This window comes from Chiloscyllium punctatum, chromosome 25, assembly GCF_047496795.1.
Source record: "Chiloscyllium punctatum isolate Juve2018m chromosome 25, sChiPun1.3, whole genome shotgun sequence".
Lineage (NCBI taxonomy): Eukaryota > Metazoa > Chordata > Chondrichthyes > Orectolobiformes > Hemiscylliidae > Chiloscyllium > Chiloscyllium punctatum.
In genome coordinates this window covers 19,065,955-20,146,301 of record NC_092763.1, presented here as the reverse complement: position 1 = coordinate 20,146,301, position 1,080,347 = coordinate 19,065,955, and the positions used below count along the sequence as shown (strand labels likewise).

The window sequence follows — 1,080,347 nt, the reverse complement described above, 5'->3', positions numbered from 1 at the left end:
CACCAGACCCATATTCCCCTCCCCTCACTTGTCAGCTTTCCGCACAGACTGTTCCCTCGAGTAGATACCCTCGTCCACTTTGCCCCCACTCTCAACAGCTTCCCACACCCGCACGGCACCTTGCCATGCAAACACAGAAGATGTTTTCCCTCATTTACTTCCTTCTCACTATCCAAAATTCCAGAGAAACCTCCCAGGTTAAACAATGATTTCCCTGGACCTCACTCAATCTAGGCCACTGTGTCCACTGCTCACCATGTGTTCTTCTCTACACTGAGGAGACAAAATATAATCTGGGCACCTGTTTTATGAACATCTATGTAATGTTTGCAAAAATGACCCTGAACTTTTTCAGTTGCCTACCACTTTGATACACCACCCTGTTTCCTGGCAAACATCTCTGTCTCAGGCTTGCTACAGGGGTCCAGCAAAGGTCAGCGCAAGCTGGAAGGACACCACCTCATTTTCTGTTTGGGGACTCTCCAGCCAAGAATGTTACCTCTTGTGGGGAGAGCCCTTGTGAATCCAGAATGAGGGGACACTGTTTTAAATTTAGGGGTTGCCCTTTTCAAGACTTAGATGTGTTTTATAATTTAATTTTATATGACTTTGCAACTCTTCCTCAGCTTGTGGTGGAGGTGAGTTCATTGAACTCTTCTAAGAAGGGGATAGGTAGATTATTTGTAGGCAGGGGAATCAGAGGTTATTGGGTAAATGCTAATGTAGAATTCAGAACGCAAACCAAAATAGACTATTCCTGCTCCCAATTTATACGTTTATACCTGTTAGATGTGCCTCTTCTAAAATGCACACTTTTGTTTGAGCTAAACCAAAAAACAAAGAACTACAGATGCTGCAAATCAGAAAGAAAAACAGAAGTTGCAGGAGAAACTCAGCAGGTCTGGCAGCATCTGGAGAGAGAAAGCGAAGTTAATATTTCAGGTTCAGTGGCCCTTCTTTAGAACTGATTGTAACCAGGAAAAGGTGATACAGTATATATTTTTATGCTGAAGATAGAGGAGTTGGGCGGAAGAAAGTGGCAGAGAAGGAGTAAGCAATAGATAGAGATACAACCCAGAGAGAGAAACTCAGTTGGGCAGAAAGAGCAGTGGATAATGCTAGGGTTGGGAGAAAATGGGTTGGCTGTGGTGAAAATGGGTCTGGGGTGTTGGGGTTGGGGTTGGGGTAAGGACATGGGAAAAGGTGCTAAAGTGCTGAAATGATTGAACTCGATATTGAGTCCTGAAGGCTGTCAAGAGCACTCAGGAACTTATAAAGATCAGTCATGTTAACTCTCATTCTTCTAAACTCCATGGAGACAAGCCCCACTTGCCCATCCTCTTTCCGGAAGCCTATCAATATTCCTTCCACTTCCCCCACAACCCTTGCTCCAACCCTACCCAGGCACAGAAAATACCAGGGAAGAGAAAAATAGGCAAGCCCCTATTTTCACTTTCTCTGAACCTTTTGGAGCGCTTCAGAGTTTTATCCAGAAATCACTGGCTTTAACCTCTTTCAAATTTCTTGGTGCACGTCTGTAACACCTTGTAACATGGTCTCACTGAACCCTCAAATTGTAAACGGAATACCTTTACCTTAATTGGAGATGTCAGTTGGCTCTTATAATTTCTCAATCCCTATTCCCACAAGAAGGGTCGGGATGAGGAACAGCAGTTTGCTCTTCTAATTCAATCATCCCAAAGTACTTCAGTCTCCCACAACGGTGAAACAAAAGATTTTCCAAACTGTTCCTCCACTGTGATCACAGTATGTAGACAAATAGGAGTAGGATTTGGCAATTTAAACCTGTTTTGCTGTGCAATATGATCAGGGCTTATATGATTGTGGGCTGAATTCCACTTTCTAGCACGTCCATGCAAACCTTGACTCCCTCCCACATTTATCAAAGATCTGATCGTCTCAGTTTTAAATAGATTTGAACGACCCACCTCACACTGTTCACTGGGAAAACTACAATACTGTCATCTACCTAGCAACGTGGAAAATTGCTCAGGCATAAACCGTCCACAGAAAGCAAAACAAATCCAGCCCAGACAATTTCCATCCTATCAGTCAACTTTCAAACATCAGCCAAATGATGGTAGATGTTGTCAACAGTGTATTCAAATGGCATTGGCTCAGGAATATCCTGCTCCTCAATGATTAGTTTGAGTTCCACCAGAGCCAATCAATCCCCTTTAGAAACATAGATAATAGGAGCTGGAGTAGGCCATTCAGCCCTTCAAGCCTGCCTTGCCATTCAATCGGGTCATGGCTGGCCATTCAATCGGGTCATGGCTGACCATTCACCTCAGTACCTTGTCCTCGCTTTCTCCCAATACCCTCTCATCCCTTTAGCTTTAGGAATTTCTTGAAAATGTTCGATACTTTTGCCTCCTCACTTTCAAAGGCAGAGCATTTCACAGGCTAACCACAGGTGAAGAAATGTCTCCTCATCTCAGTCGAAAATGGCCTATCCTGGACATTAAAATCATGGCCCCTAGTTCTGGACTTCCCCCAGTCATCAGGAACATACTTACAGTGTTTACCTTTTTAGTCCTGTTAGAATTGTACAGGAGTCTATCAGATTCCCCATCATTCTGCTAAACTCCAGTGAATATTCCTAATTGATCCAGTCTCTAGTCGTACATCAGCCTTGCCACCTCAGGAATCATTCTGCTAAAATGTTGTTGCATTCCCTCCCTAATCAGCACATTCTTCCCCAGAGAGCTGTGCACAATACTCCAGGCGTGCTCTCACCAACACCCTGTTTTAATTGCAGCAAGATATCCCTGCTCCTGTACTCAAATCCTCTCGCAGTGAAGGTGACCTGATGGAGGAAAAGTGCTCCAAAAACTTGTAGCTTCAAATAAAACCCATTGGACTATGACCTGGTGTTGTGTAACTTCTGACGTTGTCCACCCCAGTCCAACACTGGAACCTCCACATCAATGCAGACCAATATACCATTTGTCTTCTTCACCAATTGCTGCACCTGCATGCTTAAAGTTCAGCATTTACTTACTTACAAGGACACCCAGGTCTCTCCCTTTCCAGTAGATAATACTCCACCATCCTGTTTTTGATATCAAACTAGATAATCTCGCATTTATCCACATTATATTTCATCTTCTATTCATCAGACCACTCATTCAACTAAGCCAAAGCAGAGTGAATCATCTCTGCATCCTCCTCAGAGTTCACCTTTCCATTCAGCTTTGTGTTGTCTGCAAACTCAGGGATGCTGCATCTAGTGCCCTCATATATGAAATAACTCCACAGAGGCCAGTATCCTGTCACCAAGTCACCCTTTATTTACACGTGGAGAGTACTTAACACTGATCCAGCTCCCTCAGAGCCAGCTCCCAGAGTGGATAGAACCTCTGAGACATAAGCTCCTGTTTTTATCTCATATTCCACCACGAGGAAGAAAGGAAACATCCAAGTGGCCAGTGACAAGCAGTGCCCTTCTCAGAGGGCAATGCTGTGTGATCAAACAGTGAAGAGGAGGGCAGGAATTAAATCAAAATAGAGTTGGATGGGGAAAAATACACTCCACTCCCTGCAATGCCTACCTTTTCCTGAAAACCTTGAGGGTGTTGGTAGACACCGCATGCTCCTTCTCCAGGGACACACAGGCTCTGACATAACCACGGAAGAGGGCCAGGCAGTCAGCCCTAATGACTCCCTGCAGACCTGTTTATGGCCAGTTTGACCAGGCCCAGGAGGAGACCCACAAGGAGGTCAAAAACTTCTGTTTATTTTTAAAAATTTTTTTATTATTACCCCTACACTACCGCCTAACTGCAGTAGTGCTTATTTTTCCCCCACACACATGTGTGTGTGCAGGTGTGAGACACAGTGAAAGACACAAGGTGCATGAACCTTTATTCAATTTCCACCACCAGGAAGATAGGAAAAAACACCCGAGTGGCCAGTGACAAGCACTGTCCTTCACATCAAAGGGCAATGCTGTGTGATCAAACAGTGAAGGGAAGGGCAGGGATTAATCCAAAATAGAGTTGAAGGGGGAAATAATGCACGCCACTCCCTGCGGTGCCCACCTCTTCCTGAATAACTCCAGGGTGTTGGTGGACACCGCATGCTTCTTTTCCAGAGACACCCGGACTCTTACATAACCAGGAAGAGGGGCAGGCAGTCGGCCCTAATGACCCCCTCCATGGCCCACTGCCTGGACCTGTTTATGGCCAGTTTGGCCAGGCCCAGTAGCAGATCCACAAGGAGATCAAAAACTCCTATTTATATCTGTCAGCCAGGGCTCCCTGATTGGACCAGGTTAACAGCCCCAATCAGGGAACTCATATTCACCTCACTGATCTCATTATAATCACTACATCTCTCCCTCTCTGAGTCTGAGGGCATAGGCTGGTTCTTTTAGTTGTAGATCCTCCTGGGTCAGGTTCCTCCAATACTGCTTCAGATATGGGCAGTGTGTTAATGCACAGTAGCTCTTCTCTTCTGCCTGGAGTGTCTTGGAAAAAAGTAGTTCTCTTCTGCTTGTGCCAAAAGCATCGAGGTGGTGACATCTCAGATTCTGAGATCTCTTCAACATCTGAGAGAAAGGGAGAGCCCCCAGATTCTGCAACAGTTGGAAAGGCTTTCGAGGAGCTGTGGGTACATTTTGCTCCTGCACTTCTTTTCTCTTTACTGACTTTTTTTTTAAGTAGTGGGGTTACACTAGATATCCTCCAATCTGTAGGAACTGTCATGTGGTCTTCATGGAATTTGGAAAGATGACCACCAAAGTACTGGGGAGGTGATGGCCTCGGGGTACCATTACTGGACTGGTAGTCGAGAGCTCAGTAAAAAGTCTGGGGACCAGAGTTCAAGTCCTGCCATGGATTCAGTAAAATTCAGTAAAAATCTGGAATTAAAAGTCTAATAATGATTCTATTGTTAGGACAGCATGGTGGCTCAGTGGTTAGCACTGCTGCCTCACAGCGGGTTCAATTCCAGCCTTGGGTGTCTGTCTGTGTGGTGTTTGCACATTCTCCCCATGTCTGCATGAGTTTCCTCCCACAGTCCAAAGAGGTACAGGCTAGGTGCACATACTAAATTGCCCATAGTGCTCAGGGATGTGTAGGTTATAGGTACATTAGTCGGGGTTAAATGTAGAGATAATAGGGGTAGAGGAATGGGTCTGGGTGGGTTACTCTTTGGAGGGTCAGTGTGGACTTGTTGGGCCCAAAGGCCTGTTTCCACCCTGTAGCGATGCTATGATCAACGCTGGGGTGTAGATAATCGGTCTCTGGGGATTTATCAGTCTTTAATCCCATCTATTTCCCTAGCACCATTTCCCTACTAATATTGATTTCCCTTACATTCTCCTTCCCACTAGACCTGTGTTTCATAATACTTTTTGGATGTTATTTGTGCCCTTTTTTGAGAAAAAATAACTAAATTATGTATTTAATTGTTCTGCCATCTCTTTGTTCCCCATTATAGCTTCCCCTGTTTCTAAATGACAGAGACCTACATTTGTCTCCTGAAACACCTATAAAAGCTTTTATAATCAGTTTGCATATCCCTGTGAGTTTTCTCTTGTTGCCTATTTTCCCCCTCTTAATAAATTGTTTTGTCCTTCGTTACTGAAATCTAAATTGTTCCCAAGCCTCAGATCTACTGAGATTTTTGGTCAATTTGAATGCCCTTCCTTCAATCTAATTCGATCCTTAATGCCCCTTGTTAGCCATAATTTACTTCTGTGTCAGCCAGGAGGGAATATTATAGACAGTAACTGCAGGAGTAGGCCATTCTGCCCTTTGAGCCAGCACCACCATTCATTATGATCATGGCTGATCATCCTCAATCAGTATCCTGTTCCTGCCTTATCTCCATAACCCTTGATTCCACTATCCTGAAGAGCTCTATCCAACTCTTTCATGAAAGTATCCAGAGACTTGGCCTCCACAGCCTTCTGGGGCAGAGCATTCCATACACCCACCACCCTCTGGGTGAAGAAGTTTCTCCTCAACTCCATTCTAAGTGGCCTACCCCTTATTTTTAAACAGTGTGCTCTGGTTCAGGACTCACCCATCAGCGGAAACATGCTTCCTGCCTCCAGAGTGTCCAATCCTTTAATTCCATCCACATTTTAAATCTTTTCCATTGCTTATGCACTACCGTCCCTTGGTGTAACATTTCCGATTTATCATGGCCAGCTTGCATCTCACACCATCATAGTTTACTTAGACTCAGGGCCCTAATCACAGGATCAACGATGTCACTTTCCATTGAATGAAGATTTCTGTCATACTAAGGTCACTGTTCCCTATTGGCTCACTAATGTTCTTCAGGAATGGAAACTGCGATCCTTACCTTGTCTGGACTACAATGTGACTCCAATATGGTTGACTCTCAACTACCCTCTGAAATGGTCTAGAAAGCCACTCAGTTGTATTTATCAGTGCAAAGTCTCTCCCCTCCTCTTTGCTTCGTACAGCCAGATTGTCTGTTGTTTGTTTCTCATGACAGAATACCCAGACTAGGATGGCCTGTCCTCCAGGTGGTTCCTCAATGTATTTATCCAGAAAAAAAAATTCCATTTAACACTCCAGGAGTTCCTCCCACTATTGAAATCCTGGGGTTGCTATTGACCAGAAGCTGAACTGGACCTGCCATTTAAGTACTGTGACTACAAACACAGGTCTAAGGCTCAGAATCCTGTAGTGAGTAATTCACTTCTTGTGTCCTCATTGCCAGTCCCCCATCTCAAGGCACAAGTATGATGGAATATTTCCCACTTGCCGAGTTGGCAGCAGCTCAATAAACAACCAAGACGCTCAACACCATCCAAGACAAAACAACCAACTTGATTGGTTCCTCATCACTGCAATCAAAATCCACCCCTTCCCCACCATCACATAGCGGCTGCAGTGTGTATCTTCCAGAGCATGCACGACAGCAACTCACCCAGGATTATTCAACAGCACCTTCCAAACACGTGCCTTCTTCCGCCGAGAGGGACAGGACAGCAGGTTCACAGGAACACCATCACCTACAAGTTCCCCTTCAAGTCACATACCATCCTGACTTTGGAACTATATTTCTGTTCCTTATTTATCTCTGGATCAAAATCCTGGAACTTCCTTCCACAAAGCACAGTTGGCATCGCTGCATTCTGAGTAGTTCAAAAAGAGCTCAGCTCTACCTTCTCCAGGACAGTTCGGGTTGGGCAACTAATGCTGACTTTGCAAATGATTTCCACATCCCATGAATGAATGAATGAATAAATAATTGAAAATAAAGCAACTTCCAAACTTTAATGGCTCTCTAAGAGAAGGATTGCTCCTAAATCCTGTTTTTAATTTGGAGACGCTTAACCTTAAACTACGCTCCTCAGTTCAAGACTTCCTCGTGAGGGGAAGCTTAGTATCTGACCTGTCAGACTTCTCAGAATCTATGTCTGTTGCTAGAATCCAATTAGTATGGGCCCAACCAATCCAGAAATCATTCTAACTCAGTAATGTGTAATGTGACAGGATTAATTTAATCTGTTCCAAAGAAAATCCTACCAGACTCGAAATGTTAACTCTGTTTTTCTCTCCACGGATGCTACCAGACTTGTTGAATTTCTCAGCAATTTCTTGGCTTATGGTTTCAGATTTCCAGCATCCACATCTCTTTGTTCCCCATTATAGTTTCCCCTGTTTCTAAATGCAAGATAATCTACATTTGTCTCCATTATTTTTTCTCCTGACTCACTTATAAAAGCATTTATAATCAGTTTCCATGTCCCTGTGAGTTTTCTCTTGTTGCCTATATCCCCCCCCCCCTTAATCAATTGCTTTGTTCTTCGTTACTGAAATCTAAATTGCTCCCAAGCCTCAGATCTACTGAGTTTTTTGGTTAAATTGAATCCACAGCATTTTGCTTCGAATTAAAAACCCACTAGTAATGATCGAACGTGACTTATGTTTGAGAGAGAGAAATGTGGGTTAATAACTTGTGTTTCAAACTTAAATTAAATCAATTACAAGGGTAAGAAGACAGTCATTGAATGTGAAAGATAATAAAGTAGAAGGCAAGATGGTAAAGAAGGAGCAGACATTTAAGAAGATATTTCATAACTCTCCACAAAGGTTATTGCATTGAGGTAGCTATTCTATAAATAATCTGATCTTAATTTGACTTGTCTAATCAATGTGAAGATTTACGTCACTCAAGATTATTGCAGTACCTTTTATTTACAAGTTTTTGTTCTTTAGTGCTACTTTTCATTCACCAAACATCTTTACGATGGAAAAATACCTAAAGTCACCTGACATGGAGAGATTGAAAGAAAGCCTTGCATTTCTACCATGCCTTTCTTTCCCACAGTATATACTTGAACACTTCACAGTCAATGAAGAATATTTAATTGGAGTCGCTATCATAAATAGGAAGACCAGCTGCTAACATTCAAACAGCAAATTCACACAAACAGGCAATGTCAAGATAATTTGTCTTTGTGATATTGATTAAGACATACATATTGGCCTGGGCGTCAGGGAGGACACCCCTGCTCATGATCTGCAACCACTAAAGAGCACAGCTACTATTTGGGATAGAAATGCCCCCAGATGATTCACTACTCTCCTTTAGGGAAGGAAGTCTGTTAACCTTACTGAGTCTTTGTATGAAATGCAGGAGGTTTGGAATAGAAATGCAGTACAGGTCAGGAATCCTTCATCCAAAAACCTCAGGTCAAGTTGTTTTTGGAATAATGCATATTTTCAATTTTCAGATTCTCTTACCTGTAGGTCTATTCAGGTCCACTTTCAAAAAAATGTTTAGTTCTTTTCAGTTTCAGACATGCAGATATGGGATAACCTGTACTGTACCAATGTGCTTCCTAGCTTACTCTTGTCATGTAAATGGATCATAAGGCAGTCATTGCAGGCATCCATCTTACAACAAGTTCAATAAAGATACAGTATAAATCAGACTGTTGTCCTACGAGCTTGTAACTGATAGTGCCTCCGTTTACAATACTTCTGAAATACAGTGCCTTGACCAGTGCATTATTCTCTCAGCATAGATTGTGAATTTAGTTTTTATGTCTAAGCTGTAAAGGATCAGATTTCAATCTGCAAGACTCAGTTGCCAAAACTCTATCATAGCACCTTCACTATGCTCATCAATCTTGAGGGAAAAACTTGCATGTCAGTCCTCTACCTGACTTCCATTAGATTGAATCTCCAGCCTTAACATCCTGAATCTATTTTTCAGAGTTAGTTTTCTGCACTGTTTGCTCCATGAAAGGTTGAAATGTCCATATACTTCCATTCATAATATTCCTACAGTGTGGAAAAAGGCCATCTGGTCCATTGAGTCCATACTCATCCTCCAAAGAGCATCCCACCCAGACCCGCACCCCTACCCTATCCCTGTAATCCTGCATTTCTCATTGTTAATCTGGCTAACCTACACATCTCTGGGTATTGTGAGAAATCTAGCATGGCCAACCTACCTGACCTTAACATCTTTGAACTATGGAACAAAACCAGAGTACCCATAGGAAACCTATGCAGACACTGGGAGAAATTGCAAACTCCACACAGATAGTTGCCCAAGAGTGGAATCGAACCCGGGTCTTTGGCACGATTAGGCAAAATAACTCAGTTATCTAACACATTATACTCTGGTTGTTCTCTAGACTTTATCCAAAATTGGAACAGATATAATTTACCATAATATTGAAAATGAATAATGAAGATGGTGACATCTTGAAAAATGTCCAGATTACAGAGGAGGAAGTGCTGGATGTCTTGAAACAGTTAAAGGTGGATAAATCCCCAGGACCTGATCAGGTGTACCCGAGAACTCTGTGGGAAGCTAGAGAAGTGATTGCTGGGCCTCTTGCTGAGACATTTGTATCATCGATAGTCACAGGTGAGGTGCCAGAAGACTGGAGGTTGGCAAATGTGGTACCACTGTTTAAGAAGGGCGGTAAAGACAAGCCAGGGAACTATAGACCGGTGAGCCTGACCTTGGTGATGGGCAAGTTGCTGGAATACAGGGAGAACTAGCCAATTGGATACAGAACTGGCTCAAAGGTAGAAGACAGATGGGGGTGGTGGAGGTTTGTTTTTCAGACTGGAAGCCTGTGACCAGTGGAGTGCCACAAGGATCGGTGCTGGGACCTCTACTTTTTGTCATTTACATAAATGATTTGGATGCGAGCATAAGAGGTATAGTTAGTAAGTTTGCAGATGACACCAAAATTGGAGGTGTAGTGGACAGAGAAGAGGGTTACCTCAGATTACAACAGGATCTGGATCAGATGGGCCAATGGATTGAGAAGTGGCAGATGGAGTTTAATTCAAATAAATGCGAGGTGCTGCATTTTAGGAAAACAAATCTTAGCAGGACTTATACACTTAATGTAAGGTCCTAGGGAGTGTTGCTGAACAAAGAGACCTTGAAGTGCAGGTTCATAGCTCCTTGAAAGTGGAGTCACAGGTAGATAGGATAGTGAAGAAGGCGTTTGGTATGCTTTCCTTTATTGGTCAGAGTATTGAGTACAGGAGTTAGGATGTCATGTTGCAGCTGTACAAGTCATTGGTTAGGCCACTGTTGAAATATTGCGTGCAATTCTATCGGAAAGATATTGTGAAACTTGAAAGGGTTCAGAAAAGATTTACAAGGATGTTGCCAGGGTTGGAGGATTTGAGCTATAGTAAGAGGCTGAACAGGCTGGGGCTGTTTTCCCTGGAGTATTGGAGGCTGAGGGATGACCTTATAGAGGCTTACAAAATTATGAGGGGCATGGATAGAATAAACAGACAAAGTCTTTTCCCTGGGGTCGGGGAGTCCAGAACTAGAGGGCATAGGTTTATGGTGAGAGGGGAAAGATATAAAAGAGACCTAGATTGGGTTGGAATATCTGGTCGGCATGGACAGGTTGGATCGAAGGGTCTGTTTCCGTGCTGAACATCTCTATGACTCTAAGTATAACTTCCTCTAATCTTCAATGCATCTTGATCATATAGTTAAGCACTGTTTGGTTTGCTAGTTGAACCTCTTAATTGAATAGTCCAGAATATGGTCTTGAAACTAAAGAGCTCCACCTTTAACTAGTCCCACACTAATACTTAACTCAATATTGTTATGTCTTTTTTTGATTTAAAAAAAAAATTCATCAGACTCCTTCTGATGTACCAGAGGTCTTGCCTTCATGCCCAGATATGTAGTTTAGCTCATCTAGAGAAACTATCTGATCCTACAAATTCTTTTGGAAAGTTACAGACTCCTGTACCTAAGGACGACAAACCCTGACTGTGTAAAGAGTAAGTATGTCAGTTAGCTCACTGAGCTGGAAGATTTATTTTCAAAGGTTTTGTCACTTACTAGGTAACATCATCAGTGAGAATCTCTGGGGAAGCGCTGATGGAATGTCCCACCTCTCGATTTACACCAAGGTTACTTAAGTTGGGTGATATCATTTCCGATTATTTTCAAGAGAAGGAGGATAGGGTCTCAATCGGTGTGTTTATTGTTGTTCTCTATAGAATGACATGCCTCTAAGAATTCTCGTGTGTGTCTTTGTTTCGACTGTCTAGGATGTGTGTGATGTCCCAGTCAAAGTGGGGACCTTCTTCGTCTGTATGTATGGAAACTAGTGATAGTGGGTCATGTCTTTTGGTGGCTAGTTGGTGTTCATGTATCCTGGTGGCTAGTTTGTCCAATGTAATGTTTCTTACAGTTCTTGCATGGCATCTCGTAAATGACGTTAGTTTTGCTGGTAATATCTAATGGATCCTTTAGGTTCATTAGTCGCTGTTTAAGTGTATTTGTGGGTTTGTGGGCTGAGTAGTCTGGAAGTTATTTCTGATATGTCTTTGATATAAGGTAATGTGGCGATAGTTTTTGGTTGCATTGTGTCTGCTTGTTTGGGTTTGTTTCTGAGGAATCGGTGGATAGTGTTTATTGTGTTTTTGTTAGCAAACCTAACATCATTTACAAGATACCATGCAAGAACTGTAAGAAACACTACATCAGGCAAACTAGCAGGAAACTTGCCACTAGGATACATGAACACCAGCTGGCCACCAAAAGACACGACCCACCGTCACTAGTTTCCATACATACAGACAAAGAAGGACCCCACTCTGACAGGGACAGCACACACACCCTAGGACAGGTGCAACAAAGACACACACGAGAATTCTTAGAGGCATGGCATTCTAACCAGAACTCCATCAACAAACACATCGATTTAGACCCCATTCACCTTCCCTTGAAATAAAGAACCAGAAATGACATCACCCACCTTAAGAAACCAAGACTTATAAATAGAGAGGGGGGACATACCACTAGCGCTTCACCGAAGACTCTCATTGATAATGTTACCTAGTCATGGTGGCGAAACAGCTGAAAACAAACTTTCAAGCTCAGGGAGCTAACTTTTATACTTACCATCAACCTGAGCTACAAATCTTGTGAAAAGAATGCTTGGGTCCGAGTAAATTTAAGTAACCAAAACCCCAAAGCACTTTAGATTTAGGTGATTTGACCCTTATGCCAGTCTCGAGCAAATGAACATTTGTACAAAGAGAAGCACAAATATAATGTTTATCAATCTAGCTGGCTTATCATCCTTTGTATGCAGTGGCAGATCTACCAAAAGCAAAGCAATTTAAATGACAGACAAAAATGCTGCATTTTGTTATATGTACTCAGTCAGATTTTCTTTCCTTGTTCAATTTATATTCAATTTCCTTTCCCATTAACATAGCTCAAAAGTAGAAGACAGAGGGTGGTGGTGGAGGTTGTTTTTCAGACTGGAGGCCTGTGACCAGTGGAGTGCCACAAGGATCGGTGCTGGGTCCTCTACTTTTTGTCATTTACATAAATGATTTGGATGTGAGCATAAGAGATACAGTTAGTAAGTTTGCAGATGACACCAAAATTGGAGGTGTAGTGGACAGCGAAGAGGGTTACCTCAGATTACAAGAGGATCTGGACCAGATGGGCCAATGGGCTGAGAAGTGGCAGATGGAGTTTAATTCAGATAAATGCGAAGTGCTGCATTTTGGGAAAGCAAATCTTAGCAGGACTTATACACTTAATGGAAAGGTCCTAGGGAGTGTTGCTGAACAAAGAGACCTTGGAGTGCAGGTTCATAGCTCCTTGAAAGTGGAGTTACAGGTAGATAGGATAGTGAAGAAGGCGTTTGGTATGCTTTCCTTTATTGGTCAGAGTATTGATTGCAGGAGTTGGGAGGTCATGTTGTGGCTGTACAGGACACTGGTTAGACCACTGTTGGAATATTGCTTGCAATTCTGGTCTCCTTCCTATTGGAAAGAAGTTGTGGAACTTGAACGGGTTCAGAAAAGATTTACAAGGATGTTGCTAGGGTTGGAGAATCTGAGCTACAGAGAGAGGCTGAATAGGTTGGGGCTCTTTTCCCTGGAGTGTCGGAGGTTGGGCGGTGACCTTATAGAGGTTTTCAAAATTATGAGGGGCATGGATAGGATAAATATACAAAGTCTTTTCCCTGGGATCGGGGAATCCAGAACTAGAGGGCATAGGTTTAGGGTGAGAGGGGAAAGATATAAAAGAGACCTAAGGGCCAAATTTTTCACGCAGAGGGTAGTACGTGTATGGAATGAGCTGCCAGAGGATGTGGTGGAGGCTGGTACAATTGCAACATTTAAGAGGCATTTGGATGGGTATATAAATAGGAAGGGTTTGGAGGGATATGGGCCGGGTGCTGGCCTGTGGGACTAGATTGGGTTGTGATTTCTGGTCGGCATGGATGGGTTGGACCGAAGGGTCTGTTTCCATGCTGTATATCTCCATGACTCTATAGTAGTGATAATTCATTGCCGGTACAATTGTACAGCTAATCCTAGAATCTCTACAGTGTGGAAGAAGCCATTCGGCCCATACCAAACCTCCAAAGAGCATCCCACTCAGACTCTGCACCACATCTCTGTAACCCTGCATTTCCCATGGCTAATCTACCTAGACTGCACAGCTCTGGACACTACGGGCAATTTAGCACAGCCAATCCAGCTAACCTGCACATCTTTGACTGTGGGAGGAAACCCACACAGACAGTTGCCCAATGGAATCGAACCCACATCCTTGGCACTGTGAGGTAACAGTACTCACCACTGTGCCACCCAGTCAGTGAAGTCAGTTTTGTCCATGTCAATGAAATGAGGCTGCGTGAAAATTGCTTTGATACTATTATATTCCAATGGCTTTCTCATTACTGAACATAATTACTCTAATGATTAGACGTATTCGGACTTCTTTTACTCTCTATTATGCCAATGGCAACACAGTGAAAATACAAAAAAGTTTGGAGATCCATTACATTGGACCTCTGACTCATCCCAGGAGCTCCTAGAGCTTAGCCTGCTGGTGTTGCCTCCACCTATTGTCGGAGCATGTCCTACGTTCTCACTTTCCTAATATAGTGAAGGAGTGCTGTCGTCAATGCTGGAAGTTTCAACACAAGAATCAGGTGTTTGTTCCAAGATTTGCATGGCAGGAAAAATGAATCAGAGGCAGTTGTGACTGACGTTGTGATCTGAGGAATGCTGTTGGAATTCCCAGTCGGTGCTCAGAGGCAATCAAGCTTTACCATTCCAAACCCATAAATTGCAATTTAACTTTCTCAGAACTCCTCCAAATGTATCATGCCTTTTTTTAAAAAAAAAGAGCATTTAATAAGGTCTCTCAGTTGCATAATATGGTTAAAAAGTGCAGTGTGATGAAGAAATTATGTTAAAAACAAACTAATATACAGCAGTCATCCTCTTAGAGTAACGCTTTCTCTCCCTGAAGGCAAGAAGAGCAAGTTTTGTAGTAGGTTCTCTGGTCATGACTGAATTAACAGTAAAACCAATGATGACAGTCCCACTCAACTGGACACCAAAGGAGAGGCATTGGAGAGGATGATGCGACCAACAGCAAAAAACTGCAGAAATGTTGATTACCAACATTTTAGTGTTGTGGTACATGGACACCTAGATGAAGGTTCAATCATAGGTATGCATTTTGGTAAGGAAACCGGGGCAAGACTTTTACAATTAATGATAGGGTCCTGGGAGGCATTGCTGAGCAGAGATCTTGTGGTGCAGGTTCATCGTTCTTTGCTTCGCAGGTAGTTAGGGTGGTGAACAAGGTGTCTGGTACACTTGCCTTCATTGGTCAGTGCACTGAGCGTAGGAGTTGGGATGTCATGTTGTATCTGTACAGGACATTGATGAAGCCACTTTTGGAATAGTGCATACAATTCTGGTCACCCTGCTACAGAAAAGCTGTTGTTAAAAAAGAAAAGGTACAGAAAAGATTTACAAGGCTGTTGCCAGGGTTGGAAGGTTTGAACTATTGAAGAGGCTGAATATGCTGGGTGTTTTTCCCAGAGAGTTGGAGGCTGAGGGATGACTTTATAGATGTTTATAAATCATGAGGGACATGGTTTGGGCCAAGATCTTTTTCCCCAGGGTAGAAGAGTCCAAAACTATTGTATTTTTGAAAACCAAATTTTCGTCCACAGTGGGTCATTCCTTTAAATCCGAACTGCTGCAACTTGCATTGAAATAACTCGATCAGACATAGTCTGCTGTGTAGGATATGGTGAGGGTGGGCCTGGGATGAGGACACCTGTACGAACAGCTTGGCTGTGCTTTTGAATTTTAGTAATTTATTCTAGTCTTATTGCATCTCATTATTTCAATCTTCTGACTTCAATTTTTTGGTATTTGCGCACCGAGAGTGCTGGGGTAATTATAACAGCATCTGGTTGGCTCAAGTATCATAGTGATATTGTGGGTCACATGATCACATTGGACCAGTAGAAGTAATGAAAAAAAGGTTGCTGGAAATGTTCGACAATTGTTTCTGAAGAAGGGTATTGGGTTTGCAGCACGATGCCTCAATGATTAGCACTGCTGCCTCACAGCGCCAGAGACCTGAAGTTAATTCCAGCCTTGGGCCACTGTCTGCGTGGAGTTTGCACATTCTCCCCGTGTCTGCGTGGGTTTCTTCCAGTTGCTGCAGTTTCCTTCCACAATCCAAGGATGTGCAGGTTAGGTGAATAGGCCATGCTAAATTATCTGTAGTATCCAGGGATGTGCAGGATAGGTGGGTTAGCCATGGGTAATGCAGGGTTGCTGGGATAGGGCGGGGAGTGTGTCTGGGTGGGTTACTGTTTGGGTGTCGGTGTGAACTCGATGAGCTCTGTAGCCTGCTTCCACACTGTAGGGATTCTATGATATGATAGACGGCATAGGTTTAAGGTGAGAGGGGAAAGATTTAAAAGGGACCTGGGGGGCAACCTTTTCATGCAGAGGGTGGTGCATGTATGGAACAAGCTGCCAGAGGAAGTGGTGGAGGCTGGTACAATTACAGCATTTAAAAGGCATCTGGATGGGTATATGAATACGAAGGGTTCAGAGGGTTATGGGCCAAGTGTTGGCAAATGGGACTAGATCAGATCAGGATGTCCTGTCGCCATGGACAATTTGCACCATAGGGTCTGTTTCCATGCTATATATAGGATTCTATGGCTGAAGAAAAGATGGGCATGAGAGTCAACAGCACATTCAAAGACTTAAGAGCTAAATGCAAGTCATGAATTAGTTCGCTGAGCTGGTGTGTTTTTCTGCAAATGTTTCTTTTCCTCGCTATGTGATATCATAGTATGTCTATGATAAGGCATTGGTGGTCTGTCCCACTTAGTATTTATGTGTCTCTGTTGGTTGCTACTTCTGGTTTTGTATCTGAATGGTTTGTATTCCTGACGAAGAGCTTATACTCAAGCTGTCGACTCTCCTGTTCCTTGGATGCTGCCTGTTTGGCTGTGCTTTTCCAGCACCACACGTTTTGACTTTGGTTTGTATACGGGGTCCAGTTCAATGTGTCTACTGATTGAGTTCCATCTGGAATGCCAGGCTTCAAGGAAGTCTTAGCATGTCTCTGTTTTGCCTGTCCTTGGATTTGTGTGTTTCATTGTCTGAGTGGTTGGAAATCGTGTCTGGCAGTGGTGAACTAACATTCATGCACTTGTATGGTCGGTTTTGTTCCTGTGTAGTGTTTTTCACAGTCTTTGTAGGGTATCCTGTAGATAATGTTCGTCGTGTTGGATGAGGGCAAGGTTGTGAATAAGGCAGCCTTTTTTAAAGGCCAAAGGGACCAAGGCTGGGCTTTTTGAAGAAGAGATCAGATTTTGAAGACAAAGAGAATTTGCATGTTGTTTTTGTTAAAGTTTTTATGTTTAATTCTTTTCTACTCTGTGGAAGGTTCAACTTTTCTTTTAATTGTTAGGTACTCTGTACGTAGGTTCAAATCATCTGATTTACTTACCTGGACTGTTTGGTTGCCATGATATTATTTTCTACCAAGGATGAGTGATAAATGAGTGACTAAAGGATGATTAATGTTTCAAGCAGGGCCCCTCCTCTGTTTCATAAGTATTTAATTATTTACAGTGGTTTCTAGATTTCAAATTGAAGATGTGACACAGAACAGAACAAAAATATATTTCATTTAGCATTTTAGAAAGCAGAAAATGTCACACTAACCTAGTTGGCTTAAATATATTCAGAGAAAGAACAAGGAAATATTTATCAAGATAAACATCTGAAGAGAGACTGATTGATACATGATGGGTGCAGTTAGTTTTCAGGGAATGTAAGTAGTTGTAAATCATGCCTCATTGTTGTTCTTGATCCTGCAAAATGATCTAAAATAATCATTTAAATGTAATAGACAATAGGCAATAGACAATAGGTGCAGGAGTAGGCCATTCTGCCCTTCGAGCCTGCACCGCCATTCAATATGATCATGGCTGATCATCCTTAATCAGTATCCTGTTCCTACCTTATCTCCATAATCCTTGATTCCACTATCCTTGAGAGCTCTATCCAACTCTTTCTTAAACGAATCCAGAGGCTGGGCTTCCACTGCCCTCTGGGGCAGAGCATTCCACACAGCCACCATTCTCTGGGTGAAGAAGTTTCTCCTCATCTCTGTTCTAAATAGTCTACCCCGTATTTTTTAGCTGTGTCCTCTGGTTCGGCACTCACCCATCAGCGGAAACATGTTTCCTGCCTCCAGAGTGTCCAATCCTTTAATAATCTTATATGTCTCAATCAGATCCCCTCTCAGTCTTCTAAACTCAAGGGTATACAAGCCCAGTCACTCCAGTCTTTCAGCGTAAGGTGGTCCCGCCACTCCAGGAATTGACCTCGTGCACTCCCTCAATAGCCAGAATGTCTTTCCACAAATTTGGAGACCAGAACTGCACACAATATTCCAGGTGTGGTCTCACCAGAGCCCTGTACAGCTGCAGAAGAACCTCTTTGCTTCTATACTCAATCCCTCTTGTTATGAAGGCCAGCATGCTATTAGCCTTCTTCACTAACTGCTGTACCTGCATGCTTACCTTCATTGACTCATGTACAAGAACACCCAGATCTCTTTGTACTGCCCCTTTACCTAAATTGATTCCATTTAGGTAGTAATCTGTCTTCCTGTTCTTGCCACCAAGGTGGATAACCATACATTTATCCACATTAAACTGCATCTGCCATGCATCTGACCACTCACCTAACCTGTCCAGGTCACCCTGTAATCTCCTAACATCCTCTTCACATTTCACCCTGCCACCCAGCTTAGATCATCAGAAAATTTGCTAATGTTATTACTAATACCATCTTCTATATCATTAACATATATTGTAAAAAGCTGCGGTCCCAGCACTGATCCCTGCGGTATCCCACTGGTCACTGCCTGCCATTCCGAAATGGAGCCGTTTATCACTACTCTTTGTTTCCTAACAGCCAACCAACTTTCAATCCAAGTTAGTATCTTGCCCCCAATACCATGCACCCTAATTTTGCTCACTAACCTCCTATGTGGGACTTTATCAAAAGCTTTCTGAAAGTCCAGGTACACTACATCTACTGGATCTCCCTCATCCATCTTCAGAGTTACATCCTCAAAAAATTCCAGAAGATTAGTCAAGCATGATTTCCCCTTCATAAATCCATGCTGTCTCTGACCTATCCTGTTACTACTATCCAGATGTGTCGTAATTTCATCCTTTATAATAGAGTCCAGCATCTTTTCCAACACTGAGGTCAGACTAACTGGTCTATAATTTCCTGCTTTCTCTCTCCCACCTTTCTTAAAAAGTGGTACAACATTAACCACCCTCCAATCCGCAGGAACCGATCCCGAATCTATCGAACTCTGGAAAATAATCACCAACGCATATACGATTTCCCGAGCCACCTCCTTCAGTACCCTGGGATGTAGACCATCAGGCCCCGGGGACTTATCAACCTTCAGACCTAACAGTCTCTCCAACACCAATTCCTGGCAAATGTAAATTCCCTTAAGTTCAGGTCCTTCAGCCACTGTTACCTCAGGGAGATTGCTTGTGTCTTCCCCAGTGAACACAGATCTGAAGTACCAATTCAATTCTTCTGCCATTTCTTTGTTCCCTGTAATATATTCCCCTGTTTCTGTCTTCAAGGGCCCAATTTTAGTCTGAACCATATTTTTGCCTTTCACATACCTAAAAAAGCTTTTACTATCCTCCTTTATATTTTTGGCTAGTTTACCTTTGTACCTCACTTTTTCTCTGCATATTTCCTTCTTAGTAATCCTCTGTTGTTCTTTAGAAGTTTCCCAGTCCTCCGTTTTCCCACTTATCTTTGCTATGTTATACTTTTTCTCTTTTAACTTTATATGTTCCTTAACTTCCCTCATCAGCTACAGCCACTCATGCCTCCTCCTGGGATCTTTCTTCCTTTTTGGAATGAACTGAGCCTGCATCTTCTACATTATACACAGAAATATCCACCATTGTTCCTCCACTGTCATCCCTGCTAAGGTATTGCACCATTGAACTTTGGCCAGCTCCTCCCTCATAGCTCCATAATTCCCTTTATTCAACAGAAATATTGTCACTTCCGATTGTACCCTCTCCATCTCAAATTGCAGATTGAAACTTATTGTATTATGGTCACTACGTCCCAATGGCTCTATCACTTCGAGGTCCCTGATCAATTCTGGTTCATTGCACAATACCAGATCCAGAATTGCCTTCTCCCTGGTAGGCTCCAGCACCAGCTGCTCTAAGAATCCATCTCGGAGGCACTCCACAAGGTCTCTTTCTTGATGTCCAATACCATCCTGATTTTCCCAGTCTACCTGCATGTTGAAATCCCCCATAACAACTGTAGTAACATCTTTGCGACAGGCCAATTTCAGCTCCTGATTCAACTTACATCCGACATCTAGACTACTGTTTGGGGGTCTGTAGATAACTCCCAAGAGGGTCTTTTTACCCTTAGAATTTCTCAGCTCTATCCACACTGACTCTACATGATGTGGAAGTGCCGGTTTTGGACTGAGGTGGACAAAGTTAAAAATCACACTAAACCAGGTTAAGGTCCAACAGGTTTATTAGGAAGTACAAGCTTTCAGAGCGCTGCTCCTTCATCAGGTAGCTAGTGGAGCAGGATCATAGAACACAGAATTTATTGCAAAGTGTCATGCATTTTCCTGACCAGTCACATGTCACTATTTCTTCATTACGATCGTTGGATCAAAATTCTGCACCTCTCCATCGAACAAAACTGTGGGTGCACCTACACCACATAAACTGGTTCAAGATAGAACTCCCTTCTCCAGCACAATAAGAGATGTGCAGTCAGTCAGACTGGCCTTGTCAGCGATGCCTACAGTGAGCGAACAAATTTTACAAAACAGTGTGTACAGGAACAACTTGAACTTATACGGAAATGTTAATGCAACAAAACATCATAAGGCATTTCATGATGGGATTGTAAAACAACATATGAAACAAACTACATAAGAAGATGTTAGAGTAGATGACAAAATACTTATTGACAAAGGGAAGTTTTAAGGAGAGTCTTAAAGATGGAAAGTAAGTTAAAGAGGCTTAGTGGTGGAGTTCAGAGCTTAGAGCCAAGGCACAGTATCATTGTAATCAATGACAAGTCAAATTAAGAAACAAAAACAGAAATAGCTAGAAATACTCAGCAAGTCTGGTAGCATCTGAGGAGAGAAATCAGAATTAACTTTTTGGGTCAAGCGACCTTCTTCAGAACAATTCACTTCAGATGAGGACTGCTCAAAAGTGCAGATTTAGGGAAGCACAGCTATCCCACAGAGTTGTGAGACAGAAGGGGATTACAAAAATTGGGACGGATGAGGCAAAAGTGGAATTTGAAAACAAGGATGAGAATTTTGAAATCAAAGCATTGGAAGCCGAAACCAATGTAAGTCATTGAGCACAGAGATTATAGGGAAACTGAACTTAGTGTTGGTAAAGGCATGAGCAGCATAGGTTTAGATAACTTTGTTCATGGAGACTAAGCTGTGGGAAGGCAGTAAGAAGTGCATTAGATAGTCAATTCTCGATCAAACAAAGGAATGAATGGGCGTCTCAGCAACAGGCAGAGGCTGGTGATGTTAAAGAGATGAAATTGATGGTTTTCCTGACAATGAAACTATGTGCTTAGAAGATCATCTTGATATAAGGCATGACACAGAGATTCAAACGATTCAGTTAAGCCTCAGCCAGTTCCAAAGGAGAGTAATGGAGTCAGAGGGGAGAGAATGGAGTTTCTGTTGGGAATGAAGATAATGGTTTGAGTCTTCCCAATATTTATTTGGAGAAAATTGCTCCTCATTAAGTACTGGAAGTCAGATAAGCAGCCTGACTATTTAGAGGCAGTGGAGAGTGTCAGTGTTAGAGATGCTTTAAGGATCAAATAGAACATATTTTCAAATCAACCCATTCCTAGATGTGATGACATACCTCTGGAGTGGTTGTGACTTGAACCCAGGCCTCGGTGTTGAGCAGAACAGCTCCAGAGTTATTTGACACCTCATTGGAGTTTGTATTTGGTAGGGGCTCTTTTGGTACAATGTTACATCCAGCCAGGAAGCCCAGGATCAAGTTCCACCTATGCCAGAGGTATTTAATAGCATCACTGAAGCGGTTAATGGAAAATATTTTATTCAAAAAAAGCTGCATTCTCCACCATGCTCCTGATCTGTAGGCACCCAGTGCAGAGAAGAGTTGAAAGGTCAGAGGACCACCTCGTGGGCCTGCTCTTGGTCTGGCTGATGCCATCATCAACAGGCCCAGCCATTTGACTATCAAAGAGCATGTAATTGCAGACTGCATTCCTCTCTTCCATGTTTCATTTGTGCCTGGGGATCTTTAGGGAGGGACCACACAGAGTTCACCTGTACCCTTAAAGTTTTCAAACAAACCTTTGGGTGTGTTACTCTTTGCAGGATCAGTGTGGACTTGTTGGACCTAACGGCCTGTTTCCACACAGTAGGTGTTCTATGATTCTATGAAACATGGGAACCACAAAAGTTCAGTGTATTGTCTCCCCAACTAACACCATTTTGATTTAGTCCCTCCCAGTTTTTTGATTTTTTTTGCTCTTGTCACACGGTCCCTGGCGGGCAACATTTGTTAGAGACAAAAAAAAAACTGCCGATGCTGGAATCCAAAGTAGGCAAGCAAGAGGCTGGAAGAACACAGCAAGCCAGGCAACATCAGGAGGTGGAGAATTCAACATTTCAGGTCAAGATCCTTCACCAGTGTTTATTATTTGGTTAATTGAGTGCTTTGTTAATTTGACTGAGGATCTATTTTAAAAGAAAGATCCAAGTTCTTCCCCAATGATGGACAGGGAAAGGGTCCAGAGGGAAGGGTGGAAACTGATGGTAGTGCAAAACTAACGACTTATAATAAAACCCTCTGAAAGTCTAATGCTGCCAAATTCAATGTCAGTCCAATAGGCATAGAGACAGGAAGAGGTGGTATTGATGCAGAAGTGGCCGTCATCTGTGCACATGTGGAGACTGAGACTGACATTATGTTTTCAGATAATGTGGCTAAGTGTCAAATATAGATGCAGAATAAGTGGAGGTCAAGGAGGATTGATCATTGCAGGGGGTGAGGGAGGACAGGGGAGGTGTGAGAGTTGTGCAGAAATAGAAGAATAAGGAATTGGTGAGAGCTATAGAAGAAAGAAAGAAGTTTATGAGCTTCGCATGAACAGTTTTCTAAAATGTGTTCATGGGCTGTGAACATTGCTGACAAGACCAGCATTTGTGGCCCATCCTTAATAGCCCATGAATTTAAGGATATCCAGGCCAGCTCAGGGGGTACTTAAAAGTCAGCCACATTGCTGGGGATCTGAACTCATATCCAAGCAGACTGGGTAGACTAAGTACAGCAGATTTCATTCCCTCAGGAGCGTTAATGAATTGGATGGATTTTTAAAGTAAAAGAAAACAAAAGTATTGGAGAAATTCAGCAGGTCTGGCAGCCTCTGGTGAGAGAAAAAACAGAGTTAACATTTCACATCCAGTGGGACTGAAGATAAGCCATACTGGATTTGAAATGTTAATGCTGTTGCGCTCTGCAGTTTAGCTCCATCATAGTCGATGTGACTCATTGTCTTATTTATCATTACAGCCCTGGAGAGTTTTGCATTCCATGACTCAAAGGTTGCATGAGTTTAGCATGCTCAGTTCCCCTCCAAGCCACTCACCCTCCGGACTCAGAGGTATATCAACATTCTTTCAGTGTCACCGGGTCAAACTTCTGGAACTCCCTCCCTCTCAGCATTGTGGGTCGACCAACACCAAATATTTTGCAGAGCAATAGACAATGGATCATAGAACACCTACAGTGTGGAAACAGGCCCTTTGGCCTAACAATCCCATACCGACCCTCTACAGAGTATCCAGAGCAATTCCCCTACTCTATTACTCCACATTTCCCCTGACTAATGTACCTAACCTACATATCCCTGAACACCATAGCTTAACCAATTCACCTAACCTGCACCTTTTTGTTTTGTGGGAGGAAACTAGAGCAAACTCACACAAGCACACAGGGAGAATTGCAAACTCCACAGAGACAGTCACCCGAGGCTGGAATCGAACCCGGGCTCCCAGGGTTGTGAGGCAGCAGTGCTAACCACTGGGCCACCGTGCCCGGAGGAGAATGTGAGGTATATGAATACGTGGAGCTATGAAGGTGCATGGAGAAGAGGCAGTAATATGCAGGTGTCCTGGAGGGGAGATGGGATATGAGGGGAGTTGGGAGGACACTGCGGACTTCAGGGAGTCAGCAGCATTTGGGGGAGATGAAGATTCGTGGAGGAGTAATAGGAGGTGAGTGAGGTGGTGAGGGGAGTTTGAAGGGGTAGATAGCTGAATAGCCTTTCATACCAACAGGCTAAAGTGGCAGAGAGCTGAGGCAGGCTTTCTCAACGGCTGAACTCACCGCTCAGCTATGAACTCACCCTGCCTTTAGAGGCACCAGGACCATCTCCATCCTGCTCCCACCTTACCCCAAGAGAACAATATTGAGCGTGTCTCAAAGGAGGCAGAAGGAAACAGGTTTCCCGCCACAACTTTTCTGTCTGCAGCACGAAACTTGCCAGGTCGTTCCTCTCCGCCCACCATAACAAATTCCTAAACTGTTGGCAGTGCCTACACAAAACAAAATTCAAGTTCCATCTATGCCCCTTCTCCCAGCACAGAGATAACCTGCAATCGAAGCTGGAATACAAACATCCCTGCATACAATCCAGTGACTAAAATTCAGGAAGACAGAAAACATAAAACTAAATTCAGTTCCATTAGTGCTTCACTAACTCTTGATTCGATTCCCTACAGCATGGAAACAGGCCCGTTGGCTCAATAAGTCCACACCGACCCTCTGAAGAGTAACCCACCCAGACCCATTTCCCTCTGACCAATACACCTTACACTATGGATAATTTAGCATGGCCAATTCATCGGACCTACACATCCTTGGACTGTGGGAGGAAACTGGAGCACCCGGAGGAAACCCATATACACATGGGGAGAACGTATCCACTCCACACAGACAGTCGCCCAAGGCTGGAATCGAACCTGGGATCCTGGTGCTTTGAGGCAGCGGTGCTAACCATTGAGCCACCGTGCCAATGCTTGAGCTAATGGTCTCATTTGCTACATTTGTAATATTCCTTTATCCTTCCCATGATTATTATGGGATGGGAAATATTAATGCGGAGCGCTGTGATAAAAATCCACCTGCATTGAACCTCTCAACTTTTACTTTTGCAAAAATAGAACTAGCTTTCTCAAACTTTTCATTTCTCTTTCAACGTACATGTACAACATCTATAACAACAACTTGCATTCATATAGTGCTATTATTGCATTAGAAAGCATGAAGGCACTTTACTGGATGATTGCTTTGCTAGATAAAGCAATGTGCTATCCTAAAGTCAGGTGTTTTTCTCACCTATACCTGTCAAGAGGACCAATACCATTACTGATAAAGTGTGGCGTTGGAAAAAGCACAGCAGGTCAGGCAGCATCTGAAGAGCAAGAGTGTCAATTTTTCAGCTATAGTCCTTCATCAGGAGTGGGGAGTCAGAAGAGGGCTGAGAGATAAATAGGGGGAGGGGGGTGAGGCTGGGGGAAAGGTAGGTGTGATGACGATAGGTGGATACAGGTAGGAGGTGATTGTGATTGGTCAGTGGGAAGGGCAGAGCAGATAAGTGGGAAGGAAGATGGACAGATAGGTAATGTCATGAAGGTGGAGCTGAGTCAGAGGGTTGGATCTGGGATAGGCTGTGGGGGAGGGGAGATTTGGAAACTGGTGAATTCAATGTTGAGGCTGTGTGGTTGTAGGCTCCCAAGGCAGAAGATGAGGTGTTCCTCCTCTAGTTTGGGGGTGGCCTTGTTTAGACAGTGGAGGAGGCCCAGAATGGACAAGTCGTCTGGGGAGTGGGAGGGGGAGTTGAAATGGATGGCTACAGGAAGGTGGGGTTGGAAGGTGCATACTGGCCAGAGATGTTCCCTGAACCTTTTCACAAGTTTGCAGTGGGTCTCTTCAATGTAGAGGAGACCACATTGAGAACAATGGATGCGAGTCAAGGATATGCAAGTAAATCTCTGCCTTTGGGGCCTTGGATGGAGGTGAGCGGGGAGATGTGGGTGCAGGTTTTGCACCCCTTATGCCGACTGGTGAAGGTGCCAGGTGTGGAGAGGGGTTTGGTGGGGAGTGTGGACTTAATGAGGGAGTCATGGAGGAAACGGTCCCTGCAAAACACAGCTAGGGGTGGGGAGGGAAATATATTTTTGGTGGTGGGTGTCTGACTGTAGGTGGTGAAAAAGACAGAGGATGATACGCTGAATTTGGAGATGAGTGGGTGGAATGTGAGAACCAAGGGGTATCTATTCTTATTGCAGTTGGCAGGGTGAGGTTCAAGGGCAAAGGTGTGGGAAGTGGAGGAGATGTGATTGAGGGCATCGTTGCTCAAGGGGAGGGGCAATTACGGCCCTGGAAGTAGGAGGATGTCCTGGAGTGGAATTGCTTCTCCTGGGAGCAGGAATGGCAATGGAATTGGGAGGAAAGGATCGTGTTTTTACAGGAGGTGGGGTGGGAGGGGGTGTTGTCTAGGTAGCTGCCAGAGTCGGTGGGTTTGAAGTAGATGTCTGTGTTAACCCAGTCACTGGAGACAGAGATGGAGAAGTCGAGAAAGGGGAGGGAGGTGTCAGAGATGGTGCAGTGAATTTGAGGTCAGGGTGGAAGGCGTTAGTGTGAACTGTTCAAGCTTCTCATGGGAGCACCACACCCCATCCCAGATCCAACCAGCCAACTCAGCCCCGCCCTCTTGACCTGACCTACCTGTCCATCTTCCTTCCCACCTATCCACTCCCACCGACCTATCACAATCACCTCCTACCTTCGCCTACCTATCGCCTTGCCAGCTACCTTTCCCCTAGCCCCATCCCCTCTTTTATCTCTCAGCCCCTTCCCCCTCCCCAGTCCTGATGAAGGGTTAAGCCCGAAACATCGACTCTCTTGCTCCTCAGATGCTGCCTGACCTGCTGCACTTTTTCCAGGGCCACATTTTATCGACTCTGACTTCTCCAGTATCTGGAGTCATCACTATTTTCTAGCTGCTGCGTTACCATTATTGTGCAACACACTATCATTTGTGGAAGCTGTGGTAGCCAAATACAGTCTTATAAATGCAAGTGAGGGAGTTTTAATGTGTACATGATCGGGAAAGAAATGGAATGATATGAAAGCAAATAAGGAGGAAATACTTGGATTGGAAAAGGCTCATATTGAGTATGTATGTAAAGATAATGTATATTGATCTAGTGGGCTGTCTTGTAGATTCTGTTGTAAATGTCAGATATGGTTGTGTTGGCCCACAGTCAAATACTCTCCACAAATTCATTCATGAAAATGAGGGCCCAGGATGTGAATTAAAAGGCCTGCTACCACTGCATGAATTGTACCCGGACACTCTCAGGGTGAGTTCAGAAAACAGGCCAAAACTTAGGTATTCCCAACCTTTTCAAAAAAATATAAGTGCATGATGCATGCAACACCAGCGCATCAACTGGGGTTAATACCGAAGGAGAGGAGGAAAATGTTCACCTAATTGTACACTCAGGCAGAGTCTGTGACTGATGACTGAAGACAGGGCTATCAATTTACAGAGAAATAAAAGAGTCATGACATCATCTTACTGAAGGTTACGTTGTTATTGGATAGTGTCCAGGGAAGCTGTTTGCTATAGTTAGGTCATGTGTGCATTGTGCATGGGGCAGTGTTTGTATGCCCTCAGCAGCGGAGGGCAGGTGGATAGCAATTTGTTTGCAGACATAAACTGAAAGAGGTGAATGCAAGAGTTCACTGGATGGAGACAATAGACATTTATTGCGCTTGTGTTGTCCTCAAAGGTTTGACAACAGCCACCTGTTGGAGGTGTGTCCTACAGGAATTAATTAGATCTGGCTGGATCTATGGGATTATGTAAAAGCCAGTGTATGGGGACTCCCTAAATTCCCAACCCTTAAATCATAGGTAGGTTTTATTTCTAACTTAGTAGTCCACGCTGAAATGATCTATTCACCTTTTTCATGATATTGAGGGCATAAAAGGTTTTATGACATTTCCTGATTTACAAATCTGCCCATCAGCCAGTTACCATTGATCTGTCATAGCTAAATTATACAACAAATCGACTTTGATATTGTTTCAAGTAGGGCCCTACAGAAACAAAGAAGTCGTACTTCATGCTGTCTTGTCAAAACTATGAGATAATTTTGAAATGCCGCAGATGATGTGTGCACAGTAAGATCCCAGCTGATTTGTTTTGCTGTTGATGGTGTCAAGAGGGAGTAAAGCTGGTCAGAACATCTGATGAAGTCCATTTTATTCCTAAGGGGCAATGACGTGATGTTTAATTTCATGAGCTGGACCTCTGAGCAAGGAAAGCAGGAAATGCGTTTTCACAGTGATGAGAATGAAAATTTCTGTCCCAAAACGTGTTGGTTGTTAGGTCACTGAGTCGAATAGATACTTGTTGATAAAGATATTGTTACAACTAAATCCAGATGGGTGAAGAAAATCTCTTTTCACACCTGTGACAGGACTGCGCCTTTAAGTGGGATGTGTTCTGTGCTGTTCTCTTGCAGATGGGTATTGCCTCCGTGGTGTCAGGCTGACTGCTTTACAAGCAGTGGGTAAACAGCTTTGAGCTCCTTGAGCATTTGTTTTTAATAAGACTCCTGGACTGGAGGAGATAACATGGGAGAAAAATCTGTTTTGCTGAAATTGCCTTTGCCAAGGGTGCATTTATGTGATGCTGCTATTTTATTCTTAACGCCCACGGTACTGCCTAACTGCAGTAGGGCTTACATTTCCACCCGCACCCATGTTGTGTGTGTGCAGGTGTGAAACACAGTGAAGGACACAAAGTGTACAAATCTTTACTCAATTTCCACCACCAGGAAGAAAGGAAACACTTGAGTGGCCAGTGATAAGCAGTGCCCTTCTCAGAGGGCAATGTTGTGTGATCAAACAGTGAAGGATAGGGCAGGGATTAAATCAAAATAGAGTTGGAGGGGGAAATAATACACTTCACTTGCTGTGGTGCCCACTTCCGTGAGGCTGCTATATTGGAACAGTTAATGATGGGTAGTTAAGTAATATATTATTAAGTATGTTGATAAAGTTAAAGTTATGCCAATTCTTCATATTTTGTTTGTATTTTAACTGTATTGTAAGAATAAAGTGTGTTTTTAAATCACATGTGAAACCCAATGCTTTACAATTCCCGTCAAATAAGATAAAAGTTGGGGGTCGAGGCTATCTCCTTGATATATTTTGAGAAAGTTTTGCCTGGTTGAATTTTGAATCAATAAAAGATGTTTTATCTGTTCAATATGTACTTCACATGGTGTAAAATAATATGGAATCAAGTCTGAAAGATTTCACAAATTAAGCAAAATTAGAAAGGAAGTTTTATTGTAAACTCTGTGAAGCAAAGTATAGAATTTATTATAAAGGTAACAAAATCTGCCCCAAATTCACACTTGCACATTGGGCATCAGCAAACAGCAAGTTACAATGTGGGTGGAGGAGGAATCAGGAAGAAGTTAGAAGTCATAGGTGGGAAATTTCTATGTTACAATGTTGAGCTTGACATTTAGAGAGAGTTGTGAATTATAATGTTCTCCTTTTAAACTGCAATTGGTCCCCTGCTCAGAGTGCATGCTGTGGCACTTGGAGTTCCTTTTATTTGTAAATTACCCATCTCTACAATGTAATCCATCTTGCAACAGCGATAGGATCCACACTTGAGAATTGGACATTAGAAAGAGGTGATATTGTACTCTGTGACTGTTATCTAAGGGTTTCAGAATCCCATTGCAAGTTAATGATGATGCCACAGAGCTGCACATTACTGAGCATAAATAGCACGGTGTAGGAGGAGTTAGAACAAACATACTACAACAGAATACACAAGACTAGAACTTCAGAGAGTCTTAGGGGTACATGGAACTAAAGGGGCATGAATAAGGTAGATTAGTCCGAGACTCATGTAGCACCAGTCTACCAAACAGTCCATGCCGACTCAAACTAAACTAGTTCCACTTGGACCATATCCTCCAAATATTTCTTATTCATGTACTTATTCAAATGTCTTTCAAACGTTATAACTGTACCCGCATCCACCACTTCCTCTGGAAATTCATTCCACACACGAACCACTTTCTATGTAAAAAATTGTCACTTATGTGGAAGTGGTGGAGGCCAGTACAATTGCAACATTTAAAAGGCATTTGGATGGGTATATGAATAGGAAGGGTTTGGAGGGATATGGGCCGGGTGCTGGCAGGTGGGACTAGATTGGGTTGGGATATCTGGTCGGCGTGGACAGGTTGGACTGAAGGGTCTGCTTCCATGCTGTACATCTCTCTGATTGTATGACTCTATATGCCCCCTAGTCTTGAAATCCTCCGCCATAGGGAAAAGACACCTTGTCATTCACCTTATCCATACTCCTTATGAGTTTGTAAACCTCCATTAGGCCACCCCTCTACCTCCTGCGCCCCAGTGAAAAAGTTCCAGTTCCAGCCTCTCCAACCTCTCCCCATTTCTCAAACCCTTCATTCCAGGCAACATCCTGGTAAATCTCTTCTGAACTCTGTCCAGTGCAATAATATCCTTCTTGTAACAGGGCAACCAGACTGGCCATAGTACTCCAGAAGAGGCTTCACTAACATCCTGTACAACCTCAAAATAGCATCCTAACTCTCAAAGGTCTGAGTAATGAAGAGAAACATGCTTAACAGCTTTTTAAATCATCCTGTCTATATGTTATGCAAACTTCAACGAATTATGTACCTGAATCCCTAGTCCTTATCTAATGCATGAAAAGGCATGATTTATATGTGATTAACATGTAAAGCAGCATTTGATATTCATGTATAATAAATAGTGTTACTTTGAAGACTAAGCCTGAGGCAGATTCTGATTGTGTCTTGTCTTTGACCAGCCTGTGTCAAACACAAACTGAAACTGTGGCCTCAAAACACATAATAAAATACGTGACAATGATGGAAATGACAGTGAAGACTACGAGAGAATGTGCAAAATTTGAGCTACTCTTGGGAAATAAGACAGGGCAGGTGACTGAGGTGTCAGTGTCAGTTGGGGAGCACTTTGGGGGTCAGCGACCATAATTCTATTAGATTTAAAATAGTGATGGAAAAGCATAGACCAGATCTAAAAGTTGACGTTCTAAATTGGAGAAAGGCCAATTTTGACGGTATTAAATGAGAACTTTCAAAAGCTGATTGGGCATAAATGTTCGCAGGTAAAGGGACGGCTGGAAAATGGGAAGCCTTCAGGAATGTGATAACAAGAATCCAGAGAAAGTATATTCCTGTCAGGGTGAAAGGAAAGGCTGGTAGTTATAGAGAATGCTGGGTGACTAAAGAAATTGAGGGTTTGGTTTAGAAAAAGAAGGAAGCATATGTCAGGTATAGACAGGATAGATTGAGTGAATCCTTAGAAGAGTATAAAGGGAGTAGGAGTATACTTAAGAGGAAAATCAGGAGGGCAAAAAGGGGACATGAAATAGCTTTGGCAAACAAAATTGAGGAGAATCCAAAGGGTTTTCACAAATACATTAAGATCAAAATGGTAACTAGGAAGAGAATAGGGCCCCTCAAAGATCAGCAAGGCGGTCTTTGTGTAGATCCACAGAAAATGGGAGAAGATACTAAACGAGTATTTTGCATCAGTATTTACTGTGGAAAAGGACATGGAAGATATAGACTGTAGGGAAATAGATGGAGACATCTTGAAAAATGTCCAGATTACAGAGGAGGAAGTGCTGGATGTCTTGAAATGCATGAAGGTGGATAAATCCCCAGGACCTGATCAGATATACCCTAGAACTCTGTGGGAAGCTAGAGAAGTGATTGCTGGGCCTCTTGCTGAGATATTTGTATCATTGATAGTCACAGGTGAGGTGCCTGAAAACTGAAGATTGGCTAACGTGGTGCCACTGTTTAAGAAGGGTGATAAGGACAAGCCAGGGAACTATAGACCGGCGAGTCTGAGGTCGGTGGTGGACAAGTTGTTGGAGGGAATCCTGAGGGACAGGATGTACATGTATTTGGAAAGGCAAGGACTGCTTCGGGATAGTCAACATGGCTTTGTCCGTGGGAAATCATGCCTCACAAACTTGATTGAGTTTTTTTGAAGAAGTAACAAAGAGGATTGATGAGGGCAGAGTGGTAGATGTGATCTATATGGACTTCAGTAAGGCATTCAACAAGGTTCCCCATGGGAGACTCGTGAGCAAGGTTAGGTCTCACGGAATACAGGGAGAACCATCCATTTTTTGGATACAGAACTGGCTCAAAGGTAGAAGACAGAGGGTGGTGGTGGAGGGTTGTTTTTCAGACTGGAAGCCTGTGACCAGTGGAACGCCACAAGGATTGGTGCTGGGTCCATTACTTTTGGTCATTTACATAAATGATTTGGATGCGAGCATAAGAGGTACAGTTAGTAAGTTTGCAGCTGACACCAAAATTGGAGGTGTAGTGGACAGCGAAGAGGGTTACCTCAGATTACAACAGGATCTGGATCAGATGGGCCAATGGGCTGAGAAGTGGCAGATGGAGTTTAATTCAGATAAATGAGAGGTGCTTCATTTTTGGGAAACAAATCTTAACAGGATTTATACACTTAATGGTAATGTCCTAGGGAATGTTGCTGAACAAAGAGACCTTGGAGTGCAGGTTCATAGCTCCTTGAAAGTAGAGTCATGGGTAGATAGGATAGTGAAGAAGGCATTTGGTATGCTTTTCTTTATTGGTCAGAGTACTGAGTACAAGAGTTGGGAAGTCATGTTGTAACTGTACAGGACATTGGTTAGGCCACTGTTGGAATATTGCATGCAATTCTAGTCTCCTTCCTATCAGAAAGGTGTTGTGAAACTTGAAAGTGTTCAGAAAAGATTTACAAGGATGTTGCCAGGGTTGGAGGATTTGAGCTACAGGGAGAGGCTGAACAGGCTGGGGCTGTTTTCCCTGGAGGCTGAGGGGTGACCTTATAGAGGTTTACAAAATTATGACAGGTATGGACAGGGTAAATAGACAAAATCTTTTCCCTGGGCTGGGGAGTCCAGACCTAGAGAGCATAGATTAGATTACTTACAGTGTGGAAACAGGCCCTTCAGCCCAACAAGTCCACACCGACCCGCCGAAGCGCAACCCACCCCTTCCCCTACATTTACCCCCTTACCCAATACTGCGGGCAATTTAGCATGGCCAATTCACCTGACCTGCACATCTTTGGACTGTGGGAGGAAACCGGAGCACCCGGAGGAAACCCACACAGACACGGGGAGAATGTGCAAACTCCACACAGTCAGTCGTCTGAGTCAGGAATTGAACCCAGGTCTCTGGCGCTGTGAGGCAGCAGTGCTAACCACTGTGCCACCGTTTAGGTTTAGGGTGAGAGTGGCAAGATATAAAAGAGACCTAAGGGACAACATTTTCACGCAGAGGGTGGTATGTGCTTGGAATGAGGTGCCAGAGGAAGTGGTGGAGGCTGGTACAATTGCAACATTTAAAAGGTATTTGGATGGGTATATGAATAGGAAGGGTTTGGAGGGATATGGGCCGGGTGCTGGCAGGTGGGTCTAGATTGTGTTGGGAATCTGATCGGCATGGATGGGTTGGACTGAAGGGTCTGTTTCCGTGCTGTACTTCTCTATGGCTCTGTGAGGTATGGACGTAGCATCATCTGGAGAAGAGAAGAATTCAAAAATATTTTTATCAAGAAATTGTCAACTAAGTTTTAAAACCAGCTTGGAGTCAGAAAAAGCTGAATAGCTGCTGTGATGGAAGCATTTCTGAATTGAAAGTTCCTCCAGAGAAACTACCAAAATACTGACTCTCACAAAGATGTTTACGAACAACAATAGGAGAAACAAACTTCCAAGGAAGCAGAAAGGGCACTAGCGGCTATCGATCCTAAAATGTTTCCAGTGTTGATGGATTTAATTAAGGCTACTCTGACCCCAAGCATCCTCTAATTCTGAGATACTGTTGGTTTTACTCAGCAGTTCAAGAACCAGCGAGTGTCTTATAAAGGATGTGTGACTTGGCCTCCAATGCTGAGTCTCCTCTGAGCCAGATTCTATGATGGAGATATTAAAGATGTGTCAGACTTGGAAATCAGTCCACAAATCTTGCTGGGAGGTTTCTGGGCAACCTTTATCAGATTATTATCAGTTGGATCCGTTCCGGCAGTAATCAGAAGATCTGGGACATTGTTTCTTAGTTAAGTTGATGAAGGGACTGGGGGCATACTGGCAAAATTTGCCAATGATACGAAGTTAGGCGGACAGATAGGTATTACTGAGGAGGTGGGGAGGCTGCAGAGAGATTTAGACAGTTTAGGAGAGTGGTCCAGGAAATGGCTGATGAAATTCAATGTGAGCAAATTGCGAGGTTTTGCACTTTGGAAAGAAGAATACAGGTATGGACTATTTTCTAAACAGTGAGAAAATTCCTAAAGCCAAATTACAAAGTGATCTGGGAGTGCTAATCCAGGATTCTCTAAAGTTTGACTTCCAGGGTGAGTCCGTGGTTAAGAAAGCAAATGTAATGTTGTCATTTATCTCAAGAGGGTTGGAATGTAAAAGCAGCGATGTGCTACTGAAACTTTATAAAGCTCTGGTTAGGCCACATTTAGAATACTGTGCCCAATTCTGGGCCCCACACCTCAAGAAGGACATACTGGCGTGTCCAGCGGAGATTCATATGGATGATCCCAGGAATGGTAGGCCTAACATAAGATGAACAGCTGAAGACCCTGGGATTGTATTCATTAGAGTTTAGAAGGTTGAGGGAGATCTAATAGAAACTTACAAGATAATGCATAGTTTACAAAGAGTAGACACTGGGAAATTGTTTCTGTCAGCTGGGGATACTAGGACCCGTGGGCACGGCCTTAGAATTAGAGGGGGTCAATTTAAAATGGAAATGAGGAGACATTTCTTTAGCCAGAGAGTGGTGGGCCTGTGGAATTCATTGCCACGGAGTGCAGTGGAGCCCGGGACATTAAATGTCGTCAAGGCAGAGATTGATAAATTCTTAATCTCGCAAGGAATTAAGGGATATGGGGAGAGTGTCGGTTGGTGGCATTGAAATGCCCATCAGTCATTATTAAATGGCAGAGTGGACTCAATGGGCCAAATGGCCTTACTTCCACTCCTATGTCTTATGGTCGTATGGTCTTTGAACTGTATAGAAGTCAACGATCTCGATCAGGATTTTTACTGAGGCACTGCAAAAGTCAAGAATACTAAATGTTTTAGGGACTCAGTAGCACTTGCCACTGCTTTGATTGGCATTTAGAATGACTTGCCACTGTTTGTCTTCACCCATTAGACATAATGTTAGTGTCTTCAAGGACACACCCTTCCAGAGAAAAGCCTTTTTGTAACGGTGGTAAAGTCATTAGTGCGCCTCTCTGCAGAATCAGGGCAGGTTGTTGTTGACTTGGCCGGCTTGTATCCACGTAAGTCTTCGCCTGCAGATATAATACACTCCATACCAAGATGAGAGCTGCATTTCATACTGTGAGGGGTTACCTCAATCTCTCCAGGAACAGTAACCTTCATTCCAAGAAAATTGGAAGACATTTTGCCAAGAGTTACCTCAAGCATTCCAAACAACTAAAGCTACCTGCCCAAAACATAGGATGACCTTCCATGACGACCTCCTCAGCTTTTCTGGCATAGTTTGCTTGATTTCATCTCAACCTTTTGTGCTTGTAGACAATGTACTTATCTGTTTAGAACTTCCTGGATAGGAGAAGCCTCCAGTGGCTGAACCAGAAAAAAACATCACTATCAGGTCTGGTTTTGACATTTTTAAGAAGAAAATTCACGGTACCTTACTCTTCAGTCATTGATACGGTACCTCAAGATCATCCTGATATTATTCTAGACTACGGTTAGCAAAATATCTCACTTCCACCTGCTAAGATGTCAGTTAGTGACAGACAATGTAAATGCTGCTATTGAAGTTGCTATGGGAGTACCAATACCATCAACCATACAAGGTAGTCAAAATGATCTTCTAACAATGCTCATTCAGGCAGCTACCTCAGGATGACTGAAGCATGAGAATTAGCTCATTTCTATTAGAGTCAAAAAGATTCTTTGACCTCATCTAGCTTTCTAAGGATACTGAAAGACCAAATTCAAAGACCATGTATATCTCATGTCATCTTTTCATCCAAGATGCTCCACAGCAACCAATGTAATCCCAACATTCCGAATAGCAAATCTTGACAGGACTGGGACCAATTTCTGTGATGATGTTCATCCCTATTTAGCAGTCCTTATATGTTTTTTTGAAGAATTGAATCAATTTTCTGCCTTTTTCCAGCTGATTCAGCCATCTTTGCATTCTTGACAAGGAAATATGGCACAAAAATAACAGTGTGTTATCAAACTGCGCAGGAAGAGGAAAGTAATACCTATCAGCTCTTCTTCTATTATGCAATTTCCCCAGTCATTTGTGTTTTACTGCCAAATGATCTCTTCAACAGAAGAAGAATAGGAGACATATTGCTGAGGCTGTATAAAGCTCAGGCTGCATTTGGAATATTGTGAGTAGTTTTGGGCTGCATATCTAAGTAACAATGTGCTGTCATTGGAGGGAGTCCAGACAATGTTTACAAGAATGATTCCAGGGATTAAGGGCTTAATGTATGAAGAATGGTTGAGGACTCTGGGTCTATACTCAATGGAGTTCAGAAGGATAAGGGGAGTCTGAATGAAACTTACAAAATACTGAGCAGCCTGGATAGAGTGGACATGGAGAAGGTGTTTCCCATAGTAGGAGAGACTAGGACCCGAGGGCACAGTCTCAGAATGAAGGGACAACCTTTTAGATTTGAGATCAGGAAGAATTTCTTCAGCCAGAGGGTGGTGAATCTGTGGAACTCATTGCTGCAGAAGGCTGTGAAAACCAAGTCATTGAGTATACTTAAGACAGAGGTAGATAGGGTCTTGATTGGTAAGGGGATCAAGGGTTATGGAGAGGAGAATGGGGTTGAGAAATGTGTCAGCCATGATCAAAGAGCAGAGGCGAAAGGCCTAATTCGGGGGAATGAATGCAGGGCCTATTGCATGGAAGGCAATGTCCGAGAGGTGCCATCATTGGACTATTAATCCAGGGACCCAGGTAATGTTCTGGTCTTTTCGGAACACTGATAGGGGAGGGGAGGGAAATTTATCCCTGGTGGTGGGGTCCATTTGGCGGAAATGACGGCGGATGATACGCTGTATATGGAGGTTGGTGGGGTGGTAATGCAATCCGAAAAGACCACTCCCTCCGTGACTCCCTCGTCAGGTCCACATCCCCCACCAAACCAACCTCCATTCCTGGCACCTTCCCCTGTAACCGCAAGAAATGCAAAACTTGCGCCCATACCTCCCCCCTTACTTCCCTCCAAGGCCCCAAGGGATCCTTCCATATCCACCACAAATTCACCTGCACCTCTACACACATCATTTATTGCATCCACTGCACCCGATGTGGCCTCCTCTATATTGGGGAGACAGGCCACCTACTTGCGGAACGTTTCAGAGAACACCTCTGGGACACCCGGACCAACCAACCCAACCACCCCGTGGCTCAACACTTCAACTCCCCCTCCCACTCCACCAAGGACATGCAGGTCCTTGGACTCCTCCATCACCAGACCATAGCAACACGACGGTTGGAGGAAGAATGCCTCATCTTCCGCCTAGGAACCCTCCAACCACAAGGGATGAACTCAGATTTCTCTAGTTTCCTCATTTCCCCTCCCCCAACCTTGTCTCAGTCAAATCCCTCGAACTCAGCACCGCCTTCCTAAACTGCAATCTTCTTCCTGACCTCTCTGCCCCCACCCCCACTCCGGCCTATCACCCTCACCTTGACCTCCTTCCACCTATCGCATTTCCAACGCCCCTCCCCCAAGTCCCTCCTCCCTACCTTTTATCTTAGCCTGCTGGACACACTTTCCTCATTCCTGACGAAGGGCTCATGCCCGAAACGTCGATTCTCCTGCTCCTTGGATGCTGCCTGACCTGCTGCGCTTTTCCAGCAACACATTTTCAGCTCTGATCTCCAGCATCTGCAGTCCTCACTTTCTCCTAGCCAGTAATGTCCTTATCCTATGAAAGGGAAAAAAAAATCAGCTCCTATATCTTATGGTCATTTGTTGACTGTTCATAATTATTTACTTGTGGTTAGGATCTATTTATAATAAACCATCATTTTTCTTAAGCACAGATACCTGGTTCATGTTTTCTGTTAGCCTGAGTCTCTCTGACAGGTAAATCATAGAATCCCTACAGTATGGAAACAGGCCCTTCGGCCCATCATGTCCACACTAACCCTCGGAAGAGTAATGCACTCTGACCAATTCCCCTATCCTATATTTTCCCCTGACTAATGCAACTAACCTACATATCCCTGAACACTATGGGAAATTTAGCATGGCCAATTCACCTAACCTGCATATCTTTGGATTGTGCGAGGAAACCAGAGCACCCGGAGGAAACCATGCAGGGGACACGAGGAGAATGTGCAAACTCCACACAGTCGCCCAAGGCTGGAATCAAACCCAATTCCCTGGCACTGTGAGGCAGCCGTGCTAACCACTGAGCCACTCTGCTGCCCCGTGTGGATAAACTTGTAACTTCTCTGTTGGCTGTAGGAGTAACGGGCTCGATTTCCAGTGCATTACCCCAATGGGGATGACACTAAGAGCTGGCAGGGTAAAGATCTTTGATCTGGCAGAGGTGGAGAAAAGGTTCCCACATGATGGAGACCAGAATGAAAAGATCTAAGAACAAGATAAATCTAATCAGGAATCTGAGGGGGTGGGGGGAAGAAGATAGATTTTCACCAGAGAATGGTTAGAATTTGAAACTTGGTATTGCAGGGAGGTCGTTAACTGAGACAACTGGCATTGATGTATTTATGAAGAATTTAAGTAAGCACATGATGGAGACAGGAAAAGATGAATCTCGTAGTGGTGTTAAATTAAAAGGAATGAAAAGACGTCTGTTCTGATTGTAAACACGAGGGCGGATCTGTTAGGGGTAAATGACTTATATTGTTGTTGTACTTTGTAGTACTTTGGAATCCCTTCAAGTTGTATCTTTGCAGAGCTCTCTGTATCTCTTAAATCTGTTACTAAATAGGGGGATACCAGATTTTGGTTTAAATTTAGATTTAGGTTTTATTGTCACGCGTACTCGAGTACGGGATACAAGAGTACAGTGAAAATGCGCAATGTCACCACACACAGCACCATCTTAGGTACAAAATCTTAGTTACAGAAATAGAAAAATTAAGAAACAAACCAATAAGTTCAGCACTACAGTCTTCTTAGTATAAAAGTAGAAAAAATAAAGAAATATAAGTTTAAAAAGTCAAATATTCCAGTCCTTCCTTAAGCCATGAGCCTGCAGATGCTCCAGGTTGGGTGTTTCCCAAGAGACCTCGCTCCAAGAGGCTGCGTTAGCCGTCTCTCTGCAGAGTCTTGCTCCGGTAATCCCCCTGGCCATTGAATGAAGCTCCATCACCGCGTTAGCCGTCTCTCTGCAGAGTCCCGCTCCGGTACTCCCTCTGGACATCAAATGAAGCTCCATCACCGCGTCAGCTGTCTCGCTGCAGAGTCCTACTCCGGTATTCCCCCTGGATATTGAATGAAGTTCCGATGCTGCGTTAGCCGTCTTGCTGCAGAGTCCTACTCCGGTATTCCCCCTGGACATCAAATGAAGCTCCAATGCCGCAGACCACCAGATTTCCGCCAGTCACCCTGCGGCCCACCGTCCAATTCCCCCCAGCCACTGCTGCCTCCACAAGCAAGCTCCCTCCAGAAGGTAAGTAGAGAAAGAAATTATCTAAATAGCTAAATGAAAGAAAGAAAGAAAAAACAAGAAGAAAGAAAAGCTGTCGGAGCAGACGAGTGCCCCCAAGGAGCACTACACAGCCACCATCTTGTGACCACACTGCCTTACTTAAAGCAGACTGCAACAAATACTTGGCAAACCTTGAGACTCTCTCAACCTCAGTGAAGGCTCCTGCACTTGGTTTGAAGCAGTTTATCACTTTATCCAGCAAGTGGAGAGGCCAGGTGCAATTTTTAAACATTAAGGACTGCAAAGGGTACTGAACAGGTACTGGGAAACACATTCGGAAATCCCTGAAGTCATCAGTTGTCTGCATTTCCCATTGCAAAGCTTTGCACAGTCATAGAGTCAAGCAGCATGGGAACAGATCGTTCGGCCCAAAGTCCAAGCTAAACATCATCCCAAATGAAACTAGCCCCATCTGCCTGTTCCTGGCCCATATCCCTCCAGACATTTCCTACTCAAGCATCTATCCAAATGTCTTTTAAACTTTGGAATTGTACCCACATCCACCACTTCCTCAGGAAGTTCATTTTTCACATGAATCACCCTCTGTGTAAAGAGATGCTCCTCGTGTCTTTTTTAAAATCTCCTCTCTCACCTTAAAAATGAGCGTCCTAGTTCTTGAAATTCCCCAACCTAGAGAAAAAGCAATTACCATTAACTCTAACTATACCCCTCAAATAACAAGCTAGCTTTCCCATAATGGTAGCCTGCGCAGTCTGTCAGAAGGTAGAAAGGAGGAGGAGGTTTTCCCTGACAATACATTAATGTCTGCAAGAATGAGGAGAAGGCTGAAGGCACCCTCTTACATGCTCAACCTTGAAAAGCAGAGATTTACAGAGACACTTTTCACATTCCTGGACAAAGTGCTAACTTCCAGACTGTGAACTCTTGACATTACTGAGCCTCGTTGCTTCAGTCAGTGACATAGAAGCTCCCTCGATGCTCTGAAAATTTATATACCAACAGGAATCTGGAACTGGGCAGTGCATACTTTTATAAGGAGCTTTCAAATGATTTACTCAACACAGTGGCACAGAAGCATGAGTAATTCGCTCTTCATAGAATGAACTGCAACGTCCATTGAGTTCATAAAATTAATATTAACCTGTAAGTTTGGAGTTTCAATCCAATCTAAAATGGCATGGGGAGTAAATCTTTTCCGAATGTTGATTTATGTACAGCATAAATCTGGACAGCGTCAATATTATGAAAGGATTGAAGTTTTGTGAAAAGCAAGCAATGGGAATTGCAAAACTACCACATGGATGTCTTGTTCAGGTAGAGTGGACAGAACAAGCCTGGGGTGAGGTTTGTAATGTAACTAAATAATATTAACTAAACAGAATTTTGGAGTGCTGATAGATTTAGGTGTTCTGTTGAATTAGTCACAAAAAGTTAGTATGAAGTTAAGCATGTAATCAAGAAGGATAACGGGATAATATCCTTTATTACAAGAGGAATTAAACATAAAAATGCTTTACTTATACAGTTAAAAATCACACAACACCAGGTTATAATCCAATAGGTTTATATGGAAATACAAGCTTTCGGAGCACTGCTCCTTCATCAGGTAGCTAGTGGGGCAGGATCACAGGACATAGAATTTATATTAAAAGATCAAAGTGCCATACAACTGATACGGTGTATTGATCAAATCTCGTTTGCTGTTAAGTCTTTAATGACTTAGAATGAGGATACAGGTTTTGATTGATCAACTGTAAATCCCAGAACTTCTTTCAAGTCACAGTCCTGTGATAACTTTATATAAAAAAAAGTGACATCTCAGCTTAGACAATGCATTAAAAGTATTAGGTTAGAGTCTGTCTGTTTCCCAACCTTGAGTCAGACTGGCTCTATTTCCAAAGTTTCCCTTTAATGCATTGTCTGAGCTGAGATGTCACTTTTTTAATAGAACCTTAAGTTATCTGGAGAATGTGACTTCAAAGAACTTCTGGGATTTACATAGTAATGAACCAAAACCTGCAACCTTCAAAAAGATGAAAGATTTAACAGCAATCTTGGTTTGTTCAATACATTGCATCAGTTGTTTGACACTTTGATCTTTTGCAATAAATTCTGTATCCTGTGATCCTGCCCCACTAGCTGCCTGGTGAAGGAGCAGCACTCCAAAAGCTAATGCTTCCAAATAAACCTGTTGCACTATAACCTGGTGTTGTGTGATTTTTAACTTTGTCCACCCCAGTCCAATACTGGCACCTCCACATCAATTACACAGGGCATTGTTGAGATTATATCTCAAATTCTATTGCAGTTCTGGCCTTATTATTTAAGGAAAGATGTAAAGGCATCAGAGGCAGTTCAGAGGAGATTAACTGGATTGATAGCAGGAATAAGTGGGTTGTTTTATAAGCTGGACAGGCTGATCTTGTTTCCATGGAGCTTAGAAGAGTTAGGAGGTGAGTTGATTGAAGTGTATAAGGTCCTGAATGACGTTGTCAACGCGGATGTGGAAAGGATATTTTCTCTTGTGGGTCAGTCCAGAAGTAGTAGACACTGCTTTAAAACTAGTGTAAAACTTTTAGGATAGAAGTGAGGAGAATTCTTTCTCTCAGAGGGTTGTGTGACTTTGGTCCTCTGCCTCAGAAGATATTGAATGGCGGAGTCATTGGATATTTTTAAGACAGAGGGGTTTAGATTCTTGTCAGGCAGGGAAAGCAAGGGTACTAAACTATACAGGCAGTGTATCATTAAAATGGTTACATGCCATCACAACACGTGATCCTCCTGTATGACAGATCCTCGATTTCACTCCTTCCCTCTCAATGCAATGGAGTCAGTGTGTAGTGTTCAGTCAGTCAGTTACGTATATGCGATGTAACAGCAACAGTCAGGAAGCACAGAACCTAGGCTAACTATAAATCTGAGATAGTGTAAATGGTTAGTGTTGGAATTAAATGGTGATAACAGCAGTGGCTGTTGTGAAGAGTAATTTTCTCAAACTGTCTTTCCACTTCATCCACCTGATTTTAGAGCTGATGTTTATATCTACAACCAAGGCTGGAAGATGCTGAAACACAGCACCACAACGGATGAACAGTTGTGAGTAGCATCTCTTTTAATAAATAAGACTATGATCCAGTTTTGGAAAACAGAAGCTTTACAAGTGGTGCAGAGCAGTTCCAACCTTGTAAAATAGTCTTCGGACAATGTATAGCAAAGAAACATCTAAACAAAATATTCTCTATATGATTAAGGCCTTCCCTGTGTTGAGATGGCAGTCGATTCCACCATCATATTTTTTTGGAAATAATGTAAAACTGAAATAATGATTGCGTGTCAATGTTTCTCCTCTCTATATGTGCTATTTACAGGCACAAGCCTGCTACTTATTAAACAAGACAAAATGTTGAGAAGATAAAGAAAAACATATCACAGCAATACAGATCGTATTACTGGCATTTTTGACTATTCAGTAAAGATGAAAGGCAAACATTTGAGCATGGATTGACATTTTGTCAGAATTTCAATCATTTATAAAATGAATTAATCTTTATTTCCTGGACTAACAAATCACTCAGAAAGACAAGCAGTCAACCTCCTTGTTATCTTCAGAAATGGAGGCTTAAGCAGAGTAAAAATCCTCTTACAGTTCCGATGATAACCACAAGGAGCCTGACAGAATTTTCCAGATTTTAGAAGACCAACTTCGCTTACGAGGTAACTTGAAGAGATGTAGGTTTGAGTTCATTTCATACCAACAACAACCAAGTGAAAGACTTAACCATTTTGTGGTCAGGTAACAGTGCACAGGTACAGAATGTACTTAACTTAGCTGAAAGGCTTCTGGAACTGTTTATCACCTTTACATCCATAAATCCTTCAGAAATGTACTGCTTGACAAATTTAAAGAATACACTGTTGACATTCTGCCACAAGGTGGGACACACATTTAAAACAATTGTTAAACAGGCCAGCAACATCATTAAGTATGTGACTCCGCAACAACTATTGCAGTTATCAACAGTGTGTTGCATGAGATGTTGCTTGTGTTTTCTGTCATTAGCAATATCCAGCATTTTGTGACATATACAACATATTATGTATATATTATATATATATATGCTGGGCTACAATGTGCAAGAAATTCTATTGGCCTGAGAAACCCACAGTGTAATGCCATTGATACCACTGCTATAGGAAAGATGTTGTGAAACTTGAATGGTTTCAGAAAAGATTCACAAAGCTTTTGTGAGGGTTGGAGGGTTGAGCTGTAGGGCGGGACTGATTAGGTTGAGGTTGTTTTCGCTGGCGCTTCGGAGGCTTAAGGGCGACCTTATAGAAGTTTATAAAATCATGAAGGGCGTGGATAGGATAAATAGCCACGGTATTTTTCCTAGGGTAGGGGAGTCCAAAACATAGGCTTAAGGTGAGAATGGAAAGACTTAAAAGGGGACCTAAGGGGCAACTTTTTTACACAGAGGGTGGTGCGTGTATGCAGTGAGCTGTCAGAGGAAGCGATGGAGGTTGATAGCATAGCATTTAAAAAGGATCTGGACGAATACACAAATAGGAAGAGTTTGGAAGGATATAGGCCAAATGCTGACAAATGGGACTGGATTAGGTTGGGATACCTGGCTGGCATGGATGAGTTGAATTGAAGGGTCTGTTTCCATGTTGTACATCTCTGACTCTATGACTTTGTGTGTCAACCAAGGAGCAATGTCAAAGACATTTCCCAAACTTCCACTTCCACCAGAGGGTGGCCCCCAAGGTTAGTGCAGGCAGTGGGACATCGAAGTGCACGGCAGGCTGCCTCTGCCACAGCTGCAGATGTTGGGGCTGAGGTGAAGAAATAGTGGCCAAAAATATGAAAACACCTTCTAATTGAACACAGGTGGCAAGAATGGCCAAATTTGACATTGCACATTTTGTGTGTAAATGTACAGTCTTGATCACTTTCTTCATGTGTGCTGAATGACAACATTGTTGACTTCTGAGCAATTGTACTGAGGCTTTTTAAGGGCTTGATGCTTCATTGAAAATCAATGCTGGCTGACGTGGGTAATGAGGATGCTATTTATTGTGAACCCTCAGAAGTAGCCGCATACCTGTGCTTCTTGACATAAAAACATAGAGTCATAAAAGATAGGAGCAGGAGTAGGCCATATAACCCCTTGAGCCTGCTCTGCCATTCAATATGATCGTGGGTGATCATTGTGCTCAATACCCTAATCCTGCAGTTCCCCCCTCACCCCTGAGCCCCTTAGCCACAAGAGCTCTATCTATCTTGTTCTTGAAAATTCATAATGTTTGGCCTCAACCACTCATGAATTTAACAGACTCACCACTCTCTGGGTGAAGAAATTTCTCCTCATCTCAGTCCTAAAATGATTACCACTTATCCTTAACCTATGGCTCCAATTCTGGACTCTCACATCGTCTGGGACATCTTTCCTGACCTGTCGTATTAGAATTTTGCAGGTTTCTATGAGATTCCCCCCTTCATGTTTGCAAAGTCTAGTGAATACAATCCTAACTGACTCAATCTCTCCTCACACTTCTGTCCTTTCATCCCAGGAATCAATTTGGAAAACCTTTCATTACTCCTTCTGTCTTACCCCAGGTAAGGTGAACAAATTGCACACAGCCTCACCAATGTCGTGTATAATTGCAGCAACTCATCCTTGTTCCTGTACTCAGACTCTATGAACTGTTGCTAGATTGGGGAATTGGAATCTTGCTAACAAGCCAGCACATGTTGCATGTAAATTGTTGTTTCAGCAGCACTTGCTGAAGCAGCCTGCATTTTGCAGGTGGCTGCGCAGAGATTTTAGCTGAGAGTAGTCAGAATTGGAGCGTGTGAGACTGAGTCATGAACACACTCCTTCCGAGTCAGTGTGTGGCTTTGATGGCACTTTGCAAATGGCTTCCTCATGCCAAAGGTTTGCAGCCTTTTCCTTGCTGCGTGCCAGAGGTCATGGGTCTGTAGGATGGTCAGGAAGTGGTGGTACTTTTGCTGTGGCAGATCTGGTGGTACTTTTGCTGTGGCATTTCTTGAGGCAGAATTCTGGAGATCATGCAGTTCTGAACAAGGGTCGCTGGACCCGAAACACTAACTCTGATTTCTCTCCACAGTTGCTGCCAGACCTGCTGACTTTTTCCAGCAACTTCTGCTTTGATTTTTGTTTCTGATATCCAGCATCTGCAGTTCATTTGGTTTTTTTTTGTTTATTAATTACCTATACTGATGGTGGTAAGACTTCAGAGCAGAATGCTCCAACCTACCAGCAGAGTTCGAGGACATGGAAGGAGGTCACAGTTGCATCTCAGCTTACCTCAGAGGCTCAGCTCCCTGAACATTGAAGCCTAAAGTATCATCTGTACTTTATCCAAATCATCTTTGACCTTCCCTGCATCATCCTTGACCCTTGCCTTTCCTTTAGTGATCCATAAGACGTTACTGTGGATCTGGTAAGGACACCAGGTCTTATTTCCTCAGAAAGACATTAGTGGACCATACTGATTTAGCAACAATCAATGACAGTCTCCTGGTCATAATGTAATGAATTTACATTCCATGTTAATGATTTAAAACAAAGTTCTAGCCTCTTGCTGTTGGCGACCAGGCCTTTAACCCCCTGCCAACCTAATCCCAACCTGCGTAATACCCTCAGCAAGGTGACATTTTGCTCACACATATTTAATTGCCCCTCACCCACCTCAATTCCGGCTTGTGACTGCATCATTGACTCTGCCTTGGAGTTTCTTTTGGTTTATGCAAATTATCAGCAAGTTTTCCTTTACATTTCAAGCAGAAATATTTAAAGGAACTTTCAAAACTGCAAACCTTGTTATCATGCTTGAGGATGGAATACAAGGAGCAAAATGACATGCTAAAGTTTGAACGATAGGAAAAGCAATGGGTTTCTGAAGACAGAATTGTTCACAGAGTTTCAAAGTGACACTCAAAAACAGAGCACCGATAGGACCCTGTGACATGATTGACCTATACGAAGCCATCAGTAATCAATTCTGATGATGATCAGATGCTGTCAACACACCATTTTAGCCTGAACTCCGCCCACCCCCCATGTGTAAACACCGGTGCTTGAAAGACAGTCTGACCTACAGTACAATCAAACATCAAAACACAGTCTTTCTTTAGAATGTTGTAAATTGAGTTACTAGGTGCACAACGTGAAAAAGTTATCCTTCATCAGGGATCTCAATTTGATGCATTTGTTTTGAACAACCAAAGGAAAAAAATAATGGCTCTTGTTGTTGGTCTAACCTCCAGCACTCAATATCAACTGGACATTCTAATAGCAGAAAGAAAACAGGGAGAAAGAAAACAACAGGAACGTTAAACCTTCAAAATCTCGCATCCTGTGTTATTGTTCGTTTAACAGAATGAGGTAATCATGGCTACAGCCTAATCACAGGAAGGACTGGACTGCTGCCCAGATATTTTATCATATCCTGTAATATAAATGCATTGAACAATGTTTCTATGGGAAAGTGCAATGTCATGTGTTCGGCTGTATGTAATGTGGTGGCAAGCTATAAATAGACATCACTAATGCCTGGGGAGGTGCCTTTGGTTTTCTTTTTGCATTGATAGATGGGGGCAATGGGCAGAAAGGGAATAACTTCAGACAAGACTTTGTGTTAAGTGTTACTCAAACAAACTATGTGAAGGCTTGTGCTAGAAAGAAGTCAATTCTTGCAGAAAGCGACCTTGTCCTTATCAAAGAACTGGGCAGTGAAGCAATTTGGCACGGGGTAAGAATGGAACATCCACCTGGAGCAGCTTGGGGAGGGGATATTAGGAGGGAGGGGGAAGGGGAGGGCTGGTGCTGACAAAGTATGAGGGACCTGTGTGCGGAGGCCCACCTTGATGCTGACTGGAGATCAGAGGCTTACCTAGCCACTGAGGGTTCCTTATGCTGAGAGCAGGACAGCCCTCCCCATTGCACCCTTCACTCCCTCCATTACCAAAACATGGCTGGCTATGGAGGCTTCCTTACAGTGTTAATGGGAGAGGGGTTTCCTTCCCATTACTGGGCCCTGCCTCCTCAGTATCACAGGAACCAATGTCTTTTTCCAAAGGCAACCACCCTCCTTTTTCCTCCTTGTGGCCTCACCTATGGCTAGCCTTCTCGAAAGCAGAGTCAGAAGTGGGTGGGGAGCTGGACGATTGCCACAATGTTCCCACTGGCCACCCTCATGTGCCCCCTGAATCAGAATTTGCCCTTGGTCGATGGCAATGGGAAGATCCTAGGGCAAGAATCAGCAAGAAGAATCTTAGCACCAATTCCTGAAAAAAGTTACAACATTGCTTCAAACAGTGCACCTTAAAGGGGAAGAGAAATACTTTTTATGAACTACATTTCCATTTTAATGTTTTCCCATATCAATATTTTGTTCAGGGATGTTATTGTGCACCCATTGGAGCAGGTGGGACTTAAACCTGGCTCTCCCAGCTCAGAGGTAGGGACATTACCACTACACCACAAGAGTCCATTTTATAGTTATGGTCAGACACTGGACACATTGGTATAATGTACACATATCCCAATCAGCTTTGACAGTTCTGTAAGTCAAATTGAGCTAAAAGGAGTTCCAACTGATTTGTATTAAAGCCTTAAGTAACGGCTTGGAGCTACATTTTGGAGAAGGAAATGTCAACAAGTGTCATTCGGGATAACTACTATCTCATCGTCTTTATCTATTGGGTCTTTTAATGTTCTGATCCCCCTCAAAAACAATCCTTTTGTTCATTGTTTCTGCATTGGAATGCAAGTAACATCACACAAGAGCAAGACATTGACTATCTCCAACGAGAGACAACCTAACCACCACCTCACTACCATTTCCAAATTCTTCAGTGTTGAACATCCTGCATTGAGCAGGAACTCAAATGGATGGGCAATATGGCCGCTAGAGCAGATCAGAGGCTGGGAACGCTGATCCAACATTGTAAGATCACCCTCAACCAATAGGGATTCAAGAAAGCAGCCTATCAATGTTAAGACATGACACATAATAATGGGCAATAAATGCGGCCTTGTCACATTTCCAGAACAATTCATTTTTACGGCACTTTGATTCCCAATTCTCTTTCTCCCTTAAAGGAATGGTTAAACTAAAGCAATTAGAAGCCGAACACAATAATGCTGAGGATCAAAATAAACACACGCAAATCTCAACAAGACCCCAGGGTTTATGTCTGGAACCTGATATGAACCTACAAGTTCTTGTTTCCTCAGTTAAAAGCATTTACAATGCTGTACATTGAACACAGGTTGAAGCCAAGTTACACAACATAAAATAAGAACGTTCATGTTTTCTGAAAGGTTTTAAAGTCTCCATTCACCTTTAATTCCAGGATTTGGAGCTGATGACGATAGAATGACAACTTATGTTCTGAGAGAGAACCACGTGTCATTTCGAAGTGAATTTGGATATTATGCTGTGCTTTTACCCTTCTTGGTTAGGAAAGATCACAGGGAAGGGAGGTGTGCCTGACGTTGCCATGGTGAATTGCTGAAGTACATCCTGTTGACTGTGCTTACAATAGCCACAACAAGCCCACTATGAGATCCACAGACTATTGAGCCCAGTGTCAGGAGCATCGTGCAAGGAAAGTGTCCCTGGCTGCAGAGAATATTCATGACTGGAATTTTGTAGGAGGCAGGAAAGCTGGGGTGTATCATCACAATAACCCAACATGGCAACCACTGTCCTGCTCGTGTATCCCATTGTCAGCACGATTGTTGCAGTTCAGCTGTTGATTACTGGTGACCTCCGATGCTGATGGCTGTTGAAGGTGAAAGGGGTGATGGCTGAGCGTGGTCTTGTTTTGAGGTAGTTGTGACCTGCCGCTCATGTCGACGCAGACCTTGCCAGCTCAAGCTTCCACATTGTTCAGGGGTCCTGGCTGTAAAATGACTTCATTGAATCATGTTCTAAGATACCCAGAAGAAAAATGTGAATGCAGTCACCACTTTAGCTGCAGTCACCACTTTTACATGATGAGAAATCTCTTACTCAAATTTAATATACCACGTTCCTGATTATAAAGCTTTAAGTTGAGCATTTTAGAAAATGCAATCGTGGTCAGAAGGCTCGATTACCCCTTCCGGGAGCTGAGGATACAATGTACACAAACAGTACTTGCAAGAGGTACTTGCTTTTGGAAGAGTCACTAAATTAAGGCCCTGTCTACTCTATGGATTACCAAGCTTCACAGCACTATTTTGAAGACGATTAGACCTTCATGACTTGAAAATGTTATCTCAGTATTGCACTAATATTATTGCAATACAGTTCAAAAAGACTCCACTGATTATAAAACATTCCATAACATCTTGAGGTTGTGAAAAGTATGTTACAAATGCAAACAGTTGGCTAACGTGGTGCCACTGTTTAAGAAGGAAAAGCCAGGGAATGATAGACCAGTGAGCCTGACCTCGGTGTTGGGCAAGTTGTTGGAGGGAATCCTGAGGGACAGGATATACATGTATTTGGAAAGGCAAGGACTGATTAGGGATAGTCAACATGGCTTTGTGCGTGGGAAATCATGTCTCACAAACTTGATTGAGTTTTTTTTAGATTAGATTAGATTAGATTACTGACAGTGTGGAAACAGGCCCTTCGGCCCAACAAGTCCACACAGCCCCGCCAAAGCGCAACCCACCCATTCCCCTAACCCAACACTATGGGCAATTTAGCATGGCCAATTCACCTGACCTGCACATCTTTGGACTGTGGGAGGAAACCGGAGCACCCGGAGGAAACCCACGCAGACACGGGGAGAACATGCAAACTCCACACAGTCAGTCGCCTGAGGCGGGAATTGAACCCAGGTCTCTGGTGCTGTGAGGCAGTAGTGCTAACCACTGTGCCACCGTGCTGCCCTATATGAAGAAGTAACAAAGAGGATTGATGAGGGCAGAGCAGTAGATGTGATCTATATGGACTTCAGTAAGGCGTTCGACAAGGTTCCCCATGGGAGACTGATTAGCAAGGTTAGATTTCACGGAATACAGGGAGAACTAGCCATTTGGATGCAGAACTGGCTCAAAGGTAGAAGACAGAGGGTGGTGGTGGAGGGTTGTTTTTCAGACTGGAGGCCTGTGAACAGTGGAGTGCCACAAGGATCGGTGCTGGGTCCTCTACTTTTTGTCATTTACATAAATGATTTGGATGCAAGCATAAGAGGTACAGTTAGTAAGTTTGCAGATGACACCAAAATTGGAGGTGTAGTGGACAGCGAAGAGGGTTACCTCAGATTACAACAGGATCTTGACGAGATGGGCCAATGGGCTGAGAAGTGGCAGATGGAGTTTAATTCAGATAAATGCGGGTTGCTGCATTTTGGGAAAGCAAATCTTAGCAGGACTTATACACTTAACGGTAAGGTCCTAGGGAGTGTTTGTTGAACAAAGAGACCTCGGAGTGCAGGTTCATAGATCCTTGAAAGTGGAGTCGCAGGTAGGTAGGATAGTGAAGAAGGCATTTGGTATGCTTTCTTTCATTGGTCAGAGTATTGAATACAGGAATTGGGAGGTCATGTTGCCGCTGTATAGGACATTGGTTAGGCCAATGTTGGAATATTGTGTGCAATTCTGGTCTCCTTCCTTTCGGAAAGATGTTGTGAAATTGAAAGGGTTCAGAAAAGATTTACAAGGATGTTGCCAGGGTTGGAGGATTTGAGCTACAGGGAGAGGCTGAACAGGCTGGGGCTATTTTCCCTGGAGCGTCGGAGGCTGAGGGGTGACCTTATAGAGGTTTACAAAATTATGAGGGGCATGGATAGGGTAAATAGACAAAGACTTTTCCCTGGGGTTGGGGAGTCCAGAACTAGAGGGCATAGATTTATGATGAGAGGGGAAAGATATAAAAGAGACCTAAGGGACAATGTTTTCACACAGAGGGTGGTACGTGTATGGAATGTGCTGCCAGAGGAAGTCGTGGAGGCTGGTACAATTGCAACATTTAAAAGGCATTTGGATGGGTATATGAGTAGGAAGGGTTTGGAGGGATATGGGCCGGGTGCTGGCAGGTGGGACTAGATTAGTTGGCAATGATCGGGTTGGACCGAAGGGTCTGTTTCCATGCTGTACATCTCTATGACTCTATACCTTTCTTCAGTGTCTGAGGTTGATGTGCCTTATTGACACTGACACTCACACTGCTTGTTTTGGTACTGACATGCTTGCAAAAACACTGGGACAAAATTGCAAAGCAAAGCCCCTTTACCTTTACAAAACACTCACCTCTTTCAACACCTGGCTCAACACAGTGTGACAAGTTATGCTTAAACCAACCAGCCACCTCTTGCAGAATGGGAAACATGACTCACTTGTTACTACTGCAGGCACAGAAAACAGATGGAATTATGGAATCTAATCCCCAAAACCTTTGCTGAAAATCTTGGTCTTCCACATGACAGGCACAAGTTGCAGTTTAACGCTCCTTTCTGTTGTTATTCAAGAGCTATGCTCACATTGCCAGCTGGACTCCCAGTTCATGCAGACAGCAACAGCCTGAAGCTTAGATTTGCTGCAGGGAGGTTTGTCACTGACCTTAGTAAATCTGTCAGCTTTCGCAGTTTTATATTGCATTGAAAATAAATAAGGATAAAAGTGAACTGTAAGTCGCAACCTGTATAGACAAATTAGCCAAATTTCTCAGCTATATCTGAGTTTGGTGCAATGGACAACAATAACTTATCTCATAAGAGCGTTATCAGATAAACTAAATAGCTGCAAAATTGAATGAAACCCAACACTGCACTGGAATTAGTTTGACATGTTTTCCCCTGAATAAATCCATCCTGACTCTTTTGAATTAAACCACATTTTTCCACGTTATTAGTAATTCTATCCCAAATAATTGTTTCAAGAAATTTCCCTGCTACTGATGTAAAACTGATTTGTAACCACTGGGCTTATCTTGGTAACCTTTTCATGAACGATCCTCCAATGCCACCCCGAATCCAGGGCATATACAAAGATGACTGCCAGAGCCTCTGAATATTCCACTCACTTTCTTTAATATCCTTCAACACCCCATCCAGTCCCAATGCCCTGTCAAATTTAAGCACCAACAACTTATCTTCATCTCATCAATTTTTAACACCTCCAGTTAATAAGTTTCGTCCTCTCTCTCCATGGTTTGTGCAACATCTGCCTCGTAGGTGAAGATGGATGCAAAGGCTTCAATTAACATGCCAACTATGGCTCTTTTCCTCATGTAAAAATCCCCATTCTGGTTCCCGATGTACTCCACCACTCCTCTCTCACCCTCTTATTCTTGATGTGCTCACAAGAGATTTTGGGATTTTCTTTGATGTCAATTCTTTTTTGTAACCCACTTTGCTATCCTCATTCTTACCTCCCCTGAACCTTATACATTCAGTTTGTTCTCAGCTGTATTTAACTTAATTTCAATCTTCTTTGTCATCCAGGAGACTCTGGATTGGTTTAACTAACCTTTCCTTTTTGAGACAATACACCTTCACCATCCCTGGACAATCTTCTCTTTAAAGGCATCCCATTAGTCAGCTATTGCTTACCTGCCTCCCTTTGGTTCCTGTCTATTCACCTCAGTTTTCTTCTTTCAACATTGAAGTTGGTTGCCCACCAGTTGACTATTCTTACTGTGCATCGACTAATGGCGTTTTCTACCATCATCCTATGATACAATGATCACTGTCCCCGAAATGCTTCCCAATGGACACTTTATATACTGAGATTACCTCACTCCCAAGCACCAGATCTAACAGTGTCTCCTTTGGTTGGACTAGCCACAGACTGCTGTAGGAAAGTCTCCTGAACTCAGTCTAGGAATGTGTGGCGACTGGAACCAGGTTGACCTCATTGACCACGAGGTCGTTGACTGGGGAGTTTTTAACCTGGGCCAAACAGGAAAGCCTTGGCTGACCAATATGACTGGGAGAATTTTCAGAGAAAGGTGGGCACCGCAGGGAGTGGAGTGTATCATTTCCCCTTCCAACTCTATTTTGATTTAGTCCCTGCCCTCCCCTCACTCTTTTGATCACACGACACTGCCTGTTGATGAGAAGGGCACTGCTTATCACTGGCCACTCGGGTGTTTTCTTTCTTCCTGGTGGTGGAATATAAATAAAGATTTGTTTAAGTGTTCCCTTTCACTGTGGCTCACAGCTGCACACACACAACATGGATGCTGGGGAAAAATAAGCACCACCGCAGTTAGGCGGTAGTGTGGGGGGTAAAGAATAAAAGGAGAAATATAAAACCAGGAGATTTAGAGAAAAAAAAGAAAAAAAGTAGCTGGGAGATTTTCACGTAAGCATTGCTTGTCCCAAGCTTGGCTCTTGTTACTGGTTCACTGGCCACATGACTGTTTTTCCTGGTGGTGGATATATTGAATAAAATTATATTTAAAAGAATGTAACCATGAGATGAGAATCTCCTCAGTTCAGGGGACTGACCCCCGAGCTGGCTGGCTACAGCCAGTGTACTGTGCACAAGTGAGTGAAGGATGACATGGTGGTGGGATACCGACCTCTGTGGTGACGAGAGAAAACAGGACGTGCCTGAAGAATATTCACTCACAACTGTCATCTTAGAGTTGGGTAAACATTTCTGGCGTCATGCCTTTATTTGGGAAGCTTGACTCATTTGACCCTGCTGTCAAAGACTGGGCCCAGTATGTGGAAAAAATGCGATATATTGGGGCAGAAGAAACGCAACACGTTTTCCTTCTTACTACAATTGGGCCCGCAGAATTTTTGGTTATAAGGGACTTAATTTTCCCAGGGACACCAGACACTAAAACCTTCCAAGAGTTGACAGCTGGTTAAGGAATATTACAACTCCAAACCTCCTCTAATTCGGTTTTATTTGGCTGTTAGAGAACTCGGGCCAGGGTGGGGGGAGGCGGTGGAATCTATAACGGGATTTTAGGAGACGTTGAGATGATTGGCAGAGTTGTGTGATTTTGGATTAACCCTGAGTCAGATGCTGAGAGACCATGGGCATGTGGGATTAATGACGTCTGTGTGGAGTTTGCACATTATCTCCGTGTCTGCATGAGTTTCCTTAGGGTGCTCCAGTTTCCTCCCACAATCCAAAGATGTGCAGGTCAGATGCATTAGCCAAACTAAGTAGCCTGTAGTGTCCAGGGATGTGTAGTTTAGATGGATTTGTCATTGGAATGTAGGGGGTGGGCCTGGGCAGGCTGCTCTTCTGAGGGTTGGTGTGGATTCAATGATCTGAATGGCCTGCTTCCACACTAAATGGATTCTATGGACTGTGACCTCTATCTGCTTTCCCTCTTCCATAAGAATGAGCTGTCACTGTTCTGTAACATCCCTTGATCTTAGCTCCAGGAAAGCAATACACTACCCTGCTGATAGCTACAGAAATACCTGCCTGTACTGACAAATAAAGAAACCCCTCACAGAACTGTCCTTCGACTCTTCTTCCTCCATCCTGTACAGCTGGGTCACCTGAGGCATCATGGCCTCAGCTTTAGCTGCTCTCCTCCAATGACTCATTGGCCTCACCTATATCCAGAACAGAAAGCTGGTTGGGAAGAGAGGCCTCTGGGGATTCTGCATGACCTGTCTATTTTTGCGCAGCAGTTATCCATACCCTGTATGCTTACTGGCTCTGAACTGCAGTGTGGCCCACTTTCTGAATGCCATCCAATGAAGTATCTGCCTTGTGGATGTACCTCAGTAACCACAGCAACTGCTGTGTTGAGTTCTGAAACCTGAAACTTTAGCATAGGCAGCTAGAAACACTTCCTGCACGTGGGCTCATCCAGGGCATGAGCAGTATCCTTGACTCCTCACATGTCACAGGGATGAATACTCCATTTGGCTGAACTGTGCTGCAATACCTTAACTTATACTTTTAATTTACTTAGACTAATTTTAGCTTGCTCTTGTACTATTAACTAATCACTGGAGATGAGTAGAAAGAATTACTCAATTCATACTTGCCCTGTGCTAATTTAGCAGTTTACTTTTCTCAAAGTTTCTCAAAGCATAGTCCCTTACAGCAGCTGCTCAACAACCAATCATAGAATCCCAACAATGTGGAAACAAGCCATTCGAACCAACAAGTCCACACTGACCCTCTGAAGAGTAACCCACCCAGACCCCATTAATCTACATTTACCCCTGACTAATGCATCTAACCTATACATTCCTGAACACTCTGGGCAATCTAACATAGCCAATTCACCCTAACCTGCACATTTTTGGACTATGGGAGGAAGCTGGAGCAAGCCCACACAGACAAGGGGAGAATGTGCAAGCTCCACACAGACAGTCGAACGAGGCTGGAATCGAACCTGGATCCCTAGCACTGTGAGGCAGTAGTGCTGACCACCGTACCACTCCACCTATGACTCCCTGTGAAGTCTCTTATAGATTCTTTCCTGTTCTCCCCATACTGTTTTATCTGGTTTGAGTTATATAGGTAGGCTGGGACTTTTTTCACTGGCATGTAGGAGGTTGAGGGGTGACCTTGTAGAGGTTTGTAAAATCATGAGGGGCACAGATAAGGTGAATGGCAGATGTCTTTTCCCTAGGGTGGGGGAATTTCAAGATCAGGAGGCATATTTTTAAGGTGAGAGGAGAAAGATTTAAAAAAGACATGAGGGACAACGTTTTTTACACAGAGTGATTCATGCATATCAAATGAACTTCCAGAAGACGTGATGGATGTAGGGATAGTTACAATGTAGGGAAGACATTTAGATACGTGCATGAATAAGAAATGTTCAGAGGGATATGGGCCAAGCACAGGCAGATGGGACCAATTTAGTTAGGGATTATGGTCGGCATGGACTGGTTGGACCGAAGGGTCTATTTCCATACTGTATGACTCTATAACATGATTGGAGAATCTCTTTATTCAGCCTAATTCACGGTGATAATATTTATTTAAGAAACTCTTGTATGAACAGATGGTGTGTGTTTTTTTTATATCATTAACAATATCGAATCATATACTCTTTCAGAAATTATCCTTGGATCAAAAACATTGACCAGGAATTTCCAAAGCACCATTAATGTTACATACATTTCTTGTTTAAAGATTTGGCTGCTGTTGTAAAGTTACTGCATTCGTTGTTGGTACATTACTGGTATTGTTCAATAGAATTGTTAATCCATTGATATTTGAGAACCACATAGCTTCTCACTAGAACCCTGCACTCCAAAACAGCAATGAAGCACAGAATGGGAGTAAATGACATTTGACTATTATCACACAAAAACTATTGTCACCATTCATTGTGACATTTTGAAACCTGGCACAGGTCAACATGATGTTTGATGAGTGCCTTTTAACATTGAGTTTTCCATCTCTCCTGCTGCACGTGATTGAATGTGTGCTCCCCTCTCTCCTCACGTTCTGAGGTTGAGCTGTGTGACTTGAGTATGTTTGGCAGGGGCTGTCATACAAGTTATAGCTAATGACCATCTCAATAAGGAGAGATTCAAACCATCTCCCCTTAGCATTCCAGTTGCATTACCATCTCTGAAACCCTGGTAAAAACAATGACTGCAGATGCTGGAAACCAGATTCTGGATTAGTGGTGCTGGAAGAGCACAGCAGTTCAGGCAGCATCCAAGGAGCTTCGAAATCGACATTTGGGCTTTTACCTGAAACGTCGATTTCGAAGCTCCTTGGATGCTGCCTGAACTGCTGTGCTCTTCCAGCACCACTAGTCCAGAATCACTGAAACCCTGACCATAGACTTCCACAGAACCTCAACTGGACTGTGGGTGGCACGGTGGCACAGTGGTTAGCACTGCTGCCTCACAGCGCCAGAGACCCGGCTTCAATTCCCTCCTCAGGTGTGGAGTTTGCACATTCTCCCTGCGTCTGCGTGGGTTTGCTCCGGTTTCCTCCCACAGTCACAAAGATGTGCAGGTCAGGTGAATTGGCCGTGCTAAATTGCCTGTAGTGTTAGGTAAGGGGTAAACGTAGGGGTATGGGTGGGTTGCGCTTAGGCGGGTCAGTGTGGACTTGTTGAGTCGAAGGGCCTGTTTCCACACTGTAAGTAATCTAATGGACTAGCCTATAAATACATTGACTACGTGACCACAGTAAAAGTTCTAATGTGAGAATTAGAATTAGCTTTACTGTCACATGTACTCATCTGACGACAGTGAAAAATGTATGTCATTACTTACGGCATCATTTTAGATCCAAAGGGCTAGTTTTCAGTTACAGTTCTTAGAAAAATAGAGAAGCAAAAAGTGTGACATTGCAGATTTTTGGAAAAAATTATAAAATGAAGAAAAAAATTCATCTCTTGACTCCCCCCCACTCCCCCAGAGCCATTCATTGTGCGATGGAAGAGTCCCCATTTGCCTGGATGAGTGCCACTCCAACGATACTCAGAAAGCTTGACACCATCCAGGACAAAGCTGCCCACTTGATTGGCACGTTCACTGTCACCAACATTAATTGACTCCACCTCAGAGTTGCCATCAATTATAATATAACAGCTGTGAGTAGGTTTTCCCGAGCTTGGGGAAAGTTACAGTTAAAGGAAAACAAGTTTTCCAGCCAGGACAACCAGGAATGCTTCCCTGAGCCAACAACAAACTTGCCATGATGTTCCCCAATCCTACAACTGGTTGACCCACACACACCCCATTGGGACCCTCTTACCCCTCACCTTCACAATATTTTCTCCTCTACTCCAGAGATCTCTGTCAGTATGATAAAATATTGAATTGGAAGATTTCTTAGAAACATTGAAACTTGAAAAAGGAGTAGGCCATGTGTCTCTTTGAGCCTGCTCCACCGTTCAATATGGTCAATGCTGACCCTCGACCTCAATGTCGTATTCTCACTTTCTCCCTGTACCACCTGATGCCTTTAAAATTTAAACAGAATTATTGTGAACATATTCAGTGATGGCCTCCACAGCATTCTGTGGACAGAATTCCATAGGTTCACTTCCCTTTGCGTGAAGAGATTTCTCATTTCAGGCCTAAATGGCCTACTCCATATCTTGAGACTATTTCTCTTGGATCTGGACTTCCTCATCAGGGATAACATCCTTCCTGCATCTAGTCTGTCCAACCCATTAGCATTTGATATATTTCAATCTGATTCCCTCCCAACCTTCTAAGTTCGAGTGAATGCAATGTTTCAAAGTCGAACCAATCTCTACTCATAGGACAGTCATACCATCTCTGGTACCTGATGTCAGCTGCATTCGCTCTGTGGAAAATATATCCTCCCTTAGGAAGGAGACCAAAACTGCACACAGTACTCTAGTGTTGTCCCACCAAGGCTCTGTATAATTGTAGAAAGTCATGCCTATGTCTGAACTCAAATCCTCTTGCAATGAAGGTCAATATACCATTCACCTTCATAATTACTTGTTGTAGTTGTCTATTTACTTTCATTAACTGGTGTACAAGGACACCCAAATGCCTTTGTACATCTGCATTTTCTTATAAATATCATTTAAATAATATTCTGTCTTTCCGTTTTCCACACCCTAGTGTATAAATTCCCATATAGCCATATTGCAATGCATCTGCCACTTGAAGCCTCCTCACATCCAAATCCCAACTCAATTCTACACGCTGTTAGAAGAAAATAATAAATTATTGCCATTTTGAACAATTTAAAATCCTTTAAAAATGAAATAGCATTGTTATAGTGCAATATTTAAAGCTTTAAATCCATAAATCAGGCAACATTGCATAATTTAAAAACAACTTTAAAGGAAGAATAATAAATAATCAGATGAAGGAAACAAAGCAGGTGAAATATTACTGCCAGATGCAATCATAGAGAACAGGAAGGGTTTAGAGGGATATGCATCAAGTGCTGACAAATGGGACTAGATTAATTGAGGATATCTAGTCAGCATGGACAAGTTGGACTGAAGGATCTGTTTCCCTGCTGTACATCTCTATGACCCTATGACTCTAAGTGGGCCAAAGAGAAAACTGGACTAGACATCTTGTGGAAAATAGCCCTTAAGATACAGAATTGCTTCAATCTTAAATACTAAACATAAGCTGAACAAACAAACGCACTGTTGTATTATTTAATAAAACCTACAACTGATGACTTTATAAATTACAAAAAAAACTTAAAGGCACAAACACATCTGAAGAATTTCTTCATCTTTTTGCAATTACTTTAATCCAAGAACAAACAAAATTCTTGGGAAAACAAAACTTAACAGAAGATTTCACCATTCAGGAGAATTTGTAGATATATTGATTTGATTAATGATTTTTATAGATGACTGGAAGGCTGTGAACACACAGCTATGAAATCAGAATTCATAAGAAACAGAATAGTTTTTGGAATGAGTGATGAGTCTTTCTCAGATCTATGATAGTCCAAAGAAAATATGGCTCTGTAGAGAGTTATTCAAATAACGTTAGAAGCAGAAAACAAAAAGGCGCACAAAGAAATCCTGATGGAGAAGGACAAACTTATCACAGAAGAGCAACAGCACCCATTCACTTCAAAAAGTATAAACACTCTGAAAGCACACATGACAAGCTAATATAAAGAACAGGCCAAACAGCAAATACTAATTGTCAGTGTCACAATTAAGCATTGCCCAACTATGACAAAGAAAATACTATATCTGTGAAATTATAGTTAACACCCAGAAGATGTGTAGAAATAGGATGAAGCTTCAGAGTAATTAAAAGCACATAGATTTTAAAGGCTAGAACCACTAGTATTAAAAAGATAATCAAGGCATTCCAAGGGGAAATTGGTGATTCAGCCAAATTGTGTTTGATATAACCTGTATATGCCAGTGAGCGTCTCATAAATGTTTAAGCTTGTGGTGAGTGTCACTATCAGATCAAATGCCATGGTTAAAGAATCTTTTGTTGTATATTATGATCCTGCTCCACAACCACCTGATGAAGGAGCAGTGCGGTCCGAAAGCTAGTGCTTCCAAATAAACCTATTGGACTATAACCTGGTGTTGTGTGATTTTTAACATGGTTAAAGAAACAAAAGTTACAGCCTTCAGAGATGAAATTATTAGTCCCAGGTGGAATACTCTCAACGGGTAACAAAGCAAAGACAAAAATCATTGTGAAGTTAAACATTTATACATAATTTACAATCAATACTTTGCCCCTTGAGTCTACATGCACATCTTGTCTTTAACATCCTTGAGGTAATAAAATGAGTTCAGCCCATACCAAAGGATAACTAATCCAGCAACAAACTGTTGCTGATCAATCAGTCAATGGGCTTCTTGGATGGCGGGTCCAAACAGAAGAAGGAATAGATTTCTGCAATCTGTTATTGCAGCGTAAAAGAAATGTTTTATATGGCTGATACGAACCAATGACAGTAAATCAAAACAGGTTTGAATAAATTCAACAATAACAAAGGAATGACTCAGAATATATACTCATTCACTGATATTGCATGGAAGGATGGACAGATCAAAGTTTTAATGAGTTAGTTGTGAATACAGACTTTGAGCATCAACAGCATTTCAAAGTGTACGACTGAAGACTAGTTATTCTTAGCTTCCCTTCAGGAAGAGATACACAGGGAACACTTCAGCATTGCAAGCTGTACAGCTCGGGCTCAGTCAGCAGTGTGTCAGCTAGAATTATCAAGAGAGATTGAAGATCTCACATCTCATTGTGAAATTTGCAATTACTCAGGCTGGTCAGGAATGCAAAACAGTTTTATCACTGCTGAGGGAAATCAGGATGACAAGAAAATGCAGACAAAGGGAAAAAGAATGAGCACTGCAACCTCTTGAGCTCACTTTAGCTGAAGCGGTTTAGTGTGCTGCACCAACTGAAATAGCAGATTGATATCTGATGATGCACCAACACAAATTCAGGAGCAACATGTTAATGCTTTGTCTTCGAAGGGATCAGTATCAGTGTCAATATCAGAGATGATGATAAGCTAGCAGCAGTCCTCCAGTAGTAAGGCTGAGAATAGGAGAAAGTCTGGTTCACCTGGAAGGAATACACAGAGAGTGAATGAAGAGTTCCAATCTCCTCAGTAAGCTGAAGTAAAGTGCTTACATACTTCAACACACATTAAACAGCAGATTAAGGATGAAGGTTTGTTTGCAACAAATCAAAATGAACTGCAAAGAACTCCATGGCTGAGCCTGTTCAGAACATGGTTACAAGGAACTGACCTGTCTCAGAAACCCAAAGTTTATCAAAAGAGAAAGTACTGGTTTCTACAGAGTGTGATAGATATTTTTGAGGTGAATGCTTCCCCAGATGATGCTATGAGACAGTTACTTGAGACAACAGTCAAGATTTCCACAACAATTCAGGAGATTGAAATAATATGCATTAATTAACGGGGTTAGAAGGAATAGCATCCTCTCTGGAGGGCAACCGAGGGATAACTAAGCCTCCAGCAGAAAAAAAACATTTGCAGACCAATCAAAACTAGAATCCAGAACTCCAGTCCTGAGCCAAAGACTCACTAATCTTCCAAATCTGGAAAGACACAATTTGCGAAGCCAAAGATTTGGGTATGGGTGAATGGGATGGTAGGGGCGTGTGGAGGTGGAGGTGTGGTAACGATAAATGTAAGGACGATTATATACCTGAATGAAAAAGATAATGTGCGGAGTTACGTGATGAGAGATGTTGTAGAAGGTAATGCTTTTAAAGGGTTAATTGGAAGTTGTATTTAGTCATGCTCCATCTGATTGTTCTATATATTCATGAGTGGGGAGAAGAGGAATCTAGGCAAAAGTGAGGACTGCAGATGCAAGAGATTAGAGTCAAGAGTGTGGTGCTGGAAAAGCACAGCTGGTCAGGCAGCATCCGAGGAGCAGGAAAATTGACATTTCAGGCAAAAGCCCTTCATCAGGATGAATGAACATCAGAAGAATCTAGCTGGAGATCCCAAGGAGACCTATCATGTAATAAATTAGATCTTGTTAAGACAAGTGCCTCTTCTTGTTAAGATCCTCTACCACTGCTAACTAAGGATGTTTAACACTTTGATTTTTGTTGTGATACAATGCCCCAATAGGGGCTGACTAGCTTTATCATTGGTTAGTTTAAGGGGAGACAGGGAAATTAGGTTCAGCAGCAGTGTACCCCAACCATTAGCTGGTTGTAATTGGTTCCACAGCACATACCACAATCCCTACCCTGCAATCCCTATGTCAGCCATGGCTGAGTTGATTGGCATTCTTGTCTCTCTTAAGGCTCTGTGTTGAAGTCACGAATCAACACTTGAACACAGAAACTGTGGTTAGCACTCCAGTGTAGTACAGAGCAAGTACTGCTTTTTTGGATTTGCTGTCCTCAGTTGGCCTTTTGGAGGGGTATGGAAGATCCTATGAAAGAACAACAAAGTTAAGTTCGGGTCAATATTTATCCCTTAATCAATGTCCTAAGAGCTGATTCTCTGGCCATCATCGCATTGCAGTTTGTGCTAGCATGTTGCATGCACCCTGTGATCATTGTCCTTGATCTTTCCCCGTTGTAATTTCCCTCTACCATCTCTCCCCCAGCTCCCGTAACCGCTACCTCTATGATTCCCTCCAGATGAACTCCCTCCATGTGTCCCTTGCCTCCCAACAACCACATGCCCTGTGACCTGAGCCACACCCAGCTGAGCTCTCCAGGATTTCCCAACTGGATAGTCTTCAACAGGACTGGCTACCTACTTGGAGACAAATTCAAAAGAAATAATCCCATCGATCTCCTGCTGTTAATGCAAGTGGTCCTGTGTCTTCCTGAGTTTTCCATCTGCTTATACCACTAGGCTTTTAAATGGTTAATATGAGTCTTGTTGTTGAGGCTTGTTTAAAGTTTAGGTTAAGGTTTAAGGTTAACCAATTATGTATAAACTGTAGCCATGGCCCCCATTGATGAATTATTCCAAGGTGACTATAATTCGGGGAGGTTCCAACAATAGTTACAATGACACAGCTCAGACACCATTCTTTTGAAATCTCCAATCTTTTGTTATGCAGATCTCCTTTCTGTATTGGGTCAATGAGCACAAAAGAGAAGATGTTATGTCTCCCCAGCAAGGTCTGGTAACAAAGGGAAGGTCATTGAAACAAATAAAAACCAAAATCACTGAAGAGGCTCAGCAGGTCTGGCAGCATCTGTGGAGAGAGAAACAGAGTTAGCATTTTGAGTTCAGTGACTGCTTTTCAGAACTAATGGCCATTGAAACCCAGTTAAACTTGTGGAAGCAGTAACAGCCCATCTGTCTCCTGATCTGAGCAATGGATCTTTGGTCAGAGAGATAGAAGCTAGTTCAGTTGAACCAGACTCTCTAATGGGCCTATCACATGAACTTTGGGCCGATGGAAAACAAATACAATTTTTCTCTGGATCCTGGTCAGTCTGCTTTTAACATCAGAACAGAATAGTATGAAGCAGCAGTCCAGGCTGATAGCTGAGCTGCCTCAAGTCCTCAAAACCTAGTTCTAGAAAGATCCTTGTATCTGCCTGAAAAACAAACCAATTCTCAGTCTCAAAAACATCATGTCGTGGTGGCATCACCAAACTTCAAATAAATTTTGCAGCTCCTGTCTTTCAGCCATTTGGCATCACCTGAACTTTACCTTCTGAGTGAAAAAAACCCTCTAACTGGATTCTGATTTATATGAATTAATAATTACACATTTGGTTTTAATTTATTCTCAGTTATGAAAATATTTTCTCCCTGTTTCTTTTGTAATAGTGTGTGTGTGTTTGCACATGTGAGTAAAACTAGAGGGCATATTTTTAAAGCGAGAGGAGAAATATTTTAAAGGGACCTGAGGGACAACTTTTTCAGACAAAGTGTGGTTCGTGTGTGAAATGAACTGTCAGAGGAAGCCGTAGATGCACAGTTACAACGTGTAAAAGACATTTGGACCAGTACATGAATAGGGAAGGTTTCGAGATATATGGGTCTAATGCAGGCAAGTGTGACAAGTTTGGTGCAGGAAATCTGGTTGCCGTGGACGAGTTGGACTGTAAGGTCTGTTTCCGTGCAGTATGGCTGTATGAATCTTGAGTATGAGAGGGAGACGCTGCAAAGCCCACTCTGGATTTGACAAAATAAAACTCCCTTCTTTAAACCTGAGAGGTTGCTGCATGTCAGTTTAAAGTTACATCACCATAAAAATGCTTTGAAAACCACCACAGTTTATTCAAAAGTACACACAGCCTTGTTTATATAAAGAGGTGAGGAGAACGAAAGGTGGTCTGTCCGTCTCTTCCCTGTCTATAGAAATAACTAAGAACTTGTTTTAATGGCAACAGAATCTGAGACTTTAAAATGAAAGCATTAAATACATTTTAAAGATTTGTTTATTGTTTACAACGATGATTCAAAGGCCTCAAGCTTTGATTTTCATTACATCACAGAAAATAGGGAGGAGCCATGCTGAAAGGTGATGTACATTCCAAGTTTCCATCCTTGCCATGGATTTTCTTTCTCATGCTGCTGTCCACTTTACACCTTTTCACTTTCACCTGGATGAGAGCGACAGAAAATGATCCCTGTAAAGGTGGTGAGAGTCTGGAAATTGTGGCCCCAATGAATGCAGCAGCCACGTCAAAACAGAAGCCAGGGAAACATTAGACAACACTAGGTGGCACAATCAATGAAACTGCAGGTCTGTCTGAATAAGGAACCTGCATTTTATAACAAAGTGCAGGGGATAGAGTGCAGCCTGAGGTGGTAACAAGAACAGGCAGCCACAGGATAATTTCAGCACAGTCTGGAGTTGAGGTCCTGGCATGGTCTGGAGGCAAGGCCTAGTACAGGCAAGTGGCAAGGCCCAGTGTAGACTGCTTGAAAGATTGTAATGCTGAACTTCCTTTTATTTCTTCATTTTTCTAATTTATTCCTCAGATTTTGTAACTAGGTGTCTTGTACCTAAGAGGGCGTGAAGGACTGAAATGCTGGCCGTTTTATTTCTTTATTTTTCTAATTTATTCCTGAGGTTGCTTGTACCTGAGGTGGTGTTGTAACCTTTTCACTGCACTCATGTGAGTACATGTGACAATGAACCTAATTCAATTCAATAAAGTGTCCATAAATGGGCAACTTTCCCTCCCTGACAAACACACTGACAGTGAGAACAGACATCTGGTGGGCCGATATCCAATGTAAATAATAGTGAATGATAGATTTGGACTTCTGATGATGGAAATCTAAACCAAACAAATTGACTGAAAATAGTTCTAATGAACTTAGTTCCTTTTCACACTCTTGAAGTTGCATTGACAATACTGAAGCATTGCTATAAATGTGCAACTTGAGGCTATAGTTTGACATTAACTTTAAAGGAATCACTAGTCTAAATATTGCTGATTTGAACTAATTTTACTCTGTAATAAACACTACTTATCACTGAAGGTCAGGTTGTTGGAATGCAAACACAGATGTGGTGGAAACAGCGCAGGCAGTAATTCCACGACACAATCAAATTAAATTATTGGTGACAGCATTCACTGCATATAAGCCACACAGATAACGCACAGATGGATCCAGTTAAATAGACTGGGAAGTAATGCTAGTGGCAGGCAGACAAAAATAGCATTTGGAACAAAGGAATGGATGAAAAGATTGCATTCCACAGAGTGTGAGCTGCCATTGTCTGAAAGGATTGTGTTCCAGACAAAATATCAGCCCCTCACCCAAAGCAATTAAAGGTTTAAACAGACATAACAACCACAAATAATGTACTCTAACGCAACCTCAGGTAAAACATGTTGTGTAGCATTGATGGGAATGAGATGGTTCTATCGAGTGGACCTATGACACTTTATGGAAAACAGAGGACCTCCTCCTGCACATCCTGGTCGATACTTGTCACCCAATCAACACTGATTTGGTTATTACTTCATTATTGTTTGTAGAATATTACCGTGTGCAAATTAGCTGCGACAGTACAACAACAACTACATAGAGATGTATAGCACGGAAACAGACCCTTTGGTCTAACCTGTCCATGCTGTCCAGATATCCCAACCCATTCCAGTCCCACCTGCCAACACCCGGCCCATATCCCTCCAAACCCTTCCTATTCACATACCCATCCAGATGCCTTTTAAATGTTGCAATCGTACTAGCCTCTTGTCATTGGCTATAGAACGCCAAGAGGAAAAAGTAATTTTTGTACTTCATGGGTTCTTGGAACAAGGGTATAACAGGAATGAAGCGATGCTTTAAGTCAATAAAGTCTGTAGAGTTTGCACACTCTCCCTGTGTCTGTGTGAGTTTCCTCTGGGAAATCCAAAGATGTGAAGGTTAGGAGAATTGGCTGTGCTAAATTGCCCAGAGTGTTTAGCAATGTGTAGGTTAGTGCATTAGCCAGGGGTAAATATAGGATGGTGGGAGAATGAATCTGAGTGGGTTACTCTTCAGAGGGTCAGTGTGGACTTGTTGGGCCGAAGAGCCTGTTTCCACAATGTAGAGGTTCTATATAAAAAAAACTTTGGTCTGTGACAGAGCATTGACCTTTTAAAGAGTACTGCACAGATTCACTGGAATAATACCAGGACTTTTCTCATTTAAAGGAACATTGTTGGTAAGATTATAGACTGATCTGAGCAAGAGCCCTTCAGAACCATTAGTTTAAAACCTTACCTGATGAACAGGATGTTTCTGGAATGAGGGTTTGAGTTATGAGGACAGGTTGGATAGGCTGGGGCCTTTTTCACTGAACCATAGGAGATTGAGGGGTGACCTTATAGAGGTTTATAAAATTATGAGCGTCATAAATAAGGTGAGTAGCAAAGGCATTTTCCCTAGGGTAGGGAGAGTTCAAAACGAGGGGACATAGGTTTAAGGTGAGATGAGAAAGATTTCAAAGGGACCTGGGGAGTAACTTTTTCATACAGAGCATGGATCATACATGGAATGAACTGCCAGTGGAAGTGGTAGATGCAAGTACAGTTACAATATTTAAAAGATAATTGTACAAGTACATGAATAGGAAAGATTTAGAGGGTTTTGGGCCAAGCAGAGGCAAGTGAGACTGGTTTAGTTTGGGAAAGTTGATTGGTGTAGGTGAGTCAGACTGAAGGATCTGTTTCCATGCTGTATGACTCTATGATTTAAATGGTTGAATTATGAGGGCAGGTTTCATAGATCTGGGTTAGTGGTGCTGGAAGAGCACAGCAGTTCAGGCAGCATCCAACGAGCAGCGAAATCGATGTTTCGGGCAAAAGCCCTTCATCCTGATGAAGGGCTTTTGCCCGAAACGTCGATTTCGCTGCTCGTTGGATGCTGCCTGAACTGCTGTGCTCTTCCAGCACCACTAATCCAGTATTTGGTTTTCAGCATCTGCAGTCATTGTTTTTACCTTCATAGATCTAGGCTCTGTTCTCAAAGTCAAAACTGTGGATCACTGCTAACCAGATGCCATAATCCCCACTTTCCAGTATCAAATGCCTTCCTCTCCTGGACTCTCCTGAGGCTCTCCACTGACATTGGAGTTAGAGAATCTTGTTTTCCCATCACCTCTGTTCCCCACACCCCAGTGACCAATCACCAACTCCCTGGCTGCTTTACTCAGCTCACTGATCGTATTTCATGGGACCACAGAGACAGGTTGCTATGGCTGTGATGCAGGGTTCTGTAAGCACCATGTCCACATCAGTAATATGCCTTTAATTGCACATAATCGAATTCCTGGACCAATGCGTTCAAAATTCGTCAGGAGGAAATATAAAAGATGAGCTGTCATTACATAAAAACTGATGGGGCACAGGGACCAGATGAGATGCATCCAAGAATATTGAAGGAAGCGAGAGTGGAAATTACAGAGATACTGTCAATTATTAGATTAGATTACTTACAGTGTGGAAACAGGCCCTTCGGCCCAACAAGTCCACACCGCCCCGCCGAAGCGCAACCCACCCATATCCCTACATCTACCCCTTACCTAACACTACGGGCAATTTAGCATGGCCAATCCACCTGACCTGCACATCTTTGGACTGTGGGAGGAAACCGGAGGAAACCCACACAGACACGGGGAGAACGTGCAAACACCACACAGTCAGTCGCCTGAGGCGGGAATTGAACCCGGGTCTCTGGCGCTGTGAGGCAGCGGTGCTAACATTATCTTTGAACCTTCTCTAGATTTGCAGGTGGTGATGGAGGATTGGAGAATAGCCTACATTATGCCCTTCCTCAACTAACATTATGAATATCGGCCTGCCAATGAGGATCAGTCAGTTTAAGTTCAGTGGTGGAGAAATTCCAGAAGCAATTATTCAGGATCAAATTAATAGTCACATGAAAAAGTGCAGGTGAATTGGGAAGGGCCAGCATGGATTTGTTGAGAGAATTGTGTCACACTAACTTGCTGCAGTTGTTTGAAGAGTTAACAGAGAGGATTGATGAGGGGAAGGCTGGTGATGTGGTGTATACGAACTTCCAAAAGGTGTTTGATAACAGTGCCATGCACAACAGGTGTGTGAGGGAAGTGATAAAAGGGACAGAATAAAAGGGACAGTAACAACAGATAAAAAAAATTGGTTAATGGATAGGCAAATACTAGGTATTTTTCAGACTGAAAGATTTGTCATGGAGTTCCCCAGGGGTGACTATTGGAACACTTGTTTATATTTTTGTGTATGGAGGATGTCGATGCTGGCATGCAGGGGACAATTTCAACATTTATGGGTGACACAAAACTTGGGAAAATAGTAAACTGTGAGGAATATAGTGTAGAACTCCGAAAAGGTGTTGATCCATTGGTGCAGTGAGTGGATAGGTGACAGGGGAGGTTTAATGTGGAGGAGTGTGAGGTGATACAAAGAATGTGGACAGTCAGAATAAAATTCAATGTCTATTTCAAATGGTGCGTGGGAGTAGAAAGACCTAGGTGTATATGTATTTAATTATTAGCGATGGAAATGAAAGCACACAGCATTCTAGGTTTCATTACTAGGGGTACAAGGATTCATGGTCTGGTTCTACCTCAGCTGAATTATTGTGTTCAGTTCTAGATGCAACACTTTTGAAGAATGTCAAAAATTTATTTTATTTAATTTATTGTTGTCACATTTACCTAATTACAGTGAAAAGTTTTGTTGTGTGTGCAGTACAGGCAGATCATAACATACAAGGACATACAAACCATTGTGTGAATAGAACGAGGCATACAAAGTTATGGTTGCACAAGAGGTGTACAAAAGCAAGGTCAACATTAGATTTGAAGTTTGGAAGGACCATTCAGCAGACTAATAACAGCAGGGAAGAAGCTGTTCTTGAACCTGTTGGCGCATGTGTTTAAGATTTTGTAGCTTCTGCCTGACAGGAGAGGCTGGAATAGATAACCAGGGTAGGGGTGGGTGGGGGTTGGAGGGTGGGGGTGTGTGGGGGAGAATTGGTTTTCGCTGAAGTTGGCGGCTTTTCCACTGCAGTGAGAAATGTAGATGGAGTCAATGGATGGAAGGCTGGCTTACGTGATGGTCTGGGCTCTGTTCACTTTCCATAGTTTCTTACAATCCTGGGCAGAGCAGTTGCTCTATCAAGCCGTGGTGTACCCAGAGAGGTTTACGAAAATGCTAACAGGGATAAGACACTTCAGTTCTGAGCATATATGGGAGAAATTGGCACTCTTTTCTGTTGAGAAGAGAAGGCTAACAAGAGATCTCATAGAGGTTTCCAAAACTTTGAAGGGTATAGACAAAGTGGGTAGGGCAAGCAGTTCCTACTGGTAAATAGATCAAGGAAGAGAGGGCACAGTTTTAAAGTGTTTTGCAAACAAAGCAAACATAAGGTAGAACATCTTTTTCACACACTGAGTGGTAGGTTATGAAACTCACTACCTAGAAGTGGTGGAGGCAGGTTCAAGTAAGGCATCCAAGAGAGTATTGGATGATTAAATAGAAATTATTTGCAGGGTTGTGGGGTAAAGGATCTAAAATGCTCAGGGAGCCAGTACAGATATGATGCATTGTGACCTACTCCTGCACCATAATAATTCCATGATTCTATGATCTCCACTAGATATTGGCAACTCTCAACATAGGGGAAAACAGTACATTCAATGTCAATCACCAAACATCCCTTGTTCACTAAGAAGAGTTTAGGCTTGATTGTGTGAAACCTGCGTCGAACTTCTCTTCACCTGAGTTACTGCGCTCCACCTTACTTTAAAAACACAGAGAGTGAGAGCTGTTTTTGCATTTAAATCATACATAAACCAAAACCTATGTCCAAGATTACCAGGTGCCACATATCTGGACATGAGTGAATACACTTTAAGGTTTTCCTTCAGAAGCAAGTCTGAAAATGCTTTGATTGTGTTTACTGTGCTACCAAAAGCAACAAATCAAAGAAAACTGTACCGTGAACGTTTCTTAATTCATAAAATTAAGTCCAATCTGCAAAGGAACATCAGTCTCACGTGGCAGCAAGATGAATGAATATTAAAAGAAGCTAAATTTCTTTCTTTTATGGACGACGGGTCAATTATTCTGGAGAAATATTGCCATTACTTGGAATTTCTGTGATGGTGGTTATCCTGTTGTTACACTGTGTTAACTGAGTTGAGATTTTGAATTCAGTCTGTCTGCTCTCAGTTACACTGTAACCTTCAGTCCAGTTGAAAGATAGCATGGCACACAGATTTGCCTTTATCATTGTTCTCTGTGCTTCTTGCATATTGAGTGAAATAGTTGCTGTGGAGTTGCCATTTAATGCAGTTCATCTCAACAATAACACAATGAAGTGGTTTGGACTCAAGCTCTCATCTGTGTCTTTGCATTAGGTAATATGCAGTGCTTGGCTGAGTACATCACCACTTATCCTCTGCAGTTTCTGAGTGCAATTTAATAGCTTTTTATTATGCGCTCAGTCACATTGGATTTCTGTCCACTGCATATTTTGCAGTTGCTTATCTAAATCGATAACATCCAAATAATTTCTGTAAGACTGAAGAATATGCGTGGCCTTCACTCTATTTTGAGTAACTTTGCCAAGCAAAGGCAGCATAGCTGTAGAACTGTTTGCTCACTTAGCATCTAGCTTTGTTTTTAAATGTTATGTAAAGCTGCTCAACAGAAGTGACAAAAAAGTAGATCATTCAGCCCCTTGAATCTATTCATAATGTTATGTAACCAATAAATGCTAATACTAGAAAAGACAGTTGCCAGAGACAAACTTGGATTGATTGGTTTAATTTTTGCAGTTGGTTACATTCATGGTTAGTCACTGAATATATTAACATGAGGCTGCCACTGTTCTTTAACAAATGAACACAACTTCAATACATAAAAGATAAAGCTAGTTTAGAAATATCTTTTGATAAACACGAAACAAAGTGTCAATCTGCTTTCCAGCAATATCCTTAAAAGATACTCAATCCCAATAAAATGTTACTCTTGTTTTCACTCTTTAATTTCTTACTTAACTCTTTCCGGCCTTCGTGGCTAAGAGACGCTTTCCAGTTCGAAACCTTTTTTTCAGTTCTGACAGCTTTAAACTTCTACACAAAATCTCACAGCTTGAAGAATTTATAAATTAAAATACATCTGAACCACAAAACCTGCTTCTCCTGAATTGAACTAAAGCACTCAAACCTTGGTCTGTTTTCTCTGTCATAAAACGTTGTAACCACCTCTTCAATTAACTCCACAGGTATCCTACTTGGCAGTTCTTAAATCACATGTTTTCCTGGAAATTTATATTTAGGTCACTTTTCTAATTTGGAAAAGTGAAAGTGAAAGTCCCAACATGTCTGCCTTTGCTTCATATTCCTTGATACCCACCGAAGAAAAAAAAAATCAATCTCAATCCAAAAGGATTTTAACTGTCCCTACTTACCCCATGGAATCCTTCTAACAATTTTAACATGTGATGGATGGAGCAGATTCTATGGTTGATGGCCAACTGGAAACTGAAATGTGGTTATTATCGGACCACCTCAGTCAATCCCAACACACTTACTCCCCATATCATTCCCCCAAGCATTTCACTACTGTGCTGCAGAGATCTAGTGAGTCTAATAAATCAAGGAAATAGAAACATCTCCCCACCAATCAGGACATCAACAATGAAATCCCAAATGATTCTGCAGAAATAAACTTCAACATCGACAAAGCTTTCAAAGTGCAGATCCAGGGGAAGGCCACCACTTGCAAGTTCCCCTCCAAGCCACACACCATGCTCATTTGGAGATATGTCGCTGTTCCTTTACTATCACTGGGCCATATCCTGGAACTTCTTAACAGCACTGCCGATGGCCCTACACTCCAAGGACTTGCGTGGTTTTAGAGCCAGAATAGCAGTTTGCTACCACCTTCTTCAGGGAAATTAGGGATGGACAATAAATATTGGCCCAGCCAATGACACCCATATCCTATGAATAAAGAAAAAGATCTTTACCAAGTCACTATCTCACAATGTGAAATCCTTCTCATAAAGAAGTCTTGAGAGTTGCAGTTGAAAACGTTGTCATTACCTCTATGTCTGCATCGGAATTGTCAAGTAGCTCACAGATAAGGAATTACTTTGTACAGGTACAGATGATGTTTTATTCAATTTTAATCCACTGATGAATTTTGACAAATTGAGATAATATGGTGTGACAGACAATGGTGAGTCTTAGCTGGTTTAGAGAAAGAATTCCCCAATCCTAATACTGTATCAAATGAGATTAAGGAGGAGGAGGTCACCAGTACAGAGGAGTTACATTGAATAGGAGGGCAAATTCCAGGCACCTTGAAGTTTCAGAAGTGGTTTTATGGAGAGATTTCTGAGTGGTCAAGCATGCTCCAAGGTTCCAGTTTGGAACTGGCTGTATGCAATTTGGCAGTGAGGACAGGTTTAATCCTCCAATGATCCCTAGTGCAACTCACTGTCAAGATTCACACATAGTACTGATCACCTGTGACCAAGTGATGGAAGAGAATCATACACAGCGGATAGTTGTGAACTGAAATGTACTGTCTCAGAGCAGAGTCTGGAACAATGGAGGCATTTGAAAGGTACTTAGACAATTATTTGAAAGATTGCAATGTGCAGGGCTCCAGAGTAAAGGCAGGAGAATAACACATAGTTAGATGTACATTGAGATAGCCAGTGCAGATATGATGGCCCGACTGGGCTTCTCTGCTCAGTAACAATTCTGTGAAATCCAAAAGCTGCTCCTCCTCCACTTCTTCAAGACTTTTACAAGATGGCAGTAAGTGGTTGAAAGTGGCTCAAACCTCTCCAGTTTCTAAGGAGGGCATTGCCCAACTTGTAGCTACTGCAGAAGGAGATTCTTATCCACCAGAAGTGGCCATCAGGAATTCAGATACAGTGTTACAGAACTCAAAATCAGATGCAACACTCATCTAAAATTCCATTAAGAACTGCCAAAAAGCAGCACTTTCAGTTCCAAGATCCAACGATTGCGAAAGTGTAACACTGTGCCCGGGTTTTCAGAAAACAAGGTTAACCATTTGCTGGGACTAGTATTGAAGAGAATATGATTACAAACAAGTCTTTACAAAGTAACCTTAAATCCTATCCCCCTGCAAATTCATGATGTGACCTGACTAAGGGCAGTTCCTAGTCTCATTCCCACTACCACGTTCCCCAGGGCAATTAGGTATGAGTAATAAATGCTGATCCAGCCATCGAGATAACCACATCTCATTAAGAATAAAGAAAGTCTTCTCTCGAAGGTGGAAGCCAAACTGTTAATTGATTCCACTGGAAGTTAGACTACCACCAGAATTCAACAATACAGAAATGAGCTGTGTTCCCTCAGATCTATCATGAAAAGAATACACATTTTATTTTATGTTCAGTCACAGGATGAGGGCATCATTGGCTAGGTGTGTATTTAATACCCACAGTCAATTAAGAGTCAACCACATTGCTGTGGGTCTGGAGTCACATGTAGACCAGGTAAAGATGGCAGTTTCCTTCCCTCAAAGACTTTAATGAACCAGATGGGTTTTTCCCCAATACTCAACAATGGATTCATGGTCATCATTAGATTTCTAATTCCAGGTTATTATTGAATTCAAATTCCACCATCTGTCACACCAGGTTTTAAGCTTGCGTCCTCAGGACATTATCTGGATTGCTGAATCACAGTCCAGTCACAATACCAATGAGGCCATCGCCTTCCATTAAGTTTCTCCATTCACCAACATGTTGGGATGAAGCTTTCTTGCTGTGGTGCTCAGGAATTGAGTTTAGATCCAGGCAAAAGGGTCGTATTTCAATCTTACTCATAATCTCTGCAGGTTTCCAGGTGGGCTGCCTATAAAGGGCAGCATAATGGGGGAGGTCCCAGCAGATCAGGAGGAGGAATACACAGCAAATGCTGCAGCTTCTGTGAAAGAGAAATATTAACATTTCTGGTTGAGACTTTCAGAACCATTCTGCCTTGTATACATTACCAGATTGATCCCAACAATAGGGAATCTATTCAAGGTAAGATGGTCTGAACGAATGTCTCAGATCCTCTCAGCACATAACTGACTTCCCACTTGCAAGATTCTTCTCACTCACAGAAATGTTGAAAGTCATTGTTTTAGATTGTATCCAATATTTCTCCAGACTTAGTGTTAAATTCTCTCAGATCAACATCTTAATGAAGGATTATTGGAGAATATGCAGGAATTTAGAGTTGAGGTTAGAAATCTGATCAGCCATGATCTTATCAAATACAGGAACTGGCTTGTAAGGCTGGGTGACCTACTCATGTTCCTTGTTTACATATATGTTGGGTGAAAAACAACTAAACTTCAATGTCCCACCGTAGTCCCACTCGCATTTGAGAAAGAGGTTGGTAGCAGTTTGACCTGAGGATCACCAAGAGACAGGTGAAGGCTGAGGTTGAGCCAATTAGTCCTTCATGGGAATTGAAACTGCACTGTTAATGTTACTCCTCATTGCAAAGCAGCAGTTTTCCAATAACCATATTGAACCCTATACATCTCTACCCTGAAAGAGGATTGGACACTGTACTGTTAGCATTGCTACAAAGAGCTCATACAACACAGTGAGCAGTGATATAGATTCCTCAAATGACAGCTTCCACTGCCTACTTACTCCTTATTATATCTTTTCTTATCATTGAAGTGATTTCACCCATAACCATTAAGGACATTTTCGTTTATCGAATGAACTGTCAGAGGAAGTGATGGATACAGGTACAGTTGCAAAGTTTAAAAGACACTTGGGTAAGTACATGAATAGGAAAGGTTCAGAGGTACATGGGTGAAATGCGGGCAGGTGGGACTACTTTAGTTTTGGAACATGGTCGGCGTGGATTAGTTGGATCGAAGGGTCTGTTCCCATGCTGTTTGACTCCATGACTCTATGACACTGCAGTCCATCACCAATTTTTCCTATTTTCTTTTGACCTAATAATCTATTCTGATTAGCTTGCAGTCCTGAGTATCTTGCAGCTATCTTCCAGTAATGATGAATACATCATACAATCCATGTTGAATTTATATCAGCAATTAGTTCAATTTGTTCTTTATAACCCATTTGTTCATATAACAAATGCTTATTTGGCTCAGAGTCAAAGTTTCTTCTGAAATAGTTTCCTCACATTACTCTTATTTCATTCTAATGGTTTAAATGACTTTAGTATTCGGCATAGGTTCAGACAGTTATGCTGCTCTCTTCCCTTCTTGCTGTTTATGAATCATTGTTTAAGCTACCCATTCTGTCTGACCCCACCTCCCATTTATTAGTTTGTAGTCCTTATGAACTCCCAGCCCATTCTGACTGTTACAGTGCATGTCCCCTTCCAGTTCAGGTGGAGCCTGTCTCAAAGATTCATTTCCTTCCTGTCCCTGTATAAGTGGCATTGCTCCTTGAAATCTCTCTTTCCATTGTCTTTCCTTCAGCCACATGTTCACCTCTCTCATGGGTTTATCCCCATGCCAGAACTCAGGTAGTAATCTGGAGATTATAATCTGCTGCAGTCATCGATATCACCCTGACCCTCAATCTCTGTGCTGCCCTATGACCATCATTCCCACAGTGTCCATGGTGGTGGCTTCTGTGAGAATAAGGTTATTATGTGACTTTGATGTTAAATGTGGCAGCACCTCAGTGTCTCAAATGTCAACATTCACCCCTGACGTTTCTCCACAACCTACACTCTCCCTATTTCCTTATAAATCTCAGTGCCAACATTACTCACCCATAACACGTCACATTGTTCCTCTTGTGACATCCTTCCCTCAGTAGTCTTAACAAGATGATCTGGTGAAAGTGTGATCCATTTATCAAGAAAAGTTATCTTGCGACATACTCTTTCAACACGATCTTCAGCTGGATCTCAGTTTTAGCCGCTGATGTGAGTACAAAGGGAATCCAAGTCAAACAGAAATAGCTGCTGTTCTGGTGACAATTATTTTCCATCATGGGAGAAGCAAGCAGGAGCTGGGTGCAGGACGACATGGAAAAGCTATCAAAAGCAAGCAAAAATCAAACTCACACTCGATCAACACACAAAAGCAATTTTGTGCCAAGAATATGATGTGATTCATTTTGTCTGGAAGAACAAGGAGAAGCAGTACAATGTACAGTCACTGAGTCATAGAGATGTACAGCACAGAAACAGACCCTTCAGTCCAACTCGTCCATGCCGACCAGATATCCCAACCTAGTCTAGTTAATTTGCCAGCAACTGGTCCATATCCTTCCCATACTCATCCATACTCATCGTCCACCACTTCCTCTGGCAGCTTATCCATACATGCAACACCCTCTGCATGAAAAAGCTGCCCCTTAGGTCCCTTTTAAATCTTTCCCCTCTGACCTTAAACCTATGCCCTCGAGTTCTGGACTCTCCCATGCCAGGAAAATGGCCTTGTCTATTTATCCTATCCATGCTCCTCATGATTTTATAAACCTCCATAATGTCACCCCAGGCCTCCAACCCTCCAGAGAAAATAACCACAGTCTATTCAGCCTCTCCCTATAACTCAAACACTCCAACCCTGGCAACATCCTTGCAAATCTTATTTGAACTCTTTCAAGTTTCACAACATCCTTCCTATAGCAGGAAGACCAGAATTGCATGCAATATTCCAAAAGTGGCCGAGCCAATGGGATCTTTGAATAATCACTGTGAAGGAACACTGGGGTCATTGTGGCTGACTGTGTGTTAGCTCTCTTGCTTTAAAGTCCGGATTCAAGTTCAAGTCTCCCACATGAGAATTCTGGAAAATAATTTAGACTAATATTAGGCTAATTTAGGCTAATATTCCAAAGCAGTACTGAGGGACTGCTGCATACTTGGAGTTGGTGACTGTTGGATGAGGCTTGAAGGTGAGGTTATGTCTGCCATCTTGGGTAGATGTCAAAGATTCGGTGGTTGTTTCAGTGAAGGGAAACATAGTTTTCCCAGCGTCCTTAGGAGCATTTATCTCAAAAGTAACACTTTAAAAATTCATTCAGAGCACATGGATGTCATTGAATAGTTTCTCTTGGGAAGCTGGTGGAGAGCTGCACCTTTTGAACCAGCCCATATGATGTAAGTAGATCTCAATGCCATTAGGAAGGGTGTTCCAGAATTTTGACCCAGTGACACACAAAAAGAACAGCAATATATTTCCAAGTCAGGATGGTGAGTGGCTTGGAATGGAAATTACAGACGATGGTTTTCCCAAGTATCTGCTGTCCTTACCTCTTATACGGCAGTGGTGGTGAGTTTGGAAGCTGCTGTCTGAGGATCTTTGGTGAATTTATGCAGTGCATCTTGTAGGTGGTACACACCGCTGCATCTGAGCATTCATGGTGGAGACAGTAGATGGTTATGGATATGGCGCCAATCAAACATTATCCTGGATAGTGTCAAGCTTCATTGGACCCGCAATTGTAAAATAGTTCATCACACTCTTTACTTGTGCCTTGTAGATATTGAACAGGCTTTGGGGAGTCAGGAGATGAGTTACTCGCTGCAGTATTCCCAGCCTCAGACCTGCTCTTGTAGCCATTGTGTTTAAATGGCTAGTCCAGTTCAGCTTCTGGTTAATGATATCCACCAGGATGTTAATCATGGAGGATTCAGTGATGGTAGTGCCATTAAATATTAAGGGGTGGAGGTTACATTTTTTTCTGCTGGAGCTAATCAGTTGTCAACAGCTAAGATTTTTTTTCCAACAACAGACGAATTGGTTCTCAGGTAACTGCACGGCTTGAAACTGTGAACAAATTAGAGACAGAGAGAGAGTTGTTTAGTGTTTTCCTTGGCTTCAGTTGTTGCAAACTATGATTTTTTTAATTGATAAGGTAGAGACGTTTTATAAGTGGACCAGCCACCTTGTGTCTCTTACCAACCCATGGAAGCATCTGGAGAAAGACGACTGAAACAGTAAGCTGTCCAGCAAAAGGGTCATAAGGATCATCTTAACAACAGGAGCTGGGAGCAAAGACTCCTGAACTGATTTTCCGTAATTTTTTTACTCTGTTTACAGTCTGTCTGTATATGAAAGGGAAAGTTTATAACGAAATTAGAGTTTTAAATAGTAGTGTTATATGCTAACAATTTATAACTGTTTACCAGGTACAGTTTAATACTTAGGAATTCTAGTTCATTGCAACAACCAGGTTTTGCTTTTTATCATTCTGGAGCTGAAAGTCAGGTAAATTGGCGAATTTTGTGTTTTTCTAAAAATCATTAACTTTGTGATGGTTCTGACAATAGTGGGACTCAATCTTCGATGTGTGTAACCCAAATGAATCATAGGACATACGTGGGCCATTTTCCACATTGTCAGGTAAATACCAGTGTTGTAACTATCTAATCTAATAAATGTAGGGGAATGGGTCTGGGTTGGTTGCTCTTCAGTGTGGACTTGTTGGGCTGAAGGGCCTGTTTCCAACACTGTAAGTAACCTAATCTAACTGTACTGGAACAACTTGTCTAGGGTTACAGCAAGTTGTGGAACACAAGTCTTCAATACTACTGCTAGATTGTTGAAATGACAAGGAACGAATTAAAAATTTTTTCTTCTTTCTTCTGTACTTTTTTCTTTTTTTTAACTCCCAACACTACCGTCCAACTGTGGTAGTGCTTATATTTTCCCCAGCACCCATGTTGTGTGTGTGCTGGTGTGAGACAACAGGTATACAAACCATTATTCATTTCCCACCACCAGGAAGAAAGGAAACAGCAAGATGACCAGTGACAAGCAATGCCCTTCTCATCAAAGGGCAATGCAGGAATGAATTGAATTGGCAACGGGGCCTTGGTCAGATGGGCCAATGAGATGAGGAGTGGTAGATGGTGTTTAATTTAGATAACTGTGAGGTGCTGCATTTTGGTAAGGCAAATCAGGGCAGGACTTATACAGTTAATGGTACAGCCATATGGAGCATTGCTGAACAAAGAGATCTGTGGATGGAAGTGTTTTAGTTCCTGAAAGTGGAGTCGCAGGTATACAGGGTGGTGAAGAAGGTGTTTGGATGCTTGCATTCATTGGTCATAACATTGATTAAAGGTGTTGTGATATCATGTTGTAGCTTTACAGGACACTGACCAGGCTATTTTTGGAATATTGTGTACAATTCTAGTTGCCCTCTGATAGGAAGGATGTTAAACCTAAGAGGGCGCAGCAAAGATTTACAAGGATGTTGGGACAGGGTTGGGCAGGAGAGGTTGAACTGCAATGATTGTAGCGAGGTCAACCAGCTCATGGAGTATGTGTTCCCTGATGAACCTGTTCAAGGGGACCAGCTTCAAGGAGTTTCCACATGTAAATAAAGAGTGACTTGTTGATGGGATACTGGCCTCTGCTGAGTTATTACAATAGCTACGAGAGTAAAGCATATTCCTGAAAAAAAATTACTCGCAACACTAAGCATTTCTGACATCGTTCCATTATTTGGGAACCTTGACTCATTCGCTCCTGCTGTTGAAGACTGGGCCCAGTATATGGAAAGAATGCATTTTTTTCTTCCCAGGCAAATGACATTGGAGCAGATGAAAAGCAACGAGTAATTCTCCTGACAGCTGGTGGACCTGCAGTTTTTTTCGACTTTTACAAGTCTAACTCTCCCTGAGGGCATCAGGTAATAAAACCTTTCAAGAGTTGACAGATTTAGTGAAGGAATATTACAACCCCCAAGCCTCCTATAATTCATTTTTACTTGGCAGTTCAAGAACTCCAGGAATCCGTGTCAGGATTTTTGACTAGGTTAAGATGACTAGCAGAGGCATATAACTTTGGTTTAGCCATTAATGAGATGCTGAGTGACCATCTGGTATGTGGAATTAATGATGTAACCAGGCAGAAGCACCTGTTGGCTGAAGCCCAATAGGACTTCAAACAGGCACTACAACTGACTTTATCATTGGAAAATGCGGCAAGTGGAGCATATGAATTGCAAGGCATTCCAACGGAACTGGGCATCCTTGCCAGTCCAATTGAGCACCACTTGAGTGAAGGTAATCACGCAGCCTCCCTTATGACATATCCTAAAACAGAGGACAAGGTAGTATTGCCCATAGCTTCAGACCAGATTCAGTGGTAGGCTCTAACACTAAGTGTGCACAATTTCAAGCTGGAACACCATCTCGTAGTCAAATTGCAAATTCAGATGCATTGAGTAGCCTCCCATTGGCAGATACACCACCAGTGGTACCACCATTGGAAGAGTCTGTAATGGTCTTAAATTTTCTGGACACACTTCCAGTCGCAGCTGACAATATCAGACTTTGGAAGCAGAAAGATCCGGTCCTGGCAAAACGGAAGCAGCTGGTGATGATAGGGGGAAACCATAAGGCTGTCACAACCAGGATTGAAACCTTTTTGGACCCGGAGAGACCAGACCATGGTATTTTATTATGGAGAGCAAGAGTGATTGTCCTGGGCAAAGGTCGTCGTCAGATACTGGCTGAATTCCACCAGGGTCATCCAGGGCTTTTCAAAATGAAGATGTTGGTGAGATGTTATGGCTGTTAGCCAGGATTGGATGAAGGCATAGCCATGTTGGTGGGACAGTGCCCAAAGTTTCAACAAGAACAAAAATTACAGCCAGCAGTTCCCCACACTGGTGGAAATGGCTGCGTAAACCCTAGGCTCAGCCACACGTCAACGATGTAGGCCCGTTCATGGACTCAGTGTTCTTAGTCATTGTGGACACTCACTCAAAGTGGTTGGACATGCGTAGAGTTCATTTGTCAAACGCAGGAATGATGATATAAAACGGCAAGCATTTTTTTGCAAAACACAAAAGTGTTGGAAGTGTTGGTTACGGACAATGGGCCATCATTTATCAGCAGGGAATTTGAGTATTTCCTAAAATCAAGTGGCATTTGACATATAAGGACAGCTGCATACCATCCGTCACCCAATGGCCTGGCAGAAAGAACAGTCAAAACTTTCAAGGCAGGCTTGACAAAATATCCCACAGATTCACTCGATACCAAACTGTCCTGGTTCCTATTTGATTATGTGACCACCCCTCACGCAACTACAGGGATAGCTCCAGTAGAGTTGCTGTTGGGGAGCAGACTCTGCACCAGGGTTAAACCTGATCTTCCTGGACCTGGGTGGGAATAGGGGAGGGGGGAAACAACATCAGGAACACCAATGACGGAAACAAGATCCCACTAGGTGAGAGAGACATTTACTTCAGGGAATGAAGTTTGGTGTAGGAATGTCCCTGCATGGGATAGGGAGTGTGGTCAGCACAAGGTCAGGACCAGTGATGCATAAAGTTCAGGTAGGAGCATCGGTCCTGAACAAGTACGTGGGCCATATGAAAGCCGACAATTCATAAATGGTGTGGGACCAAATATGCCTTCCTCCTAGCAACAGTCAAAAAGGCAGTCAGAACCCATGGATTCTCACTCTCCATCAGGCATTGCAGAGACCTCTGAATCTGAGGTGGACACAGCGGATCTCGCTGCATCAATGCTTTTGCTGCCAAAAGAAGAGAGTAAATTTGTTTTGAGATTCTCTGGGTGCAACAGGTGAGTTTCAGGTGTGTTACCTGCTGCCTGTCTCCGACACAGAGACACAGGAACCTAAAACAGTCCAGGAGGTGCTGCAAGAGAAAGGACTGACCTATGTCTTGGGACTTGGTGGTGGTGGGGGTGGGTGGGGTGGGGGGGGGGGGGGGCGAGGCTCTGAGGGAGCTGGATCAGTGTCAAGGACTCACCATATGTATATAAAGACTGACTTGGTGATGGCACCAGCCTCTGTGTAGCTACTACATAAGCATTGGGAAAGGCTGTAGAAGCTGGGGCTGTTCTCTCAGTCAGAAACTGAGAGATGACTGGTGAAGGTTCATAAAATCATGAGGGACATGGATAGAGTGAATACTCAAGGTCTTTTCCCTAGGGTAGGGAAGTCCAAAACTGCGGGACATGGTAGTAAGGTGAGAGAAAGATTTAAAAGTGACGCAGAGGGTGGTACGTGTATGGAAGGAGCTGCCAGAGGAAGTGGCGGAGGCTGATACAATTGCAATATTTAAAAGGCATCTGGATGTTTATATGAATAGGAAGGGTTGAGAGGGATATGGGCCAAATCCTGGCAAATGGGACTAGAATAGATTGGGATGTCCGCTCTGCATGGATGACCGAAGGGTCTGTTTCTATGCTCTATGAGTCTATGACTGGCATTTACGATGCTGGAATCCACTAGATGAAGCTGAGATGGATAAGCATTCAGCACATGCAAATCTGAAACTGGGTTACTTGTTCACAGGGCACCTTATCACCTGTGCGAATGTCTGCTTCTTTCCAACATTACAAAAGTCAGAAGTACCTTTGTCGTCTGAACAAAATGCTGTTGAATGCCCTGAGGTCATGAAGGCTGTATAGAGATGCAAATCTACCTCATTGGACAAACCAGTGGAACTTAAAATGCCGACTCCCACGTCCCTGGGAGAAAGATTGATGCAGTTGGTTTTACTAATAGCAATGTGGGCTTCACCTCCTCCAGAATGTCAAAAGAAACAAGTCAGGCCACATTCCTGACATCATTTTGCACTTCCAATGTGTGAGCACAGTAGAGGTAAGTGAGGGTGGTGTTAATGAGAGGCCGATATTTGGTACAGAACAGATTTCAACTCAGGAGCTGGAGTTTGTGTTGTATGGGGAGGAACAGTGAGATTTTCACAAAAAACAACTTGTCTCAGAGCACATGGGTCAAACTCAGAATCAACCAGTTTACTGCTCGATCTGTTTACCAATGTTGTCTATAACCAGGGCTTTCTGCTGATCTGAAGCTACTCTGGTTGTAAATCAACTTTGAAACGTTTTAGTTTCTTTTCCACAGTTACAAATATTTGTCAAATGAACAGCTGTTCATGTTTCAATTTAAAAACAGTCATCAATACAGCTGAGAAGGAGATAAAAATAATGTAGAGTGAGAGTAGAATGTTTTCATCTTTCCCCACACTGTTATAAACTTTCCAAATAGAGCCATAGAGATGTACAGCATGGGAACGGACCCTTCAGTCCAACTCATTCATGCTGACCTGACATCCTAGATAAATCTAGCTCCATTTGCCAACAATTGGCCCATATCCAGCATCTGCAGTCCTCACTTTTGCCATATCCCTCTAAACCTTTCCTATTCATATACCCACCCAGTTGCCTTTCAAGTGTTGTAAATGTACTTGCATCTGCCTCTGGCAGCTCACTCCATACACGCACCAACCGCTGCATGAAACGTTGCCCCTTAGGTCTCTTTTAAATCTTTCCCCTCCCGCCTTAAACCTATGCCCTCTAGTTCTGGACTCTCCCAACCCCAGGGAAAAGACCTTGTCTATTTATCCTATCCATGCCCCTCATGATTTGATAAACCTCTTGAAGATCACCTCTCAGCCTCCGACGCTCCAGAGAAAATAACCCCAGGCTATTTAGTTTCTCTCTATAGCTCAACTCCTCCAACCCTTGCACCAACCTTGTAAATCCTTTCTGAGCCCTTTAAAGAGGTAATTTCTTACCTTGCTGCAACTTTACATTCTGTCAAAATATTTGGATTACTCCAATCTTGGGCTCTTGTACATTCCCAATGTCAATCACTCTGTGAATCAAACCAACATTTTCAGTTGCCAAGATCCTAAGTTTTGGAATTTACTTGGTCGCTCAGTCCCACCTTCTCAAGGGCAACTGGGGGCGGGCAATAAATGTTGCTCCAGTCAGCAATGCCCACTTCCAAGTGAATAAATGAAAATAATGATTTGTAAAATTTGCAACGTCAGATTACTTCAGACAGTTCAATAACTGAGGGTCAGGTATCAGCCCAAATCAGTGGAATCATTTTAGCTTGTGAACAGCTTGAGGGAGACAGGAGGTGAACTAAGTGCTGGAGATTTCCCATCCTTTGACCTGTTGCCACTACACTTAAATGTTTTACATCCAGTTCAGACTTCTGTTCAATCGTAAACCTTGCCTCCTCCCAATGTCAAGAGTTAGATTAGATTCCGCCTCGCTGGGCTCACTCATTGCATTGCACTTGTCTAATGTGAATGATGCTTTCCACTACATATAAACATAGCCTGCTCCTTCATCTAAGCCATTGCAAATGGTATGGAGCATTGTGCAATTATCAATAACTATGTCTACTGGCCTGATTTTGGAGGAATGATCAGTGATGAAAGAACTGAAAATGGCTGAACCTAGGAGATTATTCTGAAGAATTATTGCAGTGATATCCTGGAGCAATAATCTTTCTTCCGTATCAGTGAAGAGGTTGTCCCTGATTTCCAATTGATTTTAATTCTCCCAGGGCTCCTTCATGACACATTTAATCAAATACTGCCTCGATGTCAAGGGCCTCACTCTCACCTCACCTCACCTCTGGAATTCAGCCCAGTTATCTATGTTTTAAGGCTTGGATTTGATATCAGTGAACAGGTCGTCACTGAGTAAGTGCCAGTCCATGGCACTATTGCCAATGCCTTTCATTACTCTGATAGTGACTGACAGGAGCCTGATGGAATGGGAATCGGATGGATTGGATTGGTCATACCCTTTTTTGTGGACAAGTTCAAACCTAGGAAAGGTTGATTTGGTGAGGATGAGGGCAAAAAGATGTCCCCCTCTTGATGGTACCTTCAACATCCATCACTGGTCCCTAAAAACATGGGCCAGTAATGGCAGTACTGAGCTACTCTTGACAATGGACACTGAAGTCCCGCACCCAAACTACATACTGTGCTCTTTGTATTCTCATGCTTCTGCAAAATAATTTACATTTGAACCAAAAATAGCAACTCAGAGGGAAGACTAATTTGACTGTCTAAGCAGGTGTTGCACGATTGGCAAGTACAGGAAAATATAAACCAAATCTGCTTTGTTTTTGAAGGGGATGTCGGGCTACGTTATCCATTTTTCTGGCATTTCTGCAAAAGATATGTGAGATAGCCAAAGTGGGCTCTTAACTTAAAATGAAATAAAGAAATTGAGGTATTGGAAACATGAAACAAAAACAGAAATTACTGATGACACTCAGCAGGTCTGGCAACATCTATGGAGATAAAGCAGAGTTAATATTTTGTGTGTGGTGACTCTTTATCAGAACGTGTCTTAAATCATAGATTCCCTACAGTGCAGAAAGTGGCCAATCAGCCCTTCAAGTCTGCACTAACCCCGTGAAGAGCATCACACCCAGGTCCAACCCCCCCTCTATCCTCAGAACCCAACGCTTTCCTTGGCTAATCCACCTAGTCAACACTATGAGCAATTTAGCAAGGCCAACCCATTTAACCTGCACTGTATCAGGAAAACCACACAGTGAACTTGCAAACTCAACACATTCAGTCACCCGAGGCTAGAGTCGAAGCTGGGTCATAGAGTCATAGAGATGAACAGCATGTTAATTTTTACTTTAAATAGTTCTTGGCTTCTCGAATTTTCACAGGTTGCTGCACGGGATAAATCTTTCTTGTGTTGCTGGTTTAAATTAAGCAGGAGGGTTTGCCCTGCTTCGTAACAGGAGAAAGATTTAAAAAGGAACTGAGGGGCAACTCAGACAGTGGTTCATTTGTGGATTGAACTTCCAGAGGAAGTAGTGGACGCAAGTAGTTACCATGTTTGAAAAATGTTTGGATAACTTCATAAATAGAAAATGTTTGGAGGGATATGGGCCAAATGCAGGCAGGTGGGACCAGTTTAGTTTTGAATTGTGGTTGGCTGGAGGGAGGGTCTGTTTCTGTGCTGTATGACCCTGTGACTCTAATATGTGCTATCAGTGATGATGATGATGTATGATTGATAACTCACCTCAAGGCCAAATATGAAAACAAGACGGTGAAGGTGTGGTTCAGTCACGGAAAGGGACGAAGGAAAGGGATGGTTTTGGTCACTATAGAATGCAGTTTGTAAATTCTAAAAAGAACATTTCTACTGATCCAGCACTGGATATCGGATAAGCATTCTGCCAATTTGAAGGCAATGTGGATGAGGTAGGACTTAACTGCCCAATGATTTGTGACATTTTAGATGCTGTTCTGAGGGGCTGCAGGTTAATGAGAAATGGGAACAAATGTCAGTGCAGCAGCAATCCTTGCCTCGAAACCAAAGATTTGTGGGTTCAAATCCTGTTCCAATGCTAAAACTCTGGAGAGACACATAAGTGCAGGATTGAGGGATTGCTGTAACCTCAGAGGCCCCATCATTTTCACCAAAAGACGTGCATTTATATGGCACCTTTCACTCCTGGATTTTACAACAGGCTTTTCAATTAAGAAATTGAAGAGAGGGTTGTAATTTGGGAATACAGCAGTAATTTGCATCCAATATGATCCCTCAAACTAAAGAGACCAACTGATTTATTTTTGTGATGCTGTTGGAGGAATAAATATTAACCAGGACACCAGGGATGTAAGTTAATTAAAACACATTAAAGTCTCCTGCTCGTTTTTTTTTTGGAAATTACTATAGGTCCACCTGAGGAGGCAGAAGGTGGTTTGATTTAATACCTCCTCCTAAAGATGGCATATCCAACAGTGCAGCACTGCCTCAGCTTTGCACTGGGCTCTCAGCCTGTGTAAATACTGACTGTAAATGTTAATGTGATCGATTCACTGGAATGAGACATCAACCCACAGTCTTCTGATTCAGGGAAATGGGATGCTAAAATGTGGTGCTGACGTGAGGACAAAGTCATACCAACATTTGAAGATCATTCCTTGCCTGTGAACTAACACTGCATGTGGTCTTTTCCTTACTTGCTGTTTGAGTGTTTTGTGCAAGTTAACTTGTGGTTCTTTGTGGTGTCTTCGGGCCATGAAACGACCTAGATCGCTCTCAGAAGATGCACGTATCGACACTGAACGGGCGAAATCGTTTACAGAACAAACAGCAAGCATCCGAAACCACATCATTGGAGCATGGCTGTATCATCGGTATGACCAGAAGTCAGATTTGGAATTATAATGCCCAGCAACGGTGATGTCATTCCAGACTGTTTACTGTCATTTAAGTTAATATTTATAAAACAAAACATACCCAGAGGTGCTGCCCTTCAGAAGTCATGGTAAGTCGAGGCTCCACTTATTCTTAGAGCTGGACGTAAAAGGGTGCTGCGGCACTACTCAGGGAAAACGAGAGCAATTCTGCTGTGTCCAAGCCAGAGTCAAAGGCTGCATTTAATGAAGACAGGTAGGAGTCCACCCTACATCCCACACCCCCAGAAGGGAGTCCAACTAGAAGTCCACTCACTCTCTGAAAGCTAACCTATGCTCTGGGTGGGCTGAACTAGGTAATAGTGGAACCTCCAGACCATAATGGGAGAGGTCATGCCCTTGGGACCTTTGGGTTGGCAGTGCCAGAGGAAGTGCTGAGGGTGGCAAAAGGCACAGCATGTGGTCTGGGTGGGGGAATGAATTGACCCTCACTACAGGTGGCTCAGTGGCACCACTAGAATTTAAAATTAGGTTCATTGACATATGTACTCAACACATGGTGCCATCTTAGGTAGAAAGTACCCAGGTACAAACCTTAATAAAAATTAGGAAAATAGAAATAAATCTGAAAAGATCGACATGACAGTCCTTTTGTAAGGGATTCCACATGGTCTGACCAGACATCGCCAGCACCATCTTCATTTCCAGTCCATTGGCCACTGCCCCCACTCTGTTCCAGGCCACTGGCCATTGTTCCTGTTCCATTGTTCCAGGCTATTGGCCATTGATTTCGATCGGTCCTGGGCCGCTACACTCCAGGCCCATCAGCCACTGCCCCACTTCGCTCTGGGCCCATTGTCCACCCCTCACTCCAGGCCCACTGACTATTCCCACTCCAGACCCACTGTCCATCCCCACTCCAGCCCCGCTATCCATCCCCACTTCTGGCCCACTGACTATTCCCACTCCGAGCCCAGTGCCCACTTCCACTCCGGGCCCACTGTCCCGCCCCCACTCCAGGCCCACTGTCTGTCACCACTCTGGGCCTACTGTCCCACCCCCACTCAGGACCCAATGTCCACCCCCACTCTGGGCCCACTGTTCGCCCCCACTCAGGGCCCACTGTCTGCCACCACTCTGGGCCTACTGTCCACCCCACTCAGGACCCAATGTCCACCCCCCCCCACTGCAGGCCCACTGTCTGCCACCACTCCAGGCCCACTGTCCACACCCCACTCAGGGCGCACTGCCCACCCCCACTCTGGGCCCACTGTTCGCCCCCCACTCAGGACCCACTATCCACCCCCACTCCGGGCCCACTGTCCACCCCCACTCAGAGCGCACTGCCCACCCCCACCTCCGGGCCCACTGTTCGCCCCCATTCAGGGCCCACTGTCGGCCACCACCTCCGGGCCCACTGTCCACCCTCACTCAGGACCCACTATCCACCCCCACTCCGGGCCCATTGTCCACCCCCACTCAGAGCGCACTGCCCACCCCCACTCCGGGCCCACTGTTCGCCCCCACTCAGGGCCCACTGTCTGCCACCACTCTGGGCCCACTGTCCACCCTCACTCAGGACCCACTATCCACCCCCACTCCAGGCCCACTGTCCACCCCCACTCAGGGCCCACTGTCCACCCCCACTCTGGGCGCTCTGTCCACCTCCACTCAGGACCCATTGTCCACCCCCACTCCAGGCCCCACTGTCTGTCTCCACTCTGGGCCCACTGTCCACCCCCTATTTAGGCCCACTGCCCACCCTCACTCCAGGCCCACTGTCCACCCCCACTCCAGGCCCACTGTCCATCCCCCACTCAGGGCCCATTGTCCACCCCCACTCTGGGTCCACTGTCCGCCACCACTCCAGGCCCACTGTCCACCCCCACTCAGGGCTCACTGTCCACCTCCACTCAGGCCCACTGCCCACCCCCACTCCGGGCCCACTGCCCACCCTCACTCCAGACCACGGCTAGCCCGCACTCCGGGCCCTCTGTCTACTCTATTCAGGCCCACTGCCCACCCCAACTCCAGGCCCCCTGCCTAACCCTCACTCCACGCCCACTGTCCCGCCCCCATTCCAGGCCCACTGTCCACCCCTACTCCATGCCCACTGACCGCCCCCACTCCTGGCCAACTGCCCACCCTCACTCCGGGCCCACTGACCGCCCCCCACTCCAGGCCCACTGCCTACTCCCACTCCAGGCCCACTGCCCACACTCACTCCAGGCCCACTGTATGCCCCCATTCTGGGCCCACTGTCCTCCAGGCCAACTGACCGCCCCCACTCCTGGCCAACTGCCCACCCTCACTCTGGGCCCACTGACCGCCCCCCACATGGGGCCCACTGCCCACTCTCACTCCAGGCCCACTGCCCACCACCACTCTGGGCCCCACTGTCCACCCCCCACTCAGGGCCCACTGTCCACCCCCATTCAGGCCCACTGCCCACCCCCACTCCGGGCCCAATGCCCACCCTCACTCCAGACCACGGACAGCCCCCACTCCGGGCCCTCTGTCCACTCTATTCATGCCCACTGCCCACCCCCACTCAGGACGCAATGTCCACCCCCCACTGCAGGCCCACTGTCTGCCACCACTCCGGGCCCACTGTCCCACCCCCACTCAGGGTGCACTGCCCACCCCTACTCAGGGCCCACTGTCCACCCCCATTCAGGCCCACTGCCCACCCCCCACTCAGGACGAAATGTCCACCCCCCTACTCCAGGCCAACTGACCGCCCCCACTCCTGGCCAACTGCCCACCCTCACTCCGGCCCACTGACCGCCCTCACACGGGGCCCACTGCCCACTCTCAGTCCAGGCCCACTGCCCACCACCACTCTGGGCCCACTGTCCACCCCCACTCAGGGCCCACTGTCCACCCCCAATTCAGGCCCACTGCCCACCCCCCACTCCGGGCCCATTGCCCCACTCTCACTCCAGACCACGGACAGCCCCCACTCCGGGCCCTCTGTCCACTCTATTCAGGCCCAACTGCCCACCCCCACTCCAGGCCCCCTGCCTACCCCCACTCCAGGCCCACTGTCCACCCTCACTCCACGCCCACTGTTCGCCCCCATTCCAGGCCCACTGTCCACCCCTACTCCATGCCCACTAACCGCCCCCACTCCTGGCCAACCGCCCACCCTCACTCCGGGCCCACTGACCGCTCCCCACTCCAGGCCCACTACCCACTCTTACTCCAGGCTCACTGCCTACTCCCACTCCGGGCCCACTGCCCACACTCACTCCAGGCCCACTGTCTGCCCCCATTCTGGGTCCACTGTCCACCCCTACTCCAGGCCAACTGACCGCCCCCACTCCTGGCCAACTGCCCACCCTCACTCCGGGCCCACTGCCCGCCCCCACATGGGGCCCACTGCCCACTCTCACTCCAGGCCCACTGCCCACCACCACTCTGGGCCCACTATCCACCCCCCACTCAGGGCCCACTGTCCACCCCCATTCAGGCCCACTGCCCACCCCCACTCTGGGCCCACTTCCCACCCTCACTCCAGACCACGGACAGCCCCCACTCCGGGCCCTCTGTCCACTCTATTCAGGCCCACTGCCCACCTCCACTCCAGGCCCACTGCCTACCCCCACTCCAGGCCCACTGTCCACCCTCACTCCAGGCCCACTGTCCGCCCCCCATTCCGGGCCCACTGTCCACCCCTACTCCCGGCCCACTGACCACCCCCACTCCAGGCCAACTGCCCACCCTCACTCCGGGCCCACTGACCGCCCCCCACTCCAGGCCCACTACCCACTCTCACTGCAGGCCCACTGCCTACCCCCACTCCGGGCCCACTGCCCACCCTCACTCCAGGCCCACTGTCTGTCCTCATTCCGGGCCCACTGTCCACCCCTACTCCAGGCCCACTGACTGCACCCACTCCGGGCCAACTGCCCACCCTCACTCCGGGCCACTGACCGCCCCCACACCGGGCCCACTGTCCACTCTCACTCCAGGCCCACTGACCGCCCCCACTCTGGGCCCACTGTCCACCCACACTCTGGGCCCACCGTCCACCCACACTCTGGGCCCACCGCCCACCCCCACTCCAGGCCCACTGTTCGCCCCCACTCCAGGCCCACTGTCTTTCCCCCACTCCTGGCCCACTGCCCACCCCCACTCCAGGCCCACTGGCCTCCCCCACTCTGCTCTGGGTCCACTGGCCACCCCCACTCTGCTCTGGGCCCACTGGCCGCCCCACTCTTCGCCAGGCCCACTGACCGCTCCCACTCTGCTCTGGGTCCCACCAGCCCCCCCCCCCCTCTGCTCTGGGCCCACTGGCCGCCCCCACTCTGCTCTGGGTCCACTGGCTGCCCCCACTCTACTCCGGGCCCACTGGCTGCCCCCACTCTGCTCTGGGCCCACTGGCTGCCCCCACTCTACTCCGGGCCCACTGGCTGCCCCCACTCTACTCTGGGCCCACTGGCCACCCCCATTCTGCTCCAGGCACACTGGCTGCCCCCACTGCTCTGAGTCCACTGCCTGCCCCCACTCTGCTCTGGGTCCACTGGCCGTCCCACACTGCTCCGGGACCTCTGGCAGCCCTCACTCTGCTCTGGGTCCACTGGCCGCCCCCACTCTACTCCGGGCCCCTGGCTGACCCTACTCTGCTCCAGGCCCACTGGCCGCCCCTACTCTGTTCTGGGCCCACTGGCCGCCCCCACTCTGCTCCGTGCCCACTGCCCGCCCCCACTCTGCTCTGGGCTCACTGGACGCCCCCACTCTGCCCACTCTGCTCTGGGCCCACTGCCCACCCCCATTCTGCTTTGGGCCCACTGCCCACCCCCATTCTGCTTTGGGCCCACTGCCCACCCCAATCTGCTCCAGGCCCACTAACCGCCCCCACTCTGCTCTGCGTCCACTGGCCGCCCCTACTCTGCTCTGGGCCCACTGCCCACCCCACTCCACTCTGGGCCCACTGGCCACCCCACTCTGCTCCGGGTCCACTGGCCGCCCCATTCTGCTGCAGGCCCACTGCCCGCCCCACTCTGCTCTGGGTCCACTGGCTGCCCCACACTGCTCCGGGCCCTCTGGCAGACCCCACTCTGCTCTGGGCCCACTGTCCACCCCCACTCAGGACCCACTGTCACCCCCCCCACTCCAGGCCCACTGTCTGCCACCACTCCGGGCCCACTGTCCACCCCCAAAACAGGGCGCACTGCCCACCCCCACTCCGGACCCACTGTTCGCCCCCACTCAGGGCCCACTGTCTGCCACCACTCTGGGCCCACTGTCCACCCTCACTCAGGACCCACTATCCACCCCCACTCCGGGCCCACTGTCCGCCACCACTCCGGCCCACTGCCCACCCCCACTCTGGGCCCACTGTCCACCCCCACTCAGAGACCACTGTCCACCCCTACTCCAGGCCAGCTGACCACCCTCACTCCGGGCCCACTGACCGCCCCCACACCGGGCCCACTGCTCACTCTCACTCCGGTACCACTGACCGCCCCTCACTCCCCCACTCTGGGCCCAATGCCCACCCTCACTCTGGGCCCACTGCCCACCCCACACCAGGCCCGCTGTCCACCACCACTCCAGGCCCACTGTCCACCCCATTCAGGCCCACTCTGCTCTGGACCCACTGCCCACCCTTACTCCAGGCCCCCTGACCGCCCATACTCCAGTCCCACTGTCCCCACTCCGGGCCCACTGCCCACCCTCACTCCTGTCCGCCCCCACTCTGGTCTGGGTCCACTGGCCGCCCCCACTCCTGGCCGCCCCCACTCTGGTCTGGGTCCACTGGCCGCCCCCACTCTGCTCCAGGCCCACTGGCCGCCCCCACTCTGCCCGGGCCCAATGGCCGCCTCCTCTCCGCTCTGGGGCCACTGGCCACCCTCACTCTGGGTCCACTGCCTGCCCCTGCTCTGCTCTGTGCCCACTGCCGCCCCCACTCTGCTCCGGGCCAATTGGCTGCCCCCACTCTGCTCTGGGTCCACTGGCCGGCCCCATTCTGCTCCGTGCCCACTGCCTGCCCCACAATGCTCTGGGCTCAATGGACGGCCCCACTCTGCTCTGGGCCCACTGGTCGCCACCACTGCTCTTGGCACACTGGCCGCCCCCACTCTGCTCCGGGTCCACTGGCTGCCCCCACTCTCCTCTGGGCCCACTGGCTGTCCCTACTCTACTACGGGCCCCTGGCCGCCCCCACTCTGCTCTGGGCCCACTGGCCGCCCCCACTCTGTTCTGGGCACACTGGCCGACCCACTCTGCTTTGGGCCTACTGCCCACCCCCCATTCTGCTTTGTGCCCACTGCCCACCCCAATCTGCTCTGGGCCCACTAACCGGCCCCACTCTGCTCTGGGTCCACTGGCCGCCCCAACTCTGCTCCAGGTCCACTGCCCGCCCAGACTCTGCTTTGGGTCCACTTCCCACCCCCACTCTGCTCTAGGCCCACTGGTCACCCACACTCTGCTCCGGGCCCACTGCCTGCTCCCACTCTGCTCTGGACCCACTGCCTACCCCACTCTGCTCTGGGCCTACGGGCCACCCCACTCCACTCTGGGTCCACTGGCCACCCCACTCTGCTCTGGGTCCACTGGCTGCCCCCACGCTGCTCTGGGCCCCTGGCTGACCCCATCCTGCACCAGGCCCACTGCCTGCCCCCCTCTGTTCTGGGCTCAATGGACGCCCCCACTCTGCTCTGGGCCCACTGGCTGCCCCCACTCTGCTCCATGCCCACTGTCCGCCCCAACTCTGCTCTGGGCCCACTGACCGCCCCCCACTCTGCTTTGGGCCCACTAACCACCCCACTCTGCTCCGGGCCCACTAACCATCCCACTCTGGGTCCAATGCCTGCTCCCGCTCTGCGCTGGGCCCCCTGGCCGCCCCACTCTGCTCCGGGCCCACTAACCGCCCCACTCTGCTCTGTTCACACTGGCTGACCCCACTTTGCTCCGGGCCCACTGGCTGCCCCCACTCTGCTCTGGGTCCACTGGCTGCCACCACTCTGCTCTGGGCCCACTGGCCGCCTCCACTCCACTCTGGGCCCACTGGCCACCCTCACTCTGAGTCCACTGCCTGCCCCCATTCTGCTCTGGGCCCACTGGCCACCCTCACTCTGCTCTGTGTCCACTGGCCACCCTCACTCTGGGTCCACTGCCTGCCCCTGCTCTGCTGTGGGCCCACTGGCCGCCCCCACTCCGCTCTGGGCCCATTGGCTGCCCCCACTCTGCTCTGGGTCCACTGGCCGGCCCCACTCTGCTTCGGGCCCACTGCCCATCCCACTGCGCTCTGGTCCCACTGGCCGCCCCCACTTTGCTCCGGGCCCACTGGGCGCCCCCACTCTGCTCTGGGTCCACTGGCTGCCACCACTCTGCTCCGGGCCCACTGGCCACTTCTACTCCACTCTGGGCCCTCTGGCCTCCCTCACTCTGGGTCCACTGCCTGTCCCTGCTCTGCTCTGGGCCCACTGGCCGCCCTCACTCTGCTCTGGGCCCACTGGACAACCTCACTCTGGGTCCACTGCCTGCCCCCGCTCTGCTCTGGGCCCACTGGCCGCCTCCACTCCACTCTGGGCCCACTGGCTGCCCCATCTCTGCTCCATGCCCACTGCCCACCCCCATTCTGCTCTGGGCTCAATGGACGGCCTCACTCTGCTCTGGGCCCACTGGCCGCCACCACTGCTCTTGGCCCACTGGACGACACCCCTCTACTCTGGGCCCCTGGCTGACCCCATCTGCTCTGGGCCCACAGTCTGCCCTACTCTACTATGGGCCCCTGGCCGCCCTCACTCTGCTCCGGGCCCTCTGGCAGACCCCACTCTGCTCTGGGTCCACTGGCCGCCCCCACTCTGTTCTGGGACCACTGGCCGCCCCACTCTGCTTTGGGCCCACTAACCGCCCCACTCTGCTCTGGGTCCACTGGCCACCCCCACTCTGCTCTGGGCCCACTGACTGCCCCCACTCTGCTCTGAGTCCACTGGCCGCCCCCACTCTGTTCTGGGCCCACTGGCTACACTCACTCTGGGCCCACTGGCTCCCACCACTCTGCTCTGCGCCCACTGCCCACCCCACTCTGCTCTGGGCCCACTGACTGCCCCCACTCTGCTCTGAGTCCACTGGCCGCCCCCACTCTGTTCTGGGCCCACTGGCTACACTCACTCTGGGCCCACTGGCTCCCACCACTCTGCTCTGCGCCCACTGCCCACCCCACTCCACTCTGGACCCACTGGCTGCCCCACTCTGCTCCGGGTCCACTGGCCACCCCCACTCTACTCCAGGCCCACTGGCCACCCCCACTCTACTCCAGGCCCACTGGCCGCCCCACTCTGCTCCGGGTCCACTGGCCACCCCCATTCTGCTCCAGGCCCACTGGCTGCCCTCACTCTGCTCCAGGCCCTCTGGCAGACCCCACTCTGCTCTGGGTCCACTGGCCGCCCCCACTCTACTCCGGGCCCCTGGCTAACCCCACCCTGCACTGGGCCCACTGGCCGCCCCCACTCTGCTCCGTGCCCACTGCCTGCCCCCCACCGTTCTGGGCTCAATGGACGCCCCCACTCTGCTCCGTGCCCACTGCCTGCCCCAACTCTGCTCTGAGCCCACTGGCCGCCCCTACTCTACTACAGGCCCATGGCAGTCCCCACTCTGCTCTGGGCCCACTGCCCACCCCACTCTGCTCTGGGCCCTCTAACCGCTCCACTCTGCTCTGTTCACACTGGCCGCCCCCACTCTGCTCTGGGTCCACTGCCTGCACCCGCTCTGCTCTGGGCCCACTGGCCGCCCCCACTCCGCTCTGGGCCCACTGGCCGCCTCCACTCTGCTCTGGGCCCACGGGCCACCCTCACTCTGGGTCCACTGCCAGCCCCCGCTCTGCTCTGGGCCCACTGGCCGCCCTCACTCCGCTCTGGGCCCACTGGCCACCCTCACTCTGGGCTCACTGGCTGCCACCACTCTGCTCCAGACCCACTGGCCGCCTCCACTCTGCTCTGGGCTCACTGGCCACCCTCACTCTGGGTCCACTGCCTGCCCCCGCTCTGCTCTGGGCCCACTGGCTGCCCTCACTCCGCTCTGGGCCCACTGGCCGCCTCCACTCTGCTCTGGGCCCACGGGCCACCCTCACTCTGGGTCCACTGCCAGCCCCCGCTCTGCTCTGGGCCCACTGGCCGCCCTCACTCCGCTCTGGGCCCACTGGCCACCTTCACTCTGGGCTCACTGGCTGCCACCACTCTGCTCCAGACCCACTGGCCGCCTCCACTCTGCTCTGGGCCCACTGGCCACCCTCACTCTGGGTCCACTGCCTGCCCCCGCTCTGCTCTGGGCCCACTGGCTGCCCTCACTCCGCTCTGGGCCCACTGGCCACCCTCACTCTGGGTCCACTGTCTGCCCCTGCTCTGCTCTGTGCCCAATGGCCGCCCCCACTCTGCTCTGGGCCCATTGGCTGCCCCCACTCTGCTCTGGGTCCACTGGCCGGCCACATTCTGCTCCGGGCCCACTGCCCACCCCACTCCGCTCTGGATCCACTGGCCGCCCCCACTCTGCTCCGTGCCCACTGCCTGCCCCCACTCTGCTCTGGGCTCAATGGATGCCCCCACTCTGCTCTGGGCCCATTGGTCGCCACCACTGCTCTTGGCCCACTGGTCGCCCCCACTCTGCTCCGGGTCCACTGACCACCCCCACTCTACTCCGGGCCCCTTGCTGACCCCACTCTGCACTGGGCCCACTGGCCACCCCCACTTGCTCCGTGCCCACTGCCCGCCCCCACCCTGCTCTGGGCTCAATGGATGACCCTACTCTGCTCAAGGCCCACTGGCCGCCCCAACTCTGCTCCGTGCACACTGCCTGCCCCAACTCTGCTCTGGGCCCACTGACCGCCCCTACTCTACTCTGGGCCCCTGGCAGCCCCCGCTCTGCTTTGGGCCCACTGCCCACCCACAATCTGCTCTGGACCCACTGCCCACCCCCACTCTGCTTGGGCCCACTGGTCACCCACACTCTTCTCCGGGCCCACAGCCCACCCCACTCTGCTCCGGGCCCACCGGCCACCCCCACTCTGCTCTGGGCCCACTGGCTGCCCCCACTCTGCTCTGGGTCCACTGCCCACCCACAATCTGCTCTGGACCCACTGCCCACCCCCACTCTGCTTGGGCCCACTGGTCACCCACACTCTTCTCCGGGCCCACAGCCCACCCCACTCTGCTCCGGGCCCACTGCCTGCCCCCACTCTGCTCTGGGCCTAATGCCCACCCCACTCTGCTCTGGGTTCACTGCCTGCCCCCACTCTGCTGTGGGCCCACTGGCCGCCCCCACACTACTCCGGGCCCTCTGGTCGCCCCACTCTGCTCTGAGCCCACTGGCCACCCTCACTCTGCTCCGGCCCCACTGGCCGCCCCCACACTGCTCTGGGCCCTCTAGCCGCCCCCACTCTGCTCCAGTCCCACTGCCTGCCCCCACTCTGCTCCATACTCACTGCCCACCCCCACTCTGCTCTGGGTCCACTGGCCGCCCCCACTCTGTTCTGGGCTCACTGGCTGTCCCCACTCTGCTCCAGGTCCACTGCCCACCCACACTCTGCTTTGGGCCCACTTCCTGCCCCCACTCTGCTCTGGGCCTACTGCCCACCCCACTCTGCTCCGGACCCACTGGCTGCCCCCGCTTTGCTCTGGGCCCACTGGCCAAACTCACTCTGGGCCCACTGGCTGCCCCCGCTCTGCTCTGGGCCCACTGGCCAAACTCACTCTGGGCCCACTGGCTGCTCCCACTCTGCTCCAGGTCCACTGGCCGCCCCCATTCCACTCCGGGCCCACTGGCTGCCCCCACTCTGGTCCGGGCCCAATGGCCACCCCCACTCTGTTCTGGGCCCACTGGCCGCCCCCACTCTGTTCTGGGCCCACTGGCCGCCCCCACTCTGTTCTGCACCAACTAGGCACACACTCTGCTCTGGGCCCACTAGGCGCTCTCACTCTGCTCTGGGCCCACTGCCCACTCCCACTCTGCTCTGGGTCCACTGCCCGCCCACACTCTGCTTTGTGCCCCAGTCTGCTCTGTGCACACTGCCCACCCCACTCTGCTCTGGGCCCACTAGGCGCTCTCACTCTGTTCTGGGCCCACTGGCCACCCCCACTCTGTTCTGGGCCCACTAGGCGCTCTCACTCTGTTCTGGGCCCACTGGCCACCCCCACTCTGCTCCAGGCCCACTGCCCACCCCACTCTGCTATGGGCCCACTGGCTGCTCCCACTCTGTTCTGGGCCCACTGGCCACCCCCACTCTGTTCTGGGCCCACTGGCCACCCCCACTCTGCTCCGGGCCCACTGCCTGCTCCCACTGCTCCGGGCCCACTGCCTACCCCCACTCTGCTCTGGGCCCACTCCCTACCCCACTCTGCTCTGGGCCTACTCCCCACCCCCACTCTGCTCTGGGCCCACTCCCCATCCCCACTCTGCTCTGGGCCCACTGCCCGCCCCCACTCTGCGCTGGGCCCACTGGCTGCCCCCACTCTGCTCCAGGCCCACTAGCCGCCCCCACTCTGCTCTGGGCCCACTCCCCATCCCCACTCTGCTCTGGGCCCACTCCCCATCCCCACTCTGCGCTGGGCCCACTGGCTGCCCCCACTCTGCTCCAGGCCCACTAGCCGCCCCCACTCTGCTCCGGGTCCACTGCCCGCCCCCACTCTGCTCCAGGCCCACTAGCCGCCCCCACTCCGTTCTGGGCCCAATGCCTGCCCCCACTCTACTCTGGGCCCACTGGCCGCCCCCACTCTGCTCTGGGCCCACTGCCCGCCTGCACTCCGTTCTGGGCCCACTGCCCGCCCCCACTCAGCTCCAGCAGAAGAGGAACAAGACAGAGAGAAAAAAGGTCAGGAAGAGACAACAAAGAGCAAAATAAGAAAAGGAATGGATGGAAGAAACTCTAGTAGACCAGTCCAGACTCCCCCAAAGTATTGTAAGGAAATAGCTTCGACCCTAATGTTTACATTTATTTCGAGGAAAGTGTAAGGTGCTGTGTTCCAGATATGATTCGATTGGTCCATCACTCGGCTTTAATCTGAACACACTTTATTCTAACAACACAGTTAAAAAGAATTGGCATAATTTTACTCAACTGAAATACTTAACAAGATAATATAATACTCAACTATTAATCATCAACTGTTCCAATATGGGTATCATCCTATAAACACACTCTTTGATGAACAATGCAAGTCATCAAAATAGCTACAATTCTCACACTGTCTCTCTCTCTCTCTCTCTCTTGTCCAGGATGGAACAATCTGCCCCTTTGGATTTTTAAGAGGAAACCTTGCTGTATAAGTCCTCATTTTAGCAGCTGGGAACTCAAGCCATTAGCTTTGCGGCAGCAGCAGAAACCTTTTCATTAATTGAAAGCCTTCCTAGGTGTGTGTGAGCCTTGACCCCACTCACTCATGATTCTTTTGTCTCACTTTTTATAAAATTGCTCAGGGAGTAGTCAAAAGCTGTTTACCGACTGCCTATCTGAAGGACACATTGAAGCACCACTTGGGAATACCCTTTGCAAGAGAAACAGCACAGAACCCCTCATAAAGGCACAGTCTCCTCACAAGCCAACATAACATGAACGCTAATCTCTTTCAGAACCTGATGTGGACTGGGGCGGATAAAGTCAGAAGTCACGTAACACCAGGTTATAGTCCAACAGGTTTATTGACAATCACAAGCTTTCAGGCAAAGTCTTCACCTGATGAAGGAGCAGCGCTCCAAAAGGTCATGATTGTAAATACACCTTTCAGAACTGTTATCCGACACAGCCAGTCTGTTATGGCTGGTGGCTAGTTGGCTCATTTGGAACATGTGCCTAGAACGCAGCACCCTCTCAACTACTTGTGATTCCTCACCCCACTGCAATATGCCGCTGAGATGGGTCAGCAGTTTCAAAGCTGAAGCAACCATGGTCCTGCTTTCTTTTCCTCCCTTGTCAAGCTGCTTCTGCTGAGGATTACTGAGCTGACTTTTACTGTCAAACATAGCTCTGAGAAATAAGTGCTTGCACTGATCTTGCACTGATGGCAGGAAGGACACACACACACACACACACAGTGTAACCAGGCAGAAGTGGGTACTGCAGATGCTGGAAATCAAAGTCTAGATTAGAGTGGTGCTGGAAAAGCACAGCAGGTCAGGCAGCATCCAAGGAGCAGGAAAATCGATATTTCGGGCAAAAGCTCTAACCATCCTTTTGAACACATCAACATTCGGCCCTCGGCATGATGTTGGCTGACAAGAAGGCTGGGGTTATCTGATGTTTTACAGAAAAAGAGCGTTTTGGCAAAATGACTGATTGAAGAAGGAATTGCACACAGTGTACTGGTTGTGAGCTAAACAAGAGTCTTCAAGACCTATCCTTCAGCTTTCTCATTTGACTAATGTGCAAATGCTGGTGAATACATTACTGTAAAAATTTAGTTGCAATTGCAGGTGGCAAAAGAAAGCTAAATTCCTTCTCCAAATAACTGCACAACCTAAATTTTGCAGGGCAAAGTGGAACCATTCATAAGTAGTACCAGTGGGGTGTTTTGTAATAAACAGCATACTCATCCTGTTTGCTTGTACCAAACACAGCTGAAGTCACACATCAGCTGAAGTGAGGCAAGATGCTAACAAAGGCGATTATTTGAAATAATAACAGAAAGTGCTGGGGAAACTTAGCAGGTCAGGCAGCACCTGTAATGAGGAAAACAGAGTTAACGTTTCTAATCTGATATGACTCTACTTCAGAATTGCAAAGAGGGAGATTCTATGTTCTTGACAGAGGGAGAGGAGGACCATGTGGAACAGAAGCAACACAATGTTGCTAAAGGAGAGATAGATTTGGAGAAGGGGTGGAAGTGAGAAGTGTGAGAAGGAGAAAATGTACTGAGAGCAAAGCCAACACTACACAAAAAGGGGTGGGGATACATTTACAATGGATGAGAAAGGTCACATTGTTAAACGTTGCTGAACTCAATGTCAAACCTTGAAGTCTGTAATGTGTTCAAGGGGAAAATAAGGTCTTGTTCCTTCAATGTGTGTTGAGCTCTGTTGAGACATAGCTGCAGATCCAGGATGGAAATATTAGCATGTGGACAGGGTGGTTTATTGAAATTACAAGCAACTGGAAGGACAGGGTCTTCCTGTGGACAAAGAGGTGATGTTCTTCAAAGTGGTCACCCAGTTTGCATTTTGTCTCAATAACATTCGTGATCTGCAAATGCAATTATTTGGTTCAACCCCCTTTTCAAATACAAGGTATGCAGTCGACTAGTGCTGAGGCAAAGACCCCTTGCTGAGTTATTTGTATCATCAATAGCCACAGGTGTGATGCCAGAAGACTGAAATGTGGCTAATGTGGTGCCTCTATTTAAGAAGGTGGTAAGGAAATGCTAGGAAACTATAGACCAGTGAGCTGGTGGTGGGCATGTTGTTGGAGGGGATTCTGAGCGATAGAATTTACATGTATTAGGAAAGGTAAGGACTGATTATGAATAGTCAACATGGTTTTGTATGTGGGGAATCATGTCTCACAAACTTGATTGAGTTTTTTGAAGAAGTGACAAAGAGGATTGATGAGGGAAGAGTGGTGAATGTTGTCTATATGGACTTCAGTAAGGCGTTCAACAAGATTCTACATGGTAGACTGATTAATAAGATTAGTTCACATGGAATACAGGGCGAACTAGCCGTTTGGATACAAAATTAGCTCGAAAGTAGGAGACAGAGAGTGTTGGTGGAGGATTGCTTTTCAGATTGGAGGCCTGTGACCAGCGGTGTGCCATAAGGATCGGTGCTGGGTCCACAGTTTTTTGTCATGAGAATATAGGAGATATGGTTAGTAAGTTTGCAGATGACAGCAAAATTGATGGTGCAGTTGACAGCGAAGAAGGTTACCTCAGAGTATAATGGGACCTTGATCAGATGGACTGATGGGCCGAGGAATGGCAGGTGGAGTTTAATTTAGATAAATGTGAGATGCTGCATTTTGGTAGGGCAAAACAGGGTAAGACTTATACACTTAATGGTAAGGTCCTGGGGTGTGTTGTCAAACGAAGAGACCTTGGAATGCAAGTTCATGGTTATTTGAAAGTGGAGTCACAGGGTAGCGAAGAGGTCATTTGGTACACTTGCCGTTATTGGTCAGTGCATTGAGTATAGGAGTTGGGAGGTCATGTTTGTGGCTGTACATGGCATTGTTTAGACCACTTGTGGAATACTGAATTCAATTCTGATCTCCCTGCTACAGGAAAGATGTTGTGAAATTTGAAAGGGTTCAGAAAAGATTTACAAGGATGTTGCCAGGTTTGAAATGTTTGAGCTCTAAAGAGAGGCTGAATAAGCTGGGGCTGTTTTCTCTGGAGCATTGGAGGCTGAGGGGTGACACTATAGAAGTTTATAAAATCAGGAGGGACACGGAAAGGGTGAATAGTCAAGGTCTTTTTCCAGGGGTAAGGGAACTCCAAAACTAGATGAGAGGATAAAGATTTGAAATGGAACTAAGGGGCAACTTTTTCACGCAGAGGGTGGTGCATGTATTTAATGAACTTCTGGAGGAAGTGGTGAAGGCTGTTACAACATTTAAAAGGCATCTGTTATGGGTGTGTGAATTGGAAGGGTTTAGAGGGATATGAGCCATGTGTGGGCAAATGGGACTAGGTTAATTTAGGATATCTGGGCAAGTTGGATTGAACGGTCTGTTTCTGTGGTGTACATCATATGAGTGTTGGTGTCTCTATGTCTCGTCCTACTTAATTCTGTAAATACCCAATAACATGGCACATGAATGCACTTATTTAAAAAGCTTGAGGTCTGTTTGATTTAATACATCACTGTTGGTCAAATTCAGGTTCGATTGTCCCAATAGAAACATAAGGAGAAAGGGTGGATTATTTGACTCCTAAAGTCTGCTGAATCAATGAGCTGGATAATGGCTGATCTTAATCCATTTTCCTGCACCATCCTCATTTCCTCTGATGTCTTTAATATCTCTATCTTGAATATACTCAGTGACTGCCCGTGGAGTGGAGAATTCCAAAGATTTATCACCCTGGAAGTGAAGAAATTGCTCTCATCTCAGTTTATGTTACTCCTTATTTGAAGACTTTGATCCCTTTTCAGACCTCTGCAGGCAGGGGTAAAAAAAATGTTCCAGCATAATGGCCTGGAACCTGACATTGATTCCCATCAGTGTTGGGTAGAGAGAGATTGCTATCCCTAAAAAGACCACATGTCGTTTCTCCTACAAGACAGATTCTCACATGAAACAATTATATATATATTTTTTGTCCCTTAACAGCAGTAATGCTTATTTATTTCCCAGACCTATGTCATGAGCATGCAGGCGTCGGACACAGTGAAGAACAACAAGTGTCTAAATCTTTATTTATATTCCACCACCAGGAAGATAGGAAACACCAGAGTGGCCAGTGACAAACACTGCCTTTCTCATCAAAGGACAACGCTGTGTGATCAAAAGAGTGAAGGGGAGGGCAGGGATTAAATCAAATTAGAGTCAGAGGGAAAAATAAAACACTCCACACCCCTCTCTGAAAATTGCGAGGCTGTTGGTAGACACTGCATGCTGCTTCTCCAGGCACACCCGGACCATGATACAATTATATTGGAGTCAACTAATCATAAACAATTGGGGCGGCTCGGTGGTTAGCACTACTGCCACAGACCCAGGTTCGATTCCAGCCTCGGGCGACTGTCATTCTCCCCGTGTCTGCATGGGTTTCCTCCCACAATCCAAGATGTACAGGTTAGGTGAATGCTAAATTGCCCATAGTGCTTGGGGTGTGTAGTCAGGGGTAAATGTAGAGCTATAGAGTCTGGGTAGGTTATTCTTCGGAGGGTCAGTGTGGACTTGTTGGGCTAAAGGGCCTGTTTTCACACTGTGGGGATCTATATATTAAAAAAAAATCCCTACCAAGTAGTGTCCATCAGCATCCCCAGTGGTGGAATAAGTGTGGTATTTGCCTTGATTGCCATCGTTGGTACACCACCTCTGCCGGTGTGTAGTTTGGGGAAAGAGTTGCTTGTCACCAACCTTCCATTTCCTACATTGTGTCAAGGATCTGTCAAATGGACTGGAGGATAGACCAAAGGTGAGTCTCAGCTGAAGAGACACTTGTTTGAATTAACAAGATAGTTTATTCTCTAATCAGACACAATTATTAAAGCCCCCTCAGGAGCTGTACAGAATACATCTACTCCCTGAGCAGGCTTGTGCAGAACTTCCTGTCTCCACCCATAGACAGGGTGTGAGATTATCAAAGTGAGTGCAGCTAATGCACCTTCATGGTTGACCTTTACACAAATTTAGTGAAACCATAAAGAACTGAAGGTTCAAAGTGACCCATTGCTCCCAAGCCTGCTACCCATCAGAAATATTTTTGTCTCCTCCCGTGCTCTTGAGGGGTACAAAATTTAAACTCAGTTTTTAAAAGAATTTGGAACTAAAATCTAGGTATTAGCAAAAAGTGCCAATAAAGTAATCACAATGTTCCTTTGGGGCGAGTGGTTAGCACTGCTGCCTCACAGCGCTAGAGACCCGGGTTCAATTCCCGCCTCAGGCGACTGACTGTGTGGAGTTTGCACGTTCTCCCCGTGTCTGTGTGGGTTTCCTCCGGGTGCTCCGGTTTCCTCCCACAGTCACAAAGATGTGCAGGTCAGGTGAATTGGCCATTGCTAAATTGCCCGTAGTGTTAGGTAAGGGGTAGATGTAGGGGTATGGGTGGGTTGCGCTTCGGCAGGGCGGTGTGGACTTGTTGGGCCGAAGGGCCTGTTTCCACACTGTAAGTAATCTAAAGGAGGAATAAAAATAAAATACCGTCGATGTTGGAAATCTGAAATGAAAACGCTAGGGAAATGCTCCGGAAACTTAGCAGGTCTGGCAGCATCTGTGCAGAGAGAATCGTAGTTAATGTTTTGAGTCCAGTATGACTCTTCTTTCAGAACCTTCTTGAGAGAGAGAGAAAGCGGTCAATCCTGTCCGACGTTAGATGCGACTCCAGCCCACGTGGAAAATCTCGGTGAATAGTGTCTTCCTCCTGAAATTTCAACAAGTCAAATAGAGAAATCATCATTGATCCACTCAGTAACAGCACTCTACAAGTGGACTGGCTGAATTTTCAATACTTTCGCCGCATTGTAACATGCTTGGTGGGGTGATTGTGAGAGGGGTGGGGGGAATGGGTGGTTGATGGTGTTTGGGGGCGAGGGTTGAATGACAAATTCTATCGTCCAGTTCCTAGTTGCTGGCACTATGGACCGGAAGTGTGGCAAATAACACTCTCTTGTCAATCGTGCGGCATTGGAAGACGCCTGAACCAACACATCCCAGTCCAACATTCACAGGTGATGACGATATCCGATTTGGATTAATTCTGGGAAAAGCTAAGGTGAAAAATCATCCCCAAGTTTTTATATTAAAATAGAGATCCCCAAATGGCAAAGAGCTATTCTCATCTGCTGTTCTAATCTAACATTGAAGGAAATAATGGTGTCAGTGTGCTTTTGAAGTTGCCCTCTGTTCCAAAAGGGACACTTACTCTGGACAGACCAGTCAGCTACAAGCCGTGAATCTGCATCAGTGAACATTCCTTTATAGAGCAACAATACATTGCAATTCCAACTTCTCTTATCGGTGCTTGCAAGATGCTCGCAAAACTCATCAATCTTAAGTAGAAGGGAATGTGTGCTAAGTATCAATCTAGCACAGGCCGGCTTCATTCTGAGAACCTACAATCCCGGTTCTGCAGAGAAATGAGTCATTCATTCCTTCAGGTTAAATTCAAAACAGCAATTCCAATGCTTCCTACAATGACCTGACCTGGCATGGAGACACTGGAAACCAGAGAGAAGCTGTCAGCTCCTTTAAAGGAAAAACAGATTGAGAATACATCTGCAAACTGGTCGATCCAGGAGATCTGTTTGAGGTAATGGTCTTTCTTTTTAAAGGTACATGAACACGTAGAAATATCAGCAGGGCATAATTGCACGCATGGTCGAACAGGCTGTAGCGTGATATTGAATGCTGGAACACAGGCACTCGATGCTGTGATGCAGAATGGTGTATATGTCACTGAGGAGAAATCATCATATCCAAATGCACACTATCAGCACGTTTAACTAAATCAAATAAACATGTCATACTCCCTGAGCAACAGACAGCGAGGGCAATTGATATGTGGGTGGCATCTACAGGGACTAGCTCTAACAGGTGATCTGATCAAACAGGGGCTAGAAATACTTGCAACCATTTGGCTTTGTTCCAAAAAGCTTGATCATTTTGCATAAGTTCCACGGCAGACGACAACAGGGCAGTAAAGTCAGAGAGAATGCCAAGAGACTGAAGTTGGATGATTCAGCAGTGAGGAAATTGGAGTCGAAATGTCATGGAATCGGAAAACGAATAATCAATGGTTTAGCTGTGTTCATTCTGAAGCGCCAAGAGACAAGGTTAAAAAGAGTTTGGGGGGAGTAGAGAGTGAGGGTTTTATTCAGGACACAGCACTGAGAGGAGGCAGGAAGTTGAAAAAGCGTGGGGCGTGGCTGAGTCTGAAGAACGATGTGGAGATGCCGGTGTTGGACTGGGGTGAACAAAGTTAAAAGTCACACAACGCCAGGTTATAGTCCAACAGGTTTATTTGGATGCACAAACTAGCTACCTGACAAAGTAGCAGTGTTCCGAACGTTTGTACTTCCAAATAAACCTGTTGGACTATAAACCTGGTGTCTTGCGATTTTTAACGAGTCTGAAGAAATCCAAGCATGACGACACTGGGAAACAGCACGGTTATTGGTTGGTGAGAAGTTGCTGTCTCCAACTAGCTAAGCTTGAGCTCCAAAGTTTTTTGAACTTGAGCTGGAGTCTCCGTTGTGGATCGCGAGGCAGAATGCTACAGGAGTATCAGATAGAAGCATATGGGCAGCAAGGGAATGGAGAATGTAAAAAAGTCTGAGTAAACCCTTTGAACCTATCACGCCTGCCAATCAGTATTCCATTCTGAAAACAAGTTGAACATGGTGGTTCTATAGAGAGTGCAGCCAGACAGAAGTCCATGGCACCAATAGCTACACAGGGGAGGAGGAAGGAGAATGGAAAGGCAATAGTCATAGGGAATTCCTTAATCAGAGGATCACATTGGCATTTCTCTTACAATCTGCAAAGCTGGACTTTTTATTCCTCTTTTTTCTAATTTTCTTACCCGAAGAACTTGTGCTGAAGAATGTGCAGAAGGAATTCCTGAAGAAGGGCTCATGCCCGAAACGTCGATTCTCCTGCTCCTTGGATGCTGCCTGACCTGCTGCGCTTTTCCAGCAACACATTTTTCAGCTGAAGAATGTGTACCTAGACAACTTGTACCTATGATGGTGTCTATGTGGCAATGTTTCACTGTACTCTCATGTGACAATAAAGTTAATTCAAATTATCTACATTAATGTCCTAGGCATGAATTAAGAGATTTGATCAGCAAGATTGTAGATCACATGATCCCTACAGTACAGAAACAGGCCATTAGGCCCAACAAGTCCACACCAACTCCTCCGAAGAGTAACGCACCTACCCAGACCCATTTCCCCTCCCACATTTAACCCTGAATAATGCACCTACACATCCCTGAGCACTATGGGCAATTTACCTAATCTGCACATCTTTGGACTGTGAGAGGAAACTCACATAGACACAGGGAGAATGTGCAAACTCCACACAGATGGGCGCCCAAGCCTGGAATTGAACCTGGGTCCCTCGTGCTGTGAGGCAGCAGTGCTAACCACTGTTTTGAGCCCTACAGGATGATAAAAATTGGCTGAAAGGTGGAAAATGGAGTTTAATCCTGAAAAGTGTGAGGTGATGCACTTTGGAAAAAGTAACAAGTCAAAGGAGTGAATGATGAATGGTAAGATCCTGAAAAGTATAGAGGGTTAGAGGGACTTTTGTACACAGGTCCACGAAGACAATACAAGTGCATAAGGTGGTTAAGAAAGCGTTATGAGATGCTTGCCTTTATTGGTCAAGGCATTGAATACAGGAGCAGGGAGGTTACGATGGAGCTGTATATCACTACTTAGACCACAGCTGGAGTACCATGTGCAGTTCTGGTCATCACTCTGTAGGAAGGATGTGATTACACCAGAGACACTGCAGGGCAGATTTATCAGGATGGTGCCTGGGGTGGAGTGTTTCAGCTATGAAGAGAGACTAGATAGGCTGGGGTTGTCTGGTCAAAGGAAAACAAGGTCGAGGGGCACATAACTGAAGTGTATAAAATTATGAGGGGCGTAGATAATGTAGATTTTCCCTTAGTGGATGGGTCAATAACCAAGGACATCAGCTAAGGAGGGTTAGTGGGGATTTAAGGAAGGTTTTCTTCACCCAGAGTGTGATGTGCATCTAGAATCCGCTGACTGAAAGGGAGTGCCTTAAAACATTTAAGAATTATTTGGATGAATGTTTGAAATACCACAACATACAAAGTTATAGGCCAAGTGGTGGGAAATGGGACAAAAGTAATAGTGCGCTTGATGACCATCATGTATATGCTGGGCTCCATGCTACAAAACTCCATGTCTTAATGCCAATTTAGTGCATTATTGAAGAAGTTGATGACTCATCTTCCCTCACAAGTAGATGTAAAGGATCCCTTTACTGGCACTTTGTTTGAGGAAGATGATAGCTTTTCTCTCAATTATCCTGGCTAATATGTATCTTCAACTTACATCACTAAAACAAGCAATCTAGTCATTATCATGTTGCTGTTTGTGTGATCTTATTCTATGCTAATGAGTTGTTACATTTCCCACATTACAACAGCGGCTGCACTTCCAAAATACATAATTGGCTGTGAACCACTTCGAGGTGTCCTGAATTTACAAAACATGTTTCCTCATGTGATCTCAATATTGTTACTCTCACAGCAGAAACATGTGTTCTGTGAGCTTTCCATGCATTTGCTGTTATGATTAAAAGCAGAATGTGAGAGTGCTTTTTGATTGTTGAAAGCAACACTCTTTTTATTACAGAGCAGTGGTAGATGGTAAGTAATTAAACAAATGAAGTGCAATTCTCTGTCTGAGAGAGCATGCGTATGGCATTTCAAAATGCACATGTACTGGGAATAGTTTCATCGAACATAGCCAGTCTTGATTAGATTCCCTACAGTGTGGAAACAGGCCTTTCGGCCCAAGTCCACACCGACCCTCCAAAGAGTAACCCGCCCAGACCCATTTCTCTCTGACTAATGCCCGTAACACTATGGACAATTTAACATGACCAATTCACCTGAAATGCACACCTTTGGACTGTGGGAGGAAACCAGAGCATCCGGTTTGCACTGGGAGAATATGCAAACTCCACACAGAAACTCCAAAGGAAACACAGTTGTGACCTTTTCACACTATCTAAATAACAAAGTTCCTTATCCTAGAATCATTTTTAAAAATTGGTTCTGCAATTCTTTCCAGCGCCTTGACACCCTTCCTATAGCATGGCACCCAGAACTGAATGCAGTATTGTAGTTGAAATTGAACCTATGTGTGATACAAGTGCAACATAACCTGCTTAGCTGCCTATTTTATGCCCTTATCAATAAGGCTTTGGATGCATGTTTTATTAACCATTCTCTTACCCCATCCTGACACCTTCAATATTTTATGCACATTTACATCCAAGTCCCTCTGCTCCTGCATCCCTTTTTCGAATTAAACCCATTATTTTATATTGCCCTTCTTCATTTATCCTTCCAAAATGAATCACTCCACACTTCTCTTCATTGACTTTCACCTGCAACTTTTCTGTCCATTCCACAAAACTGCCTGTGTCTTTTTGTCGCTCTACACCATATGTCTCACTTCAAAATGCTGTCAAGTTTCATATCCACGATGTGGAGGAGCCAGTGTTGGTCTGGGGTGGCAAAAGTTAACAATCACACAACATCGGTTTATAGTCCAACAGGTTTATTTGAAAGCACTAGCTTTCGGAGTGCTGCTCCTTTATCAGATAGCTGTGGAGCAGGACCATAAGACACAGAATTTATAGCAATGACCACAGTGTCATGCAACTGAAACGATGTATTGAATAAACCGAGATTGCTGTTAAGTCTTTCATCTTTTAGAACGAGTTGCAGGTTCGGGTTCATTAATATGAAAATCCCAGAACTTCTTTTAAGTCACATTCTCGAGATAACTAAAGATTATAAAATGTATCTGCAAATATAATTCTGCAAATGCAAATTCACACCATAGACTTATATGTATGTGTGCATGCATGAGACAGAGAGTGTGAGTGCGTGCATATGAATGTGAGCGCACATGAAATTGTGTATGTTTGCATGTGTGCATGCTTGGTAAAGTGTATGTGTGAGTGCGATGGAGTATAAGCCTGTGAGAGGGTGTATGCGTGAGTGTGAGTGTGGTGTGTGTATATGTGTGTGTATGAGAGAGAACATGTGTATGAGAGAGGCTCTGCGTGAGTGTGTGAGTATATAAGAGTGTGTGTGTGTATGTGTGCTTATGTGTATGTGTGTGTGAGAGAGAGTGTACAGTCTGTAGTGTGACATGAACCCAAGGTCCCAGTAAAGGCCACCCTCATGGGTACCAAACTTGGCTATCAGCCTCTGCTTGGTCACTTTGCATTGTGGCCTGTCCCGAAGTCCGCCTTGGAGGACGGTCACCCGAAGGTTCTGAGGCCAAAGGTTCCTAACCGCTGAAGTGTTCCCCGACTGGAAGGGAACACTCCTGGCTGGCGATTGTTGTATGGTGTCCATTCATCCATTGTCGCAGTCTTTGCTCGGTCTCCCCAATGCTACATGCCTCAGGGCATCCTTGCCTGCAGCGTATGAGGTATCGTTGGACGAATCACTTGAATACTTGCCGCGTACGTGGTGGGTAGTGTTCCCATGTATCACATTTTGTATCACCAGCAAGGTTTGAAATTGTGCCCTGTATGTCAAGGTCTAGAACATTAATAAGTAAAGACTGACTCCTGAGGAAGTCCATCACAAATCAGCCTGAAAAATAACCATCAGCAGCACCTTGTTTCCTGTCACTCAGCTGACCTCCTTAACCAATGCTGCCACCCCTCTCCCTTTCCTATCTTTCCAGTGCACCTCGTATCCAGGAATATTTAGCACCCAGTCCAACTTTTCTTTGAGCCAGTTCTTTGTTATAGCAATATCTGTGCCTATTACTCACCAATTGCAAGATGTAGTCATGTCGTTGCTATATCTAACAGGATCCTCGAAACACTAGGGGATGATCGGACCGTTACACTTCAGATAATTGCATCCCATTTATGAGTTTTTCTGCATTTGTTGATCAATGTATTATAACAGATTCCTGGGACCTTTTGCAAATTCTGAATGACGACGTAATCTATTAGTGCTATTGTTGCAGAAAATGAGATTTGTGATGGACTTCCTCAGGAGTCAGTCTTTACTTATTAATGTTCTAGACCTTGACATACAGGGCACAATTTCAAACCTTGCTGGTGATACAAAACGTGATACATGGGAAGACTACCCACCATGTACGCGACAGGTATTCATGTGATTCGTCCAACGATATCTCATTTGAAGTGCATTTTCTGCAACAATAGCACTGATAGATTACGTCGTCATTCAGAATTTGCAAAAGGTCCCAGGAATCTGTTAGTACAGAATAACAGAATTGTTACGACACAAGAGGAGGCCATTTGGCCCATCATGCTTGTACCCAATCTATTACCTAGTGCCAATAGACAGCATGGTGGCTCAGTAATTAGCACTGCTGCCTCACAGCACCAGGGACCCAGGTTCAATTCCAGCCTCAGATGACTGTGTGGAGTTTGCATGTTCTCCCTGTGTCTGTATGAGTTCCCTCCAGGTGCTCTAGTTTCCTACCAGAGTCCAAAGGTGTGCAGGTTAGGTGGGTTGGCCATGCTAAAATTGCCCATAGTGTTCAGGAATATGTAGGTTAGTGGAATGGGGCTGGGTGGGTTTCTCATCAGAGGGTCAGTATGGACTTGTTGGTTCAAAGTTTGGGAGAAGATTTGTAGCTCGGGTGCTCATTGTTGTGGTTCTGTTCGCCAAGCTGGGAATTTGTGTTGCAGACGTTTCGTCCCCTGTCTAGGTTTTCATCCTCAGTGTTTGGGAGCCTCCTGTGAAGTGCTTCTGTGATGTTTCCTCCGGCATTTATAGTGATTTGTATCAGCCGCTTCTGGTTGTCAGTTCCAGCTGTCCGCTGCAGTGGTCGGTATATTGGGTCCAGGTCGATGTGCTTATTGATTGAATCTGTGGATGAGTGCCATGCCTCTAGGAATTCCCTGGCTGTTCTCTGTTTGGCTTGTCCTATAATAGTGGTGTTGTCCCAGTCAAACTCATGTTGCTTGTCATCTGAGTGTGTGGCTACTAAGGATAGCTGGTCGTGTCGTTTCGTGGCTGGTTGGTATTCATGGATGCGGATCGTTAGCTGTCTTCCTGTTTGTCCTATATAGTGTTTTGTGCAGTCCTTGCATGGGATTTTGTACACTACATTGGTTTTGCTCATGTTAGGTATCGGGTCCTTTGTCCTGGTGAGTTGTTGTCTGAGAGTGGCTGTTGGTTTGTGTGCTGTTATGAGTCCTAGTGGTCGCAGTAGTCTGGCTGTCAGTTCAGAAATGTTTTTGATGTATGGTAGTGTGGCTAGTCCTTTGGGTTGTGGCATGTCCTCATTTTGTTGTCTTTCCCTTAGGCATCAGTTGATGAAATTGCGAGGGTATCTGTTTTTGGCGAATACATTGTATAGGTGTTCTTCTTCCTCTTTTTGCAGTTCTGGTGTACTGCAGTGTGTTGTGGCCCTGTTGAATAGTGTCTTGATGCAATTTCTTTTGTGTGTGTTGGGGTGGTTGCTTTCGTAGTTCAGGACTTGGTCTGTGTGTGTGACTTTCCTGTAAACCTTTGTGGTGAATTCTCCGTTCGGTGTTCCCTGTACCATCACGTCTAGGAATGGGAATTGGTTGTCCTTTTCTTCCTCTCTAGTGAATCGGATTCCTGTGAGTGTGGTGTTGATGAACACCAACTAGCCCTGAAACAACATGACCAGCTATCCTTAGTAACCACACACTCAGATGACAAGCAACATGAGTTCAACTGGGACAACACTACTATTATAGGACAAGCCAAACAGAGAACAGCCAGGGAATTCCTAGCGACATGGCACTCATCCACAGATTCAATCAATAAGCACATCGACCTGGACCCAAAATACCGACCACTGCAACTGACAGCTGGAACTGACAACCGGAAGCGGCAGATTCAAACCACTACAAGTGCCGGAGGAAACATCACAGAAGCGCTTCACAGGAGGCTCCCAAGCACTGAGGATGTCACCTAGACAGGGGACGAAATGTCTGCAACACAAATTCCCAGCTCGGCGAATACAACCACAACAATGGACTTGTTGGGCCAAATGGCCTGTTTCCACATTGTAGGAGTTCTATTCTAATATCTTGCCTTTTCTTCACATCCCTGTACACCATTTTCCATCCAAATAGCCATCCAGTGCTCCCTTGAATACCTCAATTCACTGCCTCCCCACATTTCCAGGCAGTGCACTACACACTTTTTTTTCTCTCACGTCAGCCTTGCATTGTTTGCATATAGTTAAAAATCACACAACACCAGGTTATAGTCCAACAAGTTTATTTGAAAGTACAAACTTTCGGAGCACTGCTCCTTCGTCAGGTAGCTATCACTCTAATGTGTGCGGTCTTTTTTTTTCTTTTACAGGTAGGAAGAGCTTCTCCCAATCTATTCTGTCCAGCCTCCTCATGATTTTGAAAACCTGAGTCAAATCTCCTTTCAGCCTTTTTTGTTTCCAGAACAGTCCCAACTTCTTCAATCTCTCCTCATCACTGTGGTTCCTCATCCCTGGAACCATTCTTGTGAAATGCTTTTGTGCTCCCTCCAATGTATTCACAACTTTTCTATAATTTGGCTTCCACAACTGCACACAGTACTTCAGTTGAGGTCCAACAAGTGTTTTGTACAAGTTCAGCATCACCTCCTTGCTCTTGTCATCTGTGCCCCTGTTCATGTGTCCCCTGCAGACCAAGATCCAAAACATTAATATGTATCAGGGAAAACAGGGGCTCAATACTGAGCCCTGGGAATTCCACTACAAACCTTCCTCCAGCCTGAAAAACTTCCCTGGATCATGATTCTGTCACACTGAATGTTACTTCTGTCCCTTGCATACCATGACCTATAACATTCCTCACAAGTCAGTTGAGTGTCAATGTATCAAATTTCTTCTAAAAATCCATGTATACCAGATCAACAACATTGTCCTTAGTGAGACTTTCTATTACCTCTTCAAAAAAACTCCAGTTAACAAAAGGAGACAGTGAGGACTGCAGATGCTGGAGATCAGAGTTGAGCATGTGGTGCTGGGAAAGCACAGCAGGTCAAGCAGCATCCAAGGAGCAGGAGAATCGATGTTTCGGGCATAAGCGCTTCATCAGGATTGTGGGCAGGAGCTGAGAGATAAATGGGATGGGGTGAGCTTGGGGGGGGGTGGGGAAGGTGGCTGAAAAAGCGATGGGTGGTGAAGGTGAGGGAGAAGGTGATAGGTTGGAGGGGGGATTGGTGGACAGGTCCGGAGGGCAGTGCCGAGTTGGAGGCTTGGGACTGGGATAATGTGGGGGTAGGGGAAATGAGGAAGTTGTTGCAATCCACATTTATCCTGTGTGGTTGCAGGGTCCTGAGGCGTTCTTCCTTCAGGCATTGGGTGGTAACCGTTTGGGGGTGGAGGAGGCCCAAGACCTGCATGTCCTTGACGGAGTGGGAGGGGGAGTTGAAGTGTTCAGCCACAGGGCAGTGGGGTTGGTGGGTGCAGATGTCCTAGAGATGTTCTCTGAAACAATCCACAAGAAGGCGTCTTGTCTCCCCGATGTAGAGGAGACCACACCGGGTGCAGTAAATGACATTGGTAGAGGTACAGGTAAATTTCTGACAGATGTGGAAGGATTCCTCGGGGCCTTGGATGGAGGTGAGGGGAGTGGCGTGGGTGCAGGTTTTGCACTTCCTGCGATGGCTGGGCTTATGCCCGAAATGTTGGTTCTTCTGCTTCTCGGATGCTGCCTGACCTGCTGTGCTTTCCCAGCAACACACTCTCGACTCTGCACTCCAGCATCTGCAGTCCTCACTTTCTTTCAGTTAATAAAAAAATGATTTCCCCTTTTAGAAATCCATGCTGACTCTTCGTAATCAATGCATTTACATTGGGTTTAGACAAGATTCGGTTGCTTTGGAAAGTTTGGAAACCTTCCATTTTTCAATCCAATATAGATTTCACCATCAGTCCACAATATATAGGAGCAGAATTTAACCATTCACATATCAAGTTTGTTCAGCTATTCGATCACGGCTAACAGGTTTCTCAACACCATTTTTCTGCTTTCTCCCTGTAACCCTCAAACTCCTTACTATTCAAGTAAGTATTTAAGTATCTATCTCTGTCTTAAATACATGTAAGACTTGTCCTTCATTGCCCTTTGCAACAATGAGTTCCATAGAGTCACTACCCTCTGGCTGAAGAAATCCCTCCTCATCTCAGTTCGAAAGGGTCGTCCCTTCACTCTGAGGCTGTGCCCTCGGGTCCTAGTCTCTCCTCCTAGTGGACCCATCTTCTCCTCATCCACTCGATCCAGGCCTCTCAATATTCTGTAAGTTTCATCATTGCAATACTGGAAGAGACACGAAGATCCTTCAACTCAAAGGCTCTGGAGATCATTAAACATGAGGCGACCAGTGAAATGTTCCTTGTTGGATGGAGCTGTCAAGCTGAATATCCAGCAGACCCAGGAAGATAAGCAAATATAACTCACAAACCTTGTGAAATGAATAGATAAACTTACATTAGTGATGCCAATGTGTGAATAACTTCGGCAAAAAAAAAAGTCTGGCAGAAACCAACATTGTCAGTGGATAACTAATTGTATAATGGAAACGATTAAATTTATGGTGGAGTAAAGGAAGTAATATTGTCATAACAAAATCTGGGCAATTGACGATGATTCTTATAGTACACTTCAGCACTTTGCTAAATCAATACCTTTTCCCGAACAACTTTCTAAGAGCTGGTGCCATTATTTTCTTCCAATAAAGCAATAACTTCCATTTATATAGCATCAAGCATTACCAAGCAAAATCCAATGCCAAGCCACCAGAGATGTGAGAATTGGTCGGTTTTAAAGAGCATCATAAAGGGGAAGAATGAGGTTATGAGGTAACTTAAAAGCTCAGGGCCCTGGCATCTGAAAGCTCCATTGGTGCAACAGTTAAAATCAGGGAAGTGTAAGAGGCCCTGATGGTGGGGTCTAGATTTCCTGTACATTTGGAGGAGGTTATAGAGATGGGAGCAATAAGGGATTTGTAAACCAGGATTAACTTTTTAATATATAACACAAGGTAATCAAGTGCCTTGTTATCAGATACTGACCACTTCTACAAAGAAAACAACACTTGGGAACTCTTGAGAAACAGGCGCTCAACAAAAGACTATGCTTAAGCCAAGTTAATGTAGGCTTCCTGTTGCAGACAACTTCCAGCTGAATAGTTTTACTGGCGCCACTGAATGTATTGATAGAAAGCCAAGGGAGATGTGACAGAGCTGATTGTCCTCGGTCTGCTGCTCAACAAGTACATGATTCAGGGCTGCTGGGCAGAGGAAACCGCCTGGCCCCCACCCTTTCATTGTGCCTGGTGCAGGACTTCTGGGTGCACACCCTCTCTCCATTGAGTAAGCTGGAAATCTTGTCCTGAAGCAGGTAAATGCTCATTAAGGCTAATGCACATGTCATTCCTAACTATACGTTAGACTGACAGAAAGGGGTTCTGGATTTTTGGTGCTGGAAGAGCACAGCAGTTCAGGCAGCATCCAAGTAGCTTCGAAATCGACATTTCGGGCAAAAGCCCTTCATCAGGAAGGGGTATCAGACCACCTTGCACATCGCTAGAACTTGGGTGGGGGGGGGGTCCAGCAGACAGAAAGCCTGAAAAGGTATTCTCTCGAGGGTCAGGATTTTCAATCAGATCATAAAACCCCCAGAGAGGCAAAGGGGGGGGGGGGGGGGGGGGTGTTAGGGAGGACGTTGCAATGAGGCAGCAATGAAGGGAGACCAGTCTGAGCTGGAATCCACCTTGCTGCTATTTTTGGCAGTGAGAATGAGTTCATCACATCATACGTGGAGTGCCATTCTTTGAGATGTTTCTGTTGTAGCTTGAAGGAAAGGCCGTGCGGCTGAGTTACAGCAAAAGGTTCAGTCCTGATACAGTGAGGCTGCTGTCTTCTCCCAGCCCATGCTGGGATCCATTTATAAATAGAACGGAAGTGTAAAAGCCTGATGGCTAACTTCTTCATTGTGAAGGCAGTCTTACAGAAGTCTGAGGAAATCTTGAATCAGATGGGAGGAATGTTTGGAAAATATCTCTGCCAGATGGACTGATGGCTTTCCAGGCTGTTAAATTTTCATTTGGACACCAGTGCCACACATCTGGTTAGAATTGTAATTCAAGTAAATAAGCTCCTCACAGCATTGAACTTTATGGAAGTGGAAAGACTTCCAGAAGTTTTAATGCTTCAGGGACAACATAGTGTGTTGGATTGTGAATGTAGGTTGGGATTACGCGTGTTTTGACTGACAGGTTAGCTAAACGAGAATGGTTAAGGGTTCCTGTAAGGACAACTCAGATCACCATTTGAGCAGGTTTCCTAATGTTTCAGTACACCAGTAAGTTAGAAGGCCATGGGAAGCTGCCTCAATGGCCACAACAAAATGTTTATTTTCTCCCCTGAAAGCAACAAATGCTAGAGATCACAGCAGGTCAGTCAGCATCCATGGAGAGAAAGCAAGCTAACGTTTCAAGTCCACATGACTCTTCATCAGAGATCTGACCCGCTGTGACCTCCAGCACTGGTTGTTTTCAGTATAGATTCCAGCATCTGCAGTAACCACAGTGACCGCCCTCGGATGTTCTTGCATATCATGGTGGTTTTGTGGATGCAAGGTTGTTGTTGTATTGATAGTCACTCAGACACCCATGTCGCCCATACCCTTGGCTGGTGGTCAATAAACAGAAAATGATGCAACGGATGTTTTGAAAATCATTGGTCATTGATAAACCAATAGTTCAGCACCCATCATCAAGTTGCAAGCTTAGTGTTGCTGTTCCAGCAACTGCAGCAAGATTCTGATTCCTGGTCTTGCCAGGCTCTTCAACTGACTATAAATCATATACATGGTGGCCACTTCTGGTTTGACTGTTAAGTCATTTCTATAAACATTGCACTAGGGGCCTTTGCAATTGCATGTTTATCTCAAACTCGTTTGCATATTGAAAAACAATTCACTGTTTGTACTTTAGCATAGCATAGCACCCAAAATTAGAATAGTTGAAGATAACTCCTGTCTCATGTTTTTTGAAGTGGAAAAAGAATCAAAGTTTTATTTAGAAGCTGCTAAGTTCAATACTTCTAAAAATTTCAGGAGTGGGAAAAGTGACATAGTTTTCTACAAAGAAACAAGTCAAATTAAGTTGCATTTCTAAATCACATGTGTAAAATAATCAACAGTACACTGCCACAGCAAACTGAAGTGAACGTTATTCCAATTTCTCTTGAACTACCCGCAATTTTCCAAAGATTCCAACTCATTTGATGACAGAGACTTGCTCTTCAGAAATTGCATGCTCACTACCCTAATATGGTGTTTAAGTAAAATTATGTCTTGACTTTTTTTTTAAAAGTGCCCAAGGTTTGTGCCAACAGCTGTCTCGCAGTTGCTTCACAAACATGTTCAGAATACAGGGGTACCCATTATGACTCAGCGCTGTAGACTTGGAGACTGACTGATGTCAATTGGAATGTGGGAAGAGATTTCAGACTGTCTCAGTTTAGTTCGCAATATATAAGGCAGCAAATGGATCAAATGTGACTGTCCAGTGCAGCTGACAAACTCCAGCAGCCACAAGGGATTAGAGACTTCTCAAGGTTAGAGCTTTATGAATGAAGGCATTCAAAGTAAATAGGGTCTGAAGTATAACTTTATAGTGGGAGAATTGACCTCAGTAGCTGTGCACTGACTGAATACAGTTGTCTGAAATGTAGAAAGGATTTTGCAAAGGGAATTGAAATCACGATGAAGGAAAATAGTTCTCTGCACATATTGTGTAATCATTTGCTTGCTAACATTTACCTAGAGTTCAGGGTTATACCATAAATTTGAGATAAATTAGGTAAAGTGGTGTCAGGAGTACCTGTTAAGTGAACAAAGTTACTTTAATAGGAGCTGACTCTCCATCTTGATCTACTTGCCCACTAAGAACACAGAATGGTTGCAGTATAGAAAGAGGCCATCCAACTTGTCTAATCCATGCTAGTTCTCTGCAAGAGTAGCTCAGCTAGATGCACTCTCCTCCCTTTCCCTATCATTCTGTTTTTTCTCCCTTGTAAGCCACATTTGAGTGTTCCTCTACCTCACACTCAGATGGTGCATTTCAGATCCTGATCACCTATATGTTTTTCCTCACATTTCATTGGTTCTTTTGCCAATTACCTTCAGTCAGTGTTCTCTGGCTCTCAACTCTTCCACCAATGAAACTGCTTCTCCTTATCTGCTCTGTCCACCTCTGTCTCTGTCCAGCTCTGTCTCTAAGCCCAACTGATCTGAACAAATCTCTTCTCAACCTTCTCTCCTTCAAGAACTGCAACTTTCGAAGTCATCCACATAAATAAAGACCTTCATTGCAGGAACCATTCTTTTCATCATTACAAATGTATGCTGGCTGGATCTTTTACCTTGTCAAAAGAAACAATCTTGTTAGTTAGTGAATTTGCCTTGAAAAGTAAAAAATTGTGGCTATCTTAATAAATCCAGACTTGTACATGTGACTGTTAATTTTGCCCTGAATTATCACATCTAAATATTTTCTATCACTGAGTTTAAACTGGCTGGATTTATTGTGTTTTTTTATTAAACAAGGATGCACTATTTGTGAATCTCTAATTCTCTAGCACCATCTCTGAAATGAGGGAAAATTAGAATACTGTGATCCTGCTCCACAACCACCTGATGAAGGAGCGTCGCTCCGAAAGCTAGTGCTTCCAAATAAACCTGTTGGACTATAACCTGGTGTTGTGTGATTTTTAACGTCGTCTACCCCAGTCTAACTCTAACACCTCTACATCATAGAATGTTGTGAACAAAACTCCACAACTTCTAGCCTGTGCAACCTCAGATGCCTCTGATTCAATCTTGGTTAACCCATGAATATAAAAATAGCATCTGTTTGTAAACTGGACTGGATGCACGCTTCTTTCACTTAAACACCTCTTCAATTCACACTCAGCTGGAATGTATAAATAATTGGAGGTAAGATTTGATAAGGAAAACACGAGCTGCAACAGATATGTTGAGGTGAACATTTACAATACGTCAGCGAAATGATGAGAGAGAGAGACTTTTGTTCTTCTCCACTTCATTGTCTCAACCATCTTGAAAATGTCTAATTATCCCACTGCATTCCTATCCTCGTCACTTTACCGATAGTTCTCACCATTTTCCATTCAGCAAATCTGATGTCTTCAAAACCTGTCAGCCTCTTTCGAACCTGATCTCCAATTTACTGAAAAGAGACAGACATGCCATTGAACTGTTGTTGTCCTTCATTCATCAGGACAAATGCAAGGACGACAAATTTTACAAAGACCACAACAATTTAAGCTTAAAGAGAAAAAGGGCTGATTGTTCAGTATCTCAACTTTGATTGGCCTGCATGGAGGAAGCAACATGTAGTCTCCTGGGTAATCCAAAGAAGGGATGAAGTATGAAAATATTCCTGACATTTGCAGGGATATGCTTCTAGCAAGCACAAATGAGTCACATTACGAGCTTGACCGATTACCTTAAACTGGATTTTAGTATAGCTACTGGTGCACTCAGATTTCTTTAGCAAGTGCTGCCCAATAGCAGACTCACATGTCACGAGAGACACTTTGTTTAGAACTTTGCAAGTCCACACTGATTGAGTATAGTCTGTATCTGCCTGTTACAGTCAATTTGTTCCCAAGCTGACAAATACCTTCTGGCTTGATTTTTGATTTTGATTTCATTTTGATTTGGTTTATTACTGTCATGTGTACCAAAGTGAAGTGAAAAGCATTTTCTTGTGTGCTTTAAAGGCAGATCATACAATACAAGTGCATAAGGGTAACCGAACAGAGTGCTGGATACAATGTGACAGCTGCTGAGAAGATGCAGAGAGAGGTCAACATTAACATTTAACAGTCGAGAGCGTGATGCTGGAAAAGCACAGCACGTCAGGCAGCATCCGAGGAGCAGGAGAACATTTAACAGGTCCTTCAAAAGTCTGATGACAGCGGGGAAGAAGCTGTTCTTGAATCTGTTCGTACGTGCATTTTATAGCTTCTACCCCACTGCGGAGGGTTGAATGCCTCAACCTGGGTCTAAGTTTTTGGGATGCAATTCATCCAATCCTGGTTTATAACATAGGGACAGGAATTGCCCAATTGTAGTAGTAGTAGTAGTAATAATAATATAATAATAATAATAATAATAATATACCCAGAATGAAATCAATCTAATACTACAACAATGTAACACTTGGATGAAGGTTCAACAGTAGTATGTTTGCAGTAGACAGGACAGCTCTGGATTTGGACATCTGTTCATTCTCACTTCACTGCTGCCAGAAAGTTGTACCCCTGCCTATTAATGTTCATAGGAGGGTTGTAGCAGAATGCTGACTAACTAACTGACATGGTATCCTCTAATTTGTTCTCCTGTCAAAGCAAGCAAAGGGAATTCCTGTTCTGGAATATTATAGGCTGATCAAGAAAATGTCAACATTATAACTGTCGGCACATAGCCCATTAATCGATTGTTACAAAAGAGAAAGAGGAGACTAAGAAAGCATAAACAGGAGCCCTTAAATGCTTGCAGGTCCAAATAGCACAAATGGGATTTTTTGAACCTAACTCTGTATCGAGAAGATCTGAGAACCTCCAGATGAACATCTCCCATAGGGTGAGGAGGTAATTGAGTATTTTACTGGCGTCAGCATCAGGATATTGCATGCATGTGTGAAGGGCTTCATAGGAGGCTAATTTTAACTAGCTGCACATGGGTGAGCGACTATGTAAAACCCATTCAGAATATCGGATAAATAAAAACCTAAAAGAACTGCGGATGCTGTAAATCAGAAACAGAAACAGAAGTTGCTGGCAAAGCTCAGCAGGAGCATCTGTGAAGAGAAATTCGAGGTAACATTCTGGGTCCGTTAACTCTGATTTCTCTTCACAGATGCTGCCAGACCTGCTTTTCCAGAATACTGGATGGCCCTGTTACATGTGTGGAAATCCAGTATTGTAGATGTCCACCATTTTCTAGTCAGTCAAACGTGACCCACTCTCCACCTACTAATTGCTCATAACCAATTAAAAAATGTGAGTGGTTATTCCCATTGTAGACCAGGCAATTATTTGGTTTGGTAGCTGTCTGTTGATAAATTATATAAGAAAGATCATCTATAACAACTGCCAACTTGCCCAAGTTCGACCCTTCCAGTTAGTCTTCCTTAATCCCAGCAGCTGCTTGGTTGAGTGTTGTTTGGATGCATGTGTGTGTGATTTAAATAAGATATTCCTAGCAACTCCCTGGAGGTTATTACAAATGTTCCATTGTACCACAGACTGAGACATTCGACTACATTATGTCTGATTGTGAATTCGTTCTCATGAATGTCGTAGCTTGTCCAAATGCATCAAAACTCCATAGGTCCCTTCTGAGGAACCTACCCTCTCCTGATTAGAAAAATTAAATCTGTAAATCAAAATAAAGTACCTTCGTGCTGTATTCAATTGAAAGCTATAACTCTTTGAAGTAAAATTACACAGATTTCACAAGTCATAAATTAAAGAGTATTGCTGTCGTGGATTCTATAATTCACATTTAAACAACCTACACATTTGCAATTCTACAGACTACATGTCTACGACATACAAGTGAGTTCTCCAAACTACAAATCTTGACATGAATCTTACTGTTGGGCATCGAAATAGGAACAGTAACTGCACAAACAATCACAAACACAACTGTTTGTGAGAGTTATTGGTGGTAGCCAGCTCGATTGTAGGCAATGATGCAGTAGTAATGTCACTGGACATTAATTCCAGAGTCTTTTATTCCTGATGAAGGGCTTTTGCCCGAAACGTCGATTTCGCTGCTCGTTGGATGCTGCCTGAACTGCTGTGCTCTTCCAGCACCACTAATCCAGTAATTCCAGAGTGCCAGGCCATTATACAGGGGAAATGTGTTTGAATCCTACTATGGAAGCTGGGGGAGTTTTGAATGCAATGAAAATCTGCATTCAAAGCTGTTCTAAAGTGTACTGATTGCTATAAATAACTCTTGGGTTTACTGAAGCCATTTAGAGAAGAAAATCTGCCATTCTTACCTGGTCTGGCCTACATCTGACTGCAGACCACAGCAATGTTATTGAAACCTAACCGCCTTTTGAAATGGCTCAGCAGGGCATTCAATTCGGGGGCATTTTGGGATAGGCACCCAATGCAGCGATACCAAATCCCATGGGCAAATAAAAAGAATTTTACAATTGCGAGAGGGTTGTGAAGGGTTAATCTCTGGTGAGCCAACCTTTTGCTTGTGTGTTTAGGTTATCTCAAGTGCTGGCAGAATCCTCCCCATTGCTTCAAACTAATCATAGCTGGACAGAGCCTCGAGTATCGAAGATTAAGGGTGATCTAATTAAGCAATCTTAGATGATGAAATAATTTGATAGGGTAGATAAAGAGAAACTATTTCCTCTAGTGGGAAGTTGAGAACAAAGGATATATATTTTACATTAGAGTTCAGTTATTCACGGGTGACGTCAGGGCAAATTTTGTCACGCAAAAGCTATTGTGGATTGGAACACTTCCCCAATAAAGCTGTGAAGGATGCATCAACTGAAAATAAGATTGAAAGCTTGTTGTTGGAGTGGGACCACATAAAAGTGTGAAGAGATTTGGAACCAAGGCAGGAAAATGGGGTTTAGCTGCAGATCGGCCATGATGGAAGCAGTCTAGATGGGCTGAATGGCATGCTCCTGGACCTATATTTCTAAAACAGAATTATTCCAGCGATGCAATGTCCAGAATTAATTTTCTTGCCTGTCTTAGCTTAAAGATTACTCACTCTGGGACTGTGTTTTCTTGAGAGTGACTTATCTATAGATAATTCAATTTCCAAACGTGTGTCAAGTTCAATGAAAGTTCTTTGCTGAATTGTTCTCAATAACATTTGTGCTCCTCCACAGATTTCTTTTTATCTATCTCACAGTGATTAGTAGCAGTTCATAATTCTTACAAGTTCAGGTTTCAGTTTACATTCTCTCTCAGGCAAACGAGCTCTGGTCAACATCATGAGTCATATAAACACATTGGCGCAGAATTTCAACCCAAATTGCAACTAGGAAGCTGGACTCCAAAAATGCACCCATTCCCTGGCCCAGGTTATGTCCAAATCTCCGATAAATCTCATTAGAGTAAAAATGCACACAGATTAGTACAAACAAATCAGAGCAAAAGTGAGGACTGCAGATGCTGGAGATTAGAGTCAAGATTAGAGTGGTGCTGGAAAAGCACAGCAGGTCAAGCAGCATCCGAGGAGCAGGAAAATCAATGTTTCGGGCAAAAGCACTTAATCAGGAATAAACAAAACAGGGCCTAATGAAACTAACTTAGATCAGAGATACGTAAATTCATGTTTCACATCTTTTAAGCTTCATCCAGAAACATTAGCAGGTAAATTGAGACCTGCTAATGTTTTACTCATCACATTGGATTAGTCATGGATAGCATTTTCTACCTGGCATCATCTGAAGCTGTCACAAGTGCAATTTGCCTCCATTGAAACCCAAAACCTCTGCTCAGACTGGCCAATGTGAGAGCAGCACTCACAGAATGAATGCCCTTTTAGGGTGCCGTATAAACACTTACGAACAGAAAATTGACCTAATGATCGTCGGACAATGATATCTGATCCATTAATTGGCATTAATTGTTCTCTTTAAACTGCCATGGCCATTTAGTTACAGCCCTCAATGCAAGAACGTGCTTTAAAGGAGCTGAAAGAAAGTTCGCCGAGAGATTGGAACTGTGCGACCGAGATCTTGGTCCAAGAGCCAGGTTCAGGAGCTTTAAAAGCAGGATAGGGAGGTGAGTAAGTGGAGAGTTTGGAATGGGGTCTAGAAAGCTTGAAGAAATGGTTATCATTTGTGGAAAGGGACCTAAGTCAAGACACAATGCCCTGCTGACAACAGTAGTAGACTCGCCAACTTTAAGGGCATTTAAATGGCCATTGGACAAACATATGAATGATAACAGAATAGTGTAGTTTAGATGGGCTTCAGATTGGTTTCACAGGTCGATGCAACATCGAGGGCTGAAAGGCCTGTACTGTGCTGTAATGTTCTGGTCTAACAAAATGATCAACTGGTTCTGGAGAGATGACAGAGATGAAACATGGATGACAGGGAGGATTGGCCCTTAAACTCAAAAACAATCATTTCCACTTTGTACTTTTGAAAAATTGAGAACCAATGAGGGTTGGCTCAGTGGTTAGCACTGCTGCCTCACAGCACCGGGGACCTGGGTTTGATTCCAGCCTCAGGCGACTGTCTGTGTGGACTTTGCACATTCTCCCTGTGTCTGTGTGGGTTTCCTCTGGGTGTTCTGGTTTTCTCCCACAATCCAAAGATGTGCAGGTGAATTGGCCATGATAAATTGCCCATTGTGTTCAGAGATGTGTAGGTTAGATGTATTAATCAGGAGTAAGTGCAGAGGAATGGGTCTGGGTGAGTTAATCTTCGGAGGGTTGGTGTAGACTTGTTGGGCCAAATGGCCTGTTTCCACACTGTAGGGGTTCGATGAAATCTATGAATGAAGGCCAGATGGGATGTGGAGCATGAGTGAGCAGGAATTAGTGCAGGACAGAGAAAAGCTGGACGTGAAGTTATCAATTAAAGCATTGGGAAAACTGAGCCAACAAGTGAGGGAGGTTGTTGCAGAGGTTCAGTAGTTTAACTCTCCCATGGTTATGGGGGGAGCAATATTGGATAAAGTATTGGAGATGAAAATCTTTATAACGGAATGAATACCGAATTGGAAACATCACATGGTGAACTGATGCCATTGTCAATGGTGATCATTTTCAGTATATAATTCACTTTAAAACATTCTCTTAAGGGCAGAGTTTCTCTCCAATGAATTTCTACTTCCTACAGCAAATCATTAGGTGGATTGTGGTGTGAGGAACTTCTGTGAAATGCATTCAGAGTTTGGGATTGTTTTATGATATGGATCTGACTATGCCGGGCAAGAAAATCAGTTCTTATTTGCACCTTATTACTTGTTATTTGGGATCCAGCTGTGACCTAGCTCACTCACAAGGTTCAGGGTTCAAGTCTCACCTCAGGAACAGTACGAAAGGAAGGCTGCACAATTTGGTGCTCCAGTTTTTCAGATGAGCGATTAAACCAAATTCCCATCTAATTACTCAAGTGGATATCAAACTTTCCATCGCTACTTTGAAAAACTGCAGTGGAGTTATCCCAATATCCCAGCATAGAGACTAAATAACATCGGAAATTGGAATAGTAGGCCATCCAGTCCATCGAGCCTGCTCCACCATTCAATAGGATCATGACCAATCATAACCAACTCAGTATCCTTTCGTCTTTTTCTCCCCATATCCTGTGACCCCTTTGGCCCTGAGAACTATGTCTGGCTCTTTCTTGAAAACATTCATTGTTTTGGCCCTAAAGTTCTGTGGTGGAGAAACACTGTGTGACAAAAGTGGATGTGATTTTTTTTTTGACAACTCATGCCCTGATCCAGAGGGAGCTCAACCCAGAAAACAGTGTTACCAGCTTGAGATTCATTGAATTCAGTGTTCACCAGATCAACAAAGGCAGTTTAAATAGTATTTACTGCTATTTTAAATACTGCTTCTCTGAAGTTCAGTGTATGGCATCAGGAGAAAGTGAGGACTGCAGATCAGAGTCGAGAGTGTGATGCTGGAAAAGCACAGCAGGAGAAATGACATTTCGGACATAAGCCCTTCCTTAGGAATATGCCCGAAACATCGATTCTCCTGCTTCTCAGATGCTGCCCGACCTGTGTGCTTTTCCAGCACCACACTGTATGGCATCAGTGCCAAGAAATAGAAAGGATCGTCTATCTAATCTAGATTCATAGAATTCCCGACAGTGCAGAAAGCGGCCGTTCAGTCCATCGGGACTGCACCAACCCTCTGAAGAGCATCCCACCCTTACCAAGCCTCTCACCCTGTCCCCGTAACCCTGAATTTACCATGGTTTACCCACCTAGTCTGCACATCCTCTGGACACTCTCGGGCAATTTAGCATGGCCAATCCACCTAACCTGCACACCTTTGGACTGTGGGAGGAAACTGGAGCACTCAGTGGAAATCCACACAGACACAGGGAGAATGTGCAAACTCCACACAGTCACCCGAGGCTGAAATCAAACCTGGGTCCTTGGTGTTGTGAGGCAGCAGTGCTAACCACTCAGCCACCGTACTGCCTTACTTGCTTCGAACATTTTTAAACCGCAATGATTCTGATGGTCACTGGTAACTAAGTAGTCATGGTGAGTAGGTTTTGCTGAAGAGCAGGTTTCATTGACTGCTGTTGTGTATCCATTGTAAATATAATCTTCTCTAACCTCCAGTTTCTCTCTCAGTTGATCTAATTCCGTAGCTACTGCAACTTGTGCTGGGCTCTATCTGGTGCTGGGATTGTTTTATGATATGGATCTGATAGTGTCAGGTGAGAAAATCAGTTCTTACTTGTACCTTATTACTTGTTATTTGGGATCCAGCTGTGGCTTAGCTCACTCATAAGGTTCAGGGTTCAAGACTCACCGCAGGAACAGTACGAAAGGAAGGCTGCACAATTGGTGCTCCAGTTTTTCAGATGAGCGATTAAACCAAATTCCCATCTAACTGCTCAGGTAGATATCAAACTTTCCATCACTACTTTGAAAAACTGCAGTGGAGTTATCCCAATATCCCAACAAAGAGACTAAATAACATAGAAAATCGGAACAGCCCATTGAGCCTGTATCTTCATGATAGGATCATGGCTGAACATTTCCAACTTAGTACCCCATCCTTGAATCCTGCACTTTATTTTTGGCCAATATCTGTACTGCAGCAAACAAATGATCTGGTTAGTATCACACTGCTCCTCTGGGAGCACAAATTAGTAACATTTTTCCTACAAATTCCAACACCGCAAGAAATATTCCAGTGCTGGAACACTTTCGGAAATCCAATGTTTGTGAAAAACACTGCATAGACCCAAATTTTCTTTTACTGTCAGACGATTTTTCTCACCTTTCCTGTTTAATTTGCAGATTTCACTCTTGGCCTACCTGTGTTTTTAGTTAATCATCCAATTAGTGATCAGATGGTATACGTCATAAATTAACACAGTCAATATTTCCATGAATTGAGCGTTCTTACAGTTGCTGCTCGGGACGTGAGTCAGGCATGGAGGATTCCAGAACGCCAAAAGCAGTGTTTTACGGTGACACTGAAGGTCACTTCACAGACCCTGCAATGAACAGCTGAACAGACAGCTTTCTCTGACTGATGTTGAGTAACAGGAATGGGAGCAGCTGGCACACAGCTACCGGGGAAATAAAAAGTTCCACGTTCAAAACAAACAGACACGAGGTCGATACAAAAACGAGTGCAAACAACATGAAGAGATTTGCTTACCCAATCAAGACTTCCCTTCCCTTCACAAGAGCTTCCAGATCAAAATCAGTGGTCACCAACCACAGTGTTGACTACCACAGTGTTCTCATGTCTACAAAACCATCACCACCTAATGTTATAGTAAGTTAATCAATGCGACGTCCCTTTAATGGTTGGCAATGGCATAATGGTATTCTCTTTGTGCTATTAATCCAGAGACCCAGGTAATATTCTGGGGACCCTGGTTCAAATCCCACCACGGCAGAAAGTGAAATTTGAATTCAACAAATATCTGGAATTAAGAGTCTAATGTTGACCGTGAATCCATTGTTGATTGTCAGATAGACCCATTTGGTTCACTATTGTCCTTCAGGGAAGGAAACTGCCATCCTTACATGGTCTGGCCTACATGCGGCTCCAGACCCACAGTCATGTGGTTGGCTGAAATACCTTCTGGGCAAGTAGGGAGGAGCAATTAATACGATGCCCTCATCCCGTGAATGAATAATACAAAAAAAAATCCGTAACGCACCTGGTCCATTCAAAACGGTTGAGAATTTGTCCTGTGAAATTGGTGATATAACACTGTCATTGAATGGTTTACCCACCCCAACCCCATTGTGAAACATCAAGGCATGACTTTAATAAATGGATGGATACTAAAGAGTCATTAATTTAGATTAATCTTTGGATCAGGAACTTTGACATCTGCTTTGAGGTATAATACAGACACACCCGTTAAGAGAAGGGAAGTATTGGTTTGACTTGCTGTTGGCAATTGTTAAAATACTTATTTTTCAGCCTGGTAAGGATCAAATTCATGAAATTCCGCACTGCAGCAAAGATGTTATCGACAATATATCATTGTTCAATGAGATCTTGGAGTTCCCCATGAGAGATCTTTCATACAAAAAGAGTACAGATTTTAAGCAGGACTTAACTATACCACTCCCTGTAAATGACGTCCCTCAGTATTCAATGACTGGAAATTAACTTGAGTGGTAAGTGCCTCTCCTCAAAGTCTCGACACATATTCCTCCCCAATTGCCGTGAGGAAATTTTTTAATGTGGGTTTAGATGGGCTTTAGATTTCCAAATAAAGGACCGACAGAAGATTCATCACAACCTCATGGCAAAACTCTCGTAGAAATGGCAAAATAGTGTCGCAGCTTGGTATTGCGTTGAACAAGCCAGGTCTACCTCAAAAAATTAACTCCAACCAGCCCTAAACCCTGTATTATTACATCATCCTGGAGAGACGCCTTGACCTTAAGAGGACAGATTAACAGGTGAACAGACACTAAACCACCTTTAAGCAACACCAGGGGAAATCTGCTACTGAATCAAAACCCTTAAGAGCAGAAAGTGGGAATAATTCAGAACGTTAAATGGCATCACTTACTGGTCAGAATACATGGTCTCTCACAAATATTCAACATGTATCTTCATGATCTAGCAGCAAATTAAATTACTTTGTGGAATATTTTGCTAGTAAGCATAAGATTGAAGAAGTCACATGATGCATCATATGACTGTAATTGTAAACAATGTTGCCTGATTCTGGATATATGTGGGCAGTTTTCAATGACAGCTCTGTCTCTGTACTTCTTTCTATTATAGAGTCACAGAGATGTACAAACCCTTTGATCCAACTCACCTATGCTGACCAGATATCCAAAATTAATCTAATAATATTAGTCAGCATATGGCCAATATCCCTCTAAACCCTTCCTATTCATATACCCATCCAGATGCCTTTTAAATGCTGTAATTGTACTAGCCTCCACCACTTCCTCTGGCAGCTCATTCCATACACACACCACCGTCCGCATGAAAAAGTTGCCCCTTAGGTCTCTTTTAAACCTTTTCCCTCTCACCTTAAACCAATGCCCTCTAGTTTCGGACTCCCCTATCTTGGAAAGAAGACCTTGATTATTGACTCTATCCATGCCCCTCATGATCTTATAAGCTTCTATAAGGTCACCCCTCAGCCTCTGATGCTTCAGGGAAACAGCCCAAGCCTATTCAACCTCTCCCTGTAGCTCAAACACTCCAACCATCAACCTTATAAATCTTTTCTGGACCCTTTCAAGTTTCACAATATCTTTCCTATAACAGGGAGACCAGAACTGAATACAGTACTCCAAAAGTGGCCTAACCAATGCCCTATATAGCTGCAACATGACCTCCCAACTTCTATACTCTGTTGTTGCACTGACCAATAAGGGCAGGTGCATCAAATGCCTTCTTCACTACACTGGATTAGTGGTGCTGGAAGAGCACAGCAGTTCAGGCAGCATCCAAGGAGCCATATGCTGGATGCTGCCTGAACTGCTGTGCTCTTCCAGCACCACTAATCCAGTATTTGGTTTTCAGCATCTGCAGTCATTGTTTTTACCTTCTTCACTACACTGTCTACCTGTGCTTTGCTCTATGCTTATTTACACAAGAGGAAGTGGTATCAATCGCTTATCTTTATCAGCAGATGTTACTTTAACAAGTTGGATGATTGACACTTTTATACGGTTGCATCAAAAGGGGATTTTTCAAGAAAGTAGAAAATGATGAGTAAATGACAAGCCTTTAAAAAAAACCTTTTCTATGTATGCAATAGTTACGATAGGACTGAAAGTTTCTGTTCAGAGTGCTTATTGAGCGAATGGATATCCAAATGAAATAGGTTGGCATGGAAAGTAAGAGATACCATGGGGGATGGATGGAGAGCATAAATTGGCATGAAGGTTCTGAGGGACTGGGTGGATGAGCAGGGTGAGGTGGTATAGCTGGGATCTGTGAAGGGTGAGGGCTGGAGGATGTTTTGGTTTGGTTTTACTGTTATTATTATAAGTAGAATTAAGTCCCAGATCACCAAGGAAGGTCTTTAATCAACCCAACTGCTCTAAAGGCTCCAGTTCAGTCAAATCAATAAATACGGAAGTTGTGGCTTAATTTGGAAGAATGGTCAATTCCAATGACATCAGCTATCCATTGGAATCAAATTCAGTTCAATTAAGATCTGGCACTTCAATTATCATGGGGCGGTGCAATTACTCAGTGGTTAGCACTGCTGCCTCATAGCACAAGGGACCCGGGTTCAATTCCAGCCTTGGACGACAGTCTGTGTGGTATGTGCATGTTCTCCCTGTGTCTGTGTGGGGTTTCTCTGGGTGCTCCAGTTTCGTCCCACAGTCCAAAGATGTATGGGTTAGGTGTGTTAATCAGGGGTAAATATAGGATAGTAGGGTGGGGGATTGGGTCTGGGTAGGTTACTCTTCAGAGGGCCTGTGTGGACTTGGTAGGCCGAAGGGCCTGTTTCCACACTATAGGGATTCTGTGGCGATCTCTGATAGTTAATAGGCATTGTAAAACTGTGAGCATCATTTTCTATTTTCACAGGTAGTTCTCAATGTACAAGGAATGTAAAAGTTGTCACTTTCAAACAAAGCAGAAATAAAACAATTAGCAATGTCCCAGTGTGGTGGCATTGGGGGAAGAAGAATATTGATGTCTATATTTCCTGGAAGAAGATTAATGAGCACATTGGAAGCGATATACTGAGGTATGATGTAAACTAGGTGCTTAGTTACTCAGGTGAAGATTTAGTCATTATATTTCAGAGAGGGGTTGCACCATAGGAATTGACAGGGAGAAGTCTTCACTGAAGAGTGAGAAGGGTAGAGTAGTACCCATGATATAGCACCAGAACAAGGGGTGGGAAGGTACTAAACAAACAGCCCTCTACCAATTCAATAACCTTTGATAATTACCATCCATAATTTGACATTCATTATCTTAACGGTATTTATTTGCCTCTTATTTTGCTGTCTTTAATGCTTCACAGCTTGTGTTAAAGAAAAAATGCAAATGCAATCTTCTATGTCTAGTCATGAATCAGTTTGAGAAAAGCATTCCTGTAATATTATAACTTCTGCTGGTGAAAGCAACATGTGGTAAGATAAGAAGCAATAAAGATATAAACTTTCAAAGAGATCTGGACTAATCTTGTTATTTGGTCCATGAACAGCCCCAGGACCATTAATGTAAGTTAAACTGTAAAAGAAAAAAGATAAAATAACATGCATTAGAACATCAAATGTGGATGCGTGTTTGGTCAGTCGGCACAGTGGCTCAGTGGTTAGCACTGCTACCTCAGAGCGCCAGGGACCCAGCTTCAATCCCAGCATTGGGTAACTGTCTGTACATTCTCCCCGTGTCTGCATGGGTTTCCTCCCACAGTCCAAAGATGTGCAGGTCAGGTGAATTGGCCATGCTAAATTGCCCGTAGTGTTAGGTGCATTAGTTAGAGGGAAATGAGTCTGGGTGGGTTACCTGTTGGACTAAAGGGCCTGTTTCCACACTGTAGGGAATCTAATCGAATCAATTGTAATTGTGTTGGGATTGCTACAAATCACATTCTTCAATAGGCAATGCCGCTGAGGAAAGGATTGACTTCCAGAAAGTGACTTTTAAAAACTAAAGCTAACCAAAAGGAAATTATAACAAAGTTTAGTGGATTAGAGTTCTTGGGAGTCAATGTTTTGAGTGATGGGAGTAATTTTCAACCACATGGCAATGGCTTCCATCGAGAAGACAGAAGCAGAACATTATTGCAGGGTTTTCTGTGTGTATTGTGCAAAATGACATTCCACAAACAGCAGAATGATGAAAAATCCATCAATGTGTTTGCAGAAGTGTTGGTTGAGGGGACCAATGTTGGTCAGAACACTGGAAGAATTCTAGATTTTCTTCCACTATTGCTAGGGATTTCCTTTAAGAATAAGCAGGCAAGAGCTCAGTTTAAATGTCAGTGTCATTTTATTTTTTCACTAGTAAAAGTAACAAAGATGTTAAGGCGAGGCCAGCATCTGTTACCCATCCCTCATTGCTGTTGAGCTGAGAGGATGTTAGGCCATTTCAGAGTGTTCTACATTGCTGTGGGTTTGAGTCCAGATGCTGATCAGGGGATCGGGGTGGGTGGGGGGGGGGGGGGGGGGGGTGGGTAGTGGATGGTAGATCCTTCCCTAAAGGACAATGATAGGTTTTAATAATAGCCGTTGATAGTTCCATTTCAGAGACAAACTTATGATTCTGCAATTTTCTTCTATTGTTGATTGAATTCAAATTTCATTCAGCTGCCAACGATAGGATTCAAAGCCATTGCTGTTGCAGTCTGTCTCACAGCTGGTATACCATTCAGAGATACGCTTGTAATATCATCACTGTTTCATAGCAAATGCCTCAGGTATAACAGTCTCAGATCCCATTGTAACTGGGGGTTACTTGCAGCATGACATGCTGATGGAAGTGTGGTACAGTTTGCAACAAAATAGCTTAATTTTAGCCCAGGCGCTGAAGTGCCTGTGACTGTGACACGTATATGAGGAGTTGGTCAATGCCTGTTGAAATTTTCAGTATCACACAATTAACATCTAGTTCTTACGTTACGTGAGCTTTCGTAAGCATTGCCACATCGATTGTTTCTTCCTCATGTTAGATGTCTAGGAATGGTCCTCCCAAGTCCACATTAGCTTTCTATTGTTCTCTCCTCCCTCCATCCCTTCAATAAGAGGAGTACAATTAATGAAGAGGACAAGCAGAAGCAGATGCAATCAGGTCAATTAGTTCCTTCAGAACCAAACAGAATAATCGATTGACAAAGGAATGTAAGGTTTTTGAAAGCAGGCGTGAGTTGGAATGATTATGGGTTCCCTAGGGATAATCTCTTGTATGATTTGAACGTAGAAAGTCAGAAATGCAAAGGAAGCTGGGGTGGCACGGTGGCTCAGTGGGTAGCACTGCTGCCTCACAGCACCAGGGTCCCAGGTTCAATTCCACCCTTGGGTGACTGCCTGTGTGGAATTTACACATTCTCCTCATGCCTGCGTGGGTTTGCTCCGGTTTCCTCCCTCAGTCACAAAGATGTGCGAGTCAGGTGAATCGGCCATGTTTGGTCAGTGGGCACAGTGGCTCAGTGGTTAGCACTGCCTCCTCAGGGACCTAGCTTCAATCCCAGCATTGGGTAACTGTCTGTTTGTACATTCTCCCCATGTCTGCATTGGTTTCCTCCCACAGTCCAAAGATGTGCGAGTCAGGTGAATCGGCCATTAGTGTTAGGTGCATTAGTTAGAGGGAAATGGATCTGGGTGGGTTACTCTTTGGAGGGTTGGTGTGGACTTGTTGGGCTGAAGGGCCTGTTTCCACACTGTAGGGAATCTAATGTAATCTAAAAAACCATTGAGACTGTGAAAGGATAATAGAGAAAATAGAAATGTTTGATTTTTCTGGATCAACGCTTGGACTCAGAAAGTTCCTTAAGGAGCTAAAAAGAATATGTTCGAGTTTTTGATGGAATAGGCTGATGGTGCAATGGGTAGGATCCATGAGGCTGACAGATCTTTCTTCATTCTCAGATCTCCTGGGTTAATTTTGCAGTTAAGCCTTTTCTTTTGTCATGCTCACCAATTTTCTGAAAGGGAGGAACAGACCAAAACAGGAAAACCACAGCTGACATCATTGCTATTTTTACTGATGTTACTTTGTTGTGGGATGCATTTATTCCAGTTGGGTGTCGGCACTCAAATGGGGTCCGGGCTATGTGTCATTTCTATGGAATACTCTGCTACTGGAAGCACACTTAGTGCATCAGATCTTTACTTATAGATTTGAAAGAAACGTGTAGACAAGGTCAGGGTCTGTTTGGAGAACGCACTAATCACATTGCAAAAATGCGCAAAGTCTGAAACCACGTAAAAGAGCAGGAAAAACAAAATGCTGTTCAATTTTGATCGCTAAATGCCACCTGAATGCGACAAAATTTCCTATTGTTTCAATGCATTATTAGGTATCTGTTCGTAAGATTTAAGAGATGTGACACCATGATCTATAACTTGTCTCGGTCTGAAAAACTGCAACTGCAGGGATCACAGGCTGAACACTGCCCTCTTCTGGCTAATAGGTCAAGCAGCAACTGATCCCTTCCTCCAAGATATTTTTGCAGACTTTACCCAGGCAAAACCTGGGCCTGAATTGTATAGCTCAGGAAGAGGTCCTTTAATTCATCATACATATGCCAGTTCATGGAAACAGTTATCCCATCAGTCCTACCTTCCTAACCTTTCCTCATCAGAATATAAAATTTCCCCCTCTGAAGATTCAGACTTTCAGGTCAGACACTTGATGAATTACTGTGCAAACAGATTTCCGTTCTTCTGACACTGCGAGTGTCATCTGTCCAACTAACACATAATCAAACAGGAATGTTCCTTTTTAAAAGTGCACAGATAATACACATTGAAACCACATACAAAGAGAGACATGTCAATTAAACCAGTGTACTATGCACAGTTGACCATAATTCCAGTGATTCCTTGGATGTCACAGAAAGCCATATGGATACCAACAGGCACCACTTGCTCCCTCTCCAGGATTTCTCAGTTGTGGATATAACCCCTGGGGGAGAGGCAGCAGATAACCAGACTGACATTCACACCATCTGCATCTCAACCTGGACATGTAGGGCCGCCCCTACACTCCCAGGAAATCGTGAAATCTGCATTCTTGTGAGTGAATGTTAACAGGTTTTTACTTGAACATAGCTGTAAGAGAGGACAACTTAAATGGAGTCCCTCAGCACCAAGCTCCAGTTTCTTATGATCTGACACCACAATGACATAAAGCAAAAGCCTGATATAATCTCAGTAATCAGGCCCCTGCTGACACCTCAATGTACAGACTTGTGCATACGAATGATTAATTTTGATCTCTGTATGTAAAGAAATGGAATGTATACATATGTATGGCATGACCAATTGTATAGATATCAAAATAATTTTATGAATAAAGTATATTTTTGAAGTAAAAAAAATGTCGATATTGAGGACTATAGAGTGAAATCACTATGTAACTGGACCTCAGATTTCCACTGACTTGACTTTGATTTTATTGTCATGTGGACTCAAGGTGAAGGAGAACAGTGAAAAGTGTACAATGTTGCCACACAAGGCGCCATCTTACGTACAAGTCCCGAAGTACAGAAACTTAAGAGCAAGATAGAAAGAAAGAACAAAGTTAGAAGTCAAACATTGCACTAATTACAGAGGAACTTCGATTATTCAAAGGACGCGGGCAGGAAACAATAGGAAACGTTGTTGCATTCAGGTAGCATTTACCAATCCAAGTAAACAGTAGTTTGTTCGGTTAATTGAATTCTGGATAATCGAATGCCTGATAAGGGGGATACAACGCGGCAAGTACATCACACAGAGGGTGGTGGGCATTTGGAACGCGTTGCCAGCAGAGGTGGTAGAGACAGGCACGGTAGATTCATTTAAGATGCGTCTGGACGGATGCCTGAGTAGTTGGGGAGCAGAGAGGTACAGATGCTTAGGAATTGACCGAGAGGTTTAGACAGTACATTTGGAACGGCTCAGGCTTGGAGGGCTGTACGGCCTGTTCCTCGGCTGCAAATTTTCTTTGTTATTTCTTCTATAACATAGTTTAGCTGAGCGTCTGGACCATGCGACCTAGCCGGATAATCCAATATTCGGATAATTAAACGCCAGATAATCGAGTTTCCTCTGTATTGTACAGTGCAAAACATAAGGAATAAGGCTAAAAGTTACACATTACAGACCTTCTTAGTGTTAAACAGAAATTAAAGAAATAAAGCTGAAAGTTCAAACATTACAGTCTTTCTTAAGTGCTTAGCCATGGTGGGACTGCACTTAGAGGAATCACCTCGAGACCAGATGTCGATACTGAGGCCACGCAGCCGAGGTATCACCATGTGCCACTGAAAGACCACTACACCAAACCAGGAGGCTGCCATGCCAGGCCGGTAGTCTGCAACGCAAAGCAAGTTTTATCTTTGAGATGGTGGAACAATCATAGAGAAAGTAGAAATGTTTGATTTTTCTGGATCAACGCTTGGACTCGGAATGTTCCTTAATGAGCTGAAATGAATATGGTTGAGTTTTTGATGGAATAGGCTGATGGTGCAATGGGAAGGCTCCGTAGCTAGGAGGAAAAAAAGAAGAGAGGAAATAAAAAGAGAAAAGAGAGAGAAAGAAAAAGAGAAGGAAACAAACAGAGTACCTTACTCCATGGCCTTCTTGGAAGTGTGTATACATTTATCTGTGTGTATAGTTACTTGCATGTTGGCTGTAGTCTCAAACAGACTTTTATAATTGGCTGGTGTAGATGCTGAAAATCTGTGATGCATGTGCGGGGCATGACTTATCCAGTTAATTATGAAATATCATTTTAAAATGTTTGGATTTTGATTTGAATTTTGAAAGTACCCAATGCCAGGCAGGTACCTGGGAGATTCGGATGTTCTCAGTGTTCCATGTTGCAGCAGCACTCTTTAGGAGAGATCAAAAATGAGAGACACGCTGGCCAGTGTTTGATTTATTTCCTGCCATTGGTTTTGTTGATAGGTGGCTGCCTTGTGCTGTTGGGCTTTTTCTGTCAGGAAGTGTATGGGGTCTTCCCAAATATTTAATAGCTCCTGTACTTAAGGGACTAATCCAAATTGTAGTTATGTAAAAATGAAGGACAGCCACTATCAACAACACCTCAGGATGTCCACATATACCGATGCCAGCTGCTGAACAAGGCCTGGGTGACAATCTCATCCCAGGAGCACTAAAAGTAACTGCTGCCCTTTATTCCTTTGTCAGTGGATTATTTCTGAGAACTACAAGCGATCTCTGTGGACTCTTGGAGTGCAGTGGAAGCATCGCTACCTCGAGACCAAATAGGTCAGGGTTCAAATCCCACCTGCCCCAGCATAAGTCACAGCATGACTGATCTATCTGATTGAAAATACAAGAGGGCACCACTGTTGTCAAATCGTGCATACTCCCAGGGGGCACACACGCTCTCTTCAGGACTGATCACCGATTCATCTCATTCTCCATTGGCATGGGGCGCTCAGGCAGCAAAGGCATTAGGGATTGTCAGTGTCTGCTCATTTCCCGCTGGTTCACAAAGCAATTGGGGCACCTTATCACTAACCAGTGGTTTTTGTGAACAGTAAAAGGACAGCACTTCCTCAATGTTCCTCAATGCACCCAGATTGGACAGGTTCTGTGCTTGATACCCAGAGAGCTGTCTTCAAATGTCCAGCCTGGACTGCTCAAAGGGATCAGCTGCTTTCAAACTGCCTCGGCCCAGACAAGATTAGTCACTGGGACAGGGGGTATACTGCCTCCATTACTGGCTGACGACACTCTTGAACTGACACTGAGGACAAACACAATATTGGCCATACTTCCGCACTGGACATTGTAGAACTAACAATCAGCCTCACGATCAGTCAGGTGTTGCCATTTAGTTTACTCAAGAGACAGGGTGTCCCATCGCATCATGGGGTCTGTTGTCAAAGGGGAAGATGAGGAGATACAGCGGAGTGTACCATTTACAAGGCACACTTCAGCAACTCACCAACCTCCTGTTAACAGCACCTTCCAAACCCATAACACCGAGCAGGACAAGGGTAGCAAATGCATGGGAACATCACTATCTCCAAGTCTGCCCCAAGTCACACTCCATCCTGATTTAGGACTTACAATCACCATTCCTTCACTGCCATTGTGCCAAGTTCCTGTTTGACCTTTAAGATTGGATCTGAATCGCGGAATGTGATCAGATGTTAAAATTCTGGTTAAAAATCATCTAGAAAGTTTTAGATTCCAAACCGAGGCGTGGGTGGGGAGGCAAAAACAATTTCCTCTCTAGCAGGCTTCAAGTGTTGTCATAATGAGGAGCTGGAATGCCAGCTAATTGCAGCACCGCTATAGATCCAGAGGAGGACAGTGTAGGGCCACACAAGTTCAGCACATCTTTCTGCAAGTGCACACTCTGGGCAGACAGAAGCCCCGGGGAGAGGAAGCACTGAGCAAATAAGGTCTCTGTAATGTCTCTCAAACCTTGCCAAAGGGTCGATCTCAGTGAAGCAAGTATCATTGCTTTAATGACAGGTTTCTTTGTCTGTTACATAAAATGCTCAGCTGCATCTCCAGAAATAGAGACAGAATGGAAGCAGAGAAGCAACAATGGGATATAGAGATCAATAGAGACAGACCAAGGATAAAAAAACACAGAGAAATTAAAGACAAACAGAGTGCAATATATGAAGGTAGAGAGTCAGACAAAAAGACATGAAGCGAGAGAGACTGAGAGAGCTAGAGAGATATGATGTTGAAAATAATCAGAGGGATGAGGAAAGATGTTTAGGCAGAAACAAAAAGTCAGAAGGAGATAGATGGAGAGTTAGAGAGAGGTTATGTTACCAGCACTGCCTGTGCTCATGGGGATTGTGCAAGAGAGAAGCTGCAAACCATCAAACTCGTTCTTGAAATGAAAGATTCAAAGATGCTGCCACTGTCAGGGCACAGAGAGCAGACAGTTACCACTGGCAAGGGATATTATGCATTGAGCTGGAGGAAACATCTATTTGGGACAAGCTTAAATTGCATCTCTTGGACATGTCCAAAAGCACTACACAGCCACTTCTGAAATATACTTGCAGCTGTAATGTGTGGAAACAGTAGTCACAGTGCACAGCAAGCTGTCACAGACTACTATGAGATCAATGAGTAAGTAATCTGACAATGATGATACAGACTCCAGAAAAATACTACTTCTCCCTTCAATGTGTGAGACCTTTTACATGAGTCAGTAGTGAAAGGGGAGCTGAGAGAGTTCAGAAGTACAGCACTGATATTGGGTACACTTTACATTTATAATATACGTGATGTGAAATGTTAGTTATCAGCATTCATTACAGCTCTGTGCCAGGTTAGATTATGGGGAGGATTTGAATTTGCAGTTTGAGAAGGGGGAAGGGTGTTAATATTGATACAAGGCTGATGTCGTCCTGAATGGAAAGAATGAAAACCGTGGATTCTTCCCCATTTAACACAGTGCCTCAAAACGGCAGTCTGAAATCATAGCGTTGACTGAGTAAGCAGTGCCGTTGTTTACATGTGCAGACCAAAGGTGATAAACCTCGCAATGACATTAATTTTCATATTTCCTTTTCCACTAATTATCTCTGCATCAGCTCTGCTTTAGCTGACTGAAAATACAGCAACAGATGAACCTTACAATTCAAATCACTGCTGTTCCTTAAAAGAGGAACTCCCAAAACAAGATCACATTTAGAGTTTCAGAAAGTAATTACACCCACTCAAGAGGGCAAAGAATTTAATATTAATTTAATGTTACATCCCAAAGGCAGACCTTCCCTCAGTCCTGCACTGATGTGTCAGCTTATAATTACTGGTCACCTTGAAGATTACGCCAAAAAAGTGTCTGAGGATTGACACAACGTTTCAAGTCAGAAGCGGAAGAGTTATTATTGAGTTACAACCAATGGCCCATGGAATGTGTGAAGAATAAAAGGTAATTGGAGGAAATAGAGGTAGGTGGGGGTGGGGTGGGGGTGGTGGTGGGGTGCGTGGGTGGGGGTGATCGGGGGTGGGGGGGAGGGGGAGCAGGGAAGGATGTGAATGGGAAGCCAATATACTATTATTGTTGCCTCATGTTTGGTGTCTCATTACAAATGAAGGATTTGAAATTTATAACCACTTTCATAATTCGCCACAGGTAGAGGATTCCCCACTGAAAATGTTATGCTTTGAATGGGCTCAACCTTTCCAACTGCAGTGCTTATATTACAGGTAATATTTAATCATGTTTATAACGGCTGTTGGTATTTGCTGCTCCTAAGCTGCTTAGAGCGTTGAAGCTTTCCAGAGACTGACAGAAGGAAGATAATGGTTTCTGGGGAGATGGCCTTTCACATCTTCAGTCTGATACACTCCCACCTGAGATAGTTCAGTACCCATGGGGAGACAATAGGTGCGGTGCGTGTATGTGTGTATGTGTATATGTGTGTATATGTATATGTGTGTGTGTATATGTGGGGGAGTGTGTATGTATATGTGTGTATGTATGTTTGTGTGTATATGTGGGGGAGTGTGTATGTATATGTATGTATGTATATATGTGTGTGTGTATATGTGGGGGAGTGTGTATGTATATATGTGTGTCTATGTATATATGTGTATGTATATATGAGCCTGTGTGTATGTATATAGTTGTGTCTGTGTATATGTGTGTATATATGTGGGCGAGTGTATGTGTATGCATAGATGTGTATATATATGTATGTATGTGTTTGTGTATATGTATATGTGTGTGTATATGTCTCTGTGTCTATGTGTGTATAAGTGTGTGTATATATGTCTGCATGTGTATATGTGTGTGTCCTGTTATATGTATGTCTATGTGTATATGTGTTAGAGTTAGTGTATATGTGTGTCTGCATGTATACATATGGCTGTGTGTGTACATTTACGTGTGTGTATGTGTGTGGAGGTGGGTGCAGTGGATAGCGAGATTAATTTTGGATTGTTCCATGTGAAAGTCAAACCAGACACACGGAAGTGGTTTGCACTGCAAAGCGGATGACTGTGACTCTATTACATGTTGTATTACCTAGTCCCCCAGTAGGCAAAGTGGATCACTGTGAGTCTCCAGGCCCTCTTCAGTTCTGGAAACTTCCCAGGCCCTTATAGTTGGTGCTTGCATTTGCAAGCTGACAGATCTGAGTGTCCTCACGATCACTGAGTGTTGCTTCGGCCAGAAAGGCTGGAACAAGAGGTTAGTGCGGAATCCCAGTTCAATCCTACAGGATTCATGCTGTAAATAGCGCTGTGCTTTGACAGTTCAACAACTTGATGACACATAGTGTCCAGGAACGTTACAACGCTACCATTGCCACCCCATCATATACTGTATAAGGCACCTTTGAGGCAGCTCTTTGAAATGGGAGTGAGACATTGTGGAGTTTCTGCCTTAGCTGAATTGGGAGGAAACAGTCTTTCTGTCTGGGTCCAACACTCTGAGGGAAGGGTGTATGACTGAAGAATGGTGATACATGTGTTATGGTGTTGTCAACTCATTTCCACTAGTCCTGTTAGCCGCGAGGAGATGGTAATGCTAATGCCACTGGTCTGGTAAAGCCAGAGGTCCTGGGGACATAGCTTCATATCCCATCTTGGCAGCCAGTGCAATTTAAATTCAGACAATAGTATCTGCAGCCACAAAACAAACAGAAATTGCTGGAAAAGCTCAGCAGGTCTGGCAGCATCTGTGGAGAGGAGAGCTGATGGTAACTGACAAGAAGTTGAGTTTTATGCAGAAGATAGAGTGTGGGAAGGGGGTAAAGAGTGAATGATAGATAGAGAGACAGAACTGGGTCCACTGCTTTTTGTCATAGAGTCATAGAGATCCCAACCCAATCTAGTCCCACCCGCCAGCACCTGACCCACATCCCTCCAAACCCTCCCTAATCATACACCCATCCAGATGCCTTTTAAATGTTGCAATTGTACCAGACTCCACCACTTCCTCTGGCAGCTCATTCCATACATGTACCACCCTCTGCATGAAAAAATTGCCCCTTAGGGATCTCTTTTATATCTTTCCCCTCTCACCCTAAACCTATGCCCTCTAGTTCTGGACTCCCCCACCCCAGGGAAAATACCTTGTCTATTTATCTTATCCATGCCCCTCATGATTTTATAAACCTCTATAATGTCACCCCTCAGCCTCCGATGCTCCAGGGAAAACAGCCCCAGCCTGTTCAGCGTCTTACTATACCTCAAATCCTCCAACCCTGGCAACATCCTTGCAAATCTTTTCGGAACCCTTTCAAGTTTCACAACATCTTTCCGATAGGATGGAGACCAGAATTGCACGCAATATTCCAACAGTGGCATAACCAATGTCCTGTACAGCCGCAACATGACCTCCCAACTCCTGTACTCAATACTCTGACCAATAAAGGAAAGCATACCAAATACCTTCTTCACTATCCTATCTACCTGCGACTCCACTTTCAAGGAGCTATGAACCTGCACACCAAGGAATCTTTGTTCAGCAACACTCCCTAGGAACTTACCATTAAGTGTATAAATCCTGCTAAGATTTGCTTTCCCAAAATGCAGCACCTCGCATTTATCTGAATTAAGCTCCCTCTGCCACTTCTCAGCTCACTGGCCCATTTGATCAAGATCCCATTTATATAAATGATTTGGATGTGAACATAGGAGGCACGGTTAGTAAGTTTGTAGATGACACCAAAATCAGAGGTGTAGTGGGCAGCGAAGAACATTACTTCAGAGTACAACAGGACCTTATCAAAGAGGCTGATTGGCCAGGGAGAGGCAGAGGGAGTTTAATTTAGATAAATGTGAGGTGCTGCATTTTGGAAAGGCAAATCATATATATATGGTAAGGTCGTGGGGAGTGTTGTTGAACAAAGAGACCTTGGAGTGCAGGTTCATAGCTCCTTGAAAGTGGAGTCGCAGGTAGATAGGATAGTGAAGAAGACATTTGGAATGCTTTCCTTTATTGGTCAGAGTATTGAGTACAGGAGTTGGGAAGTCATGTTGGGAGGCTGTACAGGACATTGGTTAGGCCACTACTGCATTCAATTCTGGTCAGCTATTGGAATGATGTTGTGAAACTTGAAAGGGTTCAGAAACAATTTACAAGGATGTTGCCAGGGTTGGACGGTTTGTGTTATAGGGAGAGGTGGAAAAAGCTGGCGCTGTTTTCCCTCAGGCGTTGGAGACTGAGGGGATGAACCTATAGAGATTTATAAAATCGTGAGGATCATGCTGAGGGTGAATAGTCAAGGTCTTTTCCCCAGCCTAGGGGTGTCCAAAACTAGAGGGCACAAGTTTAAGGTGAGAGACTAATGATTTAAAAGGGACCAAAGGGACGCAGAGGGTGGTGCGTGTATGGAATGAACTGCCAGAGGAAATGGTGGAGGCTGGTAGAATTACTACATTTAAAAGGCATCTGAATGGGTATACGAGTAATAAGGGTTCAGAGGGATATGGGCCAAGTGCTGGTAAATGGGAGTAGATTAATTTAGGATATCTGTTTGGCATGGACTACCTGGACCAAAAGGTTTGTTTCTGTGCTGTACATCTCCAAGACTCGATAACAGTTGGACAAAGGAATGCATAACGATCAGGCTTGGAGAATGCTGGGGACAATGAGTGGCTAACAATGGGTTATTTGTAATAACAGATCATGTGATAACAAGGCCTGTAGTGTGGGGTTGGGGTAAAATCATGGGAGAAAGTGTCTGAATTCCTAAATATGTAGAGTCCAGAAGGCTGTGGTGGACCCTTGTCCTCACCTACCATCCCACCAGTCTCCACATCCAATACATCATCCTTAAACACTTCCACCAACTCCAACCAGACCCCACCACCAAGAACATCTTCCGTCCTCACCCCTCTCTGCTTTCCACAAGGACTGTTCCCTTCGACTGTTCTTTGTTTGCGTTACTCTCCACACTGACCACCACCCCCCCCCCCCCCCCCCCCCCCCCTCACCCCCGAACCCCCAGGTACCTTTCCCTGCAACTGGAAAGGAAGCAAAACCTGCTGGTACACCAGCACTCTCACCTCCATCCAGGGGCCCCAAACAGTCCTTCCAGGTGAGACAGAGCTTCACCTGCCTCTCTTCCAATCTAGGAGAAAGTGAGGACTGCAGATGCTGGAGATCAGAGTTAAGAGTGTGGTGCTGGAAAAGCACAGCAGGTCAGGCAACATCCGAGGAGCAGGAGAGTCGATGTTTTGGGCAAAAGCCCTTCATCAGGAATGAGGCTGTGAGCTGAGGGGGTGGGGTTGGGGGGAAGGTAGCTGAGTGTGTGGATGGAAGTAGGGGGTAATGGCGATAGGTCAGAGGGGAGGGTGGAACAGATAAGTGGGAAAGAAGTGGACACGTAGGATAGTTCAAGAGCGTGGTGCTGAGTTGGAAGGTTGGATCTGGGATAATGAGGGGAAATGAGGAAACTGATGAAATCCACATTGATGCCCTGGGATTGAAGGGTCCCGAGGTAGAAGATGAGGTGTTCTTCCTCCAGGCATCGGATGGTGAGGGAGCGGTGGTGGAGGAGGCCCAGGACCTGCATGACCTTGACGGAGTGGGAGGGGGAATTGAAGTATTTGGCCACGGGGCGGTGGGGTTGATTGGTGCAGGTGTCTTGGAGATGTTCTCTGAAACGCTCTGTGAGTACGTGTCCAGTCTCCCCATTGTAGAAGAGACCGCATCGGGAGCAACGGATACAATAAATGACATGTGGAAGTGCAGGTGAAACTTTGATGGATGTGAAAGGTTCCTTTGGGGCCTTGGACGGAGGTGAAGGGGACGTGTGGGCGCAGGTTTTGCAATTCCTGCGGTGGCAGGGGATTGTGCTGGGAGGGGTGGAGGGATGGTGTTGGTGGGCTGCGTGGACCTCACGAGGGAGTCACAGAGGGAACGGTCTTTTACGGTAAGCGGATGGGGTGGGGAAGGAAGTATATCTCATGGTGGGGTCCATGTAGATGGTGGAAATGGCAGGGTATGATGCGATGTATACGGAGGTTGGTGAGGTGGAAGGTGAGGAGCGGGGAGTTCTGTCCTTGTTGCAGTTGGAGAGGTGGAGTTTGAGGGTGGAGGTGCAGGCAATGGATGAAATGTGCTGGAGGGCATCATCACCATGTGGGAGGGGGGAAATAGCGATCCTTAAAGAAGGAGGCTATCTGATGTGTTCTATGGTGGAAATCTGGGAGCAGATGCAGCGGAGGTGGTGGATTTGGGAATAAGGGATAGCATTTTTGCAGGAAATAGGGTGGGAGGAGGTGTAGCCCAGGTAGCTGTGGGAGTTGGTGGGTTTGTAGAAGATGTCAGTGTTGAGTCGGTCACCGTTGATGGAGATGTAGAGGTCCAGGAAGGGGACCTCCCTCGTCAGGTCCACGCCCTCCCACCAACTCACCCTCCCCTCCCAGCACCTTCCCCTGCCACCACAGGAATTGCAAAACCTGCGCCCACACTTCTCCCCTCACCTCCGTCCAAGGCCTCAAAGGAGCCTTCCACATCCATCAAAGTTTCATTTACTGTATCCATTGCTCCCAATGCGGACTCCTCTACGTTGGGGAGACAGGACATCTTCTCGCAGAGCGCTTCAGAGAACATCTCTGGGACACCAGCACCAATCAACCCCACCACCCTGTGGCAGAACACTTCAACTCCCCGTCCCACTCTGCTGAGGACATGCAGGTCTTGGGCCTTCTTCATCACCACTCTATAACCACCTGATGCCTCAAGGAAGAATGCCTCATCTTCCACCTCAGGACCCTCCAACCCCAGGGCATCAATGTGAACTTCACCAGTTTCCTCATTTCTCCTCCCCCAACCTTACCCCAGTTCCAACCTTCCAGCTCAGCACTGTCCTCATGATCTGTCCTACCTGTCCATCTTCCTTCCTACCTATCTGCTCCACCCTCCCCTCCCACCTATTGCCATTCCCCCACCTCCATCTACCTATTGCACTCTCAGCTACCTTGCCCCCAGCCCCACTCCCCTCCCATTTATCTCCCTCAGCTCCCAGTTTCATTCCTGATGAAGGGCGTTTTGCCCAAAATATCGACTTTCCTGCTCCTCAGATGCTGCCTGACCTACTGTACTTTTCCAGCACCACACTCTCGAATCTATTCCAACCTAGGTTACTGCATCAGGTGCTCCTGACATTGTCTTCTCTACATCGGGGAGACCGAATGTAAACTTAGGGAACGGTTCACTGGGCATTATAGCCGAGCTGCAGGGGCCAACTGGACCTCCCAGTCACCGCCCATTTCAATTCTCCTTCCTTTCTGACATGACCATCCTTGGCCTTCTCCATTACCACAACGAACCAAACCGCACATTGCAGGAATACCACCTCATCTTCTGCCTTGGCACCCTACAGCCCGGAGGACTTAATATCGAATTCTCCAATTTCAAATAACCTCCCATCCCATCCCCCGACTCCTTTCCCAGCCCCTCCCCTTCCCATCCATTGCCCTCTGCCACCAACTGGATTCATTCCTCCCATTAACCAATCAGGTTGTACTCTCCACCTGTCTTCACCTGTCCCCACTTCACCACTCAGCCCCCCTCCCCCTTTATCTGCAGTTCCCCTCACATCCACCCCCAGTTCTGAAGAAGGGTTACCCCCGAAATGTCAACTTCTCCACCTCCTGATGCTGCCTGGCTTGTTCTCTCAGCCTCCTGCCTGTCTACTCTAGTGTTCCCAAGCTGAAAATGTGAGGCTGTTCATCCAGCTTACACTAAGCTCCACTGGAGCACTGCAGTGTGGTCTCAGTAATGGTGACTACAATAACTACTGCCAATTGCTGCAAAATCCCAGCTGGATCATTGGCTTTTGGGGAAGGAACTCTATCATCCTTACCTGGGCTGGCCCACATGTGACCCCAGACCCACAGTAATCTAGTTGACTCTTAACTGCCCTCTGAAATGGCCGTTCAAGGTGCGGTAAATGCTGACCTCACCAGGAACACCCACACCCCCAAGAAAGAACAAAGCAAACAGCAGGGATGATTAGGCCAACACGATCATTCCCATTAACCAGACTGAGAGACATCATAGAGGTTTCACTTCTTACTCTGCACCTTTTGAGTGAAAATCATTCATTGGTGCAACAAATAAACTCCCATTAAATATTTATAGATTTTTAAGGTGAGAGGAGAAAGATTTTGAAAGAGACCGGACGGGCAACTTTTTCCATTCAGAGGGTGGTTCAGGTGTGGAATGCACTGGCAGAGGAAGTGGTGGATGCAGGTACTGTTACAACATTTAAAAGATATTAGGATAAGTACATAAGTCCAAGTTCAGGGAGGTGGGAATAGTTTCTTTTGGGATTGTAGTCTGCATGGACTGAATAGTCTGTTTCCGTGCTGTATGATTCTATAAATAAAAACCCAGATTAGTATGTTTACTGACCTTTCCAAACCATAGAGGCGGGGGGGGGGGGGGGGGGGGGTAGTCAGCAGAAGCAGCTGAACAGGGACTGAGATACACTCACCATCAGAATGAGTGGTAGGTTGTAGGAGTGAAAGGGCAATTTCTGACTGCACCTGATCTTTCCCGCCGAATGATGACTCAAACTCACATCCCCGACCTGGTTTGTGAGGCCCCAGGTCGTTTTGGTTTTAATTGGGTTGGAGATGGTAAATGTCGATGATGTTTTCCAAACGCAGGGAAAGGTAAGCAGGGACAGTGTACTCAGTGACTGACACCAGTTTCCCCAAGTTCATAGCAGCTCACCTGAAACAAAAAGGCCAAGAAACAATGAGAGGTCAAACCATGAACTGCATTACTACAAGTCAGCTCACATCGTGAGGGAATATAACATGCTGTTTCACACCTTCAGTGCCATCCACTTTCTTCACTTCTTGCCCCTTTTTATTCCCTTACCCCCCCTTCCTCTCCTCCCATTCACCCCCACCCCTTCTCTTTCCCTCTCCCATTCCCCCCATCCACCCTACCTTCCCCCACCCCTTTCCCTCACCCTCCCTTCTCCCCCCTTCACCCAACCCCTCCAACCTTCTCTCCCCTCCTCCCTCCCTGTCCACCACCCCTTTCCTCCCATTCCCCCTCCTCCCCCTCACATCCCCTCTCCCTCACCTTTCTCATCTCCCCTTCCACCCCTCCCCTTCTCCCCCTCCCCCTTTCCCCTTCTCCACCTTCCCCCCTCCCCTTTCCGTTCTCTCCTTCCCCTCTCACCCATTCCTCTTTCCCCATTCCCTTCTCCCCTTCCCCCTCTCCCCCTTTCTCCCTTTGCCCGACTCCCACTTGCCCCTCTCCCCTTCTCCCTCTCCCCTCTCCCCTTCTCCCTCTCCCCTTCCCCTCCTCCCCCTTTCCCGCTTCCCCTTCCCCCCATCTCCCCTCTCCCCACTTTCCTCCCTCCCCTTCTCCCTCTGCCCCTTCCCCTCTCCCCCTTCCCCCCTCTCCCCTTCCCCTCTTCACCTTGCCCTTTCCCCCCTTCCCTCCCTCCCCCACTGCCCTCCCCTCTTCACCCACTCAGCCCCCCATCCAGTAAAGTGAAGTAGCATCACCCCAGAGTCTTCACTGTACTTTCGGTTTCAGTGACACTGCCCTCCTCCCACCCTGTCCTGAACAGAGCCACCCCCTCCTGAATATTCCCGCCTCTCCAGAAAGTTCGAGCATATCCATCACCTTCCACCCATCCTTTTCTCTAACCTCCCTGGAGAAAGTGAGGACTGCAGATGCTGGAGATCAGAGCTGAAAATGTGTTGCTGGAAAAGCGCAGCAGGTCAGGCAGCATCCAAGGAGCAGGAGAATCGACGTTTCGGGCATGAACTCTTCTTCAATCAAGAACACACGTCAGCCAACGGGCACCTCATTCACACTGTGTCTCCTCAGAGATGTGCTGAGGTTGGGAGCGTTGAGGTTGGTCAGGGAAGTTAGCGAACAGGATGGGTGGAAGGTGATGGATATGCTGGAACATTCTGGAGAGCTGGGGATATTCAGGAGGAGGTGGCTCTGTTCAGGACAGGGTGGGAGGAGGGCAGTGTCACTGAAACCTAAAATACAGTGAAGACTCTGGAGTGATGCTACTTTGATCGAATCTGGAAGGTGTGGGTGAACAAGTTCCCATATCAAGTAAATACAGGCAGGGAAAGCATCAAAAGGGAGAGACATATTTTCCAATCTCTTCCGTTGGGAAGAAGGTACAAAAGCTTAAACACGTGTACCAACAGATTAAAGAACAGTTCCTTCCCCGCTGTCATTAGACTTCTGAATGGACCTGTCAAATTTTAATGTTGATATCGCTCCTTGTGCGCTGTCTCTGCAGCCATTAACTTCACGCAAAACATAACGTTTCACTGTATCTAGGTACATGTGACAATAATAACTCAAATCAAAGAGTGTGGGGTGGGGGAGGGGGTAGAAGTAGTCAAGTGAGAAAAGGGATGAATGTGTAAGGCAAAAGTGAAGATGATGCTGAGGCAAGTAATGAAACAAAACATTGATCCAGAAGAGTGGTTAAAGTGGGACAGGGTATTGAACATCAGGCAAAAGCAGAAGGCTGTCAGCCTGGAAATCTGGCAGGGAAAATGGGAGATCGTCTTCTTCATCTCCCCTTGAGTCCCATCTCATCCTTTCTCCTCTCCCCTTAGCCCGCATCCCCTTCCCTCCTCCTTTGCCTTCTGGTCCCCGAGGTTAGGACCTATCCATAGACTCTGTATGATCCGAAGCACCAGCCACACATCTTGCATTCCAAACACTCCTGGTGCTACCATCCTCTATGAGTTGGACTGTCTGCCCAAAAACAGGCTGCAGTTGATCAGATCTGAAATTGTTCAGCTTGGGTTTGAGACCTCAAGGCTATAAGGCAGGAAGATGAGCTGTTGTTCATTAGGTTGTGTTGAACTTTGTAGAGCGTGTTTTCTTTTTTTTTAAATTTCAAATTTCCCAACATTAATAGGATTTTTGATTCTGCTTCAACTATCGTCAACAGTGGCATGGTAGCTCAGTGGTTAGCACTGCTGCCTCACAGCACCAGGGTCCCAGGTTCGATTCCAGCCTCAGGTGACTGTGTGGAGTTTGCACATTCTCCCTGTGTCTGTGTGGGTTTCCTCTGGGTGCTCTGGTTTCCTTCCAGGTGTGCAGATCAGGTGATTTGGCCATGCTAAATTGTCCATGGAATGAGGTGCATTAGTCAGAGGGAAATGGGTCTGAGTGGGTTGCTCTTCAAAGGGTCGGTGTGGAGTTGTTGAGCCGAAGGGCCTGTTTCGACACTGTAGGGGATTTAATCTAATCTAACTATCTGAATGGAGGTTTTCAGTGAAGCCAGTCACCCAATTTGCATTTTGTCTTTCTAGTTTAGAGAAGGCCACATGAGCAACTGAGGCAGGAGACTGAATTGAACAAGGTACATGTAAATCACCTGGAAGGGAGTTGGGAATCTGCACAGTTTGAGGTGGGGGTTGAAAAGTATGGCACTGGAAAAGCACAGCAGGTCAGGCAGCATCCGGAGAGCAGGAGAGTCGACGTTTTGAGCGTAATTCCTTCATTAGGCCTTATGCCTGAAAAATCTGATTTACTTTACCCCACTAGTTTAAATTTAGTTGTAAAAATTTCTTTACAAGCTGTAATAGACACAATTTTATTTTCTTTTTTTGAAAGGAACTTGCTTCTTTTGCAAGCATGGCAAATGCAGTCAAAATGACAGAAAAAGGTAAACATTATTCTTGTACATCAGAAAACATTGAAGGAAAGGTTTTTAGCCAGTGACCATGTGGGCACTTTGACACTGAAGTGCTATTTGGAAATCTACCTGAATACACCAAGGCCCCAGCTGCCGAACCACCTTTATAGATGGGGGAAATCCAAAATGTCTCTGGCTTTGCCTTCTGGAACCTTCCACCGTCAAACCATCTATGGGCTCCTGTCACAACAGGTGTGTGTATGTTTGCGTGTGAGAGAGAGAGAGAGAGAGAGAGAAGGGGAGTGGTAATGTGCTGTGAGAATGACAGGATCGTTCAGACAGCATGTGAAAAGTGCACACAATTTTCACTTCAATTGGCCACCCACCTTCCACTGGTATATAGTCATCATCTCCAGAACACACCTTCCCTGAAACTTCCTAGATAAAGGCTGGATCTGTAGTGACTGGGACAAGATCAATCAGGTGGACCTCATAGAATATGAGTTTCTTGATTGGGGCTGTTAATCTGGTCCAGTCAGGGAGCCCTGGTTGACAGGGTAACTTAGTGACGGGATATCAGCCTCTGTGGAGTTAATTCAGGAACTCTATCTGGAGCAGAGAACATGCCAGCAGATTGGCATGCCAACTGGTAGCAAAAGTATCTTGGCACATTTGTCTCCAAACCTACCTTCCAAATGTGCCCTGCCCTCTGCCAGTCCCTGTGGAGACTTTTATACTCCCCTCATACTCTAGACCATCACTTGCTCCTAATGAAAGTAATAGCAAGTGTGTTATTGCTGTTTAAGATAAGGGACATTTCTCCCCCTTCAGGAGGTAAATTATTCACTTTGCTATTCTTTGTTACAGACTTTCTAGAAGATGGCTTTGGTGATGGATCATCATTGCAGAAGTAGCAAATGTTGATCAAATACCAAATGGTAAGATTCTTTTGTTTATACCATGACCAAGCTGCTTAAAAGTATAATTTATTTTGCAATATTTCTGTTCAATTTCACTGGCCCTTTCTTTCTTTGCTTTGTTCCTGACCTGCTGACTATAGAGAGTCATTGAATCATGTACAGGATGGAAACAGACAGACCCTTTGGTCCAACCCATCCATGCTGACCAGATATCCCAACCCAATCTAGTCCCACCTGCCAGCACCCGGCCCATATCCCTCCAAACCCTTCCTATTCATATACCCATCCAAATGCCTCTTAAATGTTGCAATTTTACCAGCCTCCACCACATCCTCTAGCAGCTCATTCCATACACGTACCACCCTCTGCGTGAAAAAGTAGCCCTTAGGTCTCTTTTATATCTTTCCCCTCTCACTCTAAACCTATGCCCTCTAGTTCTGGACTCCCCGACCCCAGGGAAAAGACTTTGTCTATTTATCCTATCCGTGCCCCTCATAATTTTGTAAACCTCTATAAGGTCACCCCTCAGCCTCTGACACTCCAAGGGAAACAGCCATATCTTGCTAATGGGTACAGTTCCTGTTTCTGCTGGTGGACATTGTGTTTTGCTGAAGAGGTTATTGACCACATGATGGATGATTAATTTTGGAAGGCATTTTTAACTGTGAGCTTGGAAACAGATCTCAACCACTCCATACCTGACCATCAAGGCATTCTAATGTGTTGGAGTTAAAAATCACACAACACCAGGTTATAGTCCAACAGGTTTAATTGGAAGCACACTAGCTTTCGGAGCGGCGCTCCTTCATCAGGTGATATCTGATGCTCTGAAAGCTAATGTGCTTCCAATTAAACCTGTTGGACTTTATCTTCTGTTGTGTGATTTTGAACTTTGTACACCCCAGTCCAACACCAGCAACTCCAAATAATGTGTTGGAGCTGGGGACCAATTGTACCTCAAACTGGGAAATCCAAGGAACACTGATTCCATGATATGTATCATTGATGCCACCCAGGCTAAAAAATTCCAGATGTAATGTGCCATTTCAGCCTCAGCTTTGTGATGGCACAGTCATCTCTGAGTTAGAAAGTTTGGGGTTCAAGACCCATTCCACTCATTTGAGTACACTTTTCTTTAGGTTAACCCTTCAGTACAGTATAGACCATGCTACATAGTGAAAGCTGGTTGAAACACTAAACAGAGACCCTAACTGCCTGATCTGGTGAACGTAAAAAACTCACATCACCAGTTGAGGAACAAAGAGTAGTTGCAATATTATGGTGAAGATTAATTTGTCAACTAGCACCAGCAAAATAGTGGTTAATTATTACTTTGCAATTTTGGAGTTTGATTAACGTAAGTTGGTCATATTTGTCTGAGAGCGTTTTAAAAATAATTGTTTGTATCACATGTTGGCATCAGATGCAAGGTCAGTCTAAGTCACTTGTTAAACCTTTACAGGAACATTGTATACAGTTCCTACACCACACATTGAGAAGAGTGCAAAAAAGATTTACAAGAATGATTCCAGAGATGATGTTTCACTCACAAGGAAAGATTGGAGAAGTTGAGACTCAGAGTCATATAGATATGCAGCACTGACCAAGTTTCCCAAACTAAACTAGTCCTATTTACCTGCGTTTGGCCCATATCCCTCTAAACCTTTCCTATTCATGTACCCATCCAGATGTCTTTTAAATGCTACAACTGTACCAGCTTCCATGACTTCCTCTGGCAGTTCATTCCATACACCCACCACCCTCTGCTTGAAAAAGTTGCCCCTTAGCTCCCTTTTAAAACTTTCCCCTCTCACCTTAAACCTATGCCCTCTAGTTTTGGACTTCCTTACTTGGGGGGAAAATACCCTAACCAGGCCCCTCCTGATTTTATAAACCTCTATAAGGTCACCCCTCAGTCTCCGACCCTCCAAGGAACATAGCCCCAGCTATTCAGCCTCTCCTTATAGTTCAAACCCTCCAACCCTGGCAACATCCTTTTTAAATCTTTTCTGAACCCTTTCAAGTTTAACAACATCTTTTTGAGTTGCTGGTTCTATTTGAAATCAATCCCATTTAGCCTGGCAGTGGTGCCAAATAATGTGACATGGGTCAAACTCAGTGTGAAGACAGGATTTTTTTTCTCTACAAAATCTATGGAGTAGTCACTGTTAGCCAATGTAGTCATAGACATCTGTATCTACAACAGTATTATTAGTAAGGGTTTCCTCACCTCCTACTACAGGCTGAGTAGCAGGTAGTCAGTCTCTCAGGACAACACTTCAAAATTACTAAATTGGCTGTGAAGAATTTTGAGACTGTGATGATTTGGAAGTGGCTACATACATTCACTTGCTTGTAAGTGAAGAAGCACCTGATAGTTTTTAACAATTCCTTCTCAGGATTTGGACACAGCTGAACAACATTCATTGCCCGAGCGAAGCTGTCCTGAGTTGAACTTCGAACATAAGAACATAAGGGGGTGCAGAGGAGGTTCACTGGGTTGATTCTGGAGTTAAGGAGGTTGGCTTATGAGGAGAGACTGAGTCGACTGGGATTACATTCATTGGAATTTAGAAGAATCGGGGGGGAATCTCATAGAAACATATAAAATGATGAAGAGAATAGATAAGACAGACATAGAGAGGATGTTTCCACTGGCGGATGAAACTAGGACAAGAGGGAACAGATTTAGCACTGAATTGAGAAGGAACTTCTTCACCCAGAGGGTTGTTAATCTATGGAATTCCCTGCCCAGTGAAGTGGTTGACACTACTTCAGTGAATGTTTTTAAAGCAAAGATAGATGTTTTTGAACAATAGAGGAATTAAGGGTTATGGTGAGCAGGCAGACTAGTGGAGCTGAGGCCACGAGAAGATCAGCCATGATCTTACTGAATGGCAGAGCAGGTTCGAAGGGACAGACAGCCTATTCCTGCTCCTACTTCTTATGTAAGCCTAACTGTCCTGAGTTGAACTTGACTTGACGGTTTTGCCTTTGTGGCCGTATGGTCAAATGGAATGGCCAGTGAGGCCATTTTAAAGAGTAGTTAGGTATAAAGTACCTTGGCGTGGGACAGGAGGCAGACCAGACTTGGTAAGAACAATACCGCACAATATAGAACATCAGTGAACTTCCTGAGTAGTTGATGACAATGAAAACATGGATAAAGAAATATGAGCAGGGAGCTCAATAATGAAGGTCTTTCGCCCGATTCTCCTGCTCCTTGGATTCTGCCTGACCTGCTGTGCTTTTCCAGCATCACACTCTCGAGCTCAATTAATCTAGCCTTGCCATATATTCCATGGGATCATATGTTACATTAAATCTTGTGGCAGCCCATGTTAACAGGGAACTTAAATGAATTCCAAAATGAAACCACCACTGGCTAGATTCTCCAAACAACAATGTGGGAAGTGGCGCCTAATCGGCGCTTACATGGCTCTCAATTGGACATCGAGAATTGTCTACACGGTTGCTGGTAATATGCCACAGCAGCTGAAAAGCAATGGCTCTTGCTTCCTAACCCCAATGCAAAGGGTTGGTAATGTTCAGCCTTGTGTCTGTTTTGTAGAACTCTTGCTTCTGAGCCAGAAGATTGCGTGTTGAACCTCATCCCAGAGGCTTGAGCACAATCCAGGCTGACACGCAATGGAGGAATGAGAGAGTGCTGTGCTGCTTGAAGTTTTATTAGTTTGCAAATGAAATCTAAAAATAAGCTCCTATTTACCTTCTCAGGTAGATGATTTGAAGAGCAGAGAAATAAATAGTCAGGAATAGACTGTTAAAGTATTTTCCATTGGTTATAAAGTGCTTTGGAATCTCCTCAAGTTGTGGAAAATTCTACATAAATGCATGCATTTCTTATATTTTAAAGTTAAAATTATGGAAAAAAGATTATTTAAAAGGCAGATTTTTTTCTAATGATAACTTGGATGTTTACAAGTCACTGACAAATCTCTCCAAACAATTCATCAGTGAATTTATATTGGTTGAATGTTTCCTTTCCTCAAGCATGTTTTCCTTATAAAATGTCATCTTCACTGTCTCTGCTGACTGCGTGATGTGCAATAAATGTTCATTTATTCTCAGGACACAGAGTTGTGGGCGTTGCCATGTGATCCATGGACTGGAAAGATGACTTATCTTGAAGACTTTTACATAATGGAGCTATGCAGAGGTAAGCAGAGTTGCTGATTGTTATTTTTCTCACAATATGTTTACATGATCCACCTTAATAGATAATAATCACAATAGATAACAATCACAATAAACAGGGACATGTCAAGTATCTCAACTGCATCTCTAAAGACGCTAACCAAAGGCGAGATTCAAACATGTTGAAAAAATGTACTCTCTGATATAAAGCCCATATGATCTAACCACATCTGTCTAACTGAGCCTAGCCCCTAATCAGCTTCACTAGCATTCTGGCCTGTCACAGTGAATGGTGAGTCTTTGAACAGTCTTCACTTACAGAGAGATGCTTTAAGGCAACCTGTAACAAACATGGGTTGAACTTGTGGTACATTAATCACTGTCATTGTGCTTGTCAGTTTATGGATTTGTGTAGAGGAGCCTTTGGGTATTCCTGCACCTCTATATCAGGATTTCATCTGTTCCAGTGTTCCTGTGGATCTCAACGGTGAAAGCGACCAAGTATTGTGGTATGCTTCACAGCATCTACTGTGCCATACCAATTATCTGCTGATCATTTTATTAATCATCCAGGGTACAGTTAGGTGACCACCTAAAATGTCTTTCTATAATCTATAAATGATCTTTTAGATACCAAAGGACCTTTCATCCATTCCAGATGAATCTACCTCTTTAGTAACTTCTAGCTTTTGGGCAGCTTATGTTCTGCCTTGCCCTCAGCTTGCCTCTTACTACTTTATATCTATCTTTTCTCCCCACTCCCCCAATTAAAATTGTAGTTAGCTCAAAGGTGTTCCTTGCATTCACATTTTGTTCTGTTTGATATTCAGAACACTGTCAGTTTTCTCCTTGAAAGGGTCCAGTTGCCAGCTTTTTTCCTCAGCTTTCCTCATTGTACAGTCCTTTGACATTACTTTCAGAATATTATTTCTGTGTGGGAACTGAGTGGTTTTGAACAAATACTTTGTGGCTTTGCGTGCAGCTTTGGGTATCGGGTCTGAAATCCTGAAGAGGATTAGTCAGGTAAATGAAAATTCAAAATTTCTGCGTAGTGACCAAACATGCTACTGCTTTAAAACTTTTCCTCACGTTTCTGTGATTTAAATTTGATTTCTGTTTCTCCTTGCTTAGATAGCAATCCAGAACTGGTGTTACAGCATGCATTTTCTTGTTGTGAGGTGGAACACAGCCTCTATAGAATACTACACCAGGCGAGGTACTCTGGATTTGTCACAACAGGAAGAGTGCATCTATTTAAATTCAGTAAAGAAAACATGATCAAACTGGAATCTGAGGAATGAAAGCAGCACCAGGAGACAACTCAGGCAGGGTGACGATGCAGGTTTTTTTTACCTTATTTGAGGGAACAAACTTCTTTTTTGGGACAGGTGTTCTGCGCACAGCAGGATAGTTGAACATCTTTTTTTAATGTTAGAAAATGACAGATCCCCTCGTGTACTGCACAATTCAATGACTGCATTTTCTAAGTGGAATGCGCTGTGATGGGTTCTCCAAACTGAAAAGGTACCATTGCTACTGAAGTTGAAGCAGATACTTGATTCAACATGAGTACATTAGTTACTAATATGTTAACACTTTCATAACGTACAGCCCTTAATTCAGCTTTGTATAGAGAATAGTGTCCTATTTTTAGGAAAGAAAATCAAAGCCACTATTTCTGACCTACTCTGACGCTAATTTCTGTGTACTTGTATTAATAAGCAAAACAGTTTAGCAAACTGAGTACAGTTTCTTGCACCTCGTATTATGGAATGCTATTGTGCAGCTCATTTTGCCTGAGTCAGCACCTACAGCAAGTGTCAAGTTCATTAATTCTGCTGGACTATCCAAGCAGTGAAGCTGAGACATCCATGGCAAAGGACTTCATAGCCAATTCCTATGCCATATAATTTAAAAAAAAACACAATGTGAAATGACGCTATTCACTTCTATGTTCATGCGTAAACTGAGCAACTTTTCAATTTTAAACTGTTGTGCTTTTGACAGCAAGTCCAAGGCTTCAGTCTAATAGATCAATATAATAGATTTGACTAAATTGTGGGAGTTGGTAATACAAATTGCTTTGCATTGCAAAGCAAGCACTTGCACGAAACCATATTCAAATATCCCTTCTCTCGTTTCTGATTCAGATATAAGAACCATTGATACTCCCATTTGAGTAAATGTAATACGAAAACCTAGTCAAATTGTTTCAAGTCAAAGTTTAAAGCCAGTAACATCTCAATAGTCAAATTACTTCTCATATAATATGGTCTTGTTAATCGTTCCTGTTTGTAGTGGAACGAACTGTGGCTGCTGAAAACATTACAAACTGGCTGTTGCTGTAGTTTTTTGACATGGATCAGGTACAATATGTCAAGGTATTGTGTGTTGTCAAACAAAAATCTGTCATCCTCCAATTGTTAAAGAGGAAATATTGTTTAATAAAAGCAACCATTTCCTGCTCTTGACCTTGGTGACAGGCCAGATTGAGAGTGAAATATTCACAAGCAGCTGCCAATTCACAGAAACCTCCATTAGCAATTTGCTTTTAAGACATGTCTATTTAAATAGGTTCCACACTGCACAAAGATGAGACTTAAAGTTCCAGGTGAGTAGCTTTGGCACAAACATTCAGACTCTAGTAACAGACTTCAAATTTAAATCATAAGAAATGATGAGATATGTTAAGCAAAAAAAATTCCAATGCACATACTGTATACAAAATGATAAAGTCTTAATGGCTAAAAGATGATTTGTTCTCTGCAGTATTTGAAAGGCCGACTTTTGCTTTCTTGGTTCTCTCAATTTTGAAGCCCCTCAATTCTGTGTATGATCATGCTCCATTGGAGATGCTGGTTCATTTACTCAAAGGGGTGCAGATTATGTTCGGTTGCTCCAAATCACCAAATACATCTGTTGCAGTTGCAAGATACTGATGAAAGCTTCTCGCTCAAATTGTCCAATACTTCTAAGTGAAATAGATGCAATCTACATGCGATTTGCATCTCTGTTATTCCCATTTCTTGTTTCATGCACTTACATTGAACTAGTCTGTAAGATAACAGAAGCTAGGAAATCTGTCATATCTCTATAATATAGAAGTTATGCCAGAAAGGTCTGCCTCATCCACAATGATGGGTGATGGAGGGGTCAACAATGGTATTTCTACGTATTTCGCTTTCTCAGGCAAAGCTGCTGAGCTTCTTAATGTTTTAGATATTGAAGGTTTGCTTTGCCTGACCGCATATTACATTTATTTATTTAATTAACATCTGGTGAGATAAAAGCTTCAGAACAAGAGGCAAGATCTGCAGCATACAGAGAACCATTCCTTTTAGGATTGAATCTCTTCTTTGACTTTGTGCTTGAGTTTTGAATATTAATTTCCTACCACATCACACAATATATCTGTCCAGAGTCCACATCAAAATCCATCTTTCTACTAGATGCAAGAGAAGTCTTGACATGCACTTATCACATGAAGTGTGAATAAGAATTATGAGGATATCTGGTTGCACACTACACTAGAATTTAAGTGGATGGTTTGGAGTCCAGTAATATTTTAAATAATACCTTCCAAAACATTCAAATCCCAAGAGGAGTAAGCAGAACCAAGTCTAACTCAGAACAGCCATTAGAAGCACTGTGTTTCTGGAGTGTAGTGGTTATCATGTTTGCCTCACATGCAGGAGTCCCTGATTTAAAACTAGGCAGAAACAGGGCTGTTGTCTCATTATCCAGGCAAGGTGCATTGTCCCTGCTTTTCAATAAAGGTGAACAGAGTTTGTTTGGGGCAGAATGGTGGATCAACGGTTAGCACCAGGTCCTGGGTTCGATTCCACCCTTGGGCGACTGTCTGTGTAGAGTTTGCATATTCTCCCCATGTCTACATGTCTTTCCTCTGGGTGCTCTGGTTTTCGCCTATCGTGGAGAAAATGAGGCCTGCAGATGCTGGAGATCAGTGTGGAGACTGTGGTGCTGGAAAAGCACAGCAGGTCAGACAGCATCCAAGGAGCAGGGGAATCGATGTTTTGGGCATGTTCCTGATGAAGGGCTTATGACCAAAACTTTGATTCTCCTGCTCCTCGGATGCTGCCTGACCTGCTGTGCTTTTCCAGCACCACTTTCTCTTTTCTCCCATAGTCCAAAGGTGTGCAGGTTAGATGGCTTGGCTATGCTAAATTGCCCATCGTGTCCAGTGATGTATGTGTAGGTTAGGCAGATTAGCCAAAGAAAATGTAGGGCTAAGGTGATAGGTCTGGGTGGACTTGACAGGCCAAATGGCCTGTTTCCACACTGTAGGGAGTCTAAGCACAGTGGGACAAATGGTCTCCTTCAGTGCAGTAACAGTAATGTGCTTCATAAAATGTCTTGCATTTTTCTGTGCTTCACCAAAAAACTTGACCAGTAACTAGAAAGGAAATGGTGTATGATCTGGGAACTGGAGAAATGTATAGCTCTGTGCAACAAGGTGATTTCAATTAAATGCATGTTTTGTGCTCATCAAGATGCAAAATCTGTATGTACAATCCAATCATTACATTCGTGAGCGGCAATACACAGTGTCTGGGTCAAACTTCCTAAAGACAATTGCCCTCCTTCCTATCATTTCATCTTCAATTCAGTGATAGAAAAAGATTAGAACTCAGCATCATGCCTACAAATGTAGCTCTTTGCCCTTTGATTAATGTTTGGGATGGCTGGAAGTGGTGTAAGACATGCTAGCAGGAGGAGGTCATTCAGTCCATTGCATGTGCTCTGCCCATCAGTGAGACCACAGCTGATTTGATAATCTTTAATTCCACTTTCCTGCTTCCTCCCATTGACCCTTGATTCCCTTACCAATTAAACATCTGCATCTCGTCATTGACTATACTAAGTGACCAAACCTCTCGCTCTCTGTTGTGAAGAGTTCCATAGATTCAGTACCCTCAGAACAAATTCCTTCTCTTCCCAGACTCTCTCGAAAGGAGAAACAATCTTTCCACGTTTCACCAGTCAAGTCCAAGAACAATCTCCTATGTTCCAATACAATAGCCTCTCATTCTTCTATATTCCAATGAGTACAGGCCCAACCTACTCAATCTCTCTTCACAAGACATTCTCCCCAATTCTGGTATCAGCATAGTGAATCTTCTCTGGACTGTCATTAATGTCATCAATCTTTGATAAAACACTCAAAAAGTATTCACAGTAATCCAGCTGTGGTCTGACTAGTACCTTGTACAGTCATGGCAAAACCTCCCCTTTATACTTCATTCCTTTAGAAATAAAGATCAATATTATACTTGCCTTTCCAATTATCAACTGAATCTGAATGCTAGCTTCTTATAATTCATGGATGAGGACTCCCAGATCCCTGTAGTGTAGCTTTTTGTAGTTTTTCTCCATTTAAGTGATATTCAGCTTCTTTGTTCTTCCCTGCCAAAGTGCATAACCAGACATTTCCCCACAACAATCCACCTGCTAAGTTTTTGCCCACCCGCTTAACTGCTCTGTATCCCTCTGCAGATTCTCTTTATGACTTGATGTACCATTTGTTTTTATGTCATCTGCAAACTAGTATATTTGCTTCTCACACCCAGGACATTTACATATATTGTAAGTAATTGTGGACCCAGCCTTCATCCTGTGGCACATCACGACTTACAGGTTGGTATCCTGAACATGCCTACCCCCACCTGTAAACCAACTCTGTCTTCTATCAGTTAGTCAATCCTTTATTCATACTAATGTGGCTCCTCCAACGCCCTAGACTCTTATTAAGTACCCTAATGTGTGATATCTTCAACAACTGAACATCCAGATATATTACATCCCCTTTATCTTTTTTGTTACCCTTCTCAAAGAAATCTAGTAAATTTGTTAGGCATGATTTCCTCTCGATGAAGCTATGAGTCTGCTTGATTGTATTATGAATTTCTAAATGCTTGCTATTACATCCTTTATAATAAATGCTAACATTTTCCCAACAATAGACTTAAGCTAACCGGCCTGTGGTTACCTGTGTTTTTGTCTCCCTCTTTGTAAATAGATGTGTTAAATTGGAAGTGTTCCAATCCTCTGGGACTTTTCCAGAACGTATGGATTCCTGAAAAGGTTAAAACCAGTACCTTTGTATGGATTGCACCTTGCTGTGTTAGAGAGGCTAGAGTGTTTTGCTGATCCCATGAGCAATGCCATCACGAATTCTCAACACCCTGGCACCGTGATGGTATGGTCAAAGGGGAGGAACCAGACAAAATGCAACCAAAAACAAGTCTCTAATGAAGATCCAGGCAGAAGTTATTTGGTACATCAATTGCTGTGATGGTGGAAGGCTGCAGCTAGAGGGAGATCCCAGTCACTGACCTTTTGTTGTCACCTGATCTGGATCTGCCTTCTGTCAAGAACCATGTATCTGCTGATGTGCAACAGCATACCCATGCCAAAAGATGTCCTAGATGGACAATCATACTTGTTAGCAAGTGATTGCCGACAAAAAAATGACTGCCATTGCATCCACGGTCTCTGCAGCTACTTCCTTTAATACTCAACAATGGATCTCCATCAGGACCAGGGAACGTAATGGTGTTTTAGCCCTGTTAGTTTCCCTCGGGTTTTTTCTCTGGAGATGGTTAGTGCACCTATTTCTTCTTCTTCTCCTCCCCCTTGAATTTTGGATAGCTATTAGGATTTTCTACTTTAAAGATTAATGCAAAGTATTCAACTCTTCTGCCATTGCCTGGATCATGAAGTAATCATTCTCACTAGAAACTGATCTCCTCACACATGCTGAGGAATAAAGACAGAGATCACCTTCCTGCAGTTACTCAATATTTATTTTCTAGATATAGCAAACACCATTATACAATGCAGTATAAACACGAACAGCAATCTCATTTCTTTATTAAATGTCTCAATTGAATATGTAAAATTTTAGCAGGAGGCAGGTTTATAATCAACACATTTTGAGAGATATAAATAAATACACGCGGCATAATGAAAAATTCACACTTTAGCATAAACGATGGACATTAACATTTCTGGATATACAAAGTTGTTCCACTTCCAACAAAGACTCTTGGAAATACCAGAAAACATACTGTAGATGTCTGCAGTCATCTGGGTCCTTAATTTCGAGTGCTGTACAAGTCCGTATCTTCAGGACTTGATTGACCATGGTCCATCAAACTGGTGTCAAGCACAGTCATTCGCTTTTCTGTTGTAGGAGCAAAAAAAAAGATGGCTGTCATTTTATACTGGATTTTTGAAACACATTTCCCATAACAATTGCAAAACATTGATACATGACTGTTACACTAGAGTTGTCACAGCAGTAATTTTCTATCATGTTGAATAAAAAAGCCAATTATTTCCAAAGTTATGAAAAATATCTATTAATAGACGATACTTTTTATTAATAGTATTTGTAAAACAAAAGTACAGAAACAGAAAAATAGTCTGATATCTAACTTATCTGTAAATAAACAATTAGTCTTTTACTGCCCCAGGGTGGTATAATTTTATCTGTGGTTTTACACCGAACTGCATTTTAGAAGCAGGACCATACATTGCCTGTTACATGATATAATATTTCTCTTTGAATGAAACAGTATATCAAAAGACCTATTACAAGCCAGACACAAAGGATGATTGTGGAATAGTGGAGAAAGGAAAACATGGGAGAGAGAAATGGTCAAGAGAAATTATCAACCTCAAAATAGAGATAGTAAGAGAGGTCAGTTACTCATTTATTATTGAAATTTAATACATATATAATAGAAATTATTTGCACTTAATATAATGCAAGCCACATCTTTGTAATTTGTGCTAGTTTATATATGGAAGATGTTTGCTTATGAAATCCAGCTCAAAGGAACACTTTTAATGGAGTACTGACTAAACAAGGAATTTGGCAAGTGATGGAATATGGAGTGTTGATCTCTTTGTAAAGTCTCATCAAGTTTAGTACTTAACTGTAACTTTTAGTGGCATTTTATTTCAGAATATAGTAGCAAGCAAGCTATCAATTTGTGATGGTCGGTAGCCCAGATAGTAAATCAGATAGCTAATGAGAACTGGTTACTTGGTCAGTAAGGGCTGGCTCAGGTCTTTGGAATTTCTGCTGGCACACAAAATCCAATTCAACGCAGTATCATTTTTACAGAGTACTTGGGAGTGGATTCGGTACAGCAAAAAGCATTCAGTACAGAGAGTGAAGGTGCTGTTCAGTGTTGAACAGGTTGTTATTCAATTCACAGGTTTCACTGTCTTCTGCTCACTCCCTGATGTTCAAAAGCATTAATTACGTAAGCCAGTAGAATCCATTAATGAGATTTAAAGTTTTTATTCCTCCTGTCAACGAGGAGGAACAGCAATTCATACGAGGAACAGCAAAGTTTAAGTCCAATATTAAATCTATAGCTTAACTAATAAAACTGCTCAGTGATCACAAATAATTGTAGGAGAACATTATCATATTATGGCAGCAACACTTGGATTGCTTGACCAAATTTAAAACAAAAAAATTAGGGTACAGAAAGATTTAAGGGTGACAAATACATAAATAAATCGGAGAAAAGCTTACTTTGATGGTTCGAGAATTGAACTTTGGAAAGTACAAAGCCAAAAATATTGCCAAATAATAATGCAGAACAACAATGAGGGACAGTTAAAACAGTTTACAGAGCACCTGGAAAATACATTCCACTATCAGAAAGGCACAAGCTAAACACTGTTGGGAAATCATGGATCAATAAAGATCCAAGGGAACAATTGAGGGTCAGGAAGGAGTCATACATTAAGTACATGGACAGCTGTGGAAGGCAGGGTAAGAGAGAATGCGAAGAAATTAGGAAAGATGCTTGAAGAAACACTTAGAAAGGCATAGAGGTACAAGGAAGTTAAATCACCAAGCAACACAAAACAGTAAAATTTATATAGACACATTAAAATACTGGGAAGGTAGTGATGGGAATAGGACTATTGAGGGATAAATAGAATGAATTAAAAATAAATTAATGACTTGTCGGCATTGCTGGCTCTACTAGCATTTATTGATCATTACTATTACATTGATAAAGTGGTGGTGAGTTGCCTTTTTGCATCACTGCAGTCTACTTGGTAGGTGGACCCACAATACTATTAGGAAGGAATTCCAAGGTTTCGACCCAGAGACAAAGGAATGTCCATGTCAGAAAAAGAGTGGCTTGGAGGGGAATCTGCCAGGTGGTCGTGTTTCCTTGTTGCCATTGTTCTTCCAAATGACAGGGATCGTGGGTTTGGAAGGTTCTGTGCAAGAAGTGGATTTCTGAAGTGTATTATATATTAGAATGCTGCTGCTAGCTTCAGTGGTGGTCGGAGTGGATGTTTGCCAATGTGGTATCAATAAAATGAGCTGTTTTGTCTATGATGGTGTCAAGCTTCTTGAATGTTGTTTGAGTTGCACTCAGTCCATGACCCTTCTGACCTGTGCCTCGTAAATGGTGGATAGGTTTTGCAGAGTCAGGAAACATATTGCTTGCTGCAGGATTCCCAGTCTTTCACTGGCTCTGTAGGGATAGTATTTATAAGGCTAGTCCAGTGCTGTTTCTGGTCAATGTTTTAAGGGCAAGGGTTTTAAATATCACCACGGCAGCTGGTACAATTTAAATTCAATTAATTAATTAAATCTGGACCTGAAAGCTAGTCTCACTAATGGTGATCATAAAGCTACTAATAGTTGTAAATTGATCTAAAGACCCACTTAGCTCACTAATGTCCTTTAGAAAAGGAAACTGCTATCCTTACCTGGTCTGGACTATATGTCACTCCAGACCCACTATAATGTGGTTCACTCTGAGGGTAACGAGGGATAGGCAATAAATGCTGGCCTCGTCAGTAATGCCCTAATTCCAAAAGGTATTGATAGTAGGGAGACCATCTGCAGCACTGCATTTCGAGTGGCAAGCATGTGGGACTCTCCTCCATAGGAAGTGGTTGAAATAGCATGGATGCACTTAAGGAAAACACAACAAGTGCTAAAAGGAAATATAATGTTATGATGGTAGATTTAGATAATAAAGATGGGATCAGGCTCCAATGGAGCATGAATATTGGTATGGACAGGTTGAGCTGACTGGTCTTTTATTCGGTCGATATTCCACAATGTCTTACTTAAAATAGTAAAACCTTAGTACCCACTGCACAAAAGTTTCAAATTAAGATTCATCTTAATAATAACGGAAATTCTATTTTGTACCTCCTGTTGGCACAAAGGTAACTTTTGGCTGTAGTGGTTTTTGAGGCAATTCTTCTTCAAATGGAGAGTCGGTGCTTTCTGTTTTACCAAGTGTCTCTTGCTTTAGTGGGTCCTCCTTCACTTTAGTGGTCTAAAATGAGCAATTAACACACCAACAATAAAACCGTCGAGCTTACTTTCTAAAACAGCAGTGCTCATTTCAAACAAGTAAAACAACAAAATGCAATTGACACTTCAGAAATCATTTGACAATTTGGTCAACTCATACACAACATAAAATTAACTTTGTGGCTCATCTCCCAAGATTGGAAGTGCCTTGTTCAGTTTCTTTTCGAATCTCTGTTATATCCTCCTGATTAACCATACTTAAGAATATTTTGACAGGCACAATCTCAGTACCCTTATCAATCGAACAATCCTGCCCCATAGAAAGTATACCACTAGGTCTTCCCATTACATCGAAAACATAACAATATCTGTCCTGGCTCACCCCCACTGACAGTAAAACCTTCATCCTTGCTTTTCCATCAAGATGATGATTTTCCATGGACTTCTTAACATCCACTGTATCAGCCAGAAATCTCGCATCTGCATCCCCCACACTGATTTCTGCCAACTTGCAATGCTTTCCATTGACCAGTTTAGTTGTACTAGTTCATTAACAAATATTAGTGGGCGGCACGGTGGCACAGTGGTTAGCACTGCTGCCTCACAGCGCCAGAGACCCGGGTTCAGTTCCCGCCTCAGGCGACTGACTGTGTGAAGTTTGCATGTTCTCCCTGTGTCTGCGTGGGTTTCCTCCGGGTGCTCCAGTTTCCTCCCACAGTCCAAAGATGTGCAGGTCAGGTGAATTGGCCATGCTAAATTGCCCGCAGTGTTAGGTAAGGGGTAAATGTAGGGGTATGGGTGGGTTACGCTTCGGCGGGTCGGTGTGGACTTGTTGGGCTGAAGGGCCTGTTTCCACACTGTAATGTAATCTAATCAAATTTTAAAGGGTAGCCTTATAAATATTACACAAAAACAAAACTGTAAGTGTATCTATTTTACTTTATGAGCTAATTCCACAACCACATATACCCTAAGGACATAGTGCTCATTGATTGCACAAACCAGGGCCAATGCTACAATATTATCACCCAGATTGGTCTGCCAATGCTCTGGAATCAATCCTTGAACATAAGAAGCCAAAACAACAATATATTAGAATTTTAGCTTAGTATAACAATGCAGATTTTCAGTTTTGATTGTTATTCAGGTTGTTACAACTTCCACACAGGTTTACATTAATAGAATGTTAATTATTAGCTGGAAAGCCTTTCTGTCAGTTTATGTTTCATCAGAAAGATTCAGCAATGGATTATTTATCGCTAAAAAAACCATCTCTGGAATGTTTGGGGGTCTTCAATTGGACCACTGAAGAGCTCAGATTACACCATTGCCTAAGAATACAAGTTTCAGAAAGGAATGAGGAGACAGGATAAATGCAAAGAAAAATAATGCAGTGCAAACACCAGAAATCAAAAATGTAAGAAAGTATGTGTGTAATCACATGGCAGGTCCCTCAGCACCTGTAAGGCTAAAAGCTGGGTAATATTACATTTTCAAGTTGACTGTATGATTCCAGCATTTTCAAGCTTTGTTTCAGGTTTCTGGCAGTACTTCAATTTGATCTCGTTTACACGTACAGGTCAATTTCAAATGAATGAACCGGAGGTATTCATTTTTCCTGGCTTGTCTACATTTAGAGTTGAATCACAGTTAATTAGTGGGAGAATATAGCATTTTCTGTTTAAATTTATAATCATTTCTGATTATACTTTTAATGACAAATGTACAGCCTTGATTTAAGTTGTTTCACAATGGCAGCCACTTGCAACTACAAAGACCCAAAGCTCTGCAATTCCCTCCCTAAGCTTATCTGTGCCTCTCTTTTCCATTAAGGTGCTTGTGAAAGCAACCTCTGACCAAGCTCTCAGTCATCTTTTCTGACACCTTATTGGTGTCACAACACTCTTGAGAAGATTCTTAAAAACTGCTAATATATTGAAGGAGATAAAGCAATTCAAGTTGTATATAAATGTCAATTATTGATTACATCTGTAAAAAAGATGGATGACTGCATTCTCAACCTCACTTGAGCACCCTGACTGAAAGAATTTTAAATTTCAATTGAATAATCCCAAAATTTAGCATCAATTAATGTAAATTTGTCAAACTTGCTCAGCAAATTAAACAATAGATCACAAAAATGGAAAGTTATTTAAGCCTGGAGGTAGGTGAAGGGGAATGCACAGTGATACAATTGGAAAGCTTTGGACAAAATCTCAGTTTTGCACTGATAACAACTGTGTAATTGTCATTATTGGCAAAGAAGAAAAATCCATGTTTTAATTCTCAGTGACATTCTCTAGCATCTTGGGAAGCTTGCAAATAAGAATAGGTCAGACTAACACAGACTTCTAAAATACCAAATCAACATCTCACATACATTTCTCCTTCTTTGTGTAATCAATGTCCTTTGTGTAATCAATGGAACCAGCTGAAGAAAATCTGGTTACAAAACTATACAAGGTTGATTGACAACTCTTTTAATCTAATCCTTAATTTTCTTCAGCTGATGTCTTGCAGTGGGAAAAATCAGCGAGAAAGCAGATGGCACCAAATGAAATATGGATGTTGGACAGTAAGATAAGAGAATGAAAACGAAGACCATGTTCATGCACCTGCTGGTTCCAAAGCCCATCAGCTGGTTTGGAATAGATCCTGCTCAGTGCTGTCATAACTGACTTTACCAAGAATAGTGGTGGAGAGATTCTTGTCTTGATAGAACTCAGTGACTACTTTACAAGAATGAGGGGAGATGAGAGAGAACAATGAATGAGGAACAGAGAACTATCAGGTATAAAGAGGTCAGGGTCAGGAATGAATCCTATGCCCCTTTAATTTGCAACGAGGCAACGGAGTCAATGTTGAGTTGAGGATCATTTTATGCTTTGCACTTACATATTAAAAGGCCTGTTTTCTCACACATCAGGCTAAATTTGTAACTAAGACAAAGATACCAAAAACAATTTTAATATGAATGTGAAGTGGTGCACCACAAAGCACATTCAAAACATGGAAATGCAAAATAAATTAGTAAATTTGTCAATAGTTACAAGGTCCACTTGTCATTTCAGAATTATCTGAACAATTTATACATTTTATTCTGTTTTAATGTTAAGATTTCTGGATCAATGGCTATTTTACACAGAAATCTAAATTACCTCCAGGTCTTCCTTTCTCTTTTCAACACTTCTTTTCCAGAGAGATCGAACAGCCTCATAACTCCCCTGGCTGACAGCATACATCTTCTGACTAGAAAACTAAAAACATAAAATGAGCAATTCTGCTGCTTGAAGCTATATCCTAGTACATGCATTATTCCATCCTTACCATGGTTCGCAAATCAGCACACCCTTTGTCCAAGCTTTCTAGTAAATTAGAATCAAAATCCAGAATATCATTTGGGCTTTTAAAATGCTCAGTTACATGCCAACTAAAAATGTTGATCGCACAAAATGTCAACGAAACTCCTACTTGTCTAGGAAAGAGCAAATAAAACATTCCCACTACAAACAGCAATTGTAGAATGCTCCTCAAATTCTGGCCTCTTCCTCATTGTACTTTTAATCACTGCTGCATCAATAACCTTAATCTCTCTACTCTTTGAAGACATTTTGGCAAAGCTCTCCTGTTCATGCAGTTAGGCATCATTCTGATTTTTCCTTCTATAACTGTCAATAGATGCTTTTTATTGATAACTATGTAAATTGTTGTTTAACCATTAATAAATATTTCCTATGTCAACTGAGCAAAAGCTGTTTCTTGTTTAAAGATTTTTGCTCCAACTGAAAGATAATTTCAATCCTACCTAACTGATTTCACTCCAAATTATTCCAGTATTACTTGCCAGTAATTTGGATTTTTTCTAATGAGACACAGCTCCAGATTAATTCATTGCTTATCATATAGTACGATGAAAATTATTCCTTTTCCAGAGGAAAAAGTTGAGAGTTCATTGAGTAATCCTTATCCCCAGTATTGTTATATAAAAAAATTGAAGATACATGCGGCTCGGCAAGATTTCCAATTACTTTGTAAAGCTTGTTTACCAATCCTCATCACTGTTTTAAATACTGAATAACCCTACAGCCATTAATTTAACAGAAAAATAACACTTAAAATTACACTTAAATAGTGAGAAACTTTATCTTATCATTATTATTACCTTTGCCACTGAAATGGCTTGTTGAGGGTAACATATAGCCATTCCCACAGTTGCAAGTCCCGCAGGATATACCATCTTCTTAGCACGTGAACCTAAGAACATTTAAATCAATTAGGGCAAAAAAAAACAGCTCAGGAAGATTACTTCAAGATTCTTGAAGCCAAACTTCAGCTGAGCCAAGCTGCAAACGGGATCAGCTTAATAAAAAAGATATAAGCATGATTAGGATGAACACAAAAGATGATGTATTTTTGAGGTGGTTGGAGTTCCAACTGAAAAATAATTTCAATCCTACCCAACTGATTTCATTCCAAATTATTCCAGTATTACTTGCCAGTAATTTGAATTTTTTTCTAGTGAGACACAGCTCCATTTGAACAGATTAATTCATTGTGAAGGAGCAAAAATGGCCTTTAGTACAGCGATATGTACTTCGTGTCAGATGTGGGAGTTTAAAGAGAGTTTAAGGGTTACTGTGGATTATATCTGCCAAAAATGCTGTTGGAGGCGAATCTTATCAGATCGAATGGATCGGTTGGAGAGACAGATAGAAGCGATGAGGAATTTGCAACAGCAACAGTATGTGATTGATGGCAGTTATAGGAAGGGAGGAGAGTCTCAGATACAGTCACATAGATGGGTTAACTCCAGGAAGGGTAAGAGAGGTAGGCACCTGGGGCAGGAATCTTTTGTGGATATACCCATTTCAAACAGGTATTCTGTTTTGGAAAATGTAGGGGGTGATGGATTCTCAGGGGAACGTAGCACGAACAGCCAAGTTTCTGGTACTAAAACTAGCTCTAATGCAACGAGGGTACGTCAGCTTCCAAGAGATCAACTGTGTTAGGGGATTCTCTAGTCCGAGGTACAGATAGACATTTCTGTGGCCAGCAGCAAAAAAGCAGAATGGTGTGTTGCTTCCCTGGTGCCAGGATCAAGGATGTCTCAGAGAGGGTGCAGAATGTTCTCATGGGGGAGAGGGGCCAGCAAGAGGTCATTATCCACATTGGAACCAGTGACATAGGAAGGGAAAAGGTTGAGATTCTGAAGGGAGATTACAGAGAGTTAGGCAGAAATTTAAAAAGGAGGTCCTCAAGGGTAGTAATATCTGGATTACTCCCAGTGCTACGAGCTAGTGAGGACAGAAATAGGAGCAGATGAATGCATGGCTGAGGAGCTGGTGTATGGGAGAAGGACTCACATTTTTGGATCATTGGAATCTCTTCTGGGATAGAAGTGACCTGCACAAGAAGGACGGATTGCACCTAAATTGGAAGGGGACTAATATACTTGCAGGGAAATTTGCTAGAACTTTTCAGGAGGATATAAACTAGTAAGGTGGGGGGATGGGACAAGGGAGATAGTGAGGAAAGAGATCGATCTGAGACTGGAACAGTTGAGAACAGAAGCGAGTCAAACAATCAGGGACAAGGTAGGACTAATAAATTAAACTGCATTTATTTCAATGCAAGGGGCCGAACCGGGAAGGCAGATGAACTCAGGGCATGGTGAGGAACATGGGACTGGGATATCATAGCAATTACAGAAACATGGCTCAGGGATGGGCAGGACTGGCAGCTTAATGTTCCAGGATACAACAGTTACAGGAAGGATAGAAAGGGAGGCAAGAGAGGAGGGGTGGTGGCATTTTTGATAAGGGATAGCATTACAGCTGTGCTGAGGGAGGATATTCCCAGAAATACATCCAGGGAAGTTATTTGAGTGGAACTGAGAAATAAGAAAGGGATGATCACCTTATTGGGACTGTATTATAGACCCCCTAATAGTCAGAGAAACAAACTTGTAAAGAGATCTCAGCTATCTGTAAGAATAATAGGGTGGTTATGGTAGGGGATTTTAACTTTCCAAACATAGACTGGGACTGCCATAGTGTTAAAGATTTAGATGGAGAGGAATTTGTTAAATGCATACAAGACAATTTGCTGTTTCAGTATGTGGATGTACCTACTAGAGAAGGTGCAAGCTTGACCTACTCTTGGGAAATAAGGCAGGGCAGGTGACTGAAGTGTCAGTAGGGGAGCACTTTGGGGCCAGCGACCATAATTCTATTAGTTTTAAAATAGTGATGGAAAAGGATAGACCAGATCCAAAAGTTGAAGTTCAAAATTGGAGAAAGGCCAATTTTGACAGTATTAGGCAAGAACTTTTGAAAGCTGATTGGAGGCAGATGTTCACAGGTAAAGGGACGGCTGGAAAATGGGAAGCCTTCAGAAATGAGATAAGGAGAATCCAGAGAAAGTATATTCCTGTCAGGGTGAAAGGGAAGGCTGGTAGGTCTAGGGAATGCTGGATGACTAAAGAAATTGAGGGTTTGGTTAAGAAAAAGAAGGAAGCATAAGTAAGTAAGACAGGATAGATCGAGTGAATCCTTAGAAGAGCATAAAGGAAGTAGGCATATACTTAAGAGGGAAATCAGGAGGGCAAAAAGGGGACATGAGGTAGCTTTGGCAAATAGAATTAAAGAGAATCCAAAGGGTTTTCACAAATACATTAAGGACAAAAGGGTAACTAGGGAGAGAATAGGGCCCCTCAAAGATCAGCAACGCGGCCTTTGTGTGGAGCTGCAGAAAATTGGGGAGATACCAAATGAGTATTTTGCATCAGTATTTACTGTGAAAAAGGATATGGAAGATATAGACTGTAGGGAAATAGATGGTGACATCTTGCAGAATACAGAGGAGGAAGTGCTGGATGTCTTGAAATGGTTAAAAGTGGATAAATCCCCAGGACCTGATCAGGTGTACCTGAGAACTCTGTGGGAAGCTAGAGAAGTGATTGCTGGGCCTCTTCCTGAGATATTTGTATCATCGATAGTCACAGGTGAGGTGCCGGAAGACTGGAGGTTGGCAAACTTGGTGCCACTGTTTAAGAAGGGCGGTAAAGACAAGCCAGGGAACTATAGACCAGTGAGCCTGACCTCGGTGGTGGGCAAGTTGTTGGAGGGAATCCTGAGGGACAGGATGTACATTTATTTGGAAAGGCAAGGACTGATTCAGGATCGATAACATGGCTTTGTATGTGGGAAATCATGTCTCACAAACTTGATTTGAGTTTTTTGAAGAAGTAACAAAGAGGATTGATGAGGGCAGAGCAGTAGATGTGATCTATATGGACTTCAGTAGGGCGTTCGACAAGGTTCCCCATGGGAGACTGATTAGCAAGCTTAGATCTCATGGAATACAGGGAGGACTAGCCTTTTGGATACAGAACTGGCTCAAAGGTAGAAGACAGTGGGTAGTGGTGGAGGGTTGTTTTTCAGACTGGAGGCCTGTGACCAGTGGGAGTGCCACAAGGATCGGTGCTGGGTCCTCTACTTTTTATCATTTACATAAATGATTTGAATGTGAGCATAAGACGTACAGTTAGTAAGTTTGCAGATGACACCAAAATTGGAGGTGTAGTGTACAGCGAAGAGGGTTACCTCAGATTACAACAGGATCTTGACCAGATGGGCCAATGGGCTGAGAAGTGGCAGATGGAGTTTAATTCAGATAAATGCGAGATGCTGCATTTTGGGAAAGCAAATCTTAGCAGGATTTATACACTTAATGGTAAGGTCCTAGGGAATGTTGCTGAACAAAGAGACCTTGGAATACAGGTTCATAACTCCTTGAAAGTGGAGTTGCAGGTAGATAGGATAGTGAAGGCGGCGTTTGGGATGCTTTCCTTTATTGGTCAGAGTATCGAGTACAGGAGTTAGGAGGTCATGTTGCGGCTGTACAGGACATTGGTAAGGCCACTGTTGGAATATTGCGTGCAATTCTGGTCTCCTTCCTATTGGAAAGATGTTATGAAACTTGAAAGGGTTCAGAAAAGATTTAAAAGGATGTTGCCAGGGTTGGAGGATTTGAGCTATAGGGAACAGGCTGGGGCTGTTTTCCCTGGAGCGTCGGAGGCTGAGGGGTGACCTTATAGAGGTTTACAAAATTATGAGGGGCATGTATAGGGTAAATAGACAAATTCTTTTCCCTGGGGTCAGGGATTCCAGAACTAGAAGGCATAGGTTTAGGGTGAGAGGGGAAAGATATAAAAGAGACCTAAGGGGCTACTTTTTCATGCAGAGGGTGGTATGTGTATGGAATGAGCTGCCAGAGGAAGTGGTGGCGGCTGGTACGATTGCAACATTTAAAAGGCATTTGGATGGGTATATGAATAGGAAGGGTTTGGAGGGATATGGGCCAGGTGCTGGCAGGTGGGACTAGATTGGGTTGGGTTATCTGGTTGGCATGGACGGGTTGGGCCGAAGGGTCTGTTTCCATGCTGGACATCTCCATGACTCTATATAGTACAATGAAAATTATTCCTTTTCCAAAGAAAAAAGTTGAGAGTTCATTGAGTAATCCTTATCCTCAGTATTGTTATATAGTTGGAAGCATGTCAACTTCAAAGACAAACTGTTTCCCCTACTCAAGCCTCGCCTTCCCTGACCTGTATCATTGAAACTTTGACAGAAGCGTTCCAAGTCACTCATAAATATCCTCATTCTGTTCACTCCACTTTCCCAACAGTTTCATCAAGTCATTCCAAGCCATTTTTCAGTCAGTTGTTCAGTTAAAAACACTCCCAGGCCTTTTGTATTTAACTTCTTCCAGTATTTTCACTTTGATTTTGGCTCTATATTCTTCATTCTTACTTGATTACATGCCTTATTTTCTTAGTATAAACTTTAAAGGTCTTTTTCAGCAATATCATACTACAACAGGTAGACTAGCTGCTCTCAGACTTCCAATCCAGGCCTTTATGTTAAATTGGTGCATTATAATTGCTTGATAATTCCTTCCCTTGAAGCCAACGCTGAAAGCAAAACATGCAAATGGAATACTTTTCAGCATTCAAACAGTCCTTTCTTGATGCTGCCTCTGATTCCATTCTTGTGGTCAAATTGAATTAAAAAAAACTAGTATCATATTTTAACAGAAATGAATACCCCCAACGCAAGTGAGCAGTTGACATGAATTAAATTCATGAATCCTTCTAGTCAAATGGAATGGGGTTTAATCAGAAATGGATTATGAGTAAGATAAGGAAATGGAGTGCTTTGTGAAGTTCTGGGCACAGCATTATGGGAAGAATGTGATCACATTGAGGGGCACAGAGGAGGTTTACCAGGATGTTGCCTGGGAAGGAGCAGTTTAGCTATGAAACTTGAAATCTTGGAAGATGACTATCTATGCATCCACTGTTTCAAGGGCCACTTCCTTAGATACTCTACAATATCGATTATCAGGCCCTGGAGCTTTATTAGCCTTCAATCCCATCAATTACTCCAACACTTTACTAATACTGATTTACTTCAGTTCCTCCCTTCCCCCTCATTTCTGGAACGTTATTCGTGTCCTGTTTTATAATGATAGAAGAAAAGTATGAATTTTATCAACTATTTCTTTGCTCCCCATTATAATTTCCCCCATTTCTGACTTTATGGGATCTACATTATTTTTCTCCAATCTTTTTATCTTTACATTTAAAGACCTCTACAATCAGTTTTTATGTGCCCCTCAGGCTTACTTTCATACCCTATTCTCCCCTTATCAATCCATCCTTTGGACATCCTTTTGCTGACTTCTAAACCGTTCCAAATCCTCAGGTCTATTGTTTTCTCTTGCCAATTTATTTGCCCCTCTTTTATATTTAAAACTACGTCAAACCTCCCTTGTAATTCATGGTTTGGCCACTGTTTTCATTGTACTCTTGCTCCAAACAGGAATAAAAAAATTTTGCAGTTCACCCAATCACTCTTTGGATGTGTACCGCTGCCTATGCTCTGTCATTCCTTTCAGGAACATTTCCCAATCTATCACACCCAATTCACACCTCATACCATCATAGATTCCCTTATTAAGGCTCAGGATCCTAGTTTCAGAAAAAAAACCACCTCATGGTTTGTATGAACAATGAATTGACAGAGCAAGTAGTAGATACAGGTTCATATGTAGAATGAACTGCCAGAGGAAGTGGTAGATGCAGGTATAGTCACAACATTTAAAAGACCATTTGGACAGGTACATGAATAGGAAAGATTTAGAGGGATATGGACCAAGTGCAGGCAAGTGGGACTAATTTAGTTTGGGAAACTTGGTTGGCATGGACAAGTTGGACCAAAGGGTCTGTTTCTGTGCTGTATGACCCTAAGACAAGGTTGTGATTTGGAGGTACTGGTGTTGGACTGGGGTGTACGAAGTTAAAAAACACACAACACCAGGTTATAGTCCAACAAGTTTATTTGGAAGCACTAGCTTTCGGAGTGATGTTCCTTCATCAGGTGGTTGAAGGAGCAGCACTCCAAAAGATAGTGCTTCCAAATAAATCTGTTGGACTACATCCTGGTGTTGTGTGTTTTTTAACTTAAGACAAGGTTATGAAGTCAAGCCTCGCTTCAGAAATTTCAGTTAAATATCTAAGTTGACCCTTTTGCACAGTACGGAGTAGATGCTGCATTTTCAGACTTCCAGATGCAACGTGCAATCTAGCCCTACCTTTCCCTTGGGAAAGAGATCCTGTGGTGGATATTTTGAATTAGCCTGTACAGATGTGTTTTAGTGGTAAATTATCAATATATATTGAAGGGAACAATTCTAAATAGAAAGATCCAGAGATAGAATTCTAAAATCATTGTAAGGGACAAAACTAGCCTGAGAAACTGGTTATGAAAAGGCATCCTGGATCCTGGCTTTATAAAAAGAGGTGAATGCTATCAAGCAAGGAATACTCAGCGGGTTTGGCAACTGTGGGAGTGGCATTTGTTACTCTCAGGAAGTTGTCAAAGTTATAAGTGAAAAGTTATATGTGTTATAATAAATTAATATTGTACTTTGTGTTTTTTTTAACGGAAGCATCGGCTGAAAGGATTGCCTTTGTGCCATCTTGGCTCTACATTATGATGAACCATTACAACACGCTACTTCAGCCTCAAGAGTGATATTGTCCAATTTGGGGAACGGCATTTTAGAAAGGGTGTGAAAGCCTTAGACAGGCTGCAGGAAAGATCGATGAGAATGGTTCAAGGGATATAGGACTTTAGTTATGTGGACAGATTAGAGAAACTGAGGTTGTTCCACTTACAAAAGATAAAGTGGAGAGGAAACTTGAGAGGTTTTCAAAATCAAGAGGGTCTAAATAGTACAAATTGAGAAAAGTTGTGCCCATTTGCAGAAGGGTCAGAGACCAGAAGACAACACAAATTTAAGATGATTGTTAATTAAACCAAAGGCGACAGCAGGAAGGACGTTTTTGTAAAAAGCAACGTGCAGTTAGGATCTCAAGTACACCACCTCCCACACTGGTTCAGGTAGATTTAATTGTGGTTTACAAAAGGAATAGGATTAGAACCTGTACAGATAAAGAAGATTGTAGTGGTACAGGGAAAGGATAGGAGAGTGGGTCAGGCTATACTAGTAGACAGCCGGTATGGATTTGATGGGCTTACGCCCTTCTTTAGTGTTGTAACCATTCTATGAAACTAATTGGACAGCCACAACTATTTCAAACATGTTAGTTGAATTTATGGGAATCAATATAATTCCAAAGAGTTTATCCTGTGGTTTGAAGCTGTTTCATGATCATGACCTACCTCTTGATGCCAGAATTAATCCTGCCAATCCCGATACTGCTATCACACCCATTCTTGGGAAGAATCCTTCAGGTGGATCCTTGAGAAAGATATAGGTATCTTAGAAGAAGAAAAAGATGAATATTTTCCTTGTTATATCTGTCTCAATCATGGAAGTTATTGAGAGAACTCTGGGCTAATGCTCCAGTTTACAATTTTACTGTGCACATGAAATCTCTGCTTGGTTTTAAAATGTCAAATTTGGAATGTATTTAAATTGTACAATGTGTGACAAGGTTCTGAAATATTAATCCTGCCAAACTGTACTCCACTCTCACACTAGAATGTGGAGTAAATAATTGCCATATGACAAAAATTATCATTTATTTGTAAACAAAAGCATACATTTTGTAAGGGGAATCTAGAGCAAAATATGGGTACTTCAGTAAATAGTTAATGATTGCATAGCAAAAATTCAAGTTGCATGACTTATTACGTAACTTATAAGCAAAGAGTTTATCACTTCAGAAAAGCATTTTTTTTCAAATTTATTTATAACACCTTTCAATATTTGTATGCTTTAATGCTGCAATTATTGGTAGCGCAGGCACCCAACTCCCTAAATAATATCCTTGACAGTTTCTCCCTTCATCCAGTTGCCTTTGGTCAATTCCCAATTTGCTCTTCTCTTACAGAAATCAGTTTCAGTTTCATAATGATAATTTCTAGTTATCTTCGCAAAGGCTACAATCTCTTCACTATTGATCCTCATCACAATTTGATTTCTTGTTTCCCAAATTTCCAAACAAATCTAGGTAAGGGTGGTGGAGTAAATGACCTTTATTGATGCTCACAGTGCAATGACCTTCAATAATTTTGTCTGTGCAACATATCTGTTCACAAGGTTCTGCCAGATCTGCTGTGGCTTAATACATACTAAAGGATACATGGCTGAAAAAATTACTCAAGTTTTGATTACACAGACCACTCTGGGTTCTCATCTTCTCAGAATTTTACCTTCTCATCCTTCCAATCATTAGTTTATTTACATCTATTAATTTCTACGGCATCAGAAAATGTTGACTCTCAGTTTATATATGACCTTAAAATCCAGACTAAATCAATGGTCGTCAATATGCTTCAGGTGAATATTACTGATGAGCTTCTAGCCTATTTTATGCACTGCTGGAATTTTCCTCAATGATCTCTATGTTATTAACTGCATATCTCTGACATGATTTTGCCCACATACCTCTAAACGCAATAGCAACATGGTTTTCCACGGCTACCTAGTTCCTCTGAAGTTTCTACTTAAAATGTTTCACCCTGCGTTTTAAATTGTATCATTCATGGGTCCTGATGCAGCACTCACTCTGACCACGCACAATTCAAACTTTTGCTGACAATTCCACTTTAAATCATTTTTTTCCAACAGCACAAATTCAATATGCATAACTATTTCTTTTGTCACAATGAATCATGAATTCTTCATATAAATCTCTTCATTATAAACAACGAGGAGATCATCAACGTAAACATTCAGTAGGCTATGAGAGTCAAGCTCTGTCAATTTATCAAGAGTTTTGTTTTTACATAGCTCTCAAATGTCTCAACAATAATTGCTCCTTACCTTTGATAGCTCAACTTAGTCCACCTTCTTATACAAAATCATGACCCCTCTGATCTCAAGATGGAGCTGATAAAGCTCCAGTATTATGAACGCCTTTTAGAATCTGATTTAAGATCAAAAAAAGGCTGGAAGAACATAGCAGCTCAAGTAGTCCCCATGGAGAGAAACAAAGTTAAGGTTCGAGGTTGATGCCCTTTAACTCTACTTCTTGACACAGAGGTAAAAACAATGATTGCAGATGCTGGAAACCAGATTCTGGATTAGTGGTGCTGGAAGAGCACAGCAGTTCAGGCAGCATCCAAGTAGCTTCGAAATCGATGTTTCGGGCAAAAGCCCTTCATCAGGAATAAAGGCATTGAGCCTGAAGCATGGAGAGATAAGCTAGAGGAGGGTGGGGAGGGGTGGGGGGGGAGAAAGTAGCATAGAGTACAATGGGTGAGTGGGGGAGGGGATGAAGGTGATAGGTCAAGGAGGAGAGAGTGGAGTGGATAGGTGGAAAAGAAGATAGACAGGTAGGACAAGTCCGGACAGGTTATGGGGACAGTTACTGAGCTGGAAGTTTAGAACTAGGGTGAGGTGGGGGAAGGGGAAATGAGGAAACTGTTGAAGTCCACATTGATGCCCTGGGGTTGAAGTGTTCCAAGGCGGAAGATGAGGCGTTCTTCCTCCAGGCGTCTGGTGGTGAGGGAGCGGCGGTGAAGGAGGCCCAGGACCTCCATGTCCTCGGCAGAGTGGGAGGGGGAGTTGAAATGTTGGACCACGGGGCAGTGTGGTTGATTGGTGCGGGTTGTTGGCGCCAGAGGAAAATGGTTTGGAAAGAATGACTCCCTAATGAAGTTTCTGGGCATAAAGAGGTTTAAGACCTTTGCCTCTATGGTCTCACGTGAGACACTTTTCATGACTCTGCAGCTCTTGCAAATATTTAACGATTATTAATTTATTTTAAAAAAACATATCGTTTTGACTGTTGCATCTCCTACAGCTTTTGTTCGCATGAGGATTGCCCCTGGACAGGGTCGTTCTTGTCGGATACAGATTAGATCTGAGAAGCAGGCTGGAGATGAAGTTCCTCGATCTGGTGTTTGCGTACGCCTTGAGCCAGGAATTGGATATCTTGTCTTCCTGGAAGTATTTAATGCCATCTCCCTGGCACAACATCTTACTCCACTTCTCGAATTCCTATTCTCGCCATGCTCCGTACTCATTGGGAGGTTTTAGTAAGCGCTGTCGTTGCTTTTCTGACAACTGTCCACCCTCGAGCATCATTGCCAGGTCTTCTGTGCTAGGTCCAACGGGTACCTTTTTCTCAACCAGGAAACCTTTAATTTCTCGAAGTACATTTAGTGATCGATAATCTTCGATGGTTTCCTTATTGCTCTCTTCCCTGAATTGGAAGGAAGCTTTTATGATCGGAGATGTTCCCTAAAGCACTCTGCTAGGAGGCGCCCAGTCTCCCCAATGTAGAGGAGATCGCATCGGGAGCAACGGATACAATAAATGATATTAGTGGATGTGCAAGTAAAACTTTGATGGATGCGGAAGGCTCCTTTAGGGCCTTGGATAGAGGTGAGGGAGGAGGTGTGGGCGCAGGTTTTACAGTTCCTGCGGTGGCAGGGGAAAGTGCCAGGATTGGAGGGTGGGTTGTTTGGGGCCGTGGACCTGACCAGGTAGTCGCGGAGGGAACGGTCTTTGCGGAAGGTGGAAACGGGTGGGGAGGGAAATATATCCCTGGTAGTGGGGTCTGTTTGGAGGTGGCGGAAATGTCGGCGGATGATTTGGTTTATGTGAAGGTTGGTAGGGTGGAAGGTGAGCACCAGGGGCGTTCTGTCCTTGTTACGGTTGGAGGGGTGGGGTCTGAGGGCAGAGGTGCGGGATGTAGACGAGATGCGTTGGACGGCATCTTTAACCACGTGGGAAGGGAAATTGTGACGTCCCCAACAGTACCCTTCCACCAACACTCTCATTCGTTTGGCCGAACTGGTCCTCACCCGTAACAATTTCTCCTTTGAATCCTCCCACTTCCTCCAGACCAAAGGGGTATCCATGGGCACACATATGGGCCCCAGCTATGCCTGTCTCTTTGTTGGCTACGTAGAGCAGTTGATCTTCCGTAATTACACCGGAACAACTCCCCACCTCTTCCTCCGCTACATTGATGATTGCATTGGCGCCACCTCGTGCGCCCACGAGGAGGTTGAGCAATTCATCAACTTCACCAACACATTTCACCCTCACCTTAAATTTACCTGGACCATCTCTGACACCTCCCTCCCCTTCCTGGACCTCTCCATCTCCATTAATGACGACCAACTTGACACTGACATTTTTTACAAACCCACCGACTCCCACAGCTACCTGGATTACACCTCTTCCCACCCTACCTCTTGCAAAAATGCCATCCCGTATTCCCAATTCCTCCGCCTCCGCCGGATCTGCTCCCAGGAGGACCAGTTCCACCACAGAACATACCAGATGGCCTCCTTCTTTAGAGACCGCAATTTCCCTTCCCACGTGGTTAAAAATGCCCTCCCAATGCATCTCGTCTACATCCCGCACCTCCGCCCTCAGACCCCACCCCTCCAACCGTAACAAGGACAGAACGCCCCTAGTGCTCACCTTCCACACTACCAACCTTCGCATAAACCAAATCATCTGCCGACATTTCCACCACCTCCAAACAGACCCCACTACCAGGGATATATTTCCCTCCCCACCCCTTTCCGCCTTCCGCAAAGACCATTCCCTCCACGACTACCTGGTCAGGTCCACGCTCCCAAAACAACCCACCCTCCCATCCTGGCACTTTCCCCTGCCACCGCAGGAACTGTAAAACCTGCGCCCACACCTCCTCCCTCACCTCTATCTGAGGCCCTAAAGGAGCCTTCCACATCCATCAAAGTTTTACTTGCACATCCACTAATATCATTTATTGTATCCGTTGCTCCCGATGCGGTCTCCTCTACACTGGGGAGACTGGGCGCCTCCTAGCAGAGCGCTTTAGGGAACATCTCCGGGACACCCGCACCAATCAACCACACCGCCCCGTGGCCCAACATTTCAACTCCCCCTCCCACTCTGCCGAGGACATGGAAGTCCTGGGCCTCCTTCACCTCCGCTCCCTCACCACCAGATGCCTGGAGGAAGAAAGCCTCATCTTCCGTCTCGGAACACTTCAACCCCAGGGCATCAATGTGGACTTCAACAGTTTCCTCATTTCCCCTTCCCCCACCTCACCCTAGTTCTAAACTTCCAGCTCAGTAACTGTCCCCATAACTTGTCCGGACTTGTCCTTCCTGCTTATTTTCTTTTCCACCTATCCACTCCACCCTCTCCTCCTTGACCTATCACCTTCATCCCCTCCCCCACTCACCCACTGTACTCTATGCTACTTTCTCCCCACCCCCACCCTCCTCTAGCTTATCTCTCCATGCTTCAGGCTCACTGCCTTTATTCCTGATGAAGGGCTTTTGCCCGAAACGTCGGTTTCGAAGTTTCTTGACACAGATACCACCTAACTTCTGTGAGATAAATGCTTTCCTCATGTCACCAATGGTTTCTTTTAAACCAACTATTTCAAATCTGTGCCCTCTGGTTCTTGTTCCTTTCACCAATGGGAACATTTTTTCCTCGTCCAGTCTGTTGAAACTCTTCGTGATTTTTGATACCTTAATGGAATCTCAATTTCTTCTTCTCAAAGAACAGTCCCAACTTCTGAAATCTATACAATTAAGTTCCTCTCCCGAAACCATTTTCAACTGGAATTAGGTGTAATACACCAGTTGACATTAAATTAATGTTTACTTTACAAGTTTAATATAACCCTTCCAGCTTTTGTACTCTATGCTGATAAAACCCAAGATACCATATGCATAATTAACCTTGTTTTCAACCAGTCTACCAGTTTCCATTATCTACGCATATATACACCCAAGTTCCTCTGCTCCAGTACCACCCTGTGTATTTTATTCTTCATTTTAAGTTGTCTGTGTTCTTTCTTCCAAAATGAATCACTTCACACTCTTCTATATTTATATTTATCTCATACCTGTCTGCCCATTCCACACACTTGTCTACATCTTGCTAAAGCTCCACACTATTTGTCTCAAGGTTCAGAATACCTCCAGGTTTTACATCATCCACCAATTTTGCAAGTGCGCCTTATACACCAATGTCTAAACCACTAATTGTATATCAAGAATAGTAGGAGTCTCAACACTGACCTCTGAGGAACTTTCCCATAAATTTTCATCAAATCTGAAAAGCAACTGTTCACTGCTATGGTGTGTTTCTCATCACTCAGCCAAGTTAATATCCGCATTGCTACAACCCTTTTCATGTCATGAGCTCGAGCACTGCTCACCAGTCCATGTGGGGGGCATTTTATCAAATGTTCTTTGAAAGTCCATGTAGACCACATTACTCACATCAACAACCTCATCAAAAAAGTGAAAAGTAGTTTCACATTATTTGCTTTTAAAACATCATGCTAGCTTTTATTTTGCTACATATTGTTGTTACAGCCATTATTTCTCTTTACAGTCCATCTGTACTATTATTGGACAGAAGATTTGTCATTCTATATTTTATTTTGACCTCTGTTTATTCTCACTGCATTAAAAGGCTCAGTGAATATCCTCCTCCTCAACTTAATTGTGTCTTAAATATTAAACAGTGAAATCCTTTCCCTCCCTCAATCTCCCGTCACCCTGCAATCTTTGGGCTTTTGAAACATCAACTTGTCACATGAGCACTGCACCTTGATTTAATCACGCTTCCGCCTTTTCAACATTACTGTCTAATAATAAGGACTTTGCGTCTTCACTCAAATTTAAAGAAAAGTATTTTCCAGCTTTCAAGATTTTAAAAAGAAGTACTGTAGCTAATATTTTTCCCAATACTGTTCTGGGTCAGTCCGTCACATATATGGTCGAAGATTTTAGCTCCAAACCAGTGCTATTCTTTTCATAAATTAAATTGTTTTCAAACTTTTCCTTTCCAGCATTTAATTGTACTATGCAACAACTGATGTGATACAAATTAGCATTAATCAAATAATATAATGCTCAGACAACATGCGAACAAAATCCAATGATCAACATTTATTAAGGGAAGGCATCTCACTTCCACTGTTGATGGGTGAACAAATAGTGTACAAGCTGCAGCTAAGTCACACCAACCAGTAAGACTTAGAGATGACAAATGCTAAGCCAGCCAGCCAGCCTCAGTCAGGACAAAAGGGGAGCCTGCTCCAACTGGCATTACTGTCTCCAAATCTAGAAGAAAAACAATAAAACAAAACACTTACCTTTCCCAAATGCGATTGTATTCGTCGCACCACTTTTCATAGCAATATATACACCCTACAGGGAAAAAAAATGATACCATGTCAAATATAATTTTATCAGTACCAACAAAAATATTGTAGAGGAAATAAAAATGGAAAATGCTTGGCAAATGAGTGGATCCTTAATGGAATACGGGAGGCTGCATGGTGGCTCAGTGGTTAGCATCCTGTCTCACAACGCCAGGGACCCGGGTTCGATTCCAGTCTTGGGCGACTGTCTGTGTGGAGTTTGTGTGGGTTTCCGCCAAGTTCTATGATTACATCCCACAATCCAAAGATTTGCAAGTTAGGTGAATTGGTCGTACTAAATTGCCCATAGTGTTTAGGGATGTGTAGGTGAGGTGCTTTAGTCAGGGGTAAATACAGAATACTAGGGTAGGGGAATGGGTCTGTATGGGTTATTAATCAGAGGATCGGTATGGAAGGGCCTGTTTCCACACTGTAGGGATTCTATGAAAATGTGACTTAAACACATTAAGAGTTAAAACACAATGTTGAAGTTTCAGAGGAGGAAGAAAAAAGATTGAACTGTTCAGAGGAAGAATAATATTCTGGGAAGCCAAGAGTGTCAGGAGTATAATAGTTAAAATGTACAACTAGTGCATAGGAACTGGTCTTGAAAAAGAAAACCAATTTTCACGATGCAAGAAAGGCACTTTAAATGAGAACGGTTTCTATTTTTGGCTTGACTGAAAACTGTGGTAATGGGAATTTGGTTAGGGATAGGAGGAAAAGCTGGAGTAAATAAATAGGTTAATTATTGATCGGAAAGTTGCAATTTACACATCTGATGAAACTCACAAAAGAAAAATGGTACTGGACTTGATCACCTGTATCTCAGAATTCTGAAGAAATTGAAAGGATCTGACACAAAGTATCTTTGCTTATGGAAGTTGGGCTGGAAGCTAGAGCAGTTGCTCACACCACATGTTTTTGTACAGCAAAACAAAGAAAAGCAGGTGACCACTGAACTAATACTGGCATTGCACAACAGGTAAGTTTGGCAATAAGCCAGACGACGTAAAGATGGCAGATTTCCTTCCTGAAACGTCATTGGTAAACCAGATTGGCGCTTTTATGAAAATTGACAATGGTTACATGATTGCCATTAGTCTAGCTGTCTCCTCCAGATATTATTCAATTCAAATTTTACCATCAGCCATGGTGGGATCTGAACCAATATTCCCAGAATTTGACATAGACTTATGGCTTGTTAGTCCAGTTACAATCATCACTACGCCCCTGCCTCCCTCCAAGATCGAAATAAAATTAACACCCATATAGAAAAGTATGGATTAATAAGAACAACTAACATAAACTAGAAGAAGGCAATTGTATCTAATTATCCATAACAGAAACAGATGAACAGATAAAGGAAATGTGAGTAGACGGCTTTTCCAAAGGATTAGAGTGGTGCCATATAAACATTGAATAAATGGAGATGTACAATATTAAATGAAAGTGACAACAGAGATAGAAAATTCAAACACAGAAGAAAAAGTAATATTTGGTAAATTTTCTTTGAACTGAAATTATCTAAGTCGTGTTTCAGCATCAGGACCATTGTCCTTTGCCAAAAAATATATAAATACCTACAAAAAAAAAACCTAGCTTTGGGCTTAGTGCATGTAATAATTAAAGTGACAAATGAAAATTAAAATAGGAACAAACTAATTGAGATGAAGAGGATCTTTGTGACTTTCGGATTTCAGAAAAAAATTAGTATACTGAGTTAGACAAGTGAAATTTAAGACAAGTTGAAACTATCCACAAGTAAGTCTAAAAACAGTAATTCTAAATAATAATAAAACCATTTTAAGAAAAGAAGCAAACACAGAGACTTAACTGAGTATGGTCAATAAAATTAAGTCACTGCAAAATGGAAAACAGAACCACAGAATCTGGCTGGCATTTCAGTAGCACTGAGGGAGTGCAGTACTTTCAGAAGCAATATTATACCAAGGCCCCTTCTGCCATTTTAGGTAGATGTAACAGATTCCTTGCCACTATTTGAAAAAAAAACATTCTATTCATGACCTGACTAACATTTATCCTTGTAGAGAATTGAGAGTTAACATTTTGGGTCCAGTTTCTTCAGAACTAGACACAAAATATTAACTCTGCTTTCTCTTCAGAGATGCTGCCAGACCTGAATTTTTCCAGCAATTTGTTTTTGTTTAAGATTTCCAGCAAACACAGTTTTATTATAACATTTATTCTTCATATATTTAAAAACAAATGATTTGGAACTTAACACAGCTTCCTGAAGCATACCAATTGACTCTGTTATGTCATGAAATTGTAGTGCTACACTTCAAATGTACTTAATTGGCTTCAAAATGCACCCAAAGATGATGAATTGTGCTACATTTATGAATTTTATCCTTTTTTGCCAGGTAGATTGTGTACAGAATCACAAGATTTTGCGACTCTAAGATTTATTTTATCTCTTGTTCAGCAGGAGAACTCTTGCTAGCCCAGATCCACAATTCTCATCACATGTCTCATCCTTAAGATATTCCATAATTCAATGAAGCATACTGCTCAGACAAAATACTTAACCTAATTACACAGGTCACCCAAATCAAATAAAGGCAAGTTATTCTGTACTAAAAGAGCAATACTAAAAATAAGTTAATAAAAAGATTGAATACAGAATTGAGACTGACACTTCAGTGCGGGAAAAAAAGGGAATGTTCCATCTTTAGTCAGCAAATATGAAAACAGATGCCAAAATTCTATCAGATCGATAAAATAACTGTACATTAGAACAATAGGGAATTTTCCTGCCATCTTAGCCAATATTCCACCGTCATATCAAAAATGTAGTCACAAATTTAATTTGCCTTTTGCAGGTATTTAGATTCTAAAGCACTGCATGTGTCTGCCCTTCTCCTTTTCATATGCAAGACATATTTTAGCAAGGTAAACACATCCGTATTGTTTTCCCAGTATTTATGTGGTTTGAAAGTGACATGTGAGGGAAATGAAAAGGAAACTCTAATTGTGTTTCAATGGAAAACAGTTTCTCTAAAAATCAATAAACTGCCTTTTTTATTTCAAAAATATACTTTCCTGGATTTTTTTTCAACAAGTTCATACAAAAAGATTCTAAAACAGCTCTGTACAGTCCTTGCAGAAAAAATTTTTAAAAATTGGAATTTGACATCATAACACATAAATATATCATTTGAGAGACTCCAAGGATGAAAATCCTTCAAGTAGAATCTGCTATTCTTCACTCACATTCCAAGGATCTAACTACTCATTTGTTTATGAATTCTTAGCACAGAAACATAATTATATCAATCTCTGTTTGGGCAAATCCATTTCCCACAATGCTTTGCAAATCAATCTCTTTAGTTAAAAAAAGACACAAAGCAAGCACAGACTGAATGTACGTAATTAAAGGAGATTGAGCATGACTCACTGCATTGTAAGGTTCACAGTAAGTTACTATGTCCTCAAAATGTTACATCTATGGCCTAAATGTTAAAAGATTAGAAGAGTTATTATTCTCAAAGAAACTGGGTTCAAATCTTGTAGCAACTCATTTATTGCATTCTACAGATGTTATAAATAGTTACAAGCTTTTGATTTTAAATTATTTCTAAACAGACATCATTTTAGGATTTATACCATAGTTTCTGTATTTTGATTGAAAGACTACACACAACTAGGAGAAAGTGAGGACTGTAGATGCTGGAGATCAGAGCCAAAAATGTGTTGCTGGAAAAGCAAAGCAGGTCAGGCTGCATCCAAGGAGCAGGAGAATCAACGTTTCGGGCATGAGCCCTTCTTCAGGAAGAAGGGCTCATGCCCGAAACATCGATTCTCCTGTTCCTTGGATGCTGCCTGACCTGCTGTGCTTTTCCAGCAACACATTTTCGGCAGACTACACACGACCACTAACATGCCAACAGGACAGTTCAGAGAACTACTTACTTCTTTTTATTTTCATATCACACCATGTTGATTCAGACATTGTTATAAATTTTTTGTAGAAATGGAATTATTAAAACTTTTTAAAAATTATTAAAACCATCAAGGTGAACTTCAGATAGTGGTGTTCCCATGCGTCTACTGCCCTTGTCTTTCCAGCTAGTTGGGGTCATGGATTTGGAAGATGCTGCTGAAAAAATCTTCTTCATTTATTGGACTGCGATGGTCCATACTGCTGCCACTGTGATCAGTAATGGACAGTGAACGTTGAGGGTGGTGACTGGATTGCCAACTGGGCGTGTTGCTTTGACCTTGATGGTATTGAACTACTTAACTGTTTTTGGAGCTGTACTCATTTCTACAAAGTGAGGAGTATTCCATCACACTCCTTTCCTTGTATATTGTTGGTTGTAGACTAGCTTTTGTAAGGAATATTCCAGGCAGGATTCACAGAAATAATCTACATAATGCTAAAATCATAGTAGCGTGCAGCATTCATTACAACTTGCCCTTTGCTCATTCTTTCATGTACCATGCCATGTTCTAACCATTCTCTCATTTAAAATTCTTACTTGAATTTCTGGCTGCTGCCTTTACTAAACTATGGATGCTCGAAATAAGTCTGTGAAAATTTAAACTTTTTCTCATTAACTATAAGCCAGGAACAATTGTTAAGAATACCAAGAGATGAGCAGTTAGTGCACCCATACAACAATCTGTCACTTCCAAGCTGGTGGAATTCTAAATTTCTTAATCACACAGCTAATATAGACAAATTCAAAACAAACGTGTTAAGACAACACCAAGAATACTTCATAAGTTCTGACTATAAAGTGGGATTTGCTAAATTAACATCTGTCCTGCATACATACAAGTGAGATCAAGCCATCTGTTAGCAAAAGGTTTTGTTTCAATTCAGCAGCCAATTCAACACAAGTGTCAGGATAAGTAAGGACTCTGTAGCACTCCCACATCAGTTTCAAGCAACACATAACAGAACGAGTGGGCAGGCTGCAGTAACAGAAACAAGGCAAATATACAGGCCAAGTGTTGGTGGAAAAGAAACAATTACAAACCAGCAGCAGTTTGCAAATATTTTTCCATCGGCAAGGTCCATCATACCAGTTTAGTTTTATGAAGATAATTTCTGTGAATCCTGCCTGCAACATTTCTTACAAAAGCATGTCTACAACTGAAAATATACAAGGAAAGGAGTGTGATGGAATACTCCTGACTTTGTATAGATGCGTATAGCTCCAAAAACAGTCAAATAGTTCAATGCCATCAAGGTCAAAGCAACACGCTCACTTGGCAATCCAGTCACCACCCTCAAAGTTCACTCTGTGCACTACTGATCACAATGGCAGCAGTGTGGACCATCGCAGTCCAATAAACGACCAAGGTTTTTCCAACAGCATCTTCCAAACCCATGACCACAACCAGCTGGAAAGACAAGGGCAGCAGACGCATGGAATACCACTACCTGAAGTTTCCCTCCAAGTCACACACCATCCTGACTGGGAACTACTGCTGTCGCTAGTTCAAAGTCCTGAAACTTCCTTCCCATCTGCAATGTGGGTGCACCTTCACCACATGAACTGCACTGATTCAAGGAGGGAGCTCAGCATCACCTTCTCCAGGGCAATTAAGGAAATAAGTGCTGGCTGAGCTAGTAAAACCCACACTTTCATGAACAATTTAAAAAAAAATCTGTGATTTCATTTTTCTGTACAGCGCCATCCACTTGGCTTCCTAGCCATATAATATGATTCCTTTCTCATCCTGGTTTCCTGAATTTAGGCCATCTCTCTCCATTATACTAGTACCATTATTAATGAACAGAACTACCCCTCCACCTTTCCGAGGTTCCTGGTATTTCTAAATTTGCTGCCAGAGTCAATATGCAGTTTCTAATCAAAGTCATCCTTCAGCCATTGTTATGTATGGTTAACAGATCATACATGTTTAATTTTATTTGTTCTTTCAACATATCTGTTCTGTTTCAAAAGCTGCATTGAGATAAAGGCTTCAGATTTATAATTTTGTTATTTCTACAATTTCTAGCCTTACCTGTTGATACATTGTCCAACTTGTATTCTCCATTCCTTCCTGTCACTGTTTGCTATTTCCCACATTAATACGTTATTCTCTTTTTTCTGCTGCCTGATTTACCCTATCTGCCTAAATTTGATTATTTGCTCCCTTTATTATTCAGCTGCTGTGGTCATAGGCCTTGGATTTCTATCCTTCAATGTCTCAGAATCTCTACTTTTCACTCTACTTAAGCTGCTCCTTCAAGCCTAATTCGTTGACCAAGCTTTGGTCACCAGTTCTGATATCTCTTTCTGTGGCTTGGCATGAAATGCTAATTAATGTTGCCCACAATGCACCTTGGGACAATTCATAAATGGAAGAGCTGTACAAATGCAAATTTGTTTTGTTGATTTGAACAGTTTCCTAAAACTGACAATGATATTTTAATGTGTATAGGCACACTAGATCATAGAGTGCATCACAGGCTCACGGCCCATGTTTCTGTTGTCAACATTCTCCATTTTCTGAACTGGGCTTAATGAAAATCTGGAGTATAAACTCATGTGACAGGTAAAGCAACAAGGTGTTTCAAAGTTCTGAAGTTCAGTGATCTGCTTTTGGGTGCACAGAAATGTCTTCTTGTGGCACAGTGGTAGTGTCCTCACCCTGAGACCGGAAGGCTCAGGTTCAGATTGCACCTACTCCAAAGGTGTTTACAAACATCTCTTAACAGATTGATTAGAAAAAAAAAATGATGAAATGATGAAATTATCCTGTGTACTGTCAAAGTTTGCGTATGTTTTCTACTTCAACATGTTACTGATCCATCTGTGGCAATTTTAATTAATCTGCTCCTCTCTGGCTCCAAATTTTATCCTTTATGTTCCTCATTAATAGATGCCAGCAGCTACTAGGTGGCTGGCTCATTGGAAAGAAGTCCAATAATGGGCCATTTTTAATAAAATGGAAAAAAAGCTTGCTGAGCCACCTGACATACAGTAAACCATTTCAAGATGAAAATGTACAGTGAACAGGTTACCAAAATATTACAGTTTCTGTCATTCCTTTAGGCCATGGCGACTGATATAGATCACACCAGGAGTCAGTAGGTGCTGATAATGATATACAAGGCAGCCAGAAATGGGAAGTAGTAAAACAAAATTCGAGGAGTGGTTAGAAATTTTAAATACAAAACGTGGGATAGAGAATGAATCAAGGAGAAATGACTGCAAGGGAAGGCCACAAAAAGAAAATAAATAAAATGGAGGAAATTTTCTTGATTAACTTTCACTGGTATAAATGTATGGTCATTAGACTGTTAATTGTTGTTAACTTTAGAGTGTCAGATACAAAACATTGAATGATGCAGGTGCTGGACACGGTTGAAGCAATTTGTGAAGAGATAGTGAAACATACCTTTACAAGACACGGAGATTTAATTTATCTTGTGGCAGTGACAGATAGGCCTCTGAAGATTATTAAACAATTGCTACCATTTTCTACACCAACAGTTCCAGCATGTAAACAAGGAGCAGAAATACCTTTAAACCCATATAAATAAGAAAAACAATACAGGAACAAACAGTGAAAGACGAGCAGAAATGCTTCAATTTCATTAAGTAACCAATATTCCATAACATTAATGACAGGCCTTTGCTCAGTAGTAACAATTGTCTTAAAAAAACATGAACAGCACATTAAATGATTTATAAGGATAAATCTCATCAATTCAAATTAATGTAGTACTAAGAAAACTGAAGTATACAAAATCACATGATATGGATTAAGCAACTTTGAATTAGTAGACTGTCTTGGAAAATGGAACTATCACCAGCAGAAGTGCATGCAGCTTTAAACGTGTGAGGTACACGTATCGGAAAATCTCATGACACAAGCAACAATAAGACTTGATGGTTTACTGACACAAATTATAGTAATGAATGAATTCAGTAGGCTTTAAGAACAAGTAAACATGAGGACCAACATGTGTGATAAATATACAGGCAGCAACCCAATCTATTGATCTTCACATGCCCCTAAACTGCGTTATGAGTTCATTTACAGAGCCCATTTGAAGTGCCTCCTTTAGTAATTTACTGAAACATTACTTTTAGATAGAAACGTGAATCTCTGAAGTGCTCTAAAGTTCTTACCTTTTATACTTTTCCATTATAGCATTTGAATTGTGAACCTTTTGTCACACGGCCCATTGACGTCCAATTTTATATCTAGGCATACTATATTCAGATTGGAGGGAACAGCCACTTATCTTGTGACTGGAAGAGTGGGCACAGGATTTACTTTTGATTTCCATGATCTGTCCAAGCAGGAAATTCAAAACTGTGATACTCAGAATCGTCATCACCTCTTTTAACCCTTAAAATTAAAAAATAATTTTCTAATTAGGAGACCCGATTAGCAATTTATATTTAGTCTGAGTTCTTCCATGTAATGCTAACTAATTGAGTATCTCCAGTGTGGCATTAGTCCACATTCAAAGTTTTTAGCACCCTTCAGGCCCTAAAGTGGTTTGTGATTCATATTTCAGACTTCTTTCAAGAATGACTACTAAATGTGAATATCCAACAATTTATGTCATGGTAAGCTTTGAATAATAGACCATGTGTATGAACAGCACATCTACTTTCTTGACACTATTCTCCTTTAATATCACAAGTCTCAGTCAAGCCTTCGATATTAGTAGGAAGGAACGTTTTGCATTTTCTTCAAAGATTAAAATTAATGAATATTTAACTAAGCTAACAGCATTTTACATGGAGTACAAAGTTAATTATCTGACTCTTTCATAAGACAAAAGATTACAAATCCCAGAACAATTGAGCCTTTTGTCAAACAGCAATTGTGTGTCTCTGGTTATGTAAAACTATTCTTGGAAAATTTCAAATCTCCTGAATTTCAGCTAAATGGTTCATTTCCAGTTTTTTAAACAATAATTCATAATCTCAGAAAATAATTACCACATATCCAGTATTCAATTTTCCAACAACTTTTAATTACGAAGAGAACTGTTAATCAAATACAAACTGAGTCAGTGATTGTTCATGCTTTTGCTTATTCTCTCTTGCCATTCATCAATAAATGTTCATACTCCATGAAATAGGCTTAAAAGGCAGGAATCAGAAATCCAATCCATTTTTACAAACTAACTGTTTGTGATTGTAAGTAAATGCATTGGGACCAACCAAATATCAGGTCAGGTACTTCCAAGTGCCACCAATGCTGTCCTTATTAAAGATCTAAAGTTGTATTCATTCATAAGTGCCCAGATGCTTCTATTTTGGACAACAGAAAAAATATTTTATGGTTATATTGTATCCTTATGAAGTTCTGTAACTGCATCAATAAATTGTGGCCAAGGTATATTCAGCAGGGTCAGCTGTTACCACACCCAAAACAGTTGATTGTTCCGTTTTAGTGGCAGTTTAATCTATTCATTAGGGACACAAAGGGTGATTTCCATCCGTCGCCAATTCCCACAAAGTTATTTGTTTGTCTCAGCACAACACTGATGCTGCTACAGTGAGGAGGTCTGCAGAGGCTCAGGTACAGTCAATAACAAACTGTCCATATCATAGATTTGAAAATTTATTTTAGTGACAGTTTTTTTCCAACAAAGTAACCACTGATGTCAGATGGAAATAAAATAGAAGACAAAACAGAGGGTCGATGTTGACTTTTGAAATTTCTAAGGAAATGCATCACTATTTTAAATCTTGCTGCAATAAACACTTGCGCAAACATTTTGGTTCAAATAATTCTGTAATACATAGCATAAACAAACACCGAAAGATCAATATACAGTACCTTGCATTGAGCTGCAAATGGTTCAACTGCTTGCCTCACAACAATAATCCGACGTAGGAGCCAACCAGGCTGCTCTGTTATGTACGTGGAGTTTGTGGCAGGCTCCGTATAAACTGAAAGCTTTAAACCAACAAGTGACATTACATTAAATAACTGGGATACTTCACATAAACTTAATGCTTGATTGTCAATATTTTCTTTTTTAGACTGTACATCAAAAATCCTATTTAAAAATAGGAATATTTATTATGTTCATAAAGATACAAAAGAAGCTATTGTGTAATCTCCCCTCACGTGTCCTTTTGACTGAAATGTTAATCAGTATGGCCAAGAACACTCGGATCTCAAAGGTAATTTAGCTATTGGCAGCTGGAGTACCTAGAATTCTTCATGTAAATGTACTTGATCATACTGGTACATTACCCTGAAATTAGTGTTGAATTACAATATTTGTGTACAAATACACTTTTGAGATCTGTGTTGTGATGGTATATATGCAATGGGAAAGGGAAAATACAAAAATGCATTCAAATCTGTACTCACTGCTCTCTTGTATTAAAGAAGGTAATAACTCGAAAATTATTCAAAATATAAATTGTCCATATTCTCTCAGTACTGTTGCTGCACAGTTTTAACAATGCTCAATGATGAAAAACTTCCAGAAATGTATCTTGTTACTCCTAATGAATCATTCAGTAGATTTCAGAAAACAAATGGTTCAACCAAACCAGAACTGGCAAAAGGTCAACCCCCCCCAAAATTATGACTACTTAATGTAACACCTCACTGACATCAATGACTGGTGGTTTCTGGAACTGTGACTAAGCTTGCATTCTTTGGCTATCAAATGGACAATACCCAGGTGATGATATTATGGCGTTATGGTGTATTTTGTCCTTTTTTTTAGTGAGAAAAGGTTAAAACAGAGATACTGAGCAGTCTGCTCAAAGTAAATAGAGTAAACAGCTTGTGAGGTCTTTTTAAAGTTGCAACAGTAGAATTGGCCTGAATGGATGGGGTCAAGCTCCCACAGAACCAGGATTACGAGTTTTAGCTTTCAGCAGTTATTGGGGCTTTGACGCTGGATGTGGAAGCTCTTATTCTTCTCCCTGTTACAGCTAAAAGTTGGGGTTTTCTTCCTGCTGCTAGAACTGCATAGGAAACAATCTATTTTACTGAATCTGCTTTTGCCAAGGGTGTGTTTAAGGATGTTACTGCATTGAAACAGTTAGTTAGTAGTTGGTAATATTTACTATTTTGTTAAGCATTTTGATAGAGTTACAATTAAGCAGATTTTTGTCTCCTTTAATTTTGTCTGTATTTTAACTACAGTGTAAAAATAAAGGTGCGCTTTGCTTAAAGTCGAGTAGCTATACCAATCGAATTGGATCGGGAACACAACGGCTTACACTTACCTGTAAAATAAGATGCTAGGGTCTAGATTATCTTCATAACATATTTTGAAAGGGTATGGTCTGTTCCATAACACACAGGGGGCTCTTCTCAGGATCAAAATCTCTAATTCCAGGTTGGATTTAGGATTATTGGAGTCAAAGGCAGTGAGTGGTGAATGTTGGTGTTCTCTTTTCCGGTGTTGAATTCGGTTGGTTTAAACAGAGTTTGCCCTGTCTACTAATAGCTCGTGCAGTTACTAAAAGTTTTAGGGGGTGGGAGAAGTTACTGCAGGGGTTTACAGAAAGTAAGCAAAGCAAAGCTTGGTGGCTTGGTGGTTAGCACTGCTGTCTCACAGCACCAGGGACCCAGGTTCGATTTCAGTCTCAGGTGACTATCTGTGTTGAGTTGGCACATCCTCCCTGTGTCTGCATGGGTTTTTCCAGGTGCTCCGGTTTCCTCACACAGTCCAAAGATATGCAGATTAGGTGAATTGGCCATGCTAAATTGCCCATAGTGTTTAGGGATGTATGAGTTAGGTGCATTAGTCAGGTGTAAATGTAGAGTAATAGGGTAGGGGAATGGGTCTGGGTGGACTTGTTGGGCCAAATGGCCTGCTTCCACTCTGTAGGGGTTTTATGAAAGCTTTTGGAATTGACAGACAAGTTGGAATTGGGGCTGTCTTTGTCCACGCTAAAAGGGGAGATAGTTACAGCGATAGCTTGACATTTACAATTGCTGGAAATGCCATCGGAATCAATGAAAATGGCTAAAATCAATTGCAAATGAAGCAGCTTGAACATGGAAAGGAAATAAAACAGTTTGAATTTCCTTTGAGAGCAGAAGAAGAGCAGGAAGAGAGCATTGCTACAGCAGAGGAAAATGAAAAGGAAAGGATGATCCTAGCAGAAGAAAGGCCTCACAGCGCCTGAGACCCGGGTTCAATTCCCGCCTCAGGCGACTGACTGTGTGGAGTTTGCACGTTCTCCCCATGTCTGCGTGGGTTTCCTCCGGGTGCTCCGGTTTCCTCCCACAGTCCAAAGATGTGCAGGCCAGGTGAATTGGCCATACTAAATTGCCCATAGTGTTAGGTAAGGGGTAAATGTAGATGTAGGGGTATGGGTGGGTTACGCTTCGGCGGGGCGGTGTGGACTTGTTGGGCCGAAGGGCCTGTTTCCACACTGTAAGTAATCTAATCTAATCTAATCTAATCTAAAAGGGAGAAAAAAGGAGAGTTTTTGAAACTCAGTGGTTGGATCTGAAAACTTAAAACAATTTAAAATGGCAGAGGTAGAGGAGAAAGGTAGTAAGAGTGATGAGGACAGTCATGAAGAACAATCCCTTCATAGCCAAAGGCCTGGTAAGGATCTAGTTAAATATGTCCAAGCATTGCCAAATTTTGACGAGAAATATGTAGAAGTCTTTTTTCATTTCATTTGAGAACATGGCTAAAAAAGGACATGGCCAATGACCATGTGGATGGTGTTGCTCCAATCAAAGTAGGTAGATAAGAGTTGATGAGGTATTTGCATTACTACCAGAGGTGGTGTCTAGGGATTATGATGACATGAAAACAAAACACCTTAAGTGCATACGAGCTAACACCAGGAGCCGATAGAAAAAGTTTTAGGTACCTAAGGAGGGAAACTAGTCAAATGTACATAGAATTTGAAAGAATCAAACAAAGTAATTATGATAGAGAAGTAAGGGCTTTGAAAATAGATCAAACATATGATGCTCTTAGAGAGCTGGTTATTTTGGAGCAGTTCAAAAATTCATTTCCTTAAGTAGTGAGCACTCATGTGGAAGGGCGGAGTTAAGACTGCAAGATTAGCAGATGATATATGAGGTGGTTCATAAATTAAAATTTGACTTCTGACACCAGTTTCAATCTGTGAAGAATAAAAATTGGGGAAAAGACAAATCCTCAGGTGGTAAAGGAAAAGGAGACCATGACAGTAGTGCAGATAGTTTAGCACAGGGTAAAGCGATAACCCATGAGGGGAAAAAAAAGAGCAGTAAAAAAGCACAGGAGTTTTCACCGTAATGAAGCAGGCCACATGAAATCAGTGATGCTTGTCCAGAAGAAGCATTGAGAGGACGGATGAGGGAAATCAGGATAAACCAGTGAGTGTTGTTGAAATGGTAAAGCACAGTCAAAGTTAAAACTCTGCAAAAGAGTTTACAACCTGATCGGGGGTTGGTTGAGAAGAATTTATTTATGTGTAGATAAGGTTGACTCATGTATGCCAGCACGAGCAGGTAAAGAAATTAAGATTTTGAGAGATATGGGAGCAAATCAATCTTTGATGATGAGAGATGAGGAAATACGTAATTCAAGTTGAGTATTGCCAGAAAATATGTGGAATTCATGGTGAGAGGAGCAATGTTCCATCATATAAAGTGAGGTTGCAGAGTCCGCTGTAAAGTGGTGGTAGGTATAATAGAGGAATTCTTGGTTCAGGAAATACAGTTTATCTTCGATAATGATATAATTGGATCATAGGTGAGAGTGATGTCTACAAAGGTTGAAAAACCAGTGGAATATCCTGAAATTTTCCCTGACTGTGTGGCAACATGCTCACAAAGGCCACAGGTTGAAGCAGGAGGAGAAATCAAGGAATAAAAATAAGGAAGTTGAAGTTGCATGATCAGAAACTATGTTTAATTGCATTATAGAATCCCTACAGTGTGGAAGCAAGCCATACAGCCCATCCAGTCCACAGCAACCCCTGAAAAGCATCCCACCCACACCCACCCTCCTACCTATTTCCCTGTAACCCTGCATTTACCATGGTTAATCTATCTAACCTGCATGTCTCTGGACATTATGGGCAATTTAGCTTGGCCAAACTACCCACCCTGCATGTCTTTGGATTCTGGGAGGAAACCAGAGAACCCAGAGGAAATCCACACAGACACAGGGAGAGAATGTGGAAACTCCACAAAGTCAGTTGCCTGAGGTTGGAATCAAACCCAGCCCCCTAGCGCTTTGAGGCAGCAATAGTAATCACTGAGCCACAGTGCCAAATGGTTGAGAAAAAACATGAATCGGAAGAGAAATGCTGCTTTTAGCTATAACAGAGAGAGGAATAAGAGCTTCCACATCCAGCTTCAAAACCCTAGCAACTGCAGAAAACTAAAACTAAAACTCTTGGTTCTTGGGAGCATGACTCAACCCTTCAGGCAGCTTCTATTATCCTAACTTAACTCCAAATGCCTCAAACTGTTTATTGGCTTTGTACAGACAGCTCAATACCTCTGTCTCAACCTTTCTTCATTAAAATACAACAGGACAAAATACTCCTCTTAAAACCATTGAATTATCACACCAATTATTGCAGTTAATAGAGGCCCATAAAGTCAGAAAGGATGGCACAGTATGACAGCTCATACACAGTGATGCTGCAGAATAAGAAATATGTATGACAAGAGTATGCTATTGTCTACACACGCCATGGACATTTAGTAAGAGGGTGATTTTTAAATTCCTTTAATGCTCCAAAAGGAAAATTACTGTAAGTCTGGTTAAGTAAAAAAAGATCCCATGTTAGACTTTTGTCTTTTTGGCGAGAATGGAGGTGTACAAGTGAAATTTCAGACTCAAAATAGTCTTAGATTAGATAAAACAGTTTGCTAGAAGAAACCAACTGACCCTAGTTTTAAGGAATGCAGAGAAAATGACAGACAACAAAAAGAAGTCTGCATTTATATAGCACCTGGTCACATCTCACTGAAATGGTGTTTTGTAGAAGGATGTGCTACTCTGATGTTGAGACACTTTGTAAGGAAGTTCAACAGTTGTGTTACAGATACAAATATCCCGCAAATTTAGAATGAGACGAATATGCTGTGCTACCGTAATGAAACTAAGGGCTGAAGATGCTGGAGATCTTAAACAAAAACATAAATTCTGATGAAGAGTCACCAGACTTGAAATGTCAACTCTGCTTTCTTCCCACAGATACTAGCAGATCTGCTAGGTTTATCCAACAATTTCTGGTTTTGTTGCTGTGATACTGTTTTAGGTGGTGCTCATTGATGGAGGAAGGCTGGCCAAGATACTGGGGGAAAATCTACTTTCACTGTCTGAATTCTAGTATATACATGCAGAAAGTCATCTCCATTAAGCTCTTTCTGAGAAATAGTCTCAAATGTTGTGAAGATGACCGTCTTAAGAGGACAGTCTCCTGGCAAAGATGGAGTAATGTATTAGTTTGACAGGTCTCCTTTTAAAGTCTTACTTTAAAGGGCTTACTTTATCAAAAAGGTGACAAAATGATAGAACCTGTGGAACTAGTCAGCTCTAGCAAACATCAGTCATGTCCAACATAAACAAAGAGCTATGCTCAGAGTAACTCATACATGACAGGCCTTAGGGCTGTGGTCATGGGGTAATAAACAATCACACCCAGCGTGTCTGGTGACTTCAAAAAGTTATATATTTTTTTAAATTCTTCTACATCATATAAATATTTAATCCAAACAGGTTTTGAAAACTTCAAAAGAAATTCAATGAAACTTGACAAAAAGAACTCACCTGTTCAGGCTTGATTGAATCCTTATTCTGGTGACTTTTACTTGAAGCATATACTTTGAAAGGTACCATCCCCAGAGCAGCTGGAAGTGCTGACAATCTAACAATCTGCGAGAATCAAAATCAAATTACTTGGCATTCCTACTGAATGGAGTCATTTTTCGGTCACTAATATCAGGGCTAAAACTCACCAGTTCAGTAGTTACATCAGTTTGTGCACTCAATCCATACCTCTCTTTAAAAGAAATGCCTGAATAATTCATTGCGCTGTTCCTTTCTCCAATGTAAAACTGATCATAAAAATAAACAGAACATGCAAAACGCCCTCCTTTCCTATTTGTAACTGATTTAAACAATTGTAATTTTGCTTACTAAGGATCAAGAACCAAATAATTGCTGTGAAACAAGAACTGAAATTATTTGCAAAGGGCAATTATGTTGAAGCCAAATAAATTGGACATCATCAAAACTTTGCACTCCTCCATTACAACCAGTGACTATGCTTAAAAATAGCTGTAAATCACTTTTGACATGTCAGATGCTATATAAATGCACATTTACTATTTCTTTTAACCAAGCCGAGAAGCACTTCCTGACTGAAGAGAAATGTCTGCTTCCAAGTTTGGTTCCTCCTTCTGAAATCAGCAAAGCACTGGGAAATCTTGCAAAAGCATTTAAACATAGAAAGGAAATTTAATTTAATGCCTCATCTTGGCAAGTCTCACAGAAACTTTAATCACTTAAATCAAGTGACAGGGAGCTGGCTTACTTTCCCATAACCTATTGACTGTAGTTTTCATGTCAACGCTAAAATATATTCCAATAATGAAACACTGCGACAATTCTATTTTCTCTTATTCCCTAATATGCTCAAGGCTAGTGAAACTACACTTCCAAACACAAGCATGATTGGTACTGACCCCAGACTTAACACTTTGTTAGTTTAAAAAAAAGGCTTGATTTTGAGCAATAAATTATTTCACAAACTATGCTCTCTCAGAAGACAGCATCCATTGAAAGTACACGTGTTTATGGCAGGGGGAGGAGAGAACAGTTCTCTGCCCAGAGTTTACTCAATTTTTGTGAAACATTTGAGTCAAGTTACAGCTCTGATATCAAACAACAATCAGATGATTTTTTTGATAAATATTTGGCATCATAAATCATTTTTATGTATCAGTGTTGTCTTTCAAAACCACATTTGCAAAATTAGACATTATCAATGAAGTGCTGCAACAGTACACAGATCCAGTTTAAGGGGCATTCAGCCTGCATTTAAAATACAAGCACTGCGTCTGTAACTTCCTGCAACGCAAGTCTGCAGTCAGAACCTGGGTTCTTTTAGTCTTATTCTACTGTGTTCCACAAGCACAGTTAACTTTCACCTGATTGTGTACTTGGGTTGCTTTTACAGGACAATACCTGTCAAATTGTCCCTCGGAGGTAAATCAGATGGCAAGTGATACTGAGCAAAACAAAAACTCAGAAGGAACGTCTGCTTGCTGAAGTAGACGGCTTTTACACAGGCACTGCCACTGCATTGGCAGTGAATGTGCTCCATCTGCAGTTGAAACAAATGCAGCACAAGTTTAATTCTAAGGCTGCGACAAGATACGCTTGGAAAAGTTAAAAATAAATTGTTACAGATTTGCAGTTCCAACAGAATAGAGTTTGTAGCTCTAGAGGTCAGGTATACAACAGATTTTGTCTCTTAACATACCTTTGTGAAGAGCCGTGGGACCACTCGAATATACGAATTTATTGCTGTCTGCTTTGGTGATAGAAGCACGAATGGACAAAATATGGTTCTCCAGGTTCAGATAAAACAGTACTAACATTCCAAGCTCAGACATGGCTGTGATTAGTGAAAGTGTAAACTAGGGGAATCCAGAACTCAGCTAATGTCCTGAGGACCCCGGGTTCAAATCCTGCCAAGGCAGATGATGGAATGTGAATTCAATAAAAGTATTTAGAATTAAGAATCTACTGATGGCCATGAAACTATTCCTGGTTGTTGGGGAAAAATCCTCCTGGTTTTGGTACTTCAGGGAAGGAAATCTGCCACGCTCACAGTGTGGCCTACATGTGACTCCAGACCTACACCAATGTGGTTGACTGTCAATTGTTCTCTGAAATGACTTGGCCACGCAATTGTATCGATCGCTACAAAGTCTCAAAGAAATGGAACTGGATGAACCACCTGGCATCGATCTAGGCACTGGAAATGATAGCAGCAAAAACAGTCCTGTTGAGCCTGTAAATTCCTCCATACCAACATCCGGGGGGTTAGTGCCAAAATTAGGACAGCTGTCTCACAGGCAGGTCAAGCAACAGCCCATGTCAACAAGTGTGGAGCTGGAAAAGCACAGCAGGTCAGGCAGCATCCGAGGAGGAGAGTCAACGTTTCAGGGCATAGGCCCTTCATCAGGAATGGCTGAACAAAGAGTTACTTGAAAGAGAGAGTAAAAGCAGGGCCTGATCCTGTTTCTTAGTATATTCTGTTGCTTCTGTTCAGGTCTGCACTGTCTCCTGGACCTTCTCTCCTGCACTGTTCATATTCTTGCAGCCTCTGCTCTGACTAGATTTTTTTCCTTTTTGTTGCACAGTATAACAAATTAGAAACTGAGATTGGATTCATCCGAAAGATTTTTATTTATTCACTCATGGGACGTGGGTGTTGCTGGCTGGCCAGCGTTTATTGTCTGTTCCTATTTGCCCTTGAGAAGGTAGTGGTGAGCTGCTTTCTGAAACCATTGAAGTCCATGTGCTGTAGATAGACCACATTGCCCTGAGGGAACATCCAGGATTCCAGGATTGCGACCCACTGACACTGAAGGAATGGCGATATAATTCCATAGCAGGATGACAAGACGTTTGGAGGGGAACTGCAGGTATCCATTTCCTTCAACAGTTCTTAATATCACCTGCAATGAATTGGCTGAAGACTTGCATCTGTTATGCTGAGGAACACTGGAGGACGCCAAGATGGATCATCAACTTGGCACTTCTGGCTGCAGATTACTGCTAATACTTCTGCCTTATCTTTTGTTCTTATATTTGTTGCCCTTGGCCTTCTAGAAGGAAGTGGTTACGTGTTTGGAAGGTGCTGTCTCAGGATCTTTGACGAATGTCTGCCATGCATCTAGTAGACAGTACACTCTGCTGCTCCTGAGCAGCTGTGGTAGAGGGAATGGATGCTTGTGGATGTGGTGCCAATCAATCATGCTGCTTTGTCCCAGTTGGTGTCATGCTTGTCGAGTGTTGTTGGAGCTATACTCATCCAGACAACTGAGGACTATTCCATCACACCCTTGACTTATGCCTTGTAGATGGTGGGCAAGCTCTGGGGAGTCATGATGCGAGTTATTCAATATTCCTAGCTTCTGACCTGGTCTTGTAGCCACTCTATTTATATAGCGAGTCCAATTGAGTTTCTGGTCAATTATAGCACCCCAAATGTTGATAGAGGGGATTTAGTGATATCAAGGGATGGTGGTTACATTGTCTCTTATTGGAGGTGGTCATTGCCCAGTACTTGCGTGGTGTCATTATTATTTGTCATTGGTCAGCCCAAGCCTGGATACTGTCCAAGTCTTATTGCATTTTTACATGGACTGATTCAGTATCTGAGAAATAGTGAATAGTGCTGAACATTATATAATCATAAGCGAACACCCCCACTTCTGACCTTATAATGGAGAAAAAGTCATTGATGGTTGGGCCAAGGACACTAGCCTGAGGAACTCCTGGAGCGGAGATGACTGACCTCCAACATCCATGACCATCTTCCGATGTGCCAGGCATGATCCCAACTCTGGAGAGATTCCCCTCTCCCCCACCCATTTCCTGTCGACCGCAGTTTTACTCGGGCTCCTTGATGCCACACTCGATTGACTGAATGTCAAGGCTGTCACTTTCACTTCCCCTCTGGAATTCAGCTCTTTTGTCCATGTATGAATCAAGGCTGTAACGAGCTCAGGAGCTCACCACCACCTTCTCAAGGCAACTAGGGACGGGCAATAAACGCTGGCCAGCCAGCAATACCCCCACGTCCCATGAGTGAACAAATAAAAATCTTCTGGACAAATTCAATTTCAGTTTCTAATTTGTTATACTGTACAACAAGGAGAAAAAAAAATCTAGTCAGAGCAGAGGCTGTAAGAATATAAACAACGCGGGAAAGAAGGCCTAGGACAAAGTGCAGACCTGAACAGAAAAAGTACTAGGGAAACTTATGAGGCCAAAGCCAATAAATACCTGGACATGATGGGTTACATTCTCTGCTTTAAAAGGAAGTAGCTGGAGGTAGTGTATGCGCTGCTAGTCACCTTCCGAGATTACTTAGATACTGGAAAAGGCCCACAGGATTGGAAGACTGCGAATGAAATACCTTCAATTAGAAAGCTTTGGAGGTAAAAATAAATGTGCGATCAAAGGTCAATTGGCTTAATATGTGTAATTAAGAACAAAGGTTATAAAAGATGTGCTAGTAGAACATTTACAAAAAAAGAATAAAATCAGACTGAGTCAATAAGGCTTCATGAAGAAGAAATCATGCTTGACAAATTTATTAAAGTTCTTTGAGGAGTAACAAGCAGGATTGATATAGGAAACCAATAAATAGAATATATTTGTATTTTCACAGGTTTTCAATAACGACTTAATGAACCTACTGTGTGTGTGTGTGTGTGTGTGTGTCTGTAAGAGAGACTGTGTGTGTGAGTAGTACATTAACATGGATAAAGGATTATAACATAGAACATTACAGTGCAGTACAGGCCCCTCGGCCATCAATGTTGCAGCTAAGCTAACTAATACAAGCAAGGCTGAAAAAAGGGGTATTTTCAGGATGGTAACCTAAAATGAGTGGAGTGCCACAAGGATCTGTGCTGGAGCCGCAATTAATTTCAATATATATTAATGACTTGGACAATGAAAGTTAATGTATTATAGTTAAGAAGGTGGATGACACAAAAATAGTTGGAAGGCAAATGGGGATGATACGAAGACTCCACAGAGAAACACAAGCTAAGTAGGTGGGCAAAACCTTGTCAGATGGAATATAATGTGAAAACTGAGAATTATGGACTTTGGCAGGAAAAATAGAAGAGCTGAATATTATTTTAAAATGGAGGAAGCTGCAGCACAGAGGGGTTTGGAGGTCCTCCTGCATACATCACAGAAAGCTAGCATCTAATTTCAGTAGGTAAGAGGGAAGGCAAACAGACAGTAGGCCTTTATTTCAAAAAGAATGGAGTACATAAATAGGGAAATCTTGCTAAACCGATACAAGTAAACAGTCAGACCACACCCAGAATATTGTGAAAATTTTGCTCCTCTTACCTTGGGAAAGAGGCGTTAACACTGGATGCAGCCCACAGAATATTCACTCTGTTCTGAGTATGGAGAGAATGGCTAATGAAGGGTGGTTTAGGATTGGGTCTGTACTTCAGTTGAATTTTGAAGAATGAAATCATAGAAGATCTTTTAAGGGCTTGCAGAGGGATTGTGGGACAGTCCAGTTATAGAGAACATAATCTCAGAGTAAAGAGTTGCCCATCTAGTATAGAGATAAGGGGAATTTTTCTCTCTCAGAGGGTAATGAATCTATCACTTTTTTTTACCACAGGGGACTGCTGAGGCTGGGTTGCTAGATCGCTAAGTATATTCAAGGCTGATATTAATCGGTAAGGAAACCAAATGTTATGGGGGATTAGGCACGAAAGTGAAGTTGAGGATTATCAGATCAGCCACAGTGTCACTGAATGGCACAGCAGACTCCATGCTCGTGCAACTTATGGGCTAATGTCAGTTAATTGGTCAAGTAGGCAGAAAAATGACAAATGAAATTCCACCTGGAGAAGCGGGAAGTAATGGACTTGGAATTTCCCCTTCCCCCATCTCATCCTAGTTTCAAACTTCCAGCTTAGCACTGTCCCCTTGACTTGTCCGACTTGCCTAGCTCCTTTTCCACCTATCCACTCCACCCTCCCCTCCTTGACCTATCACCTTCATCCCCTCCCCCATTCACCCATTGTACTCTATGCTACTCTCTCCCCACCCCCACCCTCCTCTAGCTTATCTCTCCACGCTTCAGGCTCACTGCCTTTATTCCTGATGAAGGGCTTTTGCCTGAAACATCAATTTTGCTGCTCATTGGATGCTGCCTGAACTGCTGTGCTCTTCCAGCACCACTAATCCAGAATTTGGTTTCCAGCATCTGCAGTTATTGTTTTTACCTCCAGTATTGAACCAAAGTAAAAGTAAAGTGACAGGATTAGAAGGGAATAGAGCAAGTATTTTCTCACCTGGGGATGGTAGAGGTGTGGGATGCTTGCTCAAAGGTTACCAGAGGCTCTTCTTTGGCCAGCATGATCAATGGGCAATATGGCTTACTTTTGTGTCTTAAACTTTCCCTGTGTCAATGTAAAATTTTACTAAACACCCAGCAAGTGCAAAGATCTAACTTCTCCAATGCAATTTTCAGTGTCATGCTGTCGGCAGAATTTTTGTTTTAAACTGAAATTGGCCTTCAAAGCTAAAGAAAAAGCCCCAGGCCGCTAAAAAGAATCCTATATCTCAAAAAGCATTGATGCCCATGATTAGTACTCCACCTAGAGGGTAAAAGGTTCCTTCTACCCTACCATTAGTTAAGAAAATAAATAAATACTGTTTATAGAGGAGAGCACAGGATTCTCCATAGACAACAGTGTGATAGTTAGCTATAAATTTACAGGACCGCAATTATGAACCTTCAAATGACCATTAAATGCTGTCCAATACACTCTGGACAACACACACAAGGAGATTTGAAGACATGAAAAATTCAATTAAATTTTAGCAATGCTCTACCTGTTCCTCACTCAATTTCACTGGGTGAAGTAATTTGCTAATCACATGAAAGTATTACTGGGCTTTATTTGTAATTATATTGCACATGGTTTTATTGTGTGATTTTGAATGTAAGAGTAAAGTTTTCCACTGTTTATGACTCACCAGAGAGAATTAACCTGTTGTATTAGGATTAAGGAAGGAGTGTAGCTGGCTTTATCTTTTTTGAAAGAAGATTCATTTCATCCAACAAAATGTATTGATTATCAAAAAGATTTCTCAGTACTGTTAAGATTTTATTAATAGCTGAAATGCCTTTTTTGTATCACCATGGTTTCTTCTGTTGGTAACAAATAAATGAGGAATGACAGTTACTTCAGTCCTGTGGGAACATACAGTGTTATGTGGCCACTTCAGGACACTCCTTGTGTCTTCAGCAGCTGCTAGTGCCACTATGGTGCATTCATGAGGCTCAGACCTCTCAGGATAGCGTATTTGTACACTTGATCATTCTGCAGCTGAGAGCATACAAAAAGTGGGAGGAAGTAAAAAAAAATTGGCAGACAGTATGGATGTTGCTGTCCAAACCATATTCTGCTCTGAATACTGAGAATGGTGGTTCATTTGGGAGGTGAAAGCCAAGTCCATAATACCACGGGTAGCTCAGCTGTACAATGGGGGTACAAATAAGACTTGAATAGCCATACTGATTTTGATAGCCAGAGGAGTTGATCGACATTTTTGGGCCATAGACCTTCACTGAACAGCTGGAAAGCACACTGAGGTGAGGTGGTGGGTGGGTGGGTGGGTGGGTGTGGAGGGGGTAGCAAAGATTTTCCTCCATTTCAGCATGCTCTTAGTACACTTTCTCCCAGGTAAACCGGTTAAAGAAGGCATCTCTCAAGCCAGTCACTGTTCAAAACAGCCTTAGCAAGTATCTACAGCAAATAAGCAGTTATCAACAGTTACCTCCAATGTCCACAGTAAACTTTCAATTACCTCTTTTAAAGAAAACACTGCATTCATTCCAACAAAACTAGATATAAATTAATCCTACTCAAACCTTCAAAACTCAAGTCCTTCAAGTAAGATTAAACGTATGTCTTTGTAACATCAGTAATAAAGGGCGATTGCCTACAGCACATCCAACAGAATTTTTCTCGAGCATCTCGATGCTGGCAGATTGCCCATTTAACCCAGAGATGTATTTAGAATCACAGAATGGTTCCAACCTAACAGGCAGCATTGAAGACAGTTTACAAGAGCAACTGATGTAATCACACTCCATCACTACTTCTCTATTATGCCTAGTCACTACATATTAATCCTCTTTTACTTTCTAGTCAGGTTTGCTCTTCGTTTTAAGACCCTTATTCCATTTATACACCGATTGTTGTTGCTGTAACACGTGGAAGCTGCTAGACACAAATGTGGTCCACAGCAAACATGTCTGTAATATGTGCTTGCAGCTCGAAGTCCAAGCTGAGGAGCTGCAAATGTTGTACTGTACCAAGAAAGAGAAAAGTTACCTGAAGACTGTTCCAGAGGCCAGTTACACCACTCAGACTAGGCAATTCAAAATTGGTCAGTGATCAGGGACAGGAGGGTGTGACTGCAGGTGAAGAAGGTATGAGGATTCCAGCAGTTGCAGGTAGTGCTTGACCCCTACAATCGACAAGCAGTTATGAGAGTTTGCAGGCAGTGGGGACTGCAAGGTGGATAAGCAAACCGACCACACACCTTAGTAAATGGAACCATTCAAGTGCGGGTAGGAAATAGGAATTTCATTGTGTTCGGACAGTATAATTAGGGGGATGCATACTGAACTTTACAGGGGTGAGGGACTCCCAAAGATTGCCTTGTCTGCCGGGTGCCAGAGTTAAGGACATTTCTTTGGGGCTAGAGATAAACCTGGAGAGGGAGGGGAAGGATCCAGTTATCATCCACATTGGTGCCAACAACATATAGGATTTGAAAGGAGGTTCTACTGAAAGATTTTGAATAGTTAGGAGTTAATCTCAAAAGTAGAATTTCCAAGCTAACCATCTCTGAATTATTATCAAAGCCTCAGGCAAACTGGTACATAGTAAATAAAGTCAAGGAGTTAAATGTATGGCTTAAAGATTAATATGCATGAAACAGATTTCAGGTTGTGGAATACTGGCACCAGTATTAGGACAGACTTCATTTGAACTATGTTGGACTCGTGAATTGAATACCTAGAGCTGTAGACAGGGCTTTAAAGAAATTAGAGGGGAGGGAGAGTTTGAGAGGAAATGTAGGCATAAATAATGGAAGCTAATTGTATAATCACTTGTATAAAGGTGATAGAGGAAAGAACAGAGCATACAAACATAGATAAACTGAGTAAGTATAATCAAAGAAGGGAAGAAATGGTCAATAGGCAAAATCAGTGGCTTTTTACTTGAATGTGTGTATTCAGAACAAAATAAATTAATTGATAGCATAAATACAGGTTAATTGATTTGATCTTACAGTCATTACAGTGACACGGTTACAAGGATATTAAAACTGGGAAGTTTTGAAGCAGAAGTCCCTCTTGTCACAGAGTCCAGTTCATGGCAAGAGCTAGTGCTTGGGAATATTTTTTTTAAAATGAGTGGATGCTGTTGTGCTGCAGCTAAAATATATTTCAGGACGATCGGAAACTCTAAAGCTCTTACCACTTACTGAGTGTATTAAAAGGATTTGCAGGTTGATGATCAACCTGTTTGACCATGTAATAACTTCCATGGCCATTGAGTTGTGAAGCAGACTCTGACTGCGGGGTTTCTGCCTCAGAAGCTACCTGCTGCACCACAAGACCTCCTTGGAAAAAGTGGAATCTACTCAGCGAAAGAGGCCACACAACCCATATTTAATTCAGAGTTCTCAGGTAAGAATGCCTACTCTGAGAGGTTTACAGTCACCAGGTTTCAGACTTGAGCTCCAAACCCAACTCAGACTTTTAAAGACTTATCTGTACAAGGATGTTGCGGAGGTTAGAGGGTTTGTGGTATAGAGAGAGAGTGAATAGGCACGGGCTTTTGTCCCTGGAGTGTCGCAGATTGAAGTGTGACCTTGTAGAGGGTTATAAAATCATGAGTGGCTTGGGCAGGGTGAACGGCCAAGGTCTTTTTCTCAGGTTAGGGAAGTCCATAACTAAACAGCATAGACTTAAGGTGAGAGGGGAAAGATTTAAAAAGGGACCTAAGGGGCAATTATTTCACAGAGGGTGGTGCATATAAGAAATGACCTGCCAGAGAGAGTGGTGGTGGTGGCTGGTATAATTATAAAATTTTAAAAGGCATCTTGATGGGTACGTGAATAGAAAGGGTTGAGGGGGATATGGACCATAAGCTGGCAAATTTAGGATATTTGGTAGGCATGGATGAGTTGGACCAAAGGATCTGCTTCCATGCCGTTCAACTCTATGACTCTATGTTAAGAATAGTGCATTAATGAGTGATGAGTCTCAGTTTAGTAAGCATTAGACACTGCACTGCTTCCAATTGGGCACTGTTACACAAGCATGATTGAAGACAGCCAAAATGGAAAATGACAAAATTATCACCATTTTCTTCTGAAGTTGGGGCACATTAGTGATGTCAATTTTATTATGTAACTGCACTATATCTGACATGGGAGTATTTGATATTGACTGTCTGAAATCCCCAAGTGTTGACAGACTGTATCTCAACAGTATTTATGCTATAAAATTTAAAATGCATTTTCAGTAAGTGTTAAACAGTATTTCACTGCAGATCAGGCCACTAATATTTTGCCCATACTTATTTCAGCAGTCTAAATTCTAGGCACTGGGATTCCCACTCTAAATGCCTCTTCTCTCCTTTCGAACACAATGTAAAACATAATTATTGGCCAAGCTTTTGGGCACACATGCCCTAATAACCAAACTTTGTTTGACAACACTCCTGCGAAGGATATTTACATAATCAATTGAATTCTAAACATACACATGTAAACACAGCTACATATATAAAGCTATCTATAGTTATTAACACAACTGATCACACCACCTTCCTGCCAGTTCTGCTTCATTGGTCAGCTGGGGTGACATTCCCAGTTCAATTCTCATCCATCTGACATTAGTGCCTTCTCTTTCTATCTGTCATTATTACCATTGATGTTCCCCAAAAGAATATATCCATTACTCTCCATTCCTCATCAGAGCGTAAACCCTTGGCAATATCATCAGAAAGTAAAGTGTTCATCTCCATATCCAGCTCCCTCTCTAACAAAGGCAAAACACTGTCAAAGATGGAAATCTGAAACAAACACAAGGAAAGTTGGCAAGAGAAACAGAGTAAATGCTTCAAGCTTGTTGTGACATTTGTTCAGTTCTGATGAAGAGTCAACAGCGGATTTGAAACATTAACTTTGCTTCTCGCTCTGCAGATGCAGTGGGCCTGAATTTCTCCAGTCTTCTGTGTTTGTTCCAGCTCCAGGCAGCATCCCTCACAACTCTCCCTAAAAATGTAAAGGGTACTTGCCAACTCCCACCTGTTTGATCAAGCTTTGCTCACCTAAGCTATTGCTTTATGAGGCTGAGTGTTACAGTGTTTTGATCTTTCATGCTCCAGTGAAGCACGCCAGGATGGTTCATTCAATTAAAGGCGCTATATAAGTGTACCTTGTTAATCTATAAACTCTGACAGAGGAGCCGTCTTTCTGATATGTACTATCACTGAAACTGTCAGTCCATACAAGTACCAGGGCTCCTGTTACCGTGGGGCCACACAATACGGTCAATTGAATAACAACCACCAATGCCCGGCCTCTCGCCCCCGAACAAAGTACATCTGCCTGGCGACACTCACCTGAGACGCCATTATGGCAGCGCCGGCTCCGGGACATGCGTATTGCCCTCAGCGCCGGCTCCGGGTCATGCGCGATGCCAGACATGCCGGTAACAGAACATGCGCATTGCCCGGAGTGCCGGCGCCGTTACGTGAGCACGCCCGACGTCCGAACATGCGTAATGCCCGTGGTGCCGGCTTCAGAGCATGCGTACTATCTTCAATGCCGGCACCAGCGTTGGAGCATGCGCTTTGCCCAGGGTATGCTATCCATCACTTGGTAAAACGTTCAGTACTGGCTCAAGCTCAATCTTTTGGGTAGTCAGTGAGTGCTGTCTTCTTGGTGAAGTTACTATCACCAGAGTCATCTTCATGGGGAACTTATCATCATCATCATCCAGGGACCCCTTTTATGTTCTCCCTGAGGATGACTGTGTTGTTGATAAGTTCCCCATGAAGATGACTCCAGTGATAAGTGTGAAACAGATTAAAGTCATAGAGTTGTACAGCATGGAAACAGACCCTTCAGTCCAACTCGTCTTGGAGACCAGATATCCTAACTTAATCCAGTCTCATTTGCCAGCACTTGGCCCATATCCCTCTAAGCCCTTCCTATTCATATACCCAACCAGATGCCTTTAAATGCTGTAATTGTACCAGCCTCCACCACTTTGTCTGGCAGCTCAGTCCATACATGCACCACCCTCTGTGTGAAAAAGTTGCCCCTTAGGTCCCTTCTATATCTTTTCCCACTCACCCTAAATTGATGCCTCCTAGTTTTGGACTCGCCCAACCGAGGGAAAAGACTTTGCTGATTTATCCTATCCATGCCCCTCATGATTTTATAAACCTCTATAAGGTCACCCTTCAGCCTCCAACACTCCAGGGAAAACAGCCCAAGCCTATTCAACCTCTCCCAAAGCTGAAAACCTCCAACCCTGGCAACATCCTTGTAGAAGAACCAAGCAGCCAAAGAGTCCTCACTCCTCCCACAGGATGGGGACTGCATGTGTCAAAACAGGTACTCTCTCAGACAAGTCTCAGCAAATGGAAGCACCTGCTAAGTACATTCTGCAAATATAATCATATTTCAAGTTTTGCAACCCTTCCAATAGGAAGGAGACCAGAATTGTATGCAATATTCCAAAAGTGGCCAAACCAATGTCTTGTACAGCCGCAACATGACCTCCCAACTCCTATACTTGATGCTCTGACCTATAAAGGAAAGCATACCAAACATATTCTTCACTATCCTACTAACCTGCAAATCTACTTTCCAACTATGGAACCTGCTCTCCAAGATCTTTTTGTTTGCCATCACATGGCCCTAAACCCTTCTTATTCATATACCCATCCAGATGCCTTTTAAATGTTGTAATTGTACCAGACTCCACCACTTCCTCTGGCAGTTCATTCCATACACACACCACCCTCTGTGTGAAAAGGCTGCCCCTTAGATCCCTTTTAAATGTTTCCCCTCTCACCCTAAACCTTTCCCCTCTAGTTCTGGACTTATCCTACCCCAGGGAAAAGACTTTGCCTATTTATCCTATCCATGCCCCTTATGATTTTATAAACCTCTATAAGGTCACCCCTCAGCCTCCAACACTCCAAGGAAAACAGTCCCAGCCTATTCAGCCTCTTCATCTCGGTGAGGCTTTTATTACAATAAAAGGTATATACAGCCTGTTCTAATATAACACATTCTTGTGCAATTCCGTGTTATAAGAAAATCGTGCAATTGCAGCACCATTTAAACTAATGGGCCTGGATTCACGTTATAACCAATACATGCTTTAAAACGTAGTGCTATTAGAAACAGTTCCCGAATTTGTCAATCGTGTTAAAGCGAATTTGTATTCACAAAATACGTGTTATAGCAGAATGACCTGTATAAGCTTGATTCAGTTATTGTAGAAGAACCAAGCAGCCAAAGAGTCCTCACTCCTCCCACAGGATGGGGACTGCATGTGTCAAACAGGTACTCTCTCAAACAAGTCTCAGCAAATGGAAGCACCAGCTAAGTACATTCTGCAAATATAATCATATTCATAGAAAAACTACCTTCAAATATTGACACATCTCATGAACACACCCCTGTCAAATACTGACAGGCACACCAGAGGCATTCCCCATTCTTGCCATCTCAAATAATGATGCAGTTCCCCAAGGGACAATACCCCAACACTCACCAAACTGACACACATTCCAAAATCTGTAGAAAATAGAAATAATTTACAAACAACTTGGCCTTTCAAAACTTTGAAGATATCCAAAACAGTTCACAGTCAATTAACTACTTTTGACAATATAAGTCTTGAAATTTCAATCACCACAGCAGAATTGGTACAGAAGTTACCCTGGCATTGGGTGGGGGCAGATGTGAAAGAAAATGCATGGCAGAAACCCAGAACTTTATTCAGGAGCTAGAAGGAATGCACTAACTCTTTTTGACACCTCATAACGTAAATATAAAACTTAACTTTTGGGGCAAGGGTATACTATACACTGGTAGTGTCCCTACCTTCGAGCCACAAAATTTGTGTTAAAACCAACCTGCTCCACAGATGTACCGCAACATGTCTGATCAGGTTCAGGATAAATATTTAAAGCTTAAATTGTGGGTAGAAACCGCCAGCAGTTTCATCCTCTTGAGGACTATTGGTTTGTCTGTCATGTGAGCATTGCAAAACATGAATGAGGAAAGCACAGTATGGCTGTTCTCATTCACAAACTAATTTGCCAAAGACTAATTAGGTGCATTAGTCAGGGGTAAATATAGGGTAGGGAAAATGGGTTACTCTTCGGAGGGTTGGTGTGGACTTGTTGGGCTGAAGGGCCTGTTTCCATACTGTAGGGAGTCTAATCTAAAAAAAATGTAATTCCTGGATCAAACACCTGATTAATAAAGCCTAACTAATTCATGTATATACCCCTGGCCAATATGGCAGGCAGTGCACTGATACAAAAGGGTATGGAGGAGTCTATCAACCACTATCTTAGATCCTTAGGTGCTCATTTAAAGAAAAATTGGAGCATATAGTATCTTGTTCAAATATCAGCATTTACATCATTGGCAACAGCAGCAGAGAATTGGTATGAAATCCTCTTGGGTGTTAATGTGCTGATCCTGTTACAGGTAGAGAGAAGAAGGAACATTGATTGTTGTTAGAAAAAATTACACTACGAAACAAACTCCTTTCAGGAATTAAAGCAACAGGGCAGTTTTTAGAAAGTCATTCTACTCACTCTGCAGTCCGGTCATTCAGGAGACAGAGAGTCTGCAGATGCTGGCGATCAGAGTTGAGAGTATGTTACTGGAAAAGCACAACAGGTCAAGCAGCATCTGAGAAGCAGGAAAATCGATGTTTCGGGCGGAGCCTGATGAAGGGTGCTGTGCTTTTCCAGCAACACACTCTCAGTCCAGTCATTCACTTTATTGGGGCTTGTGAAGTTCAGGACATCAGCACAAAAAGTGGCATGCTGGCTTGGTGGTTAGCACTGCTGCCTCACAAGTGCCCAGGACTTGAGTTTGATTCCATCCTCAGATAACTGTCTGTGTGGAGTTTGTATATTCTCTCCGTGTCTGCGTGGAATTCCTCCGGATGCTCTGGTTTCCTCCCAAAGTCCAAGGATGTGCAGGTTGAGTGGCTTGGCCATGCTAAATTGCTCATAGCTTCCAGGGATGTGCAGCTAGGTCGGTTAGCCATGGGAAATGTGGGATTATGGAGAGAGGGTGGGATGATCCTTGGAGGATCAGTGCAGACTTTGATGGGCTGAAAGGCCACCATCTGCACTGCAGGGATTGTTTAAAAACTAAAGATCTTATTGGCATCACATTACTTCCATTAATCTGAGTGGAGTTATAAACCATACAGCATTATTTTGATTCGTGTCACAGAGTCATAGAGATGTACAGCATGGAAATAGACCCTTTGGTTCAACCTGTCCACGCCGACCAGATATCCCAACCCAATCTAGTCCCATTTGCCAGCACCCGGCCCATATCCCTCCAAACCCTTCCTATTCATATACCCATCCAAATGCCTCTTAAATGTTGCAATTGTACCAGCCTCCACCACTTCCTCTGGCAGCTCATTCCATACACATGCCACCCTCAGTTGCCCATTAGGTCTCTTTTATATCTTTCCCCTCTCACCCTAAACCTATGCCCTCTAGTTCTGGACTCTCCGACCCCAGGGAAAAGACTTTGTCTATTTATCCTATCCATGCCCCTCATGAATTTGTAAACCTCTATAAGCTCACCCTCAGCCTCCGACGTTCCAGGGAAAACAGCCCCAGCCCGTTCAGCCTCTCCTTATAGCTCAAATCCTCCAACCATGGCAACATCCTTGTAAATCTCCTCTGAATCCTTGTGTTTGTGATATTTGCCCACCTACCCTCTTATGAAACCATTGTTGAAGAGAATGAGCAGTTAATCTAAGTTTTTGAGCTGCTTGCCAGCTAGCGATTTGTATTTGCACCTTTTGAGTTGTGGAAGAGTAATTTGTACTGTTTATGTCACAGTCACTTACGCATAACAGCATCTCATCTAGTAGCAACCTCAAACAATCTCAGCTTTTCCACAGCCAAGACCTATTTGTTTTTCAAAAGATTGACACACTCCCACTAACTACAGTGATGAATTAACAATTGCTGCAGCTGACACAAAACATGTCTTACGTCCTGTGAAACAACCTTCTGGGATTTATTACATAAACTTTGATTGTTAAGTGTACATTTCCCAAACATTCAGACCCTTTGGATAGTGAGCTACTGCAGCTTTGACCAAGTAAGAAACTAAGCTGCAATTAAAAGGCATTGATAGTATGTAAAGCATTGCATAAACAAATTTGTCTTCCTGCGGATGTGGATATTATAGTTTTTGATCAGGCTGAAACTGGAAGCCCTGGTTACTTAGGTTTTCAAAGATTAGGTGAGCATTCTCTTTTTTGTGAAGAGCTAGCAGTATACTTGCAGATCAAAGATTTGTATAATTACCATGAAGAAGAAATCTTCATTCTGTTCAGCATCTGCTGTGGTTTGCTATTTTCTTGATCATTATCAATGAGAAGAATAGTAAATAATTCCATGTTGCTAATTTTTAGTTAACCAGTATTCCAATAAAGATGACAACACATACTCAGGCAACAACAGATCTATTAATCTTACACCCCTAACTGCAAACTAATGGAATTCATTGTCACAGAAAAACTTAAGGTTACACATGCCCCCATTTGTCAGAGCATTGAATATAGGAGTTTGGAGGTCATGTTGTAGCTGTACAGGATTGGCAAGGCCACTTTTGGAATACTGTGTACAGTTCTGGTTGCTCTGCTATAGGAAGGATATTATTAAATTGGAAAGAGTGCAGAAAAGATTTGCAAGGATATTACCAGGACTGGAGAGTTTGAATTGTAACAAGAGGCTGGATAGGCTGGGACATCTCTTCCAGGAGCATCCTAGGCTAAGGGATGACCTTATGGAGGTTTATAGAATCAAGAGGTAAGGTGAATAGGTGATCTTTTCCTTAGAATAGAGAAACTGAAAACTAGAGGGCACAGTTTTAAGGTGAGAGGAAAATATTTGAAAGAGACCTGAGGGCGATGAACATATGGAATGAACTGCCAGAGGAAACACTAGATGCAGGTACATTTACAAATTTTAAGAGTCATTTGAATAGGTACATGAATAGGAAAGGTTTAGAGGGATTGCCTTCTTGATTTCTCTCTTAAGAATGCCCCTACATTCTTTATATTGATTAGGAAATTCAATTGAACCACGTTGTCGATACCTAAAATAAGATAGTCTTTTATTGTTGAATAGATCCTCAATAGGAGAAAGTGAGGACTGCAGATGCTGAAGATAATGAAACGCTTATACCCAAAACATTGATTCTCCTGCTCCTCAGATGCTGCCTGACCTGCACCACAGTCTCGATTAGAACCTCGATATTCTTATTCAAACATTGTTTCTTAATCTTACCAGCCTCATTCTTCGCTCTAACAGGAACAATGTATCCCTGAACTCTCGTCATCACATTCTGGAATACCTCCCACTTGTCAGACATTCTTTTGCCTGCAAACCACCTACTCTAACCAAGTTTTGAAAATTTTCATCTCATACCATTAAAATTTGCCTTACTTCAATTAAAATCTTGAACTTTTTTGGAAGACTTATCCTTTTCCATAACCATTTTGAAACTAATAGAATTATGATTGCTAAACTCAAAGTGTTCCTCCACTTTTACTTCAGTCACCTGCCCTGCCTTATTTCCCAAAAGGTCTAGTTTTGCTCCTTCTCTAGTAGGAGCATTCACATATTGATAAAGAAGATATTCTTGAATACATTTGACAAATTCTTCACCATCAAAATCTTTAACACTATGGTAGCCCCAGTCAGTGTTTGGAAAATTAAAATCCCCCATTATTATAAACCTTATTGTGCTTACGTATATTTCAGATTTTCCTACATACTTGGTTCTCAATTTTCCTTTACTATTCAGGGGCTTATAGTACAATTCCATCAAAGTGATCTTTCCTTTCTTATTTGTTATTTCTACTCATATTTTCACTGGATGACTTTTCAGAAGTACCTTCCCTAGTTTCAGCAGTAATGTATTCCTTAATCAAAAACATCACTTCCCCTTCTTTCTTACCTCCTTTTCTAAACTTCCTACAGCATCTAAATTCCAGAACATTGAACTGCCAGCCTCGTCCATCTCACAGCCAAGTTTCTGTAATAGCTATGATGTCCCAATCCCATGTTTTTAAATGTGCCGTGTTCAGCAGCCTTGCATTGTAAGACCCCTTGCATTGAAATAAATGCAATTTAGTTCTTCAGAGTTATTACATACCCTGACTCTCTCTTGTCTTTCTTTTCAGATTGACATGCTCTTACATTCAGAACCTTTCCCATCAATTTACCCTGCTACTTAGAATTCCCCACACCCCAGTAGAAATTTTCTCTTAATAGAATGAACAAATCTCCCTGGTAAGATCTGTTTCCAGTTTAGGTTAGACCCATCCTTTTTGAACAGGTCTTTTCTATCCCAAAAGACATTCCTATTGTCCATAAACATGGATCCCTGAACAGTACACCAGCTCTTCAGCCATCGATTTACCTCTTTTAATCTTTTGTTCCTTCCTTAATTTGAGGTTGATATTGGGAGTATAACAGAAGTTACTACTTTTAAGGCTTTATTTTTTAACGTCTTAAATTCACTCTGTACTGCTTTAATCTTTTCCCTAAAAATGTCATTCCTACCCATGTGTTCAATAATTACTGGCTTCTCAATCTCGCCTTTAACAATGTGCTTGAAGTGTTTAGAGATGTCCATAACCCTAACACCAGGAAAGCAATAAACCATCCTAAATTTACACTCACTGCCACAGAATTTCCTGCCTATGCCATGAATAGAAGAGTCACCGATAACAATAACTCTGTTAAATCTTCTCAAATGGTGACCAACGTAAGTGTAATTCCAAGTGTCCAATAACTAATTGCCAGTTTCCTTGGAGAGACTATTCCCTTCCACAGTTCCAAAAAACTGAGTATCTATTCGATAGATGGATAGCCACTGGAGACTTTTGAACTACCTTCTCACCTTTCCTGACAGTCATCCATCTATTTGACTGATCCTGTAGTGTAATAACTTCTCTAAATCTACGAGCCATCTCACTCTGTATTTCGTACATGCCCTTAAATATACTAAGCCTAAAAAAAAGATGTTTCAATAACCCCTTAGATACAAGGGGCCTCACAACGCCAGAGACCCGGGTTCATTTCCCACCTCAGGTGACTCTCTGTGTGGAATTTGCACATTCTCCCTGTGTCTGCGTGGGTTTCCTTCGGGTGCTCCGGTTTCCTCCCACAGTCCAAAAGTGTGCAGGTTAGGTGAATTGGCCATGCTAAATTGCCCATAGTGTTAGGTGAAGGGGTGAATGTAGGGGAATGGGTCTGGGTGGGTTGCGCTTCGGCAGGTCAGTGTGGACTTGTTGGGCCACACTGTAATCTAATCTAAAAAAAACTACCTTTTATTACCTACAGAAAATAGTATTAAAAAGGAAAGAATGAACTATATATATCTCAAACATATAAAACTTAAATAAAATCAAAAATTTAGCTGATTAACTGAATTTTAAAAAAAGACTCCTCTTCAATAAATTCCTCAAAGGAAAATGGTCTTCCCCAGAGCTGACCACGTGTCGGACTCTCTGAAACAGAAAACACAACTCCTTATTTAAAAAAAAGTTTGGTGTTACAAAACAAAACAATGTAAGAAAAAAGCCTCTAAAACACATATAGACTTTTTAAATGCCTAAATTTAGAAAATAAAACATGCTCAGCTGTTCACTGTAGGCCCTGTAAAGCTCATTTTAAAAAGTCTGTTTAAAGAAAATCACAATTTTGTTTTTGTTTGTTTTCTTGAATGTTAGTGAAACAAAATAAATAAAAATCTTATATTAGTCAACTATAATGACTGTAAAAACTCTTAAAAAAAACTATCATAAATATTTAACTAAGCCTGCAATCCCAGGAGCAGCTGCAAGATCCACACTGCTTCGTGACCATTGTATCTTTTTAAGGCAGAGTAGATAGACTCTTGGCCAACACTGGGGTCAAAGGATTTTGGGTACAAAAGTGGAGTTCAGGCTACCATCAGATTAGGTATGATTTTATTAAATGGTGGAGAAGGCTTGAGGGGGGCCAAATGGCCTCCTCCAGCTAATTTATATCTTTATATGCACAGAGGGATATAAGGAAGGTATACTTTTCCATTGTTCATTACCTTACAGCCAGACATTAGCCAATTCATCAGAAGTTACGTTTGCTTAGGCTTTCACGTGTGAGTTGGGGCTAGAGGTCACCAATTGGGTTGGTAAGAGATTGGCTGGTGTCATTCAGGCAACATGTAACCTTTCAGTCTCCTGGCTGAATTAAAGCAGAGAGACGGAGGGGGAAATGCCAGTTTTTCTGTGGGTCAAATTAAAGAAATTGAAGGACAAAGCTACGTGGAAGATTCATCTTTGTGGATGTTATCTGAACAGCTGAATATGTAAGCCTGTGGTCTTAAGGCCTTACATCTTACAGTTTAAAACGAGATGCTAAGAGATGGGTGAAAGAGCCTGGTTATCCTATACTTCAGGTGAAACACAAACTGGACGATGAAGATTCAGCTCCTTTGGGTGTCTATAAAGTCCCAACACAATTGAATGAAAAAAAAGTTTGTAAGTTTTGAAATGACCTGTATGGTATTATTTGCCTGTTTATCAATGTCTGTGTACTATTCAGAGCCTTGTGATTTGCAAACATAGTTCAATAAAGTTAGTTTGAGAATGTTATAATCTTACACCACTGCCAATGTAATTATTTATTCTATTTAAGTCTGAATGCTCATTACACAATGAGAAATGAAATGCAATGCAGCTAGATGCAAACGTTTACACTTTGGACCGTACTTAAAGTATGGTGAAAATTTAACTAGAGAAATGCTGAAAGAAATCTAGAAGTCACAATAAACTTAATTCCATGTGCAGATACTGTACAATATCAACCAACAAAACTTTTGTTGCCAAATCAGTGGAGTATGTGTCTGACAAGGTTATGTCGAAATTGTAGAACACAACTTGAATACTGCATTCATTTTTATTCATTGGGGCACCAACAAATACAGAAGTATTGAACTTGATGTGGTGAAGGCTAATCTCTAGTATCAGAGGACTGTGCTATATGGAAAGGTTAGAAAAACTTATCAACACTAAACCTCTGCTATAATATTTTCAGTTACCAACTCTGCCCTTTCGCTGTTTCCAAAGGCATGTTAATTGCAGTTAAGTGGCCTTTTAAACTCTATCAAGCTATATTGTACCATGTTTGATACCAATCCCAATGTTAATATCAGATGTTGCAGGAAATTGCCTTTGTTCAAGCAATGCGATATATCAATAGATGATGACATGTTGATGATGACTATGCAAATTCCCAAATTGCACAGCAATGATACCACTGCTTGGAGTGCACCATGGAGACAGTTACAGCTCCAAATTACATTAACAACAAGAACCTTCCCAAACTCCTAGTCTGGACAAACACCACATAAAATTCAAGAACCAAAAGATTCAAGTTTCAAATTGAGGAGGGTAATAGAAAGCGGGAAATTCAAGCTAACCTTTCAATGCAGAAGCATGAAAATTACAGACAGATCAACCAGGAATTTGCACTCCTCAGTCTCGCAGGTCTCCCTTCCAGGTCACTTCGGGCTCGGGACAATTTTCAAGTCTCAAAATGGAGTCACTATGAGGAAAAGCTTGGGAAGCACCTTGAGCTTGGGAAATCTAGCTATCAAATGGGGGCAGCAGCTTTTAAGGCTTAACGATTTCCAATGTTTTTGTCTGTAGGTTAAGAGGAGAAGTGCTGGTTCCCATGTCCGCTCAAACGTCTGCTGAATACAGCCTCTCCTTACTGACAGCCAATGAAATAGAGTCATAGAGTCATAGAGACGTACAGCACGGAAATAGGCTGTTTGGTCCAACTTGTCCAAGCCAACCAGATATCCTAACCTAATCTAGTCCCACTTGCCAGCACCTGGCCTTTATCCCTCTAAACCCTTCCTATTCATATACCCGTCCTTTTAAATGTTGCAATTGTACCAGCCTCCACCACTTCCTCTGGCAGCTCATTCCATACACGCACCACCCTCTACATGAAAAAGTTGCCCCTTAGGTCTCTTTTATATCTTTCCCATCTCACTCTAAACCTATGCCCTCTCTGGACTCCTCCCACCCAGGTGAAAGACTTTGTCTATTTATCCTATCCATGCCCCTCATGATTTTATAAACCTCTGTAAGGTCAACCCTCAGCCTCCAATGCTTCAGGGAAAACAGCCCCAGGCTATTCAACCTCTCCCTACAGCTCAAATCCTCCAACCCTGGCAACATCCTTGTAAATCTTTTCTGAACCCTTTCAAGTTTCTCAACATCCATGGCCATTTATTCCCAGGGTGTAGTTTGAGGACAATTAAATTGTTTTGCTGTGGTGGGATGCGCACATGTGATTGTATCATCCCATAGTATGACCAGCAATGGCCTCTGTAAAATGACCACAAATTAGTATAATTAGGAAATCACTTTGAAGATTACTGAAAGATGACAATATCATATCCTGGGAAAGAGAAACAAAGTAATTAATATGTCATTATGCAAATTCATCTGTGACAAGAGATCTAGACCTGATCTAACCCACAAAAAAAGCATATATTTTTAAAACAGTTAACAGCAACCCAGAATCCTGTAGCATGACCCCATACTTCAACACTACATCCCAAAGTTATATAATGAACAGAGACAGTGGAAGTAAAACTAATAGATGTCAGCAGTATTTGTAGCTGATTCGGCTGTACACTCAATCATCTTTCCACTGACTTTTCTGGCCAGAGTCTTGTTGAGGATCTCGCTTGCTGCCTTTTCTGTGTTTTCTATTCTTAGGAAGGCTCACAGGCCACAAGCCAAACAAGCACTGCCAAGGCCACCCATAGGCCTTCCTGTGAAATTAAGACCCTGGGGTAGAAATCCTGTTCCAATGGAGCAGCTTTTTGGCAGCTCTTATGCTCAGCGATGCCTCTGGGGAGGTCATGGTTATTACAGGAAGAATACGATCATGTTGAATGGTGGAGCCAGATCAATGGCCTTAATAGCATATTTCTGCTCCTCTCTTCTATATTAACAACACTCAGTGTCCCAGGATCACAGGAGAGCTGGATGAACGTCCAGCAATGCAAGGTGTATTGGGGTGGTTTATGGGATAGCAGTTGTGGGGAGAAGGATGTCCGGGGAGGTTTGAAAGTAAGAGTAAGAAGGAGGTGGCACCCTATAGACACCCTCCAGCTTTGTGCCCAGTTCCTCAACCGGATACTGAATGCCTTAATTCAAGGGGACCCCACCTGAGGTGGCTGCTGGGTTAATCCTAACACTGGCAAAATGTGACCCGTAAATGGTCATTAATTGGCCACTTAAATTGGAGTCACACCATATGCCTTCACATACAGAATTTAACTCTGGCAGGTATTGGGTGAGATTTAGTTACATCCCATTCCCACCTCTAATCTCAACAGAAGTTAATGCAGAGTTTAACCACTTTTTGGAAACTTGATTGCTACTCACACTATCACTTTTAAATAACTTTTGAAATAATGTCCTAATGCAGCTTCATTTGTGGGTGTTGATTTTAAACAAATTAGACCTACTACCAGAAACCAAATGCACTGCTTATTGATACTGATCCTTACCAACAGGTGGTGATAGACCCAACCTCACAACTAGAGAACCGAGTCACAGCCTTACTCACAAAACTTAAGAAATCTGGTGAATTAAACAAGATAGACTTCCAAAAAATGAAAGCAGATGGACCTAACACACCACACTTCTATGGAATACCCAAAATTAACAAACCAATAGCCCCCCTCAGATCCATAGTTTCACTACCTGGAACACCTGTGCACAGATTAGCCAAGGAACTCCACAAAAGACTAAAACATTTAGTAGTGGACTCACACACCACTCCTTTCGTTCCACCCAGAATTTCTGAACACCATCAAAGACACCAAGATAGAAGAGGATGAAATAATGGTCTCCTTTGAGCCCTGTTCACATCCATCAACATCAGCCTGGCCAAAGAAACACCGACCACACTATTAAAAGAACCGAAGACACAAACACCAGACACCACCAACTTCATCAGCAGAGACATCATCATCAAGCTACTGGACCTACGCCTGACCACCCACTTCACTTTCAATAACAAGACCCACAAGCAAATCAACGGAACAGCCATGGGATCTCCGATATCAGGGTTTCTCGCAGCTCTGCCAACCATCCAACCCAAACTTGGGTCGGCTACATGGGTAACACATTTGTTATCACTAAACAAAACAAATCAGAGAAAACCTTCAAGACCATCAATAATACCCTTACTGGCATAAAATTCACAAAAGAGGATGAAAACCACAACAAACCACTGTTCCTAGATGTTACAGTAGAGCGAACAGTCAATAAGGAACTTCAAGCCAGTATCTATGGGAAAACAACACATACAGATCAAATACTGATCTACAGAAGCAATCAGCCCAACCACCACAAACAAAGCTGCATTAGGACATTATTTTAAAGAGCCACCACACACTGCAGCACCGAGGAACTACACAGAGCATAAGAAAATCATCTATACAGTGTTTTCAAGAATGGGTAACCAATAAACACACTCCGCCAATTTCTCAGCAACAAACCCAAATAAACAGACAAAATGTTCCCAGAAACTCTAGCCACTTTACCCTACATCAAAGACATCTCTGAAATAACTGCCAGACCACTTAGATCTCTTGGCATCATGTTAACCCACAAACCCACCAATACATTTAAACAGCAGCTAATGAACTTGAAAGACCCTATACAGACAACAAGGAAAATGAATGTCATTTACAAAATACCTTGCAAGGACTGGAACAAACACTACATTAGACAAACAGGCAGAAAACTAGCCACCAGGATACATGAACATCAGCTAGCCACAAAAAGATATAAGCATGGCATTCCAACCAGAACTCTATCAACAAACACATCGACTTGGATCACATCTACCATCCTCTGAGAAAAAGAATCGGAAATGACATCACCAAACATCCAAGGTAACCTAAACACATAAATAGAAAGTGGGTCACTAACACCAGTGCTTCACCAGAAGCTCACGGATGATATTACCTCGTACGGTGATGAAATATCTGAAACTGAACCTTCCAGCTCAGCGAGTATCCACAATAAATCCAATTATTTGATTTTGGTCGGAGATGGATGTCAAATCTTGTAAATGTTTTGCCTGGATTTCAGCTGCCTTCTTCAGTAAACTCCCAGCTCTAAAAAAACTGTAGTTATTCATCTCGTGCAGACTGAAAAACAAAGCTGACACTTTCTTCACTGCGAGAGCTTTTTAAGAAGCTACTGAACGTCATCTGAACATCTTTTAAAACTTCCCAAAAATCTCTATAACATCATTCATGTCCCGATTCATTCTGGACATTGGCTGTGCAGTAATTGCTTTCCCAATTGACATTCCATTTTCACATGATTCATTCAGTTTTCCCTCTGGCACTAATGTGAGTCAATTTTCCAAATCAACACTAAATTGATTTAAAATGTTTTGCAATTGCTCAGAGTTGCCACAGTGTAATTCATTGTCTCCTGGTTTCCAGATATTTGATATAATTACACTCCAGGCTTGCCAAGGAGGAGGGTTCTTTTTGTTTAATACGATAGTCATGCTGCCAGGTCAGAAGACTTTCTTGGTCAGTGTCAAGTTGCACAAAACCTGATTGCCCAGCGCAGACATGAATGTTTCCCATTGAAACACTTATGCATGCAACAGTTTCCTGGCTAATTAGTTCCTAACATTTTGCATGATGGAAATGTGCTGGTGTTGGTCTGGGGTGGACAAAGTTAAAAATCACACAACACCAGGTTATAGTCCAACAGGTTTATTTGGAAGCACTAACTTTGAGAGTGCTGCTCCTTCATCAGGTAGCTGTAAAGCAGCACCATAAGACATAGAACTTATAGCAAAAGATTACAGTATCATGCAACTGGAATGATATATTGAACAAACTTAGGTTGCTGTTAAGTCTTTCATCGCTTAGAATGGGGTTGCAGGTTTTAGTTCATTAATATGTAATCCCATAACCTTCTTTTAAATCACCTTCTCAAGATAACTTCAGGATTTATTAAAAGAAAATGACATCTCAGCTCAGACAATGCATTAAAAGGTGTGAGGTTAGCTTCAGTCTGTATCCCAGTCTTGAGTCAGACTGTTTCTATTTCCAAAGTAGGAATTTATAAAACATTACCTGCACTGACTGCCCACAGATTGTACGCTGTTTAAGCAAAATAGACTGCATCTGCAAATATAATTCTGCAGATGCGTATTCACCCCATAGACTTATATATGTCTGTGCATGCATGAGTGTGAGAGAATATGAGTATCTGCATGTGAGTGTGAGAGTACGTGTTTGCGTGTGTGCATGCTTGATAAAGTATGTGTATCTGAGTGTGATGAAGTATAAGTCTGTGAGAGGGTGTGCGCATAGGTGTGAGTGTGGGGGCTGTATGTGTATGAGAGAGAGAGTGTGTGCATGAGAGAGAGTGTGTGTGTGAGAGAGAGACTGTAAAGTGTAGAGATTCTAACCTTGCACCTTTTAATGCATTGTCTGAGCTCAGATGTCATCCTTTTTCTCGAGAACGTGACTTAAAAGAAGTTCTGGGATTTACATATTAATAAACTGAAATCTGCAACCCATTCTAAAAAGATAAAAGACTTAAACAGCAACTTAGGTTTGTCAATATATCATTTCAGTTGCATGACACTGTAATCTTTTGCTATAAATTCTGTGTCTTATGGTCTTGCTCCACAGCTACTTAACTTTTAGCAGCCAGTACAGCCATATATAAGATTCCCAGATTGTTTATGGGGTTTATTGAGAATAACTTACATTTATGTCAATTAATTTTACAATGACTGAAAGAACTTTAATGGACTTGCACTGTAGTAAAATGTACAAGAAACTCTGTTTATAATAAGCTGGCTCATTTGGGAGTTTTATTACCCATCACCCAAGGCAAACAAAAATGAATACCATCACTTTCAAATGAAGATTAAATTAGTCAAAGGAGATACTGTATCACAGCGAGTTTAATTTAATGAAGTCAAAAGTTTTACAACTCAGGCTTACAACTTGTTCAAAAAAGACTACCTTTTAATCATGAGGATTAATTGCTTCCAATGATGCACAGAACACATGTAATAGTTAACCATAACATTGCAAAAAAAAAGTTAATTTTTTCTTTTAATTGTTGCAGTGCAACTTACAACTCATTCACATATGTGCAATGTACCATGAGGTATACACACAGTGGAGAAACATACAATGGAATCCTACATATGCCAAAAACCTCCAAGTCATAGAAAGTAAAAACAGGGTGAGTTAAATGCTGTCGGTAACTGATACATGTTGTCCATTGATTTCAAATCAAAAACGTACTAAATTTACATTCTCAAATTTGCATGGCTCAAAAGACTCAAGGAAGTCTTTAAACACTGATAAGGAAGTCAGTTGACATCAAGTGACCCAAATGAGTATTATCACAGTTTCAGTACACTCCTTCCCCTCAGCCTACAGTTAATGGTGCAGGTAAAGTGCAAGCAATAAAGACAATAAATGACAACAGAATAATGTATTCAGATAAATCTTACTACTGTGTTTTTTTTAAAGGTACAGTGTGGTCTAACAAGTCTTCTGTCTACTTGCATATACTTAGAATAGTTACCCTGGGTGCCAGAAGCTAGTTCTGTCAGCTTACTACACAGTTAATAACAATACAAAACTTGAACATAACATTGCAGTGAATCACTTTGATGGTGTCAATAGTTCATCCACCAGCCTCTGGGCGTCAGGTACATCAGTTTGGAGTCAATGTATTTCTTTTAACAAGCAGTCGTATAAAAAATCGTGAGCAGGGAATCATATATAAATATTAATACTTGTATATTTTTAATCATTTTCATATACAGCTTTTAGCTATAATTTTAATAAAAGCTGGTTGTTTTCAAAGGGACATCAAAAATTACTCTTGTTCATTCAGTGTTACACTAGCAAAACTTTACATACTTTACATACATTCAGCAATTTGTATGTTCAATGCTTACGTAAAAATGAATGTTCACCTAAAACTGTGAGTAGATTAAGAAATTCCCCTCTGGTTCACCAGAGATTGTAATCAACTGCTTGTCACCAGCATTATTCATCTTGATGGGGTGAATTAAGTCGTCAATAAAAAATTGTTGGAACATATAAGTGCTGTTAACTAAAAGCTTAGCTTAGCTTTTTTTTCAATACAACACATATGGTATGTGTGTAATTATAATATCTATAAATACTTCTACCTGTCCTTTCAATGCATGTTTGAAAGCACATTATGTTGGTCAATGGAAATAAAAACAAAAGTTTGGAAGAATACAGATGTGATCTCATGCAAATATTAGGCATCCTGTGACACTATTCGGTTATCCAATTTATGTACAAGAATACTGCTGAATATATTATGTACAAATATACAATGTAGATGCTAAAGATATGATAGCATGGGGACGCTGCTGTCTGCCAGGCAGTGTGCTGCAGGTACAAATTGGTTTACACATGAGTTTCGATGAATGAGTGTGTGTGTGTCAACAGTGGTGCTGGTAATACCAGTTCAGATGCACCATTCTGTGGCTTCATAACTGCACTGTACCCACAAATGTCCAAGAAAAACTCATGATTCAGCCGCTTCCACTCTCTAAATCTTTTGGATGTTAAGTAGGGATCTTCGAGAATTTGGTTGATAGTCATCAGGTCTCCTTCTTTCGCCTGAGGAAGTAAATAGATTGAAGTGAGAAGTGCAAAAAAACTCAACATTCTGATCATTTCAGAAGACTCAGATCATTGAACAACATGCTCTGACAATGCCATGCTTCCAGGTGTTTTGTTATTACTACATGGATAGAAACATAGGAACAGGAGTAGTCAATTCAAATTGATCATGGCTTGTTTGAATCTCAACTCAATTTAACTGCCTCGGGTCTGTCACCCTTAAGACCCCTTACTTAAATAAAATGTCATAGTCACAACATTTCCAGCAACTTGGAGAAAGTGAGGACTGCAGATGCTGGAGAGTCAGAGTCGAAAAGTGTGGCACTGGAAAAGCAGTGCTGGTCAGGCAGCATCCGAGGAGCAGGAGAGTTGATGTTTCGGGTATAAGCCCTTCACCATGAACAACATTATGATGGCATTATGAAGGGCTGATGCCTGAGAGCTCCTGCTCCTCCGATACTGCCTGATCTGGTGTGCTTTTCCAGTGCCGCACTTTTTGACTCACAACATTTTCAACTAATCTGAGCATAAATTCTATTACTGAAGGTTCTCATTTGAGGCAATCAGGAGGGTACCTCTTACATTCTCTCCCTCCTCCACCACAGTGCCATGCTTGTGTCTTGTTTACTTTGCACTTAGTAAAAAGGACCAATTCTCTTTCCTTCACATCTTGATTTACAGCCTTTAAATTTTTTTCCCCTTATTAACAACCTTTTTTCTAATTTTTCACTGGGCCTTGATACCATCGGCTCTCTTGCTCATTCTTTGTCTCCCGCTAAAGTCTAATGAAAACCTGTTTTCCAACACCTTTCAGTTCTAAAGAGTCATACCAGATTCAAAGTGTGAATTTTGTTTCTCTCTCCATGGATGTTGTCAGAGCTGTTGAGTTTTCCCAGCATGCTCTGTGTTTGTTTCTTGACATGCCCTGCACACCTTTGACAGCTTTACAGTTGCAAATGTTTTACGCACTACTAGGCACAATCTTCTCTACTGTTAATAGACCTATCATCTCCCCTGTTCCCCGTTCCTCATGGTGCTTGGCCCTCAATGCCCCTCACCCAAAACTACCCCTCTCAGAAAAGGTACCTGTTCTGGTGTTGCAGCACTGTAAACATAGGGCTACTTTAGCTCAAGAAAGGAATACCCTGACTCTCTGATTGAATTTGTAAAGTTCAGGCACACATTCTCGGTTCCAGGCTATAGGGGATGCCAAAACCCCACTTCAGCGGAGGCAGCCAGTGAATTGAGTGGTTAATTATCTCTGGAAACCAGGCGTATGAGAACCGTGCCTGACTCACTTCGTCCACCATGTAAATAGGAAATACCTTTTTCAGGGGCAGGACATATGATTTCAAGTCACTTCCACCATAGGGTTTCCATCATGTTAAAAATACAAGCCTTGAGGTTTGGAGGGACTTGTTGTGTCTAACATTGTTATAGCTGACATTTCCAACAGTTTAAAGGTACTTTGCTGACTGTAATACTCTTCGGGACATCTTGAAGTCACAAAATGAAAGCATTTCTATGTTGTTTCTCTGAGTCACCATTCAGTGAGACTCTACCTGGCAGCTTTACTGGGAAAGTTGGAGGTAGGTTCTCTGAAAAACTTAGTCTTTCTGGATCATTTCACGATAGGAATTGTAAAAAACAGTGCGCATCAAATGAAGAGTTTTTAGCCAGTGCTTTTAGCCAGAGATATGGTGTGGAAATGTTGTTTTCCAGGTGAACTATTTCAATGATTCTGACCTTCACAACAATGTTTTACCAACAGTGTCTGCCTATCCACTCCAAGAAAATGGAGAGAAACAGTCATACAGTATACAAATATTGGTCCTCCCCTGTCACATATGGAGCACAGCTCCCCTCCCATTATAACTCTTTGCAATTGCATCCTGACACCAACTGACATCAAGGAAAGGAGTTATCCCTGTGTGGCAAACAGCATAGGTTTTGTGCATTTTGCTTAATGCAGCTTTGGGATAGCTAGAGTTAAAATGGAAGCCATAATTCCTGACCAAATCTTACAATGGAGGAATTACTACTTGTTTGCTTTGACAATTAGTCAAGATTTGGAGATGCCGGTGTTGGACTGGGGTGTACAAAGTTAAAAATCACACAACACCAGGTTATATCCAATTAAAACTGTTGGACTATAACCCGGTGTTGTGTGATTTTTAACTCAATTAGTCAAGTTTTCAACACTTTATCTGTCTTTCACTTCAGATCAATTTGGTCAAAATAGGAACAAATTCTGAGCAAAAAAACAATCCTGCAGTGTAGTGGATTCCATTCTGTCTCCGATCTTCACTGGTTGACAGTTCTGTGCTGAAGGGTTTTTGACCTGAAACACATATTGAGCATTTTCCCCAAAATCTTCAGTTCTCTCTGAACTGCATTAGTTGGTGGGTCACATCAACCACATATATCTTTGTAAATAGATTTATAAAATATTATTTCATGCAAAAGTGCCGACAGTTATCAGGTTGTGTGACAAATATGTTCTGGAAATCGTATTTTGAACCTTTGTGCATTGTTCCAATTGAATTGGTTGAAATCTTGTTCTCTAAGTGTCTTATTGATATTGTACATTACTGAGAAATAAACCTGAACTTTCCCTCATCCCACGAAAGAATTTTTGAAAAAAACCGAACAGTTATAGCTGTATTCTGGCATGGGTTGAACCAGTGACCTTTAGTGAGTGCTAACGGAGTACATTAATCTAAAGGATATCTGATCCTGAACCTGCCCCACGCAGTACAGTCTCATTTATTTTCAGCATGTATCAACAGGAACAGACACTCAGTTTGATAGTTTTTTCCCTCTGCCTTTTTTATGTGTGCCATTATGTTGTTATCTGAGATTAAACGAAGAGAATATAAAGCTTTAGGTTCCGATTATTTGAAGTGGATGCACTTATTGATTAACATGTTAGGCCATTAACAAAGATTGCTTCCATTCAGAATTGATAAATGACTATTTTGGTTTAATTAAATCATGACAGGTATTTTCTCTGCTGCCTCCATTAGGATCCATGGAATTTGTTACTTTAGCAAGCTTACTGTTTGAAGACTATGACCCAATTCTTGGTGACGGTGGTTGAATTCTGATTGGCTCAAACTCTACATGATTGATAACTTACAGCTAGGAGGAGGAGAAAGTGAGGAAGAAGGGGTAGGAAGGGAGGGAAAGAAAGGGGATAAGATTAATCTGTATTAGTAGAAAGCATTGAAAACTCAAGTCCCCTCTTTGGCCAGATTCACTGCGCAATGTTAAGGACAAAATTGAGTCTCTGGTATCTGCCATCATTGCTCCATGTAGAAAGAGATTAACAAGTTATGAGAAAGGTTATTGCTGTTTAGAGTGTAGCTGGATCGTAGTTACGTGTTGATCTGTTAGCTCTGCAGGACGTTTTGCTTTTGTAAACATTGTCAGTAATAATGTGAAATTTTAGAGAGCCAGTGTGACAGAGTCACAGAATTATACAGCATGGAAACAGACCCTTCATCCCAACTCGTTCATGCTGACCAAGTTTCTGAAGCTAAAGTGGTCCCATTTACCTGCATTTGGCCCATTTCCCTCTAAACCCTTCCTATCCATGTACCTGTCCAAATGTCTTCTAAATGATGTGACTGTAGTTGAATCTACAACCACCATAGAATTGGCGCCTTTAACCACTGCTGGAACCCTGGAATAATCAGGGTCACATGGGCTGCTGTTTTATTTTCCACACTAGCTACTGATGGTCTGTTCATTGCAAATTATAAATGCAAAAGTATCTCAAAGAACCATGTTGATGTGATGAAGAGAACTGCATTTTCATCATTAATTCCTTGCTTGACATAAGGGAAGTGAGTACAAACAACAACTAAGGGTGGAAGTTATTCATTTTGGCTTGGAACATGCTTGAAGACATGGTAGTCCTGTTATAGGCAGTTATTATTGAAAGGCACTTTCCAAACTATTTATTTTAGTTTTGTTCTCCAAATAATCCTAAACCATAAAACGAAGTCACTTGACAGATTCACTCTGAACCTGTTGTTTCACCAATCTTGAAAAAAATCTCAGCGCTTCTGCTCCCAATCATTCCCCAAAATAGGACGTCTAGAGCTTCACAAAGCAGGCTGGAAATGAAGTTCATTGAAAAACTCAAAAACAGGCTTAAACCATATGTTTGTCATGTCTCACAGGAACACTTCAAAGCAGTGCACATAGTTAATTAGGTTGAAGTGAATTGTTGGAATGGAATGAATTGAAATAAATTATTGGAATGAGAAAGAAGGCTTGCATCTCTAATGCTCACTTCACAACCTCAGGACATCTGAAAATGATTTAAAGGTATTTTGGAAGTATCAAAATGTCAGAAATGCAGCAGTCAATATTCACACAGGAAGGTCTTAAAAACAGCAATAATAATCTGATAAAACCTGTCTTTTCAGTGATACTGGTTGTAGGGTGCATATTGACTACGACCCTGTGGAGAACTCTTTTTTCTTCTTAAAAATAATGCCAGAAGATACTTTGAGTTCACCTGAAGGCGGATAAGACCTAGGTTCATCCAAAGGATTGAACCTTTAACAGAGTGGTGATCCCTCAGAACAAACACCAATGCACAGCAAAACCCTACATATAGCAATGAAATGAATAGCCAGTTCATCCAATGATGCTGAGGGATGTATGTTGGCCAGGATGACAGGATATCACCCTATTCTGCTTTGACTGGTGATATGGGTTCTTTTCTACGCAAGGAACTGAAGAACAACAACTTGTGCATAATGGGACTGAGTCATACACAACAGATGGTACTAAGAGTTTGTCAGCTACCGGGAATGTCAGTGTAACTCACACAGGGATAACAGCAGTAATTGCCAATTTAGAAATTAGGAAAATCTTTTGATTGAAAACCTGCCTTTAGCTTCTGCAGTAAATCCTGAAACAAATTGCTTTCGAAATCCAATTACTGTTGCTACGTAAGGAAATGCCAGAGCCAGTTTATTTGAGGCAGAGGCTCCCTTATGAGACTAAGTGAGCTCTTTGAATGGTACCATGGGTTTGATTATGTCCACTTGACATGACAACTAAGGCCTTGGTTTAATCTTTCTTCAGGGGGAGGAAAAAAAGCTCTCCTTCAGTTCTACAGTTCAGTGCCAGCCTAAATTATATGTTGAAGACTCTGGACCGAGACTTGAAATCTCTCATTCAGAATTTACACCGTTCTCAACTGAGCCAAACTGACCCTTTCATACAATACCTCAGATTATATTCATACTGAATTCCTTTTGAATTCCCTATTTATTCCCCACCTGTCAGTGCTTTTTCAGAAGTATAAAAGCATGCTAACTGTGAACAGATTTTTTAGTAAAGAGAGCCTCAGTATTCAAATAACTATAAAGCTCATTGATTCTCCTTCTGAGATAATCTGATAATTTAGTGGAGAAATCGTTATGCTTAAATAACATCATCTCTGGCATCCTGGAATGTCTTCATCTTCTTCTGTTTTCATTTCTGTTTAACAGTTCTGGTGCAGATAGACACTGGGTGACTCTGTTGGACAAAGCAGTTGCCTCATTCAATCCATTTAATGTATCACATCAGAACTGAGACGCAGTATTGAGAGAAGAGATGAGATAACCTGTAAATCTCATGGCTAAAATGTCTCCCACTGCTCAGTTCCAAGATGCCTATAATCAGCTGCATTTTGGGTGAGGGGTTTGCTGCAAAGTTGCAGTTTTCAGTCGAAGGTATACTGACAGCGTTGCCGCACAATCCCATCCTTGCAGCGACCTTCACTGCTGGCACAGGATGCAAAACTATTATTTACTTGTTCCTTCTGCAGTGCTGATCTTCTCAGGTGCCTCAGTTTGGTAAGTGTGGTGTCCGTTGAGAAATGGAGGAGCTGACCACTGCTGGGGTCAGCATTGCAATTGACTGAACCGTTGAGTGAGGGTCCCCGTTACAAGCAAGATGACTGAAGTTACCGTCATTTACTTTTGCGGCATTTCATGCTCTGGGTGTTGGGGAGGAATTGAAAACAAGAACTGTGGCAATTTTGAGTCTTCATAATATGTTGTAAAAATGAAGGAATTCTCAGCTTCCTCATGGTTAGCGAAACCTGCCACATGATGATTCACATGATACAGTCGAGCCACACTATCGATTTCTGATGCCAATCCATAAGATCATAAGAAATAAGAGCATGACTGGGCCATTGGGCCCCTCAAACCTCCTAGACCATTCAAGGAGATCGTAACTGATCTGACATTCCTCACTTGCGTGCCACAGACAAGTGATGAGAAACCAGGCATCCAGCCACAGGAAATGGACAAACTGGCAAATAGATGGGAAGTTCTTGGTGAGTCCTCTCTGGTTCGCCACTTCTGGGCAGAGACCTACAACTTTTGCACATCAATTACACTTCAGTAGTTGAAGAGGCCAATATAATTGGTGATATGTTATTCTTCTAGTCTTGATATGGAACTTTTTTTGGGGAAGCAGGTAAAGGAGGAAGTTGGATGTGGCTACGTGAAGGATAACAAACTAATGGATTCAAAATATTTAATTACCTCTGTCAGTATCAGTAAAACTGCGGCTACTATGGTCACTAGACATTCCAACATCGGCATTTCAGTGGAAGTGCTATCCCAATATTTTAAACAGATTAATGCTTCCATTAAAATGGCCTGGTTTTGCTCAGGTGAGTTAAGCAATCATCGGAACAGGACCAAGCCATTTAGCCTTGGAGCTGTCATTCAGTAACACTCTGATTGATGTGCACCCCATCTGCATTGTCCTGCCTTTGCTTCCATATCCCTGGACACAGTAACTGAGGTAAGCCTGTCAAAATTAGTACAAAAATCTCTAATTGACACATGATCCACATCCGTTCATGGGCAGCATTACTGGGGGAATCAGGCTGGGAGGTTAAAAAAACCCATATTTCCAGATAATCCTTTGTGTTGACATTGCTTCCTGACTTCATTCTTGAGTTGCTTAGCTCTCAACATGCCTTTCCTCTTGATGACTCCACCAGATGAATCAATGTGTCTGTGCTGCTGACTTCTTAACACATTATGCATCTCAATCCTCAACCTTCTATGGTCTGGGGACCACAAGCCATGTATCTGAAACCCCTCCTCATAATGCACCCTTATAAGCCCTGGATACCATTCTGTGAACCTGTGTTGCATCCTCTGAAGGCTCCCCATGTTGAGAGGATGTTTGTGCACTTTACTCTCTCAACTCAATTAAAACTAAGTGTTAGAGCTGGTCAGAAAGGTCAAATGTGTATTCCACAAATGGGCATCTTGTTCCTCAAGTTTCAGATTTAGAAGAAGTTAGTGATGCTGCTTCTCACCTTTAGTGTACTCTTCAGCATCCTAATATGGTGCAATTTTTCATTGACAACTGGATCATTACATCTCTTTATAAAAGACCTTCTGAATTCTTGTTTGGTGGAAGGGCGTTGCTCTCCGATTGCAGACAGACTGGCCTGCTCCAGGGACCTGTACAGCTCCTGCAACCCGTCGGTAGATCTTCTGTCTTCTGCTGTACTTTCTGGAAGGGAATATTGCAGGCGTTTGAATCTTGTCACAGCCACTGACCAAACTGGACTTTAAACACACACTTCTACATCCAGCCTGTATTTTGTATGAACACTTGTGACTGACATAGGAGTAGATTTTGTTATAGGGGTTTCTACAAAGTAAGGCTTTTTGGAAGTGGCAAGGAACCTAATTATTTTATAAGTTAGCCTAAAATGATTCTGCAGCAAGTGCGCTGGTATAAAACAAAATGCAGAGCTTCTTGAGACAGTTTGTATCCATGAAAGATACGCCCTTAAGAGAAAAGAATTGAATCCAATCAATCTTCACTCATTTATATACACATTTCAGTGCCTGTAGGAATAGGGTTTTGCTTTGTATTTTTAATGTGATTTTAATCCAATAATACTTCTTTTAATATTCCTTTCATCACTACCCTGTTATCTGCTGAATTTGTTTGTCTCTTCTTGTTCTTATATAGATACTTTAACTTGGGTACCTAATCGAAATGGAAATTTTATGAATTTTTTGATGTTACATTACACAACAATTCAGCCTTGGGCTGTGGATATGTTTTTTTTTGAGTGGGATACCATTTTTATTTTAGGCTGGATTTCATATAACTAGAACAACACAAAAATGGGAACCTAACACTTGCAGAGCAGTCCATGAAAAACTACAAAATATTATGTGAAAATGTATCATAAAATTATAAATAGATGGAATTAAAAATTAATACTTGACATATATTATTGGGCCAATAACATAAAAGGTTTGTAAATGCTTGCTAAATCAATGCTTTACTGAAAAATATCTTTTGGAGATTAGACTCAATATTGAAAGGTTTATAAAAAGCAGAATAAATTTATATTTGCCAACAGATGTCATGTTTACAGAGAGGCATGGCTAACAACCATCTATTAAAACAAAAGTCACTCTTTTGGACTGCTAAGTGCTCCATACATAATGAAATCTGTGCATGCAACTGCACTTAAATAAATAATCAGGTTTTCTCTGGGCAAAGACTGCATGGGAGATTTGTTAACTGGAATCAGATCAGTTCTTACTTATTATCACAGCTACATGTCAATCAGTCTCAAATTAAGCAATTAAATGCTAAAATGCAATTCTTCCAACGGAAACTGTGGTGCACTTACAATCTTTAAATGAAAAAGGCATCCAATCTACAAATCTATTATGGGGTATTCTAGTTGAATCTTAGATGAATCTATTCCCTGCATTTTAAACTACATGTTTTGACTTACAAACCATTTGGCACATTTTACATTATCTACAATAGTAGTAGTTGCAGAGACATGTACAACATTGCAATTCAAATATATGTGTTACAAGAAAACAAATCAGATATGGTGAATCAGCCGTACCTTTTAAGATTACTATATAAATAAAACAGGAAACAAAACCCATTTAACATTTAATTTAACCATGAATCGCTCAGTGCTCCCTCTTACCTCACAAATTCTCCATTCTTGTGCTGTTTCCACTGTTTTCAGACATAAACAATGTAATCTTACAAGATTACATTATTTACGTCATGTGACTGTGGCCTTGCTGATTGGCCTGAAACAGGGAACAGGGGATTTTTAAAGTAGGAGGGGCAACACTCACTCTTTTACTGACCAACAGTTGCAGGTTATTAATGACTGATAAAATAAACTGCCGTATTCGTAAATCATCATTATTTACATGCACTGTTTCACTTTCTTTAAACAAAATAAACTTGTTGATATCTGCCCGAAGGAATGACTGTTCTGGTGCGAGTCAAGCAAATGAAAGCCTCATTCACTGACACAGAAATACTGTTGATTAGAAATTAAACACTAGGCTGCTCCCATGGTTTAAAAATTTACAATGATTGCTGCTAAAATAAAGCATTTTGCCTCATTTGAGATCCCAAATTAAAGAAATTGACCAGATTGAGCTGGGGGAGGTTGGTAGGTGGACGTCGAGAGTGTGGTGCTGGAAAAGCACAGCAGGTCAGGCAGCATCCGAGGAGCAGGAGAATTGACATTTTGGGCAGAAGACCTTCATCAGGAGGATGCCCAAAACGTCAATTCTCCTGCTCCTCGGACACTGCCTGACCTGCTGTGCTTTTCCAGAGCCACACTCTCGACTCTGATCTCCAGCATCTGCAGTTCTCACTTTCAACTAGGGGAAGGAGGATGGTGTCGAAGAGAAAGAATGATGAACTTTAGATGTAATATGGTGACAATGATATGAATGGAAAGGCATGATTTACTGGCAGAATGCGCATAACGATCAGTGCTGTTGTCTCACAGAAACAAAAGGAGGTAACTTGCACAAACTTGAATGGCCCTCTCTTGGTGGGAATATGGATTGAATATAAAGCACACAGCATCTGATTCTCACTCCTCCTATTTTATCTGATCCACTGGAAGATCAACTGGATGAACCAATCTCCACATCCAATTAAATTACCGTCTTGGCGAGGATCCATCTCAAAAAACTGGCCTCGGTGCATCATTGAGCCTTGCTTTTCACAAGGGATTAGTTTTTGCAGATTGCCCCCCATGATTCAATTGAAACAATGAAAGAGCATTCTGGTGCATCTGACTGAATTCCGTATTTGGGAGCTGTTCTATTTTTGCTTCTCACTGTCTGGGCTTCTATGGTCAGAACTGATTGAGGTGGAACCCTTCGCCAGTACAATTCAACGACTGCATTTAACTCTCTGTCGGAAAGTTGAGACTTAAGTGACCATAATTATCCTCTTGCTGAGCCATAATTCTTTCTGTTGCCAATGGAAGACAATGCTGTAGTGAAGTCACAGTGCAACATATAGGGGGCGTCACTTTTACCTATTCTGCCAGGTGACTTACACAGCTGGATTACCTATCTGATTTTTCACTGATTTTGTTGCTTGGTTGTCCGAAGAGTGTAAATGGAGTTTTTAAACATGGAAACTGAAAATGCTGGAGATATTCAGCAAGTTATGGCAGAGAAAGAACAGAGTTAACGTCTCTCAGTAGTCTCAATGACTCTTCATCAGAACGGGGAAAAAGTTAGAGCTGGTGCAGGTACTGAGCAAGAGGTCAGTGGGATAAGGACAAAAAGAAGGTCAATGATAGGGCGGAAGACAGGGGACATTGCATAGATGAAAAAGTCACCCTCTAGGATCAAAGGAGTTAAAGAGACAGGGCAAGAAAAACAACCAAGGATGTACTTAGGGCAGATGTCCCACTGACTGAGAGATAAAAAAAAGGAAAATGGAAAGACACAAAGAAAGTGAATCAAACTATAAAGGCAGAAATTATGATTTGAAATTTTTGTGCTCACTGTTGAGGCCGGAGGCTGTGAAGTATTCTAATCAAAAGACAACTTTGGAAGAATGCCGTAGGTCAAGGACAGCGATGTCAAAGTCAGAGTAAAGTGAAAAATTAAAATAACAAACCTCCAAATGCTCAGGGTCATGTTCACAGACTGAACGGAGGTGTCCTGCAGGTGGGTTAACCAATTTGTGTTTTGTCTCCACTCTTTCGAGGAGACCACGCTGTGAACAATGAATACAGTGAACTAAATTGGAGAGAATTGAAGGTAGCAACTCTGACAGAGATGAGGAGGAAAAAGGCAGCTGTTCTGACCCCTGTGTTTGATTGGAAAGATGCTGTGGGAAGGGGATGAGTGGGGTAATTAAAGAGCGGATCAGGATAACAAGGAGGGAATAACCCCTTCAGAATGCTGATCACTGAGCGGACGATGCATTTTGTGGGGTGGTGGCATCTCCCTGGAGGCGATTGAAATGGCAGAAAACAATCTACTGAGAACAGGCACTGGTGAGGGTCAAGAGAACCCTTTCGTTGTGCTCAAAGCAATGAGAGTAGAAGTGTGGGAAGTGGGGTGGTTAGGGTCCAGAGCCCTTTCAACTATATTGGTTGGGGTGGGGTCCTTGAGTGCAAAAACACAGAAAACACTTCAGGAATACTGGTGTGAAAACTGGATCATTAGAATAAATGGGGTGGAGGTGCCGGGGTTGGACTGGGATGAACAAAGTTAAAAATCACACAAGACCAGGTTATAGTCCAATAGGTTTTTTTGGAAGCACTAGCTTTCAGAGTGCCGCACCTTTATCACGTAACTAGTGGGGCAGGATCATAAGACACAGAATTCATAGCAAAAGATCACGATATCATGCATTTAAAATGATATATTAAATAAACCTAGATTGCTGTTAAGTCTTTCATCTTTTAGAATGGGTTGCAAATTTCGGTTCATTAATGTGTAAATCCCAGAACTTCTTTTAAGTCACATTCTCGAGATAACTTTAGGCTTTATAAGAAAAGGTGACATCTCAGCTGAGACAATGTATCAAAGGTGTGAGGTTAGAGACTGTCTGTGTCCCAAACATGAGTTAGACTGGCTCCATTTCAAAAGTAGGAATTTATGAAATTTTATATGGATTAACTGCCTGTAAATTGTGTGCTTTTTAAGGAAAAATAGAATCTGCAAATACAATTCTGCAAATGCAAATTCCCCCATAGACGTGTGTGTGTGTGTGTGTGTGTGTGTGTGTGTGTGTGTGTGTGCGCGCGCGCGCGTGATAGCGAGGTGGAAGAGAGAGAGAGAGTGCACGTAAGTGTGTGCATGACGGAGTGTGTGTTTATGTGTGCGTGTGCTTGGTAGAGTGCGTCATGAGTGTGACAGAGTCCAAGCCTGTGAGAGGGTGTGTGCATGGGTGTGAGTGTGGGGGTTGTATGTGTGTGTGTCTGAGAGAGAGCGTGTGTATGAGAGAGAGTGTGTGTGTGTATGTAAGAGTATGTGTGTATGTGTGAGAGAGTGTATAGTGTGACATGAACCCAAAGTCCCAGTTGAGGCCATCCCCATGGGTACTGAGCTTGGCTATCAGCCTCTGTTTGGCCACTCTGCGTTGTTGCATATCCCAAAGTCCACCTTGGAGGATGGTCACCCAAAGGTCCGAGGCCAAACGTCCCTGACCACTGAAGTGTTCCCCAACCGGGAGGGAACATCCCTGTCTGGCAATTGTTGCACATTGTCCATTCATCCATTGTCATAGCATCCATTTGGTCTCACCAACATACCATGCCTCAGGGCAATTTTGCTTGCAGTGTAGGAGATAAACAACGTTAGCTGAGTCACACGAGTACCTGCTGTGTACATAGTGGGTGGTGTCCCCATGTGTAACAGTGGTATCCATGTTGGCACATCTTGTTGTGGTTGCCATGACAGGGTTGTATGGTGTTGCGGATGATGTTGTCCTGAAGGCTGGGCAGTTTGCTGCAGACAATGGTCTGTTTAAGATTTAGTGGTTGTTTAAAGACAAGAAGCGGAGGCGTAGTGAAGTCTTGGTGAGGTGCTCATTCTCATCGATAACGTGTTGCACGCAGCAAAGAACATGGCGTAGTTTCTCCGCTTCAGAACAACATCATCCACAACACCATACAACCCTGTCACGGCAACCACTGTAAGACGTGTCAGAGTGTCGACATGGGTACCACCATTACATGTGGGGACACCACTTATCATGTACACAGCAGGTAGTCAGGTGACTCGGCCAACGTTGTCTATCTCGTACGCTGCAGGCAAGGATGCCCCGAGACATGGTACATTGGTGAGACGAAGCAGATGCTATGACAATGGACAAATGGACACCATACAACAACTGCCAGACAGGCATGCTCCCTCCCAGTCGGGGAACATTTCAGTCAGGGACCTTTGGATCTTCGGGTGACCATCCTCCAAGGTGGACTTCGGGATAAGTAACAATGCAGAGTGGTCGAGCAGAGGCTGATAGCCAAGCTCAGTTCCCAAGGCAAAAGCCTCAACCAGGACCTTGGATTCATGTCAGACTACAGCTGACCCCACTACACAATACACACACACACTCTCTCTCATCCACATGCTCTCTCTCAGACACACATGCATACACCCCTCACACTCACTCCCATGCACACATCCTCTCACAGGCTTGTACTCCATCACAGTCATGCAGACATGTAAACACACACTCTCTCATGCACACTCACACACACTCTCTTTCTCTCACATGCACACACACAACACATATATAAGTCTATGGGGTGAATTTACATTTGCAGAATTGTATTTGCAGACACATTCTAGTTTTGGTCAAAAACTACACAATCTGCATGCAGTCAGTGCAGGCAGTCAATCTATATAACATTTTATAAATTCCTACTTTGGAAATTGTCTGATTCATGTTTGGGATACAGATAAGACTTTAACCTCACACCTTTAATGCATTGCCTGAGCCGAGCTGTCACTTTTTTTAAATAAAACCTTAAGTTATCTTGAGAATGACTTGAAAGAAGTTCTGGGATTTACATATTAATGAACCAAAACCTGCAACCCATTCTAAAAGATGAAAGAGTTAATAGCAATCTAGGTTTGTTCAATATATTGTTTCAGTTGCGTGACACAGTGATCTTTTGTTATAAATTCTGTGTCTTATGATCCTGCCCCACTAGTTACCTGATGAAGGAGCAGTGCTCTGAAAGCTGGTGTTTCTAAATAAACCTGTTGAACTATAACCTGGTGTTGTATGGTTTTTAACTTAGAATAAATGGATCAGAGATGACATTTCCAAGGTTTATTTAAAATGTGAAATGGAATATTGTATGGATCTGTAGCAGATAGTGACTGCATTGAATTAAATGTAAAGGCTGAACCATGTGTATAAATAAATGTGTACCATCAATTTGTTCCAGACCTAAATTCCGTTCAGGCCCAATGGGTCCCTTCCTGTCTTGACCAAAGGCTCTTCACTATTTTCCTTTCCTGGAACAAAGTGAGAGGCAGTACACTGATGATCATCATAGAATCCCTGCAGTGCAGAAAGAGACCACTTGGCCCAAGGAGTACACACTGACCCTCCAAAGGGCATCCCATCTAATCTCTGTAACCCGGCCTTTCCCACGGCTTAACCCACCTAGCCTGCTCATCCCTGGCCACTATGGGCAATTTAGCATGGCCAATCCAATTAACCTGCACATCGTTGGACTGTAGACAAAGGGAGAATGTACAAATTCCACACAGACAGTTGCCTGAAGGTGGAATCAAACCCAGATCCTTGGAGCTGTGAGGCAACAGTGCTAACCACTGAGCCACCCTGCCACCCCCTCAAATTCCACAATCTGCTGTGGCAGGATTCAAATCTAGGTCCCCAGAGCATTAACAAGGTGTCTTGATTAATAGGCCAGCGAGAATACCACTGGGTCATCACCTCCTTTATAAATGCTCATTCTCTGTGTGGGAAACAAACCTGAGATGTGGTAGTGAAAACACAGCATCCTAACCACCTGACCACCAGGGAAGGTAAATGTGTGCTTGAAACAGATATACCAGTTTTCATGAACTTATTGCTGGATACAGGATTGCTTAGTCAAATTCAGCCTTATTTTTGACCTGACCAGAAGTCTTTGTTGTTGGTATTTGATCGGCTAGTTCGAAATAGCTTGCTGACTTTCAGTCTGCTGATTAGTATCTTGGTCACAGGCAGAGGGAGCACTCCTACAAAGTCCCTAGAGTTTTATATGGATACCTTCTACAAAACATCACTCATCACTTTTAAAGGGGTAAGATAGGCTGGCTGGCAGAAAACAGGGGGTATAAATAAAGGAATCTATGTCTGCTTAGCAGGATGTGAAGACTGGTCCTTCAGAGGTCTGTGCTGGGGCCTCAATCTTTTACAATTTCAATCAATGACTCAGATGAGGGGAGCAAAGGCATGTTGGCTCAATTTGCAGATGAAACAAAGATAGGTAGGAAAGTACATTATAGAGAACACATAAAAGGATTTGCAAGTGGATATGGAGTGGGCAAAAATCTGGCAGATGGAATACAACTTGGGAATATATAAGGATGTTCACTTTGACAGGAAGAATGAAAAAAAAAGCAAGTTTTAAATAAATGGGGAATGACTGCAAAATTCCAAGCTCCCGAGAGATCTTGATGTTCTAGTGCACGAGTCACAAAACATCAGTATGCAGGTACAACACATAATCAGATAGGTGAAAGGGCTGCTATCCTTTAGTATGTGAGGAATTGAATATTACAGTCAGGATGTTTCACTTATGGATGCTTTGGAGAGGGTGCAGAGGAGGTTCACCAGGATATTGTCTGGTATGGAGGGTGCTAGCTAGGAAGAAAGGTTGAGTAGATTAGGATTATTTTCATTAGATAGGCTGAGGTTGAGGAGGCCTTGATTGAGGTCTACAAAATCATAAGAGGTATCAATAGGACGGCTAGCAAGAAGCTTTTTCTCAGAGTGGGGGACTCAATTACTAAGGGTCACGAGTTCAAGGTGAGAGGGAAAAAGTTTAAGGGAGATATGTGTGGAAAATCCTTTACACAGAGGGCGGTGGGTACCTGGAACGCATTGCCAGCGGAGGTAGTAGGGGCAGGTGCAATAGCATTATTTAAGATATATCTAGACAGATACATGAATGGGCAGGGAGCAGATCCTTAGAAAACAGGTGACAGGTTAGATAGAGGATCTGGATCAGCACAGGCTTGGAGGGCCGAAGGGCCTGTTCCTGTGCTGTAATGTTCTTTGTTCTTTGTATACTGGGTATTATTAAGACTACATCTCAAATACTGTGTACAGTTTTGGCATCCCTATTTTAGAAAGGATGTACTGTATTTGCACTGGAGGCAATTCTGAGGAAGTTTACTACATTGATACACGCAATAAGTGGGTTATGAGGATTGGCTGCATAGGCTGGGTTTGTCTCCATTGGAGTTTAGAAGACTGTGAGGTGACTTGATTAAAGTGTGTAAGAACTGGATGTTTAATTGTGGGCCAGTCCAGAACTATGAGGAACTATTTTAAAATTACGGTTCACTCTTTAAGGACAGAGACGAGGAGAATTTTATTCTGTCAGAGCATTATAGGACTTTGAAACTCTCTGCCTCTTAAGGTAGTGAAAATAGGGCTCATTGAGTAATTTTAAGACAGCTGTAGCTAGATTCTTGTTTGCCAGGGAAGTCAAAGGTTGTCAAGGATAAATGGGAGTGTGGAATTCCAAACAAAAACCAATCAACCACATCCATACTGAATGTCAGATTAGACTCAAAGGGCGAAATGGTCTATTTCTGCTCTTATTTTTGATGTTTGCATCCCAAGGGAACAATGGCTAAACACTATAAGTTTGATGGCCACTGGCAAGCTAAGATAGACATATGATAAATACTGGCAGGTAAAGATACTCTGTCCCATTTAGCCTGTCTCGCATAAGTGCACATATACTCCCCATTGTAAAATAGAGGAGGTTGTGTAGTTCAGTAGGCAGTGCCCTGTTTCAGAGCCAGGATTTCTGGGTTCAAGACCTGCGGGACGTTTTAGTCACAGAAGGAGCATTTGAAATGTAGTCCGTCTAATACTGCCTCACTGTTCCCCAAATGAGAAAGCGAAGCCCTTGTAGAGATACAAAACAAACCTGTAAAACATAAACTTTTCAATGATTGGTCTTATTGTTTACTTATAATATCTTGAATCAATTACATATAACAAATGACCAATTCTGACGAGAGGTATCAAGTAAGCAGTATGACTATGCTCTTTGTTAGTGCCATGAGTTGACAATTTGCCTTTCACCATGATTCCTCATACAGGGTCACATCCCAAAGTGGCTTTTGCTCCCTTGATCTGGGCCTAATGGAAATGAATTAACTTTTAGCCTAATTTTCAAATTCCTGCATGACCTTTCCACTCCAATGACAATGCCTCTTGCTCTTTTTCCTTTCTTCATTGCCCTTGTTGTTCAGACTCACGCCCCTCTCTGTGTTTAAAAATAAAACTGCATGAGGATTACTTACAGTGTGGAAACAGGCCCTTCGGCCCAACAAGTCCACACTGCCCCGCCGAAGCGCAACCCACCCATACCCCTACATCTACCCCGTTACCTAACACTACGGACAATTTAGCATGGCCAATTCACCTGACCTGCACATCTTTGGACTGTGGGAGGAAACCCACGCAGACACGGGGAGAACGTGCAAACTCCACACAGTCAGTCGCCTGAGGCGGGAATTGAACCCGGGTCTCTGGCGCTGTGAGGCAGCAGTGCTAACCACTGTGCCACCATGCCGCCCACTGATGGTGGAACGCAAATGGCAATTCTTGGCATTAGCAGAGCAGGACAGTTGTACTGCTCACTTGATATCTCTCATCAGACTTGGTTATTTGTTAGATGAACTTGTTTCAAGATATTGTAAGTGAACAATAAGACCAATCGTTGAAAAAAAAATTATGTTTTACAGATTTGTTTTGTATCTTCACAGGGACTTTGCCTTCTCCTTCAGAAGGACCACATCTAAACTATTCCTTTCGAGACCAACAAGTAGGTCCTGATCCCAGAGATTCTGGCTCTGAAACACAGCATTATCTATTGTTCCACACAACCTCCTCTATTTTACAATGGCAAGTATACGTGCACTTAAGCGAGACAGCTTGAATGAGACAGAGTATCTTGACCTGCCAGTTATTTATCGTATGTCTGTCTTAACTTGTCATTCACTATCATAACTTGAAGGTGCTATGAGTTACTCCACAATAGATAAACATACTTTTAATCTGTGAATGTGTTAAACTTGGACAAGTAAGTTATGTTTTTGTCCTATAAGAAGGCACCTGTTTCAGCTGTAGTGGAAGGACAGATTGTCTTTTATCACACATTTAGGAATTATTTAAAGGTTTATTATAAAGCAAGAAAAAGCAGTAATATAGTTTCTGTGTAGAGCTTCAGGTAGAGATTTAATAAGACTCATGCCATTTAAAAACCAATTGACAAACTATACCCACTTACGTTTGTAAATAAAAAGTAACTCATAATTTTTATACAAAATGCCTTGATTTTTATGAGTTTGTCTATTACCTTACCAGGTACTGAGAGAAAATGGCTTGTCTGTATAAAGCAGACACTCAGTATTGAAGACAAAATGGGCTTCATAATGTGAAGGGAATTTAACAATTCCTCCTGATTTGGTGATTGCCTTTTTTTTAGTTTTTCCTAACGTGGCTCAGTGGTGATCCCCTTCTGAGGCACAAGACTCTTGGGTACAAGGAGCTGAGTTTGACTTTCGTATTATAATCTAGTTGACACTTCACTCCTATGCAGAGGAGGGCGCTCCAGTTCTGTCATTTGGGTAAGACATGAATTCAAGGCCGTATGCCTGATCAGATTGCTATTGGAACGAGATCAAAGAGCAAGATTATTCAGTGTTTTGTCCATCATTTCTCTCTCAACCAAAGGCACTAAAACTGCTTAACTGATCACTCTTCCCATCTGTTGTTTCTGGGACCTGACAATGTGTCTGTGCAACAACAAGGACATCACTGCAAAAGCAAGTCATTGCCTGCTCTGTCTTATTGGAGCATCTTGAGAATGTGCAAGGTGATATAAGAAGAGCAAGTTCCTTCTTCAATGAAATGAATTCCAGTCACATACAATATTCTCTAATCACTCTATCCAAACCTAATAGGCTCTATTAAAAATATTGGCACACCAACCTTGTTTATTTCCACCATTTTGCTTGATGCATTGGATCTCATCATCCTCGGACCTCTCCTCAGCGAGTCCAGGAGGGAGCGCGTGTCCTTTCATTCTTGCTTCCCTATTCCTCGGGAGACTCTGACTGCGTTGTTTACATCCTCTACTGTGAGACCCAGGCCCCCGCTCACACTCCACCAATGGAAAAGGCCCATCACGGTCATGGTTGTGGCGTCTCTGCACAGGTAACGTTGCCTGCCGTCTCCTCTCGGGTGACATTAGTCCTGTTCTGCCGGCGAGATAATCCGTTTCCAGCGGGACAGTCTGCAGGAAGTGCAACCCTGAGCTGGTTAGCGGGGTTTCAATCAGATCCTGCCATGACCGCCTCTCTCTGTAGGAAGATCTACAGCCCGACGAATGGGTACTTCCTGATGCATCGTGCCGTGAGTCCTCAGCCGATGAATGTGAATATGTTGACTCACTTGAGAAATGTCGTCCGTGCTTAGGTTCTGGGTAGGGACTCGAAGAGTTAACCTATAGAAACAAGTCAGAGACAACACCTCTGTAGTTACTGCCAATTATCAGCAATGGCCTTATGTATTTTTATAATGGTAAGATTGAAAATTGATATTTGCAATTTTAATAAATAGACAACTAACATTTGTAACTCTGCAACACCGTCCAGCCCTGCCTCCCTCAGATTTCTGCTCTCTTCCACTTCTGTGAGATTCTTCATATCTCATTAACAACTCTTGGGGCCCTCAGCATTGAAATTCCATTTCGAAGCCTCTCCACCTTTCTAACCACCTCTCCTCTGTGATAATGTAAGCATCAGAACTTTAATAACTGTTCACAAATTGAAAGAAGCAGCAATACTTCTGTCTGGAATAGCTGTGAGGGGACAAGGACAAATTTATACAGGAATTGAAAGCAATTAGTCATGTCTGGGAGAAGAAGAAGTTTAAGTTAGATGAAAAAAGCTTTCTTTAAAAATTATTTATCATTCATTCATAGAATGAGGGTGTCATTGGCCAGCATTTATTGCCCATCCCTAACTGCCCAGAGAGCAGTGGAGAGTCAACCACATTGCTGTGGGTCTGGAGTCATATGTAGGCCAGACCAGGTAAAGGTGGAAGTTTCCTTCTCTAAACGACATTAGTGCACCAGATGGGGTTTTCTGATAATTGACAATAGATTCATTGTCATCATTAAACTCCTAATTCTGGATTTTTATTGAATTCAGATTCCATCATCTGCCATGGCCAGGATTTAAACCCGGGTCCCCAGAAAATTACCTGGGTCTCTGGATTAATAGTCTCTGGAATAATACTCCAGTGATAACACCACTGGGCTATCATCTCCCCTAACCCCCTCCCTTAACAACTGCTTGATAAATGGCTGCCTTATGCCACAGGGACAACTGATTGCCCTGCAGAAAGATTTAGGAATTGATCGCAGGACTGTTGTGTCTTCAAATAATCAGTCAATTCCAAATGTAACAAGGAACAGGAGAGTTACCTCTGAGCAGAAGACAAGTTGTAGACTTGCATTATTTTGGATGAAAGAATCTAAAGGGTTATCAATAACGTCACACCACAAACTTGAAGTATGGAAGATTGTATAACAATTCAATTCCAGGATTCCTTGAGGGGACAGAACTCCGGAAAAGAACACTACACAAGAACAGAACCCTGGACATGTTGAGAGACGACACTGTTGGCCCGAATTGTAGCTAAATTCCACCAGTAATCGGGTAACAGCCAAGTTGAGTTGTGAGACTTAACCTACTATCTTGAGGGGTTCTATTTTGGTTACTATATACAATAAAGTTTAAATAATTACTTGATTGTGAGAATTCTTAATAATGAGCCAAATTAAAGATAGCTTGTGGTAATTTACTCACAACACCTCCTTTAAGAATTTTGCTAAAATCTATCTCTTTTTTGGCCAGTGCTTTGGTCATCTGTTCTAACATGTGACTCAATTACACATATTGTTTGCTGAACTACACTTAAAAGTTCCTTAAGATGGCTTACCATGTTATTTGAGGCACTACGTACATAAATTGCAATTTTTGCATGGGAATCAAAGCAAAACATAGCACAGACGGAGGCCATTTGGTCCGTATCACCTGTGTTGATTCTTTGAAAGAGCTATCTAATTGGTCAAACTCCCTTACTCCTCTCACAGTGCCCTGTATATTTCCATTTCAAGTACTTTCCAAATTCCACTTAAAGGTTCCAGTTGAACGTATTACTATTATCCTTTTAGGCAGTCCATCCCAGATCATAGTTCGCTTTGATTAGATTAGGTTCACTACAGTGTGGAAACAGGCCCTTCGGCCCAACAAGTCCACACCGACACTCCGAACAGCAACCGTACCCAGACCCATTCCCCTACATTCACCCCTGCACCTAACACTATGGGCAATTTAGCATGGCCAATTCACCTAACTTGCATATCTTTGTACTGTGGGAGGAAACCGGAGCATCCGGAGGAAACCCACAGACAGTTGCCCGTTGTGGGAATTGAACCCGGATCCCTGGCGCTGTGAGCCAGCAGTGCTAACCACTGAGCCACCGTGCCGCATTATAAAATCAACTTTTTTCCATTTCTTTTTGCCAACTATGTTACAGAAAGCCCTCGTCTGCTATCTGAGAAGCTTCCATTCATTTAAAAACAGGCGGATAACGCTGTATTTCTCAAGTGACTCGAACATGGTTCAGGCAGTGGAAAACTCATCTCTAAGTGCATTCAACACCCACTCCAAGACTTCAGCCCCGAATCTAGCCTAGCATCCCAGTAACGTGCTGATGAACATCGCTGGAGCTATTTGTCTGCAAAAACTACCAACATAACTAGCAAAGCTGCATTAAGATACTTACTGATGGTGCCCGGGGGTATGTGTCACACACTGCTGAATGGCCCTCTGCTTTTACTGTTAAAGCATCATTAGCATCCTCTTGGTCACTTTCACTCCAGTAGTCTGAAGAAAAACAAAAAGACCTCATTGTAAAACACTGCTGACTTAAAATCTTTTCGAACAGCCCTATTGGAGCTGATAATGAGAGTCCTAGAGGCATGCAGCACGGAAACAGGCCCTTCAGCCTAACTCATCCATGCTATCAAGGATTCCTGAACAGAAATAGTCCCATTTGCCTAGATTTGGCCCATATCCCTCTAATTCTTTCCTATCCATGTATGGTCCAAATGTCTTTTAAATGTTGCAATTATACCCACCTCTACCACTTCCTCGACCCATACACACACCACCCTGTGTGTGGGAAGGTTGCCCCTAAGATCCCTTTTAATTCTTTCCCCTCTCATCTTAAACCTAGTTTTGGACTCCCCTACCCTGGGTATACGAGCTTGGCTATTTACCTAAGTTCCTCATGATTTTATAAAACTCTATGAGGTCACTCCTCAGCCTCTGGCACTCCAGGGAAAAAAGTCCCGGCCTACCCAACCTCACCTTATAACGCAAACTTTCCATTCTCAGTAACACCCTTGGAAATCTTTTTTGCACTCTTTCCAGCTCAATAACATGCTTCCTAGAACAGAGCGATGAGAATTGAAGGCAACACTCTAAATGTGGCCCCAGCAATGTCTTACATAACTGTAACATGACATCCCAATTCATGTATTCAGTGCTCTGACTGATGAAAGCAAACATGCCAAATACCTTCTTTACCACTCTGGCTACCTGCAATGCAACTTCCGAGGAACTATGTACCTGAACTACTAGGTCTGTTTGTTCTACAACACTCTCCAGGGCCCTACCGTTAACTGTGTAAGTCCTGCCCTGGTTTGTCTTACCAAAATGCAACACCTTACATTTGTCTGCATTAAACTCCATTTGCCATTCCTCGGCCCACTGGCTCAGTTGATCAAGATCTCATCGTGCTCTTAGATAATGGTCTTCACTGTCCACTACACCACCAACTTTGATATCATCTGCAAACCTACTAACCAGGCCTTCCATATTCTCATTCGAATCATATCTATAAATGATGAACAACAGTGAAACCAGCCACTTTATGCCAGCCATTTAAAGATATGGAGCGTCAAGAGTGACCATGTGGATATATTGGGAAGACTTCCTAGTACTTGGGAAACCTGACTCCAACCTGCAGATACCCTGGGTTTTTTAAAGATTAGATTATCTTCAGTGTGCAAATAGGCCCTTCGGCCCAACAAGTCCACACCAACCCTCCGAAGAGAAACCACCCAGACCCCTTTCCCTCTGACTAAAGCACCTAACACTATGGGCAGTTTAGAATAGCCAATTCACCTGTCCCGCACATCTTTGAACTGTGGGAGGAAACCAGAGCATGCGGAGGAAACCCACGCAGACACGGGGAGAACGTGCAAACGCCACACAGTCACCCAAGGCTGGAATCAAACCTGGGTCCCTGGTGCTGTAAAGCAGCAGTGCTAACCACTGAGCCACTGTGGTTTTAGAGAGGCAGGAAAGGCACAGGAAATCAACCCTCTCCCAGGAGATAGGTTGCATTTTAGATGCTTTAACAAGACTGGTACCTTTTGATATAACCTGCTTTACAGGAGCTGGTAATGTTTCTCAGGCTTGAGGAGAAATGGCAGCTGAAGAGAGGTGTTTTGAAGAGAAAGTAAGTGCCTTTGTGATACTACTGGGGGGTTTTAGGAGGAACAGGAGTGTTGCACAGGCCTCAAAGCCTCCTTCCTAGATCCCTGCCCCACACAAAGATTTCCGTCCATTACTGGGGATGGATATGTACACTGGGTTTGGAGATCAGGCCTACCTGGGGCAGCAGCCTGCTCCCCACCAGACTGGAAGCTTTGCATATCAATCAGGCTGACCTCAGGATGGAGACCTTGTCAAGGCCAGATGATGCATTTTGTGTAGTTTCCAAAACTCCACAGCTCGTGACAAAATGTGAAAGCTTCCTCCTTTTGTTTTCTGAAATTTTGCAACTGCAATCTACCCAACCCATCCTGCACAACTCATCCCTGTTAATATCAAAGCTGCAATCTCCCAGAATGTGATTAGTCACTGGGTCACTCTTGATTAATGAGTACAAAAGAAAATTATTCCTCTCTTACTTAGCCTGGAGAGATTACCCAAGGTCCTCACCGGTAACCAACTAAGGCTACATAATCAATTAAGAATCAAATCCTTCAAACACAAGGGAAAGAATGTCCATAGTTTGTCTCATTATTACAGTCGGAAGCTGTCGGTACTGAGTATGAATTTGAGATTTGAACGCTGTGCGCACTTGCTCCAATATAAACATTTGCTAAAAATCCGGTCCCTGCTCAGGTGAACACAGTTCTGGGTGTGAGGGTAAAGAGTGAGAATGGTGCAGAGATGCTTCAATGTGATTCGTTCCAATGGATAGAGTGGTCTATATGGCAGATACAGTATAATGTGGATAAATCTGCGGACTAGCCACTTCGGTAGCAAAAATAGTAAGGCAGATTATTATCCCAAAGGCAATAAATTGGGAAAGGGTGAGGTGCAATAAGACCTGGGTGTCCTCATCCATCAGTCACTGAAAGTAAGCATTGGAGGTGCAGTAGGTGGTGAAAATGCAAATGGCAAATGCCTTTCTCACAGTTCTTCACACCTCACCACTTATAAAGTGTTCCAAGTTACTATTCTTCAATCCAGAGTAGATAAACTCATGCTTCCTGACACTGACCTTCATTTGCTATAGATTTGCCCAACGACTCATTCAGCCTGCATTCACTTGTAACATCCTCCACTCATTCGTGTAACTTGTTGAACCAAAACTTCTAAGGAGTTACTACCCACCTGTTTGATGTTTAAGTTGTTCAATGTTGGCTGGTCAACATTTATTGCCCATCCCTAACTACGCACACAACAGTTAAGACTCAACTGCATTGCTGTGCATCTAGTGTCACGTGTGGAGCAGACCAGAGAAGGATGGGAAATTTCCTTAGATAAAGGACATTAGTGAGCCAGATGGGATTTTACAACAATGGACAGTGGTTATATAGTCACCGTTAGACTAGTCTTTCATTCTGTATGTCTATTGAATTCAGACTTCATAACCTGCCCATAGTGGGAGCCCGTGTCCCCAGAACATTACTATGGGGATCTTAATTATTCATCATTACCGCAATGCCACTCTGCCCCAATATGTTACATTCTGGTAGAGTTCTGCATTTTTGGCCAGGATTTCCAAATTGGGGCTGTGCAGAAATACAGACCATAGTTTAAGTCACATGCACCCTCATGATATGTGTGGCAATCCAAGCCATTGGCTCTTTTCAAGACTCTACTTGCCCTATTCTGCCATGCGTAGGATTTACTGGTCCCAAAGCCTCTTTGAGAAGGAAAAAGGTGATCACTGGTGAAGGCTTAGAGTGGCAGGTGGGTGAGGTGAGGTAGGATGGAAGGTGGGTAAAGAGGATTGGGTATAAGGAGACAGGTGGATGGGGTAGCAAGTAGTTGCAAATGTAAGGTAGATCATGTGTGAGGGGTTAGGGTGGCAGATGGGTGAGGATGATAGGGTAGTAGATAGCTGAGGGGGTTGGAGTGGCTGATGGATGAGGGGGCAGGTGAAAGTTGGTGAGCCGGATAGGGTGGTAGGTGGCTGGATGAGTGTAGTGTAGTTCAGGGTAGTATTGTTGTTGGGCTGTAGTTAGGGGTGGTATCTGGAGTTTGGGGTAGTCATTGGCAGGGAGTATTGTCAGGTCAGGTTGAGAGTTACTTGGGTGTAGTGAGGTGTTGGTGATGAAGATAGTTGGGTGCTTTTGACAGGTATGGGGGGGTATGCTGATGGGAGGGGACGGAAGAGTAGTTGGGTGATGAGGGGTAGCTCAGGAGACAGAGTGTTGGGGTGTTGGTCAGTCAGAGGGTGTCAGCTGTACAGTTACCTTGGAGTTTGACATGTTTTTTGACATTTTGGGGGTAACTGCATGTGCACATCAGTGGGTTGGAATTTTCTGAAGCCTATGACTACGTCAATGGTGGGGATGTTCTCAGAGGGTTCCAGATGCAGGGTTATAGCCCATCAGAAGTTTAAACTTCCCAGACAATTCCTATATAAGTTGGTGCACTGGGATTCCTGAGAGGTCCCGATGAATATCAATTGGGGCAGCTCAGCCTTCAACTATCCAGGAACTACAGCAGATTGACACCTCTCTGATACAACTGAGGGAGGAATTAGGGTGGATGTGTGAAGTGCTCGCGCAGTATGAACATCTATGAACAGGCTCCAATATTTGTGACTAAATTGAAATCAATAGGTCAATGGTCATCTATCTGGAGTCACATTATGTAAGGCACAGCAGGGCAGTCGTAGCACTGATTTATCTAATCTGCAGCTTTATACTTGGGAGACCCACTACAGTAATCCCATGGGTGTGACTAGTGCAAACAGGCAAGCAGCCAGAACAGTGCACAGAAGTTATGCAGTGCGAGTCAATAATCCCCTGTGCCCTTGCAGATGAAGAAAGGAAACGTTCACTGATGCTGCGGACGAGGCCTCCTTTCCTCCCTAACTATTTCTGTCCTTCCCCCAACATTAACAATGCCCCAATCAAAACACAGTTTTGGTACCAATAACATTTTAATCTGTGACATGGCAAAAGCTGAAAATATAGAATGCTAGACTCAGGCGGAGTGTTATTGCACTCTGTCAGGTTCTGTGATGGAAGGACGGTGATTAAGATTACCAAGGGATGTGGTGAGGAGGTAGAGGGCCCAGGTTTTGCTCAGGCAGCTTGTTTTTGCATTGAACATGGTTAGAGGATGTGACCCAGGAGCTTCCTCAGCTCTGATCGGGAATACACGTAACAGTACACAGCTGGCCTGTACACAGATTAGAAGAAGACACTGTTGGATTGGAAATCTGGGAACACCAGTATTTCAAGGCCCAGGCATCTACCCATGATAGATACACAGAACCAAAGAAAATAGGATCAGGAGTAGACCCTTCGAGCCTGCTCCACCATTCAATATCATCATCATGGCTGATCACTATCTGCAGTACCTTGTCCTCGCTTTCTCCCCCAGCCTCTTTGATCTCTTTAGCCCTTAGAACCGTTCTTAACTCCTTCTTGAATATGTTTGATGTTTTGGCCTTAACTGCTTTCTGTGCCAGTGAGTCCCACAGGCTCACCACTGTCTGTATGAAGAAATCTTTCCTCAGTTCAGGCTTAATGGCCTACTCTTATGCATGGACTGTGTACAATGTTTCTGGATTCTCTGATTATCAGGTACATCCTCCCTCCATTTATACTGTCTAGTCCTGTTATAATTTCTATGTGACTCCTCTCACATTCTTCTAAACTACAGTGAATGTAGTCCTAACTGATCCAATCTCTCTTCAAATGTCAGTCCTGCCATCCCAGGAATCAGTCTGGTAATTCTTTACTGCACACCCTCCATAGCCAAAACATCTTTCTCCAGATAAGGAGACCAAAACAGTATACAATACTCTAGATTTTTTCATTCATTCACAGGATGAGGGTGTCCTGGCTAGACAGCATTTATTGCCCAGAGGGCAGCTATGAGTCAACTACATCACTGTGGGTCTGGAGTCACATAGCAGCCAGACCAGGTAAGGATGGCAGCTTCCTTCCCTAAAGGCCATTAGTGAACCAGATGGTATTTCCCAACAACCGATTCATGGTCATCATTAGATTCTTAATTCCAGATATTTATTGAGTTCAAATTTCACTATCTACCATAGTGGTTTTTGAACCCAGGTCCTCAGAATGTAATCTGGATCACTGTCCAGCAATAATTCCACTCGGCTATTGCTTCCCCATGTAATCTCACCAAGGCAGCAACTGATCCTGCTCCTGCACTTGAATCCATTATGATATAGCAATCTTCACAGCATCTTGTGATCTGTTGGTTTGAGTAGACACAAAGAGATGCACCACACACACAAATAGCTCAACTATTTGAATAATATTAAGTGACTGTCATCTAAGCCTGTCAGAGATCATGGGTGAGGCATTAATGCTGTGGTTTTGATCGATGGGTTTTTCGGCCTAGATTCCCTTCTGTAGCCAATTTAATCCTCAGCATAAAGATATTTTTCTCTCCAGTGTTGAATTTAAACAAGCCTATTTGTCAAACCTTGGTCCTTATTATTTTATCTCTTGCTGTGACTTGAAATGATGGCCAAAGGCAAGAAGCCTTTGTCACAACCATTTCCTGCTCTCATGACTAACTTTTCAAAAGTGAAAAGAAATGAAAGCTTAGATATACTTTCTTTGTTGGTATTTTGTCAAATATCCCAAAGTCGCTTTGTTACCTTTCTTGGAAAATCCTAAAGACCAATTTCTTACCTCACATACCAATGAAAATTAATTCGTGATATTTTATGGATTAAATTTTCCTTATTGTTGGAAAGTTAAATCGGAAGTGTGGAAGAAAATGGAGGTGACATTTTCAGTTCTGGGACTGCTCTTCCTGCTCATAATAGCGTTATTGGCTCTGTGTAGGCGGACAATATCATTTTGGAGCTAGTTTCCTCGCACTGTTAAATGCAGGTCAGTTGTGAAAGATCAGGAACGATGACTGAAATGCTAAGTGACCATTCTGCCCATACAACTATAACATAGGTTCTGTTAGCCTTTCAATTCAGTTCAGAAATCACCTCTGGGCATGGTGCACACACCGAGTTGTGATTGTCCCCTTCAGGCTGGAGCAGGTTATATAAATCATCACGCATCAGCACATTGTTGAGCCTGTAGTCTAATACATTTTTTTGTTGTTTAAAGTTCTGTAACTTTTATGAACATTAAACTGAAAGAAAACATTCTCTGAGGGAACGAAGGGTGAACTGTTAACATTTTCACTGTTGAGTCGTTGAAAGACTTCCCAGCGTTTGTCGCAGGGATCATTCGTAATGAGCTTTTCATCATTTTCAGTGACCAGAAATTGCTACATTTCTCAGTTTCCGAGTGTACTTGAAAGTTGTTGTTCACTGCGATCATCGACATGTTGCAGGGAGACTCCCAGGAACAGAATGTAAGTGATGCTAGCCTCATCCTGCTCTGGGAGTGCAGAAACTTTCCAGCTCCATTATCCAGACCTGGGAAAAATGTGCCCTGGACACGTTGAATTTTCATTCTGAGATAGCAGAGTTTCTTAATAGGTGACAGCATTGGATTGAGAATGCAGGCTGCTGGCTGTGGATGGGGGTTGGTGTGAGGTCCACCTGTCTGCACTGCCACTGCACTGCAAAATCCCTCCAGCCTCCATCCCTAAGAACCCCTCCCTCTGCCCATCTAAGCCAATTTGTTACTTTATACCCTTCATACCACACTACACTCCTCTATCCATCATTATTGCCCCTTATAGCTCCTATGCCTCTCCACTCATCTCCCACAGCCCTTGAAAACGCTCATATCAATCCATTCTCCTTCACCCACTCACCCCTCCTCATGGTACATCATACCCCAATGTCAACTGTTCCCTGTGTCCATTGCCCCGGTGGTTTATTGTCCCAATGCCAACTGTTCATCTATATCCATTACCGAGGTGTTTTATAGCCCCATGCCTATTTGGTATCAACTCGTGACAAAACATGCCACATTCAACACTCTTTGCCCTTCTCCTTCCATTATAACTCACCTTGGACTGACTCAGGAGCCATACTGATGTTGTGTGTCTCCTAATGACATCACAATTCAAATAAACACTCTCATTGATTTAAGAAAAAAACACGAAATATTGTAATTCCTTTAATGATTCACCTACAGAAGCAAACATTTGCATTCGAAGTTGTTCAGCAGCAGTCTCCACGAAGCACACATAGGTGATGTCTTGGGAGTCCACAAATGTACAGTTTTTCAGTTAGAAAAACAGATAAGGAAGAATGGGGAGCAAAGAGATTGCAAATGCAAACCTTAGCTCTGTCATCAAAAAGGACGATGACATGGTAGCTCAGTGGTTAGCACCACTGCCCCACAGTACCAGCGACCTAGGTTCAATTCCACCCTCAGGTAACTGTCTGTGTGGACATTCTCCCTGTGTCTGCGTGGGTTTCCCCCCACAGTCTGAGAATGGGCAGGTTAGGTGGATTGACCATGGGGAATGTGGGGCTACACGGATAGAGTAGGGGGCAGATCTAGGTGGGATGCTGTTTGGAGGGTCAGTACCTGATGAGCCAAATGGCCTGCTTCCACACACTCACTGTAGGGACTCTATGATTGAAAATAACACCCCAAATAAATTGGGGGGGAGGAACTCAGGAAATTTTTGGATTCGAGGCCAATAAAACCCTAGACCCCAATAATCTATATCCCTGAGTACTTAAGAAAGTGGTACTTGAAACAGAAGATGCATTGGTGGTCATCTTCCAAGATTCCCAGAGCAGTTTCTGTGGATCGCAGGTAGCTAATGAAACCCCACTATTTAGAAAAGAGATCCCACTCAGCAGACAAACTAACTTTCTGTCTGAGGGGCTATTGAGCAGAAAATATCTTGAATAAAATATAAATACTGTTGTGCTGTAGATCTTCATACATTAGGAATTTTTTTTAACCCCAAATCCTCTCCCCAGCACAGTGCACTCTCCTCCCTGCCCTGAGTAAATATGGAAGCCACAATTCTTTCTAGGCAACTGGGTTTGGAGAACAAATACTGCTTATCCAAATCCAAAAGACAATCTGAGAAAAATCATCCAGTCTAACAAAACAAAAGGGCAGTACGGGAATTCTTCTGTTATTCGTGAATGTCTGCCCTGTGTTTAATGATTCTGAAATTCACTTCAAACATACAAAATCAAATTCTGACTAGTTTCATTGATACTAAACTGGGGGCTTTCTGCTTTGAAATGTTGAGAGAGGTATTCCAGATGCACTTATTAAGTGTTGACTTGTCCTACTTCCTTAACTCAAGAGTTTGGATTTCCTTGCTTTAGAGTTCAGCAGCTCCCGAGCAAAACATCAGCAAGGACAAAATCTGAGTAAATGAGGTTGGTTAATTGACAAAGATCACCCAGAGAATCGTAGAATCCCTACACTATGGGAGTAGGCCTTTTGGCTCATCAAGTCTACACCTACCCTCTGATGAACATCCCATCCAGACCCAACCCAACCTGTAACCCTGCATTTCCCATGGTGAATCCACCTAGCCTCCACATCCCTGGACAGTACGGGCAATTTAGCATGGCTAATCCACCTACCCTGCACATCTTTAGACAGTGGGAGGAAACCCACACAGAGAATGTGTAATTCCACACAGACACGGCCTGAGGATAGAATTGAACCTGGCTTCCTGGTCCTGTGAGGCAGCAGTGCTAACCACCGAGTCACTATGCCACCCATGAGGAAAAGAATGGAACAGCAGTAAAGCTAAAAGGGAAGAAATCTTACCTTATTCCTCTTCCTGAACCTTGACCAGAATCCTCAGTAGTGAATGTGATAAATAATTCTACTTTATTCTGCCTGCATTCCCATGTGATAACCAGTGAGCCTAACCTAATGTTTCATGGCTTTTTCACGTTCTGTGTGATTCCTTCATGCCTGGTTTCTATTAGAAAGTGTTACTGTTGAGCATTAGTTCCCATTTGTGAAAAATAGCAGAGAGTCCCAGCTGGGACCACAGGCACTCACCTTCATCCGGTCTGGTCACCTTATCATCAGGAGCATACCCGATAGCAGCTAATCCCAATCGGTTCATCCACCTATAGAAGCATCAGTGATGCCAAAGGGAATAAAAAAGCACACACAGGATTAATTACAAATGATTTAATTCGCAATTACCAGCCAATCTTCACTTGCAAGGACTAAAACAGTCAAAATACATTTGATATTTTCAACACAATATTCGAGATCCTTTCTAGTGGGAGGAAAATCCCACAATGTCTGAGGAATTGTGCTGCGTTGTTTTGTTCTTCAATCGGGAGAACACATAAGGCACACTGTAAAGCATTTAATAGGATTTTCTCTTTAGCAAAATATTGCCGCTTTCTCTGTCCAAATTAACCACCACAAGGGTGATCCACCAGCAGAATATGGCTGGGCCATATGAAGCAATATTGAACCTTGCTTGTCTGCCATGTTGCCTACTACACCAGGATCGTTCTGGACAGCAAAGCCATCTCCAGAGTTTGAAAACCACTCACTCATTCCCTGCGAATACGTACAAAATGTGTGTACATTTCTTTGCTGGCAAGACTGATACCAGCTGTTTCCTCCTTTCACCTTACCCACCAATCTAATCCTTCCTCTAGATTCCTATTACCCAAGCACTAATCTCTTTTAATTCTCTAGATTCCCTCCTGCCGTCTCCATGAGACCCATCCCCTAATCTCTGGAGTCTTTTTAATGAAAGTGCGACCACACATCTTCTATTCTCAGCCACCATGCAAGTGAAAGTTTAAATGATCACTTCCCTTCTTTCAAACCTGGCACCAACAACCCTTCCTTGAGAAATCTACTCTTGATCCCTCCATCCTTTCGACTACTGTCTCATTGTTCTTCTCCAAAGTCTTTGAAATGTGTTGGTGCCTCACAAACCTGCACTCAATCTTTTTGGAACTCCTGGTTCATCCCTCCACAGCACTAGAAAGGTCTGAAACATCATCACTATGTCTGTTACCATGACAGTGTGTAACCCTCATTCTGTCTTTCAGAGCCTTTGATGTGGTCAGCTCCGAACATCTGCCAACAATGTTCATGTTTGTCAAACTTGTTGAGACCACCCCAGTTTGTTTCCATTTTATGCTATGCCAGATCATTCTGTTAAAAGACCATGAGACATAGGAGTGGAAGCAAGGCCATTCAGTCCATCGAGTCCACTCCGCCATTTAATCATGGTTTCAATTCCACTTACCCCCACTCTCCCCGTAGCCCTTAATTCCTTGTGAGATCAAGAATTTATCTATCTCAGCTTTGAAGACACCCAACATCCCAGTCTCCACTGTGCTCCATGGCAATGAATTCCACAGGCCCACCACTCTCTAGCTGAAGAAATATCTCCTCATTTCTGTTCTGAATTGACCCCCTCTAATGTTAAGGCTGTGCCCATGGTCCTAGTCTGCCCACCTAATGGAAACAACTTCCCAGCGTCCACCCTTTCTAAGCCATGCATTATCTCGTAAGTTTCTATTAGATCTCCCCTCAACTTTCTAAACTCTCATGAATACAATCCCAGGATCCTCAGCCGATCATCATATGTTAGGCCTACCATTCCAGGGATCATCTGTGTGAATTCTGCTGGACACGCTCCAGTGCCAGTGTGTCCTTTGTGAGGTGTGCGGCCCAGATTTGGACATAGTATTCTAAATGGGCCTAACTAGAGCTTTATAAAGTCTCAGAAGCACATCGCTGCTTTTATATTCCAGCCCTCTTGAGATAAATGACAACATTACATTTGCTTTCTTAATCATGGGCGCAACCTGCAAATTAACCTTTAGAGAATCCTGGACTAGCACTTCCAGATCCCTTTGTACTTTGGCTTTAGGAATTTTCTCACTGTTTAAAAAATAGACCATGCCTGTATTCTTTTTTCCAAAGTGCAAGACCTCGCATTTGCTCATGTTGAATTTCATCAGCCATTTCCTGGACCACTCTCCTAAACTGTCTAAATCTTTCTGCAGCCTTCCCTCAGTACTACCTGCCTGTCCACCTAACTTCGTATCATCGGTGAACTTCACCACATTGCCCCCAGTCCCTTCATTCCAGATCATTAATATATAAAGTGAACAGCTGTGGCCACAACGCTGAACCCTGCGGGAGACCACTTGTCACCAGCTGCCATTCCGAAAAAGAATCTTTTATCCCAACTCTCTGCTTTCTATCAGACAGCCAATCCCTAATCCATGCCAGTAGCTCACCTCGAACACCATGGGCCCTCACCTTACTCAGCAGCCTCCCATGAGGCACCTTATAAAGGCCTTTTGGAAGTCTAGATAGATACCATCCAATGGGTTTCCCTGGTCTAACCTACTTGTTATCTCTTCAAAGAATTCTAACAGGTTTGTCAGGCATGACCTCCCTTTACTAAACCCATGCTGACTTGTTCTAATCCAACCCTGCACTTCCAAGAATTTAGAAATCTCATTCTTAACGTTGGATTCTAGAATTTTACCTGCAACAGAGGTTAGGCTAATCAGCCTATAATTTTCCATCTTTTTTCTTGATCCTTTCTTGAACAAGGGTGTTACAATAGCAATTTTTTAATTGTCTGACTCCAGTAATTTTTGAAAGATCACAGTCAATGCCTCCACTATTTCCTCAGCCTCCTCCCTCAGAACTCTAGAATGTAGCCCATCCAGGCCAGGAGATTTATCAATTTTTAGACCTTTTAGTTTTTCTGGTACTTTCTCTTTTGTAATTGCTACCATACTCAACTCTGCCCCCTGGCTCTCCTTAATTGTTGGGATATAATGTGGTTTCGTCAACGTGAATTCGCTCGAATGCGATTGATGAACTGGGGACACTGTTTTTACAGCACTAACTTTTAAAACGTGTGTTAGCTGTAATGGGATTACATTGACAACACTTTCAGCGCTCTTTCCAAGTGTGATTTTTCTATAACGTTGGCCTTTGCGTTGTAGAAGATCTGACTGTAGTCAAAACATCTCCAATAATGGTTTCACTTCCTGTGCCATCAATCCAACCTCAATGTCCAAAAAGCCTAACATTGTCCTCCTCCTCTTTCCTATTTACACACTACCCCTTTGGCAAAATCCCTACCTCTCCACCTCCTCTCATGACAACCCTGCTACTTTTGTTCTTTCACACTGCTTGGCTGACATCTAGCCATGGGTGATCTACAGTTTCCTCCAGCTAAGGAAGACTGCAGCTTTTATCATTGGCTGCCAGCTCAAACCCTGCTCTGAGTACTTCTCCATGGCCACCATCTCGGATGGATTGGATTATTCACAATCTTCTAATTTTATTTCAACTTTCCAAATTGAAATCTTCTCCGTCATAAAACTACCTACTTTATTGCATCACATGTCAGACAGAGATGACGTTAACGAGCCACCTTCTTCCTTCAGGCTGCTGAGCTCAGAGATCTCCTTTTGCACTTTCTGAGAGCAGAAAGGTAATCACATCTCATCTGCTTCACGGTGTGGACCCTGGACCAGAAGGTTATCTTGGAGGCTTCTGAAGCAAAGAGCAAGGCTTGCTGGCTCTTCACCTCCTGGAGATCCTCTGTGACATCCAATTGTCTACAGCAAGAGTAGGATCTGTGCACTTCTTTGGAGTTTGGACGATTTTTCCCATCTCTCTCTCTTGTCTTCTGAACACCTTTGAGGATAAAGAACCTCTCACAACTGTGTCATAAGTGAGAGAGTGAGGAAACAAAGTTGAACAGCTCAGTTTTCATCTGAAGCTTACTCGTGGGTTGTTACTTTTCTGTGAAGTTCCATTGTCCCGATGTCTACCTGATTAGACTTAAGGGTGTGCTAGTCTAATCTTATAAGGCTGCACAGTGAAGATGTTATAGAGGTAAAAGCTGAGCAGGCAATTTCCCAAGAGTTTGCTTTCTAAGCTTTGAACACACAAATGATTGGAGCACCAAGTTTTACACAAGACATGACAGTATTTGCATATTTTCCTCTGTTGCCACTAACAATTCAGAACAAACAGAATAATTGAATGCCCTTATAAGTTTGACATAAATTAGAAATGATATGAACAATACATAATTAAGGAAGGAATACACTTTTGGAATAAATTCCAGAATTCTGGGACAAAATTATTTGAGGCAAGCTGTAATAAAATGTTAAGGCATAGTTTGAAATGGAGTATTTTATGTGAAAGAAAGATATGTATTTATACAGCACCCTTCACCACCTCAGGATATCACAAATCAGTTTACAGTCAAGGGAGTGCTTTTGGAGTGGAGTTAACTATTGTAATGTAGGAAATGTGACAGTAAATCTATGCACAGTACGATTCCACAAGGCTGGGGTGTAGGTAGGCGGAGTGAAATTGAGAACACAGATGGAGCTGAAAGAATCATAGCTTGCAGTGCAGACTACCCCAAATTCCGCTTTATTTACAGATTGGTGCTTTCCTGGGAATCTTGGGAAGAGTGGTAAAAAACTCCCATACACAAACCCACAAAGTGAGGAGTGTTCCCTTTCTTTCCCTCTTGCATTGTCAAATCGGGGGATGGTTGGAAATGGTGTCTGAGTGATGGCTGATGTCAATTTGCTTTTCTGTAAGCTACAAGGCCCCGTCAAAAAAAAAACACAGGAGCAAATAATAAGAGAGAAAGTGAGAGAGGAGCAGGAAGCAATTACTAAACACAATGGCTGCGAAAACAGGTCACAGGCTTGGAATTCTGCAGTGAGTTACTCAACTCTTGCGTGCCCATTCTACAAGGCACAAGTCAGGAGTGTCATGGAATACTCCCCACTTGATTGGGTGAGTGCAGCTCCAACAACACTCAAGAAGGTTGTCACCATCCAAGCAGCCCATTTGATTGATACCGCATCCACGAGCATCCACTCCCTCCACCATCGATGCTCAGTAGCATCAGTGTGTACTATCTACAAGATGCTCTGTAGAAATTCAACAGCATCTCCTTAGATAGCACCTTCTAAACCCATCTAGGTCAAAGGCAGCAGATACATGGGAAGTTCCTCTCCAAACCACTCACCATCCTGACTTGGAAATATATCACCATTCCTTCAGTGTTGCTGGGTGAAAATCCTGGAATTCCCCATCTCCCCTGCCTCCTAAGAGCATTGTAAGCCGAACTACATCACATGGACTGTAATGGTTCAAGAAGGTCGCAGACCACCTTCTCAAGGGAAACTAGGGATGGTCAATACATACTGGGCCTCCATGAGTGAATAAAAAAAATTACTAGCGGCTCACGCTAAAATGAGAACAACACAAATAACACATTCGAGGAGGGAAAGAGGTGGGTTATATATGTACAGAAGCAGAACACAGTGACTCAGTTACAAAGCTTCCTGGATGTGACAGGGTAAACTTTCTTTGAATGTTGTGAATGTTTCACACTCACCTTTCCTTGTCCCCCCCCCAGATTTTCTCTGAGAAACTTGTGAGGTCTCATGGATGAATTCACCTGTCATCACCCCGTTCCCTCCCCCAGCTTCCAATGTCCATTGAATACTGTTAAATGGGTTAGGCCCATCTGCAGACTGAGACTCACATCTGAACGGATTGAACAGTCAACCACAAATCTTGACGTACAAAGTTAAAAATCACACAACACCAGGTTATAGTCCAACAGGTTTAATTGGAAGCACACTAGCTTTTGGGGCGACGCTCCTCACCTGATGAAGGAGCGTCGCTCCGAAAGCTAGTGTGCTTCCAATTAAACCTGTTGGACTATAACCTGGTGTTGTGTGATTTTTAACTTTGTACACCCCAGTCCAACACCGGCATCTCCGAATCATGACAAATCTTGACAATTGTTATTTCAAGGCTGATAATTTTCTTTCGAGGTGAAATGTTCTCACGGATTGCTTTTGGACATGTTGTTGTATTTCTGGTAAACAACCAATATTTTATGCAACGACTATGTTTTGATTCTGGGGAAAGCAATGAGAGGCCAGCAAAACAGGGTCTCTTACTGTTCTTTACTACCAGATGCACCAAAAGATTGATCAGATAAAACACCCCCCCACATTATCTGGACAAAAGCTCTAATTATTCACTTGACTGTGCAAACTGGATATTGAATGAGGCTGTTTGTTACCTTATTACCTTTTTAGGATGTGCAAAGATTGATAGATTTTTGCATATTAAAGGAATTAAGGGTTACGGTGAGAAGGCAGATAAATGGAGCAGAGTGGACGAAAAGATCAGCCATGATCTTACTGAATGGTGGAGCTGGCTTGAAGGCCCAGATGACCTACTCCTGCTCCTAGTTCTTACATTCTTCTGTTCTGCAGACCAACAGCCGGAGGCAAGATTTCTGGCGACGATTAGGAACGAACACGATTTTAAGCTCCGAAAGGTGGCTTTTTGATTCAACATTATCCTGAATGGTACGTACATAGATGAAATGTTCAAAGACTTTTAGCAGCCTACCAATGGGTGAGATTCAACTTGGCATCCTGTTCAAGCTGAGCAACAGAAGAAATTGAAGTGGACTTAAATATGATTCAAGATAACTGGCCTGCACAGTCACGGCTTGACCAGAAATTAAAACTAACCAGTGTGATCTGCATATATAATGGGCATTCATTTGATTAGGACATGGAGATGAAATTTGAAGCTATTATGCATTACTCGATAACTAAGCTATGCTATAAAATGAGGGATGTTTCAGAAAGATTACATGAATAAAATTAAAATGTTCAAGAAAAAGAAAATAAACTAATTGCAGGAAACTACAGAAGGAGAAAAAATGATTTGCTAACACATTGGGACAGACTTTATTTAAAGAGATAGAGTCCCTACAGTGTGGAAATAGGCCCTTCGGCCCAATAGCCCTCCGAATAGTTACCCACCCACACCCATTCCCCTTCATTTACCCCTCACTAACACACAAATCCCTGAACACTATGTGCAATTTAGTATGGCTAATTCACCTAACCTGCATATCTTTGTAACTGTGGGAGGAAACTGGAACACCTGGAGAAAACCCACGCAGACACTAGGAGAATGTGCAAACTCCACACAGACAGTTGTCTGAAGCTGGAATCAAACCCAGGTCTCCTGCACTGTGAGGCAGCAGTACTAGCCACTGAGCCACTGAGCTACTCTGGAAGTAGAAGAGACACTGCCAGTGGGTTGGGAATCTGTTTATTGTTACTGTTGGCATTGTCGTGGCTTTTTAACTCAGTCCTGGGGTTTCCTGATCATAAAAGGCAAGGATGCATTTAATTTACGAGAAGAAGGAATTCTGCTGTGAGAGACCCTGGCAGCAGTCAGGGTGGCTGAACTGTACAGCAATTCCTAAAACTTCAGGAACCATGTGAATGGGAATGGGGTGGAGATCTGGGAATTCTGTTCCCTAAACTAGTCATGCTGCCCTGGTTGTGAAGGGAATAGATAAGATAGAAGAGAGAGGATGTTTTCACTGGCAGGTGAAGCTAGGATAAGAGGGCATAGCCTCAAGATTAGAGGGAGCGGATTTAGGACTGAACTGAGAAGGAACTTCTTCATCCAGAGGGTTGTAAATCTATGGAATTCCTTGCCCAGTGGAGTGGTTGATGCTTCCTCAGTAAATGTTTTTAAAGCTAAGATAGATAACTTTTTGAAGAGTGAAGGAATGAAGGGTTATGGTGTGAGGGCGGGTAAGTGGAGATGAGGCCACAAAAGATCAGCCATGATCTTATCGAATGGCGGGGCAGGCTTGAAGGGCTCCTATTTCTTATGTTCTTATTTAACATTGATGGTTCTTTATGCTATTTAAGATTCAGATTTTGTCACTCCACTCTAATATTTCTTTGGAAGAATAAGATATTAAGTATAATTAGGGGAGTATCAATATGTATGTATTCTGATGTGAAATTCCTGACAGTATCCATGTACTCGCCAGCTTCATGCTCTCATAAATGTGTTGGTGAACCTGAGCCAGACAAATTCAGAAATCCATCTTCACTAGTTACTGGTATTGAGTGACAAGTGGAAAGCAGCAGATTAATTATGAAGTGGGCAGCAATGGCAAGTCAGATTTAAAGTACCACATTAGCCTACATTTGTTGAACGAGAGCAGTTTTCTGAAATTAAAGCCATAGCTCTGAAGAAAAATCTTACTTTCTGGTTCTCCAGCAACACATCCCTCATAGAAGTGTCAACACTTTCTTGCCAACGTTTTCTTGATGGGATAAAGTAAAACATCAGCAAACCGGATGTAGAGAATGGACAGGTTGTAAGTAAGGCTAAATGGCTGTACATCAACATATCGAACTGCCAAGGGTTCAGCAAAACTGTTAAGCTAATGCTATATAATTTAATGGACCTCTGAGGGAAAAAAAAGGATGCAAGCTTATCAAAAAGTGATGTATTTTTCCTTGCCAATAAATTAATCATTGATTACAATTTTAATCTTCAAATTTCAGCATTTAGCAAAAATGATCTTCTACTCCAGAATTAGGATTTAACCAGTATAATTATTTTCTTTGTCTTTTAATAACTTCAAATTCTTGGGCCTGTCTCAAAAGCGCAGACTTGAATCCCAGAGCAATTGAAATGAAAGACATTGCAGACATTCCCAACTTTGCTTTGATTCTGCACAGCACTCCACCATTTCTCTGTTTGAAATGACTTGGAGCAGTTCTTAACATGAAATCAAGGTTGATTTTAGATTGTCAAATGCTTAATTTCTACTTAGACACAGCATAAATCAGAGGCAATAAGTTAAGAAGAAAAATATTAGATAAGGAGAGAGAGAAAGGAAGCAGCTGTGATAGGTCCTAATAACCATAAAATAGATTTAATCATGCAACTGTGAAATGTTTATTTTCTCAATGCTTCTGACTGACTGCTTCAAAGCCAAATGAACTGAACTAAAAAAAAGCTTTGCAGAGCAAAGATATTGCATTACCTGTGTGAGTTCGGGATAATGTCTGATCAACTAGTTCAGGGATATTATTATCCATGTCTGGAGCAAATAGGACTTGGACTCATGCCTCCTGGCTCAGAGATAAAGACACTGCCACCACATCACAAGATCCCTGCCTTGTCTGAGTTTCTTTTTATATACAAGTGTGAGTTATTGGCATTTTTAATCAACCACTTCAGAGCTGTTATGACACACCTCTGGAGTAGCTGGGACTCAAACCCAGGCCTCCTGACTCAGAATCAGGGACAAGGTCCTTAACATAAGCCAGCTTTTTAAAATATATTATCTAATCAATCTGTTCAGAGATATTATGATGCCTCTGGAGCACGTGTGACTTGAACCCTAGTTTCCAGGTAGGGAGATTACCACTGCGCCACAAAATCCTTACTCTGTGTGTGTGTTATACATTTTCCATATACCTGTGTATAAGGTAATTGTACAGATTATAAACATCTGACTTAGCTCCAGCAGTGCTAGTTACAGGTTAATTCAAGAGTTTGTCATGGTGCAGTGGTGGTGGTAGACTTTGATAAACACTTCATTGTTGTGTGCATGTGAATAAATGAAACAAAATAAGGGAATGGCTCTGTAATGGAGAAGTGAACCAAAAGCAAAAGCCTTTCCTGTCTTTGAAGAAAACCATAGTAAACATCCATCTATCTAACAGGAAGAAAGGAGAAGGATCCTTCATTCCCCACAACTGCATACTAACGTAGAGACTACATTGCAATGTGACCACGGTTCGATGGTACCTCAGCATTGCAAGACTGCCAGAAGATGGAGGCAGAAGTGTGTGAGAATGTTTCACTGAAATACACAATAGCACTTATATAGCAGCCTTCATAGCCTCAAACATCCCAATGTGTTTCACAACCAATGGATGACTTTTGAAACATTGTCACCGTTGGAATGCAGGAAATGTAGCAGTAAATTATCCTTTGTCAGCTTTGAGAAACAACATTAGCATGAGTCAAAGAGCTCTGCTTGGGCAATATTGGTTGAGGGCTAAATATAGAGCTTTCTGAACTGGGAGGTCAGGACCAGTACTGGGAACACAAGCAGTGAGGTTGGACTCTGACTGATAGCTGTACTCCTACATGTTCAGATCTCCCTCAGGGCCACTGGCAGTTTTGAAACATTGAAATAGGGTGATAGGAAGAAAAGGCTTGGGAAGCAATGGCCCAGATTTTGAGCACAATGGACCAATGCTTGATCTTCTGACTTAAATGTGAGAGTGTGAGAATGGGGGTAGTGTGGACCTTATAGAAACATATAAAATTATGAACGGAATAGATAAGATAGAAGCAGGGTGGTTGTTTCCACTGGCAGGTTAAATGGGGGAACTATGGGGGATAGCCTCAATATAAGGGAGAGCAGATTTAGGACTGAGTTGAAGAGAAACATCTTCGGTCAAACGGTTGAGAATCCATGGAATTCCCTGCTCAGTGAAGCAGTTGAGGCTACCTCGTTGAGTGTTTTTAGGGTAAAGATAGATAGATTTTTGAACAGTGAAGAAATTAAGGATAATGGTGAGCGGGCGGGTGAACGGAGCTGAGTCCATAATGAGATCAGCCATGATCTTATTGAAAAGTTGCCATGGTCCCAGACGACAAAAGGCTGCTCTCTCATTACAGGGAGAGAGGGAACTGATGGTGAGTTTAACCTGAGGGTCATCACAGCTCGGACAAGGGGGGAGCTTGAGAAGGCACTGCCTCTATCCTAAACTCAGCCAATATGGGAGTCCACACTCTTGGTGTCACTGTGCATTGCAAATAAGTTGCCCAGCCAACTGATCCCGAGGTGGCATAATATTGCCCAAGATCATTATGGTAACATTGAGGGACAGTGAAGCAGAATGTTTAAATAAACACAGAGAACGCTGGGAGATTCAGTAGGTCTGGCAGCATCTGTGGAGAGAGAAAAACAGTTGACATTTCAGAACCGAAGAGAGTCATAACAGACTTGAAATGTTAAGTCTGCTTCTTTCTCCAAAGATGCTGCCAGACCTGCTGAGTTTCTCCAGAATTCTCTGCATTTGTTTCCAATTTCCAGCATCTGTGGTATTTTATCTTTATTTAAGTAGTATTCTGAGATTGGTGGTTATCTTTATTGCCACTGGCAATAAAACCACCCTGAAGCAAGTTGTCCTCTATTATCCTTGCAGCAGAGGTACGGCATTACAATAGGCTTTGAGTCTGACATGCAGTTCCTTCAATCAACCTCAGGTAGATACAATGGGGCAGCAGGCAAGTGGGTGCATATCGTTTAGCTTGGGTTGCCTGCTCTCTTGTCTTTTATTTGAATCTGTGCCATTTCAACTATGAAATAATGTATCTGAGTCACTCAAAAATCAACACTGAGAATTAACTTAAAATTAATTATGACTGCCAGAGGACATTTTTAGCTGCCTTTGGTTGCGTGCGGCTCTCTAAGCTCCGATAGATTGCAAATCTCCTTTTGATGGTGTTCCTTTTCTGCTGGGCCCCTTAATTCAAATGGGTGAATTTGCACACAATGTTTGGCTCGCTTTATACCTACTTTGACATTCCATAAACAGAAGGCAAAGAAAAATTAAAATTATTAATTAAAAACAATGTTAGTAAGGTGCTTGAAAAAAAATGAAAAGACCCATAATTGCATCTCTACCTTTTCATGTATCCATCTTCCATTTTCACCAACACTCAAACCCACCAGGCGCAGAACACTAACCTATATGGGATGATTTCACAAACTGTGTTATATTTCAATTTCTACACATTGGCAAGGGTACACTTGTCATTATTTTGGTAGGGATTCCACAAACTGAAAGTGTGGAAGGTTAGCAGTTGCTACTGGTGTCACAGAACATGTATACTCCGTGCTTTCATGTGACATATATCTGTCTGCTATTTTACAGATTTAGCAACAGGTTTTAAATAAATATGGTGTGTCCTGGCATTGAAATAGTGGGTGAAGGATTGCTGTACAAATGCTTCAATAATTATCATTAACAGTCTGACAAGGTTGGAATCAGAATTTTAGTGCAAGGATTCCAGTTGGTTTGTATATTATGGCTTGATAACTTAGCATACAGTTTGTGACAAACCTGGTCCTTTTTTTCTAAAAGCTGTTCCTTTTCCCTAGGATATTGTGTCCTTGGTTTGTTTCACAGGGGTGGTAAACAGACCAGGCTCTGAAATGGCTGGGTTTGGTACAGAGATGAAAGGCCTTTTTGTTTATATGTAAACAGATGAGTCTTTCGGCCAAAACTTTTGTGTTTTTAGAAGTAACCTGTATAAGTCAAGAGGGCATGGCCAGCTCTATAGCTGAGCAGTTTAGTCCAGAACTAGTTAGAGAGGTCAGCAGGCTGCTAGAATCTCTCTCCTTCTGCCCTTCTAACTTCGACCTGTAAGCCTTTGTTTCATTTTTACTGTATTTAAGGGGTTTGTTTATTAGGACTGTATTGTATATTTGGAACAGCATAATGAAGTCTAGTTTGGGATAATCTGCATTCTGTGGATGTTTTTTTATTCTGTTTTTTATGTTTCATTCCTTAATTCTGTAAATAAATTTTTGTCTGTTTTAAAAGTTGGTAGTCAACCTAGCTAATTTACTTCGGGTAATGTTCACTGGACACTTACTGAAACAAATTGCAAAGTTATGGTCTGGGGCTGCCTGCTTAAGAATGTTTTGATTGGTCTGGCCTAATCCATACCAAGCTCAACTTGTAAGACAGCCAGTGAACGCAAATTATGACATGCGATCCCTTCAGCCCTCAATGTTGCATTGACCAGTGAAACCAATCTGAAGCCTATCTAATCTACAGTATTCCATTTTCATCAATTACCATTTAAATGTCCTTAAAGTTGGTGAACCTACTTCTGTTGCAGCCACGCTCCTACTACTCTCTGAGGAAAGAAGCTACCTCTGACCTATATCGATCACCCCTCAAATTAAAACTATGTCTCCTTGTGTTAGCCATCACCATCCGAGGAAAAAGGCTCTCCCTGTCCACCCTATCTAACCCTCTGATTATCTTGTATGTCTCAATTAAGTCACCTCTCAACCTTCTTCTCTTTAATGAAACAGCCTCAAGTTCCTCAGCCTTTCCTCATAAGACCTTCCCTCCATACCAGGCAATCTCCCCCGAACCCTTTCCAAAGTTTCCACATCCTTCCTATAATGTGGTGACCAGAGCTGTACGCAATTCTCCAAATGTGGCCTCACCAGAGTTTCAACCTGGGTGGCAATTTTCAGGGATCTATGTCTATGGACACCAAAATCTCTCTGCTCATGTACACTACCAAGAACTTTACCATTAGTTCAGTACTCTTTCTTCATGTTTGCAAATGATGCAACAAATCCTCTGTCAATATTTTGTGATAATCATTTACTCATTATATGGATATTCTGCCAAACCAAGGACCACTCATGCTCCACACCATTGTTTTTCTTTAATCTATTTCAACAGCACAATTCTGGAAATCAGAATACAGTGGATCTTAGAGTCATCTGCAAAGCAATGACACTTGTCACTCATATCGAAAATGGCTGACTGCAAAAACCGAGTGATTTCTGTGGCGTGCATTTTGCTATTCCTGATGACAATTTAATTCTGGCATCAGGTCAAAGAGCATCTCCAGATGTCAGCAAGCAGGTGAGCAGTGAATCCTTGAGGTATTTTCACAGACAGCAAACTAGAACTTCAACAACATTTCATACCCTACACTTTTAATGGAAACGGTCAGACAGCAAAAAAATGAAATGGCAGTGATTAAACTAAGATTCAAGCTAAAGTATAGGTCATTTTGCTATATCGTGCATTTCCTCAACACAAACTTGCTGTAATGTGACTGATGAACTGGGGATGGTATTTGTAAAGCACAAACTTTTAAAACATGTATTGGCTGCAACACAATTACAGCACCAACACTTTATGCTCTGTTTCTAAACCGTGATTTTTCTAGAACACAGCCATCGCATTATAGAAGAACTGACTTGTATTATTAAAAAGTATAAAAAGTATTTAACTAAATGATATATGTTTTGTTTTAAATGGGGAAATTTGAAGTTCTATCAACATTAGATAAACTTTTCAGAGTTAAGTGCAACACTTGGCAGCAATTACTGTCTTAGCACTGTTGCAAAAAAAGATATACAAGTCTTTCAAAGAGGTTCAAATGTTTAATGGGTTTTTATGAGTCTAAAAGCACAGAAGTTTGAAAGCTTTGTCAATTTATTGGTTGCTAGGGAATGCACTGCAGAGAGGTTGGAGGCCACATAAATAATGAGCCTTCCGAGGAGCAGAGAATCATTAACAGCAACCTCTCAATTTCCCCATTTTTCTATGTCTCTGCCAAGTCCTGTTTCAATGGATAATGACACCCCTGACTACTAACATTGCCACTGCAAACTCCAGGCCATGTATAAAACATGTGGTTGAACCTAAGACCATTTCTGAGCTATGAAGCTCTGCTCTGTCCACAAGGTACACCAATCTTACCAATCTTGCCATTCAGTTTAGTTGGAAGCATGCCAACCAGTATCATATGTTGTCATAGCTTTTTTATTGGGCATGAGGTCAAAGAAGATCTCCAGACTTCAAGCAACAATGATGCCAGCATGCAAGTAAGCAGTGAATCCTCGAGGTGTTCACACAGACAGCAAACCAGAACTTTAACAACATTTAATAATCTTCACTTTTAATAGAAACGGTCAGACAGCGAAAAATTGAAATGACGGTGATTACACTAAGATTCAAGCTAAAATACAGGTTGTTCTGCTACAACATACGCTTCCTTAACACAAATTCAGACACCAGGCAGCACAGTAGCTCAGCGGTTAGCACTGCTTCCCTTATAGTACAGGGACCTGGATTCAATTCTACCCTTGGGTGACTGTGTAGAGTTTGCACATTCTCCCCGTATCTGCGTGGGTTTCCTTCAGAGGCTCCGGTTTCCTCCCACAATCCAAAGATGTGCAAGTTAGGTGATATTGGCAATGTTAAATTGCTCATAGTGTAGAGGGATGTGTAGGTTAGGTGCATTAGTGAGGGGTAAATGTAGAGGAATGTGTCTGGGTGGGGTACTCTTTGGAGGGTTGGTGTGGACTTGTTGGGCCAAATGGCCTGTTTCCACACTATAGGGATTCTATGATATACAGCTGCTTAAATTACAACATGGTTAAAATTAATACCTCCAAGCAACTCCTCAGTACAGTTTCGCGCCAAAGCAGGCTCCTCAAAGAAGGGGACTTTCCTTCTTTATCCAGCTCTTCCCATATCATATGGGTTAGCCATTGCGCTAGTTGGTTGTTCTGCATAAATATTGACTATCAGTTTTGGATTTGGTGGGTGATTTTACAGTCAGATGTACCTTCCAGCCATTAACACTCCTCAATTATACCAGCTGAAAATTGGTCCCATCTTGCTTGCACCAGTGGCCAGCTTCTTTTGTGACCAGCAAGTCCAGAAGCAGGATTTTAACCCAGAGACTTATGATTCTGCGGCATGAAAGTACCTGCTGAACCACTCCACAAGTCAAGAGCATGATGGAATACTTCCCACTTGGCTGGATGGGGCAAGCTCCAACAACATTCAAGAAACTCGACATCAGTCCACTTGATCCACAAGCATCCACTCCCTCCACCACTGACGCTCAGAAGCAGCAGTGTGTACTATCTACAAGATGCACTGCAGAAATTCACCTTCCAAACCCACGGCCACTTCCATCTAGAAAGACAAAGGCAGCAGATAAATGGGAAGACTACTACCTCCAAGTTTCCCTCCATACCACTCACCATCCTGACTTCAACAAAATCATCGGTCCTTCACTGTTGCTGGGTCAAAATCCTGGAATTCCCTCCCTAAGAGCACTGTGGGTCAACCTATAGCACTGGTTCAAGAAGGCACCTGACCACCATGTTCCCAAGGGCAACTAGGGATGGACAATAAATGCTGGCCAGCCAGCAATGCCTATATCTTACCAGTGAATAAAAAAAAATCTCTACTGCAAAACAAGGGAATCTTTGCTTCCACATATATTCCATATTCTAATCTAGCCTAAGGATAATTTTATTCTTTCCTCAAATTCTATATTTCACTATCTTGGTCAAAAGCTTCCACCTACTGATTCATTCAGCTCTATTGTAATCCACAGGACATTTTATCTTTTCCAATTTTGACAGGCTCTATGCTTTCTGCTTTACAATGAGACCTCTGCTTCTCAAAAGGTCATTCAGCATGGAAACAGACCGTACAGCCCATCTCATCCATGCCAACCAGATATTCTAAACTGACCTAATCCCGTTTGCCAGCTTTTGGCACATATCCCTCTAAACCCTTCCTGTTCATATACCATCCAGTTGCCTTTCAAATGTTTCAATTGCTTCTGATGATATTCCAGTCAATCCCTGTTCTCTGCTTAAAAAACAAACAAACCTGTCACACAGCCTCAGCTGCTGAGTATTTCTCAGAACAACAAGGCACAGCAAAACCTGGAGGGTAAGTTAGATTTGAAAGGCTGAGCTAAAGTTGAGACTAACCAGAGTCATCCAGGACATTTCACTTTACTTCATTCTGTCATCAAGCTTGGCTCCGTTTGCACGCTAACTCCAGGCAGTGGGTTGTGGAACTCTTCACGTTAATGTTTGACTTGATTTGATTTGAGTTGATGTGATTTATTATTGTCACATGTACCTCGGCACAGTGAAACATTTTGTTTTGCATGCAGTACAGGCAGATCATACCAGACAAAGTGCATTAGGGCAATAGAACAGAGCATAGAAACAATGTAACAAGTGCAGAAATGGCGCAAAAAGAGTGAGGTCAATATTAAATCTGAATTTTGAGAAGTCTCATGGCAGCGGGGAAGAAGCTGTTCTTGAATCTGATGGTATACGAGTTTAAGTTTTTGTATTTTCTGTCTGACAGAAGAGGTTGGAAGAGAGTACGGCCAGGGTGGGAGGGGTCTTTGATTGTGTTGGCTGCCTTCGTGGGGCAGTGAGAAGGAGCTATAGTATAATATAGAGTGTTCTGTAACTGTATTCACTTTTTTTGTGGATACAAAGATGACTGTAAACCATTGTAGGATAATTAACTGGTTTCACTTTATTTTTAATGTCCAACCAATCATTGGCTCATCTTTTATCGATAAGACCTTGCATAAGTCACTTTTGATATGGATATTAAAGCAGAGCAACATACGTTTAGTTAACATACCTCTCAGAACATTCATACACTCACTCTGAGATTACAAGGTTTGATTGAACACTGGAGTGGAAGAGATCCACAAGTTTCAATGCACACAATGTCTCATTTGAAAGCTTGCCAATGAGGTGCAGATAGTTCTAACTGGCCAGAATTGTTGCAATTTTATCGTATTCTGAGCTGACTGAGAGAGCACACACATAGCATTCAAAAGGTTTTAACAGTAAAGTTGAGAGCATTAAAAGTTTAAAAAGGGTGTGAGCTGAAAATACATCTGTGGCTCTGCTTCCACAGAGCCTTAGAGCCCAACTGGCAGGATTAAAACATTTATAGCACTAAATAACTGTTCTTACTCTTTCTAAAGGTCAGAATGTTTCCTTTGTCTGTCACAGTATGAAGGCTTGTCAAGTCAGATACAAAACGGAAATAAAGGTCGAGAGGATTGGACTATTGAGACAGTGGGGGACAAAAGAGATAGAAAGGAGAAGTAAGATTTATTTTAAAAGTTGACTTTTTAAAGTCTCCTATATAATTCACATCCTGAAGGAATGACTTGCCATCAAGAAGTTGCTTGGCAGGCATCAACAATGACCACTGTTAAAAGGGTACTTGCTCTGTCAATTACAGGAGTTACAGTGAATGGATATCTTGTTGAGTTGAAACATGCGTAGCATGTGTCTACGTTCTTTCAGTCTTCAAAGAACAGAGATAGCCCCCTATATAACTATATACAGCTTGCAGTATGTGTAAGTGTGTATCTCAGCAACCCTTTGAGAGAGAATATTGTTTTATCATCACCATCAGCATTACATCTGTCAAGTCTCCTCAAGGTATAAGAAGTTACAACAAGGTTATCTCTAAAGCTTCAGAGCTCCAATGGATACAGATCCAAATGGTCAAGACTGTCCTTGTAAGGCAATTTCTTCATTGCAGGAGTCAGTCAAGTGTACTACTTTTATTGCAATTATAGCATTTAAGTAATGAGATTAAACCTGTACATGGTGTTCCAGATGTGGTTTCATCAATGTCCTTTACAACCCTTGTGAAGTTTCCCTACTTTTATATTCCATTTTCCCTGCAATGAACAACAAGATTCCATATGCCTTCTTAATTACTCAATGTAAAATGTTTGTGAAGCACATCACAGTACTCTCAGATTCCTCTATTCTACAGTAACTCTCTCCATTTAAATGCGTGCAATTTTTCTACTCGGCTTGCCAAGTTCACATTGCTCCACATGATCATCCGTCAATGAGTTCTCTTCCTTTGCACTTAATGGGAGACTCAGTGGTTAGCACTGCTGCCTCACAACGCCAAGGACCTGGGTTCAATTTCAGCCTTGGCGGACTGTCTGTATGGAGTCTGCAATGTTCTCCCCGTATCTGCGTGGGTTTTCTCCAGACGCTCTGCTTTCCTCTCACAGTCCAAAGATGTGCAGGTTAGGTGGATTGGCCATGGGACATGCAGGATTATAGTAGTGGCCCGGGTGGGATGTTCCTCAGAGGGCTGGTGTGGGCTCAATGAATTGAATTGAAAAATGCGATGCTGGAAAAACACAGCAGGCCAGGCAGCATCCGTGGAGCAGGAGAATCGATGTTTCGGGCATAAGCCCTTCTTCAGGAATCCCCAAAACGTCGATTCTCCTGCTCCTTGGATGCTGCCTGGCCTGCTGTGTTTTTCCAGCTTCACATTTTTCAACTCTGGTCTCCAGCATCTGCAGTCCTCACCTTTTCCTCAATGAATTGAATGACCTGCTTCCACACTGGAGGGATTCTCTGATTAACCTGTCATTAGCCTTTTGTGTGCTGTTTGGGCAGAATCGTGTGTTTTGAGATTAAGTGTGGCATCAGGATTAAAGCAGAAGGTATTTCCGGTAAAGTGTTAAGTTTTATAGGGATGCAGGCTGGATGCTCTGTCCCACTCAATGACCTTCTGGACTATGTATTAAAAAGGTATCCAGCCCACATGTCACTCTCTGTAGTTCAGGATTATCAGTGGACATTGGTGCATCATACCCAGTCATTCGGGGAAGTATCCAAGATCTTCCACAAAACAGCATCAGACTCAGCGAAGCCTCCGTGGAGAGTTTCTTAGATACTGTTGAGGAGAGAAGGGACACTCTTCCCCCACAAATGGCACCAGGAAGCTATAATGGCTGCAGAGGTAAGTGCCTGTTGGTGACTGTCAGGAGGAGCTGGCTCTAGTCTTGCAAGAAGATGAATGATCAGTCTCTGTCAGGGTGTGGGTCACTCCCCACTCAATGATTCAGGTGTCCATCAGTCTAAGCCTAACATTGTAATGTTGCCAGTCCTTTTGAGTTAAACTCCACTTGCCTGCCCCAGTCAGGTCTGTTGATATCAATCCCACATGGCTCATCCATATGGGGCTGGGGTTTGGGTGGCAATGATTTTAGGAGGGTTGGTGCAGACTCAGTGGGCTTAATGACCTCTTTCTGCATTGTAGGGATTCTATGATCTTTGGACTGTGGGAGGAAACCAGAGTACCTGTTGGAAACTTAAGCAGACATGGGAAGAACATGCAAACTCCATACAGACAGTCACCCGAGGGTGGAATTGAACCCAGGTCCTTGTTGTTATGAGGCAGCAGTACTAATCATTGAGCCACCGTGCCGCCCAAAAATCCAATTTACTGAAGAAGGTTGAACTAACCGGAGCTTGGAGGAAGAAGTCTACTCTGCCAGACACACACCTCATATCTACAGTTGGGTTTTGTGAACATTGGTGTATCTGGTTTCTGGCTAATGAGATTAGACCCATCAATTGAACTCCAGTGGACAGAGATGTTAAAGGATATTTATGGCATGATAATAAATGTAAAGAAGAAAGCCAAGCTGCTTGAAAGGTTCTGAGAACTTAACTAAAAATTTTCACCCACCATTGGAGAACTCAACTTTTCCCCCAATTAAGATTCCCCTTCCACAATTCTAAAATGCTCTGTGGAGCCTTAGAATATTTCACAATTTACCTACTCTTCACAACTTAATCTCCCGCCTACTTTTGTGCCATGAGCAAACTTAGTAAACATGCGTTAAATCCTTTCATCTAAGTCACAGTTTATAAATAGTTAAGGACCAGGTGCACACTCCCTCCATTAGTTATAACCTGAAATAGTTATCCATCCACTTTCCCGATGAAGAGCTTATGCCCAAAACATCGACTCTGCTCCTCAGATGCTGCCTGACCGGCTGTGCTTTTCCAGCACCACACTCTTGACTCTGATCTCCAGCATCTGCAATCCGCACTTTCTCATAGTTATCCCTCCTGTCTGAATCCTATCTGGTAACCAATCTAGGCTAAATCCTGCCCTCACCTCAGAAGAGAATGAAGAAGAAATCCACGGTGGGGGTATTGCCTACAATTTCCAACTACCCATTAGCCAGTCCGTCGCTCTAGTGCAATTCTCTCCGAGGGACCTTCTTCCCAGTGAGATGTCACAAACAAGGTGCTTTGTTGTGTCATACCAGGCACAATGTAAATGCAACTTGCTCTTTCATTCTTTTGATTTTATAGGTTGGAGTGATATTCCTGATCATTCTCAAAGGCTGAGATAGCTCAAACCACGCCCTGTCAGAAATAACAGCAAATGCTTCACGAAACCATTCTGTCATACCCAGAAACATTGTTACTCCTGAACTTGTTATTCTTTCCAGACGCTTGGAAAACTTGCATTTGATTATGTTGCATCTTCACAGATGACATGCTTTCTTAATGAGGTACTTTAAATTCAATTACTGCCTTCGGAAATGGCAAGAAAATAAATCAGCGGAGTGAAATGGTGACTTATTGTTCATTTTACATAAATCAAAACTTTCACATTTGGATTTTTAAAAAAACCAAATTAAACAGCTCAATCGCTGCAAGGTAGATTTATATTTCACACCTTGTAAAACTCACTCTTATAAATATGCTCCAAAAGTAAAACTCTTCCTAGTGTATTTAAGATGAATCTACAAGCAGCATGACAAGTTTGAGATTTTTGTTGCTGTTATCAGCAATCAAATAGCTATAATATTTGTGTTTCTATCTGTTATTTTAAACTCTGAACTTAGCTTAGAGAATACCTTATTTTTAAAAATGCGTTCATAAGATGTGGGCTTCACTCGGTAGGTCAGCATTTATTGTCCTTCCCTCAAGGTGATGGTTAGCTGCCTTCTCAAATCACTGCTGTCCTAGGGTGTTGTTGGGAAGGGAGTTCCAGCAACAGTCAGGGAACAATGACATATTTCCAAGTCAAGATGGCTGCGGCTTAGAGGGGAACTTGCAGATGGTGGCATTCCCAGGCAACTTGTGATAGGGATTGCAGGTCTGTTAAAGGAGGTTTGGTGAATTACTGCAGTGTATTTGCTGGTACATGCTGCTGCCACTGTGCACTGGTGGTGAACGTTGCAGGTGGTGGATTTGGATGTTAATCGAGCAGATGCCTTTGACTTGGATGGAGTCAACTCTCTTGAGCATTGTTGGAGCTGCATTCATCCAGGCAAGTGGGGAGTATTCAACCACACTTGTGACTTGTGCCTTGTAGATGGTGGATAGACTTTGGGAAGTCAGAAGGTGAGTTACTGGCCATAATATTCCTAGTCTCTGCCCTGCTTTTGTAGCCATTGTATTTATATGGCTAGTTCAGTTTAGTTTCTGTTCAATGGTAGGGGAACTCAATGAGCCAACACCAAGAATTGGTGATTATATTGTCTCTTTTCAAATACAGCCATTGTCTGGCACTTGTGTAGGGAAAATGTTGGTTTTCACTTATCAGCCCAAGCCTGGACATTATCCAGGCTTTGTTGAATTTGGGCATGGACTGCTTCAGTATCCAAGGGGTTTCAGTGGTGCTGAACATTATGTAACCATCAGTGAACATCCCCATCACTGATCGTATGATGGAGGGAAGGTCATTGATGATGCAGCTGAAGCTGACTGGGCCAAGGACACATTTAAGTAACAGATGGAATATCATCAGAAAACTTTGTTTGCTGCTAATCATTTGTCGGATACAAGTTTATAAACAATTTGATTTGGCATCTTCTTTTGTAGCTCTGCTTCTCTAGGTATGACTGTTAACAGTTAATGTTACTGGAAAAGCCTAACTTGCATGCCGCAAACAATATTGTCAGCCATTTTCAGATGTGTAAAAAACTGAAAGACTCTCTAATGTTGCGAGTCCAGTGGCCCTTCTCCAGTACTCAAGTTCTGAAAAGGTATCTTTAAATGCTGACTCTGCTTTCTCTCCATATATGATTCCAGAGCTGCTGAGCTTCTCCAGCAAATTCTGTCATTGTAAAAAATTACCTGGATGCAACTGGAGAGCTAGGAGTGGAATGATGCCGTCCAACTTAGTGGGCTCAATGCTTGCAAAGAGTTTAAGTTGGACTGTTACAATTCTTTCACTTTGTATTTGGCATGCCAACATTGAAAATATGTCCCAAGGTTAGATCTTTGCTTCATTCTTTAAGTAAATAAAAAGTTAAGGCATTTTATTCCCTCTAGTTTTTCCTGTCCATATCCATTTTGTTATATGCATGACTATTAAGGTAATGAGTGAATGCTCAGCATCACTTTGCTTGAGAATCTTTACACCACATAAAACCTATATACAATGTATATCTTTGAAAAGTTACCAAAGGCATCAAAGAAGAAGGAAGAATACCACTTTTCCGTCACTAACACTGTAATATACTAGTCAGCAAATTGCCAGATTTATGTTAAATTATATAACCACTTGCATCGTCAAATCTGCACCAACAGAAAGACTACTCTAAATCCAAACTAATTCCACTTTCCAGCATGTGGCCCCAAATGTTATGGCATTTCAAATGTTTTTACCCAAGTGCTTCTTAAAGTTATGAGATTTCCTGATCCAACTACCCTCCCAAGCACTGCATTCCCGATTCCCACCATCCTCTGAGTGGAAAAGAATTTCCTCAAATCCCCTCTAAACCTCCTGCCTTTCACCTTACAATTCTGCCTTACTGTTATCGACCCTTCAATGGCCTGTTTCCACATTGCAGGGATTCTATGAAGATTATGGCAGATAATTTACCTCACTGTCATTGTGGGCGGCACGGTGGCACAGTGGTTAGCGCTGCTGCCTCACAGTGCCAGAGACCTGGGTTCAATTCCCGCCTCAGGCGACTGACTGTGTGGAGTTTGCACATTCTCCCTGTGTCTGTGTGGGTTTCCTCCCACAGTCCAAAAATGTGCAGGTTAGGTGAATTGGCCATGCTAAAATTGCCCATAGCGTTAGGTAAATGTGGAGGAATGGGTCTGGCTGGGTTGCGTGGCAGTGTGGACTTGTTGGACCAAAGGGCCTGTTTCCACACTGTAAGTGATCTAACTAAGGGGAACATCTGTTCATTACCCTCATAACCTTACACACCTCAGTTAGGTTTATTCAGCCTTTCTTCACAGTTAATCTGCTCCATCCCATTTCATATTAATTTTTCTTTAAATTCATGGCGGCACCTGGATGCACAAACTCTGGCAATTCAGTAATGTAACCACTCCACTACCATCCATGAGAGAGGCATTTGTTAGTTTTGATATTGAATCTTACATTTTAGTCACTTGACGGCAGAAAAATTGAATTGGTCGCAATGGCTCAAGACAATATCTCTTGTGTCAGTCGGACAAGGTCAAAATAGAAAGAGCTGAGTGGGCTTGCCCTTTGAATTGATGGAAGATGCAGAAAGGCAACTTTTATTTTTCAGCTTATTGACTGCTTTCTTTACTTAAAACTGCAAAGGATTGTGAGGAAAATAGCTCAGTCACATTAAAAAAACATAATCAGGCAGAAATAAAGTGCCCCTGACTTTGCAGAGAAGTTGGCTCTTGTGAACTGGAGGGTTAATGTCAGACAGTGTTTGCGTAAATTAAGTGAATTTTAAAAGGGGAAAACCCACACCTGTGAATGAGGGAAGAGAACATTACAGTGAAGAGAGGGAGGGAGAATGACTGCTGAGGTAATTTTTGGTGAGGTGATGATATTTATTCGAAACCCCGGTGTTTTAGATTTTGAAAAAAGTTATGAACTGTGAAGTAATAAACCAGTTCACCATGTGTGTCTCCCATAATTCACACAGAAGTGAATCAGGGGGAGGGTTGTATGTGGAAGCGTGCACAGTTAAAAGCCCTCATGAGATAACTTAGTTAACACGTTTGGAGATCTATGCTAGGAATCCCAAACTTTTCCTAAACTCTCTGGAAATGCTGCTTCTTTAAAATCTGTGAGATCAATCTCCCTTCAATAACTTTCACTCACTTCCCTCTCGCTGCTGCCCTTCCATTTGGTTCTTCCATCCCCTGAACCCATGATTGGGGCTGTGAGTAGAACAGTTGGAGAGGGGAGTGGTGACGGAGAAGTTTGGAAAGGGAAGCAGTCATCAGCAAGCCATGAGTGGATGGGTTGAGAAGACAAGCATCAAGTGGAAGGGTCTGAAATCCAGGGCTGCCTCCACAAACTGACAGAAGTGAATTTCTGCTATTGATTACTTCCATTGACCATGTCAGACATGCTGAAAAATGTGTTGCTGGAAAAGCGCAGCATTTCAGGCAGCATCTAAGGAGAAGGAGAATTGATGTTTCGGGCATAACCCTTCTTCAGGAATGAGGAAGGTGTGCTAAGTGGGCTGAGATAAAAAGTAGGGAGGAGGGACTTGGGGGAGGGGTGTTGGGAATGCGATAGGTGGAAGGAGGTTAAGGTGAGGGTGATAGGCCGGAGAAGGGGTGGGGGTGAAGAGGTCAGGAAGAAGATTGCAGGTCAAGAAGGCGGTGCTGAGTCCGAGGGTTGGGACTGAGATAAGGTGGGGGGAGGGGAAATGATCCAGCTTCCTCATTTCCCCTCCCCCCCCCACCTTATCTCAGTCCCAACCCTCGGACTCAGCACCGCCTTCTTGACCTGCAATCTTCTTCCTGACCTCTTCACCCCCACCCCCACTCCGGCCTATCACCCTCACCTTAACCTCCTTCCACCTATCGCATTCCCAACACCCCTCCCCCAAGTCCGTCCTCCCTACTTTTTATCTCAGCCCGCTTAGCACACCTTCCTCATTCCTGAAGAAGGGCTTATGCCTGAAACGTCGATTCTCCTGCTCCTTAGATGCTGCCTGACCTACTGCGCTTTTCCAGCAACACATTTTTCAGTTCTGATCTCCAGCATCTGCATTCCTCACTTTCTCCATGTCAGACATACCCTGAGTCTGTTAACGGGAGGATCCTTACCAATTTCTTTTTTGTGGGTTAGAGTGGCAGTTCATCCCAGTTAACCATCAGAATGTGTATGATTGTAATTGTTAAATGTGCAACACTTGATGGACCTTTGTATGATCGTGCAGACCCAATGTGTCAAGGGAACGCTGCCCACAGTACAAAGGTCAAATGTTTTAAATGTTACTCCAAAGTGGCAGCAACGACATATCAAATGGAAATCCCAGAATGACACAGCACAGATGGAGCCCAATCAAAGGCCATTGTGCCTTTGGTTGAGCTTTCTAAGAATTCTGTTCTCCTGCCTATTCTGCATCGCAGACTTTTTAACTTTATTTTTCTACTTTTATACTAAGAAGACTACAGTGCTAAACTTTTTAAACTTATTTCTTTATTTTTCAACTTCTGTGTCTATGATTTTGTACCTAAGTGTTTTGTACTAAGGTAGCATCATGTGTGGCATCATTATACACTTTTCACAACAGTCTTGTATCCTGTACTTGAGTATACGTGACAATAAAACCTAAATCTAAAGTCTAAATCTAAAATCTAATATCATTTTCCCTTCAAGTTCTGTCCAATTCTCTTTTAAATGTTATTGTTGAACTTGCCTCCATCACCTTTTCTGAAAGTATATTCCAAACAACAACTGTGCATTACAAAAATCTTCTCAGATCACCTCTCTATATCTGTTGACAATCACCTTAAATCTGTGTCCTTTGTTGACTAACCCTCCTGCCACTGGAAATTGTGTCTCTTTATTCACTCTACTGGTACAATTTCAAACCTCTCTATTAGATCTCCTTTAATTCATTCGACTCAAAAGAGAACAACCTCAGTTTTTCAATCTCTTTTCTATTGAATATCTTGTGTATCATCACAGTGTCTTCTTAAAGTGTGGTGTCAGTGTTGAAGAGCCTGTTCATGAAATCTAGGTAAAGCAAGCATTGAATGGTTAATGAGTAATAAACTGTAGGTAATGAATAGTTATATTTCATGAAATTACGTAAACCTTTGATTCACCACAATCCATTCTCCATTCATAATTTATCTGCATGGAAAATGCTAATCTATACACATTCCAAATACTGACTATAAACTACTTCTTTGCAGACCAAGCTCAGCTGACCATATCTGATGAAGAGCTTTTGTTTGAAATGTCGACTCTCCTGCTCCTCAGATGCTGCCTGACCAGCTGTGCTCTTCCAGCACCACACTTTTTGACTCTTATCTCCAGCATCTGCTGTCCTCACTTTCTCCTACTCAACTGACCAGATCATTTCTTGCTGCTCCTATTTCTTGAGGAACAAAACTCCATACCGCAGAGAAATAAAGTACAAGGTGCAACCTCTGCCATAGAAATGGTTATATTTACAGCCAAGACAGAATTAACTCACACAAAATCTCCAGTTAGTTTAATGCAAAGAGCAAACATAGCAGTTTAGCAAATAAGCATCAACGCCTGTGTTAAGACTAACAACATGTGAATGTCACATGAACTCATCTAGTTTGTGTACACCACCAGCACCAGCACCAGCAGGAATTTGCATATTTCATTTTGAGTCTCAAAGTATGATATATCCAGAATAAGTTATGTGAATTTTTTGTCGTATGCCTCATGGCCCATAATTAACAAAACTTCTCTGATGCTGGTTTGCCATCAAGTCAATCCATTCTTCCTAATCAATATCTATGTGCAAAGAGGGTACAGATAAACTCATCATGCATTTTAGTTTCAGTTTTGAATCACCATCTAAACTGCTGAATATAATCCATTTTTACAGAAGTTTTTTTAAAATTACCTGTTCATTTCTTCCAAGCAGTCAGTTGCAAAGTAGAAGCTCTTAATTTTTGGATGGCAAGCCTTGAAGGCACTGCAGAGGAACAAACATGAAAGTCACATCACACAGACCGAGAGAAAGAAATGTCATTATTCTTCAAAGTTTTGATGACATTGTGACAGATTATGACTCTTTGTGTGCAAGTGTATAATGGCTGACAGTGAGTGGGTAGCTCTCCTCCTTTTATTCATGAATATAGTTTTACTGAGGCATCAAGGGAAGGTGGTCGGTGAGCTGGTGGCATATTTTACACTGTCACACAAAGTCAGCTTGTGTTTAGAGACACAAAACATTGCTCTTTTATTCATTCCTGGGATGAGTGTGTCACTGGCTAGGCCAGCATTCATTGTCCATCCCAGAGGGCAGTTAAGAGTCAACCACATGACAATGAGTCTGGAGTCATGAGGTTGACTCTTAACACATCAATGGCTAGACCAGGTAAAGATGGCATCCTCCTTCCCTAAAGGGCATTAGTGAACCAGATGTTTTATTCCCCCCTGACAATCAATTCATGGGCATCATTAGACTCTTAATTCCCGATTTTCTTTATTTTATTGAAATCAACTACCACCATCTGCCATGGCAGGACTTGAACCTAGGTCCCAGGAAACATTCCTAGGTCTCTGGATTAACAATCCTGCAATAATACCACTAGGCCATCACCTCCAACCCCAGTTGCTAGTCAATTTTATTCAAACTAAATGAGTTACTGAAATGTCAAAATGAGTCACGATTTGCACCTCACAACAGAACGGCACATATATAGGATCTCGTGGTAGCTGAAAGTAAATGTTCTGATACTGTATACAAAACCATTCATTCTCTATCGACTGGAACTGTCCCTCAAGGGCCCTGGAAACTAAATGTGGATGCAACCCGTGTCCCGGGGCCTGAGGTTCATTACTGAAAGCATGCAGTTGGTAAATTTATGTTCAGATGCTCATAGCATTCCTTCTGTTTGGAAACCTTTTCTTTGACAAATTGCACAGCCGCATTGCTAGATTAACACTTACTATTTCCGTCTGCATTCAATAGCTCTGTCTATCCTGAACTCCGGCAAGCTGATGAATCCCTCAGCCTTTTCATCCTGTCGAGAAAGCACAGAGTCGGTGATGAGAAGAGAAAGTGCTCTGATATGAAAAAATTAAGTTTTCTGGTCTTAAAGGCTCTGGTGATGTAAAAATACATCAACATACATTGACTTCAAATTCTAATCTATTCAGATTTTGACAAAAATGGGGATTAGAAAAGCTTCAATTCCTTACCTCAAGTATCCATTCATTTAGCATGCCCCTAAAGTAGCTCCAATTATACTTTGAATTTTTCCTGTCATGACATTTTATTTAAACCCTGTGCTTCTGTGTGTTAAACCGTAACTTTAGAATTACTGACCTCAAAACAACCATTTTAAGATAGCGTTCTTTTGTCAGGTTAAACTGAAAGTGCTTCATCAACCAACTGTAAGCAGGTTAACTCAGAATGAATCTACAAGAAAAAAATAGATGTACCTTTGCTGCTGAATAGCATCATTAAAGCTTTAATCCTTTCACCTTAGCAGTTACCTATTAGTCCACTGTGCTTCTGCTACCTGACTGCTCTGCTATTAAAAGTATTAGAAATGCAATGAACTGCTTTTGTGTGTATCCAAATAAATTATATTGTCATTTCACATAGTATTCATAACACAGAAACAGGCCTCTCAAACCAATGGGCCTATGCGTATCCTGGTGATGTCCAAAATGCACTTTTGACCATCCTTCTTCATCCAAACCCATCAATATATCCTTTCCCCCTTCTGTATTTAATTAATCTACATCTATACCAGCCACTTTATGATGATAAGTTCCATATTCTAACCAGGCTCTGGTTTCTCCTTTTGGACTCATTCATAATTATCTTACACTTACTGTGCCTTATCTGTCTCCCATCTAGTGGAAGGAAACATCTCTGCACCTATCTTATCAAACTGCCTTCCAAATTTAAAGTCTTCCATTAGTTATCCTCCATTTTCTCTTTTCTCTCATCCCTGGGTGGTCAATTGTTCCCAACTGGTATAACCTCACAGTCCTGGTATTAGTAAGGATACTTTGACTCCATATTCTCTAGAGTTGCTGTTGTGTTATGATATGGGGACTAGAACTGAACATCCAAAGTGTCATCTAATCAAGATCCCATACAGGTTTAACACAATGGTCCGAAAATTGACCCATGCCATTAATTGGTTGTAGGGGTTGCAATTCCTGCTCTGTCTCTTTTGGTTCCAATGAAAGTACAGCCAAATTTCATTTTCATTACAGTGCGATCTACATGGAACCCAGCATGCTCCACACTGCTAGCTGTCTGCATTCACAGAGGTCTGGAGACTGGTTGCCTCAGTGTGAGAAGTCAGCTTGTGTTCCTGCAAACTATCAGCTCCCAAAAGGCAGCCTGTTCCTCTTAAAAATAAGCTGTAATACAGCACACATGTCTAAAAACAATCAGAACAGAAATAATGAAAGTGAAGGAAAATGCACCTGCCCAGAGATAAAGCTCCAAGGTTCACTAATATTACCCCACAAGGACTGAGATGAGGTTTCCTCACTCTGGTGGGCCTGGGGAATTCTCCGCTACAGAAAATGGTGGAGCCCAAGTTATTTAATGTTTTCAAGAAGGATCTAGATATAGTTCTTAGGGATAAAGGGAGCAAAAGGTACAGGGAGAAAGCAGACATTGGGTTTTGAATTGCATGATTAGTCACAATTGTACTGAAGGGTGCAGCAGGCTTGAAGGGCTGAATGGCCTATTTCTGCACCTATCTTCTATATTTCTATGTTTAGATTGAGCAGTGAAGGTGGACAGAAAGAGAAAAAGAAACCTCATTATTCTTGGAATGCAAGTGTGTGTGTGTGTGTGTGTGAGACAGAGAGAGCGTATGTCTGTGTGTGTGTGAGAGAGAGACTTTGTGTCTGTGCGTGTGAGTGAGTGAGAGAGAGAGAGAGAGAGAGAGTGCGTGTGTGTACAATTAGTTGGTGACTTGTTTTATACGATTTACATAAAGTCAGTACCTCCTTCGCTATGATTCTTGGAGGAAGGGCTTTTGCCTAAAACGTCGATTTTCCTGCTCCTCGGATGCTGCCTGACCTACTGTGCTTTTCCAGCTCAACTCTAATATTGACTTTAATTCATAGAGTAATAAATCAAGAAGGTTATGTCCAGGAGATTAAGCCTGGACTAGAATATTATGACCAGTTCTGGGCAGCTCTTTAGCAATGATGTAAAAACATCAGAGAGGGTGCAGAAAAGACTCAAGGGGATCACTTCATGGATAAGGAGGTAATGGACTCACAGCACTATTGCGAGACTATTAAGTCAGAAACTCAGCGAATGGCACAGGAGCCAGGGTGCAAATCTTGCCACGGCAGAATTCTTAACTCAAAAAATAATTCTGAAATTAAAAATTTACTGATGACCACAAAACAATTGTCCATGGATAGAAAATGCATTTGGCTCACTGATGTCCTTCAGGGAAGGAAATCTGCCATCTTTACCATGTCTGGCCTACATGTGGCTGCAGACCTACAGCAATATGATTGATTCTTAACCATCCTCTGAAATGGCCTAGCAAGCCCCTCACTACAAAGGCACAACAAACAAATGAAACCAGACGCATCAACCTAGGCACTGGAAAAGACAACGGTAGAAACAGCCCTGCAATATTCTCCTTATTAACTTCTGGGGGCTAGAGCCAAGATTGGGAGAGCTGTCTTACAAACTAATCAAGCAAGAGCCTGATATAATCATTCTCGGATTCATACCTTACAATGTCCCAGACATCGCCATCACCATCCGTCGATATGTCCTGGCCCAGTGGCAGGACGGACCCAGCAGAGGTGGGGGCACAGTTGTATACAGTCATGAGGGAGTTGCCCTGGGAATCCTCAACATCGACGCCAGACCCCATGAAGTCTCATGGCTTCAGATTAACCATGGGCAAGGAAACCTCCTGCTGATTACCACATGCCATCCTCCCTCGGCTGATGAATCAGCATTCCTCCATGTTGAACAAAAATTGGAGGAAGCAATGAGGGTGGCAAGGGCACTAAATGTACTCTGGGTGGGGATTTCAATGTTCTGCACCAATGTTCTGCGTTGGGGGTAGCAGTACTGATCAAGCTGGGTGGGTCCCAAAGGACATAGCTGTTAGACTGAGTCTGCAGCAGGTGGTGAGGGAACTAACAAGAGGGAAAACATACTTGACCTCATCCTTACCGATCTGCTGGCTGCAGATGCATCTGTCCATGACAATATTGATAAGAGTGAGCCCTGCACAGTCCTTGTGGACACCGAGTCTTACCTTCACAGTGAGAATAAACTTTAATCATATTGTGTGTCTTCAGTAAGATTGCCAAATTGATACCTCATTTTCAGGTATGCCTGGTGCTGCTCCTTGTATGCCCTTCTGTTCTCTTCATTGAACTAGTGTTGGTCCCCTGGCTTGATGGTAATGGTTGAACGGGGGATATGCCTTGCTGTGAGGTTACAGATTACACTGGAGTACACTTCTGCTGCTTGTTGATGACCCAAAGTGTCTCATGGGTGCCTAATATTGAGTTGCTAGATCTGTTCGAAGTCTATCCCATTTAGCATGGTGATAGTGCCACACAACACAGTGGAGGTTATTCTCAATGTGAAGGCAAGACTTTGTGTCCACTAAGACTGTGCAGTGGTCACTCTTACTGATACTGTCATAGACAGATGCATCTACAGCCAGTAGATTGGTAAGGATGAGATCAAATATGTTTATCCCTCTTGTTGGTTCTCTCACCACCAGCCACAGATCCAGTCTAGCAGCCATGTCCTTTAGGACCCGACCAGCTCGATCAGTAATGCTGCTGCTGAGCCACTCTTGTGGTGGATGTTGAAATCTTGAGAATATTTTGCACTCTTATCACCCACAGTGATGGTCCAATTGTTCTTCAAAATGGAGTAGGATTGATTCATCACTTACAAGGTGCACGTTTATTTTCAGTGTCAAACTGAAAGTGGTTTGAGCCAGTCTTAAACTCTCAATGTGAAGTCACAGGCAAACAATGCTCAATATTCTGGTAGTTCATATTTTTGTAATGGGACTAACAAGGCTGTCAATTCATAGTCACAAAACATGTGTGCTCATTTCCAAAGCTTATTAATTGTACTTTAAGCTTTTTAAAAAGTGCAGTCTGAATCAAAAACAGAGTCAGAGACCAAGAAAGCCAACATTGCAATTATGAGGCTGAAACAATACAGTAGAAATTGTTTTGATTAAAATGAAGGCAAGGAATATAAGAAATAGCCAGGTTTCTATTTAGTCCTGAAGATTAAACAGAGCTTCTACAAATTGAGCAGTATGACGGTAACATGGAGCATGGACATGCTGTGTACAAGCCCTTATCAATACATAAATGAAAAGTAAAATTCATTCTCAAAACTTGCTCCATATTTGTTGGGTTCCATTTGCTCCAACATTCCCAAGGACAAACCACAATACTGAAGCATGGTTGAAACTAATTTGAAATTAAATCAACAAAGTATTAGTATACTGAGAGAAATGAAGTCAATCTCAGTTCAAAAAAAGGCAAAGAAGTATGTTCTAACCTTGTGAGTCACAATTTAGCATTTGCAAACAATCAGGGATGCCAGCTCTTACACCAGCTAGTTGCCATCCTTACTGAGGTGCAAGAATATTACCTGTTGAAATGGATATCGTTACTGATGAAGCTCCGTTAGAAGCAACCTAATCTTGTGAAGTACAGCTAGGGAAACCTACACGACCTTGTGTTGTCTATTGGCTCTCTGGATGTAGGGAATTATTTTCTCAACAATAATGGGATCAGGATCACATTTATCATTTGAACAGCAGAAGTCTCCAAAGTATAAAAAAGCAGATGGATTTAGCTGTGCATATGAACAGACTTTCAAAATCGAACCTCAAATGGAAAAAGCCAAATAAAGCAAATGGAATTCCAATTTTTGCATGTGGGCCAATAATGATGATGAAAAGCGATGATGTGTATAAACAAGACACTGAAACAAATCTTCAGTTAAGGCAGTGTGTGCTGTTCAAAGTGTTATACAACTGAAAGCCATATAAAAGCACAGCATAAATATATTGGGATAAAGAATATACATGTTACAAACACACAAAGGAGATTAGAAGGCTGAAACCAAGTATTGGAGAAACTCGGGAGGTCTGGCAGCACCTGTGGAGAGAGAAGCAGAGTTCTGAAGAAGGATCATACTGGACTCAAAATGTTACATCTGCTTCTCTCTCCATGGATGTTGCCAGACTTGTTGAATTTCTCCAGAACTTTCTGGCTTTCTTTCACATTTCCAGCATCTGCAGTATTTTGCTTTTGTTATTTTAATCAACCTGCTCAGACTCGTAATGACATATATCTGCAGCAAGTCAGACTTGAATCCTCGCACTATTGCCTTTCTGGGCAATAGCGAGAGGATTCCAAGGTTGGTGAACCACCTCATGTGGTATCCTTTCCTTGGCTTACTAGTCCTGGAGTGGGCTGTGAACTTTCACCTTCAGGACTGGAGACAATCACTGCATCACAAGACCTGTCTCTAATTTCCTTTTAGCTGAGATTAAAAGGCCCACTAGTTTTGGTTTTCCAGCTGCAAAAGAGGTGATGCTATGTGCTTCTCTCAATGTCGTGGAGTCATTTTCACACCTTTTGCACATGTATTGAGTTACACAGATATCATTCATCAAGCTGATGATCTGTTCACGCTCTCAAGACTTATTTCCAGAGGGTGCTGTATTATTCTTTACATGATGTTACTGGCAAGGTCATCATTTCTGCCCATCTCCAGTGGCCATGGGGCTAGAAGGGTAAGGAAGGCAGATTTTCCTCACTAAAGAAATTATTGCGTTGTAACAATTGATGATAATCTCATGACCATGATTATTGAATCTAGGCTTAGATTCTAATTTGGGAGTGTAGTGCTGGAAAAGCACAGCAGGTCAGGCAGCATCCGAGGAGCAGCAGAATTGACGTTTAGGGCATAAGCCCTTCATCAGCTTATGCCCGAAATGTCGATTATCCCGCTCCTCGGATGTTGCCTGACCTGTTGTGCTTTTCCAGCACCACACTCTCGACTCTGATCTCCAGCATCTGCAGTGCTCACTTTCTCCTAGTTTAATTCTAATTTTATTGCTGGAACTTAAATTTCACCAGCTGTGGTAGGATTTGAACGTGAATTCCCAGGACAACCAGGTGTGGAAGGTTTCAGTTATAAGGAAAGGCTGGATAGAAGAGGATTTTTTTCAATGAAGTGTCGGAAGTTGAGAGGCTACCTTATATAAGTTTATAAAATAATAAGGGGTATAGATAAAGTTAATGGTAGCTGTCTTTTCCCTGGGAGGGAGATTTCAAGAGTAGGGGACACCTTTTTAAGGTGAGAGGAGAAAGATTAAAAAAAAATGAGGGGCAAATTTTTATAAAGAGGGTGGCTTGCATATGGAATGAACTTCCTGAGGAAGAGGTGGGTGTGGGTGCGATTATAACATTTAAAAGTAATTTGGATAAGTACATGAATAGGAAAGGTTGGACAGATATGGGCCAGGAGCAGCAGGACTAGTGTTAGTTTGGGATTATGTTCGGCATGGACTGGTTGGACCAGAGGGTTTGTTTCCATGCTGCATGATTCTATGACTCGATAACACTGGTCTGAGCCTTTAGATTACTCGGTCCAGTCAAAGTGCCACAATGCCATTGCCTCCCAATGGCCAGGAATCTCCTGAACTGGATAATATCAACCAACTGAGCAGCAAAGAGTATTTTAATACTTGAAAAGTTCTTCGTAATGATCCTTCAGCCATAGGCCAGGACATTTAAGTTATCATTTGCAGATAACTCACTTTTCCTTTTAGTCAGTGGCTTTATTACCATCTTAAGATATTTGACAGTGAGTATTAAGGGTTGGCTGTGACTTAGTGATTCTAGTTATCAGGTTGTCACAGAGCTGTTGACAGTGACTCAGCGTGATGTTACTCTGAATCCCCAGGACAACCAGTTACTGTTACTCCTGTTACTACTTTGAGGAGCTTTATACATACAGCTCCTCAATTAAGAGAGTTCATTGACCTCAGTTTGAAACCCACCTCTCCTCATTGAATCCTAAAGTATTTTATGAGCCAATTAGTCCCTATTGTATGACAGCAGTGTAAACCTCAAGAGATCACACAGTCCCCCAACTGTGACAATGCCCAGTAACTGAGAGGCTCACGTTACACAGCTGACAATTGATATGAAACATCTCTAATGTGCTGCTATGACCCACTACAGTAGCAGGCCTTGCCATTCCTAGAGACATCGCAACAGCCAAAATATTTGTTGATGATTGAACTCCCAATTTGGCTCCAATTATTAATACAGTATGAAAGTATATATGCCACAAGGTTGTGTAACTTAATAAGGAACAAAACTATTTTTGATGAACAAATTGTTTTTAACTAATAGCAACGGTGCGTATGAATTACCAACTTAAAATCCTGTAACCGTTGTAGTCTATTGTAATTGCCTGCACAGTGACACATGACAGACCCACAAAGATATGGATTTGAAGGGTGGGAAAATAAACAGGGAAAACACAGTTCAATAGTGCCAAACTAGAGTACAAGATTTGACGAGTTGTTTTAGTTTGATGTCTTCCGGTATCCTTGAATGTTATTTCAGTTCTTTGCTGACAACAAGGTTGTTTGCCCCAGTGTTAAGTTACTGGTTCAGACTGATCCTGTCAATACCCAAGGAAGCTTTCATCCACCTTTCTTCTGCAGGGGTATGCAAAATGCAGCTCACGGAAATAGGTGGGTGAGATACAGTAAGCAGGTGCTGGAGTTACTTACACCCAGGTACAAGGGGCTGAGAGTGTGGGCGAGACAGAGGGAGAAGGAGAAAAGGAAAGAGGGAGAGAGGGAGACAGGAAGAGAGGGAGAGGTAGAGAGCCAGAGCTATATTGTGTTCTGCTGCACTGCCGCCACACAAACCTTAACACCTTGTCGGCAGCTGTAACACTGTATCCCACACTCTGTTCTGTTACCCTGATGCACTTGTCTAGTGCGATCTGCCTGTAAGGCACATTTTACAAAACCTTTCACTGAAGTGCAGTACACGTGACAGGAATAAATCAAATCAAATCAAAAATTGGTCTGGGGACAATACAAATATCGTTGTTACATTGAACTTTCTCAAACCAACACTAGTGGATTAATGGTAAAGCCAATCAAACCAGCAGTACTGGGCAAAATCACCACAAACTCAAACAAGTGGAGACAATTAGTCTGACTTTGATATCACTAAGCAGTAAGACAGGGCTGAATCTTACTTACTATTTGGATCAGAGTCACTTTTGTCTGGTTTTTAGAAGGGTTTCTTGCTGCGACATCTCTTGTCCTGTCTTACCAAACACACCTTATTAATGACCTCTTCTTTACCAATGGAACGTCTCCTCCCCAACTCTAGCCCTACCCTTCCAGGCACCAAACTCATTGCTGACAAGATATCCTAGAATTCACCAGCATAAGCTCCTTACCTTTGTGTTCAATACTCCTCACAATAAAACATAATATTCCATAACCTTTCTGCATTCCTTGCTCCAAGTGCATACAGATATCTATGATTCTTGCACTACAACACCCAGATCATTCCGTATCTCAGACCTCTGCAATCTCTCACAGTTTAGGTGATATGTTGCATTGTTATTCTTTTTGCCAAGATGAACAAGTTAAAAGTTTTGTATGTTGTACTCCATTTACCAGATCTTTGCCCACTTACTTCCTTTGGTAGGCTTCTCTTCACAACTCACCTTTCTACCTATCTTTGGTACATCAGCAAATTTAGCCACCTTTGGTCCCTTCATTCAAATCATTTATATGAATTGTAAACAGTGAGGCCTGAGCAATGACTTTATGGCACACCACTCGTGACATCCTGCCAGCCTGAAAATGATCCAGTTATTCCAACTCTTCGCTTCCTGTCAGCAAAGCAATCTTCCATCCATGCCAATATGTCACGCCAATATCATGAGCTTTTATTTTCCACAATAACCTTTGATGTGGCACCTTACTAAATGTCTCCTAAGAGTTATCCACAACACAAGTTACTTCTTCAAAGAACTCCAGTAAATCAGTTAAACACAATTTCACTTCAGCAAAACCATGTTGGTTCTGCCTGATTACCTTGTGTTTATCCAAATACTCTGTTATAAATGTCTTTCATCAAAGCTCCTAACATTTTCCCAATGGCAAATGTTAAGTTAACTGGCCTGTAGTTTACTGTTTACTGCTTCCCTCCTTCCTTTTTTTTCCAAACTGAAGGAACCTTCCCTGAAACTAATAAGTGTTGGCAAATTAAAACCAATGTATCAACTATCCCACCAGCTCCTTCTCAAAATCCATCAGGACCTGGGAACTTGTCAACTCACAGTTCCTATATTTTGCTCAGTACGACTTCTCTAGGAATTGAAATTTTCTTGAGTTCCACCCTTTCTTTCAATTCCTGATTTACAGCTATTTCTGGGATGTTACTCATCTCCTCTCTATTGAAGACGGATGCAAAATATCTGTTCAATTCATCTGTAATCTCTGTATCCTCCACTACTAATTCACCAAATTCATTATCTACAGGACCAACATTTACTCAGCTAACTCATTTCTTTCTTAAACATCTGAAGAAACTTTTCCTATATGTTTTTAAACTTTTGGCTAACTTTCTCTTGTACTCTAAATTTTCCATTTTTTAAAATCTTTTAATAATTCTTTGGTTGCTTTTTATATTTGGTCCAATCTTCTGACCATTCCCTATCTTTGCACAATTGTATGCCTTTTCTTTGAGTTTGACACGCTCTTTGACATTTTTAGTTAAACATAGACAGCAGTTTCGAGTTTAGAATTTTTCTTATTTGTTGGAATGTGTCTATTCTCTGCTTTCTGGAACCTCACTTTAAATGGGTTTGCCACTATGCCTTAATCTAAATATCAGTTCACTTTCACTAGCTCTGCTTTCACGCCCTCATAACTGTTCTTGTTTAAAGTCAAACACACCATGCTATCTTTTCCAGAAATGAGCAGCATCTTTACGTTGAATAATCAAATTAAAAGATTCCATTTGAAAAGTCTTGCATTTTGAGTTTTGAACTTTCCAACAAAAAGGAATTCTCAGAAAGAGTAAGTTCTGCTGACTCGTACAATCAGTCTCTTACTCCAAGGAAAATAATTTCAGGTAATAATGCTCACTGTCTGCTTACCAATCTTCATTTGAAACAGAAAAATAAGTCAATTTAACTTGGTTCTGAAATGAATTCCTCTGTGTCAGTGTCTAAAATTATGTCACATTAATCTTGATCTAAGGATTAGAGGCATTTGATTCTTCATGTTCTTTATTTTGCTACTTTGTACCGAGATTCTGTACCTAGGTACCTTTGTACCTAAGATGCCACTGTAAGTAGCGACTTATAAACTTTTCACTGTACTCATGTGTGAGTACATGTGACAATTGACATAATTCAATTCAAGTATATGCTTGAACATTCCTGCTTTAAGAAATCATTTCCAGCAACACATTTTCAGCTCTGATCTCCAGCATCTGCAATCCTCACTTTCTCCTTAAGAAATCATTCCTCAAGGTATGAAGTAAATATATTCTCCCACACATCATTTTCTGGATCCATTTCCCTACTTTCAACTACTGTTACATTTTTTCCTCACAGTTGCTTCACTTCCTCAATTTGGATGAAAACTGGGATTGCTTCAAGTATCTGATCAGAACTTGTCTTAAACGATCTAACTCCATTAGATTGTCTATTATTGGACTCAAAATTAATTTGCAGAATCCCACTTCTTAACTATTGCTTTGAGCTCCAAATGTCTGTAGTTCTGGAAGCAATGCCATCTGAACCTCCTGACCCCACTATAAACATTTGGAAAGGTATATGGATGGGATAGGTATGGAGGGATATGGACCAAACACAGGCAAATAGGACTAGTTTATTTGTGAAAACTGGATAGCATGGACAAGTTGCACCGAAGGGTCTGCTTCCTTGCTGTAAACCTCTAAAACAATCAAATCTTGTTGCTTATCAAATTAAACATCAGTGCAACAATGAATAGGAGGAATTTGAATCACAGATGCTCAGAATCCAGACAAAGGTTTGCTGACTCTGATTGAGACAGTTTCCTGCACTTCAAATTCAATGCATTTCCTACTTTCTCCACCTGAACGTAGGCCTGTCTGGTCTTCATGAAAATCACCCATGGAATTTCTCTATTTTAAAGCCAACAACTAACATGCTGGGAAATACTGATACGTTCTGACTACAGTTTGGCAGATCTACATTGGATTCTAATGGAGAATCTATAGCAAAGAGATTCAAATACAATTTTGCATTCTTTAGTTGTAAAACCGCTGACTGCCCGACCTTACCCTTCACTGGGCATCACTATTGTTACGATAATACAATAGGAGTACGTTAGACATGTTGCTGCTGTGGACACTGTTAAAGGAAGTTCAATGATATTGTGTATCAATGATATTTGATCACACAGAATTAAACTGCATTTCCTTTCTTGCACATTGAGCAACATGACTACTTCCTGAGCACCACAATCACAATTTAAACTTGATTGTGTCAGGGCATCTGCTGTGGGACACTGAACGGTCATTTCATATTCTTCTAACTAAACAAACTTTCTTTGTCCACCTTTATTTCAAATAACAGATTTAGGCCTTCCACATTACTCGATTAGCTTTTCAAATTTGAGCAGGATAAGTGAGGCAAGGGAATACACGATGGACAGAAGGATCCTGCAAAGCTCCAAGGGTCAAAGGAACCTGTGTGTGCATGTCCCTTTGTCTCTTAAGGTGTCACGACACGTGGATAAAGTGGCTAAGAGGGTAGATTTGCCTTTTTCAGCTAAGGCTTGGAGTTTAGGAGCAGGGGGGAGTTATGCTGGAGCTGTATAAAATGTTGGGTGGGCCACAACTGGATTATTGTGTGCAGTTCCACATTATAGGAGGGTTGTGATAGCACCAGAGAGGGAGCAGTGCAGATTTACCAGGATATTGTCTGGTCTGGAAGGTTTCAACTATGAAGAGAGATTGGCTAAGACCATCAGAAAGAGACAGAGGAGTAGGCCATTCAGCCCCTCAAACCTGCTCCACCATTCGAGGATTGTGACTGATCTGATATTCCTATATCCACTTTCTATAAGACCATAAGTCATAGGGGCAGAAATTAGGTTATTCAGCCCATTGAGTCTGCTCCACCATTCAATCATGGCTGATAAATTTCTCAACCCCATTTTCCCGCTTTCTCCCCATAACCCTTGATCCCCTTGATACTTAAGAACCTATCTACCTCAGTCCTAAATATACTCAATGACCTGGCTTCCACAGCCTTCTGTGACAGTGTATTCCACAGATTCCCCACTCTCTGGCTGAAGAAGTTTCTCCTTATCTCCATTCTGAAAGGTCTTCCCTTTACTCTAAGGCTGTGCCCTCGGGTCCCATTCTCTCCTACCAATGGAAACAACTTCCCAACATCCACTCTGTCCAAGGCATTCCGTATTCTGTAAGTTTCAGTTAGATGCCTCCTCATCCTTCTAAACTCATCGAGTATAAACCCAGAGTCCGCAAACATTCCTCAAACTTTCCTGCAGTTTTCCCATAATCCTTGATGTCACCATTTATCTGGATTTGAATGTACATAAGGACTGCAGCATCGGAGGCTGAGAGGTGACCTTATAGAGGTTTATAAGATCATGAGGAGCATGGATAGGGTAAATAGACAAGGTCTTTCCCTGGGTAGGGGAGTCCAAAAATAGAGGGCATAGGTTTAAGGTGAGAGGTGAAAGATTTAAAAAGGATCTAAGGGGCAACTTTTTTAGGCAGGGGGTGGTGCATGTATGAGGAAGTGGTGGAGGCTGGTACAATTACAACATTTCCTAGGCATCCAGATGGGTATATGAATAGGAAGGGGCATGGGCCAAGTGCTGGCAAATGGGACTAGATTGACTTAGGATATCTGGTCAGCATGGATGAGTTGGACTGGTGAGTCTGTTGCCGTGCTGTACATTTCTATGACTCTGCCTCCACAGCTCTCTGTGGCAAGGAGTTCCAATGACTCACAACCCTTCTCATTTCAGTCTTAAGTTGGTGTCCCTTTATTCAGAGACTATGTTCTCTGTTCCGAGATTCTTCTATGAAGGGAAACTTCCTTTAACAGTGTCCACAGCAGCAACATGTCTAGCGTACTCCTATTGTATTATCGTAACAATAGTGATGCCCAGTGAAGGGTAAGGTCGGGCAGTCAGCGGTTTTACAACTAAAGAATGCAAAATTGTATTTGAATCTCTTTGCTATAGATTCTCCATTAGAATCCAATGTAGATCTGCCAAACTGTAGTCAGAACGTATCAGTATTTCCCAGCATGTTAGTTGTTAAGTTTACCTTGTTAAGCTGTTTAAGAATCCTGATGTACTGGGATTGATTTCCTTGGAGCAGGGGAGAGTGAGGAGGGACATGAATGGGATGTATAAAATGAGGGGCTTAGACAAGCTAAACAGGAAGAAACTTTTCCCCTTGGTGGAAGGAAAAATGACCAGGGGACATAGATTTAAAGTAAGGAGCAGGAGGTTTAGAGGAGAAGTGAAGAAATGTTTTTTCATCCAGAGGATGGTGGGAATCTGGAACTCACTGCCAGGAAGGGCGGTAGAGACAGAAACAGAAGTACTTAGATGTGTATTAATGACGGCAAAGCATGCAAGGCTATGAGCCAAGTGCTTGAAAATGGGGCGAGAGTGGTTAAGTGCTTGTTTTTGTCTCACACAGACTCAATGGGCCAAAGGACCTTTCTCTGTGTTCTAGATCTCTGTGACTTCAGTACTTTTCCAAAGTAAATAGTGACTTCTTTATTATAATTTGAGCATTCCTCTGAATTGACAAACACTCTACTGAATATTTCTTTAAAAACTAGTATGGGTCTTTAAGGTGTTGTTTTGCTTGTTGATGTTTACCAACTTCCTGAGGTTTGTGACACATTTTACAGAATTGCACAGCAGTTTTGTGAGTAAAACTCCTGATTGCTGATGCTTGAGTTTTCCATATTCTTAAATGTCCTTCAGTAGGAATTTCAAGTACTACTCAGAATATCTCCTTGTAGTATCTGGACAGTGCCACTATCTGATGAACAACTGTCTGTTCTTCATCTGCAGATCTGTTAGGGGTCTCCATTCCCTTATCAGAAATCCATTTTTAATACAACCACCTTCTGAGACAACTTCAAACTCAGCTTTAGCCTAACCTGTCTATGATAACTTACTTATCTCTGGATCTATTTTCTGAGACTCAGTTCATGAAAAGGTGCCAAATGCTTCTTTGAATTAACCCCCCCCCCCATTAAGGAAAGTTTCAGCTAGTCTAACATCAGCTTAGCATATTACTCTGACTTCTGGTGTTGGACTTTGTTTAGTTATTATTCAAGTCACCACACATGATGGCAAAATACCCACAGCCTGTTCTTATTACTGTTCCTATCTCTATAAACTCACTCAGAGTTTCTGTGATTATGGACAATGCTCCAACCAAATCATTCACTCAGGTGTAAGTCTTTACCTACTCCTATTATGACTGGTCCAGACAACAAATAACACCCCAAATGCACTTTGCACAATGAAACCAGGATACACTCTCCATTTATGCTGTTTCTTAACATTTGCCTTTCATTGAACTTTCTCTGAAGGAAGAGCTAAATCCATTTGCAGTGAAAGAGTTTGCTTAGTTCTGTTGTTCATTAATGTCGTCATGAATTGAACTGCATTATTTGAAGAGAAAAGGGTCATCCTCCTTCTTGACAAAAATGGTTTCTTTCTCATCTCCTCACTTCTCCTGCCCTTACAGCAGTGTTTACCTCTTATGCCTTCATCATAGTTGAAGCTACAATTTATTCCACAGCATTTCCTATTTAAGTTCCATTATCAGAATCACTCAACTCAACCCAATAAGTCCTGCGGGCTTTCCTTGCAATTTCCATTGCTCTCAACAAATGTGTCCCACTTTGTTTTAACAATGGAAACACTTTTGCTTTCACCCATAATCCTCAGCACCTCCCTTCCTACTCTGTAGTGCATTCCCTGTTGTCCATTCCTTACCTTGGCTACTTGCCCCCATTTTACCCTCCTGCTTTCGATCTATTTCAAATCTATGACGGTGACGGAAAAAACGATTTAGTTTTATGGATCAGCTCATAATGGTCAGCCATTACTACTGCCTGTCCAGCAGTTGCGACCTATTGATCTTCTGAATAGGTTCTTATTGCAAAAGAGTTAATTTTGAAATTCTTCGTAGAGAATGCTATTTCTGAAACTTCATTGGTGTTTCCCGCTCCAAATGCTTGTATGTGCTTGTTAAAATTACTTTGCTTAACCCTTTCAAATTCCATAAAGCTTCATCTAGGCTGTTGCCTTTAATTGCAAACCTTTTGCCTGCATACCTGAGGAACAAAGGCTCATAATCCTCAGAAACCTCCTCTGACAGGGAAGCATACATTTTCTGTGCTTTACCTTGAACTTGTCCAATTTTCCTTCACCCACCTCCTTTAGGTTGTTATTTTCTCAAATGAACTGAAGAACATTTCCTCATCTTTCTTCTCAAGGCTTTGTAATAACAAACATTTCCTGACAACATTAAACCATGATGAGGGTTTTCCCCATTAAGACTCTCCTTATCTCTGGCTTTTTTCTCATAACTGCATTATTTTTAGTTTAAGCTTGTTTCCTTTCCCTTGGCAATTCAACTTCTAGACTTCTCGTTTCCATTTCCTGTATTTTTAAAATAAATTTCAATGCTCATTCTTCCTGTCTCTCTGTCATTTTATACTTCTTCATTCTTCCCATGTGCTTAACCTGCTTTAACTGTAGCTCAATGTGAACTGAATGTGGTATCTCACTACTTGTAGTACCGGGTTTCTCTTCTAATTCCATTGAACGCAAATGCTGTTCTAGTACTTCAATCATTTCTGCTTTCCTAGCTCTAGCAACAAACGTGCAAGGAGAAAGTGAGGACTGCAGATGCTGAAGATCAGGGTCGAGAGTGTGGTGCTGAAAAAGCACAGCAGGTCAGGCAGCATCCGAGGAGCAGGAGAATTGACGTTTTGGGCATGATTCCTGATGAAGGCCCAAAATGTCGATTCTCCTGCTCCCCAGATGCTGCCTGACCTGTTGTGCTTTTCCAGCACCACTCTCTTGACTCTAACAAGAAATGTGCCTTCCAGTTAACTTGCCAACATGGCTTTCCGGATCTTGTACAAGTTCATGAGAAACACCTCTTCTATTTGCAGCAAGGCCTTCACAATGTCTTCTGAAACTCCGTTGCACATTTATCTCTGAATCCAATAGTCCTCAGAGTCATCAAAGCTCAGTTGGCAAAGTCCGATCCCAAACTAAGTGTTGTCACTGACTTTGGTGACCGGTAGTTCTGTGTTCTGAAGAACAGTCATACTGGACTTGAAACATTACCTCTCCACAGATGCTGCCAGACCTGCTGAGTTTCTCTAGCACTCCTTGCGATTTGTTTCAGATTTATAGCGTCCACAATATTTTGCTTTGAGTGTCATTGTACTGAGTTGATCATTAAAGACCACGCACATATTAAATTGGTGAGGATGCAGTTTCCCTGTGTGGGTGATGGCCATCTCGACCTTGTATTTTGTTCTGGAACAAGGAATTACAGATAATGCAGCATTTGCTGTTTTGCTATCTCCAGAGTACCAGAGAACTAGGCAATACTGAAGAAATAGCAAGAACACTTTTCCCCTAAAGAATTTAATAAACCCGAGGAGAACCATAATTTTGTGTACTGTTGAGGAAAAAGAACAGTCAGTGAATACGGAGGTGATGAGAAAGAATTTTCACAAAAGGTGTTATTTACTGATGTTTGCTCTTGTACATATTACACTGCAATGAGGTGTGAATGAGAGAATAAACACAGCTGTTTCTGTCAAACTAACTTGAGCATGAGTTTTAGAAAACAATTTTCAGATTGACTCGTTAACACTTCATGCTTTTCAGCCAACCTCAGCCACTACCCTATTTAATAATTGTAAACTGAATTTAAAATGTTTGCTCCCATTCACAAATTCTTTCAAGGTGAATTGGCCAGGCTAAATTGCCTGTAGTGTTCAGGAGTGTGTAGGTTAGGTACATTAGTCAGGGGAAATGTAGGGTAATGGGGAGGAGAATGGGTCTGGGTGAGATACTCTTTGGAGGGTGAGTGTGGACTTGTTGGGCCAAATGGCATGTTTCCACACTATATGGATTCTATGATGAAGAATTCATCCTACCTCTGCAATTTTGCATATCTTAGTATCACTTCCTAACTGCTTTGACTGGTTGTTTCAGCTGCTGGTTAGATCTTCAACTCCCTCAGTTCCTTCTTTAAGCCCTTGTCCATTACAGTAACTCTTCCCCCCTTCTCCACCCTCAAAATTTCAAGCAGCCTCCTTTTTAATCTCCTGTTCTGACACAAAGTATAGTGACGTTTTGTCATTTGGCATGCATGCAGGACGGGTGGTACAGATCAAACAAAACAGGGAAGTCACATTTTTCTAGACCCAAGACAAAATACTGCTTTGCCTTAAAGGGGTGGAAGGGAGATAAAGCAGCTAGAAAGATGAGGGTCTCAGTGCAGCAGGCACCACAGTAAAAGCCACACAATGAAAGAGTCAGCCAAAACCACAACTTCCAGACAGGCTTTTAAACACAATTGTGCTGTCAGCTTTACTGACAATTGCTCTGAACATGTATCTTTGTTCAGGCACAGTAACCACCACAGCAATTCAATACTTCAAACATAAAACACAAGAACAACTTCTGCAGACTTAGAAACGACCATACTTGCCAATTTTCTTTAAAAAAAAGTGTTACCTGAATGCGCAAGGTGAACAATTTCTTCTTAAAAAATCAAGCTGTCAGATATTGCTAAAGAATTCTCAGATATTGCTATAGAACTCTGTGGTAGACTGCTGGGTAACATCAAACCCATTGCAACGTTTTACCCTCTGCAAAGCAGAGTCAGGTGACAAAGCGAGCCATTGTTACTGTGGGTGAATTAAATTGTTAATTAAAAACAAAAGGGATGGCCATTTTCTTCTTCCCCCAGACTACCACAAAATGGCAGCAAAAGTTTAAGCTGATGGTAGGGACCGTGAGCAACAAACGGCTTCTGAATAAAAAAAACAAACACAGCAGGTGCCGAAAATTGGGAAATAAGGGCAGAAAATGCTTGAAAGTCTCTGCAGGTCGGGCAGCATCAGTAGAAAGAGAAACAAAGCTAACGGGATGTATTTTCATCCTCAAGGCAGCAAACGGGAGTCAGGGAAATTTCTGACTTTCCACATCCACTTCAAAACTGCCACATTATTGTGCTCAGAATTCCTGTAACTTTGGGTGAATCAGGAAGTATTGGTAATTTATCAAGATCTGTGCTCAAAAAGATATAAGGACTTCGAAGTATTTGCTTCATAATTTCATCCTTTGTTTAAGGGACAGAAAGTTGGGACAATTCTTTGAATGCCAGTGATAACGAGCTTTTCTGCCCAGTGACCTCTTCAAATTTATTTTTCTCTCCCACGGACAATACAAAAGCAAAGAAAGGAGCATGTTGCTTACATTTTGATTGGTGTACCAGTAGAGTGAAGCTTCCTTTAGAATAAACCAATATTTCTTCCATTTCTGAGTGAAGTATCCTTTGGCATCTTTCTTCTTCCACAGCCAGCCTTCGCAGTCACCATGACCTAAGTCCTTGCAGGAAATGCGTCGCCTGCTGCCACCAGTTAGAGAACCTGAGGGGGAGAAGGAGAAATTAAAGCACAAGGAGAAGGAATGTATGGAACTTGAGGCTATCACTTCAACGCCTATGTTCATCCAGCAGCAACATCACTGAGGGACATAGTGAGGGCCTGATGGGAGTACAGCCTAACCTCTCTAACCTTAAGGTTTAAATTCTAACGGGCTTGACAAATGCCACCCTACTCATCACAGAAGGTCATCACAGAGATGACAACTGGAGTCAAGCCACGTTTGACTGACCTGTGTGGCAGAGTCAAAGAATCGCAGCATTGTTACAATGCAAATAGATGCCATTTGGTCCATCTTGTCTACCCTAACCTTTTGAACATTTTATTCCTGTTCCATAACCCTGCACCTTCTTTCGATTTAAATAACCATCCCATGCTTATACGAATACCTCAATTGAACCTGCCTCCATCACAAGTCCAGACAGTGCATTACCGCTTGCTGTGTGGAAAAGAAATTCTCATCTTGCATTTCACAAGCCCTCTGGCTCTCAATCTTTTGACGGGCAGTAGGACTAGGAGAATCAAACTAATCCCAACAGTCATTCACCACCTGAATACGTGAGCCAAGAAAAGATGGGAAGCTGGTTAATGTGGGACGAAGGTATGATTAATGGCATGTTGCATCGGCCAGAAATGACAGTCGGTGAATACTTAAAATACAAAACAAATTGCAGAAAAAGGAATATTCAAGCACATGAAGCATTCATCACTAATCTCAGCGACAAACCTTTCAAGGCAAATGCTGTTTCAGTTTATTAGGCTTTCTCGTTCTGCTTTCTGATGTTAAATTAAACCTATTATTCCAATATACCTCTTCTTGATACTTCTTCAGTAAAGGCTGGAGTAAATGGTAATTGCATTCCAATAAGTGGCAATCCTCACACCTGTTAAAAAGGATTATGTGATCAAGCAAAACCCAGAAAAATTAATGGAACAGCGTTCAGGATTGAAGTAAAGGAGGTCACAGGCAGTAAGCCGGAGCAGATTTCAGATTCAAACATGACTGGTGTCGAGCAGAGTTCTACATTTTGATGTTTACTGCCAGTATTGGTTGTTACTTTCACATGTCCCTATGAAATTTCATTGATTTTTGCAAAGGCGCCTGCACTTGGAAGGTGATAATGAATTTTAGCTAAAAGAAAAAAGGAAGTAAATGAAATGTGATAATTTCCTCCACACGGTAATTAATTCTCATAAGAATGTCAATAGTAATGTGGTCACTGAAAAAAAAGCAAGCAAACACAAAAATCGATTAAAAAGGCAGCTGACATGTTGGGATTTATTTCAAGTAGAGGCAGTTATGCTTCAGTTGTGTGCATCTTAAATCAGACACCATCTGAAAGGCTGCATCTCAGGAAAGGTGTATTTGTCTTAGAGAAGGTGTGGCATGAATTCACCTGAATTAAGCTGGGGATTTTATGAGGCGAGATTGCATAAACTTTGCTTGTATCCCCTTGAGTATAGGAGATGGAGGAGCGATTTGATTGAGGGTTTTAAAATGTTCAAAGAACTTAATGGAATAGACATGGAGAAACGATCTCCCCCAGTGGGAATCAAGAACCAGGGGACACGTAAATCAGAGAATAGTCATTCAGGAACAAGATCAGAAGTAATTCTTCACACAAAGGGCAGTAAAAAGTTTGAATTAACTGGCTCAAAAGGCAGCAGACACAGGTTCAGTTGGAGCTTTAAAAGACTACAATCACTCGATCGATGCTTTGTTTTAAGAACTTCCATTGCCCTTGGGAGCACACTATTATTTTGTATGGATGAAAAACAGTTTAACTTCTAGTCTGTTGTATAAGCGCTACATATTGTGCAGTGGGACTAGCTGTTGGCTGCCATGGCTACTCATTGGTCAGCATTGTACAGAATGGAGTATGACTGGGGGCAGAGGAAACAGACCACATTCATGAGTTTGGCATGATTGAAGTGGCGGGCTTGTCAGTACGTTTTATGGACGGGCTAGTTTGCAATCTCATCGCACTGATTATTCCACTTGTGTTTGGCTACAGGAAGAGCAGATCAAAAATAATAATGACTTGATCAGTTAGAAATCCCAAACACTGCATCCAAAACAACCTTTGCAAGAGGCAAACAAAGTGATAAAAGCAGATATATGCTCTAAAGCCTGGAAGATCACCGAATATAAGTTACACAATTGTAATACACGATGAAGTTTTACTGTAAAAAGACAGTTAGCTTAAAGAACAGAATGCTACAAAGGCTCAGTTATTCTTCTGAAACTGGACGACCATCCACGAGTTTTCAGATTTAAAGAATGGAATCATTGAATCGTACAGGAGACAAGGAGTCTATTTGCCAATCGTGATGTGTGAAAAAAGCCATTCCTACCCCCTCAGTTCTTTCACCATTGTCCTGAATATTTTTCCCACTCAAGAATGATCAAATCTCCCCTTCAATGGGTATTAATGAATCTGCTTACTCAAGAGTTTCAGGCAGCCCACTGTACATCCCTACAGCCTACCATGGAAAATACATTCTACTGGTTCCTGGGTCAATTATCTGAAATCAGTGTCCTTTGATTATTGATCCTCTTGCTTGTTTCTCTCATAATGATGAAGACGTCAATTAAGTACTACTGTAACCTTCTCTGGCCTGAGGAAAATAGTCTGGATTTCTCTAGTCTCACCACATGCAACCCTGGTACCATTCTAGTAAATTTCCTCTGCATCCTCTTGAGGTTTGACGTCCCTTCTATGCCAAAATTAGGCCCAATATTACAGTGTGGTCTAACCAGTGATTTTGTAAAGTTGCAGCGGAACCTGCTTGCATTAGTACTTATTTATAAACCCAGGGACCGTACATGCCTTTTACACAGTTTTGTCAACTTGATCTGTCACTTTCAATGATTTAAAATGACATATTTCTTACCTTTCGTTTTCTTTTTGGTTTTTGCTCTCAAAGAAGCATAATGAAAAGACTGTGAAAAACAAACAAACAGGATAACTCAATATTTCTAGCCAATTAACTGAAGTTTGGTACATAACATGTGACACAATGACAAAAGGTATTAATTGTCATATTTGAAAAATAAGCCATGTGTTTCATTTCATGTTCTATAGTTCATCCATCATATTAATTCTCTTTCTCAGATTTAAATGCACATTACTCTGCAGCAAAGGGGTGCAGATACTGATGTAGTTACGTTTTAGTGCAGATGGCATGGTTGTCGACTTTTGAGAGCGAGAAGGGTTCAAGAATTAAGTGCATATTGGAGGGGGCTGTGTAAAAACTGATAGTGACCTCTGGGAATCCTTCACCTCTCCAACTTGAGAAATGCTCCTGAGAAATTCAGCACCCATCAGGAATGGGAACAACCATCTTCTCTACAATACTAAAAATCAACAATCAGAAGCAATACCACTTTTCAATATCACTCAGGAAAGAAAACAGAGTGCACATTTTATTGAAAATACTCACTTCAAGATCCTCCATGTGAGACAATTTACCCTTGGGATAGATTTTCCACAATTGACTCTGAATACAATCAATTTATCTCCCTCATAGGTTTCTGTCAAGCTGACCTTAAGGGGTCACTCGGCTGAATTGAAGCACAGGGGCCATTCACCCCCTTGAGTTTGCTCTGTCGTTCAATTAGATTATGTGCAGAGCGTTACCTTTGTCTGCCAGTGAGTCTGGAGGCAGGGAGAACCATCAAATTACCCTTGAGGCCTTCCTACTGACCTCCCATTCATACAGTCCTCAGTTTAAGATGGGTGAGGCTTAAGCTGATATACCCATGTACCAAATGTAGCCCATAAGTGACCAAAACAAAGTCAATTTTCCACATGGCCTAGATTTTTAGGCTGACTGGAAGCTCAGTGGTGGGTGGGGAGGTGCGAGCCCAGAAAGTGCTCTAGACTCGGGGCAGGGTGGTTGGTGGTTCGGGGGAGACGGGTGAAGGTGTTGCAGCTATTAACAAGCTCAGGCACCCGCAAGCTGCCAACAGGGTCTTCCCTCCTCCAACAGGGTGTCGTCTTGCTCTTCCCCAGATGCATCAGTCCACCAACACACCCATCCCTCTCCTCCTTTCTCTGAGACACCCAATACATACCACAGAGACCTCTCGCTGTACCAGTCCTGCCCACTGTGCCTTCTGGCATCACTGGGAAAAGTTTCAGATTGTAGATTTCACTCAATTGGAAAAAAACCTCTCTCATTCACAAAAAGACATTTTGATGGATGTAGACATTTCTTTGACAGGTTCCCAGGCCATATCTATATATAGATTATAAGTAGAAAAGATTGAGCCTAAAAAAGATTAATACACTTCTATCTTTTCGGGTTGGGTGTGTGGTGTTGGAAAAGCACAACAGGTCAGGCAGCATCCAAGGAGCAGGAAAACACCAACACCACCCCCCACCTTTTCGTCCGTCACATCGATGACTGTATCGGTGCTACCTCATGCTCCCAAGGCGAGATTGAACAGTTCATCAACTTCACTAATACCTTTCACCCCCACCTAAATTCACCTGAAAATATTCTCCTACTTCTTGGATGCTGCCTGACCTGCTGTGCTTTTCCAGTGCCACACTCTCGACTCTGACCTCCAGCATCTGCAGTCCTCACTTTCTCCATATATCTTTAAGGCTCAACCTTTTCAATTTTTAATAATCCCAAATGCTACTACATGTTCCCCTCAAAGAATACCTGAACCTGACTCCCCCACAGGAGTCCTGGGGCCTTATTCAGTTCTTCAAAGTGGACTCTGTCTTTCCAAAGGGAGTGCACCGAAAACAGACCCACTCTGACTCTGTTGTTCTGTGCATTCTGCTTCCAGACAGTGGGAATACCAAATAGGGACTTTTTAAAAATTAATTCACAGGAATGTCTTGCTGTCTATTGCCCATCCCTATTTGACTAGAGGGCAGTTGAGAGTCAAGCACATCACTATGGATCTGGAATCATATGTAGTCCAGGCCAGATAAGGATGGCAGATTCCTTCCCTAAAGGACATTAGTGAACTAGATGGGACTTTTTTTTTACAGCATACTGGATTAGTGGTGCTGGAAGAGCACAGCAGTTCAGGCAGCATCCAACGAGCAGAGAAATCGACGTTTCGGGCAAAAGCCCTTCATCTTTTGCCCGAAACATCGATTTCGCTGCTCGTTGGATGCTGCCTGAACTGCTGTGCTCTTCCAGCACCACTAATCCAGTATTTGGTTTTCAGCATCTGCAGTCATTGTTTTTACCTTTTTTTTACAACAGTCAATTCATGGTCATCATTACTCTTAATTCCAGATTTTTTATTGAGTTTGAATTCCACCATCTGTTGTGGCAGGATTCAAACCCAGGTCTCCAGAACATTATCTGGGTCTCTGGATTAGCAGTCAAGTGACAATATCACTAAGATATTATCTCACCATTTATATGGAAGTAGCTTCACTGGACTGCTGACTTTGTGACTGATGAATCCCAGGCTGAAACAAATCCAGCACCTTTGAAAACTAGATGAGATGAGTATGGGGGTGGTACTTCCAATGTCCAGGGATTTTTCACCATGATACATTGCCCTGGTGAAGATCTGGGCCACAATCCTGGCCCTGTAAGTGGGATGCCTGCTTGAAGTTTTGGTGTGAGGTTCTGGCGCAAAAACTCCATTAGCTGGATTAAAGACTGCACATCAAGCATGATGTGCTTGACAATTAAATAAGGGAGGAGAAAGTGAGGACTGCAGATGCTGGAGATCAGAGCTGAAAATATGTTGCTGGAAAAGTGCAGCAGGTCAGGCAGCATCCAAGGAGCAGGAGAATCGACGTTTCGGGCATAAGCCCTTCTTCAGGAAATTAAATAAGGGAACCTAAATTGCATGAGAACATGTCATGAGAATGAGTGTATCACTTGCATGTGACACCAGTGGAGCAGCAGATGACCTGACCTCTATTTACTGTTTCAATGATGACACTGCTCTTTTTAAAGGAAATTGCCACTTTGCATACAAACTTAAAAATATAGCGGGTGAAATTAGACTTGGCTAAAATGGGCTCATGGTAAATTGGCAGCTGGTTTTATACTGCCACCAGTTCCGTTCACAACCGGGCACTCTGCAAAACGGGCCGCCAATTTGCTAAAAGCCTATTTTGCTCAACTGTCATAGATCAATTCCAACTTCATAATTCTAATTACCTAAAAGCAGGAATGAAGTAAAATAATTCCAGTATTTTAACTTTACTTTTATCCTACTGTGCCTATGCACTGGAATACGTATTTAAAGTTAAGGAAGAGGCAGTGTTATGAGCAGTGGGATTAGCTTTTCTGCGTCAAACAGCATATGGACATAATGGTGTAACAGTACTATCATTGGACTAGTAATTTAGAGGAGAAGGCTAATACTCTGGAGACATGGGTTCATACCTCACCATGGTGGTGGGTATAATTGAAATTAATGTGACATCATTGATGATGGTGGCTAAGATGCTATCGTCAACTGAACTGTGTAGGGAAGGAAGCCTGGTCTGACATTTACATTTCATCTGAAACGGCTCCAGTTCAAGGGCAGTAATAAGCAACAAAAGCTGCTCTTTCCAGTTACACTCATATCCCATGAAAATAAAAATGGACTTTAAAAAAAAAGTTTTTTTTTAAAAAAGTCCTCCATTTGTGCTGCAACCACCAATGGAAAAGTTTTAGCATTTATAAAGATTTTCCACTTGTGGGGAATATATAAATCTATTTACGAATAAATCCAACAAGAAATTCTGGAGAAACGTCCTATAGCCAAAATATGGCTGTCCGATCAGAATATGGAACTTATTATTAATTATTGCTAAGCAAAGATCGAGCCTTTTCTGTCTGCAATTGATTGAGGCAAATCTAACTTACCCTTAAATGTAAGTGCACACGGTAGATAGGAATAGAAAGATATGCTGATCATATAGGACGGAGGAGTACAAACTCAGACATTAATGTGCCAAGTAATTTGATTAGATTCCCTAACAGTGTGGAAACAGGCCCTTCAGCCCAACAAGTCTACACCGACCCTCCAAAGAGTAACCCACCCAGACCCATTTCCTTCTGACTAATATACCTGACACTATGGGCAATTTAGCATGGCCAATTCACCTGACCTGTACATCTTTGGACGGTGGGAGAAAACCGGAGCACTCAGAGGAAACCCACGCAGACACAGGGAGAACGTGCAAACTCCACACAGACAGTCACCCGAGGCTGGACCTGGGACCCTGGTGCTGTGAGGCAGCAGTGCTAACCACTGAGCCACTGTGCTGCCCTACCTGAGCTGTAAGTTCCATATAATTCTGCAGAACATTGTCCTGCACTCGGCTACACTCATTAGCTTGCTTTGGAGAATATGTATGTTTCCAAAGAACAACGGATTCCTACAAGAGGGTTTAAGGACAAACCTTAAAATGCACTCAAAAACAGAACTGAGGGAAGATTTATATCACAAACAGTACATTCTCCACGTTATGAACGCAACACGAGTCCAGTGTTGGGACCTTTTAGAGCCACCCCCAAGCAGTGTAGATCATCAATAAAAAATAAGTAACTTGTGTGTGATGTACATCATCTCACAGCTGGTCTTCAATATTCCTTTGATCAAATGCTCTCCAGACAGCTTGAAATGCTTTCTGTCTTGTCACAAAAAGACCACCTAAAAATAATGTACTGTATTGACTGAGTTTAAGTAGAATTCATGAATATTAGAAAGGCTTACATAAATCAAATGATACAACAGGGAATAGCAGTACTTAGCAATATTATATACTCCTACAATATCACCTAGACAAGAAAATAGCAATATTTTCCACATTTTATACCAGCGACTACACGTCAGCAATATCTCATTGGATATAAGTTTATGTCCTGGGGTTTTATTTCCTTTTACAAAGGCAAACAGTGTGGAAATTATCCATGATTCTTCACAGAAAGCTGCTGGACAGCTTACCACACACATCCGTCACGCTGTCAAGCTAAACTCCATTCAACTGTTAGCATCATTATGTGGCAACATTAACGCTGTCCAAACCTGTCACAGCATATAAGAATATCCTTGCATCAGAAATTTGTTCCATCAGATAAAATACGGTTACTAAAAGAGTTCAATGGTTGGTCATTCTCATATGAGTCAAAAAGTGTGGTGCTGGAAAAGGAGAGCAGGTCAAGGAAGCATCGAGGAGCAGGACAGTCTACGTTTCAGGCATGAGCCCTTCATCAGAAATGTCCAAAACGGCAACTCTCCTGCTGCTCAGGTGCTGCCTGACCTGCTGCGCTTTTCCAGCGCCATACTTTTTGACTCTGACCTCCAGCATCTTACTCTCTCCTTGCGGTTTACCTCCCAACCCCTCAAATCAAGTTCACTGGTTAGAAAGCACTGGATTGCAATGAGATACTCTTTATTGGCTTGCTATCAACACTCTTCATCACTAGGACACTGTGCACGTCACTGCAACTTATCCACAGGACACACAGCAGCAATTACGAAAGGTTCTTTAGACAGAACCTCCCAAACTTGTAACATCCATCACCTAGGTGCTTACGCAACGGAACACCATCATCTTCAACAACTACTGCGACATATACACTATCACAATTTGAATATATAACACAGTTCCTAAATGGTCATGATGCCAAAATCCTGGCACACGCTCTTAAACATAGCTGTCGGAATACCTTCATCAAATAAACTGCCATGATTGAAGTACAAGGTTCAAATCTAGGGGGCATCTTTTAAAGGGGAGAGGAGAAAGATTTAACAAAGACATGCAGGGCAACTTCTTTACATAAAGAGTGGTTTGTGTGTGGAATCAACTTCCAGAGGAAGTGGTGGATGCAGGTACAGTTGCAACGTTTAAAAGACATTTAGATAAATACGTGAATTAGAAAGGTTTGTAGCGATATGAGCCAGGAGCAAGCAGGTGGGACTAGTTTAGTTTGAGATTAATGAACATCGTAGACTAGTTGAACCAAAGGGTATGTTTCCATGCTGTATGACTCTATGAACAATTTCTCAACAATGAATGGACATTAAATGCCAGTCTTCCTGGTGCTGCCTGTACTATGAGTTTGAATAAAAAGAAAACTTGTGTGTGATGTCATGTACCTCGAACTTTGAATTGCTCATTCCATTCACCAAATTGCAGGCAGCAAGGATGCTGGAATATCTAAATATATAACTAGGACATGACTTTATTTTTGAGTGTCTGTGATGTAAACGACTTCGGGTGTACAGCAACAGTATACAAGCAAGTCAACTGTATCAAATGGAGCTGCTGATGGATGGAGAGGCATTTGCCATTACAATTGTTGCCCAGTGGGTTAGTCCTCTACACACACAAACTAATCCTATCATTAGGTTCCTATTCAATTGATAGTGAAACAGTCAGAAATTGAAACTCCCAACCTCAGGAAGGAGATGCAATGCTTTATAATTTGTTTTGAAAATCAAACACCAAATGTGTCTTTTTTTTGTGATTCAATTAATTATTTGGAATGCATACCTTTATGTATAGGAAACAAAATAAGGCAACAATCAAATATGCTGTGGAAGCTTTCTAAATCCAACCAAACTTAGTCACTTTACACCCATATTAACTGCCTTTTTACATTATGTTAGTAAGTGTATCACACTACACAGCCAGTTGCTCCAGTTACAACATCTCTGAAAGGTTAGCGTGAATTAATGAGAGTATTTGGGACATCAGGAGATATTAAGCAGGGAGGGATCCACCACTGGAACACTTGAATGAATTCAATAAAGTTGTCTTCATGTCTTCAATTTTTGGTTGGAGACCAATGTTCATAATCCCCATGCAGAAAAACAATGTGAAACAAGGGACTATGTGGAAATTTTGCCCAGGTTTGTGATGTACACCAAAAGCAGGACAAATCCAACCTTGCCAATTATTGCCCCATTAGTCTTCTCTTGTTCATCAGTAAAATGATGGAAGTGATAAAGTGATGTCACCCAAAGTGCTATCAGCAATAACCTACTCACGGACACCCAGTTTAGGTTCCACCAGGGCCATTCAGTTCCTGACCTAATAGATAAGGTAAATAGCAAAGGTCTTTTCCCTTGGTTTGAGAAGTTTAAAACTTCAGGGCATAATTTTAAGGTTAGAGAAGAAAGATTTAAAAGGGGCCTGAGGGGCAACTTTTTCAGGCAATGACCATTAGAGACAATCTCACCACCACTCCTTGACATTCAATGGTGTTACCATCACTGAAGCCCACCCACTATCAACATCCTTACCCTTGATCAGAAACTCAACTGGATTCTGGGTAATCCAAGATGGAGGATGGGAAAAAATTGTGGCTGTAAGAGCTGCTCCTTTTTTGAGGTATTTTAGGTGCAGGAAGTGATTTCTTTGAGTTCCAGGAGGAGTGCTTACTGTTTATAAGCTATTGCGTTATTTTGGAACTTTGGAGAAAAAAAATCAAAACAACGGCACTATAAAAAAAGAAGAAGAGAACAAAGGCAGTGACTACATGATCGCTGTGAGAGAAAGGGAAAGAAACCTTCACTGCTGTCTGACACATCAGTGTATCTGCAGAGCTGCTGCCTTTGCTGTTTGAGTTCAAGAATCTCTGGACATTGAAGTGTGTCTAAGAAAAATGAACAAACGGCAAAATTCACAGCTGACCTTGGAGGAACCTGTGTGGGAGAGCTCACAGTGCAGGAGCAGCTAAGTGCATAGTTTTTAAGTGTAGCTTTGCTGTCTTTTTTAGTGGTGAGTAGAGTGGGTTCTTTTTGGTTATATGTTTTATTGAAGTCTGTCTCGATTAAAATTTAAAAATATAAAATATAGGTACTAAGTTAGCCTGGAGCAGTGTTTTATTTCTAGCAGGAAGACTGTGCTATTTTCCATAGATTGTTAAGGTGCAAAGATGGCCTTTAGTAGAATGATGTGCTTTTCCTATCGGATATGGGAGTTTAGGGAGAGTTTCCATGTTACTGATGATTATGTCTGCAGTAAGTGTCTTTGGTTGCTAATCCTATCAGATTGCATGGATAGGTTGGTGTGGCAGTTAGAAACAATGAGGAATTTACAGGTGCTAGAGGCTGTGATGGATGGCAGATATAGGAAGGGAGAAAAAAAATGAAGTTACAGTCAGGTAGATGGGTTACCTCCAGGAAAGGTAGAAGAGGGAGGCAGGAATCTCCTCTGGTTATCCCCATCTCAAACAAGTATGCTCGTTTGGAAAATATAGGGGTGATGGACTCTCAGGGGACTACAGTGTAAACAGCCAAGTTTCTGGTATCAAGAATGGCTCTAATGTAACGAGGGGTACATCAGGCTCCAAGCGATCAATTGTGATAGGGGACTGTCTAGTCAGAGGCATAGACAGATGTTTCTGCAGCCAGCAGTGAAAAATCAGAATGGTGTGTTGCCTCCCTGGTTCCAGAATCAAGGATGTCTCAGAGAGGGTGCAAAATGTTCTCAAGGGAGAGAGAGCCCAGCAGGAGGCCATTGTACACATTGGAACTAATGACATAGGAAGGGAAAGGATGAGATTCTGAAGGAAGAATACAGAGAGTTAGGCAGAAATTTTAAAAAGGAGGTCCTCAGGAGTAGTAATATCTGATTACTCCCGGTGCTGTGAGCTAGTGAGGGTAGGAATAGGAGGACAGAGCAGATGAATGCGTGGCTAAGGAGCTGATGCAGGGGAGAAAGGTTCACATTTTAGGATCATTGGAATCTCTTCTGGGGTAGAAGTGACCTGTATAAGAAGGATGGAATGTTCCTGAGTTGAAACAGGATTAATATACTGGCAGGGAGATTTGCTCGAGCTGCTCGGGAGGATTTAAACTAGAAAGGTTAGTGGGGTTCGGGTTCAGGGAGACACTGAGGAAAGAGGTCGATCTGAGACTGGTACAGTTGGGAAAAGAACCAAGTCAAACAGTCAAGGCGGTCAGGGACAAAGCAGAAACAAGGTAGGTCTGATAAATTAAACTGTGTTTATTTCAATGCAAGGGGCCTAACAGGGAAGGTAGATACACTCAGGGCATGGTTAGGAACATGGGACTGGGATATCATACCAATTACAGAAATGTGGCTCAGGGATGGACAGGACTGGCAGCTTAATGTTCCCCCTCCCTCCCCTCCCCCACCAACAGTCAGTGGGAAATTGAGAAATACATTTGTAAGGAAATCTCAGTTATCTGTAAGAATAATAGGATGGTTGTGGTAGGGGATTTTAACTTTCCAAACATCGACTGAGACTGCCAAAATGTTAAGGGTTTAGATGGAGGGGAATTTGTTACGTCTGCATAAGAAACTTTTCTGATTCAATATGTGGATGTACCTACTAGAGAAGGTGCAAAACTTAACCTACTCCTGGGAAATAAGGCAGGGCAGGTGACTGAGGTGTCAGTGGGAGAGCACTTTGTAGCCAGCGACCATAATTCTACTAGTTTTAAAAGATGGAAAAGGATAACCAGGATCTAAAAGTTAAAGTTCTATATTGGAGGAAGATCAATTTTGTTGATAGTTGGCAAGAACTTTCAAAAGTTGATTAAGTGTGGATGTTTGCAGGTAAAGGGATGGCTAGAAAATGGGAACCCTTCAAAACTGAGATAAAAAGATTCCAGTGACAGTATGTGCCTGTCAGGGTGAAAGGCAAGGCTGGTAGGTATAAGGAATGCTGGATGACTGGAGAAATTGAGGTTTTTATCAAGAAAAATGAAACATATATCAGGAACAGACAGCAGAGATTGAGTGAACCCTTGGAAGAGTATAAAGGCAGTCGGAGTATAAGTTACAGGGAAATCAGGAGGGCAAAAAGAAGACATGAGATAGCTTTGGCACACAGGACTAAGGAGAATCCAAAGGGATTTTATAAATATATTAAGGACAAAAGGATAACTAGGGAGAGCATAGGACCCCTCAAAGATCAGCAAGGCAACTTATGTGGAGATAAAGGAGATACTAAATGAGTATTTTGCATCAGTGTTTATTGTGAAGCAGGACATGGAAGGTTAAAAATGTGGGAAACAGATGGTGACATCTTGAAAAATGTCCATATTACAGAGGAGGTAGTGCTGGATGTCTTAAAACACATGAAGATGGATAAATCTGTAGGACCTGATTAGGTGTACTTTAGAACTCTAGGGTAGATAGGGAAGTGATTGCTGGGCCCCTTGCTGAGCTATTTGACTCATCGCTAGTCACAGGTGAGGTGCCAGAAAACTGGAAGTTGGCTAACGTGGTGCCACTCTTTAAGAAAGGTGATAAGGAGAAGCCAGGGAACTATAGACAGGTGAGCCTGACATCAGTGGTGGGCAAGTTGTGGGAGGGAATCCTGAGGGACAGGATTTATATGTATTTGGACTGCTCAGGGATAGTCATCATGGCATTGTGCATGGGAAATCATGTCTCACTACTTGATTGAGTGTTTTGAAGAAGTAATAAAGAGGATTGATGAGGGCAGTGGGGTGGATGTGACCGATGTGGACTTCAGTCAGGTATTCAACAAGGTTCCTCATGGCAGACTGGTTAGCAAGGTCAGATCCCATGGACCAAGGTAAAAATTGCACAACACCAGGTTATAGTCCAACAGGTTTATTTGGAAGTACTAGCATTTGTAGCACTGCTCCTTCATCAGTAGCTAGTTATCCGATGAAGGGCTCTTGCTCAAAGCGTTGATCCTCCTGTGCCTCAGATGCTGCCTGACCTGCTGTGCTTTTCCAGAACTCCACTCTCGATTATAACCTGGTGTTGTATGATTTTTTAATTTCGTCCAATCCAGTCCACCTGGCACCTCCACATCACAGATCACATGTAATACAGGGAGAACTAGCCAATCAGATACAGAACTGGCTCGAAGGTAGAAGACAGAGGGTGGTGGTGGAGGATTGCTTTTCAGCTGGAGGCCTGTGACCAGTGGTATGCCACAAGGATTGGTGTTGGGTCCACTTTTTTTTGTCATTTATATAAATGATTTCAATGTGAACATAGGAGGTATAGTTAGTAAGTTTGCAGATGACACCAAAATTGGAGGTGTAGTGGACAGCGAAAAAGTTTACCTCAGAGTACAATGGGATCTTGATCAGATGGGCCAATGGGCTGAGGAGGGATAGCTGAAGTTTAATTTAGATAAATGCGAGGTGCTGCATTTTGGTACAGCAACTCAGGGCAGAACTTATACACTTAATGGTAAAGTCCTGGGGAGCGTTGCAGGACAGAGACCTTGGAATGCAGGTTCATAACTCCTTGAGAGTAGAGTCGCAGGTCAATAGGATAGTTAAGAAGGCTGGGGCTGTTTTCCCTGGAGTGTCAGGTGCTAAGGAGTGACCTCATAGAGGTTGATAAAATTATGAGGGGCATGGATAGGATAAATAGACAAGGGCTTTTCCCTGGGGTTGGGGAATCCAGAACTAGGGGGCAAAGGTTTAGGGTGAGAGGGGAAAGATTTAAAAGGGACCTAAAAGGCAACTTTTTCATGCAGAGGGTGCTGCGTGTTTCGAATGAGCTGCCAGAGGACGTAGTGGAGGCTGGTACAATTACAACATTTAAAAAGTATTTGGATGGGTATATGAATAGGATGGGTTGGGAGGGATATGGGCCAAGTGCTGGCAAATAGGACTTGATTAATTTCGGATATCTGGTCGGCATGTGCAAGTTGGACAGAAGGGTCTGTTTCCACGCTGTACATTTCTATGACTCTACAGAGTCATTACATAAACACAATGGCTATAAGAGCTAGAAGTACTGCAGCAAGTAACTCACCTCCTGACTCCCCAAAGCCTATCCGTCATTAACAACGTAAAAGTCAGGAATACGACTCTCCACTTGCCTGGATAGGTGTAGCTCCTACAAAACTCAACAAGGTTGACACCATCTCGGTCTAAGCAGCCACTTGATTGGCATCACATCCACATGCATCCACACCCTCCACCACCGATGCTCAGTACCAGCACTGCGTACCATCTACAAGATGCACTGCAGAAATTTACCAAAGATCCTCAGACAACACCTTCCAAACCCATGACCACTGCCATCCAGAAGGGCATCCAGGTACATGGGAACAACAACACTTGCAAGTTTCTGTCAAAGCCACTCACCCTCCTGATTCGGAAATATATTGCCGTTCCTTCACTGTCGCTGGGTTAAAATTGTCTTCCTCTAGACATTGTGGATTAACCGAGCACATGGACTGCAGTGGTTTAAGAAGGCAGCTCGGTACCACCTTCCCTTGAGCAACTAAGGGCGAGAAATAAATGCTCACCAGCCAGCGATGCCCACATGCCATGAGTGAATAAAATACCTGCAGCATGAGTGGGTTCATTGAGTCTTTAGGATTTCAACAACTTAAAAAGTCTCTCTTGCTCTGTCAAAAGGAACTTCTCTTAAGTTTCATTGTTTGTTTCAATATCTAAGTTCTGAAATCAATGGTTTTACTTTTCAAAACTGTTTCAGTCCCAGGATTTAGTCTTATGACGGAAGTTGCAAGGCAATTGTTCATAACTTTATCACTATTGGGACAGTGATATTGATATTTGCAAGGTTTGGCTCATTGACACTTTCATTAGGTTGTAGTAACAGTAGCTATTTTTAAAGAAAGTTATGAACAGCTGTTTTTTTAACTTTTTCTTTGCATGAAATTGTCGCTATGGTTCATTGGTTCTGTGTGGATTATATACTGAGTGAATGGGCATGGAAGAGCTAGGAGTTGGGTATCAAAATGCTGGGAGTTGGCATGATAGGCCATTTGAGATGGGTGGGGGCCATGGCTAAGATCTTTTGAAGTCATCTTTCAAAAGGTTCCCACAACCAGACTCCGCTGATGGCCCATGGACCACGAGTTATTGAGAAGCTGGCTAGATCACATGGCAATTGCAAGGTGGAGAGTTGGACCAAGGGATACCACTTCCCCCAGTGGAGATGGCGAGACCGGGGAATGTGGGTTGGAATCCCGGGACCATGTCTATTCATTGTTAAAGATCCACAGAGTCTCTCTGATTCTGTGAAAATGTAGGCAAATGGGGGTTCAGTATGTTGTAAGTGATGGAGACCATTCATTTTCTTTTACAAATTTTTCATCCTTGGATAATGAGCATCCACTGCCAATGTCAGTCCTTGCTGTTCATCGCAGGTGGCTCTGAGAAGGCAGTAGTGGCCTTTCACCATGAATGCTTTGGTACAGTTGAATGGCTTGCTCAGGATACTTTAGTGAGCATTGAAGAGGCAACCAACCAGCTAGGTGTGGCACTGCAGTCACCTATAGACCAGATTGGGCAAGATCAGCAGAGTTCCTGTCGAAGTATTTCTTTTTTTTTAAAAGCTGCTATGACAGATATCAACTTGTATTTTCAGATTTTTTTAGTGCTAAAATGATTAAACTGACACAGCGAGAGCATATTCATTTGATGTGTTTTCATTGGAATCAGTGTCCTGGCATTAATATAATGGCAATGGTGAGGGCTGGGCCAATTGGTAAAGTATGGGCTGGCATCGTTGTGGGAGACCTGTGCCTATCAAAGGATTCCAATCCCTTGAAGGCTAAAAAGCTAGATTCTCTCTAAAATTTTGAATACCTTAAAAAAAATGGGTACAATCCAGACAATGATAGGACTATCTGCCTCAGAACATGCTTCATTCCCTACCAGTTTATGTTGACTTTGAAGTTCTCCAATAACTGGCTTCACAGGAAAAATTGTGTACAATGCAGTGTTTGTTGACATTAAAATAATTAATGCTGGGGCTTATTTTGTTGTGTTCAGAGAATTGAACATTGGCAACACAACAATTACTGCTCTTTATTGTGTTCATTCAATACAAGGACTCCCAATTAAATATATCACACATTACAGCTTTATTTTAATGGGCAAATTCCTGTCAATGGTAAGAAAGATGACAATCTCTTGAAAGAAAATTTTGGGACTAAATACAACAAGTAAGTTAATCTAAATTCTCCTATTATAGGTAAGTTGAATTTAGACACTTGACAGTAGTCTGACAATATTCAGGACCTCAGTTCCGTGTACACCAATTCCACTATGTGCTATGGCATCTCATGCAAAAGCTGAGTTCAACTGATACACCCAAGTAATGCCAATTTAAACTGCTTGTAGAAATCCCTCTACATTTGTCTTCTGTGATAATACAATCAAAAATTCATTTTTTTAACGAAAACAATTATTAACTCACCAAATGAAACTCAAAATGAAATCATTCTGTATACATATATTTTTTTCAAAAACCTGCGAGGCTAAGAATAGGCCGACAGATTGAAACACTTAAAATTTACAAAGGCTCCATGCAAATCAATGGCACCAAGCAATTGCTTTAAATCCATCTCAAAGGAAAACAACACCTCAAGGCACCGAAGGTTACAATGAATCGGTGACCTTACACACACACAAAAAAATAGATTTGGCCCATTAATTTTCATTCACATCTGACTGTGAAACTCAGTTAATAGACCTGCATGATTGCACAAAATCTCCTTTCTGACCCTTCGATGTGACAATGAGTAAAGCAAGAATGAAAATGCATTTCGAAAGCAGTGTCACTGGAGAGCAATTTGCTAGGCGCTGGTTACTACGTGAGCATCTGGACTCATTGTGAAGAGGCGGATGAGTTTCGTTCTCAACGCGATTAAAGATGGCTAGTCTGTATTTCCAACATATAGATAAAGGTTTCTAAAGAAAACCAAGTGCTACTCAGGGCAACCCCAAATTCTTAAAACCAAGGGTGTTGAAGTAAAAGAATAGTTTTATGGACTAGGGGTGCTCTAACAGAGGTATTTACAATGATTGAAGAGAGACAAAATGGCTTGAGGTGGTCAAGTGCAAGGAAATACACTTTGTCAGCAGCAAGGTTGGAGAGGGCTAATGGTGTGAGCCGACTGTGGTGACAGAGGAGTGCAGGGTACATGAGTGTGGGGTCAGAGGAGCTGGGAAGGGTAGAGGAATTGCGATTGCCGTGGAGGAATGTCAGGGTGGAGATAAGCCAAGTGGAGTTATTGCCCCAGGGACAGGGACTTTCACACACTAATATTATAAGTTGTTGTGGTTCTGTTCGAGCACCCGAGCTACAAATCTTCTCCAAAACTTTAATATTATAAATGTTTATGATTTTAAATCACTGTTCCAAAATGTTAAAAGATCATATCTATTATTGAGCTGAAATTTAAGCTCAATGGGCATGTGGTGAATGTTGAAAGCCCTCTGTGTTTGACCAGAGACTGGGCTCTATGGCAGAAAGAATAAAATGTCTTCACTGGAGCCTATGACCAAGGTAAGTACAGAGGGTTTGCACTGATACTCTAGATCAGAGTTAATGTTACAGGTCATTGGGCTTGGATCCAAGAGACTGAAGTGAAATGTCACAGATAAACACTCTGCAGATTGTTGGTGAGTGTCTCAGAAAACAGTGGTTAAGAACTGGACTGGGGTGATCTGTGGAAGTCTTCAACTCATGGGTATGTGTTCCCAGTTCTTGACAGTCAACTACAAATTTCAGCTAGACCATGCTGGCCAGGTGCCAAGCAGGAACCAGATGGAACAGGGATCAATCTTATTAGTCTTTGTTCTTCCTGTTACTGACACTCCATTAAGGGACTGTTTTATAGAATGGCAAAAATACACGTAGCTCCCAGCAATGATTGGAACATAGACTGGATGAATGTCAATGGGAGCCGAGTCTGATTTCATGGTGTCAAATCTACAAGTCCAATCCTGGGCCTGAAGCCCGTGTTTTAAACTTCCTAAAAACAATAATAGCTTGACTTCATTAGCTCTATACCACTGGGTAGTAAGAACGAGTCCTCAACTGATTAGTGACAACATTCTGTAAGGCTTTTACACCTACTCCACTACACTCTTATCAAAATTAGATCTAAGGGTTGAATTTAATGCATTTCTAAGGGTCAGGGGCACATTCAATTTAGCAGATGTCTGCCCACGTGGTCAATCTGTAATTATGCTACCAGTGGGAGGGGCCTGCCCACCAGCAACCACATTGAAGCCCTTAAGTAGGCAGTAAGTGGTGTTACTTGTAAAGCTACCTCTGAGTGGTCTGCAATTGGCTTTTCAGTGACTGAGTGGCAACCATTCACCCATTAGACCCAGTCGTCTTATGACTTTTAGCCACTTTTTGCCCAATTATCATGAGATGAAACATCCATTGCATATGTGGACCAATGGGGGTGGAATTTGTTTACTTTAGCACCACTGCTAATGACACCACACTGCTGTATCCCCTGGACAGCTTGTGACATGGTGGCTCAGTAGTTAGCACTGCTGCCTCACAGCACCAAGGACCCAGGTTTGATTCCAGACTTAGGCGACTGTCTGTGTGGAGTTTGCACATTCTCCCTGTGTCTCTGTGGGTTTCCTCCCACAGTCCAAAGATGTGCAGGTTAGGTGAACTAGCCATGCTAAATTGCCCATAATATTCAGGGATGTGGAGTTAATGTTCATTAGTCAGGGGAAATGTAGAGTAATAGGGTAGGGGAATGGGTCTGGGTGCGTTACTCTTCAGAGGGTTGGTGTGGACTTGTTGGGCTGAAGGGCCTGTTTTCACACTGTTGGGATTCTAATTCTAATCATCAGTTGATGCCCTTTGCATCCATGATGAGTCACACTGTAGGGATTCTATGCCACTACACTGCTGTAGGGATTCATTGATATAATTCAAAAACACAGCATAAGACATGTAGGTAGTGCCCACCGAGTCAATGCCCCAAGGCAATTAAGTGTATATTACTGCTTCATAAAGATCCCCCCCTTTGCATAAACTCCTCACCTCCATCCCAACCTGGCTTTAAGTAAAGGAACAGCCAAACGCTGGTCCATTTGAACATTAGACCCTTGATTTCCAAACTTGGTCCAGAACTTGTCCTCTTTGTTAAAATTTCACAATGATCCATTGGAATAGTTCTCCAAGATTTTGAACACAACTGAAGAAAACAATCATGCAATCGATAACTCTGTGATGTGCATTTACAGAGTCACAAGATGGAAACAAACCTTTCTGTCCAACCAGCCAACACCAACCATTTTCCCAAACTAAGCTAATCCCACCAGTCTGAGTTTGGCCCATATCCTTCCAAACCTTTCCTCTTCATGTACTTATCCAAAATCTCTGACCTATCACCTTCATCCCCACCCCCATTCACCTATTGTACTCTATGCTACTTTCTCCCCACCCCCACCCTCCTCTCATTTATCTCTCCACCCTGCAGGCACTCTGCCTCTATTCTTGATTAAGGGCTTTTGCCTGAAACGTCGATTTTCCTGCTCCTTGGATTCTGCCTGACCTGCTGTGCTTTTCCAGCACCACTCTAATCTAGAATCTTCTAAATGTTGTAACTGTACCCGCATCCACCACTTCCTCTAGAAGTTCATTCCATATATGAAACACTCTCTATGTAAAAACTTTGTCTCTCACATCCTTAAAAATATGCTCCCCTAATCTTGAAATCCCCCACCCGAGGGAAAAGACACCTGCCATTCACCCTATCTATGCCCCTCATGATTTTATAAACCTCTATAGGGTCACCTCTAAACCTCCTATGCTCCAGTGAAAAAAGCCCCAGCCTCTCCAGTCTCTCCTTATGATGATGTGATGGAAGCGTTGATTAGGAGTGAGGGTGAAAATCGAATTTGAGGAATTTATTTAATCTGTCAACAGAAAACATAATTTAGTAACTAGGGTGGCACGGTGGCTAAGTGGTTAGCAGTGCTGCCTCACAGCACCAAGGACCCAGGTACAATTCTGGCCTTTGGTGACTGTATGTGTGAAGTTTGCACATTCTCCCTGTGTCTGTGTGGGTTTCCTGCGGGGGCTCTGGTTTCCTCCCACAAGATATGCAGGTTAGGGTGGATTGACCATGCTAAATTGCCCATAAGTGTTCAGGGATGTGTAGGTTATGTACATTAGTTAGGGGTAAATATAGTGTAATAGGGTAGGAGAATGGGTCTAAATAAAATACTCTTCAGAGGGTCAGTGTGGACTTGTTGAGCGGAAGGTCCTGTTTTCAAACTGTCAGGATTCTATTCTATTGTAACTTTGATGTTAATACACATTTAGCACCCTCTTGTGCAGTGGACTTTCCCAAAGAAATAACCCAGCAAAATTAAATGTCCAGAAAATAGTGTTGTGGCATATTTCTATTGCCAAATCAGTTTTTTTGTAAATAAAATGCAAACTACTGAGAGCACAGAAGTCAAAATAAACCAGATATAGCTTTATTTCAGTGATATACACAGTCAGAAATGAGGTACAGAGAATTGTTTTTGGAAGCCTTACCTTCCTCATTGCTGTACCTCCCTGTCTGTCAATGCCAGCACTTGTATACCTGTGTAAAACAAATAACAGTTCCCATGTAGAGCATTATCTTCAGCTGAGCAAGGAGATCTTGCACTGTATTTTTAATTGAAGGAATAGAGCATTAACTGAACTGAACACAGCCTTTTCATTACTTCAATTATATGTTGACTATTTCAAATTAATTCCATCAAAATGATTCATGCTCTCAACCCATGGCACATTCCCACCAAACAGTAAGTGTTTTTGACAGGCAGTTAAATGACCCAAAGTAATAATTCACAAAATGTTGTTAGCACTTAATGAAAACAAAAGTAACAATGCTATAGGCTAGAGTCAAAGAATTTCCAATTTCTTTCACTTTAGTGCCTATTAGTCTCTTATGAATGACAAAGGTTTTTAAATGAAAGACCTTTCACTTAGGTGGATGTGATGAACTGAAAATATGTTGCTGGAAAAGCGCAGCAGATCAGGCAGCATCCAAGGAACAGGAGAATTGACGTTTCGGGCATCAGCCCTTCTTCAGGAATGAGGAAAGTGTGTCCAGCAGGCTAAGGTAAAAGGTAGGGAGGAGGGACTTGGGGGAGGGGCGTTGGAAATGCGATAGGTGGAGGGAGGTCAAGGTGAGGGTGATAGGCCGGAGTGGGGTGGGGGCGGAGAGGTCAGGAAGAAGATTGCAGGTTAGGAAGGCGGTGCTGAGTTCGAGGGATTTGACTGAGACAAGGTGGGGGGAGGGGAAATGAGGAAACTGGAGAAATCTGAGTTCATCCCTTGTGGTTGGAGGGTTCCCAGGCGGAAGATGAGGCGCTCTTCCTCCAACCGTCGTGTTGCCATGGTCTGGCGATGGAGGAGTCCAAGGACCTGCATGTCCTTGGTGGAGTGGGAGGGGGAGTTGAAGTGTTGGGCTACGGGGTGGTTGGGTTGGGTTGGATGTGATGAAGCCAGTCTTGAGCAAGGATTTAAAGATCTCAGACACTTGGTGACTCTTGTTTTGCACAGATGTGGCTTGAGCTGCTGAGTGTTTTTACTTATGATTTATAATTAATCAGGCACACCAGTCCCTTAGAAACCGCAAATGTATGGTTAACTTCTTTCAAAGCTATAGCCCCTCAAAATAACAGCCCATTCACACAAAATCATGGCACACAGAGGCCAAAAGTAACAATTTAAATGATTCCTGTCTGATATGCCAGTGAACATTAATGAGCACCATTACAGCAGCAACCTCATCGAGAAATTCAAATGATACAAAATTGCAGAGTTCCAGGGAGCGCAGCCACTAACTCAAACTCAAGATTTTTGCTTTGCAAACAAAATTGACATTTGTTGTTTTGTGTAATGGGATGGTCTCATTTATTAATCTGCAAGTTGAATGTAATAAAAGATGATCATTCCTCACAATTGACCATGGCGTGCCAGGAAATGAAAATAGAAAAGAAAGCTCATGAAAGGCAAAATAATCAAAATACTTCTGTTATAACATTGCGACATTATGGAAACAGAGAAAATAGGAACTGCAGTAGACTATTTGGTTCTTCAATCCATTCAACATGTATCTGTTCCCATTTTCTTCACTTGTATGTCACGACGTGGAGATACTTCTGATGCAAACTATTCTGAGCAATGATGCATAGGGTGTAATTTAATATAAACAATGTAGACAGGGGTCTCAGCTCTAAATTCCTCAAGAGAAGGTCTATGGCACAGCTATAATAGATAAAGTTGTTTTGGCAGTAAACATTCTGTAACTGTGTTATTAAGTATTAATTAGGCACTTAATTGGACAACGATGGGCCCTTGCCACGAACAGGCATCGAGGTCGTGGAAGTCTCACCCTCACCAACCAATTAGAGACCAGTAAATCCTCTTTGCTCAACAGCACCCCAGGACAGGTAGTGGCTGCTACTGGCATTGCACTCTCTGAGACCCAAGATGGATGAGGGAACGTGGCAACAGGTGAGTTATGCCAGGGTTCGAGGGTGAGGGTTGCAGAAGAGGAGTGCTAGATGTTGAGATTGGTCAGCTCTACATTATTGAGACCAAACGTAGACTGGGTGACTGCTTTGTGGAATATCTCTACTCTGTCGATAGGAGTGACCCTAACCTCCCAGCAGCTTGCCAATTGAAGAAAGCACCTTGCTGTCATGCTAACGTTTCTGCCCTGCGCCTGATGCAATTTTCCAATGACAATGAACTCAAGCTCAAGGAATAATATCTTATTTTCTGCTTAGGCACTTTACAGCCTCGAGGTCTCAATAGTGAATTCAATAATCTCAGAAAGTGACTGTATTTTGTCTGTTATCTGTTTTTCTTGCATCTCCCTTCACCAGAGCTATGTCGAGTTTAGGTCTTGTTTACTTTACACTTATTAGACAGGAATAATTATGTCCCTTTCTCATCTTAATTTACATCCTATTACATCCCTCTTTTTTCCATTAATAACAATCCCCTTTGCTTTGTGCTGGGTCTCTGAATCATCTGCTCTCTTGAAAGTTTGGTAGAAGATTTGTAGCTCGGGTGCTCGTTGTTGTGGTTCTGTTCGCCGAGCTGGTAATTTGTCTTGCAAACGTTTCGTCCCCTGTCTAGGTGACATCCTCAGTGCTTGGGAGCCTCCTGTGAAGCGCTTCTGTGATGTTTCCTCCGGCATTTATAGTGATTTGTATCAGCCGCTTCCGGTTGTCAGTTCGAGCTGTCCACTGTAGTGGCCGGTATATTGGGTATAACCCAATATACTGGCCACTACAGTGGACAGCTCGAACTGACAACCGGAAGCGGCAGAGACAGGCCACTATAAATACTGGAAAAAACAGCACAGAAGCGCTTCACAGGAGGCTCCCAAGCACTGAGGATGTCACCTAGACAGGGGACGAAACGTTTGCAAGACAAATTACCAGCTCGGTGAACAGAACCACAACATCTGCTCTCTTGGTCCTCCTCTGTACCTGTCAAAAGTATAACAAAGAACCTACTTTCCAACACCTTTCTCTTCTAAAGAAACATCGTCATACCAAATTTGAAACGTAATTTTAATTCTCTCTACATGTACTGTCAGGCCTGATAAAATTAGGGAGGTATTGATAGCAATATACAAGGGACTAAAGAGACCATCCCTCAAATATTGTGAACAGTTTTGGCCCCCTTGTCTATAGGAAGATTTTCAGACATTGGAGGCAGTCCAGAGAAGGTTCACAGTTTGATTCTGGTGACAGAGAGATTGTCTTATGAGGAGAGAGGTTGGGCCTGTATTCTTTGGAGTTTAGAAGAAATTTCTTGAAATACTTAAGGTTCTTAAGCAACTTGAAAGGGTGCATGTGGAGAGGTTGTTTTTCTCTGTGGGAGTGTTGAGGACCGGAGAGGACAATCTCAGAGTAAGGGGATACAGTTAGGACATGAGAATGAGGAGGGATTATTTTCTCTCAGAGAGTAATCAGTCTGTGGAATTCTTTACTGCAGAGAGCTGTCAAAGCTGCTTTGCTAAGCATATTCAAGATCAGAAGTCACACAACACCAGGTTACTGTCCAACAGTTTAATTAAAATCAGAAGCTTTCGGAGCACTGCTCCTTTGTCAGGTGAATTGATCTTGGAGATCCTCTCCATTCTGAGCCGGTAGTTTGTAGTGTCGATGGTAACTATGATGTGGAGGTGCCGGATTTCACCTGAGGAAGGAGCAGTGCTCCAAAAGCTTGGCCTTGTTGAGTATGAGTTCCCTGAATGGGGCTGTTAACTTGGGGTCAATCATGGAATCCTGGCTGACAGGTCTACCAGAGCCTCAGGAATTCTCCTCACTCTAAGGATTGGCTCTGAGCTAGCTGGCCAGAGTCCATGTGCTGTGCGTGTGTAAATAACAAAAACTTGGTGATGGGATACTGGCCTCTGTGGAGTTATTTCAAGGATCAGATTTAACCTTTTTATTGACAGACTTATCAACTTGTCCTACCACCAAAATGGAGGAATGCCGTACTTACTTATGTTCTGGGAGCAGCCTGAATTGAAACATACAGAGGAACAGAAATGAAAAAAAAACATTTTATTGGACTGCTATGGATTACCTTATTGGACAGTACAGCTGCCACTTAGAATTTTTTTCTTTATTCATTCATGGGATTTGGGCATCACTGGCTGGGTAAGCCAGTAAGCTAATTGCTCAGAGGGTAGTTAAAAGGCAACCACATTGTTGTGGGTCTGGAGTCACATGTAAACCAGACCAGGTAAGGATGGCAGTTTCCTTCCCTAAAGGGCATTAGTGAACCAGATGGGTTTTTCCGGCAACTGATAATGGATTCGTGGTCATCATTAGACCTGTAATTCCAAATTTTTTATTGTATGCAAATTCCACTATCTGCCATGTGGGATTCAAACCCAGATCCTCAGAACATTATCTGGGTCTCTGGATTAACAGAGTCGAAAAGTGTGGTGCTGGAAAAGCACAGCAGGTCAAGCAGCATCCGAGAAGCAGGAGAGTCGACGTTTTGGGCACAAGCTTTGGGGCTTCTGCTGCCGTACCTGCTGTGCTTTTCCAGTGCTACACTTTTTGACTCTGACTCTCCTGCATCTGCAATCCTCCCTTTCTCCCAGTCTCTTGATTAACAGTCCAGCGATAATACCACTATTGCCTCTCCATAATTAGTCCAGCTATGTCATCCTTGTAAGGGTGCCTAAAATTTCTCTCCCTCAGTTTAGCAGAAATGTAAATCCTGGTTAACGTGCAAAGTTAAAAATCACACAACACCAGGTTATAGTCCAACAGGTTTAATTGGAAGCACACTAGCTTTCAGAGTGACGCTCCTTCATCAGGTGATTGTGGGGGGCTCGATCATAACACAAAATTTATAGCAAAAATTTGCAGTGTGATGTAACTGAAATTATACATTGAAAAGCTGATTGTCTGTTAAGCCTTTCATCTGTTAGAATACAGTGATAGTTTCACTTCTTTCATGTGTAAATCACAAAACCCTTTTTTTAAAAGTTGCATTCTTGGGTTAGCTGTTAATAATGGTGATAGCTAGACAATATGTTGAAGGTGTTAGCCCCCTGTGTTCTCTGTCTATGACCTGATGTTTAGATTGATTCTAATCTAAAAAGTGAGATATCAGAGTTTTACATAAATTCATGCAGTTTTTGAGCTCAGAGTTCTACATGAATGTATGCAGTTTTTGAGCAAAGTGCAATGTAACTCTGCAAGTACAAATTGACCCTACAAAATATATGTGTGAATGTGGGTCTTTGTCTGTCAGTGTGTATGTGTCTGTCTGGGGTGGGAGTTGTGATTGTGAGAAGGCTACATTAATTGAGCTCGAAAGTATGGTGCTGGAAAAGCACAGCAGGTCAGGCAGTATCCGAGGAGCAGGAGAATCGGGCAAAAGACCTTCATAATTGAGCTCCTTGTTCATATTTCTTTATCCATGTTTTCATTGTCATCAACTACTCAGGAAGTTCACTGATGTTCTATATTGTGCGGTACTGTTCTTACCAAGTCTGGTCTGCCTCCTGTCCCACGCCAAGGTACTTTATACCTAACTACTCTTTAAAATGGCCTCACTGGCCATTCCATTTGACCATACGGCCACAAAGGCAAAACCGTCAAGTCAAGTTCAACTCAGGACAGTTAGGCTTACATAAGAAGTAGGAGCAGGAATAGGCCGTCTGTCCCTTCGAACCTGCTCTGCCATTCAGTAAGATCATGGCTGATCTTCTCGTGGCCTCAGCTCCACTAGTCTGCCTGCTCACCATAACCCTTAATTCCTTTATTGTTCAAAAACATCTATCTTTGCTTTAAAAACATTCACTGAAGTAGTGTCAACCACTTCACTGGGCAGGGAATTCCATAGATTAACAACCCTCTGGGTGAAGAAGTTCCTTCTCAATTCAGTGCTAAATCTGTTCCCTCTTGTCCTAGTTTCACCCGCCAGTGGAAACATCCTCTCTATGTCTGTCTTATCTACTCTCTTCATCATTTTACATGTTTCTATGAGATCCCCCCCGATTCTTCTAAATTCCAATGAATGTAATCCCAGTCGACTCAGTCTCTCCTCATAAGCCAACCTCCTTAACTCCAGAATCAACCCAGTGAACCTCCTCTGCACCCCCTTATGTTCTTATGTTCAAAGTTCAACTCAGGACAGCTTCGCTCAGGCAATGAATGTTGTTCAGCTGTGTCCAAATCCTGAGAAGGAATTGTTAAAAACTATCAGGTGCTTCTTCACTTACAAGCAAGTGAATGTATGTAGCCACTTCCAAATCATCACAGTCTCAAAATTCTTCACAGCCAATTAAGTAATTTTGAAGTGTTGTCCTGAGAGACTGACTACCTGCTACTCAACCTGTAGTAGGAGGTGAGGAAACCCTTACTAATAATACTGTTGTAGATACAGATGTCTATGACTACATTGGCTAACAGTGACTACCCCACAGATTTTGTAGAGAAAAAAAATCCTGTGTTCACACTGAGTTTGACCCATGTCACATTATTTGGCACCACTGCCAGGCTAAATGGGATTGATTTCAAATAGAACCAGCAACTCAAAAAGATGTTGTTAAACTTGAAAGGGTTCAGAAAAGATTTACAAAGGATGTTGCCAGGGTTGGAGGGTTTGAACTATAAGGAGAGGCTGAATAGATGGGGCTATGTTCCTTGGAGGGTCGGAGACTGAGGGGTGACCTTATAGAGGTTTATAAAATCAGGAGGAGCCTAGTTAAGGTATTTTCCCCCCAAAGTAAGGAAGTCCAAAACTAGAGGGCATAGGTTTAAGGTGAGAGGGGAAAGTTTTAAAAGGGAGCTAAGGGGCAACTTTTTCAAGCAGAGGGTGGTGGGTGTATGGAATGAGCTGCCAGAGGAAGTCGTGGAAGCTGGTACAGTTGCAGCATTTAAAAGACATCTGGATGGGTACATGAATAGGAAGGGTTTAGAGGGATATGGGCCAAATGCAGGTAAATAGGACTAGTTTAGTTTGGGAAACTTGGTCAGTGCTGCATATCTATATGACTCTGAGTCTCAACTTCTCCAATCTTTCCTTGTGAGTGAAACATCATCTCTGGAATCATTCTTGTAAATCTTTTTTGCACTCTTCTCAATGTGTGGTGTAGGAACTGTATACAATGTTCCTGTAAAGGTTTAACAAGTGACTTAGACTGACCTTGCATCTGATGCCAACATGTGATGCAAACAATTTTTTTAAAAAAAGCTCTCAGACAAACATGACCAATTTACGTTAATCAAACTCCAAAATTGCAAAGTAATAATTAACCACTATTTTGCTGGTGCTAGTTGACAAATGAATCTTCACCATAATATTGCGACTACTCTTTGTTCCTCAACTGGTGATGTGAGTTTTTTATGTTCACCAGATCAGGCAGTTAGGGTCTCTGTTTAGTGTTTCAACCAGCTTTCACTATGTAGCATGGTCTATACTGTACTGAAGGATTAACCTAAAGAAAAGTGTACTCAAATGAGTGGAATGGGTCTTGAACCCCAAACTTTCTAACTCAGAGATGACTGTGCCATCACAAAGCTGAGGCTGAAATGGCACATTACATCTGGAATTTTTTAGCCTGGGTGGCATCAATGATACATATCATGGAATCAGTGTTCCTTGGATTTCCCAGTTTGAGGTACAACTGGTCCCCAGCTCCAACACATTACTTGGAGTTGCCGGTGTTGGACTGGGATGTACAAAGTTCAAAATCACACAACAGAAGATAAAGTCCAACAGGTTTAATTGGAAGCACATTAGCTTTCAGACTGTCAGATATCACCTGATGAAGGAGCGTCGCTCCGAAAGCTAGTGCTTCCAATTAAAACCTGTTGGACTATAACCTGGTGTTGTGTGATTTTTAACTTTGTACACCCCAGTCCAACACCGGCATCTCCGAATCCTGGTTAATGTAAGTAGCTTAAGTAATAAAGGAGCAGAGAGAGAAAGGGGGAAGTTGTAAAGTAGAAACTAAAAAATGCTGTCGCTGGAAATCAGAAACAAAAAAAGAAAATCAGATATCCTCAGCAAGTCAATGTTTCAGATAAGACATGTAGGGAACAAGTCCAATAAATACAGCTAGCCTGGCATTAGAGGAGAAGATGTACTGAAACAGGTGATAAGGCAATAAATATAATTCACTTGTAGATCAATGCTTTGTGACACAAGTCTACAAAACTGATGTGTAATGTTCAAGCAATGGTTGGATCTCCCTCAAGTTTGCTCCAGCAGTTTGATAAAATCCCATCTTTCCCAAGCCCATTATCAAAGTACATCAAGCAGATCAATATCCAATTTCATGAAGGCATCTGCTGATAGTAAAGATAGGTGAGCAGTAAGATATAGATGTTAAATCAGTGAAATTCAGGACTTTGGAAGTATTTCAGGTTATTTTTATGTTTGGCTGATCAGGACCAAACATGGTCTTCTTAATAGACATCATAACATGATAAACCTTCTCTTAATCCCATTTCCCCCTGGCAGGACTTAGAGACGTGTTTTCATCTGACACTGTTTCCATCATATTTCACTGACACTGTACAAAGTGAAGATTCCTTTTGAATTTGTGGGGATAAGTAGTTTGAAAGTTAAATCTATTCGAATTGAACCTGACATTAAAAGCCTCCAGATCAGGGAGGGAAGCTTGATAGCTATTGACAACATTGTGCAGCGAGTGTTGATCTCAGCCCTATTGGTTGGCTTCTTGGTGTTGCCACTTTACAAGAGGAGGCCAATTGAGTGGTGACCCCCATCTTCCCTTCAATGAAGGACAGCGGGCTTGTTCCCAAGGTGGGATTCCCAGTCAGACGGCCCAGGCTATGGATGGCAAGGGAAAGGGAAGCACTGCTGAGGCAGGCAAGAGGATGCTCAAAAATGGAGGCTGTCACCATGGCAGCAACAATTAAAAAAAGTCAATCATGGCTATGGTTGTCAGGCCAATAATGTAGAGGACATATGGACTACTCATTCCATTCTGGAGTGATTAATAAGGAAATGCCATGTCTTCCCAGCCTGCCATTTGAAGACCAACTCTATTTGCCTACAGATGAATGCAGGAATTAGGACTGGGCTCTTTGGCGTCTCAACAGTTTGATAAAATCCCAACTTTCCCAAACACATTATCAAAACACATCAAGCAGACCAATATCCAATTTCATAAAGGCATCTGCTGGTAGTAAATGAAAGATGAGCAGTAAGATATAGATGTTAAATCAGTGAAATGAAGCTGCTATTCCATAAAATCATAGCTGATCTGAGTGTGGCCTCAGCTCCATTTTCATACCTTACCCATAACGCTTGCTAGCAAAAAAAAATTGAATTCAGCCTTAAAAATGTGCACTGACCTACCATCCATGGTAAAGAACTCCATAGCCTAATATTTCTCTGAAAGAAAAATAAATTTACTTACCTCAGTAAGGAAAATACCTCATATTCAAACTGTTCCCTAGTTCTAGATTATTCTGCAAATGGAAACATCCTCTCAGCACGGACACTGTCAAGTCCCCTCAGGATCTTTATGTGTTTTAACACAATCGTCTCTCACTCTTCTAAACTCCACCATAGGCCCAGCCTGAACTACCTCAGCTCCTAAGATAACCTGCTCATTTAGGAATCAACGGAGTGCGTCTATTCTGAACTGCATCTAAATGCAATGACATCCTTTCTTTAATAAGGACAGTAAAACTGCACATCGTACTCCACATGTGGAGTCGCCAACATTTTGTCTGTAGCATACCTTCCCCATATTTTTACTCATTTCACCTCTTTATAAAAAAAACACTTCTATTTGCCTTTCTAATCACCTGCTGCATCCTGTTTCTCAACCTTCTGTGATTCATAGACCACAATTCATGCATCCATATCTCTCCTCATGTAACAGGTGACCCAGAGTTCTACAGTCACCCTCCTTTCAAATAACAGTCTGTTTTTTTATTGTTCCTTCCAAAATGGTCACATTCATCTTTTCCCACACTAAACTCCATTTGCCAAATTTTTTTTTTTTGCAGGCTGACTTAATCTATGTAAGTTCCTCTATGGACTCATTGGGATGGATTTTCTGAGGAGTAGAAATCTCTGTCGCTTTTTACTCCTCAAAAGGATAGAGCTCCGCATTTCTGAGAGGAGAGCTCACTCAGGGCTCCTCCTGAAATGCACAGCCGTACTTCCACTCTGCCAGCTCTGTCATAACAAGGCACACCAGCAGTTAGAACAAAAAGGCCCAGAATCACAGACAGCCACTTAGACAACTGCTGTCAAACAGTAAGTCTGTATAGCAAGAGTGAGTACTCCTCTTTGCATTGGTAGTGTCCCTGCCTCAGAGTCAGGAGGTCCAGATTCAAATTTCCCATGTTCCAGAGATGTATAATAGTATCACTGAAGAGATTGATTTGGAAATACTTATGAGGCAAGTGTGATGTTAGGGTGCTGGGTGTGTATGTAGTAGGGTCAGTAGGGTGGCCAGGTACACAGGGTGTGAGCAATGCCAGATAAGTAGATTGCCAGCTGGGCATGGGGTTAGATTCTGGCAGGTAGGGTGAAAGGGGCAGGTAAGAGTGCCAGGGTGCAAATTAGCAAGGGGGTCAGCTGAGTGATGAAGTGTTCGGAGAAGGTTGGGGTGTAAGAGAAATTAGGTCTGACAAAGGAGAGTTTTTAGATTAGATTAGATTAGATTAGATTACTTACAGTGTGGAAACAGGCCCTTCGGCCCAACAAGTCCACACCGCCCCGCCGAAGCGCAACCCACCCATACCCCTACATCTACCCCTTACCTAACACTATGGGCAATTTAGTATGGCCAATTCACCTGACCTGCACATCTTTGGAGTGTGGGAGGAAACCGGAGCACCCGGAGGAAACCCACGCAGACACGGGGAGAATGTGCAAACTCCACACAGAGAGTCGCCTGAGGCGGGAATTGAACCCGGGTCTCTGGCACTGTGAGGCAGCAGTGCTAACCACTGTGCCACCGTGCCGCCCATGGCAGACCACCACTAGACGCCGATTGGCATTATATGTAAATAAAATATATATATATATGTTAAAGAGGCTGGCAGACTTTGACTGGATTGGTGAATGGCTCGAGTGAAGGTTGTGGTGGTGGTTGGGGATGAGGCATGTCTGGCCCAGAGCAGGGAAAGGTGAGGTGGAGTAGGAAAAGGGTGCAGACAAGGTGGGTCAGATGAGGGCGGCATGGTGGTGCAGTGGTTAGCACTGCTGCCTCACTGTACCAGGGACTTGGGTTTGATTCCAGCCTCGGTCTGTGTGGAGTTTGCACATTCTCCCCGTGTCTGTGCGGGTTTCCTCCGGGTGCTCCAGTTTCCTCCCACAGTCCAAAGATGAGCAGGTTAGATGAATTGGCCATGCTAAATTGCCCATAGTGTTCAGGGAGGTATAGGATAGGTGCAATAGTCAGGGGTAAAATTAGTTTAGTAGGGTAGGGGAATAGGTCTGGGTGGGTTACTGTCCGGAGGGTTGGTGTGGACTTGTTGGGCTGAAGGGCTTGTTTCCATGCTGTAGGGGTTTTGTGTAGGGATCCTGGGTCAAAAGCAGGTCAAAGGGGATCAGGTCAGGTCCAAAACAGGTGAAGAAGGGCCGTCTGATCAAGGTCTGGGAGTTTTTTTAGGGGGCGCAAGGCTAGGTGAACTCAGTATGAGACTCTTCCCGGTCCATAAGCAGTGGTGTAAAAGTATCCAGCTTCTCCATAAAGCTGTTCCCCACCTCCTTTCAGGTACTGGGCTTGTGAGGGTTGGCACACATTACCATCCACTGACAAACCTGCTGCACCAATCCAGTCAAAGTCTGCCAGCCTCTTTAACATATATATATATATTTTATTTATATATAATGCCAATCGGCGTCTAGTGGTGGTCTGTAAGCTTCCTCTCCCACCAGCAGCACCTCACCCATCTGTCCATTCTTCAGAATGTGGACAAAGAAGCATTGGTTATTGAAGACTGTCCGCTCCTGCTCTCAGCTGATATCCTCATGCTTCCCCCTCTCCAACTCCCCGAGCTATGGTTAGCAGAGAGAGGGGGAGTATCATAGCATTTGATGGATGTGCAAACTCTCTGATCAACCATCCTCCTCTGTCTCTGCTCAGTTGCACCAGCCTATCTGCTGACTTCGCTAACAGCCGGATGGTGTGACCTTTGGCACTGCCCATTGTTGGCCTGCTTATGTTGTCCACTTCATTTCAATGAAACATGGCCCTGGGCAGTAAAGCTCAGGCAACCCACATGCTTTAAGGTCTAGGCAGCCTTTCTGGGAGCTAACTTCACCTTGCTTAAACTTCAATGCAACTGCTATCTCAAACAGAAGCCTTCAAACAATAAAATGGTCAGAGTTTACTCAACTTACCACCTCTGCCGTAGCAGACACTCACTGTCCACATCGTGGTAATTCTTATACACTTTGAACAATCAACCATAATTCAAGAAACATAATCAGAAAGAGAAGATTTACCTTTCAGTCTCCCCAACAATAGAATCCCCTGCTCGCTGTAAACAACAAAAGGTGGAAAGAGGAAAGAAAGAGCTGTGTTAAAGTCTTTCATAGAAATGAAACAAAGCCCCATTTCCCATAATTAAAACATGCAGTACGAGTGCTCCAACATACCTGAAATGTGAGATCATAAACTGCAGCAGGTATGAACAGTGGTTACTGTAGATGAGCAAGCTGAGACAGCTCAGCAATGTAATAAAGACTTGTCTGCAAGATCTAAAGGCTTAAGTTTACTTCACTGCCTGTGCTGACACCCAGACCCACTGACAGCAGGTTTCATCTGCTTTTAGTCAGAAGTTCATGCGTTGGAAGCTTCGAGTGGTTTCCCCACCCACAATTTTGTTTTTCAAACTTGTGAGACACTGATCGTACCAGATGCTCACGCTTTTAGTTCTAGATCTAGACGAGCTGACATGACACTTAGAGGAACTAAAAGAAAATGTACTAAAGGATGCCCAGATCACTCTTGCAAAGCAGGATGCTTGGAATCTCTGGTACAGTCTCTCCACTTCCTCATAGTGGGGGGAACTGGTCAATCTTTCTTGTTAATACAAAAGCTCTCTCTCTCTCTCTCTCTAATCTCCAATGGACGCAGGTCCTGCTCATGTGAGTCCGAAATATACTCTTGGACGTGTCCTCCCGATTTTGGTTTTTGGGGGAGAAGTATGCCTTTGTTCTGACTTCCAATGTGACTTTTACCTCTCTGAATGCTGATTCAAGGAAAGGTTCCTGTAAGAATTATCCTTGAATCATGAAAGGATAGACAGCTAACTGAACAGTTACTTAGCTGTACCAATCATGCAAACTGCGAGCTAATAGGTTAGTTAGAACCAGTACAATTGAATGCATAAAACAAACAAAAATCTTACTGAACCAAACAATAGAAGTATGTTCCATCACATGCAGAAGGCTGATCTAAGAATATTCCATTAGACATATTTAAGGGATCTGAATGAGGGATTACCTGTCCCTTTCTTAGTTAAAAGTTAGGAGTGGAAGGGGAAGAAAAAAAATAGGCAGAGTCTGGAAATCACTAATTAATTCAACACAAACACTAAGTGAGTGAAGAAAAGTGGTAAATCAGGAAGGCTCCATCCTTTTCGAGCAGCCTACGATAATTGGATGACATTTTTAAAAAAGGCCATCCAACCCCTGGAGTACTAAAGGGTCCTCGGTTGGTACACTTGACATTTATACTGTGATTTGCAGTAGTTCCAGACTAGAGCCTGGAAATTACTGTGAGTTAGGTTCTCAGAGCTTGTACCAAACTTCATCCTCTACCATTTTCATGGATTCATTAACACACTCATTCTCAACAGGTTAATCTGCTCCTGTTAAAACGATGGACAGAACAATTGAGCATTTGTGTGACAGTAATATCGAGGCTACTAATATGCTTCTTAGGTAATATATATGAAAGGGTGATTGGACATGCTGAACCTCATTCCTATTAATGGGATGTTATGGATAATTCCATGATCATCCACATTGGAGCTATATTCTTGGACAGGGAGGATTGGAGAACTGAAGCTATGGTACCGTCTTACCTTAATCTACCTTCCTTCTCAGCATAACCTCTATAACTGGCAGCTCACGATTAAGCCGTGAGATCATTTTTGACTTTAGCTAAACCACAATTTTTTCATATGTTTAACGAGTTTGTGGCATTTTGTGTAATTCAGATGAGACCAAAGCCACACCTTCTTGATGAAGTGTCAGCATCTAACTGTTAATGTCTGTACATAGTGAAAGGAGTGAGAAAGATAAACTAAATTTCATGTGTTAAATTTGATAAAACACATACTACATTTAGATGCTACATTTTGGGTAAGACAGTTCAGGGTAGGACTTTTACACACAATGGTAAGGACCTGGGGAGTGTTGCTAAACAAAGAGACCTTGGAGTGCAGGTTCATGGTTCCTTGAAAGTTGAGTTGCAGGTAGACAGAATAATGAAGAAGGTAGTTGGACCGAAAGGTCTGTTTCCATGCTGTATGACTCTTAACTCTGTAACTTGTGTTTGGTATGCTTTCCTTTATTGGTCAGTACATTGAATATAGGAGTTGGGAGATCATGTTCTGGCTGCACAAAACATTGGTTAGGTCACTTTTGGATAACTACATTCAGTTCTGGTCTCCCTGCTATAGGAGAAATGTTGTTAAACTTGAAAAAATTTACAAGAACGTTACCAGGGTTGGAGTTTTGAACTATAGGGAGAGGCTGAATAGGCTGGAGCTAATTTCCCTGGAGCATCAGAGGCTGAGGGATGACTGTAAGAAATTTATAAAATCATGAAGGGCATAGTCAAGGTGAATAGTCAAGATGAATAGTCAAGGTCTATTTCCCAGGATAGGGGAGCCCAAAACTAGAGGGCACAAATTTAAGGCAATTGGAAAAAGATATAAAAGGGACCGAAGGGGTAACTTTTTCACGCAGAGGGTGGCTTATGTATGGAATGAGTTGCCAGGGGAAGTGGTGGAAAACTGGTACAATTACAACATTTAAAAGGCATCTGGAGGGGTATATGAATAGGAAGGGTTTATAGGGATATGGGCCAAATGCTGGCAGGTGGGACTAGATTTATTTAGGATATCTGGTCGGCATGGACAAGTTGGACCAAAGGGTCTGCTGCACAGCTCTATGACTCTATGATTCTATATACCATAGAACAGTGAGTAAGTAAAATCCTGGATGCAGCAAATACAATAATTACAGATGCTTAAAACATTGCACACCATGTGGTAAAGAGCCAATTCTACAACAAATGTTCCAAATATATTAACTTGAGGTGTAATTTCCACAGTTTTTGACTATTTGTTAAAAGGTAGATATGAGTCATCTATCATTCCTTCTGAAAAATGTTTACTTCTCTTGATTGGTTCTGTTTAGACCAATTCTTTTCATTCTTTTATGGACCGTGGCCATTGTTGCTTGGGCCAGCTTTTGCTGTCCTCCCTTACTGCCCTCAAGGGGTGTGGTGGTGAGCTACCTTCTTGAACTTCTGAAGGTGTATGTAGGCCCACATTGTTATTGGGGAAGGAGGTCCAGGATTTTGACCCAGCAACACTGAAGGAACGTCAATATAGTTCCGAGTCAGGGTGGAGAGAGACTTATTCCCAAGTATCTGCCGCCCATGTCTTTCTAGATGGAAGTAGTCATGGCGATTTCTAAAGAGACTTGGTGTATTTATGCACTAAAACTTGTAGATGGTACACACTGTGTAAGCATCAGTAGCGGATAGAGTGAATGTTTGTGGCTTTAGTGCTGATCAAATGGGCTGTTTTGTCCTGGTTGGTGTCCTTTTTGGGTGCCATTGGAGCTGCACTCATCCAAGCAAATCCGAAGTAATCTATTGTACTGCTGACTTTGCTTTAAGATTTACTCAGTAAAGGACTCCTAGCCTCTGACCTGCTCTTGTAACCACATTTCATACGGTTAGTCCAGTTCAGTTTCTGGTTAAACTGGACAGATTGCTGCATGGGTGTTTGAATGGCATAGCACAGTTACATCAATAACACAACCCTCATACTTTCAGATTTTCCTAATACTGCCAAGATGATTACCCAAATCCTCATTAACAAACAGATAATTTTCATCTATAATTCAAAACTTGAGTTAGTTTCAAAATAACAGTCCTGAAAGAAAAGGATAATACCTTTGACTCAAAAATTGTATTGTGAGATAATAGCATCCAAGTTCATCCATAATGGACTATCTTAATAGATGCTATTTATAAACGGCCAAAAAGGAGGACAGAGAAATTTCAAACACATTACTCTACAAGAACACAATGTTGTCATTTTAAAGATGTTTAAGGATTAGCTGTTATACCTGAGTTTTTGATGTAGTTTTCTTACTTACGATGTGATTTAAGAACACATTATCAGATAGTAAATAACCGCACAATTACTGTTAGTACACTATTTGAGAATATATATCTGGAAATGAGTAAACACATCTCTTGTGACTCATTCAAAGTCAGTATGGAAGACTGGTGGTTGATCAATATGTCTACACTAACTCTTCCAACATATAGAAATAACACTTTACACTTATGATGTCTTAATGTGACAGAACATCATAAGATACCTTAGAGTGTTACAAGACAGAAATTTGGCAATGAGCAACACTAGGGGGTCTGAGGCTAGATGACCAAAAGAGCAAGCTTTTGAAAATGTCTTAACAAACAAGGCAGAAAGGTAGAAAGATTTTGGGAGGGCAGCCTGCAGCTTAAGGTGTAGTCTTCAGTGATGGAGTGATTAAAATTGGGAATGACCAAGAAGCCAAAGATCATGGGAGGTGATCACAGAGCTAGGTAGGAGCTTGATCACGGAGGGATTTGAAATCAAGGGCGAGGAACTTAAAAATCAAGGCCTCGCTTAAGCAGGAGCCAATGTACGTCAGCAAGTGCAGAGGTGAGTAGCTATTGGTGTACTGGTACATGTTTTCAAATTTTGAATGTGTTCAACTTTCCCAAGGGAGAGAATTACACAGGCTGGCTAAGAATACACTCAAATATGGAGATAACAAAAGAAATGAGGTCAGGATAATGTTGGATGATATTACAGAGGTGAAAGCCTGAACTTTTAATGGATGTGGCAGGAAACTCACTTTGGAGTCAAATGTAGCAGTCTGTAAATGTAGTGTAATTTCTAAACAAATGTTCACACTCTAGAAGGTGCCAATTGTCCTGTTTGTGCTGACACTACGATCAACTAACAATGAGTTGATCCAAAACTTTTATTCTCCCCACCCACAATTTTGAGTGTGACAGGAGTAGATTCTCACTCAGTACGAGATTGACAAGCTGATGTGTGAGTTATAGAAGGATGGAACTGAAATAAAAGACTCATAGTTCACTCATTCAGAAGGGTTATTTGAGAGTCTAGATTAGAGTGGTGCTGGAAAAGCACAGCAGGTCTGGCAGCATCCGAGAAATTTGAGTGTAGTGACCAGATGTTCCACACTCCAAGCCTTTCACAAGAGACCCTAGAGTTTTCACCAGATGCCGTTAGTAGGGTAATTTAAGTGATGGTAATGCCATTGAATGTCAAGGGGTGGTGGTTAGAATCTGTCATATTGGAGATGGTCTTTCGTGGCACAGTCTCACAATTAATACGTCATCCAAGTGAGAGAGTGAGAGTAAACAATGTCCGCAGTCACTGCACTGTAATTAGATATTGTACTGGGATTGGACTGGGATAAGAGTGAATCTGATTGGCTGAACAGCCTCTTTCACGTCTGTGATCCCTGCAATAAAAGTGCTCAAAAATCAATCAATCACGACAGCAACCTTTGTGAAATGATGCAATAATTTTTCATTAACTGACTATATTTTGAATAACGATTTAAATGAGCTTTGTCTGCTGCAATAATGGACAAGTTAATAGGTTTCACGCTAACAGTTTCTGCACAGCAGTACAGCTCACATCTGCTAACGGTGGGTGAATTTTAAATTTTTAATATGCTTCCATTCATGAATGCTGTTTCTCTCAACCGACAATACCTTACACAAGTAAATAGCTGTTCCACATGTTTGGGAAAATAATTACCTTTTCCAAACATTGAGGTGAACGTTGCTTCTGTGTCAAATTGACATAGATGAAAACTCATGTGGGTCTCAAAGAGGAGGGGAGGTGTAGATCCCCATACCAGAATTGTACCCTGTGTTCTTCATAGAATCCTGACAGTGTGGAAACGGGCCATTCGGCCCATCAAGTCCACATCGACCCTTTGAAGAGCATCCCACCCGGATCCAACTCCCTACCCTGTCCCTGCAGCCCGGCATTTCCCATGGCTAACCCACTGACACTAAGGGACAATTTAGCACGGCCTATCCATCTAACCTGCACAGCTTTGGACTGTGTGAGGAAACTCGTGTGGATACGGGAAGAATGTGCAAATTCCACACAGACAGACGCCCGAGGCTGGGATTGAACCCAGGTCTCTGGAGCTGGGAGGCAGCAGTGCTAACCATTGGGTCACCATGCCGTGCTTTCCTGATTCAAACGCAGCCCTGCAAATTGTTAAAGCAAAACACTTGCCCATATTGACAACAGAATTGGAAAGCTGATGGAAGAAAGAAATCAACCGTTCAAGTGTGTAAAAAATGTGTTTAATTCATAAGAAAAGAATTGAGTTACTCAAGGCTTTGTTTTTGCTCCACTTCAACTTACAATTACTGACATCATAGACAGGAAGTGAAACCACTCCTTGTTTTGAATGGAATTAATGACGTCACACTTCAACCTCTCTAAATGCAAAGGTTAGATTTCATGAGTTTTCCACTTAAACCAATTTCATTAATTGTTTCTGAACTCCCCCATCTTGCTTAATAGCTTGCATATCCTTATTATTTAATCAGTTATGTCTGAAATTCAATGATAAAAGTTGAATATATGTCAATGTCACTTCATTTTACTGGTATAATGGAGGGAGTTGAATGCAGGTTAGTTTGCCAAACTGGAATCTAGCTAGGGTGTTAAATGCCCAAAAATGTAAGGAAGTCAGTTCTAGTTCTGGATTTCCACATCTAACTACAATGCATTAGGCGATGGATGGATAATCCCTTCAGGAGATTGGCGTGTTGCCAATTTCAAAATGTCATTTGCTCAATTACAATGGTATGAGCATGGCTTTTGGGATTTAAGTTTGGGTCCAAAAAGGTTTTCGGGTTTCCTGGAAGACATCCTTGCAAACCAGGTGAAAACCATGAGATGTGACAGGGAATAAGCACAGGATTCACTACTCACTGCTTTGTAACTGCTGTTTAAAAGGTTTGATGGCAGTGCCTGCATTAACTTTACAATCTTGGGGATGTGGTCTTGAGGTTTGCATGTTTGATCTGCATTCTGCAGCTCTGATCTGTCAGAATAGCATGACCACCATTTATACTGGACGCCAGCAGGACCACCCATGGCAGAAGCAGCAAGAGGTTCCTACATCTACAAGAGCTGGGTGATGGAGTGAGGGGTTGCCAGGGCTGGGCAGAAATCAGCAGCAGATGAGCCAGAACCGTAACACAGTGTTCATGTGGGGACGATAGGCTTCTCTTGACCTGTCAGAACAGCAGTGTCTCAAGAGATCCCAGCCTGCTGGAGAAAGACTCGCTTCACATAGAATTCACCAGCTTTCAAATCTCCTCATCCCCCCCCGCTCATCCCAGGTCCAGCCCTCCCTCTCCATACCCTCCTCCACCCCCCCCACCCTGACCTAACCTGTCCAGCTTCCTTCCCACCTATCTGCTCCACTATTCCCACTGACCAATCTCATTCACCTCCTACCTATCGCCATACCAGCTACCTGTCCCCTATCCCAACCCCTTCCCTCTATTTATTTCTCAGCCCCCTTCTCCCTCCCCAGTCTTGAGGAAAGGTTCCGACCCGAAACGTCAACTTTCCTCCGCCTCTGATGCTGCTTGACTTGCTGTGGCTTTTTCCAGCTCCACTCTCTATTAACTCTGACTTTCCAGCATCTGCAGTCCTCACTGTCTCCAAACCAGTGAATCTGGTGGCCATGCCAACAGCAGTGATCCAAGTGTCTCCAGCACCTTTTCTGCTGGCCCCTTCCAGGGTTCTGCAGGAGCTGGCAGTCCATAGTGTGCACAATGTACTAGATGACCGACAGCTGGTTTTCCAGGTTAGTGTCCACTGCCCGTTTCAATTCCTCCAACCACTCCCTTTCTGATATGACCATCCTTTGGAGAAACAACACCTTATTTCCCGCCTGTGCAGCCTGCAGCCCGCAGGACTCAAGATTGAGTTCTCCAATTTCAAATAACCTAGCTGCCCATCTTCTGACTCCGTTCCCAGCTCCTCCCACACCCTTCCATTCCTCTGATCGACCCTTCCTTCCATCTACCAACCGGATTCATTCCTCCCGTCGACCAATCAGGTCATACCCACCACCATGTTCACCTATCACCACCTCACCACCCCTCTCCCCACCCGTAACCCCCCCTGCCCCACCCCCACCATCTGCAACGCCCTCTAACCCCATCAGCAGTCCTGAAGAAGGGTTATACCCAAAATATTGGACTTCTCCACCTTCTGATGTTGCCTGGCTTGTGGTAATCAACCACAGCAGAAGGAAACGGTATTGAAGTTGCTGAGAAACAACACAGGCACTTGCTGATTTAAGACAGGGAATGTGAGGGAATGCATATACAGACTGGGATAGGTGTAGTTACATGCTAAGGTACAGGGAATGGTATGCCAGAGTAGGGTAGATGCATCAAAATGTAGTTGCTTTGATGTTCCTTGCACTGGTTTGGTCATTAACACTTTGTGCTGACTATCCCGACCACCTCAGCAACCACCAGCAGCTACCACTTTCTGTGCATCCAACTCAGACCCCCTTAGAGAACCTCTAATTCCTTTGCCCCATCATTCACAGCACTGCCTCAGTTGTCCATGCACTAAGTTTAAGAATACCCTCCGAGACCTCTGTACCTCTCCAACTCACTCTCCTCCTAAAGACATTTCTTAAAGCTTGGTGAAACAGTTACATTTTTAGTCATCAATCTTAAAGGCTTCTTTGTTGGCTACATGCTGACCTTCAGCTTACACTGCTGCAAAACACCTTTCATTAAGGTAACAGTGCTTTATGAAAACAGGCTGCTTCACAAAATATACTTAAGGTCTGTCACTTACTTAAGCTGTTACTTACTTAGTGTTTTACAGCACAGAAACAGACCAATCCATGCCGAACATAATTCCGAACTAAATTAATCCCTCTTGCCTGTGTGTGGCCCATATCCCTCAAACATTTCTTATTCATGTATTTACCCAAATGTCTTTTAAACATTCCTGTGTCCATCCCTCCCTCTGGAAGAACATGAAAGCAGACACGAGGAGGGAGTGTGCAAATGAACTGAATATTAACAGTATTGGCAGAGTGTGCAGTACAGGAATGAGTTGGTGTGGGGAGGGAATGCTCAGATTGAGGAGCTGGATGACTGCAGAGATTTCAGGCGAAGGCTGAACTTATAGGTGTGAGGGAATAGAGAATAACAAAGACAGGGGATTCAAAGTGAGGACCTGGAGAGCATCAGTCTCTGGGCTCGGTGTGAGACATTAGAGAAGAACAGAGCCAATAGCAGAGAAACGTGGACATGAGCTTTAAAAGGAGATAAATGACGATTAAAACATGATGTTGGGTACAATATAGAATAGTAAAGGTGAATCCTGTGTCACAACATGAAGCTCAATTGTGATTGCAAGACAGGGAGACAAACTGGTACAAGACAAGTTTCAAGACTGACATCAGGAATCATCCTTTGCACGGGGAACTGGAGACAAAACTGACTTCATTCAGGAGTCAATTACATACTGAGATGGAAGGGTCACAGGAAGGGTAAGCCAAAGAAACAGTGTGCTTCCTCGACTGAACATAACTTTGTGAAGGCACCCAAAAGGAAAAGCTTCATTGAAACTCCTGAAAGTGTCATGGCGCAGCCCTCTCACGGGATTAAATATACTTTACTAAAATCTGATGTCCTGCCCTCCTCTCAGCTTTGTATTGAATATAGGAGCAATCAATGTAGCCTCACTCAGCAAAGACTGTTTTCAGCACTGAAGCCGATTCCAATTATTTGCAGGTTGCTAAGCTACCCGGCATAGCCAAAGCGTAGCCACCTTTGACTTGCCATGTTGGTGTGTCTAGCAATATCCTCCCACACATTTAAATCTCTGCTTTAGGTAATTTAATGTGGTTTGCAATTTGAAATTGCCAACTAACTTGAGGTTGTTGAGTAGACATGCGACAGGGATGAAAACTGCTGTTCCCGGGACGAACAGATTAGCCTTTGATCCACTTATGTCACAGTCCTCTCTTTTTTCCGAGATTGGCAGAAGTCACAATTCTTTTATAATAGCTGAAGGGAGTTGGAAGAATTCATCAAAAGCTTGCTTGCTCAAAACGTAGCAACTTGGCCCACCGAGTCCCCACTGACCCTCCAAAGAGCATCCCACCCAGATTCAGCTCCTCCCCAATGACATCCCTGTGACCCTGCATTTCCCATAGTTAACTCACCTAGCCTGTACACTATGGGCAATTCAGCATGGCCAGTCCACCTATTCTGCATGTTTTTGGACTGTGGGAGGAAACCCAGAGGAAACCCACATAGACACAGGCAGAACGTACAGACTCCACATAGTAGTCACCCAGGGTTGGAATTGAATCCGGGTCCCTGTTGCTGTGAGACAGCAGTGTGAACCACTTGTGCTACTGTGTCAGCCAAAAACAAAAGATCATTTCAGATGTTGAACTCCCTGAACGGAGCCTTGCTTAACAAGAGCAATTATTAGAAGTTCAACTGTGCAGTCTGTGCTCAAATTTCAGACAATTTTCCTGTGGCTGATGATGGGCTTCTTATGGGGGGCATCAGCTAGAAAAATACCCCAAAAGTCTTGCTGAGTCACATAATGGCAGATTATTGAATGACGGAACTACAGCTGACCTTGGCATCTTTGGTCAAGCAAAAAAGCAGAGCCATCTGACTGACTTCTGTTCGCTCCTGTTCGCTAACCAATGACCCCCTCCTGGATGATGATTGACTGGAATGTGTTGGTTGTGACGCCTCCTGTCCGTGGCTCAGTAGCTGGCTGACACTGATGTTCACAAATGTAGACCAACCAGCGGACTGAAATACCACAGGGTTACTGATGCCTGTGGAATCTCAAAGCAGTGATAGCTTGGCATCTTTGGGAAGGTCAAGAGGGAAGGAAAACTGACAGAGGTGACTGGTTGGAAGAAAAGAAAACAGTAGAGCTTCTGCAAGTGTTGTGATTGCAAGGACTCATAACTGCTATCCCAACCTTTTCATTTCAAATGGATCAACCCATCTGACACTATAGCACAGAAGAGCCAACATAAGTTCATTAAACTGTGATCTGGAAATACCAAAGACAGTAGCTTCTAAGCTAATGAGGGTGAGCAGCTATTCAAGTACAAGACAATTAAGGTGAAGCATAGAAACTAGGAATACAAGTAGGTCAACTGGCCCTTCAATCTTGGTTTGCCATTCAATATGATCATGTCTAAACCTCTGTCTCAATGCCATATTTCCACTTTCTCTCCATAACCCCGATGCCTTTAAAAATCTATAAATTAATCTCTTCCTTTCTTGAGTATATTCAATGACTTGGCCATCACTGCTTTCTGGCGTAGAGGATTCCATAGACTTACAATTGGGGGCGGCACGGTGGCACAGTGGTTAGCACTGCTGCCTCATAGCGCCGGAGACCCAGGTTCAATTCCCGCCTGAGGCGACTGACTGTGTGGAGTTTGCACGTTCTCCCCGTGTCTGTGTGGGTTTCCTCCGGGTGCTCCGGTTTCCTCCCACAGTCCAAAGATGTGCAGGTTAGGTGAAGTGCCCATGCTAAATTGCCCGTAGTGTTAGGTAAGGGGTAAATGTAGGGGGTTGCGCTTCAGCGGGTCAGTGTGGACTTGTTGGGCCGAAGGGCCTGTTTCCACACTGTAATGTAACCTAATCAATCCTTTTAACGAAAAAATGTTCTCCTCTCTCAGTCCGACATTGTCTAGCCTATATCCTGAGACCGTGTCCCATGATTCTCGACTCCCCTGCCCAGGGAAAACACCCTCCCTGCATAAAGTCTGTCTAGCCCTGTTGGAATTTTATAGATTTTGATCAGATTCCCTCACATCCTTCCAAATGCAAGTGAGTACAGGTCCAGTTGTACCAATTTCTCATGATAGGGTAGTTCTGCCATCGCCAGGATCAGTTTAATGAACCTGTGCTGCACTTCCTCTGTGATAAATGCATCCTTTCTTAGGTATGGAGAACAAAACAGTCCACAATGCTGTAGGTGTGGTCTCACCAAGGCCCTGTATAACTGCAGTTAGACATCCCTGAATCCGAACTCTAAACTTCTTGCAATGCAGCCCAATATACGATTCACCCTCCTCATTGCGTGTTGTACCAGACAGGCTACTTTCATTGACTAGTGCGAATCATCTCAGAAAATTAAAATTTAAACCATTTCATTTCGCAGTAACTCAATACATTAAAGAAAATAATCGCTTAAATAGAAAATAAAAATGAAAAATGCTGGAGAAACTCAGCAGGATTGACAGCATCTGTGGGGTTGGGGAGGGGGGGGGAGGAGAAATGCCTTTTCATTGAACTGGAAACGTTAACTCTGTTTTTCTCTCTCCACAGACACTGCCAGAACTACTGAGTTTCTCCAGCGTTTTCTGTTTTTGTTTCAAATTTCCAGCATCTTCAGTATTTTGTTTTTATTTGATTGCTACAATATACAATATGTACTGGCAGCTATTTTAAAATACAACTCTGTGATCGTGAATACTGAGAGGGTGAATTGCTGTAATAGTTAATTATTTAACTGTTAAGTGTCAGGCGCAAACCAATACCACAATCTTCAGAGTAGTGTACACCACTTAATGGACTCTAAAATGCCGTATGTTACCTCTATAATTAGTTTAGCACTGTATGCTTCAGGCTAAACCCATATTCAACAACACCATGCAAAGATGCCCCAAGGTGTTTTTACATCTTTGTGTCAATCCATCAACCAGCAGCTGTTATCAGTTTGTCACAGATGCTCCACAGTTTTAGAAAGAGGCATTAACAAAGCCAGTCATTTCATGGTGAGGATTTCTGACCTGGTGCCAACAATGGGGGGATGACCAAGCTTTTGTTGCCCTCTGACTGAGCTTGGGAATTCCCAAACTGCTACAAACAACCAGATTTCCATTTCTCACAAGGAATTTTTCCGCAGTGACTTGCAAGTGACCGTTCGGGAAAAAAAACCCAAAGCATTCTGTGCATCTGAAGCCCGAGAAAGGGCTGGCATTAATGTCGTGCCTTAGGCCATCCTTCGCAGCCAATGAGATTCCCGTCTCAGTGTAGCCCCTGTCGTAACGTCGTCAAGACATAGAGAAGCAATTGGTGCACAATTAGTCTCGCAAGTAGCAAGTAGACTAATGACCAGATTGTGTCTATAATTGGTTGAGGATTTAAATATTGCCAAGACTCTGTGGGTACATCCCTTTTCTTTGAATAGTGCCAAAGGATCTTTTATGTTCATCTGAAAGGGTAGACAGGACCTTGGCTTAATGTCACATTTGATATGACCTCTCCAGGAAGCAATGGTCCCTCACAACTGCACTGGTGAATTGGCCTAAATTTCATGCCCAAGTCATTGGAATTAAACCCATGGTCTTCTGACTCGGAGTGAGAGTGCTATTAGTGACCAAAGGCTGCCACTTCAGAGTTATATTACAGATATGAGACTGACTAGTCGCAATGCCATGAAGACGTGCTCGAATTACAAATGTACTTACTTATCCTTTTATTGCATTTCCATCAATATCAAATTTTAACTCTAATAGTGCACTGAAGTGCTACAGAAGGATCTCCAAAAGGTTCTGTCCCCCTTTAAAAGATCTTTTTCAATGCCTAGTGTAAACCCAGGCTCATACTTCCAAATACATAAAATGAATGAAATCCCATCTTAGCTCTGTGCACAGCTCACCACACTTCAAAGCAAACCCTCTGCCAAATGGAAGGTGTCACTTGTGCTTTTGTATCCAATATCCAGCAATTTGTACAAAGTGGTCTGAGTACATAAACTTTAAATCCAGCTTCCCATCACCAGGTTGCACTGCAGCTTCTCTTGGTGTGGGCCCCATTACTTGGATTCATTGACAATTGTTCTGGTGTACAGCCGTAAACTGGCTTCCCAGCAGCAAACAAATGGAAAATGGGCCTGTCTGATCCAATATTAAAGGACTGATCTTCATAGAAGGCATTACCAAAGGCTTACGATAGGGTTGGTTATCACATCCAGAAGATGGCAGAGGGACAGAAAGTGCACTCAGATGAACTTAGCATTCAATCTTTAAACTTTACACAGTTGTCTGTAGCCTTGGTGCTTTTAATGATTTTTTGTTTGCATTTTGACAGAATTCAAACTAGTTGGAAAATCAAGTTCTCACTGACAGCTAAGTATGTCAATCTGCTGAGATTGCCCTGTTTTGCCTTTCCACCCTGATAGGTTACTGGCACCAAAGTAGGGCAGAGGACAACTTGAATGTTGTCAGTCGTCATTATTCCTGAAATGCCTTGGGCATTCATTTTGAAATGGATCGCTCAACTTAAATTGGTAAAAGGTTGCAAATCACTCAAACATGCTTTGTCACGTGTCCACCGAGGGTGCAGGGAAAATAAAACAGCTGGCAAAATGCAAAGGGAGGCATTAAGAAACGGGAAGGGGAGCTCATGGCTAGGTCATGAAGTAGGACCAAATTACCATGGCTTCGGGAGGTGGTAGAGACAAAGAAATTGCAGATGCTGGAATCCCAAGCTAGACAAGCAGGCGGCTGGAAGTACACAGCAAGCCAGGCAAGAGGTGTTAGCAGGGTCTGTGCACCAAGACACCTTCCACCATCACAGCAATACCTGACTGGTGGCAGCTCCTGTGCTGTGGAAATGGCCATAGGATGTCGGGTCAGATACAACAGAAAATGACACACATTAAAAACGATCTCAGATTATAAAACCGTACTAGTTGCCGAGGAGAACAGGCCTAAGCATGTTGTAACTTCATTGCGATTTATGTTAAATTCTCACTCGCTATTATGGGCTACCATTGGCTCTATGGTCTAACAATCCAGCTGAGTACAAACTCATTCTGCAACTTGCAATTGAAAGCTTCAATGGAACAAGGGAAAAGATGCTCTATCAATGACTAATGAAAGAAATTCAAGATAGTGTCAAATTGAATGAACAAGCATAGAATTCCACAAAAATGTGTCAGAGGATTGGGTAGAATATAAAGAACAGCAAAGAATGATTAAAAAAAACCTAGTTTATCTGCTGCGAATGCACTTGAACAGGAAGTTGTTAACGTTGATTATCATCATGTTCCTATACCTCAACGGAAACAGAAACAGAAGGGGTGAGCCTTTTGATGCTCCCTCTCTCTTGCTGACTGTTCTCCATTCTGCCACTGAAATCCCACTAGTCTTCTGGTTGCCCCAAGCCCATTGCCCCAGTTGGAGGAGGCATTGGGGAGACCACATCTGGCATACTGTATATAGTTTTGACGTCCTTACGTAAGAAGGGATATCAATGCATTTGAAGCAGTTGAGAGAAGTTTCTGATTCCTGTGATGAAAGCTTTAACAGATGTACACATTGGAATTGAAAAAAATGAGGTGTTGATCTTAATGAAACACACAATGTCCTGAGGTGAAATAGACAGGGTGGAACCTGAAAGGATGTTTCCTCTCATGGGAGGGACTACAATGAGAAAACACACTTTAAAAATAAAGGGTAGACCATTTAAGATGGAAATGAGGATAACGTTTCTCTGTCAGACTTGAGAGTCTGTATCTCATTTACCCAAAGAATGAAGGAGGCAAGGTCAGTCAATGTTTTTAAGGCAGAGGCAAATTTGTTTTGTCTAACAAGGGGGTCAAAGGGTATCAGGAGTAGACAAGAATGTGGAGTTGTAGGCTGGCCATGATGTTTTCAATACAGGAATAGACATAAAGAGCCAATAAATGTGCTTACTTAGCCTTTTATCGCATTTCCATCAATATCAAATTCTAACTCTAATAGTGCACTTAACTGCTACAGACGGATCTCCAAAAAGTTCTGTCCGTCTTTAAAAGATCTTTTTCAGTGCTGAGAGTCAATCCAGGTTCATACTTGTTCCATGTAAGCTCATGTCACACCTGCAAAGCTCTTTATATATGAGTCATGACATACAGGATCAGTCATAGTTTAGATGTATCTGTCACTGTGTATATGTTTCTAGAACTTACATCTCAAGATTACCAATCAGTTTGCATAATAAATAGTTCAGAAAGGCATGAACTATGGGGAAAGTCAAAACTATTAACCATAGAGTTCTAAGGACAGACAGTGTGCTTACCTTCACATTTATATTAGGAGTGGAAAGAACGGGGAAATGTAATGTTATATAACCTCCATAAACTCTGTACCAAAACCATTCAGTTCTTATATTTGGTTACCATTTTGTTTCACTCCATCACAGATTTACAGACAACTATCGTGCATCTAATTACCTCTTATACTGTTCACTCATCATCTCAGATGCTTGCTAACTTGAATGAGCTCCTGGTCTCCAAACAGTTCAATTGTAGAACTCTTATCCGAACATTGAAACTTCTCCATGACAATGTCCAGACCTCTGTCTGTAACCTCTGTCAATTTTACAGTCCTCTCCAAAAACTGTGTTGCTCCAGATCTGGTGATTTGTGCATTCTCCACTTCTAAGTATCATTTACATTCGTCTCTTCCACAGTGTAGTCACTAAGTTACACAAATTTCTCCTTAAACCATCCCACCTCTCTCTCTCGCTCTCTCTTCTCCTTTATGGTCTGCACACTTTAATCAGCTTTCCAAGATCTCCTTCTTTAGGTCAGTGTCAATTTTCAGCCAATTACGCTTTTGTGCTGCATCTTGTAATGTCTAACCGTGTGAAAGTTGCAATGCTAAAGTGAACACAAGTTAGTCTTTTCCATGGGACCCCTACTGGAAAAGTGTGCCATACAGCCGGCAGTTTAACATAAGTTTCTTCTCTGTCTTTATCACACCAATCCATCCTATAGTCCATCACACCATTGCCTATCAGCCTGAGAACAGCATACTTTCTGGAGGATGCAATTTGTGAGTATGCTGAGGCAGAAGCCGCTGATCAAAAACCGAGTGATAGCAAGTGACATTGGCAATAAGAGGAACAGGAATCTGCTCCTGTGCTCGCCACCCATCCCTTTACTTTGAGAGGTACAGCCAAGTAATTACCTTGGCCTGATGCAACAGAGCACTTTGTTGAAGCCCCAGCTGGCCAGCTCGGTCATAGTAATCGGCCTCACCGAGTGACTTGATAAACAAGAACAAGCTAGAAAGTTGGAGAGCTTATAGAGGGAATTCCAAAGTGCTGGCCACATTAATCAATGAGGTAGCCATTTACTCAATTGGCAGGTAACCACAATGGCTGATACTGTGGCTGATTCCATGCAGTCAGGCAGGAGCTAGGGCAGAACAGTTGAGAAAGTGAGTGAGATATCGGCAGGCAATGCCATCTCTATGATGCAAGGTGATTTCAGCTTTGTAACTAGCCCACTATTGACAGACAACACCAAAGGTACCAGTTGTACTAGTTAGTACCAGATATCAGGTGTGTTAACGGTCTGAAAATAAGGTCAGTGGCATGATGATAAGCTTGGGAAGGTTGACTGGGATCATTTCCTTGGTATGCCTTCTTTCATCTGCTACTTTAAGCTTCAGTCACTTCTTTGAGTGTTTTGAAATCAATTCTCCTCCTCCATTTTAATTTGACCTTTTAATTAACATGGCATTTGCTATCAGACTGGATGACTATCAGATGTCCTCTGTCTGCCAGCACAAACAATGAAAGTTTGTGTTGTCTGAGTTCCCTTTTCAAGTTGTCTCTTTCTCGGTTTCAGTTTTTGTAAATGCTTCACTTAAAGTCGGCATTCCTACAAACTGGTAGACAGCACTTGCTATTTTAAGTTGCACTCTGATTGTGCAATGACAGATTAAATTTTGCTAATGAATAACCCCATCCAAAAAAAAATCAAAGCATTTCATAAGGATGCTCCCAAAATGCAATGCAACAGTAAACAATTACTGTCAAACTTTAAAAAGGCCATGCAAACCAGTAAAGAATGGACAAGTAGGTTTGTTTTCCTTTGAAGGAACAGGGGTGAGGAAGACATGACAGAGGTGTTTTAAATTATGTAGCGTAAATGTAAAGATAATATTTTCAATTAGAGGAAGAGCATGATTAGATACCATCTATATAAGATAGTTACCAAGATATCCAATAGGGAAGTCTAAAGAAAATTCTTTATCCAAGGTGTGGTGAATCATGTGCAACTTGCTGCCACAGGGACTGATTTAAGAGATCAGTATTGATGTGTTTTGGGGGGATATTAGACAAGTGGGAGAGAGAGAGAGAAGAGAATAGGACATCATCATGATAGTTTTAGCTGAAGGAAGATGAAAGCAACCTCGTGGAATCACTGCATAGACTGCTTGGACCAAATGGTCTGTTTCTGTGACTTGTATCCTAATTCTAAAATAAAACTCAGCCTTTTAAAACATCCATACTTACAGCCTCACTTCTCTCCTGGAGAATAAAGCACTGTGTGGTACCATGCTAAATGGACAGAGGATCATTTGTACTCTTCTTAATGTACACACTTTGTGTTAATTATTTGACATCATTGGCTCGGCAAGGGTAGTTTGGACCCACCTGAAAACAAAGTGCACAGAGGAATTGGCACAGATCCAGAAAAATTGGCCATTGCCAGAATTCTGGATTCTCTTGAGCACTGCACTAGAGTTGTATTCAAATCTCTCGAGTGGGAATTGAATCCACAACTTTCCAATTCCGAAGCAAATTCTGCTTCAGAACTGTGCTACCCTCTGAGCGACAGCTGATGCTCTGAATGTTGCCTGCACTGACCTGCAACATCAATGAAGATGACCGACTTCAATATTTTCCTTTCTTTTCACGGCTCCACATTTCAAGGCACCAGTGAATTGCTCAGAACTTAATCAAATTGCTTTGAAACTGGTCATCAATATTCTCCAATCTGCTTATTCTTGAAAAGGCTTTGATCACATTCTCATGAAGCACAGTCTTTGTTCATTCCAGAACAATTAATCAACTTTGTCATAAGCAAAGCAGCTTTGGTGAACCTAAACTCAAGTTTTGAACTAAAGTGTACCTTTGTACCCTGCATACGCTTAGGCACAAGTATAGCACTACGGTAAGTAAGAAAGTTTTATTAATTTGCACAATTTGAGCGGCACGGTGGCTCAGTGGTTAGCACTGCTGCCTCACAGCGCCAGAGACCTGGGTTCAATTCCCGCCTCGGGCATCTGTCTGTGTGGAGTTTGCACATTCTCCCCGTGTCTGTGTGGGTTTCCTCCAGGGTCTGGATGGGTTGCTCTTCGGAGGGTCGGTGGACTTGTTGGGCCGAAGGGCCTGTCTCCACACTGTAAGTAATCTAATCTAAAAAAAATGTGAAAAATCATGAGCAAACTGGCATTCGTTGTTTATACAGAACTCGCCTGAGAAACTGATGGCAAGCAACCACCTTAATCCATTGGTAGCAATTCGATAAAGCAATCAGTGAAATGCTGGGCAACATCAGAGGGATGTAAGTGCCAATCATTGATGTGAGACTGGAGTCACACATGGGTCAGATCAGGTGAGGGAAGGCAAGTGAGTTGAATTTTTACAGCAATCCACAGCCTCATCACCCATTCCAGTTGCCTGCCACCTCAACACATCACCGTGTTCCCTGGCCAACATCTCTTGCTTCCAGTGCAAGCTGGGAGAACAGCACCTCATTTTCCGTTTGGGAACTCAACAGCCTTCTGGACCCGATATCGAGTTCAACAATTTTAGCGCTGGACGCGTGTCCTTAGCCAAACTCGCACATACCAGGCCTTGATATCACATAGTCTTCTAGTACATAAAATCCATTGGTAGCCATGAATTATCCCCATTAGTAGCTATTCATTCTCCTAGGCTGGTCGTTATCTACTCCATGCAGTCCAAGTGTTCTTCTCTCTCTTTGGACTCTATCCCCACCTATTGTTTATTCTTTATCCTCACCCATCTTCTGCATAAAAAAAACATTTTTCTTGCTACCATTTGTTCTGAGGAAGGGCCACTAGACCTGAAATGTTAACTCTGATTTCTCTCCACAGATGCTGCCAGATCTGCTGAGCTTTTCCAGCAATTTCTGTTTTTGTTGCTCATGAGTAACTTTTACTGGTAGCCTCTTTCTATTTGATAATTTTTAAAAAAATCAAGCTGTCATGATGGGATTTGAAGTCATGTTATCTTGATTATAGGCCTTGTCAAATATGCAGAATATGGGGGTGCAGCGCTAGAAGATCTTGTGCAGATGGAAAAAAAAATCGCCAAATTGTATTTTTTATCTGTTCTCCCCCTGCCAAACTTTCAAGTATTATCTCTGCAAATCATTTCATTCCCATTCTACTGGTCCAAAAAACATACTTGCAACATCATACCTAAAGGTATCAAAATAGCCAATGGAATGTCATTTTAAAACATCCAGCACCCAAAATTTTCCAACACTTTTACTTTCTGGAATAGTTATTGGTGGGCAATCTATTTCTTTCCCATTCTGCTTTTGACTAAAGCAAGGACACGAGTTGATAAAACATATTGAACTGCTCCGGTCATAATAGGTAAGTTAGTATTTCTAAAACATGCAAAACTGGTTGCACCTAGCACTGTGTCAAAATGACATGTTTAGCCTTTTTCCACTCAAGAGGGAAATCAGGGGAACTTCTGGTCAGAAACATACATCACCAGAACCCAGAGATGATATGCAGTCCTTTCATACAGGACATTTATCAAATTTCTCATCTGTGATGGGTGCAAGTCTTGCAGGGTCAGAAAGATGGGAAAAAAATGCAACAAATCACATCTGCAAAAACATTGCCAATAAATAAAAAGAAATCAACAGTATTGATCACAACAAACACTCTCTCTTTCTCAACTGTCTCATTATTTATTGCCCCTTTAATATTTTTGTAACCTCCCCAGACTTTCACATGAATATCACTTTTTCACCGACGACCTGTGGACACTTTCTCATTGCTATCCCTCTAACTCATTTTTTAATCCTAGAAATCCTTTCTCCCATCTTTTTTCTCCATCAGTCTTTCTCAAAGAATGACTTCTTTTCAAAACTAAACCTGGTCAGGATCTAGTTACTGGAAACATCATGAGGATGTTTGTGGAAAAATTCCTGCACCAGTTTCCATGGGAATCTTCTGAGTGAAGAGCTGAATAGAATTATGGTGATATTCTGTGGAAAATGGATATTCTGAGGCATCGTAGAGTCAAAGAGCACAGAAACAGACCGTTCAGTCCAACTCAGCTGACCAGGTTTCCCAAATTAAACTAATCTCATTTGCCTACAATTGGCCCATATCCCTCGAAACATTTCCTATTCATGTACCCTGTCTAAACGTCCTTTAAATATTGTAACCGTAGCTGCATCTACCACTTCCTCGAGCAGTTCATTCCACAAATGAACCACCCTCTGTGTGAAAGCGGTGCCCCTCAGGTCCCTTTTAAACCCTTCTCTTCTCCCCTTAAAATTATGCCCTCTAGTTTTGAACTCGCCAAACCTAGGGAAAAGATCTTTGCCATTCACCTTATCCACACCCCTCATAAACTTTAATAAAATCACCCCTTTAATCTCCAGTGAGATTGTCCCAGCCTATCAGCCTCTTCCTGTAGCTCAAATCTTCCAGTCCCAATAGCATCCTTGTCAATCTTTTCTGCACCCTCTCCAATATTTTCTCCCAATAAATGCCAGTGTCCAACTTCAATACCTTTATAAATATATCCATTCTGTGAATAAACACCAGCCTCGACTGGTAGACAAGCAAAATACAGCCTCCACTTGCAACAAATAGGCATAAAGAACAATATAATTTATTATATATGTGGACTATTCTTTTAGGCAGAATTAATTTGGAGACAGAATGCTGCTGTTGCTGTTATCTTGGACAGGTCAATGATTACCAACCTTCAAATCCTGCCCTTGAGGAGACTGAAGGCGTCACTCAGTTACCAGTCTGACATCTCAAGTCGACTCCCTGACAATGAAGAAAGGGTTTTAACAGGAGAAAATGCAAAGGTGCCCTGTATCGCATAGCCGTTATGTTGAAGGGTAAGTCAACTAAAACTTTTGACTGCATCCACCCTGATGCTTTGTTCAATTTGGCGCAGGACTGGAGTGCTCTTATTCCCTTTGGTGTTCATTTTCTCTGGCACAGTGAAGAAATATCAATATGAGGGAGAACTGAGTTATTGATTCATTCTTAAGAAGAGGACTCAGGTTGAAATGTTTCCTCCTGAATCAGAGTTAACCTGGAGTTAGGATGATCAACTAAAGTGGATGCGCGTGCAGCTACAAATTTTCACCGACTATTCCTCCCACCCCTGTTTTTAACCATGAAATTCAAAGTCCAGGATGTACAGGCGGTGGAACTTATTGGACAGCTCCTTAAGCACACAGAAAGAGACACTTACTGACACTGGTGCCCGGTGGTAAAATTAACGTGTCATGCATTTTGGATAAGTGTTTGAAACTGAGTAAAGATTGACTTGTGGACCCAGATTTCCCCAATCAGGAATGGACATCTCATTTTTTTCCTGATCGAACAAAAAAAAATGGTTTTAATCCTCAAACGTTTTTACAGGGAGCTTAAGTGAATTGAAACACTGGCTAATTGCCCCAAGGAAATTTCAACCTGTCGGTCAGTTTCTTTGCACTGGGACTTGCAACTATTGCAATGGCTGTCTTTCTATTGGAAAAGCTGGGCTCTGGTGTTCTCCTCTTTCAACTGATGGTCAGATGTTTAACAGCCGACACCATACAACTCCTTGTGAGGTCCCTTTAGCAGATCAAACTAACATTTCTTCTAACTTTTAAATGTAAATTCAAATAAGTCTGGTATTACTAATGTTGATCTGGCCTAGTGCACACCCTGTGTGATGTAATCTGTATGCCTCTGTCTAAGTTTTTTTTCACCCTATGATCTGTCTGTCCTTGCTTACTACGATCTGCCTGTACAGCTGGTAAACAAAGCTTTTCACTGTATTTAGGTACATGTGGCAATAAATACATCAAATTAAATCAGCTATTTTCTTCATATTCCCTCATGTCCCACTCACCCCACCCCATGATCTGCCCCCCACTACACCCACATACCGCACATGATTCATTTCTTTTTCAAGATGGCTTTATTATGAATACTGAGTTGAATTCCAAGAAAGGCTACACACATAGTTCAACAGGGGACAGTTGTCATTTTGCAGAGGATTGACATTTTTATTACCTTGTAGTAAGTTATTCTTTCACGGATGTGGCTTATCAAATATTTCTACTTATATGAACAAGGATAAGAAGTGTGAAGTGGATGAAAATATTTGATATGATAAATATCTGCGGCTTCACATCCCGTGAATAAAAAAAATGACTGAGCTTACCTGTGAAGGAATCTATATTATTTCAATCAATGATTCCTTGTGATAATGGGTTTCATATTCTAACTACTCAATGTCAAGTAGAGATTCTGAAGAAGGGTCACTGGACCTGAAATGTTAACTCTGATTTCTCTCCACAGATGCTACCAGATCTACTGAGTGTTTCAAGCAACTTTGACTCATAGAATCCCTACAGTGTGAAAGCAGGTCATCCAGCCAATCAAGTCCAAACTGACCCCCTGATGGACATCCCACCCAGACGCACTCCATTCTTGTAATCTTGCATTACCCATAGTTAATCCACCTAGCCTGCAAACTAAGAGCAACTTAGCATGACCAATCCACTTAACCTGCATATCTTTGGACTGTGGAAGGAAACTAGAGGAACCACACATAGACATGGGGAGGATGTGCAATCTCTACACATACAGTCACTTGAGAGTGGAATCGAATCTGGGTCCCTGGCACTGTGATGCAGCAGTGTTAATCACTGAACCACTGTGCTACCCCAAACATCTGTTTTTGTTTTTGTAACTCATTGTTAAGGCTTGTTTTGCATGTCCAATTAGATTTATTAGTTGCTGTGTATTAATTGTGGTTCCTAATCCTGCTTGCCATTTACTTATCAGGTACCCGACAGGCAATATTAATGGCAGAGCTCAACACAGCGTTACTCACACCAAGATTTAACAGACCACTGCTCGAGCACAGAACTTAGTTTAATTACAATGAACTGACAGTGATCTCCAAGATTATGATCTGACTTGACAGAGTAGATGTAGAAGACATAATGCTAGACAAAATTATGAATCATAAGTTATGAACCATAAATATAAGATGGCATTAATAGAATAGGGAATTCAGAAGAAACTTTAGAGTGTTTTGAATAGTAACAATTAATTTTTAATTACAGCTCAGAGCAATCTATCCTCCAAATCAGGAAGTTCAAATCCCACGTCAGAATCTAAACTAACAGTCCAGTATCACTACTGAAGGAATGAAGCATTTTTATTTTTACTGATATCCTCTTTCTAATTAATCATTTTTTTCAGAAATTCAAGCTGTCAGTGATGGGATTTGAAGTCATGTTATCTGGATTATAGGTCTTGTTAAATACACAGAATATGGAAGTGGATCTCACCTTTTGAGTGAGACTTTACAATTACATTAGATTCCCTACAGTGTGGAAACTGGCCCTTCGGCCCAACAAGTCCACACCGACCCTCCGAAGAGTAACCCACCCAGACCCACTTCCCTCTGACTAATGCACCTAACGCTACGGACAATTTAGCAGGGCCAATTCATCTGACCTGCACATCTTCGGACTGTGGGAGGAAACCAGCGCACCCAGAGGAAACCCACGCAGACACGGGGAGAATGCGCAAACTCCACACAGGCAGTCATCCAAGACTGGAATTGAACCTGGGACCCTGGTGCTGTGAGGCAGCAGTGCTAACCACTGAGCCACCGTGCCACCCCAAACAGAGTTCATTCGATCCTGTCAGGTGGACAAAAAAGATCATATGGTGCTATTCAGAAAATAAGAGATCTCCCAGAGAATAGTTACGCTTCAGCTAACAGCTAATGAGCACATGATCTGAGGAATACTTCGCTGTTTTGTGTGTTACTTGTGCGCAATTTGTCTGTGCTGTTTTCTACAATAGTGGTACATTTTACAGATGACTGTCATGGAAGACATAACATAAATGCACATTAATTTTTTTTTCTTCCATCTCAGGTGGGATGAAAACTTTGGAGACAGTACATAGAACATAGAACATAGAACAATACAGCACAGAACAGGCCCTTCGGCCCACGATGTTGTGCTGAACTTCTAACCTAGATTAAGCACCCATCCATGTACCTATCCAAATGCCGCTTAAAGGTCGCCAATGATTCTGACTCTGCCACTCCCACGGGCAGCGCATTCCATGCCCCCACCACTCTCTGGGTAAAGAACCCACCCCTGACATCTCCCCTATACCTTCCACCCTTCACCTTAAATTTATGTCCCCTTGTAACACTCTGTTGTACCCGGGGAAAAAGTTTCTGACTGTCTACTCTATCTATTCCTCTGATCATCTTATAAACCTCTATCAAGTCACCCCTCATCCTTCGCCGTTCCAACGAGAAAAGGCCGAGAACTCTCAGCCTATCCTCGTACGACCTACTCTCCATTCCAGGCAACATCCTGGTAAATCTTCTCTGCACCCTCTCCAAAGCTTCCACGTCTTTCCTAAAGTGAGGCGACCAGAACTGCACACAGTACTCCAACTGTGGCCTAACCAAAGTCCTGTACAGCTGCAACATCACTTCATGACTCTTGAATTCAATCCCTCTGCTAATGAACTATAATACACCATAGGCCTTCTTACAAACTCTATCCACCTGAGTGGCAACCTTCAAAGATCTATGTACATAGACCCCAAGATCCCTCTGTTCCTCCACCTGACTAAGGACCCTACCATTAACCCTGTATTCTGCATTCTTATTTGTTCTTCCAAAATGGACAACCTCACACTTGGCAGGGTTGAACTCCATCTGCCACTCCTCAGCCCAGCTCTGCATCATATCTAATCATACCTCATCAATCGAAAGTGCCATCACAAATGGATCATGTTTGGCCTCTTCGCATGGGCCTTGACTGTTGACCATGTGGACTGGAAACTCTCCATCATAAATTGCTGTCCAACCTACTTTTTCTAGCATTGACCAGACAGAATCTTCTACCCCATGGTGAAGAACAGGTTTCCCCTAATCGCCAGAACGGCCCCTTTAACCAGAAATGTGATCCAGTCCTTTGCAGAACTCCTTTGTGTTCAGTTAAATATTCATTTACTGGGGGCAAAGACATTGCGCCATTCAGTAATCAACTTTAATAGCTCAATAGTTAGAACACAACCAACGTCAATATTGATGTTTACAATATGAATGCAATAGTATTAGCAGTTCTATTAAAGAATGGATGCAAAGCTCATCGTCTGTGATTAATTAATGTTGATCTTGTATATTAAAAGTAAATGGACCGACAGGAACATTTCAATGGAATCAGTTTTCATGCTGGCAGGAAGTTGGGTTGGACAGTGTTCATTGCTAGGAACTGACACCATATCTAGCTCAGCTGACAGTACTGCAAGTCTGCTCTCCTCTGAAGCCTCTGGGAAGCTGTGCATACATAATGGACAGCATTGATTTAATTCATAGGCATCCCATGCCTATCACATGAAACTGTGGATAATTTCGGGATTAGCAGCAGTCAGTAAAATCAATTTGTATCTGTTCGGTGCCTTCAAAGTAGTGAAATGACACAAGACTTCCCAGTTTTAGAAAGCAAATGCAGAGGAGACATTTGGGGGTGGGAGGGGGATGAGGAATGAATTATGCTTTGCTCAAAGAGATAGAGCTTCATAACTACTTCAGAGGAACAGCGAGAACCCGAGAGGTTAGGGAAACCAGAGAATGGGATCATAAAATGCTTACAGCACAGAATGTGGCCATTCAGCCTGACGTATCTGTGCTGATTCCCCGCAACAGCAACTCAGTTATTCTCAATTCAGGCCTCTAACCCATGCCCCTGTAATCCAGCTCATCAAATAATTATCCAAATCCCTTTCGGAAACCCACAACCAAATCTTTATCTCCTGCAACTGGACATAATCACAGAATTATTACAACACAGATGGAGACCATCTGGCCCTATTGTGTCTGCACTGGTTCTCCTGAGAAGCAATTCATCTTGTTCTATTCTACGAACCTACTTGCCATAGGCTGGCACACTCTTCCTTCTCACATAATGATCCAATTCTCTCTTGAATGTGTCTCCACCACACTCTCAGACAGTGCATTCTAGATCCTAACAGCTCACTTCATGTAAAGCATTTTTCTTAATGTTGCCGTTGCCTCTTTTGTCCATTACTGTGAATCTAGTAGGCACGAGTTGACCTTAAGCCGCTGAAGGCACAGGGGCTAATGGCAGGACAATTGAAATTGAAAATGCTCAAATAGCCAAATTAAAAAAGCTTAGCATCCTCGGATTGGAGGACAGCGTTAGGGAAGGGCAAAACCAAAGAGGGATTTGAAAACAGAAAGGTGATTTTGAAACTGAGAGAAATGTAGATCAGATAGAGTTAAGGGTGAACATTACTTAGAGCAATTAAGGGAAGAGTAACTGAGTTTTTAATTATTTCAAATGTTACAAGCAGTGAGTGAGAGGGAGATAAAGGCCAAAGCCCCTCAGATACTATAGAGTGCAATCAGTGAGGTGCTAAGGGTAGAAAGGTGGGCTTTGTTAGAAGTTCTAGAAATCTGTTAGCAGCTATGCGTTGGAATCAAGACACAAAGCAAGTTCTGAGGACAGGTGAAACTGGGACCATTGTTGGCTGCGTGTTCGGGGAATTTCTGAGGCTGAAGGAACCTGTGTTACAACTTGTGTTAAAACTGTGTTACGCTGAATTACAACTTCAGTGCAGTTTAGATAGGGTAGCTAGTTGTTAGGTACATCCATGACCCATCTTAGCGAGGCAGACACCTCGTGATAATTGCGAAAGCAAGTTGCCGGACAAGTTTCTCAGGAGTCTGAAAGCGTGGCAGGGATATGAAGACAGAAATGGAAAGGGCAAGTTCCTTTTACAGCGCTCCTGGCCTCTCAAGGAATTGTCAACTCGTACCTCCCACCGAGCAGCAAGCCCACTACTTGAGATACAAGCCTGAAACAAGCTGGAGTCTCTCTCCCTGTGTCTGTGTACAGATGTGAGGAGTTTCCTTTGGGTACTCTGATCTCCTCCCACAGTCCAAAGGTATGCAGATTAGGTGGATTGGTCATGCTAAATTGCCCGTAGTGTCCAAGGATATGCAGGCTAGGTGTATTAACCATGGGAAATGCAGGGTTACAGATTGGGGGGGGTTGGGTCTGGATGGAATGCTCTTTCGAGAGTCAGTGTGGACTTGAGGGGCCAAATGGCTCACTTTAGGGATGCTATGAGTGTTGGCGGCTGTCACTGTGCTTTCCACTTTGTAGCCAGCCAGGCTGTACAGTTGTCAGCTATAAAACACATTGAAAAGTGATAATAGGGGTCTTGTCATTAAATTCAGCAGGATTTCCAAATCCCTAGGACAATACCCATACATTTCCATCTCACCCCTCTGGAAATATCAGGCCATTGATTCCATAGGTTCGTTTGGAATATACTCTCTTTGCACTTGGTTTCATTATGCTGGATGAGGTGAAATAGCTTATCATGGTCAATATTTTCAATTCGCTCTAGAAAACTAAAAATAGCATCACATCACCTCTCCATGTTCCTCTTTTACATGAGAGCTTGTTCGATTTACGTAATTACTCTTCTCAATCCAATTCCACTACCCCCTCAATCATTCTGTTTGTTCTCTACAGTATTACCTTTTAAAACTAGCAAGTCTGCAATTCCCTAGCAGGCGATTCTTCACAAAAATCCACTGCCTTTCTAAAAATAAACTCTTATTTATGAATAAAAAATGATCCCTTCTTGGCTCCTTACATCCGATGAGCTCTCACATTTTTCAAAGTTTTCAACTCTGGGTCCAAACACATTCATTCCTACAAATAATTCATTGGAAGTGCCATTAACTGGAAATTGAATGCCAGAAATTTCCTCAGGGATCTTGCCCAAAACGGATGCTGTAATTTCAGCAGAATCTAAAGAAACAGACTACTGCTGGTGTGACAGCAACACATCGAAGGAATTTCCAAGGAGATTCCTGGCAGTAACTTGTAGAGAATGCTGAATTTGCAGTTCAAAACTGAACTAAACTGAGAGGAAATATGGGTATATTAGTCATTCTCAAAAGAGGTTTTGAGAACACCATAGGGCAGCATAGTGGCTCAGTGGTTAGCACTGCTGCCTCACAATGATCCAGGTTCGATTCCACCCTCAGGCGACTGTCTGTGTGGAGTTTGTACATTCTCCCCGTGTCTGCGTGGGTTTCCCCCGAGTGCTCCGGTTTCTTCCCACAGTCCAAAGATGTGCAGATTAGTGGATTGGCCATGCTAAGTTGTCTGTAGTGTCTGGGCATGTGCAGGCTAGGTGGAAATACAGGATTATAAGGATTGGGTAGGGACTGGGTCTGGGTCGGATGCTGATCGGATGGTTAGTCTGAGTGTGATGGGCTTCCACGCTATAGGGATTCTATGACAAAAACACAAAATTGTTGGGTGCAACATTGTGGTGTAGACTTTGAATTCCAATTAAAAATTGGGAAACAATATGAACTGGGATAGTTAATAGACCAAGAGCTTCCTGGATGACAAAAAAAGGGACTGTAAGATGAAGTAGAAAAGGGGGGCATATGTGTCAAATGTCAGGTTGATAATGCAATGGCTGAATACAGGAAGTTCAGAAGGGAAGTTAAAAAGGAAATAAAAGTGGCAAATAGAAAGTATGAAAGACTTGGCAAAGTATATACAATAGAATTGAAAAGTTTACTGTAGGCATACAAATAGTAACTGGGTAGCAAAGTGAGCAATTAGGGATCAAAAAGGAGAATTACCCATGGAAGCAAAAGGCTAGATTAAGGTACTAACTGAACCTTTAATTAGCTAGGATGGCAATGTTACAAAACCACGGAGGAAGCAGGAGAAATACCAAAATTGATCGATTGGGTGCATTAGAGAGACTGACTGGAGTTGATAAGACATCAGGATTGGATAGAATGTTTAATAACATCCTGCAGGAAGTGAAAGGTGGGAATTTTGGGGGCTACTGACTGTAATCTTAGATTATGGTTAGTTCCAGAGAATTGTTTATCCAAATAGGATGTAAGTATAAATCTAATCAGCTTAACGTCAATGATGGGAGAATTTCTAAAAATAATAATTCAAGAAGGAAATCAGTAACTTGGACTGAGGGGAATGATTGAGGAAATCCAGTATGGATTAGATTAGATCCTCTACAGTGTGGAAACAGGCCCTTCGGACCAACAAGTCTGCACCAACCCTCCGAAGAGTAACCCACCCAGACCCATTTCCCTCTGACTAATGCACCTAACACTAGGGGCAATTTAGCACAGCCAATTCACCTGACCTGCACATCTTTGTGTGCTGTGTGAGGAAACTGCAGTACCCAGAGGAAACCCACGCAGACACAGAGAGATAGTGCAAACACCACACAGATAGTCGCCCAAGACTGGAATCGAACCTGGGTCCCTGGCACTGTGAGGCAGCAGAGCTAACCACTGAGCCACCTTGACGCCTTTGTTAAAAGCAAAGCTTGTTTAATTAACTTAAGAGTGTTTTTTTTTAATGTGGATTGATAAAGGTAATGAGGTTGATGCTACCTATTTGGACTTCCCAAAAGTTTGAGGTGAAGTGCAATATAATAGGCTTGGCAAAAAAATTGTAACATGTGGAATAAAAGGAACACCATGGAGTGAAGTTAGCTGAGCAACAGGAACCAAAGAGTAGTGCTAAATGCTGAGGAAGGTAAACCACTAATTTCCCAAGGGTCAGCACGAGGCACACTACTGTTCCTGATCCTATATTGATCTTGGCTATAGGCAGCTTAATTTTAAAATCTGAAGATGACACAAAGCTTGAAAGTGTAGTGAACTGTGAGGTGGACAGTGATACACTTTAAGAAGACAAAGATAGGTTGATGGAATGGGCTGCTGTGAGCCAGATGTAATTTAGCGTAGAGCAGTAGCCTAGTACTATATTCTGATAGGAACAACATGGACAAGCAATATAATTTAAAGGGTGTGAAACTAAAAGGTTTGTAAAAATAGAGAGTACACAAATTGTAGGTGGCAGGGCAAGTTGAGAAAATGAAATAAAAACCCAGAGGATTCTAGCATTATTAACAAATGCATAGATTATAAAAACAAAACATTTGTGATGAATTTTGTTATAAAATATTGAACAACCTCAAATGGGACACTGTGTTCAATTCTGTGCACTAACTTTCGGAGGAATGTGAAGATTTGAGACAGGATGCAAAAAGAATGCATAAGAATGTTTCCCAGGACAAGGGACTTCATTGATAGGGATAGATTGGACGAGCTGTTCTCCTTTGAAGAGGTTGTAAGGCGATTTGATAGAACTGTTCGAGTGTGCAGAGAAAAAAATTCCCATTGGCACAAGGGCTGAGAACCAGAAAACACAGGTTGAGATGATTGGCTAAAGAGCCAAAGGAATCATGAGGAAAAATCTTTCATACAGCAAATTATTATATCTTGGAAACACCCCCTGAAAGGATACTGAAGGCAGATTTAATTGTTGTTTTCCAAAAGGAACACCTGAAGAGAAAGAAATTTTCGGGAGATAGGGTAGGGGCAGTGGAAAACAAATCTTGCTGAGAGTTGGGAAAACCCAGTGGACCAAATGGTCTCCTGCTGTGTTGAAGCTTTTCTATGGTTGCAAATTGAAAACTAGTTTCAATCATAGTGACCATGTAGCTGTGAAACTGTTCTAAGGGCTCAACTCATTCCCTAATGTTGTTTTAGAGAAGGAAATCTAAAGTCTGGATCAGGTCTGCCCTCAAGCTATTGTTTGGACACCAGTCTGGGATCAATCATCTCCTGAACTTGATAAGCAAATTATTCTGTTGCCACACAACCTCTCAGGGCAGCTACTGATAAGCAATAAATACCAACGTTTCACTGACACCAATACACAGAGAATGCAGAGATGATGTGCATTCATGTCTGAAATGCTCTAAATTATAACGATTAACATATTTCAATTAAAACCATTCCATCACTCCTGAAGCTATCTGCTAATCGGAGCTTTAATTCTCTTATAAATCATAGGTCACTTTATAAACTCTCTTGAGTGCAGTGGTGTAACCGGCCTCAGAATTTTATTTCCAGTCTGCACAGCCCAAAATCTAATTATATGGATTTAATCTCAGTGTGTGGACTAAATTGGATAGCATGTCATTCTGATGTGCCCTCTCTTTAGCTTCTTCAGTTTTTCAGTCAGCAGACTGAAAGAACAATTTTGGTGTTAAGGAGGCAGGGAGTGGATTGAAGGTGAACATGGACAGTAACGTTTGTAATCTACTCTCAGTTACTTAGATTAATTTAAAGCACGTAAAAGTGAGTAGAGGAAAATGATCTACTTGCGCTGTGCATTTTGAGAGCTCATTTTGCTTCATCGGCACTACTTTTTATTCTAGACAACCTCTCACCAGAGAAATTAGGTTCCTGCCCAGGTTGCTATCTACATTTTTTGTGCTCCCAGACAGTGAAAGGACTGGTCTGATTTCTTTACCATTCAGAAATCTGCCAGAAGTGCTATCAATAACAGTAGGCACATTTCCTCATGTTTCTTGACACAGGGGACCATTTCCCGTTAATCTCCAGATGAATAGGCACCACCTTCATTTGATGAGTTTGAGATGAATAAGACAAGGAGTTTGACGCACAGAGAACAACAACCTTTCTCAAACAAAAGGCAAAGTTGCTGAGCGATGTGTGCGCTTACAGTGTGTGTGTGGTGAGGAAGGTGTGTCCACGTGCGAGTGTTTGCTGTGGGTGAGAATGTCCACACAGCCTCATGCATATGTGGCAGGTGTGGGTGGACCCCAAGTGGCTATGTGAATAGGGGATGACTATGAACTTGTGAATGTTGGTGGGAGGGTGAAACTGTGTTTGTGAATCTCTTGCTGCCTTCACTCTGCTTTGTTCATTCAGAATATCTTCCACTTTTCAAAGCGGTTGACGTCCAAAATGTCAGCCAATTGAAATACAGAAAGAGGAGGAACCTTTTAACACACTTGACCCATTGTTCCATTCAGTGAGATCATGGGTGATATACAATTCAATTCTTTACATTCGACTTTTTATGGTATCTCTTAATACATTTGGTTGACAAAAATCTATCAAGCTTAGATTTAAAATCAACAATCAATCTTTCATTAATTGCTATTGGTGAAGAGTTCCAAACTTCTATCATTCTTGGTATGTCGAAGTATCTCCTAGTGTCACTCCTGTCGTTTATAATTGTTTACAATTTACGTCACAGATTTGGAGTTGAGGACCAAGTGTAGTGTGTCAAAGTTCCCAGATGACCAGAAGATGAGTGGTAGACCAAAGTGTGCAAAGGGCACTAAAAGTCTGCAGAGGGATGTAGATTGGTTAAGTGAGTTCCAAGGGTCTGGCAGATGGAGTACAATGTTAACAAGTGTGAGGTCATCCATTTTGGTGGGAATAACAGCAAAATGGACCATCATTTAAATGATGAAAAATTGCAGCATGCTGTTGTGCAGAGGGAACTGGGTGCAAGAATCACAAAACTCCGGTTTGCAGGTGCAGCAGGAAATTAAGACCACAAATGGAGTGTTATCCTTCATTGCTAGAGGAATGGACTTTAAAAACAGAGAGGTAATGTTGCAGCTGTACAAGCTGCTGGTGAGGCCTGGAGAACTGTGTACAGTTTGATCTCCTTACGTGAGAAGGGATGCACTGGCATGAGAGGGGTTGCAGAGGAGGTTCGCGAGGTTGTTTCCCGAGTTGAGGGGGTTGGCTTATGAGGGAAGATTGAGTAGGCCCGGACTATACTCATTGGAATTTAGATGAATGAGGGAGAATCTTATAGAAACATATAAAATTATGAAGGAAATAGATACGATAGAAGCGGGGAGGTTGGTTCCACTGGCAGGTGAAACTAGAACTAGGGGACAGAGCTTCAAAGTAAGGACTGAGCTGAGGAGGAACGTCTTCACCCAAAGGGCTGTGAATCTGTGGAATTCTCTGCCCAGTGATGTCGTTAAGGCTGTCTCATTGAATGTTTTAAAGGCAAAGATTTTTGAACAGTAAAGGAATTACCGGTGTGCAGGCCGGTAAGTGGAACTGAGTCCATTAAAAGATCAGCTACGACTTTACTGAACCAGATGGCCTATTCCTGCTCCTATTTCTTATGCTCCTGAAAGGTATATCTCTCAACTTTCTTTTAAAAAAAACCCCTCATCTGAGATCTTCAACCAGATGACATAGCCTTTCTCCAACAACCCTATAAAGTCCCCCTTCATGTCTTGAAACTTAAATCAAATTGCTCCTTAATCTATCGCAGAATAATGCAGATGTTAGAAATCTGAGATAAAGAGAAAATGCTGGAAAAACTCAGCAAGTTACAGAGAGAGAAATGGAGTTATGGTTTCAGATTTATGACTTCTCTTGGGAAAAGGTAGAGATGTAAAAGGATTTCAGCAACAGATGGATGGAACAAGGGCAAATAGAAGGTCAGTGAGATTGAATGACAGAAGAATTAGTCTCCAGGACCAAAAGACTTGGAGATGGGACAAGAAAAGCAACAGAGAATTATAAGGTGCACCTTAGAGCTGGTATGTTGCTGATTGAAAGAGCAAAACAACATGATACTGGCAAAGAAGAGGAAATAAAGTACAGAAGAAGTTATGATCTAAAATTGCTGAACTAAATGGTCAGTCCAGAAGGGTGTAAAGTCTCATTTGAAAGATGTTTTCGTCAAGCTTACATTGAATGCAACTGAAAGAAACAGCAGTCTAGATCAGAGAGGTGCTGGAAAAGCACAGCAGGCCAGGGACAGAGATGTCAGTGTGACCGCAAGCTGGAGAATTAAACTGACAGGCCACCAAAAGCTCAGGATCATGCTTATTCCAGAAATTGATCCCCAATCTGCCTTTGGTGTCCCCAGTGTAAAGGTTGTGAATCAAGTACCACAGACTAGATTGAAAGAAAGTACATGTGAACTTCTGCAGCGAGGACCTCTGGGGGCCTCCCACTCCACCAAGCCTTCATGTTCAAAGGATCATTTTCTGCCATTTCCACAAACACTAGCATGGTGTCATCACCAAGACCACCCTGTTTCAGCATTCTGAAGAGGCCATTCCCTCTGAGATACCCTCCTCTCTTCTCAGCCAGCCCTCATACTCACATTCCCTTCCCATAGGGCCTGTCCATGCAGAGTAGGAGATGTCACACCTGCCCGACCTCCTCCCTCTGTGGCTCCTTTTTGACAGCTTTCAATGCTTGTTTGCTCATTTACTGCATTTTCTATCAACCACCAGCACAAATCCAGGCAACATGTTTATTCCTTTGTTCCTTTTCCTACGTCATCACCACTTCTTTTAGCCTTGGAGGACTAATGCTTCAGATGAAATGTCAATGACATGAAACATTAACCCTCTTTCTCCTCAGGTGCTCCTATAACCTGTGAGCACTTGGAACACTTCCAGTTCTTATCCCAGTTTCTGTAATCTCCATTTGTAATTTCATTCGTCCAGACATATTTTCTAGTAAATCTGTGCTGCACTCTCTCCAAGATCAGTATATCCTTCTGAAGGTGTAATACCTAGAACAGCTCACCCTTCTCCAGGCAGGGTTTAATCAGTGCTTTATAAAGCCGAACCATGTTTTCCACACCTTTGCGATAGAGACCTCTCAACATAACGACCTGTATTTTTTATTATTTTTTGGACTCACTTATGATATTTGATCGATCTATGTACTTGGATCCTAAAGTGTGTTATTGATCCCCACCTGTTTCTGGTGTTTCATCATTTAGAAGTTCTATCCCTTTTTGAGGCCCAAGTCAATTATCTCATACATGCCCAGATTGAAATTCATTTCCCATGGTGTTGCTCAAGTACTTAATTTATCAATATCTCTTTGTAATTTAATGCAATGATCTACAGTCATAGAATCATATGTACAGCACAGAAACAGAACCTTCAGTCCAACTCGTCCATGCCGACCAGATACCCCAATCCACTCTAGTCCCACCTGCCAGCACCCGGCCCATATCCCTCCAACCCTTCCTATTCATATACCCATCCAGATGCCTTTTAAATGTTGCAATTGTACTAGCCTCACCACTTCCTCTGGCAGTCCATTCCACACACGCACCACCCTCTGCATGATAAAGTTGCCCCTTAGGTCTCTTTTATATCTTTCCCCTTTCACCCTAAACCTATGCCCTCTAGTTCTGGACCCCGCACCTTGTCTATTTACCCTATCCATGCCCATCATGATTTTATAAACCTCTGTAAGGTCACCCCTCAGCCTTTGATGCTCCAGGGAAAACTGCCCCAGCCTATTCAACTTCTCCCTATAGCTCAAACCTTTCAACCCTGGCAACATATTTGTAAATCTTTTCTGAACCCTTTCAAGTTTCACAACATCCTTCCGATAGGAAGAAGACAATGCTTACAATACTGTCTATCTTTGAGTCACTGGCAAAGTTAGATATGTGGCTTGCTATTGTATCACATCAGTCATGATTAAATATGGTGAATAGTAGAGGTTCTTTCAAGACCCCATGAGTCGCATCTTGCCAATTGGAGCGCTTGCTTCCTATCCCTTAGTCTGTTCTCTGTCACTCAGCCAATGCCACAAGAATTAGGAACAATAGTATCTTTGGGGATCTTCACTATTTAACACAGTCGTGCCTCACATCAATAATTTGCTTTCAATTCCATCAGCATCAAATTTAGTTAATGGTTTCTTGCCAGGGCTTCTGGAAGTATGGGTCATAACTTCACCTTTTCAAAGTCAGAGCAGCTTAAAGTATTCAAGATGTTAACCTAATGTTTCAGGTCCAATGGAATATTTCAGTGCAGTGGAAGTGTTCCTGCTTCTCAGCCAGGAGGCCTGTGTTCAAGCCCCACCTGCTCCAGAGGTGTACCATAGCGTCTCTGAACAGTTTGATTACAAAATGTTTCAGGTGCATGACTTTTCATCATGAAATGTCACAAACCTGGAATGTCAATTATGTTTCCAATCCCACAGCACATTCCAAAACATAGATTCTATCATCCAGAAGAACAAGGGCAGCAAATGCATGGTAACACCCCCACCTGTAGGTTTCCCTCCTGATGTTTAACTCTATTGCTATTCCCTCACACTGAGTCAGGAGATCCAACTCCCTCCATAACAGTACTATACTGCAAGGACTGCAGCGGTTCAAGAAGACAGCACGCAACCACTTTTCAAGGGCGATTACTCGCTAGTGATACTCATATCCCATGAATGAATTTTAAAAAATGCTGAACCTTTCATGCATTTTGTCTTTCCATTTCAGATTTTCAGAGTCCAGTATTTTGCTTTCGCCTGAGTGAGGATTTGTCACTTTACAGTATGTTTATTTTATCAATATTGTTACTTCCTTATGTTGATTACGTTGAGTCCCTGCATTAATTCGTTATTTGCTTCCTTTCCTTCCTCAGTTGTAAACTGTTGCAAAGTACAAGCATACAAATTGGAATCATAGAATCCATACGGAGTGGAAGCAGGCCATTTGACCCATTGAGTCCACACTGACCCTTCAAAGAGCATCCCACACCCCCTATCCTATCCCTGTAACCATACATTCCCCAATGGCTAATCCACCTAGACGGCAGATCCCTGGACATTATGGGCAATTTAGCATGGCAAATCCAACTAACCTGCACATCTTTAGACTGCAGACACAGGGAGAACACACAAACCCCATACAGACACTTGCCCGAGGGCGGAATTGAACTAGGGATCTGTGAGGCAACAATGCTGACCATTGAGCTACCATGCTGCTGAGCAGAAGAAGGCCATTCAGCCCCTTAAACCCACTCAATGTGCTTACGGCTCATACCTACATTTCCCCAATAATTCTTGATTCCCCTGCTCAACAACAATCTATCTCCATCTTAAAAATATTCAAAGATGTCATTTCCATCACGTTCTGAGGCTGAAAGTCTCAACCCTCTGAGGGAAATGGTTTCTCCACATCTTGGTCTTATTACTTACTTGATTTTACTTCCTGATTTTCGAAGAGGTCATATTGCTCTGAGGCAACCTCTGTTTCCGGACATGATTCTTCTAAGAATAAACGCTGTGATTGTGATATCCTTTGCAAGTTTGATTTTTCATATTTAGTAACTCTTACTATCTGCTTTGACATCCTTTGCTGATTTTAGTATCTTTCCCATTTTCCATGGGTTCAATATGACTGCAACCAATGGAAAGGTTTCCCCGTCATGCCCAGTGACCTTTTTGCTGGGGTTTCTTGATGTTGCATTCAGTCAATTGTTGCCTTGATATCTTGGGCAGTGCTCTCAACTCTGGAATTCATCTCTTTTAGAATCATAAGAATCCATAATTTGAAAGCAGGCCATTTAACCCATCGAGTCCACACAAACCCTCCAAAGAGCATCCCATCAATACCCACTCCTTGCCTGTAATTCTGCATTCATCATGGCTAGCCCACTGAGCCTGCATAGCCCTGGACACTATGAGCAATTTAGCACAGTCAATCCACCTAACCTACACATCTTGGGGCTCTGGAAGGGAACTGGAGCACCTGGAGGAAACTTAAACAGGCACAGGGAGAATGTGCAGATTCTCTGGCACTGTAGGATAGCAGTGCTAATCACTGAGCTACCATGTCGCTCTGGAAGCGAAGGTTTGGGAGAACAGAAGAAATGACAGGGATGGGAAGGTAGAAAAATGAAGAAAAGGAGGACAAAATGGAGGGAAAAGAGAAGGAAAATGGAAGGAAAGAGGTGCACAGCGAGATTGAGAATTGAGCACATATGTATGTGTAGTTCTTGGGCTGAGACTGGTACGGAGGTAAAGAGTGCAGTGTAACAATGAAACTTCATCCAGTTGATGTGGTTAGGGTGAGAGACAGGATTTGGAGTGGAGACAGTGGAGGAGTGGCGAAGGAATGAGAATGCCTTTGTTTGGTTATGGGTGAATTCAGTGTGTTATTTCAGTCACCAAGTGCTGTGAGAGGCATCGGGAATATGACACTACTTCAATGAAGTGGGGGTATTATTTCAGAAAAGTATTTCAGTGGATGGGGTAGGAAATATCTCAGGAAGGCACGATCGAAGGGTGAATAAGAACTCAAGATCAGGATGCATATCAGCAACAGCAATAAAATGATGTACAGTAAGGTCCAGGAAATATTTATGCTATTAGGGAGATTGACAGCAGATTTCAGCAGCAATCAACCAACTATTGACACAACGTATGCAGCTCCGATACAGTTTTATAGTGGGGCCCAAACCATTAACTTGGTTTTTCTCTCTCCACGAATGCAAAATTTCTTCAGCAATTACTGTTTTCATCTCAGAGCCCCAGTATCCACTGTATTTTGCTGTTAAGTGTGGACATTTGTTTTATGTAGAGCTTACAGGTGGGTAATTTCAATGCTGCAGACCATATCGTTTTTACTTCTAGTGACGTTATTGAGTTAGACAATGGGAATGGCGATTTCTTGAATGCACAGCATGCTTTCTGCTAATTTACAGAAGGAAGGAATGACCTGCTCTGGGTTGAACACAGTTCGATATTTCACATTTTTCTTTGAATGACTGTCACCCATAGCAGTCAGAAAATGTCAAAGCAATGGAAGGTTAAGTTACGAAGGCTTATTATTTGTTCGAAGGTGCTGCACAAAACAATGGATCAACACAGAGTCTCACCACTTTATTAAACTTGATCTTTATAGTAGCACCTCCAGGTGCAGTTCTCATAGTATCTTGACAGCATGAAACAGACCATTCGGCCCATCAAGTCCACAATATCCCTCTGAAGAGCAGTCCCCACAGACCTAGCCCTCTCTAGTCTGTCCCTGTAACCCTGCATTTCCCATGGCTAGCCCATCTAGCCTGCACATCCCTTAACTCTAGCAATTTAGCATGGCCATCCTGCACGACCTCCACATCTTCAGACTGTGGGAGAAAACCAGAACACCCGGAGGAAACCCCACAGACAGGAGTAGAATGTATAAACTCCACTTAAAGGTGGAATCGAACCCGGGTTCCTACCGCTGTGAGGCAGCAGTGTTAACCACTGAGCCACTGTGCTGCCCCCTACTGCTAGACTGCTGGGCCCTATCAATTTTAATTTATAATAAATAACACATTGAATTGAATTTACTCAGGAAATAGTTTTCATTTGATTATCATGCAGCAGTCCAAGGGTTAAGGTATTCTTGAAATCTCATTTAACTATACCTTCACCAAACCCCTGTATTCAGGCAGAAAAATAGGGCATGGCTCTTGCCCTGTAATTCCCCACATCAATTACACTTGACTGCATGGAAGAATGTTTACAGAAGCTTGATTTAAGCTTCCAAGGTACACACAAAATCTGATGGTGAAGAGAAACTGGAAACCACAGAAAAATAATGAATGTGCAGTGATATTATTCTGAAGGCACTGCTTAGCTTTTAAGAATACTGCGAACATTTCAGCACTGTAATGACGTTAAATGTCTTCACGGTGAAAACTACACATATTTTCTTGTTTCTCAAGCCTCTGTTATACAGCTCCATTTTAGTAACAGCAGGATATCTCATGCCATTCCATGCCAATTTATACTTCAATTTATCTAGCTGCCTTTCTACTAATCTCAATATACAAGAGCTGGTTAGCATTCAGTGGGGAATTGTTGCACAGCCAATCTGCAGCCGCTATACCCAAAGCTCTACTCATCAGTCTATTTCAGCAACCTGGCCATACAGCACTAGCAGATTTATTACATTAAGACTAAAAATAGCTGCAACCAGTGAACCGAGACTGATGCCTCGGCTTCTTTCTCCTTAGGGTATTTCGAGGATCATGGAAGCAAGCTTCAAATCACACGTCACGGAGACAGTGCAGGAGCTGCCTAATGTAAATTATTCACAATACTCTTTCTGACTGCTTTTATTTCCAAACTGCTACTTTCTGAATCACTTTGATCTTTCCAATGGTTATGCTGACAATGAGTCTGTGCAGCGAAATGTGACTTGTTCCTCTGTGCATTTGCTTGATACTATCATCATCATCATCGTCATCATCATGTCAACAGAAATGAGCAGAAGCACATAGACAGCAGAACAAACACTTTGATTTCCAAAATAGCCGAGATCACCTGTTTGCACTGCCAGTCTGGGGGCGACAGTGCTATTTATATATCGCAATGGTTAAAAACACATCTTGCCAGTTGGACAATATTGCCATGTTCTAGGATTCCTTATGACTCACAATGTTCAACATTGCAAATAACATCACATCATTCTTTTATTCACAGTAAATAGAAAAACAACTATAAAACTACAAAAATATGCAAAGCCAGGCCACAGTCTATCTAGTTTGGTTTTTACCTTCCAGGTAGTCATGTGATACAACTGTAATGAAATTTGTGACAAATTATGTAACAAACTCTTAGTTAGAATATAGATATGAGCCAAATAAGACCTGTCAATGGAACTGTACTCGACAGAATCCTTTTACCAACATTTGAAACATGTATAATATTCCTCAAGTTAGGCATTTTCAGAACTATTGCCAAGAATCTTTGCTGCAAAATAGACGTAACAGCTCAGAACTCTGTTAAAAGCAAACAGTCTATTGCGTTTCTGAGTCTAGTCTCTCTCTTTCTCTGTCACTCTAATTCCATCCAGTTAGCTCGGCTTTCCTGTATGTAAACTCCCTCTTTCCACTCTCTCTCTCTCTGTCTGTCTCTCTCTCTCTCTATCTCTCTCTCTCTCTCTCCCTTCCCTTCCCCATCTCCTTTACTGAACAAAACATCTGTGCTCAGAGGAGGAAAATGAAAATGGACAGAACTACATTGCAAATGGTGGGGAATTAACAACGTGGGCTGTCAGCACTTGAACAGGAAGATGAGGTAGTAAACTGAGATGCATCATCCAAAGAGAAGTGTGTGTTCCCACCTGAAGCACTGAACCGCCCTTTGTCTTTCTAAGATGCTGATGGAGCTGTTTGTCTCCAGCATTTTCTGTTTCTGTTTCTTGTCTCTGCTGGTTATGCAAACTAACAAAAAGAAAACTGAAAACAATCAACAACTTATGCTGTTGTTAAGCCAGCTTCTGAAAATGCATTGCTGGAAAAGCGCAGCAGGTCAGGCAGCATCCAAGGAGCAGGAGAATCGACGTTTCGGGTATGAGCCCTTCTTCAGGAATGAGGAAAGTGTGTCCAGCAGGCTAAGGTAAAAGGTAGGGTAGGGAGGAGGGACTTGGGGGAGGGACGTTGGAAATGCGACACGTGGAAGGAGGTCAAGGTGAGGGTGATAGGCCGGAGTGGGGGTGGGGGCGGAGAGGTCAGGAAGAAGATTGCAGGTTAGGAAGGCGGTGCTGAGTTTGAGGGATTTAACTGAGACAAGGTGGGGGGAGGGGAAATGAGGAAACTGGAGAAATCTGAGTTCATCCCTTGTGGTTGAAGGGTTCCTAGGCGGAAGATGAGGTGCTCTTCCTCCAACCGTCATGTTGCCATGGTCTGGCGATGGAGGAGTCCAAGGACTTGCATGTCCTTGGTGGAGTGGGAGGGGGAGTTGAAGTGTTGAGCCACGGGGTGGTTGGGTTGGTTGGTCCGGGTGACCCAGAGGTGTTCTCTGAAATGTTCCGCAAGTAGGCGGCCTGTCTCCCCAACATAGAGGAGGCCACATCGGGTACAGCGGATGCAATAAATGATGTGTGTGGAGGTGCAGGTGAATTTGTGGCGGATATGGAAGGATCCCTTGGGGCCTTGGAGGGAAGTAAGGGGGGAGGTGTGGGTACAAGTTTTGCATTTCTTACGGTTGCAGGGGAAGGTGCCGGGAGTGGAGGTTGAGTTGGTGGGGGGCGTGGACCTGACGAGGGAGTCACGGAGAGAGTGGTCTTTTCGGAACGCTGATAGGGGAGGGGAGGGAAATATATCCCTGGTGGTGGGGTTCGTTTGGAGGTGGCGGAAATGACGGCGGATGATATGCTGTATATGGAGGTTGGTGGGGTGGTAGTTGAGGACCAGTGGGGTTCTGTCCTGGTGGTGATTGGAGGGGTGGGGCTCAAGGGCAGAGGAGCGGGAAGTGGAGGAGATGCGGTGGAGGGCATCGTCGATCACGTCTGGGGGGAAGTTGCGATCTTTGAAGAAGGAGGCCATCTGGGTTGTACGGTATTGGAACTGTCCTCCTGGGAGCAGATGCGGTGGAGACGAAGGAATTGGGAATATGGGATGGCGTTTTTACAGGGGGCAGGGTGGGAGGAGGTGTAGTCTAGGTAGCTGTGGGAGTCGGTCGGTTTATAGTAAATATCCATGTTGATTCGGTCGCCCGAGATAGTAATGGAAAGGTCTAGAAGGGGAGGGAGGAGTCTGAGACGGTCCAGGTGAATTTGAGGTTGTGGTGGAAGGTGTTGGTAAAGTGGATGAACTGTTCAACCTCCTCCTGGGAGCACGAGGCAGCGCCGATACAGTCATTGATGTAGCGGAGGAAAAAGTGGGGGCTGGTGCCAGGTGAGCTGCGGAAGATGGACTGTTCCACATATCCTACGAAGAGGCAGGCATAGCTGGGGCCCATACGGGTGCCCATGGCTACTCCTTTGGTTTCGAGGAAGTGGGAGGATTGGAAAGAGAAGTTGTTCAGAGTGAGGACCAGTTCAGTCAGTCGAAGGAGGGTGTCAGTTGAAGGGTACTGGTTGGGTCAGTGGGAAAGGAAGAAGCGGAGGGCTTTGAGTCCTTCGCTTTGTAACCAAACTTGACTACAGCACAAATCAGTGAGAAAGTGAATATTAAAGCTAACATAAAAGTTAGTCACATGGGTAAGGAATTGGCCTACAGTTAGGAACCATGAAGAAATGAAGGAAGGTGAGAATTGTATTCTACTTTATAAGGGTGGTATAATTTTCATTTGTAAAGTTTTTTTTAATCGAAGTAAATGGGGGCAGCTCAAGATGACACCAACTGCTACTTATTTCCATTGTCGATTTCCATCAAAGATCCAGCTGTACTTTGGCTTGTGAGAAAGCTACACTATTATGCACAAGGCATGTGCTCTTTACAGCATTTCACCACTTAAAGCATATTGAGGTCGAATTACCAATTTATGCATTGCTAAATATAGACAGAAGTGATTTAGGACCAATGTTTCAGCGCAAGATAAACTGTTTTCCAGTCTGTTTTGTCACAGCAAATGGCAATGGTTCACTTCCATTAAAACTCAAGGACTTACAATATGCGAATAGGCATTCCAGTGTGTGTTTCTATCATGTGGGCAGAAAGTATCCTCAAATTTGCTTATAGATTAAACCCATTAGGAATGTGATAGGTCTGTGGGCACAAAGGCATTAAATCATGCTCTGTGCACCAGGAATACTTGGGCCTCAGAGTCCCAAAGAGCAGGATACTTGTACTGCCTGATACATTGTAAGCCAAAAAACATCACTGATGCAAATGAGTCTGACATCTTCCAAAACATGTCTCTGGGCTACGTTACTGTCGTGGGTGGTTCGTGGTGAAACCAACACATATGAAGCCAATTTGGATTCAATGGTTTTTCTTTGTAATTTCTATACACCACCTACACCACTTTGAATAACATTGAAATGCGAATGATAATATTGAAAACCTAGCCAACAGGAGAAAGATGGAACTTTTAATCAGTTTATCAGGGTTAAATTTAATTTCCTTACCAACTGTACATCAGAATACACACAGCTTTTACAATATAACAGCAATATCACTGAAAAAAAGAGACATACTGTCGAATCTTCTCATTTTGTGAATCATTAGGTTAAATGCAAGAATGCCAAAATTCCGGGGAAGCAAGAATTTATTCTGCATGAGAAAAGGATGCTGATTATTTGGCCAGCTGAGTCTGATTGATTGAGGTATCGCAAATGATACTGGAGTAGGGATGGGATTGTTGATCTTTTCTTTATTCAAAAAGGCACACTGCTTTTTCAGTTGATAGAAATTAGGTCTCTACAGGACTGGGGCTGGGATAGACCTTTTGAAATAACCCTTCAAAAGATTACCTTACAGCACTGCTGAGGTGCTGTGAGCCTTAACCCTCATAACAGGCCAACTGCAAGAGAATTGGAGATGAACATGTCTCCACAAAACAGCTGGCCAGGTTGGGGGTGAAGATAGTTTGCCCATGGTCCAAACTAATCCACGCTTTTAAAATTAGAATCCTTAGGAGTGGGATCAGGGATTGTAAAATTGGAACCTGCTGACACCATGAAAATCTAAATAATGATCATAGGATCCCGACACAATGGAAACAGGCATTCAGTTCACAAAAACTCTCAAAAAGCATCCCACCCTATATTTCATCCATCCCATTACTGTAACTCAGCATTTCCCATAGCCAATCCACCTAACCTGCACACCCCTGGACATTATGGACAATTTAGCCTGGCTAATCCACCTAGCCTGCACACCCCTGGACATTATGGACAATTTAGCCTAGCTAATCCACCTAGCCTGCATATCTTTGGACTGTGGGAGAAAACCTACACAGGCACAGTAGAAGGTGCAAACTCCTCAAAGGCAATTGCCCAAGACTGGAATGGAACTTGGGACCCTAGCACTGTGAGGTAGCAGTGCTAACCATTGAGCCACCATACCACCCAGAGGTTTACAGGGCTAAACAGGGTTGAATATTTGGATTTTAAATATCAGCTGCTTGCAATTCAGCACAGTATACATTCAAGCTACTGAATAAAGATTCTTACTCACTGGTGTATTTTACTTGTTCAATTCAAGAACAGGACTTCTAAATATCAGAGCAAAATCAGTAGGAAAACACCACAGTAATGTTTTACATCAGAATATAGGGTCGTATTTTCACTTTTTTTTCTAAGAGTGGGGATGATGTGTTAGCTGGTAACTACCCTCACCAGCAAGGTAACCTACCAAAGAGCTCATTAAGAATTAACCAAGTTTCCCTTCTCTGCACTGCCTCCAATACCAATATACTTTTCCTTAGAAACGGGGACCAATACTGTCCACAGTTTTCCGGCTGTGGTCTGACTAGTGCCCTGCATGGTTTTAGCAAGGCCTCCCAACTTATATACTTCATTCTCTTTGAAATAAAGGTCAGCAGTGGATTTGCCTTCCTTATTAACCAGTGAACTTAACTTTTAGTGAGGTACACAAGAGGACTCCCAATTCCCCCTGTTCTGCAGTCTTTCTCTATTTAAATGATATTCAGCTCTTCAATTCATCCCTGAACAACACTTGCCGGGTAAGACAGTGTCTGAATCTTTAATTTGTGCAAACCTGCAGATTTTTAACAATTCTGCGGTTGTGAGGTTTGAGTGGGTTTATTTTCAAGGGGGATATTCAAAGATCAGCCAAATTATGAACCACTGAAACCTTGTTAATTGAATCAGCTAAGCCTTTTCTGTTAGAAACTAATGGCCTTTTATTCTGTTTATTATCAACAGAAATTTCTGAAATTTGCCTGCATGCACCAGTTTCTTTCCTCATGAAGCACATCGAATAAATACTTCACTAAAGAAACAAAGAAATGGTGGTAAGCTGAGGAGATTGTCTCTTCGACCTTTCATCTGTTATATCAAAACATCCATTTGTGCAGGCCTTGACTCTAGCTTTAAAGGCCAACTCCATTTTAATTATACTTGTGGAGCTTGAGCTGAAAGGTCAGTCACAATTAAAACGATATTTTACTTAGGGCTCAGCTGGGGAAGCAGTGGGCGCCTTATAGACATGGTCAGTGACAGCTTAACCTTCCTCCAGTAAGCCTCACTCAACAATTGCAGTTGGATTTATTTTTGATTCTGGCTATTTGAGTGGTTAAAAGCATAGGGGGAAAGCCACACAACACTGTGTTTGAAGTATTTTTTAAAAAACCTGTCAATTTATCATTAATAGGCAATAAGCGAATACAGGTTTGCCATGAGAGTGTAGACTCAATACAACATGAGTGACAGAATCAGGTCAGGAAAAATGCTTCTATTTAAAGAGCAGTGCACATCTCAAATTCTGCCCCCTCAAAGGGATGTGAATGTTGGACCAATTGAATTTTCTCAGCCAAGATTGGCAGATTTTTGTGGGTAATGGTCTCAAGGGATATGGATGAAATTTAGAACTGACTTTTCAGCCAAGTCTAACTAAATGGTAGGATCGACTTTAAATTATAAAACTGGTTTCCTCTTCATGTGTTTTATGATCGGAATGGCTTGTATTGTCCTTAACTTATATAGACGTTTCACAGGCCATATTAAAAAATTCATTTGTCAGCACTGATTCAATTACATTCTGAACAATTCAACAGAACACTTAATGGAGTGCATATCTTTGCAAAATAGTGTTAACTCAATGTTATTACAAGTGTACAGCTCTGTTTGAGGTTCTTCCCTGCCACACTGATTTTGTCCATAACTATAAAGCTGGAAAACAAAAGCTTGATATTCAGAGTCTCCATTTCACTGAGGAGACTTCAGGCCAATCCACATTCAACAACCTGCTCTAAAAACTCTGCTTGCATTTTGATAGCTGTGACAAATTCAGCCACAGCAGCTGAAAAAATTCGTATTATTCCCTATAAAACAATCCATAACATTCTGAACAAAAGGTCAAATCACCCTGTTTCCAGTATTAATGGACACTTAAACATCGAAAAATAATCAGTTCTTTCACGTGCCATATTCTATTTATATGCCAAGTTTCACTGAAATTCATCCACATTAGTTTTTATGATATACTGCTTCTTGCAATCATGTCCAACATTATCCAACACAAGATCACTAATGGAATTGAAGTGTAACCCTGGATCTACCCTGAAGAAAATACAGAGCAAACAGTTTATATTTCATGTTGTATAAATCCAAAATCAGGGACACATAAGCAATAGTTTTGTCCTCTACATGCCAAATCTCAGTGTGACACCTGTGATTGCACATTATCTGTCTGTGCTCTGACATCTGGGTTGTAAATTGAGATGCTAATCATACACAGTCCATTGAATGGCAAGCTGTGAGGCTTTGGAATTGTTTTTCTTCATTTGGGAGAATGCTGTCTCACAGAGGTACATGGAGCCAACGTATACTTTCACTTTAAAAGCACAGGATGATAGGAACAGGCATTTTTCTCAGTATGAGAGTCCTGGGAAAAAAAATCAGTACCCTTTGATCTGACTTTCAGCTCAAAATCATTTTACATCGTAATTATTTCTATTTCAACTCCACTGTTCTGTAAATCAATTGCTTGATGGAATTAGGAAGACAATCTACCAAAGCCTACTTGAAGGAATGGATTTGAGACAAATGTGACAATTTATTCCATCTTGAAATTGCCTTTGGATTCCTCTGCTAGATTACTCAGGTATGCACAGATATTTTCCAGGGAGAACCATTTTTCTTTGTCATTGGTTTATTTTCTAGTTTTTCTTCCACTCTTGGCAAATGTTACTGCATTTTTTTTTAATTGGAAGGTTCATAGACCAAGTTCAATATAGAACATAGAACATAACAGTTTGGCCTCGATGCCCTTTGGCCCTCGATGTTGCGCTGACCTGTGGAACCAATCTGAAGCCCATCTATCCGACAATATTCCACTTTCATCCATATGTTTATCCAATGACCATTTAAATGCCCTTAAAGTTGGCGAGTCTACTACTGTTGCAGGCAATGCGTTCCACACCCCTATTACTCTGAGTAATGAAACTACCTCTGACATTTGTTCTATATCTATTACCCCTCAATTTAAAGCTATGTCCCCTTGTGCTAGCCATCACCATCTGAGGAAAAAGGCTCTCACTGTCTACCCTATCTAACCCTCTGATTATCTTATAAGTCTCAATTAAGTCACCTGTCAACCTTCTTCCCTCTAACGAAAACAGCTCCAAGTCCCTCAGCATTTCCTCATAAGACCTTCCCTCCATATCAGGCAACATCCTAGTAAATCTCCCCTGCACCCTTCCAAAGCTTCCACATCCTTCCCATAATGCAGTGACCAGAACTACACTCTATATTCCAATTGCAGCCGCACAGCTGCAGCATGACCTTGTGGCTCTGAAACTCAATCCCTCTACCAATAAAAGCTAACACACAGAATGCCTTATTAACAACCCTATCAACCTGGATGGCAACTTTCAGGGATCTTTGCACATGGACAACGAGATCTCTCTGCTCATCTACACTACCAAGAATCTTACCATTAGCCCAGTACTCTGCATTCCTGTTGCTCCTTCCAAAGTGAATCATCTCCCACTTTTCTGCATTAAACTCCCTTTGCCACATCTCAGCCCAGCTTTGCAGCTTATCTGTGTCGCTCTGTAACCTGCAACTTCCTTCAGCACTATCCACAACTCCATCAACCTAGTGTCATCCGCAAATTTACTAACCCATCCTTCTATGTCCTCATCCAGGTCATTTATAAAAATGAAAAACAGCAATGGCCCAAAAACAGATCCTTGCAGTACACCACTAGTAACTCAACTCCAGGCTGAGCATTTCTCATCAACCTCCATCCTCTTGTCTTCTTTCAGCTTGCCAATTTCTGAGCCAATCCACTAAATCATCCCCAATCCCATGTCTCTGTACATTGTGCAACAGCCTGCCATGGGGAACCTTATCAAACACCTTGCTGAAATCCATATACACCACATCAACCATTTTACCCTCACCCACTCATTTGATCACCATCTCAATAAGGTTTGTGAGGCATGACCTACCCTTCACAAAACCGTGTTGACTATCCCTCATCAACTTATTCCTCTCTAGATGATTATAACTCCTACCCAATATGAATGCATTCACAGCACTAATCACACGTGCTAAGACTCTGGTCCTTTCTCTGAGGTTCATATTTCTGACCATTCTGTTTTGGTGTTATATCTCTAAGATATCTGAAGGCAAGCAACCCACTGCACATTTTATTTCATGATTTAAGAGAAGCGGTTATTTCTGACATCGCATTGAAAAATCTTTGCAGGTTCTTTCCTCATCTTAACCACCTCACATCAGTGTGGAGGATTGGTTCACCATGGGCAGCACTGAGCTTGTTGAGTAAGGATTTAAATAGGTGGTGATGAAGGGTTCTTGCTCAAATGCATTTACATCTTAACAACAACTCTTGTTACATGAGAAAAGTTCATAATTTTACTCACAAGTGCTTGCTGAGAGATTATCAAGTCATAATTGGCAAAAGAGGGGAAATCGGGATCACTTCTGCAAAATGCAACAATGCATTTGCATCACAGCTTGGCTGGTGCACCGTCAGTTGTGATGGAAACCAGTTTCTTGACTAGAATGTTGTTCTCAAGCACATACCTTTAGAATTTGCTGTAGATACCCTTATTCCTATTCTCTCTTAATGCCAACATGTGCCTTTGCCTCCTGACTGAACAATGCCCATGGCACTGGGGCACTGAGCTGAAGCTTCACTCTGCCAGTTGTTTCCACTATACCACCCACCCTCTCATGCTCCTCTCAATTGGTGCACTGCCAGGATATAGGAGACATGGTGTAGGCTCGATCCCAAATCCCTGGCAGGTTAACTCACCTGCAAATAAAGAACAAAGAACAGTATGACACAGGAATAGGTCCTTTGGCCCACCAGACTTTGACACAAAGCCATCTGGCCCCCAGTCAAATTTGAATGAGCTGAGAAAACACTGTTAAACTATCCCTTTAATCAGCTCAACAGGCTCTCAAGTTTTGAACAGGCATTTGCGACTCACATTGGGTTGCTCCCACCACTGTTAGAATACGGGTATGGTGGAATGTCGATTTTGCATCTCCTTCCCCTTTCCAACACCTCCAATCAAATCCCTATGGAACTGCAAATTCCCTGTTTTCAATACATAGAAAGCTGCATTGGCTGAAACCAACCAGTGAATGGTGTCAAATGTCTAAATAAAATTTAAATTGAACAAACTTTGAAAAAAGAGAGACTCTGTGTACACAAAAATGTAACGATTAAAAAAAGCCAATTAACCCACAGAGCCTATTCATCCACAGGCCATGTAGAATTTATTTTATCAATATCCTAACCAATGTCTTCCTGTTTCTTAAAGAGAAATAAATATAACTCCGAACAACCAATTAACATTACAACGCCTGCTCTTCGACCTTGACCAATTGCATTCCACAGATGGCTTGCCATGGTCTTGACAGAATAGGAACCATCCTGTTCCATTCAACAGCTCATCTCTGTCTACCTCTGTCATAACTACTAATCTTGCTCTTAAGAAATAACCCCCTCCGTACATTTTCAAACAGGTAAAAGTCATCCAATTACACATTTCTGCTGTGTTTGCATGTCCACTCTGAGGAACTCACCAGAAACACAGTCTCGAATACATCTACACTCTTATAAGACTTAAATGGTTGTAAGTTGGAGCTGCTCATTACAGTGAAATTTACAGTTACGTGAGCTGACTTTCAATGAGGCATAAATTTTAGTACAGTAACAGTGCTTCGGTATATACAACAGCTACTGAATTGCATTAAACGTGCACACAGAAACTCTTCAATCTGTAAATTCACAATTATATGTTTGTACTGTGGAACCCCTATTGCTTTTACAAACTGAAAATATAGCAGGAACACTGAAAAATGTAAGGCTGTATATTCGGTTTGTGAATTGAGGCTTATTCCATCATGTGATTAATGATTACCATTTAAACTATAATTTAAAACATTTCAACAAAACTTTAAAAAAACAGGAGAAAGTATTATTTACAGTGCAAATGGAAACTCCCTTTCGACTATTAATCACATCTTTCCATGGTTTGTGTGTGATTTATTCATCATGGTCTTTCCCAAATGCATCCAGTCTTCTTAGGGGAAGCTCTACTAAACTCATTGCATCAAAAGACTAGGAAAGACAAAGGGAAACCAAGCATTGTATGTTTAACATATTGATCCAGATTTTTCAAAATATATTTATATTCACCCATCTCTAGTTTCTGACAATCAATTTCTCTCACCAATAGTACCATTTCATTGACAATTTTATGCTGTACAATCAGGCCAATGATGTACAATCAGACCAAGATTTTCACTATGATGGAGAGTGTCCCTGCCATGACAAAAGTACTGGAAGCACTCAGGAATCTCAAGGGCTCCTCCTGAACATGGCACCTGTCATTTTTACAGAGGTGGGATGAGGGGTAGTATGTAGTTCATGCATGAGAGGCTTCTAAAGGCATTTGAATGACTGTCTTGACAGAATGGAATTTTGAAATCCCTAGTTGTGGGGGAGATTAGACCAGTTAAGAGCATGCCTTTCTCGGTGTGCATCTTTTGAATAGTTGTTTGGAGAGACAGGGTTACCCTACTGGTCCGGTCCCAGGAGACTTTCAGGAGAGGTAAGCCAACTTTTGGAATTATGAAAAGTAGGCATGCTTGTGTGTATTTGTTTGCTTTATGGGATGTGGGTGTCACTAGCTAGGCCAATATTTATTGTCCATCCTTAATTATCTGGGAGTTGCTGCTAGTGAGGTGCCTTCTTGATACACTGCAGTTCTTGAGATGTAGGTATATCAATAGTAATATCAGGAAGAAAGTTCAAGGATTTTAACACGTTAACAGTGAAGGAAGAGCAATATAGTTCCAGTGATAGTCCAGGGTTTGGAAGGGAACTTGCAAATGGTGGTATTCTCATTCATCTGGTGACCTTGCCTTTCTTAGTGATAGAGGTCATGGGTTTGGGAGGTGCTGCTGCCAGAGCCATGATGAGTTACTGCAGTGCATTTTATAGATGGCATAAACTGCTACCACCGTGCATTAGTGGTGAAGGAAGAGAATGTTGAATGTGTTGGGATGTGGTGCCAATCAAATGGATTGATTTGTCTTTGATGGTAATAAGCTTCCTGAGTATTATGGGAGATGACCCCATCCAGGCAAGTGAGAAGTATTCCATCACACTCATGACTTATGCCTTGTATGCCGGACAGTCATTTGGAGACAGGAGGACATAAAAATGTTTATGGTCTGCTTTGAAGTCTGCTTTTTTTGTTTACTTTCATGTCGTATTTTTATTTTCATCATATGTTCTTCATTGGTGAATTCTAAAATCCTCAGTCTGGCTACTTTTTGGTAATTTTACAAGCTTCCTTCTATGATGTAATTCCAGCTTGGAGTTCACTTAATAGCTATGCCTTTCCAATTAGGGTGTTATACCTCAAAGGAATGTAAATATGCTGTATTTATTCTTTAAATGCTAACAATTGCATGTCTACTCTCACACCTTTTAATGTAGTTTCCCAATTTTCCATAGCCAATTTGCCCTTTGTATGTTCACAGTTCCCTTTATTCAGATTTAAGAACCTTGTTTCAGATCAAAATGTATCACATTAAATGAAATGTAAAATTCCATCATAATATGCACACTCTTACCTATCAGCTTCTTTGCAATGAGATATTAATCTTCCCTTTCTTTTGCACAACACTAGTTCGAACATAACTCTTTTCATTAGTTCCTCAAATGTACTATGGTAGAAAACCATTTTCCATTTACTCCAGAAATTAATTCTCCACATCATCAGCACTAATTAGGTTCACCCAGTCTAGACATATTTTGGAGTCCCCTATAATTACTAAATATGAGTAGTCAAATACCTTTCTTTTAATTTATCACTGCTAGCACATTTCTATAGTGGTATCTGGGGCCTAATTCTGAGGTAGAAGAATGATCCAGTGGTGGAAATGGACTTCACCATTGGATCAAACAACAGAAGGTTCCTGGTCAGAGGTATATCACTCATCTTGAAATTGTGTATTGATTATTTACATTTACGTTTTATTGTCATGTGCGCTCGAGTACAGGAGTGCAGTGAAAAGTGTCTAATGTTGCCACACACGGCACCAACTTAAGTACAAAGGAACCTAGGCTACTTAAGAATAAAAGTTATGACAGTGGGATTTGACTCAGCTCTGCATCCAGTTCTATTGTTCTTTCCACTTGGGCACAACACCTGGTTCAAAATTTTTTTAATCTTAAAAATAAATATTTCACTTTGAGTCAAATTCTAAAAAAATGCATAACCACACATAACTGACCAACTGTATCTTACATAAGCTTTAAGCAGTGAAATGTAATTCTACCCATTAATTAATTAACCTACATGAATACTCTACATGCAGGCAAGCTAATAGTACACAGAAATGGCACAGTTATGCAAGGTCCTGTGGCATCAGAGTTGTCATTTTTACAGTAGTGACATGAGCCTAACCTTGTATGCTGTGACTCTGAGTAGCACAGGATGTGAGAAGCCACAAGTCACACCGGTAAATTTGCTGTTATCTCTCAGTATGCGACGAGATGGATTCTATATCTTGAGTAATAAGCCCAAGTGTGGCCACAGTGACACAAGGGAAACAATTCAGAAAAGAACTATGAGGCTAAGCCTTAATATCACTACTGAACTTATGAGGAAAGGCTACAATAACCAAACCTACTGAGCCTTGTAAGTCATTGTTAGAGTAATCACACAGAGGTATAGGAAACAATAAATGGAAGAGAAAAATAGGACAACAAATTGTGACAAATTAAGTTGTTGATGTAGGGCAAGGGAACACGGGATCAAATTAGTGAAATATTTGTTTAATGACTGACTTCAGTAAGTTGGATTAATAAATACAGCAAACAAGTGTCAATAAAACTCCTAGAACAATTTAACAAACAACTACATTGGTGATGGAGGAGGTCAGAAGCTAATTTAACTCAGTTTTTGATTTATTCACAAAATCAGACATTACAAATGTTTGGTTCTTCGATCCATAACAATGTTTTCATGCCTCTGTTTATATCTGTACAAGTACTTGGCAGGGCAGTGCTGTAGGGTAGCCCTGATGGATCACGATAAGCTCCCAGATGAGGTGGAGCAGGAGAGATGTCACAGAGGGAACATGAAACATTTCAAAAACAGTGTGAGCTTAGGCAGTAGCAGTCAGAGGCCCAAAAAACCAGGACACGTTTCAGTCTTGTCTTTTAACTGAGCAACACTGCACGCACACACACTGAGCTGAAACAAAGCCCTGTCATTGAGATTTCCCATTTTTTTTGGCTGTCAGTTTGAAAATGCTATGTGGAGGAATCAATGGGACAAACACAGGTTTTGCAAGTACAAAATATTCTCATCGGATCTATTGATACACACAGATGAGATTCCTAGCAAATTACTTGCAAATTACCAGCTGTATTTTGTTCTCAGCATCTGTTGCCAATAGACAATGCAAGGGGATGTGCCCATTATGCTTAACAACAGTACACGGTAAACATCACTTCAGATTTAAACATAGCTCCATAGAGCCTACTGTAGAGCACTTCAAGTATTCCTGAGTACCGCAGATTTTCAAAACTCTCTGCATCACTGGTTTTACTTAAACATGATAAAACATAGAACCAAATGAGTTAAAATGACTCAAGCAACAGAAAGATTCCAGTGAGAGGTATCTCACTGATCTTGAAATGTTCTTGAAATGGTATATTGATTATGGTTGCCTATCTTAAAAATAAATGTGAAGACAGTCAGAATTTGCACTGAGCTATGCACCTGTTCTACTGTTCTTTCCACTTGGGGTACAACATCTGATTCAAAAGATTTCTAATTAATCTTAAAGATTTTTTTAATCACTTTCAACCTAATTCTAATGAACACATAACCACACGCAACTGAACAACTGTGTCTTACAGAAGCTTTAAGCAATGAAATGTAATTCTCCACTAATTACTTAACCTGCCTAAACATTATACATGCATGCAAGCTAATAGTAAAAAGAGTAAGGTTAGCAACAGACTTGGTTCAGTGTAATCTGTTTCACTGGCGTCTAAATAAATGCATTGAGTTGGGACAGCTGATAGCATTTTTACCTCTGAATTAAATCGAAATAGAAACAGAAACAGAAATTGCGTGCAGAATTCAGCACGTCTGGCAGCATCTGGTGGGAGAAAGCAGAGAACTCCCCACAGATATTGCCAGAGCTGCTGAGTTTATCCAGCAATTTCTGTTTTTTTGTTTCAGATCTACAGCATCTGCAGTGTTTTGTTTTACATCTGAATTACTGGATTCTCGGTTCAAGTCTCACTCTGGAGTCTGAGCACAAAATAAACCTGGCATGGGCATACTCTATGGATAAAGAGCTGCATTGCTAAAGGTGCCAAATGTCAGATGAACTGCTCAACTTAGACCACATCTGTCTGCTGGTTGAATAGGGGAGCTTTTTTAAAATTTACTTATGGGATGGGCCAGCATTTATTGCCCTTCCTGAGCTATCCTCGAGAAGGTGGTGGTGAGCTGCCTTCTTGAACCACTTCAGTCTACGTGCTTTAGTTTGACTACAATGGCTTTAGGTAGGGAATTCTAGGACTTTGACCCAGCAACAGTGACGGCTCAAGCAACAGATGTTAGTAAGGAGGACTTTGCAGGGTTGACAGGGCTGTTTTCACCATTATTCTTTCCAATGCCTAGATTGGGTTTCATTTCTTTATTGAGACTTCATAGCAATTGGTACAACTGAGTGGTTTTCTAAGCAGGGCAAGTGAGAGTCAACCACATTGCTGTAGGTCTGGATTTGTATGTAGGCTAGTCTAGGTGAGGAGGCAGATTTCCTTCTCTAAAGGACATGAGTGAGTTAAGCGCTTTTTTGTGACAATCGACAACAGTTTCCTGGTCATCAGTAGATTCTTAATTCCATTTTTTAAAAAATTGAATTCAAATTTCATCATATGTTGTAGCTGGATTCATACCCAGGTCCCCAGGACATTAACTGAGTTCCTAGTTTATAGTGACAATACCACTAGGTCATCACCTCCCCCAATGAAGGGCTTTTGCCCAAAACGTCGATTGCGAAGCTCCTTGGATGCTGCCTGCACTGCTGTGCTCTTCCAGCACCTCTAATCCAAAATCTGGTTTCCAGCATCTGCAGTCATTGTTTTTATCACTTCCCCCAGTCATCCCTAGTTTCCTGGCCAATGTTTATGCCTCAGTCAATGTTATAAAAACATATTACTGGCTGTGGAAGTTTACTGTCAGCATATTAGTTGTCTTAGTTCTTGCAATAGTGATTATTCACTGCCGAAAATAAGTACAAAGAGAAGTATGTTGCTGTAAAGTACTTTGAGATGCCCAGTTTTAATGAAGGGTCTTTCTTTTCTCATTTGAATAGGTGTTTAAAGTAAGCATTTCATCAGGATCAGCACAGGAGGAATGATGGACTGCTCTTAGAACCATGAATTGCAATTCTCAATTGAAATGCTTGTTCAGTTCTCACTCAATTTGCATAAAGAGAAGGTTGCACCACAGATTGACTGCAAAATAAATATTAATCCTATTTATCAAATAAACAGAGGCTTCCACTTAAAAACCTTTTGCTGATGATCTCACAATATTCTGTTCCATTCCCAATTTCTCAAAGAATGAAGTTGTCCACACCCACACACAAAATACGTGGACAACATGGAGGCTTGGGCTGCTAAATGGCAAATGAAGTAACATTCTCACCACACTTCACAATAGTCACAATGCATCAAAAGTACTTCAAGTAAAGTGCTTCAGGACATTGTGAGATCATGCAAAGTGCAACACACAAGTCTTTTTTCTAATACACCTACCAAGTGATTAAATTCTCCAGCAAGAGAGTCAAACAACCTTCCCCTATTTTAGCGCTATTATCAAATCTCTCACTATCGATATTCAAGGAGTCAATACTTATCAGAAAATCAAATTGACTAGCCACCCAAATGTGGTAGTTCTCAAACCATGGGACAGCATGGTAGCTCAGTGGTTAGCATTGCTGCCTCACAGCACCAGGGACCCCAGTCGATTCCAACCCCAGTCTGTTTGGAGTTTGTACATTCTACCCGTGTATGTGCGGGTTTACTCCGGTGTCCTCCTTTGGTGCAGGTTTGGTGAATTGGCCATACTAAATTGCCCATTGTGTTCACGGATATGTAGGTTCGGTGCATTGGTCAGAGTAAACGTAGGGGAATGTATCTGGGTGGGTTGCTGTTCGGATGGTTGGTATGAACTTGTTGGGCCACACTGTAGGGATTCTTTAAAAATCTATGTTAGGGATTAGGTATTCTTCTGCAAGTAGGTAATCAACTAATTCCCCAAGGTTTTTCCATCACTTACAAGGTGCAAGCAAACATTCACCACCTTCTACTACTATCTTTGTGGCTGCATTGCAGCAACAGCCAAGGTTTCTTTGGCAGCACTACCTGTATCTGCAAGCTCTACCACCTGGAAGGTCAAAGATAGGGAGTACATAGATACTCCATTATTGTTAAACTTCTTGACTTGGACATGTATCACCATTCCTTTCTCTTTGCGAAGGCAACATACTGGAACTCCTTACTTATCAAGCACCCTGCCACACTGTGACAGAGTGGGTCACAAAGGAGGTCCACTCCCACCTTGTTAAGAGTAACCCTCGTCTTTCCCATGACACTCATAGTTGAAGAACGAGATCCTGAAAACAAGCAAAGACAAAGAAACTCCTTTCCTGAGAAGATAAAGATGCAGAATCCACAAAAGCCCGATCCACTCTGCTCTAACAATTGGCTCTTACTTTAGGAAAATATATTTCCATCTTGCTCAAAGAAGAAAGCGTCTCAATGCCAAGCTGGTCCTCCTGTCTCTCTGCAGGCTCATTAAAATTATGTAAATGTTCCTCAATCCCCAAAGGTAATCAACTGAAAGGGTAGGATTTCATGCAGAATATAAATTTTGAATGGCAAGAAATAAATGGAACAAAATAGAAGCAGCAAGAATTTGCTCTCATACTTATACTCCAGGCAGCAGATTGACAAGGTGAGGCTGAGCAGTGATTTAGTTGTCTGTTTAAAAATGTCACTGTATTCAAAAGAGAAATGAGTACAATTCAGTACCTGTTGTGCATCCCAGCACTTAGTGGGATTGCTACCTGTTGACCTATTCATTTTTTTGAAATGTTGGCTCCATCAGTCCAAAGGACCTTTTACTATTTTTCTCAGTTCTGTTCTTGAGGTGTAATTGGAAGCATGGAGCTAAACAAGGGCAGCTTTCAAACGCTGGTGACAGATTTTCTGTCAGAATCTTCTTTTTGAAAGGTCCAAGACTGTACATTTTGTCACAGCCACTCTGTTCCTGTATGTTTGAACAGACAGCAGTGAACAGTTCAGGAATGTGCATAGCCAAGTTTCCTGCCACACTTCCATTGATGTTACAGCAACAGAGCAGATTCAGTTCCATGGAGAACAATGAACCAAATCTTTAGTTAGTCATTAGAAGTGGACCTCGGTGCACTTATCTTACAGCTTTTCTATTATTACAGCAGTACAACTGACTACAGAAATCAGTGGAAAGGGAACCAAAAAGCAATTCCATTATGAAGATGCTCAGAATCTGTGTGAACATAGAACATTACAGCACAGTACATGCCCTTCGGCCCTCAATGTTGCACCGACCTGTGAAACCAATCTAAAGCCCATCTAACCTTCACTATTCCATTTTCGTCCAAATACTTATCCAATGACCATGTAAATATCCTTAAAGTTGGCAAGTCCACTACTGTTGCAGGCAGGGCATTCCATGTCTTTACTACTCTCTGAGTAAAGAATACTTCTGACCCCTGTCCTATATCTATCACCTCTCAATTTAAAGCTATGTCCCCTCGTGCTAGCCATCAACATCCAAGGAAAAAGGCTCTCACTGTCCACCCTATCTAATCCTCTGATCATCTTGTATGCTTCTATTAAGTCACCTCTTAAACTTCTTCTCTCTAACAAAAACTGCCTCAAGTCCCTCAGCCTTTCCTCAAAAGATCTTTCCTCCATACCAGGCAACATCCTGGTGAAAGGTGAGAGATGAAAGCAATGAGAAAGAGAATTAAAAGACAGTACTACCTACCAGAATCTAATGTTTAGTAAGAAGAAGAATATATTGCCAGTGTTTCCGCTCTAAAATAAAAAGACCTCTTGCGATGTAGGAGTCACAGGGAACACTGACACTCAATGTCCCTCTCCAGTGCCTTTGGGATGTTGGTGGTGGGCCTTCTTGAAATGCTACCTCTCAGGTGATGCTACAAGAGGGTTAAGGTTAGGAAGGGAGCCCCAGGACATTGATGTATCGACAATGATGGAGCAGTGATATGGGTCAAAACATCAACATTGCTAAAAAGTGACATGAACAGGAAGGATGACCTCATCAGGCTGAAATGGTTTACTATGGTTTGTATGGAACTGTTAACTGTCTTCATTGACTGATTAATTTCAAACCAAGTCTATTTTCATGCATTGGGGTATTGTCATGGGCTCACAGGAGGGATTGCCCATTTTGAAAAAAAGTACAATTTATGCACGTATTCCTTTTGGCCTCCAAAGAACAGTGCCAATAAATGCCGATTCTAACCCTAAGCCTACTGCAAATCAATCACCCTGCAAATCCAACGATAATCTTTAATTGCTTTCCAGTGTAACTTTTAGCACAGTTGGTATTATTTAGAAAATGCTGTTCAATAGCAGAGTCACATCTTATGTTGGACACTACATTCTGAGGCTGGTTAAGCACAGGCAGCAGCTGCCTTTTGTGCACAGTAAAAAGGATGTGGCTTGCCAATTCAGCATTCAATCCAAAACCTTTTATTTGAATGCAGTAAGCCGAAAGCAGGAAGAGTTGTTCTTAAGGTGAGGATGAAGTCCGCCCTGGAGAGCAGGGTGGTGGTGGATGGGAGCTAGTTGCATCTCTTCAACTTCAAATCCTCCCAGTGCACTCGGTGTTACCAGAGATGAGGTGGATCAGTCATGAAGAGGGATGGAAATAACTTTTTCAGATATATCTAAGAAGATTGAAGGTGACCTGATTGAGATCCTCAACAGTCAGAGTGTCAGGATAGAATAAATATTCCACTGGTTTCACTGAAATTGTGACCAAACGGGCACAGACTTAAGCTGGTTACAAGAGTTAAAGGGGAGGTTGCAACATATATCTTTACAAGGGGTTTGTTTGAATGTAGAATTCTCACTGTCGCAAGCCACAGTGGAAGCAGATCCCAGAGTTTTTGTTTTTGATAAATGGAATTAATTGTATGAAAGGAGGAATATTGAAGGAATATGGGAAACAATCAGGAGCATTTATTAGCCTAGGTCGTTCATGTGCCATGTTAGAAAAAGTGAACTACAGGAGTTCTGTTAAAGTGGATGATCTCTTTTAATGATTTGATGATGAAGATAGTCAAGGGCAATTTTAACTGATCCTGCGTGAGTCAGAATTTGAGAAGAAGAGCAAAGAAAATTAATGACTGAAGTGAAGGCAAATAACATACAGTAGAATTTTGCTCTTGACCTCCCATGTATTAGGTTGAAGACAACTCTAGACACTTGTAAATGACCATCATGGAGGGAAATAACCAAATACAATTCATGCTGAACTTTGTTGCTGTGCATTCTTACTGTAAATACTGCATCCTTACAATGAGTAATGGGATGAACTCTTAACATGTTTGTGTAACATTCTCTGTTCAGGCGTATAACCCATTTAAAATTAAAAAAGTCTTACAAATACAGAATTGTATGAATGTGTCTTGATGAGCACCCTTCTGTGATTCTTTGAGGATAACAATGGTATTTCCTATGCTTATGAGTCATGGTAGCTGCGATATAGATGAATGATTTTGCACCAAAATCTTGAATATTTTAGGAAGATTGAACAGTTTTTAAAAAAAATGATTTTGTACTGGAAAATCTAAATTCTGGTTTTCCCTTGCAGTTTGTACTGTGAAGTAACAAAAATTTCACAGCCCAGTACATAAGAACACTAAGGTGTTTCAGTACATCAAGGCAGTTTAAATAACACATTGAGTGTAAAAGAAGTGAGAAATATAAAGCGACATAACTGATCCAATTTGATTCAAACCTATGACGTTTTTAGTTAGTAAAAAAAGTTTTTAATTACGATTAAAAATTTTCTGACAGCGTAATCTGCAATTGTGGCAGGCAACTTAAAGCATAAAGCTCGTTCCTGTTCCACCATTTTGACCTATCCATCTGAGCTTCACTCTGCTAGCAAGCACTCTCATCGACAACATTCATTTTTCTGGATTCTCTCCTCAGGGTATTTTCAGTCACATGACTGATGTGATTGATGACAAAAAAAGGCCTGATTTGACTGATGATGTCTTCCCTCCTTGCTTCAGTCTCACACTTTATTGCACAATTTGCACTGATGTCACTGATCTCACTGATTCACAAAATGGCAACTTCAATCATTCTTACACAGTTTGATAAATCATTTCAACTTCAAAATACAAATGTTTTTTAAAAAATAATTTCACTCCGACTGAGTGTAGACAATAGATCGCCAAACATTAAGCAGAAAATTTGCCTGTGAATTACTGAATGAGAGAAGAGGTACAGAGAAGTGACAATGGCGGAACTTCAATTATTCTAAAATGGATTGGCTATAGTAACAGAGTAATGGGCAAAGAATTCCCGAAAGATGCATAATGTAGTCTCCAGCTTAACAAAGAAGGAAACGGCGCTGGATTGGGTTTTGGGCACAGAGTGGGGTATGTGAAGCATGTTTCAATGAGAAAGCATTTGAGGAATAATGCTCATAATATCGTCAAGTTTAGAATCACTATTGAGAAGGAAAAGGCACAATCAAACATAACAATACTTTGCTGGAGAGGGGCGAACTTCAGTGGGCTGGAAAGAATCTGACCAAGTTAGATTGAAATCAGACAACTGTATTTGAAACAGTGAGTGAACAGCGAGACAGGCCTACAACGAGGAGATGATTTAGTTACATAGGAGACACTTGCTCAAGAGATGGAAAGAAATAACGCAGCGAGATTTCTCCAGATGATTAAAGATATAGCGATTAAAGTGAAACCATAAAGAGGAGGCTTATGAAAAATGTAAGAGCTGAGCCAAAAATAGAAAGTGCAGAGATCATCTAAAAAAAGGAACTAAAAGGAGCAAAGACAGTGTCTGACAATAGATCAGTGACAAATGTAAAAGGAACCCAATGTCCTTCATAAACCCATAAGTAGGAAAATAATAGTCAAAGGAAGATTATACCGCAGAAAAGACACATTCTTGTAAAAGCCTGAGAAATTGCTTGCAGTAAGTCTTTTACATGAGATAAGGGAACACTGCCTCTGTGCAGACGAGTGAAACTGGACTGGACAAAACACTCCATGGGTATGGAGAGACTGGAAAAAACTGGGTTTTTCTCCCTCCAACATCTCAGCAGAAACTGTCTCCAGTGGCAAGAGGATTGGTAAACAGAGGGACATAGACTTAAGGTGACTGGCAAGCAAATCAGCAAGCATAAAGAAACATGTTTTAGACATCAAGGAGTTGTGTCTGGAAAACACTGCCTGAATGAGTAATAGAAGCACATTCACTGGTAACATTCAATGAATGAATTAGATCAATATCTGAAGGGAAAACCTCAGGTGAACTGCCCAAAACACCAGAATTGTGAGATTAATTGGTCTTTTCAAGCCAGTATGGGGGCTGATTGGTCACATTCTGTGCGATATCATTCTACAAATCTAATTCCAATGTGAATTATTAACATAACTGGAGTGAACTGTTTGTCCATGTGTATTGTCATTAGTACAGAATAGTACAAACAGACATTTGAAACTACAATTCCTATTCTTTTCATAACAAATGGAATATAAACCCATGCTGTTTGCATGATCTGTCAATTGATTTACTCGCAACCATGCTGGTTAATTCAAAATACATCAAGAAACCATGGCCGGTGGGATAAGGGCTTACTGTCAGAATGTTTCAAAGAGCTTGAAGGGTTATCTCAAAATGTTTTGTTTCATTTTAAATTTTTGATTCATTTTCGCATTCGATATAACTCCAGAGAGGCCAGTCTCCTGTCACCAAATCACCCATTATTTACACAAGGAGAGTCCTTGATCCAGTTCCATCAGAGCCAGCTCTCAGAGTGAACAGAACCTCTGACATGCCTGTTCTTATCTGTCAGCCAGGGCTCCTTGATTGGACCAGGTTAACACCCACAATTAGGGAACTCATATTCTATGAGGTCCACTTGGCTGACCCTGTTACAATCACGATATCCCTCTCGCTTTGTGCCTGAGGACACAGACTGGTTTGTTTTTTGCAGCTCCTCCTGGGACATTTTAGCACCTGGCCAGGTTCCACCAACTTTGCCTCAGTTACAGGCAGAGTGTAACACAAAGTAACCTGCCTCTGGCTCCCCTCTTCAGGCAACAAAGACATCGAGGTGGTGATATGAGCTATGCCCATCTTAGATTCCAAGGTATCTTCAATGGAGATGGAGAACACACAGGTTCTGGAACAGTTGGAAAGGCAATCAAGGCATCAGGCAGGTTTTGCTCTTATTTCATTTGTGAATTTGCAGCTTTCACGTAGTCCACGTGCTTGTTCAGAACTGTCGCACCGACATGAACTTTATATGTCACCGGACCTGACCTCACATCAACCATGCAGAGCCATTCCCGTGGTTCCCACACCAAACATCATCCCCAGAAGTAAACTTCCCCTCTCAGTTAGCGAAGTCTTCTACCCAGCATTGGCATTCTTGATGTCATTCAGCCTCTCTCCCACCCCAGGTCTGGGAAGATCAGATTTAACCGGTGTGGACTCTTCTCCCCATTAGCAACTCTACTGGAGCTATCCCTGTAATTGCGTGAGGGAGAGTCGTATAATCAAATAGGAACCAGGATAGTTTGGTATCAAGTGAAGCTGAAGGCTGTTGCTTTAAGTCTGTCTTCAAAGATGGGCCTGCTCTTTCTGTCAGACCATTGGATGATGGACGGAATGGAGTTGTCCCTATATGTTGAATACTGTTCAACTTCAGGAAACACTCACATTCCCTGTTGTTAAATGATGGCCCATTATCTGTGACCAACATTTTCGGGAATCTGCATATTACAAAAGATGTGCACAGTTCTTCTATCGTTGTTCCCCTGTTTGACAAATGAACTCTACACACGTACAGCCACTTTCAGAGGGCATCCACACTGACTATGAACATTGAGCCCATGAAAGGACCTGCATAGTTGACATGTAACTAAGTTTAAGGTTTACCCGGCCATTCTCACAGAAGTGGGGGAGCTGCTGGTAGTAAGTTTTGACCTGGTTGGCACTCTGGGCATTGCCCCAGCAGTGCAGCTATGATTGCATCCAATGTTAGCCACCAAATATAACGTCTCACCAACATCTTCATTTTGGAAACCCCTGGATCACCCCAGTGGAGTTCAGCCAGTATCTGATGGTAACTTTTGCTCGGGACAATCACTCTTGCTCCCCATAATCATACAGAATTCTCTACTGTGATCTGGTTCGTCTGGGTCCAAAAAGGTTTCATTTCTGACTGTGATGGCCCTTTTGTATCCCCCATCACCACCAGCTGTTTCAGTTTTGCCAGGATTGGATCTTTCTGTGTCCGAAGTCTGATATTGTTAGCCATTACCATTATGGACTCTTCTAGTGGCGGTACTATCAGTGATGTATTTGCCAATGGGAACCAGCTCAAAGCATGAGCATTTGCTACTTGGTGCCCTGGATGGTACTCCAACTTGTAATTATATGCATTTAATAATTAGAACCCACCATCGAATTTGGCCTGAAGTTATAGGTGGCACGGCTTTGTCTTCTTTAAGTAGACTGAGCAGGGGTTTGTGGTCCATTATTATTACAAATTTATGTCTGTAAAAGTACTGGTGGAACTTCCTGATTCCAAATATGACCACCAAACCTTCCTTTTCCATCTGGGCATATTTACACTTTGCATTAGCCAAAGCCCTGGATGTGTACACTATTGGGCGTTCCTCTCCATTGGACCACCAAATGCCTCACGGGGAGGCATTGCATGTCAATATCAGATTTCACTTGGGATCGTAGTGTGCCTACACTTTCAAGGATGATAGCTGTTTCTTCACTTCCCTGAAAGCTATGGCTTAGATACGTGGCCATTTCGAAGGCTGATCCTTTTCAAGGAGTTGAAGCAAAGGTGCCAGGAAGGAGGCCAGATTACGTATGAACTTTCCATAACAGTTCACCAGCCTAAGGAAAGACCTAATCTCTAATACTGACGTGGGAGCCAAGGAACATTTGATCATCCTCAATTTTATCTTCCAACAGGTGTAACTCGGTATCACCGACTCTGTAGCCTAAATAGGTCACTTGAAACACATTTTTGCCTTCTTAGGCAGATGCCTGCCTGGGAGAAATGTCTAAGGACTATGCCAAGTTCTCTAAGTGCTCCTTATTGGCCTTTCCTGTTATGAGCATATCATCTAGATAAAAGGTGACATGGGGTAGACTTGTAAAATGTTCTCCATTGTCTGCTGAAAAATTGCACAGGTTGACGATACCCCAAATGGTAGTCTGATATATTGGTACAAACTCTTATGGGTATTAATTGTAACATATGTCATCTAATCGCAATTGCAGGTACACATCGCTCATGTCCAGGTTCGTGAAGGATAGCTTTGCATATAATTCTTCTCTGTGAAGGACTGGATGTTTATCCAGCTGTGAGAAATGGTTTACAGTTTGTTTAAAATCCCCACAAAGGCAAACTGACTCATTAGGCTTCACAATCAGTATGAGTGGAACTGCCCATTGTGCACTAATCGAAAAATGAGCCAATCTACATGAATCCTTTCCAGCCAAATTCACCCCATCAGGCTTGGGCCTGAGCCTTTTATTACAGTCAATGGGAACTGAACCAGCTGCTTCTCAGAGAAGACCGGAACCAATGTTGTAACCTTAATCTGTAAAGGTTCCCCGGTATATGCTCTCAGTTATCTATCCAGCACATTCTTAAATGAGAGCACAATCTCTACGGGCAATTGTGAAGTGTCTTCCTTGCAGTTTCCTTTGTTGGCACTCAGCTAACTCCTCGTCTTTCCCAGCTCAACACAGTCCTAGAACTAGGGCAGTCAACTAACTCTGGTGGAAGGGGACAATTGTCTTCCTGGTGTCTATACTGTGGTCCATTGTGAATATGAGAGGCTACAGCTCCAGGCTACCCACTGCTCTCATGTTGCCTGTTGCTGTAACAACAGGTACAAGCAGCTGGTGCTTTGCATCTTATATTCGGGGAATACGCAGGAGCCTTGCTACTTTCAGACATGCACACACACATTCCCTTTGAGGTTCATCATCAAATGGTCAGGTCGTAAGTGTTGAAAACGCCCCCAGAAACGTGATTGGAAATTTCATGTATCCACTCATGATGCTCATTTCAAAGCACAGTTGAAAAATCTGAATACATCATGTTCAACTTACACCAGGACATGCTGAAGACATGAATTACATTCCAAATGAAGCAGTCAGACTGAATTGCAATGAAAGAAATGTTTTGAAAACCTAGCTATGTCCAGTCCAAGTAAGACAAGGTTTATTCCGACAGGTCAACACTATTGTTACACGTCAAATTGGGCTAGAATATTCTCACTACAAATTAATGCTTGGAGTTGTAAACAGATACTCCACAATTGGTTATTTCTTGCAGGTGAATTTTAAGAAGTTATTCCGTAAATATATTAATATGTGAATTCCCAAGGAAAGAAAAGAGGTCCGACTACCAAAATCACTAAATAATCAGAACACCTGGTCAGTCAATATTGCTGAAAAGAGAGATGAGTGGGCAAGTAAACAAGAGGAATAAGTTCAAGCCTTGTGTCTTTATCGAATGACCTGAGATCTTAGTCAATTAATAGAAATACAATGTTTTCTCCACAACAATGGCTCAGCCAACCTTGCCAATCAATCAGAACACTTTTCTCCCAAAGTAGAAACTTTTGTGACTGTTTGAAGTTTGGTATTCTTGCATTTGTCCTGATGAGATGAAAAGCTTCAGCAAAATTTCTCTGTTTTCAGCAACATTCAGATTCTGCACTTGGAAGGGGCTATTTGTCTCATTGTTGTGCTTGAGGCTTCTCTGTATGCAAGTGACAAAGTCACTATACTTCAAAAGTACTTGGCTTTGGATATTCTGCTGCTCCTCGGATGCTGCCTGAACTGCTGTGCTCTTTCAGCACCACTAATCCAAAATTTGGATATTCTGTAGTTGTGTAAGGCACTATATAAACACAAGCTCTTTGGTTCAATTTCAAAACTGCGACTGTAGCCAAATAGAATTGGAGGGGTTGAAACTTTGTAGCTTTGTCAATCTAAGGAATAATATAATACTGCTTTTCACAGAATATATCATTACAATTGTTGAATTACCCATTGAATGAAGTTAGCCCCACATTATATCTCCTTCAACAGCCAAACTAACTCATTCTGTTTTCGAATGGCTGAAGTAAATTATTCTGAAGTTGAAATCATTTCTGTTCTAAGGGGTAAATAATTAGAGAGTTGAAAAAGGTGGCACTGGAAAAGCACAGCAGGTCAGACAACATCCGAGGAGCAGGAGAGTCAATATTTCGGGCATGAATCCTTCATCAGGAAGGACTTATCCAAATAAGAGACCAAAAATTTGATCTTTCTCTGGAGGCAAAGGGCTTGATAGCAATCTTTACACGAATACGTTGCGTCAAAGTGCTGTTTCTGTTTTCTCTCTCAGAGGTTTGTGACAAAAATAGCCATTTTACAAATGTTCAGCTTGGACAAGCCATGAAGAGAGAAGACCAGCAACAACGAGAACATGAATCACTGGTTAAATTGCTGACAAATAGCAATGACTAACCTGTTTTCTTTTTTAACAATTGCTATTCATAACCAACTGCTCATTTAGTCAAATAGGTTCTAGGTACCTTATTTAAATTAAGTATAATTTTCCAAAATGGACCTCACAGAAAATGGTTTCCTTTGTGTCTTGTTACCTTGTGAGAGGTGCTGATCAGTGCTGTGTGGCAGGAAGCAAACCTAATATCGTGCGCTTTTATTAAGGAGCCAGCACAACAGCAGACACAAAGATGTGTCGCTGTGTGAGATCTTACTCCCAGCACAGAGCCATGATAATGGTACATGAGGACTGCTGGAGTTCAAGACTATTCTCAGACTCCAATCTACCTGCACTCCTTAATCGAGTGGAGTGCAAAATTACTCTCTGCTGTCAAGATGATCACAACAGGTAACATAAATGTGTATTATTATAATTGTATTACATGAATCGTGAGTAATTCAAATTCGAGGGCCTTTCTAAATATGAGTGCGGGCTGCAATACTCCAGCAAACATTTATCACCAGCAAGGCTTCCTGACAGTCCCAGAACTGAATGGAATTAGCCCCACATTATACCTCCTTTGACAGTCAAATTATCTAATTCTGCTTCTGAATGGCTGACGTAAATTATTCTCAAGTTGAACTCCGTTCTGTTCTAAGGGGTAAATAATTAAAGGATTGTCAAAGGAAGGACATATCCAAATGGAAACCAAAGATTTGGTCTTTTTGAGGAGGCAGAGGACTTGACAACAATCTTTACATGAATACACTGCATCAGTTTCACGAAAGAAGAGTATGCTGCTGGTGTCACTGAGAAAGATAATTGGTTATCCATTGCTTGAGTGTAACCACTTCACAAGGTTGGCAGAGGTAAGGAGTCAGGTGTGAAAGTCAATAGAGAGTTATTATTTTGTGGGCGGCACGGTGGCACAGTGGTTAGCACTGCTGCCTCACAGCGCCAGAGACCCGGGTTCAATTCCCGCCTCAGGCGACTCACTGTGTGGAGTTTCCACGTTCTCCCCATGTCTGCGTGGGTTTCCTCTGGGTGCTCCGGTTTCCTCCCACACTCCAAAGATGTGCAGGTCAGGAGAACTGGCCATGCTAAATTGCCCGTAGTGTTAGGTAAGGGGTAGATGTGGGTGGGTTGCACTTCGGCGGGTGCGGTGTGGACTTGTTGGGCCGAAGGGCCTGTTTCCACACTGTAAGTAATCTAATCTAATTATAAAGAAATCCTACCTGACCATGTTGATTGAGGTCTTTGATGAAATACTGGAGATGATAAAGGGGTGCAGTTGATGCAGTGTACAAGAATATTCAAAAGACATTCAATATAATACAAATGAACAGATTTGCTAGCACAATTAAAGCCCACTAAACTTAAAGGTTCAGTGGCAGTAGGGATGAAATTGGCCAAGAAGCAGAAGGCAGAGTGTATCTGTGAATGACCGGTGTTCAAACTGGAGTGATATGTTCAGTGCGGTTCACAGTGGTTGCAATTAGAATCCCTTCTCAAATTGATATGGAGCTGGACTTGGGTAGACGGGGAACAGCTTCAATGTTTTTGAGTAAAATGGAACAAACAAATAGTATTCCTGGAGGACAGAGTCTGGTGAAATTGACGGCATGTGAAGGTTAACTCAGGGAAGCAGGAAGCAAAGGCTTTTGGTAGGAAAAATGAGTAGAAGCAATATAAACCAGAAGGAGCAAATTTAAAAGGAGTATAAGAACAAAGAATCAGTAACTTTCAATAAATAATTATTTATAAAGGAAAAGAAATTGCAGGGCTGTGAGAGAAGGGATTGAGATTAATTAGATAGCTGGCACAGAGGTGATTGGCTCAGTGATCTCCTGTGTTGTCTCATTTATGATTCTGTTATTGGAACCCAGTGACCATTTTCGATGTGTTGCAAGATGGCACAAACTGTAATGAGATACATAACCCTTCCTTTGACAATTATCTGATTTAGCTGTTGATTGAGGATAAATATTTATCTATGCTTAAGCAGCCACAAAAAGGACAAGAATGAACATCAGTGCTCAAAACAAAGCCGAAAATCACACAAAACAGGAACTGGAATAGAAGGCACCAAAAATAATTGCATTTCAGCCAAAATAAGGTTTTGCGGCTGTGTTATTAACAGCAACAAAATCTCGGGTTGCTGACAAAGGTAGAAACACATTGAGTTGAGCATTTAAGAATTGTCTTAATTATTCTACAGCCTTGTAACATCCCACTAGACATCCTTAATTCACTTGATAACACTGAGTTGATCAATATTTTGCTGGTTTTGTTTCTCGGCAGTCATGTTAACTAATCTTCTTTGAATAGAGTTAAAAATCATACAGCATCAGGTTATAGTCCAACAGGTTTATTTGGAAGCACCAGCTTTTGGAGCGCTGCTCCTTCATCAGATGGTTGAGGAGAATAAGTTTTTAAGACACAGAATGCATAGCAAAAGTTTACAGTGTGATGTAACTGAAATTATACATTGAAAAAGACCTGGATTGTTTGTTAAGTCTCTCATCTGTGAGAATGACCATGTTGGTTTCAGTTCTTTCACATGTAAATTGAAAATTTTTTTTTAATTTTGAATTTTTTTAAAATTTAAATTTTTTTTTACATTCTCAAGTGAACTTTAACAATTGGTGTCATGTCGGCCCAGATAATGTATTGAAGGTGTGAGCTTTCCTGTGTGAGGCTGTCTGTGCCACAATGGTCAGGCTGATTCTAATGTAAAAAACAGACAGAATCTTACATGGATTCATGCAGTTGTTGAGCAAAGTAAAATCTAATTCTGCAAGTACAAATTCACCCCACAAACCTATATGTGTATGTGTGCATGTGAGTGTGTGGTGGGGTGGGGGGAATAATGAATGGATTTTATTTCAGAACTTTGTCAGAATATAGACCAGAGGTTAAAATTAGTAATATTAACATTAATACAATAATAATGTGGATGTTGATTCTTTTACATTGATTAATACTTCAGTGAAAACAATGGAGGGAGAAGAAAGTTGTGTGAACACTTAGCCATCACAAAGGTAGTTCCTAGCCTTTCATGCTTGAGTTCTTGAAGATTCACTTACTGTAACAATTTGAACATTGTCGATCTTTCCCTATACTAAGAGCTAAACACTGTGCCCTTCGGCAAATTAGATAAAACACAAGGTCCCAGTCGAGTTTTGCATATTACAAATGCAATGCATCAACCAAATCTCCTCACAATTTAAATAACCCTGGCTTTAAAAGTGCAATTAAACTAAGGCAGACAATGAATCACCATTAAAATTCCAGTTAGATGCACTGGATGCAGATGACACCAGTCGCTGTTGTTTGACGCTAGTGAGGGTTTGGTGACAGCTCAGCTATAAAAAGCACTAACTTATACTGTATTTGGCAATCTTATCAGTAACACAATATCGAAGCTAGGCTGGGATTTTTTATTCCTTGAGGGCACTTCAGTGGGACTGAAAATGTAAAACTGCTACAGATTCAAATAACTTCTGATTGAAGGTGCCAAATAGTGTTCTGTAAGCGTAAGTGTCCTCACTAACCTTCAAATCTATCCTTGCACTTTTAAAGGGAGATTATTTTACTTTGACTGTGCAGAGATGCTTCAGAACATACTTCCAAATGCATGGCCTGTGCACACTTTGCTATACTTAGCTAATAAGATGCAATACATATGCTTGACTTGAGCCAGGGAAATAGATCTGCTGGATAATAGGAATGAATGGAAGACCAAACCAAAATATATTATAACTTACGTGGTAGAGGGGTACTGTGTTGCTTTCAGGTAGTGGAAAATTCAAGATGTCCTGAGAGGTGGGGTCGAGTCTCACAGGGGCTGTCAATACAGAGGGACTAATTGGGTAGCTGGGGCTTCCTGGATTCTTCTTTCTCCTTGAACTCCTGCCTGTATCTCTCTTGCTCTCCCTCTGTGTCATAGGCTCCTCTTGAATGATCAGAATCTTATCATCGCTCAGATACCGTAGAAGCGAATCCTCTGGGTCAAAGGAGGGGGGAAAAACAAGCACAACAGTGTGGTAAGTTCTTTTGCAAATGCGTCGGAATGCACAAGCTGGTAAAACTCACAACTGAAGCATCACTTCCTTTCAGTGTTCAGTCAACCACAAAGCAACATCACTGCAGCCCACAACCGTCTACTTTGAGCTGCTTTAGCGACCACCCCACCAAGAAACATTCCGTTGCAACCAAACAAAAAACAGTTATTTTGGAGACACTGGTAAAACATTCTCACAGTCAAATGTATCTTCAAGCTTCATCAAGTTGTTCTCAAGGAAGCAAACTGTGGTTCAGTTCGTGATATGTATTAGTTATAGACGCAGTTTTATAATCATTTCCTGTACCGTGATCAGATGAGATGTTCTATTTTAGGCACAAATTTAACAGCAATGCAGATGAATATTAACAATAAAAATCAATTGCACAAAGAAAACCCTAAATAATTTTACAACAGTGCTCACTTCCAGATTTCCAAAGAAATTCTCACTCATGATGAATTTTCTACACAGTTCCAAAGCAGTGAGGGCATCACCCTCTGCTGGATTGCTTCATGGATGCTTTCAGCCTCTCCTTGGCCCCAGGCAGTTCCAGACATTTAAAACACCAACATGAAAGATAACCTTGGGTAACTCATAATAAAACCAAAAAAAAAAAATTGCTGGAACTACTGTGCAGGTTAGGCAGCATCTGTGGTGGGAAATAGAGTTAATGCTTCAGCTCGATGACCTCTCATTGGAACATGAACCATATCTCTGTCCAGGGATGATGCCAGACATGCTTAGTTTTCCCAGCTTTTAGTTTTTGCTATTTCAGATTTCTAGCAAGCATGCTACTTGTCTCTTTGGGCATGGACATCTCGTGTTGGATTTTTCTTATCTTGTACTCAGTGAATTTGTGCCCATGCATCTTCAGATGAGTGACAAACCTCGGTTTAGACACAAGGGTAATCTCTTGAGGACAACAATTCTGCTCGACTTGTCACAAAACTGCTGGATATGACAGCACTAGCTGAGGTGTGCTCAAAGCCTATCCAGTCAAACACTGAGCACAAAACTGAGAAGATTTGTCTTTCTGTTACTTGTTATACTGTTTTGGCTGGGCTCAATGCAATTCTTACCATGAGAATTATAGGCGCGCATGAGCATTTTGCCTTTCACAACCACAGGATGTCCTGAAGTGTTTGCCAGCCAATGAATTACTTTTAAAGTTTTAAGTACTGTTGTAATGTGAGAAACATGGCACAGAAGGTCACACTAACAGTAATGAGATACAGAGCCAAAAAACATGGTCTGAATAATGTTCGGAATGAATGACAAATATTGACCAGGCGTCGTTGGAGGAAGAGCGCCTCATCTTCCGCCTAGGAACTCTCCAACCACAAGGGATGAACTCGGATTTCTCCAGTTTCCTCATTTCCCCTCCCTCCACCTTGTCTCAGTCAAATCCCTCGAATTTAGCACCGCCTTCCTAACCTGCAATCTTCTTCCTGACCTCTCCACCCCCACCCCCACTCCAGCCTATCACCCTCACCTTGACCTCCTTCCACCTATCGCATTTCTAACGCCCCTCCTCCCCCCTACCTTTTACCTTAGCCTGCTGGACACACTTTCCTCATTCCTGAAGAAGGGCTCATGCCCGAAACGTTGATTCTCCTGCTCCTTGGATGCTGCCTGACCTGCTGCGCTTTTCCAGCAACACATTTTCAGCTCTGATCTCCAGCATCTGCAGTCCTCACTTTCCCCAAGTACAGAGAATTCCCCAATTTACATGTTTTGGAAACGCAGGTGGACAGAAAGCGTGGATTGGGTTTCTATATTTAACTAGAATTATTTATTATAAATAACCAATGATGAACTATCAATATATAACTCTACTAGTTAAAAAGTCTAAGCCCTTTATTAGGCTTCTCTCACACATGTGTGCGTACACACACACACACACACACACACACACACACAGAAAAAGGACAGCACCTACCTTTTCAGCAGTCTGATAGCTTCTAACCAAACATTCACACCTACAAGATATTCACCTACCTGAGAGCCAATAACATGGTTGTTAGCAGACAGGGGGCCTTTGTCATTACCAGTTGCTCACTATTCCACAGACCAATCAGCTAGTTGGTACTGATCAAATCTCCCTTCATATATTAGCCCTGGCTCCAGCTTGTTTGCAGTAAACTTTGCAACTCTTCAAGCAAACAGTGGTGTTAAAGGCACTAACAATGAGTGTCAGGAAAATGAGTTAACTTTTCCACAATCCTTCATTTTTAGGACTTTCCTTTTCCTATTTTAGTCCACAAACAAAAATACAGGGTCTTTACAGCTCGCTAAACTATGACTGGTTAATAATAACATCAAATCGAAGTCTCAATTTACAATGGAATAGAATGTTAAACCTTTTTTGGGGGGTGGGAGGTGGGGGTGGAAACATTGGATAGGTAAGGCTTGTACCTGCTGGAGTTTAGAAGAATAAAAGATGATTTGACTGAACCATTTAGAGTCATAGAGTGATAGAGATGTACAGCATGGAAACAGACCCTTCGATCCAACCCGTCCATGCCAACCAGATATCCCAACCTAATCTACTCCCACCTGTCAGCATTTGGCCCATATCCCTCCAAACCCTTCCTATTCACATACCCATCCAAATGCCTTTTAAACATTGCAATTGTACCAGCCTCCACCACTTCCTCTGGCAGCTCATTCCATACATGTATCACCCTCTGCGTGAAAAAGTTGTCCCTTAGGTCATTTTTATATCTTTCCCCTCTCACCCTTAACCTATGCCCTCTAGTTCTGGACTCCCCCACCCCAGTGAAAAGACTTTGCCTATTTATCCTATCCATGCCCCTCATGATTTTATAAACCTCTGTGAAGTCACCACTCAACCTTCGACGCTCCAGGAAAAACAACCCCAGCCTATTCAACCTCTCCCTATAGCTCAAATCCTCCAACCCTGGCAACATCTTTGTAAACCTTTTCCGAACCCTTTCAAGTTTCACAATATCCTTCTGATAGAAAGGAGACCAGAATTGCATGAAATTTCCAAAAGTGGCCTAACCAACGTCATAGACAGCCACAACATGACCTCCCAACTTCTATATTCATGCTCTGACCAATAAAGGAAAGCATACCAAACACCTTCTTCACTATCCTATCTACCTGCGTCTCTACTCTCAAAGACCTATGAACCTGCACTCCAAAGTCTCTTTGTTCAGCAATACTCCCTAGGACCAAGTGTATAATCCTTGCTAAGAATTGCTTTCCCAAAATGCAGCACCTCGAATTTATCTCAATTAAACTCCATCTGCCACTCCTTAGCCCATTGGCCAATCTGATCAAGATCCCGTTGTACTCTGAGGTAACCTTCTTCAATGTCCACTACACCTCCAATTTTGCTGTCATCTGAAAACTTACTAAGTGTACTTCCTATGTTCACATCCAAATCATTTATATAAATGACGAAAAGTAGTCGACCCAGCACCGATCCTTGTGGCACTCCACTGGTCACAGGCCTCCAGTCAGAAAAACAATTCTCCACCACCACCCTCTGTCTTCTACCTTTGAGCCAGTTCTGTGTCCAAATGGCTAGTTCTCCCTTTATTCCGTGAGATCTAACCTTGCTCACCAGTCTCCCATGGGGAACCTTGTCGAACGCCTTGCTGAAGTCCATATAGATCACATCTACTGCTCTGCCCTCATCAATCCTCTTTGTTACCTCTTCAAAAAAATTAATCAAGTTTGTGAGACATGATTTCCCACGCACAAAGCCATGTTTACTATCCCTAATCAGTCCCTGCCTTTCCAAATACATGTAAGTGCCTGTCCCTCAGGATCCCCTCCATCAACCTGCCCACCACCGATGTCAGGCTCACTGGTCTATAGTTCCTGGCTTGTCCCTACCACCTTTCTTAAATAATGGTATCACGTTAGCCAACCTCGAGTCTTCTGGCACCTCACTTGTGACTATCAATGATACAAATATCTCAGCAAGGGGCCCAGCACTCACTTTCTTGGCTTCCCACAGAATTCTAGAGTAAATCTGATCAGGTCCTGGGGATTTATCCACCTTTATGTGTTTCAAGACATTCAGCACTTCCTCCTCTGTAATATGGACATTTTTTGTGAGGGAGTTGACAAGGGAGACGTAGGGAGGATTTTCTGCCTCATTATAGAATCTAGAACTGAGGGTCACTGCTGAAAAAGTAAAGTTGCCCACACAGATAAGATTACTTTTTTTTAGAACATCCTGAGTCTTTCAAACTGTCTTCCTGAAAAGGTGGAGGAAGCAGAGTCCTTGAGTATTTTTGAAGCAAAAGATTACTGTGAAACACAAAGCTGAAAGATTATCAGAGGAAGGCAAGAATGGGGATTTGATGTTATAAGCAGGTCAGCCTTGATTTTATTGAATGGTAACACAGCTTTGAGGGGCCAAATGGCCATTCCTCCATCTTGTTTGCATGTTTGTGTGAGTTACATTGAGAGGTCGCATTATCTGATTGGCAGATGGCACCTGGACTTCACTCTCTATGAATAAGGGCTTAAGAGAGAGTTATAGAATCCCTGCAGTGCTGATAGAGACCATCCAGCCCACTGAGTCTGCACCTCCAAAGAGCATCCCACCTTCCAGTCATAACCCCACGTTTACCACAGTTAACCCACCCAGCCTTGGGCAATTGAGCATGGCCAATCCACCTAACCTGCATATTTTGGACTGTGGGAGGAAACCCACGCAGAGATGGGGAGAATGTGCAAACTCCACACAGTCACCCAAGGCTAGATTTGAACCTGAGTCCCTGGCGCTGTGAGCCACTGTGCTGCCCAGTTATCAACCAGTTCACCATAACTGTGGGCTGGATTTTCTCTATGAGCCTCTATACCCACCATCGAGTTCAAATTAGGGCTGGAAGCCTGCACCTTCTGGGAAACAGTCTCTTAATGTGATTTTCCAAGAGCAGCTGATTAAGGTCAGTGCGGAGACCTAGGGCTTTTGCCGGAAACGGCGATTTTCCTGCTCCTTGGATGCTGTCTGAACTGCTGTGCTTTTCCAGCACCACTCTAATCTAAAAGGTAAAGGGCAGGTTCTCAAAGCCACATGCAAAATCATTTTGAAAGCAGTGGGATTCTCTAGCCAGTAGGAGAGGGAGAGGGCACCTCTCCATCCTTTTCAAACTTTATACTTAAAAATTGTCTTTGCGGCTGGGTCATGTCGATGGGGCACAATCCCATCTACAGTTTGACTTACAGCTGCTCAGGTAAGTCGTGAGGACACTCCATCTGCTGTCTCCAAAACCGGCCCCAGCCTGAGGAAAGTTGGCGGAAAATGGAAAACCTGATCTGGCTGCTTCAGTTGGCCAGGCGAAAATGAGCACTGCAGATGCTGGAGATCAGTCAATAAGTGTGGTGCTAGAAAAGCACAGCAGGTCAGGCAGCATCTGAGCAGCAGGAGAGTCGACGTTTTGGGTACAAGCCCTTCATCAGAAAGTTTCCTCATCTCCCCTCTCCCCACCTCATCCCAGATCCAACTTTCTTACTCAGCACTGCCATCTTGAACTGTTCGACCTGTCCAGCTTCCTTCCCACCTATCTCAGCTCTGACCTATCACCTTCACCCCCGCCACCTGCGTCCACCCCCACCTTCCAAGCTATCTTCCCCCCAGCCCCATTCCCCTCCTATTTATCTCTGAGCCCCATTCCCATCCCACTCCACCCCCACTCTCCCCTCCCCCACATTCCTGATGAAGGGCTTATGCCTGAAACTTTGACTCTCCTGCTCCTCGGATGCTGCCTGACCTGCTGTGCTTTTCCAGCACCAGACTTTTCAACTCCTTCAATTGGCTTTCAATGACTTTGAAGAAGGGTAGCTCTGACACACCCCTTGTCCCCTCTGTTCTAACATCAACCCACCGGAAATTGGGCTGGAGGTTAGGGTCCAGCTTGCAAAGCACCCTGGCGGCCATGAATATTGCCTGTAACTCAAAGTTCAAAAATCCTGTAGTTGAAGGATCTATAGCTCAGCAATGAATTCAGCAGAAGACAAATCAATTCAGATCAAGGATAAATTGGCCTTGCACAACAGGGTAAAGCAGGTGAAAAGGAAGTCACTTAGTCTCTCCCAGCTTGTGCCAACTGTGGTAGAAATGAAGAGAGATGTGAAGCGAGTTCCTAATTCATTAGGAACTCTATTAGACCTGGAGCGTGTGGACTCCCCTCCCATCATAGGAGGTGGTGGAATAGGTCATTGAATGTGATTCACACTGTGAGGGGAGTCTGAGCTGACATGGAGACAAGGATTTCCAATCGAGGATGGAGGACACATGTTCGATGCTAGAGGGACCATCAGAGGCCTCAAATGTGAAGGGTTGCTCTGGCAGATGATTAAGGGAGTGGGGGAGCGGCAGTCACTTCAAAACTGAAACACCCTCTCTCCAGCTTCTTTAAATTTGGAACAGCAACATGACTTTTGGTGCCAGGCCACCACCATAGGGGTGGGGGTGCTGCTGCCTCCAGTCACTTAGCTTGGCCCTGCTCCTCCAGCCTCTCGAAGGCTTAGGTCAGCTCTTTTTGAGTCAGAAAAGCTATCTGCCCATGTCCCGTGTAGCCTCTCCAACTCCTCCATCTGCTTCGCTAAAACATTACCCGGAGGCAGGATGGAGCTGAGCTAACTTTAGCTCCTCCTCACCTCCAATACTGGCCCTTGGGATCGGGCTGAAAATCGAGCCCTTCGAGTTTCTGGTCATTGTCCAACTTCTAACTATTTTTGGATACGTAAAGATGGCTCAGCAGTACATTGCGTATGGAACTAGCAATTGTTAAAATGTGCCATGAAAGATCAGAAATGCCCAAAGGCATTATAAAAGCACCTGTGACCAAAAGTCCGTCAGATGCTGTTACTATTTTCAAAGGATTAATTGTAGAGCAAAAATTCTACTGAAAATTTAAACTATTTTCTCAGTCTTCACATATTACCTCACCTTTCAAATTTAAAAACATGTGGAGTCATTCATTTATACCAAACATTTCATGACAACAGGACATTAGAAAGCACTTGACAGTCAATGAAGGACAATGTAGTTCCTCTTGCAATGTGGAAAACATGGCAGTTAGCTCAACAAACTCTCACAAGCAATAATGAGAGTTTAACCAAAGAGTAATAACTAAACAACTTAACATAGGGGCCAGGGATAGAGGGACAAACCCTGACCAGGAGAAATCGCTTGTCTTCTTCAAATGCTCCCATCAGGGCATCTTTTTCACCCACCTGACACAGCAATAGAGCCTCAGTTCATAGTATAATCAAGGTTGAGGTAGACAAATGTTCAGTCAGTCAGGGTATCGAGGGCTATGGAGATAGGACAGGGAAGGGTCTCTCTTGTGGTGCAGAGGTAGTGTCCCTCGACCTGGACAGAGAGTCATAGAGTCATACAGCAGGGAAACAGACCCTTTGGTTCAACCAGGCCATGCTGACCAGTTCAAGTCCCACCTGCTCCAGAGGTGTGTAATAACATCTGTGAACAGCTTGCTTAGAAAAATAGGTTAAGTAAAACTAAAAAAAGGGACGGGGAAGTGGAGTTGAGGATTATTAGACATGATCTTGTTGAATAGTGCAGCAGATTCAATGGGCCGAATGGCGCACTTCTGCTCTAATGCTGTTAACATTTAATTGGAAAGACCCTGACAGTGCAGCACCCTCCCAGTGCTGCACTGATATTGACTTGGGAGGACCATGAAATGAGAGAGAAGCTCAAAATTAAATGGATTTCCCAGGCTCCTTGCTGCTCACAATATCATAAATGACTCAGTATTTAGGCTGAACATGATTGCACTGACATTTGAACTTTGAAAAATTCTTTCAAGGGATTGTTGGGCATTGTTGGCATTTCAACCACATTGATGTATATCTGGTGTCACATGTCAGCCATTCCAGGCAAGAGCAGCACATTTCCTTGCCCAGAGCTCTTTGCTCTTTGGTGGTTGTCACAGTCACTATTGCTGAGACTGGTTTTGTATTCCAGACTGAGCCGTTGAGGGACTTGAACCTCCATTCCTAAGCGTGCACTACAGTTTAGTTACATTGCTATTACATCTCCTGTGAGTGAGCTCACAGGAAGTAGAGCTGCAGTACTGATGAAACACTGACTTTACCAGATTACAGAGAAGGGTTATGGGAGATCCTGTGAAGCAAGTAAGCTTATACCACTTAAAGTTTCCTCTTGAGTAATTCTTAAATACTACAAACTCTTGCTTGAAATGATAACAGAATGGAGATGCTATTCATGCATGAGCAGAGATTGCCAGCTCAGTAAGAAAATATTAGCTCAAAAGCGCGCCCCATGAACCAAAGTATGTGGGAGGATTTCTCACTTCAAAGAAAATATTAAATATGCCGAGGAGAACAGCCTTCTACAAAGCAAAGGAGGACACAGAGAAAGTTGAAGATAATCCACTAATGGCATGGGAACTAAGTGGTTAGGCCTTCCAGAATTACTAGCCATCTGACCATATGAAGGTCTCTGGGAAAGGATCCAATTCTACTAATCACCTCAACAAAAAGAATGAGTTTTCACCGCTCCCCCCCACTGCCACTCCCCACTGAGGCTGGTGGGTTTCCCTTGGGCCATTATGGTCTTCTCCATAAGGATGCTCAAAATGAAGGTGCCCCCGTTATTGCCCCTGTAGAGGTCGCCTCTCTCAATGATGCCACTGAGGGTACTGAGCTAGCAGCCCACTGACTGCACCAACAATATGAAGAATGAGCCCTGTGACCTTAACTAGACACAGGCCTGGTATTAACCATTGCATTGGCCATTGCTGGGAGTACTGGGGTCTCACTCATTGACTGTGTGGACTCAAAACCCACGTGCCACCTTGGCATCAGGGACTTACCCATGCCAGGCAAATCAAGCATATGTCTTCGACATCAGTTTATGCTTTGCTTGTGTATGTTTCAATGGATATATTTTCTTCAGCCATGAAACCCAAACTGTTGCAAAAGAGATTTCAGATAAGCTCAGACCCAACTGAATGAGAAGAATCAGTTTGAGGACCTCTACAGCCGACTTGCTTGTGAAGTCTTCAACTTCAAATATACTAATGGTTTCTGGAGAGTTTGATCAGGACCAAGGATATTTAACAGTTCTCACCAACCATGCATGCAACAACGTCTGATCTGATCCGAAGGTTATAGTTTACAGAGCTGTGGTAGGTCCTGCCCTCCTGCATGGCTCTGAGATATGGACTGTCTACAGCAGACACCTCAAGGCACTGGAGCAGTACCATCCACGCTGTCTGCGCAAGATCCTGTGAATCCACTGGGAAGAATGACGACCAACACCAACATCCTTGACCAGGCCTACATCCCCAGAATCGTAGCACTGACCGCCCTCCGACCTTGGTTGGCTACGATGGGCTCGGCACATTGTTCTCTTGACCAACACGAGACTCCCCAAGCGGATGCTGTACTCCCAGTTCTAAAACGGCAGGCCCAAGTGGACAGAGGAAGTGCCTCAGTGATACTCTCAAGGCCTCACTGGCAAAATGCAGCATTCCAAAAACACCTGGGAATCACTGGACCATCCAGGAAGGTGTCGAGCACGTCGAGAATTGTCATTGGGAAAAATCGGAAGCCGGGCACAAACAGGGAAAGAAGTGCATTGTCACACGAATGCCCCACCCACCTCCTTCCCATGACCACCTTCTGCCCTAAGTGTAACAGAGCCTGTGAAAGCTATATCAGTCTGTACAGCCACCGACAGACTCACCCTGAGAGTGGAAGAGAGCTGCCAATGATCATGATGATGATGACATGTTTCTAACATACATGCTAAGGTTAAGAACACACAAGGGTCACTGCAGATTTGGGAAGGGCCACTGCAGGTTTGGGAAGCAAGTTTTTAAACTATGTACCCATGAGCCATGAAAATAAAACACGCTGAGATAAGTGCTGGTGTTTTTTTGAAACAGGCTTCATTTCCAATAAAGATTGCAGACATGCAAGATTAGCAGTAAGCAACTTGAGATCTTACTGATCTTTTTCAATCCTGTCAGACTTGAAAAGGTTCTCCCTTAGCTCATTACCAGCTTTTTAAAAAAAATCATCAATGACAAATTGGAGAATTGCAATCTCCGGCACCATCTTCAGCTGAAATCTCTAACGCAAAGTAAGATTGAGGGAAAGACCCTGGGGACCAATTGGTTGCAGCTATTGCTTGTAAGAAATAATCTGTGCACTTGACACAAAATCTAACATCTACATTTTATTCTGAAATCTGTCTGATTAAAACTTGATTTTAAATAATGATGGAATAAAATTACAAAGTGAATCTTTCATACCTAGGTGAGTCATCTGGGCCTGGTTTTGTTGAAACCTTGCACTGGGGTAATATCTTATACACTCCATATTTTATTAGTTTGGTACTGAAATTATAGCCTGAGTTCATTATGCTGTTATGTACCCCATTGGGAATTGGTTAGGTGAGTTGGCTGGACAACGAGTTTGCAGTGCATTATGATACCAACAGCGAGGGTTCAAATCCTGAACTCGCTAAGATTACTGTGAAGAAATCTCCTTCTCAACCTCACACCCTTGCCTGAAGTGTGGTGACCCTCAGGTTAAATCACCATCAGTCATTTCTCTAAAGACAGAGCAGCCCTATGGTCCACTAACGCTATGGAACTTCACCGTCATTTATTGGAACATCCGAATTGCCTCATTGCTAAACAGTCAATTTTTACATTTCTACGCTCACCCCCAAGTTAAAATCAAGGTTGAGAATGAGATTTAGGTTCTCGATTGGTAAGGAGATCAAGTGTTATCGGTTGAAGGCAGGAGAATGGGGTTGAGAAACATGTCAGCCATGATAAATGGCAAAGCAGACTCAATGGACCAAGTGGCCTAATTCTATTCTTATATCTTAGGATTGCTGACTATTGCTACAGTTATTTGCAACGTTGCTGACCAGTGTTAGGAACAGTGATCACTGGAGTCATTGTTTACTGTTTCGATGGAGAAACTATGTTGATGCTTCTTTTTATTCTTCTGTGGTGTCGTTCTCGGGGTTATTGCCACAAAGCAATTCTGATTCTGATTCTGGCCTTCAGATACAATTGAAATGTAAATGGTCCAGGAACTCCAAGCACTGTCAGAAACCTTGATGTTGGAGGTGCCGCTGTTGGACTGGGAGTGGACAAGGTCAGAAGCTACATGACACCAGGTTATAGTCCAACAGCTTTATTTGAAATCACAAGCTTTCAGAGCACTGCCCCATCATCAAGTGAAGTGCTCCTTCACCTGTTTGTCCCCCTGTTATACACTTTCTGAGATAAAGATTTCGGAGAGGAGATTTTACTCTGCATGTGATCGATAGAAAGACAGCTTAACCTGTTCCGCTTTTATTATTTTGTTTGTTGATTTATCACTAGGATATGGACATCATTGGCTAGGCCAGCATTAATTGACCATCCCTGACCTCCCTGGAGAAGTTGGTATTGAGTTGCCTTCTTGAACCCCTGCAGTCCTTGAAGTGTAGCAACAGTCATAGTGCTATTAGATAGGATCTCCAGGAGTTTGACCCAGCAATAGTGAAGAAACAGTAATATATTTCCAAGTCAGGATGGTATAGCTTGGAGGGGAACCTGCCCGTGGTGGTGTTCCATGTGGCCGCTGTCCTTGTCCTTCCAGCTGATAGAGGTTATGAATTTGGATAGTTCAATGGACGTGTTTGGTGAGTAGCTACAGGCATCTTGTAAATGGTTCACACTCTACAGCTCTGTTCATTTGCCCCTATTCTTTAATGGGGTCAAGAGCAGAGTGGGCCAAATGAATCTGAACTGAACATCAGTCAGTAGGTTATTCTCCGCTGTTATGAGACTTCTGAATAGATGGCTCAAATTTCAAATCTAATGTTGGTCTAGCTTTTTGTGGATCTTCTTTGTATTCCTCGCTCTGTTCAATCTGTCCGTCATCTTTGTGTGGTATGATTTGCCTGCACTGTTTGCAAAACAAAACTTTTCCCTTTACCTAGGTATATGTAACAATAATAAATCAAATCAAATTATTAAGCAAGTGTTGCCTGATAGCACCTCCAGTAGGGTCTCCCAATACTTTACTGATTATTGAGAGTAGACTGATGGGATGGTAATTGGCCATTTTGGATTTGTCCTGCTCTGTGAGCACAGGCATACCTGAACAATTTTCCACATTGTCGGGTAATGCCAGTGTTGTAGCTGTACGAGAAGAGCTTGACCAGGGTGGAGCACTAATTCTGGAGCACAAATCTTTAATACACTTACAAGAATGTTGTCAGGGTCCACAGCCTTTGCAGTGTCCATTATATTCAACTGGATCTTAATACCATCGTGAATGAATAGTATTGACTAAAGACTGCATTCTGTGATGGTGAGGACTCCAGAGATAGATGATCCATTTGGCATTCCATGTCTGGCTGAAAATGGATGTGAGCACTTCAGCCTTGCCATAGAGAAGCAAGTTAAATCAAGCAAAACATGAACAATCATAGGGTGAATAAATGGAATTAAAGTGTTTGATGAGACATGATCAGGTCAGATGGCAAGGCAGGCTCAATCGGCTGAATGGCCTACTCCTTTCCTAGCTTCCCATCATACTCTCTTTCAGAACATTAAGAGACAGAAGTAGAGCTGCAATAATGTCCAGCCTTGCCTTTGACTGTAACCTTCACAGTTGCAGTCTCAAGAAATGGTCAAGACGTTGGTAAAGACAGCAGCAATGAAGCTAGCTTGAGTGCAGCTAGACACAGAGTGGGAGTATGGTGCAGTGAGAGGGGAGGCCCCATCTAATCAACACACACATCAAATATTATAAAACAATTAAGTAGCAGTGAGTGCTGGGATCACTTACCTTTAACATTTTAAATGGGATTCATTACACTAGTCAAGTGAATTAACTACTAGAAGGATTTGTTAGTATTAGTTAAGTTTATTTGTTTTGGCAAGAAGGTTAACTAATAAAGAATTGACAATGCTGCTCTAACCTCGAATGCACATCTGTGACTGTGAGTATTCCAGGAAACTACCCGTGTCCTGGATAACCATTTGTGCCAAAGCAGCAACTTGAGTCCTAAGGTTGAGGAGATTGAGCAGCAGTTGGTATCGCTGTAGTGCACTCCTGAGGCTGAGAGCTATATGTTTATAGATGTGGTCACCCCACAGCTTCACAGCGTGCAGGGAAACAGGGGATGGTGACCTCCAAGCAGTCAAAAGCAATGAGGCAGGTAGATCAGGAATTCCTATTCTACAACCATTACACCGATGTGAATATTGAGTATGATGACATACCTGGAAACTGAAAGAGAGTTAAGTCCTTGGCACCATGTATGACTCAACTGTGCAGGAGGTACAAGAGCATTAGTGATCGTGGGTTCATCACCACAACACAGAAACAGAAGTAGACCACTCAGTCTCATGCCTGCTTCACCATTCAATAAGTTCATGACTGATCTGTATGCGTTTAAATTATCACATTCCCATCTCCCCTTTGACACCCTTGCCTAACAAGAACTTATCTACCCCAGCCTTATAAATATGTAATGACCCTACCTCCACCACCTTCTGAAGCAAGGTCACACAGCCCTGAGGGAGAGTAAATATCTCTCCTCATCTGTGCCCTAAAAGGGGGGCCCTAATTTCAACTTTGTGCATTCCTGCTTCTGGAATTATCCACAAGAAGAAATGTTCTTTCCACATCTACATTTGTGACAAAGCAGCAGCTAGACAAGATCATTCAGAATCTTACACAATTCAGGCAGCATCCGAGGAGCAGGAAAAATCGACATTTCGGGCAAAAGCCCTTCATCAGGAATACAGACAGAGTGCCTGAAGGGTGGAGAGATAAATGAGAGGAGGGTGGGGGTGGGGAGAAAGTAGCATAGAGTACATTAGGTGAATGGGGGTGGGGATGAAGGTGATAGGTCAGGGAGGAGGGTTGGGGAAGGTAACAAAAAGTACAATGGGTGGATGGGGATCGGATGAAGGTGATAGATCAGGGAGGAGGGAGGAATGGATAAGTGGAAAAGAAGATAGGCAGGTAGGTCAAGTCATGGGGACAGTGCTGAGCTGGAAATTTGGAACTGGGGTGAGGTGGGGGAAGGGGAAATGAGGAAACCGGTAACGTCCACATTGATGCCCTGGGGTTGAAGTGTTCATACTTCACACTTCAACCCCAGGGCATCAATGTGGACTTCACCAGTTTCCTCATTTCCCCTTACCCCACCTCACCCCAGTTCCAAACTTCCAGCTCAGCATTGTCCCCATGACGTCCTAACAGCCTATCTTCTTTTCCACCTATCCACTCCACCCTCCTCTCTGACCTATCACCTTCATCCCACCCTCATCCACCCATTGTACTCTTTGTCACCTTCCCCACCCTCCTCCCTGACCTATCACCTTCATCCCACCCCTACTCACCTATTGTACTCTATGCTGCTTTCTCCCCACCCCCACCCTCCTCTCATTTATCTCTCCACCCTTCAGGCACTCTGCCTGTATTCCTGATGAAGGGCTTTTGCCCAAAACGTCAATTTTCCTGCTCCTCGGATGCTGCCTGAACTGCTGTGCTTTTCCAGCACCACTCTACGCCAGAATCTGGTTTCCAGCATCTGCAGTCATTGTTTTTACCTCTTACACAATTCAGTCAAGTCACCCCTCACTCTTCCAAACTCCAGTAGAAACAAGCCCAATCTGCCCAACTGTTCCTTAAAAGACAATCCACTCACTCCAGGTATCAAACTGGGCTGCCTATGGACTGCCTCCGATGCATTTACTTCCTTTCCTTAAATAAGGGGACCAAAGTAGCATACAGTATTTGAGATGTGATCTTACCAATGCCCTGTCTGACTGAAGCATAAAGTCACAAGTCACACGACAACAGGTTATTGTCCAACAGCTTTATTTAAAATCACAAGTTTTGTCAGGAGCAGTCTCCGAAAGCATGCAAATTTAAATAGACCTGTTGGATAATAACCTAGAGTCATGTGACTTCTGACTTTGTCCACTCCAGCCCAACATTGGTATCTCCACATCATTACTGAAGCATTACATTCCTACTTTTAGTTTCAACTCCTCTCCTAATTAAGGATAACATCCTATTAGCCTTCTTGATTATGTGCAGTACCTGCCAATTAACCTTATTTGGATCATGCACCTAAATCCCTCTGTACCTCAGATTTCAGCACTAATGTTCTGCTTTTCGATAATTTAGTGGGATAGATGTTTCTGCAGTGCTGCAATGAATCCAGGATGGTATGTTGTCATTTTCGGAAAGATTCTTAGACCATAGTGACAAGCTCTGGGGCAGATAGGACCTGCTCAGGTCAGAGGCTTGCGCCTTCTACCAGCTGGCATTGAGTTCCTCGCGGTGCATATTGTACAAAAGCAGGGATGTAATTTTGGAACTGCACAGAACATTGGTTCGGTCACTGCTAGAATTGCGTGTCAAGTTCCAGTCACAACATTATATGAAAGGGGGTCAATAAAGTGAGGCGCTGGAAAAAGCATAGCAGGTCAGGCAGCATCTGAGGAGCAGGAGAGTCGATGTTTGGGCAGGACCTTTCATCGGACTCTGATCAGGGTCCTAATGAGAGTTCTCCAAAAACGTAGACTCTCCTGCTTCTCAGATGCTGCCTGACCTGCTGTGTTTTTTCAAGCACCACATCTTATCAACTCTGACTCCCCAGCATCTGCAACCCTCACTATCTCTTACATTATATGAAGGACGTAGTTGTTCTCAAGAGTATAGATAAGACTTACCAGAATATTACTAGGTCTTGAAAATAAGGAGTGATTAAATAAGTTTGGGTTAGTTTTGTTAGAACAGAGGAGGTTGAGCAGTGTCTTGATTGATGTATACAAAATTGAGTGGCCTGATGGACAATAAAGATCTGTCCTTGGAGTGGTCAATTAACAGAGGTCACAGATTTAAGATCATGAGTAAAAGGACTAGAGGCGACACAAGAAAAACTGTTTTTGTGTCTGGAATTTGCTTCCCGGTTTGGTGTTGGGGTAAAAGCTTTAACCTTCTTTAAAATATACCTGCACCTGAAGCACTGTAACCTGTGAATCTATGGGCCAGGTACTGGAAGGTACGATTAGAATGCATAGCTAGTATTTCTTACTTTCTTTGGCCCATGATGACATGATGAAAGTTATCTGCTGTAATGTTTCTACAGTTCTATGTTGCTACTGATATTTCACACAAAGTAATAAAAAGGGAGAGGATAAACTTTGAGGTTAAACTTATGAGTAATATTGGCAACTTCTGTGAGTTATATAGAATGGAAAAGAGAAGCCAAAGTGAACACAGGCCCCTTGGAGAAGGAAGTTGGAAAAATAATGACGGAGAAGGAGAAAAAGGAGTTGAATGAACACTTTGCATCAGTCTTCACAGTAAAATACACTAATAGCTTTCCTAAAATTACTAAATATTCAAAGAGCAAAGTGGAACAGGAAATAAATACAGTTAAGTTCAGGAGTGAAAAACTGCTAGGGAAATTAATTGGCCTAAAGGCTGATACGTTCCCTAGACCTGATGAGATGCATCCTTGGATACTTAAGAAATTAGCTATAGAGATAGTGAATGCACTGTTAGTAATTTTCCAAGAATCCTTAGATTTTGGAAAAGACCCAGAGAACTGGAAAACTGCCAATGTACCACTTTAATTGAAAAGGGAAGGAGAGAGAAAACAGGTAATGACAGTCTAATTAGCTTAATATCTGTTATTGAGAAAATGAGTCTATTATAAAGGATGTAATAGAAATATATCATATGATCAAACAGAGTCAGCATGGTTTCACAAATTACAAATTATACCTAGCAAATTGTTAAGAATGCTTTTGAGGAAATAACAAGTAGAATAGATGAAGGGGAAGCAGTGGATGTGGATTTTCAGAAGGCCTTTAATAAGGTTCCACATGTTCGGCTGCTTCATATGAGTCTGTGATGTTGGAGGTAGTATATTTACATGGATAAAAGATTGGCTAACTAACGGACAGAGGTTGGGATAAGGTGGAATAATTTTAGGGTGGCAACCAGTAACTAGTGGACACATGGATCAGAGCTGGGGCATCATTATCTACACTATATATAGATGATTTGGATAAGTAAAGTGAATGTACTATAGCCAAGGATAGATGGGAAAACAAGTAGTGAATTTGACAATGCGTCTGCAGAGAGTTATAAACAAGTTAAGTAAGTGGGCAGGAACTTGGCACCTGGAATATAATGTGAGAAATGTGAAGTAATGCATTGGCAGAAGGAAGAGAGGAACTAAATATTATTTAAATGGAGAAAGACTGCAGAAAACTGTAGTTCAGTGGGATTTTGGATACTTATGGATGAATCAAAAAGACCTGGCATCTAAGTTCAGTGCACAAAAGGAAAGGCAAATGGAACGTTGGCCTTTATGTCAAAGGGAATCAAATGCAAAAATGGGGAGGTCTTTCTGAAACTGTACAAGACACTAATCAGACTACACTTGGAATACCATAAATGGATTTGATCCTCTTATGTAAGGGAAGATATATTGGCATTGGAAACAATTCAGGGAAAGTTCACAAGCTTGATCCCAGGCATGGAGTGAGTGTTCTTTGAGGAGAAGTTGAGTCGAAAATGTGTTGCTGGAAAAGCGCAGCAGGTCAGGCAGCATCCAAGGAGCAGGAGAATTGACGTTTCGGGCATGAGCCCTTCTTCAGGAGCCCTTCTTCAGGATTCCAATAACACATTTTCAGCTCTGATCTCCAGTATCTGCAGTCCTCACTTTCTCCTCGGAGAAGTTGAGTCATTTGGATCTGTAATTGTAGTGACTGGAACAAGGTCAACCAAGTGCACCTCATAGAATATGAGTTCCTTGATTGGGGCTGTTAGTCTGGTCCAATCAGGGAGTGCTGGCTGACAGATATAAGCAGGAGTGTCAGAGGTTCTGTTCACTCTGAGAGCTGGATCAGGGTCAAGGATTCTCCATGTGTAAATAAAGGGTGCCTTGGTGGTGGGATACTAGCCTTCGTGGCGTTATTTCAGTTATCATTGGAGTTTAGAAGAATGAGAGTTGACCTTATTGAAGTATGTAAGATTCCCAATGGCTTGACAGGGTAACTGCTGAGAGATTGTTTCTCCTGAGAGGAGAGTCTAGTACCAGATTTCATAATCTGAGTAAGGAATAACATGAAGAATTTCTCTTTGAGAGAGAAGGGAAGCTGTGCTGCAGAAGCTGGATCATCAATTATATTCCAGAATGAGATAGATGGAATTTTTAATTGGTAAGGAAATCGAGACGTATGTGGATAAGGCAGGAAAACAGAATTAAGGATTATGGATTATCCATGATTTCATTGAATGGCAGACCAGACTCAAGCTGAAATGTATTTAATACCATTCCACAAAAGAGAATTGGACACTGCTGATGAAAGTTTTTTTATCTTGTACTCATGAGGACAATTCACAATGATACCAATTCAAGGGGGAAACTGACATTAATACTGCCTGGGAGGAGAGCGCTAATGGTTTGGCAAATAGACTCTGTTGTGTTGTTTTAGAGAATGCATCCATTTATGCTAATTGAGAGTTAACTGTCAGACTGTTTAAAATTTTGAACCAATACAATGGACTTACAGGCTAAAACCATAGCATGTTAAATAAAAGGTCAGTAGCAACATGGATAAAAAAAATGTCTGAGTAGAGAAGTAATTCTGGTTAATAGATACTTTTTCAGGTTGAGGAAGGGAGTTTAATGGTTTGAGTTGGAATCCTTATTTTTTAGATATATTAATAATCTAGACCTTGGTGTGCAATTTCAAAGTTTGTGGATAGAACAGAGCATGAAAGTATTGTAAACTGTGGGGAGGACCGTGCAGAACTTCCAAACAAAATTGTGAAGTTGATGACAGGTGGAAAACTGTGAAATAGTTCATTTTGGTAGGAAGAAGATGGAGAGTGGGACAATGTTGCTCCTTTAACAAGGTCATGTTGTCCATGGTTTCTCTCAAAAGGTGTTGTAAAAGGCAGAGATTCCGATTTGTCCGGGATTAGGCCACTTTGAATATGGCTAGCGGATACTGCCTAAGGCAACAATCACGGAAAGGGCTTTTAGAATTTTGAACACACTTGTACAATGAAAGGGGATTTGCCATTTCTCACAGTTCAGGGTGTTTTCTAATTTGGTTTAGTTTTAGCCGGGAAACTAGAGAAACAGTAGCTGGAGTGATAAGAGGTTCCATGCTGGTTGTCTCTCTGACATCTCTCTCGTAAGGACCAGTGTTTGAGTTTACCTTTTTGCCAAGGTGTGTGATGATGGGGATGTTGCAGGAAATTGGAACAGCATCACTAAGTTGCGTTAGGGTCAGTTGGGTTTTCAGATAGGTTAGGTTGTTCTACATTCTGTTCCTCTTTTGTTTGTGTTTCATTCGGTCGTCTGTAAATAAATGCTGGATTAGTGGTGCTGGAAGAGCACAGCAGTTCAGGCAGCATCCAACGAGCAGCGAAATCGACGTTTCGGACAAAAGCCCTTCATCAGGAATAAAGGCAGTGAGCCTGAAGCATGGAGAGATAAGCTAGAGGAGGGTGGGGGTGGGGAGAGAGTAGCATAGAGTACAATGGGTGAGTGGGGGAGGAGATGAAGGTGATAGGTCAAGGAGGAGAGGGTGGAGTGGATAGGTGGAAAAGAAGCTAGGCAGGTCGGACAAGTCAAGGAGACAGTAACTGAGCTGGAAGTTTGAAACTAGGATGAGGTGGGGGAAGGGGAAATGAGGAAGCTGTTGAAGTCCACATTGATGCCCTGGGGTTGAAGTGTTCCGAGGCACTTCAACCCCAGGGCATCAAGGTGGACTTCAACAGCTTCCTCATTTCCCCTTCCCCCACCTCATCCTAGTTTCAAACTTCCAGCTCAGTTACTGTCTCCTTGACTTGTCCGACCTGCCTATCTTCTTTTCCACCTATCCACTCCACCCTCTCCTCCTTGACCTATCACCTTCATCTCCTCCCCCACTCACCCATTGTACTCTATGCTACTCTCTCCCCACCCCTACCCTCCTCTAGCTTCAGGCTCACTGCCTTTATTCCTGATGAAGGGCTTTTGTCCGAAACGTCGATTTCGCTGCTCGTTGGATGCTGCCTGAACTGCTGTGCTCTTCCAGCACCACTAATCCAGTATTTGGTTTTCAGCATCTGCAGTCATTGTTTTTACCTTGTAAATAAATGCTGTTTTGTTTAAAACCGAGTGGTTTGACCAACTGCATCACTCCTGGAATATCCACCTCACTTCTACTCAAAACAACTAGAAAGGGTTAGGGTCTGGGCTACCTTCTTGAAATGTATTGAGGGGGTCTGGTCTGGTCCGTAACAAGAGTCAAAATAAAAGAAAGAGCATGATTCTAAAGTGGGTGCAGGAGCAGAGATCAGGGTTTATATTCATGTAAGTCATTGATGTTGGGACGACAGGTTGAAAACGTTGTTAAGAAAGCTTACAGTATCCTATAATAGAGGCATTTAGGAAGGTTATGTTGAACTTGCATATGATGTTGTTTTGGCCTTAATCGAAGTATTGTGTCCCATTCTCGACACTGCATGTTTGAAAAGTTGTGAAGGCATTTGATTTGATTTAATTTATTATTGTCATACGTACAGTGAAAAGTGTTGTTTTGCATGATGGGGCAGATCATACCATACAAAGTGCTTTAGGGTAATAGAACAAAGCGAGGAATACAATGTTATAGCTGCAGAGAGGGTACACAAAGAATGAAGTCAGCATTAAATTTAAAATTTGAGAAGTCCATTCAGAAGTCTAATAACAGCGGTGAAGAAGCTGTTCTTGAATCTGTTGGTACATACAAGTTTAAGCTTTTGTTTCTTTTCTGCTTGATGGAAGAGCTTGGAAGAGTTTATAACTGGGATGGGTGGGGTCTCTGATTATGTCGGCTTCCTTTCCGAGTCAGCAATAAGTATAGATGGAGTCAATGGATGGAAGGCTGGCATTCTTGACGGACTGGGCTGCGTTCACAACTCTCTGTAGTTTCTTATGGTCCTGGGCAGAGCAGTTGGCATTCCGAGCCGTGATGCATCCACATGGAATGTTTTCTATGGTGCATCTATAAAAATTTGCAAGGGTCTTTATGGACATGCTAAATTTCTTTACCTTCCTGAGGAAATTCAAAGGTTGTTGTGTTTTCTTGACCGTGGCATCAACTTGGGTGCAGAAAAGATTCATGAGAATTGTTCCAGAGATGAGGAATTTCAGTTACAAAAGTAGATTTGGGGAGTTACAACTGTTTCCCTTAGCGAGAAAAAAAAAAGCCTGAGTGGAGATTTGATAGGGACATTCAAAATCGTGAGGTGACTGGACAGAGGAGAGAGGGATAAACTGTTGTCACTCATGAAAAAACCGAAAACAAGAGGGCTCAGATGTCAAGTAATTGGCAAAGGAAGCAAAAGTGACAATGAGAAAACTTTCTCATGAAGTCAGTAGTTAAAGTCTGTAGTGTACTGCCTGATGTAGTGGAGGAAACAGGTTCCATTGAAACATTTAAGAGGGAATTAGATGGTTATCTGAAAATGGAGAGTGATCCAGCTGATGGGAAGAAGATGGGAAAATGGCACTAAGTTAATTGTTCATTCAATGTGCTGGTGCAGACACAATGGGCTGAACGGTCTCCTTCTGTACTGTACCAAACACTGTGATCTAAGTAAGAAGGCAGCCATGTTGTCTAATGACCCAGAGGAATTGCTTCCATCTGAAGTGAATGAAACATGTTTCACTATCATCTCATGACTCGTGGTGGCTGCTGCAAAGGCACTCTGCAGAAATGGGGATAAAAATTCTGCTGAGTATGACTGCGAATGATGAAACATTTCCTCGATTGCCTTCTATTATCAGGGAGATTTGATATTCTTCAATTCCTCAATCCACAGCCTGTGGGGAACAGTGATGATGCACTAGTGAGATGACAAGAAAATTATAGCTTTTTTTCCACAACGTATTTTTTTGTGTAAAAAATTTGAAAACGTAGAAGTGTACTTATTAAATCTTGTCAGTGTGCCCAGATAGTGCTGCTCACATTGCAGACATTTTCACTTATTTGAGCAATAAAAGACTGTCATTTCTACTCTGCTGTTCTGGGAAATCAAGGGCACATGAACACATTCATAGAAATCACAGAAATCTCAGGGCAGATGGATCATGGCTATCCAGTATAATTCCATTTTACTGCTCTGCTCCTCAATCTTTTAAGATTCTCATTCCTGAAGTGTTTATCCAAGTTCTAGTTAAACACTATGATTCACTTAGCTTCAAGAGGCACTTATGATAAAGTGTTCCATATTCCAATAAGTCTTTGTACAACAAATTCCTTCCAAACACCCACTTCTGCCTGTGTTACTAATGTTGAGTCTTTTTTGCCTGCTTTATAACATGAGGAGAAGTATGGGGGAGGAAGAAGGACAGGAAATCCTTCACTGTTTATACTCAAAGGCTTTTTTGTTTTTTTATTGTTCTTAACCATTTCTGCCGCATTGAAAGCAGCTCAGCACTTTTCTTGTCATAGCAATTTCTGCTCACCTTGTCAATCAGTTCAGTGAATTTTTGATGAAAAACTTATAAGTCTCCAGTATCTCTGACAAAGATGTGCAGAGGAACCATTATCATTTATGGGCTCATTATCGTTGTCTTATTTCAGCCATTGATCTTGGATATCCCAAAATTCCACTTGTCTTTGTATGGCTTCTTGAAAATGCAATTTTGTTTCTAAAGATATGCAGGGTAATTGAATGTTATAGTGAAGCTGAAGGATGTTGGGCTCATTATGCCTGAGCCATCACTCTGATATCGTTATCCACTGAGACCCCTAGCCTTCTGTCTGTTAAGATTTTCCTGGGTGGCACATGCCTTCACATATTCCTTCTCATAACATATAATACCTGATTGTATGATAGGGGACAGTGCACGTTAACGGCAGTCGAACAGAGTACTTTTAACTCCTTTAAAGGGAGAGGGTATGGAGGCCTTCTACTAGCTCAAATAAAAGAAGGAATTGTGAATATTGAAGATCTGAAACAAAAATGGAAATCATTTGAGAAACTCGGCAGGTACCTGTGGAGAGAAAACAGAGTTAACATTTCAAGTCCAGCATCACTCCTTCTGCTTTGCAGTGGCACTTGAGTAGCTGGAATGGGTCTGGAACCAATATCATTGATGCAACATGAAAAGTTACTGTTGATACCAGTAAACACATTTCCCCCCCACCATTTACCACCACTGTCCTATTCAACTGAGGGCAGTCTAACAGAATATAGGGAAGAGAGAGTGCATGGTGGCATGGTGTAAAGATACCAATCTCTCCCTCAATGTCCGCAAAAGAGGTGGTCATTTGACTTGAGGAAGCAAGGTGGAGGGCACAGCCCGGTCTACATCAATGGTGCTGAGGTGGGGGTGGTTGACAGCATCAAGTTCCTAGAAGTGATGATCACCAACAATCTGTGTTCACCCATATTGGTGCTATGGTCAAGAATGCACAACAGCCTTCCTACTTCCTCAGAGGCTTATGAAATTTAGCATGTTCCCAGTGACTTTTACCAATTTTTATAGATGCACCATAGCATCTGGATACATCACAGCTTGGTACAGCAACTGCTCTGCCCAACTCTGTAAGAAACTAAGAGAGTTGTGAACACAACCCAGTCCATCACGCAAGCTGACCATCCATCCATTGACTCCATCTATACTTCCCGCTGCCTCGGAAAGGCAGCCAACATCATCAAAGACCCTTCTCATCCCAGTTATAGTTTCTTCCAAGCTTTTCCATAAGATAGAAGATACAAAAGCTTAAACATATGTACCAACAGATTCAAGAACAGCTTCTTCCCTACTGTTATTAGATTTCTGAATGGACCGCTCAAATTTTACATTTAATGTTGACTTCACTTTTTGTGCGCCTTCTCAGCAGCGGTGACCTTATATTCTTTGCTCTGTCCTATTACCCTAATGCACTTTGTATGTCATGATCTGCCGATACTGCACACAAAACAAAACCTTTCATTGTACCAAGGGACATGCAACAATAATAAATCAAACCAAATCTGGAAAAGAAAATTGCAATTTGAATTTGTGGCATTTTCCCAAGTACACTACACATCTTACACAAGCTTCATCACCCAATTGATGCAGCACCTCAAGATTTGCAAAAATAGATATCGTTAACTTGTGCTTTCTACCTCTTCTATTTTATCAGTAATGTCTCTTGGTCATTTCAGAATGCAAAGCATACAGAAGACCTATCACCTTTAAGTCCCATTAGTTCTGTTCATACCATATTCCATTTAATATTTATACATATTAGCTGCTGTTTGACATGCTCCACTGGAAATCCAGGAACATTTCCTTCTATAAATATTAAGGTGAAATAGTCATTAAACCTCATTTATTGATTCTGTTCTCTAAGATTCCCTTCTTCGACTTTAAATAGGTTTCACATCTTTAATTATTTGCGCACACCAGGCCTTCCGTTTATCCTTTAAGTTGATGACCAATCTTTTATTATTTTTATTCTTAACCTTCCTAACCTTTGACTTTACCTTCTCCTCTAAACTTTTACAATTTCTCTTGCTTTTCTTCTTTATAATCAACCTTAAATTTATTAAATGTGACATCTTTAAATCCCCTTTCGCCCTAATCTCTTCATTGAGTTCTGAAGTTGCATTTTTGACACAATCCCTTTACTCCACTGCCAAGCTTTTTTAGTCTGAATCTTAACCATCTTGTACACAAAATAAATATTGCTTATTGCAGTCCAGTCCTTCCTGTGCAAGCTTTTCCAATTGAATACACCAAGATGTAGCCCTCTTAAGGTTCAGTCGTTTTGTTTGCAATCAGTCTTTCTTTACATATTATACAAGATCCCCCTTCGTCCTCAGTACACCCTGAGAGACCACAAGCAAATATCAAAGTAAAACGTTGCAATTACATCATTCTACATTTTTCTGTAACTTTCAATTCACTGATAAAACATTTATGTTTCTGAGCTTACCAATGGGAACTATGCTTCTTTCAAAATAGCTGAGGTGGGGTTTGTTAGTTTATTGGTATACATAAAGAACACCAGAGCACATTATGATTTGCAGGGGTCCCTGGAGCATGACAGTATTTACAGGGGAGGTGAGGTTTGCTCACGCTTTCAAAAAAACTCTAATTATATTTCCAAGTTATTCAACAGAAAAGCTGCATGGCATGGAATGAAGTCAGATAATGCTGGAGAAACTGAGTAGGTCTGGCAGCCTCTGTAGAAAGAGAAACAGAGTTAATGTTTCGAGCCCAATATGAACAAAGAAAATTACAGCACAGGAACAGGCCTTTTGGCCCTCCAAGCCTGTGCCGATGTGGGTACAGTTACAATGTTTTAAAGACATTTGGATAAGTATTTGAATAAGAAATGTTTGGAGGGATATTGGCCATGCGCAGGCAGTTGGGACTAGTTTAGTTTGGGGTTGTGGTCATCATGGACTGGTCGGACCAAAGGGTTTTTATAGCTCTCTAATTATATGTCAAGGAGATATAACACACAGGTGAGATTTAGCTAGACATTTGGGCTATTACTCATCACAATTTACATATTCGTCATGTCTGAATGTATCTTCAAATTCTTGCCAATGTTAACATACATTCTCAAAAGCAGCAATCTACAAACTCTACACAATTCAACAGCCACAGTTGGAGACAGCTCTACCAAAGGCTGTCAAGGTTGTTTTAAACAGTTGTCAACATTTGGCAAAGATGGAGGGTATTCATTGCACCATTGTTGGCTCTGCTGCCTGGGAGAGGGAGAATAAGTGTGGAAAGGCTACAGTAATTGTAAGGGGAAGAGATAGTCGGCTCTGTGGCCACAAACAAAATTCAAGGATAGTATATTGTCTCACAGTTGCGAGGATCAAGATAGTCAGGGAGTAGTTATAGAACAGTCTGAAGTGGAAGGGTGAACAGGCAGTGGTCATGGCACACATTGGTACCATTGACATAGTTAACATAAAGGGATAAGGACCTGAAAGCAGAACATGGGATGTCAGAATGAGGATGTCAAAATTAATGACCTCAGGTAGCTACCAGTAGCACTTGACAGTCAAGTTGAAATAGCAGGATATACGAGATGACTACGTGGCTGGAGAGATGGTGCAAGGAGGAAGGGTTTCAAAGACCTGGGGCATTAGAACCAGTTCTGGGATAAATGGGATCACTGCAGGCTGAATAGAAGTGATGTTCCAAGGGATGCATTTGCAAATGCGGGCAGGGAAGGTTTAAACTAAAATGGCTTGTGAATGGGAACATCTTGGGAGTCAGTAGAGAGGGAAACAACGGCAAAAACAAAAGACACAATCAGAAATAAGAAAACTGACTGGCAGAGAACTCAAGCCATTCGAGCAAAATAATGTGAACAGGACTAAAAATGTTAAGAAAAAAAGATTTAAGACCTTGTCACTTAATGCATGGAGGATTCAATTAGTTGCGCAAATAGACATAAATGGTTACAATATAATTCAGATGATGGTGTCATGGGGGTGACCAGGGAGGGAAACTCAATATTCATGGGTATTCAGTTTTTGTGAAGGATAACCGAAGGGTGGGGTACTGCTGGTTAAAGAGGACATTAGCACCACTGTACGGCAGAGCTTAGAAACACCAAGGGGTGGAAAAGATAGTGAGGGGTTGTATACAGACCCTAAAGTGTTGTGGTCATTTTGTATGATGGCATTAAATATGAAATTAAAGTTGAGAACAATAAAGGTACATTATAAATTTTATAATGGTCAGCATTTATTGCCCGTCCCTAGTTGCTGTGGAGAAACCGCACACAAATCACTAAAAGTTGGCGCACAAATCAAAGCGAATGGAATTAATCTTTTAACTCCATTTACAAAGGGAAGGGCATTACAGACCACATCAGAAGTACTGCGTACAAGTCTTGTACCTCAAAGGTCAAGGACAGACCGATTTGAAGTTTTAAATTATAAGATCACACAAAGAAAACCTTGGCATTTGTCAGACAACAGCTGGAGAATGGCAGAAAGATTTTGTCTCCCTACTTTAGAGGGACATGCTAACATTGGAAGTAATTCAGAGAAAGTTAACTGGGTGGATTCCTGAGAAAAAAGGGGCTTGCATTATGAGAAAAGGTTGAGTCGCTTGGGCCTACACTTGAGGGAGTCTAGAATTCTGAACAGTGATGTACTGAAACATGTAAGGTTCGGAGGCAGCTTGACAGAATAGATACCGGCAGGATGTTCCTTCATGGGGAAATCTAAAACAAGGGAGCAAAGTTTAAAATCAGGGTCTCCCATTTAAATCAGAAATGAGGAGGAATTTGTCCTCTAAGAGAACAGGATCAGAAGCTTTTGGAGTTTTGGCCATCGAATATATTCAAGTCTGAGTTCACACATTTTTGATTGACAAGGGAATCAAAGGAGGCGCAAGCAGGGAAATGGAGGGAAAGGCAAATTCAGATCAGCCCTGGTCTGATTGAATAGTGGAGCAGGCTCAAATGGTAAATTAGTTCTGTTCCTATTTTTTAAGTTCTTCTGTTCAGATGTTGAAGAAAATGTCATCACTTTCAATTGTGTTTAAAGTCATCAAAGAGGGTTAAAACTCACTGACTTAGTGGAGAAAATTGCATTCGGAATTTTGTCAGGAGATAAAGTGTGATCGAATTCTATTGGAGCTTCTGTAAGATTCTGATAGGTGAAGAACTGAGATTATATTTACTGCATGGCTCTGCTATGTCCCACTGATGATGCTATGTCCCACGGAGGTAACAAATACAGAGGCTGCCAATAATGAGTCCTCATGATGATATGTCCTGCTAGACATATTTGGTTAAATGAATAGGGAAATGCAAAAATCATTAAACCAAAGTTACATAATTAGCTGTAGATTCACAATGAAAGTCATAGCCAAGATAGATGGTTACTGAAGACTAGTTGCATCATATGCCAAGATTTATTTCAGAGACTGGTATTATTTATTTTTCAACTAGCAGTGTATAAGGAAAACACTATTTCTTTTCAGGAACAAGTTTAAAAAAAAGGTCATGCTCCCCCAAGAGAAAAATCTTTTCTGTCTGTCGATGTGCACCACACTCCCAAACCATGCTGCTGGTCCTTAGTCTCCCCGTTTGGTATCAGTGCAAGTTCTCACTTACCATGAGGAACTCCCTCGAGTCATGCAGCATGGAAACAGACCCTTTGGTCTAACCAGTCCACACTGACTGAGTTCCCAAACTAAACTAGTCCCACCTGCCTGCACTCGGCCCATATCCCTCCAAACACTTCCTATTCATGAACTAATACAAATGTGTTCTAAACGTAGTAACTGTAACTGCATCCACCATTTCCTCTGACAGTTTATTTCACATACAAATCACTCTCTGTTTAAAAACATTGCCCCTCATGTCCTTTTTAAATCTTCTTCCTCTCACTTTAAAAATATGGCCCTTGGTTTTGAACTACTCCATTCTTGGGATAAGACCCTTGTCATTCACCTTATCTGTGCCACTCATGATTTTATGAACCTCAAAAGGTCACCTCACCCTCCACCCTCCTGTACTCCAGTGAGAAAAAGTCTCTGTCTTTCCATTCTATTTTCATATCTCAAACCCTCCTTTCCCAGCAAAGTCCTGGTAAAATCTCTTCTGAACCCTTTCCACTTTAATAATATTCTTCCTATAACAGGACGACCAGAACTGTACACAGTACTACAGAACAGGCCTCACTAACAGCCTATACAACCTCAACACCGTGGGCAGCACGGTGGCACAGTGGTTAGCACTGCTGCCTCACAGCGCCAGAGACCCGGGTTCAATTCCCGCCTCAGATGACTCTCTTTGTGGAGTTTGCACATTCTCCCCGTGTCTGTGTGGGTTTCCTCCGGGTGCTCCGGTTTCCTCCCACGGTCCAAAAATGTGCAGGTCAGGTAAATTGGCCATGCTAAATTGCCCGTAGTGTTAGGTAAGGGGTAGATGTAGGGGTATGGGTGGGTTGCGCTTCGGCGGGGCGGTGTGGACTTGGTGGGCTGAAGGGCCTGTTTCCACACTGTAAGTAATCTAATCTAAATAACTTCCTAACTCCTTTACATATTATACCACCTTAATGTGCAATTCTTATAAAAAGATGCTGCCCTGTTTGTAAATGAGAATGAATTCCTATGAGCTCCACATCTACAGTTTCCAAAAGTTTCAGCAGAATCCACAATTATTGAAGAAAAAACACTGAATGAGGTTGTATTGAGCTGCTGTTTATGAGGATAAAGCAACAGTACATCACTGACAAGTCACCACCATGTCTGGAAAAGAAAAAAAGGCTTTCATTATTCATGGATAGCTGTGGCCATTATCTTCCACTGATAACCCCATGAAACATTGATCTGAGCATACTTTGGAATGGAATCTACAATATTAATGAGTTCATTATTTTTAATGCCTCATGTAGGGTTTTACATTGTGGCACAGCAGGGAGAACAAAATAATTATGCTCCAATGTCACTCTCAATCAAAATAAGGGAGGTGGAGGGTTAAACCTGTCGGATATCTCACAAATTTTTGACCTCCACAAAACAGCTTTTAAAGAAGCCTGAAAACAAGATTAGAATGTTAGTTGAGAAATTGTGCAGATGTCACACCTTAGCAGCGTGACTGGAACGTGAGGATTGGACTCAGGGGAGAGGGTCAGAGCAGATTACTCCTCAGATAATGTCAAAGATCGGTCATGTAAAAATAAAAAGTGATGAACTATGCCCAGCCCAAAGGTTTCCAAGGGGCATTTGATTTCCAATTGCATGTTAAATCGAGAGGGTGGGGAGGAGAAGGTATCTATGTTACATTAACTGGATTGAGATGAAGTTGCTTCAAAGCAGATTTGACAACGCTAAGAGGTAGGTCAATAATATCCATGCTTTTAATATTTCTGCGAGGGATGCAGAAACATTGGCAAGGCCACATCTATTGCTCAACCTTAATTGCCCTGAGACTTGTTGGGTCAAAGGGCCTGTTTCCACGCTGTAGGGATTCCATGAAATTCTATGAAAAAGTGGGGATAGGCCTACAGTTTTGATGTTTCCAAGATTGTTTTAATAATGAAATTTCAACTTGTTGATTTAATGGTGATGAAGGAATGGTGGAACTCGCCCACCGTAGGAAGCAGTATATGTACCCAATTCGCCTGAATCTTTAACCATCCGACAATCTCATCCTTTCCTTCACACACAACTCCATCTTGCTAGCCCATGATATCACTGACAGACAGAATTTCAAAACCTTATCAATATTACTGCCTCCCTTTCCTTCAGTATCAATTTACTGATTAACAAGATTATAACTATTCACTGTTTCACCATAGACACCTATCACTGACACCTTCTCCATTACAGATTCTCTCTGCCTGGTTTATACGACCATTTCTGCTGTCCAATCTGTCCCTCCACACCCACCCCGAGTCCTGAAGAAGGGTTACACCTGAAAAGATGCTGTCAATTTCTTCACCTCCTGATGCTGCCTGACTTGCTGTGTTATTCCAGCTTCCTGCCTGCCCATCAACCATCAATCCTCTCATTCCCAACCCTTGTCCTTAACTGTCCTTCAAAGTCCCGACACTGAGCTCCTCACTCAGATACCGGGCTGAAATTTCCCAGCCCCTGATCTGTAAGCATATGTGATTAGAAATAGAAGTTTGATGATGAAGTAAGTAACATGAGATAGGATACATATTGATATTAAAACATTTTAAAAATACAGATTAAAGGAGTAGTAAACCATCATTGCAGCAGAAAGGTCCACTTCAAAATATTTTGAAGCATTGATAGCTGTCCAAAACATTTCAGGGAATACTCCATCACCCCATCACACTAATCTGACCCACTTACAATACTGCTCTGCACTCTAATGCTGCATTCTGAAGTGTATGAATGCTTTATATTGCAATGTTACTGCCAGGATGCACAGGTACAGGCCCCCAACTTATACAGTGGATCAGGGTGCACCTCTGAGCTGTTTTCTTGCTCTCTTGACACACATTCACTCACTTCAGGGGAACTGGCACTTGCATTGGGGCAGAATGGGGACAGACTGGACTTGAACCATGCAGGGACCTTGTCTTGACAGATAGAACAACTTGGGCTGTAGAGCAGGTTTTAAACGACCTGGAGAAAGGAACATTTGATTGAGGCAAAACATAGGCTGACAAAGCAAAAGGACATGGTGTTATTGTCGGCAACTCTTTAGGAATTGATGTCAGAGTGGAACAGGAAGTGTCAGACTGTACAAGCACAGAGTCATAGAGTCATACAGCATGGAAACAGACCTTTTGGCCAACCAGTTCATGCCAACCATAACCACAAAATAAACTAGTCCCATTTTCCTGCGCTTGGCCCATATCCCTCCAAACATTTCTTATTCACGAACCTATCCAAACATCTCTTAAACATTGTAACTGTACCCACATCCCCCACTTCCGCTGGAAGTTCATTCCACACATGGACTACTCTCTGTTTAAATTATTCTTCATGTACTTTTAAATCTTTCTCCGTGATCTTACAAATATGCCTCCTAGTCTTGAAATGGCCTACCCTAGGGACAAAGCTCCTGTCATTTACCTTATCTATACTCCTTATGATTTTATAAACCTCGATAAGGTCACCCCACAGCAGAAAATACAGCTAAAAGTGGGAAAAAGGCAAATGGTCCTTTAATTAAGCATACATAACAAACTAAAACAAATAAGGGCACAAACGTAAGTTAATGGATATGAAGTTAGAGCCGTTATGGAGATTTGGTTACATGGACATCAGTAACTAAAATATTCAGGACATGTGCATGATGCAAAAACACCAGCCTTACTATCTCCAATTAAACAGGGAAAAAAAACCACTTGGCTAACCATTTCCCTGGAAGGCAATGCCTTTTAAAATGTTCCATCCTCTTGACTCAGACCACTCAGTCCACATGGAGGATTAATGCCTACAGGACAGATCACAGTGTTGTTCAATTCGGATTGAATTCCAACTCGCAGCAATATGTTGCTCGGCCCAAAAGTGCAAGAGGAAGAAGATTAATGTCTCAACCATAAACAATCCTGAATGAAGAGAGAGATTTGAAGTGGAACTCATGACCCAATCAGGAAAGTCTTCACACATTTGATGGAATTTTGGAATCACCTGCAATAAACTCTGTGTGCGGACCCATTGACCCAAAGAACAATGCTGAAACCCTGTGCCCTCCGAGAAAGAAAAAAAAGCAGCCTCATCTCCTGGCACAACGGTCATAAGTCAAAAAGTCAACATTCCAACAAGGAATTTCGCCCAGAGAGAAATCTAAAAGATGAAGCTTTGTGTAAAGTGATGTAAAAGCCCAAGAGATCCAATAACACTGGACCATGATGGGCAAAGCTTAGCAAATGAACAAATTCCCCTCTGACCACAGGATGGTATTTGTTTCCTGACATTCCTGATGAAGGGCTAATGCCCTAAACGTTGATTCTCCTGCTCCTCAGATGCTACCTGACCTGCTGTGCTTTTCCAGCACCACACCTTTTGACAATGCCATCTACCAAGGCTGGAAAGGGCATTTTTAACAACCGTTGAGCTGCAAATCCATAGTGATGGCTAATACTCTCCAGCGGGTCCCAGTACCCTGCACATTCCATGGGTGGACCTCCATTGATGGAAGAACTGCCCCACGCAATCAAAAAAACCAACAAAGTCAGTGGCCCTGATTTTAGATGCAGTCTTCAAACTTTTTGTTCACATTGAGACTCCAAGCACTGATCCTCATGGATCTGGGAAGTAAAAAGATCCTCCTCTTCAATTCAAGAATACAACAACAGGAAGCATGTGTAAGAAGGGGGATAAATCATTCTGTGGAAGCTACTGAGGCATTTCTCTTTCATTCAGGCCTTGGAAAACCTTACCATGCATTTTCCCAAATTTTCCTGTATTTGAGGTAACGCTAGAGACACAATATAACATCAGAACTATTAAGAGAAACGCCAGCATGGTCTTCGTTGTGAGAAATGTTGTGGACAACCTCAGGACCTATTTATTCTTGACCTGACTAAAATATGTGATTCTGTAAATTGTGAGGTTCTACCATTATGCCTCCAGTATTTAGATGTTTAAGAAGTTTTAACGCAATCTTGCAATTGCTTTGTGATGTTATAACTTCAGCTGCCTTCAGTGGGAGATCTGAAACTGAAGCCTTTGAAATCCAGATTGGAGTCAAACGAGGCTGTTTGATTGTCCCCAAGATTATTAGCAAGCGACCTGACAGTCAACTGCCCTCTGGTGTCAGTATTCGGGTAATGCCTAAATTGACAACCCTTTTGTCATCCCTGTCCTGAATGGTCTAATTCTTCCCCTAAAACTGTGACCCTTAGGTCCTGACTGAAAGCATTTTATATGTTTCAATCAGATTACCCCTAATTCTTCTAAATTCCAGGTAACAGAGGCCCATTCTGCGCAGGGAGGCAACACTTAGCAATGCAAAAGAGGCATTCCACACTCAATGGGAGAATTAAGGCCAAGATGTCAGGCAGGAAAGGGTCAGAGGGTCAGTCATGGTCACCAATTTCAAGGCTCATTAACCCTTCACACTCTCCTCATTTCTTACAGCAGACCAAACCAAAACACCAGTGATTAATAAAGTTAAAAATAATACAAAAGATCCCATCTTCGCCAGCTGCTACAAGCAAGTGGATCCGTTCTTCCACACTTGTGCCTTGTCCTCATTCCTGCCTTAAAAAAAAATTCCCAAACCATTTCCCATCCAACACCCATGAAGTAGAGTGAACAGTGAAAACATTGTGCACAGTTGGTTCTTTACCAGGTTTTAAAGTCTATGAATTGGCTAATTAAAAATGGCCGGTTCACCTCCAGAGATAAGACCCAATGATATCAGATTGCTGAAGTGATGTCATTACATTTCACTCGCAGGAGGTGGGCTAACACATCCAATTTGTGGGTCCAAAGTTAATCCAATGAATTGCCAGGTTGAATATGTCAACTTTTTTATTATTATTCCAGAATACCGCAGGAATTAGATTAGATTAGATTACTTTACAGTGTGGAAACAGGCCCTTTGGCCCAACAAGTCCACACCGCCCCGCCGAAGCGTAACCCACCCATACCCCTACATCTACATTTCCCCCTTACCTAACACTATGGGCAATTTAGCATGGCCAATTCACCTGGCCTGCACATCTTTGGACTGTGGGAGGAAACCGGAGCACCAGGAGGGAAACCACGCAGACACGGGGAGAACGTGCAAACTCCACACAGTCAGTCGCCTGAGGCGGGAATTGAACCCGGGTCTCAGGCGCTGTGAGGCAGCAGTGCTAACCACTGTGCCACCGTGCCGTTTAAGATATTTTAAAGCTTCAATTCCACAACTTTTTTGCATGTCCATCGTTATAAACATGAGATTTACATGATATTCTGGGACATTGTTATATTCTGGGACATTGTATTTAAATTAGGATAAAATGAAGGAAGTCATGTGATCTATTCTGACATCTGGCCTGAATGATGTGGTTGGTAAAAGGTTAAAGGGAAGTTGAAAGGTGTTCCCATTTGCAGACAAAAACTTCAGCAGCATCCTTATTCATAGTGATTATTTGTTGAGAATGGTGAATTTAGAATGGTCGTACTTTAAATTGTCCACTTACTCTAAGATAGAATATAGTTGGGGGTCTAAAGCACAGCTAATCAGCATTTCGAATTGAATGCGAGGTCCATGAGATTCATGTTGCCATGAAAATAGACTTTGTGAGGAGAAGAGTTTCTAAGAATTTTTGAAAAACTACAGACATGAGTACCACACCAGGATCTCTTTAAGGGCCTGGGAAGGAGAGACAGAGAGACAGAGCGAGAGAAAACAGCCAGAGGATGAAAGTCATGACAGTTCACTGTGCGGGAATGTGGATGGGAGCTCACACTCAGATTGAAAAGGCCAAGTTAATGAGGTTTTGAAATGAGTCAGGAGGATTCATTTAGCTTGTGTCTGACAAACAATCTCCAGAAAAGAAACCTCACTGAGATATACAGTTCTGAGGCCTGGTTCCAGGAAAACTGAATGTCTAACTAATAGACATAAAACACATCAGCGAAGTGGGATTTTTTGATTGCTAGAAGTGAAAACAGAAGCTTCTGTCCAGTAATTTAAAACATAAGTTGATTTTAAAAATAGTGTTCAGTCACTGCTGTTTACGGTAGCAGTGGACATTTTAAAACTTGAAATCTTGTCTTGTCTGGAAGTTTGAATTTCTTTTGCTAAAGTTATCCATCTCTACAGAGATCTTAATATTGCATATAAATTACAATCAATCAATTTCAAATTGATTTCAAATATTTCAAAATTATTTCAAATATCTTTAATCAATTGGTTTAGACATGTTACAAATCAGCTTCATAGCAGATGGGACTTGAACCCAGACATTCTCATACAGAGATAAGGAAAGTATCACTGCATAATGGTACTACTATTTAAACACTCACTTTAAAACTGGAGTCTGTATCTGTCGTCAACTATTACTGCCTCATTTTTGGGTTTTGAAAACCAATGATTTTGGAGAAAGTACAGTGTGATAGACTACAGAAACTGTCTGAGGTCCTGACAAGGGGACTGGAGGTTTGGTCCCAAGGGTCTAGAGTGGGTATTAGGGTGTGCAAGCAGGGCAGATATGGGAACACTGGAGCTAGTTTTTTGGTGGCACAGTCAAAACATGTGGAACTGTGACAGAAGAATATAAGAACATAAGAACTTAAGAAATAGGAGCAGGAGTAGGCCATCCGGCCCATCGAGCCTGCTCTGCCATTCAGTAAGATCATGGCTAACCTTTTTGATGGGCTTAGCCCCACTTATCTGCCTGCTCACTATAACCCTTAATTCCTGTATAGTTCAAAAATCTATCTACCTTTGCCTTAAAAGTATTCAACGAGGTTGCCTCAACTCTTTCACTAGGCCGGGGAGTCCACAGATTCACAATGCTTTAGGTGAACAAATTCCTCCTCATACTGGATTAGTGGTGCTGGAAGAGCACAGCAGTTCAGGCAGCAAAATTCCTCCTCAGTTCAGCCCTAAATCTGCTCCCCCTTATTTTGACACTTCCAGTTCCAGTTTCACCCACCAGTAGAAACAACCTTCCTGCTTTTATCTTATCTATTCCCTTCATAATGTTACGTGTTTCTGTAAGATCTCCACGTCCCCATTCTTCTAAATTCCAATGAGTATAGTCCCAGTCTACTCAATCTCGCTTCATAAACCAACCATCTCAACTCTAGAAATAACCTAGTGAACCTCCTCTGCACCGCCCTCCAGTGCCAGTACATCCTTTCTGAAGTAAGGAGACCAAAACTGTACACAGTACTCCAGGTGTGGCCTCACCAGCACCCTGTACAGCTGCAGCATCTCTGCCTATTGTTAAACGCCCTCCCTCCAATAATGAAGGACAATATTCCATTTGACTTCTTGATTGCTTGCTGCACCTGCAAACCCAGCTTTTGGCAGCAGAGGAACATAATTTCTACAAGTCCTGAGGTGAAGGATGGAGCTGAGGGAGCAATGAGAAGGGGAGTAAAGCTGAAGAGAATTAACATACACTCATTGGGATGAGGTGAGAGAAATCATTCCATTCAGTCCACAGAGTGGACTGGCAAAAATATGCACCTGAAATACTGGACGTTTACTGTATTATTGCGAGCTCCGAGTCGTCAGCTGAGAATACCAGTGGGAAAGTTTAGATTAGATTAGATTAGATTACTTACAGTGTGGAAACAGGCCCTTCGGCCCAACAAGTCCACACCGCCCCGCCGAAGCGCAACCCACCCATACCCCTATATCTACCCCTTACCGAACACTACGGGCAATTTAGCATGGCCAATTCACCTGACCTGCACATCTTTGGACTGTGGGAGGAAACCGGAGCACCCGGAGGAAACCCACGCAGACACGGGGAGAACGTGCAAACTCCACACAGACAGTTGCCCCAGGTGGGAATTGAACCCGGGTCTCTGGCGCTGTGAGGCAGCAGTGCTAACCACTGTGCCACTCTCTGTTGGTAAGACTTATTTGTTATTATTTAAATAATTTATGATGTAAATAAAATAGAACAGTGACGTGTATGCCCCCTGCATTAGTTTCTAATACTTGCTGTGTGTTTTTACATTGATTATGTGGATCTTGACTAGAATACGGAGAAGGCAAAAATGAGGACTGCAGATGCTGGAAACCAGAGTTTAGATCAGAGTGATACTGGAAAAGCACAACGGGTCAGGCAGCATCCAAGGAGCAGGAAAATCAACGTTTCGGGCAAAAGCCCTTCATCAGGAAAAGAGGAGAGACATGTTACTGTAAAAATGAAGGATAGAAATGGCAAGATTAGGGAACCATGGATAACAGGTGAAATTGTGAAAATGGAAACATTCATAAGGTCTAGGCGACTGAAGATAGATGAAGCTTTGGAAGAATATCAGGGATGTAGGACCAATCTGAAAGGAGGAATTAAGACAGCTAAAAGGGGTCATGAAATATCTTTAGCAAAAAGGGTTAGGGAGAATCTCAAAGCCTTTCATTCATATGTAAGGAGCAAGAGGAACTGGAGAAAGGGTTGGCCCACTCAAGAACAAAGGAGGTAAATTATGCATGGAGTCAGAGAAAATGGGTGAGATTCTTAATGAGTATTTTGCATCGATATTCACCAAGGAGAGGGACATGATGGATGTTGAGGTTAGGGATAGATGTTTGATTACTCTAGGGCAAGTCAGCTTAAGGAGGGAGAAAGTGTTGGGTATTCTAAAGGGCATTAAGGTGGACAAGTCTCCAGGTCTGGATGGGATCTATCCCAGGTTACTGAGGGAAGCAAGAGAGGAAATAGCTGGGGCCTTAATAGATATCTTTGCAGCATTCTTGAACATGGGTGAAGTCCCGGATGAATGAAGAACTACTAATGCTGATCCCTTGTTTAAGAAGAGTAGCAGGGATAATCCAGGTAATTATAGACCAGTGAGCCTGACGTCATGGTAGGGAAGCCATGGAGAAGATACTGACGGATAGGATCAATTCCCATTTGGAAGAAAATGGGCTTACCAATAGCAGGCAACATGGTTTTGTGCAGAAAAGGTCATGTCTTATCAAGTTAATAGAATTCTTTGAGTAAGTAACAAAGTTGATTTATAAGAGAAGGGCTGTAGTAAACATATACATGGACTTCAGTAAGGCATTTGATAAGGTTCCCCATGGTAGGCTGATGAAGAAAGTGAAGTCATAGGGATAAAGGGTGTACTAGCTTGATTGATAGAGAATTGGCTGGGCAACAGGAGACAGAGAGTAGTAGTGGAACATAGTTTCTCAAAATGGAGAACTGTGACCAGTGGTGTTCCACAGGGATCTGTGCTGGGTCCTCTATTGTTTGTGATGTACATAAATAATCTGGAGGAAAGCATAGGTGGTCTGATTAGCAAGTTTGCAGATGACACTAAGATTGGTGGAGTAACAGATAGTGAAGGGGACTGTCAGAGAATGCAGCAAAATATAAATAGATTGGAGAGTTGGGCAGAGAAATGGCAGATGGAGTTCAATTCAGGCAAATGCGAGGTGATGCATTTTGGAAGATCCAATTCAAGAGTGAACTATACAGTAAACACAAAGGTCCTGGGAAACGTTGATGGACAGAGAGATCTGGGTATTCAGGTCCATTGTTCCCTGAATGTGGCAACGCAGATCAATATAGTGGTCAAGGAGGTATACGGCATGCTTTCCTTCATCGGTCGGGGTATTAAGTACAAGAGTTCGGTTGTATAGGACTTTGATTCTGCCACATTTGGAATACTGTGTCCAATGCTTTGGAGAGGGTGCAGAGGAGGTTCACCAGGATATTGCTTGGCAATGAGGGTGCTAGCTATTGGGGGAGGTTGAGTAGATTAGGATTATTTTTATTAGATAGACGGAGGTTGAGGGGGGACCTGATTGAGGTCCACGTAATCATCAGAGTATAGACAAGGTGGATAGCAAGAAGCTTTTTGCTTTTTTCCAGAATAGGGGACTCAGTTACTTGGGGTCATGAGTTCAAATTGAGAGGGGAAAAGTTGAGGAGAGATATGCGTGGAAAGTTCTTTGTGCAGAGGGTGATGGGTGCCTGGAATGTGTTGCCAGCGGAGGTGGTAGAGGTGGGCATGATAGCGTCATTTAAGATGTATCTAGATAGATACATAAATGGACAGGTCGCAGAGGGATACAGAGCCTTAGAAAATAGGCAACAGGTTTAGATAGAGGATCTGGATCAGGAATGATGAAGGGCTCCTGCCCGAAACATCGATATTCCTGCTCCTCGGATGCTGCCTGGCCTGCTGTGCTTTTCCAGCACCACTCTAATCTTGACTCTAATCTCCAGCAGCTGCAGTCCTCACTTTCACCTAGATCACTTAATAACACTAGGATGGTCACATGAATACAATTAGTTCCCAAAGCCCAAATGTACTGTCGGTGTGTTTTGCCTTATCCAAAAGTGATAATAGAAAATACACTCACTCTGCTACCTCATTTATATATAGGGCTCCTCAGATTCTCCCAACCAACAGTATTCTGTTGGCATGCTGACAGGGCTCAAACCAGCTGGAAACAACTCAATAAGTAGTCGCAAATTGTGTGGTTTTGCAGTATAAATCACGTACAACTATTTTAAAGGGATGATTCTGTGATCCAGCATTTGGAGTAAAATCACAGGAGCTCAGTGTGCTATTTTCCTTTCCTTAACTTTAACAAATGGAAAATTCCAGAATATCTTCCTTTAGATCTCTGATATTCACTCATTGTGAGTGCAAATCCCCTGCACATAGCACCAGGTTACAGAGTCACACCCACAGCATTCTAAGGCAGCAAAAGTCACTGTTTGCTAAATGACTATTGCGATGTTTGCAAGTGAACCTGTGTGACATTTCCCTTAACAACATTTTAATGTAAACATCAATCCCTTTAGTTTAAATGGGTTAAATTGGGGGATAGACAGATATTACAGCCTCTGTCTATATATGTCACGCATAGTGATCTCAAATGTTAAATTCCTTTTTATAACAGGAGGTAAACTTAAAACATTTTCTGTACAGTATTTTAATACACAGAGTGATATTCCTTCCAAACCCAAACATAAAGCTCACTTCCATGTACAGTGCATGAACACTTTATAAATGAGTGATTGTATCTGGTACCCTTTTTAAAGAATCATTTGCACAATGCCACCAGCAAGTCCTATTTGTGAGACGTGAGTCTGTGTTTCATCTTTTAAAATAATGTTAACAATATAGTCACAGATACACAATGCATTACACTTACAGTGTTATAATGAGGTTAAACCTGCACACAGAAAGATTCGAGGTAGTCGGGCAGAGCCAACACAATTTTGTGAAGGAGAATTCATGTTTAACTAACTTTTGAGACTTTTTGGAGGCATAATACATACTTTGGATAAAGAGGAGCCTGTAGGTGCAGTTCCAAACGCACTTCAGTGATTTCACAACCCAATGATCAGATCAAAGCTCTGCATTCCTGCCAAATCCGGTCATGAATGATGGTGAACAATGAAACAACTCACTGGAGCAGGAGGCTCCACTAATCTCTCTATCCTCAAAGCCAAGGCCGTGGCATTTACAACAGTCTTCAGTGAGAAGAGCCAAGTGGATGATTCATCTCGTGTCCTACTGATGGCCACCATATTGTGCCAGTCTTGAGACATTCAATTCAAGAAATGGCTAAAGACATTGGACCCTGCAAATTCTATGGGACCCATTAAACATTCCAGAAATACTGAAGACTTGTGCTTCAGAACCTGCTCTTGCCATAACCAAGCTATTTCAGAACATCAACAATACTAACATCTACCTGCCCAGGTATGTCCTGTACAAAAAGCAGGACAAAGCCAGCCTGGCCAATTACCGCTTCATCTGTCTACTCTCAATCATCAGTAAAGTGATGGAAGGTGTCATCAACAGTGCTATCAAACAGCACCTGCTCAGCAATAACCTGCTCAGTGACGCCCAGTGTGGGTTCCGCCAGGGTTATTCAGCTCCTGACCTCATTACAGTCTTGGCTCAAACATGGAAAAAAGAGTTGAATTACAGAGGTGAGGTGAGAGTGACAGCCCTTGACAGCAAGGTCACATTCAACCGAGTGTAGCATCAAGAAGCCCTAGCAAAACTGGAATCAATGAAAACTGGAGGAAACTCTCTGCTGGTTGGAGTCATATCTGGCACAGGCTATTGGAGGTCAGTCATCTCAGCTCCAGGTCGTCTCTGCAGGAGTTCTTCAAGGTAGTGTTCTAGCCCCACCATTCAGCTGTTTCAACAACAACCTTCCCTCCATCAAAAGGGGAATTGTGAGTTTGGAAAGAGGAAATCAATCATGTTTCATCAAAATCAGTGATGGCATCATTTCTGTCTCTTCGTAAAGGGGGTTGTTAGGACGCAGAATGTCCTTATGTTCTGGAATAATATTGGATAAATAAAATGATAAAAGGGACAGGGAAAGGGAAAACAGTTGCACAGTAGTAACATCACTGGAACTTAGAAGCCAATTTTATGCCTAAGAGACACAGCTTCAAATCCCACAATGTTTTCTGGAAAATTAAACTAGTCTCTGCGACAGTGACCAAAAAAATTACTATTGATTGTTGTAAAACCTATCTGGTTCACTAAAGTCCTTTAGGGAAGTTAATCTGCTGTTCTTGCACAACCTGGCCTTTATGTGATAGATCCACAGCATGTTGTCAACTCTTAATTGCTTAACTGCTACTGCAATGCCCAAGCAAGGCCATATCAGTTCAATGGCAAATAGATAACAGAATTGCCTGGTCCCATGAAAGAACAAAGAGGAGAAAATTAGAGAGTGAGTAGATGGTTCTTTCAAAGTGTTTGCATTAAAGCAAAGGTTACTATCCCAATGGGAAATTCCACAACTTTATAATAAATGAGGTTACATAATGAGCAATGGAAAAATTAAAAATTAAAAATTAAAAACAACATTCGATAGGAGAGATCAAAAAGAAGTCATTTGTAAAACAGCAAAAACAGAACAGAAAATCCTTAAAATGATTCACTGTGTCAAGCATTGCATAGTAGTTTTACAAAAGGTTCAGAGGGATTGAGAGACGCTCTTGTAAGAGGGAATTCAATGTGTTAGAACAAGAGAAAAATATTGCAAGTTGGATTCAATCGGATAATATGTTGAAATTGTATACGTGGGAGCAATGTGGCAGAGATTGCAGTTGACTGGTGGAAGTTAAAGGAATTAAAAACATTTCAAAAGAAGGGAAAAGAAGACCCTGGGGATATAAACTCATAGAGGAAGAACATGAAACTCAAAATAATCAAACTGAGAAGGCCAAGCTTTAAAAATCAAACTATAGACAAGTATGCGACAGGAGACAATTCCAGGGAAATGGTTGAATAAGTTAGGACATAGGAAGGTCAAGAGCAGTTCTCATGAGAAAAGAAAACCTTGAATAAGTGAAAATACTCAACTGATGAGCTCTGTGCAAAAACTGAACATGCCACAAGCAGAAACAAATGGCTTACCAAAAAACCATTGAAGTCCGAGTTGAAGGGGACTGAGACATGGAATCTCAATGACAATCTAAATAGAAAGACAGGAGGTTGAATGGTTGCGAACTGAAATTACTCAACAGGTCAGGCCATGCAGAGAAACCAAACTCACAGGCAGAATCTTCTGCTCCTGGACATAGTGAGCTTGGAAGCGGCAAGGGTACTTATGTAGGTGGAGTGGTGAAGTCTCTAAACTCTGCTGCCTAAGTATCTCCACCAAAATTAACTCCTTGACATGAAACGTCAACCATCTTGCCCTGCTGTTAAATGCGGCTTTTAGTGATTAATTCAGAACAACCTAGTGGCTTTAACCAAGCTGCAATGTGGCCCATTGTCACATTCTGCACTTAACAAGACTCATTTATTACTGCATACAGCATAGAACATAGAACATTACAGTGCAGTACAGGCCCTTCGGCCCTCGATGCTGTGCTGACCTGTGAAACCAATCTGAAGCTCATCTAAACTACACTATTCCATTAATTTCCATGTGTTTATCCAATGACTATTTAAATGCGCTTAATATTGTGAGTCCACTACTGTTGCAGACAAGGCATTCCACGCCCTTACTACTTTCTAAGTAAAGAACCTACCTCTGACGTCTGTGCTCTATCTATCACCCTTCAATTTAAAGCTATGTCCCCTTGTGCAAGTCATCACCATCCAAGAAAATGGGTCTCAGTGTCCACCTTATCTAATCCTCTGGTCATCTTGTATGCTGCTATTAAGTCACTTCTTAACCTTCTTCTCTCGAATGAAAACAACCTCAAATCCCTTAGCCTTTCCTCAGCCCAGCTCTTCAGCTTATCTATGAACTTTGGTAACCTGCAGCACCCATCCGCACTGTCCACAATGCCAGCGACTTTAGTGTCATCTGCAAATTTACTAACTCATCCTTCTAAGCCTCATCCAGGTCATTTATGAAAATGACAAACAGCAGTGGCCCCAAAACAGATCCTTGTAGTACACCATGAGTAACTGAACTCCAGGATGAACATTTCCCATCAACCACCACCCTCTGTCTTCTTACAGCTGGCCCATTTCTGATCCAAACCACTAAGTCACCCTCAATCCCAAGCCTCCGTATTTTCTGCAATAGCCTACAGTGGGGAACCTTATCAAACACTTTACTGAAATCCATATACACCACATCAACTGCTTTACCCTCATCCACCTGTTTGGTCACCTTCTTAAAGAATTCAATAATGTTTGAGAGGCATGACTTACCCTTCACAAAACTGTGTTGACTATCCATCATCAAATTATTCCTTTCTAGATGATTATAAATCCTATTTTTATAATCTTTTCCAAACTTTACCCACAACCGAAGTAAGGCTCACTGGTCTTCAGGGGTACGCAGATTACCAGTTTTGTCTTTACTCCCCTTCTTGAACAAGGGGACAATATTTTCTATCCTCCAGTCTTCTGGCACCACTCCTGCAGTAAATAACGTCACAAAGATCAAAGCCAAAGGCTCTGCAATCTCCTCCCTAGCTTCCTAGAGAATCCTAGGATAAATCCCATCCAGCCGAGGGACTTACTACTGTCTTTGACTGGCCCTAATCTTACCCTAGTCATTCTTTTATTCCTGACATACCTGTAAAGGTAATTGTATTCAAGCTACAGATAAGCAATTAAATTAAGTAAACTCTACAAATTAAAGCTCCTAACCTTTATAAACCACCACCTCCTCCTTACTCACAGACAGAAACAAACGTAAATAGGGAAAAGAAAACATACATGCAGGGAGAAAATTGAATGAAGCAGTTCTATAGTCTGTATTCACAAGATCTGCTGGGTTGCTTCTTGTTGATCCCAGGTTTCTCCTGGACCTTCTTTTTTTCTGGTGTCTTTCACTGATTTGCAAGAAGGAGAGGGTGGCTGACATATAAATGGCCCCCTACTTATCAAATTTGAAGTCACAGCTTGCATTAATTGCTCAAGGGTTGATAAGCTTGGATTATAAACACCAGCACAGACTAGTTGGGCTGAGCGGTCTGATGCATGTTGGATATTTGACATAATTCTAGCCACAAGTAACACAGAATGCCAGTTTTCATTGTGCAAGATACAGAGCTATGCTTTACATTATTGAAATAATTCCCATGGGGGAATTACAGTTGTCTGAAGCAAATTTGTTATAAGTAACAGTGATTTATTTCTTGGCTGTTATTTTTGATTTTTACTCCTGTTAAATCTTGACATAGGGTATATATGTCTGCCCTCCCCAGTTCAGAGCAGCGCATGATGGGAGCCCTTTCGGTACCATGCCAAATTTTCCATCCATGGCTGAAAAAGGGGCAATGCTGTGTAAAAGGCATTCAGTCCTCTTCACAGCCAACATCCTGAGATGGGCTTTAAGGCCTGGGTGGCTGTTGTTCTGAATCTTTTCTGAGCGCTTGTGATATTGTTGGGGCGACTCAAAGAGGACAAAGTTTTTCAATGAGGCTGACAACAATTTCAGAGGTTTGTGGAAACAGAGAACACCCAAAATGAGTTCTGCAATGACATTAGTTCAACCTTACAAAGAGCTTGTGAACTAAACAGGTAAGGACAAAGATTCCAGTTCACAATACAGGGAATAGGAAGCTGTTCTTGTGTGCAATGACACAGTTTAAGTTTAGTTTGGACGCAGCTTTTGTTCATTCTAAACCAGAGATGGGAATTGAGTTGTTCAACATATCTTCCTATGAAGTGAGATTTATAATGCTTTCACACCCAGAACAAACAGATGTATTTCAGGTACATGAGCCTTGTTATTTTTCCTGCCTAAAATTTTACTCTCCAGCACATTATTTCAACAAGAGCTGTCATAACGCTATGTACTCCAGAGAGTTCATCATCTGACTTGCAGTTTTGTTGCTTTGATGTTATCTGCATAGAATAGCTGAATAGAATCTCATCACTGAGCTGTGATTGATTTTTATTGCCGGGACTGAGTTATTTTCTCTTAGCCCTGATTAATGATATGGCACTGAGGCATTTTCCCAGATGACCACACCTGATACCTTGATCTATTTCCTTTCTCTACCAATATGTTGTACTGGGTAAAGGATTGTTTTAGGTGGTTTGTTTTCACCAAACCTCCTTTGTCTTTGTTTTGCCTTAGACTTCCTAATGATTAGTGGCAACAGATAAACCACCAGAGAGTATCTACTGAAGCGACACTGCTCTTGGATGACAAGAAGGGTTATTATGTTCTGGCAAGTACAACTACATTAGGCCAGGCATAATGATGAGGACTGTTGGGAGCTGGTAGAGATATGTCTGTGCTCTCAGAAGGCTAGAGTAGAACTCCTTGTCTCCACCAACATCAACAGAATGGTTGGAGCCAATGTAACATGAACATTAACCCATTCAGAACAATTACCTTAGGCAACTTCTCCCCCACAAAAATTTTCTCCCCACAGTCAACCCATTATGTAGACACCTATGTAACTATATAACACTTATCCCCTCAAGCCTCTAACTTTACAACTGCAGAAGGCCTGCACATTTCACAATTTAGCCAGAAGCTTCTCTCATTGGACTTTGAAGAATGCTAGGGAGGTTTTTTGTTCAAGTACTGCTGACTTTGGTTCTAATCTGGAGATTGTTTCTCTGCTGGAAGATCTCAGGTATCCTTCACGGAGAACATCATTCTTCATGGACCTTTTGTTGGTTCAGTAGCTGAGCTGAAGGACCTAGAATCTTCTGAATTCACTTTGCAAAATTACTCCTTCCTGGTTAGTCAGGCAGTTGTTTAGAGGATCTGTGACTTCTTGAATGTCCCTCATAGAAGACAGGTCCTCTGTTAGAACAAATGCTTTCTTCCCTTTAGTATATTGGATTTTTGGATCAAGTAACATTTCACTAATAGGAAGAGATGGTCTCTCTTTTTGCAGCTTGCTGGATGCTTAGCCCAAGCTGACCATATCCTGAATCTATGGATATCGTGCTGGCTTCCATGGAGCTACGTGCAACTTCTCCGTTGCTTAGGGTGAACATCTTCAGTCACATTGTATGATCAATTGTTTGACTAATGAAGTAAATCTTTTTAAAGTCACAGTCACATTACTGCAAGGTTGGCTGCTCACTCAGCACTCCCATCAGTGACGTTGACTGTTATGCTTTAGAAGACAGGAGACTGAATATCCCCAAAGTTTGAGTTCCTCGGTGTTGACAATGTTGAATTAATCTCCATGCCAACACACGTGAACTCACTAGCTTCTTCCTTCTGCTTGAGTTCTGCCATAAGACTAAGAAAACCAATAGTGTCTTCTATGCTACTGTTCGACTGATGGGTCAAAACTCAGAATTACCACCTCTAGAAAAGATAGCTGCAACTGAGAAATTTCCCATTCCTCAGGGTACTAGTTAATCCAGACATGTCAGAGTTACAGTGCAAACGGAGGTGATTCAACTCCTAACAGTGAATACCAGTTAGATCATGGACTGCTTTTCTGTTGAAGAGTGTCATTCCCTCTGACCCTACTAAGAAAGGTGAGTTCAAAACATATATGCAGGTTCAAAACTGACAATGATTGATTGTGAACAGTGTATCAGTTTCAACTGTCACGTGTGCTACAATGCAGTGCAACTTGTAACATTCTGAAGATTCTGAGTTATTTCACCCACACTATGTTGTTTTATCTTGCTAGGGTGTTTCTTCTGCCTCCTCAGCCATGGTACCTGGTTGATAGGACAATAATACTTACTTCTGCACAAAATCACCAGGATGTTCATTAGTAGAGACAGATTCTATCTCTTCTGACATATTTGGATTAAATAGTTTAAGAATGTCTCAGAACCCGCCTTGTCATTTACAGCTAACTTTTCTAGAAATGGTGAGTGTTCTACTGTATAGACTTCTTAGCACATGTAACCACCAATACTTCTGCTCTCTGAAACTGTGTCTTACATCTGCACAACTTCTGGAAGTGTTATGCAAATTTGCAGTTTTGCAAATGCAGCATTCCTTAGAAATGGCTTGCCATTGTTTGCCAGTGAGTTCTTCTTGATATGCAACATTGCGACTTGTTGCTTTCAGTATTTGGCTTGTTCTCAGTGTGAGCTTGTCATGTGCCTCTCTAAAATGTCAATACCATTTCACGCTAATTGGTTGTATTGTGCTCTCAAATTTATATTGGTTTTCTCCTCTCAAGATCTGTCCAGGAGTCTTTTTATATTTCTTTTTCCAGAATGATATAAATAATTTTCTTCAAAATCTTCTTTGGTCCAGTAATAAAGCTGACAAAGTTTCTTCAAGAATTCCAACACAAATACTGATATTGATCCACAGTTTTCCATTACTCTGTACAGGGTATTAATTAATTTGTCTAAGGAATCTTCTGTTAAACTTTTTCACTCAAGATTTTGTTTGTTCTTAAATTGATATCATTACCGAATGGGTTTTGGACATTTTCAAAAAATGTCAGTACTCTTTTTGATGCTTTGTTGGTTAATAGCATCATTTGCATACAGATCCAATGAATACAAGAGGAACCTCAGTAATCCAGCATTCAATTATCCGAATATCAGATTATCCAGCAGGGTCGCAAGGTCCTGATGCTTGGCTCAACTATGTTATCCGACATTCGATTATCCAGAATTCGATTAACTGAATGAATACTCCACACCCATGTCCTTTGGATAATCAAGGTTCCTCTGTATTAGTATGCTAACTCGCTCAGCTTCAGTCTTAGTATTTACTTTTTTGGCATTGCTGTATTTTAGTAACTGCTGCCTTCATGAAGTCCAAAATTTCTCCATAGTCCTTTTGTGACCTTGAATTTACTAAGTAGTATTAAATTTTCATCGGTTTATGCTCAATGATATAATATTTTTTTTAATTGGAAACAATGTTGCTCTACACCTACCATCTGTACACTTATGTTCTTGTATTCACCAATGCTGTTTTAAATTGGATAACTATTGAGCCTTATAGATTCTGTACTACAAAACTATTGCAGTATTTCCTTTATTTGCAAACATTTTCCTCTACTTCTGCAATGCTGTATTGAACATTTCATCAAAGCTTTAAGTTATATTATTGGCTGCTCTGTAGTAATTTGTTACTTTCACATGTGCTAAATCAGTAATACTGCATCTCTGTACTGCTTACTAGGTTTTCCTGCATTTTTTCTTTAACTATCAAAATAGTGGCTATTAGCTTCTTCAAGAGTTTCCCAACATTTGCACCAAAGATGGAGTTTTCTTCTATCTCCACAAACAAACTCGATGCTTTCCTTTCTTTCACAGTCTGAAACACGAAGCACTTGCTTTTTAAGTAAAGTTCTCTGGCTGCACCCTTCCATTTATCTTTCTACCAAGCTTGTGGCTTAATTAGTGAGTACCAATCACCTTAAGTCTGTAATTTTGCCTGACTTTTATTCTTTTGCCTGATTCATTGACTAGATTACTTTAAATTCTGAGGCCTTCCTTATTCTGTAGTTCAGGCCTAAATCACTTTTCCGGCTTTTTCATTGTTCTTTAAGCTGCTGGGATGGCTCCTAATGTCAATAGTGGCCATGCTCATTTTGAAAGGTGAGAACCCTCTTTGGGCACTCCCTTGTTCCTGAGCTTGTACTTCTGGTTTTTCGTGATGTTCCTCGTCTTCAGGAGAGATGTTTAGCTTTATTGCCTGGAGCCTTTTCTTGGACCCTACACACATTTCTCCCAGTCGACGTGCTTGCCCCATCGTCTCTTACCAGTTTCTAAATCAAGTTTTGCCATTAGAGTGCTGAGCTTGCCTGTTTTCTTTTCCTGTCCCTTTTGGTTATTGTGTTTCAGCTGCTAATTTAACGTCTTTGTCTTCCTTAATCAGTCAAGCTCTTCAAGTGATGAATGCGCTTGCTTCAAATATTTTTTTCTTTTTTTCTGCAGCGTCTCTCTTTTTTTAGAGCAGGTTAGCCTCACATTGCTGCAACCATACAATATTTTCTTTGATGACCACACTTGGTATCTTGTGGCATTTCCCAACTCTACCACTATGTGGTACTGGGTAAAGGTGGATTGAGGTAGCTCACTGCAATCAATCCTCCTTTCTCTTCTGTCTATCTACTGAGTACTGGGAGGGAACACACTACAACAGAATATCTGCACAGAAGCACTTTTCTTAGATAGCTAGAAGATTTATTACAGCATAGCATTAAGTAGGACTACATTGGTTAGGCGTAATCCCTAAGCTGGTGTAGATATGTCTGCTATTTCTGAAAGCAAGATTTCCTCATCTCCACCTGCATCTAACTTCAGGAGAATAGTTTGGCCAATATAACATGAACTTAACCCCTTCATTACCTTATACATCAGGCATAGAAGTAACAATGGCAGAAAATTGCCTATGATGAGTAATTGGCTGACATTCAAAACATGTTGGACAAAGGACTTAGAGGGGAATAGTGATGACTAGGCAGATGCTTTTTTGACAAGTTTACCATTATTGCATTGCGATAAACAAAGTTTTACAGCAAGAGGCCATTCAGCACATAATATGTGTGTGAGTGTTCACAGAGATCTCTCCACCCAATTCCATCCTGTGTCCTTTTGTTTTTTTTTCCTGAAGATTCTTTTCCTTCAAATGTCTACCTTCTTGCCGTTAAACATGCAAGTATCTCTATTAATTGATTTTGTTTACAAAATCACGAAGGGTATAGACAGGGTGGCTGGAGACAAGCTTTTTCCATAACGAGAGGCCACACTTTCAAGGTGAAAGGTGGAAAGCTGAAAGGGGATACACGTGGTAAGTACTTCACACAGAAGGTGGTGAGCATTTGGAACACGTTGCCAGCAGAGGTGGTAGAGGCAGGCATGGTAGATTCATTTAAGATGCGTCTGGACAGATGCATGAGTAGATGGGGAGCAGAGGGATACAGATGTTTAGGAATTGATCGACAGGTGTAGACGGTACATTTAGATCGGCTCAGGCTTGGAGGGCTAAAGGGCCTGTTCTGGGGCTGTAAATTTTCTTTATTCTTTGTTCTTTTTCTTTACCTGAGCAAAAAGAGATTTCTCTTCATGTCTCTTCTCACTCTTGTTGGAAGAATTGTTCATTGATGTTCACTCCACATTATCTCCTCAATGCAAGGAAATTGGCTTTTGTTATTGATTCCAGCAAAGCCCTTCATCCTTTTAAATACCTCTGTTGATTTTTCTCATTAACTTCTCTGGTTCAGTGGAAATAACCTAGAATCACCTCTCAAGTTGTTTTTCAACTTCAGCAACAGCCATGTGACTGTGCATTTCTTCTCATTGTAGCTTTAATGCTCTCTAAATATCAGTGCATAGAACTAGAAACTCCAACCTAACTATTGCCTTGTATTAGGCTACCTTTACTGCTTTACACAAACTACAGTGGTAATAGATAAATAAATCACACAACACCAGGATATAGTCCAACACGTTTATTTGGAAGTTGGAATATAATCTGGTGTTGAGTGATTTTTAACTTTGTCCACCCCAGTCCAACACCAGCTCCTCCACGTTATAGTGGTAATGTACGTTCAGAGTCAGTGACCAAACTGGGCCTTGTTCCTTATCAATTCATAGGTGGATGGATGTCACTTACTAGGCCATCATTTATTGCACATCCCCGATTGTCTTTGAGAAAGTAATGGTAAGTTGCTTTGTTGAACTGCTACAGTCATTGGCCTGAAGATACAGTCACAATGCTGGTGCAGGGTGGCAGGGGAGGCACGGTGGGGCTGTCAGGTGTTCCAAAGCTTTATCCTTAATGGCAACAAACTTGAGTGTTGTTGGAGCAGTCCCCATCCAGGCAAGTGGGGAGTATTCCGTCATACTCCTTACCTGTGCCTTGTTGATGATGGATCGGCTTTGGGGAGTTAATAGGAGTCACTCACTGTAGTTACTCACTGCAATATTCCAAGACTTTGACTTGCTCTTGGAGCCACCATACTTATATGGCTAAGTGCATTTTAATTCCTGGTCAATGACAATCTCCAGGATGTTGATAGTGGGTGAATACATTGACAGCCACTGAACATCAAGGGGAGATGGTCAGATTCTATGTTGTTGGAGTTATTACCTCCCATTCGTGTGGTATGAATGGAGCTTGCCATTTATCATCCCATACCTGAATGATGTCCAGGTCTTGCTACATTTGGATATGGACTGCTTCAGTGTCTGAGGAATGATGAATGGTGCTGAACATTGTGCAATCATCAGCAAACATCTCCCCTTCTGACCTTATGATGGAGGGAAGGCCATTGATGAAGCAGCTGAGGATGGTTGGGTCTTGGACACTACCCTGAAGAATTCCTGCAGTGATGTCCAGGAGCTGAGATGATTGATCGCCAACAACCACAACTGTTGTCTCACCAGCAGAATGGTTTCACCCTGATTCCCATTGACTCTAATTTTGCTAGGTCTCTTTGATAAGACCTTGATGTCAAGGGCAGTCAATGTCACCTTTGGAGTTCAACTCGTTCACATGTGTTTAGACTAAGACTGTAATGAGTTTGGCAGTTCAATAACCCTTGAATGAAGAAAAGTGACACTCTGTGGAGAGAGTGGTCGCACACCGTTTTGGCTAGCACCACATAGAGTAAGAGAGGTGTAGTATTGAAACTGATTTGCATTCGACACAGAGCATGATTTTGGGGGAATTGGTGGAAAGGAATGACGTGAGGTGGTCCTGGGATATGTTGTACTTGAACTGGTTTAGAAAGCAGAGATTCTCCATTCCCTGTCCTGTAATTATTTGTACTGCAAACTACTGCGAATGAGCTCTGGACTATGTATGCATCAGAGAGCACACAGCCTCTCCTCTAAAATTATGGTGCCAAACAAGCGAGAGACAACCAACACAAATACTGCGATGACTTTGAATGACTGGTACAGTACCAACGCACCCTAGGAATAATTACTAGGTTTGAGTCCAAGCATCTAATTCAGAGATCATCACAATCTACAGCAGTGAGATGTGTGCAAATTGTTTTTGTTAAAGAGCAAGGTTAGAACGTAACAATGAAATTAAACCATTGAATTGTTGGAAGATGTGCAATTTATTTGTAAACAGAGAGGGAACGAGCATGCTGTTGGGTTGTTTTGCTGTTCTCACGATACACATAGTCATTGCCAGTATACATACAGCCATGAGGTGGCATGGTGGCTCAGTGGTTCGCACTGCTGCCTCACAGCACCAAGGACCCAGGTTCAGTTCCAGCCTTGGGCAATTATCTGTGTGGAGTTTGCACATTCTCCCCATATCTATGTGCCCTTCTTCTGGGAGCTCTGGTTTCCTCCCACAGTCCAAAGATATGCAGGTTAGGTTGTTTGGCCATGCTAAGTTGCCCATAGTGTTGAGGAAGTGCAGGCTGGGTGGATTAGTTGTGGATAAGGGGGTGGTCTGGGTGGGAATACTCTTCGGAAGGTTGCAGTGAATTGAATGGCCTGTTTTCACACCATCAGGATTGTATGATATCTTTGATAAGTGATGGCATTCAATAAAGGTTACTTTAGAGTTTTGAAAATATTTGGAAAGGATGGGAAAATGAGAAGAGCATGTTATTAAGAAAATATGCCAATCCATCCATAAGCTGACTTAACCTCAGATGAGGTTACTAGGTTGGAAATTTGTCATACAAAATGCTTCAAATTAATGACTGAGAATTAATGATCTGTGAGCCAAAAGCAGAAATTAACCTAATTAATCAAGCAAGGAACAAAGAGTATCTGAGGAATAAAGAGCAGTTATTGGGAATGATTTCAATGACCTACAAATGAAGTTAAACGATGGGAATAAACTTCAAAAATGAGAGGTAAATTTATAGGCCTTGACATTTTATGAAGATCATCAACAGCAACTTACATTTATTTAGCATTTGAATGTAAACAGAAATGCAAGCTCGAGAACAGAGTGAGTTCAGGATGGGCTGGAAACCCTCCTATACAATCTGAAGCAAAGAGCCAATAGGAAGTATAAGTTATGGAAAGCTCTTTGGTGTACTGGGAACGTTACTGGACTGGTAATCCAATCCCCTCGGCTGATAAAAAACTAAACCCCACATCAGGTTATGGTCCAGCAAATTTATTTGAAATTGCAAGCTTTCGAAACTCTGCTTATTCAGGAGGCATGAGTCTGCATCCTACCAAATAAAAAGTAATAAAGTGTTAATGTTATGGCAACTTTGTAGCCACTGTTAATTGCTTTTCTTACAGCAATCATCATTCAGTAAAATCCTTGAGGGAAGGAAATTGGTCTCCCTGTGACTCCAGACCCACAGCAGTAAGTGCCTTCTGGGCATGTAGGGATGGACAATAAATGCTGGCCAATGAACAAATAAAAGAAAGTTTATAATCATTTGCTATAACTTGTATTAAATCCATCTATTTGCCGTGAGGGGGGAATTGGCAGAGAAAATGATAGTCTTGAATCCCATGGGATTTGAAAGTGAAATGGACATCTGAGCCAATGTGTGATGGAAACTAGGTGAGGGAATCTATTTTCTCAAGGCTACCTATGTGGGCAGCACTGTTAGTACTGCTGCCCACAGCATCAGGGACCGAGGTTCAATTCCAACCTTGGGTGACTATCTGCATGGTCAGCATGTTCCTCCGAGTGCTCCGGTTTCCTCCCACAGTCCAAAGATGTGCAGGTTAAGTGGATTGGCCATGCAAGATTGTCCCATAGTACCAAGGGATGTGGAGGCTTGGTAGGTTAGGCATGGGTTATGGGAATAGAGTGAGTCTGCTTGGGATGCTGTTTGGAGGGTTGGTGATCGGTCAAATGGCCTATTTCTGCACTGTAGGGATTCTATACTCAACATCTGGGATCACATTTCAGAGGGTTAGGGCTATCAGGTCTACAGTCTCAGTAGCTCCACAAGGAAAGGTGGGCACTGTTAAAACAGATGTCAAAACATGAGCCTTTCAAAGAAACAAGTATTTAAGATGGGCAGAACAGCAGACATAGAAAATTAGTCTGGTTCATCATATTGCAGTTTAGGTTAAGCAGCTTGAGAAATTACCCCAAGCAGATCTTAGAAAATAATGTCTGGCACAAATTTATTTTTATCCAAGAAGCAACAGCAATTCTACTCGAAATGTGATTTACTGGGGTATGATGAGGATGTTAACAGTATTACAGAATTGCATGCTTTTTGAGATCTTGTTTTAGTTTGCTGAGAGCTGAGATGCGAGAGAATGGGAGGAGATAAATAATTTTTCCAAGATCCTCATGTTTCTGTGAGAGAGTTCAGCAGGATACCACAGCTCTACACTCTACAGAATCAGAAAATGTAATGCAGAAATTACTAATATTACATTTGTTTCGAGATAAATGTTTTTTAGACTAATCAAAAGTAAGTTGAGACTATATTTTCTATTAAAAGTTAAAACACCAGACAATAATCCCAACATTTTGTTGATTTCTGACTGTCAAACTTGTATGCCAATAAGCAGCATCATTAGATTTTACGCCACTGGAAGGTCATATTTGACCCAATGTACCTCTGCTAGTTCTCTGCACTTTCAAGTTTCAACCTGAAATGGATATTATATGCCACAACAAACCCTTACATTCAAAATTCAGTGCTTTAAATGTTTGCTGATCAATATAAATAACTCTTCCTAAGTTGCCTTGCCACAATTCTTCGCTCTTTTTCAAACCTTCTAGTTTCTCTCCTCTTCAGCCATGCCCATCCGAGTCAAAAGAGGTACAATTTCAACAAGCTCTCACAAAATAACTGAATCTTGAGGTTTCCGGTGTAATTATTAAAGAGTAAAGTCACCAAAGTCCTACCAGACCATAGGGAGGCTCTCTCAGAGGGAGGAGACCAATGATGGTTTAACCTGAGGGTCATTATGCCTCAGGCGAGAGAAAGATTGAGAAGGAGGGTCCTTCATGGTAACTTCAACTGGTGTAGGAACTGAACCCATGCAGTTGGCATCACTGTACATTGCAAATCAGCCATCTCTCCTATTCTTTATGAAGTTGTCATCCCCACATTCTCTCTCTTTATGAAGCTGCTTTTCCTGCTGTCTCTCGTGCTGTTTCAGAAGCTGCTGTGCCTATTCCTCGCACGACTCACTCTCCAAGAGCTAACACAGAGATAGGGCTGGACTGCCTCCTTGTTTTATTGGTTCCACATGCGAACTAGCACAGTGCATGGCATTAGCAGTGGTTTATTTTGTGTGGAGACATCCATCATTCATTGAACAGGAGTAGGCCATTCAGCCCATTGAGCCAGCCCTATCATTTGAGATCATTGCTAATCATCTTTCCCACAACATCTTCATATCCCTCAATGTCACATGTCTCCAGAAACCTAATGATTTCTGTCCTGACCCTATTCAATGATTGACTTTCCACAGACCTCTATGGAAGAGAATTCCAAAGTTTCACCATACTCTGAATGAAGAAATTCCTCCTCATCTCAGTCTTAAATGGCCTGCCTCTTGTACTGAAATCATGTCTCCTGGCTCTAGACACACCAGCCTGAAGAAGCATTCTGGAATAATTTCATAAGTTTAAATGGAACTCCCTCTCATTCTGTATAACTCGAGGGAACATGCAGCCAGCTTCCTCAACCTCTCTTTGTTAATTCCACAGATTAATCTGGTAAATCTCCAATGAAATCCCTCTATGGCAAATATATCATTCCTTAGACAAGGAAAACAAAAGGTGAGGTCTCACCATGGCTCTGTACAAATGCAGCAAGGCACCTTTACCTCTGTACTTAGATCATCTTGAAATGAATACCAATGTAATATTTGCTTTACGGTATGCCATAGCTGAATGCGAACATGAACAAGGACACAAGGGCCCTTTGCACACTTTTCCAGTGTTTCACCATTTCAGAAGTAATTCACCATTCTGTTATTTTTCTGCCACATTGAATAACTTCATACTTATTCACATTATATTCAAACTGCCATGTTCCAGCACATTCCTTAGCATGTCAAAGTCCTTTTGATGCCCACTTGTATCCTCTTTACAACTTACCTTCCCTTCAATTTGGCGTCATCAGCCAATTTGGAAATATTACAATACAACGTTATATCCAAATCGCTACCATCTGTGGAATTGCACTGTGTAAACGTTAACTGGCTCATTTGCCTAACCACAATGACTGCACTTCTAAACATTGTGTGAAATTCTTTGCAACATTTTTTCGACAATGGAATTCTCGATATAAATTAAACTCTCTATCTTTTCCTGGGGAGTTACAATGAATGGAAAAAGTGGTCAGGCCATGTAATTTTGCGAAAGAATAGTGTGAAATGAAGCTGAGTGAATTCCTGTGTACTGCTCCATTCATTGAAGAATCATCCAGTGAAGCTTTTGCAGGTGGAGTTAAGAAATAAGAAGGGGCTGGCGATGTTATTAGGGTTTGTACTATACCCCAAATAGTGGAGGGGAATTAGAGGAATGAACGTGCAGGGAGATTGGGGAGACTTGCAGGAGCAATAGGGTTGTCATATTAGGGGAAGTTAACTTTCTGAGCATAGACTGGGACTGCCAAAGCATTAAGTGCTTAGAAGGGTGGAATTTGTTAAGTGCATTCAGGCAAGTTTCCTCAAGCAATATATAGAGGGTCCTACTTGGGAAGAGGCAAAACCCGACCTAATCTCGGGAAATAGGGTAGGACAGGTGAAGGAGGTGACAGTGGGGGAGCACTTTGGAACCAGTGACCATAGTTCTATTGGTTTTAAAATAGTTATGGAGAGGGACAAATCTGGTGCTTAGGTTCAAGTTCTAAATTGTGGTAAGGCGAATTTTGATGGAATTAGACAGGAACTTGCACGTTTTGATTGGAGTAGTTTGTTTGCAGACAAAAGGACCTCCAGCAAGTGGGATGTCTTTAAAAGTGAGATAGCTAGAGTTCAAGGTCTATGTGTTCCTGTGAGGGTGAAAGGCAAGGTTTACAAGAATAGGGAACCCTGGATGACAAGAGATCTTGATGCTTTGACTGGAAAAAAGGTGGTATGGCTCAGGTACAGGCAGCTGGGATCAAAGGAATCCCTGGAGGTATGAAGAGGACACAGGAGGTTACTGAAGAAGGAAATCAGGAGGGCAAAAGGGGCATGAAATGGCCTTGGCTGAGAAGTTCAGGGTGAATCCAAAGAGGTTATTTAAGTATACTAAAGGAAAAAGAATAACTAGAGAGAGAATAGGACACCTCAAGGACCAAAGTGGACATGTATGTATAGAACTGCAGAGATGGGTGAGTTCCTCAATGAATATTTTTCCTCTGTGTTTACCGTGGAGAAAGACATGAAGACTTGGGAACTTGGGGAAGTTAGTGATGATATCTTGGGGACAGTCCATATCACAGTAGAGGATGTGTTGGATGTATTAACATGTATGAGGGTGGATAAATCTCCTGGTCCTGACCAGACATATTCAAGCACAATGCAAGAGAGGAGAGAAGGAATTGCGGGAGTCCTGGCTGATGTTTTTGAATCATCGTTAGGCATGGGTGAGGACCTGGAAGACTGTAGGGAAGCAAATGAAGGACTGCAAAGAAAATCCTGGGTACTATAGACCAGTAAGCCCAATATATGTGATTGGTAAGTTAATTGAGAAGATTTTGCGAGGTAAGATATACATGCATTTGAAAAGACAGGGATTGATTAGGAATAGTCAGCATGGTTTTCTGCATGGGAGATCATACTTCACAAAAGTTTTTGACTTTTTTCATAAAGTGACCAGGAAGGTTAATGAGGGCAGTGTGGTAGATGTAGTGTATAGGGATTTCAGTAAGGCCTTTGATAAGATTCCACATGGTAGGCTGCTCTGGAAGGTTAGATTCCATGGAATCTAGGGGCAGCTGGAAAATTGGATACAAAGTTGGTTTGATGGCAGGAAGCAAAGGGTAACAGCGAGTTTTGAGAAGGTTTATAACTCAGGTTGAGGTTCTGGCTATAGGTTTACTCGCTGAGTTGGAAGGTTCATTTTCAGACGTTTTGTCACCATACTAGATAACATCATCAGTGGGCCTCCGGACAAAGCGAGCAAACCTACACCCAGCAGAGGGTAACAGTAGAAGGATCCTTGTCGGACTGGAGGGCTGTGACTAGTGGAGTGTCTTGGGGTTGGTGCTGGGCCCATTGTTGTTTGTTATCTATATCAACGATTTGGATGAGAATGTACAAAGCATGATTCGTAAGTTTGCAGATGTCACTAAAATGAGACATATCGTTGACAGTGAGGAAGATTATCAGAAATTGCAGCGGGACCTTGATCAGATGGGGAAGTGGGGGCGAGGAATGACAAATGGAGTTTAATATAGATAAGTGTGAGGTTTTGCATTTTGGAATGTCAAACCAAGGTCGAACCTTAAGGAATGTAGTGGAACAGAGGGACCTTGGAGTTCAAGTGCACAGTTCTCTGAAAGTGGAGTCACAGGTAGACAGGGCAGTGAAGAAGACTTTTGGCACACTGGCTTATCAGTCAGGGCATTGGGTATAGAAATTGAGAAGTTATGTTGCAGTTACACAAGGATGTTGCCTGGACTCAACAGACCGAGTTATAAGGAGAGGCTGAACAGGCTAGGAATTTTATCTTTAGAGCATAGGAGACTGAGGGGGGTCTTATAGAAGTGTATCAGACCATGAGCGGCATGGATAGGAATGAATATGCTCAGTCTTTTTCCCAGAGTTGGGGAATCAAGGACTAGAGGGCATCAGTTTAAAGTTAATGGGGAAAGAATAAAAGGGACCCTGAGGGACAAGTTTTTTACATGGAGGGTGGTACGCAGATGGAATGAGCTGCCAGCGGAAGTGGTTGAGGTGGGTACATTAATAACATTTAAAAGGCATTTTGACAAATACATGGATAGGAAAGGTGTAGAAGGATATGGACCAAGTGCAGGGAAATGGGGTTAGCATGGACGGACATTTTGATTGGCATGGACCACTTTGGGCCAAAGGGCCTGGCTCCATCCTGTAGGACTCTATGACTCTATGACTTCAGAGATATAATGTGAGAGAACAGTATTGGGGAACTTTAACCACCTGTCAACAGAAACCTATGGCGTCTTGCAGACTGTGGCCTCCTGAACCTTGGGAGTTCATACAATGTCAAAGGATGACGACTAAATGCTGCTTGGCTTTTCTCTCTCCCAGCAGGTTGCAGGTTTCACTACAGCGAAGGGAATGAGGTGAATGGATGGAGTTTGCATTGAGCATGTATTAAACCAGGGTAGATGGGACAGATTCGATGAGCTTATCTTTGTCTGTGTGCATCAGCTCATAAGCTATTTGGACAGTGATTCTTGTGTGAAATAATGCCAGGCACCTTCATGAGCAACTAAACCCCTGACCCCACCACTCAGAATCCTATCTGATTAAGCCCCTGTCAATCACATCAGATGATTGACAAGCTTCTCAGCTTATCACGAGCCTCAACACTGAAATCCCACCAGGCCAGATGTGGCCGGTTAATCAAAGAGTGGTGGCCCAAGCTCATGAAGGGCAGCAACAACATGTGGCTGAGTCAGGGAATCTCAGGGTGGGCATCACAAGGTGAGGGGATGTCAGAGGTAAGGGCAGAGGGATAGCTTTGAGCAAATTGAGGCAATTGGAGGCTAAAATGTCTGTCGTGTCTGATCAGGGATATGATGGGGGTTGTGTCTGGATGGGATGCTCTTTGAAGGGTCGGTGGTCACTTGATGGGATAAATGGCCTCTTTCCGTACTGTAGAGATTGTAGAATGGTTAATTGCGATGAGAGATTGAGACGGATCATGGTCATTAATCGACCATGTAAAGGTTTCAATTGATGGCAATCGCTGATGACTCTTCTTTCCCAGAACCTGACTGATGAGGTGGCAGGAACCAAACAGGTCCCTTGGCAGTGCCAACCTGTCTAGTTATTTGCCCTTCCTGCCATCTACTGCACACCTTCAGGGAGTGGAAGACCTCATTCAATTTGCCTGTTTGAACTGTCTCCAAACTTCTCCCTGATCTTTACCAAGGGCTGAGGTCTTAAGCACAGAAAGTTAAGGAATGTGAGGCATGTACTTACTTAGCCAAAAGTTACAGGATAAACTGATTACCAACAACTTCGGTGGATGGTACAATTCCAGTTTTGACACTATTTTCCTTTTTATTTTGCTTTACACTTTCTTAAGTTCCTCACCGCTATGTGCCATGCCAGAGGGTAGGATACATTCTAAATGACTTCGAACTGGAAAGAATGCAGATCCTTATGATAAAGGTGAAATACTTGAAAACACAGAACAGATACCAACCATGAGTAGATGTTTTCTCCCTCCTCCGGATACCAGTTGCTCTCCCTCTTTCATATTCCGAGCTCATGGGCAGACCTTCTCCTTCCATCAATGTGTAATATTTTCCACTTTCATGATCCAGGAAGTAGCTGGAAGATTCGGAACTTTTCATCCCAGACTTTGCTATCCCATACTTGCCAATGTCGTCACAAGCCAATATCCCCAATTCATCCCTAAGATGGGGAAATAAAACATCAAAAATAACCATTAGTCCCACAGCAACAAGCATATCGACATTTTCTGGTTGCAAATCCTTTTAAAGCCAGTTTGATGGCTATCAAATGGTCACTTTGTTGGAGGAATGTACTGCAGAATGCAATGGTGCTTTGCTTTACACTCTGAAAGAAGTGCTCGTGTCCCTTGTGCATTACAAAGTCTGAATCCTCAAACTAAAAGGAAAGAAGGTATAAGGTTAAGAAGAAATCTAAGGACAACGATGTCAGAAACACCACATAAACAATATGGCGATTAGTATTTTAACTCTCACAAAGGGAGACATTTTTAATAACACAGAGTTCTCTGCTTATCAACAGTAATCAATTGAAAAGTCGCAAAATTAGTATTTTCAGCTGACCCGAATGTTGAGTGACAATTGATCAGTGTTTAAGTTGAAGTCAGGGCTGCCCATTCTAAGACTTACCTAGGACCATAGATTCCTGAAAGGGGAGATAGAATGAAGACGTCATGAAGTGTAGAACTATCATACTTTGATGACATGCCAATGGTGCTTGTTGGTGTTGTAGAGCTACTGGTAGGACTTGTTGGAATAACTGGCTGGAGATGAAAATGACATATGATTAGTGCCAGAGACAAATTAGCCAGGCCTCCAAATTATGTTGTTAGATATCAACAGTGTAACTGTCTCTGCCCCATGTATTACAAAAAAATGCAGATCAGTTATTCAGTCTTGGGCATCATGGAAGGATGTTTAACAAAACACAAGAAGAACTTCCTTTGAAGACTGCCTTAGGATTGGCTGGAGGTCATATGACTCAGTTGATGTCACACTGCCTCTGAAGTCTGAAGACCCTGAATTAACGTCCCACTCCACAACTTCATGGCTACAGAAAATCTGTTCAAAAACTTCTGACACTTCACATCATTCTTCAAGAGCAAAAATGCATGGGAAGAGATGCAAAATAAATGAGACATACATTGTTTTTCTTCAGAAGTGTTTGACTTTGTTTAACTTCTACGCAAGTTGGCATGCTTTCAGGATTGTACTCAAGTATCAGCTCAGAATATGTGGTCAGGTTCATTTTATGGTTTTATTTCTCATAAAACTGATGGAGATTTTATTATGATTACCATCCACAATGCCAAAGAAGGCTGAGATGCAAGCTTAAACTACCTGAATCTACAAATGACTTGTATTGGAAAATTGAGCAGTTAAACAGTTCCCACAAAGGTGCCGAATGTTAAAATCAATTGGTTAATGCCTGTTTTATATCAGTAGTCAAAGAAATGGCACATCACATTCACTTTAAACTGCTCAAATCCCTCAACAGTCATTTCCTAGCTTTGTTTTCCAAGTACAAATACAACCAATGGTGATAATTAAATAATGACTCTGACAAAGCAAACCTATCAATAAATTGTAAAACCTCTGTAATGCTTTTTCAGGACAGAAATTTCTGGAGTAAATCAGCAGGTCTGGGTGCAGCTGCGGAGAGAGAAACACAGTTAACATTTTGAGTCTAAAGATTCTTCTTCAGAATTGGTTCAACGGGAGTTTGACCTATTATTGTGCTCAAAACAATCACATCGATATTCAGTGCCTTTTTATTTTGATTTGTTAATAATTTACCCAATCGTTATGTTTGTTTCAAGGTCAAGAGTCCGGATGAAGGGTCCTGTCCAAAACGTTGACTCTCCCTGCTCTTCTGATGCTGCCTGACCTGCTGTGCTTTTTCTAGCTCTATAGTTTATTCAAGTCTGACTTTCCAGCATCTGCACTCCTTACTATCTCCATATCGGGATTAAGTGAGCTTCCATTTCTATCCCATTAATTAACAATGCAGGAAAACACATCTCATCCCATTGTCAGTTGACAGGGGCTAGGGTAACACTGTAAGACTCGCCTGGGATTAAAAGTGTTACATTGCTGTGCATCCGTAAAGACGTTTTGTGAACATTTCTGCTCTCAGAGTTTCCGAACACTTTCTGTGAGAACTGTTGTGTTAAAAGTAGCCTACTAAGAAGACTATCACCAATGCACTTACAAGGACCACATGCAGCGAGCAGACCAGGCTGTCCACAGAAGTCCTGACAATCAACTTGATGTTGCTGTATTGTTCAACGCAGGAAAACATGAACTTATTCGAGATGCCTTAGCATATTTCAGATAGATGATAGATAAAGAAGCAGAAGTAGTGAGAGAGAGGGAAAGAGATAAATAGTTGGATAGAGGAATAGATAGAGAGAGAGATAAATAGATAGTGACAGGGATAGATAGACAGATAGTGAGACAGAGATAAATAAGTGGGGAGAGTGATAGAACAAGTGAGAGGTTTTATAGTTGGACAGAGGGATTGACAGAGAGTGAGTTAAATAGATGGACAGAGGCTTAGACAGAGATAGACAGATAATGAGAGAGAGATGTGAATGAATAGAGGGATAGATAGAGATAGTGAGAGAAATAAATAAGTGGAGAGAGGGATAGATAGAGAGAGAGATAGAGACAGAAAGATAGTGGATAAATAGAGACAGATAGTGGGAGGAGTTTAGAGGGATAGAGGGATAGATAGAGATAGAGAGATAATGAGAGACAGAGATAAATGGAGGGATAGAAAGAAAGAGACAGACAGATTCCTGGGATGGTGGGACTGATGTACTGCGAGAAAAATAAGGTTGTTTTAAAGAAATTTTATTCAGGAATGGACAGGATAGATGCAGGAAGTATTGAGGAGGCAGAGACACTGCAGAAAGATTTAGACAGGTTAGGAGAGTCAGCAAACAAGTAGCAGATGAAATACAACACAGGAAGGTGTGAGGTCATGCACTTTGGTAGGGACAATAGAGGCATGGACTATTTTCTAAATAGGGAGAAAATTCAGAAATCAGAAGTGCAAAGGGACTTGGGTGTCTTAGTCCAGGTTTCTCTTGCAGGTTGAGTTGGTAGTTAGGAAGGCAAATACAATGTTGTCATTCATCTTAAGAGGACTAGAATATAAAAGTAGGGATGTACATCTGAAGCTTTACAAGGCCCTGGTCAGACCACATTTAGAGTATTGTGAGTATTTTTGGGCCCCACACCTCAGGAAAGGTGTTTTGGCCCTTGTGCTAGTCCAGAGGAGGTTCACGAGGATGATCCCAGGAACGAAAGGCTTAACATATCAAGAATGTTTGAGGACTTTGGGACTATACTTGATGGAGTTTAGAAGGATGAGGGGAATCTAATTGAAACTTACAGAATACTGACTGGCCTGGACAGAGTGGACTTTGGGAAGGTGTTTCCACTGGCAGGAGAGAGGAGGACCTGAGGGCAAGGGAAGTAAAGGGAAGACCCTTTAGAATGGAGATAAGGAGAAACTTCTTCAGCCAGAGAGCTGTGAATCTGTGGAATTCATTGCCACAGAAGGGCTGTGGAGGCCAGGTCATTAAGAATACTTAAAACAGAGATGGATATGTTCTTGAATGCCAAGGGGTTCAAAGGATACGGGGAGAAAGTGGGAAAATGGGGTTGAAAAACCTATCAGCCATAATTGAATGGCAGGGCAGACTCGATGGGCTGAATGGCCTAATTTCTGCTCTTATATCTTATGGTCTTGTGGAAGGATGTTCTCTATGGAGTCTAGACTAGGGGTTGCAGTCTCTTGATAAGGGGTAGGCCTTTTAGGACTGAGATGAGGAGAAATTTTTCCACCCAGAGACTGGTGAGCCTGTGGAATTCTCTCCCATTGGAAACTCTTGAGGCCAAAGTATTGAGACTTTCAAGAGAGATATAGATATAGTTCTCAGGACTGAGGGCATCAAAGGGTAGTGGGAGATAGCGAAAACAGGGTATTGAATTGAATGATCAGCCATGATCATTTTGAATGACCAGAACAGGTTTGAGGGGCCAGAATCGCCTATTCCTGCTCCTATATTGTATACTTCTTTGTTTGTATATGACAAAACACTGTGCAAAGGCAAGCTGTTCCTTTCTGTGAGTGCAATCCAAGTAAATACAGAATTATTTCATTCCACAGAATGAAGTTTTCTGCCAATGTAAAGAACCAATATGCTTATTGCAGTGAGCATGAAGATCACAACAGTACAGCTTGACATAATGAGTCCAATAATTGATGGATGCCAACTCCTCTAATTACTGCAACATCTCTCTGCATTTCTGTAAATAAAGAGCTAATGAAAACAAATATCTTTTAAGCAAGAAATTATTTGGTTTTGCAAAGTAGTAAAGCATTACAAAGACATACTCAGGGTTAAAAATGGTGAGGGGAGTAACTAAACAAAATGAACCTCTACATAGTGATTGCTTTCAAGATGGCAAAACTCCTCAGTCAGAGCTCGACTGTCTGTCCATTCCTCTTTTGTTTTTTCTCTTTTATTTCCTCTTTTGTGTTTTCCTTCTTTCTTCCTGGTGATGTCCTGAATTTCTGCACTCGGTACAGACTCAGACTCTCAGCCTCAGCCCAGACTCAGTGTGGTGATCTCTTGGCTCAGAGTGGTGTCCTCTCAGCCCATCATGGCTGTCTCCTGGCCCAGCATGGCGGTCTCTTGATGGCTTTGGTATGGTGGTCTTTCGGTGACCCGGCTTCGCTCTTTCTCGTCGGCCTGGCATAGTGGTCTGTTGGACCAGTGTCATCTCAGCGTGGACTTCCAGCTTCCAGATGATTCCAGAGTGGTCTCCCAGCCTTGAGAGTCTTGAAGTGATGCCCGGTAGAGTCTGGAGTCAAGGCTGGTGTGGACTAGAGACTGGGTGCCGCGTGGACTGGGTGGGAAGGACTATTATTCTGATATTTTTACTTCTTTATTGTTCTGATTTATTCCTATGATCTACAATGCTAGGCATCTTATTTCCATTTTTTTCTATTTTTTCCCCTAAGAATTTAAACTTTAGAATCTGCACCGAGGTACTTTTGTACCTAAGATGGAGTCGTAAGTGGAGACGTCTAAGCCTTTCACTGTACTCATCTGAGTACGTGACAATAAAGGTAATTCTATGACTGACACCATTCTATTCTTTGCAGGCAGCAAACCAACTTTGTACATCCTGTTTACTTGCATAATTTCTGCATCCAGCCAGTACTGGACACATCAGTCAGGGACCAATTCCATAAGTGGTGTCAGCATCACTTAAAGCTGGTTTGCCAAGGAAGCCTGCTAACTCTTAAAAGGAGGAGGAATTTGGCTGCAATTGGTGCTGGGAGTTGAGGTTGAAGAGAACCTGAACACAGAAGAACAGAACAAGAGGCAACAGAACAGTTACAAGGCATTTGACCTCTGTACTAGGAGCTTTGGTGAAGGAGGAGGAATGAAAGACAGATATTGCTCGATCATGGTCAGAGGGCTTATTCAGAGGCAGTCCATGGAGTCCTGGGGAAAGGGGGATACTGAAGTCTGGAGGTTGGTCTTCATTGTAAAGGATTACCAGGGAATGGTGACAGCTGTAGGGAGTGGACCTCACAGTGAATAGGAGGCAGTGGGAGTCTCCAGACTGGGAGATTCAAACAAGTTCCACTAATTCTGGCCATCACGTGGGCTAGTGTCAAACAAGGTGCATGAACATTTCCAAAACTATGGGCTGTGGGGTAAAGCTTTTGTTATATTCTGTTTCTCTTTACCCTTATTGTGGGATGTGGGCGTCGCTGGCTGGGCCAGCATTTATTACCCGTCCCTAGTTGTCATTGAGAAGATGGTGGTGAGCTGCCTTTTGGAACCACTGCAGTCCACCCGCTGTGGGTTGACCCACAATGCCATTAGGGACTGTGCAGGGTCCACAGGGCTGCTTCGGCAGTTGTTCATTTCCAGTGCCTAGTTCAATGCCAGGTGATCCACCTAGTTTCATTTCTTTGAGACTTTGTAGCGATTGGTACAACAGGACGGCTTATTAGGCCATTTCAGAGAACAAGCGAGAGATAAAGAGAGAGAAAGGACTGCAGATGCTGGAGAGTCAGAGTTGAAATGTGTGGCAATGGAAAAGCACAGCAAGTCAGGCAGCATCCGAAGAGGAGAAGAGTCAACATTTCAGGCATAAGCTCTTCATCAGAGAGTAATTGAGAGTCAACCACATTGCTGTGAGTCTGGAGGCAGATGTAGGCCAGACCAAGTGAGATTGGCAGATTTCCTTCCCTGAGGGACTTCAAAATACCAGATGGGTTTTTCCAAAAATCAGCAATACTTCTTAATTCCAGACTTTTTTTATTGAATTCAAATTCCACTTTCTGCCATGGCAGGGTTCAAACTCTTGGGGCCAGAGCATTAGCTGATTTTTCTGGAGCGATAATACCACTAGGCCATCGCCTCTCCTATTAAAAGGCTATAGGAGTTGGGAGGTCATGCTGCAGCTGTTCAGCGCATTAGTTAGGCCACTTTTGGAATACTGCGTACAATTCTGGTCTCCTTCCTATTGGAAGGATGTTGTGAAACTTGAAAGGGTTCAGAAAATATTTACAAGGACATTGCAACGGTTGGAGGGTCTGAGCTATTGGGAGAGGCTGAACAGGCTGGGGTTGTTTTCCCTGGACCGCCAGAGGCTGAGGGGGTGACCTTATAGAGGTTTATAAAATCATGAGGGGCATGGATAGGGTAAATAGATGAGATCTCCCCCAGGGGTGGGAGGAGTCCAGAATTAAAGGCATAGGTTTAGGGTGAGAGGGGGAAAAGGGACCTAAGAGGCAACATTTTCCACACAAAGGGTAGTGCGTATTTGGAATGAGCTGCCAGAGGAAGTGGTGGAGGCTGGTAAAATTACAACATTCAAAAGGCATCTGGACGGTATATGAATAGAATGGGTTGAGAGGGAGATAGGCCAAGTGCTGGCAAATGGGACTAAATTAGGTGAGAGTATCTGATCAACATGAACAAATTGGACCTGTTTCCATGCTGTACATCCCTATGACACTGTAGCTCAACAGGAATGGGGTGGTAAGGGTGGGGAGTGGAGGATTGCTGGAGGCTGAAAGATCATAGGGATCACAGAGGCAGCACCAATCGGAGCCAACATCTTGAGTGCCTCCTTGCCATGTCAGGTAAGCGAGTGTAACCAGAACAAAGAAGTGGCAACTGATGATTATATTTATCAGGAAGGGCATCCCAGATAACGTGACCAAATACTGCATTGTCGAGGTCAAGGGGCCTGAGGTAACTTAACTCAAACCTGTTACCAGGATGAACTAACTGAGTTTGGACTTTGTCTAATAGGTTGTGATTCTATTAGTACTCTGGCAAGCCACTCCTATTTGGTGCCAAGGACACGTGGCTATGTTTGCAGCCCTTGCCCTGTTGTGTTGCTAAGCAACTGCTTTGTTAGCCATCTGGCTGTACGTTGAATGTCTTTGGCTGACCACACTTTCAAAGAGCCATACATTGCAGGTCCTGCAGACTGTAAGCAGCAGTCAACTCAGACAAAGCACTAACATCACATGGTGCTGAGGTTAGGTATTTCTTGAGGCTTCCATCAGGATATTGTGTCCAAATGTCGTGCAATGAAGTCCCTCAGTTGGTTGACAGGATCCCCTGTGCACATTTCCATCTTTTAATCCTTCAATTTTCCAGAGTGAGCATGAATTATCCTGAAATACTTGAGCATCCTCTGGAAGAACAATGGAACTGTAAGAGGCAGACTGGTGAACTATGAGAGACAGAGAGAGCAGAGATGTGTACAGCCATTGTGTAGCTCCCAGCCTTGATTGACTATGTGTTCCCTTGAAAAGCTGATACATGAAATGAACCTTTGCCTCCAGAGATTTGTAGAATCATCAGTGACTTTGGATTCTCAGCCATAGGTGGATGCAAATCTGGGATTAATACAATCCCTACATGTAGTCCCAATGGAATCCACATTAACTTGGCCGCGGTCATCGAAGTCACACGATGTCTGAGGCTATCTGCGGTCAAGGAGAGGGCGTGAGATTGTAAAGAGGTGAGCAATGCTGACTTCTTTCATCCTTGGGAAGTTTGAAGAGGCTGCTCATCTCTCGCAGTGGTGTGATTTAACCAAGTCCCACAGCGAAAACTATGCCGCAGCAGCCATTTTAACACAACAGTGAACGTATAGCTACAAATTATTTATGATTACCCATCACGTCCATGCGTGGTAGTGCCTGGAGAAAACAGAAGTGAACATGTTGGCATAGATTGGCATGCACAGACATTTGTAGTGGCTGCACAGAGGCACAATGTCAAGGGAGCATCGTTTTGCTATTTTCCAGGAAAGAAGACTAAAAAGCTCAGTTACATCCTTAATAAGGCTCAATAAAGAGTGGATTTATGTGCACCAGGACTCTCACTCAGCAAAACACTTGAACTGAACAGGGGATCATTGCTTGCCATGTATTTATTTCAAGCCTTCAACATGATAAAACATTGCAAAATGCTTCACCAGGAGTGCTATCAAGTAAGCATTTGTCTCTTGGTTACATAAGGACGTGTTAGGCTGATGACTAAAAGCTTGGTCAAAAGGGTGAGTTTTACCAAGTGCCTTAAAGGAGGGATGGGAGGTTGAGAGGCAGAGAAATGTAGAAAGGGAACTCAGAGCTAGCTACACAATGGAAACCATGACCACCAATGGTGGAGTCATTCCAATCAGAGGTGTTTGAGATGCTAGAATTTGAGTGCAGATATTCAGGAGTGTTGTAGCACTGGGGAGTATTACAGAATTGGGGACTGTGAGGTCACGAGGGATTTGTAAACAAGGAAACTTGTAAAACCAATGCGTTGCTTCACAGGGACCCAATGTAGATCAATGATCACAGGAGTCTTCCCTTTTGTTCTTCCTTACCCTCACCCCTTTCAATGGTATGAAACCCATTACATTTCCACCTTTCTCAAGTTCTGAAGAAAAATTCTTTCCAACTCAAAACAGGAACTCAATTTCTCTCTCAATCAATGCTGCCAGACCAACTGAATATTTTCAGAACTCCCAGCTTTTATTTCAACTTAGCAGCATCCAAGTTATTTCATTTTTGCAACTGCTTCTCAAGGGGAAATAAATGAGTCTTTAAATAGATTTAGTTACTATTTGGTCATTCAGGTATGTAGCTATTTGGTACCTAACATAGTTTATTAAGATCTGGGATAATCGAGAGAGAGAGAGAGAGACCGAGAGATTAGCAAATCCAGAGGGTCAAGAAACTGAGTAGGGTTGAAGCCTCACTCAGTGATAATTATCATTAATGAAGAGTGAATACAATTATTATAGACATTAAAATAGAATGATTGCATGATTCATTAAAAGACCACAAGGAAAACAAGCTTCATATATCTCCAGATGGAAAGGAAAGGGTAAAAATTATGACCACTGATCTGCATTTTAAATGAAATTGAAAAAGCAGCCTAAAAATAGCACTCACGCAGGCATGCTTTGTAATTAGTTACCATGGTGCAATCAGCAACTCATTTATCCAACTGTATTAAAAGTGAACTTTTCAGCATTTTTATCGGACACATTTGTCATGCTGACAGCACTTCAATCTGAGGGGCATCAGACTGCAACTTAATGAGGATTCAGTTTACCTGCAGGGCTAAAGGTTTCCATCTCACATTCTTCAGCAGAGCAGGGGCAGAAGTGAGTGTGTTCTGTGGTCGTTTTTTCAAAGTCAATATCACCCCATTGGGATCCTCTCTGAGTGCATTGACAAGGTTCTTCAACTGCCAGCCCACCTGGAATCGAGAATCCAGAGACAGAAAGATGCAAGCTTGAGGTTTAAGTTTTGCTGGATTGTACTGAACTTAAGTATTGCTGGAAAAAGATTCCATTTTGTTCACCTCAGTCATCAGGACAATTTGTAAGAAATACTGATTCAAGAGGAAATCTGACATTTACGTTGCATGTGGGGACAGTGCTGTTGGTTGGCAAGTGAACTCTGATTGGTATAGGTGTTGCCATGGAGAATGCTCCAATAAATGATGATTGACAGTTAGCCGCAGTTTGCCTTTTGGCAGCAATATTTAATTTTCTGAACCAAAAAATTATACTCAATTGGAATTGAAAAAGCATGCAACCAAATAAATGCTGGTTAAATAAATTTGGTTAAATAAAGCAACCTCAAGCATATATTTAACACTGGACTAACTATAAAGATGCAAAGAGGGTGAAGTGTTTGTCGCTATTATATGAAACATGATTATTACAGTTTAGGAAGCCATTTGGTCTATTTAGGTTCAAAGGGATCCTGGAAAGCCTCCATTGTTGCAGCTCAATGGTCCTCGAAGCTTTGAGGAGATGTCTTCCTGTTTGTCTATTGAGAAGTATGTCCCATAAGTTAGAGAAATCAGTCACAATTACACAGAAAGTGATTGGCAGCTTGAAATACCTCAATGGGGTGGATAGAGTTTATTGTATATGGAGAATGATGTTATCCAATGTAATGCATTCTGAGCAACATCAGATTATGTAATTGAGTGTTACAAAGTCCAAAGTGTGAAGGAACACCTGAAGGAGACCTGGGAGCTGCCTGTTCTGCCCATCAGGATTGAGAGGTGAAAGTTACGCTGTCCAACAGGGGAAAACAGGGTTATGTTTCAGTCACTAATACTCAAGCAGAGATGGCAGGGAAGGGTGGGGGGGGGGAGGGGGGGGGGAGGGGTGCGGAGAAAGCATGGACTGTAGTTGACTTTACAATTTTCTGTTTATGTAATAACTGTTGTGTTAATATGCTGATTTTCTTCAATATTTGGTAAAAAAAAGTTCAGGTAAGTTGAATGGACATTTTCAAGGTAAGCTGTTACTAGAAATTCTGTTAACTATCACTAAATAAATAAATATATTTATGTCATCAGAATAAAATTTGTATGCATTTCCCTTATGTACACCATTGCCTATCATTGACCTGTATCACAAAAACATACATGTGAACAAAGGGGTCATCAAGGAATTTCATCCCTTCCTTATTCTAGATGATGAAAAAAGACAGGATATTTTCCTTAAAACTTCAGGCCACTGAATTTGAAAGGTGACTCTCGAGCAATCCAATCAAAGAAACAAGAATCAATCAGATGTCAGGAGCAAACCACTGGGCTTGATTCCACATTCTAGAACCATCTGTACACGGTTACTTTGGAATGATATAATCACAATGAATGAGTCAATTTCATGACAAAAGTTTCCACTACACAACTGACTGAACACTTCTAAACCTATTTCATGACATCAGCCAAAATATGACTGAGTGATCAATACATTAAAAAAAAATTTATAAAGGATATCACATCCTTTGCCAGGATGTGCTTTTAGTTGTGGTATCACTCCTTTCCCCTAAATACATAGCACCAGCATGGGCCACCTCACCCCAGCATGTTCTCATACCATTGGAGTTCAGGCCTAACTCAAGTCTGGCTGGTCACTTGTGGCCTGATGCAAAGAGTGAACAGATAGGTGCAGCAGACCAACTGAATGAGCTGAGGACTTCATCCTTCCCCAAGGCAAACTCCAATCATTCCACACCCACTTCTTCCCAAGGTTATAATTGGTCCAATAACTCAACTGTTTCCTCTTGTTACTCCCTCCACTGCTCATTTACCAACCGACTCGAACTTCACATGCCAAGACTGTTTCACTTTCCTGGCACCGATCTCTATGTAACTTTGTTGTCCACACTTGATCATGGCTCCAATCATTTGAGCTAATGTTCCAACAGACCAACGAGATTGTCAGAAACATGGGGGTTGACATTTCTGTCTCCATGCCAGGTGCATTACCTCCCCCTACGTCTCTTTCCAACAATTCTGATGAAATATTGAATGAGATGACATTGTGTCATCAATTTGAGGTCATCCAAAACAGACAGAGGGCGAACCAATGTTGGAACCATTTTGAAGTAATTCTGTAACAAGCTACCAAGGCTTTTTGATAACCCAGTCATCTATAAGTTTTTCATTTCCAGCTACATTTTTTGGGTGTTAGATGCAATAAAGTTTGGGCGTCCTTAATATCAAATATAACGGAGTGGCACAAGGGCAGAATCTTGCTTCTGAGTCAATGGCTGATTGTATTATTAGGTTCTGCTGAGCCAGTTGGCAGCATCTGTATGCTTATGTTTAAAGTCTTTATTTCACCTTTAAAAAAAAACAACTAAAGACAGATTCAAAGAGCAAGAAGCTCTTACAATTCTAACTGTGACTCATCCCCTGTTGGTGGCATTAACCCTTTGTCACATGGCATCCTGGTTTACGGTACAGATTGGTCACAGATTGATTTTGTTTCTGTCGAGCTACACAGACACTAATGACACTTGAATGGATAAACTCAGATAGCTGGGGCAGGAACAAGTGGGCCCCTCAGTTTCCATTCTGCCTCTCACCCCACAGTAAAATGTAACATTCAAACTACAAATCCACTCCAGGCAATCAGAAAGGGTGAGAAACTGGCAGAAAGGGGAAAAAAGAACAAAAGTATGATGGACTCAGCTTGGAGAAGTGTACTGTCACTCCAATCACACAACTCCATGGTTCATAAAACTTAACATTAACTTTTTCCAGTTACCAAGGTAACTAATTATATACCTAATCTCTATCAGATTTAAAACAAAGGATCCATCAACCAAGTTTCTTAATAAACATATTTATTAGTTTACCAAAACAAACTTAATCAATAAAGATGCAATAAATGATTAGTATACACAGTAATATAGAAACATAAATAGTTATCTCTCCAAATATCCCCAACACACATATACTCTGCAGCAAAATAAAAACAAAACTTTCGCTAAAGGGTTATTGCTGAATGTAAAAGGGTGAGGCACAGACATGTTCTGAAGTCTGTTCTCTGATCTTCTAGCAAAAGAGATCAAGTCATTAATCGATGTGATAGGCTGCTTTAATTTGTTTGATGACCTCACCTTCTGCCAGGTGTTGGGATTCCCAATGAGCTGCCACCTCGTTCAAGGTAAATGGTGGGCGGCATGGTGGCACAGTGGTTAGCACTGCTGCCTCACAGCGCCTGAGACCTGGATTCAATTCCCGCCTCAGGCGACTGACTGTGTGGAGTTTGCACGTTCTCCCCGTGTCTGCATGGGTTTCCTCCCACAGCCCAAAGATGTGCAGGTCAGGTGAATTGGCTATGCTAAATTGCCCGTAGTGTTAGGTAAGGGGTAAATGTAGGGGCATGGGTGGGTTGTGCTTCGGCGGGTCGGTATGGACTTGTTGGGCCGAAGGGCCTGTTTCTACACTGTAATGTAATGTAATCTAATGTAAAGTTGAGAAAGGGGAAACACATGATAAAGGGATTGTTGGATCTTTGTTGGCAATGTTCTTCATGATCTTACAGCTGACTGAAATTTTAGTAATTTTATTCCTGGTTTGACTCTCCGAGACCATTTTCTCCACAATTTGTTCCTTTGGAGATACTAATTTGGTGAAGTCCAGAATAACTTCATTGCAAACAGTCATGTGTACAACATTAGACCAATCATTAAGATGCTCAATCCAGGGCCTTTATTCCTTTGACTACAAAAATGAGAGCGACTCTACAAAGATATGAGTGATGTCTCAGCCAGTAGAAAGTGGGGCAGCCTATTATATGGACCACACATTTTTAGCCCTCGTCCCATTTGGGATGAGCAGAGAGTTCACTGAGAGGGCCGTTCAGTCATAGGTATTGTTGCCCTAGGACATTTCTGCTACAACACATGTCCTATGTCCTTCAAGTATTTCCCGCCTCTCTACAAAATCTTGGCTGGGAAGCTCCCAGGTTTACATCTTTGCCTCGTCGTTAATGCTGCATTGCTAAAGGACCATATCACAACAAACAGGCCAACTGAGAACATGGAAATCCCAATGGTACAGGTTTAAAGACTCCACAGAATGTATCAAGGTGACTGGGTTAGTTCGAGATTGCTCCCGCTATGTTGAACACTGGTTGAAGTTAGATGTAAAATGACAATTCTTGATGGATTCTGTTTTTGTTCTGAGGAGCAGAAAAGACAGGAGGAAGGGATTGAGGAAACTGGGGCCGTAATTATGGGAGAAACAGTATCTAAGACTGGAGAAGTAACTCCTCACAGATTCCTTCTTTATAATTTTCAAGTGTGATTTCATTCTTATTTGTCACCTCCTTCACTGATCCTTTTACAGGTTCTCTGGGGCCTTTTGAATTTGATTGTCAACCCCGTGTATACTGAATCTTGGTGTTAAACACCCAACCACCCGAAGAAAAAAGATGTAAAATACTCTTTAGAGCATGGATTGGGAGTCACAGAAGAGTTCACTCAAACAGCTAGCACAGATACAATGGGATGAATTGTGGACAGTTGCTTCTACAATTCTCAGATTAACTAAATAGGCCAGGAAAACCTGAAAACCAACAGCAAGGCATATAATCTCAACTGGCTCAGGAATCAGATTACTGAGGCTATGGATGGAAAGGGGATGTGGGAGTTTTTTTCGTACAGTTTCTTTCAATGTCAATTGAGCTACATCTGGTCAAAAGATGTTATTGCACCTAAAACATTAATCAGTTCCTTTTGCTGAAAAGGGTGGATGTGGTTACTCTACAAAAAAGTACCTGTTTCGGCTTAACAATTTTTGCCAGTCCTCTTCAATCATAAGAAGAATCAAATTCCTTTTACAGTTTAAGAAGTCAATTAAAATGTGGAAACATAAATTACTCAGTGTCCACTGTCTGACATGATATTCAATTAGAAAACTACAGTGGAAACTTACTGGTAGCCTTGTCAGTGATTTTAAGTCATGTTCTGGCTGTGGCAGATTTACACTGAAATAGAAACATTATATTTTGGCAAAGTGTCATTTTTGTCGAGCTTTGTGGAGTGTAGCTTTTCATGAGACTTAGTGAGATTGCTCATGCTATCATTCAAAACCCACCTCATTAATTACCTACCATAGTTAATGGGAGGTATTAACATTAATCAGATTAGAACATAGAACATAGAACATCGAACATTACAGTGCAGAACAGGCCCTTCGGCCCTCGATGTTGCACCGCCCTGTCATACTAATCTGAAGCTCATGCCACCTACACTATTCCATGTACGTCCATATGCCTGTCCAATGACGACTTAAATGCACTTAAACTTGGCGAATCTATTCCAAAGTATTACATACCCTTACTACTCTCTGAGTAAAGAAACTACCTCTGACATCTGTCTTATACCTATCTCCCTTCACTTTAAAGTTGTGTCCCCTCGTGTTTGCTGTTCCCATACTTGGAAAAAGGCTCTCCCTGTCCACCCTATCTAAACCTCTGATTATCTTGTATGTCTCTATTAAGTCACCTCTCAACCTTCTCCTCGCTAACGAGAACAGCCTCAAGGCCCTCAGCCTTTCCTCGTAAGACATTCCTTCCATACCAGGCAACATCTTAATAAATCTCCTCTGCACCCTTTGCAAAGCTTCCACATCCTTCTTATAATGCGGTGACCAGAACTGTACACAATACTCCAAGTGTGGCCGTACCAGAGCTTTGTACAGCTGCAGCATAACCTCCTGGTTCCGGAACTCAATCCCTCTATTAATAAAGGCCAAGACACTGTATGCCTTCTTAACAACCCTGTCAATCTGGGTGGCAACTTTCAGGGATTTAACAACCCTGTCAATCTGGGTGGCAACATTCAAGGATAGATTCGATTCCCTACAGTGTGGAAACAGGCCCTTCGGCCCAACCAGTCCACACCGACCCTCCGAAGAGTAACCCATCCAGAACCATTCCCCTCTGACTAATGCACCTAATACTATGGGCAATTTAGAATGGCCATTTCACCTGACCTGCACATCTTTGGATGTGGGAGGAAACTGGAGCACCCAGAGGAAACCCAGGCAGACACAGGGAGAATGTGCAAACTCTACACAGACAGTCACCTGAGGCTGAAATCGAACCTGGGACCCTGGTGCTGGGAGGCAGTAGTGCTAACCACTGAGCCATCGTGCTGCTCCAATGTTAATCTGATGCTAGTCTTGTCCAGCCTAAAGCCAATTTTCCCATGCTCCAAACCTGAAAGCACTCACTGCTGCCAGGACATCCCATCACACACCATCATCCCTGGCATGAACTCCAGGGACTTCAATCATTCAACCAGCAATCTGGCAATCTGGGGTTGGCCATCACCAACAAAACAGTGGCACAGCAGCCACAAACCAATGCTCTCAGGACATATAAGTGCAACAGCAGACACTTCTTTGCATATATAATTGCATACTTCCATTCCTATCACAGATTAAGCTCCAAGCCATACAACTTATCAGAATGTTGCCACACGCCACTTGAGAAACCCCTCCTAATCATTGCTACTCTTTCCCCAATGCCCATCACAGACCACATTTTACCCACTCTTGACTTTCGTGTTGGAAATCTTCACGTCAGAAATGTTTATGTCAGGCATTGACAGCGTGTAGTTCCTATCTGGCTGGGTGGGGATGCCTTATGAGGAGAGATTAAGTAATTTTGAGGATGATAATTTCTGTTAATAGGCCTCGTTCAGATCATTTGCAGGAAGATTGCCTCAATGTCAGGAAATCAGTTGGAAAATGCAACATTCTGGTCTCAATGTCAAGAAAGGTCTCAGTTCCCTTCTCACGTCACTCTTCCACATTTCTTGCCATAGCCAACATTGTTGAAGGCCTGGGAATGTTCTGCCCAGAGAATTCACTTTAGTCCCTATTTCAACATTTAATGTTCTGCACGATCACAGCCATCAATATACATATTGCAAGGGAAAATGAATGTCCTGCTTAGCAATTCCTTGAATTATCCCTTCCTCATGAGCTAGTCAATCTAGAAGGTGTCAGCAGGGTGATCAATCAGAGGGAGCAGTCCAGTTTCTGCAATCCTGTATCTGCATGTAAGTGTTACTGAGCTCTGTCAAATCAGCATTCGGCTGGGAGGTGGGTGCCATGTGTGGCAGGAAGGGTGCCTGTCAAGGCAGTTGAAGCAAGTGCTCACCCTCTTTCTGCCACCATGCCATTACATCAGTGGAAAAGGCACAGCACCAGCTCCCTGTCCAGAGGTCAACTGAACTAATGACATAGCCCATTAAGGGATCTCTTCCCAACACGATTAGCACTTTCCCATTAAACACTGCAGACTCTCGGCAAGCTGGGATTGGACAGAGGAGTGGAATCTGGGCACTCTGTGAGCCACAGACAGGTCCTGGAGTGGCAATGGCTGCTCCCACTCCCAACAGCAAAAACCCTCCTCACCTCTGTTCTGGTCTTTCAAAGAATCCCTCCAAATCAAATAGAGGCATTTGGTCCATTAATTCCATACCGATCCTCCGAACAGCACCCCACCCCACCCCACCCCACCCTATACCTTCAACCCCACATTCGTTATGACTAATGCACCTAGCCTGCACATACCTGAACACTACAAGGCAATAACACTACAGTATAGCCAATTCACCTAACCTGCACTGTGGGAGGAAACCGGAGCACCCGGAGGAAACTCATGCAGATTCAGGGAGAACTCCACACAGACCGTGGCCTGAGGCAGGAATCGAACCCGGGTCCCTGGTGCTATGAGGCAGCAGTGCTAACCACTGAGCCACCGTACCAGCATGAACCATTTTGTCAGCAGTCATGCTACAAATATAAAACTCAGTCTGGTGCACGACCAGCAGACTTGAGATCCCTGGAAGAAAGTAAGCATTCTCCCTCGCCCAGCTATTCTGCTGTCGGGTAGAGGGAACAATCACTATCATGACTGAAGTCAGCTGACACAGTAGAGGCTAGGCAATAAAACTGGGAACCACTTGCTCCAAGTGATTCAAGTCCACATCAGGACATACACACCCCTAACCCTGACCTCTCCCACAGAGGCTCCTTGTGCTCAATTACAGCAAGAAAACCCACATGTATCAATGTAAATTCACTAACCACCCTCGGCACCTTTTGGCCACCTCTGGGACAACCCGCCTGGGGTGACAGCGCTGAGGATAGCTAACCGCCTTCTGGCTCTTGGTCTGCCCCTACGTACCATTGGGCTCTCACCCACCCCGATGGTAACACACATGTATCAATGTAAATGGGAAACATTTGTAGATTGTAGACAGGTAGGAAATCCTGTAGGATCTTTGAGGCTTGCCAGACTTAGACTGCAGACACCCACTGCACCACCAATCCATTTAGCATTGGTTTCTGGAAGGTGAAGCTTTCTGAGTGAGATAATTACCATTTAAATGTAGCCCCCACCTCCAAAAGCATTGCACTGTCCAACCTATCTAATCCTCTGATTATCTTTAGCTCTCATTTAAAGAGTATATTTAAATGCTAACTTAAATAAACCCTTTAAATGAAAGCTAAAGATAATCAGAAGGTGAGATAGGTTGGACAGTGAGAGCCTTTTTCCTCGGATGGCGATGGCTAGCACAGGGAGAAATAGCTTTAAATTGAGGGGTGATCGATATAGGACAGATATCAGGAGTACCTTCTTTACTCAGGGAATAATAGGGTGTGGAATGCACTGCTTGCATCTGTAGGAGACTCACCAAATTTAAGGGAATTTAAATAGGCTTCAGATAGGCATGTGGACGAGAATGGAATAGTGTAGGTTAGATGGGCTTCAGACTAATTCCACAGGTACGTGCAAAATCAAGGGCTGAAGGGCCTGTACTGTGCTGTAATATTCTATGTTCAATGTTCTAAATACCAGCCCTGTGTTACCGAATGTAAGCGACTTCTGATAGATAGCCAACAGCAATCTGGAGTGCCGGAAGTGAGAAAATCTATTTAGGACATGTGGTCATGCCTAACATAAGCAGTCTCACTTATATTAAAAATACAATTTCATTCATCCAGCTATTCTAATCTTGGAAAATGTTTCCATTTTAAAATCTCTGTGTCAGGGTTCTCAACACATCAAAGTTCATCAAATGTGTAAAGGCACAGAGCAGTGAAGGACTCACATCCCAGCTCACACCTCTCCAAAGAGAAGGATGTAGCCATGGCAATGGAGTTCACTGTTCAGAAAGCATCACTGATTTGTGACTTGTCAATTCACTGTAAGCTAGTGGAATCCTCCATGCATAAAATTACAAAGCAGTCTCTTTCTGCTCCGTCAGTGTGTCACAGGTTCTTTACCGAGACAATGGAATGCAAATGTGCTGAAGAGCCGCTCCTGTACGCTGTGTTTCACTGTTGTCATCTCCAAAAGAAAGTTAATGCATGAAACAAGAATTGGCAGGAAAGAAGACTGGTTAACATTGACTTCAGCTCAGGCTCTGCACCAACAAGGATGAACACTCTGGAAGTTAAAAGGATTTTTCGATTTAAGGAGGTTGGCTGCTTCTAGTATAGTCAGCTTTCATTTCAAATGTTCAGAAATGGCAATTTGTTTTTAATCTCTCACGGAGTTCCTCAGAGTTAGCTGAGGATATTTTGATTTATAGCAATAGGAAAATTTATATCTTGCGAGAGATAGCTGACGTACAGTCACTGAACAAATATTGATTCCATTTTGATTGAATGGTGTTCTGAGATATTTCCTGAGATATTGCTGTTTGAATTCAGTGATGTAACATGGGAAAGTGGAAATAAGTGTTCTTTATTTTACATATAATTCCATAGCTATGTGGTTTTTTTTTCTTTCTTTTTTTTATTTTTTCTTTTTTTTCACTCAAGTGGCCAGTCACAACTCCAGGGTGTTGGTGGACACCGCGTGCTCCTTCTCCAAGGACACCCGGGCAGCTATGTGGTTATTATCTCGCCCTGACTGGTTATTGTAGTGATTGTAATGAGGTCAGCCAGGTGGACCTCATAGAAAATGAGTTCCCTGATTGGGCTTGTTAACCCAGTTCAATCAGAGAGCCCTGGCTGACTAATATAAACAGGAGTGAGTCGTTAGGGCCGACTGCCTGCCCCTCTTCCGGGGTTACGTTAGAGCCCGGGTGTCCTTGGAGAAGGAGCACGCGGTGTCCACCGACACCCTGGAGTCGTTCAGGGAGAGGTGGGCGCCGCAGGGAGTGGAGTGCATCATTTCTCCCTCCAACTCTATTTTGATTTAGTCCCTACCCTCCCCTTCACTGTTTTGATCACACAGCATTGCCCTGTCGTTTGAAGGGCAGTGCTCGTCACTGGCCACCCGGGTGTTTTTCCTATCTTCCTGGTGGTGGAAATTGAATAAAGATTTGTGCACTTTGTGTCTTTCACTGTGTCTCACACCTGCACACACGCACTATGGGTGCAGGGGATAAAAATAAGCATTACCGCACTTAGGTGGTAGTGTGGGGGTTAAGGGAAAAAAAAAGAAAAAAAAAAGAAAAAAAAATAAAAAATAAAAAATAAACAGGAGTGAGTCGTTAGGGCCGACTGCCTGCCCCTCTTCCGGGGTTACGTTAGAGCCCGGGTGTCCTTGGAGAAGGAGCACGCGGTGTCCACCGACACCCTGGAGTCGTTCAGGGAGAGGTGGGCGCCGCAGGGAGTGGAGTGCATCATTTCCCCCTCCAACTCTATTTTGATTTAGTCCCTACCCTCCCCTTCACTGTTTTGCTCACACAGCATTGCCCTGTGGTTTGAAGGGCAGTGCTTGTCACTGGCCACTCGGGTGTTTTTCCTATCTTCCTGGTGGTGGAAATTGAATAAAGATTCGTACACTTTGTGTCTTTCACTGTGTCTCACACCTGCACACACACACCATGGGTGCTGGGGATAAAAATAAGCACTACCGCACTTAGGTGGTAGTGTGGGGGTTAAAAAAAAAAGAAAAAAAAAGAAAAGAAAAAAAAAAGAAAAAAAAAAAGGAAAAAAAAGAAAAATAGAAACAGGGCATGAGATTAGAGCCTGGGTGTCCTTGGAGAAGGCGCACGCGGGTGTCCACTGACACCCTGGAGTTGTGACTGGCCACTTGAGTGTTTCCTTCCCTGCTGGAGAGATTGGACTGGTTAAAAAGAAAAAAAAAAAAAATATAAACAGGAGTGAGTCGTTAGGGCCGACTGCCTGCCCCTCTTCCGGGGTTACGTTAGAGCCCGGGTGTCCTTGGAGAAGGAGCACGCGGTGTCCACCGACACCCTGGAGTCGTTCAGGGAGAGGTGGGCGCCGCAGGGAGTGGAGTGCATCATTTCTCCCTCCAACTCTATTTTGATTTAGTCCCTACCCTCCCCTTCACTGTTTTGCTCACACAGCATTGCCCTGTGGTTTGAAGGGCAGTGCTTGTCACTGGCCACTCGGGTGTCTTTCCTATCTTCCTGGTGGTGGAAATTGAATAAAGATCTGTGCACTTTGTGTCTTTCACTGTGTCTCACATCTACACGCACACACCATGGGTGCTGGGGAAAAAAATAAGCACTACCGCACTTAGGTGGTAGTGTGGGGGAGAAAAAAGAAAAAAAAAGAGAGAAAAAAAAAATCATATCCGGGTGTCCTTAAAAAAAAAATAAACAGGAGTGAGTCGTTAGGGCCGACTGCCTGCCCCTCTTCCGGGGTTACGTTAGAGCCCGGGTGTCCTTGGAGAAGGAGCACGCGGTGTCCACCGACACCCTGGAGTCGTTCAGGGAGAGGTGGGCGCCGCAGGGAGTGGAGTGCATCATTTCTCCCTCCAACTCTATTTTGATTTAGTCCCTACCCTCCCCTTCACTGTTTTGCTCACACAGCATTGCCCTGTGGTTTGAAGGGCAGTGCTTGTCACTGGCCACTCGGGTGTTTTTCATATCTTCCTGGTGGTGGAAATTGAATAAAGATTTGTGCACTTTGTGTCTTTTCACTGTGTCTCACACCTGCACACACACACCATGGGTGCTGGGGAAAAAATAAAAAAAAAAGAAAAAAAAAGAAAAAAAAAGAACAGGAAAAAAAAAATAAATAACTAGGAGATGCCTGCCCCTCTTCCGTGGTTACAAAAAAAAGAAAGAAAAAAAATGTACCAGGTGTCCTTGGAGAAGGAGCGCGCGGTGTCCACCAACACCCTGGAGTGGTGACTGGCCACTTGACAAAAAAAAGAAAAAAAAATATAACTAGGAGATTAGAATGTCCTCAGTCGAGGAGAATTGTCACTGTACTTGACTTGGTGATGGGAGCTGGCCTCTGCAGTTACTTCAAGGGAAATGGTGAGAATAGCATTTTCCATGTTACAGCTCTTCCATGCCCAGGAGTGTAAATATTTAATTTCAATCTTTGCTTACCTTTTAGGATTTAAAAATTTGTGCCACCTTTTAAAAATTGGATTAAAAATATCCACCTTTATTCCCCTAATTTCAATTAAAGAAAAAAAGAAAATATAAACAGGAGTGAGTCGTTAGGGCCGACTGCCTGCCCTTAGGCGGTAGTGTGGGGGTTAAATATAAGAAAAAAAAACAGGGAATTTAAGGGCAGTGCTTGTCAAAAAAAAAACAAACAGGGAATTTAAGGGCAGTGCTTGTCACTGCCCACTCAGGTGTTTTGCCTTTTGAGATTTGGACCATTTTGTGACTGACTGTGACTGTGCGAGGACTGTTCCTGTTGCTGCTTGCCTTGGGGCCCCTCCCCAGGACCTCCACCACTGCTGTAAAAAAAAAAGAAGAAAAAAAATAAAAAATAAACAGGAGTGAGTCGTTAGGGCCGACTGCCTGCCCCTCTTCCGGGGTTACGTTAGAGCCCGGGTGTCCTTGGAGAAGGAGCACGCGGTGTCCACCAACACCCTGGAGTCGTTCAGGGAGAGGTGGGCGCCGCAGGGAGTGGAGTGCATCATTTCTCCCTCCAATTCTATTTTGATAAAAAAAAACAGAAAAAAAAACAGGAGTGAGTCGTTAGGGCCGACTGCCTGCCCCTCTTCCGGGGTTACGTTAGAGCCCGGGTGTCCTTGGAGAAGGAGCACGCAGTGTCCACCAACACCCTGGAGTCGTTCAGGGAGAGGTGGGCACTGCAGGGAGTGGAGTGAATTATTTCCCCGTCCGACTCTATTTTGATTTAGTCCCTACCCTCCCCTTCACTGTTTTGATCACACAGCATTGCCCTGTGGTTTGAAGGGCAGTGCTTGACACTGGCCACTCGGGTGTTTTTCCTATCTTCCTGGTGTGGAAATTGAATAAAGATTTGTGCACTTTGTGTCTTTCACTGTGTCTCACATCTACACACACACACACACACCATGGGTGCTGGGGAAAAATAAGCACTACCGCAGTTAGGCAGTAGTGTGGGGTTTAGAAAAGAGAAAAAAAGAAAAAAAAAGAAAAAAAAGAAAAAAGATAGAAAAAAGAAAAAATATTTTAAAAATAAACAGGAGTGAGGCTTGTGGGCTACCCTGCACGCTGTCATCCCAGGGAAGAGGACAGGCTGTCTTAGAGGTGGCCGGAAGGTGTGTCAGGATAGCCCACTGGCCGGACGGCACATCGGAGTAGGTGAGAGCCCAACGGTACGTAGGGGCAGACCGAGAGCCAGAAGGCGGGTAGCCGTCCTCAGCGCTGTCACCCCGGGCGGGTACCGGGGCGGGCTGCCCCAGAGGTGGTTGAAAGGTGGTTCATGAAGCTGGAAGGTGGGTAGGCCATCCTGACCACTGTCACCCCGGGTGGCTACTGGGGTGGGCTATCCTAGAGGTGGTCGAAAGGTGTGTCAGGGCGGACCGAGAACTGGAAGGGGCATGGGGTGGACCGAGAGCCGGAAGATACGTAGGGGCAGGCTGCCTTAGAGTGGCCAGAAGGTAGGAGGGATGGGGGCTTGCTGGGTCTGTATTGTATGCACTGTTTATGTATCTGGATTAGCTTTTTATGTACAAATGTCATTGTTGCTGTCTTTTATAAGTGAAACTGGGATTTGAGGTTTGTCCTCATCTCCCTGTAAACTGGTTGCACATGAGGGTTTGGGGCCTGGCTTTGCTGCTCCTCTCCCTTGTAAAATTGCTGTTGTATACAGCTGTAAATGTTCACTGTTTTTTGTAAACCGTGTTTTGTAATTTGTTTAATAAAATATTATAAACAGGAGTGAGACTTGTGGGCTACCCTGCACACTGTTGTCCCAGGGAAGGGGATGGGCTGTCCTAGAGGTGGCCGGAAGGTGTGTCAGAGTAGCCCACTGGGCAGACGGCGCATCTGGGTGGGTGAGAACCCAACGGTATGTAGGGGCAGACCGAGAGCCAGAAGGTGGGTAGCCATCCTCAGCGTTGTCACCCTGGGCGGGTACTGGAGCGGGCTGCCCCACAGGTGGTTGAAAGGTGCTGAGGGTGGTTCGTGAAGCCGGAAGGTGGGTAGGCCGTCCTGACCACTGTCACCCTGAGCGGGTACTGGGGCGGGCTGTCTTAGAGGTGGTCGAAAGGTGTGTCAGGGCGGATTGAGAACTGGAAGGGGCATGGGGTGGACCAAGAGCCAGAAAGTGTGTCGGGGTGGGCTGCCTTAGAGTGGTCGGAAGGTGGGAGGGACGGGGGCTTGCTGGGTCTGTATTGTCTGCACTTTTTTATGTAACAGGATTGTCTTACGTATAAATGCCATTGTTGCTGTCTTTTCATATTTGAAACTGGGATTTGTGGTTTGTCCTCAATTGGTTGAACGGTTGGGGCCTGGCTTTGCTGCTCCTCTCCCTTGTAAAATTGCTGTTGTATACAGCTGTAAATGTTAACTGTTTTTCTGTAACCTCTTTTGTAATTGTTTAATAAAATTTAAAAAAAATAAACAGGAGTATCAGAAGGTCTGTTCACTCTGACAGCTGGCTCTGAGGAAGCTGGATCAGTGTCAAGCATTATGCATGTATCAATAAAGGGTAACTTCGTGACTGGATGCCAGTCTCTGTGGAGTTATTTCAATAATAAAGTTCAGAAACTGGATCATATGGCATTTCAATGTGATTATGTTTCTTGAGATCTTCAGTCCTCCAAACCATAGATTTTGGTGTCAGGATATCAGGAAAATCCCTGTGGAAAAGTTGCCCCATGATATTTATCAGTTCTGGATGAGAAGGCAGTGGAGACGGGGAACCAGGGCCCACTGCAACAACAACAGTGTAGAGCTCTGGTAGAACAAGAGGTCCCTTGTCCAGTGGAGCAAGAGATAATTGGATGTGAGACTCTGTAGAACAGGGGCAAGAGACCTGGAATTTGGCAGCACAGTAATGGTGAAAGGACACTACTTTACTTTGGCAGCACTGACAAGATGCTTGGGTCACAGATTCATAACAGAAAATGGAACTCGAAGGAGCTGAGGAGCTTTGAATGGTTGCTTGCCTCAATGGTAAATTTCTACTTACCGTCATCAGTGATGGGATGTGTATTGGTGGAGCTGATAGGGGCTGAACTTTTCATTGAATCCCAACAGTGTGAAAACAGGCTCTTCAGCCTGACAAGTCCACACCGACCCTCCGAAGAGTAACCCAGCAAGACCCATTCTCCTACCCTATTACTCAACACTTACCCCTGACTAAATACTGAGGAAATGGAGAAGGCATTCACTCCAGTTCTATTAGCATTGCTTTGTATCAACGAGATTTCTCCAGAGTTAACTTTGGCTTATGTCTGATAACTGGATGCATCTCTGAACGCATCTCATTCAGTCTGTCTCTCACAGTCTCTATCTACTTCATTGGGCTCATTTATATGGGTTAGCATGATCCCTGCACTCCCAATCCAGCTAAAAATGTTAGTCCAGACAAAGAATAGCATCCCAGTGGTCACTTAACAGCTGGAGGTGTGTTTTCTGCCTCTCAACCTTCAGTTGCCAAAATGCAGAACTCCAGAGTGGACAGCGCCACTGGGAGCAGTGGGCCACTGCTGGTATTGCATTTGTGCTCATTGCTGAATTGTACTGAAAGTGTTTGGGGGTCTTGATTGCCACCAAGCTGGCAGGTTCCATGAGAAGGCTGAGGGCTAGGGCTTGAGAGGTAGGAGAGGGAAACGAGGAGGGTAACACCTTGTTGAGTGGTGGTGGGGCTTCTGATCAGCCAAGGAGCCAGTTAAGGAGAGATTCCCCCTCCCGCACACACCACCTTTCCCTCCCATACCATGTGCAACCAGACTTGCAGGGAAAACTACCCAGGTTGGCTGTTGGGCATGCGGCTCTCCCACCACCAATAGGTTCCAGTGGCTGCAGGATAAAGCTGTTAAATGGGCAGGAATTACCAACTTAAGGGCCTCAATTGGCACACTAGAGGTGCACTAGCTGATGCCAAGCCCTCCACTGGTAAAACTGCAGTGGGGCTGCAGGTGTGGAGAGGTGGCAGTGTCACCCCTAAACTTAACATGCTCCCCCCAAAACCCACCTTCAGACCTACTGGTGAGGGACGGTAAAATCTAGCCTCTGCTCTGTCAAGGGAAAAAAAGAATTTAAGAGCCAGGGAAAGTGGAACTGAAGACCAGACTTACCCATGATTGTACTGGAAAATGCAGTACACTCAAGGGGTCACGTGTTCTATTCCTCCTTCTATTTCTCATGCGTTCCCAGATAATCATATTGGTGCCAAGTATATACTGCTCTAGGTATATATCGAGCACATAATTCCCAAGTGTTTGGTAAGTGCCCAGTCCTAGAGTTATAAAACATGGAAACAGACCCTTCGGTCCAACTCATCCTTGCTAACCAGATATCCTAAATTAATCTAATCCCATTTGCTAACATTTGGCCCATATCCCTCCAATCCCTTCCTATTCATATACCCATCCAGTTGTTTTTTAAATGCTGTAATTGTACCAGCTCCACCACTTCCTCTAGCAGCTCATTCCATACACGCACCACCCTTTGCATGTAAAAGTTGTGCCTTATGTCCCTTTTAAATTTTTCCCCTCTCACCTTAAACCTATGCCCTCTAGCTTTGGACCCTGCTACCCTGGCTATTCACCCTATCCATGCCCCTCATGATTTTAATAACTACTGTAAGGCCAACACCCCCCCCCCCCCCCACCACCCCCCCCCCCCCCCACCACCACCACCAAAGAGCCTCCAAAGCTCCAGGGAAAATACCTGGAGTTTTCTGCATTTTGCTTTTAACATTTGCAGGACAAACTTAACCTGAATATCATAAAGAGACAGTTTAATTTCACGCGCCAGTCACTTTGAAAATAAATTGGCAATATTGTCTCAAATGTGGACTTTGTCTGGAAAGCCATATCCACTGAGAATGAGATTGATTTTACACAAATAAGCCTCTCTTAATATAGAACATATAAAGAAGCGACTATGCTATCTACCTGGGGATGAGGTCAAATCCAGATAGAAAGGTGAAAAACTGCAAGGTATACAGTTTCTTGGGACTGAACAATGTAAGCATCCTTGAAATATTAAATAAAACCATCAATGAATTAACACTCAATCATCAGTCTGAAAAGACAGAAATAAAAATTAACCAAGAAACTGGGAACTGTGTTGTAGCAGGCAACAAAACCTTTCCACTGAGAGCCAACAGAATATTATTACAGTACCTTAGAAAGCATACCGTAGTTTTGAATAACAATTATATTAATATTTATTAAACAAGCATAAATACTTATGGATTTCAGCAACTGCTTATGCATCAGAATCTCAACATTCATTTCAAACAATAAAACGGTTTTGCTCAATACCAGATTTTAAGCTGGCCTTAAGTTTAAGAAAATATTTTCTTTTTAGGCATTAGCAGAGGAATTTTAATTAATGTAGCTTATAATTTAAAATAGATTGTATTAATGTAGAGCAAAACAAATCAAAAAGGTAGCTAGAATTGTGGAGCATTCAAACAATCCAGGAAATTCAAGGGCTGAAGCTGAGTACAGAGATTTGACTTTTTAGATACTTCCTTATGATTTTGCCTGTATCTATTTGCTTGGAGCAAATGTTGAATCTTAAATTGAATTATTTGCCACAACAGTACACCGGATGTTAAAATGAGCTACATGGTGTTGGGGGAAGATCATTTATAGATCAGGTTCAAGAGCAAGAGCAGAGCTGTATTTTCTCTGAAGGATATTACGGTATGCTTTCTAAGGTACAGTAATAATGTTCTGCTAGCTCTCGGCCGAAAAGTTTTATTAACAGTTCCCAGTTTCTTGGTTAATTTTAATTTCTGTTTTTTTCAGACTGATGGCTGAGTGTTGATTCATCATGGTTTTATATAATATTTCAAGTTTTTAAAACAACCTTGCAAGTTTCACAGTTAAGACACCAGTAGCTTGGCATCTAAGTGCCATCAGGCTTGCTAGTCTAACTGAGACATAAATAGGTGATGGATTTCAGATCTTAGGAATGAAATGTTATTGAAGTGGAAGCAGGGTGCCCTTAAGACAATTTGAAGAACACTTCCTGCATTCATGAACGACAGGAGCTGAAACTGATGTAAAGAAGCTGCAGTGATAAGGCTTATTTGCCTCTTGAAACTCTCAGATTTTGTTGAACAAATTCTGAATTTAATGAATCATGGCTGTTAAGTTCAAGTGGAAATTTTCAGAAGTCACAGTTGCTGAATTCAACAAAAGTAAGAATTTTGAAGAACCTACAGAGAAGTGTGAAGAAGGCTGAAGCTTGGAATTTAGAATGGATTGTGATTCAATAGTTACACATGAACAGAGGGATAGGAATGACGTGAGAACTCCAGGATCTGAATTTGCAGTGGGGAACTACAGTGGGAAGGGGTTCCTGAAAATAACTTGCAACACCTCTGTTATTTCCCTACATTTCTTTATATGCATTCATGGTATCTGAACCAGTGTTTATTGCCAAGCATGATTTGCCCAGAGGCTAGTTAAGAGCTAACCACATTGCTGTGGGTCTAGAGTCACATGTAGGCCAGACCAGGTAAGGACAGCAGTTTTTCCTTTTCTAAAGGATATTAATGAAGCAGATGGGCTTTCCTGACAATCAACAACAGTTTCATGACATCATTAGCTTCTTATTTCTATTCCTGAATTAAAATTCAATATTCATTCCCCAGTAGTGGTATTTGCCACTGGGGATCCTGACGATGGAATTACTTCATTAATCTAACAGGGCAAATACATGCAAAGTGCCAAGTAGAAATAATGAAAGGCCTGTCAATAAACCAGATAATACAGGCTACTCTAAATGGAGGAACTGGTGCCAACAGAGATGTTTATAATGTAGCAGTAAAACTAAAGTGGTTATATGATATTATATTAACATTATAGACACCATCAACAGTAAAACAAACTACTGCTTATTATGTTGGTAATGAAAATTTGCTGAGTGAAATTGCAATCCTCAAAATGAGACAAATACCGTTGTTATACGATACTGATGTAAAATGAGCCTACTTCTGTGTCTAACATCAGGCTTGCACTACTAAAGGAAGTCCTAGACTTGGTATGTTGGTGCTACTGCAGGTTCAACTTGGATAATGAAAATCAAAACACCACAAACCAGTTCTCTGTGTCTTCATGGCAAAAGATGTTTCATTTATTGCACAACAGCAATACTTTCTGTGGCCATGTAGCTGGGGAAAAGCAGTCTCTTTCACTGATGTAAGCTGGAATAATTATTGTGTGGATGATGGACTCCCATTATCCAATGAAAGCAGGAATCAGGACAAATGAGCTCTGTTTCAGCCAGCATAATGGAACATGTGTGTTTCATCAGGGCTAAGGGGGTTTGCAGGGTATGGGGGGTTGAGTAAGGGAGATGGTTAAAGTGATCAGCAGCTTGAAGTATATATGGAAGCCTTTTAACCTGGTCATTTTGGAAACAGCTTCCTTACATACCTAGGACTAAGCGCTTGAAAGATCATCTCTAGTCAGAGATAGGATTGTAATAGTGGCCTCATTCCTGTCACCTGACCCCTGCCTTTGGAATGGAAATCCAAGTATGTGAGTAATTTTGGACAGAATATGTGGCAATTTTAGCATTCTTGGAGGAATAAAAGGATTTTGACTAAAGTTCTCCTGCAATGTGGGTTTTCCCTTACAGCATTTCTGGATCTGCTGTGGGATAACTGCTGGAGAATAATTACAGGATGAATCAAAAATTGTGCCGTAAGGACAGTAAGGCAAACTAGATGAACCATAGAATTTGTTTTCAAGCAATTCTTATATAATTACACCCATTCATTGGGGTGACATGGTAGTTCAGTGGCTAGCACTGCAGCCTCACAGTGCCAGATACCCAGGTTCAATTCCACCTGCAGGTGACTGTCTGTATGGAGCTTTCACATCCTCCCCTACACCTGGGTGTATTTCCTCCCACAGTCCAAAGACTGTGCAGGTTAAGTGGATTGGTAAATTGCTCATAGTGTCCAGGGATGTGCAGGTTAGGGGGATTACCCGTGGTACAGGGATAGTGTGGGATCCTCTTCAGAGGATTGGTCTGGGCTGAATGGCCTGCTTCCATACTGTAGGGATTCTATGATGCTGGGAGTTTTTAAGGTACACACAATTCATTGCAAATTCATAGTCCTATACCTTGTGCTGCAATGGAAGGATGTTAAATTAATTATTAAAGGGACAGTTACTGCCCTTCTCCTCAAAAATAAACTCCTCATCAAAACTCAAAGGAAAAGAAACTTCAACTACCAATGAAAGCACAATCCCTTTTTGAAACTTAAACCACTTACCACAGTTTGATGGTTGACTTGAATCACTTCATCCCCTGCATGAATCTTCTTGCACTGGTCTGCAGGAGACTGTGTGCAGAGAAAGGAATCGTATCAGACATTTGAGAATATAATGTTTTAAAAAACACCGTGGCTCCACATCTTGTTAAGATTTGAGGAATAACAGTGAAGTTCTGAAGCATTAAGTAACAGATGTCAAAATGTTATGAACAGATACACTTAGCATGTGAGGGGAATTCAATCAAAGTGCAGCCTTTTTTCTGGTTACACAGACATGTTTTGAAAAGGAACCTTACAATTGTTTGCACTACGCATCAGAACTTCAGGTTTTTTGTCACAGTTAGCAAATGGTGTCCTAAAGCTCTAAACCTTCTAACTGTTGAAGCAAGAAACACAATGCATAACTGCAAAACAAAGAACATTAAATGGATAATATGTAAGTTACTGCTTGCAGTGTGGAGGATTATGGAGCATAGAATTGACCCTGCCATCTTGTATTTATTTTCAACTTATGTACCACTTTTCATACAGTTATGCACCAGGAATAATCTCTCAACATGACACCTGCACGTAACTATATTACTAAACGTGGTTAAAAGTGAATCTTGCATTTATGTGACGCAAGTGACAGGACAATCCATCCCGCTCCCCATTCCAGTGACCAATGATCAGATCATAACTTCATAGATGCTTGAGATCGGGCTTTATGATCCACTCCAGCCTTGATGTCCAAGGCCTCAAGCATATCCTTCTGCTCACCATGCACTCACATCAGTGATAAAACAAAACCTCAAACCGCATCCTCCAGCTTGGAATTAGCTGATTTAAAGTGTACAAAATTATCAGAATGATTTTTTTTGGTTCTTCATTCTTTACGCCATTCACACACCTCAGTTGATCATTGGAAGTTTCTCTCTGGTTGTTCTGGTGCTTTAGGGCAGTTGTGGTTCTGAGCATGTCTCAGAAGGGAAAGCAACATTTCCCACAATGCTTATTTTCTCCCCAGCTTTCCAAACTGCTGGAATGATTCTGCAGGATCTGGAAATTCCTAGCGCTCAAGACCCAGCAAACATTCCGGGCCCAAGTTACTGACTTTAGACAAAAGTAGCATATAACTGATTGGAAGAAACTGCTTTCATGTTTTTTAAACATTCAGTGACTAATTTTTTGTATGTGTGTATTGATTTTATTTTCAGAATTGAGTAATTAATATCCTGTTGCAATAGAAGTTTGATCACTAACTGAGTACACTTAACTGCGATAACAAAATAATGGTGTTATACCAATCTCATTAGCCCAACTAATGAAGTGCTCATTAGTAAAGTCTAAATTGAAGGAGTCATCAAGCAGTGTCACTACCTTTGAACCAGGAGGTTCAAGTCTACACTGCTCCAGAGGTATGTAATGACACTTCTTCACAGGTTAATTTAAAAAAGACCCTATAAGTCGATAAAGATGAATTTTAAGTGATTCTTCCTTCTGCTGGATTGTATTTTAACTTTTGACATATCATGTAGTTTAGAAGTGTCATATTCCAGAGTTTGGATATAACAGAGCATGATTTTCCAGTCCCTTGAAGTTGCAGGGTATGTGGCAGGAAGGGCAAATAATTGGGTGGGTTAGCACCAGAGAGATACTCACTTCCTTCCCAAAATTGCTTCGGTGGTGAACAGTGAGGAGAGGTTTTGGACTACAAGAGGATATAGATGATCTGGTCGGTTGGGCAGAGAAGTGCAAAATGGAAATTAATCTGGAGAAGTGTGAGGTAATGCATTTTGGATGTAGCACAGGATAAAGGGAGACACAAGAAATGGGAGAATACTGAATAGTGTAGGAGGGACAGAGGGACCTTGGAGAGTATATCCACATATCGCTAAAATTGGATGGGCCATTCAATGAGATGGCATATAGAATGTTTTCCTTTATTTGTCAAGGCACAGAATATAAGAGTAGTTAGGTTATTGTCGAACTGTAAGCAACACTAGTTAGACGACAGCTGGAATGATGTCCACACTACAGGAGGGATTGCACTGCAGAGGGACCCTTTGGATATTTGTAGGAATGTGGTCAGTGCTGGAGACATTTGACTATGTGGAAAAATTGGAAAGATTGGGGATCATTCCCTTAGAACAGAGATGGTTGTAGGGGTGGCTTAATTAAAGTGTATAGAATTATAAGGATCAACCTATTTACCTGAACACAGTGGTCGAACCACATGGGAAGATATAAATTGAAAGTAATTAGAGGGGAGCTGAGGCAACATTTTCTTGGCCTGGCTTGGGATATGAAAAGTTAGAGTGTACTCCCTGAAAACTCAGGTGTGTAAACTCTCACCACGTTTAAAAAGTATTTGGATGTCTTCTTGATGAACGTGCAGGGCTACTGGCCTGGTGCAAGAAGGTGGTATTAGAGTGGATCAGTCTTCACTAACTAGCATGTACATGATGGGCTGAAAGGCCACCTGCTCTGCACCCCCCACAGCCTCCCAACACACACACACACACACACACACACACACACACACACACACACAAGCTACTGTGAAGGATTAAACCCTGGGCAGGAAAACCCAAGGCCAACCTTCCTTAATTAAGACCATTAGGTGTTCAGTTGTTCAGTTAATGACCACTCTGGAGAAATCAGGATACATGGTTTTCAAGCAAGAGTTGAAGGGTGAAAGAGACCACCCTTGCCACCAAATACTCTCAATCTGCAACACACCCCCCACCACACCATGTGATTCCTCCACTCTCCTGTCATCTTGTTGGTTATGGTGCAGCCAACAGCCTAGGTCGAGTGTAGGTCACTGCTCCTCATAATAGCTGCTGGCCCCTCATTGGCAAGCAGCTTCAGATAGAGTTTCTATCCCAGGACCTGACTGGGCGAGTAGTCCTCTGGGTCACCACTAATACCAACTTCTTGCACCAGGCCAGGAGCGTTGTGGGTCACCGTTCATCAAGGAGACATCCAAATACTTTTTAAACGTGGCCAGAGTCTACGCAACTAAGTTTTCAGGGAGTACATTCCAACTTTTCATATCACTAGCCCAGCCGAGAAAATGTTGTCTCAGCTCCCCTCCAATTACTTTCAATTTATATCTTACCATATGGTTTGACCACTGTGTTCAGGTAAATAGGTTGACCCTTATAACTTTATACACTTCAATTAAATGACCCCTTTGGCTGTCTCTGTTCTAAGGGAATGATCCCCAATCTTTCCAATTTTTCCATATAGTCAAATGTTTCCAGCACTGACCACATTCCTACAAATATCCAAAGGGTCCCTCTGCAGTGCAATCATATCCCTCCTGTAGTGTGGACAACATTCCAGCTGTCGTCTAACTATGTTGCTTACAGTTTGACAATAATCTGCCTACTCTTACATTCTATGCCTTGATAAATAAAGGAAAGCATTCGATCTGTCATCTTATTGAACTGCCCATCTATTTTTAGTGATCTGTGGATATACACTCCAAGATCCCTCTGTCCCTCTTACACTATTCAATATTCTCCCATTTCTCATGTCTTCTCGTATCCTGTGCTACATCCAAAATGCATTACCTCACTTCTCCAGACTAATTTCCATTTTGCACTTCTCTGCCCAACCGACCAGATCATCTATATCCTCTTGTAGTCCAAACCCTCTCCTCACTGTTCACCATCCAACCAATTGTTGTACTATCTGCAAACCTCTTCATTGCCCCCCTACATTTGAATCTAAATCATTAATCTAAATTACTAAAAGCAAGGGACCAGGGACTGATCTTTGAGGAATCCCCCTGGTGTCACCCTTCCAGCTGCAAACCCACAAGATAACCATCACCCTGTACTTTCTGCTCATAGTTGAATTTTGCACCTAATTTTCTACTCTCCCTTGGATCCCAAGGGCTTTAACTTGTTTGACCAGACTGCTCTGCAGAAATCCTCACTATCTCCATCTAAACACATCTGGCACTGCACTCATCAACTTGTTATGACCCAAGAAATTCAAATAAATTGCCAATTAATGCTCATTTATGACATTTCAAGGTATTTGATAACAGCTTGGTACGGTGGCTCAGTGGTTAGCACTGCTGCCTCACAGCGCCAGGGATCCGGGTTTGTTTCCAGAACTGGGGGAATGTCTATGTGGAGTTTGCACATTCTTCCTGTATCTGCATAGCTTTCCTCTGGATGCCCCGGTTTCCTCCCACAGTCCAAAAATGTGCAGGTTAGGTGAATTGGCCATGCTAAATTGCCCATAGTGTTTAGGGATGTGTAGGCTAGGGGCATTAGTTCGGGGTAAATGTACAGTAGTAGGGGAATGGGTCTGGGTGAGTGACTCTTCAGAGGGTCGGTGTGGACTTGTTGAGCCCAATGGCCTGTTTTCGCACTGTAGCAATTCTATGATGATAGTGGACAAGCCATTACTATAGTTTTCAAGCACAATTTAAACACAGATTGCCTTTAACTGCTGCTGGAGGTTTGAAAAAGGCTTCTAAAATAGATGGAAAGATTCCTGAGATACTTTGTCAAGGCTTCATCAGCACTTTATCAAAGTTTTTCCAGGAAATTCTCTTGAGGACTTCACCTGAAAAGAGTGAATGGCTGCCATTGTATCTTAATGGACACTGCACAGGAGCTAGTATAAGATGGAATTGCATGGCCATTAGTATCTTGCTTAGAGGTCCCACTTGACAACAGGGAACAAGGAAGATATGAGGCTAGGCAGAGTAACTCCAGTTGCTACAAGACAAAGGGACAGGTGGATGAGGAGAGTAGGTACAAACCTGCAGTGTCACATATCCCGTGATCTTGACACCTCTAACTCTGTCCCTCAATCATCTTGAAGCCTTCCAGTGTGTGTTAGTGAGTGTACTCCACATCATTTAGCAAGTTGGGTGTACGGAGGATGTGTATATAGTTCCCTGAAGGCTTCTTCTAATCTGCACTTCACAATTCGGACAGAAGTCACACAAAACCAGGTTATAGTCCAACAGGTTTATGTGAAATCACACAAGCTTTCGAAGCACTGCTCCTTTTGCAAGTGTACCTTATGAAGAGGCAGCGCTCTGAAAGCTTGTGGTTTCAAATAAACCTGTCAAACTAGAACCTGGTGTCGTGTGACTTCTGACTTTGTCCACCCCAGTCCAAAACCAGCATCTCCACATCACAATAAATTCAGGCAATGTGAAATTCTGAAGATCAGTCATAGAGGCAAGACTATGTGCAAAACTTAGGCTGTCCAAAAGGGTTTCCTCATCAGTACACCAAACATTTAGTGTCTGCTTTCACACATTTCCCAATGAGTCAGAGAAGTAGAAAATAAAACGTTTACATTTTCACCCAGGTTAGTCAATCGAAATATTGCAATATCATCCAGCTTGGACTTTGCAGTTTAGAAATATATAACTCTACCCATGAACAGAAAATAATTATCTCTGAAGAGCTTGCAGACATTGGTTGAGGATTTTGCAGCTCAGAAAGGTATAAAGATTGTGGACAGAATCCTGAAATGAGCATACTTTCACCAAAGTACTTGGAGAGGTACATCTGAAATAAATTGATTGATGAGGACAAAGTCAAGCAAGTGAATTCCTTGTGTTTTGTCTTCACAAAATTTACTGGCAGGAGTTGCATAGCTTAGTTAGTAATCATGCTTCTGTGCCATAGTATACCCTGAATGTCGTCACAATTTGGTCCAAATGGTGCGGTAGCAAATCATAGGCCGAGGGAGGATCATAAGCGATAATCAGCTGGAGATTTACTAGTCCACATTTGACCCAATTCCATGAGATCCCATGGGATTCAAGATAAATGTTCAGGACTCACAAGTTCACTCCATCATGACTATATGCTGTTCTGCTGCTGACAATATAACACAACATGAATTGATGTTGTTTTGTCAGTATGATGTTGAATAACTATTTCAGTTTGTCACTTGACCAGTCTGTGTTGTAAAGGAGGACATTGTGGCGTGGACAAGGCTGGCTACCACCAATAAAACTGATGCTGGCTGGCACATCCAGTGTTATTCTTATTGTCAGTTTTTATTAAGGACGACTGAGCTATTTCTGAAGGGAATTCTGAATTAACCCTATCACTCTGGCTTTGAAGTCATATTAAGGTCAGAGCACGTCGGGATGGCAGATTTCCTTTTCAAAGAGCCGAAGTGAAAGAGTTGGGTTTTCATGACCATCTCATAGTTTCTCACTCGCCAATAATAGTACCCTAATGCCCTTGACTCCAAATTAGTTTATTCAATTAAATTCAAATTCACAAATTGCCAAAATACAATGTGAACCTTGAACCTTTAACGATTAGTCCAGGCCTGTGGATTATTAGTAAACTGGCATTACTGTCATGTTACTGTGATTAGTCCCACAGTTTCCTTTCCCCCAAAACCATGCAAATACTTTTCAAAAAACTATCCAATTCCTTTTTGAAAGTTTATTTTAAATCCATCATAACAACTTGCTGTGTAAAAATATGACTCTTCATGTTTGCTCTGGTTTCTTTGACAATTATGTTATTTTGTTTATCTGCTTACCAAATTGTTGTCAGTGGAAAGGTTTCTCCTCATCTAAGTCTGTCAAAACCCCTCAGAATTTCAGAAAAATCAATTAAATCTTTCCTGAACCTTTTGCGTCAGTGGTATTTTCACAGAGAAATTCCAACCTTTGTTTCCCATGTCCAAATCCAGTTAGTGATATAATTTAGTGGCTCATTAAATCAGCCAGGTCAGTTTTACTAGTTTTCTGAAAAATACAAAACACATTCACTTATTTCGATGCCAACAGAATCTCCCTTGAATTCATTATCCTATACATGATTGTTTATCAATGCTCAATGGTCTAGCAGCTGTTTCAGGGAGGTAGTAGGTTGTAAATACATATTTGACATACATGACCACCAGAGGCTGTCATCCAGCATATGCAATGTATCTATCTATACTTAACATGGATTTTGTTTCAAATCTGTCAGTGACTTGAGAGGAACAAGGGAGAATCCCTCAGTTACATTGTATAGAAACATGGAAATTGGAACAGGAGTAGTCCATCTGGCCCATTGAGCTTGCTCTGCTATTCAACATGGCCATGGTTGACCATCCTACTCAACACCCTTTAATCCCTTTTGCTTTAAGAATTATATTTATATCCTCCTTGAAATTATGCAATGTTTTTGTCTCAACTGTTTTATGTGTCAGAGAATTCCATAGGCCCACCATTCTTTGGATGAATGCATTCTTCTGATCTCTGTCCCAAATGGCTGACCCTCTATATCCTTAGACTGACCCCAGGTTCTGGATTTCCCAGTCATTGGGATCATCCTTCCTGTGTTTACCCAGTCTAGTCCTGTTAGAATTTCACCAGTTTCTATGAGACTCCTTCTCTCATTCTCCTACAGTACACTACCCAACACTCCAGTGAAGATAGTTCTAACAATCCAGTCTCTTCAAACATCAGTCCTCCCATCTCTGAGATCAATTTAGTGGATGTTTTTTGCACTCCTTCCATTGCCAGAACATCCTTCCTCAGATTAGGAACTCAAAACTGCACACAACCTTCTAGGTACTGCCTCACCAAAGCCCTATGTAATTGCAGCAAGACATCCCTGCTCTTGTATCTGAATCCTCTCGCTATGATGGCGAACATACCATTTGCCTAGTTCACTGCCTGGTGCACCTGTATGCTTACCTTCAGGAACTGTGTAGAAGGACACCCAGTTTCATTGCATCGCCACCAGATAATAATATGCCTTCCTGTTTTTGCTACCAAAATAAATAACTTCACTGTTATCCCCTGTGTACTTCATCGGCTATGGATTTGCCTACTCACTCAACTGATGCATCTCTGCATCCTTCTCACAGTTCAACCTCCCACCCAACTTTGTGGCATCTGCAAACTTGGAAAGGTTACAATTAGTTCCCTCATTTAATTCATGAATATATATTGTGAATAGCTGGGATCCAGGCACTGATCCCTGCGGTACCCCACTGATCACTGGCTGACACTCGGAAACAGACCCATTTATTCCAACTTGTTTCCTGTCTGCCAGTCAGTTCTCTACCCACGTCAGTGCATTATCCTCAATCCCATGCACTTTAACTTTAAATGTTAATTTCTTATGTGGAACCTTTCCGAATGCCTTCCAAAAGTCCAAGCAAATCATATCCTCTGGCTCCCCCGATTAACTCTGCAAATTGCAAGTTATGTGTTAAGGAAGAGCTGAAGGGCCAAGAAAGAAGAGTTGGAGAAAGCAAATTAATGTGAAACAGTCGGGGAATTAATTACTTAAATACCACCAAAAGAGAAATAGAAGGAGTTAATAAAAGAAAATGCATGGCTCATTGTTGAAGGGGATATCACAAATATTTTGTTTTTTGTTTGAGGCTATGGAATTCCCATCATAAATTGTTGTTGAAGAACAAGCTGTAAAACATTTTTAAGGGGATTCAGTCAGTTGCTTGAAATGGAGGAATATTGGGTTATTTGAGGAGTATGCCATAGTGTAGGAGTAGATTAGGCTGTGGAAAGAACCTCTAGTGAAACCTGTTTCTACGTTAGAACATTCCACGATATGATATGAATTGGCTTTGGTTGAGCAAAAGATAGGGACTACTAGTATAAATTAAAAGTCAGATTGACAACATAACTGGCAAGTGGCCTCTGGCAAGAGACATGAACCAATCTTCAGGGAATACTGCCACACCAACTGCAATTGGAATTGCAGTCTGATCAAAAGCCAAGTTTTACAGATTCCAAACTTTGTTTTAATACTTCCCAGATTTGTGGCAAGACAACGGGTGTGTTTCATAACCTATTGTTATGAAGGTGCAATCTCTTCAGTAACTTGCCGCAAGGAAGAGATACCCAGAGAATTGAAACAGGTTGTTCAACAACTTGCCCCATCCTGCTGTTTGTCTCATTAAAATGACAGATCGCCCTCAGCACCCCCTTGAGGTTCATGAAATTACAACGTTTGGATATTGATTGCCAATTAAACTGTCTGTAGACAGTTCGGGTGAGGAATCAACAGCACAGGTAGATTTATGCTTCTGCATTGACACTCAACCACTACAACCCAAAAAAGAAATTGGAAAATCTGAAATTGTGGAAAACTGTGGTCAGAGATTATAATTTTTTTTTGAGAAATAATCCTTTTTTTCCTTTCTGTCTCTTTTTTCCCCCTTTTTAGATCCAACCTCTCCTTCCTTCTCTTCCCCTCCCCCACCTTGTCTCAGTCAAATCCCTCGAACTCACCACCGCCTTCCTAACCTGCAATCTTCTTCCTGACCTCTCCGCCCCCACCTCACTCCGGCCTATCACCCTCACCTTGACCTCCCTTCACCTATCGCATTCCCAACATCCCTCCCCCAAGTCCCTCCTCCCAACCTTTTATCTTAGCCTGCTTGACACACTTTCCTCATTCCTGAAGAAGGGCTGATCCCCGAAACGTCGATTCTCCTGTTCCTTGGATGCTGCCTGACCTGCTGCGCTTTTCCAGCAACACATTTTATGGTACTCAGTTACTCTATCCTTGATATTTCCTTAGTTCCTTTTGTGCCCATTGGATTAATAAATCATTTATTAATTAATCATTAACAAAATCCAGTTACTCCAATGCCCTCACTAAGTCATTAGTAGCCCCCAGGTCTAGCAACATCGTGGGTAAAATATTCCAGTTGCAAGGTAATGGATTAAGCCGAACTGGTGGAGCTAGCTGCAAGATGTCTACTCTATGAAATCCTGGGAGATTATATATCCCCTACAGTGAAAATGAACTGTTACTTGGTAGCCAGTGAGCAACGTGTCGTGTATGGATTGAGTACGACTAACCATAAGTCTAGACTATGGTTTCCAGCATCTGCAGTCCTCGATTTTACCTACGACTAACCATGAGCTGATTTGCCAGCTTGATGTCACAGGAGAGAAAACTGATTCAAGATAAAGTAAATGGGCAAAAAAGACTTTTTTTAAAATGGAAAGGACAAGAGATGGACAGTATAAAAAGCCAGGGATCACAGTGCGAACTTCATAAGGATGCTACTTCAGAAACAAATTCAAAGATCCGCAGATTGCAGGACAGTTATCACACAAATCATTTTAATTCTGCCAATGACAGAATTTGGATATTGTGGATCATATTACATTTGATGTGTCAGTGCCAATGCTGGACTGGGGTGGACAAAGTCAGAAGTCACATGACATCACCTGATCAAGACGCAGCGCTCCAAAAACTTGTGATTTCAAATAAACCTGTTGGACTATAACCTGATGTCATACGACCTTTGACATATTACATTTGGGCTGACCTATTTCAAAAGAAGTTAAGATTTGATTGATTCTAATATCATGTATAAAAAGCTAGTCATTTAATTTAAAACTTTTTATTTAATGTGATTGGCTGAGTCACATGATATAAATAAAGAAGCTAAGACATTAAGTTTATGAGATATTCACTCTCAATTTTCAACAGTATTGGGAAAGATCATCATTGGCGTGTATTTTAGCAATAGTATTTTACTCTGATTTAAAGTGGGAATGGTATTTTAAGGCAGTACTGTAATTTATTGACATCTAAATGTACAAAATGAAGAGCAAGAGGCTCCAACAAAGTCCCTCAGGTGGAAAACACAATGTAGCCCCATTACCTTTTAGGTAAGTTCATGCCTCTGCTAAAATTTCAGGAGAATGCCTTATCAATTTGTAGAAGAGTGTACGATTTTCACATTCATACATATGGCCACTCTTAACCAAGTGTAATTTCACTTTCATAATTTGCTTCCTGTGTATGAGTTCAACAATTGGTCAATTGTCATGTCCGTGTAGGATTTGATAACCAATCTCATTCCTCGCCATGAAATGACTTTCAATCCCAGTACTGAATGGAATTTTATTTCTTTCCCTTTGAAAGGTATTAGCCTGCAATGGGATTCTTTCAAAAATCTATTTCTTCTCAAAAGGCAAAACTTCCTAATTTTTTTCCACTCGAGGTTTATTCATTTTATATTCATCTCGTTAATGTGGGGCCTTGGAATATGATCATGTTACTTCCCCACCGCTGTGAACCGACATTTTTAAGGTTATTGAAGGCGTGGAATAAAGCCTTGTTCGGTCTGAACGCACATGCCAAATCACATAATTGGGATAATTTAAGCAAAGCATTAGATAGGATGCTCAATTGCAGCTTGCCAGTGATACAGTGTCTGTCTGTCTGTCCGTTCTCTCTTCCCCATTTCTGACTGTTGGCCAAGAACTTCCATTGGATTGATACATTCATATGTGCAGTGTTGTGCAGTGGTTTGCCACTTCCTTCAGCAGGACACCTGACCAGGAGACTCTCCCACTCTTACCAACGGCCATCTAATGTACTGGAAACATTCACAGGCTGACAATTCACTTGTTTGGCCACATTACGAAAACCCCTCCTAAGGCCAACCAGTCCTGACTCCTATCTGAAACTTCTAGCCCAGAACTAGAAGTCAATAAACTTCTTGAACAAACACGTACTGAATATCTGAACTTACTTATCTTACTGTAAATTAATGTGATGTTCAGTCTTCATCTAAACCTGGTAAAGAGGAGACCTGTTTCTAAACTGGCCTGCCAATTACACCTGAAATGGAATTCTCCACTGGTATAAATGGAGGGGTAGATGTATTTGTTGTATGATGATCAAATGCATACATGTAATGTTTATAATTTTGTATTTTTGTTACATATATGCAGAGGAAGCCCCTTCTGCTCCCCTGTTGCTCCACTGCCTCCTACCATAAAACCCAACCAGGAACAGCACATGTATGGAAGTCAATAGATCCACCCGTAAAAAGTCCAGCAAATCACCAACATTTATCTCAATATCTCCAGTCATTTTGCAAAGCGGACCAGTGGCTATCTCAGCAATAAAGATCAGGAAGATTCGAGGGCGTATGCTCAGCTGGAGTTAGAGTAATCAAGATACAAGTGGAAGCTGCTGTGCAATGGTATCTCCACCCTAAAATCCATCCTGTACAGGAACATCTTTTCTGAGCACATCTGCCATGCCTTTTCCTGCCTGGTAAATCATAATGGGAGCAGGATTGTGTTGTTAGGAGCTTATTGTTATGATTTGGAATGGGAGTGGGAGTTACAAGATGGTTATCTTGAATGAAACAAGCTTTGATTTGATTTGATTTGATTTATCACTGTCACTGTCACCAAGGTACAGTGACAAGTATTGTCTAACATTCTTTACAGGCTGATCGTCCAGTACACGTACATCATGGTAACAGAACAGAGTGCAGGATATAATGTTAAAGCCGCCAATGTTGACATTAAAGAGGTTTGTTCACAAATCTGATAACAGCTGAGAAGAAACTATTCTTGAATATACTCTTGAATCAGACTTGTATCTTCTGCCTAACGGAAGAGGGTAAAAGAGAGTATAACCAGAGTGGGAGGGAGTTTGACTAAGTTGATTGCTTTCCCGAGGTAGCAGGAAGTATAGATGGAGTCAGTGAATGGGAGGCTGGTTTGTGTTATGGATTGGGCTGTGTTCACAACTCTCTGTAGAGTCATAGAGATGTACAGCATAGAAATAGACCCTTCAGTCCAACTCGTCCATGCCGACCAGATATCCCAATCTAGTCCAGTCCCATTTGCCAGCACTTGGCCCATATGTCGCTAAACCCTTCCTATTCATATACCCATCCAGATGCCTATTAAATGTTGTAATTGTACCACTCTCTACCAGCTCCTCTGAAAGCTCATTCCATATACGCACCACCCTGAGCCTTTTGGTAACTGTGACTCCAACTGAGCAGCCTTACTTATAATTCAACTGCTCACCTAATACTGAGGAGGGGCATAGAAAAGATGCCCAAAAAATAGTTCATCCACCTCACCTCTCCTGACTGGAAAGCTACATCCAGAGGGATCACCTTCTGTAGTAGAACACACCAAAGCCATAAGTTAAAAGCCCTGGGACCTGGAAAATCAGAACTTTCATCCTTATCCATCGTGGGGAATGCCTAGAGCATCGTACTGCATTTATCACATGAGAACTCCAACAATATGACATTGCCATCACTGCTGTAAGTGAGACATGATGAGTTGGGGAATGGTAGCTCAAAGAATACTGAGGTATCTATATTCTCATATGGGAGCAGAAATCAAAAACCATATGAAGAGTTCATGGAGTTGGGTTTGTTGTCAAGAATTAACATGTCATCCAGCTTCATGAGTTCCCACTTGGAAGCAATGAGTGCTTGATATATCTCAAACTGCTCTGGAGCCAAGACAACACTGTGCTCAGTGCAAATGTCCCACCTCCGCATGCTAATGGCAAAACCAGGGGTGATTTCTTTGCCAAACGTGAGATACTCTTTGAGGTTTTCTGAAGGAGGACAGGCTTCTAATTCTTGGAGACCTCATTATAAGAGATTTCAATCTCTGGGATGTAACAAGTGGCAGGAAAGGCATTGGTCCCTTTGTCAAAAAGTGTTGGGCAAGAACTCATTCAGTCCAATATGCTGTGGTACTAGGAGAACAAGTTGAAAATATCGCAGCTACACCCACAATCTAAAAACTTGCACCGATTCAATCTCATCATTGAGCAATCACGGAATTGCAACAATGTTCGCATCACGGGAACAATGGCAGGCGGTGATGACTGCGAGAACAACACTGACTTAATGTGTTTAGTCATGTGTATTGAAGTTGCTCCCAAATGACAAATGCAATAGGAGAGATGTCAATGAGGGATCAAAGCACGAAATGGCTTAATATTGAATTCAGAAACTTGAGGGGTTGAGCTCTCCCATGTCCTTACCCTAACCCCCCACAACCAGATCCTTGTTATGACAAAGTCTACCTCTACAGAGGAACCTCGATTATCTGAATTTTGGATTATCTGAGCAAGATCTCAAGGTCCTGATGCTTGGCTAAACTTTGTTATCCGGCATTCAATTATCCGAACATTCGATTATATGAACAAAATACTCCTTGCCTGTATGGTTTGGATAATTGAAGTTTCTCTGTACGCACCACCCAATGTTAGCCACTAACAGTCCCCATTAACAGCTTTTCACCTTCCTAGCCAGATCGTTATTCACTCCTTTACCTATCTAACTGTTCTTCTCTCTCTTTGGGCTCTATCCCCCTCCCCCATCCTATCAGCTGCACATAAACTAATATTTTCCTAGCTACCATCAGTTCTGAGGAAGGCTTACTTAACACAAAACATTCAATCTGATTTCTCTCCACAGACACTGGCAGACCTGCTCAGTTTTTCCTGCAATTTCTATTTTAATGGCTATTCTGAAGTTTTTATTTCTTTCCTTTTATAATGTTTTTCTCCTAAGAGTTTGTTCTTAAGAATCTGTATCTAGGTACCTTTGTACCCACGATGGCGCTGTGATTTGACGACTTGTGATCTTGTCATGGTACTCATGTGAGTACATATGACAATAAAGTTAATTCAGTGAATTCAATTCATCTGAGGTGTAAGGATGGGAGAGATTTGATAAAGAAGAGTGAAACTGCAAGGAATGTTCTGAAGACCTTGCCAATCTAGAATGCATTGCCGCTGAGAGTCTTTTCAGCTCCAGTCCAGTTAGAGATGAGCTTGAAACTCTGTCAACATCCACAGAGGGGATAAAAGCCACCACACAAATGAAGAACACAAAAGCATCACGAGGTGATGGAATCCTCCAGTGAAATCTTTAAGCACTGAGAAGAGGGACTAACATTATAGCTGCAGACCTTTATCGAACAGGTTTGCAATGATATGGGAGTCCTGAATGATCTGAAGAATACCTTAATTGAATAAATTTTCAGGGCAAATGATGAATGCAACTGTGGGCCTTACAGAGGCAACCTCCCTGCTCTCCATTGCAGGCAAGATTCTTGCAAGAACCCTTTTGAACTGACTCATAACATTGGTGAAGAGCTACTCCCCAAATCTCAGTGTGGGTTTAGGCGATCAAAAGGGTGGCTGACATGATTTTCATCGCTTGCTAACAACAAGAAAAATGTCACGATCTACATTAACCTCCCCACATAGCATTTTCTGAATTGACAAAAAGTCCTCCGCTCTGAAATGCATGAGGCACTCAAGAGGATTTTGCTGAATGGTTTATGTCCTTCGAAATTCATCACCACACTTCACCTGCTTCATCCTGCTTATGCAAGTGGTTATTCTGAGCAACAGATTCATAACAGGTCCTTTTTGAGGTTAAGACAAGAGTCAAACAATGTTGCCCCTGCCCTCGACTCTTTTTTGATCTTCTTGGCTGCCATGTTTCATCTGACTTGAAACAGGATCCCTACAAGAGTGCAACTTATTTATCAAATGGGAATTCTAACAATTTACTCCCAAACAAAATTTAAGATCAGCCTGACTTCAGTCAGAGAACTCCAATATGCTGATGATGCTGCAGTTAGTTCTGTGTGGGAACCTGATCTTCAGAGAATCACTCGCATGTTTATTTACTGAGAAATATGGGGAAGAGGGATTCACAGTGAATGTTTAGAAAAGCCAAAGTACCAAACCATTAAAGATAAATACGCACACACCCCAACTCAATTGATTACAAGTTAAGAAAATGTGGAACACCTCCAGTACATTGAAAGTTTTCTTGAACTGAAGCTTGACATTGACATAGATTTAGATTTAGATTTTATTGTCACGTGCATTCAAGTACAGAAATACAGGAGTATAGTGAAAAGTGTATCATGTCGCCACCCAAGACACCACCTTAGGTACCAACGTGCAAAAAACTCAGTACAAAGTAGTAAGAGAAACAGAGTTAAAGAGTTAAGCATTACCTCACAGAATAAGTAGAAAAAGAAATAAGGTAATGTTAACATTAAAGTCTTCCTTAATTTAAACCAGGAAAATAGAGGAATAGGTTAAAAGTTCAACAGTTTTTGATGACTTTTCTGTTTATCTGGCTCTGTGGGAGACCTCAGTTGTCTGTTCTTGATGCCATCGCAGATACCGTCGCTGCTGCTGAAGATGCCACCTCTCCGATCTCCCTCAGCCCCTCAGGAACATGCCTGTGGAGGACCCACTCGCACACTGAGCTGAGACACCTCCATGAGCCACTGAGAGACCGGGCCGACATACAGCTGACAGACCAGGCTGAGAGGTACCACAAGTTGCCGACAGACCAGGCCAAGAGCTGCCGAGAGACAAGGCTGAGACCCACCACGGACTGCTGAAAGACCAGGCTGAGAGCCACTGAAGGACCAGGCCAACATACCACCGAGAGACCAGGCCGATGTTCACCACGAGACCAGGTCAAAAAAGCTGCCATGGGGGACATCAAGAAGCACCAAGAATGGGAGAACACCAAAAAAGGGGGAAATAAGAAATGAACAAATGGAGCAGAGGAGCTCTAACTGGGGCAACCTACTCCACCACCATCTTGGATAACTGAATCCCGTGATGGTCTAAAATCAATCAGTGCAACCTTTGACCAACTGAGGATGTGCAGATTGTGGTACTAAAATTGAAACCAGACTCATAGTAAACCATGCAGCTGTCATCCCAACCTTAGAGTGTATGGCTGAAACATGGACAATGTACAGAAGGAATGTCAAAACACTGATGTAATACCATCAAAGCTGCCTGCAGAACATCTGACATATCAACTGGGGCACAGACTCCAATATCAGTGTCCTTCCTCAATCAGGTACCATATGCATCAAGGCTAGGATCAGCCATTGTCATCTTTACTTGGTTGCTCATATAGTTCGGACATCAGATACCAGCCTTCCAAAACAGGTGGACATCGCCCAGCTCAGTAAGGGCAGACACACCAGAGAAAGAAATGAGAAGAGCTTTATGGACTGGACTCACCATAAAAACACAGTGGCAACAAGAGCAGGTCAGAAGCTAGGAATCCGACGGTGAATAACTCACCTCCTGACTCCCGAGAGTCTGTCCATCATCTACAAGGCACAAGTCAGGAGTGTGATGGTATACTTCCTTTTTGCCTGGATGGATGCAGCTCCAACAACACTCAGGAAACTTGATGCCATCGAGGACAAAGCAGCCCTCTTAGTTGCCGCCATATCAACAAACATCCATGCCTTCCATCGCTGAAGTTCAGTAGCACCAGAATTACAAGTTGCAATACACAAAGTCACCAGCACCTTCCAAACCTGTGACCTCTTACATCTAGAAGAACAAGAGGAGCAGATACAGTTGGAACAGCATTATCTATAAGTTAGAAAGCTACATCCTGGCTACATCCTACTTCCTCTCCATCCTGACTTGGAACTATATCACCATTACCTCAATGTTGCTGGATCAAAATCCTGGAATTCTGCCCTGAACAGCACTTTGGGGGTACCTACACCAATTGGACTGCAGTGTTGCAAGAAGGTAGTTTCACAAGAGCATTTGTTGGCACAAATGAAAAAGATTGTGCTGAAAGCCAACATGGAGAAATACAACACTGACATTAACTCTTGGCTTTTCAGTGCTAGTCACTGCTCCTTTAATCATCCTTTCCCTTAATAAATTCCATTTAATGGAATATAGGTGGAATTTTCCCAAGTATGAGGGTGGGTTCAATTCCTGAAAAACATGTCATTGGCATTCTGACATCATCCCAGAACTTCAAAGCTTTTTACCCTGGCCCCAACCTATATCCGTCAGCTAAAGCTGGTAACTATGGAAATAGATCAATAAGTTCTGTTACAAGCAAAGGTACTGGATTTAATAGGTTGCAGACCAATTTCCCAAGCTGTGTGGAATTCAGCAGCAGCACTGAGAGGAGATCAGATCATTCAAATTCAAGGCTAAGATGCCTTTGATCAGGCTTGAAGGTCTTCAAACTGTAGAGCTCCAGCCATGGCCAGATAAGAGCTTTTCCTTTTTACATGGCATTGGTCAGGGGATTAATCAGTTACTCAGAGGCTACTTCAGTTCACCTTCAGCTGCATTTCCCAGTTGCCAACCTCTGCCTGTGGGCACTTCAGTGAGTGCTGAAGCCTGGTGTTAAATCCAGTCATGTAGCCTCTGCTGCAGAGAGGTAGCCTACGTCCAACCCCTTTGCCGTACACAAATAACATGGACTCCAACATCAGATAGGAGAAATCGAGGACTGCAGTTGCTAGAAAGCAGAGTTGAGAGTGTGGCATTGGAAAAGTACAGCAGGTCAGGTAGCATCCAAGGAGCAGGACAATCGAAATTTTGGGCATCAGCCCTTCATCAGGAATGAGCTCATTCCTGGTGAAGGGCTTAAGCCCAAAACATCAAGTCTCCTGCTCCTCGGATGCTGATTGACTTGCAGTACTTTTCCAGCACCACACATTCGACTCCGTTATCAGTTACTACAAGATGCTCAACCTGTACTCAGGTGCTTCCTTGGCCAAGATCCATGAGTTTAGACTGGCTCCTGATATAGTTATGAAGTGATGAGTACAATGAAAAAGAAATTCAAAACACATATTTATATGAGTAAACATTCATCTTTAAATTGCAAACTTCGATCATTAGGAATTGAATATTTTTGTATTGTTTTGATGGGCATCTGGACCCATATTAACTTGCAAATATTAAAATGGGATTGTATTGATAAATAAAACCATAAAACATAAAAGAAAAACAATAGGCCAATCAGACCATCAAGTCTGCTCTGCTCATTCAATGAAAATGTAGTTGATGTAATAAACTCCACTTTCCTGCCTTATCCCCCTAACCCTTGATTCCCTTACTGTTTAAAAATGCATCTAGCTCTGTCTTGAATCTGCTTAATGACCCAGCCTCCTACATCCCTTACTGGTAAACAGTTCAACAGATTAACTACACACTGTTTCAAATGTGAGATCCTTTATCCTAAGATTATGCTCTCTAATCCAGGACTCTCCGACAGGAGGAAACAGCCTCTCAGCATTTACTCTTCCAAGCCCTGAAGAGTCCTATTTGGTTCAATAAAGTTACCTCGTAGTCTCCTAAATTCCAACGGGTACAGGCTCAAAACATCCAATCTGTTCTCCTAAAGAAATTCCACCACACTTGAGATGAATTTAGTGACAACTCTCGGAACTATCTCCAATGCTAGTCTATCTTTCCTCTGATAGGCAGATCCAAACTGTTCACAGCCTTCTCAGTCTGGTCAAATAGTTGTCTGCACAGTTTTAGCAAGTCATCATTATTTTTATACCCCATTGCCTTTTAAGTAAAAGCCACCATTTCATTCATCTTCCAATTACCTTCTGAACTTGATGTTAGCTTTTTGTGGAGCATGTACAAAGACCCCCAAATCCTTTGCACTGCAACTTCCTGCCGTCTCTCTTTTTTTTAAATGATATTCAATTCCTCCATTCTTCCTGCTAAAATACATACCTTCACATTTTCTCACATTATATTTCCTGTGTTAAGTTTTTGCTCCACTCACTTTAATCCCTCTGCAGACTATTTGTGTCATTCTCACTACTTGACTTCCTGCCTATTTTTATTAATTGTCAAACTTGGTGCTCGCAAATACTCATCCAAGTCAATATACAGAAGAACCTCGATTACCCGAAGGACACAGGTAGGGAGTATTTTGTTTGATTAATCAAATGACAGATAATCGAATGCCAGATAACATAGTTTAGCCAAGCATTGGGACCTTACGATCTTGCCGGATAATTCGATATTCGGATAATCAAATGCCGGATAATCAAGGTTCCTCTGTATATTGTAAAGAAATGTAGCCCCAGCACTAATCCCTATGGCACACAATTTGTTACAGGTTCCCATCCTGAAAATGGCCCTGAACCCAACTCTCTTTCTTCTGCTAGTTAGCTAATCTTTTGTCCGTGCTAACATATAAATTCCATTTTATAAAATACCCTTATCTGCCATACCTTATTGGATATCTTTTCAAAATCCAAATACATTACATCTACTGGTTCCCCTTTATCTACGTTGCGTGCTATCTCCTCAAAAGACTCTGATACATTTTTCAGGCGTAATGTCCCCTTCATGAAGCCATGCAGATTTTATGTGATAATATAGTGTACTTCTAAATGCTCTGCTTTTACTTCCTTTACAATTGATTCCAATATTTTCCCAATGACAGATATTAAGTTAACTGGCCTGTGGACACCTTTTTTTGTCTCTCACTCTTTGTGAATAAAGGTGTTACACAGTCAATTTTACAAACCTGTCAGACGTTTACAAAAACTGAGGATTCTTTGAAGATTGAAAACAGTGCATCCATTATCTGTGTAAGGATTTTCTTTAATATCCTAGAATGCAATCCAAAGAGAATTAGCAACCAATAACAACATTCATTTCCCTCGCACCTTTTCCTCTAGTGATAATTATTGTATGCATTTTCTCAATCACTTTTGGCCTTGGATTATTTTCAATGTTTGGAATACTATTTATGTCTTCTACTGTGAAGATTGATGCAAATTATTTATTAAATTTCTCTGGCATTTCCTGGTGCCCCATTATTAATTCACCAGTCTCATTCTTTTAGGAGCCTACCTACACTTTAGCCTCGCTTCTTGTTTGTATATTGCAATAAGTTCTTATTGCCTGAAGGGAAGTCCACATTTGAGATGTGGGAGGCTTTCAAAGATAGGTTAACGGCAGTGCAGGATAGGCATATCCCATTGAAGGCAAAGGATAGGAAGGGCAAGATTCGTGAACCGTGGATGACAGGAGAAATTGTACAGCTAGCCAAAAGGAAAAGGGAAGTGTATATAAGGTCTAGGCAACTAAGAACAGAATGGGCCCTGGAAGAATATCGGAAGAGTAGGACAAGTCTTAAATGAGGAATCAAGTGGGCTAAAAGGGGTCATGAAATAGCTTTAGCGAGGAGAATTAAGGAGAATTCCAAAGCATTGTATTCTTATATAAGAAGCAAGTGGGTAACGAGAGAAAGGATGGTTCCTCAAAAGGATAACGAAGGAAGGCAGTATGTCGAACCTGAGAGAATGGGTGAGATTCTGAATGATTACTTTGCATTAGTGTTCACTGAGGAGAGGAACATGATGAATGTTGAGGCTAGAAATAGAAGTTTGATTAATCTGAATCACATTGACATAAGTAGGGAAGATATGTTGGGTAGGCTAGAGATTATTAAGGTGGACAAATCCCCAGGACCGAATGGGATCTATCCCAGGTTGCTGAGGGAGGTGAGAGAGGAAATAGCTGGGGACCTGACAGATATCTTTGTAGCACCCTTAAATACAGATGAGGTGCTGGAGGATTGGAGAGTTACTCATGTTGTCCCCCTGTACAAGAAAGGTAGTAGGGATATTCCGGGTAACTACAGACGAGTGAGCCTGACGTCAGTGATGGGAAAGTTGCTGGAGAAGGTACTGAGGGATAGGATCTATTTATATTTAGAAAAGAATGGCCTTATCAGTTATAGGCAACATGGTTTTGTGCAGGGGAGATCGTGTCTTACCAACTTAATAGATTTCTTCGAGGAAGTGACCAAGCTGATAGATGAAGGAAGGGCTGTTGATGTCATATACATGGACTTTAGTAAGGTGTTTGATAAGGTTCCCCATAATAGACTAATGGAGAAAGTGAAGTCACATGGTGTGCAGGGTGTTCTAGCTAGATGGATAAAGAACTGGTTGAGCAACAAGAGACAGAGAGTAGTAGTTGAAGGGAGTTTCTCGAAATGGAGACAGGTGACCAGTGGTGTTCCACAGGGGTCAGTAATGGAGCCACTGTTGTTTGTAATATACATACATGATCTAAAAGAGGGCACTGTTGGTATGATCAGCAAATTTGCAGATGACACGAAGATTGGTGGAGTAGCAGAAAGCATAAGGGACTGTCAGAGAATACAGGAGGATATAGATAGACTGGAGAGTTCGGCAGAAAAGTGGCAAATGGTTTTCAATCCGGACAAATGTGAGGTGATGCATTTTGGCAAGACTAACTCTAGAGCGAACCATACAATGAACTGAAGAGCCTTGTGAAAAGTTGATGGGCTGAGAGATATGGGATTGCAGGTCCATTGTACCCTGAAGTTTGCTGCACAGGTCAATAGAGTGGTCAGGAAGGCATATAGTATGCTTGCCTTCATTAGACGGGGTACTGAGTATAAGAGCTAGCTAGTCATGTTAAAATTGTACAAGACATTGCTTCAGCCGCACTTAGAGTACTGTGTACAGTTCTGGTTGCTACATGACCAAAAGGATGTAGACGCTTTGGAGAGGGTGCAGAGAAGGTTTACAAGGATGTTACCTGGTGTGAAAGGTGCTAGCTATGAAGACAGTTGAGTAGGTTAGGTTAATTTTCATTAGAAAAAAGGAGATTGAGGGGGGACCTGACTGAGGTTTACAAAATCATGAAGGGTATAGACAGGGTGGATAGAGACAAGCTTTTACCCAGGGTGAAGGATTCAATAACGAGAGGTCACGCTTTCAAGGTGAGAGGTGAAAAGTTTAAGGGGGATACACGCGGCAAGTATTTCACACAGAGGCTGATGGGCGTTTGGAACACGTTGCCAGCAGAGGTGGTAGAAGCAGGCATGGTAGATTCACATAAGATTCGTCTGGACAGATGCATGAGTAGGTGGGGAGCAGAGGGATACAGATGCTTAGGAATTGACCGGCAGGTTGAGACAGTACATTTGGATAGGCTCAGGCTTGGAGGGCTGAATGGCCTGTTTCTGGGCTGTAAATTTTCTTTGTTTTCTTTGTTCTTTGTTATTGTATTATTTACCAGCTTACACTCAAAAGTTTTTTGCTCCCTCTTTTTCCGGTCTTACATTGTTGGCTTTTTCCCAATCCTCTGGTTTACCACAAATCTTTGCCACATTCTTTTTCTTTTCTTTCAGTTTGACACTGTCCTTAACATTTTGGTTCACCATTTCCCCATAACTATGTCTCCCTCATGCCTATAGGATCACACTCATTAATCTCTGTCTGTGTCATTAGTTCATTTATTTTGTTCAATATACTACATGTATGTATGTGATGAGCCATTAATTTCACCTTTTTAAACTACTTTCTTCCCCTTTTCAACCCTATTTGCTGCTTTGAAAAAATATTTTTACACGTTGCCCCCTTCCTAATCCACTCTGGATACTATTACTGAAATAGCTGAATTTCAATGTTGCCATATGCTTTTTTTTTAAGCTTATGAATCGTCTCTCAAAATTGACACACCTCCCTTCCCCTCCTGCTAACTAAAAATAATTTGAGAAACACTGATTTAAATAACTACATCATGAAGCTAAACCAATGCAACTCATTCGCATAAACAGCAAGCTGTGGCCGAGAACAGATCTTTTATTTTGATTTATGGTCATCCTATCAATGGGCCAACAGCTTTAAGCTTGCATGAAATGCAAGAAGGACAAATTGAGAAATGTAATTGTGGATAGGATTGAGCTACTTGGATGTTAATGACTGTGCTAGTGTTCAAAGGTCTACAGAATGCGACTTGTAAAATGATAGGTTTAGACAAACACCAGGAGGCTTTATTACAATTAAGTATCTGAGCTCTTATGTATTTGATTGCACTTTAAGTCATTCAAATGTCTTTCTCACACTGGTTGCAAATTGCCACTATGTAGCCCTAAGGATACAACACATCATTAAATAAAACAAAGTTATGTTAAAAGTAAGTGATGAATTATACAGAAATTAAAACTCAAATTACTACAAATTTAACTTTGTAAAGTTCAGTCTGAAGCATACTGCTGAAATCCTGTATGTACACCAATTGCTGCTCCATGACATAAAAAAGCCGCTTAATAGATATGGGGGAAAAATAAACTTAATCAGGATGGCTGTCAGTTTTATTAATAATTTCTGATGATTAGCTCTGCACTGGCAGCACTGTTACTTTATACATCCATTCTGATTCTTTTTATTTCACGAGGGTGACTTGACTTGATGAAAAAAGGGGGAGAAAAAAGGCTGAAAAAGATTTCGATAAGAAAGGATTACTACTATCATAATAAAAATGACATTCTCCAAGCGCAGGGTAATCAGTGGGGGATTGCAAGAAGAAAAATCAATGAAATGAGCTGACAGTAAATAATCATTAAAGGGATTTTGCACATTTAAAGTCAAGTCTGGGTTCAAAGCCTTGTTTCTCATATTGTTGGCAATTGACTTTTGTGAAAGCCTGTTTCCACTTGGGTCTGTAACTATGATAAAACTAGTCAGAAAATAAATAAAACTAAGCAATCTCTCTTGCATTATATGGAAACAAGCAAGGTTTCATGGACAATCATAACCAACGATAACTGGAATAATCATTACAAACTGCTCAGGATAATTCTCTTATATTGTTGTCCATTAATTCCAAAGCATTAACTCTTGCCAAAGATGTACAGCATAAGCAGTGCAAACAACTCTAGAAAGAGATAGAAGAGATTATTGCAGATAGTGGGCAGGAACTACTTGGATAGAGACATAGAACATTGAACAGTACAGCACAGAACAGGCCCTTGAGCCCACGATGTTGTGCCAACAACAGAGAGAGACACATATAGGGACATATATATTCGGTGTTCTTCACATGGTTGTTAAAAGAAAACTGATTGAGTTTTCTCAGAATATTACTAAGTTGACAGAAGGAGGTAGATAAGAAGTGCATTTTCAAGGTGGTTTCACAAAGGTACCATACTACATTGAAGATCCAGTGGTTTGACAGTTTTTTTTACCAAAACATGAAATTGGTTACATCCTCATTGGTAAGCAGTTGTTAATGGTACTGCTTCTGCATGGATGCCTGCCTATTACTACAGGGTAATAGATTCTAACAGAAGGATTTTGTTCCTCAGGAATCTTTGGGATTTGCATAAAGGTATGGTGAAGAATGAGCAAACAATTGGGAATGGTAAATGCAGTATCACAAATGATATCAGGATTTGTGTGAGTGAAGGACCTTAATTTGGAAAAGACATAACCAGACCTAGCTGCAAAAGGGAATGAGTCATTACTTGGTGGGTGCTGTGTTATGAGGTAAAGATAATGTTTTTGTTTGTGGTTAGGGGTAACACCAAATCTGTAAGTGTCTGATTATGTAAATATGAATGATCTGTGTTGTGAAGGAATAGCAGAAACAGCTAGCATATGTGATCAGTCTGGATAATCAAATCCAGAAAACACACTACCCTGACAACAGACATTGGTTTAGTTTGATATGGAGTTGGAATCCAGTTTTGGCTCCCTTATATGGCACATTGAGATTCTGGTAAGTTGTTCATAGGCCTTTAAATAGTATAATAGGCACAAGAGAGTTTCACTAAATAATAAAGCTCAGGTTTCAGGGAGATTTGATTGCGGTTGTTAAACAGTAGGATTAAACTCCGTTCAAGTCAATCACCAACAAAGTAACATAGATGACGGAAAACTACGGGTCACGTGTACAAGCAAGATTAGGCTTCAGGAAGTTATTCTTTTTACAGAAGAGTCTTTGGCCTTTGGATTTGTGCAGTGTGTGCAAACTCATTGTTTAATTATGAGGGAGTTGATGAGTTGAGGTTGCTATGATAATGCACAGAATGTAGACAGGGTACCACATGATGCACTTCATAATCACTTGTCTCCTGGACATTCTTTTATGCACTTTCAGGGTTAAGAGCAGGATTTCCTCGATTCTTATTTTCCAGAATTGCCCAAAACTGTTTTTCCTCTGCTTTATTGTGATTCATATGAATGCTTGCAATAAGCTGTACAAAAATGTCTAACTAGGATCTACAAAAAAACAAGTTAAACTTGAATAACATGACAGCAATCTTATGAGGTGACACAAGTGAGTCTATATAGTCCCCCAACCATATAGTACCAAAGGGAGACAAGAAGACCCAGTCAACAATCCAATCAAATCATATCTGATCCATATCTTGATTCCACGCACCTAACCTTGATAACTCACCCAATAAAATCCATTAATCATAACATACAACAAAAATATTTCATTTTTAGTCTCCTTTCAAGTACTGGCAAGATTCAAGCATCCAGAAAATGTAAGTTGTTTTTTTCCTAAGGGATAACTCAGTGATTCCATAATGTCAGTGGGGAAGGTATACTCACAGCAGGCATCTGTAGAAGAGTTGTACAGGAGGAATGCATTGGCACTGGAGAGGGTGCAGAGGAGATTTACCAGCTGGAGAGTTCCACTTATGAAGACAGATTGGTTTTGTTTTCTTTGGAGCAGAGGAGACTGAGAGGGATTGAGATATATAAAATGATGAGCGGCAGAGATAAGGTAGACAGGAAGAATTTTTTTTTCTTGGTGGAGGGATCAGCAATGAGCAGGCATAGATTTAAGGCAAGGCACAGCAGGTTTAGAGTCACCTTTCCACATGGTGGGTATTTGGAACTCATTGCCAGTCAGGGTGGCAGAGGGAGAAACACTCATAACATTTAAGAACTTGCAATGCCAAGACATACACAGCTATGGACCAAGTGTTGGAAGACGGGATTATTATATTTAGGTGGATGTTTTTGACTGGTGCAGGTTCGTCAGATCAAAGGGCCTTTTCTTGTGCGCTATGACCCTATAAGGAGCCCTAGAAATGACCTGATGCACGCGGTTCAAATTCGGCAGCTATCGTTTTGAAACAGGATTCTAGAATTGAAGAGACATTGCAAGTTTACAGTATGACACAAGTAAATAGAATGCCTAATAAGATTAATTAGATATGCACTTTACAAATTTACAAACAGTAATTTGGATGATCACCAAACTAATTAGATGCTAATAATGGCTGTGTGTCACCCTGGCAGTCATTTAGAATTTGTTGATTGTTTGGTAAAACAAATCATTTAATGGCACATAACTCACTAACAATATACTCACACGACACATTTAAAATTTTGGTCTCTTACTCAAGTTAATCTTACGTTCTGTAAATTGAATGCCAATGCTACTGTGAAATGAGGCTCTCTCCCTCAAGCAGTTTCATTCTACTGGAACCTGGTGATAGATTAGGTTCTGGCACCGCATTCTGCACTTAAATCGTGCTTCCATAGGAAGTGAAGTTAATTTGTATCCATAATACACTTGCATGTTTACATGTTAAGGAGTGAATCTATCGTGATATTATCACACTACAACAGTTTTGACTGAGCCCAGCTGCAAAGATATTCACTGCATATGACAGGACAGATAAAGGAATCTAAAAGATGCCTGTTTTGGAACCTTTCCTCTCAAGAATTCAGAGTTACAATAAGAAAATTATGGGAGGATCCAGGTCATCATGGTGACAGGAAGAGGAGGAATGCAAATAGCGATGGCAGCCAGTGACTTGACTGAGGTGAATTCAAGTGATGAGGGTTCATTCATTAATATAAAAATATCCTGGTTACCTTTAATAAGTGAGCAGTGACATTTTACGTGGGTGTATTCCATGTATCCAAAACTGTCCGAATACAAATCAATTTTCAACGATTAATAAGGCAATGAACTAATCCCATGCACCATCCAGTGCTGTTTGCCAATGCATCTTAAAAGAACCAGTAATGCTTATTATATTTGCCAATCATGATGTTAATTCATTATTAGCAAAATAAGACCAGCAGACCATAAGACATAGGAGCACAAATTGGGCTATTTGGCCCAACAAGTCTGCTCCACCAGGCAAGATATGTCTTGTGGTCTTATAGTCTTATCGTCTTATAGCCTTATCAAAGGCTTTCTGAAAGTCCAGATGGATAAACACCATTGGCTGTCCTTGGTCTAATTTGTTCATTACCTCCTCAAAGGATTCTAGCAGATTTGTCAGGCATGGTCTTCCCTTGATGAAACCATGTTGACTTAGCCCTATTTTACCAGGCCCTTCCAAGTATTCAGAAATCTCATCCTTCACAATGGACTCCAAAATCTTACCAACGTCTAAGGTCAGGCTAATCGGCCTATAATTTGTCTTTACCTTACTCCCTCCTTAAACAGTGGGGTTAATCAACGATTTTCCAGTCCTCTAGGATCCTCCCAGACTTGAGTAATACCTGAAAGATCACTACGAAAACCTTCACCATCTCTTCAACTATCTCCCTCAGAACTCTACGGTGTAGTCCATCTGGTCCAGGTGCTTATCCTCTTTCAGTTTTTCTAGCACCTTTTCCTTGGTGATGTCCACCATACTCATTTCTGCCCCCCAACTTTTTTGAATTGTAGCTCTCTCTCAAGAATTGTAACAAAAAGTGAAAGAACTGCAGATCATGGGTATCAGAAACAAAAACAAAAACAGAAATTGCTGGTTCATTTCCTCCCTCCTCATTATCTAAGGGCCCAAACACACCTTCCAACTGAAGCAGCGCTTTACCGATACTTCACTCAATCTAGTCGACTGTATTCACTGCTCACAGTGTGGACTTCTCTACATCAAGGAAAAGTAGTAAAGACTGAGTGATAGCTTCGCAGAACACCTACATTCTGCCAGCAAAAAAAAAGACCCTGAGCTTCCAGTTGCCTGCCACTTCAACACACCACCCTGTTCCTTGGCCAACATCTCTACATCAGGCTTGCTGTAGTGCTCCAGTGAAGCTCAGCGCAAGCTGGAAGGACAGTTTCTCATTTCCACTTGGTAGTAAAGACCTACAATCAAAGTAAACAATTTTAGGGTTTGAAACCATGTCCTTGCCCACACACTAAGCCTTGTCACACATGGACTGCTACCACATACAACCCATTGTCCGTCACTAATGGAACCCATAAGCAGTTACTCATTCTCTCAGACTGACCTTTAGCCACTCTTTGTCTGTCCAATTGTTTTCCCTCTCTCTATTTGGGCTCTATTCCACTATTTGGTTTACTCTCCTCCATTTGCCCCACTCCACCTTCTGCATGAATATCAACATTTTCCTAGCTATCCTCAGTTCTCAGGAAGGGTCACTGGACCCAAAACGTTAACTCTGATTTCTCTTCACAGACCAACTGAGTCTTTCCAGCGATTTCTGTGTTTGTTTCGATTGCAGTTTTTTACTCAGAACTTTGCCATTGGGTAGACAGCAAAATTTCAGTGTGCGCAAAATGAAAATTTCATTCAGCCCTTTAACCCATAGAGTCTGTACAGGTTGGCAAATCATGGGTTATACCTTAACCCTTCTTTCTCCCAAGCAAAAGCACCCAAAAGGTAAACCATAAGGAATGGCAATACTTAAACTGATGGTCCACCTGCAACCTTATTGGGTTCAAGCCCCATCTGCTTGGCAGGTGTATCCTCATGTCCCTGAGCAGCTTGTTAAAAAATACCTTCATTTTTTTCCATGTTTGAATTTGATGGGCCTAAAGTTTTGAAGACAGTTGTGATCCATCCGCTGGTTCAAATAGGACACTAAGGACTGTTAACAATGACAAATGTGGGAGTTGCTAAGAGTCTTGTGGCACAGTGGTAGTGTCTCCAAAGTCCTGGGCTCAAGTTCCACCTGCTCCAAGCGTGTGTCATAACATCAGGACACGTTCCTTAAGGTAGCAGGACAGGTAAATAATAAGTCGTATCGGATACTTGCTTTCATTAGCCGAGGCATAGGGTTTAAGAGCAGGAAGGTTACAATGGAATTGTACTGCAGTTCTGGAATCCACATTCTAGGAGGGATATGTTAGCACTGGAGAGGATGCAGAGGAGATTTACCAGGATGTTGCCTGGCTGGAGAGTTTCATTTATGGAGTGAGATTGGACAGATTGGGTTTGTTTTCCTTGGAGCAGAGGAGACTGAGAGGGGACATGATTGAGATGTGTAAAATGGTGCTTTTCCAGCACCACACTCTCGACTCTGATCTCCAGCATCTGCAGTCCTCACTTTCTCCATGTGCAAAATTATGAAGGGCATAGATAAGGTAGACAGGAAGAAACATTTTCACTCGACGGCAAGGCCAATGACCAGGGGGCATAGATTTAAGACAATGCCCAGCAAGTTGAGAGACGATATGAAGAGTAACTTTTTCACCCAGAGGATGTTGGGAACTCATTGTTTGCAAGAGGGTTGAGGCAGAAACCCTCATGTCTCTCCCTATTTCCTTCTTGAATGCATCACACCGCTCTAACATAGATCTATCTGAAAGTATCAGTTCCCAGTCCACTCTGGCTAATTCATACTTGATCTTATTAAAACTGGCCCTGCCCCCATTTCGATCTTTCCACCTTTGAACCTGGAAAACTGAGTTCAAGTCCTACTTGTTCCAGAGGGATGTTAAGACATCTCTGAACAGGTAGATTACCTCTTGTACCATTTCTAGACATAAGAATTGTATCTAAACGTGGAGAGTAGATTTGTCAATGACTCAATAGCAATCAATGTTCTTTATGCTTCGGTCTGCCTTCATCATTCCTGAGCTCAGTGATCTCTTCACAAATCTCTGCCAAAATTGTACACATTAACCGTAGATCATGTGGGACAGTCATAAAATCTTCCATTTACTTCTTTGTTCCTATATTAGAAGCAATTGCATTCTGCCCTGCACTGGACAATCACTTGAGATGCTGCAATTTGCGAACTTTGCTTCACAATGAAGTGCTCATCCCTAAAATCTCACCACAAATCTCAAAATATAAACTCACTCCCCTCTTCTTGGACAAATGTCCCGAGGTGTTGGTGGGCAGAAGGTTTGAGAGAATGTCAGGTTTCTCCTGTCTGATCGTAACAAGAGGCTGACTGAGCAAAAGCAGCTGGCCTGGGTGGAAGTAGCAGTATGGGTGATGCTTCACTGTAAAGAAGGAGATGCCCAGCAGTGAGGAAAGGATGTCATTGATTACTCCTGCCCAACATTCTCCTCAAGAGTAAGTGGCACCATCTTCTGTCACTCACAGGGCCATCAATAACTCTGCCACTGCACATGCACCTCATGAAGGCTGATGGGCCACGTCATGTGGATGACACCCACTCAAGATCTCACATTCAACTCATCCTCAATGACTTCTACCTCCTTCTGTCATCTGTGCTTCTTGCCCATTCACTGGGCTGTCTCATCACCTCTGTTGCTCATGCATGTTCACTAGCTGCTCTTGCATCCACTTCGAGTATACTTAATCTCTCCCTTTGACCCACTGGAGGAAATACAGGCCCACTCCTGATTTAAGAGAGCCAAGATGGGCTGGGTGTGGTGGGTGGTGGAGCTCAGGTTCCTCCTCCCATTTGAGGAGAGGATTGTGGAACTCGGTGACGAGGGCCAGGGAAACAGCAATGGCCTACAAACCTCGGAAAGCTCCATTGTGTTCTGCCGCTCTCCCATTAGGACCAGTGCTAACTCTTCTCCTCCACAGGCTTTTATCTATTTTCTCCCAATTATTCCCTGTCTTCTCTCATGCAAGTATTGGTGGAACCCAAGCGACCTACGCAAGGAAGGAGCCACAATGTGAAGCTGTCAGCTCCAGCTCTTCCTCCATCCTTAAGAGGATGCCTAGGCAAGGCTTTCTCCTGCATCCTCCACCTGCTCAGAGATTTCTACCTTGGACAGTTTTCTTTGGAGATCAGACTCAGGAGCACAATCTGATGGGTACATAGCAGGCACATCTCTGCAGTTGGTCTTGAAGGAAATCATCGAAGTCTCTGATATTCATAGGATAGTCAGAGACCAGACACCTATTCAGCCTCAGAAAGATAACATAGCCCTGTCCTTGGCCATTAGAGACGTGATCAACATGCAGACACAGGTGCAGGAACATCAAGCGGGTGTGCCAGAGACCCTCAGAAGGCTGGAGAAGGCTTTCACCATCCTCATTACTGCGTTGGCTCGGGCACATGACTTTTATTTCCAAGCTCTGCAGATTCTATCAGGCAAAATGTTTGACAGATTAAGGTGACTATATTATTTTCTATTTAATTGCACCTATGTTGTTTCAATTATCATTTACTTGTAACGATAAACAAGCTTAATCAAATCAAAGTTGAATGATTTAACGACACAAAATGCATAAATTACCTCCCAAAAGCCTAAAGTGAGGATTGTAAGGTTGCGGCACAACGAGGAAAAGCCTGAAAATTATCTCAAAACTATTATCACAATTACAGCCCAATTAATCTCTCCTCAGAAAAACAGGTTATGGAGTTGCTTTTGCTTTTCATTGAGATGAAAAGATTAATTATCTAGTTATCGCATGGAAGGTAAAAATAGAATAACTACCAAAATAATATCTTCAATTGCAACTAATTTGATATGTAAGGTTATGTACTAAGTTCAAACTTCAAACAGCAAAAGCATTTATAGCTTAAGCATATCCTAGTTATGGCTTGGAAAATCAAATTTAAGGCTGCATTTTCAACTTGAAATAACTGCACTGAGGCCAGTATCCTGTCACCAAGTCACCTTTATTTACTTGTGCACAGTACACTGACTGTAGTTAGTTAGTTACTGAGTTAGTTAGTTAGTTAGCTAGCCAGCCAGCCAGCCAACTTGGAGTCAATCCCCAGAACTGAGGAGATTCAAGATCCCCTGTTTATATTTTTCCCTCCTCTTTTTATTTAATCTCCTGTTTATATATTTTTTTCCTTTCTCCTGTTTTTTTTTTCCCCAGCACCCATGGTGTGTGTGTGTGTGTGCAGGTGTGAGACACAGTGAGAGACACAAGGTGTACGAATCTTTATTCAATTTCCACCACCAGAAAGATAGGAAACCACCCGAGTGGCCAGTGACAAGCAATGAAGATCCCCTGTTTATTTATTTATTTTTTTCTCTTTTTCTTTTCTTTTTCTTGTGTGTGTGCAGGTGTGAGACACAAGATCCCCTGTTTATATTGGTCAGCCAGGGCTTCCTGATTGGCCTCAGTCAAGGATCTCTTTGTCAATAAGATCCACCTGGTTCCGGTCACTACACAACTAGATTGAAGTGATTTATACAAGTAACCATTTAGAACATATGAATGAAATGCTTGTTTTGAGCACATAGTTGCTTCATGACTTCACACTGTCATGCCATACTTCCCACAATACATTTTTGGCATCATCTCTGTATATGTGCAAATCTCGTGTAGCTTGGTGCAAATCTCACAATTATAAATGAAAATCAAATCACACGCCAAGATAATGTAACCAAATTAGGAAAGCAACGTAGTAAAACTGAAAGGTAATTTGAACACATCATTCATAGAGTCATAGAGATGTACAGCATGGAACAGACCCTTCGGTCCAACCCGTCCATGCCAACCAGATATCCCAACCCAATCTACTCCTACCTGCCAGCACCTGGCCCATATCCCTCCAAACCCTTCCTATTCACATCCCATCCCACATCAGCAATTAGTAATTTTCTCAATAAAAGAAGAAGCATCATTAATCAAATTTCCCATCCTTGACTTGAAACGTTGGCCGAATGTTCACATGGCATAGAGGAGTTGGGACTGTTATCTGGTCCTGATCCCACTCACAGTGGGATACTGATCACATGGATGAGCCCTCAGTTAGCTTTCCCTTGCCCAATTCAGTGTTCTGGAAGTTGTAGGATCAATCTTTGGCTTTCCAGCTTTAGAGGTAGACGAGCAGTACAAGGTAAATAACCAGGAGGGTGCTTCAACAGAAAGCTCAAACACTTTACAACAAGTTGAAGTAAAAATGGCAGAAAAAGCAGCAGAAGGGAGGGAGATGGGGTGAGGAGGCAAGGACCCCTCCAAGAGTGGGCTTCCATTTTAATCCACACTTCCATTCTGATGAGCATCGATCGCTGGCATATTAAATGTCCTCAATCCTCTGGACTGTCACTAACCCTTGTGGCACAGCAAGCCTATAGTTTTACTTTGGTACCATCCTTGACTTCCTTCATTAGACATGGATATGCAGTCTGCTCATGGAATCTTTCTTTCTCAATGGAATATACCTTTGGTGGGAGTTATAAAGTATCTCCTTAAATACCTGCCACAGCTTCTCTACAACTTGCCCTTTAACCTTTCCCAGTCCACATGAGACATTTGCCTTCATAGCTTTGTAATTCCCGTTAGTTAAGTTGAAGATCTGCATCTAATGGGTCAAATAAAAAGTAACTGGTTGATGTAAAACACTTGGGTTTCGAAAAGGCATTCGAGAAGGTGCCACAAAAAATGATTAACATGCAAGATGAGGGCTCATAGTGTTGGGAGGAAATATATTAATATGGATAGAGCATTGGTTGATAAACAGGCAGCTGCGAGTCAGGACATGAAAGACATTTTCTCATTGGAAGACTGTGAACAGTGAAATCCTACAAGGATCAGTGTTGGAGTTTCAGCTATTTACAATTATTTTTATTGAGTGGGACAAAGTGAACATGTTGGGAAGACCATAGATACAGCATTGTACCAAATTTTGTTTCTCATATTTAAGGAAAAGTATACTTGGGCTGGAGGCAATACAGCTAAGTTTCCCTAGATTGGTTCACAGAATTAGAAGTTGAGAAAATGGGGCCGACATTATCTGATGTTTGGAAGAATCAGAGGTGGTTTTAATTAAGCCATCGAAGACTCTGAAGGGACTTGAAAGACACTAAGAGGTTGTTTCTCCTGGCAGGGGACCTAAAACTTGGAGACACAGCCTCAGGATAAGGGCCTGATTTTCTTGTACTGAGATGAGGAGATATTTCTTTCACTCAAGGAATTTTTAATCTTTGTACATCTGTAAGCCTGAGGATTGTAGCTGCTCCATCACGAAGAGACGTAAAGCTGAGATCGAAAGAAAATGGAAATGAGGAAAACAATCTGTCATTATCTTACTGGAGGAGCCTTATGGTCGACTCCTGTTGCTTTTTTTGCGTGTAGTATATTTGATTAAAAGTTGCATTGAGAGGAGTGTATTCTCCTGTGTGATTCTGCTGCATTTTAAGCATTATTACTTTAGGTATGATATTTTATTTCAAGAAATATGCTCTATTTAAGCATGGCACTCAAATCCAAACATTAAGCTCAATTGAAAGCAATACATTCCACTCAGAAACATGCGCATGACTGAGGAACAGTGCCTTGTATTTCGATCCGGATCTTTTTTTGAAATACCACATGCTATTCACAACTCAGTCTTCAAAGAGTCATAGAAATGTACAGCATGGAAACAGACCCATCGGTCCAACCTGTCCATGTCAACCAGATATCCCAATCTAATCTACTCTCACCTGCCAGCACCCGGCCCATATCCCTCCAAACCCTTCCTATTCATATACCCATCCAAATGCCTCTTAAATGTTGCAATTTTATCAGTCTCCACCACATCCTCTAGCAGCTCATTCCATACACGTACCACCTGCTGCGTGAAAATGTTGCCCCGTAGGTCTCTTTTATATCATTTCCTTCTCACCCTAAACCTATGCCCTCTAGTTCTGGATTCCCCAACCCCAGGGAAAAGACTTTGTCTATTTATCCTATCCATGCACCTCATAATTTTGTAAACCTCCACAAGGTCACCCCTCAACCTTCGACGCTCCAGGGAAAACAGTCCCAGCCTATTCAGCCTCTCCCTATAGCTCAGATCCTCCTACCCTGGCAACATCCTTGTAAATCTTTTCTGAACCCTTTCAAGTTTCACAACATCTTTCCGATAGGAAGGAGACAAAAATGGCACGCAATATTCCAACAGTGGCCTAACCAATGTCCTGTACAGCCGCAACATGACCTCCCAACTCCTGTACTCAATACTCTGACCAATAAAGGAAAGCATACCAAACGCCTTCTTCATGGTCCTATCTACCTGCGACTCCACTTTCAAGGAGCTATGAACCTGCACTCCAAGGTCTCTTTGTTCAGCAAACACTCCCTAGGACCTTACCATTAAGTGTATAAGTCCTGCTCCGATTTGCTTTCCCAAAATGCAGCACCTCGCATTTATCTGAATTAAACGCCATCTGCCACTTCTCAGCCCATTGGCCCATCTGGTCCAGATCCTGTTGTAATCTGAGGTAACCCTCTTCGCTGTCCACTACACCTCCAATTTTGGTGTCATCTGCAAACTTACTAACTGTACCTCTTATGCTCGCATCCAAATCATTTATGTAAATGACAAAAAGTAGAGGGCCCAGCACCGATCATTTTGGCGCTCCACTGTTTAAGAAGGGCAGTAAAGACAAGCTAGGGAACTGTAGACTGGTGAGTTTGATCTCGGTAGTGGCAAGTGTTGGAGGGAATCCTGAGGGACAGCATGTACATGTATTTGGAAAGGCAAGGAGGCCTCCACTCTGAAAAACAACCCTCCACCACCACCCTCTGTCTTCTACCTTTGAGCCAGTTCTGTATCCAAATGGCTAGTTCTCCCTGTATTCCATGAGATCTAACCTTGCTGATCAGTCTCCCATGGGGAACCTTGTCCAACGCCTTACTGAAGTCCATATAGATCACATCTACTGCTTTGCCCTCATCAGTCTTCTTTGTTACTTCTTCAAAAAACTAAATCAAGTTTGTGAGACATGATTTCCCAAGCACAAAGCTATGTTGACTATCCCTAATCAGTCCTTGCCTTTCCAAATACATGTACATGCTGTCTCTCAGGATTCCCTCCAACACTTGCCCACTACCGAGGTCAGGCTCACCGGTCTATAGTTCCCTAGCTTGTCTTTACCGCCCTTCTTAAACAGTGGCACCATGTTTGCCAACTTCCAGTCTTCTGGGACCTCACCTGTGACTATCGATGATACAAATATCGCAGCAAGAGGCCCAGCAATCACTTCTCTAGCTTCCCACAGAGTTCTCGGGTACACCTGATCAGGTCCTGGGGATTTAACCACTTTTAACCGTTTCAAGACATCTAGCATTTCCTCCTGTGTAATCTGGACATTTTGCAAGATGTCACCATCTATTTCCCTACAGTCAATATCTTCAATATCCTTTTCCACAGTAAATACTGATGCAAAATACTATTCAACTTGGAGCTCCACATTAGAGTTACACCATCCTAATTTAGTTCGAACATCAACAACTAGTTAGAGTGCTAGACTATTGTTGTAGTGATTGCAATAATGTCAGTTAGGTGAACCTCACAGAATATGAGTTCCCTGATTGGGCCTATTAACCTGGTCCAATCAAGGAGACCTGGCTGGCTGACATAAACAGGAATCAGGGGTTCTACTCATTGTAGGAGCCAGGTCTGTGTTTGCTGAGTCAGTACTGACGCATGTACTATGCATGTGTAAATATAGGGTGACTTTGGTGATGGGATAGCTGCCTTTGTGGAGTTATTTCAACTGTGACTGTTACAATGTATTTCGAGCTTCAAATTCTGTTAAGAACTCTACAATCCAATGCATTACAATCTACTTCAAACTCTATATTTTATATCGTTCTTTACATTGTCTTGAGAGTAAACATTTATTTGAGCATCTACTCCAGTTCTTATGTTTAAATAAGCAAAACAAGGTTAAGGACTTATAAACCTTAGCTGGAAGTTGGATGGGGGAAAGGCAAGAGAATCTTTACTCAAAGATGTAACTGGATAACATTCAGGATCTAAACATTTAATACAGATGGTAGCATGAATTTCATAAGCATGATCGTGTTTGACCAAAATTCTCTAATTCTTTGAAGAACTAACAGGAAGGATAGATTAGGGTAATGCAGTCAATGTATTCAGATTTCCAGAACGTCTTCAATAAGGCAACGCATAACGGGCTGAGACAAAGGCATGCTGAGTCAAGAGATAGGTGGCAGCCCACAGAGCAAGCTGGCTACAAGACTGAAAACAGATGAAAGGTTCAGAGCAGCAATTCAGGCTAACAAAACGTAAGTCATGTTATGATAGAAATTGATGCTAAGATGCCATTGTTCACAATTTACGTCAGGACCTGAATGCAGGAATGGGAATTACAATCTCCAACCATGTGGATGAAAGCAAACGGGAAATGTAATTCATACAGAGGGAGATTGTTCCAAAATACAAGGTGACACGAATAAAACAATTTATTTTGCTCGTTCATGAGATGTTAGCAAGCCTGGCATTAATTTCCCACCCCTAACTTTTCTTGTGAAGATGGTAGAATGTCATTTCCTCCAACAGCAGCAGTATATCTGCTGTTGGGACACCCACAGTGCCACTGGGGAGTGAGTTCCAGGATTTTGACCTGACCACAATGAACAAATGGCAACATAATTCCAAGTCTTGTGATTTGGAGGAGGATTTCCAGATGGTTTTCTCATGTGTCTGTTCTTATTCTTTCAGGTTCCGTTACAAGGATGTTAACAAAACAGTGTTTACAGCTATCAGGAAGTTGGAATACGTTGTGGCTCTTTTTTTCTCAAAAAGAGCTGATCTGACAAAGTTTATTCAAATGATGAATGGGCTTGATAGGTGTTTATTCATAATTGCCTGCTATACCTTTCAGTTCAGTTCTATGTTTGGTTTGCCTTTTGCAGCTTCTTCCCTCTATAAACAAAGCTTTCAAAGCACAATGACCAGAAAAGTGAATTTTAGAGTAGATCTTCCAACCAACTTGTCAATACCAACCTTATAAAGTACCTTGCAGTCCATTAATTCCCACCAAATAAAATTCCAAATGGAGGGAAAAACATAAGGAAAGAGCGTGTCAGAAAATGGTCAGGAACTTGTGCGAGACCATGAACACTGTGTATGGTTGGGTCTATGCCTGCTAAAACACAACACATCTGTGGTTGTGAATCGAAATTAGCACTGGTGTCTGGAGCTTTCATAATCGGGGAGGTTTCTGCATTAGTCAGACACAACAGTTCCTGACGAAAAATGGAATCTCCAGAGTATGTGCCTGAACCAAACTTCGTGTTACTTTCAAAAGTTACTGTTTAAATATTAAAATGTATTGAAACTCATTAACTCATAGAATGGAGAAGTGCATTCAACTGATCTGTTTCCAATACATTCATCGGGAAACTAGATGAACAAAACGAGGAGGGGGAGAAGGAGGAGAATGGTATACTGATAAGATTGAATGGAGAGTCGATGTAATCAATATGCAGCAAAGACATAGCAGAAATCAATATAGAAGAAGGACCTGTTTTTGTGCTGTTGACTTGATGTTATGTTGTTTTCTGTCCTCTACTCCACATTCCAATTCCAGCACTGTATTGTTTCAAATTCGATACGATAATTACAGCACAATATTCTTTTTCGAGCTTTACGATCAGTTTAGAGCACTAGATTCCAGTTCACGTACCCTATTTTATTTCTGGATCCAGATTATAATTACAAACTGCAGATTTTATTTCAAATAAAATGCACCTGGAGTACTGCATTTTATTTAAAGGTCTCTTTCCTATTCACAGCTCTGCACACTACTTGGAGCTCAGGGTGCACTGTTATCTCTCTGCAGGATAATGCCATGATGCATTTGGTATTTGGCACACCTCTGAAGCAGATTGGGACTTTAACCTTGGCCTCGTGGCTCAGAGGTAGTGACACCACCACTGTGCTACAAGACTCTCTGAACAAGGTGCAACTGAAGTTTGATACATTGATGCATTTGGAAGGAATTGTGAGGAAAGGCAATATGAGAGATGGTGTGAATGGTTGCTGAATTTCTGACAAACATATGCAAGCTTCACAAGTATTGATATAGACCACAAAAATAAACAAACATGGCTAAAGTGTTATAAAATGATGGTTAGGCCTCAGATGAAATGCTAGGATGGATGTTTGGAGCTTGCAGTAACATAGAAGATAGCTGGTGAGCTCCAGGCATCATGAGGGAGGCAATGGAAAATGGATTCTGATTATAGCACCATCAGGAGGATGGGCAACCATGCCTGGTGGTCACCACAAAGTATAAAATATAAGATCAAACAAGCATAATGAGCAGGGAAGGATGGGAAGGACTGACTTTCTTAACGGTGTGTAAATCACCAGGGCCACATCAATTGTATCCTAAGTTTTTAAAGGAAGCTGAGGAGGAAATTGATGATGCTCTGAGGATCATTTTCCAATTCCCACTCAATAAAGGCAAGGTCTCTGAATGTTGCCCCATTATTTAGAAAGGATGTGAGGGATAGGCCAACTAAGTAAAGGCCAGTCAGCCTGACTTTAGAGGTGGACAAACTACTCAGATTGACACTGAGACACAGGATTAATAAGGGACAGTCAGCATGGTTTTGCTTAGAGATTCTGTCTTACTAACTTACATGGACAGTAGGACATAGAACATTACAGCACAGGAATCGGCCTTTCGGTCCACCATGTCTGTGCTGAATGGTGTCAGTCCAAACTAATCCATTCTACATGCACATGGCTCATATCCCACTATTTCTTGCCTGTTTACATGTCTGTCTAAATGCCTTTAAAATGTTGCTACCATCTCTGCTTCTACTACCTGCCCTAGCAGTGCGTTCCAGGCAACTAATACCCTCTGTTACGACAAGGCGCTGAACCCCTCTGCTAATTACACCAAACACCCAGGAGAGCTCACCTCACCTTGTAATCTGTTAAAGTATGAGTGACAGAGAACTCCCAAATTCCACTACTTAAAGAAAAATGTATCAATTTATTCTTCAACTCGAAAGGTAAACATCAAACAACAACTATTTACAACTCTAAGCCTCCTAACGGCTCGTTATCTGCCTCCAACTCTATAACAATACATGTATACTGTTCCCATAAATGCCCCTATTAAAATCACATCAACTTAAATTTCAAAAAGACCTACAGCAGCTGTTATCTCTGGTGTCTGTCTTCCTCTGGCTATAGACCTTCCTGTGTCATTTTCGGTCTTTTGCTGCAAAGATGTTTCATATGAAAAGGTACCTTTGATAGAGAGTGTGTTGCAGGCAGTTACACTGACGATGGCCATTGGTTGCTTTCTCTCTGGCTAACTCTCAAAATGTTTATCCCAAACATCTCATTGGTTCGATGTTGTCAAAACAGTAAAATTCAAATTTGGTTGAGTTTTAGTATCCTGGGGCATAATTTAAACTGATTGGTTAAATTTGAACTGTTGCAAAAACATAACAACCCAAAGTCAGGTATTTGTTTCCCAGCCATATGTTACATATTTTCAATTTTGCAGTACATGTTGCAGCTGTACAAAATTCTGGTGCGGCCACGGACAGTTCTGGTCACCACATTGTATGAAGGAAGTGGAGGATTTGGAAAGGGTTCAGAGGACTTTTACTAGGATGTTGCCTGGTATGGAGGGAAGGTCTTATGAGGAAAGGCTGAGGCAATTGAGGCTATTTTCATTAAAGAGAAGAAGTTTGAAAGGTGACTTAATTGAGACATATAAGATAATCAGAGGGTTAGATAAAGTGGACAATGAGAGCCTTACTAATTGGATGGTGATGGCTAGCACAACGGGATATAGTTTTAAATTGAGGGGTGACAGACATAGGACAGATGTCAGAGGTAGCTTCTCTATTCAGAAAGTAGCAGGGGCATGAAACGCACTGCCTGCAACTGTAGTAGACTCACCAACTTTAAGGGCATTTAAATGGCCATTGGATAGATATATGGATGGAAATGGAATAGTGTAGGATAGATAGGCTTCAGACTGGTTTCACAGGTCGGTACAACATCGAGGGCCGAATGGCCTGTACTGTGCTGTAATGTTATATAGTCTACACTCTGAGACCGTTTGTCAGTCACATGATGTGCCTGCAAGCTGTCAGTGTAAAACAGCCTTCATTCTCTCTTAAAGGTACAGAGCACACCTTCAACTGCATACCACCTCTGTGGAAAACACTGTCCTCACACGTCTGCTTTAAACTTACTCTCTCTCACCTTACTCCTTAGTATTTGATATTTCTACCCTGAAAACAGACTCCAATTATCCATGCCTCATATAGTTTTATATATATCTTTCAGGTCACCCCTCAGTCTCTGGCACTCTGACAAAAACAATCCAAGTTTGACTAACTTCTCCTGATAGCTAATACACTCCAGGCAACATCCTGGTAAACCTTTTTGCACCCTCTCCAAAGTCTCCACATCCTTCTTATAAAGTGGTGACTGGAACTGCACTCTATATTCGAAATGTGGCCGAATTAAAGCTGCAACATGACTATACTTTTATACTCAATGCCTTTTGCCTTCTTTACCATCTTATCAACTTGTGCTGCTACTTTCAGGAAGCTATGAACTTGCACCCCAAATTCCCTCTATATATCAATGCTCCTAATGGTCAAGCCATTTGCTACATTCTTCACTCTTGCCTTTGACCTCCCAAAATGCATCACCGCACACTTGCCCAGATGAAACACAGTCTGAAATTTCTCCATTTAAGTTTTCAACTGATCTATATCCTGCTGCACGCTTTGACAACCTTCCTCACCATCCACAACTCCACTAATTTTCATGTCATCTGCAAACTTACTAATCACACCACTTACATTTCAAAGCAAATCATTTAAATATATATCACGAACAACAAAGAACCCAGCACTCATTCTTGCAGAATATCACTGATCACAAACCTCCAGTCAGGAGAACACCCACAACTACCTCCGTTTTGTATGACCAAGCCAATTTTGTAGCCAATTTGCCAAGTCACTGTGAATCTTATGTAACTTAATCTCTGGAACAGCCTACAATTTGTGACCTTCTCAAAATCTTTAGCAAAATCCATGTAGGCAATGTCCACTACCCTATCCTCATCGATCATCTCTATCACTTCCTCAAAAAAACTCAATCAAATTTGTGAGACAAGACTGTCCCTGCATTCAGCCATGCAGACTATCCCTAATAAATCCATCCTTTTCCAAATGTGAGTAAATCTAGTCCCTAAGAATCTCCTCCAATAATTTCCCTATCACTGACGTAAAACTCATCAGCCCATAATTTCTTGGATCATCCCTGATTCTTTTCTCGAAAAATGGAACAACACTGGCTATTCTCCAGTCTTTTGGGACCTCACCTGCAGCTAAACAGGATACAGCCCCCTACTGTACTCACTGTATACCCATGACTGTGTCGCCAAAAACCAGACTAATGTCATTTACAAGTTTGCTGATGACATCACCATAGTCAGTCAAATCTCAGACGGCGACGAAACAAACTACAGACGAGAGGTAGAGGACATGGAAAAATGGTGCACTGAGAACAACCTAGTTCTTAATGCCGGCAAAACCAAGGAACTTATCATTGACTAATGGTGGGATGTTACTCATGCCCCACTGCACATTAACAGCTCAGAGGTGGAACAAGTGGAAAGTGTCAAATTCCTGGGAGTGGTCATCCACAATAAGCTTTCTTGGGCACTTCATGTGGACACACTGGTTACAAAGGCCCAACAACGTCTCTTCTTCCTCAGGCAGCTGAGAAAATTTGGCATGACGGCGAATATCCTTGCCAACGTTTATAGGTGTGCCATCGAGAGCATTATGTCCAGATGTATCGCTACCTGGTATGGCGACTGTACCACTCAAGATTGCAGACGGTTACAGTGAATGGTGACCTCGGCCTGGACAATCACAAAGGCCAACCTCCCATCTATAGAATACATTTACCAGGCCCACTGTCGAGGAAAGGCCGCCAGCATTCTCAAAGATCCATCTCACCCTGGCAATGTTTTTATACAACCTCTACCTTTGGGTAGAAGGTACAGAAGCCTGAATACTGGATTAGTGGTGCTGGAAGAGCACAGCAGTTCAGGCAGCATCCAACGAGCAGCGAAATCGACGTTTCGGGCAAAAGCCCTTCCCGAAACATCGATTTCGCTGCTCGTTGGATGCTGCCTGAACTGCTGTGCTCTTCCAGCACCACTAATCCAGTATTTGGTTTTCAGCATCTGCAGTCATTGTTTTTACCCAAAAGCCTGAACACACCACCAGCCAGTTTTATAACAGTTTCTACCTTACTGTTTTAGAATACTGAATGGACTCACAAACTCTTAACATTCGCCTGTACCTGTTTTTATGTTTTTGCCGCTGTTTACTTATTGTTTACTTACCTATGCTACTTAACTCTGTGATCTGCCTGTATTGCTCGCAAGACAAAGCTTTTCATGTGCCTCGGGACACGTGACAATAAATTCAATTCAATTCAAGACAAAGATCTCTGTCAAAGCCCCTGTCATCTCTTTTTTCTTTGTCTCCCTCAGTATCCTGGATAGATCCGATCAGGCCCTGAGGACTTACCTCCCTTGATAGTTTATGGATCCAGTAACTTCAAGCGGTGTCCACTGGCTTCTCATCTCTATGCTGACCTCCAATCAGGTTCTCTTGGTCTTTCATAATGGCTGCTTTGTGACCATCAACAATTGGATTTTGGACAAAGAACATAGCTCCCTCAGCAGGAATGCAGAGAACTTCCTGAAACATGGGGTGAATTGTGATACCTCCAAATGCAACCACCATATCCACTGATGACACCCAAGTGAACTTTAATGAAGAGGGAGATTTTGTCTACCAAAACCGACAAAAACTTTCTGTTGCGATCTCCACACCCCTGACCATTCTGGATGCTTCAATTGCAATTCTCTCCGCACCCCCCCCCACTACCCTAGAAGAAGTGCCTATGGAATTTCCCCTGATAAACCTGCCCTTTGACTACAGTGCCCTCTTCTGCATGTAGTTCAGGCAACGCGATAACAAAGCCCAACCACCGCATCGATGTGATCCCACAGCAATCTCAAGTCGCCTATGGACATGACCTTTCTGCCAGGTAATTGGGTTCAGGCACCAGCACCCTTCCTGGGCCAAGTTCCCTACTTCCTCTTGGTTCACAAGCAGTTTTTTCAATGCAAGGACAAAAACAAAGCCACTGTGGGCAGCATTACAACAGGGATGAAAAGGCATTGGACAGAATGCAAAAGAGATTCACAATTCATTTAGTCATTCGAGCCAATCATGATTCATTACAATCATGGCTGGTCATCCAACTCAGCCTGTTCCCACTTTCCCCCATATCCTTTGATTCTTTTAGCCGCAAGTGCTATATCCAACAACTTCTTGAGATCATAAAGTGTTTTGGTCTTTCTGTGGTCACAGCCAGGGATGAGGGACTTCAGTTGTGTTGCATCATTGGACAATATGAGGTTGTTCTCTTTAGAGCAGATTTCCCAAAGGCCCCCTAAATTGTGAAGGCTTTAACTTGCAAGAAATATAGTTATTGGTGGCATGATCAAAACCTGAAAATACAGATTTAAATATAATTGAAAAAGGAAAAGAGAAAGACATTTTTAATTTGGTAAGTTATTCTGGCCTGGAAAACATTATCAGAAAGTATAATGGTTAAAACTGATTCAGTCATAACTTTCAAAATGATATACATTTGAAAAGGGAGAATTTTCAGGAATTTGGAGAAAGAGTAATTAGGTAGCTCTCACACAGAACTGGCACAGTTATGGTGGACTGACGAGGCTCCATCTGTGCTGTCATAATTTAAAATGCTATTTTGAGCACTGTATTTTATTGAGTAAAGACATTGAGGTTGAACACTACATTCTGTTATGGCTGTTTGGGGAAGTTTACTGGAGGACAGGTTGACTGTGGTCTGTGTTCAATTGTCTCAAAAGTACTCAGGGACACATGAGAAACTGAAAAGCAATATATAAAAATGGAAGTTTAATCTTTTCCTCGCGCTTTGTTAATTGCCTCACAATTGCCTTTCATGAAGGATCACTCCTGCCTTGCCAGAACAACACCATACAGGCAACAGAGTCTCTCCAGCCTTTCACATCCAAATCCTGCCTTCATTTCTATCTCTAGCAGTTATTCATGTGAATGTTGAAGATGCTGATAGTTTCGCCTCCAACGCTGAAATAAGTCATACATCATGCATAGTATTAGAGTCATAGAGATGTACAGGAGGGAAACAGACCCTTTGGTCCAACCCGTCCATGCCAACCAGATATCCCAACCCAATCTAGTCCCAACTGCCAGCACCCGGCCCATATCCCTCCAATCCCTTCCTATTCATATACCCATCCAAATGCCTCTTAAATGTTGCAATTGTACCAGTCTCCACCACATCCTCTGGCAGCTCATTCCATACACATACCACCCTCTGCATGAAAGAGTTGCCCCTTAGGTCTCTTTTATATCTTTCCCTTCTCACCCTAAACCTACGCCCTCTAGTTCTGGACTCCCCAACCCCAGGGAAGAGATTTTGCCTATTTATCCTATCCATGCCCCTCATAATTTTGTAAACCTCTATAAGGTCACCCCTCAGCCTCCGACGCTCCAAGGAAAACAGCCCCAGCCTGTTCAGCCTCTCCCTATAGCTCAAATCCTCCAATCCTGGCAACATCCTTGTAAATCTTTTTTGAACCCTTTAAGTTTCACAGCATCTTTCCGATAAGAAGGAGACCAGAATTGCATGCAATATTCCAACTGTGGCCTAACTAATGTCCTGTACAGGCGCAACATGTCCTCCCAACTCCTGTACTCAATACTCTGACCAATAAAGGAAAGCATACCAAACACCTTCTTCACTATCCTATCTACCTGCGACTCCACTTTCAAGGAGCTATGAACCTGCACTCCAAGGTCTCTTTGTTCAGCAAACACTCCCTAGGACCTTACTATTAAGTGTATAAGTCCTGCTACGATTTGCTTTCCCAAAATGCAGCACCTCACACTTATCTGAATTAAACTCCATCTGCCACTTCTCAGCCCATTGGCCCATCTGGTCCAGATCCTGTTGTAATTTGAGGTAACCCTCTTCGCTGTACACTACACCTCCAATTTTGGTGTCATCTGCAAATTTACTAACTGTACCTCTTATGCTCACATCCAAATCATTTATGTAAATGTCAAAAATTAGAGAACCCAGCACCGATCCTTGTGGCACTCCCACTGCTTACAGGCCTCCAGTCTGAAAAACAACCCTCCACCACCATCTTCTGTCTTCTACCTTTGAGCCAGTTCTTATCCAAATGGCTAGTTCTCTCTGTATTCCATTAGATGTAGCACTGCTAATCAATCTCCCATGGGGAACCTTGTCGAACGCTTTACTGAAGTCCATATAGATTACATCTACTGCTCTGCCCTCATCAATCTTCTTTGTTACTTCTTCAAAAAACTAAATCAAGTTTGTGAGACATGATTTCTCAAGCACAAAGCTATGTTGACTATCCCTAATCAGTCCTTGCCTTTCCTTGCCTTGTTGTCCCTCAGGATTCCCTCCAACAACTTAGCCACCACTGAGGTCAGGGTCACCGGTCTATAGTTCCCTGGCTTGTCTTTACCGTCCTTCTTGAACAGTGGCACCACGTTTGCCAACCTCCAGTCTTCCGGGACCTCACTTGTGACTATTGATGATACAAATATCTCAGCAAGAGGCCCAGCAATCACTTCTCTAGCTTCCCACAGAGTTCTCGGGTACACCTGACCAGGTCCTGGGGATTTATCCACCTTTAACCATTTCAAGACATCCAGCACTTCCTCCTCTGTAATCTGGACATTTTGCAAGATGTCACCATCTATTTCCCTACAGTCTATATCTTCCATATCCTTTTCTACAGTAAATACTGATGCAAAATATTCATTTAGTATCGACTCCATTTTCTGTGGCTCCACACAAAGGCTGCCTTGCTGATCTTTGAGGGATCCTATTCTCTCCCTAGTTACCATTTTGTCCTTAATATATTTGTAAAAATCGTTTGGATTCTCCTTAATTCTACTTGCCAAAGCTACCTCATGTCCCCGTTTTGCCCTCCTGATTTTTCTCCTAAGTATACTCCTACTGCCTTTATTCTCTTCTAAGGATTCACTCGATCTATCCTGTCTATACCTGACATATGCTTCCTTCTTTTTCTTAACCAAACCTTCAATTTCTTTAGTCATCCAGCATTCCCTATACCTACCAGCCTTCCCTTTCACCCTGACAGGAATATACTTTCTCTGGATTCTCGTTATCTCATTTCTGAAGGCTTCCCATTTTCCAGCCGTCCCTTTACCTGTCTCCAATCAGCTTTCAAAATTTCTTGCCTAATACCGTCAAATTTGGCCTTTCTCCAATTTAGAACTTCAACTTTTAGATCTGGTCTATCCTTTTCCATTACTATTTTAAAACGAATAGAATTATGGTCGCTGGCCTCAAAGTGCTCCCCCACTGACACTTCAGTCACCTGCCCTGCCTTATTTCCTAAGAGTAGGTCAAGTTTTGCACATTCTCTAGTAGGTACACCCACATACTGAATCAGAAAATTGTCTTGTATGCACTTAAGAAATTCCGCTCCATCTAAACCTTTAACACTATAGCAGTCCCAGTCGATGTTTGGAAAGTTAAAATCCCCTGCCATAACCACCCTATTATTCTTACAGATAGCTGAGATCTCCTTACAAGTTTGTTTCTCAATTTCCCTTTAACCAATAGGGCGGTCTATAATACAATCCCAATAAGGTGATCATGTCTTTCTTATTTCTCACTTCCAAATAACTTCCCTGGATGTATTTCTGGGAATATCCTCCCTCAGCACAGCTGTAATACTATCCCTTATCAAAAATGCCACTTCCCCTCCTCTCTTGCCTCCCTTTCTATCCTTCCTGTAGCTGTTGTATCCTGGTACACTAAGCTGCCAGTCCTGCCCATCCCTGAGCCATGTTTCTGTAATTGCTATGATATTCCAGTCCCATGTTCCTAACCATGCCCTGAGTTCATCTGCCTTCCCTGTTAGGCCTCTTGCATTGAATTCAGAATGAATTATTCCATGTTAAGTTATTCGGGTTGTTTGTGTAGGATGTACTGCAGAAAATAATTTATTTCTTACTCTAATGGCTCGTAATGTTTTCAGACAATCCAGGAGCGAGAAATATTCATGGAGAGAAATCTGTGACCTATCTTGTTCAAAAAGCTTGCCAGATCAAACAGCAATCAGGCAGACAATCGGTTTTCTGACCTTTCATTCCGATTTTCTGCCAGAATTATGAAGCCAGACCCAGAAGTCTTGTCCACTTGAAACTGCTGGCCAATCAGACACTGGCATCTCCAGAACTCAGTAGCTTTTTGTTGGAGCAGCTGGAGCGAGTCAGATAGATATAATTTACTGTCAGTTTCTGGGTTGGGAGTTGCAGGGAGATGGGGTCAGGACATCAGAAACAAGGGCAGATAGGTCAGAGAGGTTAGCTTTCAGAGGCCCTACTCTTGGTCAAATCCCTTGATCTTGCATAAATTAGTGCAGATCCAGGGACATTCCTTCCAGAGTGACAAACTATTGCATCGGTTCACCAGTCAGTTAGGCTCATCTGACATCAGACTGAAGTAATAGTCATCAAGGTAAGACAAACCCTCTAAGTGGTTGTCAAATGAATACTTTTTTCTTCATTTCGCAGCCTATTTGGAAGGCTTTGCCTGCAAGGAACTTAGTAAGGTGGACGGAAAGGGTAAGTATCGTTCTGGTGCCGATCATCTCAATTATCTGTCCTTACCCTCACCTACTCCGTTACAGCTTGGAAGAGGAAAATTTTGTCCATTGTTTTCTTCCCCTCAACAATGAGAAAGAAACAATTCTGTATTCTGACTATAATCATGCTGCTTTAACTTTGATTTTAATAACGTTTGCATGTTTCTTACCAAATTGCCTTTCAGAATTGTACTAAATATAATTGATCTTCTGACACGTACATGGGAAATTTATGGCTTCAGGGATCAAGAGAGAAACTTTCCATGATTCACTTCCTTGTGGCATCTGTTGCAATATTTGATTTTTAATGACTGTCAACTATCATCACAAAACCATTACTGTCCACTTCAACAACAAATGCTGCAGAGGCATTTAGTAGACTTCTGTGTATTTATATTTCAACCTAAATAACAATTAAATCTGAAGCAACATTTGCAGAAAATCCCAGTACACATTCAGATTATTAAGGAACCTTGACAGAAAAAATCAGTGAGAATCCTCACAAATAGCTAATGAGGTTAAGGATGGAGACTGTCAACCTTTGACACAAACCAGCAGAGAAAAAGAGAGGGAAAACTAAAGGGAATGAAGCAGTGAGGACAAGACATTGAATTCAGGAACAACAACTGGATTTTGGACAAAGAACAATCAGATTCAGTACAAGACGACTGAGATTTCAGACAAAATCAATCACATTTTTAAAAAGAAAGCCTTGTATTCGCATAATGCGCTTTTCATGATCACTGGATGTCACAAAGGTGTTTAATGGCTAATTAAACAGTTTTGAAGTGTGCCCGCTGTTGTAATGTAGGGGACAAAGCAGTTAATTTGTTTTTGAGATCTTTTGTTTGAGGGACAAATATTAGCAGGACATAGGGATAAATCCCCTGATCTGCTCTGAAGTAAGTGCAATAAAATATTTCACATGCACCATAGAATGCAGATGAAGACTCAAGTTAACATCTCATCCAAAAGATAGCATCTCCAACAGTGCAGCATTTCCTCAGCACTGCACTGGAAAGCCAACCTAGAATTTTATGCTCAACTGCAAGAGTGGGACTCAGACACAGAACATTACAACTCAGCAGCGAGAGTGCCACCAATTGAGCTACAGACTGCAAACAACAAGAGATAATTCAGCTCAGGTGTTATTTATTTCCAACTACTAGAGAAAATAAGTAATTCTGAACATTCAGATGTGTGAGGGGACTGTCATCCTTTCAGCAGTTGAGAATGTGTGAAAGTATATGTCTGTGAAACCCTGTTTGGGCAGAATTAATCTTGAAGTGAGAAGTTGAGCCCTGAGACATTATTGCAAGAACCTCGATGCTGGAGATGTTGGCCTGGTCGGTGATGCAGTAATCTAATAATGACCAGAGCAACTGTTTTAGTAACATTGACTGACGGATAAGTATCAGCTAGGACAACGGGAGAACTTTCTTTTCTTTTGAATAGTGCCACAAAAATTTTTATATTTGCCTGAGAGAGTGGCCAGGCAACTCCTCCCTGGTATCTCGCATTAATCTCCTTTTTTTCTGCTTCAATAGGTTCCTCTTTTACTTAAATGCACATTTTATTTAATTGAAAAGAATAATTCTGTGTTTCGATAACCAGAGCATGAACCTATATACAGTTCCAACAGTGCTGTCTGTTCTTGTTTTGACTGTGTCTTATGGATATGCAGGATAATTGCTAATGAACAAGTACAGCTTCTATTTATTTACTGTTTGAGATGCATCAAGGTAACAATTTGGTGGTATTACAGGCATACAAACCTTAGCTGCATTCAATTGTTTTGATATGTTCCACCATCCCAGGGTGGATACATGAATGCTTACCAGATGAAATGGATGAGATTGTCACAGTGACTAAGTAACAATTGGTTCATTAGTAGGTTCGACAGAAATACTGCCATTTTACGCAATTTTGTGACAAACGTAATAATGGACAATTAGTAGCATATTGATTTGGACTTTACAAGCCTCATCCATCTGCTCACCATCATTTGTTCCGATCCAACCAACCGTGTACCTATGTTCATGTGTCTCATCTTGTAAAATTGAACTGAATGTTTGAAAAGGAAAGTTGCTAATCTTAAAACATAGAATATTACAGTGCAGTACAGGCCCTTCGGCCCTCGATGTTGCGCTGACCTGTGGAACCAATCTGAAGCCTATCTATCCTACACTATTCTGATTTTCATCCATACGTTTATCCAATGGCCATTTAAATGCCCTTAAAATTGGCGAGTCTACTACTGTTGCAGGCAGGGTGTTTCACACCCCTACTACTCTCTGAGTAAAGAAACTACCTCTGACGTCTTTCTTATACCTGTCACGCCTCAATTTAAAGTTATGTACCCCTCATGCCAGCCATCGCCATCCGAGGAAAAAGGCCCTCACTGTCCAGCCTATCTAACCCTCTGATTATCTTCTATGTCTCAATTAAGTCACCTATCAACCCTCTTTTCACTAATGAAAACAGCCTCTCCTCATAAGACCTTCCCTCCATACCTGGCAACATCCTAGTAAAGCTCCTTTGAACCATTTCCAAAGCTTCCACATCCTTTCTATAATGCCATATTGTGCTGGATGTGCAGTTTAATCTTCCATTGCTCCTATTTATACCATTTTGGGAGTTCAATTAGCTTTTGCAGGTCAGCATTCAAAGGGAGGCAATGGCCTAGTGGTATTATTGATAGACCATTAATCCAGAAACTCAGTTAATGTTCTGGGGACACTAGTTTGAATCCTGCTATGGCAAATTATGGAATTTGAATTAAATGAAAAAATAAATCTGGAATTCAGAACCTACTGATGACCATGAAATCATTGTCGATTATTGGAAAAACCTATTTGGTTCGCTAATGTCCTACAGAGAAGGAAATCTGCCAGCCTCATCTGGTCTGACCTACATGTGACTCCAGACCCACCGCAACATGGTTAACTCTCAACTACCCTCTGAAATGGCCCAGCAAACCTCTCAGTTGAACCAATCACTACAAAGACTCAACGAAATAAAACTAATGAAAGCTGGCATCAACCTAGTCAATGACAGAAACAGCCCTGTCGACCCTGGAAAGTCCTCCTAACCAATATCTGGGGGCTAGCGCCAATCTTTGGACAGCTGTCTCACAGACTAGTCAAGCAACAGCCTGATGTAGTCATACTCACAGAATCATACCTTACAAACAATATCCCAGACACCACCATCGCCATCCCTGGATATGGCCTGTCATACTGGCAGGACAGTCCTAGCAGAGGTGGCAGCACAGTCAGGAAGGAGTTGTCCCAAGAGCTCTCAACATTGACTCTGGACCCCATGAAGTCGCATCGCTTCAGGTTAAACATGATCAAGGAAACTTCTTGCTGATTACCACATACCATCCTCCCTCAGCTGGCGAATTCATAGTCCTCCATGTTGAACAACACTTAGAGTAAGCACTGAGGATGGCAAGGACACTATATGTACTCTGGGTGGGGGATTTCAATGCCCACCACTAAGAGTGGCTCGGCAGCAGGACTACTGATCAAGCTGTTCGGGTCCTAAAGAACATAGCTGTTGGACTGGGTCTGCAGCAGGTAGTGATGGAACCAACAAGAGGGCAAAATAATACATGACCTCATCTCACTAATCTGCTGGCTGCAGATGCATCTGTCCATGACAGTATCGGTAAGAGTGACCACAACACAGTCCTTGTGGAGGTGAAGTCCCATCTTCACACTGAGAATCACCTCCATTGTGTTGTGTGGCACTATCACCGTGTTAAATGGGACAGACTTTAGAACAAAGAACAAAGAAAATTTACAGCTCAGGAACAGGTCCTTCAACCCTCCAAGCCTGAGCCGATCCAAATCAATTGTCTAAACCAACTCCTAACGATCTGTATCCCTCTGCTCCCCACCTGCTCATGCATCTGTCCAGATGCCCCTTAAATGAATCTACCATGCCTGCTTCTACTATCCCTGCTGGCAATGCATTCCAGGCACCTACCACCCTCTGTGTAAAGTACTTTCCACATTTATCCCCCTTAAAACTTTTCACCTCTTACCTTGAACATGTGATCTCTCGTTAGTGAATCCCTCACCCTGGGAAAAAGCTTATCTCTATCCACCCTGTCTATACCCTCATGATATTGTAGACATCAATCAGGTTCCCCCCCCCAATCTCCTTTTTTTCTAATGAACAGATCTAGCAACTCAATATTGGACATCCATGAGGTGCTGTGGACCATCAGCAACAGTAGAATTGCACTCCAACACAATTTGCAAACTCATGCCCCAGCAAATGCACCACTGAACGGTTATAATCAAGCCAGGGGATCAACCCTGATTCCATAGAAAATGCATGACGGCATGCCAGGAACACCTTTCAAGCACACCTGAAGATGAGATGCCAAACTGTTGAAGCTACCAAACTTGTATGCCAACTAGCTTTAGCAGTAAGTAATAGACAGAGCTAAGCAATCCCACAACCAATAGATCCGATCTAAGCTCTGCAGTCCTGCTACATCCAGTTTTGAATGGTGCTGGATGACTAAACAACTCATTGGAGGAGGAGGCTCCACAAATATCCCCATCCTCAATGATGGAAGAGCCCAGCACATCAGTGCAAAAGGTAAGGCTGAAGCTTTCCATTCAATCTTCAGCCAGAAGTGTCGAGTGGATGAGCCTGTTGCAGTGATGCCCAGCATTACAGATACTGGTCTTCAGCCAATTCAATTCACTCCACATTGATATCGAAACACAGTAGGAGACACTGTATATGAGAGACCAGAGCCCTGACAACATTTCAACAATAGTACTGAAGACTTGTGCTCCAGAACTTGCTGGTCCCTAGCCAACTGGCATCTACCCAACAAACTGGAAAATTGCACAAGTATGCTCTGTACATAAAAAGCAGGAAAAGTCCAACCTGGTCAGTTACTGCCCCACCAGTCCAGTCTCGATGATCAGTAATGTGATGGAAGGTGTCAGCACTGGTGCTATCAAGCAGCACCTGCTCAGTAATAACATGCTCAGTGATGCCCAGTTTGGGTTCTGCCAGGGCCACTCAATGCCTGACCTCATTACAGCTTTGGTTCCAACATGGACAAGAGCTAAATTCCACAAGTGAGATGAGAGTGGCAGTCTTTGACATCAAGAGTGCTTTCGACAGAGTGTGGCATCAAGGAGCCTGAGCAAAACTGGGATCAATGGGAATTGGGGGTAAAGTCTCTGCTGGTTAGAGTCATACCTGACACATAGGAAGATGATTGTGGTTGTTGGAGGTCAGTCATCTCAGCTCCAGGACATTATTGCAGGAGTTCCTCAGGGTAGTGTCCTAGGCCCAACTATCATCAACTGCTTCATCAATGATCTTCCCTTCATCATCAGGTCAGAAATGCGGATGTTTGTGGATGATTGCACAATGTTCAGCATCATATTCAAATGCAACAAGATCTGGATAATATCCAGCCTTGAGATGACAAGTGGCAAGTAACTTTTGTGCCACTCAAATGCCAGGCTATGATCATCACGAGCAAGAGACAATCTAACCACCATCCCTTGGCATTCAATGGTATTACCATCACTGAATTCCCCACTATCACCATCCTGGAGGTTATCATTGACTGGAAACTCAACAGGACTCACCACATTAATTAGTGGCAACAAGAGCAGATCAGAGGCTAGGAATACTGTGGTGAGTAACTCACCTCCAGACTCCCCAAAGCCTGTCTATCAATTCCAAGGCTGGAGTCAGGAGTGTGATGGAATGCTCTCAACTTGCCTGGATGGGGGCAACTCTAACTACACTCAAGAAGCTTGACACCATCCAGGACAAATTGCCCACTTAATTGGAATCACATTCACAAGCACTCACTCCCTGAACCAACAATGCTCATTAACAGCAGTGTATACTACCTACAAGATACACTGCAGGAATTCACTAAAACCTCTCAGACAGCTCCCTTCAAACTCATTTCCATCTAGAAGGACAAAGGCAGCGGATATATGGGAATACCACCACATTCAAAAAGCACTCCAAGCCACTCACCATCCTGACTTGGAAGTATATTGCCATTCCTTCAGTGTGTCTGGAATTCCCTCTCAAATGGCGTTGTGAGTCAACTCACAGCAGGTGGACTCCAGCGGTTCAACAAGGCAGCTCACCACCACCTTCCCAAGGGCATCTGGGGATGGGCAATAAATGCTGATCCAGTCAGCGATGGCCACATGCCACAAATGAATAAATAAATATAGTCTGTCTTTTTAACTTCTAGATCCAGCTGACTGGAGTAAAGCCCCCTCTCTATAACAATTTTTTGACTTGCAAATTTGCACTGTCCCTTCCAGGGTGTTGAAGACATAAGTCTAGGGCATACAACTGGCATTAAATGTAGTAATACCAATTATATTGGGTGAAAGAAAACATGTATACAGAGCTGGGAGGTTTGTTGAAGGTAAATTGTGTTTGACTAACTTGATCGACATAATAAGAAGGTTGATGATATCCATTGCAGTGGATATTTACATATGGACTTTCAAAAATGCTTGAAGGAAGAAGATTTATAAAGAGTTAAACAATGGCAGAGATATGTTGAACCAAATGGCTGGTTTCCATGCTGTCAGATTCAACAGCATTGTCTTTAAGTTAGGTGTAACATATTTGTGTGTAGGCACTGATAATGACTTTAACATAAATTAGTGTTTTCAACTGTCTGCAGTTCAACTGAACATAAACTCGCATTGAGCATATCCCAATTAGTGTTTCTTTCCTGAATTACCTCCCTTAATGGGAGATTAGCAAGCTGTGCAAAATTTTATATTCCGTCTTCCAGATACAGATTTATGAGGTACTTCCAATTGTCTGCATTAGGCCTACTAACCCACAAAGCCTTTCCATGGTTTGTGCCTGTAACAGAAAGCATTTCAGCACTGATTCTACTGTAAGAGTGCATACTTCAAACCATCACCTGCTATGATCCACTGCATTTTTCAATAACAGATTTCAAGCATGATTTTGAAAGCACTCGAAACAGTCCAACATTGCCTCCTTCCACCTCTTGCGCTGTCTGTATCCCTTACTGCTTTGAAAATTGATACTAAAAAAGTACACGAGATGTACATCTGGATGAGAGGTCTGCAAACGACACGACAATTTTGAAATTAAGATAGCCACTTCTAACAAGCCAGTAATTAATTCTTCCTCAGGATCTTTTCATTTCATTGTGCAGGTGCCAACTCTGATAAGGTGTCCATCCACCTGTTTTACCTCAAGTTCATGGAATGGTCCAGCTTTACTTTTATCAACTGTGTTTGAGGTTATTTGCATAAGGTTCTCTCCTAGTCTTGTCTTTTCAATCTTAATAAGTCCTCTTTTTTTATTCAGAGCTCCCTGGTTTGATGTTAGTGATCTGCCTCCCAGCTATTGTCTATACCACCTCCATCGCTTCCCTTTGATCTGCTATTGATGATAAGATAGCATCCGTTACAGTCCATTCTACAGTTTACAACATAAATGGGACATTGCCAATGCCTGACTACACCATTTGTTTTATTTTTTTTAACAATTTTTTTTTGAAAGAGCAGAGTTTTACTTTGATATTTCAGCAACCATCTGAGGACAAGAGTGTTAGAATATACGATGCCATAATTTCACTTGGTGAGTAGCAGGAGTTGTTTTCGTTTTCTGGTTTGACTGATTGCATTTTCCACCGTCCGGCAACGGAAGTTAGCAACAAATTGCTACAGCAGGGGTTGAGACAGTGCCCACGTTCTGATAGCTTGGTGAGATTGGAGCCTGGAGGACAGGGTGTGGGTGACAGGAAGATATATCCCCAGCCCTCAAGCTAGCCCACTCCGCTGTGAATTCTGAATTCAGAACTGGGTTACAGACGAGAATGTTTGTAAAGACATGCACAGCCTGTTAAAATGAAGAAGGCAGCCCTGAAAACAAAACAACAGCACATCATTCGAAACTAAATCACCTCTTGTGCAAATGGATCTGACAGCAGCCGAGCGGAGATTTATTGCTCTCTGCTGTGGGAGACCAGGCCTGGAGAGATTGGCAAACTGCTGCAGAATGTTGTTCAGAGATGTTAAGTAAGCATCATTCCAAAGCAAATAGGTATCACCTTTTCAGAGAATCTGAACTGACTCCTCTTTCAGTAACCATTCACTCAAATTAATATGAGTCAAACAAATATTGGGATTCCTTCAATATTTGAGAGGTTGAGGTGAAAACTTACATTTTCTGTTGTTCCTGTGATGACATGCAGGCCATCGTAGGTTGACTTGATGTACATACCCTACAAGAAGAGCAGACAGACAGAAGGTCAATGAGATGTTGTGTCATGGTAGATCATTGCACCTATCCCATCTTTACATAACAGGCAAATCTCTGCTTTGGCAGAAACTGCTGAAAGGTTCAGGAGAGAATGCACTCCCACCAGCTACAGAAAATGCTTTGGAGAGGATAATTGTTTTTCTGTTCAAGTGTATTATGACACATCTTTGACACATCTTTGGCGTACGTGAAACTTGAAATCCTCTGGCCCAGAGGTATGGATCTTTCTAAGTTGCTACTCTTCTGATATACCACTACAACACCAGCCACTGCTGCATCACATGACATGTAATCATTTCACAAGTAAGAGAAATAAAAGAAGTATTTAACATCTCATGAAAACCAAGTCTGCAAAGCACACATTTCATTCAATTAAATTATTTTGAATGCAGGGTTTTTACAATTTTGCAACACGAAAATCGTAGTGCCAATTCAACAATGCCATTCACGGATGGTGCAATTCTGTATTCCAAAACAAGGCAACTTACTTTCTCTCATGCAAAGAGGCCAACAGCAACGGTAATTTAAAGTTCATCAAAGCAGATTCAAGGCCTACAGCCTTTGATAACATTTTCTTTTCAAATCTTGGCATTCTGTAAACAAACATTGTGACTAAACATTGATCGAATACAACACTTATTGCATCATTTCCAGTGCATTGAGAAATTCAAAATTTATGCAAGATTAAAAATCTAACACAAGCCAGAAACTACAATAAATGTGTCAGATCAAGTTGCAGTTCAGTACAACTATAGAGCCATAGAGATGTACAGCACAGAAACAGACCCTTTGGTCCAACTCGTCGATGCCAACCAGACATCCCAACCTAATCTAGTTTCATTTGCCAGCACTTGGCCCATATCCCTCTAAATCCTTCCTATTCATATACCCATCCAAATGCCTCTTAAATGTTGCAATTGTACCAGCCTCCACCACTTCCTCTGGCAGCTTATTCCATACACGTACCACCCTCTGCGTGAAAAGGTTGCCCCTTAGGTCTCTCTTATATCTTTCTCCTCTCACCCTAAACCTGTGCCCTCTAGTTCTGGACTCCCCCACCCCAGGGAAAAGTCTTTGTCTATTAATCCTATCCATGCCCCTCATGATTTTATAAACCTCTAGGTCACCCCTCAACCTCCTTTCAAGTTTCATAACATCCTTCTGATAGGAAGGAGACCAGAATCGCATGTAATATTCCAAAAGTGGCCTAACTAGCATCCTGTACAGCCTCAACATGACCTCTCAACTCCGATACTCAATGCTCTGACCAATAAAGGAAAGCATACCAAACACCTTCTTCACTATCCTATCTACCTGCGACTCCACTTTCAATGACCATGAACCTGCACTCCAAGGTGTCTTTGTTTAGCAACACTCCCTCAGACCTTACCATTAAATGTATAATTTGCTTTCACAAAATGCAGCACCTTGCATTTATCTAAACTCCATCTGCCACTCCTCAGGGCATTGATCCATCTGATCAAGATCCTGTTGTAATCTGAGGTAAACTTCTTTGCTGTCCACTACACCTCCAATTTTGGTGTCATCTGCAAACTTACTATCTATAGATCCTAGGTTCATATCCAAATCATTTATGTAAATGATGAAAAGAAATGGACCCAGCACCGATCCTTGTGGCACTCCACTGGTCACAGGCCTCCAGTCTGAAAAACAACCCTCCACCACCACCCTCTGTCTTCTACCTTCGAGCCAGTTCTGTATCCAAATGGCTAGTTTTCCATGTATTCCATGAGATCTAACCTTGCTAACTAGTCTCCCATGGGGAACCTTGTCGAACGCCTCACTGAAGTCCATATAGATCACTTCTACCACCCCGCCCCCATCAATCCTCTTTGTTACTTCCTCAAAAAACTCAATTAAGTTCGTACAAGAGTGCCACCAAGTTTTAAATAAGCCATAGATCTCTAACACACCAGGAGAATATAATGGTCAATAAGTCTGTAAATACAGAGAGGTTATTTCCCCTCGTGCAAGAGCCTAGGATGCCGGGATATTGAATTTGGGGATAAGATGCATTTTTGAGGCAGAGATGAGAAAGAATCTTTTCTCTCAGTGGAATTCTTAACCGCAGAGGGTTGTAGATGTTGGGTCATTAAGTACATTCAAGGCTGAGATAGATGCATATTTAATCAGTGAGGGAATCAAGGGTTATGGAGAAAAGGCAAGAAAATGGAGTTGAGCATTATCAGATTAGACACAATCTGAAATAACTGCACTGAGGCCGGTATCCCGTCACCAAGTCACACTTTATTTACATATGCACCGTACATGGGCTCTGACCAGCCAGCTCAGAACCAGTTTCTCGAGTGAACAGAACCCCCGACAATTTTGTTTATCTCTGTAAGACAGGGATCCCCGATTGGCCCAGGTTAACAATCTTAATCAAGGATCTCAGTGTCAATGAGATCTTCCTGGCCTGCGTTCTAATCATTACACAATCTCATTGAATGGTAGAGCCGATTTGATGGGCTGGAGACCTACTTATGCTCTCACCTATTATGATCCAATGGGGATCTTAATGATACCCCAGCCCCAGCATATAAACAGTTCTACTTTAGCAGTCAGTGAATACGATGCCCATTGGGCAGTTACATCTCAAACACATTTTTATTTGAAAATGGATGCCTGACTCTGTACACAACAAAGTCAAGCCCACAGTTTCCAAATTCCTCAAAAAGATGGGACAGCTCAAAGGGGAAGTCAGAATTCCGAACATGCTTCGACTCCATGACTAGAAATATGCCCACATCTATCAACAAGGCTGGTTGCTCACACTCCAGTTACTAATGAGGTTAGTTATGTCCCTTCCTCATGTTAGTACCAGACTGTGTTTGTCCTTAAATCAGTTTCTGCTGCTAAATGGCTCACACTGAATTTGGGGGTGTTGAGTCAAATGATAAAAGGTGACCAATATTTCTCAGCCTAACAGGAAGTAGCACAATAAATCTACAACAAAATCAAATCTGAATAACAGTCATACGTTTAATTCATTGGTGTTATGACCAATTGGTGCCCTGCAGCTTATCAAATGAATGTTTATAGATATCCAGGGATTTTTGGAGGCAGTTTTAACCCAACTGGTCTGACAGAGAACCCGAGATTATACAAGATGATATTTTTCAATCCCTAAACAAGACTTCTTCATTAATAATCAATGAATACAGCAACCTCAGTATTTAGACAACAGCAGGACGCAAAGAGAGAATAAATTCTAGGTTCTAGTCAGTGACGCCCACATCCCACGAGAAAATGGGAGATTTTGTCACTTAAATCAAAAGACTTCGAGGTTGATGGAGTCAACAAGTCACAAGCAGATGAGGTGCAGTCAAAGATCAAGATGGAAGTGAAATAAAAAATCGTGCAGCCCCAGAGATGATGTTCCTGTGCCTTGGCAGCACAGTTTTGAATGGGTCACTCGGATTCATCAATTTGTTTTTTTTTGCCAGATTTCCCACGCAGATGTCACTCTGATTTACAAGACTGTTTTCTAGTCAGGTGGAAAAGCTGCAGAAACAGGGTTACATATCTCAGCTGCTGGTGGGAGCACGAGTTTTGGTGACAGGAGGTGGGGGGTGGGGAGAGTAAAGAAGTGGGAGCTGGGGCTGTGTCTTTATTCGAGGTGAAATGAAGAGTGTTGTCTAATCTGTTCTGTAGTCTGCCTGACAGTAATGCTGGGTGGTTCAATTTATAGATTATAAAGGGAATGTAGATTATCTTACCAAGAAAATGAGGAGAGAAGAGGAAACAAGCCTGAAGGAGTCAGCAAGGGGTTCATAGAGTCATAGAGATGTACAGCACGGAAACAGACACTTCAGTTCAACCCGTCCATGCCGACCAAATATCCCAACCCAATCTAGTCCCACCTGCCAGCACCCGGCCCATATCCCTCCAATCCCTTCCTATTCATATACCCATCCAAATGCCTCTTAAATGTTGCAAATGTACCAGCCTACACCACTTCCTCTGGCAGCTCATTCCATACATGTACCACCCTCTGTGTGGAAAAGTGGCCCCGTAGGTCACTTTTATATCTTTCCCCTCTCACCCTAAACCTATGCCCTCTAGTTCTGGACTCCCCAACCCCAGGGAAAAGACTTTGTCTATTTACCCTATCCATGCCCCTCATAATTTTGTAAATCTCCACAAGGTCACCCATCAGCCTCCGACACTCCAGGGAAAACAGCCCCAGCCTGTTCAGCCTCTCCCTGTAGCTCAAATCTTCCAACCCTGGCAACATCCTTGTAAATCTTTTCTTAACCCTTTCAAAGTTTCACAGCATCTTTCCGAAAGGAAGGAGACCAGAATTGCAAGCAATATTCCAACACTGGCCGAACCAATGTCCTATACAACCGCAACATGACCTCCCAACTCATGTACTCAATACTCTGACCAAAAAAGGAAAGCATACCAAATGCCTTCTTCACTATCCTATCCACCTATGATTCCACTTTCAAGGAGCTACGAACCTACATTCCAAGGTCTCATTGTTCAGCAATACTCCCTAGGACCTTACCATTATGTGTATAAGTCCTGCTAAGATTTGCTTTCTCAAAATGGAGCACCTCGCATTTACCTGAATTAAACGCCATCTGCCACTTCTCAGCCCATTGGCCCATCTGGTCAAGACCGTGTTGTAATCTGAAGTAACCCTCTTCGTTGTCCACTACACCTCCAATTTTGGTGTCATCTGCAAACTTACTAACTGTACCTCTTATGCTCGCATTCAAATCATTTATGTAAATGATAAAAAGCAGAGGACCCAGCACCGATCCTTGTGACAGTCCACTGGTCACAGGCCTCCAGTCTGAAAAACAACCCTCCACCACCACCCTCTGTCTTCTACCTTTGAGCCAGTTCTGTAACCAAAAGGCTAGTTCTCCCTGTATTCCATGAGATCTAACATTGTTCATCAGTTTCCCATGGGGAACCTTGTCGAACGCCTTACTGAAGTCCATATAGATCACATCTACTGCTCTGCCCTCATTAATCCTCTTTGTTGCTTCCTCAAAAAACTCAATCAAGTTTGTGAGATATGATTTCCCATGCACAAAACCATGTTGACTATCCCTAATCAGTGTGTGCCTTTCCAAATACATGTACATGCTGTCCCTTAGGATTCCCTCCAACAACTTGCCCACCACCGACGTCAGACTCACTGATCTATAGTTCCTTGGCCTGTCCTTACCACCCTTCTTAAAAAGTTATCCAACCTCCAGTCTTCCGGCACCTCACATGTGACTATTGACGATACAAATATCTCAGCAAGAGACCCGGCAATCACTGCTCTAGCTTCCCACAGAGTTCTCGGGTACACCTGATCAGGTCCTGGGGATTTACCCACTTTTATGCATTTCAAGACATTCAGCACTTCCTCCTCTGTAATATGGACATTTTGCAAGATGTCACAATCTATTTCCCTACAGTCTATATCTTCCATATCCTTTCCCACAGTAAATACTGATGCAAAATATTCATTTAATATCTCCCCCGTTTTCTACGGCTCCACACAAAGGCCGTCTTGCTGATCTTTCAGGGGGCCTATTCTCTCCATAGTTACTGATTTGTCCTTAATGTATTTGGAAAAAACCGTTTGGATTCTCCTTAATTCTATTTGCCAAAGCTATGCCATGTCCCCATTTTGCCCTCCTGATTTCCCTCTTAAGTATAATCCTACTTCCTTTATACTCTTCTAAGGATTCACTCGATCTATCCTGCCTATACCTTACATATGCTTCCTTCTTTTTCTTAACCAAACCCTCAATTTCTTTAGTCATCCAGCATTCCCTAGACCTACCAGCCCTTCTCTGGGTTCTCATTATTTCATTTCTGAAGGCTTCTCATTTTCCAGCCGTCCCTTTAACTGTGAACATCTGCCCCCAATCAGCTTTTGAAAGTTCTTGCCTAATACTGTCAAAATTGGCCTTTCTCCAATTTAGAACTTCAACTTTTAGATCTGGTCTATCCTTTTCCATCATTATTTTAAATCTAATACAGTTATGGTCACTGTGACCAAAGTGCTCCCCCACTGACACCTCAGTCACCCGCCCTGCCTTATTTCCCAAGAGTAAGTCAAGTTTTGCATCTTCTCTAGGAGGTACATCCACATACTGAATCAGAAAATTGTTTTGTACACACTTAACAAATTCCTCTCCATCTAAACCCTGAACACTATGGCAGCCCCAGCCGATGTTTGGAAAGTTAAAATCCCCGACCATAACCACCCTATTATTCTTACAGATAGCTGAGATCTCCTTACAAGTTTGTTTCTCAATTTTCCTCTGACTATTAGGGAGTCTATAATACAATCCCAATAAGGTGATCATCCCTTTCTTATTTCTCAGTTCCACCCAAATAACTTCCCTGTATGTATTTCCGGGAATATCCTCCCTCAGCACAGCTGTAATGCTATCCCTTATCAAAAACACCACTCCCCCTCCTCTCTTGCCTCCCTTTCTATCCTTCCTGTAGCATTTGTATCCTGGAACATTAAGCTGCCAGTCCTGTCCATCCCTGAGCCATGTTTCCGTAATTGCTATGACGTCCCAGTCCCATGTTCCTAACTATGCCCTGAGTTCATCTGCTTTCCCTGTTAGGCCTCTTGCATTGAAATAAATGCAGTTTAATTTATTAGTCCTACCTTGTGTTCTGTTCTCTACTCGCTTCTGTTCTCAACTGTACCTGTCTAAATTTGATCTCTTTCCTCACTATCTCTCTGGGTCCCACCGCGCCCCCTCCCAACTTACTAGTTTAAATTCTCCCAAGCAGTTCTAGCATATTTCCCTGCCAGTATATTAGTCCCCTTCCAATTTAGGTGCAATCTGTCCTTCTTGTGCAGGTCACTTCTATCCCAAAAGAGATTCCAATGATCCAAAAATGTGAATCCTTCTCCCATACACCAGCTCCTCAGCCATGCATTCATCTGCTCTATCCTCCTATTCCTGCCCTCACTACCTCGTAGCACCGGGAGTAATCCAGATATCACTACTCTCAAGGACCTTCTTTTAAAATTCCTGCCTAACTCTCTGTAATCTCCCTTCAGAATCTCAACCTTTTCCCTTCCTATGTCGTTGGTTCCAATGTGGACAATGACCTCTTGCTGGCCCTTCTCCCCCATGAGAACATTCTGCACCCTCTCTGAGACATCCTTGATCCTGGCACCAGGGAAATAACACACCATTTTGATTTTTCACTGCTGGCCACAGAAACGTCTGTTTGTACCTCGAACTAGAGAATCCCCTAACACAATTGATCTCTTGGAATCTGACGTACCCCTCATGGCATTAGAGCCAGTCTCAATACCAGAAACTTGGCTGTTCATGCTACATTGCCCTGAGAATCCATCACCCCCTACATTTTCCAAAACAGCATACCTGTTTAAAATTGGTATATCCACAAAAGACTCCTGCACTAGCTGCCTATCTCTCTAACTATGTTACTGTATCTGAGACGTTCTCCCTTCCTATAACTGCCATCCATCACATACTGTTGCTGTTGTAAATTCCTCATTGCTTCTAAGTGTCTCTCTAACCAACCCATTCAATCTGATAAGATTCAAGTGAAAGTCCATCAGAGATAGAGGGTGAGCGAACTTGAGGGAGTCAGTGGGAGTTTTTTCTAAATTCACTGATGGGATGTGGACATTGCTGGCTGGGCTAGCATTTATTGCCCATCCCTAGTTGCCCTTGAGAAGCTGGGGGTGAGGTACATTCTTGAACCACTGCAATCCACCTGCTGTGGGATAACCCATAATGCCATCAGGGAGAGAATCCCAGGACTTTGACCCTGCAACAATGAAGGAACAGCGATATATTTCCAAATCAGGATGGTGAGTGGCTTGGAGGGGTACTTGAATGTGGTGCTGTTCCCATGTATCTGCTGCCCTTGTCCTTGGAAGTGGTTTTGGATGTGGAAGGTGCTTTCTGAGGAGCTTTGGTGAATCTCTGCAGTGCATCTTGTAGATGTTACACACTTCTACTACTGAGAGTCAATGGTGGAGGGAGTGAATGCTTGTGGATATAGTGCCGGAGAAGTGGGCTGCTTTAGTCCTGGATAGTGTCAAACTTCTTGAGTGTTATTGGAGCTGCACTAATCCAGGCATGTGGGAAGTATTCCATCACACTCCTGATTCATACTTTGTGGATGGTGGGCAGTTTTCGGGGAGTCAGGAGGTGAGTTGCTTGATGTGGTATTCCTAGCCTCTGACCTGCTCTTGTAATCTTTGTATTTATGCAGTGGGTGCAGTTGTGTTTCTGGTCAATGGTAATCCCAAGGATGTTGATAGTGAGGGATTCAGTGATAGTACCAGCATTGAAAGGGGCAGTGGTATTGTCTTTTATTGGAGATGGTCATAGCCTGGCATTTGTGTGGCACAAATGTTACTTGCCACTTGTAAGCCCAAGGCCTGGATATTGCCCAGATGTTGTTTCATTTGGACATGGGCTGCTTCAGTATCTGAGGGATCGTGACTGGTGCTGAACATGGTGTAATCATCGGCGGACATCCCCACTTCTGACCTTAAGATGGAGGGAAGGTCATTAATGAAGCAGCTGAAGAGAGTTGGGCCTAGGACATTACCCTGAGGAACTCCTGCATGGATGTCCTGAAGCTGAGATGGCTGACCTCCAACAACCACAATCACAACCATCTTCTTCTGTGCCAGGTATGACTTCAACCAGTGGAGAGTTTGTCCCCGATACCCTTTGATTCCAGTTTTGCCAGGGCTCCTTGATGCCACAGTCAACCAAGTCGAGCTTTGATGTCAAGGGCTGTCACTCTCATCTCATTTTGCCTCTTAAATTCAGCTCTTCTGTCCATCACTGAGCAAGTTATTGTTGCGCAGGTGCTGCCTGATAGCACTGTGGATGACACCTTCCATCACTTTACTGATGATTGACAGTAAACTGATGGGGCTGGGTTGTATTTATCTTGCTTTTTATATACGGGAGATACCTGGCCAATTTTCCACATTGTTGGGTATATGCACTGTTGTAATTGTACTGGAACAGTTTGGCTAGTGGAGCAGCAAGGTCTGGAGCACAAGGCTTCAGTACTATTACTGGAATGATGTCAGGGCCCATAACCTTAGCAGTATCCAAAGCTTCCAACCATTTATTTATATGACTTGGAGTGATAGAGTTAGAGAGATGGTAAGTTGAGAGAGTCAGTCACAGATACAGAGTGAGCTTGAGGGAATCCGACAGTAATAGAAAAAAGTAAACATGACAGTGTCAGTGGGAGTGACACAGTGAATACAGTGAGTCTGAGAGAGTCAGATGAAGTTAGAAGGAGATCAAGTCAGATGGAATAGGTGGGACTGAGAGACACAATGAATCTAAGACAGTGAGATTTAGGGAGAGAATGAGAGAGTCAGTGGGATTTAGAGTGGATCGAGAGAGTCAGTGAGGGTTCACGGGGGACAGTGCTGGAGAGTGTCAGTGAGAGTTAGAGAAACAATGAGTCACAGAGTCAGTCAGAGATAGAGAGAGAATTAGTTGTGAGAGTTAGAAAGAGTGAGTCTGAGAAAGTCAGTCTAAGATAGACAATATATTTGAAGGAGTCAATGAGAGTTAGATGGAATGCGATCTGAAGGAAATAGTAGAAGAGGGAATGTCCTGGGAATCAATCAGAGTCAGAGATAGTCAGTCTGAGAACGTCAGTCAGAATTGGAGAGAGTGCACACCTTAGAGAGTCAGTTGCAGTGAGAACAACAGAGATACCGAGGGTGTCAGTGAGTGTGGGAATAGCAGCAAGACTGGGGGTGTCAGTGAGAATGAGAATACACTGAGGGTGTCAGTGAGAGTTTATCTCCATAAATCTCACTGTCTTAGATTCACTGTGTCTCTCAGTCCCACCTACTCCATCTGACTTGATCTCCTTCTAACTTGGGAGGAGCGAGAGGAGAAAGGAAAGAGTGAATCTGGGGAGTCAGAGTTACAGAGGTGCAGGTCACATTTAGGCTCAGCACCATAACTACAGTGGGTAATCGCTGCAGCAGGGCAAGAAGAAGGAATCCAAATCCAGGGTTACAAATTCCATCGCGGCCCCCCCCCCCCCCACCCTCAAGTCAATAAAATTTTTCTACCCTCTCCCTACCCCTCCTTATCCCATTGTGGAAGAACATGTAGAGCCAAAATTGGCTTCCTCAGTCATCTGACGACCCACCCATAACAAACGTAGAGAATGCTTGAGAAGTCAGCAGCTCTGCACAGAGAAACAGAATTAACATTTTGAGTTCTGTATGACTTTTTTTTTCAGAACCGAAGACTCATTCAGTCTGATACACATCATCCTTGATTTGATGGGACCATCAATGATGGTGCAGAATAAAACCAACAGTGTGGGTCCAATCCCCATATCAGCTATTAGAGTTCATTGTGGCTTGTCTCTTCACCTTTACCCACACGACTGCAGTGGTTACTCTCAAGCTATACATAACTAATTGTCTCTGTCCAGTGGAGGGATATGCCTGTTGTTCATTGTAGACATTGGCTCCTTAACTTAGCCCTGAGGGGTGTGCCAGAGGAAAACTACACATTTTCTACCCTGACCTGAAGAGGGTGGAAGGCTAAGCCAGATAACTAAAGAGAAGTCAGCTTCACTTCCATCGTGGAAAAAACTTTTAAAAACCAACATCCCGGTTCTGTCGGAGCTTGACCACACCCACTCAGACTGCTTCTATTGTTCCAACTTTTAAAATAATCCAGTACAATATGGGCAAGTGTGGAATAATTAAGCATGGATTCACTGTGTGTTGTGAACGAGACCAAACCCTCTCAAAATATTCAGAAGCTAGTCTAGACCCAAACATTTTCTTATTTTTTAAAAGTAAATGTAAGGTGTTGCATTCCAGGTACAATTCAATTGTTGAACTACTAAATTTAAAGCAAAACACACATTATTCAGCCACTATAGTTAAAATACAATGAAAGAAAGAAGGAATTGTAATAACTTAACTATACTGGAATACTTAACAGGATATTAAATACAGTAACTATTACTAATTAACTGTTCCAATAAAGTAACATCCCAAAAACATGCCCTTGGAAAATGCAGATTCAGAAAACAGATTGTCTCACATGCAACTCCTGCAGCAGGATGACAATCCTAGCTTTTAGCTGAAATCAAGAGAGGGAAAGAATAACTTTCACTCCTTCACGACCCCAATAGCGACTGCTGAAAGCTAAACTAACAACTCTGGTTCTGTGGAGCTTGACCACACCCATTCAGGCTGTTTCTATTGTTCCAACTTTTAAAAAAAAACCCAAGGCTTCACAAGCTGTTTACTCTAGTGACTCTGGTGGGCTGCTCACCACCTCTGCCTTAAAATATTTCTTCAAAAAAAAGCAGGACAAAGTACACCTCTTACAGTCACAGTATAGCCAGATTAAGGATAAAAGATATTTTAAAAATTGGACTGTGTTTTTTTTAGCCATTTAACAGAGAGAGTTGGTGAAGGTAATGAGGGCGATGTGGTATACATTGACTTCCAGAAGGCATTTGATAAAGTGCTTCCCAGTAAAGTTGAAGCGCATGGAATATCAATGACAGTGGCGGTACGATTATAATTGGTTAAGTGATGAGGGACAGACTGGTGGTGAATGTGATATTTTTTACAATGGTATTTCATGGGGTCCTCCAGGCATTAGTGTTAGGAGCATTGCTTTACTTGATCTACAGGAATGACGTAAGCTTTGATGTGAAGAACACAATTTTAAAGTTTATAGATGACATGAAGCTTGCAACCTTGGTGAGGTTCTGAGGGGTTTGGGGGAATAGTGATAGTCTTCAAGAGGACAGAGGTCAGTGGAATGAATGGACGTGACAGATGAAATTTATTGCAGAGAACTGTAAAGTGATCCATTTTTTACTGCAGGAAGAATGAGAAAAGGCGGCACGGTGGCACAGTGGTTAGCACTGCTGCCTCACAGTGCCGGAGACCCGGGTTCAATTCCCGCCTCAGGCGACTGACTGTGTGGAGTTTGCACATTCTCCCCGTGTCTGCGTGGGTTTCCTCCGGGTGCTCCGGTTTCCTCCCACAATCACAAAGATGTGCCGACCAGGTGAATTGGCCATGCTAAATTGCCCGTAGTGTTAGGTAAGGGGTAGATGTAGATTTAGGGGTATGGGTGGGTTACGCTTCGGCGGGGCGGTGTGGACTTGTTGGGCCGAAGGGCCTGTTTCCACACTGTAAGTAATCTAATCTAATCTAATCTAAAAGTTTGAAATCTAAAGGGGGAACACAAGTCGAGGGACCTCAGACTGCAAATGCATAAATTATTGAAATGGCAGTTTTGGATGAGAAACTGGTTTATAAGGTTTACAGGATTCTGGGATTTATCAGCAGAGATAAAGCTTAGAAAAGCAAAGTTATGATGATAAACCTTGATAAGATACTTGCTCAGTCTTAACCAGCGCATTCAGTCTAATTCTGCTCCAGTAAGGATCCGAAGGCATGGTAGAGGGTGTCGGAAAGACTTACAGTAATGATTCAGAGGATGAGAGCCAAATGCTCCAGGAATAGATTAGAGAGACTGACATTGTTCTCCTTGAGGATGATTGAGAAAAGATTTAAGAGTGGTTTTCAAAATAATGAAAGCTTTGGACAGTCTAGATGGTGAGAAATGGTTCCCAGTGTTAAATGAGTCAATAAGCAAAAAACACCATTTTAAAGCGTTTGTCAAAAGGACCAAAGATGACATGACAAAGAATCCATTTCAATGCAGCTAGCATGTGGAATGGCCTACCTGAGACTGAGGAGGGAATTTAATCACATCTTTCACAAGAGAACTTGATAATCAGTGGATGAGAAAATATTGGTAAAGCCAGAGAGAATGGGTGGAGCAGTGGGACTCACTGAATTGCTCTTGTGGAGAGCTTACATGGACATGATGGGACAAACAGTCTCCTGTGTAGTAGCTACTCTGAGGCTGTGAGACATAACCGATGAGCACGGTGATTCAAAGAGATTAAGTAATCTTCTGTGCTTTCTTTTCAGACTCTAATTTACAACATATACCAGCTTACAGTGCAGAGAATTATTTTCAGCTTTGCCAACCATCTGACTGCATTATGACACACTCAATCTTGACTGTGAAGTTTAGTGCGCTGCTGATTTAGTTTTTTTTTAACTCCTGACCAGCCTCTCATCCCACACACTTTGTAAATATTCTAAAACTGCAGCCTTTATACAATCCTGCCCCAAATGTCACTCGTCCAATTCACCCACCCCCGACCCTCCTTGCGTGGGACCTTGTATTGAAATCACTTCCTGACCTCTTCTTTCTCTATTTCTGTGAATTCTTCCAACCGTGTTTTCTTTCTACGTTACTTGACGCACAATATAAATGCAAGCTGTTATTATTTTACCTCCCCGCTGCTTGAAAGCCCTCATTCCTTGCTACGCTGTCCAATCTGCCACCAGACCATTCCTCCCTCCAGATTTCACTGCCCGAGAGGAAACCAAGAGAGGGCTGACATTGGAAGCTGACATTGGCAAAGTCTTCGACGTTTTAAATTTTAACTTCAAACTTTAATTTTTAACAGTACAAATCAGCAGAATCTGAAAGGAGTAAGAGGCACCAAGGCACATCAAGGAGAGAGAGAGAAAAAACGATGCTTTGAGTGGTATAAGTTAACAGGCTTTTCAACAGAATGAAAAAAATTCCTTGCAAATGGAGACTCAGAGACCTTGGTAGGATGGAGTACATTTGAAACAATTTAAAGATTTTTTTCTTCAGTTTATCCATCAACTATTCCCTGGCTGAGAGGACCTGCAAGCAACTAATTAATGGAAGTCTATTAATGATAGGATTTTAGGAAATGTGGAAGGGGTGTCAAGTGTAACTGGTCTAACATATCTCAGTATCAATGATTAACATTGAGCACTCGTAACGGGTTCAGCCCATCTCAGCATCCCCTCACACTACCTTCCTGCTCATTCGGCCAACCTAGAGAACATGGGCAAAGACGTTTCGCCATTACATTTAAATATATTGGAGCGCGGTCCTGCTATAACCTGCCACTTCAAACCAAATAAACGCATTGAAGTAATTAACAGAGGCGCTATAGTATCAAAGGTAGTACCCCTGCCTCTGAACGAGAAGCTCCGGGTCCATGCACCACCCCAGAATTTGATGGCCAAGGAATATGCATTCATAAAGCAGCCAAACAGGTTATGGATCAATCTGCTAATCCTCCCAATGGCAGGCAGTAAGAGCAGGATAGATTCCTGGTCAGACCTGCCAGGGAAATACCCGGAGCAATTGTCATACATTGGTCCAGACTACAGCTCACACGTGAAAGTGTATGGCATGTCTCTAACATTTTGGCTGGATGGCCAATGTCAGCAGCATAGGGCTTCCTCCCCATCCTGTAGAGTATGGATTCGGAACCTATCTCTTTGTCCTTCCCATGCAAATTTACAACACAACAGAAGATTGATGATAAAATGTGCTATTGCAAGGATTCATCACCAAGACTGTGGCTGCATTAAGTTAAACAGTAAGCAATAAGCTACAGTAAACAGAGATCTTATTGCAGATGATTGTGCAGTATCAACAAGGATGTGAAAGAAATAAGTCCTTACCAAGCCTTCACTGGGCATGATGTTTGTTAGATGGACAACTTCAAGATGAGCAGACTGTGACACTAGGGAGTCCGATGATAATGAGATGATGTGGTCACAGATCCCAGATAATGTTTTACACTGTAAGTAATCAAAGAGCCAAAGACCAGTGTTAGTTGTGTGAAAAAGAAATGCAATCTTCCCTTTCCCTTCATCAATTGTTCTTTTTATAGTTACTACATGAAAGCTTGTTATTAATCATGCAGCAGAAAATACATTATGTTGAAAGAGAGACACTGTTAATTCATCATCATACATATTATCTCTGTATTTTATGCTTTGTGCGTTTCCAACTGAGACAATTTCATCACCATTTCAGTCTCACTTTCTTAAGCAAACCCCGAAATGCTGCTTGATCTACAATTTTATTGCTTTGTTTTACCTACATGTTGCTGCATGTTCAGTAACTGCTGAACTGTCAGCACATACACAGCAATGTTAATTTAGTGAAGATTTAAATGCAACAGTTTATTCTCTGGCTCATGTCACATTTTGCAGAGTGAATGAATCCAATATTTAGATTTCTGCTGGCAATGGAACTGTTCATTTACAATACAGGCTCCGTTCGCCAAAGCATGAGACAGTTACCACATCCCTCCCCCTGAAACAGTGTAAGAACTGATTACTTTGACAGATTACACTCACATCACCACCCAATCCTGCATCCGTACAGTTCACAAAATTGGAAGTTTGCCAAGAAAAAGGGAGTCCAATTTAATACTTAGAGGTTATCTGTTCATGTTTCATGACTCTTTTTATAAGTGATACCAGAACACACACATACACAACAGTGACTTCTCATTAGTATTGGGGGGAGGGGTGGGGGAGCAATATCAGAATTGGTTCTCAAGCCTAACAAATCATACGGGACATCCTCCAAACAAAATCTTCTGTCAATTCCTGAATAATGTGGCGTTGAGTCCAACATTTCACCCTTAATCAACATCACAACCAAAAAGGTACATTGTTTGTTGATACCATCCACTGTTTCATAGGATCTTGTTAATAAACTGGTTGCCATGTTTGGCAAGAAAACAACAATGATTACATTTCAAAGTAATGAATTATGTATGAATCACTTGGGACCTGAGATAAGACAAGGTGCTGCTTAACTGTATTCATCCAGTGAGCAGTATGTCAATCAAAATGGGGTAGAAGAGGAGAAAGTCACTTGACTGATCACTACTGATATGATCGACACAGATCATGCAATTTCTTGTTGCTGTATACATATTAGCCTTGGCTCTGGTGTCACATTTTTGCAACAGAACCAGAAGCTGTGGGTTATCTGTTCGTGTTTCAAGATTGGAGGTCCATATCAGGGACTTGAAAGACATAAAGTGGGAGATCACTGTTGGAGAAGAGAGATTGTCATTATTTGGAGTGAAACCAAAATATCTATCCTCCCTACAAGGAGTCTGTAAATGATCACACGGTGCTATTTGAAGAATAATGTTCAACCAGCAGAGTGAAACAAATTAACTCATTCATGCTCTTATTTGGGAACTCTGATGTGTACAATCCATCTGTCACACTGGCTGAGAAAATACATTCTGGTGGTAGTGAGAACTGCAGGTGCTGGAGATCAGAGTGGATAGAGTGGAGCTGGAAAAAGCACAGCAGGTCAAGCAGCATCAGAGGAGAAGGGGAGTCGATGCTTCAGGTCAGAACTTTTCCTCAGTCCAATAATCTTTCATCTAAACCCAGGTGACTTCAAATATTTAATCTATCCTATAAAGTTGTCACATCATGAAAAATGAGCTGCAGGAGCACACTGCAAACCTTGTGTTTTCCAATATTGTTTTGCCAATTTATGATCCATTATTGTACAGCATTGGAAAACTGGGTAGTCAGGAACTTAGATGAATTCAGAGATATATGGGGAAAATCTTGGATATTCCGCTCTGATATGTTTGATGGTGAATGAGAGTTTAACCAAGCTAACCAACTTCGTCACCTTCCCAACTCCACTAGCATAATGTCTGTGGTGGAAAGGCCGGTGGATCTCCATCTGCCAATGAGACCCTTAAGTGATATTAACAGTCTCATCCTGTCAGCATTGGAGGGAGTGAAACAAGCAAACCCATGCAAACTCCAAGAGTGTTCCTCACTTGACAACTTGATTGAGGGGCCCAGGACCAGAAAGGCCAAGTAAGAGAGCTGACCCTCTGTGCTCACTGCTGATCCATGTCCTAATCTGCAACCCACTACCTCTCATGAATCAGTTCTTGGACCTTGGATGGGTGTAGCACCGGCAGCAACCATTACCTCCCAGTAGTGCTGCTGTTCAACACATCAGTGACTCATTGACTGGCAGGACTTCTGCCCGTGAAGTCCTTAATCCTGAAGGCAGGCCTACCACTGGTCAAATAAGTGCCTGTGTGGAACAAAGTGCTGTGCACCTTCTCAGAAAGGTGAGACACAAGGACTTTTGCCAACACTCCAATTGGCAGCGAACATTCCTGCTGCCTCCACACAGTTCTGGTCACTCTCTCAATGCTATAATCTTGGAGCTCTTGCTGGGGCAGGTCAGGGGGCTAACTGGAAGCAGGAATGATTCTCATTTCCCATACTTCAGTGAAAATAAGGAATAATAGAATAACCAAAAACAAAAGCTTGTTCTCCATACATCTGGTCTGAAACCAGAAATATGGTGATCCTTCCTTTCCCCTACCTTTTACAGACCTGAAAGAGAAAATCAAAATGGAATCACCAGATTGCAAAATATTTATGCAAGATCTATGGTCCAAAGGTAAAGGTATGACGTTCACTGAACTCAAATAAAGCTGGCGATAAAAGATTTATGATTGTTGTGGCCTGGATTTCCTCTAACTCAGTGTCACCATGAAACTGGTGCTAAGTCAAGGAGCTCTCCAGGTTTCTAGCAGTGATGATGTCACCAAGCAGGAGAAAGAATCAAATACATGATGTATTCTCTTGGATGGCAAATGAGGAAGTAAAGTTCTCTGAATGTCTTCACTTTTTGTCCAAATTTATCATTGGACAATATTTATTATTGGTACAATAAATCATTGGACAGGATATATGCCAGATTAAGTAGAGACCAAAATATCACAAACAAGCTTCAAAAGATTTGTTTTAAGGATGTGTAATTTTTGATCACAATGAAGAAATGTGATGTCCAATAAATGTAAGATTCCCCATTTAAGGTCAGCCACACTGACCAGTAATAACAATGCAGTTTCTACATTGTTAAAATTTGAATTCCATCCCATTCAACAGGATTTACTTCAAGGACATCGTCTCAGTCTTGGCGAAACTTTGGGTTTTAGTCTCTGGCCCAACAGCAAGGCTATTTCTGGGTTAAGAATCCAAACACCTGATCAGTAGGTCTGCTTATGGGAGCCAAACAATTAATCTGTCACAGGCAACATTCCAGATCCTAATCTGCTGCGCAAAAAAATGTTTTTTCCTCATGTCAGTGTTGGTTCTTTTCCAACCACTTTCAATTGGTCTTCTTTGTTCTCAATTCTCCCATGAATGGGAACAGATTTTCTCTGTCCAAATTCCAGAATCCTCAAAAATATTTACACCGTTTTGAGTTAGTGCTATGTTATCACTGCAATCTCATATGTCCACATGCCCATTTGTGGTTACACCACACTAATCTTTCTCATCGTGCCTCATGTGAACTGAATTAGATCTTACTGAATCCCCTTTTTGCCCAACCCCACAAAATAGCATATTGATTTGATGAAAAGTAGAAGAGAAACATAACTTTAGCCATCTGGAATAGGAATTGGGTGATCTGTGAGATTTTCTTATATAGATTACCAGCTTCCAAAAAAACACTATGAAAATTACTGGCAAATTACTCTCCTATCAGCCTACTGATGATCAGCGACTCAGTGGAAGAAGTTATCAATTCTATTATCCAGCATTTGCTCAACAAGAATCATTCACAGGATGAGGGTCTCACTGGTTGGGCCAGCATTTATTGCCCATTCCCATTTGCCCAGAAGGCAGACAAGAGTCAATTACATTGCCGTGATCCTGGAGTCATGTGTAGGCCAGACCAGGAAAGGATGGCAGCTTCCTTCCCTAAAGAACATTACTGAATCAGATATTTCTTTCTGACAATTCACAATGGTTTTGTGATCATCATTAGACTTTAATTTCACATTTTTGTTAAATTCAAATTTCTACCACAGCAGAAATTGAACCTGTGTCTCCAGAACATTACCTGGGTCTCTAGAAGAACAGTCCAGTGATAATGTCACTGGGCCATTGCTTCCCCTAGTTGCTCTGCTCATTGATACTCAGTTTGGGTTTCACCAGGGCCAATCAGTCCTGGCATTATTACAGGATATCTCTGCATGAGCTCCTCAGGGTAGTGTCTGAGGCACAACCATCTTCAGTCGTTTCTTCAATGACCTTCTCGCCATCATAAGGTCTGAAATGGGATTGGTCACTGACAATGTTTAGCACCATTCATGACTCCTTAGACACTAAAGCTATCCATGTACAGATACAGGAAATTCTGGACAATATCTACAGCTGGCAAGTGGGAAGTAACATTCGCACCACATCACACTGCCAGGAAGTGAACATCTCTGAGAGAATCTAACCATCTTTCATACAGTCACAGTGTCATACAGTCATACAGTCAACAAACAAACTCTTCAGCCTAACTTATCCATGCCAAACAGGTTTCCTAAATTAAACTAGTCCCATCTGCCTGTGTTTGGCTCACATCCATCTAAATGTTTCGTATACATGCACCTCTCCAAATGTCTTTACCTCTGGCAGCTTATTCCAGATACACACCAATCTCTGCATGGAAAAGATGTCCATCAGGGCCCTTTTAAATCTTTCCTCTCTCATCTTAAACTTATGCCCTCTAGCTTTGGACTGCATTTCCCCAGGGAAAATACCTTGCCTATTCGCCCTGTCAATGCCCCTCCTGATTTTATAAACCTCTATAAGGTCACCCCTCAACCTCATACATTCCAGGGGGAAAAAACCCAGTCTATCTAGCCTCTCCTTATAACTCAAACCCTCCAGTCTAAGTAACACCTTTGTAAATCTTTTTGCACCCTTTCCAGTTTAATAACATTCTTCCTTTAGCAGAATGACTAAAATGTATGTAGTACTCCAAATGTGGCCTTACTAATGTCTTGTACAGTCATAACATGACATCCCAACTCCTGTACTCAATGCACTGACCAATGAAGGCAACTGTGCCAAATATCTTTTCAACACCTGTCTACCTGTGACACCACTTTCAAAGAGCTATGTACCTGCACTCCTAGGTCTCTCTGTTTGACAACACTTCCACGGTCCTACCATTGACTGAAAAGTCTGCTTTGGTTTGTCTTACCAAAATGCAACACCTCGTATTTATCTAAATTTACCTCTATCTGCCATTCCTTGGCCACTGTCCCAGTTGTACTCTTCACTGTTCACTATGCCACCAATTTTGGTGTCATCTGCAAACTTACTAAACATGCCTCCTGTATTCTCACCCAAAAAATAAATTTAGATAAATGACAAACAACAGTGGACCCATCACTGATCCTTGCAGCACACTGCTGGTCAGAGGCCTTCAGTTTGAACAACCGTCTACTACCGCCCTCTGTCTCCTACCATCAAGCCAATTTTGTTTCCAATTGGCTAGCTCTCCCTTGATTCCAAGTGATCCAACCTTAATAACCAGCGTACCATGCAGAACCTTTTTGAAGACTTTGCTAAAGTCCATATAGACAATATCTACCACTCTGCCTTTTCATCTATTGTTTTGGTCACCTTTACAAAAAGCTCAATTAAGTTTGTGAGACACAATTTCCCATGCACAAAACCATGCTGACTATCCCTAATCGGTCCTTGTCTTTCCAAATGAATGTAGATGCTGTCTGTCAGAATTCCCTCCAACAACTCACCCACCATTGGCGTAAGGCTCACCAGCCTATAATTCCTTGGCTTTTCCTTGCAGTCTTTCTTAAATATATGCACAATATTAGCCACCCTCCAGTCTTCCAGCATCTTACCCATGGCTGTCAAAAAGACTAATATCTCTGCTAGGGGCCCCAGAATTTCTTGCCAAGCCTTCCACATGTCTTGGGATACAGTTGATCAGGTCCTGGGGATTTACCTACCTTTATGCATTTTAAAACCTCGAGCACCTCCTCTTCTGAAATGTGGACTCTACTCAAGGTATCACTACTTATTTCCCCAAGTTCCCCAGCTTCCATGTCCTTCTCCGCAGTAATTTACAATGTAAAATATCCATTTAGGATCTCATCCATCTCTGAGGTTCCTTGATCTTTAAGAGACCCTACTCTCTCCCTAGTTATTCTTTTGCCCTTGTAGAATTTCTTTGAATTCTCCTTAATCTTATCTGCCAAAGCTACCTCACATCTGCCTTTTGCCCTCCTGATTTCCCTGTTAAGTGTACTCTTACACCCCCTATACTGCACAAGAGATTTACTTAATCGCATCCATCTATACCTGACCTATGACTCCTTGTTTTTCTTGACCACAGCCTCAATATCTCCAGTCATCCAGTGATTGCAACTCCTGCCAGACTTGTCCTTCTCTCTAACAGGAACGTGCTAGCCCTGAACTCTTGTTACTTTTGCTACTTTGCTCTTGAAAATCTCCCACTTGCTAGATGTTCTTTTACCTGTGAACAGCCTCCTCCTGGCCAACTTTTGAAAGTTCCTGTCGAATACCATCAAGATTAGCCTTGCCCCAGCTTAGAACATTATATTGTGGACCAGGCCTATCCTTTTCCATAAAGATTTTAAAACTAATAGAATTATGGTCACTGGTCCCAAATGCTCCTCCACTAATGCCTCAGTTACTTGCCCTGCCTTATTTCCCATGTGGAAGTCAGGTTTTACCCCTTCTCTATAAGAATGATCTACAAATTGATTGAAAAGTTATTCTTGAATACACTTAACAAATTCCTCCCCATCCAAGTCCTTAACATGACGGCAGTCACAGTCTATGTTTGAAAAGTTAAAATCCCCTGCTATTACAACCCTAGCTACCTGTGATCTCCCTCTGTATATACTCCTCAATTTCCTGCCGATAATGGGGGGGGGGGGGGGAACATTGTACAATCCCATCAATGTGATCACTCCCTTCTTATTTCTCAGTTTCACCAAACATCACTGGATGATCCCCCAAGAATATCTTTTCTAAGTAGGGTTGTGATGTTTCCCCAAATCAAAAATGTCACTCCTCCTCTTCTTTTGCCTCCCCTTCTATCCTTCCTACAGCATTTATACCCTTACACCCTGGAATATTAAGCTATCGGTCCTGTCCAGAACTTCAGCCATGTTTCTGTAATAGCTATGATATCCCAGTCCCACGTTCCCATTCATGTCCTGAGTTAATCTGCGTTACCTGTCAGGCCTCTTGCATTGAAATAAATGCAGGCTAATTTGTCAGTCTTCCCTCATTCCCTGCTGTGCTCTTGCTTGCCTTGTCTATTTAACTTGCTCTCTTTAACTTCTGTACCAGCCTCAACATTCTCTCCTGTCTCACCATGAGACTAGTTTAAACCCTCCTGATTAACTACAGCAATTTTCCCCACCAGGATACTGGTCCCCCTCCAGTTCAGGTGCAACTGACCTTCTTGTACAGGTCACTTCTGTCCCAGAAGAGAACCCAATGATCCAAAAATCTGAATCACAGTCCCTTGCTCCAGCTCGTCAGCCATGCATTCATCCATTCCATCCTCCTCTTCCTACTTTTACTAGCCGCATATCATCCAGCGGTAATCCAGAGATTACTACCCTTGAGGTCCTGCTTTTTTAACCTCCTGCCGAACTTGCTATATTCACTCTGCAGGACCTCATCCTTTTATCTACCTATGTTGTCGGTACCAATGTGTCCAAAGACCTCCAGTTGCTCATACCCTCCTTGACACTTTGCTGCAACCACTCCAATATATCCATGACCCTGGCACCAACGAGGTAACGCACCATCCTGAAAACTCATTCACAGCTGAAGAAACGCCCGTCCGTGCCCCTGACTACAGAGTCCCCTATCACAATCGCTCGTTTGCACTTTGCATGACTCTGCCCAATAGCAATCTGTCCTGGTGGCTGTTGCTATGTTCCTCTGAGAGGCTATGCCCCCCAACAGTATATCAAAATGGTACACTTGTTTAAGGGGGGGGGGGGGGGGAGTGGGATAGCCATGGGAGACTCCTGCACTGCCTGCAGACCTCTCCTGGTGGTCATCCACCTACCTGACTGAGCCTGCGGTGTGTCCACTTCCCTGAAGCCACTATTATCACACTGTCTGCCTCCTGTATGTCCTACAGTGCTTCCAACTGATGCTCCAATTAATCCATGCCGTCTGAGAGGTGCTGCAGCCAGACATGTTTCCTGCAGACACTGTTACCTGGGATATGCGACTACTCCGAGATCCCCCACATCCGACAGGAAGGGTACACCACTCTACTGACTGCCACCTCTGCCCCTTTAACAATTTGTTGACTGAGGAGGAGAGAAAGGTCTTTTCTTGTTGCTGCTCACCCTCCTCAACAAAGCCCTGTATTGACCTAGGCATACTCTTCCTTGACAATCAACTACATTACCATCATTGAATTCCCCACTCTCAATATCCTGGAGTGTACACTGGTCCAGAAACTGAATTGGACCAGTCAGTAGAAATATTTTGCCTCCAGAAGCAGGTCCAAGCTTCTGACCTGCTTTTTTTAAATTGAAAAGGAAGCAGGTCACAAGCTAGGAACCCTGCGTTGAGTAATCATCTCCCAAAACTTGTCGACCATCTAAAAGACACAGGTCAGGAATGTGATGGAGTCCTCCCCGCTTGCGTAATGAATGGTGCTCCAAAACACTTAGAAGATTGATATCTTCCCAGGAAAAAGCAGTCTGCTTAATTGGCACAACATCTTCAACAATTCACCCCCTTCATTACAGGGACAGCACAGTGGCAGCAAGTATTTTTATCATCGATAGAACACACGGCACCTACTGAGGTTCCTTCGATCGCATATTTTAAATCTACGCTACTTAGAAAGATGAGCACAGTTTTTACATGGGACCACCACCCTTTGCAAGTTTCTCTCCAAGCCACACATCATCCTGAGTTGGAACTTTACTGCTGTCCCTTCAGTGTCACTGTGTCAAAGTCCTCAAACCCCTTTCTGAACAATGCGGTGTGCATAGTGACACAACATGGACTGCAGAAGTTCAAAAAGGGTAATTAGGGATGGGCAATAAACGCTGACCTAGCTGGCAAAGCCCACACCCCATGAAAGAATAAATGTTTTTAAAAATCAATTCGTTTGCACCTTTGCAACTCAGCTGGAGCACAGGATGAAACTAAAATATCGAGGGGTAAATCCAAGACTAACATGTGAAAGTTGTCAGATCACTGATATAGATTAGGCGGTGCCTGATAACAGACAAAGCACAAAAGCTACCAAACCAGCAGCCTGGGTTATTCATGTGAAAAACAAACTAATTTCAGCCGGGAAACTGACTGGAGCTAACATAGGCCAAAAAGGGCCTGCTTGAAGGATTATCCTATCCAGAAAGTTAATCAGTACACATTAAAATATGGCACTCTGAGCTGAAAATTTGCTCAAGTGCTGTTTTAGAGTCTGAGCTCTGACCACTGGCAGCTTGTTGAAAAAGCTACACTTCAAGCCCCCCCCCCATCCCTCAGGTGCCATTAGTACTAACTGTTACAAATGGTTTATTATGTTTGTTACCATTAAAAGTTTGAGCTACTGAGTCATAACTTCTGAAAAATAAGAATGTAAGCATTAAATTGAGTTTCATTGGTGTGATTTTAAAAATCAAGTTAATTTATATTCTATACACTCAGGTACGAGAAGGTGACCACATACCTGCCTCTTTAGATCCCACAAAATGATAGAGGAATAGATCCCCCCTTCTTGCTAAACCAAGGGAATATTTTCATCTGGGGTCGCAGAGAGGCAAGGGAACCAGAAGTGAATTAAATTGGGCAGTCCCCAAACTATGCTGCCCCAGGATTTCTCATGTTCTTCCAATTGCTGCACTCTGGTTCCTGTGTGCAGTTGGAGAGCCTTCCTATTGGCTGAGACAGGAGAGATGATTCCAACCTCCTTCCTCATTTTCACCTAACTCCATATGTTAGGCTCCCCAAGGCAGAGGTCACGTGATGTATTTCTAGTTTTCTAATTTACCAGTTTTGTTATCCATTAGAAAAATGAATCAGTTTTGCTTCCAATTTCCATCCTTCTCTCACCTTCACCTGTTCCATCTCTGGCTCTTCCCATGTCTTCTTTGACTTCACTGTTTCCATTCTTATGGACAGGTTATCCACCAATATCCACTACAAACCCATCAACTCTCACAGTTGCCTTGATTACATTTCTTCATACCTTGCTTTCCACATTCTCTTAGTTTCTCCATCTCCATCATATCTATTCCAATGATCCCATCTTCCATTGTGTGTGTCTGATACGGTCTCCTTTATCCTCAATCGAGGCTCCCTCCCTCTCCCACAACACTCTCAGCTATGTCTGACCCATCTTCTGCAGTTCTGCCACCATCCCTTCCCCTCCCTCCCAGAATAATGATAGAGTTGACTTGTATTCACGTTCCACCTCACTAATCTCTGCTATTTCCGCGACCTTAAGCAGATTGCAAATACCAAAGAAATCCTCCCCTCACCTCCGCTGTCAGCATTTAGATGGAAAATTATAGGCCAATCAGCTTAACCTCGGTTGTTGGTAAAATTCTAGAATCCGTCATTAAGGATGAGGTTTCTAAATTCTTGGAAGAGCAGAGTCTAATTAGAACAAGTCAACACGGATTTAGTAAAGGGAGGTCATGCCTGACAAACCTGTTGGAATTTTTTGAAGAGGTAACAAGTAGGTTAGACCAGGGAAACCCAGTGGATGTGGTCTATCTAGACTTTCAAAAGGCCTTTGATAAGGTGCCACACGGGAGGCTGCTGAGCAAGGTGAGGGCCCATGGTGTTCGAGGTGAGCTGCTGGGATGGATTGAGGATTGGCTGTCTCACAGAAGGCAGAGAGTTGGGATAAAAGGTTCTTTTTCAGAATGGCAGCCGGTGACGAGCGGTGTCCCGCAGGGTTCGGTGCTGGGGCCACAGCTGTTCGCATTATATATTAATGATTTGGATGAGGGAACCGGGGGCATTCTAGCGAAGTTTGCCGATGATACGAAGTTAGGTGGACAGGCAGGTAGTACTGAGGAAGTGGGGAGGCTACAGAAGGATCTAGACAGGTTGGGAGAGTGGTCCAGGAAATGGCTGATGGAATTTAACGTGAGCAAGTGCGAGGTCTTGCACTTTGGCAAAAAGAATAAAAGCATGGACTACTTTCTAAATGGTGAGAAAATTAATAAAGCCAAAGCACAAAGGGATCTGGGAGTGCTAGTCGAGGATTCTCTAAAGGTCAACATGCAGGTTGAGTCTGTGATTAAGAAAGCGAATGCAATGTTGTCTCTTATCTCAAGAGGGTTGGAATATAAAAACACCATTGTGCTACTGAGACTTTATAAAGCTCTGGTTTGGAGTACTGTGTCCAGTTTTGGTCCCCACACCTCAGGAAGGACATACTGGCACTGGAACGTGTCCAGCGGAGATTCACACGGATGATCACTGGAATGACAGGTCTAGCATATGAGGAACGGCTGAGGATACTGGGATTGTATTCGTTGGAGTTTAGCAGATTAAGGGGAGATCTAATAGAGACGTACAAAAGAATACATGGCTTTGAAAAGGTGGATGCTAGGAAATTGTTTCCGTTAGACGAGGAGACTAGGACCCGTGGACAAGGCCTTAGAATTAGAGGGGGTCATTTCAGAACAGAAATGCGGAGACATTTCTTCAGCCAGAGAATGGTGGGCCTGTGGAATTCATTGCCGCGGAGTGCAGTGGAAGCCGGGACGCTAAATGTCTTCAAGGCCGAGATTGATAGGTTCTTGTTGTCTAGAGGAATTAAGGGCTATGGGGAGAATGCTGGTAAGTGGAGCTGAAATGCGCATCAGCCATGATTGAATGGCGGAGTGGACTCGATGGGCCGAATGGCCTTACTTCCACTCCTATGTCTTATGGTCTTATGGTCTTATTCTATAGGGACCATTCTCTCCGTGGCACCCTGGTCCACTCCTCCATCATTCCAACACTTCTTTACTCCCCCACGGCACCTTCCTAGCAGGTGTAACACTTGCCCATTCACTTTCTCCCTCCTCATTGTCCAAGGTCCTACACATACCATCGGGATGAAGCAGCATTTCACTTGTGTTTGCTTCAACCTACTGTGTTCATTGATCACAGTATAGCCTCCATTACAATGATGAGACCAAACACAGACTGGGTGACTGCTTTCAAGTGCATGCCCTCTGTCTGTCGGAACAAACTTGAATTTCCAATTACTTGTCGATTCAATAAACCACCTTGCCCCCATGGTAATATTTCTATCCTGGACTGCTACAGTGTTTCAACAAAGCTCAACACCAGCTGGAGGAATAACATCTTATTTTCCAAACCTTCGAGACAAAACTTGGAGTTCAGCAACTTCACAGCATGAGCTCTATTTTGATAAAACACCACCTCCCACCCTCCATCATCACCAACGTCTTCACTCACATTGCTATTTCCTTCACTTTTTTCTTTAAATTTTGACATCCTTTTTCATTTGATCACAGCTTTGCATTTTAGCTGAATCGATTATCTACAGCCCTAGTCATACAACTCATCAGAACACCTATCACTGTCCATTTAAGTGGAATCCAGCAACATCCCTCTTTACCCTCTAATGGCGCAAGCTCCCCAGCAATTGAAACCCCTTTGTTATATGTCACTCTCTGAGGCACACACATAATTCTCCAATGCACTCGATCCTATGTCAATTGACGCAAGGCTTGAGAAGAAACCCGATATTATTATCTTTGAGGTTCTGTGCTTTAATTTGATATCTTTCGAGTTCTTAATTCAATTTGCTTTGAAATCCTCAGTTCGATTTGTGGTTTTCACAGAACAATGGACCATATCCCAGGACGTGCACAAATCATTGCCAAAAATTCTGACAAGTCTCATGCAGTAAAATGAAATTTGATTTATTCAGTCAACATATAACAAAAGGACTAATTTAAAAGGACAGTAATGGGAAGCATCATTCCATCTATTAAGAATAGAACTTGTCACTTCAACTACTGTAAACAATGAGCCTGGTCATGCTACAATGAAGCTTCCTTGGCTCTGATGTGAGTGCGGGATCGGGTGCCAATCTAGTGGATTCTATAGAGGAATTTCCTGTTCGCCTCTGACAATGGAACCAGCCTCCAGTGTTATTTCAATAGCACAAAGCACAAGCTGACTGGAATTATATATTAGAACAGAAGAAATCATCTTGTCAATTGAAGGAGTTCAACATAAATATGAAAAATGAAGGTTTAAAAATATCTATTTTGGATTCAAAACTACAATTACACTTAATCAATTTTGATCAATAGACTTGATAATAGAAGTAATTGGTATCATTATTCTAGATAACAAAGTATGTATTTTGAACATTTCAGCGTTGCGCTGAAAAGGATGGAGAGTAGCAGGTAACAGGCATCTTACAGATGTGCTGATTGATGGGTATTGTCAGGGGGCTCCAAATGGAAAAGTGTTCGCTTCTAGTCTTAAAATTCCTCAAATACATCAAAATAAACTATTTCACTCAGATTATACGATGCATGATCCCCAACCATAAATGTTTGAAGTTTGAAATTAAAAGAGATGGCCGCACTTATGTTCTTAGTTCCTCACCTAAGAACCACATATTTAGAAAGAAGCATATTCTTGTCACGTATTAACGGGAGCCTGGTACTTGCCCTGAAGGTCAGAACAGCTAAAATTTCAAGGTTGAGATAGATCCTTTTTGGGGGTTATCTGGAATACGTAGCAAGAGTACGTAAACAGAAATGAGATATGGATCCACTTTGAATTAATTTAATCGTGGAACAAGTTGAAAGAGCTGAATGCTCCACCTTGCTCCGGTGTTCCTAATGCAATCTTGAAAACTAGATGCATTAATCAAATTGACAAACAAAATGAAACAACTGTTGAACTGAGATGAGCATACAACAGTAAAATGAATGGAATTTTAATAACTCACCACATGGAGAATCTTATTTTCGGTTTCATACACCGTACAATCCTACAGGAAGAGAAAGTGAATAATCAGTTATCTCATTCCATTCTGGCAAACAGCACGCAGTGCTGTTCACAGGCCCTGCAATGAGTTTTAGGATATAAGTGATCATGTTTTTGTTGAAAGTTTTTCAAACCATGACTTAACTCAGCCATGAAATCATTGTAAACTATATGGGTAAATGTACGTACCTGAGTGGCAGAAATGAACATTTCAAAAGTACAGATAAAGCCTTCATGTGTTAGTTTCCTCTAAGACCCATTGATGACATCAGCACAAAAGATTAAATAATGCAAACTCAGGTGACAAAACTAATCTAAAATAAAGTTATTTTGTGTAATCTTGATGGTCCTCTACTAAACTGCAATCTAAAACTGCAATCTAAAATTATGGACCGATTGGTGTGTGGAGTTCTCAGAAAGAAAGATCAGTATTAATTTTTAAACCACAGTGAGGTTCTGTCAGAAAACATCAGACTGAAAGCCTGTTATTGTTAGAATTTGCAAAATTAACCCAAAGTGTGCAAGCGTAAGATCAAACCAAGCGCGGTTGCTGATACAGACAGTCACAATCCTACCGTTGCTAACTTATCAGCTTTCTATTTCAGGCAGAGATTGTAGCATATGAAAAGGCAAGTATATTGATAGATGATCTAATCTAATTTGTGAATCATAGAATAATTGAATCTATGCTAAGAACAGTGGTTTGTATTACTAATAACCTTGAAAGGGTGCAGCAAAGGTTTACAAGGATGTTGCCAGGGCTGGAGGGTTTGAGCGATAGGGGGAGGCTGAATAGGCTGGGGCTGTTTTCACTGCAGCATCGGAGGCTGAGGGGTGACCTTATAGAGGTTTACAAAACTATGAGGGGCATGGATAGGATAAATAGACAAAGTCTTTTTCCTGAGCTGGGTTAGTCCAGAATTAGAGGCATAGGTTTCAGGTTGAGAGGGGAAAGATTTAGAAGGGAGCTAAGGGGCAACCTTTTCACGTAGAGGATGATGCGTGTACGGGATCAGCTGCCAGAGGAAGTGGTGGAGGCATTGACAACATTTGAAAGGCATCATGAATAGGAAAGGATATGGGCCAGGTGCTGCCAAATGGGACTAAATTTACTTAGGATATCTGCTCAGCATAGGCAAATTCAACCAAAGCCTCTGTTTGAACCTTTTGATTTTTTTAATCCAATTTTTCCAAATATATATTCTGCCTCACATGGGCTCTCTGGTCATTTTGAGCCCAAGTTTTATTTGAAGCAACACCAGACCATTGTGCCCATGGCCAATGTTGAGTAGATGACGTAACTTATTATGATTACCACCTGCTTTGACGCTGAAAAATCACATCAAATATTGGCTGGAAGAATGCATGATTCCCTCATTTTCAGCATAGTTTGCAAGTATAAGAACAGGATTGACGTTATAACTTAATGCGGGGGCTCTTCAGGTCAACCTGAACTCAACCTGCAAAGTTACAGAATCTGCATTGGAAGGCAGGCATTAGTGCGAGAACTTGATAACTGTATTGAAAACAACTTTTTGAAAGCCAACATATTGGCTGTAACTTCATATTTTCCAAACAAATAAACATAATGCAAATGCAACAGAACAGATCTATGCAGATTTGACTGAAATACAGCCCAGATTTTCCACTGGTCAGACAGACAGTGGTTATTCTAACGTAGGCAGTAGTAACGCATGGGGATGTCATTGAGGATCTTCATTGTACCATACCCTGAAAAGACTGCACGGGAATTTAAATTTTCCACAATGCCTGGAGTCCTCTGAAAGACTCCATTTCAATCAGAGGTCAGATAAATTCAATCATTTCGAGGAAAATACTTTATCAGGGAAAGCTAAATTATTAAATACATATTTAATACAGACTATTAAATACATAGGCACATGGATGATAGTAAAATGAAAGGCACGTAGGTTAGCTTGATCTTAGAGTATGATAAACATCAAGACACAACATCAATGGCCAAAGGGCCTGTACCGTGCTGTACTGTGCTGTACTGTTCTGTGTTCTATGTTCTATGAACAACACAGAGACTCTATTGAATAGATTCCATACTTATTCAACACATCCCCAGTTACAACTCCCCCATATCCTTACACTCCCTGCTTCACCCTCCCTCCCCCCACCCATCCTCACACTAAACCTGACCCTCGCCACACTACAGGACACATGCCAGTTTCCACCCTGCCATGACGGAGCCAAATCGACCCCATGTGCCACATCCACCACCATCACTAGATTTGAACCACTCCCTTCTGATATCCCATTACACTAACCCCGTGGAACATAATTTCACCCACCAACTGGGATAAACATTGCATCTCTTACCTTTCCATCTTTAACTCTGCCACGCCAACCCACTTATCACCTTAGCTCCTATTCATCTGGCATCCTGCTGTTGGCACCCTACTCAGTTGGTACCTGACCTTACCATCCTCCTAACATCACACTTACATGATGTACGTATCATTTGTCAGCAGCTGTCAAGGTGCTTGCCTGGACCCTTTACCTTTCAGAATGCAGCAGCTGATTGCTGTGAGAACAGGAGTGGCCTGCCCTCCTCTGACAGTTTCGCACAGGGAAAGGATTTTCAGGCACAGAAAGAGCCCAGGTTGGAATCTTGTCTCCAAAAAGCAGAACTCCTTACTTCCATTAAAAAAAGGGAAGGTTGGGTTGGCAATATGCATGAGATTTCCAATCCTCTGAAAATCCAGCCCATTGTAGACCATGACACAAAATCAATAGGGAACTTGTGCGTTTCTGTGTGACTTTGTGCAGGGAGCAAGCTTCAGAGTGGCTTGGTGCCCTGGAAGCAGCCATTTTAAATCAAATCCTGAAGCCGCTTTGTAAATTTACCCACAATGCTGTGGCTATAATACTACTGCTGTTCTGCTACTCCAATGCACTTTGTAGAATAGGATAGAATAGAAATTTATTGTCATGTGTACTTTTACATGCAAATACAATGAAACATTTTATAAGCTGCCCCACCATGGCACCTACATCAATGACAGAAGTCAGAGATAACAATAAGAAAAGGTATGATATGCCTGTATAGCACGCAAAACAACACTTCTCATTGTATCTCGGTACATGTGACAACAATACATAATACTCAAACATGGAACCAAGGTGATGGGGCCAGTGAATGTTAGTGTGAGCTGCACCACCTGATACAGAAGCATTGTATGGAGGACATGTCCTCGGATACTTGGAGCCAATGTAATGCTTTTCTTAGGTTGTAACCCAGAAAGTGAAGAGAAGATTGCTCCCAAGTTGCTCACTTGAGGTAACCATTCAAGAACATTTTAATGCATCACACATTCAGCTGAGCAACTTGTACACAATAATATTTTTTAAAATAATGGAAATTGATTAATGTTATGATTTCTATTAAAAAAGATAAGGTGTTATTTCTCAGAAAGTAAGACACTAAATCGGGTAAAGAAGCGATGGGATCTAGGAGAACAAATCCACATTTCACAAATACAAAGTGGTTACACAGATTCTCTTTGAACTATACCTTATTCATTTTCTCTTATTCTTAAATGATCAAAATGGGGCCAGATTAAGGAGACAAGTGAAAGCCTTTCATTGCATTTTAGTGTATTGTGCTGTAAAATACATGTGACAATAAAAATCATTCATTCATAACAATCATTCATTTATTCATAATAATGCCTTTGAAAGTAAACCACCCAGGACTTATTTGTGAGGGACAAAACTGGAAAGAAGTGAAATTAAGGTACACCATTATTGGAGCACCATGTTCAGCTCTGGCCATCATTTTATAAGTAAAATTACTGCAGTTCATAGGAGGGAGACTGGTGGCGGGTTAACCTGAGGGTCATCACATCTCAGGTAAGCAGTGATGTTAAGAAGGCAGGACTGTTATTGTAACCTCAGGCACTGCAGGAATTGAACACGTACTGTTGGCATCACTCCAGCACCACACTCTTGACTCTGATCTCTAGCATCTGCAGTCCTCACTTTCTCCTACGGTGATTTCAACCCTACGGTGAAGCTTCTTTGAAGGATGCCTCCCTTGAAGAAGTTCTCCTTTCTTTGCAAGGATCTCAATGAGTCCCTCTCTCACTGCACCCCTCAGGTCACCTCCTCTGCAGCACCACTCTCTTGACCTGTCAAACGTCTTTCCCAACTATCTGCTCCACCCTCCCGTCTGACCTAACACCTTCACCCTCACCTTCATCTACCTATTGCGCTCCCAGCTACCTTCCCCCCCCCAGCCCCACCCTCCTCCCATTTATCTCTCAGCACCCCGACCCACAAGCCTCATTCCTGATGAAGGGCTTATGCCCGAAACGTCAATTCTTCTGCTCCTTGGACACTGCCTGATCTGCTGTGCTTTTCCAGCACCAGACTCTTGACTCTGATCACCAGCATCTGCAGTCCTCACTTTCTCCTAGCTGGCACCATTCACCAACTGACCGGCACCATTCACCTTCCTGCCAACTGACCTGTTCCCTCCAGAAACCCAGGAGATTGAGCAAAGGAAAAAAAAAATAGCAGAATGATATCAGAAATGGAGGTTAGCATTTATCAGGGAAAGGGTGAACAGGTTAATTCTCTTTTCCATTGAAAAGAAAAGTCTAAGGGGGCAACCCAAATAAGATCTTTAAAATTGTATAAGGTGTAGATAACGTAGCCACAGTGGGACCATTTTGCATGTGGGGAACAGTCAAAATGAGAGGCCATCACGATAAGAAAGTGTCACTATAAAACCAAAAGGGAGTTCAGAAGAAATGTATTTGTCCAGTGAGTGGTGAGGATGCAAAAGCTGCTCCCACTGGGAGTGATTGAATCAAATAGTATTGCTGCATTTAAGGAAGGCTAGACAAACATATCAGAGCGATGCAAACAGCAGGTTCTTCTGATAGCATGAGGACAAGAAGTGGCTCAAATGCAGCATCAATACTGAATTGTTGAGCTACGAGGCCAGCTCATCTGCTGTACTTGGACAGAATAATAGGTTAGTGTATTCAGAAATTTACGAAAGCATATAGTTAACGGAAACTCACACAACATGGGGATTCTTACTTCAGCATTCTATTTTAAATAACCAGCAGGTCCCCAGTGGTATGGCCCATAGTTAGGCCATGATGATTAGCTGCTTTTGATAGAGTGGTATTTAAACTAGCTTTTAATGACTTCTGCTCAAATACTGCATGTGAGGAAGTGATCTAAATAGGCATGGCCAGGTCATTGCAACTGCTTTGGAGACTCCTGAGATCAATTAGGAATCAGTAACTGCAGCTTTGAAATTGCTGGCTCTGGGTTAGAAGTTACACGCTGATCTGTTCTCTGCAATAAAGCGTAACACTTTGAAATGCAACAAACAGACATGGTAGCATTGTAGTTATGTGGCTGCTAATAATTCAAAGCTGCAGGGCAGAGTTTTACCCTCTGGGTCAGGGCAACTATAGAGGACACATTCAATCTCGAAGCTAGAGGCCCAACAGGAGACCATAGGGCTCAGAGGAAGTGAAGTCTGCAATACAGTACAGAGAGAGAGAGAGAAAGAGAGCGAGGGAAAAGGCACCAATTCACCAACTTTACAAACATTTGAATGCAAAAGAGGAATTGGCAGTCAGGTCACCATTGTGGGTTGCTTGTATCATTAGATATGGCCAAGTAGGTAAGGAGGCTCTTTAAATCTGTCTGGACAACTGGCCCTAACTGTCCATTACCAGGAGATTTAGGAGTTATTTATTATCATATATACCTAGAAAGATACAATGAAGAGTATTTTGTCACCACAAAAAGGATAAAAAGAAATTACATAAACAGAGTTTATGCTCTGTACGAGGGGTCTCAAACACAGTTCCAGAGCTTCTGCAAGGTCTCTGCAAGGTGTCCCAGGCGTCAAGGAGTCCCGGCACTTTAGGCCTATATCACCCAAGGTTTATCTCCCCTCTCCTGCAATTGTTACATTCCCGAAGGGGGTTGGGAGCGAGCATTTCCTTTCAAATCCGCAGAATGGATGCATGGAGCCTTGATAAAAGCAAAAGCCCACTCTTTGCAAACAGCAGCTGGAATATCACTGGGGTCTGGGGCCTCATAGTTTTGCATTGGTTTCATGACATGCTGCTGCAGCTCTCCCACTGACGATGGTCTAGCCAGGGAATCTAGCACAGGGCACTGGGGTTAGTGTGGACAGTACCAGCATCTTCTGTGGATTTACCATTTAGCTGTTGTTGGGCCACCAGCATCAACTGGCTCCAGACCGGGGAGGAGATGAACAAATAATAAAGTTGTTTATAAGTCGTAATGCCATCATAAAGTGGAACAAAAACAACAGAGGACAGGCTAACTGGAATCCTCCTCCTGTTAGGTAGTGTGAAATACTCCAGCTTCTCAGGGTCAGTGTATTGCTGGTCCTAATGTAGATACAACAGCTAAATTCAAGAGTTGAGATAAGAGTGAGTGCTCTTGACATCATATCACAATTACCTGACTGCGGAGTGGCCTAGGCAAAATTGAAGTCAATTGAATGTACTAGTTGGATTCAAGCCAGCACAAAACAAGATGGCTGTGGGCTCTTGTGGCACAGTGGTAGTATCCCTATCTCTGAACCAAGAGGTCTGGGTTCAAGTCTCACCTATCTCTGAGATGCACAACAGAATCTCTGAGCTTGATTTGAAAATATCTATAATGTAAAAAATATGAAGATGGTTGTGATTGATGGAGATCAAACTTGCAGCCTCAGGACATTGCTACATGATGGCCCCAAGGCAATGCCCTAGACCTAACTATATTCAGCTGCTTCGTCACCCACTGTTTTCCATTAGAAATGAATTGGCCGTTGATGCTCACATAGTACTCAGGGTCAGTCACAATTCCTCAGATGCTGACATTCTGTGCCTCCATTCTGAAAGGTTGTGGACAACAAACAGGCTTGATTTGAAAAGTAGCACATAGTGTCACATCATATAAGTGTCAGGCAATGTCCAATTCAAGCAAAACAAAATCTAACCTCCTCTCTTTGGCATTCAATGGCCTCACCATCATCAAATCCCCAGCCATTAATAACACAAGTCATCATTGATCAGAATCTTTTAACTAAATGAGCAGTATTAATAGTGGAGCTATAAGAGAAGATCAGCAATGAGACATTTTATGATGAGGAACTGTCTCCCCAAAGCCTGTTCACCATCAATAAGGCACAAGCCAGAACTGTGTTGGGGTACTCTCCACTAACCAGGATGAGTACAGTTCCAACACTCAAGGAGTCAAACACTGTCCAGGACAAAACAATGACTTGTAATCACACCCCACCTTCAAAGGAATTACCCCCCCAACAACAAGATGCACTGCAGCAGCTCACCAATGCTTCATCAAGATCACCTTCAAGTGACATCCTTCGCTCAAGGTATAAGGGGAGAAAGTTCCTCTCTAACTCTCAGACAATCTCAATCTGAAAATATCTCACCAATCCTTTACTGTCACTGGGACAAAATCCTGAAACATCAGACCTCTGAGGGGAACTTGCATAGGAGTGTTGGAGAAAGCAGGAGCCTTCCTTCATTACTCTATGAGTATCTTTTTATCTCCTGATAGATTCTGCCCTGTCAGACTATTAAAAAATGCAAAGTACATGAGCATATATTTTATATACAAATAGATGTTACTGTTCAATGCTATATCCTGATGGGAACTGATTTCAGCATTTTATCATAAATAAAACTTGTGCAATTAACTGCAAATTCCTGCAGACAAATTTTTGGTTAAAGTTGTTACAAAACTTTTATGCCTGACGAGAAAGGGATGATTGATTTTCTGGAATATTAAGGCACCGATTTTATTCAATCTAAGTATCTTAATCTCTCTATATATTTAACAGAGAGAGAGGGAGCTCCAGATGTGATCAATTTCACTGTCCATGTGCATTTAAAATTATTTATTTTGTTTAAAGAAGATAACTGACGTTTGTCTATTTTATGAAAATCAGACAAGTGCATTCTGAAGTCTTGACTTTCAGGATGCAAGTCAATATTTAGACCTCAACATTGTTTCAAGAAAGCTAATTTTCAAATTTTGAACCTGGCAGTCAATTTTCCCCAGGACTTATTGCTAGAATTGCCTTGGGTTCTGATCAATGTCATATCAACTGTTCACTGTTGTCAGCGGTCAGAATTCAGCTGCCTGAGGCAGAGAGATAAACCAATGATGCAGTTGCCAGATGGCAAGATAGAATGTGTGAACATCAGTGATCTTTTGGCAGTATGTAGAAAGCTAAATATGAATAAGGACCTTCCCTCTTTTGCCCCTGACAAGCCTGGCAATTACACAATGTCCCTAAATGAAACTGGACCAGTACAGTACATCAGATATTGCTGCCCTCTCAAGATGATTTGTTGTACAGAGCTGAAAAGAGGTCTAAATTTCACCCAGAGCTCGATGCATGCCAATTTTAATATCCGGAATTTATGTTAAGTATTAAAGCTAGAAACACATGACTCATGACTCAGTCATATCATACTTGGGCCTAGATGACATATCCATCAATTTTATTTCAAATTTCTAATCATGATATTTTTAATACAATAGTCAGTTACTCTTGTCGGACAAAGAAAATAGCACAAAGTGTTAGATCAGCCTTTGCAATATCCATTAATTAACCTTCTCAGCACTGTCAGCAAGATAACTGATCCACAAGCTGTCAAGCAGTGGGATTTATGAGATACAACCAGTTGTGATAGCTTATCTGTGTTTTAAGGTGTAAAAGCATGTTGACTGGTTTTTCAAAACAACCTTAAAATCGCACTTAATTTTCAACCACTGAAAATCCATTTGCAAAAATTGTTCATATCTCCAAATGGAAGATTGAGAACTGAAAGGAAACAGATAAGTTCAATACGTAAAATAGATAACGCAGAGATAAAAGTAATGAAAATAGGATAGAGCGAGAATGATAAAAATGTGGATAGTAAACAAAGAGGCCGCATATGGGAGTGAGTAAGAAATCAAACATTTTTGATATGATATAAACCTCCTTTCTTCATATCTATTTTCATTCTTCAGAGTTAGTGTTTCTTTGCTGAAGGGGTTCCTGATATTGGAAAATGTTATTTGCATTTCCTGTGTCAATATTGAAAACATATGAAATTATCACACATCTCAGAGTATAGGTCGACCTCTGCAACTTTGGAATATCCTCTCCAAAAAGAAGGGTCGTCCTATAGCCTCAGTATACATTGTGAACTATCTACGCTCATGTAGGCAGTTGCCTTTTTGAAATGTGAAAAGTTTTTGCTTGTCAGTCAAGTGCTCTCTGCTCTGTGCAGGCATCTTGCAAACTATTGCACACTTTCTTGGTTCTACAGCCAATACCGCCTCAGTTATCCCATGCACCAAATTTCTTCACAGAAAAACTGAGGCCAATTCCAAAGACAATGCAGCCCAATACGTGCAATTATTAGTGAACAAATGAGGAAATGTGTGTCAACTTATACACCAATTACCAGCCTAAATATCCACTTTGGTGCCAAAACAATGGGGTTGTCTTTTAAACCAGGTCGACTTATCCAATGCAATCTACAGTAGCTAGATAATGGAGACTGGAGACTTCTTGGAGTCGCTGGACTAGAAATTAGTTGTGGATGTAAGCATGAATGAGGAGTTTTGAAATACCCACCATTACACACCCTGCTGGACAGTCAGTTCCATCAGTTATCTCAGTGGATTGGATTCAAAAAGTGTGGCGCTGGAAAAGCACAGCCGGTTAAGCAATATCTGAGGAGCAGGGGAGTCGATGTTTTGAACATAAGGTCTTTATCAGGAAACAGGCATTTGCATCTGCAGTCCTCCCTTTCTCCTCAGTGGATTGGACGGCTGCACTGTAATACAGAATTATGCCAACGGCAAAGGTTCAATACCCACACAGGCAGAGGTTACCGTGACGGTCTTATCTTCTCAACCTCACCCATCATTTGAGGTGTGGTGTAGTTATCTTGCCAACAGTGCTTAGAAGGTTAATTAGTGGATATTGCAGAAGGTTATCTCCCATTTTGTGCTTTGTCCAACAAGAGTAACAGACTATTTTATTGAAAATATCATGATCAGAACTTTGAAATAAAATTGATGGATACGTCATCTAGGCCCAAGAGTCATGTGTTTTTAGCTTTGTGACTTAACTTAAACTCTTCACTAGTCATCTCTCTCTCTCTAATGAGAGAGTAGTCCTCTGATCCTCTGGGATTATGGTGATTTCGTTTGCTTCAGGCATTTAAATATAATGTGCGACGTATAAAATACAGCCCGTTTCACAATCATGCCAAGTCATATTCCTAATCACAAGGGTTAGGATAATTTTAAAAAGAGAAAAGCAGAATCCACCTTTGAATGATTCCAATATTTCAAAGAGTACAGGAGAATTTCAGATGATTTAAGTTTGAGAGTGGGACAAACTGGCTATTGTTATTTTATAGATATTCACTGTCATAAACATTTCTACAGTTCCTTGACTGAGGACATTAAAGCATTTTGCAACATTCATGACATCCTCAAGGATTGGTACCTTTATTGAATGGTTTAGTTTTGTTTTGTAGGTATTATTTTTACAACCGTGCCGTCAAGTCAGGTAGAGGGATGACACTGAAGCCTTCCTTTGACTTTAGCATGAACTTTTCTTCTTTAAAACTAAATGGAAATTATGCTAATCTCCAAATAAATAGTAGTCTAGTTGCTGGGTGAGGGGAACTGATTTCATATCGATAATCAAACTGTCCAAATTCTTAATCCTTCCGAAAATGGGTCTATTTTAAACAAAGTTGCCCACTAGTTGACAAAATGCCAACAGAATCTCATTCAGAAAGAGGGTTAAAAGCAAAATCAAAAGGTTTGTGTTTGTGCTGTGATGAACCCAGGGACCTGGAAATTGTTCTGAAGGCAGCTTCTGAACAACAGCTTGGAATTGTATTGGCAAGCCTGGATATAACTGAGTGAGTCTGAATTTGCGATCACTACTGGACTGAATTCATTGATTTTAACTTTAAGCTCTATTGAAGTGAAAGTGACTGGACAGCCATCTGTGGTGTTCAGGATGGATGATGAATGAGAGGAAAAGCATCATCCAAATTGAACAATATATTCCTGAGATTATTGCTGGGTAGAGGCAGGAGAATGATGCGTCATCTTTTGTGGGGAACATTGGGACTTCAAAGCAAAGAGTGTGTAAGTAATCAGGGCAAGGAGCTAAGTAATAGCACTGCCCTTTAACAGAAGCATAAGAAACAGAGGGACACCAACTTAAGGCAAAAGGATCAATGGCAGGCAAGACTTTGATTAAAAACAGAGCTAGTGGTTAGGATCTAGAATATTCTGTCTAAGCATTTGTGAAGGCAAATTCCATCAAGACCTTCAATGCAGAATTCCATCATTATCTGAAGAAAAAAAATTGACCGAGCCATAGTTTGAGCTGAGTTGCTCATCTAGAGAGCGAACACAAGCAGGCCCCATTCAATTTGCCTCCTTCAATGCTGTATTCATTCTGTGATTCTACATCTGCTGAAGCACAGGGGGATTTGTTTGTTAAGTGAATAGAGGGGCTTTTCTGAGGTCACACTCATGACTTTAGGATGGCATGTTGCCTACCTGGTACTACGGTCAGAAATGTTCCCTCACTGAGGGAACAAGGGTCAAGGATGCCACTGAGTGAGATGTGATTCATGTGCCGAGGTCTTAGGTAGGAAAGGGAATGTGGTCCTGCAATCAGAAATTAGGGAGCGAGGTAGAAAATTCGAACACAGGATCTCAAAGGTAGTGATCTCCAGATTACTCTCAGTGTTACAAATTTGTACAAAATTAGGAGGATATGGCAGATGAATGTTTGGCTGGCGAAATCGTGGCGAGGGAAGGTTTTAGATCTCTGGGACACTGGACAGGCTTTGCAGGAGCTGGCATCTAGTCAAGCTGGATAGGTTGTACATGAACAAAAGTGGGACTTAGTCCCTTATGGGGTGCTTTGATAGTGTTGTTCATTTAAAGTAACTTGTGGAAATCACGACAGAATATCAGAGAGGAACATCATGGTGCACAGAATACTTAGAGTCATAAAGTCATAGAGATGTATATCAAGGAAACAGACACTTCGATCCAACTCGTCCATACCAACCAGATAGCCCAACCCAATCTAGTCCCACCTGCCAGCACCCAAACCAATCCCTCCAAAACCTTCCTATTCATATACTCATCCAGAAGCCTTTTAAATGTTGCAATAGTACTAGCCACCACCACTTCCTCTGGCAGCCCATTCCATACACATACCACCCTCTGCATGAAAAAGTTGCTCCTTAAGTCTCTTTCCCCTCTCACCTTAAACCTATGCCCTCTAGTTCTGGACTCCACCGCCCCAGGGAAAAGACTTTGTCTATTTCCCTTATCCATGCCTGTCATGATTTTATAAACCTCTGTAAGATCACTCCTCATCCTCCAAAACTGCAGGGAAAACAGCCCTAGCCTATTCAACCTCTCCCTATAGATCAAATCCTGCCAACATCCTTGTAAATTGTTTCTGAACGATTATTATAGAGTATAGGAAGTCAATCGATGAAGTTGGAGTAAATGATAAAGTAATAAAGTCGAAATCAGACTTTCTGTGCATGTAAGTGAGTGCGTGGAGTATAGTTAATAAGAATGGAGAGTTACAAACACTGATTGTCAAGTGGGAATGTGATGTTGTGGCAACATCAAACTTGGCTCAAGGAAATGCAAGCCTCAGTATTAAATATTCCTGGGCACAAGGTGTTCAGGAAAGATAGGAAAAGAGGAGGGCTGGAAATATTGATTAAGGAGAGCATTGCAGTGTTGGAGAAAGAGGATATCCCAGAGGATTCAAGGACGATGTAGACGAAAGCTTAGGAACAAAAAGCATATAATTACATTGCTCAGTGTAGTCTATAGGCCACCAGCTAATGAGAAGAAGGTTCAGAAATAAATCAGCAGGGAAATTTCAGCAAGATGCAAACATTACACAGTAGCCACAGTGAAGCTCTTTAAATATCTGAACTAGACGGTGATATTGGTAGCGTCAAGGGTGGAGAGGTTGCATTTAGAAAAATTTTCAACGACATGACTTGTCAAGTCCAACAAGAAAGGATGCATTGTTGAACCTGGGCCTTGGTCATGAGATAAGCCAAATAGATCAACTGTCAGTGAGGGAACATTTTTGATAATAATAATCATTGCAAGACAAAAGGACAAAAGGCAATCTAGAGAAGAATAATTAAATGGGTGGTAGCCGACTTCAAACTGGCATGGATGGAGCTGGGCCAGATTGACTGGAATAAAACTTTGGCAAGTGAAAAAGGTTGCTGAACAATGGGCTCTCTTCAAAAGCAATTGCTTGGGGCATTGTCAAGGTGTATTGCCTTAAAAGACAAAGAAGCAACAATAGATCCAGAGACCTGGATGAAAAACAAGATATAAATTAAAACACAGAAGAAAATTTGTGTTAATGACACGTTTCAGCTTGAAAATACAATTGACAGCAAAAATGAATACAAAATGTTCAGTGATTAAAAAAAAACATATTAGAGAAGCAAAGAGGGTTTATGAGAAAAAGGCTGGCAGTCAACATAAAGAGGAAACCCAAAGTCTTCTAAAAGTATGTAAGAAATAAAATGATGATAAGAGGAGGAGTTGGAACTAAAATGAAATTAACACATGGAGAAGGGAAGGGCATGGCTACGGTATTAAATTAATACTTTGCGTCTGTCTTTACCATAAGGATGGATATTACCCAGCCCTAGTGAAGCAGAAACTCTGACATGTGAATTAATGATGAAAAGGTCTTGAAGAAGTACAAACATTACACCTTTGTTCAAAAATGTTTGTAAAGGTAAGTCATGCAATTACAGACCAGTTATTTCAAGTTCTGTAATATGCTGGGCACAAATGACAAGAAATTTGGAAGCACTGTAAACTATAATGGCAGCATAGAATTCTAAAAGGATAAGTACATATTGGTGTAGTGGGCAGATAGGCAGTAGATCAAGTTCAGCATGGAGAAGCAGAAGGTGATACTTGTTGGTTGGAAGAAGAGGGCCAGAGAATGTAAAATGAAGTGTATAATTCTTATGTAGCAAAGGGACCTGGATGTGCAGATGTGTATCAATCATTGAAGGTGGTAGGACAGGTGAAAGACAGTTAATAAAGCGAATAGTTAATGAGGCTTACAGTATCCCAGACTTTATTAATAAGTGGATAGAGTACAAAAGCAATGATGTTGAATTCATACAAAACGCTTTTTAGGCTTCAGCTGAGTACTGTTTGCAGAATTGGCTGCCACACTACAGTAAAGATGTGAATGAATTAGGATGAATGCAGAACAAATTTACAAGAATAGTTCCAAAGGAATTGCAATTATAAGAATACATTGGAGACGCTGAGGCTCTTAAAGTCATAGAGTTATAGAGATGTACAGCACGGAAACAGACCCTTCGGTCCAACTCGTCCATGCCGACCAGATATCCTAAACTAATCTAATCCTATATGCCAGCACTTGGCCCTCTAAACCTTTCCTATTCATATACCCATCCATATGCCTTTTAAATGTTGTAATTGTACCAGCCTCTACAACTTCCTCTGGCAGCTCATTCCATACACACACCACCCTCTGCATGAAAAAGTTGTCCCTTAGGTCCCTCTTACATTTTTCTTCTCTCGCCTGAAACCTATGCCCTCTAGTTCTGGGCTCCCCCGTCCAGCGAAAAGACCTTGTCTATTTATCCCATCCATGCCCTTCATTTTATAAACCTCTATAAGGTCACCCCTCAGCTTCTGACATTCCAGGGAAAACAGCCCCCGCCTAATCAGCAGCACAAGCCCTCCAATCCTGGCAACATCCTTGTAAATCTTTTCTGAACCCTTTCAAGTTTCACAACATCCTTCCCACAGGAAGGAGACCAGAGAGGAAGACTCAGAGGAGATCTGATAGTAATGCCCAAAATCATGAGGGGTTTGGTTAGACAAGATAATGGTTCCCAGTGGTAAAAGGATCAAGAATGAGAGGGCATAGTAAATATAAAAATCTTGCTCAAAAAATGGGAGGTTTGGGTCGAGAATGTACTCCTTGGAAAATGGGGGAGGAAGTTCCAACTGGATAATCATTTGAATGGAACAATGCCCATGAGAACATGGAAAAAGCAAGAGAGCAGCTCTCAGTCATAACGCTCATTAGAAGAGCCAATGCAAATACATTTGGCCAAATGGTTTCCTTCTTCACCGTAATACTTCGGTGAAGAGCAACAATGCCCTGCTCAGCATATAAGCAGCAGAAATCATGAGCTGAAAAAACTGTAACTCACAGAGAGTACACACAGAGTTTGATGAAATGACATTATTACTTATAACACCACATAAAAATGATTAATTACCACCACTTTCACGCCTTGCTCATTGTTGTGTCCCAACTGTCAACTTACACTTTCAGGATTTCATGGTCAATATCAATATACAACAGGACCATTGGGTGAATTTGCAATGGGTGGAATAGTCAAAGCACTTTTCGGTGTTGGAGAGTTGATGGGGAAGGTGGGAATGGGGATTGATTTAGAGGTAGAAGCAAACCACAGGATTTTATTTGGTACATTTCACACCTAGTGAACCTTTGCAATATTATGGATTCTGAGCCTCCGTGGATGTGGGTGGACTGACAATGGATGTCTCATCTTTGTCCACTGTTCCCCCTTCTTCTCTTTGATTGAAAATAGTATGAACAGTTATCTTGTTTAACCAGCCCTCTCATGATTTTGAACATTTCTACTAGATGTCCTCTGAGCCTTTCTCTCTCCAAGGAGAAGAGTCTCAACTTCTCTAATGTATGGTTCTGTTCGCCGAGCTGGGAATTTGTCTTGCAAACATTTCGTCCCCTGTCTAGGTGACATACTCAGTGTTTGGGAGCCTCCTGTGAAGCGCTTCTGTGCTGTTTCCTCCGGCATTTATAGTGGCCTGGATCTTCTCCCAAACTTTGAATTCTCTAATGTATCCTCATATCTGCAATCTCCTCTTTCACTCTCTTCCACTTAGAATCTTCTCCCCTTCCTGAGTCTCCGTACTACCTTAGTAACAAAGCATCATGACAGTTTCCAGGTTGTTGTATACCTACATGGACTTCCACAACTGACTCCAAGAGCTGCTGACCAATTGAATAGCTTCCTGCTCTGTGGAACTAATAGCACCACTGGGAGCAGCAGTGTCATTGCTAGAACTGCAGCAGTCCTCAAGAGAAATGACCCTGCAGTGGAGCCAGACCTCAAGCTTAATGCATGGTTTCAATAGGGCCAGGCTAGCAGACTGTGCCATCAGATATTGGGGTGTAGGGGAGTTGAGGGGAAGGGGTGTTAGTGGGGCAAGATGGTGCTTCAGGGCATTTAATGTGCAAGGTGAGAACAGGAGGGAAAGTGTAGAAAAATGTTTCCATTTGGAACACAGGCCCAAAAAGAAGATAATCGGCAACTTTGGGAACCCAAAATAGGGCTCAAAAATACACATATGTATGTCTAAACAAGACATACAGCAGTAATGTGAGAAGACTTGATTGCAATTTTAATTTTATTTGAGTAAAAAGTAATACAATGACACATTTACCTCATGAACAGTGTCTTACAAATTGACTATTTTTAGTAGAAAAAGCAACTATTGATCTGTACTATTGCTACTTATCAGTGAGCAGTCTGAATCATTTGATGATGTTGATATTAGTGGTCCTAGGTCATCTGCACATTTAGATGAATTAAATCCATTTCTGGGCAATAGCAAGATGGACCCAAATAAGCACAGACATTCCAATAATGATTCCCTGGATCTTAAAGACCCGATGCCTGGTCAGAAAATTGTCCTGTTCCTTCATAAGGAGACATTAATGTTCCAGTGATAAATGACACCTCGGACATTTGCTCATTACAGCGGGCCGGCTTTGTTCTGTGGTGGCTCAAAGTGACATGAACATGGAAACCCAAGGCTCCCTTCACCATCAAAACCATTGGAGCTCTGCAGCCATTGTAGTCTAAAGGCCCAATTCAAGGAGAAAGTGCAATGCTGACACTGCTTAGAGTAAAGCTGCTTGTATAATCACATCTGTCTTTAATCTCTTCTCCAGGAACTCCGTTTTGTCCATCAAGATGCTGACCGCATGAGTAGCCACCAATATGAGATAGCTCTTGTTGCAATCAAAATGGCAGGATTACTGCACGGTGGAGAAACCAGATGCTGGGAGAATGGGAGGCCGCAGTGCGGACCAGGGAATCAAGAAAACTAAATGGAAAAGGCAAGAGCTAAACTAATGTGGTCAGCAACAGCACAGAGCAAAGAAGCCAAAACAAAACCTCAATGGGAAGCAGTCCAGCACAGTTCAATGGTCCAACGCTCAAACAACCTGCAAGAGCTCTTCCAAGACAAATTCTACATCAACAATTTCTGGACTAAAGCACAAACTAAAATTCAACCAACAGATTCTGTCAATTAAAAAAAATTAATTGTCATTGAGAAAAACTGGAAATAGATGCAGAAGAAATATGGAATGAAGTGGTATGCAACTTGCAACCAAAAAGGGAAAAGGCAATTTATGCCATTTTTAGGTAGTGAATAATATAATTGATCATTAAACCAATTGTGAATGTCAATCACTGCCTGGCTTTGCTTCCAATCCATCCATTCTAACTAACTCTGTGCAGACTTGATTGAGGACTCATACTTAGAAGTTTATTTGAACCACAGTAAATACAAGAAGCCCTTTCCTCATCTCAATCAAGTCAGCTGCAGTGACAAATAAAACAAAACTTTGAAGATATACACTGATATTAAAAAGAATAGAATGACTCAGTTCAAAGGACTAAAAATCTAAAAATGATTTATGTTTATCTCTAAACATTTTAACACACTGATAAAAGTTAAGCCGTTCTAATGTTTCTCTGCAACATTTATGTATTGCTGCACATATTTCATTGTAGCAATAAATCTGCAGATAGTTTATTTCACTTTAGGAAGTTTAGGAACCCTGAACATTAGTTCATAGGAGGCACAGACCTGTATATAAAAGCTGCTGACCCCAGCAAACAGGAACAAACATGGGTCCAAATTTAACTCCCTGAAAGTGGACGGGTTTTGAATGAGTTAAACCTCTCAGAAGGTGTTCCACAGATTTGAAGTCTGGAAAGGACTGAGTTAGAATAGGACACAATACAAACCACCTGGATTTCAATGCTGCATTCCAAAACTTATTCATTTTCTAAATCAATACAGGAGACTATCACTGAGAATGAAAAACATGCAAATAAAATTATATTCCTCTGAAGGCTGCCACACTCCTCTATTAATGCACAACCCTTTCCAATTCCAGCAGAATTAATGCATCTGTCTTGAAGAAATATTTTTGGCTGGATTACAGATCACTTATAGCTGAGTGCAAGAGTAACATCACAACACTTTACCAATAAAAATAATTGACTGAGAAGCATAGATATAAAATAATGTGTATATCATCTGATGTGTCAGCTTGCAACTCCCCAACTCTTTCCAACATTTAGATTCACATACTTTCAGAAGCAGAGTTCCAGCGAATCAGGAATGAGATTCTGTCCATGGCTCATTAACAGATCGGTGATTTATGTTATACATTGCTTGATGTCTTTTTCAATCAAAAATGTCAGGGAGTTCACATACTTCAACTTGTGCTGTTGCCTTAGTTTTAAAACCACTAACATATTTCCGATTCAAATCAAAACAATTGTTAACTTAATGTAAATGCAGATCTATTCCAATCAGGTTGATCATGGGTCAGAGGCCAACCTTTCTCAATCTTTTCGGGGTGGTATGACTACCCAGTGAGAGTTGAGTCCCTTACCTGTTGCACAATTGTTGTTAGTTCCAGACACAGTTGAACGATGTTATTTTTCAGAAGTGAGTATTCAGTCACACTAACGAAAGGAGACCTAAAAACACAACAAAGAACATTTATTCAAAGATTGCACAAGATAGTCTTGATTTCATGTATCAAAATAATAGGATCCTAACCAGCAAGTAACTCTAATGCACAATGATATAGTATCCCTTGCACAAATAAATTACAAGTTACTTCACAATTCATAGAATCAAAGAACCTTACAGCACAGGAGGAAGCCATTTGAGTCCATCACGCCTGAGCTAGCTTTTCAGAAGTGCAGTCATGCTTTTACCCATAACCCTACATGTTCCTCATGCTCAAGTACCTGTCCAATCTTTTTGTTACTTATATAATCAGCTTTCACCACCTTTCCAGATTCAACATTCTAGATCCCACTACTCTTGAGTAAAAACATTTTCCAAGGTATTTGTATCTTTCCTTCAGAACAATTTTCCACAGAAGTCCAGTCATGCACTCAGTCAGAGTCTCTTTGCTTTTGCACACCAGCGCTCAGTTTACAAACTCAAGTAACTCACTCACCTCAACAACCATCCTCTCAACGTGTCACTTGCTACTTGAAACTTACCATTTTCAAGGAGTTGTGCAAATAGATACAGAGATTTCTGTTCATCTACACTTGTCAAAATCATACCATTTATAGTGCACTGTCTTTCTATATTAATCCTTCCAAAGTATATCACTTCACCCATTTCCACACTGAACTCCATATACCATGCTAAATCCCATTCCCTATCCTACCTACAATATCCTGAATTAGATGGCTCAGTGGTTAGTACTGCTGCCCCACAGTGCCAGGGACCCAGGTTAGATTCCAGCATTGGGCAACTCTCTGTATGGAGCTTGCACATTCTCTCCATGTCTTCATGGGTTTCCTCTGGGTGCTCCAGTTTCCTCCCACAGTCCAAAGATGTGTAGGTCAGGTGAATTGGCCAAGCTAAATTGCCCATAGTGTTCAGAGATGTGTAGGTAAGGTGCATTAGTCAGGGCTAAATTAAGGGGAATGGTCTGGGTGGGTTACTCTTCAGAGGGTCAATGTGGATGTGTTGGGCTGAGGAGCCTATTTCCCACCTGTAGGGATTCTATTCTATGATGAGCGAACATTGAGTTTTGTACTCTCAGCACACTTAATAATCTTGGTCCCTAAACCAGAGTTTTCAAAAATTGCAGAAAAGGCATTACCCCATGAATATCACAACTGCAAACTAACTCTCTCCGTCCTCACCAATTTGCAAACCAGTTATCCAGCACCCTCTATAATTGCTGCTACACCAACAAATGTTCCATTTATATTGCAACTTTATCATCACAATGCACTTATCCATCTAAGTTCAATAGTAAGCCACATAGAAGATATTAGAATGGTGAACACACATTGTCAAATATGCAGGTTTGAAGTAGTGTGTTAACAGAGAGATAAAAGTGGAGAGGCAGTTAGCGTTCCTGAGCTTTGCACCTGCAAAACTGAAGATACAGCCATAAGTGGTGTGATAGATATTAGGATGTGCAAGAGCTCAGACTTGGCAAAGTACAGAGATGTGAAAAAGATGTAGCCCTACTGTTTCTCTCCTAACTCCAATGCTCCATTGTGAAAGTGGATGGGTTACCCAAATCAAGGGACCCAGAGGAAGGAGCTTCAACCTTTGAAGTGTCCAGTAGCTTTGCGGTTCTTACACTTTGACTGGATGAGGCGATGGTTGCAGGTAGGATAAGTTACTGAACATAGCACTATGGTACTGGAAGACATTTAACAGTGGAAGTAAGAAAGAATGTAGTGGAAGTAAGGGATAGTATACTGAGGGGGATTGACATCATTCTCCACAGAAAGGAGCATGAGGCAAAAGCCGCAGGAATTGCTGCCAGTGTCAGGTTTCAGGATATCTGTTCAGCGCTGGAGAGAAATCATCCTGTCTTTGTGGTCCATGTAGGTGCCAATGACATAGACAGGGCAAAGAAGAAAGTTCTACATAGTTAGTATGAGGATCTAAGCACCAAATTAAGAAGCAGAATTTCAAAGGTCTCTGCATTACTATTACCTGAGCCACATACAAATTAGGACAGGGTAAGTTGTCAGAGTGATGAATGCATGGTTTAAAGCTGGGTGTGGGAGAACTGAGTTCAGGTTTTTCAGACACTGGAGCAAAATGGGTACTGTAATGATAGAACTCTGCCCACCTGAATTGTGCTGGGGCCAACCAAATCAGTAGGGAATTAGAGAGGATTTTAAATTAAACAATGTGTTTCCTCACCCAGTACTTAAAGTTGGGCAAGGAGTTGACAAGTTAGAGATTGTGACTGAGTCAAAACAGGTTGTGTTGAGTTGGAGCTTGGCGCCATCAGCATGTGTGTGGAACTGATATTATGGGATAATGTCACCATGGGGACATGAAATCAGAGGGAGAGAAGGAGAGGTTTTTGCGGCCACAGCATAGGGTCAGGTAGAGACTCCCCACCAATGACTGGATGGATATGAATGGAACCCCCAAGTGAAGGCAGTCCCAGCCAGTGGGACAACACAGGAGAAGCATCAGAGGAGAACAGTGTTGAACAGTCCATGTTAAGAGCTGCAGACAGGTACAGAAGGATGGGAAAGTACAACTTACCGCAGTCACAGTTGCCTGTTGTATGATTTGCAGCTTGACAAACACTGTTTCAGGATTGGGGCAGGGACAGAACCCTCATTGGAGGGATTCAATGTTGAAAAAATGGCCATGGATTTGGAAAGCAACAAGACGTTTCAGGACTTTGGAAGGAATGGGAGGTAGGGGGGTGTGCAGTGGGGTGGTTGGGGGGGAGCAATGATAACAATGATTCAACATTCTAAGAGATGGACATACATTCAATGATTATTGTTAAATCAGTAACATCTCAGCTAGTTACCTGTCTAGCCAGGCCAATAAGTTCTTGGCAGCACCAATGAGGTCAACCACCGAGGTAAGGAAGTCATTCGGTAACCTTCTGGAAGCCCTGCCATCGTAATGGCCGCTCCTCCGTCTGCCCGTTATGAAATTCTGTAGGTTTTTGGCTGAAGCGTTCAGCTTGTGGGAAAGCGTTCTGAGGTTCTCAGTCTCCAAACCATAGTTCTGTAAGAGTTTTAAAAAACCATCAGTGTTAACAGCTGGTGCATCATGAGGCTTACTGTAAATTTTAGTCTGTATGGGAGTCAAGTTCTGAAAGAAAGAAGGAAAGGGAGAACCTCCATTTACAATGGCCTTTGCAGGATGCCGCAAATCACTCAATTACAGCCAGTGATCCACTTTCGTTTAGGTAGAAGTCCAAGCAGATGTAACACCCCATGCAGCATTCTCTCAACTGCACTGAAGTGTCTGCCTTGATTACCTGTCGAAGGGCCTGAAGTGGGATATGGACTAATGACCTACTAAAGGATGTAGGAATGGTGCCATCAGGTTTTAAGCTTGCTCATGTTAGGTATTTAACTTACTTTTGGCTTAATCCTGTTATGGAGCAGACCATAACCCCCAAAATATAATAAGAAGGTAGCCTAGACCCTAACATTTTTTATTTTGAAGATAAATGTGAGATTCTGTGATCCAGATGTAAATAGATTGGTCAAACTACTCGACATTAAGCTCAACACAAATCATTCAAACTCTATAGTTAACATGCAACAGAAGAGAAAAGAGCTTGGAATAACTTAACTCGGTTTGAAAGCGTAACAGTATAACAGTAATTGTTACTAATTAACTGTTCCAATATAATAACATCCCACAAACATCCTTGGCAAAAAGGCTAAATCAGAAAATAGATTGTCTCTCATACAGTTCTCCAATCCAGGAGGAAGGAACATCAAAAGACAATTGCGAGAGAAAAATCCAGAAAGAAAATTTGGTGGCCAGGAGAGATTCACTGCCTTCCAACCCTGCTGAGACTCCAACATCAACTGCTGAAATCTAACTAAAAATCTTGGATCTGTGAGAGCTCAACTACACCCATTCAGGCTGTTTCTATTGTTTCAATTTTTAAGAAAAAAAGCAAGACCTCATAAGTTGTTTATCTTCTCATAGACTGCTCGCTACTTGTCCCCCAAACTCCCTCAAAAATAAACACACCTCTTAAAACCACAGCATCATCATAATTTTCTCACACCTACATTTTGCTGTTCTTTCAAATAACTGCGCATTGACAATGTTACAAATAATGATCCCTTTGAAAGTGAAGGACACACACCAGAGATAATAGAGAAAAGCTGATACTTTTTGCAACATATATTTAGGACTGGTTTTCTCCCGTAAATGGGAGTTGGTCAGGAATGGGAGAAAGTATATTAGAGTTTCTATTCAACAATAAAATGCAAATAAACAGTTGTGAAAGACAGACTGACTCCTGCCTTGGTAAGTTGATGACTAGCAGTGGAACATGCACTTTCAGTGATTGCCAAAGATTCTCAGTCCTCTTTAGCTCTGTGCTTGGGATCATTTCTATGGGTCTCTGGCTGTGGCTTCCTGCTGCATTTCCTGAAACTCAGCTGATGTAATCGATACTGTCTTCAAACAGGAGTCAGACCTGGAGAGTAAGCCTGGGGGTTAAAAATGCCTCACCTCAGCAAGCTAAGGTATACTTGATGCTTGCCTCACCAAACCCAAATTCAAATCATGTCCTGAGTTATAATCAGCTTTACATTTTAACAACTAGATGGTCCTTCTGGCTTGCTAGGAGCATTACTCTCCCCTCTTGAAGGGAACTTTAAGTGAAATCATGCAGTATAATTATGAAACGTATAGGGCATTTTGCATTAAGAGGGGTTGTGACTGTGATAATCCAGTCCACTGTTTCTTAAAATTAGAGTTTAAATAGGATGGATTATTAAATCCAATGCCCCTAACATAACAGACTCTCTCACTTCAAAAGAATTAAAATAACCCTCAAATATTCACTTGAGTTCCAAGAAAGTTGATATAGTAAACAATTACAACTGCTTTCTAATGTGATATTATGACCCCTCCATCAGAGTTCTCTTTATGTACACAATGCCATTTCCTTACAGTCATTAATCTCACAGGAGTACTCCCAGGTAGTTGGATTGTGACTCTTAGATTTTTCAATGTTCTGAATGTGCAATGCAGTATAGCTCTCTCTCGGGATACGTCCAGTAGCTTCCAGTATGAGGACTGAGAATGGCAGTTGCTCTCAAAACACAAGCAGGGAAAGGGATGGTTGCACAGATATTGCAGTTATGTAGCAAGGAGAACCTGTCCTCTTCCAATGTGAATTTTACTTCCTCCGTTCTGTCTGCACTGCATCAATAACCAAAGCAAATACCACATGGAGTCTGGTGGTTGTAGTTAAATCAATTTGAATTATTACCAGACACAGCACATTCAGATAGAGGCTATTTATTTTGCAGAATGTTTTGCTGGCTGGCTTTTTAACTTGATTTGCCCTATAATAATTAACTTAATTGGTGTGCAATCAAACTGCAGCATTCCATTACAGACCAATTTAATAATACAATGCAGATCAGTGGTAATTACCATGTTGGTGAAGTGCCAGTTGTGTATTGTCAAATAACACAACTGTACACTGGCAATCCATGATGAGAATATGGGCTCTGTTGTTTCTTCTCTTTGTGGACCACACTGCAGTGGGAATTAGGATGCTTCAGGGTGCTACATTTGAAGGCTCCATTGATTTGTATAACAGTAGCTGAGCCAGGTGCCCACGGAGAGGATCGATTCACAAGACAGAGTGAACAGCACCAAAAACAGCCCTTCTGAAGCTCCAGGCATCTGGGGGTTGGGGGCAATCTGGTTAAAATAGTGCAAGTTTGTGTTGGTACAGTTCTTTGTAGCTGTCCCTCCAACTAGGCTGCAGGCAGAAGGTAGTTTTGCAATGATGATCAGCTGCCAGCTTTATAGAAATCAAATCCCTGTCAGGTCTGGGGCTGTCAGAGCTGGAGGAGCCATGATTCATGGTGTAAGGCTATCAATTCAAAAATACCCACCTGGAATGCCTTTTTAAGATTTGTTCACAGAATGTTGGCATTTCTGGCTAGGTCAGTATTTCTTTCCAATGTCTACTTGCCCTTAAGAAGGCGGTGGTGAATTTTCTTCTTGAACTGCTGCAGTCCATGTGATGTAGGTACAATGCTATTAGGGAGGGAATTCCAGGTTTTTGACCCAGCAACAGTGAAAGAACGACGATATATTTCCAGGTCAGGATGGTGAGTAACATGAAAGGGAACTTGCAGGTGGTGGTATTCCCATATGTCTGCTGCCCTTGTCCTTCTAAATAGTAGAAGCCATGGGTTTATCAGGTAATCTGGAAGGAGCCTGGGTGGATTACTGCTGTGTACCTTACATACTGGTACACTCAATGCAATTGTGCATCAATAGTGGAGGGAGTTGAAGGGAGTGGATGTTTAAGGTGTTGGATAGGGTGTCAATCTAGTGAGCTGCTTTGTCCTGAATGGTGCTGAGCTTCTTCAGTGTGGTTGGAACTGCATTTATCCCAGATAAGTCAGGAATATCTATCACACTCCTGACTTGTGCCTTGTAGAAAACAGACAGACATTGGGGAGTCAGGAGATGAGTTACTCACTGTAGGATTCCTACATCTGACCTGCTCTTGTATTTATGTGGCTAGTCCAGGTCAGATTCTGGTTAATTGTATCCCCAGAATATTGATTGTGTGGGATTCAGTGTTGGCAATGCCAGTGAATGTCAAGGTTAGAGACTCTGTTGGATGTCAAGACGCAATGGTTCAATTGTTGGAAATGGCCAATGCCTGGCATTTATTTACCACTTATCAGCAGAAGCCTAAATATTGGTCAGGTCTTGCTGCATTTGGACATGGATTTCATCAGCATCTGATGAATCACAAATTGTAACGAACTTTGCGCAACCGCCAGCAAAACATTTTCATTTCAGACCTTACGCTGAAGCAGTGAGCTAATGTTTTGTACATAATGGTGAGGAACTCCTGCAGTGATGTTCTGGGACTGAGATGATTCACCAACAAACAACTTTCTTTGAGCTAAACAGAACTCCGACCAGCAGAGAGTCCAACCCTCAATTTCCATTGACTCCATTCTGCTCAGTCTCTTTGATGCACACTCCGTCAAAAGATACCTTGATGTCAAGGGCAGTCCTACCTGTCCTCTGATGCATTAAATTTCACTGAGCTATTGTGAATAAAAGGCAATGTACACCATAGTCTTATCTGACCATAGAGAGCTCTCTCATTAAAGAGAGATGACTAATTATGGTTCAACCTAAGACTCAGTCAGTGTGAGAATTGAACCCACACAGTTAGCATCACTCCAAATCACAAAGTTGCCATCCAGCTAACTGAGCTAACCAGATCCTCAGTTTGCAACCCATTTTTCAGGCTGGGACCCATTCTTCAGCCTGATGTCAGGATTCCAAATCCCACAGTGAGAGTCAGCCGTAGATTCAAAATGAATTCTGCCACCTAATTTTCAAGCTTTTATATCTTCCACCTGATGACAGAGGGTGGAATAGAGTGTAACTGGTATAACTTATGTTGGGTGCTTTCCCTAAGAAGCCGGGGGGGGGGAGGTGGCAGAGGTACAATGGATGGAAGGCTGGTTTGCCTGATGGACTAGGCAGTGTTCACGATTCTCTGTAGTTTCTTACGGTCACGGGAAGACTAGTTGCCATACAACACCGTGATGCATCTGGATAAGATGTTTTCTATGATGCATCTATAAAAATTTGTTAAGAGTCTTTGTGGACATTTCCAAATTTCCTTAGCCTCCTGATGAAGTAGAGGCATTGTTGTCCTTCCTTGACCACCATGTTAACACGGATGGACAAGGACAGATTGTTGATGATCATCACTCACTTGACGCTCTTGACCATCTCCACCTCAGTACCATTGGTACAGTCAGGGGTGTGCCCTCCACTCTGCTTCCTGAAGTCAATGACCAGTTCTTTAATTTTGCTGATGTTAATGAGAGATTGACGTCTTTACACCTTGCCGTTAAGCATTCACTCTCTTCCCTGTACTCTGTCTTGTCATTGTTTGAGATCTGACCTCCTACAGTGGTGTTGTCAGTGAATGTGTAAATGGAGTTGGGACAGAATTTGGCCAGATGGTCGTGAGTGCATAAGGAGTACAGTAAGGGGATGAGTATACAGCCTTGCAAGGCACCAATGTTGAGGATTGTGGTGGAGGAGGTGTTGTTGCCTATCCTTACTGATTGCTGTCTGCCGGTCAGGAAGTAGAGGATCCAGTTACAGAATGGGAGCTAGGCCTCAAAGTTTAGAGATGAGTTTGTTGAGAATTATGGTGTTGAAGATGGAACTGTAGTCAAAACGTAGGAGCCTGACATAGGTATCCTTGTTATCCAAATATTCCAGGCTAGGGAAATGCAGGGCCAGAGGGATGGCATCTACAGTAGGTAAATTGGGAAGGATCAAAGCAGTCTGGTAGGCTGGAGTTGATGTGAGCCTTGACTAACATCCTGAAGCACTCCAAATCCACTACTATCCATAGCCCTTCTTCGTCATTTATGGACTTCATGCTAAAACCTGACCCTCAGGTTCACTAATACTGAAGAATTTAATCTTTCATCGAAATTCATTTCATCCCCTCTCCTCAGGCAAATCGTTCCCTTTGTCCTCTCTCATAATATCTTGCACTATTGCCTCACCCATTCCATCTGTTTCAATTAGAGTTATTGTGCTGTTCAACAGCTCCCTTTCCTTCTCAATTTAATGTCCAATGATTTCAATATGTACCACATCTTTTGCTCTGTGGCCAAGTGCATTAACACTTCAAGATTCTCTTGAAATGTGAGAACAATTCCATGCTAATCTGTTCACTGAGAAACTGCTCTTCTTTCTCAGTTCCTTTTACCATATCTCCATGTCAAATAGCTTATGGCTTTAGTTGTCCCTTAGCATCGGCTGCTTCAATCTCTTCCACCACATAGCATCACATCCAGTGGACCCCTTACTCATTAAATGGCTTAAATCCCCTCAGGTCATATTGTCTACAACTCCCTTTAGACTAAAAAAATGTCTTCATGCCTCAACTTGTAACACACATAAACATGCCTTTTTGATTTCCCTAAAGTATTCTGCCAAACTTACCAGGTTTTCCTCCATCCTCTCCCATCTGAACTCGTGGTCATAAATATAATATAGTCACTAACAAATCTAACGAGGATTTTGGAGAAATGTTATTATTCAGAGTGTGGTATGAATGTGGAATCAGTATCACAAGGAGTGTTTAAGGCAAAATACATGGAATGAAATCTAGACAAGTGTAAGGACTTAAGTACCGATACTGTTGATCTGCTCATTTACTGCCTTACCTTAACCTTCAATATCCCAATTTCCAGGAAAATATCTGTTCCTCATTGTATCACTATACTATGCTTTTTATTCATTCATGGGATATGGATATCACAGGAATGTTCAACACTTAAGATCCAAGAACAGCGTCTTTCCCGTCTTTTGAACGAACCTCTCAAAGTTAATGTTGATCTCTGTCTCTGCACCTTATCTGCAGCTATAACACTATATTCTCCACTCTGTTCTGTTACCTTGATGCACATTGTATGGCATGATCTGTCTGTATAGCATGCAAAACAACATTTTGCACATTATCTCAGTACATGGGTAGTGTTGCAGAATGACAGATCTAGGGGTTCAGGTACATAATTCTTTGAAATTAAGGTCAAAGGTAGACAGGGTGGTTAAGAAGGTGTTTAGCACACTTTCCTTCATTGCTCAGACCTTTGAGTATAGAAGTTGGGATCTCATGTAGAGGTTATATGGAGCTGAAAAATGTGTTGCTGGAAAAACGCAGCAGATCAGGCAGCATCAAAGGAGCAGGAGAATCAACGTTTCGGGCAGAAGCCTTTCTTCAGGAATTCCTGACCTGTTGTGCTTTTCCAGCAACGCATTTTTCAGCTCTGATCTCCAGCATCTGCAGTCCTCACTTTCTCCTAGAGGTTATATGGATATTGGTGAGGAAAAGTGGCGGATGCAGGTACAGTTACAACATTTAAAACACATTTGGAGAAGTGCATGAAGAGGAAAGGTTTGGAGAGATATGGGCCAAATGCAGGTAAGTGGGACTAGTTTAGTTTGTGGAGAAAGTGAGGACTGCAGATGCTGGAGATCAGAGCTGAAAATGTGTTGCTGGAAAAGCGCAGCAGGTAAGGCAGCATCCAAGGAGCAGGAGAATCGACGTTTCGGGCATGAGCCCTTCTTCAGGAAAGAGGAAAGTGTGTCCAGCAGGCTAAGATAAAAGGTAGGGAGGAGGGACTTGGGGGAGGGGCGTTGGAAATGCGGTAGGTGGAAGGAGGTCAAGGTGAGGGTGATAGGCCGGAGTGGGGGTGGGGGTGGGGCGGAGAGGTCAGGAAGAAGATTGCAGGTTAGGAAGGCGGTGCTGAGTTCAAAGGATTTGACTGAGACAAGGTGGGGGGAGGGGAAATGAGGAATTTCCGCCACCTCCAAACGGACCCCACCACCAGGGATATATTTCCCTCCCCTCCCCTATCAGCATTCCGAAAAGACCACTCCTTCCGTGACTCCCTCATCAGGTCCACACCCCCCACCAACCCAACCTCCAATCCCGGCACCTTCCCCTGCAACCGCAAGAAATGCAAAACTTGTGCCCACACCTCCCCACTTACTTCCCTCCAAGGCCCCAAGGGATCCTTCCATATCTGCCACAAATTCACCTGCACCTCCACACACATCATCTATTGCATCCACTGCACCCGATGTGGCCTCCTCTATATTGGGGAGACAGGCCGCCTACTTGCGGAACGTTTCAGAGAACACCTCTGGGACACCCAGACCAACCAACCCAACCACCCGTGGCTCAACACTTCAACTCCCCCTCCCACTCCACCAAGGACATGCAGGTCCTTGGACTCCTCCATCGCCAGACCATAGCAACACGATGGTTGGAGGAAGAACGCCTCATCTTCCGCCTAGGAACCCTCCAACCACAAGGGATGAACTCAGATTTCTCCAGTTTCCTCATTTCCCCTCTCCTGCAACGTTCCGCACCCTTTGCAACTCCTCAGATACTAAAGCAGTCCATGTTCAGGTGCAACAAGATCTGAACAATATCCAGGCTTGTGCTTACAAGTGGCAAGTCACATTCACACCATTCAAATGCTAGTAATGACCATCTCCAATAAGTGACACCTACTCCTTGACATTCAATAGCATTACCATCATTAAACCCTGCACTATAAAGATCTTGGGGGGTTACCATTGACCAGAAATTCAACTAGACTTGCCATATCAATTCAGTGGCTACAAAATTTGATCAGTGGCTTGGAATATTGTGGCGAGTTACTCACCTCCTGGCTCCCCAAAGCCTGTCCACCATCTACAGCGGCACAAGTCAGGAGTGTGATGGAATACTCCCCACTTGGCTGGATGGATGCAGCTCCAACAACACTGAACAAACTTAACAATTCCAGGACAAAACAGCCAATTTGACTGGCATCACATCGACAAATTTTCACTCCTTTCACCACTGACACTTTTTAGCAGCTCTGTGTACAGTTTATGTGAACTGAAAGAAATACATCCAAGATCATCAAGCAGCATCTTCCAAACCCATGACCAATTCCACCTAGAGAGACAAGTACTAAAGAGTAATGGGAACACCAACCCTTGCAAGTTTCTATCCAAGCCACTCACCATCTTGACTTGGGAATGTTTCTCTGTTCCTTCACTGTCTCTGTGTGCCTCCCTGAAATTCCCTCCCACAGGGTATTTTGGGTCTATCTACAGCACATAGGCTGCAGCAGTTCAAGAAGGCAACTCACTACCACCTTCCCAAGGGCAATGAGGGTTGGCTATAAATGCTGGCCAAGCCAGAGATGCACATGTCCCATGAGTGAATTTTAAAATTGCCAGAATTTCTACAGTCACGATTTAGTTTTTGAACCAGTGTGAAAGAAAGAGCAGTAATGGAGATTTTTTTTCTGGCTTTGAGAGCATGTTACAAGTGAACAGAGTACACATCGAAGAGCATTACCTTACTTTCAGTTAGAAGAATCAGGAATTAATTTTGTTTCTGCTTGGGGAAAAGAACGCAGCTTAGAAAGTTTTTGTTTTCAGCTCACACAAGTCCTAGTGAAGAAAAATCTATGGAGCAGTTCCTCCTGGGGAAAGGAGTTAGTTCAGAAAAATTAGGAAACATGTTACCTGAGTGTAAGGGTTTAAAATTCCAGTCTAGAAGTGCTTAGTTGGAACCCTGAAGGAGTTATTTAAAACTGAGACACACTAAGCTCAATTGTGTGAATAACTAAGGAAGACGCTATCAAACTCTCAAGATGGGGAAACAATAAAGAAGGATAATGGAGGAAATTCTCTGATTCTCAAATACTGGAAAGTTATGGTATTGGGATCATTGGAATTGTATTTTATAGTGTATTTCTTATGAATGAGGCACATGAGGTTTCATCACAGTTCATGTGAAAATATGGGAGGACATTATCTGTGGAAGTTGATTGTGGGACTGAAAGAGCAATCGGGCGAGGATGTGTGAATGTTGGAGGATGGCTACGTGAAGAGTTACTTACGCAGGGAGAAGAGAGTACATCAGCAAGGTGGCAATCAAATGGGTGTTGTGGAAAAAAATGATAGCAAAATCAGACTGGTGGTCTTGATACCGTGAAGTGATATGTCATTAGCCTGTCAAGAGCCTTTGGAACTCTTGGTGCATTGTTTCCATGGAGGGAACAACACTGCTGCTGACTTCTGTGCCCACTTTCACCCATCCCTACTCTGTTTGCGAGGTTTTCCTCTTTCTCCTACTCTTGGGAGTGCTCACCTCTTTGCAGCCCCTTAAGGTCTTGAGCAAAGCCTGCAAGTAAGAATAAGAAACATGGAGAGCAGCCTTCCTGGTTCTCCACCCTTCCACCCTGGTTATTGCAGCCCCAGACGTAAAAGGTCCTGGCTGGTGAACCTCGTATTCACCAAACCATGCCCCCATGAGAAATCCTTCTTGCGACAGAACACACATGCATCCTTCCTGGCCTCCCTGAAGGGTTGAACAACAGCAAGGAAGAATTCCATGCTGTGACTGAGAGGTTGGTTAGCTTAGTTGGCTGTTCAGATGGTTTATAATAGAGTGACACCAACACTGCAGATCCAATTTCCATATTCTCTGAGGTCAGCATGAAGCACCTTTGGAACCTTGCTCTCTGCTTGAAGAATGGTGATGATCCTCAATTTAAACTCACCACCAGTTGACTCTCTCAAGTGAGACAGTCTGTGAGTTTCACTTTCAAAGAGAAATGGTAAATGGAGCAAATTAAGGACTGACAGTTACTTCACCCAAAGATTTCCCCTCTGCATTCCTGTTAAATTTCTTCAATGTCTTTTGCAGGTGATAGCCACACTTGGAACTAATCATATCACTTCCAATGATAGAGTCTCACCATGTGATAATCCATTGTTCTTATACCTGCTTGACATGTTGGATACTTTCCAACTTTCCGGCATTTAATCTAAGAGTAAACAGCAACCTAATCTCAATTCAAACTCTGTTCACAATCGCAGGAATATGTGACTGGATTTCAAAAACTGAATACAATGCTTTTAACCAGAGCGAGCAGCCAAAGTCTTAAGCACTAACTATGTGCTCATTAAATTGAGAAGCTCAGGGGTCTGCACTATTCAGAAGGTAATTAATTATCTGTCCTTGAGGCCATATGTTGATTAGGCTCAGAATTGGGCTATTCCAGACTCAATAGTCCCATAGCTCCAACTCATCACCCAACACTAGGCTGGAATTGAACATTAATGCAAAACAAAAATTTCAGATCAGCAAAAAATGTTAATAAAGATGTCATCAATAGTGGAGACAGCACCTTTATTTGGTTTTGCTGTAATAAATTTGTAATGGGATTTTATGAAAACATGATCTAAAGGGAGTAAGATTACATCTTACGAGCTATGGTGTGGAAGTGCTGGTGTTGGACTGGGGTGGACAAAGTTAAAAATCAGCAGGTCAGGCAGCAACCAAGGAGTAGGAGAATCAACATTTCGGGCACAAGGCCTTCATCAGGATGCCCGAAACGTCAATTCTCCTGCTCCTCAGATGCTGCCTGACCTGCTGTGCTTTTCCAGCACCACACTCTCGCCTCTGACCTCCAGCATCTGCTGTCCTCACTTCCTCAAAGTTAAAAATCACACAACACCAGGTTATAGTCCAACAGGTTTATTTGGAAGTGCAGGTGCACAATCCTTATTCCAAAATGCTAGGGTTTTTGGAATTCAGAACTTTTCGAATTTCAGAATAAGTGACAGTCCGATGGTGAATTTTTTTTAAAAATCTTACCAAAGAACAGATTCACTGTGAGTAAAATGGACCCTGAAACAGAATTGAGGCCTACCTATTCTGGGCCATGTCACCAGCCCCCTCCAAACCTCCCCCCCCTCACCTCCCGCCCACGTCACATCTGAGTGACACATGTCAAGTTGGGTTCACTGTTTACACGCCGAACAACCTTGTTAATGAGATAAAAACTCCACAAAAAAGCTTTTGGATTTCAGATTTCAGGATTTCGGATAAAGGGTTGTCTCCCTGTACTAACTTTCGGAGTGCTGCTCCTTCATTGGCAGTGCTCTAAAATATAGTTTTTCATTACAAGCTGGTACCTTAGGGTACATTTTAGCAGGTCATGAACTTTGAACACCCTAACTTTCCATATCAGCAGAAATGTCTGGAGAGGAACCTTGTACACCATATGGCCAGTATCCATTTTGCAAGCAGACAAATATGAACAGATTCCTGTAGATTGGATAAAAGACCATGAATGAAGGCTTTTATTTCTTGTTCAAGACTGAAATGTAAACAAATATGCATAAATGATCATGGGAAGATAAAGGTTAATGGCTTTTTTGCACATATGAGGACAGAAGTGGGACAGAGCTGGACATGTATCAGAAAGAACTCTCTTTAGTTGATCTAAGATACACTCTCTGCTTATTAACTCTCGATATGCAGTTAATCCACATACCTTAAATCTCCTGTGGTCTCTGTAGGAGATTAACTACAACACATTTTTTTACCAGTTGCTGAGTGCAAAGTATTAAATATGCCAACCTCAGGTCACCTTGTTATAGGAAGGATACTATTAAGCTGGACAAAGTTCAGAAAAGATTTACCAGGATGTTGCCAGGAAAGGAGGGTTTACGTTTTCTGGAGAGACTGGAGAGGCTGCGAGTTTTTACATTGGAGTGTAGTGGTTGAGAGGTGACCTTATAGAGGTTTATAAAATTACGAGAGGTGTGGATAAAGTAAATGGCAGGTGCCTCTTCCCTCGGGTGAGGGATTTCAAGATTAGGGGGCATATTTTTAAGATGAGAGTAGAAAGATTTAAGAAAGACATGAGGGACAACTATTTTACAATGAGAATGATTTGTGTGTGGAATGACCTTCCAGAGGAAGTGGTGGATGTGGGTTCAGACAACATTTAAAAGACTTTGAGATAAATACATGAATAAGAAATGTTTGGAGGGATATGGGCCATACACAGGTAGGTGCGACTAGTTTAGTTTGGGGTTATGGTCAGCATGAACTGAAGGGTCTGTTTCGGTGCTGCAATACCCTGACCGCTCCACGTTGGCCCACATGACTGGACAACCCAAACTGATTGCGTATGTGATCAGCTACATCTGTCCATGAGCAGCCTTGAAGGATGAATCAATTCCTGGACACTGGGCCAACCAAGCGGAACAGGGATGTGGCAAGATTGGTATCTTTGGAAAAATCATATTCAGCTGGTTCGATGGTCCCTCTTCATCTGAATCTGAAGACTGGCCCATTGATGTATGGGATTATAGAATGGTTACAGAGCAAAAGATGGCCATTCAGTCTGACATGTTTCTGCTGGAGCTTCACAGGAGAAACTTGCCTAGTGCCCCCAGCCTTCTCATCACAGCCCTGCACATTCTACTTTTCAGGTAATATACCAACTCCCTCTGAATATCTCAGTTGAGGTTGATTCTAACACACTCTCCCAAACTCTTCAGCCGAAACATCGATGACTGTATCGGTACAGCGTCCTGCACCCAAGTTGAACTGGAGCAGTTCATCAACTTTGCACATAACCTTTACCCCACCCTCAAAATCACTTGGTCCATCTCAGATACCTCCTTCCCCTTTCTTGACCTCCCCATTTCCATCTCCAGCGACAGTCTCCAGACAGACTCCCATAGCTACCTGGACCACGCCTCCTCTCACCCAGTATCCTGCAAGAACTCCATCCCATTTTCCCAATTCCTCTGCCTCCACCACATCTATTCAGGCGAGGAGACATTCCACTCACATGCATCCCAGATGTCCACCTATTCTGAACAGCATACTATTCCTCCCTCCGCTGCACCACCTCCATTCCCGTTCCACTGCTTTAAACCCTCCCCTCCCAACACAATAAAGATAGGGTCCCCCTTGTCCTCACCTACCACCCCACCTGTTTCCGCATCCAGTCCATCACCCTCAAAACTTCTGCCAACTCCAAATAGACCCCACCACCAAGAACATCTTCCCCTCCCCACGCCTCTGTGCCTTCTGCAAGGACCATTCCCTCCAACAGTCCTTCATTCGTGCCACTGAACTCCCAGGTACCTTCCCCTGCAACCAGAAAAGATACAAAACCTGCTAGTACAGCACCCCCTTCTCCTCCATCCAGGGCCCTAAACAGTCCTTACAGGTGAAATAGAGATTCACCTGCCTCTCTTCCAACCTAGTTTACTGCATCAGGTGCTCCCGATGTGGTCTTCTCTACATCGGGGAGACCGAACGTAAACTTAGGGAACGGTTCACAGAGAATCGCAGCTGGGCCCGCAGGACCCAACTTGACCTCCCTGTCACCACCCATTTCAGTTCCCCCAACCTCTCCCTTTCTGAAATGATCATCCTTAGCCTCCTCCATTGCCAATACAAAACACAACTCCTATTGGAGGAACAACACCTTATCTCCCATCTGGGCACCCTATAGCCCGGAGGGCTGAACACTGAGCTCTCCAATTTCAAATAACTTCCCTTCCCATCCCCTGTTTCCCTTCCCAGCTTCGCCCCCTCGCTTCCACTGCTCTCTGCCACCAACCGGGTCCATTCCTCCCATTGACCAACCATGTCGCACATGCTACCTGTCTTCAACTGTACCCACTTCACCATGCTGCCCCCGCCACCTCCTTTATCTGCAGCTTCCCCCACACCCACCCCCAGTCCTGAAGAAGGGTTACACCTGAAATGTCGACTTCTTCACCTCCTGATGCTGCCTGGCTTGTTGTGTTCTTCCAGCCTCCTGTTTGACTACCTTGGATTTCAGCATCTGCAGTTTTTTTGTCTCATCCTATATCCTCACCACTCACTGAGTGAAAAGAAAACTTTCTCATGTCTACTTTGCATCTTTAGCTAATTATCTTCAGCCAATTACCTTAAATCTGTGTGTCCTTATTCACAACCCTTCACACTCAGTACAGAGATTCAAAGGGAAAAGTAGCACTCATTTATATAGTTTTTCTCATAACCTCAGGATATTGCAATGTGTATTTACAGTCAATGCAGTCACTTTGAAAAATAGGCAGTTACAACGTAAGAAGCTTGGAAGTCCATCTGTGTACAAGATCCCACAAACAGTATTGTGATGGTGACCCACTCATCAATTTTAATAATGCCAACTGAGGAATAATAATTGACCACAACACTGACAAGAATTCCCCTGTGACTCTTTGTAATAATGCCATGGACCTTCCATGTCCTCTGGGGAGGATGGAGAGCACCTCAGTTTAATGACTCATCTAAAACTCAGCACTTCAATCAGCACACCTCTCCTTCAGCACTGCACTGAGCATCTGCCTTAACATTCTGGAAATGGGATGTAAATCATTGATGATAGTTTATTTGAAAGATTCACATGGGGTGGGGCCCTATAACCCTGCCAAAGCAGAATGCAAGCTCATAATCTCAATCCGACAGCACTGTTACATGCCTCTACGTACTCTAGTTCTATAAGAAGCAGAATTTCCTCCAGTTGGCAAAACCATTCGCTAGAAAGAAACACGGAAATGTGATATAGCACAATCGGGAAAGAAACCATTGGCAGGATTGTGATAGCAGAATGGAGTTTTGTCAGGAGCACTTTTATATATGGGTAACAGAAGGTCCATCCAAGCCTATTCAGAGTGCACAACTAAGGAATTCAGCAGAATAATACACTCTGGGCCAGAGCAAGCCTTTGCTCAATATGTAGGCATGTTCAAAACTCTATTTCAGGTTTCACGCTGCCACTCCCCTCACCCAGACCTCATGACCTAGTCCACTAGGTTCTTAAAACTGACATTAAATGAACTCGAGTAACATTGACTCCTCCACAGTGTGGAGGCAGGCCATTCAACCCAAACCGACCCTGTGAAGAGCATCCCACCCAGATCCAACCCCCACAACCTAACCCTTCACTTCCCATGACCAATCTACCAAACCTGCACAGCTTTGGACTTTGGAAGGAAACCAGAGCACCTGGAGCAAACCCAGGCAGAAGGTGCAAACTCTGCACAGACAGTCACCCAAGGCTGGAATTGAACCCAGGTCCCTGGGACAGTGAGGCAGCAGTGCTAGCCACCAAGCCACCCTTGAAATTACTTCTGTTTAAATATATTTTGCCTCTGCCTTGGTTTTTCTTGTTGTGGAGCCTGTTTTTCTTTTACTGTGAAATTTTTATTTCCACACTTTATTTAACAATATTGCTTCTTACTGTCACAATAAAGCTCGCAATGAGCAAAATGGCAGGGAGAAAGAGTTTTTTTGTGAGCGCCTAAAGTGGTGTACATTCAGATGCAGACAATATCAATGAGATATTATATAACAGTTGCCAAGATGGTCCACATCGGAGGGTACCTCCTTGAGTACCACATCAGATAAGAAGGTCATTGCTACTTATTAAATCACCTCCTGGAGGCTGAACAGATTCCTTGGTCTGAAGGTCAGTGCTTCCTTAACGTTTTATACCACACAGTCTGACACCACATCTAGCGAAAGTGGCTCTCCAGAAAATCATGATGCAATATTTTGACAGAGCAACGTGTTTGTCAGCTGCACTGCAGGAGGACAAGATTGCCCACAGTGCAGAAAAATGTCGTTGATTTTGATGCACGACAAAAACTGCAAGGTCAAGATGTCACCTCCTAGAAGACAAGGTGCTCTGAGCTCTCTTGGGCCCTGGACTGTCGAACAATTTCTCTCCTCATGCACGACCTCTTAAAGTAACACGTTCATCTTGCCAGCATGTAAAGTATCTGTTGCTGTTGCACTCAGCAAATTGAGCATGGTCCCTAGCCACTTTGAGATGTTAACTCAAGGTCCAGCACTTCCAAATCCTACTCAAACGTATACAAAATATCCCCAGATATATTATTCAGAAGGATAGAGGAATTCTGTCAGTATTTTGGCCAACATTTGACCATTAACAATATAACAGGGCATCTGGTTATTAATCTCAAAACTGAAGAAGGGATCTTGCTACACAAACTGGCTGCCATATTTTACCACAAACTTTAATTGGAAGCACTTAACTGATTGGAAAACATTTTGTAAAAATCTGAGGTAAAGAAAGATGCTGGATGGGTGCTCTTATAGTAGAGTGGTAGCATCCTTACCCACAGGCTAGGAGTACCATGTTCAAGTCCCACCCACTCTGAAGATGTGTAATAATATCTCTGAGCAGATTTCTTCAGAAAAAACTCTGAAAGACGCCGCATGGATTTGTTTCTTCTGGAGCCATTTATATTCACATAGTCAAATCCTTTTAATTTGAACATGAAGCCAGATTTTTTCTTCATTCCTCACATAGAAACCTGCTATACCTGCGTTAACCATCTACTTTGGTGAAGACCTCACTTTACTGGAGATCAGAGTCATTGGATGTTTTTAAGGCAGAAATTCCCTTACCTACCAAGAATCTGAGGTTATCACGAATGGAGAGTTCAAAACACAAACATATCAGCCATCATATTTAACAGCTCAAGAAAGCTCAAGGGGCCTAATCACCCGATTCTGCGCCTAAAAACATTGTTCCTAAGTATTCTGAAATATCCTCTTAAATGTTTGTCATTGCATCTCCTGTGATCTATCCACTAGTCTCGTATTGCATTGCATTTCAACTTGCTCATCTTTTATGCTAACATAGTTGACCTTAATTAAGTTTTAAATACTTTTCTTAAATCTGCTCTTCTCTCTTTCAAACTGGTTATAAAATTCAATCATATTATGATCGCTCCTATCTAGAGATGTCTTTCTTCTGAGATTCTTAATTAATCTTGTCATATTACACAATACCCAAATGATTATAAGTTGCTCTCTGGCTGGTTCCAGAACATGTTGTTTTAAGAATCTATCACAAAAACCTTCTATGAACTCTTCATCCAAGACATCATGGCCTGATTTTTCCTGTTTTTGCATAATGTTAAAATCACCCACAATTATTGTAATTTTTTATGACAGGTACCCAAATATAGAACATATTTTTGTGCACCTTATCTTATGTTGTGATTGATTAGGGGGCCTGCAGACCACCCAAACTAGTATCTTCTTTAATCCTACTGTTCCTTATTTCCACCCAAAACAACTTAGCAACCTGATCTCCTAAACCAAGGTAATCTCTAACTATTCCACTAATGCCATCGTTGATTAACAGTGCCACCCTTCCATCTTTATTTAACTTCCTATTACTTTTAAAAGTCATATGCTCTCAATATTCAAGCCTCAATCTTTGTCATCATGCAGCCATAATGCCACAACAATTTCACATCATGTACTTATTTACTTCAATGTACGCCATCAATTTGCTTACTTTGTTATGAGTGTTACCTGCATTTACATACAGAAGATTTAGGTTTGACTTTTCATTGAATCTCTACAGTTGCATAACCAGACCATTCAGCCCATCGAGTCCACACTGACCCTCCAAAGAGCATCCCATCCAGACCCATATCCCTGCCTTATCTCTGTAACTCTGCATTTCCTATGGCCAATCCATCTAGCCTGCACATCCCTGAACACTGTGGGCAATTTGGCATAGCCAATCCATTTAAACTGTCCATCATTTGACTGTGGGAGGAAACCAGAGCACCCGGAGGAAACACCTGCAGACATGGGGAGAATGTGCAAACTCCACACAGACAGGGTGGAATTGAACACAGGCCCCTGGCACTGTGAGGCAGCAGTACTAACCATTGAGCCACAAAGCCACTTAAGTGATTACCTTCTGAACATCTAGCATTTATGGTTAGAGCATTCTAAAGTTTCTTCTCTCTGTTTCTTTCATTCTCACACCTTCATGATTATGCTCCCTAGCCTTGACTCTACACTTTGATTTGTTACATCTATCTCGGATCGATCTGTCACCCCTATTACTATTAGGTTATAGTTCTCTCGATCTCTCTAGGTGTAGGGTTTGCTGGAACACTCTACCCAGCACTGTTCAAATGCAGACCATTCCCATGCACAGCTCTGACTTTCCCAGTCCTGATGTCATATGAACCATAACCCAATTTCTCCCACATCAGTCTTTGACTCATGTATTTGTTTCACTAATCTTTTGTGCCCACTGCCAGTTGGCATGTGACTCAGGTAATAATCCACAGTTTATTACCATTGAGCTTCTGCTTTTCAATTTGGTGCCTAGCTCCTCATACCATCTTAATCATATTTGGGTTTTAGGCCTTTTCATGTGATTTGTCTTCTATTTGTGGAATTTTGAAGGGAACAACTATCTCCCATATTCTGCAACTAATCTTGTGCACACATGCCTGGTTAATTACGCAAAATGTTCTGGTACTGAGAGCAGAAACATGCCTGGCACACATATTAATGGCAATAATTAGCAATATCAGCAACTGATTATCCTCATTACCTTGCATCCCATCTCAGAAATATCTCTTGGACCCAATACCCTTGTGTAAATGCTTTTGCCATACAGACTGCAGCAGTTCAAGACAGCAGGCAATCATCCACTCCCAGAATAACCAGGGATAGGTATTAACTGCTGTCGCTTCAGTATCTAACGCACAAGTCAAAACTCAGTATGATCTCAATGTAGCCACTTGGTTTGTTTTGTTGAAGACCGATTCTATCAGAACACCAGCCTCCTTGGATGCAAAAGAATTCCAACAGCTAACTTGAGGAAATGAATTGTAGTTCTTATTGTATAATGACATTGTTGCAAGTGAATCCCTCAGTTGATCTGGGAGTGTGTTAATCTGTCAGCATCTTGTTTATTTTTAATTCATATTCATTGCCATGATTTCACTCCTAATTCTTCCTTGATGGAAGACTCTTTAGTTATGGCATTGCTTTGATCAAATATCTATCCGGACAGCTTCTCTTTAGTGTTTTCAGGGTATTTGTAACACTCTCAAGCATATTTGACTTTCTTTCTAATCGCTTCATTTTCATTCGTTCAATGATTTTTACTGTGTACGAGTTGTTAATCCTTGCCCTCATCTCTCCACATCATTCTCCAGCTCCAAGCATTTCATCAACTTGACCTTGTCAGCTTTGAAAGTGCAACAAAACTTGAAAGACAAGGATTTTTCAAGTCTTATCAAAGACAGGACCTGTTGACTGGTTTCATCCAGTGTGTTGTGAAGGTCTAGATTTGAGATCAGCGTCTTTAGCACAGAGAACACTCCAGAAAAAGAGCAAATCCTAAAGAGGGATTGGTCACTGGAAGCAAATCTTACTGAACAATGCTTGGAAGTTATTTCATATTTGTTAAATTTCATATGTTTGAAAGAATATATAATTGGCTGGCTGAGGGAGCATGTCTGTGGAAGGAAACTGGAAAGACATATTTTGAAATTTTTCATTTGTAACTTTTTTAGCGGATCAAAGCTTTAACTAATAAATCTGCTTGGTTTACTGAGCAGATAGTAGTTGATTCAATAAAGTTTGTTCTTCATAGCAAGTCATTTTCCTCAACTCGATCCCGTTGATGATTGGTTTTCTTTCTGTCTGCATTGAATTAAGTCAGTTTGGGATTGAAGTTTAGAAAACTAAAAATATGCTAATCTGCTGACATCTCTGATGTAAACTTTGAAATGTGATTTACATTTTATCCACATATGCGATGTACTATTTTAAACTGAATGGACTTCTGACCTTGGTAACAACTCTTAAAGGGAATTAGCCTTAAAGAGAAATTAGAATCAATGGTTGGAGCTGTTATATATGATGTGGAACCAATGAGTCCTTTAGGTCGCCTTATCTAAGGAAAGATATACTAACACTGGAGGCAGTCCAGAGAAGCATCAATGGCTGGAATCCACAAATGGAGGGGCTGTTTTATAAGGTGAGGTTGAGTAGGTTAGGCCTGTTATCATTAGAATGCAGAAGAATGAGAGGAGACTGTATTAAAACGTACAAGATCCTGAATGGACTTGATGGAGTAGACCTTTCTCTCTGGGGACAGGTCTAAGACCAGAATAAAAGGGGTTGTCCATTTAAGACAGGGATGAGGAAGAATTTATTTTCTCAGAGGGTAACGAAGCTGTGGAATTCCTTATGGCACATAACTGTTGATGTTGGGTCATTAAGTATATTCAAAGCTGTGATGGATAGATTTTTTAATCAGTAAGGGTAATAATGGTTATGGGGAAAAGGCAGGAAAGTGGAGTTGAGGATTACAAAATCAGCCATGATTTCATTGAATAGCACAGCAGACTCAGTGGGCTGAATGGTCTTCTTCTGCTCATGATTTACGGTTTTATGGCCAAGACAGGAAAGAATAATTCCCCAATTAAGGCTGTTCCCAACTGATTTCAATGCAGTAATTAGCCAATGATTGTTGAACAACCATAAACCCCACTGACTGAGCTCAAATTATGCAAGCTGCTCCCCTAGCCAAGTTGTTCCAGTACAGCTACAACACTGGCATCGACATGACAATGTGGAAAATTGACCAGGTAAGCTCTGTACAAAAAAAACAGGACAAATCCAATCCAGCCAATTACCCTGTCTGTATAGTGCTATCAACAACAGTTGATAGTCATCAACAGTGTTATCCAGCAGCACCTGCTCAGTAATAATCTGCTCAGTGACACCCAGTTTGGGTTCTACCAGGGCTACTCAGCTCCTGACCTCATTACAGCCTTGGCTCGAACATGGACAAAAGAGTTGAATACCAGAGGTGAGATGAGAGTGACAGCCCTTGACATCAAGGTCCTATTTGACCGAGTGTGGAATCAAGGAGCACAAGCAAAATTGCAATCAATGGGTATCAGGAGGCAAACTCTCCAGTGGTTGGAGTCACACCTGGCACAAAGGAAGATGGTTATGGTTGTTGGAGGTCAGCTATCTCAACTCCAGGACATTGCTTCAGGAGTTCCTCAGGTTAGTGTCCTAGGCCCAATCATCTTCAGCTGCTTCATCAATGACCTTCCCCCTATCATAAGGTCAGAAGTGAAAACATTTGCTGATGTTTGCACAATGTTCAACACCATTCACAATGACTCAGATACTTAAGCAGTCCATGTTCAAAGGCAACAAGTTCTGGACAATATCCATGCTTGGTCTAACAGGTGGCAAGTAACATTCACACCACATAAATGCCTGGCAATGATCATCTCTAATAAGAGACTATCTAATTACCATCCCTTGGCATTCAATGGTGTTACCATCACTGGATTCCTCACTTTCAACACTCTTGAGATGATTATTGACCAGAAACTCAACTGCACTCATCACAAAAATACAATAATTACAAGAGTAGGTGAGAGGCTAGGAAAATTGCAGTGAGTAACTCACCTCCTGACTCCCCAAAGCATGTCCACCATCTACAAGACAAAAGTCAGGAGTGTCATGCAATATTCCCCACTTGCCTAGTTGAGTGCAGCTCCAACAACACTCAAGAAGCTTGACACCATCCAGGACAAAGCAGCCCATCTGATTGTCACCACATCCACAAACATCCACTCCCTCCCCCACCAACACTCAGTAGCAGCAGTCTGTACTTTCTACAAGACGCACTGCAGAAATTCACCTGAAATCTTAGGCATCAACTCACAATGACTTCCATCTAGAAAGACAAGGATAGCATATACATAAGAATACCACCACCTGAAAGTTACCCTCCAAACCAGTCACCATCCTTACTTGGATAGATATGTCATTCCTTCACTGTCACTGGGTCAAAATCCTGGAATTCCCTCTCTAAGGGCATTATGGGTCTCTTACAGCAGGTGGACTGCAGCAGCTCAAGAAAGAGGCTCATCATCACCTTCTCAAGGACAACTAGGGATGGGCAATAAATGCTGGTCAGCCAGTGGCGCCCACATTCCACAAGAGAATAAAAAAACACAGGTCAAAAGGAGACCTCAATAACAAAATAAACTTGGCAAAAGTGAGGACTGCAGATGCTGGAAACCAGAGTTTAGATCAGACTGGTGCTGGAAAAGCACAGCAGGTCAGGCAGCATCCGAGGAGCAGGAAAATCAACGTTTCGGACAAAAGCCCTTCAACAGGAATTTCTGATAAAGGGCTTTTGCCCGAAACATCGATTTTCCTGCTCCTCGGATACGGCCTGACCTGCTGTGCTTTTCCAGCACCACTCTGCTCTAAACAAAATAAATTATGCAATCTTTACCTTGTAGTCAATACAGTATGTTGGAAGTTGGATCAAGATGCTGCAGTTTAAATCACAGGACAGCAGCCACCTCAGCGAACCTGAATGTCAGCCAAGGTTTTTCTGTGCAAGTGGGACTCAAATTCACTACTTTCTAACTCTCAGCCACAAGTGCTAGCAGTGAGGCACAGTAGAGCAGGGTTCAAGTCTAACCCTTCGATGTATGTCTGGATTGTGCTTTTATCATGTTGCATTTGAAAAGCTGAAAGCTGTTTTCCAAGAATGAGCTTTCAAATTCCCTCTGGATTTGACTGGATCTTGTATTCCAACAACTCAAGATACTGCCAAGGGCTATAATTTGCTTCCCCCAATTGTATTGATAACATATACTATGCCCAGGCGATAAATGAATATGAGACCAAACTTGAGCTCATAAATTGTGTTCCAACTGAGAAACCAATTTTCTGCTTTCTTATGAGTTAGTTTAATGCGGACTAGAGATAGCTGAAGTCCCTCTCAAATCAGGGATTCTCTGACCATGACAAGACTTTGATCCCTGACTCAATACAAAAAAATGCAGGCATTATTTTTAATTGGGTAGATCCTGTGCTCAGTCAGTAAAAGATGGAAATTCAATCTCACAGTTGCTCGCGTATGAATTTTATTTTCCCAATATTTCAACTCAGGCGTCAATGCATTTGTATTTATATGGATGAATACTTGTAATTAGTGAGTAAAATTTTGTACATGCACAGTAAACGTAGTAAAAATGTTTTCTTGAAAGTTTACTCATCAAAATAAAAGAAAAGGCATGCTCCACAAAATACTTGACTAGAGTATGACAAAAATCTTGAATTAAGAAATAAAATATTTTCCTTATTTTTTCAATCAGAGAAAGCAGTGAACTTTCCCAGTACTGTACCCTGACTGTGTCCAATCACGTCTCGAGGGTACTGCAAATGAAAACGTGTCTGGTTGCAGAAATGCACAGAATGATAAACATGCACATGGCTGACTAGTATTGTCAAGTTGATATGGTAGCATTAGTAAATGCAGCCCATTCTTAAATAACATGTAAACGTGCAGTGCTTGCAGGCCAGTGGACTGATAGCACATGTTTATAGCTGTCAAATTAATTGGACTGTCTCGTTGTTGCAGTCTTTCCTCAACCAATGCCAAGCTCAGCACAATTGGTCTCTCAGCCTGAGGAAAACCTGAAACTGTATCCGTCTAACCCGAAATGTCACATTTTTTTCAAAGATATAAGAAAATAGGCCATAAGCAGTAACCTAAGATCACAGCTACGTAGCAGAATACACAATAACACTGTAGTCCTCAGCCCAGCTGCAAAATTGTTCCAGTTGAATTACTCAGAGAATCATGTCCATCCCAATCTCTTCATGCTCATGTCACACCAAAGCAATTGGTAAGCAGATCAGACAGTGTTGTGCTGCATTCATCTGTCTTCTCCTGCTTACATTCCTTTTGTCCTCGCTGCCGTTTTACCTTAACAAAGCTGCTAATAGGCTAAAATATCTTTTCAGGTTTGCTAATAGTTACCCAGAGTTTTGTCACCATGTTGTGACCGCCCCCTTTCATTGCCTCTATCCTCTAGATATCACTTGAATACATTCTTCCACCCTCACCAATGTCCTCATTTCACTGACAACTGATACCTGAAGAGACATTAATGATCTGGCCAGGGAAAATTCAGTCTGTCTCCATCTGCCACTAACTATTTGTGTAAACAATATCATGAAAATGGCAACCTGGACACAGATGCTGGAACACATTCTCAATTATCTTAGAAATTGTTGGCTGCTCTGTATCACCCGTACAAGAGATTCTTAGAGGCACATGTATCAATGACTCACTTGAAATTTTAAAGGGAGCACCACATTGATTCTTCCAAAACTGTCCAATTTATTTCTTGTTACATTTTTTTCAAGGCTGGTTATACTGGCAATGAATAGCAAATCCATTAAATTAAATCAGGTACCCAGTCAAAAGTACAAGTCCTTAACTCACTTTGAAAGACCTCTCAGTAATTCATGGAAGTCAAGACTGCAGGCGCATTAACCAAGAGGAGCAGGTATGGAATGGATAAAATTGAGTTGATAGAAACTGAATAAATCCAATCTGAGAAAGCTCTGAGGCAATTCTGATGACACATCTATGTCCATGGTTACTGGCTACATCATTAGAGTAAATTCACTGGATTGCTTTGCCTCTTACGGTTCAAACATCTAGAGGTACAATTCCTATCAATTTAATAAAAGGAATGCTGAATTAACTACCGAACAAGTATGTAATGATGAAGTGCATTTTCAAACTCGATGGAGACTTCTATTTCCCAGGCAAATTTTATTTATATTTACTCCACACATTGACAGTAAAGAAACATTTCTAATACAATCATCTGCGACTACAAATACTGAAGCGCCACTGAAAATCATCCATCAGTTACAGACTGGTTGGTATCGCTACAGTGTGTGGGCACATCAAAAATACAAAAAACACATTTTGTTGTCTGTAAACAAATGTTACGTTTGAATATAATTTAGTGGCCTGACAATATGCACAATTTGTTTATCTATGTACCTAAATGTTAGTTTTTGCAGTTTTATTTGTAAGTTACAAACTAAAGTACCTTATCTAGTAATCAGGGCCCAATGACAGCTGGAAATCTTTCAGCCAGTTTGATCTCGCAGTTAGTGCCCCCACCCTCCCACCTGACACTATATCAGCACCTTGCAATTTCACATTTGTAATTTCACCGGATTTGGTTCAAATGGGATGCTTTGTGTATATCAATGAAAGCCCACGTGAAACTGCCTGAATGACTTGAACAACCTATACTTTGACAAGATATATAAGGGATGTATCAAGTTCAATTGCTTATCCATCCCAAGTTAGCTGACTCTAAGCAGCACTAGGGATGGACCAACTGGTCTCAACATCTTAGTTAGGAAAGAGGAGTGAGAAACAATTACTTCTGGTCATTGGATGAAGTCAGCAATTTGTATTGAAGTTCTGCAGACCATCAAAGATCTTGTTGGTCTACACTGTCGTGACATGTGTTACTGCTACTTGGGTGAAACCAAACCAAACCTTGGGCAAGGAAGATGAGAGAAAGGGACAGTGAAAACAAAAAGGAGAGAGAAGGGGGAAAAAAGCAGCTGATGGTGATAAGGACAGAGACAGAAAATGTGAGCAAATCTGAAGGAAATTTGTGGAATAATTTTTCTTTAAGCATTTTAATATTGTGTTAAATTTGATTTTGATTTCACAGGCAAAGAATTGTAGATTGATCACAAATGGAACCATCGGTCATAATGCAAAGAGCAACCATTAGGTTGAGCAGCTAAGAAATTTCATGCTTTGAATAATGAATGAGGAAGCCTTATGCAGCAAGGGACCATTGCTTTGGACACACAAAGAGTGGCAAAATAAAACCTCAAGAGGAAATAGTAAGCAAGATCAATACATCCCAGTCCAAACAGATGGAGAAGGTCTTGAGAAGCAACTTAATAGTTTATAGAAGTGCATTAAAGAAATAAATCCCTAAAGATTGATGGAAATGGATTTGTGGCCAAGGAGAGCTTCAGTCATGTCTTTTGGTGCGGAATCTGCCATCCTACCCTGTTCTGAGCCAACATGTGACTCCAGACCCACAGTAATATGGTTGACTCTTAACTGCCCCCTGAGCAATTAGGGATGTGCAATAAATGCTGAACTAGTCAATTCAGTAAAAGCCTACTCCATTGACCAGAAGTAGTAGAGACAAAGAAAAAAATATGTTGCAGGACCAGTTTGGTAGTAATTATCAATGCTTATCTTGTCTTTTCATACAAAGTTGCTCATACTGAAATTTAAATTAACACTTACTCGTATATTTTACCACATGCACAACAGAGTGCTAGAGTGCATTTGTGTTTTAACACTGCGCTGTCAGACATGGGCACTAATCCAAATGACAAATTTCCAGTGTCAAACCAAAGGTGCTAAGCAGAGGTTCCGTCCTCCTCCTTGGGGACAGAAGGGGAATAGAGTGGAGGAATCTGTGCACCGTGAATTCCAGTTCACCCTTCTATGTGTCAGAAGCCCTGGTTGAGAAGCAAAACTAAACAGCTTGCCTACTTGCCCCTTCTGTTGGGTAACGGAGCATGCTTTAGAGAAGCAAGGATAGGGACGGAAAATAAAATGTGCTAAACGTTCCAACCTCTCTCAGGTTCAAGGGAAAAGCATAGAATCCGCAAGAGTTGCAAAGTACGATCATAATCTGGTTATTTCTGCAAGAACTGTGTGTTTATAGATATTGGAAAAGGACAAACTGTCACAGTTAAATAACCTTTTGGTGCTTTGCATTGAGTCCAGTGAAAAATTACAACTCATGCAGGTGATAGAGAATGGCCAGGTGTAATTTTTTTTTGTGTGATTCATGGGATATGGACATTACTCGCCAGGCCAGAAGGAAGTTGAGAGATAACCACTTTGCTGTTGGTGTGGAGTCACATGTAGGCCCAGACCACATAAGGGTGGCAGATTTCCTTCCATAAAGGACATTCATGAAGCAGGTAGATTTTTTTTTTGACAATTGGCAATGGTTTCATGGTCATCATGACACTCTTAATCATGGTTTTTTGTTACTGAATTGAAACTCTACCATCTGCCATGGCAGGATTTGAACACAGGTTCCTGGACTAATCACCCATTGATAATACCATGAGGCCATCGCCTCCGTGGTGTGATGCTGTATCCAGTGTAGGTCATCAACTTTCTGTGATATTAACTTACAAACACTCATATTAATGAATGTGATTTAATACAGGGATGTAATTTGAAAGACTGAACACATAAACATTTCTGGTAATCACAATGGTTCTTTTATATTGTCCTGTATTGTGTTCCAATTTGCATACAAATTGATTTGTGAGCAATTAATGTTTAGAATGACATCTGTTTGCAACTGAGGGACTGCGGTAAAAGGCAGTAAGTATTGGCTACTTCTGTACAGAATACTGGTGAAACTGCACTTGGATTACAGTGTACAGTTTTGATCTCCTTATTTAAGGAGGATATACTTGTAAGGAAAGCAACTCAGTAAAGATTCTCTGTGTGAATTCGTACTTCACATATGAACAGATGACTTATGAGCAGGAGTAGGCTATACAGAACATTAATCCAAGTCTAAGACCGTGGCTAATCTGATGTGGCCTCATCACTACTTTCCTGTCTATCCCTTATAACTTCTGACTTCCTTGTCAAGTAAATGTCTATCGAACTCAGCTTTGAACATATCCAAACACCCTATTTCCAGTGTTTTCAGGGTAAATGAATTCCAGTGATTAATGACATTCTGAGGAGACACCTATAATATGTTTCAATCAAGATCACCTCTCAGTTTTTTCAACTCCCATGGATTTAGGCCTAACATTTTCTCATAACCCATGCCCATCCCAGGAATCAGATGAATAAATGTTCTCTAAGATGCTTCTAACGCAATTGTATCCCTGCTTAAATAAGCAAGCCGTGTATCTTCTCAAGAAGGTTTGATAAGGTCAATATTGGAAGGACGTTTCTTCTCATGAGGGAATCTAGAACGCAAAGTCAGCGTTTCAGAATGAGGGCTCTCCCATTTATGATGGAGATATGAGGAGGAATTTCTCCTGCCAGAGAGTTGATAGTCTTGGAAGTCTCTTCCACCGGTACAGTGGAGATTGTGTCATTAAAAATATTCAAGGCATATTTTTGATTGACAAGGCAGTTAAGGGTTATGATGGTTGGCAGAAATGGGGATGATCAGATCAACCATGATCTTCTTGAATGGGGGCATGGGCTCAAGGTGTTAACTTACCTACACCCATCCCCATTTCTTATCTTATGCTGGAAGGCCAATTGAATGTCATTTCTGCTTCTTTCACTTCTCAGTTTAAGAACACCATAACACTGGAGAATTTCTAGGCATATGGTGCCATCCACAGCAACATTCAACCCAGAAGCAAGAAACCTTGGAGCAATTTCAAAAGTGGATCCGATTGACTTGAGGTTATGTCTGCATAATAACAGCACACCAAGATTCAATCAAGAACAGATTAGCAACATCAAAACAAACCTCCGAGCAAATTAGTTCTTTATCAAATGATCTTCAACCCGGGTCCCACCCACCTGGCCATTCAGAGTCCAATATCTCCAGAACTCAGAGGAGACAGTGGCTGTTGTTGGTGCAACAGTCCACACAGGTTGACCAGATGTGTGGCCTGCCTCTCATGTATCCCACTGAGATAATTGCACAGTCAGGAATAGCTCCTCAAGTGGCTCTTAAGTGGTTATTAGTTGAACACTTAAGGGTCATAAGTAGAGGCAGAGCAAGAAGGTCATTCATGAGCACTCCCATTCAGAGCTTCCTTGGGTAGAAGCAGGCAAGTGTTGAGAATCTTGCCTGACAAAAGGAGACCTAATTTTTCAGGTTTCCTACCTTTACCGGAGCCTAGAAGAATCCAACTATAGTTACAGTTTTCAATGACTATGTCATTTATTCTTAATTTCTGAAGTGCAAAAGTTTTCATTTTGTCCTGCTTTCAATGCAGACAACAATGACTGCCCTTGAAAAGATAATAATGTGAAACATTTTTGAACTGTGCATTCCTTGTGTTGAAGGTATTTTCAGGGAGGCTGTTCCAGGATTTTGAAATATTTCCAATATGCAACTTGGAGGGGTACTTGGAGGCGGTGGCATTTCCATGCACTTGCTGCCCTTGCCCTTTCAGGTGGCAGACTGTGGGCTTGAAGGGGCACCAACCCAGGGATTCACGGAGGGTGAACCTCTTGTAGTGACTCAGCGTTCCAACTTTGATCCTTTCATCCTTGTCCTTTCCTGCCAGTGCCCTTATTGGTGGCTGTCAGACATCCTGCCTGGACTGCTGCAGCCCATGCCAAGATGGTGCAGCCAAGTCCTCAAGGCCCAAAGCTGCTCAGGTTCTACCTCCAAAACCATCTGCAGTTTTCTCCACTCAAAGCCTTCCATTGGCAATGATGAGGAGCATGGGCACAGGCAAAAGTCCCATTAGAGACAGGCACTAAGTTAATGAACAAGTGTGTATCATTTGCATTCATAAGCAAAATAGTATGGTTTTATTTGCAAATTGCATGTAAGATTTTTACTTTGTTTTGGCGTTTTAAAAAAATTTCTAGATTGTGGCCAAGCATCAGTGATGAAGGGAAGGTGGGGAACTGAATGGGAAATCGGAGTGGTGATTACACTATTGAACTTAATTTATGATTCGGAGATGCCAGTGTTGGACTGGGGTGTACAAAGTTAAAAATCACACAACACCAGGTTATAGTCCAACAGGTTTAATTGGAAGCACACTAGCTTTCGGAGCGTCGCTCCTTTATCAGGTGATAGCCTATCAGGTGATGGACTATAACCTGGTGTTGTGTGATTTTTAACTTTGAACTTAATTTATTTCTTTATGAAAGGACACCTCTGGTACTAAAACAGCCAGATTTGAGATACTGTATCTGTGTTGAATATTGAAATTTCAACTCCTCTCATTGATAAAAACTTTGAGGGTGAAGGGATAAAGACTCTGTGGTGTGAGTTGCTTGGATGCTCATATGCACCATTCATGGACCAGAATGACATCCAATATGTACACGTACAATGTGTAACAAATCACATTAGCTGCTATCTTCATGAGGATGTTGGCTCATGTACAACTGACTTTCACCAGAGGTATGAAGTGCAGGCAGATTATGATTTCAACAGTAACCAATGCTAACATGAATCCAGGAGCATCAACATGGAGATTTTACACTCCAGCTAATGCCGTCTTTTCATCCAATACATCTTAACCTGCTAAGCAGCAAAAGAAACCCCAGCTTGCCCCTCCAAGATTATTAAAAACCATCATCAACTACTTATTCACTGGCTGCAATTTGATTTATTCTAGCTGTTGCTATAATTGACAAGTATCATAAATCATGTGTGATTATTCTGCATCATGGTACAAAGATGTTAAAATCTAACTTGGGAAAGTCATGACTTTAAAATGGAAAAAAGAAGGGGGGTGGAGAACTATTGACCTTCTAGCTTGACATCACCAGCAGGGAGAAGTTACTTACGTGGAATGTAGAACAGTACGGTAAGTACAGTTCAGGCCCTTCAGCCCTCGATGTTGTGCCGGCCTTTTATCCTACTCTAAGATCAGACTAACCTACGTACCCTTCATTTTACGATCATCCATGTGCCTATCCAAGAGTCGCTTAAATGTCCCCAATGTATCTGACTCTACTACCACTGCTGGCAGTGCATTCTACACACTCACCACTCTCTGAGTAAAGAACCTACCTCTGACATCTCCCCGAAACTTTCCTCGAATTACCTTAAAAATTATGCCCCTCGTGATAGACATTTCTGCCATGGGAAAAAGCCTTTGGCTATCCATTCTATCTATGTCTCTCAACATCCTGTACACCTCCATCAAGTCAGCTCTCATCCTTCTTCACTCCAATGAGAAAAGCCCTATCTTCCACAACCTTTCTTCATAAGACATGCCCTCCAGTCCAGGCAGCATCCTGGTAAATCTTCTCTGCACCCTCTCTAAAGCTTCCACATCTTTCCGATAGTGAGGCAACCAGAACTGAACACAATATTTCAAGTGTGGTCTAACTAGGACTCTCTGGAGCTGCAACATAACCTCGCAGCTCTTAAACTCAATCGCCCTGCTAAGTAAAGCCAGTCAAAGCAGAACCAGTGGATGTAGTGTGTTTCAATTTTTGAAAGGCTTTTGCCATGGTCCCACATAGGAATTTAGTAAATAAAATTAAAGTGCCCGGGATTGAGAGTACAGATTGAGAATTGGGAAACAGAATGAAAGCAGAGACCAGGGATAAATGGCTCATTCTCCTGATGGCAGGCTGTTACTACTGGGGTACTGCAAGATTCAATGCGAGATCCACAACTGCTCACAATCTATATAAATTATTTGGATGTGAGGATCAATTATAATATTTCCAAGCTTGCAAATGACACCAAGTAGATAAGTTGTGAGGTGAGTGCAAGAGGGCCTCAAGAGTAGAATGCAGAAGATGGAATATTATTCACTTTGGTGAGAAAAAGTAAAAGCCAAATACTCCTTAAGTCATGAGTTTTGGAAATGCAACTGCTTGGAAGTTGTCCATGTCATGAGTCACTAAAGGCAAGAAAAACAAGCTATTTAAAAGGCAAGAGGTTGGCATTCATTGTAAAGGGGTTTGAATACAGATGTAAAGATATCTTGCTGCTGTAGCATTTGGCCAAGCTTTTAATCATTTTCTCGAATATTTATCTTCATTTTGCTCAGTGTCACATATTGTTTAAAATTGTACCGTGTATGTTTTACCTCATTAACCATCTAAAGACAAATGGCTGAAGTTGTGATGAAAAGATGCATGCCTACCTATTTGTGTAACAAGAGTAGCGTCTCACAAAGCACACAGATCAGCAGCAATATAAAGAGCTGTCTGTGTACCACATTTCTTGCTGTCAATCAGAAAAAACCTTCTTAAATGAATACCAGCCTGAATAGAGGACCATCTGAAGTAATCATTAGGCCAACAGATGATATCCTTTCATCCAACCAGTTAGATTCAGGGATCAGCCATTCCTTAGGAATGTGTCTGAATCAGCATATTACGTAGGGCAGTTGGTAACTTTCAACTTGCACCATTGGGTCTAATTCTTTGGATTTGTGTGGGTTTATGTTTTTATCCTGTCAGTGTCCCTGAGCCCTGCACTTCCCCACTTTCCATTGTTCAGCAGCAAATATTTTTAAAAATACCTAAAACGCTCAGCAGATCAGTCATTATCCTCGGAGAAAAATAATTGGTTCCTGACTCAGGTATGGATTCTTGGCCTTTTTAGATCTCAAACTGAAGTCTATCTGTGGGATGTCTCTGAAATCCTATCCCTTCCTCTCTGTGGTTTCTGAAAAAGGTTTTAAAGCAAGGTGTCTTTTCTATCACATCCTACTTTGTGGTGTAGCACCTGTCCTGGTGTTCTCTTCTCTGGGACTTTTGCCCTGCTGCTCTCTGCTACAGCATTTCCTCTGTCTGTGTGTTCAACTCAATCCATTGGATTTAATCCCTTTACCGTCAGCCTGGAATCGTTTAATCTGGTCCCATTTTACTCCCTTCCTTGCAAATCCTGGTATCTAAATTCAAACCTCAGTTAAAACTTCAGCCATATTGATTCCTTTCTAAATAGGTAAAAGCTAAAATTGTACATGTGAGCATCAGTGTTTCCTACACCTTTTACGCCAAATAATATAACTTCATTGCACTCCATGACTTGGGATCTAGTTGGCAGTAGTGAATTGAGCTGGAGTTTCAAAGAATTATTTCAACTACAGTCACAGGTACAATGTAATTTCATGTCTTGGACTGACTTGAATCAAGCAGTCTCTCAATTACAGTAAATGTTCAAGGATAGAAGTCATTAGCCTGCAACTAAAGGATTTAAAATCACATTTTAAAAAGATGCTGAACTTACACAGCACACATTTTATGGTCTCAGAATCTGCAGTCGACGAAGTATGTTTTGAATTCTAATCACTCTTGATAAGCAGGAAATATGGAGCCAATTCATGGAATGCAAGATCCCATAAACAGTAAGGAGTTGACAAAAAAATCCTTTTTTTGTTATTTCTAGTGATACTGGTTGTGGGGCAATAAAGTTGTCCAGGAAATCAGGGCTACTTCCTGAACTTTTCTTCAAAATAGTGCACAGAATCTTTTAAATCCATCACTGATGGGGGACAGGGCCTTGATTTAATGGCTCATCTAAAAGACTGTAGCACTCCCTCACGACTGTGTCGAGACATCAGCGTAGATTATACTCTCAAGTCTCTGGGGCGGGATGTGGAACTGACAAATCTCTAAGTCAAAACCAAAAATGTTCCCACAAGCTGCATTTTAAGGCAAAAAGAACCTTGTATTCCTGTCACATCTGGATGCAAATTACAAAAGAATTATTGGCGACAATTTCCATTTTATTAAATACTGGGAGATGCCTTGCTTTTGACACCAGATGCTGATTGTTTCCTCAGTTAATTATAAGAACAATGATTCAGAATATTTTTAGCAAATAAAATAAATTCAATGAATTACTTTATTGTCTGTCCACTGTGCTTTTAATTGGCTTACACAACAGCAGATAAGATGTCAGCAGAATCAGAATTCAAGACATAAAATGACACTTAATGGGGCATAAAAGGAGCATATAACAGTAGGAGCCTCCTGTGAGATACAGCGGACTTGCTACAAAAAAAATCAATCATTTCCTGTCATGCTTCCATTAAGAAGGCAGAAAAGTCTCCATCTTTCTAATGAGCTAATGATGATAATGATATACTTCATGGATAATAGAGACAGATGTCTGAACTGCAGAAGCACAATACTCCAGCTAACTTTGGTTTATATAGCTAGGATTTTCTTGTTAAATAGGACACCTCAACATCTGCACCTGATTTGATGAGTCACCATAGAGTGGATTGACATTTTTAATTTTCATTATTTATGCTGACGTCGACAAATGTTTTCCTTTGGACTACCAGTGTGAAAGAAATCTCATGGAATCGACTCAGAGTAGTTACTAAGTCCAACATTCCAATGTAGGTAGTTTGACATTTGCAGCTACAAATGCACAATTAGTCAGATATTTGGAAGACACTACAATATTCCTCCCGATCTACATTTGACTCATTATTAACTGGGATCAGCAGCTCTTTTCAAGACAAGTCACTTTCATTTCCTTAATAAAAAAAGGATACAACAAAAATAATGTGTCATTAATGTCAATTTTTACAATGGATGCTGAGAACAATATATCCCCATTTGTCATTTTATTTGGAAGTGATTATGTGAAATTCTCCCTAATACTTCAACTCTTGTTATTAAGTTTCTCCAAACAACTATAATCCAACAAAACTATAAGATTTGAATCCAATGAGCAATGCAGTGATAATGCTACAACCCAAAATTGAATCTACTTCTTAATGATTTTAAACATGAAATACCAGTAGAAAGTAAGCCTTGTGTCACCAAACTGCCAGTACAACCCCCACACACAACCAAAACACAATGAACGGAATGTCTTAGTACATGCTCCCCAAACCAGCAACAATCCTGATTTAATTGTCATCCCTTTCATTGCTTTTGACACCACAGCAGGTTATCAAAGTCATTAGGAAGCAAACAATAGGGAGAATTAAAAAAGGTTTGCTGTATATCGCATATTTCAGGACCTCAGGATGCCCAAAGACTTTACAGCCAATTAGAGAATTTTGAAATCTGTCACTGTTGTAATTAGGATGCAAAATAAGGTGCTTTGTTTTTGCAATTATCAATTAATTGTCCTCACAATGATCTCTAACATTGCCCCGAATATGGGTTACAATATTTCAGCCTTCTACATTAATTGAATACCCCACTGTATCAGGATTTTGTCACTGGGTATTTCATAACTCATAAGGCATCCTTTCAGAATCTATTTATGTCACAATATTACATTATACTCTTGTTTCTGTTGGTAATATTGGCACTAAACCATAACTGACAATTATTGTATGTACAATTCTGTTTATTCTGCATTCTTTATACCAATCACTATGTTTACTGGCTGTACATTTTTCATGAATAATAAATATGACTTTATTTGCCAATTCTGTAAAGTATGAAAGAAGCTCTTGAGCGTTCTTGGCAGTTCAGGAGTTCCTCAAAGTGCAGGTTTACATGTACTGCACATCACATTCTAGATGAGTAATTAAAACTGTACAGTTAAATACAGCAATATACTTTAAAAATGCCATAAATTCATTTTAATTGTAAACTGGACTTGATGTCTTACAAAGTTAGATAACAGAATGACAGGAAGACAGTCTTTCAAACTAATACTGAAACAAATAAATGTTAGGAATATAGATTATTTTGTGTCCTTTTTGATTTAAGAACCAAGGAATTCATCACTCATTTAATATCTGAACCATCAGGGATTACAAGTTGGGAGTCCAGTGGATAAATTTGGCGATGCCAGTTTATGGGATGGTGCTTGTTCATGGTAAGAATCCATGGAGCCTTTTAACCTGGGAAGGCTAAACCACAACTACCACTTGATTCTAACTGAGCCAGCAACTCTCCTGTTCATACCACCTAAACAAAGACAAACTGGAAGGATTTACTGATTGAAAACCAACCAGTTTGGGCAAGATTGTGACACAGTTTACTTGGCAATTAAGTCCTCCTGAAGCTTTTGATCCAGACGCAAGGACATTACCATTCTGGCACAAGACTTCCAAATATTATTGACCTATTCCAATAATTTGGGATGATAGTAAGACTCTGAATAAAATTCTCCAACCTATTTTCATCTCAACTGACTGTTTAATATCTAAACAAATATACTTAAAAACCTTACAAAGTTGATTTCCAATTTTAAATTCAACGCTCATTAATACCATGTTATAAACCCATTTCTCAAATTTAGCAGTGCCATTCCATAAAGGAATAAAGGTTTATTTCGTGATACTGATAAAATTTATATGATTTACTTTTAGTTGAAGGCAATCAATTATCAGTGAAACTAAATAAAATCGTAACATGGAAGAATCTTTTTGGTCAAAGATGCATTTGTTTATTTTCCACAGTTTTCTTTTGTAACCACTGCCTCTATAGGAAACACTTCTTTCTGAAAGGTGACACCCAACAGAGATAATATGTTTATGTCGACTGACCTGCATTCCACTTAATATGTTGACAAAAGAGATAAAATGAGATTTTTAATCTTATATTTCGCACTGTAGGAGAACCCACTCGAAGATCTACATCAAGTCTAATAAACTAGCCTTGTTTCTTCCTAATAAGTCCAATCTGCAAAAACATTTTGTGGTAATTGGAACCAGGTGAATCTTGTTACTACGAGGTCCTTGACTGGGGTTGTTTCCCTGGGTCAACCAGGAAGCCCTGGCTGACCAATGTAAACAGTGGATTTAGAAACTCCTCAGTTCAGGGGACTGACTCCAAGCTGGCTGGCCACAGCCAGTGTACTGTGCACAAATAAAGAAAGGGTGACTTGGTGACCGCTTCTGTGCAGTTATTTCACATATTCAGTAAAGTACACTCATGTGACAAAGGTGACTCTTGTTTGTTTCTTCAGAATAAACTCCAAACTTTCTCCATCTAGTTAATTCTCCATGTTTTGCCTCTCTAATTATTTAAGTTTGTTTAGTTAATTTGCAGCCACCAAAACATCTATATCGTCATGTCCCGTTCCTTGTCTCTTCTGTAGTATTCATTTCATTGTGTCATGAAATCAAGCTTAGCCTTGACTTGCACTTTTACATTTGCTGGGTCTAGTATTGGGAGATTTCCCTCAAGAGGCAGAGACTCTTTCATTGGTTTGTCAATGTTTTCAGAGACAAGGTTCACCTCTGGACCCTCTTTCAGTTTTTTCACTGTACTTTCCTACTTTATACCCTTCCATCCCATCCTGACAATTCATCAGCTATGATTCCTGGCCACTAGCCTCAACATTCAAATAATAATTAACTCAGCTGCATGTCACAACACATAAGCAAGTCTCAAATCAAGATAACTCTCAGGAGCATGTATCACTCAAATACCTGCTCTGCACAATTAGTTTGTGGATATGTAACAAGTGTCTAAATTATTTATCCTCCTTTATTTTTATCAACTGTTGTTTCACCATCATGACCTTAGCGGACCCCTTCCATTTCCTGAAACTCACTCTTATGATACACTAAATCTCCCGAATTGAGCGTTGTTTCAGATTGAGATTTTTGCTGCTTCAGCACTCCCAGACTTTTGTCCAAGACTTCAGCCATGATGAAAGTCTGTTTCTCTGCATGTAACACATTCCAATATACTTAAAAAATGACAGGAATTGTAATATCTTCTCAAGCAGGAAGACTATCACACAGAGCAAATAGCAACTTATGGTTTCACCCAAAGACTAATTGATGGGGACTATAACCTCGAACCATATGGAGTGAATCCTTTGTATCAACCTCCCATGCCAGACTGGCTAATCAGCTAACATTTAATGCACCATCTATCACTGTCTGATTGCTTTCACTGTATCCACTGCTGAAAGGACTTCCAGCTGTGCTTTTCATGACCATAATGTGCATATTTTTACATATGTCTCTGAAATTGTAATTGGCAAATATTCTTCCAATAACCGTCAAAAAAATTGCCATCTGTTCTAAATCCAATTGTTAACCTTTTCTCCATAGTAATGTCCACAATAAACTTTTACGAAGTATTATTGTAGACAATCTAAATTTGGTTCCCAAGTCTGTGAAATATCAGATGAATATATTTTTCTCCGTACCTTTAGATTTACAGTTAAGTGACTCATTAAAGTAACATGCCAAAGGGAGTTTTAAAATAGGATGTGATGGCATTCTCCAATAATTGTTACATGTCACACTTCTCATAACCTCTTTTCTGGGAAATGTTTCATGAACTACACCTGTACCTGTTAGCTCGATTATTAATATCTGAACAAGTAAGGTGAATAAATTATCCACATAGCTTGAAAATAATTTGTTTTTGTCTCCCTGTTTCTTTTCACCTGTGCCATTAATACTTGTCTAATACTTTAGTGAGAAACATCAAGTACAACAATGTCCTGATTGGGTGAACTGCAAAACACCTGATTCCCAAAATAATTCACTTATCATGCTCCAAATCCAGTATCATTGGAGTTCTTTTCAGTGTAGGTTTAACCAAAATCAAAGACACCTGTTTTGAGACTACATCAGATAACATATTCCTGCTACTGACATGGAATTACAACCACTTTAGTGAGCTCAATATGTTGTAATTACTAAACCTAAAACAAATAGTACTTCCATATTTCTTAACTTTGTGTTGATCCTCACTACTAAGTAAATTAATTCAGGCAGTCTGGTCCGTATAGTGTTGAAGTACTAGCACTATCCAGTACTCCACAGGTAAATGAGCCACAACTAATATTTATCACAAATGCCTTGCCTTCAATATAATTTGTTCAGATTCAAAATTATTATCATCCACTTACTTGCAATTTTCTTCTTCTTATGTCATTTCCTGTTCACTTTGGACAGTTCGCTTCATATTTCAAAGCATGCTTGAAGTATCTATTAACTTTTTCTTGGGTTTTCCTGAGATTCATTCATGCCGTTATTGGGGTTTTTTTTGTGTTTTTCCTTATTCTTCCTGTCATGAACCTGTTCCTATAAATTGATGCTATACTATGGTAGCTGCACCATTTTGGAAAATGGCTGCCATTTAGTCTTGTATTCATTCTGTTACCATGGAGTGTCATATTTGCTCCTTGGTGGTGAAGGAACTGACAGCTTTCCTGAGATATCTTTTCACAGAGTAGACATCTGTTCCAACTGGGTCTCCTTCTCCAAAAATAGAGTATCAATTTGAACCTGTCACCCGTCTATATGGGACTCGTTAGAACAAACCAACATTTAATCTGAGTCTCAATCTAAGAAGCCCAAACTAAATTTTGTGACTCCTTATGCAAGGCCTTGAGGTCCATGGTTTCCTCTTCCATGGCACGACATCTATATTCCAAAATCTATCAAATGCTGACCACTCTTCATAGACATTTAATAAATCATGTGTCTTATAGGTTTCATTCAGCAACTTGCAAAGATCCAAGCCTTAATCACTATAAAACTGTTGCTCATTCTCCTTACAAATTCCTTCTGTTCTTACTTATTGTGGGAAGTAACAATGCCAAGGCCAGATCCTGTTTTCCTCTTCTGGTCTGGATGTAACTGGTGTCCATATATTCACTCACTTTTCCATGAGATGTATTACCCAGACTACAAAAACATATCATGGGGTAATCATATCCTGATCATTTTCACTTGTAATCTTCCACAGTAGGGACAAAGATGCTCTTTTCTGTGTGAAATTTTGTACTTAGTTTCCAACCTTCACCTGCAGGCATCCGTTCTCAGAACGCATGTTCTACTCCAAAACAGTAAGTCTTTCGAGATTTTTATATGTGTTATTTTCAGAAACGCAAGCATCCAACTCCTAATCCAACAACAACTGCTTCTCTCCATTCGTATTTGTAGGAATAAAAATTAAATCCCAATTTTTGCTCACCAACTGCGTATGAATAAATATAATTAATATAAAATTGGTGCGTGGAAACACCAATAAGCAGCTGCCAGGAATATACCTAAATTGGTGCTCCTTCTACATTGACCAACTTGATTGTACTTTGAAGTAAAATTTGTTATTGAGATTTGACAAAGCTATTCAACCATGGAGGGCATCACTGGTTCAGATAAAAGGCAAAACATTTTTCACCTTAGGCTGTTGTCAGGTTTTTATTCCCCCTCTCATAGCGTCACTGGTATGTTCTGGAAGACAACACTTCCAGCCTGGGAAATGATCAGAAAGATGTCTACAGATCAATAAGTCAACAAACAACTATACTTCAAGGCTATGTTTCACCTTGGCACCAGTCAGCAACTTGAGGGAACTTTATATGCACAAAGAACATGGAGACTGGATTTCAGTTCTGAATAATTGCAAAACACAACTGCAGAGATGAAAGGTTGGCGAAGCTAAACATCTCTAAAAACTGCTAACTCAGCTGGTCTAATTGTTTTGGAAACTGTGAGGAAGTGGCACAAAATGATATTGATTAATGAGTTGGAGTAATGACCTCCTCAGGAGACAGACACAGGCTGCAACTGACAGGGTACCCTTCGTTGTTCAGTACTTCCCAGGGGCTGAAAAATTACGCCATATTCTTCGTGGCCTGCAACACATTATCAATGAGGATGAGCACCTCACCAAGACCTTCCCCACACCTCCACTACTTGCCTTTAAACAACTGCCAAACCTCAAACAGATCATTGTTCATAGCAAACTGCCCGGCTCTCAGGACAACTCCATACAACCCTGTCACGGTGGACGCTGCAAGGCATGTCAGATTGTGGACATAGATACCACTATTACGCGTGGGAACACCTCCCACCTTGTACATGGCAGGTACTCATGTGACTCAGCCAACGTCGTCTATCTTATACGTTGCAGGCAAGGATGCCCGGAGGCATGGTACATTGGGGAAACCGAGCAAAGGCTACGACAACGGATGAATGGACACCGCACAACAATCAACAGACAGGAGGGCTCCCCCCCAGTTGGGGAACACTTCAGTGGTCCAGGACATTCAGCCTCGGACCTTCGGGTGACCATCCTCCAAAGTGGAGTTCGGGACAGGCAGCAGAGGAAAGTGGCCAAGCAGAGGCTGATAACTAAGTTTGGTACCCGAGGGAGGGCCTCAGCCGGGACCTTGGGTTCATGTCACATTACAGGTGATCACCATTGCACTATACACACACCCACAGATATTCCTACACACACACACACTCACACACACACAGATACAGGTACACACAGACACCCACACACACGCTTATAGTCACACACACTCCCACACTCACACATGCACCCCCTCACAGACTTAAGACACGCTGCACTCACTACACACACACACACTTTTTCACATTCACAACCCCCACCCCAGACAGACACACACACACAGACAAAGACCCACATGCACACGTATATTTTGTGTGGTGAATTTGTACTTGCAGAGTTACATTGCACTTTGCTCAAAAACTGCATACATTCATGTAGAACTCTGAGCTCAAAAACTGCATGAATTTATGTAAAACTCTGTTATCTCACTTTTTAGATTAGAATCAATCTAAACATCAGGTCATAGACAGAGAACACAGGGGGCTAACACCTTCAACATATTGTCTAGTTATCACCATTGTTAACAGCTAACCCAAGAATGCAACTTTTAAAAAAAGGGTTTTGTGATTTACACATGAAAGAAATGAAACTATCACTGTATTCTAACAGATGAAAGGCTTAACAGACAATCAGCTTTTCAATGTATAATTTCAGTTACATCACACTGCAAATTTTTGCTATAAATTCTGTGTTACGATTGAGCCCTCCACAATCACCTGATGAAGGAGCGTCGCTCCGAAAGCTAGTGTGCTTCCAATTAAACCTGTTGGACTATAACCTGGTGTTGTGTGATTTTTAACTTTGATTAATGAGGTCAGAGTATCTATTCTTATGAAGTGCAAACCTGTTTTTCTGAGGAAATATTTTCTTAAAAATGTGGAACTTTACAAGGTAAGATTTAGTGCTACATTTTAAGTGAGATATTAAAAATAATAGTGGACAATTGCAGCTCAAAGTGAATTTTGATATGGTAGCATGATAATTTCAGCAAAACGCCCTTCTCACCTTTAAGTGAGTGTTAAAATTCCCTGTGAAAAGCAACTCGGGGCTCCATCCAAACCATTAAGTCAATTACTAAAGTGTATGACTGACAGGAGGTGACCTCTGTGATCAGATGCATAATTTATTGTAGTAGGTTTGTGACTAATAGTTGTATTGCTTATGATGGATTGTATTGTTTATTTGTACTTCCTGGAAAGTAATAAACCCATTTGTGTTTAACTTGTCCTCCGAGAGTTGTCTCATTATTTCTCATAATCCTAATTTCCAAACAATAGAGAAACCTCTCAAGGGTACAAGGTTACTTCTTACTTTGGTCAAACTGACAGGATTTCAATGTGTTTCTGACATTGTTCAAACACAAGGTTTGGTCACTGAGTTTATATTGAAAGGGAATATCTTTAACACTTTGATCCCTTAAAGGCCAAATGAGATTTAGGTTCCTTTATCTAGTGTTTATTCGTGTATGCATGGGATGTGTACCCATCAAAGACGGCGCAGAACTCTCTGATTTTCTACAAATCAATCGTTTTATATTATCTTTACAGAAAGCAATTTCCAATAAAAAGGTTTCAGATTTATTTCTATTCCACTTTTATCTCTAATCAACAGTGTTGGTTTAACGCTATATTCCAAGGTAGTACTTGATTATATTATCCAATATATCCAAGACTACACAGTTGATTACAGTATAACAGAGGAGGCAATGGCCTAGTAGTATTATTGCTGGACTGTTAATCCAGGGGCCCAGGTTTGAATCCCACCATGGCAGATGATGGAATTTGAATTCAATAAATATCTGGAATTTTAGGTCTAATGGTAACCATGAATCCATTGTTGGAAAAAACCATCTGGTTCACTAATGCCCTTTAGGGAAGGAAAGTGCCATCCTTACTAGGTCTGACCATGTGACTCCAGATCCACAACAATGTGGTTAACTCTTAACTGCCCTCCGGGCAATAAATGCTGATCAGCCAGTGCCACCTTCATCAGGTGAATGAATTTTTAAAAATCCAATCAAATTGCCAAGTGCTCATGAGTATATATCAAATCAAATAACTTCATGTTCACATATACTCATTGGAAGTATTTGTCATTATCAAAACTCTTCACTGTCCTTTTACCCCTTTTCAGGGCTTCCACATCCTTGTTGTCAATGTCAAGCCCCTAACAATGCTTTTAAAGAGAAATTCAGACTTCCAGTTAACAGATAAAAGAATAACACATAACAATTTCACTTTGACTGTATCAAATGACTAAAAACACTATTGACAAAACACTATTTTCTTTTGCCAGCAACTTATATTTTAAACTAGAGAAATGACTGGTTCCTTTAACATAATATGCATCACACATTCCCACAGTTTTTATCACATATAGTTTAGTGGTACCCTCAGCTTCCACTGGATTGCTTCCTTTCCACTTGCCCTTCTCACTGTAACTCATACCTTATTGACATCTTCAAGCTAGAGAGGTCACCTAGCCTGCTTTCAGGATCACAGTCTTCAATATGAACACAACCTTTCAGCCACATATGATGAATGATGGAGACAACATTTTCTCTGTCGAGGGTGCAGGCCTGTCCAGCTGTATCTCCAGCTCTCTATTTTCAGTTGGATGCAGGTCACACACGACAAAACTGCAACTGTGTTTTGCTTATTCCTGAATTAAAACCAATCCTGCAAACAAATCTCAAAATGGCTTCCTCTACATTCTTTCCCATGACAACAATAAACACACCACCTTTGAATCTACATACACATGTTAGTTTGTTATCCTTAATCCTTTCTTTTACAACCACCAATCTGGAACTTTGGGAGACACGGGGATTAATCATTGTGGACTTAGAAACTGCTGCATCTAAAACAATGTTTTCAGAGTTGTTATTATACACCTCTGGAGCAGGTGGAACATGAACTCCTGGGTGTCCTGGCTCAGAGCTAGGTCTACTACCCCTGTGCCACAACAGCACTGTGTAAGTTGTCACATTGTCTCCATGTGTGAATAACTTGCATCTCTCGATAAAACACTCAGCCTTCAACTGATCTTTAACAATCTAGCCCCAGCCTGATTGAGATGGACTGCAGCACAGGTCACATAACCCCTTTCATTCCCCTCTACATTTAAACTTACAATCCCAAAATATAGTAATCGAAAAACAAAACAATATAAACATAAAACATAACTATCTCATAAACCTCACAATTGTAACTTTATTTCTCAGCACCCGATGGGAAAGTGCAATTTAGGAATTTGCATTGCAGAGCAGATGCTTAGCCCTGTCAAATAAGTTGGCCCCATTGATTAACTAACAACAGATTTGTTTTTGTTAAGTTCATTCTCAAATTGCATTCTTAAATATAAAAAATATTTACAAACGTGTACTCATCAACCTGATACCATGGGTAAAAGCCAACAGAAATATTACTATGCTGTAATATCCTGCCAAGAACATTTTTCAATACAACCTTGAGCTGAGTTGTGATATGAATACCATTATAACCCTCTCCACAGTGGAAAATGAAGCTTTGCAAATAAAGCTTGATATGCGCATATTAAAACAACTGCATAATCAACAGTAAAGTCGAATGGTGCGAAATCTTGGTTTTCACATTTGTTTTGACATCTCGTGAAGCTGTGGCCGTACATTTTCACAACATAAGAAGAGTTATGTCTGCTTACTTCAGGTTGGAATCCATGTAATTAATTGGATTGGCGTTGCTGTCTATGCTGTGAGAAGAAGCCAGCACAAAAACTCACCTGGCTGCTATTGCTTATCAAAAGGTTGAAAATGGGTGCAAATGAGGCAAGTAACAACAACAGTTCCAGCAATAGCTCGTGCTGCTGTGCAGTGCCTTTCTGAGCAGTTATCTTTCGAGGTTCTTTATCATAAAGAACTTGGATTTCTTTTTCTGCTGTGGCTATAGGTGTTCTTTGGATGACAAGGCTCAGGGGAGAAGTGATCGTCAGCAATAGTTACAGAATCATGGAGCCATAGAGTCATACAGCACAGAAACAGACCCTTCGGTCCAACCAATCCCAATGCCAAATATATTCCAAACTAAACTAGTCCCACACTCTTACTCCTGGCTAATATTCCTCCAAATATTTCCTTATTTACGTCTCTTCTAAATGTTGCAACTGTACCTGCATCCACCACTTCCTCAGGAAGTTCATTCCACATGCAAACTACCCTCTGTGTTAACAATTTGCCTCTTATGTGTTGTTTAAATCTCTCTCCTCTCAACTTAAAAATGTGCCTCCTCATCTTGAAATCTCCCATCCTAAGGAAAAGACACCTACCATTAACCCGATCTAAAACCCTCACGATGTTATAAACTTCTATAAGGTCATCTCTCATTGTCCTACACTCCAGTAAAAAGAAGTCCCAGTCGACAAAAGACTGAATCCTTCCACTCATTATTTTAATAGAGACAAAAAACACTCAGTTTTAATAGGCTAGCACTTCCATCCTAAGGCAGACATGGGACATGCCAAGCAATTTCCCTTTATTAATATCAGAATGACTTCCTCACCAACTCTAGCACCGTCACCGCACATACCAGCATGATTGATTAGAAACCTCTGGTTGATTCAGGGAATATGTCCCTTGATCCTCCAATGGCAAACAAGCAAACTTCCCTTAATTCCAACCCACCTTTTAACTTTAATTTAGAAACCTCTCTCTTGGAAACTTGCCATACACCCATTTGAAAGTCTGTAAGGGAATCCATATGATCAGTTATGGAGGGCAATCAATTTCTTAGAAAATACATACTTTTTACAATGTAATCTGGTTCTCTGCTCACTTATTTTGTGCAAATACGATTTAGGTACACAATCCCTGATGTACTAAACAATGTTCCTTTCCTCTGTACCTTGACTTGCCAAATATACACAATGGTTCTTGTTTCCCTAATTTGATATCATCTGATCTCAATCTACAAACCCTAATCTCATTAATGGTCTTGTCACACTGCTTGTGATACAAACATGTCCCACTTTATTAATTCATGGGATGTGAGCATCACTGGCAAGGCAACCAATCATTATGAGTCTCTAAATGCCCTTGAGAAGACGGCCTCTGAAATGTTCTTCCAGCTCCACAATATTTACATGACTAATCCAATTCAGTTCCTGGCTAATGCTAATACCCAGGATGATGGCAATGGGTGAATTCAACAATGATGATGCCATTAGGTGACACGGTGGTTCAATGATTAGCACTGTTGCCTCAGAACATCGGGGACCTGGGTTCAATTCCAGCCTTGGGTGACTGTCTGTGTGGATTTTGCATATTCTCCCCATGTCTGCATGGGTTTCCTCTGAGTGCTCCGGTTTCCTCCCATAGTCCAAAGATGTGAAGGTTAGGTGGATTGGCCATGTTAAATTGTCCATAGTCTCCTGGGATGTGCAGACTAGGTGGATTAGTCATGATAGATGTGGGGCTCTAGGGATAAGTAGGGGTTGGGCCTGGGATGCTACTCAGAATATCAGTGTAAACCTTATGAGCCAAATGGTTTCTTTCCACACTGTGCGGATTCTATGATTCACCTCTGTTCCTCTGTTGAACGTTAAAGGGAAACGCCTAGATTCTCCCTTGTCGGAGATGACTATGTCTGACACTTGTCTGGTGCAAATGTTACTTGCCACTTATCCAAATCAAACTGAATGCTCTCCAGGTCATGTGGCAAGCGAAAAGTGTGGGAGAAATTAATAGTCAGTCATGTGATTGAAAGAAAATTGACATCTCTATCGACATTATTCCTGCCTCAAGGGTACAATATGACTGTAAACATCCAGGTGGTTACAGTTACTCAACTCCTTAGTGGGGATCAGTTGCCTTGACAATCCATGTAGAGCAGATTGGTGCCAACAGCATGGGGCACAATCCCTGTTCCAGCTGGGTGCAGTTTGGGAGAAGCCCTGATATACTATCTGTGATGGCGGTTGAGGCTCCAGGCAAGGAAATGAAGAAGACTGTGGGTTTCAGTCATTACATCCCCATTTCCAACCTTATGATATAGTCAATGATGAAAGAGCTAAAGATGTTTGGTTCAAGGACACTGATCCGAAGAGTTACTGGAAACAATGGTAGCCTTAAGCTTCAAATAAACCTGTCAAATATGTATTTATTTCTTCTCAGCCTGCAACTTCACAAACAGATAAAATAAATTGTCCAGAAGGACAGGCACAGCTCCTGTAGGCCAGGACGAAACTCAATATCACCAAGGAAGTTGGTGCAGACATTAATGTAGTCCAGCATTAGAATCATACAGCATGGAAATAGATCTTTCCATTGCTTGCATTTGGTCCATATCCCTCTAAATCTTTCCCATCTATGTATCTGCCCAAATATCTTTCAAAATGTTGTAGCTGTACTTGCATCTACCACTTCAAAAGGCAATGATATGTTAATTCAGTTGCACAGCAAGCAATGAAATAGTAAATCAATACAGAAATATGTGGACAAATAGAAGCAAAAACTTAATCAAAACTGGAGAAAAGAAGAAAAGGATGCTTTTTAAATAACCGTTGAATATCTGAAATGCAGTTCAGGGACTTCAGCCACGTTACAGGATCATAGCTTGTCAATATCTTAGAAAATAGGAATGTGTGAGTAGGCCACTGAATTCAATCTATGCTCAACTCCATACTGCAACCTTCGGATCTATATCCCTTAATACACTTGCCTTATAAAGATGTGGACTGTGTACAGGGTCTCAGTCTTTTCTAACTGTTTTAATATGCATTGGCCACTGAGCAAGTCTCAGTGTCCCATTAATTGCAACACCAGTGCTAAACAACAGACTATATCAGTACCAATGTGAACTTGCTTCAATACTCACTACAGTAATCCAAAGAAATCACTCCCCTGAGGAAACACCTGCAGATAGCAAAATCACATAAACATCACAGCTTTTCCTTTTCTGCCAGAAAATCTATTTGTGTGTTGATTTATTACACCGACCTACAGTTACCAATTCCCGTACACAACATGCTGGAGTACTCCTTGTAACCATTAGCAGATAGAACAGAATGGCGTGCTGAGTTGGTTCTTTGACTGTGAGATTTCACTCTGAATTTGTACCAACTTGGCCACTTGTGTGCTCCTTAGGGTGTCAACGATTAATCACATTTTAAGAATGATTGGTAGAAGCAGCTTATACTCAAGTAACATAGCTCAAAGCAGTGCCTTCGGTGCAGTGGGAAATGCACACATGTTGTGGTGTTACAACTGTATGGGACAGGTCAGACCACAAGGTCTTTTTCTGTCCATTATTCTCCAGACCATTCAATAGAAGAAATCCAAGCAATGTTTTGTTCAAAGCATAGGGTACAATATTCTTGCTCAGCTCAAGTGATTCAACTTCTAGAGATTACTCATGATTGCTGTGGTGCTTTGCAAAGAACAATGTTAAACTGGATTCATAAACCAAAAACGTCCAGTAATGTTAAGTAGGCAGACAGAAGATAGTGTGATTGAGCCTAACAAAAACATAGATAGCAACACGACTTATGGAGGGGGGCTGACAAGGTCAGCATAATTTGATTTAGGCTGCATCAGAGATCCCTAGGCTCCTGGCTTGTAGAAGGGATCTCACGGAGTTAAGCCCTCATTGTATGCTCTTTTATGTGACTAAAGTGCACAAAAATTTTGCAGATTGCGCTCAAGGATTTGCCTTTGCTGTGAGCTGCTTGCAAGACTGTCAAAATAGCATTGTGGGACAGGTTGAAAGTACATCGTATTGTGGAATAATGTTCTACAATAACAATACAGGACTGGCAGTATCTGTGGACAGAAAGCAGAGTTATTGCTTTGGGTCCAATGACCCTTCTTCAGAATGCCGTTAATTCTGATTTCTCTCCAGGGATGCTGTCAGCTCTGCTGATGTTTTTTTCTCCAGCAATTCCTGTTTTTATTTCAGATCTCCAGCATCTGCAGTTCTTTGCTTTCTTTTTTAAGGAGTAGACGTTTCAGCTTCTGGGACCTATTCCAAGTCATGTTTTTTTCTGGACATTAATTTAATTCGCTTGCCTTTCCTTTCCTTTATATCCCTTGATCAATTTCACTAACAAAACTTTCAATTTCAGACTTGAAAATTTCAAATGAACTGAAATTGCAGGCTTTTGGGGAGATTTCCAAATTAGCATTTATCATTGGGAGCAAAAGTACTTCTTTATTTCACTACTGAATAGCCCGACACTGATTTGGACGTTAAGTACCGTCTTGTTCTGAATTTCCCATCAGAGGAAACAGTTTCTCTCCGGTGAACTTTACATTTTTGTTTTGGTTAAGTGCGAGTTCACGTTGAGTATTTTGGAAGGATTCTTGCTGTGTGACCCAGTGAGAATTCTTTCCAAGTCTTACAAAATGTGCTTCATTAACTGCCTTATCTCACCTCTAAGGTGTCTCTTATGTCCTCTTTAATCCCCATTCGACTACATGCCATTTCTACAAAAACTCGCCATCCAGCGGATATCCTCTGAAAGACCAGCATTCCTTACCACCATCTTTAAGAGCCCATTGAGCACCCAGACATATATTGTCAGGCAAGGGTAGCCCTACACGTTTCCTAACACTTACCCCAGGCATTGTCAACTTGGAGGACTGCAGATGCTGGAGATCAGAGTCGAAAAGTGTGGCACTGGAAAAGCACAACAGGTCAGGCAGCAGCCGAGGAGCAGGACAGTCGACATTTCATCACCCTACTTAGTGGCCATGGCAATCCTGCAAGCATTCTGTCCTCTTTCCCCGAGGACCAGCAATGGAGGCCAAGGCACCATGCCAGCCTGCTCCAACGTTATTACCTGGATCAATGTAATCTCAGCTGCCTTGAAGAAGGTCAATGTCCTCCTGCACTCTGCCAGCACCATAATCTTCTTTCCAATATCCCACACTCATTCTGTCTCTGCTACTCTACCCACCTCTCTCTCTCTTGCCTGTTACAACTTCCCTCACTTGCTATCACCCACCCAAACTCTGACACCACTAATCTTGTGTGCCCTCTGCGCTGCTTACTTACTCACTCACTGACTGCATTAACAGGAACAGTTGTGCCACCCACTTTGGTCTTCATTGATGCTTGTAACTCCCTCGTTCCAGGTAGAATATAACTCCTTTGGGTAGAAAAACTCAAGCCACATGGGGCTGTCCAATATTTGACTCCCCACCCCATATGTGAAGAGCATCCTGTCTCTGACTGCACTAATTGCCTCTCACTTCCTGTGTCCAAGCCCCTGCGAATGGTATCAAAGACTGCTCTTTTTTCTCTTGGTAGCAAGATTTATTTTATTCATGCTTACAGTACATTTTCAGGTGCAAAGTTGCGATTACCTATATGAATTATTTTAGAAATGTGTTTCTAATCACCTAAGAAACAAGAAAGCCAACAATTCAGTCTTTCATCACCATTACTACAGGCTAATAAGGGGAAAGTGAGGGCTGCAGATGCTGGAGGTCAGAGTCAAGAGTGTGGAGCTGGAAAAGCACAGCAGGTCAGACAGCATCCGAGGAGCAGGAGAATTGACATTTCAACATAAGCCCTTCATCAGGAATGAAGCTTGTGGACTGGGAATCTGAGAGATAAATGGGAGGGGGGTAGGGCTGGGGGTGTAGGTAGCTGCGACTGCAATAGGTAGGTGAAGGTGAGGGAGAAGGTGCTAGGTCGTCAAACCTGCACCTACACCACTCCCCTCACCTCTATCCAAGGCCCCAAAGGATCCTTCCACATCCACCAGAAATTTACCTGTACCTCCACCAATGTCATCTGCTGTATCCGTTGCACCCAATGTGGTCTCCTGTAAATCGGAGAGCCAGGACGCCTACTTGCGGATCATTTTAGAGAACATCTCTGGGACACCCACACCATACAACCTGACCGCCCCATGGCTGAACAGTTCAACAGCTCCTCCCACTCCACCAAGGACATGCCTCCTCCATCGCCATTTCCTAACCACCTGACGGCTGGAGGAGAAACACCTCATATTCTGCCTTGGGACCCCATAACCACACGGAATCAATGTGACTTCAACAGCTTCCTCATTTCCCCTCCCCCAACGCTATTCCAGTCCCAAGCCTCCAACTCGGCACCGCCCTCCGGACCTGTCCATCATTGCCCCCTCTGACCTAACACCTTCTCCCTCACCTTCATCCATCTGTCGTTTTCCCAGCTATCTCCCCCCAATTCTTCCCCCTTCCCATTTATCTCTCAGCCCCAACCCACAAGCTCCTGATGAAGGGCTTATACTCGAAGCATTGATTCTCCTGCTCCTCAAATGCTGTCTGACCTGCTGTGCTTTTCCAGCACCACACTCTCGACTACAGGCTACTAAGCAAATGTTCTATTGATAGTGGATTAAATGCAGATCATTTATAAGATATACATTAACAAAGTAAGCACAAACTGTGTGTCAACTCCAAACAGACAGTTGCCTGAGGCTGGAATCAAACCTGGGTCCCTAGCACTGTGAGGTAGCAGTGCTAATCACTGAGCCACCACATTAGCCCTCTTGAGTCAAGAAACTTAGATGTGCTGCAGAGTTCAGTCATTGGAAAAGCACCACAGCCACAATGATTCCAGAAAGGAATGTCAACAAACAGCATGCTGATGAGAATTATTTTCTCCTGTCAGATTTATTTTGGATTCTTTTCCAACTTGAAACATTTAGTTTTCAGCACATAAGCATGAAGCATTTTGGGATGTCTCCTCTGCTCAACTGTCCCTAATCATCATCTCACTAAAAAAAATCTAATTTCCAAGGATGCTTCCAAGCAGTTGGAGTTGAGAAAGCTGCAGAAATTAGTTGCTGTGGGAACATTTGTTCATCCTGGTGAACCGCTCCCCAGCAGAAAGGCAACAATGCCAACAACTTGCTTATTGGCTCGATACGGCTACAGTGTTGATGACAGAGCTGGTTAATGATCTGAAACTGATTGCTAGCAGCCGCGAGTACTCCTGAAACTTGCCTCACAGTTGGAGCATGCAGCTCACAGCAAAAAAACAAATGCTTGTGTACACTTGGCGAGGTCTCTGTCCTCCTTTGTTACACAGGAGAACACGCAATGAGGACTCAGCCCTGCGAGCTTCCTCGTGCATGTCAGCAGCTTGGAAATTTCCTTGGCTCAACTGAAATAAACCATACTGACCTTCCCCAGATCCCAAAGTGTACTGCTCTCAGTTTGCTTTTGACAAATGACATGCCTCAGTTGTCCCCAACAAGGAACAGACTGAGATGAATTGATATGGGAGGGGGAGGGCCTAATGTAAACAGTGTAAGCACCAGCATAGAGCCTTGTAAAGGCTGTAGACACTAAGCAACAATGTATAATATCATGATATAAATGGTTAATAGCTGTTATGCTCATTGTTAGAGTGCATCATTGATGATGTTAGCTGACGTAGCTGGAACCTGAAAGTGAACAGCTTGATAAAGTCCTTTCTGGTTTAACCTTGTGAAGATTATAACAATAAATGTTTATTTGTTTGTGGCAGCGTGGTTTTCCAGCTCCCTTTTTACTGAAGACATGCATGACCAGTTACGGCGTTAACCCGAATATGTTTCTATTTTAATAAAGCTGGAATTCTCCTCCACACTCCTTTTCTTTCTCCATTGTACAGGAAATCTGTCACGGTACAATGAAGGAATGAATTCAGCGAGGTGCTGAGGCCTCAAGATGCTGCCCCTGTGGAAGCCCATTTTGTAATCCAAGGTCTCAACAATCAGTAATCTATTCCATTTTAATGAGCAGTCAGCCCACAACCCAAATCCTGCTTCTAGAGTGGGTTAAATGTCTCATAGAATGATATTGCAGATTTCATATGGACATGCAGTTAGGCGGCATGTTTATTGATGGAACCCTCGTAACATCAAATCTGCTGGGATTTAAATAAAGCTAACTTCACCATTTAAAAATGATTTACAAAAACTGGACAAACTTAGGGACAGAGAACTGAAGGATAGCATACAGTAGGGTTCCCCAGGGATTAGAACTTGGGTACTGCTTTCCTTGACGGATAGTACTGATCTAGACTTGGGCGTTGCAGCAACAATTTCACAATTTTCAAAGGAAGCAAAACTTGGAATTAGAGTGACCTTTGAAGACAACAGAGATGGACTTCAAGAAAACAGACAGATTGATGTAATGGACAGACACATGACCAATGAAAGTCAGTGCAGAGATGCATGACATTTTGGCAGAAAGAATTAGAACACACTATTAGGGGTGTGCAGCAACCAAAGGACCCAGAGGCACATGCAGACAAATTGTTGAAGATACAGTCTCATTTGAGAGACTGGTCAAGAAAGCATTTGGGATCCGGAGATCTATAAGTGGAGGTACTGAGTACAAAAGCAAGGAAATTGTGCTGAATTGTGTTGAACATTTATAAAATCCTCAACTCGAGTATTATTTCCAATTCTGGGCATTGTACTTTAGAACGGATGTGAAATTTTGGAGAGGATGCAGCTAAGACTTACAAGAATGTCTCCAGTGCTGACATACTTCAGACAGATTGGAGAAACTGTGGCCCAGTACCTTAGAGAAGAGTACATTGAGGCAGGATTTGATATAGGTGTTCAAAATCATCCAGGATAGTTAGTGAGAAACTGCTCCTATTGGTGGAAGGGTCAAAGGAATTGATTTAAGTTGGTTGGCCAAAGACTGAAGGTGAGGTAAAGAAAAGCATCTTTGCATATGGAATAGTTAGGACTGGACATGAACTATGTTAGACTGTGGTGGAGATGGATACAGTCAGGCTTTCAAAAGATAACCTGGTAAATATTTAAATAAACAAATTTGCAGTACTCCAGGAAAAGACCAGGCAGTGGAATTAGCTGAATTGTTCTTGCAGAGAACCAGCATACACACAATACTTTGATTATTAAAATTGCTTTGAACATTGGTCAGACTACACTTGCGATACTGTGCACAATTCTAGCCTCTGCACTATATAAAAAAAGAAACAGGGACTTTGGAGAAGAAGGTGCAAAATTGATTCAATAGAATCAGACCGGAAATTATAGGTTATGTCTATCAGGAAAAACTGCACAGGCTTAACCTCTTTTGTCTAGAAAAGACTCAATGATGACCTGATTTCTTCAAGATTATGAAAGAGTTTGATAAGATAGATGTAGAGATGTTTCCATTTGGGGGTGAAAAAAATTCAAGATAGTGACTAAAAGAGCAAAAGGGAATTCAGGAGAGATGTCCTCATTCTAAGAATGGTAAAAATGTGGAAGTTCTGATCACAGGGTGTAGCTGATGTTCTTGACATAGAGACATTTATGGGGAAGGAAGATATGAAAAGAAAAAAGAAGAGGATATGTTAATGTGATTCCAAATACTGGGTCACTGTGGAGGGTTGTAGGAACTGCTAATAGGATCACATGGAATGACTCAGTTTCAGACCATTAACCAGCTCTGTCATCAACAGTGTAGCCGTATCAAGCCAATAATATAGAGTGACTCAGAGGAATAACTAGACTGGTGAGTATCAACATTTTTACAAAGTACTTAGATTTTCATATTGATTTCATATGATAGGTTGATCAATAATACGTGATCTTTGGTGAAACATACTGAGTGCTACCATGCTGCTTTTTTGCTGTTTTGTTTTTGCTGGCATCAGGGACCATGCTAAATTTCATCTGTTGTGATGGGGTTGTGTTGGAAAGTGGCTGAGGAAATGCTATGCGAATGGATTTGCATGAAGATGGGTGGGAGAAGGCATTGTGTGCAGAATAACTAATCAGACCGGGGAGGTGGGAACTGAAAAATGTGTTGCTGGAAAAGCGCAGCAGGTCAGGCAGCATCCAAGGAGCAGGAGAATCGACGTTTCGGGCATATGCCCTTCTTCAGGAATGAAGACGGTGTGCCAAGCAGGCTAAGATAAAAGGTAGGGAGGAGGGACTTGGGGGAGGGGCGTTGGGAATGCAATTGGTGGAAGGAGGTTAAGGTGAGGGTGATAGGCCAGAGAGGGGGTGGGGGGCGGAGAGGTTGGGAAGAAGATCCCACAAGGGATGAATGCAGATTTCTCCAGCTTCCTCATTTCCCCTCCCCCCACCTTATCTCAGTCCCAACCCTCGGACTCAGCACCGCCTTCTTGACCTGCAATCTTCTTCCCGGCCTCTCTGCCCTCACCCCCTCTCCGGCCTATCACCCTCACCTTAACCTCCTTCCACCTATCGCATTCCCAATGCCCCTCCCCCAAGTCCCTCCTCCCTACCTTTTATCTTAGCCTGCTTGGCGCACCTTCTTCATTCCTGAAGAAGGGCTTATGCCCGAAATATCGATTCTTCTGCTCCTTGGATGCTGCCTGACCTGTTGCGCTTTTCCAGCAACACATTTTTCAGCTCTGATCTCCAGCATCTGCAGTCCTCACTTTCTCCAGGGAGGTGGGAAAGGTTGCAATAGAGAGTGGATGGGTGAGGGAGTGGTAGGGTGAGAGCCTGTGATATTCAAGAAGACAAAGGGGATAGTGAGGAGAAAGAAACTCAAAGAGTGGAGGGCAGGAAATAGCCATAAACTGGAGTAGAACGAGGTGGGTTATGGCATACTGTGGAGTAGGGGAGAGGGGTGCAGCAATGTGGGGGAAGAGGGGCAGTAAAGTGGGGGAGAGAAGGAGGAGGTCATAATGGGGTGGGGAGAGGAACCGTAATATGGTGGGGAGGGGGAGATGGACAGTAATATGATGGAGTGGGAGAGAGGGGAAGCGGGGTAGAAATGTGGGGGAAGATGGAAGGGGCAGTAATGTGGGAAAGAAATGGAGGGGGCAGTAAGATGCTGGGAGAGGGGCAGTAATGTGCTGGGGAGGAGAAGATGGGACAATAATGTGGGGAAGGAGAACATAATGTGGTGGGGAGCAGGAGGGGGAAGAATTGTGGGTGGAGGGGGCAGTAATGTGGGGGGGAAGGCAGTAATGTGGGTGGGGGGAGGCAGTAATGTGGGGGGAGTGGGGTGGGGGATAGGGCAGCAATGTGGGGGAGAGGGGGTGGGGCAGTAATGTGGGGGGATGGGAAGAGAGGCAGTAATGTGGGGGAGGGGGAAAAGGGGAGAAGCAGTAATGGGGGAGGAAGGCAGTAATGTGGGAGGAGAGGTAGAAGGGGAGGAGCAGTGATGTGAGGGGAGGGGGAGAAGGGGAGGAGCAGTAATCGGGAGGGGGGTGGGAGGCAGTAATATGGGGGAGGGGGATGGGGCAGTAATAGGGGGTGAGGGAGAGGTATGGGACAATAATGTGCGGGGGAGAGGGGAGAAAGGCAGTAATATGGCGGGGGAGGACGATAGGTTAGTAATATCGAGGAAATAGATGGCAACGATGAGGAGTGCAAAGGCTGGAAGTTTCCTTTTGAGACCTGGGGAGAGCATGACAGGACCTCGATATAAATAAGTTAATGAACTGTCTCAGGGTTGAAATCTGTCCCAAAAGTTTTGCACTTTGGAACTCCATGTTGGCATCTGGTAGGATAATGGGTTGTGGGAGCTCATTTAAAACCATCTCACAGCATACGCTGAAGCACTCTACTAACAAGTGTAAAGGTCAAGGCTACTATTGAATGACCATTTCCCAACAATTCCATTCACCGTTTATCCTGTCAGACCATTAGGCAGCCTGGAAATCTTTCCACTATTTTACATTACTCTTAAAGGAAAGACTGTCATTGTATGAAAGCATTAGGAGCTCTTATTTTGAAAATCTACACAGGCAATTTCAGATGAAGGAATTGCCTCTACTAATATCTTGCTTCGTGTCTGGAAACCAAAGCAAATTAAAGCAGATTTTTTTTCTTCAAACACTAAGAAAACACCAACATCAGCTGAGGCATTCGACATAAACTTAAGTCAGGATGAGCTTGTTTAGTTAGGTTCTGCCAGGTCAGGATCAAATGGAGATATTTGAAACACAGCTAATTAAAACTCTCTGCTTACTACAAAAACATCATAATGAAAATACTTGAAACCATCGCCAAAAAGAAGAAAAATATAAGGTTGATGCTAACCGTTACTCTATCAGCAGCACGTTTGCATTTCAAACATCCTTCAAACAGAACCAAATCCTGTTTAGTTCTGGTCTTTCCCCTGCACTCTTTCCATCAGCTGACAGTAAGTTTTTGAAATTAATTTCAAACCTACAAGCTCAGAGTCCATGTTCGTTTTATTAACTGAGCTACATGGTTGAAATTGTTGGCATCAATGTCAGCACATTGAAGATGAACATATTTGACCGCAGTTAGTTATTTTAAAAATGTCAATTAATATGTTTTCTTAGTTAAAAGCAGAATTTGAGCAGGACGTCTAAAAATGTTTAAATGTTTGAAATAGAAATTGCTGGAGAAACTCAGCAGATCTGGCAGCATCTGTGAAAAGAAAACAGAGTTAATGTTTTGGGTCCAGTGACCTTTCTTCAGAATAATGCTGGGCCAGCATTTATTGCACAAAAGGCAATAAAGAGTCAACCATATGGTGATGTGTCTGGAGTCACATGTAGGCCAGGCCAGGTAAGGACAGCAGATCTCCTTCTCTAAAGGACATGAGTGAACCAGATGGGTTTTTCTAACAATTGGCAAGAGTTTCATGATCATCATTAGACTCTTAATTTCAGGTTGGTTTATTGAATTCAAACCTCATGTTGGCAAATGTGTCCATTTTGGTGCAGTCACATCACTGATACAGGAAAAGTGAATGGCAACTTAACCTGCTTTTGGCACTGGTGATGGAGCTCCAAGGAATATTATGAGCAAGAACCATACAAGAGCTCACTGATCTAGTTCATACAGCGTCACAGGACATCTTCTATTGCTACATCACAGTCATGAAATTTGGGTTAATTAAGGAAAAGAACAAGCTGCAAAAGCAAAAATAAATAATCAACTAGAGAAGACTATTCTCAGTTGGTTGAGAACTAATCTGCCTGGGACACATTGGAATCAAAGTTTGGCAAGCAAGACTATAAAAGGATTAACAGGCCATAGATAAAGAGAAGATGGTTCAGGGACAGCTTAAGTATACTTTCATGAGAAGAAATGATGAGAAAGAACATCAGATGTCCCTTGATGATGAACAAGATGAAGATGAAGCAAAGGAAGGATTGAATGGCAGATGGTAGCCACAGAGGAAGCATGCAATAGACAGGGCTAAATTATGCCTCAACGCATCAGACTTAAGCTCTGTACTCTTGCCAAACCCCAGCATGAATGGTGGTAGACAGTTTAAAGACTAACAAGAGTAAGAGGATCCACAGATATCCCCAACCTCAATGATGAAAGAGCACAGCACATCAATGCAAACAACATGTCTGAAGCATTTGTAACCATCTTTCGTCAGAAGTGTCGAGTGAATGATCCATCTAGGCCTCCTCCGGACATCCCCAGCACTACAGATGCTGGTTTTCAACCAATTCACTTTATTCTACATGATATAGAGAAAAAGCTGGATGTGGCAAAGAGATGCTGGCAACATCTTAGCAATAATACTAAAGACTTATATTCCAGAAACAGCCATGCTCAGAGCTAAGCTGCTCTGGTAGAGCTACAAGGTTGGTACTTTGTTGGCAAAGTGGAAAATTACCATGACCTGTCCACAAAAAAAAAGAGAATAAATCCGACCTGAGCAAATACCACCCAGTAGGTCTACTCGCAACCATCAATGAAATAACGGAAGGTGTCAGCAACAGCAGCAAGTTTGGGTTCCATCAGCGTCACTCAGCTCCTTTTCTCATTACAGTCTTTGTTCAAACATGGACAACATAACCGAAGTGCAGTGGGGAGGTGATAGTGACTACCACAATCACAGAAAACTTACAGTGCAGCTCGAGGCCGTTTGAACCAACCAGTCTGCGTTAACTTTCCATAGACTATCCCACACCCACAACCTATTCCTGTAACCCTGCACTTACCATGGTTAAGCCACCTAACCTGCACATTCCTGGACACTACAGACATTCAGCATGCACCTAACCTGCACATCTTTGAACTGTGAGAGGAAACTGCAGAAACACACTCAAACACAGGGAGAATGTAAAAACTCCACACCGACAGTTGCCCGAGGGTGGAATCGAACCCAGGTCCGTACAGCTGTGAGCCAGCAGTGCTGAGTACTAAGCCACCTTGCCACCCTGACTACCCCCGACATCAAAGCAGCACTTGACAGAAGGGCAACAAGGATCCCATGCAAAACTGGAATAAATAGAAATCAAGGGCACAGTCTTTATAGTGCAAGCAAAATGGCTGTAGTTGTTACAAGTCAATCATCTCAGTCCCACAATATCTCTTCACGAGTATCTCAGGGTAGTGTCCTAGGTCCAACCACCTTCAGCTGCCTCATCAATGACTTCCCCTCCATCATAAGGTCAGAAAAGGGGATGTTCGCTAATGATTGCACGCTGTTCAGCACCATTCATGATTCGTCAGTTAGAAGTAGCTTGTGTTCCTAGAACTGCAAGAACTGGACAACATCCAGGCTTGGGCTGACAAGTGACAAGTAACGATCAGCATTTGCATCAAACGAGTGCCTGGAAATTTCTATTTTGAGCAAAACAGAACCTAACCGTTGTCATTTGATCTTCAGTGACACTGACATTGCTGAATCCCTCATTATCAACATTGATCAGTTTCTGAATTGGACCAAGCATATAAATAGTGGCTATGAGAGAAGGTCAGAGGCTAGGAATACCACTAGGAATACTCACTTCCTGACGCCTCATAACCTGTTCATCATCTGCATGGCACAAGTCAAGAGTGTGACAGAATACTCTCCATTTGCCCGGATGGGTTAGCTCCAACAACACACACAGAGTTCAACATCTTTGAGGATAAAGCAGTTCACCCATTGGTACCCCATCCAATGCCTACCCCAGAACACTGTTATAATTCATCAAAGCTCAAAGCTCATTCAGAAGCAGCTTGCGAACTGCCAAACTCTACCACCTAAAAGGACAGGAACAGCAGATGCATGGGAGCACACCTTCAAATCACACACTATCCTGACTTTGAATTCCATTGCTGTTCCTTCAATGCTGCTGAGTCAAAATCCTGGAAATCCCACCAGAATAGCATTGCAGCTGTACAACACCCCATGGACTGGAATGGTTTAAGAAGGCAGCTCTGCACCACCTTCGCAAATAGGGACTGAGTGCTGGCCTTGATGGAAATGCGCACATCCCCAGAATGAGTAATGACGATGACCTTTGGCACCTCTCTGCATGAAAGAGCTGCATGACAAGTGAAGTCACCATGGTGCTGTCAATTTAATCTCCATAGTTGGCATGCTTGAGGAACAATATTGGACTCAAAATACAGTCATGTGGACAAGTGTGCTTTAATCTGGGGATGCCAGTACAGTTTTGTTGCATATATGGACTTCCAAATGGCATTTGATAAAGTGGCACTGAACAAGTTTGCCAGTAAATTTGAAGCCAATGGAATAAAAGGAAGCATGGCAACATAGATACGAACTTGGCTAAAGGACAGGAAGCAAAGAGCACTGGAAAATATATTTTTTCAGTCTGAGAGATGGTGCATAGTGGTGTTCCCCTGCCATTGGCATTAAAAACACAGATTGTATTGATTAATTTTAGATTAATTACTTGGGCTCAGGTGTTCAGGCTACAACTAAAATTTTTTTCCGACACCACTTGCAAAGTGTAGCAAACGATGAGGAAGACTGTGACAGATTCCACAAAATGTGGATAGGGCAAAGGCACGGTGTGTAAAATTTTACACACAGCAGTCTGAAGTGATTTATTTTAACAGCAAGAAATGCAAGAGACAGTGTAAGCTAAAAAGTGCAATTCTGAAAGGAGTCCAAGAACAGAGAGCCATGGGGTGTATGTACATAACTCATTGAAGATGCAGGCTGTGTTGAGATGGTCGTTAAAAATAACTGATCCTGCATTTTATAAATAGAGACTCAAGTACAAAAGTGAGGAAATAATGATGAACCTTTCTAAAGCACTTTTTCAGCCATAAAAGATGTATTGTGTCCAATTCTGAATGCTGGCTTCAGAAACAATATCAAGGCTTTTAAGAAGCCAAAGAATAGATTTATTTGAATTCTTACAGGGATGAGGAGTGACTTCAGTTGTATGGCTAGACTGGAGAAACTAAAACTGCTCTCCTTGGAGAATAGAACATTAAGAGGAGATTTGACAAAGGCGTTCAAAATCAGAAGGGATTTTGACAGAATAGAGAGGAACTGTTTCTACTGGCAGAAGGCTCAAGTATCAGAGGTGACACAAGGGGAAAAAAAACCTTTTTAAGGCAGTGTATGGCTGATATCTGGAATGTACTGCCTGAAATGAGCTCGGGGCTTAAGACAAAAAGGGTGAAGGGTTATCGGAAAAGGGCTTATGAGCGGGATTAGCTGCATTGCTCCAGCACAAAAGTCCACGCAAAGTCGACGAGTCCAATGCCTTTCATCTGTGTTGTAATCATTCTATGGTTTAGTTTGGCATTATGATTGGCACAGACTGGTTGGACCCAGGGTCTGTTTCCACGCTGTATGACTCTATGACTGTGACTCTATAATTCAGCCATGACTGGCACAGCTCAGTTGGTAATATTCCCACCCAAGTTACAAAATTCTAGGCCCAGGTGCCACTCCACAGCCTGAGTTCAAAACTCAAGGCTGACACTCCATAATGCAGCACTGATGGAGTCTTGCACTGTCAGAGATGCTGTCTTTCAGGTGAGATATTAAACCAAGACAACATCTGTCTGTTCAGGTGGATGGAATAGATCCTGTTACACTGTTTCAAAGAAGAGTTGGGTGCCTGAGCCAACCTTTACTCCCCCAAATAAAGTCACGAAAACAGAATGTCATAGTACTGCTTGCAGGAATTTTCTGGTGTAAACTGGCTGCTATATTGCTCTCATTACAATATGTCAACACTTCAGAAATATCTCATTTAGACACCTAGTGGTTATGGAAAGCACTATATAAATACAAGTCTTTTTCTCACTTAGAAACCAGGAATAGGCCATTCGGCCCTCAATGCCTCTCTATCATTCAATAGATCCTAGGTCATCTGATGGTCATCTCAATTCCACTTTTCCGACTGTTCCACATAATCTCGGACTCTCTTGTAGATAAAAAAAACTGTCTAATTCGTCCATAAATGCATTCAATCACCCAGTCTCCATTGTTCACTGGAGAGAAGATTCCAGAAATTAACAATCTTTTGAGAGAGAAAACATCTTCCAATCTATATGTTAAATGGGAAATGCCTAATTCTGAAATTGTGCACAGTGGATCTGGATTGCCTCGTGAGGATAAATGTCCTCTCTGCATCTACTCTCTCATGTCCCTCAGAATCTTAAAAGTTTCAATAAGAAACCTCTCATTTTTCTTAACCTCATGAGTATAGGCCCAACCTTTCTGCATGAGACAACTCCCTCATTCCAGAAATCAACCTTGTCAACCTTCTCTGACCTGAGTAACCTCACCTTACCCTGATGTATATCCCTTCCTAATCTGAAACCTTCAGCCCCACAGCAATTTTGATGCCATCTGCATCAAAATGGCACTTATATTGACAACAACCTGCACTAATATAGCACTTCAGTCTGAGTCAAATGTCCCAATGATCCTAAGCAAATGAAGGAGACAAGCAAAGAGGTGACCATAAACTGATAGGAGAAATAGAGAGGCAGTGAGGAAATACGAAGGTGAAAACCTAAACAGCTGGAGGCTGTGGTAATATATCACAAATCCTCCAGAGTTGGAGGAATTCAGAGTTCTCAAAGTTTAGAGAGCTGGAGAACATTACAGAGATAGGGAGGGCTGGAAAACCAGGATGAGTATTTTAGAATTCAAACATTGGTGGCCTAGTGACCAAGCACAGGGTAGAAGGGTGAACGGAACTTGATCCAAGTTAGAACATAAACCCCTGTGTTTCAGACAAGCCCAAATTCTTGAAGGCAGCTTTCCAGGGGAGCAGTAAAACAATTGGGATTGGAGGTCAGCAAAGCACACCTAAGGTTTCAGCAGAAGATGAGTTGGTGAAAAGACAGAGAGGTGCTCTGAGAAATCCACGCAGTAGAATTACAGAACGATACAATTCAGAAGGAGCAACCTCCGTCCATTGTACTGGTGCCAATGGTAGGACTAGCCAATTAATCCCACACCTCTACTCTTCCACCAGAAACACAGAATTGTTGCACTGCAGGATGCCATTTGTCCCATTAAGTCTGAACTAGCATTTTAAATCATCATTTGACTTTGTGCCATTCTGCTGGGTTTTCCTCTTAACCCCCAAATATGGGTATTATTTAAATAATCACCAATTGAATACCTCACTTGAACCCATCTCCATCACATTTCCAGACAGTGCATTCCAGACCCAAGCGACTTGCTGTGTGAAAACATTTTTTCTCACGTCACATTGGTTCTTTTTTGTAAATTCCATTATATCTATGCCTTATTTCTTGATCCTTTTCTGGATGGGAACAGTTTTTTTTCCGATCCAATCTGTCCAGCTCCCTCATGATTTTGAATGCTTTTATCAAACCTCCTTTTATTACTTTCTTCTCCAAGAACATCTCCAATCTGTGCTCAAAACTATCGGCTCTCACCGTGGAACCATTCTCATAAACCTTTCTCTCTAATGCATTCACATCCTTCCTGTGAGCTAGGCACATACTCCAGTTGAGATCTAATTAGTGTGTTGTACAAGTTTAGCATAATTTCCTTGCTCCTGTATGTTATGCCATTAATAAAGCTAAAATATTGTATGCTTTTGCCCACAGTCCTGTAATCTGTTTCCTGCAGCCCTTTGAAAGGCCTATTCTAAATTGATATAACTCTACATGTTAAACAATATTGTTACCTTATGTCACTTCTGGTTCTTTTGCCAATCACCATTAACCCACCTCCTTTTGTTACTGTACTTTATGAAAACAGAAGCAGCCTCCTTTTGTTCGCTTTATCAAAAACATTTCATCATTTTGTCCAATCTCTTCTTCATTTCCTGCACTTCAAGGTGAATAATCTTCACTTCTCCAATCTCTCCATATAACTGAATTTTCTCACTCTTGGTACCCAGTCTTGCAACTCCCTCCTATATTGTCTCTCTGCCCTTTCTTCCTTCCGAAAGCATAGTTCCCAGAATTGAATACAGTGCTCCAGCTGAGACCAAAGTAGTCATTTATAAAGGTTGAGTATAACTCAATGCTTTCATATTATAATCATCTCCTTAGTTAAGCGAAGGATCCCCTAGGCTTTTGCTTAAAGTTTTCTCAACTTCTCCTGTCATATTCGAAGACTTGTGTACATACACACTCAAGTCTTTTTTGTTTCCCACAGTTTTGTGAAATCTATACTATTCAATGTATAGGAAGCCCCCGAATTATGAAAGCCCAACTTATGAATGTCATGTACTTGCAAACCGACCTCCAGCTTCTCATTTTTAAAAATTATTTTTGTTCTGACTTATTCTGTTCTTGAATTACGCACAAATTCAGCTTACGAACCGCGGAAAGAACAGAACTTGTTCGTAACCTGGGGACTTCCTGTACATTCCTCATTCTTCCTGCCAAACTTCCTGCCACTTCAAACTTTCGCCAGTTACATTCCAGTCCTCTTGTGTCTGTCCATTTCCTCAGTCTGCTCCCTCTTCTTGAAGCCTGTTGCTATCTGTAGTGTTTATGACATTTTCAGTGTTTTACATAATCGGTAAACTTTGAGATTATATCCTGTATATTCAAATATGGATCATTATTGTATACAAAAAGTGGACTTATTTGTCATGAACCAGACCACATCCCTTCAAAATATATTAAGAACCCCACTAGACTCTAACATTTTCTGATTTTCTATGTTCCAGAGCAATTTGATTGGTCAAACTACATCGATGTTAAGTAAAACACAATTTATTCAAACATTATAGTTAAAATACAACAAAAAAAGAGTAACTTGGAATAACCTAATTCTATTGGAAAACTTAACAGAACAGTAAACAGTAGACAGTAACTGCTCCAATATAGTAACATCCCATAAGTCCACCCTTGACAAAATTCAGAAAACAGATTGTCTCACATGTAGTTGTCCACATCTAAGTGGAAAGAACATCAAAAGACAATTTTGAGAGACAAACTGTAGCAGCTGGGAGGGAGTCACTGCTTTCCCAAACTCTGCTGAGACCCCAGCAATAGCTGCTGCTAAAAGCTAACTAAAAATCCTAGATCTGTGAGAGCTCGACCACACCCACTCAGACTACCTTTATTGTTCCAACTGTTTAAAAAAAAAACCCAAGGCTTCACAAGCTGTTTATTCTCCCATAGACTGATCATCACCTTTCCCCCAATCTCTCTCTCTAAAAGAAACCAGGACAAAACACACCTCTTAAAGCACAGCATCAACATATGTTGATTCTTGTGAAACTGCCTGCATACATCCTACCAGTCCAAGAAATGACTGTTCACTATTATATCCCTAAGTTAATTGATGAATCCATGAGGCCATTGTACCTTTAATCATATGAACTTTAATTTCACTAACAATGTATCACATAATACACTTGTTAAATGCCCTTTGAAAATCCAAATGTATATTGTAACATAACATGAACAACTATTTCCATTCCACTATTAAAAAAAACTCAACAAACTTCCCTTCAAAAATCCATGCTGACTTTCATTTATCGGTCAATATTTTGCCTAATGCCATTTTTTTTGGCTTGAAAATTTTCCTCATGACTGACATTAGGAGAGTGACCTTCAGTTACCTAGTTTATCCCCCTCTCCATTTTCAAACAGGGGTGTAACATTTGCAATCCCCTTCTCTTCTGGTGCCACATGCACATCCAAGGAGACTTGGAAGACTGTGTCCAGAGCCCCTGCATTTTCCATCCTGACTTTCCTCTGTAAGGTAGGGTGTTTCATATCCAGACACAGGCTGGGTCTTGTTTTGAGGACAATTAACCTTTTAATATCATACTTATATGTTTTAATATTTTAAACTTATCTAGTATCACAACTGCCTCCTCCTATACAAATGCTTTTGTAGAAAGCTCTTCTCTACAGAAGACAGATGGTAAATACTAACTTAACTAAAAAGCCATGCTCTTTTGCTCTACAAATATATCTTGAACAGGATATGCTACTTTTACCTACACATTTACTATTTCCAACTTTATAAAATACTTTTGGTTTCCCATTTACGTGAGCCACTAATCTATTCATGTCCCTCTCTTATTCCTTTCTGAAGATTTTATCTGCACTGTCTCTTTCTTCAGCTTGCTTCTCCCCTGTCTGATGAACCTTGCAATTGTCAAAAGCCTTTTATTGCTGTTTCAAAGGAGTTTTAGATTTGTACATGCATTCAGATTACCTCACGATTGAAAGTGTATTCAGTATGGTGGAATGTACTTGCGGAAGGATTCATATGTCTGAATGAACTAAGTGAGGCAATAAAAATTACATTTGCGTCATGTTATGAGAATAAACTGAAATGATGTCCTTTGCATATTGATTTAGGTGTTTGATTGCACTCTAACAATGCTCATTGACAGTAGGCATCAAAATTCAAATTAGCCGTTTCCTGTTCGTTGGTAAATTGAGGAAGGTCATCAGGATTAACTGACATCCCATGACTTCCTCACAATCAGGTGATTCATTTTGACATGAATTTCTATTTACTCGCTGCACTATGTCCAGCAAAGAAATGTATTTGTGACCATATGGTGGTGATTCATTAATTATATGACAGAATGCACCTTCATATATTAATAGAATCACAGAAGGAAATGACCTGCCAATTGTGCCTCTTTGAAACAGCGATCAAATTGTTCCCTTGCTCTTTTGCTATAGCTCTCCAATCATTTTTCCTTCTTATGTATTAACCCCATTCTCTTTTCTTTTTTGAATCTGCTTCCATCCTCCTTCCAGGCAGTAATCCCATGTCATAAGAACTGCCCAGGGAGAAAAATAATCCCCTTATGTCTGACCTCTGGTTCTTTTCCCAATCACCTTAACTCACTGTCTTGCGACCAGACAATGAAAAAAGGTTTGTCCTTTCTGTCTGAATTGTAACATCTTACGAGTAGAAAATATTGTATAAAATCATTAAAACGTGAGTTGAGGAGATATAGATCCCTCCTAACAGTTGTAGGAAAACCCTTGACATACTGTGAAAGACTGGTAGGTTTAAAACACAACCCCATTAATGTTGATCTATGCTTTCTTTATCTGAAAAAGGGCATTTATCAATGAGCAAGGTTATCATCTCAGCCACATTTATGATTTGAAATGCCTCAAGGGATATCTAATAAAAGGACAGAGAAAGGAATTTTCTCTGTAATGTTAGCATTTTTCTCACTTACATCTTTCTTGAATGCAGCTGTCATTTTGGACTTGGTGGATATGATTAAAAATGAAGGGGTATGGGGAGGAATCCAAGAGGCCATTTAAAATAAAAACAGAAAAGGATGGAAACATTGAGCCAGCATTTGTGGAGAAAAACAAAATAGTTAAAGATTTCAGGTTGATTACCTTTTATCTGAACTGGGAAAAGACAAGATAGAAATGCAATAGGTAATAAGCAAGAGAAAGGAGGAGAGAGCAGGAAGACCAAAAAGTCAAGTCTGTAACAAAAACATGGAGGGCAAGAGAGATCTCATGACAGAATGGCTTATTGTTATTGGATTCCAAGCCAACTGGTGAGATTGAAATCAAGATGCCTATACCTTTTCTTTTTGGAGAGAGTTTGTTGAATTTCTCAGACTTACACTTCGCATCTCACACCCAGGGTCACGGGCAATCCCTATTTATATATACACAGATAACTTAGAACCACTGACTGTTTCTCTTCCACTTAGATAAAGGGATTGGCAATATGGTTAACCAGACAATAACATGTATGGTACAGAAAGCATTTGCTTTGCTTTTGCTTTTGCTATGTGAAGGTGAATATTTTTAACTATTTGAAGACTTTCCAGTATGTGACAGTCCCATGTTGAACAAAGAGAAAGTGTTCAGCTACTCTGAACGTTAGGCAAAGTTTAGCAATCCCTTACACAGGATTGTATGAAGGGATGATGTTAAGGTTAGGTAATCTCCGTAGCTTAGTTCTTAAATGACAATATATGTGCAGCTGAATTGTCAATGAGGCATCTTTTTTGCCATAATTTCTTTTCCCATTTCCCCTTACCACATATAGAGTAAAAACTGCTGACTGACAATGCTTGACCATGTGTATAGCCTGGCTTTTAAAATGATACCAATGCTGGGAGGGAAGAGGTTAGATGGGATGAATGGGGCACTATAGAGGCAGAGTGTGTAGCTAATAAGGCAGGTTGCAGAGAATAAACTGAGAAATCCCATCAGGGCTCACGGAGAGAAAACCTCAATGAAACGTGCAAAAATTGACACTTAATCAATTTGAGACTAAACTGGTCAAAAGCAAATTTCTTGCTTTTGTATTCTATCACATTATATCGATAAAAGTAATTATTCCATTTACTTTTTTAGCCTCTTTCCTATACTATTCTATCACCTTCAACAATTTGTGCACAGTGATCCCCAGGCGTCCTTGTTCCTGAAGTCCTTTTAGAACTGTGCCCTTTATCTCCTGTTATCTCACTTCATTTTCCGGACCATAATGCATCACCACTTCTTTGCATTAAATTTCATCTACCACCAGATGGTCCCAGTCAATGAGCTTACAACCTTTTCAGGTCTGCCACTAACAGTTGGCAATACTTTCAAGTTTTGTGTTATCTGCAAATTTTCAATTCATGTCCTACATACCCAGATCTGGGCCATTGACATACAACAATAAAAACGTGTTTTTTTTTCAGTACCAACCACACAAAGGCACTACGTATAACTTTCTCCAGATTTGAAAACACCCATTTATCATCATTCTCTGTCGGCATTTGTGGAGCGAAAGCAGAGTTAATGTTTCAGGGCCAGTGACCATTCTTCAGATTAGTTCAATTTGGAAGAAGAATAACGGGACCCTAAACATTGACTCCAATTTCTCTCCACAGATGTTGCCAGACCTGCTGAGTTTCTCCAGATTTCTGATTCCTAGCATCTGCATTTTTTTTTGTATGACTGTTCTCTGCTTCCTGTCACTCTGTCAATTTCACAAATATACAAGTCTTTAACCCTTCATTCCACCAAAGCCAACACACTCTCCCAAACTGAAGCCAACTACAGAGCTCTACCGTACTCCTACTCTCATTCTCCATTACGTGAATGGAGTTTATTTGCTAACATCATAAGAGTTGCATTTGCTTCATTAGAATAACAGACAGCTTCCTGGTTCTCACAATTTCTCATGCGACAGCTATTGGCATCAATCCATGTTTAGGAACCAAGTTCTATATTGAGCCTAATGACAGCAAGTGCAACTGAAAGGAAAATGTCATGTGATCAGTTATCACATGAATTAACCATCCAAGGATATATCCAATGATACATAGCAAACTGAAATTCACTCCTGATGAAGGGCTCCTGCCCATAACATTGATTTTCCTGCTCCTCGGATGTTGCCTGACCTGCTGTGCTTTTCCAGCACCACTCTAATTTTGACTCTAATCTTTGGCACCAGCAGTCCTCACTTTCGCTAAACTGAAATCCAAGTTGGACTGATGGGAGTGTTATGGACCAGATCAGACCCCCCTAAGTTTTTTTAAAATGGCAGCATAGATGCTAACTTCTTTTATTTTAAAGGCAAATGGAAATAGTGTCCGTTCCCAATGCGATGTGATTGGTCAAACTACTTCGACGTTAAGCAAAACACAATTTATTTAAACACTATAGTTAAGATACAACCAAAGAAAAGAGGAATGGGTAATAACTTAACTCTATTGGAAACTTAACTAAATAATAGTTACAGTAACTATTACTAATTAACTGTTCAATATAGTAACATCCCATAAACAGACCCTTTGGTAAAAAGGCAAAATCAGATGGAGATTTTCACAAGCAGTTCTCCAATCCGGGAGGAACGAAATGTCAAGAGAAAATTCAGAGAGAGTAGCAGCCAGGAGACATTCACTGAAGCTTCCAGTTCTTTTGAAACCCGAACAGCTTCTGATGCTACTCAGAAATCCTGATCTGTGACAGCTGGCCACACTCATTCAGACTCCAGTTAAAAAAAAACCAAAGACCTCCCAAGCTGTACGTACAAGTGGCCTTAGCTAGCCACTCAGCACCTCTGCCTTATAACCTCTCTTCAAAACAAAACTTGGACAAGACAAACATGTAAGTACATGAGCTTGCATTCAGTTTACAAGAATTAGAAAGTTTTTTTTTGCTTGGGGGAAATCCGTTGTTTGGAAAGCTTTTGGTTTCAATTTGCAAAATTCCTGATGGAATTGAGATGTCTGAAACAGTTACTCCTAAGGAAAGGAGTTTGTGCAGGAGTATCAGGAAATAGGTTTCCCCAGTGTAAGGGTTTTAGTTGAATGCGCCAGATCAGAAATGTTTGGGTAGAAACCTGGAGAGGTTATTTGAAGCTAAGGAGATAGAAGCTCGATTGTGTGATTAACCAAGAAAAAGACATTCAAACTCTCAAAATTGGGAATTTAAAGCACCAGTGAAGTCAAACCTATTGATGCAATAGAGAAGAGAATTCTCCCTGATGCTTGAGTGCTACAATAGAATTTTGTTGGGATACATGGAATTATATTTTACTGGGTGCTTTGAAATCTTTCAAGTTGTATTATTTGTGGCTAATTTGGCTATTTCTGTTTTATCTGAATACCTTGTGTGTAATCAACATCTGTTAAAACTAAAGATACAGCATTGCATGCTTTTGCCTCAATGAAAGACCATCCTGTTAAAAAAAATGATCTATCAGTTCATTATCTGGGACCTGACTTATCCAGTAACAACATCAGCTGGGATCATTACACAGCCCATATGATGAAGGTGTCACCAAGTGTCAACTCAGAGTTCAGAGCGGAGGTTCTAGTTTATACTTCCCATGGCTGAAGCAGCGTTCAAATCCTGCAACTTTCCACTCCAAGGCAGGTATGCTTAAACCGAACACTTGTTCCAACAACTACATAGAAAAAAAAAGACTCTTCCTTTTCATGCTGCGCTTTTACAGCTGGGCTTTTGTTGCAGGTGCTACGTGACCAACATCTGGGATTAACTCCATGCCCTTTACATTATTAAATCCAAGTGCACACACCAATGATAAATTTCGAAGTCTAGATTTCTTTTTAATGGAAGCTAGTTCTCAGTACAAATGCCAGGAGCTGCCTCATGCATGGCTGTCTCTCACTTAAGAATAAAATGGCACCAGTCTAAAAATAACCCGAGGAGCAGAGTGATGACATGGTGTAGGAAGTACTGGATTCCAAAGGGTTGATCTCTCTCAATTGGAGCACAATATTTGAACATATAAGTAGCCTTAACACAGAACAGTCCCCTTTGGTTTTCACGATGAAACCATCAGCAGGTAAATAGATCTCTCTCTACAAAGTTTTGCAATAACTTAAGTAAGTCATTTTCAGCAAATAACTCATATTTTCCAGGCTGTGCATAAACATTATAAACAGGATAATGTGTTGTCAAGAGAACATTTTAGAATGTCGCTTATTTACTGTGGGAGCTATTAAGACAGCTTAGAGCGAGGATTGTGGGAAAAGAAATTCAGAGCCTAATAATGAAGATCGAGTGTACTGATATTTCGTTCAGATAAAAAATTATTTTCATTCATCAACACTGGCATTTGTTATAACCTCTAACAGAATCTGCTGGAGGAAATTAATGACTAAATACGGTACATTATGGGATTAATCATGCATCATCTCACCGCAGGCATACACTGACAAAGGGGCATTCCCACTGCATTAATACAATTGCTTTCCAGAAAATGTTGAGGACATAGCAACAAAAAGATACTGAAGTTGCACTGCTAGAGTGGCAACACAGATGTAGGAGGGGAGGGGAATATTAAGTCACTAACCAGCACAACAATCATACATGAGAAAAATGAGACACGGGTGCCATAGTGGTAGGTAGGAATGGACTGAATTTCTGTTCTGAGCAACTGTGAATAAAGACATGCATTGCATGGGAACCCAATCTAGTGACAGATTCCCAACATTAAGTCCTGAGATAACAAGTGGAAGCTTTAGTCTCAGAAAGCAAACAATGGAACTGGCCTGGAAATTTGTCTCGAGGCATTATGATGTGTGAAATTGTCAATGCTGGGATTGCAAACCAGAAACTGGATGGCTGCAATCCTACAGATTTCTACTTCCAGTCAAGTTGTCGTGAGCTGGGGATATCTGTCACTTTCAGAGGCAGCATCCCCGTGGACTAGCCTCCAATTTGATCGAGTTACCTTACCGGTAACTCCTCAGCCCTCGGATATTTGTGCAAGGAGAAAGGGAGGTTATTATGAATTGGACAAGTGAGAGTGAACTGCACTCCTAAAGGCATTTTATTCGAAAGCATTGAGAATAGCTCACCTGCTCCTACGCCACACCACTAATACATGTGAAACATTGAAATTCATCCTGGCAGATACTGGTTCAGCCATAGTAAATGTAGGTGGAGCTGAGCTGAATGTGCTTGGATCATATACTATTCAGGACTGGACTAATGATCCAGAACCCCAGGTAAATGCTCTAGGGACATGGGTTCAGATCCCACTAAGGTAAACGGTGAAATTTGAAATTAATAAAAATCAGAAATAATGAAAACCAGTTGATTGTTTCAAAGACACATCTGGCTCACAAATGTTTTTTTATGGAAGTGAATCTGCCATCCTTACTTGGTGTGGCCAACATGTGATGCCAGACCCACTGCAGTCTGGTTGACTCTAAACTGACCTCTGGACAATTTGGGATGGGCAATAAATATTGGCCTAGCCACAGAGACCCATGCTCTGTGAACCAATAATAAAGGGGTGTCCATGGGTCACAGGAAATAGTACTAAGTTACATCACCAAGCACTCTCTTTTATACTCAAGAACCATACTGTTCATCTGCAGTCTAGTTTACAAACTATTTAAGCACACTTAGCTTTGCAGAACAGCTTGTAACTATGGAGAAATGATGAAATATTGTAACATGCTTCAGAGTTTGAAAGCAAAATGTTGCAGGTTCTGGGAACACTGTATTAAGGCAGATGGTCAAAAGCTTGGTCAAAAACATGGGACTGAAAGAGCATCTTAAAAGAAAGAGATTTTGGGAACGGATTCCAAAGATGTAGCCGAAGCCACTGAAAGCAGCCACTAATGGGGAATCAATTAAAATCAAGGTCATTCAAACATTACAGGAGCACATACATATCAGAGGATTGTGGAGCTATCAGAGATGATAAAAGCTGTAAGGGATGAGGCCACAGGTAGATTTAAAACAAAGATGAGAATGTTGACATTGAGACATTGTTTAACTGGGAACCAATATAGATGAGCAAGTACAAGAGTAGCTGAAGGGGACTAGGGGCAGTTATGAGCTCAGCAAGAGTTTCAGATGATCTCAGGTTGTCAGGGGTTGAACTTGGGGAGCATGGCTGAGGGTGTGTCTAAATAGTCAATTGTTGAGGAACAAAAGGCACGAGTAAATGGTTTCATGACCAAATGAGTTGGGGGAGGGATAGAATAGGGCAGCGTCACAGATGTAGACGTAAGCTCTCTGAACAATGGTGCAGATGCTTGGAAGCTCATTCTGGAGCTAAAAATGATATCAAGGTGAGAACAGTTTCAAGAAAGAGGAATGCACATGAGACTGAAGGCAATGGCCTTGACTGTCTTCATATTTAACTGGAGGTGTCATGCATTCTCACTTCTGCTTTTGGAGTTATTTTTACCAGTGAATTGTTTAAGTTTGTAAATATTTGTGCATAGTCTGACACATGTGATAAGCTCAAGCAGCCAACTTGTGTGCAGCCTTCATGAGAATTTTCATCTTGCTGTCTAGCTTTACCATTGAGGAGGAACAAAGATTACAGACAAGTTCTCTTTTTCCAGCATTACTGAGTGTTGGACAGGCAGCCTGACAAGTTAGAGACAGGAAGGATGATGGTGAGGTAGAGCTGGGTGCCAATAATGTACATGTGTAAATTGATGCTATGTTTTCAGATGATATGCCAAGGGACAGCATGCTGGTGTGAATTAGGATTGGGCCAAGGAGCTTGTCATGAGGCACACCATATCGAACAATCCAGGAGCACACTAGCTTTTGGAGCGTTGCTCCTTCGTCAGCTCCTACCTGATGAAGGAGCATTGCTCCGAAAGCTAGTGTGCTTCCAATTAAACCTATTGGACTATAACCTGGTGTTGTGTGATTTTTAACTTTGTACACCCCAGTCCAACACCAGCATCTCCAAATCCAGGAGCAGTAAGAGAAACGATTGCAGTTGAATTTCTCACGACCATTATAATAACAAGACTGCAACTAAATATTTGCCATTTCATGCAGCCACAAGACAGTGGAGGAACATAGGGGACAGATGCTGGTGTGAGCTCCATTTGTATGGCACTTTCCTGATTGTTGCATGCGTGTAGACCTGCATGTTAGAGGGCACTTTACCAAGAGATTACTATCAGTAGGGAATGATGACACACTGGGCTTGATCACTCTCCCCGCACTGGGCTCGATCTCTCTCTCTCTCTCCCCACACTGGACTCAATCTCTCTCCCCACGCTGGGCTTGATCTTTTGTACTTCACACTGCTGCACTGTCATATTCCTCCCAGCCTCTCCTTACAGTCAACCACATATAGGCCAGACCGGGTAAGGATGGCAGTTGCCTTTCTGAAAGGATATTAGTGAAGCAGATTACTTTTTAGGATAATTGATAATGGATTCATGGTCATCATTAGATTTTTGGTGAAATCAAATTCCACCATCTGCCATGGCGTAATTTGAAGTTGGGTGCCAATCCAGACTCTGGATTAATTTTTCAGTGATAATACCATTAGGGCATCATCTCCACAGTGGGACTCAAATCACAGTTTGTTAGGCGGCTTGCATTACTTTACACATTACAATTTGAGAACTAGCCAGTGGTAACCAGCATTTGTATCAGTTACCATGTTAAAGGTTAATAAGTAAGAGTAGGAAGTGATATATTAGCATGGATAGTGGATTGTTTAATAGTGTGGCAGTAAAGAAGGGCAAATGAGTCATTTTCAAGTTGGCAGGCTGTAATAAATAAAGTGCTTCAAAGATCAGTGCTGAGCCTCACCTTTTTACAATCAATATTCATCACTTAGATGAAGAGAAAGAGTATACGTTATCCAAGTTGGCTGATAATATATGGTTAGGTGGAAATGTGAGTTATGAGAAGGATGCAAAGAGGTATGGTCAGGTTCAGTGGGAGGGTAAGAGGACAACAACTGGAGCCATAAGGTTGGGAAGTGTGAGGTTATTAATTTTGGTCATAAGAATAGAAAAACAGAATCTTTTAACGTGTGAATCTTCTCCCCATTAATATTCAGAGAGAGACTTGGAAGTACTCATGTGAGAAACACAAAAAGTTAGCTTGCAGCGACAGCAAGCAATTAGCAAGGCAAACGGCATGTTGGCTTATATTGTAAGGGGTTTGGAGTACAGGGATAATGAAATCTTGCTCTAATTGTACAGAGTTTTGGTGTGATTCTACAGTACATATTTAAAGAAGGATATAGTTATAATGGAAATTGTGCAACAAAGGTTTCTGAGTTTGGTACTTGGCAAGAGAGGGTTGTCATTTGATGAGAGATTGAGCACATTAGGACTATATGGTGTGGAGTTTAGAATACAAGAGATTTCATTCAAACACACAAAAGTCTATGGGTTGTCAAAGGGTTGGAAACTGAGAGGTTGCTTCCCCAGGCTGGGGCATCTAGAACACAGGGACATGATGGCAGGATAAGTGGACAATTGTTTATGACTCAGAGAAGAAGGAATTTCTCCTCCCAAAGGACTATGAATGTCTGGGTCCTCCACCCCAGAGGGTGGTGGGTGCTCCTCTGTTGAATTCATTTAACAAAAGAAACACAAAACAGATTTTCGGTCTCTCGGTGAATCAGTGGAAATGTGGGGATGAGTGAGACAGTAGAGTTAGTCCAAAGGCTAGTCAGGATAAGACTGAAAAGCAGAACGTGCTCAAGAAGAATACGTGATTGACTCTTGCGCTGATTTCTCATGTTCTTAATTCATTGTTGCAGCCCTCGGATGTTGAATTGTCCTGAGATGGGTTTATACACTAGAGATGGTGGCAATGAAGTCAACCCATGAAGCCTCAAGCAATCCTTTCAAAGACAGGGTTGACTTACATGACAAGTATGAAAGTGATCCACTGATGTGGGTGTGGATGGATGCCATTTTGAAATGTCATCGGCATCTGATACAAAAAGTGACTGTACAGTCAATTCTGCTATAACGCTGCTGTGCAATCCCTTGTTATAAGAAAATCGCATAATAAAAGTGGGTTGTCTGATACACAGGCTGACTCTGACACCGCAATCTAGAGTCAATGTTATTTTAATCCTGAGACATTGTAACCTTTAAAAATTCACACTTTAAAAATTCACACATTGTCAATTGGGTTATAATGAATTTAAATTAATGAAACAAACGCTATAGCAGAACAAACGGTTTCACAGCGCAGCCCATATAATCTGTTTGAACTTTAGTGCCCCATTATAAAGCAGCAGTCAATAAAATGCGTATTTGTAGGGTGAAAAATTGAGGCTCAGTACTAATGTGAGAACAGTACGCCTTATCTGGAAAGTGAGTATATGCAGAAGCATGGCTTTTGGCCTGGGAAAAAGTGGCATTGTCCGATACACAGGCTGACTCTGACACCAGAGTCAATGCTATTTTAATCCTGAGTCACCAGGGTGTCTGAGAGTCCTGTGATCATTTGCGCTGTCAAATCCTGCTTCCTGTTTCCAGTTTTGCCATGACAATGATGCGTTTGAAAAAGCTTGAGGCCTGCTGAGGGAATGCTGGTCCAAAGAATGACAAATTGAAACACATAATGAGCCTATGATGTGTCTTGGCATCGGGAAAAGGGGCTCCCAGTGGCTTTGTTGACAAGCTAAGAGAGAGAGAGAAATTTCACCTTAAAACAACCTTAAGCACATGACACTGCTGCATCTATGCCTCTCTTCCATTCTCTTTCCCATTTTTCCTGTCAACAGTGGCATTCATACTATTAATATGGTCACTAGGCAAAGTGTGAAGTTTCTCACAGAGTTTATTCCACGATTTGTTAGTATTTTCTCCCCATTCTTGGCAAACATATCCCATTTCAATGCACACCGATCTTGGATAAAGGCATCAATTTCCATCTAAAAGTCTTCTAGTGAAAGATTTCCTTCAGGTTCAAAATATTTGTCCTTCCTGATGACAGTGCTGCACAGTAGAAATAAAAACACGGCCAGAGAAAGCTCACAATGATCTCAAAGTTTCAAGAGCAGTGGGACTGTGGTATGGAGAGTTATGTTCATTGTCAGAGATTCAGTATTTCTTCATTAACCTCACTAACCTATTGTAAGGATAGACAGCAGTAAAAGAGATTGATTGAAATGTTAAAAAAGCTCGTACTGTATGTCTGCATTGAGGAAAGGATGACATTCATTTCCTGGACAAAAATCCAGCTCAATTCATCGAGCAAGGCTCTTCCACAATTGTCTGACATTGGACAATGATTAAACTGGGCGCATGTCTAGCAGTTGGCTCAGTAAAGCCCACGTATTTCTCAAGTCAGCCTATTTATTGTGGTGGGGTTTTCAAATTGTATTACTGCAAGTGTATCTGAGGCTGCAATTGAGACAACTAGTCAGAAAAGTGGCATTTAGTTTGTCTTCTCTGGAACGTTTGACACTGCTTTAGGATGCCAAGCAGAAGAGGGATGCTGGAAACATTAGCAGTCACACCTTCCTTCAATATTTGTTTAGAAGGCAGTTTGAATGCACTTTTAAGTACAGACGAATCTCACAATTGGATCATACTCAAAGACTCATGAGGGGAAGACCAAAATTTGCATTATTTACAGGTAGTTCTTCTATAATGCAATGGTTACGTACTCTGCAACACCGCATTGTAGAAACAGCACTCAAAGTGTTGGTGATGTAACTGCGTTACAGCCAACACACGTCTTGAAAATTCACACTTTAGAAACAATGTCTCCAATTTGTCAATCGGTTTATGGTGAATTCACTTTAAAGAAACAAGTGTTATAGCAGAATGATCTGTATTAGGTAAAAATGAAAGAGGAGACACTGCCAGTGATAACCTTGCACATAAAGTCCAAATGTGAAGAGTAGGTCATGGCCAGCAGCAACTAAGAACATGTCAGGAAAGTGGCACCTGGCAAGGTGCAGTGATTTGAAGCCCTAGTCCCCTTTTCACCTCAATCTCGCTTTGATCAGTTTGCTTTGCATGAACATGAAGGAAAGATAACATCCAGAGTGAGGCACAGCCTCACTGAGTATAAAACCCAGGGATCTTGGAGCAGTGTGGGATTTCAGTGCAGACAGGAAGTGGTGCTTTCTTTTGGCTTATGACTTGTAAGGTTTTTGTTAAAAGTAGGATATATTGAAGCCCAGGATTGGGGCACAGCACAAAACAAAGTGTGACGTTACAGGGAAACCATTTCATCTCTTATTAATAGTGCTACTCTACCACCTTTTCCATCCCTCCTCCCTCTATGAAAGGTCAATTATTCCTGAATGCTATGTTCCCTATTTAACTTTCTTGTAACTATGCTTCCATAATGGCTATGAGATCATATTCATTTACTTCAAATTGCTTCATCAGTTTATATACTTTATTCTGAATGTTGCATGTGTTGAAGTGCAAGACCTTTATTTCTATTATTGAATTTCCCTTTAATGGTTCCTTGGTGCAATGTGACATTGTAAATGGTTGTTGCTGCTAATTTGAGGATTGCACGTTGCTTTCAGATTAGAGATAAATAAAAGAAATAGCTTACAGATTAAAAACTAAAAGACCAGTAGGAAATTTTAAAAAAAACTAAGTAAATAACTTAGAGATGCCAGGCAAGGTGATGTATTGTACCTGCATGATGTGGGAGTTGGTGGACCCCACTGTGGTTCATAGTGACCACATCTGTAGCAAGTGTTGGTTGCTTGAGGAACTCCGGCTCAGAGTTGATGAGCTGGATTCTGTGCTTCAAACACTGCGACAAGGAGGGGGAGGGTTTCCGGGGAGGGTTTCCTGGATGCGATGTTTCAGGATCCAGTCATGCCCCTCAGATGAACTATTTGGTCAGTGGTCAGGAACAGTAGGGTGTGACTAATGAGCGAGGCAGGGAGGTGTAGCTGAAGGAGCCTCAGCCTTTGAGCTTGTCTAACAGGTTTGAGATTCTTGCTCCATGTGTGGATGAGAGTTGGAAATGTGGGGAGGATGAACAAACCGAGGTACAGGGAGCCATTTATAAGGAGGGAGCAAAGAGAAATGGAGCTGAAATCGGGGATAGTGTAGTCAGGGAAATAACTGCGTTTGCTGTGACCAGAAATGAGAGTCTGGAAGGCTGTATTACCTGCCTGGTGCCAGGGTTTAAGATATCTCATCTGGACCGCAAAGGAGCCTTCAGTGGGTGGGGAATGATCCAGTTGTCATGGTCCATGTAGGTACCAATGATATTGGTAGAATGAGGAAGGAGGTACTGCTGAAGGAATATGAGCAGCTTTGGGCTAAATTGAAAAGTAGAACCAGAAAAGACAATATACACTGAATTACTACCCGAGTCACAAGCTAATTAGCACAGTGTCAACAAGATTAAAGAGGCAAATGTATGGCTCAAGCGATTGATATCGGAGAAAAAGGTTCGAATTCATGGGACATTGGCACCAGTACTGGAAAAAAGGGGAGCTGTTCCGATGGGACAGAACCCACCTTAATCAGACTGGGACTAGAGTTCTGACAAATTACTTGTGCTTGAATAACTACAATTGTGGATAGGGCCTTCAACTAAATAGTGCGAGGGGTGAGTTCAGTTTCATAGAGGATTAGAAAATCAAAGGGAGAGGAGTAGGTAGGATTGCATGTTAATGATGGGGCTAATTGTTACCAGAAAATAAAAGGAAGGGACAAAATGTGTGAATATCACCTTGCACCATGGAACCATAAAAGGGAAATTCTATAAAAGAAATAAAGGTCTTGCACTTTAATACATGTAGCATTCAGAATAAAGTATACAGACTGATGAAGCAAAATGAAGTAAATGAATATAGTCTTATAGCCATTATGGAAACATAGTTGCAAAGAAGTCAAATCGGGGAACATAACATTCAGGAATAATTGACCTTTCATTGAGACAGGAGGGAAGAAAAGAGTAGTACTATGAATTAGAGATGAACTGAGGACATTTGTGAGAAATTATCTAGGCTCAGATGACGTACAGTCTTTTTGGGTGGAGGTAAAAATAAAGCAAGGGAAAGGCGATACCAGTATGTGTAGAGGATAGACCTTCAAACAGCAGCCACTCTGTCGGAAAGGCTATAAATCTACAAGTAATACGAGCATAGACAAAGCATACAGTGGTAATTGTGGCTGACCTTAATCATCATGTTGATTGGGTCAATCAAATTGGAAAGAGTAGCTGCGTCAATGAACTGTCAGAGTGTTTGAGGGATAGTTTCCCAAAGCAGTATGTCATGGAGCGAACCAAGGACCTGGTAATGAGACATGTTTCATAAATGACTTCAGCAAAAACTCCCTGAGGAAGTACTGGTCATAACATGATAGAATTTAATATTCAGTTCCAAGAGTGAGAAACCTGGGTGGGAAACAACTTATTTAACCCAAATAAAGGGAATTACAATGAAATGAGGACAGAGTCTATTAAAATGAACTCCAGATAGATTAGCAGCGATGAACGTAAGCAAGCAATCGCAGACATTTAAGGAAGTAATTCATGACTCTCAGATAAAGTATATCACAGTCAGGAGAAAGATTCTAAGAAACGGGTAAACTAACCATGGCTAACCAAGCTGAAATGAAAAGCATATAAGGAGGCTAAAGACTGCGATCACCCAAAACCTGGGATAAATTCAGAATCCTGCAAAAGAGCACTACAAAGATAAAGACAGAAAATAAACGAGAGCAACTAGCAAAGAATATAAGAAGTGGGGAACCAGGAAATGGCAGACGAGTTAAACAGATATTTCGCATCAGTTTTTACCTTGGCAGACACTTCGAATATCCCATTAATATGAAAGAGTATGTCGGAGGAACTAACTGCTATCGCCAACAATAGACAAGTCATATTATGCAATCGAATAGAGCTAAAGACAGATGTATCTCCTAGTCCTGATGGCTTGCATCCTTGGACCTTAAGAGAGGTCGCTAAAAAGATAGTGATTGAATTGACCTTATATTCCATGACATACATGTTAGATCAGCTATCTTTCTTGACACAACATCTTAATGGTACCAGCAGATGAGGAACATTAAGCTCCAATTGTATTCAATTTTGTTCTGCTCCCAGTTTTTAATCCTTTCCCTAAGTTTACAAGTGTGATGATGGTGTGCCTTTAAGAGAGATGTGTTCTGTCCCATTTCTCTGGCAGAATGGTGTCACAGTGGTGCTGAAATGTATCCTTCAGACAGGGAACTTGTACATAGTTTTGAGACCTCCCTGGGATTTTTTTAAAAGTAAGACAAAAGCACCATAAGTGGGCGGGGTGATGCTCACACAGAGCAAATTGACATTAGTTTTGCTTTCAGTTAGCTAGTGGGTTTTTTTTGTGGCTGCTGGAGCTGGGAGATTGAGTTCTCTGCTGCTCGCGTGAAGTCTTAGACAGACAGGCTTCCTCTTAAAAATCAAAAGGAGCAGATTGTTTCTTTCTACTGGACTGGAGAGAGATGGCATGTGAGAATATTAACTGCCGTAGAGTTGCCTTTGTTAAGGGTGTGTTTACGGGATGTTGCTTATATTGGAACAGTTGATGATGTGGGTTACATAAGACATTATCTGGTTAAGTATTTCAATAGAGTAAAGTTATGTCAAGTTTTCTTTTCGTTATGTTTTAACTGTGTTCGAATAATAAAGTGCATTTTGATTAAAGTTTTGTGATGGAAAAATTGATTCTTATTTGGAACATAGTGCTTTATGCTTGTCTTTTTAAAAAATATATATGTTAGAGTTTAGGCTAGCTCCATAATATACTTTGGGAGGTCTGGTCTGGTCCATAACAAAGGACAAAAGAGTTTTATATCCACAGCACTGCATGGATTCAGATGAATCCAGGGAAAAGGGGAGTCATCTTTCAAATGAAATGCTGTACTTGCAGTAAAATTAAGATATATTAAACTTATATTAATACATTAATCTTGTTTAAAAAATCTGGATCATGTTTCCTCTCAATCCTCTAAAGAAAGCGAATTTCTCTTCACAACTTAAGAGTACAAAGTCACAAAATTGACCTTGTTTCTCATTGTTTAATGCTGAACATGTCAATTCATCTTTTGACTTTAAAGGTCCTTCAAGATGACATGGTCCATAGGACCATCCCCTCATGATGTGACAGCAACCAATGAGGACTCAGCCATCAATTTCATGTTCCACCGTAATAAGGGCAGTCAATTGTTAGTACAGGCAAAAGTTAATTTTATCACAGAAACAACACCTACATGCAAAACATGTTCTGCATTTTGTATAAATCAATCCATCATACTCTAATTTAATAACCAGGAAAATAATTAATTTAGGTACCTACAGTTGACAGAAAAGTACACATGAAATATTGGTAGTCTCCTGACCAAGGGAATTGAATTATACTTACCAACCAGGTTGCACAACAGAAAACACATTTGTGAACTATGTCAAAAGAGATTGATGCCTATTTTCACGCAGGCCTTACCAATCTGTTAAACAATCATTTTTCCCCCTAGACTGTCTTGTCAAGAAGCTTCAGACCAATTACCAATAATTACCTCTTTTTGTACAATATCAAGTTTCAGCTGCATCACATAAGCATTGACATGTTTTGTATTTGTGACTGCAACATTCTCCCCTATACTGGTCGGCACTCTCTCATCTATTTCCTTCTGACGACCTCTATTGTAACAGTGTACTCTGATTTTACAATCTCTCAGCTATTTTATTGTTATCGCACAAACTTTAAAAACAGAGTTTAAAAATAAAAACTGTTTCACCTGCGAGGTTTATATCCACGACACTACATGGGCTCAGAGGGATCCAGGGAAGTCATCTTTCAAACCAAGTTTTGTATTTGCAGCAAAATTAATATATATCAAAATTATGTAAATGCATTAATTCTGTTTTAAAAATTGGAAACATGCCCTCTCTCAATCAAGGAATAATCTATATTAAAAATTCTAAATTGAATGAGGGTAATGTAAATGGAGCGAGAGAGGATTGAGTCAAAATGAAATACAACCAAAGCTGGAAAGTAAAAGGTGTACTGGAACAATGGAATAATTTGAGGAGGAATTATTTGAGATACAGGCTAAGTCTGCTCTAAGAGGGAAACACAGGAAAACTAAAGCTAGGACCTCTTTGATAAACAGTGAGATCGAGGTTATGGTGATGCTCAACAGTTAACATGGGTATCGATTCCACCCTCGAGTGACTGTCTTTGTGGATTAGATTACTTACAGTGTGGAAACAGGCCCTTCGGCCCAACAAGTCCACACCGACCCGCCAAAGCGCAACCCACCCAGACCCATTCCCCTACATTTACCCCTTCACCTAACACTACGGGCAATTTAGCATGGCCAATTCACCTGACCTGCACATTTTTGGATTGTGGGAGGAAACCGGAGCTCCCGGAGGAAACCCACATAGACACGGGGAGAATGTGCAAACTCCACACAGAGAGTCGCCTGAGGCAGGAATTGAACCCGGGTCTCTGGCGCTGTGAGGCAGCAGTGCTAACCCACTGTGCCACCGTGCCGCCCACAAAAAGTTTGCACATTCTCCCCATATCTCCAAGGGTTTCCTCTGGGTGCTCTGGTTTCCTCCCACAGTTGGAAGATATGCAGGTTTGGTGGATCGGCCAAAGGAAATACAGGGATAGGGTGGGGGTTAGGTCTGGGTGGGATGCTCTTTGGAGAAGTGGCGTAAATTCAATGGGCTGAATGGTCTGCTTCTACGCTGTAGTGAATCTATGAGCAGGCTAAAGGCTGGGAATCCTGTACTAAATTTCTCACTTCGCCATCTATACAGCACAAGTGAGGAGTGTGATGGAATACTCCCCACTTGCCTGGATGAGCGCAACTCCAACAACACTCAAGAAGCTCGACATCATTCAAAACGAAGCAGTCTGCTTGACTGGCCATGATGTGGAGGTGCTGGAGTTAGATTGGGATGGATTGCTTGACTGTCATCACATCTATAATTTACTACTTTACTCCCTTCTATGAAAAAAAAGCGAATAGATTGCATGGCAGATGAATTCTTTAGGTGAGAAATTGTCCAAATATAATAGGTCGGAGTGGGACATGAAGGGGAAAGTATGGCTAACATAGGGAGAACATGAAAACACACTGGAAGTTAACAATAAAAGGAACAGTTGAAGGCAAAGCAGTTTAGTTCCAAGTTAGAATGGTGTGGGGCTTGATATGAATGCACAGGTGGTGGTGTTCCCTTGCATTTGTTGCCACTGTCCTTCTAGGTGTTAGAGGTCATGACTTTGCAAGGTACTATTAATGTAGTGCATCTTAGAGACAGTACACACTGCTGCCACTGAGCATCAACGGTGAAGGGAGTAAAGTAATAAGTTATAGGTGTGATGGCAGTCAAGCAATCCAGCCCAGTTTAACACCAGCACCTCCACATCATGGCCAGTCAAGCAGATTGCTTCATTTTGGATGATGTCGAGCTTCTTGAGTGTTGTTGGAGTTGCGCTCATCCAGGCAAGTGGGGGGTATTCCATCACACTCCTCACTTGTGCTGTATAGATGGCGAAGTGAGAAATTTGGTATGGGATTCCCAGCCTTTAACTTGCTCTTCAGCCATAGCATTTATATGGCTGGTTCAATTCAGTTCCTAATCAATGGACATCCCAAGGACTTCGAAGTAAGAAATTCAGCAGTAGTAATGTCATTGAAGGTCAAGGTGAAATGATGGATTCTTTAGTCTTGTCTTATGATGGAGAGTAGTTCAATAATGAAGCAGCTGCAGATGATTGGGCCCAGGACAGTACTCTGAGGAATTCTAATAGAGATGTCCTGGAGTTGAGATGATTGACCTCCAACAATCAGAATTATCTTCCTTTATCCCATTTATAACTCCAACAGAGAGAGTTTCCCTCTGCTTCCCATTGATTCCTGTTTTGCTTGGGCTTCTTTTTGCCACACCCAGTCAAATATACCCTGCACTTCTAGGGCAGTCACTCTCACCTCACGTCTGTAGTTCAGCTCTTTCATCCATATTTGGACCAAGGTTGTTATGATGTCAGGAGCTGGGTGGCCCTGGCAGGTTCTGTAGTGAGCATTAGTGAGCTAGAATATTGCTAAGCAGATACTGTTTTATGGCTTTGTTCACAACACCTCATATCACTTTGGAGAGTAGACTGATGGTGCAATAATCAGCTGGATTGCATTTGTTCTGCTTTTTGTGGACAAAAAGCATGCCTGAGCAATTTTCCATGGGGTTGTAGCTATACTAGTCATCTTGGCTAGAAGCTAAGCTGGTTCTGGATCACAAGTCTTCAATACCATTGCCAAAACGATGTCAGGGCCCACAGCCTTTGCAGTATCCACTGTCTCCAGCAGTTTCTTAAATCTGTGTGCAGTGAATCGAATTGGCTGTGGATCGGTGATGCTGGGGACTTTGAAGAGGGATTCATAAATTATTTACTCTTTGGCTAATAAGTAATTTTCAAGAAATAGAAATGGAATTTTAAAATGCATGTAATTAAAAACACAGTATAATAAATGTTTGACTGAAGTCATTGAAGTTTCGTATGTGCTGATAAATTTGATGATTGTGACAAAAATCATTCATTTCTTGCTCTGCAAAACAGATTCCAGTCAAGAAACTGGGTGGTTCAATGCAGTAGTATTTGTAGAATAAAAGATTAGTCTTTTTCTCGTGAGACCCATTCAAATGCAGAACTGATGTGAAGTTAATGTGTTAATGGGCAAACATAGGAGTCAGACCATCTTAAATCCATTCCTCGAGGGTCAAATATTTTCTTAAGGATAGTAGGAATAAAGCTTAATTTCACTGCCAGGCCCCAATAGGAATGAAAGGAGGAATCAAATTTGTATCTGATACAGTTAAAAGATATTTTGTTGTAATCGCACATGAGGTTATAAGAGATCACAATTTAACTCCACATGTTACGTGCAAGTGAAACAAAATGGAAGGGATTTCTTTGCTTCTCAAGTTGTTGCAAACTGAACACCATTATTCTAGCATGGTATCAAACAGTGCAATTTGTTTTATTTTGCATTTGCAATGGTCTTATCTTTGGGGCTATTGAATTGATGGTAATTGTATATTTAAAAACATTTCTGCTTCATGCCTCCGTCAGAGGGTTTCTTACGAGGATATACACACTTGCATTTTAGTTCATTGCTATGGTATCTCTGTTTTGTCTTGCTTCACTATGGATCTTGCCACTCCATGATACAATTTCCCATTTCCTAAATTCTGACAGGCTGTTACTCAGACATTAACAGCGGCAGTTATGTACAACAGTCCCAATCTATGAGTACTCTGCCCAAAGGATCGTTGGTGGATCATTGGCTGTTGATGCTTCACCCTGACCTGTTTTTAATGTCAGTTTTTGTCCGTAGTGGCTTGCCATGGCCTTCCACTCACAGAAAATGGGGGAAGACATCGCAAGTCACCCTCAGACAGAACAGGAATCAAACCAACCTTGTGAGCATTACCACATTGTGGTACTGGTAGCTGAGTTAGCCAGTTCCCCTTAGAACAACCAGCACCTAAAACTAAACTTGCTGTAAATCCAAATCACATATTGTGTAATAGTACCATTTTCAGAAAACAAAATTGCAATTTTCAAGAAACACTGTGAGACCAATTAAACTGAGAAAAGCACACAAATGTTACAGTGCTTTATTGCCAGCACCGAAGGTAGATCTGATGAATGGCCTGATCTCAGTGTTCTGTAATGTTATATTTCATGTATTAATATTTCATACAAAGCAGTTGGAGCAGATGATCTCATATAATCAATACAAGAATGGGGTTTAAAAATATTTATTATTCATGTATTAATGATGCCAAAAGGAGATCAATAAAGCCTGTACAATTACTATGCTCCTGCCCTTTTTATTCTCAAATCATCGTTTCATTTACTTTTGTGACTGCCAAATTAATTCATCACACATGGTAAAAAGACATCAGGAGATCTTGAAGATTAACAAATTGTCAGGTGAAAGCCTGAAAGTTGGAGGTATCCCTGACTGTAACTCTCACTCAGATACATTCTGCAGACTCAGTGTCAGCAACAACTTCCTTAAGCAAACCATTGTTCTTTTTATATGGTCAATCTCTGGCAAAGTCACGATCCCATGAGTTTCATAGCAACTTCCAGCACCAGTTTTTGACTTTTTGGAAACATCATGAGTCTTCACACTTATTGCATGTTAAATTTATCCAACAATTGGTATAATTGGGAAGAGATGAGCAGTAGCAATTTTAAAATAAAACATTCGTATGCAATAATTTACAGTTTACGGGAAAAGAATTAAATTATTTATCTCAATTGCACCAGATGGGCTATCATCCACAAGACGTAGATTGCTTGCCAGCTAAGGCCATCCATTTTGTTGGTTCAATTGATTCCAAATTAATTTGATTTTATATGGGTCATAAACCTTTTGCTATTATACAATAGAAGCAGCCCTACAGTGTAGAAACAGGCCTTTTGGCCCAACCCGACCGTCCAAAGAGTATCCCACCCAAACCTATTCCCCAACCCTACTACTCTACATTTAACCCTGACTAATGTACCTAACCTACACATCTCTGAAACACTATGGGCAATTTAGCACAGCCAATTCAACTAACCTGCACATCTTTGGACTGTGTGAGAAAACAGAGCACCCAGAGGAGACCCACACAGACATAGGGAGAATGTACACACTCCAAAAAGACAGTTGCCCGAGGCTGGACTTGAACCCAGGCCCCTGGCACTGTGAGGGAGCAGCGCTAACTACTGAGCCACCGTGCCACCTATTATTTTACCAGTTTAACCATAAACCCAGTGGTAATGGAAGCAACCTCATCATTCACTTTTCATGGGCTTCTAACAGCCAAAACTTGAAGTAGATGATGATTTCCAATACAAAAATATTAAATGTTTAGACTTCTGATTGGATCTGTGTTAGTTTCTCACTAACAACATTTCCATCCTTAATTTTGGTTCAGAAATTGCTGACTAGTTACACCCATTAGTTACAACACCCCATTATCAATTGGTCAATTTCGGGCAATTAAGAAATATGCAAAGTGTTCAGAATTTCAGCAACATGCTGGGCAACTAATACTATTCACTGGTAGTCTTAACAAACATTTGTGAAAGTTTGGAGTTCTGAGGAAAGGTCACTGGTCCAGAAATATTAACTCTGACTTGTCTCCACAGATGCTGTCAGACCTGCTGAGCTTTTCCAGCAATTTCTGTTTATGTGTCAGTGAAAGTATGTTGTTCCCACAAGGCTCTCTATTGAGTTTAATGGCAATCTGAAATTGCAAAATTTAAGATGTCATTTCTATTTATTTCCACTCTAACCACTGACAATGTTGCAGAGGACCCTGGCCATGTCTTGTCCTAAAATCACACAACACCAGGTTTTTAACTTTGTCCACCCCAGTCCAACACCAGCACTTCCACATCTTGTCCTGACATAACATTCATCCTTGGAGTTTCATTGCAGCAGGTAGTGAATTACATGTAGAAGTGTTTTTATCTGTCAGGACAGTCTTTTGCAATTTGTTACCCAAAGTCCTATTGGGTAACAACAACTGACATTCAAAAGTCAATTGCATTTGAACCTTTTGCAATTTGTTATCCATAGTCCTATTGGGTTACTTTTGACATTCAAAAATCAAATGCATTTAAACAAAATTAGATTTATTTCAGAAAATAACATTTTGGGATACAATTTAAGAGTATAATGAAACATGACATTCCGTAAATTGGTTCGGGGTCAAGACAAATCCAACAATTTTCAAACCATTAATGATTTCCCTTCTTTTTCCTTTATTTTTTCATGTTTCCTACCTTTTCTTTTCCTTCCTATTCTTAGTTAATTCACTCTCTGTCCCTCTCTTTATTGTCCTTTCCCTCTATATTTCATTTTACTCTAATTCAACCTACTTCATTGTTTGTTCTTTCCCTGTTGTGGATCCTATTTCATTCTGTTCTTTTTTCTATACATGGTTCAGCCTGGTCTTCATCCATAGCTCTCTCCCCATTGAGTCAGAAGCTTATGGGTTCAAGTTGGGAGCACAGTGGCTCAGTGGTTAGCACTGCTGCCTCACAGCGCCAAGGACCCAGGTTCAATTCCCACCTCAGGCAACTGTCTGTGTGGAGTTTGTACATTCTCCCGTGTCTGCGTGGGTTTCCTCTAGGTGCTCCGGTTTCCTCCCACAGCACAAAGACGTGCAGGTTAGGTGACTTGGCCATGCTAATTTGCCCGTAGTGTTAGGTGCATTAGTCAGGGGTGAATGTAGGGGAATGGGTCTTGGGTAGGTTAATCGTCGGTGTGGACTTGTTGGGCTCAAGGGCCTGTTTCCACACTGTAGGGAATCTAATCTAATCAAGTTCCACTGATCATTAAAATTTCACACTGTTACTCCAATGCACTACTGAGGAAACAACGTACTGTCAGAGGTACTGGCTCTTAGATGAGGTGTTAAACTGAGGTCCTGCACACTTTGCAAATAAACATAAGAGATCCATTGACACACATTTGAAGGAGAGAAGGGAGCTCTCCCAGCATCCTGGCCATTACATAATCCTAAATCAACTCAGCAAAAATGATGAACTGGTTGATATCTCTTGTCTGTTTTGTGGTAGTTTGTTGTGTCCAAATTTGGCTTGACTGTAGTATCCTCATGGTCCAATGTGTTCCTATTGTACAGTGGGAGGTCCAAAAGGCTAGATTTAACTATTGCTCGCATTTTTGAAATACCTGAACCATCCAAGATAACCTGAAGTAGGGTGTGCATATTTCAAGGCTGAAATTGGAGACCCCTTTACATTAACACTCACTATTCAGCGAGTATTGATTTGATCACGGTACCCATTATCCTGCAGGACAGCTTTGATGCACCTTGTTTCATCAAGCTTGTATCGCAAGTAAATATCCCAGGTCCTGTTTATGAGATCATTGATGAGAAACAACGTCCCCAATTTGTCAGTCGCATTAAAGCAAATTTGACGAAACGGATGTTATAACAGAACAACCAGCATTAATTAGCTCATCCCTTTGGATGTTTACAACGGCTGCCTGTAGTAAAGCAGCAAAACCTGAGAACAAAGTCTAGTGTCAGATGTGATGCCATGATTAGACAGCACTTGCGGAACAATCCCAAATGTGCTGGGAATTACCTTGATAACCAATTAAGATTATGAGTCAGGATTAGAATGTAGCTCAGTGATGCTCCTCGGAGTATACAAGCAGAAATCTCCTACACTTGAGTAATGTGGTCAATGGTGAGAGATGGGGAAATGTATGGCAAAATTGAAAGAATGCGAATCACAACATTAAAAAAATTCTCAACCTTCCCTTTAAGGTTTCAGCGGTAGTTTCTGAATTTCACATACAAACAGATTTTACAATGAAGAAGGAGGATATTCAGCCCATTGTGTCTTCACTGGCTCATTAAGTGATTGTCATTACTGAGTGCTAATCTCCCACTTTTTCCCCATATCTTTGCACAATATTTCTATCAAAATAATCATTCTCTTGAATGCCTCAATTGATCCTGCCTACACCACAGTTCTCGGTAGTACATTCCATATCCTAACTACTCATTCATTGAAGACTTTTTTTTCATCACTTCACACTTTCTTCTCTTGCAGATCACTTTCAAATTTTTTCTTTGCATGGTAAGAACTGAATGTCATATTTCCATGCATTTGAATGTCAGTATTAGCCAATTCCCCATCTCATTTTAAACAATTACCTGTTGGATGCAGTTCACCATGTTCTCCTCTGGGGCTCTAATTAATGGCCCTACACCAACAATGCCCTTGAATGCTGCATGGATAGTGCCCTCCTCTATGTTTCGTCCATCAAAGTTGGCATCAGCAAACTACCACCTTTCTCACATTTTCATGGCTGGTTTTGGACCAGTTCAGTACACTATTTCAGCCCTTCAGGACTTCACTTTAGGGCTCAGGGACACTTGTGATGGGCTCCACCTGGGTCACTTTGTGGACAGGGACACACAACCACCTCATGCATCTACACAGGATGCAGCTTATGGTCCTTAGATTCATTTCGTAGCACTCACTCATCTTGTGCTGACTTGGAGCTGCAAGGCTCTGGGGATTGCACAGGTTTTTAGCAAGACATTGGCTATGGAGGATGATGTAGGGGAAACGTTTGAGTGGAGATACTGCATCAATAGTGAGGTTGGCCATCAGTGAGAGCTAGTGAGGTTTATGTGCAGTGGCAGGGGTCAAACGAGTGCAAGATAGCAGAAAGGAGATAGTAACAGCCACCCTGGGGAGCAAAGAAGAAGATTTACCATCTTCCCACACTGCTGTGCCTTCTGTCCAATCCCTGGAGATACCACTGACATGGACCACTCTCCATGTCCAGGCCAGTGTGTTTGGTGCATTGGTGTCCTCCATTGCTCTGCTGAATGGAGGCTAGTCCTCCTCTTAAGCATCTTATCCACCAGGACGTTCAGGTTCCTACCTGGAAAGCAGGGTGCCAATTTCTCTTTGAGACATTTCGCTTCCCTTCTGGTGAGATAGTATCTGGCTTGCAGCATCTAAAATGCTGGGCAGCTGAGGGCAAAACATGACACCTTGCTGCTTGAATGATGGAAGGCTCCAGAGGCAGCAGGGATTTTGTCCCTTGTGGTACACGGTAGACTGAGAAGGACAGCAAAGAGTTTGGTTAAATAATTAATGAGGCAAGGAACAGAAGACTGCATGAAAAAAGTCACTGTGAATTGCGGCAGGACAACTGCTATGAAGCTCCCTTAAAAATTAGCTAAAATCTGGGATAATCTTGCTCTACATAGAGTCGTACAAATGCAGGACTTGACCCTCACAGGAAAATGAAACATAGAGGCATAGAGTCATAGAGATGTACAGCATGGAAACAGACCCTTCGGTCCAACCCATCCATGCCGACCAGATATACCAACCCAATCTAGTCCCACCTGCCAGCACCTAGCCCATATCCATCCAAACCCTTCCTATTCATATACCCATCCAAATGCCTCTTAAATGTTGCAATTGTACCAGCCTCCACCACTTCCTCTGGCAGCTCATTCCATACACGTACCACCCTCAGCGTAAAAGATTTGCCCCTTAGGTCTCTTTTATATCTTTCCCCCTCACCCAAAACCTATGCCCTCTAGTTCATGTTTAAAACTAGCCCCAATTTCAAATTTAACAAAAACCTGAGTTCCCTACGGCATTTCCAATAATAAAGTCTCGATCAGGGTCGACTTTCTAACCAATCAGTATTTATTCTCATACAGTACAATTAGTTGCTCTCTCTGAAACGTGACATCTTTGTGTCAGGACCCGTAACGTTAATTCTGATTTCTCTCCACAGATGCTGCCAGACCTGCTGAGTTTTTTCCAGCAATTTCTGTTTTCATTTCAGCATAGGGTGATAAGAAACTCCTCCAATTAAACACTGGACATTTTCTTGCACAGTGAATGAATAGATGACACTAGTCAAAATCATACTCTCAAGGGAAAAGGCTAAAGGTTTCTTCTCTAGTAAAGGCCTCTTCAGCAATGAGACACCAGTCTTACTATTTGTGCCATTTTAATTAAATTCTTCAAGCAAAAGGTCTGACAGAACAACTACATCCTTGAATGTTGTGAAGAAAAAGATTCAAAGGGAGACAAAGCACGAGGCAAAATATTTTTTAAGTGAAGGTGAAACACTGGATTCAAAGGTTTCAGTGTTTCATTTCCAATCAGCAACAACCATTTCCCCATCTTTTAAACTGCACCACACATTCAGAAGGATAAGGAAAACATCTTTTTAAAATTATTGGTTACAGTCAATAATGAGGGTTACTCTTGCCTTTTGAAATGAATCGGAATCTCACTTTCCATGATTTATTCTGATAGGGAACAGGAGCATAGCAAAAGCTAGTCATCCAGGGGCTAAGCTAGGAAACTGCTGCACACACAGTAACCGGAATTCTGTGGCAGACAGGATTAATTCATTAGTCTATAATTTTTTTTAGTACTGGGCATCATAAGCCAATCATAACTACATACATGTTAAATAGGGGACACAGCATGTGATAGACTGAGATAAGCAATCCCCACAAGCTAACGATCAGATCAAAGTGTTGCAGTGTAATTACATCCAGTCGTGACGGCCAGGAGGCAATTTTAACCATGAGCAGAATATTAAGAAGCTGTTGTCATTGGACTTGTCGTGTAGTGGCATTGTCCCTTCCTCAGAGACAAGAAGATCCGGCTTCAAGTTCCACCTGCTCCAGAAGTGTGTAATGTTATGGACTAAACCAAACCCCCTCAAAATATATTCAGAACATAGTTTTAAAATAAGAAGATGTTAGGGTTTTGTCTAAGTGTAAAATGTTGCGTACCAGATGCAATTTGGTTGGTCAACTACTTTATTTTTACATTACCATTAAAATAGAGACAAAATAAAATGAAAAGAATTAGCTCGATTGTAACTATATTGAAATGCTTAACAAAATAATAAATGTACTAACTACTACTAATTAACTGTTCCAGTATAGTAACATCTCATAAACACATCCTTTTGAAAAGGCACATTCAATAAAGTAGATTGTATCACAGTCCAGGAGGAAAAACATCAAGAGAATACTCAGAGAGAGAATAGCAGGGAAAGATGTACTTTAGCTTTTAAATCCAGCTTCAAAACACAGCTGTTACTGAAAAACTAAAACTAAAAATCCTGGCTCTGTGGGAGCTTGCCCCCACCCATTCGGGCTGCTTCTATTGTTCCAACCTTAGAAAAAAAAACAAGGCCTCACAAAATCCAAGTTTACTTTATGGGCTTTGAAGTAGACCAATTAGCACTTCTGATCTCAACCTTTCTTTGTCAAAAAAATCAGAACAAATGCACTCTTAAAGCCATATCATCATCACAGTAATAACATCTCTGAACACGGTTGATTGGAAAAGGTCTAAGTTGATGTCGTTGAAAGCACCATCAGGTCACACTTATTCTCTAATAATCTGCCCAGCTTGAATTTTGCCAGGCAGCTCAGCTCCTGTCTTCATTAAAGCATAAATCCAAACATGGACAAAAAAAATCTGCATTGCAGAAGTGAAATGTGAATGAAATTCTCTTAATATTAGGGTGGCATTTAACAGTAGCTGAGATCAAGAGCTCTATGTAAAATTAAACTCAATGAGAAGCTGGGGGGAAAGCTTTTCATTGTCATACCTGGCTCAAAAAAAGGTGGTTGTGGTTATTAAATGGCAATTGGGTCTTCTGCAGGAGATCCTCAAGGGAATGTACGAGGCCTAACTATCTTCAATTGCTTCATCAATTGTCTTCTCTCCATCACAATGTCAGAAACTGGGAATAGTCACTGATGATTGCACACTATGCACTACTCCTTAGATACTGAAGCAGCCCTCGTTGACACTGCAGCAAGACCTGGACAATACCCAGGCTTCTGTTGATAGGAGTCAAAAAGTGTGGTGCTGGAAAAATACAGCAGGTCAGGCAGAATCCGAGGAGCAGGAGAGTCAACATTTTGGGCATAAGCCCTTCATCAGGAATGTGCCCCAGACCACATTTATTTCCAACACCACATGTTTTGACTTCTGTTGATAGGTGGCAAGCAACATTCATATCTCACAAATGTCAAGCAACGACTATCTCTAACAAGAGAGAATCTAACCATCACCCCTTAGTATTCAAAGGTGTTACATTCGCTGAATCTTCACCAATCTCCTGGCATCACTATTAACCAGAAATTGAACTGGACCAGCTGTATGATTGTAATGACTCCAAAGGTAGGTCAGCAGTTCTGTGGCAACGAACTCACCTTTTGCCTCACAAAGCCTCTTCACAATCTAGGAAATGTAGTTAGGAATGTGATGGAATATTCTCCACTTCCCTGGATTGGTGGAGTTCCAACAACACTCAAAAGGTATAGCATCATGCAGGGGAAAGTAGTGCATTTGACTGGCACCATGTTCACTGCCTTGTTATTCACTCCATTTTGCAATGAGGCCTAATGGGATCAGTGTGCAACATAGATAAGATGCACTGCCAGCAAATCACTAAGCCTCTGTGAATAACACCTTCCAAAGCTCAAACCTCAAAGGTCAAGGGTAGAAGACTCATGGGAACATCACCACCATCAAGTTCCACTCCAAGCCAGGTACATCCTTCCTTTGACCAGTCCATGTAGCACAGTGGCTCTGTGGTTAGCACTGCTGCCTCACAGCATCAGGAACCTGGGTTTGACTCCACTCACAGGCGACTGTCTGTGTGAAGTTGGCACATTGTCTGTATGAGTTTCCTCCACATTCTCAGGATTCCTTCCCCAATCCAAAGGTGTGTGGATTAGGTGGACTGGCCATGCTAAATTGCCTGATAGTGTCCAGGGATGTGTAGGGTAGGTGGATTAACCATGGGAAATGCAGGTTTACAAGCGATGGGTCTGAGTGGGATGTTCTCTGGATGTTCTCGGTGTGACTTGATGGGCTAAATGATCTGCTTCCACAGTGCAGGGATTCTATTCTAATTCAATGGAAGCCAATCAGAAGCTCGAACAGGCAGATATAGTCATAATGAAGAAAGCACAGCAACCAGTTTTCATGAAGCAAGGATCCACAGCAATTTGGCAATTATCAAAAAAAGTTGAATCAGGTTTAGGAAGGTTCAGGTTTAGGAAGAATTCCTCTGTTCCGGTACAAACTAAAGCCTTGAAATTTAACATCAATCTAAATGCGCAGGTATGTCTTTGGGGTTAACTTCCCACGCCAAAGAGAGTGTCGCCATCAACCCAGAACTGCAATGCAATGTCAACCTGAATTCTGTAGCAGCTGAGATAACAGGATTTGCATCTTGCATCTTCTCACCCAGAGGCAAGAATTCGACCAATATGGGTATGACTGCACTGTTCGAGATGGGAAAGGAGAATTTTGGAAAAATGGAGAACTAAAACAACAGATGTTTGTAGTTGCAATTCATGACAGACAGCCACTTTTAAAACAAAAAGAAAGAAATTTCAAAGAGTTTTTAACAAGTTACCAACAAAGGAAAAATTGGACCAGAAATGCTTTCAGTTACAATGCAGTGCATTTGACAGATTTAGAAATACATAAGAAATCATTCCAAATAGCCAAAAATCCCCTGAATTGACTTGTTTAGCATTAATCAAAATTCAAACAATTGTCACATTTAACTCTTAATAACCAAGAATAGAAGGGTGTTACAGGTAAGATAACAATTGGCAATAAGTCAAGAAAATGGCTTGATCACATCATAAAAATTAGCCAAATTATAATCGACTGGCAGAACAGGCAGAACGGGCAGAATGGTCTCCGGCTGTTAAAACAGGTGGCTCAGTAGTTAGCACTGTTACTTCACAGCACCAGGGACCCGGATTTGATTCCAGCCTCGGGCAACTGTCTGTGCAGAGTTTGCACATTCTCCCCGTGTTTGTGTGGGTTTCCTCCCACAATCCAAAGTTGTGCAGGATAGATGAACTGGCCAAGCTAAATTGCCCATAGTGATCAGGAATACGTAGGTGAGGTGCATTAGTTAGGGGAATGGGTCTGGGTGGGTTACTCTTTGGAGGGTCAGTGTGGACTTGTTGGGCCGAAGGGCTGTTCCCACACTGTAGGTATTCTACATTAAAAAAAGCCTTTTAGGAAATTGACAGAGTTGTGAGACCAAATTACTCATTGACAGGCATTCATCATTCCTTGAAATATATAGACAACTGTTTAATCTTTGGCTTGTGCCTTGTACTCCTTTTACAAGTATTTGAACTTGATTGAACCCTTGAAGTAAAGAATGTTTGGTGAGCAATATTTTAGGTATTCACCTATCAATGTCGAGCCTTATCTTTGTCAGTTGCATCAAACAAATACAGAGAAATGCACCTTTCACTGTGCCTGAAATCCAACCGAGAGAACATCTCCTACTGTGGTGCTCAGTTCCTGAGTAGCAATGCCAATTTCCACTCACATTATTATGCATATCTTGCAGCCAGCAGGCAAAGGAAAGGCTCTTTCATCCTATCTCTCTGGCCTAGGGATTTAATCCCAGTGGTGGAACACCAACATCTGACATGCCTGAGTCATTCAGTTCCGCAAATTAATCCATGGTCTACACATTCAGTTAGAGGAAGTACCGTGATATTGCAGAAAAGATAATTATAAATGGCTGTAGAATTAAAGGATAATGGCTAACACTTTAATATTACCACAAGGAATGTCTTCAGAAATACTAAGTTTCCCTCAATATATTGGTCAAAAATATAGCCTAGAGTTCAACAGGCCCTCTGTACTACCCAAAAAGAATAAAGTATTTGTTCCATACATGGAAATTGTTGTCAGTGTCACTATACCAGCAGTTCAAATTCACAAAGTGATCTTCTCAATAATATTCTAACATAGGTTGGAGGGAATTTACTGGGTATCCAGGGAAACCCTTCCCGTAGTATGAAACAACATTACTTCAGAACAAGGAATTAATCAGGAATAACGATAAACCTTGCCATTTACTGAACTACAACCACTTGATGCCACCTGAAGTCATTGTAAACAAGCAACAAAATATTTTAATTGCAATACATTAAACTCAGTGAGGAATTTATCCATGACAAAATACACCAGGTAGGCTGCAGCAAATCAACAAGACATCTCACCACCGTCTTCTCATGGTCATATGGGTAATGCCACATCCAAGATATCAAACAACAATATTAACATATATAATCAAATAATAATCTAAAATATATTGATACAAGTATTTTTCCATATTTGCAATGTTATTGTCTAGCAGAACTAATGGAATAAATGAATCAGCCTTATTTGTTCAATGTTCCATAACAATTGGACACTCCTCAAGCAGAGAAGAGAAAAGGTGTGCTGAAGATTTCTTGGATGTTTAAGTTTTCTCATAAAGGATGACCAAACAGCTCACCTGGTTTCATGTAAATGCGTACATTAATATTTAGCACTGAGCAAATCTCAGTGTATGCTACCAGAATAGGAACAAAGTTGATGACACAACCAAATTAAATCATAAACAATTATGGTTGAGGAATTACATAAAACAGAGAACAATATAGCACAGTACAGGCCCTTTGGCCCTCGATGTTCCATCAACCTTTTATCTTACTCTAAGATCAGACTAACCTACATACTATTCATTTTATTATCATCCATGTGTCTATCCAAGAGTTGCTTAAATGTCCCTCATGTATCTGACTCTACTACCACTGCTGGCCATGCATTCCACACACCCACCACTCTCCTGTGCAAAGAGCTTACCTCTGACATCTCCCCTAAACTTTCCTCCAATCACTTAAAATTATGCCCCCTCATATTTCCATCATGGGAAAAAGTCTCTAGCTATCCACTCTAGCTATGCTTCTCAACATCTTGTACACCTCTATCAAGTCACCTCTCATCCTCCTTCACTCCATAAGAAAAGTCCCAGCTCCCTCAACCTTTTTTCATAGAAAACTCCCTCCAATCCAGGCAGCAGCCTGCTAAATTCCCTCTGCACCCTCTCTAAAGCTTCCACATCTTTCTTAAAATGAGGCAGCCAGAACTGAACACAATATTCCATGTGTGGTCTAACCAGGACTCTACAGAACTGCAGCATATCCTCACGGCTCTTAAATGCAATCCCCCTGCTAATGAAAGCCAACACACCATACGCCTTCTTAACAATCCTATCAACTTGGATGGCAACTTTGAGGGATCTATGGACATATACCCCAAGATTCCTCTGTTCCTCCACACTATCAAAAATCCAGCCTTTAACCCTGTATTCTGCATTCAAATTCAACCTTCCAAAGTGAATCACTTCACACTTTTCCAGGTTGAACTCCATCTGACACTTATCAGCCCAATTCTGCATCCTGTCAATGTCCCATTGCAACCAACAACAGCTCTCCATATTAATCACAACTCCACCAACCTTCGTGTCATCGTCAAACTGACTGACCCATCCTTCCACTTCCTCCATCCAAGTTATTTACAAAAATCACAAAGAGCAGAGGTCCCAGAACTGATCCCTACGGACCACCAATGGTCACCAAGTTCCAAGCTGAATACTTTCCATCTACCACCATCTTCTATCAGCCAGCCAATTCTGCATCCAGACAGCCAGATTTCCTCGGATTCCCTGCCTTGTTACATTCTGAATGAGCCAACCATGGGGAACCATATTAATTGACTTGCTAAATTCCATATACTTCACATCCACTGCTCTACCTTCATCAATGTGTTTTGTCACATCCTCAAAGAATTCAATAAGGTTTGTGAGGTATGACCTGCCTCTCACAAAGCCATCCTGACTATCTCTAATCAAACTATGGTTTTCCAAGTAATCATAAATCTGGTCTCTCAGAATCTTCTCCAATACTTTGTCCACCACCGACATAAGACTGACTGGTCTGTAATTATCAAGACTATCCCTATTTCTGGGAAAATAACATTTGCCATCCTCCGATCATCTGGCACTACTCCAGTGTACAGTGAGAATGCAAAGATCATGGCCAAAGACACAGCAATCTTTTCCCTCACTTCTTGTAGTAACCCAGGGTATATCCTATCTGGCCCAGGGGATTTATCTATGCTTATGTTTTTCAAACTTTTCAGCACATCTTCCTTCTTAGCATCAACCCATTTGAGCATATCAGTCTGTTTCACAATGTCCTTAGAAATGTCAAAATCCCTCTCAGTAGTGAATACTGAGGCAAAGTATTCATTAAGGACCTCTGCTACCTCCTCTTACTCCAGGCACAAGTTCCCTCCATTATCCCTGAGCAGCCCTACCCTCACTCTAGCCATCCTCTTGTTTAACATGTTTGCATAACACTCTTTTCTCCACCACTTTAACAAAGACATGAACCAATTTAAAACTAGCAGGATAAAGGAATACTGTAGGAATATTTTCAAATTACCAGTGTTTTAACTTCACAATATCATTCCTTATCGCACACACTTTGTGATATTGAGAAATAACACAATAACTTTGTGCTACCTACAAAACTATCACAATGTGCCTAGTCTGAATGTTTACCCAGCCATCAACATTTTCATCTGTGTTTTTGTGACAGTATACAGGATAATGTGGATTTGAATTGTATAAACAATAAAGATCCGAAGAGAACCTAAACTACAACATTGTTCCAGAAAGCATAATTCGCTTAGAGAAGACTGCAGTGGAGAATAAAGTTGCTTTAACATTTATAGCAACAGGGGAATTTCATGACCATCATATTTGCACAGGATTGTCAGGACTCTATCATTGAGTTACCATTTGCAAATTGCAGTTGAATATCATGAAAAAGGTAGCAATTCCACAGTGAGATTGCATTTACCCGTGCTATATCTACAGAAGCTGAGAATGATGAGGCCACTTTGAACAGTTAGTTTCCTGTTATTGAGGCTTAATGTGAAGTGGGATATCTTCGCATGATGGTGATACCACATTTCTAAACTTCCTCGATGCTTTAATCACAGATTAATCTCCCTAAATAACTGCTTTAATCTCCCTAAATAACTGAAATGCATCTGCTTTCACATCGTCTTCTCAAATTGCATTATAAAGATCCAAGAGCAGAGCTCACTGGATATGAGTTCAACAACATAAAACTGATTAAAGTTCAGCAACAGCCTTTATGTGAATTTAGAAAGCTCCTCTTTGTGCTCATACTATTTCTCACAACTTCAGAACCATAGTTTGATACAACTACCAACACCAGGTTATTTATTTCTAAATTATTTCACTTTAAAGTTGATTGCTCACAACAAGCGTTGATAGCAACCAGCAACACATTGTCAGAGAAGTTCAATTGAGAATAATAGTCAAAATGCTATTATTTTCCCCAAAAGCTAAATGTTATTAATATTTCACATTAAAATATGTGTGGCTGCCTTGGGCTAAGTTGATACTAACCTGCATTTTGTTACTGTTTGAGATTATCATACACTTTAGGGCTTGAGACATGAATTATGTTGCTAACTCATCTTGTCCCACCTCCAGTGGATCTGCACTGCAGTAATTCAATGAATAGAAACATCTGGGCTGTGATAATTATTGCTATGCTAAGGAGAGAGTGCTTATTAGCTGAACATATCCAGTAACTGCAGGATCTATTTCAAATAGAGCTATAGGCTCCAAGAAAATACACAAAAGGTTGTAAAGTCAAGGTGTACATGAATTGATTGATCAATGAGAAAACAAGGCTTCTTTCTCAGATTAAAGAAGCAAAACTACCAGATGCTAGAATTAATAATTTACTTGCTTCTCTTGCTGAATAGTGGCCCTCACTGAATTATGTCATTATTTCCTATAAGAATTGAGTTGAGTAAAATTTTAATCGATGTGTCCAAAGAAAACTACAATTAAATCATGCTTTCCACATCATAAACATTTTCTGCATAGAAAGAGTTACTTTGATCCACAGACACCGCAATGTAGGTTAATAAATTTTGTTGTACATCTCATTCACCACAATGAGGTGGATGCCAGTTAAATCTGAGGAAGTTACTGAGGGAATAGTCGGAACTGGGATAAAGCTTCAATACTGACAAATGTCCTGCTTTTAACTGGCTCCTGTCTGGTGAGAACCTGATGGGACTGTTAGCTGGAGTAACGCAAATCACATTGCCCTCTCTGATCATATTACCATGCCAAGATACTGACCTGTTCTCTTCAGTGAAATGCTCAAGGAAATGATACAGATTCCTATTTTAAATACAGAGATCTGGTCTAATGTTATTATTGGAACTTGTCACTTTGGTTGAAGACCCGAGTGAACGTGACAGAATTGATTTTACCCTCAGGGTTTATGTCGAGATGTAGATTGTGGACCCCAAGAACAAAAGTTTAAATTTGATTTTAAGCCGCATTGTGAGCAAAAAGAGTGGCTGTGATTCTCTGGGAATTACTAGGAAGTCTTCTGCAAATCAAGTAACTTCCTCCCCACCCCTCATTCTCAATCCTTGCCAAGAGAATTCACCACATCCCAATCTGTGCCAAGGGATCTCCTCCATTGCCAGGACGTACAAAGACTATTCAGGCCATTCCCCTGCTGTGTCTTCCTTACATCAGATTTATTCTATTCTTTCATTGTGCCCATCTCTAATTGTCCTTGAACTGATTGTATTGCTGGGCCATTTTCAGATTATTTAAATATTAACCTGTGCTAAAATCAGCAGGGCTTCTATCTCCTGCGCCTTGATGATATAGTAGCTCATTATATGGGTCCTGTAAGACCGTAAGACACAAAAGCAGAAATTAAGCCATTTGGTCCATCAATTCTGCTTCAACATTCAATCATGGCACCCCATTTTCCCGCTTCTCCCATAACCTTTGACACCCTTGGCAATCAAGAGCTTATCTATCTTTGTTTTAAATAGACTCAATGACCTGGCCTCCACAGCCTTCTGTGGCAATGAATTCAATTGATTCACCACTCTCTGATTAAAGAAGTTTCTCCTAATCTCCTGTCTAAAGGGCCTTTCCTTTACTCTTAGGCTGTGCCCTCATCTCTCCTGCCAATAGAAACATATTCCCAACATCCACTCTGTCCAGGCCATTCAGTATTCTGTAAGTTTCAATCAGATTCCCCTCTAAACTCCATCAAGTATAGTTCCAGAGTCCTCAAACATTCCTCACATGTTAAGCCTTTCATTCCTGGGATCATTCTCGTGAACCTCCTCTGGACTCACTCCAGGGCCGATACATTCTTCCTAAGGTATGGGGCCCAAAGTTGTTCACAGTCCTCTAAATGTGGTCTGACCACAGCCTTTTAAAGCTTCAGAAGTACATCTCTGCTTTTATATTCTTGTTCTCTCGAGATATATGACAACATTGTATTTCCCTTCCTAAATACCGACTCAAGCTACAAGTTTACCTGAGGAGAATCCTGGACTAGGACTCCCAAGTTACTTTGCAATTCAGATTTCTGAATTTTTTCCCTCTTTAGAAAATAATCCATGCCACTATTCTCCTACCAAAGTGCATGACCTCACACTTTCCCATGGTGTATTTCATCTATCACTTCTTTGCCTTCTCTCCTGACTTGTCTAAATCTTTCTGCAGCCTCCCTGCCTCCCCAATACTACTTGCCTCTCCACTTATCTTTGTATCATCTGCAAACTTAGCCAGAATGCCCTCAGTTCATTAATGTATAAAGTGAAAAGTTGTGCTCCCACCACTGATCCTTGTGGAACACTACCGGTCACTGGCTTCCATCCTAAGAAGGACCCTTTAATTCCCACTCTCTGCCTTCTTCCTGGTGAACATGGAGGCTGAAATGTTAACAGTGAAACTCCTAATTATCAATAGTGCATGTACCTTTCTTCAACTGTGGCTCATTGAGTAGTCAGAAGGTTATGAGTTCAAGACACAATGCAATGAGTTGGGTCTCTGGGTTGCCATGCCCAGGAACTGGTAAATGTCAGGCCAATATTTTCTGATATATAGCAGAATGTTTCAACAAGTACTCCAAATGTTACTTTTAATTGGCTGTGCATTTTTACTTTCAGCAAAGAAATTGTAATGTAATGAACAGCCACTAGAAAAGTGATGAGTGGTTAACCATAATTGAAGCAATCATCATGCCCACTTGCCAACCTCAGCCTTCACGGTATAGTAGCAGAAAAAGGCAAGACAAAAGTGAAACTGGAACTTACCAATGCACAGAGCAGATCAACTGCTTCCAAAATAAGTTCCTGATGGCCAATGCGTGTGACACCCAACTCCTCCAGCTCCTGATGTGTAATGTGTAAAAGCTGATCTCCATTGATCTTTTCCCTTTCAAAGTTTTTTATATACTGTTGGAGGCAGTCGTCAAGCCCTGTGCACAACATTGAAACAAAAAGACCATGAGTACTGCAAAGAGTAACATTGCAGAGAAGGAGGTCATTCTTCCAATCATGGAAATCTATAACTAATTCATTTTGATGCTGACTGTAGATTCTACTTCTGTCACTGTTGCAAGCGCTTCTTTTATGAAAATAACAGTTTTTTTTTTAAATTATGATATGATTTGTATTTATTGACAGAAATTACAATTATTTCAACCTAATTCTGACCCACCATGTTCCTCTGGAAATGAACACTCTGCATTGTCGGATGAATAGGGCTACTTATTTTAAACCAGCTGGTGCCACAGTCAACTATCCATTAGATATCGGTGTATAAATTTATTAGAAAGAGATAAATTTCAAAGGTAGGTGCTTCCAGAACATGTTGGAAGGTCATGTTGCTATAATTCCAAAGGACCATAGGAGTGCTCTCTCAAGAGACACAATTGGCAGGTAGTGACCACACATCAGGCAAAAGACAAGGAGGAGAAGGCAGGACTTTTATGGTGACTGTAGTGTTTGGAACGAGGTCAGTCAGATGGACCTCACAGAATGCGAGTTCCCTGTTTGAGGCTGTTAACCTGGTCCAATCAGGGAGCCCTGGGCTGACAGATATGAACAGGAGTGTGAGGAAATCTGCTCACTCATTGAGCCAGCTCTGTGCTAGCTGGGTCAGTGTCATGTACTATGCACGTGTAGATAAAGGGTGACTTGGTGACAGGATTCAGCCTTCGTGGAATGACCTCAGCTCATGCAGGAATTGAATCCATGCGGTTGGTGTCACTCTGCATCACAAATCAGCCATCCAGCCAACTGAGCAAATTGACCCAAACAGGCTGTGCACACAAAGCAGTTAATTTGCAGCATCTCTTAAGGATAAACACATGTCATTCATGGCCGATCACAATTGAAATGTGTGCTTTCCAGCAAACATTTCAGAATTTTAAATGAATCTTGCAAAAATAAGTATTGAGTGATATTCACAGTCAGAATTGGAGGTGATAACTATCAGGTATCTTCAGTTCTTTGCAGCCAAGTCCCATTTCCACAGGGCAACGACAGATGCTGGTTATAATCAGATACCTTGGCAGGAAACTAGAAACACAGCAGTATGAACAGTTTACTTTTTACATCAATGACAAGAAACAAACCGTTCCAAACAGAATATGTTACCGTGCTTAAATTGAAATACCACTGACTGAGGCCTCCATATCTTTTGGGTGAACCACAGCTAATTATTGGCAACTGAGCTGTGACCAGATGCAAGATCTTCCAATTCCTATTCTGATCGTACTTGGTCCCTTTACAACCTTAACTACTGAGATATTACCACTTTAATTATCTCCAGCCTCCTATTCACCTATCGAGATAAATTTTAAAACAAAAACAAACATTTCTGGAAAGGCTCAGCAGGTCTGGCGGCATCTGTGCAGAGAAATCAGAGTCAACGTTTCAGATCTGTTGACCCTTCCTCAAAACCATTCTGAGGAAGGGTTACTGGGCCCGAACAGTTAACTCTGATTTCTCTTCACTGCTGCTGCCAAACCTGAGCTTTTTCAGCACCTTCTACTTTTATTTCTGATTTACAGCATCTGCAGCTGTTTCGAATTTATTTAGGAGTTAAATTCCAAGTCTCGCAAAACATCTGACGAAGAACTATTGACTGAGGATGGGAAAGTGGAAGAAGCACAACAAAAGTATGTAAATATTTTTCTAATCTAATCTAATGTTACATATCTCTGAAACAGGGGTTGGGGCTTGAATCCAGGCCTTCTAACTCAAAGGTAACATTACTACAACTGCACCAGAGGATCACCAACAAAGGTATGTCGGTGTTTTCCTTATCAATCTATTCAGAGATATTATTATGCACCTCCAGAGCAGGTGGGATTTGAACTCAGGACTCCTGGTCAAGAGATAAGGATACTACTACTGCACCACAAGAGCCCCAACAAAGCTATGTCTTGTGATTCCCATAATGTGTTTCAATTGTCAATATTTTTGAAATCAATCCCAACTGAGGAACAAATGGTCTATCTGATATCCCAAGGTATGCTCACAGGATGTTAAAGGGCATGCTGCTATATGAAGGAGTGAGCAGACTGCAAGTTGAAAAATAAATGCTTGGCTTGGAAATATCTGTGAGGGATCAAGACACTGTGGACCAGAATCTCAAATGGACTAGTCATATAACTGCCTCAGCTCCTTTAGCCGGGGCTGTGCATGCCTCACCTCCTCACTTGCCTAAGCTCTTCCAGTTCAAACATGTGATCGAATATTCTTCACCTGCGTGTACCTCCAAAGAGCACATAAGAAGCTTGACACCATTCAAATTTGCAAAAGTATAAGACAGCTCTCATTCTGCATCTTTATAAGCTGTGATCAAAATGCGAACTCAGAGCCGCCTGCTGAGAGACTTGTAGGTGTTAAAACTTAGCCAGGCTTGTCTGATAACATCATAATAACTTTTAAAGAAGTGTGAATAAATATTGCACTCACAGGTACTACATCAACTCTCCTGTCATTCAAAGCAATCCTGTGGAATTTTTCCTTCACACGAACTGATAACATCAGCGAGTTAGTTTCCACAGTTTAAAGGAGGAGAAATGTTCTGAAAAAACTTCAGGTGTTTCAGGATATAGCTCCTAATTCTCACCAAATATATATGCCATTGAGAAAGAAAAGCTCTATGAGAATAATGCGACACTAAAGGAATTTAAGGATAAGATAATATTGAAAGCAAAAAGAGTGGATAAAATATAAAGAATAGTAATAGTCAAAGGATTGGACAGATTTGAGAAAAGAGCAAAAAGTGGCTAAAAAATAACCAGGAGGGAGAAGAATGAGTGAAAGCTATCTGGCAATGTAAAAACAGAAAGTAAGATTTTCTACAAGTATTTTGAAAAAAAGAAAAAGTAACTTAAGTGAGTGATGGCCTTTTAAAGGGTGAGACTAGGGAATTAATAAAATAAAATACAGAAATGGCAAAAGTGTTGAACAGGATACTTTTGTGTCTGTCTTCATCTGAAAACTAAAAGAGACCCCAAGAATGCTTGAAAAACATGGGGTTATAGAGATGGGAAGAACTTAATCACTAAGGCAATCAATGAGAACTAAAAGCTGATAGGTTACCTGGACCTGATGAACTGCATCCCAATGTCTCAAAGCAGTTGGCTGCAGAGATAATAGATCCATTGTTTGTGATTTTCCAAAATTTCCTAAACTGTGGAAATATCCCAGCAGATTGGAAGATTGCAAATGCAATGCCTCTAGTCAAGAAAGATGAATGACAAAAACAGGAAACTACAAGCCACTGAGCCTAACATCTGTCAGAGGGAAAATGCTATAATCCATTATTAAGGAAGTATTAGCAGGACATTTGGAAGTTCATAACAGTCAAGCAGAGTTAACATCATTTTGTGACTGGGAAATCTTGTTTCACTAATTTATCCCTGTCATTTGAGAAATGAACAAGCAGTGTAGGTAAAGGAGATGTGGTGTACTTAGATTTTCAAAAGGCATTCGAAAAGCAGGAGGCAACGGCCAAGTGGTATTATCGGACACTATTAATATGTTAAGTCTGGGAACCTGGCTTCAAATCCTGCAGATGGTGGAATTTGAATTCAAAACAAAATATCTGGAATTACAAATCTACTTATGACCATGAAACCATTATCAGAAAAACCACATCTGGCTCACTAATGCCCTTCAGGAAAGGAAATCTACCATCCTCGCCTCGTCTGGCCTACATGTGACTCCAAACGCACAGCAATGTGGCTGATTGTCAACTACCCTCTGAAAAAGCCTAGCAGGCCACTCAGTTCAAGGGCAGCTAGGGACGGGCAATAAATGCTGGCTAGCCAGCGATACCCACATCCCATGAGTGAGTAAAAAGAAATAAAAGTGCCACATCAAAAGTTAAAATAATAAGGTAACATATTCATATGGATGGAGCACTAGTTAGCTAACTGGAAGCAGAGAATAGGGATACAAAAGATAATTGTCAGTCTGGCAAGGTATAACTTGCAGGATTTCAAAGAGATCAGTATTGGGGCCACAACTATTTTCTATCTATATCAATAACCAAAATGAAAAAACTGTATGTGTATTAGCCAAATTTGCCAATTGTGCAAGGAAAGGTTTATAAATTGTCAAGAGGACAATGGGAGTCTCAAAGAGCTTCAGATAAGTTTAACGATTGGGTAAACATTTGGCAGATGGATTATACTATAGGAAAATGTAAACCTGTCTACACTGTCAGGAAGAATTTAAAAAGTGCAATTTATTATTTAAATAAACTGAGACTGCAAAATCTTTCCAGAAAGATTGGCATGAACTGGTACAGGAATCATAAGTCACTATGCAGGTACAGCAAGTTTTTAAAAAGGCAAATGAACATTGGTGATTGTTACAGAGGAATTGAGTTAAAAAAAAGGAAACGTTTGCTACAATTGTATGAGGCCTGAGTGAGACCATGTCTAGAGTAAGGTGTACAATTTTTGTTTCCTTACTAAGGCTAAACATAATTACATTAGAAGCAGTTCAGAGAAGGTTCATTTAACTAATTGCTGGGTTGAAGAGGCTATCTTATATAAGAAAAGGTTGAGCAGTTGGGCCATTAGTGTTGAGAAGAGTGAATGGTGATCATGCTGAAAAGAGTTCATTCCTGAAGAAACTTGACAGGTGGATGTTTCCATTATGAGGGAATCTAGAATAAGTGAGCACAGTTTAAAAATTAGGGCACTCATATTTAAGACTGAGATGAGTAGAATGCCCTTTCCCTCAGAGTGCTTTAGTCTGTGTTTAAGAACCTCCACAAGGTATTTTCCCTGGGTTGTGGGAGTACAGAAATAGAGGGCATAGGTTTAGGGTGAGTGGGGAAAGATTTAAGAGGGACCTGAGGTGCAGCTTTTTCACGTGTGTGGAATGAGCTGTCAGAGGAAGTGGTGGAGGCTGGTACAATTACAACATTTAAGAGGCATCTGGATGGGTATATGAAAAAGAAGGGTTCAGAGCAATATGGGCCAAGAGCTGGCAAATGGGACTAGATTAATTTAGGATATCTGATTTGCATGGACGAGTTGGACAGAAGGGTCTGTTTTCATGCTGTACACTTATATGACAATGACTCCTCAGAACCCTGCGGCACCTTCCCATGCAATCGCAGAGGGTGTAACACTTGCCCGTTTGCCTCCTCGCCCCTCACTTTCAATGGCTCCAAACACACCTTCCAGGTGAAACAACAATTTACCTGCACTCCACTCAATTGAGTTTACTGTATTTGCTGCTCACAATGTGGTCTCCTCTACGTCGGGGAGACAAAACACAGACTGGGAGACTACTTTGCAGAACACCTACTCTCTGTCCACAGCTTAATGACTCCAGTTGCCTGCCATTTCATCATAGCGCTGTGTTCCCTGGCCAACACTGCTGTCTTGGATTTGCTGCAGTGCTTTAGCAAAGCTCAGTACAAACTGGAGAAATAACACCTCACCTTCCATCTAAGTACCTTATACCTTTCAGGCCTTGACATTAAATTTAATAATTTCAGAGTGAGACTATACTTATTTCTAGACCCACGCCCCAGGTCCAATTCTATATGAGTTGCTACAAGCACAGCCAACACAATTTCAACCATTTATATTTCTAGTGTAACTTGCAGAATGCACTCAGCATTTATCTCCCTCTCAGCTCATTGTTTGTCTTCCTCTCCTATTTTTCTCACTCCCTCAGCATGGTCTCAGGTGAGCAGATGTTTAATGTTTGATCTTTTTTTTATCAAGCACACATTTCATCCAAACATGTTAGGCACTGGTTCAGAACAACGCAGATCGGAGATTATATTCCCAAGTATCTCAGCAGATCAGAACAGTTGTTATTAACATGAAATTAACTTCCATTTACAAACTTCAATAATTTTGTAGTGCATTTTTCCCCATTTGCAAATATTAGCCAAAAGGTGGATATGAGTATTCAGCTTTCCAGTTGGAATAAAGCTTCATCTTAAGCACTTTATTAACAATAGTCTCTCGATGATGTAACTCAAGCAATAGGTTGTGGGACAATTTTGAATTGTTAGACTTTTATTCACTTCTATTTGGCTTAAACCATTTTGGTTTTCCCTTTTCCTTTATCTTAAGGTTCCTCTTCTCATAGGTTCCATACCATGCCCTCATCAGGAAAGAAGGTAAATAGTTTGTCTTGAACTGAAGGTTTCAGGCTTTAACAAGCAATTTCAAACCACTTTATGATTTTGTTTACCTCACCTCCACACTTTCCATTGACAGACTGGCTAACAGCAGGTGGCCGAACATCCAAGATTTTCTGGAATCTGCACAAAGTGAAGCCTAACATGAACGACAGCCAAGAGAAGTCATTGTAAAAAAAACATCAGGTTTGGGTGAAAGGAGTGCTTGACCGATCAGCAAGAACCATCCAAGTAGGGAATAGAGAGCTGGATTTTCCTGCTTCAGTCCCAAACCCCAGAGCCCAGCTGATTCTCAGGGTCATGGACCCAGCTCACCAGGTGGTGGGATATTAAGCAGGATCTTCCCGGGGGAGGCCACTTATTATGGACAATAGGCAGCCTGAGAGTGAGCAAAAGCCTGTCAGTGCTCCCAAAGTGGTTCGCGGTGAGTGTTGTGCTGCTGTTATTACTGTAGTGAATGGAGAAGGATAGGGCAACACAAGATGGGAGCCCCATATTGCTGATAGGACATGCAAATCAAGTCCTCACCACCAACACAATTCACCTGCAAGTGCCAAGCAGTTGTGGCCACATTTGTTGCGGGTATCATGTAGTAAGGCAATTTTGCCCTTTAAAGTAACGACAGCATCTGAACCTCATTGCACTCCAACCTCCCACTTTGCTCTGTCTACAAAGTCTAGTATACTGGCAAACTTCAAGCCTTCCAAAGTTGTCTGCTAATGGCCTCTGGAATTACCTTCATTGGCTTCCTGCCACTAACAGCTGTCTGTTCATGCATCCCACTCCTCCCCCCAGGTAAAAGCAGGAGATGTTTCAACGACTAAAGTTACAGATGATAGGGGAAAAATAGTTGTCATGATGGTGTGTGAGAGAAGGTATGTCAAGCTGACAGGCACAGGACACTTGGTGGGGGAAGAACAAACGGGGACAGTATGGATGAGGATGTGCTGAACATAGATGGAATAATCAGTTACAAAAGAGAAGCTGGATTTTGACAGAGAAGTGGTGGGGAAGTGAATTGAAATGAACTGGGTTGAATTAGCTTCATTGTCATGTACTCAAATGAATACAATGAACTTAACGAATTGGGAGGAACAAGAGTGTCAGCATTAACTGAGGGGGTCGGGAGACAGACAGCACGCTTGAAGGCTGGAGGCCAGAGGGGAAAGAATTGAACATGTATGAACAGAGGGAGTGGAAGAGTATTAACTGATTGAAGAGAGAACAGCAAGATTCAATAGTGAAGACAGACAGAGAAGTATTAGTTTGAATTGAAAGGCTGAGACTAAGAGTATTTATGTGCAAGAGTGGTGACTTCGATGGGGTTGAGTGTCCGGGTGAATGAATGTTGGAGAGTAAACAAGAAAAGTTGGTGTTGCGGTCAGTATGGAAGGGGTTGAATGTGGGTGAATGGACAGCAAAGTGATAGCTTCAAGCTAATCAAGCAAAGAAGGCTTCATTAACTTGGGGAGTGGTGCAGGATTGAAGCTGTATCCCCATGTTCAAAGCTCCAATTCAAGAATGCCATCAAAAGAGACGTAACAGCCCTCAACATCAATCACAACAAGTGGGAGACATGGCTGATGGTTGCAGAGATTCGCCATCACAATGACATGGTTTCCAAAAGCTCTGAACCAACCACCAACCCTGCAAACAAGACATCAGCAGAGAGGGACAGCTTAACATCTGTCATTTACTACTGGCTGAGCCTCTCTAAAATTAGCTGTTAAGCTAAGGAATGAAGAGCAGCAGACAGTTTGGCCTAACCTTACTGAAGTTCCAGAGCTGCAGTCCCATCGGCCCCAACAGATGGATAGATATCATTCAACAGTAGACACATCTTATAGGCCATGGTCAGATTGGTCAATTGAAAATCCCGATGTCACTTTTAAGCATTAAAATTGTTTTTTTAATTCTGAAGTGAAGATATGCTTAAAATTATCCATAATACACAGGTTTTCAGTTAACAATACCATTCAGGGGAGGTGACGGCCCAGTGGCATTATTGCTGGACTGTTTATCCAGAGAGCCAAGTAATGTTCCAGGGAGCTGGGTCCAAAACCTGCCACAGCAGATGGTGGAGCTTCAATCAATTATTTTTTAAATCTGGAGTTAAGAGTCAAATGATGACCACAAATCCATTGTCAATTGTCAGAAAAACCCAAAAGAAGTGCGGATACTGTAAATCAGAAACAAAAATAGACAGTGCTAGAAAAGCACAGCAAGTCTGGCGGGTTGGGTTAACCATCCTCAGAACTCTGAGTTCTGAGGAAGGGTCACTGGACCCAAACGTTAACACCGATTTCTCTCCACAGGTGCTGCCACACCTGTAGAGCTTTTCCATCAAAGTCTATTTTTGAGTCAGAAAAACACTAATGTCCTTCAGGGAAGGAAACTGCCATCCTTATCTGGTCTGGCCTACGTGTGACTCCAGGCCCACAGTAATGTGGTTGACTCTCAACTGCCCTTTGAGTAATTAGGAATGGGCAATAAATGCTGGCCTAGGCAGTGGCAGCCTCATTCCATGAATGATTTTTTAAAAAATTACCGTTAATTTTGTACCTTTGACATTTGGATTTCCAAAACCCAATTATCAGTTTCCTGCAACTGGTGGAATGTTGAATCTACTGACAGTTTAAGCACAAAGCATGATGACATAAATAAAGATAAAGTACTGTGAATGCTGAAGACCTGAAATATAAACGGCAAGTGTTGGGGAACCTCAGCAGGTTTGGCAGTGTTTCTGGACAGACAGAGTTCACATTTTGAATACAATGATTCTGCTTCCTGCCAGACCTGCTGAGGTTCTCCGGCAGTAGCTATTTTTATCCAATATGATTATTTGTTTGCAATCGTCAGGACTGTACAGCTATTTGCAGCTACTTTTGCTGGTGTTCCTTTATGCAGGTAGGACAGTCCTCACAGAAGAACTTGAAATCGGTTGCTTCATGAAATGCAGTGTAGCACAAAATGGAATGAGAAATATTTGCCGATTAGTATGCATCAACCACAACATAAATTAATTGAGCAGCTCACTGTAATTAACAGTACTTATTAAAGCAATCTACTGAACCCGTCAGTTAAAACTTTAGCTCTGTCAATGTATAAGAAATACTCCACAAGCAACAGGAAAAACCACTAATCTTTCTAATTATACAACAGCAGACAAAACTGCAAAGCTCTTTTTGACTTCACTATTTCTAAAGCAGTGTTCGGAGCTATCTTTAGCATTTCAGATCCTGGAATAAATGCCATCTGTTGTCAGTGTCGGCAATTCTAGCGAAAAGGTATTCTTGGCAACAGCCTCTGATATCTGACAGAGTGAAGCTGGTAATAAATCAACCAATCCTGTGGGGGGAGATCTCCCGCATCTAACAACTAACAGGACCACTGACAGTACGATTTTATTTTTTCATTATAATGAGGTAAAACAGCACAGGGCATTTCAGATGACTGTTTGGTCAAGGTTGACTTTTAGTCTTCCATGCTTGATCAGTCACTAAAACTTACGTCTTTTCCACCTCTGAATCATTGCTCACACCTCCACCTTGCATGGCTTAATGCCAAACCTCTAATCCATACATTGAAAAGAGATTTCTAAAATAATCTCCTTGTTGGTCTCCTCCCACTTTTCAGGAAACTCATCATTATCCATCCTACCATATCCAACATACGAGTCAGATAACATTTAAAAGGTATTTGGATGGGCACATGAATGGGAAGGATTGAGAAGGAAATGTACCAAATGCTGACAAGTGGGACTACAGTAATTTCGGACATCTTGGGGCATCATGGTAGCTCAGTGGTTAGCACTGCTGCCTCACAGCACCAGGGATCCGGGTTCAATTCCAGCCTCAGGCGACTCTCTGTGTTGAGTTTGCCCATTTTCTCTGTGTCTGTCTGGGTTTACTCTGGAATCCTCCCACAATCCAAAAGATGTGCAAGTTTGGTGAATTGGCCTTGCTAAAGTGCCCATAGTGTTCAGGGATGTATAGTTTAGGTGCATGAGTTAGGGAAATGGGTCTGAGTGGAATACTGCTCAGAGGGCCAGTGTGGACTTGTTGGGCTGAAGGGTCTGCTTCTACACAGTAGGGATTCTAATTCTAATGGACAAGTTGGACCAAAGGGTCTGTACAAGTCTGTGGCTCTATTCTTGCCTTGCCTTGCTGGATGTTTGTATCTCTATTTATTGGGTGTCGCGTTCTCACATCCCTTCACAGCCTTACCTGAGTTTCCAATAGTGAGTCTTAGGCTGCACCTCTGCTTTGACTCTGGATTTGTGTTCTTTTGTTACTCTAGACTTGTCCATTGGGAGCAGCTCTTTCAGCAGAATCCTGCCAATCTTTGGATTCCAAACCCAAAACCATTTTGTTCTTTCCTACCCCTTTTCAGTCGGTTGACAACTCTTCACGAATATATTTTCAGCCTCCCTTTGACTTTGCCCATCTCTTCCTTGGCTTCCTCCAAGCCCCTGTGAGTCATACAGCACGTAGTTCCTTGAAAGCAGAGTGGTGGGTAGGCAGGGTGGTGAAAAGGGCATTCGGTACATTTGCTTTCATTGGTCAGAACATTAAATACAGGAATTGGGACATCACATTGCAGCTGTATAGGATATTGGGTGAGGCCACTTTTAGAAAATTGCTCATATCTGGTCTTCTTATGCCCAATGATCTCATTCTAAATACAGATTGTTTTTGATGTTGATGCCAATGTATCTATACTCATCACATTCACATGGGGATGATCTAAGTCAGCAACTGAATATTACAATGCTTAATCAGTAGGAAGTCTCACTTGACTGCAGTGTCTTAGCATGTAAGCTTGCTGAGGCAACAGCATTTCAATAAATATTAACACAGTGTGCAGAGTTTAGCATTTGAGATTCCATAAGACATCCGCAGTGCTTATGTATAAATAATGGCAACGTAAACACAAATTACCAAGAGGGTTGACGATAGACATGAGATTGTTGTCTGCAATATTAGCTTTGTATGTGTTCACATGAAAATCATTGTCTACTTCTCACAGATGTTCTCACATTATTTAAAGTGAAACAACACTACTAGTCAAAGAGAAGACAGGCAATTATCATGTGAACTCCATGAATATTGGGATCATTCACACAAGCAAAAGGGCCATTGTCAGGCTGAAACTGAAGCCAATGTTTGACATTTCCCAAATTATATTGCATTATGCTGTTGGCCATGGCTAAATGGTAACACTATCACCTCTACCTCAGAAATATCTCAAACATTGCGATCTTCATTCTGGGGAGGAGGGGAGGGTGCATGCGAGAGTTGGGCCCACTGCCAAGAAGTACTTATTTACCAACTGGAAGCTGTTTAAAAGGCCCCTCTTGGTTCTTTGCCACATTGTCCCTGCTGTTTAATTATATTTTAGGCTGTCATCCTACACACACTGTCATGCTCACCTCTCCATTCATTCCCCATACTATCCCCATGTCAAATTAATGTCAACTGATATCCCCCACCCACTTCCATGGCCTCTTGTACCCCAGTGCCAATTTACTACCAACTCAAGACAATCCATTCAACCTTCATCACTTTTGTTTCTACTATGATGCAGTGGTCCCAATTGTTATGGAGTAATATCCAGTGTATGTTAGTACTTGATAAATCAGATCCCTGACTGGGTAGATCATAGATTTTTAAATTTGTCACACAAAAGAGATCAAATTTACTAAAACATAAGTACATAACATGGTAGTCTTTGTTTTCACAATAATAACATAATTATGTTTATAATAACATAATTGAAGATACATGAAAGAAAAAAAACTTTATGCCCTTAACACACAGACTCAAAGACATAATAAAACACATAATAAAAATACCCAAGCACTTATGAGGGAGTGAACAGAAACAACAGTTTTATATTGGAGTTAGCACACCCTGGTGCAGTTTACACACACTGCTTCAATTCTAAAAGCAACTCGTGTTGTACCTATAGCAAGACCCATTCCAACTTATTTCCAAAGAGAAGAGACTCTTTTCTTCTTAGTACTTTGATGGACTTGAAGTAATTAAAATTTCAACTTGTCTGCTGAAACTGTAGATTACTTTTCTTAATTATTATTTTCACGTTTGTTCCAGTGCCATACTATCCCTGACAAAGTTTTAATTCCTATTTTAATTAAAACTTCAAAATATTAACCTCGCTTCTTTTTCACTAACTATATCCCAAACTCTAGTCTTAGGAATGTTGCTCAGCACATGCTGCACCATAATGACTTCAGTATTTTGAAGCTCAACATATTTTTCTGTCTCAAACAACTTCAGCAAAGATTGAAAATGAAAGATACAGTTGGAAAGTTCTCCCCTGAAGAACACTGGGTAATTGCTGAGGATCTCTGGATAATGTCCTCTCACTTGGAATTATGGGTCTCCCATTTTTCCCCCTCATTTTAACAAAAGCCTAAACATACAGACAAACCCATGTGTTTAACTTAGAATTCCCAGAACTCAAAATTTATGGATATAAATCTCAAAAATCTTGTACACTTAATCCCAAATCATGCGGTATCCATAATTAATAAACCTCAAAATACATGAAATAAAACAAAATAAAGGTTGAAAAACAATTAGAGCCTTCTTATTCTTACTCCAACTTGTTCACAACTTTTAAATCTCATTGAGTGCTTAATCCCTTATAAAAATGAACAAACAATACATAACTCCACCCATAACCTTTCTGAGCTGTAGATCAAACAGTGAATTTAGCACTTGCCTACTGTGATCATTTCAGATTCTGAAAAGCATTCACATTGGCATTATGATAGCCCTTGGGGAAATGTTAGCAAACAAACATTGTGACAGCTAGAATGTAGTCGTTACAACTCTTAGTGATATGGGCAGCTCTTAAAAATAATTTCAAGGACTGTGAATTGAAAGAAATCCACATTGTCACATCAGTTCTACGGTCCTTACGCGCCCTTCCAGAGCATTTACATCTACTCTAAACATTTGTGACTGATGTTAGAATTTTTGTACAGCAGAAATGGAGTCTTGAAATTGGATCTCCCTTGTGTCAGTTTTTTCCCCATTATCCTTCTACCAACAGAGGGCAGGACTTCCACATTTGGGTGCCAGCACTATTTTTAATCATCCAGGCAGTTAACATGACTCCTCGAACTTTCTCGTCTAGATGTTTAACAATACAATCCAGTCCTGAAAGGAGCGCCTTCTTTCAGATGACACAAAAAATCTAAGGCCCCCTTTTGTCTTCTGAAGGGGACACAAAAGGTCCCAAGGTACTGTCCAAGGAAAAGCAAATGAATTCATCCCAATTCCACGTCCAACGCTTACCCTTACAAATGTCCTGAGCTCACGACAGCATGACTTAAATACATCTTTTATGCAAGATCATCAGTACAGTACTCCTGGACAATACTTATGTCCCAACAGACATCAATGACACGGTACTGAAGGATCCTCATTGACCTAAAGCAAAATCTGTTTCTCTCCACAGATGCTCCCTGATCTGCGAAGTATTTCTCACATTTTCTACTTCTATTACTTCTGTTTATTTAGCTTATTATTGTGCGTGAAGACATTTTTTCTTCTGCTAATGCGCCAGCAGCTTTAAGCTACATAAGTGTCAAACTTCATACACACAAACATTGCTATATGCAACCTGGCAGCCCCATTTCCCAATATTATAACTGTGAATGCACTTCAACAGGTTTGTCACACAGCAGAGCGTCTTGGGTATTCTGAAATCCTACAAAAATGCAATTTCTCTTATTACCAACAATCAATCAAAATTCACTCCACTATGAAATCAACAAGATTTCATCCATTTATGAAACTCTGAAATGTAGGGATCTAATTCACAATATGTAAAGATCAAACCAGTAAAGGACCAAACAAATTCCAAAGAATACAATCTAAAGTAATTTGTACCAAATCAGTTTGTTGTTGGTAAGTTGACACTGAGCACATTCAAGACTCTTGTAAGACCACCAGATCTGAAGCACTAACCAGGCTTTACAATGAGTCAGCACCATGCCACTGCAACTGGAGTGCTGTAATATTTCATCATACGTAAGACAAGTAGTTCTTCTATAATGCAATGGTTGCTGTTATGAAGCTGTAGGGGCACTGTACCTTTAAGAAAGTTCAAAGCTAGCAGAACTACCTGACAGCACCAAGTATTCTGAACAAGATATAATGTAACCTTTTGGTCGAGCAGCTAGTGTAGCTGGCTGCCTGAAGACAAAAACAAATTTGAAATAGGCCAATTATACCCCAAAAAATACCAAACTCAAGTTTGAATTTAGTATATTGACAATATTAAAAGCCAATGACACAGTCAATCCTTTGGGGGTATAAGGCCAGGGAAAAATTGAACAGTTGGGAGAGAACTGCCAAAAGACCAACAGCTATAGGCTGCTAGTCAGAACTCTCTGGAAGGTACATGTCTAGAGAAGGAGTTTGCAGACAGAAAAAAACATCAACACCAACCTGGAGAGGAACTCTACAGAGGAAGATCCAAAGAGAAGATTCAACAGTTGGCTGGTTTTGAAATTTGAAATTTTCAGTAAATCTTAATTGGGAATTTTATTGAATGAGTATTTTGGAAGGGTAAGTAAAAGATAGGTTTGAGGAAGGAGTTGTAAGTTAATTATTCTCTGTTATACTCTAAGAAATAAAGTTGTTAATGTTTACTTTAAATAGTTCTTGGCCTCTCAAATTTTCACCGATTACTGTATAGGATAAATCTTTTCTGTGTTGCTAGTTTAAATTAAGCAGGAGGATTTATTGCAAGATGTAACAATTTGGGTGCTCTTCTAGGATTTGAATGATTTAGGGGGGTTTTGTCCACAATTTGAACAGTTTGGGTCTTGGATTTGGGGGTACAAAAATTCCCAGCAGATTTAAACACTTGCAAGTCAGTGTCCTAGATCTTTAAATAAAATGTTATTGAGACAATTTGCTTAATTTCAGTGACATGTGGTTGATTAAATTAAATGTGAGCGAAATGGTTACTAAAATTTCTAAAGAGGTTCTGGAATTTAAAGATGATTCTCAAATTTGCCAAGAAAGTTTAGAAGGAAAGAAAAAAGGTCATACTTTTAGAATTAGCAACTAAGTTAGATTTGGTCAAAAGTAAAGCTGAAATTGTAAGGGAGTTACTCAAACACTACGTGTGTCAGAGAAACAGACAAGTGCAGTAGAGGTAGAAAAACTTAAATTACAATTGAGCAAACAGAGAGAGATAGAGGAAAGAGAGAGAAGGAGAAAGAGAGAGTAAAGGTTCTTAGCTGAGCACAGAGAGAGAAGAAAGAGGAGAGAGAAAAAGAGAGAGGTGAGAGAGAAGAGATCAGAAAGGCAAAAGAAAGAGAAAGAAGGTTCTTAGCTGAGCAAAAAGAGTATTTGAACTTGAGAAGTTGGGACTTAGTCAGCAAAGTCAAGTTAACAGGATGGAGATTAAAAGAGAAGGTAGTGATATATACAAATATGTCAAAACTCTGCCACATTTAGATGAGAAAGGTGCTGAAACCTTCTTTATTTCATTTGAAAAATTGGCTAGGCAGATGGAGTGGTCTGAAGATTTATGGTAATGCTAGTTCAGACTAAGTCAGAGATCTCACACTTAGACAATGTATCTGAGGTAAGGGAGAGATTAAATCAAGTTGGTCAGTTTGCTAAACAGCACCTAAAGAGGGCACAGTATAGAATGAAGCAGATAAAAGCTCTGAGACTCAGACACTTTCCCAAGGAGGTGTCCTGTTAGTACTGTTACCAGTGATAGGAGATCCTTCAAAGCCAGGTTTAGTGGTCCCTCTCAAATTGAGAAAAAGTTGAGTCAGGTGAACTATCTAGTAAAGATGTCAGGTAGGAAAAAAAGGAATTGGGCATGTCATGTGAACATGTTGAAACAGTACTATACTGGAGAAACAGGTGTTAGTTACTGTCTCGCAGAGTGAGGACTCAAATCCAGATAATGTGGACTTTGATATGCCTCAAAATATATTAAAAAGTGAAGAAGTCTTGAGGAGTGAGATAGGTTAGTAAGCCATCTGTTGCAGGAGCATAGAACACAGTCGAAAGATTTGTTACTGCAATAAAAGGACTTATGTAAGAATCAGGTGGAGAGGACTAATGTTATTGTACATGAAGTAGACATATGGAATACTGCTCTGATAAAACAATGCCCCTATTGGCTTAATCCTTTCAAAGCCAGATGGTCCAGATGGAGGTGGAGGCCATGTTCAAAAAGGACATCATCGAACCAAGCCAGAGCGAGTAGAGTTCACCGAACATCTGAGTTCCCAAACTGAATGAGAGTCAATGATTCAGCATGGATTATTGGAAGGTCAACGTAGTTACAAAATCAGACTTATATCCAATTCCTAGATTGGAGGACTGTATTGAGAAAGTTGGACAGGCCAGTTACATCACCACGTTGGACTTAATGCGTGGTTACTGGCAGGTACCTTTATCAGAGATGGCAGAAGAAATGTCTGCATTTGTAAATGGGTTATATCAGTTACAAGTGATGCCCTTTGGAATGAAGAACGCACCTGCCATATTCCAAAGACTCATGAACAGAGTTATGGCTGGGCTAACAAACTACGCAGTCCATTTGGAACATGACGTGATCTTTAGAAATCCTGGAAAGATCACATGGTACAGTTGGCAGAACTCTTTGAATGACAATAAGAAGCAAAACTTGAATAAAATAAAATTCGTAAAAGCAGAGGTGACATTCTTGGGACATAACATCGGTCATGGAAGGTTAACCCCATGGAGTGCAAAGACGAAGGCCATCGAAGAATTTCCACGACAAACCTCAAAGAAAGCGGTGCTTCAATTCTTCAGACTCAACGGATTCTATTGGAAGTTTGTTCTGAACTTCAGCAGTGTAGTGGCACCATTAACTAATTTGCTGAAGAAGAACACTAAGTTTCAGTGGACAGGACCATGCCAGGAGGTATTCGACCATTTGAAATCAATATTAACCACTAAACCAGTCTTAGCTACTCCAAACTTTTGAAAACCTTTTGAAGTTGCCATCGATGCTTGTGACAAATGAATTGGAGCTGTCCTCCTACAGGAACTGCCAGTTGGTTACTTGTCAAAGAAGATCAACATCCACCAGAGGAAATAGTTCATGATTGAAAAAGAACTATTGAGTTTGGTACTGGCCTTACAACATTTTAATGTAAATGTCACGAACAATGTGTCGGAGACGGTTGTGTACACAGATAACAATCCTCTTACATTCTTTGAATGCTTTAAAGACAAGAACATGAAACTATTTCACTGTAGTCTTATGTTATAGACTTTTAATTTAAAAATTATATATGTTGCGGGTTGTAAGACTATATAGAGGAACCTCGATTATACGAATACCAATTATCCGAAAATCGGATTATCCGAAGGAGATCTCGAGGTCCCGACAGAAACATCACATCAAAGAAGTGTTTCCAACAGTGATTGCATCTTTTGTTTACAGTGATTAAATAGGCACCTTCTTCAAATGACTGACCTTGCGCCCTCTCTCTTTCTCACTGCACTTTACCTGGAGTTCTACAGAGGGGTGTAACCTAAACTCCTCTTGCCCAGATAATCTGTCTAACATTATCCTGTGCAGGGAAAAACATAGAACCTCTCAAAACATTGCAGTAAAAAAGGTGTGTGTGTGTTTGCATGTGTATGTGTGTGTGGTGCACGCGCGCGCGTGCTATTTGGACACTTACCTGACAAAGGCAGCTGCAGCAGCAGCAGTAGTAGCCTTATTGTTGGTGTACAGTCCGGCTGCCCCAGAGCGGGGGCGGGGTTGGACAGGGTTGAGGGGAGAGGAGTTGGGTTGGGGGGCAGGCGGCCAGTGTTGGATGGGGTTAGGGAGTGGGGCTGGTGTTGGACGGGGTTGTGGGGTGGTGCCAGTTTTGGACAGGTATGGGGGTGTGGGTGGTGTTGGGCAGGGTTGGGGACGGGGGCGGTGTTGGACAGTGTTGGGGGTGGGAGCGGTGTTGGACAGGGCTGGGGGCAGGGCCAGTGTTGGACAGGGTTGGGGGCGGGAGCGGTGTTGGACGGGATTGGGGGGTGGGGTGGTATTGGACAGGGGTGGGGGCGGGAGCGGTGTTGGACAGGGTTGGGGGCGGGGGTGGGGGCGGTGTTGGATGGGGTTTTGGGGGGTGGGGCCGGTGTTGAACAGGGTTGGGGGCAGGGCCGGTGTTGGACAGGGTTGGGGTGGGGGCGGTGTTGGACAGGGTTGGGGCGGGGACCAGTGTTAGATGGGGTTAGGGGTTGAGGCCACTGTTGGACAGGGTTGGGGCGGGGTGGTGTTGGACGGGGTTGGGGGTTGGGGCCAGTGTTGGACAGGGTTAGGGGTTGGGCCAGTGTTGGACAGGGTTGGGGGCGGGGGCAGTGTTGGACAGGGTTGGGGGATGGGGCCGGTATTGGACGGGGTTGGGGGGTGGGGCCGGTGTTGGACAGGGTTAGGGGTGGGGGCGGGGGCTGTATTGGATGGGGTTGGGGGTTGGGGCTGGTGTTGGACAGGGTTGGGGGCGGGGGCGGGGGTGGTGGTGGACGGGGTTGGATGGGGTTAGGGGTTGGGCCAGTGTTGGACAGGGTTGGGGGCGGGGGCGGTGTTGGACAGGGTTGGGGGATGGGGCCAGTATTAGACAGGGTTGGGGGGTGGGGCCGGTGTTGGACAGGGTTGGGGGTGGGGCTGGGGGCTGTATTGGACGGGGTTGGGGGTTGGGGCTGGTGTTGGACAGGGTTGGGGGCGGGGGCAGGGGTGGTGGTGGACGGGGTTGAGGGTGGGGCCAGTGTTGGATGGGGTTAGGGGGTGGAGCTAGTGTTGGACAGGGTTGGGGTAGAGGCGCTGTTGGACGGGGTTGGTGGCGGTGTTGGGGGGTGCAGATGAGGTTGGTCAGCAGGGGGCTGGTGTTGGATGGGGTTGCAGGGGCAGTGTTGGACAGTTTTGGGTGGGCGGTGTTAGGGGCTGGAGATGGGGTTGGGGGGTGGAGGCGGTGTTGGGAGGCAGAGACTGGGTTGGAGGGTGGGGGGGGCCAGAGTTGGATAGGGTTGATGGCGCGGGGGCTGGAGGTGCAGGGAGGCGGTGTTGGATGGGGCTGGAGGCGGCAGAAACGGGGTTTGATAGCGGGGGCTGGTTCGGACAAGGTTGGGGAGGGGGTGTGGGCGGACAGGACCGGGGTCGGTGTTGGACGGGAGCGGTTCCGGGGTGGGGGCTTGCACACTGTAAACTGTTGCAGTCTCCTGAACAGGAGCAGACTTTTAAAAACTCCAAGCACCAGTGGAAAGGCATTTAATCAATTAACCGAAAAATCGATTATCCGATTGAAACAGTGTCCGCCCATCTCGTTCGGATAAGCGAGGTTCCCCTGTAATTGCAGAAGCGTTATCGTGAATTTAACTGATGAAGTTGAGATGAGATTTGTATTTATTAAATACTATATATACACATATATATATGTATGTATACACAGTTATGTAGGAAGAAGTTAAGGTGAACTTAGATTAAAGTTATCAGTATGTTGGGATAATGTGTTTAAAGAATAGAAAACAAAATGAAGCCATCTTTTCATTATGATGGTTCATTTTTTCTTAAGGGGGGAGGTGTTCTGAAGATGTAGGGGTAGTGTACCTTTAAGAAAGTTAAAAGCTAGCAAAACTACCTGACAGCTCCAACAAGATACAATGTAACATGTAGTCCAACAGCTGACGTAAGCTGGTTGCCTGGAGACAAAAACAAATTTGAATTTGGTTAATCAGTTTAAATTATACCCCCCAAAAAATACCAAACTCAAATCAAGTTTGAATTTAGTGTATTGACAATATTAAAAGCCAATGACACAATCCAATGCTTTGGGGTATAAGACCGGGGAAAATTGAATAGTTGAGAGAGAACTGCCAAAAGACCAACAGATGTAGGCTGTCAGTCAGAACTCTCTGAGAGGTACCTGTCTAGAGAAAGAGTTTACAAAGAGAAAAACCTCAACACAGACCTGGAGAGGAACTCTACAGGGGAAGATATAAAGAGAAGATTCGACCGCTGGCTGGTTTTGAAATTTGAATTTTTCAGTAAATCTTAATCAGGGTTTTATCAGACTAGTATTAGAGAAGGGCAAGTTAAAGATAGATTAGTGAAAGGAGTTGTAAATAGTTGGTAGTTAATTATTCTCTGTTATATTATAAGAAATAAAGTTGTTAATTTTTACTTTAAATAGTTCTTGGCCTCTCGAATTTTCACAGATTGCTGCATGGGATAAATCTTTTCTGTGTTGCTGATTTAAATTAAACAGGAGGGTTTACCCCATGACATAACATTGCGTTCCTGTGCAACCTTGTGTTATAGAAAAATCACGCTTTAGAAACAGCACTTTAAATGTTGCCGATGTAATCACATTACAGACAACACGTTTTAATAGTTCATCCTTAAGAAACAGTGCCCCTAATTTGTCAATCACGTTACAGTGAACTTGTGTTAACATAACGCATGCTATAGCAGAACAACCTGTATATATGAAAAACAGACCATTTGCCTCTGAGCTTTGGGTCCAAATCCAATTTCAGGGCTCTTTGAGCACAAAAGAACTCAGTTGAAGCAAGCAAATGTGTATTGGTGCCAGCCCCAGTTCAAATAAATGATGTGAGTTACCAGAAAGAAAGAATTCTGGCTGTAGAACCACTCACCCAATCAAAAACTATGATTGATATGAGGGAATGAGCGTTGAGGCATCCCTGTGCAACAGAGGGAAAAGCTGACAGAGCAAGTAAGGATGGAAACCCATCTACCTAGTTAGTGACACATCCTGGGGAGGATGTGGGGTGCTGGGGTGGCACAGTGGCTCAGGGGTTAGCACTATTGCCTCACAATGCCAGGGACCCAGGTTCAATTCTAGCTCCGGGTGACTGTGTGGGGTTTGCACGTTCTCCGTGTGCGCGTGGGTTTCTCCCACAGTCCAAAGAGGTGCAGGTAGTAGATTCGCTAACTTTAAGTACATTTAAGTCGTCATTGGACAAGCTTATGAACATACATGGAATAGTGTAGGTTAGATGGGCTTCAGGTTGGTATGATAGGTCTGCGCAACATCGAGGTCCAAAGGGCCTGTACTGCGCTGTAATGTTCTATGTTCTATATTCTAGGTCATGTGAATTGGCCATGCTAACTTGCCCATAGTATTAGGTGCAATAGTCAGATGGAAATGGGTCTGGGTGGATTACTGTTTGGAGGGTCGGTGTGGACTTGTTGGGCCAAAGGGCCTGTTTCTGCACTGTAGGGAATCTAATCCTCTTACGCCAATGGAAAGTTTCAATGTGTAGTGGCAGATATACCTTGGCACATGACCAAAGGCAAGACTACAGTAGAATTCTGTTTGCATTATGTAATACACTTTTGTTTACAATAGTCTAACAGCAGTATTAAAATCTTTCCTGCTTAGACTTCACTAATGTTCCTTCTTATTTCTCTTACAAACACACTATATAATGCATGAATGGCAAATGTTAATTTCCCCAACAGATAACATTTGATGCAGGAACAGAATAAATAGCGTGAATACATTGTATAAGTGGTTCTCCCACAAGGGGGGATTTCCTACAGAACTCTTATTCTCTGAAAATCTGATGAAACCTACGTTGAGCAGAATATTCATTGCTAATTCCCTGTTAATGAAACTAATGGCTCAATTAATCATAATGTGTTTGTCAAATCAGAAATACCATTACTGAAAGAGTTCACTTGCAATTCCAAACTGACAATACACCAAAAAAAAAGCAAAACACATGTTTTTTCATTTTCTAAACATATTAATGCATTGGCAAAACCAGCTCAACATAATGAAATTTTGTCACTTGGAACAGTAAACAAAATGGCAAACTTTAGTCTGCCATAGTTATAAATATAGTTGAAAAGAAAATAAAGTTGAGTCTGGACTGAGTGTATATGAAGAACACAAGAACTCATACCAAAATAAGGCTTCTTCTCCCTCAGCAGTCCCTCTGGACTGAGGATGATATTCTTCCACTCCTGAGTTGGGGATCCTGAGGTGATGAAAAAGTCCAACATTGGAAAAGCACACCCTGTCACTGTTGAGATAATGGTCGCCAGATTCTTACAGTGTGGAAAGGCTGAATGGGAAAGCTGAGGATTCCACACGCTTCATCCATTGTTGGAACTTGACATCCAACTGGCCCTGTCAGAGATGCTCAAAAAGGTTAACATCTTTGTGGATGCTGCTTCTCCAGTTTGGGCAGTTTACACAAGGGATTTCCACAACTTTTGATAGAGATTTTGCACTTTTTTCTTTCTGGGAGGCTTTGAGGACATCACTGAAATGTTTCCCCTGCTCGCCATGAGGAGGCTTCAAATGGTAAGTGATCTTGGAAGTTTTTTGACATAAAGATGACATAGATGATTGACCTTATATTGTATCTGAGTGCTGGAGACAGTAGACTGGGAGAGGACACTAATTTTGGAGAGTCTGTCCAAGCAATGGATTTGAAGGATTTAGCTGAGGTAGTGTTGTCGATATTTCTCTCAGAATTCGAGGTATCTACTGAATGCTGTCCATGTCTACAGTACCTGGTAACACTGCTGCCTTGTAGACCATGAGTGTGGTGCTGGGTCTGAAGTAGTTGGCTTGAGACACACTGTTTCTCAGATGAGCAAAGGCCATTCTGGAACACTGGAGATGATGTTGATTTTAATTGTCAATGCCTGTCCTTGCTGAGAGGGATATGGGAACTGATCCATCTTGTTCAGTGGCTCGCCTTGGATCTTCAGAATAAGGAACAAACTGGTGCAAGCCTTTTTCTTGTGGACACTCAGTCAAAGGCCCATTCTCACATGTATTTCCCTTGATCCGTCAATGATAACATCAATGATGGAGTTTGGATAGGCAAGCATTGCCTGTAGCTCAAGGTCAGAGGTTAGGGTCGTCTTGGTTCTGGACTAAAGGTGTCACAGGTTGAACAATTCCCCATACATCCTGTGGATTAGCTCCACACAAGCAGGACATTTCAGGGATATGGGGCAGAGTGTTGCAGAAAGAAGGATGGAGAAGACGTTCAGTGTGATGGCACAAAATTACACATGTATGATGTCTGAGCTGGATCCAGTAATCCAATATAAAGGCTGCTGATGGCTCTGCACCTTTCGCACAGTTGTTTCAATCATGTCCACTGTGCATCTTGATGGCTAGAATTCGCATTGTGACTCTAGTAGGGCCTGTTCAGTCCATGGAGGGAGACAATTGAGCAGAATTTTTGCAATGACCTCCTCAGCGGCAAATAATAGAGAGATTGCTCGACAGTCACCAGAACAGGTCTTAACTCCTTTCTTGAAGATGGTCATGTTTACAGCATTCAGAGTGCTCATGGCAGTATCTCCTCTTTCATCATGAGATCATGTATTCATGCAACAGTGCTTCTTCACTGTATTTCAGATCCCCAATGCATCAACAGCCTCGTTGGCTGTCAGCTATCAGACGGCCTATTCATCCTCACATTGGACTAGGTTTGTGCTGAGATGGTGGTGTGTAACATGCTGCAGGATGAGGTAGACAGCTCCCACATCGAGAGCTGTGTCTCAGTTCAGGAGATGTTCAAAGTGCTCCTTTCAATGACCACTGACTATGTCTCCATCCTTGATGAATGCCACTCCACTCTTAGCTCTTAGTAGGGCAGTTCTTTGGGTGCTTGGGTCATAGATGTTCTTGACTGCACTGATGAATTCACACACATCATGGCCGTTGGTGAGTCCCTGGATTTCCTGTGCTCCCTCTACCCACCATTTGTTGTTTAGATCACAGGGTTTTATTTTGGATCTCAGCCTCCATCTGCATTATTGACCTGTTTTCTTTCCCTCAAGTGCTGATGATGCATCCAAATCAGGAAAAACTTACTTACACTTTTTAATAGATCCTGGATCTCCTGATTGTTTTCGTCAAACCAAATGTGACAGATTTATAGTGTAAAATGATCTGAAACTGCTGATTATTAATACAGCATGCACATTCTAGCCAATTACTAGTGCCCAACCCAACACCCCTATTATGTTCCAGAATATGGATCCTTGGAATGTGGCTTTAAGAAGTGTATTTTGTTATTGTTTGTTTTCACAAAGAAAGGTTGAGATTAGAGGTATCGATCAACGCAATTCAAAGCTCATAGGTAAACAGCTTGTGAGGCCTTGGGATTTTTTTTCAAGTTGGAACAATAGAAGGTAGCCTGAATGGGTGGGATCAAGCTCCAACAGAACCAGGTCCTTAGCTTTAGTTTCTCAGCAGCAGTTTCTGGGGTCTTGAAGCTGGGTGGAAGTTGCAGTACATATCTCCCTGCTACTCACTCTTTCTCTCTTTCTCTGAGTTTTCTCTTGATGTTCTTCCTCCTGGACTGGAGAACTGCATGTGAGGCAATCTATTTTACTGAATGTGCCTTTGTCCAGGGTGGATTTCTGGAATGTTACTATATTGGAACAGTTACTGTTTAGTAGTTATGTGATCTATTATTTTGTTAAGTTTTACAATAGAGTTAAATTTACTCCAATTTATTCTTTCTTTTGGTGTATTTTAATGATAGTGTATGAATAAACTGTGTTTTGCTCCAAATTTAGTAGTGTGACCAATTGAACTACGTGCAGCTCGCATTACCTGCACTTGCCTTTAAAATAAGAAAAAGTTAGCGTCTAGGCGACCTTCTTAATATATTTTGAGGGGGTTTGGTCTGGTCCACAACAGAAGCATGAAAGCAAAAGGACGTTTGCCAAAATATTTAGTACTTGTGCTGTTGGTTGTGAGTTCTATACTCTAAACCCAAAGTACAACTCTGGGGAAGCTCCAGAGAAAGAGTTCCTTTCAGTAAGCCACAAAAACAAAAGCTCTGATTTAAGAAATTTTCATTTCTTCGTGTGTGCATATTGCCAAGTTTGGCTATTTTCTTTGGGGATCATGGAAGTGGGGGATAATCCTAAGGTATACACAACCCCAAAAATTTGCAATAAGATTCTGAAAAATAATATATGATACACAGATCGAAAATGAAAGCTGCCCAGTGGAGGATAATGTAACTCTTGATTGTACCCTTGGACGCTGGCAGCACTGCTCCTGCTAAGTAGGTCACACTTACATCACCGACATAACAAGGAGAGAGCTAACAATGCTCTTGGGTTTTTAGCTCATTCATTACAGTTAAATGCCACTTCTTACTGCAAGACTAAATGATGAGAATCAGTTGTCACCAAGTGGCTTCACTCCTCACACAAAGTCCTGTCATGGAGTTTTGTTACTCCTAAAACAATAGCTGTTTTATTATATACAAACATTTGAATTTGGGGAAGGAGTCAGCCACTCAGCCCCGCTAGCACTATTTGATAAGATCGTAGCTGACTAGATCACTCTACATTCTGGCTTAGCACCCCCTATAACATTTCATCAAAAGATCTACCTGCCTCTTCCCTGATAATTTTCAAGGACTCTGCTTCCATTGTCTTGTGAGGAAAAGAGTTCCATAGACTCACAAATCTATGTGAGAAAAATAATTGTCCATTTTGCCCTAAATTAGCAACCTCTTACTTTTAAACAGTGAGCCAGGAGAGGAAATATCCTTTTCATATCACCCTGTAAAGACTCCTCAAGTCACCTTTTTCACTTCTAAATGCCAATTGATACAAGTGTAGGAAAACATAGAGACAAAAATAATATAAATGCAGGTGTAGGCTAATCAACTCATTGGGCCAACTCCACAGTACAACATGATCATAACAAATCCTGCAACACATTGCCATACTCCTGTTCACTACCCATATCTCTTGATGTTTTTAAAAACATCAAGAGATCTATAAATTCCTTAAGCATATTCAGTGTATTGGTCTCCAGAAATCTAGAGATCTATAAATTCCTTAAGCATATTCAGTGCATTAGTCTCCACAGCTTTCTATGAACGAGAATTCCACAGGTTCACCACTCTCTGAGTGAAGAATTGTTTCTTCATCTCAGTCCAAAATGGCTTAGCCTCTATTTCAAAACCATAATTTCTTGTTCTGGACCTCCCAAGAAAGAGAAAACATGATCCCTGCCTGCGGTTTTCCAACATATCACTTGCCTTCCGAATTGTCTGCTGCATCTGCATTCTTGTTTTAACAACCTGTTTCCACGGATACGCAGATCTCTTTATCCATCAAGATTTCCTAATCCATCACTTAAATCAAACTCTCACCAGACTCCCACCAAAGTGGGAAACTTCACATTTATCCATGTGATACTGCACCTGCCATGCCTTTGACCACTCTCTCAACTTTTGTAAGATCACCTTTGCAAAATTCTTCTTTACATACTTTGTTACTCAATTCCATTTATCTAGGAAATGTTATTTTGGTTCCCTCATCCAAACTTTTGTTACATATTGTGAATAGCTGAGGCCCAAATACCAATCCCTGCAGTAAACAAATCAGTGCCTTCTATTGCAAAAAATAACTCCTTTACTTTTACTTTCAGTTTCCTGTTTGCTAGTCAATGCTCAATCTATGATCAATTATCAAGCCTAGCCTGTCCAGACTTTCCTACTGAGACAACATCCAGGTGTTAATTGAGTAAATCTTCACTGAACTGCTTCCAATATATTTTTATCCTTAAAAAAGGAACTCAGTACTGTACACAGTACACAAGATGTGATGTCACCAGCGACTTCCCAAACTACTGGAATATTCCCTAAATTCAGGGAGCTTTGGAAAAAGCAACACATCAACTGACTCACGAATCACTTTTTTTAAGATCCTGTAATGAAATCCATCAAGAGTCAGAGTGAGAGGGGAAAGTTATAAAAGAGACCTAAGGGGCAACTTTTTCACGCAGAAGGTGGTACGTGTATGGAATGAGTTGCCAGAGGCAGTGGTGGAGACTGGTACAATTTCAATATTTGGATGGGTATATGAATAGGAAGGGTTTGGAAGGATATGGGCTGGGTGCTAGCAAGTGGGTTTAGATTAAGTTGGGTTTTTTGGTTAGCATGGACGAGTTGAACTGAAGGGTCTGTTTCCGTGCTGTACATCTCTATCACTCTATAAGAACCAGGGACTGGTCAGCACACAACTTCAATAATTGTGACAGCACTACTTCTTTGTTGATTATAATGTTTTGAGTTCCTCCCTCCCTTTCAATTACTGAATTACATTTCCTTTTTCTACATTTTGTTCGTATCTTCCAAAGTTAAGATTGATGCAAAATACTTGTTCAATCATTTACCATTATTTCCCATTATTAATTCCACAGATTTATTTTCTGTCGAGCCAATGCTCTCTTGGTTAACTCATTATTTTTTGAACTATCTATGCAAACTCTTGCCAACTGTTTCTAGATTTATAGCTAGCTTTTTCCTGTACTTCTTTTAATGGTATTCCTTGCTTTTTTTATCCAATCCTCTGAACTACCACATGTGTTTGCACAATAACATGCTTTCACTTTAATGGTCCAGATTTTCTGATGGGCAGGTAATAATTTCTGAAGTATAGATTGGATTCCCACACAGGAACAATGTGGAATGTGCACCATAGCAGACTCCAAAGGAATTGTACAGGAAGTTGAATATTTCATTGGACAATTCCCCTAAATCTGGAACCCTCCCACCCCAAAAAGATTGAAACTGGAGAAATTCTGCTGGAGTTAAATAGTTACACAGGCAAAGTTAAACTTCTAAATAGCTAGTCTAACCTATCTAGCTGACCACCAAATTACTGCATACCTTCAATGACACCTTCCTCAGACCCCCAACACTCCACAAACAATGTCCTGCAACCCCAGTTCTCCCAGCAACCTGATCCCCACAACATCCCCATCCCCAAACCCTGGGAGGTAATAGTCCCTTGCCCATGCCCAGGATCTGGCATCCACTCCAGCTTTCCCCCGCCACTGAACCTGCAGCCCTGCCCTTTAACCATACCTTACACTCATTACCCCTGCTGGACCCAATCCCCTTCACTCTTGACCCATCATCTGAGTCAGAAAATTTGGTCCAATACTTTTAGTCAACCATTGATCTTGCAATCTTCCCCTTAGAATCTTTCTTTCTTGTTGGAATGTATTTGTTCTGTGTATTTGGAAACACTCCATCAATGCCACTGCATGACCGACCCACTAATCTTGTTTGCCAGTTCATTTTAGCCATCACAGCCTTCATGCCCTTGTTTAAGTTAAGAATACTGGTCTTGAACCCAATTTTCTCTCCCTTAAGCTGAATGTAAAATTCAATCATACTATGGTAGCTTCTCCCCAGCGTCACATTCACTGCAAAGTTGTTAATAAATGCTATCTCATTGCATAAAAACAAGTCTACTATGGCCTGCTCTGCAGTTGGCTCAACAAAGCTATTTCATTTATTTATTAAATAGATCAATTGGCCTATCTTCTTACAATGATTACTGCTCACAGCAATAATGCTTCATCAATGAGTCACACAGTATTTTAGCACAGCTGGTTAAGCACTACTGACTGTCACTTTGAGATTGAGGAAAGCACTGAAATCAATTTCAGTCACAATAGTATTCAAATGTGCAGGTTCTTTGTAAAAGATTCAGAAAAGCAGTTCTGAAAGCTTCTTATTAGAAATAATGTGTTGCATTCTCCACTTTTCTTAAGGAGAATGATCCCAATTTTAATCCGGGAAAAACCTGAAATCAGCAGCAAATCCTGAGTAAAAAACAATGAAAGCTATGAAGTTCTGATTGGAAAACTGCGAATTGTTTTTTAAATTGTAGGTTTTAAACCTGCGAATTGTAGGTTAGATGTCCAAAGGCCTAATTAGATTGTATGGTTAGTGGTTGAACTGCACAGATCAATAAAGACCCTGGCTCTTTGAAGCAAACTGTTTGATCTGACTCAGGAAGGAGGTAGAGATGCTAAGCTTGGACTCCATGAGACCAAGAATTAGGAACAGGAGTAAGTCATTTGGCCTGTCAAGTTTGATCCAGTATTCAGTAAGATTGTGGATGATCTGACATTCCTCATGCCCACTTTCCTGTCCTTTCTGCATAACCCTTGATTCTCTTACTGATCAAGAATCCATCTCAGCCTTAAATATATGCAAGTATTCTGCTCTCACAGCTCTCTGGAGCAAGGAGTTCCAAAGACTCTCAAACCTCTGAGCAAAGAAATTCCTCCTCATCTCAGTCTTAAATTGGCACCCCTTAATTCTGAGACTATGTTCTCTAGTCCTAGACTCTCCCACGAGGGGAAACACCCTCTCAGCATTTATTCTGTCAAGCCCCTTAAGAATCCTATAGGTTTCAATTCATTCCTCTAAATTCCGATGAGTAGACTTCCAACCTGTGTCAATTCACTTCTGTGTGTGCATCCTCCTGTTGTTACTCCAGGTTATGGAGATGCAAGAGTCTTGAACAATAATTACATAAAGGAGTCCAATTTAACTGAAGGCACTTATGTTTCCATTGGAACATAGAAACTATTCAGCAAGGTACTCTGAGCCTAAACAATACATAATTACTGAAAAATGATCACCAAAACATGCAATATTTTTATTGCAATTGTTAATTTATGAAGTTTTGTGATAAATTAACTGGCACTTCTGTTTAAATCGAGCAGTGCACTTCTTGTATTCTGTGGAAACCCATTCACCAGATTGGACTAAATAGATTCCAAAATTGTCCATTCTTAGCCAAATTGAAAGCAAAGTATCTGGCCTAAGAACAGCTAAGCATTATACTAACATTTGCAAAAAGATGGGAATTTATAATGATAAAGCTGTGTATGGAAGGGTAGAGATGTTCCCTCCAAACCCTTTGGAGAAAAAAATAATATTAGCCTTTCTTTGACTCAACGTCAATATCAATAGGCAATGAGGTAGGAAAATGTTCAAAATCTACGCAAAGTCAATTATCGTCTTCCACCTCCATAATATGCCTTTAATTTTAGAACTGCATAATCCAATATAAGGAGTTATGCATTCTCAATCCCCTCAATTTTCCTACTGCAAAAACAAATGTGAACAGAAATGAAATATCCAAGGTAAGAGTATCAGGAACTTGAGCAGAGTTCTTCACCAGATCGCATTTCTCCATTTTGAATCTTGTTTTAAATTTAAATATCAACTTGGCTTAGTAGGTCCATTCTAACCCCTGTGTCACATGGTCATTGATCAAACACCAATCCATACAATGACCACCAACACATGGCTACAGTTCCGACAGAATCCTGTTATTTGTGGCACCCATCCATCTAGCAAGACAATAAACTGAGATCTACCTCTTTCTTCAGATGGTAAAATGTTCAATAGCACTGTTCAAGGAGAAGCATTAATCACTCATAGTTTCTGAGCCAATATTTATCAAGACCACAATATCAGATAAACTGAGCATTTACCTTGTTCCTATTAGTGATCTGTCTCTACAACTTGATGTGGGGTTTGCCTATTAACCATTCAACTTCAATAGCACTTCATTGGTGATCATTCCAATCTCATTTACAGGGCAAGCATTCGATTCCCTTTAACCACTCCACTCTTGCAGCCCGCTTGAAGAAGTGGCCTCTACTCCCAATGTCATCACGAAAGTTAAACATTTAATCAAATTGCTCAAAGTTCTCAATTTTACTGCCTGATGAATTTACTGGCAAGTTTTCTACACTTAACAAGAAACAACCGCTTATTACAAAGAAACCAATTCTAAGCACAGGTAAGCATATAACCCCAGTACCACAGGGACCGAAAGTGAAGCGAAGGCCCAGCACCTGGATCAGGGCTTTAGCAACCCAGTGTGTGTCAGCAGCTGAAGGCCTGAGAGCCAAGCAGTGAGCCCAACGCAGCGATGAAGGTTCCCCGACATTTGCAGCAACGAAAAGAGCAGGAGAGATCGAGCCAGCGGGGGAAAAGTATACCAAAGTGGAGGGGATCAAGCCATTGTAGGAAATGCAGTCCCAGCCATGGTTAAGCACTTAAGAAAGACTTAATAGCAAGAGTGACTATAATGTTTAACTTTCAATTTGTTCCTTTTTTTTCTACTTTGTTCTTAAGTTTTTATATCTAAGATGGTGCCATGTGTGGTGACTATAAATATTTCACTACACTCCTGCATTTTGTACTTGAGTCTAAATCTAAAAGATCTAAAATACAGACAGACACAAACAAAAAACAAGCAAGGATGTTATAGTTTGAGAAAAAATATTACTGGTGAAACACACTTCAATAGTATTAGCCCACATGAAAAATGAGGTTATTTTGCTTCTTCCAAGACCCTCTGTTCTCCCATCTTCTGATTGTTCCAGTTCTTTACTAAAGACACAGGGTGATTGGCACAATTGTTCAGTCACTGGTTGAAGGCAATAGTTTATAACAACTAGAGGGAGAGAATAGTTGGATACCTTCCAGGTTTTGGTTACTTCACTACAGAGAGGCTCTTTCTCTGTTGCACTCTGGAACTTCCAGCTCTGTATTGTTCACAGACTCTCATCCACCCAGCCGCCAATCGGAGAGTTGTTGTTGCTGCAAACTCTTGGCCTCAACAACCCGTCTCAACTGCACAAACCGATCAACATTCTGTCTCAGGGCGAAACTTACTCTGCATGCACCCATTAGTGCCACAGCATCTTAGACCTCTTCCTTCACTGCTTGAACATGGCCGCACAGCATAAACACAACTCACAATGACTTCAAGTAACATGTGTTTTTTTTAAAACATGCAGCAACTCCTCCCACAGTCTTTGGTTTAAAATCATAGAAACATAGAATCCCTACAGTTTGGAATCAGGCCATTCAGCTCATTGTGTCCACACTGACCTTCTGAAAAGCATTCCACCTGGACCCACCACCCTACCCTACCTCCGTACCCTTGCATTACCTATGGCTAATGCACCTAGCCTGCACATCCCTGGACACTACAGGCAATTTAGCATGGTCAATTCACCGAACCTGCACATCTTTGAACTGTGGGAGGAAACTGAGCACCCAGAGGAAGCCCACGCAGACACGAGGAGAATGTGCAAACTCCACACAGTCACCTGAGGCTGGAATCAAACCCAGGTCCCTAGCACTGTGAGGCAGCAGTGCTAACCACTGAGCCACCGTGCTGCTCTAAAGAAATGCTCTTTTCCCATTTTGATGCACAATCCAAAATAAAGAAAATTGGAACAGTAGGATCTTTATGCAACTTTATTGAACATTAGGATCGGCAATGCTGCCATTCAGAAACCACAGAATGTCTCACCTTCTGCTCCAAAAGGTTCATAGACTTTGGAAGCAGTGGAGGTTGGGTCATCAAACATAACCACAGCTGCATTGGACAGGTTTTTGATAGAGAAGGGGGATCAAGGATTATTGTGGTTGGGAAGGCAGGAAAAATGGAAGCAACTCTACAGTCAAATCAGCCGAGATCTTAGTGAGTGGCAATGCAGGCTTGAGGGACCAAGTAGCTACCCACATTTTTATATGAATGCTAATATAGTGGATTCAGACACTTCATTCCGTAATGGGAATATTCCTCTCAAATAGCTTCAGGTCACTCATGTGTGGATGTAACATAACTATGGTGGAAGAAAGTGAAAAATGACATCTGTGTAACAAATCCAGCCAATTTACTTGGCAAAATGAGCAATAGATTCCAATTTCATATCTGTTAGCTGTCACTGCCACATCAGGCAGCTCAGAGAACAGGTATGGTTTCTTTGAAATATGCCAACATCTGATGATCTCAGAAATTCCAAACTAAACCACTCTCTCCATTCATACAAAGATACAAATAAGGAACAGAAGATCATTCAGGCCCTTGAGCCCATACCATCTTTCAACAGGATTACAGTCAAACTCATTGCTCAACAAGAACCTATCCACCTCCACCTTAAAATTGTTTGAGGAGTCTTTTTCAGGACCTCTTCAGGAAGAGAGTTCCAAAGACTCATGATCCTCAGATATGCATTCAGAGACAGATCCCTACTGCATTACTTCATGAACACTTTAAGCCCTATTCTACCATCTGTTGCACTCTTTTTCTAGTACTGTACTTCAGTCAGAGTGCCAGGCAGCCCATGATCAGATTTTGCTATGACATCCATTGTTATTTTAAATAAGTATTTTGTTCAAATGCATAACCCAAAGTAAGCTCGATTATGGCAGAGAGGAATTGTGACCAAAAGGCAAGTTTAGTGGAACTTCATTATCAAAGCATCCTCCAAAACAATAGTGCACTGTCCAGCAAAATTCAAATTTTAATAAATGACTGCAGTAGTTCTGTCCTTGGTATTATGTCAAAAAAGTTGATAGTGAACTAGTGCGAAAAGAGGAAATGGTAGGGGAACAATCCAAAATTGGATTGACTATTACAACAGCAGGAGCATATGGTCACTGGCAATCAAGACCAGGGGCTGTAAGTGAAACTGTAGGAAACGTTATAAATGATGCCAATTGGTCATCATAGCAGACTTTCATGATAGAAATCTTAAAATTGAAAAACAATTTACACAATATCTGTTGCAATTCTGAATTGTCCAAATCAAACTGTTTATTTATCTATTTGATTTTTGTCATTAAAACCAGAGCTTCTCTCTGTACAAATGAATAGGAATTTCTGAGGTTTTTCAAAAGATATTTGTAACAAAGTCACAAATTGAATTGGTTGCATTTCGTGTCCACATACGTCATGAGGTACCACTTGGTAAGTAAGAGTTTCTATCAAAACAAGCAGAGAAATTATAGTTTTAATGATGCTAAAAATTAGAGTTAACCTGCTTGTTTGAATGTAAACAATGCTTGGCAGTTAATTGTTAGTCATCATTAACTGGAGCATTATCTATGCCAATGCTTCTACTAATCAAAGTCTACTTGGCAAACCATCTGCTCAGCATTCTCCTCTCAAAAAAAAAGTTGATTTTCCCCTTAAATTAGTATTCTTGCAAATTTGATGAGTGTGAGACGAAAAACTTTGACAAACTATATTTTTCAGCAGTAAATGAAATTCTGTACTACGAACCATTTATTTTTAAAATATTCACAAGAAAATCTATGTGATTTCATTCTGATATTTTCCCTTTAAAATCATCTGCATTTTTTTGTAATGTAAAAAATATTGCTCCCAGTTGCTTTCAAAAATCAGGCAAAAATACTGGGAAGCTAGGATCTGTTGGGTTTCATATTGAGATTGAATCACTCTCAAAGCGATCAGACATTGCAACAAATAATTCTCCACATTGGTTCAGTCTTACATCGAGAATATTGTAGTGTGGGTTCACAGTTGGAGTCTGCATTAAAGCAAACAGTATGGACCCAAACAGTATGGAAGCTGTGAAATGCAGCTACACAGGGAGAAAACATACATCCAAGAATAATGCTTGTGGGATTTCAAGGATTTAATAGGTTACAGCTTGGAAAGTGTAAGCTGTTCTTTCTAAAAAGCCAGTATATCCTTCCTAAGTGATGCTCGTAACAGCTCACAGGTCCCAAGCGTTGTCTAATCATGTGTTTGTACAGCTGTGGAATATTTTTTATCCTCTGCTAGTTCAGTCTTCTGGATATAAAGGCAGTGGAAAAAGCACAGCAGGTCAGGCAGCATCCGAGGAACAGGACAGTTTCAGTCATACATTGACTCTCCTGTGGCTCGGATGCTGCCTGACCTGCTATGCTTTTCCCAGCGCCACACTTTTCAACTCTGACCCTCCAGCATCTGCAGTCCTGGATGTAAAGGAAGGCAAGCATTTTTAATTATTTTTTGCACCTGTTTGTGATAATTTGTTGGTCTGTGCAGCTGGAACTCTCAAGTCTCATTGAGTGTTTTTAGTTTTTCATGACATCTTTTTCAAGTCAAAAGTGAATGACCAAAGATTGGGCCACTGCCGCACAGTAATATATTTTTAATTGATGCAAACTATTGTTTTCCCACTGACACCACATTTTCCGATGTTACAGTGCACCCTCATTGATGTAACTAGAAAGGGGCTCAATCCATGGAAGATTATGTTTATGTTCACTGACCTTCCAGAATGGGTTGGCATTCTGACAATGGGTCAGAAACCCCTGTTAGGATTATGGCATGGATAATGGTGTTCAGCTTTGTTTATGCGTCAATAGTACAGAACTTCCCGTGAGACCAGAAGCATGTTAAATGAAAACATCCGAAAGTTGTTCTCGGAATTGCATAATTTCACCTTTCACCAGATTGTCACCGTCAGCTATCTCATTTCAACTTCAGTATAACATTTACCCATTCAACCAACCACAGGGTCCAATCAACATAAGCTTAGAAATCCTTTCAATGATGCGATGTAGGTTATTGAGTCCCAATCAACCTTCTGGCTCCAATGTTAACTACCGCAATTACCGAGTATCAATCTATGAGGTTACGAATTTTTCAGAGAGATATTAAAGACCTCAAATTTCACATGGGGGCAGAATCTTATCAGGGTCTGAGCAACATGAGATCTGTGACAGAAGTTGGTGAGATGTCTGATAAGGCCCATCTACATGTCGGGAGCAGTGTTTTCTATCTTTTAAGCTGTTCAAAAGCTGCGTGATGAATTTCTTACTGATCAATGACAAATTGCCAAACTGAGGGTGACTATTGCTTCTTGACAGTCAACTCACGTCATTAATTTTCAGCTTTCTTTCTTACCAAGCTCACCAAACAATGTAGAAATCTCCATCTGGAAACCAGAGTCGGTGCTTGGCAACGTCAGCTGGCTCTGAAAGACCTCCATTGGGATGCTGGCACCAGCATATCAAGCTGTGCTCTCTATCCATGGCTACATCCACCCCATATCCACAGACATTGGCATCTTTGAACTGCCATGGCACAACACTGGTTCACCGATAAGACATTTCTGCACTTCCAATTAAGCATCTCAGAATGCACCAGTAACTCTCATTACAATGCTGCAGCAAGGATACTATACACTCAGACACCAGCACCCAGCTCATAGTGTGGACCAGGCTGCATCTCCAGCCTGTTCACTTGTTCTCTTAACATTCACTCATTCTGAGCCAACCTGAATGCTCACGATAATCCTGATTTTTTTCTATTTAGTGCCGCGACAAAGGGGTGAGGAGATGAATATCAGGCAACCCACCATCTGTTTTTACTCTTCCACCAGTTTGCAGGGTGCTTTCCTCCTCAAATAAGTGTGATATGGGGTTTTTCGGGAGCTGAAAGTGTGTGGCACACTGTTACTGTTGGTGCAGCTGGAGAGATGTCCCAAGCGAGTAAGTGGTAACGCAGAGGGCAATGCAGGGTTAGTGGCGCCAGGGGTTGCAGAGGGAAGATATTTCAGGCAAGGAGGAGGACAGTGGAGCATGAGCATCAGTGGGAGCTGGGTACATTAGAAGAGACAGAGTGAATGTGAGCTGTCAGAGAGAGGATAGTGGCACTTACACTGGGAGTGGAGAAGAAATGGACCTTCTTCCTACAGCGTTGGGCATTCCTTCAGATGTCTGAATTGGGTGGCAATCTCAGAGCAGGCTGGCATGATCTGATATCACAGCTCTACTGAGTTCTACCTGGGTGCTCACAGTAATCCTACTTTGTATTTAGCGTAGACACAGCTGGGAAATGGGTCATGGTTGTCAGCAGGCCCCAGTCAAGTCAAGGAGGGTGGCCTTCACTCAGTGGTGTTGGCATAGTAAACTAAGGCCAGGCTGAGGGATTGGAAACAGTCAGTCCTGGCTGCGGGGGGGGGGGGGGTGGAAACTAGCAAGTTCTGTTTCTGCAGCACCCCATCCCATCCAGCGTGACCTCCAGGTTCCTGCTCACAAAGTGAAGTGCTGACCTCCCCCTGCCCGACACATCCAGGGGCAATGTCAGGAACTGTGCAGGGCAGCTGCACTCTGACTGTACTTGTCCAGGTACACCATGGGCTTTTCGAGACAGGCTAGGTACTAGGGATGTTGGTAAACTCTGGGACTTTCGCTTTGCGGTGAGTTGCTTTGATATAGGTAAGGTAGGGCTGGAATTAAGGCTCCACAAGGTTGGGACAGCTCAGTATTGAGGCAAGGCTTGTAAACATAACATGAGAAAACCCACTAGGCCTCAGGGTGGGAATCTTTCCAAAACACTCGATGTAAATTGGACTGAGACAAAAATAGCAGGAATCAGCCCACTTTCTGTTTCTTATTCTTTTAGTCCTCGCCTTTTCAAATACTTTTTCTCCGTCTCTTAATTTTTTTACCCTTTTCTTTTCCTTCAATTTTACTTGACATTGATATCACTATCCTTCACTCTAATTCCACTGTTTATTTCATTCTAATTGGCTCTTGCAATACCCTGTTGGTTTTTTGAGACTGAAGTGCCAAGTTCCTCTCATTGTGCCATTGCCAGATTTACTTACAGCAACTTTGTGAGTGAGAGAGAGAGAGAGAGAGAGATGTATTTTAAGCATTGGGCTGCAGAGGCACATGACTCAACAGCAGGTGACTATGAATGCCCAGGCTTTTGCAGTTTCAATCAGTGAAATTCCATTCTCATTCACGGCAGGATTATGAAATCTGCTGAATGAAAGCAAACACAAGACAGCAATAAAAGTTATACTGAAACCTGCAAAAGCAGAAGGTGATAGATGGTGGGCAGGTCCCCTTTTTTTGTTTCTGCTCTCTCTTTTCAGCTTTCAGACAGTAGCCTATCATTTACCCTTCATACCTCCACTGCATACTTTCTTTACCACTCCCTGTTGCCCTGCACCTCTAACACTACAGTCATTTCACAGAATTACGGAATCACCAAATTGTCAGGATGCAGAAGGAGGTCATTTGGCCCATCATACCTGCACCTGGTTCTATTCTAATCTTGTGCCAGTCTCCTACATTCTTTCCATATCCCTGCACACCACTTCTATCTAAATATTGTAAGTTCTTCTGCCTTCCAACCTATCACAGGCAATTTCTTCTATTTTCATCCCAACCTCCCTCATTAATTTGTTTAAAGCCTGTCACAACTCCAACTTTTCCCCGTTCTGATGAAAGGTCATTGAGGGGAAATAATGGCTGGAAGTTATCACTGGCTGATGGGGGAGGTGGGAGGATGAAGAAAGTGGGGTGGCACATCTTGCTTGTCATCTTGCTGTTTCCACTGCCATTTTACCTGCAGTGGGATAGGTTCGTTGCTGTTCTTGGGCATATTGAGGCACATTAGTCAATCAATTGTCACTTACTGGAGGAGGGTAGAGGAAAAGGGTTGTGTGGCACAGTGGTAGCACCTCTGTCTCTGGACCAGGCGACCAGGGTTCAAATCTCACCTGCTCCAGAGGCGTATGCCAGGTTGACGAGAAAGTAGCTGTCAGTAGTGGACATTGGGAGCACTCCAGAGACTGCATGATAAACTCTGGTGGCTTGGTTCCTGTCTTCCCGAAGCCAGGCAACCTGTGCCCAAAGGAAGATGCTACTGAATGGTGATTGCCATCTCTGCTGGAATCACCCTGACCCCTCCCCTTCCAACTTTCTCATGATCACAGCCAGACTCAGCCATGAATCTGGCCTTGATCGCTGATCCTCATGATGGACTTGGCATAGGGTTATTCCCTGACTGACCAGTCACTCTCAAGAGGGTAGGGGATTCCTCACAGATTTGGGAAAGTCGGGCTGGGGGTGGGGAAGCCACTACCTCAGGTAGTTCACAGCCTAACGGAGGGACAAATCAGGTCATACAGTCCTTCCAAGTGCAGCGCAGGGGTGAAGAGGGGTTCGGCCTGATCCATTCAACGGGGAGGCAGATGGTGTAATCAGCCACCTGTGAAGAATATGTAGAAACATAGCAATATAGAAAATAGGTGTAGGAGTAGGCCATTCGACCCTTTGAGCCTGCACCACCATTCAATATGATCATGGTTGCTTATGCAATTTCAGTATCCCAATCCTACTTTCTCTCCATACCCCTTTCTCCTTTTAGCCACAAGGACCACATCCAGCTTCCTCTTCAATATATCTAACATTCTGGCCCAAACAGCTTTCTGTGGAAGAGAATTCCATAGATTCACAACTCTCTAAATGAAAAAATTCTTCCTTATCTCAGTCCTGAATAGCTTACCTCGTATTATTAGTCTGTGTTCTAAGTCAAGAGTCATAGAGTCATAGAGATGTGCAGAATGGAAACAGACCCTTCGGTCCAACCCGTCCATGCCGACCAGATATCCCAACCCAATCTAGTCCCTCCTGCCAGCACCCAGCCCATATCCCTCCAAACCCTTCCTATTCATATACCCATCCAAATGCCTCTTAAATGTTGCAACTGTACCAGCCTCCACCACTTCCTCTGGCAGCTCATTCCATACACATACCACCTTCTGCATGAAAAGGTTGCCCCTTAGGTCTCTTTTATATCTTTCCCCTCTCACCCTAAACCTATGCCCTCTAGTTCTGGACTCCCCGATCCCAGGGAAAAGACTTTGCCTATTTACCCTATCCATGCACCTCATAATTTTGTAAACCTCCATCAGGTCACCCCTCAGCCTCCGATGCTCCAGGGAAAAGAGCCCCAGCCTGTTCAGTTTCTCCCTGTAGCTCAGATCCTCCAACCCTGGCAATATTCTTGTAAATCTTTTCTGAACCCTTTCAAGTTTCACAATATCTTTCCAATAGGAAGGAGACCAGAATTGCATGCAATATTCCAACAGTGGCCTAACCAATGCCCTGTACAGCTGCAACATGACCTCCCAACTCCTGTACTCAATATCTCTGACCAATAAAGGAAAGCATACCAAACACCTTCTTCATTATCCTATCTACCCATGACTCCACTTTCAAGGAGCTATGAACCTGCACTCCAAGGTCTCTTTGTTCAGCAACACTCCCTAGGACCTTACCATTAAGTGTATAAGTCCTGCTAAGATTTGCTTTCCCAAAATGCAGCACGTCACATTTATCTGAATTAAACTCCATCTGCCACTTCTCAGCCCATTGGCCCATCTGGTAAAGATCCTGTTGTAATCTGAGGTAACCCTCTTCGCTGTCCACCACACCTCCAATTTGGGTGTCATCTGCAAACTTACTAACCGTACCTCTTATGCTCGCATCCAAATCATTTATGTAAGTGACAAAAAATAAAGAGTCCAGCACCGATCCTCACTGGTCACAGGCCTCCAGTCTGAAAAACAACCCTCCACCACCACCCTCTGTCTTCTACCTTTGAGCCAGTTCTGTATCCAAATGGCTAGTTCTCCCTGTACTCCATGAGGTCTAACCTTGCTAATCAGTCTCCCATGGGAAACCTTGTCGAACACCTTACTTAAGTCCATATAGATCACACCTACTGCTCTGCCCTCATCAATCTTCTTTGTTACTTCTTCAAAAAACTCAATCAAGTTTGTGAGACATGATTTCCCATGCACAAAGCCATGTTGACTATCCCGAATCAGTCCTTGCCTTTCCAAATACATGTACATCTTGTCCCTCAGGATTCCCTCCAACAACTTGCCCATCACCAAGGTCAGGCTCACCGGTCTATAGTTCCCTGACTTGTCTTTACCGCCCTTCTTAAACAGTGGCACCACGTTTGCCAACTTCCAGTCTTCCGGTACCTCAACCTGTGACTATCGATGATACAAATATCTCAGCAAGAGGCCCAGCAATCACTTCTCTAGCTTCCCACAGAGTTCTCAGGTACACCTGATCAGGTCCTGGGGATTTATCCACCTTTAACCGTTTCAAGACATCCAGCACTTCCTCCTCTGTAATCTGGACATTTTGCAAGATGTCACCATCTATTTCCCTATTTTCTCTTGTTAACTTCTGCAAATTTGAGCTGCAGCATCAGAAGGTATACAATTTGTAGAATGTGTATCTATAAACTTCAGGTTATTATTGAAATGTTAGAGGAAAGGGTGCAGGGGCATTAGGCAGAAAGTACTGAGATCTGTCAGGACAAGGACACTGTGAACATCATCTGGAAATGATGGAGAGCATATTCCAGACAGGAATATAGGAATTCTCTGAAATGGAGGAAAGGGCAAGATCTCAGTGTCTAGGAATTTTAGGGAGCAGATAGAGTAATAGAGATGTAACCCCATGAGCAACGGTGATGGTCAAGTCTAGCTAATATTGTGGCTGGGTATTGGTATAAGGAAGCCTTCTTGTTTGACAGGAATGGGCAGAGGGTGGAGTCAGGACCCAAAGCACGAGCAAGTTGGGAGAGAAGCACAGAGATCTTTTGACAGGTAGCAGTCAAAATATCTATTTCAAATGCATGTTTGAGAGAGAAGTTGAAACCTTCTTGCAAATACTTTAATAAGTCCACTCAAACATGCAAAGTGAATGCTCACAGACAACTTTAATCATGCTGTTGCAAAATACATTTGCAATTTTTTGTGTGGACCTTATTTCTAGTCATGTACACATCAGTCTGATGAACAAATCAGTTGTGAATTGAAGTTTCTTCTCACTGTTCTTTGAGAATTGCTTGGTTTTACTAATCCTTGATAGTTTCTCAATGTTTGTTTGACCCATTTTCCTTGCTTTCGATTTATACATTGCTGTCTGTTCATTTCTGATTTGCTGCTGTTTCACATTGAGCCGAGTTGACAAAGGACAGTCAAAGAAAGCAAACACTGCATTACAGGGCACCAAATACTAGAAGCAAGCGTTTTAATATCCTAGCAACAGAGTATCTGCTGCAGCATTGTCTATGTTGAACTGGGGGATTTGCTACTGTTTAAGTGGTTGGAATTCTTCCATCTGTGAGAGATGATGGGATTACAGCTCAGAACCTCGGCAAGGGCAGATGAGATCATCTGAAGCTCTTCTTTTGTTAGTTGAAGAAGTCGATTCTGGCTGTAAAACAGTGGAGAAAATAGTGCCTCTTAATCCACGATGTGACACAATGTTCATGGTCCTTGGTGAGGGAGATCTGCTTTCATTAAATGGAAGGCTCAGGACTGAATCCTATGTCCTTGCGACTCAGTCCAAGTTGTGTTGAGCTTTTTGAATATTTTATTCACTGCAAGGTCTAGCAAGCTGACTCTACCTTTCTAAACATGCCTCATTAATAACTTACCAAGACCCCCCACCCCACCCCCTCGGCATCTTTCATGTCCAATACCTGCCCCAACACGCCACGCACCATTTCCACAACAACGCGCCACTCGGCAATATCCACCAAAACACTGGTATCTTTGGTTCTGTACCATTCTTAAAAGCCCATTGAGTACCTGAATGAACACTGGCATTTCTGAAGATGCTTTGCTCAATCAAGGATGGAATCTGCATGGAGAAGAGGAAAGTGGCACCTTACCTTTCTGACAGGGATCTGGGCATCCTAGTGAACTAGGTTGCCCTTGGACAAGGTATTGTCTCCTTGAAGGACCAGCAGAACAGGCTGTGCCACCACACTTTGCCAACACCCGTTGCATACTCAATGGGCTGAATGGCCTCTTTCTGCATTGTAGGGATTTTATGATTCTAACATAGTCTGAGATTGCCACCTGGGTCTTTGCCTTTTCCAGGGTGTGGAAAGGTCAGTCATATAGAAAGAAGGTCATTGACCTTCTCCATTCCACCAGGTGGGAGCCACACTCTTTTCTCTGGATATCTGACACTCACTCTTTCTCTGCATTTGAACCCACCTTCCACCAAGGCCCATGCCCAGCCACTCTCATATTGCCTGCAACGTCTCGGCTGAGTGTCTACAGTGATTGCTGAGTTTGCTTCTAACCATAGATGGTCCCACTTCCCACATTACCCACCTGCCAGCCAGGTTTTACTGGATATCCCCTTGCATATCCTGCTGTATCCTGCCCTTCACAACTGTTCTGCGCTATTGCCCAGAATCTGCAGCCCACACCTCGGAAGACTAACCTACAGCAACAGCTGCATTTGTCCTCTCCCCACTCGAACTGTGTGCATGGTCCCAATGGATAGGTCCTGATCCACAAATCTGACCAACAGATCAAATACCTCTGGACAAGACATGCCCAGACCGCTGACTGGCATCTCTACATCCCCCTAACCATGTTAGCCCTAACCCTTGGTGCAGGTGTAGATTGATGTAGCACACTGTCATATAATAAGATGCACACCTCCAGACTGAGGACTGCTGAGTAGCAAAGCAAGATACCTGTTTTGTGATGTGCTAATTGGCAAGGCAGGGATGTTGTAAGCTTGCTGGAAGGTGCTACACCGGCATCCCTGAGATGGCCCAGTCTGAAAGTTGGGTGCCTATCCCTGTGTGTGAAGTGTCTCCACTCCAGATTGTCAATGCTAGTTGCTGGTGCACCTGCAAGGCAAGGCTGTGCTTCCAGAGCGCACGCTGCCAGTGCTTTGGAGCTGTGCCAGGATGATGGTGATGGGTTGGTAGCTGCCAGATGACAATGCCTGTGGAGGAAGGGTGCCTGGGAATTGTGACCTGGGCTGCGGTTCAGCCGAGGGCAGCTTGGAGATAATACAGAGCAAGCGTTAAGTTGAATCCGCTTTGGTTTCCATATTGAGCTTGCCTGACATCGAGTTGGTTTGATAAGGTGGAAGGCTGAGTTTTAATGAGGTGAGTTGTAGTATTAACAAGGCATTTAACAATTGGCAATTCACCAATGCTTAGTGAGAATCTCATTATGCAGCTTGTGAAGAGTATAAAAGATGGGGCAAGATAATCATTATGTTGAGATGAGCCTTGATAGACTTGATGCCAAATTCTGCCACACATCTCGCTGGAGCCCCCTTCAGACTTTGAGGATGAAAGTGGACTCTTTGGTATTTTTTTGTGAGATCTGTAAATGAGGGTTCTTACAACCTATTTAGTGGGGTGAACTGATTCCTTCCTTGTCCCACTCCTTCCCTGGTCGTGAGAGAGTCGGAATTTAAAAGGAAGGTGTTTTTATGAATTATATATAGATTATCCTGCATATAGCTCAGAAATTAGGTCTTTTCATTAACAAATAGAGGTATTTGATTTAATTTTTAAAAATTAACTGAAGTGAAAATTCAAGAATTTTTTTTAACAAAAGGCTTAAACCAATATCAATCTGCTGACTGGGGATGTATTGCGGGTTAGAATCTTCAATCCTAGATGCAGGAAGTAGCAGAGATAATGACACCCCCATGTTGAGAGGGCAGACGGATGTTGTGGAGTTGTCAGCAGCAGATGGAGGAGGTTTACAAATACAGCAACACTCCAGAGCACTCCTGGGTCTGGAATGGTAAATTGAACGGCAAACAATCTCAATGCACCTGGTGCAACTTTCCGGATCGAGGAATGAGCCTCCACTGTCCAGAAGCATTTTGGATTCATACTGACGAGGAAGATCTTTGGAAAGGGAGGAAGGGGTTTGGTGGCTCTGGGGAAGGATTTCTGCAGCATGCACTGCTCGTGAAGGGGCCCTGATGCCTTGCAGACAATGGGAGGGGAATGTTAGAATGTTTGGGAATGTTAGAAGAGAGTCCGTCCTGTATAGGGAATTGTAGAGTTCATTGTAACGTGTCCCAACCGAACTGATCCAACCACGTCTGGGAACATGCCAGGGAGATCTCTATTTGTAACAGAACTCAGTCTGTTCAATTGAAGGTAGTTCACAGGGTTCACAAGGCACCTGAACGACTTGCAAACTTCAAGGCAGGAGCATTTCCAATGTGTCCTAAATGCAAAATCGAAGTTGGCACTCTCACGCATTGTCTGTGGACATGCCATAAGATCCGTAGGTATTGGGACAGAGTAGTGAATGTCTTGACAAAGATTTTGGGTATGGAGATTGGATTGGACCCAGTATCCCTATTCTTGGGCTCCCCAAATTTCCCCTCTTTGGATGTATACGGGAGAAAATTATTCACTATCCTTTCCTTTTGTGCGAGGAAAAATATTTTAGTGAATTGGGTGTTCAAAAGTCCCCCAAGACTCTCAAACTGGTACAGGTTAGTCATGGAATATATCCCCCTTGACGTCCTTATGAATATGGTGCACCAAAAAACGGAATTATTTTGTAGAACATGGCAGGTCAATACTAGAAGTGGGCGAGATGCCGAAAGGAGAGAGAAGAGCAGAATAGATCAAGAAGAAATCAGTGCAGAGAGTGAGGCATATGGAACAATCGGGAAAGAGATGAGAATTCTGAAGGCGGTTACTGTCCAAATCTGTTTAATGTGTAAACCCAGTTTAAATGCCATATTCCAAAACTTGGGAACCATGGAAGCAGTGCTTAAAACCTGCTTGAATTAGGCGGGGCACAGATGTCAGAGGATCACTTGAGAAAAGGAAGACATCACCCGCATAGAGAGTAATTTTGTGTTTGCCCAATTCAACCTCCGGAGCCATTATGTTAGGGTCAGTTCATATAGCTTCTGCCAGCGGCTCAATCACTAGCGTAAATAATAATGGAGAGAGAGCACATCCCTGACGATAGCCTCTGCTGATGCTAAGGTAAAAACAATAACTGCAGATGCTGGAAAGCAAATACTGGATTAGTGGTGGTGGAAGAGGACAGCAGTTCAGGCAGCATCCAACGAGCAGCGAAATCGACGTTTCGGGCAAAAGCCCTGATGAAGGGCTTTTGCCCGAAACGTCGATTTCGCTGCTCGTTGGATGCTGCCTGAACTGCTGTGCTCTTCCAGCACCACTAATCCAGTATCTGCTGATGCTAAAGCCATTCTAACTTAAGCTGTTGGTGATCACCGCTGCTTTGGGATCATTATATAATACTGAGACCCATTTAGCAAAGACCTCTCCAACGCCAAACCGTTCCAGCATATAAAAAAGATATGGCCATTCTACCTGATTGAATGCCTTCTCTGCATCAAGGGAGACAACGTAACCCGATATTGCTCCCTGCTGGTAGGCTTGTACCATATTTAAGACTCTTCTAATGTTATTAGTTGAACTGCAACCCTTTATAAACCCCGTCTGGTCCTCTTTTATAATGAATGATAAGACCCTCTCCAGTTTTAATGCTAACATTTTTGAGAGAATTTTAAAGTCCACATTTAACAAGGTTATGGGTCTGTATAAGGAGCAGTCTTCTGGGGTCTTTCCCTTCTTAAGACTGAGAGAGAAATATTTGCTTCTCTCGGCAAAGGTCGGAGGCAGCCCTGACTGTATGAATCGTTATACATATTTATAAGTGGCCCAGCCAGTTCCTCTATAAATTCTTTATAAAACTCAGCCTGGAATCCGTCTGGTCCAGGCGCATTGCCACTCTGAAGCTGCCTCACCACTTCCTGTACTTCCTGGGTTGTCAAGGGGGCATTCAAGAACCGACACCTGCTCCGAGGTCAGGCCCGGCAGGGCCAGAGTTTTAAAGAAAGACTCCAGCTTCCTCGTTCTGTCCTCACAGACCTGCGACTTATACAATTCAAAATAGTACTGCCTAAAGGCTGCATTGGTCTTTTTACGATTATAAGTCAGGGTAACACTACTCTCTCTAATAGATATAATCGCTTGGGGAGCCTTTTTCTTTCTGGCAAGGTACGCTAGATACCTGCCAGGCTTATCACCATATTCAAATAGCCTCTGCTTTGCAAATAGTATCTCCGTCTTTGCTGTTTGAGTAAGTGCGGTATTTAAGGTTGCCCTAAGGGCTGTGATCCGCTGTAGTTTAGTAATGGAGGGCCTATCAACATACGCTATCTCAGCTGCCTTTAGGTGAGCCATAAGCAGACACTATTGCTCTCCCTTTTGTCTTTTCCGGGTCGCAGAATATGAGATGACCAGGCCTCACGCACATGCCTTTGTGGTCTCCCACATCATCGAAGGGTTACTGGCCGTACCTGAATTGATATCCCAGAAGGTTTTAAATTCATGTAAAAAATATTTTATGAACCTGCTATCCTTCAATTAAAAAAGGGTCCATATGCCAATGTTGGGGACATAGCCCATCATCACTAGTCTTAACCTCCATATATACTGCGGCATGGTCAGAAATAGTTATATTGCCTATTTTACAGTACAATGTCAAGTTCAAAAGGGTTGAGAGGACAAAAAACATATTGATTCTGGTATGGCACTTGTGTGGGTTAGGATAGAAAGTAAAGTCTCTACCCTTGGGATGGAGACACCTCCACACATCTACCAGCCCCAACTCCCTATTCAGATCTGCCAGCTGCCTAGATCTTAAAGATATGCCCGCAGAGCTCCTAGGTATCCTGTCCATCTCTGGGTCAATGATACAATTAAAATCTCCCCCTATAATTGTATGGCGGATTCCGAGAGCCATCACCTTAGAGAACGCTTCCATTACAAATTTAAAAGGGTGTGCCGGGGGGCAATAAAGATTCAAAATCCCATATACCTCTCCATTTATTAGGGCTTTAATCAATATATACCATCCAGACTTATCTTTTATCTGGCTTAGCATTTAGAAAGGAAGATTCTTCCAAATAAGAATGGCTACTCTCCTACCTTTTGAACTGAAAGATGAAAAAAAACACCTGGCCAAACCCACCCTGTTGCAGCTTCGAGTGCTCCTTATCAAGTAAATGTGTCTCCTGTAAGAGAGCTATGTCAACCCCTTCTTTTTTAAGACTTGTTAATATCTTTTTCCTTTTGATTGGCGAGTGTCTTCCCTTGACATTCCAGGTGCACCACCTAAACAAATGGCTAGCCGTGATCATCCAGGCAAGACCGAGACCCCCCAGGAGGAAGAACCCCACCCAACAGACATTGAATACAGACCAAAAACAATTCATATATTAAAAAAAACTATTTAAAACAGTTAAATCAAAACAACTAAGAACTACTCCTAAATAAAAATAACAGAAAGTATATTTAGAGGGAGATTCTCCCCCTTGTTCACAGGGGGCACTATTACCTTCCAATAACCCCGCCATAACCTCTCCCAGCTAGGCCCTGCCCTCAGCCCAGGCATTACAAACTAAAATAAGTAAATTCCATTATCTTATAAAACAGAAGTTAAAAGTGGGCAACCCACCCACCCCCCTACACTATTAACTAGATATACTTAACAAAACAGCATAAGATAAAAATATTTGATTACAAAATTACAATCCCAGCAAGTATTAAGTAACTAAATAAGGAAAAACAACCCACTCAGAGACATCCCCCCAGTAATCAAATAAATCACGTGAGCTATATATCAGAGACCAAAGAAAGAATAAGGAACTAGCCCCCCACACCACCCCACCCCCAACACCCACACCCCCCTCCCCCACAAAGGGAAGATGGAGAAAAGAAGGAAAGATAAATGGCCAGCAAACTAAAGTCGTTGTCCATACAGTTCAAGTCTTGCAATCTATTTGAGAGCGTCCAGGAATTCTTTTACTTTTCCCGGTGATCCAAAGTTATATACAGATCCCCCCTTGACCGATATCACATGGAATATTGAATATTTGAGTCTCTCAAGAAACTTCTTCACCTTGTCAAATGCCCTCCTCTTGCTTACCACAGCCGGAGAAAAGTCCTGAAACAACATTGTCTTGGAGCCCTTGTACATCATGGCATGGGGATTCTTCCCCAAGACTCTGGAGGCCTCCAGCAGCATTTGCTTTTCCCAATAATGTTGCGGTCAGACTAGGAATGGGAGGGGGCACTGGTCCAATCTGGGCCTGCATACAGCGACCTGGTGGGCCCGCTCAACCTACACCCAACCTAGCTCCAACTCCAGTTTCAACAGCTGTGGGAGCCATTGCTCCAGGAAATTCGGGAAGGCCCAGAAACCGACTATTTTTCCAACGATCTGATAAGTTCCTCCAGGTCCAGACTCGGCGGTCCAAACCTGACCCACAGATGACTCAGAAGCAGTCTCCAAGGCCGCAACCTGGTGCTCCACCCCTCCAACACACCAAGTTTCTCAATCTCTTGGTCATGCTTCTGCAGCCGTCTTTTGCGAACTATGGGAGCCTTTGCCCTTAGTCATTTTTAAAAAAGCACCAAACTGTTAAAGTTTGATGCAAAATGGCTAAGGGTGCTGGGCAAAAACTATTTTAAATAATTTAACAGATGAAGCGAGGGTGGGCACCCCACTCTGCCTGAATCTTGGGCAGAGCTCTGCAGACCCAGACCTGCTGGGTCACTGCCATCTTGGATCTCACTTTGTAGTTTTAATTGTGTTGCTTGTTAGATGATTTTACTTTCTAATCAGTTATAGAGCCATGGAGATATACAGCACGGAAACAGATCCTTCGGTCCAACTCATCCATGCTGACCAGATATCCAAAATAAATCTCTTAAAAATAAAATCCAATAATCAGGAATAGACTGTAAAATTATAGGCAGATACACAAAGCATGATGGGAAGCCATGACAAAAATAGTCCAATGGGAATTAAGAGTTATTAAATTAGTGTCAACATCTTTCATATTATGAAGGGATCTGACAGATGTGCAGTGTGGCAGCACGGTGGCTCAGTGATTAGCACTGCTGCCTCACAGTGCCAGAGACCCGGGTACAATTCCCACCTCGGGTGACTGTGTGGAGCTTGCACATTCTCCCTGTGTCTGCCTGGGTTTCCTCCGGTGCTCTGGTTTCCTCCCATAATCCAAAGATGTACAGGCCTGGTGAATTGGTCATGCTAAATTGCCCGTAGTGTTTGTTGCATTAGTCAGGGGCAAATATAGGACAGGGGTTTGGGTCTGGGTGGGTTCCCCGTTGGAGGGTTGGTGTGGATTTATTGGGCCAAAACGCCTATTTCCATACGATAGGGAATCTAATCTAAAAATATATTTTCGTGCAGGAGTCCAAACCAAGGGCCATAAGTAAAAAAAAAAGTTATTTTAAAATCAATAAAGAGTTCAGAAGGAATATTTACACTTAGAGATGTTACAATGTGAAACTTGCAATCACATGGAGAAATTAAAGTGATTAGCAGAGATAAGGGCTAGTACAGGAAAAGAACATAAGTGAATAGAGAAGAAAAACAATAAAGGCATACTGAGAGGGTTAAGTGCAGTAGGGTGGGAGGAAACTGGTGTAGATCATAAATTTTGTCACAGCTCCATTAGACAGTAAGGCCAGTTTCTTTGGTGTGAAATCGATGCAGTTATAATAAGTTGCCTGCAGTGTTGCATCAAAAATCTGTTTTAAAATATCTACAAGGTACCGATAGGCTTCTTCAGAGACTCACTTCACAGAGGTACCTGATGGTTAGGGCCCACATTTTGTTGCTGATAGTTGTGGAAAGTTTCCTCATCATGCTGTTGCTCATTACTGGCTCAAACAAATCCTGTGAGTAACACGGTGGAAGTCAGCTTGAGAGCACTAGAGTCACTGAAGGTTACAAGAACCAAGACAAGTGGAGACAAGAGCAGCACAGATCTGACCAGAGCTGAAAGCAGCAGTCAGCAGATAATTCACCACAAATTCGGGAGGACAACAGGAGCTGTGATCTCCAGCATTTGTTGCTTTACACTGCCTCGGAAACTTATTGAGAGCTGGCCAGTGATTCAGGATCTCATGCCTGCCTCTACAGTATTATTTAAAATCAAAAAAGGTGCAACTGTGAGATTAATGACTAATGTCTCCAAAGCTCTGCTTGAAAGGGGTGACTGTCATGATGCCAAATACATCCCCAGACTGATTGTGGCAATGAGATACAAAAGCAGTGTCTTTAGCAAATACACATGGTGAGCAAACTGAAGCTAAGGTTGTCACCATATGAAAAATAGGTAGCTCAAGTATTTGCCTGGAAGAAATCTAATAATAATACTAACAACTCACACAGATGACCAACCAATTTGCCAGCATGGATCTGAACAAAATGGAAATGATAAAATTTGTTGTAATAATTCAATTTTCAGTTCCTCAAAGGCTGATTTTACTGTTTTGCACTACTGAGAGAAATGAATTGCATTCAAATAAAAGACAAAGCTACTGAATAAAACAGCAGAGCTCAATGACATTGATTTTTTAAAAAAGGTGTTTCCTGGGTGATGTTGAAAAGGAGCAAATTAAGTCCCTACTTTTTCACTCTACACCAGCTAATTATAGCTGCCTGACACAGACTGATGCCATCGTATTATAGTTATTTGAAGAAGCTTTCCTCTTGTTCATTGTATTCTTACTTGTCACTAAATCAATTATGCTCAGTAATTTGTGAGCATGAAATTAGAAGTTTGTTTTATGTTAAACAGACACAACAAATACATCTGTGAAAATACAATTACATACCCAAAATAGTGCTGGAACTCTGGAACAATATCAAAAAGCATGATGGGAATACTCAGCAGATCAGGCAGTATTTGTAGAGGGGAAAGACAAAGTAAATGTTGAACGTTGATGTCCTGTTCTAACCAAAGGATGATGACTTGAAACATTCAGGGAGATTTTTTAATCATTTAAAATTTGTCCACTTGCACTCCTGAATAGAAACTATTAACTCTGTTTTTCTCTCTAAAGATGTTGCAAACCTGAAGTATATTTTCAATAATGTATTGAGGAAATAGAATGATCTTTCTCATGCATTTGATTTTATTAATTTGTGGGATGTGGACAAGAATAGCATTGATTGCTAATTTCTTATTGCCTTTGAGAAGATGGTGATCCATCTTCCACAAGTCCATGGCAAAGCCACAGTGCTGTTATGAAGGGTATTCCAGGGTTTTGATCCTGTGACAATGAAGGGACAGCAACGTATTTCCAAGTCAAAATGTTGTAAGAGGGCTTTGCCTTCGATGGTGTCAAGCTTCTTGAGTGTCATTGGAGCTGGACTTATCTAAGCAAGTGGGGAGTATCCCATCATACTCTTACTAGTGGCTCATTGATGGAGGAAAGGAGTTGGATTTAGTCCATTAGCACTGAATTCCAAGTCCTGCTTTTACAATCACAAAAACCTAAGTGACTGATCCAATTAAGTTTCTAGCCAATGGTTGATCACCAGAATGTAAATAGTAATGATAATACTGAGTATTGATACTATCTGAAGAGTATCAAATGGTAATGACACTTTGTAGTTGTTTAATTTTAAAATTCCATCATGGGAAATGGGCATTGCTGACTGGCCGGCATTTATTGCTTGTTCCTAGTTGTCTTTGATGAGGTGGTGGTGAGCAGTTTTCTTGAACTGCTCATCGGTGACCAACAATGCTGTTAGAGAGCGAATTTCAAGATTTTGATCCAATGACACTGAATGAACAGCGATATATTTCCAAGTCAAGTGAAGTATTTTGTGCTGAATTGGCATATTAGAGATGGAATAAATAACCAATTTATACCATTGTTACAACACATTGCTGTTCTACTGAAGTGACTCATAACGACAAAATACCTCACCAGTTTGGAAAGTAAGGACAGAAGTCTAACATAAGTATATTTCAACATCACTCATGCTGGTGAGGTGGTGCGTTTACAGGAAAGATATTTTCCACAATTAGTTTTGTTTTAATCAGCATGGAGCATCTTTTTGTGCTGTCAGCTGCAACTGTGCAGGGAAGAGAATAACATCTCCCTCAGATTTTGCATTCTGAACAATCAGGTGAGCAATGAAACTTAGCAGTATGGAATTGGGGTGTTAGGGTTGTCGTCCAGTCAATCCTTGCCACTATTCCATGCGTGTGTGCTGTGTGACACTCCTAACAAGAGTAAAGCTGCATATTCTAACATCTTAACAGAAAAAGAAATCACAAGACCCTGAAACAAACAATATTCACAATACATGGACACTTGACAGTTTCAATAGTGATACTGAATCAATGATGATCATGAATTTCTCTGCCCTTGATGTTCACTTGCCAATTCCTACCTTTTGTACATATTTCTAAATTAACCCGTTCAGGCATTTCCAACATATCGCTGGGGCAGCTGGGACTCTAACCTGGACTGTGGTCTCTGGCCAGTTTCATGAGCGACAAAACAATTGTTAAAAAATGACTTGCAGCTTGTCATGCTGGCATAAACCTACTCTTGTGCTTGCCTGGGAACTAAATAAAAATTACTCAGTCTAATTAAACGTAAGTACTTTAAGTCAGGTCTGATGAAACATGGACTTGCTTTCTGTCCAGTGATGCTGCCTGACCTGCTGATTATTTGCAGCTTTTTTCTTTGTTTTTATTACTTAAAAGTTAAGAATATTGGCTAACTCTTATAATTTTTCATCAAGCAGTATTTTGTTACCTTTGCCAGTATTACATCTGGAGACAGGGATGCACTTAATGCTAAGGTTTTAATTGAAACTACAGTGTTTCTACCGCAATCACTGTGTTTTGGCAGTACAACTGCCATTGTGTTGTGGTGTTTAAATGTACCATTCAGCTCTAATTGGTTAAACAACTAAGTTGTGCCAAAATAGACAATATATACTGGAAATACTCGACAGTTAACATTTCAGGTTGAGGACTATTTAGGAGAAATGATAAAGTTAGAAATGCAATTGATTTGTGCAAGTGACAAGTAGCAAAAAGAACCAAAGGCAAGTTTTGTGCTGGGTGGAACACAGGAGGCATTAAGTGACAGAAGAGTTAGTCACCCAAGGTAATAGTGAGTGTTAATGGAGCAAGAAAAACATAGAAAGGAAAATATGTCCCTCAAGTGAGACAGCTGCCAAATGAAAGACAAGAGAAACATCAAAATGTATGAAGAAAAGAAAACAAAAATGGAGGCAAAGATTACAGTCTCTCTTTTTTTTCTTTCCTTCATTGGGATGTAACTATTACCGAAAAGCCCAGGATTTATTGCCCATCCCTAAAGTGCCCTTCAGTAGGTAGTTGTGAGCCACCTTCTTGAACAGTAGGCACAGCCACAGTGGTGTTAGGCAGAGAGCTCCCTAGTTTCAACTCAGCAACAGGGAAGAAATGAGGCAAAAGAAATGAGGAAGAAATGTGACTTTGGAGGGCAACTGCAGATGCTGGTGTTTCAGTGTGTCAGCTGACCTTTACCATCCTCAATGGCAGAAGTTACACATTTGGAATGTACCATCAAAAGAGGCAACATTCTCTGCTCCACCATTCAAACTGACAATGGCTGATCTTTATGTTTAAATCCATTTTCCCTTTGTCCCCATGCTCCTTGGTTCAGTAATATCATAATATTGAACATACTTAGTGACTAAATCCCCACACTGTCTGGAGTGGAGAATTCTAAAGATTCACCATTCTCTAAGTGAAGATATTCCTTCTTATCTCAGTCCTATATGGTCTCCCCCTAATTCTGAGACTCATCATTCAGGAGTCACTGGCCAAGGGAAACATTGCTGCCACTGTGTACAGATGATGAAAGGAGTGAACGTTTAAGGTGCTGGATATGGCGCAAATTAAAAGGCTGTTATGGACTGGATGGTGTCGGTCTTTGAGTCTGTTGAACCTGCACGCATTCACTGGTTATGGGTGTTACCAGCTCGCCCAGTATTTGGTGCCCATCTCTAGTCACCCTTGAGAAGGTAATTGTGAGCTGCTTCTTGAATTGTTGCAGTCCATTTGCTTTAGGGTACGCCCACAATGCTGTTAAGGAGGGAGTTTCAGGGTTTCAACCCAGCAACAATGAAGGGAGAGCGATATATTTCCAAGTCAGGATGGTGAGTAGCTGGGACAGGAACATGCTGGTAGTAGTGTTCCCAAGTATTTGTTGCCGCTGTCCTTCATGGTGATAGTTGTGATGGGTTTGAAAGATGTTGTCTAAGGAACCTTGGTAAAATTTTGCAGTGCATCTTGTAGTTAGTACACAATACTGCTATCGAGCATCAGTGCTGGAAGGACTAAATGTTTTTGGATGTGGTAGCCGTTAAGTGGGCTGCTTTGTCCTGGATGGCTACAAAATGTTCTTGTATCACTTCTGTTTATTTAGGCAAGTGGACAGAATTCCTTTATGCTCCTTAATAATGGTGGGCAGGCTTTGAGGAGTCAAGAGGAGAGTTACCAGGCATAGAATTCCCAGCCTCTGTCCTGCTTTTGTAGCCACAGTATTTCTTTAGCTGGTCCAGTTCAACTTCTAGTCAATGGTATCCCTCTGGGCGTTAATGATGAGCTATTCATTGAATGAATGGGAAGGTGGTTACATTCTGTCATGTTGGAGATGGTCATTGTCTTGCAGTTGTATGATGCCAATGTAATTTGCCACTTCTCAGCCCAAACTTAAAATGTTGAACTGAATGTAAAGTCCAGAAGCTTTGGAACTGCCTGATGGAATGATGAGGCCCCTGTTCTTGAAGACTATGGGCTTTGTTGGAACACTGCAGCAGGCTGAAGAAAGAAATGTCAGCTTGAGAGCAAGGTGGTGAATTCAAATGACAGGCAACTAGAAGCTGAGGGTAATGCTTGCAGTCACCTAATCTATGTCCACGAGATTAAAAGACATCTGCACTGATGGTCTGCAGGCTTGGTTAGTGTGTGTGAGAGAGAAAAGAGAGAGAGGAAAAAGAAGAGAGAGAGAGATGAGAGAGAAAGGAGAGAACATAGAGTCATAGAGATGTACAGCACGGAAACAGACCCTTCGGTCCAACCCATCCACGCCGACTAGATATCCCAACCCAATCTAGTCCCACCTGCCAGCACCCAGCCCCTATCCCTCCAAGTCCTTCCTATTCATATACCCATCCAAAAGCCTCTTAAATGTTGCAATTGTACCAGAAGAGAAGAGACAGAGAGATTGAGAGAAGAGAGAGTGAGAGCAGAGAGAGAGAGAGAGAAAGAAAAAGGTGCCATAAGGAGGGCAGGGGTTTTGAGGGTGATAGATCTGTTCCATTAAATTTGATTCTCTCTCCAGTGATGTTGCCAGACGTGCTGTGTGTTTCCAGCATTACTGACTTTATTTCAGATTTCCAGAACCTGCATTAGCAATCTGCTCACTTTTAAATACCCTGCTTGCTTCTGTGTGCAAATTCTGTCTCTCATCATCCCTATAAAGGACAGTCGTGGCTAGTCAGGAGCATTCTTGGGTCTGAGGCAGAAGGTTGTTGAGTTCACTTCCATCTCCGAGGTTTAAGCACTTCCATCTCCAAAGTCTGTGCTGGCATGGCCGCCTAGTACTGTGGAGGTGGCACACTGTCAGAGCTGCTGTTGTTTATTTGAAAATTGTTAAACTAGTGCTGAATCTGCCAGCTTGCCTGGAAAAGAACCTGTTGCACTGTTTACAACAAGAGCAGAGAAGTTACATTTGGAGTCCTGGCCAATGTTTGTCTCTCAACATCACAAAAACAGATTGCCTGGACAGTATCATATTGCTGTTTGTAGGAATTTGTTGTATACATATTGGGCACTGTGTTTCCCACATTGCAACAGTGGCTATACTTAAAATGTACTTCCTTGGCTGTACTTGGAACTATCTGGTGGTCATGAAAAACATGATACAAATGTTCTCCTTCATTTTAAACTGTACAGCCCAAAAATATGCTGCCTACTGTTGTTGTACAAGATGGTTCTAAAAGAGATAAATGTTGGAGACTGTATTAAGCTTCTCCCAATAAGATGTTAAATTATCTCAGGTAGAGAATTAAAAGGCAAACTAGAGATCATGACGTGGTGAAAAGTGACATCCTTGGCTCCTGGTACATGTCCAAGTAGCTGATAGAATGTGTACCCTATTGCTATCCGTGTAATAAACTGCATCTTCCTGTTTAAACAAGTGTGCCCTCTTTTAAGGACTAGAGGTGTATCCTCTACCACTGTTATGCCAACAGGTCCTTAGACACTCTATGATAAAGGAGGAGTGGTAGCAGCACACTACCCCGACCATTAGCTGGTAACAATTGGCTTCATGATGTTATGCAGCAGAAGGATTGTTACTTAATACCTCAAGATAACAACTGTGCAGAAAAACTAATTCAACCCAGCACAAAGGAAATTCATAAGACAAGTGAGAGCTGTTTAATGAGGAAAGGTTGAGTAGTCTCATTGGAATTGAGAAGAATGACAGGGGACTTGACATTTTAGATATGGAAATATAGATTCCCTCCTCTGGGAGAGTCTAGGGCCAGAGAGCATAATCTCAGAATAAGGGGTCACACATTTAACACAGTGATAAGAAAAAATGTCTTTCTCTCAGGAGGTTAGCGAATCTGTGGAACTCTACCACAGAGGCTGTGGATACTGTCGTTAAATATATCCAAGGCTGAGATAGATGAATTTTTAATCAGTAAAGGACTCAAGGGTTAAGGAAAAGGCAGGAGAAAATGGTCAAAGATTATCACATTAGCCATGGGGTGGCATGGTGGCTCAGTAGCTAGCACTGCTGCCTTACAGCACCATGGTCCCAGGTTTAATTCCAGCCTCAGGCGACTGTCTGTGAAAAGTTTGCACATTCTCCCCATGTCTGCATTGGGTGCTCTGGTTTCCTCCCACAGTCCAAAGATGTGCAGGTCAGGTGAATTGACCATGCTAAATTGCCCGTAGTGTTAAGTGTATTGGTCAGAGGGAATTGGGTCTGGGTGGGTTACACTTCAGAGGGTCGGTGTGGACTGGTTAGGCCAAAGGGCCTGTTTCCACACTGTAGGGAATCTGATCTCACTGATTGGCAAAGTGGGCTGAATAGCCTACTTCTGCTCCTATGATCTTTTGTTGAGTATTTACTTTTAAAAGCATGACTGATTTTAAGAACACTCAAGACAAGCAAATAGTCAGCAGCAGTAAGAACGTCAACAGACAAGCAGTTAGCAGAATACATGGAAGAAACAGCACAGTCAGAGCAGCAGTCCAAGCGAAAATCCTCACCACAAAACTCGCAAGAGGTGCACAAGAAGCCCTATGGGCTTGTAAGATAGTTTTTTAAAAAAGGAGCCACACTTGACAGTTGCTACAGAGAAGAAATATCTGTATGGGGTAGTCCCAGTTTGTGCTTCAGCTGGGAAGTAACTATTTGAATTTCAAGAGTAAAGTTCAAAATCCCTTTGGGCAAGGGGAAAGATAACGTGAAACAAGTGGCATAGGAGCAACCCAGTATGAACAGAAATAAAAAGGGAACACTTACCATTCTCAGTGAGCGATGTTGCCATCATGAGGGAACACTAAAGTGGTGAAGTCAATGGCCACTAAAATAATTAATACCAAGATTTGAACAGACTTAAGACAACAATGTGCAATTTAGAAGATTTAGCAGACAGAGTCTGACAAAAGAAGATAGAAGCATTAAGACTGATAGGATTGGGAGATTTATAAGTTAAAATATAGATTTGACAGGAGAATTTCTTTAGACTGCAGCGGCAGAAGTTTATTTATTTTTAAAAGAAATAAGGAAAAAGATACATATTGTATATTAGGATATGAAAGTTACGATAGTGCCCAAATTGTCACAGAGATGCAGGAAGTTTCCATTGTGGCTGCAGAAGGAGGGAAAATCTCAATTTTGCCAACAGGAAGTGGGAAACCACCATTTTTATTTCATGGGTTAAACAGAAGACAAGTTTGGACATCTTAAATAAAACAGATTTAACACACAGACTTTCTTCAAAATTAAATACTTAATTTTATGCTGAGCAAACAAATTCTCAATTGTATGGAATAGGGCCTAAAGCAAATTACATTATGAATCAAGAGATAAGAAGGCACATTATCTTTGAAGACGTTATTCAAGATTTTCATAATTACTTTAATCTTAGAACAAATAAAGCTTATTGAAAGAATATATATAAAACAGAAGAGTTCATCATCCACGGAAATCCATGGATAATTTAATGATCTCCATAAAATCAGTGGACAACTGTGACCATGGGCCTTTCAAATCAGAAATCACAAGAAATAGAATTGCTTTTGGCATTATTGATACATCATCATCAGATATGTTACAATGCAAACGACATTTTGACCTTGGAGAAGTCAACTCAAATTGGACTGGATGCAGAAATCAGGAAGACTGACAGACAAATGCCAGACAAGAATGAAATAATCTGTCCACTTTATAAGGGACAAACACCTTAAAGGTACACAAGGCAAGACAACACAAAAACTAGGCAAACAGCAGACACTAAAGAGTCAATGTCAGCAATGTGGAACAAAAAAGCCTCACTGGCACAAACAATGCCTTTTCAATTTGGATCTAGGTCTGCTAAGATTGAACTCAAGTTATCTTCTCCTTATGGACAGAGCTTACCAACTCATCAGTCACAGCTCATCCCACCCCATCATCGTACCTGTTCTCCCTTTATAGGTTTTTTTTTATGAGACCCAGAAGTGCTCTTACATACAACAGAATGTTTGTTTCTCCCCATCACCAAACTACCTGTGGTATTTTCCCATCTCTTAACTACCACCAGTAAACATCCATGTTTTCTGCTTGATTGATTTCCATGCAAAGCCAGTTAAGAACAATGTAGACCACCAAAGGTGAGGGAGGGACCACCAAAGGCGAGAAAAGGAGGAGGTGAACCAAAAGTGTTGGAAGGGGAGATAAAGCACTCTAGCCCTTTGCGGTGCCCACCTCCCTCTAAAAGCATTGAGGGTATTGGTGGATACTACATGCCCTTTCTCCAACAACACCCAAGCATAACACATCTGTGTGTTCCCCATTTATATTTACTCAAACACTTCAGACCATAAAGCCATAAGAAATAGGGATAGGAGTAGGTTGTTTGGCCTGTCATGTATCCTCGACCATACAATGGGATCATGACTGATCCAACAGTCCTCATGTCCTTCTTGCTTTTTCCCATAACCCTTTATTCCCCTGCTGATGAAGGAAGTATCTATCTCAGCCTTAAATATACACAAATTACTCCCAACTCCATCTAAAATCATGACCTTTTCCACCTGTCCACCTTGCTTCCCACCTATCTGCTCCACCCTCCTATCCGACCTATCACCATTACCCCCACCTCCATCTAAAACCCTAATGCACTTTCAGCCACCTTTCCCCCAGCCCCAACCCCCTCACCCCTCCCATTTATCTATCCAACCCCTCGGCTCACAAGCCTCATTCCTGATTAAGGGCTTTTGCCTGAAAGGTTGATTCTCCTGCTCTTCGGATGCTGTCTGACCTGCTGTGCTTTTCCAGTGCCACACTTGTCAATTCTGACCTCCAGCATCTGCAGTCCTCACCCTCTAAGCCCTTTAAGAATCTTATATGTTTCAAAGAGATCACCTCCCATTCTTCTAAAGTCCAATGAGTAGAGTCCCAACCAAATTAGTCTTTGCTCATTAGACAATCCCCTCCATTTCAGGGATCATCCTAGTGAACCTTCTCTGAACTGCCTCCAATGAAATTATGTCATTTGTTCAATAAGGGGACAAAAATTGCTCACAGTATTCTAGATGTGACCTCACTAGCACTTTAATAGCAGCCGCTAAAATCTCACAATCATTAAAAACTTCTACTTCTTGAGATATTCTCAGTTTGTTCTATAGTCCTTGTTCTTGTTCAACTACATCTTCTACTCGCCCTTTGATCTCATTCTGGCCTACTAATACAAGATCTCCCCATCCTCAGAGCAGAATTTCTTTCTCAATTCCACAAGCTTTCCCAAGAGCCTGTTCACTTCGAAGGACTTTCCAAAAACAATTGCCTTGTCAAAGTTCATTTCTGCTAGTTTCATTGCTAGCTTATCAATAGCAAAATTACTTCAATTAACACTATTTTTGTACTGGTACAGGTTTATTCATTCAATAGGAAATCACCAGTCTTTTCAGTGACTTCAGCATGCTGACATTCCAAAACTTGTAACCGATAGAACTTTCAAAATCCTTACCCTTATTTTGTCCTTATTATTTAAAGAACTTAAGAAACTTTTATGACAACCTGTTGTACAACCTGTGGATACACATCCACTCTCTGAAACCATGCAAGTGAATGAGCTGTCGCTTCTTGCAATTAGTACAATTTCCTCTCTTTGATCAGTATCACCGCCTTCTCCATTCAAACCCTCCGTATCATGAACTGATCTCAAAAACCTTATTTCATTTAGCACATCCAGAGAGTCTTGCATTGCCACTATCATTGAACCATCCATTCAATGTGTTACTGCTGAATAAACCATTTCAGCCAAAAAATGTTTTCCCAGAGATTTGCTCCAAAAGTCTGCTTCTTTTGATAATCTAATTTCTGTTAACACTATACGCATTTGAGATGTTAGCCCAATTCAACAATTGAAAGCAAATACTGAATTTTGGAATCTCCAAGTAGAATTTTGTCAAGATTGAATGTAATCTTTTAAATTCCATGCTATGGCATAACCATCCAACTTTCTAAATTACTAAAGTCTGACAATGCCTTACATGCATTTTACGATTTTTAAAAAGATTTTGTCCATAAACTTCAATAGATTATGTAAACTGATCTTCAGTGTCCAATTCTTCAGGCTTCAACTCTGAGAATGCTTTACATACAATTCTGCTTGAGAAGGAAACAACAGTGCAATGTTTTACCTTGTCTTTTCTTCGGTAAGGAAATATCCCTGTCCAAATCGCCATTTCATTTTTCTATTCCACAGAATGGCATGTAATTAAGGTGAGAGGGAGAAAGTTCACAAGGAGATGTGAGGGGCAAGTTTTTTTTTTACACAGAGAGTGTGATAGGTGGCTGGAATGTGCTGCCATGGGTGGTGGTGATGGAGACAATTACGATGTGGACATTTAAGGGGCTTTTAGTTAAGCATATGAATATGCAAGGAATGGAGGGATATGGGCCAAGGGCAGATGAAAGGGATTAGTTTAGTTTGGTTCATGTTTGGCACAACATTGGCCAAAGGGCCTATTCCTGTGCTGTACTGTACTATGCTGTATAAGGTTCGGCTTCACAGAACATCAGTGGGAAACTGTATCCCAACAATTGTTTTCAACCATTCTTCTCAATAGTAATTCAAATTTACAAGTAGTTGCCTGAAAAAGAACTCTTAAGTTTCAATTTTGACACTTAGGCAACTATCCTCTGCTACCAAAGTCAATCCAAATTGAAATCTGTTGGTGAAATAAAATGTGGCACAACTTTTCTATGTGCATAGGGATTATTGACTGCTCAATCACACAGCTCATTCCACCTCCAGTACCACCTATTCTCATTGCATATTTACTCAGTCACCTAATTAATCAATGAAACAGAGTCTGGAACTTCACTCTTGCTGTACCGATGCTTGCTTTACTAAACGACATCTGTAAAACATCTGGTCAATTCTAGAAAGTATGTAAAAGCAGGAACAGTTTCAGACCAGCAACAAGCCAAGTGCCTCCCAGAATCACAGAAGTGCTATTGCACAGAGGGAATCCATTCAGTGCATTGTGTTAAATGAGTACTTAGTGCCAATCTCCAGCTTTCTCCCCATGCCTTTGCACAGTACAGCACGACCCCCATATCCCCCATACCCCCATTTTCCATAGTTTCACTTACCCACTGGTTATCATGTCCAGAACATATAAAAGGTAACGTTCCAGAAGAATTGACCAGGAGGCAGCCGGGAAGGTACATTTTCCAGTGAAACCATTGGGTTTGCTCTTATCCTGTTGCAGTTTCAGTCTTCCACAGTAGATCCTGAAACACAACTCCCATGGGTACGGGGGGGGGGGGGGGGGGGGGGGGGGGGGGGACTACTGTATTTTTTTAACCGAATAATCATTCAATGAACACTTGAATGCATCAATTAAATTGCCTTGCTTGATATCAACATCTTTGAGGTAGCAGAAAATGTCCAACTAGTTCCAAAAGAGAGCAAAATAATAAGCAAAACCAAGTTAAACCAAGTCTGTTCTGAGAGAAACCAGTCAGAGAATAACTGGTTCAGGAACAAACTGTTGTCATCTCATCAGTCAATGGGCAAACAGGAAAAGATTTAATTGAGCTTCTTAGACTAACAGTGGAATCCAGAAATAATCTATTGAAATGACCAATATTGGCATAAGAGAAGAGATTCAAATGGTCAACGGGAAGGAAATGTATGACTGTAAAGGAATGGGGCAAAAATCTTTTCCATCCCTATCATCACCATGAATATTCAGATGACAGAAATCATCAAAGTTGCCAGCAGAAGCAAATATTGTTCACAAGAATGAGCAGTGCAACTCACTTGAGATCATTCAGGAATCATTAACTGAAGTAGTTCAGACACCAAAACTACCTGCAAAACAAATTATTAGAACAAATTTGAATTTGACATCTGATGATAAAAGGACACAAATTCAAGTTGTTCACTTTACTTATTTGGCTTCCAAAGACAAAATTTTGAATACAAATGACCTGGAGAATGCTAAATAAACAGCAATACTCCAGTAGCATGAATGAAAATGGGAAAATGTCTAGTTCACTTGGAAGACATCCACAGAAGGTAAATAAAGACTTCCAGTCTTCTCAACAAGTTCAAGACCTTACATGCTTCAACATAGATGCATTAGCAGAATGAGAATAAAGATTTACTTGAAGAAAAATGGAGTTACGTTGCATGGGACTCAATGGAATCCAGAAGAACATCCAGATTCATTCACAGTCAAAAAGTAGAAATAGCCTGAGATAAAAATTCCAGAATAATGTAAAGGAAGAAAGAACTTGTTTCAACAGAACTTCTTCCGTGATGGATTTCATGAGATTAAATGTCTCTGAGATGTTGGCGTGGGGCAAGTACCTGAGTTAGCATTGAAGAATTCTTCTGAGAAGGGAGTACAGGAGACCAGGGGTCCTACAGATAATGGACCAACTTGTTGTTGAGAGGAACAACATCCCCTGCAAAAGACATCCACAAGACAAGAGATTCTTCAGCACAGGAATGATTCACGGACCATTCAAAGTCACAATCTGAATCAAGGACACATTCTTCAAGCTGAACTTCTACCAATCTTCCAAGTATGAAGAGAATGTACTCTAAAAGAATTTTTGCCTGAAGTTAAAGACTTGGAGGGGTATTGGGGTCCACATTGATCCTCCAAAGAGTAACCCATCCAGACCCATTCCCTTACCCTATATCTACCCCTGAGTAATGCACCTAACACTATGAGCAATTTAGCATGACCATCTCTGGACGAAACCCACACAGACACAGGGAGAATGTGCAAACTCCTCACTGGAATCAAACCTGGGTCCCTGGTGCTGTGAGGCAGCAGTGCCAACCACTGAGCCACTGTACCACTCCATTATGGTTTTGAAACAGTAGATGCTGGAGTTGGGTTTAAGGTCCACCCAATCTGATCACGTCAGATAGTTTTGGGTGAAGAATTGGGAAATTAGCCTGAAATCTCTTTGGGGTCAGATATGTTATGGCTGACTCCTTTGTAATTTTGTCTAGTTAGCTAATACATCTTGTACCTATTACCTAACAAACTGTGTCTCTTTTTAAGAATGGTTCATCCTGTACCACTGCCAACCAAACATTCTCTTAGATCCAATATAGACAGGACATTTCATGGCAGCACTCTACCAAAACCATTCCCTGGCAGTGGGTGGTTCTCCAGCATATATGATTACTCATTCTAGTTAAGTTACATCCCGGTGTGCAACATCCAATATATTGTGTTGGGTCACTGTAAAACTAAATTATGTCTGTAGCTAAGACTAAGACCAAAATCATCACAGCATTGTCCATTCACTTAGTCAGTTTACAGGCTTCAATAAACAATGTGATCAACCACACAATGAAGTATTCAATTTCACTATCATTTCTGTCCTCCTTCACAAACTATAGTTACATATGTCAATCTGAAAATAAAAATAACTACTTACATGAGGCTTAGGCATTTGAGATGTGAAAAAGGAATTAGGAAGCAGTACATAAATATATCTTTTCACCCATGGCACAGTTTAATTTTTGACAGTAAAGAATAATTTTCTTTCTGCCTTTATAACAATATTGAAAATGAACACAGCTACAAGGCAGAAGTGAAGCAAAATTTAGAAGTTGGCTTCAAAATTACTTGTAAATGTATTAAAAAGAAAGTATAGTGAATACCTGCCCCACGAAGTCATATCATACCTGTCTAACTTCACAATGTAATACTACCTATTATGGAAATAGATATTAACTGAGTCCATCATTGAACTCCTGTGGACTTCATAAATTTATTTCTAAAGCCTTTTGTTTTAAACTTTTAAGAAAATTGGTGTTTCCTGTTGCAACCTCCTGACATTAAAAATAAGCTAAAGTAGCATAGCTCTGTACATACAGTGTAAGGTCAACCAAGACAGCATGAGAACCTCTTCACTTCCTTAAACATTCATCTGACTAAATCTAAATTTAAAAATAAATTAAATTGACAACTCAAGGCATGTGTATTTTGCTCAAACTAAACTGTCACATTTTCCTTCCTAAAATATGGCCAAATGCACAATAGAATAAAAGTGAAGTCTTTGGCTGAATGACGGACATAGCTACTTCAAACTTCTAACTGGTTCCTAGCCAATCAGGACCCTTCCATATGCCACTCCAACCTAAATGAGTGACACTGAACAAAGACGCATGCATGTAATTGATGGACTTGCAATCTAGCTAACTACTGCCAATGTCGAAGTTATCTGTACATCTGTTTATTCATCATCCTCAGAATGAAAGCTATCAAACTCACCATCATCTAACCTTATGATTAAATGTACTGATGTAATAATTCCTGTAAGAAGCCATCATTTGAGTTTGCCTCCTTACATCACACACATTGAAGGGGTAAATGTAGGGGTATGGGTGGGTTGCGCTTCGGCGGGTCGGTGTGGACTTGTTGGGCCGAAGGGCCTGTTTCTAAACTGTAAGTAATCTAAACTTTCGAAATCTAATCTAAATCTAAACATGGCAAAAAGAGCTCATTATCTTTACTGGTTGATGATGTACAGTGACACAATAGGGACATTTCAACACAAGTGCCTCTGGGCAGGCATCATGGAAACTGTTTTTCTAAATTAAATAGTATAGAACACAATGGCTGCTGATTTTGATCAATAATATGCTGGGAACAGCTTAGAATACAAATAGGCACTGCATAATATTGTATGCCAGTATATTATTAATCAAAATCATTTACATGGAAATACATGTGTCAAAGGAGAATACCCATGCATGCTAGCAACATTTAAGTAATGCACCTAACACTATGAGCAATTTAGCATGACCATCTCTGGACGAAACCCACACAGACACAGGGAGAATGTGCAAACTCCTCACTGGAATCAAACCTGGGTCCCTGGTGCTGTGAGGCAGCAGTGCCAACCACTGAGCCACTGTACCACTCCATTATGGTTTTGAAACAGTAGATGCTGGAGTTGGGTTTAAGGTCCACCCAATCTGATCACGTCAGATAGTTTTGGGTGAAGAATTGGGAAATTAGCCTTTATTCCAGGCACCAAACCAACAGGAAAAGAGAATGTAAAGTTCATCCTGATTAGAATAGATGTATTCATATTTTTCAAAAGTGTTCATTAAATATGGAGTAGATACAATTAGCCCCAATTGGGGTTACCATTTTTTATGTTGATATTTTTAAGCTGGAGAGGGTTCAGAAGAAATTTACCAGGATGTTGCTGAGTATGAAAGGTTTGAATTATAAAGAAAGGCTGGATGGGCTGGGACTTTTTTCGCTGGAGCACAGGAGGTTGAGGGGTGACCTTATAGAAATTTACAAAATAATGAAGGGTAGAGATAGAGTTAATGGTAGTTGTCTTTTCCTTAAGATGGGGGAATTGCAAGATGAGGGGGTCATATTTTTAAGGTGAAAGGAGAGAGTTTTTAAAAAGACATGAGGGGCAAATTGTTTACACAGAGGGTGGTTCACATGTGGAATGCACTTCCTGAGGTAGTGGTGGATATGGGTACAATTGCAACATTTCAAAGACATTTGGATAGGTACATGAATAGAAAAGGTTTGGAGGGATATTGGCCAGAGCAAGCAGGTGGGACTCATTTAATTTGCGATTGTGTTCGACATGGACTGGTTGGACCAAAGGGTCTACTTCTGTGCTGTATGACTCTATGACTCTACATATGACAGATTGGCATCGATTGGTACTGTCTAAATTTATTCTATGTATTTGATTCAAACTCAGAATGCATTACTGAAAAAAATACTATTTTAACATTCTGGATTAGCCATCCCCTGTCAGTAATAAGAGCTTCGCGAACACTTTAGACATAAATCAATGACAATACTTTTATGCATTTAGCCCCAGTCTACCCTAGTTACGCCATCAGTTTTCTCTGATTTTTAAAGTCTTTGGACTTATTTTATTTCTTCTTTTTCTCTGCACCACCCTAATCTTGACTCTGATCAGGAACTCAGAACAGGCCAGGACTCAAGTCTGAGACCTTTTGGTGTCTCTGAGTGTCTTCTTTCATCCACGTACACAGCTGCTAGGTAGAAGGTTGCATCCTTTGGTGCTTCACCTTAGTTACCATTTCCAACCTAAACTGTATGTGACAGGCTTTTTAAGGGTGACATCAAAACCTCATCTCATTTTCATCTGTTGTCCATATGCCATTTTATGGTCTTAGAAAGTAATTTGGAAGAGGAGAGGGCTGATTATTCCTTCCTTCACACAGAGCAGCTTTAACCATTGAATAACGCTCATACCAACTGACATCAGGATTTTCATGCTCCTCGGATACTGCCTCACCTGCGGTGCTTTTCCAGCACCACCCGAATCTTGACTCTGATCAGGAACTCAGAACAGGCCAGGACTCAAGTCTGAGACCTTTTGGTTTAACTGACTATCCATCACAAGAAACACCTCAAGCTTTCACGTATGACCTTGGCACTGTGTACTGTAATTATGACTGACCAACTCTTACCCTCACACTTAGTCATCCCAACCTTGATGTGTCCTGTAATACAAAGCTTGACTTCTGAAGAAAAGTATTTGGCTGATGAATTTTGACTGAATACAGCCCAAGTTAAAGGCAAGTCATAATTGTGAAGGCCATAATATACTTGTAAAATATACTTTCATCAATCTAGAATTGCAACTTTTCAATGAAGAGAACTTGTAGGGCTCCCCAATCCTACTGGACTGCTAATCAACATAAACAATCACAGTGCAATCAACTCACTTCTTTCAAATTTAATAACTGCAGAGATGAAAATGCAATTATTTCAAAATGCATCTCAGTAGCTTTTGTCTTTTCATGAGACAGTAAATCACTTTCCCAATGGGCAAATTAACTAAATTGCCATCAGCTTCATTTTACATCAGATTGCCTTCCCCTTGGGCAACCTTTCTGCAAGACAAAATGTGTGGAGCAATATACTTCAGTTCAGTAGGTGAGCCCTTCTAAAATGTTCAAGGATAATTGCTTCATTTCATCTTCCCGGTGTAACATTTAAGTACTCATCTGAACTTGTTGACACGAGTTGATCTATCTGTTACTGCAAGTAAAAGTAACAATTAAGAAAGGAAATACAGTAGTTAACAGTAGTCATTGCTCCCTTTATATACAGTTGTACCAGATTCCACAATAAACTACTTCAATCCACAGGTATTACAATGAAATGAACATATTTCCCAACAGCCAAAAGTGAGTTGTGGTGAATAGAAAAGGCTGAGACAAACCTGCTTTGTGCTACTGAAAGATTGATTAACTAAGATGCATTATACTAAAAACTTGCTGACTTTTTAACAATTGCCAACAAAAGCCTATTACCTAAGTCTGACAAACATGTAGCTTACCACGTAAAGACAGTGTGCAAATGCATACATAAACACATAGATCTGAAGGCTGCACATTCAAGTGAGCAAGAGCAAAAAAGACAGAGAGATTGAAACAAGGTAGACGGAAATCAAATTAAGGCTACACGTGGTTTAAAAACTTGTTGACATTATCCAGATTCAAACATGTAAAAAGATAATTGCCACCGACCAAGAAGAGGTGTTTTTTTAAAAGTTATAACCAATCCCAGTTTCCAAAACAAACTGAGCATCAGCCATGATTTGAGTCATTATGAAACGCCAACAAGTGAAAATGCTTAAACAGAATTCCTGCCTAGCACACTATTACAAGCCCAGAATCCTCTCAATCAAACATATATGAACGATCTAATAGCCAAAGAGATTTCTGCAAAATGACACTGAAGAATAGTCATATGATTGCTCAGTGGCCAACGTTGTTGCTAAAAGATATTTCCAAGGTTTAAAAAGTCACTTTAATATTATTGATCAGTGAGATCACAACAAATGAGACCCACAACATTATTAAAAGAATCAAAGTATTAGTGTGAAAATCACATGACAGAAAGTCCTCATTTAATGCATTGAATTGGTTCCTGGAATATCTTATGTGAAACAGTATGCTTAAGAATTCAATGATGTCTTCTTCATTTATGGATCAAACCCTATAGCTTCCATTACGTTGCCCCAATAATATACAAAGTCGAGAGTGTAGTGCTGGATAAGCACAACTGGTCAGGCAGCATAAATCCTGATGAAGGGCTTATACCTGAAACATCAATTCTCCTGCTCCTCAGATGCTCCTTGACCTGCTGTGCTTTTCCAGCGCCACACTCTCGACTCTAATCTCCAGCATTTGCAGCTCTCACTTTCTCCCCACATAATATAGAGCAGCACAATGTACACAAAACCACCAAACCACTGCAAAACATTGCTATATACCACAAATACAAATCACATCCACCAAAAATCTAGAATCCATTATCATTTGCTTTAGTTGAAACCAGCCCAATCATAAAACAGCTGACAGCCAGCAGAATTTGATTAATAAATGCAAATTCTATGCAACACCTCCTACTTCCATATTCTTAATCTTACTTATATAGCTACTTTACATATTTATTAACCTTTTGTTGTGACCAGTTTGCAGTGTGCAGTAAAGAAATAATTAACCTTTTTAATTGATGTTCTGACAAGAAGCACCAGTACTTAACAGAAGGATTCAGACCCTACCAGAAATATTTGACATCATCTATGTTCAGCAGCGTTTGATCACACTCATTTGCAATGATCTATGTTCCAAAGCATTCATTCTGCCATTGCTTGACATCTAGTAGTGATCTGTTGAAATCAATGACCCTAAAATGAAATCACACAGCACTACAAACACATCAATTGCAAATATTTACTTTCTTTGAAAGTGCTGAATTAAATTACTGGAAATCAACTGAAAAGAAAATAAGCTAAAACAAAAGTTTAATTTGCCCAGGAACAGTTAAGAAAAGGATAAAAGCTCAGAGATCAGAATCTTTGAAGCCTACTGCAAGCAGTGATTGTCTAAGAAGAAAAAGAAGAAATCAGACAGATCTCAAATATTTTTCTAGGTTCCCATTGCAAGTGTAATTTATTTTAACAGAGGCAAATTGCTGTAGTAAGCATCACAATGATTAGTATTAGTTACATCTGTTGTTGTAAGCAGGTAAGTGACTTTGGAAATCTAATGGTACCTGGAGGGTGGGAAGGGAGGTAGTGAAATATTATCTGGGTTGTGAGATCATGGTTGGGGTGTTCAAGCCCTCAGCTGGACAAGTAGATGGGATGACATGGGATCGTTGGAGAATTGGAAGGGTGGGATGAACCTTAAAACTGTGGTTCTGAGGGGTTTCTTGGGTGCCAGAGCTTTTCTTTGAACATTTTTATTCACATCAGGATTTTACCTTTTTCTGAAGTTGCCCTTGTAGGGTGCCTAGTTTTCTTGAGCAGTAACACTGTCTCAATGTTGGACAGGATCATGCGCTGGGCTATGGTGACTCCCACCAGCTGCCTGGTAAGTTCCTCATCATTGCAAAGGGTGAGCTCTCGGTGACAGGGAGCAATGTCAGTCTTCTCTGGCTCACATCATTCCTCTAATTCCAGGATCTCCGAGGTCAGATACTTGAGAGCAACGGACATGTAGTCAGGGGCTATTAGAAAGGCAGCTTCATGTTGTTAACCCAGCGACACTGAGGAATGGTGATAGATTTTCAAGTCAGGATTGTGAGTGGTTTAGAAGGAAACTTACAGGTGGTGGTGGTCCAATGCATTAGTTTCCCCTAAAGGTAGAGATCGCAGATTCAGAAGGGGCTGTCAAAGGAGGCATGGCAAATTGATAGCTTTCATTCTTTTATTATATACCACTGGACTCTCATTTCTCCCAATATTTCTGCTGTGTTGTCAACTCTCTACATTCTACACCCCCTCCTCCCCCTCCATCCTCCAGAGAAGCATCCCTTGTTTTTCCCACAAAGTTTATCACCTGGTAGAGTGGGCACAGAGGTCACCCTCAAACAGTGAGCTAGTAGGCACAGGGATCATTCTTGTACAGTGGACACAGGGGTCACTCTGGTAAGAGTAGGCAATAGAGGCGATGGAAAATGATCTGAAGGTAGGGTCACATTGTCAGTTGAACTCAATATGGTGAAGAGATAAAGAAACCTGAAAATATATAATAGGATTTCTTTCATTTTTGCTTATGTCATCACATGTAGGCAGCTACATTTGATATCAACTGTTAAAACACAGTCATTTTAAATCACAACATTTGGTGTGCTTTGTTGCCTGCAGCAGTTTTGAGTGTTTTAGAACATGTTGAAATGTTTGATTTTTGTCTGATGGGGAACAGCCAAATAATGGCTTAAAATTAAAAACAGAGACATCAATAGATTGCCTTGTCTACAATGTATTATCTTGTTATTTGTCACAATATGTGCAGGAAGAAACAGGCACAATATGTATACATGTTCTTTCTGTCTATAGAGAATACAGTCCTGTGCATTGATATATGTAGCTTCCAGTACACAGATGTGTGTCACATTACAAACCCAACTGACAAACATAAGTTGGTTGTTATTACATTGACATTGGTTGTACGATGAGTTGTAATTCCACATTTAGATAACAATTGCTAAATAATCTTGAATGTGTTAGGAATTGCTGACAACCAATCTGCAAATGAATTCTCGCTCATCTATCATTTTGAACCAGTGAAAAATCTGCAGAAAGATCAATCGTCTTATGACCTGAATAGAAAACTCACATTTCCCAAAAACTTTTCCTGTAGAAATTATTGTATGTGTTTCCTAATAATCATACATAAGGTTGCAAAGCTCTCAGAGGGGAAGTATAAGTTCATTTTTTTTCCAGTAGCATTGATGCAAAGTTTCAAACATTTGCAATAAAATCTTACAATACTTACATTTTCTCATGCCGATGAATGTATTGGTGCTCTGCTACTAACAGCCGTTCAATGTATGGCCACAGTTCTGCACAACTGTAGCTTTCTGGAAAATTCCATGGGCAGCTGAGCCCAGAAGAAAGACAGTGGCACAAAATCCTCGACTTGAACTGAAATACTCAACATAAGAGGTTGTGACATAATTTGAGGGTAAACATTAACAGAGATTTTAATCGTTTTCTCCATTTATATGTCAGGATGTGGACTAATTATTATTGGTTATTGATTAATAGAAGTTTTCTCCACTTGAATATTGTCATCAATTGTTTTGAGAATGACACAAGGCAATACTGAAATGCCACAACATTGTATGAGGGCTCATTGCATTTTAGTGGCTGTCTTTGTATTTGATGCAAAATATGGAATGATCAGTTGCCGATGGCTACATGGTGGCAATTATTTTGCTACTTTCTGTTCCCACAATGAGGATTTCATTTTACATATGCACAAAAGTGACTGCAGAACTTAGAAGAATACCAAGATACACAAAACCTTTACTCGCAAGAACACTTGAGAAAGCTACCTTTCCATTAGCTTAAATTCCAAGGGTTGAGCACCATCAATCCAATCTTAAAGTGCAACTGATCAATACATTACTTTTTCAATTATGAATGTATCAGTTGTAATGGTGAACTACCAAATTATACCACAACATACCTTACTACATTATGTGCATTCTGCTGAAACTGTCATAACAATTATGTAATTACTGAAGTTAAAATGAGATGCATGCATTAATTCCCACAAATAACAAGCATGCTTTTGTCGATTCTTGAAGAAGCTACTCTCTCTGTATACTAAACGATACATAAACTCATTAACCTCTCCATTAGAAAGCAAGCCCGATATGCCGAATTGAGATCTAGATTCTACGTGTGTGAACAATGAGTCGGATAGTGGCAATATTGGTTGACATTTTCCACAATTGATTTAAATTATACAATATCTCAAATACCAAGAGGTTTTACTCGAATCAGAAAGGTTAATATGAAGATTGGGAATATTCTTTAAAATAGCAAAAATATTGGCCAAAGTATTTCTCCCGCATCGTTCAAGAATTCTTCTTCGAATTACAGGAGTGTTTGTTAGTTTACTTATTTTATAGTTAAAAGGTTAATCCAGGGAACATTCACTTGTGCATGTATGTTAAACTTTGCATCTAATGCAAATCCATCGAGTTACTTGTTAGATGTCATGTCCTTTCAATAAGGTAAAAACCAATGATTAGTTAAAATAACCATTATTTTGTTCAATTAACAACGCTTGTTGCACTTAGTCAAAGACACTTGTGACAATTCAACTCAATTAACTGGACAGATGGAAAAGCTTTTAATTTGCAACAAGCAGAGACCGCACACAAACACACTATCTAATCAAACTAATCAATGTGTCTTTAAAACTAGTGATCTAGAAACAAGAACATCAAAAATCGATCCAAATTGTTGAAATAAATTATTTTCCTATCAGTGTGTAGCTTTGTAAATATTCATGGTAAATATATAAAGTATTACACAATTTTGAAACAGAACGATTAGGTCATTTAATTTTAGAATTGCCTATGACCAGGAGCTGGCCACATAGACTACTCCTCCTACTTGGGATCTATGCTTTAATTTGGAAATTTCTTCTGGGCCTTGGAACTGGAGATTTGCAGCTGCTGTGGACAAAGTAGTTCAATAGAAATGATAGCAATGCATTGTGGAAATAGTAACTATTTCTATGGAATGACAAAAGCCAGAGCAATGATAGTGACAGCCAACAGAACCCCTATCATGTGACATGTCAAACTCGACTGGACTCATTTTGAGAGAATGACAAACAGCTGCAAACTCCACTGCTCTGAACAGCTGTAACCTTCAAATAGAGAAAGAGAGAGACTAAACATTGTAGTTTTCACCCTGTCTCTATGGAATTACAGTGTCCAAAGATACATAATGACAAGCTGTAGCATGTGTCAACCAGATAGATTATTCATGGACTATGAGATAAGCTTCAAAACAGATCTAAAGGTTTCTTTTGAAACTGTACTCTATATAGCTTAAGTCATTCTGAGCTCGATATGGTATTTAGAATAAGATTTACAGGAATGTTGCTGAGGGAAATTATATTTGCAGTGGGTCAGTAAGAAATGAGGCACTTTGATACTGAAGTCACACTGCAGTTAGTCTGTTGACTGGATCCAGAATGCAGCAAGTATCAATTTGTTTAGATCAGTGCCCTTCAATCAGTGTGCTGTGACACACTGTGTGCCATGAGATCTGTCCAACTGTGCCATGCAATTTTGTAAGGAGGTAATGAAAAATATAAATGCAGTATAAAATAAACATTTCTTTATCTTAACCTGTATTCTATCCAGTGAAAATTACAAGTCATAAAACTCATGAAATTAATCAAATTAAAAGTAAGGTAGTAGCTTTTGTTATAAAATGCGAATATTCTAAAGACACTAGGCCAAACAGCAAAACTGAGCTGATGTGATGGCACTTATTATTGATCTAAAGCCAGCATGTAGACAAGGCTGCATTGATATAACTATCCATTCAAGCAATACTGCTGCTACACAACAGTGTTAGTCATTATTTACTCTAGAACTCTCTGGCAAAGACAGTAAAAGAAGGTAACACAAGCTAGCATTAGCACGTGTGGCTAAATTTCAAAATCTATTTTATTTCCCTGATGTAAGATGAGACGGATAAGTTTGTCATCAAAAGAGGCTAGTCCTCTGCCAATTCAGTCATTCGTGAACTATCTGGATCCAAAGGAAAGAGTGAGTACTGTTCAGAGACAGCATAACCATAGGTTTCTGACCTCGGGATCAGGAGACATTGCTTGCCCCTTACCTGTATGTCTCATCTGCACAGAGAAGTTGGCAAATGCTGTGACGGTACCAAGTAAGTTAAAAAGCCATTTGCAGATAAAAGATCAATTGATCTGAAAATGTGGATGTGCTGTGGAATTGTCTCATTGAAGTGTGCCATGTTACTGAAATGGTTGAGAACAACTGCTTTAGATGGTCATCACTGTAATGCCAACATGGAAAGCTTTCCCATGACAATTTCAACAACAGCTAGAAATCTACATGGGGAGGTAAAGGTGGGGAAATTATTATTTTGTAGCCCTTCAAATAAAACATTGTTTTGATGAAGGACAATGATAAGAATATAAACAAATGAAATATTTGTGTCTTACAACATTAACAGCTTCTAATTAGATAGTGCATTTAATATAATGAAACATCCCAAGGAGTCTCACATTTTAAATTGAAGCATGACTCTGCAACACATAAGGAGATAACAGGCCAGATGACCAAAAGCTTGAGGTAGCTGTTAAGAATTGGTTTGAAGAAAGAAAGAAACATAGCAAGGCTAAGAGCTGTAAGGAGGGAACTGCAGAGCTTGGAGGTGAGGCAACTTAAGGCACAGCCACTAATCGTGGAGCAATTGTAATTGTGAATGAGTAAGAGGCCAGAATTAGAAGAGCACAGATATCTCAGAGAGTTATGGGCTGGGAACAGATGACAAAGTTTGAAGAGGAGAAGACAAGGAGTGAAAACAAGGGTAAGAATTTTAAAATCAAGACCTTCAGAAGCAAGCTCTGAAAGCCACTCCAGACGATAGATCAATATTTAATTAAATTGCTGCGAATAAAATATTTGGAGAATGAGGAACCAGCTGGTTATATACACACAAAGCAAGATTTATAATGTAGAATATTAAATGTATTTACTAAAATCAATATGAAAACACAGCATTGTTTCTGTGACCCCTGGATCCATTTTAAGAAAGGTAATATTTTTAATTGATTTCAGTCATACATCAAATTCTTTCAGTAAATAAAGCTACTGTCACATTACGATGATAATGTGATTGTGAGAAACCTTAAAAACTATAGCCCTTATGGCAAAAATACCAATGAAGATCTACAAATGTCATTTAAATAGTATAGTTAGGCCAACAAATTCTTTGCAAGTATTTGGGTTGATTGACAGTTGCTAAATTGACTAAATTTTCAAATAGCAAATTACTATAACTTTTAAACTTTTCTTTAAAACACTGATCTACAGTGACTAAATGAGTCAAGTTGTATTATAATGTTGAATCCTTCAAAAGTGGGGTATCAAATTCTGCAGTTCCACGCTACTTCTGGTTAAAACCGTACACAGTGGTTTTGCTCATTCTGTGAGCTGCAAAGAATGTTTTTGGGCTTTACATTAATTGCTGTCTAATTCGTAGGGGTACACTATCATCAAATTTCCTGTTGCACCTAAATCATTGCCTCTTTTGCTGTAAATAACTGCAACTCTATCCGCTAATTCATTACCACCCTGTGGTTGAAACACTAAACTACTTCTGCAAACTGATTAGGTAATGATGTTATGGACCAGGGCTCCTTGATGAGCACAGATGGACACCATGCAGAAAACACTCACTGAAAATTCATGCCACCATGTAGACAAGTTTGCATTGATATAACTATCCATTCAAGCAATACTGCTGCTACACTAACAGTGTTAAACATTATTTACTGTAGAACTGACTAGCAAAGAAGAAACAGAGAATGCTCTTTATTCCAAGCAATTGCAGTGTTTCTTTCCATACATCATCAAGTCTACTTACTTTAATTGGAGCAATCAAGGCAACACTGGATAGGCTGTGCAACACCACAAGTGTCCCCTCTCAGAGGGCAACATTAATATAATAATCCAACATGAGGTCCAATTAAACTGAGAGCATTTTAAAAATAAAAACCAAATCAGATGTTACGTTCAAAATCAATTAAACATTAAGCATTTTGCAACGTTCATTTATCCTAACTATTTTTGCCTTTGTTTTCTCTTCCACAAAACCTAATTAAAGCCAAAAGAACACAAATAATTGGCCTGTCTCCGTCATTACCAATGCTGTGAAATCACAGTAGAAACCTGTTATCATAATTTGATTGGCAGGTTTTATATCTCTGATTTATTGGTTCAGTTGTATATCACCAAATAACCTTTATTCACATGATACCAACAGTGCATTGTAATTGGCCTGAGATTACTTCTTGTAATATTCTAATTATGCTGAAGGTTGTACAGTAAGTGACTGCAATAAATGGGATTAGCTACTTACATCCACAATAAAGTAACTGAGAAAAATCAGGAAACTGAAGTCAGATGAAAAACAATTAACAGCACAGAATAGAAATTGTGGTCAGTTGACAATGATGGCTTCTTCCCACTTTGCTCCAGTCACATATTTTACTTTAAACCAAATTTTCAGCCAAAAGAAAGTCAAATATTTTTATGAAACATGCATTTTTATGTTTCATGGCCATTACTGATTTAACATACTGCTGAATACTTACTACCTGTATTGGCTTTTTATATTTTTGCAATGTTATTTAAGATGTCATTCATAATCTAAAAAAAAGTCATGCAATCTTCCTGCCAACAACAGGTAAGAGTTAAAATGTTACAATAGTATGTAGTGGCTCTGACCTCACTAGCTGTTTTCAACATTACTAGGAACAGGCAGTACAATTAGGACATAAGAATAGTGAGTAGGATAGGCCAGGAAGCCCCTTGGGCCTCATCGGCCATTCAATAGGTCATGGCTGATTTCCAACATCAACTCATTGACTTAGCGTCCACAGTTCCCTGCATTAGAGAATTACAATTCACTTCACAAGCCTCTGGATGAAGAAATGGTTTCTTATTTCAGACCTAACTTGCCAAACCCTTACCTAGAGACAGTTTCATCTGCTTTTCATCTCCCTATTCATTGGAAACAGTCTCTTAGCATCTGTTGTGTCATGCCCTTGCAGAAACATATGTGTTTCGATGAGATCAGCGCGCAAACTTCTAAATGCCCATTCTGCTTAATCTCACCTAATCACAACATTCTCAATCCAGGAATGAATCTAGTGGACTTGTGTGCATTGCTTTTAAGGTGAAGGTATAGTTTGTTAGGTACCAAGGCAAAACCCCAAAATAGAATGCTAGGGGTGATTTCATCAAAGCACTGCACAATTGTAGCAAGGCTTCCGACTCATGACCTTGAACCCCTTCACACAGGATGCCAACATACCATTTGTCTTCCTAACTTCATGCTGCACCTGCATTTTTATTTTATGTATTTGACATACACGTATACACAATCCTTCTGAACACCAACATGTAAACATTCCTCACTATTTAAAATACATATTGTTTTATATGTGTAAACACATGTATAGAATATATTCTTTCTACCAAATTGAGTAACTTCATATTATTCATCTGCAGCCTGCATCGACACTCACTGGTTTATATCCTTCGCAGATCCCTTGTGTCCCCTCACAGTTTAATTTCCTACTAGCTTTGTGCAGTCAACAAACATGGATACAAACATGGGGCAGCACGGTGGATCAGTGGTTAGCACTGCTGCCTCACAGCACCAGGGATCTGGGATCGATTCCAGCCTTGGATTCCAGTCTGTGTGGATTTCGCACATTCTCCCCCTGTCCGTGTGGGTTTCCTCCGGGTGCTCCGGTTTCCTCCCACAGTCCAAAGATGTGCAGGTTAGGTGAATTGGCCATGCTAAATTGCATTGGCCATGCTAAATTGCCCATTGTATTCAGGAATGTGTAGGTTAGTGGCATTAACCAGGGGTAAGTGTGGGGTGATGGGGTAGGGGTATGGGTGGGTTTCTCTGCGGAGGGTCAGTGTGGCCTGTTTCTACCCTGTGGGGATTCTGTGGATACACTATACTTGGATAATACCTTCACTCAAGCCATCAGAAGACAACCCCTGCATAATCCTTATGGTACAATCTAGTAACAGTTTGCTAACTGGAAAATGACCTGTGTGTTCATTTTCTATATTCTGTTCTTTAATCAACCTTCAAACCATGCTTGTTTATTATTCCCTACTCCATGATCCCTTATCATGCAAAATCACTTTTTATGTAGCATCTCACAAAATACGTTTACAAAATCAAAATACAACACAGCAATTGGTCATAATTTATAGAGCAATAGTGTGGAAACAGACCCTTCAATCCAACTCATCCATGCCAACTAGATATCCTAAATTAATCTAGCCTATTTCCTAGCATTTGGCCCATCCCTCTAAATCCTTATTACTCATATACCCATTCAGATGCCTTTTAAATATCATAATTGTACTAGCCTCCACCACTTGCTTCAGACTGGAAGCCTATGACCAGCTATGTGCCACGAAGATTGATGCTGGGTCCACTGCTCTTTGTCATTGATATAAATGATTTGGATATGAACATAGGAGGTACGTGTTTAGTAAGTTTGCATATGACACCAGAACTGGAGGTGTCATATACAAAGCTCCATACATTCCATACATGCATCACCCTCTATATGAAAAGGTTATCCCTTGTGCCCTTTTTAAACCTTTTCCCTCTCACCTTAAACCTTATTCCTCTAGTTTTGGATTCCTCCACTCTAAGTAAAAGACCGTGTCTATTTATCCTATCCATGATTTAATAAACCTCTATAAGGTCACTACTCAGCCTCCAATAATCCTGGGAAAATAGCTCCAGCCTGTTTAATCTCTCCATAGGTCAAATGCTCCAACATTCTTGTAAAGTCTTTTCTGAACCCTTTCAAGTTTCACAATATCTTTCCTATAGCAGGGAGACCAGAATTACTCACAATATTCCAAAAGCAGCCCGATCAATATACTGTACAGCCGCAACAGGACCTCCCAACTCTTATACTCAATGCACTGACCAATAAAGGCAAGTATACATTAACGCCTTCTTCACTATCCTATCTACCTGGGACTCCACTTTCAAGAAACTGTGAACCAACACTCCAAGGTCTCTTTATTCAGCAACACACCCCAGAACTTTACCATTAGGTGCATCAGTCCTGCTCTGATTTGCCTTTCCAAAATGCAGCACCTCATATTTATCTAAATTATATTCCATCTGCCACTCCTCGGCCCATTGGCCCATATGATCAAGATCCCATTATACTCTGAGGTAACATTCTTCGCTGTCCGCTACACCTCCAGTTCTGGTGTCATATGCAAACTTACTAAACACGTACCTCCTATGTTCATATCCAAACCATTTATATCAATGACAAAGAGCAGTGGACCCAGCACCAATCTTCATGGCACATAGCTGGTCATAGGCTTCCAGTCTGAAAAATGAGCTCCACCACAACCTTCTGTCTTCCACCATTGAGCCAGCTCTGTATCCAAATGGCTAGTTCTCCCCCCTATTCCATGTGATCTAACCTTGCTAACCAGTCTATCATGAGGGTCTACAATACATCCTCAAGGAGCTCAAATTTATTGAACATGATTTCCTTTCCATAAAACTTTGTTTACTTTTCCTAATCACACAATGACTTTTAAGTGCACTGTTATCCATTTGATCTACAAGATTCATTGCAATTCTGCAAGGCCCCTTTGATACTTTGATAGGACCTGCCAAACTCATGACATATTTTATCCAGAAGTTATGGGCAGTACACGAATGGCAATCCAGTTTCCCATAGGTTCCCTTCCAAGTCATATATTGCCCTGATTTACAACTATATTGTGGTTCCTTAACTTTTCCTGGAACAAAGTCCTGCAGATCTCTTTCTCATTGCGCCATGGACATATGACACTATAAGGACCACAACAGTTCAAGATGATGGCTCACTAGCACTTTCTCAAGGGAAATTTCAGATGAGCAGTAAATGCTGCCTAACCAGTATTGGCCACATCACATGAATGAATAAAAGAGGAAAACAATATTATGATGTCAGGCTAGCTCGACTGTTATATTATTTTCTGACCTGTCCATTTTGACTAACCATATTACATTTGCTACTTTCCAACTGCTGAGACTATTCTAGAAAATGGTGAATTTGGAAGATCACAACCAATGCAATCATTATCTCTGCAGCCACCTCTTTTAAACCTTAATAATGCAAACCAGCAGGTCCAAGTGGGTCTATTATCTTTTAGCTCCATTAATTTCTCCAGTACTTCTTCTTGACAACGATTAATTAAGTTCTATACTCTGAATGGCCTCTTGCTACCCACTACTTCTGGTGTGATTTTTGTGTCTTCCACAATGAAGACATAAACAAAATCTTTGTTTGATGCTTCTGCCATTTTCTTATTCTGCTTTATCATTTATCCATCTAAAGGACCCACATTTACTTTTGTTAGTCACTTCCTTATTGAATATTAGTTATTGCTCTTGCAAACTGTTTTTTTTTCACAAGCTTACTCGCATGCTCTATTTTTTCTTACCTTATCATTTTTGGCACTCTTTTTTGGTTCCTAATGAAGTCCCAATCCTCAGATCTACTACTCTTCTTGGCAATATTCTAAGCCTCTTAACTTTTTTGAACTTATTTAGCCTTGGATGGAACATTTTTCTTATGGATCTATTTGTTTCAATAGAATGTATGTTCATTGAGAATTCTAAAATATTTCTTCAAATATCTTCCATTGCTTTACTACCATCCTACCTTTTAATCTGATTTCTCAATCTACCTCTTCCAACTCACCTGGCATGTCAATACACTTGGCCTTATTTAAATTTAAACATTTAGTTTTTAATTTAATTACATCACTATTGAACTCAACATGAAATTTTATCATAACATTGCTCTTCTTCCCCACAGCATTCATGATTATAAATCTTTTCCCATTACACAATGTATGATCTCAACAGGATGCATTATTACTTGAATAATTTTTGGACACAATCTATGAACTCATCCCCGCAATCTAACATTGACAATTTGTTTTATTTACATGACGATTAACACCCTCCATTATGATTGTGTTATTTTATTGACAAGCACCGCTTCTCCTTTGATTAGTACTCAGTTAGGAACATAATAAATTATCCCCACAAGTGAATTCTGCATCTTGCTATTTCTTATCTACATTCATACTGATTCTACTTCCTGATCCTCTGATCATTCCAAGATCATTCCTGTGTAATGCCATCCTTTATTATCAGGGTTGCCTACCTCTCCAATGCTCTCCTTGGTCTTTTGGAAATGTCACGTAGCATGGAATATTCACTTCCCATCCCTGGTCACCATGTAACAACATTTTGGTAATGACTATTACATCAAACTCATTTCTATTTTTGCCATTAATTAGCTTGTTCAAACGTTTCATGTCATCAGATTGAGTGCTTTTGTTTGTAACTTCTCAACCACTTTCCTCTAATTTGACCTCATGCATCAATACTGTTACATCCTCTGTCAAACATTCAACACTTTAATGTAGTTGACATTTTGCATTGGGACAGAGAGAATTATTATTGTTTTCTTCTTTTTCTCTCCACACTGATCCAGCTCCCTAAGAGACAGCTCTCAGAGTGAACAGAACTCCTGACAACAGAGAGAATTATATCTGTTTTTATTCATTTGTGGGATATTGACGTCATTGGCCCAGCCAGCGATTATTGCCAACCCCTAACTGCCCTTGTTAAGGCCATTTCAGAGGGCAACTAAAAGTTAACAACATTAATATGGACCTCAAGTGGCATGGAGGCAAGACCAGGTAAGAAAGGGCAGACGGGTATTTATGACAACTTACAATAATTAGATTCCATTGGGCTATCTTCTTTCTAAAACAAAGATTTCTTTAATCAAATTTGAATTTCACCATCTGTCTTGTGTGTTTTGAAAACCATTTCCCCAAAAAGGTTTCTATCAAATAAGTAGACCTGAAGGATAAAAATTTTAAAATTGAGTCCATGAACGAAATGTAGACTTTTTAAAAAATATATATCATTGATTTCTCATGCAATCTACAACAGTTACTAATCCTGTGATATTGACACTGTACCAGCGCCTCCCTACAATGAGATAATCCTTTTTAATGCATACCTAAACTCCTGAAACATCCTCAGCAGAAATTCATTCCGAGTTCTATCCCTGTACAGAGACTGGGACAGCCGGCTCCTTCCTCCTACTCTATAGAGTTGGACCTCCAAGTCTAAAACTCTCCTTTCTCTCAGCTGACCGCTGGGATCCAGTCTTGAACCCAGAGCGCCGGCGGCTTTGTGCTTTTTTCGTTGAAAGTTCTGGCTTTGCCAGTGGCAATAAAGACAATACCAGTGGAGTGAGGTGTGTCCTGAAAAATCACACGGTCCTCCGTGTCAACTTCACCTGAAACTTCTCGGAACGGTCTACGGGAAAGTTCACTTATCTCCACTCAACAGAGTGGCAGAGAGAAGCCGAAACACGTTAACCTCTTTGTATAGGGGGATTCGTAATCCCTGAAGAGGTTCGGCTATTATCTTCAAGTGAATGAACCCAACGCTCCCCCCCCAAAAAAAAGTTCAGTAATTGAATCAAACTAAGACGTGAAAGGTATCGTTTTCACTATTTAATTGAAAGTGCGTGCAACAGACACTGTGAATAGGCTTCCATTTTCAAGAGAGCGGGAATCCGCAGGAGGTGAATGGAACTGCATTTGGAGACTGGCGACTGGAATTTTTTTTTTGTTTTGCAAGGAGAAAGGAAACCTTTGGAATATCCCTGATATTGCTCTAAATATACGTCACAAATACACAATTTCACCCAGCAAGGGAGCGACGGGGTTGTCCGGGAGATGGGGGGGGGGGGGGGGGGGGTGGCGGTGGAGGTGTGTGGAGATGGAGTGAGTTACTCCTCACTGCCCGAGCACAGTTCCCATCTCTGACTCCGTTGTCAGTGGAGCATGGCATCGTCCACGCTTCTAACTGCCAGCAATACAAGGAATGAAATTAAAGCGGCACCGCCGCCCGTTCCCGACTGAGCCCGCTACAAGTAGCCGCTGGGTTGGTGTTTTATATGAGAAAACAGCTCTACTCAGCGGTGGAGTGTGTGTATGTGTGTGTGTGCATATGTGTGTGTATGTGTGTGGAGTGTGTATGAGTGTTTGTGTGGAGTGTGTGTATGTGTGTGGAATGTGAGTGTGTGTGCATGTGTCTATGAGTGTGTGTGAATGTGTGTGGAGTGTGTGTATTGTGTGTGTAGAATGTGAGTGTGTGTAGAGTGAGTGTGTGTGAAGTGAGTGTGTGTGTAGAATGTGAATGTGTGTGGAGTGTGTGAGTGTTGTATGTGTGTAGAATGTGAGCGAGTGTGTCTGTTGTGTATATGTAGAATGTGTGTGTGTGTGTGGAGTGTGTGTGCATGTTTGTGGAATGTGGAGTGTATGTGCAGTGTGTGTGTGTGGAGTGTGTGTTTGTGTGTGTGGAGTGTGTGTCTGTGTGTGTGTGTGGAGTGTGTGTGCAGTGTGTGTCTATGTGTGTGTGGAGTGTGTGTTTGTGTGTGTGCAGTGTGTGTCTATGTGTGTGTGGAGTGTGTGTCTGTGTGTGTGTGGAGTGTGTGTCTCTGTGTGTGTGTGGAGTGTGTGTCTCTGTGTGTGTGTGGAGTGTGTGTCTGTGTGTGTGTGGAGTGTGTGTCTGTGTGTGTGTGGAGTGTGTGTCTCTGTGTGTGTGGAGTGTGTGTCTGTGTGTGTGGAGTGTGTGTCTGTGTGTAGTGTGTGTGTGGAGTGTGTGGAGTGTGTGTGTGGAGTGTGTGTCTCTGTGTGTGTGTGGAGTCTGTGTGTGTGTGGAGTGTGTGTCTGTGTGTGTGGCGATGCGGGCAAGCCTCAAGTGTGTGAGCCGCATGTTAACGGGACTGCGGGCGCCACAGAGCGGTTCAGATCCACCTCTCCCTCTCTTCCCATTAAGAGCTTAAACAGTCAACCCTCCCTCAAGCTCATCTCGAATCCTTCCCGGTCTCGGTTCGCCCATCGATTCCTGTCCCACCCCGCCCAAGCTGTGTTGGAAAGGTGCCTGATTGTTGGCGTGTGCCTGTGAACATTATAGACAGGCGCAGGTGGACGGAGGTATGAACAGCAAACCCGAAGGAGATGGAAACAAAACACACATGGGATGCAAGTCCACCTCCAGAGGAACTGGTCGACAATGGAACCCGCATCCGTGTTATTAAATTGAGAAAAAAAAAGCCCCATTGTATCAATCGACTATTTTGTTCGCTTCAGCGCCACAACATATCAGCGTGTCATTGTCATATCAACAGGGGAAGCCACTGCCCGCTTCATTGTTAGCTTCCCATTCTGCCTTTTGAGTGGAACTGTCCTACTACACAGTTCTGATAGAGGGTTAGCCCCATCAGCGGCCCAGTTACAGATCCTGACCGATTTCACTGGGGGAATCCAGCTACTCCCCAGTGAAAGTACAACGTGCTAATCCCACATTCCCAGCTCCCGCTGAGAGACTTAACCCGTGAGACGTGAACAAATCGGACATATTCCCTGGGTCTTTGCTAACGAAGGTGCGCGTGTTTGGAATAGGCGATGAATGGGGTGGATAGCAGAGGCAGTGTGCACCCCCTCCCCCACTCTCACCTCGGCCCCTCATTACCCAGCCAAACCATCACCACCGCCCCCCCCCCACCTACCCATTCCATGTGGAGGACTGCAGGATGATTCATCAGTCTCGTGACAACAATATTAAGAAGAAACCAAACACAGCAGCCAAAACATGAATGGGAAAAGACGCCGTGGAAACGAGGGAGTCCCCGCATTCGCAAGCTTCCCTCCCCTCTGCCTTCACCTAGCGCCGTTATCCCCTGTGTCTGCAGCGGAAAACACTGGGCCCAGCGTCGCTGTGACCACAAGAGTGAACCGGGTCTTCAATGAACAGTGTGAGCACAGAGTGTAAAGGGTGACAGGGAGGTTCTACTGAATCAGTCACTTGCCCAGGGCTCGGGCTCGGAGAGCAGCAACTAGTTTGTTGAAGGATTCTGCGCTTTCCTCTTGCTTTTTTTTGTGCGGGGGGGGGGTGTGGGGATATTCGCTGATGGTGTGACTGACGGCTTGCCCATTGATTGTTTTCATTTTACAATTTCTTAGACCAGTTAGGCTGACTACACAGCACCCAGAGCAGAGTGAACAGCCCTGGTTCAGCTCCCCCATGCTGTGTGTGTGTGTGAAGGCTGAGGGGACGGACGGGTTGGGGGGGGGGGGGGGTTGGATTAATATGCATGTGCTTCTTCCCTAGGCGTATTCCAGAGCCCTCAATGCTTTGTAACACACACAGAAAGAGCCTTAAATCAGAGCAGGATGTTCAGCATTTCCCGCACTTGCCCTTTGCATTTCAGCCTCCCAGCATCCGCAGTAGAGTTGTTTATCTATCTATAAAATATATCTGTATATATTTTAAAATTTCACTCGTCTTCAAATCAACGGCCTTCCAGGAACATCAGCATCTGGGAGGGAGAGCAAGTGCCGGATTTATGAATACAGGAGAGCCCGAACTTCGAGGGGACAGCTTCCCAGAAGCAGCGCCCACGTTGTGCGTTTCAATCAGAAAGCAGGCCGGACCATCAAGTGGTCCTCCGCCCGCCCGTGCTGGGTTCAATATCGCAGTTTGTTCCCTCTCGGTATCGGGCATGAGCTGCATCTGGTCTGATGTTTTGCACGGTCAACGGGGAGGGAGAGGGGCTGAAGTGAAAGGGACAGACACACACACATACACATACACATACAGAGATGGATATGCAGAATGCATTTCAATGGAAACTGGGAGACCCTGGTAAGAAGAAGGTGGCTGACAAGGTGGAAAGTCCCCTGCATTTTGCAAACAGCAACTTGCTGGCAGCGGCTTTCTGCAATCCGGACCGCATCGGAACATGATCCCCCACCCCCCCCCCCCCCCCCCCCCCCAACACACACACACACACACACACACAGACACAGAGCAGCAGAACGCCAGCGGACAAGTGCACTCCACAGAGAACAGTCTTTCACACTCTGCACTGGAATCTTTAACAAATGGGAATAGTCAGAAGACACAGACCTTAGAGGAGGATAAGGGATGATCCTGAATGGGCTGCTGTTCTTTTTTTTTGGGGGGGGAGGCGGGGGTGATGTGGTGCCCGGGTCTGAATAGAGCACAGCATCGTTATTATGCATTACAGCATCTGCCAATTCAGTTGCTACAATCTCGGCATTTTACAAGACATGGGTTGTCCCTTTCACCCACCCTCTCACACCCCCTTCCTCCACGGTCACCACCACCAACAACAGCGATCCCCTCCTCACAGTACCTGCAGACATAAAGCAACAGTAACAAATGCCGAGGCCACAGCGTGCATTTCAAATCCAGCTTAAATCCAAGTACCTTTCATCCAGTCCACCACTTGCTTGGGCGTCCACTTGCTGATGGGTTCCATAACCAGAGCCATGGGTGACCAGTTTTATGTGTGTGTGTGTGTGTGTTGTGTGTTACACGCCAGGCAGAGAACGGGAGGAGGGGAAGAGTAGGCGAAGTCTTTCAGAGCATGACTGGGGCACAGAGCAGAGTGGCCGATCCAGATGTGTGTGGGAGAGACAGAGAGAGAGAGAGGTGTTCGGACAGACCCCCGTGGCTCGATGCACACCGCACTGATCCTATCGAGATTTTGGCAGCAGCTACAGCGCACGCTGGCTGCAGTAACCTCAGGCACGGTGCGCCGGAAATAGCGCAATATGCAAAGTCAGGACTTGTCCCTCTTCACTCCCATCCTGCTCTTCCCAACTCTCTTTTTCTATATGTGTATGTATGGGGGGGGGGCGGGGGGGGGGCGGTGTGGAGAGGCGTCGTGGTGTGTGTGTGTGTGCAAGAAAGAGAGAGAGAGATGGACTGAGGATAAAGACAGCCTGGAAAGCTGAGTAGGGGCCCCGCGGCTTTAACTCCTGCCTCCCCCGGTTTAATCCAAAAGACAGAGAGGGAGAAGGGAGCTCAGGTTTCTTGCAAGGACAGAGGTTGCACATTTCACTCAGACTCCCCTAACGATAGTGCTTCTCGATACCTGGCTGCGAACCCAGCAGTAAAATTACCTGGTGCAAACTCGCACCAGGAGCTGGATGAGGGGGGAAATGAATTCACACGTTCTGAGCCGCCTTGGCCGCTGCTGCTGCCCTCCCAAGGCAGCCCCGGGGGTGGGGGGAGCTTCCCTCGGCCCCACACTCCCACTCAACGGGCAAAGGGGACATTTCACACCGGAAACTGGGCTAGGGGAGTCCCGGTAATAATCGGCGTGCTGTTGAGATGGACGCTGTCAGCGGGAAACAAATTCAAAATCAACAGTTATTATGGGAAAGGATGGTCTGTACTGGAAAGTGACAGGAGCGGTCTCGCTCGGAGGGATTGTAGAAACGCGAACCCAGTGAGAAATGTACTTAACGTGCCAATGCTACATCTTCAAGCATTTCAAAAAATAACTTGCTTCCTAGCCTAAAACTATGTAGATTTATATCTAATACACATCCCCTCTGCGAAAAAAAACCCGATCTAGCCGGTTTGGGTGGCGATTCGGGTGACACTCCCCATGAACTGGAATACATGATTTGGGGGGTGCTGGTGTTGGATGGGGGTTGGTGAGGGAGCAGTGCGCTCCGAAAACTAGTGCTTCCAAATAAACCTGTTGGACTATAGCCTCGTGTTGTGTGATTTTTAACTTCGCTGGAATACGAGGAAGCAAAGATGTTACACTCATGCAGATTGTTTACAAAGGAACAGAGCAGGCCATTCAGCCCCCCCAAGCCTGCTTGCCCATGCTCGATCACGGCGATCATTCATCTCAACGCCAATCTCCCGCCCTACTCCCATGATTTTTGAAGTCATTGGGTACTAGACATATACTTGTCTCTCTTAATTGTTGTCAATGACTGAACCTCCACAGATCAGACATTAACTCATTATTTCAATGATTTAAATTACAAAATTTAAACGACGTATGGATGAGTATATGAATACGAAGGGTTTAAGAGGGATACGGTCGAAATGCTGGCAAATGGGACTAGATTAATTTAGAATACCTGGTCAGCATGGACCGAAGAGGCTGTGTTCCGTGCTGTACAATTTTATGACTCTTTGACTCATGTGAAGCCTTATGGCAGTCAACCAACTCTTGCTGTGGAATCATTTCTGTGACCACTGACCACCCGTGGAACGGCCCATTACCGAGGCCAGTTCATTCAACTATGGGATGCAGCACAACTTTATTCAAGCTGGGCTGGGGGGGGGGGGGGGAGGGGGGGGGATGTTGGAGAAATGTCAACAACGTAGAATACCTCTTTGCTCACTATTGCCCTCCAAAGCCAGGACGGCCAAACCCTTCATTTAAAAATTAGCAATCACATATATATTTATATACAAAGCAGCTCGGGATGCTGAAATACCCAAAATGAACCTCTGAATCATACTTTAATGATGGAAATGTTGTGCACTTGGGCACCTTGACCGGATTATTCCCATAATGTCACCGGCCTTGGATGTTCTCTAGAAAGAAGTATTGATTAAACAAGTCAAAAAAAGCACCCACTACTGCCATCCCAATAACTCAGAACACAATTAACGTTTAGACTTGGAAAAGGAATGCATAAAGTGCACGAACTAACTCAAATTATACCAACATACACCTTGATACTGCAGTGTTCGGGGGCTATAAAACCTGATGTTCTGGTGGCTTTGCTGATGAATACTCAGTGTGTTGAGTGTTTTCTGATGTACACTGGCCACTTTGATACAGGGGAAAAACCCTTCAAGAACAGCATATGTCTGACACAATATACAATAATTCACTCTTACTCTCCCAGAAAGCTAGTCCAGAAAAGTGTACAACGGTAAAGTAATTTCAAGAAGTTCTTGATTGTTACTCTCAGCATTTACAGTATATATTGTGTTTCCATGAGTGAATTTGCAGTATTTGCTTACGGTTTAAGCACCTTATTTGTATTCTTAAACACAAACAGAAATTGCTAGAGAAACTCAGTAGGTCTGGCAGCATCTGCGGAGACAAGACAGAGTTAATGTTTAGAGTCCAGTGACCGTTCTTCAGAACTATTATTTGTATTCTTCCCCTTTTAAAACTTTGTTTCTATGACTTGGGTTGAGATTTCCCCTCAAACCCTCTTTGATGCTACGCCTGTTGTTTTTGCAATTCTGCCACAGATAGAGAAAAGTCATCAATCTGAGACAGGAGCTCTGCTTCTCACTCCACAGGTAATTACAACCGTTTCTAACTTATCCTCCTCTCGTTTTGGGGATAACCATCCTGTAAACATACCGTCATTAAGCACTCTGCTAGACTCGATGAGTCCAGCCTTAAGCGAGGAACAGCAAATTGCCTTAAAAGCTCCTTAAGACCTGATATTATAGAAATCCGACAACAGCTAGTGAAAGAACATTGATTCCAAACTATTATTGCAAATGTTTTAATTGAAATCTTAAATTGTATAAAAACGAATTAAAATCTTCCTATATGTGTCGCCCCCTCAATTTCCATCTCATTGTTGTACAAGGATGTTCCCAGGTTTGGAGGATTTGAGCTATGGGGAGAGGCTGAACAGGCCGGGGCTGTCTTCCCTGGAGCGTCGGAGACTGAGTGGTGACCTTATAGAGGTTTACAAAATTATGAGAGGCATGGATAGCATAAATAGACAAAGTCTTTTCCCTGGGGTGGGTGAGTCCAGAACTAGAGGGCATAGGTTTAGGGTGATAGGGGAAAGATATAAAATGGACCTAAGGGGCAACTTTTTTTTTCATGCAGAGGGTGGTACGTGTATGGAATGAGCTACCAGAGGAAATGGTGGAGGCTGGTACAATTGCAACATTTAAAAGGCATTTGGATGGGTATATGAATAGAAAGGGTTTGGAGGAATATGGGCTGAGTGCTGGCAGGTGGGACTAGATTGGTTTGAGATATCTGGTCGGCATGGACGGGTTGGACCGAAGGGTCTGTTTCCATGCTGTACATCTCTATGACTCGATGATTCTACCTGTGGTAGTTCAGTCTGACTGTCATATCATTTAAATATTCACAGCACGTATTGGGCACTATAACTCCACACGATAGAGTAGGATATCTAATACAAACCTTTTGAGTTCATCTCTGATCCTCTGGAAGAACAAATTACTGATTATTTTTAAATAAATGTGCACTCGTTACTTTGACTTTATCATGTTGTAACTAAATACAATTTTGTGAATCTAGAAAGATAGTAAATGTGTAATTACTGTGGTCAGTTTTGTGATGGTTACTTGTATATTTGAAGAGATTGGTTACTCAACTGATCAGTTCTCTACTGGTTACCCAATGCTGTTTGAAATTCCTTTATATCTTATTCTGTTGGATAGTTGATTACATCAAAAATGTGGCTATTTGAGTCAAGCACAATTCTTTCATCCACTGATATCTTGTGCTTTGAAAATTATATGCCAGCCCCAAGGCTCAACTAAATATCAATATTTAACATTTGTGAGATGGCAGTGCTAACCGCTGAACCACCGTGCTGCCCAGCTGGTATTATTTGAATTAATAGAAGTGCATGCAATTGATCTTGAGAGCATTTCAAATGTCAAAACACCTGTATTGACAACAACCCAAACACATTTGCAATTTCAATATCAGAAAGATCCTAAGCCACTTCTCAAGAACACTACAAAATAAACAAGTGAGTCAAGCCACACAAACAGATATTCAGGCAGAGACGAAGGGAGCAGGTGCAACATTCCTTGAAAGTGGAGTTGCAGGTAGACAGGGTAGTATGAAGGTGTTTGGCACGCTTGCTTTCATTGTCAGAACATTGAGTATAGGAGCTGGGATGTCATGTTGAGGCTGTATAGGACATTAATTAGGCCACTTTCAGAATGCTGTGAACAATTCTGGTCTCCCTTCTATAGGAGGGATGTTGTTAAACCTAACAGTGCAGAAAAGAATTACAAGGACGTTGCAGGTTTTGAGTTAAAGGGAAGTGCTGAATAGGCTGAGGCTTTTCCCCCCTGAGTATCAGAGGCTAAGGGGTGACCTTACAGAGGATTAAAAATCATGAGGGGCATACATCGCATGAACAGTCTACGTCTCTTTCCTAGGGTGGGGGAATCCAAAACTAGAGGGCATAGGTTTAAGGTGAAAGGGGAAAGATTCAAATAGGACCTGAGGGGCAATGTTTTCACACAGAGGGTAGTGCATGTATGGAATGAGCTGCCAGAGGAAGTGATGAAGGCAGATATGATTGCAACACTTAAAAGGCATCTGGATGGGTATATGAATAAGAAAGGTTTAGAGGGATATGGGCTAAATGCTGGGAAATGGGACTAGGTTGGATTGAGATGTTGGGTTGGTAGGGGTAGGTTGGACTGAAGGGTCTGTTTCGGTGCTTTGTGATTCTATGTTAAAAGTGTGGTCAAGGAAGTAGGTTTTCTGAAATGTCTTCAAGGAGATAAGTAAGGTAGAGAGGCGGAGAGCTTTGCAGGTGGTATTTGAGAGCTTTGGGCTAAGGGCAGCTAAAACACTATAACCAATAAAGGGGCAATTAAAACTGGAGGTATCGGGATGCCAGAATTAGATGATGGCAGGTATCTCAAAGCGTTGTGGGGCTGAAACAGATTACAGAGTTAGGGAGGGGCTAGGTGGAGGAGGAACATGTTGAAAATTTTTAAAAAGTAATTGCTTAGCTAGAAGCCAGTGTAGGTTAGTTAGCCTGTGGTTAATGGACAAGCAGGCAGCAGCTTTGGATAACCTCAAGTTAATAGAGCATTGAATGTACAGAAACAAGCCAGGAATACAGTTGTAATAATCAGGTACAGAGGTTGGGCAGGATTTCAATGCTAATGCTGGGACCTAATTCAGCAGGACTCTTGACATTGCATAGGGAAGTGTTTGCTTATACTGTAGTTGTGTTAGACCTGCCATAAAAATGGCTTGAGTTTCCCAGCAAATGTTTAACCAATGGTGAAAACTCCAATGTCAACAATAGTTTCATCCTTTGCCATATTGCAGCAGTACTGGACTTTGTCAGGTTTAAGATAGCCTAACCACATGTGTCTTAATTTATTTAAAGTAGAGCTGTTGGCAGTCAACTGAAATGTGCAGAAAAACTCTAAGGGAAATACAAAAGCCTTGTTGGATATTTTCACCAAACAACTGTTGTCTTCCTTAACCTGAGTAACAATGAACCTGCACACAAGCCAACTTATTGTTTACTTTAAAGCAAACAACTGTGGTTGCTGGAGATCTGAAATAAAAACAGAAGTGTGGCAAAACTCAGCAGAATTTGATGAAGAATCACTGGAGTCATAATGTTCACGCTGCTTAGCAAGTTTTGAAAAGATTTGTAGCTCAGGTTGAGGTGTTGGATGTAGGTTTGCTCGCTGAGCTGCAAGATTCATTTCCAGATGTTTCGTCACCCTACTAGGTAACATCTTCAGTGGGCCTTAGGCAAAGCACTGCTGAAAATTCCTGCTTTCTATTTATATGTTTGGGTTTCTTTGGGTTGGTGATGTCATTTCCTGGGGTGATGTTATTTCCTGTGGTGAAGTCACTTGCTGTTCATTTTCTCAGGGGCTGGTAGATGGGGTCTAACTCAATGTGATTATTGATAGAGTTCCGGTTGGAGTGCCAAGCTTCTAGGAATTCTCATTCATGTCTTTGTTTGGCTTGTCCTAGGATGAATGTGTTGTCCCAGTCAAAGTGGTGTCCTTCCTCACCCGTATGTAAGGATACTAGTGAGAGAGGGTCGTGTCTTTTTGTGGCTAGTTGGTGTTCATGTATCCTGGTGGCTAGCTTTCTGCCGGTTTGTCCTATGTAGTGTTTGTTACAGTCCTTGCATGGTATTTTGTAAATGACATTAGTTTTGCTTGTTGTCTGTATAGGGTCTTTCAAGTTCATTAACTGCTATTTTAGTGTGTTGGTGGGTTTGTAGGCTACCATGATGCCAAGGGGTCTGAGTAGTCTGGTAGTCATTTCCAAGATGTCTTTGATGTAGGGGAGAGTGGCTAGGGTTTCTGGATGTGTTTTGTCTGCTTGTTTGGGTTTGTTGCTGAGAAATCAGCAGACTGTGTTCATTGGGTACGCATTCTTTTTGAATACACGGTATAGGTGATTTTCCTTTGCTCTGCATAATTCCTCTGTGCTACAGTGTGTGTTGACTCGTTGAAATAAGGCTCTGATGCAGCTTCATTTAAGGATGTTGGGATGAGTGCTTCTGTAGTAAAATATTTGGTCCGTATGCATTGTTTTCCTGAAGACGCTGGTTTGAAGTTCCCCATTGGCTGTTCGTTCTACTGTGACATGATGTTCTCTCTAGTACTTTACAGTAGAGCAAACAGCCAATGGGGAACTTCAAACCAGTGTCTTTGAGAAAACAATGCATATGGACCAAATATTTAACTACAGAAGCAATCATCCCAACATCCACAAATGAAGCTGCATCAGAACCTTATTTCAAGAGTCAACACACACTGTAGCACAGAGGAACTACGCAGAGCAGAGGAAAATCACCTATACCGTGTATTCAAAAAGAATGGGTGCCCAATATCAGTCTGCCAATTTCTCAGCAACAAACCCAAACAAGCAGACTACCAGACTACTCAGACCCCTTGGCATCATGGTAGCCCACAAACCAAAACAGCAGTTAATGAACTTGAAAGACCCTATACAGACAACAAGCAAAACTAATGTCATTTACAAAATAGTGCAAGGACTGTAACAAACACTACATTGGATAAACAGGCAGAAAACTAGCCTCCAAGATATATGAACACCAACTAGCCACAAAAGGACATGACCCTCTCTCACTGGTATCCTCACATATGGATGAGGAAGGACACAACTTCGACTGGGACAACACATCCATCCTAGGACAAGCCAAACAAAGACATGCACAAGAATTCCTAGAAGCTTGGTATTCCAACTGGAACTCCACCAACAGACACATCGAGTTAGACCCCATCTACCACCCCTGAGAAAAGGAATAGGAAGTGACTTCATCACAGGAAATAATGTTAACACTGCTTTCTTCCCATGGATGCCACCAGGCTCACTGAGTTTCGCTAGCAATTTCTGTTTATTTTATAGCGATGAGAATTTGCCACCTTAAACAGACATTGCTTTATTTCATGTAAATGAGGTTTTTTTTGTATTTTTGATAGTGGACTAAAGTGGGAAAAGGACTGTTGTGAAACCAAATGACTGTGGAAGGAATTGCTGTTCTTTGAAAAACAAGTTACTGACACTTGTTATGAAAGTGTTTACATTGCTGCTTTATTCAAGCAGTTGGATAAGCTGTTTGCAGATGAGAGGGCACCTGGGTATGTATTGAGCAGTTTTGCAACAGATTGAGCCACCTTCAGACCTTTCTGTAAAATGTGATCAATCATGGATGCAAAGGCTATCAGCTGATGATTAGAATTATAATCCCTACAGTGTGGAACCAGGCTTTTCAGCCCAACAAGTCCACACCAACCCTCTGAAGAGTATTCCAACCAAACACATTATCCACCGTATTACTTTACATTTCCCCTGACTAATGCACCTAACGTAAACATCCATGAACACTATGGGAAAGTTAGCTTGGCCAATTCACCTAATCTGTGCATTTTTGGACTGTGGGAGGAAACCAGGGCACCCGGAGGAAACCCACGCAGACACAGGAGAATGTGCAAACTCCACGCAGACAGTTGCCCAAGGCTGGAATTGAACCGGGTCCCTGGCACTGTAAGGCATCAGTGCTAACCACTGAGCCACCATGCTGCTTAGTAACGATAACTCTGATTTGTTTCTGGGCAGCTGAACAGATTGTGGGTGTCAACAATGCAGGGAGGAACCCTCAGACTGTTGCAAGGTGAGATGGTGCTCTGCAGCAATAATACCTGACATCTGAAGAAAGCCAGTTATTTTCTTCCACCAGTTGCTGTAAGCTGTTGCCTTTAACTGGTAATTTGCATCTTGTGAACTTTGCAGTTCAGAAATAAGTCATCCTTTGCCTCTTGCAAAGTGAAAAGAATCTTGAAAAAGGAGACCAAGGAATAGAAAATCCTGACAAGTTGAAGGATCAATTCAGCAAATTCTGTGCATTGGTGCTAATAATCTGTGGTTCCCAGTTGTTCTTTTTATCCCCTTTAGCCATAAGGCAAATGTTTTCTTGTTTGTGTCTGCGTGTGAATAGGGGTTGTACGAGGGGACTAAGAGATATAACTGATAGAGCCGTATAATGATATTTCCTAGTTGTTTACTTATGGTTAGAATTTACTTATTGGCAATAACAGGTTGTTCTTGAAAATTACAGGAACCTGGCCAATATTGTTTGTTTGCAACAAACAGGAAAATCAAGAATCCATGAGATATAAAGCATTCTCAGTTGCTTTGATTAAATTATTAAATTTTGTGGCAACACTGGAAGTAGTGATGTTTGCACTTTCCTAAGTCAGTCATGACAAGCAGTTGGGTAAGCTGTTTGTAGATGAGAGGGCAAATGAAACGTTTGCATGGTCGACCATGCCTCTCCTTACAAAAGTACGCATCATTTTTTTTTCAAGCAATGTTTGACTATTTATTTAAAGAAAATAGGTCAGAATTTTTTTAAAATCATGATCTCAACTGTCTAGCTTCCTATGACAATACATTATGTGAAATATTAAGTTACGCAAAAGATTGAGATAATTAGTAATAAGAATTTTCGCACCTGTTAGTTCTATTTTTGTACTTCGTTTAATCAACAACTCCAAAGCAATGTAATGAAATTGTTGTTAAGAAAACATTTCTGGCAAAATCACCGAGTCCTGAACAGTTTTATTTGTGTCTGGCACTAGTCTGTCACACCTCTAGGATGTGAGATGTAGCTCGTTGTATCCTTGAGATATAAAGCATACTCAGTTGCTCAAAGCATTATTTTCATTTGAAAAAGAAATCTCACAAAGTAATAATAAGCTACAAAAAATTCCATGAAATTATGATTGAGTAAAGGTAATTACAAAGACGTGAGAGATAAGCTAGCCAGAGTGGATCGGAAGGGGAGCCTAGTAGCAAAGATGATGGAGTAACAATACCAGGAGTTTCTGAGGGTAACTCGGGAGACATAGCAGAAATTCATCCCAAGGAAGAAGATACATATTAAGGGGAGGATGAGGCAATTATGACTGATAAGGGAAGTCATAAACAGCATAAAAGCTAAGGAAAAAGCATAACAATGTGGTGAAGACTAGTGGGAAGCCAGAGGATTGGGAAGGCTTAAAAACATGCATAGGATAACTAAAAAAGCAATAAGGGGGAGAGGATGAAATATGAGCGTAATCTACCTTGTAATATAAAAGAAGATTGCAACAGTTTTTTTTGACATTTGAATGGTGAGAGAGAGAGCGAGACGGGAGTGAACATTAGACTGGCTGAAAATGAGGCAGTAGTAGTAACAATTGGGAACAAAAATGGTGGAGGAACTGAATAGGTACTTTGCATCAGCTTTCACAGTGCAAGACACCACTAGCATACCAGAAATTCAATAGAGTCAGGGGCAGAGGTGAATGTAGTGGTTATTACAAAGGAGAAGATGCTGGCACAGCTGAAAGGGCTGAAAGTGGATACATCACCCAGACCAGATGGACTATGCCCCAGGATTCTGAAGGAGATGGCGGAGAAGCTTGTGGAAGCATTGGTGGTGATCTTTGAGGAATCACTGAACTCCAGGAAGATCCCAGAGAACTGGAAAATGGCTAATGTAACACCCCTGTTTAAGAAGACAAGGAGGCAGAGAACAGGAAACTATAGGTTGGTTAGCCTGACCTTGGTTGTTGCTCAGATTTGACAATCCATTATTATGGATGAGATTGCAGAGTGCTTGGAAGGGCATGGTAAAATAGGGCGGAGTCAGCATGACTTCAAGATGAGGTCATTCCTGACAAATCTGTTAGAATACTTTGATGAGGTAATGAGCAAGCTAGACGATGGAGAGCCAATAGGTGTGATCTATTTGGATTTCCAGAAGAATTGACAAGGTGCCACACAGGCGGCTGCTAAATAAGACAAGAGACCATGTGTTAGGGGTAAGGTTCTGGCATGGATAGTGGATTGGCTAACTTGCAGAAGGCAGCGACTAAGGCTAATGGGGTCTTTTTAAAGATGGCAGCCGATGACTAATGGAGTTCCAAAGAGGTCCATGATAGGACCACAACTATTTATGTTATACGTTAACGATCTGGACAAAGGAACTGAAGGCATTGTTGCTAAGTTTGCAAATGTCTCAAAGATAGATAGAGATATAGGTAGTGTTGAGGTAGCAGGGATGCTGCGGAAGAACTTGGATAGGCTCGGAGTGTGGGAAATCAAGTGGAAGATGAAATTCAATGTGGAAATGTGTGAGGTTATGCACTTTGATAGGAAGATTAGAGGCATAGAATATTTTCTAAATGGGGAAAGGTTTCTGAAGTGGAAAGGGACATGGGAGTCCTAGTTCAGGATTGTTTTACAGTTAACTTGCAAGTTCAGTTGGCAGTTAAGAACGCAAATTAATCCCTAAGTGCAGATAGAAACCATTTAACACATCGAATCTGTACTGACCCTCCAAACAGCATCCCACCCAGACCCACACCCCCCACCCTATCCCTGTAACTCTACATTTAAATGGCTAATCCACCTAGCCTACATCTCTGGACACTGCAGGATAATTTAGCATGGCCAATTCACCTAAATTGCACATCTTTGGATTCAGAGGAAGCCAGAGCACCTGGCAGAAACCCACATAGACACAGAATGTACAAACTTCCACCAAAAGATGGAACTGAACCTCTGTCGCTGGCACTGAGGCAGCAGTGCTGACCACTGTGCAACCAAACCACCCATGAATGCAAAGTTAGCATTCATTTGAAGAGGGCTAGAATACAAGAGCAGAGATGTACTGGTGAGGCTGTAAAGTCTCTGGTCTGATTCCATTTGGAATATTATGATCAGTTTTGGGCCCTGTATCTAAGGAAGAGTATGGTGACATTGGACAAGGTCTAGAAGAGGTTAACAAGAATGATCTCAGGGATGATATGATGAGTGATTGAGGACTCTGGCTCTGTACCCGATGGAGTTTCGAAGAATGAGGGGAGGATCTCTTTGAAACTTACAGCATACTGAGACGCCTGCATACAGTGGACATGGAGAAGATGTTTCTACTAATCTGCCAAAGCTTCAGAGTGAAGGGACAACATGTTAAAACTGAGATGAGGAGGAATTTCTTCAGTCAGAAAATGGTTAATCTGTGGAACTAACTATAGCACAGGGCTGTGGAGGCACACAATTCATTGTGTGTACTTAAGACAGAGATAGATATATTCTTGATTGGTAAGGGGATCAGGGATTACAGGGAAAAAGCAGGAGAATGGGGTTGAGAAACACATCAGCCATGATTGAATGGTGGCTCAGACCTGATGGGCTGAATAGTCCAATTCTGCTCCTCTATCTTATAAATGTTAAATCATTAGCTGAATTCCAAACCTGTAACTCATCCATCCTATTCTAGATTCCAAAGTAAAAAAAAATCTACATGAATAATTACTCAAGTTCTTTCTTCTCATGCTTATTAATGTCTCCTTGAAAATTACATGATTAGATCTGCATACTCAATCTAACATTTAACTGGTCATATAAAGTATAATTAGGATTACTGGAACATTAGCATTGAATTACATATACTTACTATGAGCTTCCCTCTTGTTGCTGCAAATTTTGACTAATTCCCTTGGGTCTTAAAATTCACTTGGAAGATTTTTTATGTATAAAGTAGGAAGTTTGATTATCAATTTTCAACAAAACTTGAAACTGAACTGAAACCTGATCTGACAGAATATGGGCATTGCACATTATTCTGAAATTAAAAAAATATTCTTAATGTGTGAATCCTAAGGATCAGCAGACCTGGCATATTTGTAACATTTATGCAATGTTATATCTCACACAGGGACGGTTTTTCCCCTCACAGAGGTCAGTGATTTAAAGACTGGCTTTCAGGGAGATTTTACTGAAATAAAAACAAACAGGAAAAAATAACGCAATATTTCACTTACTACATGGACCGCTTCACAATAATAACAACTGTTGATAGCTAAGTTGAAAGATCAGCATATTGCCTGAAGATAGCCATCAGTGTATTTGGCAGCAATCATTCACTGATGAATCTTGGAATATATCTTGCGAAATGAGATCAACTGCTTCATCCTTCAGTCAGACTCATGAGACATTCCAAATATTTAAAACTGTGGTAAGATTCAAGGCAAAATAAACAGAAAAGACAGCGATCAGGGACAGAAGAGTGTGACTCCAGATGAGACAGGTATGGCAACCCACAGGAAGCATTTGAGGAGACCCAGCCCCTGTTAATGTCCAAAAATTGTAAAGTCTATGCAAACTGTGTGGATGAGAGTGACTAGTGGAGTGCCACTGAAGTCAGTGTTGGGACGACACCTATTCACATTATATATTAATGATCTTTCTCAGACCCTCCAGCTCATGCTCTGGTAAATCTCCTCTGTACCTTCTCTGGTGCAATCTCATCTTTTCTATAACGTGGTGACCAAAACAATACACAGTACTCCAGTTGTGGCCTAACCAGCATTTTATATAGCTCTAGCATACCCTGTCGTATTCTGTGCCTCAGATAATAAAAGAAAGTATCTCATATGCATTCTTAATCACTTTACCTACCTGCCTTGCTTCTTTCAGTGATCTGTGGATATGTACTCCAAAATCCTCATGATTGCGAGTACTTTCCAGAGTCCTACCATTCATAGTATAATATCTTTCCACATATCTTACCTCTCCCCACCAAGTGCGTTACCTCGCATTTTAACAGTTGAATTCCATTTGCCACTGCTCTACCCACCTCATCATTCCATTGATTTCCTCTTGCAGTTTATGGCTATTATTATCACTATTTACCACCCTATCAGTTTTCATATCATCTATGAACTTTATCATAATCCCTACATTTACGATCAAATCACTAAGTACACCACAACAGCAAGAGCCCAAATACTGAGCCAAGTGAAACTCACTAGAAACAGACTTCCGGTAACAGAATCGTCTTTTTAACATCGCGCTCTGATTTTTTGCCTCCCAGCTAACTTTGGATTCAATGTGCAACATTGCATTATAGGAGAAGTCTGCCACTAAATAGAGTCCATCTTCTAGATTCCATAAAATTCCAGTTTCTTACTTTAGATTGTTGGCACCATGATACTCAGACTTGGGATAATGTACCTGATCAAATAAATTTGACTTCTCTTGTGAGAGCTGATTTCTCTCAATTATGGATAAACATGGTAAATTTCAAAAAGTAAGCAAAAAAAAACCCAGAATAAAACTGTCTTTTTTAAAGTTAGTAACAGCAATCAAAACATGGAAAATAGCAAAACTCCAATGATATCATACATATATCTTATTCTAGCACACAAACTTTGCTACTACGTCATCTGATAGAGATGCAGTTCTGGGAGAGACAGACAGTTTCTTGTGACAGCAAAATGGAAGCTCACAAGATGTCCCATATAATTCCAACCAACAAGGAGGTCTTGTGAGTAGTGGTACATCTGTGCTTCTGAGTCACAGGCTCTGGGTTCAAGTCCATTTCAAGGTCTCAATGGTCAAGGAAGATGCATTATAATGCCATTAAACAGGTGGAATCTCAGCTTTTAAATACTTCGAGTACTCACCGATGGTAGGCAGAAAGACTAGTTGAGATTTCAGCAATGTGATGAAACTAATTTGGAGCTTTACCAATACTATTCATTGTCCCTGGCTACAACATGCCCATAAAAGTTATATTGCTGGAGCAACCTGATTCTTTGGGGGCCAGTATGCTTGCCCGGTGTCAACAACACAAGGTTTGATTCCTGTTCTGGCTGAGTGCATTTGCAACTTGCTTCCTTACCTATTTGGGATAGCATTGTAAAGAACTCAAGAAGAACAGTACCAGACAACATCACACTCCAGTTATCAAGAAAGAAATTGGCATGATCAAGAAACTATAGTATGTCGGAGCTCCAGTTGTGCTCACAATGGTTCAAACTTTTGAAAATAAAAACATTTTACACAGAATGTCATTTTGGTGTTCTGATTTGTCTCTAGCATTTCTCCCACCATTTAATAAAAACATTTACCTACATAAATACTTTTCTTTATTACACATTTCTGTATTTTTTTGTCTCATCAACTTATATCTGCTCATTCTTCATAGAGAACATATTGTAGAATCATAGAATCTCCACAATGTGGAAGTAGGCTATTTGGCCCTTTGAGTCTGCATCAACTCTCCGAAAAACATCCCACACAGAACTACCCCCTACCCTATCCCCCAACCCCGGACCTCCCATGACTCTTTCACGCAACCTGCATATCCCTGAATATTATGGACAATTCAGCATAGCCAATCAATCTAACCTGCATATCTTTGGACTATGGGAGGAAACTGGAGTACCCAGTGGAAACCCACTCGGACATGGGGAGAATGTGCAAAATGGACATAGACAGTCGCCCGAGGGTGGAATTGAACCCGGGTCCCTGATGCTGTGAGGCAACAGTGCTAACCATTGAGTTATCATGCTGCCCTCCCTGTTTCTCATACTTTCCAACAGTTATCATATCCTCTCCCACCTATTTCTCACAACTGCTTATTGACTTGAACTTTCTCCAAAAAATTACCATATAAGCTCTGTTTTCCTTTGTGCATCACTTCTTATCTCATACTTCCAAAAAATCATTTGGTTTCTGCCTTCCCAGGTCGCTTCATTTTGTCTTATTCCTATTTAAAAATCTCTTCAGATAAATCTCTTGACAGCCTCAGTATATTTTTGCCATTGTTCATACCCTTTCATCAATTATTTTAAGGCCTCTCTGTTTCTGGTGCTATCACATTGAGTATATCCAGTGACAGAGAGAAAATGCTGGAGAAACTCAAAATTTTGACAGCACTTGTGGAGGGAGTCCAGAGTTAACATTTTGAATGTGACATGACTCTTCTTTAACTATGTTCTAATACAGCAATTGAAAGTATCTGCACTATAGTACATTCTATCTAGTTTCTTGCATCTGATTGTATTACATAACCAAATCCCTGAACCCTATCGGAAAGATGTTGTGAAACTTGAAAGGGTTCAGAAAAGATTTACAAGGATGGTGCCAGGGTTGGAGAATTTGAGCTATTGGGAGAAGTTGACTAGGCTAGGGCTGTTTTTCCTGGAGCGTCGGAGGCTGAGGGGTGACCTTATAGAGGTTTACAAAATCATGAGAGGCATGGATAGGATAAATAGACAAAGTATTTTCCCTGGGGTGGGGGAGGGTATAGGTTTAGGGTGAGAGGTGAAAGATATAAAAGAGACCTAAGGGACAACCTTTTCACACAGAGGGTGGTATATGTATGGAATGAGCTGCCAGAGAAAGTGGTGGAGGCTAGTACAATTGCAACATTTAAATGGTATCGGAAGGGTATATGAATAGGAAGGATTTAGAGGGATATAGGTTGGGTGCTGGCAGGTGGGACGAGATTGGGTTGGGATATCTGGTCAGCATGGATGAGTTGGACCGAATGATCTGTTTCCGTGCTGTACATTTCTATGACTCTTACTGATAGCATCACAAATTTTCTCAAGAACTTGAGATTCCATTATGATATATTTTGTGAAACTTGAGCATCATCTCATTGCAAATTATCAGTCATCTAACTTAAATGGATACATGACCACCTCAGTCCAGGTTAACTGCTTTGCCTGGCCTCACTCATGTAAGCATTTGTACACCAAGACAGTCTATTCACTTTGTAATCCAGTTAAGATGTAAAAATAAAGACAATAATTTTTAAAAATGCATTTTCTATTCAGTAATAAATGGCTATAATTTAGTTACAGCATCTAAGACAAGATATACAGGGGTAGCATGGGCAAGTGTCATACAAAACATTTGGAAAACAAACTTGAGCAGAATTCCACCCTAAAAATGTATCATAGAGATATTATTAAACTATTCATTTTATTATTGTTAAAATTCCTTTACTTCTTCAGATAGCCTGAACGTGGGTCCCTGGTGCCACTTTTGCAATTAAAATAATTTTAACGTGTCACTCAGAAACATCTCAAAATATATTATTGGCAATTAACTAATCTGAAAGGTAATATTTGAAAGCCAAACATGACCACCATTTCGCACAAAGAAAGACTCCTAAATCCCACAAGTGCAGTTGTAGGGTTGTCCGTTTTCAATGTAGGAAGTAAAATTAGTGACATTTAAATGGTGAAATGGTGAAACAACAGTAATGCAAATAGACTGGAGTGCATATTCAAAGATGATTAAAATATCACAGGGATTTTGAAAATAATCAAAACATCTACCAGAATGCTAGCTTTTGGAAAATTCGAATATAGGAGAAGGAGTAGTCCAAGTCAAAGCAGCATCTGAAGAAACAACTGAACAGGCTGTATGGATTTTCTCATGCCTGGGATGAAAAATGACAAATTTATATAATACTGGCATGAGTGTACTACATAGCACGTTTGTTCTGATCTTCATCACTGTCATTACCTTGTTAAAAACATATTCAAAAAAGGCAGAAAATTTGAATGGATAGAAAAGTGTCAAAGTGCTGACAACAGAACAAGTTTAGCCACACTGAACTATGCAGAGCCATTGACTGCTTGATGGCATTGCTCCATTCAGCATTGGAGTAGGAGCTGTCTTACTGCAAGATGATGAGATGAACCCGTCACTTATTTTATAAAGAAAATGACTTCATATCAACAAAAATATTCAATAGTTTAGAATGAGACATTGAGTGTTGTGCTGGTTCTCCATCATTTTGAAATATACATTAGTAACAACATGGAAGAAACTTATTTATATGGACCACAATTATGTTGATTTTCTTTGAAAAATTCTGCAATTATTTTGTGATATTTATGATTATTTTGATGGAGCTTCATTCTTCAATCCTGTAACTTGAAAATTGTCCATGTGCCTGGAAAATCATTGTGAATGCATGATTGGGAGTACATATGCAAGAGAGAGCATGATGTTGCACAAATGAACCTTTGTAAAAACAGTTGCAGTGTAATCCAATGTATATTTGATGAAAATGTTATTATTACTATTAATATTATCACTGTTAGTATGATGCAGAATTAGTGTTAAAACATGTTCTTTGAATAATGGAAATGCCTCCAACCCCTTTCTTCTTTGGAGATGGAAGTGTGATATAAACTTATTTACGTACATTATAACTATTTATTTTATGCATAGATTTTCTGTGTCTGAAGTTAATAATAAACTTGTGTTTCTGTAGTCATGGTGGTTTATTTTGCAAATGTTTGAGTGAGCTTCTTTTATAATACTAATGGGTTTACCTTTTGATGTTTTATGACTTAGCAAGATAAACTGATCTGCTTTAAGGTTGAGAGAATATGGTATTAATATACTAATGTCATAACTCCAATAAAAATTTCCAGTCCTTTGGATTTTGTAAACTTAAGAGAAATACCCTTAGCCCACAGGGAGAGACTTCTTTTAGGTTCACTTTGTTTTGGGCAAATCCATGGAGTCCTTGGATAGAGATATTTGAATAGAGTAATGCTCCTGAGAAGAGGATAACAAAGCAAATCTACTTTAGATTATTTTAGAGTAAGGAGTAATGATAATCCCAAACCAGAAATGTTTGGATACAACACCAAATTGTTTACTTGAAGCTGATTAGGTTTAAGCTCTGGTATAGGATAGCTCTAGGAAGAAGTTGCCAGTGTTCTAGTCTTGAAGCTAAAATCACATTAAATCAAGGTGTCAGAAAAATATTTTGGTTTTCTTCCAGTGAGTACTGTACAATAGGTGCTTTGGGGTACTGCTCAAGGGATTTTTTTTTGGAACTTGCAAAGGAATGTTTGAGGATTGATGAGGTTTTGCTTTTATTGCATGTTCAAAATCTTTGAATTTCTGTTTTAAAGTTAAAAAAAGTTTGATTTATTCTACTTTATCTTCATTTCTTTTAGCTAATACGTTTATTTTGCTTTTAAAAATCTGCAACATTGTGTGCCTATGTTTCAGCGAGAGACCATCTTGTTGAAACCAGAATGGAACAAAACATGTTCTATCTGGATTTCAATCCGAATGTGACTTATCCAATAATAATGTCAGCTCAGATCATAACAGTATAATCAAATTTCAAAACAATTCATCAAGAAGCCTCGATAATCACAGAACATTACATGGGCAGTAGATGGCTCAGCTCCCTTCCTCTCGCACACTCAAGAATTCTCTCATGCATGCATTGATTTTTGCAAAACTATTAGGTAGTTAATGGTTTAATACCACCTATACTTTTTCTCTTCAGGATTGAATTTAAGGCAGCAAGGTCAATCTGTTAGCTTTTCCCAGTCACATTCTCCATACAGTATAAATTATTCTACAATAAACAATTGACTGCATAAAATTTAATGGTATTTATCTTGAACATTTCAAATTTACACTGAAAATGTTCAACAAATAGCGTTCAATTCCTTTGCCTCTGCATGAGCTAGTGTTCCTGGAGCGAAAGTGCTTTCAGAAACTTTTTCTTAAAACTTCCTGAGTCAAATAACATTTCCCATTCTCTCATATCAGAAGTAGTAAGAAACTAGCTGCAATAGAATACACACCTGAAATACTGCCATGTAAAAAACATTGCTAAAAAATACAATTTAATTTTCTTTGGATTGTGCAAGTAAGGGAATTTAGGTACGCATTACTCCACACAAATTTTATTAAAGTTTCATCTGCCCTGGAAACAGCTGTGACTTTGCTTCATTGCAGTATTTAACTCCCACACAGCTCAACTGACCAATAAAGCTTCACAGTTGTTCTGCCTTTTCTTTGTATATGAAAATCTATGAGGGCCAGAGTTAATTAACAGGGATGGGAATAACTCATAAAACAGATTTTTTTCATTTGAAGTTGTTTCAGGGCAACTCTGCTTAATATTGCAAATGAATATATTTAAAAGTTCCATAAGCTTGACCCCAATTTGAAATCCTACTTTAATAGTAACACATTTCTTAAATTCACACTGTAAGGAAATGATTAACATGCATCATGAAGATTAGATTAGATTAGATTACTTACAGTGTGGAAACAGGCCCTTCGGCCCAACAAGTCCACACCGCCCCGCCGAAGCGCAACCCACCCATACCCCTATATCTACCCCTTACCTAACACTGCAGGCAATTTAGCATGGCCAATTCACCTGACCTGCACATCTTTGGACTGTGGGAGGAAACCGGAGCACCCGGAGGAAACCCACGCAGACACGGGGAGAATGTGCAAACTCCACACAGTCAGTCGCCTGAGGCGGGAACTGAACCCGGGTCTCTGGCGCTGTGAGGCAGCAGTGCTAACCACTGTGCCACCGTGCCGCCCACTGATGCCTGAAATTTTCTATTCTCATCACAAGAAAATATTGTGGGATTTGCTACTAGATGAACACAATATATTTTCAGCAAAACCCACCTCCCCAAAACTTAAATACCTTGGAAGCATCATTCAGGCCAGGAAAACTTTATTTTTCTTTATTTCCATCGATTTCTACTGTAATTCCTGCCTCTATGGAGAGTTTCAAAGAAATTTCACTTAGAATTATTAAACCTCAGGAATACAGGTTGAGAGGATTGATTTGCAATGCCAAGAAAATGTGGCTAAACAAGATGAAATAAATGATTAAGATTAGTAATTCAGCTATGGGAGAGTCTACCATAGCATATTTGCTAATCTATTCCACATGCTGTTAAGGTCCAAGTGTCTACAAATAACAGAATCCGCAACTAACATATTCACGAAAGGACTGAAGCACTCCAAGATCAGTATAATCTGCTCTGATTCATCATTGAATCCAACTTCTTCCTCAGAATTTGTGTCATCAAGTAGCAAAGACCCGATCCCTCTGTTTTGGGTATTTTGTCACACAATGCTTCTTTTGAGTCATATCTGAAAGAAACGTTAGCTGCTCCTTGCATATTTTGGGGTTTCATTCATCTATTATTGTTGTTTTAATTTTAAGCTCTGCTGTAATAATGAGATCTGCAAAAAGGGCTTTCAGAATTCCATTGTATCTCTATTGTGGATTATTTTAAAATGTTGCAATAATTGAGTTCTCTACTGTGTCATTTTGGTATGTACTCATCCTGGTCATTTTAACACAGCATCTTGCTCACATGCCCACTTGTCTATCCTCAACATGCTGCAATGCTCCAGCAATCTGGAGGAGCAACAACTCACCTTCAAATTATGATGTGGAAGTGCCAGTATTGGACTGGGGTGGACCAAGTTAAAAAATCACGTAACACAAGATTTTAGACCAACAGGTTTATTTGGAAGTACAAGCTTTCGGAGTGCTGCTCTTTCATCAGGGTTAGTGGGGCAGGATCATCAGACACAGAATTTATAGTAAAAGATCAAAGTGTCATACAACTGATGCAACGTGTTGAACAAACCTAGATTGATGTTAAGTCTTTAATCACTTAGAGTGGGATGCAGGTTTCTATTGATTAATATGTAAATCCCAGAACTTCTTTCAAGTCACAGTCTCAAGACCAAGCAGACACTACGAAAATGGATGAATGGACAACGTGCAACAATCTGGGCACTAGATTGAGGTTTTACAGTGCCCAGATTGTCGGTTTTATATCAAAAAAACTGACTTGCATTGTCAAAATACTTTTCATGCACTCATTATGGAGCATTTTACAGCCAATGAATTACTTCTTTGCAACAGTGACAGAGAAAGAAAGGAATAAAAATGATAGTGGGTGTACAAAAGGCAAAGATGGTAAAATACAGTTTGAAAGACATGCAGTAGCAAAAAGATAAACAGAATATCCAAGTGAATTTACAATGTTTCAAATCTAGGGATTTCTCAAAATATAGAGGCAAAAATGAAAGGCGCATTATGGTATCAGAGATAAAGAATGCTTTGAATGGATCAGGCATTGATGGTTAATACTGCAAAAAAATAATAAAAATGGAAACTATGAGAGGGCAGAATGGAAAAGTGTACATATTTCAAAAGGTTTTAGAACCCAAGCTTACAAAGACAATATGCAAGAGAGTGTTTTGAAAACAAGAATCAGTATTTTGCAATCAAGGCATTGCTCAGTGTAAATCAACGAACACTAGGTGATAGCTGAGCAGGACATGGTGCAGGTTAGGACATGGGTAAAAGAGTTTTGGGCAAGCTTAAATATATGAAGGATTGAACAGGAAATTCCAGCCAGGCATATAATGGAACAATAAAGTTTACATGTAACATAGAATCTAGGAACAGAAACAGGTCATTTGGTATTTCAAGCCTACTCCACTTTTCAATTGGATCATGGTTGATCTTTTATCTCAGTGCAATATTCTGCTTTCTCCCCATATCCCTTGATGCCTTTAAGATCTAAAAATCTCTCTCTTTCTGGAAATGTAATCAGTGTCGTGACCTCCACAACCTTCACTGGTGGAGGGTGGTGGTACAGGTTCACTATTCTTTGAAGGAAGAAATGTTTTCTAATCTCAGTCCCAAATGATCTACTTCATATCCGGAGACTCCATTCTCCATTCTAAACTTCCAACTAAGAAAATTGCATCTCATCTGTACAGCCCTGTTAGAATTTTATGTTTCATTCAGATCCCCTCTTTTCCTTCCAAGTTCCAGTAAAGATAGGCCCAGTCAAACTAATCCTCCTTATCGGACAGTACTGTTAGCCTTGTGAATCTCCACTGCATTCTTTTATGGTAAATATATCCTTTCTTAAATAAAGGAGAGGTAAGATTGCCAAAGTTCCAGATGATCATAGGGCTTCTCATGAGAAAGAGGAGACTGATGATGATAAGTTTAACCTGAGAGTCACCATGCCTCAGGCAATGAGTGAGGATGAGAAGGCAAGGCCTTCAACGTGATCTCAGCTGGCATGGGAATTGAACCTGTGCTATTGGCATTACTGTGCACCAGCCATCCAGCCAACAAAGCTAACTGATCCCTCCTTGGCCCAATTTCTTAAGTATGGAGACCAAAAACTACACACAATACTCCAGCTGTGGTCTCACCAAGACCATCCCTATTTCTGAACTGAAATCCTTTTGCAATGAAAGCCAATATACTATTGGTTTCCTAACTGCTTGCTTCACTTGTGTCTACTTTTAGTAACTTGACTTCAAGGACACCAGGTCCCTTTGTATACTCTCACTTTCCAGTCTATCACGATTTAATTCGTGCTCTGCTTTTCTGTTTCTCGTACCAAAGTATATAACTTCATATTTAACATTGTAATGCATCCACCATTTGTTTGTCATTTACTCAACTTGTCAAAAAACACATGAAGCCTCCATGCATCCTCCTCTCATCTCTCAATTCTGCCCAGGTTGTGTCATCAGCAAACGTGGAAAGATTACATTTGATTCCCTCATTCAAGTCATTCAGGCTAATGAATAGCTGGAGACTCAAGCGCAGACCCTTGCAGTACCACTACCTTCCACTCATAAAATTACCTGTTTATTTCCACTGTTTCCTTTCTGTCAACCAATTCCCAATCTATGCCAATATATTACTCCCTATTCCTTGTGTTTTAGCTTTGCCAACAAACCTCTTATGAAGGATATTATCAAGTCTTTTGAAAATCCAAAAATATCACATTCACTGGTTCTCCCTCATCTATTCCACAATCTCAAAAAATTGAGCATATTTTTTAAGCATTATTTGCCTTTCATCAACCCATGTTTTGGTAATCCTTTGAATGCTTTCCAAACATTCTTATTTCATCTCATACAATGAACTCCTGCAATTTTCCCACTACGGATGTTAACAGGTCTGTAATTTCTGTATTTTCTCTTGCTCCCTTCTTTGGTAATGAGGTTGCATTTACCAACCTTCAATCAGTTTAGAAGTGTTCCAGTCTCTATATTTTGGAAGATGACCACCAAAGCCTCCGATATTTGCAGGGACATCTCCTCTAGTCCTCAGGGATGCAGATTATCAGGCCCTGGTGATATCTCTGCCTTAACCCCCATTAAGTTTCCCAGCACCATGTTCTTACTAATGCTGATTTCCTTCAAATCCACCCCTCAGTCAACCATTAGTTTCCTAACATTTCTGGGAGATTATTTACATCCTCTTTTGTGAAAACAGTACCAAAGTATGTGTTCTATTCTTCTGCCATTTCTTTGTTCTGCATTATAATCACCCTAGTTTTTGACAGAAGGGAATCTGGGTTTGTCTTCACTAAACTTAAAAAAAAATGTGTATGCTGGAAATCAAAAATAAAGACAGAAATTGCTGGAAAAACTCAGCAGGTTTGGCAATGTCTGTGGAGAGAAAGCAACATTTTGGGTCCAGTGACCGTTCTTTGGAACTGCAACAAGCCAGATCCCAATAGCAATTGTTCTCTCCTCTTCTTTTGAGGGCAATCTGCTATTCAAAGTTCATTTCTCAATGGCAACCCAAAGTTCCAATCAAAAAATTAGAAAAGTAAATAAAAGTAATGGTCTTAACACTGCTCTCACCTCCGTATCATTCTCCAATTATGACTCTACCTCAGCTAATTAAAGATACTACATACATACAAGTTGTTATGGAAAATTGTTTCCCAGTGTTGCAATAAAAAGTCAAAACTAATTTCATAAGGCAAACTAAAAGAAACCAAGACAATTCCAGTACTTGAGAGTCTTCAACTAATTATTTTTTATCAATGAATAAACAAACAGAGCCTATTTCAATGCAACCACAGAATCTTTACTTTTGGTATTGGAATTTCTTTTAACACCTAGAAAATCTAAGCTCTTGGGCTATTGTCAACTTTCTCCACTTCCAATACTACAAAATGTTCACTCACCCCTTTCAATTCTTATCTAGTGTTCTCCAATTTCCTGTACCACAAAAACCCAGTTGCTTTCCATTTCTTTCCTAAAGCAGCATCTGTCTTGCCCTAGCCACACGAATAATTCCACTTCTTCAAACGAATATTATTTGCAAACAAGAGAAGGCAAACGTAGCGTTTAAATACCACTAACTGAACAATTTGGCGGAAAAAGGTAGTAGCAAATTGTAATTACTTCACAGTTTCATCTCCCGAACAATTTTAAACATGAAAATACATATTCCACCTAGTGGCAGACAAGTTAGCTACTCCGAGTAAAGTGATTGAGAGTGTAGCATTGAAGAGGACTGCCTAAGTTTAAAGCAGTCTATAAAGTTCAACCCCAATTTCGATCTTTGCCTATAACCCCCTCTTTCACAGTCCGCTTCCTTTGTTTCATTCAGTAATGTGCTTCCAAAACAGTGTCACTTTTATTGTGTTGGGTGGTGGGGGGGGGGGGAGGAGACAGAAGAAAGAGCATTAAAGCTTAAGGATGAACACAGGGCCAACTCCCGCTCCTTTTTACAATTTCTGTTCTCAGCACAACGATGAAATAATTCAAAGAGAGGTCCAGCTTTGTGTGTTGGGGTTGGGAGGGAAATAGAGAGTGCAGATTGTCACGTGACTCGGCTCCAACCTTATAATTTCACCAGAGACACTCTCTTCACATCCTCACGACTTTTCCACGAGCGTCAAACATCGTAAATAAACGTCGCGACGACGTGCAAAACAAAAATGTAAATCAACAACACCCCTTTCCGCATCCCCCCCCCCCCCCCCCATAAAAATCGTGCCTCAGGATACTCCAACTACAACCCGTTGTCAGGCCAGGTTAGGGGAGGATGGCCGTTACCAGGGAGGGGGAGGCGGGACTTCCGGCTTGGCGCCGTTGCCATGGCAAGAAAGATGGATGGAGGGAGCGAGCGGGGCAGGTGGGGGAAACTGGGTGAATTCCCGTTCGCGCCTGCGCATCTCGCTCCGGTTCCCCGCCGAGCCTGGGCAGAGGGCGGGCGTCGATTGGTTCCTGTCGCCTCGCACGTCATGATCATGAGAGCAGGTGCGATTGGACGGGTCTGATTTTATTGTCTGGCTCGGAGAGCTGGAGAAATCTGCTGAATTGATATTCTTCTGATTTTTTACAGGGCTTCAAGGTACGCGCGGCTGATTTTACCGTGAATTCAACTGAATTTAGAGGGATTTCTCTCGCCCCCTCCCTCCTCTCCTCCCCTGCCGGGCTGCGGTGGTGAACAGGAGGCAGCGGGGTGCGATTTGTTTTGTTATTTTAGAAAGTGGCTAAAGTTGCCGTGGTTAGCGTGGCCTGGCCTGGCCCTGCCCAGCCGGGCCCGGCCCTCCCTCCCCAGCGGCTGGTAGGTCATCCCCGTGAATTGAAGTACTCCCCACTTCAGACTGACCAGTTCAGAGTCATGGCACGGCCGCCCGCAAACTTTCCGTTAGCAGAGAGAGGCGGGTGGCGTGGGGGAGGGGGAATCAACTCTCTTTCCCCGAACCGTCCCGCCAACGGCACCTACTCGGTTACCCGCCCACCTTCCACTCCAATCCGGCGGACACTCTCTTTCCAATCCACCCTGTCCTGGTGGATGGGGCAGGCGGGCGGGGAGGACACACACACACAGCTTGGAGCATTTCACTAGAATGGCCCAGGCGCTGCTGACTCCACTCATGCGCACTTACTGTAATCTGGCTGGCTTCATTCACTTTGGGAGGGTGGGCACTTTGTACAATTCTGCTGTAACCACAGCCAAGTCCTTAGAATACATACGTAGCACACTGTATACTAGTTTCACACTAAAGTAGCCCGCATCCACGCACCATCCCATCTAATATGCTGTAAATTAACAAGTGCAACACTTCAACTGAAATGTAACACCATAAACTGTACATCCGATGCCATATCTAAAATGAATTTTGTCTGATGTAAATACAATATGTCAGGCAACACAGTATGTTCTAACAGTATAATCTATTATAGACCCCCCCCATTTAAAATTTAACCTAATGTGTAATATTACAATTGTGCAAAATCAACTGCAGCCAGCAAGTATAATTTAAAATAACATTGTAATTGACTAATACATAAATCGTAGAATGTATTTTGTATATAAAGGTGCAGTTTAGCACCCATGTAAAGTGCAGTGCAATTAAATATAACTTGGCACACTATGTATTACAGTTTAGAAGCCAACAATGTAATTTAACAAATTTAGAATTACAAGCTTGACATAATTTAAGACGGCGCAATATAATTTAACATGCAGTACTGCTATCCAATTCAATGCAGTGCTGCATGGTTTATTGTGTAACACCAAATTTGATTACTCTTAAGTCTTTTGGTTCTCCAAACCCACTTTTGCTACTTATCTGTCTTACGTGCTGTAGTTACTAAATATCTTAAATAAGTTCGTGTTTATTTGTAAATCATTGTATGAAAACTATATTTTAAAGAAAGTAATTGTGGTGCATACCAATAGAAGATATTACTAGAGAGTTTGCAGCAACTATTTTTAAACTTGTGGGAAAGAGCTCTATGAATATTTTGCATAATGTTTTTGAAATGAGAAGGTCAAGTTTGTTTGAAGTATTTGGATTTGTTATGTCATTTTCTCGCGTCAAAGTAAAGGAAAACTTGCCTGTCACTGTGTTCAGTTTGTCATGCACTTGTCTGCTTTTAGAACAGGAAAGTTTACTATTTAGCTTTTACTACTTGCTAAATTAGCTTTCCTTTGTTTTCTTTTGAATCTTTTTCTTACCAGTAAAATGTACCTTCCACAGCTTTGGGTCCAACCTTTTAAATTATATCAAAACATTTTTGAACCGCTAGCAGTGCTAAATATTGTTTGGCATTTTAAAACAAAACAGAAAATACAATCAGTGACAAGTTATAGTCACTTACCTCTTTATTCCCTCCCTGCTAAGTTTCTGGTTGGAGTGATAGACCCATAATGCTCTTAGATAGGGAGTTCCAGGAGTTTGATTTATATATTTTCAGAGTAAGTGTCAATAAACAGAGGATACATCTAATATAACTGGCAAAGAAAAAGGACGTGGAATGTTTTTATTCAGCAATTCATGGACATTTGAATGCAATTTGATATTATGGTGATGAATATAAAGTCATGAATAGACTTCAAAATGGAGCTGGATAAATACATGAAGGGAATAACTGAATTTTTCTTTCTGGATTGAAAGGATGGTATAGTGCAGGAGAGAACTAATAATTTCATGATCATTTAGATGGCATCATAGATTATCCTTTCTTTTCTTTAGTCCTTACTAATAAATTCTGAAGTTACTTATGTTGCTCTTCACTGATGTTTACCTAAATCAGTTAATTCGTTAAAACTTTAATATCGTGTTGTCTTAATATGTGCAGTCTTTACACTAACAGCTTGCAGTAGTTCTAAAATCACTTCATGAGAGCATTATCAAACGAAATTTGACACTAAGCTACAAAAGGAAATCCACAGACATGTGACCAAATCTTTTCAGAAAGATTAGTTTTAAAAGAGAGGAGAGAGAAGTAGGGTAGAAGGAGAGCCCACACCTTGGGGCTGAAGTATCTAAAATAACTATTCATATGGTAGAATACTTAAAAATCTCAAGTATGCTGAGGCCTTTTGTTTTGGGGCTCAGGAGGTTTCAAACATAGGGAGGGGCAAAGCCATGGAAGGACTTGAAAGGATGAGAATTTTATTGTTGTGAGCCTGTTGCACCTAGAGCCATGGTAGGTTAGTAAGGGGTGAGAGGAGAATAGGGTTTGTTGGGAGTTATGGTTGCTGTGAAATATTTATCTACGTTTTATACAGAGTAAATTGGCCTGTTATGTGTACAGCCAAGTAGAAAATGAGGAATTGGAAATGTGTTCTGCAGTTTCAACTTGTAATCACTGATAATGCCAAGTCATCTTTTTTGCACTGAAATCATTTGAATTAAGGAATATGAATTAAGCTGTACGAATTGTCAATTTGTTCAATAACTTTAGTGGATGGTTGACTATGTATTACATCCTCTCTCAATTACAAATTATTCACATACTATTCTTTGAATATATGGTATAAATGCAACAGAAGTAGCTGTTTTGTACTTGTCTATTTGTATTCTGGAGATTTAAGTATTAAACTATAAATAGAAGCTTTGCATGTTAAAATGCTAATTGAAAATTTATATATTATTGACTTGGTGTTGATTATTAATATTGCTTGGTTAACATTGTTAATTTGCCTGGTATCTTTGAGCTATTTATTTGTTGAGGCATTTAAGAAATTATAACCACCAAGGCAGAATCATGAGACATGTTTGTGTTCATGTTGTGGTTTATGATCTATCGGATGTTTTGGTGTGGAAGTTGATTGTGTTAATGATAAAACTTGTTGTGCTAAAGACAGTTACTGTGCAAAACTCACTGCAGCTTTAGGTGTTTGCACATGCCTAGTAAAACACACAAATTTGAATGCGCTGTGAGTGATGCCCTGTTTGTCCGTTGAATGCACTGTTGCAGTTTTTGCAGATGCGTCAGCACAGAAACCAGTGATTTGACCTGAACATTTTATACCCACTTCCAGCTGGAAATGATTGGTCATGTTACAGCATATTGAGATGGAGGATTACTGCGGTTTTTAATGCTGGACTTGGTCATAATTGTTGCTGAATAACCTCTCTGGTTCTGAAAACCTCATTCTGGAAGTCCAGGATGTCATTATTTCTATTCCATGGTAAATTCCATAGATTTTCAAATTAATAACATTTGTTTTGTTTTTAATATCACCTATATTAATCACATGTAACCCAAACTTTATGCTATTTTCCAAGTTAATTTAAAAAGGGAAAAATATTGTTTTTTAAAAAAAACTCTTCTATATTTGAGAAGACTTCAATCAGACTGAAGCACTCAAATAGCCAATATCCTTGAATGCCACAGATTACATACAGATGATGCCAGATTGAAAATGATGTTTTAATAGGGGAATTCAACCACTCAAAGGTCACTAGATCTAGTGGTCAAGTTTCTTCATCAACAAATGCCCTTCCTTTCCCCAGTGAACACAAAACTTAGGCCATTGTCTCAAAGTTTGCAGGGTGATAAGACAACTATGCCAAATATGGTATGGTTTATTACCTAAAGGAACATGTCATAGTAAGTTGAAAATGCAGTTGCAACAACCAAAAGAGTGACATACTGGCTTGCACTTTGCCACAGTAATTGAGCAATAAGAATAATTTTATTTTCTTTGGCAGGGCCTTGGGAAAAGTCCATTTCTTTAAATAAAAGAACACAATCTTTTCCTCAACATGGGTGCAAATATGCTGTTACCATTCAATCATACCTTTTGAAATGTTGAAAATTACTCCTTTTGAAGAAACCAGTTGTATTTTTTGTATTTAAAAACCACTGGTTTCACCTCCAGCTGAGGAACCGTGCAGTGCGAGGTGGAGGAGCAGTCTTGTCTTACAAAGTTATCTTCGATCGAATGTGACAGGAGGGTCGGGAGCCAATGAGAATGGGGGATTGTCCGCAGGTATGATTGAATTGTTACAAAATGTGACCAGGTAAACTTGATAGTATTTGAAGAAATTTGTTAATCAGAGTAGATCAAAGATTAATCTGGGCTGGCTTGATCCATACCAAGTCACCTAGCACTTGAAAAATTTATAATTACACTATTCACAATGGCTTGTTCCCTAAAACCTGAAATATAAACATTTCTGGAAGCTAGAAATGTGGGCAGTATTTCAGCTGACTAAAAAAAGTCATCAATCAGTAATATATCCAACAGCAATAAACTTTCTTTCTGTTAACTTTAACTGTATTTACACAACAGTTGCTGTATTGATATGAAGATTGATAACTAAGTGGATCTATACCATAATGTTGGCATTGTTGCAAATAAGTTTGCTTCACTTTGATGCCACAGTACAGTGGAAATGCAGCCCAAGATGCAATGATTGGACACTCTAAACTTTTCTATTTTACTTTCATCAAATGAAAAACATTACTGCAGCAAATGTTTAATTTCAGGTACCTTGTTCTAGTCAAATTCCATAAGAACACAAGAACCATAAGCTTCCGTAGGCTATCAGTTCCTTGAGCATTCTCTTTTCATTTGCTAAAATCATAGCTGATCTGATTGTGACCTTTACTTTGCTGTTTATCTCCCAAATCTCTTGACTCCCTTGTTAGTCAAGAATTGATGTAACTCACCCTAAAAATATTCAATGGCCCTGCCTCCACACAGTACTCTAAGTCAGGGGATGCAGTATGTGTGGGGAAAGGGAGGAAGAAAAGCGTGATTCCATAATAACCTGGGAAGATTAGTTTTTAGAAATGGATGTAAAGCCAGATGATGCAGTATTTACTTTTTATGTTGGAAAACATATTAGTGTTTCCTATTATTAATAAAACACTAAGTCAAATTGCTTTCATGAAAAAGTAATAGTGATGAGGGGGTGGTTGTGACATGATAAATTCTTTCTCCTTTGCATAGATGCAACATGTCACAGAGTCATACAGCATGGAAACATATCTTTTGGTCTGACTCATCCATACCGACCAGATATCCTAAGTTAATCTGATCCCATTTCCCTCTTAAACCCTTCCTATTCATATGTCAAAAAGTGTGGCGCTGGAAAAGCACAGCTTCATCTCCTGATGAGGAGGCTCCGCTCGAAACGTCAACTCTCTTGCCCCTCGGATGCTGCCTGACTGGCTGTGCTTCTCCAGTGCACACTTTTTGATTCTGATCTCCAGCATCTGCAGTCATCACTTTCTCCTTCCTATTCATATACTCATCCAGATACCTTTTAAATATTGTAATTGTACTAGCCTCCTCCATTTCCTCTGGCAGTTCATTCCATACATGCACCACATTGTGTGAAAATGTTGCCCCTAAGATTTCCTTTAAATCTTTCTCCTCTCAACTTAAACCTACTCCCTTTAGCTTTGGGCTTCCCCACCCTGCAGAAAAGACCTTGTCTATTCATCCCATCCATGCCCCTCATGATTTTATAAACCTCAGTCTCTGAAGTTCCAGGGTAAATAGCCTCAGTCTCTCCTGAAAGCTCAAACTCACTAACCCTGGCAACATTCTTGTAAACTTTTTCTGGACTCTTTCTAGTTTCACAACATCTTTCCTATAGCAGGCAGACAAGAATTTGTAAGCAGTATTCTAAAGGTGGCCTAACCAATGTCGGATACAGCCGCAACATGCCTCCCAACTGCTGTACTCAACACACCGACCAATAATGGCAAGCATACCAAATGCCGCCTTCACTCTCCTATCTACCTGTGACTCCACTTTCAAAGAACTCTGAACCTGCACTCCAAGGTCTCTTTATTCAGCAATACTCCCCAGGACCTTACCGTTAAGTGTATAAGTCCTGCCCTGCTTTGCCTTTCCAAAATGTAAAACCTTAATTTATCGAAATTAAACTCCAACTGCCTCTCTGGCCCATGTGATTAAGATCCTGTTGTGCTGAGGTTACCTTCGCTGTCCACTGCACATCCAATTTTGGTGTCATCTGCAAACTTACTAACTATGGAGATAGTGAGAACTGCAGATGCCTGAGAGTCAGAGTGGATAAAGAGTTGAGCTGGAAAAAGCACAGCAAGTCAAGCAGCAGAAGGGAAAGGGAGTCAATGTTTCAGATCAGAACCTGAAAGTTCCGATATGAAACATCGACTCCCCTTCTCCTCTTGACCTGCTGTGCTTTTTCCAGCTCAACTCTTTATCCCAAATTAACAACCATATCTCCTATATTCACATCCAAATCACTTGTATAAATAAGGAAAGGCAGTGGACCCAGCACTGATTCTTGTGGCACACCAGTGTCACAGGCTTCCAGTCTGAAAAGCAACCCTCCACCAGTGCACTCTTGTCTGCTACCTTTTTAAGCCAGTTCTGTATCCAATAGTTAGTTCTCCCTGTATTCCGTGTGATCTAATCTTGCTAACCATGAGGAACCTTGTTGAACGGCTAATTGAAGTCCATATATTGAAGTCTTTTGTTGTATGGTTTTATGCCTGTATCCAAGAATTTCAGTTCAAGATAGACTACTTGAAGAGAAGTAAAGCTCAAAAAGAGTTGACAAGATTGGGCTTCTAATTACACTTACAGATAATTTCATAATTGAGCATTAATTTCAAAAGTACAGTTAATTTACAGTTTTCTTTCCTTCAGAAATTTGACAGATTTCTTTATTTGGATTTTGAAATAGTAGCTAATTGTTGAAGAATAGGAAGCATTTGGCACTAACTCCAAATAAACAGTTGTCTTAGTAATATAGAACTTGAGAATTGATGGAGAAAAGATGCATTTTGTTGAAACTTTTCACCTTGCACTCATCAATTCACAAGCATAAGGGAAACCAATATTTAAATTGTATGAGAGGGGAGTGAAAAGGAAATGTCTCTGGAATGCAGATAGGGGTGGGAGGGAAATCTATCCCTGGTGGTGGGGTCTCTTTGTAGGTGGCAGAAATGGCGGAGGGTGATGCTATATATGTGGAGGTTAGCGGAGTGGAAGGTGAGGACCAGGAGGTTCTGTCCTTGTAGCGATTGGAGGGGTTGGGTTCAAGGGCATAGTTGCAGGAAGTGGAGGAAATGCACTGGAGGGCATTATCGACCACGTGGGAGGGGGAATTCGAAGGAGGAGGCCATCTGGAAAGTTCTGTGGTGGAATTGGTTCACCTGGGAGCAGATACAGTGGAGATGGAGGAATTGGGAATAAGGGATAGTGTTTTTACAGGAGGTAGGGTTAAAGGAGGTGTAGTCTAGGTAGCTGTAAGAGTCAGTGGGTTAGAAGTAGATGTCCATAGAGTCATACAGTGCGGAAACAGACCCCTTGGTCCAACTCGTCCATGCCGACCAGAGATCCCAACTGAAACTAGTCCCACCTGTCAGCACCTGGCCCATATCCCTCCAAACCCTTTCTATTCATATACCCATCCAAATGCCTCTTAAATGTTGCAATTGTTCCAGTCTCCACCACTTCCTCTGGCAGCTCATTCCATACCCAAACCACCATTTGTGTGAAAAAGTTGCCCCTTAGATCTCTCATATCTTTCCCCCTCACCGTAAACCTATGCCCTCTAGTTCTGGACTCCCCGATCCCAGGGATAAAGTTTTGCCTACTTACCCTATCCTTGCCCCTCATAATTTTGTAAACTTCTATGAGGTCACCCCTCAGCCTCCAACGCTCCAGGGAAAACAGCCCCAGCCAGTTCAGCCTCTCCCTTTAGTTCAAATCCTCCAACCCTGGCAACATCCTTGTAAATCTTTTCTTAACCCTTTCAAGTTTCACAACCTCTTTCTGATAGGAAGGAGACCAGAATTGCACGCAGTATTCCAACAGTGGCCTAACCAATGTCCCGTACAGCAGCAACATGACCTCCCAACTCCTGTACTCAGTACTCTGACCAATAAAGGAAAGCATACCAAATTGCCGTCTTCACTATCCTATCTACCTGCGACTCCACATTCAAGGAGCTATGAACCTGCACTCCAAGGTCTCTTTGTTTAGCAACACTCCCTAGGACCTTACCATTAAGTGTATAAATCCTGCGAAGATTTGCTTTCCGAAAATGCAGCACCTCGAATTTATCTGAATTAAACTCCGTCTGCCACTTCTCAGCCCATTGGCCCATCTGGTCCAGATCCTGTTGTAATCTGAGGTAACCCTCTTTGCTGTCCACTACACCTCCAATTTTGGTGTCATCTGCAAACTTACTAACTGTACCACTTATGCTCGCGTGCAAATCATTTATGTAAATGACAAAATGTAGCACCTATCCTTGTGGCACTCCACTGGCCACAGGTCTCCAGTCTGAAAAACAACCTTCCACCACCACCCTCTGTCTTCTACCTTTGAGCCAGTTCTGTATCCAAATGGCTAGTTCTCCCTGTATTCTATGAGATCTAACCTTGCTCATCAGTCTCCCATGGGGAACCTTGTCGAACGCCTTACTGAAGTCCATATAGATCGCATCTAGATTAGATTAGATTAGATTCTAATCTAATGGCTAGTTCTCCCTGTATTCTATGAGATCTAACCTTGCTCATCAGTCTCCCATGGGGAACCTTGTCGAACGCCTTACTGAAGTCCATATAGATCGCATCTACTGCTCTGCCCTCATCAATCTTCTTTGTTACTTCTTCAAAAAATTCAATCAAGTTTGTGAAACATGATTTCCCATGCACAAAGCCATGTTGATTATCCCTAATCAGTCCTTGCCTTTCCAAATACATGTACATCCTGTCCCTCAGGATTCCCTCCAACAACTTGCCCTCCACCAGCGTCAGGCTCACTGGTCTATAGTTCCCTGGCTTGTCCTTACCACCCTTCTTAAACAGTGGCACCACGTTTGCCAACCTCCAGTCTTCAGGCACCTCACCTGTGACTATCGATGATACAAATATCTCAGCAAGAGGCCCAGCAATCACTTCTCTAGCTTCCCACAGTTCTCAGGTCCTGGAGATTTATCCACCTTTTATGTGTTTCAAGACATCCAGCACTTCCTCCTCTGTAATATGGACATTTTGCAAGGTGTCACCATCTATTTCCCTACAGTCTATATCTTCCATATCCTTTTCCACAGTAAATACTGATGCAAAATACTCATTTGGTACCTTCCCCCATTTTCTGTGGTTCCGCACAAAGACCGCCTTTGCTGATCTTTGAGGGGCCGTATTCTCTCCCTAGTTACCCTTTTGTCCTTAATGTATTTGTAAAACCCCTTTGGATTCTCTTTAATTCTAGTTGGCCATGTTGAGTCAGTCGCTGGAAATGGAGAGATCCAGGTAAGGGAGGGAGGTGTCTGAGATGGTCAGGTAAATTTGAGGTCTGGTTGGAAAGTGTATGTGAAGTTGATTAACTGGTCAACCTCCTCATGGGAGCATAAGTTGGCATCGATACCGTCATCGATGTAGCGGAGGAATAGGTGTGGAATGGTGCCGGCATAGCTGACTAAGATGGGCTGTTCCACATATCTGACGAAGAGGTAGGCATAGCTGGGGCCCATGCAGATGCAGATGGCTAACCCTTTGATCTGGAGGATGTGGCAGGATTCAAAGGAGAATTCCCTCTGACTCACCAACTCACCTTCCACTGCAAGAAGTGCAAAACCTGCACCCACACCAACATCTCGCCTCCGTCCAAGGCCCCAGAGAATTCTTCAACATCCGACAGAGATTTGTACTAACACGCACACATCACCTACCATGTTTGTTGCTCATGATGTGGTCTCCTCTGCATTGGGGAGACAGGATGCAAACTTCCAGAATGTTTCAGAGAACATCTCTAGGACACAGTCACCAAACAAACCCACCACCCTGTGGCCAAACACTTTAATTCCCCCTCCCACTCCATGATGGATGTGCAAGTCCTGGGCCTCTAATTGGGTCTTTGATATCTCGAGGGATGCTTGTGTTTCAACATACAACATGAATCCTGCAGAGAGCTTCTAGTTCTATGAAAGATTTGTAGGATCAGATCTAAAATAGCTTTGGTGGGCTGAATGATTTGCTCTGCTGTATGACTTTGAGTACATTAGGTGCAAGGTCTGTAGAATTCCAATTCCTCATGACCAAATTCTGCCTCATTCCCAACAAAGTATCAGACATTTTGTATGCCAACTAACTTGTTTCGACTGCAGCTCAGTGGGGACACTGTGAGATGCCTGTGTTTGTGGCCTATTCAAGGATCCCAAGTATAGAATTTAGACTGACACTTCATTGTAATACTGAGTGGGTGCAAAACTGCCTGAGGTACTTTGGCATATTGAGCCATGTTACCCTCTCAGATGGACATTAAATATTACATGATGTTATGGAACAGAAAGCAGGAGAGTTCTCAATATGTGCCCTTTATCCATTGCCACTGCAACAGATTATCTACTCATTTCTCACTGCTGGTTTTGTGGCCTTGCTGAATGCAAAGCAAACAATTTTCAACATGGCATTGGCTACACCTCCAAATATTGATTTGGCTCTAAGATGCTTTGGGATTTTCTGAAGTTTTTTATAAAGAGTGCAGCCAGGGTCTAGATGGAGGGGGGTTGGGGTGAAAAAGAGTAAGAACAATAGTGGTAGGAGCTTAAATACAATTGGAAGACCAGTGTACCTGCTGTTGTCTACAAACTCCAGGATTGTGTATTGCCTCCTTGGAGCTGAAAATGTGTTGCTGGAAAAGCGCAGCAGGTCAGGCAGCATCCAAGGAGCAGGAGAATCGACGTTTCGGGCATGAACCCTTCTTCAGGAATGAAGATTCGGGCTCATGCCTGAAACGTCGATTCTCCTCCTTGGATGCTGCCTGACCTGCTGTGCTTTTCCAGCAACACATTTTCAGCTCTGATGTCCAGCATCTGCAGTCCTCACTTTCTCCTATTGCCTCCTTAGAGCCAGGGTAAAATATATCACTGTATGGCTGCATAGCATTCTGAAGGGGGAGGTCAAGCAGATAGAGGCCATGGTTCATGTTGGTTGCCAACGACATAAGCAGAAAGATCGATCGGGTCCTTCAACAGACTTTGGGAGGACCAGGAGGAAGATTGTAAAGCAAGACATCAAAGATTATTCCTGGTGCCATTTGCTAGTGAGTATGTGAATAGATAGGTGCAGCAGGTGATTACATGGCTGAAGAGTGGTTGTAGGAGGTAGAGCTTGAGATTCCATGATCACTTTTCACTGGTTTTAATTCTGGGACAGATAGGACCTGTATAAGTCAGGGAAGTTAATTCTGAATATTAGAAGGAATAGCATCTTTGCAGAGGGCAAAGGTTTACTAGTGCTGTTAGTGGAGGTTTAAAGTAATTTGGCAAGGGGTAGGATGTTGAGTGGAGGTGAAATAGGGAGTGATGCTTGAACAAATGTTGAAGAAAATCAAGTCCGTGTGGAAGGCAGAACATCATATAGGCAAATTAAGGCACAAAGGAGCATGTCAAGGCTGGATGAAAGGAGTATTGGAGTTGAGGGCACTGATTAACACATTAGTTATGTGATATTATTGCTATCACAGACATAGTTGAGAAAGGGGCAGAAGTGGCAGTTTAGTGTTCAAGGATGCAGAATCTTCAGGCAAGGCAAGAGAAGGGTTTGTTTTATAGAAAATGGTGTTGCAATATTGATCAAGCAGATAATGATTTCACTGTACTATGCGGCAGTGTTCCTTTGGGGCAGCTCAGTGATTAGCACCGCTCCCTCACAGCGTCAGGAACCCAGGTTCGATTCCAGCCTCAAGCGACATTCTCCCTGTGTCTGTGTGGGTTTCCTCCCACAATCCAAAGATGTGCAGGTTGGGTGAATTGGCCATGCTAAATTGCCCAGAGTGTTCAGGGATGTGTAGGTTCGGCACATTAGTCATGGCAAATGTAGAGTAATAAAGGAGGGAAATGGATCTGGGTGGGATACTCTTGAAGAATCAGTTTGGACTTGTTGGGCCAAATGGCCTGGTTCCACACTGTAGGGATTCTATGATCTAGGAATTATTGTAATAGGAGATGATATGTTGGGTTCTTCAATTGAGGTCATATGCTGAGAATAGAGATATTTACCTAAGTCCTAGACTTGAATATGAAGCAATACAAAGCTCCACACAAATTCTTTGTCATCTTCATTCAGTCCTTTAAAAGCTTGTGTGATTTCATTCTAGAAATGTGAACTTTGCTATATGAATGACTTTTACTGGCTAGCTATAGCTTCACAGTGAAGGTGCTAACTGCCCACCTTCTAGAACTGCTCCAGTTTGTGGTACAGTTGTGTTGCATGGATCTATCAAAAAAAAATTGCATTAAATAAAACTTCGAGTTAGCCAAGGCAGCTCCTTGGCATACCATTTTTGCCTATGTACAACCTATGTTAGAAAAAAATGAAAACACAGTGATGTATCAAATATATGAAAAATGCCTGTATTTTTCAATTTATTTGCACCTTGCAATAGCCTGACTTCATACAGTAAAGGCAATTTAAAAGGTTGCAAGTTTGCTCCTGGAAAAACTTGGTAATCTTTTTCTGTTTCATGCGCTATCTTTTGAATGAGCGTGATACAGTCCATTTTGCTATCGGTGCAGTGAAATATCTAGTGCATTTTTTGTTGCTGTGCAAAATCTCAAGAGTCAGTATGATCTTTGCAGCTCCACCTCGGCAAATAAGCAGGTGAGTAGCTGGGCATTCTTCAGATATTTTAGCGTCATTTGACTTCTTGGTTGAAAATGTATAGCATTTGCAGTTACCTCCTTTGTCAGTTCCATTGTGCAGCAATGTAAGTTTCCATGGTTGTCTCTGCTGAAATTTCCATCCTGGCCTCTTGCAGGTGAGGGAAAAGGCTTTGTCGTTGGGCTGGTTGGCATCACTCCATTGCTCTTCGTTCTTGACATCTTGTGCAGTCCTATCTTGTTTGAACCCAGCATTGTGGAACCGGTCAGTGATTTTGGCTTCTGACACCATCTTCCATGCCACCTTCTTCATGTACATGGCTAGCAGAACAGTTGGGTTTCACTCCTGCTTTTTGTTGATGGCCTTGATAACTGAGAGTTTGCTGCTGACGATTTTATAAGTTCCTATTCACCCCAGATTTTTTGGCTGGAGCTTAGCCATGGTATTGGGAAGCAAGAATGTCAGCTTGTCTCTTTTGAGGCTAGCTATGACCACATGTGCAGCACAATTTCTGGAATGATGATAATTATCTGTCTCCATTGTTCCATTTTGTCCACTTTGCTGAGACACATCTCATATGCTAAAATTCGTCTGAGGATTCTATTAGCTTCTTACTGTGTTGGTAGCAACTTGATCTTCACAAACCAATGTCGTTTCCTGTTTTCCTTCACCAGAAGTAGCAGCTTTTTTGGTTCTATTCATGTCACAGACCATAACAGTGCTGCAAACCTTACTTCATTTTCCACCATTTCATGTTGCATTATTTACCATTAAGGAACTATTTGGTAAAAGACAGGAGAACAATCCTGTTTTATCCAAGTTAAAAATGCTCCTTTCTGCATTCTCATTTGGGATGTGGACAAGACCATATTGCAGCCAATGATCAATGGTATAACTGTTTCACCCTCTCATTCTCTAGTTTATTAACTCAGGTTTCTGGCTTGCTAGCTCAGTAACCTTCAAAATTATGTATCTGGCTGCTGACAATGTTAAAACAATTATTCTGTGGCCTTCTACACGGTTGTGGATTCAATTGCTTGGATGGTATCTTTAGCATTTGTCATTGCAAAGTCAGATGTGCACTACCTACCAAGGCTTTCCTGTACACTGAGTCAGGAAGCAGTCATGCATTACATCGACTAAATCAGGCTCTCACTTGAGTGTTCATCATTTTATATTGGCAGTGTTCATGCACCGTAGAGCATATAGCCTTTCTTTTTCAAACCAATCTTGGGCATTGTAGTTTACCTTGAGTACCATTTTTAAGTTAAAAATACATCAGTTTTAACAACTGTATATCTTTTGACAGACTATGGGATCATGCTTCTTTAACCTCGCAGGTGTCCCTGACAAACAGCTATTTTTAAAAGCTGACGTCAGACCCACATGCTAATTGTGCTGAATCAGATGTATTTTCTCAATGCTGGAATGTAGCCGACAGGCAGTCAGTCAAAGAAATTGCTTCCGATCCTGTGAATTTTTTCAAAAAGGAACTTCTTTCTGATTCTTGGCAGTGACTATATTTTGTGCCATTTATACTTTTCTGAGACTTGATCACTACTGACTTAAATAATTATCAATTATAAATTCAAATAAACTATCTTTATGTTAATGTACTTGGATCTCATAAGACCAACAAAACAAAATTCTCTGTCTCAAATCCAGTAGATTTACATTGGGGCTTCTGTCTTTTGTGCATATCATTTTTTTTCAGGAGATGCTGATGTTGAATAGTTATTTTGTAGCAGAATGGCAGTCTGAAAGTCCTGTATGAATTTGCCAGCAATTCACATTGTAGGCATCCACATAGAAACATCGCAACAGAAAATAAAGGTTCTACAGCCAGAACCTTCAGAGACCACAACACTGATGCTGCATTTGTGTATTTCACAATCACATTCTCTGGATTGCTAGTTTGAATTGTTATTAATTTGTGATTCATCTTAGTGAAACAGAGATGTCAACAAACACAGATGGCACATTAAACTATCAGCCCTTTCGATGGATGTAAAAGATTACACTGCACTAATCAGAGTAGGGGCGAATGTTTTTCTGGTTTCCAGTCCAACATTTTTCCCTCAACTAAACCATCACAACAGTTTGCTTGGAAATTCTTGTTAACATTTATGACATTGCCAAAAGCCTATTAACTGCTATATTTTGCTTGCAAGTTTGTTGAGGCTTTTTCAGTGATAAGTAATATTCAGCCTACTTTTGTAAAGTATTCTGAATATTTCTACAGATGAATATTTATATAAAGAAAATCTGTGCTTATATCTGTTATACAACAGGAGTGAACAATTATTCAGCTTTAGGTGTTTTCAATAATTGAGATGCTAGGTTCCTCCTAGCATTTCTAGTTTCATGTAAATATTCTTTTTGGAGAACATGTATAGCAAAAGAAAAAATGAATGCGACACCAACAGGTGCATAGTTTTTAAACTTAAGCATCTGTTCTGTTTTAATAACCATGACACAATTGCATATGTTTTGAATACTTTAATTAAAAAAAGTTTCATAATGTAAAATTTTAAAGTTGGATTGATTTGGAAGATGTTGAATGCACGTAGAGTAGTATTAGACAAAGAGATGGAGTTGGAGGGGAGGCGGAATCCAGAGGTACATCACTATCAGAATTTTTAGAGCTTGCTGTTTTAATATCTGGAAGGGTGAGTGAGTGTTTTGTTTGTGTTGACTGATGAAGAATAAAATGGAACTGAGGACTAGGAGATTGGGATGGTGTGAGCCTGTGCTGATGGAGGGAGCAATTGGAAATATATTTGTGGCAATGCGTGACTGAGTGTGGATCTTGGTTTCCCCCCCCCCAAAGAAGTCTATTGGACTTGAAACATTTAATCTGTTTCTATCTCCTCAATGCTGACAGATCTCCTGAGGTTTTCCAACACTCTTAGATGTTGAACTTTGAGTAGAAATTGTACATAAATGTCAGAAGTGAACTAATTTGCATTGATAGTAGGAGAGACTCGACTAAATTCCATTTTTGGTTTCAGCCCTGGATCATGACTTTGATTTTGACCGTCCAGTTTGCAATATCTAGACTGATATTAGCAGTCTTAACTTTTTGTATTGATGCTCTGACATGAAACTATTTAATGGTCTGAAGGAAACAAAATAACATGAAATGAAATGGTTAAATTTAGCAGTATATAATAGAGATGGTTGGGTAGTTTTAAATTGTGCTGTCTATAAATGAGAGTAGCTAGGACTGGCCGTTAAATGGCTTTGTGCATTTGTATCAATATTTTCTGCATCTTTTCTGCTATTTTCTACTCTCACGCATTGAGTGACTGCAATCTGGAATGTGCTGCCTTGAAAAGATATTGGAGAAGGTGCAATCATGGCTTTCCAAATAGAATTGGATTCATACCTGAAAGGGGAAAAGAAATGCAGAACTTATGTTGGCTAGGAAGGGAACGATGAGGGGGTGGTGATTTCGTGGAATTAGCTAACTTGTTGCAGCAAACCAGTGATACCTCACTGACCCAATGGTCTCTTTTCTATATACAGGTGGCAAAAGTTAAATTGACATTTTACAATATTCATTTATTTGGAAAACATCTTAAGCTAAGTATTTTTTTTATTTCTGAGTTGCAAAGGTATCATATATTAAAGTGCAACTTCAACATCCTGCTGAGAAATATAGCTATTGATAAGGATGGAAATACCTTTTAAGATGCAAATTCTTGTGTCCATTCAATGAGAAATGCTGAGTCTCAAAATTAATTGTATTAAAAATAGAACTCTTAAGAAAATTGTTTGAAAGATGGAGGGACAAGAAACAATGGATGAGCTAAAAAGTTCCATGTTTTGTGTATTATATTTTCAGTATTTAATTGAGTGAAATTTCTGCTCCTCCAGTACTGGATGTTAGGTAAGTGGTCTGATAAGTTAACAAGAGATTTCAAGAGAAGCAGAAAATAGAGGAATGCTGAAGAGTTGGAATGCATAATTGGGAGGACAGAGATACTAAAAATGGAGAAGTGAATGCAGATCTATGATAGAAGAAAATTTAGGGGGAGTAAGGAGAAAAGCAAAAGTGTGAATAGATTGAATGGACTTGAGTCTGGAACAGGAGCCCAGATACACATGTGGATAGGAACAGGGAAAACAGAAGTTATAGAGGACCACTTAGATTTAAAATAAATATGTAAAAGTGTGATGGTAATAGATAATATGAAGTAAATGATAATCGGAAGGAATCCCAATTTTAAACTTGGACAACCTTGATAGAATAATGCCAACTCAGGAGTTCAGTAAGCGTGAAAAATCAACAAAATGCTATCAAGTATTTGATAGGTGGAATAAGTATAACCCAGAGCAATGAAAAGATTTTAAAAAATATTTGTCTAAGGGATGCCAACGTCACCTACCTCTCATCCTTCCGCAGAAAGTTGTGGTGCCAACGCAGAATAGTTGTTAATCCCGAGGGACAGAACCACCATCCATGGATAATTAGAAATGTTAAAGATCAAATAAAGCTAAAATAAAAAAAACATAATTGTGCAAAGGCAGGTGGCAAGTTAAGAAGCTGGACAGAAAAGTTTTTAAATAAAGCAAACAAAACCTAAAATGTTAAGAGGTAGAAGTTAGAATCTGAGAGAAAGCTATGCAGAAAGGTAATAATTGATATTATGAATTTCTCTAAATATTTAACGAAAATTAAACGTAGTGAAATTGGTCCTAAAGAATGTGAGACCGGAGAATTACTGGAAAATAAGAAAATGGAAGATGCAATAAGATGGTACATTAGTGTCATCAGTTCCTAAAAAAAAGGCATCCCTATGTAACAGTGACCACATTATGATTTGAATTTTACATTTTTTTGGAAAGGCACAAGATTCGGTTTGAGATTCAAACCCTAAATGAGGACAGCTACATTGGCATGAAACCTAAGCAAGCTGTGATGAACTAGAATACAGTACTAGGTTCGGGATAGATGAATAAAGACACAGTGGCAGACATTTAAGAGCGTATTTAAAAATATTAGAATAAATCTATTTCTATATAAAGAGAAATTATAAAGGAGAACTACTATCATGGTCAACTAAAGAAGTTAAAGAAACTGTCAAAATTAAGGAAGAAGCTGCGCAACCCATAGTTGCGCAAAAATGAGTGGAAGGCCAGATGATTGGTAAGAATATAAAGAACAGCAAAAATGACAGATGTTAGAGGCAACAGAAATGAGATTATGACCAGAAGAAGCTAGCTAGGCATGTAGAAATAGACAGCAAGAGTTTCTGCAGGTATTTGTGAAGGATAAGATTTTGTGAAGCGAGTGTTGAAAAACTGGAGTGAGAATGGTGAGTTAATAGTAGGCAATAAGGTAATAGTAATGAAATGCACAAATATTTTGCATTTGTTTTTGCTGCACAGGATGCCAAAACATCCAGCAATAGAAGGATCTTCAGGTGACAAGTCTCCAGGTCCCAATGGACCTCATCGTCAGGTCTTAAAATAGGATGTTTCTACTAATTGAGACATTAGTATTCATTTCCCAAATTTTCCTAGATTCATGAATCCATCAGACTAGAAAGTAGCAAATGTGAGTTCTGTATTTAAGAGGAGGTGGAGGCAGTAAACAACACTGTAATCCAGTTAACTTGGCTTCTGTCGTTGGAAGGAGTTGGAATCAATAATCAAAGATTATAACTGTGCACTTAAGAAAACTCATCAAAGGGAAATCATGCTTAACAAATGTTTTGGCATTCTTTGAAAGAGGAGCTTGAATTGTGAATAAAAGCAAGCCTGTAGATATACTGTACATGCAGTCCCCAAATTATGAATGCTCATATTTATGGATGCAATCGCATACAGAGGTGTAATTTTAAAGACTTGATATGCAAACATTTCCTGTACTTGCGGCTGTTTTACATTCTGTTCTGACTTGTGTACAAATCAACTTGTAAAAGGACTCCATAACAGAACCATTCCCAACCCGGGACTGCCTGTATTTGGATTTCCGGACACATGAGGTGCGACATTGACGTTTACTGTGTAATAAAAGCTCATGGTGTATTAGCATGGATAGAAGATTAGGTGAGTGTGTATAAATTGGTCTTTGTCTGTTTAGCAGGATGTAGCAAGTGAAGTCCTGCAGGTGCTCTGGATTCCACTTTGTACAATTTACATCGATGACCTGGGTGAGGCTAGCAAAGGCATCGTAGCTAAATCTGCAGTCAACACTAACATAGCCAGGAAAATATGCTGTGAAGAAGAGTCAGGAAGGTTGCAGATATATAGATTGAATAATTTGGGCAAGAAATCTGGCATATTGAGTATGACATGGGAAAATATGTGATTGTTCACTTTGGCAGGAAGAATGAAAAAGCAGTGTTACTCCAGTGGCACACGACTGCAGAGATCTGTGGTTCTGAGGGATTCAAGTGTTCCTAGTGGATCAATTAAAACATTTCTGTGCAGATTACAGCACCTGTCAGGAAGGCTAATGGTCTGCTCACCTTTTTGTTACGAGAGAACTTGAACATGGAGGTAATCCTGTTTTGCATCAGTTATTCAAGTTATTGATGAGATCATGTTTTAAATACAGTGTGCACTTTTGGTTTCCTTATTTAAGGAGCTTTGTAAATACAGTGGAGGTTTACTACATTGATAGCCCTGTATGGATTGTTTTATGGAGATAAGCTGGACATGTTTCCACTGGAGCTTAAGAGTGAAGGGTGACTTGATTGAAGCTTGTCAGATCCTGAATAGTCTTCACAAGGTACATGTGGAAGGAATTGATTTTATTTGTGGGTCAGTCCAGAACGAGGCTCACTGTTTTCAAATTCGATTTGTCCTTTGGCAGAGTTGAGAATTTTTTTTCAGTGAAGGTTATGTGACTTTGGGACTCTGCTCCTCAGAAGGTTGCAGAGATGGTGCTTATAAATATTTTTGATAGGTAGGTAGGTAGGTAGGTAGTCTGTTTGTTTCTGGACAAAAGGAAATCAAAGGTTTAGGGTGTAAGTTTGCTCGCTGAGCTGTAGGTTTGATATCCAGACATTTCATTACCTGGCTAGGCAACGTCATCAGTGGCGACCCCCAAGTGAAGCGAAGCTGTTGTCTCCTGCTTTCTATTTGTTTGTCCTGGATGGGGTAAATGGGGTTTGTGGTGATGTCACTTCCTGTTTATTTCATGAGGGGTTGATAGATGGTATCTAGATCGATGTGTTTGTTTATGGCGTTGTGGTTGGAGTGCCAGGCCTCTAGGAATTCTCTGGCATGTCTTTGCATAGCCTGTCCCAGGATAGATATGTTGTCCCAGACGAAATGGTGGGTTTTTTTTCATCCGTGTGTAGTGCTATGAGGGAGAGAGGGTCGTGTCTTTTTGTGGCTAGCTGGTGTTCATATATCCTGGTGGCTAACTTTCTTCCTGTTTGTCCTACGTAGTGTTTGTGGCAGTCCTTGCCTAGAATTTTGTAGATGACGTTGGTTTTGTCCATGGGTTGTACTGGGTCTTTTAAGTTAGTTAGTTTTTGTTTGAGTGTGCTGGTGGGTTTGTTCTACTAGGATTCTGAGGGGTCTCAGTAGTCTGGCTGTCATTTCTGAAACTTTATATGGTAGGGTGGTTAGGGTTTCTGGCTGTGTTTGGTCTGCTTGTCAAGGTTTGTTCTTGAGGAATCTGCGGACTGTATTTTTTGAGTATCCGTTCTTCTTGAATATGTTGTATAGGTGGTTCTCCTCTGTTTTCCGAAGTTCGTCTGTGCTGCAGTGTGGTGGCTCATTGGAATAGTGTTCTGATACAACTTCGTTTGTGTGTGTTGGGATGGTTGCTGGTGTAGTTAAGTATTTAGTCAGTGTTTGTCAGTTTTCTGTATACGCTCACGGGTTGGCTCACAGCCATCCTGAACAGAAGGGACTACATAGAGAAAGCCAATGTACTACTCGCAGACACCAACACTTACCAACAGGTGGCGCTAGACCTGACCCTGCAACTAGGAAACAAAATTACATATTCCCTCAGAAAATTCCACAATACCGGACAATTAAACAAGACGGAATTCCAGAAAATGAAACCAGATGGGACCAACACCCCGTGATTCTACGGACTACCAAAAATCCATAAACCAGGAGCCTCCCTCAGACCCATAGTCTCACTACCTGGAACACTAACTTACAGACTAGCCAAAGAACTACACGAAAGAATGAAACACCTAGTAGAAGAGTCACAGCATTCCAACCACTCCACCCAGGAATTCCTAAACTTCATCAAAAACTCCAAAATATTGGAAGACGAAACAATTATCTCATTCGACATAACAGCACTGTTCACCTCCATCAACATCGACCTGGCAAAGAAAACACTTACCACACTTTTAGAGACCATCACACACACCCCAACCACCATCAATCACATTACCAATGAAAACATCATGAAGCTAGTGGACCTGTGCCTCACCACCCACTTCACCTTCAACAACATAATCTACAAACAAACCAACGGCACACCCAAGGGATCTCCGCTATCAGGATTCGTAGCAGAAGCGGTAATGCAAAGACTAGAACAAACAGCCCTACCAACCATCAAACCAAAAATCTGGGTCTGCTGCATAGATATGACACCTTTGTCATCACCAAACTAAACAAGATAGAAGAGACATTTAACATCATCAACAACACCCTCACAGGCATAAAGTTCACCAAGGAGGAAGAAACCAACAACAAACTCGCATTCCTGGACATCACAGTCGAAAGAAAGGACAACGGAGAACTACAAACCTGTGTATACAGAAAACCAACAAACACCGACCAAATACTCAACTACAACAGCAACCATCCCAACACACACAAACGAAGCTTTATCAGAACACTATTCCAACGAGCCACCACACACTGCAACACAGACTAACTTCGGAAAACAGAGGAGAACCACCTATACAACATATTCAAGAAGAACGGATACTCAAAAAATACAGTCCGCAGATTCCTCAAGAACAAACCATGACAAGCAGACCAAACACAGCCAGAAACCCTAACCACCTTACCATACATCAAAGACAGCCAGACTACTGAGACCCCTCAGAATCCTAGTAGCACACAAACCCACCAACACTCTCAAACAAAAACTAACAAACTTAAAAGACCCAGTACAGCCCATGGACAAAACCAACGTCGTCTACAAAATTCCATGCAAGAACTTCCAAAAACACTATGTAGGACAAACGGGAAGAAAGTTAGCCACCAGGATACAGGAACACCAGCTAGCCACAAAAAGACACAACCCTCTCTCCCTTGTAGCCCTACACACAGATGAAAAAAAATGCCATTTCGTCTGGGGCAACACATCTATCCTGGGACAGACTAAGCAAAGACATGCCAGAGAATTCCTAGAGGCCTGGCACTCCAACCACAACGCCATAAACAAACACATAGATCTAGATGCCATCTATCAACCCCTCAGAAAACGAACAGGAAATGATATCACCACAAACCCCAGGAACCCCATCCAGGGCAAACATATAAATAGAAAGCAGGAGAAAACAGCTTCGCTTCACTTGGAGGCCACCACTGATGTTACCTAGGCAGATAATGAAACGTCTGGATATCAAACCTACAGCTCAGTGAGCAAACCTACACCCTAAACCTCCACCTGAGCTTAAATCTTGCAGAAATCAAAGGTTTTCGAGGTGGATAGGAATGTGAAATCTGACACAAACCAGTCATGATCTTGCTGAATGTTGACGTAGGTATGTGTGGCTGAATGGTGGCCTTCTGCGTCTATTTCATGTGTTTCATTTGATAGAGTAATGGTCCATATGGTCTCACCAGCTCAAAGGCTGAATGGAGGAGAATTACTTTTACTTTTAACTGCAACCCTTCCATCTTGCTGTGGAATGTTGAGTTGTTGGACAATGTATGATGTGTTTTTGAAGTGATGTGGCTTCCTCCATTCTGCTGCGCTGCAAATAGTGATGTGATGTCTTCTATTCTTTGTCATCCTTTGTCTATCTCTAGTTACTACAGGCATTACAAGGCACCCCTGAAGCATGTATGCTGTCTTTTCACTGGAAGGAGATGAGTATAAGGCATGTTAATGTATACAGTTCTTAATTTTTTTAAGCAAGCTTTTTAGACATATAATGACAAAGATTTGCATATTGAACTTGAACCTGGACCCTCTGGCCTTAAGTAGGAATACTATCACTGCATTAAAATGTAGTTATTGATAGACATTAAGCGACATTATTATTTGTCTTTCAGCTGCCAGAGGATGTGGTGGAGGCTGGTACAATTGCAACATTTAAGAGGCATCTGGATGGGTATATGAATAGGAAGGGTTTGGAGGGATATGGGCCGGGTGCTGGCAGTGGGGTTGGGTTGAGATATCTGGTCGGCATGGCCGGTTTGGACTGACGGGTCTGTTTCCATGCTGTACATCTCTGACTCTGACAATCCTGTCCCTTAGTTAGGTCCAGACATAGATACGTTTGTAAAAAAAAATAAATAGACAAGGTCCCATTATTATTTCAGCATTCACATAACAATTGACCCATAATAGTAGCTGTGAAGCATTAATTCATGCAAAGTACCAAATTCAGTTTCTCCAATGACAGTAAAAACAATAATTTACTGATGTGCATATTAAATACACAACAAATTCTTCTCTCTAGTCCAAATATCATTTTGTGAAGGAATGTGCATATCACTGTGTGCTATTAAATTGAAAGGATTGCATTTACATCATTCTCCCATTTTTCGTTGATACACTTCAAGTGGGGGCTAGTCGGTCTGGTTCAGAATCCAAAACAATAGTTCATGTTTTTGGTTGGTAACAGTGAAACCTGGCAGTCTGGATGGTCTGACCAACATAGACCAAGGATTCAAGGACTGAATCTGGTTATAGTAGACTTAGGTGGAGACAAACAAGTGTTGAACTTTGGAAAGTCTTGGATGTTTTGTAGTGGATGGAAGTGTAAATATGATAGATTTGTGCATTAATTAACAGTGCTTTTCCTTTATGTGCTATCAATTATAGCTTGTTCAATTCACATTTGTTTTCTTTGAAATTGTTTGGTGAGTTTATTTTGATAACTTTTAAACTAGGTTTTATGTGGCTGGTAATATTTTTCTACATGCTAAGCTTAGGTGAAAAAAAACCAAAGGCGAAAGACCATTACAAAATGGCTTCAGGTAGAAGGGAAATGGGGTCAACAATAAATAGTTAAGTGTGATGCCTATCCTCTCAAAGAATGCCAAACAATAAAAATACTTGAAGTAAAAATGATATTTTTAAAGCCAGAGCTGAAATTACCAACACCAAGGCCTTTCCCCTACTATCAGCATTTTTAAGCAGCTTGCCTTGATCACCTTCCTTGCATCTCATTTAAAATTCTTACTTGCAACTGTAACCAAGTCCTATCCATATACAAAAATATCCTTTGTCCTTTCCTCCTTTTAGTTTGTAGTAATTGACTCCCCATTGGTATCTACAGTGATTAAATTCTCATCATCCACGATTACAGTCTCCATACACAGCTCACACTGATTCTGATTTTATTATCCTCTGGTCTCCCCCAGACTTGTTTCTCAATATAAACTCTTAACTGCATACTCCTACAATCATGCCTTGGTCTTGTCATCTCTTGGTCTCTCGACTGAAATGGCCTTAAATAACTAACAAAGCTAACTCCAAACATTTTGTCACTTGAACCTACAGTACCTGTGTGTCATTCCAGTTCTGAGCACAAATATTAAAGCTGCCTAGTGTTGAGGGAGTATTGCACTATATGAAGTCTTGCTTTTTGAATGCGATAAACTGAAGCCCTATCTGCCCTCTAATATTGATGGATAAGATCCCTCTATGCTATTTCAAAGAAATACAGCGGATTTATCTTTTTCTTCTAATTCCTATTTTATCTCAGTCAGCATAAAGCAAAGTATTTGGCCATTATCACATTATGTGTGGGATTTTGTTGTATACATATTAACTGTCATGTTGCCTATGTGTGAGCACTTTTCAAAAAGTACATAATTAGCTATAAAAAGTGATTTGTGATGCCTTTCATGACCGTCGGACATTACACAACAGCACTTTTTTTCAATGGGTGGGGAAAGGTAACCAGAAGTTACTGTATTTATCATCTTTCAATAAGCAGATTGAGTTATTCAGATTTTCTAAATTCAGTTGAGGAAAACTCTAACTACTGAAAGTCGGAGTGCACTTTTGAGTAATTGGAATTCATGAACTATTTGAGAAGCTATATTTCAATCTCTTCACTCTTTGACCATTTCTACCATTCAACAAGAATCTTTTTGACTAGACCAAAGTTAGTATAATTTGACACAATATTACAGTCATCACAAAGTACAGAATTTTACAATTGTTTAGTGTAATCCACAGAACAGACCAGATGGCGCCTCTCCTTTTTAGAGACAGCAATTTCCCTTCCCACGTGGTTAAAGATGCCTCCTAACGCATCTCATTCACATCCCACGCCTCTGCCCTCAGACCCCACCCCTCCAACCATAACAAGGGACAACGCCCCTGGTGCTCACCTTCCACCCTACCAACCTTCGCATAAACCAAATCATCTGCCAACATTTCTGCCACCTCCAAACGGACCCCACCACCAGGAATATTTTCCCTCCCCACCCCTTCCCGTCTTCCACAAAGACCATTCCCTCCGTGACTACCTGATCAGGTCCACGCCCCCCTACAACCCACCCTCCCGTCCTGACACCTTCCCCTGCCACTGCAGGAAAAGCAAAACCTGCGCCCACACCTCCTCCTTCACCACCATCCAAGGCTCCAAAGGAGCATTCCACATCCATTAAAGTTTTTTACCTGCACATCCAATATCATTTATTGTATCCGTTGCTCCCGATACGGTCTCCTCTACATTTGGGGAGACTGAACGCCACTTAGCAGAGCGCTTTAGGGAACATCTCTGGGACACCCGCACCAGTCAACCACACTGCCCTGTGGCCCAGCATTGCAACTCCCCCTCCCACTCTGTCGAGGACGTAGAGGTCCTGGGCCTCCTTCACCGCCGCTCCCTCACCACCAGACGCCTGGAGGAAGAACGCCTCATCTTCCGCCTTGGAATACTTCAACCCCAGGGCATCAATGTGGACTTCACCAGTTTCCTCATGTCCCCTTCCCCCACCTCACCCCAGTTCCAAACTTCCAGCTCAGCACTGTCCCCATGACTTGTCCAACCTGCCTATCTTCTTTTCCACTTATCCACTCCACCCTCCTCCCTGACCTATCACCTTCATCCACTCACCTATTGTACTCTATGCTACTTTCTCTCCACCCCCACCCTCCCCTCATTTATCTCTCCACCTTTCAGGCACTCTGCCTGTATTCCTGATGAAGGACTTTTGCCCAAAACGTCGATTTTATTGCTCCTCAGATGCTGCCTGAACTGCTGTACTTTTCCAGCACCACTAATCCAGAATCTGGTTTCCAGCATCTGCATTCGTCGTTTTTACCTAGTGTAATCTTTAGCTCCTCGGCATTAGAAGATGTGTTATTGCAAAATTTGTTGATAGCAGAGTAAGAAGTAAGACTTTGGCTCGAGAGGCTTTAGAGAGCAGCGGCTCAGCAAAAAGTACTTTTAACTTTTTTGTTTTACAGCAGTTAAGTTGGCAGTTAGTGGAGTCACTTGTTCCTCTTGCAGGATGTGGGAACTCAGGGCGACTTCCATTGTCCTTGATGACACCTCTGGGAAGTGCACCCAGTTGCAGCTCCTTGGAGACCATGTTGGGGAGCTGGAGCTGGATGCGTTAAGTATCGTTCAAGATGCTGAGTGCTTCATCGACAAAAGTTTTAGTGAGGTGGTCCCACCTAAGATGCAGGCAGAGCGTAGCTGGGTGACCACCAGGAAAGGCAAAGGGAGTAGGCAGAGACTGCAAGAATCTCCTGTGGCCATTCCCATTGAAAACAAGTATACCGTTTTGGATACTGTCGGCGGTGGGGGAGGGGGTTGGGGATAGGTGACCGTTCGGAGGAAAGCAGCAGTAGCTAGGTTGGTGGCACTACAACTGGCTGTGGGACACAGCAGGGAAAGGTAAACAGGACCTTAGTGATAGGAGACTCTAGTTAGAGGGACAGATAGGAGATTTTCTGGCTGCAAATAGGAATCCAGGATGGTGTGTTGCCTCCCAGATATCCGGGTCCAGGGCATCTCTGACAGCTACCCCAGAGGGGCACGACCAGCAGCAAATGGACACTGTTAACCTTGTAAACTGTTAAAATGGGGTTAAAAATTACCAGCATCAATGTGCGTAGCATCAAATCGGCTACACGATGTGTTTCTACAAAGGCCTTCCTGGCCAACATTAAAGCCGACGTCCTGTTTCTGCAGGAGTGTGGGATACCACACCTCAGCAGCTACAGGAGATGGTTGAGCTTGTGGGCCCATGGACCGTCAGTTTGGTCGGGGGGCAACGATAGCCGCGCCTCCGGCCTGGGTATCCTGTTGCGAGGAGGCAACTTCACCATCTCTGAGGTTAAGGAGGTGGTGGGCGGCTGCCTCCTCGTCGCCGACGTCATGTACAGGAATGCTCCCCTGAGACTGATTTAATGTGTACGCCCCAGTGGGTAAGAGTGAACGGTTGGCCGTCCTGCAGCAGCTTCCACTGTTGCTGGCTATGTCCAGGCCGGTCATTCTGGCCCGAGACTTCAACTGTATCACTGATGCAGAGATGGACGATCTGGCGGGGGGGGGGGGGGAACAGTAAACTGGACACCACGTCCAGAGCCCTGATGGACACAGTAAAAGATGCCAAGCTGCACGACGTCTTCAACACCCCTGCAGACGGAGCGCAGCGTAGATACACCTGGTCATGGGCAGACTGGTCTATCCGCTCAAGGATAGATTACCTGTTTGTGTCCCGAACACACTCGGTCAGATGCACCGACGTCAAGCCGGTGTTCTTCTCTGACCACTGCCTCCTGCTGGCTGACTGTCACCTACAGGACGAGCAGCGGGGCTGGTAAGGGAACGTGGAAGCTGAGCACAAAGCTGTTGACCCCGGGAAACATTGAGGAGCTTAAGAGGGATTACGCAGGTTGGAGAACCGTGAAGCCCCTCTTTGAGTCTCCAGCGGACTTGTGGGAAACAGTAAAAGGGAACATCAAGAGGTTCTTCATCCTCAAAGGTGTTCAGGAGGTGAGAGAGAGGCGGGGAAAACTGTCCCAGCTCCAGGAAAGTATGCAGAACCTGCTCCTGCTGCAGACGATGGGGGTGGATGTCACTGAGGACCTCAAGGAGGTGAAGGGCCAGCAAGCCTCGCTCTTTGCTTCGGAGGCTCCGAGTAGTTGGACCGTTTCGTATCACCTGTCCTTCGTGGAGAAGTTTATGAAGAAAAACACCTTTGACCACAAGTCCATCAGGAAGTGGTCAGCACGTAGTGTCCTTGAGACCCTTCGGGAAAAGGAGAGGGTGGATCCTATCGAGCGGTTCCCTGAGCAGACTGTCAAAGCCATTTGGCAGAATGCCTCATCGCCAGAACTTTCCAACAAGCACCAAGACATGGCTTGGCTGGTGGTGAGAAGGGCTCTGCCGGTGAGATCCTTTATGCACGCCCAGACTCTCAGCCGCACCGCACGCCGCCCTCGAAGCGGCTGCGGGGGGGACGAGACTGTCACACACCTCCTTCTGGAATGTGCCTACGCAGAAGAAGTCTGGAGAGGAATGCAGTGGTGTTTGTCGAGGTTCGTCCCGAGCAGCGCTGTGACGTGGGACTCCGTGCTCTACGGCCTGTTCCCCAGGACACACACCAAGATGAACATCAACTGTGCCTGGAGGATCATCAACTCGGTGAAGGACGCTCTCTGGGCGGTCCGAAACCTGTTGATCTTCAAGCTGCAGGAGTTGACCCTGACTGAGTGTTGCAGACTGGCACATTCTAAGGTCCAGGACTACGTGTTGAGGGACGCGCTGAAGCTTGGGGCAGCTGCTGCCAAGGCGCAGTGGGGAAAGACCACCGTGTAACATCTGCCTGCCTAAAGAAGAACAGGGGGCCCGTGCAGTCATTTGGGCTCTGCTGACGCCTCAGCTAAAAATGTAATCGTACAGACCTGTAAATAGGAATGATTACTCTATTTTCGGTATGCAAACAAATGGAATGTTTACATATGTATGGCATGTCCAGTTGTACAGATCATTAAAGTATTTTATGAATAAAGTATATTTTTGAAATAAAAAAAAATCCGGGTCCAGGGCATCTCTGAATTGTAGCGTGCTCTCAAGGGAGGGTGAGCAGCCAGAAGTCATTGTGCATGTTGGCACAAATGACATAGATAGAAATAGGGATGAGTTCCTGCAGAGTGATTATAGAGAGCTGGGAAAAAAGTTAAAAACCAGGATCTCATTGGTGATACCCTCACTGGCAAAAGGCACTGGAAGTAATCTGGAGGTTAAGAACAGGAGGATATGGCAGATGAATGCATGGTTAAAGAATTGTTACGGGGGCAGGGATTCAGATTTTTTGATCATTAGGATCGTTTCTGGGGCAGAGGTGACCTGTTCAAGAAGGATGGGTTGCATCTGAACTGGAGGGGGACCAATATTTTGGGGGCCAGGCTTGCTAGTGCTGCAAGGGAGTGTTTTAACAAGATTGGCAGGGGTTTGGATCCTCATTAGCAGGGAGGCAAGTGCAAGGCTTGAAGGAGATATAGTAATCAGAAATAATGAGTTGAAAAGACAGGTCAGTCTGGAACACTACACATTGCATTTATTTTAATGCAAAAGAGCTGACCGGTAAGGCCGATGAACTCAAGGCGTGGATACGTATGTGGGACTGGGATATTCTAGCTGGTTTAGAAACTTGGCTAAGGGAGGGACAGGACTGGTAACCTAATGAGCTCTGGTACAGTTGTTTAGGCGGGACAGAGGTGGTGGAAGGAGGTAAGTGGGTGTTGCATTTTTGATGAAGGCAAGTATCACAGCAGTAGAGATGAAAAAGCTGAAGGATCATCCAGTGAGGTTTTGTGGGTGGAGCTAAGAAATATGGGGATGGTGACATTTCTTGGTGACTGTAGGCTCCCAAATAGTCAACAGGAATTAAAAGAACAAATATGCAGGGAGATTTGCAGGAGCAATACAGTTGTCATAGGGTGTTTTAATTTTCCCAACATAGACTAGGACTGTCAGAGGATTAAGGGCTTAGGTGGGGTGGAATTTAAAGTGCGTTCAGTGAAGTTTGCTCAAGCAGTGTATAGAAGGCCCTATTCTGGAAGGGGCAAGTGCAACCTACTCTTGGGAAATAGGGCAGGACAGGTGACTGAGGTGACAGTGGGGGGGGGAGTCACTTCGGAACCAGTGACCATAGATCTATTAATTTTAAAATAGTTATGGAGAGGGACAAACTGGTCCTCAAGTTCTAAACTGGACCAAGGTGAATTTTGAAGGAATTAGACAAGAGCTTGCAAGGATTGATTGGAGTAGTTTGTTTGCAGGCAAAGGGACCTCTGGCAAGTGGGAGGCTTTTAAAAGTGAGCGAGCTAGAGGTCAAGGTCTATATGTTCCCATGAGGGTGAAGGGCAAGGTTGGCAGGTACAGGGAACCCTGGATGGTAAGAGATATTGAGGCTTTGACCAGAAAAAAGGAGGCATGGTTCAGGTACAGGCAGCTGGGATCTAGGGAATCCCAGGAAGTATGCAGGGAATACAGGAGCTTACTGAAGAAGGAACTCTGGAGAGTGAAAAGGGGACACAAGATAGCCTTAGTTGAGAAGGCAAGGATAAATACAAAATATGTTAAAGACATACATCCAGGGAAGTTATTTAGGTGAAACTGAGAAATAAGAAAGGGATGATCACCTTATTGGGACTGTATTATAGACTTCCTAATAGTCAGAGGGAAATTGAGAAACAAACTTGTAAGGAGATCTCAGCTATCTGTAAGAATAATAGGGTGGTTATGGTAGGGGATTTTAACTTTCAAACATGGACTGGGACTGCCATAGTGTTAAGGGTTTAGATGGAGAGGAAATTAAGTGTGTACAAGAAAAGTTTCTGATTCAGTATGAGGATGTACCTACTAGAGAAGGTGCAAAACTTGACCTACTCTTGGGAAATAAGGCAGGACGGGTGACTGAGGTGACAGTGGGAGAGCATTTTGGGGCCAGAGACCATAATTCCATTAGATATAAAATAGTGATGGAAAAGGATAGACCAGATCTAAAAGTTGAAGTTCTGAATTGGAGAAAGGCCAATTTTGACGGTATTAGACAAGAATTTTTGAAAGCTGATTGGGGGCAGATATTCGCAGGTAAAGGGACGGCTGGAAAATGGGAAGCCTTCAGAAATGAGATAACGAGAATCCAGAGAAAGTGTATTCCTGTTAGGGTGAAAGGGAAGGCTGGATGACTAGAGAAACTGAAGATTTGTTTAAGAGAAAGAAAAAAGCATATGTAACGTATAAACAGGATAGATCGAGTGACTCCTTAGAGTATAAAGGCAGGAGGAGTATGCTTGAGAGAAATCAGGAGGTCAAAAAGGGAACATGAGATAGCTTTGGGAAATAGAGCTAAAGGAGAATCCTAAGGATTTTTACAAGTATATTAAGGACAAAAGGGTAACTAGGGGGAGAATAGGGCTCCTCAAAGATCAGCAAGGCCGTCTTTGTGTGGAGCCGCAGAAAATGGGGGGGGACACTAAATGAGTATTTTGCATCGGTATTTACTGTGGAAAAGGATATGAAAGATATAGACTGTAAGGAAATAGATGGTGACACTTTGCAAAATGTCCATATTACAGAAGAGTAAGTGCTGGATGTCTTGAAATGGTTAAAGGTGGATAAATCCCCAGGACCTGATCAGGTGTACCCTAGAACTCTGTGGGAAGCTGGAGAAGTGATTGCTGGGCCTTTTGCTGAGATATTTATATCATCTGTAGTCACTGGTGAGGTGCCGGAAGACTGGAGGTTGGCTAACATAGTGCCACTGTTTAAGAACGGTGGTAAGGACAAGCCAGGGAACTATAGACCAGTGAGCTTGACATTGGTGGTGGCCAAGTTGTTGGAGGGAATCCTGAGGGACAGGATGTACATATATTTGGAAAGGCAAGGACTGATTAGGGATAGTCAACATAGCATTGTGCAGGGGAAATCATGTCTCACAAACTTGATTTAGTTTTTTGAGGAAGTAGCAAAGAAGATTGAGGGCAGAGCAATAGATGTGATCTATATGGACTTCAGTAAGGCGTTCGACAAGGTTCCCCATGGGAGACTGATGAGCAAGGTTAGATCTCATGGAGTACAGGGAGAACTAGCCATTTGGACACAGAACTGGCTCAAAGGTAGAAGACAGAGGGTGGTGGTGGTGGAGGGTTGTTTTTCAGACTGGAGGCCTGTGACCAGTGGAGTTCCACAAGGATCGGTGCTGGGTCCTTTACTTTTTGTCATTTACATAAATGATTTGGATGCGAGCATAAGAGGTACAGTTAGTAAGTTTGCAGATGACACCCAAATTGGAGGTGTGGTGGACAGCGAAGAGGGTTACCTCAGATTACAACAGGATCTTGACCAGATGGGCCAATGGGCTGAGAAATGGCAGATGGAGTTTAATTCCAATAAATGCGAGGTGCTGCATTTTGGGAAAGCAAATCTTAGCAGGGCTTGTACACTTAATGGAAAAGTCCTAGGGAGTGTTGCTGAACAAGGAGACCTTGGAGTGCAGGTTCATAGCTCCTTGAATGTGGAGTCGCAGGTAGATAGGATAGTGAAGAAGGCGTTTGATATGCTTTCCTTTATTGGTCAGGGTATTAAGTACATGAGTTGGGAGGTCATGCTGCAGCTGTATAGGTCATTGGTTAGGCCACTGTTGGAATATTGTGTGCAAATCTGGTCTCTTTCCTATCGATGGGTATATGAACAGGAAGCGTTTGGAGGGATATGGGCTAGGTGCTGGCAGGTGGGACTAGATTGGATTGGGATATCTGGTTGGCATCGACAGGTTTGAACGAAAGGTATGTTTCCATGCTGTACATCTCGATGACTCTTAAAAGAGAATAACTAGAGAGAGAGTAAGGCCCCTCAAGGACCAAACTGGATATGTATGTGTAGAACTGCAGTAGATGAGTGAGAATCTCAACAAATATTTCTCCTGTGTTTACCATGGAGAAAGATATCAAGATTTGGAAGTTGAGTACATGAGTGGTGATATCTTGGGGACAGTCCGTACCACAGTAGAGGAGGGGTTGAATGTATTAGAATGTATGAAGGTGGATAAATCTCCTGGTCCTGACCAGATATATCCAAAAACACTACAAGGGGCTGGAGAAGCAATTACAGGGATCTTGGCTGATATTTTTGCATCATTGTTAGTCATGGGTGAGGTCCTGGAAGACTGAAAAATAGTGAATGTTGTACCATTATTTAAGAAGGGCTGCAAAGAAAATCCTGGGAACTATAGACCAGTAAGTTTAACATCGGCAGTGGGCAAGATTCTGAGCAATAGGTGTACATGCATTTGGAAAGGCAGGGTTTGATTTGGAGTAGTTGACATGGCCTTGTGAGCGGGAGATTAAGCCCCTCAATTTTTTTTGGACTTCTTTGACGAAGTGACCAGGAAGGTTGACGAGGGCAGGATGGTAGATGCAGTCTGTTGGGATTTCAGTAAGGCCTTTGATAAGGTTCCACATGGTAGGCTGCTCTGGAAGGTTAGATCGCACAGAATCAAGGTGAGCTGGCAAATTGAATGCAAAATTGGTTTGATGGTAGGAAACTGAGTGTAATTGTGGAAGGATGCTTGTTGGACTGGAGGCATATGACTTGTGGAGTGCCTCAAGGTCGGTGCTGGGCCTATTACTGTTTGCTATCTATATCAATGATTTGGATGACTGACTATACAAGGCATGATTAGCAAGTTTGCTGATGACACGAAAACAGGTGATAACGCCAACAGTGAGGAAGGTTATCAGAAATTGCAGCAGGACCTGAATCAGCTGGGAAAGTGGGCCAACAAATGACAAACTAAATTTAATATAGATAAGTGTGATGTCTTGCATTTTGGAAAGTCAAAACAAGGTTGGATTTTCATGGTGAATGGTAGGGCCTTAAAGGGTGTCATGGAACAGAGGGATCTTGGAGTTCAGGTTCACAGTTCTCTGAAAGTGGAGTCACAGTTAGACAGGGCAGTGAAGAAGGCTTTTGGCACACTGGTCTTCATCAGTCAGGGCATTGAGTGTAGAAGTTGAGAAGTTATGTTGCAGTTGTACAGGATGTTGGTGAGGCTGCACTTGGAGTATTGTGTTCAGTTTTGGTCTCCTTGTTATGGGAAGGGTGTTATTCAACTGGAGAGCATGTTACAGGATATGGTCTGGATTCAATGGTTTGAGTTCTAGGGAGAGGTTGGACAGGTGTAGGAGATTGAGGGGGTCCTTTTATTAAGGTGCACAGTATCATGAGAGGCATGGATAGGGTGAATGCACTGTTTTTCCCAGATTTGGAGGCTGGAGGGCATCCGTTTAAGGTGAGAGGGGAAAGAATAAAAGTGTCCCTGAGGGGCAATTTTTACACAGAAGGTGGTACACCTATGGAATGAGCTGCCAGCAGTTGATATAGGTGCATTAGCAACATTTAAAAGACATTTGGACAAAGACATGGATAGGAAAGGAATAGAAGGGAAATGGGGTTAGCGTGAACGGACATTTTGGTTAGCATGGAGGTAAAAACAATGTCTGTCTGCAGATGCTAGAGACCAGATTCTGGATTAGTGGTGCTGGAAGAGCACTGCAGTTCAGGCAGCATCCAAGGAGCTTCGAAATCGACGTTTCGGGCAAAAGTCCTTCATCAGGAATTAAGGCAGTGAGCCTGAAGCATGGAGAGATAAGCTAGAGGAGGGTGGGGGTGGGGAGAAAGTAGCGTAGAGTACAATGGGTGAGTGGGGGAGGGGATGAAGGTGATAGGTCAGGGAGGAGAGGGAGTCCCTCTCCCACTGCAACTCCCAGGTCATTTCCACCTATCCAATCCACCCTCTCTTCCCTGACCTATCACCTTCATCCCCTCCCCCACTCACCCATTGCACTGTATGCTACTTTCTCGCCACCCCCACCCTCCTCTAGCTTATCTCTCCATGCTTCAGGCTCACTGCCTTTAATCCTGATTAAGGGCTTTTGCCCGAAACGTCGATTTCGAAGCTCCTTAGATGCTGCCTGAACTGCTGTGCTCTTCCAGCACCACTAATCCAGAATTTTGGTTAGAATGGACCAGTTTGGGCCAAAGGCCCTGACTCCATGCTGTAGGACTGTATGAATTTATTAGAAAAATAGTCAGCAATGTTTTCAGCTCATTTCATTGACTTACTGTTCAATTTTTAGAAAATACTGAGCATATCAGCCAGCATTCATTGAGAGAGTAGATAAAAGTTAGTATTTCAGATGCTGATGCATTTTCAGGAAATTCTCTTTATCTGTTCTCTCCACAGAATTTGACTGGCCTTCTGAGTGTATTCTGTTTTTATTTCCATTCCAGCGTTTGCAGTATTTTGTATTTATTAAAGTAATTTTCTCGTGTTGTATCTCAATACTACTGAATTATGGCAAGTTGCTAGGCAACCAGCTTCTATTAATAAACATACAAATTGATTTCCTCTAATCATTCCTCTCTCTGTTTTATGTTTGTATATAGTTGTTTCTACACAGCATCTTCTTTCATCTAATGCTGGCTGAGTTCAAAGGGCCACAATCTCCTTTCCATGTTATGCATAATATTTGAGGAATTCTTGTGCTGATTTTTGGATGCACAAATGTACTGATCTGATGGTAATTTAAATTGAACGATACTGTGGAAAATGGGTAGGGGGCAATACCTCCTGGTGTCAATTGGAGGTTTCCTTGATGAGGGAATCAGAAGAATCAAAATAAGCGTTTCTGTTGATGATTAACCAAGACAGAACTTTTTAGTTTTGGTAGTTTTATTTGAATAGCAAGTTTGCAAGTTCAGCTGGTGTACAAACCATAATGATGCACTTCTGAGAGCTTGACCTAGCCTGGAATTAATATGTTCAGGTTATTAACTAAATATTACCATGGAATTTGTTGTTTACTTATGTTATTTGAAATAATTTTTAAAAAAAAATGTTTTGTCTTTTTTTCTACACTTTTAAAATTTGTGGTAACAAAAAGCACTATACTTTCTTTTATAGATGAATCTGCGTTCTATATTCACAGAGGAACAGCAACGAGTATTACAGCGTTATTATGACAGTGGAATGACAAATCAAAGTAAAAATTGCTTTGGATTAATAATACAGTGTGCACGTGAAACGGGGTTAGATTTTAATGTAGTCAGGGTAAGTAGTATAATATTTTTGCACAAAGCTATTGGAAATGTTGGTTTTTTTTTACTGGATCCCAATGGTATTAAATAATGGAGCGGTATTCATTATAATATTTTGGACTCTGCAAGACATTTATCTCGGACAAGATGCCTGTTCCAAACCAAGCCTTCTGAACACAAGACCTCAAATTCTGTGGTATAACTGCTAAAATGATCCAACTATAACTAATCTGTGAATCCTTTATGAATAAAATTCTACATATGGATTTGTGTTCAGAACAGCTGAAGGGCTTATAATAAAACTTGTGCACATGACTATCATTTATTAGCAGTTGGCGGGGAAAAGTGGAGGGTTTTATAAAGCGTAACATCAAATTTACCCTTGGGTGGTAGTTCCTAAAAATAAATTGTTTGCTGTAATTTGTTTTCTAAAGTTTGCTTTGTTGTATTTGCAAGGCTTGGGTGCAAGAAACATTTTATGTTTAGCCATCCTTTGTGTTCTATATTTTTAATAAACTGTTAGGTTGGATCTGGAACCTTTTGATTCTAGATGGAATGTGTTTAGCCCAATATCTTTATTTTCTTCTGCAGGACTGGAATTGAAACTACATTATTTTAATTCAGGAATATTTAGGTAGCCAATCTTTAGTTATTTTCATTGTATTGCCAAAAGGCTTTCTTTGATTTAAGTAGCTTTTTGAAATGGTTCCATTGTATTTTCAACATTGGCAAATGTTAGGAAATAGTTAACTGTATCAAAATTGGGCTATGCTAAATCAGATTTTGAATTTAAACTAATGGGGTCAAAAGCTATATTTTCTTCTGTTCAACGATATTCACAAATGCACTTGTATAAAATACATTAAGATTATTTATCTGTTCACTGCTCCTTCTGCACAATGATTCTGACACACAGCAAAAAGTAGGGAATAAAATTTGTTTTTTTTTAAACAAAACCTTGAAAGGCCAATTGTGGAAAAGCTGTTCCAGGGTATTGAATTCCAATTCTGATTTGAAGTGAGTGAACTTAACGAGCTACAATTTTAGGGTACCATAGCAATGACCGAACTAAACTGCACAAGACAGAGGGGATGTAGCCAATGTCTAGCCCAATGCTTATACTGTGTACAAGCATTAGTTTAACTTTTCTCTCACTGTAATGCACAATGATGAAGCAACAAAACAGGACCAGGGATAGATTCTTGTCAATTAAGGGTTTGAAAGTCTGTAGAGTGTAGGCAAGAACGTGGATTTGAGGTTACAATCCGATCAGCTTTGATCTTCTTGACTGGCAGACCAGGCCTGAGTTCTACTTTAGCTGTTTTGTATATTTGTAATAAAACACTGACCTTGCCAGCAACACTAGTGTCTCATGAAAAAATACAAATAAATTGAGTCTGTTTCCAATATGTTTTTGTTGCCATGCATTCCATATTTTAACAATACTTCTAAAATAAAACTCCTCGCCTCCAATTTCCATTTCCAATTATCTTCATTCTCTACCTACTAGTTATGGGCCCACCCATTAGTAAAAGCAATTTGTATTTACTTACTCTGATTAATAGCTTTCCATTAAAAGTGGTAACTGTCTATTTTGAAATTGTGTATTTAAAACTCTGGCATGGAAGGAAGAATGTGAATGTTTGGAATCAAAAGTAATAACAAATTCTAGAAATTGAAAAGCAGTTATGGCTTATCTTTGCATGGATTTATGCATATTTCCAGTATTTCTCACGACATTTATATGACTGCAATTTGATTGCAAAAGGAAAATTGTGTTTTATTCACAACTCGACAGTTCATAGAAGATGACAGGAGTTATGAGAGGGATTCAAGCATAATGAAGGAATTATTTTGTATAAAATGAAAGGTATGTTGCTCCATTGAAGATGTGTTGCTGAAACATATAAAATGAAATGTGTGTGTTGCTCCCCCTACCTCACTTATCTTGGATATCAACTGAAAATGTTGGAAATTCTCAGTTGCTCAGTTAGAATATTTGGAGAGAGAAACATAATGTTCCAGGACAATTACTATTCTCTCCCAATGCTGCATGACCTGTTATGGTTTTCCAATGGTTTCTGTTTATGGCTCAACATCTCTGGAAAATGCTGCATTTGTATTAATTGTATAATTCTGGGTCACCATTGTACTGTTGATTTTAAGTGGCATTATTTAATGAGAAAGAAGCACTTGATTATCCATATTCGCTTTATTAACAATTGTCTTTTGAAGATATTTTTCATGCTGCTGTTTCAGCACAGGCTATTTATGGATCTCATAAGAATATATAACGACTGCATGCACATTAGTGAGATGCTGATTGATTCATTGTCAATCCTTCTTGAAGTACACTAAAATGTGTGCAATGATTAAGGGCAACACGGTGGCTCAGTGGTTGGAGCTGTTGTCTGTCAGTTCAATTCCCACCCTCTGGCAACTGTCTGACTGGAGTTTGCACATTCTCCTCGTGTCTGTGTGGATATCCTCCAGGTGCTCTACTTTCCTCTCATAGTCCAAAGATGTGTAGGTTAGGTGGATTGGCCAAGGGAAATGTAGGATTGAAGGGATAGGGTAAAGAGGGGGGACTGGGTGGAATGCTGTTCAGAGGGTCAGTGTGGGACTTGATGGCCCGAATGGTCTGCTTCCGCAGCATAGGGATTCTGCAATTGTATACAGCTTCAGTATCACATTTTCATAGCCGCTTTAGAGTTTATCAATGGGTATTTAAATGGGGCTATTAGAACTGGACTCATTTAGTTCGCCATGTTTTGTCATCTATAACCTGTACTGTAGTTCAGTTGCAGCTACGTGTTTTAGATTCTAGACTAATAAGTTTTTGCTATAGCTATTTTGGGGTAGTTGGGGATGCAGAGAAAGAGAGATCTTTGAATTGATGAGATTAGTTAGAGCTTTCTTCCATGCTCATGTGCTATGTAGCATTACCCATTCAGTAGTAGTTGCATTAAGTATGTTTTTTGGGTAAAATATGAACCGTGTCCTAGGTCAATTTCAGACTCGTCTTCTAATTTGTGTTTTGCATCCTGGTCATCGCATCTCTGCTTGTCTGTGTCAGTTTTAGTGTACAATTACTCTTTTAAAGCATGGAAACAAAGATACATGCTGTAAGCCCAATGTTCCTTAGGGAATTGTGGTATAATTCGACAGCTGCGTTCCTCTGCAACCTCGTGCTATAGAAGATCATGCTATGGAAAATGGTCATAGAAAATTGCTATACCCATTCAATAGAAAGTGTGCATTATCCAAACAGTGTCCATAATTTGGCAATACCCAACTCATGTTGAAACATGTGTCATGCCAGAATGACCTGTACAAGCAGTGAGGTTAGCCAAATTATCATAAAAACCCTTTTTCCCTCACCCTTTATACTATGAATGACCATCCGTTGGATTAATAGTTTCTGTGCAAGTCTGACTGTAAATAGCTGGAATTGTAATCTTTACAGGTTTGGGCTTGGTCATAGGACACTGCATGTATATAAATTGAAGCTGATGGTAGTTGTGAAATTGAACTTGCATTGAAATTCTAAGACATTAGCTTTGTTTTGAAAGATACAACAATATATAGTTTTTATCTACTGAAACTGTCTTATCACAAAATTGTGGGAATTGGCTGCTTTCTTCATTGCCTGTCTATTTAAGAAACCTATACTGAGCTTTAACTTTTTGAGTAGATAATGTTCTGAATTGACTCTTCTTTTAAACCAAAATATGTCTTGCACAGTTAATAATGTCTGTTTTGCAGACTTGGATTGGCAATAAAAGAAGGAAATTGAATTCTACAAAATACAGTTTAGAAGATCCACCCTCCACACAAGGACCAGCAAGTAACAGTACAATGGGAAAGTCTGAGACACCAGTGAAAAATACGAGCCTTGCCTCTCCATCCCAGAGCCAGCAAACTGTTTTAACATCGCCATGTAGAAATGTAATGGTAACTGGTGTGTTTACTTCTACGCATTCTGCTAGTGGGCAAGTATTATCTCAACAAAAGGATGGCCACAGGTGTGACATTCCTAAGGGTCTTGTGCATAGACCAATAGGGAGAACTATAACTGAAATGGAATTGCAACAGCATGGCACAAGTCAAAGGCAGTCTGTTTCTAAAAACTCTGCAATTTCAATTTGTGACAAAATTACTCCTGGATCTAGATCATTAAATGTTCATAGCCCCACCAGCACTGTATATTCTTGCAGTACAAAAAACTACAGTCCTGCTTATATTCAGACTGAAGTAAATAGAGTACAATCAGCAGCAACTAAATCAGTTGGTGGGTGGCCAAAACAACAGTTTAATTCAACCATTGCAGAACTATCTCAGTGCCCACGGAAGCTCACTTGTGACCCCTCTTTCTCAAGAAGTACATCCAGTTGTTCATCTGATTCCAAGGTTAACCGAAGCACAGGAGACTCTGCTGTCAGCTCTCTCCAGATCCGTGATGTATACTCATTGGCAGGCAGTGAACAGTGCCCAAAGAACAGGGGGGATCATTCGTTTAGGAACTTGCGTCAGATGGAAAGTGGATGCTTTTCCATTGCCATGGAAACTGGAGATGTTGATGAGTATGCAAGGGAAGAGGAGCTTGCATCAATGAGTTCAGAGCTGAAGAATCATCCAAGAGTTTCTGAAGCCAATACCCCAAAAGAAATGGAGTGCTCAAATACTTCTCTGGCAATACAAGCAAGGAACATGAGCACTGGTTCGTCACAGGTCAGTGCACGTGATATATCTGGAAGTGTGTTCTATCATAGTGGAGAATTCCGAGCACCTGGAGCAAAACTGACCTTGTATAGTAATGCTGCTTCATCAGAGGATTCATTTAACCTCCGCCTTCCATCATCTAGCAACCAAAGGTTAACTCCAAACCAGAGCAACTATCAGGTACCAGTACTTTAGTTTTTCTTCGATTCCATTGGGAATAGTGTTACAACTGTGCAAATATAAAAAGGCAATATGTGATCATTTTACATGTATCTTTGTGTGCCCAAATCATGTCAACTTGCTGATTACTTTACTTTTGATTTTCAAATCTCTGTAATTTTCCAACACTGACCATATTCTTTTCTTAAATTTAGCACAATTGTCTTTTGAGTGAATTAAATTTAGAGCTAGTCTTTGTTTTATTTTGAAGGAAACTGTACTAAGTAGAAAAATATCAGTCACTTGTATTGCTTCAATCGAGTTTAATAAAAACTCAAATATATTGTATTAAAGTTGTGATTTGGAGATGCTGGTGTTGGAATGGGGTGTACAATGTTAAAAAATCACACAACACCCGGTTATAGTCCAACAGGTTTAATTGGAAGCACTGGTTTTCGGAGCGGGTCCATTTAAACCTGTTGGACTATAACCTGGTGTTGTGATTTTTAACTTTATACTAAAGTTTGGGATTTGTGCTTCAGCTGTACAGTATATTGAAAACTGCAACAGCAAATCTTGATGGCTTTCTTCAAAGCTAGTACTCCAAAAATTAGACTGTTTGTTTGGTTTTCATTTGAAAGGTTGAGTTCAGAATCTAAGGCTACCACTCAGATTGAACGTGGGGGTTTTGTTCTGACTTTTGCAAGGTTGAGCTAGACTACCAGTTGTATCCCCATTGAGGTAAAGGTAATACTTTCAGTCTTGGGAAACATTCCTGCAATACAAATGCATCATGGAAGATTCCATTTGTTGTGTAATTATTAAAGTACTCCTTTTAATTTCTCAGGCTTGTTCTACAAATTGTGTTATGCTTTAACTTGCAGTCATTAAGGTCAATTAGTGAACACATCCTGTTATGCTTGTTCTACAGATGGTGGCAAACCAATCTTTCTGTCTCTTCCTATTCTGCATTACTTATTGGTTTTGAGAAGCTACTGTTGATCATTTCAGATCACAGACTGGTGCTCAGTAGACACCACTATGACTTGCTCCTCAGAATTTGTCCACTAAGTCAAACTATCTCCAACCATAAAAAATAAAGTTCACCTCCTTGCTTCACAGTACTATGAGCATTCAACATTCTTCTGTATGGAAATAGAATGGGAAAACTGCTGTGGATACAATTTGTAATAACATTGTAAATGAATTGAAGAAGTAGGAAATTCCACTCTACATAACTTGAGTAATGTTTGTTGTAAGTTTGACAAGCATAAAAATACCACAGGTCTGAAACAGGCAGGTGATGGCAGTCAGTCAGTTTTTGTTTTCCATTTGATTTATTATAAATGTTATTTGCACACTTCTCCTTATTTGAAGGCAAATTTAAAAAAAGTGTGACTGAAACATGGCAATGAACACTTGCATTTGCTGTTAATTATTGAATAATTCTTTAAGCAAGATTTATCTCTTCCGGTTTAACAAAAGAAGTGCAAGATTATTTGCCATGTAAATTTAGAGTTTTGGGTAGAGTCAGAGTCAGAAAGTCAAACAATGGTCTTGTCTGTCCAGATGCATACCAAAATAAAATTACAAGAGAAAATTGGAAATAAGAATAAAACTATGAGGAGAGTTGCTTGTTGTTTTTGTGATCATCTATTTTGGAACTTTGATCAACGTTTCAGCATTTTTTTAAAAACTGCTAAAAATCTCAACTTTTTTTTAATTAACTTTTGCAAAACAGCATTTATTGTTAGATATTTCAGTCAGTCCAGCATCCATTGTGATGATTTTTTTTGAAATTCTGAAGTCTTAAAATTTGTCATCTGGTATGAATGTGTAACATGACATGATGGCTTGAATCACCTTAAGTATATTGGCGATTATGAAAAAGCTTTAATGGTATGTTTTACAGTTCATAATTTGAACAATAGTGTTATTTTATGCTTCAGGTGTCTGGCTCCGTTCTGTTGCCTTGTATAACCGGAAGCTCAAGGAAAAGAACAGTAAGTATTATGTATATGCCTTGTTATTTAATTTTAAGTTTCTACTCCTTCACTATTGCAAATTTATAGGCCCTTAACCCTCAAACCCTTTGCAGTATTTAAAATGAATACTGGCATCAGTCAAAAAGACATGCTAGTTTTGAATCGTCTCCATAAACATACAGAAAAATAATTGAATTTCAAGACATCTGCAAAGCCCACTTTGCCCATTGTCTTTTGTCTCCTTGTAATTCAGCTCTCCCATCACCGTATCTAATGTACTTTGATAAATCCTATTATATTTATCCAAATTGGCTGCTTGCGTGACACATTATGTCACACATCTATTGCTCTGTTAGTAAAGACCATCTTGCTCATACATTTCAGACATACTGTACCCTCTGGCTCACTTAAAAGTAATAATTTGTTTTAATTTGTTACATTTAACATTTTAAGCAGTTGGAAGAATTACATCCCCCTAAAAAAACTCTGTAGGATTTAAAAATTTGTAACTTTTACACCTGGGATCATCTTTCTTGTTGATTTTGCACTTTTCTCTCAAATATAATTTGTTTTGGATGTAGGTTTGCTCGCTGAGCTGGAAGGTTCATTTTCAGACGTTTCAATACCATACTAGGTAACATCAGTGAGCCTCTAGATGAAGCTTTATCCGGAGGCTCACTGATGATGTTATCTAGTATGGTGATGAAACGTCTGAAAATGAACCTTCCAGCTCAGCGAGCAAACCTACATCCAGAACCTCAACCTGAGCAAAACATTTTCCCAAAACTCGCTATCATTTGTTTACAATGGAATGATCAAGGATCAGCATGTTACTTGGAAGTAAACTCTGATTTGTGCAAAGAGCTAAACTTTCATATTGCAAAAAGTATTACGCTAGTAATTCCCCACCACATTTTAAGCTACATTGATTTGTTTCAATTTATAATGCAGGTATTTTGGTTAATGAAAGATGTTAAAGCTCACCTTTTTATCAAAGGTGCTTTCTTTCAGTTAAGATCTTAAACCAAGATCCCATCTGCTTTCTGAAGTGGACACAAAATGATTTCAGTCTAAGATGTGTAATTATTAGAAATCTTGCTGGTAGCTTCCTTGCAATAATCATCTTTAGTAAGGAAGATCTACTTCTGCTCCTATATCATCTGTTTGCATAACATTACATCCAAAATGGAAACTATTTCTGTTATCCTATCGACATTTATTGCTCAATCAAAAAAATTAAATGGCAAATGCTGGTTAATAGCATGTTGCCATTTGTGGGACATGGCTATGCTCATTTTGGCCACCACACTTTGGACAGCACTTAAGTGCCTGTAAAATGCTTTGGGATGTTTGGAGTTTGTGAAAATATGTTTTTATTAATGCAAGTCTTTCCATCTTCCCTTATTTCTTGAATGCTAACAGTTTAGACTGCTTTAAAAGTACAGCCAAACATTATTGCTGTCAAAAGACTTTTAGTTAGTCAACAATTCTTTTTACATACGAATCCTATCAGGTGCTCTTTGAACCAATGCTTAAGCAAGGCCAATGGCATGACAGTGAAGAAACTGCTATTATTACACTGTATGATAATGATTTGTAATATCTGCCAGAAATCTCAAGTGTTTTGGTCTATCTCTGATTTCCTTTTTAAAGATTGTGGTAGCAGTAGAACTACTGGCAAGACTTACAGAATACCTTTTTTCCAATAGAAATGATGTTATGTTAGCATTGTGCCAAGTTGAGAAGACTTGATTTGTATGATGTTCTTTAATTTTAATTCCGTCATTCTTTTTTAACCACATTTGATCAAATACAAGGTTGACCTGTGGTGTGGTCCTTATGTGGTTCTCACATGTAGCAGGGATTCCTGTATAGCCTGGATCACACTGTCAATGTGAAATGGAAATGTGACTATTTTTGGCATTGATGATTTTTCACAAAATGAGAGATGAATGTCATTCTTGATTTCATATTGTACAATTGGACATTTGTGGATAGAAATTGGTCATTAATGTCTCCAATTTTGTGCATGTGATTAAGTGATTGCCACCAAGATAGATAAATACATTTTTTAAAGGTTGTTTTTGGAGCCAGAAGAAGCAGGAGTGTGCTTCCTAGCTCCATAGCACTCCACAACATGGCTGAAGGTCTCAACTGACCATCAGTTGTCTCTTTCTCCCTCGGAATCTTATCCTAAAGACTGCTACTGGCAAGATGTAGCCTGAAACAAGTTATTTCTGTGAAACCACTACGGTGCACTATAGCACTGACAACTCATCTAAATTACTGAAATGAAGCCAAATTTCAAGTCTGTCTCAGAACTTCCAGATGCACACAAAGCTGATAAAAAGATTTACAACGATGTTACTGAGACTGGATGGTTTGAGTTATAAGGAGAGGCTGGATAGGTTAGGACTTTTTTCCACTGGGTGGCTTGTGGCTGAGGAGTTACCTCATAGAGGCTTATAAATTCACGAGGAGCATAGAGAAGGTGAATAGCCAAAATCTCTTTCCCAGAGTACAGTGAGTCCAAAACTAGAGTGCCTAGATTTCAGGTGAGAGGGGAAAGATGTAATACGGACCTGAGGGGCAACTTTTTCAGAGGGTGGTGCGTATGTGGAATAAGCTGCCAGAGGAAGTGTTAGAGGTAAGTACAGTTACAACTTGGATAGGAAAGGTGTAGAAGGATATGGACCAGTTGCAGGCAAATGGGATAATGTAGTTTAGGAAATCTGGTCAGCATGGATGAGTTAGGCTGAAGGATATGTTTCTGTTCTCTATCACTGTATGACATAGGACTTAAAAAAATGGGGCGAGACCATTCTCTAGCCCTTTTATTATCTAAGTGATGCCTTCTCTGAAATATGGTCCAAATCCAATCACCAGATAAACTGGTGACTTTGTGGGGGAAGGAAAAAAACAGGTACTTCAGTTTGATATTTTCTTGGAAAACTCAAATATATACAATGGAAATATCAAGTCTATAAACTTTGAAAGCTGTTGCTTATATCCATCTAAGGGTTTTTTGTAACAGAATTGCAATGCAGTGATGTGCAGTTTTAGAATTTTAAGATAAAACCAGTCTGTACATAAGTAAAACTCTTATCTCTGAATAGCAGAGTTGGTGATTGCTCAACTAATGCTGCTCCTTTCCTTTGTTTTCATGTGCATTTGATTTGACGGTTGTTTGGTATACTTCTGTTCTGAAGCTCTGCCCAAGCCACAGTCGGGCTTTTGAGGTTGAATGAATTGGTCAATTTTAAATGAAGCAAATATAACCATGTGAAATACAAATTAACAAAGCAAAGGAATTTTCATGTTTTAAACCAATTGATTTTATTACAATTAATATTAAGTTTTTAAAATTAAAGTTAGGATTTCAATGTTCAAAATAAAGCATTAATTTAACTTGATGTATTTTGGCCATGGTCTGGATTACATCATGTGAAGCATGCACACCTATATAGTCACAATGTTTGTTTAGTCTTTCAAGAGTTTAAAGTTCTATTTGTAACGTTACTTTAGCCAGTCAAATTCCTGTCTGAATACTGTGACTTACCTGAGCAAGTTGACAGAAAGTGAACAGATTCCATCGCTGCACTGTTTTTCTATTTCTCTGAACCTGTCCACTGGAAACATTTTCGTGTTCTTGTTCAATGCAAGCCTAGTTTTGAAAAATCCAAATGTTGAGGATGACTGCTTTTAATTTCATGCTGTGTTTTTAACAAAGCAAATGTCTAGCCCAATCTTTCTCCTCCTCCGCCCCCCCCCCCCCCCCCCCCCCCCCCACCAGAATCTATGCTTCATATACTCCAAGTTATGGAATGCACTGTTTGAAACGGTGGTAGAAGTAGGTTCAATAGCAACTTTAAAAACTGAGTTGAATATATGTTTTAAAAGGAAGCATTTGTGGGACTTTGGAAAGGAATAAAAGAAAACAAAGTTGGTGATTAATTGGATTCTGCATTGTTGTAAATTTGGATAGAGTAATTGTAGATTGGTGGCCAGTAGTTACAATTTTACAAACACCAAATTCTAAAATGGGGAGAGCGGTTAGCACTGCTACCTCACAGCACCACCTGCCTCAGGCGTGTGTGTGGAGTTTACACATTCTCCCCATGTCCATGTAGGTTTCCTCCAGGTGCTCCGGTTTCCCCTCTCAGTCCAAGGATATGCAGGTCAGATGAATTGGTCATGCTAAATTTCCCATAGTGTTAGGTGCGTTAGTCAGAGGGAAATGGGGTCTGGGTAGGTTATTCTTTGGATGGTCAATGTGGACTTGTTGGGCTGAAGGGCCTTTTTCCACACTGTAGGAATCTAATCTAATTGAATCTAATCTAAAGCACTACGTTTTTCACTTTTTACATATTATGGTGTGATGTGCTCCTCTTTGGGCGTTTTTGGTTTTAGTTCTCAACTTTATAACATGCATTCAAAGTGCTGACATTGGTAAAATTGACCAAAGGGCTGCTTTCTGTGCTTCAGAAGTTAATTTTTTTTTCCTGCCCCGAACCTCCCCAATGCCCTGTTCCCAACCTCAGTGAATTGCAACCAATTTAAACCTCAACTTAATTAAAACTATCATGCACAGCTTATGCAAACTCTTGTTCCCCTCAGTGGATTGAATTGAAGTCCTTGTTGCTTACAAATATCTCCTTGACTCTGCCTTATCTTGACTTTGAATCCTTTTTCAGCCATATGTTACTGATTTTACTTTTGCTGTTCTGACTCTGGTCTTGTGCATTTTCCTCCCTCCATTACTAATACACTGCTAGCAGATAGCATTCTCTGTCCTAAACATTTGCACTTAACTTTGCTTTTGGAAGTTGCTGCTTTGAAATTGATGACAGTTATTGACTCATCAAAGACATGTCTGAGCTGGTGCAATTTTAAAAACAATTGCTTGGCCTATGCTAAAATGCTCTTTCTGTTGGGATCTCAGAGTTTTTGTCGTCACACATCAGCATTTCATTGCCAATTCAGAAAGCCAGAGTATAATAGACAGTAAGAAGCTTGCACAGTCTCTTGTGTAAGTTGGCGTTCTCTCGGATATTATGTGCATGAAACTTGGACTTATGCAAGTTACAAATGGCTGCAACAGCAGATCTCTTGACTCTTCAAGGTATCCTAGTATCTTAACCAAGATTAAGATCTAGATTTTTTTGAAAAGATTAATGGGATCATACTGATTCTCTTGCCAGCTGCACCAGCTTGCAGCATTTTTAAGAATGGATTTTCAAACATGTCAACAAAAATTTGGTACCCAAGCTCCATCTTGTGGTGATTGAGAAGGTTTCAATTTTCTTTAGATTTCATTCGAACAAAAAACTATGTATGGTGCGGCTTCAAGGTTTTTTAAGATTACAGAATATTTATACTTTCAGCTCTTTCCTATCTATCAGTCAATTCAAAGTGCTCTACATCTTCAATCTTAAGAGAAATATCTTTTAAAAAATGGACCCAAATCCTCTGAGAACAGCAAATAATGTTCAATTACTGTTCTCTCACCTATATTTTTTTAAAATCCCTGCATCTGTCCCCACAAATTTCTGGCCTCAATTTCACAACGTCCAGTACTGGACGCTTCAGTGTTATGCAGTGTACCTTTATGATCTAGCTGAATCCTGTAGTATGCTATAGTCTGGGAAAGCCAAGCCCCTTTTTATTAACTGCTGAGTCTGTGGAATTCTGGCAAAATCATTTATTTACTGGCGCACAAAACAGGTGTTGGATATTAACACACTGAAAAGCTATTTGAATGAACAAATTTCATTTGTCTAAGTGCGTTAAGAGATGGGGATTGATGAAAGTGATTGGAGTCTCAGATATGGTGAGTAGGTAGGTGGATAGGGGCTAGTCATTGCGGGTTGTGAAAGTGGTATTAAGGGGTCAAGTGGTTGATGTTGTGTCAAGTTTTGTGGAGAGATGGCAGAGTTGGGCTCAGGTCAAGAGTGGTGGGGAGGGGAGGTCAAATGTTTTATAGTTACCCTGGAGTTACAGATTTTAGTTCATCTAACTTATTCTGTTGAACTGTTTGGCAAAATAAATCTGAACCATCCAAAGTGTCTGACTCTAATTCAGAGTGTTCCACGTGCTGGGTAATTACCCAGAGGAAGTCTGCACTTGCTGCGCTGTTCACAGGTAGTCAATGCCTTGGACTTTTGAGGGGTACTGACGTATGTATTTCCAGGGTCGTCTAATCTCTGATTATCTAAAGCTGGGAAAATCTTGGCCATTCTTCCCTTCAGAAAATTAAGCTGAATTAAATTATACTATCTGACTATTTAGGTTGGCGTTGTAGATGGTTACCATGTAGTCCAGTTTTAGAACCAAAGATGAGATCAGATATTTAATGCCAGAATTTTGAAAAACTTATATCATCATAATTTCTGTTTCTGTAGAACCATTGGAGTAAGACTACTCTCTTCTACAATATGCATTACCGAAAGATTTATGTATTTTTAAAAATGAAGCAAGTTGTCTTGAGATTTAAAGTGCTGTGCCTTCAATTTTGGGCACTGCATTTCGGTTGGATGTGTTCAGCCTTTTAAGGAGTTACAATGAGGCTAAGAAAGACACCAAAAAGGGCTGAAAGATTTGAAACAACATTTGGTTGATTCAGTTTTTGAAGAATCCCAGCCAAAGGAACATCAACTTTGGTCTAATTTTAAGGTTGTGGAAAACTGGGATTGTCTAACAAGAGCTGCTGATAGGTCATTGAAGGGTTTATTTAGGACTTCGGAACCACAGCAGAGAGATTGAGGTAAGATACGGGTTAGGTGTGGTCTACTTATAGTCTGTTCTGCTATCAGTTGAGCGGCCTACACCTGTGCTCTTTCTCGGTCACCCTAAAAATATGCTAATAGACTGCCTTCTGCTGGTGGTGTTCCAATGGCTTTGTTACATCACGGACTCCAGGATAATGTCTGTATCACTGGGTTTGCTCATGTTCCCACAACATTGCTGTTTTCCATTGGAGGCAAATCTCTTCTTAGAAAGGTTTTGTTTTTGATGTAACCATGATTAGTTGGTATACCCTGCATATAATAGATGTCACAATCACTGTTCATCGGTGATCGTCATTTGAGTTCAGTGTTGAGTTCACTAACCAAGTGAACTGCTCTGATCTGAATGGTGCCAATGTTCTTTTAAGTCTGGGTGTAGCTGCATTCATCCAGATGAGCAATGAATATTCTAACACACTCCTTACTTGAACCTTGTCAAAAATGGTGAAGCTCTGAACGATCAGGAATTGAATCATTCATCATTGATCTGAAATAGTGTTCAGTTCTGGGCATTGCACCTCCGGATTGATATTTGTTTTGAAGGGGGTGAAATACAGTGGCATCAGAATAGTACATGAGCTAAAAGAATTAAATTATAAAACCAAGTTACGTCCTTTCTGTGAAGCAGTGCAGTCTTGCTCCAGTTTTAAGGGCATATTCCTTTTTTGTTCAGAATTTTCTCACCAGAGGAAATACATCCTCTCTATCTTCCTTAATACACTCGATCATTGTAAATGCCATAGTTAAATCATTCTTTAAACTTTTTTCCCTTGCTATTGGAAGTACATTATTAATATGGCATAAACAGTAATGCTTCTGGTAAGTGCTAGACTTCAGGATGTTGCTGGTAGGTTGATTATTCTGAAGGATTGTGAAAATGTCTGGCATTTCACTTGTTGATCATTACTTTTGGCTTGTGTAAAGGAAACGTCATCGACCAACACTGGTTGATGTTGTCTAGATCTCTGTCTAGTCTGGAATGTGCTGCTTATTGTAGGAGTTGGAAACCAGTGAACAGCCTGACATCTCCCTCTTGACTAAGGAAAGCAGGTTGATGAAATGGATTAATTATCCTAAGCTAAGACATTTCACTGCAGAAATCTCATAGGGGTATGTTGGTTAGCTTCTGACAATCCCATTCACTACCATTCTGGCAATCCCTATGAAAGGTTTGAAAATGAGCATTTCACAGCCATCTTACCACATATCAGCTCTAACTCCAGTCAGTGGAGGAAATTGTCTTTTGATTGCCATTGATTTGAACATTACAATGATTTGTTAGTTGAATGTTGCCTTCATGTTGAGAGCAGTTATTATTTTCACTCCTTTGCCATTCAAAATCTGCATTCCCCTCTAAATGAAAAAAAACTGATGATATCTCTGCCTGAGGGGTTCTGGCATAATTACTGGTGAGCAGTTTATTGGTGGTTAGGCCTCTTTCTTGCTAATGACACCATTAAAGACTCCTATCATTTTACTAATGATAGTGAAGAAGAGTATTGATGCAAAACATGGTGTGTAAAGCTTTTAGACATGGATAAGTACCCTTGTGCTAGACATAATGGAACAATTTGGTTTGGTCAGGTGCACGAGACTTTAATATGATTGTGTGATCTGGTTGGGGTCAACAGATTTTCCTGTGTCCGTAACATTCAACTGCTTTTTACTACAATGCACAATGAACTGAATTGACTGGATACTTGCACTTATGAAGATGAAAAGTTTGGGAGGATGTTATGTGGTATTGCCTAATTTCCATTTTTAGTGATATATCATGTGTTCATGTCAGAATAGGAATGTCTCATGCAACTGCTGATGGAGTGTTGTCGGATTTCAAGTCCTAGATGAGATAGCTACCTCCTACTAATCTCCAGTCCCTAGGTCTTAGTGAGCTTAATGTTGACGGGTTTGACTGGATTGATACTGCCTCAAACTTCACCTACGAAGGGTGCCTAGCACATTGATGATATGCCTTTCCAGTTTTAGTATCACAGGCGTGTTTGTTTGGGTATAGATATAGTTGTTTGGCATGTGAATCAATTCTTTGACTGCCAACTGGATACCATTTAACCAATAAAACTGGTTTAATTTCTGAATTTAAGTCATGTTATTTGCATCCTTAATTGAGGTCTGCAATGAGAATTGTGACTAAAAATGAAGACTGGATTTAACCACCAATCATCATAAGTTAATGGCGAATCTATCCCTAAGAAATTTTCCTTCAATACATTAAAAAAAGTCTTTTAAAAATGGGAGAAGTAGAATTTTAAAATTGAGATAACTTTGGGGATAGTTAAATGGAGTCAGGATGTTTATGAATTAATAACTGAAGAGGGAGCATGATTGGGCCTTATTCAGTCATTAATTTACTGCAGACTAAATTTCAGCAAAGATCATGAGAGTTTGACAATAAACATCACGTGGGACTGAGCTTTTGTGCCACAAGTGAATGAATTGGGTTTTTTAATGACAATTTGGCAGCTTTTTTAAATTTACTGATGGATTGTGCCTGTGGGTAGGGGAGGTGTGTTGGCTGGATTCCTGTGCATCTTCTTTTGTTTTCAACAGGTTTCCCCCGTGGAAGCAAGATTGGTTGGTTGGTTTTGGTTCATTATCAGGCATGGAATACTCAGGAAGAGGCCACAGGAGCAGGAAAGGAATCTGTTGCTATGTTAGCATTAGGTTAGGTGGTAGGATCTTATGCAGCGTGTCCCATGACAGGCAGAAAGCTTCGTGGGCTCAGAGGCAGCATTCTTGCTCCTTATGGCACAGAAGCAATCCCATAGAGCTGCTTGCTTTTCTCTAGACGTTGTTATTGTCCCCTTTTTTAAGCTGCCAGATTTCCCAAGGCCCAGGAACCTTGGCTAGCCAAAGATGAACAGGTAAATATATAATGGTATTGCTAGGTTCTTTATCAAACTGGCTAAACCACATCCTCAGAAATGACTTACAATGCACCTCTTGTTCGCCCTTGATTAAACCCAAGAGTGGTTGGATTAGGGTTGCTTTAATAATGATCCCAATTTGTGGACTCCACCTAGCCCACTTCGGGGGGATGATGTTGCCCCATTTGGTCTTGTGGTATCTGATGTTAGTTACAGTTTTGTAACCATCACACTAAATTAAAGTATATACATAAAACACTTTCCAAAAGGTATTTCTTGAGGCAATGTACTTGTTCACTAAGGAACGAGAGAGTGTTGCATTGCAAGAAAGTGTTAGCAAAAACCTGAAAGTAGCATTTGTGGCACAGATGAAAAGCCAAATGTTCAACAGGGCATATTAATTAGCACTTTTCCAGGAACATTACGATTGTGTTCCATTTAGTCTTGTGAATATTTTCTGTTGTAAATATAATTCAAGTTGTAGGAAATGACAGTTTTGATATTTCATTCTCTCCTAATTGAACATTATAGTGAGGCATTGATAATTTGGATACCTAGAATTAATTTAGATAGATGTTAAGAATATTGAGTGGCATGAATAGTTGGGAGTTTTTTCCCAGGTTTGGAATGTAATTTACTAGGGGACATAGATTAAGGTAAAAGGGAGCAAGTTTAAAGGAGATGTGAGGGGCCAGTTTTTTTTAAACACAAGAAGAGAAGTGCCTGGAATGCGCTATTAGAGGAGGTAGCAGAGGCAGATATACGAATAGGTAGGGAATAAATGGATATGGATCATGTTGAGGCAAAAGGGGTTTTCAGTTTAGAAAGGAGTCACGTGTAAGTACAAGCTTGGTGAGCCAAAGGGCCTGTTCCTGTGTTGTTCTGCTCTTTGTTCTTGTTAATTGTTACATGACTGCGTTACATTAACGGAGTGCAGCAAAGCTTGAGCGACTCCGCTTTCAACTTGATTGAGTGCTGTCTTCAACACTTTATATGGGACAAGGCCTCAGCTGTCCAATGTAGTACTATTTATTTCTGATTTTAAAAAAGTCCTGGTTAAACTTTTTTTTTAGCCAGCTTCAGAATCAAACTTTGCTGTCAAACAGATGTTGCATAAGTGGTCTGGAGTTAAGTTTGAGAGTAAAATATGTGTGGCCTGCAAAGTGTCTTGAGGGAGAATATTAAGATGATGAAGAGGAAAAATATCTGTGCATTTTTATGAGAAGGCATGTTTAGTCTTACCTTTTTTGATGCATTTGATATAATTAGGTTTGAACTAATAATACATTTCTTTGTATAATAGAAAATGTTGAGCACTCTGGTAGATCTGAAGCTCTTATTCATTACACTGGTTTTTTTAAAAAATCCAAGGTTCAGGGGTGATGTAACAGTTAGCCATGCAGTTCCACAATATACTGTTCTGTACTTGCAAAAATACTATAAGCATTTGTGAATACAAGTGAATTGAGTTCTAAAACACTGACCATCTATATGATTTGTTTACAAGTCTTGCATGCATTGTCGAGTTTGTATTTAAAACTTTCCCTGTCAAACATTAATGTCAGAACAAAGTAAATTTCAACCAGTGAGTTTGTCTGTTTGCCTTCCCTGCAAGCAAATAGTTCTATTCAAATTTGTTCCTTTATCCTTTCAAGTCTAGCAAGATTCTTAAAGGGGTTTGATAAATGTTGATAATATTGGGATTACATCAAACTCCACATCCTGAGGGCATGCCTATTACTATAAACAGCATGTGACCTGACTCCTCATCTGCTAGTCTTAGGCCAAAATATTATGTGTGTCACTGTACAACAGGTGGTCATAATGTTTTGCAAAGGCAAAGAGTGTCACGTATTTAATTACTGGTTTCTTTTAAGTCAGAAAACTACAAGCTGTTACAGTTGTCCATCCATCACAGTCTAACAATCTAGATTTGTAACGCAGTGCAACTCTGAATGCTGCTCTAACAAAGCAGTCACTTTCCAATTAAATGTTAACCAAGGTCCCTTCTGTGCAAATGGCTGTAAATTATCCCATGGTACTACTAGGAGTAGAAAATGGAGCTTGTTCCTGTATTATATACATCGATTCTTCAAGCAACACTATTGAAACAGTTGATCTGGGCATTTATCTCCTTTTTCTGTCTAGAAATTAGATGCTGAGTTATCAACAAGTGACCACAGTGATTATTAGTCATTATTCTTGGATATTCACCGGATTTACACGTGTTATAACAATTTTGAATTATCAGTGAGTTCATTTTCCTCTGAGTTCTTGAACAGTTGGGCTGCAAATGAATGTAGTTTGCAAGACTTTGTCAGGATTCAAGGCAATCCAACCAATATTGCTGTGCCTTTGTTGTCCAGTTTGTAGGTGATTAGTTTAAAGCTGCATGATCTTATAAGTGTGAAGATGACAACTTGAACAATGGCTTTAAACAAATTGTTGTGAAGTGCAGCTTCATCTTAACAACAATCTATCCTAATGGTATTCCATGTGAGCAGTACACGAGAGCTGCCTAGTTAAATTTTATTTGTATGTTGCTCATTAAGAGTTAGTTAGGATGAAGCTTGGAAGATATATCAAGTTTGGGTCTGAGACACTGGTTATATTTTAAAGTATTATTTAAAATACTGACATTTAGCTTTGTAATTTGATAGAGGGAAAACCTATGTGGATATAGGACTCAATTTAGTTCACAATAATCCTCTTTACCATTTAGTAACAACAATATTCTCTAACCTCCTTCAACCCTAAAGCCCCCTGTCTATTTCCAACTTCCGTCTCAAACAGGAGCGTCTAATCTTAACTCAGTAAACATTCTCTCTCCTTTCTCCCAGTGCTGTTTGTGGCATTGGCCATTTGCACCTGAGCTATGTCATTTCTTCCTGAACCTTAGTGTCCTGTTCACACATACTTCAAACTCACTTTGGAACAAGTTTAAGTTTTCCAATACCTCTCTCTTTTGTCTGTAATGACAACTTGTTCTCTTCAATTACACTTGTATGCTTCTCAAGGTGAAGGTGCTATCCAAGATGTAGGCTGTTAGTTGTTGTATTAGTTTCTGTTGGCTCATGTAGACAGGAAAACAGCACATACCGACCAAATATTGAACTATAGAAGCAATCATCCCAATATCCACAAACTAAACTGCATCAGAACATTATTTCAATGAGCCAACACACTGCAGCACAGAGGAACGATGCTGAGCAGAGGAAAATCACCTATACACAGTGTATTCAAAAAGAATGGGTACCCAATGAACGGTCTCCAATTTCTCAGCAAAATACCAAACAAGCAGACAAAACATATCCAGAAACCCTAGCCGCTCTCCCCTACATCAAAGACATTTCAGAAATGACTACCAGACTATTCAGACCCCTTGGCATCATGGTAGCCCACAAACCCACCAACACACTAAAACAGCAGCTAATGAACTTGAAACACCCTATACAGACAACAAGCAAAACTAATGTCATTTACAAAATAGTGCAAAGACTGTGACAAACAGGCAGAAAACTAGCCACCAGGTTACATGAAGACCAACTAGCCACAAAAAAACATGATCCTCTCTCACTAGTATCCTTACATACGGATGAGTAAAGACACCACTTCGACTGGGACAATACATCCATCCTAGGACAAGCCAAACAAAGACACACATGAGAATTCCTAAAAGCATGGCATTCCAACTGGAACTCTATCAACAAACACATTTGAGTTAGTCTAAATTAGAGTGGTGCTGGAAAAGCACAGCAGGTCAGGTAGCATCAGAGGAGCAGGAAAATCAACGTTTCTGGTAAAAGCCCTTCATTGCTTTTCCTGCTCCTCAGATGCTGCCTGACCTGCTGTGCTTTTCCAGCACCACTCTAATCTAGACTCTTGTTTCCAGCATCTGGAGTCTTTGTTTTTACCACGTTGAGTTAGACCCCATCTACCACCCCCTGAGAAAAAGAACAGGAAGTGACTTCACCACAGAAAATGACATCACCAACTCAAGAAATCCAAACATATAAATAGAAAGCAGGACTTGTCAGCAGTGCTTTGCCTGAGGCCAACTGAAGATGTTACCTAATATAGTGATGAATCATCGGGAAATGAACCTTCTAGCTCAGCGAGCAAACCTACATCCAGAACCTCAACCTGAGCTACAAATCCTTCTCAAACCTTGCTAGCTAAAATTGCTTTGCAAAAAGACTTAAAAGGCTTTATTTACATGGCACTTTTCACAATTTCAGAACCATTTTCAAATCAACTAAACATTTTGATTATACAGTCACTGTCATATAATGGGGAATACCACAGCAAATACTCACATAGTGCAATAATATTTTGAGGGGAGTAAGATGGCTAAACGTTAAGAAAATCTCCCTTTTTGTTCTTTGAAATCATATTATGGGACCTTTAGCAGGCATCTTTAAAAGATAGACAGGGTCTCCGTCATGCACTGGAGTATCAGTCCAGATTTAATGCCGAGGTATCTGGAATAGGTTTTGAACCCGTTGTAGTATTCTATATCAGTTGAGTCATCTGTTTGATTTACTGATGACTATCTTGCTTCATTAGCTTCTTAACTTTGCTTTGGTCCATAAGTGGAAACACTTGCTCCCTGTGTCTACCAAATCTTTGATAATTTTGGGATCTCCTTTGGGTAACCCCTTAACCTTTTCTAGCCAAAAGCCACGCAAAATATTCATCCTTTCCTGATGAACATCACCTTGCATTTCTGGTATCATCCTTGTAAAAGTTTGTCACATTGTTTCATTGTTCCTGTATCCTTTTTATAAAGTGACAAGATTGTAAGTATTTAGTTATATTATTAATTTACCAAATATATGCCTGTTCTACAGGTTTATTAGTGTAATTGTATTTGTTACAGTCCTCCTTGGTATTGACTATCTAGTCCTGGAAAAATGTGTTAACTAAATGTATAGAAATTATTTTTTAATTCCAAAATGTATATTGTCTCTAAATGATGTGATGCACTCATCCATTGGAATCTCGCTTTCCACAATTCTGAATACCCACACTTTCCCCTGTTTTAGGTTTTGCAGTTAGCTAGTAAGTCTCTCTGCATGTCCCTGACTCTACATGGTCTGATCTTCTTAGCTTGTGTAACATGTGACATCTTAACAACAGTTCTAAGTTACATTTACTACATTAGCATTGCGTACTGTCTAGGAGAGTCCAAAACTAGAGGCCCTAGGTTTAGGTTGAGAGGGGAAAGATTTCAGAAGGTACCTAAGGGGCAATTTTTCATGCAGAGGGTTGTGCATATACTGAATGAGCTGCCAGAGGAAGTGTTGGAAGCTGATATAGTTGCAACATTTAAAAGGTATCTGTATGGGCATATGAATAGGAAGAGTTTAGATGGGTGTGGGCCAAATGCTGGCAAATTGGATGAGATTAATTTAGGATATCTGGTTGACATGGACAGGTTGGACCGAAAGGATCTGTTTTGCTTCTACCTGTTTTTTCTGTTGTCTTTTTTTCGTCGCGATTGAATTAATTTTCCCATGTCATTGATGATAAGCTTAATGATTTGTGATTTCCTGGACACCATTTTCCTTTTTGAGTACCAAAGTAATACTATTGAATAGAAAATAGAGTTGCAAGAATGTACAAATTCTTGTTGCAGTGAAAAAGAAGGACTTTGTACCTACTGAATCTGTGAATCAAAAAGGAACCATCTAGTCTCATTCCACCTTCCAGCTCTTGGTCTATGGTCCTGTAGGTTGAAGAACATGAAGCATATCCAAGCATGTTTTATACACCATGTGGATTTGTGTCTCTGTCACGCTTTCAATAACGGAGTTCAAACTTCCACCACTACCCTCTGTGTGAAAATAAATTCTCTACTTGTTATCTAATGATTTCACCAGTTACTTTAAACTTGTGCCTTCTGACCTTTCGACTGTGGAAGTGGTTCTTCCTATACCCTTACATTAGGCTCTCATAATTTTGTATTTTTCAATTAAATCTCCAAAGCCTCTTCTGTTCCCAATAAATAAAATCCCATAGTGTGTTTACTCTTTAGTTGTGGCTAAAATTCTTAATTCCTGACAATGTCCTTCTAAATTTCTTCTGTATGGTGTCTGGTGAGCTTGTATTCCTGTAATATAATGTCCAATCTCTGTGCAATATTCTAGCTGCAACAGAATTGATTTATACAAACCATTATTGACTTAAAATGATACAAGCTGCACAATAAAAGTACAGACAGCCTTAAGAAAACTTTACCTACTTCTCTTATGATCTGAAATGGGGCTCAGTGCTCTGTGTGTATGTTTTCTACCTGTTTTATGTCCATTTTAATTCCTCTAACTTAATTGAAATTAATTGCTCTCCGGTAAATAACAAGGTCTTACTGTACAATTCAGGAGACATGGCAAATAAAACATGTTAATGTGTCTACCTCACACTCAGCACTGCTGCCTCACAGCGCCAGAGACCCGGGTTCAATTCCCGCCTCGGGCGACTGTCTGTGCGGAGTTTGCACATTCTCCCCGTGTCTGCGTGGGTTTACTCCGGGTGCTCTTGTTTCCTCCCACAATCCAAAAATGTGCAGGTTAGGTGAATTGGCCATGCTAAATTGCCCATAGTGTTAGGTGAAAGGATAAACGTAGACGAATGGGTCTGGGTCTGGGTGGGTTGCGCTTTGGTGGGTCGGTGTGGACTTGTTGGGCTGAAGGGCCTGTTTACACACAGTAGGTAATCTAATCTAAGTCCAAGTAGTGTGAAGTAGGACAATTTCAAATGGATAAAATCCCATTCATTGTGCCCTCCTGTGGATTCAGATATTTACGTCTAAAATATTGCATTTTGCATTCATATGTATTAAATAGCCTGGCATTGTAAAGTAGCAATTTAGTTCTTAAAGATTTACTCATCTCATAAGTTGAATAATGTTGAATTGAGAGCAGAATATGTATGAGGTGAACATTGCTTTAGTTAGACATGCTGTATTTCAAACTCATTATTTGGTATCGATGACAGCTAATTAGACTTCTGTGTCTAAAGATTTGTGATACTGTTTCCACATCTTACCTTCTCATGTGATGAATATACTATCTACCTTTGTTATAAAGATTATTTCTGAACAGTTAAAATTCATAAGAATGGATACAAAAAATGCCTTTTGAATTCAGTCAGCCATATCAGAGGGAGCTGAAGGGTTGGTGACCATGGTGCTTTTCTGAGTAAGCATATAAAATAATGAATGGAATTTTTAAAGTTAGTAAGTAGTAATGTTACAGCTTAAAGTATGATATAATAAGGAGAAATGGGTAATGTAGGGAAGGCCAATATCTAAGATGTTTATGTTTGGTTAGGGAAAAATCTAAGCAGTTAATGTGATGAGTGAGGTCACCGGTTTCTGTGGAATGAAGGAGCAAAATGAATCTGAGCTAAGTGTTCTGTTTCATCTGTAGTTGTTTTTGTAACACAATGAATAAAGCTGACATAATGGCTGTGCTTCTTTTAGAAAAAAATCAGGCTTCGATCTGAATAGGATGACTTTGTTTTAGGTGAATGCATTAAAAGCCACACTCTGTGTGGCTGCTGGAAATCTGAAATAACAACAGAAAAGTCTGGCCACGTCTGGCAGCATCGGTGGAGAATGAAACAGAGTTAATAATACAAGTCAACGATCTTCTATCAGAACTGTGTGTTGCTCACGGATTCTTGGCAGATGTGATCTGTTGTTCATTCTTAAACGTTTTATTAATCCATTTTGACTACTGAAAAGGGCACCATCCTTCATTGCTTGGCTTCTTCATGCAGTTTAAATTCTTCTTCCTATCTCAATTTTAGATTGAGAAGGTCTTGTGTTGAATTATTTACTTCTGTTTTATTTTGTCTCTGTTGACCATCCTATGATAATATGTTCCCCTGAGTCTTAATTTTGTGCAACAATTTCTTGTGTATCACATTATGGAATAGATTTTGAAAATCCAAAGACACTCCATCTACTGGTTTCCCTCTTATTCAGCCTGCTGGGTTTTTTTTTAAAGAATTCCAGATTTTTGTGAAACATTATTGTCCTTTCATACTCCCTTTTCTAAATGCCTTTTACTACATCTCCAATAATAAATTCTCTATTTTCCAGATTACTGTTTCAAGCTAATTATACCATGGTTCCTTTTTTCTCCTTTTTCTTTTCTACTTTCTAATTTTATAGAGATTGTTCTGGATTTTAGAATTTTAGTGTCTTAGAATGTCATCCATGGAGTCCTGGGGATCTGTTGAAAGTTAAACTCATTCATTTGTTCAGTATTATCAGTTTCCTTATACTAATTTCTTTAAGTTTCTTGCTAGACCCTTAGTTTCCCACTATTTCTGGAATGTTTTGAAGAACTGTTCAACATCTTTTCACAGGCTGTCCTTTTAGACGAGTTTCTATTCTTCTTGTCTTGCATGAAACTTAACTACATTGTGCAATTCAGTACAGCATTGACAAATTGAAGTAAACATGTGGTCATTTTCTACTGCTGCCCATCCTGGAAGTACCACTTATCTCATCAGAATGTCTGTCTAGTAAGTGGCAGCCTATTTGATAAGCTCATGGTTTACCTTTATTCCATTATGATATGCCACATGAGTAACTAAATTATCACCAGCTTAAATAATTTAGATTGTAATTGTTGAAATTACAAGATGCACCAAAATTCTTTTTCTAATCTATGATAGTAGGGAACTTGAAATATATATCTTGGAGGTAAGACAGTAAGTTTATAATGCCAGTTTGTACTTGAGTTATGCATTGGAGACTGTCTCTCAATATATAATAGTTTGAAGGTTATGATCACGAAGTTCTCCTTTTTTTTTTAAGAAAGTAAGCCAAATACAGATTCCTGGCTTGAATTACGCATTAATTTTAGACAAAGTAGGCAGTGCAACATGATTTTAATGCCTTATGTAAATTCTGAATTACAAATTGCCTCATTTTGAAGCATTTTACTACAGGTTTCATAATGCATTATTTACACAATTCTTTCTTCATATTAAGCTTTCTCTTTATTTAAGCTCCAGGATCGTACCCAGTTTAGTGAGAGTGATCTGGCCGTTCTGAAAAAATATTGGGATGTGGGTATGACCAGCCTGGGTTCAATATGCAGAGAAAAAATAGAAGCGGTCGCCATGGAATCAAATGTCGACTGTGAGATTGTCAAGGTAAGAATGTCGTCTTGGTGCATGTATGTTTTCCCTACTTCTTCAGGAAGTTTAAGTGATGTGGGTGAAACCATTCTAAACTTGCTCAAGGCCATATCCAAGTATGGCTTATTTGATTGTTTCTTAAAATAAATCAACTGTATATCGAGGTCCAACATTAGCTGCTGCTTTGTTAGAATGTTTTTAGTCTAAGCCAAAAATAGACTAGTGTTGCCAAGTATGCTTTCTGAAGGTTCCAGAGTTATTGAATGGCTGGCAACTTCTTATCCAGACTGATACTTTATATCAATGCAGAAGAACTACATTATGGATTGCATTTCTGTTCAGAATCTTGAGTATGCAGAGGGCTTGGAGGCTTCAAGCTATTTTTATAATCAGCCAAAATATGCAGGATCTGAAAATAACACACAAGTTTTTCACACCCAATTCTTTGGCCTAGTATTTGAAAGTGATGCCTTTAATATCATGTCAGAAATCAGCTCTGATCCCACTAACTTTAATCTGTATATCTGAGGAAAGAAATGCATTTGAGTGCCTCCTGACAAAGGAATGCAACATAACTTGATTTGTTTTTCATTTTCTGTAACTTCCACCTCCTTCATTTGTTCTGACATTAATTCTTTGATGCAACCCCAGTCATGAGTTGCTAGTTTTTTTATTCATTCAAGACAAGTGCCTCTGACTATGCCAGCATTTATTGCCTGTCCCTAATTGTCTAGAGGGAAGTTAAGAATCAACCATGTTGCTGTGGGTCTGGAGTCGTATGCCAAGGCAGACCACGTAAGAATGACAAAATCCTTCCCTTGTGACCCAGATAGCTTTTTCTGACAGACGACAATAGTTTCATGGTCATTAGACCTTTAATTCCAGTTTTCCTTTATTAAATTCACATTCTGCCATCTGCCATGCCAAGATTCAAACCTGGGTCCCCAGAACATTGTCTGGATTTCTGGATTAATAATCTAGTGATAATACCATTAGTCCATCGCATCCCCATTTATCCTTCCCTTACTCATTACTTGCAACGGGGACATATATACGTACCTGTGTATACGACAATCCTCTGCAAATGTAAGCCTTCACTCCCCACCTGACACTCTAGCTGATTAATTTCTCTCAGCTTGAGCCCCCATCCCTTCAAAGCCCACTTAAATCCTGATGCCCATATCTGACTTGGGGTCTGGATTGTTCAACTACACTTCAGTACATGAGGCCTAGGCTCTGAAACTATTCCCAAGATCAAGAACTATTGCTCCACACAGCATAGCCTCATGTCTACACATGTCTTTGGTTTCACTCAGAATCAGACCCTTGCAATAATGTTTTGTGACAGCTCTGATAACCAACATGTTGCAATTAGAAGCACCACTGTTTGACTTTGTCTCAGTAATTAAATGAGCTGGATCGTGTACAAGATGAATAGGAATAATGAAAGTAGAATAAATTGGAGAATAACGGTGGCACAGTGGTTAGCACTGCTGCCTCACAGTGCCAGAGACCCGGGTTCAGTTCCCGCCTCAGGCGACTGACTGTGTGGAGTTTGCACGTTTTCCCCATGTCTGCATGGGTTTCCCGCGGGTGCTCCGGTTTCCTCCCACAGTCCAAAGATGTGCAAGTCAGGTGAATTGGCCATGCTAAATTGCCCGTAGTGTTAGGTAAGGGGTAAATGTAGGGGTATGGGTAGGTTGCGCTTCGGCGGGTCGGTGTGGACTTGTTGGGCCGAAGGGCCTGTTTCCACACTGTAATCTAATCTAATCTAATATTAATTTTATAGAATGAGAGCAATCCAGTTTATGTAAAATAGTTTCGAAAGACTTTGTACTTTAAACATTGATTGTCATAAGGACTTCCAAAATGTGATGCAGTTCATGCATCAAACTGGAGGAAAATTATAGCCCACTGAATTAAAAGCAAGGTAGAAACACGAATGACAAGAAGTGTTAATTAATAGATGCCTTTTGGACATGTTTCTCATGAAGTTGCCCAGGAATCAGTTTTGAGACTCTTGCTTTTTCTGATGTATGACATTGAACCAGACATGCCACTAATATGACACTTATCAATGTGGAGAGATGGAAATTGATTCAGTTTGGTAGGAAGAACGTGGACAAACAATATAAAATTGAGGGCACAATGCTAAAAGGATGCAGGAGAAGAGCCCCTGCATGCATAATAATAATTGAAGGTGACAGGGCAGGTTGAGTGTATTATTATTAAAGCATATAGTATCCTTGGCTTTAATAGGAACTTTGAATGCAAGAATAAAGAGGTTATGTTGAACGTGTATAAGACAGTATCAGCTGGAATATTGTGCCTATTTCCGGGCACTGCGTTAAAGAAAGAATGTGAAGTTTTTAAGAGTGCAGAAACAATTCATGGGAATGGTTAGAAGGATGAGGAATGTTTTAGTTACGAACATGGATTGGAGATGTTGAGACTGTTTTCTTTGAAGAAAGGATGTCCTGACTGAAAATTTGATTAAGTTTACAACATTGGCTTGGTCGTAGAAGACTGGGTAGTTGTGGAGGGATTTTTTTTCTGACTGGAGGTCTGTGACTGTTGGTGTTTTGCAAAGATCAGTGCTGGAACATCTGTTAATAATATATGCAAATGATCTAATATAGGTGATTTGGTTAGTAAGTTTCCAGACAAGACAAATTAGTGGAGTTATGGATAGTGAGGAAGATTGTCAAAGGATACAGCAGGTTATAGATCAATTGGGAAGTCGAGCAGAGAAATGGCAGATGGAGTTTAGTCCACATAGGTCTCATACGATACATTTTGGGAGGTCAAGTGTAAGAGGAAAGTATACAGTAACTGGCAGGAGCCACAGGAGAATTAATATACAGAGGGACCTTGGAGTTCACGTCTGTAGCTCCTTCGAAGTGGCATACAAGTGGACAAGGTGGTGAAGAAGGCATACATCATTATTCAGGACACTGAGTATAAAAGTTGGGAAGTCATGTTGTAGCTGTATAAGACTTTGCCTGGGCCACGTTTGGAATATTGTGTGCAGTTCTGATCACTACTCTGTAGGAAGGATGTGGAGGCCTTAGGGAAGTTTTCCAGGATATTGCCTGGACTGGAGAGTATTAGCTGTAAGGGCAGGTTGGAAACACTTGCATTGTTTTCACAAGAAAGTCAGAGGCTGAGGGGGTGAACTGATTGAAGTGGATATTTGGGGTCGTCTTCCCCCAGTGGAAATGTCAAATACTAGAGGGCATAGGTTTAAGGTAAGTGAGGAAATGTTTTAAAGGAGATAGGTGAGGACATTTTTTGGACAGAGGATAGGTGCCTGGAGCGCACTGCCATGAGGTAGTAAAAGCAGATTTGTCAACAATATTTAAGAAGCATTTAGATGGATATGTGAATAGACAGGGAATTGAGAGATACAGACCATGTGCAGACCGATGGGATTAGTTTAGAGTGAATCATGGTCGGCACAGACGTGGTGGGCTGAAGGGTCTGTTTCTGTACTGTACTGTTCTAAATGTATTCAAAGTCATAAAGAGCCTTGATAGACTGGATAAGGAGAAACTACCCCCATTCCTGAAAAGGCCAAGCATGATCTGCACAAATTTTTGCTTCATTGTAAAAGAAGCAAAAGTAACATGAATAAAAACTCAGCCATTTTGATGACAAGCACATGCACTCGTGTGCATGTACCTTCGCACACTCACACACGGTCTTGCATGCACTCTTACAGGTGCACTCTCACATGCCTGTTTCTTGATAGTATGGGTTTACTCTCAGAAAAGCTGTCGTACTTTCTGATGTTCACACCTCCCATTAACACTTATTTTGCTTCTATATCTAACCTCTACTGTGATTAGCACTGCTTTGCTCTGGGCACTCTCACGATCTGTTCACTTGCTGCTCCTCCCCTTTTATCAACAGAATAAAATCCATCATTTTCCAGGAACTTCGGTTTTGAAGAAGATTCTTGAAACATTAACCTTCTTTCTCACTTCACAGATGCTGCCAGACCTGTTGAGTTTCTCCACGTTCAGTTTCTAGCTCACATCTACAGCATCTGAAATATTTTGCTTTTACAGCAGGAAAAAAACTTCATGCAGCAAGTCATTAAGGTTTGGAATACTTTGAGGGTGGTGGAGATTGTTCAATTGAAGCATTCAAAAGGAAATTTGCCTGTAAAAAGGAAGAATGTCTAGGTTTAGAGGGGGAGGCAAGAGATTTGCGCGAAGGAAATTTGAGATTGGGAGAGCTGATGTAGACATGAAGAGCCAAATAGTTCCTGCACTGTAACGAGTCTGTAATTCGGTGATTAGGGCTTGAAATTATCAGATTTGCCCAGTGCAAATCTTGGTTCTGCTGCTCTTAATTGCTTTGTGAGGCAATTCCTTTTTATTTATTCTCTGCCAAGGCTGACACCTTTTGCCGACTGTAGATGATGGCCTGTCATCTTGAAATGCTGCTGTCTGAGTGGTGAATGTACTCCTGATGTGTTTGTAGCATTTGGTTAAAAGTGATTGGTTGGTTAGACTATTTGAAGGGGGCAGTTCTGGAGTTTGACCTCACTGGGAATAGAGCCATGTATGGACACCATGTGGTGAAGATGTGTCTTTCTTTCATTTAAAAGGTGTCAGTGAAACATCTTTTTAATAACTGTTGAACAATTTCATAAACACTTTGAAGGGAATCTGAGATCTTAAATCTGCACAGTAGGATTTGAAATAGATTGAATTGTTCGTTCAGTAACATGTCTACTGGGGTACTATACCAATGTTTGTTCATGGACCTGCTGATATTTACCTTGTCCAATCTTATTATTTCTAGATCATTTTGCAACTGAAGTGATTAAAAAATATAGATGGTTTTGATTTTTTAAAAACAAAGTATATTCTCAACTTTTAACAACATTCTTGATTAAAAGGTAGCTTATATGCTTGTAAAATGTAGCTGAGATAAACAATAAGCAACTAATTGATTTGTCTGGTAGTTGAGGAATTCTTCAAACCATTTGTAATGGAAAGCTCTTTGATATCTCTGTATATTTGAAGAGGCAAATCAACAAATAAAAACAGAGAGAAAAACAGGCTTTGAAAGCAGAAAGGCGTGTAATGAAGCCACTTTAATTGAAAGGATATTTGTAAGTGTCTTCACTAAAATGCTTGAACCATATGTTTAAAGCACATCATTTAAGTTTACCCACCGATCCAAGGAGTTGTGACATACTTTTGTTGCAAATATTTACATTGTAATGGTTGCACCAAGCAAATCTGATCATAATTGTCCTGTGTTCACTACTTGTGAAATAGCTCCATTTCATCTCAAGCCTCAGATCAACAAGGTTTTTCTTGGTTTGTGTTTGTACAGATTGTAGGGCTATTCATGCAAAAGTTTTAAATATCCAATTTGGACAATTCAGTGGGTTCTAGCTTTAGGTCCTTGGATTATGCTTTTTAAGTGAGTAGTTTCAAGCAAGTGTGTCAAATCTTTGACGGGTGGAAATGTATTGCATGAGGAGTTGTCTATCTAGTTTTATTGTACTACAACAGAGAAAAGGTCTCAAGGGACACAAAAAATATTAAATACTAAATGAGATAAACACCATGACAACATTGCAGACTCCTTGGGAAGTCCTATTTTGAAAAATGTCATCGCAAGATTGGGTCATTTGTGCTGCTGAGTTATTAGCATTGAGGAACTTTCTGGTACTTGATTTTCTACTTTCCAAAGGTTTCCACTTTTATTGAAATCACATGCTCCCAGTGAAGAATTGACATTATCTACTCCATCTTCATAGTTTCTCTTGGTTTTGATTACTAAGATGCAAGAAAGTGGGTCTAATCTAGCATTCATATCAGTAATGATAAACCAGTATTGAAACAGTTGCTCCATGAGACTCCAGTGATTTGAAGTAGGTATGTTTTATCTATAGGACAGCCAGCTTATATTAAAACAGAGCCAAATTAAGCAAATATCTTTTTCACTTTACTGATGTTTGTTTATAGCATGAGGGCAACTTCAGTATGTGCCTGCCTTCCACTGAGAATATGATATTAAGAATTTGTCCAATGTTGACCATGCTACAAACTCAGCAGCAGCTTTTTAAGAAGTCCAACTGTTGTGCTTCAACTGGTGGTCTGTTGAAGCCAGCTCAAACGTATAGAGTATTGCTTTTTTTTGAGCTTGAAAAGTAAACAGGTATCCTCAATCTGTATTTGCAATTAACAAATCTAATGCAGAATTTGTATATTTGAAAATGTTACTTGAATATCACTGGGTCACTGAGCAACTTGAAGATGAGTGATACCTAGACATGGCCTGATTATTACAGGCAACAGTTTTGAATTTTTACACTTCAATCCTTTGGTTTCTATCAGAGTAATATCTTTATGATCCTCATCAGTTTGTGCAGCAAGTGTATTTGGTGAACACGTGATGTGTTTTTGTTCATAGTTGATAACCCATGGTTTCACCCAAGTACAGGTTGTTGCTTTTTCCTTGATCGATTATTAAGTCATTTACTGTCCCAAGTCTTGATGTTGCTCATCTGAGAGGACATGCCCTCTTGAGGTGTGTTTGTCCATCCCATTTTAGAAAGTTTTGAGAAATTGCAGTGCATATTTAGAATTTTTCCCCATCTAATGGATATGTGCTGGCATTTTATCTGGAAATTAATCAAGTGCTCAAGTGCCTTATAAATTCAACTTGTTCATTTAATGTTCTTTAACAAAGAGGACATGCCATGCAGGTCTGCTGTGGTGTGTCTGCTTGCTATTACTACCGTATGTAGTTGGCTTCTACTGTCTTCTTGGCAAAGAAATCTTCACATTGTATGATAGCTTATCATTCTTGTCCACATCCCATGCTAAATAATTTCTTGAGAATTTAAAAGAAACTGCAAGCCTTCAGTATTTCATTGCAGTATGCCTTCCTGTCCATTTCTCCACCCAATAACCTCTGCCTTGTCAGATTGGCCACTTTGCCTGTCTTTTACTTGAACATTTCAGCCTTTTAAATGGTTTTCCTTGCTCTTATTCCAGTGTTCTTTTATTTCACCCCTACCCCTTGTCCTTCTGAAAAGACATGGATAGGAAATCGGAGAAGGAAATACCGCCAGTTAGGAATTGAGCTACCTCCTGCTCGTGGTGGACCAGCAGACTTTTCCAAGCTACCTGAATCTAGTTCACCCTCGTTGCTTGCAATCAAAGCTGAAACCTCTAAAGTTCCTGAAAATTCAGAGGATAATGAGAAGAGCAAAGAAGATGTTAATTTCTCTGAAGGTACAAAGAATTTGAGCTTTTCTATGTGAGATAGAATTTTCTTGCAGAAGTGTAGTTATTGGATAGCTCAGTATGCAAACATTTTGTTAACATAAGATTATGTTCAGAAAGTGCCAATAAGTCCCTTTAGAAAGTAGATATGGTATATAATTCACCCAAATTACTATCCTTTACACTAAATACCTAAATATATTAATTCTTTTTTAGGGAAAGATTATAGCAGAGAGGTATCAGAAAGTATTCTAACTCAAACTTGTATAAAGTAACTAAGTAATTAATTAACTAAGCAGAGATGGCTGGGCAGGTGATGTGCTGTTGCTGTATGATGTGGGAGCTGGCTGATCCCATTGTGAATGGCAGTGACCACATCTGCAGCAAGTGTTGGTTGCTGGAAGAACTCCGGATCAGAGTTGATGATCTGGAATCTGAGCTTCAAACACTGCGGCACATCCGGGAGGGGGAGAGTTACCTGGTCGCTTTGTTTCAGGAGGCAGTCACACCTGGGAGATTAAGTAATTCACATTCAGTTAGTGATCAGGCTCATCAGAGTGTGACTGTAAGTGAGGCAGATAGGGGGAACCTGAGTTCAGGAGTGGAGGAGCCTCAGCCCTTGACCCTGTCCAACAGGTACGAAATTCTTGCTCCCTGTTCGGATGAGGAAAAGGGCTCTGGACAGGATGAGCCAACTGACCAAGGCACCATGGTGCAGAAGGCCATTCAAAAGGGGGGAGTTAATAGACAAGTAGTGGTTATAGGGGATTCTATAATTAGGGGGACAGATAGTATCCTTTGCAAGCCGGATCGGGAGTCTCGCATGGTGTGTTGCCTGCCCGGTACCAGGGTGCGGGACATCTCCGACTGGCTTGAAAGGATATTGGAGCGGGAGGGGGAGGATCCAGTTGCTGTGGTCCACGTTGGTGCTAACAACATAGGCAAGACTAGGGTGGAGGACCTGTTTGGGGATTACGAAGCACTAGGCAGGAAATTGAAGCACAGGTCCTCAAGGGTCATAATCTCCGGATTACTGCCCGAGCCACGTGCCAATTGGCATAGGGACAAGAAAATTAGGCAAGTAAACACGTGGCTAAGGGATTGGTGTGGGAAAGAGGGATTCCACTTCATGGGGCATTGGCATCAGTTTTGGAACAGGGGGGATCTGTACCGTTGGGACGGTCTCCACCTGAACCGATCAGGTACCAATGTTCTAGCGAAGAGGATAAATAGGGTGGTCAGTAGGACTTTAAACTTCTGAGTTGGGGGGAAGGGAAAGTGAAAGCGACAGGGAGTATGGCGTTAAATGGAAAGACAAGCAGCAGGATAGCATGTGTCCAGACGGATTTAAAATTGAGGCAGACTGGGAATGCAGAAAAAAGCAAGGATAACTTAGGACATCATATGACTTCCAATATCTCTAATGATAATAAAGTTATCATTAAGGCGCTTTACCTGAATGCTCATAGCATTCACAACAAAGCAGATGAACTAATGGCACAGATCATAGTGAATGATTATGATGGGGTAGGCATCACAGAGACTTGGTTACGGGGGGGGGGGGGGGGTCAGGACTGGCAGTTAAACCTCCAAGGATTTTCAACTTATCGAAAAGACAGGGAGGTTGGCAGAGGGGGTGGGGTTGCCTTGTTAGTTAAGAACAATATTAAATCTATGGCACTGAATGACATAGCGTCAGATGATGTGGAGTCTGTGTGGGTGGAATTGAGGAACCACAAAGGCAAAAAAACTATAATTGGAGTTGTGTACAGACCTCCTAACAGTGGTCAGGACCAGGGACGGAACATGTACCGGGAAATAGAGAAGGCATGTCAGAAAGGCAAGGTCACAGTGATCATGGGAGTCTTCAGTATGCAGGTGGACTGGGTAAATAATGTTGCCAGTGGATCCAAAGAAAGGGAATTCATGGAATGCTTACAGGATGGCTTTTTGGAACAACTTGTCATGGAGCCCACAAGGGAGCAGGCTATTCTGGACGTAGTGCTTTGCAATGAATCAGACTTTATAAAAGATCTTAATGTAAGGGAACCCTTGGGAAGCAGCGATCATAATATGGTAGAGTTCAGTCTGCAGTTTGAAAGAGAGAAGGCAAAATCGGATGTAATGGTGTTACAGTTAAATAAAGGTAATTATGAGGGCATGAGAGAGGAACTGACAAAAATAGACTGGAAGCAGAGGTTTGCGTGGAAGACAGTAGAGCAAAAATGGCAGGAGTTTGTGGGTATAATTGAGGACACTGTACAGAGATTCATCCCCAAGAAAAGAAAGATTATCCAGGGAGGGATTAGATAGCCATGGCTGACAAAGGAAGTCAGGAAATGTATTAAAGAAAAAGAGAGATCCTATAAAGTGGCCAAGAGCAGTGGGAAATCAGAAGATTGGGGAGGCTACAAAAACAAACAGAGGATAACAAAGAGAGTAATAAGAAAGGAAAGGATCAAATATGAAGGTAGGCTAGCCAGTACTATTAGAAATGATAGTAAAAGTTTCTTTCAATACATAAGAAACAAACGAGAGACAAAAGTAGACATTGGGCCACTTCAAACTGATGCTGGAAGCCTAGTGATGGGAGATAAGGAAATGGCAGGAGAACTTAACAAGTACTTTGCGTCAGTTTTCACAGTGGAAGACATGAGTAATATCCCAACAATTAAAGGGAGTCAGGAGGCTGAGTGGAGTATGGTTGTCATTACAAAAGAGATAGTGCTAGAAAAGCTAAAAAGTCTTAAAATTGATAAATCTCCTGGCCCCGATGGGATACATCCTAGAGTTCTGAGAGAGGTGGCTGAGGAAATAGCGGAGGCATTGGTTGAGATCTTTCAAGAGTCAACTGGAGTCACGGAAAGTCCCGGATGATTGGAAGATCGCAGTTGTAACCCCATTGTTCAAGAAAGGATCAAGACTAAAGATGGAAAATTATAGGCCAATTAGCCTAACCTCGGTTGTTGGTAAAATTCTAGAATCCATCATTAAGGATGAGGTTTCTAAATTCTTAGAAGAGCAGAGTCTTATTAGAACAAGTCAACATGGATTTAGTAAGGGGAGGTCATGCCTGACAACCTGTTGGTATTCTTTGAAGAGGTGACAAGTAGGTTAGACCGGGGAAACCCAGTGGATGTGGTCTATCTAGACTTCCAAAAGGCCTTTGATAAGGTGCCACACGGGAGGTTGCTGAGCAAGGTGAGGGCCCATGGTGTTCGAGGTGAGCTACTGGGATGGATTGAGGATTGGCTGTCTGACAGAAGGCAGAGAGTTGGGACAAAAGGTTCTTTTTCAGAATGGCAGCCGGTGACGAGCAGTGTCCCGCAGGGTTCAGTGTTGGGGCCACAGCTGTTCGCATTATATATTAATGATCTCGATGAAGGGACTGGGGAAATTCTAGCAAAGTTTGCAGATGATATGAAGTTAGGTGGACAGGCAGGTAGTACTGAGGAAGTGGGGAGGCTGCAGAAGGATCTAGACAGTTTGGGAGAGTGGTCCAGGAAATGGCTGATGGAATTCAACGTGAACAAATGCGAGGTCTTGCACTTTGGAAAAAAGAATAAAAGCACAGACTACTTTTCTAAACGGTGAGAAAATTCGGAAAGCCAAAGTGCAAAGGGATCTGGGAGTGCTAGTCGAGGATTCTCTAAAGGTCAACATGCAGGTTGAGTCTGTGATTAAGAAAGCGAATGCAATGTTGTCACTTATCTCAAGAGGGTTGGAATATAAAAACACCATTGTGCTACTGAGACTTTATAAAGCTCTGGTTAGGCCCCATTTGGAGTACTGTGTCCAGTTTTGGTCCCCACACCTCAGGAAGGACATACTGGCACTGGAACGTGTCCAGCGGAGATTCACACGGATGATCCCTGGAATGGTAGGTCTAACATATGAGGAACGGCTGAGGATCCTGGGATTGTATTCATTGGAGTTTAGAAGATTAAGGGGAGACTTAATAGAGACATGCAAGATAATACATGGCTTGGAAAGGGTGGATGCTAGGAAATTGTTTCCGTTAGGTGAGGAGACTAGGACCCGTGGACACACCCTTAGAATTAGAGGGGGTAAATTCAGAACAGAAATGCGGAGACATTTCTTCAGCCAGAGTGGTGGGCCTGTGAAATTTATTGCCGCAGAGTGCAGTGGAGGCCGGGACACTAGATGTCTTCAAGGCAGAGATTGATAGATTCTTGTTGTCTCGGGGAATTAAGGACTATGGGGAGAATGCGGGTAAGTGGAGTTGAAGTGCCCATCAGCCATGATTGAATGGCGGAGTGGACTCGATGGGCCGAATGGCCTTCCTTCCACTCCTATGTCTTATAGTAATATCCTATAATTGTGGACCTTTTGGTTGTATTTGCATTTTTGACTAAAACACTGGGAATTAGTATCTAACCTAAGTTATTTTCCATGGCTTTTAAGTTGTAAATTGTAATTCATACATGGTCTTCATAGGTGCCCCAAGTGAATCAGAGCAACGAGAGGATGAGGACGAAGAAGTCGAAGAGGAGGACGATGCAGCAGAAGAGAATGGGGATGGAGAAAGTGTTAGCGATGGATCATGCAGTATTCCAACATTAGAAAAAGTGGTAATTTTTTTAAAATTTTGAGAATATGTTTGTAGAATTGGAAATGGGAAATTGCAGTGACTACTGACCATTTAGTTGTTGCTTCACTCAGAGCTCTGATTAGATGCAGAGAGAACAAATACTTTTGTAGTAGATTGGATACACTGAAGAAACTAAGCTTTCGCTCAAATAATTAATAAATTGCTTATGCTTGGTTTACAAATAACATCACATATGCATTAGTTGAGCAAGTGTATAGATAATGCACTTTCATTATCGTCAGCCTGGTGAAATTTGGGAATATGTAGCAAATTTCAAGGAAACAAGTCTAAATTTCTGGATACTTATTTTCTTGGACAATGGTCATCAGAAGCCAGTGATAGACTTTGCCACCGGACTTGGTCCATCACACTTCCTTTTGCTGCAGTTGAGGCGGTGTCTTACTTTTGAAGGTCTTCCGTAATGTACTTTGCCAGGCCTTGTGTCCTCTTCAGTCTTGTGGTGTCCACTCCACTGCTGCTCTGGTGATGTGTAGATCCAGAAGACCAAAAACATATCAAACTAGCATCTGTTTTCTTACTGTGTCGCACAGGCAATCCTCTGTAATATATCTTTTTGTTGATGCTGCCTCTCCATGTGTTGTCCAGGATCTCCTTTTAATTGGTGAAGGATGATCAACTTGTGTGAGTGTTTGTTGTTCTCCTCCATATCTTGTCAGCATAGATTATGGTTTGTGCCACCAAGGGCATGTAGATTCATAGCTTCATGGCTTATCAGTGGTGCTGGATGCTCAGACTCTGTGCCATTGCTGGAAGACAAATGCTGATTTGCCAAGTTTCTCCGTCACCCTCTCTGGAGATGTTATTCTATAGGTAAGGGAAGTAGTAAACTACTTCTATGTTGTGTTGTCCAATGGTAATGGGTATTGACTTTGTCGTCCAGTTATCATTGTTTTTGATTTTGTCTTTGTCTTGCAGCTGAAGTGCTGACACTGACCAGCTTTAGCACTGTCATTCTCAAGACTAGCAGTAGTGTCATGAAGCATGTTGGCTAAAGAATCTCAAGACTGTGTGGTCTGCAAACCTAGGTGACTGAATAATTATCAGTCCAACAGGTTGTCAATTAAACCAGCATGCCATTGCAAGGTAGCTGGCTGCATCCAGGTCTGTGTAGCTCTGCAAATGGCATGTTTCTGAGAAGGAGGCTGGAGAGAGAAATTGGGACCTGTCGAGTGGAGAATCACTCCCTTGCCAGGGAAAGGGAAGGAATCCAAAAGCAAGTTGAATTAGATCAGTTTGACAGTCTATTTTGCAGCTAGAATTCCAGCAACGGACTGAATACAAAACACATAGAGAAACATGCTGAAAGTGTATCAGTTTTTTTTAATACTGATTTAATTCACTTGGAATCCTAAGAAAAGCTCTGAAATATTACTAGCTATGTTATTTTGGAACAATGTGAAAAATCTGCACTTCTAAAACTTGTTAAACTTTACTAATAAATATTGATATGTGAGCCAGTGAAGGAATGTTCAGTCAGGTGCATCCACTAGTGAAGAAGTGCCTGATGTTAAAATGACAGCAGAGCAGTTTCATTTGTTGCATTCGACTGTAACCTTTTCAGAAGCTCTATACCTGCAATTAATCTTACTGAAGCAGTAAAATGTAATTCCAAACTCCTTTATTTAAAAATTAATACGGAGTTGATGCTTTAATGAGCTCTTACTTGAGGCAAAGGAAGAAATGCATTTTGGTTGACACTGAGTTTATTTCCATTCCCGAGACTGAAAATAAGCTTATTCTTGTATGTTTCTCGCTTGTTTATGCCTCTGCTTCACACGGGGGTATAAAAATTCTATTCCCAAATTTCCAGTCTTGGCCAAAATTGGAATAAGCATCTTATCTGTGTGACATGTCAGACTGAGCAGAAGCAAGGAGTCTTGCTCCTGACCACCATCCAGTGATTGTTGCCAATGATGATCAGTCACAACATGATTGAGGCAGATTGTGATCAGTTGATTTGCATAATCTTGCAGGAAAATCAAATGATCAGGACTTAGGAATTGTCAACATCCATGAAATGGTACCTATTCAAAGCAAGGTCTAGGGTAGTGGAATCCAAAACTAAAGGGCATAGGTTTAAGGTGAGAGGGGAAAGATTTAAAAGGGACCTAAAAGGCTTAACATTTTCATGCAGGTAATGTGTGTGTATGGACTGAGCTGCCAGAGGAAGTGGTGAAGGCTGGTACAATAACATCCATTTAAAAGGCAACTGGATGGCTATATAAATAGCAAGCGTTTAGAGCGATATGGGCCAAATGCTGGCAAATGGGACTAGGTTAATTTAGGATATTTGGTTGGCATGGACGAGTTGGACCAAACCAGGGTCTGTTTCAGTGCTGTACATCTCCATGATGTTTGTTTTTGTGCTGAAATCAACACATGCAGGAAATCTGTGTAATTATGTTGCTGTGCATCAGAAGCATTTCCAGTGTGAATTCCCACATGAATTCATGAACTCCCACTCTTAAAACAATGTAACTAAAGACTACATATTCTTTTTAAAATGTACTTAAAGGAGAAGTTATTGATTACTGCTTATACATCTCTCTCATTCTTGAGCTATTTCCTGAAGGTGTTTGCTCTTACATGCAATGTAAATTGACTTCAGTGGAGGTTGTCATAAAGGTGGTATTACTTTGTGATTAGCAAGAAATGATGTAAAATATGTAATTGTTACATTTGCTGGAAGTACTTTGTTTGAAGGGCATTTGTTGCAGCCAGCAAAATTCAGATCTAATTTAGAGTTAAATACTGCCATCTAGTGTTTAATCATTTCAGTACTAGTGTAGAATTTGTGAAGAGCATTACTAATTTGGTTAATATAGTTTGCCAGTGTTTACGGCAAAATAAAATTAACTTTTTTATTCTTTGCTTTTCAATACAAAAGGTTGCTTTGTCTTGAATTATCATCTTCTATTAAGTACACCAGTGTAAATATGCACTGAAAGAAAGCTTTGCATTACTATAGTGCAATTGAAGTACTTTTTCAAAACGCAATCACTATTTTATTTAGGAAACACAATAACTACTTTGTGCACATCAATGGTAATGCCTAGATAATCTGTATTTGTAATGTTGATTGAGGGATAAATACTGTCTACAGCAATGGGGATGCTCCCTTAACTTTTCAAAATTGTACTGAGTTCTTTCACATCCTTGAGTGAACAAAGTCTTAAAGTCTCATCCAAAAGAAAGTTGTACTTAATGTAAAGTAACACGTAAGGGCAGTATAACTTGTAAATGCTGGACTTTCAGTGCTGTTTCTCAACTCTTAGCACCCCAGTGTTCCTACTGAAATGTAGCATAAACTTTTACCACCTCAGCCTAATGTAATTAAATTTCATATATTTGGGCTTTTATGACCAAGTACTATCAGAAAAATGGTTATCTACCTCAACAGATTTTCTGGTATGATTCACAATACAGTGAAACTTGGCTTGGGGTTCCAATGACATTCCAGCTTCAATTCAGCACTGTAGAGTCATAGATATGTACAGCATGGAAGAAGGCCCTTTGGATCCAACTCATCCATGCCAACCAGATATTCTGAATTAATCTAGTCCTATTGGCCAGCATTTGGCCCATATCTTGCTAAATGCTTCCTATTCATGTACCCATCCAGGCGCCTTTTCAAATGTTATAATTGGACCAGCTTCTTCCACTTCCCCGAAGAGCTCATTTCATATATGCACCACTGCCTGCGTGGAAAAAGTTGCCCCTTAGGTCCCTTTTAAATCTTTCTCCTCTCCCCTTATACTTTCTAGTTTTGGACTCGCCCCACCACAGTCAAAAGACCTTGGCTATTCACCATATCCATGCCCCTCATCATTTTATAAACCTCTATAAGGTCACTGCTCAGCCTCCAACCCTCAGGAAAATAGCCCCAGCCTATTCAGTATCTCCCTATAACTCAGCTCCTCCAACCCCGGCAACATCCTTGTAGATCTTTTCTGAACCCTTTCAAGTTTCACAACGTCCTCCCTATGGGAGGGAGACCAGAACTGCACCCAATATTCTAAAAGTGGCCTAACCAATGTCCTGTACAGCTGCAACATAATCTCTCAACTCATATACTCGATGCTCTGTCCGATAAAGGCAAGCATACCAAAAGCCTTCTTCACTATTCTATCTCCCGAGACTCCACTTTCAAGGAGCTATGAACCTGCATTCAAAGGTCTCTTTGTGCAGCAAAACACCTCGGGGGGGCCTTACCATTTAAGTGTATAAGTCCTGTGCTGATTTGCCTTTCCAAAAAGCAGCACCTTGCATTCATCTAAATTAAACTCCATCTGCCACTCCTCAGCCGATTGGCCCATCTGATCAAAGTCCCGTTATAATCTGAGGTAACCTTTGTTGCTGTCCACTACACTTCCAATTTTGGTGTCATCTGCAAACTTACTAACTGTACCACCTATGCTCACATCCACTTCATTTATATAAATGATGAAAAGTGGTGGACCCAGCACCAATTCTTGTGGCACATTGCTGGTCACAGGCCTCCAGTCTGAAAAGCAACCCTCCACCATCACTCTGTCTTCTATCTTTAATACAGTTCTGTATCCAAATAGTTAGTTCTCCCTGTATTCCATGTGATCTAACTAGCCTACATGAGGAACCTTGTCGAACACCTTTCTGAAGCCCATATAGATCACATCCACTGCTCTGCACTATTCAATCCTCTACGTTATTTCTTCAAAAAACTCCAAGTTCATGAGACATGATTGCCCATACACAAAGCCATGTTGGAGGAGGAGACATCCTCCCTCAGTACAACCGTCATGTTATCCCAAATCAAAAACTGCTTCCCTCTTGCCCCACCCCCGCCACTTTCTATCCTTCCTGTAGCATTTGTATCCTGGAACATTAAGCTGCCAGTCCTGTCCATTCCTGAGCCACATCTCTGAAATTGCTATGATATCCCAGTCCCATGTTCCTAATCATCATGCCCGGAGTTTATCTGCCTTACCTGTTAGGCGTCTTACATTAAACTTCATTAATTTCAATGCATCAACCCACTCGTTCTCTGCTGTATTTCTGCCTGCACTGACTATTTGACTCACTGCTTTTCCCATTCTCAGGCTATCTTTTTTTCTCACTGTTTCCGTGGGTCTTTAAATCCCCCCGAGCAGCTCTAGAAAATCTCCCCACAGGTCTATTGCTCCCCTTCCAACTCAGGTGCAATCTGGCTTCCTTGTACAGGTCACTTCTGCTCCAGAAGAGATTGCGATGATCCAAAAATGTGAATCTCTCTCCCAAACACCAGCTCCTCAGCCACACATTCATCTGCTCTATCCTCCTATTTCTACTGTCATTAGCTCTTGGCGTCAGGAGTAGTGCTCTATATCAAGGACTGCAATTTATCTTCCATGTGATCAATAATGCCCTCCATCGCATCTCATCTCCTCCACTTCTTGCACCTTCGGCCTCAAGCCCCACCCCTACAACCACAATAAGGATGGAACCCCCCACCCCTCCGGTCCTCACATTCCACCCCATGAATCTCTGGATAGAGTACATTATCCTCTACCATTTATGGCACCTACAGTCGTACCCCCCCAACACACAGTATTTCTCTCCCTACCCTTATCTGCGTTCCACAGATTCCATTCCCTCTTCAACTCCGTCGTTAGGTCCCCCCCACCGCTGACTCACTCTGTATACCTGGTACCTTCCCCTGATGCCACACCAAGGTGTAAAACCTGTGCCCACACCTACCCCTTCACCTCCATCAAAGGCCCCAAAGGATCATTTCAAATCCAGCAGAGATTTTTCCTGCACATGCACCCACCTCTTTTACTGCATCCATTGCTCTCTCTGTGGTCTTTCCTACATCGAGAGACAGTGCCAACGTGTTGTGTAGTTCAGAGAACATCTGTGGTCCACATGCACCAAAAAACCCCAGTTGCCTGTGGCCAACCATTTCAGCTTCCCTCTCACTCCCCCAATGACATGCAAATCCTGGGCCGCCTCCACCGCCAATTGAAACGACCCACCAATTAGAGAAAGAACGCCTCATCTTTCACCCCCGGGCCTGGCAACCACACCGGTATCAACATTGACTTCACCAGTTTCCAGATCTCCCCATTCCCCCACCTGTCCAATTTCCTTCCCACCCATCCACTCCACCCTTCTCACTCAACTATTGCAATTACCTCCCACCTGCATCCATTTATCACCACCCCACCCACCTATATATCTCTCAGCCCACTTCCCTCTCCACACTCCTGATGAAAGGTTTATGATCGAAACGTCAATTCTCCTGCTCCTCTGATGCTGCCTGGCCTGCGTGTTCTTTTCCAGCACCACAGTTTTTAACTCTGACTCTCCAGTACCTGCACTCTTTTCTCTCTCCATAATAGAGAGATTATTATCCTTCAGGACCTTTGTTTTTTAAATTCCTGCTTAACTTTCTATATTCTCTCCTCCGAATCTCATCCTTTTCTCTTCCTATGTTAATAATTCCAATATGTACAACAACCTCCTGCTGGTCCCAGTGCAAGGACTGAGGCAAACACTACATCGGACAGATAGGCAGAAAACTAGCCACCAAAAGACTTGACCCACTATCACTAGTATCCTTATTTACAGATGAAGGAGGACACCACTTCAACTGGGACAATACATCCATTCTAGGACAGGCTAAACAGACACACCATGGGAATTCCTAGTGGCATGGCATTCCAACTGGAACTCCATCAATAAACACACCAATTTGGACTCCATTTACTTACTTCTGAGAAAAAGAACCTGAAGTAATATCACCCACCCTAACAGACCAAGACACACAAATAGAAAGTGGAACAGAACACCAGCGCTTCACTGGAGGCTCACTGATGATGTTACCCAGCATGGTGACAAAATGTCTGAGAACAAACCTGCCAACTCAACGAGCAAAATTACAACCTGAACATCTGTAACATGTTGAATGAGGAATTGTCTTGTGGAAGATGTCTTCCACAGAGGAATTACAAAAAGGACTGGGGGAGGTAGTGGGATGGAAACTATCTTTTCAATCTTTCTAGCAGCTGGCTACCAGTTGCAATGATGCTCTCCTCTTGACTGTATTGCAAGAGTCCTGGTGAATGGAGTAAAAGGATTGAAGGCATATGTGCTTTATTAAAGAGGAAAACATACTCAGGAGTATACTGTTTTGAAATAGATCAAAAAGGACTCATCATGACAATATGAAGAGATTTCTCAGTCTTGAAGCACTACTTTACTTTTGGTCTTTTTGATACAGAAATTAGAAGTACTTGATGACGATGCAGTTGAAATGAGCAGTTGTGACCGTGTAACACCTGATGGTGAGCAGCTCCAGAAACAACTAACTCTTAGGGTAAGATCTGTCTACATTGGAGGAAATTCAGCCATTGTTCAAACATGTGCCAACTTTTATCTGTTTACAGTAATTTATTTTTGATGATTTTTTGCTGAAAGAAATGTTTGCCAGAGTTAATATTGAAAAGAATTCTTGGATTAGTTAATTGTATAATTACCAGAGACAACTGCAACAATAATGCCAAGCTGATTGCGCTTGATGTTAGTGAAAAATCTCATTTTCAATTTTCATTATTTATATCAAAGACTTGTTCTGGCTCTCTGCTATCGAGGATGGATTTCGTTCAGGTATTCCTATAAATAACAGTATATACTGAAGGAAGATTTTGTCATAATCACCTTTGTTGAGAGTGTGGTGCTGGAAAAGCACAGCAGGTCATGCTGCATCCGAGTAGCAGGAGAATCGATGTTTCAGGTAAGAGCCCTTCATCAGGAATGAGGCTCATTACTTGTTAGACCTCAATCCTGATGAAAAGCTCTTGCCCAAAACAGCAATTCTCCTGCTCCTTGGATGCAGCGTGACCTGCTATGCTTTTCCAGCACCACACTTTAGACTCTGATCTCCAGCATCTGCAGTTCTCCCTTTCTCCCATAACCACCTTGAGTTAGTTCGCAACATTCTTCAATCTTTTCCTCATTTCCACATGTGCTGAGATCTTGAATAACATACAATTTTGTACAGTTTTAAAATTATAGACTTTCTTGCTCAGATTGAGTTGGGTAAATGAGCAGCTCCATTGAGTCAGAATTCAAACACAGCAGTGCTTCACTGACTCCTATGTGAAATTTGAGTTTATTTTTGGAATTTTTTGTAGTTTTGCCTTGGAAATAAAAAAGAAATAGCCTGGAGCAGGAATAAGAAAGCAACAATTTGGAAACGAGAAAGGAAAACTAAAAGCAAAGAATAACTGTAGAGAATGGGACCTTGTACTAACAAAGGTTGTATTTCAGGAATAGTTACAAATTGTTATTGATATAATTTGTAAAGTTGACAGTTTTAAACAAAACAGCAGCTGATTACTTTACTTTTCATCAGATGTCTGAGCTACTTATCCAGTCTTGTTATTGGAGTGGATGTACTTAGAACAATAATCAGACTGTTTGTCAGCTTGATGCCATATTTAACCCCAAGGTGAACTTTTGATCTCCCATCCACACCTTTGCTCAAACAATCTATTCTGATCTCCATAATATTGTCTAATTCTCCATTCCGCTATCTTGTGAATGGATCCCTTTTGTACTCCCAGACCTGTTTACTCCAATGAATTCCTGATAGACTTTCCATTTTTTCATCCTGTGTAAACTTGATCTGAGCACACTGCTCCTGTGTCCTAATTTGCAATGGGTTCTGCTCACCCATCTTCCCGATTGGTGATCATCTTTGACTCCCAGTCAATCTGAGCTTTCATTTTCAAATTGAGTATTTATACCAATTCCAATATGGCTTCTGCGCGTGCACAGACAAGACCCAATGACCTAACCTTGCCAAACTAGAACTGGTGGAAGGAAGCATTACAAATGTCACCATGTTGTGTGCCCATCCTTGTGTACTCCTCAAAATCCAACCCATCCCTTTGATCAAGCCTTTGGTCATCTCCTTTGTACTCATTGAATCAAAGAATCCCAACAATGTGAAAACAGGCCATCAGCCCATCGAGTCCACTCAGCCTCTGAAAGCATCCCACCCAGGTCACCCCTCTTCTTTTCCCCCCCCCCATCCAATCCCTGTAACCCTGCATTTCCCATGGCTAATCCACCTAACCTGCACTGTGGGAAGAGACCCACGCAGACACGGCACGAGTGTGCAAACTCCACACAGTCGCCCGAGACTGGAATCAAACCTGGGTCTCTGGCACTGTCAGACAGCAGCACTAACTACTGAGACTCAATATCCAATATTTTTTGATAATGCTCCTGTGTGGCAGTGGGATATTTTCAAAGGTAAAAGGTGTTAGATAATATAGTATTAGTTGTATATAATTCGAAATACTATTTGCTTTCCATAATTCATAGAGCTCTGTTTTATTGCCAACTACAGGCTCTGTCAGCCATTTAAATGTGCATTTTAAATTACTATCAGATAAGATGCATTATGCCATATTTGCAATCTCTCAGGATGACTGTCTTTTAAATCAGAGAAAATATTCTTCTATTCAGCTAAAAATGTACAGTTTATGTTAAATTGAGAGCAAGTGAGTGCTCAGAAAATTAGTTTCACTATTTTAGAGGCTTGTTAAAAAGGAAGTGACTAAATTAAGATCCACAGTAGGGATCCAGTTTATCAGCTTCAGCCATCTGATTACATACTTGGAGCACCAAGGTAGCTTCCCAATCTCTCCGTATGATTCCTATGTCCTTCACCTCATGGAACACCAATTATTCTTGTTTCATTCTGCTACTTCAAATGATTGATTGATTAGTTCTTCTCTAAGTTAGCGAATGTATTGAACGGCTTGACTCAACAACCTAATCTCCAACTAACATCATGTTTCTTTCTTAACTCCCTGTTAATGAAAGTCTTCCTCAAATCTCTTTTGTTCACCAAATTTTCAATCATCTCTTGAATGTGTCACATCCACTTCTCCAAAAGTGCAATGTGGTGGAAGTTGCTGCTGAACTTTCTAGTCGTGCTTGTGTGACTTGAAAGATCTTTTAAAAATTAAATAAGAAACATTAGGGACAGATGTATTGTGACATCTGGATATCCTGTGCTTGGCCATGGTGCAGTACAACAGGAAAAGTGCTGTTAATAGTCTACATGCTAAGCATAGGACCGAGGTACCTGTGTGCACAAAATGAATTCTAGCTAAGTGTCTAACATATCCAAACAGGTTAATTAAAATAAGTATGCTTCTAAAGGCTTCCTTTTTATGAGAGCAGTTTGGCTGCAGCAGCTGGTGAAAAAGGAGAGGAGGAGGAGCAAGAGTTCCAATGGAGCAGAAGGCCAGAGAAAAGACTCCTTGGTTCTCTAATGTAGCATTGGGGTACGGAGAGATTGATTAAGATCATTTTTCCAGCAGAAGCCAGGAGGCCTCTTAAGTCCACATAGTGAAGGGAATAGGAATGAGTAGGAACAGAAATCTTTCAAGGAAGCTGGCCCTGAGGAACTGGGTGCAGTTCTGGTCAACGTTCAACTGCTTTTCATGCGCATGTTCACAGTCGATGATTGATTGCAACTCCAGCACATCACACCACAATTTCACTACACACTTCCTGTTTGCTCACTGGCTAATAATCTCAAGTGATAGCACTCATGCCTGCTATTCGTATGTTCAATCTCACCCTCGCATACTTAACACTGCTGCAAGCTTCAGTCCCACATCTTGCAGCTTCCACACAGTAGCAGCTATTCAGTTATGACAGCCATGTGATCTAAGCGACTTGCAATGCAGTTAGTGTGTCGCTCTCTGTCTCTCTATCTTCTCCCTCTTCTTCTCCCCCTCCCTGGGCACATGTTTACATGTAATGGGGCAGCAATAGTGAATCCGTGCTGCAGTGACTGGTGGAGCAATAGACAAGGCAAATTTAACCACTCAACAGGTGACGCATTTGTTCACTTGTTCACTTGTAAATTGTTCACTTTTCGAATGGTAGAAATGTTGAAATCTCTCTTTTCAGGATTTTGGCAAGTCTGTGTGATTGTGTGAAGCAGGTAGACAGGTGTAGAATTACACAGCTGAGCTGAAGTTTGGATGACTTTTAGCTGAACCCTTGTGCCCACCCAGGTTTCTAGAAGTAACCATAAGTGGATCAATGATTTTCAACTTTCATCAGTACAACTAACCTGCCTTACTTGTTATGTGCAAACTAATTACAAAAATTACATATTGGTCCAGCGTTTAATAATTGGTGGTTTAGTTTCAGGATAAGAGGTTGATTGTTTTGAACTTAGTTGTGAAATATCTTCATCCAAACAATTGTGAATCCTTGGAATTCGGTACTCTGGAGGGTTTGTGATGCTACTGTTTTAAATATATTTAAGGCTGAAAGTTATTTTTCGTGTCTGGGGGCGCAGGTGAGAAAATGGAATTAAGACAGAAGATCAGCCATGATAACATTGAATAGTAGGGCAGTTTGAAGGGTTCCAATTGGCTATTCCTGCTGTTTAGTCTGTTCTTATGTAGGGCAATGATTTTCTCTGTCTTGCAACTGCTATGTTGTACAGCTATATTCTATACTTTAATCCTGCCTTAATCCTTGTGAGTCAGAAGGTTGAGGCTTCGAGCTCCAGTCCAGATTTTGAATGTGCAATTGATAATCACAGTTGAATACAAAGTGTTTGGAGGTGTCATTTATTTTTTTAAAAAGCAGATAAACATTTGTCTAGTAACATTGATTCATTTCTTGCTGTGCACCTATGCTTTCTGTACTGTATGCAAGCTCCAAGTCTACTTTATAATGCTTGTTGCATCTTCTTTTTAGAATGACAAAATTAAGTACCTTGAAAATGAACTGGAGAAACAGAAACAGAAATACCTCCATCTTCAGAATTTCACTACAAGTTTAGTTCTTGCAGTCAAAACAAATGACACAGAACAACAGCAGGTAAGTCTGGTGCTGCAGTAGATTCTCCAGTGATCCAACTGTTATTGGATTGTTCAAAGGGCTGCTAGTTTGAAAAAGGTCAACATACACAGGTTAAAATGGTCAATGAGAGAGAAATGTAATAACTTAATTTTGTTCAGTTATGTCAGTAATTCCATGTCAGATTAGTATAGAATAAGGCAAGTGATGAATTGCTCTTTGTAAGCAGTTGTAATCCAGCAATAAGAATGCATTTGTGGTGTTTCTTGAATAATTAAAAATACAAAAAAAATTGAACTTGTCCTGTAGGGTGCCGTGCAATTGTTAAATTGAAGGCTATGTAGTATGCAAAGTTTGATGTTGAATTCCACCTTGATTTATTTAAAAAAAAATTAAAAACTTCTGATATGAGAAACAGATGTTGAATCCAAAAATAGTTTGATACATTGAGGTCATTTCAGCAGGGGGTTGCATGTTCTCCACTTATGCTGATCAGAATACTGCAGAAAGTCTTATGTTTCATAGAATCATAGAATGGTTACAGCACAGGAGGGCATTTGGCCAGCCATATCGATGCCAGCTGTCTGCAAGACCAATTTATTTTATCCCATTCCCAGACCTTACCCTGTGGCCCTGCAAGCATTTTCTCTTTAAGTGCTTATCCAGTTTCTTTTTGAAAACCATAATTGAATCTGCTCTCTCAACCCTCTATGCGTTCCAGAACCTAACTATTTGCTATGAAAAACTCAGTTTTCCCACATATTGCCCTTGATTCTTTTACCTTAAGTCTGTATCTTCTGGTTCTGCCATAAACTTAATTCTTGTCTAGCTAGGTCCTTAATGTTTTTGATGCTCTTCTCAACTTTCTCTAAGGAAACTAACCCAAGTGTTCAAATAAATAGTGACATCCCTCATCTTGGTTTGAGAGATTGTAGTGCCTTCTCTAAAGCCTTTGCATCCTTTCTAAAAGTTTCCTTAGGATTGGATACAAGACTCTTCTATTGTATCAAATTGAGATTTTATAAAGCTTCGCTTTAACTTTCTTAGCATAATATTCTATGTCTCTGTACACTTTGCACATACTGCCAAGTATTGCTATTATAAAATATACTCCTTAATTTGTGTAGCGTCTCCACATTTTCCTAGCCTTCACTGCCTTGCATTTAACTTGCACAGAACTGCCAATACCTCCACCTGTCAGTATCTTGTCTATGTCCTCATGAAGTCTGCCACTATCCTCATAATGCTTTTAAATTTTGTGAAGTAGGGACGACTTTTGGTTCATTTTCCCAAATTCAAACAGAATTACAGAGTAATAGGAAGTGCATTTTCTAGGGTGTGTAAATTTTTAGCATTTTCATTTTTTGGTATATGAGGATTTTACCATGATCATTTTTAAAAAAAAAAGACTTTTAGCAAGCACTTTTATAATATGAAGAGGATTTGATATAACGCAAAAAGATTCAAGTTCCAAAAACTCTTGTTTCATGCTGTAGTTAGTAATGGTTTCTTAACCAGATACTTGAATTGGTTCCATTTTCAGTTGTTTAACAGCTGATACAAGTATTTATATTAAAAAGAAATTGACATTTTCTTATAGATGTTGCTGACAAACTTGCCTCCTGACACCGAATGCAACTTGGATTCGCCTGGCAACCGGGAACAAAGCTAATTAGATTTCCTCTGTATCAGAGGATCTTGCTGCGTGTGAAACAGCATTTTGGAAGTGGTAAAGACTTCAAATTGTTTGTATCAATGTTAAATCTTTTACATGTTTTAAAAACAAGACTGCTTGTGCTACAGCTTGATCATGAGATGAAACAACTGCAGAATAAAATGGATTTTGTTAGCTGTTGTTGTTTTCTTTGATCGGGTGTTGGGATGCATTAGAGGCCATAGTTTGGCTAATAAACATTAAATGCTGCAGAGCATTAAAAGCATCACCCCAAGTTCTCAACAAACAGATATGCCAATTATCTTTGGATGCAGAATATCTACACAAAAACAATATCGTTTTCCCCCCCAGCCCAGGCAGGGATGTATTCTCACTGTACTTCAGCTTCAAATAGGCATGCAGAGTCCTGAGGTTATGAAAGACAGTTTACTCCTGTCCTGTCTTAAATGAGTCCGTGCATGAGCATTCAGTAAGTTTCCATGATTGTGGAGTTGTGGCTTGTAAATAAGGAATGGAAGGTAAGGCTATTCAGCTCCTTCAAGATTCTCCTCCCTGTTTCTGAGACAAATAAAAACACTGTCATGTCTAATGTGCACAAAGCATCTAATCATTGAAAGAAATGAGCACTGTGGAACAATCCTGGTTCAAAGAGTGGCATTGCTGAAGAAATAGTGGGCAATATTGGCAAGTGTTTTTTTCTGAAGCAGTTAACTTGCGAAAACATTGGCTCTGAAGTGACATTTAAATACAAATAAATGAACACATGACTTAACGTAGAACATGGAACAGTACAGGCCAGTCGGTCCACGATGTTGTGCCGAGTGTTTATCTTCTGAAATCCCTATAACACTTGAGGTTTCATCCCACTTATTTTAACCAACAATTCAATACCCTTGGTTAAAATAACATTGTTTTACAGTTTGCGCTTGAAGTGACTGTTGGTTATGGCTTCTCTCATGTCCTTACCCCAACCCCTGTACTGCGGGCCTCGTTATCACATGGTCTGCTATTACACACACCCCATAGTTAGCAACTAATAGTCCCCATTAGTAGTTATTCATTCTCCTAGCTGACCGTCATTTACTTATCTGTTCAATTGTTCTTCTCTCTCTTTGGACTGTATCTTCACCTATCATTTATTCCTTGCCCCCTATCTTCTGCATAAAAACCAGGTTTTTCTTTGCTACCATCAATTCTGAGGAAAGGTCACTCAGCTGAAACATGAGCTCTGATTTCTCTTCACCGATCCTGCCAGACCTGCTGAGCTTTTCCAGAAATTTGTTTTTGTTTGATTTTCAAACATCTGTATTTCGCCAGACTCCTGATGTGTGAAAGCCCTTCTGCCATTTTGTTTAAGTAAATAGTTTTATTAATTTACATGATTGGTCTGGAATGCTGCTTTGGTGACAAATACAATTTTAAATTGAGAGCAAAAACAGAAATTGCAGGCTGAACTCATCAAAACAGTTCTGATGAAGAGTCACTGGATTCTAAATGTTAACTCTGCTTTCTCCCCACAGATGTGCCAAACCTGCTGAGTTTTGCAAAAATTTGTTTTTGTTTCAGATCTCCAGCATCTGCAGTTCTTTGTTCTATTTAAGTTGAGAACCCTTAGCCAGGCAGTGGTTGGACCTGTTGCCATGGCTTTTTAAGATAATTTTAGGATCTCACTTGCAAGTTTCCTGATCAATCAGAGCGCAAGTAGAATGGTGCACTGTATCTGCCAAGGAGGATTTCCAATACAAAGGAACTTGGACTGTTGTGTGACAACTGCCATGGCTCACTATATTTTCACTGCAACTACTTATTCTGATGTCAGAAGCCTAAATTTGATGTGGCCTTTATGCAGTTCTGGTTTTGGGGAAGCTGTTCCAATATGTCTTAATTTATTAGTCCATTGTAGTTAAATTGGCAGACTCCAAAAGTAAAACCGGTTCAAACTACACACATTGCAGTTTTGAGTTGCTAGATTATTTGCCAGTTCTGAGCTGCTGCTATGCAGTCAATTTTGTTTTATTTATAGCCACTTGATGACGCAGTGCACTTTGCATTTAATATACAGTGGCATGGGCTTAAATTATTTATGATGGAGAACATTTGAAAATTTGTGTTTGATGGATATTTGGGAGAGATGCCAGCTGGAGATGCAGTACCTTGCTTCATCAAAGAAAGAGAAACGTGAAAATCTCACCTGCCATCAGTCATGGTCTCTGGGTTGTGCGCAATCTTTTAAAAATTGATTTTATTTTCGCTGTCAACAGAAAGTGTGTCAACAAAATACAAGATTTAAAGCGACGTAAGAATATAGTGTAAAAAATAACAAGTGTTTGAAAAATTAATTTAGCATTCAATTTGATTTGTAATTGGATTGAGTCTTACAATTGTCAGTACTCACACAAATATTGCCCATGCCTGAGTATAGTCTGCACTCTAATGTATTATCCTGTGCCAGGCACATTACAGATAGGCATTAAGGTGGCCCCAAGTAAATTTCTTTTTAAGTCTTGTGTTTCTGCATCTTAATATGGTACCCTTGGTTTTCGGGGATTTTCTTTTATTCCTTCTCTAACCTACTTGAAATTTATATTTCAACATCCTTGCAGTCTCTACATATATTATATCATCTTTGATTCAATAACTAGTATAAAATGTGCCCACTGTTAACACAATTATAACTTTATTCTCCCTGTCCTGCTAGTTTTCTTGGATTTCAATTCCCAGAAAAAACTGAGAACTACTAAACCTCCTCTCAGCTAAATTTTGAAGCAAATAATATGCTTTTGATAATATTGACCCTAAAGTGAGACAGTGTGTGAAGGTAATTTGGTAAATTTTACAGTTATTTGCTTTTGACACTGTGTTTTCCTGGGAAATGACTATAGTATTTGACATCCTTTGTTCAGTGAGCTTGTTGTGTAGGACATTTATTAACTGAAACCCTATTGCGAAACCAGCCAAGGATTTGTCCATGCTGAGTTTTCATTAATCAGTTTCATGACTCATCATCTCATTTGGAAATGAGCTCCTCAAAAACCTTGTGCATGAAATCAGTTAAAAAGAAAGCCACAACCCCTCATATCCGTGCTAATATTGATTTAATGAGTGAACCGAAACTGTGTACACAAAAAATACTTTGGTCAGAATGTAGGAAAATAGATGGTGACACCTTGAAAAATGTCCATATTACAGAGGAAGAAGTGTTGGATGTCTTGAAACTCATGAAGGTGGCTCAGGACTTGATCAGATGTACCCTCACACTCTGTGGGAAGCTTAGAGAAGTGATTACTGGGCCTCTTGCTGAGATATTTGTATCTTCGATAGTCACAATTGAGGTGCCGGAAGACTGGAGGTTGGCAAACATGGTGCCACTGTTTAAGAAGGGTGGTCAGGACAAGCCAGGGAACGATAGACCGGTGAGCTTGACGTCGGTGGTGGGCAGTTTGTTGGAGGGAATCCTGAGGGACAGGATATACATGTATTTGGAAAGGCAAGGACTGATTAGGGATAGTCAACATGGCATTGTGCGGGGGAAATAATGTCTCACAAACTTGATTTAGTTTTTTGAAGTAACAAAGAGGATTGAGGAGGGCAGAGCAGTTGACTTGATCTATATGGACTTCAGTCAGGCGTTCTACAAGGTTCCCTGTGGTAGACTGGCTATCAAGGTAAGATCTCCTGGAATACAGGGAGAACTAGCCATTTAGATACAGAACTGGCTCAAAGGGAGAAGAAAGATGGGGGTGGTGGCGGGTTTTTCAGACTGGAGGCCTGTGACCAGTGAAGTGCCACAAGGATCAGTGCTGGGTCCTCTACTTTTTGTCATTTACATAAATGATTTGGATGCGAGCATAAGAGGTACAGTTAATAAGTTTGCAGATGACACCAAAATTGGAGGTGTGGTGGACAGCGAAGAAGGTTACCTCAGATTACAACAGGATCTTGACCAGATGGGCCAATGGGCTGAGAAGTGGCCGATGGAGTTTAATTCAGATAAATGCAAGGTGCTGCATTTTGGGAAAGCAAATCTTAGCAGGACTTGTACACTTAATGGTAAGATCCTAGGGAGTGTTGCTGAACAAAGAGACCTTGGAGTGCAGGTTCATAGCTCCTTGAAAGTGGAGTCGCAGGTAGATAGGATCGTGAAGAAGGTGTTTGATATGCTTTCCTTTATTGGTCAGAGTATTGAGTACAGGAGTTGGGAGGTCATATTGTAGCTGTACAGGTCATTGGTTAGGCCACTGTTAGAATATTGCATGCAGTTCTGGTCTCCTTCCTATCGGAAAGCTGTTGTGAAACTTGAAAGAGTTCAGAAAAGATATATACAAGGATGTTGCCAGGGTTGGAGGATTTGAGTGTTCCTTCCCAGTTGGGGAACGCTTTTGCGGTCCAGGACATTCTACAGGTGACCATTCTCCAAGACTGACTTCGGGACAGGCAGCAGCGAAAAGTGGCTGAGCAGAGGCTGATAGCCAAGTTCAGTACCCAAAAGGAAGGACTCCACTGGGACCTTGGGTTCATGTCACATTACAGGTGACCACCATTGCACCACACACACACGCACGCACGCACACGCACGCACACACACGCTCGCGCGCACACATATGCACAGGCATTCCTATATACATACACACACGTATACATAGACACGCACACATGCATGCACTCACAAACGCTCCCACACTCTCATGTGCACCCCCTCACAGACTTAGACACTCTACACTCTCACGTACACACACTCACACTCAACCCCCTAGCCCAGACAGACAGACACACGCATGCACAAATATACATATACATTTTTGGGGTGAATTTGTACTTGCATGAATTCATGTAAAACTCTGTTATCTCATATTTTAGATTAGAATCATTCTAAACATTATGGCACAGACATGGAACACAGGGGGCTAACACACTCAACATCTTATCAGGGCTAACACCAATTGTTACAGTTAACCTGAGAATGTAACTTTTTAAAAAAAAGTTTTGTGATTTACACATGAAAGAAGTGAAACTATCGTGGTATTTGAACAGATGAAAGACTCCATAAACAATCAAGGTATTTTTCAATGTATAATTTTAGTTACATCACACTATGTAAATTTTTGCTATAAATTCTGTGTCTTACAATTGTGTCCTCCACAACCACCTGATGAAGGGGCGGTGCGCCGAAAGCTAGTGCTTCCAATTAAACCTATTGGACTATAACCTGGTGTTGTGTGATTTTTAACTTTAAACGCAAGGATTGGTGCTGGGTCCGCTACTTTTTGTCATTTACATAAATGATTTGGATGTGAACATAAGAGGTACCGTTAGTAAGTTTGCAGATGACACCAAAATTGGAGGTGTACTGGACAGCGAAGAAGGTTACCTCAGATTACAATAGGATCTTGATCAAATGGGCTCAGAAGGGACAGACAGAATTTAATTCAGACAAATATGAGGTGCTGCATTTTGGGAAAGCAAATCTTAGCAGGACGTATACACTTAATGGTAAGGTCCTAGGGAGTGTTGCTGAACAAAGAGACCTTGGAGTGCAGGTTCATAGCTCCTTGAAAGTGGAGTCGCAGGTAGATAGGATAGTGAAGAAGGCGTTTGGTATGCTTTCCTTCATTGGTCAAGAGTATTGAGTACAGGAGTTGGGAGGTCATGTGGCTGTACAGGACATTGGTTAGGCCATTGTTGGAATATTACGTGCAATTCTGGTCTCCTTCCTATCAGAAGGATGTTGAGAGACTTGAAAGGGTTCAGAAAAGATTTACAAGGATGTTGTCAGAGTTGCAGGATTTGAGCTGTAGGGAGAGGCTGAACAGGTTGGGGCTGTTTTCCCTGGAGTGTCGGAGGGTGACCTTTATAGAGGTTTACAACATTATGATAGGATAAATAGACAAAGTCTTTTCCCTGGGGTCGGGAAGTCCAGAACCTTAGGGCATAGGTTTAGGATGAGAGGGGAAAGATATAGAAGAGACCTAAGGAGTAACAGAGGGTGGTACATGTGTGGAATGAGCTGCCAGAGAAAGTGGTGGAGGCTGGTACAATTGCAACATTTAAAAGGCATCTGGATGGGTATATGAATAGGAAAGGTTTGGAGGGATATGGACTGGGTCCTGGCAGGTAGATTGGGTTGGGATATCTGGTCAGCATGGACCGAAGGGCCTGTTTCCATGCTGTACATCTCTATGACTCTCTAGCTTGAGTAAATTATGGTGATACAGGGCTGAATCGTTTATTTTTTGGCTGCTTTAAGTTGCATCCAGGTAGTTTTTGGTGGGTTTCTTTCTGCAAAGCCCAAGTGAGATGTCTTGGCATATCTTATCAAACTTACCTCATTAACTACTTACCCCATCCTTATGGTGTTTCTCTAGCCAATTCTATCCACATCTTGCCACGTGCCATTCTTAGGAAAACCTGCCACTGATATCCACCAGAAAGCCAACATCCCAGGCACCAATAATGTGTTTAAAAGACTTTTGTGATCCTAGATAAGCACTGGCATTCTGAAAGTGCCCTGTCTGGTGATGCATATTCATGCAGAAGACGTCAGAGGAGGGAACATTAGGGTTGTAGTTCTTGGCCAGCAATCTGGAGGACTTCTCCTCCCCAGAGTAAAGCCAGAGAAGGTCACACTACTGGGATTTAGCATGCTGGTCAGAGATCACCACTTGCGCCACTGTAGTGTTCATGGTCTGGAGGTACAGTCAGAAGTGCTGCAGGAACATCAATGACCTCTGCTCTGCTAAGTTCAGTGTCTCTCTCTGCTACTTTGTACCAAGACTTATACTTCACCACTCTCGCATTTGTTTCCAGCATCTTTCCTCACTTGGTCTGGCCCCCTTCAGACGATGACCGTCTCTGCAGTGCCTGCTCACTGCATTTTGATCACTTAAAACTGCACTAGCAGCTATGCCAGCCACTTTCATCTCACTGAATCCTTCCCTTTCATCTTTTCCCAATAGAAGGCCGGTACAATTATAACATTTTAAAGGTATCTGGATGGGTATATGAATAGGAAGGGTTTAGAGCAATTTGGGTCAAGTCCTGGTGTGCAGTTCTGGTCTCCTTCCTATCAGAAAGATGTTGTGAAACTTGAAAGGGTTCAGAAAAGGTTTACAAGAATGTTGCCAGGGTTGCAGCATTTGAGCTATAGGGAGAGGCTGAACAGGCTGGGGCTGTTTTCCCTGGAGCGTCAGAGGCTGAGGGGTGACCTTATAGAGGTTTACAAAATTGAGGGGCATGGCTATGATAAATAGGCAAAGTCTTTTCCCTGGGGTCAGGGAGTCCAGAACTAGAGGCCGTAGGTTTAGGGTGAGAGGAGAAAGATAAAAGAGACCTAAGGGGCAACTATTTCATGCAGGAGGTGGTATGTGTATGGAATGAGCTGCTAGAGGAAGTGGTGGAGGCTGGTACAATTGCAACATTTAAGAGGCATTTGGATGGGTATATGAATAGGAAGGATTTGGAGGGATATGGGCTGGGTGCTGGCCTGTGGGACTAGATTGGGTTGGGATATCTGGTCGGCATGGATGGGTTGGACCAAAGGGTCTCTTCCTGTGCTACATCTCTCTATGACTAAGACAGCCTATGATCAGGCAGAAGGGGCCTGGATAGCTGAAAGGTTGCCCTAACATGAGGCTCATAACAGAGAAAGTGAGGACTGCAGATGCTGGAGATCAGAGCTGAAAATGTGTTGCTGGAAAAGCGCAGCAGGTCAGGCAGCATCCAAGGTTTTTGAGGACTGCAGATGCTGGAGATCTTGGATGCTGCCTGACCATGAGGCTCATAACGCATTGAGGTGAGAATCCATTTGTTTGCAGGTGAAAACTGAGATCGCTCCTGCAGGATGGAAAGACATTGATATCCCACTGACTTGAGTCATTCTGCTGCAGCTCGCTCTCAATAACCCCACTTCATTCATTGCACATCACTCCATGCGACTGGCTGTGATTCCTTTTCTCAATTTTATCCTGTAGGTGCCAGCAGAATGCCCACTACCCCAACAGAGAGGTGGGCTATTCAGCCGGACACCACTTGCTCAATCTCTGAAAAACAGTTCTGAGGCCTCTGAGGAAACATTGGCAATATTGCCTCCTGTACACCCCACCAACCCAGACACTATCGCACACTTAGAAAATTTGGGAGCACAGTCTGGTGAGCATCTGGCCAAGGAGGAAAGGATTCAAACTGCTGACCCTTGAACAACTGTCAAAGTCCAGGCACTCACTGTCTCCCCAGGCAGGAGAAAATCCTGAGGTATTGACATTCGGGCATTTTGTCCACCTTTACAAGGGAAAACAGGAGCAGCAGACAAATAGATCAGGCCCAGTGGCCTTTATTTGCTCAAAAAGGTGCAGCTGTACAACGGGGAACCAGTTGCTTTGTGCTGACTGCCTTGGTGGACAGCTGAGTGACTGCAGTGGAGGTTCCGGTCCAAGACTCGGTCTGCTGGAGAGGCTAATGTAGTTGCACTCTATCTCCGTAGTCCTTAGTCGTCAGCATGATGAACAACCTGGCCCACGTGCCGATTGTGTCTTCCTCACAAGGAGGCAGAGTGGTGACTGTAGCCACGCAGCCAGATAAGGAACTGTGTACACATCCCGCAAAAATCTTCCCTGAGGACATTCAGACTGTGGAGGAAATTGGTCAGGCCTTCCCTCTTCACCCTACCTGTTCTCCCCCTGCCACCCAATCTCTTCAACCCTTGGGCATTGAAGCCAAGAACAGTCAATGACTCTGGCAGGATGATCCATCTAAATCTCTATGGCTAATGGGCTTCATAGCCACACAGGCTCCCTTCACCCATCCTTTGTGTACACTTTATCAAGGGTGACAGCTAACCACATGAAGTATCATATTAGGAAAAAATGTTACTGGTTCAATATTATGTCTGTTTGTTTAGTTCACTGTGAAGCCACAAATGTGACTGTAAACAAACAGGAGGCTGGAAAAACACAGCAAGCTTCCTGTTTGACTACTTTAGATTCCAGTATCTGCAGTTTTTTCGGTCTCTAACAAATATGACTGTGCCCAGCTTTGTGACCATACACAGATCATGGATCAGAGTTTGCTGCAGCAAGTGGAAGTGCGATAAATGAGACATGTATAGGGCAAGGGGATCTGCTGGGACCATTGCCCCATGTAGTCACACTTCCCAATTCTTTCCCTGTCCTCAGTGATTATACTGTACACAGAGCTAGTGCATTATGGTTGCAAGGAATTAGATAAACTTGCAGGTTGTGTCCTGAACTGTGCATGGATCTGTGTGTAAGGACCTCATTAGTGGGTCTTGCAGTTCCCTCCAATGCATGTCAAGATACTTAGCCCACTTGCTCCACTGTGTCCATAGTAATTTTCTTCCACAGTGTTCAGGAACTCAGTCATTGTCATCTGGTCTGGCCTACAAGCGACTTCAGAGCCACAGCACTGTTGTTGACTCTTGCTGAGATATTTGTATCTTCGAGGTGCTGGAAGACAGGAGGTTGGCTCACATGGAGCCACTGTTTAAGAACGGTGGTAAGGACAAGCCAGGGAATTATAGACCAGTGACCCTGACATTGGTGGTGGGCAAGTTGTTGGAGAGAATCCTGAGAGGCAGGATGTACATGTATTTGGAAAGGCAAGGACTGATTAGGGATAGGCGAAAGTGAGTACTGCAGATGCTGGAGATTAGAGTCAAGATTAGCGTGGTGCTGGAAAAGCATAGCAGGCCAGGCAGCATCCAAGGAGCAGGAAAATCAACATTTTGGGCGAAAGCCCTTCATCCTGATGAACGGCTTTTGCCCAAAAGGGTCGATTTTCCTCCTCCTCAGTTGCTGCCTGACCTCCCGTGCTTTTCCAGCACCACGCTAATCTTGACTCTGATTAGAAATAGTCAACATGACTTTGTGCATGGGAAATCATGTCTTACAAACTTGATTGAGATTTTATTTGAGGAAGTAACAGAGTATTGACATGGGCAGAGCAGTAGACGTGATCTATATGGACTTCAGTAAGGCATTCGACAAGGTTCCCCATGGGAGACTGGTTAACAAGGTTAGGTCTTATGGAATACAGGGAGAACTAGCCATTTGGATACAGAACTGGCTCAAAGCTCGAAGTTAGAGGGGATGGTGGAGGGTTGTTTTTCAGACTGGAGGCCTGTGACCAGTGGAGTGCCACAAAGATTGGTACTGGGTCCGTTACCTGTCGTCATTTATATAAAGGATTTGGATGTGAGCTTAAGAGGTATAGTTAGTAAGTTTGTAGATGGCACCAAAATTGGAGGTATAGTGGACAGTGAAGAATGTTACCTCAGATTACAATGGGATCTTAATCAGATGTGCCAATGGGCTGAGGAGTGGCAGATGGACTTTAATTTAGAAAAATGTGAGGTGCTGCATTTTGGGAAAGCAAATCAGAGCAGGACTTATACTTAATGGTAAGGTCCGAGGGAGTGTTGCTGAATAAAGAGACCTTGGAGTGAGGTTCATAGCTCCTTGAAAGTGGAGTCGCAGGTAGATAGGATAGTGAAGAAGGTATTTGGTATGCTTTCCTTTATTGGTCAGAGTATTGAGTACAGGAGTTGGGAGGTCATGTTGCATCTGTACAGGACATTGGTTAGGCCACTTTTGGAATATTGCATGCAATTCTGGTCTCCTTCCTATCAGAAGGATATTGTGAAACTTGAAAGGGTTCAGAAAAGACTTACAAGTATGTTGCCAGGGTTGGAGGATTTGAGCTATTGGGAAAGGCTGAACAGGCTGGGGCTGTTTTCCCTGGAACATCGGAGACTGAGGGGCATGGATAGGATAAATAGACAAAGTCTTTTCCCTAGAGTGGGGGAGTCCAGAACTAGAGATCATAGGTTCAGGGTGAGAGGGGAAAGATATAGAAGAGACCTAAGGGGCAATGCTTTCACACAGAGGATGATGCACGTGTGGAATGGGCTGCCAGAGGACGTAATGGAGGCTAGTACAATTATAACATTTAAAAAGCATCTAGATGGGTCTATGAATAGGAAGGGTTTGGAGGGGTATGGGCTGAGTATTGACAGGTGGGACTAGATTGGGTTGGGATATCTGGTCAGCATGGACGAGTTGGACCGAAGGGTCTGTTTCCGTGCTGTACATCTCTATGACTCTGACTCTCAACTGCCCTCTGTAATGGCTGAGAAAGCCACTCAGTTGAGACTTTGTAGTAATTGATAGGAGTAAAAAATGAAACAGGCTGGACTCTCATCATCAAGCTGAGCACCAGATACAGCTGCAGAATCGGCCCTGTTAGTGTTTCTTACTAGCATCTAGGGCGTGGGCCAAATTTGGGAGAGCACTCGCACACTATTTGAGCACCAGCCTGATATGGTCACATTCACAGAATCATACCTTAAAGACAATGTCCCAGACACTACCTTCGCTGTTCATGGATATATCCTGTCTCAGATCCAACAGAGGTGGTGGTGCAATGGAGTGCATTCAGGGGAGAGTTGCCCTGGGAGTGTTCAAAATTGGCTCTGGACTCCATGAAGTATTTTGGCTTCAGGTTAAACATGGACAAGGAAAGATCCTGATTGCCATATATTATCCTCCCATGGCCAATGAATCAATACTCCTCCAAGTTGAACAACACTTGAGGAAGCACTGAGGGTAACGAGGGTGCTAAACGTACCCTGGGTGGGAGATTTCACAAGTGGCTCAGCAGCAGTACTACTGATCAAGCTAGTTGAGTCCTGAAAGACATAACTGCTTGACTGGGTTCTATGACTAATAGTGAGGGAACTAACAAGAGGGAAATGCCTATTTGAACTCATCCATCCCAATCTGCCAGCTGCAGTTGCATCTGTCCATGAGTGACCCATCAACGGCAGCAGAAGTGTACTGCAGCACAATCTACAACATCATCGCCCAGTATATCCCCCACTCAACCATTACCATCAAGCCAGGCACAATCTTGGTTTAATGGAGAATGCAGGAGGGCATACCCAAAAATAAAACGTAAATATGGTGAAGCTATGAAACAGGTCTACTTGCGTGTCAAACAGCACAAGCAGCAAGTGATAGAAGGACATAAGCAATCACACAACAAAAATCCAAATCTAAGCACTGGAGTCTTATTACAGCCAGTCATCAATGGTGGTAAACAATTAAGCAACTCATGGGAGGAGGCTCCAAAAAGATCCCCTTTCTTAATCATGGAAGAGCCCAACACATCAGTATAAAAGATAATCCCCATGAATACATTCTCCAAATCTCCTTCCTGTCCCTGGTCTCCCATCCTCCTTTGCCCTTACTTTCCGCAGATGGACAGTATGTTACAAAAGAAAAGAGAGGACCCAGCAGTGATCCTTGTAGAACATCACTAGTCATAGGCCTCCAGTCAAAAAAACACCCCTCCACAACTACACTTTGTCTTCTGTCGCCAAGCTAATTTTGTGTCCAACTTGCCAATTATCATGGATTCCATGTGATTTAATCTTCAGCACTAACCTACTATGAAGGACCTTTACAAATGTTTTAGTAAAGTCCATGTAAACAATATGCACTGCCCTACCCTCATCTATCATCTTTGTTATTTCCTCAAAAGAAAACTCAACCAAGTTTATGAGATAAGATCAACCCTGCATAAAGCCATGCTAGTCCAGTCTCCTGCAAATACAAGTAAATCCTGTCCCTAAGAATCTTCTCTGATAATTTCCCTCCAATTTATGTAATGTTCACCAGCCTATAAGTTTCTGAATTATCCCTGTTGCCTTTCTTGAATAAAGGAACAGCATTGGCTATTGTCTAGTCTTCTGGAATCTTCACCTATGGCTAAAGAGGATACAAAAATCTCTGTCAAGATTCCAGCAATTTTCTTCCTTTCTTCCCTCAGCATCCTGAGATAAATCCTTTCAGACCCTGGGGATTTTACCTTGACATTTTTCAAGTAGCACCAACACTACCTCCTTCTTAATATTCACATGCCAATATCCCCATCTAACCCTACCAGCATCCACGTATTTCTCCTTGGTGAATACCAATGGAAAGCATCCACTTCCTTTAGCTCCACACAAATTTCTTCCTTTGTCCTTGAGTGGATCTAACCTTTCTCTAGTTCCCCTCTTACCCCAAGGTAGGTATGAAATGTCTTTGGATCATCTTTAATCCTACTTGCACTGGGTATTTCATGGCTGCTTCTAGTCCTCCTAGTTTCTTATTAAAATTATTTTCTGCTTGTTTTATACTCCACAAGGGCCTTCTTTCATTTCTGTTTCCTGAACCTTTTTCTTTTTCACTAAACTTGCAACACCTTTTGCCATCCTTATCTTTCATTCGCACAGGAACATGCTGATCTTGAACTCTGGTCAATTGGTTTTTTAAAGAGTCTTACAGGTCAGATATGATTTACCCCAAATCCAATTTCTCCAGTTCCTGCCTAATGCTATTGTATTTAGCCTTCCCACAATTTAGCATTTTCACCTGAGAACCAGTGTTATCCTTTTCAAAAACTAACTTAAAACTTATAACATTACATTCACTGTCCCCAAAATGCTCCCCTACTGAAATTTCAATCACCAGATCAGACTCATTCTCTAATACCAGGTCTATAACGGTTCCTTCCCAGTTGGATTATCCAATATTGTTTCAAGAAACAATGCTGGGTGCACTTAACATCTTTTGCCCCATCTAACCCCTGGCACTAAGGGGGTCCCACTGAATATTGAGGAAATTAAAATTGCCCACTATAACAACCCTGTTTTACATCTTACCATGATCTGTTTTCATATCTGTTCCTCTAATTCCTGCTAGCTATCGGGAGGGTTTTAGGATAACCCCATCAGAGCAGTTGCACTTTTCTTAGCCTTATGTTCAACCTATATGGCCTCGCTGGATGATCCCCCTGAGATGTCCTGTCTTAGCTGTTATATTCTCCTTAATCAGTATTGCAACTCTCCCACTGCTTTTACCTCCCTCTCTTTCATGCCTGAAACCCTAAACCCTGGAACATTGAGCTGCCAGTCCTGCCTTTCTCTCAAGTAAGTTTGTGTAATGGCTGCCACAAGGTAGCTCCAAGTTCTAAGCTATTTGCCTTATCTGTCATAGTCCTTGCATTAAACTAGACTGCTAGTCCCTCTGGTAAAAACAATGACTGCAGATGCTGAAAACCAAATACTGGATTAGTGGTGCTGGAAGAGCACAGCAGTTCAGGCAGCATCCAACGAGCAGCGGATTTTGCTGCTCGTTGGATGCTGCCTGAACTGCTGTGCTCTTCCAGCACCACTAATCCAGTATATGCTAGTTCCTCTGGGTTCATTAATCTGGCTGTGCCCCTCTCTTCTCTTCCAGTGCTGCACAAGCTGACCTACTGCTCTGACTTTAAGCACCTCTCCAACATTTCCCCCCCCCCCCCCCCCCCCGAGCTCCCCCCTAGCTTGGCCACACTTATTTAAACCCTCCTGAGTGGCACAAGCAAATCTCCCTGCTAGGATATTGTTGCCTCTCCAGGTGAAGTGCAACCCATCATTCTTATACAGGTCCCACCTACCCTGGAAGCGATCCTAATGATCTATGTATCTGAATCCTTCGCTGCTATGCCAGCTCTTTAACCACAGAGTACAGGAAGGCATGCCAGGAACAGCATCAGGCATACCTAACAATGAAGTGTTAACCTGGTGAAGCTACCAAACAGGACCACTTGCATGTCAAATGGCATAAACAGCAAATAATATATAGAGCTAACCGATACCACACCCAATGGATCAGATCTAAGCTCTGCAGTCCTTCCGCATCCAGCCGTGAATGATAGTGGGCAACCTTGTTGGGTAGACAACTCACTGGAGGAGGAGGTTTCACAAATATCCCCATCCTCAGTGATGGAGGAGCCCAGCACATCAGCATAAAAGGTAAGGCTGATGCATTTGCAACAATCTTCAGCCAGAAGTGCTGAGCGGATGATCCAACCTCCTCCAGTAGTCCCCAGCATTACAGATACTGGTCTTCAGCTAATTCAATTCACTCCATGTGATATCAAGAAATGGTTGGAGACACTGCATACTGCAAAGGCTATGGGCTCTGACAATATTTCAGCAATAGTACTGAAGACCTGTGCTCTAGAACTTGCTGCTTCCCTAGCTAAGCTCTTCCAGTACAGTTACAGCATTGGTATCTACCCAACAATGTGGAAAATTGCCCAGGTATGTCCTATACATAAAAAGGAGGACAAATCCAACCTGGCCAATTACAGCCCCATCAATCTACTCTTGACCACCAGTAAAGTGATGGAAGGTGTCATCAGCAGTGCTATCAAGCAGCACCTGCTGAGCAACGACCTGCACAGTGACGCCCAGTTTGAGTTCCACCAGAGCCACTCAGCTCCTGGCTTCATTACAGCCTTGGTTCAAACATGGAAAAAGGAGCTGAATTCTGGTCTTTGACGTCAAGGCTGCATTCTGTCGAATGTAGCATCAAGGAGCCTGTTACGCTTCTTCCACAATGCTGTTACAAAATTCATGAGTATTGATTAAAAAAAAATGAGGGAATGGTACATTTCCAGTTCAGGATAGTGTGTGGCTTGGAGATATTGCCTTCCTGTTTTTGCCTTCCTCAATTATCGATTTCATGGGTTTGCAAAGTGATTTCAATTAGTCTTGATGGGTTTCCGCAGAACATTCTCAATATAATTAGTGTGCTAATTTTCAATGCAAAGGTTTGAGGTTTGTTTAAGAATCCCTACCATGTGGAAACAGGCCATTTGGCCCAACAAGTCCACGCCGACCCTCAGAAAAGCATCCCATCCAGACCAGTCACCCCACTCCCCTGTAGCCAATGCACCTAACCTACACATCCTTGAACACTGGCTAATTTAGCATGTGATTTGTACATTTTTGGACTGTGGGAAGAAACCAGAGCACTAAGCAGAACCTCACAAGGACATGGGGAGCATGTGCAAACTGCGTACAGATACTTACCTGAGGGTGGAATCAAACAAATGTCCCTGGTGCTATGAGGCAAACTACTAAGCCACTGTGCTGCCATTAGAAAGGGACCATTTGGCCCATCGAGTCTGCACCTACCCTCCAAAGACCATCCCACCCAGACCCAGCTCCCACCCTATTCTCTTAACCCAGCATTTACAATGGCAAATCGCCATACTAGGACGTCAATCCATGGAGAGAATGTGCAAATGCTCCACAGACAGTCGCCCTAGTCTGAAATCAAACCTGGGTCCCTGGTGCGGTGAAGCAGCAATTCTAGCCACAAAGCTACAGTGGCACCCTTTTCTTTTTCCAGCTTGGTTGCTGTTAGAGCAAGTTCTTCTGTGAAAACCAAATTTTTCACCATTCTTGAACTTCAATTAAAAAAAAACTTAACTTCTGAGCTGAGTTTTGTTTTAACAAAATTGAATTTCTGCCAATGCCACGTAAAAGTGGGTGAAGTCTATTCATCCTTCACGGCCCATTGATATTTACATTACCACAACAGCACCTTTGTATTTATATATGGTTTTTAATGTACTAAAATGTCACGATGTACTTTAAAGGAGTGTTAACTAACAGAATTTATCCCTGAGCCTCATACCATTAAGTCAGATAGCCAAAAGCCTAGTCAAACCAAATGGTTCAGAAGGAACATCTTCGAAGAAGAAAAGGAGGTGAGGTGATTTCTAGACCTGACAGTCTTGGATCTAAAAGCATATGCACAAATAGTGGAGTAATAAAAATTGAGGATGTGCTGTGGCCATAACAGGACAAAGGTAGATATCTTCAGGTGGTGGCACTTGAGGAGATTAGTGATAGGAAGTGCAAGACCGCAGGGGTCTTTGAAAGCTCAGTGAGAATCTTAAAGTAGAAGCATTACATCATGTGAGAATGTAGGTGACTGAGCGCAGGCATAAAGAGTGAATGGGATGTGATGAGCATAATTTTAAAAAAACTTCATTATAGTATAAGAAAACAAGGTACCCAGTAAATCCACGGCAAGATTCACACTTGTGAAAATATATTCACTGTGTGCTCTTCATGTTCCAACAGAATTTACTTTGTAATTAGTTCAGCAAAGCCATTTGAAGTAGCTCTAATGTTAACTCTGCGTTAACTGTCTAATTATAATATTTTGTAAACAAAGCTTATCTGTGCTTAAAATGGACACACAACTATACAAGATGATTCCCAGTTCTTGTTGATTCACTGCAGCCAGAACAGACAGATTGTGGTGTTATGTCAAGATTCGATGACGAAAACACATGAAATAATTCATGGCCTTACAGGACTGTCCATTGAAGCCTCAAAAGATGTAAAGACTCGAAGGCCTCTGTAATGTTCCAACAAAAGATTGGAAGGACTGTGCAAAAAACTCCAGCATAACTGACTTAGTTTTGATGAATACATGTTCTATAAAACTAACACCAGCAACCATTCTGTTGGATTGTGATTAACAACTGGCAAATAGTGCTATTTTATCCTGTTGAATTATTTCATTCTTAAGATATTAGTTGACCTGATGATTAGTACCAGGAATTTTAGTTTTTCATTCAGATATGCAATATTTTGCTTTCATTGAATTTTCAACATTACATCTTAAGTGTTTGAAAGTTATTTATATAGGTTCGTTAGAGAATAGCAGATCTAAGAAATAAACCATTTTCAATAATGTATTGCAGCTGCATTGGTAAACACACATTGTCTTGGAAATGACATTTCAGGGTTCAAGCCATTTTACTCACTTAAAAGTAGACTGAAGACAGAATGATGGGATAGGCTCACACAGACTAGAGTCTAAAATATACAAGGTAAAAACAATGACTGCAGATGCTGGAAACCAGATTCTGGATTAGTGGTGCTGGAAGAGCACAGCAGTTCAGGCAGCATCCGAGGAGCAAGAAAATCAACATTTCATGCAAAAGTCCTTCATCAGGAATAAAGGCAGAGAGCCTGAAGGGTGGAGAGATAAGCTAGAGGAGGGTGGGGGTGGGGAGAAAGTAGCATAGAGTAAAATAGGTGAGTGGGGGAGGGGATGAAGGTGATAGGTCGGGGGGGGAAGGGTGGAGTGGATAGGTGGAAAAGAAGATAGGCAGGTCATGGGGACAGTGCTGAGCTGGAAGTTTGGAACTAGGGTGAGGTGGGGGAAGGGGAAATGAGGAAACTGTTGAAGTCCACATTGATGCCCTGGGGTTGAAGTGTTCCAAGGCGGAAGATGAGGCGTTCTTCCTCCAGGCGTCTGGTGGTGAGGGAGCGGCGGTGAAGGAGGCCCAGGACCTCCATGTCTTCGGCAGAGTGGGAGGGGGAGTTGAAATGTTGGGCCACAGGTGGTGTGGTTGATTGGTGCAGGTGTCCTGGAGATGTCGGCGGATGATTTGGTTTATGCAAAGGTTTGTAGGGTGGAAGGTGAGCACCAGGGGCGTTCTGTCATTGTTACGGATGGAGGGGTGGGGTCTGAGGGCGGAGGTGCGGGATGTGGACGAGATGCGTTGGAGGGCATCTTTAACCACGTGGGAAGGGAAATTGCAGTCTCTAAAGAAGGAGGCCATCTGGTGCGTTGCTGGAACTGGTCCTCCTGGGAGCAGGTACGGCGGAGGCGGAGGAATTGGGAATACGGGATGGCATTTTTGCAAGAGGTGGGTGGGAAGAGGTGTAATCAAGGTAGCTGTGGGAGTCGGTAGGTTTGTAAAAAATGTCAGTGTCAAGTCAGTCGTCATTAATGGAGATGGAGAGGTCCAGGAAGGGGAAGGAGGTGTCAGAGATGGTCCAGGTAAATTTAAGGTCAGGGTGGAATGTGTTGGTGAAGTTGATGAATTGCTCAATCTCCTCATAGGAGCACGAGGTGGCGCCAATGCAGTCATCAATGTAGCGGAGGAAGAGGTGGGGAGTGGTGCCGGTGTAATTACGGAAGATCGACTGTTCTACGTAGCCAACAAAGAGACAGGCATAGCTGGGGCCCATATGTGTGCCCATGGCTACCCCTTTGGTCTGGAGGAAGTGGGAGGATTCAAAAGAGAAATTGTTCAGGGTGAGGACCAGTTCGGCCAAACGAATGAGAGTGTCAGTGGAAGGGTACTGTTGGGGACGTCGGGAGAGGAAAAAACAGAAGGCTTGGAGGCCCTGGTCATGGCGGATGGAGGTGTAGAGGGATTGGATATCCATGGTGAAGATGAGACATTGGGGCCCAGGGAAACGGAAGTCTTGGAGGAGGTGGAGGGCGTGGGTGGTGTCTCGAACGTATGTGGGGGGTTCCTGGACTGGGGAGATAGGACAGTGTCGAGGTAGGTAGAAATGAGTTCAGTGGGGCAGGAGCATGCTGAGACAATAGGTCGGCCAGGGTGGTCAGGCTTGTGGATCTTGGGAAGGAGGTAGAACCGGGCAGTGCAGGGTTCCCGGACTATGAGGTTGGAAGCTGTGGGTGGGAGATCTCCTGAGGTGATGAGGTTCTGTATGGTCTGGGAGATGATGGTTTGGTGATGGGGGGGTGGGGTCATGGTCGAGGGGGTGGTAGGAAGAGGTGTCCTTGAGTTGGCGTTTGGCTTCAGCGGTGTAGAGGTCAGTGCGCCAGACTACCACTGCGCCCCCTTTATCTGCTGGCTTGATGGTGAGGTTGGGATTGGAGCAGAGGGATTGGAGGGCTGCGTGTTGTGAGGGTGAGAGGTTGGAGTGGGGGAGGGAGGTAGACAGGTTGAGGTGGTTAAAGTTCCGGCGGCAGTTGGAAATGAAGAGGTCGAGAGCAGGTAATAGGCCAGCGCGGGGTGTCCAGGTGGATGCAGTGTGTTGGAGGTGGGCGAAGGGGTCCTCGGAAGGTGGGCGGGAGTCCTGATTGTGAAAGTAAGCTCGGAGGCAGAGGCGACGGAAGAAGTATTCGACGTCACGGCATGTATTAAATTCACTGGTGCGTGGACGGAGGGGGATGAAGGTGAGTCCTTTGCTGAGGACTGATTGTTCGTCCTCAGTGAGGGGGAGGTCTGGAGGGATGGTGAAAACTCGGCAGGGTTGGGAGCTGGGATCTGGTGTGGGTGTGGAACTGGGAGTGGGAGTGGAGCCGGTAACTGGAGTGGGTGTGGTGGTGGGGGGAATGGGGGTGGAGTCATGAGTAGGGGTAGTGTTCCCCTTGGGGTTCTGGGGGGTGGGGATAGTGACAGTGGGGTCTGTGGGGGGCATGTCAGCAGAATGCAGGTGAGTGGCCTTGGTGGGGGCAGAAGTGGTGACAGACATGGCAGTAGGGGTGGCGGAAGTCACTGAGCGTGTGACATCAGCGATGACGTGAGGGGCGGAAGTGATGTCACGTGCGATGCATGAGGAATTGTGAGGAGTGGAAGTGGCTGTGGGAGTGGCCATGATGGGGCGGAAGTGACATCATCAATCGACGTGGGGGTGGCAGCTTCACCAGCCGCATGGCTAATGGCATCCGAGCAGTTCCAGAGGCTGGGGGAATCTTCTGGAATGTTTGAGGAGCGCTGGTTATGGAGGTGGGTAGATAAAAGTTTGTTGTACTTACAGTTTTTGATGTTTGAGATGGAGTTGAAATACTGTTTGTTGAGAGTATGAATTCTCCTGAGGATGTAGTACAGAGTGGGTCCTTTGCAATTCTGAGAGAGTGTGGCCCTCAGCTGAGGCAGGGATGACTGTAGAGAGGTTAGGTGCCCGGCTCATTGCTGCGAGCATGGAGCGGAGGATCTTGAAGGAGAACCATTGCTGGTGTTTCTGAATCTGTAGTCTGTACTGTTTGTCCTGCTCGGGTCCAAACTCTGCTGGTTTAAAGGTGGTCCGGAGTCCGTGTGGGATGAGTTGGTTATGGAGGCAGGCACTGAGGAAGCAAATGTGGCTGTGGTAGCGAGTTTGTTTCAGGACATGGTTGAAGAGCTTCAGGGCAGAGGAAATGACCTGGGAGTTGCAGTGGGAGAGGGACTCCCTGAGATTCTTGTAGAGAGAGGAGGAAAACTTCTTCAAGGCAGGCTTCCTTGCAAGAGGATTCGCAGTAGGGTTAAAATCAACGAGGTAAAAACAATGACTGCAGATGCTGGAAACCAGATTCTGGATTAGTGGTGCTGGAAGAGCACAGCAGTTCAGGCAGCATCCGAGGAGCAGTAAAATCGACATTTCGGGCAAAAGCCCTTCATCAGAAATAAAGGCAGAGAGCCTGAAGTGTGGAGAGATAAGCTAGAGGAAGCCAATATCTTGGTTTGGGAAGAGAGGAACATATGTATTGAGCCTGTTAATTAATGCTGACCTTCCACAGAGACTCCATTTCCAGTGAAGAGCTTATGCTCGAAGCGTTGATTCTCCTGCTCTTTGGATGCTGCCTGACCGGCTGCGCTTTTCCTGCACCACATTCTCGACTCTGATCTCCAGCATCTACTGTCCTCATTTTCTCCATTCCACAGAGCGTCCATTGGGCAGAACCTTCTATTCGTGATCCCTTTCTCTATGAGCTAACGTTTCTGAGGCTTTTCCAATGTGTTAATGGTCATTGTGGTGAGGCAGGCTTTGGGCTTGCTATGAACCAGAGAAACACAATATAATGAGAAGTGTAAAAACAAAATATCCAAATGTGCAGAGTTACCCACAAGATATTAGCAAAATGTTTCATCCCTACTTTAACACAAGTCAGAATCACCATGATCATTATAACTATAAATTACAAATGGATTAACAGATATAATAAAGACTATTTCATGGAGGCAGTAACAGTCCAATTCAACTGTTACAATCCCATAGTTCTTCCAAGAAGAATTCCAGTCTTTTTCCGTTGAGTTTGGTTATTTTCTATTGGCAGCATTTTCCATGTATCAGGGCTCTGCCTATGCAAGCTTCCTTATGCATTGCACCTCTTTCCAGAAACTTCTTTCGTCTCCTTTAGTAACCAGTCTTCACAATGGTGTAGCTGTACCAGAATCAGTTGATTCAAAGTTGATTCCAGGTTCAAAGTTGCTAGGTCATGTGGGCTAGTATTTCTTATTATCAAGAATCCTCTGTTTTATTTTGATTTAAAGGTATTTCAGAACATGACCATCTTGCAAAAGTTCAGTATTCACGACAGAAAAAGACTAATGGCCATACAACTAATGAATATGCTATTATTCATACAACAGGAGTTTATATCATTTTATAAGGGGACAATGAATTAGCTATGGACTTTTTCAAACATCTATTACTTTCTTGATGGCTCAACCACCCAATAGATAGTTGACCTAAGCTTAGTAGGTCTGAGTGCTTCATCCACAGATCTGAGCAAAGGTGCGAGGATACTTCCATTGACTTCAGAGCTCCTTATAGGAGTTTCTGCTGGTCTGAGCCTGGGACTTGACGATTACCTGGGACCAAATGGCTAACAAACATATACTTTTACTTAGGATCTGTTGTTGCTCTATTACTTCAAATCTGCTAATGAAGAATTTGTGGCTCATTCCAGTGAAAATCATATTAACTTGGCTGATGCTTCAATACAGCCATGGGCCCAGCTATGCCTGTCTCTTTGTTGGCTATGTAGAACAGTCCATCTTCCGTAGTTACACCGGCACCACTCCCCACCTCTTCCTCCACTACATTGATGACTACATTGGTGCCATCTCGTGCTCCCGCGAGGAGGTTGAGCAGTTCATCAACTTCACCAACACATTCCACCCTGACCTTAAATTCACCTGGACCATCTCTGACACCTCCCTCCCCTTCCTGGACCTGTCCATCTCCATTAATGATGACCGACTTGACACTGACATTTTTTACAAACCCACTGACTCCCACAGCTACCTGGATTACACCTCTTCCCACCCTACCTCCTGCAAAAATGCTATCCCGTACTCCCAATTCCTCCGCCTCCGCCATATCTGCTCCCAGGAGGACCAGTTCCACCACAGAACACACCAGACGGCCTCCTTCTTTAGCGATCACAATTTCCCTTCTCATAGGGTTGAAGATGCCCTCAAACGCATCTCATCCACATCCCGACCTCTGCCTTCAAACCCCACACCTCTAACTATAACAAAGACAGAACCCCCTGGTCCTCACTTTCCACCCTACCAACCTTCGCATTAACCGCATCATCCACTAACATTTCCGCCATCTCTAAATGGATTCCACCACCAGAGATATATTTCCATCCCCACCCCTTTCCGCTTTCTGCAAAGACCGTTACCTCCGTGACTACCTGGTCAGGACCACGCCCCCCAACAAACCATCCTCCCATCCTCACACCCTCCCCTGCCACAGCAGGAATTGCAAAACCTGCGTCCACACCTCCTCCCTCACCACCATCCAAGGCCCCAAAGGAGTCTTTCACATCCATTAAAGTTTCACCTGCACATCCACCAATGTCATTTGTTGTATCCGTTCCTCCCGATGCAGTCTCCTCTACATTGGGGAGACATGACGCCTCTTTGCAGAGCACTTCAGAGAACATCTCCGGGACACCCGCACCAATCAAGCCCACTGCCCCGTCGCCCAACATTTCAAACCCCCCCTCCCACTCTGCCTAAGACATGCAGGTCCTGGGCCTTCTCCACTGCCGCTCCCTCACCACCTGACACCTGGAGGAAGAACGCCTCATCTTCCACCTCGGAACAGTTCAACCCCAGGGCATCAATGTGGACTTCACCAATTTCCTCATTTCCCCTTCCCCCACCTTACCTCAGTTCCAACCTTCCAGCTCAGCACCGTCCCCATGACTTGTCCTACCTGCCTATCTTCCTTCCCACCTATCCACTCCACCCTCCTCTCTGACCTATCACCTCCATCCCCACCCCCATTCACCTATTGTACTTTTTGCTAAGTTCTCCCCAGCTTTCCCCCCCCCCCCATCATTTATCTCTCCACCCTGGAGGCTTCCTGCCTCTGACCTGATGAAGGGCTTTTGCCCGAAACGGTCAATTTTCCTGCTCCTCGGAGGCCGCCTGACCTGCTGTGCTTTTCCAGCACCACCCTGATCTAAACTCTGGTTTCCAGCATCTGCAGTCCTCACTTTTGCCACCTTGATACTTCAATACAGTTTGTAAAGAGTATAGTGATGTGAAACTGACCCACTGAATTTATTTGAGTAAAAGCAAGATTTGTTTCTATCTCGGATGCAAATCATAGTGTATGCAAGATAGTTAATCATAAGATGACAATAGCAGAGTGGTCTTCTTAACTTGCTTTGCTTATCCAGTGAGATCAGAAAAGAAGTTTCAATTTCTTTTCCCCACAAATCAACATGGGTCTTTTTTCTTACACCTCCCAAGAGATCATCTATCTTCCAAATGCCATGATAGATGCTAATTTTTGTGATGATTCCAATATAGAAACAGAAGTAGGCTGGTTAGCCTGTAGAAGCTGCTCCACCATTCAAATAGATCATGATCATTTCATCCTAGACCGCTTTTCCCACTGTCTCCATATTCCTTGATACTAATAGTGTCTAGAAAACTATTTGTTTCTGTCTTCAACACAATCAATGATTGAACTTCATCAGCACTCTCAGGCATAGAATTCTGAAGATTTACCATCTTCTGAATGAAAACATTCCTCCACATCTCAGTCCTGTGTAGCTTTGTGGTCCTGCCATGTGATCTCCTGATATTTTATATTGCATTACATTGATATCACCGCACAGCCCTTGGTTTTGTACTTTTCTTTTGTCTCATTGTATTATCCAATATTTGGTTTCTGAACTAACCCAATATCTCTCTCTAACCCATCAATTGTTTTTATGTTATTCTTGATGTTACTCTTTCCATCCTTCATGGTATTTCTGGTATATTTCTGTAGTAAGCATTCTTGTCTCTCCAATCTTTGTGCCACTTCAAAACTTTTTGTTTATAAACCAGAACAAAAATATCCCTAGTGTTCATCTCAGTGTTTCCAACATTGAATTTTAACTTTTGAATCTTCACTGTTAAAACTCAACATTTCATTTTCTAAATTGCACTGCTTTTACATCAGCAGTAGTTATTGCGCAACAGGACTAAAAATAGTACTGTTGTGCTGTTTATCAAAGTGTTGATTTTACAGTGCTTTTTGGAACAAAGTATTTAGCCACATTGAGTTCCTGTTCGTACTATTAAGTAGAAGAGCTTAGGGTATGGTCAGAAACCACTTAGGCAAACAGAATTTGCGTGTTGATTATCATTAATGCTAACTTGCAGGAGCTATACAGTATCCACTTAATATGCTACACCTTTTTAAACAGCTATTATCTGTTATTGTTTCAATGTATTATTATATTTGCATCTATTATAGTTTTCTATTATCCCAAAGAAGTAGAAAAAATAATAAAAGATCATACAAAAGTTACTTTGCAGCTTTTTGTAAGGAAGTTAGCTAGGAAATCAATGTGGTTTTAACTTCTAAGAAAACACCACATTGAAAATTACATATGAGCAGGTAGAGTATTATTTTTAGCTTGTCATTTAGTGCACACTGTTATGTTTTGCAAGTGTAAGTTTTGTAAATGTTTGATAATGGATGCTTAGTGCTGAAATTTCCTATGACACTACTGACCTGGGATTTGTTTGTTTATCTATTGCTGTAATACACAAGAATATGTCGATATCATACATTATGCCATATACCAGAAGGATAAAAGTCGCAACTACATGGAAACACTGTCACCACCACATTCCTGTCAAGCCGTGCATCACCCAGCCTTAGACATATATCGCTGTCACTTCCACTTCACAGAGGCAAAATCCTGGAAATCCTACACTGATTCTTTTTATATAATACCATTCAACTGACAATACCAATCAACTTAAGCCTACATGCTACAGACACATATAACTGTTCTGGTGCATTCGTGTGTGGGGTAACTGGTTCAGCTATACATTGACAGACTAACCCTCATGTACTAATATGTCTTTTCTCAGCTAAATGCTCCCCTTATTCCAAGATCATCAGGAAAGGTAAATAAAAGAAACTCATTGATGCATTTCTTCTTGATGTACTGAATTCTTCGCTATGAGCAAATGGCAATAATATGGTGTTTCTTTGTTTTAACATTGAAACCATCCATGTGGCTGCCTTTGCTTCTTTCTTCTCTACATCTGACCAGCTCCCATTCCACTACACATCTGACCTCTGCTGATTTCTCACTCTGTAATAACTTTCCAAGCCTCTATCCTTCCCCCATTCCCCTTCCCTGGTGCTACAAGGTTATTTATTTCACACTTCCCAGCGCCTTATTGACCCAAATGCATCTTTCATGACATGGCTGCCTGCTGACAAAGAAAAACAATCTCTTTCCTTTTCAAAGCTTCTACCATGATTCATGTCCTCAAATGCTCACTTCTCAGTCATCTGCCTACTCCAAACTCTCTTTCATCACTAAGCTTCCTTTATATGTCACTGTCTCAAAGCTCCATACCCATTTGTGATGAACTCTCAATGTAAGTTCCATTAATTAAACATTCACACTTTTTGTAGCTATGATTCTCTTCCACCCAAAGCTAGAAGTGGCTGTGACAATGTATACATTTTCTTCTCATCATTCAACCTTGCCACTGCAGTGCAATCTGTCATACTGCCCTTCCCCAGCAAATCTTGAGAGAGGATGAGAGGCTGCCTTCCTCTAGCTAAATTGTTCTTGACGCCATGATGCCCATCATTGCTTTTTGGTCCTTCAACCTCAACCTCTCGCCTTCTTATCTGATACAGTGAGGCAACATTCAAATTCTTGGGAAGGCAACTATTACAGGGTTTACGGGGTGCCAGCTCCAGATCCACGGGACAATTCTGCCTCACTTCCATTGTTCTGTTAAGCCTGCATTACTTGTTAACCAGGTTGTACTCAAGGTTGCAGACAAGTTCTAATCCCTGATGAGCCTTTGCAACTCTCCTAACAGATGTCCGTGAGAAAATGAATGATTTGGTTTGTTCTAACTTAATGTTAATGATTTTCCCTGTGACAGCTTGGAACATCCTCGTAGCATCAAATCTCATGAAAAATCATAGGATTTCTAACATCATGGAAGCAGACCATTTGGCCTACCAAGTCCACACCAACCCTCCAACAGCATTCCATCCAGACCCAACTCCCTAATCTATCCCTGTAACCTTGCATTTCTCATGTCTAATCCACCTAGCCTGCGTATTCCTGAACACTATGGGGCAATTTAGAAGGGCTAATCTACCTAGCCTGCACATCTTTGGACTGTGAGAGGAAGCCAGAGCACCCGGCATAAATCCATGCAGACATGGGGAGAATGCGCAAACTCCACACAGTCACCCAAGACTGGAATCAAACTCATGTCCCTGGCACTGTGAGGCAGCGGTGCTAACCATTGAGCCACTGTGTCACACACATTGAAGACTACAACATTTGAAATTAATTTAAACCTGGTTGGAATTGTTAAAATGGGTGTTGCTGATATCACTTGCCAACTTGGAAAGACTAAAACTGACTGTGATACCAGCTAGATGAGGAGGATAGCCGAGGTTACAATTAAGAATGACTTTCCAATACAGTACTAAGTTATTAAGTTTTTTGATGAGGTAACCAAGAGGGTTCTTGATGGTAATGTGGTTGATGTGGTGTACATGGACTTCCAAAAAGTGTTTGATAAAATGCTGCACGATACACTTCTCAGCAAAGTTAAAAGTACATGGAATAAAGGGACAGTAGGATCATGGGTAAAAATTGACTGCATTAACTTTTTATACACTGGAGAAATATATAGACCATAACTTGTGGCCTAAATGTTAATGTGGTAGAAGACAACTTCATTTTTTTTCTTGGTGATAGAAATCATATTTTTCATGTATTTGCATCTGTGTGTGAGTTGACAACTCCTCCTTTTCAGCCATAATATGCTATACTCACATAAGACTTCAGCCTCAATTTTCCCACCACCAAAATCGATGTTTTATTCACTGGTTTAAGCGATCAAGTGGGCTATTTTTGGAAGATCTGAAAATGTGTTGCTAGAAAAGCGCAGCAGGTCAGGCAGCATCCAAGGAGCAGGAGGATCGACGTTTCGGGCATGAGCCCTTCTTCAGGAATCTATCCCTAAAGAAGGGCTCATGCCCGAAACGTTGATTCTCCCGCTCCTTGGATGCTGCCTGACCTGCTGCGCTTTTCCAGCAACACATTTTCAGCTCTGATCTCCAGCATCTGTAGTCCTCACTTTCTCCCAGAGTATTCTTTGAAGATACAAGGAGTTTAAGACATGTCTCCACACAGCAAAATCAGTGTTTTGGAGTACCGAGATAATGAACACTCATACCCATACCAGTTGTTCACATTCATGGAGATGTACAGCATGGAAACAAACCCTTCATACTGTACATGAGTCAACCCCATTTTTGAAGAGATTTTTGACGTTTTAAAAGTCAACTTGTACTGTAGTGAGTTACCCCAGAGATTGTTATTAGGACCCTGCTTTCTAGATATATGTACATAATTGACCCAAACATGAGTGTACTGAGCAAACATTTCAGCTTGAGCCGATAGCATTGAAGGAAAGGCAACATATATCCAAGTCAGTATGTTGAGTGACTTGGAGAGGAACTTGTAGGTGGTGGTGTTCCTATATCTGGCTTTGCCCTTCTGGATGGTAGTGGTCATGAGTTTCAAAGGTGCTACCTAGGTAGCCTTGGTGAATTTCTGCAGTGCATCTTGTAATTAGTACACACCGTTGTTCCTGAGCATTATTTGAAGCATAAGTGGTTGGGATATCAGTCGAGCATGCAGCTTTGTACTGGATGGTGTTGAGCTTCTTGACTGTTGAAGCTGCACTCATTCAGGCAAGTGGGGAGTATTCCATCACTGACCTGACTTGTACCTTGTAGACAGTGGACAGGCTTTAGGGAGTCAAGCAGTGAATTATTCACTACAGGATTTGAAGCACCTGAACTGCTATTTTAGCCATAGTATGCTTTGTTGTGAAAGGGAGAGTATATGATAATATCACTAGATCATTGCCATTCTTCTGGTGAACATCAATGATCAGAATGCATAACATTCTGATGTTCTTATGTCAGGTATGATTTGTCTGGTTGGCACGCTTTTGAGTATATCTTGGTACATGTGACAATAGTAAATCTAACCAAATCAACAACTCAGATGGCAACCATCTCAGAAAAACAATTCCTTCCCTCGTGGGTCTACCTACTCCAAGTGGAGTGCAGCAGTTCAACAAGGCAGCTTTCTCAAGGGCACTGAGGATGAGCAACAAATGCTGACTCAGCCAATGACATCATCATTCCATGAATGAACAAATAAAAATCATCTGTATATTGATAGGCTAAAACTGTCACCAAGCCTTTCTGTTTCAGGACAGAACTTTCCCTCCTTTTGGACTTTGCTCTGCATTCTAAGGAGTCAGTTGCAGATTTTCAGCCCAGTAAATGTTAAAACATGCTGGGTCATGGACTTCTTGCCCACCTCATCCAAAAAAGACTCTGTGCAGGCAGCTGTCACTCCATAAATTTGTAGTGATGTCGGCCTGCAAAGCCCCAATTCCACACATAGCCATACAGTGGAATGACATTGATCTTAAATGCAACCAAATTTTGCTAAGTTTATAGATAGAAGAGCATGTTAACACACCAGTGTTCTATGCATTGGCTTTTTCATCAGGAACTGTATACCCTTGACACCATTAGTTCTATCGTCCTCCTAATCTTCAGTGTGTATCTTCAGTCTCCTCTTTGTCTTGAAGCGGAGCCCCATATCATTTAAAATGTTCACTGTCTTAATTCTGACCTCAGCACCCACTGCTGAAACCCTCAATCATGCCTTTATTACTTTAGCTTTCAATTTTTCCAAAGCCATCATCTTGTGCTTCTCCTATTACGAATTTAGCATTCAGGGATGAGTTGACCTAATGCTATTATCATTAGACTTAATCTGGATGCCTAGGCAATGACCTGGGTACCTGGATTCAAATCCTGCCACGGCAGATGGTGGAATTTGAATTCAATTTAAAAATCTGGAATTAATCTACTGACGACCACAGAACCATTGTTGTTTGTCAGAAAAGAACCCATCTGGTTCACTAATGTTCTTCAGAGAATGAAATCTGTCATCCTCACCTGCTCTGGTCTACACATGACCCATAGCAATGTGGTTGACTCTCAACTGCTCTTTGGGAAATTAGGGGACAGCAATAAATGCTGACCACCGCTGTGAATAAATTAAATAAATTATTGATCACCTACATCCTATTGCATGCCAAGTCCTACACATCTTGCCATTTTCCATTTGCTTCTCAGTGCCCAGTATGATTTCAAACTCTCTGAGTAACAGTTCAAATCCCACCATGCTTCTACTCTGGTCTGCTTCTATGATTTCCTGCGACCAATATAGACTGCACCCTCTCCTCTTCTGAGTTATCTCCTCACACTCTAATCGATTGATGAGAGACTCTAGATGGCCCCGTTCTTTACCTTCCAAACTCCCCTGATCTTGTTAAACCCTGTCATTGTGCCCCAGAACTAACCACTTGCATTACTGGAAGTTTTGATAGCAATGTTTAGTTAGATACATGATTTAAGAAGAAAAACAATTGATGGAAGCGCAACTTGTTTAAACAGATGGATCATTCATTTTCATCATAGATTTTGGTTTGTCACTAGTGATTGAAACAAAATCAAGGGATCCAATTACTTGATTTATTTTAGCTGGCCATCCATTCCTCATTGTTACATTTTGATAATTTTTGATGAGTTTCCATTGAATGAACTAGTTGATTGATCATCTTATCAGATACTTAATTATTTGAACCTGTCATTATATTTTATTCCATGGAAGTGTGACATTTCTGAGGCCAACATATTTGCAAAAAGTAATGGTGTGACTGCTATAAGGATTGGCTGAATTTAATTAGGGCAGCAGAACTCCCATGGCTGAGGCAGAAAACAGGAGGTGATCCTTCTTTGGTGAATGGCACGTCCAACATAGATGTATTGCTGTAGTCAGTTGAGTAGTCCTTGTAGAGAATGTTGTCACCCTCAACACCAATCCTATCAACACCATTCTTCTCCCTGCTCTTGCAATAACTGCCTTACATATCAGAGAGCTGGCAACTCAACAGCACCACTGTTATCTGTGGCCATTGGTCACATTGCAGCTGCAGTGGAGGCCCCAGGCCAAGCACCTTCAAAAGGTGGTCAATGGGATTACACAATGACTGGACCAGTAGGCAATTGTTGGTGGAGGCATCGATTAAGTACCAAGAGCACCATTAACATAGGCACATGCCATCTGGATCATGGAGTGTTTGCAGAGAAGAGGCCACACACCCAGAGGCTGCTGGGTGACCAACAGGTTTCACCCGGCAGCCTCCTCATTCAGTGGCTGCCATAGCACTTGACATAGCACAATGGTGGTGGGGGCAGGAAGTAGTCTGTATCTGACCACTTAAATAGTTTAATTAGCAGGCAGCCAATCTACCACCTTTCCTGCAGCTTACACAGCAGTGAGGCTGTGAAAATATATCAATTGTCCTGCCAATGCCACCCCATGCCATTTTGCCAGCCTTTTTGTTTCCTTTCCATCTCCAAGGAACTGATAAAATTCGGGTCAATCTGCTGGTGAAATCGTATTATGTCCAATGTGTGAGTTTCAGCAAAACTTTTCATACAATATCACATCTATGCAATAATCTTAGGTGAGAAACAAGTGCTAAATTGGACCTTTAAAAATTTGTAACAATAATGGAATAATCTTTAAAGCTGAGCAGGTAGTCTCCATGGTGATCTTAATTTTGGTGGAAGTATTGCTAGAGCAGTATACATGTACTCAACTCATATATATATATATATAAATAACTTGCATCATTTCCTCAATCACATTTGGAATTACATTATAGTTGTGTTCAGTGATGAAAAGCAGCTACTCTCTCATTAGTAGCTGAGGGGAGATTCAAGGAAATAATATTTTTTACTAAACTTAAATGATTATCTTAACTGAGGGCAGCATAAGTGCAGAAGTATAACATGATGGCCTTAAATTGAAACTAAAGCAAGGTTCCTGTTGTGATATGATATTTAATTAATAACTGGACCCAAATGCATAGCAAATGAATGAAAAAGCCAATGACTTATATGCTGTGGAATCTATGATTTATTTAGATATCATATTACATTGCTGAGTGATATTGCCATTTGGCACAAGTGCCAATCTATTAAATTATATGTAATTTACAACACGGAAACAGGCTATTTAGCACAGCCAGTCTGTTTATCTTTATCCTTAAGCATTAATCATAAACACATGGCTCTATCCTTTAACCCCTTTGTCATCCCTTCCTTTCATCCATCTATCCTAAGTTTAAAAGTTCACTTAATTGTTCCTTCAAACACTAACTCTTGTAGCATAGACTGTTACCTCACAATACCTAATTTAAAAGATTCTGAGCGCTCTCTTCTAAATTTGATAACATTAATCTTTTCTTCTAGATTTTGAATCATCAATCACTACCTAAATATCCCATTTTCTCCTCAACTATTTTGAACACAGACCCCCCCCCCAACCTTTTTAAAACTTTTCTTTACATCTCTATGCCCTCCTGTAAAGGTGCATCTTAATGAATTTGTGTCCTATCCCCCACAGCTTTATAATCCTTCCAATTGAATGGTGCAGAAGTGAAGCAGTATTCCAACTGTGGTCTTACAAAGGACACACATTGAACAACCATTGATTGACCTTCATGTTCTACACCTCTTGCAACAAATCCTGTATTGCATCAGATTTTTTAAAGGTAATCTTATCTATTTTAGTATCTCTTGAAGCTGAAACCCAAAACCTTCTACTTCTCTCCATCATCAGCTTTCTTCAAAATAATAATTATTATATTTTCTACAGTCTCACTTTTACTAATTTTGAATTGAATCTACCATTCCACCACTTTACCCAATCCATCATTTTACAAATTGGTATGATTTTCAGAATGATTTGCTGTGCCTCCTGTTTTAATATGCGTTTCAAATTTTGATACATTATGCAAATGTAGAAAAGTTAATTTTACTAAGCTGATTTAGTTAAAGGGGCTCGGTACAGTGATTTAAAGATAAATCAGTGTGTGAGTTCAAGGAAGAGATAGTGAGGGCTCAGAACAAGTATTTTCCTTAAAGTAAAAGGATGGAACTAACAACTTTGAGTCTCCTGGATGCCAAGGCTTAAAGGACTGGATAAATTGAAAAAAAGGGAACCTTAGCAAGGACTTAATACTTCAGAAGGTCAAGAACTGCATGAGAAATGTAGAGCTGAAATTAAAAAAAGGAAATTAGGAAAGAAGATGGCCTGAAAAAAAATTAGCAAGTGAAATCAAGGTAATGGAAATATATTTTTCCAAATATAAGAGGATAGCTAAATAAAGAGTCGGGCCATTTGAGACTATAAAGTAGAAGCAGAAGATATTGGTGTGCTTCTTGCTGAATACTTTATCCTCACAACAGACTATGAATGGAGAGGGCCAATACAGACAGTAGGATCAGTGTGGAGGAGTGTGATATACTGGATGCAATTAACATAATGAGAGAAGAAATATTAAGGGGTTTAACATTTTTGCAAGTAGATAAGTGTCCATGCCCAGATTAAATGTATTCCAGATTGTTAAAGGAAGAAACAGAAGAAATAATGGAGCCTTTTACTGTCATTGTGCAATCATCACTGCCTGCAGGTATAGTGCTAGAGGACTGTTAATATTATACCTTTACAGGAGTAAATCAAATGATTACAGGACAATCAGCCTAGCTTCACTCACGAGTGAGAAAGATAATAGAAAAAATTCTGAAGTATGGCTTGAAACTTCATTTCAAATGAGATGGATTAATAGAATACAGCATAAATGTAGAAAGGAAAGATTGATTCCGACTAATATTCTTGAGATTTTTATTGAGAATAAATGAAATTATCACACAATATGCTATATGGATTTTAACATGGATTTTAATAAGGTTCTACATGTTGACTGGTCACAAATGCCCAGGAAATTCAATATGGATCCAAAATTGAGGCTCAATGACAGGAAGCAAATGTGAATGGGTGCTTTTTGTTAAAAGAAGGCTGTTTCCAATGAGGTTTCATGAGACTCACTGTAAGGTCTCTTGCCTATCTAGTTCTGTATAATGAGTTGGATTTGAATGTTAGTGTATAATTAAGGAGGTTAGACATTCATTGGTTGTATACTTGATAATGAGAAGCTGCTGGCTGCAGTAAGATATTAATGGACTAGTCAGGTGGCAGAACAGTATCAAGTGGAGTTCTAACTGGACAAGTGTGAGGTAATGGTTTGGAAAAGCTAAAATGAGAAGGGAATTGTGATGGTACTGAGAGATTTGTCTTGTGCTGTTTCTTTTGCAGAGGGGTGTTGCCACAATGGAGCCTAAATGTCTATTTCATCAGCAATGGATAAACATCTTTGAGCTCTCTGAGCATTTTAATTTAAATTAGACAAAAGGAATATGAGTGGATGGAGTCTGGCTCACATCAGAGCCAGGGTTTTACTTTTGCTTTTAGTTGGGGCTTTCAAGTGACTGTTGAAGCTGCTAGACCCAACTCTCTCTCTCTCTGCTGCAGAAAAGAGCTCTGAAGTTTGATTCATTCTGTTGGTGTTCCTTTCTCCTGAACTAGAGGAGATAGCACATGAGGAAAATCTGTTTTGTGAATTTGCATTTGCCAAGGTTATGTATATAGGATGCTGCTAAATTGGGACAGTTGATGATTACTAGTAAAATAATACAGTATATTATTTTATGAAGTATTTCAATGGAGTTAAAGTTGTGACACATTTTTATTTGTGTTAATTTTAATTGTGTTAAAAGAATAAAATGGGTTTTGCTTAAAGCCTGGTGGTGGACCAATCAAATCAGATCTGGAACACAGTGCCTTAAACTTGTCTTTAAATAAAATAAAGAGTTGAGGTGATCGCCTTGATATATGTTGAGGGGGTTTGACCTGGTCCATGACAGAATACACAATAAATAGTGGAGTGCTGAGAGGCATAAGGGAACAAATGTATCTATCAACATCCCAGGAGTTATCATTAACCAGAAACTAACTGGATCATCTTATAGAAACATACAAGATTCAACAAAGCCTTGAAAGGATAGATACAGAAATTTTGTTTCCCTTTGTGGACAAGAGTCTAGGACCACAGGGCATAATCATGGAGAAAGGATTGCCCATTCAAGACAGAGGATTGTTTTTCTCACCTAGAGGGTAGTAGTCAATGTGAGGGCTGTTGAGGTTGGACTATTAAATATATCCAAGGCTTAGACAGATTTTTAATCAATAAGGGAATCAAAGGGTATTGGGAAAAGGAAGGAAAGTGGAGTTGAGGATTATCAGATCGTCCATGACCTCGTTGAGTCGCAGAACAGACTCAAGGGACAAAATGGCCTGCATCTGCTCCTACATCTTGTGGTGATATCCTGAGGTTCATTATGTCGCCAATCTGCCTAACATCTTTCTCAGTAAAGCCAAAGCATTACGTTCCTTTAGATTATGCCAACTGGCATTCAACCAAAGTATGATCCCACTTGTTGCAGCCTCACAATCGTAATGCCATCTTGCTGCTGGTCCCTCAGAATCACTGGGTTCCCCATTCCAAAGTGGGCAGATCATGAACTCTGTGTCTTTGTTTAAAGCTTCAAGCTTGGTCTGTCCTATAACCTTTCCCTTTCTGTTGTGCTTGTTCATAGCTCTATGCTATGATGCTTGGCATTAGTGCATGCTAAAGGGAGGGAAGTTGGTGGCCCATCAAATGTTAGTGGGGCACAAGGCAACCTGTCATGAGATAGACTGACAGTTGAGTAGGGTAAAGTTAAAATCTTTGTTCTTTCTCAGGCAAACATATCCTTTGCTCAGCTTCACTGATCCCTTGAGTATTTAAGACACTGCTGATAGATCAATGCGGGAGAAGGGAACAGAGGGGATACAGGAGCTGTATTGAAGGAGATCATTAAGAGTGAGAGGAGATCCATGCAAAGTACAAACAGTGGCATGGATCGTTTTTTTCTTCTCCTGACCTGTCTCTGTGCTCTCGATATAGCATCTGTAGAACAGAACCAGACCAGAAAGCTTAGTTGACACTATTACCAGAATATCAAGAAAATTTGGTGTGGCTAGGTAAAAGATTTGTATTGATTTGAAGGGTGAAATACCCTCAGGTGTAAAAAGTGCTTTCTCTGAATATGGACAAAGTTAAAAATCACATAACACCAGATTAACATCCAACAGGTTTATTTGGAAGCACTACCTTCCAGAGCACTGCTCCTTCATCAGTGGGGCACCAGTTACCTGATGAGGGAGCAATGCTCTGAAAGTTTGATCAACAGGATGTGTATTAATCCTGCAGGTGACAACTGGAATTACTATTAACTCTATAGGTGATAAAGGTACTGAGAATTAAACTTACAGGTGATAAATGATCATAACCATTAACCTTAAATCAGGTAAATGTTATGTCAAAGATGTGATAAATGTAGTGAGCAGTAATAGACTATTCTCCCCGAAATTGATAAATGGAGGGAATATCAATCCATAAAAGTGGCAAACTGAATGAGTATTAGTCCTTCCGGTCATAAATGAAGTCAGTATTGATCTATAAAGTTGGTAAATGCAGTGAGCATTATATTTCTAAAACAGCTAGTGCTGACATTGCTGCAGATGACGTTGATGTCCTAGTGCCTGGGAAGTGAAAGGGCGCGTGCACGGGGTCGGGGTGGAGACAACCGCGTGGGCGCGCTGACGGTAGCGGCGGGCTGACGTCAGCCACGTTGCAGTGGGCGGGGCCAGGGGCGATGGGGGAGGGGCGCTGTCCCTGACTGTGTCCGAGTCGCTGTCGGTGTCGGTGTGGTTGAGGCTGAAGGCGAGTGTCCGTCCGCTGCCACTCAGTCCCTGCCCTCCCGCCGCCGCCGGAGCAGCAGCACCATGAGGCACGGCCGCGCCTGGCGGCGGGACTAGGGGATGCCGTTTGTCCAGCTGGAGGAGCCCTGGCAAAAAATGGAAGTGTCGAGTGTGAGTGAGGTAGGAGGCAGGGGGCGGGTAAGGGAGGCCCCGAGGCTGGGATTGCCCCTCCCCCCTATCACACCCCCCTCCCCCCTATCACACCCCCCTCCCCCCCCCCCCCCCCCATACCACACCACACCCCCCCTCCCCCCCCCCCCCCATACCACACCACACCCCCCTCCCACCCCCCCATACCACACCCCCCTCCCCCCCCCATACCACACCCCCCTCCCCCCCATACCACACCCCCCTCCCTCCCCCATACCACACCCCCCTCCCCCCCCATACCACACCCCCCTCCCCCCCCATACCACACCCCCCTCCCCCCCCATACCACACCCCCCTCCCCCCCCATACCACACCCCCCTCCCCCCCATACCACACCCCCCTCCCCCCCCATACCACACCCCCCGCCCCCTCCCCCATACCACACCCCCCGCCCCCTCCCCCATACCACACCCCCCGCCCCCTCCCCCATACCACACCCCCCGCCCCCTCCCCCATACCACACCCCCGCCCCCTCCCCCATACCACACCCCCTCTCCCCCCCCCGCACCACTCTTCCCCCCCCCGCACCCCTCTTCCCCCCCCCCCACACCCCCCCCCACCCATACCACACCCCCCCCACCCCCCTCCCCACACCCCCCCACCCCCCTCCCCACACCCCCCACCCCCTCCCCACCCCCCCCACCCCCCTCCCCACCCCCCCCACCCCCCTCCCCACCCCCCCCACCCCCCTCCCCACCCATACCACATGTCCCCACCCATACCACACCTCCCTCTCCCCCATACAACACCCCCCTCCCCCACACTCCCCCATCCCCCTCCCATCCCCCTCCCACCCCCACACCCACCATCCCCCTCCCACACCCACCACCCCCCACACCCCTCCCACCCCCTGCCCCACATCCCCCCTCCCCCCCCTCCTGCCCCACATCCCCCCTCCCCCCCCTCCTGCCCCACATCCCCCCTCCCCCCCCTCCTGCCCCACATCCCCCCTCCCCCCTCCTGCCCCACATCCCCCCCTCCCCCCCACCCATACCACACCCCCCTACCCCCATAGCACACCCCCCCACCCCCATAGCACACCCCCCCATACCACCCCCCCATACCACCCACACCCGCCCCCCCCGCACCCTGCCCCCCTCCCGCACCCGCCCCCTACCCCCCTCCCGCACCCCGCACCCCCCTCCCTCCCCCCCCCAGTACCCCCCTCCCTCCCCCCCCCAGCACTCCCACGCCCCCCTCCCGCGCCCCCCCCAGCACCCCCCTCCCTCCCCACCCCCCTCTCTGCCCCCCCCAGCACCCCCCTCCCTCCCCCCCCGCACCCCCCCTACCCCCCCCGCCCCGCACCCCCCCCGCACTCCCCCCCCCATACTGCAACTGCCCCCCCCCCCAAACCGCGCACCCCCCCCATACCACACACCCCCTCCCCCCCCATAGCACACACACCCATACCACTCCCCCTCCCCACCCCCCCCCATAGCACTCCCCTCCCCACCCCCCCCCAATACCACGCACTCCTCTCCACTGCCTCCTCCAACGGTGCATGTAATTATTCTCTTTTCCCCGTTCACCTCCACGCTTTGTCCATTTTTTGTCTGCCCCACACTTAACATTGCTTGTTGTAATTGTCCCACTTGCCTCCTTTATTCCTGATGAAGGGCTTTTGCCCGAAACGTTGATTTCGCTGCTCGTTGGATGCTGCCTGAACTGCTGTGCTCTTCCAGCACCACTAATCCAGTGTTTTAACTAAAGGTCTATTCATTGTCTCCATGGTGTTGACTTGGAACAAATAGGAGGAACTGGAAAACTTTTCATATTCACAGTGCTGGTGGTCTCTTGTAATTGAGACTTGTCACTCACCACAACATTACCAAGCTACCCTGCTGTTGAACCTCGGGATTTCCTAAACAGTTTGTTTTCAATCACTCTTGCCAAGGGAGAAAAGACATGTCTCTTACTTCTTAATCAACTCACATCAATTCTGTATTTGTGCATTTGTTGCTTAAACATATTTCTGTTCTAATTTTGTTGAATTGTTTGATATCTGAAAAAAAATGGTGGCAGTGACTTGAAGTTTATAATTCAGGGGATTCCTCTTGTATTAATAAACTGATTTACGAGTTTATTTTGGTTTAATAATTCTATTATCTGTGCAGAGCTGATGGCCAAAGAGCCATTTCCTAAACCTTTCCTGCCTTTGAATTGACTGTAAGCAGATTTATAGGCAGATAGAATTGTCCTCTATTTTTTGGTCTTGTGAAATAACTTTGGTTGAAGAAGTGACCTTCTGTTTCTTGTAATTTGCCCAGAAAAATATTTCCGCTCTTTTTATTAGTGTATAGTCAAGTAGTATGTTACGTGAGTCTCAATCAGACTCTTGTTAACTCATTGCAGGAATTCATTAATGTGTATGTAGACTTCCTGATGTCTGTGCTGAATTAGCTTTGAACTGTTGCCCTTTGCTCATTCAGCATTTCAAAGTAAAGGTTTACTGTTGGGCATTGTACAATGGCAACTTTCCCCTGAGACAGGGGCTTAATGCTGAAGAATTCTAGTTTTGAAGCTATCCAATTTTGTATAATTCCCCTTCCCTTGGTAGATTGGGATCTTGGTAAAGGAGGAATCATATGGCAAACCCACATCCTGTCCCTTGCTACTGTGTGCATTCCCACTTTGGTTCGGTATTTCGGATAGTATTAGATTTTGATTTTAAGTTGGAGGATCAAAGATTAAGTCACCAATGTTAGAGTACTATGAGAAGAAGTGCCTTATGTTCATAATTGGGTATAGCAGTGGAAACGTCACCTCACATTTGGTAGCACTGATTTTTTATTAGTTTTGTGGATTCCCATATGCACTTGTTTTCTAAAGAAAATAAATTGGGTGTGGGAAAGCTGCAGAACTTTTGTCCATAAAGCAAACCTTAATACTACCCCATTACAGGATGATGTCAAGAGTTTGATAGCTGTTGATAAGTGTGGTGCTAGAAAAACACAGCCGGACAGGCACCATCTGAGGAGCAGGAGAGTTGATTTTTCAAGCATAAGCTCTTCATCAGGAATGAGGGGGTGGCCCAAGGGGGTTGAGAGATAAATGGGAGGGCGGTGGGGATGGGGTTGGGGGATGGGAGGGGGAAGGTAGGTCGGAATGTGATAGGTAGATGGAGGTGGGGAGGATAATGGTAATGGAAAGGAGGGTGGAGCAGATAGGTGGGAAGGAAGATGGACAGATAGGATAGTTCAAGAAGGTGGTGCTGAGTTGGAAGTTTGGCTCTGCGATAAACTGGGGGAAGTGAGATGAAGAAACTGGTGAAATCTACATTGATCCTGTGTGGTTGGAGGGTCCCAAGGTGGAAGCTGAGGCATTCTTCCTCCATACATCAGATGGCTAGAGTTTTTAGCAGTGGACGAGGCCCAGGACTTGCAAAGAGATTGATAGCTGGCAATTTCAGATTATGGGAGAATCTATGACATCAGAAATACCGTAAGAGTGTTTAAGAGAAAGTTCTTCCTACATACTTTCCGTTTCCCCCACCCACAAAGAAATCTTGTTTTGCAGCTATAGACTGTCTGGCAACCTGCAAGATTAGTATTGTTGATTATGTTAATTATTAAATTCTATACTGCATTGTTGGTTACCACAATTCTGTCTTGTATTATTTATTAAATTCTGCAGAGAATTGTGGTAACCAATAATGCAGGTTTGTATTAAGGTATTTAATGCATTTATTTTTTGAATTGTCCTATTCAAAAGTTTAAGTTTTGTTATTCTCAGTGGTCACGTTCTTTTTGATCTTTGTAGTATAGAGTTTTCTGTAATTCTGGATATACTTGGCAATATGTGTGTGATATTGGCATTTTAATTGAGAGAAGACAAGGTTACAATTTAGATTTTAACAACAGTCTGCATTTATATTGTGGCTTTTAATGTAGTAAATGCTCCAATCTGCTTAACAGGAACCATTTTCAAATGAGTTGACACATCGCCACATAGAGATTTGAGGTCAGGCGGAATGTACATTTTACGATAGGAGCAAATTACTTCGGGTGCTGGAATCTGAACTGAAATAAAAAAATGCTGGAAGTCAGAACCTGTCAGGCAGTATCCATGGAGAGAGAGCAAGCTAATGTTTTGAGTCCAGATGACTTTTCATCAGAATGGATTTTATGATGCTTCATAAAGGAAGAGGAAGAGGAAGATAGTTTAAGGGATGGCAGAAGTTAGAGCCTTGGTAACCAGAGGCATGGCTGCCAGTGCTGGTGTGAAGAAAATTGGGATATGCAGGAGGCTGAAGTTGGAATATAGAGATCCCAGAACATTCTGGTGCTGGAGGAGGTTACTGGGATAGTAAGGGTAAGGTCCTGGAAGATTTGAAGACGAAGATTGAACTGGACCATGAGCCACTGTTGAGCAATAAGGACGTGGTGATGGGTGAATGGTACTTGAATGGATTGGGATATTGACAAGTGAGTTCAATTTTATTGAAGGTGTAAGATGGGAGGCCAGACAGCAGAGTGTTAGAACAATTGAGTCTAAAGTGAAAATACCGAACAAACAAAGGTTTTAGTGACATATGAGCTGTAATGCTTTCAAGAAGTATGTTTATAATCTGAATAAAAACAAATCCATTTTCAATTTAGCCTGCCCTACTGAACCAGCATTAGCTTGCTACACTCACATTTTGGGTTGTACGTGGCATTGGAAAACCCCCACGTGCATAATTGAAGCTCTTTCAAATTGTCCCGTGGAATTTCCAAATGCTGGTACTGGCTTTCCATTGCAAAGTGAGATTTTGATTACAGTCTGTTCTGATGTAATGTGATAGCTCTATTCCCGTGCGATCCTGCGTTATAAGAAAATTCCGTGATACCAGAATCGTGTTATAACCAATAAAGGTAAGGAATGTTCGTGTCCTACAAATAATGGTCTAAATTCTTCAATCGTGTTGTAGCTAATTTGCATTGAAGAAACCTATGTTATAGCCGAGCTGGCTGTACCTGCCACTCTTCCTTGAATAGAATGGAGATGAATTATTCCTAATGCCAGACATCTCTGTTGACCATTTACAGAACTTCTTGTTTGTTTCCAATCAGATACATGTAATAAATTGGGTACCACAGGTTTGTGGTAGTTTCAAAGTGTTGAAATTTTAATTTGTTTTCCACTGTTTTTCTTTAGCTACCAAGATGGATTATGCATTTTCCATTTTTCTGAACACCTGATTCTTTCTTCCTTCATTTCCTTTCTGGTTCTAATCACCCCAATTCTATATTCCATCTAACCAAATCCCCAAACTAAAATTGCTTATCTAGTTGTTAGGATGATGAAAATATAACAGTAGAAAATCTGAGGAGACGTAGTAGGTTTGCAAATCAGGGGATACAAAGGTTTGATATGATTTATAAAATTACTGATCTTTGTACTAAGGAGGTTGAAGGCACCTGCCTCCCTGTGGCTGGGCAAGCACACACTCAACTAAGTTGTTGTTTGTGCTTCAAGTGACTGACAAGAGTTGCTTTATTGAAGTCTTGATAATTGCAAGATGCTCTGTAAGGGGACTAGCAATGTTCGAGCAAAACACATCATTAAAGAAAAGGTCAAAAGAAGGAGAAAAAGGAAAAGTAAGAGGAAAACTACATACTAATTCAAATGGCATTGATCCAAAATAACAAAAAGCACTGACATTTTTCTCTCGTAGTTTGAGAATGTTCATTTTATTAGGTTAATTATGATTCAAATTTTGTAAACTTGTAACAATTCCAACATGTTATGAAACTCTGGACCAATGTGTACATACTGTCTTATTATTTAGTTTAGGTTTTAAGCTGAAATGGGACTCTGAGCTTATATTTCCTAGAGTATGTTATGATAAAATTCAGACTGGAAGGAGAAGTAATCCAGTCTTTTGAAATGTTAAACAGTAGGTTATGGCGAATTTGGTCACAGTTTTATCCATGAGCAAGAACCAGGAAAATACCCCTCGCTTTTCTGGTATCATCAACAGTTGTTCACTTATGTGCATGATTGTCTACCAGGAAATTCTGTGTCACCGGTCATGGGTTCTGTTGGTCCTTGTGTGGCAGATGATCCTGACTGCAGAGCTGCATCTCCCACCACACATTTGTCAGTTGTTTCCATGAGGTGGAACTCAGCCATCCTCAGCATGTGACAGGCCCATTGGAGCTGCTTTTGGATGATTATAACCTCGATGCTGGTGCTTTTAGCTGCTTCAAGGAATCGGATGTTAGTGTGCTGGTCATCTTAGTTGATGTGGAGAATCCATCTCAAGCTGCATTGATATTACTTCTCAAGGGTCTTGTGGTGGCGTCTATATGTAGAGTTGGAAGGATGACTGCCTTATACACAGAAACGTGGTATCAGAATGGATGTCGCAGTAGTCAAAGGCTCTCACCATTAGGTGTTCAAAGGTAATGCTCGTAGATTGGATGCGATGTTGGATCTCTGTATCAGAAATGAGAGGTGGCTTCCCAGGTAAGGGAAATGTTCCACATTTGGGAGAATACCTCTGATCTTAATGGAGGGATGAACCTGCACTTGACTTGGGATGGGTTGGTAAAGGATTTGGGTCTTCTTCGAGTTGAGGCTGAGACCAGTTCTTCAGTTTGCTTTTGCAAAGGCATCAAAGCATTGAAGATTCTCTTCTAAGAGAGCAGGGGTGACATTGTCATCAGCGTGCTGATGTGCTGCAGTCATTTTCTTCTTGCATTTCAACCAAATTGAGGCTGAAAAGTTTTCCATCCACCCTGTAGACAATGTTCACATTACTAGGCAGTTTCATCTTGACAAGATGATGGAAAAAAGTGGGTGTGGTGATACATTCTTGTTTGACAACTGTCTTAATCTCAAAGGATTCTGTAATATGACTCTCTGTGAGGACCATCACTGACACCTTGTCTTGGAGGAGACAGAGAATGTTGCTGAATTTCACTGGACACCTGGCCTTTGGCAGGGTCTTCCATTAGTACTCTTGATTGAGTCAAAACCCTCAGTCAGATCAAAGAAGGCCATGTAGAGTGGTGTTGTCCCTGGCATTTCTTTGTGTTGCTGAGGAGTGAAAATCATGTCCATTGATCCACGGTTTGATCAGAAACCACACTGGCTTTCAGGAAGGATTTCCTCAAACTGGGAGAAGCTGCTGGCAAGGATTTGGGTGATGATTTTTCTCAACTGTGGAGAGTAGGGAGAATCTTTGATAGTCCCCAGAGTCCACTTAGAGTCATAGAGATGTACAGCACGAAAACAGGCCCTTCGGTCCAACTTGTCCATGCCGACCAGATATCCCAACCTAATCTAGTCCCACCTTCCAGCACCCGGCCCATATTCCTCCAAACCCTTCCTATTCATAAACCCATCCAGATACCTTTTAAATGTTGCAATTGTGCTTGCCTCCACCACTTCCTCTGGCAGCCCAATCCATACGCCGCATCACCCTCTGTGAAAAAGTTGCCCCTTAGGTCTCTTTTATTTCTTTCCCCTTACACCCTAAACTTATGCCCTCTAGTCCTGGTTTCCCCCGTCCAGGGAAAAGACCTTGTCTATTGACCCTATCCATGCCCCTCATAATTTTGTAAACTTCTATACAGTCACCCCTCAGCCTCTGACACTCCAGGGAAAACAACCCCAGCCTATTCAGCCTCTCCCGATAGCTCAAATCCTCCAACCCTGACAACATCCTTGTAAATTCTTTTTGAACCCTTCCGATAGGAAGGAGACCAGAATTGCACGCAATATTCCAAAAGTGGTCTTACCAATGTCCAGTACAGCTGCAACATGACCTCCCAACTCCTGTACTCAATACTATGACCAATAAAGGAAAGCATACCAAATGCCGCCTTCCCTATCTACCTGTGACACTACTTTCAAGGAGCTATGAACCTGCACTCCAAGGTCTCTTTGTTCAGCAACACTCCCCAGGATCTTATCATTCAATGTATATGTCCTGCTCTGATTTGTTTTCCCAAAATGCAGCTCCTCACATTTATCTAAATTAAACTCCATCTGCCATTCCTCAGCCCATTGGCCCATCTGATCAAGATCCCATTGCAATCTGAGGTAATTTTTTTTGCTGTCCACTACACCTTCACTTTTGGTGTCCGCTGCAAACATTAACTATACCTCCTATGTTTGTATCCAAATCATTTATATAAATGATGAAAAGTGGTGGACCCAACACCAATCCTTGTGGCACTCCACTGGTCCCAGGCCTCCAATCTGAAAAACAACTCTCCACCACTACCCTCTGTCTTCCACCTTTGAGCCAGTTCTGTATCCAAATGGCTAGTTCTCCCTGTATTCCATGAGAGCTAACCGGTCTCCCATGGGGAACCTTGTCGAACGCCTTACTGAAGTCCATATAGATCACGTCCACCGCTCTGCCCTCATCAATCCTCTTTGTTACTACTTCAAAAACCTGAACTAAATTTGAGACACATGATTTCCAACGTACAAAGCCACGGTGACTATCATTAATCAGTCCTTACCTTTCCAAATACATGTACATCCTGTCTCTCAGGATTCCCTCCAATAACTTGCCCACCACAGACGTCAGGCTCACTGGACTATAGTTCCCTTGTTTTTCCTTACCACCTTTTTAAAATAGTGGCACCATGTTAGCCAACCTCCTGATTTCCAACACCTCACCTGTGACTATCGATGATTCAAATATCTCAGCAAGGACCCCAGCAATCGCTTCCCTAGCTTCCCACAGAGTGTGAGAGTACATTTGATCAGGTTTTGGGGATTTATCCACTTTTGTGTGTTTCAAGGCATCCAGCACTTCCTCCTCTGTAATATGGACATTTTTCAAGATGTCACCATCTATTTCCCTACATTCTATATCTTCCATGACCTTTTCCACAGTAAACACTGATGCAAACTACTCATTTAGTATCTCCCCTATCTCCTGTAGCTCTACTCAAAGGCTGTCTTGCTGATCTTTGAGGGGCCAGATTCTTTCCCTAGTTACCCTTTTGCCCTTAGGTAAAAACAATGACTGCAGATGCTGGAAACCAGATTCTGGATTAGAGTGGTGCTGGAAAGGCACAGCAGTTCAGACAGCATCCAAGGAGCAGGAAAATCGACGTTTAGGGCAAAAGCCCTTCATCAGGAATACAGAGTGCCTGAAGGGTGGAGAGGTAATGAGAGGAGGATGGGGGTGGGGAGGAAGTAGCTACTTTGGAATCTCTTTAACTCTATTTGCCAAAGCTATGTTACATCCCCTTTTTGCCCTCCTGAATTCCCTCTTAAGTATACTCCTACTGCCTTTATACTCTTCTAAGGATTCACTCGCTCTATCCTGTCTTAACCTGACATATGCTTCCTTCTTTTTCTTAACCAAGCCCTCGAATTTTGTAGTCATCCAGCATTCCCTACACCTACCAGCCTTTCCTTTCTCCCTAACAGGAATATACTGTCTCTGGACTCTTGTTATCTCATTTCTGAAGGCTTCCCACTTTCTAGCCATCCCTTGACCTGTGAACATCTGCCTCCAATCAGCTTTTGAAAGTTCTCACCTAACACTGTCAAAATTAGCCTTCCTCCAGTTTAGAACTTCAACTTTTAGATCTGGTCTATTCTTTTCTATCACTATTTTAAAACTAACAGAAATATGGGCCCAAAGTGTTCCCCCACTGACACCTCAGTCACCTACCCTGCCTTATTTCTCAAGGGTAGGTCAGGTTTTGCACCTTCTCTAGTAGGTACATCCACATACTGAATCAGAAACTGTTCTTGTTCATCCTTAACAATTTCCTCTTCATCTAAACCCTTAGCACTATGACAGTCCCAGTCTATATTTGGAAAGTTAAAATCCCCTACCATAACTGCCCTATTATTTTTACAGATATCTAACATCTCCTTACACATTTCTTTCTCAATTTCCCTCTGATTATTAGGGCATCTATAATACAATCCCAATAAGGTGATCATCCCTTTCTTATTTCTCAGTTCCATCCAAATAACTTCCCTAGATGTATTTCCAGGAATATCCCCCCTCAGCGCAGCTGTAATGCTATCCCTTATCAAAAATGCCCCTCCTCCTCCTCCTCTGGCCTCCCTTTCTATCCTTCCTGTAGCATTTGTATCCTGGAACATTAAGCTGCCAGTCCTGTCCATCCCTGAGCCACATTTCTTTAATTGCTATGATATCCCAGTCCCATATTCCCAACCGTGTCCTGAGTTCGTGGTCTCCTTTCTTGAAGACAGTGGCAATGGCAACATCTCAGATCAGCAGGGATTCCTTCTTTGTCCCTGATTTTCAGGAACAGGTGGTGAGGAACAGGTAAGCTCTGCTTCTCCAAGTTTGAAAATCTGTGCTGGTATCTCTTCTACACCTGCAGCTTTTCCATTCATCATGTGTCTAATGACAATTTCAATTTCTGCCACATTAGGCGGGTGTCCAAAATCACCTTTGGGGAGTTGGGTGGATTTTCTGATATAGCTAAAAAGTGATAAACTGCAATTCAAGCTCATTGGAAGAAAAGAATGTAACAGCTGGTCTGGGGTTTTATGATCAGTGTTGGGATCTTTGCTGCATTTCAGAGGCTTGTGTAATTGGTGTTTATTGATGATAACTTGGCATTAGCTTTTTAGAGGGGAAGGGAGTGCCAGGAGCTGAGGTAACAAGAGGAACATCAAGTTTTAAGCCTTTTGGTATCTCTTGTAACAATTGAGATATCGCACTACATGTCATGGTTTTGTAATTAGATACAGTATAAACATTTTTCCAAAGCTCTGCTGCAGCCTTTATCCAGTATATGTTATTTAAATTTGTGTTTGAAGAAAATAATATTTGCCCTCTGTTAAGCTGTTGAAATTAGAGAACTTGGTGGCATTTTCTCTCTTTGGATAATCTCGAATGATTGAAAGCAGCACCATTGAACATATTGTAACACAAAGGTGTACGCTATGCACATTAAGGCACAAAAAAATGTTTGTAGTGCTTAATCAATCTTACTTAGAAACAGTCTATTATTAATTGGAAGGTGATGCCATCGAGAAATTGGTGCAAAATCAGCTATTTTTGATAGGCCATGAGCCCATAGTATGCAACTGACGATAAAATACTACATAGCCTGACTCTCCTATCCAAAGCTGTCAGGTCTGTTATAATGGCAATGAGAACTTGCAGCCTGTTTTCGTGCAGAGATGGAGAACGTGCAGTTTGCATCCAAATCTGAACAACGTGTGGCTGAAATTCTGTTTCAAACTTGACAGAAAATGCTCTGTTATCCAACACTAGCGTTTCTTACCTTTTGACATGGCAATAACTTGGAAAAATGATTTCTTACATTGACCTCAGGGTTTTAGAGAGGAAGCCCTTCACAGTTAAGTTTGTTTTATTTGAATTTTGAGATGTAATTCCCCTGTAATTGAGTTCTTTTAGATTCACTTACTCCAGGGACAAGAATGAAGAACTGGGGACATTGGGACGAACTCTAGTAAAACTGAGTCTTATTTTCTTTAGTTGAAGCATTGGTGATTGACAGATTAAGTTGACAAGAGGTGGGTGTCAATTCTTCATGCAGAATTAGAGCACAAAATGGTTTGCCACTGGGAGTGGCTGAGTCCGAGATTGCATTTGTAAGGAGAAACAAATGCACATTTGAAATAGAGGAAGAATAAATCAGTATATTTTGTTGAGAAAGAGGGGAGGGCGGCAGGTGTAATGGCTTAATTCAGTTCAATGAAGCAAAACTAACTCAAATGACTGAGGTTAATTGTCTTCCAAATAAACAGCATGCCTTTCCCTTTTGTTTGCAACATGTACTGTTTTACAGCTGGTGCTTTGTGAAATTTTTTTGGAATATGCTGAATTTTGTGCAATGCCGGAACCAAACATGGTTCTATTGTTTCGCTTTTTTGAGGAGGAGTGAAGGCTGATGTATTGGAGGATCTGGCAGTTGGCATTACTGAGTGCAGTGAGGAAGTCTGACGCAGGATCGCTGAAGTGTGTGGGTGAAGTAACAAAGGACTGCCTGCGTTGTTTGTTAAGGTCTTAAAGTGCGCTTTAAAATTATAGCTGTAGATATTTTACATTCAAGTCCAAACAATACATGATCTGAATACATTTTGTTTGCATTCATGTATCAACAGGATTTGTTGAGCTTTGTGTGCCATTATTCGATGGTGGAACTTGTTTTACATTGGGCTTGATGTTTGTCTTGAGCACAGAAGGGCACATTTAAAGACACAAGTGCTGCAGTGTCTCACTAGTCTGCTTCAAGTTTATTTGAATAACCTACAAATATAGATCTAAATGCTCAGTTTATCTTATGAATATGTGAAACCTATTTACCTGTTAAAGTGATTAAAGCTGCTATTATGGGTTAGTGCCTTAATAAGTGGAATTTACTGGTTATTTCAGGTTTCTAGACTATTTGCCCCTTGTGTACATGCTACTTTGTTCTCTGTGTGGCATTGTTGCTGCAAGGTGGAGATGCTATGTGCTGTTTTGATTTATTTCAAGAATATAATGCCAGAGATATCCTAACAAAGGCAGCTAGAAATGTGACCTTTGAAATTTGTTGGTACCAGTGAAGTTTTGATTATGTGGTCACACATATTTGGAAAGGGCATTGGGCTATTTAGGGTAGGCGATGGCCTCATGGTGTTTTCGTTGGATGATTAATTAAGAGACTCAGCTAATGTTCTGTGGATCTAGGTTGAAATCCTATGGTGACAGGTAGTGGAATTTGAATTCAATTAAAATTGGAAATAAGAATTGTTGAGTGTTGAGAAAAACCCATCTGGCTCACTAATACTGGATAGCTAGAGATATTGAGGCTGTGGTCAAGAAAAAGGAGGCATATGTCAGCTTTAGACAGCTGGGATTGAATGAATCCCTCGAAGAGTGTAAGGACAGAAAGAGTATACTCAAGAGGGATATCACGAGGGCAAATAGGATGAAACAGAATCCAAAGGGATTCTACAAATACATTAAGGACAAAAGAGTAACTAGGGAGAGAATAGGGCCCTTTGAAAGATCAATAATGCCGCTTATATGTGGAACCGTAGGAGATGGGTGAGATATTAAGCAAGTATTTTGCGCCCATATTTACTGCGGAGAAGCATATAGAAGCTCGAGAATTTGGAGCGATAAACAGTGTTATCATGAAAAGTCTCCATATTACAGAGCAGGTGGTGCTGGATGTCTTAAAATGCATAAATGTGATCAGGTGTAACCCAGAATTTTGTGGGAAGCTTGGAAAGTGATTGCGGGGCCCCTTGCAGATATATTTAAATAGTCAATAGCCATGAAGTCCTGGAACACTGCCAGTTGGTCAAAGTGGTGCCATTACTCATGGGCAAAGATGAGAGTGGTCCTAATGGAAGTGTTGGGTATTCTAAAAGACATTAAGGTGGACAAGTCCCCAGGTCAGGATGGGATCTATCCCAGGTTACTAAGGGAAGTGAGGAAATAGCTGGGGCTTTAACAGGCATCTTTGCAGCATCCTTGAACATGGGGGAGGTCTCAGGGACTGGAGAATTGCTAATGTTGTCTCCTCATTTTAAGAAGGGTAGCAGGGATAATCCAGGTAATTACAGACCTGTGAGCCTGGTGTCAGTGGTAGGGAAGGTACTGAGGCATAGGATATATACCCATTTGGAAGAAAATGGGCTTGTCAGTGATAGACAGCATGGTTTTATGCAGGGAAGCTAAGTCTTAGAAACCTAATAGAATTCTTTGAAGAAATGTCAAAGTTGATTGATGAGGGAAGGGATGTAGATGTCATATACATGGACTTTAGTAATGCGTTTGATAAGGATCCCCATAATAGGCTGATGAAGAAGGTGAAGTCGCATGGGGTCCAGGGTGTTCTAGCTAGATGGATGTAGAACTGATTGGGCAACAGGAGAGAAAGAGTAGTGGAAGGGTACTTCTCAAAATGGAGACCTGTGACTAGTGGTGTTCCACAGGGATCTGTGCTGGGACCACTGTTGTTTGTGATGTACATAAATGATTGCAGATGAGTTCAAAGTTTGCAGACGACTCTAAGATTGGTGGAGTAGCAGATAGTGAAGGGGTCTGTCAGAATACAGCGGAACATAGATAGTTGGGGAGAGAAATGGCAGATGGAGCTTAATCCGGACAAATGCGAGGTGATGCATTTTGGAACATCCAATTCAAGAACGACCTAGACAGTAAATGGAAAAGTCCTGGGAAAATGATGCACAGAGATCTGAGTGTTCAGGTCTATTATTCCTTGAAAGTGGCAACGCAGGTCAGTAGAGTTGTCAAGAAGGCATATAGCATGCTTTCCTTCATTGGATGGGGTATTGAGTACAAGAGTTGGCAGGTCATGTTACAATTGTATAAGACCTTGGTTTGGCTACATTTGGAATACTGCATAGAGTTCTGGTTGCCATGTTACCAAAATAATATGGATGTTTTGGAGTGGGTGCAGAGGAGGTTCACCAGGATGTTGCCTGGTATGGAGGGTGCTAGCTATGAGGAGAGGTTGAGTAGATGAGAGGTATAGAAGGGGAGAAACCAAGAAACATTTTTCCAGAGTTGGGGACTCAGTTACTAGGGGTCATGAGTTCAAAGTGGGAGGGGAAAAGTTTAGGGGAGATATGCATGGAAAGTTCTTCACGCAGAGGGTGGTGGGTGCCTGGATCACGTTGCCAGAGGAAGTGGTAGGGGCAGGAACAATTTTGTCATTTAAGATCTATCTAGATAGATACATGAATGGGTGGGGAGCAAAGGGATACAGATCCTTACAAAATGGACAGCAGGTTTAGATAGAGGATATGGATTGGCACAGGTTTGGAGTGCCGAAGGGCCTGTTTCTATGTTGTAATTTTCTTGCTCTTTGTTCTCTTTGTATTATTTAAGAAAGGTGGTAAGCAAAAGCCAAGTAACTATAGACCAGTGAGCCTGACATCATTTGTTGGAGGTAACTGAGAGAGAGAGAGAGGATTTAGATGTAGTTGAAAAGGCAAAGGGAATCGTCTATCACAAACTTAATTGAGTTTCTTGAAGTAATAAAGAAGATTGATTAAGGCAGAGCAGTGGACATTGTTTATATGGACTTAGCAAGACATTTGATAAGGATATTCTGATGAAGAGCTTATGCTCGAAATGTCGAGTCTTCTGCTCCTTGAATGCTGCCTGACTGCTGTGCTTTTCCAGCTTTGACGAGGTTCCACACGGTTGATTGGTGGCAAGGTTAGATTAAATGGAATACATGCAGAGCTAGCCATTTGGATACAAAATTGGTTCAAAGATCAGAGATGGGGTGTTGGTGGAGGATTGCTTTTTGAACTGGAGGCCTGTGACCAGCGGTGTGCTGCGCAAATCAGTGCCAGGTTCACTGCTTTTTATCATTCATCTAAATGATTTAGATGTGACCATAGGAGGTATGGTTAGTAAGTTTGCAGATGACACCAAAATTGGTGGTGTAGTGGAGAGCAGAGAAGCTGACCTCAGAGTACAATGGACCTTGATCAGATAGGTCCAATGGACTGAGGAGTGGCAAATACAGTTTAATTTAGATAAATGTGAGGTGCTGCATTTTGATAAGGCAAGTCAGAACAGGACTTGTACCCTTATGTCCTGGGGAGTTTTGCTGAACAAAGAAACCTTGAATCAGCATCCCAATGTTAATTGAAAGTGGAGTCACTGATAGACAGTATTGGAAAAAGGTGCCAAAAAGTGTGACATTGGAAAAGCTCAGCTGATCAGGCTGCATCCAAAGAGCAGGAGAGCTGACGTTTAGAGCAAATTGTCTTCCTATCAGGTGATAGGATAGTGAAGATGGTGTTTGGGCTGTTTTTGTTTATTGATCAGAGCACTGAGTATAGGAGTTGCGAGGTTATATTGTGCCTGTATAGTGCATTGGTTAGGCCACTTTTGGAATATTGTGTGCAATTCTGGTCTCCCTCCAAAAGAAAGGGTATTGTGAAACTTGAAAGGGTTCAGCAAAGATTTACGAGGATGTTACCAGGGTTGGAGGATTTGAGCTAAAGGGAGAGGCTGAATAGGCTGGGGCTGTTTTCCCTAGAGCATTGGAGACTGAGCAGTGACCTTTTATACAGGCTTATAAAATCATGAGTAGGGTGAGTAACCAAGGTTTATTTCCTCAGGATAGGGGAGTCTAAAACTAGAGGGTATACATTTAGGGTGAGAGGAGAATGATTTAAAAGGACTGAAGGGGCACCTTGTTCACGCAGAGGGTTATGCTTGTATGGAATGAGCTACCAGAGGAAGTGGTGGAGGCTGGTGTGATTACAACATTTAAAAGGCATCAGGATGGGTACATGTCTGGGAAGGGTTTTAAGGGATATGAGCCAACTGCTGACAAATGGGACTAGATTAATTTAGGATATTTGGTTGGCTTGGAAGAGTTGGACCACAGGATCTGTTTCTGTGATACTGTATTTCTAATGCCTCTTAGGGAGAGAAATCTGCCATCCTCACCTGGTCTGACCTGCATGTGATTCCAGACACACAGTAATGTGCTTGATTCTTAACTGCTCTCTGGCCAATTAGGGATGGGTAATTAATGCTGGTTAGCCAGTGATGCCCTCATCCCAAGAATGAATTTTCTTTTTAAAAAAAAATGCACACCTTTCATATAGCTGGAAATATATGAAAGCTAATGGTTACATGGCTTAAAATTTGATTTACAAATCTTGAGTCTCCATGGTTTTCCACTAATGTGGTTCAGCACAGCTGGGAGGCAGAGTTATTGCCAGCATGTACTTTCGCTGGGTCACCCTCTATTGGATTGTGCTTGACACTTCATTTCTTGGCCCTCTTGTTTTCACTGGGCAACATTTTGAAATTAGGCTACCACGGTCTATCCCAGATAATAACTAAATTTACACTTTCTGCAATTGTTAACTAGTCTTGATCTTGAGTTTAATCAATTGTCCAAGTCAATTCAACCTTGTGACCAAGTGGGCTTCAGGAAAGGTATGACATTTCTTGTAATGTCTGTTCTCTGCTTAAAACAGGGAGTAGTCATTTCTGCTTTTCCTACTTTGAATAAGTTCCCTCTGTTCAAATTTGCATGCACGTTACACAGATGTTCCTGCATCCCAGCGCATTACTAGTTTCCTTTATTTTGTCATCATCTTTGTCTCTCTTGTTCACTTCCATTCTGACCTTTCTCCCCTCAAAAGGTTTGCTTTTCAAACTTGATCTCGAATAATCACTATGGCTTTGTCTCCATACTTTCCTGCTTTATTCGCAATATAAATCTCTCTTTGATAAGCTGCTGTCTGTTCCTTCTCAACATTCTCTAAAGTCCCATTGAGGAACATCAAGTTTTAAGCCTCTTAGTACATCTTGTAACAGTTGACATGTCAAGGTTTTATAATTCAAATTTCCCAAAGCGCTGCTGTAATCTTTATCCACTATATATTTAAATTTGTGTTTGAAGAAAGTGATATTTGCCCTGTGTTCACCTGTTGAAATTATAGAGAACATGGTGGCAAATTTTCTGTCTGGATGATCTCACATTAGTGATACCTTCCATCATGTTTGTATAACACTACATCTGTGAAAGGGGATAGATTTCAACCAGGTCTATGATGAGCATACGTGCAGAGTTGTATGTATGCTGCAGCAGCAGCAGAAGTGATATGCAACCACAGTCTGAAACCTGCCATTTGTAGAAATACCTCCATAAAACAGACTGCAATAAAAGCAAGTCACATGTCCGTAATTGCTCTTGAAAAGGCTAAACGGTAAATGCTGGCCCAGCTAGCGAAGCGCACACCCTCTGAAAGAATATACAAAAAAAGTTGTCTCTACAAAACCAGGTCAGAGGCTCGAAAATCAGTGGTAAACAAGTCGCCTCAGCACTCAACCTCAAAATAATCCATGACAAAACAATTCAATTGATGTGGATCCCATCCACCGTCTTTTAACATTCACTCCCTCCACCAATGCACAATTCAAATTTCAAAATAAAATTAAAGAAACCGAACGTTGAGCGGCAAACACGGGACGGCATGGTGACTCAGTGGTTAACACTGCTGCCTTGCAGCGCCAGAGACCCAGGTTCAATTCCGCCTTTGGGCAACTGACTGCGTGGAATTTGCACATTCTGCCCATGTCTGTGTGCGTTTCCTCTAGGTGCCCCAGTTTTCTCCCACAGTCCAAAGGTGTGCAGGTTAGGTAGATTGGCCATGCTAATTTGCCCATAGTGTCCAGGGATTTGGAGTATAGGTGGACTAGTCATGGGAAAGCAGGGTTACAGGGATAGGGTCTGGGTTGCATGCTGTTCAGAGGGTCAATGCAGGCTTGTTGGGCTGAATGGCCTGTTTCCACACTGTAGCGATTCTATGATGGACGATGATACTTAAGTGCAAAAAGGGTAACACAGGCTAACAATAGGCATCCAAATGATGATGAAATTTAATACACAGAAGTATGTACTGATGCATTTTGCCAGGCTGAATAGGAAAAGCAAATAATGTTAATGGCTGAGATCCAAAAGGTATGCGGGGCAGAAGGCCACCAGTTCTGGCCCCCACATTGCAGCAATTAAAGAACAGTTCTTTAATTCAGATTTATTAATTAAAATTAAATTCCATCAACTGTTAGGGTTTTGAACTCTTGTCTCTGGGGTATTAGTCTGAGTGTCCACCTTATTAGTTCAATGACGTTACCACTTTCCTACTGCCCACATGAAATAAATGTTGCATCTTTGTTTTGGAAGGCGCCTTACCTCTGTTTTAATGGCAAATATGAAATGTGTGAAGGACATTTCAGTCCTCGTATGAGATGCTTCTTGCCTCTGGACATGACAAACTAGACGTGACAAGCTATCACCTTGAAAAATCTGCTTTTGGAACTGTTAAATGTTATCGAACTGTAATTAAATTTTAGTTCTCTAACGCGAGGAAGAAAACATTATGGCCATGACATTAACAGGATTCAGAAAGAGAAGGCAGAGATTTAAATTAGTTGATAAAGAAGCAAATAAGATATGAGCAAAAACTCTTTTCATGCAGTAAATGGTTATGGTCTGAAATGCACTGCTTGATGTTATATTGAGGGCAAGTGCAGTTAAAATATTCAAAATGGAATTGAGCTGTTATCTGAAAGGAAGAGAGAAGCATGGCCCTAAGCGAATTGCTTTATTTGGAGACCTGGGTAGATATGATGGACTGAATGGCACACTGTGCTATATCAATTCTGTGATGCCCAATTGATGAATGTAAAGCAACTAAGAGACTATCGTAGAATTGTATCTATTGTTTCAGTTTGCAGATTAATCCTGTTCTAACGTTAAACTGTCTTTGTTATTTTTCACATAATCTGAGACCCAAGGTTATCTTTTGCAATTCGTAGTCAAATAGTGCAATAATAAAGAAAGATGGGCTTGTATTTGTTGATGAGTTTTAATACTTTCTATTACAATCTAAGGACCATCCCAAACCACTTTGCAGGCGATTAATTGCTTTTGCACTATTATTGAAGTTGCAGTATAGGAAGTGTGGAAAACAACTGATATAGCTAAGTATCTCAATGCTGTGTAAGGAAATCCAATTTTTTTAGTATTGGTTGAGGTTAAGTATTGAGCATCTTTTATATTGAACAGGGTCTTGATTTAATACCTCACCCAAAATAGTCACCACTCCCTCGGTACAGGACTGGGGTTTTTAATTTCGATCGTAGGATGTGGCAGTTGCTGATTGAGCCAGGGTTTATTTCCCAGAGGGCCGTTAAGAACCAACCACATTTCTTTGGATCTTGGTGTACACATAGACGAGCTCAGGTAACAGTGGCAGATTTCAGCTGGGTTTTGAGAACAGCCAACTGGGTTACATGATTGCCATTATTCCAGGTTTTATTGTATTCAAATTCCGCCACTTGCCATAATGGGATTTGAACCCATGTCGCCAGAAGGTTAGCCTAGCATTATTAGTCTAGTGACATCATCATTACACCACTGCCTCCCCAAAGATACAGGCTAGTTTTCATCTTCGTGAAGTGGATTGGGATTTATGGCTTGTGTTCTTATCTGTTCTTTACTGAATGTGAAGGCGACAACTTAAGTAATGTAAAGCACAGAAATAAGTGAGAAAGCAGATTTTAAATTTGTTTTATATATTTCTGGCCTGGCCGGTCCAAAATTGTATTAAGTGGCAATCTCAGTGAACTTTGATAACATTTCTTTATTTCAACAAATAGATATTGATATCCAGCTGCTGGTATTTTACACGATTTGTCATAAAATGTTTCACTTAGCTGGATATTGGGGTGTAATGAGCTTGTTAGAAGTTTCTTTGACTGAGCCATGACAGTATCCATAGAATATTCTATAATAGGAATTGAGTCCCACAGATTCCAGGCTTAATGGAAGACCCTAAAGTGTTCTGCGTCATTTGTGATCTAATAGATAAAATGTGCTAATTTTTCTGATAAATTGTGGACCGGAAATATCACAGCAGTTTCCTGATTCATATGCAGTGAAAGGAACTGAATCATAAGGTATCAGTCATATGTTATGCAGTTGGCATGGAAAACAGTCTTTTGTATTTTTGTTATTTTTAATACAGTGTTAGAAATAACAGTATGAAGAGAAAATTAGCTTAAACAAACACTATCAAGTGCCAAACAGATGTCATTTTGGCTTCATTGGTGATGTTTTATTTCTGAGGCAGAAATTGGTTGGTTCAAGCCATGTCCCAAGTCTCAATTTCCGAGCATTTCAATTCATTACAGAATGAGAGTGCCATTGTCTGAACTGCCATTTTTTTGATATAATACTGAATTGCTGACATGGCTTAAGTTTGCAATAAAAGAAAAATGGAAGTTATGTGGGGAGTTCTTGGAGTGTTCTTATCAGCCGCCTTTTGTAACATAATGTATCTCACATGAATTAATTATTCCTCTTATAGCATGTGAAAAGCTGGTTATTGCATTTATTCACTTAATTGACTGGTTATAATGACATGTAATAATACGTTAAGGCCGTTGGGAACTTGCTGTGCTATGCAAATGCAGTATTGTTCATCCTGTTTGCTGCACATCATCAATTGCCTTTTCCCCCTTCACTTATTGAAGTAATCCTCGAAGAAGAAATAAATGTACACCCCAATTACTTATAAACTGCAGACTATTCTTGATTATCTGAACACATCAATGATTACAATGTTCCAGAGGCAAAAGGTTTCCAGTACATTTTTTAAAATTGGTTTGTTCTAAATTAATGTTTTTCCCGCTGTAAAATAGATAACAGGTCTGGAGTTCTGGGCTAATATTCGTACTGGGAAAACAAATTGCTTCCTTTGAGAAAAGGATAACTGAACAGGTACATGCTGAACCTATGATGCTACGTACAGATCCAATGTTCCATGTTTTTCGATCAGCATTTGCAGATACTCTTGTCAGTCTTTGAAACTGAACCAAGTAGAGGACAACTGGGACAATATTGAGGTGTTTGTATCAAATCTGCACCACATTTTCTTTCTTATTTATCAGACTATGTGGTGGAACAGGTAGGGTGGACTTTTGCAATAATAAGTTGTATTTCACTTACGTATTTCTGTGTTCTATGTAAGGTATAGACAGGATAGATCGAGTGAATCCTTAAAAGAGTATAAAGGAAGTAGGAGTATACTTAAGAGGGAAATCAGGAGGGCAAAAAGGGGACATGAGATAGCTTTGGCAAAAAGAGTTAAGGAGAATCCACAGAGTTGTTACAAATACATTAAGGACAAAAAGGTAACTAGGGAGAGAATAGGTCCCCTCAAAGATCAGCAACGCGGTCTTTGTGTGGAGCTGCAGAAAATGGGGGAGATATGCAATGACTATTTTGCATCAGTATTTACTGTGGAAAAGGATATGGAAGATATAGACTGTAGGGAAATAGATGGTGACACCTTGCAAAATGTCCATATTAAAAAGGAGGAAGTGCTGGATGTCTTGAAACTGGTAAAGGTAAATAAATTCCCAGGATCTGATCAGGTGTACCCTAGAACTCTGTGGGAAGGTAGAGAAGTGATTGCTGGGCCTCTTGCTGAGATATAGGGTGGCACGGTGGCTCCGTGTTTAGCACTGCTGCCTCAAAGCACCATGGTCCCAGGTTCATTTCCAGCCTTGGGCAACTGTCTGTGTGGAGTTTGAACATTCTCCCTGTGTCTGCGTGGGTTTCCTCCAGGTGCTCCGGTTTCCTCCCACAATCCAAAGATGTGCGGGTCTGGTGAATTGGCCCTGCTAAATTGCCCATAGTGTTAGGTGCATTAGTCAGAGGGAAAATGGGTCTGGGTGGGTTACTCTTTGGAGGGTCGATGTGGACTGGTTGGGCCTAAAGGCCTGTTTCCACAAATCTAAATTTGTATCATCGATAGTCACAGGTGAGGTGTCGGAAGAATGGAGGTTGATTAACGTGGTGCCACTGTTTTAAGAAGGGTGGTAAGGACAAGCCAGGGAACTATAGACCAGTGAGCCTGACGTCAGTGTTGTTGGAGGGAATCCTGAGGTACAGGATGTACATGTATTTGGAAAGGCAAGGACTGATTTGGGATAGTCAGCATGGCTTTGTGCGTGGGAAATCATGTCCCGCAAACTTGATTGAGTTTTTTGAAGCAGTAACAAAGAAGATTGATGAGGGCAGAGCTGTAGATGTGATCTATATGGACTTCACTAAGGTGTTCAACAATGGGAAACTGATTAGCAAGGTTAGATCTCACGGAAAACAGGGAGAACTAGCCATTTGGATACAGAACTGGCTCGAAGATAGAAGACAGTGGGTGGTGGTGGTGGAGGGTTGTTTTTCAGACTGGAGGCCTGAGACCAGTGGAGTGCCACAAGGATCGGTGCTGGGTCCTCTACTTTTTGTCATTTACATAAATGGTTTGGATGCGAGCATAAGAGGTACAGTTAGTAAGTTTGCAGATGACACCCAAATTGGAGGTGTGGTGGACAGCGAAGAGGGTTACCTCAGATTACAATAGGATCTTGACCAGATGGACCAATGGGCTGAGAAGTGGCGGATGGAGTTTAATTCAGACAAATGCGAGGTGCTGCATTTTGGGAAAGCAAACCTTAGCAGGGCGTATGCACTTAATGGTAAGGTCCCAGGGAATGTTGCTGAACAAAGAGACCTTGGAGTGCAGGTACATAGCTCTTTGAAAGTAGAGTCGCAGGTAGGATAGTGAAGAAGGTGTTTGGTATGCTTTCCTTTATTGGTCAGAGTATTGAGTACAGAAGTTGGGAGGTCATGTTGCGGCTGTATAGACAATAAGTGTAGGAGTAGGCCATTCTGCCCTTCGAGTCTGCACCACCATTCAGTATGATCATGGCTGATCATCAATGTACAGGACATTGGTTAGACCACTGTTAGAATATTGTGTGCAATTCTGGTCTCCTTCCTATCGGAAATTTGTTATGAAACTTGAACGAGTTCAGAAAAGATTTATAAGGATGTTGCAGGACTGGAGGATTTGAGTTATAGGGAGGGGCTTAACAGGCTGGGGCTGTTTTCCCTGGAGCATTGGATACTGAGGGGTGACCTTATAGAAGTTTACAAAATTATGAGAGGCATGAATATGGTAAATAGACTAAGTCTTTTCCCTGGGGTTAGGGAGTCCAGAACTAGAGGGCATAGGTTTAGGGTGAGAGTGGAAAGATATAAAAGAGACCTACGGGGCAACGTTTTCACGGAGAGGGTGGTACGTGTATGGAATGAGCTGCCAGAGGAAGTGGTGGAGACTGGTACAATTGCAACATTTAATGGACATTTGGATGGATGTATGAATAGGAAGGGTTTGGAGGGACATGGGCTGGGTGCTGGCAGGTGGGACTAGATTGGGTTGGGATATCTGGTCAGCATGGACAGGTTGGACTGAAGGGTCTGTTTCCATGTTGTACATCTCTATGACTCTCTGGATCCCTTTTGTCATTCATTCACTATTCAGTATTTTGTGTTGTTTTCCTCTAAAATGATATTTATTAATTTCAAGTGTAAAATTTGCAGATCTGGGAGCTATCCGTTTAAAAACAAAATCAGTTTTTCCCTCAATTCTGAAAAATGAATTGTGCAATGCTTATAACTTTGAAGAATTCTTGATATGAACTCTTGGAGCATTTCCTTCCCAAAGAGTTGTGCTTTCTGATGTAATTTTGGTGTTTCCCTGCAAATATTCAGGCAAGACAACATCATCTTACAACAGACTTGAGAGGTTGTGGGAAAAATTGTAGACTGTGAGGGGAATATTGTGGAGCTTTAAAAGGACATGGGCAAGTTAGTGGACTAGGCCCACAGGTGGCATTCAATAGAGAGAAATGTGAGGTGATGCATTTTGGGAGGAAGAACATTGAAAAACAATATAAAATAGAGGGCACAATTCTAAAGGGAATGCAGGAGCAGATGAACCTGGGTGTGTATGTGCACAGGTAATTGAAGGTGGCAGGAGAGGTGAAAAAAAAGTTGATAAAGCATATAGTGTCCTCGACTTTATTAATCGTGACCTACAGGACAAGAGCAAGGAGGTGATATTGAACTTGTATAAGATGTCTTTGCATTTCATTTGGAGTATTGTTTACTGCTCTGGATGTCACATTATAGGAAAGATACGAATGCATTGGAGAGCATGTAGAAGTGATTAACAAGAATGGTTCCAGCAATGAGAAACTTCAATGATGATAGATTGAAAAAGTTCTCCTTGGAGAGAAGCATGAAGGACTCTTGATAGAGGTTTTCAAAACCATACACAGGCTGGTTAGAGTAAATAGGGCGGAGCTATTCCAACTCAAAAGGGACAAGAGCCAGAGTGCATAGATTTGGAGTGATGCACTAAAGAAGCAAGGATGACCTGAGAAAAATCCTTTTCAATAATTTGAATAGTTTTGAACCTTATGTCTAAGAAAAGATATAGTAGCATTGGAAGGTTCACAAAGCTGATTCCACATATGGAGGGGCTGTCTTGTGAAGGGAAGTTCAGTATGTTGAGCCTGTATTTATTGGAATTCAGAAGAACGAGAAGCAACCATATTGAAACATAAGAGTCTTAGAGGACTTCATATAATAGATGTGGAAGAATTGCTACCTTTGTGGGAAAGTCTAGGACCAGAGGGTGTTAGCTCAGAATAAGTGGTCACACATTTAACAGACAGATGAGAAGGACAAAGGGTTGTTGAGATGGGTCATTAAGTAAGTTCAAGGTTGAGACAGACAGATTCTTAATCAATAAGGAAATCAAGGGTTTTGGAGGAAAGGAATGGGAAAGGAATTGAGGATGCTCAGATTAATCATGATCTGATTTGAATGGCAGAGCAGACCCAACAGGCTGCGCCTACATCTTACGATCGCACAATAAGGGTATGGAATGCGCTGCTTGGAAAGATGGTGGAGGCACTTAGGAGGACATTAGATGATTATTTGGATAGAAATATCATGCAAGGGTATGGAAAAATGCTGGCGATACAGACAAGTAATGATACTTGCTTGAAGAACCTGTGCATGCACTAATAGGAAACTGACCTCTTTCTGCACCGTAACAATTCTATGATTCTGTGCTCTGCATTATAACTGACTGCAAATAGATATAAGAGCCAAGTTTGAAAGAGCTGTGCCTTATCCCAAAGTTCTAATGCCACTTTTTAAACCCAATCATTGTACCCAATCAGTTTTTGAATAATTCTTTGCATTGAGAATCGCAGAAGGAATGATTCACACACAACCAGCTCTTTAGTACTGGTGTTTGGGTACCATCTCTGCTTGTCTTGTACAGGTGGGGCTGAAGGGAAAGAAAAGAAGGGAGGGCATCATAGGAGAAGGTCTGAGAGACTAGCTTTTGGTTTTGTTCGAATGTGATTCCAGCCAATCCATTTACTCCCTCAGCAAGCAAATTGATCCCCGATCAGAATCTTGGCAATACATAAAAATTGAATTTATATTTCATTGATTAATTTTGATTATAATTTTAGCTTAAACCTGGTCCTAGCTGTACTTCTAATTATGTTTTAAAAATCAGTTTCAAGTAAATTTTGTTCAAGGTATATTATCCATGGAAATTGTTTTGGAGTTGGACGTTTCAGTGGGATTTGAACCCATAAAATACCAGCCTCCAATCTCTACAATGAGACAATGTAATGTTGTCAGATATGCTGTCCTTCAGTTGAGACACTTGTCCTTGAAGTTTGCTCTGTAAGGTTTTGTGGTTCTGTTCAACAAGGAGGCAATGAGTTTTTTCTCATTGTCCTGCTAGCACACATCTCTCATCTGATACCACCAAGACAGATTGTCTGCTCACCTGCTTTGCTGAGGGTGGGACTGAGCTATGCATTGGATTCACTGTCACATTTACTTAATTACAACTGCGAATATATTTAGGATGTATTTAATTAGTAGAACTATGTACAATATTTTAAGATTTGCAATTATTAACTTTCTTTTCTAAATTTGCAAGATGGCATTAAAGAGAAGAATGCTTCTGTGTTTAACTGAATCAGACTTTTATTCCACTTCCATAATGTTTTCTACTGATAAGATACATTTTGGTGCAACTTTACAAATCTTCGTTGTCGTTGTCATCATCATCATCATCATGGCCACTGCCTTGTGATCACTAGATAAGTCAAATTTTGACTTTTCTATCATGGAATTCTACATTGTTGATTATGGGGATTGATTTTATTTAACCTTATTTTGTGAAATATGTATTTTCTTTCCCTTTTCAAATGTTAGTTATAATTTAAAGTAATGTATAGTTGGAGAGCTAAAAATACAAGTATTGCAGGTGGTGGAGACCTGAAATAAATTCAGAAAGTGCTGGATCAACTAAGCAGGTCTGGCAGTGTCTGTGGATAGAGGAGCAAAATTAAGGTTTGAAGTCTGTTTATTGCTCTTCAAAATGCATCGGTTGTCTCAATCTGTGGCTTAACAAGAAACTATTTCTCTTCCTCTGAGGTGTTAATGTAGCTAAAAATAAGAGTTGTTGAGTTGGATTCTAATAATCTTCTTGTATGTGCTGTAGTTTCACTTATTCATTTGAGAAAGAGTTCTTAGAAATTGCAGTTTTGCTATTTATCTTTTCTGGTAAGTTCCTTCTTGCAGATTAGCTTGGTTTGATGAAACTCAATCTGTTAAGTACTAATAGAGTCATCCTCTGGATGCAAGCTAAATGTTGAAGATGCTAGAAATCCGAAATAATTCAGAAATATTCAGAAGATCAGGCAGCATCTGTTGGCAGATAAATAGTTAACACATCAGATTGATGACCTTTCATTAATTTCTGATTTTAAAAAGTCAACTACCTGAAACAATTAACTGTTTCTGTCTTGACAGATCCCGCTTGATCCGATAAGTGTTTTCTAGCCACTGCTTGGTTGGTGTATCAGTCAAATTCGTAGGTTCTGACACTATGACCTTGAAATATTCCAGTATCTGTTCTGTTATGCATCTACTTTTAATTCAAATTCTAATTATAAATTCAAATTGAATTCAATACTAAATTAAAATCAAGCCATAGCTGCTGCTAGCTTTGTATTTAGAGCATTAATTTGGTTTTTGTTTTGAGTATATGATGGTTGTTGATGATGATCATGTTTTTGTAAGATTTACGCACTAATCTGAAATAATTGTAGTGTAATGACCAGCACTCTGCAAAATTACAAAAACAGTGTAGGGGCTATGTATTAAACCAGCAAACCACGTGCTATTGCCAATACTTATACAATATTTGAGTTGTGGAATTGCTCCATGAGTTAGTGAAAGGATGATTCCTTTGTTTATCCTACTGATTTAAGGTTCAATTCCACCTTCAGATGATTGTGTGGAGTTTGTAAATTCTATCCATGTCTGCATGGGTTTCCTCCTGTTGCTCTGGTTTTCTGCCACAATCAAGTAACATGGATTGGCCATGCTAAATTGCCCATAGTGTCCAGGAGCATGCAGGCTAAGTTTTAGCTGTGTGGATTGCAAGGTTACAGAGAGAGGGTAGGGGTTGCGTCTGGATGGGATGCTGTTCTCGGTCAGTATGGACTCTATGATCTGCTTCTACACTGAAGGGGTTCTATGATTCTGTGGTTGTTACTCCTTCCTGTGTCTAATCATGTAATTGCCATTTCCTGTGATGCCTTTATCTTGCTTTGGTCACTTTCATTATTCATGACTGGTTCGTCTGTATCTTGTTATTTATTTCCCTGTAGAAGATTTTGTGTTCTCTTTTTACTTTTCTTATTTGCTTTGTCATCTCTCTAAACCACCTATATTCAACCTGGTTCTCATTGCTTTCTAGCTGACATCAGTCATAAGCACACTTCTTCTTAATTTCTATACACTGTATTTTGTCATCTAGAGAGCTCTGGCTTTGTTCTCCCTACTTTTTGTTTTTAGAGAGGATATACCTTGCCTGTGCCCAAAATACCTTTAAGAAGGTATTCCATTGTTCACTTATTGATTTTTCTTGTCAAGCTTTAAAACCAGGTTGTTCAAATAATTTCCATTCTTATCCCTTTGAAGTTGGCTTTCCCCTAGTTAATTGGATGTATAACTGTAGGGAATTACTGAGGTTAAGTCCGGTCACACTGTGTAGGTCATTTCAAATTGGTGATTAGAGTTTTGGAGTTATGTGGTTAGGATATGGGTAACTGCTGAAGTCTTGTGCAGGTGTTGAGGTGGACTCTAGCATTTTAGTCAGTGTTAACTTGAGGAAAACTGAGGTATGGTGCAAGATAGGAGATTGTTCTGAGAAGTCATGCTTTGAGGTGAAGATTTGGGCTTGCAGTTTTTCAGTGGTTGGGATGCTAGGGCTAAAATTAAGCTACGTTGATGGAGTTAAAGGAAGTGATCCAGCTGGCAGCAGGGAACAAATTCTGCCTTTTCCCCTCTAATAGGCATGTGATTTCCAACCAAAGAAGTGGGGGATATTTACACTCTACATGTTAATTATCAGGGCATGACCACATTTTCCCAAGGAGCAAAGGCGATTCCATTTTGTTGTATATGGTTGAATTAATGTTTGATCTCTTTTTTCCATCCTGAAGAGTTTTTAAAGCTTCCATAATTTTCTGTGACTTATTGATTCTTCTTTTTTTCCACTTCTGTATCATCCATGTTTTACAGTTTTTGCATACTATGCTATCTAAGGGCAAGAGATACATTATAAAATGAGAAGACCCTATATTAGATTAAATTTGCATTTAATTTGACATTGGATTAAACATTTTTTACGTGAATAATGATACTGGGATCTCTAGGATATTGAATCATTAAGGGTAAAATTAATTTAACACAAATGTCCCTTTCTTTGAAGAGAAATGGTTAACATGGGACCATATCAAATCTCAGGGCTATTGTTTTTGAATCTCATTTGTTTTTCTTCTCACCCTCGATATTTTTGAGCCTTTTTTTCATGCTGATGGGACAGTGATCACTACTGTAAATTATGAATACTGTCAGAGTTCTGAAATGTTATTTATTGGTGGTATTAATCACTTGCATTTGCTGCGTGTCTGTTTGCAGGAATGGCAAATGCTGCGTCTGGTAGTTGGATGGTTATAATTTACAGTAAATAGTCCTGTTCTAAAGTGAAGCATCATGGACCTATTTAAAATTGCTCCTGAAAATACCTCCCAGGTAAAAGTATAATTTTATTAGGCTTTTCTCTTCAGTGGTAGATTTCTTTTGACAGTAATATGGTCCAGCAATGGGAGCTATGAATATTGCAGGGGCAGTTCTGAGATGTTCACTCCCACCCTCTACCCTGACATTTTGTCATGAAATCGAGAGCATTTTAAAAATGTTAAAGATTTCAATTATTGAAATCAGGAAACTGCTGTGATGTCGCACCACCTCCAGCCAGCATGTTGTAGCGTGGCACTGTGCTACATAATGTCGCAATTTGTAACATATGCCCGCAGCTACAAGACACGTTGCATATACTTCACCCAAAAGCCATGTATAAAGTTGAATGGGGCCAGTTAAATGGTCTCAGCCAGTCTACAGGTTTGGTGCAATCCTTATGGGGATTATAGGTACTGTACATTAGTCAGGCATGCTGTGGAGAGGTCGGTCTAAGGGTTGAGCCTGTTATTCCTGTATTGAGGTAAAGGGAGGGACTAAGTATGATGACAGTGGATGAAAGAGCAGTTGGTGATAATGCATGAGCAGGATAGGCAATAAGGTGTCTCTAGTGACACAATAGGAAGTGCTTGCAGTTTGTAGTTTGGAAGAATTTGGGGATGACAGTCATTGAGTTGACCTGATCTAAGCAATATTCTTCTAGTACGAGCTTTGAGAGTCTTGTGCCATTGCAAAATGGTGGCTTTTTGAATGTGAGTTAGCAGAGAAAATGTGGTGCCAGTTCTCCTTGCAGAGCACAAAATGCGATTAGCCTTCTTGTAAACTGCTGTTTTGTGTTCCACCCGGCACACTGCACTGACGAAGGCAGGGTCCAGGGTTGCTAAGTCTTTTGGAGAGGCCTTGTTTGCTGGTCAGCAGGAAATTTCACTATATTCTTTTACACCATCACATCTACAGACTTGTCAGCCAATCAAGGAGGTAACTTAGCTTTCTGGAGGGCACTCCTTGAGGATACTGCTGGAGCACCATGATGAGAGAAGCAGTTCCTGACTTGCAGCACCTGAAATGCAGTGGAGCTCGGGTTTAAATATGGCACTGATGGAGTGAACATCACAATGACCTAGCAGTGGTGAGCACTTCTATCCCTATGCCACACAATTCTATAAGATTGCAATTTGCTTCTCCAGTGCCTTAATGAAATGAAGAGCAGGAGCTTTGTGAGAAAAGTCAACATGGGCATAGTGGACTGGCTGCCCTGAATCTCATTTGAGAAAACACTTGGTTAAAAAAAATAGGAAAATTCAGCCCTGTGCCTCAATTTGTAAAGCCCACTATCCTTATGCCTTATTAACCGCCTTTACAATCTGTCCTGCCATTTTCAATCATTTGTAGGCGTGCACCTCTGGATGCCTCTGCTCAGGTTTCTCCAATTGAATTGCCTTTTTATTTTAAGTTGCATCTCCATGTTCTTTCACCCAAAATGTACCATTTAACACTTTCTTGCATGAAATTTCATTTTTCTTGTGTCTGACCATTTCACCAGCTTGCCACAACCTCTTGAGGCAAAAGTGAGGACCGCAGATGCTGGAAACCAGAGTCTAGATTAGAGTGGTGCTGGAAAAACACAGCAGGTCAGGCAGCCTCCGAGGAGCAGGAAAATCGACGATTCCTGCTCCTCGGATGCTGCCTGACCTGTGCTTTTCCAGCATCATTCTAATCACCACCTCTTGACGTCTACCACTATCCTCCTCTACCACACAAAATTACAAATGTTATGTCAGTTACACAGTTTGAATTGGGCCCAGCCATACACTTCCCAGAATTTTGACTTGGTGCTCATGAGGAGTTGGCAATGTTTCGGAGTCAGGTATGTTTCTGACTTTGAGCGAAATTTAGCGATTGTGTTATTCGCATATATGTGCTGCCTTTGCCCTTCTATGGTACAGCTTCCAAAACTGTCGGATAAGATCTTGTGGTAATGAATTTTAAGGCAGCAATGGCTGCCATGGAGAGTTGACTGATGTTAACCATTCTGATCCCTTTTCAAATCTTTATATTGTTTTTTAATGGTGCATGCAGTCTAACTGGTCAATTTTCAAAGACTGATTACTGTTCCAAAAAAAAGCCAATGGTATGGTAAATAATTAAACATCCCAAAAGATTGACCATTATCCCTTCCTTCTCAAAGAGAGGTTGTGTCAATTTTCAAATTTTAAAATTTATCCCTCTGAGAAAAGATTTGTGGACTATTGTTCAAGGAGGAAAAGGTCATGAATTTGAAAGTGCTGTGACAGAAGCCATTGTTTGAGTTGTATTTTGTTGAGTGTATACACTGCTGCCATTTTGGCTGGCAGAGGATGGACTTCGATTTCAGCAGTTCTTTTATTTTGGATGATATCAAATTTATGTTGGTACTGCACTCAGCAATGCAAAGTGAGAGTCTCCCATATATTGACTTGCATTTGAACCACCGGTTTGCATCTATATCTGATGCCATTTTGTATTCACGTAATTAGTGAAAACCTGGAAATGTTGTAAGCATGAAGTGCATTTTTTGGGATTTCACAGAAGTTGATAACTGATATACCTGGATTCTAAAATATATATGAAGAATAATACCCTTGCCCTCTATGTCAATGCTCAGTGAACTGTGTAAGCTTGTATATTTCACACCAGCTTTCTACCACAATAAATTCAGCAATGCTCAGGATTTTTGACTTTGGATGGGAAGTGAACTAAAAATTGTCATTTCTTTTCACAGGCCTTACACGCAGATATTTGACTTCTGCTTAGGTTAAAAGCTTTTCAAAAAGAAACGTTTAGTTGTTTAGGATATCATAAATTTTATCTATTATTTTGAGTGCAATTTGCTACATCTCTAGAGCTGTGTTTTGCAAGTTCATCCCATGCAGCAAGTTGAATAGAAGAGAGCTTTGCATGATTGAGGGGGAATCTTTAGGGAGCTTCTGAAGTAGTGAGCAAGGTGAGGTGGAGGAGCTGAGATAACCCCTAACTTTGGAAGGGCCTATGTTGGATGAGACCATAGCAGCTGCTGGAGATACTGAAGGAGAATGAGAAGCTGGGTCCTGTTGGAAGAGCTGAAGGTGTATCAAGAGAAGTACATTATCAAGGAATGGAAGGCTCAGTGAACTTAATAACACCAACGTTTGATTTAATCAAATGTATTGATAGAAGTGGACAAGTATCCAGAAGGGCTGTTCTAATAATCTACAGAATGAGAGTTCATATCCCACTTGACAGTTTGAGAATTTGAACTTCAGTTTTTGTTAATAAAAAGCAGTTGTCAGTAAAAATTATAATTTTTGAATTACTGTAAAAATCTAGTTGGTTCTCTAATATCCTTTTTAAGGAAGGATGTTTGCTATACTTTTTGTAACTATGCCAATATGATTGACTTTTGATTGTTTTGAAGTAGCTCAGACATTTTTTTAAAAACAAAATTCTGTTGTGAGATATGGCTGTCCCCAGCTAGATCAACATTTATGGTCGATCCCTAATTGATCTTGAGAAGGTGAGGTGAGCTGCCTTCTTGAATTGCTTTATTTCCAGATAGTTACATACACCTTAATCTTATGATGGTGTCAGAGGAAGGTGGGCTGGGGGAGTGTCATAACTTTGATCCAGTAGCAATGAGGGAACAGCAATTTATTCCAAGTCAGCATGCTGTGTCATTTTGAGAGGGACTTTGGAAGTGGTGTTCCTATGCATCTGCTGCTCTGACCTTTTTAGGTGGTAGAGGTCAAAAGTTTGGAAGGTGATATGGAAGGAGCTAGTTCAGTTACCACTGTATTAAAAGGCTGTGGTCCAAGCCTGATGGGGTGAAATTGGCTGAGAAACATTCACCTCAAATGGCTCAACATTTTTTCATTAGAAAATGGCTGCCTGCATGAAGTCCTAATTAAATACCTGGAGTTTTTTCAGGAAGGCTTAGGAACTATTAAAGGTACCAAGACTACCTTGCATGTTGACCAGGAAACAATTCTATGATTCTGCAAGGCCTGCCTTGTGCTATCTGCTATAGGAGCAGAAATCAGAGAAGGCTGGAAAGTGAAGGAATCATCAAACCAGTCCAGTTTGCAGAATGAGTAGCGCCAGTTATACCAATTGTGAAGCCTGATGGATCAGTTCACCTTGTAGGAGGTTTTACACATTTTGGTAATGAGCCATGCACCCTTGGAAACGAAGTTAGATTAGGATTGCCAGAAGAATGCTACAATTAATACCTAAAGGGTTTGTATCAATATATGAGACTGCCATTTGGGGTATCATCAACCTGTGCAATTTTTCAGCGGATGACCAACAAGGAGCACTTAGAACTCAAAACAGCCCTTAAATATTTCTCCTAGGTGCGCATATGCCTTAGAAGGGAAAATGTGTGTTCCAGGCACCCCAAGTGACCTACTTGCCCTACAGATTCAACAAGATCAGGTTTCACCCGGTGAAGATAAAGTGAGGATGATCAAAGATTCCCTGACTGCCATGTCAGTACCAGAGCTTAGGTCTTGTCTTGGGCTGGTGCATTGTTATGGAAAGTTCATACATAACCTAACCTCTACCCTGGCACCTTTACATCAACCCTTTAAAAAGAATCAGCCTTAAAAATGGTCGTGTAGCCAATCTTTAGCTTTCAGGGAAGTGAAGAAACCATTGTCATCCTCTAAGGTGTTGGCACACGATGATCCCAAGTGAGATCGGGTATTGACATGCGATGCCTTCTCGTGTGGCATTAGGGTAGTATTAGCTCATTGGTTGCCCAATGGAGAACAACGCCCAATAGCATATTCATCCAGGACTTTGGCTAATGCAGAGTATAAATACGCCCAAATAGAGAAGGAAGGTTTGGTGATTGAGTTTGAAGTCAGGAAGTTCCACCAATCCCTTTTTATAGTTGTACATTTGTAATAATAATGGACCATAAATCCCTGCAGGATCTCCTTAAAGAGGACAAGGCAGTGCCGCCCATAGCTGGAGGCCAAATTCAGCAGTGAGCTCTAATACCATGTGCATATAATTACAAGTTGGAACACCATCTGGGAGGCAAATACCAAATGCAGATGCATTGAACTGCTTCCCACTGGCAGATTCACTACTTGTGATATCGCCACAGGAAGAATCCGTAATGGTTTTAAATTTTCTGGACACCCTTCCAGTCACAGCTGATAATATCAGAAAGATCCGATTCTGGCAAAACTGAAACAGATGATGGTTGGTAATGGGTTAAAACACCAGTCTGAAGCCTTTTTGTAATCAGTGGCCAGATCACAGTCGAGGATGACGTGATTATGTGAAGCAAGAATGATTGGCCCAAGCAAAGGTTACTGCCACATACTTGCTGAACTCCACCAAGGTCATTCAAGGGTTTCCAAAATGAAGATATTGGCAAAATGTTATATTTTGTGGCCAGGATTAAATGCAGATGTAGCCACGTTGGTGGGGCTATGCCCAGAGTGCCAACAATGGCAAAATGTACAGCCAGCAACTCCCCAGTTTTGTGAAAATGGCTGGATAAACTCTGGACTTGGTGACACGTTGACTGTACATGGTCTCAGTATTCTTAGTCATTGTGGATTTCCAATCAAAGTGGCTGAACATGCATGGAATTCATTCGCCGAACACAGGGAAATTGATAGCAAAACTGCATGCGTTGTTTGCACTACACAGACTCCTGGAAGTGTTGGTCACAGATAATGGGCCAGTGTTTAACAGTAAGGAATCTGAAGTTGAATAGTATTCATCATATAAGGACAGTTCTATATCATCCATCATCCAGTGGTGTGGCAGAAAGTGCAGTCCAAACTTTAAAGGTAATCTTTAAAGAAGTGACATACAGCTGCACTATGTACCAAATTGTCCCGGTTCATATTTGATTTGTAAGACCACGCCTCATGCAACTATAGGAAAATCCAGCAACATTGCTAATGGGGAGAAATCTCCACACCAGAATTAAATCTGATCTTCCTGGACCTTGGTGGCAGGGAGGGTGAAATGGTATCAGAAATGCTAATGCCACACATGTCTACTCTAAGCGAGAGAGACACTTTACTTCAGGAGATGAACTTTAGTACAGAAACCACGGGAATGGCCCTGTATGCGTAAGACAGGAGGTCAGGTCCAGTGATGTATCAAGTTTGGGTAGGTGTGATGGTCCTGAACAAGGCTGTGAACAAACTGCAAACTCGCATATGTTGTGAGAGCAAATAATGTGCAGGTCCTTGACTGTCTTTCTGACTGTTCCAGAACCTGTGGGTTCTCCCCCTCCAAGCGTTGAAGGTACCTTGTAATCTGAGATGGACACGGTGAATGTTGCCGCCTTGCGCCTTTGCCACCTGAAGACACTCCAGGTGGAAGAGGCAAGCTATTGTGCATTACACCCCGCCTATATCAGAGACAGAGTTGGTGGAACCTGACCTGGTGCTAAAACGTCCCAGAAGGAGCTACAAAAAACAGAACCATCTATATCCTCGTACTTTGGGAGGGATATAACTATGTCAACCAGATGAACCTCATATTCTGAGTTCCTTGGTTGGGGCTGTTAACCTGGTCCAGTCAGGGAGCCCTGGTTGACAGATAAGAACAAGAATGCCAGATATCATGTTCACTCTGAGGAAGCTGCATCAGGGTTGAGGATTCTCCACGTATAAATCAAGGGTGTGATGGTGACGGGATACTGACATCTGTGGAGTTATTTCACAACTTCTGATATATTTTCCAGTCATAACTTTGTACCAGTAACGCATCTCGCAATTTCAGAAAGAAAATATTACTGAATAGAAGAAGCTGCCTGAAATGGTGTTTTTTTTCAAATGCATGATATTCAATGGGAAATAGATAACGGCCTTTGCATTGTATTTCAACCTCTTAGTTTCTCATGGTTTCCTTTTAAAATGTGGGTGGGAGTAGGAAATTGCAAAGGGATAGAGACAGATTAAGTGAGTGGGCACACTGGCAGATGGAGTTCAGTGTGGAGGAAGAGATGATGTCATAGATGTTTCATTCTAGGATCAAAAAATAAATTTGTTAATAGTGATAAAGCAGGGAATACGGAGAAACAAAATTCTGTTTGCATACGCAGTTTACAAAGGTAGTGTGCAGATACAAAAATAACCTTATCTTAAGCAGCAATGACAGTGTTTTAATATCAAAGACTGATAAATTGAAGTACAGGCAGTTATGATCTGATTGATTGATTGAATAAGCTATATGGTTGTCTTCAGTTCTCTGTTGGGCGAGGATATAATAGGTTGACAGTCCTATCTGATCAGTTGGGAAAACCCATAATTTAAGTTGTAAAAACAGAAAATGTTCGGAATATCCACCAAATCAGGTAGTTTCTGTGGATAACGAAATGGAGTTAATGTTTTAGGTCAATAACCTTTCACCTCTGTTTGTCCCTCTACTGATCCTGTTTAACCTGCTGAATATGACCAAGGTTTGCAAAATTTTGTCCCTGGATTTAAGTGTTTTCTTATCTCATTTTAATATGCACCTTTTGACATAACTTTAGGTATTAAAAAAGTCTAAACAATGCTAACTATGGAAGAAATGAATAGAATAATATTGTAGCTGGCTGCCTATTACGTGTAAGGTGAAGTCAAGCCTATGTATTTTAAACTGAACTCTGAAGCCAGCTCGGTCTAAATTTGAGACCAAAACTAATTTTGGATTCTTGAGCAGAAAACTAATTAAGTGATTTACCAAGATTTTAAAAAAAGGAATAACACTTGTAAATTAATTATTCATTCCCATATCTTGGCCACTATCCATGGATTAAATGATGACTTCCCAATGGGAACTTGAGTGGAAAAAGTGTTTTGCACATAGTCCTTTCAGCTATTTATTTTCAAAGAGCTGGTTCAACTGAGGCCAGTGCACAGTCAAGGTTTTTGAGGGTGGAAAGTAATTGTTGCTATTTGTTACAAAGGATATTCCTGTAAACAAGAACAAAAAGCTATCTTCCATTTCCTTAGCAAGCATGGACGTTAGTGTTTTGAGGCAGACTAATTAACATCCAGAAAGAGGGGAAACTTTTCATCTGAGAATGGTGTCAAGGGGGGAATTTGAGAGAATACAATATGATTTATTGTTTTCCAGTCCCCTCTTTTTAATGTTTCATTTGTGTTTTTCTAACTGTTAATTTTCATTTTTTTTATCCATTCATGAAACAGGCTACCTACATTGCAATAGTGACTGCACTTTAAAAGTACTTGATTAGTATAAATTGCTTTGAGACAGTCATGTTAAATATGCTACAAATACAAGTCTTTTACTTATTGTGGAGGAAGCAGTTGGGGAGAGTGGGTTGCTGAATGAACCACCTCCTGTTTTTATGATCCTTTCTATTTCTCTTATTAATTTATATTTTTCTATTTCCCTATCCAACTGATTCATATCACCCAACATTTTTTGACTGGAAAATCAGTTATTTTTCCCCTCTCTCCCACTTACATAATCATTTCTCAGAATCTTAATAGAATGCTTAGTCTTCTGATGATGGGTACACACTAAACATTACGCATGTGCCTAAACATGAGCAGCAAAATTTTAACCTGTCTTTTCAGATGCTGGTAATTTGCACCATTTTGTGTTTCATGCTGGCTTGCTATCTGGTACACATTTCCATGTGTGATATGAGAAAATATTTTTCTAACTTTTGATGTTAGTACAGCTTTTCTTGAGTAATCTGTTTTCTGTACTGCTTTCCCTGTTGTCCTACTTGGAACAACTGCTCTCTTGAACCTTTTAATTATTTTGAAGATCTGCTTTATCCTTTCCTGTGTTTTATCCATTTGAGAATTTCAGAGTGACTCTCTAAAAGACCTGCAGCTGCCCAGATCCCACTGTTCAACAACTCTGTTAGCTTTTGGAGCTTGATGAGTAAAACTGCTGTCTCGCTGCAACATTTGCCCTATTATTGATCACTACAATGTATAATTACAACTTGTTCTGACTTGAAGTTCCAGTGCATCCCAGTAATTTCCTTTATTGATAATTGCCTCTCAGAGACCAAATGCTTAATATTAGTCCCACAATATTTTGTTTTTGAACTCTGGCAACAAAAAAAAAAGTCCTTTTGTGTCCTGGTGCATGCTGCTTTATGAATTACTCAGTGTTTACCTACACTAAAATCCGTCTGATTTTTCAGTCTATGAACCCAATATTTTACAGGTCTCCATGAAGGGTGACATACCCACTTTCTGCTTGTCTGGCTACACAGATTCACATCATCAGAAATTTAGAATTAGTTATAATAGCTGTATTTGGAGAATGTAATCTGATCTTGAATTTTCCTTGATTTATGACCTTGCACTTTGAACTACTGTTGCTGTTCCCAAGCGCTAATTTAGCACAGGCTCAGGGTGAACTGATGGCCTTTCTCATCCATGTGTTCAACAGTGATCCATCAGATAAGGTCATATTGCTGCAAAAGACAATTCATGAAATCAACAGAGAAATACCCTAGGTATGCTTGGAACAGTTAATTGAAAACTCTAGAGACCATAACTCGAAATAGATATGAACTTCCTTGTGGTCACCCACACCCAGACAAACATGTTACTGACTGGATTTACAAAGTGCATGACCAGTGCCATGTCTTCCTTCAGTTGAGAGAGTTCAAGTAGACATTAAAACTCATCTGAAATTATAAACTTCTTGATGTAACGTAGATAATCAATTATCTTGTTTGCTGATATTGTAAATCATAGAAACCAATCATAGAATCTGTATATTGGAGAAACAGGCCATTTGGCCCACTGAGTCCACACTAACCCTCTGAAGAACATCCCACTGGATCCCCGCCCCACCCCCCCCACCCCACCCTACCATATCCCTGTAATCCTGCATTTCCCATGACTAGCCCACCTAACTTGCATGTTCCTGGACACTATGGGCAATTTAGCATGGCTAATACACCTAATCTACCCATCTTTGGACTGTGGGAGGAAACTAGAGTGCTGTCCCATTTCCGTATCAGTCAAAGCAAATGCTCAGACACAGTATCTTCGTCATCTTTATTCCAAGCCCTGGAGAGAGAACAGTCACCCATGTACACAAAGACGTGAATTCCCGGTCTTCTCTCAAACAACAGATTCTTAAGGAATTATATAGTCACTTACAGGAAGCAACATCCAAATTAGGCAACATCTATATTGATTGGGTGACCATTGCAATCAGTGAGCATCAACAGTAAAGGTTGAGCCATCTGGCATTATACAATAGATATTCCTCACTTTGTTAAATGGCATTACACAATGCATGTTCTTCATCTCGATAACTGGCATTACACAACAGATGTTCTTCACTTCATTAAACCAATACCCTTGTCTTCAGTACCTCATTGTTTACTGCAAGTTCTTATCCAGTCACAGTCATGCTAGCTGAGCCTTTATCATGCAAACTTAAACTTAACTCTTTTTTTTTCCCTACCTGCTCATACCTTGTTTACATTCTCATTCCCTCCTTTTATCATTCCATGATAACTATGTAGATGTCATTGCCATGTCCTTCATAGGAATCTTACAGCCAGTACTTAAGCATGTTAATGACACACAACGTAACTTTTTTGTTGTTATAGTCATTGTGCACAGGTAGAATCTGCAGGATCTTCACAAGTGGAAGTAAAGTTCACCAGTAAAGTTCTTAAATCCACAGTCCTTAGTGACTACTCCACACCACCACCACTCCCACCCCTCCCCTAAGTCGAGTGGAAATGAGCCACTTACCTAAACTCTTCTTTTGTAAAGTCCAGCCTGAAAACAAAATCCAGTCTGCCCTTGCACACCACTCCATAGAGAAATCTGAATTCTTGGATAAGAGCAGTTAAATACTTAACCAGACTTCTATCCTTGCGGAGATACTTCAGATGGAGGATACCAGTGCATCTGAACGTGAAGTGCGGCAGCAGCAGCTGCAGGCTAGGTGAATGCAGCATTCTTTTCTGCTTCTGCTCCCATTCTGCTGTCAAATGTGACAAAGCCAACTGGCTGTGTTGATGTTCACTTGATCAGTGAGCCTTCATATCCCTTAAATGTTTGAAAGAGAAGGTAAAGCTCATGTGGTTTCATTTCCGTAGGAAGGCCACTGACAAAAAGCACACAGACCTCCTCTTCACCGTTAGCTGCTTCACTTTTCATGCTCATGACTGGGGAGCTGATTGAATCCATTGGATCAGGTTGTGGAGGGGTGGGTGATAGTCCGAAGGTCTGCTTTTCCTGTGAATGGAGAAACTCTAGAGACCATGTTAGCTGCTGAGAGTATCTTTGCATTTCCTTTCTCATTCCTTCCTTGCCAAGGTGGGTATCAGTATGATGACAGTCACACAATTAACTATACTACACTCCTGATGAAGGGCTTTTGCCCGAAGCATTGCTTTTCCTGCTCCTTGGATGCTGCCTGACCTGCTGTGCTTTTGCAGCACCACTGTAACATAGACTCTGATCTCCAGCATCTGTAGTCCTCACTTTCACCTACACTAAATCGTGTCCGCCTATTCCAACATTCTCAGTCGTCATGGAATCTGTTACTCTGTTCACTGTTTATGATAATATCAAGTTTTATACAATCCATAAACTTCTAAATTGTAGTGTCTAAACAATGAAGTCAATTATAAACAATAATCAGTGGTCCTAAAATCAAACCCTCTGGATACTCATTCAGGTTATTCAAAAATGATATTCCTTTGACAAATTATTACTTGACTAATGTGAAAGCTGTCAGGAAAAGTAATTCAAAAATCTGGAACAGCAAGAAGCTAACAATGTTTCCTGTGCTTTAGCCATCTTGGAACAAACAAACCCATAAGGTAAGATTTTAAATCTTGATCCTGTGTGTTGGAAATGGTCCCCTCGTTCAATCACTTAGTATTCTACGGAAGCTTCAAATGATATTCTTGAGTTACCTCAAAACTAGCAGTTGTGTTTCCTGAGTAAATGTGGTCCTAGGTTTCTCTACCTTGATCTTCAGCTCCTGCACTGATTTCTTTTCAGCTTTTGCAGCAGGATAACTTTCAGCTAAATCCTTGGCCTCTCAAGATTTGATTTTTTTTTCCTTCAGTGAATTTCTCCTTGCAGATTAGAGAAGCAGGAAGGCCAGCCAAATTTGTAATGGATGTCAATGATTTGCTCCAGTCATCTTAATTCCACTTCAGTTCTTCTCTTCCTTGTAGCTAGTGAAAAATGTGCTTCAAAACAATGAGCCAATTGAGTTTGTTCTTTCATTGTTGCATGTGCTCAACAAGACAGCCTCAACTCCAGAGCCAGAGCGAATGTGCTGTCTTATTGATTAATGTACCTGCCTGTATATGAACTGCTGCCCTAGTGCTACCCATCACATTGTCAAGATCACTGCCATTTGAAGTCGTGTTTGTTCGCATCTTTTTTAATGCCTCAATTCTAGCTGCAGGACTACTCTCTTGGTGACTTTTGATACCAATATGGACATGACTAATTTCTGCTCACCCTTCACTTGATGGGGTCTGCAGCCATTAGGGAGTTTCCTTGGTTCCTGCACCAGAGAGGCAACATACCATCTCAGTTTCTTGTCAATAACTGCCAGTGCAGCAATTTCCTCTCATATCAACACCATTTTCGTTATTGATTCTCCAATCTTTATTGCGTCCCTTATGCAGCTGGAGCAGCTATGGTGCTGTGAAGTTGGCTCAGGTTACGCCTTTTCTGCTGTCATGTCTTACAGGCAATATACTTTTCAGAGTAATGCTCTTGATATGATCACTTCGTAGCTTGTAACTTGAACGTGTAAAAATCTTGTACTTAGTCTTAACTTAGATCACTTGAAACATGACTCAACAGGAAGCTTTCTCTTCAGTTTAACAGGATAGCTTGCTGTTAGTCCAGATGTTGTGATTGAGGGATGTATTGTATGTACATAATTGTCAGTTCAAGTGACTTGGGTTCCTTGGTACCATGATATGTACACTGTAATTCCTTTTTGTTACTTGAGGTAATGTAAGCATTGACATAAGGTCAAGTGCAGTGTGGGGCAAATTCACAGCAGTCCCTAGATGAGCCATCACTATTTCTCTTCTGTCTAGGTACCCTTTAGCCTATGCATATGCTGTCCATGAAACACTCTCACTCAATGTGTCTGTGTTGGCGGCAGCAGCAGCTTGTACATCAACATCCAGAGTGTGAACTGCTTAACTTGATGACACTTTGTACACACATGGTTATGTACATTATGGGAATGTACATTATATATCATGGAATTCCCAAATACAGCAGGATAGGATTCCATCATTCCAAGTTGTGCTTCCATGCCTCTATTATTTGGACTCTTAAATTTATTACTTCAACAGAGTTACCAGTCACTCACCATTGAGGTGCTTCTCCTGCACTAATGTTGTTTTATTGTTTAAGGGAGTTGACTGAAATGTTATTACTTAATTCATTGCCTAAAACCTTCATGTTATAATGAGATAATCATGAAGGATTCCCATTCTCAAGCTCTCCTCTCACCTGAGGTGTGGTGATTCTTAGGTTAAATAACTACAGAGTCATCTCTCTGTAATGAGAAAATAGCCCTATGGTCTGTAAGATGATGGCAGCTTTACCTTGCATTATAACGTACTGGAAAATATAGACTTGATTCACCAGCCCCAAATATTTAATTTTAACCTTATGCACTATGGCTGATTTAATTGACCATTGCTTTTAATTGTTTGATAAACTGTCAAATCAGTTTTCATTTTAAAATATTTTTAATCAACCCAGACAGTGATGTTATATAACTCTGGAGCAGGTGTGGATTGAACCAGCGTTATTGGCCCAGAGGTAGAGGCCGCAAATCCCTCTTTAATAGAAGTGTGAGGTGCATGAATAGGGTAAATAGGGCATTTTCCCCAGGGTCGTGTAGTCCAAAACTAGAGATCATAGGTTTAAGGTGAAAGGGGAAAGATATAAAAAGGACCTAAGGGACAACATTTTCACGCAGAGGGTGGTGCGAGTATGGAATGAACTGCCAGAGGTAATTGTACCAGCCTCCACCACTTCAACAGTTAAAAGGCATCTGGATGGGTATATGAATAGGAAGGATTTAGTCGGATATCTGCCAAATGTTGGCAATAGATTAATTTAGGATATCTTGTCGGCATAGGTGAGTTGGACCAAAGGGTCTGTTTCTGTGCTTACATTTCTAAGATTTTAAGACTCTCTCTAAGCATTATATAGGTCTCTGGATTACTAGTCCACCAACAATGCCAGTATGCCATTGTCTCGTTTAGTTTTTATATTGATGAATCAATCACCTGTTGCTTTCTAAACGTTTCGTTTGGATCATGACCTTAGCAATATAGTCTGTCTGACCTGCTTTCCAATTCTGTGCTCACAACTTTATGTAATGTTACTTGGTCATCATTTTTGATTATTCCTGTCTTTGAGTTAGCTCCTGGGGTGTTTTTCAAGTGTATGATCTGCTCCTGCTGCTTTACATCAAGGCTATGATCTTCTGTGCATTTTGAAACTGTGTTGTCTTTCTTAAAGGTTGAAATGAGTGCAGTTATGAGAAATGTAAGGAGATTTCCGTTTAATTGCAACCACTATTTTGCTTCAAAATTTTTTTTTCGTGTTTGACTGCAGAAGTAAATGTTTAAGGTTCCAGTGGGCTGCTCTATCCTGGGCGGGTGTGAGGCTTCTTGAGTGATGTTGGAGCTGCTCACGTCCAGGCAAATGGAGAATATTTCATTGTGATTTAATGTAGTTGGGCAGGTTTTGGGGAATCGGGAAATGATTCAGGTCAGCAGGTAAGATCTACTCTTGTAGTCAGAACATTTTGGAAGGTCAAATGTGAATGCTAAATATAGGATTAAAGACAGGATTCTTGGCAGTGTGGAGGAACAGAGGGATCTTGGTGTTTAAGTTTCTATTGATTTCTGCTTTTGTTTTACTGCAGCTGCACATAGGAGTTAAACAAAATTTGTCATATAGGTAAACTTACCAGTGCATGTTAATGTGGACATCAATTACTGTGTAATCTGAAAAGTAAGTAACTTTTTATCTTCAAACACTTTAGTACACTTGTAATCTGAAAAGTTATTTACTGAGATAATGTTGGACAAATATCAAACAGTAACTTAATGTTAGCCAATATCATGCTCATGCTAAGAAGCTGAATTTCTCAAATTCTATGTGGATTCTTTAGCTAGATTTTGTTCACAAGATGATTGTAATTTTGTCTAAAATAGCAAGAAGCCTGCAGGTAGTTTGTAAATCCTTAAAGCGATGATTTGTCTTGGGCTCTGTTGTGTGATGAAGTTTGGGTTTAGTTTACAACTAGTATTGAAGCAGTCAGTGTGTGTTGTTTAATTACTAAAAGATGTAACAGAATCCCCGTATTTGGAATGTTTTATTAATATATAAATGTGAGTTGACCGGATGTTGTCACTGCCACTGTCACAAGACTGTTGATAACACAACAGGAAGTTGGAAATGCCACAAGAAGCAAACCAAAAGCAAAAATATGTTGTTGTGTGGCTTTCTGATCTCTTGGGTCTACTGTTTTCCTGAAATTCTGTGAGCAAATATGATTTTCAGGAAAATCACAAATGTTTATTGTCAGAAAACTTTGGCTATAATCAGAAGATTGAAGTATATTTAACAATGTACTGAAAGCCACATACAAATCATTTTGAAGCAGCATTTTTTTAAACTGTGTGGAGGTACATGTCTTTTTAAATAAGTGATCTAAAATAGAGTGAGAGGAGGGGCAACTTATTCTAGTATTCAGGAGTGGACTTTTCAGAAATAAACCTGATTTGTATTCTGCGAAGACTTTCTATTTTAGTTAAGTTAGAAGTTGTATAATCTAATGGGTGAAACGTTTTGCTCAAAGTACTTGTAGTTGTGAGATTAAATGTAACTACAGCAGATTTCCTTAGGTGTTCATTTTGAACCATTGCAAACATGAAAATTTAGTTTCTGTTGGTAATATTGTGGATTTGGAAACTAATTTGCAGCTTTTTTTACTTCATTGGTTCAATCGACTAGATAGTCTCTTCAGCTCCACATGATGTAGAGAGATATTTTTGTGTTGAAAAAGTGTTGGGTCTATTTTTGATTCCACTCCAAAAGTATGTTTAACACAAAGCCAAATATGACGTGCTAATCTGATCCTCACCTCACCTCATCTGACAGCCGTAAATGTGAACTTCGCAATGGCAATCAAACTGCAAAAAGTAGGAACAAGAATTCTTGTGCATGGCTTTGTTTCACCTGTCCTAGAATGTGTGTGTTGTGTCAGTCAAAGTGGTGTCCTTCTCTGTCTGTGTTTATAGAAACTAGTGCTGGTGGGTTGTGTCTTTTGGTGGTCAGTTGGTGTTTAAGTGTCCTGGTGGCAAGTTTCCTTCTAGTTTGTCTGATAGTGTTTTTGCATGGTAACTTGTAAATGACATTATTTTTGCTGGTGGTATCTAATGGTTTAAGTGGAATACCATGATGCCAAGGGGTCTAAGTAGCCTGGAAGTCATTTCTGATATGTCTTTAATGTAAGGTAGTATGGCTATAGATTTTAGTTGTGTTGTTTGTTTGGGTTTGTTTCTGAGGAATTGCCAGATTGTGTTTATTGGGGACCTGTTTTTCTTGAAAATGTTATGTAGTGGTTTTTCATTCTGATATTTGTAGTACTTGGGTGCTGCAGTGTGATGTAGCTCATTGAAATAGTGTCTTGATTGCTTCTGAAGTTAGGTATTTGGTCCATGTGTGTTGCATTTCTGGTTTGAAGCTCTCCCTTAACTGAACGTTCAACTGTCTCGTCTGGGAATGGGAGTCTGTTGTCGTTCTCCTCTTCTGTGAATTTTATGCTTGACAGGATGTTGTTGATGGTGTAGTATGTTTCCTTGAATTTGTTCCGTTTTGTGATGACAAAGGTGTTATTTATGTAGGGGACCCAAAGTTTGGGGTGGATAGCTAGGAGGGCAGCTTGTTCAAGTCTTTGCATCACTGCTTCTGCTATGAGCCCTGATATTGGTGATCAAATAGGTGTTCTTTGACTTTTATTTGTAGGTTTTGTTATTGAATGTGTCGTGGGTGGTGAGGCACAAGTCCTCTAGCTTTAGGATGTTGTCTTTGCTGATGAAATTGGTGCTGTCTGTGGCCCTGGTTTTCTAAGCAGTGAAGCCAATGTTTCTTTGGCCAGAAATTCGACTATTTTAAAAAGGCAAATGCTCTGCTTGCAGATGGCAATTTGACCTGTCCCCACAGCTATTAAACAGAATCTTGTCCTTTCTCACAGCATTTAAAACATCAGGAGAATTAAACAGTACAGACTTCAAAACATGAAACCAGATGGATCCAACACACCATGCTTCTACAGATTACCAAAAATACACAAACCTGGTGCTTCCCTCAGACCCATACTCTTCCTATCTGGTACACCAACATACAGGCTAGCCAAAATATTCCACCGAAAAATAATCACCTAATTGAAGATTTACACCCCTCCATTCACTCCACCCAAGAATTCCGGAACACCATCAAAGACAGCAAGATAGAGGAGGACGAAATAATTGTCTCGTTTGACTTTACAGCCCTTTTACACATCAATTAACATCAACCTGACCAAAGAAAAACTAACATCGTGACTAAGAAAGCCAGTACCACAAACACCAGACAGCACCAACTTCGTCAGCAAAGACAACATCCTCAAGCTAGTTAGTCGACCTGTGCCTCTCTACCCACTGCATATTCAAAAACAAAACCTACAAACAAGTCACCTATGTGATCACCAATATCAGGGCTCATAGCAGAAACAGTAATGCAGTGACTTGAACAAGCTGCCCTCCCATCTATCTAACCCAAACTTTGGGTCCACTCTGTAGATAACACCTTTGTCATCACAAGACAGAATGAATTTGAGGAAACATACTACACCATCAACAATATCCTGACAAGCATAAATTCACAGAAGAGGAGAACGACAGTAGGCTCCCATTCCTAGATATGACAGTTGAACGTTCAGTTAACGGAGAGCTTCAAACCAGCATCGACAGAAAAACAACATACACGGACCAAATACTTAACTTCGGAAGCAACCTCCCAACACACAAACTGAGCTGTGTCAAGACATTATTTCAACAAGCTACATTACACTGCAGCACTTAAGAACTACAAAAAGCAGAAGAAAAGTATCTATACAACGTTTTAATAAAAATGGGTACCCAATAAACACAATCTGCCAATTCCTCCGAAATAAACCCAAACAAGTAGACACAACACAACTAAAATCTACAGCCACACTACCTTACATCAAAGACATACCAGAAATGACTTCCAGACTTCTTTGCATCATGGTAGCCCACAAACCTACAAACGCACTTAAACAGTGACTAATGAACCTAAAAGGATCCGTTAAATACCACCAGTAAAACTAACGTCATTTACAAGATGCCATGCACGAACTGTATAAAACACTACATCGGACAAATAAGCAGGAAACTTGCCACCAGGATGCATGAACACCAGCTGACCACCAAAAGACATGACCCACTATCACTAGTTTCTATACACACAGACAAAGGACACCACTTTGACTGGGGCAACACACACATCCTAGGATAGGTGAAACAAAGACCTGCACGAGAAGTCTTAGAGGCATGACATTCTAACCAGAACTACTTCAACAAACACATTGATTTAGATCCTATCTACCTCCCCTTGGGGGGAAAAAAAAACTAGAAATGACATCACCCACCTTAAAAAACCAAGACGTATAAATAGAGAGGCGGGACATACCACCAGCGCTTCACCAGAGACTCTCAGTGATGCTGTCACCTAGTCATGGTGATGAAACACCTGAAAACAAATCTTCAAGCTCAGCGAGCAAACTTAATACTTATCACCAACCTGAACTACAAATCTTCTCAAAAATCACAAATATTTAAAACTCTTTGGGCTGAAGGTCTTTTTTGTTTTACAGCTTCTACATGAATTGAATTCACAATTTCAATCCCAGCAATATACACGGAGTGTAAAATTTAATATTCACTAGCAAACACATTTGCAGATGCCACTGGAAATACCAATGGAAAGTTGACTTGCTGGCTGACCAAGGATGCTTTTCCGAGGTTGGGTTTCTTTTGGCCTTGAGCTGAAGAAGAGAAATTGAGTTGTTCATGTTCTGTGACATCACTGGCTAGGGCATCTTGTATTGCCTGTCCATAATTGTCCTTGAAAAGGTGAGCCGTCTTCATGAACCTCTGCAGCCCTTGGGGGCAACGGTATACACACAGTATTGTTGGGAAGGAAATTCCAGGATTTTGACCCAGCAACAGTGAAGGAACTATGATATAACTCCAAGTCCAGATGATGAGTGACTTGGAGGGCGATATGTAGGTGTTGATGGTCCCCTGCTGCTGATTCTCTTCACTTTTATGTGTAGATTTGAAAGGCATTGTCAAAGGAACTGTGCTGAGTTGCTGCAGTGCATCATGTAGATGGTACAGACTGCTATTACTATGCGTTGGTGATGGAGGGAGTAAATATTGAAGCTGATAAATAGGCTGCTTTGTCTTTGTTGATGTTGACCCTCTTGAGTGTTGTTAATATTGTACCTATCCAGCTAGCAGAGAGTATTCTATTACATTCTTTGCCTTGTAGTTAGCTGTCAGTCACTGGATAGAACAAGAGATGCATTCCTTGTTGTAGAATTCCTAGCCTCTGACTTTCTTTTGTAACCACACTGTTTATATGGCTGGTCCTGTTCTGTTTCTGGTCACTGGTGACCCCTAGGATGTTAGGGATTGTTGACCCTGTATTTTTACATGTCACAAGTGTTTTTAGAAGTCACAATTTTGGAGCAATTCAAGCTGCTGAGTGTGGTGGTGTGTGAAATAAATAGCCATTAGTATTATGCAGAGAAGACAGATCATGATATCATTCAGCCCAGGTTAACTGATTTGACTCTGTCCATTTGTGAGTTCGATACTTTGGCCCCCAGACTTTCTATCTCAACAAAATATGCGTGGACCAGCAGCATCCTGAGCAAAGTTATTTGGAGATATCTATCTTTAATTATTTGAAAGTTAGTTTCCATTTCATTTACTGAGGTTTTGTTTTTTACTGTTTTGTACTTAGTGTGGTCTATAGTAAAGTTGCAAAAACCTACAGAATATTGAAGGACATAGTACGCATTCCCATGTTATTGGCTGCCATTGCTCACATGCACATTGCTTTGGACATACAGCGTTGTCAGCTCTGCCCAGCAATGAAACTGAAAGCAGTCCCACTCCCTAATGTCGTGCTGGTGTGTGGCGACAAATCGTGCGGTTCAGTGCTGGGCATCTTCTCACCAGTTGTAAGATGTTCTTTCTGAATCAGTCTGTTGTACTATCTCCATTTGGGCACGGCAAATCAAAGAAAGGTTCTTGGCTGATGAGGGTTATCTGCTCCCACACAGTTGGAGTTGGAATACAATGAAAACTGTGCTACAACATACAATGTGATTAAGCTGACCATTGACATCCTGAAAAGCTGTTCCAACTCTTGAAGCTCTTAAATTATTTGTAGAGGGAGTGTTGAGATTTCTCGCGTAAAATTGTCATTGTCAGAGGGCAACCTTTACTAGCAACTGTATGGAAGCAACCATAACGGAACATTAATTTAATATTCTGACCCTTGAGGGAAGGTTACTGGACTGTAATGGCACCCTGCAAGTCCCTTTACATATGAATTAACAACCATGATGATAGCGGTCACTGCTTGCATGGCAATAACATGAACTTGCTCTGTAGCAGTCAAAAAATTGGTGGAAACTGTGTTTTGATGAAAGCTGTATTGCTGGCCCTCAGGTGCTGTGTTATGGTTGCAAGCATGCAAATAGAATTAGCCAAGACTGTGGATCTTGAAAGGATGGTCTTCAGATTCAGGATGTGTGCCACGTTGGTACTGCACTCCATGATACTTCTCGCCATTGACTTTGTGGAAGGCTTCTCAATGCACTGAGTGTTCCACGTATTCATGAATGTTCTTCTGCAGATTGTCTCATCAAAGTGCAGGAAAGAGGGAATATGGAGTGGTCGAGAGAGACACAATTAGGAAGAGAAATTATAAAATTTAATTCTAAGGAGCATGAAAGAAAATAATAATGTTTTACAGGCATATCAATAACAAAGGCTGTAATGGGATTAGGCCCATTAGGGGAGATGCAAAGTAACATCATTACTAATAATAAAGAGCTGGCAGAAATATTGAATAATTATTTTGCTTGCATATTTACTCGGGAGATGGAAAAAGGAGATTGGGTGATGAGCGTAGGATTGATTTAAGTGCATTTAGAATAAAAAGAAAGTGAATGCCTTGAAAAAAATAAAAAAACTCTAAGGATAACTTCCTGATCTGGAAAAACAACATCCTTATATTTTAAAATAATCTCTGGAAAAAACACCAGAGCCATTGTACATTTAAATGATCTCGAAAGTGCGCGAGGACTTGAGTAATTTCCATATTTGAAGAGGGACAGTGCTTGGAAAAATAATTTCATCTGTATACAGGGGAGAACATAACATTTGGAAATGGAAAAAAACCCCTAGTATATGTTTAATGTGGATTTCAACAAGGGAAAAATCTTGGTAGACCAGCCTTACATTTTTTTAAGGTGAAAGCAGAGCAAGTACGCAATAATGCAGTAAATGTAATTTACCTGGATTTTGGAAAGGCCTTTTGATAAGGTGACTCATACTAGACTAATGGATAAGTTCAGAGACCGAGAACTATTCGCAAAATGGATTTATAGCAAGCTTCAAGGCTTGCTTGAAAGAAGAAAGTGGCAGTAAAGGAGGTTATCCAGTATGGCAGATGTTCCTCGAGGATGATTGCTGGGGTCACTGCTGTTCATAATTTACATCAACAATTTAGACTTCAAAATTGAAAACACTATTTTTGAATTTGCAGACTGCACCAAATTGGAGGATATTCAGTGTTCAGAAGGCCGCCAACACATTTCAGGAGGGCTTTAATAAACTTGCAGAATGGGGATGTGGTAAATGAAGTTCGACACTAGGGAGAGAGAATAGGTAGGCTGCTTATGACTTTGAAATTGTAAGTCTACGTGGATCGAAGAACAAAAAGAGTTTCGTGTGCAAATACACAGAATTGTTATGGTGCAGAACGATGCCATTCGACTCAACACACTCGCAGTGGCTTTCTGAGCATTTTGATTGGTGCCAAACTTCTGTCTTCATAATCTTACATATTGGTCATTTTAATTATTATCCAGTACTCTCGCGAATTCATCAAATGAACTCTCCACTGCACTTCCAGGCAGCCCATCCCAAACCCAGACCACTTGCTGTGTGAAAAAACATTTTTCCTCCCCTCGCTTTTGCTATTTCTGCAAAACACTTTAAGAAGCAGATGGCACAGTTTTAATCCTTTTAGGAGTGGGTACAGTTTGGTCTCCATCTAATCTGTCCAGATGTCTCATTGTCTTGACAATTTCTACCAAGTCTCCTCTTGAACTTCTCCTCTCCATGGATGAATATCTCAATCTTTACAATCTATCCTCATAACTGGAAATTTTCATGCCTAGAACTATTCTTTTAAACCTCTTCTGCAACCATTGCAGTGCATTCACATCCTTCCTACAGCATGGCTTTGAGAACTATACACAGTACTCCAGCTGAGGTCTGACCAGTACCCCATGTAGGTTTAGCAGGCACTCCCTGCACTTGTACACTGTACCTTTATTAATAAACCTTAGAATACTGCATATTTTGTTAATAGTTCTCTCTACCTATCTTGTCTACCTACCTACCTCTGTACCATCATTGATAACTTTCACACATATACACTGAGGTCCCTCTGTTTCAGCATTGAATTGTACCTTTATTTTACACTGTCAGTTCATGTTCTTGGAGTCAGTGTGCCACCTCACACATCTCTGCATTGAACTTCATTTACCACCTATCTATCCACTCTGCCAACTTGTGAGCTTCTATTGTGTTCCTCATAGTTTACATTTTTTTCAAACTTTTGAGGTATCAGAAAACTTTGCACACGAAAATCTACGTGATTTTTGTAAGTTCATATATATGTTTTATATTATGTGATTACATGGTGTAGAAACCTTCACTACAAACCTTTCTCCAGCCTGAAAAATACCCATTAATCATTGCTGTTTCCTATCCTTAGCCAATTTTATATCTACATTGTTATTATCCCTTTCATTCCAATGACTTTTAACTTTCCTCATAAACCCGTGGTTTATAGCTGTAACAGGTGCTTTTTTGGAAGTCCAAGAACACCACAAGAACAGTCTTGTCCTCACCACCCCTCTTTGCTTCCTCTTCAAAAATCTCCAAGTTAGTTAGACGTGATTCTCCCAAGCCGCCCATAACTGACTCTTCTGATTAATCTTTTTTCTATTTCCTATTCCAAAAAGATTGCTTATAGAAATTTCTCTACCACTGAAGTTAAACTGTCTGGTCTGTGATTGCTAGGCTAACATTTATAAATTTCTTCTCTGAATCTGGTGAAGACAGAATAATTATTCCCGATGCCTATGTAATTCTCACTGTCACTTTCTTCAATATCTTTGGATACATCTCAATTGGTCCCTGTGCCTTATAAACTTTAAGCACTGATACCTTATCCAATCCCACCTTCTGATCAATTTTAAATCCTTCTAGTGACTGAGTTTCCTTGTCTCTCCATTAATGATGGCCAATACCCCTTATCAGTATACAGAGGAACCTCGATTATTCATATATCAAGTATCCGAAGAAGATCTCCAGGTCCCACTAGAAACATTACATCAAAGAGGTGTTTCCAACACTGATCGTATCTTTTGTTTACATCGATTAAAAACAAACTCAGCTTACTGAAATGCTGCCGAGAACAGTCCTGGTCATCGATGGGAGCCCAGGCACCGTCTCTAAATGACTGACTGCCCGCCCTCCCTCTCCCCACCCTTTCCCTGGAGTTCTACACAGGGGTGTATCAATGTTGCAGGTCCCTTACACACGTGTGTGTCTGTTCAGAAACAAACCCTGAGACAGAGAGAGGGAGCAAGGCAGGCAGAGTGAGGAAAAAGGAAACTTCAGGAAACTCCGAGCCCCAGAGGAGAGGCATTGAATCAATTCACTGAATAATCAATTATCCAGACCAAATACTGCCCGCCCATCTCGTTATGATAATCGAGGTTCCTCTGTAGACATATGCCTCTTATCTGCATGTGCAATTCCCCTTTTTGGTCCCTACTTAGCCATTCTCCAGTAAAACAAAGAATTGCGGATGCTGGAAATCTGAAACAAAAGGAAAAATTACTGAAGAAATTCAGGTCTGGCAGCATCTGTGGAGAGATGGCGGAGTAAATGTTTTGCAGCCGTTCAGAGCCATTTTAAAGTGTCACTGGACCTGAAGTATCAATTCTGCTTTCTCTGCACAGTTGCTGCCAGACCTGTTGAGTTTCTCCAGCAATTTCTATCTTTGTTAGCCATTCTCCACCTTCTTAAAACCTGTTTGCTATTGATGTGCTAATGAAAGACTTTGGAATTTCCGTTTATATTTACGACCAGTCTCTTTCTGTTATTTAGTTTTCCACCTACCTTCTGAATCGTCTGTATTCTACCTGACACCTCGCATAAGCACACGTACTTTCTTTTAATTTCCATCTCTTTTGTCATCGAAGTAGGTCTGGGTTTATTTATTCTACCTGTTACTTTTTGAGGAAGTATGCTTTCACTGTGCCCAAGCCATTTTCTCTTTCAAGGTAGCCCATTGGTCTGCTACTGTTTTTCCTGCTTACTTTTGGTTCATCTATCCAGCCCAGCTTCGTTCTTGCCATATTGAAATTGATTTTCCATGAAGTTGATTGTTCTTACTCTGTCATTTGCTGTTGTCATTCTAAAGGTTATCATGCAACAATCACTCTCCTGACTGTATCCCATGACATTTGATCTACTGAGCCCACCTAACCCTGAAGGACCAGGTCTAACAGTGCCACCTGTCTTGTTTTTCTTTCTTTAGAAAATTCTCCTAAATACAATTTATGAATGCTTGCCCTTGTGCAGCCACTTTCCCACACTACATGCAAGTAATAAGTCCCTTATTTTAATTATGATGTTTACACCTCTCTATAATTTTCTTGCAGATTTGATTCCCTGCTATCTTCCCACGTGTTTAGCAATAACCTTTTTCATTCTAATCAAACTGATTTAGTCCCTCGTCTCTCGAAAGCATTTCCTTGCTCTTAGTATAACAATGCTTCCCCCAACCAAAAATGCCATGCTACTCCTTATTTCTCCCTTTACTTATCTTTTATTCTACCAGCTATCACTTAAAGTTGTGCTGTAGATTAGAAAGCTAAATTAAATTCAAGCACTAAGCTTATAGTTTCTCTCGTATGAAGAGGATCCTGAGGCACTGCAGAGTGTACAGAGAAGCATTGCAAGGATAACACCAGGATTACATAGGTACGCATATCGGGAAAGGAATGGACAGCTGGATCGCTTCTTGGGGGAAAGAAAAAGGCTGAGGGGTAACCGAATATAGGTCTACGTAAAATTCTATAAGGTTTTGATAGAGTGGATACAGAGATTGCTTCTAGGAAAGGAAGCTATCATTCCAAGTTAACCGCAAAGAAATCCAATCAGGAATTCGGAAGCAATGCATTTAAGCCAAAGAATAGTCAAAATGTGGAACCTCCTGCCACACCAAATAGTTGCAGTAAATTATATAAATGGGGAATCTAGACAAACATTGTTAGTATGATAGACTGTTTGTACCCTGGTATCCTGTGTAATTGAATGTTTAAGTGCCCACCCTATAAAATTGTGTGAGATTTGTAGCACTGAAATGTTGGGTGGGAATCCTGACCAATAGAAATTGATGGTAGATGAGTAATGGTGTTTGAATTGAGAAATAAGAGATGTGGCAGAACATAGCAGTTGATAACGCATTCACTGACCTTGATCCCTGATGAGGTCTTGATCGTCTTGTGCTGTTAGATCCAGGCCCTCATGGCTTGGTTTACCTCTATAGCTATCTGCTCTTTGTAGACTGTGTCTAAATGGCTCCCTTCAAAATATCCAGCAGCTCCCTTCTTTTCCAAAGCCGTCACACCATTGTAAACCAATATTCTGCCATTGATTGTTATCAGTCCGATGAATAGTTTACATTTATGGAGTTTGCACTTCATTTTTGCTGCATTCTTACCAAGTTTGTTGCTGAACTGATATTACATAGATGGTATCAGTAAAGGTGACACACTCTGAGAGCATGACCTGATTTGTTCCTTAAATCCAAGCAAGTCAGTAAAATCATTTTAATACCTTTTGTGCTTTATTAATATAACATTGTTTCAAGACCTATTACAGAGTTTTTGAAAATGTTCGTGTTGGATTCAAGTTATATTTTATCTTTTAATGGAATCATGTACATCTCAAAATCATAAGAACTTCTGTTACTTGGGCATGCTGTTCAGGAATATTGTGTTGATTTCAAATTTAAAGTGGCACTGTAGGGTTTGATATGTCTTTGCTAATGTTATTGGAACTGCTGTGTGGAGTTGCTCAAATACCTTGATTGTAATTATTCATCTATGCAATGCAGCCAAATATTAATTTTTAAATAAAAAGGCATAAGATTCCTGAAGCAATGGGTTTACGTTATTGTCAGTGTTATTACGTAAATGTCAGTGTTGATTTCCCAAAGAAGCTTTATTCTGGAAAGAACTATTGTATTTGTTTAACTTCTTACCACCTTAAATTACAATCAAAATTACACCCAAATATCTGCTGATTTCAGTTATTGCATGCGTTGATTAAATCAATACTCATTGTTTTGGTACACCAAATGACACCAGAACAAATCACTTTTATGTTACTTCAGTTTGGATTCTCACCTAGGTTTTCTGAGCCAGTTCCTGATACTGAAACTGCAAGTCAATATTGCATTGGTATTTCCATTGACCCATTTCGAACATGCTAGTAGGGAGCTGGATTTGGTAATATTCCCTGTTTGCATGTTGCAGAAAATGAGTAGCAGAGTTAACCATTTGTGTGGAGAAGTATTCAACTTTGTGTTTACTCTAAAGTACAGTTTTAATCGAGATTTGGAAAGTATCTAATTTTTATTTATACTTGGGGTGATGTGACTGATTTGACAAATTATTAAGGCTAGTTTCTAGCTAATTTTTATTGGCACAGATTTAGTGATGTTGCTTCATACGTGTTAATTCTTTTAAGAAAGAAATTGTCAACCTATCAATTTAATTTGCTCATTGAAGCACTTTGCCTTAGCTACGAATTACCAATGCACTTAAAAAGAAGCTGGACCAGTAACTGAGGGAGTAATGAGTAGGAGGATATGTTGATGAGCTGAAATGGAGCAGGGTGACAAGAGCTCATTTCAAGCATCAACACCGATAGCCCTGTTTGGCTCAATGGCTGGTTTCTGTGCTGTAAAATTCAGTGTAAGTAAGATAAATTACACAGACAATTATATGCAGCAGTTCAGAGAAAATAGTTGTAAATTAAGATTTGTTTCTTTCAAAAAATACCCCAGAATCTTTTTTCGCATTATGGATTCTTGTAACTGAAATACTCTGTTCATAATTGTACATGAGCGCTTCAGGCTTGTAGTGGGTTGCAGTGTGGGTGTTTTGGCATATCGGTGTGTCTTTATTTCCACATTTGAGTCATGAATCCTTTTTGGATCAACTCCCAGTTTGTTCAATTTAATTTGAGTTCGGCATTTCGTACACAGTATATGGCATTTTATCACAGAATTTTGTTTATGTTGATGTGCTATGCAAACTTAATTCGGTTTGAATGGTTCTGCTTTCATATTTTCTGTAATACAGAGCTTCAGAAGAGGGAAAGAGAGTGACTGCCCATTTCATTTTTGTGAAATAGACAAATTTAAATAAGTTTATTTGAAAAACCATTGATATGAATTCTGGAATACCATGTAATTGCTCCAATAATTTGATTTATTATGTGTATGTTAACTCAATTGTAATTAATACAGCACGAGTAGATAATTGGAACAGTCCAAGTGGCTAATTTGCATGTAAAATATTTTGTTATTTAAGGTTGATTTCCTTTGTTCACTTTTTTATATTTAGCAATTTTTTGATGTAAGATCACTCCAACCAAGATTGCAGCAGGGTGATACATTGTGCTTTGTTTTTTAATCTGACACTCTAGTTATTAACAATATTTTTCTCTAATTTACCGTTAGTGCCACATCACACCTCTCTCGCTGTTTGCCTGCATCCTGTTGGCATTTGAATGTCTCTCAAACGGATATGATTAAATGGATTTAGCTTTGAGGACTTGAAACAGGATCTACAAATTGGATACAATACAGTTACATTAGTACCTGTATAATGCAATCATGAACTCACCATACTCTCTGTTTAAATTTTGTTCCATTTTCCTTCTATCTTGTGTACCATTCCTTGTATATAAACAAACCTGAGATGTAGATGCTGAATTATTTGATGGCAGAGGGTATTGGAATGGTCTTGAGCAATAAACCAGCCGTCATCTTATGTCAGATGTACACTGTCCATCAGATGATTCTGTGGATTATGACCAAGAATAGCCAAGCACAGTGTCTTGCCTCTTTTTTTTTCCATCTGTGGATACTGACACCAATTTTACCAAGGTCTTTATTTAGGTTCTTCGCTACTTCATTTTCTTGTATGCCTGTTAGTTCCATGGTGCTTCTAAAAATGTTATCCACTCTCTGACAATTCTTTATAGTAACAAAAGAAAAAATATTGATGAAGTCAGCCTGTTGATTGCTTTGAAATTGTTTTAATCAAAATACTGTCATTAGTTGCTTGATATTTAATTATAGAGCTGTGCTTTCAAAACTTTGTATCTTCAGGATGAAGGAAGATTCAAAGAGATTGCAATCACGCATCATGTGAAGGAAGGTTGTGAGAAGGCTGATCCCACACAATTTGAATTGCTGAAGGTCCTTGGACAGGGATCTTTTGGAAAGGTCAGTGTCTTTGTCATTTTGGTGACAACAGGCTGTTGAGAGAATTTAACCACTCTTTATTCAACAGGCAGGAATTCAAATTCATGTGTTCATCTGATCCTTTTCCTCAAAGTTTGCATATACTTTTGAATATGAACATGATATTACAAAGGATAACATTATCTCCATTGCTGATTCAACCTTTGCTGATGTGTTCATGTCTCCTTTTGCTACAAGTCATAATTTGATGTGAATTATCCAGCGCAGACTAAATTACATGATTTCCAATTGCTATGGTTACCTTTGTCTATGACTGGTCTTGTGTCAAAATATCTTGTGATGTAACAGGGAAACAAGACCAATTAATGAATCATGCACAGTGTAAGTGATATTGGAAAAGAACGGGTAAGTGTTTTCGATTTTCTGAAGTTAAAGAGCACAGATTAAGAGGCTTATACTTGATCAGGTTAATTTTAGTTGAGGATGGTGGGGTAAAGAGAGAGCTCTAGATATGGTCTCTGATCCTGGACCGGCAAAAGCAGAAATTAATGAGAGCTTCTATTTTTCGTGGACAGGAAATATCACAGTTTGGAAGTATATAGAAGATGTTGAACGAAACCTGAATTTGAATGAGGGGTATGGCATTCTTGCTGAAGTAGTCCACAGACACCCTGTCCAAGTTCATGAATATTCACTACCTGGGAACCAAATGTGCTGGAAACAAGTGTCCAGAAGCTTAATTTTGCATGCTATGGTCTTTGCAGACCCAATTTCAGTATTTCCAGATCCCAAACATTTTTATGCTGACCAGCCATAGTAAAAACAAACATTCCTGTTTTCTTCTCTCACCAGTTTTCTCATTCATCTTTCCTATCTGAGGAGGTTTATTCCTTGCTGGAATCTCATGCCTGGCTGAGGTAACTCATATTCATTCATGTGAAACTTGGTACTGCGCATCTGCAGTTATTCAACCTTGAAAGGGTGATGCCGTCTCAGCCAAACAGACCTGATATTTATCTATGTGCAGGGAATGTGGGCTAATCATTAGGATAAGAAACTCTTTAGTGTTTCCACTGTTTTTCACCTGACATCAGCTAATTCTCAACCTGGAGATTGGGTATTCAATGCTTGAATGGCTCAACGATTTCCTCAAGAAACCTGTTTTGCAGGACCTCTAACAGCATGTTTAACTAGTAATTGTTCATGCTGTTGCACTTGAATCCATAATGCTTTTCAAGTATTTTCTGAAATCATTGATTTTCTTTCTTAGTGGTCTAAGTGTTAATTAACATTCCACTCAGCTTGGTTGATTTCTCAGCTCTAAAGTTTGACTTAAATTTGCATTACTCTGACTTAATTGAAAATGTATGAGCAATTGACAGTTTCTGATTACACTTTTTGAGGTCATAATTAGCTATTTTTGAATAAATTTGTACATCATGTTTCAGGGAATGTGATTGTTTCAAACCTTAATGTTAGATTTAACTGGGGCACACTTTAAACAAATGTATCATATAATACATTTATTGAAGTAAGTGTGTACAGTACTTTTGATGTTCAAACATGAAAACTACATTGAATTTCTGGGCAGTGATGAGCTGCAAAAGTGAAAAGGAAAGCTCCTGAAGTCAAATGGTAGATTATAGACATTTATTACATCCATGTGAAAAATTTCCTGGTGCTATGTTAATTGAAGCATGTACCAAACTTAAACAAATGGATTTACGTTTCTGTTAAATATAACAAATGCAATTTCAGTGGGACACTTTGTGCTTGTTCGTTTTCCAGAATGTAATTTTAAGGGCATTTACCCCAGTTTTGTTAACCTCAGGGCACTTCTCCCCACCAGCCTCTGAGTTATCAAGGCTCACGTTTGACCATAAGTAATCCCAGTTCTCTTCTCAAGTATGCTAATCAACATGTCTGTTTTAAATTTATGCTTTGCATGTACGTAAAACTGTTAGGGATAGATGGAAGATTGTATTTTTACTGTGTGTTTCAAGACCTTTCAAATTAAAATGAAAATAGCTTGGTTAGTTTTATTTTGTCATCTTTTCTTTTGCATAATTAAGTTCAATTTTATTTTTAATGCCAGATCTGTACCACTGTGTGCTTTTGTTTTAGTTAAAGCCCTTGTTAAATAATAAAACAAGAACGCAATATGATCCAGCTTTCAGTCTGGAAAGTGACTTGTTCAGTAATAATGTTCACTGTGATTATTTCCATGCTGGTGTTAATCTCGGCTTTTATGGAATACTCACGTTAAAATGTTTAATTGGCTGATTATCATGAAAGCGCAACATCGTTGTCTGAATTAATGATTGCATGCATCAGCAAAGAGGTTTTAATACTTTCTTTATTCCTGAACTGAGAGAAACTAGAAGAAATACTGAGAAATATCTCCATTCCAGGCTGAAAACTGCCCTGCAGTGGCTTAATGTCAACTGGTTGTGGTGATTCCAAAATCAGTATCTTAAAAACAGATCAAAATGAGATGGACTTTGCATCATCTTCTATAGAAGTTTTTAAAAAAATCTTCAAATTTTTACAATTGACATGCTTTTAAATAGTACTGATAATTCTGTGAAAAATGCTACAGGCTTCATGCACCTGGTGGAAAGATCACAAATTAACTTGCCATATTTGCTATGAGCAGTTGTTGAGAAAGCAGCTTTGGGTTGGCCTCAGTATACCTGCAAAGAATAGTTTGTAGTGCATTACTAAAATGGATAATTTATGAAATTGGCTTCCAAAATCATGGAAACTTGTGACAGTGTGTTGATGGTGGGGTATTTCCTTTCAGGCTTTTCTTTTGTAAGCACTTGGAATGAGAAAGTTAATTGCCTCAAACTATATTATCATGCAACAGTGAATCATCTGCATTATTTTGAAATCGTTTTACTTACATTTTATTAATTCCTGGAGACACCCCTCTAGCATTATTAATTATATTTTGGATGAGGAAAAACGTTCATTTGTTGATGCATGTTTGTATGTGGCAAGTGTAAATTAGCTCTTTTGAATATTGATATTACTTTCAAAATACTCCTTGCGTTCAAAAGAACATCCTGTCTGTTTTGGATGGAAGGTGTTTGTTGTAAATATTTGCTTTTAAGGAGTTGAACCTGCAGACTTTTAAATCATATTGCGGTTTTGATCTCGACCTTTTTAAAAATATCTTTTTATTGAGAAAGATTTTTAAAATATTATAACAAATACAAAATAATACAATTCAAAACCATACAAAGGAACACCAAAAAAATTCAAAAAACCCAAACCGCCATGTACCAATGTATAAACATATTAAAATATATTAAAACCCAACTAACTACTTAACTAAATAATAATACAGCTCAGCAAAACAAAACACTAACTCTCGAATATAGAGAGCGTTACTTTTCACACATTCGTACGTTCACAGTACCGCCTCTCTGGATATTGGACTCGTAAAGCGCAATCGTTACGGCTAAATAAAAGCCCTTGTTAGTGTGTCTGACAAATCTGTGTCCAGGTATTTCCAAAAAGGGTTACCATGTCTTAGAGAAATTCTCAGATTTGTGGTGTACCATGCTTGTAAGAAAATCCAAGGGGACGTGCTCCATAACAATCTTGCGCCAACCTGACGGGCCCGGGTTTTTGGACACAAACCGAACAAGACATTCTTCTTTGCGCAGAAAGTGAGGATGTTGAAAAGTTTTTTTCTTATGTGCATCTAAAGGAAATACACCGGGCAGGCCAAGAAGAAATTACACACACAATCCCCTCCATTGCACCTGCCAAAGTGATCCAGTATGTTTGAAGCCTGCCACAGAGACAATAAGTAAGAGTTCCCGTGCAAACTTTACACTTGGGCCATGTTGTAGATACCCCTGGTTTAAATTTTGACGTACGGTCTGGAGCCAAGTGGACCCTATGTGTCCTGTTGCAAATTGATATTTTTCTTGTGTTTTCCCAAATATCTTCCCATGCCTCTGAGGAGACCTCAATGCCTAGCGCGCTCTCCTAACCCTGCAAAGCCGATCGAACTCATCTGAAGGGCCACCCCTCATTTGATGATATAAGGTGCTGACTGAAAAGGTACTGTAAGCACTGAGCACTCTCCTCTCTAATGTTGGATTTGTACAGATCAGTCATAAGTGTAGTTTTTTTAAAATTAAATTCCTAACTTGAAAACAATGAAAGAGGTCCCTGCTAGATAGTTCATATATGATAGCTGATCAAAAGACATCATTGTGTCTCCCTCAAATAAATGACCCATGCAAGACATACCCCTAGCTGCCCAATGTTTGAATTCCCAGTTGAAAACCCAGCATACCCATTATAGCTGTAAAAAAAGATGTTTTGCCAATATTGCCAATATTCTGCCAAATTGCCCTCCATGTTTTAACAGTATTGCTATCTATTGGGTTAAGGCAATATTCCTTAACTGTCCTCATTTTATCCAAAAACAGTAAATTATTAAGGGGGCACTTGGCCTGAGAGGTTTTGATATCTAACCATATTGAAAAAGGGCCCCCACCAACCCAATCACTTCACTCTCGTAAGATAAACGCGAGCTTCGTTGATTATTTTTAATGTTTGGGAGATCCACTCCCCCCAGTTTGTGAGGCAATTGCAGTTTAGCTAATTTAATAAGGGGCTGCTTACAATGCCAAATAAAAGAGCTGAGCCAGCCGTGCAGTCTCCTAATGCTTGCTTATCAAATATCAGAGGGAGCATCCTTATAGGGTAAAACAAACGGGGGAGAATATTCATTTTAGTAAGAACTGTCTGACCTAATCATGAAGCGCCTGTCCTCTTTGAAGGTCTTGTTTGATTTTGTAAAATAATTGAATAAAATTAGCTTTAAACAACTGAAGAACAACTGGAGTGATGAATATGCCCAAATACATGAAACCCCACAGTGACCACTTAAATGGGAATCGAGATTCTCCCTCAAGATCTAGCACCTTCGTAAGACTACCCATAGGCACAGCCTCTGATTTTGTGAAATTAATCTTGTATCTCAAAAAGGTGTCAAATGATGCATTATATCGGGCGAGGCACCGAAATTGCTAGATTTGACAAAAAAAATGAGGATATTGTCTGCTTAGAACAAAATGTTATGTAATTTTGACCCCACTTCTAGACCCGATATATTGGGGTCCCTATGAATGGCCTCTGCCTACGGTTCAATCACCAATGTAAAATACAATGGCAAAAGGGGACACCCCTGTCAGCTGCCCTTTAAAATGCTACAGTTGCTTGATCGTCCCCCATTGGTGATGACTGCAGCGAGGGGGTCACTTGTAGAGAACCTTTACCCATCTCATAAAGGCTTCGCCCAAGCCAAATCGCTCAAGAGTATAAAAAAAAGTACGGTCACTCAACTCTGTCAAATGTCTTCTCTGCATCTAGAGAAATCTCCAATCTCTGTATTGACTGTTGTTGACATGCTTGAATTACATTAAGCAGCTCCCTAACATAATTGGAGGATCTGTGACCCTTTATTGAAACCCATCTGGTCCTCTTTAACAATAGAAGGTAACACAGTCTCCAGCCTTAATGCAAGAGTTTTAGGGAGGATTTTAATGCCAACATATAAGAGTGAATTGGGCCTGTTCGAAGCACGCATTTGGGACCTTCCTTTTTTTTAAGAATAAGCGAAATATTGGCCTCTCTTCGAGATGGTGGGAGATGATCATGACTGTATGAGTCATTGAGCATGTTGAGCATCAAGCCTGACAATATGCTTATAAATTCCTTATAAAATTCACTGGGAAGTCCATCAGGATTTGGCATCTTACTATTCTGAAGCTGTTTCACAGCCTCCTGCACCTCTTGCTCTGATAAGGGGGCATTGAGGAGAGACTATTGTTCGGGAGTCCCACCTGGGAGCTCCATCTTGGCCCGCCCCTCCTCATAGTCCTCAGATAGGTGTAATTCAGCGTAAAATCTCTGGAGTGCCGCATTCATCTTTTTGGAAGCACATGTTAGGTTCCCAGACCCGTCCCTAATTGACGTAATGGTTTGAAGGGCACTCCATTTCCTGGCAAGATTCGCTAGGCACTTGCCCTGTTTGTCACCATGCTCATTTAACCTTTGTTTTATGAAGGGAAGCTCCACTGTACCTATTAGTTCTTTGCTGTTTTCATGAGCACAGAATTCAATGCAGGCCGCAGCGCTGTAATCCACTGTAGCTTGGCCATCAAGGGCCTGTCAAAGTGAGCCTTCTCGGCTGCCTTCAACTGTGATTTGAGGAGATGCTGTTGCTCGCTCTTCTGCTGCTTCCTACTGGCAGAGTAGGAGATAACTAACCCCCTGGCATAGGCTTTGGCAGTTTCCCAAGGGAAGGACGTGCTCCTAACCGAGCCTGAATTAATCTAGGAACGTCCTAAATTCCTTAGAATTTATGACTTAATATCCTTAAGGATAGAGGGATCCATTTGCCAGTGCCTCGGGCTCACTATAGCGTCTTTAATCTTAACCAACAAGTACACTGGAGCATGATCGGAGATGGTAATATTACTAATTGTACATTAGATTAGATTAGATTACTTAGTGTGGAAACAGGCCCTTCGGCCCAACAAGTCCACACCGCCCCGCCGAAGCGTACCCACCCATACCCCTACATCTACATCGACCCCTTACCTAACACTACGGGCAATTTAGCATGGCCAATTCACCTGACCTGCACATCTTTGGACTGTGGGAGGAAACCGGAGCACCCGGAGGAAACCCACGCAGACACGGGGAGAACGTGCAAACTCCACACAGTCAGTCGCCTGAGGCGGGAATTGAACCCGGGTCTCCGGCGCTGTGAGGCAGCAGTGCTAACCACTGTGCCACCGTGCCGCCCACAATGATGCCATCAAATCCAGGGTTGCCATGGGGGTCAGAAAGAAAATCAGTCCTGGTGTGACATCTGTGTGGATGGGGAAAAAAACACAAAAGCCCTGCCTGTAGGGTGGAGACACCTCCAGACGTCCATCAACCCTAACTCTACACACAGATTGACTAATTGTTTAGTTTGTACAGAGAGTATCGGGGAGCCTTTGGGCAACCTGTCTACTGTGGGTTCCTTAAGACAATTAAAATCTCCCCTGATAATGATTTGCCGGAACTCAATACTGATCAGTTTAGAGAATGCATCTACCAGAAATTTGACGAGAAATTCAAAGCACCCATCCCAACTGCTCCTGATCATAGTTTAGACCAGATTGTCATCAATAAAAAAATGGAAAAGAGAGTCCTGAACAGCCTTCCTCCTTTTATTTAAAGTGAAGTAGACATAGCCAAACAACACTACAATTTGCACATACTAAATTGTTCAGATTAAGTTAATTTTTGTCCACAAAGTCTCTTCCTTTCTCTGACATGTCAAAGAGATGTACAGATCCATCTAAGTGTTCCGAAGCACCGCTAGATACCTGAAAGCGTACTGCATCCCGAGCTCCCTCAGTCTTGTCTTGGCGCCATTATAGGATTTTCCTTTCCCGATCACTGCCACTGAGAAGTCTTGGAAGAGCATGATCTTAGAGCCCTCTTAAACTAGGGCCTTCGGATTCTTCCCTGGGATTCTGGAAGCTTCGACGATTGTCTTCTTATCTCTGTGGTGATGAAACCTCATCAAGACAGGATGAGGACATTGATCCAACCTGACCTCCGTGCTGAGACCCAGTGAGCCCCCTCAATCTGCGAGCTTCTCATTCCAGCCTGCAAGTTAAAGAATTTTGGCAACAGCCCTAATAAATTTCACCGGTCTCTCACTTTCCTTACCCTCCAGCAGACCGACAATCTGAATATTTTTTTCTCCAGATCCTGTTCTTGAGGTCATCAACCTGGTCAAGCAAATTATGGACCTGCGTCTCCAGGGCCCAGATCTTATCCTTGGAGGAATCAGTATCAGCTTCCACCAATGTGACTCTGTGTTCTACCTCATCTGTTTTTCTCCATGTCTCCCAGCTGCTGTTCATGGTTCTGCAGCATGATAGAGATTGGGGCCAGCTTCTCCTCTATCTGCTTGCCCAATATTTCACGAGATTTCATGAGCTCCTTTAACAGGACCTTGTAGAAAAAAGACTCCGAGGATCCTGCAGGCTGGGCCTGGCCTTGGATGTACCTCCTCCCTTCTTTGGCATCCCTGGACGGTGAGGTAAGTTGCTCTCTGACAGTTTCCTGGGACACCACAACCTTTCCAGAGATCCAGGGTATTACAGTAGTCTGGGTAGGGTGGGTTAAAACTTCGCCCTGTCTTCAGTGCGGTGCGGTGCTCTGCAATGTGAGCTTCCTAGATTGCTGCCATCTTGGATCCCCCGATCTCAACCTTTTAACCAATGCTTCTGAGAAAGTTTAGTAACTTTCACAAGTTCTGCTTTAAATATAAAGAAATATTTCAAGTGTTTACAATGCACAAGCAAACCTAAACAGTGTTCGTGCTCCACGTAAGTTTTCTTCCACATTTCTTCTTCAAATGTGACCTTTATTTATTTCTGACTCAAGTGCAAATTATTTGGAAACTGGCTGAACAACAAATGACAGACAGAGTAAGATTAATGTGAAGGTACTGTATTTGTTAGGATATTCTTCCATCCATTCTGAGGCCTGAGCTATTCACCCCAATGTTCACTACTGACTTAGATAATAGAATAGAAATCCATTTATCCAAATTTGTTGGTGATACAAAGCTGGGTGGCTTTATAAATATTGTAGATGGGAGCTTAACGTTATAAAGAGATTTTGTTTAGTTAATGTATGGGCAAAGTTGTGGCGAATGTATTTCAATGTAGGCAAATATATGCTCATCCACTTTGTATGAAATTTGAAACTACATACTTGCTATAAGGTGAGAAACTATAAACTGTGGCTGTCCAGTAAGGCTTTGAAGTCCAGGTATAAGAGCCGTTAAAATATTATGAACAAATACAGAAAGTAGCTTTAATGTTAGAGTCTAGTCTTTAAGCAATGAACTGAGGAAACACTTTTCCCTAAGGCTGATGGCAATTTTGAAGACTCTTTCATAAAGCCTTTAATGCCTTATCCGTAGAAATTTTCAAAATTGTGATCACTAGATTTTGGTTGCTGTGGAGTACAGAAGATTGTGAAGCATAGCCCTAAACTTTATTCGACTAGTGGATGATTCTTGAAAATGCTGCAGATGATGCTACTGAAATTATTTCAGCTCATGTTTTAAATTTCAATTTTTCATCAAAATTATAACCTTTTGCACATTTCTGTGATCAGGTCTTTCTGGTTCGAAAGGCGGTTGGCCCTGATGCTGGACAGTTGTATGCAATGAAAGTACTGAAGAAAGCAACGCTAAAAGGCAAGTCTGTCTTAATTTCTTATTTCAAATTTTAAGTTCAAACCGTAAGTTTCCCACCCTGAATGAAGGAGGATGAGAAACCTATTTTATAATACAAAATTGGAACACTGCCAATACTGAGAAGCTACAGTTAAAATTGTAAAAAGCTGGAGATACTGAGGTCAGACAATCAAAGTTAATAGTTCAGGTCAATTAACCCAGAATTTTCTATTTTCTTTTCCACCATTTGTGCTTTATCCTCTTTTTGAATTGTAGTGTTACATGAATGGGCTTTAATATATATTTTAAATCCTTAATATATGACCATTTATAAAAAAAACTTTTGAGAAAGTATTGCTGAAGTCACATTTGATTTTGTAAAAAGGCCTTCAAGTTTTCAACAGGTTTAACTAACTGGTCATTCATAAAATTCAAATAATAGAGCCATGATGCATATTGCATCCAACCAAAAGACCTGTGAGAAATGAATTCTAACAGATGGCAATTGCCAGATTGTTTAGCTGAGCTACTTCTAATAAACATTTGACATTGTTTCAGTCTTGGTTGTAAATGTTATATCACTCATTTTGGCGTGGGAGTTTGAACTGGCAAGGCTTTCATGTCTCTGCTTGCAGATATGGTAACAATGGTACCAAGTGCTTTGAGTACATTGAAGTGCCATTTTCCCTGGGAGGTAAGCAAGCTTGATGTGCCAGAAATTAAACATAGAGCCATAGAGATGTACAGCACAGAAACAGACCCTTTGGTATGGATGAGTTGGGCCAACCAGATATCCTTACCAAATCTAGTCCCATTTGTCAGCACTTGGCCCATATCCATCTAAAGCCTTTGTATCCATATACCCATCAAGATGTCTTTTTAAATGTAATTGTGCCAGCCTACCCCACTTTCTCTGGCAGCTCATTCCATTCGTGTAGCACCCTCTGTGAAAAAGTTGCCCCTTAAGTCCCTTTTATATCTTTTCCCCCCTCACCCTAAACCTATGCTCTCTCGTTCTGGACATCCCCATCCCAGAAATTTTATAAACATCTGTAAGGTCACCCCTCTGGCTCCGACATTCAAGGGAAAACAGCCCCAGCCTATTCAGTCTCTCCCGATAGCTCAAATCCTCCAACCCTGGCAACATCCTTGTAAATCTTTTGTGAATCCTTTCAAGTTTCACAACATCCTTCCGATAGGTGGGAGGCCAGCATTATACACAATATTTCAAAAGTGGCCTAACCAATGTCTGGTATAGCCACAACATGACCTCCCAACTCCTATACTCAATGCTCTGTCTAATAAAGAAAAACATACTGTGTTGAGTTTCCACATTCTCCCCGTGTCTGTGTGGGTTTCCTCCGGGTGCTACGGTTTCCTCCCACAGTCGAAAGATGTGCAGGTCAGGTGAATTGGCCATGCTAAATTGCCCCTCGTGTTAGGTGTATTAATCAGGGATAAATATCGGATTGGGGAATGGGTCTGGGTGGGTTACTCTTCGGAGGGTCGGTGTGGACTTGTTGGGCCAACTGTTTGCACACTTTAGGGAATCTAATCTAATCTAACCCAATCTAATCTAAAATGACTAAAAACATTGGACTCAGCAACAATCTTTGTGGCACACCAGTCCAGGCCTCCAGTCTGAAAAACAGCTCTCCATCACCACCTTCAAGCCAGTTCTGTATCCAAGTGGCTAGTTCTCCCTATATTACATGAAATCTAACCTTGCGAACCAGTCAGCCACGGAGAACCTTGTCAACTGCCTTACTGATGTCCATATAGGTCACGTCCACCGCTCTGCCCTCATCAATCCTCTTTGTTACCTCTTCAAAAAAACTGAATCAAGTTGGTGAGATTTTCCATGCACAAAGCCATGTTGACTATCCCTAATCAATCCTTGCCATTCCAAGTCCATGTAAGTCCTGTCCCTCAGGATTCCCTCCAACAACTGCCATTGTTTGGCTCATCCTGGATGTTTGGCAAAGATATGTATCTGAATGATCAGATCCTCACTTGTGCCATTCCAAGGTGTCTAACTGTAAGCTTTCAACAATTTTCCCACCAGTTAGTTTGGACATTAGATTTTTGTATCCCTCAGAAATGGAAAAGAAAATCTAGGGAAGTATCAGCCTTAATTCCTGAAAACCAGCTTTGCAACCAAGTGCAAGTTCTGATGAAAGGTAAATGACCTAAACTACTAACTCTGTTTATGTCACTGACAGCAATAACTTTCTTTCTGTATTGGTATGGCTTGACTTGAATATTTACAGCATTTAAAAAAAATATATTTCAGTTTTCCAGCATCTGCAGAATGTTGCTTTTGTTTTAATGAGCATAATTAATACACTTGAGTTTTTAGGTAAATTAGTTGGTTTGTATATTTGGGTAAGGAGCCAAATCACTAAGAAATCACTTGGTTTACTTTTTCCTTTATTTGTATGAAATAAGTATCTTTATATAGTCTAGTTCCTTTTGGGAAAGGGCAGGGTAGTTAGCTTCATATAGCCAACAGTAGTTGAAGAACTAAAATTTGTGCAGGTTGAAGGAATGTTCTCATCCCAGGTGATTTTGGTAGATTTATGAACTTTCTACATTTCCTTTCAGTGATGATTGTGTTTGTTTATTTTCAGTACGGGATCGTGTCCGAACAAAAATGGAACGAGATATTCTAGTCGAAGTAAATCATCCATTTATTGTTAAATTACACTATGGCAAGTATTAAATTTGACTCATGTTAAATTATTTTGATACTTCTAACTTAGTTTTTATAAATTCAAAAGGCATCTGGATGGGTACATGAATAGGAAGGATTTAAAGGGATATGGGCCAAATGCTGGCAAATAGGATTAGATTTATGTAAGATATCTGGTCAGCATGGACGAATTGGACCAAAGGGTCTGTTTCCATGATGTACATCTCTATGTCTCTAGATTATTTTATTCTGTTGTATTTTAGACAATATGTAGATTCACTACTTTAATTTTCCATTACAGTAGTATACTTTAACTATTATCTAAGAATATTTTGTACTGAGAGAGTACCTGTAGAGGCTGATATTTCAAAGAAGAAACTTGAGCTTTCAGCTGATAGATCATACAAGGTTTTACATTTTGAGACATTTACTATTATAAGCAGATTTAGTAGCATTAGCTAAGTACTGTTGTACATTTATATTTGCTAAGCTACAAAACAGAAAAAAAAATAATTTCACAGGCACACTGTCTATGAAATAATCGTTCATTTTTTCCTGGACCCAGCCCAAATCTATTAGCTTCTGACAATTTACTTTTGATCCTTACCTTTCTGGTCAGATAAGGTTTAGTCCCAGAATTGGGCGGCACGGTGGCACAGTGGTTAGCACTGCTGCCTCACAGCGCCAGAGACTTTGGTTCAATTCCCACCTCAGGCCCAACAAGTCCACACCGCCCCGCCGAAGCGCAACCCACCCATACCCCTACATCTACCTCTTACCTAACACTACGGGCAATTTAGCATGGCCAATTCACCTGACCTGCACATCTTTGGAGTGTGGGAGGAAACCGGAGCACCCGGAGGAAACCCATGCAGACACGGGGAGAATGTGCAAACTCCACACAATCAGTTGCCTGAGGCGGGAATTGAACCCGGGTCTCTCGCGCTGTGAGGCAGCAGTGCTAACCACTGTGCCACCGTGCCGCCCACTCGTTCATGTGTATGATATGGGTCTTGAATCCAGTATTAACTTGTTAGCTATCATAGAGGTGTCAACTTTCTCATGTCTGGGAAGCAAACAGAGTTTACAGTATTGTTCACAAATTGATTCTGGATACCTTCTGAGGACTTTGGAAACTTGCTGTCTGACCACTGTAAACACAGATGCTGCTGTCATAGTCTTTGAGCATGAATAACCTACAACTTTCTTCCTTTTAGTTTTAACAGACTGTTTTAGGCAGATATTTGAACAGGTGACATTTTAACTCTCAACTTTGTCCCAGATTAAAGACCATCTCAAAGTATAACAAAGTCATAAACCTCATATTTGACACAGTACTTTTTCAATGCTGTCAATAGTTAGCCATGCATTTGTGTGATACAACAATAATCCCCTAATGTAACAATACAATGTAACAAACAGAAAAGGGGACAAGGAAGTTAAAATGCAAAGAGTGAAAGGTTTAGTGGTTGCTACTGGAAATGTGACAGGTGGCAGAATTAATTTGCTTATGTGTCTGTTGTTATTTGAGTGAAATATTATCTCATTATTTTGAGAAAGTAAGCAGTTAAAGTAGAAGAAGATAGTATATTTATGAATGATAGTTTAAATTATGTGCTTGCCTATGGTCTTTGGACGATCACATGAACTTTGGTGTACTATCAGTCCCCTCAATGGTGAATAATCGGCTGCTCAAGGTTTGTGCTGCTTAAGTCTCAACACTTCTGACCCAAAATACACCCGCAACTAATTAATCAAAATTAGTTGAATAGTTTTTTTTTGCGGCATAATCCATGAAAGATGGGGCCATTTTAATTAAGAAGTGTAAATAATGTTTGTGATCTTTTATTCTAGTTTAAGATCTGTGGAAGCTGATCCCACTCAGAAATCTAGGCTCATCTCCAAAATAAGTTCGCTAACTGTAGTGGTTAACAGGCCTTCTAGATAGCTTTAGATTCAAGCTAGTTCTTTTGCCCACAGGACTATAATACACAATTTCAAAATTTTTGAATGTTATTTTGAACTTAATAAAGCTGATAACTGTACTCTGATAGAAGTAGAAAATTGTGTTCTTTGAGTAATTTTCAGGAATTTATCTTAAAGGAGGTGACAGCACATTGTGATTTAAAAATGCAAATTTTGTGCTAAGCCAGTATTCGGTTGTATTAATCAAAGTTACCATTTTATATTGAGGAATATTGTAGAGTAACATCTAAAGCAAAAAATTGTGAAAGATATAGCCTGATTGTGATGATTTTGGCAGATTATACATCTGGCAAGGTGGAAATTAGATGGAAAGAAACTTGATTAAGAAATACTGCTTGAAACTAGCACAGTCTCTTTGATTACACTCAGTGGGAATGCTGTCCCCATATTTTACTTTATCTTTTATAGTTGCTGCTTCCATGCTCAGACTATCTTTTGTCTACAGAATTTTGTTTCTAGCAAGTTGTTTGTACCTTAAGCTTGATACCCACAAACAGTTGAGTGTAAATCACAGCAGGTATTGGGGTCAAAATAGTTTGTAAGAAAAGGAAGATAACAAAACAATTATAAAGTAGTCTTGGATAGATTGTTGGTCCTTAAAACTTGACTCAGATGCATCCTAGGATTTTGAAGGAAGTGAAAGTAGAAATTGCAGGGGTAGTAGCCACCATCTTACACTCTTCCCTAGTCTTTGGAAAGATGACAAAACACTGGACAGAATTGAAATCATTATGGACCTCATTTCAGAAAGGTTGTAAGGATAATCAAGCGATTACAGACCAATTAGTTTAAATTCAGTGGTAGGGAAACTTATAGAAACAATTACTCAGGGTAGAATTAGTAGTGGAGATTGAAAAGGTGGGTTTATTCAGAATAGTCTGCAAGATTTCTTATCAGGGCGTTTAGAAGAGTAGTAATGGTGCACATCTTTTTATACTGTATGAGGAGAGTATGCTGCTTGGATGGCAAGTGGACTGTGAATGATGGAGGTATTGCTGTAGAAAATGCACCAGACAGATGATTGACTGTTAATGGCCAAACTTTGTTTGAATTTAAACCAGGTAAATTGTTGTCAACAAATTGCCCAAGGAATAAACCAGAGACTCGTTTTGTTAAGTTTGAACTGGTATTATGTGTGTGCGTATTCTTCCTGCCCACAAGGAGCAGGATGCATGGAACTAAAAGTTACATTGACAATCAATTTAGAATTGTAAGTCACTTTGGCAGAGAGGCACACTTACATGTACTGGAGCTATATATATATTAGCACATATGCTCGTTCTTTGTAGACAAAATAAAAATATACATACAGTGCACTGGTTTCAATTTTGCAAAATCGGTGACTGCAATTCTTTGGTTCATTGGACTCCGATATGATTGACCTGGTGTATGATAAGTTGAGGTTAGTTTCGTAGTTATCTAGGATTTCGACTAGATTTTGACATCTAACCTTTCCTGAGTAATTGGTTACTTAATTGCTGTTCGATTTGCCGATTTTTAAGCAGGCAGCTGGAACCTGAATAGTTTTGGCCCCTTATCCAAGGAAAGATACACTGGAATAAGAGGCACCCCACAGAAGATTCACTAGGTTGATTTTGGGCACTAGGTATTTTCTGATGAGGTGATGTTGAATAGGTTGGGCCAGCATTCATTAGAGTTTAGATTAATGAGACACCCATTGAAACAAAGAAAATTCTTATGGGGCTTAAAAGGGTTAATGTGGCGAGGTTGTTTCCCTTTGTGGCAGAGTGTGGGACAACTGGTTATATATTTGGCAAATAAGGTCACCATGTTAGAAGAGAAATGCAGAGAAATTCCCTCAGTAGTGAATCTGATATTGTTTACTGCTGTTGAGGCTGGGTTATTTAGTATATTCAATGCTGAGAAAGACCGATTTTTAATCAGTGAGAGCATTGAGGATTATGGAAAAAAGGCTTGAAAGTTGAGTTGGGAATTATCACATCAGCCATCTTCTCAGTAAACAGAATGGCAGGCTTGGTGGACTAAATGGTCCACTTAGGCTCTTATGTCTTCCGGTCTTAGTGCTGACCTCTCAGCCATACTATTTCTGAAGTCCACCCAAACTGACTCGCCACCTTGATATTTCAAGTTAAGGCTATCTTTCAGTACTGAGTTACAGGCACCTTAAGTAACTGAGCTACCACACCACCTTTTTCTTGAGTCATGTTAAGTACCCCAATCAACATTCAGATCCCACCCTTTGTCATTTATAGCCATGTTGCTAATGCTCATTAGGTCATCAATGATATCCTCTATCCAAAGAAATCTAAACACATAAATAGAAAGTGGGGCATACCGCCAGCGCTTCCAGAGGCTCACTGATGATGTTACCTTGTATGATGATGAAGTATCTGGAAACAAACCTTCCAGCTCAGTGCATTCATAATCCTTTCTCTGCTGATGCACTCTTTGTATGTTTTTGTCACTTCCAGCCACATTCTGCTAAGTTTCCAAATTGCTCCCCTGCTTCATTATTCTATTGTTTGTGTTTATATGCCACATTTCCACTTAATTGCTTCCCCTCACTATTTAGTTCAGTAACCTCTCCCCTGCACTAGGTATGTTTTTCCCAGACATTGGACCCTGCACTGTTCAGATGTACAGCTGAACTACCTGACAGGTTTCACTTTCTCCAGTTCTGGTTCTTGTATCCAAGCAATCTTTCAACAGATCTAAGGGTCTTGCAGGCTTTCTGAAGGTAAACAGTGGCTACAAGAGTGAATGAACAAACTGACCATGGTAATGAGGTACTGGAAGCTGTTAATGCAAGGGAGTTAGCCAGAATGTATAGATAGAAGGAAGACCGTATGGCTGACGGATGGATAGCTTAGCAACAACTCTTGAGCTGCTGTCTTTCTGTGCTGTATATATCTTTGGATTATAAAATTTGCTTATTTTGGATAAAAATGCACTTTTTTGTTTACTCACTCAAAATCTAATGCAGTACTTGTTTTTTTCTTGAAAAAGAAAGCTTTCACTCGGCTAGTGAATCCAGTTTTTGCATGTTGCATATGTCAGAGGCTCCCAATTCTCCCATTTTTCAATCTTTTTGTGCTGTTAGAAACTTTTGCAGGTTGTAGATTACATCTGGTGCTCCTTGCATTCAAGCAACACAGATCTCAGCTTGGTTATCAACCTGTTGCTGGTATAGTATGGTTCCAAAAATTATGCTTTTCACTCATTTCACTAATTTTTGCTTCAGCCTTTCAGACTGAAGGGAAACTTTATCTAATTTTGGATTTCCTCAGGGGAGGGGATGTATTTACACGCTTATCCAAAGAGGTAAGATATCAGATATCATTTTCACATAACTGTTGATGTGAAAGTAAATTCAAGTTTTAAGGAAAATGATGAAAGAAAATAAAACATGCTGACAGTCCTCCGGTATTCCATCGTAACCCGATATATTTGTCATCCGAGAGAGTGTAAATTGCAAGTGTCCACAATGGAACAAACCTAATAGAAGGAAGGATGTCAAAATAATTTTCTTCCTTGTTAATTTACCATCAGTTGTAATTTGAGACTGTCCCAAACAAAAATGTAGGATTTTCAAATCTAGTTTTGTTCAGTTAGCTTTAACCTTCATACTGCTGTGTCTCTAATGCTTCAGTTATGAGAGTATGTTTAGCCTGATGATTTGTTTGTATTTGTAGCATCATCAGTAAATTGCATGTCAATGCTTTTTTGATTTGGTCTGTATTTAGTGAAAAATTGGATATCTCTTCAAAATTAATATTTGTAAAAACAGCATTATGATTATTTTAGTAAATATACCTCCTGTCTGTGCAGGTTATTGTACTGATGTCATAGAATTGATAAAACAATACAGTTCCTCATATAGGTCATGTTTACTGAGGAAGATGTCAAGTTCTACCTCGCAGAATTGGCCCTTGCTTTGGATCATCTACACAGTTTGGGAATAGTGTACAGAGATCTAAAGCCAGAAAAGTAAATCCTTTATTTTCTTCTGGATTTATATTACATATTTATCCATTATGCATTTTATGAATATTTAAATTTATAATCTTAAATAGTTAATCTTTTTTTAAATGCCATGTTTACATTGCTAATTAGAACTAGTTGAATATTATATTAACCTTATTTTACAGAATTTTTATAATGGTTTGAAATACCTTCTGAAAATTTGTGATGTTAATGTTTTGCACAAAATTAATATAAATTACTATGCATACTTTAAAAACAAATGCTTATTTTCTTTGTAAATATTCTTTATAATTGTGAATAATTTTTGTAAGAATTCATTAAAACTTATGTACATTGGAGAATGTGAATTTTAATTTCAGCATTTTACTTGATGAAGGAGGACATATCAAGTTAACAGGTAGGTGCATTCACCACCCAGTGCATTAACTATGTAGATAATTATTTTATGTATGAACAAGGTTGTTTTGTCAATCTTTAAATAATTCTGTGACTTTTAAAGAAAAGCAGACTTAGAATTTGCTTGAACTTGCAAGTATAATGGCAAGGTTTGCTGTTCTGAGACTGTCTTTTGCTCAGGTAGTTGAATTCTAACCAAAGCATTTTTTTTGTGCAAAATGGTGGAAATATTTGTTGCCTTTCAGTCAAAAGCCTAATTGGCAAATGTTGGATGGAGTCCAGACGGCTGCCAGCAAATGATCTGCAACAATACTCGAGAGTTATCTTATTGCTTAGTTTTCATTCCTTAGTGATATAATGATCCCTTTCTTGTCATTCAGTAAATGATGAATAAAACAGCATCTTCTTTTAGATTATTTCACTTACATTAAAAGTGAGATTAAAAGAAATGCAATATATACACACTAACAACAGAAAATAAATTGTATTCGCAACAAATTCACGTGATTAATCTTAAAGTCAACCTCGAGTCCGAGCATAATAGTAAATGATAGAAATCACTGTGTTTGTATTTTGTTAAAGATTCTCTTGAATATTTTGAGAACATTAAAGTAAAGAGCTGAAGTCCCGTGCATCTCACGTACTCAGCCTTCAATTGTCTTCGAAATACCCAGAAGCATATTGGTTATGGATTAACCTTCATTTGTTAGACAATTCCAATGATTTATTTCCCCACTGTTATTTTGAACAAATTACTCCAGAAAAAGTCACTGTAGCAAGTGGCTTTTCTGTAAATTGAAGCTAGGTTCGTAGTTCACTTTGTTTCACGCTGAATTGGGATCCAGCCATGGGTCAAATTGATAGTATTAATAAGGCAAAAATGTTATTTAGATGTAAAATGTAGTCTAAAATGTATTAAAATTTGCAGTACAAAATGACTTTATAAAATAAAGTTGAAGTTGTTTTAAGAAATTAGTACCGTACATATACAGAATTTTTTTTGTGAACAGCCTTTAATGTATTTAATTTTGTACATCCAAATGATTGCCCACTTCTTGGAGTAGGATTTCTCAGATTAATTTAGGCATTGTCACCTAAATGGCTACACGTGCAAGTTATAGCTTTTAATTTGAATCTTAATTAAAGCTCAACTTAATAAAACTAAAGATTGTAATGGTGTAGCCATTTAAAGAAATACAGTGTTCCAACAAAACTTTTGATGTATTCGTGTCCTGACCTGAATAAAATTCTGATTCAACTAATACACATTTGTGTTGGTTCTGATAAACCTATTTATTGACAGAAATGAGAAGTAACACCATAAACATGAAAACTTGGTTCTTAATCACGAGTTCTTTTCCAAAACTATTAGAACTGATTATTTATTTATTATTTTTTGGTCAGTTGGGATGTCTGATGTGCACAAATGTTTATTATGTGTAAAACTTAAAATTATCCTCACGAGATTCAGTCCAGGACTGAATTATTAATACTAAGTTGTGAGCAGTTTACTTTACAATGGAGCTTAATCCTGGATTAGAATCCGTGGTAGAGAAACTTTTGAAAGAAATGGTGAAGCAGAAAAATCGCCTCCATTTAGAGAGGCATGGTTTGTTCAGGAATAGTCAGCATGGCTTTGTCAAAGGGAGGTTATGCCTAACACATCAAGTGGAATTTTTGAGGAGGTGACCATGTGCTTGGATGAAAGTACATGGAGCATAGAACAGTACAGCATAAAGAGCAGGCCCTTCGGCCCACATATCACGATGGCATTCTAAACTAATCCCATCTGCCTGAGTCTAGCTACTCCTTTCTGGTTCATGGGTATGCCTAAATGCCTCTTAAACACTGCTATCATATCTGCTTCTACCCCTTGGCAGCATGTTCCAAGCACTCGCTGCCTTTTGTGTAAAAGGAAAACTTTCTTTCCACATCTTTAACTGTTTCCCCTCTCAACTTAAACCCTATGCCCTTTTGTATTTGACATTTCCACCCTGGGAAAAAGACTCTGACTATCCTCCCTAGTCATGCCTTTCATAATCTTATATACTTCTATCAGGTCGCCAACGCTCAAATGAAAACATTCCAAATTTGTCCAATCTATCCGTATAGCTAATACACTCCAATCCAGGCAAAATCCTGATAAATGTCTTTTGCCCCTCTACAAGGCATCCACATCCTTCCTATTGTGTGGCGACCGGAATGGCACACAGTACTCCTAATGTGGCCTAACTAAAATCTAATACAACTGCAGCATGACTTGCCAACTTTTATACTCAATACCATGACCAATGAAGACAAACGCACCATACGCCACCTTTGCCACCTTATTCACTTGTGTTGCCACTTTCAGGGAGTTATGGACTTGCACCTCAAGATCCTGCTGTTTATCAATGCTTTAAAAAGTCCTGCCATTTACTGTATACATTCCTCTTGCATTTGACTTCATGGGTGCGACCTATGTACAGCTTGGAAGGGTACCTTCAAATTTCAGGCTGTTGAAGTAATTCATATGGATTTCAGCAAGACATTTTGACAAGGCCCCACATGGCAAACTGATAAACAAGGTCAAATCTCATTGAATCCAGAGTAACTTGGATAAATGACAGGAGGCAGAGGATGGTAGTATTTTGTGTGACTGGAGCCCTTGACCATGACCTGATCTCCCAGACCAACCACAATCTCATCACCTTAGGGGATCTCTAATCCACAGCCTCCAACCTCATACTCCTTGAACCCCCCCCCCCCATTGCCAGTTTCTACCTATTACCCAAAATTCACAAGGATCAGTGCTGGGTCCCTTTAGTATTTATGATATTCAAAAATGATATAGATGAGAATGTGGGGATGATAAGTAAGTTTGCGATCATATACAGTTTGGCAGGGTAGTTGACAGTGAGGAGAGATGTGTGAGGTTATTGGAGGGTATAAATGGATTGGTCAGATGGGCAGATCAGTAGCAAATGGGAACTATCTCTAATAAATGTGAGGTGATGCACTTTGGAAGAAGTTAAGAGAGCACTCAGTGAATGGTAAGCCACTAGGAAGCTTAAACAAACAGAGGGATCTTAGAGTATTTGTCCACAGATCCCTGTAGTTAGCAGGACAGGTTAATAGGGTAGTTAAGAAGACAAACGCGATGCTTACCTTCACCTGTCGTGGTATACATTAGAAGTGTAGGGAGGTTATGTTGGATCTGTACAGAAGTTTGGTTAGGCTACAGCTGGAGTACCATGTGCAGTTCTGGCCACCACACTGTAGGAAGAGAGTGATTGTGCTGGAAGGGGTGCAAAGGAGATTCACCAGGATGTTGCCTGGGATGGAGCATTTCAGCAATAAAGAAAGGCTAGATAAACTCAGGTTGATATCTTTGGAGCAATGAAAATTGAGGAGGGACCTGATAGAGGTTTATAAGATTGAGGGGCATAAATAAGGTTAATAACGAGGGAATGTAATTTTAATGTGAAAGGCACAAAGTTTTGAGGAAATTTGAGGAAAAACATTTCAACATAGAGGGTAGTGGAGGTCTGGAATACACTGCCTGGGAGGGCAATTGAGGTGGGAAATCTCAACGTTTAAAAAGTTCTTGGATGAGCACTTGAAGTGATATAATATTTAAGGCTATGAGCCTAGTGCTGGGAAATAAGGTTAATGTAAGTAGAAGTATATTTTTCGCAATCAGGACTCGATGGGCTAAAGGGCCTCTTCTGTATTTCTGAATGATTTGGTGATAGTTTGTTCCCTTTTAATTTGTTCATGAGATGTGAGCATTACTGGCTCATCCATTACCTATTGCCTATCCTAAATTGCTTCTGAATAGGTGGTGATGAACTGCCTTTTTGAATTGCTGCAGTCCATGCAGTATAGAGATTCAGCAACAATGCTGTTCAGGATGGGAAATCCAGGATTATGATCCAGCAATGATGAAGGATTGGCGATATACTTCCAAGATATGTTTGTGTGTAACTTGGATTGGAGACTGGCAGATGGTGATGTTCAATGCGTCTGCTGCCCTTATCATTATAGGTCTCTTCCATAAAAATGCTCTTTAAATTTATCATTAAGGTGGTTGCTGTAATTCATTAAATTCCTCCATTTTGCCTTTGTAAACCTTTTTGTACAATTCAGCAGTCTAGTTCAGGTAATCTCATGGGAAATAATATCAAAGAATTTCTTTTCACAATTGAATGGCAATTCCAGCTATCAGGCCTTGAATATTATAATCCACTAGTCACTAACTAGAGTCAAATCTAGTATGTTGTTTTGTTGGTAGGATATATTCAAATATCAACTCTGTATAGCTAATGATCTGACCATTAGGTATTCATATTTATTCATTTTAGCAAATTTCACAAGGTGAAACTTGTGTGTTTTTCCAAACGTTTAACTTTTCTGTACATTACTTTTGATACAGGTCAAGAAAATATATAATATGCTTCCTGACCATTATTCCTTCCCCTCCCAACTGTCCCTGCAACAAGCTTGTCAAATTATATGCACATATGCATGGCTGTTTTAGTAACGTATGTTTAATCATTTGTGCTTTAAAAAGATTGCTTATTTACAGTGTTCACATTTTTGACATGACTCTTATTTATAGATTTTGGGCTAAGTAAAGAGTCAGTTGACCAAGAAAAGAAGGCATACTCATTCTGTGGTACTGTGGAGTACATGGCACCAGAAGTAGTAAACAGGCGAGGCCACACACAGAGTGCAGATTGGTGGTCATTTGGTGTGCTTATGGTATGTGTGAGATTTTGCTTGCCTAGCTTTGATTTGTTTTTCTGTTTCATATTTTGCTTCGTGTAAGTGACTGGATCCTAGTGTAGAATTTTCTGTTTGGCTCCGTTGTGCACTTTTACCCAGATTTTGTGGGGTAGACTTGTACTGCATAGGGAATTAAATGCTCTAGGCTTATTAACTATGGAGAGCTTGGCCATATGAGGATGTTGAAGTTGCTGTCAGCATGTAACTCAGAGGTTGTTTGTCAACATCACTCTCGTTCATGTGGGGATTTAAGTTTGTTCTTTCATGGAAATTTCAGTTGGTGGCTTGAATTTCTGAGAACCATATTTGCTCTATGCTCAGGGTTCCAGTGTGGAATTCCTGACAGTTTAGAGTTCGCAACCAGAGTTCACAGATTCATAATCCTGAGTGCCCCAAGGTGCTAACTCCCTTTATATTCCAGCTTTAGCTTTGTGGCCAAGCAGAAATTGTTTCATAGCAGCATTGAATTTGGAGTGCCAAGTCACTCACCACACCTTAAAGGAATGCAATTATTTTCTATTTTTGTTAAGACAGAACTGACTTATTAGTGATAGAATCATAGAATCACTACAGTGTGGAAACAGATCCTTTGGCCCAACAAGTCCGTACTGACCCTCTGAAGAGTAACTCACCCAGGTCCATTCCCCTACCCGATTACTCTGCATTTACCCCTGACTAATGCACCTAACCTACACATCCCTGAACATTGTGGGCAATTTAGCATGGCCAATTTACCTAACCTGCTCATCTTTGGATTGTGGGAGGAAACTGGAGCACCAGGAGGAAACTCGCACAGATATGGGGAGAATGTGCCACTTGCCGAGTCTAGAATTGAACCCAGCTCTGCATCTTGTTTTTATACTGAATCAATGATTAGTAAATATTACTGGTTTCCATCTTTTCAAAGTTGTTTTGTCTTTAAATATAAATCTTAATTTTTTTTAAAAGTCGTCTATGATGCTGATACCCAGCTAACATTTGTTATTTAATTGCTGTGCACTAGCTAGCATACTTTTACTGATTTTAGAGGAAGCTATGTACTTAATAATATTTGCTTTACTGATATCTTCAATTCTCATTCAATTTTAGTTTGAAATGCTTACTGGTACGTTGCCATTTCAAGGCAAAGACCGGAATGAAACCATGAACATGATACTGAAGTAAGTTTGTTCAATATACTGCCCTTCAATTCATAATCACGTGCCAGCTTGCAGGGAGTTTCACACTTGTTAACTTGGTGATCACTTGATCAAAGCTCCTGTTGTGACCTTTCTTGAGGTTACAGGAAAATATTAGACTTTGGATAAACTTTTATAAATTTTTAGTTCAAGTATGAGTGTGTTATAGATATGTTACTTCCTTCAATTCATCACAATTAGGGAAGATTTAAATAGGGTGTATAGTTTTCAATTTCCATTTCTATTTTTAGCAATTGTATATTCTGTTTTGCTGATTACTGCTGTTTACTCCTTATTTGTTTTTAAAATAAAGACTTCCAGTTAAAACGATGAAAAATATAGGTCTTGGGTTTATTTTTAGTGTGGCAGGTTTGGGAGTGGCCTGTTATTTTCTGCAGTCAGAATGAAATCTATCTAAATGCAATTAACACAAATGGCAGGATAAAATGCAAGGCCATGCAGCACTTTCAATGAGCAAGCCTTCAAGTTACAGTTTGGCCTCAATTCACTAGATTAGTTTGACTCTTTGGATGTGTTTTATGCAGTTTATATGGTATTAATGCTAATACGAAAACAAAACACATTACATTAGTTTTGAAAGCTGAAAAGTTCTACGTTATGACTTTACAATTGGTGCTCTGTGATCCCATGTGTCCTCAAGAATTGCTTGACATAAGCACTTCAATCTGTCAGGAGTAGATGAAGGTGTCTAATTTAAATGGAGAATAATGGATTCCAAGAGTGATTACAACGCGCATATTTAATTGAGGATTACAGCTCATGTCATAAACAAACTTAAATTGCAGCAAATTGCATATTTCATCTGAAAACACAAAATGAGATTGCAATGTCAAAATCAATCACTGCTGCTTGCTGTTTACAGTGTAAACTGATTTAATTTTGTCATTTTTTTTGTGCTGGTAACAAGTGTCCGATTGGATCTGTGCAATTCCACACTGTTAGTGCATGATGGTGTTGAATGAGAGACTGAATATTAGAATATCATCACTTCGAACTTATTTAGAAATGGTTCTGATCAGTTTTATTTCTGGTGCATTCTAAATATGTATTTCATAGTCAACTGAAATTATTCTCAAGATTTTCCACTTTGGGGAATGGGTCTGTAACCATGTAGTTTGCATCTTAAAATGTAAAACATCCCTAAAATATTTCAAAGGAATGGTATTCCTTAGTCCTGAAGAACAAAATCTTGTGTTCATTCAGCCATTTTCAGAATGGCAACTTTGGTCTATGCTGACAGAATTTACCATCAAAGTACTTAGGGAAATCAGAATTCCTGTGTCACACCGTGGCAAGTTCATGCCATTGATATTCTGCATCTGAATCAAATTACTTACGAGAATATTATAGGACATCTGCGCCTATCCTGTCTATCATTCTTGAAATGGGAATTATCAAGAATGTAAAAAACGCAACTGAAATACTGTATGCTCAGTGAAGACCATAAAATGAGTGCTATGTATTAGTATGCAGTGTTGTATCATTTAAGTAAAATAATGAATTGATTTGGAACAAAAAGAAAAATTGCTGAAGAAACTCCGCAAGTCTGGCAGCAATTGTGGAGAGAAAGAGGAGTTAACATTTGGGGTGCAGTTGTTATTCTTCAGAACTATTCTGAATGAACGTCACTGGACCTGAAATGTTAACTGTTTTCTCTGTGCCAAACTGTCAGACCTGCTTGAGTTTCTCCAGAAATTTCTGTTTATGTTTCAGATTTCCAACATCTGCAAATCTTTATTTTATTTTAATGAATTGATTTGCTTTTTCCAAGGGCTAAATTAGGAATGCCTCAGTTTCTTAGTCCAGAAGCTCAAGGTCTTCTCAGAATGTTATTCAAACGAAATCCTGGGAACAGACTAGGTACTGATTTATGTTTTAAAATAATCATTCATCTCTTTATTGAAGTTATTGTTTCCAATTTGAATGAATGCATATTTGATAGCTAATAAAAGCGTATTGGCATTGAGAATAAAGTAAAATTAGAATTCACTTTTGCATATATATTTACAATGTTGGCTAACTGTAACCTGAAAATAGCTTTTTCGATTGCATTTCTTTTGATTTCTTTAAGTATGATGTTTACAGTTTCTTGTTCTATAATGTTAAGGAGGTCATTCATTTTTTTGATGTTTGCTGTGTCCCCAGTACAAATGTATTGTAAATTTGCTTCGGCACCAAACAGAATTCTTAATCTGTAGGGCAGCCCAAAGCATAACTGTGAATAAATATAGGAGAGGTAACACTGGAAAAGACTATAACAGTTCATTAGGCCAACTTTAAGTTGAAGCAACTTCATTTGATTTCTCGTGTCCTCATTCACCCTTTTGTTAAAATTCATAAGAAAAATCTGATATTTTTGAGATTAGCAACTTGAATAGGTAGTTGATAAATTCACACGTTCAGCAACTTGTGGAGGGTACTGAAATCTGAAGTATATGTTTGCTTTATTGCAGCTTATGCCCTGTCCCTTGTAGATTTGTGTTATAGCCATGTGGAGCTTTGGATCGCAAGGTTGGTCTTCGTTGGGTCTGAAGCTTTGACACTACGGGTGTCGTTTCATTACCAAAATAGTGTCTGTATCATGTACATACACTTCTGGTATGCCATGCTTGGAGCTCATCCTTGCTGGGGTTGTTCATGTAGATTTTGTGAATCTGTGCTGGAAATGTGCAGGCAACACTCAAGTGTGTTGTGCTGGTCTGATGTCACTCCTGTCATCCTTACCATTTTAGGTAATGTCCTCATGATCTTCTTCAGCTGCGCATAAATTCAGCAACCTGAAGGCCCCCTCCCATCTCAGCCACTCTGTCAATGATGTTTAAAGAGACCATGAACTTTACATTGATAGCCACCAAAGAGAGGGACATGAGGAATATCGAGGTTAGGGAAAGGTGTACGAATACTTTCATGCAGATCAACATAATGAAAGAGGAAGTGTTGGGTGTTTTGAAATGCATTAAAGTTCATAAGTCCCCAGGGCCAGATTGGTATCTATCCACGATACTTTGGGAAGCAAGGAAGGAAATAATTGGGGCCTTAACAGATATATTTACATCCTCTTTGGCCTCAAGTGAGGTTCCAGAGGTCTGAAGAATGGCCAATATTGTTTCTTTGTTTAAGCTAATCCAGGTAATTGTAACCTGTTGAGCCTGACATGAGGTTGGGAAGCTATTGGAGAACATACTGAGAGACAGGATCTGTTCACATTTGGAAGAAAATGGACTTGTTGGTGATCATCAACATCGGGAAGGTCATGTCTCACCAATTTGATTACGTTTTTTGAGGAGATGACAAGAATGATTGATGAGAGAAGATTGTGTATATGGACTTTAGTAAGGCATTTGATAAGGTGTCTCATGACAGGCTAGTACAAAAGGAGTCTCATGGGATCCAGGGTGTCCTAGCTAGATGGATACAGAACCAGCTTGGTCATAGAAAACAGTAGTGGTGGAAGGGTGCTTTTTGGAATGGAGATCTGTAACTAGTTCTGCAAGGAGCAGTTTTGGAACCTTTTGTTGTTTATAATATATAAATGATCTGGAGGAATGATTAGTAAATTTGCAGATGACACCAAAATTGATGGAGTTGCAGATAGTGAGGAGGATTGTCAGAAGTTACAATGGGACATGGATTGCAGATTTGGGCAGAGAAATGTCAGGTGGGGTTGAATCCAGACAAATACAAGGTGATGCATTTTAGAAGATCAATTTCAGGTATGAATTATATCATAAATGGCAGATGCCTTAGGAGCACTGACATGCAGAGGACTCTTGGCCTACAGGTCCATGGATCCCCGAAAGTGGCAACACAAGTGGATAATGTGGTCAAAAGGCATACAGCACGCTTGTCTTCATTGGCTGGGACATTGAATTTAAAAGTTGGCAAGCTATGTTTCATAGAGAGTGTAGGTGCTTGGAACGCACCAACAGTGGAGGTGGTGGAAGCAGGTATGTTTGTAACATTTAAGGCATGTCTTGATAGACCCATGATTGGGAAGCAAACAGAGGAATAGACACTGTGTAAGTGCAATAAGTAGCAGGTCTAAATAATGATTCGGAATCAGCGCCGGCCTTGGTGAGCCAAAGAGTCTGTACTTGTGCTGTATTGTTCTTTGTTCTTTGCAGGTTTGTTCCTGATTTCTGTCTGGTTCAGTTTACAGAAATGATGGGTGCTTTGAGGAGATAATTAAAAATTAGGCTTTTGAGGCTTGCTGTGGTACTTGACTACAAAGGTCCAGATCATGTACTTGTAGTTGCAATTCCTCCTGGGTTGTAGCACGAGAGAGAGAGAGACTGCGTGAGATGAAAGAGAAATGTTCTGAAGGGTCACTGAACCTGAAACGTTAACTCTGATTTCTCTCCATAGATGTTGCCAGACCTGCTGAGATTTTCCAGCAATTTTTGTTTTTGTTTGAGTGAGATGGCGAGGTGTCTTAAAGAGTCTGCAGAGAGTGAGCTGGAGAAAAAAAATGCTCAAAACAGAAAGCCTTAGGTCTTCCAGGTCTCCCTTCACCTGAATCAGGAGCTTTACTTTAAGAAGGAGTTGCTCACAGAACTTTGCCATCTGCTTTAAACAGACCTGCAGCTTCTGGAGTGTGAGGATGGGTCTGCCATCAGTGCATTTCTACAAGTCAGGCTGGGAGAGGCAACATTTTTCAGATCACTGTCCATTCCTACATCAGAGTGCATGCCCATCCCCACACAAGCACCCCCCCCCTCCCACGAGCACACGCCAACCCCACGTGTGCACACCACCCACACACTCACCCCTTTAAAATGTTGCCATTGTGCCAGCCTCCACCACTACTTCTAGCAGCTCATTCCATAGACGCATCACCCTCTGCGCTGAAAAGTTGCTCTTCGACTCCCTTTTAAATCCCCCCACCCCCGCCCTAAACCTATGCCCTCCAGTTCTGAACTCCCCCACCCCAGGGAAAACACTTTATCTATTTACCCCATTCATGCTCCTCACGATTTTATAAATATCAGTAAGGTCACTGCTCTGCCTCCGATGCTCCAGGGAAAACAGCCCCAGCCTATTCAACCTCTCCCTATAGCTCACACCCTCCAACCCTGGCAATGTCATTGTAACTCTTTTCTGATCCCTTTCAAGTTTTCACAACAAGTTTTCTTCCTATTAGAAAGAGACCAGAATTGCACACAATATTCCAAACGTGGCCTAACCAATGTCCTGTAGAGCCACAAAATGACCTGCCAGCTCCTATGTTCAATGCTCTGGCCAATAAAGGAAAGCATACTAAACACCTCCTTCACTATCCTATCTACCTGTGACACCACTTTCAAGGAACTGTGAACCTGCACTCCAAGGTCTCTTTGTTCAGCAACACTCCCCAGGACCTTACCATTAAGTGTATAAGTCCTGCCCTGATTTGGCTTTTCAACATGCAGCTCCTCACGTTTATCTAATATAACCTCCATCTGCCACTCCTCAGGCCTTTGGCCCATCTGATCAAGATCCCGTTGTACTCTGAGGCAACCTTCTTCGCTGCAGGAATCGTCTTGTCTGAATAAAGAAAAGCCATTGGAGCATATGTGTTACCTACTCAGGAATGCAGGTTTCCTCATGGTGTAGATGTGTGGCTTTTTGGGCCCCACATCTTGGTGTTGAGATGTAGCACAACTTCAAAAGTGGGCAGTTGATGTGTATCCCGGAAAGCTCCGTATTCTGGCAGTAGTTGTGGGAATTTCATTCCGTTTCAGTCTGCTATTTTCAACCATAGTATCACTATCTGGCTCCGAGGAATTCACTTTACACTTGGCACATGACTGTAGTTTGCAGCACTGAGTGTGCCTAATGTGTGCATACAGGTATGTTACTGCAAGAAACATTGATCACTGAGGTGTTGAAGCAGAGAGTCTACACTGTAGACTGATCTGGAGGAGCCCTCTAGTACTTGCCAAAGTGATGTCCCAATTCATGTTGATCATCTGCGTGCTCTAAAACCTGGCCATTATGACGACAGTGTGTGCCGCATGTGAAATGTAGGCTTAAGGCTTATTGCAGTGCTAAGTGTATGAGATGAAATTCTGTAACTGTTCATGTACAATTGAGATTTTTTTGGTTATTGAAGGGGTATGATGTGAAGTGAGTGAGGCCTGAGGCTCAAATGTAACAATATGGCACTTGAAGAGACCCAGATCTTGACCTTCAGAAGATCATTGAACATTGGCTCAGCATCCAGGTCCTCGTAGTGAACTGTTACATACACATTCATTTGTCTCTCCCTGCATGTTTGTTTGTGCATGTTTCATGGGTCTCCTGGCTGTCTGGATACAAGACTGCCCCGTCTTGTGCACCAGAGACTTGAGTGGTGTGTCAGAAAATCTGGGAGCCTGTGCTCTAAAATAATGCACAAGCTTCACTGTTCCTCTTAAGTCTGACACCCTGCAAATACAACCTCCAGTACTTACTGCAGCCATTACCTCCACATTCAGAGACAGGCTAGCTTTAAGTAGCGCTTATCATTGGGGTGCATGCCACTAATATTAGGTTAGCAGTTCTCACAAAATTTCTGTACTGCCTGACTGGGTGTGTGTTAATCTAGCATTAGGATTCCTGGTTTTGGACTATTGAGTTTTAAGCCCTTGCTGTTTCTCAGTAGCTACTTTTACCTTTAGCCTTTTACCTTTACTTTTACCTTTACCTGCGTCAAATAGTTAATTAAGTTAAGCTATCAAGTTCGCTTTTGTTCAAGAAAATCCTTGAACTTTCAAGTAAAACTTGCTCTTTTCCACAGTTGCTAAAATGTATTGGGGAATGATAGAAAAGCTAAATTTGCACTTCTTTAACTTTGCATAAAATAAAAAACTGTTATCCCTATTTTCACTAATGAGAAAGCCAGAGTACAATGATGTATTAGCATTTTATGTCAAATGAAAAGTGCTGCTTGTAGTTGATCTTGTTCTAAAATGCTGACTACACTGGACATAGAAATATATAATTAATTTTCTTGTACATTATGGAGTTTGCTTATATAGTGTGCTAACTGCCGTCCATGTTGCACTGCATTTGCAAAATGTGCAGTGATATAGCAATAGTCAGTAATCTCCATTTGTAAGAAGAGTTGATTGTATTGGCTAGAGATTGGCCTCTGCCCTCGTACAACCAAAATTACAAATAAACATTGTATGATCTTAATTCTTGTAGGAGCTGGCCCTGATGGAGTTGAAGAGATCAAAAGGCATCCATTCTTTGCTACCATTGACTGGAATGTAGGTGTTTCCCATTCCAACAAGCAAGATCAAGGTCACAAAGCTGTTAAATGTAATGCTTTTTACTCCTGAGAAACCCAATGTTAAAAACTAAATTTTCATGCTTTTAATTCAATGCTTGCTCAAAATAATTATTCTGCTGCTATTAATAAAACATTTGAATATATTTATTATACACATTCTGGGATTTTGATTTGAAATTGTGTATAGAATTTGTAATGCTTTTGCCAATCAAACTTATTAATTTTTCTCTAAGGTGTTTGACATCCTTTGCACGATAAATTGTTCAGGGGTGTCTCAGTTATGTAAATCAAGAATTTTTATCATGTTAAATCAACAATTGAAGTAAGATTTTTGGCTGTTGGAATTGTCCGTATTGAGAGTGCAAATGAAGTGACTGAGACATGTAAAATCTAAATATTCTCCTTTTTTGCAGAAACTGGTCAGAAAGGAAATTCAGCCTCCGTTTAAACCTGCTTCTGGGAAGCCAGAAGATACTTTCTGCTTTGACCCAGAATTTACAGCTAAAACACCAAAAGGTACAATTGATTGCTGTTTTATTATCTATTTAAATAACCTTTTCTGAACAACAAATTTTATTCATTTGGTTTGTGCTTTGTCACGGACAAATATTGAGCGAAGGCATAATTTAACTCTTGAAAATTTACAATATACATAAAAGTTATTGGATTGTTCAAGTTACAAAGCTAAGAGATAAATATGATTAGCTTTTTTATTGCTGCCTTTTTGTTTTCCCTAATATACTTGTATTATATAATTAGTATTAATATAGCATAAATGATTTCATTTTCATGAATTTTGAATTAAACATTTATATTTGTACAAATTAAAGGGAAGCATTTTTTTATTAGGTGTTTGCGCTGCTGCCTGTTGTATCGGGTAATTGTTGTTGGCATGATGCCATCAGACATCACCTGATTTCTAAAGCATATTCACAGGATGCTGAAGAGGGTAGTTATCTTCAAATTTCAAAGCTGATGAAGTCACTGTCTCAAACTTGCATTAGGTCAATAAAATACTTCAAGTTAACTCAATTCATCTTCACGGCTGTGTTAAATTAACTGAGTTCCTGAAGCTTTTTGGAAGAGTGAGCTGCATTATTTCTTAATTCACCAACCGCTTGTCAAAGTCAAAGCTATTTTTTTTTCAAGATGAGGAAAAACTCAACTTGATTTTGTACCAAATAGAAGCAGAATAAAGCAAAATAGTCCGTTTTCCTATTCTCCCCAAGATCTCCTTTAAGATCGTGGAAAGGGTAAGCATAGTCCCAGGCTAAATTAAAAGATAAAACATCAGATGTTCTTATCTTTGGATGATTATCTAAGCTGCGTACAAATCCTAATGGAGAAGAGAAAACTAGGGAGGAGACCACAATTAGAGGAATAGGTTTGTGAAAGAGGGATTCCAGTTTGAGACACAGGAATCAGGATTGCATTAGGGAAGAACTGTACTGTTGAGGCAGTCTCCATCTGAACTGGGCTGGGCCAGAGGTCCTGGCAAAAAGGACTAATTGGACAGTCGCAAAGATTTTAGACTACGAAGTTGGGAGAAGGGCTCTTATAGAAAATGTATAGTTAATCATTTGGAGACAAACAGTACATGAACAGAGCAATAGTAAGAAATAGTGTGTGAGGCACTGCAAGTAGAAGGAAAACTAAAATGTGTGTTGTGATGAAATCAATAGAGTGAAATAGGAACGGTGCTAGTGAAACATTAGTGCTGAAGGGCAAGTCTAGATCTGTGGTCCAAAATGAGTTGAAATATTTTGTTGTAGCAAATTTAATTTGGCATATCTGTGGCAACTGTTATTGAGACATGCCCGCAGGACAGTCAGGGCGAGGATCAAAATATATCAGAATATAAGGACAACAGCACATGGAAAGAGATGGGGAGGAGTAGCCTTACGGATGGAATCGTTTCAGTGATGACAGAGGATATAAGAGGAGATAAGCAGGCAGTGGAGACTTGAAGGGCGAATTAAGAAATGGAAATGGATTCAAGATTGTAGCAGGAGTTCTGTTTATGCCCCGGATAGTTACTGAAAAGTTGTAGCTTGTGTATATTCTAAGACTTAGCAGAGAAGTGTGGAAAGATTTAATTTTTGGAGGAAGCAAATAGAAAAGCGATATAAAGGAGACAATTCTAAAGTGGGTTCAGGAAGAAAAGGACTTGGGCACACATATGTGCATAAGTTGTTGAGAATAATAGTACAGGTGAGAGGCATCTTGGGCTTTATCTTTGGGTGCATAAAGTACAAAAACAGGAAAACTATGTTAAACCTGTTAAATCTGATTTGTTCTCTACTGGAGTCTGGACACCACTTAAGGGTAGATGTGATGGCATTAGAAAGGGTGCAGAAAATATTCACCAGAGTGGTTGCAAGAATAAGAATCGTCAGTTGCCTGGATAGTTTGCTAAAGTGGGCAGTTCTTTTATTAAGAGGATATTTGAAAGTATTCAAATCCTGAGGGGGCTGCACCGATTAGAGAGGGAAAAATTGTTTCTATTGGCAGGAACTTTGAAAGGAAGAAGGCACATATTTAAGTTAATTGGTTAAAAAAAAAAAGCAATAGAAACATTAAAGCATTTATGGCTTGATGGTAGGAAGCAGATGGTAATAGTGGAAGGATGCTTATTAGACTGGAGGCCTGTGACCAGTGGAGTGCCCCGGATCGGTACTAAGCCCATTACTGTTTGTTATCTATATCAATGATTTGGATCAGAATGTACAAGGCATGATGTGTAAGCTTGCTGATGACACTAAAATTGGCGTTATTGTGGATAGTGAGGAAGGTTGTCAGAAATTGCAGCAGGACCTTTGAACAGCTGGGGAAGTGAGTCGAGAAATGGCAAATGGAGATTAGTATAGAAAAGTGTGAGATCTTGCATTTTGGAAAGTCAAATCAAGATATGAGTTTCATGGTGAATGGTCAGGCTGTAAAAAGTGTAGTGGAACAGAGGGATCTTGAAGTTCAGTTCACAGTTCTCTGAAAGTGAGGTTATAGGTAGACAAAGCAGTGAAGAAGACTCTTGGCACACTGGCCTTCATCAGTCAGGGCATTGAGTGTAGAAGTTGGGAAGTTATGATGCAGTTGTACAGGATGTTGGTGAGGCTGCACTTGGAGTATTGTGTTCGGTTCTGGTCACCTTGTTATAGGAAGAATGTTATCAAAGTGGAAAAAGTGCAGAAGAAATTTGCAAGGATATTGCCAGGACTCAATGGTCTGAGTTATAGGGAGAGGTTGGACAAGCTCGGACGTTTTTCTTTAAAACATAGGAAACTGAGTGGAGACCTTTATAGAGGTGTGTAAGATTATGAGAGGCATGGATAGGGTGAATGCATTCAGTCCTTTTCCCAGGGTTGGGGTATCGATATCTAGAGGGCATCAGTTTAAGGTTAGAGGGGAAACAGTAAAAGAGAACCTGAGGGGCAACTCTTTTACACAGAGGGTATATGGAATGAGCTGCTAGCGGAAGTGATTGAGGCAGGTACATTAACAACATTTAAAATGCATTTGGACAAATACATGGATAGCATAGAATTAGAAGGATTTGGGCCAACTGCAGGGAAATGGAGTTAGCGTGGACAGACGTTTTGCTCAGCATGGACCAGTTTGGGCCAAAAGGCCTGTCTCCTTGCTGTAGGACTCTATATAGTTCATGCAGTGGTTAAAATCTGGAATGCACTGTTTGAGAGTGTGCAGAGGCAGTTTCAGTCAAGGCAGTAAAGAGAGAATTGATTATTCGCTGAAAGAAAGGTTGTAACCCAAAACAGAGGGTGCCAGGGGCTTGGGAGACAGGATGAAATGCTCCTTTCAGAACCAGTTCAGAGACAACGGGCCAACTGATAACCACCTGCACTGTGATTGTTCTCTCACTTTTTGGTTTAATGATACCTCCGTTGTGATAAGCCCTACAAGACTCTGTTTTGGGGTTTGAAAGACTCCCTGTACTCATTAATGATGTAAATGATAAAATAGATAACCACTTATGACAGGATGGACAGAAGTTTAAAATTATGAAGATATATTAATAGATTAAGTGACTCGGCAAACTGATTTTATTCTCAGCAAATGAGGCCATTTATTTCTAACATAAAATAGATTGAACTAGGTATTTTTTTAAATGGCAGCAAGTTAGAAATTGTGGCGCAGCAAAGATCCAGAAATATTGACACATAAACATTTCTTAAACAGGTGCAGAAAATATTCAGTAAACTTGATGGAATTCTGACTTTTACATGTAATTCATGAACGTATAACTGGGTCAAACTTATGTTTCACCTTTTTCTTTAAAAAAAAGCCTCTGGTTTGACCACATCTGGAACATTGTGACCAGTCTGAGCACCACATTTTACAAAAGATATAATGGCCTTGGAGAAAGTGTAGTGTAAAGTATTTGGACAATTACTGGCCTCCAATGGCTAAGTTACAAGGAATGTGAAAATGTAAGTAGTAAGGATGGCACAGAGGAAAGTAGACAGATAAAGTAAATGGGCAAAAACTTTGGAGATGGGACCTAATGGAGGAAAATGTAAAGATATGCAGTTTTCAAGGTTCTCTTTCATAAGGCACAAAAAGCCAGCATGCAAGTTTGTGTAAATGGATTGTCAACCTTTATTTCAAAGGGGATGGAGTATAAAACTAGACTACACTTGCAATACTGTGAATAACTTTGCTCTTATCTAAGGAAAGATATACTGGCCACTGGACACGGTCCAGAGAAGATTCACTTGGTTGGTTCCCAGTACTTTCTCTTGAAGAGAGGTTGAACAGGTTGGGCTTGTACTCATTGGAGTTTAAAAGAATGAGAGAAGACTTTATTGAAACGTACAAGATTCTTGGGCAGCCATGATGTATAGATGTGGAAAGGTTGTTTCCCATCATGGGACAGTCTAAAAGAGAGGGCCTTACTTATCTCAGAATAGGGGGTCACGTTTAAAATGGTAGATGAAGAGCTTCTTTTGTCAGAGGGTAGTGAATCTGTCGAATTCTTTATCACAAAGGTCATTCAAGCTGGTTTGTTGAATATGTTCAAGGCTGAGATACAGATTTAATTAGTAAGGGAATAAAGTTTTTTTTAAGGTTATGACAGAAAGTAGAGTTGAGAATTATCAGATCAGCCATGTTCTCCTTGAATGTTGGTCCAGACTTGATTGGCTGAATTGCCTACTCCTGTTCCTATGTTTTATAGTCCAGTAACAACTATCCAATTGAAGGGCAGTAAGGAGTTAATGAGCTACTTTTGTTCCTTCATTGATGAACAGTTTTCTTTAAAACATTTTCAAATTCGTCTCAAAGTCCTGAGTTGAGTATGGTACCAGCCTTCAGACAGATGGTGTGAAAACACATGTTAGGCTGTGGGTTTAGTTAGATATTTTAATAGTTGCATACAGAACCAAACCCTCAGAACGAGTTTGGAAATGAATTCTGTCTGCATTCTTGCCTTTTTAGTCATTTTGTATACATCTTTCAATGTGAATATGAAAGAGAGTTTTCCAGATGAAGTTTAGAGCACATGTTGTTTATATGTTACTAAAATAATAGTAAATAACACTGCAAAGGCTATATAGCTCAATGTCTTTCTGTATTTATATTAAATTCTTTAGGTTACTCAATTAACAAAGCTGTTCATCCATTTATCACAAACTGGTTAATGACTATTGTGAAAATACCTGGTAAAGGAATTTAATCTAAACAGATAAGAGGTTTAGGTGCTAATCTTACATTGCAATGTCAAGGCCCACATCTTCAATTAGGGATTAGTGATAGTAGATCATTGGTCACCTTAGATCTCTGTCTTGGCAGTTTTATGATAATTCCTGACAGCATTATGGTAATACTTCACTGACAACTGGCATTTGTTTCAGAATAGGTGACTTCCAAGTCCTTCCAATCTTGGGTGAAATTGTATCAGGATAGAAATATTTACTTTAAAAAAATTCAAATATGATTTTTAAAGAAAGTTTATGCACAATTTTCTTTTTCTAAGAATATTACTTGTTAGCTTGTTCATTTGATACAGTAATATTGCTTTATTTTAAAGGTTCCTATGTGGATGTTTAATGAGATTATCATACGTTGAATTACAATGGTCTGATACTATTATCTAATACAATAGTTTAGCATTCTAATAAAATGATTTGATAATTGAATGCTTTTTCTTTAAGACTCACCAGGGATTCCACCAAGTGCTAATGCACATCAGCTCTTCAGAGGATTTAGTTTTGTTGCAACAAATGTAGTGGAAGAAGTCCAAAGCACCCCTCTGTCAGCGGTACACCCTGTTATGCAGGTATGATGCATATCCAAATGTTAAGCATTTACGATGCTGATGTAAAATGTTTATATAGTACATGCTAATATTGGGCAGGCTTCTACGCTTTAAAAAGAAATGTTAATTTATCTATGAAGGAATGCTGGAACTAAAATCAAACTTAGTTACTTAATTTATTTTTGTGTGGTCAAAACAGCTTCAAGGGAATAGTGTGCAGTTCACTGATGGGTATGAACTCAAAGAGGATATCGGCGTTGGCTCCTACTCAATCTGCAAGCGTTGCATACATAGGGTTACCAATCTGGAGTTTGCTGTCAAGGTAATTGACGAATAGCTGGTGACCTATTCTTAATATGAAGCATTGAAAGTTTACTGGCACATGTATAGTGTGGTTTTCTTTGCCAAAACTCTGGTCTTTATGTTTTGGATGAGGAACACATTTTTATCTTATTGCCCTAATTTTGGAATCAATCTCTCCATGTTAGCGAGTGTGTAGTCAACTTTAAAGATTATTATTATGATTTTCTACAAGCGCGCGCGTATTCTGCTGGATGGCTTTTCAGGACTTTGGAAATGAAAGGAAAGTGCTGTACTGAACTCCTAAATTCTGTGATCAAGAAGTACTTATAGTTTCCAGTCTGAATTTTCTATTAGCGTTTCTACTGTTGGCTACATTGTAAAGCCAAGCTGAATGTTCCCCTACTTTGATTCATTGGCAGTTACAAATCATAACTGTTTATATTCTATTTTGTCAAATTATTGAAAAAAGCATATCAATTAGATGATTTTCTATTGCTTATTGATACGTTTCTTGTCATGTTTTCTAAACTTCATGCTTATGAAGTACTAGCAATTGTCTTCCAATTTTGTTGAGGTGCAGGGATGTTGTTTGACCTACAGAATTGCATATTTACTGCACCCTTGGTCAAAAAGAGCCGTGAGGATAAGCCCAGCAATTATAGCCTGAGCTAAATTTAACCTGATGTTGAGACCTTTTAGAAATGATATTTAGAACAAAACTAACCATCATTTGAGCAAGCGGCGATTAATTAAGGAAAGACAGCACAGATTTTTTAGGGGAAAAATCAAAATGATTTATTCAAGTTTTCTTGATGAAAAACAAAGTGGATTAAAGCAATTGCTATAGTATACACAAACTTCCAAATGGTGTTCAGTAGAGTGCTGTAGAACTTGTTTGTTAGTCCAAGAATACAAGGTTGTGAGTGCGAGTTTTTCAACTGGAGGTTTCCCAGAGGTCAGCACTCCAAACACAGCTTTTCTTGTTCTATATTTATGACCTAGTCTTGAGTATGCAGGATGAATAATGTCTGATGCATGTTACTCGAATGAAGGTTCAGAAAGTTATTATTTCGGCGTTTAAATTTTTTTCTCCACTTTAGAATCTATTTTAGTATGACAGTTGTGTGAAGATCTGGCCTTTTTTAAAGATCAGAACATCATTTTGAACAATGAATTCAAAGCAGCATTTACAAGGTTTTTGGTGATTTCAGCTAAATAACCAGAATGTCAGCGAAGGACTTTTTTGCTGAGCCAGAATCTAGTTAGTGCAGGATGGAAGGAGTTCTGTTATTAGTAATTTCGAGCAGTCAGGGCTGGGTAGAAACCTAGAGATGCTTAGATGTCAGTGAGAATAAAGCTGTAGAGGCAGGAGGCTGCAGGGTATCAAAAGTGAAGACATGAGTTTAAGGAACCATGTTAAGGTATAGTGAGCTAAGTTAACATATTGTCTTAAGGGTCTCAGGGAGAGACCTTAATTGAAGAAAATAACGTCTAGTGGATGTACAGAAATTTACCAACAGAAAACTGGTTACAGCTGAGCAAGAAGCTTTAGAATGGAGATGGAAGTCATTCTTTACTGAGGTTTGTATGTCTGAAAAGATGTTACCTCGTTACAAGGGATGAGTCTTTCTTCCTAATATTGATTAAAAAAGATCATTCAATAACATTTGAATGTGGATGTGTATTACAATATAGATCATAATTTTCTTTTATGTGATAGACTTTGAAGGTCTTTTGTTAAAAATACACTGTGATTGTGTTCAGTAACTGACCTCCACAGTAAACAAAAGCAAAATAAAATATCAATCTGGTTTCACTCTAGAATCGGACTTGCCCATTATTGCCATCTATTATTATCAAAATAGCATAAAGCTAGGAAGAAGTTTGGCTTGGTATGAGAATAGTGATAGACTTTGGAAGAGCAATGGCTTTTCTTTATTATTTCTGGAATGCAAGTGATGTTAGTAAGTACTGAGTGCACATTGGTGATTGTCCTTGAGAAGGTGGTGGTGAGCTGGATCTTGAACAGCTACATTCCATTTTGGTAGAGTATTCAGAATGATGAGCAGTTGGGTAGAATAACTGGGGAGAAACTGTTCCTCAAAAGAACCAATGACAGCATAGAGAAATGCTTAATAAAGCCTGTGGTTTGGATCTGGAATGCACTCCCTGAGATGGTGGTGGGGCTAAATTGAATTGTATTTTCAAAAGAGAACGAGCTAATTATCTAAAGGAAAAAAATTTTTGCAAGGCTGCTGGTAGAGGATGCAAGAGCGGGACTGTTTGAGTTGTTGTTCCTGGAATCTGGGACTAGCTCAAAGGGTCAAGTGGTCTCCTGTGCAGAAGCATTCTATGTTTCAATTTTTTGACTGATTTAAATGTGTGAATATATTGGAAGAAGAATTAAGCATAATTTGTAATGGTAATTGGAATCTATATGAATATGGATTTACCACCATGCATTAATATTTGGGTGGTTAAGAATGATTAAGAATTGAAGATATCCAGGTCCCAAGTCATTCCCCAACGCGAAGGCTGGAGGTTAGAATTTAGATTGGGAGGAATATGGATGCACTGGAACTTTGTTAATCCAGATTGAGCCAAGCATTGTGCATATGAAATATATTTTCTCCAATAACGTAACTCTTGAACAATAACTTCTTTTTGGCACTTCTTATCAAAAGCATTTTCAAAATTAAAATTCATTGCATCTAATGTTTCCTTTTTATCATTACATCCTCAAGAAATTGTCAAGCACCAAGTGAATTGTGCACACTTTTGCCCTTACATTTAGTACAAAGCATTTCCTGATTTATCTTGGCATAACAGAGCTGGCTTAATTCCTCACGTTTTATTACCAATGCATTATGGCATCCTGGTATTGCAGGAGCTGAGGCTGTAATTATGGCACCATCTTCTTGATGCAGCACCATTTCTCTTGACTGGAATTATTTGAAAGAAAATTTAACTCCTTTTTTATGCTGTATTTCAGAGGCAATATTGTTAATAACTTGAGCAAATATTTTAGCATTTCAAAATAAACAAATTATAGATAATATTGCAATGTTGTTTGTCATATGGCTTATCCACCGCGATAGCACAACATAATACATCTTTCGTAGCTATGAGTACTTGGTGCAAAGCATCATTCAACCGAAGTGTTATTTAGTGTGATTATTTTGAATCAGATACTGGGATTTCAAGCAGCCCTTTACTTAAACTTGCATGAAACTTGTGGGTGCTGTTTCCAGTTTTTTGTCCTTCATAACTTCAGCATCAGTAAATGACTTGCCGTGTATGTCCAACAACTGTGATAATTTACAATGATACCTCATTGCCTTTTGCTGTTGGCCTCCTGTAAGATGATATAGTGATGGAACAGATTTCTGATTTCTAGACCAAATGAATTTGAATTATGTAATGAAGGCTGTATGCTTTCATATTAAATTACTGAAACCATTCTACAGCAAAGCATTCACAATGGTATTACAGAAAAATAAATTGATTGTTGCATGTCCAATTGAGTGTTTGTGCTGTTTCCCGAATTGACTTTCGCCTTGATTCCATTCAATATACTTTTTGAGGTCTGTATATGAAAGAGTAACTTCGTCTGAAACAATGGTAATAGTCTAATATGAGACACTGGTTATGGATTGAAGTCTTGCCCTAGGGATTTGAGCTCAAAACCTAAGCTGACACTCCAGTACTACTGTACACATATTCCACCAATAGAGAAACTGCTTCTGGGCTGGGGCATTGAACTGATCACTATCTGCTCTTTCAGCTGGATATAAAATATCCCATTCATTCTAGAAGAAAAGAGCAGGAGAAGTTTGCCCAGGAGTCTTGTTAGCACTTAGCACTCGGCTAGTATATTGTGAAGTGGGGTCTAACTCTCTGATTGCCCACAGTTCTTGTTTGTGGAATTGTGCTGCGCAGAAGTTGTCAGCTATGTTTCCTGTGCCATAACCATAACAACACTACGAAAGTTGTCAACTATTTTAGAATGTACAGGAGTCATGCTCGTAATTGGAAATCTTTTAATATCTTATGGCCTAGGGTTTTTTTTTGCCTAATAACAAGCACATAGGACTCATGTCACTTTCCCTTTGTATTGGAAACATAAGTTTCATTTCCACGTATAGAAGGCTTGAATTGGAAGTTTCTTCCATTGACTTGCTGTTAGCAAGTTTACATCAGAAAAGTGTCCAAATTTGAGCTAATTTGTATTTACTCTTCACTTTTGTAATTGTAAAATCATGTACTTGCTCTATATCAGCACTTGAATTCAAAATTGGATTTGTTTGCTTTCCTCGCATAGTCGAGCGATTCTGTGACAGCCATGTTCTCTCTTCCATCTGTCAGCTTTGGAATCATCAAGTTACACAACATGGAAACAGATCCTTTGGTTCAACTAGTCCACGACGACCATAATCCCAAACTAACCTAGTCCCACCTGCCTGCGTTTGGCCCATATCCCTCCAAACATTTTGTATTCATGAACTTATCCAAATGTCTTTTAAACATAGTGACTGTACTGCATCCACTAGTCCCTCAAAGTTCACTCCACACACTCTGTTTTTAAAAAATAAGTCCCTCATGTCTTTTTGAAATCTTTCTCCTCTCGCTTTAAAAATATGCTACCGAGTCTTGAAATTCCCCAACTCGAGGGAAAAGACACCTACCATTCACCTTATCTATATTCCTCATGACTTTATAAACCTCTACACTTTCCAGCTTCTGTGACTCTGCTAGATCCTTTTCTGGGCAACAGTTTTGGCTGCCTCTGAATGGTGGCTTTTTCTAGCCTTTGCTGCTTTTTCTGAACCCTGCCATTTTCAGTGAAATTTGGATCATTCCCCCAGATTTTGTTATGAGTCATGCTCCGCTTCAACCATACCCCTCTCACCCAGTATGCAGTAGACTAAGTTACTGATGTCAAATCCTGTATGAAATATCATTGTGCACTAGGTCCAATTCATCATCAGTGATGCAGCCTTCAGTTTGCAACAACTTTCGAATCAAGCCTCCATTCTGATAGGCTTTCTCATTTACTGAATGGTTACTGGCTCAGTTTAATCAAACTTGCAAATAATTCATGCAGTAAACCTTCTTAATACATTTGTCTCTTTGGGAATTGTAAATGCCACTTTGACTTTTTGTCTTTATTTCCAGGTCAGTTAGCTCTTTCTTTTTATCTGCATGCTGTTGTATATTATGCTGTTTAATATTTATATCAAAATGAAAGGAAAAAGCTGTTTTGGTGCCAATAGAAAAGGCTTCAGCTAGAAGCATGAGCCAACATCCAGTTTTATGCTTGGGTTCCATAGATGGCTGAGTGTAATTTCGTAGTCTTATGAACTTGACTATTATTAAATTGGTATGATTGTTACAATACTGATTAGCAAGGAGGAGGATCAAGCAGATGAGGCCTTGAGGTTGAATTGGAGATGTCAGTCAGATCTTGAGTGTTTAGAAATTCATCAGTCATGAATAAGTTCTGCATGAAAGAGAAAAATGCAACATCTTCATGTCATTGTAGTTTTTAGCCTGCTTATTTGGAACTGCAATCTACCAGCAGAAATGTTTCAACTTTGAGGGTTCTGATGAATGAGGATGGATGGAGAGAGTAATATAGATAGCTTTTACTACTTCTGTGCCATAAAATCAAGTCAGAGCTGAGATTTTTTTCTATTTTGTTTTCTAGGGGAAGATTTAATTTTGCAGTGGGCTGATAAAGGGCATGTTTGAGACAATTTGATGCTGAGCCCAAATTATCTGACCTCAGACTGTCAGCTTAGTCATGGCCAGTAAGCATTCAGTCAGGCAATGGTTCGCGGAGATTTTAAATGGGTGAACAGAGGAACCTCAATTATCTGAAGGACACGGGCGGGGAGTATTTCTTTTGGTTAATCGAATTCCAGATGATTGAGTGCCTGATAACATTGGGATCTTGTTCAGATAATCTGAAATTTGATTAATTGAATGCTGGATAATTGAGGTTCCTCTGTAAATTAAGCTGCGAAATGGAGAAAATAGGTCCTCTGTGCTGAGATAGTGAGGAAGGTGTCTGGTATGCTTTCCTTTATTGGTTAGATTATTGAGAGGTCATGTTGCAGCTGTACAGGACATTAGTTAGGTCACTGTTTGAATATCGCGTGCAATTTTGGTCTCTTTCGTATTGGAAGGATGTTAAGAAAGGGTTCAGAAAATATTTAAAAGGACGTTGCCAGGGTTGGAGGATTTGAGCTATAGGGAGAGGTTGAATGGGCTGGGCTATTTTTCCAGAGCATCGGAGGCTGAGGGGTGACCTTATAGAGGTTTAAATCATGAAGGGCATGGATGGAATAAATAGACAAGGTATTTTCCCTGGGGTTGGGGAGTCCAGAACCAGGGGGCATAGGTTTAAGGTGAGAGGGGAAAGATATAAACGAGACCTTTTCACGCAGAGAGTGGTATGTGTATGGAATGAGCTGCCGGAGGAAGTGGTGGTGGCTAGTACAATTGCAACATTTAAAAGGCATCTGGATGGGTATATGAATAGGAAGGGTTTGGAGGGATATGGGTCGGGTGCTGGCAGGTGGGACTAGATTGGGTTGGGATATCTGGTTGGCATGGACTAGTTGGAGTGAAGGGTCTGTTTCCATGCTGTACATCTCTATGACTCTAAGTAACCTCTTTAAAAAGGAAAAGCAAGGTCGAGCGACAGAGGTGTAGTCAGGGAATTCCATAGTTTCCATGCAGGCAGCTAAAAGCACAGTGTTTCACAAGAAACCGGAGTTAGAGGAATGCAGACATCTCATTGGGTTATGAAGATGACAGAAAAAGCGAGGAATGAATCCATTGATCCAAGCTTTTTTGATTATTTTCTGTTCCTGTTTGTGAAATTTTTTTTTTCCCTGGACCACTAAGTTTCTTTGGACATCCAATGTTTCTAGCTTTTCACATAGATTGTCCTCTATCCCTTTTCGATCAGAAGTGGATGACTTCACTTTGCTCACATTGAAATCTATTTTGTGCATTTTTCCCAGTCATTTCCTGTATTAATATTTCTGTTTCCATTTGCACTGCTTGCAATAACACCAGTTTTATGGCAACAGCAAGCTTGGATGTATTCTAACCCATTGTACAATCATTGTATGTGAACCTGGCTGGATCATAATGAGTGGCTGCTGACAATTCCCACATGCTGTTTTGCGCTACTCCAATACATTTTCTTTTAACCAGGTCAATAATTTGCCCTTCATTTCATGAACTTTTCTAAGATTGTAATTCAGACTACAGGAACGTTCTCATAGTTTTATTGAGATTGAAGACTGAAACCCACCTACTCTTGGGGAATTGTTAACTTTTTGTGCCATTGTTTTCTTCATGACTGTTACTTTGTTGACCCTAATTTTGATGAATCTATGCCCTAGCTTCCTTCAGATGTCTGGTCGTCTGTTGTCTTCCTTTAGTGCAAATTTTGATGTTTTAACCCTAAAATATACTATTAACCCAAACCCTGTCGCATGTTTGCCATTAATTGTTACTGTTTTCCAAGCATGCACATTACTTTTGACAGCCCTCTTTGGGTTGAGTGTTGTAGCTGTTGCAAATTTCTTATGCTTGCTGTAGCTTGAAGTTGTAGTTTTGTCCTGTTTTTTTTTGCATTTTCATATGCTGCTTAATGTGAAGGAGAAAAGGGGGATGATTGGTTTTTGTGATCATTGAAATTTGGCATTCTTGCATTTCTCCTGATGAGGGCACGATGAAAAGCTTTGGCAGCTTCTTTTTCTTTGTAGCGATATTCAAATTAAAGGCCACCAAGTGACTGTTAATGTTATGGCTACTTAGATAAATGTTCACAAATCATTGGGTTGAGAAAGTAAATCTAGCTTATTACTCATTACCATGTCTAATGTGAGTGCTCCACTGTGCATTCCAGAACATGTAGCCTAAGAAATTTGCGACTTTTCAAATAAGTGCCGCTCTGCTTATCACAATCTGTGTGCGTATAAATATCACTTACTAAAACCAATCTACTTTTGTTCCATGGTTGTGTAAGCCTTAATCACTAAGATTTCTCTCTGTTTTCTCCATCATTCCTATACCTTGTAACTTGATATACTTACCTCAGTTCTGATTGCCTTGCAGCCGTAACCCACAGTAATGGTTTCTTTCTGTATGATGCCCTGTATTCCATGCCCTTGCATTACACACTTTGACCTGTCTTCATGCTCCATTGTTTTGCTTGTGCATTTCTTATTCTCTGTCCTGATATAATGGTTTTACATGATTTGTTTAGTTTTTCTTTAATTTATCATAACTTTTACAGTTATTTTGTTCTCTTCCCTTTTCATTTGTTTTTAACTTACTTTTATTACCTCTGCAGTTGAGCAGCTCCTCTATCCCCATCTCAATAATTTAAAGCTCTTGTAACTGTCCAGTTTATTCTTCACAAAGGGGCCTGTTTCAAACGTAGTCCAGTTGGATTTCAGCTCCAAGGTGCAGTTTCTTCCATCCTTGTGACTGGTTCCAACCCCATGAAATTTGCACTCTCTTTCTCATATCACTACTTCTGCCATGTGAGAGGACCTCATTACAATGTATAAGCTCCTGACAGAACCAGAAAGACTGAGTGCATAAATGATATTTCTCCTAGTGTCTTGGGGTTTTAGAATGAGGAGTCGTGATCTTAGGCTCCATGGTTGGCCACTTAGGACTGAAATGGGGGTCTCAGGTTGGTGAAACTAGAATTCCCTGCAATGCCCGGCTTTAGAGACAAAGTCATTGAATATATTCAAAAGTAAATAGATTTCTCGACGTGAAATGGGGAGTGAGCGGGAATATGCTGTGAAGATTATGCAGTTATGATTATATTGAATGGTCAAGCAGGTTTGATTTTTTTTTTCTATATCATGTCTCCTTTGGCTCAGTTTTTATTTCTTTTTAGCCTCTTTTAAAATGTATGTTACATATGTAGATTATTTTACGGCTGGTGTTGCAATTGTTTAAAGCAAATGCATGCGTCAGTGAATATACAAGACTGCTTGAATAACTGAGACTGTTTACAGTGATTGGGGTTTGGTTTTGTGATGAATGAATCCTTGAGCTTGTTTTTGTTAATTCAATTTTTTTTAATTTACAGATAATTGATAAGAGTAAACGAGACCCTTCAGAGGAGATTGAAATATTAATGCGCTATGGACAGCATCCAAACATTATTACTTTGAAAGATGTAAGCTTGTTGTTTAATTTTAGTTGCTTTTATAATTTCCGAACATTTTCCAGGCTAATTCTGCAGACCACCCAGTGAAAAACGTTTTGTTACGTTCCTTATGTCTCCTCCTCCTAAACTTTCTGAACTTTTTCTGAGTCTTACACTGTCTTCAATATCTGCTGTGGATCACAAATCTGGAACTCCTCGACCTACTTAACACCATCGTGCGTAACTTCAGCATAAGAGATTCAAGGAGAGGACCCACCTCGACAAATGACAAATCGAGTTGGGCAATTCGTTCTGATGTTTCTAGTGAATAGCCTGATGATGCTGTCTGGTCCAGTCCATGAACTGGGGGTGTGTGAATCTGAGCGCAGAGTGTCTTTGCTACAGCTTTACAATGTTTTAATAAAGCAAAGAATTGCAGGTCATGGAGATCTGAAACAAGAACAGAAATTGATCACAAAGCTCAACAGGTCTGGTAGCATTTGTGGGAACAAAGCAAAATTAGCGTTCTGATGAAGAGTCACTGGGCTTAGCATATTAACTCTGCTTTCTTCCTACCGATGCTTCACAGTGTTAGTTGACAGTGCAGCGTTGATGTGTCGAAGGCTTCTGTCAGTGGATCGGAGATGAGCCATGAGGGCTCTTAAGGCTGGCACATGTTGGATATGACTGGTGATCCTGGAGCCCTACATTGGTGTCTGGTGTCCATTTGGAGCAAGCAGTAAGAAAGCTGAACTTTAATGAAGCAAGTGGGCCATCAACAAGATGTTTAAAATGCACTAGTCCCTTAATTGTCAACTCACTGCCTCCTGACAACGCACTTGTGAAAGCGTGAAAGATAAATACAAGTTACAGCATCACAGTCGTCGGACTTCTTGTCTGATTGGCCCTATGGGGCTAAAGGGACCAAAGAATGTGGGGGATAAGTAGGAACCTGCTACTAAGAAGGATGATCAGCTATGACCAGAATGAATGGCAGAGCAGATTCAGGGCCAAATGGCTTAATCCCACTCCTGTTTCTTATGTTCTATGCCACACGTCCTCAGACCCCTATAAGATTCTACTCATTGTTCTTTAATCATAGAAGGCTTGAAAACTCAATATAAGATGAATGACAAAAACCATAGGCAATATGTGGAGTATCTTTTGCTGTGCAGCATGTTTAAAATCTAGAAAGCATTGCTTGAAAGGATGATGCAGCTAGATTGGGGATGGGTGTATGTGGCCTTTTGGACTCTGTTTATGATGGGTAAAATTTATGCTTATGATTTCATACGTTTGTCTGTATGTGTAACTGCATTATTGTATTGTTTGTGTGCAAATTAATTTTGGCTGTGAGTGTATGAGATTTTTAAAAATCTATACCTAGTTTCTCCCAAAGAGGCCTGTTAACAGACTCCGTCCGTTACCCTGTAGCATATAAGCTTTAATTACCCAGATTGTTTTTCTATTTTATGCCCAAATAAATGCTTTCAGTGGAATTAAATACTTGTCATATTTAAGGTTTATTTAGGAACAAGTTAGGAGCTGTTTGTAGCACAATTCAGTATTGACTGTTTTGCATGCACAGGTATATGATGATGGGCGATATGTTTACCTTGTCACTGAACTGTTGAAAGGGGGTGAGCTGCTTGATAGGCTCCTTCGGCAGAAGTACTTTTCTGAACGAGAAGCCAGTGCTGTGCTATTTACAATAACAAAGACAGTGGAATATCTTCACTGCCAAGGGGTGAGTGTTTACACTTGTGGTAGATTATTATTTATCAGTACCTCAGCCAACAAGTGTGGCATAATTCCGTTCAAAGTTTTTATTTCATTTAAAATGTAGAAAAAAATACATTTGTATTCTGTCTTGACCTTTTTTTTCAAATTCTGAACCCTAGTTCTAACTCCTCCCACAAGAGGAAACAACTTTCTACATTCACCCATCAACGTCCCTTAGGATCTGTGCATTTCAATTAAGGTTTTCTTGACTCTTCCAACTCGAGGTTACAGTCCTAGTCTTTTCTTATAAGGTAATCCACTTAATCCCCTCTCAATAAAACAAAACATTCCATCAACTTTTCTGATTACTTGCTGTACCTACATTTTAACCTTCTGTAATTTATACACAAGGACACCCAAGTCTCTCCGCATCTCAGCTCTGCTACCTCTCACCAGTTAGATAATGTGCTTTTTTCTGCCAAAATTGATATGTCTCACTTTCCCAGAATACACTCCATTTGCCAAATCTTTGCTGCTCACTTAACCTATCTATATCCTTTTGTCCTCTTCACAAATTATTTTGATAACTGTCTTTGTGTCATCAGCAAATTTGCCTACTATGCCTCTGGTCCCTTTATCCAAATCATTATATAACTTGTAAAGAGTTGAGACCCAGTGTTAATTCCTGTGGCACACCACTTGTGCCATCGTGTCAGTGAATAAGATCCATTTATTCCTCCTCTCTGCTTGTGAGCTAGCCAACCTTCTTCTGATGCCAAAATGTTACACCCAACACCCATAAGCTTTGATTTTCTGCAATAACCTTTGATTTGGCACATTATCAAATATCGTCTGGAAATAAAAGTACTGTATGTCCACTGGTTTATCCACAGCACAAGTTGTTTCTTCAAAGAACTCCGTTAAATCAGTTAAACATGCTTTGCTGTGATATAACTGTGCTTAAAAAAAATTAAATCCATGTGGTGACCAGTTGGGCTTAAAAGAGGAGAACTGATTCACTCTCCTCACTTGGCCGTTGTATATTTTTTATCAAGTAAACTGAGTTTGGACTGTATATCAGTTTCGTTCTGACAAGAGTGTTAGGTTGGATTGTATGTGTGTTAGTTTTATGTTAGAACATTTTCAATAATGTGAATTTATTTAATTCACATTTTCATTTTCAGCAAATTTATGGGGTTTTTTTCTGCCGAAGAGGTTTTAATGGTGAAATATGTTTGCCGGTGTTCCTTTTTTAAAACCACATTCATGCACAGACTTGATTTGTATTTATTGCAGGCTGACATTTTTGTATTTCCTGTTCACACTGCAGAATTTTACCAACAGGGATCACAACTTAATTAAACTTGCTGCAACTTTTGATAATGTTCTCGTGCTATAAACAATTTTGCAATGTTCTGGATGAATTGTGAGAATAATCTTCTGGTTTACTCTTTATATATAGGTTGTACATAGAGATTTAAAACCAAGTAATATTTTGTATATGGATGAATCTGGCGATCCTGAATCTATCCGGATATGTGATTTTGGCTTTGCAAAACAGCTGCGTGGTGAGAATGGCCTGCTTATGACCCCATGCTACACAGCCAACTTCGTGGCTCCTGAGGTGTGCCAATATCCCTACCTACTTGTTGCACTTTATTGAAGTAAAAGACTTTGTCAGTCATTAAAAGCAGTCAGTGCTCTCGCTGAAAATCTGGGACAAGTTTGTAAAATATAAATCTATTGTCATTAAAGATTTGGGGGTGCCGGTGTTGGACTGGGGTGTACAAAGTTAAAAATCACACAACACCAGGTGGTAGTCCAACTGGTTTATTTGGAAGCACGGGTTTTTGGAGCACTGCTCCCTCATTAGGTGGTTGTCTACCTGTGGACCATCACCATCAGATGGACAACCACCTGATAAAGGAGCAGCACTCTGAAAGCTATCTGAGCTTCCAAATAAACCTGTTGAACCATAACCTGGCATTGTGATTTTTAATGTCATTAAACTTCTACTTGCTGTTTTAAACAGTGGAACTCAACATGATTTAATAGCACCGAATAATAAGACATGAAATAATCGGAGTGATTAGATCTCTAAAGCAGTCAAATGTTGACTTGCATTTTCTAAGGCTGCATACTTCCAGAACTTGCATGCCATTCATTTGATTCTCACAAGCATCATCTTACCCTTAGCTTTCCAATTACTTTCCTGGCTTTATTATTTAACCTCACTGCAGAAAATTGGAGTTCATAACAGCTTAAATATACTTTTAACAACAAAATTTTAATTCAGTGCTAAGTGCTCCGTTTCCTCCCAGGAAAAGAACAATTGGGTCATATATTTTTGCTACCAAATGTTAAAAACTTTTCCTTCCTTTACAGTTCCAACTCTTGCCAATTTTTCTGTACCTAATTTTACTAATTCTCCTTCTCTGACATTCCTTGTGTTTTTCTCTCTCCTCAATCCTTAATCTTGGGTTAAGGAGATATAGTATTATTCATTAAAGTCCCAGTTGTCACCTTGGACTTCCGGCCAGGTATAGTTAAAAAAAACTTAAGCCGATGAGAGCAGGAAAAAGTGAAACAAACATCACAAACACATCCTTCAATAAGATTTGGCTTATTACCATATTGCTATTTATAGAACATTATCTGCAAATTACCTGCTGACTTTCCTATATTACAATAGCGTCGACACTTGCAAAATTTTTCCTTGCATGTAAAGCAATTTGAGATCATGGAAATCACTGTGTGAATTCCGTTTTTCGAAGCCATGGCTGGACAGTACTATGTTACTTATTATTTATTTTTTCTGTATAATTTTGAGACTTTGCGCGTTTGCAAAGAGCTGTTCTTATCTCATGTGATTCAAAACCCCAATGACTGTTTGCCCCAGAACCTTGTAAAGCGTGCCAGTTATTTAGAGATAAAGTTAATCACATCCTTATACATCTTTGTGATATCTCAAATGAAGCCACTGCCAAACAAGGAGCAGAGCAATCCTTTCATATAACAAAGTAACAGTGTGATGCCAATTCAGTGTTGACTGAAGAGCAAGCAATGGGGAAAACTGCTCCGCCCTTCTTTGAATATTGTCATGGGATTGTCTGAAGGGTCAAACAGAGCGTTGGCTTAAGGGCTCATCAGAAACACACTAATTCAGTACTCACTGAAGTGAAGTACGGCCAACATTATACATTCATAATTCATTGGTTTAACTTTATTGTAGGCTTGAAAACTCAGTCATCCCAATCAGCCTGACAAGAGCAAATGTTTTTAAATTGTTATGATCTCAACTGATGGTATTGTTATAAAGTTGAAGGTGTATATACCTTTTGAGAGAGAGAATGCTTTTCTGAACTGAGAAATTACAAGCACCTGTGTATATGCCTAGATGGCAATCATTTGGCAACAATTTGAATTTAACCAATCAGTTTAAACTATGCCCCAGGATACCAAAACCCAATTGAGTTTGAATTTATCGTTTTGCTAACATCAAACCAATAAGATCCAATATTGGGGGTGTATAAGAATGTGGACATTTTGAAAATTGGTCAGAGAGCAATTGTCATGGAGAGTGAAACTGCCGGCGAGATCACTGCCCATCTAACATCATGCTGTTAAAGAAATCAGAAATAAATCCTCTCTATCAAAGGTACCTTTTCATGTAAAGTGAAAAGAAAGAAGACAATCCAGGGAGATCAGTAGTAGGAAAACTGAAGATGCTGGGAAGACAAAGATGGTGTAGTTATGAGATTAAGTTAATGTAATTTTAATAAGTGTCCTTTTGGAACAGCATATTTTTAATAGAATTAGGGTCAGATAGTAACTGATTAAGATAACGCAGGGCTTGGATTTGTGAATAGTTTTTCTTTTGGTTTAATGTTCACTATTGGAGTCAAAAAGTGGTGCTGGAAAAGCACAGCTGGTCAGGCAGCATCTGTGGAGCAGGAGAGTCGACATTTCAAGCAGGAATGAAGACCAGCTTATGCTCAATGCCGATTCTCCTGTTCCTTGGATGCTGTCTGACTGGCTGTGCCTTTCTAGCACTACACTTTTTGACTCTGAACTCCAGCACCTGCAGTCCTCACTTTCTCCTGTTCGCTATTAGAGTTAGGAAAGTATTTTGATTTTTAGTCTTTAAATAATGGAATTTGGGAGTTTTCTATCACTTGCATCTTAACAGATTATGAGGCAAGGTGAGCTTTTCTGGGTGTTTTGGTTTAATTAACATAGGAGTTCAACGACTGCAATGTAACATTACTAATTGACCCAGGTTCAATTCCAGCTTTGGGTGACTATTTTGCACATTCTCCTCATGTCTGTGTGCGCGCGCTCCGGTTTCCACCCACAGTCTAAAGATGTGCAGGTCAGGTGAATTAGCCGTGCTAAATTGCTCGTGTGAGGTGCATTAGTCAGGGGTAAATATAGGGTAGGGGAATGTGTCTGGATGGGTTACTCTTCAGAGGGTCAGTGTGGACTTGTGGGTGAAATGGCATGTTTCCATACTGTAGGGAATCCAATCTAATTCTTTATTTGATTTAAGCCCTCTTGTGGCATTCCTACCACAGGAGACGTGGGTTGAAGTCCTAAGTGTTCCACAGGTGTGTAATTAACCTTTGAACAGGTTGATTAGAAAAATAGGTTAAATGTAAAGTAGAATGCAACCTGGCTTGATAACTTTTTTAAAAAAACATGGAGATGTATTCACTAGAAGCTACAGATTTTTTTCAGCAACTGAACAGAAGTACAAAGTAACTTATATAAGAGCTATCCAGGTTGATCTCAAATCATGCAGCAAAACAATGTTTCACCTATTCCCTGACCTTGTACATTACACATTCTCAACTACAGAGCAATTACACTACATATCTCAAATCTTCAAGATTCTATTTAACTGACTACTGACAATTATGAAGTGCTTTCCAAATCTGCCGTTGTGAAGTTTTCACAAATCTGATGATATAAATTTTGTCAGTGCTAGCAGTTTATAGGTTGCTAGCAAAGGACTCCTGGCTTGAAAGTTTCTCAGATGAAACCCTTCTGCTGAGGTGACCAGTTCCCTGAACTGCACTGAAGAGAGAAACTAACCAGATTTCTAAACCAAGCACTTGTGTCTTCTGAACTGTACAGAAAAGCTTGCTTCTGGACTGAATTGTTTTAAAACTTGTTCATCCTAGATTCTTTTGAACTGAAAACAAAGCTCATAGCCCATCATATTTACTTGCTGTCAATACAATAATATAAAACTCTCCATTAATAACTCAGAGGTTTGCTGTCACCTGCGCTCTGATGCACACTGGATTAGTTCACAGTTCCTGAAGTGCTCTCTGACCCTTGTATTCTTTTGAACAAAACACTTCCCCAAAGCAACCAATACCCATATGTCGTTATTTTGAAATCTAAGTTAATACATTTATATATTCTATCCCTTTCATCAGAAGGCTAGATCGTTCCTCAGAGTGGAATGGTATCTTGGATGATCAGTGTATTTTTTTTAAAAAAAAGCAGAATTAAAAAGACATATCATGATTATGCCCAGGAATAGAATGATCTGTGAAATGCTTCATGGAGTACAGGAGGTTAAGTGGCAGAAATAATAGTCACCAGAGACCGTAGCAGATATAATAAGAAATTGGCAGATATAAGCAATTTTGATAAATCTTCTGTTGATTTGAAAGCAAAATAATGACACCAGAAGGTGAAGGCTTTCTCAAATAAATTACCATGTAAGGAATTGGACAGAAATGCTTATGTGATGAGGGCATTTTTTCTTGTGACTGAAGTTTATTGAAAGTGCGTGTTTTGGTTGCTTTTCAGGTTCTAATGCGTCAGGGTTATGATGCTGCATGTGACATTTGGAGCTTAGGAGTACTTCTATATACAATGTTAGCTGGGTGAGTACAAGCGAATATGTCAGTGTCTGATTTATGTTGCACCCGTTGGCCTTTGCTTGTGGGATAATTATATCAAAGTATTGTTATCAGATCTGTATTTTTACTGTAGCATATGAACTGACGTCTTTGAAAACTTGCAGAAATAATCTGAAAAGTGGGCTAACTTGTGCTATTTTTTAATTGTTGGTGAAACTGTTCCTGCATTCCATTGTTATTGTTAATGAATGACAGCGTTGGACAGAGTAACTAGTTCACAAATTGCAAAGTCTCTTAATTAATGGTTAAAATCTACAGCTTTCAAAAACTGATAAGGGGAAAAAAAAACTGACTTTCGTTCAGCTTTAGGTATTTTTCATTGCAGAGAGAGGGAGACACCACTCCCCTTCTGCAAGTCTGAAAACATCTCATATCATTCACACACACAAGTTGCTCAGTTAACAAGGAGCCGATTAAATACTTGTTGGAATGTAGAAGGCCTTTGAAACTGACAACTTTGTAGAGGAGTTAGCTGCTTGTTGCCAGCCAGATCTCTCACTCACTGGTGCCAGCCCATCTGCAACTAAATTTCCCCCACTGCTTGAACAAGTAAAAGGGATAATCTCAGTGAACTCTTTAGACAGGTACGTTGGCCCAGGTTTTTCCTCTACCATAATTCCAATTTTTTTGTCCATCTGCATATGGGCGGCATGGTGGCACAGTGGTTAGCACTGCTGCCTCACAGCGCCAGAGACCCAGGCTCACTTCCCGCCTCAGGCGACTCTGTCTGTGTGTGTGTGTGTGTGTGTGTGTGTGTGTGTGTGTGTGTATAGTTTGCACATTCTCTCCATGACTGCGTGGGTTTCCTCCAGGTGCTCCGGTTTCCTCCTACATCCAAAAAAAAATGTGCAGGTTAGGTGGATTGACCACGCTAAATTGCTCATAGGTGAAGGGGTAAATGTAGGGGAATGGGTCTGGGTGGGTCAGTGTGGACTTGTTGGGCCAAAGGGCTTGTTTCCACACTGTAAGTAATCTAATCTGATATGTCTGTAGGGTAGGTTTTCTAAAGGATTTTAGTTAAAGATGACTGAAAGAGTTTTTATAAAGAGTTTTAACTAGTGGAGTTCTATGTTGACAGTTCATATTTGTATTTATAATAAATAGTAATGCTTGTTAAGTACAGAAATCTGGTCCATCATTATGTTAACTTGGATCTTAAAAAGTCAGGTGAATTGAGGCAGCATGTGTACTATGATTAAAAGCTTTAACTTAACTGATGATTTCAGAAATAACGGGATTTGATATCCAGTGTGTTATTCCAGTGAGGCACAACAATTCCTGTACACAGGAAGTTGTAGAGTGTGACCAAGTTGGATAATAATTAGTGATATTCCCCATGCTGTGGCCAATTCTAGATTTCTCAATGCTGAAGTAAATTCCATCATCGTCTGTCATTGCAACCATTGCACTTGCTAACTGCATTCTCCCTTCTTACTGTATGCAAAATGCCTGCTCATAAACCTAAAGTTATTCAGGGACCATGACCCCCCTGGTTTTTTCAATCTTTGTTAATCTATAAAACTGTCCATGTTACATAAAACCAAAACTGCGGAAGAATGGAGTTAATAAAATTTGATGATATTGCAGCTTCTATACTAATTAGATTTCTAAGCATTTTGCCTAACGTTTGATTTTATATGATTTATTATTGTCACATGTACCGAGATACTGTGAAAAGTATTGTTTTGCATGCTAAACAGACAAATCATAACTTGCATAAGTACGTCAGGGTGACAGAATAGATTGCAGAATATAGAGGAACAGCAACAGAAAGGATGTAGAGAAAGATTATCTCTCATATATGAGAGATCTGTTCATAATTCAGCAGGGAAGAAGCTGTTGTTAAATCTGTTGGTATGTGTTTTTGAAGCTTCTATATCATCTGCCTGATGGAAGAGGGTGGAAGAGAGTGTAACCAGGGTGGAAAGGATTTTCGATTATGTTGGCTGCCTTTCAGAGGCAGCAAGAAGTATAGATGGAATCAATAGAAAGAAGGCTGATTTTCATGATGGATTGGGCTGGGTTCACAAGGTCGTGAACAGAACAGATGCCTTCTGGATAGGGTACTTTTTATGGTGCACATAGAAAAATTGGTAAGAGTCATCGTGCAAATGCCAAAGTTTCTTAGCTTTCTGAGGAAGTATAGGTGTTGATGTGGACAGACAGGGGTAGATTGTTGGTGATACATACTCCGAGCTGTCAACCCCACCTCCACCTCAGCAACATTTGATATAAACGAGTGTGTCCTCCACTCTGCTTTCTGAGGTCAATGACCATATCTTTCATTTTGATGACATTGAGGCAGAGATTGTTGTAAGTTTGGAAAGAAAATAGAGAGGTTCATGTAGGGACTGAATAATTTAAACTGAATGTCACATTAATGAGCTTTCTAACCTGTAAAATGTGAACGAAGTCCAAGTTAACATACACAAAATTTTGGGAGTTTGAATCTTGAAGGATATGTGAGCATGCTCTGATCCAACCCAGGCTGCCCCCCGCCCATTCACTACGCACTGATGATTTTCTTACTTTCTGTGAAGTTGTTGGTGTCTTACGAACAACTGTTATGCAGTGTTATTTTTCCAGATGTTGTGTTTTTGTCATAACTTTTACATCCTTGGTTGATTTTTAATCATTGCTTTCAGAAGACCTTGTTACTTCAGTAAATTATCCACTCTTATTCTCTTTGAAAATGAATTGATCTGGTCAGTGCATTGTGTGCCTCAGCAGGTAATCTTGCAGAGATGTGTGTGAATAAGTAGATTAGGAATTATTGTTACCAGTATTAATGAATAAATTGTTTATTTGCTTGCAACATGTTTCTAGATTTTCTGTTTCAGTGTGACTTTAGCATGATTTGTTTATTTTATATTGCTTAAAATCTTAACTACGATAATAAAAGTATGCTGTATAACGGCATTGTGTTTATTTGCCAATATTATGGCATAATTTCTGATCCAATTGTATCTGTTGTCAGTGTTCCATTAAGCCATTTAATAAATTCAGATTTCACATCTCCTTAAACATAATTATGAACACTTAGAGCCATTCAGTGGTATATTATATCTTATCATAGAACATGACTGATGAACGTTATTTGTTAAACAGCAGCAATTATTTCAATACATACAAGTTATAAGAGTGATTTTACAAACTAGTCCATGAACTGTACACATCTTGACACTGCCTACTCGATTCTTAAGCACAGCGAGTGGACAAGTCTCATGTTTTTTTTTAAAGTGCTGTTAAGTCTTGACATCGCACAATCAAAGGGCAGATTGGAGCAAGCGCATACGTCATCTTGAAGGGATGGAAAGGTCTTCATAATTAGTTAGCAGCTGACTTTTTATTGTGAAAATATTATCAATATTGCCATAACTACCATACTTGTTTCCCGAACTCTAACCCTGACCCCTGCAAATGAAGTTGGACTTTAGTAGTGGTCTTTATTAGTGTTTCACCTTTACTACTGCAAACTGTGTTGGGAAATTGTATGTAGAGAAGTAAATGATTTTGGTTCTCTTGATAGCTGGAGTTTGACATGCAAAATGAGCCACACTGGCAGTATTGTGGCTCAGTGGTTAGCATTGCTGCCTCACAGTGCCAGGGACCCAGGTTCGATTTCTGCATCAGGTGATTGTCTGTGTGGAGTTTGCACATTCTCCCTGTGTCTGTGTGGGTTTCTTCTGGGCGCTCCCTTTTCCTCCCACAGTCCAAAGGTGTGCAGGTTAGGTGAATTGGCCATGCTAAATTGTCCATCATGTTCAGGAAAATCTAAGTTAGGTGCAGTAGTTAGAGGAATGGGTCACTCTTCGAAGGGTCAGTATGGACTTGTTGAGCCAAATGGCCTGTTTCCACACTGTAGGGATTCTGTGATTCACACTGAGCGTAATTTGGCTATCACTCTGCAAACTGCGGTGCTGTTTTTGGAGGGCTGCAACTGGTCCTCGATTGAGGAGAGACTAGTTGACCAAGCTTCCTACTGCAGAGCAAGTGCACGTTGGTGGGTGTCATGTGAAATGAGTTCATGGTCCAGTTTGGCTGTAATGTGACTAGACTCAGACGGGAACTGTGGCCACTGATGAAAAGGCTATCAAAATCTGTAGAACTGTATTCAGTGCCGTTACAAGAAAAGAGGAGTGTGCATGATTCACTGGTTCATTTTGTCTTGTACTAGTTATACTCCTTTTGCCAATGGACCAAACGATACTGCAGAAGAAATTTTATTGCGAATAGGGAGTGGCAAATTCTCACTGAGCGGAGGCAACTGGGATACAGTTTCGGATGCAGCTAAGGTAAAATATGCAGTTGTTGTAACCATTTTAAGGCAACAAAATTTGGTTGCAAATATAACATCATATTTTAGAAATAAGGTTGAGCAAAATATGACCAATTAGTATTGTTGGTTAACTGACCAGTGCAAAGAACCTTTTCTCCTTTGAATGGGCTTTCATTAGGTTATTGCTTAAGTAAATTGAAGGCAAAATGAGCAATAATGGTATTGGGAGAGAAGCAACTTTCTTCTTTATACCCTGCAGCACCATTACACAGGCCACCATTCTATACTACTGAGACTAACAGTATCATTCCCACCTGCTGAAGTGTGGTGTGAGTTTTTCCTTTTGGGCTAGCATTGTTTGATTAATATAGAAGGTTTTTTTTGGTGCTGACATAAATCACTGAGGCGGGTTGAAGGTAAGCAAACTTTCCTGGTAGTAAGTGGGTCAATGTACTCAGTCTGAAGGACTTTTCCAATCAGGAGGCATCAGACTGTGAAATTTCCTCTTCCCTTTCCCACTCCACCTAAACTTTAATTGTGCAACTGAAAGCATCCTCCTTCAGGGCTTTGCTGATTGGTTGGCTCAGTTGGCAGGACAGCTGGTTTGTAATGTAGAGTGACGCTAGGGTTCACTTCCTGTATCAGCTGCGTTACGAAGGTCCAACCTTCTTAAACTCACCCAATGTGTGGTGACCTGCAGGTTAAACTCGCCTCCAGTCCTCTTTCTATAATGTGAAGCAGTCCTGTGCTCTACAGGGACTATGGAGACTTTACCTTTTTATATGCATGGTAGATGGAATTCAAAAATGAAAAATGTGGAATGCAAGAATGAGGAGAAATGAGAAAAATTCAATGGCAGAATTTTAAATAGGGCAAAGGAGCACTGAACTGTAAGAGCCCATGTACACAAATCTATGAACATGGCAGAACAATGCAGTTAAAGGCCTTTAGCTTCAAAGTAGGGGTGCAGAGTAAAACAAAGAGGCAACACTAATATTTTTCTAGGATACTGATTTGATTTCAGCTTGAGTTCTGTGTTCAATTAAAGGCACCACTGGGAAGGGTGTCAGTGCCTTACAGAGAATACAGAAGAGATGTCCCGAATGGTAGCAGAGATGAGGGTCTGTAGCTACATAGAGGTTGGCTTGTGCTCCTTGAGGCAGATGTTTGAGATGATTAGCTGCTCCATATCATGAGTTGTTCTGATGGAATAAATAAGAAGTTGTTTCCAATTATCAAGGGATCAGAAATCGAAGAATGCAGAGTTAAGCTGATTGATAAAAATAACCAGAGATGATGTGATTTTCTTATGCAAAATGTTTTGATCTGGAATGAACAGGTAGGTATACCAGATACAATGGTAATGTCTTTTTGGGAATTGGTTATATACTTGAAGGGAGCATTCATAGGTTGTAGGAAAATGTCAGGAGTGTGGAATTATTTGGATAGTTCTTGAAATGACACTGCGCACACATTAGCCAATTTTTGTATTATTTACTTCTGTTACAGGCTATTGGTAGACAGTTGGAATGTTGATCTGGTAATGCAAATGGGTATTAGTTGAGTAGTGGGTGAGTACTTAGACAGGACAATTGTTTAAACTAAGTACATTGTGCTTCCCTCTCTCAAATTATTCTGTTCCCAGTTTTCTCAGAGAAGGACTCTCCTATGCTTAGCTTGAATCAAATTTAAACCAATGTATTATAAAGTTTTTTTTTAAGCTTGCGGCAGCAGCCTTGGTTATAAATTAATCGGCAATCTTTAAGGTATCTGGTTTTACAACTAGTTTGGAGGAGTGATTTTTTTTATGCCCCATTGTCTCTTGCTTTCTTTTAATTCTAAAATCCAGGATTTATTGTCCAGTATGCTTCACGTTGATCCCCATCAACGATTCACAGCTGAGCAAGTGCTCAAGCATCCCTGGATTGCTTGCCGCGATCAGTTACCACATTTCCAACTGAACCGACAGGATGCACCTCATCTGGTAAAAGTAAGTATTATAAATGAGTGAAAATACCTTTTACCTCTGGGGGTTTGGGGATGGGGGTTCCGAGTTATGAAAACCTGTATAACTCTTCTGTTTTACTTGAGTGTTTTGGTAAAAAGTTAAACTGTGAAAGATCAGTGTACTGCAAGTTCAATACAATTACAAATGTCTACTTCCAAGATTGTGCAGGAAAACAATATGCTCTTTATTTAATGTAGATGATCTAAAATAGTGACAATCCACTGTTGTGCTTTGTAATGAAGGTCTGTCCTTATCCATAGGGTGCCATGGCTGCTACATATTCTGCCCTCAACCACAAAACGCTTCGTCCAGTGTTGGAGCCAGTTGCTGCTTCAAGTTTAGCCCAACGCAGAGTAATGAAAAAACTTACCTCAACGGACTTATGAAATATATATGAACCAACAATATATGACTTTTTTTCAATTGACTTGAATGGCAGCAAGCTCTTGGAGGTTGCACTAACTGAAGAGTTTTTGCTTTTCCTTATTTTTTACTTTGAGTACCGGGAGATCAAGCTACCAAATCAGGATGTGAGAGATTGGGTTTACTGGAAGATGGAATGATAAGATTTTATCGTGGGAAAAAAAAAGTTATGGAAGATAATTCATCTCAAAAAGTACAGACGGGTTGACATCATGAAAGTTAAATGCATTTTTTGAAAAGGGCATATTAATTTTAATCAAGGTGGCAATGGGATCAGCAAAGTACACAAGTGGGTTGCTGGTGGCCACATTAAGAGCTATTTTGCTATATTATGTGATCTTGTTCTGAGACATTGTTTAATTAAACTTTGTATTTTATTTATTTACTTTCATTTTCAAGAAATACAGTACTTCTAGATAAAGTTTTATTTTGATGTCAATTTATATATTGTCATTAAAATGTCATATTGCACATCACCTGGATTGTATTAAGTTGTCCAACAGCCTTAAAATTGCTTCTTGAGATCCTTTATTTAATTTTCCACTTTCTTCCAGAAATTGCTAGACAGAACTTGAATTTGTGCATTTTTGTAATTAGATTAGATTCTATCCAAGAGGAACATTTTACAGTATTTCACTTTTTGTCTTTGAGATTTTACAGTGAAATCTGGAATGTGTCAATATTTAGGGCAAACATAAATCACACCGAGGTAGATGATCCTGCAGTCCCTTCAAGTAATATTAAGTAAGAAAACATTAGTATTATTTAGAGTTGATGTACTTCATCTTCATGTGTACCATAATAATATTTTGGTTTCTTTACTTTCCTGTGGTTTGTGAAGTTGAAGGTAGCTAATATGTACAGAGAAACTAAGACTCCAATATCACTTGTCCCATATTCTACTCAAGATCATATTTTCAAAGCAACCTTAAGCAATCACTTGCATAATTGGACAGAATTGGAATCTCAGGTCTAAGCAAATGGAAAAAAAATTAGATATTGTTTTTAACCTTTTTTTGCTTTTCTGTCAGATATGTTGCAGTTATGAATGTTCTACACAACTTCAGTGTCGATCACAATCCTTGCTGTGGATAAAATCCTTGACACATGTTACATGAACGACACAATTTATATAGCTGTCTCTTTTTAATCCAGTTATTCTTATGAAATTGCTGGCAAACCAGATAGACTACGTATCGCTGAGGGATATTATTGAAATTATTTATTGTGTCTGTTTTCCTAAGTTTATACGTGTCACATGGGTGAATTGTGCAGAGGTGTCTCTGCAGACTGTGGCCCTGGTTTTGCCATGCAAGGCCGTTGGCACGCAATATTATTGAATGGCATTGACAGCAACTTTAGCCACAGTCATGTTGACGTTGGTGGTACTCTGTTCCTCCACAAGATTGCTGTTGCAGTCTTTTCTGGTGGATTCTGCACTGGAATTTGTTTTGAAATGTGGGGGAAGATATTTGTATGCAGCAAGTGGCGGGAACCTGAAACTCGCTGTTTAAAAGGGTGATGGGAGCGGAGGTGGTCAGTGATTTCAAGAAGATCTTGGATGGACACTTGAGGAACTTCTAGGGCTGCAGAGTAGACCGAACAATAGGACTGATTAGCTTGCTCTTCACTGAGCTGATGTTTGCCTCCGTGGGCTGAGTTTTCTCCTTCTGTGCTGTATTGACTCTCATGATCTACAATTCTCACACTAAATATTGATGGAAAAACTTCAGTCTTGTTCAATCAGGAGCAAGTTTGAGTTTTTAAATGGTGTACTCAGCATAATTACTGCAGCACAACCTCTCTGAAAATGAATTTCACAAATGTGGAATCTAGTTCCTGTGGATGAAATTTCAAGTTGGATTTATAAAATAAAATCAGAATAATTTTTTATTTAGTTTTGTGTTTTGGTCTTTTATGTTTTTCTCTTAATCTCATGTGTATATCTCTATTTTCACTTCTCCAGTTATTTAAATGTCATTTAAATTTTCTATTTATTGCTGTGTACTTTGCGATTTCTTTGCTGTACTAACAGATTGTATTGGTGTCCCTTCTAAAGCTGAAATCAACAGAAAAATATCCAAAGAGTAGAAATCTCTGCTAATTGCAAGTCTCTGAAGCTATTTGAAGTGAACTGATGCAAGTCTTTGTCTCTCCCTAAAATAAATTTCTGAGCCATCATAAAAATATTTCTTAGCTTCAATATCTTTGACATTGCTAAAATAGTCACCAAAGACTTTGATTCTTTCATTTTAACCTTCGTTTTGGGATTTGACGTTGAAATGTTTGAAACAGGAACATTGCAGGTAGGAACTTGTCTGAGAATGACTTATCCCAAGACTTTAAAAAAAAAAGGAAATGAAGAACCAGCCTTTTTAGCAACACTTGGAAAATGATAATAGCTGAAATGCCTGGCGATGATCAAGTAGCATTTCTCAGCATCAGTACAATGAAACATAACTGTTTTGAATTGACATATGTTGATACTTCAGTAATTGTGTTCATCTCTTGATAGTGCACAAGGACCATGTTGAAGATGATCAATGTTCCATGATGGCTAAGTATTGCCTTCAAAATCATTTCTCAATGTTAAATTTTAAATAAATGCACTCGCTCCCCCAAAATGTTGCAGTTTATCCATTACTGCATTATTTATCAAATTATTTCTAATATACTTAAGCCATTCAGTTATGCCACTTAAGTTCATTCAGGCTGACGACCAATCTTGTTACAATTATG

At 41.7% G+C, this 1,080,347-nt stretch overlaps 4 protein-coding genes and 1 long non-coding RNA gene across 20 annotated transcripts; 3 read left to right on the top strand and 2 right to left on the bottom strand.

Moving 5' to 3' along the window:
- The first annotated feature begins 39,403 nt into the window (after nucleotides 1–39,403).
- LOC140495646 (uncharacterized) lies at nucleotides 39,404–47,395 on the top strand. The gene is made up of 3 exons (XR_011964063.1): nucleotides 39,404–39,812; nucleotides 42,840–42,908; nucleotides 45,945–47,395. It is a non-coding gene; the product is annotated as an uncharacterized lncRNA (long non-coding RNA).
- A 117,498-nt stretch (nucleotides 47,396–164,893) lies between these two features.
- LOC140495731 (MICOS complex subunit MIC27-like) lies at nucleotides 164,894–214,644 on the bottom strand. Of its 2 annotated transcripts, none has more exons than XM_072594777.1 (9): nucleotides 214,529–214,644; nucleotides 202,860–202,964; nucleotides 196,928–197,047; nucleotides 187,088–187,142; nucleotides 180,174–180,272; nucleotides 172,583–172,674; nucleotides 171,579–171,677; nucleotides 168,313–168,442; nucleotides 164,894–165,291 (listed from the first exon to the last, which is right to left on the bottom strand). In XM_072594777.1, the coding sequence occupies exons 1-9, from the start codon at nucleotides 214,538–214,540 to the stop codon at nucleotides 165,203–165,205; spliced, it is 801 nt and encodes a 266-aa protein (XP_072450878.1). In that variant the 5' UTR covers nucleotides 214,541–214,644; the 3' UTR covers nucleotides 164,894–165,202. The 2 variants fall into 2 exon arrangements, with proteins under 2 accessions (XP_072450878.1, XP_072450879.1); XM_072594778.1 differs by lacking the exon at nucleotides 214,529–214,644 and adding an exon at nucleotides 204,279–204,417.
- A 15,575-nt stretch (nucleotides 214,645–230,219) lies between these two features.
- On the bottom strand, nucleotides 230,220–807,964 carry LOC140495730 (connector enhancer of kinase suppressor of ras 2). 3 transcript variants are annotated; one of them, XM_072594774.1, is made up of 23 exons: nucleotides 807,561–807,963; nucleotides 720,245–720,408; nucleotides 616,212–616,414; nucleotides 613,275–613,362; nucleotides 594,357–594,398; nucleotides 580,196–580,315; nucleotides 565,493–565,552; nucleotides 508,187–508,255; nucleotides 487,328–487,474; nucleotides 478,290–478,423; nucleotides 477,611–477,822; nucleotides 416,526–416,764; nucleotides 344,295–344,329; nucleotides 331,845–331,893; nucleotides 313,501–313,549; nucleotides 310,418–310,590; nucleotides 291,741–291,814; nucleotides 290,689–290,760; nucleotides 263,587–263,657; nucleotides 253,887–253,987; nucleotides 251,022–251,535; nucleotides 239,308–239,507; nucleotides 230,220–231,953 (listed from the first exon to the last, which is right to left on the bottom strand). In XM_072594774.1, exons 1-23 carry the CDS (start codon nucleotides 807,622–807,624, stop codon nucleotides 231,738–231,740), a joined length of 3,096 nt encoding a protein of 1,031 aa, XP_072450875.1. In that variant the 5' UTR covers nucleotides 807,625–807,963; the 3' UTR covers nucleotides 230,220–231,737. The 3 variants fall into 3 exon arrangements, with proteins under 3 accessions (XP_072450875.1, XP_072450876.1, XP_072450877.1); XM_072594775.1 differs by lacking the exon at nucleotides 807,561–807,963 and adding an exon at nucleotides 783,367–783,399; XM_072594776.1 differs by lacking the exon at nucleotides 239,308–239,507 and having other exon boundaries at nucleotides 231,743–231,953; nucleotides 807,561–807,964.
- Nucleotides 807,965–833,101: 25,137 nt separating this feature from the next.
- On the top strand, nucleotides 833,102–920,784 carry hdx (highly divergent homeobox). Of its 10 annotated transcripts, XM_072594765.1 has the most exons (12): nucleotides 833,129–833,224; nucleotides 837,497–837,607; nucleotides 856,207–856,277; nucleotides 869,350–869,496; nucleotides 873,249–874,385; nucleotides 876,314–876,367; nucleotides 895,044–895,190; nucleotides 902,242–902,440; nucleotides 906,890–907,023; nucleotides 914,305–914,400; nucleotides 918,825–918,947; nucleotides 920,527–920,783. In XM_072594765.1, exons 3-12 carry the CDS (start codon nucleotides 856,239–856,241, stop codon nucleotides 920,596–920,598), a joined length of 2,148 nt encoding a protein of 715 aa, XP_072450866.1. In that variant the 5' UTR covers nucleotides 833,129–833,224; nucleotides 837,497–837,607; nucleotides 856,207–856,238; the 3' UTR covers nucleotides 920,599–920,783. The 10 variants fall into 10 exon arrangements, with proteins under 10 accessions (XP_072450871.1, XP_072450869.1, XP_072450866.1 ...); XM_072594767.1 differs by lacking the exon at nucleotides 856,207–856,277; XM_072594769.1 differs by lacking the exons at nucleotides 837,497–837,607; nucleotides 856,207–856,277 and adding an exon at nucleotides 846,392–846,498 and having other exon boundaries at nucleotides 833,138–833,224.
- Nucleotides 920,785–957,259: 36,475 nt separating this feature from the next.
- Nucleotides 957,260–1,079,505, top strand: LOC140495728 (ribosomal protein S6 kinase alpha-6). 4 transcript variants are annotated; one of them, XM_072594759.1, is made up of 21 exons: nucleotides 957,260–957,467; nucleotides 1,015,837–1,015,953; nucleotides 1,025,155–1,025,236; nucleotides 1,027,846–1,027,926; nucleotides 1,033,117–1,033,196; nucleotides 1,033,756–1,033,862; nucleotides 1,034,219–1,034,256; nucleotides 1,038,856–1,038,998; nucleotides 1,040,112–1,040,182; nucleotides 1,041,993–1,042,081; nucleotides 1,047,389–1,047,453; nucleotides 1,047,890–1,047,992; nucleotides 1,053,644–1,053,768; nucleotides 1,053,947–1,054,069; nucleotides 1,063,181–1,063,270; nucleotides 1,064,829–1,064,987; nucleotides 1,066,425–1,066,586; nucleotides 1,070,786–1,070,862; nucleotides 1,075,076–1,075,193; nucleotides 1,077,027–1,077,167; nucleotides 1,077,446–1,079,505. In XM_072594759.1, the coding sequence occupies exons 1-21, from the start codon at nucleotides 957,417–957,419 to the stop codon at nucleotides 1,077,569–1,077,571; spliced, it is 2,148 nt and encodes a 715-aa protein (XP_072450860.1). In that variant the 5' UTR covers nucleotides 957,260–957,416; the 3' UTR covers nucleotides 1,077,572–1,079,505. The 4 variants fall into 4 exon arrangements, with proteins under 4 accessions (XP_072450860.1, XP_072450859.1, XP_072450862.1 ...); XM_072594758.1 differs by having other exon boundaries at nucleotides 957,260–957,476; XM_072594761.1 differs by lacking the exon at nucleotides 957,260–957,467 and adding an exon at nucleotides 1,016,785–1,016,849.
- The last annotated feature ends 842 nt before the right edge of the window (nucleotides 1,079,506–1,080,347 follow it).

Bases quoted from the DNA above. Each gene is read 5' to 3' on its own strand.
- LOC140495731 (XM_072594777.1), bottom strand. The intron at 180,273-187,087 runs GTAAGTGTTTTG...TCTTCTTCTAAG, and splicing joins TACAATCGCATTTGGGAAAG to ATACCTATATCTTTCTCAAG. The intron at 172,675-180,173 runs GTAGGTCATGAT...AAATGTTCTTAG, and splicing joins ATTAATTCTGGCATCAAGAG to GTTCACGTGCTAAGAAGATG.
- LOC140495730 (XM_072594774.1), bottom strand. From the start codon at position 807,624: ATGGCTCTGGTTATGGAACCCATCAGCAAGTGGACGCCCAAGCAAGTG. The intron at 594,399-613,274 runs GTAAGGGACTCA...CTCTTCCTGTAG, and splicing joins TAACAACAATTGTGCAACAG to GATTGTACGGTGTATGAAAC. The intron at 331,894-344,294 runs GTAAATCTTCTC...TGTTTTACACAG, and splicing joins ATTGTTGGGGAGACTGAAAG to GTATACAAGTGCTGGCATTG.
- hdx (XM_072594765.1), top strand. From the start codon at position 856,239: ATGTATGCTGTCTTTTCACTGGAAGGAGATGAGTATAAG. The intron at 874,386-876,313 runs GTACCAGTACTT...TTTATGCTTCAG, and splicing joins CAAACCAGAGCAACTATCAG to GTGTCTGGCTCCGTTCTGTT. The intron at 907,024-914,304 runs GTAATTTTTTTA...TTTTTGATACAG, and splicing joins TTCCAACATTAGAAAAAGTG to AAATTAGAAGTACTTGATGA.
- LOC140495728 (XM_072594758.1), top strand. From the start codon at position 957,417: ATGCCGTTTGTCCAGCTGGAGGAGCCCTGGCAAAAAATGGAAGTGTCG. The intron at 1,015,954-1,025,154 runs GTCAGTGTCTTT...TTCTGTGATCAG, and splicing joins GACAGGGATCTTTTGGAAAG to GTCTTTCTGGTTCGAAAGGC. The intron at 1,038,999-1,040,111 runs GTATGTGTGAGA...ATTCAATTTTAG, and splicing joins GGTCATTTGGTGTGCTTATG to TTTGAAATGCTTACTGGTAC.